This window comes from Saccopteryx leptura, chromosome 1 (assembly GCF_036850995.1).
Source record: "Saccopteryx leptura isolate mSacLep1 chromosome 1, mSacLep1_pri_phased_curated, whole genome shotgun sequence".
Lineage (NCBI taxonomy): Eukaryota > Metazoa > Chordata > Mammalia > Chiroptera > Emballonuridae > Saccopteryx > Saccopteryx leptura.
In genome coordinates, this window is record NC_089503.1 from 190704636 (window position 1) to 191832973 (window position 1128338).

At 40.3% G+C, this 1128338-nt stretch overlaps 3 protein-coding genes, 1 long non-coding RNA gene, 1 other non-coding gene and 1 pseudogene across 6 annotated transcripts; 2 read left to right on the forward strand and 4 right to left on the reverse strand.

The window, feature by feature from the left end:
• Positions 1-110154: 110154 nt before the first annotated feature.
• On the forward strand, positions 110155-267196 carry GREM2 (gremlin 2, DAN family BMP antagonist). 2 transcript variants are annotated; one of them, XM_066383560.1, is made up of 3 exons: positions 110155-110339; positions 222917-223120; positions 264373-267196. In XM_066383560.1, exon 3 carries the CDS (start codon positions 264374-264376, stop codon positions 264878-264880), a length of 507 nt encoding a protein of 168 aa, XP_066239657.1. In that variant the 5' UTR covers positions 110155-110339; positions 222917-223120; position 264373; the 3' UTR covers positions 264881-267196. The 2 variants fall into 2 exon arrangements, with proteins under 2 accessions (XP_066239657.1, XP_066239652.1); XM_066383555.1 differs by lacking the exon at positions 222917-223120.
• A 14945-nt stretch (positions 267197-282141) lies between these two features.
• FMN2 (formin 2) lies at positions 282142-668186 on the reverse strand. Its single transcript, XM_066383454.1, has 18 exons — positions 666511-668186; positions 625294-625460; positions 574457-574604; positions 561681-561736; positions 543617-545148; positions 541897-542041; positions 497967-498054; positions 458940-459001; positions 432269-432360; positions 431978-432107; positions 430515-430661; positions 426102-426161; positions 425825-425945; positions 399466-399558; positions 376184-376235; positions 318151-318300; positions 286706-286787; positions 282142-283604 (listed from the first exon to the last, which is right to left on the reverse strand). The coding sequence occupies exons 1-18, from the start codon at positions 668039-668041 to the stop codon at positions 283578-283580; spliced, it is 4683 nt and encodes a 1560-aa protein (XP_066239551.1). The 5' UTR covers positions 668042-668186; the 3' UTR covers positions 282142-283577.
• Positions 385763-385907, reverse strand: LOC136389812 (small nucleolar RNA SNORA36 family; annotated as a pseudogene).
• Positions 668187-703939: 35753 nt separating the features above from the next.
• Positions 703940-719076, forward strand: RHOU (ras homolog family member U). The gene is made up of 3 exons (XM_066383526.1): positions 703940-704765; positions 706674-706732; positions 712820-719076. Exons 1-3 carry the CDS (start codon positions 704504-704506, stop codon positions 713273-713275), a joined length of 777 nt encoding a protein of 258 aa, XP_066239623.1. The 5' UTR covers positions 703940-704503; the 3' UTR covers positions 713276-719076.
• On the reverse strand, positions 714282-1088545 carry LOC136404089 (uncharacterized). The gene is made up of 2 exons (XR_010751227.1): positions 1088363-1088545; positions 714282-714458 (listed from the first exon to the last, which is right to left on the reverse strand). It is a non-coding gene; the product is annotated as an uncharacterized lncRNA (long non-coding RNA).
• LOC136389973 (small nucleolar RNA U13) lies at positions 750409-750512 on the reverse strand. Its single transcript, XR_010748509.1, has one exon. It is a non-coding gene; the product is annotated as a small nucleolar RNA U13 (small nucleolar RNA).
• Positions 1088546-1128338: the final 39793 nt, after the last annotated feature.

Genomic DNA, 1128338 nt, shown 5'->3' on the forward strand with positions numbered 1-1128338 from the left:
ATCACACAGCCGAATGGTGGGTTGGGGTACAAATCCAAGAAGTCTGATTCCAGACTATACTCCCACTGATCCACTTATCCTGCACAACTTCTTTTGGAAAAACGTTAAGTGAAAATCCATACACACTGTTACACTGGAAACATACATTTGCACTGAATTTAAAGATGTACAAAGAATACTTTCTAAAACTCATCCATGGAGCCCAGGTAAGAAACCTGACCCTCCCCCCTCTTTTTCTTAAGTGAGAGAGAGACAGGGACAGGCAGACAGTAAGGGAGAGAGATGAGAAGCATCAACTTGTAGTTGTGGTCCTTTAACTTTTCATTGGTTGCTTCTCATACATGCCTTGATTGGGAGGGTAACTTTAGTTGAGTCAGCGACCCCATGCTCAAACCAACAACCATGGGCTTCAAGCCAGTGACTTTGGGGCTCAAGCTGGTGAACATGGGATCATGTCTATGATCCCCCCTCAAGCCAGCAACCCATGATCAAGCTGGTGAACCCGCGCTCAAGCCAGATGAGCCCATGCTCAAGCCAGCCACCTTAGGGTTTCAAACCTGAGTCCTCAGCATCCCAGGTTGACGCTCTATCTACTATGCTACCACCTGGTCGGCAAACCTGACTCCCTTTAAAGGTTGGACACAAAGGGTTTTCTAGCCTGGATATGCACTGTACCTGTTTGCTTTTACATACAAGGCATTGTAGACTCTGGTTATTTTTTTTAAAAGGGGTCTAGTTCTTAATGTCTATTAATGACTGTCAGTGAATTTAATTTCTTCAAAAGTTTACCAGCATTGGTGGGACATCAGTAGTGGAGTCTGTTAGCTAGTTTATAATACTGCCACAAAAATGAAAAAACTTAAAAGGAGAAACTTGTATATGGGGCTATAATTTGAACAGTGTGAATAGTTTCTGAAAGGTTTAATCATATGTCCATATGGCTTTTAAATAGGAACACATAAAACATAAATAAATACAAGTTTATTTATTAAACACTTAATTCAGGACAGCTTTGAGCAGCTGGCACTGAAGCTAGATGGAAACCCTAGCTAACAGAAACATTACTTGAAGGAAAACAATACCCCTATTTGAAGAATATGGCGCATAAACGATGACCCTCGCACAAATACAATTGGTTGCTTTGGAGACTGTGCTTCACAAGTTATCAGTCCATCCTTACAGACAATTTCAAATCATGGATTTAGACAGAAATGAAGACAACAGAGGGCAAAGAGGAGAAACCCTCAGGCAAGTATCCCTGAGTCAAGAGCTTCTAGTAAAAATATGTCAGTTTCCAGGTTCAAGTTCATAAAAGCTTTAAATGGCGTAACGACTCCATTTAATATGGCTCAGATAAGACTCAGGCTACAAAACGGTGGTATTTCAAGGGAAGCATAGACAAAAATTTAGGAGTTAAACTTTTTTAGCAATTCAACTCGAGCACGACAACTGTTTCCCATTCCATCTCAGGACAATTTTATCTATAAGGCACAGGTAAAAATCACTCATGTTTCTAGTGAATAAAATGTTTTTCTTTCTACCTTAAAGCAATTTTAAAAGATATCCACCAGAATATTAGCCCAGACTTTCTACCCTTACATTGCAAAACTATTTAATTCATCCTGTAAATTGCCATTGACCTAAATCTTCCCTTCATGATATTATAATAATGTGTCCTACAAAGGACTTTCTGCTTGAACCAGAGCAGTAAGAACTATCAGAAACCTTATCCAAACTGTCTCCTGTCAGGTGCTAGGAAAGTAAATGGAGGCAGAAGCCCTCCCTCTTCATTATGGCAACTGTGTGAGTTGATCTTGCTACTCAGACTTGCAAGTTCATCCCCTCTTCTCCTGGTTGAGTGCTCACTGCTCTTTAAAGACCTGTAATGGTTTATGAATAACGTTGGTGTATGAAGAAAGGCTTGGCTACTTGCATAAGTTTAGTCCAGCCTACATGCACTGATTATCTGTACACATGGGATTTTGTGTCCTTCAGTACACACTTGGAAGTGCACATTAAAATATCCATTGATTTTACTATTGCATACTCTAAGACCCTCTAAAACATTAGCATGCAAAAACCAAAGGTATCAATCCATCTTCTAAGTCAGTTTAAGAAACAGTGGTAGATAGTGAAGGATTCAATAAATAGAAAGTATGAGGAGAAATATAAACTCAAGTACCATAATCAGGTATCTCATATTTAGTTGTACAATTATGTACTTCTGCCTTTTTATTGAGAATTTTGTATCCCAAATTAATCTTTAAAAAGATAACAAATGATATATCAAACATAAGATAACCTTATTTTTCAATCAAATTCAAACATACTGTTGTCTATGCCTTTCAATGCCTGAGGAAATTTCCCTGGAGTTAAAATGCAGAGCATTTGTACTTTTATTTTCAAAATGGTTATTAGTTCCTGGGTAGATATGAGTACTTCTTGATTCATAAATTGATTACTAAATATTGATGTTTTTATTAGATTATAAGACCTTAATTATTTCACACTTGTTCAGAAATCAAATAAATTGGAGTGTGTTTGATACCTTCTTAAAGGTTAATAACATCTAGCTCCAGTCTTGGTTGAAATGATTAAGGCAATATCTAAATCATCAAGTATGGTATTTGGTACACAGTGGGTTATCTTACCCACTTCCCTTTCTTTTCCTTCAAAAGGCCATCTTTGTAAATAGATAAAAGATATGCCCAAACTTGCCTCCCACTTGGGATGGAATCAGGAGTGAAGTTCAGTTGGCCAAAGCTTAGCAATGAATCAGGAATATCAGAGACCAGGAGAAAGATCTGCAGTGCAGTCAGTTTCAATGGTGAGTTGGGAACCAACTAGATAGAGACAATAAAGAATCAGGACCAAAAGAATGACCCAAAAGTGAAACTAGTAAGTCAAGGAGACTGTCCTGAACATGTAGAGTCTGGACACTGCAGCTCTGGAATGTATAAATGGGGCTTTTAAGAGAACATCTGTAACTTCACCTGTGTGTAGAACAAAAACACTTGTGGGAACTTAGCCAATATGAGCTGTAGGTAAAGGGGAGAGTAGATGATAGTACTAATATAGTAAGGATGAGATCATACATCTTTTCCAGTTTAGGGTATACAAAGGTATTTTTGATCCAAAAGTACAGTAGAGAAACTTCTCCCTCCTCTAACACACTAATTTCCAGAGGTCTCCTGAAAAATCCCAGGGAAGTGGGTGTTGAGTATAGGAAGACTGAATGACTTGGCATAGGAAGTCTGTAACCTACTGACTCTATGGTATTACGCTTGGAGGATTTTCCCCTTGAGCTGTCAGGTGCAGGCTAGGTGGTAGTCTCACCCAAGTAGTAGCGGAGCATTTGGCTGGTGAGAATGCAATGTACAGACCGAGGTAATTTCAGTTCATGAAATGCAAAGTGTACCAAGAATAGCTGCCTGCAGACTACAGTTGAAATTGGTTCTGTGGCTGACAGAGAAACTAGGAACACAAGTCTCTGCTTTCTAGCATGCAATGAGAAGTATTATTTCAGTGATATTCCCACGCAACCTGAATCTACTCATGTGGAAACATCAAACTCAAATTGTAGAACATTCTACACATTACTGACTTCTAATGTTTAAAACTGCCAAAATCAAAAAGTCATAAGAAGGTTGAGGAACTGTTCCAAATGGAAGGCAACTCTGTAAAACAACACAACTAGATGCAATGCGTGATTTTCGACTGGGTCCTTCAGCCACCAGGCATACCCACGGGCCATTGGCAAACTCTGAACTGGCTTTGTGAAATAGGCTTTAGTAATAAATCAGTGATAATTTCCTAATGTTAATGGCTGGATTGTTGGTAGGAAATACGCACAAAAATATTTGGGGGCAAAGAGGCATCATTTCAGCACCTTTAGCTCAAATGACTCTCAGGGACGGGGAGGTTTTTGTACTTACCTGCAACAGTTTGAAACTGTTTCAAAACAAAAATTTCAAAAAGATTATTGTTTCACATAGAGATAAATATTGTTGGTTTTTCTTTTTGTTGTTGTTAGTTTTGTTTGTGATTTAAAAAAATAAAGGAAGCCTCTGAATAGCTTTACTCTATTACCTCGGGAAATGGATAAATTTTTAGAATATAATTTATATCATTCAGGTAGGTCATATAACTCTAAGTCTCCTATAAAAAGCACCTAGATATACTAGAAAATGTTTTCTTTCTTATTAGTTTAAATTTATAATTGAGTTTACAAGAAGGCAGATTATTCTCAGCGGGAAAAAAGTAGATATATAATATTTGAAGAGATTATAAGCATTAGAGAATTCAAAAATGTCAATGAACAAACTGCTAGAACTCATGAGAGATCTCATTCCATTGCTGATGAAAGAATTCACTATAAAACACAATGTATTCTAAATAAGAACAATAACCAATAAGAAACAATTAGGTAAAATATTTCATTCAAAATAATTTTAAAAATTACAAAGTAGTTAAGAATAATGTTAGCAAAAGTGGATGAACCTCATAAAAAAAATAACACATTTTTGCCTGACCTGTGGTGACGCAGTGGATAAAGCATCAACCTGGAATGTTGAGGTTAGTGGTTCAAAACTCTGGTCTTGGCCCTGGCCGGTTGGCTCAGTGGTAGAGCGTCGGCCTGGCGTGCAGAAGTCCCGGGTTCGATTCCCGGCCAGGGCACACAGGAGAAGCGCCCATCTGCTTCTCCACCTCTCCCCCTCTCCTTCCTCTCTGTCTCTCTCTTCCCCTCCTGCAGCAAGGCTCCATTGGAGCAAAGATAGCCGGGGTGCTGGGGATGGCTCCTTGGCCTCTGCCCCAGGCGCTGGAGTGGCTCTGGTCGCAACAGAGCGACGCCCCAGAGGGGCAGAGCATCGCCCCCTGGTGGGCAGAGCGTCGCTCCCTGGTGGGCATGCCAGGTGGATCCCGGTCGGGCGCACGCGGGACTCTGTCTGACTGTCTCTCCCCGTTTCCAGCTTCAGAAAAATACAAAAAAAAAAAACAAAAAAAAAACTCTGGTCTTGCCTGGTCAAGGCACATATGGGATTTGATGCTTCCTGCTCCTCCCACCCCCTTCTATCTCTCTCTCTATATATATTCTTTCTTTAAAAATGAATAACTAAAATCTAAAAAAAATAAATAAACAACATTTTGTTGACGAACATGTAGTAGCACCAAATGAATGGTGAATGAGAATTTTTACTATTACACTTTTTTTCTTTGCAAATTAATTTATAAATTCAACACAATCTCAATCAAAACCTAAATAAAATTGTGGATCTTTTCAATTTAACTTAAAATTTATATGGAGGGTTAATTGTGCAAGAATAAATGAGACAAAAAGTGAACAACATAAGGCCACCTAATCTACTGCTTACATTGTTCATTTTATGTCCCATTTATTCTTGCATCCCCACTGAGAGGGGTAAAAGTCATTATAACCATTCTGAAAAGCAATTTGGTTTTAAATGTGGGAACATACCTACTCAATTTTTCAGCAATTTTATTTTCAGGGCTGTGTGTTAATAAAGTGCATATGGATAAGGAGACAGATACAAAGGTGAGAATCACACATGCTTTATTATATTATAGAAAAGAAATGAAAAAAAGGAAAACAAGGAAAGAAGAGAAAAGCAAAGAAAAAGAAAAGTAACTATGCAATGCAATAGGAGAGTATTGACATGAAATAACATCAATTACAATTCAGTTGTAAGATTGGACTGTCTTTGTATCTGTCAATAGAGATAGTTCTCAAAAATAATGTTGAATTAAAAAGTGAGTGGTTAAATAATGTGTACAACTACTTTATATTTAAACAAGCAGAATAATATTTTCTCTGTGTGTAAGTGTATATATGTGCAGTATGTAAAATATATATAGAAACTCTGACAATAGTGATTACATCTGCTTAGAGGTTGAGTCAGCATGGATCACAATAGCACAGTAGAGCTCATGTCCAAGATGGGAGTTTATTTATAAATAAAATACTCTATGGGAAAAAATATCTATTCTTTCTGCATTGTATTTAGACAGGTTTCATCCCTTCTTCATACCGGTCATCAACACTCATCACCTATTTAAAGAACAAGTTTTTAATCTTGTCAGAAAATCAGGATCATTACATGTACCTAATGTACATGAATTGCTATACATTATAAGTATAAAAAGATTAAACTTCATCATCCTGCTACTCTTAAAATGATAGCAAGATTCAAAGCCCTAATCAAGCAATTTTCAACCTGTGTGATACAAGAATTTTTAAAACATACACTGAGTCTAACTTAAATAAATAGGGGCACTGACCTCTTTTCCCTTAGGTTGTCAAATTAAAAAATGACAACAGCCAACACAATAATAGCCATCTTGTGTGAATAAATCAAGATGGTACCTAGTTGTTTTTTTTGTCATATTGGCAAAAAATATGTGTTTTGGTGTGCCACAGAATTTTAGTAATTAGTTTATGTGCCATGAGATGAAAAAGGTTGAAAATCGCTGCCCTACAACATCGTTTTTGTCAACAATGCCTCAAGGAGGGAGACAAGCTGTAGTATCCTAAAGACCAGTCATTTTGTGGCTCAGTTTATTTTTTCTGTCCTCAGAGACACTTACTTCAATTCCAAGCTCATTGACAACTCTCCCTTTCATAAGTTCTTTTAAGGTATGGGGGCACATAAAATAACTTTTCTTTTAGCTCTTAGATTTTTCTAGCTGAACTAGTAATTGAATTAATAAAAACAGATTAACAAGAGAAAATGTCCAAAATTTATTATGGATGTGGTCAGGGTTACCATAAGAATATAAAATCTGAAGACACATTAAGCAATTCCTGGTTTAGTCTTTTGGCCAATGGACTAAGACCTGCTCCATCCAATCAGAACTGCTCCCTAACCATCAGTCAGGACCCACAATGCCAAACAATCAAGACTGCAAAATTTGGACCAATCAGAAGTGTATAAATTTGGATACCTCATTTACATAAAATGGGCCTGATTGGGAACCTGAGCAGGAACATTTGCTACCAAATGGGGCCTCCCCTTTGTCTTTGCAGAATGCAGTTTAGGTTGTTACTTGAATCTGTATCTCTGAGTTGCAGCTCCTTTTGCTCAAATAAATGCTTTTTTTTTTATTATATTCTAAAATTAATTTTGATTTATGGTGCTAGGGTGAATAGGTTAAGATTTCCTTCCTGAAGGAGTTTCTGCTACCAGAAGTCCATTAGGAAGGTAAGGGGGATTGTCAAAATTTCTTTCTGAGTATTTTGTTTATTTTTTTTGTTTAGTATTTTTATTTATTTTTAATTGAATTTATTAGGATAACATTGGCTAATGAAATCATATAGGTTTCAGGTGTACAATTTTATAACTTATCATCTCTATATTGTATTGTGTGTTCACCATCCCCTGACAAGTCCCTCCATCACCATTTTCTCCCTTATACCCTTGTGGGGAAAATGGCTGCGTTAAGCTTGCTCACTGGTTTACCAGCTGCAAGCACTTTGTGCAATTAGTGTGTGAGCATGGAACAGAACTGATGTAAGGATATAAGTGCTTCCCCTGAGGGACCATGAGATCAGAGGCTCGGCTCCTGAGAGGTGCGCTTTGTTTCCTGAGCCCTTGCCCTCCTCTGTGAACAGTAGGTTTTCCTTTCTTCTTTTGGCTTGCCTGTCTTTGCAAGCCCCCAGTAAATTGGTATGACTCACCACTTTCCAGCTCCATAGTTCCTTTACCATCTGCTCGAATTCAATGCAAATCTGCCTGGCTACAACAACCAGCCTTACAACCCTCTTCTACCTGCCCCACCCCTCCCTCTGATCACCATGCTGTTTTCTGTGTCTGTGAAAGTATTTTATCTTAATTCTTTACCTTTTCTACCCAGCTCCACAATGCTTCCCCCTTCTGATGGTTTCTTAATATTAAATATCCCAAAACATATTTTGGGCTGCAAAACTTTGGTTCCCTTCTATGTTTTGAAATGAATCAAGTACAAGTTGTAAAACCTTATGATTTAAAAAAGAAGTGAAAATTGTGTCTTTAACTGTTGAGTCCAAAGTTTTCTTTTGTGACCACACATGAGGGTATCACAAGTTCAAAACCCAAAAATGAGCCTCTCCAGCACTCTGGCTATTATGGGATTAAAATTACACAATTTATTCAAAGAAATATTGATAATTGATTTTTTTTTCAGCTTAAGAAACTACCACAGAAGTCTTATCACCAGACTCAACTCTTATCTAAAGTTAAAAAAAAACAAAACAGATAAATGCAAGAAATGTATATATGCAAATGGAAAAGAAATGCTTTCCATTAAGAATAATGACTAATTAATTAACAAGAAAAAGCTCCTATAAACTCTCTATATTCAAGACTTTCAGAAGAATGACAAAATGGAGAAATTGGCTGAAGTCCTAGGCTAGTATGTGGACATAATAGTTTTGTTTCCTTTGGCTATATACCTAGAAGTGAAATTGCTTGATCATATGGTAGTCTATTTTCTATTTTGGAAGGGAAACTTTATATTTTTTTCCACAGTGGCTATACCAATTTACAATCCCATCCATAGTGCAGAGGGTTTTTCCTTTTATTCACCTCACACTTATTATCTCTTGTCTTTTTTTTTAATTTATTTATTAAATTTAATGCAGTGACATTGATAAATCAGGGTACATATGTTGAGAGAAAACATCTCTAGATTATTTTGACATTTGATTGTGCTGTATACCCCTCCCCAAAGTTAAATTGTCTTCTGTCACCTTCTATCTGGTTTTCTTTGTGCCCCTCCCCTCCCCCAACCCCTCTCTCCTTCTTCACCCCATCCCCCCTCCCCCCACCCCCCACCCCTGTTGCCATCACATTCTTGTTCATGTCTCTGAGTCTCATTTTTATGTCCCTTCTATGTATGGATTCATGTAGTTCTTAGTTTTTTTTTCTGATTTACTTATTTCACTCCGTATAATGTTATCAAGGTCCATCCATGTTATTGTAAAGGATCCGATGTCATCATTTCTTATGGCTGAGTAGTACTCCACAGCTAAAGACAACAAGAACAGAATAAAAAGACAAACTACACAATGGGAGAACATATTTGACAATACGTCTGATAATGGGTTAATAACCAAAATTTATAAAGAACTCATAAATCTCAACACCAGGAAGACAAACAATCCTATCCAAAAATGGGCAAAAGAGATGAATAGACACTTCTCCAAAGAGGACATACAGATGGCCAACAGGCATATGAAAAAATGCTCAAGATCACTAATCATTAGAGAAATGCAAATTAAAACCACAATGAGATATCACCTCACACCAGTCAGAATGGCACTCATCAACAAAACAACACAGAATAAGTGCTGGCGAGGATGTGGAGAAAAGGGAACCATCCTGCACTGCTTGTTGGGAATGCAGACTGGTGCAGCCTCTGTGGAAAACAGTATGGAGATTCCTCAAAAAACTGAAAATCGAACTGCCTTTTGACCCAGCTATCCCACTTTTAGGAATATACCCCAAGGACACCATAGAACGGCTTGAAAAGGAGAAATGCACCCCCCATGTTTGTGGCAGCATTGTTCACAATAGCGAAGATCTGGAAACAACCCAAGTGTTCATCAGAGGACGAATGGATTAAAAAGCTTTGGTAAATATATACTATGGAGTATCTCTTGTCTTTTTGATAACAGCCGTTCTAACAGTGGCGAGGTAACACCTCATTGTGATTGTGATTTGCATTTCCCTAATGATTAGTGATGTTGAACACCTTTTCATGTACCTTTTTGACAAATGTGTCTATTGTTTGGAAAAATGTCTATTCAGGTCCTTTGCCTCTTTTCTAATCGGCTTTTATTTTGTTGTGGTTAATAGAGTTGTATGAGTTCTTCATAAATATTGGAATTAATATCCTATTAGATATATGATTTGAAAATAATTTTTCTCATTCCATACATTGTCTTTTATTTTGTTTTTGTTTTCTTGCTGTGCAGAACTTTTTAGTTTGATGTAATTCCATTTGTTTATTTTTTATTTTGTTGCTTGTACTCTAGGTGACATATCTAAATTTATCATTGCCAAGACCCATGTCAGGGCACTTTTTCTCCTACCTTTTTTTCTAAGATTTTTATAGCTACATGTATTACATATAAGTCTTTAATTCATATTGAGTTAATTATTGTCAATGATGTAAAATAAGGATCTAGTTTCATTCTTTTACATGTGAATATCCATTTTTTCCAGCAACATTTATTAAAAAGATAATTTTCTCCATTCAGTATTCTTGGCTCCCTTGTCAAGTATTAGTTGAATGTAGACACGTGTTTATATCTGGGCTCTCGATTCTGTTCCAGTGGTATATGTGTCTGTTATTAAGGATGCTTGCCTTTTCTTGATCTTACCAGAAGGTGTCAGTGCAAGTTTTTCAGACAACGATCAAGTCTCTTATTCCCACCTCAGATGGTTCTTAAGTGGTCTGCTGGCCAAAATACTGAAGGCTGCAGTTGTACAATCCCGCACAGGGAATAACAGCCTGGGGCTACAAACACAGTGACAGCTAAAATGGGAGATAGTTGTTGCATGTTACTGTTGACTATAAGATGCATTATAATTTCAGAAAAATGAAATATGCAAGGAAAAGTATGTCTTAGAGTGCTTGGGTCCATTGCTCGCTATATGTGTCATCTTGGGTAACAGAGCAAAAATGTTTAGAGGCCAGGGTTTGGAGTAAGAAGAGAGCCACACTCCAATTCTGATCCTGTGGTTCATTAGCTGTGAAACTGTAGGCAAGGTATTTAATCTTCTACAGATTCGATTTCCCCATCTGTGAAATGAGGGTAATGGAAATGTCAAGTTATTAAAGATGTCATGAGGAATTAATTCAAGATACCTATAGAAGTTCAGCAAATTAGGTATAATTATTAGGTATAATTGTCTTAATATCTTTAAATCTGAGTTTCTTTATTTGTGTTATAGGTAGAATAATAATAACATTTATTTTACTCTATCTTCAGTTATATAATGTATATCAAGTGGGTTAACACTTTTGAAATCACTGCACTAAGCCAATATATAATATTTCAAGAAATTACTATGCCTCAATCTTTGTTTTCATTTGCTTTATCTGTTACTACAAAAATTGTCTATGTGACTCAGAAGAAGGAGACAGAAAGAAACAAACTTTCTTATGTGAGATGAGACCTGCTTTGTCCTTTCCAACCAAACAAGAGTTAAGTATCTAAAAGTACCTAAGCAGAACATTATAGTAGAACAATTTCATCCTTAAAAGTACATCCTAATCTCATCCACTTGAATGTTAGAATACAGCCCATTGTAGAATGCTGAAAATGCCTTCTGTGTAAAAATTCAAGCTCTTTACCTGACTCTTCAGAGTCTTTGGAACCAGAATATTTATGGCTCAAATCCTGGTTCCTCCTGTTACAACCTCACTCTCTGTGCCTCACTTTCATTGTCTGGGCAATGGGCATGATAGTTGCTATGTGGGTAAAAGAATCAAAATGCATAATACAGTAGAGCAGTGCCTAGCACAGACTAAGTACTTTGTAGAAATTATTGTTAATCATGTCAATACGTTAGCTTTCTAATTATCTAGTGAAAAAAGCACCCAGCTTAGTTTTGGTAATAGGATTGCAGGCACCTAAAGTCTCACAAGAAATACTGTATATGAAGTGTATGCATTCTAAGTGAAATAATTTCCAAAAAAGAAACTGAAATACTGTTAGGAAGAAAAAATAAATGTTTGATTGTGTGTTTGAGTTCTCCAAGAAACAGAAACAATAAGAGAGATAGGTGATAGATAGATGATGATGATAGGTAGATAGATGATAGATAGATAGATAGATAGATAGATAGATGATATAGATATAGATAGGAGATAGATACACACACACACACACACACACACACACACACACACACATATATATATATAATATATATATATGAGATATATGTTTATATCCAGGAATAAAAAGAGAGAGACTGAGAGACAAACAGAAATATAGATTGATTGATTATAAGGAGTTGGCTTATTCAATTATACCAGCTGGCTTGTCCCAAGATCTTCAGGGTGAATCAATAAGCTGGAGACCCAGAGGAGGTGATGGTTTAGTTCTACTCTGAATGCCAGCAGGCTCAAGATTCAAGAAGAGCCATTGTTTCAGTTCAAGTTCAAATGCAGAAAAAAATCCAGTGTCCCAGTTTGAAGGCATTCAGGCAAGAAAGAATTCTCTTTCTTGGGGCAGGGTCAGCCTTTCTTTTTTTTTTTTTTTTTTTATGCCTTCAGTTAATTTGATGAGACCATGTTACAGAGTGGTGATATAATTTACTCGGCCTGATAATTTAAATGTTAATCTCTGTAACCTTTAGAGAAACCCCCAGAAGAATGTTTCAACAAATGTGGGCACTCAAGCATTGGTTGAACATGAACCAATCAAGTTGACCCATAAAATTCACCATTACAGATGGCAAATAAATAAATAATTAACAAGAATATTCCGTATGCAGCAATTTAATTATACTTACTTTTGCTGAATATTGCAATTTATTTAAGTAACTCAAATTCATAGGTAGCACATTAGGATTGAAAGGTCATCATTTAAGCAAATGGGGATGGGATGGAATTATTGATGGGCGAGTATTTGGTTCTGTTATGAATTTCTTTCTGAACTACAATGTACACAAGTTTCAAGTTTATTTATTAGACAATTAGGGACTAAGAATGTTCATCTAAATGTGAATTATTAGGCATAGGGTAAAGGAAAGGCCCATTCTAAAACAAATTTATAATAATGAAATTAACTAAATTAATTACTATGAAATTTATAAAAATTAATTAAAAGCCACCTGATCAGGTGGTGGTGCAATGGATAGAACATTGGCTTGGGACGATTTCAAACCCCATGGTCACCGGCTAGAATGTGGTATCATAGACATGACCCTATGGTCACTGGCTTGAGCCCAAAGGTCGCTGGCTTGAGCCCAAGGTCACTGGTTCGGCTGAAGCCCCTGGATCAAAGCATGTATGAGAAGCAATCAATGAACAACTAAAGTGCTGCAACAACAAGTTGATGCTTCTCATCGCTTTCCTTTCCTGTCTGTCTGTCCATGTCTGAACCTCTCTCTCTTTTTCTCTCAAAAAACAAAACAAAAAACTAATAAAAAGCCAGCACTCTCTGGGACATTGACAATAGTATCTCTGTTATGAACATTGCCAGGATCACCTAAGAAATAATGTGCAGAGAAGCAGAGGTTTGCAACATTGTCAGGCATTCTGCATCAAGGATTGTCTCCTGTAGGGTGTCTCCTTAGCCACCATCATTAAGATGAATTCTGTCATATCATATTAGAGAAGCCTCCCTCTGCTGTTTGCTTTGTAAAACATTGAAGGATGCTTGACTTGTATAACTAATAAAATGCTTTATAAGATAAAACATAATAATATTGCCTTTAAGGGACATTGAAATGCATGATGTGGGATTCCATAGTGTAATGGATAGCTTTGGATTCTGAAATGCACTCTAAGTTTGGGCATGACTGTCCAATATATACCAGTAAGTTATCTCTTTACTTCATAGCTTATAAACATATGTAGGGAAAAGTGAAGTAAGATAAATAATTTCCATCAAATTTATTTGCTTTCTTAGTATATGTGCTTTTAGACCCTAGGAACCTACATAATTTATAAAATATTAAAATGCTGTTGAATTGACACCTCTGAGAAGCCAGTGTGCTAGGAACTTAGGCAAGATACAATAGGCCAAGTATGCGATATGTAGAAATAGATTTTCTAATTTTACATCTAAGCCAAGGAAATGTGGTCACTAAAAATAAAAATAAAATACGTATGTAGGACCTATGTATTCTTGCTTTGTCAAGCTGTTTGCTATAGTTTTCAAAATCATAATGTTACTCGAACTCTGAAAAGTGATGTGATCTGGGAGCAATGTATTAGTTCAAATAAAGTCATTTACATAATAAAAATAAAACAAAAAACATACTGTTCTCCCTCTCGTGTGCCTTGGAAAGTTTATTCTTATCCCAGAGATCTCTCTTTTGTTATTTATTCTCCTTCTTTTACTCTTTATTTTTATTTTATTTCTCTTAGAGAGAGAGAGAGAAAGAGGGAGGGAGAGAAGAGAGAGAGAGAAAGAGAGAAAGGGAGAAGGAAGAGAGGTGAAACTCATCAATTCATAGTTGTGGCACTTCAGTTGTTCATTGGTTGCTTTCTCATCTGTACCTTGACCAGGGGGCTCCAATCGAGCCAGTGACCCCTTGTTCAAACCAGCAACCTTTGGTCTCAAGCCAGCAACCTGGGGTCATGTCTATCTATGATCCCAAGCTCAAGCCAGCAACCCCATGCTCAAGTTAGTGAGCCCGCACTCAAGCCAGCAATCACAGAGTTTTGAATCTCAGCATCTCAGGTCAATGCTCTATCCACTGCGCCACCACCTGGTCAGTGGTGACAAAGGTACCTATATAAGCTATCCTTGGGGCTGCTTATTTAAGCAGCCCTTCATGATTCTAGACTCACTTGCCCATGGCCCAGCTTTAAGGTCCCAGTGCAATTAAATGAAAAAATAATAATTGAGGAGGACCTTTTTAGTCCAAGATGCTCAAAGCGCCTAAATATGTAAAGCAGACTTTGATGGATATAAAGAGCGAGATCAACAGCAACACTGTTGATAAAAATCCCCTAATAGTAGGGGATTTTAATACCCCACTAACATCACTAGATAGATCCTCAAGAAATAAAATTAACAAGATGCTCAATATCTAAAAAAGATGGAATTTGGTTACTTTTATTTACACTCTCTGAGCCTGGTCTTTTGTTACCTTTTGATTTCATTAGGGCATTACAGCTGTCTTTATCCTTCAATACACTTGGGTCAATGGATGAGCACATATCACAAAATATACAAAGACAGAAGAATCCATCCTTCAGTTTTTATCTTTGAACAAAACAGTTTACATTGGCATGAAAAAGCCTCACAAACTCAAATAAGATTGACTACACATTAAAACATTCTAAACCAATCCCTGAAAATTTCTTTAAAAAGGAGGAAAAAAAATTAATGTGGTTTCTGAGTCCTAGGGATGGAAAAAAAAAATGGAGTATATTTTTAAACTATTTAACAAGTGTGACATCTAGTGGTCAGTTGGTATTTCTATAATAGCTAAAGCAGTTAACAGGGCTAAAAGCATTGTGAGGACAGTGAAAGTGTAGCTCTCACTGATGACGTCAGTATGACTGAGTTAAGTTAGGAAAGTCATTCAGATGTTTGTTGTACCGTAAGTGATGTGGACTCAAAGACATAATAAGTTCCAGACAGTCACTTCACAGGAAAAAAGGGGAAAGAGAAAGGAGAATGTGCATGTTTCTTAATAATAATCTCAACAATAACTATTTTACAGAAAATGTATGACAGGTTCTCTACTAATGCTTCAAACATCACTATCTTCTCAACAACCTGGAAAAATAAGTATTCCTAAAGCTGATAAAATGAGAGGCTAAGTGTCTTGCTGAGTTGCCCAAAGTCTTTTAATGGAAGTCAATAGATACGAATTGCTATCCTAAATCCTTCACTTTCTAGTTAGGCTCTAATAGCTCAGCATACCATACTAAGCAGAGGGGGAAGGTAAGAGAAATTGCTTCTCTCTGATTATGGCATAATGATGGGGTAATAATAAATAATAATTATATAATTAAATATCAATAATATTGTTAGTTAATATTATTTAAAAATAAATGATAAGTTATTATCCATAAATTGAATAAGATTACTATAAGCATTATTGATTTATTTGCTATTCAATTGGCATGTGTGTGTGAATTATTATTTATTTTTTTTAACTTGAACATTCATTCCCCAGTTTGATTGAGATATAACTGACATATAACATTGAGTTTTATCTGTACAACATGACATTTTGATATATTGCAAAATGGTTACCACAATAAGTTTAGTTAACATCCATTCTGAATTATATGAGAATCTCTCTTTGATTCTGTTTGTACTTTTCCTCCCTAGGACATTATAATTTCCATCTGGAGACTGTGTTAGAATAAAAACGACAGTCAAAGAAATTCTTTCTCCCTCCATATCCCCATTTATCTGACCAGTAGACAAATTTCAAGGCACAGATTATTTGTCATGTAACATCTCAGCGACCCTTGTCTCTTGAAGAAACCTCTGGGTGATTTCCTCCAGGCTATAGGACAGATAAATAGAATGTTGCTCTAGGCTTCTTCTCACCTAAGTCTAGCCCACAGTAGCTCAGTGACCTACTCTACCATTTTAAATTAGTTAACTAACAAACAGAATAAAAACAGACTCATAGATACAGAGAACAGACTGACAGCTGTCAGAGGGGAGAGAAATTGGGAGACTGGGTGAAAAAGGGGAAAGGATTAAACACAAAGAAAATAAAATTCATAGGCACAACAACAGTTTGATGGTTACCAGAGGGAATGGGGGCAGGGGGAGGTAGAAGAGGAAAAGGGGGGATAAATAGTGATGGAAGGAGACTTGACTTGGGGTGGTGAACACCCAATACAATATACAGATGATGTGTTATAGAATTGTACACCTGAGACCTATATAATTTTATTAATCAATGTCACCCCAATAAATTCAATTAAAAATAAAATTTTAAAAAAGTAATAAGCATGCAAAAAAAAAAAAAAAGAAAGAAAAAGATTCCAAGGCTCAGGACATAAGCACAGCTCAACCTTAAATGCTTTGCAGGCTGAGTTTTGAGTTACTCTAAAGGACCGATGACCCTGTTCAGTTTGTAGCTCATAATTTTTGGAAGAACTGAATCCTCATGATGTCTAAGAATGTTCCAGAGGGTCCTCCCAGATCCCTCCTCTGAGTCAGAAATCCCTAGACTAGATTAGAGTGTGACTTTCAGGGGTGACATGATCCAAAAAGGCACTGATTAGATGACCTAGAACATTTTCTTAAGTGCGATAACAAGGGAGGAGGGATGGTGATGTGCAGGAGGGGCGCAGGGGTGGGGGCCAAAATGTCATTAAGCCAAAGCACTGTCACTGCTTACAACAGTCATTGGCTGTCTAATGACGGGCTGCTTGCCCAGGGAAGATACGCCAGGGCAGGAAATGCTCACGCCTGGGATCAGGACAGGCAGAAACTTTCTCTTTTGTCTCAAGCCAGGTTGTTGCTTCACATGAGAAGCTGTCTGAGCATGGGCCAGCCGCCTGACTTCGGGGATGGTGCCTCTGGGACAGGACTGCAAAGCCTTTAGCTTTAGGGTTATGTGGCTGAAGCTCTGTGTATAGAAGCCCAGGCCTGTGCTCAGCGAGCCAGGGCAGCTAAGTTGAATACTAAGAGGTTGAGGCTTCCTGATCCCCCTGCGTGCTAACTGATCGCTGACTCACGGTCGTGGTCGTGGTCCAAGTCCAGGGATTCAGCTATAATTGAACCTCTGCACCACTAGGCTGACAAATTTTGATGGCATTATAGTTAGGTCTCCTGCAGGGGACAATGATTGCACTGGGCTGGCAGAGATGGTTCCAATAGCAAGACTGTGAGTCAGCAACAACGGCTACAGTAAAACACTGACACTGCCTGATGAGATGGCTAATCTCTAGGACCGACCCCTTGGACTGAAACCTTTGTAAGATGATCACAGCAAGGTGAGGCTCTTTTGGGGAAGAAAGGCATCCTCACAGCAACAAGGTAGCATACGCAGCTTCATTTTATGCCAAAAGTAGGTGAAGCAGGGTTCCACTTAGAATCCCATTATACACCCATTAAAAATCATGACTGTGTGTGAGCCCCTCATCTCCAAACTTTCTGTGTTCATGTGCTCACGCAGAAGAGGCAGTGGTGGGATTCAACCCATTTGCACCAGTTCTGCAGAACCGATACCTAATTTTTTGTTGAGTTGAGCAAACCAGTTGTTTAAAATGGCACTTATAATGCCTGGGCAGCCGCCTAATGTGGAAATTACAAATTTATATTCCTTACTCTTTTTTAACGTTCATCTGTTCAACACCATATTCTAAGCACCCGTAGTCATGTTCATTCCATCCACAGGTGAAAAAAATTGCAAGTGAGGATGACAATCAGGAAGCAATATGGAAATAAATAACAGTTTATTGTTATTTTTCAAGTATTGTTTAATATTTTTCATTAATATTTTAAGACTTTTATAACATAATCTAGTTTATGTATCTCTTTTATTGTTCTTATTTAAGTATTAAATGCATGAAATAGCAAACTGCCTTTCAGTATATCTTTTTTATAAGGTGCTTATAAGGGCAGAGAATCAGTTGTTAAGTTATTTGAATATTACCACTGAAAAGAGCTACAAACAAGCAGAGCTATCAATTCTAATTACCACTTATCTTCCAACTATTGGGGTTGGCAGGAATTCAACTCCAGGGCCCAGGGGCTTTCCCCTAATAATAATTTATAAAGAGAGAGGGTAAAAATATCAAATCTATTTCTCTAGATGTATTTGTCTTCCTTGGCATTTTTAAAAAACGGTTTTCATTCTTCCCAAGCACCAGGGATATACCTTCATTCTTGAAGTATGGACCTCCGACCCTGACCTGCACCCCAAATAAATATTGAATAAAGATACTTTGAAAAAAGTAAGAGAAAGTGAAAAATTCTTCTGTGGTGTAATCAGTATTTTTCAAAGAACAATGATGTGCACTGGGAGACAGCATCTTTGCAGAGGCTGGTGTGCTGCTCCTCCCATTCCCTAAGCAGCTTTTCCTCTGCTTCCTTACTTCCTGCTTGGTTCTTTGTGATTCTTTTTTATCAATTCCTAGTCCTTTCAATTCCCTATGTTTGCTATCTCGCATTTAAATTCTGTAAAAGTGCCATAGTCTGAATCTTAATTCTGTGTTCTATGTTTTGGTAAAGAAAATAAATATGCAATTGAATACATGCAAACTAGTGAATAAACTTACACTGAATTTAGACTTCACCTTCTAATAAATATGTGATTGAGTACATTTAAATTAGGGAATAAGTTTAGGCTGAACTCAGACTTCACCTTGCCTCTTGTCTTCACTGCATTTTTAGGTGACCTCATCAAGATTCTTGGCTTTAATTTAAAATGTATGTGCCTGTGACACCCAAATGTCCTTACTATATTACTATATCCCCAATCCAAACTCTAATCTCAAACACCCATGTGGACATCAAACATATTCAAAACCCAAATTCTTGGTTCCCACAAGCCAAGGGTTGCACCATGATACCCTGGCTTTGTTGCATATGGCCAAATAAGCCACACACAGGCAAAGGCTATAAACACAGCTAATTAAGCAAGGGTCCTCAAACTTTTTACACAGGGGCCAGTTCACTGTCCCTCAAACCGTTGGAGGGCTGCCACATACAGTGCTCCTCTCACTGACCACCAATGAAAGAGGTGCCCCTTCGGAAGTGCAGCGGGGGGGGGGGGGGGGGGGCGGATAAATGACCGCAGGGGGCCGCATGCGGCCTGTGGGCATAGTTTGGGGACACCTGTAATTAAGTCTTGAAAGAATACCCTGCAATTCCCCCAAAACACGAGGTGATGGGAGGGTTGTAAATTGCACCTACAAAGCTTCCCTTACTGGCCTCCTCATCACCCCTGGAAGGCTGTAATGAGAGTTTCTCATTGACTCCCAGGTTCTCATGAGATATGGAGCATTCTGCTCAGTCACCCTGAGAATAGAGCTGCAGACAATAAAAGCTCTTTGCTTCTGCAAAGATCCAGCTTCTCAGCACAGAGCTGTCCCAAGCCCTTAATGCCATCATCCAGCTGCTTTTGTTTTGGGTCATCATTTTGGTGTGCTACTGATTGGTCTTCTCCGTTCACTTCTCTGCATGGTATCCAGGATGTTTCTTTGCGACTATAAGTCAGAGCCGCTGGCATCCCATCCCATCACCTAAAAGTCCCTCGGTGATCTGGCTTCTTCCTCTCCAATCTCATCTCCTACTATGGCTCCCCTATCACTGTTCTCTACCTCCTCTGGCCTCCTCCTTGCCCCTCCTCTTCCCTGCTTCCTGCTCTTCCATTGAGTTCCCCCCTCAGGACTGTCACACAGGCTCCCTCTGCCCGCAGCACTTACCCTCAGATTTGAGCATGACCAACCTCTCCACTGCATGCTTCTGCTCAAATATCCCCTCACAGGGAATCTCCCACATTCACTGTGCAGCCAGCCTCTGACTGCCATCCACTCCTTGCATTTTCTTTTTCTTTATACACTGGTTTATCTTTCTCCACAGGATCTACATCATCTGGAATAGGATTTATTTATTATTTAATTACTGTTGTCTGACTCTTTCAAGTAGAACGTAAGACTCAGGAGTCCAAACAATTTCTCTGCTCTGGTCTTTACTGTACCTCCAGGACATAAAACAGTGCCTGGCACTCAGGCAGGTGCTCAACTAATATATACCAGTGAATGATTGAGCCACAGACACTGTGAATAAATTCTTTAATGAAACAACAATAAACTCCGTGTTTATAAGAGTTGATACCTCAACTATGTGAAATGGAATCAATCTTGAATGATCTTGACCAAATCGTTTCACCAGGGGACAATGCTCTGCCCATCTGGACTATTGCTCCCTTGCAACTGAAGCCATTCCAGCACCTGAGGCGGAAGCCATGGAGCCGTCCTCAGTGCACTGGCAAACTTTGCTCCAATGGAGCCTTGGCTGCGGGAGGGGAAGAGAGAGTTAGAGAGAAAAGGGGGGGGGGGGGAAAGGTGGAGAAGCAGATGGATACCTCTCCTGTGTGTCCTGCCCGGGAATTGAACCCAGGACTTCCACATGCCAGGCCAATGCTCTACCACTGAGCCACCCGGCCAGGGCCTGCTATGACTTTTATATTGATATTTAACTCAGTTAACATTTGGTAAGTAGATAGTATAGAGCATATCAATTCCTAATGTCAGCAAGTCTCAATCTGAAATAATTCTATTTTTTGCCTGACCTGTAGTGGTACAGTGAATAAGCGTCCACCTGAAATTCTAAGGTCATTGATTCAAAACCCCAGGCTTGCCCAGTCAAGGCCCATGTAAGAACTAACAACTACAAGTTGATGCTTCCTGCTCCTCACTCATCCTTTCTCTCTCTCCCTCTTTCCCCCTAAAAAAAATCAATACAATAATTCTATTTTTAATTTATTCAACAAACATGCTTGCCCATCAGGTTGAACGTGAGCTTTGCCTATAGTAAATGTGGCACATGTTGGGCATTCAGTAAATGGTAATTGATATTATAATTGTCTAGGATCCCAGGAAAATGAATTGTTCTGAAAGGTGAAAGAACACCTTGTGTGACTTTTGAACCAGTCTTCCTGAGCCAAACAGAGATTTCTGGTGGAAAAGAAGGTGAAGGCACATCCAGCATAGGGAATGTAACAGCTCAGGATTGGGAGTGGAAGTGTTTTTGCTTTAAGAAAAGTAGAATTTATGGACTACTACATATCTATTTTTAATTCACACAAGAAAAATAAAGGTGAAGGTAAAATTATGGCAATGTATATAGAATCTATTGTTCATATGACAGAGGGTTCTACTGAGTGAGAAAAATGTCATCTTTTTTAATTCCTTTTTCTTCGGAAATAATGGTTTCAATCACATGAGGGAAACAAACTTGAAGAAGTTAAAGCTTCAGGAAATAGGACTTTATTTTTCTGAAAATAAAAATATACTACATAATTTGGTAAAGTCAAACCATTACCAGATTCTTTTTTCCCCCTATAATAGATTTGAGTGTTAATCTAATTGGCTATTATGTTTTCCTTTTTATAAAAAAAGTATTATGTGGTACTCTGTTTCTTAGTTTTGGAAAGGGAACTATAAATAGTTTTTAATCCTAAGCAAAATTAAACAAGCATAATTTCATTTGGAAATAAATAGAAAAACTTACAAATATGCCAAAAAGTCAACTCCGTTTGAGTCTTACAAAACCTTCCACAGTAAAATGGCAGCTCTAGGAAGAAAGACTACAGGCTACCAATTAGAAAAAATATAATTAAATGATAGTCATTTCTCTGAAAAGAGAAAAACATGAGTTGTAAAGAAGTGAGGGGAAACAAATGACATCATGTTAACAACAGAAAAGGCAGAACTCTTTGTCAAAGATGCTGTCACCAGTCACAGGCAAACAGCCTGTTCCTTCCAGTGTAGATTTGCAAAACATGACAGCTGAGCTAACCAAATCTTTAGTGGTTGCTTTGGGAAAAGAAATGAAGGTCACTCTCCAACCTAGCTAACCAGCTGAGCCCTCTTCTGTCTTCTTAATCACCACCCCAAATTCCCATCTACCACCTAGGAGAATGGGGCTTATTAAAAATGTGTCAAATGAGGATGTCACAGGCCTCCAGATGTCCTGAAATTCATTGAGGTACTGTTAGGTGGCCTGGTATATTTCATTGCTTCTCTTAAGAATGCATTCTAACAGTTTCCAATTCTTAACATCAATAACTCTTCTGAAATGTTTATAATTAACTGGGGCTGCAAGTAAATCATTTCTTCATGCTCAGGAGTTGAGAAAATGAAAGCAAGACCTTTGCACAGCCTACCCAAATTCTACACCTCTGGGTACGCAGCCCTCACCCTCCAGATGTGCTCATATCCACCTTTCCCTAAATCTTCATCATTGTCATCGAACTCCTTTGAACGAAATGTAACCCACTTTTTAAAAATAAGGCAATTGTTTATTGTAATTTGCACTAAAGGAACATAGAAAAGTCCAAGTTTCTAAACATTAGCACTTTTTTTTTTTTAATTTCATTGATTTGAGAGAGAGAGAACCATCAACTCGTTTCACCCAGCTGTTCCATTTAATTGTGCACTCATTGGTTGCTTCTTATATGTGCCCTGATGGGGATCTAACCTGTGACCTTAGCATGCCAGGAGGATGCTGTATCCACTGACCTACCCGGCCAGAGCAACATTAGCTTTTTTTTATGTTTACTTAATTGACTATAGAGAGAGGAAGGGAGAGAGCAAGAGACAGGAATATCTGTTTCTGTATGCAACCTCTGCACTTTGGGAGGATGTTCTAACCAACCAAGCTATCTGCCCAGGGCAACATTAGCTTTTTTAAGAAGTCACTCATCCAGAGCCAAGATGAGCACCTGAAGTAGGGACTCCTGAAATAATTTTTTCCAAATACCCTTAGAAGAGTAAAGAGTAAATCTTTCTGCACCCTGAAATACAGTTCAATTCTCACAATTTACTGAAACAAAGCTATTGGATCTGGGCTCAGGGAGACACAATGACTCTTGATTCCAAACAACCAAGCCAAGGCTATGTGTCTGGGTACTCTTGTGATCCCACATGTGTGTGAATGCAGGTTTCTGTACTGCTAAAAGGGCTCCTAAGTCCTGTTGAGGACCAAACAACTCTTACAAAACAGTATTTTGATGAGTTAACTGTAAATGAATCAGAAACATACGGATTAAATTTCCTTTAATGCACATGGATTTAAAAATTAAAGGAAAAATGTTTGGCAGAGACAATTTTGGCTTTTGCCATCCCCAAAGCTTTGGAAAAAATAGTTGAGGATGTTCAGTGATCCAACTCAGGAAAATGTGGCCCATGGCCCCTCTCCTTTTTTTAAAATCTTTATTTGTTCTTACACGTGGTATCAGAAAAGCCCAGGGAGACATTTCTGTTGGAGACAACTCCTGGTTCTAAAGTTTGTGACTAAATCCCTTGTTTATTTGTGAAGTTGCCATGTATTTGCATTCATGATGCATAATTAATTTGGGAATCTTCTGAAGAAACAGTACTCTTCCTTAGCCTTCAGGAGGGAAAGAACAGCATCTGCTTCTGCCTTTGTGCTAGTGACTATCTGTCTCTACATCATAAATATATTTCCAAAGGATTCTCAATGGGAAATATCTTTTGTTAATATCTTCCAGATGTTGTTCTTAGTAGGGACGATTTTCTGACTGAATGTCTCCTCAATCCTGCTGGGTAATTTCACACATGGTCATGGTTAACACAAGCGTGTGACGAATCCCATATGTGGTGGCAATCACAGTGATCACAGATCTAAGGCGATACTCTGGGGGACAAATGAAGGCTGCTGGGAGGTCAGGACAGTTAATGAGGGTCAGAGGGAAAGGTTGGGGAGTCCTGAGGGAGAGCATGAGCAACATTGGGGGGAAAAACATGAATTCCCTTATTTTGAGAGAGTTACCCTTCCTGTCTCAGAGAAAACAAGCAAAAGAGAAGGAATTTTTAAAAAACCTTTATAATTTAATAATTATGATGTTGGTACATATCTTATTATATATCCTCTGAAAACAAGATGACTGATTTTCTGTCCCTAAATCACAAAATAGTGCTTGATTGACAGGTTGTTTGATTGAAAACTATAAGACCACAATGTAGAGATATATATAATAGCAAGACCCAAAAGAGACACAGTAAATTTTTAAAAATCTGGTATTCACATGTAGAGAATCTCAACAGGACTACCTAGGTGGTGTGGGATGACAGAAATTGGACTTGGAATCAGGAAACCTTAACACCTATTTGTGAAATATAAGGTACAATTTATTTTTTTCACTTGTAACATGAAGATAATGCCACATATCCCAGAAGTTTGGATGAGGAAATAAAAGAGTTCTATTTCAGATGTTTACTTGGCAAAAGGGGCCAGATTATAACTGCTTTGGAGGCTTTACTAGAGAGAAATGAAGTTGTCATGGGTTTTTTTTTTTCTTAAAGAAATATATCATGCTCTTTCATCACATACGTAGTACATGACATCACATAGTCATGTCAAATCAAGTCATACAGAAGTATACAAAATATACCTAAGAGCTTCCCTTTTTCTACTTTTTAAATTCTTCTTTCTTATCCCTCAGATGAGCAAAATTAGTGGTTTGATATACATCCTTCTATGTTTTTCTATATTTATGCAAATATATTCATGTATAGGACCTTTTGAAAATGGAAATAAGGTCATTATATATATAATATTATAACTTGAATTTTTTTAATAAGTAGGAGCAAAAGATATTTTAACTTATTCTAACTTTCAAGAATTATACATTACTAAAAAAATAATTGTATATTACTTAGGAACATAGATACAAACATACAAAATTCAATGCTATAATACTGATGAATATAGATGCAAACTTCTGAAATATATACTATAATAAAAGACTAGTACAAATATTCAATAAAAATACAGGGATGGTTATAATTGTGATGGTTTATAATATAACATATTTATAATTTACATCTATAGATCAAAGTAGTCAAACCATATGCTCACTTTGATAAAAAAAAATTTAATTCAGTGAGAGGAAGGGAGGTAGAGACAGACTCCCATATGTTCCCCGAAGGGGATTCACCCAGCAAGCCCACTAGAAGGTGATGCTCTATTCATCTGGGGCATTGCTCTCTTGCTCAGCAACTGAGCTCTTTTTAGCACCTGAGGTAGAGACCATAGAGCCATCCTCAGTGCCCAGGCCAACTCGCTCTAATCGAGCCATGGCTGCAGGAGGGGAAAAGAAAGAGAGAGAGAGAGAGAGAGAGAAGGGAGAGGGGGAAGGATGGAGAAGCAGATAGTCGCTTCTCCTGTGTGCCCTGACTGGGTATCAAACCCGGGACATCCATATGCTAGGCTGACACTTTATCACTGAGCCAACAGGCCAGGGCTTATTTGATAAAATTTAAAGTCAATACACAATTTTAAAACATCTCTTCTTAAGTCATAAACAGAAGGAATTTTCTTAATACAATAAAGCATATATGCATCAAATAGTAGGTAACCTCATCAAATATCAAAATCATTTGAACTGATCTAAATATATGAGAAAAAATATAATTTTTGCTATTACCATTTTAACATTTTTTGAAAGCACTCTGAAATATAAGATAAAAAAATGAAAACATTCGTATATAAAAGATGAAATGTAACAGAGCATCCAAAAAAATCAGTTGAAAAACTATTATAACAAATGATACTCCAGTAAGCTAACTAATTACAAAAAGACTCAAACCCTCAAGGTTTTCTTTATATCTGCTACAATTTAAAAAAACAAAATGTATAAAATAAGGTGATACAATTCACAGCAGTACAAAATGTACAAAATACTTTTGAATAAATTTAACAAAAATATGTAAAGTCTTTAGAAATAAAATATAAAACATTACCAAAAGACTAAAAGATTTTATTAAACAAGGAGGCATACTGTGTACTAGATAAGATACATTGATACTGGAAATGTATTGATATTTCCCCAATCAATCTATAAAGTAATACAATTACTATAGAATTCTGATTGACTTTTTAAACTTAATTTTCCCAAAGCTCTAGAAGAATAAATTACTGAATATAATGAAGATAACTTTAAAAAGGAAAAAATGGTATGTGTTAAAAGACATAATAAAGCCAATAATGTATTAAAAGACACAATAAAGCCACAATTGTCAAAAAAAATCAATATTGCGTAGCTCAGAAACAAACCCATGGATATTTAATAGTGTGTTAAGTGACATTTCTAGTCAGTAAAAAATTTTATGGACTATTCAACTGTGTGTAATTGTAGTTAACTATCAGAAGGAAAGAAGGAGAAATAAGAGATAGAGAAAAAGAAGGAAGAGAAAAAAAGAAAGAAGACAGAAAAAGTTTGGCGTTGCTATTCACTACGAAGTAAACTGCAGATGCATTAATGTATTCAACATAAAATTAAAATTAAGGAGCATTTGTGGAACTATAAGAAAATATTTTTAATATTGGTGGCTAGAAAACTTTTTTAATGTGAATCAAGGAATAGATCAATGAATTTAGCTAAATAAAATTTTCAATCTTCCTATATAAAAAAACGAATAAAAAACTACCACAAATAAATATGTGCAGGAAAAATGACAGCTGGTAAACTTTATTTCCATTTCCAGTTGTGAACGGTAGGATTTAGTTTTTGTCTCATTTCAAAAATGCCTTGTGCTCTGTCACACATAGGGATCTCCACAGCCTGTTCTCTCTTCCAATAGGAAATTGTCAGAACCTTTCTGAAAGGTGCCTCTGTTTCAATGGATACTATAGGGTTCTGCATAGCTCTTGTCCCAAAAATCTCCCTTTCTAAGAAAAGAATCTTACAGTCACACAAAAAGATTTATTTATAAAAGAACACATGACCACTATGCTGAAAAAATCTAGTACTCAACAATAGGGGATTATGGATTTTCTTTTCATTTGAGCACATGCATAAAATAAACTATGCTGTCATTTATAATGATGTTCTAATAGCAAGGTTTAAACCTGGCCTGCTGCCTGTTTTTGTAAATAAAGTTTTATTGGAATGCAGCCAAGATTATTCATTTACATATTGTCTGTGGCTATTTTCTCTCAATAGCAGCTGACATAACTACTGTGGCAGAGACTTTGTGGCCCAAAAAGTCAAAATTATTTACTGTGTGCCTTTACAGAAAAAGTTTGCTAACTATGTTCTGGTAGAATATTCAGTGACCAGAGAACTGTTTTTAATTTATCATTAAATTTAAAATAGAATATAAAATAAAACAACCTGTTAATTTAAATATGTATTAATATACACATTCTATTTAACTTAAATATGTATATATTGCACCAAAGTCTATCAGCATAAAATGTTATTTCACGATGTTATTTCAAAGTATTATTTCAGTGTCTTTTTCTTTCTTCTCTATTTTTTCCAAGTTTTCTGTCATAAATATGTATTATTTTTGAACCAGTTAAATATATTAGTAAATGTTACTAATTATCGGGATCACCAGTCCCTGATTAGTAGTTTCTGCAAGGTACATTTTTATTCAGACTTAGTTGCAACCCAAACTCCAGTTCTCAGAGTTTTTGCAAATCTTGCCCCTAACTCTCTTAGACACAATACACACGTGCATGCGCACACAGACACACTGGGTCCAGGTCCATGTTGTTAGTGAAGAGCATTCATTTGGAGGCGGTTCTCAGGGGGCACAGTAATTTCCAGGGGTTTTTTCAATTGAATTTTTGCTTCATTCCTTTTCTCCACCTCAAGGAAAAAATTTGTTTTTCTTAGGGTTTGAGAACTCTGTATTCACTTCTGCTTGGGAAATTGTTACATTTTGGGGGGTTAGTTTGGTGACATAAATCAAAAAGCTATTCCTTAGAGTTGATGAGGAAGAAGTAGAAGACTCTATGATATAGTCTATATAGTTGTTATGGTAATGGATAGTTCCACAGATCTTAAGGGCCTTATCTTCTATATTCGATAATTACTTTTGTCTTGGGTCATTAAATGCAAGCCCTCACAAGTAGGTGGTAGAAAAGCTCATTCTATCCTCATTCACCCTCAAGATCTCAAGAAGACTATTTCAGCATTTGTACCTAGCTTCTTTCTTTTACCCAGAAAGGGAGGGGTTAAAGAATCTGCCTCACAGCTTTTAAATACTAAGTAAGCAAATGCTGACTTGAGCACCTAAAAATATGCTTCTTTCTCTCCTGAAAACAGAAGTACTCTAAGTTTGGAAATGTATTAATGTTTTATATTTGCATAAAAATCTTACCTCCCATAGCAGTCTCCATTTCTTAAACTCTTTTTTTGAAATGCCAAGTTGAATTTGGCATCTAGTTAATAATATGCAGAGAAAGCAAAGAATAATAACAATGCTTGCCTGCTCCCACAGCAGAATGTGAGATTAGGAAAGATTCTAGATTTTTTTTTTTCACCTCAGGAGCACAGAATTTTCCTTAGAATCAAAGAATGAGGGAAATTATAAACGTTTCCAATTATTTTTATAGTACTTCCATTTCTACCTGGTTGGAAGGGAGAATTCCAAGGAATATAACATCAATTTAAAGAATCCCATCCAGGAAGTAGTACACTAGATACAGAGTCAGCCTGGGATGCTTTGGACCCAGGTTTAAAACTCTGAGGTCGCTGGCTTGAGTGTGTGATCATAGACATAACCCCATGGTTGCTGGCTTGAGCTCAAGGTTGCTGGCTTGAAGCCCAAGGTCGCTGGCTTGAGCAAGGGGTCACTGGCTCCGCTGGAGCCCCGGGGTCAAGGCACATATGAAAAAGCAATCCATGAGCAACTAAGGTGCCACAACAAAAAATGATGCTTCTCATCTCTCTCCCTTCCTGTCTATTCTTCTCTCTCTCTCTCTCTCTCTCTCTCTCTCTCTCTCTCTCCTGTGCGCGCTAAAAATAAATAAATAATAAATAAAATATAAAGAATCCCAGAACATTGCAGCTGAAAAAACAGTACCATGCACTCTGATTCTATATTTTCAGAAGGGAAAACTTGTCAGTTTTAGTACAGAGGTGATGTCAGCTGTCTAAGATCACCCAGTGAACAGCTAACCTACTGAGCTCTTGAGCACAGGTCTATATACTTTTGTATTTATTGAATTTTCAACTGGCCCTATCCTCTCCGCTACGGTTCACCCATGAGCAGTGTTACTGCCAGAAAAATTGCAGGTGTGCCAGGCTGTTTGCTACCCTGGCATCCTTTCTCTTATTTAAATTCACACCACGGCTCTATGAGGTGGTTATTTCTTCTTTCACAGCTGAGGAAACTAAGCCTCAAAGAAGTGATGTAATTTAGATTCAATCTGGAAGCAAGTCCTATTTAATTCCCAAACTAATGAACCCAACTATTCCAGCTGGTTTCAAGAAATCCTATCATGCCTTCTCCCCACCTCACCTGTTAACTATCCATTGGGTTATCTGGAACAAAGATTTTGTTTGTTTGTTTTTTAAAGGTGTATATGATCACACACATCATGTTTTGGAAGCAAAACTTATGTCCTACCCTTTTATTTCTTTTTCTACCTATGTGTTTTGTAAGGCATGTGGTGCTATTTCTACCCGTACCCAGGGAGTAAGCCTAGTTGATTTACACATGCTGTTCAGGTTCTCAAAACTCCTTTTTTGCGATTGACATCACAAACTATGTGATTGACATCCAGCAATTTAAAAATACTATCTCTAATATGCACATCAACCCTGAAAATTAAAGATGATATCATTTCCCTCTTTTGTTTTCTCTCCCCCAAAATACCTACCTCAGTTACAAGTGTTTAATGGAAGTTCAACATCACGAAAGGCCTTTAATTAAACTGGCACCAGTTTCCCTGGAGACCACAGAGCGTTTGCATAACTTTCAAACCCCCGAATCCCACCATGAAATCACTGGTTTCAGTGTCTGTAGAAAAGAGAGAAAGTCCAGGCAATAAAGTGTCCAGATCGTTCTCCAAGCAGCAGGGTGGCGTCTTCCGCAGCTCCGCTTGGTTTAGCAGTCTTTGAAATCTCGTCATCCGTCATCTGTCACAGTGGAGCCAGACTCTTCCCCCTCCACGTCTGAAACGCGTGGTGTCCCCTCCCACGCTACTCTTACACGGAAGCAGCCTTGTTTCTGACAGCCTCCCCTTGGAAACAGACAGACTTGGAGCCTGCCTGCTGTGTTTGGAATTGATGTGACTCCAACCCTAAAATGGGATGCAAAGTCTTGTATAACCAAATTTAGAGAAAGAAGTGAATAGGGTAGTGGGGGAGGAGGCAGAGGCAAGGGGAAAAAACATGTTGAAAGGTAAAAAAGACATAAATAACTCTTGCTTAGAAAGGCTTTGGTGGAGCTCTTTCTTTTTTAACTTTGCAGAGGGTGCCCCACCCCTGTGGGATGAAGCATAGTGCTTCATTCATCTTGTCTTCTGCTCAGGCATTGGGGGGTGTAGGACACAAGGGCTCAGGGCTCTGCCAGCCATGTGGAGTCCTAAGGAAACAATGTGCCCGGAGGACACTCACAGACCTACGTGACTGAAAGAGATTTTTCTTTTTCTCTGGGAAGATGTTTCTCCATTTGGGGGGGGGGCATATTTTGAGAGGTGATATCATCTCTTGCTGTGTGCTGACTGCTCTCATTGGTTGTTTTGCTTTAATAAAGTGTTTCATTTTTCCAACTATGTCACCTTCTTTCTACTTCATGTGATGACTGGGGACACATCAGTCCATGATGATTTACTGGATATGATACAGTGTAAAGAAAAATAAACTTAGTCTCATTCAATGAAAACCAAGCAAATGATGCAGGTGAAAGCAGCAAGCATGTGCCTGGAACTTATTTTTCAGGATAGATTACAGCATCCCTTCCTGCTATGGAAACATCAATTGACAGGGCACTGATATCGAAACAAATGATATCACTGTAAACTCTATGAACAGATTGCTCTGCAAAATAACTACTACACTTCAATTATATCTAAGGAAAAAAATATTTTATGGAAAGAAAAAAAAAGAAGGCTAACATATTCGTGCAGCATGAGATTGTGTCTTGGCTCTTATGACAGAATATGATGGACTGAGTGGCTTATAAATAATGGAATTAATTTCTGGTTCTAGAAACTGAGAAGTTCAAGACCTTGACACGAGCACGTTCAATATCTGGTGAGGAGCTCCTCCCTGGTTCATAGACACCTATTTTTTTACTGTGTTTTCAGATGGTGGAAGAAGCAAAGGAATATCTTTTACACCACCACTAATTGCACTCGTGCCTTAATCATCTCGCAAAGGCCTCACCTCAAAGTACCATCATATTGGGGATTGGGTTCCAATATACAAATTTTGGGGACCCCAAATGTTTATTCTATAGTGTATTTCATGAGAGTAAGTAATCACTTAGAGTTTATTTTGCCTGCAAATTTCCTGGAGAAGATTTAGAGTCAGAAGCTTTTTGGGAGATGGAAAGAAGTAATGAAGCAAGCTTGGGATGGGAGAAGTTTGGTTAATTAGCAGTGTGGACCGAGGTCCATTAATATGGGCCATTAGTTTTGGGACAACCAAGGAGAACATGTAGGATAATGTATCCAAGGTAATGCTGGGCTTCCTACCCAAAGTTAAGTTGATGTTGACGCAGTTTTCTGACATCATCCAGAAATAATCATCATATAACTTATTCAGAGAGGGATTGGAAAATTCAGAGCTTGTAGATTCTCATTCATCAAAATGATCCAAGTTGGCTGTGCACAGATATTTAGCGCAGTCAGTATGCACCATGCTTGACTTACTTTCAATCCTACAGTGAATACAGTCCCTTAAAATCTTCTTTGCTTGCCCTTTGTGTGAGGAGACATTTCTGGGATTCTCTCAAAAACTTTGAGGGGTTGGAGAATGACTACCTACTTTGAACTGCATCATGTTTGGATGTAAAGATTCTTTATAGTTTAACACCAAGTTGTTGAGCACCTTCACATCTTCCATTCAATCCATGCTTTTCTACACATCTAAGTAGAAACTCAAACCAGCAGCAATGACTTCCACATGTGACAGAAGTCCTCAAATCAGGGGACATGATGGAGGAGCACAGGATAGAAAGCAAAAGGGAGAAACATGGCAGGGAGAGAGGGTGGCACAAGAGTGTGGCAAAAGTCAGTTTATAGTTATTCCTATAGATAATAATGCAATAATTGATAAATAATAGAATATACTTGTTTTGTATATTCATTTCTCCTCCCTATTTGAAGGATAGCTTTGATGGGTATAGTATTCTTGGCTGGAAGTTCCTCTGTTTCAGAACTTTAAATATTGGGGTCCACTCTCTTCTAGTTTATAGAGTTTCTGCTGAGAAATCTGATGATAATCTAATGGGCCTTCCTTTATATGTTGTATTCTTCTTTTCCCTGGCTGCCTTGAGAATTTTTTCTTTGTCATTGGTTTGTGTCAATTTCATTATGAGGTGCCTTGGAGTAGATTTCTTAGGGTTAAGATAACTTGGTGTTCTTTTTGCTTCTTGAATTCGAGGCTTTAGTTCTTTCTACAGGCTTGGGAAATTCTCACCTATTATTTTTTTGAATATGTTCTCCATTCCATTTTCTCTCTCTTCTCCTTCTGATATACCCATTATTCTTATGTTGCTCTTTTTGATGGAGTCAGACAATTCTTGTAGGGCTATCTCATTTTTTAAATTTGTGAGTCTCTTTCCTCTTCTTTCTGTAGTGCCTCTAGCTGCATGTCTTCTATGTCACTAATTCTCTCCTCTATCTGGCCTGTTCTGTTAGCTAAGCTTGTTACCTTGTTTTTCAGTTCATGAATTGAGCTTTTCATCTCTGTTTGATTCATTTTTATAGTTTCAATTTTCTTGGTGATGTATTCTTTCTGTTTGTTGAATTTTTTTTGAGCTTCTTAAACTGCCTTTCTTGTATATCCCTGAGTATTTTTAGGACTTTAATTTTAAATTCTCTGTCATTTAACTCTAAGTTTTCAAGCTATTAAAATTTTTTTCTATAGATTTTTATCATCTATCTGAGCTACGTCTCTGTATTTTGTATCCATGATATTCAATTTCTTTTTCCTTAATGGCATTTGAGAGTGGTATTGCTAATAACACTAATAAGAGTTGATAATAAAATAAAATAAAATAAAATTCTTTGAGAAAATACAGTGAAAACCTAAAAATTTTATTGTTAAAAGTGGAACAAAAACTACATAGAACGTAGGGCCTGAGTTGCGGGGAAGTGACAAAGAGGCAAAAAAAAAATGATGTAAGAACCCACAAAATGATACAAGAAAAAAATTTGGATCAAAAATAAAATAATTTGTTTGTAAATGACAGTCTAATGAGAGATATAGTGAGAGAGAAAAGAAGAAAAAGAGAAGAAAGTACAGTGAAAAATGAAAATTCTATTGTATTAAGTGGAACAAAAATTACCTAAAATGGAGAGCCAGAGTTGGGGGAAATGCTAATGATATGAAAAGGGAAGTATAAAAGTACACAAAATGCCACAAAGAAAAAATTTGAATCCAGAATAAAATAATTTGTTTGTGAGGATCAAATGAGAGAAAAAGTGAAAGAGAAAAGAAGAAACCAAAAGAGAGAGAAAAAAAGAAAAGAAAGGAAAAAAAGAGAGAGTTAAGGATTTTGGAATGTAACCCTCATAGAAAAAAAAAGAATGGAAAATGTAATACCTATGAGTAATGAAGTTCAAAATGAAAAGAATAAAACAGAAAGAGGATAAAATGACCAAGGTAGAAAATAAAAAGATAAAAAGTAAAAGAAAAAAAGTGGAAAAAGTTGTAAAGACTGTAGATTTTTCCTGGTTTTGAGAGATTATCTTCTTCCCTTTTCTTCTTTCTCTCTCTTTTAGCCAATGGCGCTGTACCCCAGGTTCTGTCCCTGTGGCACTCTTAGGAAGATATTTGCAGCTGATGTGTTGCTATGGTGATGACATAAACAAGACCTCAGTCCCTTTGGTAGGTGAGGCTTGTTAGTGTTTTCAGACTCCAACAATGGGAGTTTCTGTTTTCCCAGAGTCTCTCCCCAGATCTCTCCTTCCTGAACCAGCAGCCTGGGGGCCCAGCTGTGAAGTTTCCCCAGCCACTGCCTGGAGAGCAAGAGGCTCTAAGAGTTGCCAAATCCCCCCTTTATCCCCACTCAAAGCAGGGTTCTGGGTAAGGCTTTGCCAGCCAGAACCACTAGCATAATCAGGTAGGGCTGGGAGCTGATTGCTTGCTGGTAGGAAGATGCCCCAGTCACTGCCTGCAGAGCAAGAGGTATTAAAAGCTGCCAAGTGCCTCTTTCAGGTTTATTCAAAGCACAGCTCTGGGTATGAAAGCTTTGTCAACCCGAGCCACTATCTTAAGTAGGCAGGGGAGTGAGCTGACTTCTGGTCAGGCTCTTTTCTAAGGTTCCCCAGGTATGTCTAGTTAAATTTGCCTCAACACTCCATGGGTCTGCTCTCCACAGGCTTCTCCTTTGTTGGGAAGCCTACAGCCCAGCCCGCCCAACTTCCACAGGGTTCTCTGAGGTCTGTTCCATGGGACTGTGATTTTTAACCATAAGGGTTGGCCGGAAGTTGTCCCAGCCACTGCCTGTAGAGCAAAAGGTCCTAAGAACTATCAAGTTCCTCCTCTGGGTCTGCTTAAATCACAGCCCTTGGAAAGAATGCTATGTCATTCAGAGTCACCAGTGTAAACCAGCTGGGCAGTGAGCAGACTGTGGGTTAAGCTCCTTTCAACATTCTGCGGGTCTGCTCTCCAGAGGCTGGCAGCAAGTTGCCTGCGCACCCTTCCCTCCAGCACTTTTGCAGTTCTCTTCCATGGAAATGTGCTTTGTAGCCTGTATAGCTGGCAGAGGTGCCCCGCCCAGACAGGTCCAGCCATAGGGAAGCCAGCTCTTGCACACTTCCTGCATGTTGTTGTTTGGGGAGCAGGATTACAAAGAAACTCTGGCTACAGCCCATGCAGAAGTCCACTGCTGACAGTCTCCCACTCAGCCCCTCTGTCCAGGAATGTGGGTGCCCATGCCTGAAGCGCCAGGTGAAACCACTCGCTCACTGCCCACGCTCGCCAACCGGGAGACTGGGAGTAAACAAAGCCCAAAATCGCTCTGGTATCAGTATCTGCAAGCAACCCACTCATTTACCTCTGCCATGGTTTGCTGCTGGTGTTAGCTCCGCATTGGCTGAGCCACGGACACATTCTCTCTTTGGCTTGAACATCTCTGCCCTAGCCAGCTTCTTCCCTTTCCCAGCCCTCGCTTTCTCTCAGTTCCAAGTGAAAGCAGCCCTTTCTCAGGTCAGTGAGGAAAGCAGAATACTCTGTTCTCCATCTTATTTCCTTCAGAGTGGATTATATATTCAGCCACCTTTTCGCCCTATCATACCTTTGTTTTATGTATGTGTTTTTCAGATGCTCCTGGGATTGTTTTTCTGTCTCTAGTTGTTGAGTTTGTTGAAATTTCAGGGAGAGGTCTCAGAAGTACCCCTCACAGTGCCATTTCTCTGACGTCACCTTGTTTTGCATATTCACAACTGTGAATCTACTTTTGCCCTACCTGTATACTTAGTACTGAAGGGAAAAAAATGAAATCAACAGGGCTTTTAAAACCTAACTAGGCTGACAAACATGTAAACATAAAATGACTAGAAAAAAAAAAAAGGATTGACATTGAGTAAAATATAAGAGAAAAATATAAGTAAGAATCACAAAAGAAGTAAGAGATAATAATCCACTAGAACCAGTGCTTAGAGAGAGCTCTGGGCCAAGGCAGAGCTGGGCTGAGCCTCATAGACAGCCTAGGTGGTTTAGAGAAAAACCTGACCAGTGTGTGTGGATGGGTGTATCCTAAACGTGTAGAAGATATGGTATGGAAACTGAATGGGAGGAGCAAAGATGCTCAAGAACACGGGAATAGACTATTGTATGGCCAGTAGTCCTGGCCATCATGGCCATGCACATGCAGGTTCCCACAGAATTCGGGCAGATGGTAAAGAAACAGTGGAGCCAAAAAATGGTGGGCCATATCTTTATTCAAATCTTGCACCTGCCGGTGAGCAAACACACAGGGAAAAAAATACTTCCCTTTTACTCAGGGCTCCCAAAGCCACTGATATATTCTCTGGTTCCACAACTAGGAGAATCTTCTCTGGTTTCTCTTAGAATCAAAGGCCCCACCAGTCTCAGTGGAGTTCACAAAAGCCCTCATCTCTGTTTCCCATCTCCTTCAAACTTTCTGCACAAACTCTGCAAACATGGCTTCTCTCTCTCTGCCTCTCCTCCAGCAAACATGAGAAAGACAATGGCCCTTCCAAAGCAAGAAGGTAATTTGCAGTTTCACAGATCTCACTCCTCACACTGCCCAGTGCCATTTTTTAACACTAAAAGTGAACAAACTAAAAAAATACAGATTTTACAAACTCATTTGCCCAACAACTATGAAGAATCTTTACATCCAATCATCATGGCACTCAAAGCAAGACATCATTACTCAGCATTGGATAATCCAATTAAAAATAGAAATGAAAAGAGGTTGGAAGCAAATCTTCAGAAAGAAAAGAAAAGGCAATAATTTAGGTATGAAATGAGAAGATACTGGCCTAGCACAGTTATGTAGTAATATCTGCAGAGAGAAGCCTCATTGCTGAAGATAACAGCTCAGACACTGGATTTACTTTACAAAATGGAAATTCTAATAGCATCTAAATATTATTTTTTTAAAAACTGGGATTTGGCTGTGCCCCTATTTTTTACATGCAAAACCTTTGATTGGTTGACTAAGCTGTGGGACTGTTTTTGTTATTTTTGTATTCAGTAATTTATTTTAAAACTGTCAGTAACATTTCTGTGTTATGTTGCTTCTGGTTTAGTGGGAAAGAATGTGTTATTTAAGTTTCCACAGTAGGAAGGGTAAAAAGAGAGACAAGAGACTGATGATTGTTTATTTTAAATTCTGAAGTTTAGAAAACTAAGGCGGGTGCCTTCATGATCAATGTTTTCAGTAAAAGCCTGTCTGGAAAGAAATGGAATGGAAATTTTGTCTTTTGAAAACCATCTCTGCTTTCTGTTCATTTTATTCCGGACACCATCAAGTGAAGGTTTGCTTGGATGTCTGTTCTCAGGATTAAAAAAAACAAACAAAACCTTCCAAATAAAGAAGAAACACCTTCTTTCAGACAACCTCTCCCTTCTGGAAATTGCTTTACTAGTTTAATAAGGGGATTTTCTAATCCTGTGAACATAATTCATTTTAGCTTTGGAGATGAAGAATCTGCTGGTTTGTATATGACAACCAGTGGTCTATGACAGAGGTCAGCCTCTCTCAGTCAACCTTTCACCAAAGACTTGACCCTGAATGAGACTGTTCAATTCACAAAGGGTATAAAGTAGAATTTTTGTGTTATTGGCCAGGCAGAAGAGACGAGAATGTATAGGTATCACACATCTGTTCTTGGAACGTTTTACTATAGATTTCTAAGGGATGATTTAGCATCTTTAGATTTAAATCCAAAAATGCGTGTGTGCTTGATGATTCAGTATTATTAGTAATTATCTCCACCATTGCAATAATTTTCCAGGGCGTAAGGTCAGGAATTTTTTCAACAAAGTCCTCTCAAGACATTAACACCCAACATTCAGAAGGCAAAGAAAGATCAATAGTTAGGGTATGTTATTCCCTGGTGGGTTGATCTTTTTAATTTTGTCAATTAAGAAGTCTGCTTACTAAGTCCAACTTCCTCCTTCTTTGACCAATCACTCAACTGCTACTCTTTGATGCTGTCTCTACCTTTTTCCTCAATGGCACTTTTGATTCTTGCTTTTATGACTTCATAAACCAACTTAAAATTTTTCCTCTCTAATAACCCTAGAATGATCATTTCCTCCGCACTTAAATACTCAGTGTCTACCTTACAGGATGAGTACAAGTTTCTCTGTAGAACAGTTGTTATGAACTTAATTGCTTTCCTCCCAAAATTCAAATGTTGAAGTCATAACCTTCCATGGGACTGTATTTTGACATAGGGTTTCTAGGAGATAATTAAGGTTAAATAAGGCCAAAGGGTAGAGCTCTAATTCTATAGGAATGGAGCTGTTCCATAAGAGGAAGGGATACTAGAGGCCACTCTATCTTTGCATGTGCACAAAGAAAGGACCATGTGAAAACAGACAGAGAAGTTTCCTTCTTCAAGATGAGAAGAGAGATGTCATCAGAAACCAGCCTTAATGGCACTTTGATCTTGAACTTCTAGACTCAAGAATTGTAAGAAAATAAATTTCTATATTTTAAGTCATCCAGACAGTTAAATTCTGTATAGCAGCCTGAGCAAACCAATGAAAACAGAGTGTTACAAGAAGAAATTTCTAGGAAAAATAAGGGGCTCTTGCAAGGACCCAGAATGGAGAAAGGCATATTATGATGTCCTAGTGTGAACAGACTGTGGAATGCTTGAAGAGGATAGGCTGGTTATGAGAATGAAGAGTTAGTTTTAGGGAGACTGGGATTGATCTTATATACTATACTGAGAACTTTATTCTTGGGCACTGAGGGAACTAATAGATAATTTCTACCAGATATTCAAATATTTTCATGACTGAAAATTGCAGCATCTGCCATAAATTATAAGCATTACATACAATTAACTTCCTGGTTTGGGTAACAACAGTGCCTCTGATTAATAATCCCTTTCATTTTCTTGCCATTTGGGTCAAAAGAAACTTTATTGAACAAACTCTGGTTCTCTCTGTTACAACTTGGTCCTGTGCAGCCATGCGAAAGTCCTTTGGGGTTTTTCAAGATTTCTAAAAGTCTGGCCTTCTCTTTTTCAGTGTGCTGGTTGGAAGGCAACAAACCAGACCTGACCTCAAACTAAATTTAGAAAGTGATAAACCAAATACAAGGAGCTGATAGGACATTTGCTTAGGTTGGAAGTCAAATAAAATCGTACATATGCAGCTTTATAGTCATAACATGTCCAAGTAAACTATCATGAATTCTGTGAGATAAACATTTTCCTTGCCACAAATGTATGAAGTCTGTGATTCCATTAAAGATGAGACACTTTAACCATGTCTCTATGTATAAGATTGACTACCTCATTAGCCTCAAAGAACAGTTAGATAGATTCAGTGATTTAAAAAAAGAAAAAGAAAATTTTCCTTGTGATTTGTACTATTATCAAATTTTTCTATAGATTTATCCATTGATTTACCTACTTATTTACTAAATCACACATTAACTATTTCTTGTTAAGGGCTGATGACTGTCTTCCAGGCTGTTGTATTAGATGTTGGGGTTTTAACATTGAAATCTTATATCAAAGACTCTTATAATTGGGCTGGGAAATTATACAGTGAGTAAGTCATTATAAGAATGATGTGTTTTAATTACTAAGGAATTGGGGTGCTAAGGAAGCATAAAACAGGTGGTCCTAACTTAACTGACACAATATCAGAAAAGGCTTCCTGCATGAAGTGGTATTTAAACTTAGACTTGAAAGATGAGTGGAAATTAGGCAAAGAACTATTAAGAGTCTGGAATGAGCATCCTCCTAGGAATCTACCATTAGTCAAAGTGCTTTCTGACATCACACAAGAAACAGTTTCAAAGAATTGCCCTTTGGAGCATCTATCCATTTCTGCATCTTGGCTACAATAAATTCATCTAGTGACTTAACTAAGTCTATTGATTAAATATGGCATGGAGAGAGCAAAAGAATAAAAATATGTGACATGCTTGGCTCCATCCCAGCTCTATGTCTATGAAGGGAGGTAAACTTGGGGAAGGCCAATCAGGGAAAGTGGGCCGACATCTCACCTTGGCAGTCCAGGACTTTTGAAATCACTGGCAACAATGTTAAATACATTGATTGTAAACTAATTCAAAGCACCCTAATTACATCCAAATCATTGAACAAGAATTTAAAAACTGGTGAAGCTCTGACCTCAAGGAACAAGAAGTAATCCTAGGGATGCCATGATGAGGGAGAGAGGATATGTCTCCGATGAGACTGGGACTGGCAGGAGAAAGAGCTCAGCCCCCAGAGGATTTTACTTGTAGATGAGCAGTGCTTGCAAATTATATATATATATGATATAGATATAAATAGATATGATAGAGATAGAGATAGAGATGGAGATAGAGATAGAGATATGATATAGATAGTGCCCTAGCTAGATAGCTTGGTTAGAGCATCATCCCAAAGCACAGGGATTACCAATTCAATTCCCAGTTAGGGCACTTGCCCTCTCACTAAAATCAATATAGACATTTTTAAAACTTAAGAAAAAATACATTGTATAGGAACAGTGTGTATACAAAGACAGTTTTAACCAAAATGAAAAGTGCACTTAGGTATTTGACTCCCAAAAAGAATAGAGGCTACTAAGCTGGGTTGTTTGTTTGTTTTTATATAATTAACTGAAATGTGGAGGGTGCCATGGTCAGCCATTTGTCTTAACAAAATGGTCATTTGTGCTTTCATTAACAGTGCTCATTTCAAACGGTTATAATAGGACAATTGAACAGAAAGTTTCTTTTGGATATGAACTTGGCAGTAAAAGGTTTGTCAGAAGATCGATTCATCCAATATTTGAGTTGCGTAAGTGTCAAAATACACTTGAAAATGATATATTCAGTTCATACAAGAATACTTCTTGAGGTAATTTTCTAGAATAAAGGATATGTAATTAATTAGCTTTATTCCCAAATTTAAAAAATAAGGCACATATGTGTCATCTGCTGTGATGGCTAAACTCTCTAATTTTACAATAGAATATTTCAGTTCTATAATTCTAAATATTTTCACATATTAAAATAGGTATAATAAATATTCTGGAGGTAAAAAAATTAATTTACCCATTTTTACAAAGCACTTCATTATTTTTAAGAACTTTGAAATGTGCTATTTTGGTCTGCTTCTAGCAGAAGCATATTTTTAATATTTATTTTTATTTTCCAGATTTAAATAAAGATAACTTACTTTAATTTAGCAATGTATATCAATCAAGTATATATATAGAGAAATTGATAGTTAAAATGAGATAAATAAAGTAAATGGATTAAAATGTTTAAGGTAAAGTATCAGTGGCAGGCATATGAGTTTTAATTATATAATTATGTGAACATCCTTATTTTAATTTTTCATAATAAAATATCAAAAAGCAAATTACAATCAAGTTAATCAATATGCTATGCTTGGTTTTTAGCTATAGTGTTCAGGTCTCTGCTGATTATGCCTGGTTCAGATATTCTGGAACTAATTTTTTATCCCAAAACTTTGGATGACTAAACTTTGAGAGAATCCATTTCTAGTCAACAGAAATAAAACTTAATGATATTGACTTTTGGTTCCTATGGCTTTATAATTGACTAGATTTTTCAAGAGGAATTGTCTGCCCTAGGATTTATGGGAAAGGAGAAACAATCATTTATTTGGAATTCATCACGTTAGATCCTGTGTTTTGTGTACATTTCTTTGTTTATTATAAGTAACAAAAGAGTTGGGTAAGGAGCTTACTATTTCATACATGAGAAATCTGTGACTCAGATAGTTTAAGAAAGTTACCCAAGAACACTGGGTTAAATTGTGGTACGGTTGGGTTTCAATCCAGGTTTGTGTGACTCAAATTTGTACTCTTGAAAAATGCATTTACATCTTAAGAGCTTTATTAAATACCCCATGTCACTTGACACAGAATCTTAAAGTTAGTAGAATTCTCAGAAATTATCTATTATAACTCCTTTGGTTTCAGAAGAAGAATAATGAGCAATCAAGTTAAGTAATATATTCAGTCATATTGCTTCTCAATAGCAGAGCTAGGAATCCTTTAAATGGCCATTCCATTGTATCATGCTATTTTAATATAAAATGAAAAATAGAGGTGTAAGTTAAATTCATCTGATTGTTTTGTTAAGTGCCATCTTGAGTCTAAAATCAGCAAACTGTGTCTACCATGGGATGTCTGGATTTCTTATATCCATTTAAACTGTTGATTTAACTCCTTAAACTGGAGTGCATTCAGCCCCATTTCTGCAAGCCCAATTATCTTTATCCCAACCTTGTTGCTAGTGTTATTCCTCCCAGGGATGAATAGAGAATTACAGAAGAAAAAGCAAGAAAATAATGCTTTATTCTATATTATGGTTTTGCTATTTAAACACAGATGAAGTAATGTTATGCAAAATAGTGTCAATAATGTATTCCAAGTTTACATGGTAATTATAATTTCCAGTGAGCAAATTTAAATAAAGAAGAAGTTGACAACATTGCCAGATGGGAGAATTCAGGGATACATTTAAAGCAACCTCATGGTGAATATGTTACCAGGACCTTGACTATATTACAGAGCAATTCTGATATGTGTTGATGGTCAACTCATTAAACTCTAAATCAAAGTTTTTTAAATACTGATCTTCTGCCAAAAAGACCTCATACTAAATGTGATATGTTGGCAGTTTTGAGAAGGGCAGGATAATGGATAAAGAAACTCATCAATAGAGACATGCAGAAAATAAAAGAACTAGTCAAATTTCTTCTTCCCTGTTGCCAAATGCTAGAGCTCCTGTCAGGTGAACATGATTCCATATGAAGAGTTAGTAAAAGGCATACCTCATAGACGAGTGACGTTTCCCTCAGGACCCAATCACATGTTTGCTCAACACCAAGGCTGGTGAAATGGAAGAGAACATCAAAGAGGATAAAGTAGCCTTCCAGTAGAAGAGAGTCAAGTAATAGCTCTTACCACCTAAAAGGGATACAGATGGCAATGCATACAGAGCTCCATGCAGGTTTACAGACACATTAATACCATATTTTTTGCTCCATAAAATACACTCCCCCCAAAAAAAAAAGTAGAGGAGGAAATACCCGTGTGTCTTATGGAGCGAATGTTCATTTTTTTTTTAGCTGCTGAGGGTTTCTCAGACAACTAGAAGAGTATTTGAACATTAAAGTCTCTTCTCATTTGTTAATAACAGTGCTAATGGTTGTTAATACTGCTGTTGAGTTTACATTGTTGAAATATTATTGTGGTATATTTTATTAAATATTTTAACACACCATTTGCTTCAGAATATTTTTTTTCTTATTTTCCTCCTTAAAACCTTAGGTGTGTCTTATGGTCAGGTGTGTCTTATGAAGCAAAATATATGGTATATCATCTGTTTATTCCTTCTTCTGGATTCTCAAATATCTAAAATTTAGGTTGCCTTGTGCTGTGTGCACACATTTACATGGCTATTTTGATAGAAAGGACCATGTCTCATTTGAGGTCATGTATTCTGCAAGTTCATTGCTTGAGATCTAAGTCAAGACTAGATTCAAATCCTCCTGTCATTGATTGAATTGCATTATTGGCCAATGCATGTAACTGATCTTTTCTTGTTTCCCTCATCATATAACTAAGTGGTTGTTAATAGGATTAATAAATTAATATATAATTTGACCTGTGGTGTCGCAATGGATAAAGCGTCAACCTGGAAAGGCTGAGGTCACCAGTTCGAAAACTTGGGCTTGCCTGGTCAAGGCACATATAGGAGTTGATGTTTCCTGCTCCTATACCCCTCTCTCTCTCTTCTCTCTAAAATGAATAAATAAAGACTTAAACAATTTAGAAGAGTGCTTGGCACATATATAGTTGTTATTATTAATTTTATGTATTCATAATTGACAATGAATGATATAACAATAATTTTTTATTATTTTTAATTATATTCAATAAAAACTACAATTTTTTTAATAATTTTATTTTTTTAATGGGGTGACATCAATAAATCAGAATACATATATTCAAAGATAACAAGTCCAGGTTATCTTGTCGTATAATTATGTTGCATACCCATCATCCAAAGTCAGATTGTCCTCTGTCACCTTCTATCTAGTTTTTTTTGTGCCCCTCCCCCTCCCCCTTTCGCTCTCCCTTTCCCTCCTCCCCCCCCCCCCCCCGTAACCACCACACTCTTATCAATGTCTCTTAGTTTCACTTTTTTGTCCCACCTACGTATGGAATAATGCAGTTCCTGGTTTTTTCTGATTTACTTATTTCGCTTCGTATCATGTTATCAAGATCCCACCATTTTGCTGTAAAAGTTCCGATGTCATCATTTCTTATGGCTGAGTAGTATTCCATAGTGTATATGTGCCACATCTTCTTTATCCAGTCATCTATTGACGGGCTTTTTGGTTGTTTCCATGTCCTGGCCACTGTGAACAATGCTGCAATGAACATGGGGCTGCATGTGTCTTTACGTATCAATGTTTCTGAGTTTTGGGGGTATATACCCAGTAGAGGGATTGCTGGGTCATAAGGTAGTTCTATTTTCAGTTTTTTGAGGAACCACCATACTTTCTTCTATAATGGTTGTACTACTTTACATTCCCACCAACAGTGGATGAGGATTCCTTTTTCTCCACAGCCTCTCCAACATTTGCTATTACCTGTCTTGTTAATAATAGCTAATCTAACAGGTGTGAGGTGGTATCTCATTGTAGTTTTGATTTGCATTTCTCTAATAGCTAAAGAAGATGAGCATCTTTTCATATATCTGTTGGCCATTTGTATTTCTTCCTGGGAGAAGTGTCTGTTCATATCCTCTTCCCATTTTTTTATTGGATTGTTTGTTTGTTTGTTGTTGAGTTTTATGAGTTCTTTGTATATTTTGGATATTAGGCCCTTATCTGAGCTGTTGTTTGAAAATATCATTTCTCATTTAGTTGGCTTTCTGTTTATTTTGTTATCAGTTTCTCTTGCTGCGCAAAAACTTCTTAGTCTGATGTAGTCCCATTCATTAATTAAAAACTACAATTTTTAAAGGAATGAGCACATATATTCACACTTCTCAGAAATGTATACTTAAAGGAGAAACCAAAAGAGCTATAATGAATATCATATTGCAAACACACAACTAGCAACATAAAAAATATATTTAATTTTCAGAGTATATGGAGACTTTAGTTCTAATTCTAAATGAATAAATCATTTGTTTATCATGGATAAGACTTTTAACCTTTATAAGTTTTTCTTTTCCTCTCAACAAAATAGAAATATATTATCTTTTCTTACTTAAAGAATCTAAGACTTCAACAGAAAAGATAAAAACAAAATAGTAATATTTTTCAGGTTCCAATCTTGACACATACCTTTGCTTTCTTCTTATATAATTCATGAGTTGGAATGTTTTCTGCCATCTAGTTTGATATAAGAAACTATTAACTCATTTATTCAATGAATTTATTAAAAATCTGCTATGTGCAAGGCAATCAATCCTGGAAAGTCATTGTGATAAAAGCAGTGTCTCTCTTCCATAAGATTAGAGTCTTTCTTGTATGTGAGGATATATATAAACAGAAAGTTCAAGTGTTATAGATCCACAATAGAAGTCTGTATGGAGTACAACCAAAGCACAAAATAATGAAACTGTATTTTGAAAAATCAGTGGTAAGTTTTACAAAGAATGTAAACACGGTCTGTATCATTCTATTTCTGTCAGTGCCTGTTATAGTGTATGACACTTACCTCAGCTTTATTGAGATTTAATTGACATATGACATTGTGTAAGTTTAAGGTATACATATACACTTATATATTGCAAAATGATTATCATCACTAGCACTTCCATTGCATTATATAATTACTAATTTTTTGTAATGAGAACATTAGTGACACTTTATTTTTAAAAGAGAGATACAGACAGACAGAAAGGGAGAAACATGAGAAGCATCAACTCATACTTGCAGCACCCTGTCGTTCATTGATTGCTTTCTCATATGTGCCTTGTCTGGGGGGCTCCAGCAGAGCCAGTGGCCCCTTGTTCAAGCCAGCGACCTTGAGCTTCAAGCCAGAAACCTTTGGGCTCAGCCAGCAACCATAGGTGTCATACCTATGATCACCCACTCAAGCCAGCCACTGCAGGGTTTCAAACCTGGGTTCTCTATGTCCCAGGCCGTCACTCTATCCACTGCACCACCACCTAGTCAGGCCATACTTATTGTTTTTAAAACAATAAATGGACAAAAAAAAGAAAAGTAAGTTCAGAGTTGGAAAGAAATCCAACCTATTTACCTATTCCTGTCCAAGCTCAGATACATTCCAACCTCCCATAGTTAGAATGAAGAAAATTGAGTTTTCCCTTTGAATTTCCAATATTAGTATTGAGCAGAAAAAAGAAGAGAAATGGCCTTCATAGGAAATAGGGAGATAATGGAGCATACTGTGTTCAAGAAACTGGATTTGGAGTAGCTAAGGAGGGCAGTTTCCACATCAAGTACTCATCGAAGAATTCAGATTAAATGTTATCTGTTTCATGTAAGAGTTGTACTGGAAGACACATTAGAGTGGGCCTCTGGAAGGTAATTCACCAAAAGGAAATGAATGAGATCCTTTAAGGAGTCTGATTTAGACAGAAAGTTCAGCAATTAGGCAGGCTGTTGGAAGGGAGGGAGAATAATGTAATTACTTTTCATGAACAAAAGTGTTGATCACCTACAGGTGTGCATCTTTTATTTACTCCTGGAATCTTACTCATCAGTAATTCTTTACCCTATATTTTATTTTATTATTAAAAAAATCTTTTAATGACTGATTTTAGAGAGAAAGGAGGGGGAGAGAGAGAGAAACAGACAGAAACATAGATCTGTTCTTATATGTTCTTGATCAGGGATTGAACCAGCAACCTATGTGCTTTGGGATGATACTCTAACCAACTGATCTATTCAGCCAGAGCTTTATACCCTGCATTTTAATTAAGTGTTTATTGAGAAGTTCAAATGGGAAGACTTTTAATAATGATCAATTGATTCTCTTTTTTAAAAAACATATAAGACACTAAATTTTATTGGCACTAACCTATATTTATTTGCATATACCCTTCTCTTTCCCTCTATCTTCATCATGTGGAAGAAATAACCACATTTTAGGGTAAAGAAAAATCACTATGCTTCATCTGTAATGGATAAAGTGGCCGTTTTTGTAAGATGAATCCATAGCTATGTGATTATGGGGACTTCCTGGGTGGTAAGGATGCTCCCTATCCCCCCCCCATGGTCTTTTTCATTTCTGTTTCTTGCTGTGAGCCTGGTCGGGGGATTGCTAGCAACAGTGAGTACAGCAGATGGCAGCAAGCAGCTGCTGCACTTTCCAAATGTGGTCAAGCAGCTTATTTCCAAGCCTAGAGGAATGGAAGCATTGATTTGTTAGAGACAGTGTTCACCATCTCATATCCTGCCTCCCCATTTCTGCTCTCCTCGGTGATAAAGGAACACATTTCGCACAACAGACTGGAATCAAGGGGACAAACTGACTTGAGCCTGAGTTGACTTAGCCAGGCACAGCACTGACGTCCAGGCAGCTCTTCCTTGGCTTCCAAGGGATATTGAGCAATTCCTTGGACCCACATCTCTGAATGCCAATCCCATGCCCAACAATACTTTGAAACATACTCCATGAGCTTTGCAACCAGCAGCTTTGTAAGGAGTTCAGTGGAGCTGTAGGTAGCAGAAAAAACCCAAAAGCCCACTGCACTCAGCCCAGAAGCCAAGAGATAAACCTGGATTTTCCTAACTCAGCCTTGGCAGACCACATCAGAGCTGTCTCAAGGCTATGAACTGCTCTAAGCTCCTGACTTTCAACTTGCCTTGTTTAGTTCAGCTCAGAAGACTGGAATTTGCAAAGGTAAACAACTCTTATCCCATGGATAAATTGGAAAATGCAATTTAAAATACAGATATATACTCTTCAGACAGGTAAACAAAACTTTCCTGACATTAATGAGACCATTTATCTCTGTTGAAGTCAGTAAACCATAAGCATTGTCAGTGATGTTGGAATTTAGGGACTTGCCTATGTTTGGATCTCAGTTGACTAATAGGAACACAGGATGCAAGATGAGACAGTTGCTCTTATCTTTTGAGATTTATTAGATAATGTACCCTTTCTTCTTTGTACAAAAATCTAGAAGGTAATTTTTTCACTTTTCATAATTTAACGGAATGCTAGCCTGGCTTATTTTTTATAACCAGAAAACATGTACTTTTCTGATCATTCAGTTTTGTGACCAAATATTGCAAAGCTGGATTAGTTTAGGTTAAATTTTTCATGCAATCAGCTTGGTAAGAAATTAGGATTATTGGTCCAACACCTGAACTTTTTGACTTCACATTTATTGAAATAACTTCATAGGCAGCATTTGTAACCTGTACATGCTTCTAGATGGGTCACTGACTTGGAGTTCAGATTTTTTATGCAATTTGCTTTAACTAACCCTGGCCATCTATTCTTAGAAACAGGGTAACTGTTTTATCAAAAACAAAGCCTATGAATTTACAAATATTGGGTTCAGAGAACAAAGCCTGAATAAAGAAAAACTGCTTTGAAAAACTACTCATGAATATATCAATATATGTTCAAGTGAAACAAAGTTAAGGTGTTCAGAGTCACCTTAACTTCAGAAGTGATGGAGAACATTCTCTGAAGCACCTTTTCTGCCCTGCCTCATTAACATGATGAGCCATTTGGCTAAATCTCTATATTTCCTCCAAGTAAAGGTGACTGATTAGAGAGGTGAACAGTCTTAATTAAATGATCAACTTACATGTACCTTTAATATATGAATATAATATATTCAATTTTTGCCACTTCAAAATGTGAACCTATTAACAAAAAAGAAAAAAAAATCCAAGTAAACAAGAAATATTCCCTAATAATATTTCAAACTGTTTTAATGAAAAAAATCTAATTTTCAAATTTTGAATTTTATCCCAATCCATTGGCGTCTAGATCAGCTATTGACAAATCAACTCTCCCAAGGGTGATCTGGTAGGGAAACTTAGGCTGGTATCTTTGAATCAACCATGGACTCTATGAATATTGCCAGGTCATAGGCATTTTGGTCTATGATCTAAGTAAAGTTGGGATAGATGAAGGAAGCTACATCTTCTTTTACTAAATGAAATACAGAAATTTGACTTTCTGACCTCCTAAGTACTTCTAGGGAGCTGGAGACCAAATTCTCTATAGACTGGGAAGTTTCATTGAAGTGAATTATGGAAGCAAAATTCCCCTTAAGATAAGCCTAAAACTATCATTGTGAATGGGAAGATAAATGCAGAGAAGAAGTTTCTAGAATCTATCAGCATAAATGCCGCAGAGAGCATACAATTTATATGAATTCCTGTGAGTAAGGGAAGCTGACAATATTTAAGCTAAAAGAAGAAAATATGCTTATTTAAAATATTTAATGTTTCCCAGAAACAGATAAGAGTTAACAATAACAATAAAAAAATCAATAAAAACAACGACGGTGGACAGTCACTGTTCTGCCAACCCTAAGAGAAGAGATGAGAAGCCAGACATGGATTTCTGCTGTTTTGAAAGTCATCCAGACACAGACAAGAATAAAACAGAAAACACGAAATGTAAAACAGCATGATCCCTTTGCTTGGAATAGTTTGGAAAATAAAAAGAAATGATGGCCTGAAAACTTAAGTAGTTTCTATAAAACCCAAGACTGGGTGTGTTTGAAGAAAGACAGAATTCCAACTGCAGAGGTTCTTAACTTTTTGGGAGTGTGGGATTGCTTTGAGAATCTGAACAAAACTATGCATCCTCCTTACAAGAATAAAAACGTATATATCTATGTCTGACTTTACATTCAGGTCATGAAATTTCACAACAACATAACTCTCAGGTACATACAGGTTAATAACTCTTGTGTAGAGCAGAGTTTTGTTTTGTTTGTAATGAGTTTTGCAAATCCTTGAGTCGCTAGGGTGAGGCAGGGTCATTGGTGAGAGATAGTTGTCAGCTGTTTCCTACAGAAATAATAATGAGGGACCACGTCTTGGTATCTTGCCTCAAAGAGAAACTAGATAAATCAAATAAAAAAGGATAACGGCACTCCAAGATGTAGTGAATTTCCAATGCTCTTCAATGGAAACTGGCACTTAAGCCGATGGGCATTTTTCTTCTAGCTTTATTTATTTGTTTGTCATTAAGATCTCTAAGAGGCATTACATGACTGTGTTAACCTTTGTCTTTTACCCAAAACAGTCACCTGCAATGTCACGAAACATTGTCTTTCAGACTTTAAAATATTCTTTTCTCAATCACAGTTTGTAGTTTATCTTTATTGTCTAGCCTGGCCAAGCGGCGGCAACTCCGACAGAAATCTGAGGGAGAGCGCGCTGGCCCTTTGTTCTACCTAGTTTTTATAGTATTGTAAGTGGGAAGTACAGAAGCAAAAATTGTAATTAGGAGCCCTTTACCACTATTGGTTATAGTCATATGTTCTTTAACATGATAGGACCATGTTCAATTTGCAAGCCATATATCATTTTGGAGAAAACAAAATTTACAAGCCAACACAATGGTTGAAAGATGTCTCTTTACATATTAAAAGGTATTCCTATATTATTTAGTGTTTATCTGCCATCTCTCTGTAGAAAGATGTCTTTTTACATATTAAAAGGCATTCCTTTATTATCTAGTGTTTATCTGCCATCTCTCTGTCCAGTGTCACACGTGTTAACCACATGCATTTTACATAGGAGAGGTAGTTTCTGTGGGGACAAATGCCCGCAAATGGCTCATTGCTATAAGAAAAGGTTTATTTTGGCTTTTTTCTCCCTGTACCTGGCTAGCCATTCACCCCTTTCCCCACAGGCGTGGTGGAATGTCTGGGGATCCATGTTTTCCTCCCCTTTGCATTTACAATACAATGCCAAGGGCCATCCTGGTTATGCCAATCACACAGTACAGAGACTATTTCTCACAATTTCTCTGCACACTTTAACCCAAATTAATAAAATGTTCTTCAAGCCTCTTAAAATATGAATATTGATTCTGTAGCTTTTGGTACTTTACAACACCTGTGGGTGAGGTGGCGCAGTGGCTCCTCAAGACCAACTCTAATTGCTGTTCTGGCCAATGGGGGCATTTCTCCATCTTTTCTCCTGGTACTAGCTAAACATGATAATAGATTTGAGGTTGTAAAAGTGCAGTCTCTGGTTAAGAGTTATAAATAGCATACGTGCAAGTTGTTTTGTCTGAATCCCAAGTGTCTATATATATAGCATCAGAATGGAGACTTTTCCTGTTTGTTTGTTTTTTCATTCCAAAGTAAAACAAGAAAATCATTTCAGCTCTGATGTCTTTTGTGTGTTAAAGAGGCCTCCTTGTCCCTGCCTTATTTTGAAATCGCAAAGGTGATCAGCCCTCAGAAAATTTAGGGTCCTTCAGTGATATGTCAAACTGCAATTAAACTGTGACCCGCTTTTTTTTTTTAAAGGTCAGTGAACTATTCAGGTACCAACCAATAATTGCCCTTGATGCTGTCCCTTGTGTTGTTACTGGCACTGTCTCCAAGCTCATTTCGACACAATAGTCATTACCACTATCTCGGTTGATCTGCATGTGGAGATAGTTCACACAGGTGAGCAAGTTACAATTGCATTCATTGCTGATTTCAGTTATCTCTAGGAATATAGGATCAAATTTTTATGGTCAGATTATAATTAAGAAACAGTTTGTAACAATATTTGTCACTATAAAGGCATGGTGTTAATCATATTATGTAATGATTAAAGGAAAAATTGTTTTTAATTAAGACACTGACTCTTAATTAGCAATGATGTCTAATTAGTCAATAAAATCACACCTTTTGAAGTAGCATAAGAGAGAAAATGCCATTGTTTACTTCTAAGAATAGTTTTGCATATTATATAATTATATTATGTATATAATTTTATTATAATTATATTACATACATAATCTTAAACATAATTACATCACAGATATAATTTAGTCCCTGCACTATTCATATTTTGAAGAAAGTTTTTATAGAGATATAACATACACAAAGTGTACAAATATTAAGTGAAGTGTGCCTCTCAATGAATTTTACAAAGTGAATGTTCTTGTGAAGTCACTACCCAGATAAAAGAACAAAGAATGTTAACAACACACTGATATTTCCATCGTGTCTGTTCATATTATTCCCTTACCATGAACATTTTTGTACCCAGATGTGGAATTATTGTGTGATAGCACATACATATATCTGGCCTCAGTAGACACTGTCAAAGCATCTTCCAAAATGATCATACCAATTTATAATCTCTCTGTTCTCCCCAGCAGGTGTGATATGTTCAATTGCTCCATATACTTGCTTAGTATCAGGACTTCTACTTTAGCCATGCTTGTCAGTTTATAATGCAATTGCATCAATAATAATGTACAGAAGTTTTTTGGGGGTTTTTTTGTACATTTTTCTGAAGCTGGAAATGGGGCGAGACAGTCAGACAGACTCCCACATGCTCCCCACCGGGATCCACCCGGCACGCCCACCAGGGCCAATGCTCTGCCCACCAGGGGGCGATGCTCTGCCCCTCGGGGGGGGGGGGGGTCGCTCTGCCGCGACCAGAGCCACTCTAGCGCCTGGGGCAGAGGCCAAGGAGCCATCCCCAGCGCCCGGGCCATCTTTGCTCCAATGGAGCCTTGGCTGCGGGAGGGGAAGAGAGAGACAGACAGGAAGGAGGGGGTGGGGGGTGGAGAAGCAAATGGGCGCTTCTCCTATGTGCCCTGGCCGGGAATCGAACCCGGGTCCCCCACACGCCAGGCCGACGCTCCAGAATGTTTTTTCAAAAGAGTTCATGTGAATATCTTCTTCCTCATTTATCCATTAGGTTGTCTTTTTTTCCCCCTCTTATTTCTTTGTGATAGCATATTGTAGAGTCTGAATATAAATCCTTTCTACGTATTAAAAATATCTTCTCCCGCACTCTGGCTTGACCTTAAACTTTCTCAATGGTACCTGTTGATGAAGAGAAGTTTTTTTTTAATCATAATAAAGTCCAGTTATTAATTTCTTAGTGCTATTGATATCAAGAAATATTTGTCTTTTACCAAAGTTTAGGTCTTTGATCTACTTGGTATTGGCTTTTCTATTGTGTGAGATAGGAATAATATATATATAAATATATATGATTTATTCAGCAGCACATATATATTTAAAGATTTTTTTCTTAAAGCATTGCTGTAGTACTTTTTACAAGTTAACTAATTACATATCAGTAGATCTGTTTTGGACTTTCTATGTTAATACATAGATCTCTTTATCTATATTTCTACCAATACTGCACCATTTTAATTTCTATAGCTTTAAAATAATTCTTGCTTTCTGTTGGTATGAGTCTTTTGACTGTGTTTTTTTCCTTCAAATCTGACTTAACTCTCCTTGCCCTTTTATTTTACTAAAACTTTAAAGTCAGTTTGTCATTTTCCATACATACACACAAAAAAAAATGAAAAAGAGAGAAAAGAAAAAGAAAAAAGACCCCCAAAATCTTGCTTGGATTATATTTAGTCTACAGAACAATTTGGAATCAATTTTTAGTTTTATGATGTGAACATGATTTATCTCTTCATTTGCTTTGGTCTTTTCAAATTTATGTCAGTTACTCATAGAAGACTGATTTATCTTCGATTTTATTCCTAATTGCTAAGTATACTAAATTTACTGCATGCTTTATTAAATCTTTGAGATGACATTTTTTTTTCTTTATTCTATTAATGAGATGAGTTACATTATTTTCTGGATATTTATAACATTTCACTCCTATGATCAACTCAGCTTGGTCATGATCTATTATCCAATTGACATGTTAGTATAATCACTTTACTTCTACTTTGTTGAGAATAGGTTCATCTCTGTTCATAGGAGAGGTTGGCTTTCCCTTTTTTTTTTTTTTTTTTTTTTGGTTGTAAGATTATGCTGATTTCTAACAGTGAGTTTGGAAGTATGCCTCCATTTTCCATACTCTGGAGGAGTTTCTGAAGCATTGCCACTATTTCTTCCTTAAATATTAGAAGAATTTACCATGAGAACATTCTGGGCCTGAATTATTTTGTTTGTGTTTGTGTTTGTGTGTGTGTGTATGTAGAACAGTTTATAATTACAGATTCAACGTTTATTAGATAATCAACTATTTAGAATTTTGGTGTTTTTTTCTACTTTAGCTTTAATAAATTGTTCTTGTGTAAGGACTTTGTCTATCTGACCACAACTTCAAATGTTGTAATAAGTTGCTTATTTATTATGCCTTTTTATTAACCTCATTAATATTAACCACTTTGTCGTATTTTTTAAACTAATTCTGAATAATATTGACTGTAAACTGAAATTGAAAAAGAAATAAGAAAGAAAGAGTTAGACTCAAGAGTTAGCTCATTACAAACAGCAGAGCCCTAGCCAAATAGCACCCTTGGAAATAAATTATTATTGTTGCTAAGATATTGATCATGTATGCATATTTGGCAATATTTGGGCAAGACCAAAATATAAACTGATATATAGTGACTTCTGTTTAAGTCGTTTATCATTTCTTCCCCTTCACCTCCCTAGAATCAGCTTCTTACAAACATGCTATCAGATTTGAAAGCAGGATAGTGGGACCAGGGGCATATGCAAGTTTCATAACTCCATAGGCAGTTGAATATCTCTGTCTGGTGAAAAACATTATTTATTTTTTGGCAATATAGCATTTGAATATACAAATATACAAATTTTAAAATTGAGATAAGATCAACATATAACTGTGTAACTTTAAGGACTTCAACGTGTTGGCTTGGGACATTTATATTGATATATTGCAATATGATTACTAGAGTAGCATTAGCTCACACCTTTATTATTCACATGTTTATCATTTCTCCTCTATGCTGAGGACAGTTGAGATCTAGTCTCTTAGCATCTTTGAAGTTTGTAATGCAGCACTGTTGACTAGAATCACTATGTTGTGCACTGGATCTCCAGAACTTACTTATTTACAGTTGTAAATTTGTTTCTTTAAACCACATCTCCCCAGTTCCTCAAAATCTTTGCCCCTGGAAACCACCATCATTCTAATCTCTGTTTTACAAGTTTACCATTTTTGGGGTTTTTGTTGTTGTTCCACATATATATTAACACAGATTTTGTTTGTTTGTTTGTTTTTAATCAGTGTTTTTCCTCAATGATAGGAAAGATTTTCAATGTATAATATTTTTTTAAAGTTTTAAACAACAGTTAGAAAATAAATTGGACAAGACAGCAGGACAGTCTTTAGTGGTGTTATTAACTTTTAAATCTAATGAGAAGAGTTATTGCTCTAAAATGATATGAAAATTGTTACCCTACATGTGTAAAGATTAAGTTAACACAAGCCCACAGGTTTGGAAAAATGCAAACCAAAATTTTGGATGTATTCTCATGGCTTAAATTGTATCTGCAAATTGCCTGACTTATCTTAAAATATCCAGTTATTTTTAATAAGTGCAAATCATGAACTGCCTATGAGGCAATGAAACCTAGTGCACCATTGGCATGCATTTGTCTATGTGAAAAAAGGGTCACATTATCACTGGTAGACTGAATGGGAAAGACTGAATGGTACCACAAATATCACAACAATTGCCTTTCAAAGTCTAAATATGCTGATCATGGAATCCCTGAGAAAGATTATTGCTGACAGTAGCCTCAATATTTTTCAATATAATCTAATGCTTTTTACAAAGCACAGAATTTAAAACCCAAAACAGAGGATCACAGGAATCCTAAAACAGTGGACTTCATGGGGGAAAAAAAAATCAAACAATAAAATATAGTGTGACTCCCACTCGAGCTCTTCCTCCCCAGCTCTCTGTGCTCAGCTGCGGTGCGTGGGCTTCGCGGAGCGCAGAGCAGCGCCAGCACCGGGAACCGGCTCTCCCAGGGTTCTGCCTCGTCCTCGCCTCTTCCCGAGAGGGGGCTCTTGGCCCCAAGAACAAAATCTCGGGGTCCCTTGAACTTCCCTTGAAAAGTCGACCCAGCAGAGCGAGCTATGGACCCTGTGAGTCAGCTGGCCTCAGCAGGAACCTTCCGGGCATTGAAGGAGCCCCTTGCTTTCCTGCGAGCCCTGGAACTGTGTGATTTTCTCCAGTTTTAGCGATGAATAAAGAAATTTGATAACTAGCCTCAAGAACACGATTATTAGTTGAAGTATGAGCAGTAAATAGAGACTTTAATGTTGTTCTTTTTTCAAAATTTTTCTTTAAAGATTTAAAGAACTCAAATCTGAATTAATATGAGCACTATGTTTCGCCTTCAAATGCACCTCAAGACAACCTAGTTTCATTGATTCGTTGGTCAAGCATTGCTGGCATAAGAGAAAAAAGGAATCCACTCATCGTGAACAGTGGGTATGAACCCAAATTTTAAATATTCCTCCGAATATTGACGAGTTTTTTTCATGCTTGCACCACTCATTTTCTATGGGCTATAAGAAATAAAAATAAGGAAGAAAAAAAGATGGCAGTGGAGTAGGCAGATGCACAGACGCCCAGCTCTCACCACCAAACTGGAATACAAATCAATTTAGGAAAAATCAGCATGAAAAACCCACTCTGAACTGCAAGAACTGCTCTCAAAAACCAAGGAGCAAAGAGGAAAGCACAGGAGTCCTGTGAGTCTAGCTGGCTAAAGAGGCCTTCAGAGTCTCAGGTTACACCCACCGCATTCCTGGATACAGTTTCAAGGAAGCCCCCTGTTGAGATCAGTAAACAAGACTATCACCTGTTAAGAAAACAAACAAAACAAATCAAGACTTCAAAGTTGCCCAAATCCAAAAGTGGATTACAGATAACAGCTGATACCAATCCAAGAAGACCTAGAAATACCACAACTGAAAACTGGAGGCAGACAACACCAAGCCTAGACTCAACCAACTCTACAAATAAAACAAAAAAAAAAGAGGATGAGAAGACAAAGGAGTGCAATCCAAATGAAACCACAAGAGACACCTTTGAGAGATGAACTGAGTGATATGGAAATAATCAAACTTCCAGATGCGGAGTTCAAAATAATGATTGTAAGGATGCTTAGGGATCTTAGAACAACAATGGAGGGGCAGTTTGAAAACCTAAATAAAGAAATAGCAAGTATAAAAAAGAATCACTTGGAGACGACAAATACAATATCAGAAATAAAGACCACAATGGAAGGAATTAAAAACAGGATAGAAAGAGCAGAGGATCGAATCAGTGAGTTAGAGGACAACTGGAATGAAGGCATGAAAGCAGAGAAGAAAAAGGAAAAAAATTCAAAAAGTCAGAGGAAACTCTTAGAGTGCTCTGTGACAACATGAAGAGAAATAACATCCGCATCATAGGGGTTCCTGAAGAAGAAGAAAAAGAACAAGGGATAGAGACTTTGTTCAATCATATCATAGCTGAAAACTTCCCTAAATTAATGCAAGAGAAACTCTCACAAATCCAAGAAGCACAGAGGACTCCATTAAAGAGAAACTAAGAAACCTACACCAAGACACATCATAATTAAAATACCAAAGCTAAGCGATAAAGAGAAAATATTAAAAGCTGCAAGAGAAAAAAATGTTGTCACCTACAAAGGAGCCCCCATAAGGATGACATCTGACTTCTCAACAGAAACACTTGAGGCCAGAAGGGAATGGCAAGAAATATTCAAAGTAATGCAGAATAAGAACCTACAACCAAGACTACTTTATCCAGCAAGGCTATCGTTTAAAATCGAAGGAGAAATAAAAAGCTTCCCAGACAAAAAACAACTCAAGGAATTCATTACAACCACCCAATGCTGCAGGAAATATTAAGGGGCCTGGTGTAAACAGATCAAAGTGGGAAAGGAATACAGCAAAAAAAAGGAATACACCTTTAAAGAAGAAAATGGCAATAAACAACTACATATCAATAATAACCTTAAATGTAAATGGATTAAATGATCCAATCAAAAGACATAGGGTAGCTGCGTGGATAAGAAAACAGGACCCATACATATGTTGTCTACAAGAGACACACCTTAGAACAAAAGACACACATAGATTGAAGGTAAAAGGATGGAAAAAAACCTTTCATGCAAACGGAAATGAAAAAAAAGCTGGGGTAGCAATACTTATATCAGACAAATTGGACTTTAAAACAAAGGATATAGTAAGAGATAAAGAAGGCCACTACATAATGATAAAGGGAGTAATCCAACAGGAAGATATAACTATTATAAATATCTATGCACCTAATATAGGAGCACCCAAATATATAAAACAGACTTTGATGGATTTAAAGGGCGAGATCAACAGCAATACTATAATAGTAGGGGATTTCAATACCCCACTAACATCACTAGATAGATCCTCAAGAAAGAAAATTAACAAAGAAACAGCAGACTTATTGGAAACACTAGATCAACTCGATTTAATAGATATCTTCAGAACCTTTCACCCTAAAGCAGCAGAATATACATTCTTTTCAAGTGCTCATGGTACATTCTCTAGGATAGACCACATGTTAGGGCACAAAAGTGCTCTCAACAAATTTAAGAAGACTGAAATCGTATCAAGCACTTCCTCCGATCACAACGGCATGAAACTAGAAATGAATCACAACAGAAAAGCTCAAAAATTCTCAAACACATGGAAACTAAATAGCAGGTTGTTAAATAATGAATGGATTAAGAATGAGATCAAAGAAGAAATTAAAAAATTCCTAGAAACGAATGACAATGAGCATACAACATCTCAAAATTTATGGGACACAGCGAAAGCAGTGCTGAGAGGAAGTTCATAGCACTACAGGCACACTTTCAGAAGGTAGAAAAAGCTCAAATAAACAACTTAACCCTGCATCTAAAAGAACTAAAAAAAGAACAGCAAGTAAAGCCCAAATGTAGTAGAAGGAAGGAAATAATAAAGATCAGAGCAGAAATAAATGACATAGAGGCTAAAGAAACAATACAGAAGATCAATGAAACTAGGAGCTGGTTCTTTGAAAAGGTAAACAAGATTGATGAACCTTTAACTAGACTCACCAAGTAAAAGAGAGAGAGGACTCAAATAAATAAAATTAGAAATGAGAGAGGAGAAATAACAACTGACATAACAGAAATACAAAATATTGTAAGAAAATACTATGAAGAACTGTATGCCAAAAAACTAGACAACCTAGATGAAATGGACAAATTCCTTGAAACATACAATCTTCCAAAAATCAATCTGGAAGAATCAGAAAACCTAAACAGACTGATTACAACAAAGGAGATCGAAAGAGTTATCAAAAAACTCCCAACAAAGAAAAGTCCAGGGCCCGATGGCTTCACAACAGAATTCTACCAAATATTCAAAGAAGAACTAACTCCTATCCTTCTCAAACTATTTCAAAATATTCAAGAGGAAGGAAGACTTCCAAGCTCCTTTTATGAGGCGAGCATAATTCTGATTCCAAAACCAGGCAAAGACAACACAAAGAAAGAAAATTATAGGCCAATATCTCTGATGAATATAGATGCTAAAATCTTCAACAAAATATTAGCAAACCGGATCCAACAATATATGGAAAAAATCATACACCATGATCAAGTGGGATTTATTCTGGGAAGGCAAGGATGGTACAATATTCGTAAATCAATCAATGTGATTCATCACATAAACCAAAAGAAGGAGAAAAACCATATGATAATTTCAATAGATGCAGAAAAAGCATTTGATAAAATCCAGCACCCATTCATGATCAAAACTCTCAGCAAAGTGGGACTACAGGGAACATACCTCAACATGATAAAAGCCATCTATGAGAAACCCACAGCCAACATCATACTCAATGGGCAAAAATTAAAAGCAATACCCTTAAGATCAGGAACAAGGCAGGGGTGCCCCCTTTCACCACTCTTATTTAACATGGTCCTGGAAGTCCTAGACACAGCTATCAGAAAAGAAGAAGAAATAAAAGGAATTCAAGAGGGAAAAGAAGTAAAACTATCATTATTTGCAGATGATATGATATTGTATATAGAAAACCCTAAAGTCTCAGTCAAAAAGCTACTGGACCTGATAAATGAATTCAGCAAAGTGGTAGGATATAAAATCAATACTCAGAAATCAGAGGCATTTTTATACACCAACAATGAACAGTCAGAAAGAGAAATTAAGGAAACAATCCCCTTCACAATTACAACCAAAAAAATAAAGTACCTAGGAATAAACTTAACCAAGGAGACTAAAGACTTGTACTCAGAAAATTACAAAGCATCGATAAAAGAAATCAAGGAAGATACAAACAAGTGGAAGCATATACCGTGCTCATGGTTAGGAAGAATAAACATCATTAAAATGTCTATATTACCCAAAGCAATCTATAAATTCAATGCAATACCAATTAAAATACCAATGACATACTTCTAAGATATAGAACACATATTCCAAAAATTTATATGGAACCAAAAGAGAACACGAATGAATAGCCTCAGCAATCTTAAAAAAGAAGAATAAAGTGGGAGGTATCACACTTCCTGATATCAAGTTATACTACAAGGCCATTGTACTCAAAACAGCCTGGTACTGGCATAAGAACAGGCATATAGATCAATGGAACAGAACAGAGAACCCAGAAATAAACCCACAGTTCTATGGACAACTGATATTGGACAAAGGAGGCAAGGAAATACAATGGAGTAAAGACAGCCTCTTTAACAAATGGTGTTGGGAAAATTGGACAGCTACCTGCAAAAAAATGAAACTAGATCACCAGCTTACACCACTCACAAAAATAAACTCAAAATGGATAAAAGACTTAAATGTAGGCCATGAAACCATAAGCATCTTAGAAGAAAACATAGGCAGTAAGCTCTCTGACATCTCTCAGAGCAATATATTTGATGATTTATCTCCATGGGGAAGTGAAATAAAAGACAGGATAAACAAATGGGACTACATCAAACTAAAAAGCTTTTGCACAGCTAAAGACAACAAGAACAGAATAAAAAGACAAACTACACAATGGGAGAACATATTTGACGATACGTCTGATAAGGGGTTAATAACCAAAATTTATAAAGAACTCGTAAATCTCAACACCAGGAAGATAAACAATCCTATCCAAAATGGGCAAAAGAGATGAATAGACACTTCTCCAAAGAGGACATACAGATGGCCAACAGGCATATGAAAAAATGCTCAACATCAATAATCATTAGAGAAATGCAAATTAAAACCACAATGAGATATCACCTCACACCAGTCAGAATGGCGCTCATCAACAAAACAACACAGAATAAGTGCTGGCGAGGATGTGGAGAAAAGGGAACTCTCCTGCACTGCTGGTGGGAATGCAGACTGGTGCAGCCTCTGTGGAAAACAGTATGGAGATTCCTCAAAAAACTGAAAATCGAACTGCCTTTTGACCCAGCTATCCCACTTTTAGGAATATACCCCAAGGACACCATAGAACGGCTCGAAAAGGAGAAATGCACCCCCATGTTTGTGGCAGCATTGTTCACAATAGCGAAGATCTGGAAACAACCCAAGTGTTCATCAGAGGATGAGTGGATTAAAAAGCTTTGGTACATATATACTATGGAGTACTACTCAGCCATAAGAAATGATGACATCGGATCCTTTACAATAACATGGATGGACCTTGATAACATTATACGGAGTGAAATAAGTAAATCAGAAAAAAAACTAAGAACTACATGAATCCATACATAGAAGGGACATAAAAATGAGACTCAGAGACATGAACAAGAATGTGATGGCAACAGGGGTGGGGGGTGGGGGGGTGGGGGGGTGGGGGCAGGGGGGATGGGGTGAAGAAGGAGAGAGGGGTTGGGGGAGGGGAGGGGCACAAAGAAAACCAGATAGAAGGTGACAGAAGACAATTTAACTTTGGGGGAGGGGTATACAGCACAATCAAATGTCAAAATAATTTAGAGATGTTTTCTCTCAACATATGTACCCTGATTTATCAATGTCACTGCATTAAATTTAATAAATAAATTTTAAAAAAGAAATAAAAATAAGATCAATTAAAAACTAAAACAAAACAAAACATAGTGTTGTTTCTTTGAAGCACTAAATACATTTAATAAACTATTCATTTGAAAAATAATCATTATAAATAATGAATAGTATTTAGAAAGTGAATTATTAACCATTTATTACTAGAGACTCAGAAAAAATAAATAAACCACTGGGGTCCAAGCATACTGTAATCAGGGGTAAAATTTCAAATATAGAACAAAGTTTTCTTGCCCTTATCTTTAGACTGAAGAGCTGAAACAGATTTGGAGATCACTATTTTTTCTCTTTGCCAATTATTATAAAAGCGTTTTTTCTGTTTTTGGGGGATATAAATATAACACATGTTACTGTAGAAAAATCTAATAAAACGAAAAATAATTTGTAATCTCACCATGTAAGCATCTGGGGGGCTTATCTTTGGGTATATAGGAATGTATATAATTTTAAAATGCAATTGAATTTGTGGTGTATGTACAGATTTGTGTCCTGATGCTTACACTTAATATTATATCTTGAACATTTCTTCCAGAAATAGTTATGAAATGATGTGGATTTGTAAAAAAATATATATAGTCATTTAGACTTTGTTTCCAAACCTACTTTAATTCTTTTGAATTGGAATATTTTTATGTTTTAACTTCATCATTTTCTAGTATTCTTCCAATATACCTGTAGTGTATGTAAAACTGTATTCTAGTTCCCTCCCATCTAATTCTAAATCACAGCACTTTTAAATCCAACTTTTATAAGTCCTTCCACTGCATGGAGAAGTTTTGAGGTCAGTCTAATATATGTATGTTTCAAGGTTAACACTTATTTTCTCTACTTGAATACTTTTAAAATTATTATTTTCAATAATTTACCTCATTTTTGTCTAGTGTGTATCTCTTACCATTTATTTTTCCCCCTAGAATTGTTGTCAGCATATCAGTCTACATAAATATACAGATTTTTAATCAGATCAGATGTTCTCCAAGGATATGCAAAATCTCAGATTATTTCCCTCTTCTCTGCCTTCTTATTATTTTTATACATTTTTTTTTTTTTCATTTTTCTGAAGCTGGAAACGGAGAGACAGTCAGACAGACTCCCGCATGCGCCCGACCGGGATCCACCCGGCACGCCCACCAGGGGACGACGCTCTGCCCACCAGGGGGCGATGCTCTGCCCATCCTGGGCGTCGCCATGTTGCGACCAGAGCCACTCGAGCGCCTGAGGCAGAGGCCACAGAGCCATCCCCAGCGCCCGGGCCATCTTTGCTCCAATGGAGCCTTGGCTGCGGAAGGGGAAGAGAGAGACAGAGAGGAAAGCGCGGCGGAGGGGTGGAGAAGCAAATGGGTGCTTCTCCTGTGTGCCCTGGCCGGGAATCGAACCCAGGTCCTCCGCACGCTAGGCCGACGCTCTACCGCTGAGCCAACCGGCCAGGGCCTATTTTTATACATTTTATTTTCCTCTGTCTTCTGAACAGGGAAAAAATTTTTCCCTCACATCATTTTTCTTTTCTGGAATCTTATTTGAATATTTATGCCCAATGTGACATAAGTCAGTATCAGATCTTGAGTTCCTTGCTTCCTTTCCCTCACCAGCCTACTTTTAAATCTGATCCAGTACTTTTTATTTCAAATCACTCTCCTTATGGTTTTGTGCTTCTGTTATATAAAGCTATGTCTTCTAACCTCTTGCCAAACTGTTCATCAGTTTTCCAAAAAGTTTTCTGGATCTGGAGTAAATCATATTCAAAAGTTTGCTGTTTTATAGGGATTCTTCAAGATGTTCCTAGTTCTGCTCGCTTGCCTTGCAGTGTTTTATCACATTTATCCTTCTTTTCTCTTCATCCTAGGATGACAGCAGATCTCATCACTTCAAACTCAACAGCCTGCCTGGATTATTACTCTTGGCTTGTTCTACTCCTGATGAGTCTAGTTGAATCCACTTTTCCTATTTATTGAGTGAAGGTGAGCTGATGTTACAAAGCCCCTTAAACAATTGCGAAAGTCTGGTAGGCTTTCTTTCATCTAGTCCCACTTAGCTGGCTTGAGGCTGGGATTTCTATCTCGTATGAGAGTGAACTAAGTTCTCGATGACCATAGTTCTCAGCAAGTACATCTGTTGGTCAGCCTTTGCCTCTGTCCACATTATGTGCCTTCCTGTGAATACTTCCCTTTATGGAAACAGTACACCACTGTCTCTTCCCCCTCCTCTTCTGCCTCTTTATTTCTGGGGTTTGACTCTGACTGGGTGCAGGAACAGACTTGTAAGAAACAGCACTAGGAGTGCAAACCTGCCTTCAAGAGTACAATATAGACAAGTTGTCTAGTACTCTGTTTTGCATAGATAGGTTAACCTGTACTGGGGTATGCAATCAGGGAAAGGTAAAAAGTTTTTCCAACTACAATTTCAGGCAAACCGTCTTGCTCTGTTTGGTGGAATAATACTGACACTTGCATATTTTTAATTAGGCATTTTAAAATTAATTGTCTTTAGTTGATTGGTCATGGAAGAGAAATTTTATTCAGATTTCTATATTTGCATATGCTGGTTTTCCTGTCTTCTTTGGTATTGTGGTGAAAGACTCATTAGGAGAGACTGGACTAGAAAACTGCTAGAAGGATGTCCTCTTAACCTAAGGCCTCTCTTCATGTCTTTAAGTGTGAATGTCTTTCTTCATAGTGCCCTGACATTGCCTAGCTGAGCTCTGAAGCACGAATCTTTGAGTAACTTAATACTGGAGATGATATAGCCTGACCATAGGTGGAACAGTGGATAGAGTGTCCACCTGGAACACTGAGGATCTGGGTTTGAAACCTCGAAGTTGCCAGCTTGAACTCAGGCTTCTCCAGCTTGAGTGGGGGCTCATCAGCTTGAGTGTGGGGTCACCAGCTTGAGTGTAAGATCATAGACATAACCCCATGGTGTATAGCATGAGCCTAATGGTTGCTGGTTTGAGCAAGGGGTCACTGGCTCAGCTGGAACTGCCCCATCAAGGCATGTGTGAGAAGTAATCAATGAATAACTAAAAAGTCCCGCAACTATGAGTTGATGCGCTTCTCATCTCTCTCCCTACCTGTCTCTGTCTCTGTCTCCCTCTCTATAACTAAAAAAAAAAAAAAAAAAAAAGTTGGAGATGATATAACCAGCCTCATTATAAAAGATTCAGATGAGCCTCCCACTCAAAAGAAGTCTCTGCACAATCTGGCCATTGAATATCAGATAACACACACTGTTATGTTGTACAGTTCCTTTCCTATTCATTCCTAAATGTGGACCAATAGTGTTTTATGTTGATCTCTCTTAGGCATACATTAAGATGTCTCTAAAATCTTTGTTTTGTGTTATCTATAAAGCATCCCACCATGTTAAACAAATCTCATTTACTTGAGTGAGTTGAATCTGATAGAAAATAGTTGTACTATTTATGACAATGTGTTCATATAAAATAGAAATAGAAAACAACTGTTTTGCTGAGTGTGTTAATTTTACTCTTATTAGTAATCATAACAATAGTGAATTAACATCAAAATACTTCAAATAGCATTTAATATCTACCTTGATTCAAATATAAAAGTACAACTAGGTCACCAGTGTTCAGATAAGCATTTGTTAATAAATAAATGAATGAATCTAGAATTAAAGTTTTGGGAGTTTATGAATTTCATGAAATGGCAAGCAAATTTCTATGTGTATATGAGTTTTTCTACCTAGAATTTCCAGGGTTTTCAGCAGATTTTCAAAGGGATTTATGACCAAAAGTAGGTTTAAAACAATCTTTAGGGGCTTTTAAAAAATATTTTGATAGCAAAGTTCTTTGTTTTTTGTTTTTGTTTTTGAAATGATGAAAGTAATGCTAATGGGCCTGACCTGCGGTGGTGCAGTGGATAAAGCATCAACCTGGAACGCTAAGGTCACTGGTTCAAAACCCTGGGCTTGCCTGGTCAAGGCACATATGGGAATTGATGCTTCCTGCTTCTCCTCCCCTCTTCTCTGTCTCTCTCTTTTCTCTCTAAAATGAATAAAGTCTTTAAAAATGTATTTTAAAAAAGAAAGTAATGCCGATGAAACAATAATTAAACCATTATTAGTAAGGCTAAGAGGTCACCTTAGGAAAACCTACCATATTATCACTAATAATCTCTGGGTCCTGAAGTATGTCTCTTACTAACTTCCCAGACTTCAGTTGCCTTATATGTAAAATGAGGAGTTTGGAATAGATGGATGAATTCTAAGATTTTTCTTAGCTGTGACATTTTAGGACTGGTCATGAAGATTCACATGTAAACTCTTTTTAAATAAACCAACAAGCCACAAAGTTAGAAAATCCTTGCAACAAATATGATTTTATTAACAAAATCAATTAAATATTTAAACAAGAAATTAAACTCTGTGAGTTCTCAGAATCTTATAAAATCAGTTGTTTCTCAATGTCAAGTCTCTTGAAAGTTAGGCACTTGATTTCAGATGAAATTACTTGATAAGTTTATATAGTCTACTGCTTATGTACTTTCCTGTTGTAATACTTGGTATGATGTTCAAAAAGTCTAATGAGCAAAAGCAAACATTGTTGTCGCCTATTGAGATGGAATAAACACACTAAGGATTAAAAACTTGGACAAACACAAGGCTTAGATAATCTAAATATGTGGTAAAAAAAAAAATAAGAGAAACAACTCTGTCTCCCCTGCAATATTTATTATAACACAGCAGCGGGACAATTAAAATGTGGTTGGGAATGAGTAGTATACAATTACTGTGAAGAGGAAAGAGGGAAGCTGGCTGAGAAATACTGGACAAGTTTAAATACCACAGGGGATTCTTGTTTATTTGTTCTGAGAAGCAGTCCAGGCACTCCACTAGCCAGCACCCTAGGATAAGCCTATAAATATTTACTATCTTCTTGGCTCAACCATTGGACAAGTGACTGAAAATTACTCACTTCATTTGACAGGGGCTGGAACCATACAGCTGACATTTTTAGGCCATTCTGAATAATTGATCACATCATGAAAACCTTTTTTTTTTTTTTTTTTTTTTAAGTCAAGTAGATTTTCCAGTGTGTGGATCAAACCATTGCTCCGTGTGCAACTGATGGCCTCAGAATGGGTTTCATTTCATATGAGAGCAGAGGTGTTGATGACTACATATACATTTAATACTCTAATTATTTGCTGTAAAATGAAGTGATTAGGCTGAAGACTGTTGACAGAGACAAAGTTTGAGAAAAAAAAAGCCCAAAGGAGATAATAGTTTTCAGACCAAAAAAAAAAAGGATAGTATGAAAGTACTGTATAGGAAATAGAGTTATTTGTTGAGCCATATAAATTAGCTAGCTTTTATTAGGAAATTATTTATTTATTTATTTATTTATTTATTTGGAAATAATACTTCATGAATGCTTACTGTATGCCAGGCAATATACAGGATGGCCCTTTAAATCCAAGTCCAAGAGAGGGGAGAAAGACAACTTATTGGAAAGAGACAATTTTTTTTTTGAGGTCAAACTTGTCTATTGTAAAGCCACCATTTAAAATTACTTCAGACATGGCAAGCCAAAGCTCTTCCCGCTACATCATTTCACAAAATATAACCCAATATTCCATCCATTGATTCAATAAGTCAACCTCAAGAAAGAAGATACCCACCAAGGAGGGCTGCTGGTGGTTAACTGTGTTCAAATTTAAAAACAGCCTGGCAGACATTTCTAAATAGGAGCCATTGACGCTGCACACCTTAGGGAGAAGATTGCACAAAGCCACCAGCAACCTGTGCTGAACTTTCTGCCTACATTGTATTCTTACCACCTGAGCCAACCCCTATAAAGGAGTTCCTGACAGTGAACGTCAACAAATAAGACTGACATTCTCTCTGTCCAATCAGAGCTGTGCAGCAATATCATCTTTAGAATCGTCACTGACCAGTCAGAATGACCTCCACTCTAATCAATCAGGACAGTGGTTTTTTTGGACCAATCAAACTGTGAGGAGTCCTCATTTGGCTCTGGGAGCAGTTCTCCCTTTCTGTGGAAGATTGATGACTGTGCCTGGGTGGAGCTGAAACCCTGAGGATGTCTCACTGGACCAGGTGGAAACAGAGTAGGTGGAGCAGATCAAAACAGGAGTGAGGGGAGTGAACCAGAGCAGAGCAGAGAGGAGCAGAGCAGAGCTGTCTAGTTGGAGACAAACCTCTCCCAAGGGCCACCTCATCCAAGGTTCACCTTGCTCAAAGGCTGCCTCACAACCGTGCTCTTTAGTAACTGAACTATAACACTATTGAGCTGTTCCACAGTCATATTATAATCATAATTGGACTGTTTGACCTGAATAAAGTTTTCTTCTTCACCACACTCCAAATTGGGGATTCTTGTTGGCCTTAAATTTGTGTTGACAACCATTAGTTGACAAATAAAAATAATAAGCACTATAATGTGTACCATTTTTGTGGGAGGTGGTGTTACACAGGATTAACATTGTTGTCCTAAACCATGAAGTAATATAAACTACACATTCAACTGAGTTCAACATTTTTATTGTAATCATCTTGTATTTTTAACACTGTACTGGGCACAGAGAGGTTGTGGTATTTAGTAAAAACAAAATTTTTTCTGTAGGCCCGGTGTGTGGAAGTGCCAGGTTCGATTTCTGGTCAGGGCACACAGAAGAAGTGCCCATATGCTTCTCCACCCTTCCTCCTCTCCTTCCTTTCTATCTCTCTCTTCCTCTCCCACAGACAAGGCTCCATTGAAGCAAAGTTGGCTAGAGCACTGAGGACTCTGCCTCAGGCGCTAGAATGGCTCCAGCCACAACAGAGCAACGCCCTAGAAGAGCAAAGCATCACCCCCTGATGGGCATGCTGGGTGGATCCCAGTTGGGCACATGCAGGAGTCTGTCTGACTGCCTCCCTGCATCTAACTTCGGAAAAATACAAAAAAAACCCAAACCAAAAAAATTTTCTTTTTTTTTTTTTTTTGTTTTGTTTTAAGAGAGGGATAGGGAGAGAGAGAGAAGGAGACAGGAATATTGAGCTTCTCTTGTATATGCCCTGACCGGGGATCAAACTGCAACTTCCATACTCAGGGATGACGCTCCAACCAACCAAGCTATCTGGCCAGGGCTTAAAAACAAGATTTCGGGATTCCAATATGGTAGCATGTATGATCTATGTTATTCATTCACTGAAGAAAACCTGATTACAAAGCTATTCTTCAAAGTTCACAATCCTAGCGTAAGAAGAAAGGTAATTAATAGGAAAAAAATAAATTCAGCTGTTATTACATCTTGGAAAAAGTATTATAGAGTAAAAATGGAGACTAAAGAGGGATCTTCACTTATATAAGCTTTATTAAGGAAGGGTTGTAGGAAGAATATGTCGAGAACTGAGACAGCTCCCACCATGTGAAGAATTAGTAACCATGCATGCCAGTGGACAGGAGGGCATGGAGAAGCCTCACAGCAGGAGAAAGCATGGCAGTCCCAGAGACTGAAGGAAAGCCAGTGTGGCTGGAACACAGTCAGCACAGGGAAGGAGGACACTTGAAACAAGGCGAAAGGGAAACTGGAGCAATAGAAGGCCTTCGAGAGGCGCAAACCACACAAGAATGTAGAGAACAAAAGAGGAAGCAGGATCTAGGAGTTTTCATGGAAGAGTCCTTATTCAAAGTGAAATTTGAAGAAATGATACATTTTCTATAGGCTCGATGGGGTGTGTAAGAAGCTATGAATAAGGCTGCAATGCAAGGAGGGAAATCTTTTAACAATGGTATATAGTCACAGATGATTCAAACATTTGTGCAGATGTGATAGATAATTTTGTAATGTTAAATTTATGAGAGGTTGTAAATAATAAAAGAAGATTTGTAAGATCTAGTATTCAAGCAATAGGGAAACCACTTACGTATATAAACAGAGTGGTGTGATCAGAGGCAAGTTTTAAAAGATTAGTCTGGGATAATATGTAAGGCAAGTTGTTGGCAGAGAGTCCCATGAGAAAGCCAACACAATCAAACAGGTGTGAGGTTGTGAATCTAAACTGAATTGGTGGCAAGGAAGTTATCAAAGTGAGAATACAGAAACCAGTATATTGTCATTAGTCACCAAGTACTGCATTACTGATTTTAGCTTATTGCTCCAACATCTAGGAACAACTGGAGAGAGAAATAATGTGCAGGAGAGATAGATGATTTTAGGACTATGTACTCAATAATTCTTCTGGTTGCTCTAAAATTCACCCACTTATGGAAGTAGATCAGCCAAAAGATTATGATTCTGAACTATCTTATCTTGTCCTCCTGTCAAATTTATGACACACCCCACTCTCCTCGGGGGTATCTCATAAAAATTCCTAGCCCTGTGTCCCACATTATTGTGTTGATGTTAAAAGATTATGATTGAAGGCATGATCTACAGTATCACACCAGAGAAAGACAGAGAGACAGAGAGCTGCACACTGGCTTTCAGCCAGGTAACTTTCTCTTCCTGTGGAGGGAAGCAAGTAAGGAGTATAAATAGAAAAGATCACCCCTTCCTAGAAGAGGAAAGCTCCACTCCTTGTTGGAAATGTGAGACATGGAACTAAGCATCCACCAGGGAGATAGCAACCTATAGACCAGGGATCGGGAAACTTTGTGGCTGAGAAAGCCATGAACGCTGCATATTTTAAAATGTAATTCCATGAGAGCCATACAATGACCAGTGTACTTTATGAATTATCCAATAAAAATTTGGTGTTGTCCCGGAGGACAGCTGTGATTGACTCCAGCCACCACAACTATGAACATGAGCAGTAGGAAATGAATGGATTGTAATACATGAGAATGTTTTATATTTTAAACATTACTATTTTTTTTTATTAAAGATTTGTCTGCGAGCCAGATGCAGCCATCAAAAGAGCCACATCTGGCTTGCGAGCCATAGGTTCCTGATCCCTGCTATAGACCAACCCCTGGAAAATACAAGGGAATTAACCTGGTGGGAAGAAGGGAGGCAGTTGGAAGATTGTGGCCATCCTGGTCATCAGAAATATGATGCTGTATTTTATAACTAATTATATTAAATGGTATTTGTTATGGTACATTTTTTTTCCAGATAAACATTGTGAGCAAATGATGAGAAAATGTATATTTTAAAGGGTCATGGAAAAAGAAAAAAAAAAGGAAAAAATATTTCATAATTAAAAACAAAACTCATGTCTTGTATATCTTGTTTTGCCTATGCTCTACCTGAAGAGGTGCCTTGGTAGACACTGTGTTTGTAAATTAACATCTGGTTGAGGAGAACAAGGCACTTAGAAAGCAGTTATTTATATCTCCTGAAAGGAATCATCTATTTTAAAATATTTTTTAATATTATCATTAAGCTATTAATTGGTAGAAAATACTGATTTAAAAAACAAATAATTTAGGCAAATAAATGAATTCTATTTTCTTTAAAAGAACCAGAGGTTTTTGAGTTCAAGAGGAAACAATTTGACAACAGGATCTGTGATCCCCCCACCAATCTAGATTGTTTGGAAAAATAAAACAATTTGAGACATGCAAATTTCCAGTTGTTCAAAGGTTTTACTTTTACTCACTCTTACCTAATTAAAGACATTTATTATCTTACTACGATATTGGTTGGAGAAGCTTATTTAAGTAATGAGATTAAAAACCTAAGTATTATTTTAAGAGCAAAATAAAGCTAATGAAGACTTTAGCAACATACAAACCTGTACCTACTCAATAGCTAGTTGCCTCAAGAACCAGACACTTTCAAATAAGATTTTATTGGAGAAGAATAAAACGAAGGACCTTAATTTGACCACCAATCCCTGGAGTCAAAGCCGATCCCCACTGTGTTTATGAGCCTGGCTTTTGGTGACCCCACTCTTTGTACTCCCCTCCTGATGGCTTGTGTCCCTCGTGGTGCTCTACTTCCCAAAAACTTCACTTTTTGGTTGTGATTGTCTTCTATGCCTACTCCCAGTGTCCCAGCTTCTCTCTCTCATGAGGCTCACTTCATCAGCACCCTGCTCCCTTAAATACCTGAAGCATCATACAGAGCATTCCCTACAAGAAACAGCCTGATTCTGGTGAAAATATACTGGGAGGTCATAGTGAAACAAGTGTTTATCTGTTCTGGTTGTGTGTTATAGTCACTACTTTAGAAAATAATCTCTTATCTGTTTAGCATGACTCTAAGGTTACCAAAAGAGACTTAAAAAAAATACCTATTTTTAATTCTGACCATTTAAATAAATCTTGCAAGTTTGCTAAAAATTTCATCTAGCATTTTCAAGTTAAGTGGTAAGAAGAAAGAAAGAAAGAAAGAAAGAAAGAAAGAAAGAAAGAAAGAAAGAAAGAAAGAAAGAAAAAGAAAGAAAGAAGAGGAAGAAGGGAGAAAGAAAAAAAGGGAAAGGGAGAAAATAGAGCTATTCAGGATGTTATATAGCTCAGAAATCTACAAACTATGGACCATGGTCCAAATCTGGACCACTGACTGTTTTTATAAATAAAGTTTTATTGGAAAGTAGACACACACATTTACTTATGTGTTGTCTATGGCTGCTTTTATTCTGTTATTGCCAAGTTGAGTAGTTGCAGTTTAAAAGCCTACTCTCTAGCCCTTTGCTATATAAGTTTGCCACTCTGATATATATAGATCAATATTCAATAATGACTTCGAATAATTTGATGTGTCATCTCTCTTAGAGTTACAATTTGTTTTGTAGAGACAGTTCCTCAGTTCAATAAATTACTCCCAGTGGTAAGAATTCTTAGGAAAGTAACTATATGGTGAGACAGATTTTTGTCTTTGGCAACAGTGACATGGTTCCCTCCCTCTTCCAATGACATCACTCTAAAGGGTCCTCAAATGCCTCTTCACCTCCATCCACCCTCAGCACCAGAGTTACACTTGGAAAAAGGCACAACATACATCAGGAAATTCTCTCTCTGTCTCCCAGAAAGGAAGGAAAATAAAAGAAAGAAAGAAAACAAATTAAAAGAAAATGTGGGCGGAGGACAGATGACTTATTGGTATCTCCTCCACCCTTCCTGTCTCCTGTCCCTACTCTGATCACCAGCGAGCAGCCCGAGGTGTGGGACGGGCGGGCAACGAAAGTCTGAGTGCCTGCAGATGTGGGTGTGTGCTTCTGAGAGCTCGTCTGCCACACTCAAAGGAGGGAGAATGTGTCTCAGGGGACCAAGAGCATCTGTAGGAAATTACAAATTTGAGATCATGTGTATTTATAAGTGAGGAACTCAATGTGTGAGAGTCTTTGACAGAATGAAGGATGGGGATGTGTATGTGCCCAGGACAGGAAGCGTGTGAGAGAGTGAATAGGCCAGGATGGAGACGTGTCACGTGACCAACTATGTGAAAGGACAGAGAAGGGGAATAAGTGAAAGGAATGAGAAAATAGGAAAAATATGAATAAGATTGAGGGCTTTCCAACCCGAGGGAACTACAATAATATATATATATATATATATATATATATATATATATATATATATATATTATATGTATATGTCATTTTAGTGTAACTACATTGAATGTCAATTCAATTCCACTAATGAGAAATGCATTCTTAATTCAATATAACTCCTCTGGGCTGTAAAGGACAATAGAGCTGGATGACAAGAGGACTAACTAAATCCTTGTGTTTTAATAAATTTAGGTAATTTAAATGATGTAGACATAAACAGCATATCAAGGACAAATAAAAACCACTTCATGAAGTATGTGGTCTCGACATTCTGTTGAGATTTTATTATTACATTGTATTGTAATTATCAATTTACCACTTAGTATACTGATTTATATCCCAGCCCATACTGGGACTCCTATGCAATGCTTGGTGTATAGTTATAATTGTTGGCCTGACCTGTGGTGGCGCAGTGGATAAAGCATCGACCTGGAAATGCTGAGGTCGCCGGTTCAAAACCCTGGGCTTGCCTGGTCAAGGCACATATGGGAGTTAATGCTTCCAGCTCCTCCCCCCTCCTTTCTCTCTGTCTCTCTCTCCTCTCTCTCTTTCTCTCTCTCTCCCTCTCTCTCTCCTCTCTAAAAATGAATAATAAAATTAAATTAAAAATTAAAAAAAAAAGAAAAAAGAATTAACTAACAAGTAAGTGAAGTAGGTTAGTTCTTGAGTGACACTTACAGTTCCTGCCTCCAATTATCAAGTGATAAAAAGATAGTTGCTCTTTGTTCCTTTAGACATCAGTACTTCCTCCAATGACAAACACACAGTAGAGAAAGCAAATCTCATTGTTATCATCACCACAGATCAAAAACAATGACATGCACGCAGTCTTAACTGCAATGGTTTTGAAAATCACTCTCAAAATAGCAAAGTATTAGAACTGGTTCAAAATTACCCAGATCCCAGGTTATATATAAAAAAATTCTCTCTTAAGAAATCAACCCGGCCCTGGCCGGTTGGCTCAGCGGTAGAGCATCAGCCTGGCGTGCGGGGAACCCGGGTTCGATTCCCAGCCAGGGCACATAGGAGAAGTGCTCATTTGCTTCTCCACGCCCCCCTCCTTCCTCTCTGTCTCTCTCTTCCCCTCCTGCAGCCAAGGCTCCATTGGAGCAAAGATGGCCCGGGCACTGGGGATGGCTCCTTGGCCTCTGCCCCAGGCGTTAAGAGTGGCTCTGGTTGCGGCAGAGCAACGCCCTGGAGGGGCAGAGCATCGCCCCCTGGTGGGCAGAGCGTGGCCCCTGGTGGGCGTGCTGGGTGGATCCCGGTCGGGCGCATGCGGGAGTCTGTCTGACTGTCTCTCCCCGTTTCCAGCTTCAGAAAAATACAAAAAAAAAAAAAAAAGAAAGGAAAAAAAAAAAGAAATCAACCCATGTGGGAGAAAAGCCACCTGGAGTGGGGTTTGCTCAGCTGGGACATAATAAAGCTGACTATGTACCAGCATTGTGTTCTGCTGTACTTAGGAGATAACACTTCCACTAAGTCAAACTATTCTCCAAAGGAGAAGAGACGTATACTGCTCAGAGGAAAGTTATAACATAAAGACCCTTCCAGCAACTGGGTTTTGATGTAGACTGGGAACCTGAGAACTATCCAGTTACAAAGCTTCAAAATTCCTTAGACAGGGATCACCTGATGTCCACATTTCCTTGGCACAGCCCCAATTCATGCCTGTCATCCTGGTGTAATCATCCTCTTTCACTCTAGAAAGTAAATAATAGAATCAATCTGCTCAGAAATTTTACAGGTAAGAAACTGCTGGCCAGGAGCAGGGAAGAGATTTTCCCCAAGTCACACAGCTAATATATTCAGTGGTACTTTAACTGAGAAGAACAGTTTTCATTCCAGATGGTAGCATAACTTTTCTCTGCAGATTTCAGAAGTCTTTCACTTCCCTATCAAAAAATTTAAGGGAAACACTTCATAGAGAGATTATTTAGTTTCCTAAGCCTTGGGCTATAGAAGGATGCCTTCATTCATAAAGGGGATGCATACTTCTGAGAGGAAACCTGATTTCTCTCTGATACTTGCTTTGTCTCAAGTAAAAATTATAATCATAGTCATCCTGAGGGTGGTGAATTTCAGCTTGATGTGCAGGCCTATTCCTGATGTGGGGGAGGAGCAAACTTTCTTCTCCCTTCAAGGTTTTTCTGGCTGGTCTGATATCAAATAGGCATGAGACAGATTAGCAAGAGAAAACCAAACTTTATACATGCATCTGTATGGGAACCTTCCATACACGAGAGAGTCAGAGACCCCCACATGCAAGAGAGGTTCAGAAACAGAAAAGAGGTTGAAGTATCTAAGACATCCTGAATTTAGGATGTGGTAATTTACCAGGGGGCTTCAGAGGGTCATTGCAGGATGATGATAAGAGCAGACATTTAGTAAGGGGAACTGTGCTTTCCCCTATAGATAGAAGTGGATCCCAGTTTCTCTTGGCCTTAAAGCTAAAATGACCTTTATTTTACTTCAAAGTAATCTGCATACCACTGAGGCAAATCTTGGAGTGACTCGTTCTGAACATCCACAGTTTCCTCCTCTGAATCTTTCCTGAAGTTTCACATTCCAGAGATTGGACTGACGGAACATTCTATCATTACATCTGGTGGGGGGAAAACGGCTGTGTTAGGCTTGCTTGGAGGTTTACCAGCTGCAAACACTTTGTGCAATTAGTGCATGAGCACATGACAGCACTATTGTAAGGATATAAATGCTTCCCTTCAGGGGTGATGAGGTCAGATCGTGTCCCGCTACTGGAAGGTACCATTTGGTTTCTGATCCCTGATAAAAGCAGGTTGTCTTTTTCCTTTGGTTTTTTTCTTTTCTTTCTTCTTTTGGCTTGCCTTTCTTTGTGAGCCTCCAATAGGTTGAAATGGCTCACCATTTTCTGGCTCCACAGTTCCTTTACTGTCTGCCTGAATTCAGTATGAATCTGCATGGCCACGGTCACTGGCCTTACACTGTCTTATATGACTTGAGTTTGGTTAAACAGCTGTGTCTCATTTTAGGAGGTGACAATGCCAGTGGGCTCCCAAAGTCAAGTCTATGGTGCAAGCAATTGATTATTTAACAGGAGACATCTCTATGGAAATAAAAGAGAAATGGAGGTTAATGACTGCAGCAGACTGTAATCTCAGTTTCTGAATTCTAAGTGCAGACAGTGAGGAAGATTTCTAGGTGTCTGTCTAGAATTACTTTCAGATGGAGTGGAGGCACACTGTTACAGTCTGATAGAGTCTCCTAGTCTACAGTTTGAATGTCTCTAGTGGTGTTTCTCCAACTGGCATGGAAATTGTACATAGACAAATAGTTATAATTTATTTAAATTCTATATCAAGTTGTCCAACTTGAGCTTGCATAGCCTTGGGAAAGAGCAGCTTTAGTTCTCAATGATTCCAAGTCAAAGCATGGAAAAAGAAAACTGTTGGCTTGGAGGATTGCAGCCAAATATTTAAGAAAACTAGAAATATTCAGGATCCAGTTGAGTTTATAGGTAGGAAAAAAGAACTTAAAAGACAATGAACAGCACTAGAATCTAATATCCATATAGGTATATTTATGGTTTCTATTAAACCATTTTTTCTCTAAAGGAACCCCATTTTTTTTTACCAAAGGTAGCTAAATTAATACTAGTATATTAGCAAAATAAGTCTAGTTTTGATGGATACACTTGGCCTGGTAATATGTGTAAATCTAGCAATAATATGTGGTTTAAAATTTGCCTGATTGGAATTTTTCATAAAGAATCATCAGATTGAACTTTATAAGGCCTCTCTAGCCATGCCACACATTTGCCATCAGACTTCATCTGTAATACCTATAGATTTGGGGTCAGTTCCTCCCTTCTTGAGGAAATCAGTATATCCTGAGGTTCTTCCTTTATATCTCCCAGGAAGCAACATTCATTCCTTAGACAGCTGTGAACCATTATGCATGGTATTAGGCTATTGACTTCGAAAGTCAATCTTTTTTTTTTTTTTTTTTTTTTTTTGAGGGAGAGAGAGAGAAACAAACAGAAAAGGAGACAGATGATGAGAAGCATCAATTTTTTGTTGCTGCACTTTAGTTATTCATTGATTGATTTCTCATACCTGCCTTGACTGGAGGGGAGGGCATTGCCAGCCAAGCCAGTGTCTGTTTGCTCAAGCCAGCAACCATGCGGTCATGTCTATGATCCCATGCTCAAGCCAGCAACACTGCAATCAAGCTGGTGAGCCCGCATTCAAGTGGGGGCCTCAGGGTTTCAAACCTGGGTCTTCTGTGTCCCAACCTGACACTCTATTTGCTGCACCACCCCTGGTCAGGCCCAAAGTCAATCTTAATTCCTTAAGTATTGAACTGATGCAAACATATTGCTATGAAGATAAAAATCTCATCACGTTTCCATGTTCTGGAGAGATCAGGTAGAGGAAAAATATGAATGTTTTAATTCTTCTTACAAAGGCATAATTTACCAACTTTCTCTAAGTCATAGCTTAAGAAAAAGAAAAATTTCTTTTATCTAGAAGACAAGAGTTGTACACCAGCAATATTTTGAATAAAAAATCATGAAACTGTAGCCCTTCTAAATCCTTACTTAATTTCTTTATATTTAGTTATTTACAAACTAATGAATTCTGATTGATATAGCTTTTATTCTTGACTTTTCCAGTGACTCTTGCTCACTTTGCAAACATTCCTCCTATTTCTCCCCAATAAGAAAGCTCTACCTGGTAAACAAGCCTGTGCGTATTCCTGAGCATCCTATAGTCTGCCAGCTCTGTCTGTTTGTTCTTTGTTGCTTTACCTTCTGGGAATGTCCATATTTCCTCTATGCCACCAACCAAACCCCACTCTTACTTCAAGGATGAGTTCAAATTTTGTCCCCTCTGGCCCTGGTCAGTTGACTCAATGGTAGAGTGTCAACCTGGCATGTGGATGTCCAGAGTTTAATTTCCAGTCAGGGCACAAAGGAGAAGTGACCATCTGATTCTTCACCCCTCTTCTCCTTCTCCCCTGTCTTTTTCTCTCCCTTTCCCCCCTCCCACAGCCATGGCTCAATTGATTCAAGTGAGTTGGCCCCAGGTGCTGAGGATGGTTTCTAAGCCTCTGCCTCAGGTGCTAAAAATAGCTCAGTTACTGAGCAACAGAGCTATGCCCCAGATGGGCAGAACATCACCCCACAGGGGGCTATCTGGGTGGATCATGGTTGGGGTGCATAAGAGAGTCTAACTGCCTCCCCTGCTCTCACTTAATCTAAAAAAATATTTACCCCCTCCACAACTTTTCCAGCTCACTTGAGCCAGAAATAATCACTCTCTTTTAAACTCTGTCAGCTATATAATTTCTGCTTTTACTTGCATTTTAGGTAATTGAACACTTTTTATTTATCCAGAGCCTTGCTGTATCCCTTTGCATTTTTTCAGACTTTTTATCAAAGTTTGGTGCACAGAAGTGCTCCATTAATGTTTGTTGAACAAATAAATACCTTTATAGGCATAAGTGATTGGATTTTCTGGAACCAAATGAACCTTTTTGACATGAGCATATCTATGAAAAATGACCTACTTCTAGAAATGAGAAAAAAAGTCAGTGACATTTTTTGAAAATTCAACTACAGCACACCTGTCTACCTCACACACACATATATATATTTGTGCATACACACTTGTACACAGGGAAACAAATATACTTCTTTTCTTACGATAACGAGTACATGTGGATTTAAGAAAACTGCGGCATTTTCATGGGAAAATGTGGACTATTTTAAATAGAAAATCAGACTTAAATAACTACCTGACCTGTGGTGGCACAGTGGATAAAGTGTCGACCTGGAGCACTGAGGTTGCTGGTTCGAAACCCTGGACTTGCCTGGTTAAGGCACATATGGGAGTTGATGCTTCCTGCTCCTCCTCCCTTCTCTCTCTCTCTTCTTTCTAAAATGAATAAATAAAATCTTAAAATGACATATATCTGTATATCTATAGATGATAGCACACAGTTTTAGGCATCTTACCAGATACTTGGAAACAACAAGCCCACAAGCAGTTGAGATAGGGAGACTTTAACTTTGAAGGCAGACATACACACTTGCAGGCTATTTTCTTTACACCACACACATCCATTCGGGGACTTCTAAAATGTGCTTCCAAAAGTAATTTCTGGAATCCCTTGGGAATCGTTTCGGCTTTCCTGGTATTCAAGTGCATCCACACGGTTCTAACACCTCACACAAAATATGAAGTAACACCATGCTGGCACGTCCACATGGCCATGAGTTTGGGAGCTGTTTTCTTGCTTTAATGGTGGGGATAAAATTTAGGAAACAGACTGTGGGCAGAGCACTGGAGAGGGCAGAGGCCACAGCTGGTCAATTAAAAAGAAAAAGTCCATGAGGATGAGACTGGAGACTAGCTGGCCTTTTATCACTTAATGTGATATATCTGGAAGCTATGCCATCCAATGATCTCTCTTTCCAAATTTACAACGATGCTGACAAGGTGTTGTCCCAGACCTAGTAAAGAAAAACCTTTGGCCTTACCCCAAACCCATTGCATACTTTCCATTTTTTTAAAAAGCAGCCAAACACATCTTCCAACAGGGACATTTCAAAGCAATTGCTGATTCATCAATCCGTGCACTCAGCTCACATTCATTAAGCACCTATTATGTGCCAGACACCATGACAGATGCTCAGGGAAATTAATAGACATAAGTACACGACTGTTCTCCAAACTTGATCATAGTCTGAAAAGACAGAGACATAAATGAACAGTTAATTTTAAAACAACAAAATAAGAGATTTTGCTTGTAGAATCAGAGGATGTCACCGTGGGGTAAATGGTGTGACCCTCCTTCTGAAAAGCCACTTGGGTTGAGCCTTGTGATAAGGGCATGGTGTGGTCAGAACACACGTTCCATAAGCAGTGTGAGTCCTTAGGCCAGCACAGGCAGACCTCACGCTGCCAGTCTTTCTCTGTGAAACCATAGATCATGTTCTCAAAGCCCCATTGCCAGAGTATTAGCCACAGCTCATCTCTTCCAATTATATCCCTCAGCCATGCAAAGATATGGAGTGAAGAGTGGAGCAAACTGCTTTTCAGTTTAATACAGGAATAGGAGTCTACAGAATGCACACAAAGCCACGGGATTATCTCTATAATCAATATGATATATTCTCCTTGTATTTTGTACATAGACTCTTATTCCCCAGAATGCTGACTCTCTTTCATTCACAATCCCCTGTTAAAGCTCACTTCTTTAGGAAAAACTCTTTTGTGGTACTAAGAGAGAGAAGCCCTCTCCAAAAAGATGGTTTCCATACCTGGAAAAAGAAGGGAAAGATATAGAACAAAGAAAAATCATCTAGGTTTTGACAAATATCCATGCCTCATTTTGGATATTTTATTTTAGCATTTGTTTGTTTTTTTAAATGAAAAACTTACTGACATTCTGGTTCCTATTTGCGGCTTCAAAGGAAGGGGCCTTGTCTGAGTATCAATGGATTTATCTGAAAGTCTGCAGTAAGACCCATCCCGTCACTTTTACATATAAAAACCATGTTTAGAAATGTATGTGAGTCTACGGCCATACCACCCTGAACGCGCCCGATCTCGTCTGATCTCGGAAGCTAAGCAGGGTCGGGCCTGGTTAGTACTTGGATGGGAGAAATGTATGTGAAGTGATTAGAAAAAAATACATATAAATGTCAGGTGTATTCATTTTCTCCTGCCACAAACATTGCAGCTAAATACAATGCCTGTAATATCAGCTCTCCAATCTGTAGGTCTAAAGCAGGGGTCCCCAAACTTTTTACACAGGGAGCCAGTTCACTGTCCCTCAGACCATTGGAGGGCCGGACTATAAAAAAAACTATGAAAAAATCCCTATGCACACTGCACATATCTTATTTTAAAGTAAAAAAATAAAACGGGAACAAATACAATATTTAAAATAAAGAACAAGTAAATTTAAATCAACAAACTGACCAGTATTCCAATGGGAACTATGCTCCTCTCACTGACCACCAATGAAAGAGGTGCCTCTTCAGAAGTGCGGCAGGGGCCGGATAAATGGCCACAGGGGGCTGCATGCGGCCGCAGGCCATAGTTTGGGGACCCCTGGTCTAAAGTTTATGTAGGCTTGTCTGGGTATTATGTGCACAAGGTCAAAATCAAGGTGTTGACTGAGCTGGGTACTTAACTGGAGGTGCTAGAAGATAATCCATTGCCAAGTTCATTCAGGTTTTGGTAGAATTCAGTTTCTTCCCTTTTTCATGCTAAAATCCCTGTTTCTTTGCTGGCTGTTAGTGAAGGCCGGCCTTAGTTTCTTGAAGCTGCCCACAATTCTTCTTCCGTGTCCTCCTCCATCTTCCACATCAGCCGTAAACATCAAGTTCTCACACTTGGAATCTGTCTTTCTCTTCTGCCCACGTTTCTGTTCTGCTCCTTCACTATTAGCCAGAGAAAACCTTCTGCTTGTAAAGCCTTATTTGCTTAGACCAGGCCCCCTGGAAAACCTCCCTATCTTAAGATCTGCTATGTTCTATAGATCTGTACATAAGAGCATAACCACGGGAGTAGAAGTTTGTCACATTCACAGGTCCCAGAGATTACAATAAGGAGTCTTGGGGGAAGGGAGCCTTTAAGAATTCTGCCTAACACATTAAGGTAACAGACTCAGAAAAGGAAAAATACAGAATGTCTAATTAAATTTAAATTTTAGAAAAATGACAAATAAATTTTGGTGACATACATGTACAAAAAAATGTGTTGTTTATCTGAAATTTCAGTTTATTTGAGCATTCTGTATTTTACCTGGCAAAACTTATAAGCATAAAATGCTATTATCATTCCCTCTTTGCCTCATTATACCAAAACAGCAAGATTTCATAGCTACTACTTATTGAGTACATATTATATACAACTGACTATGCAACTGGTGTTACTTGCATTTTCTTACTTAACCTTCACAACAAGGTTTAAGGGAAAACACTGCTACTACCACATGTTTACAGATAATAAAAATAGGATTAAGAAGGTGAGGTAACCTACATCAAGTTAGAAACCCAACAATAAACAAAGCGAAGAATCAAATTCAAATCTATTCCCTTAACTTCCAAAGTCTACTGCTTCATAGAAGGTAATGAAAAAAATGACATACTGTTTACTTTAATTTCTGATCAGAATAGATCACCTGTTCTGAATGAGTACATTACACCATTCAACTCTTTCACCCCAATCATTAAGAAGTAGGACAGAGCCCTAGTCGGTTGTCTCAGTGGATACAGTGTTTGCCCCGCATGAGGATGTCCTCGGTTCAATCCATGGTCAGGGCATACATAATAAGTGACCAGCTCCTTCTCTTCCCCTCCCTCTTCCCCTTCTCTCTTTTTTCTCCTCCCACCACCAGTGGCTCCATTGATTCTAGCATCATCCCTGGGCACTGAGGATAGCTCTGTTGGTCCAAACGTCAGCCTCAGGCACTAAAAATAGTGTGGTTGATTTGATCATCAGCCCTAAATTGGGGTTGCCAGATGGATCCTGGTAAGGAAACATGTGGGAGTTTATCTCACTATTTTCCTTTTGTCACTTGAAAAAAAATGAAGAAGTAGTAGGGCAGAGATGACTGTAATCAAGACTGGATGAGGGAGAGTCCAGCATACATGGTAGTTGAGGAAATCTGGCATCTCAATCTGCAAGGCAGAGACAGTTTCTTAATAAGCCACATTTGGCCACTCTTGCCATCTCTGTCAAACACATGTGTGGCACAAGGGTCTGAAATCAAGGGTTGGGGTTTCAGGCTTTATAAGAAATTGGTGGATATTTGGTGCAGGTATAGAGTAGCAAGCTGTCTTCTTGGGACAGCTCAATCCTTTTGAGTTTTCATTGTTCAATCGCTATTATAAAAACACCTACTTCTTTGCTTTCCTGCCTTAATTGATATGACCATTCTAAGATTTTTTTTTCATTCACTGAACAAATTTTTAAGGTGCACCCACTATATGCCAGGCATTTGAAAAGTAAAAAGTCACTATATAAGGTCATTGCTAAATACTTCAGATTGCAGTGGGAAAGACAGATACACATATATGTGTAATACCTTTTTTTATGTGAATATTTCAGTGCAACATGAAGTAAAATTGACATTACAGTGAGGTAAGCATGCTACAATGGGTCAGACAACAGAGTGGTAACTAACTCAACTTTGATAACAAAAATGGATTAGCAGAGGAAGTGATACTTGCTTAGGCCTTGCTGAATGAGGGAGGATTTAGACAGAGGAAAAATTGGAAAGAAGTCATATCTAAGCTAAGAGAAAGGGAAGAAGCCAGGGCAGAAGTATCGTGATAAACTCTTTAGTTGGCTATGATTAAGTTATAGCTGGGTTTGTTAGGTGATTCACGATGTAAAATAAAAGTAATTAGGAGTCAACTGAACAGGCAAAGACTCAGAGCAAGCTAAATAACATAGACTTTAATTCACTCACTGTTCAGATGCGTGGCTGGCTAAGACTAGGTCCTCGTTTCAGTGGGGCCCTGAACAAACTTGCTTGGAGAGGAGGGGTGCTTCACGGCAGTTGCCAAGGGGTTTCACTGGGCAACATAGAGTCTGCATTGGGGTCTCAGGAGAATTCCTTGATCTTCACCCCAGCTACTTTTATCTGATTTGGCCACTGGTCACATCATAGGGTTATATTATCACACTTCAAGCATAACTCAAACATGGGCTTGATAAGGTTGACAGATAGAGCTGTCAGAACAGGGAGTAAACTCCTTACACCTTGGCAATAGGGCCTTACATAGTGTGCTTCTACATAAAATATAGTTAATCACATTAATTCACACTCACAGTTGAAACATACGGAGTTATCTCAAAAGGCTGTAACTGGTTACATCTAACTCACTCTTAGTTTCCCTTTTACATTTTATATTAATTTTATTTTATGTCTACTATAACAAAAAGCCATGTACATACCTGGTTATAAGGAGATCAAATAGGGAGAAGTGGAGGACAGAATGTGTGGTCAGTATGTATCAGTAAAGGGAACTGGAAAAATAAATTAGGGTCATATTGAGAAGAATCTTGAATATAATACTACAGAAATTCATTCCTCATCTTATAGGCAATGAGAGGTTCATGTAATATTTAAGCCACAGCCAAGACATTCTTATAGTTGTTTTTTTCTTTTTAAAGCTCCATTAGAAAAGTATTCCAAAGAATAAACTGGATCTATGGTTTTCCACCTGGATTCCACCAATTCTAAATAGGGTCGTGGATCCCAACAATTAAATACACATTTACATTATTTGAGTGACTAAGTTCATTTTTTAAAGAAATTGACATACTGACTTTGTCTAATAAAATGTAATAGTAGGCAAACTTGTAATTTTAATTTTCTAGTAGCCACATAAAAAGAAAACAGGTAAAATAATTTTTTTATAAAATGTAATAATTTATTTAACCTAATATATCCAAATTATTATCATTTTAACGCATACTATGATAATAAATAATAATATGATTTACATACTTTTTTATTATTATTTAAATATTTGCAATCAGGTGCACATCTTGCACTCACAGCATATCTCGGATTGGACTAGCCACCATTCAAGTGCTCTATGATCACATGTGGCCAGTGGCTGCCACATTGGAGAATGCAGGTCTATACATTTCAGTCAGTTCTCAAAGTGGTCCATGGTCTAACAGAAGATTAAAAACCACTTGTGCACAAAAAAAGGACAACACACTAAACTAGAAAAGCTCAGAGAAGGCCCTCATGGCAAGCTTTACAAACCCAGAGACCAAGTAACCACACAGGGTGGTCTGAAAGTAAATATTCCTAAAGGTCATGGTGGGTAGTCATCTCATAGGCCTATAGCTTCCTTGAAATATACTGCTCACAAAAATTAGGGGATATTTCAAAATGAATATGAAGTGATAAAAAAAGAAGCATGTGATTTTTTTTATTAAACAAGAACATCAGAAAAGCAAATGACAAGTCAAAGAAAGTTGTTCAATTATTCAAATGAGATGCAAAACCAACTTTTATTTCATTGGTGAAAATGCACTAGACAAAAGGCTGAAAGTACTGGAGTATCTGTACATTCCCTGATCCCCTAATTTTTTGTGAGCAGTGTAGATCAATCTTTAGCTTAGAAAACTGTCTATTGGCTTTGTGCATCTAAGATAACATACCTTTGAAATGTCAGGGTAATCTTTTCCAGACGCCTCAGAGACACAACCACAACACCTGAGCACGAGATCACATTGTTATCTTGCTGCACACATACCATTTCCATGTGCAGTAAATATTCATTGTTAACTATCCTGCACCCACCAATGTAAAAGAAAAATGTGTCTCTCCATTTTTCCCCTTTATACAATCTCTGCTTTGTTTTCTTACACCTCCCTATTCTGCCATCTATTAATTTCATGTGACCCCCTCCCTCCTTAAGTCACCTCCTTTAATTCTAATATATAAAATAAGTTGCAGAACTGCTGTCATATGGAGCATTTTCTCAATTTACTAAAATTGTGCTGCCCAGCAATTGTTGTCAATTTTATTCAAAAAAAACTAAGACTTTTTTCTTAGCCTGGACATATTTTTGTCAGTATACTGAAATCGAAGAGAGGAATGGCAGAAATCATTTCAAAAGTTCAGGAAAAATGCAAAGGGATCTGAGCTAGGGCAAGAAGATTCAAGAACTTCGCAATAGGACACCCCTAGGACAACTAGGGGTGTTGGCCAAGGGAGAGGGACCAGACACAGATGACTTGAGGATTTCCAGTTTGGTTGACTGGGTGTTTGGAGATGCCATTCATATCACTCACCGAATCCAGACCCTATAGCTTTGTCAGACTTACCTTCCAAATATAAAGTGTGATCCAGCCATGCACAACTACACTAGCATCAGCTACCTCATTCTCCTGGTCCCTATCAGAAGGCTACTCCAGGTCCCCTCACTTCTTTGGTTTCTCTCTATCCCACTCTACCTGGGAAAGGTCTTATTGAACATGCCAGAGCCTGTGCCTACACTTTTCCCTCAGTGTACCAGCTTCATGTTAGCAAAATAAGAATAACTCTACTGTGCCTGTTTTCCTAAATCCACTCAGGAGTTATCACAGGTCCCCTCTGCCCCCAGGGGGTTTAGCCCTGGAAGGGAATTAGAATATCTGCTCAGAATCCCTTCTGAGGGCCACCAAACAATTTCTAATTCCATTGCTTCCCCAGACTGTCTCTCACTGTCTCTGAGAATTTTACGATCCTCTTCCATGGATGAACTTCTTAACATTTGCATGCGTATTCCAAAGTGTTGTTTGTGGATAGAATGATTGTCAGTCTCCCCATTTATCTGGGAATGATCCAGGTTTATGCCTCTTGTCCTAGCATAATTAATGGTACCTACTTTCACAATCAAAAGACTCCCGTTTTGTAAAATTGAAGGTCTGTTTTGAAAGTCAAAAGCTCAGCATTGATTAAATTCTTTCTCTCCTCAGTCTGTTCCAACTCTGCCCTAAGGCACACGTGGCTCATGCAGAATGAGTATGCAGGAGAGAACAGACTAGCTACATTTTCAAAATGTTCTCTTACTCTAGACCAGGGGTCCCCAAACTACGGCCCACGGGCCGCATGCGGCCCCCTGAGGCCATTTATCTGGCCCCCGCCGCACTTCCAGAAGGGGCACCTCTTTCATTGGTGGTCAGTGAGAGGAGCACATTGACCATCTCATTAGCCAAAAGCAGGCCCATAGTTCCCATTGAAATACTGGTCAGTTTGTTGATTTAAATTTACTTGTTCTTTATTTTAAATATTGTATTTGTTCCCGTTTTGTTTTGTTTACTTTAAAATAAGATTATAATCTGGCCCTCCAACAGTCTGAGGGACAGTAAACTGGCCCCCTGTGTAAAAAGTTTGGGACCCCTGCTCTAGACAATGGTGCCCTATCATAATTAAGAAATATTTATATTAAACCAATAGCCCACTGTATGTTTAATGGAGAAACATCAGAGCTTCTACTCATTACCATTAAAATCAAGAGGAAATCAACCAAATCTGTTGATTAACATCAATATTACTATGTGATAGGATCAGGATAAGTATTTTGTTAGATATGGGTTTATTAATGCAGGAAAATGGGGAGATGACTTTGATAAAATATTATTTATGTATAAAATATATAATCTAACATATAGACAAAAGTCTAATGTAATATTAATAAGAGGTTTAGTATTAGTCATTCACTAACAGTATTATCACTTTACAGTAGGCAATAAAATACATTTCACCTAAATTAAATACCCTTAATATTACTTAAAATGAACATATATTAACAAATTACTCTTATCAAATTAAAATGTTAAAATTTAAATTTCACAATTCAAATAATAAAGAGAAGAAAATATAAGATAAAATTGACTTTATCTTTGGATGGGAAATAGGCTTCAAATTGTAAAAAAAAAAAATGAAAAAATAACAAAAGAATATATTGCTATTGTAACAACATACAGATTTCAACTTGTATACCATATTTTCTAAAAAGCCTAGGTCAGGAGTCGGGAACCTATGACTCGCGAGCCAGATGTGGCTCTTTTGATGGCTGCATCTGGCTTGCAAACAAATCTTTAATAAAAATAATGTTAAAAATATAAAACATTCTCATGTATTACAATTCATTCATTTCCTACCACTCATGTTCATGGTTGTGGGCGGCTGGAGCCAATCACAGCTGTCCTCTGGGACAACACCAAATTTTTATTGGTTAATGCGTAAGGTACATGAGCCATTGTGAGGTCAGGAAGTAAACTTCCCTCCTTTTAATCAAGTAGTCAGCTAACTAATTGCAGAAACCCTTTTGACGAAGAAGATGGCCAAAAGAAAAAAAAGATGAAGACTATCGTACTTTTCAGCAGGAATAGACAGAGGAATTCACCTTTGTGGAGAGAGCAGGTTCTGCAGTGTGTGTAATATGCAATGACAAAATTGCATCGATGAAATGGTCAAATAGAGAGCGGCACTTTGACACATACCATACTATATTTGCATCAAAATATCCAGCGGGGGAGAGTAGGAAGAAAGCATGTCAAGAGCTACTGTGCAGAGTGCAAGCTAGTCAGCAGCAACTCCAGGTTTGGACCCAACAAGGTGACTGGAATTCGGCTAGCTTTGCTGGTGCTTTAGCAATTGTGAGAAATGGAAAGCCATTCACAGATGGGGAGTATGCCAAAACATTCATGCTTGATGTTGCCAATGAACTTTTTGATGACTTTTTGGACAAGATAATCAAATGAATAAAAGACATGCCTCTGTCAGCAGAACTGTTCATGATCGTACCATCATGATGGCAAATCAAATTGAGGCAACACAAGTAAAGGACATAAATACAGCACCATTCTTTTCTCTCGCTTTGGATGAGTCAACATATGTAAGCCATTTATCCCAGTTCAGCGTGATTGCAAGGTATGCTGTCGGTGACACACTACATGAGGAAAGTCTTGCTGTTTTGCCTATAAAAGAGACAACAAGAGGGGAGGATTTATTCAAGTCTTTCACTGAGTTTGCTAAAGAAAAAAATCTTTGGATGGATAAACTTATTTTGATGTGTACTGATGGTGCTCCATGCATGGTGGGGAAAAACAGAAGACTCGCAGCACTTCTTCATGAACATGAAAAGAGACTCATCCTAAGTTTTTACTGCATCCTACATCAGGAGGCGCTTTGTGCTCAGATGTGTGGCAAGCAGCTTGGTGAGGTGATGTCACTGGTTATTCGGGTGGTCAACTTTATTGTTGCCTGAGCTTTAAATGATTGCCAGTTTAAAACACTGCTGGATGAAGTTGGTAATAATTATCCTGGTCTGCTTCTGCACAGCAATGTGCATTGGTTGTCAAGAGGGAAGGTGCTCAGCTGTTTCGTGGCTTGTCTGAGAGAAATCCGGACTTTTCTTGAAATGAAAAAGGTCGAGCATCCTGAGTTAGCTAACATTGAGTGGTCCTGAAGTTCTAATATAGTCTTATCCCTTCAACAAGCAGTGTTTGCATTTGAAAACAAGCTGGAACTCTTCAGCACCAACATTGAAACAAGTCATTTACTACACTTTGAAAAACTGGGAGAGTTTAAAGATGCATACACAACAAGTGACCCTGCTCAACACCTTGATCTCCAGCAGCTAGCGAGCTTCACATCTAATCTCCTGCAGTCATTCAAAGCGCGCTTTGGAGAATTTTGTGAGTGCACTCATTTTTTAAGTTCATCACCCATCCACATGAGTGTGCAGTGGACAATGCCGACCTGAGTTACATCTCTGGTGTCTTCATCAGAGATTTTGAGCTACAAGCTGCTGACCTGAAGGCCTCAGACATGTGGGTGAATAAGTTCAAGTCACTGAATGGAGTTTTGGAAAGACTTGCACGACAGCAAGCAAAGTTGGCGAGCAAACACAAGTGGGAAGAAATGAAAAAACTTCAACCCGTGGACCAGCTGATTGTCAAAACTTGAAACATGCTTCCCATCACATACCACACACTGCAGCGTGTGAGTATTGCTGTACTAATGTTTGGCTCTATGTATGCATGTGAGCAGTCTTTCTCACACCTAAAGAACATTAAGACCAATCTTCAATCGCGTTTAATGAATGGAAGTCTCAACGCCTGCATGAAGCTTAACCTCACCACGTATCAACCAGACTACAAAGCCAACAGCAAAACCATGCAGCACCAGAAGTCACATTAATGGTAAAAGTACTTTATTCATCATTGGTTAGCAACAGCATAACAACGCTATTAAAAAGAATTCAGAGACTTATTGTATTTTAAAAGTGTTGATCTTACATAAAATGCACACATTTACTTGTATTTAGTGTTAAACATATTGTATGGCTCTCACGGAATTACATTTTAAAATATGTGGCGTTCATGGCTCTCTCAGCCAAAAAGGTTCCCAACCCCTGGCCTAGGTAAATGTATAAGGAAGCAATCTACTGGGAAAATATTTATGATAAACCAGGCAAAGGATTAATATATAATGTATATAATATATAATTATATAATGAGCTACTGCATAGATTCAGGAAAAATACTAAGATTTAAAAAATGAAAAGATAGGAGAGTGACGTCACGGAAATGGCGCCGTGAGCAGCGCGTCCGACAGATCTCCCCAAAATCACAACAAATTTATCAACTAGAAACAGGAAAATTTATCTTCGGAGCAAACTGAAAGCAAAAGGACTGTTATCACTCGAATCTGAGAGACGAGGGTGTGGAGGAAGCTACCGCAGGGACGTTCATTCAAGCCGCGAGGAAGTGCGCCTGTGGTAAGTCATCCCGCACTCAGAAGCCGCGAGCGGCAGCCGCAGCCACCAGCCGCCGCCGCCAGCCGCCGCGAGCAGTGCCCGGGTCAGTTGCAGAGCGAGCGGCGAGCAGCCGCTGGCGCGCGCCCGGTCTGGTTGCAGACCGAGCATTGCAGACCGAGCACCGCTAACGTTCCCAGCGGCCCGCGCACGGGGAGCAGGAGAGGCCCCAGGGCGGTATTCCCTACTTGGGAGATTCTCTCCGCGGGCGGGGCACCTCACCCAGCCATTCAAGCTAACAATCAAGCGTTGGGGGAGGGGCGCGCGCAGGCAGCCTGAAATACCTTCGGGAGCACAGCTGCGACCCAATTACTAAAATTAACTTAACCCGTGAAATCTGCGCACCCTCGGTTCTAATTGATAAGATCTCTCTCAGTTCACCGACCCAAGACAAGAGGCGTGATATTTTTTTGGTGCCTCTTGCTAAAGGGGCGGGGGCAACTTCTGATTGATAGAGCCTCCATATTCAGGGATAAACGCTAACAAGAAGGACTTGGCAGATAATAAGATCTATACCACACTAGTCGCAAGCAGAGACTAGTGCCTCTTCTTACCAGCCAAAACAGGCTACAAAGTGTGGAAAGCCTGGGTTGAGAGGTCCAACGGAATGCTAGGCGCTGAACAATCACCTTGACAACAATTGACTCCCACCCCCGCCTGATTACACTGGAGGCCCTGACTGTCAGAGCCCTTCCCAGAGCCTTACACTGAGTGGGGATAGAGTGGGGATTTCCCAGCTCTTTGAGCCTCTTACTCCCCAGGCAGAAGCAGTGGCAGCCTTGTGGCTGGATCGCCAGGCTGCTGGTTCGGGAGGGGGGGACTGGGAGAGAGAATCCACGAAGGCGAACTCTCTCGTCGTTGGACCCTGCAGACGCCGGCAGGCCTTGACTACCAGCAAGACCAAAGCCAATTGTGTGACATTGCCGTAGAACCCCATCAACTGCAAGTCCCTGCCTGGGTGTGGCGCAGGGGCAGGGCCTGGGGTGCAGAGTCGCCGACCGGGAAGAGGGAGAGAGGAGAAGGAGGAAGAGGTTGACATCTCAAAATCAGGAAAAATCCACAGACTTTGCAGCCTGTTCCACTGGTTTTTTTTGTTGTTGTTGTTGTTGTTGTTGTTTGTTTCTCCTATCTTATTGCCTTTATTTCCTCCACCTCAGTCCTTCTATTCTCTGCCCATCTTATGCTTCCCTTTTCTTGAACTACACTACCCATAAGTGTTACATTTTATTTCTCTTCTTCATCCTCACCCTTCTTTGGGGTTATACTCCAGGACACTTAACTCTCACTCTCTCCTCTTTTGTTTTTTTTTGCTTTATTTTGTTTTTTTCTCTTCCTTTTTTATTTCTTCCTTCGTTTTTCTCTTTTTCTTATTTTTTCCTTTCTATTCGTTTTTTCTTTTCTCGTTTTACTTTCCTCCCATTTAATCCTCAATCACGAACAAATTAGTTAATTTGGGACTCAAGGTTTTTTTTGGCTTTGTTTTTCTTTTTCGGTTTTGTTTTTGTTTTTTTCTTGTTGGTTTGTTTTTGTGGCATTTTGGGTCCTCCCAACCCAAGGTCTCCATTGTATTTGGTCTTTGCTCCACTTAATACAACGTATTTTTACTTATTATTTTTATTTTTTCTTCTTTATTATTCCTTTTTTTGTCCTTTTTTCTGGTTCCCTCTTGTCCCTCTCATTATATCTCTTGGTTGACCGTCACCCGCAAGCAGATCAACTTATGCTTGTCTAAGATTTTCTTCCTTTTTTTTTTTTTTTTTTTTGCCCCCTTGAACTCTTCACCGCAAACCAGGCCCTCCATTATAGGCACGATATTTCCCTGAGGAGGGGAGAGGAGGGAAGGAGAACAAAGAAAAAAAAAAAGGGGGAAATAATAAATTATTACTGCTTTTTTTTCTGGGGTGCTTTACCCTTTGTTTTTTTTGTTTTTTGTTTTTTTTTTGTTTGTTTGTTTTTTACTTTTTACTCTTTATTAATTCTAATTAGTGCTATCAACAAGACCACCCTCAGATGCCAATAAGAAAGAGGAAATCGAATATTATGGATACAAAAGAAAGAGAGGTAACACAAATAGATGCGGAAAAATCTATGGAGAAAAGACTTAACATATTGGAAGCCTTGGAGCTAAATGACAGAGAATTTAAAATAGAAATCTTAAAAATACTCAGAGATATACAAGAAAACACGGAAAGGCAATATAGGGAGATCAGAAAACAACTCAATGAACACAAAGAATATATTACCAAGGAAATTGAAACTATAAAAACAAATCAAACAGAAATGAAAAACTCAATTCACGAGCTGAAAAACGAGGTAACAAGCTTAGCTAGCAGAACAACCCAGATTGAAGATAGGATTAGTGAAATAGAAGACAAACAACTTGAGGCACAACAGAGAGAAGAAGAAAGAGACTCAAAAATAATAAAAAACGAGAAAGCTCTACAGAAATTATCTGACTCCATCAGAAAGAATAACATAAGAATAATAGGTATATCAGAGGGAGAAGAGAAAGAAAATGGAATGGAGAATATACTCAAACAAATAATAGACGAGAACTTCCCAAGCCTGTGGAAAGAACTAAAGCCTCAAATTCAAGAAGCAAACAGAACACCGAGTTTTCTTAACCCCAACAAACCCACTCCAAGGCACATCATAATAAAGATGACACAAACCAATGACAAAGAAAAAATTCTCAAGGCAGCCAGGGAAAAGAAGAGTACAACATATAAAGGAAGGCCTATTAGATTATCATCAGATTTCTCAGCAGAAACTCTACAAGCTAGAAGAGAGTGGACCCCAATATTTAAAGTCCTGAAAGAGAGGAACTTTCAGCCAAGAATACTATACCCATCAAAACTATCCTTCAAGTATGAAGGAGATATAAAAACATTCACAAATACAGAAAAGATGAGAGAATTTATCACGAGAAAGCCCCCACTCCAGGAAATACTAAAGGGGGTTTTCCAACCAGATTCAAAGAACAAAAGAAAACAACACCACAAGTAACAGCTCCACCAAGAACACAATAAAACCAAACTTAAACTGTGACAACAAAGGAAAAAAAAAAAAGGGGGGGGGAGAGAATGGAGATTAACAGTAGCAAAGGACGATGAAGTGCAGAAGTACTTATAAGATAGGGTACTACAATGAATATGGTAGGTACCCTTTTCATTACTTAATGGTAACCACCCTAGAAAAAACCACCACAAAAACACATGACTTAAAAAAGGTAGCAACAGAGGAAAGAAGTATGGAACACAAACAAACAGAAACAAATGATAGAAAAACAAAAGAGAAGAATCAAACTAGATACAAAACTAACAGAAAGCAATTTATAAAATGGCAGTAGGGAACCCACAAGTGTCAATAATTACACTAAATGTAAATGGATTAAACTTACCAATAAAAAGACACAGAGTAGCAGAATGGATTAAAAAAGAAAATCCAACTATATGCTGCCTACAAGAAACACATCTAAGCAACAAGGATAAAAACAAATTCAAAGTGAAAGGCTGGAAAACAATACTCCAAGCAAACAACACCCAAAAAAAAGCAGGTGTAGCAATACTCATATCTGATAATGCTGACTACAAGACAGAAAAAGTACTCAGAGACAAAAATGGTCACTTCATAATGATTAAGGGGACACTGAATCAAGAAGACATAACAATCCTTAATATATATGCACCAAACCAAGGAGCACCAAAATATATAAGACAGCTACTTATTGACCTTAAAACAAAAACTAACAAAAATACAATCATACTTGGAGACCTCAATACTCCGCTGATGGCTCTAGATCGGTCATCCAAACAGAGAATCAATAAAGAGATAGTGGCCTTGAACGAAATACTAGAACACCTGGATATGATAGACATCTACAGGACACTTCATCCCAAAGCGACAGAGTATACATTTTTCTCTAGTGTACATGGAACATTCTCAAGAATTGACCATATGTTGGGCCACAAAGACAATATCAGCAAATTTAGAAAAATTGAAATTGTACCAAGCATATTTTCTGATCATAAAGCCTTGAAACTAGAATTCAACTGCAAAAAAGAGGGGGAAAAACCCACAAAAATGTGGAAACTAAACAACATACTTCTAAAAAATGAATGGGTCAAAGAAGAAATAAGCGCAGAGATCAAAAGATACATACAGACAAATGAAAATGAAAATACGACATATCAGAATCTCTGGGATGCAGCAAAAGCAGTAATAAGAGGAAAGTTCATATCACTTCAGGCCTATATGAACAAACAAGAGAGAGCCGAAGTAAACCACTTAACTTCACACCTTAAGGAACTAGAAAAAGAAGAACAAAGACAACCCAAAACCAGCCGAAGAAAGGAGATAATAAAAATCAGAGCAGAAATAAATGAAATAGAGAACAGAAAAACTATAGAAAAAATCAATAAAACAAGGAGCTGGTTCTTTGAAAAAATCAACAAAATTGACAAACCCTTGGCAAGACTCACCAAGGAAAAAAGGCACAGGACTCAAATAAATAAAATCCAAAATGAAAGAGGAGAGATCACTACAGACATCATAGATATACAAAGAATTATTGTAGAATACTATGAAAAATTATATGCCACCAAATACAACAATCTAGAAGAAATGGATAAATTCCTAGAACAATACAACCTTCCTAGACTGAGTCATGAAGAAGCAGAAAGCCTAAACAGACCAATCAGCAGGGAGGAAATAGAAAAAACTATTAAAAACCTCCCCAAAAATAAAAGTCCAGGCCCAGACGGTTATACTAGTGAATTCTATCAAACATTCAAAGAAGACTTGGTTCCTATTCTACTCAAAGTCTTCCAAAAAATTGAAGAAGAAGCAATACTTCCAAACACATTTTATGAGGCCAACATAACCCTCATACCAAAACCTGGCAAGGATGGCACAAAGAAAGAAAACTACAGACCAATATCTCTAATGAATACAGATGCTAAAATTCTAAACAAAATACTGGCAAACCGAATACAACAACATATTAAAAAAATAATACATCATGATCAAGTGGGATTCATCCCAGAATCTCAAGGATGGTTCAACATACGCAAAACGGTTAACGTAATACACCATATCAACAAAACAAAGAACAAAAACCACATGATCTTATCAATAGATGCAGAAAAGGCTTTTGATAAAATACAACACAATTTTATGTTTAAGACTCTCAACAAAATGGGTATAGAAGGAAAATATCTCAACATGATAAAGGCCATATATGATAAACCATCAGCCAACATCATTTTAAATGGCATGAAACTGAGGACTTTCTACCTTAAATCAGGAACAAGACAGGGTTGTCCACTCTCTCAACTCTTATTTAACGTGGTGCTAGAAGTTCTGGCCAGAGCAATCAGACAAGACAAAGAAATAAAAGGCATCCATATTGGAAAAGAAGAAGTAAAGGTATCACTTTTTGCTGATGATATGATCCTATACATCGAAAACCCGAAGGACTCCACAAAAAGATTATTAGAAACAATAAACCAATACAGTAAGGTCGCAGGATACAAAATTAACATACAGAAGTCCATAGCCTTTCTCTATGCCAACAATGAAATATTAGAAAACGAACTCAAAAAAATAATCCCCTTCACGATTGCAACAAAAAAAATAAAATACCTAGGAATAAACATAACAAAGAATGTAAAGGACCTATATAATGAAAATTACAAAGCATTGTTAAGGGAAATCGAAAAAGATACAATGAGATGGAAAAATATTCCTTGTTCTTGGATAGGAAGAATAAATATAATCAAAATGGCCATATTACCCAAAGCAATATACAAATTTAATGCAATTCCCATCAAAATCCCTATGAGATTTTTTAAAGAAATGGAACAAAAAATCATCAGATTTATATGGAACTATAAAAAACCCCGAATAGCCAAAACAATCCTAAGGAAAAAGAATGAAGCTGGGGGCATTACAATACCTGACTTTAAACTATATTATAGGGCCACAATAATCAAAACAGCATGGTATTGGCAGAAAAATAGACACTCAGACCAATGGAACAGAATAGAAAGCCCAGAAATAAAACCACATATATATGGTCAAATAATCTTTGATAAAGGGGCCAACAACACACAATGGAGAAAAGAAAGCCTCTTCAACAAATGGTTTGGGAAAACTGGAAAGCCACATGCAAAAGAATGAAACTCGACTACAGCCTGTCCCGGTGTACTAAAATTAATTCAAAATGGATCAAAGACCTAAATAGAAGACCTGAAACAATAAAGTACATAGAAGAAGACATAGGTACTAAACTCATGGACCTGGGTTTTAAAGAACATTTTATGAACTTGACTCCAATGGCAAGAGAAGTGAAGGCAAAGATAAATGAATGGGACTACATCAGAATAAAAAGTTTTTGCTCAGCAAGAGAAACTGATATAAAAATAAACAGACAGCCAACTAAATGGGAAATGATATTTTCAAACAACAGCTCAGATAAGGGCCTAATTTCCAAAATTTACAAAGAACTCATAAAACTCAACAACAAACAAACAAACAATCCAATAAAAAAATGGGAAGAGGACATGAATAGACACTTCTCCCAGGAAGAGATACAAATGGCCAACAGATATATGAAAAAATGCTCAGCTTCATTAGTTATTAGGGAAATGCAAATCAAAACTACAATGAGATACCACCTCACCCCTGTTAGATTAGCTATGATCAACAAGACGGGTAATAGCAAATGTTGGAGAGGCTGTGGAGAAAAAGGAACCCTCATTCACTGTTGGTGGGACTGTAAAGTAGTACAACCATTATGGAGGAAAGTATGGTGGTTCCTCAAAAAACTGCAAATAGAACTACCTTATGACCCAGCAATCCCTCTACTGGGTATATACCCCAAAACCTCAGAAACATTGATACGTGAAGACACATGTAGCCCCATGTTCATTGCAGCACTGTTCACAGTGGCCAAGACATGGAAACAACCAAAAAGCCCTTCAATAGAAGACTGGATAAAGAAGATGTGGCACATATACACTATGGAATACTACTCAGCCTTAAGAAACGATGACATCAGATCATTTACAGCAAAATGGTGGGATCTTGATAACATTATAAGGAGTGAAATAAGTAAATCAGAAAAAAACAAGAACTACATGATTCCATACATTGGTGGAACATAAAAATGAGACTAAGAGACATGGACAAGAGTGTGGTGGTTACCAGGGGTGGGGGGAGGGTGGACAGGGGGAGAGTTAGGGGGAGGGGGAGGGGCACAGAGAACTAGATAGAGGGTGGCGAAGGACAATCTGACTTTGGGCGAGGGGTATGCAACATAATTTAATGACAAAATAACCTAGACATGTTTTCTTTGAATATATGTACCCTGATTTATTAATGTCATCCCATTACCATTAATAAAAATTTATTTAAAAAAAAAAAAAAATGAAAAGAGATCCTGGCAAGTGGCTCAGTGAATAAAGTGTCAGCCTGGCATATGAACATCCCAGGTTCAATTCCTGGTCAGGTCACATTGGAGAAACAACCATCTGCTTCTCTCCCCCTTCATCACCCCTTCTCTTCCTCTTCTCCTCCCTCAGCCAGTGGCTCGAATGGTTTGAGCATGGCCCTGGGTGTGAGGATAACTCCTCTGGAGCCATCAGCCTCAGGTGTTAAAAATAACTCAGTAATCAAGCATTGGCTTCAGACACAGTTGCTGGGATGGATCCTGGTCAGGGCATATGCGGGAGTCTGTCTCTCTATTTCCCCTCCTTTCACCAAAATAATAATAATATAATAATAATAATAATAATAATAATAGGAAAACAACATAGAGATTTCACAGAATAGCAAATACAGAGGGCTATAAGAGATTTTGGTGAAAAGGATTTACAATGCAAATGAAAACACCTCACTTGGAGGGGTTTGCCAGTGTCCTCCCATTGGTGTGTGTCGGGAGAGCCTCTGAACCCAGGTGGCCTCACCTCTCACCCATGCTCTTCCGTGGCCACCATGCTCTATTGCCTTTCAGATGGTGAGAGTGAATGGCACAAGGTAACTGTAAGCAAATAAATTGGTCACACACATTGATAATGTAAAACACACACACACCTAATTGTCCTGCCATTCTCATTAAAAACAGGAAACAACAACAAAGTAACAACAAATTGCAATTCAGACAAATCAGAGCAACTGTTACTTTAATGAATGACACAGCTAATCATAGAAGAAACTGGCGGTCTTCTTCCTATACAGTATCATGAAATATTAGTGTGTAGAAAGAAGTTTTCAAGTTTTCAAGCAATTTGAGGTATATGAATAGTCTTTAACAGTAGTGTTATATATTATAGACATTCCTTGAGTTTGTTACATGTTTCTGAAAACCCACTTGAATGTCAAAAATGTGAAAGCTGACTGGTAGAAAACTAAGTTTTAATGGCAGTTGTTCTCAAATTCTCAAGTCGCTAAGATTCTCATGAGGAATTTGTTTAAATGCCATTTCTAGATCTAACCCTTCCTTCCCAGTCCGGGGAGAGGAATTTACATATTTGAAAGCACCTCAAGTTATTTTGAGGCAAACAGTTCACAGGCCATATTAAGAAATAGTTCTGGGGCCCTGGCCGGTTGGCTCAGTGGTAGAGCGTCGGCCTGGCGTGCAGAAGTCCCGGGTTCGATTCCCGGCCAGGGCACACAGGAGAAGCGCCCATCTGCTTCTCCACCCCTCCCCCTCTCCTTCCTCTCTGTCTCTCTCTTCCCCTCCTGCAGCCGAGGCTCCATTGGAGCAGGGATGGCCCGGGCGCTGGGGATGGCTCCTTGGCCTCTGCCCCAGGCGCTAGAGTGGCTCTGGTAGCAACAGAGTGATGCCCCGGAGGGGCAGAGCATCGCCCCCTGGTGGACAGAGCATCGCCCCTGGTGGGCGTGCCGGGTGGATCCCGGTCGGGTGCATGCGGGAGTCTGTCTGACTGTCTCTCCCCATTTCCAGCTTCAGAAAAATACAAAAAAAAAAAAAAAGAAAGAAAGAAATAGTTCTGGCCCTGGCAACTTGGTTTAGTGGTAGAGCATTGCTCTAGCATGTAGAAGTCCTGGGTTCAATTCCTGGTCAGGGCACACAGGAGAAGCGCTCGTCTACTTCTCTCCTCTTTCCCCTCTCCCTTCACTCTCTACTCAGCCAACCAGCCAGGGCCCAATAAATAAATTTTTTTAAAAGACTGCCTTTTTATCCTTAACTTTTGCCATTTTAATTGCAATATGTCTTAGTGTGGGCATCTTTGGGTTCATTGTGTTGGGAACTTTCTATGCTTCCTGAACCTGGATGTCTGTTTCCTTTCCCATATTTAGAAAGTTTTCAACTATCATTTTTTCCAATATATTTTCTTGTCCCTTTCTCTCATCTTCTTCTAGTATCTTTATCAGGTAATTGTTAGAGCACTTAATATTGTCACAGATCCCTGTACTATTCTCACTTAAAATTTTTCTTTTTGTTTTGATGGTGTGATTGCCACTATTGAGTCTTCTGTGTTGTTGATCTATTTTTCTGTCTTAACTATGTGCTGTCAATTCCCTCTAATGTATATATTTTTAATTTTCATTTTCATTACTTATCCTTCATCTCTTTATTATACTTTCTAACTCTATGTTGAAGTGCTCTCTGCATTCTTACATTCTACTCTCAAGTTTAATAAGGACCCTTGTTCTCATTTCTTTGAATTCTTTATCAGACAAATTACTTATCTCCGTTTCATTAGAGTTTTTCTGCAGGGTTTTTGTTGTTTTTTCTTTATTTGGGGTGTATTCTTCTGTCCCCTAATTTTGTTTGACTTTGTATATTTGTTCTTATGAATTATATGAAATAGCTATTTCTTCTAATCTTGAGGAAAAGGTCACTGTGTAGACTGTGTGGCAGATGATTTTCATAGGATGGTTGTAATCAGGGTAAGTGCATGTGTTGCATGGGCTGCTGCCAGGCCAGAAGGAGTGGGGTCCAGGCTGGGCAGCCTGGTGCATGTACAGGTTTGGTAGCTCACTGTTGTTTTGACTGTCTATGCCATTGCAGAGTCGGGGTGGGGATAGTCTGATATGGGTGTGCCTCCTTGCCCTATGAAGGCACGCTGCATGGTGAGCAGGCAATGTGCCTTCTGGTTGCTTTAACTCTCTGTTGCCCAGGCCAGGTCTAGGCATGGCTGCCCTGAGTGTGTGTGTTTCAGTGCCTTACTGGTTCCATAGGTTCTCCAGGTATGTCAGCCCTACGTGCTCACATAGAAGTGCTCCACCAGTTCTATGCTCTCTCTGTGTGGAGCAGCCCTGCATGTGCTCACAGCAGTGCTTCCCTCCTCCTGCTACCAGTTCCGCTTCTTTTTTTTTTTTTTTTTTGACAGAGACAAAGAGAGTCAGAGGAGAGGGACAGATAGGGACAGAGAAGTAAGGGAGAGAGATGAGAAGCATCAATTCTTTGTTGCAGCACCTTAGATGTTCATTGATTGCTTTCTATTATGTGCCTTGACCGGAAGGCTACAGCTGACCGAATGACCCTTTGCTCAACCCAGTGACCTGGGGCTCAAGCCATTGACCATAGAGTCATGTCTATGATTCCATGCTTGAGCCAGTGGCTGTGCATTCAAGCTGGTGAGCCTGTGGTCAAGCCGGCAACCTTGGGGTTTTAAACCTGGGTTCTCCACATCCCAGTCCAACATTCTATCCACTGTGCCAACGCCTGGTCAGGCCAGTTCCACACTTTCTCCAGACAGGGAGAGCCCTGTGTGCAAGGCACTGCGGCACCTTCTAGTTCTGCCCTTTTGCTAAGTGGGGTCACGCTTTGTGTTCACACAGCAGTACCCCACTATCTCTGCACTTCTGCCGACAGGACAATTCTACATGCGGGTCCTACAATACTTTGCTAGTGCTATGTCTTCCTATGCCACCACCTTGGACCTGCCTCTGAATTACTTTCCTAATGGGAAAATGTTTACTGTAGAATAGAAAACATGAATTCTGGAATATGAGGTATTCAAATTCATAGTCTAGATCTTTAATTTGCTGGTTGAGGAACACTTCATTTCTTTACTTGTAAAATGAGAAAAATAATGGCTAAATTTAGTGTTGTGGTTTGGTGTAAATGAATTAACCCACTAAAAGTGCATAGGTCTCATCTTAAGAGATGTGACTTCTTTCTCTTAATTTGTCCTAGTTCAAGTGAAGATTCAATGAGGGGTTATTTGGTAATGTAGCCATAGAAGACAGCAGAGAACCAAATTACTTAGGCTTATAATGTGATTTATATAAATGCCTTGGGGTCATATACTAACCTCAGCTCTATCCTTCATCTTCTCTAAGGGTGCTTGCCAATACACACATACATAAATATTAAATTAAATTGAAGAATATTATTGATAATATGAAACTCAAAAATAGATGCCTTCAAAGCTATTTCCAAAAACAAAGGGTGCTTCTACTGGTTTTGATTTCTTTACCTACACAAGATCTATTTCTGTTGCGTGAGTTAGAGGTCAATGTTATTTTCAATTTAATTAACTTTTTTAACTTTTAATATATTGATATTTGGGTACAGAAGTTTAACTGCTTTTTCTTTTGGTGAGCCACATGCATTTCTTCAATATTCATGAGTTTCTGAATTCATGAGACTAACAGAACATAATCCTATTGTTACCAAATCCCTATAGATCTATGACTCCACAACCCTGGCTGTGAAATAACTCTTGATGGGAATGTCCCCACAAAGGCACCAGCTGGGGAGGAGCCTCTCACCCTGGCTTTGCTAGCAGGACTGTCCTGCAGTCCTTATGGGGCCAAGCTCATTCTGAGGCTGGCCAGCTGTCCCCATGTCACTGATTCCACAGGGAGATATGTCACATTCAAAAGTTTTGTAGGGCAGCTTAAGATTCACATTAGTACAAGACAGAGTTCAAATGTTGTTCTGTACTAACTTTTGTTCTATTCCAAATATATCAGAAACGTTTGCCTTGGGTCCTTTCCGACAGAGGAATATGGTGGGGGGTGGGGGGAGCAGGAGAACAGAGGCAGCAGTGGGAATTGCTTCCTTTTAATTCTGGCTCTGGACCGGACAGGGGTGACCTGATCTACTTTATAAATAACCTGGGCCAGAATTTAAGAAATAATAACACTGCATATTGCCATTCTTAACAGAAATTTGTTAAAAATAAAAACTTCTGATTATTGATAAGCATAATCTGTAAAAACAATCCTTCTGAGTACTTATATTCTGCCTGCTTCTCCAGAAACTATGTAGAAATGAAATCAGTGGATACTGTCCAGCAGTCAGGCACTTTGTCTATTACATAGAATGGAGTAGAAGAATTGTATTTCTCCCCTCATTCACTGTTGGTTGGAATGTAAAGTAGTACAACCATTATGGAAGAAAGTATGGTGGTTCCTCAAAAAACTGAAAATAGAACTACCTTATGACCCAGCAATCCCTCTACTGGGTATATACCCCCAAAACTCAGAAACATTGATACATAAAGACACACGCAGCCCCATGTTCATTGCAGCATTGTTCACAGTGGCCAAGACATGGATACAACCAAAAAGCCCTTAAATAGAAGGCTGCATAAAGAAGATGTGGCATATATACACTATGGAATACTACTCAGCCATAAGAAATGATGACATTGGATCATTTACAACAAAATGGTGGGATCTTGATAACATTATACGGAGTGAAATAAGTAAATCAAAAAAAAACAAAAACCCAAGAACTGTATTATTCCATAAGTAGGTGGGACATAAAAAGGGAACTAAGGGACATTGACAAGAGTGTGGTGGTTATGGGGGGGGGGGAGGGAGAAGGGAAGAGGAGGGGGAGGGACACAAAGAAAACTAGATAGAAGGTGACAGAGGACAATCTGACTTTGGGTGATGGGTATGCAACATAATTGATCGACAAGATAACCTGGACATGTTTTCTTTGAACATATGTACCCTGATTTATTGATGTCACCCTAGTAAAACTAATAAAAAAATATGGAAAAAAAAAAGAAGAGTTATATTTCTCACTACCATGGCACAAGCACCCTTTTGATCACTTAAGAAAGTTTATTTGTGCATCTATTGTACTTCCAAGAACTCTGCTAGATACTACAGTGGTATCATTCAATAATGCCCTGTTCAGACATTCATAAGAAAGCCTGATCAGGCGGTGGCTCAGTGGATAGAGCATTGGCCTGGGATACAGAGGACCCAGGTTCAAAACCTTGAGGTTGCTGGCTTGAGCATGGGCTCATCTGGTTTGAGCAAGGGGTGACTCATTCTGCTGGAGCCCCTTGGTCAAAGCACATACTGTATAAGAAAGCAATCAATGAACAACTAAGGTGGCACAATGAAGAATTGATGCTTCTCATCTCTCTCCCTTTCTGCCTGTCTGCCCCTATCTGTCCCTCTCGCTAAAAGAAAACACAAAAAAACAACAACAACAACAAAAACATTTATAAGAAGAAGAGTTATTGATATCCTTATTTTACAAATGAGAAAATTGAGACAGAGAAAGGTTTCCACAATACTTTGTCTTAATTGTGAAGCTAATCTATCACCCATCTGGTACCAATGTTGTTTTCCAAGGAGCTTACAATCAAGTGGAAGCCAAAGGGATGATGTCCACCAAGAATAACAACACAAAGAAAGACCTTCTGTAACGTGGACTGTAGAGAGGAGGGAGTGTCTGACACACAGCACAGTAAATAGAAGGTAAAGGAGAACATGGCATGAGGCTGAAGCTAGAAGGAATGGCATGAGTTCTTAAGGAAGACAAGTACTTCAAAAATTGTTTATTATTTAATATGATAACAACAGTATATTAAATGCCTGAGCCATTGAGCATGGATTCCTTCTTATTAAGTATTTTCTTTGGACCAGGCACTGGGCACTGGGTAATCACTCTGAAGTAAAATCTAATTTAACCCTCCTAGAACTCTACATTGTATTTCTAACCTAGAATACACACACACACACACACACACACGCACACAAAACCTGAAACCCAGAAGAAAATCAGAACTTCCCAAACAGTAAGTTACTCAGGATTCAAACCCAGTGTTGACATTGAAGCCCATGAACCAAATGACAGGGCAATGGTGCCCATCATCTCAAAGCCTGAGGTTCAGCTTGTAAATTGTCATATTAGGAGAATTTCTCCCTAATATTCCAATTTTCCTCATACATTCTCCTTTTTAAGGAGGAGAAATTCACACAATTTACCTCAAGCATTGGGAGATTTAGGGTAAGAATGTACAGAGAACCAAAAGAAAATAAGTAAAGCCCATGGAAGCTAACTAAGAAAGATTGAACAAGTGGACCTCTCTTGTCTTGCATGAAAACTTCATGGGTAACCATTCTAAGCATTACCATAACTAGGCTATTCTCTGTTTTTTGATCTTCTGACTCTTTAAGCTTATGCCATTGCTATCAACTTCCAATTGTAAGATAGATAAATGATAGATAGATAGATAGATAGATAGATAGATAGATAGATAGATAATAGATAGTTCTAGTTCAAGATACTCAAAAGAGGAAATCTAATAAATAGCCAACCATCACTATCTCTGCATTGGTGACAGATTGGTTGTCTTTGAGCCCAGTCTAGTCTGATATCTGTTGCCATGGGGACAGATAAGTATGATGCATCTATCAATACATCCATGTATGGAACTAGCTAGGTCTGCCTTTTTAGCAGGTTGGGGAAAGAGCTGTGGGAATGGCAGACACCATAGTGGGACTGACTGCCCTGGCCTTTACCTCAGCTATATTTGTCATCATTAAACCTTATTTTAGCCATCTCCTATAGTCATGGCTTATCCTATATCATAAACACATTTAGGTCAGAGGTGGTTCTATCTTCCCTTCACTCTAATTCTGCCCTCTTCAACCCTTCTTATCCATATCCCAGAACTAAGAGTACAGTGCAGAGGCCTTGCTGACATCTAATAAGCATGAACTAATGAATCAAAAACCCAAGCCACCTGATCCCTGGGTCTTAAGGGAAATATATGGGGCCTGAGCAGACTTTGCAGTCATCCCCTTTCCTATTAATTTCTCCAGCTCCTCTGTGGGTTATGCTCTCTGTTCCACTGGGAGGACACAAACATGACAGATGGCACTCCCGTGCCCAAAGACTTTATTCTGCAACATAGTATGGGCTACATTTTTTTTTGCTCTAAAACTTATAACTCACTGTTATACATTTGGGGCAGGGATATAGTGACACAAGAGAGATAATTGCTATTCCTAAACATAAATAGCAGAAATTCATGGATGGTAAGAGTATATAGGCTCATATATATCAGTGAGTCATAAATATATATTTCATTTGGAGGTTTTGATGTAAATATACAGCATTAATAAACAAAGCTTCTGGCTTTGTATAAGATGAAGATTTTTATCTGATGAAAGAATCAATATTTATAGTGGAAACTTTTAACTTCATGTATCAAAATCATTTTAATGATTTAAAATTCATACTGCTATGATAATCAAAGGAAAATAATTATAGCTACAACAGAACTAAACAAGTATGTATGACTTTATCAATAAATTAATAAAAGAGTTACTAAGATAAATATGGAAATAACCAGAAAGAAAATAGCAGCATTACAATTTCATAAAGCCAACATTGGAAAGAAAATAAAACAAATGGGTATAAAAAATATAAAGACTGTGATGCCTATAATAGTAAAAATGCAATTAGTCTTCAGAATACTAGTTTTGTGGAAATATTATATCTTTGAATAGTAGAAAAAATTATAACCTTTCAAATTTATCTTGTATATTTTGGAAGGGTTTTTCTCATTACAAATGATACATACTCATCATAGAACATATATGTGTATATAGATATATACATCAAAATAAAGTTAAAAGCCCATATATAATCATCTTTAGTCCAGAAATATACTTAGATTGTAAACAATTTTTACTTAATAAATAAATGAAAATCATTTAATTAAATTATAAATTCTTTTAGAATATTTTAAAGGTCTATCATAAAATCAAACCCTGGATCATCTAGTCTGACATTTTATCAATTTTTAAATAATCTCTTTAGAGAATTTAGATATCAGTCTTTTTCTTGACCACTTCAGTGACAGGGACATTGTCAGTTTGCCAGTAACTCTTTTCAATTGCTTGAATGCTTTAATTATGAGAAGACCTTTCCTATCCTAAATTTTGTTCACCTCCTTTACTCACTAAAGAGCACTGGGCTTGGAATTAATTTCAAGTTTTCCCATCCTCTAGCACCATATCACAACTAAATAATACTACTACTTTACTATATAAATGTTATCTATAAAATTAGGCTGATAATATAGACCCTATATTCTTCACATGGTTGTTTATAGATTTGAGTAAGAAAATGACAGTACATTTGAAGCACATATGGATGGCAAATATATTTTCTCTTCCATACTTGTTATTTGAAAAATATCATCTTCAGCCCAAGTTCCTTCCCTAAGACAAACTGCCCAATTCTTTCTATCACCTCTTGTAAATACTAATACCCAGAATCATGGTCTTATCAACCCCTCTGGATCCACACCTATTACAAATGTCTCCTGTAAAAAATGCTGCACTGAACAAAACAGGGCAATTCTGATTTGGCTGAATGTGTGGGGAATAAAATAAGATCGTTCTGTCATTGGTTTGCAGGGCAGACCATAATAGTGGTCTTGCTATGCAAACATTTTTTCTACCACTGTCTAACTGAACTGCAGCATCTAAGAAATGTCTTTGGAAAAAACTTTTGAAAGTGACAAAATTAGCAAAAGGGTAAATGTAGAACAGTGGTAGTCAACCTGGTCCCTACCACCCACTAGTGAGCGTTCCAGCTTTCATGGTGGGTGGTAGCAGAGCAACCAAAGTATAAATAAAAAGATAGATTTAACTATAGTAAGTTGTTTTATAAAGATTTATTCTGCCAAACTTAGCAAAAATCCAACATAAAGTACTTGGTAAGTAATAATTATTATATGCTTTAACTTCCTGTAACTCTGCTTTATAAATTTTATAAAGTAAAGTTACTTCCTACTTTATAAATCATCATTACTGTGGAACCAGTGGGCAGTTAGAAAATTTTACTACTAACAAGAGATACAAAAGTGGGAGGTAGGTATAAAAAGGTTGACTACCCGTGATGTAGAAGAATGAATTCTAAGGATTCATTTTCTCTTAATCACACACCTGATTGGGTATCAGAGGTAACTCCTTAACCTTCCAGTTTAGTTGTTCATTAACTGAAGGAAAGAAGGCTTATTTTAATTGCTTTAAATGAAGTTTAAGGTTTCTCTGTGACTTTAAGTTCCCCATGATTTTATTTACACATCTCTCCAGTGATCTAAAGAGCTATAATGAGCACCAAAATAACAAGCAGAAAATATGTTCACCTGCTTGTTTTCATCAGCCACTTTTTTCCTAGAAAGGCAATTAAGAAAGTACAAATTATTGGCAACTGAACTGGGTATACCATAATCTGTCCTGGAGTACTGTGTAAAATGAATATTTATCACAATGATTAGATAAATTCATTAATTGTTAGCTCCAGAGGCAGGCAGACATCAAAATCTGCTAAATAAACACTTTTTTTTAGTTGAATAGTTTGTATAAAAAGGTAATCTCAAAAAGATAAGAAGGAAAACAGTCATTCAACATCCCAGCTCTGTTTGTTATCTACCTTCATAACCTGAGGCAAGTCACTTCATCATCCTCCAGCTCTGTTTTTCACCTGGAAAATCTGTGTCTCCTTTCTAAGACTGTTGAGAACTTTAGGAAATGCACTCTGTTCATTCAAGGATTTATGACTGTGCTATTTTTTTTAACTACCTACCTAAAGAAAGAATGGTTTGGAGTTGTTAAAATAATCAGGATATGCCATTTGAAGTGGGATTGTGGTTGGCAGAAACCAACAGCCAAATGTGGTTTTGTTTTGTATGTTTTTGGTCAATTTCAGTTGATTTCAGGCTGGCCCATTCTGAAAATAGGTTTCATTTCAGAATTCCTGGAATGTGCCCAAGTAAGAAAAGCAAGCAGGTAGTCTCTTGGCTATAATAAATTTCAACAACTAATTTTTGCCCTGTCATTTTTGCAACAAAATATGTGATGAGTTGGGCTGGCACCACAATAACAAACACCAAATAGCATACAAAAGGGATAATATTGGGAATATTTTTCAAGTCAAAAATCAAAATATTGTGATTTCAGAAGTAATATCTCTTTGTCAAGAATCACTATCATTAAAATTTCCATAGGCACCCGTGAAGATGATTGGGGAGGGGGGGGAGACTAAAGCAAGGTCTGTTTTATAAAAAACAAAGAAACTTGCCCTTATTCCTAATTTTCCCAGCCAAATTCATAGGGTAGATTTTTGGGGGGCTCTTTCTCTGCTGAGGGGCCAGACGTTTATCTCTAATGACAGTGAGAGATTGAAAAATTTTTTTTAATCCAGGAAACTTTATCAGTCTTCTTTGGCTAGCGAATCACACTAGGAAAGTCGCAATCTTTTAGACTCTCCGTGGGGAAAAGACCAACACATAATGAAAAGAGGGAGCGCACAGGCACACTGGAGCCTTCTGATAGAACACACGATTCCACGCAGCACCAGAACTGGTCTGGCGTCATTGTTCCATGTTCTCTAGATGCTGGGGTCTGATTTGCATTACAGACCTCTGCATTCAATAAACAAAAATAGGGATAATGTTGACCAAAGCGCTGTTTGGAACAGAAAACAAACTCAGGCAATGAATGCTTTGCACTGAATTCATTCAAGATTTTATGAGTTGAGCTCTCACTTAGGTTAGAAAGCTCAGCTTGCTTTTAATTGCACTGGCCTCAGTTATTCAAAACAATAGGAGGGGAGAGAGGGGAAGAGAGAGAGAGTAGGAAAGAAGGAGAGGGGGAGAGAGAGAATGCCTATGCATCACACACAAGCTTTGTACATTCTTCACATTGCAAACCCACCAACAAAAGAAAGAAGATCTGAGGCGAACGAGTGGTTTTTGCGGATTTAGGGGATGGGGAATTTCTCTACATAAACAAGAAGCTTTGGATTGGAAATCTGCAAAAAAAAAATGTTACAGCTGACCACAAGGTTGTAAATCCACAGACTGGAAGGAAGAAAAGAGAAACATTGCAAGCGACTGAAGTGTGTGTGGCTGCGATGCTTGTGGGTTAGATGAGAAACAAGCGCTGAGCGAAACGGAAAGGGGGGTGGGGTGGCTGGTGTGATTTGTTTGGTGTTCAGAGCCAATAGAAATCCCAGACTGTGATAATATCCCTGTGCAGCGCCGGGAGAGGAGTCAGAGCTGAGTCTGCGGCTCCTTCCCCTCTGCAGGCGCTGCCGCCGACCGCCTGGGGCTGCACACTCCCGTGGCGCGTCTGAGCTTCTGCTGGGGTCCGGCTGGCTGCCGGTGACTATAGAACCCAGAGAAAGAGGGACAGGGAGAGAAGAAGGGACCCGAGGCTTCCATCACGTCTTTGCAGGTATGAGCTTGCCACGACCATTCTGACACAGGCACAGTTGCTGATCTTTCCCTTCCCAAGACACATACAAGTAATTGACATTGTTCCATTGCTGGTCAGAATAGAAAGTGCTGAGTGAACGTGTCGCCGGAGTCACCCTAGATATTAAAGCTGTTTGTGTGCGTTTGGGGGCAACAAGGTTTTTCATCTATTGAATTATCTGTGGGTGGAAGGCAAGGACCTTCAAACTTGACTGTGAGCTTTTTTTTTTTTTTTTAAACTTCAATACCTGCACGTCGTCATGCTAACCATGTAGGCATCCTGGTGACCTCCTTTATAGTTATGACCTAGAGCAGAGCAAGTCAAACACCTTGTGATTGCTGGAAAGCAGCTTTGAACATTTCTCACCTACATACCAGGTGAATACCTTCCTCATAGGAACGGAAACCACACTAGACTTTAGCATGGTTTTGATCTTTAAAGCATATGGCCAAGGGGGACTAGGCTCCTGAGTGAAATATCACTGTACTATGGTTGAAGGAGAAGAGGATAAAAGGGAGAGAGTTTTTGAGAATGTAATTGTCAGGGACTCCTATGCACCTGGTTTATTTGTACATTGCCTCATGAGTTGCACATGCAGTTGTAGTTCTGCTTCCAGAGGCAGGATGAGTGCCTGGACCTCCCGTATTAACTGCATTGAAAAGTTCTGGATCAGAGCCCTGTCATAAACATACCTGTAAGATAATGTTAATTTTTGGTTTCATTTTTATTTGATCTTAAAATTGGTAGACTTCTGGCCGTTTCTTTCTTTTCCTTTTATTTTGAGACTTAAGTTTTATTTATCTTTTTAATTAAGTTCCTGAGATTTCTCCATGTTTGATTTTGAATTTGGAAGATGGTTATATAACATTTTCTCCTTTGGATTACTTGTGATTCAATTAACATTGCTTAATGAGTTCAGTCTTTCCCTTGGAAAAGCCATAGGGGACTGAATGATGGCTCAGTTAATAGACTAGTCTTGCTTTGGGCAATCCACTAGTACTGGTGAATAACAGCTCTGAATTTCTACAAAGAGAGCTGTTTCTGTCATGAAGAATATACACAGATTGAGATTCTAGTCTAGTTCAACAAAACTAGAGCACTGTAGCAGGTGCAGGAGCAATAGCATATGTGATTTTAGATTTAAAGAGCAATTGTACCGAAACCATTCACTGATAATACACAACCAATCCCACATCCAGTCATGCCTGCTTTACAGGGCAGTGTTTATCCCAAGCCATGTGCCTCACTAAGAAAGATAAGAAAGTTATAAGAAACATATTTGTTTTACATATCACAGTGGAGAATTTACATTGCCCTGTTTTTAATCAGATGAACATGTTCTTTTGTCATTAAGGGAAATTTGTGCTTAGCTATACCATGCACACTGAAAACTGTGTATATTTTTGCCCGTTCCCAGATTTGAATGATTTAACACATCAAAGAATAGATATGGCAAGGAAATATATTTACAGAGAGCATTTTGAATTTATAGATGAATAGTTTTTTCTTTTTACATCACAAGAATTTGACTGTAAAGACTTTAATCTATTCAAATAAACACACATTAATTGACCCAACTAAATTCTATTTGTAGTGAAAAAGATAGCTTTGTGTCATTGTGAACATTTGTCAGTTTTCTGAAGTAAATTGAGACCCATTTCCCTCTTACTGTTCAAACTTTAAAGCAGTGTTGGGCATGCTGGTAGCGACTGAGTAAATGAACTAAGACTGAGTATGTAGATGTTGTATGCACTGAGAGATATGTATTTTAAAGATAAATATAAACAATGTTTTAATTACTCATTCTATGCTTTCATTCTTCAATGATAGGAAATCAGAAGTTCCTTCCCCGTGGATCCTAGTACAGCCAGCCAGAGCATTAGACACCCTAAAGTTATAAGTTTGGTAAAGTTTGAACAAGGAATATTCCTTTAAATCTCTTTAAAGTAAGCACCTCTTTCTTAGTCCTCTTCTTCTAAAGCAAAGGAATGGAATTAGGCTCTGAGCCTGGGCACTGGGTTCTTATTGATATGGAAAGGACTGGTGAGCCTGGGTCAAGGACAAGCATTGAGAGACCACAGAGGCACAGGGTCATGGAGATTAAACCAGCCTCATTTGTTCTTAGGTGTGGTTACAGCCAGCACACCAGGTGGCAGGCATTTTCTCAGTGTCAGGGAAAAGTAACAAATTATTTCACCTGGGGAAATGTGCCAAGTATTGGGCTTGAGATAAGTCACACAAAGAAACAATAAATGAGATATATTGTTTTGAAGGAGAAAGTATGCAATTATCAGTTAGGCCTCTGTGCCATCTACCTGTTTGCTTAGCTATTTTTGTTTCTACCAGCATGTTGTTTCTTTTTTTCTATAAATTAGACATGTAGAATAATTTATTATTCTACATGTAGAACATGTAGAATTAATTTTGATCACATGTCAGACTAAAATATGGTCCTCGAACCATGAATCTAAATGCAGATGCATCCTCTTGCCACCACTTCTAGTGGGAAGACTCTCTGAATGGCCAGCTCAGCTATAGTGCCCGCCTGGGTGGAGCACACTGCTTTGCAGAGCACAGGCCCAGAGCAAGCGCAAGTAAGAGAATATTGACAGGGGAAATGACAAGGGTATGGAGTGAGATGGCATAAAGATCGGTAGCCTTAAACAGAAATCCAGGAGCCAAAGAAATAAGAGTTGATTTCTTCAAATAAGTTCCATGTATAACCTTTCAGTGAGATTTTTTAATATATTAAACAAACTGTCATACATATGCATGTATCATGAAGGTGTTGTTGAAAAGAAATTCACTGGATGTGTTGTTAACACTCCTGTAACATACAGCCAGAAGAGGGCAGTATGCAGACTCTGAAAAGTGATGCCTCCTCTTGACTAGAGGGAGGCCTCAATCTCCCTAAAATTATGCACTTTCCTTCGGAAGTAGAGTCCAGGGTTTATGTAAGGCATACACCATTCAGAAAAGTTTGCTTTTTTTTACCTCCAGATGTAGTACTTACTGCCTGGCAAAATAAGCAAGTCCGTGTATTTAACAGAGAACTCAATTTCCCATTCTCTCAATTAACTTTGCTTTTTAAAGCTACTCAAGCAATCTTTATCTTGACTCTGTCAGGAATTGGGTGGGGAAAAGAAGGAAGCAGAATTCAGAGAAAAGAAGAAAAGAAAAAATGGTATTTCTTGAGTTGGTTCTCCAGGGAAAATGCTCATGAGCTGTTTTATTAGTAGATCTAGTCTTCATTGTCAGCATGTCTCAAATGTAGGTTCAGAACTTAACACATGTGTGAAAAAATAAGAATTGTTCATTGTAAAGCCAGTTGCCGCAGTCACCATCACAGCTGCCTGGCCCATGCAGGTTCGCATCTGATTTGGACAGACGGTAATGAAACAAAGGAGCCAATAACTGGTTGGCCATTACCTTTTTTTTTTTTTTTCTTTTTGTATTTTTCTGAAGTTGGAAACGGGGAGGCAGTCAGACAGACTCCCGCATGTGCCCGACTGGGATCCACCTGGCACGCCCACCAGAGGCGATGCTCTACTCATCTGGGGCGTCGCTCTGTTGCAACCAGAGCCATTCAGGCACCTGAGGCAGAGGCTACAGAGCCATCCTCAGCGCCCGGGCCATCTTTGCTCCAATGGAGCCTTGGCTGCGGGAGGGGAAGAGAGAGACAGAGAGGAAGGAGAGGGGGAGGGATGGAGAAGCAGATGGGCGCTTCTCCTGTGTGCCCTGCCCGGGAATCGAACCCGGGACTCCTGCACGCCAGGCTGACACTCTACCACTGAGCCAACCGGCCAGGGCGCCATTACCTTTAATCCTAGCTTGCACCCGGCGGGCAAGTAAAAACACACACTGGGCTCCAAAACCCACTCAATCAGTGCTCACAAAGCTAGTGACTTATCAGAGTTTCCTAGAATCAAAGGTTTCTAGCTCACTAGCCTTATTCACCTCTGTTCCCCATCTCCTTCTCTTTGCACAAACTCTGCACAAACTGGCTTCTCCTTTAGCACTCCACCATCTTGGCTGCTTCTTCTGGCCTCCTCCACGTGGCCTTTCTCTGCTCTCCTCTCTAATGCTAATAATCTCAGGAACCGAGAGAGAGCAAGCTCCCGGTCTGCCCCACTTGATAGTGTAGAAACCAAAACCTTTAATCCAATATACAAACAAGGAAGTTTCTGATACAAAGTCACTTATCTGAGGCATAATGGGATTCCTCATGAGAGTGCACCACCCCACATCAAAAAGGGTGGGAAAGGGTTAGTCCCAAAACCAAGCCCCAGGCTACAAGGATCCTGCCTGCCCACAGCCTGCCCCCAACACATATTAATATAATCATGCCCATCCCAAGCAAGAAGGTCAACCAATACCATCACCTGGGCAATGGGCTTCCACCTGGGCAGCGCCATCTTTAACAAAGTGAGCATAATATATTTTATCTGCCCAACAGTCCACCCTTATGCTCACTTTACTACCCACAATCTACACTACCAGCATCCCTGTGCAAGGAAATTAGGCACATTACACAAATTATAAATACATAACAATTTATACAATTTCAACAATTACAAAGGTACATTTTACCAGTCTCTGAGCCTTTGCCAAAAGCACAAAATGTCTTCAGCCTTCTTTCTAGCCATGGGAAAAGCTTTCCGGGACAGGGGAGTGCTTCCAGCAAAGCCGCTCCCCACCCCCATCAGGGTATTTCACATTGTCCAAAATCTGTAAGTCCATCCAACAAAGGAGCTAGTGCCCATTCCGGTCACAATCCAGGAAATCAGTCCATGCACATGGGGCCTCAGCCACCCCCCTCATCCCTACCGTCCTGGCAGGTCTTACACTGTCCCAAAGAGGAGCACATGGCAATGGCAATCAGCATTTCCATCTCTGCTCCAGAGAGCATGATGGCATTCACCTCTATGTTCCAAAATCGCAGACTTACCAGGGGCATAGGCACTCCTTGCTGCTGGGCTCTCACCTTCTGGAGACTGCAGATTGCAACTCCAGGCCAATTCTCTTCATCCTCCACAGAGGAACTGAGAACATCAGCTCCTGCTGCCGGGCTCGAGCCCCAGGCCACCGCCTTCTGCTCAGCAGGACTTGCAACCCCAGCTTGAGCCTCAGCCCCAGCCTCCTGCCACTGCTGGCTCTCCACAACATCCAGGGCAAGCTGCAATTCACGAACCTGTGATTCCTTCTCCAGCGTCTGCTCCATTTCCAAGTGAATATTGCAAACCTGATCGGCCTCCTCCTCCAGCACTTCCTCTAGCTCCAGGGTCAGCATCTGTTTCTCCCACGTTTGCTCCAGCTCCTTCCATTGCTCAGTTTGCAGGTTCCGGGCAGCCTCTTCCACAGAGCTCTCAGTTTCTTCGTGCATGGCTATAAAAGTCAGCCAGCCTACGGCCCCCAAATGAACAGCCATGGGGAACCATAACAGGAGCCAGTCCTCTACTCCACCGCTCAAAGATGATGGTGGCTCCATTCTCATCTGTATCAAATCCTGCCACAGACTACGCCAAATATAAAGCCAGTGGCCGTGGCCACCATCACAGCCGCCTGGCCCATGAAGGTTCGCATCTGATTCGGACAGATGGTAATGAAACAATGGAGCCAATAACTGGTGGGCCATTACCTTTAATCCTAGCTTGCACCTGGTGGGCAAGTAAAAAAACACACTGGGCTCCAAAACCCACTCAATCAGTGCTCACAAAGCTAGTGACTTATCTGAGTTTTCCTAGAATCAAAGGTTTATACCTCACCAATCTTATTCACCTCTGTTCTCCATCTCCTTCCTTCTCTCTGCACAAACTCTGCACCAACTGGCTTCTCCTTTAGCACTCCACCATCTTGGCTGCTTCTCCTGGCCTCCTCCACGTGGCCTTTCTCTGCTCTCCTCTCTAATGCTAATCTCAGGAACCGAGAGAGAGCAAGCTCCCGGTCTGCCTCACTTGATAGTGTAGAAACCAAAACCTTTAATCCAATATACAAACAAGGAAGTCTCTGATACAAAGTCACTTATCTGAGGCATAATGGGATTCCTCATGAGAGTGCACCACCCCACATCAAAAAGAGTGGGAAAGGGTTAGTCCCAAAACCAAGCCCCAGGTTACAAGGATCCTGCCTTCCCACAGCCCGCCCCCAACACACATTAATATAATCATGTCCATCCCTAGCAAGAAGGGCAACCAATACCATCACCTGGGCGACAGACTTCCACATGGTCAGGGCCATCTTTAACAAAGTGAACATAATATATTTTATCTGCCCAACATACATCTACCTCTTAGAGTTTCAGAGGTGGTTGAATCTAGTCCATGATAAACCTAGTTCAACTGTATGGCCAGGGGCCACCATCATGACCATCCACGTGCAGACCAGCAGACGGTAAAGAAATGGCAGAGTTGGAGAATGGTGAGCCATTCTGTTTATTGGTGTCTCACCAAGATAGGCAAGCCACAAGAAAAGCCAAGGAAAAAGCAGAAAACCTGCTTTTCCCATAGAGGGCAAGGGATCAGGGAGGCCTCTGCAACCGAGAGAGAGAGAGAGAGAGAGAGAGAGAGAGAGAATAAGAGCCCCTGTAGATAATTAAAGCCTTTAAGCCAATATACAAATAAGGAAGTCTCTAATACAAAGCTACTTATCTGAGGCATAAATGGGATTCTTCATAAGAGTGCACCACCTCCCATCATGCAACAGGCAAGGGTGTGGGGAAAAGCTTAGTTTTGAGAAGACTTTAATATTAGAAGGGAGGGAAAGGCTTAGTCTTAAAACTAAGCCTTAGGCTATAATGACTTTGCCAGTTTACAGCCTTTCTCCCACACCAAAGCGAGCAAACATATACATCATATTTACAAACTTATTTGACCAACATTCTACCCCTTTTGCTCGCTTTACAATCTAAACCACAGGTATCTTCTATGATGTGCAAGGAGAGGGATACATTGCATAAACAGAAACAGTACAAACTACAGCAATAGAATTAACAAGTCAAAAGCTATGGGCAAAATGAGAGAGCTGTCAGCAGCACAAAGAGAGGCAAATATTTTCCTGCTGGCAGAATACAGGCCAGAATTTTGTCTGTAGACTGCACAATTGCTGGTACCAGAGGCCGCCCTGAGTGGGCATACTAAACCTTATTGGCCAATACACCAGGATCTGCTCATTCTATGTGTAGTAAAATAAGAGAACTCATTATCGGCCATAAAGAAATCACAAAGCTGCCCTTCATAGTACTGTCCCCCTGAGCACTCAAGGGATAATACACTTCTACCTTAGGTGGCCAGGTGCTGGTTGCCCAAGGAGTTAACTGGAGGTCCACCTCTAGTCCCTTTCCCCATGGTGCCAACAAGGCCACCCATCTCAGATGGGGGTCTGTATGGTCCAGGGCCAAGTACATTGAAGCCGTTGGCCTTTAAGGAGGGCTGTTGGGGCAGGCAAGAACATGTTGCCCTGCGGTTCAAAACCTTGTTTGAGTAAAACGTCCTTGGTGAGTATCTGCAACTGAATGGGGGCAGGTGCCCAATGCAGGAGGTATTCCACTGGAGCTGGGCTCCCCCGTCAAGGTCTCTCATTCAAAATCCGGAGTACTGTCCATAAGCGGCTTGTTCATCCAGTAAGGGAGCTGGTCCTTCCCTCCTGTCACATTCCCTGATTTAAAAGTCCATTATACCATTCAGTGATACCAGCAGCCTGGGGATGGTAGGGACATGGTACTTCCAGTCCACCCCCAGCTCTTGAGCCCATTGCCTCACCATTGAACCAGTGAAGTGGGTACTATTGTCACTTTCAAGGGCCAGCGGTCACCCATATGTAGCACTCAGGCGGTCCAGAGCCTGTATGACTGCCCTCTGGTCAGGGTTATGGGCGGAGTAAGCAGCAAGCGGACCAGTGGCAGTATCTACACAAGTGACTACATACTGGTACCCTTCTGACTTTGGTAAGGGTCCAATGATGTCTATCTGCCATCGTTTCAGTGGAACATGACCCCTCTGGATCTGTCCAGGTGACACCAGTGGTCTCCGAGGGTGCTCCTTGGAACATTCTGCACATTGCTCACAGGCTGAAAGTACCTCTGCATAGGACACAGGCAAGTTCCATGCCTTAGCCATAGCCCACATAGTTTTCTGTCCCGCATGGAGCAGACCCTGGTGTAACCACTGCGTCACATCACCTGCAGGTGCAGTCTCCAACTATTCGTACCCTTGCCAAGGTATCTGCCTCATCATTCCCAGGATGGGCTAGAGGGGCATGCCCCATGACATGATATACTGTCACCTGCTTCTGGTGTCCTATTTCCCATAAGTTCTGCCACATGGCCTGACCCCATAGTGGATGGTACATTACCATCCACTGGTTAGTGTGCCAAGTAGCAATCCAAAGGGTCAGTCCATGATAGACAGCCCAGCTGTCAGTACAGATCACCAGAGGTAAAGTTTCATTATGGACAACTAGCCAAACAGCTCTTAATTGGCTGTTTTGATCTGTACCCATGTCCATCCAAATAGTCTCAGTGGCCGGATGGAAGGCTATAGCCATCCATTTGACAGGTTGCCCCCTGCTGGAACCATCAGTATACCAGGCATCCTCGAGGATGGGCACCGCCCTTCCTGGTAGGGACTGACTTCAGGTTCTGCCTCCTGAGCCCCAGCTGCACTTGACTCTAAGGTCACATAGACCCAAGACTTCCTGCAGTTCTGCCCTCAACGGGCTGGTGCTAAGAGCACAGCGTTGTTGTAAGTAGTCACCCTACTTGGCCAGGGTGGACATTTGGGCCATACAACTATGTGGTTTGTTCGCCCAGTCTTTCACCCATCCTGTAATAGGGTATGTTGTCTTGACTGTAACTGGTGTTTTAGTTGTAATACTCTCAGTGGCCAGGAGGTCAGCATACACAGCTGCCAACTTTCTCCACTAATGAGTAATTGTTGGGCAGATAAAATGTATTATGCTCACTTTGTTAAAGAGGCCGTTGCCCAGGTGATATTAATGTGTGTTGGAGTGGGCTAAAGGCAGGCAGAATTGTTGTAGCCTGGGGCTTGGTTTTGGGATTAAGCCTTTCCTACCCTTTTTGCTGTAGGGCGGTATAATCCAATCATGCCTCAGAGAAGTGACTTTGTATTAGAGACTACCCTGTTTTGTATATTGGATTAAGAGTTTGGATTGCTACACTATAAAATGGGGACGAAGTGGGAGCTTGGGCTCTTGGTTCCTGAGGTTAGCATGAGAGAGCAGAGAAAGTAGAGCCAGCAGCGGAAGGAGGCCACGTGGAGTAGGCCAGGAGAAGCAGCCAAGATGGCGGAGTACTGAGTGAGATGCCAGTCTGTGTAGAGTTTGTATCTGGGATAAGGAAGGAGATGGGGAACTGAGGAGAATAAGGTTGGTGAGCTAGAAACCTTTGATTCTAGGAAACTCGGATAAGTCAGTGGCTTTGTGAGCACTGAGTGTGACTGGGTTTTGGAGCCCAGTGTGTATTTTTACTTGCCCGCCGGGTGCAAGGTAGGATTAAAGGTTATGGTCCACCAGTTTTTGGCTCCATGGTTTCTTTACCGACTGTCCGAATCCAATGCGAACCTGCATAGGCCAGAAGGCTGCTGTGATAGTGGCCCTGGCTGTGCCTGCTGGCTTTACATTTGGCGTAGTCTGTGGCAGGATTCGATACAGATCGGCAAGGAGCCTTTGAGTGGTGGAGTAGAGGACTGGCTAGTGTTAGGGTTCCCCATGGCTGTCCTTTTGGGGATCGTAGGCTGGCTGACTTTTACAGCCATGCATGAGGAAACTGAGAGCTCTGTGAAAGAGGCTGCCCAGGACCTGCCTACCAAGCAGTGGAAGGAGATGGAGCAAACGCAGGAGAAACCGATGCTGACCCTGGAGCTGGAGGAAATGCTGGAGGAGGAGGCCAACCAGGTGTTCGAGATTCGCCTGGAAATGGAGCAAACGCTGGAGGAGGATTCAGAGGTTCGTGAGTTGCAGCTTGCCCTGGATGTTGTGGAGAGCCAGCAGCGGCAGGAGGCCTGGGCTGAGGCTGAGGCTGAAGCTGAAGCTGAGGCCGGGTCCGGAGCTGCAAGGTCTGCGGAGCAGAAGGCGGCGGCAGCCCGGGGCTTGAGCCTGGCAGCGGGAGCTGGTGTTTTCAGTTCCTCTTTGGAGGATGAGGAGAATCGGACTGGAGTTGTGATCTGCAGTCTCCAGAAGATGGAAGCCCAGCTGGAAGGAGCACCTACTGCGGCCCCGGTAGGTCTGCGATTTTGGGACATAGGGCTGGACATGCTATCCGGAGCAGAGATGGAAATGCTGACTGCCATTGCCATGTGGCCCTCTTTGGGACAGTGTAAGACCTGCCAGGATGGCAGGGATGAGGGGGGTGGCTGACGCCCCATGTACATGGACTGATTTCCTGGACTACGACCGGAGTGGGCATTGGCTCCTTTGTTTGATGGACTTACGGATTATGGATTTTGGACAATGTGAAATACCCTGATGGGGGTGGGGGGTGGCTTTGCTGGAAGCACTCCCCTGCCCCGGGAAGCTTTTCCCATAGGCCGAGGACATTTTGCGCTTTGGGCAAAGTGCTCAGAGACTGGTGAAATGTACCTTTGTAATTGTTGAAACTGTATGATTTTTGCTGTTGTAATCTGTGTAATGTTCTAACTTCCTTGCACAGGAATGCTGGTGATGTCAATTGTGGGTAGTAAAGTGAGCATAGGGGTGGATTGTTGGGCAGATAAAATGTATTATGCTCACTTTGTTAAAGATGCCGTCGCCCAGGTGATATTAATGTGTGTTGGGGTGGGCTAAAGGCAGGCAGAATTGTTGTAGCCTGGGGCTTGGTTTTGGGATTAAGCCTTTCCTACCCTTTTTGCTGTAGGGCGGTATAATCCAATCATGCCTCAGAGAAGTGACTTTGTATTAGAGACTACCCTGTTTTGTATATTGGATTAAGAGTTTGGATTGCTACACTATAAAATGGGGACGAAGTGGGAGCTTGGGCTCTTGGTTCCTGAGGTTAGCATGAGAGAGCAGAGAAAGTAGAGCCAGCAGCGGAAGGAGGCCACGTGGAGTAGGCCAGGAGAAGCAGCCAAGATGGCGGAGTACTGAGTGAGATGCCAGTCTGTGTAGAGTTTGTATCTGGGATAAGGAAGGAGATGGGGAACTGAGGAGAATAAGGTTGGTGAGCTAGAAACCTTTGATTCTAGGAAACTCGGATAAGTCAGTGGCTTTGTGAGCACTGAGTGTGACTGGGTTTTGGAGCCCAGTGTGTATTTTTACTTGCCCGCCGGGTGCAAGGTAGGATTAAAGGTTATGGTCCACCAGTTTTTGGCTCCATGGTTTCTTTACCGACTGTCCGAATCCAATGCGAACCTGCATAGGCCAGAAGGCTGCTGTGATAGTGGCCCTGGCTGTGCCTGCTGGCTTTACATTTGGCGTAGTCTGTGGCAGGATTCGATACAGATCGGCAAGGAGCCTTTGAGTGGTGGAGTAGAGGACTGGCTAGTGTTAGGGTTCCCCATGGCTGTCCTTTTGGGGATCGTAGGCTGGCTGACTTTTACAGCCATGCATGAGGAAACTGAGAGCTCTGTGAAAGAGGCTGCCCAGGACCTGCCTACCAAGCAGTGGAAGGAGATGGAGCAAACGCAGGAGAAACCGATGCTGACCCTGGAGCTGGAGGAAATGCTGGAGGAGGAGGCCAACCAGGTGTTCGAGATTCGCCTGGAAATGGAGCAAACGCTGGAGGAGGATTCAGAGGTTCGTGAGTTGCAGCTTGCCCTGGATGTTGCGGAGAGCCAGCAGCGGCAGGAGGCCTGGGCTGAGGCTGAGGCTGAAGCTGAAGCTGAGGCCGGGTCCGGAGCTGCAGGGTCTGCGGAGCAGAAGGCGGCGGCAGCCCGGGGCTTGAGCCTGGCAGCGGGAGCTGGTGTTTTCAGTTCCTCTTTGGAGGATGAGGAGAATCGGACTGGAGTTGTGATCTGCAGTCTCCAGAAGATGGAAGCCCAGCTGGAAGGAGCACCTACTGCGGCCCCGGTAGGTCTGCGATTTTGGGACATAGGGCTGGACATGCTATCCGGAGCAGAGATGGAAATGCTGACTGCCATTGCCATGTGGCCCTCTTTGGGACAGTGTAAGACCTGCCAGGATGGCAGGGATGAGGGGGGTGGCTGACGCCCCATGTACATGGACTGATTTCCTGGACTACGACCGGAGTGGGCATTGGCTCCTTTGTTTGATGGACTTACGGATTATGGATTTTGGACAATGTGAAATACCCTGATGGGGGTGGGGGGTGGCTTTGCTGGAAGCACTCCCCTGCCCCGGGAAGCTTTTCCCATAGGCCGAGGACATTTTGCGCTTTGGGCAAAGTGCTCAGAGACTGGTGAAATGTACCTTTGTAATTGTTGAAACTGTATGATTTTTGCTGTTGTAATCTGTGTAATGTTCTAACTTCCTTGCACAGGAATGCTGGTGATGTCAATTGTGGGTAGTAAAGTGAGCATAGGGGTGGATTGTTGGGCAGATAAAATGTATTATGCTCACTTTGTTAAAGATGCCGTCGCCCAGGTGATATTAATGTGTGTTGGGGTGGGCTAAAGGCAGGCAGAATTGTTGTAGCCTGGGGCTTGGTTTTGGGATTAAGCCTTTCCTACCCTTTTTGCTGTAGGGCGGTATAATCCAATCATGCCTCAGAGAAGTGACTTTGTATTAGAGACTACCCTGTTTTGTATATTGGATTAAGAGTTTGGATTGCTACACTATAAAATGGGGACGAAGTGGGAGCTTGGGCTCTTGGTTCCTGAGGTTAGCATGAGAGAGCAGAGAAAGTAGAGCCAGCAGCGGAAGGAGGCCACGTGGAGTAGGCCAGGAGAAGCAGCCAAGATGGCGGAGTACTGAGTGAGATGCCAGTCTGTGTAGAGTTTGTATCTGGGATAAGGAAGGAGATGGGGAACTGAGGAGAATAAGGTTGGTGAGCTAGAAACCTTTGATTCTAGGAAACTCGGATAAGTCAGTGGCTTTGTGAGCACTGAGTGTGACTGGGTTTTGGAGCCCAGTGTGTATTTTTACTTGCCCGCCGGGTGCAAGGTAGGATTAAAGGTTATGGTCCACCAGTTTTTGGCTCCATGGTTTCTTTACCGACTGTCCGAATCCAATGCGAACCTGCATAGGCCAGAAGGCTGCTGTGATAGTGGCCCTGGCTGTGCCTGCTGGCTTTACAGTAATGAACTTCAGCACCTTTCCACAATTGGGATCAAAATCCAATAGGTTGCCATAAGCGCTCTGTTCATTGCCACAAGCCCCATCCAAACCCCTCCAAGGTTACATGAACATCCAGCTCACAGGGTCTGGCATGATCAAACACATTCAAGGCCTGTGCCACCTTGACAGCTCTCTTAGCTACTGCAAATGAACCTTGGGTCTGCTCAGTCCAATCCCAATGAACCCCCTTTTGAATAAGGTTGTACAAGGGACATAGTAACTGAGCCAAATGAGGTATAAATGCTCGCCAATACCCCCAACAAACCTAAGAATTCCTGTAACTGTTTTACTGTAGTGGGTACAGGGTATGCTTGGATCTTAGCTATAACTGCATCAGGGATAGCTTTTGTCTTACCCAACCAGACAACTCCCAAGAATTTAACAGAAAACCCAGGTCCTTGTAATTTGTTCTCATTGACTGCCCAGCCACATGCTTTCAAATGGGATAGCAGGGTAGGGGCTGATTACTCCAATTCTGGAAGAGAATCACTAGTTAGCATAGTATCATCAATATAATGGTATAGGCAAACTGCCTCTGGCTGTTTCCATTTAGCCAGGTCAGCAGCCACCAGCCCATGGCACAAGGTAGGGCTATGCAAATAGCCCTGGGGTAACACTGTAAAGGTCCATTGTCTTCCTTTCCAACTGAATGCAAATTGGTCTTGACTCTTGCAGCTATATTAATAGAGAAAAAAGCATTGGCCAAGCCTGCCACAAAGTGGTATGTCCCCAACTCATAGCTTAGCCGATCTATCATGTTAGCTATCGAGGGAACAGCAGCATGCTATGGGGAAATAACTTTATTAAGTTCTCTGTAATCTACTGTCATTCTCCAGGTTCCATCTGCTTTGCACACAGGCCATACCAGGGAGTGGTAAGGACTATGTGCTGGCCAAATGATCCCCACCTTTTCTAGTTTGAGGATCGTTCCTCTGTGACTTCTTTATAACCACTTGGCAGGTGGTACTGCTTGGTGTTAATCACACACTGAAGAATGGGTAATTGCAAAGGGAAATGTGATACGTGTCCCCACAACACTGCTTTCACAACCCTGATCTGCAGCTGGAACTTCTGGCTGTAGTTTCCAACCACAGTCCTTGCAAGACATCTACCCCCAAAATATATTCAGGAATAGGAGATACATACACCTTATATGGCTGTTGCTCAAATAAGTTTGTAAATATGATATATATGTTTGCTTACTTATAGTTTGCATTGGGTGTGGGGGACAGGCTGTAAGCAGGCAGGGTGATTATAGCCAAAGGCTTAGTTTTAAGACTAAGCCATTCCCACCCTTTTAATACTAAGATCTTTTCAAAACTAAGCTTTTCCCCACACCCTTGACTGATTGCATGATGTGGTGTGGTGCACTCTCATGAGGAATCCCATTATGCCTCAGATAAGTGACTTTGCATCAGAGACTTCCTTGTTTGTATATTGGATTAAAGATTTTGATTTCTACACTATAAAATGGGGAGGAAAGTAGAGAAAGGCCATGTGGAGGAGAGGTGAAGCAGTCAAGATGGCAGAGTGCTGAAAGAGAAGCCAGTTTATGCAGAGAGAAGGAGATGGGGAACAGCAGTGAATAAGGATGGTGAGGTAGAACCTTTCATTCTAGGAAAACGCAGATAAGTCAGTGGGTTTGGGAGCCCAGAATGGAAAGGGAAGTGTTTTCCCACTGTGTGTATTTCTTGCCTGCTGGGTGCAAGCTAGGATTAAAGCTAATGGCCCACCAGTTCTTGGCTCTGTTGTTTTATTACCATATGTTCGAGTCAAATGCAAACCTGCATGGGCCAGATGGCTGTGGTGGCCATGGCTACTGGTCGTACAATGGCTTCAGAGGCAGTCTTCCTATCCCCAGTGGAATAGTTATTGGCTTCACTCAAACAGTTTGGCCCTATAACCATCAATGGCCACTGAGGTCCCAGCAAACTGCTTTGGGTTCCCATAGAGGAGGGAACATTCTGCACCTGTATCCACCAAGGCCAACACCCGTTGCACATTGGAAGGGGACCAGTGGATAGCCAGTTTCACGTCTGGCCTCCAGTCCCTGCCCATCTCTGTTAGATGGGTCCCTCAGCTCTTTTTCTATTTGAACTGGTACAATGGGTCTTGGGAGATCTTCTCTCCCTCGGCTGTCTCTATCATATAATCTTGTAACTGAGCTGCCCACGCACCAAACATTTTATTGGTCTCAGTGGCTGGAACTTCTGTTCTGGTTTAAGCTGCTGCCAAAGCTCCAAAAGAATTTTATTAGACTGGCCATCTAAATTCCCCTTAACTGCTCTAGCCGCAGTCAAATCTACCTACATCTGTGCTCAGGTAACCTTTACAAGCACATTTTTTTTCCCTTGAGTAAAAAACATGCAACCCATGGCTCCAAAAAGAACAGCCATGGGGAGGCAGAACAGCAACCAGTCCTCTACCATGCACCTCAAAGGTAGCAGCTCCATACTGATCTGATCCGAATCCTGCCGACTATGCCAGTTGTATGGCCAGGGGCCGCCATTGTGGCCATTCACATGCAGATTCTCATTGAATTCAAGCAGACAGTAAAGAAGTGGTGGAGCCAGAGGATGGTGGCCCATTCTGTTTATTGGTGTCTCACCAAGACAAGCCAGCCACAAGAGAAGACAAGGGGAAAGCAGAAAACCTGCTTTTCCCATAGAGGGCAAGGGATCAGGGAGGCCTCTGCAATGCTGATAGCAGGAACCAAGAGAGAGTGAGAGTAAGAGCCTCTGGTCTGCTTCATTTTATAGTGTAGATAATTAAAGCCTTCAAGCCAATATACGAATAAGGAAGTCTGATACAAAGCCACTTATCTGAGGCATAAATGGGATTCCTCACAAGAGTGCACCATCTCCCATCATGCAACAGGCAAGGGTGTGGGGAAAAGCTTAGTTTTGAGAAGACTTTAATATTAGAAGGGAGGGAAAGGCTTAGTCTTAAAACTAAGCCTTAGGCTATAATGACTTTGCCAGTTTACAGCCTTTCTCCCACACCCAAAGCGAGCAAACATATACATCATATTTATACACTTATTTGACCAACACCAACCTTTTTAAAACTTATCGCTAATAATGTGTTTTCCTGCACTGTTGTTACCTTCACAGACCAGCCATATTCTAAAGTCATGCTATATAAATGTATGTGGAAGAAAGAAAGAATCACTCTTGAAGTGGGCTACCTATGTCTGACAGTGATCATGTCTGTGTGATTTATCCTAATTTAGCTATGTTGGTGATTTTTCCATCAGAACACTCTGTCTCTTTGGTTCAAATGCCACGCAACTCTCACTGTTAAACATGAGGGCCCTACAGGAAAGCTCAGAGAGGAACTTTAAAAACAGTGTCTGAGAGGCCCAGAGTAAAAGCATTCTGGATAGAAAAGCTAAGATAGGGAAAGACAGATGGGACATTTAGTCTGGAGATAGGCACATTGGGGAGCGGGGTAGTCATGACAGCTGTGTTGAAAAAGACTGATTCTGAGGCCTCTAGGCTCTGGATCCTGGAAGGACCAGGGACAGCTCACCAATGGCTCAGGAGCTCAGGTGCATGAATGAGTCCTAGGACACTGATTGCTACCTCTCTCTGGTGTCACTGTGCTCTGCTAGGTGTAGTGTCCTTGAATCTAAGCAAATGCTATTTTCAAAAACAAAGTAAAGATTTCTTAGTATCTGGGAGAAAAGGGAGGTTGTTTTATGTCCTTCCCATTCTCAGCCAAATTAGCTTCTGCTGCACTCAGTTTACTGTCTGACTCTACACAGTGCCCTGGTGTTGGGAGATTTTGGGTGCCCAGAGAAGATTCATCCCAGGTCACTATGGAACCAGATGTACAAAGCTGGAGTAGGAAGGTATCAGCTAATAAGAGAGGGAGAAATAAATCCTGGAAGCTGAGGCAGGGGGCAGAGAACTGGTAAGATTTATCACTCAAAGTCTAAGACCAAGAATGTCCACTGCTGTTTATCAGTTCTTCATGCAGCACTTCCCAGCTACTTCACTGAGATAAACTCTAGGCCCCATATCCCGTTTCTAGATTACTTTCCAATAAAGAAAACTCATGGCTGATGGGGAATTCTCTTTGAAGGCCTTAACCGGTTGAGAGTCAAAGCGTGATAAGTAAGATCATAGTATTCTGGTGGATACAATAACTCTCACAGGAAAACATACTTGAGGGTAGGTTACACGAGGAAAACACTTCTGAATTATGAATGTGAGGGAATTAGAAACAAAGGCAATGTATGACTTACAGAAAAATTCTCTTGAAGGAGAGTTTTTGGAGGACGTGACACCAAGAATACAAATATTTCCAAACATGACTTTCATGTTGTGTGTAGTAGCAGTACTGAGCTAAAATTATCTTACCGTATAATTTATTTAAACAGTGGGAGAGTGAAAAAAGAATACATTGAGCACGGGAACCCTTCAGTAGCTCATGTGAAATACTAAATTGACTGTCTAGTACAAATATTGCCGGCATTAAAAAAATTATTCAATCTGGCCCTCCAGCTGTGACTGTGAAGACTGGGAGGAAGCTAATCTTATCATCTATGGAAACCAGCCTCCTCGCCCTGCTTTATGCAATTATATCGCAAACCCTGGACAATGCATTACATTTTCTAATTATAGTAGTTGCTTTTGGGGAAAGCTGATAGATGTGTGATGTGATCCTTACAGTTAATAAAAATTAAGCAGCTCTATAATGACATTCCATGCTTTTGCTAGGAATCTAAATTTCATCTAATTTTCAAGCAATCTTTCATTTTCCTTTATTAATCACTTTAAAAATTGAGGCTCATTTAACATTTGTTGAATCCTTAACATGTGCCAAGTTATACTAGGCACATGCATGTGTATTATCTAACTTAATCTTTCCCGTAACCCTGGGAGTTTATCTTCAGAAAGTTTTACAATTTTTTGTTTTTTGTTTTTTTTTTCTGTTTTGTCTTGTTTTTGTGAGAGAGACAGAGACAAAGAGAGAGAGGAACAGACAGGAAGGGAGAGAGATGAAAAGTATCACTTATAGTTACAGCACTTTAGTTGTTCATATTGATTGCTTTCTCATATGTTCCTTGACCAAGGGGTTCAAGCCAACAACCATGGGGTAATATCTATGATCCCACATTCAAAGCACAACCCCATGCTCATGTTCAAAACCTTGGGGTTTTGAACTTGGGTCCTCGGCATCCCAGGTTGACGCTCTAGCCACTGGTCAGACTAAAAGTTTTACTGTTTAAGAGAATTGGTTATAACCATAACATTTGATAGCAATTGATTCATACAAGCATGCATTCAATAGGTATCTATTGGTCTTCTTTGTATAACAATAGCAGCAGCAACAGAAACAATAATAATATATCATGGTTATTATTACTACTAGTGTGGTTCTTCATATATTTTTACATAGGTAGTTGCTTCTCATTCCTGTATAAGCTGGTTATCCATGCAAAAATAAAAACAACAGACATTTTTCAATATCACTGACTTGTCACTAAATGACTGAAATGACATGATGAAAATAATCTTGATTGATTATTGCTTGATTTAGGTTCATCTCCATAGGAATATCTCATGTGGTAGAGTATAAACCTATGAAAAATATTCACCCTATAGCCTGCTACTTGACAGAAACAATAGACTGTGTCAATTTAACCCTGCTGCTAAGGATGTGTGCCTGTTCAGGGTGACATTGCTTAACCTGCAAGACATCAACTCTTCACTGTTCTTTATGAAGCATTTGGAGCAACACAGAAATGTGTAGCCTCAGACTTCAAACTAAAATATAACGTGGAAAAAAGTACTTAATATACCTCACTTCTGCAAACTCAGAGAATGTAAACTTTAGAGGAAGCAGACATTTTTTTTGACCTAGTAGAGGGTTATCCAATTTTTATGAAAACTTATTAACCTAAGAAACTCACAGATTGGGTTTGCAACAGTTTCCTATTTTTCACACTTGAATGTGTGACCTTAGGAATGCCTACAATCTCTGGAGTTCACTCTTTTTCATGAGCAGGAAGAAGTACTTCATCATATTTAATTCCAGCCCTAAACATTGGTTCTACATGCTTCATTCCATGATGAGAGCTGACATTGCTTGAAGGATGGTGATATGTTACATATTTTATAGGTGTCACCTAATTTTACAAAAATCCTATTATTATTATTAATATCCTCATTTTAGAGATACCAAAGGCTTAGTTACAGAGATTAAGAGCTTTTAAAACATCGTGGAGCCAAACAACTTGCAGAACTAGGTTTCAAACCTTTTCTCTACATTTTCATGGTAAAATGTTGTGCCTTCATTCCCTGATTCATAAATACATATTGATAAGGTATTGTGTTCAAAGTACTGTGCAAGATTATAGGGCAGTGATGGGCAATCTTTTGAGCTTGGTGGGTCAAAATTCTCCAAAAAACCGAGCATAACATGGATGGTGTGTCACTTCGAGAAAAAACCCATAATTTCGCAATATTTATAGTTTAAATAACAAAAAGTATAATTGTAATATATAACTATTTAATAAACCAAAAACTAATTATTTAACTTACCTGCTTAGTGACTTCTTTGTTCATCTGTTAGTCTGTTTCTTTTGTTGGTCTTGATATTATTTAACTAGTGTGGGGTGCTGTGAACTAAGATAAATGAGGGGGAGGGGGAATTCTTTAAATAACCTGCCTATTAGTGACTTTTTGTTGCTGAATTTCATTGGCTAAATCTTCAATTGAAGGTTGGTATTTTGTACACTTCAAGCCCAAGCAAGCGCTACTAACTTAACTTCATCTGTCAATCTGTTTGTTTTGTTGGTTTTGATATTATTTAACACTGAGAATAAGGTCTCACAAAAGTACATAGAGGGAAAAATTGTGAGTAAAGGCATTGCTATATTTTTCAGGGTGCTAAAAGTGTCTGGCAATCGGTTCCAGGCACTCCAAATTTCCTGTTCGTAGTGGCACTCCTCTTGATTCTCCAAGCGGCACCTTTCCAGATTCTCAAGCTTTGACCTCAAGTCGACAAACACCTGAGCCCAGATGCTGTCTTGAAAGTCTGCAAGTTGCATCTTATGTAAATTAAGATGGCTACCGCTATTTCTAATGGCGGGAAACGGCACCCATAGCACAGGCACTCGCCTCTTGCAGCCTCCCTCTCACTTATCTCAGTAATGATGGTCAAATAGAAATCCACGACACCCCAGAACAACAGATTGGATGATGGTTGTTGTGGTTATGTGGTGTTGGTAATGGCAATCACAGGGCCCCCAGAGATGCATCCCACACGGCATTCCGCTGCTTCCTGCTCCGCCGGCTGGAAATGAGGTCAAAGATCCCCTAACGGCCTAACGGGAAGTCCCAGAACTAGACACCCTGTGCCAGAGTTCTGCTGTTTTGGCCTACAGACCTCCGGCACAGAGTGTCTACACTACAGCAAATGTTTTATCCTCGACTACTGCACCTGGCCATGCAGGAGCCGAGAATGAAACGTCCTTCTTAGCATGCAGCCCTATACTTCTCTGGTATCTGGCCGCATGCAGCCATGTGTCATCAAAAAAGGCTATGCGTGTCAGTGCTGACACACATGTCATAGGTTCGCCATCACAGTTATAGGGCATAATCGTGAATAGCTCAAAACTAGTGACCAAAAATAACTTAGTAATATTATGGTGTTTGCTGAAAATTATAATACTTATAATTTTTGTTTCATTGACAGAACCATTTAACAATACAAGTCATTATAATAGTGCAAATCCTTTCCTTACATCATTCCAGGTATAGCATTGTTTTTGTCTTCTTTGTATTATTATTATTTTTGTAATACGTTTAAATCTTTCATCCAATTTTAGTTCTCTTTAGGAGAGAGTCCATCCCCCCCCCTCTTTTTAAAACAATTTCCTAGCACAGAATTGGTGCTTAATTAATTGGACCTTGATTGAGATCCAACTACATCTCATTTAGAAGTAGCTAACTTGCCTAACCAGGCAATGACACAGTGGATAAAGTGTCAGCCTGGGATGTCCAGGACCCAGATTCGAAACCCCAAGATTGCCAGATGGAGTGTGTGCTTATCCAGCTTGAGCACAGGCTCATCAGCTAGAGCACAGGGTAGCTGGCTTGAGTGTGGTATCATAGACATGACCCCATGGTTGCTGGCTTGAGCCCAAGATCACTGGTTTGAGCAAGGGGTCAGTGGCTCAGCTGGAGCCCCCCAGTCAAGGCACATACGAGAAAGCAATCAATGAACAACCAAAGTGCTGCAACTATGAGTTGATGCTTTTCTTCTTTCTCTCCCTGTTTGTCTCTGTCTCTTGTCTCTTTTTTTGTGTCAGAGACAGAGAGAGTCAGAGAGAGGGACAGATACGGACAGACAGACATGAAGGGAGAGAGATGAGAAACATCAATTCTTCGTTGCTGCTCCTTAGTTGTTTACTGATTGATTTCTCATATGTGACTTGATGGTGGGGGGGGAGTTCAGCAGACCGAGTGACCCCTTGCTCGAGCCAGCGACCTTGGGCTCAAGCTGGTGAGCTTTTGCTCAAACCAGATGAGCCTGCTCTCAAGTTGGCGACCTCGGTGTCTCGAACCTGGGTCCTCCACATCCCAGTCGACGCTCTATCCACTGTGCCACCGCCTGGTCAGGCTCTGTTTCTGTCTCTTTACAAAAAAGGGAGAGAGAGAGAGTGAGAAGGAGAAAAGTAGAGAAGCAGATGGGTGCATCTCTTGTGTGTCCTGATCAAGAATTGAACCCAGGACATCCACATACCAGGCCAAGGGTCTACCACTGAGCCAAATGGCCAGGGCCATGACTTCTCTTTGTAAAAAAGTTATTTGACTTTAAAAGACTTGGCCACCCATTTTGACTTAATTATTTTGTCCCCAAGTGAAAAAAACCTTTATTATTGCAGGATGCCAAGGCGTTCCTTCAAGTATATCCTTCACCTCTCTGTGGTTACATGGGCTGATAGAATATGTTGGAATGTTCGCTAACTTTCTGGGATCAGTGCATTAATTTGGGAGTTAGCAACCCCAAATTCATGCAGAGAAAAGTGATGTGGTTACTGAAGAGTCAGTGTCATTTTTTTGGATTGTAAAACTTAATTTAAGACAAGGAGGAGAGCTCAAGAAGACCCCTGTGCTCTATGTCAGCAGTTTTCAGTTGGTGTCCGGCAAGAATTTTAAAAACATACACCAGCTAACTATTTAGTCAGGGGCACTGGCTTCTTTTCTCTTAGATGTCAAATTAAAAAAAAATGACAATAGCTAGCACAACAATAGCCATTTGAAGTGAATGAATGGAAATTATACCTTTCTTTTCTTTTCTGTCAGATAGGCAAAAATATAACATTTTTTGGTGTGCCACAGAATGTTAGTAATTAGTTTATGTGTGCCATGAGATGAGAGAGGTTGAAAGTTGCAGTTCTATGTGTTTACAAAAGACTGATTTTAAAAAATCTTTACAACAAGAGTTCTTTACCTGGAGAGAGTCTTTGAGAATTCAGGGGAATCTGTCAATTTAGATGAATAAAATATTGCATCTTTAGTTTGACAATTTTGTAACTGAAATGTTACATTCCCTTTAGTTATAAATATGAGCAACAAACCACTGTAGTATTAACAGAACTGTGGCTTTGTCACCAATATAAATTAGAGCTATTTTCATATCACATTATGGTTGATACAGATGTCTCTAAATATTACTTACACAGATCACTACTTCAAAATTATGGTAGTTATTATACCTTCTTCTAGATCTTATTATTAGTATGTTATAAAGACCATGTAAGTCTATATTATACTTTTGTTTTCAAATATATTGCTATAAATACATATTTGTGTATTATATATACATAGTATATATAATATTTCTGAATTTAGAAGCATCTTTTCTGAGAATGAGATCTTAGGCTATATCAGACTCAAAGTGTCCATGGGGAGCGGAAATGTCAAAAAGAGAAAACCACTCTATAGGGTGGTAAATTTAGCTTATTAGATGGTGATCTTTTCATCACCTGAAGTTTCCGTGAATAGAATTGCCCACACTGTGATTGAAGTAGCATGTGCAGGTAGGGGTGGGGTTATGTATACTGGGTGGAACTCAACTAAGGGGCATCATATGTCAGAAACAGAACTGAGCTTTGATGATGTTACCACCAAACACTGAGGCTTTGCATGATCAAGACAGAGAGATAGGAAAAGTTCACCTTTCCTCTCAACTTGAGCATGGGAGGCTTTGAACTACCTCACTTTGTTAAGGAGGGAAGAGTTCCTAGGGGCACACTCATGCTGTGTGTCTTTATGTTTGTAGCTCAGATTGTCTCAAACATCAATAATTACTTGTTAAGTGAGTGAATTGAATGATCAAGGGCCAGAGTTGATGACTAGGTCTGGCTAGTGCCTTGAAAAATGAAAGCTTATTTTCTTGGGGTTCCTAATCATAGTTTCCTACTGCATTGTAATTATCTTTCCATGTTTTTTTTTTAATTTTTTATATGTATTGATTCTTTTTAATATATATATTTATATTTATATTTATTTATTTAGAGAGCAAGAGAGTGAGAGATTGGTTTCTTATTCCACTTACATATGCATTCATTGGTTGATATGTGCCCTGACCGGGGATTGAACCCTCAACCTTGGCATAATGGCAGTGCTATACCAACTGAGCTACCCAGCCAGGGCAGGCTCATAATAATTTTCATCTTTATGTTTCTTGTACAAGATCCTTAACATTTGGCAAATAAATGAATAGATGCCCTTGTAGAGTCATTATTATTGCAAAACCAATGACTCCATTTTTAAAGTAAATTAAGGAAGAAAATGAGAAAGAATGCTTCTGATTTTACTCCATATTAGTGTCTTAGCAGGATGAGCTCAAGGAGAATATTAATCTTATGTTATACTTTGAAATTCTTGGCCACTGGGTACCCAAATAAAAACCTCAGAAAGAATCCTGTTAATGGCAGAATAGCGAAGAGGTTGCTCTTCCCTATTCAACTCAATGGTAGTGTTGACAGCAAATAGCTTTCGGGATTGCTGGGACTTTGATGGGCTCCAGTAATTTCTAGGGAGGTAAGGTACTTTATTTGAGACTTAGTTGAGGATGAGAGAAGTTCTCCTTAATAGAGGATGCCAAGGGTTCCTGCAAATATGTCCTTTATTGTTTTATGGTTTTGACACCTGTACTGGAAGACATTGCTTGTTCTGGAAGGGAGTGTTGGGAGGCGAAAAAGGAAGGATTTATTGTGTACTTCCTACACATTCTAGATATTTCAACATCTAATATTTCATTGAGTTTTTATAATAACCTCTTGAAGTAAGTGCTGTTGTCCACATTTTATCAACAAAGAACTGAAGCTCATTAAGCTTCAGGAAATGTCCTAACTTCACAGAGACATTAAGTCACTAAATAAGCATTAAACCAGAGTTAAACTCCATATAAACTTCACTACCTTTTTACTACCACAAAGTTCTAAAACATTGTCTTTTCCTTTGGTAACTTTGGCTTTATTGCCTCACATTGATACAGGTTTTATATTAGAGACGTACAGAGATAAGAATCCAGGTGAACTGTGTTGGGTGAGTAACCAAACACAGGCAGGGTGTACACTAAGTTTGAAGCATGAACTTCAAAGTCAGATAAACCTGGCTCCATTCCTATCTGTGAAGGACTATTACTTAGCATCAATAATCTCATCTAAAATTGCATACTACTTTTTTAAAGAATTATGTGATATAACGCTTTTAGCCCAGACACAAAAACACAAGTATTGCTATTTTTTTTAAGATTTTTGTTATTAGTAGATTGGGGAAAAAACAAACAAACAAAACAACAAAGGTCTTCAGAATGAATATCGTAAATGTTTGGTAAAAGAACAGTTTGTCATTATGTATACTTTTGAATTTGGAGTTGCCATCGAATTTTGTGGACCAAGAAAAAGAAATTAAAGAGTTCGAATTTCAACTCTATTTTTTAAATGGAAATAATAATTATTTGGAAGAAGACCTAAACACTCTTAGCAGAACCATTGATTCATTTGACAGATATTTATGGTGCTAGAGCTAGAAAATGGCATAATATCAACAGATGGACTGTATCTTCAAGGGTCTTATAGCTACCGAAGAAGACAAGACAAGCATGTCAACAGTAAGAACACCAGGTAGAAACTTATAGAACTGGTAAAGTGGACAAATAGGTGCCATTGATGTTAGAAGAGTGAGATGTTACTTCCAATGAAGACTTCTCAGTGCTCCAGTAAGCCTGGGCAAGTCATACATTGTGTCACTTTTCATCATTTCCTTTCTGTTTTCTCCACCCTATGACACTTGTTACATATTTAATGCCTTCTGACTCATAGAATTTAAGATGCTGCAAGCTGGTTGTGGACCTAGAACTAGGACCCAAGTTCTCTAATTCCCTGTCTGTTCCCTGTTCCTCTTTTGATTATACACTGCTCCCTGCTGACCCTCTGCCATTAGACTGAGTCAACAGTACATGAAGTGTTGTAAGGTAGATTGCACAAAGGTCCAAGGTACAGTCTTCAGGCAGTTTGCCAGAGTTAGGGAGAAGTCATTTTGATTTGGGGACAGATAGTAAGAGGATTTTATATAAATGTTGTTGTTTAATTTGAATGATTTTTTTTCTCCTGCTCTCTTCACTACTAAGTATTTGAACTCCAGAGTCTGAACTCCCTAAGGTTGAGGCCCATTGAAATAGCCCCAAACATTATAGAAAGCTAGCACTACCTTCAGATCAAATGATGAATGAATGGAAAATGGAATAAAGTAGGAGGAACAGAAAACTAACCTTTGATGTTCCTTCCCAGGTTCCCAAGTGCTATGGTGCATTTTGTCTTATTGAAGTAATAACAATGGCTCTCCTGTCCCTCTGTTCAGACCAAGGAGGAATCTACTTTGTGATATATATATATATATATATATATATATATATATATATATATGGCAATGATATATATAGTCAGGTATTGTCCCCATCTCTGACACTAGTGCCTTCACTAGTCCAAGTGTCCCAGGTGCACTGATTTATTTGGTCATGCTTAGAATACCAATAAATGAATCCTCTGGATAGGCAACAGGGAAAGAAGGGAGTTTGTCACAGTCTATCCAGAACTTTTCTCCTTCCAGAAAGTGGAACACCACTCCCTGGGGGAAAATATTCTGCTATTCTTTTTTTTTTTTTTTTTTAAATGAGAGGCGGGGAGGCAGAGACACAGACTCCTACATGCATTCCGCAGTCCACCTGGCAAACCCCTTACTGGACGATGCTCTGCCCACCTGGGGCCATTGCTCTGTGCTTGGCAATGGAGCTATTTCAGCACCTGAAGCGAGGTCATGGAGCCATCCTCAACACCCAGAGCCAACTTGCTTGAACTATTTCAAGCAATGGCTGCAGGAGGGGAAGACAGAGAAAGAAGAGAGAAAGGGGGGGGAGTGGAAAAACAGTTGGTCACTTCTCCTGTGTGCCCTGACTGGGAATTGAACCTGGGATTTCCAGATGCTGGGGCAATGCTCTACCAGGCCAACTGGCCAAGGCCAATCTGTTATTCTTTAGCCAAATCATGTTGGCCCAGTACTCCTCTGCCTACACTCACCTTTTATTTCTGGAACTAGACATGCACGCAACCAGACATCCATCTGGGACAGACTCCCCAATAAATAGTGGGTACTCCTCCACATTCTGTTGAATGTATAAATGAATGAATGAAGTGCAACAGGCCTTATCCGTGGTGCTTCCATAAAACAATGAGGATCAGCAACAGATGGACTGTTGTTGTGGAAGAAGAATTGTCCCTTATAGAGTCAAGCAGATGTTCAACTCTGGGTAAGAAAGTATCAGGGAGCAGGACACAGCTCAAGCAAGGGTGTTACCAGGGCAGAAAAGCTATATTCCATGCCTATTTCATTTATGTTTACCATCCTACTCCAGATGAGTTTACATGCCATTGACCTTGAGTAATTGGACTGTGGAAGATAAAACAACTAACTCTTAATAAAACGTTCTTTTCATCCAAATTTTGAGGAATAATTGTGAACTGTATTTTTGCAGTTGAATGAGACAGCATCACTGATGACTGGTATCTAAACAGGCACCATATGGATTTGTACAAAGGGAAGAAAATGCCTTTGGTTTTCATAAGGGTGATAGCATCCACATATTTCTGTCAAGTGGTTTTGCTATAAATGATTACTCTTGGACTAATAGAAATATTTTCTTTTATAGTGATTGTACATTTTCCCAGATTATCAGTGTAGCATGCACAAAGATCATAGGCACAGAGCCTGGTAGAGCCTTTAAACTCACCATGCACCAGAACAATTGTTTGGCTACCAGAAAGCCCCTTTAATGACAACAAGAAAGTATACTTTCATAATTGTCAACTGCACTGGAAAATTGATATGCATTCCTAATTCTCGCATTAGATATTCCTATTGTTTCTTGGTGGCAGTAAAGTTCAGATTGTCTCTATATGATTAAAACATTGGCCAATTGAGGTTTGGAGCTAGTCAATATTCACTGCTATGATGTTGAACTGATTTCCTATTTCAAATGACAGCCAGAGCTATCAAATAAACAAAAAATATTTATTAAAGCGGCTTCCAAATATATAGACTGGGGTTTAGTACACAGAGTCAATAATCTCATTAAAAGAGAAAATATTTTTTCCATATGCGTAAACCCTCTTAGTAGTTGGCACAGGGTAGGTGCACTGAAAATGTTCTGGGGGTACACACAAAAAAGAATAACTTAGAACATGTGGATATGAAAGTAAGGATCTGTAATTGTTTAAATATAACAAAGTCACAGATAACGCTAATAAATTAGCCATCAACTTAGAACTTCAGCTTTGTTTTGTCAGAATTTTTATTTCTATATATTTAACAGACACTTATTGAGTGTTTACAATGTTCCAGGCATTGGAAATATTTTAAAAAGACTAAGATATGGTCCTGTTTTCCAGCAGCTAGCTCTCAGTCTACAAAGAGAAACAAACACTGAACAAATAGTGCAACATTCAACAGCAAGGGGTCCCTCTCTGATCAAAATCAAGTGGAAACAGGGCAGCAGTGACAATGCAAATTACTAGTTTTGCTTAGGAGGGGTTGTTAGGCACACATTGTACTAGAAGAGATGGTTTGATTGTTGTGCTCAGCAGTGTACAACTTCCATACATCCTCTGCTCAGCAGTTTCATTTTCTTGCTGTCCTTGTGACAGTACAATAAATCAGCTGTGCAACTTCCCCCCAGTTCCCTGAAGTCTGAATACACACATACAGTTTGTGGCATCTACAACATTCAGCTGGTTCGCCTGCCAGTGGCTCAGGAGTCCTTTCTGGCGTCCTGCCCTCTGAATGCTCTGGCTCCTGAGTTTTGCTGCACACCAGAGACAGTGGTCTCCATAAAAAAGGATTACTGGAATCCAAGCAAGTCATATTCAGGTGTAGTTCTTTGGAAAAAACATGATCTGAAGAAGGCAATGTGCCTCAGCAGAGTAGTAACACTCTTTGTTTCTGGTTTCATCTCTGCCGTTGGCTGGATTTTAGTTCGTGAACAAGAATAGAGGAGCAGGCTTGGAGTTTCCAGCCTTTATTTACTTGTGCATTGGCTAGAATGTAGGATGGAGAAAGTGAATATCAAAAGGTCAGATGTTTTTTTTCTTCTCCCCCAAGTACGCACCAGGAGATAACCAAATGTTTGTTTTTCTACCAGAGCATAAGTTTGGGTACATCTACGTGACTAGAGGCAGCTAAACTGGAATCCTATTTCATAACAGAGGTTTACCTGGCATGTTGTAAAATGTTCTCTACAGCTGAGAGGACATTAAAAATAGATTGTAACTCAGTCACATCAGGTGGGTGCACATTATTGACCTTTGTCAAGCAGGAATAGGAGACAGAAAAGGTTAAGTGGTTTTTCTATAGTTTTGTATTTCCTTAGCTTCCCCCCTGGAAAAATATAATAGATTGCTCCAACACAGACTCAAACTTCCCTACATAATAACTATTATTGCATAAAATGATTGATTAGATTCAGGATTCTAACTTATGTTTAAACAAAGAGGATGTCCATCTCTCAAATGAAATCAGAATGCCAATGTCACAATAATAATGTGACAAAATAATGTCTATCATTCATTGAACCCATACCATAATAGAACAACCTAATTTTAACTGTTATCTACAGAGGAATGATGTTTTAAGACCCCGAGTAGATGCCTGGAGCCATAGATACTAAAACCTCTCTAAATACTGTTTTCCCCCCACATACATATCTATGATAAAGTTTAACTTATAAATTAAGCACAATAAGAGAGTAACAACAACTAATAATAAAATAGAATAATTATAACACTATACTGTAATAAAAGTTAGAGGAATATGATCTCTCTCTCTTTCAAAATATTGTATTGTACTACAACATGGATACGGGGGACAATGTGATGAGTCCCATCGCAGGCAGGACAGAGTGGGATGGCTTGAGATTTTTATCAGACTACTCAGAATGACACACTATTTAAAACTTATGAATTGTTTATTTTAGGAATTTTCCATTTAATATTTTCAGATTGTGGTTGACCACAGATAACTAAAACTACGTAAAGCAAAGCCACAGATAAGGGGAGGATGACTGCATTTTATTAGCCACGCCTTATTTAAGACTCACTATACTCCAAGTACTGGAATAAGTCTTTTACATGCATGTAAGCCTTAATCACAGTCTTGAGGTGAACATTGCTATCTCTGATCACTAGAAGCCTGGAAGTGAAGTTATTTCCCTTTGAGCAAACATTAGGCTTTCTACTTCTGAAGCTTTAACTCATAATCTTTATGCTTGACTTTGACCAGGGTGCATTACAAAAATAGTCATAATTAATTTTTCAAGCAACTTAGAGTCAGGTCTTATTATTCCTTTCATACAAATGAACATCCAGAGCCACACTGCCAATAGCACAGAGGCAGAATTCAGACCTAACTCGGCCTGACTCCAAAGCCCATGTGTTCCATCCACTCAAAGTGTTGCCTCCAGATGTGTTCAAAGACGCTATGTTCATCCCAAGACTGCCTTCTCAGTGGGTTTTCTGGTGCTTGAAATGCCCTTTATAGGGAATAACACCTTCTAGTCCATAATTTGGAATGTGAGTTGAAACGAAAACTACTGATGATATTGAAGATTTACTCAAAGAGCCCTGGGTTACCAAGGCTGGTGCACCAGTTCACAGGGGGTGGAGCACAAGAAAAGAGGGTACACAGGGAAGGATACGGGTACAATACTAGGAGAGCCAAAAATTTTAGAAAAGGAGCCTGAAAGTTAGTGAAGAAAACATTTACTTTATCATTTTTCTAAGGGCTGGATCATAGTACCACATGGCCTACTAATAGAAGAAGGTGGAGAGGGAGAAGGGAAGGGAGACAGAGAGGAGGAAAAAGAAAGAATCTGAACTAGGTTTTTTCTTTACATTTCACTGAGGGATTTCCTAAAAATATTATTTACAAGTTGCTATGAAGTCAAAGAACTCCTATAACTTTAAATTGGTGTTTTTTTTCAGGCTTGCCCTTAAATCTTATTTTGGATTTATTAATAAATTCTCTAATGTTCCACCCACATAGGGTTATTCTACTTATTATTCTAAATGGCAGGAATTTTCTCAGTTTATTTTTTCTATCCTCTTACAAGCATACCAATATTCTTCCTTAGTTTATTTAAGAAAATAAAAGAATAAAGAATGACCCAATTTTCACCCATTTAATTTTTTATCAGTGATTAGTTGAACATGTTCTGTGAATGAAAGACTTCAACTCTATGCAGCAACTTGATGTTATGCCGAATGTGATATTGCCATGACAAATGAAGAATAGAATTTCTGGGAATAAAGCTGATGAGATGCCTGTAAATACTAAGATGATCATAAAATTTATTGTCCAAGCGAGAATGCTTTTCAGGGTGAAAGAGGGTGCTATTAATAATTACACTGGAACAACAGACAGAGGTTTGGCCATTGCAGGGCAGACAAGGGCATGGAAAAAGAGTGGTCTAGTCTCTAAGGTAGAATAAGCTCTTTACAATAACAGTCCTTTGCAAGTCACATATGTCATCTGACTGACCCTGAGAACAATCACATACATTTATTTTCAAACATTGAGAACCTACTGTGTGCCAGGACAAAGCTAGACACTATTAAGGATTTACTGATGACTCTCACGGTCTTGGAGGTAAAAAAAAATGCGTAAATGACTTATTTTAATAAAAGCAATAATGCTAACTGACATTTACTGAGAACTTGCCATGTGACTCTCACTTTGCTGATTGAGCTTTAAAATTTTTTTATTGATTGATTTTAGAGAGAGAGAGAATGTTGGTATGTTGTTCTACTTATTTATGCCTTCACTTGTTGCTTCTGTATGTGCCCTGACTGGGGATTGAACCCACAATGTTGGTGTATTGGGATGACGCTCTGATTAACTGAGTCACCCAGCCAGGGCTGCTGCTTGATTTTTGTTTATGATTTCATTTAATCCTCACGTGATCCTATGAATTAGGTAGTATAGTTATGCTGGGTTTTCCAATCAGGGTACTGAGATGCAGAGGTGAACACATCAAAGTCCTCTCAACATATAACCGGTGGGAACAGGGATCAAGCCTAACTTTGTTCAGGTTCCAAGCTTGAGCTCACAGCCACCATACTTTGCTGCTTTTCTGTTCAGGACACTAAGGATAGAAATCAGAGCTAAGAGATGGTGGACCACAAAGAAGGCTCTTGGTACACAGGAAGCACAAGAGGAGAGGAGTCTTCACAAAGGAGGTGATACTTGAGCTCACTCTAGACTTTCATCAGGGAGCAGAAGAGTGGGAACCATTTCAGGCAAAGTGCTTGGCTAGGGGTACAGATTTCTCCCTAAAACAGTAGTGTGTAAAGGGCAACAATGAACCTGTGTCTTGATAGTGCTTGTCTTTGCCATGAGGGGCAGGAGACGGTCCAACGACAACAACATTTTGGGGGCACAAAAGTCTGTGACTGTATGCTGAGTTGTGCTGTAGGGTCACGGTCACTGTCAAGGCCAGAGTTGCAGAACCTCAGCCCACACTCTGCCCTGAGCTCTTTTTTTCAAACGGCAAATTGACCCCAAATAAGAAATGGTGTCTATCACATTTGTGAATTTTTATAAACTCTCCATGCAAACATTAAATGAAGAAATAAATCAAGAACAGAAAGACTTCAGCAAACTCTGTTGGTTGGATGACATCAAATGCTGAAGTTTCACTTAAGTGAATTTTGAAAATAACTAAAAGGTACTGTTTTAACTGGTATTTTTTTAAAATTCAAACTTTTGTTCTGAGGAGAAAAATAATACAGTTTCAAAAAGTAGTATTTCTTTTCCTGCTCTATTAAACAGGGTGTACTACTGGTGCTGAAGCTTTCATTCATAAAATCATTGTCATTCCAGAGAACCTAAGTTATCTCCCTCTAAGCTCTCATTTTTTATTGAATACAAACTTATTTATATTTGTTTAATAAATATCTATAGAACGCTTGCCTTGTGTCAACTACTGTTGCAGATGCTTCCCAATTAACTGTCATCCTTATGAGGCGGACACATTTCTCATCTGTATGAGAATACAATGCCTTTTGGTCCCTACAGTGTGGTTGTTCCTCAACCCATACTCTTAACTGTGGTGAATTAGCTTTATTAGCAATGGCAAACTAAATAAACAAGCTTGTGCAAATTAAGTATCAAATAAAAGTAAGTACCCAAGCTTGTAGGGAAGATAGTAGATGTGGAGGAGGATCTTCCAGAAAAATGCATGAGATTTTGAGCATGGACTTTGTACACCACCTGTTTTGGTTGTTCAGATATCATTTTTGCTTGGTTTTTGGTTCTTGACTGTGTTTAAAGATGTCAGATAAATCATAATGAATGATGGGAGGAACTACTTAAATGGAACCGGATATGCAAACTTTTAACATCCATTCAGAGCCACGGGTGATGATATCCTGCAAAACCCTGGACAATTCACTTAAATATGTCCTTTGGGTTATTCTAACTTTGAAGTGAGGAGAATGAATTTTAATATGTTATGGAGTTATATTTAAGGATGAAGTTCAACATGATAAAGCAAAAGTAGAACTTTCCTCAAAATATCCAAAAGACTGTGTTGGGTGTCTCATTGTGTCTACTAGTGCAATAAAAACAGTTCTAAGACAAATAATCTCTTTCCACATGAACCTGGCTTAAAAATGAACTCTATTTTATAGTTCTAATTGCATTTCACTCTAGAAACTGTGAGATATGTTCATTAGTATTTTATTCGCCTTCTTGGTGAAACAATTTTAGAAGCAATCTCAAATGAAACCTACCTATCTATACCTGGACTCTTTACTTCAATGTATTTTTGGTGCCAAAACCAAAAAGCCATATCTCTCAGCTGTAGCCTCAGCCTTTATAATTCTTCCACGTTTAGACTGAAGTAGAGACTTCACTCACAGACTTTTATATCCTTGGAACTAGACTGTAAAATTTTATAGCCAATTGTAGACCATGGTCTGAGAAAGCCATTCAAACATGTTAAATATGAACTTCATCATATGGTAGAATTAAGAGTCATTTATTTTCTATCAAAAGCATCATAAACAGCTTCATACCTTGTAGTAAATCAGGAAACCAGATTGCCAGGGAAAGTAGTGGGCCTACTAGTTTGGCTGTTGGAGTTGTTTCAAAAACTTCTGGATGACCTCCAAAGGCCCCTTACAATTCAAAAAACTATCTCTCTTTTCAGCAAGTCATGACCTATGACCAGGTCCTGGGCAACTCAGTCAATGGCCATCTGATCTATTTCCAGATCATTAGGAAAATTACCAAGCGTAGCACTTAGTGAAATAATGCCAGAAAATATTGGAGGTGGGAGATGTGGAGAAGGAGAAACAAATGTTCAGAGAGGAAATTCCACCTAGAAACAACGTACCAGCAAACAGGAGAGAGTAAGGAATGGCAGAGTTGTAAGATACTCGGCTCACTTGAACCTGTTGTTCTCAAGTTCTCATACAAACATCCATTATCAGATATTGAGTAACTTACTTATGTGTATCGCGGACCAATGTGACATCTTTTCAGTTTTATAACAACATTAATTCTACTTCAATCAATTTATTGATTCAATAAGTACTTCTGAGCTTCTAACACATGTTATTCACTCTGGCAAGCTCTGGGTACACCCTGAAGTATGATGATATGATCTGTGCCCTTATCTATAGAGGCAGAGAATGAAAACTAAACAAAGTAATAAATAATTGTGTGTGTGTAGGTAGGAAACAGCATGAGTGTTGCTTAAGATTGAGTGGACTGGGAAATTCTCTTTGAGAAAATATGAGTTAAGAAGAAGCCAGTTATATGGAGGCTGGGAATAAGTTAGGAGAGAGCAAGACTAGTGTTTTCTAGAAACTTCTAGAGGAAATTGTGCACTGAGTTTACTATGCAAATGACAGTGGCACAATTTAAGGTATAAAAGCAGGCAATGGCTAGATACTATACTGTGCCATAGTTGTAGTAAAGAACTCTGATGTTATTCTATGTGAATTTTACTCTATTCATTAAAAGAATGGCAGAGTATACCACCATTGGTGAAGAGTAGCTAATAACAAAAGAAAGTTATTACCAAATACTCTTAAAATACTGATATATTTATGACACATTTCTGCTCATAGATCCACTGCTCACCAAATAAAATGGAAACCTTGAGGCTTCAAGGGAAGGACCCTTCCTTGTGTAGCTTTAAACACAGCTTTTTCATCTGTGAGCTGGTTACCCCATTCCACTCAAAATTCCCTGAACATGTATTGTGTTTTTCTTTGCTCTATTGCTACTATCTCTTTCCCCAACTCCCACCCTGACATCCACCTGTTGAAATCCTACTCATCCTTCCAGATCCAGCTTAAAGGCCACCTGTTGTATCAAGCCTTTCCCTCACCCTCTGCCAGAATTTATCTTTCCTTTCTCTGTCCTCCCAAAGGACTTTCCACCTCTCTTGGAGTGCTTACTACACGCTGCCTTGACGATAACTATTTATGTACATCATTATTCCCCATGAGTCCAGGCTTCTAATATTCAGCTAAATGGTGATTAGAAGTTTGTGAGCCTTTATAGCGCATAGTAGAGACAGTCACCCTTAGGTGACAGAGGAAGTGGAAGAGATACTAGACAAGTAATCTAAGGAAAATGAAAGGTGGAAACTGGGATCGAGAATGAAGCATAATTATTAAATAACTATTCTGTTTTTTTTTTAATTTATTTATTAAATTTAATGCAGTGACATTGATAAATCAGGGTACATATGTTGAGAGAAAACATCTCTAGATTATTTTGACATTTGATTGTGCTGTATACCCCTCCCCCAAGTTAAATTGTCTTCTGTCACCTTCTATCTGGTTTTCTTTGTGCCCCTCCCCTCCCCCAACCGCTCTCTCCTTCTTCACCCCATCTCCCTTCCCCCCACCCCTGTTGCCATCACATTCTTGTTCATGTCTCTGAGTCTCATTTTTATGTCCCTTCTATGTATGGATTCATGTAGTTCTTAGTTTTTTTTCTGATTTACTTATTTCACTCCGTATAATTTTATCAAGGTCCATCCATGTTATGGTAAAGGATCCGATGTCATCATTTCTTATGGCTGAGTAGTACTCCATAGTATATATGTACCAAAGCTTTTTAATCCACTCGTCCTCTGATGAACACTTGGGTTGTTTCCAGATCTTCGCTATTGTGAACAATGCTGCCACAAACATGGGGGTGCATTTCTCCTTTTTGAGCCGTTCTATGGTGTCCTTGGGGTATATTCCTAAAAGTGGGATAGCTGGGTCAAAAGGCAGTTCGATTTTCAGTTTTTTGAGGAATCTCCATACTGTTTTCCACAGAGGCTGCACCAGTCTGCATTCCCACCAGCAGTGCAGGAGGGTTCCCTTTTCTCCACATCCTCGCCAGCACTTATTCTATGTTGTTTTGTTGATGAGCGCCATTCTGACTGGTGTGAGGTGATATCTCATTGTGGTTTTAATTTGCATTTCTCTAATGATTATTGATGTTGAGCATTTTTTCATATGCCTGTTGGCCATCTGTATGTCCTCTTTGGAGAAGTGTCTATTCATCTCTTTTGCCCATTTTGGATAGGATTGTTTGTCTTCCTGGTGTTGAGATTTACGAGTTCTTTATAAATTTTGGTTATTAACCCCTTATCAGACGTATCGTCAAATATGTTCTCCCATTGTGTAGTTTGTCTTTTTATTCTGTTCTTGTTGTTTTTAGCTGTGCAAAAGCTTTTTAGTTTGATGTAGTCCCATTTGTTTATCCTGTCTTTTATTTCACTTCCCCATGGAGATAAATCATCAAATATATTGCTCTGAGAGATGTCAGAGAGCTTACTGCCTATGTTTTCTTCTAGGATGCTTATGGTTTCATGGCCTACATTTAAGTCTTTTATCCATTTTGAGTTTATTTTTGTGAATGGTATAAGCTGGTGATCTAGTTTCATTTTTTTGCAGGTAGCTGTCCAATTTTCCCAACACCATTTGTTAAAGAGGCTGTCTTTACTCCATTGTATTTCCTTGCCTCCTTTGTCCAATATCAGTTGTCCATAGAACTGTGGGTTTATTTCTGGGTTCTCTGTTCTGTTCCATTGATCTATATGCCTGTTCTTATGCCAGTACCAGGCTGTTTTGAGTACAATGGCCTTGTAGTATAACTTGATATCAGGAAGTGTGATACCTCCCACTTTATTCTTCTTTTTTAAGATTGCTGAGGCTATTCATTCGTGTTCTCTTTTGGTTCCATATAAATTTTTGGAATATGTGTTCTATATCTTTGAAGTATGTCATTGGTATTTTAATTGGTATTGCATTGAATTTATAGATTGCTTTGGGTAATATAGACATTTTAATGATGTTTATTCTTCCTAACCATGAGCACGGTATATGCTTCCACTTGTTTGTATCTTCCTTGATTTCTTTTATCGATGCTTTGTAATTTTCTGAGTACAAGTCTTTAGTCTCCTTGGTTAAGTTTATTCCTAGGTACTTTATTTTTTTGGTTGTAATTGTGAAGGGGATTGTTTCCTTAATTTCTCTTTCTGACTGTTCATTGTTGGTGTATAAAAATGCCTCTGATTTCTGAGTATTGATTTTATATCCTGCCACTTTGCTGAATTCATTTATCAGGTCCAGTAGCTTTTTGACTGAGACTTTAGGGTTTTCTATATACAATATCATATCATCTGCAAATAATGATAGTTTTACTTCTTTTCCCTCTTGAATTCCTTTTATTTCTTCTTCTTTTCTGATAGCTGTGGCTAGGACTTCCAGGACCATGTTAAATAAGAGTGGTGAAAGGGGGCACCCCTGCCTTGTTCCTGATCTTAAGGGTATTGCTTTTAATTTTTGCCCATTGAGTATGATGTTGGCTGTGGGTTTCTCATAGATGGCTTTTATCATGTTGAGGTATGGTCCCTGTAGTCCCACTTTGCTGAGAGTTTTGATCATGAATGGGTGCTGGATTTTATCAAATGCTTTTTCTGCATCTATTGAAATTATCATATGGTTTTTCTCCTTCTTTTGGTTTATGTGATGAATCACATTGATTGATTTACGAATATTGTACCATCCTTGCCTTCCCAGAATAAATCCCACTTGATCATGGTGTATGATTTTTTCCATATATTGTTGGATCCGGTTTGCTAATATTTTGTTGAAGATTTTAGCATCTATATTCATCAGAGATATTGGCCTGTAATTTTCTTTCTTTGTGTTGTCTTTGCCTGGTTTTGGAATCAGAATTATGCTCGCCACATAAAAGGAGCTTGGAAGTCTTCCTTCCTCTTGAATTTTTTGAAATAGTTTGAGAAGGATAGGAGTTAGTTCTTCTTTGAATATTTGGTAGAATTCTGTTGTGAAGCCATCGGGCCCTGGACTTTTCTTTGTTGGGAGTTTTTTGATAACTCTTTCGATCTCCTTTGTTGTAATCAGTCTGTTTAGGTTTTCTGATTCTTCCAGATTGATTTTTGGAAGATTGTATGTTTCAAGGAATTTGTCCATTTCATCTAGGTTGTCTAGTTTTTTGGCATACAGTTCTTCATAGTATTTTCTTACAATATTTTGTATTTCTGTTATGTCAGTTGTTATTTCTCCTCTCTCATTTCTAATTTTATTTATTTGAGTCCTCTCTCTCTTTTACTTGGTGAGTCTAGTTAAAGGTTCATCAATCTTGTTTACCTTTTCAAAGAACCAGCTCCTAGTTTCATTGATCTTCTGTATTGTTTCTTTAGCCTCTATGTCATTTATTTCTGCTCTGATCTTTATTATTTCCTTCCTTCTACTACATTTGGGCTTTACTTGCTGTTCTTTTTTTAGTTCTTTTAGATGCAGGGTTAAGTTGTTTATTTGAGCTTTTTCTAGCTTCTGAAAGTGTGCCTGTAGTGCTATGAACTTCCCTCTCAGCACTGCTTTCGCTGTGTCCCATAAATTTTGAGATGTTGTATGCTCATTGTCATTCGTTTCTAGGAATTTTTTTATTTCTTCTTTGATCTCATTCTTAATCCATTCATTATTTAACAACCTGCTATTTAGTTTCCATGTGTTTGAGAATTTTTGAGCTTTTCTGTTGTGATTCATTTCTAGTTTCATGCCGTTGTGATCGGAGAAAGTGCTTGATACGATTTCAGTCTTCTTAAATTTGTTGAGAGCACTTTTGTGCCCTAACATGTGGTCTATCCTAGAGAATGTACCATGAGCACTTGAAAAGAATGTATATTCTGCCGCTTTAGGGTGAAAGGTTCTGAAGATATCTATTAAATCGAGTTGATCTAGTGTTTCCAATAAGTCTGCTGTTTCTTTGTTAATTTTCTTTCTTGAGGATCTATCTAGTGATGTTAGTGGGGTATTGAAATCCCCTACTATTATAGTATTGCTGTTGATCTCGCCCTTTAAATCCATCAAAGTCTGTTTTATATATTTGGGTGCTCCTATATTAGGTGCATAGATATTTATAATAGTTATATCTTCCTGTTGGATTACTCCCTTTATCATTATGTAGTGGCCTTCTTTATCTCTTACTATATCCTTTGTTTTAAAGTCCAATTTGTCTGATATAAGTATTGCTACCCCAGCTTTTTTTTCATTTCCGTTTGCATGAAAGGTTTTTTTCCATCCTTTTACCTTCAATCTATGTGTGTCTTTTGTTCTAAGGTGTGTCTCTTGTAGACAACATATGTATGGGTCCTGTTTTCTTATCCACGCAGCTACCCTATGTCTTTTGATTGGATCATTTAATCCATTTACATTTAAGGTTATTATTGATATGTAGTTGTTTATTGCCATTTTCTTCTTTAAAGGTGTATTCCTTTTTTTTGCTGTATTCCTTTCCCACTTTGATCTGTTTACACCAGGCCCCTTAATATTTCCTGCAGCATTGGGTGGTTGTAATGAATTCCTTGAGTTGTTTTTTGTCTGGGAAGCTTTTTATTTCTCCTTCGATTTTAAACGATAGCCTTGCTGGATAAAGTAGTCTTGGTTGTAGGTTCTTATTCTGCATTACTTTGAATATTTCTTGCCATTCCCTTCTGGCCTCAAGTGTTTCTGTTGAGAAGTCAGATGTCATCCTTATGGGGGCTCCTTTGTAGGTGACAACATTTTTTTCTCTTGCAGCTTTTAATATTTTCTCTTTATCGCTTAGCTTTGGTATTTTAATTATGATGTGTCTTGGTGTAGGTTTCTTAGGGTTTCTCTTTAATGGAGTCCTCTGTGCTTCTTGGACTTGTGAGAGTTTCTCTTGCATTAATTTAGGGAAGTTTTCAGCTATGATATGATTGAACAAAGTCTCTATCCCTTGTTCTTTTTCTTCTTCTTCAGGAACCCCTATGATGCGGATGTTATTTCTCTTCATGTTGTCACAGAGCTCTCTAAGAGTTTCCTCTGACTTTTTGAGTCTTTTTTCTCTTTTCTTCTCTGCTTTCATGCCTTCATTCCAGTTGTCCTCTAACTCGCTGATTCGATCTTCTGCTCTATCTATCCTGTTTTTAATTCCTTCCATTTTGGTCTTTATTTCTGATATTGTATTTGTCGTCTCCAACTGATTCTTTTTATACTTGCTATTTCTTTATTTAGGTTTTCAAACTGCCCCTCCATTGTTGTTCTAAGATCCCTAAGCATCCTTACAATCATTATTTTGAACTCCGCATCTGGAAGTTTGATTATTTCCATATCACTCAGTTCATCTCTCGAAGGTGTCTCTTGTGGTTTCATTTGGATTGCACTCCTTTGTCTTCTCATCCTCTTTTTTTTTATTTGTAGAGTTGGTTGAGTCTAGGCTTGGTGTTTTCTGCCTCCAGTTTTCAGTTGTGTTATTTCTAGGTCTTCTTGGGTTGGTATCAGCTGTTCTCTGTAATCCACTTTCAGATTTGGGCAGCTTTGAAGTCTTGATTTGTTTGTTTTCTTAACAGGTGATAGTCTTGTTTACTGATCTCAGCAGGGGGCTTCCTTGAAACTGTATCCAGGAATGCAGTGGGTGTAACCTGAGACTCTGAAGGCCTCTTTAGCCAGCTAGACTCACTGGGGGCAGGGTGTTTTCTCAGCTTCAGTAGGGGGAGGTGTATCTCAGATCTCCATGGAGACCTGAGTTACTGCCCCTCCTCCCCACTTCTTGTTTTCAGCTGTGTCTTGTTGCGCTGATTGGAGCTGGAGAGATGTCCGGAGATCTCTGATCTGGAAGCACTTCAGCTCTGTTTTGTGAAAGGTTCAGTCCCTCCCCCAGCTATGGCCGCCTCCAGCAAGGATGAGTCAGCCCTTTTAGCTCATCTCCTGCATTCCTTATCCCCTCACAGTCTGTCCCTATCCCTGTCCTCTCCACCTGGGAGATAAGCTGGTCCTTTCAACGCACCTCGCTCCCTGGTCTCCAGGCAAGTGGCTGTGAGCAGTAGTTTCTGCTCCCCTCCCTCCGAGATCCTCTCTGGGCTCTCAGCCCCATCCTCTCCCCCTCCGTTCCGGCAAGCAGAGGAGGTTCAGGCACTTCCTACCAGGACTCCTTTGATTTCCTCTTTGCTCCTTGGTTTTTGAGAGCCATTCTTGCAGTTCAGAGTTGGTTTTTCATGCTGATTTTTCCTAAATTGATTTGTATTTTAGTTTGGTGGTGAGAGCTGGGCATCTGTGCATCCGCCTACTCCGCTGCCATCTTTTTCTCCACTATTCTGTTTTTTAAAAATTTATTTATTAATTTTTAGCCAGAGAGAAAGGGAGAGAGAGAGAGAGAGGAACATCAATCTGTTCCTCTTTGTGCCCTGACCAGGGATCGAACCAGCAACCTCTGCACTTCAGGCCGATGCTCTTAACCAACAGAGCTATCTGGCCAGGGCTAGTGTATTAAATGCTTTGAATAAGCTATATTTTAAGATTTAGGCTTCCTAAAATTAATTCAGACAATATATTCACCCCATGTCAACCTCATGTTTGACATATAAGTGAGTTTTTTTAGAGGTACAATTGTCAAATATGAAAGTATAGGTCTAGCTGGCTCTTCTAACTACTGACCTTGTACAAAACTGACTTAATCTCAAAGGGTCTATGATTTTTCCATCTAAGTAATGAAGATGGCCTTAGTGCTGTGCTTCTCTGTGAATGCATACAACGTCATAGGGATATAGAGAAGAAGGGGCCTCCCCTTTGATAGGTAGATGATTTCTCACATTACCTCTGCACCAACACAGAAGCCATGCCTTCAGGAGCTCTTTTGTTAAAGTGATCCTAACAAGTGTTTTAGTTTGGATATTCTCAGAAGCAGAAACTGAGGCAAGGATTCAAGTGCAAACAGTGTATTGACAAGTGCAAGGGACAAAGGTGTGACAGAAGTGATGAGGAAGAGAAGGGAGTCAGCAAAAGGTGCATTCTGAGCCAGAAACCACAGTGGGCAAAGGGCTTTTAATCCAGTGGGACAACATGGAAAAGCAATGCAATCACACACCTCAGAATTATCCCTGAAAGAGACAAACTATGCATACATCCACTCCTGTCAATCATTGGTTAAGAATTTCCAGTGGGAAAACATGAACTCCCAGGCATTCCAGCTCCCTGTGCTTAGTGAAGTCCATGTGGCAGTTGGACAGCAGTCTTCCATCACAAAGCAAGGTGCTAGCCCTTGAGAGAGCCAGACTGGGCTCTCTCAATATTAGAGAAATGGTAAAAAGACTGAGAGAATATGGTGGAGCTCTGACAAATGCTACTCCAACAGCTTTCCCTGTTAGGTCAAAGATTAGAGATTATACTACCTAGGTAGTTTCAAAATAAATATATCTAGTGTAGATAGGGTACTTTTTCACAATAAAAAAAGAAAATGAAGCATTTTGTTGTCTAAATGGACTAATAAAGATGCCAGTCATAATAATATATTTCAAACTAATCTGAATTTAGCATCTGTAAATTATATTTATTCAATTCAACATAATCTAGGTAATGATGTATTAAAGCTGACATTTCTATGGAAAGATGCTTATGAAAGTGAAAACAAGCTATAAAAACAGAAAAAGTATGCATGTAAAATTATGTATAAAAGTCTATTAGGAATTATTTATAGAAACAGTGTAAATTTTAAGTGTTTATCTTTGGGTGGTAGGTTTGTCCTATCTATTTTAATTTGAGAAGAGATTTTAATTTTCTACCTATCTCTATTTTCTCTAATCTGTGTTGCTTAGAAAGACTTAACTTCAGAATAGGAAAAAATAATCCGACCCAAGAGTAGAATCAGTCAAATAATTGGACCAGAGAGTGAAATAAACTTAATCCAGAAATATCTATAATATATGTCATATGTGCTTCCAGAATTCTCCACTTAGTTTTTGATAACTGATGTATATTAAAACCTTTCTTCCCTTTGTTCATTTTCTGATTTTCCAGTTTAATTCACTTTCACAAAGAATAGGATTGGCTAGAACCCTAGTTTGAAATGTGGTCTCTACCAGAGGCATCTTACATGGAGATTGAGTAAAGTACTGAAGTCAACAATTTTGAACTTCATTTTTGAGAAACATCTTATTTACAGTGAGATAAATGTTCTTTCAGTTCTGTTTGAAGGAAACAACAAAAATATGAGGGTGAAAGCTTACTGACCCCAATTCCACATTCTCTGGGAAATCACTGCCCTGGCTAGATACGTAGGTGGTTAGAGCATCATCCCCAAGTGCAGAGGTTGCCAGTTCGATCCTTGGTCAGTGATGTGCAGGAACAGATTGATGATCCTCTCTCTCTCTCTCTCCTCCCCCCCCCCCCTTTTCCTCTCTATTTAAAATCAATAAAATAAAATAAAAAATCATGAGGATGTGTACTTTGGTTATTTATTGTGTTCTTTTGAGGTAGAGAGCCTGGTTCGTGTATTTTGCCTCAACCTTCTTCCCAAGCCCACCTCCTTCTTTACACACCAATCACCATGCACTGGAGATCATCTCTGCTAATGAGCATAGTCCTGGACCACTGGCTGCACTTGGAGAATTCACTGAACTCAGAAAGGGCTTGATGAAGAGGGAGAACTATTTTTTAAGGTCAGTCATTGAGAAGTCTCTGAAGAGAAGCCCTGCTTTTTCACAGAGGAGGAGTCAGAATCCGTTTCTGTTAAGCAGTGATCAGGAGAAAGTAATAGACTTCTAGTCCAGAGAGTTTTATGAGTATTAATAGCATTCTACTACTTGGCAGATGATAATCATTAGTGAGCAAGGATCTCTATCCTCCTGAGATGGTTTAGCTTTATCACCATGTAGGAATCTTTGTCTTAATGTTATGTTGAGGCAGGCAGAAATTTTCCTTAACCCTGTTTATGAAGTGGAACAGTTTCCAGGGTAAGAGAGGGCTTTCCTCCGCTAATTGTGTGTGGTTTTTGTTTTGTTTGTTTCTTTGTTTTTAATGTGGGTTCTGAATTAAATATAGTAAAATTCCTTAAACACTTATTTTTAGGGCTCAAGTGGGAAAAGTTTTCTGAGAATGAGCTCATTAACTGCCAGTTTTTTGTTAATTAAATTTATTGCGGTGACATTGGTTAATAAAATTATAGAGGTTTCAAGTGTACAATTTTGACACATCATCTATTTATTACATTGTGTCAAATATTTCCCCCTTCCCTTACTACCTCCCTACCCCTGTTCCCTCTGGTAACCACTATACTATTGTCTGTGTTTACGAGTTTTTGTTTGTTTTTCTCGTGTATTTATTTGTTGCTTTCAGTTTTAAATCCCACATATGTAATTCTTTTAAAAATTGCAGGCTTCCTTCCCACTTAGTACTCTTAGATCAGTGTTCTTCAATCTAAGCACTCGATTGATTCATGGATAGAAGAGTAGGTTACCAAGTATCCATTGCAAAATTTTGAGAGGTTCTCCACCAGCTAGAAACATCAGTTCTTTTTCTTTCATCCCCAAACTTCAGTCTCTGTTAAGTATGTTTTCTCTGGTTGAAAGAAGAGTATTAATCTATCTAATGCCAGCCATGCACCTAAGGTTTTAACCCTTTGCTAACAGCTGAGTTGCAGATCACCATAGTCAAAGGCAAAAAATTGAAGTCAGCCCTCTCAGCCTATATGGCATGACCCTGAGAGTGAGTACCTCCTTAAATTTGGCACCCAGGCAACACATGTGTCTCCTGCACCTTAGTCTTGGCCCTGACATGTAGGTTATGCTTACATAGCATCCAAAGAACTTTTGCCTAGATTGTTTAGTTTGATTCTCACTTCCACCTTATGAAATCAAGCAAGTCTGATGACCTCTCCGCAATGTATGAAGGAATCTGAATTTCCAGATAAAGGTCTTGTAGGTAATAGATGGATGGAAGCCTAGAGCTTGGTTTTAATGCCATGCTCTCTACTATTATATCATGTTCTTTTTTACAAATGGAATGGAAACAACATAAATGGGAGGAGTTTGAAAGACAGGAGAATGGCAGTCATGAGAAACGGTACAGGAATTATAGCCCCTTCCTGTTCCAGCCTCCTGTAGGAAATGGGATAGTCAAGTCTCTAAAAGATTCACCTGGCTGAGGGAAGCTTCAGAAATGAATATGACACAGAATCAAATGGAGACAAGTAAGATGAAGGAAGAAAGAAGAAGGAAAGACATGAAAAAAGATGGTTTGGAAACTAGAATTGATATAGAGCATATTTGCCCATCAGAGTGAAAATAGGGAAGGCAAGTCAAGCCCTGCTGGATGAATGCAATTCTAGCCTTTGCAAAGGTACTGATTCAATGTACTTGGAGCCAAGCACATGCACAATGCTCCTAGCTGTACGGTTTGATTCAATAGGGAAACTGGCAAATTCTCATTAGCTATTTGTCACATCTTTTTTATTTTTCCTAAATAATGTCTGCCTTTTTATGTGGTTGGATACTTACACTGAACATTTTCCTATTCTCTTTTGTCTCATTTCCTGAATGAGATTAACGAACACCTCCTATTTCAGATAAGCAACATTTTCTTCTATTAAAAATTATTTTCAAAGTGTCCCATTCCAGAAGTTGTGCTTTCAAATGCTGATTCAATGTAATTATAGATTACAAGGCAATGTGCAAGTAGATACAGGGAATTGTCTTTTTTAGGGCTAACCCAGGCAAAACAAAATCGTAAAATCGTATTAGGGAAGATTGTAATCACCATCAGAATAAGAAGATGTGGTGTGGGGGAGAAATAAAACACAAGAGGTTTTAATGGAGCAAAGCTAATTTGAACAAAAAATATCAGCACGGGAATCCAGAGATCATTATCTGAGAATTAAATTTTCCTAGATTTTATTTGCCTGTTGGAATTCTAGAGCTGCATATTTTAAAGTATGGAGCTCTTGAATTCCAAAGGACAAGTTAAAAAAAGAAAAGAAAATACACACATACACACACACACACACACACACACATACACACATACCTCCCATACATATATATACATACCTATGTGTGTGCATATATAGATATATATTTGATCTTTGGATCCAAGAGAAAAAATGTGTAATAGATTTCTTAATAAAGATTGATTCAAATCAGACAATAAGAATTCAATATTTTTCGTTGTTGTGATGAATTATACCCTTGTTATACATTAAGAATTTGAGAGGAAGAGTGAGAAAGTGTTTTTATTAATGTCACTCTGGGTCTTCTGACTCCAAATCTATGCTTCTATCTTTAAAATTTTTGTCGAGATAATCAAGAAACTTAAAAAAGGAATTAATCATATTCAAGTCAGGGACCCTACTGCCAGGTTGACGTTACAGCCTTCCATTGCTTCTCCACCTACTTTCTAGACTTCCTTACAAATCTCCAAGCTTCTTTACTGACAGATGTGGTGACAGAGAGAATGGGTTTGGGATTACAACTGCCACATAGAACCTGACAGCTCTGCCCTGGACCAGTCACGCCCCCCCACCAAAGTTTAATGGGAAAATCCTAACAATAAGTGTCTGAGGGGAAAGGAGAAGACTCTTCTAGTCTAGAAAGTGCCGAATAGCAAATGAACCTCTACCTGAGTGTAAAAAATGTTCCCTTCTAATCCAAGTCTTTCTCATGGGACTAAATAAATTGTTTGTTATAGTCTGGAAAATGTCGCTCCAGTTATCAATTGTCTATTATTCCATTAAAATAATTTTACTTCGGTATCTCAACTGAGAAATGTAAGCTAGTGTCTAGCTAGGATTTGAAGGAGCTGAGAAGAGTACATGGGAAGTCTGATATATCAAATTCTCAAATGAGACACACAATCCCCCATCTTGAGTTTGTCTAAAAATGCAGATGCCCAGTCTCCTGCCTAATGCTTCTGATTCATTTGGGTCCCCAGAAGAGTCTTGAAATTTGCATTTTAAATAAACTCACTGGTGATTTTAATAAAAATGATTAATAGATCATCCTGGCTGGATGGCTTGATTGGTTAGAATGTTGCCTCTAAGCATAGAGGTTACTGATTTGATCCCCGGTCAGGGCACATGCAGGAACATTGAAATTCCTGTCTCTCTGTCTCTTTCTCTCTCTCTTTCTCTCTCTCTTTCTCTCTCTCTTCCTCTCTCTCTGAAATCAATGAAGAAAATGATTAATAGCTCACATTTTGAACAAAAAGAGATATTATGTGCCTCTGTGAGTCTGGCATGCAAACTCTTTGTGTGATCATTCTAACCTTGCTGTTTCCTCCCAAGATCCTTTTATAGATGATTATTTTATTAATTCTCTTGAAAAGCCATAAAGTTTGCCATGCATTTGGCTGGAGCCTGTAAGATTTTATTGTGCAGCATCTGTTAAAAATTCCAGTTTCATTTATTTTATCATCATTGAAATCAAATTCTCAGAGCCTGGGTGAAGGCTGGTTGGAAACAAATCAAAACAAAATAATTGAGTGAGAAATGACATCCTAATCAGAAGCATCGTACAGAAAGCCTCTATCAGGCTGAACAGTGGAGTAGCAAGTGCTTTTATACCCATGTTTTAGAAGAGCAAACTAAGGAAAGATAATTTCCTTGCCAAAGGGCAAGGAGTGAAGAAAGCTTAGAAAAGAAGAAACACATCTCTTCTACCCCCAGATGTTCTGACAGAACCTTCAGCTTCCTCTTCTTTGCACTGAATACCACCCATCTACAAAGATTCATGAATTGCTCTCAGGAAATGTTGGCCTTGAATTTTTAAATGTTATTTCTTTAGGAAATAACTTACTTACTTAGTTAAATCACTCTCAAAATATAGATTTGTTCACATACATTTAGTCTGCACCTAATTCATTTTCACTGTGAATTTCTATAATCTGCTGACTACAGTTCCAAAATATGTTATACAAAGTGTACATGTAGGTAACTATAAGTTTATTATTTTAAAATTGCTAATATTATTAACTAGGTAATATAATTTGCAAATTGATCAAACTTGACATGAAGACTAATATCCCAAACTGTAATTTCTCAAAGAAATATATTTCATGATGCTTTGGTTTTCAAGTTAGGACCAAAACCATGTTCAAGAAACATTGAAACATTACATAAATAGTAGACCCACCTCTCATCATCACTTGTGTATATTCATATGTAGACTTAGTTTTTTAAATGCAGTGTGCAAATAGCAGAAACAAAAACTGAAAAAAGAAATGTCTTCAATACTCGAGGATAGCATGACATATTTGTGTGTGTCATTATTGGAAAAAGTTGTTTAAAGTAAAGAAGAGGAGTCTAAATTAGGAACACGCTAAGATTTCCCTTTTTTTTCTTTTTCTTTCTTTTTTTTTTTTTTTTTTTGTATGACACATGACAGAGAAACGTGTTTTTAATTTTAGGACCTCTCTTTGTTGAGAGAAGTTGCGACAACTCATTTTCATAGCTGACTCAATTCCGTGTTAGTTTTCAGGAATAGAACTTCTCTTTGTTTTGATATTGACCCTGTCAGGAATGTTTTTAAAGTGCAGTTAAAGAAGAGATCCTGGCTTTGCATAACTTTATGAAGGAAAAGAAAAAAGATCCACTCTAAACCAAAGGCTTATTTTGTTGCCTACTCTACTTAGAGAAAAAGAATAATTAATTCATTTAGAAAATTTGTGTAAATGTTTCAAATATGAATCTCATCGATCTGCTTATTAATCAAATACTAAAACTGAGCAAGGAGAACCATGTAGCACTTTACTAAGAAATATACATCAGAAAAAATTCTTATTATGTGTTGCTTTCTATAATATTAAGGTTTTTTTATTAATTTTACTAGGGTAACATCAATAAATCAGGGTACATATGTTCAAAGAAAACATGTCCAGGTTATCCTGTCGATCAATTATGTTGCATAGTCATCACCCAAATTCAGATTGCCTCTCCCCCTCCCCCTTACCCTCTCCACCCCTCTAACCACCACACTCTTGTCAATGTCCCTTAGTTCCCTCTTTATGTCCCACCTACGTATGGAATAATGCAGTTCTTGTTTTTTTCTGATTTACTTATTTCACGCCGTATAATGTTATCAAGATCCTACCATTTTGTTATAAATGATTCGATGTCATTATTTCTTATGGCTGAGTGGTATTCCATTGTGTATATATGCCATATCTTCTTTATCCAGTCTTCTATTGAAGGGCTTTTTGGATGTTTCCATATCCTGGCCACTGTGAACAATGCTGCAATGAACATGGGGCTGCATGTGTCTTTAGTATCAATGTTTCTGAGTTTTGAGGGTATATACCCAGTAGAGGGATTGCTGGGTCATAAGGTAGTTCTATTTTCAGTTTTTTGAGGAACCACCATACTTTCTTCCATAATGGTTGTACTACTTTACATTCCCACCAACACTGAATGAGGGTTCATTTTTCTCCACAGCCTCTCCAACATTTGCTATTACCTGTCTTGTTGATAATAGCTAATCTAGCAGGTGTGCGGTGGTATCTCATTGCAGTTTTGATTTGCATTTCTCTAATAACTAATGAAGATGAGCATCTTTTCATATATCTGTTCATGTCCTCTTCCCATTTTTTTATTGGATTGTTTGTTTGTTTGTTTGTTGTTGAGTTTTATGAGTTCTTTGTATATTTTGGATATTAGGCCCTTATCTGAGCAGTTGTTTGAAAATATCATTTCCCATTTAGTTGGCTGTCTGTTTATTTTGTTGTCAGTTTCTCTTGCTGAGCAAAAACTTCTTAGTCTGATGTAGTCCCATTCATTTATTTTTGCCTTCACTTCCCTTGCCTTTGGAGTCAAATTCATAAAATGCTCTTTAAAACTAAGGTCCATGAGCTTAGAACCTATGTCTTCTTCTATGTACTTTATTGTTTCAGGTCTTATATTTAGGTCTTTGATCCATTTTGAATTAATTTTAGTACAAGGGGACAAACTGTAGTCAAGTTTCATTCTTTTGCATGTGGCTTTCCAGTTTTCCCAGCACCATTTGTTGAAGAGGGTTTCTTTTCTCCATTGTGTGTTGTTGGCCCCTTTATCAAAAATTATTTGACCATATATATATGGTTTTATTTCTGGACTTTCTATTCTGTTCCATTGGTCTGAGTGTCTGTTTTTCTGCCAGTACCATGCTGTTTTGATTGTTGTGGCTCTATAATATAGTTTGAAGTCAGGTATTGTAATGCCCCCAGCTTCATTCTTTTTCTTTAGGATTGTTTTGGCAATTTGGGGTTTTTTATAGTTCCATATAAATCTGATGGTTTTTTGTTCCATTTCTTTAAAAAATGTAGTTGGAATTTTGATGGGAATTGCATTAAATTTGTATATTGCTTTGGGAAATATGGCCATCTTGATTATATTTATTCCTCCTATCCAAGAACAAGGAATATTCTTCCATCTCATTGTATCTTTTTCGATTTCCCTTAACAATGCTTTGTAGTTTTCATTATATAGATCCTTTACATTCTTTGTTATGTTTATTCCTAAGTATTTTATTTTTTTTTGTTGCAATCGAGAAGGGGATTATTTTTTTGAGTTGTTCTCAAATGTTTTATTGTTGGCATATAGAAAGGCTATGGACTTTTGTATGTTAATTTTGTATCCTGCGACCTTACTGTATTGCCTTATTTTTTCTAGTAGTCTTTTCGTAGATTCTTTGGGGTTTTCAATGTATAGGATCATGTCATCTGCAAAAAGTGATACCTTTACTTCTTCTTTTCCAATATGGATGCCTTTTATTTCTTTGTCTTGTCTGATTGCTCTGGCTAGAACCTCTAGTACCACATTAAATAAGAGTGGAGAGAGTGGACAACCCTGTCTTGTTCCTGATTTAAGGGGGAAAGCCTTCAGTTTTGTGCCATTTAACATGATGTTAGCTGATGGTTTATCATATATGGACTTTATCATGTTGAGATATTTTCCTTCTATACCCATTTTGTTGAGAGTGTTAAACATAAAATTGTGTTGTATTATATCAAATGCCTTCTCTGCATCAATTGATAAGATCGTGTGGTTTTTGTTCTTTGTTTTGTTGATATGGTGTATTACGTTAACTGTTTTACGTATGTTGAACCATCCTTGTGATTCTAGGATGAAGCCCACTTGATCATGATGTGTTATTTTTTTAATATGTTGTTGTATTCGATTTGCTAGTATTTTGTTTAGTATTTTAGCATCTGTATTCATTACAGATATTGGTCTGTAGTTTTCTTTTTTTGTGCCGTCCTTGCCAGGTTTCGGTATCTGGGTTATGTTGGCCTCATAAAATGTGTTTGGAAGTATTGCTTCTTCTTCAATTTTTTGGAAGACTTTCAGCAGAATAGGAACTAAGTCTTCTTTGAATGTTTGATAGAATTCACTAGTATAACTGTCTGGGCCTGGACTTTTATTTTTGGGGAGGTTTTTAATAATTTTTTCTATTTCTTCCCTACTAATTGGTCTGTTTAGGCTTTCTGCTTCTTCTTGACTCAGTCTAGGAAGGTTGTATTGTGCTAGGAATTTATCCATTTCTTCTAGATTATTGAATTTAGTGGCATAAAGTTTTTCATAGTATTCTACAATAATTCTTTGTATATTTATGATATCCGTGGTTATTTCTCCTCTTTCATTTTGGATTTTGTTTATATGAGTTCTTTCTCTTTTTTCCTTGTTAAGTCTTGCCAAGGGTTTGTCAATTTTGTTAATCTTTTCAAAGAACCTTGTTTTATTAATTTTTTCTATAGTTTTTCTGTTCTATATTTCATTTATTTCTGCTGTGATTTTTATTATCTCTTTTCTTTAGCTGGTTTTGGGTTATCTTTGTTCTTCCTTTTCCAGTTCCTTAAAGTGTGAGGTTAAGTGGTTCACTTGGGCTCTCTCTTGATTGTTCATAAAGGCCTGAAGTGATATGAACTTCCCTCTTATCACTGCTTTTGCTGCATCCCATAGATTCTGATATTTGTATTGTCATTTTCAATTGTCTGTATAGATCTTTTGATCTCTGCACTTATTTCTTCTTTGACCCATTCATTTTTTAAAAGTATGTTGTTTAGTTTCCACATTTTTGTGGGGTTTTTTTCCTCTTTTTTGCAGTTGAATTCTAGTTTCAAGGCTTTATGATCAGAAAATATGCTCGACACAACTTCGATTTTTCTGAATTTGCTGATGTTATTTTTGTGGCCCAACATATGGTCAATTTTTGAGAATGATCCATGTACACTGGAGAAAAATCTATACTCTGTCACTTTGGGATGAAATGTTCTGTAGTTACCTATCATATCCAGGTGCTCTACTGTTTTATTTAAGGCCAATATATCTTTATTGATTCTCTGTTTGGATGACCAATCTAGAGCCATCAGCAGTGTATTGAGATCTCCAAGTATGATTGTATTTTTGTCAGTTTTTGTTTTAAGGTCAATAAGTAGCTGTCTTATATATTTTGGTGCTCCTTGGTTTGGTGCATATACATACTAAGAATTGTTATGTCTTCTTGATTCAGCGTCCCCTTAATCATTATGAAATGACCATTTTTGTTTCTGACTACTTCTGCTGTCTTGTAGTCAGCATTATCAGATACGAATATTGCTACGCCTGCTTTTTTTTTAATGTTATTTGCTTGGATTATTGTTTTCCAGCCTTTCACTTTGAATTTGTTTTTATCCTTGTTGCTTATATAAATTTCTTGTAGGCAGCATACAGTTGGATTTTCTTTTTTAATCCATTCTGCTATTCTGTGCCTTTTTATTGGTGAGTTTAATCCGTTTACATTTAGTGTAATTATTGACATTTGTGGGTTCCCTATTGCCATTTTATACATTTCTTTCTGTCAGTTTTGTGTCTTGTTTGATTCTTCTCTTTTGTTTTTCTATCCTTTGTTTTTGTTTGGTTGTATTCCATAGTTCTTTCCTCTGCGGCTATCTTTTTTAAATCATGTGCTTCTGTGGTGGTTTTTTCAAGGGAGGTTACCATTATGTAATGAAAAGGGTTCCTACCCTTTTCATTGTAATGCACTATCTTGTGAGTACTTCTGTACTCCATTGTCCTTTGCTACTGTTAATTTCTGTCCTCCCCTCCACCTTTTTTTTGTTTGTTTTTGTTGTCATGGTTTAAATTTGGTTTTATTGTTTTCTTGGTGAAGTTTTTACTTGTGGTTTTGTTTTGTTTTGTTCTTTCTATCTGGTTGGAAAACCCCTTTTAGTAATTCCTGGAGTGAAGGTTTTCTGATGATGAATTCCCTCATCTTTTCTGTATCTGTGAATGTTTTTATTTCTCCTTCATATTTGAAGGATAGTTTGATGGGTATAGTATTCTTGGCTGAAAGTTCCTCTCTTTCAGGACTTCAAATATTGGGATCCACTCTCTTCTAGCTTGGTGAGTTTCTGTTGAGAAATCTGATGATAATCTAATGGGCCTTCCTTTATATATTGTATTCTTCTTTTCCCTGGCTGCCTTGAGAATTTTTTCTTTTTCGTTGGTTTGTGCCAATTTCATTATGATATGCCTTGGAGTAGGTTTGTTGGGGTTAAGAAAACTTGGAGTTCTGTTTGCTTCTTGAATTTGAGGCTTTAGTTCTTTCCACAGGCTTGGAAATTTCTCATCTATTATTTGTTTGAATATGTTCTCCATTTCATTTTCTCTCTCTTCTCCCTCTGATATACCTATTATTTTTTTGTTATTCTTTTTGATGGAGTCAGACAATTCCTGTAGGGCTTTCTCATTTTTTAAAATTTTTGAGTCTCTTTCTTCTTCTCTCTGTTGTGCCTCAAGTTGCTTTTCTTCTATTTCACTAATCCTACCTTCTATCTGTCCTGTTCTATTAGCTAAGTTTGTTACCTCATTTTTCATCTCGTGAATTGAGTTTTTCATCTCTGTTTGATTTGTTTTTATAGTTTCAATTTCCTTGGTAATATATTCTTTGTGTTCATTGAGTTGTTTTCTGAGCTCCTTAAATTGCCTTTCTGTGCTTTCTTTTATATCTCTGAGTATTTTTAAGATTTCTATTTTAAAATCTCTGTCATTTAGCTCCAAGGTTTCCAATATATTAAATTTTTTCTCCATAGATTTTTCCTCATCTATCTGTGCTACCTCTCTGTCTTTTGTATCCATTATATTCGACTTCCTTTTCCTTAATGGCATCTGAGGGTGGTTTTGTTTATAGTACTAATGAGAATTAAGAAAAAATAAAAAGTTAAAAAAATTTTAAAAAATTATTTTTTTTCACTCCTCTCCTCTCCCTCCTTCTTGAGAAAATCTTGTAGTGAAGTGTGATATAACAAAAACTACCTATAATGGAGGGCCTGGGTTGGAGAGAAGTGATAAAGGTGCAAAAAAAGGGGGGTATGGACCCACAAAATGCAAAAAAGGAAAAAATTGGGGTCAAGAATAAAATTATTTGCTTTTAGGTCAAGGTTAACTAAGAGATATAATGAGAGGAATAAGAGGGAAACACGAAAAATGGAAAAAAATTTTTAAAATTCCTATTGTATTTAGTGGAGCAAAAACTAGATAAAATGGAGAGCCAGGTTTGGGAGCACTGCTAGTGAGTTTAAAAAGCAAAGTAAAAAAAATCCAAAGCACCACAAAGAAAAATTTGAGTCCCAAATAAAATAATTTGTTCGTGATTAAGGATTGAATGAAAGGAAAAGTAAAAGAGAAAAGAAAAAACGAATATATAGAGAGAAGAACAGAAAGAGGAAAACACAAAATGAAGAAAAAAGAACAAAAGGAGAGAGAGAGAGAGAGAGAGAGAGAGTTAAGGGTTTTGGGGTGCAACCCTCCTAGAGAGAAAGGAAGAGGAAAAGAAAGATAATGATACATGTAACACTTATGGGTAGTGTAGTTCAAGGAGATGAGAGAGTAAGACCGGCAGAGAATTAAACGACCAAATTGGAAAAGGAAGAAAATAATCAAGACAAGAAGATAAGAGAAACAAATGAATAAATATAATAAAATGGGGTAGGTTATAAAGTCTGTGGATTATTCTTGATTTGGAGAGGTTATCTTCTTGCTCTTTCTTTTCTCTCCCTCTTCCTGGTCGGTGACTCTGTATCCCGAGTTCTACCCCTGTGGCACGTTTAAGGTTTGCAGTTAATAAGTCTGTATGGCGATGTCATATATTGGGCTTCAGTCTCGTTGGCAGTTGAGGCTCATTAGCATTTGCAGGCTCCGCCAATGAGAGAGTCCGTTTTCCCGGAGCCTCTCTCCTAGTCTTTCCTTCCTGAATTAGCAGCCTCATGATCCAGCTATGGGGTTGCTGCTGCCTCTGCCTGGAAAGTAAGAGGCTCAAAGAGCTGGCAAATCCCCACTCTATTTCCACTCAGCCCAGGGCTCTCGGTAAGGCTCAATCAGTCAGGGCCGCTAGCATAATCAGGTGGGGCTGGGAGCCAGTTGTTTTCAAGATTCCTTTCTATGCACCTCTAGGCATGTCCCGAATGCCTCAGCACTCTGTGGGACCACTTTCCCCAGGCTTTTGGCACTTTGTAACCTGTTTTGGCTTTGCGTTTAGTGTGGAACTGCTGGAGGCCCCAAGGGTAGATTTTTCTGTCTCTGGTTGAAGATTTGTTGAATTTTGGGGGAGATTTATTGGTATCGCTCCTTGCGGCACCATTTCTCTGATGTCACTCTACAATATTAAGTTTTAAAAGTAAAAAAATATTGGCCTGACCTGTAGTGGTGCAGTAGATAAAATGTCTACCTGGAATGCTGAGATTACCAGTTCAAAGCCCTGGGCTTGCCCAGTCAAGGCACATACAGGAAGCAACTACCACGAGTTGATGCTTCCCGCTTTGCCTCCTCTCTTTCCCTTTTTCTCCTCCCCTCTCTTTCTCCTCTTTAAAAATCAATAAATAGGCCCTCGCTGGTTGGCTCCATCGGAGAGCATTGGCCTGATGTCTCAGGGCACACTGGAGAAGTGCCCAGCTGTTTCACCACCCTCTACCTTTCACTTCTCTCTCTCTCTCTCTCTCTTCCCCTCCTGCAGCCATGGTTCAGTTACAGCGAGTTGACCCAGGCACTGAGAATGGCTCTGTCGCCTCCACTTCAGGAGCTAAGAAGAGCTCAGTTACTGAGCAATGGAGCAATACCCCAGATGGGCAGAGCATTGCCCCCTAGTGGGTTTGTTAGATGGATCCTAGTTGGGGCACATGCAGGAGTCTTTCTCTCTGCTTCCCCTCCTCTCACTAACTTAAAAATAAATAAATAAATAAATAGATATATATATAGATAGATACTCTTTAAAAAACCATTGTTTTAAGAAAATAGAAAGTACTGTAAACTAATGTAAAAATAACTGGAAGAGCTTAATAACCATAATTCATAAGGCTTATTTTAAACATAGTATAAACTCAAGTCTAATTTAGTTCTAATTGGTATACCTGCAATCTAAAGAAGAAATTTATATAATCTTTGAAATATTCTCCTTTGGGTTCTAATAGTTGGTTGTCTTTACTCTAAACAAAGAGTTAAGTTTAAAAAAAATTTTAAGTTTTCTGAATATTTTAATTACACTTGTATTCTTTGACTCCCCCCCCCCCCCCATTTTCACAAAAATACTAACGAGGTCAATCAGGGATGTTTGACAGCTTTTGGGACTATACATTTATTGTGTAGTTTCATGGTTTTTAAAAAAATGTTTCGTGACCAAATCAAACCAAATCGAACCGAATGAAAGCTATGGTCCTGTGGCTTGCCTGAAACCTGAATAGGAAATGTGGGCTGGTGAGGTTGAGAATGTCACGTCTTCATTGCCTACCCCAGATAAAACTGGAAGCTCAGTCACAAAAGGGAAGACAGATCCATTCACAAGAGTAGTAAGAGACTACACTTGGGAGGAAGGAAGGGATGAGGCAAAGTAAGGTGCGAAGAGAACTTAACCAATTCTGTTGTTGCACAGTAAATCAAGCTGCGTTAACTAGGAATTCCGATTTCTTTTTTTTTTTTTTTATAGATAAATTTTTATTATAATGGGGTGACATCAATAAATCAGGGTACATATATTCAAAGAAAACATTTCCAGGTTATCTTGTCATTCAGTTCTGTTGCATACCCATCACCCAAAGAGAGATCGTCCTCCATAACCCTCTATCCAGTTTTTTTTTGTACCCCTCCCCCTTCCCCTCTCCTTCCTTCCCTCCCCCCACCCCCCGTAACCACCCCACTCCTGTCCATGTCTCTTAGTCTCATTTTTATGTCCCACCAATGTATGGAATCCTGCAGTTCTTGTTTTTTTCTGATTCACTTATTTCACTCCGCATACTGTTATCAAGATTCGACCATTCTGCTGTAAGTGATCCGATGTCATCATTTCTTCTAGCTGAATAGTATACCATGGTGTATCTGTGGCCCATCTTCTTTATCCAGTCTTCTATTTTTTTTTTACAGTGATTAAAAGCCTTTAAGCAAACTCTTGGCCAATACAGCAAGAATCCATAACAGAGTAGTGTCCTTAACATGTTCACCAAGTCCAAGTTGGCCCCATCACCATGCCAAATCCCTGAAAAATGCAACCCAACCACAATTCAGTCTGTTAGGAGCTGTCACAGGGAGGAGGAGTCCAGAAAAGTCCACATCCAGGAAAAGTCCTCATGGCACTGGAATTGTTGTCACCATTCTATACTTTGCAGCTCATGTTCAAGTCCCAATGACCGCTGCTTCTAGCTGGTAATGATTCAGGTAGACTAGAAAAGCCATTTGCAGCATGCATGGATATGGAGCTTCTGTTCTCCTTTGCCTGGAGAGATGAGACCAGGTTGCTCTTCCCTGGAGCTCTGCGACTGTGGCATGGTAAAGAGAACCTTGGGATACACTAAGCTGGGTGGCAAAGGTAGATTCATAATAGAAGTTGGCAAAAGAGGGAAAGAGAGCTCTAAATTAGGAATAGGTCCCAGCCTGAAATATGAGTGGGGCATTGAGGTAGGAGGGATAAAGGAAACACTATATATTAAGCAAAGCAGCAGAAAATAGGACTATCAACACCCACAACAGAGATCTTTGAGGGAAGAACAAAAAACCTGACTATTCAGGCAAAACATAGTTAAGTGGCCCTTGTGCAAATGAGATCAGTTTACCTGCTTCTTGGAAGAAATACCCTAGGCTCGTCCACAGTGTCGTAGATGGGGCCGACGGCCCTGGGCACCTTCAGCCTTCAGTGGCAAACCCCAGCCTTTTGGGCAAGGTTAGGTCATAGGTGGCTGGAGCAGGGCTGGAAGAGACTGAACCCTCCCTTAGAGGAGCGAGGGGGAAGCCTAACTTCCAGTGTCCCTGTTTCCTCACAGCAGAGGCATGTAAGCCTGGCAGGCTTTAGCTCAATGACCTTCCTTTCCACTATTGAAGCAGGACCTAGATGGCATCCTATGAGACCCCTTTGGGGCGTTGGAGCCTTTAAGGGTGTATCTTAAAAGCTGGTAGTTCCCCTGATCTCTATTAGGCTTTTTCTGCCTCTAGGTATCTTAAAAGCCATGCTCACAAGATCTCGCTTAGGGGTTTGAGGATCCCCATCAGCCTATATAAATCTTTTCCATATATCTGGAGCTATTTGGAAAAAGACAAAACAGTGTTATTAGCTAGATCTAATAAAGAAGGTAGTAGTTTGCAGGCGAAAAAGATTTGGTGTCTCCTGTTCATCAGCATTCAAAAGAAATGTAATTTTTTTTTTAAGTAAAAAGCATGATATGGTAGACCCGTAGGAGTTCCAGGATATGACTACCCCCTTTAAAATTTTTTTTTAATTGACCTTACAATGTTTGCTGAGTACACTTTAATAATACCTTAACTTTAAAGATTGTAAGCATGACAAAATACAGTAAATGCTTTTGCTCCATATACAGGAGCATTTTCAGTTTAGCCAGTTTAGGAAATCCAATAATAGAACAGTGCATACAGACAATAAGCTATAACATGCTTAGCAGCCTCTCCTGTTCTGATAGAGGTTATTATAGATCTGGAATATATATCTAATGTAATGTGGTCATATGACTGTTTGCCAAATGAAGGTATATGAGTAACATCCATCTGCCAAAGTTGTCCTGGTAGGGGTCCTTGAGGGTTAACTCCAAATGAAGGGGCAGTATAGGACCCCTTGGACAGGATTCCCAATCTGCCGTGCTGCTTCCCGAGAAAGTTTAAACTGTTTACACCGAGCTACAGCGTTCTGGTGATGAATAGTATGAGACTGACCTGCTCAGTCTGTCATGGTTGCTCCATATAATTTTCTTTTGGGTAGCTTGATCAACAATGGCATTCCTAGGCCCTGGCTGGTTGGCTCAGTGGTAGAGCATTGGCCTGGTATGCAGGATTCCCGGGTTCGATTCCCAGTCAGAACACACAGAAGAAGCACCCATCTACTTCTCCACCCCTCCCCATCTCCTTCCTCTCTGTCTCTCTTCTCCTCCCGCAGCCAAGGCTCCACCAGAGCAAAGTCACCCCAGGCACTAAGGATGGCCCCATGGCCTCTGCCTCAGGTGCTAGAATGGCTCTGGTTGCAACAGAGCCCCAGATGGGCAGAGCATTCCCCCCCGGTAGGCATGCCAGGCGGATCCCGGTCAGGCGCATGTGGGAGTCTGTCTGACTGTCTCCCCATTTCCATCTTCAGAAAAATAAAAAAAATAAAGAAAGAAAGAAAATAAAAAATACAACCAAAAAAAAAGAGAAAAAAAAAGAAAAGAAGAAGAAAAAAAGGGGGGGCATTCCCTTGTGCTAAAGCTCCAGGGAGCATGGAGTGAGCTTTAGTATGTCCTATGAAACATGGAGCTCTATGTTGACATATAAGTCTTTGAAGAAGGAGGAACTGCTGAAATAGTTCATCAGCATTTGTCCCTAAGACAGCAGTCTTTATAGTGGAAACACCATAAGTAAATATTTGCTGTCTGTCTATAGATTAAAGGGGGAATATGGCAAATGCTGAAAAGCCATGATCTTTGTGCCCCTCCCCTCCCCCAACCCCCTCCCTCCTCCCCCCACCCTGTACCCCCAACACTGTTGTCCATGTCTCTGAGTCTCATCTTTATGTCCCACCTATGTATGGAATCATATAGTTCTTAGGTTTTTCTGATTTACTACTTTCACTTAGTATAATGTTATCAAGGCCCATCCATGTTGTTGTAAAAGATCCTATGTCACCATTTCTTATGGCTGAGTAGTATTCCATAGTATATATATACCAAAGCTTTTTCATCTACTCATCCTCTGATGGACCCTTGGGCTGTTTCCAGATATTTGCTATTGTGAACAATGCTGCCATAAACATGGGGGTGCATTTCTTCTATTCAAACAGTGCTATGGTGTTCTTGGGGTATATTCCTAACAGTGGTATAGCTGGGTCAAAAGGCAGTTCGATTTTTAATTTCTTGAGGAATCTCCATACTGTTTTCCACAGTGGCTGCACCAGTCTGCATTCCCACCAGCAGTGCAGGAGGGTTCCCTTTTCTCCACATCCTCGCCAGCACTTATTCTGTTGTTTTGTTGATGAGCGCCATTCTGACTGGTGTGAGGTGATATCTCATTTTGGTTTTAATTTGCATTTCTCTAATCATTAGTGATGTTGACCATTTTTTCATATGCCTATTGGGTAGCTTGATCAACCTCTTTGGAGAAGTGTCTATTCATTTCTTTTGCCCATTTTTGGATTGGATTGTTTGTCTTCCTGGAATTAAGTTTTACAAGTTCTTTATAAATTTTGGTTATTAATCAGATGCAATGTCAAATATATTCTCCCATTGTGTAGTTTGTCTTTTTATTCTGTTCTTATTGTCTTTAGCTGTGCAGAAGCTTTTTAGTTTGATAAAGTCCCATTTGTTTATCCTGTCTTTTATTTCACTTGCCTGTGGAGACAAATCAGCAAATATATTGCTGTGAGAGATGTCAGAGAGCTTACTGCCTATATTTTCTTCTAAGATGCTTATGGTTTCACGGCTTACATTCATTTCTTTTATCCATTTTGAGTTTATTTTTGTGAGTGGTGTAAGTTGGTGGTCTAGTTTCATTTTTTTGCAGGTAGCTGTCCAGTTTTCCCAACACCATTTGTTGAAGAGGCTGTCTTTACTCCATTGTATTGTCTTACCTCCTTTGTCAAATATCAGTTGTCCATAGAGCTGTGGGTTTATTTCTGGGTTCTCTGTTCTGTTCCATTGATCTATGTGCCTGTTCTTATGCCAGTACCATGCTGTTTTGAGTACAATGGCCTTATAATATAACTTGATATCCGGAAGTGTGATACCTCCCGCTTTATTCTTCCTTTTCAAGATTGCTGAGGCTATTCATGTTCTCTTTTGGTTCCATATAAATTTTTGGAATGTGTGGTCTGTATCTTTGAAGTAAGTCATTGGTATTTTAATCGGTACTGCATTGAATTTATAAATTGCTTTGGGTAATATAGACATTTTAATGATGTTTATTCTTCCTAACCATGAGCACGGTATATGCCTCCACTTATTCGTATCTTCACTGATTTCTTTTATCAATGTTTTATAAATTTCCGAGTACAAGTCTTTAATCTCCTTGGTTAGATTTATTCCTAGGTACTTTATTTTTTTGGTTGCAATGGTAAAGGGGATTGATTCCTTGATTTCTCTTTCTGACAGTTCATTATTAGTGTATAAAAATGCCTCTGATTTCTGAGTATTGATTTTATATCCTGCCACCTTGCCAAATTCATTTATCAGGTCTAGTAGTTTTTTTGACTGAGACTTTAGGGTTTTCTATATACAATGTCATGTCATCTGCAAATAATGATAGTTTTACTTCTTCTTTTCCAATTTAGATGCCTTTTATTTCTTTTTCTTGTCTGATTGCTGTGGCTAGGACTTCCAGACCTATGTTGAATAAGAGTGGTGAAAGGGGGCACCCCTGCCTTGTTCCTGATCTTAAGGGGATTGCTTTTAATTTTTGCCCATTGAGTATGATGTTGGCTGTGGGTTTGTCGTAGATGGCCTTTATCATGTTGAGGTATGTTCCCTGTATTCCCACTTTGCTGAGAGTTTTGATCATGAATGGGTGCTGGACTTTATCAAATGCTTTTTCTGCATCTATTGAAATTATCATATGGTTTTTCTCCTTCTTTTGGTTTATGTGATGAATCACATTGATTGATTTGCGAATATTGTACAAGCCTTGCCTACCAAGAATAAATCCCACTTGATCATTGTGTATGATTTTTTCCATATATTGCTGGATCCGGTTTGCTACTATTTTGTTGAGGATTTTTGCATCTAAGTTCATCAGTGATATTGGCCTATAATTTTCTTTTTTTGTGTTGTCTTTGCCTGGTTTTGGAATCAGAATTATGCTCGCCACATAAAAGGAGTTTGGAAGTCTTCCTTCCTCTTGAATTTTTTGAAATAGCTTGAGAAGGATAGGAGTTAGTTCTTCTTTGAATATTTGGTAGAATTCACTTGTGAAGCCATCACGCCCAGGATTTTTCTTTTTTGGGAGTTTTTTGATAGCTGTTTCAATCTCATTTGTTGTAATTGGTCTGTTTAGGTTTTCTGATTCTTCCAGATTGATTTTTGGAAGATTATATGATTCAAGGAATTTGTCCATTTCATCTAGGTTGTCTAGTTTTTTGGCGTACAGTTTTTCATAGTATTTTCTTACAATATTTTGTATTTCTGTTGTGTCAGTTGTTATTTCTCCACTCTCATTTCTAATTTTATTTATTTGAGTACTCTCTCTTTTTTTCTTGGTGAGTCTCGTTAAAGGTTCATCGATCTTGTTTACCTTTTCAAAGAACCAGCTCCTAGTTTCATTGATCCTCTGTATTGTTTCTTTAGCCTCTATGTCATTTATTTCTGCTCATTCTTTATTATTTCCTTCCTTCTACTAGCTCTGGGCTTTACTTGCTGTTCTTTTTCTATTTCTTTTGGATGCAGGGTTAAGTTGTTTATTTGAGCTTTTTCTAGCTTCTTGAGGTATGCCTGTAATGCTATGAACTTCCCTCTCAGGACTGCTTTTGCTGTGTCCCATAAATTTTGAGTTGATGTAAGCTCATTATCGTTTGTTTCTAGGAATTTTTAAATTTCTTCTTTGATCTCAATGTTAACCCATTCATTGTTTAATAATATGCTATTTAGTTTCCAAGTGTTTGAATGTTTTTCAATTTTTCTATTGTGGTTGATTTCTAGTTTAATGCCATTGTGATCAGAGAAAGTGCTCGATATAATTTCAATCTTCTTAAATTTGTTGAGCCAGCTTTTGTACCCTAACATGTGGTCTATTCTAGAGAATGTACCATGAGCACTTGAAAAGAATGTATATTCTGCTGTTTTAGGGTGAAAGATTCTGAAGATATCTATTAAATCAAGTTGATCTAATATGTCCTTTAAGTCTGCTGTTTCTTTGTTAATTTTCTTTCTTGAGGATCTATCTAATGATGTTAATGGGGTATTGAAATCCCCTATTATTATAGTATTGCTGTTGATCTCGCCCTTTAAGTCCATCAAAGTCTGCTTTATATATTTAGGTGCTCCTATATTAGGTGCGTAGATATTTATAATGCTTATATCTTCTTTTTGGATTGCTCCCTTTATCATTATGTAGTGACCTTCTTTATCTCTAACTATGGTCTTTGTTTTAAAGTCCATTTTGTCTGATATAAGTATTGCTACCCCAGCTTTTTTTTCATTTCCATTTGCGTGAAATATTTTTTTCCATCCTTTTATCTTCAGTCTGTGTGCATCTTTTGATTTAAGGTGTGTCTCTTGTAGACAGCATATGTATGGGTCCTGTTTTCTTATCCACGCAGCTACCCTATGTCTCTTGATCGGATCACTTAATCCATTAACATTTAAGGTTATTACTGATATGTAATTGTTTATTGCAATTGTTTATTTTTTTTCTTTAAAACTGTATTCCTCTTTTGCTATATTCTTTTTTTCCTTTGATCTGTTTACAACAGGTCCCTTAGCATTTCTTGCAGCCTTGGTTTGGTTGCAGTGAAATCCTTGAGTTTTTTTTGTCTGTAAAGCTTTTTATTTCTCCTTCAATTTTAAATGATAGCCTTGCTGGATAAAGTAGTCTTGGTTGTAGGTTCTTGTTCTGCATTACTTTGAATATTTCTTGCCATTCCCTTCTGGCCTCAAGTGTTTCTGTTGAGAAGTCAGATGTCATCCTTATGGGGGCTCCTTTGTAGGTGATAGTCTTTTTTTCTCTAGCAGCTTTTTAATATTTTCTCTTTATCATTTATCTTTGGTATTTTAATTATGATGTGTCTTGGTGTTGGTTTCTTTGGGTTTCTCCTTAATGGAGTTCTCTGTGCTTCCTGAACATGTGAAATGTTTTCCTGCCTTAATTGGGGGAAGTTTTCTGCTATGATATGTTTGAACAAAGTCTCTATCCCTTGTTCTTTCTCTTCTTCTTCAGGAACCCCTATGATGTGGATGTTATTTCTCTTCATGTTGTCACAGAGCTCTCTTAGAGTTTCCTCACACTTTTTGAGTCTCTTCTTTTTTCTTCTCTGCTTCCGTGCCTTTATTTATCGTGTCCTCTTAACTCGCTGATTCGATTCTCTGCTTCATCCATCCTGCTTTTAATTCCTTCCATTGTATTCTTTATTTCAGATATTGTATTTGTTATTTCTGACTGATTCTTTTTTATTATTTCAATGTCCTTTTTTATATTTGTTATCTCTTTATTTAGGTTTTCGTAATGGCCATGTATGGTTGTTCTAATATCTTTGAGCATCCTAACAATCGTTATTTTAAACTCTGCATCTGGTAATTTGGTTATATCTGATTCACTTATGTCCTTTTCTGGGGATTTCTCTTGGTTTATTTGTGTTGTATTTCTCTGCCTCCACATTTTCTCTTCATGGGAGTGGTTGTGATCACATGGTCGGGTGCACAAGCGTTGGTGGCCTTGGCCTTTGCTCCGCCCCCATGTGTGACATTATGCTCGGTCCTGAGGGCACTGGTGAGCACCTTGCTCAGCTGCGGGTCTCCACCTGTTTCCGGGCTTTCGCCCTGCCCTTGCAGGATGATCCCACTCAAGGAACAGCTGCTAGCCTTGGCTCTACCACCGGGCAGGGCTGCGTGCCCAAGCTCAGCTCAGTAGCATTATTCCACCTTTTCTGGGTTTGGCTCCACCCCCGTGGGAGGTGCCAGCTACCAAGTCAGACCGCAAGCCTGGGTTGCACGGGTGGGGCAAGGCTGTGCTCCTCTGCCCTTGCTCCGGGGCTGGTCTCCACCCTTTCCGGGGTTCCCGCCCTTCTCCCACAGGCTGGATTACAGGCTGCTGGCAGCTGAGGTTGACTGCTTTTGCATGCCCCCTTCTCCCCAGCCGCGCAAGATTGAGCTCACACCTGAGCCCAGTGGTGGCCAGCTGGCTTCCGCTCCTGCCAGCAGAACCGCGCTTTTTCTCCTGCTGCCACCCGCCCTCCGGCGCGCCCTCTGCCGCGTGGGTGGGGGCACTGCAGCTTGGACCCTAAGACTCACTACTATAGACCCAAAAGCTCCCTCCTTTTTTGCGACTCTGCTCTGAGTGCCACGGGGGAGCTTCTTTGGCTGCTCTCTTGCTTCCCTTTGCTGGTATTGCTGTTTCCAGGGGAAATGTTCACTTCAGCTTTGGGGAGTGACTTGTCCCAGGGGTTAGGGTGGCTATCTCTCAAAATGTTTCCCCCTGTGCCTCCTAGATTACACTCTCTTCCTGTTACTCTGGTCCTCTCTTCTCTCCCCCCGTCTCCAGGAGCCCTGGGTGAGTGATTGTGAGAGAGATGTTCTGCGCGGTCCCTTTAAGAAGGATCCTGGGTCTGAGAAATCAGACTCTCTCACAAACAGTATCCTGACTTGTTTCCAGCTAAATACTGTCCTTACGCCTCTTCTGGGCTCTGGGGCTGCAGGCCAGGGCTTTGTTCCTGGGACTCAGGACCCTTTCCCCTCTGCTAAACTCATTTCCCTCCACGCGAGTCTCTCCCTGCTGCCGTTCGCTCTGGGCAGCTGGGAAGCCCTCTCCGCGTTTCCACTTTTCCTACCAGTCTCGGTGTGGCTTCTTCAGTGTTCCTTGGTTGAAAAGTCCTCTTAGTTTAGTCCAAAGTTGGTTTTTCCAGATGATAGTTCTTAAAATTAGTTTGTAATTCACTTTGGTTCTGGGAGGTAGATGTTGGTACGTCTGCCTACTCCAGCGCCATCTTGTCTCTCCCTAGGAATTCTAATTTCTAATGAAGCTTTTATGTTGCCTTGTTGAATTTGCTGGCGTACATCATCAGGCTCATAGGTTTTCCTTTAATGCCTGTATTCTCCAGAGAACTCATTTCTAAAAGGTGTGTGGTTGTTTGCCATTGGAAAAAAAATGGAAAAAAGTGTTAAACTATTACTTCCATTGGACACTTAGCAATTTAGTTCGTCTTCCTACTTTAGGCAGATATCTTTTCTTTCTTAGGTATTGCCAAAGAAAATGTTCGGTGATTTGGCCCTGGCCGGTGGTTCAGTGGATAGAGTGAGAGCCTAGTGTATGGATGTCCCAGGTTTAATTCCTTGTTAGGACACACAGGAGAAGCCACCATCTGCTTTTTACCCCTTCCTCTCCCTCTTCTCTCCCTCTTTCCCTCCCAAAGCCAGTGGCTTGATTGGTTTGAGTGTGGCCCTGGGCATTGAAGACAGCTCAGTTGGAACTTATCAGCTTCAGGCACTAAAAATAGCTCAATACTCAAGCATCATCCATAGATGGGGTTGCTGGATGGATCCTGTTCAGGGCACATGTGAGAATTTGCCTATCTCCTCTCCTTTCTCTTTGGAAACAAACAAACAAACAAACAAAAAAAAAATGTTCTGTTATTTTACAGAAATATTTTTCTTGCTTCTTTTTTTTTATCAACATAGCGTACATCACCCAAGCTCTGATGTTGTTATTGATCCCCCTACAGTGCAAATTTAAAAGAAAAATTAACCATTTTTATGATGGTATTTAGAATGAAGAATGTAATACTGTAAGTGAAACAACATACTAAATGGAAAAAAAGAGTTCCCCTTTAGAAAATTCCCAAGAAAAGTTATGGAAAAGTAAGTTGCTAATAATTAAATCTCAGGTTTATATTCACTTCTACTATGCAGTCTTAGATTTGTTCCCTTGTAGGCTTAGTTTTTGTAGGAGAGAGAGAGAGAATAAACATGGAAGGTTCTAAGTATTATATTTTGGATAACAGAAATATTTCTCATCCAGCAGCAGATCTGGAAAAATTAGGTCCACTTTTTCCCATTTTCTGGAAGTCATTGGTGAACAGCTTTAATTAGGTGAGCAGATTTTCAGTTCATCACAATGACCCCCAATATGCTTACCTTTACCTGCCTGATTGTTGGGACCTGTTTGGCTTTGCAACCCTTTTTTCAGAAACCAAAGGAACAAAACTTGTGGCTAACTTTAGCTATACAAGATTAAAGTGGGAGATTGAACCAACATCCCCCCTGAGACTTCTAGCTAAGGCAAAGGGGCAAATATTGGTATAGTCAAATAAAACAAAGAAGAAAATAGGTCCAAGAACAGATTGTGGAGTTGGGTTATGGTATAATGATCAAAATATAAGTTTAATTTGAACTCGTATATCAACAGATCTTATATTTTAAAGAACTCCTGTCTCTGTTTGCATCTTGTTGACTATAGGACATACCACAAAGATTGTTTCAAAACCACCCTCCATATTTGTCCTTTTTCCACACACTCACAACCTGCGCCTTTCCATCAGTAGTTTTAGGGTCCTACTTCACTAAGCTCTAAGCTACCTGCCATAAATTCCTTTAATATTACTAATCCCACCTGTACATGTACCTGATATTCTTCTTCTCTTCTGCAAATAAATATTTCCTTTTATTTTACCCAATGACTCCTCCTTTTGTCTTATCTCAAAGAATAAGTACCTCTTCTTCTTCCAAGGGCTACGTCTGTGTCCCAGAACTCTTGATTGCATTACATTAATAAATAAGTGAACTAAAGTAAGAAAGGCACCAGGACTTTGTAGAAGGGATTCTTGTTCTATCATTAGGTTCAACAAGAGTAGGTTCTTTTCTGACAACTTACTTCTTAAATGATAATGTTTTGTATGAGCAGTTTCCTTTATCTGTCCCTTTAGTATTGAATCCTAGCCAACAAAATAAATTATTTTAACATTCCTCCTGTATGTGATCCTTCACTCATTCCTGGATTGCTCCCAAAATTTAGTGTCAGTTCTGAGATCGCTGGCACAGGATACACCATCTGCTACCCACAACTCATTCTGTGGAAGTTTCCAGGCTTGAAAGAACCAGAGCTAGTTCTTCCAGACTCCACCATCACTTTAGGAAGCATAAAAGTACAGTCCTCAAAGGAAGGCCTGGTAAGGTCTGGTATAAAATTCAGACTTCCTCACTTACTGACTGAGTGACTTTAGACCTTAAATACCTCTCCTTAGGCATTGAGATTGAACAGAGTCAGGGCTGGGATGAGGACAAGAATGTAATTGGTACAACATTTAAGAGAGTGACAAATAATATTTTAATGAAATATTTTAAATAATCAAGATTATCACAAAAATCTATGATGAACTAAATATTAAAAATCTGAGATAAAGATGGTGTCAACAATGACGCTGTGTGGAGCTATGGATACTAATCTCAACTCCTCCCTAAAAAAACATGCGTTAATTAATATCCTATCCTTTAAAAAATTAAATTGGGGTGACATTGGTTAATAAAATTATATAGGTTTCAAGTGTAAATTCTGTGATACATCATCTGTGTATGGCCTTGTGCGCCCACCACCCAATGTCAAACCTTCCATCGATGGACCTTGAGAATATCACATTAAGTGAAATAAGTCAGACAGAAAAAAATCAAGAACCATATGATTTCATTCATATGTGGGATATTAATTGAAAACAACACATGAACAAACAAGACAAATAAAAACTCAGAGAGAGACAATAATGATCCTATCTTTATTTAAAAATTTTATGTTTTTATTGATCATGAATTTGGTTTTTTTCACATTGATGTGGGGTTTTGTTTGATTTTTTAAAAAAATGTTTTAGCATTTTGCTGGGGTATGATTTATCTTAACTACTGACATTGTTTGCTTTTGTCTCAATTTTGAGTTGAAAAAAGTGCCTCACTGGCTTCACCGCAGTTCAGCTTTGCCTTCATATTAGCACTATTTTGATAGATTTGTTTCCAAAGGCCAATGACTCATTCTAATACAAGAATAAAGAATTGATGGTTCAGGTAAGAGAAACATAATTTTATTTTACCAAGAATACAAGTCAAGAATTAGCCCCAGTCATGTTATCACAATGAGAATCCTTATTGAGAGTGTCTTCCTGCATCTGCCTCATGGTGTGGTGCCAGTCCGGATGCCAGTCTAGACGTGCAGGTAAAACAAATGCTTCACTCAGTGACTCTATCCAACTAACCACTTCAGTCAACTGCTTGCTTGAAATATGTAGGCTATTCAGTCAACATTTTTGATCTGATGGTTTCTCATACAATCAATCCACTAAGAAAAACAGGGTCTTATCTATATAGAACAGAATTATGAGAGATGACTACATCATGACTAGAAGAAAATAGTTTTATTTTTAACTCTCTGTAATCATTCATTCAATGGTGAAGTCCAGCAGGAGAGAAAATGGCCTAGACACTGCCTGTATTTCTCCGTTGTTGACATGGAGACAATTTGCTGGCTTATGGGGAAGACCTTGCAGTCTTTGAGGTAAATTGAGTTACAAAGAGTATGTCTAATTACCTAGAATGTGGAAAAACAAGGTTTAGGAAAGTCTTTCTATGCCTTATCTGATAAGTGATATTATTGCTCCCGTGTCACAGAGTCACAGTCTCACTTTACAGCAGCTAAAATGAGGGGAACACACCAGTGAGATCAACTTGATTCCCTCATTAGCTACTGCTTAAGATTCTACAGACCCTGCGCAGTGCAAAGGATTTGTCTGAATATAACCAGAACAGAAACACATCTATTTTTTAATGTTAAAAAATACTGCTGGGTTTTCTTTGATCCTAATAAATCTATTGAAAGAGTTCAACTATAATTAAACCTAGAGAAGACAACAAGAGAAAGGGAAGAATAAGCTAATTTCTCATTAGTTCAGGGTCAATTACATCTTGGATCAAAAGGTGCTAAAATCCTCAGGAGGCCCTGAGGGTGTAATCAGACTCCCTTCTGAAACAGGCCAATTCTGAGTGGTGATGCTGACGTAGGTGCCTGGTCCTGGCAGTCACAATGTCTAGGGAACTAGAGAATTGATGGCGAACTCAACACTTGCATTTGGCTTCAAGATTTCCTCGGTGCTCAAACAAAATCAATAATTCACATTCTTCAGTTTGAAAACTGTAAAGTGATTGGTAGTGCCATTTGAGGGCCTACTCCTGAAAAGATTATCGCAGGGCCGGAATTACTACACATGCCAGATAAAAAAAATGACCTGAATCTTTCTCTATAGATTGAATCAGACATTTTAACATCGGGGGAAATCTTAGAAATCAGCCAATTCAAACAGCTCTCATTTTACAGATAATAAAACTTGAGTGCTCAAGTTCACCCGACCTTTTAAAATAGAACCCATATATATAGACCACGTTCTCCAGTCTTCTTTCTACTATTTAATTCTGTCTACTTACTGGGAATGATCTTTGCTAAGTTGAATGTAGTAGGAATATCATGGCATTATTTTCACACAAACTAGAAAAAAATATTTGCACAAATTTTAGATAAAAGAGTCTGAATATTTCTGTTACAGACATACTGGTTCATCCTTATTAATTTTAAAGGTTTCTAAATGTTGAAATATTATATGATTCAGATTGGTAATATGTAGTGTTTAACCCAGATATCCCAGTTCTCTCCTGTACACATTGTGTCTTGCCTAAGTCATTCTATTCCTATAGGGTGTGAAGCACATGATGATTAATATAAAAAGAGAACAGGAATCTAATAATATTGTATGCAGTACACTAATTCACCGATGTACAAGGGTATGTGTGAACTGCATAAATACAGCCTACCAAACCCAAAATGAATGTATCCATTCCAACTCCACTTCTCCTAGAGATGAAAGTGTAAAAGTACCCATGTGCTTCCCTCTCCCTTGTGTATAGCCTGGTACAAGTGAGAGCATTCAAGGAGTGAGTTGAAATGAAAACGTATTCAGTCTTAATCAATTGTGGCTAATATACCCTACCTTTGCAAATGTTACAATACCCTATGACCATGTAACTATATTGCTAGCCCCTAAAGGCCCTGAAATTAAAATTAATTAGCTTTTTCCTGAATCCACCTCCAAGGAAGGAAGAGTTGAAACACAGACTAATATGGCTCAAAATGGTCATACCTGTACTTCTAACCAAACAAGTTATCTGAGAAACTTCAACATTAGGTACTTATAGGGGTCTTGACTGTAATATATCCCTAAACACTGAAAGTTTAAAGGCCACTGCCTATGTCTTTTATTTAACCAGGAACATAAAAAAGAAAGAAGGTTTAAAGAAACTGGTGGGTGAGAGATGGGGAGGTATGCTAGACAAGGTCATCTGGATTTGTGGTCCTGCCAGCACAGAGATTTAAAAATGACGTGGGACTCCAGGTCTACCTGATCATGACAGCTCTGTCCACTAACTCTCAATCACTGAACTTCTCAGCAGTTGCTATGGAGACTGCCCAAAGTTCACATGGGTTCTCTTGAAAACATTGGTCCTGGGAAACTCAGACAAAAGGTAGTAATCCTATCCCACACTTGGATTAATAGCTAGGCACAGAACATTTTTTTTTTCTGTCCTCAGCTATTCTGTTCTTGTCTAAATCAATTTGTAATGACATTATGCTACAGAATATGTTCATGCAGCAATTTTTGCTAACCTACTTCTTACCCATTAATGTGCAGTAACAGACAGAAGTCCATTCACTGTGCATTTAGCCTAATCACAAGTCTCAACATTTTTTAGCACATTACACTGGGCATGTAAAGAAACAATAAATTAACACACACACACTACAAACCATTGAAGTCTTCAAGTGCATATAGAGCAAATCCTAAAGGGAAAGCCCTACATCAGATATAAATAACTTCCTCTAGAGATATTAGAAATCCCAGGCCATTTCTCCAGTATCCTGTCTCTTGGTGTCTTTCCCACAGAGAAATATTAAACTAATGGCATGGATTACACCTACAGTGAAAGGCGAAACTGAACACCAAGGCCGCCCCTGGAGGATTAGGTTTTGCGTTCTGACACCACCTGTTAGAGTAAGAATCCTGACCCTGGGGCACAGACTAGCTGTGTCTCAGGGGTGGGGCTGCTTCCAAAGCGTGCAAGTGGCCCTGTCATTTTTCAATTTCAGTCATTTCATTAGGTTGACAAGGTAAAAGGATGGTAGTCAAAGGGCATCTGATGCCACAACTCTAGATTTGTAGAGCATGGCTCATGTAGTTCACAAAAAGGGGGCTTGGGGACCCTCTGTTTATATGTTCCATTGTTCTGCATTTCTGAGTCAGCAACAAGTAGGCGAGTGCATCACCTCCCATCTAAATAACCAGAATCATCCCAAATACACACCTAATCCAAAAAAGCTTTTATTTCTTTCTACTTTTTGTATAGAATATTTGAATCGACAAAAAGAAATCTAGTGTTGCATTTAATATTCACAAAGTACCTTTTCATATATTTCTTTTGTCTATTTTTCATTCATTTGACATTTTGTTAAAACAAGAAATCACTGTACAAGATAGAGAGGAAAAAACAGAACTTATGGGTTCAGACATACTGTTCCCCATGCAGAAACACAAGTTAAACTTTCTATGTTTTTGGACGAGTTTCTTATTTTTTCTAAATATCAGTTATTATTTCTCTAAAAGGGGATAATAAAACCAATTTTTTGAAGACTTGTTAGGAAGAATAAATAACATCCATATATCTGACAAATAATAAATACACAATATATATTTCCATTTCTGTAGCAGTTACTTATTTGGGTTTTTTTAAAGATATTATTTATTGATTTTACGTTGTTGGGGTAGGGGGAGTGAGAATAGTTGCTTCACTTCAGTTGTTCATTGATTTCTTGTCATATGTGCATTGGCTGGGCAAGCCCAGGAGTTTGAACCATGACCTCAGCATTCCAGGTCGATTCTCTATCAACTGTGCCACTACAGGCCAGGCCCTATAGCAGTTATTTTAAAGTGCAGCATTATTTTATGTGATTTATGAGAAAATACACTCGGTTTTTAGTAAGTTATGTCTCAAAAAAATCTTCCAGTGAATACTCTCTATCAGGTCTTTAATATGATCGACTCTGAGAACATTTTATTTTATTATTATTAAAAGATGTATTTAATGTGAAGTCATTATTTATGGAACCAAAGGTCTTTTTCTTTTTATAACTGCATTCTCCAATTCCATTCTTGCTTGGGCCTATTATGGTGACAAAATGTAATGGAAATCAATTGGAAAATTGGAATTGTGCAAATTTTACTTGGCTTTGCTTTGTTCAGTTTCACCACATATACAAGTCTTTTCACTTTAATCTTTCAAGTCTTTTAACTCCCTTGAGAGCAATCTTTCTCTCAAATAACAGTCCTTGCTTTCTGCATTCAATTAATCCACAGGGTTTACCAAAAAATCTACAGTGAGCCTATACTATATTAAACAGTATGGGACCTGTATGAAAAGTAAATGATGACAAATTATATAGTAATTATTGGTCCACAAACCACACACAGAATGTGTCTACTTCCTTCTTAGTCGTACCTTGAAAGAGATGATTTCCACACTCCAAGAACTTGATATTGAGGGAGATAAGATTGATACACAGGAATCAGTTAGCAAGCGATTAATGATTAGCTACTTATAAAATGGTAACCCATGTGACCAAAACCTTCCTAAATAGTTGGCCAAGAATGGAATATATAACTAGGATCGGGTCACCAGGAAATACATGATGGAAATGTATGGAGTTTAGCTGGATATTAAAGGCAAATAAAGCCTGGCCTGTGGTGGCGCAGTGGATAAAAGCATTGACCTGGAATGCTGAGAATGCTGGCTCGAAACCCTGGGCTTGCCTGGTCAAGGCGCATATGGGAGTTGATGCTTCCTGTTCCTCCGCCCTTTTTTTCTCTCCCTTTCTCACTTCTCTCTCTCTCTCTCTCTCTCTCTCTCTCTCTCTCTCTCTCTCTCTCTCTCTGTCTCCCCACCTTTCTAAAATGAATAAAGACAAATAAAAGAAATAGAGGCTAAGAAAGCATATTAATTACAGGGGCATTGAATAATCAGCTATTTGAAAAGAGCCTGATGATTGTTTTGGGATCAGAGAGAAGTTTTGGATAAAGATGTTGGTTTTAGCCTGATGGAGAAGGCTTGCTTGCAAAGCTTGGCTTTAGGCTGTTTTGTTCCACAGATTAAAATAGTGCCAGCTTGGGAGCGGAGTAGTAGAAGCGAGTAGTAGAAGTGTGAGGGGTGAATTGGAAGCTGAATTTCAAAAAGAATAGTAAACATAGTGATATATAGAAATCTTAATTTGTTTTCTAGGGGTCCGCCTCTTGTAATGTTCTCCTATTAATTTATCCACTGTTTTTTTACATCAATACTTTATTTAACTATCCTCTTTATTCAACTTAGTTCATGATACTTTTTAAGCACTCACTATGTACTAAACACAGTTCTGGAGAAACAAAGATGAGGAAGAATCAATTGCCACTCTCAAGTAGTTTAGGATTTAGCTCAGAAGGAGTTCTCAAGACAGTTTCTGGCAGTCCAAAAGGTTATAACAATCCTAATCCGCTGTTTGTCCTTTTAACCACATTGACATTGGCACTGACTGCCCGAAGCAGTGGTGGGCAAAGCTCTGGGGCTCAGTTCCAGCTGGAGCAGTGGCTCCAAATTGTGTTGGGAATTGTATTCTGCTGCACACTCACAGGAAGAAGAAATGTCAGTTTCACATAAAAACATTCTCCATGAGGTGGTAAAAATTATTACTTTTATTAAATCTCAATTTTTGAGTAAATTTTAAAAATATTCTCTATGGCACATGAGAAGCGCAAAGAAAGTACTCCTGCTGTGCACTTGAAACACCATCAAGTGCTGTTAACCACCACGTGTATGAAACACATTTATGTAAGAGACAAGATCAACTCGAGTTAGGCCAACATGAGTATTTGGAAGAAAATTTCCCAAAATTGAACAAAATGACCTATTATTTCAAGGAAAGCAACTCACAGAATTTATTGCCAATGAAATAAATTGAGCTTTCAGCCAAATAATAGAATTTTGGAAAATTTTATCAACCACCAGTACCTTGACAGCTTGTCAAAGGTTTTCCCAATGAGATTGGTGGTGGTATAATGGCTGATTTTTTTCATATTATATAATAAATGTGTCAACACTTTGAACCTCCGAGCAGTTTAGTGTGCCATTGCATGGTATTGATAAAATTATACATGAGTAAAAGGTTCATTTGAACCATAGACCGATGAGTTTTTTGAATGTTTTAAAATTAAAATTTTATTTTATTTTAAAATTACAGTTGACATATAATATTATATTAGTTCCAGGTGTACAACAAATGATGCAACATTTATATACCTACAAAGTGATCACCTCGGTAAGTCTAGTATCCATCCAACACCATACATAGGTATTATAGTATTATTGACTATATTTCCTATGCTGTACTTTGCATCCCTGTGACTATTATTATAAGTGGCAACTTGTACTTCTTAATCCCATTCATCTTTTTTTACCCATTCTTGTCCCTCACTCCCATCTGACTACCATTCATTTGTTCTCTGTACCTATGAGTTTGTTTCTGTTTTTTGTTCATTTATTTTGTTTTTTAGATTCCATATAAAAGTGAAATCGAATGGTATTTGTCTTTCTCTGACTTATTTCATTAAGCATGTTGTAGCAAATCTCAAGCTTTCATTATTTTAATAACTGAGTAATATTCCATTGTATATACATACCATTTCTTCTTTATCTGTTTGTCTCAGTGGACACTTAGGTTATTGGAAATAATATTGCAATGAACATATATATATATATATATTTAATTAATATTCTGGATTTCTTCAGGTAAATACTCATAAGTGGAATTGCTGGGTCATCAGGTAGTTCTATTTTTTTTATTCATTTTATTTTTTAAGAGAGGAGAGACAGAGAGAGAGAGAGAGAAAGAGAGAGAGAAGGAAAGGAGCAGGAAGCATCAACTCCCGTATGTGCCGTGACCAGGCAAGCCCAGGGTTTCAAACCGGTGACCTCAACGTTCTAGGTTGATGCTTTATCCACTGCACCACCACAAGTTAGGCTGGTGATTTTTTTTTTAATCTTTTGAGGAACTGCCCTACTGTTTTCCACAGTGGCTGCACCAATCTGCATTCCCACCAACAGTGCATGAGGGTTCCTTTTTTTTCTTCACATCCTCACCAACACTTGATTGTTGATTTATTGATGATAACCATTCTGGTGTGAGGTGATATTTCATTGTGGTTTTAATTTGCATTTCTCTGATGATTAGTGATGTTGACCATCTTTGCATACATCAATTAGCTGTCTGTATGTCTTCTTTGGAGAGATGTCTATTCAGGTCCTCTTCCCATTTATTCATTTAATGGTTTGTTATTTTGGTATTAAGTTATACAAGTTGCTTATGTATTTTGGATATTAACCCCTTATCAGATACATAATTGGAAATATCTTCCTTTATTGAGTAGGGTGCCTATTCATTTTGTTGATGGTTTGATTCAGTGTGCAAAAACTTTTTAGTTTGGTGTAGTCCTATTTGTTTATTTTTTCCTTTGTTTCCCTTGCCTGAGGAGACATATCCTAAAAGGTAATGCCAAAAGCAATGTCAAACAGTTGACTACTTATGTTTTCTTCTAAGACTTTTATGGCAGGTCTTACATTTATGTCTTTAATCCATTTGGTTTAATTTTTGTATCTGGCATAAGGGAATGGTCTGGATTCATTTTTCTATGTGTATCTGTCTAGCATTCCCAACACTATTTATTGAAGAGACTGTTTTTACCCCATTGTATGTTCTTTCCTCCTTATTCATAGATTAATTGACCATATAATCAATGAGTTTATTTCTGTGGGTTTAGGTCTGGGCCTTTCTTTTGTTCCATTGATCTTTGTGTTTGTTTTTATGCCAGTACTACACTGTTTTGCTTATTATAGTGTTATACCCGGTAGTTTGATATCCTCATCTTTCTTCTTCTTTCTCAAAACTACTTTGGCTATTCAAAATCTTTTGTATTTTCATATATTTTTTATGATTATTTTTTCTAATTCTGTGAAAAATTCCAATGTTATTTTGATAAGAATTGCATTGAATTTGTTGATTGTTTTAAATGGAGAGTTTAATTATGTTTATTGTTCTAATCAATTATTCCAATATTTTCCCCTTATTTAAATTCTTTTCTATTTTTTTTATTCCATGTCCTATAGCTTCTAAGTACAGGTCTTTTCTCTCTTTGGTTAAATTTATTCCCAGTATTTTATTCTTTTTGTTGCAATTGTAAATGAGATTGTTTCCTTAGTTTCTCTTTCTGGTAGTTTATTATCGATATATAAAATACAACCACTATCTGAACATTAACTTGCATTTTACTTTACTGAATTTATTTATTAGTTCTAGTAGTTTATTGATAAAATCTTTAGAGTTCCCTATATATAGTATCATGTCATTTGCAAATAATAGCGGTTTTCCTTTTTCTTTTTTATTTTCCCCTTTATTCCTTGGAGTCTAGCAAAAGATTTATCAATTTTAATCTTTCAAAAAATCAAATTAGACAACCTTCTTACACCATACACAAGAATAAACTCAAAATGGATTAAAAACTTGAATGTTAGACTGGAAACCATAGAAATTTCAGAAGAATACATAAACAGTAAAATCTCAGACATATTTTGTAGCAATATTTTTTTTCTGATATATTGCCTTGGGCAAGGGAAACAAGAAAAAATAAACAAATAGGACTACATCAAACTAAAATTTTTTTTGCACAACTAAGAAAACCATCAACAAAATGAAAAGACAACTCATTGTATGGGAGAACATATTTGCTAATACATCTAATAAGGGGTTAATATCCAAAATTTATAAAAAGCTTATACAACTCAACACCAAAAACACACAATCCAATTAAAAAATGGCCAAATGACCTGAGTAGACACTTCACCAGAGCACACAAAGATGGCCAATAGACACATGAAAAGATGTGCAAGGTCACTTATGATCAGAAAGATGCTAATTAAAACCATGATGAGATATCACCTCATACCTGTCAGAATGGCTATCTTCAATTAAAAATAATATTATAAATGTGATGCATAATAAACAACTGATCTACATGGTGCACTATTATTAATTTATCTTTCTTGCATAGTTTTTAAAAATTTTCCTATATTAGTAATTATCTTTATTTTTATTTACTACCCTTCAAGTTCAAAAGTTTTCATTAATTGTATACTTTCTATTGATATTTATTTATTGACTGAATTTTTTTTCAAGAGAGAGAGAGAAAGAGAAGCATTAATTAGTTGCCCCACTTAGTTATGCATTCATTGGTTGATCCTTGTATGTGCCCTGACCAGGGATTGAACTTGTAACCTTGGTGTATCAATGTGATGCTTTAACCAACTGAGCTCCCTGACCAGGGCCCCTGTTGATATTTTAATCACATTAGATATGCTCTGATTTTCATCTTCCTGAGGTAGTATCTCTGAGCACTCCTTGACCTGCTCCGGCCTGAGTGACTACTCACCAGGCTAATGACACGGCAGCCATCTTTTTTTTTTTTTTTTTTTTTTTTTTTTACAGAGGCAGAGATAGACAGGGACAGACAGACAGGAACGGAGAGAGATGAGAAGCATCAATCATCAGTTTCTCGTTGCAAGTTCTTAGTTGTTCATTGATTGCTTTCTCACATGTGCCTTGACCACGGGCCTTCAGCAGACGGAGTAACCCCCTGCTGGAGCCAGCGACCTTGGGTCTAAGCTGGTGAGCTCTTTGCTCAAGCCAGATGAGCCCACACTCAAGCTGGCGACCTCCGGGTCTCAAACCTGGGTCCTTCCGCATCCCAGTCCGACGCTCTATCCACTGCGCCACCACCTGGTCAGGCCACGGCAGCCATCTTTGGGAACTCTCTCACTAGCACAGCTCAGCATACTGCCTGTGACTCCACATCTCTTGTTCCTAGTTTCTCCCTTATTAAAGTGCAGCACACTTTAATAGCTTCCCCAGAAAAAGTACATGAAAGATTAAATTTCCTAGAGTATGCCTGTCTGAAAATAGATGTATTAATAATTTATAAATTGATAAATAAAAATAGATGTATTAATTTGAAAGAGACTTTCAGTTTGAAAATTATTTTGCCCCAGCATTTTGCATGTTTTGCTCCATGGTTTTCTGCTTTCAGAATAGCTGTTGAGAAGGCTAATGTTATTTTTATCCTTGATTTTTTGCATTAAAAACAATTCTTGTTATTTGTTTGTTTATTTTTCCCTTCTGGAAGAATTTAGGATGTTCACTCTGTTCTACTTTAAAAAATTTTTAACAATGGGCTTTAAGGATGTATTCTTCATTTATTATGCTAGATATTGGTGAAGTTTGGTGTACCTAAACATTTTCTTTAATTATTTTGTTGACAATTTCTTGCCTTCTACTCTTTCTGTAAGTTTTAAATTCAGATATTAGACCTCTTGGGCTGGTCCTTTTCTTTATTTATTTTTATAATTTCTCTATGGTTTTCTATTTTTTGTTATTTTGTAAAGAGTCTCGAACTTTATCTTCTCGTTGCTTCTTTTTTTCTATATATATATATATATATATTGCAATAGTGCTTTTAATTTCCAAGAGCCCTCTGTTATTCTCTGAAGAGTCCTTTCCTGGTAGTTTATTCTTTCCCCCATGGATGTAGCATTTCTCTTACCTGAAGATTCTGAGGTGTTTTGTTTTGTTTTCTGATACTTCTTTCTTTCCTCTGAATCATTTTTGGCCCATTGGTTGGTTTATGAGAGACTTTATCTTTAAATAGCAAAGGATTTCCTCCAATGCTGGGCAGTTAGTGGTGGACATTTAAAATCCCAACACTGGAACATGGGTTTGCCTCACAATACCAATAAGCAGACTTGTTGATTTATGGAATGTGCTGCCAAGTGCTCTAATTTAGTTCTTTTTTAGGGGAAAACCCCAAAGCCAGTATCTTTAAGCCTTTTCAAGATCTCCGGTGGGCTAGCAGTTTTTGTGGGAAAGGCTCTCTTATTGGTCCTGGCTGGGGGAGGTCTATCCAAGCTGCTGCATACTGTTCTGGGTGCTGAACTGGGGAAGATGTCTGGGAATTTCTATATTCAAACTTACACACGATTGCTCTCTTTACAGCACATGTCTGCACTTTTATGTAGTGTCCCATAATCCAGAGGCCCTCTTCTTTGACCATCTCCAAAGAATGAACATACATATATATAGTATGTATGTGCACACATGTTCAGAACGTAAATACGTATTACGCTGTAGAGCAGGACAATCTGTAGAGATGTAAAGGTGTTGGAAGTCTAATAACTCCTTATATTTACTCTCATTCAACTTCCTTGGTTTTAGTCCCCAATTCACTCCTATTTGCAAAGCTCCTGATGTACTCAATTGCTTTTTGACTGCTTCCCTGCTAGCTTGTCGTCTTTAGAGAATTGCCAGCCAAGATTCCAGCAGTCTACAAAATATTATTGCTATTGTCTGTTCTCCTGTTTGGATTTATACCCATATTGGTTTATATTTCTTTTTTAACCTAATACTCTCCTTTTTAAAATAAAATATCTTGTCATTTAAGTTGCTTTCTGGGAAGCAGTGTCAGTTTTTGTGCATGTTCAATTTTCTGCCTTTCAATAAAGGCCTGCTTTAATATTATTGCTTATTGTTTGGCAAAATTTCCAGATATTGTTAGAGATTTTATATTCCAGCATCCACAAAGAATAAGAAGAATTTAAAACATTTTATTAAAATTTGATCTGATTTATAACATTAGCGGAAGATTTAGTTAATTTTCAAGCATCAGGCATAAATTAACTGAATATATTATATAAAGCCACATATGGATATTGGAATCTAATGACAGAGTAAAATGGAGTTTGTTAATAAATTATGGCTAAATTCAATCTCCTATTCTTTGTAACAAGATTTTATTGAATATACACTGTAAGGATAATGCTCTAGTAGAAACTCATAAACTGCAAGGAGGTGTCACAAAGTTAATTTTTATCACACCTTAGAAAAACAAATTTGACAGGGAAAAAAAGAGCCAAGGGCTAGTAAATTGAAAGTGACTAAAGTATCCTGGCAATTAAAAGCTATCTCGCCTGTGGGAATTGTGAATTAACTGCAGTTCTTACATCGGTTTTAAATCATGTTGTTTTCTAAGGATAGCAGGGTTGTGTAGTTAAAGAATAAAATACTTTCAATATCTCCCCAGTACAAGTTTCTAAAACTCTCAAATCATTGCAGCTCCATTTTACACTTATCTCTAGACCCATTGATAAATTTTCTCTAAATATATCATTAGCATCCCAAATATGAGTGATGTCAACATTCCCTGGAGAGCACACTTATTTCTAGTTCATGTACAACTTCCATTGCCAGCCTCAAAGGCACTAGAAGGGCACACCAAACACTGTTAGTTTTATCTGACATGATTCAGTTCTGGTTTATCTTGGTTCTAAACATTGTTTTATATATATATTTTACAAATACTTCAATTGTTTGCACCACATTATAAAACAACACTTACTCAGTTTCATTGTCAGTAATCATAGATGATTTTAATACTTTTCAGCCTTGTGCTTTGGACCAGGCCTCGTGCAAGTGCTTTGCATATATTAACTATACTGAGTCTTTATAACAACCATTGCTAGAAATGGACAACCAAGGCATGAAGAGGTCATGACCTGAACCCAGTCCAGTTCTGCTCCCCAAATTCTGCATTTTTCTTTTCTTTTCTAAGTGAGAGGAGAGGAGATAGAGAAATAGACTCCCATATGTGGCCTAACTAGAATCCACCTAGCAACCCATCTAGGCTTCTCTGCTCATCTTGGACTGTGCTTACAACCAAACTATTTTTAGTGCCTGAGGTGGAGGCTCCATGAAGTCATCCTTAGCACCTGAGCTGCTGTGCTGGAACCAGTTGAGCCATGGCTGCAGGAGGGTGAGAGACAGACAGACAGACAGAGAAGGAGGGACAGAGGTGGAGAAGCAGATGGTCACTTCTGTGTGCTCTGACCAGGACTCTAACGTGGGATATCCACATGCTGGGTTGATGCTCTACTACTGAGTTAACCGGCCAATGACAAATTCTGCATTCTTTAACATTGCAAAATATGACCTCCTAGTATATGGTAATGATTCCTAAATTATGATTGATTCTTAACATTAACATAACTAATGGGGTGGGGGTGGAAGGAAGACAATAATATATGCCAATTCAAATTCCAAAATAAAAAATATGCTGTAATTATTGGAAGGAAATATAACTGTTAAGAATATGGGAAATTCATTGTGCAAATTATGAAACTTTAATCAGTGCTGTTCTTTTTTTATTTGTGACAATGTAAAAAATGCATTTTTATAACAATTTAATGATTGCTGGTACTTTATCTATGGAAATGTGTTTGTCTGTGTCAACCTTTAGTCATGAAAATGATTGCTTACTTGGATAAGTTCCACTGGGGTTGGCAGCTACCACTGTTACAACCAAATAATGTAGACTCTATGAAAAATAAAACTGTATCATACTGCACCTATGTCTCTTAAGATACCATTCTGAAATAAATTTTAGAATTTTGAACTAATCCAACATTTGGTTGTTTTCTAGCTTTTCTGCCTAGGGTTTCCAGGCTGAAGTCTGAAAATTCTTAGAATTATACCAAAGAAAATCTCAGAACTAAATTAGGAGGACTCAGAAGCTATTTAATATCTGAAAATTACAGAACAGGATAACTTTTTTTAAAGCTTATTCAATGTTCATCTACAGTCACATTTCTTTTGAAATTAACTAGGGATTTTTAAAATCTGAATTTGAGTTCAGCTACTGAAAGCTTCCAAATTAAAACTATGATTTTTCTAGAACTTACAAGCCAATATTTCTGATGATCATAAATGCAACAATCCTCACTAAAATATTAGCAAAACAAGTTCAACAGAACATTAAAAGGATTATATACCATAATCAAGTGGGATTTATTCCTGGGATGCACTATGGTTCACCATATACAACTCAAATGAGTGTGGTAAACCATACTAACCAAATGAAGGATAAAAATCATATGCTTATCTGGATAGATACACAAAAATCATTTTACAAAATACATCTTTTTATGATTAAAAACTCAATAAATTAAACTCCAAATGAGTTGCAAAAAACATCTGCTTCCTTCTTAAGTGGTATTTGAGGAAAAAGTGATGACTTTGGACACTGGCGCAAAAGACCTAGAAAGTGATAGAACATAGGTCACTGCTTCTTTCCAGGGTCAAGAGAACAGAAATGATGCAAAGAAGAGGATATTAATGCATTTAGCATCCAGGCCTGGATTTCCTGATTCAAACAACTCCAATTGCTGGTTTTAGTCTTAGCTGAAGATCCATCCATCTATATCTGAAATTTGGTATTTTATATTCACTTTTTTCTTCTCGGTTAGTGTATTCTAAACCAAATTTATATTCTCAATATCTGTGGGGTATATTCTATGGTATTTTTTGAGAGGAATTAAGAAAACCAAAATCTATAAAGATTAGGGGTTTATCAATAGATGTTATCTGCTGGGGAATATGAATTCGGCTTTAGGTTATGTATAGACATGCGCACAGGGATTTCTTTCTATTTCTCCATATATGAGTCATTCCAAAAGGTCTCAGAAGTGTTCATTGTGTAAAAAGTGACAAGCCTGAGACTTCACACTGCATTAAACATGAAGAAATAACTGTTTAAATTGTGTGAGCACATTTATGATTGCTAAATGGGAAGTTGTATCTAATGAAATGTGGAGCTCTGTCAGATCGTGTCAACATCTATATTTTTTGCTGAATTTAGAGATAGTTCTATATCTGACAGGTTGGCACAGAAGGAGTGGGCCCTAGTGAGAACATTAAAAGGAAATCTTACAACTTAAATCCTAGGGGGTGGGGGAAATGGCACTGAAAATTGCATGTGTCATTTACCCAGTGATCTTGAAAGCTGCAGATATCCCAATTGCAAGAGAATTCATGAGTAACTTAGCCTTTCTTGTACACTCAGGCTAGCTTCCAATTTTAAGTAGGTCAAAATAGGAATTACTTTTATTTACACCACCTTCTAAGTCCCATTGAGTTTGTCTCAGTTAACACAATGCCTGAAAACGCCAGTTGTCTCACATCTTTCTTTTCAATTTTATTGAGATACAGTTGACATAACATTTTATAAATTTTATGTGCACAACATAATAATTGATGTGTATATATTAAAAAATTATTACCATGGCCCTAACTGATTGGCTTAGTGGATAGAGCATCTCCAGTCAGGGCACAAAGAAGAAATGACCGTCTGCTTCTCTTCTCCTCCCTCGCCCCCTTTTTTCTCTCTTCCCTTCTCGCAGCCAGTGTCTGGATTAGTTTGAGCATCAGCCCTGGTCGCTGAGGACAGCTCAGTTGATTTGAGTATCAGCCATAGATGGGGTTGCCGGGTGAGGTACATGCAAGAATCTGTCTCTCTATCTCACTTCCTCTCACTTAAAAAAAGTTATTACCACAATAAATTTAGTTGACATCCATCATCACTTCACATAGATACATATCTTTCCCTGTGATAAAAACTTCCAAGTTCTAGTCTCTTAGAAACTTTCAAATATACAATACATATTATTAACTATAGTCACTATGTTGTACATTACATCCTCAGAATTTAACTATTTTACAACTGGAGGTTTGTACCTTTGGACCACCTTCACACAATTCCCCCAATTTCTGCAGCTCCAGCAACCACAAATCTTATCTTTGTTTCCACAAATTTGATTTTTTAAAAGACATCATATGTAAGAAAGATCATAAGGTATTTGTCTTTTTCTGTCTAATTTATGTGTTGTCATAATGACAGGATTTGATTCCATAGTCATGTTGGGTCAGTGGTCAGGATACACTTCAAAGCCTTTCTAATTTCCGGTAGACTTCTAGTACTCCTTGCAACTAAGCATGCCAGGATCAGGATGTTATATTACATTCCTAATGCATAACGTCTAACAGAAATACTACTGAATATCTTTAAAGATACTGAATTTTTTTAAAGATTCTGTCTTAGTACTTAAGACAAGAAATATAAGAGAGAGAAGAAATGTTTAAAATGAGCTTTAAAATATTTAAATATGTGGAATATGGTCATTGAGTATTTTTAATATTCATGGAACACTACACAAATGATATCATCTTACAAATTGTATTTTCAAGGTCATTCAATTATAATCTCATAAGATGCACCCCAACATCAAGGTAGGCAGGCTAGAAGAACTTTGTCATTCTGCAGGTAATAGCCAGTGCATCTGACGTTTAGCAAGGCTGGGTCTTGCATCATATAGCCCGTACACAACAGATCCACAAGACCAAGTCTGCCGATACCTGTCCTCGTACTAACCATGTTCCATCAAAACCTGCCTTTCAACATAAGGAAATACATTTAAAAATAATAATAATAACACTACCAGCAAAAATACACAAATAAGGCCCTGGCCAGTTGGCTCAGTGGTAGAGCGTCGGCCTGGCGTGCGGGAGTCCCGGGTTCGATTCCCGGCCAGGGCACACAGGAGAAGCACCCATCTGCTTCTCCACCCCTCCCCCTCTCCTTCCTCTCTGTCTCTCTCTTCCCCTCCCGCAGCCAAGGCTCCATTGAAGCAAAGTTGGCCCAGGCGCTGAGGATGACTCTATGGCCTCTGCTTCAGGCTCTAGAATGGCTCTGGTTGCAGCAGAGCAATGCCCCAGATGGGCAGAGCATCGCCCCCTGGTGGGCATGCCGGGTGGATCCTGGTCGGGCGCATGCGGGAGTCTGTCTGACTGCCTCCCCATTTCCAGCTTCAGAAAAATACAAAAAGGAAAAAAACAATACACAGATGGCAAATAAGCAAATGAAAAGATGCTCTACCTCATATGTCATCAGGAAATGCAAATTAAAACAACAATAAGATACCACTACCCACCTGTTATAATAAGCCAAAATCTAAAACAATGACAATCTCAAATGCAGGTGAAGGTGTGAAGTAACAGGAATGCTCATTCATTGCTGGTGGGAATGCAAAATGGGACAGTCACTTTGGAAGACAGTTTGGCCGTTTCTTTTTTTTTTTTTTTAAATGGTAGGATCTTCTTTTTTTTTTTTAATTTTTTTTAAAATTTTATTTATTCATTTTAGAAAGGAGAGAGAGAGAGAGAGAGGAGAGAGAGAGAAGGGGGGGAGGAGCAGGAAGCATCAACTCCCATATGTGCCTTGACCAGGCAAGCCCAGGGTTTCGAACCGGCGACCTCAGCATTTCCAGGTCGACGCTTTATCTACTGCGCCACCACAGGTCAGGCAGTTTGGCAGTTTCTTATCAAACAAAACATACACTCTGCCCATTGGATCCAGCAAGTAGACTCCTTGATATTTGCTGAAAATATTTGAAATTTTATATCGATGCAAAAACCTGCACAAGAATGTTTATAGCAGCTTTATTCATACTTGCCAAAACTCAGAAGCCACCAAGATGTCCTCCAGTAGGTGAATGGATATATAAACTGGTACAACCGGACAATGGGATATTATTCAGTGTGAGAAAATAATGAACTATCAAGCCATAAAAAGACATGGAGGAACCTTACATGCATATTATGCAGTGAGAGAAACCAATCTGAAAAGGCTACATACTTTATGGTGCCACCCATATGACATTCTGGAAAAGGCAAAATATGGAAATGATGAAAAAGTTTATTAGTTTCCAGGGATGGGGGGATGATCAGGCAGAGCACAGAGTATTTTTAGGGCAGTGAAAACACTCTATGATATTATAATTATAGATACAGGTTACTATATAATTTGTCCAAAGGTAGAGTTCATCAAGAATGAACTCTAAGGTATGCTATAGACTTTGGGTAATTATGTGTCAATGTAGGTTCACCCTTGATTCTATTTTTTTTTTAGTATTTTTATGTATTGGCAGTCTTGGTCTTGTGGATCTGTTGTGTATGGGCTATATGATGCAAGACCCAGCCTTGCTAAACGTCAAATGCACTGGCTATTACCTGCAGAATGACAAAGTTCTTCTAGCCTGCCTACCTTGATGTTGGGGTGCATCTTATGAGGTATTATAATTGAATGACCTTGAAAATACATTTGTAAGATGATATCATTTGCGTAGTGTTCCATGGATATTAAAAATACTCAATGAGGCCCTGGCCGGTTTGCTCAGTGGTAGAGGGTCGGCCTGGCGTGCAGAAGTCCCAGGTTCGATTCCCGGCCAGGGCACACAGGAGAAGCGCCCATCTGCTGCTCCACCCCTCCCCCTCTCCTTCCTCTCTGTCTCTCTCTTCCCCTCCTGCAGCGAGGCTCCATTGGAGCAGAGATGACCCGGGCGCTGGGGATGGCTCCATGGCCTCTGCCCCAGGCGCTGGAGTGGCTCTGGTCGCAACAGGGCGACGCCCCGAAGGAGCAGAGCATCGCCCCTTGGTGGGCGGGCCGGGTGGATCCCAGTGGGGCGCATGCAGGAGTCTGGCTGTCTCTTCCCGTTTCCAGGTTCAGAAAAATACAAAAAAAAAAAGTACTCAATGACCACATTCTACATATTTTTATGTATTGATTTTAGAAGATAGAAAAAGGAGGGAAGGAACAGGAAGCATCAACTCAGGGGCTCCTCAGGCTATGACAGTCTGACATACGACATTCAAGTTTACAATGCTCACTCCCGTAAAAACTTTAACAAATTGAGACATGAGTGGTTCAGCTATGCCATTAGTGTGGGGCACAGGGTCTACGTGACCAAACTGGTTTGGTTGCACATGGAGGGAGGATACATAGTAACACGACTCCGAGTGCGGGAGTTGGTCCCCGAGTACACGACCCAGGCCATTTGGGGCTGTTAAAAGTGCAAATGTTTCATTTGTGTTAGGCTAGGGTGTGTTTTGACTTACTCCCAAATTTGGGTTACGTCACTGTTGGAGGAACGGAACTGTGTCGAACCCAAGGACCCTCTGTAGTTGCTTCTCCTATGTGCTGGACCGGGCAAGCGCCGAGTTTTAACCGGTAACCTCAGCATTCCATGGTGATGTTTTATCCACTGCTCCACCACAGGTCAGGTGGTTCATGCTTGATATTAAAAAAGGAGTGCCATTCAGGTGAGGGATGTTGATAATGAGGGTGGGGGATATGCATGTATGGGAAATTCCTGTACTTTCTTCTCCATTATATTGTAAACTTAAAGCTGCTCAAAAAAGATATTTTTAAAACGATGAAGACTACTAATACCTGGAATTACTTTCAAAAATAACTATTAGAAATTCTTTAGTGGAGCACTTTAAATGCAGCTGGTTGCTGAAGGCAGAGAAGTAAATGAGATATCACAATGTTATCTATACCCTAGGATTCTAATGCTATTGCTACAAGAAGAGTCTATGCTCTCTATGGAAAGTCATTCAGTAAATTGCATGGATTAACAAAAAGTTATGAGAGGCAGCATGGTGCAATGGAAGGCACCGACTAAACCAAAAATTCTGGCTTAATGTTTGCATTATTCACTGAATAAGTTAGTGAGCGTAGCTACATCCTTGTCATTTTTGATGTCACATTTTTTTCTGATTTGTAAAATTTGTAAGGAAGCATGATATAATCTTTAGAATTCCTCCTGATGTTAAGTAGGTATGATTTTCACCTAGCTGAGGTGGTGCTGTGGGTAAAGCTTCACCCTGGAACACTGAGGTCACTGGTTCAAAACTCCACCTTTACCTGGTTAAGGCACCAGGGCTAGATGGGGCTAGATGTTTCCTGGTCTTCTCTCCTTCCTTCTCTCTTCTCCCTAAAATGAATAAATAAAACCTATTTTTATAAAGAGGAAGGTATGATTTACAAGAGTGATTCTTCCTTCTGTCTCCATTAATTCAACAAACATTCAATATCTCATCTCATGCTAGATTGAGCATTTAAGGAGAGAAAAAGAAAGAAAACAAACAGATCTTATTTCTGTGAGGTTTTTTTTAATATGTTTTAATCTGTGGGTAACTTTCCAGTGAACCTTTTTCAATTGTTCATTTCAAAAATAATTTTAATAACAATTAGACCCCCAATACTCAAAATGCAGAGTATTCACTGAACTCAGCTTTCAAACAAATCAGCCAGAAGTTGTTCAGAAGTTGAGGTTTTAAGATCCACCATTATTTCATTTCAAAGAACTGATGTTTCCTCTAACTTTGAACACTTGTGGAGGAGATCCAAAATTCAAAATCTCTTCCAAAGTCAAAGAAAACTCTGTGCTTACCTGAGCCCAACCTCTGAAAGCAGAGGGAAGATAACAAAACCAGCCCAATTTCAGAATAAGACAAAATAAATCAAATTAAAGAAAATTTTAGTCCATTATAGAACACTTTTAACAGGTTCTTTATGCCATGAAAGAAATTATGGTCTTGCTAGACTAAACGTATTATATCCAAATATGTGAAGGACATAATTGAAGGAGTATAGGCTGTAAATGCTTGAAAATGTCCATTTATTGCATATGTCAGTGCATTATTTGCTTTTTGTCATTCAAAACATTGCAACATGTAATGAAAGACATTTTGAATGAGTCAACATACAACAAAAATATCATTAAAACCTTTTCAGTGTGACCAAAATAATCAATCTACAATGTAAGTTTGGAAAAGAAAATGCCATTTAAAGCAAGAAATTAAAGAGTAGACACTGGGTATTGAGTTTCTTCATTTTTAACAGAGAGCAGTCTATTCTAGCTCTTTTATCTCATGCTATATTCTTTTATTTTTCTTTTTGTATTTTTCCGAAGTTAGAAGTGGAGAGGCAGTTAGACTCCTGCATGTGCCCAACCGGGATCCACCCATATGCCCACCAGGGGGCGATGTTCTGCCCATCTGGGGCATCGCTCCGTTGCAACCAGAGCCATTCTAGTGCCTGAGGCAGAGGCCATGGAGCCATCCTCCGTGCCCGGGGTCAACTTTGCTCCAATGGAGCCTTGGTTGAGGGAGGGGAAGAGAGATATAGAGAGAAAGGAGAGGGGGAAGGGTGGAGAAAGAGATGGGAGCTTCTCCTGTGTGCCCTGGCTGAGAATCAAACCCGGGACTTCCACACTCTGGGCTGACACTCTACCACTGAGCCAACCAGCCAGGGCCTCATTGATTTTCTCATTACTCTCTAAACCCCACCATGACAAAACTCATTATTTGGTTGTCAGTTTTGTTGTTCCCAGTCCCGAGTCACACTTACATTTATGTATTATTCTTTTTTTAAAGTATTTATTTTGAATTTATTTAAAATAACTATGATAAGTTTTAGGTGTGCGACAAAGTGATTCAACATTTATTGATCTTTTTTGTGACAGAGACAAAGGGACAGATACGGACAGAGAGACAGGAAGGAAGATGAGAAACATTGATTCTTCATTGCGGCACCTTAGTTCATTGATTGCTTTCTCATATGTGCCTTGACCAGGGGGCTTCAGCAGAGTGAGTGACCCCTTGCTCAAGCAAGCGACCTTGGGTTTAAGCCAGCGACCTTGGGCTTAAGCCAGCGACATTGGGCTTCAAGCCTGTGACCTTTGGGCCTAAGCCAGTGACCTGGGGTCATGTCTATGATCCCATGCTCAAACCAGCAACCCCACGCTCAAGCTGGTGAGTCCACACTGAAGCCAAATGAGTCCACACTTTAGCCAGTGACCTTGGGGTTTCGATCCTAGGTCCTCAGCATCTCAGTCAAATGCTCTATCCACTGCACCACCTGGTCAGGCAGAAACTGGTATTTGATCTCTGTTTTTATAAGTCTATTTTTTTTTTGTTTTGATAGTGCATTTGTTTTGTTTAATAGACTGCACATATTAAATCAAGCCATGTGGTACTTGTCTTTCTCTGTTTGAATTATTTCAATTAGAGTAATACCCTATGGGTCCATCCATGTTGTAACAAATGGCAAGAGTTTTTATTTTATTGTCTTTTTCATTGATAAGTAATATCACATTGTCTATATATACCACATCTTCTTTATCCATTCATCTATTGGTGGAAACCTAGGTTGCTTCCGTATCTTGTGTATTGTAAGTTATGATGCAGTGAACATAGGGGTGCATGTATCTTTACAGATTAGTATTTTCATTTTCTTCAGATAAATACCCAGAAGTGGAATTGCTGGGTTCTGTGGTTAGTTCTGTTTTTAGTTTTTTGAGTAATCTCTGTACTATTTTCCACAGCGACTTCACCAATTTAAAATCCCACCAACAGTACATGAGGGTTCTCTTTTCTTCACATCCTCTTCAACACTTGTTATTTCTTGCCTTTTTGATAATAGCCATTTAACTTGGTGTGAAGTGATAGTCTTTTCACTGGAAAGTTTGGTCCATTTACATTTAAAGTAATTATTGATAGGTATATGCTTGTTGCCGTTAAAATTTTTTGGTTGTTTTTGTAGTTCTCTGTTCTTTTTGTCCCTTAATCTCTTTTCTTTTGGATTGTTGGTTTTTTAAAATATTTTCTTTGGATTTCTTTCTCTTTATTTTATTTGTATATTTTTTGTAGGTTTTTGGTTTGTGGTTACCATGAAGTTTATATCTTTCTAATTATATTTATAGCAGTCTATTTTAAGCTGATAGGCATTTAAGTTCATTTTTACTCCCCTGCATGTTCATATATTTGAAATCATATTTTTGTTTCTTTGTGTGTATGTGTGTGTATCCATTATTTATTGTTGTTATACTTAATTTTGCTACTTTTGTCTGTTAACATTCATATTTAAGTAATGGATTCACTGTGTTTATAATGTACTTGCCTTTACATTTGATGTAAGCCTGGGAGATGATAAGCTCTGCATCTGCCTGCACCACTGTTGGACTTGTTGCTACTCAATCTTCTGAGTATTGCTAGAGAAAGGCAAGAAATTAAGCCGTGAGTTTTTTTACAACATATTCATTTTTAAGCTCACCTGAGTTGTCATGGTTTTAAAATGTCTTTTAAGCCCTGGCCGGTTGGCTCAGCGGTAGAGCATCAGCCTGGCGTGCGGGGGACCCGGGTTCGATTCCCAACCAGGGCACATAGGAGAAGCGCCCATTTGCTTCTCCACCACCCCCCCTCCTTCCTCTCTGTCTCTCTCTTCCCCTCCCGCAGCCAAGGCTCCATTGGAGCAAAGATGGCCCGGGCGCTGGGGATGGCTCCTTAGCCTCTGCCCCAGGCGCTAGAGTGGCTCTGGTCGCGGCAGAGCGACACCCTGGAGGGGCAGAGCATCGCCCCCTGGTGGGCAGAGCGTCGCCCCTGGTGGGCATGCCGGGTGGATCCCAGTCGGGCGCATGCGGGAGTCTGTCTGACTGTCTCTCCCCATTTCCAGCTTCAGAAAAATACAAAAAAAACAACAACAACAACAACAAAAATAAAATAAAATGTCTTTTAATCATGTTCTATCTTGCCTAGAGAGCCTGTTCTCGTGATTCTACTCCTCTGATGGCCTCATTTATTTTGATGGGCATGGAGCCCTCTACCTTCTTGACTCCTTGCCTCCTTTGCATGACTCAGAGCTGCATCTTTCTCATGGTCTGAAAGCACATATCCATAGCTTCCTGTATCTCTCACTCTTTCATCTTATCTCAGAAAAGGAGCTGTACCTCCTCTTTGATAAGGCTAGTGCCTTTCTTAGTCATCTCAATCCTATGCATCTGTAGGAGCTCTGAAATTTTACATTTTCTGATTCTCTAATATACTGTTTTGTAAGCACTAGGCCACCAGAAATTGCGTGTGGTCCACAAAAGAGTTAACCAATCTGATTATCTTTAATCTTCTACTCTGCAAATCTGCTTAAATCTCCTACTAACACACACACACACACACACACACACACACACACACACATAATTTTTTGCCCTGTTGTGATTGATCTTTGCTTTAGTTTGGTTGACTAATTAACATGTTATCTTCAGTCTGAGTCCATTCTTTGTACACTTCTTGTTTTGTTTATTAATAGTCTGATTTGACTTTGGTTGCTTCACTGATGGGATCTGTTTTCCCTTCTAGTGGTTACCAGTGACTTCTTAAACACCAAATCTAAAAGTCTTTCTCTCAGGCATTTTTTTTTCCTCCTAGATTAATCTACATCTTCTTTCAAAATACTTCTAAAAAAATTTTAGTTTCTAGGATTCCACTTAAACCTACTACTTCTTGTTTTACTGTTTAAGTTTTCATTTAAATAAGAAGTACTAGCTTCACTTCTTCCCCTCATTCTTTTTTGAAGATTCATTAATTTCTTACAACCTTTCTGCTTATCTTATAAGAATCTTATCCATTCCCCTTGTTTTAAAAGAACACCTTTCTAAAATTTTTAATTTTTTTGACAGGGACAGAGAGAGAGACAGAGAGAGGGACAGATAGGGACAGACAGGAAGGGAGAGGGGTGAGAAGCATCAATTCTTTATTGTGGCCCCTTAGTTGTTCATTGATTGCTTTTTCATATGTGCCTTGATCAGGGGGCTACAGCAGAGTGAGTGGCCCCTTGCCCAAACCAGTGATCTTGAGCTCAAACCAGTGCCCTTGGGCTTCAAGCTAGTGACCTTTAGGCTCAAGCCAATGACCATGGGGTCATGTCTATGATCCCACACTCAAGCCAGTGACTCTGCGCTCAAGCTGGTGAGCCTGTGCTCAAAGTAGCAACCTCGTGGTTTCAAATCTGGGTCCGCGGCGTCCCTGTTTGATGCTCTATCCACTGTGCCACCACCTGGTCAAGCTCAAATTTTCACTCTTGAACTCATTCTTCATTTTTGTCAATAGATACGTCTTACTAAAAGTCCTGTTATTACTTCAAGTGATCAATATCTTAAACTAGATTGATGTATTTTTGGCCCAAACCAGTTTATTCTTTATATATATATATTATTGGAAACATTATTTTCCCAACAAATGAAACCTAAAGCTTTTGAATCTTGTTTTAAAATAATATAATATAGACAGTATAGGAGCTTTAAGAGAACTACAGGTCACATTCTTTTCAAAAATATGAATAAGAAAGCAAACCAGAGCAATTGAGGAATGTATGGAAATTTCAGAAGAAAATTTTAGAAATTTTGTAAGATTAAAAGGTTAAGTTAGATTCTATTTCTGTGTCTTTTACATAACCTCTTCTTTAAGAAAAAAAAAGTTTATTACAAAATAAATCCTGTTGAGCCTTTCTTTACAATGATTTAACATTCTTTCTTCTGTCAGATAAGTTTTTTAAATTCTCTTAGCTGTTTATTCATTTCTTCAATAACTGGTCGATTGGCATTTACTATGCTGGTGCCTGACTTCTCCTTGGTGTTTTTTTCATATAATTAGTAGACGATTACAATTTCTTCTCAAAGATTTTTTTTTGTTCCTAGAATTTTTCTTTAAGTACCACATTAGTCTTAGGACACCTCTTCAGACACCTCATTACTCTCTTACAAAACTTTTTATTTATCAAGATCAAGTTTAAATTCATTTGTTTGGCATTTGAGGTTCTTTTTTTATTTTACTTATTCATTTTTTAGAGAGAGGAGACAGAGAGAGAGAGAGAGAGAGAGAGAGAGAGAGAGAGAGAGAGAGGAGAGACAGAAAGGGGAGAGAAGCAAGAAGCATCAACTCCCACATGATGTGCCTTGACCAGGCAAGCCCAGGGTTTCAAACTGGCGACCTCAGCGTTCTAGTTCGACACTTTTACCCACTGCACCACTGCAGGTCAGGCTCATTTGAGGTTCTTAAAAGTCTGAATGTCCCTCCTCCACCCCCATCCTCGCCTAATGGGCACTTTTCTAACCTTCCTTAACTCTTTGACATCTAAATAATCCTCTCCTATCTACTCCTGGTTTTGTAGTCACACTACGTGCCTTCCAGCTTCCAAAGCATCCCTCACACTTCTTGCCAAAAAGACTTTCCATAATAGCCTCTCTGTAAGTCCCTCTTTCCCGTTTAAGTCCGGGCCATTTACTATACTCCTCATTAGGCCCTGTCCAACGACCTCAGTCTGAATTTTTGTGGCACTAATCATTTATTCTCTTCCTTCCATCAGTGATTTCCACACAATATACTGCATTGCCAAGTATTTTCACACGTGTATGGGTGCATCCTCTCTTTCTAACTATATTATAAGCGAGACAAGTTTCTTCTTTGTATCCTCAACATCTAAGATGGTACTTAAAAACATTAAGCAGAAAGGCAGGTGTTTAATACTTACGTATTAACCACTTCTTTAAATCAACTCCAAATTTTATTTACTCTTTCAAAAAATACCATGGACAGTGGCAAACTATTGTGGTATGTTCTTAAAAGCTATAAAAATGATACGTAGTTTTGAAACACAGGTGCAAGTAGTGTTTTCTCTATAGTTCACATCTCCACTGAATTTAGTGAGTCCTATGCAAAACGCTATGGGAGGTACCATGGGTGAGGTGCGATAACTAAGACAGTCTTCCCCTTGAGGAGCTAGTCTTGTAACGATATATAAATGTGTTTCTATGCTCTAGAGCTGGCAAGCAAGTGCTCTTGAGAGACATGAGCACAGTGGGCAGTGCAAATGATTAAGTGCGCAGGACTTAGAGAAACTGACGGTGTCTGCAGAGGGATTAGGGAGAAAATTAACAGTTTTTGATGAATTAGTTCTGTTTTAAACATTCTACATTGAGGTTTAAAACAATAATTAATCAATAAGTATTGCTTAATTAAGTAACTTTGTCCATGGTGTTTTGTTTGTTTGTTTCCTTTATGTAGAACAGTCCTGAACACACTGCAATTTATTTTTTTAAATATATATATTCTGAAATTTTTTCTTTTGTTTTGTTTTTTTGTTTGTTTGTTTGCTTGTTTTTGTTTTAGAATGAGAGAGGGACAGACTGGGACAGACAGACAGGAAGGGAGAGAGATGAGAAACATCAATTCTTCATTGTGGCACCTTAGTTGTTCATTGATTGCTTTCTCACATGTACCTTGACCAGGAGACTCCAGCCAAGCCAGTGGCCCCTTGCTCAAACCAGTGACCTTGGGCTAAAGCCAGCAACCCGGGGACCATATCAATGATCCCATGCTCAAGTTGGTAACCCTGGGATTTTGAACCAGAGTCCTCTGCCTCCCAAGCTGACACTCTATCCACTGCACCACTACTTGGTCAGGCATAAGCAGAGTTTATAGCATATTTTTATGTTCATAATCTTTTTATTGCCAAAGTTTTAGATCATTCCAATTCTGACAAACAAGTAAAAAATAATCCAGAGTTATTCATCACTTTAAGGCAGTGGTTCTCAAAGTGTGCGCCAGGGCGCACTGGTGCACCCTGGAAGATTTCCAGGTGTGCCCTATGGTATTCCAAAGAAATATGTGCCTGTTGGGGACCAAAAAACCAATACGGTTCTTGGAGTTTAGATTTTTGGGGAACAGAGGTGTGGGGAATTGGCTGTAAGCTGACAGTCTGCCCAACCTCACACCTCACTTGCCTGATTAGGGTGCAAAAGGCTGTTAAGCTGTGGTGCTGGATTGTTTACACTACCCCCCATGTTCCCCGGAAAGACTGGAGGCAAGTTTCTTCTATCCTTTGTTTGGTGTAAAGTTAAGATGATATGTATGGTAGGGGTTTTCTGTACTCAACACAATTAAGAGTAAAATGAGAAGAATTCTTCAATGTATTGATGAAGAAATGAAAGTTTACCTTTCAAATATATGCCCAAACACTGAAGAAATCACTAGGACACATCAGGCTCATGTTTCTCATAAACACAAGAATGAAAAAACTTAACACATTTGCGCCGGGGCCTGCTGAATTTACTAAATCTTACTAAGAATGTATCTATATATATAAAAAGATAACTTTTTTGTTGTTGTTTTTTTTATTTTTTAACCCTTCTTTTTTATGAATTCCAGAAAGCATAACTCAAAAAATGTAACATAAATTTAATTTTGTTGTATTTATTTTGTTTAATTACTGTAAAAGCACGCTTGGACTTTATATTTTTTTCTTTAATATTTGACTTAATTATTATAACATATTTCTCAGGATTTTAAATGTGTCCTGACTTCAAAAAGTTTGAGAACCACTGCTTTAAGGAATAAAACATGCATCAGCTCCTGAGAAGCAAAATGCTGCATCAGTTGTTATACCGGGTACAAAGACAGCTCTGAATTCCACACATCTGGATAGATGTGACTGAGTAGCCAGTCAATGTATTTAATCTCTGGTTTCTCCACCTTCATGCTACTGGTGTCGAGGGCAAGATCATTCTTTGTTGTAGAGGTCTGTCCTATACATGGTCTGATGTTTCCCATTGTCCCTAGTCTCTACCCTCTAAATTCCAGTAGCACTTCACTCTCTAGTAGTGACAACCAAAAATGACTTCAAATATAGACAAATGTTCCCTGTTGTTGTTGGGGGGAGGAGGGTGAGCCATGGTCAACTGAAAACCATTTATTACAGTCTCCTCTCCCAGAAATGGGACTTGAGAATTTGGCTGAAGAGAGAATGTCTTACATGAGATGCGCTTCTGAGATTCACGGCCAGGACCTGTGCTCTCGAAGCTTTGGCTTGTTGGCTATCAGAAGCACAGTTCCAGCCCAGAAGGGACCAGCTTTGCCCTGTTGTCTTCAATTCACTGTGGCAATCTGTGTGCTCCTTTGGGGTTCCTCTCCCTAGCCTTACGTTCATACTGTTTAGAAATATCAACGTTCATTTTCATATCAAGCTTTTAAGAACGGTGAAAAATGGAACCTGCTGTTATTCGAGTGGATCACACCATTTTATCTAAAGAAAGTTTCAAAATAGCTTATGGCCTAGATCTTCAATTTCTCTTAATGTTTATCACAAGCATGAGCCAAAGAGAAGCCAGGACACTCCATGTAAGTCCATTTTCTTTCCATCTGAAAAGATAAACTGGGAAGGTGTCATTACACAGAAGCACAAAACAGCAGACATCTCATTCTTGCTGGTAATGGAGAAGATAAACTGACCAGGGTCATTTTTCTCCTTAGTAATGATCTTCTCTTAAGAAGAATCTTTCTTCTTTTGGTGTATATGTTATTTAATATGAAGCATCTTTCTTCTTCTGGTGTATATGTTGTTTAATATGTTCGTTGCAATTAATGGTGGTGATTCTGGTCCAGCTAAAACAGAGGCTCTCAGGCCAGTGTTGACCAACATGTGCTCTAAGAAACGGCCCATTCAAGGGCTGATTTTCTGGTTCAGTTTTGTTTTCTTGGTCCAATCCTTTCTCTCCTCATCACTTGGCAGGAATTGCAGGATTAACGATACCCCCTCTCTCTGCCACCCTCTCCCCTTTTAGCAAGGGAGCTCCTCAATGCAATAAGTTAGTCTAGACAAAGAAAATTAATGTAATTAGTAAAAAGCTTACAAATGTGCTGTGTAGGAGGCCCTGTCATTACAGACTCTCACCCAGGCTCCTGTGGTTTGGTGTGTGTACAGAATGATAGTTCTGAGTTTCCTCTCAGTACAGAGAAATAAAATAATGCTGGGTTTCATTTAGAGACATAACTGCAGTTTAGTAGGGGGCATGGAACAGGGTGGCTGACAGCTATGCCAAGCTAATGTTATAAGACATGAAATCTCAGCACATAGCAAGGGATCCTGAAGCATCTGAGTTACCGCAGCCTTCATACTCAATAAACACCCAAGACTAGCAATTATAATGCAGACAGAACAAATATTTACATTGTAAGAAAACAAAAGAGGAAGAATCAACAACAGAATGAATCCAAAGCCACAAGATCTCAGATGTGGGCAAACCAAGTGTCCCTGTCAGTGTGAAGCAGGAAGACAAGAATGAGTTTCCAGTATTTGCAATTCAGAGATCTAGATTACTGGAAAATTTACAATAACATTGCAGTTTCATATCCCCTCTGCATTTGTGTTACACAGAGTTTAACATGACCAGCAATTGCGTTTTCCCTCCATTGTCCCTCAAACCTACACTAAGCTCCACCTCCATCCTTTACCATGTGTATACAAGTTTTGTGTTCCAGAGAGTTTGAATATATTAGTGTAAAAAAGTCTTCCAAAGAACTAGAAGTGCTTATGTATATCTTAATTTTTTTTAAATTTTTTAAAAAGTTTTTATTTTTATTAATTTTTAGAGAGGAGAGAGAGAGAGAGAAGGGGGAGGGAGGAGCAGGAAACATCAACTCCCATATGTGCCTTGAGCAGGCAAGCCCAGGGTTTTGAACCGGCGACCTCAGCGTTTCCAGGCCGACGCTTTATCCAGTACTCCACCACAGGTCAGGCAGCTTATGCATATTTTAAAACCATACATCAATTCATAAACTCACTTTGTGAAGGAGCCTGTGTTTTGAATGATCAGGGAATGAGGTAAAATCTAAAAATAGAAAACAAAGGGTGGCTATGGGTGGGGATCCAGGAAAGGAGAGAGATATTTGGCAACTACTAGAAGTAGTAGGTAAGTTTCTCTTTTTTTGTCTAAGTCATTTTAAATGATTCACTCAGGCAGGCTCAGGGGATGGACCTGGAGGAGAGAAAACCTTGGCTTGTCAGGCACATATGAAGACTTGTCACCGACACGAAGACTCCCAAGTCAGCCTTTGTTACTGGATTGAGGCATTTAGTTTTGACCAATTTGGCATGAATGAAGGCATCTTAAGAAATTCAGAGGGAATGGTAAATAAGGATGGAATGACAGGGGCCCGGTCAGTGAGGAAAGCAGCTCTGTGCACATGGTTTGGCTTTCACATGGCAAATGATGCTAACGTTCCCCTTCCAAGTGTCTCTAATTCTGAAATTCTATAAGCATGAGATGGTGTCTCAGCCCCTTTTGATCTCCATCAGCTCCTAATGGACGTTTGCCATGTATTTGGCATCAATACTTGGGAAAACGAATTTGCTGCCAATTATCTGATACTGTTATTTTATTTCTAAAATGCAATATCTAAAAATTGTTCATTTGAGAGATGTTTCAAAGCATTTTTAGCTGGTGTGCCAAGTTTCAGATTCCGTTTTGGAGAGACACACACACACATAGTATTTCACTCAATTTAATACATTTTTTTTTAAAAAGCCAACATGGAGTGCATGTTGTCTACCAAACTCCATTCTATTTTACATGTCCTTAATACAAATGTGGGCATGGGGGGATTGGTGAGTTTATGTTCTTATAAACCTTTCTCGGGTTACTGAAGCTAAGGAAGGTATGTAATCTTAGTTCTGTTTCAACAGCTTGACAACATTAATAGGGGAGTAACCCATCAAGAAACAACTAAGAAGAAGCAGTCTCAAGAGGATGAAATGTCTGAGAGTCAAGACAGAGCCACAGACCTTTGCAATTGGGGTTGGACTCAATCTAAACTCCTAAACTTTTTTAGCTTAGTCATAAGAGCAACTAAATTTAAGGTCTGTGTAGCTAAGAAATTTCACTTTCTAGACAATTCTACTTCAACTTGTGTCTCATTTTCTTTGTTGTTGTTTTGTTTTTTGAATGTTGTTGTTTTGTTTTGTTTCAAACACATGAAATCTGTTAAGGTTTAATGTTTCTTCAGTTTTAATAAAGCAGAACTCAGCTGTTTTACTGGGGTGGTGCATTCTGTTCCTCATCTCAGGATTCAATGGCTGAGCAAAGTACTGAAGCAAAACATTTGGAAGTTATGACAGAAATCATGGCCATTCGATGGAATTTAGATTATTGATGTTTTTTCATTTTGATAATAGAGTATATACCCTCACTTTTTATAGAGGTTATTGAGCTGTGTTGATTCCTTGGGCATTGGTTCCCTTTCTCTTTCTTACAGTGCTGTTTCCTGTGTTTACCTTGCTACTTCCACTCTCAGCCATACATACCTGTGTTCTCTCATAGACAGCTTTGGAGGAAGAGAAATGGCCAGCATGCATTCCCTCCTCCTTGAAATTTATCTCCCTCAACCAGAGAATTCTTTTCCCCTTATTTCCCATCTCAGAAATGAGATGTCTAATCTTGTCCAACATCCTTGTTCTCTCCTCCATTTTCATGGTCACCCTATGTTTGCTCTCAATTTTAAATATGTCCAAATAGCTTCCATTTTATTTGTTTATTTATTTACTTAAATTAAGTGAGAGGTGGGGAGGCTGGAAGGCAGAGAGACAGACCCCCACATGCGTGCCAACTGGGATCCACCCAGCAAGGACTATGCTCTGCCCATTTAGGGCAGCTGCTCCATTGCTTGGCAGTCGAGCTATTTCAGCACCTGGGGTGAGGCCATTAAGCCATTCTCAGTGCCCAGGGACAAATTGCTCAAATTATTCAAGCCATAGCTGCAGGAGGGGAGGAGAAAGAGGGAGACAGAGTAAGGGAGAGAGAGAGAGAGAGAAGGAGGAGGGATGGAGAAGCAGATAGTCGCTTCTCCTGTGTGCCTTGACCGGGATTTAAATCTGGGACTTCCACAAACTGGGCCAATGCTTACCACTAAACCAGCCAGCCAGGGCCACAAATAACTTCCATTTTAAATTTAACATTCGAAAGAGACAACTAAAGAAAGGAAGAAGAAAGGAAGGAGGAAGGAAAGGATAGAAGGAAGGAAGGAAGGAGACTGGCTATAATTTCTAAGGCTTGTTCTAGCTTCTTGGAGAAAAAAAAATCTGTATTTGGTGTTTTTTTCCACAGCATAAGCAAAACTGCTTTAACTAAGGTATCTATTTTGTTAGGAACCGATTGGTCATTTTAATTTTATCATCTCTAACATGTATGTAGCAGTATACTTTTTTCAACACTCGGATCATTGGTACTTCCCTTTTTCTTAGATTCCAGGTGCCCCTCCTTCTAAACCTCTCAGTCTCCTCTGAAGGAATTGTATCTTCTGTTCATCCCAAATATCAGTTTTCTCTAAGCTTCAGTGTTTGTCTCTCGCAAACGCCACATTACTTGTGGGGGTTCTCATCCCCATGCACACCACTGCAGATGGCTTCCAGGTCTAGCCCTAGCTGGCACTTTCTCTTCAATTGCAAACCCATATTTTAAATATGTTATCTCTCTGTCCTTGGAAAAATCACCACACCCCCTATTAGATTGAGAACATTGAATTGCTCAGATACAAACATCAATTTACCCCTGCTCTTTAGACCAATGTACTGATTTATTCTTCCACCTTTACACATGTTCTCTAGGATCAAAGGCAAACGAACCACAGACCATCCAAGGTCAACACATCCACTTGCACTTGGCTGCATACCCCTTCCTTCCCATTTCATTACAAACCTTGCTCCAGGATTTGTTATATTCCCTTACTCATGTGATTTAAACCTCATGCTTTCTGCTAGTTTTCCCCTTCAGCTTAAAAAATATATGTACTAAGCTTGACCTGAGGTGGTACAGTGGATAAAATGTCAACCTGAAATGCTGAGGTTGTTGGTTCAAAACCCCGGGCTTGCCCAGTCTAAGGCACATATGAGAAGCAACTCTGAGTTGATGCTTCTCGCTCTTCTTCCCTTGCCTTTCCTGCTCTCTCTCCTCTCTAAAGTCAATAAACAATAAAATATATCACCTCCATTAGAACTGCCTTTTTTTTAACCAGCTGAATTATGGTCTGACTTTTTGCTTTCCCTTCTTAATTGACTTTCCTGAAAGAACGGTTGAGCACTATGTTGCCAATTTCTCCCCTCCTTTTCAATCTCCAGCCTCTTGTAATTTGGCCTCTGTGACAGCTACTGCAGTGAAATTGCTCTGACAAAGATCAGTCATATCCAAACTCTCAGGACTCACTTGAGTCCTTATCTTCCTCCTTTTGACCACAGCGGATACCCTGGGTCACACCTTACTTCTTGATAGGTTTCTATGGATGCCTTGGCTGAGGTTTGCTCTCAATCTTTTTACCCAAATTCTCCTGCATAAATGCTTCTGTTTCACAGTTGTCCTCTAAACATTTATTTCCCAAGGGTGTCCTACTTGTCCTTTTGTTCTTTTTTTCAGTGTTGTGGTTAAACAAACGAACAAACGGAAACCTGGTTTTGAAGACTAAGATAAACCTGACTTTGAACCTCCTCTCTGACGCTTACTTTTCCTAATAATATAACCCAGGATAAATTACATAATCTAGTAGTTCCTGTCTCTGTAAAAGGCAAATGTTCTTATCCAGACTGTTATCTGGGTATTAGTGGAGATAATGTAAGCATTAGTGTAAAGTGTACATTACTTAATTCCTGGCCAAAGTAAGTGCTTAACAGTAGTATAGTTTTATTAATATTATTGCTGTTGTAACTATTTTTAAATAATTCCTAGAATTGTGGACTTCAAAATCTATCATCTTCGACCTGGTCCTCTCCCCCGGGGTTCAGATCTGTCTCATAGCCACTGAATGTCTCTATTCAGATACACATCAAAGACATAACATACAGAAGCAGACATACAGCTGAGCCTTCATCTGAAGACCCACTTGTCCTGCTGTGTTCATTCCCTGCATTTCTGGCTTCACCAAGTTTCCCATACCCCAAAATCCTACCTTTCTAAGCACAGTTTCTCCTACCTGGGTAATTGCAATGGATTCCTCACTGTTCTCTTTGATTTTAGTTTTCCCAGTTTCAGTTCATGTTTCAAACTGCTGTTGCTTTTTTAACTGCAACTCACTTCTCTGAGGGGCTCTCACTTCTCTGAGCAAAAGTCTTCTGTGTCTCCTCATACTCAGTATTCAGTCCAAGCCCTTGATATGTGGCTTTCTCCATGACCTTGTCCCTGCTTTTCCTTTTATATTTCAGTGAAGACTGTTTTATTCTCCCTTCCTAAGATGCCCATGTACCTTGAACTGGGGGCTCCAGCTGAGTCAATGACCACTTGCTCAAGCCAGCAACCTTGGGCTTCAAGACTTCCACCTTTGGGCTCTTGCCAGTGACCATGGGGTCATGTCTATGACCCTGCACTCAAGCTGGCAACTTCGCACTCAAGCCAGATGAGCCCACACTCAAGCCGGTGGCCTTGGAGTTTTGAACTTGGCTCCTTAGTATCCCAGGCTGATGCTCATCCACTGCGCCACTGCCTGGTCAGTCAGCTCTCTCTGATTCTTTCTGAGTGTCCTCCCATCTGTACCTTCTTGAAGACCTACCTCAGCTTTGCCCCTGCTTCCCTCATTCACCACCTCATTGTTGAGTTGTTTGAAGCTTCTCACAGAGTTTGGACTAACCTCTGTGTAACAGTTTAGGTGCGTTTTTTACCTAATTCAAGTTATCTGTTTATGAATACATTATCCCAACAAATATATATCACTCAAGAAGAGCACCATGCCTTATGTGGCATAAAGTAGGGATATTGTTTTATCTGAATGAACTTCACAGGCAACTCAAGAATGGCATGCTCCAGACTGAACTGAGCGATTCTTCAAAGGTCTTTCCTTCTTCTGTAGCCTAGATCCCCAAGAATGGAGCCAGTCTCCATCCACCTTGTCATCCAAGCCAGAAACTCTTGAGACACAGCTGAAACTGTCTCCTTCTTTATTATCTCCAATATCTGTGTAATCACCAAAATTCTTTCTGTCTGCCTACCTTCCTAATCTCCCCCAAACATTTCTCAAATCCATTTGCTTATCTATATTCTAATAGTTGATTCTTTCTTTGAATTTGAGGAGTCAAATATGGGGCTGCATATTTTGCAAGAGATTCTAATCGCTTCTTCCTTCCTATAGACAGGGACACCTGCAGCCTGCTCCAGTCACACCTCCTCACTGGTTCCAAAAGGGCTTCCCTATTTCAAAAACACATCATGTTTACAATTCCAAAGGGACTCCCTCATGTCTTCAGGATAGAGTTCCATACTTTAACATGAGATCCCAAGGTCTTCCCAATTACAGAGTTTTCCAGATCCATCTCCAAGTATTTGCTGTGTACCTGTACTTCAGTTCTGGAAAGCTACTGTCTGTTCTCATGAAATGCAATGTCCACTCCAATCCTAAAAAAAACTTGTTCTTTTTGCCTTTTGACAACCTTTTCAACTAGCTCGTTTTTACTAGTTCTTAAAGTACCAATTCAGGTATTTCTTCTTGTTCTCTGAGGACCTGATTTTTTTTTTTAATGGTAAGAAGTACTTTATTCATCATTGGTTAGCAACAGCATAACAAAGTTATTAAAAAGAATTCAGAGACTTATTTTACTTTTTTGTTTGTTTCCCAAATGTTCCACATTCTTTTTTTTTAATTTATTTATTAAATTTAACGCAGTGACATTGATAAATCAGGGTACATATGTTGAGAGAAAACATCTCTAGATTATTTTGACATTTGATTGTGCTGTATACCCCTCCCCCAAAGTTAAATTGTCTTCTGTCACCTTCTATCTGGTTTTCTTTGTGCCCCTCCCCTCCTCCAACCCCTCTCTCCTTCTTCACCCCATCCTCCCTCCCCCCACCCCCCACCCCTGTTGCCATCACATTCTTGTTCATGTCTCTGAGTCTCATTTTTATGGAGGACCTGATTTTTATTTCCCTGATCTCTACTCCCAGGTCCCCTTTCTCAGCGTAGCATACAGACATATGTCATATATCTTCTAATATCTGCTATACTGTATTGTAAGTGTCACCATTCTTGCCCAACTCTTCATTAAAACTGAGTTATTTCTGATAGGTTTTATGTAATAGTCAACTCTGTATTGTAATATCAGTCATACTATCTACTATAAATAAGCAATTGATTGCTGCTGGTTGAATGAGTGAGTGAATGAATGAATATAAATTTTAAAAGTATGAAGGAATCAGTGTACACTTCAAAGAAGAATGCTAAAGGCTGTAGAGTGCATTAGTTCTGAGCATGACCTTGGGTGATAAAGAACCTGGGTTGAATGCTACCTTGGCTATTCACTAGTTATTTATATTTATATAGGTACTTAACTTCTCTAAGCATCTTTTCCTTATCTGTAAACTAGTAAGGATGATGATGATGATGATTACCTGAGATGGTTCTTGTAAGAATCAATTAATATAACATAATATGGCCATTACCGTATTTGACATAAGATTGGCACTCCTATATGTCACAATATTTTTACTACCTTGTATCTGACAGATTGGTTTAAATTTTACATTTTAATTTATTCATTTTTAATTTAAAATTATTTTGAAAATCAATTAGATAGCTTTGGTTAATTTTGGAAGGTTGCCAGTAAGTTCAAGCCTTATAAATGATGTATAGAGATAGAAGAGATGATAAAGATCACTTTTTATATTAGAAAATAGTGGTCTAAAAAGAATAAAATCTAGTTTATGTAGCTTGTTAGTGGTTAGATAGTGAAGATCTAGGACTAGAACCAAAGTATCTTTCAAAGTCTCTATTTCCACTACCTTGGGTTCATGAAATTTACATGACTATCAAATTGTAGGAAAACCTGAAGACTATTGAGTTTGTGTCAAGAAGGAAAATGGCAGCCCTGGCCAGTTGGCACAGTGGATAGAGTGTTAGCCTGGTGTATGGACATCCCAAGTTTGATTCCAACTCAGGGCACACATAAGAAGCAACCATCTGCTCCTTTCCCTGTCTTTCTCCACTTCTCTACCTCTTCCTCTCCTGCAGCTGGTGGCTCAGTTGGTTTGAGCATTGGCCCGGGTGCTGAAGACAGCTCAGTTGGTCCCAGCATCAGTCTCAGGTGCTAAAAATAGCTCAGTTGATTAGAGCATCAGCCCCAGATGGGGTTGCTGGTTGGATCGCAGTCAGAGTGCATGCAGAGTCAGAAGAAGAAGGAGAAGGAGAAGAAGAAGGAGAAAAGGAGGAGGAAGGAAAATGCCAAATGGATGGAGAAGTGGCATGTCACGTAAGCGCACACTGGCTATACTATTCTGTGCCATCATTTCCTTTGTTTGGGAAGTTTTTCTCTTCCAAAGAAAGGAAAAGCTATGCAGAAAATGATTAAACACTATTACACATAAATCTGATTAAAATCACAGTGACTGTAAACTCTGAGTCAAGATAAATACTTTTCTTGGGGCTGGCATGCCGCTCTAACCATGTTTAATTCCACCCTGTCTGTCCAGCTCTCACTATGTTGCCTTTTCCCTGCTAACTTATCCTCCAGAAAAATTAGGTTTTAAATTTTATCACCAATTTGTTTGAGGTACTCCAGTAGGGTAAGGTAAAGAAAGAAAGAAAATCTTTATAAATAGAGGTGGAGACAGCTGAAAGAAAAATATGAATTTGTGCCAGAAGGGTAAAACCATGCTATATGACTGAGAATATCTCTTCTCATGGGAATTCAAAAGGGAGTTTCTAAATGAGTCTTTCTTGGTTGAAGGGGTTTCCTAATTTCATAGTATCTTGGTAATAGGTTCAACTATCCCATTATTTGTACCCAAATTTGATTGAAGACTTAATAGAATGAAATAAGGTCCTTAATAGCACAGGCTCCTAGATATCTGTCATCATTTCAAAGTTTATAGAATTGTTTGGTTTGGCTCTGAAAGTTCTTCAAAACAGCAAAAGTTAGCTCTAGAAAACGCTGTGTTTATCCACTCAGTTCATGTGTTCACTTTGTACTCGTTCGCAGGCAGTTGATTACTAGACAAAATGAATGATTCTCTCAAACCATGAGGCCCAATTTGTGTCATTTATATTCAGGGAAAACTATAGCAGACAACAGCATTCAACATGGTGTCTTACACATGACTTCTGCAGAAAGAATCACTAGGCTTTCTGAGGGTAGCTGCTCTCCATTAAGCTTATCATGGCATTTATGTGATTTTATTTGGTATTGTTCCACACTGGAGTCCTTAGTGATGATAACTATTACTTAAAACTATATGTAACATTCTCTTTGAATTGTGTTTTTTTTGCACTATCATTTCAAGATAGCTTTTTTTCTGCAGGCCACATATGATTATTTTGATCCTTACACTTATAAAGGAGCCATATATAGAGAGGGAGTGAGATAGAGATAGATAGATAGAGAGAGAGAGAGAGAGAGAGAGAGAGAGAGAGAGAGAGAAAAGGAGGGAGGGGCAGAAAGCATCAACTTTCATACGTGCTTTTACCAGACAAGCCAGAGGTTTCAAACCGGCGAACTCAGAGTTCCAGGTCGATGCTTTATCCACTGTGCCACCACAGGTCAGGCCAGGAGTCATATATTTTAGAAAGGAATGTTGAGAGCTAAGTGCATAGGAGGTATAGGAAAACAGCTTGCTTTTTTGTGTGAACCAAAGATTATCAGAGAATTTGGAGTAAGAAAGAGTCCTAGAAATTATCTCATCCGAAAGGCCCCGAAGTATGCCCCTTGCTTGTAACACCAGTCCAGTGAGATACTTGCCCACAGTTTCCATTATTCCAGAATTCGGGAAATCCTGCAAACTGTAACTCTCTCTTATATACTCCCATGTCACATTAGTCACGTTTAAGTCTTCCAGAAAAGATGGCTTTCTAGCTATGTTAACCTTGCTTGTTGTCATTTATTTTAACCTTGCTTGTTGTCATTGGTCACAGAACTCTAGTACACATAAAACTAGCATTCAGAAATGGATGTTTTAGCAAACATTGAGCTACTCCCTTTGTCTAAGATACTTGGGGCCCAAAAAACTTGTCAGTGGTCAATTGGAATCTAAAGCTAGAACCCTGGAATTGAAAAATGAACCAGTGTTTAGGAATAACTCATGCCTTAAGACTACCTTGTCAAAGTCCTTGGGTAGTGAAAGTCAAGGCTTCCTCTGTGTGCTTTTTTGTTTGTTTGTTTAACTAATATTTTAGAGAGAGGCAGGGAGAAAGAGACAGAGAGACAGGAACATCAAGCTGTTCTTATATGTGCCCTGACCGGGGATCGAACAGGCAACCTCTGTCTTCTGGATGACACTCTAACCAACTGAGTGACCCAGCCAAGGCTTAAATTTTACTTATTGATTGATTTTTAGAAATATGAAGAGAGGAAAGGAGGGAGAGGGGGAGAAGAAGAAAAACATTTGCTGATTGTTCCACTCAGTTGTGCATTTATTGGTTGCTTCCTGTGTGTGCCCTGACTAGGGATCGAACCCACAAACTTGTCATTTTGGGAGGATGCTCTAACTGAATGAGTTAATCGGCCAGAGCCATGGCTGGTCCTGTGTTGACTTTTAAGTTGTTTTTATCAACTTGCTAGTGTCAATGTCTTAGTGTGGATGTAAATAAACCTGGAAAGACAAACCTAGGAGAGACTAATAGTACAGTGACATCACGTAGGATGTGCATCACCAAAGCACCAACTCTGGAAGCTTAGGGAATTCATTGAACTAATAGAGAACTTATTCCAGGACCATTTTTTAAAATTATGAAGCATATTTGTAGGACTTTCTGATAATCCTGGAATTTAGTGATTAGCAGTTTCAAGCAGATTTGTTTTTCTTTTTCTGTTTTATTTTCTATTTAATATATTCACTTAATAGCCATTGTGTACAACAAATATGTCAGGTAAATATCTGTACTATTTTTCTGTAGAGTGCAAGCCCACATGGGTTAGTCAGCTGGAAAGTCATTTCATGATGAGAAGATTCCTTAGCCGGCGCCGTGAGAACAGCAGGGTAGGAGGCCTCTGTTACTTCATTCAATGAGATATCACCTATGTTCATCCTGCTTCTGCTTTTTCGTGCCTTGTTGTCATTTTCTATTTTTTTATATAAATATGCAGTTACCAGCTTAACAAACTTTATAAGAAAAAACATAGGCATAGGCAGTTTTTAAAAAGAGAAGTCTAGCCTGACCAGGCGGTGGCGCAGTGGGTAGAGCGTCGGACTGGGATGCAGAAAGACCCAGGTTTGAAACCCCAAGGTCGCCAGCTTGAGCACGGGCTCATCTGGTTTGAGCAAAAGCTCACCAGCTTGAACCCAAAGTTGCTGGCTTGAGCAAGGGGTTACTCGGTCTGCTGAAGGCCCATGGTCAAGGCACATATGAGAAAGCAATCAGTGAACAACTAAGGAGTCCCAACGAAAAACTGATGATTGATGCTTCTCATCTCTCTCCATTCCTGTCTGTCTGTCCCTATCTATCCCTCTCTCTGACTCTCTGTCTCTGTTAAAAAAAAAAAAAAAAAAAAAAAAGAAAAAAGAGAAGTCTAAATATGCTGAGGTCCCTGATTCAAAACCCTAGGCTGGCCCAGTCAAGACACATACAAGAAGTATCTACTATGAATTGATGCTTCCCACTCCTCCACCCCCTGTTCTCTATTTCTTCTCTAAAATTAATAAATAAAATCCTTAAAAAAGAAATAAAATGAAAAATTTGAAAAATTAAAAAGAGAAGTCTATCCAGTGTTTGAAACGAATCAATCAAGATAGATTACTGTACCGTCACTGGATCACAACATTGTAAGACCTCGCCCACCTCACTAGAAAGCCCTCAGAAAACAATTTTCCCCAACACCCTCACATACCTACTGAACTAAGGCTAAAAGTTTCATGTCATCATCAGAAGTGGTCAGATAAGAAAAGAAACTGAATCCAAACAGTTTGGATCCTGTTTCATCTCAGGACCACTTTGGCTGATGAACACGGGAAGTCATCCAAGTGCTCCCTTCAAGAAAACCAGGGGCCCTTCCACTGGGATGCAGGTGACAGAGAAGGAAAACACTCCAGGTTGAATGATTCCCCTTGATGTGGCTTTCAGCAATGCCTGTGCTAAATCCAAAGCTCTACTTGGGTCTAAAGGGTTATTCTAAGGTTCTGCCAAGGCCCCCACTGATGCTGGGACTGAGAGCCTGACACTGAGGACATGTGGAGGAGGCAAGTGACACACACTTTCAACTCACACTGGTCTCAGCAACTCACTGAATGAAGAGGATGATGGCCTTGGTACTAATGACTTAATTATTTAATTAACAAGGTAGTGGTTTTATGGCTTTTAGATTTATCCAGGGGGAAAAAAAAGTATATGCCATTTCTAAAATAGTTTGTTTTCAATCTGGAAGCCACTTTCTCCTTGTGGCCAGTGATGTTTGTGAAATATTAGGGATTGGAGACATTGAGTAAAGAAAGGGGTGAATGGCCAGTGAGAGTGACTGTTATTGAGGGTTTCAAATGTATTAATTTAGCAAATACTACCAAGTGCCTATTCACTAAATCCACATAGTAAAATCCAATCCGAAATTTCAAATTTTCATATGTAATTTCATTATTTAAAAGGCAATTGGTCCTGGCCAGATAGTTTGGTTGCTTAGAACATCGTCCCAAAGCACTGAAGTTGCCAGTTCAATCCGTGGTCAGGGCACATACAGGAACAGATCTAGAACTATGTTCCTGTCTCTCTCTCTCTCTCTCTCTCTCTCATTCTTCCTCTCCCTCTAGAATTAATTTTAAAAATTTTAAAGGCAGTTGTGTCCTTTGTATCCTTCTGAGTAAAATTTGATATTCACATATTTAAACAGAGTTCAAACTTCTGTGAGCTGTGTTTCCTCAAATATAACCCAGAAATAAGAACCTTACCATACTTCTACAGGTCCCTGTAGGGACCGAATGAGATGATGTTATGTAAAAGATGTTAGCACTGTACCAGGCACATACCATGAAAATTAGCTGTTATAAGTACTCGGTTAGCTAGTACCTAAATTCTCTGTATGTTCTGAAAATTATTTTGGGGGTTTTCTACATTAACTTTTTTCTTTCTATAATTTCATATTGCTCTGGTTGTAAGAAACCAGAAAATGTGTGTGGATGATTTTGGTAATTCTACACATTGAGTGGTGGAATAAGCAAAGACTTAGAATTCAGACACCTTTGGACTTGACTTTCCCTCCTCATCTTAGTGGTTGTGTGATCTTGGACACGTGATTAAAGCTGAGTTTGCTTATCTATGAGGCAGGGATAGCGGTATCACATCTGCGTGATCAGGATGAGCATTTTATTCCAGTCATACATACACTAGATATCAAATAAATGACAATTTGGTGATCTCCATTTCTCCCTCACTTCCTCGACTGCTATACCTTCCTCTCTTCTTTCTCTCCTTCTATACAGATCTCACAAACCCACCAACACATACATTCCAAACACTTTCCATTATCAACAGGAGAAATGGCATTATGAAACATTTTAATTTTCTCCCCTGTTCCCTTTGTCTTAAGCAAGGTATTTTCTTTCAAATCTGAGTATACACTAAGAAGTTGGTCCAGAAGCCAAGACACTTAAACCAATTCTAATTTTCTTTAATGACAAAAAAATTGCCTCAATTATCTCTATGCAATATTATTTTAAAGACTCTCAGTGAGACCTAAAGATGGTTTCAAGTTACAAATAGGGAGTGATATATGAAGATAAACAACTGTGCATCTTGTTAAACGTATCTAGATTAAATTTTGCTTTCTTGAATAAAAACGAATGGCGTTTTAAATCTGGGTTACAGAGACAAATGGAAGAAAATGCCGACAGACTTCGACAAAGATTAATCAACATGATGTGGATACAAATGAGTAACATTGAACGTGTACCCTCTCTGCAAAGCAGACTGCATTCCTGTCTCCTGTTCACCAGGTCCCTTTCTGTTTCCCTTCCTTGACTCTCAGCCGTGTCTCCATCTCACCAGTCCGGGCTTTGAGGACTGCTATTAGTAAGTATTGCTTAGCTCAGGGGTCCCCAAACTTTTTACACAGGGGGCCAGTTCACTGTTCCTCAGACTGTTGGAGGGCCGGACTATAAAAAAAAACTATGAACAAATCCCTATGCACACTGCACATATCTTATTTTAAAGTAAAAAACAAAACGGGAACAAATACAATATTTAAAATAAAAGAACAAGTAAATTTCAATCAACAAACTGACCAATATTTCAATGGGAACTATGCTCCTCTCACTGACCACCAATGAAAGAGGTGCCCCTTCCGGAAGTGCGGCGGGGGCCGGATAAATGGCCTCAGGGGGCCACATGTGGCCTGTGGGCCGTAGTTTGGGGACCCCTGGCTTAGCTAGTGGAACATCAGCGAATAGGGTTGAAAGGTAACAAGATAACTGACCCCATCGTAGGGGCTCATGTTTCTCTCTAACCCGCGTACTCTGGCCATCTCTTCATCTGCCCAGAAAAGCAGTTCAGAAGTGCAATTTTTAACCTGGCAACATCCACATCCCATTATTTTTTTCCTGCGTGTCAATATTGAGAGACTTTCACTGGAGCTCAGATTTTTTTTTTAAAGCCATGAAAGAAAGAACAATGTGCATCTGTCCATTAGATGCTCTTAAAGGGGCTTCCGTGTCAGCACTAAGATTTGGAATTGCCTCAAAGACAGATAGGGGTCAGAGAGTGCCCGGTAGATCAGTAATAGAACATTTAAGTCAAAGTACTTCTTGGGAGAAAGCCAAGTTAGGGAAGAAGGCCTGGGTAATGTGATCCCGGCCATGGCATTGATGATTGCCTGAGCAGCTGCACCCAGGGCCCTTCAGATTGCTTGCCTGGATGGCCAAGAAAGCCAGGGAGAACATGGATTTAAATGCTTGCTGGATTAGTGATAAAGATGGAGAGCAGATTGAGTTGCTTTGATTTCTGCAGAAACCAACATATTAAACTCATGTGCTGATTATAAGAAGTGCTTTAATTTGGACGAAAGAATCACACCAAACTACCTATCTGTTGTATTTATTGTGATGACACTCTTATAAAATATGAGTTTTAATGATTTGCCCAGCACCTAGAATCATGTCAGAGAGATGTAACAGGCAAAATAATGTGCTCCTCAGGATGACTGCATCCTAATTTCTAGAACTTGTGTCTATGTTCACCTAATGGCAAAAGGGACTTCGCAGTGGTGGTTGAGTTCAGGATCTTGACATGGGAAGATTGTCCCTAATAATTCAGGCAGACCCAGTATAAATATATGAGTCCATAAAGGAGAAGCTTTCTTGGCCATGGCCAGAGGATGATGTGAGTATATAAAGCATTGTCAGAGAGATGCATCTTAGCTAGCTCTCAAGGTGACAAGGTGCGGGCAAGGAGCCCTCAGCCAATGAACATGAGTACCCTCTAGAAACTGGAAACAGCAAGAAATTACATTCTCTCCTAGAGCCTCCAAAAGGGAACACATTACTGTGCACACCTTGGTTTTAGCCTGCTGAGGCCCCTGTCAAACTTCTACAGAACTGTAAGATAATACCTTCCTGTTGATTTAAGCCACTCCATTTGTGGTCATTTGCTATGACAGCAATCAAAAATGAGTTCAGGAAGATGACAGCTTTTAGGCAGAGCCCTTGCCCTAGCCCTTCATTCTAGAAAAGTCCTTCATGGTCCCAGACTGAGAGCCAGGAAAGCCTTGAGAACTATCCAGGGACTTGCTGCTCTTCTCTCCAGAGAAAAGACAAGTAACCATAGTCCTACCCGCAACACCATCCCTAACGTCAGCATGAGGGTACTGCCAAGCAATCTTAAGGTGAGAAATCATGACATTTCCTGCCCAATAAGTATGGTATTGGAGGTGATATGGGAGCTAGAAGGAAGTTTGTACAGAACCCAACGCTACAGGGAGAAGAGAGAGTAGGGAAGTGAAGACCACTTAGAGCCCCACCAAGCAGGTCTAATTTCACTGAGATTCCCGAGAAAGTGGAGAAGGCTAAGGCTTGGAGCACTCATGTCAATGGCTCACGGTCACAGACTCTTAGTGGCTGTAACGCTAGGTCTGCCTGACCCCCAAACCCATAGACATCCACAACTCTGGGCTGCTCCTGGCAGAGTTGTCAACTCCCATTGCATCAGCATCATTATCATAAGGTCACTTTGGGCTTGTGCTCAAGGGGTTGAGGCCTTGCTGATATGTCTATTTTGATCTTGGAACTATTTCAGAAGTCATGGTAGGAGAAAAGAGTGCAAAAGGGAAGTCATTCAAAAATAAACATACTTCAACTCAGTATGGCCTTTTTGTGTGTGTCATACTTGGGAAGGACTTTTCCAAACCTAGATTATTAAAAAATACTTTCTCTGTGACTTTTTCTGATACTTTTCCCTTTTATTAAATCTCGGGTCCATGGGGAATTTGTACTGGTGGAACGTGAACCACGGACTCAACTCCATATATTACAGATGGGTTTCCAATTGTCCTAGTGTCATTTATTGTATAACCTGTACTTCCTCACTTATTCAAAATGCCACCATAATTCTTTCTAAATATCTATATGTACCTGAGTCTTTTTGCTAAACTTCCTGTTCTGTCCCATACACAAATTAAATGACAATGAACTGGATAAAAAATAATAATAATTGCAGCCTTGGCTGGGTAACTCAGTTAGTTAGAGTGTCATCCTGATACACCAAAGTTGAAGGTTCGATCCCCAGTCAGGGAACATACAAGAATCAACCAATGAGTGCATAAATAAGTGGAACAACAAATCGGTGTTTCTCTCCCTCTTTCTCTTCCTTCTTCTCTTTTTATAAATCAATTTTAAAAAGTTTAAAAAAGTAACTGAAACACATATTACAAAAGGTATACTACACAGAGCTACTAAAAATCAATTTATATAAAGATGAAAAAACATTTCATAAAAGGGTATATCAAAATAGATTTAAACAAATGAAAAGTTACTTAACCTCTCTCCTAATGTGGGAATGAAAATTCAAAGAACAGTGAAACACCATTTTTAACCCATGAGATTGACAAAAATCCAAATGTTATGCTGGCAAGAATAGTTACTGAGAATATAAATTGGTACAACCTCTAAAGAAGGCTGTTTAGAAATGCCTATTAAAGTTACAAACACACAGAGCGTTTGTCCCAGCAATTTATGTTAAAGGTAAAATGACATGTATTGAAATGATGTATGAGTAAGATTTTTTTATTGACACTCTGCATGTAAACTGAAATACAGAAAAAATATCTAAAGGATTATCAATGTGTTGGTTAAATAAATTCTTTTTTTTTTATAAATAAATTTTTATTTTAATGGGGTGACATCAATAAATCAGGGTACATACATTCAAAGAAAACATTTCCAGGTTATCTTGTCATTTAGTTGTGTTGCATACCCATCACCCGAAGAAAGATCGTCCTCCGCCCCCCTCCATCCAGTTCTCTCTGTAACCCTCCTCCTCCCCCTCTCCCTCCTTCTTCCCCCCACCCCCCGTAACCACCACACTCCTGTCCATGCCTCTTAGTCTCGCTTTTATGTCCCACCAATGTATTGAATCCTGCAGTTTCTGGGTTTTTTTTGATTCGCTTATTTCACCCCGCACAATGCTACCAAGACCCCACCACTCCGCTGTAAGCAATCCGATGTCATCATTTCTCGTAGCTGAATAGTATACCATGGTGTATATGTGCCCCATCTTCTTCATCCAGTCCTCTATTTTTTTTTTACAGTGATTAAAAGCCTTTAAGCAAACTCTTGGCCAATACAGCAAGAATCCATAAAAGAGTAGTGTCCTTAACATGTTCACCAAGTCCAAGTTGGCCCCATCACCATGCCAAATCCCTGAAAAATGCAACCCAACCACAGTTCAGTCTGTTAGGAGCTGTCACAGGGAACAGGAGTCCAGGAAAGTTCCACACAGGAAAAGTCTGCATGGCACTGGAATTGTTGTCACCATTCTCCCATCCAAGTACTAACCAGGCCCAACCCTGCTTAGCTTCCGAGATCAGATGAGATCGGGCGCGTTCAGGGTGGTATGGCCATAGACTGTTGTCACCATTCTATACTTTGCAGCTCATGTCCAAGTCCCAATGACCACTGCTTCTAGCTGGTAATGATTCAGGTAGACTGGAAAAAGCCATTTGCAGCATGCATGGATATGGAGCTTCTGTTCTCCTCTGCCTGGAGAGTTGAGACCAGGTTGCTTTTCCCTGGAGCTCTGTGACTGTGGCATGGTAAAGAGAACCTTGGGATACACTAAGCTGGGTGGCAAAGGTAAATTCGTAATACAGGTTGGCAAAATGAGGAAAGAGAGCTCTAAATTAGGAGTAGATCCCAGCCTGAAATATGAGTGGGGCATTGAGGTAGGAGGGATAAAGGAAACACTATATATTAAGCAAAGCAGCAGAAAATAGGACTATCAACACCCACAACAGAGATCTTTGAGGGAAGAATAAAAAACCTGACTATTAAGGTGAGACATAGTTAAGTGGCCCTTGTGCAAATGAGATCAGTTTACCTGCTTCTTGGAAGAAATACCCTAGGCTCGTCCACAGTGTCGTAGATGGGGCCGACGGCCCTGGGCACCTTCAGCCTTCAGTGGCAAACCCCAGCTTTCTGGGCAAGGTTAGGTCTTAGGTGGCTGGAGCAGGGCTGGAAGAGACTTAACCCTTCCTTAGAGGAGCGAGGGGGAAGCTTACCTTCCAGTGTCCCTGTTTCCTCACAGCAGAGGCATGTAAGCCTGGCAGGCTTTAGCTCAATGACCTTCCTTTCCACTATTGAAGCAGGACCTAGATGGCATCCTATGAGACCCCTTTGGGGCGTTGGAGCCTTTAAGGGTGTATCTTAAAAGCTGGTAGTTCCCCTGATCTCTATTGGGCTTTTTCTGCCTCTAGGTATCTTAAAAGCCATTCTCAGAAGATCTCGCTGAGGGGTTTGAGGATCCCCATTCGTCTATATAAATCTTTTCCATATATCTGGAGCTATTTGGAAAAAGACAAAACAGTGTTATTAGCTAGATCTAATAAAGAAGGTAGTAGTTTGCAGGCAAAAAAGATTTGGTGTCTCCTGTTCATCAGCATTCAAAAGAAATGTAAAATTTTTTTTTAAGTAAAAAGCATGATATGGTAGACCCGTAGGAGTCATTGGCCTGGTGTGCAGGATTCCCGGGTTCAATTCCTGGCGAGAGCATACAGGAGAAGCGCCCATCTACTTCTCCACCCCTCCCCCTCTCCTTTCTCTCCATCTCTCTCTTCCCGCCTGCAGCCAAGGCTCCACCGGAGCAAAGCCATCCAGGCACTGAGGATGGCCCCATGGCCTCCGCCCCAGTCGCTAGAATGGCTCTGGTTGTAACAGAGCAACACCTCAGATGGGCAGAGCATTCCCACCTGGTAGGCATGCCAGGTGGATCCCAGTCAGGCGCATGCAGGAGTCTGTCTGACTGCGTCCCCATTTCCATCTTCAGAAAAATACAAAAAATAAGTAAATAAAAGAAAAAATACTACAAAAAAAGGGGGGGGGGGCATTCCCTTGTGCTAAAGCTCCAGGGAGCATGGAGTGAGCTTGAGTATGTCCTATGAAACATGGAGCTCTATGTTGACATATAAGTCTTTGAAGAAGGAGGAACTGCTGAAATAGTTTATCAGCATTTGTCCCTAAGACAGCAGTCTTTATAGTGGAAACAACATAAGTAAATATTTGCTGTCTATCTATAGATTAAGGGGGGAATATGGCAAATGCTGAAAAGCCATGATCTTTGTGCCCCTCCCCTCCCCCAACACCCTCCCTCTCCTCTCCCCACCCTGTATCCCCAACACTGTTGTTCATGTCTCTGAGTCTCATCTTTATGTCCTACTTATGTATGGAATCATATAGTTCTTAGTTTTTTCTGATTTACTTCTTTCACTCAGTATAATGTTATCAAGGCCCATCCATGTTGTTGTAAAAGATCCTATGTCATCATTTCTTATGGCTGAGTAGTATTCCATAGTATATATATACCAAAGCTTTTTAATCCACTCGTCCTCTGATGGACACTTGGGCTGTTTCCAAATCTTTGCTATTGTGAACAATGCTGCCATAAACATGGGGGTGCATTTCTTCTTTTCAAACAGTGCTATGGTGTTCTTAGGTATATTCCTAACAGTGGTATAGCTGGGTCAAAAGGCAGTTCGATTTTTAATTTCTTGAGGAATCTCCATACTGTTTTCCAAGGTGGCTGCACCAGTCTGCATTCCCACCAGCAGTGCAGGAGGGTTCCCTTTTCTCCACATCCTTGCCAGCACTTATTCTGTTGTTTTGTTGATGAGCGCCATTCTGACTGGTGTGAGGTGATATCTCATTTTGGTTTTAATTTGCATTTCTCTAATCATTAGTGATGTTGACCATTTTTTCATATGCCTATTGGGTAGCTTGATCAACCTCTTTGGAGAAGTGTCTATTCATTTCTTTTGCCCATTTTTGGATTGGATTGTTTGTCTTCCTGGAATTAAGTTTTACAAGTTCTTTATAAATTTTGGTTATTAATCAGATGCAATGTCAAATATATTCTCCCATTGTGTAGTTTGTCTTTTTATTCTGTTCTTATTGTCTTTAGCTGTGCAGAAGCTTTTTAGTTTGATAAAGTCCCATTTGTTTATCCTGTCTTTTATTTCACTTGCCTGTGGAGACAAATCAGCAAATATATTGCTGTGAGAGATGTCAGAGAGCTTACTGCCTATATTTTCTTCTAAGATGCTTATGGTTTCACGGCTTACATTCATTTCTTTTATCCATTTTGAGTTTATTTTTGTGAGTGGTGTAAGTTGGTGGTCTAGTTTCATTTTTTTGCAGGTAGCTGTCCAGTTTTCCCAACACCATTTGTTGAAGAGGCTGTCTTTACTCCATTGTATTGTCTTACCTCCTTTGTCAAATATCAGTTGTCCATAGAGCTGTGGGTTTATTTCTGGGTTCTCTGTTCTGTTCCATTGATCTATGTGCCTGTTCTTATGCCAGTACCATGCTGTTTTGAGTACAATGGCCTTATAATATAACTTGATATCCGGAAGTGTGATACCTCCCGCTTTATTCTTCCTTTTCAAGATTGCTGAGGCTATTCGTGTTCTCTTTTGGTTCCATATAAATTTTTGGAATGTGTGGTCTATATCTTTGAAGTAAGTCATTGGTATTTTAATCGGTACTGCATTGAATTTATAAATTGCTTTGGGTAATATAGACATTTTAATGATGTTTATTCTTCCTAACCATGAGCACGGTATATGCCTCCACTTATTCGTATCTTCACTGATTTCTTTTATCAATGTTTTATAAATTTCCGAGTACAAGTCTTTAATCTCCTTGGTTAGATTTATTCCTAGGTACTTTATTTTTTTGGTTGCAATGGTAAAGGGGATTGATTCCTTGATTTCTCTTTCTGACAGTTCATTATTAGTGTATAAAAATGCCTCTGATTTCTGAGTATTGATTTTATATCCTGCCACCTTGCCAAATTCATTTATCAGGTCTAGTAGTTTTTTTGACTGAGACTTTAGGGTTTTCTATATACAATATCATGTCATCTGCAAATAATGATAGTTTTACTTCTTCTTTTCCAATTTAGATGCCTTTTATTTCTTTTTCTTGTCTGATTGCTGTGGCTAGGACTTCCAGACCTATGTTGAATAAGAGTGGTGAAAGGGGGCACCCCTGCCTTGTTCCTGATCTTAAGGGGATTGCTTTTAATTTTTGCCCATTGAGTATGATGTTGGCTGTGGGTTTGTCGTAGATGGCCTTTATCATGTTGAGGTATGTTCCCTGTATTCCCACTTTGCTGAGAGTTTTGATCATGAATGGGTGCTGGACTTTATCAAATGCTTTTTCTGCATCTATTGAAATTATCATATGGTTTTTCTCCTTCTTTTGGTTTATGTGATGAATCACATTGATTGATTTGCGAATATTGTACAAGCCTTGCCTACCAAGAATAAATCCCACTTGATCATGGGGTATGATTTTTTCCATATATTGCTGGATCCGGTTTGCTACTATTTTGTTGAGGATTTTTGCATCTAAGTTCATCAGTGATATTGGCCTATAATTTTCTTTTTTTGTGTTGTCTTTGCCTGGTTTTGGAATCAGAATTATGCTCGCCACATAAAAGGAGTTTGGAAGTCTTCCTTCCTCTTGAATTTTTTGAAATAGCTTGAGAAGGATAGGAGTTAGTTCTTCTTTGAATATTTGGTAGAATTCACTTGTGAAGCCATCACGCCCAGGATTTTTCTTTTTTGGGAGTTTTTTGATAGCTGTTTCAATCTCATTTGTTGTAATTGGTCTGTTTAGGTTTTCTGATTCTTCCAGATTGATTTTTGGAAGATTATATGATTCAAGGAATTTGTCCATTTCATCTAGGTTGTCTAGTTTTTTGGCGTACAGTTTTTCATAGTATTTTCTTACAATATTTTGTATTTCTGTTGTGTCAGTTGTTATTTCTCCACTCTCATTTCTAATTTTATTTATTTGAGTACTCTCTCTTTTTTTCTTGGTGAGTCTCGTTAAAGGTTCATCGATCTTGTTTACCTTTTCAAAGAACCAGCTCCTAGTTTCATTGATCCTCTGTATTGTTTCTTTAGCCTCTATGTCATTTATTTCTGCTCATTCTTTATTATTTCCTTCCTTCTACTAGCTCTAGGCTTTACTTGCTGTTCTTTTTCTATTTCTTTTGGATGCAGGGTTAAGTTGTTTATTTGAGCTTTTTCTAGCTTCTTGAGGTATGCCTGTAATGCTATGAACTTCCCTCTCAGGACTGCTTTTGCTGTGTCCCATAAATTTTGAGTTGATGTATGCTCATTATCGTTTGTTTCTAGGAATTTTTAAATTTCTTCTTTGATCTCAATGTTAACCCATTCATTGTTTAATAATATGCTATTTAGTTTCCAAGTGTTTGAATGTTTTTCAATTTTTCTATTGTGGTTGATTTCTAGTTTAATGCCATTGTGATCAGAGAAAGTGCTCGATATAATTTCAATCTTCTTAAATTTGTTGAGCCAGCTTTTGTACCCTAATATGTGGTCTATTCTAGAGAATGTACCATGAGCACTTGAAAAGAATGTATATTCTGCTGTTTTAGGGTGAAAGATTCTGAAGATATCTATTAAATCAAGTTGATCTAATATGTCCTTTAAGTCTGCTGTTTCTTTGTTAATTTTCTTTCTTGAGGATCTATCTAATGATGTTAATGGGGTATTGAAATCCCCTATTATTATAGTATTGCTGTTGATCTCGCCCTTTAAGTCCATCAAAGTCTGCTTTATATATTTAGGTGCTCCTATATTAGGTGCGTAGATATTTATAATGCTTATATCTTCTTTTTGGATTGCTCCCTTTATCATTATGTAGTGACCTTCTTTATCTCTAACTATGGTCTTTGTTTTAAAGTCCATTTTGTCTGATATAAGTATTGCTACCCCAGCTTTTTTTTCATTTCCATTTGCGTGAAATATTTTTTTCCATCCTTTTATCTTCAGTCTGTGTGCATCTTTTGATTTAAGGTGTGTCTCTTGTAGACAGCATATGTATGGGTCCTGTTTTCTTATCCACGCAGCTACCCTATGTCTCTTGATCGGATCACTTAATCCATTAACATTTAAGGTTATTACTGATATGTAATTGTTTATTGCAATTGTTTATTTTTTTTCTTTAAAACTGTATTCCTCTTTTGCTATATTCTTTTTTTCCTTTGATCTGTTTACAACAGGTCCCTTAGCATTTCTTGCAGCCTTGGTTTGGTTGCAGTGAAATCCATGAGTTTTTTTTTGTCTGTAAAGCTTTTTATTTCTCCTTCAATTTTAAATGATAGCCTTGCTGGATAAAGTAGTCTTGGTTGTAGGTTCTTGTTCTGCATTACTTTGAATATTTCTTGCCATTCCCTTCTGGCCTCAAGTGTTTCTGTTGAGAAGTCAGAAGTCATCCTTATGGGGGCTCCTTTGTAGGTGATAGTCTTTTTTTCTCTAGCAGCTTGTAATATTTTCTCTTTATCATTTATCTTTGGTATTTTAATTATGATGTGTCTTGGTGTTGGTTTCTTTGGGTTTCTCCTTAATGGAGTTCTCTGTGCTTCCTGAACATGTGAAATGTTTTCCTGCCTTAATTGGGGGAAGTTTTCTGCTATGATATGTTTGAACAAAGTCTCTATCCCTTGTTCTTTCTCTTCTTCTTCAGGAACACCTATGATGCGGATGTTATTTCTCTTCATGTTGTCACAGAGCTCTCTTAGAGTTTCCTCAGACTTTTTGAGTCTCCTTTCTTTTTTCTACTCTGCTTCTGTGCCTTTATTTATCATGTCCTCTAACTCGCTGATTCGGTTCTCTGCTTCATCCATCCTGCTTTTAATTCCTTCCATTGTATTCTTTATTTCAGATATTGTATTTGTTATTTCTGACTGATTTTTTTATTATTATTTCAATGTCCTTTTTTATATTTGTTATCTCTTTATTTAGGTTTTCGTAATGGCCATCTATGGTTGTTCTAATATCTTTGAGCATCCTAACAATCATTATTTTAAACTCTGCATCTGGTAATTTGGTTATATCTGATTCACTTAGGTCCTTTTCTGGGGATTTCTCTTGGTTTATTTGTGTTGTATTTCTCTGCCTCCGCATTTTCTCTTCACAGGAGTGGCTGTGATCATGTGCTCGGGTGCACAAGGGTTGGTGGCTTTGGCCTTTGCCCCGCCCCCATGTGTGACGTTATACTCGGTCCTGAGGGCACTGGCAAGCACCTTTGCTCAGCTGTGGGTCTCCACCTGTTTCCGAGCTTTCGCCCTGCCCTTGCAGGAGGATCCCACTCAAGGAACAGCTGCTAGCCTTGGCTCTACCGCCAGGCAGGGCTGCGTGCCCAAGCTCAGCTCCGTAGCAGAACTCCGCCTCTTCTGGGCTTTTGGCTCCACCCCTTCGGGAGGAGCTGGCTACCAAGTCAGACCACAAGCCTTGGTTGCACGGGCGGGGCAAGGCTGTGCTCCTCTGCCCTTGCTCCGGGGCTGGTCTCCACCCTTTCCGGGGTTCCCGGCCTTCTCCCAGAGGCTGGATTACAGGCTGCCGGCAGCTGAGCTTGACTGCTTTTGCACGCCCCCTTTTCCCCAGCCGGGCAAGATTGAGCTCACACCTGAGCCCAGTGGTGGCCAGCCGGCTTCCGCCCCTGTCAACAGAACCGCACTTTTGTCTCCTGCTGCTGCCCGCTCTCCAGTGCGCCCTCAGCTGCGTGGGTGGGGGCATTGCAGCTCGGACCCTAAGACTCACTACTGTAGACCCAAAAGCTCCCTCCTTCTATGTGTTTCTGCTCTGAATGCCACGGGGGAGCTTGTTTGGCTGCTCTCCTGCTTCCCTTTGCTGGTATTGCTGTTTCCGGGGGAAATATTCCCTTCAGCTTTGGGGAGTGACTCGTCCCAAGGGTTAGGGTGGCTATCTCCCAAAATGTTTCTCCCTATGCCTCCTAGATTACACTCTCTTCCTGTTACTCTGGTCCTCTCCTCTCTCCCCCCGTCCCCAGGAGCCCCAGGTGTGTGGTTTTGAGAGAGATGTTCTGCGCAGTCCCTTTAAGAAGGATCCTGGGTTTGAGAAATCAGACTCTCTCATAAACAGTATCCTGACTTGTTTCCAGCTAAATACTGTCCTTACGCCTCTTCTGGGCTTTGGGGCTGCAGGTTGAGGCTTTGTTCCTGGGGCTCAGGACCCTTTCCCCTCTGCTAAACTCACTTCCCGCCACGCGAGTCTCTCCCTGCTGCCATTCTCTCCGAGGAGCTGGGCAGCCCTCTCTGCGTTTCCGCGTTTCCACTTTTCCTACCATTCTTGGTGTGGCTTCTTCAGTGTTCCTTGGTTGAAGAGTCCTCTTAGTTTAGTCCCTAAATAAATTCTTCACACTACATTTAATGAGTTATGATGCAGCTTCCCAACCTAGTGAAACCTCTCTTTATGTACTGTTATGACATTTTTTTCTAGATTTATTGTTAAATCTCTCCCTGAAGAACATTTGGGAATGTTTGGGGAACATTTTTGGTGTCACATTGGGGAGGAGAGAAGGGCCATTACTAGTGTGTGGTAGGTAGAAGCCAGGGATGCTACTAAACATCCTACAGTATACAGGACGACCCCCCACAGTACCTATACAATTATTGACATCTAAAGTGTCAGCAGCACCGAGGTTGAGAAAGTCTGCCCTAGAATGATGACCAGAAACTGACTATTACACACTTGTTCAGTTAAGAGAGCAGCATAGCTACAAAGCTCTTCAGGGATAGGTGTTCTATATTGTAACTGTTGATTTATATTCCTGTCTCTATTAAAACATAAATAGCACTGTTTTCTTTTTTAAAAAGTTATTGTTTAATCTTTTTTACAAATGCTTAAGGGTTCCAAAGAAAATATTTGATTTTATCTGTTTTGTTTCTTTCCTTGGGCCCCTGACCTTTTGAAAAGCTCAAGGACATATGTATTGATTGTTTCAATGCACATGGAGTGTTCCCTCTGGAAAGGTGCTCCAGACAGTGGAGTGAAACAAAAGAATGGAATTGCAGTATACTATAGCTGACCAACCTAGCTCTGGTCTTAGTAAACACCAATAAAATTGTACTCTGTATTACTAGAAGTGACAAACAATATAAGTCAGTGTTTTCTCAGGGGCAAGGACAGACACCCCTATAAAAGGTAATTGATAGTACACAAGTGCCTTTTGATTAGAACTCTTGACAATGGTGCCTTTAGAAATCTAAGGACCTCTAAGAGATATCTCTGAAATCATTTCATAAATCTCCTGTAAATTTTCATTATTAGTAACTTCAGCTCCATGTCACCACTAAATGTTGACAGAAAGGTAGTAAAATGACTTTACCAATGCAGTACATTCAACAGAGCCTTGGATAGAATCCATACTCATTGTGATCAAGGCCAAGACTCTGGCCAGTTTTATTCATGGCATTCCCTACAGAGGGATTCAAGAGTCTATGCTGTATTTACTCTTTTATTTTAGTTTCAACCCTTCCTCATTCCCACTCCATTTCAAGAAGTTCTGTGACATTTAAATTATTGTTTTAGGTTTAAAATGACATTTAGAAACATGCACTACCAAGAAAATATATTATCTATGTGAACATCAATGTATTTTAAATATTGGGAGCCTTATAGGTAGAAAGAGTCAACCTTGTTTTTTTGTTTGTTTGTTTGTTTTACAGAGACAGAGAGAGAGAGTCAGAGAAAGGGATAAATAGGAACAGACAGACAGGAACTGAGAGATGAGAAGCATCAATCATTAGATTTTCGTTGCGTGTTGCAACACCTTAGTTGTTCATGACTGCTTTCTCATATGTGCCGTGACTGCAGGCCTTCAACAGATCGAGTAACCCCTTGCTTGAGCCAGCGACCTTGGCTCAAACCAGATGAGCCCGCTTCCAAGTTGGGGACCTCGGGGTCTCAAACCTGGGTCCTCTGCATCCCAGTTCGACTCTCTATCCACTGTATCACCACCTGGTCAGGCAAGAGTCAACCTTGTTAAACATGATATAAGAGATCCAATATTAAAAAATAATACTCTAACAAATTGGTCCCCAACCATTTTTGGGTCATGGACCAGTTTAATGTCAGAAAAGATTTTCACGGACCGGCCTTTAGGGTGGGACAGATAAATGTATCACGTGACCGAGACAAGCATCAAGAGTGAGTCTTAGATGAATGTAACAGAGGGAATCTGGTCATTTTTAAAAAATAAAACATTGTTCAGACTTAAATATAAATGAAATGGAAATAATGTAAGTTACTTATTCTTTCTCTGCAGACCAGTACCAAATGGCCCATGGAATGAATGGTACCAGTCTGCGGCCCAGGGGTTGGGGACCACTGCTCTAACAGATGTCATTAATACATGATATTTCACCATTCATGCTACTTTTGGGACATTTATTGCCTTTTCCTGTCTCTTGTTTATATATATTTGTTATATATATATATATAACATATATAATATATATATATTTATATATATATAAAACAAGGAATGATGGGCAAGAACATATGAATGTCTTTGCCTGTGGACGTTTATAAGCTTTTTTCATCACTCACAAGACAGAACAGGAAGCTATGAAGCCCTTGTCATGTAGAACAAAGGAAATATAAGTAAGTTGGGAACTCAAAGATGGAATTTAATGGAATCAAAAGCACATTTTGGCCCTGGCCAGTTGGCTCAGTGGTAGAGCGTAGGCCTGGCATGCAGGAGTCCCGGGTTTGATTCCCGGCCAGGGCACACAGGAGAAGCGCCCATCTGCTTCTCCACCCCTCCCCCTCTCCTTCCTCTCTGTCTCTCTCTTCCCCTCCTGCAGTGAAGGCTCCATTGGAGCAATGTTGGCCTGGGTGCTGAGGATGGCTCCTTGGCCTCTGCCTCAGGCACTAGAATGGCTCTGGTTGCCACAGAGCAACACCCCAGATGGGCAGAGCATCACCCTCTGGTGGGCATGCCGGGTGGATCCCGGTTGGGCGCATGCAGGAGTCTGACTGCCTCCTCTCTCCATTTCCAACTTCAGAAAAATACAAAAAAAAAAAAAAAAAAAAAAGAGGACATTTTATACAAAATGCAGTTACATTAAGAGTTTATTTTGGTACCTTACTCTACCTTTTTTGCTTTACAAAAAAATATGAAGAACAGAAAATATAAAGAGAGAAAAGGAAGAAAATAAAAAAATTAAGATGCTAGAAGAAAATTGTGATAGAAGAATCAGTCCAGAGAGTGACACTAGCAAAGAGCCATTATTACGAGCAAGGAGAGAAAAAATACCCATTACAGTGACACCCTCCCAATCCAAGGACGTTCAGTGTATGAGAAACTGGCTTTGTGCACATCACTAGCCTTTGATTTTCCTTCAACTAATATATGAAACATACGTTTGGAAAAATTTAAAGGGTGATTTTTCAACTTCCAAAAATATCTGCTTTTTATTTATATTTTTCTTTTATTTTAAAGTATTTTTATTTAATTTATTAGAGTGACACTAGTTAACATAATTATGCAAGACTCCACTGTAAGATTCCTTCACATAGTTATATGCTTTTAGCCTACTATGTTTAAAGTGAATCAGTTACTAAAATTTGGCTTCCATCAAGATCATTATCCCTCTCTCTCTCTTTCTTATTTTTTTGTGACTGAGACAGAGACAGACAGAATGAGGGACAGATAGGGACAGACAGGCAGAAAAGCAGGGAAATGAGAAGCATCAATTCTTTGTTGAGGAACCTCAGTTGTTCATTGATTGCTTTCTCATATGTGCCTTGACTAGATGACTACTGCAGAGCAAGTGACCTCTTGCTCAAGCCAGTGACCTTGGGCTTCAAGCCAGTGACCTTTGGGCTCAAGCCAGTGACCATGGAGTCATGTCTATGATCCCACGCTTAAGCCATCAACCCAGTGTTCAAGCTGGTGAGCCCCCACTCAAGCCAGTGATCTCAGGGTTTAAAACCTGGGTCCTCTGTATCCCAGTCCAACACACTACCCACTGCGTCACAGCCTGGTCAGGCAAGACTCTGAACTCTTGATGTTGACAATGCACTTTGTTCCTCTTCAAAAACTTAGGAAACTTGAAAAAGCACCAACACACTGTCAACAACCATTTACTGCACTCTGAAAACCCATAAGAAACTGGTCTTCGGGATTAACTAACATTCTCTCAAGAAATAAATTCAATAAGAAAAAAAAAATGCTCTTTCTGAAAGATGATCTGTACTTTGAGAGTTTTCGTCTTCCAAGTCGTGGTGTTCAGAGGTACCAAGGCATGCATGCAGCTTTTTACCCAAAGTCTCTTTTGACAGAAAGCAAAGATTTAGGGGCAGGATCGAAGTGAAATTTCTTGTCACAGAGAAGGATATTTCTCTTTTCTGAGGTGGATATTTTTGAATGAGATATACTGCTCTGATCAAAATATTATTTTCAAATGGAATGATCTTTTCTTATTAATTCATCTAGATGGTAAATCCAGAAATTCTTCGGTTTTAATTGTTCACTCTGCCCTGCAGACATTGGGAGAATTAGTAGTTTAAAAAGTGAGAAATGGGTAGAATACATTTCTCTTCACAGAATTTCTGCCCCCCAAAAGCAAGTACATTTAAGAAGAAAATGATTTTTTTTTGCCTTTTACAAATGACTTAATTAGTCCTGTCTCTCCAACTGATGGCAGATTTACTAGATGATAATGTTTCGAAAGTGCAGTTTTTCCTTTTGCACCAGCATCTCTCAGCTTCCTTGTTCTCCCAAGAATATAAATTCTTTTGCAAAGCACAATCAAGTCAATTACAGTCTAGATTAATTGAGAATACGTGACATCTTTAGATATATGAAAATCAATTCTTTGGCTTCCATGAAAGGAGTTTAAGAGACTTGATTTGCAGGAATTATGAAATTGTGTTCTTATTGTGAAAGTGAATAGATATAACATCAATGAGTAACCTGCTGCTTTGTAAGATACTACTCTGCTCACTTGGCATGTCTGAACTACTTTTGATTAATGCCACATAGGACTTGGGTTTTTGAAAGTTAGGAGGTTACCTAATGAGGACACAGTATATGGTACTAAATGGAAATTTCTATGAAAGGTATCTTCTTCCCTGATGACCCTAAAATATATTTTAAGGTATCCTCTTAAATGGTGTTCTGATATTAACCATTCAAAAAAAAAGAAGTCTAATGAAATCTTCAAGGAAGGTAAGTAAGCTTAGGAAATAACAGAATACTAATAACACCACCACTATCTCTTTAATGCCTCATTTTGATAAAGAGAAAACAGACTGGATTTTCATTATCAAATTCATTGATTATGGAGTTGCTGATAACTGCAGAGTTGACCTGGGAATACTCTGCAGTTTCTAAAGGATTACTATTAAGATTCAGGGCTAAAGAGAACTCAGTGACCCTAATTCCAAACCAAACTTCTCAGAAGTCCATGGAGCACACTGGGCGTAGAAGGGGGGACTGCATGGGAGGTCTACCATAAAGACTTAGCTCTTTCTTATTAGAAGAAAGATCCAGGATTTCAGGGACTGAGATCTAGAAAGCTTTAGGAGCCAGAAGAGTCATCACCTAGTAATTTAGCATCAACTCTGTGGTTTAGTGGTGGTTCTTTTCATGTTTAGGAGGGGGGATTGTTCAAACAATATAGTTGGTTTGAAAGCCATCCAGGACCAATGCAAACACCAAGTGGGCTGCCTGGAAACCACACATTGTTTCCTTCAGACAAGAGATAATGGGGCACTAATGAGTTTTACCCTTTCTTACCCTCTCTGGAACACAGCCTCAGGAAGAAAACCCACAAAACAAAATTGTTAGTCCCAACATTTACAATATTTTGCAATGACCCCTATCCTTTTTTCTTTAAGTGCTAGTACTAGTGTTGTTAAGTATTTGTGTTGTTTAGCTCATAAATTCCAACCTCATATAATCTCAGAGGTGCCCTCCCAGAGAGAGAAAGGAAATGAGTAAATGAGGAAAAATAATATTTAGAGAGTATGGCCAAGAAACTTAAAGCACTTCAGAGATATTATCTAATGTTAATGTATTTTGACCTCATTAAAAGGAGAAAGTAACAAAGATTAATATTTTGAGTTATGGGCAGGGAAAGTGAAGCAAAAAAAGTTGGACTCATGGGTCCCTTTAATTTAAAAAACTTATAAATCAGAACTGAGTGAAGGAAAAGTTTAAATTCAATTGATTGGACTTGTAAGAGTATAATATTTGTTGATGATTTATAGGATTCACTAGCATCATTTATAAGATTCACTGGAATCGTTTGTTATTTCATTGAAGAACACTATTGCACGTGACTTACACTGAAATTACTCACAACCTTGTAAACTCACAATGTACACCCCACCTTATTCCAGCTCCCATCTGCTTCCTACATTCTCATGCTCACCTGTCTCCAAAAATGTTTCTGAGTCCTTATATTCTCTCATCACTATTTAACGTGGCTTCCTTTTTAAACATCTCCTTTGAAATGGCTCTTGTAGACAGTGGTTTCCATATTACCGAATCCGTGGGCCCTTTTCCCCTCTTCACCTACTTGATCCCAATAGCATTCCAAAGAACTGATAATGTCTTTCATGAAAACACTTGCATCTCTTGATTTATGTGACACCAGTCCTTCTCCATTTACCTTATTCACCTCTGGCTGTTCGTTCTCAATCTTTTTTGCTGAATCCTCCTTCTCCGTATGACTTTTTAAAGCTGGAGAGCCCCAGAGCTGTTTTCCTAGTCTTTGCTCTTGTCTGGAGTCTAAATATGCTCATCTATGCCCCTGACTTTAAACCTCACTTCTTCCCCAAAGTGTATGTTTCACTCCCACCTCACCTGCAGACTGATATTAACCACTTGACTTATGTTTTTCACTCGGATAACTAATAGACATCTCACTTTACATGGGTAAAATCAAATCCTTAATTTCTGCCCCTAACTTGCTCTTGCCCTACTCTTTCTTATTTCGAAAACTTGCTTTACTCCCACATCTACCAGAATATATGTCATGTTGTTTCAATCCCCGAAACATGGCTTAAAGCTTTGTCTATCCCTTCTTCTCCACTACTGCCATTATTTCTCATTCAGATTATTTCAGTCACTTCTTAGATTATCTTCCATTTGAATTTTCACCACGATGCCCTCCTTTTTCACAGAGCAGTAAAAATTCTAAGTTTTTAAGACGTTGAATTAGAGCAAATCATTTTGCTACTTTAAGCCATGTACTGACTTCTCATTGTACAATGAAGTCCAAACACTTGATCATTATTCGTAAGGCCATACATTATCTGGTCCTTATCAGCTGCATCCCATTCCCTTGCTACTATTCCTCTAACTCACTGAGTGTCAGTCACATAGAACCTTATCTTTTAAGAACATAACAACTTGTCCCCAGCTCAGCTCATTTCTATGCTAGCTGTTCTCTCTTCCCAGAATTAGAGGATCACTCTTTTCTTGTAATTCAGGGCTTTGGTTATATGCCTTTGACAGATAGACCCTCCTTAACCACTCAATCTAATGAAACCCAAGCCCAATCATTCTCTCCCTCATCATTCTGTTTTAAGTTCTTCATAGAAATTCTTACTATCTGAAAATATCTTAGTTTGATATCACCTACTAGTTTATTATATGTGTACCCTCACTAGAATGTACCTTCCTGGCAAAGCAGGACCACATCTGCTGTCTCCTATTCCATGGGGCCTACGACAGTACCTGACATGGAGGAAGTTCACAATAAATATTTGCTGAGGATGGATGACTTTATGTCTAGGTGAAAATGCTGACATAGAGCACTTTAGTGGAGAGCTCAGGGACAGTAATTGGGATTATAAAGTATTAAATTTTTACTAGTATCTTATCAGGGTCTTTGCTTTTTAAATAAAAACTTAAAATGTATAACAAGTGCTGTCAACAAAATGAACAATGAATATATTTTGCATGAAAACTTTTACATTCCCATTTAAAGTTTTCTATCTAAAAATATGTAAACTTTATTATATATAAAATACATAAAGACATTTCTTTATATACAGTGCCTAAAACAAGTAAGTTCTCAGATGTTGTGTTACTCTTTAAATGAATGTGTCAGAGAAGTAAGAACTGTATAGCAATTAGCAAAGGAGCAAAGTAGTTGCATTCAGTTATTAAAAATTCTTGTCATTAAAGCACTGGGCTTATAAATTATGTAACAGAAAGTTCATGTACCAAAGGGGGGAAAAGCCCACAGAATTATTTAGAATCTTCAGAAACTTTCCAGGGTTTCTGACTCAGTAAATTGGGGGGTAAAGAGGGGAAAAATTTGCATTTCTAGTAAATTCCCTGGTGATACTGATGTTTCTAGGGAACCACATTTTAAAAAACTCTGATCAAAATCAATCAGCAATGAATTGTGAAAAGAGGAAAAGGGCCTTAATAGTAGGAAAATAAGAGGAAATTTCAATTATAACTTCCAGAATTATTCTCCTAGCCTATTAATAAGTTATTTAGAAAAACCATTTTTAAATATTTTATATTAATATATATCTATTTTCCCATTTGATATCAAAATGTCTCTTTATTACTAAGCACACATAAATGCTTCATACTGATGCTCTACTCACATATTTCTTTTATTATTCACTAGCAAATTCTTCTCCTATGTTTATTTGGAGAAGAACCTTCCCTAAATAATGTTTGCCCTTCCCAGTTTCTTACATTGAAATAGTAACTGAGTCATCAAATAATTTTTATTATATTTAAAAATCATTCCTCAGAGAAAACAAAAATTGCAATTAGAATAGTTTTACAGTGAACTGAGAAGACATAACACTGATCATTTCTTTTCCCTGCTTTGGCTTGACCCTTGTCTCTTCTGCTGGCTCGTTGGCCTGGTCAGGAACTCTGACTTTTGTGGGTTCTGCTCACAAACATTAGAGGATCAGGGAACGTGCAGATACTCCAGTACTTTCAGCCGTTTGTATGGTGCATTTTCACCAATGAAATAAAAGTTGGTGTTGCATCTCATTTGCATAATCAAACAACTTTCTTTGATTTGCCATTTGCTTTTCTGATATTCTTGTTTAATAAAAAAAAATCAAATGCTTTTTTTAAACGCTTCATATTCATTTTGAAATATCCCCTAATTTTTGTGAGCAGTAGTTGTCGTTTCCTCACTTGTTCTAACCACAGCTGCAGCAGGAACTTCACCCATCTTTCCTTGGACCAAAGATTTATGAAACAAAAACTCCAACCTATCAAATATTGAGAGCCCAAAGGCCTCTTAGTGGCAAAATATTATTTCTATATTAATCTATATTAATATTATACTGCACAATTAACATACATGTATACATATCAGTATTACTTCCAAAGTTGAAAATTAGAAACAACCTAGATAGAATAATAATGAAGTACAGTGAACACATATACATGTTAGAAGTTTATATATGGTCATTGAAAATTATTTCTGTTTCTCTTTAATACTTTCTGAATTCTCCAAATTTTCAACAAATAGCAAACAGAATTTGGCTAACCAAAATTAAACAATCATTTTAAAGATAAAAAGATTAAGTTTTGAAAAGGAAAAGCAAAGTAACTTGAGTCACACACAACCAAGGTAGAATGTCTCTTACAGCATCCTTGAAGAATAATCAGAAAATTTGTTTACATATTTTTCCCCTGGAAAGGGCTTACTGCATTATCAGTTCACACATTTTTCTTTTTGAGAACAATAGTTGATCTTTCTTGATTTAGATTTTTTATCATAAACTGAATTTTGCTTATAAAATAGTTTTATATTAATTTCTCTGCTATTTTTTTTGTAATTGCAACAAAATTCACCTAATATAAAAGTCTCCATTTTAAAGGGCGCCATTCAATGGCATTTAGTACATTCATAAAGTGTGTGACCACCTTCTCAATCTAGTTCCAAATTATTTTTATTACCCCAAAAAGAAATCTTATACCCATGCAAGAGTTGTTCCCATTCCTCCTTCCACTCCTGCCTTCAATCTGTGCTCTGTCTCTGTGGATTTATGTATTCTAAATATCATTCACTTTTTAAAGAGCTATAGCTGTTCTTAAACATATATTGAGTAAGAATACTTCTCCCTGGCCTACCTGCTCATTGGCTTTCATCTGCTATGAACTAGCCCAGGAGGGGTTCATTGGGACTTCCACAAGACAGGCTTTCCAATATTTGACAGCAACTCTTGGGGATTAGGCTCCCACAACACTGTACCATAATCATTGTGAGTGCCTTTGCCAAGTTTAAGTTTATAGAATTTCTTTTATGGCCCCTTTCATCCTAATAGATACCTGCTGTGGATCCTCTTTAACTTTGTAAGTTCCTGCTCACTGTGTGTTGCCTGAAAGAGACCCAATTCCTCCATGAAGGGGAGGGAAAGAGGGGCAGGCAGGTCATGAGGATCAAACAATCTTGTTCCTGAGCAGGATCCTGTATCTACGTAAATACCCACCTAACCTATGTCTGAGTCACCGTGGGCTGGGTCCCTAGTTCAAATGCTCTCCTCTGGGCCCTGGGCAGGGCTGTCTCCCAACATTGCCCTCCCAGGAGCTGTGGAAGCTGCAGCACATAGGCTTGGGAAGAAAGACATCCTAAGTGAAAACACATGCTACAATTCCTTGCAAATCATCCCTCACATGTCTTTCTGTCACAAATGGCTAAGGAAGTCCTCTACCCTAAACATTGGAAAATTGCTCAAGAAAGAAGAGTCCCTGGCCCTTATTAATGAGGATCAAATTAATGGAGATTTCCCTTGACAGTGGACCAGAGCCCAGATTATTCTATTTTAGACAAATAATTTAGGCTATGTTTTTCAGAACATGAAGTACTTATTACAAATGTCCTTTCTCAGGTTTCTGCCCACATCTCGAAATCTGTATGGAGTTCCGGGATCTTCACTTTTAACAATTTTCTAGATGTTTTTGTGTTTATATTGAAGTCTGAGGACCACTTATTAAAGAACAAGAGTCCTGTATTGAATTTTGTTTTGAATACAAATAATAGATATTGTTAATAGAACTTGCTCTATGGAAAATGTGCCATGCTTGTGTTTGGAAACAATATATTAGAAAATATTTGATAAGCTTGACTTAAGGTATAACTGATTCTGTTTGATGTTAACAAGAAACATTCCCTAAAAATAACTTCAAAAGTTCAGTAGAAGTCCTTTTTATTTACATTATTTATAATTAGGCTGATCTGAGGAAAGCGCTAAACAGAGAGTTATAAAAAGCAGAATGAACACAGAACATATCATGAGCACATGTGTGCTCAGTAAATATTTGCTGCATGAATGGTATGCTTAAATTTGCTTTATTTCCCAAATAAAAGGCAAAGGAATGATTTCTAACCTCCCAGCTTTTCCCTTCTCGAATATCGGTTGTATTCTGGCTATATGAATACTAGAACGTACAACATCTGTGATGTCTCTAAAATATTATATATTCATTAATTTATTCAATAAACATTTATTAGTCATCTACTGTGTGCCAGGACCTGAGAAAAGTTGTCAGAGATATGGTGGTGATCAAAACAGACTTGGTCTCTACTTGGATGAAGTTTTCTATTGTAGAGGACTGGTTAGTTAGGAATTCTGGCAGATGAACTATTTGAAAATGAAGGGAAATCTCAGGAAAACTATAGGGAACTTCAAACCCAGGCATCCGCTTCACACTTGCTTTGTGTTTAGCTTTTCAGGGTGATATTGCTTGGATTACTGACGTTGTGGTTCAGAAAGTAATTTTTATCCCCTCTGGTTATTCCATTTACCTGGCTCAGAATGAATCTATGTATTTGGAAAGCTTGATGTATTTATGGTTTATCAGAAAAATTCAAAAGCACAATAAACATTCATCACACATTATCCTCATTTCTTTCCTGCTGCCGTCTTGGTCACACCCCCAGCACATCTTTTCAAGTCCTGCAGCCAAAGTTGTCCCCATCGATCCAGTAAACACTATTTATTCTTTCTCTCACCTGACTTGCTATAGTCTTGGCTATTCCTGCCCTTCCTCAGCCACTTGTGTAGATTTTCTTTCCTCACTGTCTTGAAAAGCTTGTATCCTCACAATTTCAGCCTCTGCCCAAACTCCCCTTAATCTTACCCCCGAGTAATTTTATTTCCCCATATATTAGAAATCACTTCAGATCCACCCTCTGAGGCACATCTTCTACCAAACATTTTTTTTCTTATGACATAGACTCCCCTGCTCCTGACAGCTCTTCTTCAAATATTCCCCATCAGAGTAAATATAGCACCAGCCCCAGTCTCTGCAGTCATGAGACTTCCCCCTACTTCGTCATCTTCACACCCATGCAGTCACTGCAACACGTTAAAGCTCAAATATCGAAAATGTTTCCTTCTAAACTATTGCCCCTTAGTTCAGGCCCACGTCCTTTCTTTCATAGGGTACTCAAAGAACCAATGGACTACTCTCCTTTTTCCAGGATTAATGCCACTTTTTGTTTGTTTATCTCATTCCTGGCAGGAAGTCACTGTCTTACTCACCATTATATCCCAAGGCCCAGCAAAGTGCATGGAACAGGTAGGATGAATGCATCAATCAGCTCATGCTTACATTCGTTATTAGTGAAAGTGTTGTTTTTTATTATAGGCTCATAAATGGAGACTGTTTTTGGTATTGATATGCATTTTTCATAATGGCTTCGACACTTTTTTTTTCCACTTTTTCCATGACTCCACATCCGTTGGTATGTTCTGAGTCTGCTGGTTGTCTCTGGTTCTGTTTGTTTTCTTTGGTCTCTAATTTGTCTGAATTCAGCATCAGTTGTCAATAGTAACTAACTTGAAAAAGGCAGCGTGGGTAAGACTTAACACCAACTGAACCATATGTCTTGTTTCAATTAAATTACTTAATATGGGACTTTCCAGATCTCTACAAACCTACTAGCCAGCAGAGTGTTTCGAAAAACTATCGAGAAAGAAACATTGCAGAATTTGAGAGGCATGACTATGTGAATTGGAAAGAAACAAAGCCTGGGCTCTTTCTTTATAATGTTTACTCGTGGTCATAAAATTTTTATGTATAAAAGAATTCAAGGATGAGTTATTTTAGTTTTGCCCATGTGCTAGTCTCTAAACACTTTTAGTTCTAAACCTATATAACTTCTCACAAACTTTTTAATTGACATCTAAAATTTTCCATGGATATCATTTAAAGAATATTACAAAGTTGATGTTTTAAAATAAAATGGTTTCAATATTCTTTTTAACATTGCCAGACGAATTGAAATACCACAGTAGCTAAAATTTTAGGCCCACTGTTACACATTTAAAGAAATACATGTAGAAATAATTCTCTAAATAAAAATGTAGACTGTTTTACCTTCAGTTCATATTTCACTATAATTCTTCCCTTAGAATTTTTCCTAATATAATAGGTTTTATGTTTGAAAGTGTTTACCCATTAGAGTAAATAATAATTATTTGATCAAAATACTATAAATATGTTACAAATTTAATAAACAATTATTAAATACTAATGGGTACATTTCAATGATTTACCTCGCTTAAAGAGATGCCCGTTAAAAAAAAAAAAGAGATGCCCATTATATGGAAATTTTAAGTGGTTGTTTATGTTTTTATAAATGAGTAAATATGGTTTATACATATATTTACATATATAATATATATATATAATATAAAGGCATATAGGTGTTAAACATATACTAAAGAAATATGTTTTTGTTATCTAGCACCTTAACCACTGCAGCAGTTCTTTTTTTTTTAATATATCATTTTTTTTTATTAAATTTAATGCAGTGACATTGATAAATCAGGGTACATATGTTGAGAGAAAATATCTCTAGATTATTTTGACATTTGATTGTGCTGTATACCCCTCCCCCAAAGTTAAATTGTCTTCTGTCACCTTCTATCTGGTTTTCTTTGTGCCCCTCCCCTCCCCTAACCCCTCTCTCCTTCTTCACCCCCTCCCCCCTCCCCTGTTGCCATCACATTCTTGTTCATGTCTCTGAGTCTCATTTTTATGTCCCTTCTATGTATGGATTCATCTTAGTTTTTTTTTTTCTGATTTACTTATTTCACTCCGTATAATGTTGTCAAGGTCCATCCATGTTTTTGTAAATGATCCGATGTCATCATTTCTTATGGCTGAGTAGTATTCCATAGTATATATGTACCAAAGCTTTTTAATCCACTTGTCCTCTGATGGACACTTGGGCTGTTTCCAGATCTTCGCTATTGTGAACAATGCTGCCACAAACATGCGGGTGCATTTCTCCTTTTCCAGCCGTTCTATGGTGTCCTTGGGGTATATTCCTAAAAGTGGGATAGCTGGGTCAAAAGGCAGTTCGATTTTCAGTTTTTTGAGGAAAGTCCATACTGTTTTCCACAGAGGCTGCACCAGTCTGCATTCCCACCAGCAGTGCAGGAGGGTTCACTTTTCTCCACATCCTCGCCAGCACTTATTCTGTGTTGTTTTGTTGATAAGCGCCATTCTAACTGGTGTGAGGTGATATCTCATTGTGGTTTTAATTTGCATTTCTCTAATGATTAGTGATGTTGAGCATTTTTTCATATGCCTATTGGCCATCTGTATGTCCTCTTTGGAGAAGTGTCTATTCATCTCTTTTGCCCATTTTTGGATTGGGTTGTTTGTCTTCCTGGTGTTGAGATTTACGAGTTCTTTATAAATTTTGGTTATTAACCCCTTATCAGACGTATCGTCAAATATGTTCTCCCATTGTGTAGTTTGTCTTTTTATTCTGTTCTTGTTGTCTTTAGCTGTGCAAAAGCTTTTTAGTTTGATATAGTCCCATTTGTTTATCCTGTCTTTTATTTCACTTCACCGTAGAGATAAATCAGCAAATATATTGCTCCGAGAGATGTCTGAGAGCTTACTGCCTATGTTTTCTTCTAAGATGCTTATGGTTTCACGGCCTACATTTAAGTCTTTTATCCATTTTGAGTTTATTTTTGTGAGTGGTGTAAGCTGGTGATCTAGTTTCATTTTTTTGCAGGTAGCTGTCCAATTTTCCCAACACCATTTGTTAAAGAGGCTGTCTTTACTCCATTGTATTTCCTTACCTCCTTTGTCAAATATCAGTTGTCCATAGAACTGTGGGTTTATTTCTGGGTTCTCTGTTCTGTTCCATTGATCTATATGCCTGTTCTTATGCCAGTACCAGGCTGTTTTGAGTACAACGGCCTTGTAGTATAACTTGATATCAGGAAGTGTGATACCTCCCACTTTATTCTTCTTTTTTAAGATTGCTGAGGCTATTCGTGTCCTCTTTTGGTTCCATATAAATTTTTGGAATATGTGTTCTATATCTTTGAAGTATGTCATTGGTATTTTAATTGGTATTGCATTGAATTTATAGATTGCTTTGGGTAATATAGACATTTTAATGATGTTTATTCTTTCTAACCATGAGCACGGTATATGCTTCCACTTGTTTGTATCTTCCTTGATTTCTTTTATCAATGCTTTGTAATTTTCCGAGTACAAGTCTTTAGTCTCCTTGGTTAAGTTTACTCCTAGGTACTTTATTTTTTTTGTTGTAATTGTGAAGGGGATTGTTTCCTTAATTTCTCTTTCTGACTGTTCATTGTTGGTGTATAAAAATGCTTCTGATTTCTGAGTATTGATTTTATATCCTGGCACTTTGCTGAATTTATTTATCAGGTCCAGTAGTTTTTTGACTGAGACTTTAGGGTTTTCTATATACAATATCATATCATCTGCAAATAATGATAGTTTTACTTCTTCTTTTCCCACTTGAATTCCTTTTATTTCTTCTTCTTGTCTGATTGCTGTGGCTAGGACTTCCAGGACTATGTTAAATAAGAGTGGTGAAAGGGGGCACCCCTGCCTTGTTCCTGATCTTAAGGGGATTGCTTTTAATTTTTTCCCATTGAGTATGATGTTGGCTGTGGGTTTCTCATAGATGGCTTTATCATGTTGAGGTATGTTCCCTGTATTACCACTTTGCTGAGAGTTTTGATCAGGAATGGGTGATGGATTTTATCAAATGCTTTTTTTGCATCTGTTGAAATTATCATGTGGTTTTTCTCCTTCTTTTGGTTTATGTGATGAATCACATTGATTGATTTATGAATATTGTACCAGCCTTGCCTCCCCAGAATAAATCCCACTTGATCATGGTGTATGATTTTTTCCATATATTGCTGGATCCGGTTTGCTAATATTTTGTTGAGGATTTTAGCATCTAAGTTCATCAGTGATATTGGCCTATAATTTTCTTTCTTTGTGTTTTCTTTGCCTGGTTTTGGAATCAGAATTATGCTCGCCTCATAAAAGGAGCTTGGAAGTCTTCCTTCCTCTTGAATTTTTTGAAATAGCTTGAGAAGGATAGGAGTTAGTTCTTCTTTGAATATTTGGTAGAATTCCATTGTGAAGCCATCGGGCCCTGGACTTTTCTTTGTTGGGAGTTTTTTGATAACTGTTTCAATCTCATTTGGTGTAATGTGTCTGTTTAGGTTTTCTGATTCTTCCAGATTGATTTTTGGAAGATTGTATGTTTCAAGGAATTTGTCCATTTCATCTAGGTTGTCTAGTTTTTTGGCATACAAAGTTCTTCATAGTATTTTCTTACAATATTTTGTATTTCTGTTGTGTCAGTTGTTATTTCTCCTCTCTCATTTCTAATTTTATTTATTTGAGTGCTCTCTCTCTTTTTCTTGGTGAGTCTACTTAAAGGTTCATCAATCTTGTTTACCTTTTCAAAGAACCAGCTCCTAGTTTCATTGATCCTCTGTATTGTTTCTTTAGCCTGTATGTCATTTATTTCTGCTCTGATCTTTATTATTTCCTTCCTTCTACTACATTTGGGCTTTACTTGCTGTTCTTTTTTTAGTTCTTTTAGATGCAGGGTTAAGTTGTTTATTTGAGCTTTTTCTAGCTTCTGAAAGTGTGCCTGTAGTGCTATGAACTTCTCTCTCAGCACTGCTTTCGCTGTGTCCCATAAATTTTGAGTTGTTGTATGCTCATTGTCATTCGTTTCTAGGAATTTTTTTATTTCTTCTTTGATCTCATTCTTAATCCATTCATTATTTAACAACCTGCTATTTAGTTTCCATGTGTTTGAGAATTTTTGAGCTTTTCTGTTGTGATTCATTTCTAGTTTCATGCCGTTGTGATCGGAGAAAGTGCTTGATACGATTTCAGTCTTCTTAAATTTGTTGAGAGCACTTTTGTGCCCTAACATGTGGTCTATCCTAGAGAATGTACCATGAGCACTTGAAAAGAATGTATATTCTGCTGCTTTAGGGTGAAAGGTTCTGAAGATATCTATTAAATCGAGTTGATCTAGTGTTTCCAATAAGTCTGCTGTTTCTTTGTTAATTTTCTTTCTTGAGGATCTATCTAGTGATGTTAGTGGGGTATTGAAATCCCCTACTATTATAGTATTGCTGTTGATCTCGCCCTTTAAATCCATCAAAGTCTGTTTTATATATTTGGGTGCTCCTATATTAGGTGCATAGATATTTATAATAGTTATATCTTCCTGTTGGATTACTCCCTTTATCATTATGTAGTGGCCTTCTTTATCTCTTACTATATCCTTTGTTTTAAAGTCCAATTTGTCTGATATAAGTATTGCTACCCCAGCTTTTTTTTCATTTCCGTTTGCATGAAACGTTTTTTTCCATCCTTTTACCTTCAATCTATGTGTGTCTTTTGTTCTAAGGTGTGTCTCTTGTAGACAACATATGTATGGGTCCTGTTTTCTTATCCACGCAGCTACCCTATGTCTTTTGATTGGATCATTTAATCCATTTACATTTAAGGTTATTATTGATATGTAGTTGTTTATTGCCATTTTCTTCTTTAAAGGTGTATTCCTTTTTTTGCTATATTCTTTTCCAACTTTAATCTGTTTACAACAGGCCCCTTAACATTTCTTGCAGCATTGGTTTGGTTGTAATGAATTCCTTGAGTTGTTTTTTGTCTGGGAAGCTTTTTATTTCTCCTTCGATTTTAAATGATAGCCTTGCTGGATAAAGTAGTCTTGGTTGTAGGTTCTTGTTCTGCATTACTTTGAATATTTCTTGCCATTCCCTTCTGGCCTCAAGTGTTTCTGTTGAGAAGTTGGATGTCATCCTTGTGAGGGCTCCTTTGTAGGTGATAACTTTTTTTTCTCTTGCATCTTTTAATATTTTCTCTTTATCGCTTAGCTTTGGTATTTTAATTATGATGTGTCTTGGTGTTGGTTTCTTTGGGTTTCTCTTTAATGGAGTTCTCTGTGCTTCTTGGACTTGTGAGAGTTTCTCTTGCATTAATTTAGGGAAGTTTTCAGTTATGATATGATTGAACAAATTGTCTATCCCTTGTTCTTTTTCTTCTTCTTCAGGAACCCCTATGATGCGGATGTTATTTCTCTTCATGTTGTCACAGAGCTCTCTAAGTGTTTCCTCTGACTTTTTGAGTCTCTTTTCTCTTTTCTTCTCTGCTTTCATGCCTTCATTCCAGTTGTCCTCCAACTCGCTGATTCGATCCTCAGCTGTATCCATCCTGTTTTTAATTCCTTCCATTGTGGTCTTCATTTCTGATATTGTATTTGTCATCTCTGACTGATTCTTTTTTAATATTTCAATATCCTTTTTTATACTTGCTATTTCTTTATTTAGGTTTTCAAACTGCCCCTCCATTGTTGTTCTAAGATCCCTAAGCATCCTTACAATCATTATTTTGAACTCCGCATCTGGAAGTTTGATTATTTCCATATCACTTAGCTCATCTCTCAAAGGTTTCTCTTGTGGTTTCATTTGGGTTGCACTCATTTGTCTTCTCATAATGGTGTTTTATTTGTAGAGTTGGTTGAGTCTAGGCTTGGTGTTGTCTGCCTCCAGTTTTCAGTTGTGTTATTTCTAGGTCTTCTTGGGTTGATATCAGCTATTGTTTGTAATCCACTTTCGGATTTGGGCAGTGTTGAAGTCTTGATTTGTTTGTTTTCTTAACAGGTGATAGTCTTGTTAACTGATCTCAGCAGGGGGCTTCCTTGAAACTGTAACCAGGAATGCTGTGGGTGTAACCTGAGACGCTGAAGGTCTCTTCCACCAACTAATCTCACTGGGGGCAGGGTGTTTTCTCAGCTTCAGTAGGAGGAGGTGTATCTCAGATCTCCATGGAGACCTGAGTTACTGCCCCTCCTCCCCACTTCTTGTTTTCAGCTGTGTCTTGTTGCGCTGATTGGAGCTGGATAGATGTCCGGAGATCTCTGATCCGGAAGCACTTCAGCTCTGTTTTGTGAAAGGTTCAGTCCCTCCCCCAGCTATGGCCGCCTCCAGCACGAATGAGTCAGCTTTTTTATTTCGTTTCTTGCATACCTTAGCCCCTCACAGTCTGTCCCTCTCCTTGTCCTTTCCACTTGGGAGATAAGCTGGTCTTTTCAACCCACCTTGCTCCCTGGTCGCCAGGTAAGTGGCTGTGAGCAGTAGTTTCTGCTCTTTTTCCTCTGTGAAATCCTCTCTGGGCTCTCAGCCTCACCCCCCCCCCCTTCCATTCCTGTAAGCAGAGGAGATTCAGGCACTCCTTACCAGGATTATTGTGGCTTCCTCTTTGCTCCTTGGTTTTTGAGAGCTGTTCTTGCAGTTCAGTGTTGGTTTTTCATGCTGATTTTTCCTAAATTGATTTGTATTCCAGTTTGCTGTTGAGAGCTGGGCATCTGGGCGTCCGCCTACTCCGCTGCCATCTTCAAAAGCCTCAGTTCTTCTTGGTAAATTGTCTTCAAACTGATCTTGTTGATTACAAAAAAACTTTTCAAGGATTTAGACTTCAAGGATAGTTTTAAAGAAATCAACCTTCAAATCCTCAGCTCCCATTTGTTTTTTCTCTTCTATAAGATCGGCCTAAGAGGGTGCCTGCAATGGGACTAGCAGGTCTTCCTTTCCTGACACTTTCAGTATTCCCTTCTTCCTCTTGAGAAAGGGATGCTCCCATCCAACTGTTCTTACGGTGATGTACTGCCTAAAGAACCAAACAAAAAGATGATTCTAAATATTGGTGTTCTCTCTGAAAAGTAAATGGCTAATTGAAAAATCATTTTTGAGGTAGATGGCTTCCAATAATTTGCATTAAATCAAAGTTATAGAATGACCTAATTAAACTGCCAGCTGATGTATCACCAAAATAATTTTTTATGATCATCACTGTGTGATTTTTCACAAGTCTGAATTTTTTTAAATTGACACATTTGTTGCTATTAAAAAAAAAGAGATTTCATAAACATAGGTGTTTATTACATAACTCATTCTAAGAGATTAACACTAAATTGCAATTCATTAAGGACATTTAGCAAAAGGTGGGCATAACATGATGGAGATAGTGTCATTTGGTGATCCAATACAAGGTCAGCAGACTTTCTCCAATAGCCAGATTTTTAAAAAGACACATTTTTATTACATTCTGGTTTTGTAAACATATTTCTTTAGTGTATGAATAATTCAGTATCTTTTTGTGCTCCATACTGCTAAGATTTGACTTTTCATCTCATGCTTATACCCTCATAGTGGTTGTCATAGCCTTAGTCATTAACCGTTTGCATAACCACAACCAAAAACCAGAACAGTAATTTCTCCTGGCATGTCTCTTTCCCAGGAAGCTGTTCCTCATATCTTAGTGATCACAGTGTATCCCTGCCCACACCTAAATCAGTCACTTGCAAGGAGAGTGGAATCACTAACTAAAGAGAGTGGAATCACAACTAAAGTTGGGTCAATCAACTTTCTACTCCATGATATATAGAAGGGACTATAAAAAAAATTGGATTCTGATACCCAAACAAAATTATATTTCTTTTTTTAAAGTTTTAAATTTTTTTCATTGAATTTATTAGGGGTGACATTGGTTAAACAGAAGTAAAAGAAAAAAGTATATAGGTGCAAGGTATACAATCTATAATACATCATCTCTATGTGGTAAATTTACACAGTGAAATACTACTTCATCATAAAAAAAGAAGAAATATATTTTTTGGGTTTCTTTTTTAAGTGAGAGGTGGGGAGGCAGAGAGACAGACTCTTGCATGTACCTTGACCAGAAAGCCAACTTGCTCAAGTGAGCCATGGCTGTGAGAAGGGGAGAAAAGAGAGAGAGAGAGAAAGAGAGAGAAAAGGGGAAGGTGGAGGGGTGGAGAAGCAGATGGTTGCTTCTCCTGTGTGTCCTGACCTGGAATCAAACTGAGGTTTCCATACGCTGGGCCGGCACTCTATCACTGAGCAACCAGCCAAGACCAGGAACATGCTTCTTTAGCAAGTGGTAATGAGGACATTGGTTCTACATAGTAAAATAACAAGGTCTGCCCTAGCTCAGCTCTCTGGTTTGGACAAAAGGATAAATGTTGTGCTGTTCATTGGGATAGAAACTGTCAGAAGAGGAGGTGAGTGAGAAAACAGGATGAGATTTGGAACATATAGAATTTGGAGTGCCTACTAGACACACAGGGAATGTTTAGTAGGCAGGTAGGTAGAGGTTTCTGGGAGTCATGAGCAGAGAGCTGGTGGTTCGAGTCATATGCACGAAGGAAATTCTTAGTCGGAATGTGCGGAATGAAAAAACAACATTATGGAAAAAGGCTTGGGGAACACCAATCTTTTAGAGAATGCCAGAAAAAGAACAATCAGGGAAATAAATCGAAAGAACGAAGAGAAAAAAAGAAAAAAAATACTTTTGTCCTGAATTCCAGAAGAGGTAAGAAGTGGGGTCCACAGCTTTGTCAAGCTTCACTACTGATCTGTCCCCAATCCTACACAGCATCAGACAAGAAATACGGAGGGGTTTGCAGTAAGAGTGAGCAGGAGAGGTCCATACAGTGTGTGGGAAGAATGTTTTTTATTTTGCTCGAAGCCTTTTAGTCAAGCCACTCTAATTTTTATATATACATCAATGGAAAATCTATACCTTGCTCTCGGGGGAAGTAGAAGCCTGCTGTTTTAGAACAGCTCTCCCTTGAACATACAGGGCTGCCCAGGGCGAGGTGGGGAGTGAGGGGAATAGGAGTGTGGCTACTGCAGCATGACGGGTCCCTTGAACAAAAGCCTAAAATCTTCATTTGAAAATAAAAGAAAAGATTCTGCCTAGTGACTGCAGACATCATGGCTATAAACCCTTTGAGGACCTTTCATCACTTCTTCCTTCCTTTCAAATAAAACTCATGGTCTTTTTTGCCAACACTTCTTAGACTATGCCTTAATCTCAGAGCTATGTTCTTTTCAGCAGCAACATGGAATGAGGGTGCTGAGTGCCATTAACACCCTTTAAAGAGGGGAACCCGGAGGAGCCAGGAAGTGAGTCACATAAGGTCACGAGAGGGGCAGCTCTGGGCTCAGAAACCATGTTCTCACTCCTATTCTCAAGAGGACCTGCTCTAGAGAAAAGCAACCATGTGCCTATAATCTTACAGATTTCAAAGAGCTTTCCCATCCCCATTCTTATTGAATGTAATGCTTGGCTGCCATCTTGCCTCAAAGTTACATTTCCCAGACTGAGTGAATCCCAATTTCTTTCAAGATTAAGAACTTCAATGACCAGTTCCCAAATGATACACTTCCTCTCCAGAATTCAAAGTAAATAGTGAGAGCATCATTTCTCCTTTGGTTGAAAACTTTTTTAAAAAATGGAAAAGAAACTTATGGAACAAAATGATAATCAGTGTTCTACTCAGGCAACGTTCCTTGGGAAAGTAAATGAATCGCTTTGCATTTCAAATGTGGAATGCCTTAATTATTCTCCTTTGAAGTTGCAAGGTACTCTCGTATTCTTCTCATGACAGTTTAAAGGATTGATAACTAGTACTTCTTATTTTTCTTTTCCTAATAATTGAATTTCTCTCTTCAGCTTAGAATAAGTCATAATCATTCCTTTTCAGCATACAACTATAGCATTTAAGCTTGGTGATCAATTCTCTTCTAATTGGAAAGATAAAAAAAGACATTTAAAATTTTTCAGAAAGGCAAAAAATAATGCATTTGGTGACACCAGGTGTTAGCAATTATGTGCAGCAGCAGGACTCACATATTATTCAGGAGAGATAATACTGGTACAAGCACTTGAAAATAACTTGGTAAAATGTAGCCAAGTTCAAGTTGTACATGTCCTATGATTTAGCATTCTACTTTTTGGTGTCTCCTCTAGAAAAACTCTAACAGATGGGTACAACCATAAAAATGTTCAGTGCAGCACCACTGGCAATTGTGAAAATGTAGAAGCAACTAACTGTCCCTCAGTAAGGTGAATGCATAAACTGTGCTTTAATACTCAGTAGTGGAGATGAATGAACTCCTTCTAAAAATGTCTACATGTGTAAAATCTCAAACACCTATTTCTGAATTAAAAATCTGCAAAAGAAGAATGTGCTGCTGTTTATCTCAAGCTCAAATATGCACACACAAAGGTACCCTCACACTAAATATAAGCCATCAGAGTGGAAAAGCATCAGCAGGAATGACATTGACCAACTTTAGGATGCTGGTCATCCCAGCAAGGGTAAGAGAATTATGGAAGGGTGAAAACTTAGCTTTATCTGTAGTGTTTTATTTCTTTCAAAACAGAAGGAGATTGAACAATGAAGACAGGAAACGAAATGCTAATATTGTTTTCATCTTGGTGGTGGGCACATAGGGTGTGTTCTATGTTCCACCTCATGCTGTTTAAATGTTTTATTGTTAGAGATTTAAAATTCAAACTTACTTTTTTCAGCAAAAGAGCCCAAAGCTAAAGGGATTGGATTGGAAAAATGACTGGATTGGATAGGAAAAGTTTGGAGCAGGATTTGGCAAAATTGTTCTGTAAAAGGGCAGATAGTAAATATTTTTCACTTGGTCTGCAATGTGGTCTCTGTCCCCACTGCTCACTGTATACCCTAGTGGCACAAAAGCAGCCATAGACAAAATGGAAATGAATGGGTGTTGCTGTGTTCAATACAACTTTATCTACAAAAACAGTCCTGGGCTTGGCTTTACCCTGTAGGTCACAATTTGCCATAGATCACAGTTGCTAAAGTTGTGACTTCACCAGACAAGCCATCTTAGGCTAAGAGGATGATCCAGGAGCCAAGGAATATTCACATCTAGATGGAGAGCTAACCTGTTACCCTCCCAGCCTAAGAATCCTAGTCATGAATGAAATACCTCTGGTTGTTGTGGTTCTAGTAATAAAACTCTTAACAATAATCTCTGAAATCTGACACTGTTGAGAGTTTTGTTTGGAGTTTTTAAAAATTATTATTTGATTTTGATTCTGTTGTCACTTGGGCTGTGGGAACAAGTTTACCCCAGCTTTGTCTGCTGATAATCAGCCTCGGTGCTTCCCTTCAACCTTTCAGGAATGCCCTCAAAACCTTAGGTCACAGAACACTTTCAAGCCCCATCCCAGTCACCACTCATGCACAATGCAGTATTGCCTTGACCTGACATCTAAAACTCAACAAGTTCACTCTGAGAGTGAGTTCATCGGCTTGATAGACCCTCAGCCTTTGCTCACCTTTTGGCCAGGATGGTTCAGCACTGACTCATCCTTTCCTAGAAATTCACTCCTGTTGTAGGATCCCTTAACACTCTAAGAAGAAATAGAAGCGGGCAGTTATTCTATAGTTACTTAAATACTAGACTTCTGTGACTTGTGCAGCCTTATTCTGGTACCTCCAAGTGCCAGGCCCAAGTGCGTTCAGTTAAGGGGAAAGTGCTTCCACTATTTGTCTCTGTACACAACCCACTTTGACAAACCCGGTCTGCTTAGCCTACTAGCATTTATCATCCTGGCAAGCCTTGCAAATTCACAACATTGTTAGGCCATAAAAATGGTTAATAAAACCAACAGGGTTTATTTACAAGTTTCTTCTGATACAACCCAAACACAGATACGAGGGTAAAATGAAGGATCTATGTGCTGTCATTCCTGGCAGCAGTGGCAACATTCTTGAGAGGTTAATTGTCTGCCAACCATTTCTCTGATTAGCAATGTGACTCAGCATGGCAGGGCTCCAAGCAGGTCTCGGCAGGCCACTGATATGTGTGTCTGTGGATGGCTGGTGAATTAAAGAAAGAAGCATGGATATTCTCTTCCCAGCTAAAACCTTACACCAGCAAGGGCTCCATAGCATTAGTGCCTTTGAAGTCAAGAGAACACTGAGAGGCCAATCTTATTATTCTTGGCAATCTTACTATTGTGTGTGAAGGAGAAAAGAAGCAAGATGTAGGGGAGAAAAGATAGGAGAGCCTCCTTGGCCCCACACTCATCTAACTTCCATCAGCTTCTTTCCAGGTCTCGAAAATGGGCAGTTTGCTTTTCTTCTTTGGTTCTTACGAGGGTGATTGCCAGATATTGTGAAATTGCCTTAAAGAGTTCAGAAAATGCACGTTGTTAATCATCACATCCAATACTGTCCACTCTAAAGGTTTTCGCTCTAGATAGATCTGAACCTGTTTGAGCTCTGTTCTTCCTGACAACACCTAGGATCTGGTGAATGAAAGCATGCATTTTTGAACCTATCAATGATGCATGGGAAGCTGTGTCTGGAACTAGGAGTTGAGGAACAGGCTGACTCTGTAAATCTTTCCTGGCAGGGACTTGCAAATTTTTGGTTGTGTTTATACAGAACATTAATTTTGGAAATTACTAAAATGGAACCAACATACTTTCTTTTTAAGAGACTACTGAGATCACAAATCATTCTGCAAAGCTATGTAATAAGTTATGTAAGCTGAGTGGGTCTAATACCCAAGGTTTGCCATGAGCCTGCTGGAAGCATGGCCATTTTTACATGACAATTATTGTGTGGAACTAAGGAGACAGGAGAACAGCACTTTAAAACCTCAGCCTTAAAATTTCAATAATTGTGTTGGACAAAATGTTTCTAAAAGAGAAAAACTTCCCCTTTCCTTTCTTCTGCTCTCAATTGCTTGACTTTCTTTGCGCTGTTTCCTCCATTCACTTGAGTCCTGCACTTTTGACAAATCAATACTTGGAGGAACCCTATTTGGGCTTTAAGAGATACTTCCTAGGCATCTCCTGCTCCCTCCAGAAAGAACTGATGCTCTTTCTCTGCACCCACCCTGTCCCCTGGAGTCCCTGGTGTCCACAAAAATCACCTGAAACATTGCTTTAAAATACAGATCTCAGACTCTGCCCCAACTTTACAGATTTAGAATGTTTTAGGGTGGCACTCAGGAATCTACATTCTAAAACATCCCAGATATGAGATGTTATCGGTCCCAGCATCACCACCAGCAGAGCCTATGCAGTTGTTCCTGTGTACCTGTCACATTGTTACTTGCATGGCATCCTCTAGCTTAAGGGTCGGGAAACTATGGCTTGCGAGCCAGACGTGGCTCTTTTGAAGGCTGCATCTGGCTCAGAGACAAATCTTTAATAAAAAAAATAACGTTAAAAATATAAAACATTCTCATGTACTACAATCCATTCATTTCCTACCGCTCATGTTCATGGTTGTAGGTGGCTGGAGCCAATCACAGCTGTCCTCCAGGGCCACATCAAATTTTTATTAGATAATGTCTAATGTACACAGGTCGTGGTATGGCTCTCATGGAATTACATTTTAAAATATGTGGCGTTTATGGTTCTCTCAGCCAAAAAGGTTCCCGACCCCTCCTCTAGCTTCTTCTCCTTTTTTTTTTTTTTTTTTTTTTTTTTTTTTTTGGTGACAGAGAGAGGGACAGATAGGGGCTGACAGACAGGAAGGGAGAGAGATGAGAAGCATCAATTCTTTGTTGCGGCATTTTGGTTGTTCATTGATTGTTTTCTCATATATGCCTTGACCGAGAGGGCTATAGCAGACTGAGTGACTCCTTGCTCAAGGCAGCAACCTTGGGCTCAAGCTGCTGGTGAGCCTTGCTCAAACCAGATGAGCCTGCACTCAACCTGGCGACCTTGAGGTTTCAAACCTGGGTCCTCCGCATTCCAGTCCAACGCCCTATCCACTGCACCACCACCTGGTCAGGCTCCTTTAACTTCTTAATTGCAAGCTTATTGAACGCAATGAAACACATGGTATTCATATTTCATTCAATTCATGTTTACTGGATTCCTAATACGTATTGGGGACTGTTCTAATTTCAGGGGCTACCGCAATGAATAAAACAGGTAGTCATCTCTGCAAATTCAGACAATCCAAAAAGAAAAAAAGATCATAAATACAAAAGAATATGTATCAGGGAAGGAGACAGTGAAAACCAGTGTCGTGGTGAAGTTACCCACTAAGGCCTCTCTAGGAGGTGCTAATTGAGCAAAGACATGAAGACTATGCGTGAAGGCCACATGTGGGGGGGGGGGCACATAAAATACTGGAAGGAAGGCAACATAAAGCCCTGGATCAGAAGAATGCTGAACACAGTCTAGAACAGAAAGGTAGTCTGTGTGAGCAAGGAGGAGTAGGTGAGTAAGAAGGCCCCTGAAGATAGGGATGGGAGGGCAGATCCTTTAAGGGCTCATCTGACCTTGGAAGAACTTTGTCTCTGAGGAAGGTACTGGAATTCACAAGGCTTATCACGGTGCTTGCTCTAGATTAAATACTCAACAAAGACTTGATGAAGGAATCATCTGCTGGTGACATTCAAAAGTCTCTTGTATCTTAGACTAAGAACAGTGACATGGAGAAATATTTTAGCTTAGATATTTTTATGCTGCACATTACATCCCCTGAACTTATTTATCTGATAACTGGAAATTTGTACTTTTATTTTTTTTATTTTTTTTGTATTTTTCTGAAGCTGGAAATGGGGAGGCAGTCAGACAGACTCCCTCATGTGCCCGACCGGGTTCCATCTGGCATGCCCACCAGGGGGCGATGCTCTGCCCATCTGGGGCGTTGCTCTGTTGCAAACAGGGCCATTCTAGCACCTGAGGCAGAGGCCACAGAGCCATCCTCAGCGCCTGGGCAAACTTTGCTCCAATGGAGCCTTGGCTGCGGGAGGGGAAGAGAGAGACAGAGAGGAAGGAGAGGGGGAGGGGTGGAGCAGCAGATGGGCGCTTCTCCTGTGTGCCCTGGCCGGGAATCGAACCTGGGACTCCTGCACGCCAGGCCGATGCTCTACCACTGAGCCAACCGGCCAGGGCCGGAAATTTGTACTTTTAAACCATATGTATCTATCAAGCTGTCTGTTTAGTTTAGATATTTTAAGACAAAAAAATTTAACAAAGAAGCAAATATACTTACCAGAGCCAAGATGCATGGACTCAAACATGCTTTTTCTGTGATTTTAGAAGGCTATGCAGCTTCTCAATGCCTTGGTTATCCATAAAATAAAGGAAATAATACCTATTTCATAGAACACTGATAATTATGTTTATACATGAAAGGAAACGGCAAGAGTACCAATACATATAAACTGTCAGTATTTGCATGAATATATTTAAGACCTCTCTAAGAATGTAAAAATTTTATATATGTAATTTTGAATTTTAGTAATTATATATGCTTATGACTGTGAAATAGAATACTTAATATATATTATATAACTATATTATGTTTTATATATGTAATAGTCACATGCCATTCTAGGATATGTTTGTTAAAGAGTCTCATGCCGTCCTAGGAGTGATCAAATACACAGAGAAGGAATGATTAAATGTGAATATGATGGTGATGAGGATGACAAGGATGAAGATGAGAGATTCAGTTGTAAAATGAGATAATGCCCCTCTATGAGGGGCATTGCTGTCCCTTGAGAGTATTAATGACAATATAGCCATGAAAACTGAAAATTAAACTTTGAAGAAGTCCATCTGTCAGTCAGATTGTTTTGCTTCTTACAAAACATGGTTTAGTTTCTCTCTAGTTCCCACCATCAAGTATTTGCTAGACTAATGTCATAGTCCCCTAAAACACAGATCAAAGAGTAATCTATTCATGTGGATCACCAATGATTGCATACGCCTAAGTCAGTTCACATGCAGCTGTGGACATTTCCTAATTTACAACTGGAAAGTGTTTTTTACTACATGAATCTAAATCATGACTCATTTGCATTACTTCAACATCTTTTTGTAGATGTTAACTGTTATTAGTTGTTAACTAATAACACAGGCACAGTGTGCAAATATTAATTTCCCTAATCTACATCTATTTCTAATTTTTATACTCATTTTTAGAAACTTGTGAACCATCCTCACCTTTCCTTTGCCTTTCATGAATTCTCCTGGTCATGGCCATGTCTAGTGGTTAATTTTGATGGCTCTGGAGGCTGATGCCTGGCCCCAAATCTTGGGCCATTACTTAGTGACTGTGCAACCTTGGGCAAATTCCTCATTTTTTGTGGGTCTCAGTTTTCTTCACCATAAAATAGGGATGATAAATAATGTCACTGTCAACTTAAGGTTGCTTTGAGGACCAAATGAGACACACATGCAAAGCACTTAGGACAATATCTACTGAAATGCAGTGAGTTTTGGGTATTAACTGTCATTGGTATTTGGGCAGACTGGCTTGAGCTAATTTTGATGGCCTTCGCTCTGTAGTGCTCCTGTAGTTGTTCAACCAGTGTATGTTTTCTGTGTCATTATTTTGTCCACATCCTCGCCTTCAGGATAGGATTTAGGATCTCTTCATTGCTCTCTGTAAGTAGACTATATCCATTTCTCACCTCCAGCTTCTCTGGGTATCCATCTACCAGCCTCACCGTACCTGCCTAATAAAACCATAAAATCATTAAAAGGAAAACAATGCTGCTCACCGTCATGCATCTCAACCAACCCCTCTGACTCTTTTTCTCACTGCAGGATGTTCTGGAAGTTTTCCTTGTCTTTGCTCCTGGTGGCCGTGCTGGTGAAAGCGGTGGATGCCAGGAAGAACCGGCCAGCGGGAGCCATCCCCTCGCCTTACAAGGACGGCAGCAGCAACAACTCCGAGAGATGGCAGCACCAAATCAAAGAGGTGCTGGCCTCCAGCCAGGAGGCCCTGGTGGTCACCGAGCGCAAGTACCTTAAGAGTGACTGGTGCAAGACGCAGCCGCTGCGGCAGACGGTCAGCGAGGAGGGCTGTCGCAGCCGCACAGTCCTCAACCGCTTCTGCTATGGCCAGTGCAACTCCTTCTACATCCCGCGCCACGTGAAGAAGGAGGAGGAGTCCTTCCAGTCCTGCGCCTTCTGCAAGCCCCAGCGTGTCACCTCGGTCCTCGTGGAGCTCGAATGCCCTGGGCTGGACCCTCCCTTCCGACTCAAAAAAATCCAGAAGGTGAAACAGTGCAGATGTATGTCCGTGAACTTAAGCGACTCGGACAAGCAGTGAGAGCCCTTGGCAGGATGCAGCCCAGTACCGCGCACCTGTCTGCGTGTCGCGCTGCCGCCGACTCTGTCCCTGTCCTCCGAACTCACTCACTCTGCCTGGTGATCCCCCTCAGCAGCAAGCACATTTCTTGGGGTTGATGATGTCCTTCTCAGAAGCACAGGCCGCAAGTGGAGCTTTGCTGAAGTGTTTGTTCTTAACCGATCCTGGGCCTCATGTGCACCTCCCAAGCCAGGTCGTGCTTCAGGCCCGAAGGGAGGTGATGAAAATCTACCACCCAGCAGTCAGGGAGGCACTGATGTTTCCACCATGTGGAAAGGGGAGTATTTCCCTGGCCTCGCTGTACACTCCATCTCGCCTTCTGCCCATGCCCCCTGCCCATGGGAAGGACGCGTCAATCTTCCAAGCAGCCCCTCTAACCTCTGCTGCTGGTCCCTGTCCCTCTGGGAGGGAGCTTCACTGTCATGATTCCAAAGCTGTCCTCTTGCTGCTGGGTTGTGGATTTGCAGAAGGGCGCTGAAGAAGCTGCCTGTGGACGGGGAGTTTCTCTTGCCCTGATACCAAGAAGAGGACTGGAGTCACCAGGATAGCAAAATGGGCTTCCCTGGGGACCTTGCTCACAGCAAGTTACACTCTCCCCTCCCCCAGCCACTGCCATCTTCCTCACTTCCCCCACCTCTATACAGACTAAAGATGAACTCTGGTGTGCATGCTATTATCGCTGCAATTAGAATATTATTACACACAAAGGTCTCCATATTAATAATGCTGGTTTTATAATTAACCTATATTGTAAAGAGCTGTTAAAAAGTATTATAGACCTATCCTTGTCTTTTTTGACTGGTTTTGACTCTGGCTTTGTAGCAGCATTCTGGGTAAGGACCAGAGCAGAAGCTGACCTGCCCAAGAGGTCTGACACCCAGAAATAAGGTCCAGCAGCAGTCTGCAGACATGTACCTGTTCTTAGATTAGGAAGGGAGATGATGGGAGGAGTTGTGATGTCACATTGAACAGTATCTCACTGAAGGCAGGGAGATGTGGCAGCACAATGTAGGAACTGGGTTAGGATGGATGGGTGTGGAGAGGGGGACACATTGGGAAGTTATAACTTGAAACTCAAAAGCCCCTAAACTACTTAATATGCATATGTGGAGGGAGAAGCTATATTATTTTACTGCCATGGCACTAAGCAAAAAATATTTTCTGTTAAAAGAAATATTTAAAAATATAAGGAGTCAGTTACTTTGTGTTATAGGAGGAAATAAAGGATGCACTATATCAAGTGGAAATCTAGTTGAACTGCCCTACAGAAAGCAACTAGCAAAAAGATGGGCAACATTAGGTCAGTTTTCATTTTTATAATGAATTGTTGAGGTTTTCATGTTGTGGTCTCTTGATATAAAGAAGTTGACATAATTTTATTTCCTGCAAAATTATTCTTACTTTGCTAAATTGCCCCACTGGAACATTCCCTGTGAGTAATGTTTGTAGAATCTGATAAATGTGAATGAGATTCCAATCTGATTGGTAAGAATGAACACACTTGGAAAAGTTTTCACTGGTAATTCCCAAGTACCTGGTCCTAAGGAATGCTTGATTTTGAGGTATGTGAGAAACCTTTCACAACTTCTCTGGGAACTGAGCTTCCTAACGTTAGACTATAATGCAAGATCTAGCAACATCCATCTAGAGAGCAAGGATTCAGACAGGGTGTGGTGTGTGGGGGGATCCATGTCTAACCCCTGCTCTGCAGGCTGCATTTCTGTCACCACTGTAACATCTTGATACCTGAGCCAAATGCAGTTTTAAAGGTCTTGGGTTTGAAAATGGGCATAGATAGCCCTAAGTGAGGGAACTTGTATTTAGTGGGAAACCTCAGGTCTGACTCAGGCAGAGCACGCAGCAGAAAAGCTGTGAGGGAAGGGGGTCCACATGACAATAATGGAGACAAATGGATAGTGCAGGAGGAGGAGGGGAGCACAGGGCAGTTTCCAACTAGACTGCAAAGCCAACCCCAGTCATTCTATTAACACAAAACCCAAGCAGATAGGGGAAGACTGAAGCTATGAACTCACAGCATACAAACACAAGCTCACTTCTTGAACCCAGTTGTGGGTAGAGCAATGGAAGCAATATATGCTGCAGTGGGAAGCTCCATCCCGGGCTTCTTGTATGTACAGTTTACCTTCTAATGGCTCAAATTGTATTTAATTTCTTTTTTGTTTATAAGTGAAGAAAAGCTATAAGTATAATGTAATTATTTTATAGGTATACTATTAAATTATAGAACAAATAAAGATACTCTAGGGTTATATTTGATCCCGGTGTGATGTGCCATGAAAGTGAGATTCTGAATTTGACTCAGTGGGCAGAGCAGGAGCACTGTACATTATGAATTCATTTGTCCCACCTTGATGAGTTGAACCCCTACATCACGTGATCATCTTTGGGGCCTGGCATCTTCAAAGAGAATCAAAGCCAGGTATCCAAAACAGCAGATGTGATGGGAATGGCTTTTATCCCTGGTCTTGGAGAGTGTCTAAGACTCTTTACAGATCCCAATAGCTGAAGACAGAATTCTTAACCTATTCTCACTGTGTTCTCGGAGTAAGAAATACTGAATGAGGAAGCTTTGAGAAGCTGTGCAATTAGAAGTCTGCTGTAAACCTCATCTTCCCTGTAGCAGCCAGTGCCCACACTTGTCTCTTCCACGAGCTGGAACTTGTCCTGAATTTTGTGCATTTTCACATTCATTTGTCACCAATTTGGGCATTTCTTAATTTAAATATTTCTTAGTTTCACAGTATCTTCATTTTTCCATGGATTGACTTAATCTGCCATTCAAGGAACTCAACTACCAATAAAAAAATAAAAACTTTAATAAAATTGCATATGCTTATTTCCTATTTGGATCTAAAAGGAATTTAATGTGACTTAATAATAAATAATGTATCTTAGTTGATTGAATGAGACCCCGTGCTCCACTTAAATGAGACTAAGATATTCTAATTCACATCTTTCTGAAGTTGGATGATTGATTTTAAGTTATAAAGTCAATGAAAGTGAAGTTTTTGCTATTGAGTGAACACAGAATGTATCAGCCATGTCTGCATGGGAAGTAACTCATAAAACCAAATCATAAATAATATCATTAAAACTTGTTGATCATTGGGTTATCTTCTGAATCCTTTTCAGTCCCCAAACTCGCCACTTCTTCATTCAATCCCACTGTGACTGCTTCTCCAGCAGGGCTCAGATGCCCTTTATTCAAAGGGGACTATGGGAATCACAGTTTTTGTTATTGCGTGTATCCATTGGCATTTTTGGGTTGCTGGGTTTTCTAGTACTCAGCGTGGGAAACATAAGGGAAAATAAGAAAGCCACCGTCATATCATTCCTTGAATCCTGAGATTCCTAGCACATTTGCCTTCTTTTTTTAGTGTGTGTGTGTGGGGCAGGGGGCTAATAACAAGTCTGTCAGGTTCAGGGAAATTGGGGGATTTGAGATTTTCAACTGCATCTACCCAGGTATTGTCATCTTGATTATAAGAGTGGCAATTCTCCTGGTCAGGACCCCAGCCTTGGCACAGAAGGCTTTCTGGAGCTTCCCTGAAACAGCATGATGTCTGCCTGCAGCTGAGTCCGCCTGACTGCAGGAAACTAGGGCCAATCAATTGCTGCCAGAGAACCCACGGCTTTCACATCCTGGCAAAATTGGTCAACAATCACCTGAGTCTTTTTTATTTTATTTATTTTATTTTATTTTTTTACTCTCTAACAAATTCATGCCACTTAGAAGTTGGTACCCAATTCTTAACTCCTTATAGTTGTTAAGTTCGGGTCTAGGGTCCCTACCAAAAACCTCAACCAACCAGGTTGAACTTTAGGTGACTTGGTGCCAAGGCAGTTTCTGTAACTCTCCACCTGAGCAATCCTGATGGGTATCTTACCCCCATCTGGCCTTTGGACATCCAGCCAATTAGTCATCTCCCCATCACTTATCTGAACATTCTGTTATTTAGTCATAAATCACCACCCACTGCATTATTTAACCGCTACAGGTAACAGAAGTTTTCACCCTCTGGTGGGAAATACCATCAAACCTTGTCTTGTATGTGCTAGTTTCTCTTCCTCTCGCTGCTGATATCATTTTAGGACTCAGACTGTCTGTTTGCAGATGCATAAATAAATTTCTTAAAAACTCATTCGGCCTTGTGCATCTCCCCTTTGGTGACCTAACAATAGTCAAGCTGTCCCTCATACCTCTTAAGCACCAGCTAGGAGTACCCCACCAACATGCTATCTTAGTTTATCCCTGAGAAGAACATTAACAGTGCACTGCAAGCTAGAGGCCAGCATGGCAACCGGCTGGTGAGAGATTTATCTCCAAGACCTTTTTCAGGGAACACTTCCTTGAATCACTCCCGGGGCTACCTATCTTGACTGGTTTCCCCAAACTCTGAGTCAAAGACTTGTGTGCAGAAGGTTGACTGGGGAATAATAGGAGAACCCAGACCCATAAGAAAGTGAGGAAAAAAAGAAGGTGGAGTAGAAAAGCAAACTGGTTGCAATTGGGGAATCATCTGATCTTTTGGGGAGTTCTGAAGCTGGGATGGCATATTTGTGCTGTCCCAAACTAAAGCAAGGAGGGTGGGCTCATATCCTACATCATCTAGCTGCTGGTTTCAGGAAAACCCCAGGAAGGGGCAGGCAACTCTCAATTAGGGACCCCTCTGTGAGCTGTCAGCAGCTAGTGCTCTCAGTGGGAACAGCGGGTAGGGTGGGATGAGATGGGCACACAGCTCTGAAGAGAAGAGCTGTGTGGAATATCATAATATTCTCCTGAGCATTTGTGGGAGGTGTGGGGAAAGTGGAGCTCAGCAGCTGGAGGACAAAGAGAGGAAAGAATATAGATCACCTTGAAATAGAGGCCGAGGATGTCCATGTAATTTTATAGGAAATAAAAAATCACTGAAAAATTTTACCTAGGTTTATTGTAGTCATAAGATGCAAGATGGCCCTGGCTGTTTGGCTCAGTGGTAGAGCGTCGGCCTGGCGTGAAGGAGTCCTGGGTTTGATTCCCAGCCAGGGCACACAGGAGAAGCGCCCATCTGCTTCTCCACCCCTCCCCCTCTCCTTCCTCTCTGTCTCTCTCTTCCCCTCCCACAGCCAAGGCTCCATTGGAGCAAAGTTGGCCCAGGCGCTGAGGATGGCTCTGTGGCCTCTGCCTCAGGCACTAGAATGGCTCTGGTTGCCACAGAGCGACGCCCCAGATGGGCGGAGCATCGCCCCCTGGTGGGCATGCCGGGTGGATCCCGGTCAAGCGCATGCGGGAGTCTGTCTGACTGCCTCCCCATTTCCAACTTCAGAAAAGTAGAAAAAAAAAAGATGCAAGATGATTGGAGGGAACAGAGTCCACATCCAGGCAGGCCAGCTCAGTGGCTCTTGCAAGAATTTAGACTGAAGATTAGGGTGACACAAGTAGTAGAATTGGATTGGAAAAGAAGGGGCAAACATGTGAAGTATTTGACGAATTTGGTGACTAAAGAGCAGTGTGTTAGTGAAAGAGATGAGAAGCATATATTAGGAGGGTCTGGTATTAGGAGGTGAGGATGGGGGTGTTTATAGATGTGTCTGCAGTGATAGTTAAGTAGCCTAAATTAAACTGTCTCATTTGAAGAAAAAACTGGAATTCATACAAGAAGTTGACTTAGAGAAACTGATGGAGAAGCAAAAAGATCATGACTCAATCCATAAACATAGATGAGATTTCTAAAGCTGGAGAGATGAGGGAACAGAAGACAAACTAACCTTAGACACTAGTCTTTATAAAGACTAGGAAGAAGAGAAAATGAGTGACATTTCTCAGTCCATATGCCCACAGCCTGATACAGAAAGTGGGGCATTAAGATTCCTCCCTTCCCAAAACCATGGCTTGAATGGTTCCAGCAAAGTTGTCCCCGAGTGCTGAGGATGGCTCCATGGCCTCCATCTCAGGCACTAAAATAGCTCGGTTATCAAGCAATGGAACTACAGCCCAGCCAGGCAGAGCATCACCTGGTAGGGGCTTGCCAGGTAGATCCTAGTTGGGGTGCATGTGGGAGTTTGTCTCTGCCTCCCTGCCTCTTAATAATAATAATAATAATAATAATAATAATAATAATAATAAAGATCCTTCATTTGACTGACTTCCTCTGGTCCTACATGGTGCTTCTAACCCATTCCATCTTCCATGCATCTCTTCACTCCTGGAGCAGAGCCATTTCTTCTTGATGAGTACTAATGCCCTGAGTCCCACTCCTGACTCCAATTCTTGAAGGAAGTAGAGTATGTTTAATGAACTAGGCACATGGAAAGTCTCCCTGAACACCAACTCCACCCTTTAAATTCTGTTGCAAGAATATTCAGTATCTAACAAGACTATAGCTTTGAAAAAGGATGCAATTGCTAAAGTGTAGGAAGTGGGTACTGGGTACCAAATTATAAATTAGTGTCTAATCAAAGTTGGTAAATTAAAATATTATGTTTGCAAGTTCAACAAAAAGATTAGAGTTACCTAAATATTTACATCTGCAGTTGTTTTGCTTTCTGTTTTTGTTTTTGTGGTGGCATACATATATTTTTAAACTTTCATTAGTTGAGGAGCCAAAGAGTATACAACCCATGTTACCATGAGTACCACATGTTTGTTTTCCCATGTGCAGGAAGGCACTCTGTTGATGGGTCTATTTCTGGAATTATGTAAGCTAAATATTAAAATTCTTGATTCTCTTTGCTTGAAAAAAATGAGTTCCCTAATTTAAGGCTATGCCAACAAGTTACAGGTAGCATTTATAAAGTGAAATTTATGAATATGAAGTAAGTATGGTGGGTCCTAAATTCAATTAATTAAATCCCATCATAATATCATGTATTAGGACATGGTTTAAACATTGCCAGTTACAGACTCCGAAAGCCTAAAACCAACAGAAAAATCTCTGTGGATTAGCCTGTAAAGTATAGGTTGGTCCTATGAGACATAACATGGAATAGAAATTGTTGTTAATCTCTGGAAAACTTTACAATATATAATAAAACTATTGCCATAAATTAGAAACAGCTATATAAATTCATTGAGGGCAGTATGAAATAACTCCAAGACTGAAGTGAAAGGTGGTTTTGCATAAGGATTACCAAAATAGGCCAATGTAAAATAAAAAGCCCAATGTTACTATAGCAATTAGACCACCATAGGAGAAAATGTGTCTAGTAGCCTACAGACCACCCTGACTTTTTTTTTTATTCCTGCAACAGACAAGCAGATCTCCATAGTGGGATAGCCTGAGAACTTTTTGATTGTCCTTGGGGAGGATACTTGACAGAGTTCCCATAGTATCATGGAAGCATCCTCAACCATCCAAAACATATTGTCTCCTTTATTCAACATAATTGATCAGCTAGGTGTCATTTAATATTTGAAACGAGATCATTCCAAAAGAGGAATTACATTTCTGTATTATTTTTCAAAATTTTATGAAATCCAAAAGAACCAAAGGAAGTAACAGAAAAGAAAATCTCTCTCCTATCCCATCGCCCACCCATTTCCTTTCTCCAGAAACAGCTCATTATCAGCAGGTTCTTGTGCAAGCCTCCAGAGATATTCTACATGTGTCAATGACTACAGTCAGTAATCACATTGTCCCTATTTTTACATAAAGAGAAGAGCACTACACACACTACTTTGCTCTTTTATATATAAAAAATGACAAAAATACAATGTTTTTAATGGATTGTTCCCCATAAAATGTTGTACGTCTTCCACATCAGTACATAAAGTGCCCCTCATTCTTTCTCTAAAAGCTTGCATATTATCTCATAATTTAGATGTTTCCAACATTTTGCTATCACAAATTTTTACTGTCACTTTCTATGTTTAACATACAGCTGCAATGGTTTCTCTTTCCACTGCTTTCCCCCCAAGATCTTCATGATTGTTCTCGTTTTTTTATTTCTATGCATGAACTTTAAAATCAGCATCTAGTTTTCTTTACATCCCCCCCACAAGAAAGCCATATTCTGTTGGCATAATCTCAACTACATTAAATTATAGATTAATTTTGTGATGACTGACGTTGGTGACAGGCCTCTTTCTTTTTTGTGTCTCCCAATTGTTTCCATATAGATCTTATACATTTCTATTACACTGATTTTGTGCTACTCATCTATTTTTAGTTGCTATTTTAAGTGGAAAGTTTTCCCAGGTAGATATTCTAATTGGACATTGTTTGTATGTATATGAAAGTTCATAATTTCTGATTATTAATCTTTTGCATAGTAAATTTACCACATTCTGTTCTTCTTACTAATAATTTTTAGTTATTTTCTGTCCTCTGAGTATGTATTCTAATAAACAGAAAATAGAAATTATTTTACCTCTTTTTTTTTCAAGAGAGAGAGAGGAAGGGAGAGAAAGAAAGAGAGACAGGAACACAGAGCTGTTCTTGAATGTGTTCTGACCGGGGATTGAACCGGCAACCTCTGTGCTTCAGGATGATGCTCAAACCAACCGAGTTGTCTGGCCAGGGGTTAATTTATTTTTAAATTTATTGAGTTTTAGAGAGACAGAGAAAGGAAGGGAAAGAGAGGGGAGAAGGAAGGAAAGCATCCCTTTCATTGTTCCACTCAGTCATACATTCATTGGTTGCTTCCTGTGTGTGTCTGACGGGGTATCAAACCCACAACCTTGTCATTTCAGGATGACTCTGTAACTGATTAAGTTAACAAGGCAGGGCCAAATTTATACTATTTTTTCTTTCATTATCAGGACAGTGATAACTAGCGATCGGGTGAAAGCAGACATCCTGGTTTTGTTCCTTATGGGAGTACTTCGAAAGCTCCCATGATGCTCCAGGCTGACTTTGCTTTGAAGTGTTTGACCATTTAAGGACATACTCACATTATTCAAACCTTTTCAACAAAATTGACATTGAATTGCTTCAATGATTTTTTAGCGGTTGGAGGAAATCACATAATTTTTCTGCACATATAAATATTATTTTTCAATAAACACATTATAATATGTAAGGCCGTGTATATAGATCATCCTTGCACTCCAGGCATAAGCCTCACTTTTTCATGGTCCTTCTGGCATTCATTAATATTTTGCTTGGTATTTTAGCAGAGCTATTCATAAATTAGTTGGTCTATTGTATTCGTTCTAGAACAATCTTTATTGGTTTGGTAGGAGTGTTTTGCTCGCCAGCTATCTGCAGGTCTGTATTAAGGAGTGGATAAGGCTGTGTTTCAATCTAGCAAATATTCCCCTACGAAGTAGGGTGGAGAGCGTGACTTCTAGCATTTACTACTCCAATTCAGAGTCTCTTTTCTCACCCTTGTTTTATGGATAGATGTCTTCCTGCAAATTTGATTTGTCTGTCTGATTTTTCATTAAGATCTCCTTTCTGTTATAAACACAAACACAAACATAGGGAAGCTTCTAAGACCAATTGGTATACCAATGTCTATATCAAGGACCTAAGTATAACTTTACCTTGGAGATGACTTCACTGGGTTTTTCTGAGATCTGCCTCCATGAATCCTCTCTCTGCCTCTTCCCAGGCCCACACATTTGGAAGATATTCCATACATTTTGTGGCTTGAGTGTTTGATACCTCTAATTTTAATCAAAGATGAAGTTTGCATTTTGCTCTTTGTTGCTTTGGGATGATTTATGAGAGGAGAAGGGCTAAGTGCTCTTTTTATCACACCATTTAAAAACATTAAATCTCTTCTTATTGCTTTTGATTATATAATTGAAAGATGTATTTCATGGGAAACAAAACCCAAAAATACAGCCATCAAAAGTCTGAATTCACTAATTGGCTGGGAAGTGGAAATGTTAATGACAAGCTGGTGTAATACAAAGAATGGTGGCATATGATTTCCAGAGTTTGTTAGTAATAATTTCTTTTCTTCCCTGAGTTCTCCTACCATCCACAGTCACTTCTTTTTTTTTTTTTCACCAGTTTTTGTTTTGCTTTATGTTTTTCTGGCCTTTAGTTGAACTGATTTTTTTTATTCCCTCTTTGCTTTTAATTATTCCCATTCTTTTAAAGAATATCCCTAAAATTTTAACTTATACTTAATTTCCTATTTTATAACAAAGTCTGAATATATTCAATAACTTTGTGGTTTTTTTTCATTACAACACTTAAAGTACACACAGCACATACACATAGGGAGACCACAGTTTGTATATGGATAGTATTGGTTTATGGAGGTTTTCCTGGCATAACTATACTCCTTGTACTCTCACAGGTATTCTGTTTTGAAGAATAAATTATTGCTCAACCTACTTAAAATATCATAGTGCCTGACATTATTTTACATAACTATTAGTTTGTCTTCCCCATTAGAATGTGTGTCATGAGGACAAGACATTTTTCTGTTTGTCCATTACTTCTAAAGGCTACAACAGTTTCTGGCAGATATTATAATCACTCTATAGACTTTTTCTGAATTAAATAAATAAATGAATCCTTAGCATGCTTGGATTACTGCCTGAATTTTTACTGCCTATCTTGTAGTTATCTAAAATTTGAGCTCCCTTTGTAAACACAAACATAAGTTAGCATTGTCATTGTTTACAAACTAGAATTGATTTCTATCACCAATTTCTGTGTCTTCTCTGATTTCTTATAGCCCAACATTCTTTGTCTTCATTTCTTTTCCTTGCTGAAATATACAATCTAGCAAATCTTTCAGTGAGGTTTTTGGGTCATAAACTCTTTTAGTTTTTATATCTGAAGATATAGCTCCTTTTCTATGTGAAGGATACTTCAGTTGGATATAATGGTCTTGATTCACTGTTTTTTCTTATACAATTTGAAGCTACTACTTACTATTTGCTAACATATGTTGTTGTCAAAGACAAATCTGCTTTGATTTGTATTATTAGCATTCCATTGCAGGTAATGGTGCTTTTTTTTTTTTTTTTTTGAGGTTTTCAAATTTGGTCTTTACCTGACCAGAGATTCACTTTGATTTTTCCAGGAGCAAATTTATTGGTCTTTAGCCTGTCTGGCATTTTTACACATTTTCAAGCAGAGAATTCATGGCTTTCTCCAATTTTAGATATTCTCAGCCATTGCTATCTTCTCCACCATTTGCTTCAGTTTCTTCTTATGAAATGCCTCTGAAAGCGCAGTCTCTCAGTCTATCATATTTCTTGTAACTTCTTTTATAAATGTGAAAATATTTTCTCTTTCTGTGACATGACCTCAGTGAATTCCTTAGTCATCGTCCAAGTCATTAATGATCTCTCCGTTTGTGTTCATCTAGAATTATGTACTTATATGATTTTTTTCTATTTCAATGATTATATACTTTAAATTGTTTGCAGATGATAAATATTAAATTACTTAACTTTTTGCCCTATTGTTTGCAGTTTTAGAAGTGAGCTCATTTTCATTTATTGAGTTGATTTACTTTTTTATTGACATTTTTTTCTCATGTGCTTTGGGAATTGTGGTTTGCAGACTTGTCTTGAGAAGGTAGACATGTTTTTTCCCCCCTTACTTCTATAAATCTAGTCATATTCTCTTGTTTCCACCCATCCTGAACAAGGCTTTTCTGGTGGCATCGAGCTCCTGAGGCAATAATATTGGAGTTATTGCAGTTGTAGACATGGGCCCAGTTTGCTCTGCTGAGCTTGCTCTGCTTTCTTCTGACACCACGTTTGTTTGAATATCTTATGTCAGCCATTGAAGCTACTGCTAGTTGACTCTTGCTGGTAGGTAAGCACTAGCCTGGTCTCACATTTCTGTTAGTGAACTTAGTTTGGTTTTCTTCCACAAATGGGACACGATTGGTTTCCATAACCCTGTAGAGATATTCCCCTTTACCTCCCTCCTTCTTTTTCTTCCTCCCTCCTTTCTTTCTTCTGTTACTGGTTGATTTCTAGTTATTTTACTAGTTGATGGGAAAGGAGTATTAAAACATCTAGCTGTCATTATGGAATTATTTCTTCCTTAAATCTGTTAATTTTTATTTAATTTATTTTAAGGTTGCTATCAATACATGTTTATGAGTATGTAGATGTGTTTAAGTGTGTTTTTGCACAAAAAATAATTTTGCATTTTAAAATAATAATCTCTGTCTTTTATATAATGTTTAGCCCATTTACATTTCAAGTAATAATTCATAAGGTTATGTTCATCTTGCTGTTTTTCCTTTGTCTCATCTAATTGTGTTGTCCCTGATTCTTCTTTCCTGTTTTCTACTTTTTTTTTGACAAAGACAGAGAGAAAGACACAAAGAGGGACAGATGGGGACAGACAGAAAGGGAGAGAGATGAGAAGCATCAATTTTTCATTGTAGCTCCTCAGTTGTTAATTGATGGCTTTCTCATATGAGCCTTGACTGAGGGGCTACAGCAGCAAGTGACCCCTTGCTCAAGCCAGCGACCTTGGGCTTCAAGCCAGCAACCTTTGGTCTCAAGCCAGCCACCATAGGGTCATGTCTATGATCTCATCCTCAAGCTGATGAGCTCATGCTCAAGCCAGATGAGTCTGCACTTACGCTGGCAACCTCAGGGTTTCAAATCTGGGTCCTCTGCATCCCAGTCTGATGCTCTATCCACTGCACCACTACCTGGTCAGGCTGTCTTATTTTGAATTATTCAAATATTTCTTGGATTTCATTTTATTTATCTATTGGCTTTTTAGCTATATTTCTTTCCAAAACTTTTTTTAAGCAAAGGAGAAACAGAGAGGCAGACAGACAGAAAAGGAGAGATGAGCAGCATCAACTTATAGTTGTGGCACTTTTAGTTTGTTCATTGATTGCTTTCTCATATGTACCTTGACCAGGAGGCTCCAGCTGAGCAAGTGACCTCTGCTCAAGCCAGCAACCTTGGGTTCAGGCCAACGACCATGGATTCATAGTTGTGATCCCATGCTCAAGTCGGTGACCCTGCGCTTTAGCTGGTGAGTCTGCTCTCAAGTTGATTAGCTCATATTCAGGCTGGTGACCTCGCGGTTTTGAACCTGGGTCCTCAGCACTCTATCCACTGCACTACTGCCTGGTCAAGCTCTTTCCATAACTTTTTAGAGATTGCAGTAAGGGTTATATTATACAATGTTAGAGTATACATCCTTAATTTATTACAGTCTATTTGGAATTAATATGGTACCATTTCATGAAAATGTAGAAAATTTTCAGTATCTTCCCCTACCCTATGACATCTTTATAATTGTTTTATGCATTTTTTGTATACATTATAAATTCTTCAAATGACATTATATACCTCTTGCTTTAAACTATAAGTGTTTAAAAAACAAAAGCAAAAGAACTAGCCTTTTATATTTTTCTAGGTATTTACCATTTTCAGTGCCTGTTATTCCTTCCTGAAGATCTGTATTTTCCTTTGGTGTCATTTCCCTTCAATTTGAACAACTTTCTTTAACATTCTTGTAGTAAAGGTCTGCTGGTGACAATTACTCATAGTCTTCTTATACATGCAAGTGTTTTTATTCTACTTTTATTCTTAAAAGTATATTTGCACAGGACATAGAATTCTGGTTGACAGGGTCTCTCCTCTCATAGGACTTTAAAGATGTTGTCCCACTGTCTTCTGGCCAAGAAGACTGCTGGATTGTAGCTGTCAAGTGCAGCACCCTTACTGAAGATCGTCCTCAGGTCCCTGACCATTCTTATCTTGTCAATTCTCTGTCATCCAAGACTCTCCCTACTTTGTTCACTCTCCAGAACCTCCAAGTAGTTACTTATTTTATTGTTAAGAGTTTATAGTTACTATTGGTGGCAATGTTACTCTCTTAGAAACCTATACAGTCACACCAGGAGTGAAACTCCAGAACTCGTGTTTTAAACCTCTCCACACTGCTTCCCTAAAAGCAAAATTTTAAATAGAATATTGAATAAGTAAATTCATTACATATATTTTATACTTATTATTTATAATAATAATGAGTTCGAAGGGCAATCAGAAGGTGTCAGTGGAGTTTTCTTTTTGAAATGCTGTTTACTTTGACTTCTGTAATTAGTTCTTGTGGTTCCCAGCTCTTAATTCCCTAGTTGATCTTCCCAGAATTTCTTTGGTGACCTATTTCTGTTTCTCTTTTAAACACTGGTTTCATCTCAACCTCACTTAGTATTTTGGTTTTATTTTTTAAAATTGATTCCTGCTTTTCTAGGCGATTTCAACTCCTACCTGAATGCAGATGTCTCTTATATCAAAATTTCCAGAACTGAACCTCTTTCATGAATTTTTTATCTATATCTTCCATCTACTAAAAATATCCAACTGGATGTTCAGCACACATGAGGGATAGATAGGGACAGACAGACAGGAACGAAGAGATAAGAAGCCAATCATTAGTTTTTCTTTGCTCGTTGCAACACCTTCATTGTTCATTGATTGCTTTCTCATACATGCCTTGACCATGGGCCTTCAGCAGACTGAGTAACCCCTTGCTCGAGCCAGTGACCTTGGGCTCAAGCTGGTGAGCTTTTGCTCAAACCAGATGAGCCCTCGCTCAAGCTGGTGACCTTGGGGTCTCGAACCTGGGTCTTTCGCATCCCAGTCCGATGCTCTATCCACTGCGCCACTGCCCGGTCAGGCTCTTCAGTCCTTTTAACTCTAGAATTACTTCTTCTCTTCCTCTCATTTATTCATTTACAAAATTAATAATTCTTTATCGAGTGTCCCATATTGCTTCTAATATTACACATTTAATACCAGGAGCAAAAGTATCCTCCTGGGTTTAAATTTGAGTTGATGAGACTATAGATTAATAACCATATAACTATATAATATCAGATACTGATAAATGCTATAAAGAAAATGAAGCTGATTAAGGGGATAAAGTCTTGGGGGTTGCTTTTCTTGGTAGGTTTATTAGCAAAGGTTTCTGTAAAGCACTGATATTTATAAAGAAATGTGACTGAAGCATTTCCCTTGTATGGTTAATGCATGGAGTCATTCTTCCCTAAATAACCTAGTCAAGAAACCATATTGTCATCTTAAAATCAATCTTCCTTCTTGTTTCTCACATCTAAAGACTCAAGAGTTTCCCTTATCTATTTTACCACCTTCACATCTTTATTTTCAGCTCCCAGTTTCCATCTCTTCTAGTAACATCTCACTTAATTCTCATTTTATCTTTTGAATTACATTAGACTCTTTATAGATCTTCTGACCTCCACTTTATCCTTTATACTGGATACAAAGTGGACTTTTAAGAAATAAAAACCAGGTCATGTTATAGCTTAAAATAACTTACTGTCTACTTCATAAAGTTTCTAATTAATTCAGTTTTCAATGATCAAGAAACTGATCATTTGTCTTCAGCGTTATAGCTTATATCCTGCCTCTTATTATGTGTGTAGAGTCCATTTTTCCACAGACATGTAGGCTATTTTGTATCTGTTTTCTACACTCTTCTTCTTTTGTTTAAAATGAGGAGAGAGGAAATAGAGAGACTCCCGCATGTGCCCTGACTGGGATCTACCCGGCAATCCTCATCTTGGGCCTATGCTTGGACCAACTGATCCATCCTCAGCACTCAGTGCCAATGCTCAGACCAATCAAACCACTGGCTGTGGGACGGGAAGAGGGAGAGAAGGGGAAGAGGGTTGGGGAAAGAAGCAGATGGTCAGTTCTCCTGTGTGCCCTGACTGGGAATCAAACCCAAAATGCTCACACGCTGGACCAATGCTCCATCCCCTGAGCCAGGTGGCCTGGGCCTCTGTGCTCTTCTCTCACCGTGCTTCCTCTCTTAGACATGCGTCATCATCCCCTTCCCACCAAACATTTGGAAAACAACCATTTAGACAACTTTTAAGGCTGCATTTCAAACAAGCTCTCAGGTGGTTAATGCTGCTCCTCCACAACCCTACTATGAGCAACAAGGTATAGATGACTCTAAGGTATTTGACCCCAAAATACAACAAAATTTCATCAGTGTCTACTACAAAATCCTTTCCTATGTCTTTAAGTAACATCTATCTCCACTCTTTCTCTTTATACTCTGTTCCCTCCATCCAATCTGAACTAGTGACAACTCCTAAAAGAAAGGGCACCTTCTTTGGGCATTTGAGGACTACGTTTCCATTTCTGATTTCTCTTCTCCCTCTTCATTGCTTAACTCCCATCAATCCCTTGAGATTTTAGGTTTTTTACTTTCTGAATTTGATCTTACAATGAATTGTAATTGTTGCTTTCTATTCTTTTTACTCCTAACTTGACATTCAGTTATTTGATAAAATTCAGTTCTTTCCTGTTTAAACGTGCAGTTGTTAGCACTATGCCTTGGCATAATGTAGATGGTAAGCCAACATGTAGGTGATGAAAAAAGTGATTATTTTTATAGTATATTGAAAAATTAGGATAGACCTAAGTGCAAAGCTTATTTATGAAAAAAAAAAAAAGAAACTTTTCATGTTTCTCTATTAGCATCAGGCCTAGTTTTCAGCACATATTGTGAATATAAATCCATCTCTCTGCACCACAACTTTTCTATTGTCTTATCTTTCAATAGCCCTTCACCACTTAATCAGTATCAAATAATTTTTGCATTTAACTTTTTTTTTCTTCTTTTTTCAAGTAAGAGGAGGGGAGGCAGAAAGACAGATTCCCACATGTGCCCTGACCAGGATCCACCCAGCAAACCATCTGGAGCCAATGCTCTGCCCATCTGGGGCCATGCTTGCACCTGAGCTATTTTAGTGCCCGAGGAGGATGCTGCATGGGGCCATCCTCAGTGCCTGGATCAATACACTTGAACCAATCAAGCCATGGCTGTGGGAGGGGAAGAGAGAGAGAGAGAGAGAAGGGAGAAGGGGAAGGGTGGAGAAGTCAATGGTCACTTCTCCTGTGTGCCCTAACTGGGAATCAAACTGGGAACAGCCACATACTGGGCCAATATTCTACCACTGAGCCAACCAGCCAGGGTTGCATCTAATTTCTAAAAGATTTCTCAAACACTAATATGTTATTGTTCATAAGCAGAAAATACTTTTTCTTAAAATTACATTAGGAAAACTTCAACCTTTTTCAAAATATGTTTTGATGTAGCAGAATAATTATTTTATCTCTTAGAACAAGCAGTCATCAAATACTTAACTACTAACAACTGTTAAGTTTGAAATAAGAACTTTTAAAAATCTTCAAAGATGGCCTAACTTATTTTTCTCCGAGTTTTAAATATGATGGCTTCATTTTTCAAGTATCCTTAGGCAAAATATGCACACAATAGACACAGAACTCTTTTACTACTTATTTTATTTTCATATAAATTAACATCCTAAAAAATTGAAATAGAAACACTAAATACAGTATTGCACATAGCAATCTTTGTTAAATGCCCTATATTTTCATAGAAGAATATTAATATACACATTGGAGGGAGTGAAGGAAAACTACAAAACTACAACCAAAACCCACTACTGTTTCTTTGCACTTGAACAACAAACTAAACGGTAAGAGATCATACTTTACATAAATACAAACACAGCTATGAGTCAGAATATTTTCTTTTTTAGTTGCTTTCCATAATTGGTTTGCAACAGCAATAAATTCTCCCTTTTATCTACAGCCATAGCCCTCAACAAATATTAAAATAATTTTTACAAACCACACCTATTCACATTAGACAAAACCATCACAATGCATGATAAGTGGACTTTACTCTCAGAAGAGTAAAATTACTTTTTGCCCTTCAACATAAAACACTTTCTTAGGCTCATTTAGATAATTAATCATTGCACACTCATTTTACAGCTTTTAATCATCTGCCATAATCCATAACGACAATCCCAATTATGTCAAAATACTCAGGCAGGTATGATAATTCATCCAGAAAATGTATTTATTTCCCTAGATGACAATTAGTCATGTTTGGTAATTTTATGAGCATCATTTATTTAAATTCCTTCAAAATATTGAGTCATACTTTTTTTGTGAAAGGCAATAGCAAAGTTATAGAGAGGCACATAGATTTGCTTTATGTAGGGTCTCCAAAGATGGTCTGATAAAAGCCCTCTATAAACAAAATGGTTTCCTGCCTACATTAAATGATTTCTAAGAAAGGGGTTTCGTTTTGCTACATTTTTTCTACTCATTATCTTACAAGTAAAAAAATGATAATCTTTTTTCACAAATATATATTTATGGAGAGCAACTCAAAGACTTGGGAAAGCCTCAATTTTGCTATATAAATGGTACTTAAATTTTAGAATAGAAAAATGTATATGTAGATGTGAAACTGATATAATTCACTAGAAAGAACATTTTAACTGTCAGTCTAAATGCAGTGATGTGGAGTTTTGGTTGTCAGTAGAAAGAAAGGATTCTGCTGTATAAGGAATATTCTCATTAAAGGAAAATTCTGGTTCATGTGGAACATATTCAGAATTTATGCTGATACTGCCTCTCATACATGCTGTTTCGGTCTATCAGTATAGTACCATAAACTTTTACAAAAAGAAAAGATGTCAAATTCTCCACTGGTCTACTGCTTTGTATTTTTATATGAATGTACAGTAAAATTCAACAATCAGGAACTGCCTAGAAAACACAAAGATTATGCAAGAGGTCAAGGAGAAAAATGATCAAAATGACGTGGTTTCCTTCCCACCTTCAGGTCCGCTGAATATTGTCAGTGGTTAGAGAGCACTCATTTGCATTCTGCTTTGTCTTTGTTCAGGTTTTCATGCTTATCTTTGCTTTCTGAAAATAGATACAGCAGATAAGAGTTATAGTTAGAAACGACTTTAAAAAAAAATGTATGGAGTGGAGAGTAGCCCAAACAAGACCTTTTCATTTAGATCAGATTCTCTGGGAAAGGTTAAAGATCAACGAGCCCATAAAGGAAAAATATATGAGTAGAATATATTTCATCTTTTAGAATATTCACCAAGACAAACCACTATATCTTTTTGAGAGAAAAAAATGTTTTTAACATTTAGTTTCTAATTAGTATGAAAGAGTGCCAACTCAACTTTCTCATTCTCAGTTTTATGTACAAATACATTAATGTGAAAATCTAATCAGCTGTTTCTATCCTTATAAAAGTGTGATTGAGGTTAACTAAAAAGTAATTATTCCTCCTTGTTCCATACACTTTAAATATGTACTTTAATTAAAAAGATGGGAAATAAAATATACCATAATACTTGTCATAAATTAAAATTTTTGATAGAGAAACTGAAAGAGAAGCAGCCTTTAATTTTTAAAAAAAAAATTTGCAATTTTTTATTTATTTAGGTAGCTAGCTAGTTATTGTACTTAGCTAATAGTTCAAGGCACTCATTGTTACGCTGTTTTTTCTTAATTTTATTTTTAAATCACAGTTGACATTCAATATTATTTTATATTAGTTTCAGGTGTACTACATAGTCATTAGATAATCATAATTTATGAAGTGATTCTCCCCAATATTTCAGGTATCCACCTGGCACCTTACATAGTTGTTACAATGTAATTGACTATATTCCCTATACTGTACTTCACATCCCTGTGACTATTTTGTAACTACCAGTTTCTATTTCTTACTCCTTTCATCGTTTTCACCAAATCTCCCAATCCTCCTCTCATCTGTAAACATTCAGTTACATGTTGTTTTGATTATTATAGCTTTGATATTGTGTAGCACAATACCTCCAACTTTGTTCTTTCTCAAGATTGCTATTGCTATTCAGGGTCTTTTGTGGTTCCATGTAAATTTTAAAATTAATGTTGTAGTACTGTAAAAAAATGTCATTGGTATTTTAATAAGAAGTGGATTGGCTCTATAAATTGCTCTGGGTAATATAAATATTTTAACAATGCTAATTCTTCCTATCCATGAACATGGTATATGCTTCTATTTATTTGTATCTTCTTCAATTTCTTTCTTCAATATCTTATAATTTTCTGAGTACAGGTCTTTTATCTACTTGGTTAAATTTATTTCTAGGTATATTTTTTGTTGCAATTGTAAATGGGATTCTTTTCTTAATTTCTCAGAGAGTTCATCACTGGTGTATAAAAATGCAACCAAATTTTAAATATTATCCTGATACATTACTAACTTCATTTTTCAGTTCTGGTAGATTTTTTGGGGGTAGAATCTTTAGGTTTCTTTATATAGAATATCATGTCATCTGCGAATAATCACTGTTTTCCTTCTTCCTTTCCAATATTGATCCTTTTTATTTCTTTTTCTTGTTTGATTTCTATGACTAGGTTTTCCAATACTATATTGAATAAAAGTGTTGAAAGTGGATGTCTTGTTCTTGATCTTAAGGAAAACGCTTTTATCTATTCCCTGTTGAGTACTCTGTGGGTTTGTCATATATGGCTTTTATTATATTGAATTATGTTCCCTCTATCCCCACTTTGCTGAGAGTTTTTATTATAAATAAATTCTGGATTTTGTCAAATGCTTTTCTGCACCTATTAATATGATTTTTATCCTTCATTTTGTTTATGTGGTATGTCACATTAATTTATTTGTGAATACTATACCAACTTTGCATTCCAGGAATAAATCTCACTTGATTATGGTGTATGACCTTTTTAATATATTGCTGGATTTGATTTGCTCATATTTTATTGACGGTTTTTACAACTATGTTAATCAGGGATATTGGTCAACACATTTCCCTTTTTGTAATATCTTTGTCTGGTTTTAGAATTAGGATAAGGTTGAACTCATAAGATGAACTTGGAAGACTTTCCTTCTCTTGAATTATTTGGAATAGTTTGAGAAGGATACATGTTAATTATTCTTTGAATGGTAAAATTCACCTGTGAAGCCATCTGGTACAAGACTTTTGAAGGGAAAACTGCTTTTAACTAAAGTCATAATTCATAACTTTTTCTAAAGAGGGCTGTTTAATCATATAAAAGTTTGGGTTGTTTTAACACCTTTTCCACTTTGACTATGTTAGACTAATCCAATTCAAAATTCTATTTTAAAGCCTAACTCAATTTTTCATTTAAAAGAACATCATTTAGTCCTGGCTGGGTAGTTCAGTTGTTAGAGCATCATCTTGAATGCCAATGTTGTAGGTTTGATCACTGGACAGGACACATACAAGAATCAATTAATGAATGCATAATTAAGTAGAATAACAAACTTATGTTTCTCTCTCTCTCTCTCCCTTCTCCTCTCTCTAGAATCAAGTTGAAAAATTAAAAGAGAATCATTTACTTACTTTGTGGCACAAAATACTGACAGTACCATGAGGAAAAACTCATCATTTTCACCAAGCCCTTCCCTTCTAGTCTGCAAAGCTTGGTATTTTATTTTTAAGGAAGAAGTGAGCAAGAAGGAAACTTAGAATAGCTTGTTAAACTCAGTTTATTGACTGACAGCTGCTGAGCAGCCAACTGTGCAGTGCCATTTCTGGGTATAAACCAGGTCTGAATCCTCTAGTCTAGCAAAGGACAACTCTACACTTGGAATTTCCCATTATGTTTTAGATCCCAGTGTCACTAATGCAATTATAACAGCCACTCTGGGTTCAAATACAGCCCTGTACTGTGATCATGTGTAATAAAGTGAAAGATTAGCCCCAACTCTTGCCTACACACCCGTATCCATATATAAGCATTTTGTAGTAGATTTATCTTAATTCTTCAACTTGAAATGCTGAATACTGGGATTCTTTCAGCCTTTTGGGGCTAATGAAAGGCATTAGGAAGAGAGAATTCTTTAAGTTAGATGCTTATTACTTTTTCAAACAAGAGAAAATAATTAAAATATTTTGTTTATATATATTGTCATAACAGTGTAAAAGCCAAAGACAATCACAGGGTAAAGAACAGAAAAGTTAAATACTTACAATTCCAGAGTCATGTCTTGGTTTTATTTTATAAAGTGATTTTCCCTTTTTCTGCCTACACACCTCTTCGGCTTCTTTCACTCTGGGTGGGGAGAAGACAACATGCATAGATCACAGCATTCCACCTTATGGTTGGTGAGCAAACACCAAATTATTAAGGGTTTCATTTTTTTGGAGAAAAGAATACACAGAAATGTTAGCTAAATGTTAGAACTAGAGGGAAATTCATTCAGGTTGTTGTATTTTTTATTTTTAGAAAGGCAGATTGCTACATGCAGCATCTCATTTGGATGAGTCTTGGAAGCTTGAGTACCCTACATTCTCCTACAAAAGGGCCCTGAGAGCCTGTTTTTGGAGGGTCTAGCAGGGGGCACAACTAATTGTATACCCTTGATCAACTAATGGTCCTCTCCTCTGTCGGGGCAGGTTGTCTGCTTCGACCAAGCGCACAGCTTCCGGAGGGACGCACATGGAGCAGTGAGGGAGGAAGGGGACACCCGCCTAGCCAGCCAGATCAGCCAAATCAACCCTGGCGATCAATGGAGTGACAGTTGTCATAGCCATATTGTCCTCACATCCCGTCCAGGGGTTCTTAACTTGGAATCAAAGAATGTAGAATGGAATAGTATACAAACAGATAAATATTTTTATGTCTATATATGTATTAAAGGAGTCTTAGATATAAGAAAGTAAAGAAACAGTCCTCATCTTTCAGGTGTGAACATACTCAGATTGGCTCTGTTGCATAATCAGAATAGACACTTAACATAAATCAGAAGCATTAAAATAATTAAATTAACAGCAGCACATAAAAACTCAAATGCTTATTTAAAATGATTTCAGATTCCCTTTCCACATCATAGTCATGCATGAAAGTCATTTGCAATGAATACTTGGGCAGTTTTTTAAAAATTGAACTTCATCAAGCATGGGAACCAATCATTTAATTGAAAACAGAGAGTGAACAATAATAACATTTTAATACCACTAAGATTTCTTTTTGAACATTCACGCCAAGGAAACTGGTATTGAATTTGCCAGAGGTGGAGTTAAAAGAGGATGTTATTTGAAGATTAAGTTCTGCATTCAGTTCTGGCTTTGCAAGGAGATGCTGGTTAATGCCCTAATAATACTGACCCTGTGTTTCTTCAAACTGTAAAAGAGATCAATAATATATAAGTATTATTATTTGTTGCAAAGATTTAAAATTTTAATTAAAAACTTCTAAAATTTAAAATACTATAAACAGTTATACATGATTACTTCAAACATAGTGTAAGAAATCAACAAACTGAAATTCTATGAACAAAAGAGATGTTTTATTTTTCATCAGATGAAAAATAACATATATGGTTAATTGTACTATTTTGTTATGATGATTTGCCTTGGGAGTTAAAAATGAAGTACTTCTGAAGAAAGTAAAAGTAAAAAGGCCATGGCAATTTAATAAAAGACCTTGTATGTATATCTCGAAGCCTATTTCCTCAAAGAAATTATAAATATAGTTCTTGAGTCCTGTGGCAAGTGCTAATGAGAGAATTTATTTCCTACACAGCTGAGTAAATCTCTGTACTTAAACAATACAATGCAACAAATAATACAACAGAGGAGCTACAAGGTTGATGTTATAGTTAACCTTAGAGTGTGACCAATGAAAGTAATTCCTTTAGGACATAAAAGGCCTGTGGGATTGATATTGTTAGTAATTTCAGAAAATGATGACAATTTAGAAGACAATCCATTGTTAACACTTTTATGACTTTCTGTCCAGGCCATAAATTGCTTTTAATCCTTCCTCCAAACATTTGAAAACAAAAATATTTTCTTTATAACAAACCAAGGATTGCAGAGTCCGAGTCCCCATCTTCCTCTAAAATAACTACCAGTAAATTTAAGTTGAAGTATTTGGACAGGGAACGAAGGAAACTTTATTTTAAGCACTTAGCCAAAATTCAGTAGATCTTCTCTTATATTTACTAGGAACACTTTAAAGCATTTGTGACATTTATAAAAATATACTTCACAAGTATTCAGATCATAAAAACATTTTAGTTTTCTCCCAGTCTTATGTATCTTGTTCTTAACACACATTTTTATAAGGATCACAGGAAACCGAGTCTAATACACACACATTTAATTCTATATAAAAACAAATTCAGCCATTTCTTACAGTGGAAATGACGAAAACTATAAAGAATGTGTGTCAATGAACCCTCACAAGATCTTTTAGCTCATTCGTTTATTTGACAATTCTCCATTTATGGAGGAGTAACTCCAGGTCAGGCACTGGGACTAGCTCAATTTTATAAGGACAACTAAATTCAACATCTAATTGGAGAGAGACACACATAAGCAGGTCAGCTGGGATAGTGCAGTGAGTACCACCACCTAGGTGTGTAGAGGTCTAGCTGTGTCCTGGAGGAGGGGGTTGGCAGGCAGAGCTGATGGGAATCCTTCTGGAGCAGCTTGACAGCCAAGCCTTGTTTCAAAGATAAATTTTAATTTTTCACACTGTTTTTTGATGGGGGGGGGGGTGGTAATGGGGATGAAAGAAGACTACTGTGTACACAGTAATAAATGTAAAGACCATCACTTAGAGAACCAGAAGCACATGTCTCTTCTGCTGCCACTGGATACCTGCTACTCAGAGGCCACAGTTCAAACTGACTTTCTGGTTTATGACTCAGTTTCTCACGTGCATGACGGCTGAGTTAGCCACTGCATCCTGATAGCCTCCAGATGCACACAGGATTTAGGGAGCTGGAAAACTGCATCAGAATCTCGAGCAGTTACTCTTCCAATATAGGAGGAGAATCATGGAAATGTATTAAAATGCAGGGCTGCAATCCTACTCTCCTATACTCTGGGTTAGTCCCTCTGAAAGGCATTTAGAAGCAGCACCCAGAAGAATCTGAGTAGGTGGCCGGTGGGCAGCCCTTTGAGAACCAGCATTCTGGAACTGGGGGATCCTTCCTGAAGCCCCAACTGGGTGGCCACCCTGAGCCCCTAGACAGCCACACGCGCTTACCCCTCTCTACTTTACAGTAAGACTGAACATCCTAGGGTTATAACACCAAACGAGGAAAAATTGCTCACTTTAGCACTTTGTTGAGTCCCATCTCACTTAAATGAATGTCGCCTCTTCCAAAGGCCAATTTTATTTCAACAAAACTCTGACAAAAATATTTTCCATACTTTAGACAGGAAAAAAAAATGGGCCCTTGGAGAGAGACACTGCCAGTATTGGCTCAAAGGAGAAAAATAATGAGGGAGTAGCTGGGACGGAGGACCCAAGACAGCTGCCAATACAAGTGTTTCCTCCTTGGGCTCTCCAACTGGGCGACCATCAGCCACAGTTCAGGCCTATTGAGTAACTACTTGTCCATGTTCCATCCTCTTTCCTTCCTGCCTCACTCTTCATTCAACAATGCCGAAAACTTCTGAAACGAAGCAGGAAAAAGATGTTCATCTCACAACTAGATGCTAAAGGCTTTACGTGAAAAGGAATAGTGCTGATAACCTTTCAAATGATAAACAGAAATGAACAATTTGTTCTGTTTGGAAAGGAGGCGGGGAGAGAAAGAGGGCTAATACTTCATTTATAAAGAAATACAGCACTTTATTTACATGAAGGAGGAGGAAAACATGGTTGGTTTAAAGAAGACAGTCCTTGGCTTCCCAATTTTGCCTGTACTTGAGTTTCAGGTCCAATGTGGGTGAGGTCTATGGATGGTGTGCAGAGACAGACATAGTGCTCATGCACAATTCAGGAAGATATGTTCTGTTTTTTTAAGTGAGAGGAGGGGAGATTGTGAGACAGACTCCTGTGTGCACCCTGATGGGCTCTACCTGGCAAACCCTGTCTGGGAGCTGATGCTTGAATCAACTGAGCTAATTTTAGTGCCTGCGGCTGATGCTCAGTCCAACCAAGCTATTCTCAGCTCCCAGGCCAATGCTCAAGGCAATCGAGCCACTGGCTGCAGGAGGGGAATGGGGATGGGGAGGGAGAAGCAGATGGTCACTTCTCTTGTGTGTCCTGACCAGGAATCAAACTCGGGACATCCATTCACTGGGCCGATGCTCTATCCACTGAGCAAGCCAGCCAGGGTTGATATCTTCTTTTTAATATTGCTGCATTCACACAAAGAGGACTACCAGGGCACTTGTTAATCAAGATTTCATCCTATTAGAGAACTAAAAGTGGAAGAAAGAATTTTTGGATGATGTCTTTGATAGACTAATTCTAACTGCAACTTCCAACCAGCAATCTAGATAACAGAAAAAAAAATATGAACAAAACCAAATCATATGGTAATGTAAACTCTTCACTTAGCACTTTTCACGATTTTGGAAAAACAACAACACAGAAAGCAGAGACTAGAAAACCAGAAATGTAGCTGTATCTTTTAGACAGAAGAATAATAACTGGTATAGAATGATTATAAAATTTGACATTTATGTTAATGTTTGTTGCATTTAACTTGATCCTGTGTCTACTTTTTAAGTTTTCTGTTTGTTCCTAGGACAGCAGGTTTTAATTACTCTAGCTAGCACCAACATGCCTACCTCTATCTTCTTGTAATAATTTCTATCTTTTTAAAGAGGAAAGCCAGATAACTCAGGTCATTTAAATGAGCCTCAAATTAGAGCTATCACTCTCTGTTCATTCCTAATTCAGTGAATAGAGTTTCTGGACTCAGAAGCAGGGAATATTTCAGCTGCCATTGGTCTTGTCCCTCACTCCCCACTTCCCGCATACTTCAGGGTTCGCAGTTGTCTAGAAGGGGAAGGAGTCCAGCAGTCTGACTTACGAACATACACAGGGCTTTCCCGTCCTAATTCTAGGTGTATGAGTCCAAGCTATTGCATACCTGAGTCATATTGGATCTCCAGCCTGCTTACCCAGCAAGTTGTCCATAAAGCTGGAGGGTAATAATGCTAGAATGACTGGAAAACCTGAAATTCAAGCTTATGTAGGTGACAGAGTATGTAACACCATTAATTGGTAACGACAGACTTTGAGATGCTACAGAGAACCAGCAACGTTTGTGAGAAATAGTACTGGGAGTATCCCTTGGCTGTAATTATTTTAAAGGGCAGAAATGACCAGAGGAAAACAAAACATTGTTAAATATTAAAGCTTAAATTTACTTTAAAAAACTCTTATATTAAACTTACCTTCTAAAAATAAAGTTGTATATGTAACCTAAAGGAGGCTAATTAAATTTCAATATGTCTGTGTGAATTTTTATTCTTTACATACAAATATTCTAAATTGTAACAACTTCATTTGCTTTTAAGATATTAAACTTACAAGTAAGTTATTAAACATAGAAAATTTGACTTCAGGAGAATGAGCCTATTTTAAAATTAAACTTTATCTTATAGAGAAGACAGAGGTAGGAGACCAAAGGAAAAATACTTTAATTACAGAATTTGTTGAGAGTATTTTCAATTTAGGGTTTACATTATAAAGAAGACAGAGGTAAGTAACCAAATGAAAAATACTTTTTATCAAAACATTTGTTGAAACTAGTTTAAATCCCAATTACATTTTAATTTTGGTATTTTCAAAGCAAATCACATGTTGTCCTTGATATAACTGGTTGCATTTACACTAAGGGTTATTCTAAACATAATATGTGGCTTCTTTCTCTAATAGAGACACATTTTTCTCTGTCCTCTCTTCCCTAACCCAGACCCACTTATTGTCAGGCTAACATATACAAAAAGTTCCATGTGATTAAGTTTAGAGACAGTTTGTGAGATGAGTAAGAGAGATACTCGCTGACGCAGACACAGAGAACTGAGACCAGATGTCCCTGCAGCCTACAGGCAGAAGAATTTTTATCTACTTTCTAGAGGAAAAGCCAGGCTGGCCACAATCTTATCAAGAAAACAGATATGCTCTCATCGCTCAATCGAATGAGAAAGGGAGCCTCTTTTCTGCCACAAAACATTAATAATTTTGTCTAAATAAGTATCTCTGGCAGACGGATTCATTTCCTGCTGGCTCCAACCCACTTGCTGGGAGTAGCTTGATTCGTTACTGGAGCCTGTGTAGCTTTAAGGGCAGCCCAGAGCTGGGATGTTACATGTCTGCGGCTTTATACAGTGGAGATGGTTCTCCTAACAATAAGCTAGATATAATAACTATTATTATCTATTCACAATCTAAAATCTAGGATTCTGTCTGTAAAGACATACATGTTCTATGTTTATAGTCAAAAACCTCCAAATATATACTGATCATAAAGCCAAGAAGCAGAGATGATGTCCACCAGTGTTTCTTGACACTATTTTTGTGAAGTGTTTGTGGGTAAAAAGGAAACACATTCAACCAAACATGTTAATGTCCTCACTTCATTGAAACAACATTTTATCTGCCTACAAATTGACAATTTCTTAACCCAAAAGAGAAAGGGAAAAAAAGACACACACACACAGAGAGAAACAGGAGACGCTGGTTATGAATAGGAGTGGCAGCCTTGAAGTTATGGGTCCCCACCTTGTGGGTTTAAAGGTGATTTGGGGGAGTTTGCTTCTGACTATTTTGTCTCCTGTATTGACCTCACTGATTTAAAATATACACACACAAAACCATAAAACCCCTGAAATATAGTGGAAGAAACCCACCAAAATGTCACTTATTAGCTCAAGTAAAAAAGACCTTAAGTTTTCTCAGGCCCACATTTCAGAATTGGACTTGAACTTCAGAATTTCACCAGTGACAATCTCTGGCTTTCGCAGAGGGACTGTTGCATGTGCACCTCAACTGCTTCCAGGGAGCAGTTAGGGTGAGCACAAAGTTGCTCCCAACTCAAGGAAAGTAAGGTTTAAAAAAAAACACTTTGAGCTACTTGATGTGATAGGAATGTGGCTCAGAGCTGAAGAAAGACTTGCTGGGCAGCCCAGGGTGCAGAGCACCAGCTCACAGGGCTGGGGGGTAGCATGGACCGTATTCCACTTACTTCATGGTAATGCATGATGCAGCCATGCCCCTCTGCTAACAATATGAGCTTAAATTTGATTGTTTATTTTTTAAAGATTTATTCATTTCTAGAGAGGAGAGAGGGAGAAGAGGGAGAGAGGAGCATCAACTCCTAATGTGCTTTGACCAGGCAAGCCTGGGGTTTTGAACTGCCAACCTCAGCATTCCAGGTTGATGCTTTATCCACTGTGCCACCACAGGTTAGGCAATATGAGCTTAAATTTGAAGAATATTCATAGCCTAAAATATAGAATTCCATGACAGTCAGACATACATGTTCTATATTTATAGTCAAAAACCTCCAAATATATACTGATCACAAAGCCAAGCAGCAGAGATGATGTCCACCAGTGTTTCCTGACACTATTTTTGTGAAGTGTATGTGGGTTAAGAGAGATGAATTTTAAAGAAGCTCATTCAACCAAACAAATTAATGTCTTAGCATCTGATCTCATTAATGACTGGGTAAGATTCTATAAATGTAGAATATTTTAATTACATGGATAAACTATCACAGAAAAAAACTTTCCCTACAGTTTTGGAAAGGCTAGAAATGAGGAAAAATGGGGATGGATGGATGCTATGCTCTCATTTCAATGCAAATGAAACAAAAATTTCACACACACACATAAATTGTTGACATCAACCTCTCTGTTAAATCAAAGCATTGTCAGTGCTTTCCTATCTGGTGGACTCACCAGCTTCCTGATCCTCTACCACACTCATGACTAACATGGTTAACTAGTCCTTTAATTCTCTTATCCTTTGGTCCTCAGAGAACCTCTGAGTTTTCCAACTGCTTTCTTAATCTCTTTTGCTGCTGCTGCTTCTTTTTTTTTTTTTTTTTCATTTTTCCGAAGCTGGAAACGGGGAGGTAGTCAGACAGACTCCTGCATGCGCCCGAACGGGATCCACTGGGCATGCCCACCAGGGGGCGATGCTCTGCCCCTCTGGGGCGTCGCTCTGTTGCATCCAGAGCCACTCTAGCACCTGAGTCAGAGGCCACAGAGCCATCCTCAGTGCCCGGGCCATGTTTGCTCCAATGGAGCCTTGGCTGCGGGAGGGGAAGAGAGAGACAAGAGAGGAAGGAGAGGGGGAGGGGTGGAGAAGCAGATGGGCGCTTCTCCTGTGTGCCCTGGCTGGGAATTGAACCTGGGACTCCTGCACGCCAGGCCGACGCTCTACCGCTGAGCAACTGGCCAGGGCCTGCTGCTTCTTAATTATTAAACTTCCCCCCAAATGTTATCGTTCCTCCCAGGACTCCAATCTTAACTTCAATCTTGACTCTAGTTTCATAGGAAATCTCCACTGTGTAATTCCAACTATCACTGCTATGCTGAAGATTTCAGATCTGTATCTCTGGCTCTGACCTTCCTCTACTCTTGTGCTCCAAATCCTGTACCCAGTATCTTCCTCTCGCTCACCTTCTTCTTTTCACCCATCACCCCCCCCCCCCCTTTCTGGTAACCATTCCTTTGGTCTCTGTTTTTATGAGTGCGTTTTTGTTTAGTTTCTCTGTTTTATACAGTATTTGTCTTTCTTTGACTGGCGTATTTTACTTAGCATAGTAGCCTCTACGTTGTTGCAAATGGCATGGTATTTATATATCTGTCTCTTTGCCTTAGCGACTAGTAAGTTCCTTGAGTTAGAGATCATCTACATTTATTTTTATATTACCAAGAATAATAAACCTCACACAAGTATTTGCTAGCTGTTTGAAAAATGACTGACTCAATGAATGAACAAGGATGAATAGGGAAATTAAAATTAAGCTAAAATATCACAGGGATAAATTTGGGCAAATACCTATGGCTGAGATCTAAATCTCTCATTTTTTGCCTCCTTCTGGTGAACTCTTCAGCATTGAGTCTGGATGTTCAATTCACATTTTGAGTAAACTATGTGGGGTTTTATTTTATTTGAATATTGAGTTTACTGGTTTAGCATTATAATTCCATCCATAAATAACAATTTAATTTGAATGACTATACATGAAAGTTAAAGATATGAGTTTTATATTCACTTTCTTTCATCTTATAGAAAAGCAAATTTTGGATGCCCTATAAGAAACATAAGGATGGCCCATAAGGATTCAATTTGAAATCGTGTCAAACTAGTTTTTCTAACTTTTATAAACTCCTTGGTTAGAGGAAAAGCTAAATTACATAGATGTGATATATCTTCCCTTAAACAAAGCAGTTAAAGAATCTTTAATAGGATGTGTGCACACTAGATAGAGAAATGATGGCTAAATGAGAAGATACATAGATAAATTTGCAGTAATCAAATATGCCCAAGGAAGACAACAAGGTGACTTTAAGTATGGTTATGTTCCTGTTTAAAGAGCATCATATTGAAGAGGTTCAAAGCACAATCAATTGGTAGAATTTATAATAAGGGCTGCTTTAATCTGAGAACAGAGAAAACTGTCCTAGCAGTCAGAGTTGTTTAAAAAACTGACTGCTTTTTCATTTGAAGGGAAAGAGCATTTGCAATGAGCCAGTGGAGTGCCCTATATAGTGTGTGTTTCATGTGTACCATTATTTAACCACCTAGCAACCAAACATGAGAGATGTCATTTTGCTTTTTTTTTTTTTTTTTTTTTTGTATTTTTATGAAGTTGAAAACGGGGAGGCAGTCAGACAGACTCCCGCATGCACCCGACCGGGATCCACCCGGCATGCCCACCAGGGGGCGATGCTCTGCCCATCTGGGGCATTTGCTCTGTTGCAACCAGAGCCATGCTAGCCCTGAGGCAGAGGTCATGGAGCCATCCTCAGTGCCCAGGCCAACTTTTTGCTCCAATGGAGCCTTGGCTGTGGGAGGAGAAGAGAGAGAAAGAGAGGAAGGAGAAGGGGAGGGGTGGAGAAGCAGATAGGTGCTTCTCCTGTGTGCCCTGGCCGGGAATCGAACCCAGGACTCCTGCACGCCAGGCCGATGCTTTACCACTGAGCCAACCGGCCAGGGCAGATGCCATTTTTCTATTTTAAGGAAGAGGAACCCGAGACTCAAAGAGGGTTTTGAGGTCACATAATAGAATAAAGAAGAAGAAAATCCAGATCTGGTTGACTTCAGAGTCTGCATCCTTTCCATTTCTCTCCATGAGCAAGGGTACAAAATCATGGGATTGATAATTGTCAATTTATTTCCCAAGTTCGATATCCCTTTCCCATTAGAGAGCTTCCAAAAAAAAAAAAAAAAAAGAGTGTCTTAAAACAAACTAAAGTGTTAGCTCCTTGAAGGCAGAGAGTGGAATGTCTTTTCTCTCCTAACCCTACACCTAGCATGGTGCCTGGATCATCAAAATAGCAGCTAATACTGAAAATTATGCACCAAACTCTGGGCTAAGAGCATTTACAGTTTTACAGACTTTATCTCCTTTCTCCTTTAAATCTTGTGAAAATCCTATGAGGTACTGTTGTAATCCAACTTCTGCAGTGAGGAATGAAAAGTTAAAATGGTCAAATTACTTGCTTGGGGTCATGTACGAATTTGTGGTAGATCTGTGGATCAAATCCAGGCATACACAAGACACTCAACCTCTACAGCTTTAGCTGTGACCATAGAAGCACATCAACTCTCACAACGCAAAAGGATGGGAAAGATAAACAGACAACCATCAATATTTTCCTCTTCCTATTCATGTATATTTATATGTTCATTTACATTTATATATTTCTATTTAACACATACCATATTTATATATGTACAGTCATTATATATGTATATTATTTTTTATTTCTACTTATTTAGAAGTATTTGATTCTAAAGACTAAATGCTTTAAAACTTTTGAAAAAAACTGTTTAGAAAAAATGGTCACGTGTGCTTTATCAGATGCTGGGGATAAGTACTCTAATTGGGCTAATTCTGAACTCAATTCAAGGAAAAGTAGTAATGGAAACACAATGGACTTTAGCATTCATCTTTGTAAAAGGAAAGCATGTAAGACTGGTCAGACAAAACAAAACTGCCACCACATTTTCTTGATTCTAATTTCTAGGAGGAATTTTTGATCTGGTTCTCTTAAATAAGAAATGTGAACTGTAGTCAGTATAAGTCTAAAAACACAGAAGACAGAGAAATTTCTCCAATGGTTATTTTTTTAAAAAATACAAATCCTCCATATAAACTGAGATTAATTTTTAAACTTTAACTCAGTGAAGACATTTCTAAAGAGAGGGAAGTCAACATGCATTCTGAGGATGTTCTGTTGCTTTTTGGTGATTTAAGTTGATACAAAGATATAACTTTGAAAACTAGGACAGCCGGTATGTTTCCTCAGTTATCTCAAATCCCAGTGGTCTCAACTGAACAGTAGTCAGTAAGCAGGTGGCTAGTTTCGGACAGGTGCTGGGAACACCAATAATTATGTGCTGTTCACGAGGAAGGGAAATAATTCACGTTAGGGACTAGGTGAATAAGCAGTTGAGTTCATATTCCATTGTGTAAATAAAGAGCCTGAATTATATTCTGTCAAACCAAGAGTAGCCTTCTTTCAAGATCTTGCACAGGAATTGAATATGGCAACGGACAGTTTAATAGTCACTTTACCAGAAATCTTTATGCTCATGTACAAGCTAGAAATGTTAAGCTTCTGATCACATATTTTTCATTGCTAATTTGAAATCACTGTTTTTGAAAAAGAAGGGTTTGTTTTTCCCAGATCATGAGGTAGTGACAATTTTTATTCAATATTAGACATAGATTTAGGTGAAAATTCACAAAAGTGCTCAGCTGAATTGCTTTTTTCTAAGTCCTGAAAGAATGACCATGTTCTTTCTGTATATACTGAGGATTTTAGATTTCCTCAATAACATGGTAAAACAATACTCCCTGGCCCCACAAACTTAGGATAGTAAAAATAAATATGTCATTCATGATTGCTAAATCTATTATAAAATCACATTTAACAGCAATGTTCATCTTTTATTACAAAAAAAATAGTGTTGGTTACTACCATTGACATTTTTCACACAAACACTTTTTTATTTACCTTTACTAAATTTTACCCTTACTTTTCCACTTGTGTTAAGATAGTGTCTTAATTTCAGTGATTTTTATTTTGCATATGGTTCAGAAAAGTTTTTGATTATAGCTAGTAAGTTATCAAATTCAGTTTTGTCAGAACTTATGCTATGGTTTTGACATTTCTCTACAAAGGACAATATGTGTGAATAGCTTAGATTTTATTTTTTTAGAAAGACTTTCTTTGGTGGAGAATTGAAGAGCCTTTAGACATAGGACTTAGTTTATAGAGAGTTTATCACATTTCCTCCATGTAAAACTCATAAAAGGGTAAAACAAAGCTATTTATAACATAATGGCTTAGAATTATGTAAGAGGAAGAAGGGCTTAATTAAGGAGCAAGATGTGGGAGATACAGGCAGAAATGGGTTCAAGGAAGCACACATACTAAAGCAGAACAAGGGTCACAATTTTTCCTCTACTGGATTATTCCTAATTGGCCAAAAACATGCTGTTTATCAAAAAACATTTTTTTTCCTTAATCTACTTTCGCCTTCAGCTAGCCCTTTTCTCTGTGACCCTTTATAAGGGTCCTCAAAAGAGTTGCCTATAGTCATTGTCTCCACTTCCTCTGCTCTCATCTAAACCAGTGTTTGTCTGCAGCCATTTGATAGAGAGTACTCTTGCGAATGTCACCAATTCCTCCATGTTGCCAAATCTAAAGTTCACCTTTCAGTCCTCTTCTCCTGCACATGGGCATGAGCAGAATTTCACACGGTTCTCCCTCTAATCCCTCCTTCTTGAAGTCCTTTCTTCACCTGGTCCACCAGATTACACAATGTGGCCCCAGCATCTCTTTGTATTCATCCTCTACCTCCCTCCTCTTGTTTGCTCTGTTCCAACCACTTTGACCCCCCTTCTCCAACACTCCTTCCTTAAGCTTTGCACTTGCTGTATCCTGTCTAGAATATTCTACTTTGTGATATCCACTGGTTTATTCCTTTACCTCCTTTAAGTCCCTGCTATTCCTCACTTCTCAGAGAGGCGCTGCCTGGCTAGCATATGTACAACACAATCACCTCCTGCAACTCTCCTCCCTTCACTCTACTTTGTTTTTCATCAGAGCCCATGTCAGCACCCAGTGTATATTTAGTGATAATCAGCCTCTCCTTACTAGAATGTAAGCTGCAGAGGACAGGGATTTGGTTTTGTTCACAATTCCTACGCCTTCTATATAATAAACACTTGTTGAATGACCTCAGTGAAGGTGGGGATAATTTATAAATTCACAGTGAAGAAGGCAGACGTGGTATTCAGGGTTGAAAGAGAATGGAAGAAGCACTGTAAGGAATAAATAAAAGGAAAAGTTGATAAAAGGTATTCTTGATTTTTTCATTCCCTGAATATGTTCCAAGATTTGTCTTAGAACATCCATTCTTAGAGAATCTACTTTAGATTGGGAAATCTGATTTTTAAATAGTCCAGCTTGGAAAATTTCTCCCAGAGTAAGAAAGGAGATGGGTATGGCCATACAGATACTGGGTGTGTTAAGAAGCATAATGTGTTCTGTCAATCCTGGTTCTAATGAAGACATAGCTGGAGTAACACACGATGTGGTCCAGGCAGGATGGGAAGCAAAAGGAATCAGAGAAAAGATTCTAGAAGAATTAAAAAAAACTGGGAATTCTATATCAGGGCAATGAAAAACTTTATAGCACTTTCATGGATAACCTCAAATATTTTAGGACCCATTACATGGACAAGAATTGAATTTATTTGTATGGTTCTAGAAAGAGTCAAATTAGAGCTAGTGAGTATAGGGTTCCGTCAGCCAGATGCCCATTCTTTCTGTAATCCTTTACCCAAAACATCTGGGGCCAGATGGGATTACAGAACTCAGAAAATTTCTAATTTCATACAAAAATCTGGCATGTAACATTACAAAGGGGTCTGACACAGCATGGAGTAATTAAACACGTTTCTGTTTCCATAGTAAACATACAAACACTCATACTAAGTGGATCAGTAAAGACTATAGACAGCCAGACTGTGAGTTCAGGTTGCCACACACTTATGAAACAACTTTTAGTTTTAGATACTCTGGATCACCAAATATTGGACAAGTGATTATGGCCCTGAACTATAAAATTATAAATAAAACTATAGCTATTATAATAACTGTCCCCAAGTTTGTGAACTTCATTAAACTCTCAGGCTAGAGAATTCATTAAACCCTTAAGCCCATAGAAAATGGCCAATAACAATTAGGAATTTGGATGTGATGCTTAATTGTTAGATTTTCTTTGATGTGCATCAGTAGGAAATTTGTTTTTAATAACTAATCATGAATAGTAAAATATATATTTTATGAAAGTTAGGACTTTATTTGTTTTACCTTTCCACTGTGGTCCACCAGCTTTCTGATGGTCATATTCTGACTTCTCTTAAGGTAAGAGGTTATGCATTGTCCCTGATTCTCACCTGAATGCCTCCTTGTTTGGAACATGACAGTAGATAATAATCAGTGACAAAGTGGTTATGAATCCTTATCTTTTTCTTCATTAATAATAAGCTTTTCTCATAATAACATCACTTTCAATAACTTGTATTTGTATTTTTTTCCTGAATGGTTATGTGTCTTTGGGAATAACCATCCATCCATCCATCCATCCATCTATCCATCTGTGATAGTTAAAAATGCTTTTCCACCTTTTTCTCTAATTTGCCATGAATACTATCTAGCCTCAATTTCTTGCCATAGTACTCTGAGCTCTTTTATTTTGCCTTTGTAAAATAAAAACATTAGGAAAAACAGATGCTGTAGAAAATAAACACATGAACAAGCTCAGTGCAGAATTAAAAGTGCTTCTGTTCTAAAACAACACATGAATTTAAGAATCCATTAATATCCACGTCTAGACTGACTTTTACAATGAAAGCTCTGAGTTATCTGTGAGCATCTTAAATTCTTTTAACTGATGAAATATATATTTTTTTCAACTATTTCTCATCTTATTTATCTCTCTCACAAGCTTGGAACACTTTTAAGTGGCCAAATTGAATTTTGTCAAACTTTCCAAAAATGTTCACCCCTAGGCCATAGAAATTGGAACCAAAGAGGTTAATTTTTAAAAATAATTCCATAAAAGTAAGGTCTACTGGAAATATGCTTTTATTTCTGAAGTGCTTTATTTTTTTATTTTTTTGCAAAATACGGATTATATAAATTTATAGTAATAATTAGAATATTTTAAAGATGAAGGTTTAGTACTTCTACTTTATTCCCTTTTCCTCCTCTACAAGTTTTAGAGACTGAGCACCACACATTTTTATGACAAATTAAAGCATAGAGGACTAGAGATTCTCACATGCACACTTCTACTTTTGGCTATTTTAAATTCTAAATGAATGTCTTTGATTCTGCCACCAATTCCCATGTTTGTTTTTTCCCATACCACCAAGCAATTAACACAATTCTGACACCACCTACTGGAAGGTGGCATCAAATCCCACAGGTTAAGGGCTCAGTCCCACAAAACTCACTTCATATGCCAATCACAAATCCAGATTGTGTCCTGCGCAACCAGTTAGAGCTAGGAGGTTACAATGACACCCTCTCTAGGTTTGATTACTTTGCTAGAATGACTCACAGAACTCTGACATGTTACTTACTAGATCCCTGGCTCATTATAAAAGGGTATAACTCAGGAAAGCCTGATTGACAAGATGCCTAGGGCAAGGTAGATAGGGAGGGGCATGGAGCATCCACGCTCTCTGAGTGCACCACTCGCCCTGTGTCTCCATGTATCCTCCAATCTAGAAGCTCCCTAAACCTCATTCTATGAGTATTTATGGCAACTTCTTTACATAAGCAAGACTAATTCAATCATTGATCGTTGGTAATTGGTTCAGCACCTCTCTCCTCCTCAGCAGTCAGGGCAGTGAGGCTGAAAGTTCCACTCCTCTAATTATGGGGTTGGTTCCACTGGCCATCCTTATGTTACCTAGAGGCTTTCCAAAGTCACCTCATTCAGATAAGCAAAGACACGTTTATTGCTCTTTCCACTTAAAAAATTCCAAGAATTTTAGGAGTTTTGTGTCAGAAACGAGATTGAAGACCACATGTATATTTTCTCATTTATAAACCACAATATCACAATGCCTATATGGCATGAGTAGTCAATAATATTCATTTTTTTTCTGAAGTAAGAAGTGGGAGACGGAAGATAGACTCTCTCATGTGCCCAACTGGGAAGTACCCAGTATGCCCACCAGGGGGCAGTGCTTGGCCCAGCTGGGACATTGCTCTGCTGCAACTGGAGCCATTCTTGTGCCTGAGGCAGAGGCCATGGAGCCATCCTCAGTGCCTGGGCCAACTTTGCTCCAGTAGAGCTTTGGCTGCAGAAGGGGAAGAGAGAGAGAGATAGAGAGAAAGGAGAAGGGGAAGGGTGGAGAAGCAGATGGGTGCTTCTCTTGTGTGCCCTGACCGGGAATCAAACCCAGGACATTCACACGCCAGGCCAATGCTCTACCACTGAGCCAACCAGCCAGGGCCAATAATATTCTTTTGAGAAAGAGCAAATGTCTATATAATTTAACCTCATTTTAGGTTTCATCATTTTTCAAAATGATGGCAAATGGAGCCCACCTTAGATGCCCATATTATAAAACGACACAGAAATATGAATAGGTTTTAAATATAAAATACTAATTCATTAATATGACTATAGATTATTTCATTTATTAAAAAAAATTGCCCTTCAACCACATCTCATTGTTAGGTTCTGCTACTACTGTACACCCTTAGGATGGAACATAAAATCAAGCATACTTTCTTCCACTACTGTCCCGGTACTCCTAATTTGGTGGAGATGAGGGTCATGTTAGGGTTAACGGATCTCAGGGAATCTGGGCCCTCCCAGGGAGGAAGCAAGCAGACCACTCTAATGCTGAAGACTGCCTTTTCCCCCAGGGCCCACTTTCAATCATCTCATCTCCTAGCTCATCTCCAGAACCACTCCAGCTTAAGCTCATAACGAGATGGTAATGACGTTCATGCTGCTCAGAGCAAAACAGTTTCAGTCTCCATCAATACAGCCAAAGTTCTGTCCTCACCAAGACTACTATTTTCTGAAAATTAGTAAGAATTTTTTTTTTTTAAACTAGGCCCTGGCCAGTTGGCTTAGTGGGAGAGCAATGACCTGGCGTGTGGAAGTCCCAGGTTCGATTCCGGGCCAGGGCACACAGGAGAAGTGCCCATCTGCTTCTCCACCCCTCTCCCTCTCCTTCCTCTCTCTCTCTTCCCCTCCCACAGCCGAGGCTCCATTGGAGCAAAGTTGGCCCGAGCACTGAGGATGTTTCCATGACCTCTGCCTCAGGTGCTAGAATGGCTCTGGTTGCAACAAAGCAATGCCCCAGATGAACAGAGCATCCCCCCTGGTGGGCATGCCGGGTGGATCCCAGACAAGTGCATGCAGGAGTCTGTCTCTCTGCCTCCCTGCTTCTCACTTCAGAAAAATACAAAATAAAACAAAAAAACCCCAGAAGCTTAGATCTGCCTAATTTGCCAAAAGATAGGGTGAGCCTACTTCATGTGTGTGCACTAGCACAAGGACACCTTTTCTCTCCTGAGCCTTAGTTTGTACATTGCCAGATTTGGCTCATCCCATCCAACGCAATGGCAAACGTATCCCAAGCTAGGAGAAGAGGACAGCATGCCCTTCGTGCAAATGCAGAAATGGTGCCTTTCAGCATGATCCTCACTCTGTAAAGCACGGCTCTCCAGACAGGACTTTATATAGCTCAGCATCAAGTTTTAAATCATTCAAGGAAGGAATCTGTAAGGAGACATACCAGCCTTTCTCCAGAGAGAGATCAATGAATTGTGGAGACATGTTGGCCAGAAATCCTTTCTTTGATCTATACTCAGAGTGTGACACATAGGTGCCAGCCTAGCTGTTCCTAAAGGAGGGGGCACACTTTGTAATCAATTGGAGGTGGAACATGGCCAGGGCCATGTGTGACCAGCTCGAGACAAAGCTGATGGATTATTTAGAGAATGTTTAACATTACTCAACAAGATCAAATGACAGATGAAGTTGATTAAATAAAGTTTTCAAACGTCGAAAGACATCCTAAGTGTACTGGTACAGTCTCTAACTCAGGAAACAAAAGCAATCTAAATCAAATGGAATAAAATTAAATGACATAAAAATGCTCAGAGGCTTCATATAAGATAACATTCAATAAAGGTGAGGAGACAAACTTCTGATGTATCTACATATTAATAAGGTTATAGATACAATTAGAAAGCTTAAAAAAATGTCTCACATCATTTTAGAAATTATATCAAGTGTAATGCAATTTTCTTTTTCTATCTTTGCAATGTCTTTACTTTTAAAAATTGCAAAATGATAGCTCCCAAAACTCTAAGAGCATTAGAATTTAAAGTGAATTTTATAATATGCATGTAAGAAAAATTATGCATATGTAATTTAAGTAATAAAGATGACAATAATTTCAAGGTCATATGAAGGAGAAACAAACTGTAAACAATAGTTTTCCATAGAAACCAAAAGACCCAAGTTAGTTAGGATACTAACTTGCCATGATGGTTGTTCAACTGATGGACACTTGAATTCACTAGCATTCAGTATCTAAGACCACAAAGCAATTCTCCAGCCAGTTCCTGAATATCAGCATGGCCAACCTTTATTGAGTTAATCTTATTACACACTAGGAGGTACTATATAAAAAATCTATCCAGGCCCTGGCCGGTTGGCTCAGTGGTAGAGCGTCAGCCTGGCATGCAGGAGTCCCGGGTTTGATTCCTGGCCAGGGCACACAGGAGAAGCGCTCATCTGCTTCTCCACCCCTCCCCCTCTCCTTCTTCTCTGTCTCTCTCTTCCCCTCCCAGAGTCAAGGCTCTATTGGAGCAAAGTTGGCCCGGGCATTGAGGATGGCTCCTTGGCCTCTGCCTCAGGCGCTAGAATGGCTCTGGTTGCAACAGAGCAATGCCCCAGATGGGCAGAGCATCGCCCCCTGGTGAGCATGCCGGGTGAATCCTGGTTGGGCGCATGTGGGGAGTCTGTCTGACTGCCTCCCCGTTTCCAACTTCAGAAAAATACAAAAAAAAAAAAAAAAAAGTCTATCCATATTCTTTCTTGAGTTTTCTTCAAAAAAGAAAAAAATGCCTTCTTTCCATGGGCTCAAAATTCCTCTCATGACCATATTTCAAGTTTCTAAATCTGACTGTTTATGATGAGCAGAAGTAGCAACTGGGGAGCCTGTGGAGTAAGGTCCTGAGAGAGGACTCAGGAAGGCAAAGAAGAGATGTGGATTGCGACACCTTCTATATTTATTTGTTTAAACCATTATCATTTCCACTCTTTTTTTTTCTAAGCACTTTTCTCTTCTCCATTAGAAATACAAAGTAAGAAAATTTGGATGATCTGACTTCTGCTGTGGAAATTAGATTTGAAAAATGTTTCTTTTGAAATAGTTTTATAGCATTTTTAACATGACTTTTGCTTTCCTGAAATCGGTTTACACAGGGAAAGCCCTGGACTTTTCACCACTACAGAGTCAAGCTATTCGAATGAACCAATTACTTAAATTGATGGAGATCTTTTTGGTTTTGGAATGAATGTGATTTTTTTCCCCTACAGTTTCTGCCAGCAGTTTTATCTCTCAAATTTTGAGTTAGCTAATACTCATGTTAGTCATTAAGAGATTTGCTTTGCTTGAGTAAATCCAGAACTATCTGGGCACAGGGGAAATGATCAGGACTGTGCCAGGCAGGAACACAAGGAGCCAATGTAGAATCTCAAAGCCACAGACAATCTAAACAGATCACTAACAGTGGTCAGTGCATTCAGTTGTGGTCTTTATGTTTAGAACCCTAACGTGGCAATTCTACTTACTTATTTTTTTTTTAAAAAAATAGCTTTATTGAGATATCACTCACATACTATAAAATATACCCATTTGAAGTGGACAATTTAATTGGGTGTGTGTGTCTTAATAGCATCACAAGGTTGTGCAACAATTTAATTTTAGAACATTTCATACTTCTCAAAAGAAACTTCATTAGTAGTCACCCCTTATTCCTTTTCCTCAACTCCCTGACAAAGGCTAATCTACTTTTGAATTCTATAGACAGGGCTGGGCAAAAGTAGGTTTCTAGTGGTGAATATGTGAAGCACAGGGTTTCTGCTTGTATTTTTATTTATTTTGTGATATATATCTTTCTACACAAACAACTGTAAATCTACTTTTGCCTATCTCTGTATTTGCCAGTTCTGGACATTCATATAAATCAAATCATACACTATATAGTGTTTTGTGAGTCTTCTTTCTCCCTTAGCGTAATACTTTTAAGGTTCATTCCTGTTACAGTATACATCAGCATTGTACTCCTTTCCATTACCAAATACTTTTCCATTGTATAAATATGCCCTATTTCACTTATCCACTCATGTGATGGACATTTCAATTGTTTCCATTTTTTGGCTATCATGAATAATGCTGCTATGAACACGTGTAAAAGTGTTTTGTGTAGACATATGTTTTCCCTTCTCTTTTGTACATACCTTAGGGGGGATTGTGGGGTATCTTAGTAACTTTAGGTTTAAATTTTTGAGGAAATCTCTGCCTGTTTTGCAAAGTGGCTGCACTATTCTGCATTCCCAATGGCAGCGTGAGAGTACCACTCAGTCTCCTCCTGTCCCCTACACTTGTTATTGTCTGTCTTTTTTACCACAGTCATGTAGCACATACAATGTTTCAACGGTTAACAACAGACCCCACCTACGATGGTAGTACTATGAGATTATTAATAGGGCTGAAAGTTCTTCTCACCTGCTGACATAGTAGCCCAGTACCTCGCTGACGTGTGTGTGGTACTACAGGTGTAAAAAACCCACTGCACTGCCCGTTGCAGGAAAGTACAGCACACACAATACATACTGTGCATAAAACTTGATACTGATAATAAACAATTATATTACTGGTCCATGTATTTAATGTACTATACTTCTTGTTATTTTGTAGTGTGTTCTCTCTTCTTATAAAAAAAAGTTTGCTATAAATAGGATGTTGTATTACATGGGAAACAGCTTCACCACCTTGTGTTTACCGTCTCTTGACTGCATCATTTTCTCTTGTGCTTGATTTAATCTCAAGTTGTTTTGCACAGTGGCATGCTGCATAGGACTGTACCCTTGGATCAACAGGCTATGCCATACAGCATAGATGTGTGGTAGGCTAGACCATCTGTAAGTATAAATGGTTTGTAAATGTATTCTTTGATGTTTGCACATCACATGGAATGAATAACTTAACAACACATTTCTCAGAACATACGCCCACCATTAAGCAGTGCATGACTATATGGCCATCCTGGTGGGTGTGTAGTATATCTCATTGCGGTTTGGATTTGCATTTATGTAGTGGCTAATGATGCAAAGCATCTTTTCAGGTGCTTATTGGTCATTCTATTTAATTTCTTAGGTCTATTCCCTAGTCTCCACCCAAGACACACCAATATTACCTGACTCTCTGTGTTCCGTATTAAATACACATTATTAATGTGCCATAGTATGGCTCTCCATTCTTGGTTCCCTGCACACACACCCAGCCTCCACCACACATACATATTCAGCACGTGCTTTCACAAACGATCTGTTTCAAAATTGAGTATGATGCCTTATCACAGTGGCTTCTAAATCTTAACCAGACTTAAGTAGGCAAACCCAAGTGAGCTAATTGCTTTTTGTCAAATATAATAACTACCAACATGTCTCAGTCTAATGTTTGCTATCACTTAGGATCCCAATATTTTAAATGTGTAAAAAAAACATTTTCTATTTCGCTAAAGCTTCTCTCCCACTTGGGAGCAGAATCCCAAAGCAAATAGGAGAAAGAACTCACTGCTGGTGCAATGCCTCTGCCCAAAGAGGTTAGAGTTGGCATGGAGACTCTGAGGTGGAAATAAACTGTGAGGAGCTTTTAACTTGGTATATTTTTTCACTATCTCAAAAATCCAGGCTCCAGCAGAATTCCACAGAAACCTAAAAATTTATTAATCTAACATTATACAAATTGGACTGATCTGGTCCTCCTCCTTGGCAGATGATAATCATCACTGTTTTATGATTAAATTTGTTATTTGATCTTATTCTAAAGAAACCTAACAACCACTTAAAAGAAACATCTTGCTTATGAAAGAGCAGCTTGTATAGGATCTTTTTTGCAGCCCATAATGCTATATATCATTTTGCAATGGGTAATTTTAAATACTTTTATTCCATGACATACATTTTGATACAAGATAGTTTTACTAAAAATGTTTCTAAGACATCAAAACAAATTTTCAGTAAATGCTGAAGGGAGATAAATAATTGCTTGGATAACTTTATAAGCCTCTACAAACTCAATAGAATGTATAAGTGTTTAAATCCTTTTCAAAGCAAAAATATCTTTGTACTAGCTATTTTCTTGGATCTGGGTCCAGAGTCTCTTTGGGGAGCCTGAACCAGAACCTCTAAAGGTAAGGTTCTCCATTTTTGAACATGAAGCTTTTGAACAGCATCTTCCAAAATTTAAAAAACATCTCTTAGAACATGGCGCAAATGCAAAGACCTTTTCTATCTAATCTTCACTTTAGGATTTTATATCATTCTTGGAGTACTAACTTTTAGAAAGTGAATTTCCTGCTATCCAGGGTTTCAGATATTTCTTTTAACTGAGCTTTTTTGGAAATCATTTTAGGAGAAGAAAAGGGAAGTTTGTTTTCTTGATATAACATGCTGGTTAACATAAGCTTGTCAATATCTGAGCTCAGACTTAGAATTTTCTGACCTCCAAAACTGCTCTGTCCAGGAAACTGTGAAAAGCCAGTTTCTGTAGGTCTACCTTCAAGTGTCTATCCAACACACCATTCCTGTCACCTCTGGTGCCTCCTCTTTACATCTTTCACTTAGGTCACCACAGTAAGTTCCTAACAAGTTTTTCAATACCACTGTCCAATGTACTACTCATGTCCAATGTACCATCTTTTCATTACATAAATCACCTTAGGCTATTTCCCTTAAAAAACAAACAAACAACCTTTGACACCTGACAAGGTGGTAGTGCAGTGGGTAGAACATTGACCTGGATGCTGAGGACACAGGTTTGAAACCCCAAGGTTGCTGGATTGAGCCCAGGCTTTATCTGGCTTGAGTGTGGGGCCACCAGCTTGAGTGTGGGATCATAGACATGACTCCATGGTCACTGGCTTAAGGTCATTGGCTTGACCAAGGGGTCACTGGCTCAGCTGGAGCCCCCTGGTCAAGGCACATATGAGAAAAAAAATCAATGAACTCAAGTGCTGCAACTATGAGTTGATGCTTCTCATCTCTCTCCCTTCCTGTTTGTCCCTGTCTCTCCCCACCTATCTCTCTCTCTGTCTCTCTCTCTCACTAAAGCCCCTTAAAAAAACAAAAAAACCCTAAAACCTTGATGACTTTCTATTGCATTCACAATAAAAATTAATTTCTTGCCATGACCTACAAGGGCTTGAATGATCAGGCCCCAATTTCATAAAATTTATCACATGACCATAATCTTCCCTGGAGCACACCAATCTTTTCTGTCATGTTGTCTTGAGCTTCCTACATCTTTACCAATCAGGCTCGTTGCATCATGTTGGTCCCTCATCACTTGCTCCTTTGAATTCTTTACATGTCAACGTAAATGTCACCTCTTCAGAAATCCCTTCTCTGACCACACACTTTATAAATTAACCTCTTATGCTTTCTCCTCTGCAAAAATAGTCAGTTTATTTTTCAACTCATATTTTAAAAATGTGTTTGTTTAGGCCCTGGCCGATTGGCTCAGCGGTAGAGCATTGGCCCACTGTGTGGAAGTCCTAGGTTCGATTCCTGGCCAGGACACACAGGAGAAGTACCCATCTGCTTTTCCACCCTTACCCCTTGCCTTTGTCTCTGTCTTTCTCTTCCCCTCTTGTATCCAAGGCTCCATTGGAGCTAAGTTGGCCTGGGCACTGAGGATGGCTCTATGGCCTCCACCTCAGGCACTAGAATGGCTCCGGCAACAATGCCCCAGATGGGCAGAGCATCGCCCCTAACTGGGCATGTCGGGTGCATCCTGGTTGGGCACATGTGGGAGTCTGTCTCTCTGCCTCCCTGCTTCTCACTTCAGCAAAATACAAAAAAAAAAAGTGTTTGTTTACTTCTTTATTGTCTGCTTCTTTCACTAAAGAGTATGATCACATGGCCAGGAAACTTGCTTGGCAACACAGTAGGGCATTAATAATTGTTTTTAATTTTTGTATTGATTGATTTTAGAGAGAGAGGAAGGAAGAGAAAAAGGGGAGAGAAACATTGATTTGTTGTTCCACTTACTTATGCATTCATTGGCTGTTTCTTGTATGTGCTCTGATGGGGGATCGAATCTGCAACCTTGGCACATCACGATGACGTTCTAACCAACTGAGCTACCTGACCAGGGCTCATAATTGTTGAATGACTTAATAAATAATTACTTATTATGCCTTAATGCATATTAATTACTCCTTTAATGAATGTAGATCACTTTCCTTTCACATTCTCAGGCTCCATTAGCCACTCACTATTCCATCTTGCTGGCCAACTGTCTTGCCAAAGATTTATCTATAGGAAGTTAGAACTAGGAAAAGAATTTCTTTATGGGTCATTTTTCTATAAATTGATGCCTGAATTAAAGAAGTATATAGTTGGCCAACTTCATTTATTGATGCAATGCAACAGAGCTAAGTAGTAGTATACAAGAAAATCCCTCACTTAGGTACCCAACAAACATATTATCACATAATCATAAACCTTCTTACCTTCTTCCCTTATCTCCAGTCTTCAGATTTATTTTCAATTGTTTTGAAAATTGTCACTACCTTCTACTCTGATAATATCCTACTTCAATCTGAATATAGAGCTCACCTGAATACAAATTTTGGCAATGGAAATGTTAACAAGACAGGGTGCTCTCCAATTTAATGCCTATGCTTCTAAGGCCAAGCATTCAAATTCTTTTCCTCTAATTACAGATGCCAGCTGGGCTGAAACCAGACTTGACTGCCACATGTTTGTGCAATTAAATAGAGGGGCAGCTATCCTTTCTCCTGGTTCATCAAAGACTACCTGTCTCAAAGTAAAATAAACCAGTAAATTAAGTTAGACATCACTTTAAACATAACCCTTAGTAATGTCACAATTGATCTATTAAATTAAAATGTCTTAAGCCAATGAAAAATAAAATCATGGTAGACCACACTACATACCATGGGGCTTGAATCCCTGTTGCCAGAGCCCAATATTCTTGTCTAGAATACCCATACGTATCTCTCTGGACTGCCTGTAAAAATCGTCTTCCAACTCCAAGTTCCTGGTCAAAAGTCCTCTGGGCAGAATTCTCTAGCTCCAACTTCTCCCACTGCACATGATACCCCACCAGTGCTGGACTCAAAGAAGACAGAACCTCCATCAAACAGACTTGAGTGTCTCTTGTGTCCAGTAACAATTCAACACAGAAGGAGAATACAATCACCCATAACTCTATGCAGTTACACAGCTGAGGGCTCTGCCTGCAAGCTGAGTTCAGCTTACAATAAAGCAAAAGTGAGAAGGGAGCCATTGGGGCTCCCCACTGTCTTCTCCAGGGGCCATAATCCCTTCATCAGGATCAAAAAGCACATGTATTACCAATCAATCTGGTTTTTTCCTTTAAGTCAGGGGTCTCAAACTCGCGGCCCGCCGAACAATTTTGTGCAGCCTGTTGACTAATCCACGAAGTTCAAAATATTTTGGATAAAATTAAGTAAGCCTAGGGGCCTACTTGTATTTTTCATTTCTCTAGCATCCTAGCTAGATATTAGCTTAGTTAATAGCAGTTGTGATGTGAACTACAGTTTCTGGTCGTTTTGTGACACTGAGTAAACTGCATGTACGATTGTGCTTGTTGTACTGATTTTTTTTGTTTTCAACTGCAGTGAGAAAAGTGTTGCATAACAGTAGACCTTTTGTAGACCTAATGCGGCCCACCGAACGGCTGTGATCTTGCTCTGCAGCCCACATGCTGAGTTGAGTTTGAGATCCCTGCTTTAAGTGATACAGCTTTTGTTGTCATAGGTCCACAGGGCCTTGTTAGTGGCTGGATGACACTAATGCTAATGTCTTCCTAAAAGTGAGAGAGGAGGCTGGTTCATTTCCTTCCATGCTTGCAGAGTAGATGTTAGTTTATTCACACACACCCCATCATATGGACAGAATTAAGCTGAATTTTTTTAAAAATAACTTTTCATATATTCTGTATTTCTCAGTGATAAAGTCTATATTTCATTTTAGAGAAGGATTTCTTATGGACAATTTTATATGCCTAGTTCAAAATATATGAAATAAACATTTTTTTTTTCTGACTCATGACAAAATCAAGGGGTTAGCTGTCTGAAGCATCAAACAGGAGTGCCTTAGTATAGCATCATAAAAACAATGGAGAGGTAGCCCACATTAACATTTTCAAACAATAGTTTATTCTCAGAATCAGAATTAAGCCATTTTGCCTACCCAAGAAAGTAACTGGATTACAGTCATATCTTATATTTGTAGAATGTGTTCCTAAGATACTTAACATGCCTTATTAATGTTATATCACCTTGTAGTAGTAAGTTAGTCATGATCAGGAAATCATTTCTTTTAAATGATGGAAAAACAGCTACTGAGCAGCTAGCATATAGATACTGCTTTTACTCTAGAAATAACACTGCAAGACAGGTGTTGTCATCTGCGTTTTACAGGTTAAGAAGTATGATTTTTCATTATTTTAGCTGGTGAGTGGAGAACCTAATTTAACCTTTATATTTTCCAAACCACATCGATTAGAAAAATAGCATGCCTTTCAACATGAATGTGAAATTCACCCTTTCAAGGAATATATCTACTAGACCATATGAGTTATTATAACAAAGCCAGAAAAATATGCTACTACTAGTCTATAGTTAGAAATAATAGGAAAAGGAAAATCTGTGTGTGCAAAACTTAAAACCTTAAATACATTATTCAATTTGTAAATTCCAAACTAGAACAAGGAAAACTTGATTATAAATGAAAATTTCAGTCACACCATTAAACCATCAGGTTATTTTTAGAGGCTTAATAAGTTACCGGTAGTAGATGATTATTTACTTTTTATGGGAAAGTGCTCTTCCCTAACTCCAATGATACTGCTGTGAAGGGAACTGTCAGTCATGACAACTGTCCTCTCTGACTCTCTGGCTGCAGAATTGGGTGTATACACTGCTCAGCTAATCATGGTACCCTGTGCCTCATGCCACTATAGATCCAAAGGTGGGCATGACTCATCTGGAGTTATTCCTAGGCATCTGCTAGGTGGTGGACCATGTTCTGTCCTTCTGGGTTGCAAGAAGGTAAGCTATAGCTGTGACCAATGGCCAAGGGTCCACCTTTAAAAAAACAGCCTGGCTTGGCAATGACGCTACACCACAGAGGAGAGTAGGGAGGGAATAGAGAGAAAAAGAAAGAAAGGAGAAAAGAGTGGAGGAGGAGGAGGAGGAGGAGCAAGGACATTTAAAAAAGATAGATAGTAAAAAAGAGAGGTAGAGATACACTTGACCAACAGTTAGAATTCTGTATTCAGGAAGTCCACAATCAAGTTCCCTCGTGTCTTCATGTAATTGGACTGTCTAAACCAGGGGTCTCAAACTCAACTCAGCATGTGGGCCGCAAAGCAAGATCACAGCCGTTCGGCGGGCCGCATTAGGTCTACAAAAGGCAACTGTTACGCAAGACTTTTCTCACTGCAGTTGAAAACAAAAAAAAAAAATCAGTACAACAAGCACAATCGTACATGCAGCTTACTCAGTACGACCAGAAACTGTAGTTCGCATCACAACTGCTGTTAACTAAGCTAATATCTAGCTAGGATGCTAGAGAAATGAAAAATACAAGTAGGCCCCTAGGCTTACTTAATTTTATCCAAAATATTTTGAACTTCGTGGATTAGTCTGTGGGCCGCACAAAATTGTTCGGCGGGCCGCATGCGGCCCACGGGCCGCGAGTCTGAGACCCCTGGTCTAAACAAATGAAGTCCTTTTGCATATGGTATTTGAAGTAGGGTTTTTATTACTATTATGTGTAATAATAATTTAATGATAAATTTAAGTCAAGCAAGGAAACACATTCATTAATTTACTAGTCTAAGCTCTTATTTCTACATCTGTGTTAAATACAATGTTACACGTCAAATCATTTTTATAGAGATGATAAGAAGGGAAAGGCACTGTGACTTAGTGTAACAGGGATGATACTAGAAGTCAATGCAAATATCAAACAAGAAAAAGTCAAGGTATAAAATAAAAACAGACATATCATTAGGCAATACAGGATTAACTACTACTAAACACAATATGCAGGTAATAAATATTATAAGAATACAGAGAAGGGATCAAGTACTCTGGGAAACATTCCCATTTTAAGCATCTATATTTCTACTTGAGGTCTACTCACACTGATAGTAATGGTCCTAGAGATTTCGCCCCCTTAACTTACCACACTCCTATTCCTTATCAATGTACTCAAAGCATCCTGACATGCCCTTCCTTCCATTGTGCTACAGAAAATATAATACAGAGCTCACTCTAAGGCAAGGCTAGCTTCATGGACTTGCAATTGTGTGGTCACAGCCCCAGAAGGGCTTTACATGTGGTTTAACAATTTACCATCTTGAAGTTGTTAACAATTTTTGACCAAAGGGCCTAGCACTTTCTTTTTGCTCTGTTTCTGGAAAATTATGTTGCTGGGCCTGCACTAAAAAGAAGGACAAAGTTTTGCTACAAACAGTTCAGACCCACAGTCTTTTTTTTTTTCTTTTTCTTTTTTTGGAAAAAGCAGACTATTTACCAAGAGACGCAATACATTTCAGAAGTCAAAGGGCAAACAAGCACTCTCACCTTCCACGTGTTCCTCTTTAGCCCTTTATTAAAAGCAAATGATTTAGGCCCTGGCTGGTTGGCTCAGAGGTAGAGCGTCGGCCTGGTGTGCGGGGGACCCGGGTTCGATTCCCGGCCAGGGCACATAGGAGAAGCGCCCATTTGCTTCTCCACCTCCCACCCCCTCCTTCCTCTCTGTCTCTCTCTTCCCCTCCCGCAGCCAAGGCTCCATTGGAGCAAAGATGGCCCGGGCGCTGGGGATGGCTCCTTGGCCTCTGCCCCAGGCGCTAGAGTGGCTCTGGTCGTGGCAGAGTAATGCCCCGGAGGGGCAGAGCATCACCCCCTGGTGGGCAGAGCGTTGCCCCAGGTGGGCGTGCCGGGTGGATCCCGGTTGGGCGCATGTGGGAGTCTGTCTGACTGTCTCTCCCCGTTTCCAGCTTCAGAAAGAAAAAAAAAAAAAAGCAAATGATTTAGAAAAATGAGAAGTCTGCAGTGGAAAGCACTTGCAATTTGCCAATACACAACATGGCCAAAATTATAGACAAATCACCAGGTGTGACCCAAAGAGCCTGTGGTATATTTCTAAGACATGACAGCTCAGGATGAAGTACAGAAAAAGGGTCTGATTGATTTTAAAAGGCACTGAGAGAGTAAAGAAAAACAAGTTCTGGTCATGTCAAATGCATAAAGTATATTAGATTGTTATCTATAAAGTTACCTAGAAAGACAATTCTATCTCATGGGGATTGCATCTGAACCAGTCAATTTCAAAATATTTTCCAAGATGACATCTCAGCAGCCTATGTACTGGCATATGTAGTAAAAGAGATTAGAGTGTCTATCGATGTTCTTGTCCCAGGACATCTGAGGTCAGCACCACAGGATGTTAGCCTTTTGTTGTTATTCACTTACCTGCAGGACATCTACCCCAACACTACAGCATCCTCAGTCTCATCTTGTCAATGCCTATATCTTACCATTTCTACCCTCATTAGACTCTAATCCCAGATATCACACAAATAACTGTAGAAGATGATATGTGAATCTTCTGATTTTGCACCTTAGTGTGACTGAGTTTCAGGCCCGATTCCAGGAGAACAAGTTTAGTGACAAAAAGAGGCTTGTGAATATCCAGTAAGGTTCATGAACCAAATGTGATGTGCAGAGATTTTAAAATGTCTTCTTTTTTCAATTTTCTAAACTGACCAAGCCTTGCTTGATAAAAATTTGATAGCTAAGTCTAAAGTAAATAGACAACAGTTCAAATGTGCTTATTTTTAAGCAGTTATTTCTCCTAGCTCACCTGCATGGACTGTTGACTAAAATCATCTTTTATATTAACCTCTAACATTGCATTTTTAAGTAGAATAAGCTCATTATCTTTAGAGTGGATGTTTAAAGTGTTTTCCTTTTGTTCAAGCTGCTCTCTTTTTCTGTCTGTATTCACTGAGGCATAGTTTCTATTATGACCAAGTTATGGGATCTGAATAATTATATGTGTTAGCACAAATCAGGTATAGTATACACAGTCCATAAATCTTAGGAATTATTTAAACCTGATTTAAGAATGCATCAGAATCTACTATAAATGTAAACTTGTGGATGATCCTGGTCGTATGTAAGCAAGACCAAAATTAAGACAATAAGTGGAAAACTGTGGAATGTGGTGGTGTGATGAGCAAAGCCCCTTAGGATGTAAGTTTTCTAAAGATCTAAAGCAAAGTCACTGTCAACATAAGGATGTTGGGAAGTAGACTAAGTGGTTTCAATATTAGAGTTTGGTTTACAGTGTAGATTATGTTTTCTTTTCATTCTCCTACTAGACCCAGCTATTTGGGGATACTGTCTTAGAGGACTAGCTTTCACCCTGAATTAATATTTAATACACCTCTACAGAATTGCATAATCATAGTGACAGAGACTTGAGTTCAATTATGAAGAGGAGAAATTTCCCTTCATTCCTGAAAAGATTTGCTTTAGGAAATATGATAGAATTCTATAAGAATCTTTAAAGCTCTTTTTAAACAATATTGATCATGTTTCTTGATGACATCTGGAAGACATTTTTTCTATAAACAGTGAGATTTTGACAATATCCCATAAACTGAGCAAAAATAAAACAAAACACAACTGATTGTTCTTACCTTTATAGTCCTTGTTATTGGTTTTTTGAGGTGAGTGGGTTTAATCACCACAGCAGGGTTGTTATGACTCTTCTCACATGGTCTGTTTATGGTTGCTTCCTCATCACAGAAGTTGTTTTGCTAGACAACTGTCCTGGCAACCCCCCACTCCAGCCATTCTCTGTAACATCACAGCCTCTATGCTGATTCCTTCCTTCGAACTCCAAATTTTGCCAAATCTCAGCACCCTCTTTGACTTGATGCCCCAGGTTGAAGGTCATTGAATTTTTCACTGAGGTTATAAAAGTTGGCAATCCTAATGGGTCACACCTAATAAAACCCCAGTTTTAAAATACCATTGTGCAAATGAAAAAAACAACCTACCTCTCTTGTAGAATAAGTTTGTTCTCCTTCTTCCAAAAGTCTTTAAAGTCAGAGCTGAATTCATGCCAGATACTGAAAAAAACATTTGGGGACACCTCCTTCTCTCCAATTTTTGGTTTCATGAAGAAATAGGATGTGGTCTCCAAAAAGCTGTCAGAGCACACAAACACACACACACACAGAGCATAAAAGCTATGATTTCTTTCCAATATGGGATATTCTTTCTTCTTCCAAATCCTGGTTTCCTTCATGCACAGTTATTATTACCAAAAGGACACAAACTCTTCAAGCACCAACAGTAGTTCTCTTAAGGTTTCAGGTTAAAGTTTTAGATATAGGTAGTAGCAATTGACAAAAAGCCTTCATATACTGAGAACTCTCCCTGGTCTAATTTTGTTTTTAAAAATAATCACTATGTGTCCAACATACTTTAGAAATGAACTTGAAGTCAAGTTGGGGCACATTGAGACTGGTGGGTCTATACTTTCTTTTTACACTCTAAACAAATGAAGTATCAGTCATTTGCACCCAAACTAATATATGTATTATATATATTATGTTGCTTGTATGTTGTTTGGATTCCTATATTGCTGGGGGATAGGGGGAAGCAAAAGTCCCAGGAGAGGTTGACAAATTCTCCAATCAGTGAGTGGAGACCAATATGGCAGCCAGCGTTGTAACAACAGACTGATAGTTTTTAGAAGCTACTACTCAGAGGCTGCTTCATATTGCAAATACATTAAGCTCAGAAGAGTTTCAAAAGGGTTGTTTGACAAAGAACATTCAAGTAGTAAATAATAGTTTTCTGACTTAACAGAAGTCTTCCATCCCCATGAACAATGCCTTAAAAAGGGCCTAGGTCAATAAAGCTGATATTGTCATGGTAAAGGAGCTTGGGCAGAGTGTGGCTGGAGTCACTGCAGAAAGAAGTGGCATTCTAATAAACCCTTGTGAAATTTTGACAACATCTCATGAATTTGGCAAAAGTAAATGTTTTCCCATGCTGGCCTTACTTTGGCCCGAGGCCAGTGCTGTTTTGGCCCGAGGCCAGCCACACAAAGCTCAAGTTTGATTTATTCTCAAGTAAAAATTTCTAAGGCAACTTGACTTTACTATAGTGTGCTGTGTGATTAAACATGTGTGTACATAGATACACACTGACACATATCTGTGTATGTATTTAGCTTGTCATAGAGCTGATTCCAAACCTCAACCAAGAAAAAAATAAAAAGAAAAATATCTTATTGGGATGGGCATTAAAGAATGAGATGTGTAGGGTGAATTTGCTCAGAAGGTAAAGGAGACAAGTATCACACACAAAATCAAAACTTCCCAGCCACCCTGACTATGCATTACTCATGCATGGCTAGTCCACTCCATTTCTACTCTTGCCTTCTAGCTGTCTGTGTAGCAAGGTTGCCAGGGAAACCAACTCTTAGATGCGGGAGAGATGACAGCATCAATCTGATCAAACACATGGCTTGCGGAAATTATACATTTCTCTCTAGTTAGACTAGTAGGAAAGTGACACATCAGTGCTGTTTAATCCTAAGAGTCGGGCTGTGAAGTGGATACGGTATGTGAGAATGTGACTGTCATGGCTATGGTAATGACATCAGAATGCTTCTGCAGAATGTGTTGATAATGCGAGCACTGCCAGGAGACTAGATTACAGAGGGCATAAATAGTGTAAAACATATCTGGGTCATACTTTATTGAAATTGATAAAGTATACACATACTTCCCTCCTGGAAAACCCAGCCTTTCTCCTTATATGCTCAAAGACTATTTATGACCCATATGGCTGAAATGAGGTCTGAAATCCTTTGACTATCTATTTAGTCTTTTTCAACATTTCTCTGGTAATTATGCTTTATAAAATTGATTATTACAGATCATGCCATGCCAGGCCATTTGGGCTGTCCTGTCTACACTGTAATAGCTGGTTTATTCATTCAGCTACCTTAGAACTTTCTGAAAGTCCCATCACAAGGTAGCATGGTGCAAAGGGAAGAAAGTAGAACTTAGAATGAGGAGATGTATGACATTAAATCCAGACTCTTTGACTAGCTGTATGAGCAAACTGCTTAGCATTACCATGACTCAGTTTTTTCATTGTATACCAGAGCATCATAACCAATTGTTTTGAAGTCCAATGGCATAAATAATAACTTTTCACAGTGCTTATTGAATGTTTTAATCTAAGACAGACTTATTTTATATTGCATATTATTTTACACTACATTATTATATATTGCATATTCAAAAATATAAATATTTACTTCCCCATTTTTTTCTCTAAATTGTAACTGATTTATTAGTTGACACTTAGATGATCATGTACCCTGTAGATATTTTGTGTTTTTAGCCTATGGAGAGTTTCTTCATCTGAGTCTCTACCAGCTTTATTTTCAATTAATTTTTTTTTTTTTTACAGAGACAGAGAGAGACTCAGAGAGAGGGACAGACAGGGACAGACAGGAACAGAGAGAGATGAGAAGCATCAATCATCATTTTTTCGTTGCTACACCTTAGTTGTTCATTGATTGCTTTCTCATATGTGCCTTGACTGTGGGGCCTTAAGCAGACCGAGTAACCCCTTGTTCAAGCCAGCGACCTTGGGCTCAAGCTGGTAAGCTTTGCTCAAACCAGATGAGCCCGCGCTCAAGCTGGACCTCAGGGTTTCGAACCTGGGTCCTCCGCATCCCAGTCTGACACTCTATCTACTGCGCCACCACCTGGTCAGGCTCAATTGATTTTAATTTATTGTGTTTACATAGATTCAAGTGTCCCAAGGGAAAGCTGATATGAAGATTAGATAAAAATACTTTGCGAGTTATAAGCTGAAATAGCAATATATGTATTAATTTTACAAGATGAAAAGCATTTTTTCACTAAGATTTCTCGTTATGAAAATCTTTATAAATTTGTGAGACTAATAATTGTCCTACAACTGATTTCAAGTCATGTGTGAGACTGATTTATAGCACGAGTCTCAATGAAGAGAACCTATATTCACAGCTATTTCTTTGGAAATGGTGTAGTAAATGAACAAGTGTCACCTAAGACTGGGACAGGGCAGTAAAGAATGATTTCAAGATCATGAGTGTTGTCCTAACTGTGTTCAATCACCCCATTCCCAGAATAAAATGTAAGCACTTTTCAAAAATAACTAAGGAAAAAATAGGACAGTAATTTCTACAAGTTTGCAAGGTACCCTGTATCCCAGAGGCATTTTCAGTTCTAGAATCTTTTCCTGCATTGGTCGGCACTCAGCGAATTCACTTATAAGACATGAAAGATACCCACTTAGGAGACAGAGGGTAGGGAGAGGTTTCATCCTTTCTGAATTACTGCGTTTAGATAAATCTAAAACCAGGAGGGTCCCACCCACCATATAGCAAAGCAGGGTTACTGAAGAGTGCCAGTGTCTCACCTGGAACCTTCCTTACTACAGATTATTCTTTAAGACTCCTGGAGTAACTCTGGAACCCCAAGAACAGCAGTGAAAAGAACTGTAGTTACAACACTAAGAAAATGCAGAAGTCACAGTAAGCGACAACTCCAGAGAATCCTTTAATTCGGATTCTCAAATGACCCTTTCTGTAAAAGATAAGCCTCACTCTTCTTCCACTACAAACATTGAATAGTACCAACATACTGCTTACAACACCAACAAAAGAAGCCAGAGTTCTGAAAACAAGAGTTCAGCAGCAGACTGTTTTGGGATTTCCCTCAATACTCACACCTACACAGACCAACTAAGATACTAAAATCAAAACTTGTAGAAAAATATCTACAGAAACACTGTGTCCAATATCCTCACTAACTTTACAATGCAAACTGGTGAAATGAACCACAGACAGCACAAAACCCATGGGGCAACATCATCTGTATAGGAGGAGACAACAGGGGACACCCTTAAAAACCCAAGAAGTCCTGAATCCTAAGCAGGCACTTCTGAAAAGTGTTCAATCCAATCTGAAAACTGCTGCTGTAACTGCAACAGTTTTAGACACGTAAATGCATGGAAGAGAGGAAAGGATCTGTAGTAAGTTCTAAAAGGAATAGTTGGGATATATGAATTTTCAGTAAGAGTCAAGAGAAACTCTCTCTTAAGGCAAAGGTCTGCATTGAGAGAAAATGCTAAGGAGTCGAATTCACATTGTTTAAGATAAATAAATGTAAGGACAAAGGAGATAGAAACTTCACATACATTGGAGAGGAGAAAATTTTAGACAGTTTGAAGTCTTCGTGTGTAACAATCATTGTACATAAGAACAAAAGAGGAAGCTCCCAAGCAGAAAAGCTAGAAAAGCTATCCTTATTCATCTATTCCTCCTAGAAAAGTTCAGCACAACTAATTTCATGTAAAACTGAGGAACATTAAAAGACTGCAGTGGAAAAAAATTTGCCACTCAAACACTAAGCAAAGATCATGTGGTTCTATTTATTATAGGACAAAATAAACTTCAAGAAAAAGAAGATTATCGGGTCATTTCATAATGATAAAAAAATGATCAGAAATGTCTAACAATTCTAAATATGTATGAGTGTAATAAAAATTTCAAAATGCATGAAGCCAAAAACTCCTTTCTCAGTAATCGACAGAACCGGAAAAAGTTCACTAAAGATATAGATTTAAATATTATCAACAAACTGACCTCGTTGACTTTTCCAGAATACTGTAATCAAAACAGTACAATATACAAAAGCACATGAAAACATTCACCACACAGACCAGTGCTGAGTCATAAAATAAGTCTCCATAAATCTCAAAGGATTGAAATGATCTAGAATATGTTCTCTGACCACAATGGCTCCAAAGTATGCGATAAAAATAACATACCTAGGAAATCTCCAATTTGGAAATGAAATAAACTATTATGACTAACTCATGGGTCAAACAAGGTGAAGGGATCTCACAGACAGCCAATAGTATGGTGATTACCAGATGGGAAGGGGGTTGGGTAGAGGTAGGTCAGGGTAAGGGGGAGATAAATGGTGACAGAAGAAATGGAAGAAGACTTAAGTTGGGGTAGTGAACATAAATACAACATACAAATGATGTATCACAGAATTATACACCTGAAACCTATATAATTTTATTAACCAATGTCACCCCAATAAACTCAATACATAAAAATTAATCACAAAAGAATTTAGAAAATATTTCAATCAAAAACATAAAATATCAAAATGTGTGGGACCAGATAAAGCAATATCTTTAGAGATATTAGAAAAAATTTAGAGCTTTAAAACCCATATTAGAAAAATAAAGGTGTAAAATAATAAAGTAAGCATATAATGCAAGTATCTAAGATGTAAATTAAACTCAAAACCAAGTAGAATGGAAATAATAGTAATAAGAAAAGCACAAGACAAAAAAAAGAGAAAATAAAATTTATAGAAAATCAGCAAGTTCAGAAGTAGATTTATTAAAAAGTTTAATAAAGCTGACAAACTGATAAAGAAAAAAAAGACAAACATAAATTACCAATATCACAGATGAAAGTAGGGTCATTGTTATAGATCATAGAGGCCTTAAAAGTATAATATGAGATATTCTAAATAATCTGATGCCAAGATATTTGCCACTTTAGATAAATTGAACAAATTTCTTAAACAACAAAACTTTCTAAACTAACAAAAAGTAGAAAATTGTATTATACCTATTCAAGATGTTAAAATTACTTTCAATTTTAACAGTTATTCCAAAAATAAGAAATTATCAATAAACTTGTAATAAAAGAATACTTCTTCTCAAATATTCTAGCCTCAATGTTTCACAAGTGAATTAATACACATTTGATGAAGAAATAATGCCAATTTGACATTAACTCTTTCAGAAAACAGAGGATAAGGGCACACTTCCCATTTCATCTTGTGAGGCCAGAATTACTCTATTGTTGATACCAAAACTTGAAAAACATATTTTTAAAGAAAATGAAAAAGCCATGTATAATCCAATGTCCTTTGTGAATATAGATAAAAATATTTTTAATAAAATATTAACAAATTGAATGCAGCAATTTCTAAAATAGATAAGTCATGAACAAGTGGAGTTTATCTCAACAACACAAAGTTGTTTTAACATTTGAAAAGCAACCAGTGTAATGTACCAAATGAAAAGAGTAAAGGGAAAAACCCATATAATCATTTTAATAAACGCAGAAAAAATTTTGAAGAAATTCAACACCAGTTCATTATTACAAAAAGGAAAAATTCTCTGCAAGCTAGGAATAAAAGTAAACTTATACAATTAGATAACATCTTTGAAAAACCTAGAGCTAACATCATACTTAAAATTATACATACTATATGATTCAATTTATATAAAGTTCAAGTATATACAAAATTAATCTATGTTGAGAGAAAGCAGAATAATAATTTTCTCTTCAGAGAGGTGAGGTTTAAATAAACTGAGACAATAAAACTGTTTTAAATCATATTTGGATGGCAGTTAGTTATTGAACTTAGTTGTGCATTTTATGGTATAAGTTATGCCTCAATTAACAAATAAAGAACAAAAGTAAGAAAAACAGAGAAACATGAGAGCATGAGAGAAGAAACACAAAGGAACTAAAAAGAAGAAAGAAGATTTGTGTTTGAGTCCTAAACAAATTTATTAAAGAATGAAAGAAAGAAACAAACAAAAAACTCTACAGACAAATGAGAAGATGCCAGAGAAATATACCTATGAAATACATAATAACTGTTGGCTAATATTTAAAACATATTAAAAGAAATTAACAAAATGATAGAAGCTATAATGAAACAGAATGCAAAATTAGAAAATCTCAGAAATGAGGTGATAGAATTTAGTAAGTTTAAAATACTTCACCTATGTAGTCCAAACTGAGTAATAGAAGAGCGAATAAGAACAACACAATTTCCTAACGTAAATCAAAGATAAAATGAAAAATACCTTTAAAAAGATATGAAAATTTCAAGTACAGAAACAAGAAATTCCATGTGTATTATACAAGCTCATACAAAAACCAACCAAAACAAGGAAACAAAACACACATATAAAAATATGATTCAAGAATATTTTTCTGAAAAAAATTAAAATATTTGAAACTATATGTCGAATGTGCATGCCAATAAAAAACATTGAGAAATAGTCTAGTAAAACTACTGTTTTTAAAAATAATAAAGAAGATAATTTGGTCATATTTAAAAAGACCAAGGTCCTTCATAAAGGAAAAAAAGCTTACTCGCAAACATTTAGACCACACCCTATGTTGAAAGACAATGGAGGAGTGATGTCAGAGCAATGGCACCATGAGGAGGGATACCGATAAATCTCCCCAAAATTTCAACAAGTTCTTCAACCAGAGACAAAATAATCTATCCTTGGAGTGTCTAGAAGTCCCACACACTGAACACGAAGGTATGATCGAGCGAAAAATTGACTAAATATATAATCAACCCCGAAGGAAATAAGACGGAGAAAGGAACACTCCGCCTTCCTCACAAACCTAACCAAGGGCTGCTTTCACTTGGAACTGAGAGAACAGGAGCTAAGGTGGGCAAAGGGGGTGGAGAGAGCCAGGCTGCGGCACAGACATCCGAGCCAGGTTGTGGCACAGATGTCCAAGCCGAGGAGAGACTGTGCCTGCGGCGACCCAGCCAATGCAAGCTGACGCCCGCGCCAGACCCTGACAAAGACGGGCGAGTGGTGGCAGTCATTAGACCCAATATCCTGGTTGGCGAGCGCAGATAGTGTGCGAAAGGTTCCTCCTAGTGCCCCAGCAGTGGGTGCCTGTGTTACTGGACAGAGGGGCAGAGTCAGAGGCCTTTGCATGGGCTGTGACCAGAGTCTCGGTGTGGTCCCTGCACCCTGAACAGCGGTGCGCAGGGAGTGCATGAAAGCAAACTTCCCTACGTGCGAACTTCCCTACACTGGAACTTCTCCGGGCGGGCGGGAAGCCTCACCCAGCCATACAGACCTGGGAAGGATCAGCTTAACCCACTGTCTGCTCACCATCCAACTGACCTATGCGACTCTGACAAGATCTCTCTCAGTTCAGCGATCTAAGACAAGAGGCGTGATATTTTTTAGTGCCTTTTGCTATGCATGTAGGGGTGGGGGCAACTTCTGATTGGCAGAGTTTTCATACTCAGGGCTATACGTTAAGAGGGATTGGCAGCTTGTAAGACCTCCTGTTTTGCAAACAGCGACTAGGGCTTCTTCTACCCAGCGAAAACAGGTTACAAAGTGCAAAAAGCCTGGGGAGAGTGGTCCCACAGAGTGCTGAGGCATACTGGACACACCTGGAGGTGCATAGAAAGGCACCTTGAAAGCAGTTGGCTCCCAGCCCTGCCTGATTATGCTGGAGGCTCTGACTGACAGCCTTACCCAGAGCCCTGCGCTAAGTGGGGGTAGAGTGGGGATTTGCAGCTCTTTGAGCCTCTTACTCTCCAGGCAGAGGCAGCAGCAACCCCATAGTTGGATCATCAGGCTGCTAATTCAGGAAGGAAATACTAGGAGAGAGGCTCTGGGAAAATGGACTCTCTCATTGTCAGAGCCTGCAAATGCTAACAAGCCTCGACTGCCAACGAGACTAAAGCCTAATATATGACATTGCCATAGAGACTTATCAACTGCAAACCTCTACCTAAGCGTGCCACAGGGGCAGAGCCTGGGGTACAGAGTCAACAACCAGGAAGAAGGAGAGGAAAGAAAAAGGAAGAAGATAGCCTCTCAAAATCAAGAAAAATCCACAGACATTATAACCTATTCCATTTTTTGTTTGTTTGTTTTTTTGTTTGTTTGTTTCTTTCATCTTCTTGTCTTGATTACTTTCTTCTCCTTCCATTTTGGTCGTTTTATTCTCTGCCCATCTTATTCTTTCCTCTTCTTAAACTACACTACCCATAAGTGTTACATTTCCCATTTTATTTAGTTTCTTCTTCCTTTCTCTCTATGAGGGTTGCACTCCAAAACCCTTAACTCTCTCTCTCTCTTTTTGTTCCTTTTTCTTCTTTTCATTTTTTCCTCTTTCTTATTTTCCCCCTCTATATTAGTTTCTTCTTTTCTCTACTTTTCCTCTCATTCAATCCTCAATCACGAACAAATTATATTATTTGGGACTCAAATTTTTCTTTGTGGTACTTTGGGTGCTTTTTACTTCGCTTTTTAAGCTATTAGCAGTGCTCCCAACCCTGGCTCTCCATTTTATCTAGTTTTTGCTCCACTTAATACAATAGTAATTTCTTAATTTTTCCCCCTTTTTCCTGTTTCCCTCTTATCCCTCTCATTATATCTCTTAGTCAGCCATCACTTACAAGCAAATCATTTTATTCTTGACCCAAATTTTTTCCTTTTTTGCATTTTGTGGGTCCATACCTCCTTTTTTGCCTCTTTATCACTTCTCCCCAACTCAGGCTCTGTTATAGGTAGCTTTTGTTCTATTTAGCACAATATAATTCACAGTTCATCACAATTTTTTCTCAATGAAGAGGGGAGAGGAGAAAGAAAAAAAAAGGAAAACAATAAATTTCTTTTTCTTTTTCTTTTTTTACTTTTTATTCTTTATTAATTCTCATTAGTACTATCAACAAAACCACCCTCAGATGCCATTAAGGAAAAGGAAATCAAATATCATGGATACATAAGACAGAGATGTAGCACAGATAGATAAGGAGAAAAAATTTCTATGGAGAAAAAATTTAATATATTGGAAAACTTGGAGCTAAATGAGAGAATTTAAAATACAAATCCTAAAAATACTCAGATATACAAGAAAACATAGAAAGGCAATTTAGGGAGCTCAGAAAACAACTCAGCAAACACAAAGAATATATTACCAAGGTAATTTAAACTATAAAAACAAATCAAACAGAGATGAAAAACTCAATTCACAAACTGAAAAACAAGGTAACAAGCTTAGCTAATAGAACAGGCCAGATAGAAGGTAGGATTAGTGAAATAGAAGAAAAGCAACTTTAGGCACAACACAGAGAAGAAGAAACAGACTCAAAAATTTAAAAAAATGAGAAAGCCCTACAAGAATTGTCTGACTCCATCAAAAAGACTAACATAAGAATAATATGTATATCGGAGGGAGAAGAGAGAGAAAATAGAATGCAGAACATATTCAAACAAATAATAGATGAGAACTTCCCAAACCTGTGGAAAGAACTAAAGCCTCAAATTCAAGAAGTAAACAGAACACTGAGTTTTCTTAACCCCAACAAACCTACTCCAAAGCACATCATAATGAAATTGGCACAAACCAACAGCAAAGAAAAAGTTCTCAGGCAGCAAGGGAAAAGAAGAATACAATATATAAAGGAAGGCCTATTAGATTATCATTGGATTTCTCAGCAGAAACTCGACAAGCTAGAAGAGAGTAGAGCCCAATATTTAAAGTCCTGAAAGAGAGGAACTTTCAGCCAAAAATACTATACCCATCAAAGCTATCCTTCAAATACGAAGGAGAAATAAAAACATTCACTGATACAGAAAAGATGAGGGAATTTATTAGCAAAAAACCCTCACTCCAGGAATTACTAAAGGGGATTTTCCAACCAGATACAAAGAAGAAAACAAAACAAAACCACAAGTAAATGCTCCACCAAGAACACAATAAAACCAAATTTAAACTGTGACAACAACAAAAAAATGGGGGAGGGGAGAGGATGAAGATTAACAGTAGCAAAGGATGATGGAGTGCAGAAGTACTCATAAGATAAGTGTACTACAATGACCATGGTAGGTACCCTTTTCATTACTTAATGGTAACTACTCTTGAAAAACCACCACAGAAGCACATGACTTAAAAAAGATAGCAACAGAGGAAAGAAGTATGGAATAGAACCAAACAAAAACAAAGGATAGAAAAACAAAAGAGAAACAAGATACAAAACTAACAGAAAGCAATTTATAAAATGGCAATAGGGAACCTACAAGTGTCAATTATTACACTAAATGTAAATGGATTGAACTCACTAATAAAAAGACACAGAGTAGCAGAATGGATAAAAAAGAAAATTCACTGTATACTGTGTACAAGAAACACATCTAAGCAACAAGGATAAAAACAAATTAAAAGTGAAAGGCTGGAAAACAATACTCCAAGAAAATAACATCCAAAAAAAGCAGGCGTAGCAATACTCATATGTCATAATGCTGACTACAAGACAGCAAATGTACTGAGACAAAAATGGTCATTTCATAATGATTAAGGGGACACTGAATCAAGAAGACATAACAATCCTTAATATATATGCACCAAACAAAGGAGCACCAAAATATATAAGACAGCTACTTATTGACCTTAAAACAAAAACTGACAAAAATACAATCATAGTTGGAGACCTCAAAACACCGCTGATGTCTCTGGATCCGTCATCCAAGCAGAGAATCAATAAAGATATATTGGCCTTAAACAAAACACTAGAGCACCTGGATATGATAGACATCTATAGGACATTTCATCCCAAAGTGACAGAGTATACATTTTGCTCTAGTGTACATGGAACATTCTCAAGAATTGACCATATGTTGGGCCACAAAAATAACATCAGCAAATTCAGAAAAATTGAAATTGTACCAAGCATATTTTCTGATCATAAAGGCTTCAAACTAGAATTCAACTGCAAAAAAGAGGGAAAAAAATCCCACAAAAATGTAGAAACTAAATAACATACTTTTAAAAAATGAATGGGTCAAAGAAGAAATAAGTGCAGAGATCAAAAGATATATACAGACAAATGAAAATGAAAGTACGACATTTCAGAATCTCTGGGGTGCAGCAAAAGCAGTTATAAGAGGGAAGTTCATATCACTTCAGGCATATATGAACAAACAAGAGAGAGCCCAAGTGAACCACTTAACTTCACACCTTCAGGAACTAGAAAAAGAAGAACAAAGACAACCCAAAACCAGCTGAAGAAAGGAGATAATAAAAATCAGAGCAGAAATAAATGAAATAGAGAACAAAAAAACTATAGAAAAAAAATTAATAGAACAAGAAGCTGGTTCTTTGAAAAGATCAACAAAATTGACAAACCCTTGTCAAGACTCACCAAGGAAAAAAGAGAAAGGACTCATATAAACAAAATCCAAAGTGAAAGAGGAGAAATAACCACAGATATCATAGATATACAAAGAATTATTATAGAATACTACAAAAAACTATATGCCACTAAATTCAACAATCTAGAAGAAATGGATAAATTCCTAGAACAATACAACCTTCCCAGACTGAGTCAAGAAGAAACAGAAAGCATAAACAGACCAATTAGCAGGGAAGAAATAGAAAAAACTATTAAAAACGTCCCCAAAAATAAAAGTCCAGCCTCAGACAGTAATACTAGTGAATTCTAGTATAACCATTCAAAGAAGACTTGGTTCCTATTCTACTCAAAGTCTTCCAAAAAATTGAAGAAGAAGCAATGCTGCCAAACACATTTTATGAGGCCAACATAACGCTCATACCGAAACCTGGCAAGGATGGCACAAAAAAAGAAAACTACAGACCAATATCTCTAATGAATACAGTTGCTAAAATAATAAACAAAATACTAGCAAATCAAATACAACAACATATTAAAAAAATAATACATCATGATCAAGTGGGATTTATCCCAGAATCTCAAGGATGGTTCAACATACTTAATACGTTTAACGTAGTATACCATATCAACAAGACAAAGAACAAAAATCACATGTTCTTATCAATAGATGCAGAAAAGGCATTCGATAAAATGCAACACAATTTTATGTTTAAGCCACTCAACAAAATGGGTATAGAAGGGAAATATCTCAACATGATAAAGGCCATATATGATAAACTATCAGCTAACATCATATTAAATGGCACTAAACTGAAGGCTTTCCCCATTAAATCAGGAACAAGACAGGGTTGTCCACTCTCTCCACTCTTATTTAACGTGGTGCTAGAGGTTCAGCCAGAGCAATCAGACAAGATAAAGAAATAAAAGGCATCCATATCAGAAAAGAAGAAGTAAAGGTATCACTTTTTGCAGATGATATGATCCTATACATCAAAACCCCTAAAGATTCCACAAAAAGATTACTGGAAACAATAAGCAATACAGTAAGTTCGCAGGATACAAAATTAATATACAAAAGTCCATAGCCTTTCTATATGCCAACAATAAAACATTAGAGAATGAACTCAAAAAAAATAATACCTTTCACTATTGCAACAACAACAAAATACCTAGGAATAAACATAACAAAGAATGTAAAGGACCTATATAATGAAAACTACAAAGCATTGTTAAGGGAAATCGAAAAAGATACAATGCGATGGAAAAATATTCCTTGTTCTTGGATAGGAAGAATAAATATAATCAAAATGGCCATATTACCCAAAGCACTATACAATTTTTTTTTTTTTGGTATTTTCTGAAGCTGGAAACGGGGAGAGACAGTCAGACAGACTCCCGCATGCGCCCGACCAGGATCCACCCGGCACGCCCACCAGAGGGCGACACTCTGCCCACCAGGGGGCGATGCTCTGCCCCTCTGGGGTGTCACACTGTTGCGACCAGAGCCACTCTAGCGCCTGGGACAGAGGCCAAGGAGCCATCCCTAGTTCCCGGGCCATCCTTGCTCCAATGGAGCCTCGCTGCGGGAGGGGAAGAGAGAGACAGAGAAGAAGGAAAGGGGGAGGGGTTGAGATGCAGATGGGTGCCTCTCCTGTGTGCCCTGGCCGGGAATCGAACCTGGGACTTCTGCATGCCAGGCCAACGCTCTATCACTGAGCCAAGCACTATACAAATTTAATGCAATTCCCATCAAAATTCCAATGACATTTTTTAAAGAAATGGAACAAAAAATCATCAGATTTATATGGAATTATAAAAAAGCCCGAATAGCCAAAGCAATCCTAAAGAAAAAGAATGAAGCTGGGGGCATTATAATACCTGACTTCAAACTATATTATAGAGCCACGACAATCAAAACAGCATGGTACTGGCAGAAAAATAGACACTCAGACCAATGGAACAGAATAGAAAGTCCAGAAATAAAACCACAAATATATGGTCAAATAATTTTTGATAAAGGGGCCAACAACACACATGGAGAAAAGAAAGCCTCTTCAACAAATGGTGCTGGGAAAACTGGAAAGCCACATGCAAAAGAATGAAACTCGACTACAGCTTGTCCCCTTGTACTAAATTCAAAATGGATCAAAGACCTAAATATAAGACCTGAAACAATAAAGTACATAGAAGAAGACATAGATTCTAAACTCATGGACCTGGGTTTTAAAGAGCATTTTATGAATTTGACTCCAAAGGCAAGGGAAATGAAGGCAAAAATAAATAAATGAGACTACATCAGACTACATTTTTGCTCAGCAAGAGAAAGTGACAACAAAATAAACAGACGGCCAACTAAATGGGAAATGATATTTTCAAACAACAGCTCAGATAAGGGCCTAATATCCAAAATATACAAAGAACTCATAGAACTCAACAACAAACAAACAAACAATCCAATAAAAAAAATAGGAAGAGGACATGAACAGACACTTCTCCCAAGAAGAAATACAAATGGCCAACAGATATATGAAAAGATGTTCATCTTCTTTAGTTATTAGAGAAATGCAAATCAAAACTGCAATGAGATACCACCTCACACCTGTTAGATTAGCTATTATTAACAAGAAGGTAATAGCAAATGTTTGAGAGGCTGTGGAGAAAAAGAAACCCTCATTCACTGTTGGTGGGAATGTAAAGTAGTATGACCATTATGGAAGAAATGGTGGTTCCTCAAAAAACTGAAAATAGAACTACCTAATGACCCAGCAATCCCTCTACTGGGTATATACCCCCAAAACTCAGAAACATTGATACGTAAAGACACATGCAGCCCCATGTTCATTGCAGTATGGTTCACGGTGGCCAAGACATGGAAACAACCAAAAAGCCCTTCAATAGATGACTGGATAAAGAATATGTGGCACATATACACTATGGAATACTATTCAGCCATAAGAAATGATGACATCGGATCATTTACAACAAAATGGTGAGATCTTTATAACATTATATGGAGTGAAATAAGTAAATCAGAAGAAACCAAGAACTGCATTATTCCATACATCAGTGGGACATAAAAATGAGACTAAGTGACATGGACAAGAGTGTGGTGGTTATGGGGGGGGGGGAGAGGGGAAGGAGGAGGGGAGGGGCACAAAGAAAACTAGATAGAAGGTGACGGAGGGCAATCTGACTTTGGGTGATGGGTATGCAACATAATTGAATGACAAGATAACCTGGACACGTTTTCTTTGAACATATATACCCTGATTTATTTATGTCACCCCATTAAAATTAATAAGAATTAAAAAAAAGAAAGAAAGAAAGACAATGGAATATATATTTAAGATACTAAAGACACAGTGTGAGCCAAATATTCAGAGCCACAAACTGACTTTCAAGTATGAAGGACACAGGAAAACTGTTTCTAGAATGAAATAATTCAAGAAATATTTTTCTAAATGATCAACTATTGAGAACCCAAAGATGAGATTCAGAAAAAAAGATGGCAGAAGAGACACTAATGTTAAGGATTGGCAAACCAGGATTATTAACATGGAAAAGGATACAGAATCTCAAATCTTAAAGTTAAGAACTCTGTTATAAATTTGAATTGGAAGTGTCAGTACGAACTAACAATGCATTTTAATTTTAGTTCTGGCCACCAAAAAGCCGAGTTACAATACTATTTCTATAAAAATTAACAATACTAGAACCAAGATTGTGGGATGGTCTCAGTGTCGTTTGGATAAACGGCTCAATCCAGGTCTAAGGAAAAAATGTACAAAACAAACCTGGAGTAGCTTAAAAAGGAAGATAGCAAGGAAGGTCGTGTCAGAAGAACACAGGAGGGAAGTTAAAAATGAAACATTTTGTATAGCAGTAAGAATAATAACTGCCAAGGACTCAAAAACATAAAAATGTGTTTAATTCAATGAGCTCATTATGATGCTTAAGAAGAGATATATTCACTGTTGGCAGATGCTAGAGAACCAACTCATTATCCTAAAAATTGGAAAGGTAAAGCGAAGAACCATTCATATCCTATATGGACCATGCTACTGAATGACAAGCAAGTAAGTTTTCTTTAATAACTGATAAAAATGACAAAAATACAATCATCTTATAAGTTCCTATAAATTAATGCATCTAGACATTGATTGTTAGAAGCTGGGAATATCACAAAAAGAAAAAACCACATATCTATGAAGTAATTGTACAATATTCAAATTGATCAAGCATACAGAGCTATCTACCAATCCGCAAGAAATACAGAACAGAGAATCATGTTAACCTGCACCAACAGGATAAAATTGAGAAGATCCAGACTTTGAAGAAACTCTAAAGGGCTGCTACTGATTGAATGTTTGTATTCAAAATTCATATGCTGAAGCCCTAATCCTCAGTGTAATGGAATTTGGAGGCGGGACCCTTTGGAGATAATTAGATTTAAGTTAGGTTTTGAGAGTAAATCCTCAATGATAAAATGAGAAAAACTAGACACCCCCCCCCCCATTTCTGCCATGTGAGGACACAAGATGGCAGTGGTCTAAAAGCCAGGAAGAGATGTTACTAGACACCAAATCTGCTGGCACTTTTATCTTGGTCCTCCTAGCTTACAAAAGTATCAAAATAATGTTTATTACTTAAGCTACCCAGTCTAAATTGTTACAGAAGCCAGAACTGACTCAGACAAGGATAAAAGATCTAGTTTCTTCAATAAACACATTTCAAAAGAAAAATGTATTGAGTGAAATCTAGTCTCTTTTTTTTCCCTTAAGTTAGCAGCAAGGAAGCAGAGAGATAAACTCCTCCATGTACCCCAACCAGGATCCACCCGGAAGCCCCATACAGGATGATGTTCTGTCCATCTGGGGCTGTTGCTCTGTTGCTCAGCAACTGAGTTATTTTAGCACCTGAGGTAAGGCCATAGAACCATCCTCAGCACCTAGGGCCAACTTGCTCCAACCAAGCCATGGCTGAGGGAGAAGAATGAAGAGGGGGAAGGGTGGAGAAGCAGATGGTCACTCCTCCTGTGTGCCTTGACCAGGAATCGAACCTGGGAACATCTACACACTGCTCTACCATTGAGCAAACTGGCCAGGGCCTGCTACCTATTCTTAAGACTTATGAGATATTGTCTAATTAGTATAGTTGGAATTTCTTTACATCATGCTTCAAATAAACTTTAACAAAATAATATTTAGAACATATATGAGCTAATTGGACATTTGAACAAAGACTAAATACTTGGTGATACTAGGGCATGATTTTTTTTATTATTTTTAGGGATGAAATTGATTGTGTTTTTTTAAAGGGATCTTTTAGAGATACTAAAATTATGTGAATGAAATGGTATCTTTTGAGGATTTTCTTCAAAAATAATATGGAAGGGGGAAGTGGGTAGGAATATAGATGAAACCAATTGACTACGAATTGATAACTATCAAAGCTGGGTGATGTATACATAGTGGATAATTGCACATTTTGTTTGGCTTTGCATATTTAAAAATTTTCATATAAAGAATTTGCTAAATTAAATATTCATACACACATACACACGGTTAGTACAAAGAAGTAATGCTATAAGCATCTTTTAAAACAGCCTTCTAGAAAGAAATATTTTTAAAATCTAGAACACTGCTTGAATGACCTCCACTGGATATTGTGTTTGATTACAAGTGATGCTCCACAAATAATTAAAATAGCTTTGACTTTCTTATTTGAAAAGCAGACACAGCACAAAATGAGGATTATATTCTTTTAAACTTCTCATCTGTTTTTAAAGGCAGCCTTTGTCTGGGAACTATACACATAAAGAATGACTTAAAACTTGGTTTTTATTACCAAAAGTAGGCCCAGTAATTATCTTAAAATAGCATTTTCTTGAAATAAATTATGATCTGTCTGGAGAATCATATTCTCTGTAAATGAAATATTTTTAAAATACTGTATTGCCTGTTATTACTATCAGTTATTTCTCATCTACAAATAGGACTTAGCCTTGCTCAAACACCATGGAAAACCTTGAATTTAAGCCCAACTGCTCTGTTGGCCCATACTCTGTGGAAGTTATACATGAGGACACCACTACTTCATTTAATTCTTCAGTGAGCAGGCACAACAGGCACCACGAATGACAGGGCAGAGATAAAGAAAAATACAGCCCTGGCCGGTTGGCTCAGCGGTAGGGCGTCGGCCTAGCGTATGGAGGACCCGGGTTCGATTTCCGGCCAGGACACACAGGAGAAGCGCCCATTTGCTTCTCCACCCCTCTGCCACGCTTTCCTCTCTGTCTCTCTCTTCCTCTCCCGCAGCCAAGGCTCCATTGGAGCAAAGATGGCCCAGGCGCTGGGGATGGCTCTGTGGCCTCTGCCCCAGGCGCTAGAGTGGCTCTGGTCGCAACATGTCGACACCCAGGATGGGCAGAGCATCGTCCCCTGGTGGGCAGAGCGTCACCCCATGGTGGGCGTGCCGGGTGGATCCCGGTCGGGCGCATGCGGGAGTCTGTCTGACTGTCTCTCCCCCTTTTCCAGCTTCAGAAAAAAGAAAAAAAAAAAAAAAGAAAAAAAAAAAGAAAAATACAATCTTGAGAATATCATGTTAAGCAAAATAAGTCAGACAGAAAAAGTTAGGAACCATATGATTTCACTCATATATGGGATATAAAGCTGAAAGCAACAAATGAACAAAGAAGAAAAATACACAGACCAAAACTCATAGACACAGACAACAGTATGGTGGTGACCAGAGGAAAGGGAGGTGGGGGAGCTGAACAGCGAAAGGGGGTCAAATATATGAGGATGGAAGAAGATTTGACTTTGGGTGGTAGGCACACAATGCAATATACAGATGATGTATCATAAAAATTGTACTCTTGAAACCTATAGAATCTTATTAACCAATGTTACCACAATAAATTTAATTGAAAGGAAAAACAGAGAAACACAATTGTTATCCAATTACTTCCTTAAAGAACATTTCTATTGGGTTAACAAATACAAGAGTCAAGGTACTGAACAAAGCAATTCACCATGTTATGCCTCAGATTAGAGGCTGCCTAACCTTGACTGCTGCTCTCCAAACTGAATCACTGTAAGAATAACTGTTCTGTTCCCAAGTATGTTCCTCAAGAATGGTAAAACCTTCTGTGATAAGGTTCAGGTATGTATCCTTTAATAACCTGACAGCATATCTAAAACAAAAGAGAGGACTTGTTGATGTGTGGCAAGTGCTCCAGAAATGATTCTGAATATAGAAAAAAGGATGTCGCTACAAAAACGATTTGGGGTGATAAAGGTGGACTAAGCTTCAGCATCATCAGTATTATTATTTTACTTTCTATGGACTGATGTCAAAGAGACTTTCCATGCCAATTAGACTAGTACTATCTCTTCTTTACCCTCCAGCTTCTTGCTCCCATCAATCTGGCCTTACAGGGTCCGACACTCTAATTCTGTATTGTTTCTTCACCAGTCTGGAATATTCTTCACCCAGGCATTCTCAGGGCTGCCTCTCACTTCTTCCTATCCCTGTTCAAATATTACTTCCTCGGTAAGATATTCCACAAAAGGCCAGAGTAAAATTGCAACATTAGATTCCTCTAATATTCCTGCTTGATTTTTTTCCCACAGCTCTCCCTGCTGTCAGAAATACTAGATATTTGGGGGCCTTTGGTCAGGTGAATCGGTTGGTTAGAGCAGTGGTCCCCAACCCCCGGGCCACGGACCAGTACCGGTCTGTGGGCCATTTGGTACTGGTCCACAGAGAAAGAATAAATAACTTACATTATTTCCTTTTATTTATATTTAGTCTGAACAATGTTTTATTTTTAAAAAATGACCAGTTTCCTTCTGTTACATCTGTCTAAGACTCACTCTTGACGCTTGTCTCAGTCACGTAATATGTTGCCACTAAAATTAAACCCATAAACTAGCAAAATGAGTGAAAAACAAAATTCCATCAAAGTTTTTTTGCGAAGTGGTAAAGGGCCAGTGAGAAGACAGAAGAAGAACCTATGACCTCGAAGAAAAAGAAGGATTCATTTAACAGACAATACCAGGAGTCTTACTTCAAGTATGGATTTATCCCAACTGGTGATTCTTGCGCACCAAGGCCACTCTGCATAATATGTGGCGACTGGCTAAGTAATGAGGCAATGAAGCCTTCAAAACTGCTTCGTCACTTGGAGACCAAGCACCCTACTGGTGGCCACTACATCAATAAATGTGAGTGCACTGAGAGCATCATACTTGGTGGCTAATCATATTGCTAAGGCTAAGAAGCCATTCACCATTGGTGAAGAATTGATCCTTCCAGCCACCTAAGACATTTGTCATGAACTTCTAGGAGAGGCTACAGTTAAAAAGATAGCACAGATGCCTCTTTCGGCTACCACTGTCACACAGCTCATTGGGGAAATAGCAGAGGACATTGAATCACAATTGTTGGAAAGGATTAATAAATCACTGTGGTACGCTCTCCAGGTTGACAAATCTACAGGTATTGACAACAAGGCAATGCTACTTATTTTCGTGTGTTATCTTTATCAAGAGGATGTGCATGAGGATATGTTTATGTACACTATCATTGTCAACCAAAACCACAGCCGCAGAACTATTTAAATTGCTGGATAACTATATATCAGGAAAACTGAAATGGTCTTTTTATGTCAGCATATGCACAGATGGAGCTGCTGCTGTGACCGGAAGGATGTCTGGTTTAACTACTCGGATTAAGGAGGTTGCACCTGAATGTGAGTCTACGCATTGTGTCATTCACAGGGAAATGCTGGCTAGCCGAAATATACCACCAGAACTTAACAGCATACTGAATGATGTCATTAAAGTTATTAACCACATCAAAGTACACGCCATTCACTTGCATCTGTTTGAGCAGCTTTGTGAGGAAATGAACGCGCACCTTCTCTTATACACAGAAATAAGATGGTTATCCCAAGGGAGGTCCCTGGCCAGAGTGTTTGAATTACGAGAGCTGCTGCAGAGATTTCTCTTAGAAAAAAAAGTCACCGCTAGCAGCAAATTTCAGTGACAAGGAATGGGTCGCAAAACTCGCTTACTTGTGCGACATATTTAACCTCCTCAATGAACTCAATCGGTCACTTCAGGGGAAAATGACAACTGTCTTCAAGTTGGCAGATAAAGTAGCTGCATTTAAAGCCAAACTGGATTTGTGGGGATGACGCGTGAACAGGGGTATATTTGACATGTTTCAAACATTCATGGGAATTTTGGAAGAGACTGAGCCCAAGCCTTCATTGTCCTGGCTGGTGCACGATCACCTGTATTTGCTTTGAAAAGAGTTTGAACGCTACTTCCCAACCACAAAAGACACACGAATTGCCAAGGAATGGATCCGCGACCCATTTGTCAACAAACCAGGTGAATCCAGCGTGTCTATGCAAGAAGAGGATCAACTACTGGAGATCGCAAATGATGGCGGCCTTAAAAATATGTTCGAGACTACAACTCTGCCGGTATTCTGGATTAAATCATGGCAGAATACCCCAAGATCGCACAAAAGCACTAAAAACCCGGTTGCCATTTCCGACATTCTATTTGTGTGAAGTGGGATTTTCTGCAGTGACAGCAACCAAAACAAAATTACGGAATAGACTGGACATAAGCAACACACTTTGGGTGTCATTGTCTCCCATTACCCCTAGATGGGACCGTCTCATTGCAGAGAAACAAGCTCAGGGCTCCCACTGATTTAGTGTTATGGTTGTTGAGATATAGGCTACTATCTCTCATTCTATATAAACATTATAATAAATAACCCTTAACTTACAATATTCATAACAATGGTGAGTTGTATTTTTCATTCACTTTATATTTGTTTTTGTGTTGTATCTTATTTTTAAGGCATGTTTAAACATTATCATAGTGACTGGAAAGTGTTTGGAGGCAGAGAGGATGTTACTCATGTTATGTTGTTGGTGCGATGTTAAGAGGACGCTTCTAATAAAGTTGCATACGAGTACACAGTGGATTCATGTTTATTTTTATTGTCATAGGTTCATGATTGGTAGCGAGCCCGAACCTATCATATTACATATTGATGTTAGACATGAAACGTTGTCAGAATAACAAATTTAAATACAGCCTGAATAATGAGGACATGCTCATTCCTCCTTTAATTTAGCCCAATAAATATCGTAAGTTTGACAATTATATTTAAAAATACAACAGTTTTTATACCAGTTGCATAATTTTATTTTGTACATTTATCCATCCCACCCTAAAGGCCGGTCCGTGAAAATATTTTCTGACATTAAACCAGTCCGTGGCCCAAAAAAGGTTGGGGACCACTGGGTTAGAGCATCATCCTGACAGGCTGAGGTTGTGGGTTCTATCCCTGGTCAGGGCACATACAAGAAGCAACCAATGAGTGCAGAAGTAAATGGAACAACAAATTGACTTTCCTCTCTCTGTGTGTCTGTCCCTTCCTCTCTTTCTAAAAAATCAATTAAAAAAATAAAATGAATACTAGAGATTTTGTGTCCTTGTTTCCTGTGGTCTCCCTCTGCTATAATGTGTCCCCTAAGAGGTCTTTGCATCTTTCACACTCATTGCTTTCTCCCCAGCACCCGAACAGTGTCTAGTATACAGAAATTGTGGGATAAATATTTGCTTAAAGAATGATTTCCACTGAACAACAAAACTAGACACTTTTGGGAACAAAAACTTTGGTGTTTAGCAACATTGTAGTAGAAGAAATCCATTAGGCTTAACAGCCCAAGGTGTAAAGACCAGGCTTTATATCCGAAGGACCATGATATAGAGCTGGTTCCACCCACAGTGAACCTATGTTGACTTAATTAACTTTGATAAGTTTATCACCTCATTTCTAAAATAAGAATGATAATGTTTCCTCCCCAATCAGATTATTGTGAGGCTTAACTGAGACCAAGTATGTAATGTGGCTCACGGAGTTGCCAGGCACATAATACATAAGACCAATAAGTGATGGTTCTTATCACTTGTCACTTATCACTGCTGAAGGCAGCATGAAAGGTTTCTCTTGAGTCTCCTCGTGTGTCTGCAGAGTCTGAGAAGGTCTGGCACTCATTCTTTGCACAGAAAAATTAAGGCGAGAAATTCCTTTCTCTTTTTCCCATACCCCTGCATAATTCGGAGACAACATAGGACCCATATAAAAATTAAAACTTATGTCACTATGCCAGTCTCCTTGGGGACAGAAGGCCAGCACCAGAGTGAGTTACCCATCCTTACCCTTTCCTCCTTACTCATCTACTCAGTTTATCTCACTTGGCTCAGAATATCGTTTACAGTAACTCCAGCCAAGAGAATTCCTCTCACTTCATTTATGTAGAAAGAAAAACATATCCTTTTACCCTGGCATCATATAAGAGATGAACGTATCAAAAGGATGCATCCTTTATTCCTGTCTCGAATTCATACGACTGTTTCATATTCCATGACATGTATTTCATACACATGAACACAAATGCAGCTTTCTGGCATCTCTATAACAGACATATCACAGTCAGCAGCTAAGCAAAGAGGTCTGCTGAAAGAAGTAAATCCATTTAATTCAACTTTCTCTTCCTCCTACCACAAAGATATCTGTAGTTATCAGTAAAGCTAATGCCACAATTCAGATCTGAGCTGTTGTTCTGAGGTTCTGTTGCATCTCCAAGCTCTGTGCTGACAGGTTTAGGTCATTTAGTAATTTCTCTCTAATGCTAATGCCAACAAGCCTTGGGACTGAAGTCCTCCTTCCCTGGCCAGACTTCCAACTGGCAGTTTAGGCTGTTTTGAGATGTTGCTGTATTTGGACTGGTGGGGGCGGGGGGAAGTAGAGGGTCTGATGATGTAGTTTCCTATACACACTCTGGTCCTAAGGGTCTTTCAGCGATTCAGTCCTGGGCTACCCAATGTAAGTGGGGTTGTCACACTCATTTGTGACAGTCCATCCCTTCTTCTCTCAATAGCATCATCCTTTTGGAGTTTAACAACAACAAAAAAGTCAGGTACTAAATAAGAGTGTAGACACGCAATACAAGTTACACATGTGTGAGTTCATTTAGCTCATATAGTCAGGCCCGATAACATTAAGTATCTCAGTGTTAAATAAGATGCCAAGAGAGCATAACAGCTTACATGAATTGCCAAGGGTCATCATCATAAATCTTCCCTTGCTTTCACCATTTTTATTGTGCAATGTTGGGTTTTGTAATATTATTCTTCAGAATAAACTAAAATCTCAAGAGAAAGATCTATTTTCAGTGAAAGCCTTCTACAAATAACTGCAATTTTTGGTGTCCTAAATCATCATCTTCATTTCCTCCTCCTCCCTCCAACCCCATCAGAACTTACATGAGGCATAACAAATTTTATTATTCCAACAAGGAAGGATAAATCTCTTTTGTTTATGATTGAAGACTTCTGAGGGGGTCTTTCCTATCTTCCTAAAAGCACAGAGAAAACTCATGCCAACCATTTTGCTTCAAGCAATAGAAAATCAGAAGATTTCAGAATGGTAAGAGGACAAACTGCATTTCTTTTCTCTTAAAATGAATAACTCTGGTAACCGAACTGAGACATTTTTAGGCTCAAATTGGCCCTGAGGAGACAATGTAAATTGTAACTCATGTTGATCCCTAGTATTAGAAACCATACAACTATGGCCAACCATGTTAAGGCAATTATTATCCTCCCATCTCCTGTAATATACATATTTATCACATATACATTTGTTTTTAAATTGACCTCTATTCTTCCCATGGCCTGAATTCTACCTTTCATAATAATCTCACTTTACTAATTTACATAATTTTCACCACTTTGAAGTTTATTCTCTCTATACAACCTCATCATTGCACCTTTACCTCAAAGGGGGTAAACCATTCATCACCCCTAAATCAACACTAAGTTATTCACCTGTAGGGTCTTTATCCTATCCCCAACTACTTTCTTTAGAGAAGTATCAAATCCGTTGTCTCTTATTTCCAATACTGTAAATCTTCTATTATTGGCTTATTATTCTGACCCTAAAAGCATTGGCAGATTTCTACATTCAAAATATATCTCTCAGCCATGCACTCACTGAAATACATCATTATTTATGTATAGTTGGTTTATAGTTCAATGTTTCTGTGTCCTCACTCATTCTGAAAACTGGCTTCACAGACCACCCTTCCACTATTTTGCTCTCAGGGGTCCCTGACCTAAACTTTTAGAGATTTTCATTCTTATGCTCCTAAGTAATAGAACCATTACAGTGTTGTTTATTTGAATCTGAAAATAAGAAATCATTAACAGAGGTTATTATTATTTTTTTACTCTTTCAGGCTAAACCTATGCAAATGGAATTAAACACATTATTTTCTTTATGTTTCATGAAACTCTCAATTATAGGCTCTTTGGCTTACTTACTTCATAGCTTTACTTTGTATTAATTTTAGATTTACAAAAATGTTAAAAAAAGAGAACTCTCATATAACCTTCACTCAGCTTCTCCTAATACTAACATCTTACACAATCACAGTACATTTATTAAAGTGAAGAAATTAACATTGATACCATTAAAGTGAAAGAATTATCTTGGCAAGAGCTACTGGAAACTTTCTTCCATGAAGTAAGATAAACTGCATAGATAAGTAGGGAGGAAAGGGGAAGGGTGGCCAACCCATCCTGGGACTGGCTTGCTGTCCCTGTCCTCTCAGAGAATGATATACTGGGCTGTCTTGCAGCCCCCTAAGAGACTGATATACTGACATCAATTTTAATTTATATAAAAGTCCTGTGATATCTCATAATTATGTGGGTGTAGAAAAAGGGATAAAGGAAATGAAATCAAACAAAGTATGCTCCCTGCCCACAATGGAATTAAATTAAAAGTCAAGAACAGAAAGATAAACAGGAAAATTTCCAAATCACGTCAAAAGAATTCACCGGTCAAAGAGATGCTCTCAAAGGAAATTAGAAAATTTTTGAACTGCAAATACAATATGTCAACATTGTGGGATACAGATATAGCAGAACTTAGATGAAAACTTATAGCACATAATGTTCATATGAGAAGAAAATGAAGTTTTAAGAGCAATAACATATAATTCCACCTTAGAGAACTAAAGTAAAAAAATGCAACTTAAGCCTTAAGCAAGCAAAAGAAAAAAAATAAAATTAAAAAAAAAAAAACAAGCCCTGGCCAGTTGGCTCAGTGGTAGAGCATCGGCTCAGTATTTGGAAGTCCCGGGTTCAATTCCTGGCCAGGGCACACAGGAGAAGCGCCTGCTTCTCCACCCTTCCCTCTCTCCTTCCTCTCTGTCTCTCTCTTCTCCTCCAGCAGCCAAGGCTCTATGGGAGCAAAGTTGGCCGGGGCTCTGATAATGGCTCAATGGGCTCCACTAGAATGGCTCCGACCACAGCAGAGCAACGCCCCAGACGGGCCGAGCATTGCCCCCTGGTGCACATACCGGGTGGATCCCGGTCGGGTGCATGTGGGAGTCTGTCTATCTCCCCCCTACCCCGCCGCTTCTCACTTCGGAAAAATACAAAAAATTTAAAGAAATAAATAAAACTAAAATCAGAAAAACTAGAGAAAATAAAAAAACAATATTTTTTAATCAAGAAAATTAATTTCTAACCGGGATATCTATAAAAAAAGAGACAAAACAACTTAGCCTCACATCAAACAAATAAATAAAACAAATGAATAAATAAAGTGGTAATTAAGGTAAAATAAATAAGGACTGGCTCTAATCTAGTGTCACTGATGTCTTTATGAAAATAGATTAGGACACAGAGGAAGGGGAAAAAAGACATAACTAAGATCTTAGAAATGGAAGCAGTAATCATACATATACAAGAGAGAGAGGGGGAGAGAGAACACTTCCATTAGTGATATAAAAATATAAAAAAAGTGTTATTATAAATCCCATAGATATTTAAATAAATATTATGAATAAGTCTATGCCCACAAATTTGAAAACCTAGGTAAAACAGTTTATTCTTTGAAAGACACAAACTACCAAAACTCTCACAGGAGAGAAAGAGATCATCTAAGATACTCGCATTTGTTTAAATAATTTAATTAATAATTATAATTTTCCTGAAAAGAAACCACCAGGTCTAGGTGGTAACCCTGATGAGTCCCACCAAAATGTTATAGAAGTAATTATAGCATTTCACAACAATCTCTTCTAAAAAACAGAAGCAGAAGAAATAATTCCAAACTCATTCTGAGGCAGCATTAGCCTAATACCAAAACAACACAAGTGCATTATAAGAAAGAAAACATGTATGCCAATATTGAATGTCAATGCAAAAATTCTCAACAAATTATTACCAAATAGAATTCAACATGAATAAAACTCAGAGTTTTGGAGTTTTCCTCATACATATATATAGAGAGAGTTAGAATACTTTAGTATTACATGCTTTTGTGCTACAGGAATGTATATACAGGGGGTAGGCAAAAGTAGCTTTATAGTTGTGAGTACATTAAACAAAGAGTTTATTCTTGTATTTTATTATTTATTATATATTGTATTTTTTGCCATATGAATAACAATGACCTTACTTTTGCCCACTCCTGTATATGTGTGTATGTGTGTATAGACCATGATCAAGTATGCTTTATTCTAGTTATGCTAAAAGGGTTCAATATTCAAACACAACATTTTAATCTGCCATATCAACAAGCCAAAGAAAAAAATAATATGATGATATCAATTAATGTGAAAAAACATTTGACAAAATCTAATACCATCATTAAAAATATACAAACTGGCCCTGGCTTCTTGGCTTAGTAGATAGAATGTTGGCCCAGCATATGAATATCCCAGGTGCGATTCCCAGTCAGGGCACACAAGAGAAGCAACCATCTGTTTTTCTACCCCTCCCTCTTCCACTTCTCTCCCTCTTCTCCTCCTGCAGCCAGTGGCTTGATTGGTTCAAGCATCGGCCTTAGGTGCTTAGGATAGCTCAGTTGATGGGAGTATCAGCCTCAGTTGCTAAGAATAGCTCAGTTGATTTGAGCATCAGCCCCAGACAGGAGTTGCCAGGTGGATCCAGTCAGGGCACATGGAGGAGTCTATCCCATATCACTTAAAAAACAAACAAATTGGAAATACAGAACTTACTTAACTTAATCAGGTATATATATATATATGTGAAAAACTTAGAGCCGACATGATTCTTAATGGTGACAGACTGAATGCTTTCCTCCTAAGACTGACAATAAGGCTAAAGTGTCCTCTCTACCACTCCCTTTTAACATCACACTGAGTCCTAGCTAATGCAGTATGACACAAAAAGATAGATAGATTGGGGAGAAAGATATAAAACAGTCTTTATTTGCAGATGAATATGCCTATGTAGAAAATGCCAAAGACTACACAAAATACCTCCTGGAACTAATAAACAAGTATAGCAAGTTGAAAGACACAGGTCAATATACAAACTCAACTGCTCTCCTATATACCAGCATAGAACAATTCAACTTTGAAATTAAATTCTATACACACATACACACATATACAGGAGTGGGCAAAAGTAAGGTCATTGTTATTCATATGGCAAAAAATACAATATATAATAAATAATAAAATACAAGAATAAACTCTTTGTTTAATGTACTCACAACTATAAAGCTACTTTTGCCTACCCCCTGTATATACATTCCTGTAGCACAAAAGCATGTAATACTAAAGTATTCTAACTCTCTCTATATATATGTATGAGGAAAACTCCAAAACTCTGACAAGAGTTAAAAAGATGTAAATAAGTGGAGAGATATTCATATACATGGTTAGAAATTGTCAATATTATAAAGGTGCCAGTTCTTCCTAATTATATCTGATTCATATAGTATTAATAAAAATCCTAACAAGTGCCTGACCAGGCAGTGGTACTGTGGATAGAGTGTTGGACTGGGAAATGAAGACCCAGGTTCGAGACACTGAGGTTGCCAGCTTGAGCTTGGGCTCATCTGGTTTGAGCAAGGTTCACCAGGTTGAGCCCAAGGTTGCTGGCTCGAGCAAGGTGTCACTCAGTCTGATGTAGTCCCCCACCCCGCAGTCAAGGCACATATGAGAAAGCAATCAATGAACAACTAAGGTGCCGCAATGAAGAATTGATGCTTCTCATCTCTCTCCCTTCCTGTCTGTCCCTATCTGTCTTTCTCTCTGACTCTCTCTGTCTCTGTCACAAAAATAAATAAATTAATAAATAATCCTAACAAGTTATATATATTTTGTAAATATTGACAAACTGATTCTAAAGTTTATTTGTAAAGGCAAAACACATGGACTAACCATCACAGCACTGAAGAAGAAAAAATTAAGTTCCTCACATTATCCAATTTCAAGACTTACTGTGAAGTTACAGTAATCAAGACAGCATGAATATTGGTAGAAGTGTAGACACATAAATTCACAAAATAGAATAGGAAACTCACACAAATATAGTTGGCTAATCTTTTGACAAAGGGAATAAAGGCAACTCAATGAAGACAGAACAATTATTTCAACAAATGATGTTGGAACAATGGGACATCAATATGCAAAATATAAACAAATACAAAGGAACCTAAGCACAGATGTCACATCCTTCACACACACACACATGCACACACACAAAAAACCCTGAAGTCAGACTTAAAATGTTACTGACAACTTGTGAAATGATGGTGAGAAAACAAATAATTTGAAGGTGTTATACTATGTGGAAAAAGGCAAAGATAGTAAATAAATTAATACTTGTTAATTGAAAGCATTAAAAATAAGAGAAGTAAATGTATCATTTCTATGGCCGCCATGAGTATGTATCTTTATGGTCCCCAGATTTCCAACTGCAGAAAATGAAAATAGCCAAAATCCTCCGCTGCTATGCTATGGACTCAATCACTTCGCTTTCACAGAGTCCCAGGGTTTTTCCTCTAGTAAGTGAGCCTAGCAGAAATATGATGCAGGTGCAAGTCTAGGAGACACAAGACTCCTCTAAAGGGCAACTTTGGCTCAATGACTTCCCATCAGCTTTGCCAAGACTTTCTTGTAACTTCCCTGAAGTCTCCAATGTCTCCTAATCAGGTTTTCTTCCTTCCCTCTTCTCCATGGATGTTGAACCTGCATCCAGTTCTAACAGCTGCCCTAGCATCTGGTTCCCTTCCCATTTACCCTGTAAATCCAGTTGTAGCACCGGCTTTTGGAGAACCTGAAATAACATAAGTAGGGCCATAAGGAACCTGAGAAAATAAGCAGTGAGATGCAGCTCTGGGACAGACTCACTTACTACTCCATTGTCCTAGGTGATATATGCGGCACAGACCCTGGGCACAATGGAGGTCATTAATTGCTAAGAGCATCACCAGAGAGAGGCTAAGAAAATGTGCTGGTGTGGAAATGTCCTTGCAAGTGTGATGATTCAGACTACTGAAAATATAGTGAGGGTAATGCCACATAGACAGGGAATGTGGCTATTACTAAGTCAAATTGACACTCTGTTGAGGGATAATGAGAAACCCAGGGCAGAATAAGCTGTTAAAGATTGCTAGAAGACTTCCTTGGTTGTTTGGAAAGAGGCAGCTGTTTCCTGCAGTGAAATGATAGAAACAGCTGAGCAACACAAAGAACATCCAGTAATCAGAGTTGCAGAACTCTGGAAACATTTCACTGCTCAGCCAAAGCGGGTCTGCTAAGCTAAAATCAGAGCCAGAGCTGGGGAAACCCAGGATCCTGAAACAAGAAATGGAGCTATCTGATGGTCATGCCTACAGATCTCTGATACTCTCAAGAATCTGTAGAGCTAGCACACTCTTCTCAAGTAAGAGCTATTGCTTCCCCAAGGCTGGAATACACTGCAGAAAGCCACAAATGGCCCCCTCAGAAGCTACCCCAGTTTCTCTGTAGGATGCTAAGATAATAATAATTAAGGTGCCATCTCAGCATAACCAAGCTACAGAAGTGCTAGGTTGGTTAGGTATAAAAAGAGATTATATACCGTAGGAACTGCAAGAATGAACTATCATGTAGTGGCAGGAGTCAGGGAGTCAGAAGTCTGGAGACCATAATACCACAGTAACTGAAAAGGCAAGGCATCCAAGGTGGTTTGATCCACAGGAAGTGTGGAGAAGTTAAGAGACCATGACATCCTTAGGGGCATATCACAAGGGTATTTATTGCTTAACACCTACAACCAAAGAAAAAGGCAAGAATTGAGGACCAGAAAGAGAAGGGTAGTTTCTTCAATAAAAAGTTAATATTCCTTCCTTGCTTAATCCTTAGAACTGAGCCAATTTCAGATCCAGAACCCACTGAACAAAGGGGTGGTTGGGTCTCTGTGAGGAAAAATCCTGAAACACCATGGTTAATGGATAGTAATGATTCCCTCAGTCCTTCCCCAAAGGAGCCTGCAGCCATCACTGTTGACTGTATACTGGACAAAGGGAAGTATGCAGATATTTGAGGACTATGAGATACAGGGTCTGAGCTGACACCCACAGCTTCATCATGGCCACCTCCACCAGCATGGGGGCTTACAAGAGAGAGGACAAAAAGAAATCTAGGCTTAAGAATATAGATTGCAATGGGTCTACTGTGTCCATGGTCCCAACTAGTGGTCAATCAACCATTCTCCTAGAGTGCACAATTGGACTGGCTGTGCTAGGGCAGTAGAAATGCCTCATAACTTGATTTCTTTGCCCATAAGAACATAGAAAGGTTGAAAGTAAAATTGCAGAAATGTCATAACAAATAAAAATCTAACCAAAAAAAAGTTGATGCATACTTATATTAATATTAGACAAAATATTTAGGTGAAAAACATCATAAAAAAAAAGATATTGATAACAAGATTTAGCTTACCAGGAAGATAGAGCAACTCTAAATATGTATGTATTAAACATAAACAGAGAACTATAAGGAGAAATTGACTATCTACCATGTAAGTTTTTATTATACATTCTCATTAATTGACAGATAAAAGCAGACAAAATACCAATACAGATACTGAATATTTGAGCAGTTTTACTGAGTCACTTTAAAACAAGAAGCAGATACAGAACACTGTGTCTAACACCAAAGCATTGTCTTCAAACCGAGCTGCTACACTCATATACATTGACTGTGCTCTGGACCAGAAAGCAAGCTTCAAAATGCAAAAAATTACTCTCATGGAGATATTTTTCTTTTATGTGATCTTCATGCAGCTAAGGGAGAATAAAGGACAACTTTAAAACTCCCTTACATTGGCAAGTTTATTAGCACACTTGTACATAACTTGTTAAAGAAGTCCTAATAAAACCCTCAGTTAAAGAATGGTCTTCAGGCCCTGGCCGGTTAGCTCAGTGGTAGAGCGTTGGCCTGGCATGCGGGAGACCCGCGTTCGATTCCCGGCCAGGGCACACAGGAGAAGCGCCCATCTGCTTCTCCACCCCTCCCCCTCTCCTTCCTCTCTGTCTCTCTCTTCCCCTCCTGCAGCCAAGGCTCCTAGAATGGCTCTGATTGCAACAGAGCGACGCCCCAAGATGGGCAGAGCATCGCCCCCTGGTGGGCGTGCTGGGTGGATCCCGGTCGGGCGCATGCGGGAGTCTGTCTGGCTGCCTCCCCATTTCCAACTTCAGGGAAATACAAAATAAATAAATAAATAAATAAAATAAAGAATGGTCTTCACAAAGAAGAAAAGTTAACACTGAACAGGGGTCTAGAAACCGTGGTAAGAAGGTAAATTCATTAAATATAGTCATTTGTTTAATAAATTATTAATTCTTAAATAATCATTAAATTTTGTGGTTAAAAATGAATAAAACTTGAGGTAATAACAAGACAATTATTATCTCAAGCTATTTCTTGTATTGTTTTGAGGTATAGATAAAAGAATTAGTAACTTCAGTCTTTGTTAGGAATCTTATATTTTAAGCGTAACCACCAGGATATTAGACATGAAACTTACAAATCATAATATAACAAATGATTAAAAGAAAGAATAAAGAAACCCTTTCCATCTGGTAGGACACTAGTGGGAAAGGAGAAGAAAGGCAAAGAAAAAAAAGCCACTGAAGCATATCCAAAGTTGAGAGTAATAAATCAAGTAATATCAGAATCATAATAAATATAAAAGAATTTAAATTACCTATTAAAGAAAAACAGAATTGATATGGAAATAAAAATAAAGACATGCTGTTGAGAAAAGATGTCTGAACCAAAATACCTCAGAAAAATAAAAATAAAGATAAAAATATATATACCACAAAAATATTAAAGAAAGCTGGTGAAGATATAATATTAAGCAATACAGAATATAAGGTAAGGAACATCAGTAGCAGAAAAGAGGGATACTACCTAAGAATGAAAAAGAACATTGCGCTAAGATGATAAAATTCAAATAGTTTTGAAATAAACAGTTCAAAAACATTACAGAATAAAAGATAAAACTGAAAAAAATCTACAATTTAAAGAAATTACAATGCAGCCTTCCAAAAATCAGTAATGGTGTAGATGCAACAAATATATTAATGAATTATATTTTATAAATATGCTGTATTTCACTAGTTTACAATTTCATGGGTTTTTTAAAGAAACATTTTTATATAACATCAATAAAGAAAAAAGCCTACCACGAGAAACCTTAATAGAAGAGTCCCTGTCCCCAGGCCATTCCATAAATTGAGATATTGAAGAGCTAATGATGAAACCAAAAAGCTCTTTTGAAACTCTGAAGCCACACAAAAATCACGCAGGTTTTCTATGTAAATTCACACTACCAGATCTCATTAAAAACAAACAAAAGCTGAGTACTAAATTCAAAGTGGTTGAAAGCCGACAGTGCCCTCACCTGACCGGCAGAAACAAATTCAAATCCCCTCTGAAAGAAGCTGACTTTGAATCAGGCTCAGACCCACTGTTCAGATGCCGTCAGTCAATTTTAATATGGATCCCAGTATCGGAGACAATGGGTGAGAAAACGTGCTTCTGAGAATCGATAAGTCACAGATTCACAAACAACAAAATTCTTTTCAAGAAAATGTGAATATTTATTAAAACAGACTTTATATCAGGTCACAAAGGGAGTCTCAATGAACTTAAAAGAATCCATAGCATACAACCTAGATTTTGACTGCAATGCAATGACTGCAATTGGAAATCAATGGGAAAATGATGGTAAACATAACAAGCAAATAATTGCAAACAAAATAATGATTGAAACCCATAAATTCGAAACAAATACAATGAATATACACATAAATAATGTATTATTTGAGAGAGAATAACAAAAATGTTATAAATGAACAGCAATAAAATATATTTTACATGTCAAAACCAGTGAGATTTAGTTAAAGGAGACCTTAAAGGCAAAGTTATAGCTATAATATACGATTTAAAAATGAGGAACACTCAAAGGAATCCAAGATGGTGATGTAGGACGATCCTGAGCTCACCACTTCCCATAGACACAACAAATCTACAATTAAATATGGAGTAATTCCCTCAGAAGGGAACTTGAAAATGATGAACAGAGCCTTTATAACTGAACAGTAACAAAACGGGTATGAGAGGCAGAGACAGAGTTCTGCCAAGGAAAAAATCACACCCAGCATTTTACGGTCAGGAGTGACCTCAAAGGTACAAAATTTTCTTGAAAAGTGAGGAATTCAACCTCCCCATCAGGGACCCAAACCTTAGCACTTGCAAAGTAAAGATAAGCCCCCAAACACCAGGCTTTGAAAACCAAAGGGAAACACATCCATGAAAATGACATGGATGCAGGGAAGGGAAAACCTGTACTTAAAAGTCTCATGGTAGATTCTTCTAATCCGGGATGGAGCACCTGCCAGAGAGTCAGGAGACAACCTCTCCCTGGGAACTGAGACACGGTGGCAGCTTCTGTGAACGTGTTCTGCCATGCCAACAGGTACAATGGGAGTTCCATTTTGGAATCCTCTGTCTAGCCTGCTAGTGCCTGCGGTGTACCCTGCTGAGAGCTTCACTCATCCTATTGCTCCAGCCATACCTCACAGCCAGCTGAATTATAACCCTACCAACCAGAGTATCCACAGTCAGACGTGCCCACCAACACACCAGCTGCAGTCACAGCTCCACCACAATGGGAGGGGACACACAGCCCAAACAGGGGGCACCACTGAGACACCTGGCTCTGCCGGTGGCCAAAGGGGACTGTACTGATAGATCTCAGAGGACATTGGCTATATAAAACTACTTCTCAAGACTAGGAGGCATAGCTGATTTCCTTAATACATAGAAACAGAGAATTTGGCAAAATGAGGAGAGGAAGAAATACGTACTAACCAGAGACATAACAAAACCTCAGAAAAAGAACTAAATAAAATGAGGATAACCAGTCTAATTGATAGAGATTTCAAAGTAATTGCCATAAAGAAGTTGGGAGAAGAGTGGAGGAACAAAGTGAGAAATTTAACCAAGAGATAGCAAATAAAAGAAAATACCAATCAGAGATTGCTTAAATAACTTTTCTATGATAATAATGAAACAGGCTTATTAATAGCTTTAAGGAGACAACTGATGGGAGGAGACACTTCCTGCAGATATACAAGGAGGCAGGTGTTCACAGGAGTGGTTTCATACACAGAGGGAAGAAAGGGTTCGGTCTGATGGATTTACTCTATGAAATAGAGTGGGCAGGAAAATTGGGTCAGAGCAGCAAAAAGGGAAGGCAGAAGCTGAGGAGGCTAGAGAAACTATGAAATAGAGTATTTGGGGGAATTGTCCAGATAATCTCATGTGCCTAGTTGAGGTTGGAGGTGTTTTGAGGACAGGGTTGTATCTTTAAGAAACTTTGCAGCTCTGATACCAGTTATCACAGTCTTTACCTATATAAAGCACTCAAGTATTTACTGCACTTCACTGCAAAGGTCAAGCCTACTTCTAATTAAATGCTTATCATCCCCACATTCTAGGAATATCATGTTTAACACTTTACTTGGAAGCTAAGATTTCTAAAATGCTCACAGTTTCAACTTTACACATATGGAGAGACTGTGTAAAAATCAATACTGTAAAAACAATTGTACATATAAGATATATTTCCCAGGTCTAGTGAAACCTTCATTATCAATTTTTTTCTCTAGCCATTTCTTTTCTTTCTTTTTTTTAGTGAGAGTAGGGGAGAGAAGGCAGAGAGACAGACTCCCACATGCCCCCCGACCAGGATCCACTTGGCAAGCCCACTAGGGGGTGATGCTCTGCCCATCTGGGGGCACTGCTCTGTTGCAACTGGAACCATTTTTTAGCTGCTGAGGCAGAGACCATGGAGCCATCCTCAGCACCAGAGGCCAACTCACTTGAGTCAGTTGAGCTGGGGGTGGGGGGGCAGAGAGAGAGAGAAGGGAGAGGGGTGGAGAAGCAGATGGTCACTTCTGTGTGCTCTGACTGGAAACTGAAGCTGAGACTTCCACATGCCAATCCAACGCTCTACCACTGAGCCAACTAGCCAGGGCCTCTAGCCATTTCTTTAAAGAAAGGTGTTTCATAGACAATGTTGTATAAGTTTGCTGTGTTACAGCAGGCTAATGTTTTTCAGGATGATGATGACATTTTTAATCCCTTACATTTGTAATTTTCAGTAGACATATGAAACACACATAAACAACCAATTTCTTTCGAAATAGGATCGATTCCTCTATTGGTTGTAAGTGGGTTCCACTTTCATTTGCAAGGCACTACTGGCATAGAATCAAAATGATAGACTGGTGTGAGCATAAAAATACTGTTGTTACCTCTGTCTGATTTCTCACTGACTTAATTAAAAGAGATAACAGGACATATGCTTGTAAATAGCATGAATGTTATGTATTTATATTTTACCATGTAATTTACAAAGTATTTTAACATATGTTAGTTTATCCTGACATGGTTATTGAGTGGCAGGAGCATGATAAAAAATGAGTTATAAATTATTTGGCAGGATTAAACAGCAGGAAAACATCCCCACAATATACCAGTATTTCATTCATTTTGGCTTTATAGTTTCACTGCTGAGTCCTAAAATTGCACAATAGAAACATAATGTTCAACTTTTAAGGTGACTTGAATGACCTGAATTCCATTGTTGGCTCTGTGCTACCTCATGGCTTGATGTCTAAGAAGTAACTTAACAGAAGTAAAATTCTTTCCATGTCTTCATCTGCGTAATAGATGCTACAAATTACCATACCCCATTCTCATAGGAATATTGTGAGAACTAGTGGGCTAGGGTTCCCAAGGCCCTCCCATAAATCCTCTTAGGTATAGATACAATAAGCAGAGAGGATCCTATCTTCATTTTTGTGACAACAGCAATTAGAAATATTACAAAGCTCTGTTCAGCAGTAGTGTCGTAGTGACTCATCACAACCATGTCCATGGAAACCTAAATTTCACCGTGAGGGCAATTCAGAGATCAGAGGCTGGAAAAAGACAGTATCTGGCATTTAAAAAATGTACTTTCAGTGCTTGGATAAATCTCTGCTTCACTAGCCCAACAAAATTTGTAAGAAGTTCCTGGCATGTTGTAAACTGCATAGCATTGCTATAATGAGTGGAATACTTTTACATAAGAGTGAGCAAAGAGCCTCATGCAATTGTTAAGGTGGAAAACAAGAACGACCATAGAGGTATTTGCAAGCTATTTAGATTCTTTGGCATCCTAACATTTTCAAAGACACTAATGCAGTTTGAAAAATAAAAAGATATTATTCCGTTTTTTTTTTTTTTAATTTTTTTTAAATTTTTTTTTATTTATTCATTTTAGAAAGGAGAGAGAGAGGGGGGAGAGAGAGAGAGAGAGAGAGAAGTGGGGGAGGAGCAGGAAGCATCAACTCCCATATGTGCCTTGACCAGGCAAGCCCAGAGTTTCGAACTGGCGACCTCAGCATTTCCAGGTTGACGCTTTATCCACTGTGCCACCACAGGTCAGGCAAAAAAAAAGATATTATTCCGTTTTTAATCCATATCTATAGAGACTATCTCTTATGATTTTTGAACATACAAAAATTACCCTCCAGGAGACACCACTGGTAACTTTGATAACCTTCCATATTGTGTTATTCAGCCTGAAGATACCCCTCTATTTTTTTCAACTATTTGTTCTCCCACTCTTTCTTATTCAAGGAAAATATGTTCTTCTCCAAATAATGCCTATCAGAACCTACTTTTATGAGCCATTTAAGCCTTACAAGTTTCAGTCCATGAGGAACCCATGAACCATGGACAACCTGTTAACATTCAACTAATAAAGTAATTTGATCAAAGAATCTCTCTAGTTCTTGTACTACTGTGATGAGCTTCCTCGCTACCCTTCCTCACCCACAGGCATGCTTGTCTTCCTAAGTACAAACCCCTCCCAGCTCAACTCCCTCACTTCTCCTTGAACATATGTAGCCCCCACTGGCTCTGCAAGCTCCACTCTTAAGCTGTCTGAGTTACTGCTTGTTTCGGGTCTTAGGAAAACATGTTTTAGCCTCATACCTATTGCTCCAATATGATTAGTTACCCCTTTTCTTAATAAAACATGGCTTTAACAAGATGATGTTCTTCAGTGAATCCTCACATTTTACTGTCTCTTATCCTCCTAAATTCAAGAAGTCAAGAAAGGGAGTCTCCTTTATTTCTTGTACTCCAGTGCCCTTCCCAATCACTGCTTCATTATGATTGAGCCACACCTTTTTTGAAGTTTATGACATCACAGTTATTCAACTCCTTCCATAATTCTCTTTAACTTCCTCATGGCCACCAGAAATTAGATCACAGTTTTCTTCTGCTTTGTGGCTATGATAATTTATAATAATTGTCTATCCTAAAATGAAGATTACTTCTCCATTTATGGCCCTTAATGTAGGTATAGCTTCAGGTGCAGCAATCAAATATGATTTGAAACATTGACTTAGATACCTCCCTCTATATTTCATCCAGTCTCTCTCTTTCTGTCCTTCCAGAAAAAGTAGTCTAACTTCAAAGTTTCCACTTTTTTGTTTATTGCTCTACATCCCACTGAGATTTAGCTTTTGGTCCAATTACTTAAACCGCGTAAAATTTAAGATAAAACTATTTTTGATAAGGGCACAAATTGTTTTCCCACCACTAAAACAAACATGTTTGTAGCTGAACATCATAATTATGACAGAATCTCCCCCTGCTTTCAATTTTTTAAGAGAAAATGATTTTCAAGTTAGGACACTATGTCTAGACAAACTATGGATTAGGAGTGAGGGAAGAATACAGTTTGAGAACTTGCGTGTTTGAAAATATCTCACAGACAACCTTTCTAAGAAGACCATACTCTAGGATGTACTCCTTCTTCCAAAAAGGAGACATGCCTGAGAGAAACTTTGTGTTTTTACAAAGTCTAAAGAAGAGGAAAAAAAAAAACTCCATAAAATCTAAGAAAGAGATGTCCAACAAAGGAGAAGAGCTGACAGCAGTCTCAGGATCATCAAGAAAACGGAGAATTCAGAGAGGAAAAAAATAATAAATGTCACAGACTATTAGATATATTTAACCATGTGGAAAATGGTAATGAAAGAAGCTTTTGGAGATGTGGTAGAGTTGAAGAATAATTGAAAATAGGCTCAGAGCCTGACCTGTAGTAGTACAATAGATAAAGCATTGACCTGAAATGCTGAGGTTGCCAGTTCAAAACCCTGGGCTTGCCTGGTCACGGCACATATGAGAAGCAATTACTATGAGTTGATGCTTCTCTCTCCTTCACACCCTCCTTTTCCCTCTATTTCTCCTCTCCCAATAAATAAAATATTTTTTTTTAAAAAGAGAATATTTTAATATAATTATCTAATCACTATGCTTCACACCTGAAACTAATATAAAATAATATTGAATGTTAACTGTAAATAAAACATAAAAAGTATAAAAGAACTCATAATTTTAAAAATCTTTCTATACCTATACCTATATATTTTTTACATTAGCTAGCTGGAAACCTACTCTTTCCCCCTTAATTTATGTACTGGAAGACAATAGCCTATCCTTCACATACTGTCTTATAAATCTTATGATTAAAACACTGAATTTATTCTGCATTAAATACTAAACATTATACCTGAAATAAGCTATGAAGCTCTTGATTTTGACATTAGTTTTCTTTTAAAGTTAGTATTTTTATTTTTGTCAAAACAGTACCATTTTGTGGTTACTAACATTTAAAAAAACATGTTAATATGAAAAGTTATTTAGATACGTATTTCCTTATACTCCTAGTACATTTTAACCTTGAACTATATAATAGGTTATGAAAAAGTGCCATTGTCTGAAATCAATATTTAACAGTTGTAGATTTAGCAAACCAATAATTTAATCCCAGTTTAAATCATTGCTACTTGTCCTCTTTATTACCTGTGCATTTTTATTAAAAAGCACAATGCAAGATAATTTTTGAAGTTTACACATATACTACAATGCTGAATGCATGTACACATTATTAAGAAATTAATTTACATAATCCATTTAAGTAGAACCTCATATTTTCTATAGGTACCTCATATAAAAAGCACTTTTGATAGTATAAAAATATAAAATATCTATGGAAATACATAGAGTTTGCTTTTAAAATGAGACTGAAATTCTGTAAGGCTATATCTGAGAACATAATTTAGCCACTTAAATAGCAGAATTGATAAATCACATATTTCAAATAAAGTTGAGAGTTTTTGAATATTATCTTAATTTTTAATTTTTCCTTATCTAACTGGGAACAAAGGGCATGTAACTAAATGAAAAAAGGAAAGATAAGTTGCATGAGTTTTAAAAAAATGGAGACCTACATTTTATACTCAGAAGGACAGAGATTTAAAATGTCCTTACTCCAGATTTTAAAAATATGTTTCTCCTAAGACATCACTGGAGGATGTGAGAACCTTCAGGAGAAGCAAAAGCATCTCCATTTTAAAGGGTGGATTTAGAGGGTCAAAGGGGTCTTGATCTTTTTCTTTTGGATACCCAGAAGATTTATTCCTAGTTTGAATCAATATTAGAAACAATAATTTTCTGGTTCTTATTATTAATGGGCCTATATTTTAAGTTCCTTAGTGATTACTAAGTACCTGTATTACCAATGTGCAACCATGCTTTCAACTGTCATGGAATACTTGAAATCAAAATCGACTTTTAAAGGTGACGTCAAAGTTTCAGGTCATAAGAAAAAGAATGAGGAGAATGCTACTGTCTTACAACACTCTAGAATAAAACAAGAAAATGAATACGAGCAATGTCTTTATCACAGCCTATTGCTAGGGCCTCTTTTCTACTAGTTATTTAAATTATTTTCTGGTTTCTTACTGCCTTGTTCATTCTATGCTCTTTCTGGTGAATTCTTAACTGTAAGTAACTCAAAGGCAAGAATCTCCTAGACTCCTTTCACATAGTTTTTAGACTATTCTTTTTAACTTGATTTCAATATCCTCAAATCCATGAATTTTGATCAATTCATAATTTTTTCCCCCAGACACTCATGACTTTATTGTTAAACAATGTAAAGACTACCAACAAAAACAAAAAAATACTTTATAAATTATTTAGTAAAGATATATTTTTATAATGTTTAATACTAATCCCCAACCACTTTGGGAACTTTTAAATTGGTTAAATAATATATAATATAATTTAAATTTTTAGAAGCTTTTTGGAGGGGCATCTATTCATACTAATCTAGGGTTTTATATGCTAATAATATTCTTACTCTTTTAAAAATCAGTATATGTCCAAATTTCCACACCACAGTATTATCAAAGGAATTAAAATAGATTTTTTTTAAATGAATTTTTATTAATGGTAATGGGATGACATTAATAAATCAGGGTACATATATTCAAAGAAAACATGTCTAGGTTATTTTGTCATTAGATTATGTTGCATACCCCTTGACCAAAGTCAGATTGTCCTTCGCCATCCTCTATCTAGTTCTCTGTGCCCCTCCCCCTCCCCCTAACTCTCCCCCTGTCCTCCCTCCCCCCACCCCTGGTAACCACCACACTCTTGTCCATGTCTCTTAGTCTCATTTTTATGTTCCACCAATGTATGGAATCATGTAGTTCTTGTTTTTTTCTGATTTACTTATTTCACTCCTTATAATGTTATCAAGATCCCACCATTTTGCTGTAAATGATCTGATGTCATCATTTCTTATGGCTGAGTAGTATTCCATAGTGTATATGTACCACATCTTCTTTATCCAGTCTTCTATTGAAGGGCTTTTTGGTTGTTTCCATGTCTTGGCCACTGTGAACAGTGCTGCAATGAACATGGGGCTACATGTGTCTTCACGTATCAATGTTTCTGAGGTTTTGGGGTATATACCCAGTAGAGGGATTGCTGGGTCATAAGGTAGTTCTATTTGCAGTTTTTTGAGGAACCACCATACTTTCCTCCATAATGGTTGTACTACTTTACAGTCCCACCAACAGTGAATGAGGGTTCCTTTTTCTCCACAGCCTCTCCAACATTTGCTATTACCCGTCTTGTTGATAATAGCTAATCTAACAGGGGTGAGGTGGTATCTCATTGTAGTTTTGATTTGCATTTCCCTAATAACTAATGAAGCTGAGCATCTTTTCATATATCTGTTGGCCATTTGTATCTCTTCCTGGGAGAAGTGTCTATTCATGTCCTCTTCCCATTTTTTTATTGGATTGTTTGTTTGTTTGTTGTTGAGTTTTATGAGTTCTTTGTAAATTTTGGATATTAGGCCCTTATCTGAGCTGTTGTTTGAAAATATCATTTCCCATTTAGTTGGCTGTCTGTTTATTTTTATATCAGTTTCTCTTGCTGAGCAAAAACTTTTTATTCTGATGTAGTCCCATTCATTTATCTTTGCCTTCACTTCTCTTGCCATTGGAGTCAAGTTCATAAAATGTTCTTTAAAACCCAGGTCCATGAGTTTAGTACCTATGTCTTCTTCTATGTACTTTATTGTTTCAGGTCTTCTATTTAGGTCTTTGATCCATTTTGAATTAATTTTAGTACACGGGGACAGGCTGTAGTCGAGTTTCATTCTTTTGCATGTGGCTTTCCAGTTTTCCCAACACCATTTGTTGAAGAGGCTTTCTTTTCTCCATTGTGTGTTGTTGGCCCCTTTATCAAAGATTATTTGACCATATATATGTGGTTTTATTTCTGGGCTTTCTATTCTGTTCCATTGGTCTGAGTGTCTATTTTTCTGCCAATACCATGCTGTTTTGATTATCGTGGCCCTATAATATAGTTTAAAGTCAGGTATTGTAATGCCCCCAGCTTCATTCTTTTTCCTTAGGATTGTTTTGGCTATTCGGGGTTTTTTATAGTTCCATATAAATCTGATGATTTTTTGTTCCATTTCTTTAAAAAATCTCATAGGGATTTTGATGGGAATTGCATTAAATTTGTATATTGCTTTGGGTAATATGGCCATTTTGATTATATTTATTCTTCCTATCCAAGAACAAGGAATATTTTTCCATCGCATTGTATCTTTTTCGATTTCCCTTAACAATGCTTTGTAATTTTCATTATATAGGTCCTTTACATTCTTTGTTATGTTTATTCCTAGGTATTTTATTTTTTTTGTTGCAATCGTGAAGGGGATTTTTTTTTTAGTTCGTTTTCTAATATTTCATTGTTGGCATAGAGAAAGACTATGGACTTCTGTATGTTAATTTTGTATCCTGCGACCTTACTATATTGGTTTATTGTTTCTAATAATCTTTTTGTGGAGTCCTTCGGGTTTTCGATGTATAGGATCATATCATCAGCAAAAAGTGATACCTTTACTTCTTCTTTTCTGATATGGATGCCTTTTATTTCTTTGTCTTGTCTGATTGCTCTGGCCAGAACTTCTAGCACCACGTTAAATAAGAGTGGAGAGAGTGGACAACCCTGTCTTGTTCCTGATTTAAGGTAGAAAGTCCTCAGTTTTATGCCGTTTAAAATGATGTTGGCTGATGGTTTATCATATATGGCCTTTATCATTTTGAGATATTTTCCTTCTATACCCATTTTGTTGAGAGTCTTAAACATAAAATTGTGTTGTATTTTATCAAAAGCCTTTTCTGCATCTATTGATAAGATCATGTGGTTTTTGTTCTTTGTTTTGTTGATATGGTGTATTACGTTAACCGTTTTGCGTATGTTGAACCATCCTTGAGATTCTGGTATGAATCCCACTTGATCATGATGTATTATTTTTTTAATATGTTGCTGTATTCGGTTTGCCAGTATTTTGTTTAGAATTTTAGCATCTGTATTCATTAGAGATATTGGTCTGTAGTTTTCTTTCTTTGTGCCATCCTTGCCAGGTTTTGGTATGAGGGTTATGTTGGCCTCATAAAATGTGTTTGGAAGTATTGCTACTTCTTCAATTTTTTGGAAGACTTTGAGTAGAATAGGAACCAAGTCTTCTTTGAATGTTTGATAGAATTCACTAGTATAACCGTCTGGGCCTGGACTTTTATTTTTGGGGAGGTTTTTAATAGTTTTTTCTATTTCCTCCCTGCTGATTGGTCTGTTTAGGCTTTCTGCTTCTTCATGACTCAGTCTAGGAAGGTTGTATTGTTCTAGGAATTTATCCATTTCTTCTAGATTGTTGTATTTGGTGGCATATAATTTTTCATAGTATTCTACAATAATTCTTTGTATATCTATGATGTCTGTGGTGATCTCTCCTCTTTCATTTTGGATTTTATTTATTTGAGTCCTGTGCCTTTTTTCCTTGGTGAGTCTTGCCAAGGGTTTGTCAATTTTGTTGATCTTTTCAAAGAACCAGCTCCTTGTTTTATTGATTTTTTCTATAGTTTCTCTATTCTCTATTTCATTTATTTCTGCTCTGATTTTTATTATCTCCTTTCTTCGGCTGGTTTTGGGTTGTCTTTGTTCTTCTTTTTCTAGTTCCTTAAGGTGTGAAGTTAAGTGGTTTACTTCGGCTCTCTCTTGTTTGTTCATATAGGCCTGAAGTGATATGAACTTTCCTCTTATTACTGCTTTTGCTGCATCCCAGAGATTCTGATATGTCGTATTTTCATTTTCATTTGTCTGTATATATCTTTTGATCTCTGCGCTTATTTCTTCTTTGACCCATTCATTTTTTAGAAGTATGTTGTTTAGTTTCCACATTTTTGTGGGTTTTTCCCCCTCTTTTTTGCAGTTGAATTCTAGTTTCAAGGCTTTATGATCAGAAAATATGCTTGGTACAATTTCAATTTTTCTAAATTTGCTGATATTGTCTTTGTGGCCCAACATATGGTCAATTCTTGAGAATGTTCCATGTACACTAGAGAAAAATGTATACTCTGTCGCTTTGGGATGAAGTGTCCTGTAGATGTCTATCATATCCAGGTGTTCTAGTATTTCGTTCAAGGCCACTATCTCTTTATTGATTCTCTGTTTGGATGACCGATCTAGAGCCGTCAGCGGAGTATTGAGGTCTCCAAGTATGATTGTATTTTTGTTAGTTTTTGTTTTAAGGTCAATAAGTAGCTGTCTTATATATTTTGGTGCTCCTTGGTTTGGTGCATATATATTAAGGATTGTTATGTCTTCTTGATTCAGTGTCCCCTTAATCATTATGAAATGACCATTTTTGTCTCTGAGTACTTTTTCTGTCTTGTAGTCAGCATTATCAGATATGAGTATTGCTACACCTGCTTTTTTTTGGGTGTTGTTTGCTTGGAGTATTGTTTTCCAGCCTTTCACTTTGAATTTGTTTTTATCCTTGTTGATTAGATGTGTTTCTTGTAGGCAGCATATAGTTGGATTTTCTTTTTTAATCCATTCTACTACTCTGTGTCTTTTTATTGGTAAGTTTAATCCATTTACATTTAGTGTAATTATTGACACTTGTGGGTTCCCTACTGCCATTTTATAAATTGCTTTCTGTTAGTTTTGTATCTAGTTTGATTCTTCTCTTTTGTTTTTCTATCATTTGTTTTTGTTTGTTTGTGTTCCATACTTCTTTCCTCTGTTGCTACCTTTTTTAAGTCAAGTGTTTTTGTGGTGGTTTTTTCTAGGGTGGTTACCATTAAGTAATGAAAAGGGTACCTACCATATTCATTGTAGTACCCTATCTTATAAGTATTTCTGCACTTCATCGTCCTTTGCTACTGTTAATCTCCATCCTCTCCCCCCTTTTTTTCCTTTGTTGTCACAGTTTAAGTTTGGTTTTATTGTGTTCTTGGTGGAGCTGTTACTTGTGGTGTTGTTTTCTTTTGTTCTTTGAATCTGGTTGGAAAACCCCCTTTAGTATTTCCTGGAGTGGGGGATTTCTGTTGATAAATTCTCTCATCTTTTCTGAATTTGTGAATGTTTTTATATCTCCTTCATACTTGAAGGATAGCTTTGATGGGTATAGTATTCGTGGCTGAAAGTTCCTCTCTTTCAGGGCTTTAAATATTGGGGTCCAATCTCTTCTAGCTTGTAGAGTTTCTGCTGAGAAATCTGATGATAATCTAATAGGCCTTCCTTTATATGTTGTACTCTTCTTTTCCCTGGCTGCCTTGAGAATTTTTTCTTTGTCATTGGTTTGTGTCATCTTTATTATGATGTGCCTTGGAGTGGGTTTGTTGGGGTTAAGAAAACTCGGTGTTCTGTTTGCTTCTTGAATTTGAGGCTTTAGTTCTTTCCACAGGCTTGGGAAGTTCTCGTCTATTATTTGTTTGAGTATATTCTCCATTCCATTTTCTTTCTCTTCTCCCTCTGATATACCTATTATTCTTATGTTATTCTTTCTGATGGAGTCAGACAATTCCTGTAGGGCTTTCTCGTTTTTTATTATTTTTGAGTCTCTTTCTTCTTCTCTCTGTTGTGCCTCAAGTTGTTTGTCTTCTATTTCACTAATCCTATCTTCAATCTGGGCTGTTCTGCTAGCTAAGCTTGTTACCTTGTTTTTCAGCTCGTGAATTGAGTTTTTCATTTCTGTTTGATTTGTTTTTGTAGTTTCAATTTCCTTGGACATATATTCTTTGTGTTCATTGAGTTGTTTTCTGATCTCCCTATATTGCCTTTCTGTGTTTTCTTGTATATCTCTGAGTATTTTTAAGATTTCTATTTTAAATTCTCTGTCATTTAGCTCCAAGGCTTCCAATATGTTAAGTCTTTTCTCCATAGATTTTTCCACATCTATTTGTGTTACCTCTCTTTCTTTTGTATCCATAATATTCGATTTCCTCTTTCTTATTGGCATCTGAGGGTGGTCTTGTTGATAGCACTAATTAGAATTAATAAAGAGTAAAAAGTAAAAAAAAAAAAAAAAAAAAAAAAAGGTGAAACACCCCACAAAAAAAAACAGTAATAATTTATTATTTCCCCCTTTTTTTCTTTCTTCTCTTTCCCTCCTCTCCCCTCCTCAGGGAAATATCGTGCCTATAATGGAGGGACTGATTTGGGGTGAAGAGTTCAAGGGGCAAAAAAAGGGGAGTAGGGACCTACTAAATGCAAAAAAAAAAAAAAAAAAGGAAGAAAATCTTAGACAAGCATAAGATGATTTGCTTGTGAGTGATGGTCAACTAAGAGATATAATGAGAGGGATAAGAGGGAACCAGAAAAAAGTACAAAAAAAGGAATAATAAAGAAGAAAAAAATAAAAATGATAAGTAAAAATCTGTTGTATTAAGTGGAGCAAAGACTAAATACAATGGAGACCTTGGGTTGGGAGGACCCAAAATGCCACAAAAATAAACAAACAAGAAAAAAACAAAAACAAAAGCGAAAAAGAAAAATAAAGCCAAAAAAAGCCTTGAGTCCCAAATTAACTAATTTGTTCGTGATTGAGGATTAAATGGGATGAAAGTAAAACGAGAAAAGAAAAAACGAATAGAAAGGAAAAAATAAGAAAAAGAGAAAAACGAAGGAAGAAATAAAAAAGGAAGAGAAAAAAACAAGATAAAGCAAAACAAATTAAAACAAAAGAGGAGAGAGTGAGAGTTAAGTGTTTTGGAGTATAACCTTAAAGGAGGGTGAGGATGAAGAAGAGAAATAAAATGTAACACTTATGGGTAGTGTAGTTCAAGAAAAGGGAAGCATAAGATGGGCAGAGAATAGAAGGACCGAGGTGGAGGAAATAAAGGCAATAAGATAGAAGAAACAAACAACAACAACAACAACAAAAAAAAATTAGTGGAACAAGTTGTAAAGTCTGTGGATTTTTCTTGATTTTGAGATGTTAACTTCTTCCTTTTTCTTTTCTCTCCCTCTTCCTGGTTGGTGACTCTACCCCAGGCTCTGCCCCTGTGTCACACTTAGGTAGGGATTTGCAGTTGATGGGATTCTATGGCAATGTCATATAATTGGCTTTAGTCTTGCTGGTAGTCAAGGCTTGTTGGCGTTTGCAGGGTCCAACGATGAGAGAGTTTGCTTTCCTGGATTCTCTCTCCTAGTCCCCCCTTCCTGAATTAGCAGCCTGGTGATCCAGCTATAAGGCTGCAACTGCTTCTGCCTGGGGATTAAGAGGCTCAAAGAGCTGGGAAATCCCCACTCTATCCCCACTCAGTGCAAGGCTTTGGGAAAGGCTCTGGCAGTCAGGGCCTCCAGTGTAATCAGGCGGGGGTGGGAGTCAATTGTTGTCAAGGTGACTGTTCAGCGCCTAGCATTCAGTTGGACCTCTCAACCCAGGCTTTCCACACTTTGTAGCCTGTTTCGGCTGGGAAGAAGAGGCACTAGCCTCTGCTTGCGACTAGTGTAGTATAGATCTTATTATCTGCCAAGTCCTTCTTGTTAGCATTTATCCCTGAATATGGAGGCTCTATCAATCAGAAGTTGCCCCCGCCCCATTAGCGAGAGGCACTAAAAAATATCACACCTCTTGTCTTGGGTCGCTGAACTGAGAGAGATCTTATCAATTAGAACCGAGGGTGTGCAGATTTCACGGGTTAAGCTAATTTCAGTGATTGGGTCGCAGCTGTGCTCCCGAAGGTATTTCAGGCTGCCTGTGCGCGCCCCTCCCCCAACGCTTGATTGTTAGCTTGAATGGCTGGGTGAGGTGCCCCGCCCACAGAGAGAATCTCCCAAGTAGGGAATACCGCCCTGGGGCCTCTCCCGCTCCCCCCGCTGCTGGCGGCTGGGGTGCACCGGGCGCAGGATGATGGGGCACCCTGGGTGTGCGGGCCAGCAGGGCGCTCTGGGCGCGTGGAATGCCCAGGGTACACGCGCGAATGGGGTGCTCCGGGCACCGGTGGCTGGCGACTCTCACTCGCAGTGCGCGGGCCGCTGGGAACGTTAGCGGTGCTCGCTCTGCAACCGGATTGGGCGCACCAGCGGCTGCTCACCGCCCCGGAGTGTGGGCGCTGCTTGCGGCTGCTCGCGGCTGCTGCTCGCGGCTCCCGAGTGTGGGCTGACTCACCACAGGCGCACTTCCTCGCGGCTTGAATGAACGTCCCTGCGGTAGCTTCCTCCACACCCTCGTCTCTCAGATTCAAATGATAACAGTCCTTTCGCTTTCAGTTTGTGTGGAACTCCGGAATGCTCCGAGGATAAATTTTCCTGTTTCTAGTTGATAAATTTGTTGTGATTTGGGGGAGATCTGTCGGACGCGCTGCTCACGGCGCCATTTCCGTGACGTCACCCTAAAATAGATTTTTATTGTAATGTTTCTCCTTAGAGGCCTCTGTGAGCAGGAACAGGAGTGTGACCTTGGTCTGAGCCAGATGAGCTGATGTTATTTAGGAAAGGAGACAGGAGAGGGGCTCTGAAAAATTTTGGACTACCAAAGACTATACAACAGGAAAAAGGTTTCCATTTTTTAAACAAAACTTTGCAAAAGGGCAGATATTCTTTGATGCATTTTTTGTCTCTATAATTACCAACCCAAACTAAAAAAAATAAAAAATAAAAATACCAAACTCTCTGAAGCACAAGGTCCTGAAGTCCTTCTATTTAAAATACACAAAAGTTAATAAGTAAAAAATTTCAGGGGAGACGACCACCTAAGAATGTTTGTATAATGAATAAAGATTCGAAAATCTGCAAAGGGGCCCATATTTTTGAAAGCTAATACATTTTAATAAAAATTTAAATAATACAGCAACAGAAGAAAATTCCTCAGTAGAAAGAAGTGTTAAACCTAAAACTTACCATGTGGTCTGAAAGTGAACGGTGTAAGCCAGCATCCACCATCAACCCTACAAAGCCTCCCCTCCTATAGGCCTTCAAATGCTAAGTCTTCTAGGGAGCGATTCAAAGTAGTTAACTAAAATATCCCAATTGGAAAACAACAGACTTCAACTTTGTTTTACTTTATCAATATTGTTAGGAGAATGATGTAATTGTTTGGGGGTTCTGCAAAAACATTCCGTGTCGCTTCAGTTTTAAAACCAGGCTGGAGCCTGCCTGGTCTGCCAGCCGAAGGCAGATAAACACAGACCTGTAGTCTTTCTATTCATCTCTGGATAGTTACTCAGAAAGATTCTGGAAAATATGTCTATTATGAACTAAACATTTCACTTTTCATTTTATCCATGTTCCAGAAGTCCATTCCTTGGATAAACACTTTACAAACTGACACTCTAAAAGTCACTAAACATGATAAAGTATGCGTGCATCATTTCAGGATTGATTAAATATTTTCTCTCCCATGACAAATGAACAGTTACATACTATACAAAACAATTGCAACCAACATTCCTTTATCTCTTTCCTTTATTTTCTCTTTATTTTGCATCAAAGATAAATTTTTCATTTCAACTCATTTGTTATGCAATCTTGGCTTTGGTTAAATTCCACTCAAACAATATTACATGCAGAAATAGCATGTATTTTTTTTTAAATGTGTGATTTAAAATTCTTTTAGGGATGTAATTTCTTCCACTAGTATTTCTTGCCTTTTATTACTGGTTGCTTGATACTGCCTTTGCTATTATTTAAATTAAATGGGGGAGAGGGCAGAACTAAAGTATTTCCTTTAAAAATTAAAATCATAAATTAAAAAATTAAATTAAAATAAAAAAATTAAAATTAAACTGGTACTATCCAGTACATTAAATATATTTTAAAATTATACAGTCAGACATTCATCACAGCATAATGCCAAAATAAAGAACATTGTTGTCAGTATGATTGTGGTAACTGCTTCTCTATTTAACAAATTTACTATTGTCTTACAATTAAAAGTTTAGTTACATTCTAATCATTCAAGTGTCCTTAGTTCCTGAAAAATATTTTTTCAAAAAACACTTACATCCTGAAACATGTTTTAAAAAGTTTTATTAAAAAAAAAACTAGAAGCACATGGCCTGTTGAAATATACAATCTTTGAACCAATGTTTTGTAAGAAAAGTCACAAACTTCCTAAAACATGAACACTTCTGTTTAAAATAACAGAAGTGGTACAAACAAGTTCCTCTGTTTTTCATTACCCCCAAATAATGTATCAAGTTAATTATACCTTTCTCAGCTTGATTCCCAACAGTCACCTAAATTAACTGAAAAATATATTTATATTGAAGCTATTACATGAAATCATTCAAATTTTACTGTCATTTTATCACCTTTTCTGAAGTCAAAATTATACCTGTTCTTGATATTAAATCAATATCACTGTAAAGTGTGGTTTTTATCTGTGAAATTTAAAGAAAGTAACAGAAAAATAAACTCAAAGAAAAATGTGGAGTGAGCCACAATTTACAAACAAGGACCTATTTGAGTCAGAAGTCAATTTTTAAACTCCTATTTTCATTATTCTTTAAATTTAGGTAGAAAGAAACAGCCATTTATCGGACAAATCAAACTTGCTTCAGTCTCTGCCTGTGAGCTGACACAGGCCCTCCACAATTCTGTGGGAAAATAAAAACAATCATATTTTGTCTGATGATATTTTTCCACAATTGAAGAAAGCCGTGTATGCTAATTTAAAAGAAAATAAAAGCAGAGGCTGAAACGAACATATACGGGGGGGAGGGGGGGGGCCACCAACACAAACAGGACTCTGCTGAGACCTGTGCTGAAATGCAATTGGACGGGTTGGCTTGCCCAATGAAACCATCTGAAGAAGAGAGGATGCTCAACCAATTTGTATTCAGGTTTTGGGTATGGTTCAGTCATCTGACTTTCTGGGAGAATTAACGAGTTCAGTCAAACTATTTTCCCAAAAGCTATGTTTTTTTTGTTTAGGTGAAACAGGAGATCCAAACCCAACTTCACAGATCAACAACAAAAATGCGAGAATAAACAGACCAAATTAGCACATGAAATTATTACACTAACAAACAGAATATGAAAAAAGGTCTGATTTATTTTTTAAAAATATACTAACCCTTGTTTCTTTTGAATATGTTTATTTAGTTAGGAAATCATGAAATAATCTGAAAAACACACATTATGCTACTATAGAAAAGAATTCTAATTAGTTTCTTATGCACTTATCCATTTTAAATGAACTAAGAGCAAAGCCTTTCTAAAAAGGTACTCTATCATTAGGACAAATGAGTGTAACTCCTTTCAAAGAAAGCTTATAATATCAGTTTGTGTAGTTTACAAAACATTTTCACATGAGTATGCTTTCCTAGGAAGGCTTTGTAACTAGCCACCCTTGAGGATACTTCGCCTACTGCCTATGACATTCCTACAACTCTAGAAGATTGAAGGAAGGAAGGATGAGGTTATATTCCTTCTGTTGATGTGGTTTACCCTACTAAACTTCTGGAGCGACATCATCAGGGTCCTACCCATCACACACACTAGCCTGCCTTCTTCCACAGTAACCTTGTGAGGTAATAAAATAGTAAATTGTCTCAAAACCTTTTTGGAATAGAAAAGACTAAAGACTGCTCAGTCACCATATGAACCCCAAGACATTTATAACCCAATACTGCTATCGCAATTACTTATAAATAACTTTCCACTGGGTCTAAGGATTAAAGTGCACAGATTTGTTACTAGGTTGTCACTGAGTCTTAAACAACCTTAACTGTCTTGAGTTGTAATAGCTTCACTGGGATAAAAACAGTACCTCACAAGAACATTTCCTTGATGAGGATGCTTCTAATACATTCATAGAACTAAAACAGCCCTGTGTATGTGTCAAGGGTCTAATGAGTGGCTGGAAAATGAGGAAGGTCAGCATTGCTGGTACTTAAACATGCAGACCAAGCAGAATCAGTTCTTTTCTATACCATGTTACCTCCCAAATGGGTTTCAGCTGGCTTAATCCTGTGATACATAGGACATAATAATTATTTATAATAAAATCAAAATAGAATGTGGAGCCTGACCAGGCGGTGGCACAGTAAATAGAGCATCAGACTGGGATGCAGAGGACCCAGGCTGGAAACCCCAAGGTTGCCGGCTTGAGCGCGGGCTCATCTGGTTTGAGCAAAGCTCATCCGCTTGGACCCAAGGTCGCTGACTTGAGGAAGGGGTCACTCAGTCTGCTGTAGCTTAGCTCCCAGTCAAGGCACATATGAGAAAGCAGTCAATGAACAACTAAGGTGCTGCAACGAAGAATAGATGCTTCTCATCTCTCTCCCTTCCTGTGTCTGTCCCTATCTGTCCCTCTCTCTGTCAGTTAATTAATTAAAATAAAATAAAATAAAATGCAGAAAGGAAGACTGAGCAGGTATGTGCCTGAATGTATATCCCTGGCTCTCCTCTCCCTCAGAGCCTTGCCTGAACAACTCAGATATTTGAAGATCAAATAGAGAGTGAAAGTGTGTGCGTGCTTCATTCTAAATGTGTTCTTGTTTGGAGGTGGTTGGGGATGGGTAGAGGAAATTCTGGCCAATTCAATTGCAAAGAGGAACTCCATAAAAGCTCAGGCTTTTTGGTTCCAAGAAGTTTTCTTTTCTTTTCTTTTCTTTTTTTTAATTTTCTGAAGCTGGAAACGGGGAGAGACAGTCAGACAGACTCCCGCATGCGCCCGACCGGGATCCACCCGGCACGCCCACCAGGGGCGACGCTCCGCCCACCAGGGGGCGATGCTCTGCCCCTCCGGGGTGTCGCTCTGTTGCGACCAGAGCCACTCTAGCGCCTGGGGCAGAGGCCAAGGAGCCATCCCCAGCGCTTGGGCCATCTTTGCTCCAATGGAGTCTTGGCTGCAGGAGGGGAAGAGAGAGACAGAGAGGAAGGAGGGGGGGGTGGAGAAGCAAATGCGCGCTTCTCCTATGTGCCCTGGCTGGGAATCGAACCCGGGTCCCCCGCACGCCAGGCTGACGCTCTACTGCTAAGCCAACCGGCCAGGGCCCCAAGAAGTTTTCAAAAGTAGAGAGAGCAGTTCGTGATATACTGCTGGGAGTAAGAGGTGTGGTGGTTTGTCCATGGCTGGGAAGGAGACCTGAGACTCTAGAGCAGGTGTGGCCAACATACAGCCCTCCGGCCTGCGTAATGAGTTTATGTGGCCCGCAATTAAATTTTTAATATTCTCCGCTACTTTAAAATCTCAGCTACTCAGAAGCGGAAGCTTCTTTGATTATTGGAAATCGAGATATTTAAGAAGACAATAATATGTGCAAAAGAATTCCGCACGTGACTAATCTAGGGTTAACTTCCAATAATTGGTCGATGGATTTGTGATACTTCTTTATTTTTTAAAAAAAAATTCCATTATAAAGATTTACAACTTTTGTATTCGTCTGTACTTGATATGAACTCTTTGACATTTAGCGGCAATGTGAAACCCACATTCTTTTAGGTGGAGTTTGCCAGTGCGCACCCAAGGTCAAATAATTCGTTATTTTTGTGGTCAAGTGTGCTGAATCAAGTGGTATTGTAGCATAGACAATAGCTGCAGTTAATAACTGAAAACGTGTCCAGACTGTTTGTAAAATAAAATAATTGTTTTATTTGTGATATAACCACTTCAAGCTCATTCTATTAATTATTGTTTCAATTGATTGTGACACAGTTTGGATATTTATATGGCATTAATTATTTTTTTATTAAAATAATATTGTATATTAAAATTTTTTTCACTCACATTTATTCATAAACAAATTAATAATAAAATTTTGTTTATTTAAACAAATAATTTTGTATTTAACATTTTTTAATTTTAATATATCCTCCCGCCGGTGAAAAAAGTTTTCTTTCTAATCTGGCCCAGGGGCAAAAACTGTTGGCCACGCCTGCTCTAGAGTCTGGGTGAAATCCACCATTCCTTCAAATGCTTGCCAGGAGCCAGCCAGCCCGGCAGAGTGAAACCGTCAGCAATCAGACTTGCTGGTCTGCTCAACCGCACATCTGCAGGGAAAGCTGTGGAGTCAGTTGGTGCTGGTATTCCTACTCTGTGGCTCTCAGATAGAGGGCAGGTAAACACACAGTCTTCCTGACTGCTGGAAAGGTGTGTGCTTTTATTTTAAAAGCAAGCTTCCTAGGAGATGCCCCTGGGTCACAACAGCTTATTGTTCAGCCAATTGTTGATGGAAGTTGTGCGGACCATGACAGGGATGTCCATGCCATTTGTTGGTGGATCAGCCCGCAACTTGGGGAATGTTTATGAATCTGCTCCATACTAGTCTGACCACTCATGAGTGCAGTCTAGCTGACTTATGCATGGCATTCCAATTGCCAGTGGGGACTGTCACCCGAGGGCGACCTTTCTTGGCTCTTTCCTAGTTCTCTCTGTTAAACTTCTGTTTAACCATTTTGCTTGTTGCTGCTTGTATCCTGGAACTGACAGTATTCTTTTTTTTAATTGTTCTGTTTTATTATTAATATTGTTAAACTTTTATTTTGCAGAGGGATTGCGCAAAACAGGACAAAAAGAAAAAAAAAAAACTCATGGGCACAGACAGCAGTGTGGTGACTGCCAGGGTGCAGGAGACGGATAAGGGCATATGGGGGATAAATGGTGATGGAGAAGACTTGACTTGAGGGTGAATATACAGTGGACAGAGATGTGTTGTAGAATTGGGCACATGAAACCTGTATAATAATGTTAACCAGTGTTAGTATTCTCTTAATTCCTCTCCACCAAGACCACCCTTGTTCTCCACATTATTCCTTTTGGCATGGAATTCTCCTCTGTTCAGAATAAACCCAGACAGAGCTGCAGACCTTTGAGCAGGATCACTGCACCCCTGTACAAGAGCGAAAGCTAGAAGTGGGAACGTGGCCCACTGCTCCGAGGCTGAGGCACCTGCTCCACAAGCAGAGCTCAGGTGGGTAGACCTCTGTCTTCTTGGCTTGGCCTTCCTGCTATAGGACATACTCCTAATAGTCAGCTGGGATGAAAGCTTTGGGGCACAGTATTCTTGATCTGCCACATATATAAAAATATGTGCTATCTGTTCATAGGATATAGAGGATCTGGTCTTATAAATAATGGGAAATACCTTCTTAACTCTAAATTTTCTCTCAAGAATAATCAGATTTCTTGCAAATCAAAACTGCAATGAGATACCACCTCACACCTGTTAGATTAGCTATTATTAACAAGACAGGTAATAGCAAATGTTGGAGAGGCTGTGGAGAAAAAGGAACCCTCATCCACTGTTGGTGGGAATGTAAAGTAGTACAACCATTATGGAGGAAAGTATGGTGGTTCCTCAAAAAACTGAAAATAGAACTACCTTATGACCCAGCAATCCCTCTACTGGGTATATACCCCAAAAACTCAGAAACATTGATACGTAAAGACACATGCAGCCCCATGTTCATTGCAGCATTGTTCACAGTGGCCAGGACATGGAAACAACCAAAAAGCCCATCAATAGATGACTGGATAAAGAAGATGTGGCACATATACACTATGGAATACTACTCAGCCATAAGAAATGATGACATCGGATCATTTACAGCAAAATGGTGGGATCTTGATAACATTATACGAAGTGAAATAAGTAAATCAGAAAAAACCAGGAACTGCATTATTCCATACGTAGGTGGGACATAAAAGTGAAACTAAGAGACATTGATAAGAGTGTGGTGGTTATGGGGGGAGGGGGGAAAGGGAGAGGGAAAGAGGGAGGGGGAGGGGCACAAAGAAAACTAGATAGAAGATGACAGAGGACAATCTGACTTTGGGTGATGGGTATGCAACATAATTGAAAGACAAGATAACCTGGACTTGTTATCTTTGAATATATGTATCCTGATTTATTGATGTTGCCCCATTAAAAAAAATAAAATTATATAAAAAAAAAAGAATAATCAGATTTCTTTAGAGAATGTGACAGTTAAATGATGAGTTAGCTTAGCAAGGCAATGTTAACCAGTTTTGGGTCAAAAACCAGTTTAAATATTGTCTTGAAGGTATTTTTAGATGTGACTAACATGTAAATCAGTAGGCTCTGAGAAAACCAGATTATCCTCCATTATGTTGATGGGCCTTACCTAATTAGTTGAGGGCTGTTAGAAGAAAAACTGTGATTACTCCAGTAGGAAGAAATTCTGTCTCTAGAATGCTTTCCAATTCAAGATTATAACATCAACTACTGCCACAATCCCAGCCTGCCACTAGCTATTCCTTAACATCTCTCTCCCTACCCTACTACCATGTACACAAGCATGCACATGCACACGCGTGCACGCACACATACCCAAACACACACACACACACACACACACATACACATCCTTCTGGTTCTGTTTTCTGGTGAACCCCAACTAAAACAGAGAGAAAAAAGAAGAGGAGAAACTGAGGCAGAGAAGCAAGCATATTTCTGAGATAATTTTCTATGCTCACCCATGATTACAAATCTCCATTCTGGAAGCTGAGGTGTATATATAGGTGAAGTCCATGCCTTCCTACCTGAACTCTACTTTTGACTGTGGAAATGCAACAGGTTCCTATAATCAAACTCTTCATCCTTTTTTCTTGAAGTAGATTCCCACTATCTACCTTTTCCTTGTATTTCCACAGTCCTAAATCCTCTTCAAAAGTGAAGGTGCTAAACTATTCACAATAATTTGCTACTTACATCATTCAGACTCACAAAAATAAAAGTCAGAGTATATTATCATATTAGCTTCTTTTTTTTTTTCTATACATACTTGAAAATAAAAATTGAGCTGATTGGTTCCTAGAGATAAAACATGCTGAGTATTTTATGAACCTATTCTGAAATAAATATTAAAGAAAAGTACTTAATTTCTCACCATTTATGAGTCTCTGTTAGTGAGTTCTCCTCTGACTCTTGGTCAATTTTAGCTGAAAATACAAGAAAAGAAAAGGATAAAAAATAAATGAAAAATAGTTAAACTCACTCAAGCAAATGTGATCCAAATAATAGAATATATATTATAATTCATTATTAACTTTAATGTATTCCAGCCAGAAGTTTATTTTAAATCTATGAATAGATAAAATTAAATAGATTACATTAAATTTTTATTAAGTTAATATTATTATATTGACACCAGTAAAATACATTATAAAACCAATTAAAATTTTAGATTCTAAGTAATTTCTTTTTCTTCTAATTTCTTTCAGTCAGTCACATTAACTTGAGAAAAGAAAACACTAGCTAATTTCATATGCATATTTATTGTTTGTCAAAAGTGAATTACCAATAAATAGTTGAAAATAATTACTTTAAGCTAAGATATAAAAGCCAAGTCAAAACACTAAATGGAAACGATATGTGACCTTCTTCTTAAGTGCTCTCCACACCACAAATAAAACAGAAGTAGAGATAGTTCTATAAAGGTGAAAGATAAAACACTAATATTTTCCATTAATTGATAGTGGGAAGGTGATCATGTACCCATTTATTTGCTATTATTTTTGTCTAAAAATAAAAAACAATAGCCAGACACAAACCCAAAAATAAAATTTGGGAAGAGATTACATCACAGTTTTCTAATTATTTAAAGTAATATAGAAAAAAAATAAAATAACATAGGAACCCTAGCACATAAATAAGTATGATAGTGACTATCACATTTTTTATCAGTAAGCATTCTAAGAACTTACGTTTTACTTCTACACATACATACACATAAAGATTTTTTACATGAAAGTTTTAAAAATACTCTTACTTCATTTAATGTTTTCCAATGATTTTAGTCTATTCTATTAGATTTTAAAATGTTAATTTTGAGCCCCTAAATCAACTTCATGCTTCACTAATGGTTTGTGACACATTTTGAAAATCATGAGCTATAGAACAAAAAGTTAAAAAATATATATCCAGACTAGTGAAAGCAGAAGTTGTCTTTTAATAAGCATGCCTCTTTGGGTCACACTTGTGGCATTTGGAGAAATTAGAAGACAAAGTTGAACAGAGCAAATTAATTATACAAAATTGGAACCGTGCACAAAATCAAACCCATGTCACTTGGGAATTGTCTAAGTGTCTCTATCACTACATTAAACACAATAGTCCAGCTTCAGCTGGTTAATGTTTTACAACCTCAAGACAGCGTTTGCCTGAGGGTCTGTACAGTATCTGCAAAGCCATAATCGAGTGTCATGCTGTCATTCTTTGTCAGGATTGGAAGGATTTAACAGGGATCATTGGAGCTGGCAGCAGAAGGCTTTCCCCTCTACCCCATTTTGTATTTTCAATTATTTACATAAACTTACTGAGCAATCACTAGCCATACTAAAAAGTAGAATAAATGTTCCATGATTTTACTTTGAAGAGGCTACAACATAAACATATTGTCTTCTATAGTCTGCTCTGGGCTGCCTTGCATAAAAATGATTTGCTTCCAGAAGTAATTCTAGAGCTGCGTGAAGTTTGTTTAAGGGAAAACAACAAAACACCACAAAGCATGCCATTTTTAGGAAGGACATTCTTCCAAATGTCTTTCATGTTTGTTTTTTTATTGTAAAATACAGAGATTAAGATTGGAAGAAAATTTCTGGACTATTTTAGAAGAATCAAATAAATGATTTATGAAATTCAAAACACACTGGAATAAAATGTCAGAGATCTGGGTTCTAGTCCTCCTTGCGCCACTAAAATAGGCTATGCAATATTAGGCAAATAGAGTAATCTGTTAACATGAAAAAATATTTCATATAATGTTCCCAATAATTAGCAGGGACTAAATAAGTGTCCTTTGAAAATATGTTGGACTTCAAGCCCTTGAAAATTTTAAGTGATACAATACATAGTCATGGTTCACTGAATACATCAACTGCTATTTTATTATGGTTCAGTATTATATGTGGGTAAAGAAAGCATATATTTACAACTTTTCATAAAGCATAAACTCTAAATTGTGGTGAGTGGAATAAAATGAGTTTTACTTGTTCACAATGGTTCTTTTTGATGTGTAATAAAGAAGCTCTTGCTGCACTATATCAGCAAGTCTAGCTGAAAATAAAATACTTTAATCCAAATGGCAGAAGACTGATTTTCACCAAAGAAAGAAAATATAAAAACAGACCCTCTTCCCAAACCTAACAACCATACTACAATCATAAAATCAAATTGGGATAGCAAAGAATACTTGAAAACGTTCTCCTATCCATGATTTTTACATGATTTGAAGCTAAAAGGATACATGTATTCAAATTGTAATCAACTTTGATAAAAAGTTAAATGCAAGATCAAGGACAGTGCATTAAAGTATACATTTCAACTTGATGTAGAATCAACAAATCAATGAGCTGAACAAGTTTTTCTTTGTATGGCATTCTTAAAAATTAAAACTTTCTGAAAAGTTGGGTTGCAATTCAGTTTTCTGAGAACAATGAAATATCATTTTCCAACATAACACCTATAAAAATGCAGCATCAACTTCATTGTCACAATGGTTATGATCACACTTAGAATGTGAACTTAGTGACAAATGGCAGATCTGACTTCTTCAGTGAGTGAGGATGAAATCTACTCAACTAAAAATAATGTAATTAAGTTACTGAAAATTAAGATACCTTTAGGAATATAATGAGCCTATTCTACCATTCGTTTAGTAATATGTAGCTAATCACATGCAATGACCAAAATCTTAGACCAACTGTGGTTTTCAGCTCGAGTAAAAACTTTGACAGGCCATCTGTTTCATATGCAGTTTTTCAAGCTTTTATTAAAGGTGAAATAAAAAATAAAATGATTTTCTTCCCACCTCTAGTGACACATTTTAATAGAATGATTAACTTTAATAATGTATGTTTCCATCACAGCTTTCCATCACTACTTAAAATTATTTTAAATTTGGCCCTGGCTGGTTGGCTCATCAGTAGAGCATCAGCCATGTGAGTATCCCAGGTTCTATTCCTAGTCAAGCACACAGAAGAACATTTGCTTCTCCAACCCTCCACCTCTCCCTTCTCTCTCTCGTTCTCTGCCTCTTCTTCTCCCACAACCATGGCTCAAGCAGTTTAAGCAAGTTGGCCCCAGGCACTGAGGATGGTTCTGTGGCCTTCATCTCAGGCACTAAAATAACACTATTGCTGAACAATGGAGCAGCAGCCCCAGATGGGCAGAGCATTGCTCAGTAGGGAGCTTGCTGAATGAATCTTAGTTGTGGCTCATGTGGGAGTCTGTCTCTGCCTCCCTACCTCTCACTTAATTAAAAAAGAAAGATTATTTTAAATTTAATATTTACTATGTTTATTTCTCAATTATTTGTCATTTTGTTCATTTAGTTGATTGCTAAAACTTTTGTCTGAATTACACTAAACATTTTTCTTAACCATTTTTGAGTATCAATTAAATTTATTGGGGTGACATAGCTTAATAAAATTATGAAGGTTTCAGGTGTACAATATTATAACACATCATCCGTATATTGTATTTTATGTTTACTGCCCCAAGTCTCCTTCCATTGCCATTGGCTACCTCCTTTACCCTCTTTGACTTCCTCCCAACCCTTTTCCCTCTTGTAATTACCAAGGATTAAGCCATATGGAGATTATTTTCTATATGTAAATATTTTTGGTTAATCATTTTACTCCCTAACTTATATTCTCAGACATATAAAAATTATTTTCAGTTAATTTATCATGGCACAGACAGCTTTGTGATCAGTGTTGAAAACTAGGCCTACTTTTATCAGCAGTCCTCTAATAGTTATAATCTGCTATCAATAATTTTTATAATAGCCTGACCAGGCGGTGGCGCAGTGGATAGAGCATCAGACTGGGATGCGGAGGACCCAGGTTCGAGACCTTGAAGTCGCCAGCTTGAGTGCAGGCTCATCTGGTTTGAGCAAGAAAGCTCACCAGCTTGGACCCAAGGTTGCTGGCTCCAGCAAGGGGTTACTCGGTCTGCTGAAGGCCCGCGGTCAAGGCACATATGAGAAAGCAATCAATGAACAACTAAGGTGTTGCAATGCGCAACAAAAAAACTAATGATTGATGCTTCTCATCTCTCTGTTCCTGTCTGTCTGTCTCTGTCTATCCCTCTCTCTGACTCTCTCTCTGTCTCTGTAAAAATAAAAGTAATAATATATATTAAATAACCTATATGAAAAGAGACATAAAAGATTACAACTTTCTATTTCAAGTAAGATAATTTTCCCATTCTTTTTAGCATAAAGCTCATTTATTTTTTGACCTATCAAATGAGGATGACAATCTTTTGTCGTTCATGACATTGATAACTATCGGAAAGTGAAAACAGCATTTAAAATAGACAAACAGGAGCAAGTCTTGGTTTGTGGCAACTTTCAAGTGTCACCCAATCACCAAAGCCACTCTGTGCCACAGCCTCTTGGAAAGCCTTGACTACCTTCAGCAGAGGGTTCTGATGGACAAGACCTGCCTGTCTTCAGACCTCTGGGAACAGCTGTCTTGCACACACCTTATACGGAAAGCTACACTTCCTAGGTAAAGTGTTCTTACCACCCTGCCTCAATATTCAGATCCCACCAAGGCCAGTGTTTGGGGCTGGGATCCGAGATTCAAAGTCACACAGACCCAGGTGTGAATTCTAGGTCAGCCACTAAATTGTGCTAGATATTAATAACTTTAATCATCATTTCGATCTAATAAATTTTCTTTATCATTAAAACAGGGTAATAATTTCTTTTTCAGGAATAGTAAATAATGTACAGGCAAAACTTACTTTATTGTACTTTGCTTGTTATGATGTTTTACAAACACCATGATTTCTACAAATTGAAGGACATGACAACCCTACATCAAGCAAGGCTGTAGGTGCCATTTTTCCAACAGGCTCAGATGATAGTTGGCATTTTTATTTATCAATAAAGTGTTTTTAACTAAGGCATGAACAACATTGTTTTTTAAACATAAAACTATTGCACACTTAATAGACTACAGTTTAGTGTAAGCATAACTTATATATGCACTGGGAAACCAAAAAAAACTGTGACTCACTTTATTGCAACGTTTATTATGGTAGCCTAGAACTCAGCCTGCCATATCTCTGAAGTGTGCCTATCTTAACCAATTGATGCCTAGCAATAATTTTCCTGTCTTTCCTCTCCTTTTCGCATGACAATTACTATAAAAAAAACTGGTATATGTTGCTTTCAAAATGCAAAACGTTTTTCATTGTAGGAGTACCAAATATCTTACTAATTCTACAATAGATAGAGTCTGGATTCAGAACAGGGCTTACACACTGTTACAAGGGTACGTCCTTATAACAGTATAAAGAAATCAAAGGCCAAGAAATATCATAGTAGACTCAAAGACCTTTACTAAATCAAGGAATAACTCCAAACTATATTCAATATATTTTATTTTTTCAATTTCTAGTTAATTTGTGCCTTGCTGTTGTTTTCACAGGCCTATAATAAACTCCCCATGCTTATAGTACAGCAGAGGCTAACAGTTTCTTAGTCTTGTTTTCTTCTTCTTTTTTTAATTGACTTTAGCAAAAGAGGAAGGGAGAGAGAGACAGGAACACCAATTCCTGACTGGGGATTGAACTTGCAACCTTGTCATGTCAGGATGATGTTCTAATCAACCAAGCTATCCGACCAGGATTTTTTTTTTTTTTTTTGAGAAAGACACAACAGTAAGTTGAAATTGCTATAAGGAGGACAACAGTGCCTTCCATAAATTTAGAGAGAAACTACTGAAATCCAAATGACAAAAAATGATTTTTGAAAAGTCTATAATGTTCTTCTAAAGCATCCTATTTTTATTGCACACATATTATGGTAACTATGCATATCTTGATGTTTGAGATTCACTATGAAGAAGATGTTTTGAGATTGGATATACTATAAACAGAGTTTGAACTGGAGAAAAGTGAGAAATCAAGAAAACAAAGCAATTCTCTACTGCTTCTACAAGGAAGGAAAGGATAAAGTAGCTTTAAGAAGTCACATAGATGTCAAGTACAGCATAGGAAATATAGTTAATAATACTGTAATAACTGTGTAAGGTGCCAGTTGGGTACTACTTATGGACAAGGACAATAGTGTGGTGATTGCAGGGGAGGAAGTAGAAGAGGATGTGGGGAAACAAATGGTGATGGATGAACACTTGTGTGGGGTGAATACACAATATAGTATACAGAGATGTACTGTAAAATTGGAAAACTGAAACCTGTGTAAGTTAACCAGTGTTACCCCAATAAAATTCAATTAAAAATATATATTGAAGGGAACACTTTGTAGAGTATATGACTTTCTAACCACTATGCTGTACACCTAAAACAGATACAAAACAAAACAATGAAACTGAAAACTGAAAAATAAACTGAAAGTAAACTGAAACTGAAAAATACAATTTAGACTCTGGCCAGTTGGCTCAGTGGAAGAGCCTTGGCCCAGCATGTGGGTTCAATTTCTGATCAGGACACACAAGAGAAGCAACCCATCTGCTTTTCCAACCCTCCCCCTCTTGCTTATTCCTCTTTCTCTGTTTCCCTCCTGCAGGCATAGCTCACTTGGAACAAGTTGGCCTCTGGCACTGAGAATGATTCCATGGCCTCCATCTCAGGCACTAAGAAGATCCTGGTTGCTGAGCAATAGAGCAACACCCCAGATGGGCAGAGCATCACCCCCCAGTGAGCTTGCTGAATGGATCCCAGTCAGGGTGCATGTGGAGTTTGTCTCTGCCTTCTCTCACTGAATAAAAAAAAATACAATTTAAAATTTTTGAGAAAAGAAGGCAAAGTAAAAATGTGGTTTGTAATGACTATTTCCAGAGACTATCAGTGAGTCATTTGAAGAAAACCACAACCTAACCCAAAGAAATAATAAATCTTGGAAAAGCTGGTTAATCAATTGTTGCACCTCAGGGTCTTTGATATTAATCAGAATCTCTGTATCTTTGATATTAGTCATAAAACTGTAACTGTTGGTGATGGCTCTCATGTTCCCCCTAAATTTCAAGAGCTAGAGATCTGAAATTTGAGACAGAGAAAGTCTGTGCTGAAACCACATAAGAAAAGTAACACTGAACCTTTTAGGAGGCAGCCTTTGTTTGGTTAGTTTTTGTTTATACATATTTATTTTAGGATGGGAGCATAAGATCACCTTTCAGGCCCAATTTTACCATCAACCATTGGCACAGACAGTCCCATGCCCCCTAAACATGCAACTAGTTAAAAACAGTGTTTTTAGGATTCTGCTTTAGCACTTGGGCATTCAGATGTCTTCTCCAACGGCATTAATACTTCCTCCCCCAAATCTCTGCCTCCGCAAATATTTTCTGGCGGTTGCTGTCCTACTAAGTTACTATTTTGACCCAGTGATTAGATTAGTGTCTGCAGTCCCTTGTCTGGCTCCGGACTCTTTTGCAATGTTAAATATTTCTGCTGAACTTGTTCCAAATGACTGTGAGTAAGCAGAGGCACGGAATGGACGCCCTTTCTGAGCTGGAGCTCTCACGAGGGATACTGCATATTCCCAGGTAATTGGAGACAGAGTTGCATTTGAGTAATATCAGATGGAGGGCAACTCACAACCCTTTCATCTGCTTGTCTAGGCTCTAAATCCTTTTGCTATTTATCTTTTTATTTAACATGTTAACTAGTTTTTGTTTATAATTATCTATGAATGTGCATTTCAGTTGTTTTTAAGTGCAGCCAGTATGGGTTATTTTTTTAGACAGATACGTCGTGCCTTTCTTCTGAGTCACTTAAAGTTGTCAATTGCAGATATATTGCTTTAGTTTTGAGATTTTTGACACACCGCTTTTTTTGACAATGAACTTGAAGTCAAGTAAATTTAAATAAGTTCTTCACATCCAGACAGGGAACGAATATCAGAATTTCTTTAGATATTCTGATATTCTAAGTCTCACTCAGTGTGTTCTTTCCCTGATGCTGCAAATGTTCTCAGGACAATAATACAAATGCCATGAAGTAGTTCTGGGAGAAAGAAAGCCAGAATCTACATAGTATAAAATTACAACTTGATCTTTGCCATAATTCACAACAAAGGATTAATTCAACCTTGTATTTAAAAATGAATACCACTTGTGTCCCTGGAAATATAGCTATATATAAACATAATTTATAGGTATTTACATTAAAAAAAACAAAACCAAGAAACACACATACAATAGTAAATGATGCATACCTCAAAAATTTGCTATATGTGGCTTCCAGCCAAACCTAAAATATAAGAAAGCCATGTGCTATTACCTAGCCTGATGGACTTACTGAAGTGGTCCTCAGTGAAATGCTTTCCTAAATCTTTATTTTAAACTCAAGGTGAAAAAGACATGGAAAAATGGTGGATACACATGAGTTTTACATTGTGTAGAGAATACTGTGTAAAAGATGTTGATTTCCAAATGGAAAACTTTTCACTCCACCTAACTTTTATATTGAGTCATACCTAAAACCTATATATCACCACACCTATAGGCTAAGCAAATCTCTTAGAAACTTTCACTAATGCAACATAAAAATAAAGACCCATTCAGGGCAAATTTTTTCTTTTCTTAGTAACAACTGCCTTAGTAAGGAAGGTAAATCAAGCACATCTTCATACTAATTCTGACCTGAACTTAAATTAAGGTAAAACAAAAATCCCTATGTGTCTTTAAAGTTATGCAAATGCATGTTTTAAGACCAAGCTTTAAATATTAAATGCAATACCAATGCATTATATATTGTAGGTCCAAATGATCAGAGCACAAAACTGCTTGAAATAAAAATCTGAAAACCAGAAAATCTTTCTTTACTGATGTGCTTTCTTTTCCTAACTTTACTCGCCAAAACAATGTTTGAATTATAATAGGAAAGGCTTTAGCATTCCAGTCCTAGAAATAAAAGCCACATAATCTAATGTGACAATATTGCAACCAAACATTGAATGACTAGTATATTTTGGAACTTTGTTAGGGCTCACATATATTATATAGTCTTTCCCTTCAAGGAAATGTTAAGATGAGGAGAGAGAAATAGGAATAGCCATTAGAGAGCTACAGTAGGTCCTCACTCAGTGTCATTAATAAGCTCCACAACTTTAAGTGAAACAATGTATAATAAAATCAATTTTACCATCAGGTGATTGATATGAACAAGAGCTCAGTTCATAGGACATATTATAAACATTCTAACAAAATGATATTACATAAAATGATATTTGAGGACCAGCTGTATTTTAACGGGAATGTTAATATAAATAATTATAACATTTTTCTAATTCTTTACATTTAAAAACCCACAATAATATAACTCTATAGGAAAGGCATTAAAATTATTTTCATTGTATAAGGAGAAAATCGGCAATTAAATAACTTGTCCAAAGTAGTAAAAATATTAAGAGAATGAGACAGGATTCAAACTCATGCAGTCTGACTCCAAAAACATACTCTCAAATGTGTCATAAGTACACTTAAGTGAATTTTTTACCTATTGGAAGGTAAATAAATAAAGCATTGCTTTCTCTCCAATCATCTTCCTTAGACTGTGTTTCAATATCCCAAAGTTTAATTAAAAAAACAAAACAAAACAGGAAAGGTGCCCTGAACTGACTGAACATCTTGGAAGGACAAGCATATCTGAAAATATAGTAAAAAAAAATTTGTCAACTGTAAATTCTATATCCAGTAAAAGCAACTTATTTAGGCTGAAAGAAAATGATACCAGATAGAGACTTAGATCTATACAAATGAATAAAAAAAATAGAAATGTCAAATATGTGCATAAATATAAATGTTTCCTTTTTAAAAATTTTTTAAAAGATAGTTTAAAAAAGTATGAACAATATACTGCATTTACTATAGTATATATAAAAGTAAATATATCCCAATAATAATATAAAACTGGAGAGAGAATGGGAGTTTACTGTTGAAAAGTCCTGACATTATCTTTGAAGCTGTGAACTATTATTTGAAGATCGACTGTGATATTGAAGAGATACAATGTAAACCCTACAGAAACCACTAAAAATAAAAAAGTTTTGATTATAAACCAGTGGTAGAAATAAAATACTCAAAAACATACTGAACTAATCCATAAAAAGGCAGAGAACAGAAGAGGGAAAAACAAGACACAGAAAAGATAAATATAAGAATGATGATGAATTAAGTCCAGCCATACTGTTAGTTATATTAAATATAAATGGTTGAAACACACCAGTTAAAAGGCAGAGCTTGTCAGATCAGATTTTTAGAAAAAGTAAGGTCTCACTATATGCTCTCTAGAAAAAATCCACTTAAAATACAAATGCACACTCAGATTAAAAGTAAAATAATAGAAAAAGGCCTATTGTGCAAACTCTTATCACAATAAAACCTAATTAGAATTCCAAACGAAAACATTATCTAGAAAAAAATAGAAAATTTACATAGTGTAAAAAACATAATTAAATGCAATGAGAATATATTACAATTCCAATTGTGTATGCTTCCCAAACCAGTGTTTCAAAATACATAAACCAAAACCAATAAAACTGAAAGAGAGCACAGACAAAATTCCTAACAGGCAAAACTTCAAGGAAAATTAAACAATAGACAATTTCAACTACAAATTTCAACACTCTTCTTTCAGCAACTGATTAACCAATCACTAAGGATATGGAAGACTTGGCAACATTGTGAAAGCACGAGACTCTTACAAAAAGCCATAAACATCTGAAAGGTCACTCTTGCAGCTGTAAGACGAATTGCAGGGAACAGAGGCTGGAGGCAGAGACATCAACTCAGATGCTATTATAATGGGGGGGGGGGGAACACGGATGAAAAGTAGGAAGATATATGTGAGAGATAAAAACTCGCGAGTAAAGAGTGGTACTGAAGTTTCATATTGAGAAATGGATAGAGATGGGAAAATCAAAGGAAGTATTTGCTTGATGGTTGTAGCAAGAAATAAGCCTAAATTGTTAATTAAACAACAAGAACATTTACATAAATTTGCTGAGACCTACTTTCAGTATGTTTTGTAACCTTCCTCTGAAACATATTACCAAAGCTTTCAAAACCACACCAAGAAATGAGATTTTTCTCATAAAAAGGATTTTGAGTTGATTTTCCTTGAATATATAAAATATAATGAAATTGTACAAGCTTGATATGTATTTCATACTTATATAATATTCCTTATATAAAATATAAGAATTATATCTCATGGAAAGAAAAAAGAAATATTGGAGGAAAAATATTTGCTACTACTCAACCTTCCTTATGTCACAACAGACATCAATAATTACTCTTTAAAATTCACTAAGAATTTTAAGAATCTCATTAAGACTTAATAATTATGCTCAAAACAGGGCTCCAAGAAGCCATTCTCTACCTTTCAGATTTGGCACAAGATAGGACCATTTGCCATTTGGGCTACATCACCTCTCTCAGAAGTCACCATGCTTTCTGAATATCTGACTAAGATATCATTCATTTACAATGGAGAGAAGGGTGGTTGCTATACTTATGCACTCCTGTGTGCCATGGATCTGTGCCTCAAACAAGTTGCTATCTTCAGAGTAGAAACAGGTAAGCAAAGATATACTACACAGATATACCAACTCAATTCTAATGTTCCTAATGGTCCTAATGCCCAGGTAATACCCAGTAGAAATCTCTGCCAAGCAGAAAATAGTATACTGACCAGTTCTAAACATTCACCAGGAAACTAATTCTAAATTTATTAAATTATAAATATGTCCTTCCAAATCAACATGTTGATATATCCTAAAGTAACTACAGAAAGGACCCTTTGGTTCCATTATACCAGAATTGCTATAACAAACAAAAAAAAATTGAAAATTTTAAAGTGGCAGTCATAAATTCAGTTTCTGGATGATTTTTTCTTCACAAAACTGCAAAGTGTTATGTCAGCCATTAAGAAAAGTACTTGGAGTTCTGCTGCAAGAATATGATTTGGTTAGGATTCACCTTTATGAAGGATCCTATCCAAGTGTCCAGGACCTAAGGAAGGAAGGCTGAGGCTTAATCACAAAGAATGTGCAGTTAGTAGTTTGTTAGTAGGGAAGGCAAGTAGGAAATATTTTAAAAATATATTTCAGTTATTGGACATATTTGAAAATATATTAAACATAAGTTAACTACAACTAAATTTCAATGAGCATTCATAATACCTTAACAATCATGATACTGAACATAATACAGTCTTTTCCAGAGAACCACAGGTTACTGTGACAGTCACTGGTGACTGCACTCAAACAGAACGACTGCAATAAGGGAAAATGAGATCTTTGAGGAAAGATCTCATTTTATTTTAGCATAATAAAAGCAAGACATTATTTTGGCCTAGGATAGGATGAATGTGATGAGATTAGAGGGAAACTGACAGTTTGAGGAAATTCAATTTAGTAAGTAATGATTAGATAGATGAGAGAAGCAAAGTTGGGAGTAGGATATGGGGTAGAGAGACATCAAGAAGGAGGCCAATATTGCTTTCAATCTGCAGTTCAACATTTAGTAATATGTGTATTGTACAGGTATGCATTATGAGAATTATATTCACTTATTAATCTTTTTTTTTCAAAAGTAATGCTGTAGGAAAGAAAGTTTATAAGTAAAAAAAATAAGCAAATAGGTTTGGGTGCACTTTTAAAATACAATACTACGAAGTCATTAAGACGAATGTACATATACAGGACTATCCTGAAGCTATTTATGATAGCTAGACATCAAAAAGTTTCACAATAAAGTACATAAAGATACTGGATTAAAATTAAATTTTATGCATGGGTGAGTTGGCTAGAAAATAAAGAAAATTCTTTAAAGCAGTAAAAACAAACAAGAACAAGACTCCAAAGATGTTAGCAGAACTGCCTTGAGGATATCATTCCACCCAGCAACCTAAAACTGTCCTTTGAAAGGCCATTCAGGAAAATTTGAACAGTCCTAGAAACCTACAACATGCCCAAAGCAACATTCTATTAGTGAAGAGTAGACTGAAAGCACCACCTGACTAGAACAGACATCAGGGGAATGTGCCCTTCTAATCTGTGGCCCTCGATATAAAAGGAAACCCTCTTCCATGAGACTGCATGACCCCAAGCAGGCAATTGCACCGCGCCGTGCCTCCATCCACATGGAGTGACCCTAAAACACAAGGTAAGAATTAATTTAAAAATAGTTCCTCGTTGGCAGTGCCCTCTGATGTTGAGCCAAGACAAATAATAGAAATAGAAATAGAAAAACATAAACTAGTCTGAGAGAAAATTTGGTTTAGAAACAGAGAAACAAAAATGGAACCAAAGCAGAGTAAAGGAAGGTAAGAGTCTAAGGCATCCAGACTGCTGATGGGAATTTCCTTTCAACCTAGACTTTTTATAATTAGCAAAACTTATCTTCCAAGAAAAAATGTGATATGTCTTTCCACACAAACAAAAATGAGGATTTTCAATCCAGTTTCTCATCAAGGAACTTTGAAAGCATGTCCTCTGAAAAGAAGAAAAGTTATCTCTGAAGGAAGGCATCATATAAAAGGTATGGAGACAGTTCGATACTCTGGGCTTGCCTGGTCAAGGCACATATGGGAGTTGATGCTTCCTGCTCCTCCCCCCTTCTCTCTCTCCTCTTTCTCTACAAATAAATAAAATAAAAGTATGGTGATCAAAGAAAAGGTCTTGGTTATAAAAACATAACACAATATTAAAACCCCTGGAAAAATGGCATATGGTATAAATAGGTGAGGTATTGTTTTAAACTTTATATAGTTAGGAATTGTGTTCAGATACCAAGGGTATACATTAAAAGACCAAAGATACAGAAAATGATTTAAAAAATAGTAGGAGGGAAAACTGAATAAGAAGAAACCCTAAAAACTAATTTGTTTATAAAAATGGCTAAAATACTTCTTTCCATTCCTCTAATCATGCTTGTATTCAATAGGACATTCCCAGACTTCCTGTTTGCAGTATTCTGAAGGTACCAGCCAGTGCAACACAGCCAGATAAAGAACTGGAAGGGAAAACAGTTAAGAAATAAAACACTCATTATTTGCAGTGTTATACACAGAGGAAAAATTTTTTAAATTCATCAATTACTATATTAATGAGAGAGTTCAAGTTTCTAGGATGTAACAGATTTACACAACAGTTATTGGAATTTTATATATCTTCAGAAAGGAATGGTAAATGTAATTTCCCAAATGTGTTAAAGCAGAGAGCAAGGTCTTTGGGAATATAACTATAAAAATTTTCTGAAGACCTTAAAAATTGTAAGATGTTGTAGACAGCCATTAAGGGAAGCATGAGTAAGTGCCAGCCTTTATCACATTCATAGATAGAAACTTTTAAAACCATAAAGATGTCAGTTCTCCCCAAGTCGATCTACAGACTCTATGCAATTATGTCAAAATCCTAATACCTATTTTTGGTATAATTTGATAAATTGACTCTAAAATTTGAATATAGAATTAATTAAATATAGAAATATAAATTACTGAGAAGAGGCCTAAATAAGGAGACAAGAATCTAATCTTACCACATCTCAACACTTATTAGGAGGCTACATTAAATAAGAAAGTGACAGGTTTTGTTCTGACAATAAATATAGTAATAAAAAGATGCCAATGTAACAATAAGGAGAAACCCCTCCCTCACTGGCTTGAGCGTGGGATCATAGACATGACCCATGGTAGCTGGCGTGAGCTCAAAGGTCACTGGCTTGAAGTTCAAGGTCACTTGCTCTGCTGTAGCTCCCTGGTCAAGGCACATATGGGAAAGCAATCCATGGACAACTAAGGTGCTGCAACCAAGAACTGATGCTTCTCATCTCTCTTCCTTCCTGTCTGTCTGTCCCTATCTGTCCCTCTCTCTGTCTCTTTCAATAAATAAATACATAAATAATAAATAAATAAATAGGAAACTCCTCCCAAAACCACACACACACACACACACATACACACACGCACACACACACAGAATTGTAAAGGATAGAAATGGCACTGCATTTTAAAATAGAAAAGATGGCAGAGTCATTACATGGTAGTAAACAATTAAAAAATCATTATCTATGTAAAAAATTACTTTTGCAGACTATACATAAAAATCAAATATATAAAAACATAAAAATCAGATAAACTAAAGAATTAAATGTAAAAGCAAAACCAAGACTTTTTAGAGAAAAATATACACAATGTTTTTATAAAGTTATAATAGGAAAAGATTTCTTAATAAGGAAAAAGTATACCCATCAAGAAAAAGTTTTATAAAATTGGCTACATAGAAATATATATAGAACTTCTGTTTATCAATTGTCAGTATATGAAAAATAAAAAAACAAAATCCAAAGTGGGAGAAGTGTTTGTAATTATCTAACTATGATTTAATATCCTGAATACACAAAAAATTCCTAATTATTCAGTAAGTAAAAGACAAATCAACATAAAATAGTCAAAAGACTCAACTGGTAGTTCATAGAAGAGGAAACAGCTATAAACATATTAAATACTCCAATTCTCATAAGTTATCAGAAAAATGCATATTAAGACCACATTTTAAATAATAGAGGTATCTGATCTAAGAACCAAATGCTAATAAGAATTTCATATACAAATTCTATTGGTATAAGTGCAGATGGGAACTAATCATTATTAAACAATTTGGCTTACCTCAGAGACAAAAGATTCATAAACTGCCTGGCCCAATGATTCAGTGGATAAAGCATCAACCCAGCATCAGAGGTCATGGGTTCAACCCCCAGTCAGGGCATGTACAAGAAGCAATCAATGAGTGCACAACTAAATGGAATAACTTAAGTGAAACAATTAGTTGATACCTCTTTCTCTCTCTCTACCTTCCCCCCCTCAAGTCAACAAAGAAATTTTTTAAAAAAAGGGATTCATAAAGCTTATGAGCCAGCAAATCTTTTTTCTTCTAGTTTTGTACCATAAAAAGAGAATCTGCATGTACACTAGGAATAAAGCATTTTCCATTTTAGCTAGAAAAGGGAAAAATAGAGAACCAAATTGTGGTGTCATACATACCTACAATGAAGTCAATATAAACAAAGTACAGGCATGTGCATAAACATGAAAGAATCTCAAGAACAAGGTTCAATGGAGATAAAAGTAAGCTGCAGAAGAATAGTTACAATTCCATTTATAGGAAGTTCATAAAGTTGTAAAAGTAATAAAATGTTTACAATTTATATTTTTGGCAGAACTATAAACAAAGTATAAAGATCAGGGAGGAAATAAATAAAATATAAATTTAAAAAATATATCAATGAAACTAAGAGCTGGCCCTTTAAAAAGATAAACAAAACTAACAAACCTTTAGCCAATCTCACCAAGAAAAGAGAGTCCAAATAAAATAAAAAATGAAAGAAGGAAAGTTACAACACCACAGAAATACAAAGAATCATTAAAGAAAACTATGAACAAATGCATGCCAACAAATTTGACAACTTAGAAGAAATTTATACATTTCTAGAAGCGTATAACCTTTCAAGACTGAACCAGGAAGAAATAGAAATTACTAGCAAGGAAATTGAAGTAGCATTCAAAAACTCCCAACAGATAAAACTTCTGCACCAGATGGCTTAACAAGTGAATTCTACCAAACATTTAAAGAAAATTTAATATCTATGGTTCTTAAACTATTTCAAAAATCTCAAAGAGGAAGAAATGCTTCTGAATTCATTCTATGAAGCCAGTATTATCCTGACACCAAAACAAAGATAGTACAAAAATGATAATTAAGGGCTAATATCCTTAATAAACAGATGTGAAAATTCTCAACAAATATCAGCAAACCAGATTTAACAATATATTAAAAGGATCATAAACCACTATCAAATGAGATTTATTCCAGGTATGCAAGTCAAGTTCAGCATCCATGAATCCATCAACATGATACAACACATTAATAAAAGAAAGCACAAAAATCTTATCATCATCTCAACAGATGGAGAAAAAGCATTTGGTAAAATTCAACATCCTATTTTATGTTAAAAATTCTCAACAAAAGAGGTATAAAAGAAACATAGCTCAAAACAATAAAGGCCATATATGACAAATGAATATATATCGGACTCAATGGTGAAAAGTCAATAAACGAGACAAGGATGCCCACTTCCTTTCTAGATAGTTTCAGAAGTCCTACCCATCAGACAAGAAAAAAAATACATATAAGACATCAAATCAGAAAGGAAGAAGTAAAACTCTCACTATTTGCAGATGACAAGATACTATATATAAAAAACCCTAAAGATTCCACCAAAAAAATCTATTAGAACTAATAAATTAATTCAGTAAAGTTGCAGGATACAAAAACCAATATTCAGAAATACGGTGTATTTCTATACACTAATAATAAATGATCAGGAGAAATTAAGAAAACAATCAATTTAATATTACATGAAAAGCATAAAATATCTAGGAATAAATTTAGCCAAAGAGGTAAAAGACCTGTACTCTACAAACTATAAATCAACAAAAAAAGAAACTAAAGAGGACACAAAAAAATGGAAGGTTATATCATGCTAATGGTTTGAAAGGATTTATATTGTTTAAATGTCCTTACTACTTAAAGTATTATGCAGATTCAATACAATCTCTATTAAAATACCAATGACATTCTTTTCAGAGCTAAAACAACAAATGCTAAAATGTGTATGGAAACACAACAGGGTTTCATAGGGTCCTTTTAAAATTAATTAATTATTTTTATTTATTTATTTTTAATTTTATTTATTCATTTTTAAAGTGAATTTAAGGCAAAACAAAACAAATGAATAAACAAAACAGAAAGAGACCCACAGATACAGAGAACAAACTGATACTTGCCAAAGGGGAGGGGGCAATGGAGAAATAAGTGAAATAAATTTTCTAAAAAAGAAAGAAAATATGAAAATGATCCATTTGAAATTCAGATTTGGTGTTTATGTCAGAAGAGAACTCAGGTGTAAGACTGAAGAAGGATAAACAGAAAAGTTGGACACTGATCAAGCTCTATTCCTTGAACAGGGTGTATATGGCTATTAACTTCATGACAATTCTTTAGAGCTCATTTAGGATCAAATATATACATACAAATATGTGACTTTCAAGTATACATTTGATCCTCATTATTCATGGATTTGGCATTTTAGAATTTGCCTACTCACTAAAATTTATTTCCATTCCAAATCAATACTTACAGTGCTTATGCCATAATCATAGACATGTACAAACACTGGAAAATGGTAGTTGCCTGATAGGCACTTTGCCAACTGAAGCTGAACAAGGCAAGGCTCTACCTTATTTCAGCTCTCATATTGTAAATAAGTATGCTTTTCACAGTCTACTGTGACATGTTTTTTAGCATTTTTGTGTTTTTGGGTTTTTTTGTAATTTCCAATTTTAAAGCGGCTGAAGTGCTGTCCAGTGTTTATAACAAAAAGGCTGGGAATGCTTTATGGAGAAAGTATACATTAGAACAGGTCCATTGAGGTGTGAGTTATAAGACTGCTGGTTGTGAGTTCAATGTTAATGAGTCAACAATATATACTAAATAAGGTATCTTCAAACATGAACACACATAAACCAAGGTAGCGTGTGGATCAAAAGAAGAAAACAAGACTAAAACATGACCAGGGGCTTGAAGAAACCTAACCCTGTATTTGCTCCTAGGAGCAGTGATTCAATACTCACTAATTCAATGTTTGTGGCAATTTTATAGAACATTGTTATGGCAAATAGTGAGAGTATAAAGGACAATGAAGTGTATTTATTTTTGTGTTATAATAAAATGAATATAAAACATACAAAATTATATGTTGTATACATATAAAATAATTTTATATTTTTTACATTTTATAAATTATTTGGTATGTTGTATATATAAAAATATAACACATTAATAAATATAGAGTATTTCATAATAAAAATGAAAAAGGCAAAAACAATGTGTAGAGGATGTATTCACTAGCAAAATATATCAACACAAATTTATATCTCAATATTCATAAGCTTATATTTACAAATTACCTCTGGAAGGATAGAAATGAAATATAAATGTGGTTAAAATAGAGGAAAGTAATACTAAAAAGATATACATCCCATATATACCTGAATTTTAGAGCAGATATAATATTTAAATATTCCTTTCACTCATTTATTAAAAAATAAACAATGAAGCCAAAGTCCTTTTCTGAGACAATCACATGGGTGAACGTTCATTCATTTATCTAGGAAATAAATATTGATTTGGCATCTTTTAGTATTGGATGCTGAGGACAGAAACTGGAACACATCACACAATGTTGTTTAGTATGAGGTGTCAGTGGGAGGATCATCCAAGAAATATGCAGGAGGCAGTTAGCAATGCTCCTGTGTAATAGATTCCACTCCTCAGAGTTTTTGATCATTTCTCTTCAATCATTACAGACTGAATGACTGCGGCTGTCGCAAATGTAACCCTCAAAGAGAAGTTATGACACAGAAGAATCACTTCAAATACACACTTCTTAAATGTTAAGAGTGACAGTAAATACAAAATGAAATAATCATTTATCAATATGTCAAGGAAAATAGCTTTGTTTATCTAGTGCCTGGTGTTAGCATGTATATTGCAAGAATACAAAAGTAGTCCCATTTTCCAGTTCTGATATCAGTGGCTACCCTAGAAGCCGTGATCCATATTCAGAGTGGGTGTGTTGGTGCTTAAGGAAACAATAGCTCACAAGGTTCCAAACTGGAACAACAATGGCTGCTCAGGCTCTCCTTAAAGACTTATGGAACTAAAATTATGTGGAGTATAAGGCTTTGGCTAACTTTTATTCATGCTTAATATTGTTATTAATGTTATGCCAGTAAGAAGTAGAATATTGTTTGCTTAAAAGACAATCATGTTTCTTTTTCAATTTTAAATGGCCAATAAAAGATTACTTCAAAAAATCAAATTCATCTCATATTTTTATCATCACTAAAAGAAGTTCTCATGTTATTTTCAGAAAAGAAAAAATAAAGCACCAACAGGCCCACTCCGAATACGGATCACAGCCAGAGGGGAGCCATGGGTACCGTTTCTGATAGAAGATACTCTCAGCAGACTTCTGGTCTTTAGTACAGTTAATATACACTGTTTTAAGCACCCTTCATTCTCAAGCATAGAATCACAATACTAAAGATTATATATTTAAGAGTTAAGGTTTCAACACCCTTTTAATAACATGCATGTGATTACAGATTTATGCATTTCCATCTTGGTTCTACTTTTCTAGTTCAGCTATAATTTACTATTCTTCATTTAAGGAAGAAATGTTTGAAAAAAAAGAGGTGGGAAAAGGTATGGAAAGTGAGGCTAACAAAAATCTTACTGGCCATTTCTGACTTATAAAATCTCCGTAGGGACTTTACTTCATTTAACAGCATGGAGAGAAACAACCCTTCCTTTTTTAAAAAATTTGTCATTCAACCAATAAAAAAAATAATAATAACCAGTTAAGCTTTGGTTTTAAAATATATACTTATCAAAATATATCATATGAGTAAAAAGGCCAAGAACAGAGAGCCAGGCTCCTATTTCTTTCCTAGCAGCCTCAACACTTACAGGCACACGTACAAAGACAACCCATCACATCGAACGTCCTTTACAGCTCAACAATAGGATTTTCATATGCACACTTTGTCCCAAGTGCAATTGGATTCAGAAATGAAAAATAAAAATAAAAAGTAAAGAGTGTGTTGAGTTTTGAGAAACAGTAGAAAGCCTGAAGTTCCATAGTGGTCTCATTTATCTCATCTTTCTTATCTCCTATGTTCGGCTACATAAACAAAAACAAAAAGAACAACAACAAAAAAAGGCAGGAGAGAAAATTTAAGAAAAACTACAAATAAATGCTCAGTAACCATCTAGATCAGTCGTAGTCAACCTGTCCCTACCGCCCACTAGTGGGTGTTCCAGCTTTCATGGTGGGCGGTAGCGGAGCAACCAAAGTATAAATAAAAAGATAGATTTAACTATAGTAAGTTGTTTTATAAAGATTTATTCTGCCAAACTTAGCAAAAATCCGACATAAAGTACTTGGTAAGTAATTATTATTATATGTTTTAACTTGCTGTAACTCTGCTTTATAAATTTTATAAAGTAAAGTTACTTCCCTACTTTATAAATCACCAGTACTGAGGAACTGGTGGGCGGTTAGAAAATTTACTACTAACAGGATACAAAAGTGGGCGGTAGGTATAAAAAGGTTGACTACCCCTGACCTAGATAGAATCAATTAGATTTTTTCATAACATATGCACAAAATAAAATCATTGGCATAAATTAGAGATAGCTAAATGATAGTGACTTTGATTAAACAGTTCAAACAACTATGCATCAGTTAGAGTTGTTCCACAAAACTGCTAAAATTGGTGTCGAGTTGTGCCCTTCTACTTCCTCACTTTTCTTAAATGTTAAAAGCTCAGAAAATTGATGTTTGCCCATGCCAACCATCCAAAAAATGCTCCATCTGTGAACAGGTACTTCTATAATGATTCCCTCCTTTCTGAAACTCTTCTTCACTCTGGCTTCCATCACAACAACCTCTCTTGGTTTTCTTCTCACCTATCGAAATGTTAACACCTGTGGAGGCTTCTCTGCCTCTCCTGTCTCTTCCAGAATTCCATCCCTGGGTCCATTTTTATCTTCCTAGGTGACCACATCTACTCAATAATCATGTTGCTTATACAATGCCCAATCCTCTGTCCAGAAATCCCATCTGAGTTTCAAAATATAACTTTGATATTTACTCAAAAAATTACTTAAGTTATAAAAAAAATTACAATGCCTGGTCTCCAAAATACAGATAATAAAATATTGCATAATAAACCATATACTGTGTGGATAACTATGTGGATGATACTCCTCAACATTTTATTTGTAAAATCCAGCAAATTGTTTGATTTCTTTTTTTAATGAGTCACAGAATTAAGGGCTCCTTTCTTCCCACAAACAAAAAAAATTCCATCCTTTTACCTACATAGTTTTCTAAAATTATATGTTCTTGATCCTAAAACCACACTGAATGGAAAAAGCAAGACTCCTTTTTATTCACCGTTAAGAGTAGAATGAGCTTACAGGGTCCTCCAATATGCAACTACAGGACTATGATTTCAGTCAAAGGACTATTTAGGAATCAATGAGTAGATTTTTCACTCTAAGTCACCAGGACCTGAAAATCTGAAATGACAATTTCTTGGATTTATGAATGTATTTCAGGTTCTGTTTCACATTTCATGTTCTGTTTCAATCTTCATGATTATATTAAATGATTAAATAGTATTTTTCCATCTATAAAAAAGCTGTACTTAATGTTTAATCAAATTCCAGCAAGTATCATTCATTGGAAATCATCTTTAATGACACTTGATCTATAAAACCATAGCTTAACAGAGGATGAAGTGGTGGTACTTGGCCTCAGTCTAACAGCATGTCAGCCTCTACAAGAATTCTTAAAACAGTAAGAACTGTCCCAAATCTGATCTACAGAAGACACAGAATATTCCAAAGATGAAATGTTTTGAGTAGTAAATGGATGGAAATAATTGTAAGTTTCAATGTTTTCAAACAGCAAGACTTTTAATAGATATTTTCTCGTTAAACAAATTGCTTCTTTAATTATCTTCTGAAATTTCTCATCCCTGCTTAATTCAAAGGAGCCAATGAGATAATATTAGTAAAGGTTTAAGCTCCTTGGAAACATAGTGTTAAAAATGAAGAGGAATTTATACATCCTATTAAAAAAACAGCATAAAATGTTTTAAAGATCTGGAAAACATCAACATAATTTGGTTTTGGATGCAATATTTTGACAAACCAAATAAATACCAGGTTGAACTGAGGTCATAAGCATAGCTAAAACTCAGAAGGCTATCTAATTTTCTAACATGGAAAAAAGATAAAAATTTTAAAGTCTTCATAAATAGGCACTATTTCAACCAATATCTATTGTATTTACCCTCATTAAAGAAAAATGACAGTGATGAGCATTATTCACCAAATAGCACTTAGACAAATTGCTAGTCTCTCACAATTGTATGAGTCATGATTAAATATAATTTGTTTTTCTGCCAAGCCCTTTTAAACCAATGAGTATTTTTTAAATGCCTTCCCCTGTGCTAAAAAGGAAAGGGAAATGAAAAATACCTCATCAGAATTACCTTGAATAATAAAGCGCTCCATGTTTTCCTTAAAGGGTTGGATGTGCTCAGTGGAGGAAACCTGGAACACTTTGCCCGCTTCGACCTCACAGGCTGGAATTAGAGAGACATTGTTTAGAACTCTGTTGATAGAGCATTAACACAATTTAAAAACTTCATTAGCTAATGTTAGACTATCTTGTTAACCATAAAAGTTGACATAGGTCCTACACATACTTTGGAAACATCCAAACACTGACACTAGAAGTCTAGACCCATGGTTTTATTTGAGGAGACTGTAAAAAGAAATTAAGAACCTGTGAACTCAAGTTCGGTTACTTCCAAAGTGTGTCACCTTGAGCAAGTTACTGAACCTCTGAGCCTCAGTCTCACCTGTAAAATGGGCATGACCCTGGCGCCTACCTCCAGTGTTGTTTTGAGGATCAAATCAGTTAATAGATGGGAAGTGTCCAAATCATGCCTGGCACACCCTAGAGCAGGACGTCCCTACTTTCTGTCTTCTTCACCACTGTTATCACCTGACTTCTAATACAAGTTTATCCCCACTTAAAGTCCAAATGTCTGAAAAAGAGCAAATAATAACTGTGGTGCTAATGTCAGTATAACAACCAATAAATACAAGCCTTACACCTATTATTTAGCTTAATGTTCAGAATAAGTAAAGTGGACATTATTGCCCCATTACTGCGTAGCAGGTTACTAAATGAAACCCTGATCTGACTTAAAATCTTCTACTCTTTGCAGGCCTGTGCCTCCGTAAATAAATGTCTTTGCAGTCTACAGGTCCCACTGCAGTTAATTAGGAAGCATTTCTAAGAAAATTTCTGAAAATTTTTCTGCTATTATGGTGATAGTGGACAACTTCAGCCTGAAAAAAAGAATTCAAAATTGAAAAGCACATATTTGAAAGACAAAAATGTCTGATTCAGGGAAACAAACTTTCAGTACAATCCTTATGGTAAGGTTGCCAATTCTTCTAGAAGACTTTGTAACTGCACTCTTTAAAAAAATTTTTTTTTATCTCATAACACTGTATTTCCTATTTTTCCCCCTCCAGGTCATTGGCTTGTCCAAGCAGGAGAATATAGGAAGGCTTTTTTATTGCTAACACATATCCTTCCCATCAAATAGAAAACAGAATTAGTTAAAGTAAGCAACTAGATACTGAAAGGAAAAGAGAGCAAAGGGAATTAGACATTAGGTTTTAAAAACTGGAAAGCCTGACTCCCTAGGAAGCAGCAACATTCCATTTAGCTTAATTTGCTAGAAGACTAAAGCATCCATAGGCTTAATTGCCCACTTCAGGAATCCATTGTGTCGTGGAGTCTCTTCTGCCTTAGCCCTCCAAACTCAGGTTTGGGAAGAATCTCCCTAAGGCATTGCCAGTTAGATATTGGTAGGTGGGGGCAGGTGCTCTGTGCTTACACTTTTAAGCATGTGCAGTGTCTCCAGGCAGGATTGGGTGTCCCTCCTTCGTGATCCCACAGCATTATGTGCATACAGAATTAAAGCTAGTATTTATTTTTATATGCCAAGGACTATATCTAACTATTTTACATGTATTTTCCCATTTGTTACTCAAAAAACCCTTGGAAGTGGATGAGTAATATTGCTCTTGCTTTACATCAGAGAAAAATAAAGCACTGAGAGACTGCCCAAATTATACAGCGTGTGAATTGAAGAGGTGGAGTTCAGTATCAGCTACCACACTTCTAAAATCATTTCTAATTGTGTCTCTTTTATCCTACTAGACTGAGCAACTTAAAGAGGGGCAATCTAATTCCCATTTGTATTCCTAACATCTAAGTTTTTGTTGTTGGATGTGTAAATTTTTGTTGTCGTTGTGGCTGGATAAATACCTACTGACGTAAAAAATAACATGTCAGGTTTTGGAATCTAGCAGATATAGCTTAAATTCCAGTTCACTCATCCACTGAATGACCCTGTGATTTGGGGTTAATTACCAAACCTGTTTGTATCTTAATTTTCTTATCTAGCAGATGTAATAAAATCTCTACCATGAGTGTGAGTATTAGTTACTCTAGGTGGAAAATCCTTGAAACTGTACTTGGATATATAAATAGGGGCATTAAAAATAGTAGGTATTGCTCTTATTGTTTGCTTAGAAAAGACTAGCATGACATAACATAAGCTTTCAAAGAGCCGAAGTGTAGTTCCAAAGACAAGAGGGCATAGACTTCCTCTGTGTTAACCATAGGGGAAACTAAACAAGCACAAGTTAGAGGGAGAGACTTCAGTTCTAAGTAAAGGGAATGAGCTAATGTTTAGGGAATCCCCATAGTGAAATAACCAGCCTTGTGAGGTGGTGAGCACTTCATCCCCAGCTTTACTCAGAAAACAGTGGGTTGCCTGTCACAAACAGGGTAAAGAGATGAACTGATAAGAAGGTGCTAGCAGGCCCTGGCCAGTTGGCTTAGCGGTAGAGCGTCGGCCTGGCGTGCGGGGGACCCGGGTTCGATTCCCGGCCAGGGTACACAGGAGAAGCGCCCATTTGCTTCTCCACCCCCCCCTCCTTCCTCTCTGTCTCTCTCTTCCCCTCCCGCAGCCAAGGTTCCATTGGAGCAAAGATGGCCCAGGCGCTGGGGATGGCTCCTTGGCCTCTGCCCCAGGCGCTAGAGTGGCTCTGGTCGCAAAAGAGCGACACCCCGGAGGGGCAGAGCATCGCCCCCTGGTGGGCAGAGCATCGCCCCTGGTGGGCGTGCCGGGTGGATCCTGGTCAGGCGCATGCAGGAGTGTCTGACTGTCTCTCCCCGTTTCCAGCTTCAGAAAAATACAAAAAATACAAAAAAACAAAAAAGTAGAATGTGCTAGCAGTCAGCTTCCTTTAGGACTTATCACTTATGACAGCCCCATGTAGTTAGAAATTCTGTGTCCATTGATGTTGATGGATGTATAATGAGGATATACTTAGTAATATTCTAATTTGGGGAGTTTTCTAGAAGTATATAAATTAGTATATAGGAGAGGACAAGTTGCATCAATGAAAGGAAATAGGGTAGATCTGTCAGTCTTTCTAATCATTTAAGTGAATTATTTCTGGCAAAGTTACATGAAGAAACATTCTCAAAGGTCTCTGCTTAGTTTCTAATTGCTTACCAATCTATTATTGTATGACATACATGTTGACTCACTACCCACTGCATTCAAGGTACTGTCTATTCCAGGCACTGTAACTATTGCTGTGGACAGAACAGAAATGTTGTGGGAAAATCCCTCTGTGCAGGGAGCTTGCCTTATTCTCTATGGCTTTTAATTAGTTATTTTTCAATACTGATGAGAAAATTAAAAGACCAGCTGCCCAGTGTCTAGTAGCTTATGGCAGCATGGGAAAAAAGGGAAAAAGAATCTAATTTCTCACCTGATCTGATTACCAAACTTTAAAAGGCTGCGACAAGAGAGATGAATATTTGACTATTAGTGACAACTGTTTAATTGGCCACTTTTTCTTAGAAAATGGGATCAAGAACTGTCCTCTTCATGATGCAACATTGTGCCTGAAGGTCTACTGTGATGGGAGGCCTACGAGGCTATAAGAACACCCACCATTAGCTTCTTGCACAAGTTAATCTAATGGATCTGGTGCTTTGAAGGAGGATTTCATTAGGAAAACAGAGTTGGATCTCAGACTAACTATGACAAAATCTTCTCCAATGTGCCAAAATTTCCCGAGGTCTTCATTTTTACTCAGTAACTTTTAAACAACACAATATGTAGCAGATAAGAAAGGTATAATAAAAAAAAATTTTTAATGAGGGAAAATACATTTTAAGTTAAATTTCATTAAATTTTTAAAATGTTCTTGGCTCATGCATAGAAACTGTATTCTTAATATAAATGTAAGCCAAAACTCTTTTTTCTGTTTCTTCTATGTTTTCCCTTTTACTTATAATAGATTTTCTTGTACACAAGTAGAACTTTAGATCCAGAAAATCTCTCGGGTCATTTCCTGGCAACCTCATTTCATTTCCAGTCCTCCTTCCGTAAGGCCCCAAAAGATGCTTGTCACGTATCTTGGTGTTTCTAGTGATGTCCATTCATGTCTCTGCCAGGCAATTTTTTCCTTACTGAGCTGCTCTAATTATTAGAATTTTCAACCATGTACCAAGCAGAAGACTCTCTCTCCCTCTTCACAGTGTACCCTGTGGAATGACATAGCTGAGTTTGCTTTTAAAATATTTCATATAGATTCACATAGTTACTTACAGAATTAAAAAGTTTTAAAATTTAAATCCACCATTGATAGTTTAGATCTCTAGTGAGTCACAAAATTCCACTCTCTTTGAGGAGACATGAAGACCCTCCCCCTCTTCATTTTTTATTTACTCACTCCACTTTCTGGCTAGCATTGAGGACATTCCCAGGCAGGCAATAGGCATTGACAATTGTCTGGGGAATGAATGGAAAAATGAATTGGATTCTCCTGTCAATACAAACTTATTAATTTGGAAAAGTCATACCTATTGAAGTTTCCCCATGCCTTATGCATGCTATTCATCCACTCTTATCCTTTATGATAAACTGTGGAACTTGAATTTGTCCATCCATATACAACTATCAGAGCAAGATTCAACTATCTCACTAAGCCAAGAGGATCAATCTCCTCCTGAACTTTGCATCACCCTCTTCAATAGAACAAGTATGAATGATATAAAATAAAAGGAAAGACGTGAACAAAATAGAATTGGAGTCAAGTCTGGCTCTATTAGTAGCTTTTGGTCCTGGGCTAGTCCATAAATTATCTGAGCCCCAACTTCCTCAACTAAAAATTGGGATGAGGCCCTGGCCGGTTGGCTCAGCTGTAGAGCGTTGGCCTGGCGTGCGGGGGGGGCCCAGGTTCGATTCCCGGCCAGGGCACATAGGAGAAGCGCCCATTTGCTTCTCCACCCCCCCCCTCCTTCCTCTCTGTCTCTCTCTTCCCCTCCCGCAGCCAAGGTTCCATTGGAGCAAAGATGGCCCGGGCGCTGGGGATGGCTCCTTGGCCTCTGCTCCAGGCGCAAGAGTGGCTCTGGTTGCGGCAGAGAGACGCCCCGGAGGGGCAGAGCATCGCCCCCTGGTGGGCAGAGCGTCGCCCCTGGTGGGGGTGCCAGGTGGATCCTGGTCAGGCACATGCGGGAGTCTGTCTGACTGTCTCTCCCCGTTTCCAGCTTCAGAAAAATACCAAAAAAAAAAAAAAAAAGAAATTGGGATGATACAGTCAGGGAACTTGAGTGCTAAGCACTGAGCTGACAATTAAGAAGTTCTCAAAACATGATAGCTATTAATGATATTATCTTATTGCATTTACTTGTTTATGTGTATCTATCTCTGATTATAATCTGCATTCCCTGAAGTCAAGGACTGCTCTATTCACTTCTGTGTGCCCAGTGAAATACAGAGAAAGCACTAAAATGTGCAAATAAAAGTGCTTTCCACTATGTCAATGACCATGACTTTCCTTAATCTGGATAGTAAGCCTCCAATGGTGGTAAACCAAAGCTCTTGACACTGTGCAATTATTTGTGGATGGCTGTTGTTTTATTCATTATATTCTGAAGAAAATGCCTGTTGGATAACTATAAAAATAAAATGTAAAGTTCTAGAGTTTGTATATACTTATGTATGTATAGTTCTTATATATATACTTATATATTCAATAATATATATGAATATATTGGATAAAGGAATTTATTAAATTGAACCCCACCCTTCTTTTAACCCTAGTGCCTCTTATTGCATAACCTCATCCTGGCCATTACTTATCATCTTCAAAATTGGTATGTGACTAATAATTTTTTAAAAAATGACAAACACTTTTATCTCACAAACTTGAAGGGTCATTTAGTAATATTATTAAAAACATAATATAATATAGAATTCCTGGAAAATTGTATTACAGTCAAATCCAAATATATTTTTTAATCTATTAAAGGCTGTTGGCATAACTGAGTAATTCCAATCATGCAGGCTTTTGTTTAATTTAAAGACCTTGCTAATCCCCCCCAAAATTTGTATTGCATTAAAGGCTAATATTGGAAAGCATGATTAGGCTCCCAAATACAAAGAAAAATCTAGCCAGAGGATAGGAAGAAAAAAGCCTCTCAGATGTTCCCACTGGAAAATGGGTTTTACTACCAAGTGACATCCACAGACAGGCATGGTGGGGATACAGCTATCATCATCTTATTACTACCAGATTTAAATAAGAACATCACACACCACTCTATGAAATGAACCATGATCATGAGCAGGGGTCCCCAAACTTTTTACACAGACCGTTGGAGGGCCGGACTATAAAAAAAAAAAACTATGAACCAATTCCTATGCACACTGCACGTATCTTTTTTTTTTTTTTAATTTTTTTTTTTTTTTTTGTATTTTTCTGAAGCTGGAAACAGGGAGAGACAGTCAGACAGACTCCTGCATGCGCCTGACCGGGATCCACCCGGCACGCCCACCAGGGGCCACGCTCTGCCCACCAGGGGGCGATGCTCTGCCCCTCTGGGGCATCGCTCCTTTGCGACCAGAGCCACTCTAGCACCTGGGGCAGAGGCCAAGGAGCCATCCCCAGCACCCGGGCCATCTTTGCTCCAATGGAGCCTTGGCTGCGGGAGGGGAAGAGAGAGAGACAGAGAGGAAGGAGGAGGTGGGGAGGTGGAGAAGCAAAAGGGGCGCTTCTCCTATGTGCCCTGGCCGGGAATCGAACCCGGGTCCCCCACACGCCAGGCCGACACTCTACCACTGAGCCAACCGGCCAGGGCTACATATCTTATTTTAAAGTAAAAAAACAAAACAGGAACAAATATAATATTTAAAATAAAGAACAAGTAAATTTAAATCAACAAACTGACCAGTATTTCATTGGGAACTATGCTCCTCTCACTGACCACTAATGAAAGAGGTGCCCCTTCCGGAAGTGCGGTGGGGGCTGGATAAATGGCTTCAGGGGGCCGCATGCGGCCCCGCAGGCCGTAGTTTGGGGACCCCTGATCATGAGGATTCTGCTCATTATGTAGAGAATTTAAATATTTGAGCTGTAACTTCTCATATGCCTCCAACTTCTATCAATCAATGTTAACCAGTTTAGAGTCACTGCTTTTCTGTGAGTTTCCAGAAAGTTTCACTGGCATCCGTAAACCTGCCTCCAGTGTGAAGGAAGCCACATTACAGTCACAAGGAAAGAAGATTGACTAGATCAGAAATTCTTTCTTCCCAAACCAAACTGTTTCCCATGTAAGCATGGTTTGTACATTACTCTGGATTCACTTTCAAGACACAAACACCACATAGCTTCTTAGAGCAGATCAATGCAGCCAAATGAGATGCTTACAAAGTAGTTCTAAAATCGGAGACATTGGGTTTTACCCACACTTGGTCTACAGGAATCACCACAAGGAAAAAGTTACAGAATTGGCCCTCTAAGGGAAGTGTTCTCTAGCCACAGTCAGGATCTAAGCTGTATGGCAAGTGCTATAGAGTCAACTAGGGTTTTAGACTCCAACCTCACCTGCTACATCAGCATTGTCAAATATACTGTCCCTCTGCATCTACCCTGTGGCTCTCAGCGGTACCAACTAACCTACTTATATTTCACACCTGGTTCTAGAGTTCTTTAAATATGTCCATCCTTAACCATAATATTTTCAAAAATTAACTAGTTATACAAACATTTAGGATGTGTACAAATAAATTCTTTTTTTTCTTTCCTTTTTTTATAAATTTTTATTCATTTTAATGGGGTGACATTAATAAATCAGGGTACATATGTTCAAAGAAAACATCTCCAGGTTATCTTGTCATTCAATTATGTTGCATAAATAAATTCTTTAAGATTAAATTCTACAAATAAAATGGTATAAATGCCTCGAGTATAACTGTTATTGGCATAAAAGTGAAAATATTTATACAATGTATCATAACATACTACATGTATAAACTTATCTAGAGTGAAGAGTATAATCATACTTTTAGAAGTAGTAGATAATGCTTATCAAGGGCACGAGTGATTGTCACAGAGGCTTATACAGGATCTTGATAATTCTGGCTGAGCACCTGGCTTTGTATTGGCTGCCCCTTCAAAAAATGTCATTAAATGATAACTGGAAGTGTAACTGCAGGCATCTGTGACTCCCCTAGAAACCTCAAAAACTCAATGAGCATCTCTGGAATAGTATTGTTACTACAGCCCCCAATATTTTCCAATACTGATATGCTCTGATGCTGGAACTGGAACAGACTGGCATATAAAGGACTTTAGTAAACATCCCACACATCAAGCTGCAGGGAGTAACATCTCTCCACTGAAACAGATGCCACGGAGGCTGTTATTTGCTCCAGAAATGGTGTCTTGCCAGTGGGCACCTTTGTGGTATAAAATCAATTAATGAATTTAAAAATACTTAAAGATAAATCATAGTCCCCAAGAGCAAAACTCGTACTTGTCTGTCTCTTTTAAAGATATAAATAAAGCAATATTTTATCCAATGCTTAAGAAACCACAATTTAAGACACACCATCTACAGATTGAAATATTTTCTAGTTTGGGACTATGAACATATGATTAACAAAAGTTATATTTAAAGTAAAGTGTTGGGGCTCAAGAGTTTTGTCAGTTTGAGTTTTTTTTAAATTCACAGAAGGGTCTCACCCTTAGACCCAGATATAACCACTATCATCAAGTCTGTGTTCTTCGCTCTCTTTCTATCCTAAACAAGTAATTATATATACATATTTGAACTTTGCAAACTGAAATCATACTACTTGTATTTTTCTTATGCCTTATTTTTTCTCAAGATTGCATTAGTAAGATTTATTCATTTTTAATTCAGGTAAGTGCAGTGTAATTGGTTTCACTGTTCAATAGATGTTCTTCTAAAGAAGATAACATAATTTACGCAATTATTTTGTTGAAAAAAATCTAAAGGGTTAGGGGTTGTTCCTATAAATGTTAATACAGTTATATATTTCATGTAGTCCCCTGTGTACTGGGACATATAGTTCGGCCAGGGACCAAATCCTGGGTCAGAGAGTGTAGACTTTTTGATTTAATTAGTTATGTGAGACAGTGTCCCAAGAAAGTATATCAACTTATATCTCCATTATCATTATAAAAGAGTTCTCTCTAATTCATATCTCTGCCAAATTTCACATTCTGACTTTTTAAATTTCTGAAAAAGATACTAATTAGTAGTATTTACCAAGATCAAATTTTAGGTATACTTTTAAAAGTTATTGACATCTACACTCGAACTCTTAACATGTTATCATGTACCTCTGCAAGTTTCCACTCATACTGTATACCCTTATTAATGTTCTCCTACAGGGCAAGTTCATCCGGACAGCTTCACTGAAGGGAAGACATTTTAACTGAGTATAAAAGGATGAGTAGGAGTGCTATAAATAACTTGAATCCCATGGTGATCATGTACTATATATTTGAAGACCATGCACTTGTGTAGTAATTTGCTTACACCAGTTTTCTGTGAGAAATAACATCTTATAGCTTTGAAATACTCTAAATTGGCAATTGCACTAAAAAAATATTTTTGCGAAGTGTACTTTGTAACACAATCATGGATAATTTAAAAATTAAATCTTAACTCAAAATGTCAGAGAACTAATCACTTCTAATTTACTATGGTTTTTTTTTCAAGGCAGTTGTGTTAGTAAAGTAAATGATTAGTGAAAATGAGGAAGTACAACTTCACTATTTTTTTCCTAAAGTGAAATATGGCATCAAATCTTAGAATTCAATGACTAATGACTTGATTTTCTTCTCATTAACTCTCTCTTCCACTGTGAGCAGGAAGACCCTAAATGGATGAGGTGTGTGTGTGTGTGTGTGTGTGTGTGTGTGTGTGTGTGTGTGTGTGTTTGGCACAGGTGGGAAGGAGAATAAAGGGTAGGCAGAGAAGCATTTTAGGCAGAGGAAAAGTCTGTCTGAGTTTGCCTGCCCAGTAGGTAAAATTACTGTTGAATTTAATGATGATTCAAGATATTTACATGACGAAAAGTCTAGAAAACCTCAGAAATGTTCATTTGAGCCAAGTACATGTGCATATTGGGATGGAGGAGGGGAGAAAGGATGAGAAGAGAGAAAGATACTCGAAGCTTATTACCTTCAGAAAAAATACCACAAAGAAAAACATTATTTTCAAAGCTGATACAAAAAATGTAAACATCTCAAACAGAAAAATAGTATATAACCTACACAGTCTTGATGAAATGGAAATTAGAAGTGATACAATTTTTTAAAGAAGAACTTCTATATTACTTAATACACAGAAAAAATTAACTAATTGCTTATTATCACTGCCCCTAAAAATTAGAATCATGTGTTTAGTTCCCTTCCCTCCTGGGTTAAAATCACAATTATCTTTTATTTAAGTTCCTTCCTAAACCTCCCAAATTCTATGCTTGTTAGAACAATATTTTCAAGATATAAATCTTTATCACTCCAGTTCCCTAAATATAGTCTTTTAATGGTTGAATGTTACACTTAGAATAAAATATAACCTCTTTATAAAGTGTATATACTTGTATAGTCTATGGGAGCTCTCATCTCATACTAGCTAGCTATGTCCCAAGAATATAGGGGTATTTAGACTTTTTCTCTACGTGAAATGCTTCTCTGCCTACCCTTCATTCTCCTTCCCACCTATGCCAAACAAATACACAGACACATACATACAGACACACACCTCTCATCCATTTAGGGTCTTCCTGCTCAATATAGCTATGCTGGCTTTCATGATCTAGTTAGTATATATCCTTATGGTTTTATCATTTTCTGCACCCATGCACTCAGCCTGTATTTGAGTCACCTAGAATTGCTTGCAATTCCAAGAATGCACTCATCTCATGCCATGGAACTGGGTGATTCACCTGCTAAAATTTTCTTCCATATATTTTTTACCTGTAAAGTATTCAAATGTCATGACTCCACTCTAATGGCAATTCCTAACTAAAGTCTTCCCTAACCCAATTATAGTAAACCCATTGTGCTTACTATATTTTATTGCAATTATCTGTTTGTATGTCTGACTTCTTAACTATATGATATGATATGTGTTTTTCAGTACAAGAACCTATTTATTATTCTACTTTTTCCTCCTAGCATCAAGCAAAATATCTTGACAATAAATAGTGCTCATTAAATGCCAATTCTGAGTTTCACTGTCTTAAAGAACATCACATTTCTCTAAACATTGCTGACTTAAACATATTAGGCTCAGCACTTTATAGACATGCTTGATGCATAATAAATTTCAACAAGGAAAGGTACGTGCATTGGAAACATAGCTCCACTGTTTCAGGTGAGAATATAAGGATAATGAACATTTGATAGATTACTTGTACATTTTTAAAATCTATATTACATGAGACAGATGTGTATAATGCAACCGAACACAGAGTCACACAGAAATGCCATCTAAAAGAAAGAACAGGGCTCAACAAGACTAATTTTATTAGTATGCTTTCCACTCTTTCATAAGCCATGCTAAAGTGCCCTATAATTTGACAGATACTGGTTCTTATCTATGTTCTAATTAAAATATGTCTTAGAATAGGAATTTTTAAATTGCATTGCTTTTATGCTAAGGATGTCCTTAGATTTTTAGCAAGGAATAATAATTTGTGATTTAATAAAAAATAGTGTAGAACTCACTGTAAGTGGGAGAGGCATATCAAAAGACATATCAAAATACTCATATAGGGGCTTTTTCAGACCATATGTATATACAATTCTGACTTTAGTTATAATTCTGCTGTAGTGAGCCAAATTACAGATATGAATATATTGTTTGCTTCAGATTTAAACTTGAAAAACTCCTGACTTCACGGATCATTAGACAAAGCCCAAATAGTAGCAACACTGGTGACTTTGTTCATACTTTTTCCCATGCTTGAAATTCTACTCTTCTTTCCCCTAGACAGAACTTTTCTAATCTTTCAAAGTCCAATTTAAATTTAATTTCCAAGTATATTTTATCATTACTTCCTCTATGTTTCTATAGTATCTTATTTATATAATTAAGAAATATTTGTCATACCATGTAGTCATATATGCATATGCATACATATAACCATTGGCCTCCTTATTAGTCTATGAGCTACAAAAGAAGGATTATGCTTTATTATTTCATTTTCTAGTGATTTAATAAACATTTTATAAATGATAAGTTATTAGATTATAATATCTCTGATTCCTTACTGATCTAAATTTCATAAATTTTATTTTACTATTATGTTTTATGAGATAACTCACCTATTAAATTCTTAAGTTGTTTTTCTAGACAGTATTTTGGTAATAAATATCAAGAATCTGAAAAAACACACTATATATGGTACACAAAATGTGTTGTAGAACTGAGTACCTGAAACCTGTATAATTATGTTAAATAGTGCCACCCTAATAAATTCAATAAAATAAAGAATCTGAAAAAATATTCATAGTTTCTAATCCAATAATTTAAATCTAAGGCCCTATATTAAGGAAATAATCAAAAATATAGTAAAAAAAATTATGAATAAGGATGCTCAACACAGTATTTCTCAAGAGTAGGGAAAATTGGGAAGAGTAATTTCTTACAAGAATCAAATTACTCATTAAATAATGTCACAATCATAGGACTGATTATTATGAAACCATCTTAAATGGTTTTAAATTATATTAAGAAGTCTGGAAAATGCTGCTAAAATTTTCAGTGGGGAAAATATATAACATATAAAAATGAATACAGATGTCCAGTCAATTGGAATGATGAATTAATTACAGGCTGAGACTTCCTTCTGTTGTAAACGCATAGCAATAAATAAGGACATAAAAAAAGAAAATCAAAGAGACATGGTATGCTTTTAAAAAATCAGTATCTCCTTGGAAGAAAAATAGTAGGAAAGCCCAACTTAATAAACGTACCCAAGTAAGAAGTAATTTGGTGTGTGCATGTGAAGGAGAGGTAAAGATTTTGGCTTATGTCACTATTAGTGATGAGATATTTCACAAAGCAGGGAATGGAACTAGTCTCATTAGTGGAAACCCAGAGCTATTACTGGGCTCCCCAAGCTATCAGAAGAGGATATAAACAGCCCATATGCATCTATGTGCTTGGGGGAGCAAAAGTAGGCAGACACAGCTCTTTGGGTATCATCTGAGCCAAGTCACTCATCAACTTGAAGACTGAATCTGCAATAAACCTCAGGTTGCTGATAGAAGGTTTGGTTCTGGCCTAAGGCAGGACAAGTCAAGCAACTGAAAAATCAATCAAGAAAATGCAGCATTGGGTGGGGTGGGTAGGGTAGGGGGTGGTACTGGAAAAAGGGAGAATAAAAGAAAAACAGATTAACAGACAATTTTGATCATAATTCCTCAACTCTTAAGTTGTAACACAAAAGCAATCACAGACAGTACATAAATGATTGGTTGTGTGTGGCTATGTACCAACTGAACTTTATTTGCAAAAAGGGGCCTCACTGGCACACAAGCTGTAACTTTTTAACACCTGTTTTTAATCAACATTTTAATACCACAAAGAAAACTAGTGAGTAGAAAGACAGATTATAAGTATTAACAAATAAAACATGAATTCATTTGAGATGAAACTAACACTACAGAAAATCTGAAAAGGACTTTAATATTTTTTAAACATTAAAAAGGTAAAGAAAAATAATATGAAAAATAAGAACAAAAATTAATTTTATGGTAAAAATTGATATGGTAAAAAAATACTAGAAATCTTGGAAAGATAAAAATTATTATGATAGCTGGCCCTGACTGGGTGGCTCAGTAGCTAAAGCATCGACCCAGCATACCAGTGGTAGTGGGTTCAACCCTCAGTCAGGGCATGTATGAGAAACAATCAATAAGTACATAACTAAGTGAAAAAATAGTTGCATTGATAATATAAACACCAGATGGATAGAGTCAAAGAGGGAATTAATGAACTGAAAGACAATGTTGAGGAATTCATGAGGAGTATCACAAAAGAAAAATGGATGAATTTTTAAAATATGAAAGAGAAGTTAGAAGACATGAAGGGTTAGACTAAGCAGCTTCTATGCACATCAAAAGTGAGTTTCAGAAGAAAAGGAGAAAAGTGATGAACAAATAATTGCTGAGAATTCTTAAGACATTAATGAAGATAGTAGTTGTTTAAGTTGGAAGTTCTTACTAAGTACAGAGAAAGGTAATAAATAAACAAAGAAAATAAAAATACACGAATTCATATTGAACATATTAAAGCAAAGCCAAAGATGAATTAAAAAAACACAAAAAAATTATAAAATTCACCAAAAAGAAAAAAATAGATGATCTATAAAAGACTAATTATTAGGTTGAAAAAAAGACTTATCAGTGATAAGAGATGGCAGAAGAAAAAAAAGTTATCTTCAAAATACTGATTAAAAAATAAGTTGATGTAGAATTCTGTATCCAGCAAAATTATTATTCAGAATGGAGGGGAAATTTTTTTTAGTAGTTTTTAGACTAAAGTTTAACATGTACCAATCCTCACTGAGATAACAATCAAACAGAAGGGTAAAAATAAGATGTAAAAATGTTAGCATAAAGAGTGATTAAATATTGGCAAATATTATTACCTAATAATTAAAATATGAGAAATTTTTGAAAGAAAAATGATAGGACTAAAACTGAAATAAACACTAGAAGAAAGATGGAAAGTAGTTTAATTTAATTAGAATGTTCTAAAATATCTATCTTATTTGGGAAAATAAATATACTAAATAAATTTATAGCATGTTATTAAATTATATAAATTAAGAAAATATGTAAACATTTAAGACCAGCTAACAAATTAATAGAAATATTATCTATAGCTTCTAAATGTATTGGAAAAGTCAGGGAGAGAACATTGAACAATTTGTCAAGATGACAAAAAAAACAAGACAGAATGCAATTGAAAATAAATTAAATTATCCAATTATAAAGCAAAGAATACATGAATGAGCAAAAATTACAAAAATTATATGCACCATTGTTCCAATGGTATAATTCATACATGTGCAACACACACATCCGGATAAAAATATAGCAAAATACTAAGTTATTTATCATTGGACTCTAGAATTACAAGTAAGTATATTTTCTGCTCTATATTTTTCAATATTGTCTGATGTTTCCATGCTGAACTGATATTCATTTTAAAATAATAATAAAACATTATTTTAAAAATGGCTATTGATTGCATTTGGCTTGACTTTATAACATTTTTTCTTAAAAAATAAACATCAGAAATTCATAATTGTAAATATAATTGACATAAACATATAAATCAATACAAATTTAAAGACTTGTTTTTCCTAAATCTCTCATATCTCTGCCATTACTTCCACTTGAAGGGAGATTAATTAATTTTAAACATTTTCAAGGCAAGTATTGAAGGTGAGAGGGAAGTAGAGGATACAGGGAAAAATTTGCATGAAAACTTTCTCACCCAGTTCTGGTAACTTAATTACTCAATGCTCTGTTCCTGTTGAGTTGATTTAAGTCATGTGGCAAGTGCTACAATTTCTACCCAAGGAAGGCAATGGCACAGAAATCATCATTTGGCATGACTGCATCAGAGAAGCTGCTGACAGCCGGAAGTGATCAAAAGCAGATCAAGTTGCCTAATGAACCCCCTGTCACTGAGCTCAGAAAACCAGGGAAGTATCCCGAAAGCTAGGGAAGTCTTGTAAACAAGTATAGATACCAAACAACATGAACGCTCTACTCAACAAAATGCCAACATGAGATTCAGATGCCTTATTAAAATGTCTGAGCCATCAGATGTAATTTCTCAATCTTCCCTGAAAAATAAGTCAATAATAATAATAAAGTCATCTCTAAGCAGGAGCTGGAGCTATTATACAGCCAGAAAAGAAGTGTCTTAATAGCTTTTCTATCTCTTTATCAAACTAATCACACTATTCTAGTTTTTCCTTATTACAAATAGACAACATGTATTGGATATTTATTAGATGGAAAGTATTGAGATAAATTCTTTACATATATCATTTTCTTTTTTAAACCTTAAAACAACATGCTTTTGACAAAAAGTAGACAGCATATTTGAATCTTCTTAAATGAATTGACTAATTTAATCACTTAGAAGGAATCATTTTTAATAGGCTACATTTATCAAAGTGGACTTTATTTTAAACTAGTTATACCCAAAATAACATAATCCAATAATCTCTCTTTTGACTCCCATTTAGCCAGATGAATGCACATATCTATTTATACCCATCTCATTCCAAAAAGGAACATGAGGCAGTTTTATTCATGCCTTGTTGATATGAAATATTACATTCATGTGGAATCCTCCCAGAAACTGAATTTAATTAAGTTTCAGCTCACAGGATTCCCTTCCTTGTGTTACAACATATCTTATTTTCTATACACAAACTCAAATTTTGGAAAAGAAAAATAATAGTAGGCATGATTAAATTATAATTTGTCAGGGTTTAAAGGCTACCTCAGAGTTTGACATCTTTGTAAATAGCATAAGTCATTCTCATTTTACAAGACATGAGCCATAACTGCTTTATTTCATGAACTGTAGTTTCATTCCCCCACCTTTTCTGTAAGCACCTCAGAAGCAAATGCCATGCTTTGGTTACTAACACAGAACCAGCCTCGTGTTTTTTAAAACGTGTTCCACCAACTATAGAACCTACCAGATATTCCATGATAATAACTGCTCTGTGGGCAGATAAATCGGAGAACTGCTACTAACTCTTCTTTCAGAAAACACTGTGAATTTCTTATCTTTATTTGGTCATGAAAACCTCCCTTTCTAGGGCATCAAATATTCACAAACAAAGATGACGTCAGAGTAATGGCGGAGTAGGAAGCGATACCGATAAATCTCCCCCAAACCTCAACAAGATCTTCAACCAGAAACAGAAAAACCTATCCTTGGAGCCTCCAGATGTTTCGCAATACACCCAAAGGTATGATCGAGCGAAACATTGGCTAAATATATAACCAAACCCCGAAGGAAATAGGGAGTAAGAAATGCTCCGCCTTCCTCACTAACCTAAACAGGGCGATTTTCACTGGAAACTGAGAATATAGAAACTAAGGCGGGCAAAGGGGGTGAATAGATTCAGGCCGCGGCACAAACGGCCGAACCAGGCTGTGGCATGGAGATCCAAGCCAAGGAAAAACTGTTCCTGTGACAACCTGGGCAATACAGCTAACACTCGCGCCAAACCCAGAAAAGAAAGACAAGCGGCGCAGCCATTTTACCTGATCCCCTGGTCGGCGCATAGTGGGCGAGAGATTCCTTCCAAAGCCCCCGGAGGGTGCGCCCAGTGTTACTCCACAGAGAGGCAGAGTCAGAGGCCTTTGTGTAGGCCAAAAGCCTCCGGGCTGCCCCAGCACCAGGGAGAGCCGCACACGGGGAGGAAGCGAGAGCTAATTCCAACACTGGAACTTTTCAGTGCAGGCGGGAGGTTTCACTCAGAGGGCGAGACTCCGGCCTCACATCCTGGTTTGCGCGCACGGAGAGTGGGAAGGAGACTCCTCCCAGCACCTCCGAGGTGGGAGCCCGTGTTGTCCCACGGAGGGGCAGAGTCGGGGGCCTTTGTGTGGGCCGAGGGCGGAGTCACGGGCCGCCCCAGTGCCTTGAAAGAGCGGCACACGGGGATGAGCGAGAGCCAATTCCAACATTGGAACTTTTCAGTGCGGGCGGGGGGTTTCACTCAGAGGGCGAGACTTCCGGTCTAACATCCTGGTCTGCGCGAGCAGACCCGCCCGTGTTACCGGACAGAGTGACAGAGCCAAAGGTCTTTGAGTAGGCGAAAGCCCCGGCTGATTATGCTAGCAGCTCTGACTGACTGAGCCTTACCCAGAGCCCTGTGCTGAGTGGAAATAAGAGTGGGGAATTGCCCGCTCTTTGAGCCTCTTACTATCCAGGCAGAGGCAGCAGCAACCCCATAGCTGGATTCTCAGGCTGCTGGTTGAGGAAGGAAAGACTAGGAGAGAGGCTCCTGGAACATGGACTCTCTCACTGTCGGAGCCTATAAACGCTAATGAGCCTCGACTGCCAACGAGACTGAAGCACAATACATGACATCGCCATAGAGACTTAACAACTGCAAACCTCTACCTGAGCGTGCCAAAAAGGCAGAACCCGGGGTACAGAGTAGCCGACCAGGAAGAGAGAGAGAAAAGAAAAAGCAAGAAGATAACCTCTCAAAATCGGAATAATCCGCAGACTTTATAACCTATCCCATTTTATTATATTTGTTCGTTTGTTTCTCTTATCTTCATCCTTGATTTTTTTTTTTTTTTTTCCTCCTCCAATTTGGTCGTTTAACTCCCTACCGGTCTTACTCTCTCCTCTCCTTGAACGACACTACCCATAAGTGTTACATCTCCCATTATCTTTTCTGTCCTCTTCCTTTCTCTCTATGAGGGTTGCACTCCAAAACACTTAACTCTCTCTCTCTCTCTCTCTCTCTCCTCTTTTTTCTTTTTTCTTCTTTTAGTAGTTCCCTCTTTTTTTTCTCTCTCTCTCTTCTTTTCTCCCTCTATATTAGTTTCTTCCTTTTTCCTTTACATCTCCTCTTATTCAAACCTCAATAACAAACAAATTATTTTATCTGGGACTCAAACTTATGTTTGTGGCATTTTGGGGGGTTTTTACTTCACCTTTTTAACTCACTAGCAGTGCTCCCATCTTATCAAGCTCTTGTTCCACTAAATACAATAGGAATTTTTTAATTTATCCCCCCATTTTCCTGTTTCCCTCTTACTCCTCTCATCATAACTCTTAGTCAACCAACACCTAAACTCAAATCATTTTATTCTTGATCCAAATTTTTTCATTATTTGCTTTTTGTGGGTCCATACCCCCACCCCTTTTATTTATTTATTTATTTTTTTTCTTGCCCCTTTATTACTTTTCCCCAATTCAGGCCCTCCATTACAGGCATTGTTTGTTCTACTAAATACAATATAATTCACAGTTCACCACAAGATCTTCTCAAGAAAGAAGGGAGAAGAGAGGAGAGAAAAAAAGGAGGGGGGGAATAATTTCCTTTTTAAAAATTTTTATTTTATTTTATTTTTCTTTATTTCATTATTAATTTTTTTAAAAAAAAAACAACTTTTTTCAATTTTTTATTTTTTTAACTTTTTATTTTTTATTAAATCTCATTAATACTATCAACAAAACCACCCTCGGATGCCATTAAGGAAGAGAAAATCGAATATCATGGATACAAAAGAAAGAGAGGTAACACAGATAGAAGAGGAAAAATCTATGGAGAAAAAATTTAATATATTGGAAACCTTGGAGTTAAATGACAGAGAATTCAAGATAGAAATCCTAAAAATACTCAGAGATATACAAGAAAACACAGAAAGGCAATTTAGGGAGCTCAGAAAACAACTCAATGAACACAAAGAATATATGTCCAAGGAAATTGAAACTATAAAAACAAATCAAACAGAGATGAAAAACTCAATTCACGAGCTGAAAAACGAGGTAACAAGCTTGGCTAATAGAACAGGCCAGATAGAAGAGAGGATTAGTGAAATAGAAGACAAGCAACTTGAGGCTCAACAGAGAGAGGAAGAAAGAGACTCAAAAATTTTAAAAAATGAGATAGCCCTACAAGAATTATCTGACTCCATCAGAAAGAATAACATAAGAATAATAGGTATATCAGAGGGAGAAGAGAGAGAAAATGGAATGGAGAACATACTCAAACAAATAATAGATGAGAACTTCCCAAGCCTGTGGAAAGAACTAAAGCCTCAAATTCATGAAGCAAACAGAACTCCGAGTTTTCTTAACCCTAACAAACCTACTCCAAGGCACATCATAATGAAATTGCACAAACCAATGGCAAAGAAAAAATTCTCAAGGCAGCCAGGGAAAAGAAGAATACAACATATAAAGGAAGGCCCATTAGATTATCATCAGATTTCTCAGCAGAAACTCTACAAGCTAGAAGAGAGTGGACCCCAATATTTAAAGTCCCGAAAGAGAGGAACTTTCACCCACGAATACTATACCCATCAAAGCTATCCTTCAAATATGAAGGAGAAATAAAAACATTCACAGGTACAGAAAAGATGAGGGAATTTATCATCAAAAAACCCCCACTCCAGGAATTACTAAAGGGGGTTCTCCAATCAGATACAAAGAACAAAAAAAAATAAAGCCACAAGTAAAAGCTCCAAGAAGAACACAATAAAACCAAATTTAAACTGTGACAACAACAAAAAGAAAGGGGGGAGAGGATGGAGATTAACAGTAGCAAAGGACGATGGAGTGCAAAAGTACTCAGAAAATAGTGTGCTACAATGAACAGGGTAGGAACCCTTTTCATTATCTAAAGGTAACCACCATTGAAAAAACCACCACAGAAGCACATGAGATAAAAAAGATAGCAACAGTGGAAAGATGTATGGAATACAACCAAATAAAAACAAAAGATAAAAAAACGAAAGAGAAGGATCAAACAAGACACAAAACTAATAGAAAGCCATCTACAAAATGGCAATAGGGAACTCACAAGTGTCAATAATTACACTAAATGTAAATGGATTAAACTCACCAATAAAAAGGCACAGAGTAGCAGAATGGATTAAAAAAGAAAATCCAACTGTATGCTGCCTACAGGAAACTCATCTAAGTAACAAGGATAAAAACAAACTCAAAGTGAAAGGCTGGAAAACAATACTCCAGGCAAATAACATCCAAAAAAAAGCAGGTGTAGCAATACTCATATCTGATAATGCTGACTACAAGACAACAAAAGTACTCAGAGACAAAAATGGCCATTTCATAATGGCTAAGGGGACACTGAATCAAGAAGACATAACAATTCTTAATATATATGCACCAAACCAAGAAGCACCAAAATATATAAGACAGCTACTTATTGACCTTAAAACAAAAACTAACAAAAATACAATCATACTTGGAGACCTCAATACACCGCTGACGGCTCTAGATCGGTCATCCAAACAGAGAATCAACAAAGATATAGTGGCCTTAAACAAAACACTAGAGCACCTGGATATAATAGACATCTACAGGACATTTCATCCCAAAGTGACTGAGTATACATTTTTCTCCAGTGTACATGGATCATTCACAAGAATTGACCATATGTTGGGCCACAAAAACAACATCAGCAAATTCAGAAAAATCGAAGTTGTACCAAGCATATTTTCTGATCATAAAGCCTTGAAACTAGAATTCAACTGCAAAAAGGAGGAAAAAAATCCCACAAAAATGTGGAAACTAAACAACATACTTTTAAAAAATGAATGGGTCAAAGAAGAAATAAGTGCAGAGATCAAAAGATATATACAGACTAATGAAAATGACAATACAACATATCAGAATCTATGGGATGCAGGAAAAGCAGTGATAAGAGGGAAGTTCCTATCACTTCAGGCATATATGAACAAACAAGAGACAGCCCAAGTGAACCACTTAACTTCACACCTTAAGGAACTAGAAAAAGAAGAACAAAAACAACCCAAAACTAGCCGAAGAAAGGAGATAATAAAAATCAGAGCAGAAATAAATGAAATAGAGAACAGTAAAACTATAGAAAAAATTAATAGAACAAAGAGCTGGTTCTTTGAAAAGATCAATAAAATTGACAAACCCTTGGCAAGACTTACCAAGGAAAAAAGAGAAAGAATCCATATAAACAAAATCCAAAATGAAAGAGGAGAAATCATCACGGACACCGTAGATATACAAAGAATTATTGTAGAATACTATGAAAAACTATATGCCACTGAATTCAACAATCTAGAAGAAATGGATAAATTCCTAGAACAATACAACCTTCCTAGACTGAGTCAAGAAGAAGCAGAAAGCCTAAACAGACCTATTAGTAGAGAAGAAATAGAAAAAACCATTAAAAACCTCCCCAAAAATAAAAGTCCAGGACCTGACGGCTATACCAGCAAATTTTATCAAACATTCAAAGAAGACTTGGTTCCTATTCTACTGAAAGTCTTCCAAAAAATTGAAGAAGAAGCAATACTTCCAAACACATTTTATGAGGCCAACATAACTCTCATACCAAAATCAGGCAAGGATGGCACAAAAAAAGAAAACTACTGACCAATATCTCTAATGAATACAGATGCTAAAATACTAAACAAAATACTAGCAAATCGAATACAACAACATATTAAAAAAATAATGCATCACGATCAAGTGGGATTCATCCCAGAATCTCAAGGATGGTTCAACATACGTAAAACGGTTAACATAATACACCATATCAACAAAACAAAGAACAAAAACCACATGATCTTATCAATAGATGCAGAAAAGGCTTTTGATAAAATACAACACAATTTTATGTTTAAGACTCTCAACAAAATGGGTATAGAAGGAAAATATCTCAACATGATAAAGGCCATATATGATAAACCATCAGCTAACATCATATTAAATGGCACAAAACTGAAGGCTTTCCCCCTTAAATCAGGAACAAGACAGGGTTGTCCACTCTCTCCACTGTTATTTAATGTGGTACTAGAGGTTCTAGCCAGAGCAATCAGACAAGACAAAGAAATAAAAGGCATCCATATCGGAAAAGAAGAAGTAAAGGTATCACTTTTTGCAGATGATATGATCCTATACATCGAAAACCCCAAAGAATCCACAAAAAGACTACTAGAAACGATAAGCCAATACAGTAAGGTCGCAGGATACAAAATTAACATACAGAAGTCAATAGCCTTTCTATATGCTAACAATGAAACAATTGAGAATGAACTCAAAAGAATAATCCCCTTCACAATTGCAACAAAAAAAATAAAATACTTAGGAATAAACATAACAAAGAATGTAAAGGACTTATATAATGAAAACTATAAACCATTGTTAAGAGAAATTGAGTAAGATATAATGAGATGGAAGAATATTCCTTGTTCTTGGTTAGGAAGAATAAATATAATCAAGATGGCTATATTACCCAAAGCAATATACAAATTTAATGCAATTCTCATCAAAATTCCAATGACATTTTTTAAAGAAATAGAGCAAAAAATCATCAGATTTATATGGAAGTATAAAAAACCCCGAATAGCCAAAGCAATCCTAAAGAAAAAGAATGAAGCTGGGGGCATTACAATACCTGACTTCAAACTCTATTTTACGGCCACGACAATCAAAACAGCATGGTATTGGCAGAAAAATAGACACTCAGACCAATGGAACAGAATAGAAAGTCCAGAAATAAAACCACATATATATAGTCAAATAATTTTTGATAAAGGGGCCAAGAACATACAATGGAGAAAAGAAAGCCTCTTCAATAAATGGTGCTGGGAAAACTGGAAAGCCACATGCAAAAGAATGAAACTGGACTACAGTTTGTCCCCCTGTACTAAAATTAACTCAAAATGGATCAAAGATCTAAACATAAGACCTGAAACAATAAAGTACATAGAAGAAGACATAGGCACTAAACTGATGGACCTGGGTTTTAAAGAGCATTTTATGAATTTGACTCCAATGGCAAGAGAAGTGAAGGCAAAAATTAATGAATGGGACTACATCAGACTAAGAAGTTTTTGCTCAGCAAGAGAAACTGATAACAAAATAAACAGAAAGCCAACTAAATGGGAAATGATATTTTCAAACAACAGCTCAGATAAGGGCCTAATATCCAAAATATACAAAGAACTCATAAAACTCAACAACAAACAAACAAACAATCCAATAAAAAAATGGGAAGAGGACATGAACAGACACTTCTCCCAGGAGGAAGTACAAATGGCCAACAGATATATGAAAAGATGCTCATCTTCTTTAGTTATTAGAGAAATGCAAATCAAAACTGCAATGAGATACCACCTCACACCTGTTAGATTAGCTATTATTAACAAGACAGGTAATAGCAAATGTTGGAGAGGCTGTGGAGAAAAAGGAACCCTCATACACTGTTGGTGGGAATGTAAAGTAGTACAACCATTATGGAAGAAAGTATGGTGGTTCCTCAAAAAACTGCAAATAGAACTACCTTATGACCCAGCAATCCCTCTACTGGGTATATACCCCAAAAACTCAGAAACATTGATACGTAAAGACACATGCAGCCCCATGTTCATTGCAGCATTGTTCACAGTGGCCAGGACATGGAAACAACCAAAAAGCCCGTCAATAGATGACTGGATAAAGAAGATGTGGCACATATACACTATGGAATACTACTCAGCCATAAGAAATGATGAATCAGATAATTTACAGCAAAATGGTGGGATCTTGATAACATTATACGAAGTGAAATAAGTAAATCAGAAAAAACCAGGAACTGCATAATTCCATACGTAGGTGGGACATAAAAGTGAAACTAAGAGACATTGATAAGAGTGTGGTGGTTACGGGGGAGGGGGGAAAGGGAGAGGGAAAGGGAGAGGGGGAGGGGCACAAAGAAAACTAGATAGAAGGTGACAGAGGACAATCTGACTTTGGGTGATGGGTATGCAACATAATTGAAAGACAAGATAACCTGGACTTGTTGATCTTTGAATATATGTAACGTGATTTATTGATGTCGCCCCATTAAAAAAATAAAATTATAATTAAAAAAAAAATATTCACAAACAGGAACAAACTTGAGAAAATACTACGGTAGGCAAATGCTATAGGTGCTTGTTGAGAAAACATGCCCTTCACAGAAGTCTGTCTTATTATCCGTAAAGAGTAAACCCTTCCAGTTAAAGTCATTGCCTTCTAACCCTCTGAGTCACTCAAAAATTGCTAAGATACTTTTTCAATTTTTAATCTTCTGTTGTTAGCACAGACTCAAAGAGACAGATATGCAAGAGGAAGTAGTACAAATGGCAGTGGGTATTGGTCCTTTTCAAAACCATTAGCTGGTGGCTGTTAGTTCTGTTTAGCTCCAAGTCTTGGGAGAATGCTATTTTTATGGCTACGTGTATATTTAATAACTATCGTAGGAAAGCATGTAAATATGAAAAAGAAATGAGGTAACATTCCAAAGTGATGCACCAACATCATAAGTAAACATAAATCCCCTGGTAAAAGAGTACCATTCCTTTCCTTTATCAAATCACCTATAAACTATGAAAACCTACTTTGCAAGACTGAACTGTGGATTAAAGGGTCAAGTATTTTCCTGATAACCCAGAAATGCCCCTACACAGAAACAGAGAGAGAGATTAATAAGCAAACCAATATACTAGTATAATTTTGAAGTATGATAAATACTGTGTATGAATAATTTGGATTTTTATTATTTTTAAAAATCATACTTAAAAATACATTGTAACATAGTGTTATACAAACATAACATAAGCAGTCATTCTTGGGTTCAATAAATGAGCACCCATATTTGAGGTTACCCAGAGCGCCTACAAATGCTCATTCTGCATAGGCTTATAATAAATGTGTTGAATGTTTAGGAACTAAAAGCAAACTATGTAATGCTAGTATGTTGATTTTAATCCATATAAAAGCATCTGAAACCAAAATATATGTGCCTCCATAAAGTTCATTATAGATCAGCATTCATGAGCATTTCAAAACTGGATAGATGCTCCTAAGAAATTCTATCATCCTTTGGGTTTCTGGATAGGAGTAACAAAGCATCTTTTTTTCACATAGCAACATATCAGATGAAAATCTCATGTAAATTTATTCATTCCCTGTCTGTGCTTAATAAAGTTAGAGGCTTAAATAGATAGCTGAGGTGTTTGTTCTCAGCTCCTTAACAATAAGAAACCTCATGAACAGGGAATAAAAAGGGTTTCACTTACAAAAATAATTTTTATAAGTGTCAACTATTTGCTTTTGTGTAAACATTCTTATTAATTTAGAAATCTGAAGAATTTCAGACTCTCTTCAAAATGATTTGATGTAAGGCTTCTCAACTAACAATAAAACATACAGAAATGTGTTTCTTAACCAAATATGTGAAAAAAGCTATTTTATTCCCAGGGAAATTTACAAGCCTCAAAATCTTGGGCAAGTATAAGAATGGAGGGTGAGGAGGTACTAGACACCCTTTAATATGACAGGAGAAATGTGCAAATGCTCTTGGTTATAAAGTAAAAAAAAAAAAAAGAATCAAATTGGCTCCTGATGAAGGAGACTGCTATTCAAATAACCAAAATAATAGTTGACATCTGAATTTCTAATACACATAACTTTTTAAACTCAAAAGAATAAAATTCTTGGTCAAATCTTTCTTCTAACATACCAAACAATATTTAGTTCTACAAGGCCGTCAAAGATGTTTTGTTCAAGAACGTTGCAAAGTCTGTCCCCTCTTATTAGAAAGCCTAAATAATACACTCAGCATTGAAACTCAGTGAATGAGTTTCATTAAGATTATGAGTTACCTTTCAAGTCTTTCTTTAATTTTCTGAGATCTTTTTGAAAATCTTCAAACTTCATCTGGGAGGCCTGAAAAAGGTCCTGGGGCTCTGGTAAGGGAAAGACACACTGTTCTTTTCCGGCATCCTATTTAGCAAGAAACACATCATTTTTAAACAAATCAGCATTTGTGGAAATAAGCAAATACAAGAGCAGCAATGGCAAAACAACAAAAACAGACAATGCTGAAACAGTCAACAATAAAGAATAACAAACTAGACCTATGTGCAAACATTGTCTTACCTCATCAAAATTTCGAAGGAAATAGCAAACGATATATGACAAAAGGCTTCTGCTATTGTCCTAGGCAGAAAGACCAAAGTAAGTAAAGATGTATTGTTTAAATTATTAAATATATAGTATTGAATAAAATAAATCCCAGGAAATCATCATATGTAGATGAGGACATTTAGAACAAATGTGAAAGTTACTTTAGTTTAGTGACTTTATCTAAGGGGTTTCACAGTATAGAACAGGGGTCGGAACCTATGGCTCACGAGCCAGATGTGGCTCTTTTGATTGTTGCATCTGGCTCGCAGACAAATCTTCAATAAAAAAAAATAATAACGTTAAAAATATCAAACATTCTCATCTACTATAATCCACTCATTTCCTACCGCTCATGTTCATGGTTGTGGGTGGCTGGAGCAATCACAGCTGTCCTCTGGGACAACACCAAATTTTTATTGGATAATGCATAACGTACACAGATTGTTTTATTGCTCTCACGGAATTACATTTTAAAATATGTGGCGTTCATGGCTCTCTCAGCCAAAAAGGTTCCCGACTCCTGGTCTAGAAGATCTTTTCTTCCCCAGTGCTTCAATCTAAGCTGCATGTGTTAAGTACAGTTGTTTAAGGGTAGGGTCACAACTATACTTTCCTATTATTACTCTCCTCCATTAGAAAATTAGTTAATTAATTTTTATGTTTTATTAGTAAGAGGTATAACTACTATCTTAATTGAGATGAGTAAATATTGCTAGCATTTCTATCCAGGGGACTTATAGGTATCATGGCAACAGGAAGTGTGACTGTCTTATTAGTGTATAGATTAGGGAAATAAAAATAAAGTTAAGTATTTCAAGTAATCAGGAGTTTTAAAAGTGCAAATACATATTATAAATTGTAGTATCATCCAATGAGATTGAGGGATTCATATCCATATCCATGCAGCTATATATAATGCAATGTGTGTAGATTTATAGAAAAAAGTATACAATTGTTTCATATCTAACAGCTTTCAACACCTTTCTGGAACATTAGGTGGCATTAATTTTTAATTATTTTTTGCATTGCTCAAAATTAGTACTAGATAATCTGAATGTAGGAGACCAAATATATCTTAAAAAAAACCCTCTATGATACTAACTATATTCCCTGGAAAGTTCAATAGCACCATTGCTTTACACCTCTTTCTAAAAAAGAATAAAATCTTTTTCTAGTGGAGTTTAACATACGGTAACATATCTATTACTCTATTTTAGATCCCTCATAGTAATAGGTAGTAGTAGCAGTAATGATAATAATAACAAGACACTATCTATTACACAGTAACTTATAGCAATAATAACAAAAGATATTTATTAGAAATAAGATTTGTTTGTAAACTAACTTAAGCAACTTGACCTCTTTTTATTTTCCTAATTTGTAAATCAATGAAATGGTTGGCAGTACCTGAATCAATTAACAAAACATTTATTAAATGCCTGCTGCTAGGCATGCTGGGAGAAATGCTGAGTGATCTGAGCAACAGCTCTGTCCGTGCAGTTTACAGATATTACCAAAGAGCATAGTTGGATTTGTTTTATAGGAAAAAGAAATCAGGAGGAATTTGCATTGCTCTTGTGTGTCGGGAGCCGATCAACGACTGCTGGCTGACAAAGTCACAGCAGGAGAAGACCCACAACTGCTGGCTGACAAGGTCACAGCAGAAGAAGATCAAAAACTGCTGATTGACAAAGTCACAGCAGAGAAGACCAATGGCTGCTGGTTGACAAAGTCACCACAGTGAAGACCAATGGCTGCGGGTTGACAAAGTCACTGCAAAGGAAAGGCACAACGATACTTCCCCCTTTGACCTTTTTGAATTAATCTGGCCTTATATCCCCCCTTTTCTGGGTGTGTGCTATTATTTGTAGCACAGGGATAATAGTACCGTGCTTTCCCTGTAGATTTATAATAATTTCTTTGGAAATGAGACAGAAGGTGTAAGTTCCACAGAAAAGCCTGTAAGCCCCTTGAACTGGGCTCATAAACATAAGAGGCTGGCTATGATATCCCTCATAAAGGGTTAAGTTTGTAGGAGAATTTCTTCTTATTAATCATGTTAGAAAGAATAAAGTTAGAACTTAACTAGTGTATGAATATAGTAAATGAATAAAGTTTAACTAGACATTAGAATCTTAGGTAAAGTGTAGTGGAGTGGCCTGTTGCGTGGTCTTGGATAGGAGTGCAGCTGGCAAGTAAAGAATGTTTTGTTAAAAGACTTGTTTTGTCACTGAAGGCAGTTGCTGGGCTTTTCTCAGTAAAACATTCTCATGAGATTTTTGTATTTTCCAAGAATAAGGAGAAGAATGTGGTGGGATTCATAGCAGCAATAGCAACTAATGCCTTCTGATATTATGTTGCTACTAGCTATCTTGCAGGTGCACTCTATGTATCTTTAAGTACAAGTTACTCTTAATACTATGTTAGTTTCTTAAATAGCAAGCCTTTTGTAGTCTTGTGGGAAAAGAATTAGGACACTGCATGAACTCAAGGCCATTTGCCTGAGCAAGCGGTGGTCCTTTTGCTAGTCTTTGATGATTTCGTCTGCTATCTCTTTCTGCACCCTTGACTCACAACAACAGTAAAATAGAGTTATTAATTAGTACTAATATTTTAGAAGTTTGTACCAATATTGTTATTACTATTCAAGTTATTGTATAACTATACTTTGAATAACTTACCGCCTGATTTGTAGTTTATAGATATGAATTAACTGTTATCTGGAAATATGTAACCATAGTGAAACTAAAACAATGATGTATTCAAAATACCATGTGATTGTAACTTAGTGTGTGTGCATAAAAAGAAAGCTAGACCAGCATTTAGCAGAGATGCCTGGCAGTAAATGCTAACTAGAGAATAAAGAGAAAGAAAAGAATTTGGCTCTCTCACTCGATCTTTGCCGACGCTGTCTCCTCCTTGTGGGACCCCTGGATCCCCCCCGGGGCTGGACCCCAGCACTTGTGAGAATGCAAGTGAAATTATTTTTTTAAAGTCCTGCTTCTTGATCCATTATTTAATTTTAATAGTTACTCCTATATGATTTAAATTAATAAAATTTCACTTATTGAAAGGTTGAATTTTACTTATATAAACCAAAAAAAATCCCTTATTCATATATAATTATCAAAATCATATCAGATACAGTTTTATTAGTTAAACATTATGTCAATGTTATATATACTGCAACATTATTTGCAAAATTTACTGTTTCAATCCAACAAACAGAGCTTGTTAAAAACTATTCAGAAACTACCATGTGTTTAGAGAGCTTTGGTTTTTGAAAAAGTATGATTTATAAGGTTGACATACTGAAGGTTCCTACAAAAGTATGTATCATACAAGTAAAATAGCATTTGAACAAATATAATCATTAAAATCATAAAAAATGATATGCTTTTGGTGTTCCAAGAAGGGACCATGTTTTAGCCAATTTTGGAAACACACAGTGTCCAGCATTTCATATAGGTAAAATATGTTAAATGGAAAAATGTCCAGGGAAAATATGTTAAATGAATGTATGAGCGGACATATAAGTGAATAAGTCATTGACCAACAAAAACAAACAAACAGTAATTCTTTTATATGTGAGAGATTAGTTCATTTCTAGGAAGAGCAGTTTTCTATAGTTTCATCTCTGTAAGCCAGTTGCTTCCTGAAGATTAATATTATAAAAATATCCCTAATGTCCTTCATCATCCAGTTCTGTGTGGGGATTCTTTTATCAGAGAAACAGAATTCTTCTGTTTTCGAAGTTTACAATCTCGGACTTTAACTCTTACCATCGTGGTTGTTTCCTAAATTTATATTTCTACTGACATCCTTATAATCTCTTAGACGTTAATTTTAAAGAAAGATGGCTATAGAAGTAGGATCAAAAAGTAGTTAGGCCTGCAAAAGGGCTTAGGCATTCCCATACATATCTGTATCAAGGAGAGAATAATACACAGAAAAACAGAATCATCTTTTATATTTTACTTATAAATTACTTTTACTTATCTTTGTTTTGCTTAAAACAGATGAAAAGAAAAAAGTAATGAACATACTATCTAAAGTAGGAAAATTTATTACTCTTAGAATCCAAAAGATAAATATTAGCAGAAACAGTAGAGTAAAAAAATGTTTTTTTTATATTAAAATGTTGTCTACTTAATTATTCTTTAGACACAGAATACAAAACTACTCATAGCGGGAAACATTACTATTCACTAAATCACAAGTATCAATATATGATGGCTATTACTTTTATTTACTTCAGAACAAAAAGAAACTTTTGACCTTGGAACATAAAGAAATATTTATTACAACTGGTTTGTTGTCTAATTTATTACTAAACAAATCATCTTATCCTCAATTTGACTATATTCACTCATACAAAATACTTACACTGCTTTTAACATCTTTCAGCTTTGGAAGAATGTCCAATCCAAAACCATCTGCCTGTCCACGAGTCTTATTCCCACCATTCATGTAGTTGCCAAAGGCAAGAACCAAACCCAGCACCTGCATCACCCCTGGGCCATTTTTTAATGTCTGTAAAACAGAATGAAGAACAACTTCTCTCTTGTACAAAAAGAAGTCAATGACAGATATTCCTATTATACTAATAATATTGGGTCATATCCAAACTTTATTATTGTTCATTATTACATTTGAAGAGGAGTATCTCCAAAGTGAACTCATTTAGGCTATTTCTATAAAACACAGAAGGTTGTAATATGACAACTACTATAAAATAATGCCATTGCTTTCAGCCCACTTGTACCTACCTCTGGAGCAACACAAATTTCTAACATAGTTGTGGGAAACTAAAATGTAATTACAAAGATTAATGTCCAAATTCAGATTTATCTCTGATAAATTCATACACACTTCTCCAAACACAAAGTTTACCCTAAATGTGCATGTCACTTCCTTTAAAAAAATGTACCTTTACTATATTACTACCACTTTTTAAAATTTACCACAATCAGAGAAAATGGTACTATTGATTTGTGACTAATTGTTTCAATTGTTAATACCGTAATTTCTGCCAGAGTTTTTTCTTTGTTTCAAGAAGAATACTGCCTGACCAGATGGTGGCGCAGTGGATAGAGCATCGGACTGGGATGTGAAAGGACCCAGGTTCAAGACCCCGAGGTTGCCAGCTTGAGCGTGGGCTCATCTGGTTTGAGCAAAAAGCTCACCAGCTTGGACCCAAGGTCACTGGCTTGAGCGGGGGGTTACTCAGTCTGCTGAAGGCCCGCAGTCATGGCACATATGAGAAAGCAATCAATGAACAACTATGGTGTCGCAACAAAAAACTGATGATTGATGCTTCTCATCTCTCTCCATTCCTATCTGTCTGTCCTTGTCTATCCCTCTATCTGACTCTCTCTCTGTCCCTATAAAAAAATTAAAAAAAAGAAGAAGAATACTGATCTTCTGTTGAATCATACAGCTGTTTCTGAATCATTTGGTTGGAATCATTCATGTTTTGTTGATGGACCCTTCCAAATATGAAAAAAAGCAAATAAAACACCTTCAGATTGCCTTTAATTGGAAGTTAGATATATGAGAGGACCATGAAAAGTGAAGAATCTGCTTTGGTTGGAGCAGAAGGGACAAAAAACTTTAAGGTCTATCAGCAGTGACCACATTCAAGCACAGAGGGCCTTCAGACCAGTAAGCCTACTTGAACTTTTGCTTCATTCTTGAAGCTCAATCATATTATGTTCTCATTTATGGGACTGCTATCCTTCAAATTTTATGAGTACTTACAATAAATAAAACTTTTAAAATATGAACATTCTTGAAACACAATTAAATACCAGAATCCAAGCTTTGGCTCTCTATACACCATTACCGACCTCACACAATTTCTGCAGCAATTCAAGTTTGCGACGAATTGAGCAAATGCTTTCTGAAAATGTGGACTGGAACAGGATGCAAAAGACTCGTTCTGAAAAGTTGGGGATTAGTGACAGCTCATAAAGGAACCTAAAGAAATAAAGGCAAATTAAGGGAAAAATATAACACATATAGACAGATAATCAACCTCATATCATTCATAACAACTATGAACATCGCATTTTCCAAATGGAGAGTGCCAACCCATACAGCACGGATGCCCATTACTTAGGGTCTTAAGTAATGCTTACTGTTCAGGTTTGTCCAGAGACTTGGCGTTTTCCTTGTCTTTGGAGGACCGGCCATGCTTTTCAATTTTTTCCAGTTCATCTGACTGTGCTCTCTGGAAATCAAAAGCCAAGCTGTTTTTCAAAATCTGGCCAATTGAATCCCTTAGATAATGATGATCTTGATACAGTAAAACTCTATATATTTTCATATTTCTTATCATCATGAGGCATTTTAAAGTGTAAATAAGTTTAATGGAAACCAGATCATCTCTAAATCTTCCAAATAATGTTACTATCAGTGATCTACAAAACATTTATTTATTCAAGCATATTTTAAAACTATATGGTCTTCTTCTCTTGCTTTTTGGCTGTTTATAATACTCTCCTGAATGCAGAATTTTCATTTTAAAGTGTTTTTTATTAAGAAATCAATTAAATTTGGAAGCAATTTGATTCTCAGGTTGTTATATGATTGTAAAAAGTACTTATTTAACTATTGCAATCATTATTATGGTTTTTTTTTCTTAGAAGAAAAATACAACTGAATTATTAAGTCACACAACTAAAATAAAAGGTTTTGATTCTTCTGTTGAATGTTCTTTTTGTTGTACAAAAAGACACCCTACTTCTTTTCTTCTGAAGTGTTTTCTTTCAACCAATTATCAAGTTACCACATTTCCATATATAAGACGCACCTTGATTTGGGGGCCCGAAATTTGAAAAACAATGTATTATATAAAGTTATTGAACTCAAGTTTTATTCATCATAAAATTCAAACAACTCCTCATCACTGTCAAAACTCCCATACATTAGCTTGTCCTCGTCTGCATCTGATGATGAATTATTGTCTTTATATATTGCCCCGTCCTCAGTTCCATCTATGGCGTTTCAAATGCCACACTTCTTTAATGCAAGTTAACAAGTCTACAAACATTTTATAAGACACACCCAGTTTATAGTCCTCAAATTTTTCGGAAAAGAGTGCGTCTTATACAAGGGAAAATGAGGTAAAATTTTGTTAATCTAAATTTGTTTCTTTAGAGGAGAGGATCTTCTGCATTTTTACCATAAAGTAGAAGACTTTATAGACTTGGAGAATCACAGTCTATTCTTTTATGGAGAATTTGGAGGATTTTTATTTGTAGTCTTGCCTTTTTATACAATTCACAAAGATGTTTCAAAAAAGTCAAACACTACGTTTTCAAAATGCACTAACAAGTATGAACAAACTACCATAACTGGAGTTCTAGTCTCTGCCTTCAGTACTTAAAACCCTTTCAATATTATCTGTTGTTAAAACAGAAAAGCGGACTGGGGAAAAGATGGAAGCGGAGTAGACGAACGAACAGATGCCCAGCTCTCACAACCAAACTAGAATACAAATCAATTTAGGAAAAACCAGCATGAAAAACCAACTCTGAACTGCAAGAACAGCTCTCAAAAACCAAGGAGCAAAGAAGAAGCCACAATCCTGGTAGAGAGCGCCTGAATCTCCTCTGCTTACAGGAACGGAGGGGGGGGGGTGAGGCTGAGAGCCCAGAGGGGATCTCACACAGGGAAAAGAGCAGAAACTACTGCTCACAGCCACTTGCCTGGCGACCAGGGAGCAAGATGTGTTGAAAAGACCAGCTTATCTCCAAAGTGGAAAGGACAGGGAGAGGGACAGACTGTGAGGGGCTAAGGAATGCAGGAAACGAACTACAAAAGCTGACTCATCCGTGCTGGAGGCGGCCATAGCTGGAAGAGGGACTGAACCTTTCACAAAACAAAGCTGAAGTGCTTCTGGATCAGAGATCTCCGGGCATCTATCCAGCTCCAATCAGCCCAACAAGACACAGCTGAAAACAACAAGTGGGGAGGAGGGGCAGTAACTCAGGTCTCCATGGAGATGAGATACACTTCCCCCTACAGAAGCTAAGAAAAAACCCTGCCCCCAGTGAGATTAGCTGGCTAAAGAGGCCTTCAGAGTCTCAGGTTACACCCATCGCATTCCTGGATAGTTTCAAGGAAGCCCCATGCTGAGATCAGTAAACAAGACTATCACCTGTTAAGAAAACAAACAAATCAAGACTTCAAAGCTGCCCAAATCCGAAAGTGGACTACAGATAACAGCTGATACCAACCCAAGAAGACCTAGAAATAACACAACTGAAAACTGGAGGCAGACAACACCAAGCCTAGACTCAAGCAACTCTACAAATAAAACACCCAAAAACAGATGATGAGAAGACAAAGAAGTGCAATCCAAATGAAACCACAAGAGACACCTTCAAGAGATGAACTGAGTGATATGGAAATAATCAAACTTCCAGATGCGGAGTTCAAAATAATGATTGTAAGGATGCTTAGGGATCTTAGAACAACAATGGATGGTCATTTTGAACACCTAAATAAAGAAATAGCAAGTATAAAAAAGAATCAGTTGGAGATGACAAATACAATATCAGAAATAAAGACCACAATGGAAGGAATTAAAAACAGGACAGATAGAGCAGAGGATCGAATCAGCGAGTTAGAGGACAACTGAAATGAAGGCATGAAAGCAGAGAAGAAAAGAGAAAAGAGACTCAAAAAGGCAGAGGAAACTCTGAGAGCTCTGTGACAACATGAAGAGAAATAACATTCACATCATAGGGGTTCCTGAAGAAGAAGAAAAAGAACAAGGGATAGAGACTTTGTTCAATCATATCATAGCTGAAAACTTCCCTAAATTAATGCAAGAGAAACTCTCACAAGTCCAAGAAGCACAGAGGACTCCATTAAAGAGAAACCCAAAGAAACCTACACTAAGACACATCATAATTAAAATACCAAAGCTAAGCGATAAAGAGAAAATATTAAAAGCTGCAAGAGAAAAAAAAGTTATCACCTACAAAGGAGCCCCCATAAGGATGACATCCAACTTCTCAACAGAAACACTTGAGGGCAGAAGGGAATGGCAAGAAATATTCAAAGTAATGCAGAACAAGAACCTACAACCAAGACTACTTTATCCAGTAAGGCTATCGTTTAAAATCAAAGGAGAAATAAAAAGCTTCCCAGACAAAAAACAACTCAAGGAATTCATTACAATGAAACCAATGCTGCAGGAAATGTTAAGGGGCCTGTTGTAAACAGATCAAAGTGGGAAAAGAATATAGCAAAAAAGGAATACACCTTTAAAAAAGAAAATGGCAATAAACAAATACATATCAATAATAACCTTAAATGTAAATGGATTAAATGATCCAATCAAAAGACATAGGGTAGCTGCGTGGATAAGAAAACAGGACCCATACATATGTTGTCTACAAGAGACACACCTTAGAACAAAAGACACACATAGATTGAAGGTAAAAGGATGGAAAAAAACCTTTCATGCAAACGGAAATGAAAAAAAAGCTGGGGTAGCAATACTTATATCAGACAAATTGGACTTTAAAACAAAGGATATAGTAAGAGATAAAGAAGGCCACTACATAATGATAAAGGGAGTAATCCAACAGGAAGATATAACTATTATAAATATCTATGCACCTAATATAGGAGAACCCAAATATATAAAGCAGACTTTGATGGATTTAAAGGGTGAGATCAACAGCAATACTATAATAGTAAAGGATTTCAATACCCCACTAACATCACTAGATACATCCTCAAGAAAGAAAATTAACAAAGAAACAGCAGACTTATTGGAAACACTAGATCAACTCGATTTAATAGATATCTTCAGAACCTTTAACCCTAAAGCAGCAGAATATACATTCTTTTCAAGTGCTCATGGTACATTCTCTAGGATAGACCACATGTTAGGGCACAAAAGTGTTCTCAAAAAATTTAAGAAGACTGAAATCATATCAACCACTTTCTCCGATCACAACGGCATGAAACTAGAAATGAATCACAACAGAAAAGCTCAAAAATTCTCAAACACATGGAAACTAAGTAGCAGGTTGTTAAATAATGAATGGATTAAGAATGAGATCAAATAAGAAATAAAAAAATTCCTAGAAATGAATGACAATGAGCATACAACAACTCAAAATTTATGGGACACAGTGAAAGCAGTGCTGAGAGGGAAGTTCAAAGCACTACAGGCACACTTTCAGAAGCTAGAAAAAGCTTAAATAAACAACTTAACCCTGCATCTAAAAGAATTAGAAAAAGAACAGCAAGTAAAGCCCAAAAGTAGTAGAAGGAAGAAAATAATATAAAGATCAGAGCAGAAATAAATGACATAGAGGCTAAAGAAACAATACAGAGGATCAATGAAACTAGGAGCTGGTTCTTTGAAAAGGTAAACGAGATTGGTGAACCTTTAACTAGACTCACCAAGAAAAAGAGAGAGAGGACTCAAATAAATAAAATTAGAAATGAGAGAGGAGAAATAACAACTGACACAACAGAAATACAAAATATTGTAAGAAAATACTATGAAGAACTGTATGCCAAAAAACTAGACAACCTAGATGAAATGGACAAATTCCTTGAAACATACAATCTTCCAAAAATCAATCTGGAAGAATCAGAAAACCTAAACAGACCCATTACACCAAATGAGATCGAAACAGTTATCAAAAAACTCCCAACAAAGAAAAGTCCAGGGCCTGATGGCTTCACAATGGAATTCTACCAAATATTCAAAGAAGAACTAACTCCTATCCTTCTCAAACTATTTCAAAAAATTCAAGAGGAAGGAAGACTTCCAAGCTCCTTTTAAGAGGCGAGCATAATTCTGATTCCAAAACCAGGCAAAGACAACACAAAGAAAGAAAATTATAGGCCAATATCTCTGATGAATATAGATGCTAAAATCCTCAACAAAATATTAGCAAACCGGATCCAACAATATATGGAAAAAATCATACACCATGATCAAGTGGGATTTATTCTGGGAAGGCAAGGATGATACAATATTCGTAAATCAGTCAATGTGATTCATCACATAAACCAAAAGAAGGAGAAAAACCATATGATAATTTCAATAGATGCAGAAAAAACATTTGATAAAATCCAGCACCCATTCATAATCAAAACTCTCAGCAAAGTGGGAATACAGGGAACATACCTCAACATGATAAAAGCCATCTATGAGAAACCCACAGCCAACATCATACTCAATGGGCAAAAATTAAAAGCAATACCCTTAAGATCAGGAACAAGGCAGGGGTGTCCCCTTTCACCACTCTTATTTAACATGGTCCTGGAAGTCCTAGCCACAGCTATCAGACAAGAAGAAGAAATAAAAGGAATTCAAGTGGGAAAAGAAGAAGTAAAACTATCATTATTTGCAGATGATATGATATTGTATATAGAAAACCCTAAAGTCTCAGTCAAAAAGCTACTGGACCTGATAAATGAATTCAGCAAAGTGGCAGGATATAAAATCAATACTCAGAAATCAGAGGTATTTTTATACACCAACAATGAACAGTCAGAAAGAGAAATTAAGGAAACAATCCCCTTCACAATTACAACCAAAAAAATAAAGTACCTAGAAATAAACTTAACCAAGGAGACTAAAGACTTGTACTCGGAAAATTACAAAGCATTGATAAAAGAAATCAAGGAAGATACAAACAAGTTGAAGCATATACCGTGCTCATGGTTAGGAAGAATAAACATCATTAAAATGTCTATATTACCCAAAGCAATCTATAAATTCAATGCAATACCAATTAAAATACCAATGACATACTTCAAAGATATAGAACACATATTTCAAAAATTTATATGGAACCCAAAGAGAACACGAATAGCCTCAGCAATCATAAAAAAGAAGAATAAAGTGAGAGGTATCACACTTCCTGATATCAAGTTATACTACAAGGCCACTATACTCAAAACAGCCTGGTACTGGCATAAGAACAGGCATATAGATCAATGGAACAGAACAGAGAACCCAGAAATAAACCCACAGTTCTATGGACAACTGATATTTGACAAAGGAGGTAAGGAAATACAATGGAGTAAAGACAGCCTCTTTAACAAATGGTGTTGGGAAAATTGGACAGCTACCTGCAAAAAAATGAAACTAGATCACCAGCTTACACCACTCACAAAAATAAACTCAAAATGGATAAAAGACTTAAATGTAGGCCGTGAAACCATAAGCATCTTAGAAGAAAACATAGGCAGTAAGCTCTCAGACATCTCTCGGAGCAATATATTTGCTGATTTATCTCCATGGGGAAGTGAAATAAAAGACAGGATAAACAAATGGGACTATATCAAACTAAAAAGCTTTTGCACAGCTAAAGACAACAAGAACAGAATAAAAAGACAAACTACACAATGGGAGAACATATTTGACGATACGTCTGATAAGGGGTTAATAACCAAAATGTATAAAGAACTTGTAAATCTCAACACCAGGAAGACAAACAATCCAATCCAAAAATGGGCAAAAGAAATGAATAGACACTTCTCCAAAGAGGACATACAGATGGCCAATAGGCATATGAAAAAATGCTCAACATCACTAATCATTAGAGAAATGCAAATTAAAACCACAATGAGATATCACCTCACACCAGGCAGAATGGCGCTCATCAACAAAACAACACAGATTAAGTGCTGGCGAGGATGTGGAGAAAAGGGAACCCTCCTGCACTGCTGGTGGGAATGCAGACTGGTGCAGCCACTGTGGAAAACAGTATGGACTTTCCTCAAAAAACTGAAAATCGAACTGCCTTTTGACCCAGCTATCCCACTTTTAGGAATATACCCCAAGGACACCATAGAACGGCTCCAAAAGGAGAAATGCACCCCCATGTTTATGGCAGCATTGTTCACAATAGCGAAGATCTGGAAACAGCCCAAGTGTCCGTCAGAGGACGAGTGGATTATAAAGCTTTGGTACATATATACTATGGAATACTACTCAGCATAAGAAATGATGACATCGGATCATTTACAATAACATGGATGGACCTTGATAACATTATATGGAGTGAAATAAATAAATCAGAAAACAAACTAAGAACTATATGAATTCATACATAGAAGGGACATAAAAATGAGACTCAGAGACATGAACAAGAATGTGATGGCAATAGGGGTGGGGGTGGGGGGAGGGGGGAGGGGGTGAAGAAGGAGAGAGGGGTTGGGGGAGGGGAAGGGCACAAAGAAAACCAGATAGAAGGTGACAGAAGACAATTTAGCTTTGGGGGAGGGGTATACAGCACAATCAAATGTCAAAATAATCAAGAGATTTTTTCTCTCAACATATGTACCCTGATTTATCAATGTCACTGCATTAAATTTAATAAATAAATTAAAAGAAAACAAACCAGAAAAGCAGTTCAATCACTATGTAAGAGAGAAACCTGATAGATTTTTAGGGGCTCTATATATTTTATCTAAACAAAATATATTCTGTTTGTTATTTACTGTTTTGAGATGCAGGCTATCAGTTGATGAGATTGACAAAGACAAGTTCTACAAAGGAAGCTTCTTTTAACAGGGGAGGAGGATTTGCTGACAGATCCCTCCATCTTCTCTGGGCTTGATAGGAATCCCTCCGCAAATAATATAATACCACTTAAAGCCAAGTGACAAGATGACCTTTAATAATGATCAAACCCATCCTCTGGCAAATGAGTGACAGGAGTAATATTATAAAAAAATGTTAAAGTTAAGGACATTGGTAAAACAAGGGTTATTTTAAGATATACAGGTCTACCACATAAAAGAACACCATATAAATGCTTCCAATCACTATAATCTCTTCATTATTATTTTTTGATGACAGCTTCTAACAAAGCAATTAGTCTATTATCTTCAAGCCCAATTACATTCTATACCCAAACCTCACCAAACAACAACAACAAAAAAACATTCCAATTATTGTTTATTGGCTTAAGTTTTGTTTTTGTACCTTAGATACCTTGAGACATGGACTCAACCTAGTTGAGTGCTGGTGCTTGGGGTTGAATGAATAGCTATGCCTAGAAAAGGTATGTATGAATTCACTCATCTATACATTCATTCAACACAGCTCTATCATGCTACCATCATTAATCACATCTTTAGGAATATAAAGTGTGTAAAGGTACAAGAAGTATATCTAAAATATAATGGATTTTTTTTAAGACATGTTAATCAAATCTGCAAGTTTCTGCTATTCATTAATACTCTATGACCAACTGTTTCTAGCCCATCATCTTGACTTTTTTCTTGCAAAATATGAGGGATCAAGCAAAAGTCAGTTCTTTTCTACCTTCAAAGGGCCCAGGCCCTGGCCGGTTGGCTCAGCGGTAGAGCGTCGGCCTAGTGTGCGGAGGACCCGGGTTCGATTCCCGGCCAGGGCACACAGGAGAAGCGCCCATTTGCTTCTCCACCCCTCCGCCGCACTTTCCTCTCTGTCTCTCTCTTCCCCTCCCGCAGCCAAGGCTCCATTGGAGCAAAGATGGCCCGGGCGCTGGGGATGGCTCTGGTCGCAATATGGCGACGCCCAGGATGGGCAGAGCATCGCCCCCTGGTGGGCAGAGCGTCGCCCCATGGTGGGCGTGCCGGGTGGATCCCAGTCGGGCGCATGCGGGAGTCTGTCTGACTGTCTCTCCCCGTTTCCAGCTTCAGAAAAATGAAAAAAAAAAAAAAAAAAAAAAAGGGCCCAAACTCTCACTCTTATCCACAACCACAAAATGGATGCCAAATTTGTACCAGCAGTCTTCTGGATAATGTTTACTTTGTTTGACCTTTTAAGTAAATTTGGTCTCAAGTGTTCTTCCTTGGTCAGCAAGTTTAAAGTAATCATCAGAATAAGACTTTTAAAAAGATGAATTTTAGGGATTCATTCAGCCATGCATTTAAAAAGCTATTGTTTACCAGGTATTATACCACACACTAGGGATGAAAAGATACACGTGGAGCTTCAAATTCAAGTAAAATCTCAAAATACAACATACTAAGTTGTTCATAACACCACTCTTATTTGCATAACCCTTCTGTAGTGATCTTCCTCCACTGCTGTCTACACCTATAGTGATCACATGATCCTATTAATGGTGATGTGAATTATTTGCTAAAGTAGGTTCCTTTTTTCTGATGGCCAAAGATAAGGGCAAAGTAGCCACAAATTTACTCATTATTTAATAAAACAAAGAAATTTCCAAGTTCCAAACATTCAAATAAAAAACCATGAAGTACTTGGTAGCCACAAACCAAAAATTTATGAGACATTAACAAGAAATAAAGGGAAAGGATACCAATACATATCAAACATACCAAACATACCAATAAGGAAACTCATCAACATATAAGAGAGCAATAAAATAAGAAATAAACAGAAAAAAAACCTACAAAAACAATCAGAAAAAGATTAACAAAATGATAATAACTGGCCCTGGCTGGTTGGCTCAGTAGTAGAGCATCAGCCAGGTGTGTGGAAGTCCTGGGTTTGATTCCCAGTTAGGACACACCGGAGAAGTGACCATTGGCTTCTCCACCCTTCCCCTTACCCCTGCTCTCTCCTCTCCTCCCACAGCCATGGCTCAAATAGTTCAAGCAAGTTGGCCCTGGGTGCTGATAATGGCTCCATGGCCTCGCCTCAGTCACTAAAATAGCTCAATTGCTGAGCAAGGGAGTAGTGGTCTCAGATGTGCAAAGCATCTCCCAGTAGGGGGTTTGCCAGGTGAATCCTGGTCAGAGCACACGCAGGAGGAGTCTTTCGATCTACCTCCCGCCTCTCAGTTAATTTTTTTTTAAAGTAAAACTAAATAAATAAATAAAATGACAACAACTAATACTTATCAACAATTAACTTTAAATAAACTGAATGCTCCAATAAAAACACATAGGCTGGCTATATATATAGCCAGAGAGAGAGAGAGACCCATAAATATACTGTCTACAAGAGACCTACTTAAGATCAAAAGTCACAGACTCAAAGTAAATAGGTGGAAAATATTTCAAACAAATAGAAAGTTTTTAAAAATCTAGGTGGTAGTACTCATATCAAAAACAATAAACTGTAAAACAAAACTTGTAATAACAAAGAAACACATTCCATAATGATAAAGGGATCAATCCAACGAAAGGCTAAAACTCTCTTAAACATATATGTACCCAATGTAGGAGCACCAAAATAAATAAAGCAAATACTGACAAACATGAAGAGAGAGACTGACAATAAAATGATAATATTAGGGAACTTTCACACCTTATTAACATCAATAGATAGATCATCCAGACAGAAAATCAATAAAACAGTGGCCTTACATGACCCATTAAACCAGAGATTTAATTAATATTTTTAGAACATTTCACCCAAAAGCAGCAAATATACATTATTTTCAAGTGCGTATGGAATATTTTCCAAGGCAGACCACATAATAAGCTACCCAATAAGTCTCAATAAATTAAGAAGTTTAGGGCTGATGCTTGTACCAATCAAGCCACTTGCTGTGGGAGGGGAAGAGAAAGAGAATTGGGAGAAGAAAGGGACGAAAAGCAGATGGTTGATTTTCCTGCATGCCCTGACCAGAAATCAAACCTGGGATGTCCATATGCCGAGCCAAAGCTCTATCCACTAAGGCAGTGGTCGGCAAACTCATTAGTCAACAGAGCTAAATATTAACAGTACAACAATTGAAATTTCTTTTGAGAAATTAATTAATTAATTAATTAATTTTAAACTTAAACTATATAGGTAGGTACATTCCTTATCGAGGTAGCGTCCGCATGCGGTATTTTGTGGAAGAGCCACACTCAAGGGGCCAAAGTGCTGCATGTGGCTCTTGAGCCGCAGTTTGCTGACCAGGGCACTAAGGCAACCGGCTAGAGCCACAATTGGGGTTTATATTCAAAATATATTAGAAACTTATAAAACTAACTCAGTAAAAAAAAAAATAACCTGATCACCTCCTGCCCCAAATCCAACTTCAATTCCCCTATATACTACTTTCCAGCAAAAGAATTTCTCACCCAAAATACATTCTAGCTTTTCATATCTATGCCTTTGATCATACTGCTCTGTCTTCTGGGAATTTCTTCTCAACCCTTCTCTTAAACATATTACTGTCTACCATATAAAAACAACTCCAAACACCACCTAACTATGAAGATTATCCTATCTCCCCCAACATCAAATAGTTGTCGGCTCTTCAGTAACTATTCTGCTCTTACCACAGCCTTTACTGTGCTGTACTTGTGATTTCTTTGTAATTTTAAAGGACTGCACTATTTAAAGGTCAGTTTAAATATTCTTTGAATATTACACATTCAAGAGTTTGTGGCTGGTCTATATGCTATCTGTTGACTTATACTTCCTCTAATCTTGAAAACTAGCTTTTTAAGAGATATACTTTTTATGGGTTCTCATCTCATAGCCACATAGGTCTTTCCTCCCCAGGTATAATAAAGAACTGGAATAGCTTTAAATGCCAAAGGCCAAGGAGAATTTGATGGTGGCCACATATATACATAGCAATCTAAAGTTGTGTGTCTGAGGGATGAATGGCTCTTCAGGGACCTAAAGTTTTGAGTAGTTAACTATATATTGGCAGACATACGAGTAAACAAAATAAATTCAGAACCAAATACACATGAGATCCAATCTGGAATCATTCAACTTCCTAAATAAGTTTGATAGTTTTCCATTCTTAAAAGAATTGACTATTTATTATTTTCATAACTTTATTGCACATTACATTTTACTTGTTGCAATCATGGGTATCAAAGAGGAAGGGTGAGAACCCTCTCAAGCTAATATGTCCAAAATATCAAATGTTATTACTGTTCATGCATAATTCCTAGTCACAACCCAGCTCTAGTAAAACAAAACAAAACAAAACAAAAAAAAACCCCACAAGGTTCTCCACATGTAACAACAATCAACATTAAATACCACTGACAAAATCTCTACCTAATATGACCATACACAGGCCAAACCGGAATGTCTTACATAAACTATAATATTCCTAGCCATAAGTACATTCTTGCAGCATCAGCAGAATCAAGGGATTTAAAGGAAGTACAGTGATCATTTATGGCATCAGGATGAAATAATTTATCACAGTTGCTAGCAAACCACCATTTCCCTAGTGCTCGCCTGCTATCAAGAGAAATAATTGGGAAATGTTTAGTACACATGTGTCAGAAGAGACTGTCCTCCCAGGGGAGCTGAATAGTTACTAAAGAGCAAATGTACAAGAAATATTTTCTGTACTCTACCAAGGTAAAAAGTGTATTAATGTTCTCGAAGAAATAAGAGGCAGATCACAGAAGAGTACAATTAATATAAAAACAAAAGCTAGTAAAGACAGATAGGGTGCTAAGAAACAATTCAACAGCATACACAGGGATTTGCAATTCATGCTCTTCTCAGAGGACACCTCCTTGAGGACCAAAAGAAGCTTTGAGAGTTTTCATTAACAAACAAGATTTACATTTAGAACTAAAATACAAGAAAAAATAACACTAAGGATCAAAGCTAGACTTAAGCTAACATAAAAGTCTCTCCAAAAATAATTTTATCTATTAAGAGTTTATTCTCTGTCTACTTTATAAAATATCTGAGCACAGCTATAATAGGGGATCTTTTTTTCTTGTTCCCTCCTCTCTTTCCAAAGAGTAGAAATCTTGGATATCTCTTAGTTTCAGGTCAATACATATTAAAAAACAGTCTTGTGAAGTTTTAGTAGGTCAGTAGTTGGACCAGAATTTCTCAGGACAGTGTGAAATTTGGCATAAGCATCTTTCCATTGTGGACTGTAAAAAAGGGCTCCTGGTGGTTAAATGGGCTCAACAGACTGTAACAGTCATTGCTAACAGGAGCTTCTCATGCTCTCTGTACTTCAGGGAAAAGCTATATTGTGCTCCTGCTTTTCTGAGACAACCCTTATAAGAGAGTTCCTAGAATCTAATTTCAACTGATAGGACTTAGACTTTCTCTGTCCAGTCAGAGTTGTACAACTATAATCTTATTTGCATCTTCACTGACCAATCAGAATGGCTCCACTATGACCAATAAGGACAGTACTTTTTAGAACAATGATTTGGAGTCCTCATTTGCAAGAACACAGACCAATCAGGGATTGAGAAAAGGAACTCTTTTTAAGCAGCTTCACCTCTGTTTCAGTGAAGGGCAATTCCAGTTTCCATAGAAGACTGCATTTCTCTAGCCTGAGCTGTCACACCAAAGCAGCATGGAGTTGCCTCGCCAAACTTGGGCTGTGACACCAGGGCTTCCACCCCGAGCCACCTGGCCAAGCTGTTCCACAGCCATACTGCGTCATAACTGAGCTGTCTCACAGCTTTGCTGTGTCACAGTTAACCCATTCCACAACTGAGCTCTTTGTACAGAGTAAAGTCTCTCTTCCCTCATGCACGCCTTGGTGTTTAACTGGTGACGGCAATCTGCAGTTCACACATTCTATATTTGTGCTCATAGCTACAGATGGAGGCCACATTTCCCCTCTTCCAAATACCTCAGCTTTATGATCTTTTTAGGGGTGGAACTGAAAGTGTCTTATATTTTGTTTTAAACTATTATTTAATTCAATGTTAGCATCTGAATTCTTACACAATAATTAAGTTTTTATGCATATCTTAGCTGACTCCTTGCAGAAGGGGATACCAGCATATTTCCTAGAAGTATACTATGTACAAAAACATAAGTTGGAAAAGACAACATGTAAGCACAAAGTATTTTAAGGTATTAATATAGATAATAATTTTATATACATTATTTTAAATATTTAATTATATATTAAATACTACACTTCAATATACATGAAATTTTCAGAAATAGAATCACCAGAAATCTTTTAAAAACCATACTTTCAACTTTACCAAATGTTTGCCATTTTGGAAAATTCTCTTAAGCCATTTTTTGCTATTTCAAGGTAATAATAATAAAAAAATAAATATTTACTTCATTATATTTTCTGGTTCAATCATTTCTAAATATTTTCATAGTTAAATGGGTCATATAATACTATATATTACTTTGTGATTTCTACATTATATTATAGTGCAGACATTAGATGTTTTAAGTTACATATGTAGATAGGTGGAATTATCCATCAATTTCCTTTCAGGATGGCAAAGAAAAGTTTATAAATATTTGTTAGAATAAGGAAGCACTGGATGCACAGGACTGAAAATTAATGGCCTGTTCTAACCAGTACCCCTTCAGGATGACTCATCCTTCTGTAGGCAGCTCTCTTAGGAGACTCAAAAAGAAAAGACTGTGGTAACATTGGCAGCCTAAGATTAAATGTGGCAATGTTAAGTGACTTAGTAAACTTTAAGAGATTCATTTCTGTGTCAGACCTAGTAATTTATTTATTTATTTTTTATTTAAAAATAAATTTTCTTTTCTTTGTTTTTTTTAAAGATATTTTTTATTGATTTTAGCCAGAGAGGAAAGGGGAGAGAGAGAAACAAGAACATCAATCCATTTCTGTATGTGTTCCTGACCAGGGATCAAACCAGCAATCTCCACACTTTGGACTGATGCTCTAACAAACAGAGCTATTCAGCCAGCGCTAAAAAAATTTTTAAGTGAGAAATGAGGAAGCAGAGTGACAGACTCCCGCATGCACCCCAACAAGGATCCACCTGGCAAGTCCCGTACAAAGGGGATGTTCTGCCCATCTGCAGCCGTTGCTCTGTTGCTCCACAACTGAGCTATTTTAGCGCCTGAGGCAAGACCATGGAGCCATTCTCAGCACCTGAGGCCAACTTGCTCCAATGGAGCCATAGCTGTAGGAGAGGAAGAAAGAGATAGAGATGGGAGAAGGGAGAGGAGAAGGGGTGGTGAAGCAAATGGTCATTTCTACTGTGTACCCTGACTGGGGATCAAACCCAAGACACCCATACTCCAAGCCCATGCTCTACCACTGAGCCAACTAGCTAAGGCCAAACCTAGTACATAATTTAAAACAACATGAATGATTGGTCAGGGAAAAGAAGAAGGTTGGGAGCAGGAGAAAGTGCCATTGGGTTTTGAGTACAATCTCCTTTTAAGTATCCTTTCTTGACATATAAAGAAGATAGTAATCTTGACAGGTAGATGCTGGGTAAATGTTAATGCAAGTTGCTCAGAAACTGCACTTCATTTGGGGTAACAGATTTTGAAATATAACATTAGACATTTGGCTTTCTCACACAATGATGAGAAAGCAAGAGTTCTTGATTCAAATGTAAAATTAAAAATTGATCCTCAAATTATCTTTGTGGAATGTCAGATCACAGTTATTCTTTCTTCCTTGAAAAAACATGGTGATGGAAGGAGACTTGATTTGGAGTGGTGAACACACGATACAATAATATACACATGGTACATTGAAGAATTTTACCCCTGAAACCTACATAATTTCATTAACCAATGTTGCCCAATAAATTCAATAAATAATATAATGGTATTATTTGATATTTTAAAAAGCATTTTATTTAAGGGAACTTGTCAAGGCTAGTGTCATAATTTCTATAAATAATTGCATTCATTTGGTAAGTAATTTTTATCCTAAGGAAAAAAATAGATGTAGAACTTTTTTTATATTGGAAAGGACAAGAAAACAAAGAGAAGCACTTAGGTATAAAATACCTTGGCTAAGTGGTCTAAAGATAAGGCCTTTAAGAGTCTATAATAGGAGGGTTTGTGACAGGGAAGAGGTCTTAAGGTGGGAGAAATAAGAACTAAAGTTTCAGTGATGATAACTAGGAGGAGATGGGAAGTAAAACTTCCTGTGTGGAAGAACAGCTTTTGTCAATGCTGCTGTTCCTAGGTGGGATCTAAGAGATTTTGAGAAACATGGAGACCAGGAGACTGGAAAGCAGACAGTTGCAGCTTGTCACAAGATGATGAAGTTCAGAGACCATAATCTTACAAGGACAGACCATGCAAAAATAAAATTTTTAAAAATGTGAAAAAGAAGTGCTCAGAGAACCTACCTGCAAATAAACAGTGAACAGCCATCAACTCTACAAGCCAAGAGTGAACCAAAAAATGTTAACTGCTCTCCAATAAGTCAACTTTTTTAATATTATCAAATTACAACCTCATATTAAAATAAGGTGGAAATGTTATATGAACAATCCTGTGTCGTTTATTTCTTCATATTTCCAATGCAACAGTGTTAATCATTTTACCTTTCATTTCTCAGGAATGCACTAAAGATATAGTAGTTAGACTATCTAAAAGGAGTAGAGCTGTAAGAAGCTAGTCAATATTTGTATGACTGGGCAGGCAATATCACATCCTAGATGGACAAGAAAGAAACGTCATTTCTGGTTTTTATTAAGTCTACAGAGTCAGTCTGCATGTGATTCAAGATCTAAAGCTTTTCCTTTTTAATTCTGAAATTCACCTTAAGCACAATTATAGTTGAAAATAAGCATATTTGCAGGGATTCCATGACCCAGCTCAATAAAACAATGAAACTTGAGAATATGATAATTTGAAAACAACTATGTGGAAAAAGTCAATACTCCTCTCGCATCTGTTTGAAGAAACTAATGATTAAATGTTGCTTAAAACATGAATCAGTTAAATACCTCTAGGAAGCAATAAAAACATACATAGTTAATTCAAATCATTAGTGTAACACAGTGTATATTTTTGAGGATGCTATCATGTGACAAGGGCTATATATATCCTTCTTCCAGATTAAATTTTACAGTATCTCAACTACTATCCTAAGTAAAGGTTACTAAAACTATAAAGGATGTCTGTGAAATACAATCCAGAGATCTTAAATTTAAACCTCCAATTTTTCAACACTACCTGCTTTTTTTTTCTCTTTCTATTTGAATTAGAGCTGTTTAATTACAAAGGGGTGTGGAATATTTTTTCCCTTCCAATCCTTTTCCTAAAGTTTTGTTCTTATGTAAAAATATTTTTATTGAATGTATTGAGGTGACACTGGTTAATAAAATTACATAGGTGTTAAGTGCACAATTCTACAATATATCATCTGTATATTATTGCATTGTGTGTTCACCACCCCAAGTCAAATCTCCCTCCATCAGCATCCATAATGTTTTTTCCTTCAACTGAATGTCTAATAGAATTCACTGCCAAAGTTTAATTTTATTTTAATATTTAAGATATTATTGTTTCTTGATTGTGAAATAAAAGAAAAATTGAACCATTATCTGAAAAACACAATTTAATTAAGCATGTACATTTTTATAGAAATATTTTTGACTTGATGTTAATCATTCAACAAACTTAAAAAAGAAAATGAGGACTCTACTTAGTCTTCCATTCCCCACTCCACAGTCATCTCTTCCCACTCACCCTCAAACTCACTGTGCCGTATCAGGAGCATATGTACATTAAAAGTCAGAAGCAAAAGATATGTTTAACCAACTGTATATGTGACAAACTGCTTGTAAAGAGTTTTTACTATCTGAACTCAGTAAGAGTCAATGACTTTGAATAAACTAGAAAGATATTTGGTTTTTAAAACTCAGAAAGATGTACTGTATTTAGTAACTACAAAGGTTCACTAGGTTTTAATTCCTCAGTGAACAGGACTTGGGCCTCCAGGATTGTACTTTTTGAAATTAGGATGTGTTTATATTTGGAAACTGCCCAAAATTCATTCACATCTAGAAGAGAAAGCACACTGCCAAACACAAAATTAGGGAAGGAAAAAAGCTTATATTCTAAATAAGGTTTGTATAACAAATACTTCCATCTGTTTCACAGAGATTAAATATAATTACTTCAAAACAGTCCAATGACATTTAAGCATCTGGCAAAAAAAGAAAGCATGTATTTATGGGAAAGGTTTCAGTTTAGTTACGTTACTTTGTCCTCAAGGATAAGTAGAAGAATGTAAAATGAGATTATTCCTCATATATTTAATAAAAAAAACTGGGCTTAAACATTAAACTCCAGTTTATTTTTTCTAGATAAAATTTAAATGTTCCCTCAAATACCATTATTAAACTATGAAGGCAAAATTAAGATTCCATTCAGATGTCTTTCAAACACTGTTTCAGACCTGAAATTAAACACTGCAGTTATGAAAACACAAAAAGTTTGAAACACTTCCAAGGGGAGCCCAAACCAAGTCCAAGTATGCACATGTCACATTTCCCTTCTGGAGATACCTTTCACATGAACGAGATCCCCATCTTATGAGTGACAAGGTACATGTGAATTATACGCCAAATAAAGGCAAACTTCCCCAATCATCAACCCTCTCTACTGTCTGAGTCAGTTATTGACCCTTAGCCTTCAATCTATCCCATTCGACTCACTCTGAGATAATAGATGGGCTTTTTAGAACTTTTCCCTTTACAGTGAACACAGCATTAAACTTAACCAGTAGGAGGTGCTGAAAGGACACTGGAGGAGCAAGGGGCCCTTCTTCTTGATTCTGATGTGCAAGTGTTTGTCTTTTCTTCTTCCTGCTGAACAGTTAATCATCAGTGTGGGGGTGTAAGGACATCTGGGGGTCCTCTGTCCCAGCCACAGCTACAGTAGCTCACCCAGAGTAAGTCTTCTCACTCTTGGCTCTTGAAGCCTTGGCCCAGTGACCTCTGCACTCCTTATTGGACACCATGACCTGTGCACATACACTAGTCATGGCTCACTTGTACCGAGGCTTGTGTTCTGGGCTCTGTCAACATGGTCACTGTCTGGTATGGGCTTCATGCTCCATGAAGCACTCTGACTCCTGCAAGTCCAGCTGTGGCACACCTGCTGCCCAGAACTTTGGTTTCCTGCTGCTAAAAGACTGGGGACCAGCTGTGGCCCAGGCAAACCAGGGGGCTGCAGCCACAACTTCTCCAGAAAGAGGTGTAGTGCAGTCTTAGGGAAAAAGTCCCCTTCCAAGTTTACCTTCCTTGGGTACTCTCCCTCAGCCCTAGAGTACCAGTTAGAGGTATCTTTATATCCTTGCACATTCACATCACAGATTAGGCATTAACTATAATAAACTTCCCTATTTATGTTATTCTGTGGTTTTATTCCCCCAGTTGGACCCAGATTGATAGACTAGTGCCTACTGATAACACTGAGAGTCCATGTCACATTTTTTACCTTGAAATTATTGAGCTCCTATTTCTACATATCAATTGAATGAATAGATAACTCAAACCCAACATGACCAAGACATATTATTGGTCATCCTTCACCAAACCACTTCCACATACCAGTTAATACCAGGATTCAGTATCAGACTAGAACAAATAGAAGGAAAGATTAGCAAACTCAAAAACAGATCACTGGAAATGATCTAGCAGGAGGAGCAAAAAGAAAAAAAAATGAAAGAGAGTGAAGATAACTTAAGGGACTTACAAGACACCATAGATAGGCCAATATACACACTATAGGAGTTCTAGTAATTAGAACAGAGAGAAAAAGAAAGAGGCAGCAAATTTATTTAAAGAAATAATGGCTGAAAACTTCCCAATCTAGAAAGGATAGGGATTTCTAGATTCATGAAGCCTAAAGAACTTCACACATTAGTAAAAACAAGCTTATCCTGAGATATTATAATCAAAGTGTCAATAGTCAAAAACAAAGAGAGAACTTTGAAAGTAGTGAGAGAAAAGTAATATGTAACAAACAAAGGAATCCCCACAAGGCAATCAACAGATATATTGTAGGCCAAGAGGAAACAAGATTAAATAAACAAAGTATTGAAAGAAAAATAAAAGAACCTGCCAGCAAAGAATATACTTAACAAAACCGTCCTTCAAAAATAGAGGAAAAACATTCCGCAGCATTTATCCATTTATCTACTGATGGGCACTTTTGCTGTTTCCAGGTCTTGGCTATTGTAAATAACACTGTAGGATTGGGCTCCTGAAAGCTGTATAATTATGTTAATCAGTGTCACCCCTATAAATTTAATTTAAAAAATAAAAACAAAGGAGGAATAAAAGCTTTCCTAGAGAAACAAACACTGAGGGAGTTTATCATCACTTGAATTGTCTTACAAAGAATGCTAGAAGTATTTCAACTTCAAATGAAAAGACATTAAACAAAAACATATTTCTGAAGAAAGTATAAAACTTATTGGTAAAGAAAAATATATAGACAAGTAAAAATATTGCATTACTCTACCAGTGGTTGGAAAACCACTTTTAATTTTACTCTAAAATATAAAAGACAAAGCATTAAAAATCTAACTAAAACATAATAATGATACACAAAAGAAAATGAGAAAGGAATCATAGTATATAAATACAACCCCAAACATCCTCCCCAAAACAATGAAACACAAAGGAAGACATAGAGAAAAAGACAGACAAAAGAACTACAGGACAAACAGAAAAGAGTTTTAAAAATGGTATTAAATACTTTCTAAATGAATCTCACCAGTCAGAAGGAATAGATAGAATGGCTAAATGGCTTAAGAAAAAACCCCCCAAAATAAGATTTAACTGTATGCTTTCTGTAAGAGACTCACCTTTAGGTTTAAGGGTACACATAGGCTGAAAGCAAATGAATGCAGAAAAACATTCAATTCCATGCAAATAGTAACAAAGAGTGTAGAGGAAGTTATACTTATATCAGATAAAACAGACTGTAAGTCAAAAACTATCATAAGAGACAAAGGTCATTAGATAATGATTAAAAAAGGTTCTGTTAGGAAGATATAACATTATATATACATGTGCACTCAAGATTAGAGCACATAAATATATGAATCAAACATTGGTAGATGTACAGAAAGAAAAAGAAATACAATAGAGTCGTGTGCCAAAAATATGACAGAGATATGTTCTGAGAAACACGTCATTAGGTGATTTTGTCATTATTGTGCAATTATTGAGTGCACTTACACAAATCTAGATAATATAGCCTACTACACATCTAGACTGTATGGTCTCCTAAGGTACAAAAGCCTGTGTAGCATGTTACTTAAATCTAACACAAGAAAAACAAAGCAATCAAGAGACACAGTAAACAAAAGATGCATGAGGCTGCTGCTGGAGTAACACAATATACTATTATACTTTATAGCAATTTTTTTTAATGAGAAAGAGTGAATTCTAAGATGACAATAATAGGTGTAGTAGGCCCTGGCCAGACAGCTCAGAGGATATAGCATCATCCTAGATGCAGAGGTCACAGGTTCAATCCCTGGTCAGGGCACATATGAGAAGCAACCAATGAATACATAACTAAATGGGACTAAGTGGGACAAGAAGTTCATGATTCTCTGTCTCTTTCTCTCTCCCAAATCAATGAAAAAAAATTTTTAAAGAAAGAAAATATAGTATAGTAAATACATAAACCAGTAACATCATTATTTATTATCACTATCAAGTACAGTATATGGTGGACTGTATATAATTATAGGTGCTATTCTTTTATACAAATGGCAGCACAGTAGGTTTCTTTACACCAGCATCATCACAAACTTGTGGTAATAACGTATTATGCTATGACATTATGACAGGTACAAAATCACTAAGTGACAGAAATTTTTCAGCTCCATTATAATCTTACAGGATCACTGTAATTATATAAGATGGGTTGTTGACCAAAACATCATTAAGCAGCACATGACTATAACAGTATAGGACACTTCAACATCCCAGTTTCAATAGTAAATAGATCAGACAGGAAATCAACAAAGAAACACTGGACATGATTAACACCATAGACCAAATGTACCAAACAGATATATTTCAATTCAACAATAAAATATACATTGGTCTCAGCACCTACAGTACATTCTCTAGGATAGATCACATGTTAGAGTTTATAAAACAAGTTTTTAAAAATTTAAGAAAACTAAAATCATATCAAGTATCTTTGTTAATGATAATTAAGTGAAAGTAGAACTCAACAGCTAACAGAAAACTTAAAATTTCACAAATATGTAGAGCCTGACCAGGCACTGGTGCAGTGGACAGAGAGTCAAACTGGGATGCAGAGGCCCCAGGTTCAAAACGCCAAGGCCACCAGCTTGAGTGCAGGCTCATTTGTTTTGAGTAAGGCCCACCAGATTGAGCCCAAGGTTGCTGGCTTGAGCAAGAGGTCACTTGGTCTGCTGTAGCCCCTAAGTCAAGGCACATATGAGAAAGCAATCAATGAACAGTTAAGGTACTGCAACAAAGAATTGATGCTTCTCATCTCTTTCCCTTCCTGTCTGTCTGTCCTATTTGTCCCTCTCTCTGTCTGTCTCTGTCACACACAAAAAAAACTCACAAATATGTAGAAATTAAACACACTTTTGAATAACTAATGGGTTAAAAAAGAAACCAATGGTATATTAGGAAATATCTTGAGACAATTGCATGTGAAAACTTAACATATTAAAACATGAAATGGGCCCTGATAGGTTGGTTCAGTGGTAGAGCATTGATTGGCCCAGCATGTGGAAATCCCAGGTTGGATTCCCAGCCAGAGCACACAGAAGAAGTGCCCATCTGCTTCTCCATCCTTCCCCCTCTCCTTTCTCTCTCTCTCTCTTTCCCTCCTGAAGCCAAGGTTCCATGGGAGCAAAGTTGGCCTGGGCGCTGAGGATGGCTCCATGGCCTCCTCCTCAGGCACTAGAATGGCTCCAGTTGCAGTAGAGCAATGCTCTAGATGGGCTGAGCATTGCCCCCTGGTGGGCATGCTGGATGCATCCCAGTCAGGCACATGCAAGAGTCTGTCTGTCTGCTGCCCCCCACTTCTCACTTTGGAAAAATACAAAAAACAAAACAAAAAACATGAAATGCAGCAAAAGTCATACTAAAAGAGAAGTTTATGGCAATAAAATTGCCACAACAAAAAAGAAGAAATATAAAACCTAACATTATACTTCAAAAATTTAGAAAAAGAAGAAACTAACCCAAAGTTAGCAGGATAATAATAAAAATTAGGACATAAATAAATAAAATAGAATAGAAAAACAAGAAATAAACAATAAAACTGAGAGTTTTTTTAAAGATAAAATTGACAAACCTTAGAATAAAAAAATAAATAAAAAAAAGGTGCAAATAAATACAATAAAAAATAAGAGAGACATAACAACTGGTTCCACAAAACAAAAAAAAATTAAGAGACAACTATGAAAAGTTATAAGCCAACAAAATAGATAACTTAGAAGAAATGGATAAATTATTAGGAACATATAACCAATTTAGGCTAAATCAAAAAGAAAAAGAAAGTGTGAACACACCTGTAATGACTAAGGAGAATGAATGAGTAATCAAAAAACTCACAATAAATAAAATCCCAGGACCAGATGGCTTTACTGGCAAATTCTACCAAACATTTAAAGCAGAGCTAATGCCAATTCTTCTCAAATTCTTCCAAAAACCCTAAGAAGGAGGAATACTTCTAGACACATTTATTAAGGCCAGCATTATCCTAATACCAAAGCCAAACAAAGACATTATAAGTAAAGAAAACTATAAGTCAATACTCCTGATGAGCATTACATGTAAAAATCCTCAACAAAATACTAGCAAACTAAATTCAACAGAAAAATTAAAATGATCATTCACCATGATCAGATGAAATTTATCCTTGTAATGCAAGGATGGTTCAATATACAAAAATAAATTAATATGATACAGTCCATTAACAAAATGAAGGATAAAATCACATGATCATCACAAGCACTTGATAAAATTCAACACCTTTTCCTAATAAAAACTCAATAAACTAGAGAAATTAGTTAACACAATAAAGGCCATATATGACTGGCCCACAGCAAATATTATACTCAATAGAGAAAAACTGAAAGCTTTTACATAATATTAGGAACAAGGCAATGATGCCCACTCTTGCTACTTGCGGAAATTGAAGCAGTAATCAAACAACTCCCAACAAACAAAAGCTCAGGACCAGATGACTTCGCAGGTGAATTCTCCAAACATTTAAAGAAGACTTAATACCTATCTTTCTCAAACTTCCCAAAAAATTAAAGACGAAGAAACACTTCCAAACTCATTCTGTTAAGCCAGCATTACATTGATACTAATAAAACCATTATTAAAAAGGAGAATTACAGGCCAATATCCCTTATCAACATAGATGCAACAATTCTCAACAAAAGAACCATCAAACTGAATTAAAGAGAACATAAGAGAATACACACCATGATTGAATGGGAATTACACCAGGGATGAAAGTATGATTCAGTATTCACAAAACAGTGTGATACACCATATCAACAAACTGAAGGTTACAAATCTTATGTTCATTGCAATAGATGCAGAAAAAGCATTTGACAAAATTCAACATTCATTTATGATAAAAAAAAAAAAACTTTAAACAAAGTGAGTATAGAAGGAACTTACCTCAATATAATAATGGATATATAAGACAAGCAAAGGGCTAATATCTTACTCAATGGTCAAAAGCCAAAAGCTTTTCTTTTTTTTTTTTTTTCAAAAGCTTTCCTTTTAAGATCAGGAACAATACAGAGATGCCCACTCTCACCACTACTCAGCATAGTACTGGGAAGTCCTAACCACCATTAGAAGACAAGAAAAAGAAGTAAAAAGCATCCAATTTGGAAAGGCAGAAATAAACTGTCAATATTTTCAGATGATATGATACTATACATAGAAAACCCTAAATAATCTACCAACAAATATAATTAATAAATTAATTCAGTATAGTAGCAGAATACAAAATTAATATACAGAAATCTGTCACATTTCTAGATACCAGTTACAATCAGAAAGAGTAATTAAGAAAATAATTCTAATTACAATTGCATCAAAAAGAAAATTTCTAGAAATAAATTTAACAGGGGGGCATGAAAGACTTTACTCTAGAAACTCTAAGACACTGAAAAAAGAAACTGAAGAGAACATAAATAAATGGAAAGCTATATCATGCTCATAGATTGAAAAAAATGATTGTCATTAACCCTTTGACTAGTGAGATTTTTTCATGCTCACTGACCCCCAGGAGTGAGGTGGTTTTTTTTTCAAAAAATGAAATTAGTTACAGTTTTATTAACTTAAAATCATGTTTGTTTGATAACCAATTTATGGAAACAAAAAAAAACATACATTTGCCTTTTTTTAATGTTGCCTTACACATTTTTAAAATAAAAAGTTTTGTATGATTGTACTCTGGAGGCATGAGGACGTACATGAACGTTTGTACTACTCAAAGGGTTAAAATGACTATATTACACAAAGCAAGGCAATAATAAAATTTCTATCAAACTGGCAAAAAAAAAGGTTCTGAAACTTATATGAAATCACAGAAGACCACAGTAGCCAAAGCAATCTTGAGAACGAAGAATAGAATTGGAAGTTATCACACTCTTTGGCTTCACACTATATGACAAAGCTACAATAATCAAAATAGTATGGTACTGGTGCAGAAAGAGACACACAGATCTATAGAACAGAACAGAGAATTCAAAAACAAATTCTTGCAAATTGGACAGTTAATCTATGATAAAGGAGGCAACGGTACATAATGGAGACATGTCAGTATTTCAGTCTCTCGAACAAGTGCTGTTGAGACAACTGAACAGATACATGCAAAAAAAAAACAAACAAAAAAAAACCAACCCCAAAATTAATCCTCTGTACCTCTAAATGATTACATTTTAAATAACCATTTCATTTGGTTATTAATATACTAAATACATAATCTATTTTTTCCAGTTTTCCATCATGTAGTAAAAATTAGTTAATACACCATTCAAACCTTCCCTCTCAGTCTTCATAATGATTCAGTCTGAAAGCCTATGCTTATTGACTGGGTAGCAACTCTAAGCTTGATTGATAGATTCTGTGCAGTGCACAGTGAGAAGTATTTTCTCTTTAAAAAGTCTCAATCTTACAGGGGAAATCACATATACACATGTTTAAAAAGTATCAAATTTAACAGCACACAAGCAGGTTGAATACACTGCCTTAGGGAGTGGTGAGAGAAGAGTCTAGGTCTTGTCCACCACATGTGTCTCCCAAAGTTAGTAATTCTTTGACTTGGCCATGAAAGAGTCAAAGACCAACTAAGGCCATGCCCCCAAAGAGCCTAGAAGCTTAAATATCAGGCACAGAGAAGATCAGAAACAAAATGAAAAAAAAACCCCTCAGTTATTAGACACAAAATAGGGCCACCCTGAGACTTTCTCATAAATATAATCTAAATCACTGAAGAGAGAAATGCTTTGTTACAGTGTGAATCAACATTATTGAATGCCATGTCCCAGCTAAAACCATGTCATCCATCACTGCACAGACCACACTTTCCAAAGGCATGGACTGCACCACACTATGCTCATTTTCCTCTGATACCTTACTCTTTTCTTGCCAATTGTTTAAGAAGGAAGCCAGAATGACCTGCCGCTTAGTGAAATAAACTGTGGGAGTTTAAAGAAATGGAGCCAAAATGAATTAAATCCCAATGACACCACAACACTAGCTAAAAGACCTTGAGCAAGTCATCTAACTATTCTATCCCTAAATTTCTTCTATGCAAAATGGGGATAATAATAGGACCTACCCATTGTTTTCACGTGAAGAGTAAATGAGTTAGTGCACAGACTACTACTCAGCTAAGATGACCTGCACATAACTATCCACTATTATTACAGTTAAAAAGAGGGAATGTGAATGACCTCACATGCAGCATGCTCTGAATCATAATCTTTGAAACTATGAATCACACCTTTGTCCTGCATGCTCCAGGAAAAGTATTTTAACAAATCTATACTTACATAAATTCAGGGTACCCATATAAAATTTCCTTCTTAAAGCAATAAACCTAGAGATACATAGTAACAAGGATTGTGTATGTATTATATACTCACACTTAAAATTACTCACATTCTCATAGAGAGCTTGCAGAGTCTCCAGATCAACCACAGAGTTGTCCAAGTTCACAACAGCTATTAAAAAAAAAAGACCAAAGTAAGAATATTAAATTACTTAGCAATAAGTCAGCTATGAAAAGATGCCCGACCACCTTGAGCAGTAGTGACCATCTCCAGAATAGTGTTCATGATCCATCATTATTCAGTGAGTGTGGGGGCTCCAACTTAAATGCATTTATTGCCCCACTTCAAGGAAATTCACTGGGTGCAGAGGTAACATGTTAGAGCTTTCACCTGCTCCACAAATACAAAATCTGGGGGGTATGGTCCAGCCAAGAGTCAAAGATAAACTGTGTCTTTCAAGGTCTAACTGTCTGAATTTGAAAAATTTGCTTAATTGAGGAAATCAGATAAATCACTCTTACTACTGTCACAACCTAGTTTTACAATGATGAACACTCATATCTGCCTGTCTAAAGATATACAACAAAGGTTAAGTCTAATCACTATACTGATGGACTTATAGACATAACGAATGCATTTTCTGTTATGATTTTTTTAACTGTTATAATAAAAGAACAATAATTTGATTATGGTATTGAGATTAACACAGATAGATCCTTAAAAATCCAGTCTTCATGTACAAACTATCCATGCTTATTCAAGGAAGAAGTGGAATGTATAATCAAAAGTTGAAAGTATGTTCTGAAATGCATTTTTTGGCTTGGGAATTATATTGCATTTTGGAGTCATGTTGTTTTATAATTTGGTTGACATAGGTTAATTAATAGCATTCTTCATTACTTATATACATATTAGAAATGAGGTGAATTTGTCCCAATCAGAATATGTGCCAAGTAGCCAGTGAGAGAGAGATCTTTGAGATTAAAGATTTCTGGTTAAAAAATCACAAAGTGGATAATCACAAATTGGTTGTATTTGTTTTGGTAACTGAAATATTTTACAATGTCTTTTTTCTCAAAGCTGAAAGTACATGAAACATTTTCTAGTTGACTCTGGCAAAATCCCAAGAAAGAATTAAGAAAGACAAGTGGGAAATTGAAGCATATGATGGATGAGAATTCTAACCAAGATAATTTAACTTTTCTGCTTGAAGCTGGGAACAGAGCCCATGATTCACCAACAAATATTATAGCAAAAGGAATATGATCCCTCAATCCTAATAATATCCCACTCTCTCCATTTCCAAAATAATTAGGTCTCAAATATCAATCTAAGAATTTGATTAAGAGCCTCAGACAAATCTTTACACTCCTTAGACCACATAAGGCAAACATATGAAAAACTAATGTTTCAAAGTAGTAAAATATAGCCCAACTAACTCTGTTTTTCAAAAATTAAATAAAAGGGATTAACAAATGATTTTTACTAAAGGTAAAGTGGCTATAAATAATGTAACAATGCTGAGGTCACCGGTTCGAAACCTTGGGCTTGCCTGCTCAAGGCACATATGGGAGTTGATGCTTCCAGCTCCTCCCCCCTTCTCTCTCTCTGTCTCTCTCTCCTCTCCCTCCCTCTCTCTCTCTCTCCCTCTCTCTCTCCTCTCTAAAAATGAATAAATGAAATTTTAAAAAAATAATGTAACAAAATGTGTAAGAACCAAAATAAGATAGTAAGTTCATGTACAAAATTACTCCAATTGGATTTGTAGAGTCTATCCCTTTAAGAAAATTTTATAGTGAATCCGGAGGTCTGACTTCAAAATTCATTAGATAATAATCCAGTATTTCTGCATTCCTCTGGTGATATAAAAAGAGATTGATGAAAAAAACTATGCATGAAATGCTAGTAGTCAATTTAGCATATAATTTCATTCTCAGAGAAAGAAAAAGAAACATAATGAAATCATTCATACTCAAATCAAAACTCATAAAAGGCAAAACTGTCTTCTGACTTTATCCATCGTTTTAAAACATAATATTATTCCTACAAGTTTTCCCTACATGGAACCTTACTTATGAATACACTAAAGTTTTTATCTTTTAAACTAATGCAGTATCAGGTATTGAAGACTATCTTAATAAATGTCATATGGTTCTAACCATAGATATATTTCTCCATGTATTAGATGCTCCCATGTATAAGACGCACCTTAACTTTGAGGCCCTAAATTTGAAGAAAAAAATGTATTACATAACGTTATTGAACTCAAGTTTTATTCATCATAAAGTTCATAGTACTCCTCATCACTGTCAAAACTCCCATCCATTAGCTTGTCCTCATCTGTGTCTGATGATTAATCACTGTCTTCAACAATGAGCATAAAAACAAGTGTGAAAAAGAAGGAAATGCAAGTAAAAAACTCTACAACCACTATATAAAATGCACCCAGTTTTTAGACCCCAAATTTTTCGAAAAAATGTGCATCTTATACATGGGGAAATACGGTATATGGTCCTAAGCAAGTCCACAAAAGTTTCTAACCAGTGAAATCTCAATTTTTAATCATGTACAGAAAGTCTCAGTAGAAAGCAACTCCATTCAATTTTCCTATAGTTGGCTTTACATTTATGAGATGCTAACACAATACAATTGGGAATCAATAGCTTTGGCAAAACAATAGTGTCATGCTTGAGTAGCTGAAAATAAAGAAGATTAGATACTGGCAAATGAGTGGATGCAATGGCAGAGCTCTAGATAGGAAGTAAAGGTAGAAGATGTAATTTTAAAAAGGTTAAAGGTATTGAGGTGCTAACTTTCCTCAATATGAAAAGCACATTTTAACATTTTAGAAATCAGAATTCAGACTAAAATTCATGTCACTACATTTTTAGTGTGTCTTGCAGGGCTTCCTCCCTTAACTCTGTGTCTAGGTTGGGCAGTATAGTTTCCACTGATACAATTCTAAAATCAAGGACATAAGATAATGCACTCATTCATGTACTCAACAAATGTTAAGTGTTTCTTATAACTCAGCAACTATACTCAATCACTAGATTGATTAACAGTTACTTGATTAACAATAATTTGTAATATGAGCTATTGAATATGAACATACTCAATTACCCAATCCTGAGTAGCTGCAAACAACTAGTTATGGGTAAAGACTACCCTAGTCAGATTTCTAGTTATGTCCATTATAAGGAATTTATAGAAATATACATATGTTTGTGTAAACTTTTTTAAGGTGGCAAAGGATTGAAGAAAATAAGATACTCAGAAATTTCAGTCTAATATTTTAACTTTCTTTGAGAGGAGAACGCCTGAGTACTGAAATTATATCAAGGTGATAGTCCTTCTATTCCCTCAAAAGGGGATATGATTCTGATAAAATAGTTTACTGATGTGGAAGAAACACAGACCATGGAATCTGACTTAACTGGGTAAATTCAAAATTGTATGTACCGCTACATCACTTCAAGTTACTAACTTGAAAAGTTTCCGTTTCTTTACAGGGAAGACAGAAGGAAATAATAGGAAAATTAGCAACATTTTGGGTTGTGTGGGGACCAAACATGTAACAAGTATAAGGATCTGGCATGTGGTGGGCTAATATTACTTCCATCTTTAAGTTTTCAAGAAAGTTGACCAATTTTTCTGTCTCTCATAAACCTTATATCTAACCCAAAGTTAAATAAACTTCTATTTTCTCTATTTGTGTTTTAGTGTCCTCATGTACTGAAGAGAAAAATTCCAGTTGTGTCTATTAAGGGCTGGCACTCTTAACCTGAATGAAGAACTATTAGAACAAAACTGATACAGCTATCAGGTGCTTACTTATACTTGGCCATTTTTACTTACTATAATATTTAAACTCTTAAGTATTAGACTTAGATAGCACAACAGAGTGGCAAGATGGTGATGGAGTAGGCAGATGTACCAACTTCCACCTCCCAGAACCAAAGTGAATAACAACTTAATTTTAAGAACAATCATCTGGAAAAACCAAGAGACTAAACTAAGAGAACTCTTTAACCAAGGATCACTGAAGAAGCCACACTGAGACTGATAGAAAAAGTGGAAACACAGAGAGGGTTGCCCAGCTCCCCAGAGCAAACGGCAGCCCAGAGGTACTCACGTGGTGGGAAGTGAGTTTAATAGAGAGAGGAGGGTCCTGGGCCCCAGGAACAAAGCCCCAGCCTGCAGCCCTTGAGCCTAGAAGAGGAGTACGGACAGTATTTAGCTGCAAAACAAGGCAGGATACTATTTGCAAAAAAGAGACGTATTTCTCAGACCCAAGATTCTTCTTAAATGGACCACAGAGAAAACCTCTTTCACAACCACTCACCCAGTACTCCAGGGGATAGGGAGAGATGAGAGGACTGAAATAGCAGGAAGAGAGTGTAATCTAGGAGGCACAGAGAGAAACACTTTGAGGGACAGCCACCCTAACCCCTGAGCTGAGTCACTCCACAAATCTAAAGTGAATATTTTTCCTGGAACCAGCAATACCAGCAAAGGGAAGCAGGTCACCCGCCAAACAGAAGCTCTCCTGATGCACTCGGAGAAGAGTCATTTAGAAGCAGGGAGCCATCAGGGATACAGTATTGAGTGCTAAGGTCTGAGCTGCATCGTCCCCCCCTGCCCACTGCTGAGTGCTTGCTGGAGGGCAGGCGGCAGCAGGACGCAAAAGCACAATCCCATCAGTGGGGGTGGAAGCCAGGTGCTGACTGTTGCTTTGGCCCGGGCACAAGCTCAGTCCTGTCCATAGGGGTGAAGGCTGAGGGCAGCCGTGGCAGCGGAAGGGGTGCATGAAAGTGGTCCGACAGCAGTCCCACCTATAGTCTCGCCCACAGGGCCAACGCAAAAGCCGGGGAAATGACTGAGACCTGCACTTGAGTGCAGGAGTACAGCTCTGCCCACCTGCGGGGCTGAGGCATGCAGCCTTGGCACCTGAGCACAGTCCACCTGCGGGGATGGGACAAAGGCAGAGGCCAGCCAAGGCTTGTAGCCTGGACACAGAAGAGCAGTCCCACCCATGGGGGTGAGGCAGAAGCTGCAGCGACCACTGCAGCAACTGGGGCCAGCAACGCCTATGCCCAAATGCCCAAGGTGGTGGCAGAAAGTGTGGCGGGCCTGCAGGCAGACCACACCTAGGGAACACAGAGGCCATACCCATCAGACTCCTGTGGCCACACCCTTCTTATAAACAGACAAAATGGGAAGGCAGAGAAATGAGAAATGCAACCCAAGTGAATCAAGAGAAATCCCCAGAAAAAGACTTGAATGAGTCGGAAATAACCAAATTATCGGATGCAGAGTTTAAAATAATAATTATTAGGATGCTCAAAGATCTTAGAGCAACAATGGATGGACATAACAAGCATCTAAATAAAGAGATAGCAAGTGTAAAAAAGGACATTGAAATAATAAAAAATAATCAGTCAGAAATGACAAATACAACATCAGAAATGAAGACTACACTGGAAGGGACTAAAAGCAGGATGGATGAAGCTGAGGATCAAATCAGCAAGAACAAAAGCACAGGAGCAGGGCATCAAAAAGAAAAAAGGCTAAAAAAGTCTGAGGAAACTCTAAGAGAGCTCTGTGACAACATGAAGACAAATAACATCCACATCATAGGGGTTCCTGAAGGTGAAGAGAAAGAACAAGGGATAGAGACCATGACTGAAGAAATCATAGCTGAAAACTTTCCTAAATTGATGAAGTAAAAAGTCACACACGTTCAAGAAGCACAGAGAATCCCATAAAAGAGGAACCCAAAGACATCTAGACCAAGACACATCATAATTAAAATACCAAAGCTAAGAGATAAAGAATACTAAAAGCTGTAAGAGAAAAGCAATCTAATACCTACAAAGGAGCCCCCATAAGGATGACATTTGACTTCTCAACAGAAACATTAGAGGCCAGAAGGGAATGGCAAGAAATATTCAAAGTAATGCAAAACAAGAGCCTACAACCAAGACTTCTCTATCCAGCAAGGCTATCATTTAAAATTGAAGGAGAAATAAAAATCTTTCCAGACAAAAAGAAACTCAAGGAATTCTTTAAAACCAAACCAATGCTACAAGAAATGTTAAACGGCCTGCTGTAAACAGAACAAAGGGGGGGGGGATTTAGTAAAGGGGAATGTATATTAAAAGAATAAAATGGCAATAAACAAAATACATATCAATAATAACCTTAAATGTAAATGGATTAAATGATCCAATCAAAAGACATAGGGTAGCTGCATGGATAAGAAAACAGGATCCATACATATGCTGTCTACAAGAGATACACCTTAAAACAAAAGATGCACATAGACTGAAAGTAAAGAGATGGAAAAATATATTTCATGCAAATTGAAATGAAATAAAAGCTGGGGTAGCAATACTTATATCAGACAAAATGGACTTTAAAACAAAGGCTATAGTAAGGGATAAAGAAGGGCATTACATAATGATAAAGGGAGCAATCCAACAGGAGGATATAACCATTATAAATATCTATGCACCTAATATAGGAGCACCAAAATACATAATGCAGATTTTGATGGGCATAAAGGGTGAGATCAACAACAATACTATAATAATAGGAGATTTTTTTTTCTGTATTTTTCTGAAGCTGGAAACAAGGAGAGACAGTCAGATGCCCGCATGCGCACGACCGGGATCCACCCGGCATGCCCACCAGGGGGTGATGCTCTGCCCTTCCGGGGCGTCGCTCTGTTGCGACCAGAGCCACTCCAGCACCTGGGGCAGAGGCCAAGGAGCCATCCCCAGCGCCTGGGCCATCTTTGCTCCAGTGGAGCCTCGGCTGCGGGAGGGGAAGAGAGAGACAGAGAGGAAGGAGAGGGGGAGGGGTGGAGAAGCAGATGGGCGCCTCTCCTGTGTGCCCTGGCCGGGAATCAAACCCGGGACCTCTGCACGCCAGGCCGACGCTCTACCACTGAGCCAACTGGCCAGGGCCAATAATAGGAGATTTTAATACCCCATTAACATCAATGGATAGATCCTCAAGAAAGAAAATTAAAAAAGAAACAGCAGACTTAAAGGACACACTAGATCAACTGGATTTAATACATATCTTCAAAACCTTTTACCCTAAAGGAGCAGAATATACATTCTTTTTAAGTGCTCATGGTATATTCTCTAGGATAGATCACATGCTAGGACACAAAACGAGTCTCAACAAATTTAAGAAGACTGAAATCATATCAAACATCTTCTCGGATCACAATGGCATGCAACTAGAAGTCAACGAAAATAGAAAAACTGAAAAACACTCAAATACTTGGAAACTAAATAGTATGTTATTAAATAATGAAAGGGTTAACAATGAGATCAAGAAAAAAAATAAAAATTTCCTTGAAACAAATGAAAACGAAAATACAACAACTCAAAATTTATGGGACACAGCATAAGCAGTCCTGTGAGGGAGCACTACAGGCATACTTTAATAAGCTAGAAACATCTCAAATAAATAATTTATCCCTGCATCTAAAAGAACTCGAAAAAGAACAGCAAGTAAAGCCCAGAGAAAGTAGATGGAAGAGAATAATAAAGATCAGAGTGGAAATAAATGACATAGAGGCTAAAAAAACAATACAGAGGATCAATGAAACCAAGAGCTGTTTCTTTCAAAGGGTAAACAAAACTGATAAACCTTTAACAAGACTCACCAAGAAAAGAAAAGGGAGGACTCAAATAAATAAAATTAGAAATGAGAGAGGAGAAGTAACAACTGACACAGTAGAAATACATAGGATTGTAAAAAAACACTATGAAGAACTGTATGCCATAAAATTAGACAACCTAGGCAAAATGGACAAATTCCTCGAAACACATAATCTTTCAAAAATCAATACAGAAGAATCAGAAAACCTAAAGAGACTGATTTCATCAAATGAGATTGAAACAGTTATCAAAAAACTCGCAAAAAACAAAAGTCCTGAGCCAGATGGCTTCACTTGCAAATTTTACCAAATATTCAAAAAAGAACTAACTCCTATCCTTTTCGAGCTATTTCAAAAATTCAAGGGGAGGGAAGACTTCCAAACTCCTTTTATGAGGTAAGCATAATACTGATTCCAAAACCAGGCAAAGACACTACAAAGAAAGAAAAGACCAATATACCTGATGAACTTAGAAGCTAAAATTCTCAACAAAATATTAGCAAACCAGATCCAGCAATACATGAAAAAAATTATACATCAGGATCAGGTGGGATTTATTCTAGGGAGACAAGGCTAGTACAATATCTGCAAATCAATCAATGTGATTCAACACATAAACAAAAGAAAGTATAAAAATATCAATAATGCAGAAAAAGCATTTGATAAAATCTAGCACCCATTTATGATCAAAATTCTCAGCGAAGTGGGAATATAGGAATCATACCTCAACATGATAAAGACCATCTATGACAAACCCACAGCCAACATCATAATCAATGGGCAAAAGTGAAAAGAAATCCCCTTAAGATCAGGAACAAGGTAGGGGTACCCCTTTCACCGCTCTTATTCAACATAGTTCTGGAAGTCCTAGCCACAGCAATCAGACAAGAAGTAGAAATAAAAGGCATCCAAATTGGAAAAGAAGTAAAACTATCATTATTTTCTGATGATATGATACTGTACATAGAAAATCCTAAAGTCTCAGTCAAAAAACTACTGGACCTGATAAATGAATTCAGCAAGGTGGCAGGATATAAAATCAATATTCAGAAATCAGTGGCATTTTTATACACCAACAATGAACTGTCTGAAAGAGAAATTAAGAAAACAATCCCCTTCACTACTGCACACACACAAAAATAAAGTACCGAAGAGTAAATTTAACCGAAGAGGTTAAAGACTTGTACTCGGTAAAGTATAAAACATTGTTAAAGGAAATCAAGGAAGATACAAACAAATGGAAGTATATACCGTGCTCATGGTTAGGAAGAATAAACATCATTAAAATGTCTATATTACCCAAAGCAATCTATAAATTCAAAGCAGTTCCTATTAAAATACCAATGACATACTTCAAAGATATATTAGAACAAATATTCCAAAAACTTATATGGAACCAGAAAAGAACACAAATAGCCTCAACAATTCTGAAAAAAAAGAATAAGGTAGGAGGTATCACACTTTCTGATATCAAGTTATACTACAAGGCCATTATACTCAAAATAGCTTGGTACTGGCATAAGAACAGGCATACAGATCAATGGAACAGAACAGAGAACCCAGAAATAAACTCAAATTGGATAAAAGACTTAAATGTGAGTCATGAAACCATAAACATCTTGGAAGAAAACATAGTCAGTAAACTCTCTAATATCTCTCATAGCAATAATTTGCTGATTTATCTCCACAGGCAAGTGAAATGAAGGACAGGATGAACAAATGGGACTACATCAAACTAAAGAGCACAGCAAAAGACACCATGAACAAAATAAAAAGACAACCCACACAATGGGAGAATATATTTGCCAATATGTTTGATAGGGGGTTAATAACCAAAATTTATAAAGAACTTGTAAAACTCAACACCAAGAAGAGAAACAATACAATCAAAAAATGGGCAGAAGAAATGAATAGACACTTCTCCAAAGAGGACATAAAGATGACCAATAGGCAGATAAAAAAATGTTCAACATCACTAATTAGAGAAATGCAAATTAAAACCACAATGAGATACTACCTCACACCTGTCAGATGGCGCTTTTTAACAAAACAACACATAATAAATGCTGCAGAGGATGTGGAGAAAAGGGAACCCTCCTGCACTGCTGGTGGGAATGCAGACTGGTGCAGCCACTGTAGAAAACAGTATGGAGATTCCTCAAAAAATTAAAATGGAACAGCCTTTTGACCCAGCTATCCCACTTTTAGGAATATATCCTAGGAATACCAAATCACAATTCAAAAGAAGAAATGTACTCCCATATTTATGGCAGCATTGTTTACAATAGCTAAGGTCTGGAAACAGCCCAAGTGTCCATCAGTGGACGAATGGATTAAAAAGCTTTAGTACATATATACAGTTGAATACTAAGTGGCCATGAGGAAGAAGGAAATCTTACCTTTTATAACAACATGGATGGACCTACAAACTATCATGCTAAGTGAAATAAGCCAGGCAGAGAAAGAAAAATATCATATGACCTCACTCATTTGAGGAATCTAATGAACAATGTGAAGAATCAAAGGGACCAGAGGGAAAGCAGTCAGAGGGAAAGTAGAAGAGAAGATGGGATCAGAGAAGGAAAAAAGATTAATGAAATTATATATACATAACACAGCATTATAGAGAACAGGGCAGCAAATTCTGGAGGGAAGGGGGAAGGCATTGGGGGGAGGGGGCGTAGGGGGAAGCCGAGGGGGAATAAGGGGGTTGGGGGAGATATATTTGGTGGGACACTTGAATCTATATAAACACAAATTAAAATCATAAATAAAAACAAAACAAAACAAAATATTGAAGAACATAAATAAATTCAAAATTCAGTAAAATATCTTTAATTCATGTTGCTTTATTCTCTAATATTCAAATACATGCTAATGTGATTATATTTCTGATAAGGGGCCAAATCTTTCACACTCACTCCCTACTTTTGGCTCTAAGACATTCAGGAACACCCATCGTTGTCTGGGATTCATCACATTCCCACCCATCCATTCCCCTGCAGGTCTATAAAGCTGTTTTAAGTACTTTCCCATAGTATAGCTATAAATAAATGTTACTGCAATTTAACCAAGGCTTATCTGTTCTGTTTTATGTGGAAGGGCACAAGGACTAAGGAGATGTTGAGAGAAAACTCTGGCCTTTTTTTGCACATTGAAAGATCATTCATTTGTAAAGTATGCTAACTTGCCAGGATTAAAACATGTCAATGTGAGGATTGCAGGAGGAAAAGGGGATGGGTGATGGAGGAGAGTAGAAGGGAGATAGATAGTGATGGACAGAGACTTGACTTGGGTGGTTAACACACAATGATGTATTATAGAATTGTGCAACTGAAACCTGTATAATTTTATTAACCAATGTCACTCCAATAAAATCCATTAAATTTTTTTTAAAGAAAGTTAGTTTCGCCAAAAGCTTCTTCTTAGAGTAGCTAAACCTTTAGATCAGCCCTGGCCTGGTAGAGTTCTCAGTTGGTTAGAACATCATCCCAATGCACCAGGGTTGCAGGGTCAATCCCTGGTCAGGGCACATATAAGAATCAACCAGTGAATGCATAAATAAGTAGAACAACCAATCAATGTTCCTCTTTCTCTTTCTTTCTTTCTTTAAAAAAAAAAAATTAACTCTTTTAACGTGGAGGTTTTTACACTCTCTTTAAACAACCTGTGAATATACATGTGTTAATAATCACTCCAGGATTAAATGAACAACACTCTTATTTTGTAGCCTAAAACTTTTTTAAATGCCAAGGATATGATAAAAAAGAAGAATATAGTACTCTTTCTGGCTTGTCTACCAACATGCTGTGTGTCTTTGATCAGGACACTGAGATTCTCTGAGGCTTTATCAAGTGGGATAGTAACTTCTGTCAGTAGCATATGTTTATCCTGTGGCAAGAATAAGACATTTTACAGTCAAAAGAATAATTCAAGAAGCCGTGAAACAATTGATGTAATCAATTTTGAGATGTATATTATCTGTGAACATATTGGTTAGAAACTATAGACAGAGCTGAGACTGTGCTAGATTAAAATTAGATTCAGAATTAAACATTTGTTTTCAATAATCAAAACTTGAGACCATAAATAGCTCTTTTCTTCATTAACTCCTCTGGTGCACATGCATGGAGATCCAATGCACCCCTCACTAAACCATGTTGCTACAAAATGAAGAGTGAAGTAACCTATTTTAACACACAAAGAGTCCATTTAACCTAAGATGTAAGAAATGTTTTGGCCCTGGCTGGTTGGTTCAGTGGTAGAGTGTTGGCCTGACGTGCAGGAGTCCTGGGTTTGATTCCCGGCCAGGGCACACAGGAGAAGTGCCCATCTGCTTCTCCACCCTTCCCTCTCTCTTTCCTCTCTGTCTCTCTCTTCCCCTCCCACAGCCAAGGCTCCATTGGAGCAAAGTTAACCCGGGTGCTGAGGATGGCTTTATGGCCTCTGCCTCAGGCGCTAGAATGGCTCTGGTTGCAACAGAGCGACACCCCAGATGGGCAGAGCATCACCCCTTGGTGGGCATGATGGTTGGATCCCGGTCGGGCGCATGTGGGGAGTCTGTCTGACTGCCTCCCTATTTCCAACTTCAGAAAAATACAAAGAAAAAAAAAATGTTTCAAAAGGAATATCCAACAGAAAATAAAATTTATTTCTTTTGATTTTAAAGTATAGCACTACATAAAAAGAATTACATAAAGAGCAATTGAAAACAACCAGGGATTACAGACTCAACATAGGAAACACGTATGTGCTGGACACATGACATTGTACACATAGGTACAGCAGGTGAGTCTATGTCTATATCACATTCTCTGGACACTTGGTCTTTGCTATTAAAGTTTTCTCCACAGCCACCTTCTTCAACACCAGAAATGTGGGACATGTTTTTTATTCTAACATTAAATCACCCACAGACAAGAGTACAACATATCTGAATGTCTGCATGAGAAAAAGATTCTGAGTCTGTGCTTTTCCCATAAAAGCACTGTGCAAAGGGGAAAAGACCACACTTTAAGAGCTTGTGTTAAAACAAACTCATATAAAAGAAAAGCTCACAAAATATTAGCCAAATTTGTAAATGTTTCACATACATTGAGTGGCCAGAAAAGCCGCTCACATTATTGGTGTGATTCAGTATGATAAGAGTATCTCTGTTGAATTCAACATTTTAAGTCATGGAACACTGTTAGTTTACTCCAATGATGGGATAGGACTAGAACAGCCTCAGAGCTACTCTTAAGGACCCCTTCCCTCCATCAGCTCTGAACACTGAACCCAGCCACTGTGGTCTCTTGCTTTAATCCCTCTTCCCTCCAGTGTGATCTGCTAAACTAGTGCTAGCAACTCCCAAAGGTAGAAAACTTAATGGCATTTATTACCAAGAGTATGAGTTATTCATTTCTGTATTGCAAATACACTAAAGTTCAGGAGCTTAAAACTACAACATACATCATTTCACAATTTCTGTGGGTCAAAAATCCTGGTGCAGCTTAGCTTAGCCGGGTACCTTTGTCTCAGGCTTGCTCCTAAGACTACAACCATGATGTTGACTAGGGATGAGATTTCCTAAGAGCTTGGGGATCCACTCCCAAGCTCACATAGCTGTTGACAGAGTTCAGCTCCTCTTACTGCGGGCCTCAGCTCCTCACTGGTTGTTGACTGAAAGCCTGGCTCAGTTTCTTGCCAGGTGGGTCTCTCCATAGGACATCTTACAACCAGGGAACCAGCTTCCCTCAGAGTCAAAGGGCATGCAAGACAGGGCCACCTTCTCTTTGTAACCTAATCTTGGCCGTGACTTTGTTACAATATAGTCAATTTTGAGTCACTAGGTCCACCCCACATATTAGGGGACAAGATTACACAAGAGCATGAACACCAGGAGGTTGGGGTCTTTGGAGGCCACCTGAGAGGCTGGTCACCACACCAGGTGCTAATTCGTGGCTGCTTGTTCTGTGGACTTCTAGCCTCAACTTGTGCTTCTCTACTGCCCTCTACTATATATTAATTTTATTGATGCTTTTGCTTTCTTCATAGGCTCTAAGTTCATAAAGGGCATGAAGAAGCAGGATCATTCAGTGGAAAAATGAAATGCACTAATCAGGACAGCCGGCTTCTTGTAAAGGTGTAACCTATACATCAATAAGCCTCCTAATTTGAGAGATGATATAGATACGATATATAGATACATAGAGGCATGAAATAATATGGACAGACCCTTCCCTCTACTTTTACATGATCATGACTAACTTCACTTTACCTAGATAAATTTAAGTATATCAGCGGCTTTGGGAAACATCCTTCTTCAATGTTAAAACATTCAAATAGGCTGAGGTTACTATTTCTGAAAATCAACTCACTTGGCTAAACAAACTGAATGTTTCTTGAGATCACTTTGTCCTTTCATAAACAACTCCACACTAGCTAACTTCATAGTTCAAAACATAAAACGCAATGATAATATATAATGTCATAGCATCACCTGGCAAACAGCAGTAAAAGGCAGTAGTACACTGAGGGCTCAGAAGTCAAACTGTCTCCACTACTTATCTATGTGACCTAGAGTGTCTCAATTTCATCATCTGCAAAGTGGACCTCCAAAAAGTCCCACACTATGCGGGTTTTGCCAGAGATTAAATTGTACTAGTAAAACACATGGAAGAAGTACCGTGCCCATAACAAACACCCCGAAAATATTGATTGTCATTGTTCTCATTATTATGGCCCCTTCAACTCTGATACGTGAAAATTATTTAATACTATCTCTCCAAATCAATATCTTAATTGAGAGATTATAGACAAACTACATGGAAAACATTCTCGGCAGAAAGAACAATGACAGTTTCAGTTGTACCAATGGTAGCGTGGGAAACTAAACAAGCTCCCGCAGTGAGATCATCAGCCCTGATTTTGGTTAAGGTACATGGGAAGGAAACAGAGTCAGCAGATGCTTAAAACACAAAATGAGCACAAATCAGCCGTATTTACAGTTCATGCCCTCTTCTCGCTGACGGTGTAAAGAGGATTGCAAGGGCTGAGATAAACCATTGTTCCCCCATTTGGGATTCAGAAGCCACAGGAAAAGTGAAGATGAAGTTGGCCTTGCAAACTGCTGAGAAGTGAAGACCTTTGTTTGAGTTAGAAACTCATCATAAGTAACAGAGATCAGAAACATCTCTCGTTTCAAATACTTCCAGGCTTGTCATCATATCCTAGCCACTAGGAACAAATATTTTCCCAGAGATCTCTTTAAGAAATTGAAAGCAGCCTGTCATTATACTTTAAAATCAGGAGAAAGGATATGAGTAAAGTTAATGTCTATTTAACTCAATCCTTCAGTGAAAGAAAAAAAATTCCTTTGTAGGAAGGAGTAGTTACTATTCAATTTATCTGATAATATTTATTATCTCTTCAATAAATATAACTTAAAATACTTTGGGGATATGAAGCTCATGCCCTCTTATCCAGGGGAGCTCACAATATTGGGAAGTGGAATGACATCAACAGATAATTACAATATGAATGCCAGGTAGAGCTTGTGCCAATGGGAAGCGTAGTGAATGAAATCGTCAGGTGGGGAAAATCCTCAAGGTAGAATGACTGTATGATGGACTGAATCCTAATAGCATCACCTGACTTTTAAATTGCTTCATTTGATCTGAACTGTGATGTGTGTATTTTGTTGAGAAGTTTCTTTGGTTAAGGTGGCAGACTAATATGTGCATCCAGTTTTGACATTTGCTAAAGTTCCACTAAAATTATACAGTAAAGAGATATTGTTTCAAAATGAAACTCATAAGGACTGAGAGGAAAAAAAGGTGATGACAGCAACAAATGACCAAAGGTATTTATACCTGATTCAGGTGCCTTGAAATGAGGAATCCACAGCTGTCAGTGGGAACACTAAAACCAACCTGAAGGCATGGACGGCAGCACCAGGAACCTGTCCAACTGAGGCTATTGGGGGAGGGAGGGTAAAAACGGAGCACCATGGTGCCATTTAGTCAGTGACATCTCCATTCTGAAAATGCCCTTCCTGATTCTGTTGTTTTATTTTCTTGAGAACTGAAAACAATATCTCTGGGCACAGAAGCAGCAAGCACAGTGGTAGGTCAGGGCACTACCATACCGAGAACTGAAGGACCATGTGCAGGACTGTATGTTGAAAAGGAGATGCCACCTCCAGCCTGGGGCCCAGAACACTGCCAGATAGACCTTTACTATCCCAGGCCAGAAACTGGACATCTCAGGGGAATCTAATCACCCAATGAAGCAAGAACAAAAGATAAAGACTGGTGGCTGCCTAACAAATAATGTAGCGAGGTAATGCTACATTGAACTCAAGTTCAGAAGGCCCAACAATGGGGCTCCTGATTTCTCATTAGCTTGTACTTCTCCTACTTTTAAGCCAGGACACCCAAAGATCAAATCTTCTGCAGAAAACCTCTAACACAAAGAACAAAAGGAGAAGGAAGAGAGGAGGAAGAAGAATAGCAGGGGGGAGGGCCCTGGCTGGTTGGCTCAGTGGTAGAGTGTGAGCCTGGAGTGTAGAAGTCCTGGGTTCAATTCTCAGTCAGGGCACACAGGAGAAGTGACCATCTACTTCTCCACTCCTTCTTCTTCTCTCCCTCTCTCCCTCCTTCTCCCACAGCCATGGTTCAAATGGTTTGAGCAAGTTGGCCTTGGGCTCTGAGGAGGGCTCCATGGCCTTGCCTCAAGCACAAAAATAGCTCAGTTGCCAAGCAATGGAGCAGCAACCCCAGATAGAACATTGCCCTGTAGGGGGCTTGCCAGGTGGATCCTGGTGGGGGCGCATGTGAGAGTCTGCCTCCCCACCTCTCACTTAATTTAAAAAAAGGGAAGAAGGAGAAGAAAAGGCAGTAAAACCCCTCCATATTCTCCAAAGGGTTTCCATTACCAACTGTCCCCATATTCTCTGCCATTTTCTTCTTTATCCCACCTCATCAAGCATTGCCTGTGATCACTGAGTCACTAACAATTTCGATCCTGGGAAATCCAAATGCAAATTTCTCAGTCCCTGGCATTATTTGACACAGCTAATTCCTTCCTCTTGATACATGTGCTTAATTTGGCTTTCAGATGTGACTCTTCCTTTTCTTTATACTTGTTAATGTTCTCCACTCCTCAATTTGCCTGTCTTCTTCTCTCCTCAACCTTATTTTTGGAGTGTCCTAGGGCTCAATCCTTATACCTCTTCTCACCTCTGCCTACACTCAGACCCTTGGTGATCTCATCCAGTATCATGGTGGGTGTGAAATATTCCCATGTTTTCATCTCCAGCCTGAAACCTCCTTCCTGAACTCCACACGTGTAGAACCCACAGCTTTCTTAGCAGGCACACCCGGAACTCTAACAGGTAGACCCACTTGGTGCACACTCTCCCCTGTCTCACATGGAGACTCCCTCTTCCATCCCAGGCCATCCTTAACTCCTTTCTTTCTCTCAAATTCCACATGCAATGTATTGTTGATACTGTTGGCTTTCCACTCATAATATATGCAGAATATGACTTCATCTCACCACTCTCGTGGCTACCACCCCAGTCCCAGACACTCCCAACTACTGCCTGGGTTATTACAACACCCTAATTGGGAAAAAATGGTCTTCAAACATAAAAAACACAGTAACAGAAATAGGAGGCCTCAGTAGAAGACATGGAAAGCAAATGTGAGAGAATGTCACAAAAAGAAATATAAATCAAAAAGGAAAAGAAGAGAAAACTTAAAGAGAATTAGACCAATTCTGGAAGGCCAATATCCCAGCATTAGAAGTTCTAGAGGAGATAAAACAAGATCAGTGTTGACCAGCTCCTAAGGATAGATCTCAGTGAGTTCAGCAACAGACAGCCACACACTTTCTCTGATAGTATATATTTCTGCCCAATGCACAGCACCTCACTCACACTCCAGACCAGACAGAGCCCCGTCCCCAATGAGCCCTCTGTTCACAGAGCTCACTGATGATATTGTCCACTCTTAAAACTTTAAGAGCTCTAAAGCTAGGAGACAACAACGTAGAAACATTTTTCATCTTATCTTCCCTTGATAAGTCTTTATCTAACAACAGAAATATTCCCCTCTTCTTCCCCAACTGCATTTGTGGTTGTCTCTAGATTTTAAAAAAACTAAACAATAAAATATTGAGGAATACTGATGTAGGTGGATGAAGAAGTGCACGAGTGATCAGCATAAGGGGAAAACAGTTGGAGAATGGAGGGGGATTTCTAAAAAATATATTCTGGTAGAATCTTTCATTTATTAGGCATCCTAGATTGGGGGGGGGGGGTCAATGGGTGGATCCCAGTCGGGACACATGTGGGAGTCTGTCTCTTTATCTCCCCTCCTCTTGGAAAAAGAAAAAATAATAAAATAAAAAGGAAAAAGAAAGAAAAAAACTGGTAGAAATGCCTAGAATTATCATCACTAAATTTTTACTTTAAACTCAATAAAGCATAGAAACCTTTGCTAAGTGCATGTCATGGTTTAATTCGATGAAAATGGAGTCAAGAAATATACAGTCTCCCTTACTAAGGAAATACGGATGTGTTAATCCCCACCTGAAACTCTGCACACCTGTGGAATTACATTAAAAACTGTCAAAATATATTACTTAACAAAATTTTCCTACAGGTGAAGCAATTTTTAAAGGTCAAGCAATATTTTAAATGTTTGGTTTTGCTTGGCTTAACTGAACATATTCAATAATTTCTTAATACAAACATGCCCAGAGAGACCCCTGGCACTATGTTCACCTGAACATGTCACACTTGATAATGAGATGAAAAGAAACATGACGTTGGATTTCCATAAACATCCTACTGCAAACATGCTTGAGCACCTGGGAGCACAGGCTTGCCACACAAACATAATGCAGATATGCCCACACTATGGGAGACCTGCAGGAAGACAAGCTGCTACATGCTTTTAACATACATGGAAATTTGCAAGATCCTGCATATTTCAAGTAGTTCTGGATTATCTAAAGACCATAATGAATTAAATGGAAAATATACCAATAGCATTCTTATTTTTGCAATTACCATTTAAAATCAATATTATTTTGTCTTAGTTTCAGGAGCACTATAGCATTCTTTTTTTTAATTTCAAATTAAAATAGTGGTGTTCCATTCCTTATGCTCCTAAGACTTCTAAATTTTATTGTTGCTCTTCCCATTCTAGTTCCCAATTTATACCTTAACAGTTTTATTGAGAAGTTTTAATTTATCTGAATTATATCTCAAAAGTCTTGGCTTTCTCCAAAATTACTTGAAATCTTACATTTCGTGCTTTGGATTCACGGACCTGAATTGAAAACACGGGTCTGTGACTATCTAACATGTATCTCTGGGAGAAACCAGGTAAGCCTTCAGTTTGTTTATGCACAGGTGAGATGGGTATATTAATGATAATGCTAACACCTCCCTCAAATGATTATTGATAGGATTAGAGGTAATTCTATTAAATTAAGTTATATTAAATTTGATTAAAATCCTTGCTCATAGCAGGCACTCAAAAATAGAAGGTTCTTAGTTCTCGATAAATGTCTAAATATCATGCATACCTTTATAGATTTAATGGCTCTTATAAAATAAAATTTAAATCAGATAATAAAGATGCATATTTCATACTATTGTTTGGGTCTCAAAAATATGAGGGAGCACATCAGAGTCACACAGGCAGCCGTGTGAAGGCTGAACCGGAGCGTGGGAAGACATGCTTGAGCCCAGTGGGAAGGGGGTGGCTTCCAAACCATCAGGCCGTGTGGAAGTCATTCTACTGCCAGAACACTTGGAAGGTGTTCTTTTTAAAAATGACACAGCGATATAATGACATTGGTCTGTTACATATATATAAAATTTTGCCAATTAAATAGTGTGATGTTGAAAGGGAACCATTTAACTGTAATTCAAAATCTGTTCCCTTCAGAAATATGCTTTTAAATATCAGCAATTGATACAATAATTACAAAACATTTGTATTCACCTACGAAGAAACAGAGCAACTTCCTGAATCTGTCATATATTCATTCATCAAACAAATATTCAGAGAGTTCTATCTCTGCGCTAGGCACTCTTCTCAGTCCTGGGGACACAGTGGTGACCATGACAGACATACTTCTTGCCCTTGTCCTGTTTACACTTTATTTGCACTCAATTAAAATGCTGTACATCTTAGAAAGATAATAATTGCTTTTTTAGAATCCCCTACCATTTAGAAATCATGCGCATTTATATGATCGCCAGTTTTCAGGCTGTTTAATCTGGTGGGGCATTTTTTTATAAGGTAGGGATAAAGAATGATGAAATACCAGGATTCTTTAGATTTTCCACGTAGGCTATATAAAGAAAGCCTTTACTGTTGGAAAAAGAAAATAAATCTCATACCCAATCCACCACTGGTACATCTGAAGCATACTTGCTTATACAAGGTTAACAACATCAGTTGCTGATTAAGCCAGTAGACTTCATACACCTATGTGCCTTGTTTATAAGAGCTGTACAAGTTAAATTGTTAGAGAACAAATGCATTTTGTTTGAGTCAGTATGTCGCCTTCTTGTCTAGGCAGGGGGGGAAAAAGGATACCAAAACTGTAATCCTTTTGGAATAAAATCTTTAAATGCAAACATCATTGCCATTGTAGACTGTTTAATCTAGCGATATTATATTTCACTTCTGATTTTGGACAGCTTTGTTGAATTGACCATACTGGTACAACTCAGGTCTTATCTCGACTGTTTAGATAAGGTTTATTTGACTTTGGCAGGTGACAAAATCTAGGGTGTGGAACAAAGGGGGTAGAAAAAGACTGGCATATTCCCAGATCATGTTTATTTTAAGCATAGTGTATAGATGAGCAAATAGTTTCAAACAATGCACTGTACTTTGTATAAAACATCCGCTGTCTGCAGAATGTTTTCCCTAAATCAGCACTGCAAAATGTCCTTTATTGGGTATAAGGGACTTTACCTTCTTGCTTAGGTAAACATTTACGCTCTTGTAAAATAGAGCTTAGTGAGTCTCCCTGGAAATAGTGCCTTAACTTGGAGGGTCATATCTGTCACTGTTTTCTAATACATTCAAAAAGGGCAACAGTGTTAAATTTTATCATTAATGTAAGCATATATATTTTTTCATAAGTACAGAATCTATCAGAACTTTCCAATGCCTTATGCCAAAATAACTTTCATACAGGTAATAATCATACTTTTTGTGTATGTGTGGTGTAATTTTGTACATACTGTCTGACTCTTAAAGAAACCCAAAACAGAAAGCTTGAATTGACAAACACAAACACAATGATGTTTCTTAATTCCATTTTTAAAATACTTCATCTATACAAACACTTAAATAGCTTCTTTATTATACATTAGCATTTATATATTAGCAAGCATGTTGAAGTAGGGAAAGGAACCAAGGAATTTAGTCACTGAAAATTCAACATGCAATAAAAAATTTAAACATTTTAGTTGTGAACTTATATAACTAAGTTCATGGCTTACATACCAAAACTTAGTATGTTGTAGTTAATTCTTTTCACTGTATTGAGATGACTTTAACAAACAACTTGTGCCTCATGAGTACGTTTCCAAAATATGGAAAAGTATGACAAGTCTAAGAAACAGTCAATGATAATCACCATGATCCCTTTGGAATAATTTCATGGTTTACTTAACTCAATAGTAGTTAATATGTGCCAAAGTGCAATGCATTAGTTTATGTGTATGTAAAGTCATACTTTATCATCTGTTCAGTTAATGAAGGTTTGTCTATTTTCCCTTTCGGTGTATATATATGTGTGTGTGAAGACTTGTTTAATGCTTCACTCTCCAGGGGAATGGGGGTTGATTAAATACAGGGAGGGATTTCAAACATCAGGATTTCTCTGATGTCATTTTAATGAATGCAAAGTTGTTTCTAAATAAAACAGAAGTCTTTTACATGTGAGATGGAATGGCCTCTCTTCTAACTCATCCACTCACACTTCTGAGCTTTAATTAAGCGCGGATTGCTCTCTGGTGAGTGGAAAGCACACTGTTGGAGGAATTTTCTTTCAGTCCACTGTCCTGTCCTCATACCTCAATCTCTGGAGTTCAGTCAACACCACTACTCTGTGCTGCCTCTACTATGGAGACTATCAATTTTGCTTCTCCCAAGCCCCTTCTCCTTCACTACTTTAAATATCCAGTACCTTTCAGCGCTTCTGAGGCTTCAACACCCCCCCTCACAGTATTATCTGAGCAAGTTGCATTCATCCTTTTCATAACTTATAATATTTTAATTAAAAACTTATTTTTATTGTCAGAGCTTCCTGATATTCTTTTTGTCACTGGCAATATGCACAAATAGGGAATCAGAAGATAGGCGTCATTGTTTAGAAAAGCATTGGTGGGACTCCTAACCTACCTTGGGCCCCGTGGATTCTCACTACACATTTATTCTGTCATATGTTACAAGTTTCAAGTCTCATCTCTTCCACTCCCCATGATTGTATAACAATTATAGTTCAAGTTGAGAGTGCTGTATGAATAAGAAATGTTTCTTAAGCCTGACCAGCTCGTAGTACAGTAAATAGAGTGCTAGACTAGAATACAGAAGACCCAGGTTTGAAACCCCAAGCTCACTGGCTTTGAGCACAGGCTCATCCAGCTTGAGCATGGGATTGCTGGCTTGAGTGTGGGATCATAGACATGACCCCATGGTCACTGGCTTGAGCCCAAAGGTCACTGACTTGAAGCCCAAGGTCGCTGGTTTAAGCAAGGGGTCACTTTCTTTGCTGTAGTACCCTGGTCAAGGCACATATGAGAAAGCAATCAATGAACAACTAAGAAGCCACAACAAAGAATTGATGCTTCTCAATGATCTCTCTCTTCTTGTCTGTCTGTCCCTTTGTCTCTTTCTCTGTCTCTGTCACACACATACAAAAATGTTTCTTAAATAGTCCATTCAAATAATTGAACTAAAATTTAGGAACTTTCTCTATAGTCCCATACTTGTTGGCTCAACTGAGCAGGAACCTCCCTCCACCATCACAAAACTTTGTTAATGTCTTTTCCTTAGCTATTTCTGTACATAAATAATTCCATGAAAAATTCAACATTTTTTTTATTCAGTGAGAGGAGGGGAGGCAGAGATAGACTCCTACATGCACCCATACCAGGATCTACCTGGCAGGCCCTCTAGGGGGCGATGCTTTGTCCCCCACTGTTCAGGAAACGAGCTCTTCTTAGCACCTGAGGTGGAAGCCATGGAGCCATCCTCAGCACTTGGGGCCAACTCGCTCCAATTGAGCCATGGCTGCAGGAGAGGAAGAGAGAGAGTGAGAGAGACAGACAGACAGACCAAGAGGTAGAGGGGTGGAGAAGTAGAGGGGCACTTCTCCTGTGTGTCCTGACTAGGAATCGAACCTGGGACATCGACATGCTGGCCAACACCTACCACTGAGCCAACTAGCCAGGGCCAAATTAAACATAATAAATAACATATACGTCAGTCCCTGGTCAGATGCTTCAGTGAACAGAGAGTCAATCTGGCACACCGAGGTCGTAGGTTTGATACCGAGTCAGAGCACGTATGAGAAGCAATCAATGAGTACACAACTAAATGGGACAACTAAGTGGAACAATGAGTTCCAACTAAGTGGAACAATGAGCTTCTCTTTCTCTCCCTTCCTTCCTCTCTCTCTCTCTCTCTCTCTCTCTCTCTCAAATCAATGGGAATATTTTTTTTAAAATAGCACATACTTCAAATTTCATAATTCCCACACATAAACATTCTTTATATTTGTGTTTGTTTTCTTCTTTCAAGGTGTACAAAGTCCATCTGAATGCATCTGTCAAGGGGAAATGGTGGCTGGTGGCTAAAATACTTTGCAAAAGCATTTAAAAACAGTCTCAACTGAAACCATTATGCTCATTGCTTGGGAAGAAGCAATTTCCTATTAGTAGATTTCCCAGAGAATATCATATCTCCTTCCATTTCTTCCTCCTAGCTGAGGAGCGAGGAAAGTAAGTGCACTCATTTGCCAGGCCACCACTAAGGAAAATTCAAGCAGCTTTCTAGAATCTCTTTTTGGCACAGAATGAAACAGTTAAAAGGTTGAGACTCAAAGTTAATGCCTCAGACTACATCATATTTCAACACTTGAAGTCTTTCACTAAGTATTCTGAAGCTACTATACAAGAGTATCACAAATGCTAGACAACTGATGTTAATTTCTTTGTGACACCTAGGCCTTTCACTTAGTGCAGCAGAGGATAGGAATGTTTCATTCTGGAGACTGTGGCTGAGATAGACAGCTGACCTTTGACCAGTGCACAGTAATGTGCTGCAGGAAGGCAGAAGTCCCAAGGCCTGTCTGCAAAGTTGGATGTGAAGCTTCAAAAGTGAGCACTGACGAACAAACACAAACAAACGCGTATTAGAATAGAAATGAGGGTTCAAAAGCCACTCATGAGTGAATTATATTTCAAAATAAATAATTCACCTCAAAAAAAACTAAGTGTACTTTAGAACCGCTTAAACACTTCTGTTTCAAACCATGGCAAAGCCCATTCAGTTTCATTTAAATAAACTCAATATTCTAAAATTCATTCACTTATTTATGTATTTTATCAAACATCTCAATTACTCAAAAATTTTAACTTAGTTAAATAAGGTAATGTTAGCAGGCCCAGGTACTTAATGTTGAGGGAGGCATAATATTTTTTAGGTAAATTTAATGGGGTGACATTGTTTAACAGGAACATATAAGTTTCAAGTGTACATCTCCAAGGTACGTGACCTGCATATTGCATTGTGTACCACTCACTCAAAGTCAAGCTACCTTCCCTCACCCTATATTTGACCCTTTTCACACTGCCAGCCCTCTATGTCCTTCTCTCTGGTAACTACCACACTCTGGTCTATGACTCACCCTCAGTTTATATCCCACCTATGGGTGAAGTCATACAGTTCTTAGCTTTTTCAGCCTGACTTATTTCGCTTTGCATAATATTCTCACGGTCCATCCTTGATGTCACAAATGTATGTCAGTATTTCATTTTTTCATAATGTAATATAGTATGGAAAGTTTATGGATGTGGCCTTCAAATTCCTCATTGCAACTAACTATTAGGAAACTACCATTCGTTGAGTTTTGTCATAGTATCAGGAATAATATCCATCACATCTGAAAAGACCCTTTTAGGCCACATATCTGTGAAAGGCCAGATTTTCTCCATACATTCCAACCAAAACAACGTACAACAACAGAATGAATGCAGATGCAGATATCAGAGTCTGGCTGTCTTCTAATAACGTAGACAATGAAGAGATTTCCAAAACCCTAATGCAATTTTGCATAAGGCATAATCTTTTTTTTCTTTTAGTGAAAGAGAGAGAGAGGGAGGGAGAAACGGACAGATGGGGACAGAATCATAGGAAGAAAGAGATGAGAAACATCAACTAATAGTTGTGGCACTTTAGTTGTTTGATGATTGTTTTCTCATATATGCCTTAACCAGGGGGGCTCCAGCCAAGTCAGTGATCCCTTCCTCAAGCCAGCAACCTTGGGTTCAAGCCAATGACCATGGGTCATATCTATGATCCCACGCTCAAGCCAGTGACCCCACGCTCAAGCTGGGGAACCCATGCTCAAGCCAGTGACCTTGGGTTTCGAATCTGGGTCCTCCGCATTCCAGATCAATGCTCTACCTACTGTACCACTGCCTGGTCAGGCAAGTATGGCATAATCCTGATGAAACACATTGCTATCCTCTATTCATTAAATTTCTTAAGAAAGCAGAAAGTCATCATATAGCTGCATTGAAATACAGCAGACCAAGAGTGTGGGAACTAATACATCTATAAACATATTGATTATAAAAGATTTTAAAAATAAAATATTCCACAAATTAAATGTATTTGTTTTCAAAGGGAATAATTAATATCAACTTGGATACCATAAATTACTCATTTGTATTATCTTCCAGATGACTATTACAAGTTGTTGTTTTCTTTACAGAGACAGAGAGAGAGTCAGAGAGAGGGGTAGACAGGGACAGACAGACAGAAATGGAGAGATGAGAAGCATCAATCATTAGTTTTTCTTGACGACCCTGCACAATACAGTGAGAAAAACTGACTACAAAAGGTTACTTCAGCCCTGGCCGGTTGGCTCAGCGGTAGAGCGTCGGCCTAGCGTGCGGAGGACCCGGGTTCGATTCCCGGCCAGGGCACACAGGAGAAGCGCCCATTTGCTTCTCCACCCCTCCGCCGCGCTTTCCTCTCTGTCTCTCTCTTCCCCTCCCGCAGCCAAGGCTCCACTGGAGCAAAGATGGCCCGGGCGCTGGGGATGGCTCTGTGGCCTCTGCCTCAGGCGCTGGAGTGGCTCTGGTCGCAACATGGCGACGCCCAGGATGGGCAGAGCATCGCCCCTGGTGGGCGTGCCGGGTGGATCCCGGTCGGGCGCATGCGGGAGTCTGTCTGACTGTCTCTCCCCGTTTCCAGCTTCAGAAAAATGAAAAAAAAAAAAAAAAAAAAAAAAAAAAGAAAGGTTACTTCATATCACTTTTTTTTATTTTCTGCCACTGACAAACTTATCCCTATATTTTGCAAAGACAAAATTCACAGTAAAAGTCCACATTATGCCAGCTTTCTCATGTGGAGAGCTATGTTATGCCACTGTTGAATGTCCCCAAGATTGTTTTCTTCCTCTCTCAAACTGCTTCCTTCCTTGGATATATTTGGCAACAGCTTTGTAAGTGATGTAGACAAATTTTTAATTTTCCCCTTAGGCATACTTAGTCTTCCCCCTGTCTAGCAGAACATTGAGTTTCCAAGTGTGTGTACACAAACCACAAAGACAACTACTATGTTAATAAAGCATTCCATTAAAAAATAAAATAAATACATCTTTCTTTGTTCTTCACTTTCACTTGATCTCATTCCAAACTCATCTAGAATACTCTAAGCAACATCACAGTAGATTCAAGTAGGACCCAATCCTGAGGGTGTTGTAAAACTCCCATGTTTGTGAGAAATTCAGAGTCCAGAACAGCCTATGCCTTGAGGACCATGATGTCAAATGGTGCCTAGTTTGGAAAAGGAGTTTGACAAAAAAACATAAACACTGAAGCATGTCTCAGAAAATACTTGCATCTTCCAGCAACAATGCCAATTGTTCCTTTTCCTTCTGCAGAGGTGAAACTGAAGATTTACCTGATTATCTCACTTGATACCTTATCTGAAGTACAAGAGTCTCCTCTATATAATCTTCAAAGTAAGTTCAAAGTTTTCTCTTGTCAGTTTCACCAGCCCATGTGATCCACTGATGCCCCTCCCACTATATTATCCCTCACCTCCCACCCTTAGGTCTTAGCACACATTTATAATCATGCACCATTATTAATTCCCTCCATGGCATGTAGACACCTTTTAACCCCCTTATGCATATTTTGTGGTTGCAAACTACAGTGGCAAAGTCTCAACCCTTGTTAAAACCACCTTTTGCCCTCCAGCACATATGCACACTGCACAGGTGAACACAGCTGGCTGCAAGAAATAGAAACCTCCTTTATACCCATAGCCACTCACCTCAAGTGGGCCCTTTGCTGCTGTCCTGCCATCACGTATAATTAATTCCCTAGTCACTCTTCCTCTCTTCTCACACTTCCAACACCTCCCTCTCCATTTGAGTTCACAGTTGATGACTCTGTTCTGACTTCACTGAACAAACAGAGACAATTGAAAGAAAATTCCCCAAAGGCCAGATTTCCAATTCTGTGAACTTCCCTGCATCTGTGTGGATACTCTTCCCCCTCTAGTGTTCTTAGCAACAAACTGTCAGAGCGTGGCTAAGGCGAACTCTTCCACTTGGCAATAGTTCCCTTCCCATCCCCTTCCTCAGGACTATCAGTCTAGCTATGACCACTCTTTCCTACACACTCAATTTTTCATTCCCACAGGATCATTCACATAGTGAACAAACATGTTATACTTTCTCTCAATTTAAGAACAGTCTTTCTTAAACCCAATCTCCTCACCAACTACTGTGCTAGATTCCTGCAATGCATCTGACTGAGTCTACTGGTGCCTTCTCCAAATTGCCCTCCTCCCATTCTTTTGTAAATAAACACGGCTTTGGCCTCTACCACTTGGCTCATCTGCTTTGGCCAAGTCCCCAATGAACTTGATCTATCAGTAACATCTAACAGAGCTCCCTTTCCTTTGAAAAACTTTCTTCACTTGGTTTCAAGACAAAAAATTCTCTTGGTAGCCCTCCTGCTCAACTGGTAACTTCTTTTTAGTAACTGTGGGTTTATCCTCTTCTCTCTGACACCTCTTAATGCTAAGGTGACCAAGCATTTTTGTAAGTTCCATCCTCCCTCGAAAAGTGTCCTCCTACATGTCCTCCTTTTTGATGTTGGAAGACTGATCGGTAAAGGTCCGTAATCAATCGATGCAGAGTCAATGCATTGTATGTGATGTGACGTATTTGTATCTAAATGAGTATTTTTTCTTACAATTATTAAAATAGGCATATAAGCATAATTACAATATAAAATATTACAAATGTTTTTACTATGCATTTATCATATTATAGTATATTATTGTTGCAATGAATAAAATATTTCTTTTATTTATGATATTGTTTTCTTCAATTTATTTTTGTCCTTTTCATTGTAAAAAAGTTGGTCACCTTATTAATGCTCTGGACTCCAGGGTTTGACACTTCGGTTTCTGCTCTTCTCCATCTCTATATACTCCCTTAACCTAAATATGAACAAGATGCTGGCGAATCCCATTTTGCTTCACCAGTCTGAACCTCTTTTCTGATTCTGACCTTGTATTTCTAAGGTCTCACCCTACCACTCATATGCCTGATAGGTATCTCAAATGGAGTGGGAACTGATGACCTCCTGCTCCACCCCTTTCAAATCAGCTCCTCATGCACTAAATGGCAACTAGATTCTTCCATGAACTCAGCCCCAAACTCCTGGAGTCCTCTCTCTTTTTTACAGTCTGCACTCAGTCGTCAGCATATTCTGCTGCCTCTACCTTCCAAACATAGATCCTGACAGTAGCTCACCACGTCCACTGATACCACTCTGGTCCAGCCGCCATCGTCTTGCCCCCTTCCAGACCTGCTATATTAGCTCCCTTCTGGACCTGTGACCTGCCTCCCTACACTCCTGTTTTCAACAGGGCAGTAGAGGAATCCTTTGAGGACATAAATCAGTCCAATACCTTCTCTCTATAAACCCTCTAATTGCATTCCAGCTTCCTTGGGTATTTCCAGGATTTCTTTTCTCACACCCTTCAGGTATCACTTTCTTACTGCCTCCTCCTTCACTTCCACTCTGTTCCCCCTGTGTTCACCCCCTGCCTTTGTTTATTTCTTCCATGGCCCTGATCACCTTTCCCCTCAAAATAACAGTCCAAATTTCCACTCCTCTCAAGGATTACGCAAAAGAAATATTTTTATAAAAACCATACCTTTGACACACAGTGGTTCAAAGGTCAAAGCTGATGAGATTAATTATACACTCACACTAAATGTCTATATTCAAATTTGTCCCCCCTCCACTCAAACCCCAGGTGGATCTGAGCAATTCCTTTCACAATCTCCCAATAACTGTGAAAAATAAACCCAGTATTACAGCCCCAGGTAAACTGCAGGGGACTAGGTGTCCATGCTTCACAGAGCTTACTTTTTAGTGGGGGTTGGGAGGAAATTGCAAAAATAAACACACAACAAATACTTGGAACATAATTCAGATAGTAAGTGCAATGAAGTAAAAAAAAAATACCCACACCCACATTCACAGCTTTAGGACAGTCTCAACTATTATGTTTCTCCTTCCCATAAAAGTGTAATCAAAAAGTCCAACCTTGGAATCATGTCATAAAAATATAAGCTGAGTTTAATTCATGTTTTTTGCTAACTGCAACAAAAAAAATTATAATTCATTTTACCTTGAATTAATCATCTGATGTGTTACTAAAACTGATTTATGAGGTCTTTCTTTTTAGAAGACACACTAAGTAATAATGCATATTTTAAGTTAAAACATTCTGATATTAAATTTCCAAAAGTCAGTTTTAAGGAAAGCCTACCTACATGCACTTTGCCCCATGACAAGGCTGCATCTAACAGAAATGTTCCCAGCACACTGATGGGGCCCACTTCCCCCTCAAATTTCTAATTTTAAGTGACATTGCATTTCAGTGAAAACTATTCACTAAAACTTCACAACAGCATTTACTTACATTTTTAACATCTCAATAAATATAACGAACAGGTCTTAATATTCCATATCCCATTTGAAGAACACACTTAAAATAAAGGTAAAAGGGGAAGCCAGAAGCAATTTCTAAGTGTCTGAAAACAGACACTGGGAAAACTACCTGGTAGAAAAACAACGTTGCTCAGACTGATCCCAATTTTTGAGAATATTACAAAAATAAACAAACAATTATGGAATCAACTTTCTTATGGTAATTAATAGGCAAGTGAAAAAGTTTGTGTCTCCAAAAATGAAACTGGAAACTCTATGAAAAAGACTTGAAGTTTGTAATCTACAACTTGTTTGGTAGAAAATTTCACTGGGAAAACATTATTGAATGACAGCCCAACAGGGTAAAGGAACTGTCCATGTGTAGGCTACCAAAATACGTGGAGAAAGTTTGCATAAAGCATCCTTCAAAGTTCCTACAGTTTAGAAAGGGCATTTATAGATTTTTTTAAAGAGCTATTCCTATACTTTACATTCATAGCTAGAAACTAGTTTAACTGTCAGGAAAATAATGTCAAAGCCATATATATGAGCATCTGTCCTTGTCTCTTGTTAGATTCTACTCATGTCCCTCACCAAGATTCATTTCACCAACAAAGCCAAACTTCTTCTCATTGCTACTGTCACATGCCACCCAGAGTCAACAGTGATGAATGTGGAATGTGTCTGACTCCCACAGCACAGAGACAGTGTTTAAGAAACCACACAATTATGGGCCTTTCAAGTTTCCAAAACAAATTGCTCTCCTTGTAGATAACGAGTAGTCCAAAGATGTAACCAGGCTCAACTTCTAAGAGCTGCTAATATAAATAATTCACATATTTATCACCATTCAGAAAACAGAAATAGACACAGCCCAGCACTAACTCAGCATTTCAAGGACACCTACAAAAAACCCAATCGAATCTGCCTCAGATACATTTCCCTTGAACTTAAACTTCCAGGTTTTCCCCCTCATCTCACTCTGAAACTCCATCAGAAGGAACAGCTTCTGCATTCCCTTATTTCCATTGTCAAATGGCAAAGGCTTCTAGTAGACCCATTCAGAGTAAAAGTAAGGAGGAATAAAACCTTTAAGTTCTCTCTCCTCACTGGATGGCCAGGCTCAGAGCTTCAAAGCCCTCCAAAGCTTATAAATGCAGCTCATTTCCCAAAGAATTCAGGAAAGGTAAGGGCCACTGTTATTGTTAGAGTACTTAGTATGACATGTGTATTTACTTGTGTGAGTGTACATGCTCACTTGTCAACAGGAAAGAACTCGTTTGACAACCCTTTTTCCTAATGAGGAAACTGAGGAATAGTGATACAAAAAAAATCTGCCCAGGTCTGCTCAGCTAATCAATGGCAGAGCTGGATTCAAAACTATTTTAGCTTGGGTTGCCATAACAAAGCATCACAAATTGGGAATACTGAAAAACAGGAATTCGGTTCTCACAGCTCTGGAGTCTGAAACTGGTAAAGGCTCTCCTCCTGGTTTGCAGTGGGCTCTGGTCTTTCTTCCTCTTCTTCTTCTTCTTTTTTTTAATGTTTATGTTATTGATTTTAAAGAGAGAAAGGGAGAGAAGGAGGGACAGGAACATCAGTCTGTTCCTGTATGTGCCCTGATCAGGGATCAAACCAGCAATGTGCACTTCGGGATGATGCTCTACGGAGCTATATCTGGCGAGCACTTTCTTCCTCTTCTTATAAGGATGCTAATCCCATCATGGGTCCTATCCTCACAACCTCATCTTCACCTGATTATCTTCTAAAGGCCTCTTTCTCTTAATACCATCACATAGGTTTTAGGACTTCCATATATGAATTTGGGGGGGGGGGGGCAGTAGGCACAAATTTTGTCCACAGCAAAATGCAAGCAGCTTGACTCCAGAACTCATGTTCTTAATCATTACTAGACTGCACTTGAAAGTAGATGGAAAGCCTAGGGAAGGGTAGAAATTAGAGAAACACAAAGAAGAAAACACTGCACTCAGAGAGTGAAGATAACGTGAAAACAAGCATCCCCAAAGACCGCGTTGGGGTGATACTCTGTATTTCCCTACACACTCTGAGCAACTGGTAACTGAAAAGAAAGTTCCACACACCACAGGCTTGTCACAGTCATCATGATGTGCTCTGGTTCAGACCTAACTCAGACTGCTTTTTCTATTTAAAAAAAAAATTGTTTATGTTTGTTTGGTTCAATCAAGAACAAGGAACTCCATTAATTAATAATTTTAAAATATTCTTCCTCATTTAATTCACAGATGTGACAACAATATCCTTTTCATTTCTCTAAGGAACAGTTATTAAGCAAACTCAGGGATTTGTATTAAATGACACCAATATAAATGAACTTTGGTCAATTTATACTTTCCAATGTTTCAATAACTCTAAAAAATAACAAAACAATGTGTGGCCTAAAGTATTATGCCCTATTGCCAGGTCTGTATTTGCATATGCTGCATATTCTCATTATTAGGTAATGCAGGTCCTCATTCTGAAACAAGCTGACACACTACGGAGAGTACTGAGTAAGAAGTCAAAGGGAAGGCACACACACTCTGCTCCTATGAAGGGAAAGCCCCAGGCACCGAGGTTGAATCTATGAGCATCAATTTTCTGCACTTTAATGAAAATTAACTCCCTTTCTCAGGCCCACTTGACGCACTACTAACAATAACAGGGAGAGGGGCGTAGGAGTAATACCATTTCCTTAGATGCTGATAAAAAGATTTCACTAAGAATGATATTAGAAATGTATTCTGTTTGCCAAAAGCAATTCTCTTTTTAAGTAACTCCTACCTTAGGTAATTTCCTCCTACACAGTAATCAGGACAGGCTTCTCAGCCCTGGGCCCCTTGGATGGAGGTCAGCAACTGCCGACAGCGATGTGAAGCAGGTTCCAAAAAGGAGTTACAAATGAACAAACTTCCCTGGGCTTTCTGATTTAAATCTGAAAGGATGTTATAGTCCTTGCAAGATACTCATAACCACCACATTTTTAAAAAATAAAAAATGTGAAAATATAATCATTAGGCTTAGAGACAAATAAAAATAACTGTAATTTTATTAACCATACAACTATACTTCTGATGGAATACTGTTTCCATAACTAAATCATTTAATTTCAAGACATATTATTTTGACAAGTCATGTTTAAATAGCAAGAAATTTCACCAAGGACATAATTTAGCACTCATTGCCCACAGGCCCACCATACTAGATGGCGTTCAACAGGAAAAAAGATGTAAAAGAAACAGAGGACTGGGGTCATTAATATCTTGGGCCAGCCAATCCGGGAAGGATAGTGAAAGTTATTTACACGGGTGGGATCATGAAACACATATTAGGTATCCCTTGTTATAATACCTGGAATCTATTTTAAAATATGTATATAAAGGGAATATAATAATGTATATAGGCCGGTTAAAGTTTAACTGTAGGTGTGGTCAGTTGTCCTAGTAAGAAGAATCTACCCCCTAGGGATGGCTGGCCAGCACTGGGTAAGAAAGGCCATACTTCAGAGCCACCTACTGTCAGCTCTTGGGCCAATCCTATCTAGATCAGTAACTGAAGCTTTGTTAATTAGAACACTAATATCTGAAATGGGCATTCACTGGTGAAATTCAAAGGATACAAGACCTGTATATTAGTTAAAATCTCTGAGATACTCTACCCTATTCCCTCCTCAGAGTATGAGAATCCAGTGAAGGTTACAGCCAGGATATTTACAAAGCTTATCTGAGGCTTAGTCAGGGTGCAGCCATTGGCTGAGTTGGACTTCTAGTTGCCTGGTGCAGAATATAAAAGCAGCAGATTCCTACCTCTGGGTTGTGTTTGCATCAGTCGGGAGCAAACCTTTCAGATAAGAAATTGGTTATGTTGTAAAGTACCCAATCCACAATTCCACAGATTTTCGTAGAGGCACGTAGTCCAACTAAGTTTTTGAAAAGTTTTATTAAAGGAGGAAATTTATTAAATATGCCGGCCGCATATATCTTACATGGGGTCAGTCCCAAATCGTGTGTCTCATTAATATTCTAGGGGTTGGTTATATACTGTTACTTATTCATGGGCGGGGCAAAAGCCTGACATCACAGTGTAAGTCTATACCTTTTGTTTTCTACTATACAGATTAGGGGAAAGGATGAAGGTAGGGAAATGGGACACAATTCATTAGCAAGTTTATAACATCTGTCTATAGGATTCATAAAAAACGCTTCTACATTAAAACTTACAAGGCAGCATAATGATAAAAATGTTACTTTACTTACTAAAAGACATTTCTATAATTTTCTAATGTTCATTTGCTATTCCTTCTTCTAGAGATGCATACATTAACTACATGCTTCCAGGAGGGGAGAGGAAGTTTCCATGGAGACAAATGCCTGTAAATGGTCCACTAGTATAAGAAAAGGTTTAATTTAATCTTTTTATCCCTTCATCTGGCTAGCTATTCACCCATTTCCCCATAGGTATGGGAGAAGGTCAGAGAATCCAAGTCTCCTTTCTCTTTCTGCATTTACAACACAATGCCATCAGCCATCTTGGTTTTATGCTAATCATACAAGTACAGAGATCATTTACAAAATCTCTCTGTATGGCTAGCCCAAATCAATAAAATATTCTTTAAGCTTCCTAAAATATTAATATTAGTTCTATAGCCTTTGGTACCTTACAACAGTTAGAGTACCAGTAAAGACAGAGAGCTAGCCAACTTCAGGTGTACAAAGCAGGTTTTCCAAACTCTTTAGTTCCTGCTGGCCAAAAGACATTTTAAAATAAAGAGCTGTACATGAAGGAGAATTAGAGCAGAAAACTTCCATTTGATCTAGGGTTACTCTACTATGTGCCTGTGAAATTTCCACTTTGTGCTTGTTGCCTGCACACCATGATGAATAACACCGCCTCCTGTTCTCATCACAGGATGGATGATAGATTACATGGGTATGTGAGATTGTGGGGGTTAAAGCCGAGCCTCATAAAACTGAAATTCTTTCATCACTATTATTACCTACCAATATGGACCAGAGAGTTGTGAATATCATACTGACTCCTGAAATATGGACAAAATGTTGTGTAGAATTTTTAACAGAACTAAACTACAAAGCTGCAGAGTGCTCTCATACCAATATCCAGGAGATGATTTGAATTCATCTGTCCACTAAGAATAGTTTTAAATGTTGAATAAAAATATATTTTTCAAATGTCTTAAAGGCATCAAAGAACTCATATAATGGGAATCACCACGTTCATCGAAAGAGAGAGAGGGGTGAAAGAAGAAAAATGAGCTAGCTCAGAAACTGCTTTGTCCATGGGAGTATTTAGTATTTACCCTTCACCACAAATCTGAACTTCCTATTGACAGCTTCATGAGGCTGGGGCCAAATATAAAGCTCAGGGCCAACTAAAGTATAGACTCTACCGGTAGAGCGTCGGCCTGGCGTGCGGGGGACCCGGGTTCGATTCCCAGCTAGGGCACATAGGAGAAGCGCCCATTTGCTTCTCCACCCCCCCTCCTTCCTCTCTGTCTCTCTCTTCCCCTCCCGCAGCCAAGGCTCCACTGGAGCAAAGATGGCCCGGGTGCTGGGGATGGCTCCTTGGCCTCTGCCCCAGGCGCTAGAGTGGCTCTGGTTGCAAAAGAGCGACACCCCGGAGGGGCAGAGCATCGCCCCCTGGTGGGCAGAGCGTCGCCCCTGGTGGGCGTGCCGGGTGGATCCCAGTCAGGCACATGCGGGAGTCTGTCTGACTGTCTCTCCCCGTTTCAAGCTTCAGAAAAATACAAAAAAATAAAAATAAAAAAATAAAAAAAATAGACTCTAGACCGCCCTGACAATAAACTGGGACTTAGAGACAGACGTCAACTCATGCAACAGATGAGTAGTTAGTGCCTGAAGGGACCACTTGAACTTGATTTAAGGAGATCCTAAACCCCATAGAGCCCCAAGCCCCAGCACAAACTAGGCCAAATCCTGTCTGAAAGGCAACTTCATTCTAGTCCTGAAATTATTCTAAACCATTGGAGTGGAATTTTTCAAAGATGGCTCACCACACTTTCACCCTTCCTATTGAAAAACTGTTATAACTGGCATAATAATTTAAAAGTTACCAGGCATATTCACAACTGCATTCCAGCAACTCAGGCTTTTGTTGTAACCTTTGTATGTGCGCGCGCGTGTGCGCGCACATACACACACATACAGCTTAATTATTTGGAGTTGCCTTGCTTACATTTGCCACAATACCAAACAATCAAGATACTAATCCTTTCACTATATGTGACACTGAGGACTCTACCTTTGCTATCGTGGGAAATAACTTGTGTGCCCCTTCGAGTCTGAGTGTGACATGGTGCCCAGTGGGTATGGTGACAAGACCACAATTAGACCTTTGGCAACTATCATCCAAACCTTCCACACTAATGACTCTAACAGGGCACTTTAAAATAGAAGCATTATAAAGCCAATTCAACTCTAAGCTTTTCTTAAGTTTTAATGGGGAAGAAGAGAAAGAGAAAAAGTAATTCCTGCTTCTTTTTTAAAAAAACTCGATATTCCATATACCTTGTTTGAGAGATACTAAAGCTGGTTGTAGGAAAAGCACAATCTTGAAAAAAGCAGCTCATCTGAATGCAAAGAACAGACGGCTGGTGAAAGGTACTGGGTGCACATTCAGTCTGATCCACTAGTGAGCTGCGTGACCTTGACAAAGAAACTTGACCATTGAAAGGTCTCAGTTTGCCCTTCTGTAAGAGGACACTGAAGGTCTGGATAAATTCTGTGGCTGCTTCTACCTCCAGAATCAATGATGTTTATTGCCCTTGTGGATGCATATACTAATACAGGTCGAGTTTATTCAAGAGGCCACAAGTGGTTCACACATGTAAACCATGGTTCCAGACAACAGACTGAAGCAGAATGAGACTTGATCCACTGAAAGGCACACTGCTGGCTTCTTCAGACCTTTAAAGCAACCATTTTTTAGAAAACCGTGTGCAGGGTTTCAAAGTAACTCAAGCTTTATATTCTAATAGGATCAAGTCGATGCATAATTCTGTGTGACCCTGCCACTATTGACATTCATGCTCTGTTATTGTTAGCCTTGCATGTTAAGCTAGCAAATTTTTTCAATGAACTCTCACTAGCTTTACTACAGATACAGATGTTAGGCGGACTCCTTTGTTCATAAGGTTCTCATTATTAACTCAACCTGGGTTAAATATTTGACTAAAGGAAAGAACCATATCATTATTTTCAGATTTCATTCTATGACTTAACTGGGCTGCATCTGCCAGCTTTAGAAACACCAAGTACTTCTCGGTGCCAGACTTGGAGTTCTGTCCTATGACTACTAACCCCAATGCTTCAGCCTGAGGAAGTTGCCACACCAGCAAAACAGTACAATAAAAACTTAAATTATGATTAAGAGTTACTCATCAATTGACAAGGCATAGCAAGCTTGTGCTATTTATGAATTATTCCACACAATATTTTAAGCCTAACAAATAGAATCCACATCCATAAAGCTAGAGTCAGTTAACTGTTTTCATGATTTATAAGGTCTGTGTTATACTTGAAACCATATTTCTTTAATAGGTGAACTGGCATTCTGTTGGATATTTCAATCTACTTTAAATCTATTCTGAGGCTCTGGAAGGCTTAAGGGGCATTCTGAATATAAATTTAATTCCTCTATTCACCTTTGGGCAATATCTCTCAGCATAAATGTGATCAGAGGATGAGGTATAAGAATGTCTGTCAATTGTAGGGTAAAATTCAAATATTAAAATATTGACACTAAAGCTACTTAGAACATGTTAAAAATCACTCTGATTCCAACAGTAAAAAATATTGTATATGTCTGCCTAAAGACATAAATTAAAACAACAACATAAAAGAAATAACAAAAGGTCATGATTTTACTGCTTCCACCTGTCTGGACCATGAACAATAATATAAGTAGGTAAGAATGCTTTGAAACTATCTTTGATGGTTATTAGAAAAAATATATAATTCAATCCATCTATCTGTAGAAAAGCCCAGTTGTATACACTGTAGTCGTCCCAAATAACTGAAATAAGATAGACCAGTTCTCCACCCCACAAAGTTATATGTAATAATTTGCATTAGTGATTCTTTAAGCATCTCACAGTATCTTGGAACATTCCATTACCCTTCCAATGCTTCAAAGATATCTGAGACAAATGATCATTCAGCATCTTGAACAGTTGTGATTTTTCATGTCATCACTTAATGCAGCAGTCTTGGAGTTGACTTCTTGAATCATCAGAACTTTTGTAAAACAACAACAACCGAAACAAGCTTCCTTGCCAAGTGACTCTTACACAGCTTGAGGCTGATCTGTCTTAAAATTGTAAGTTTACTTTCTTTACTTTATGGTAGCTCATCCAACACTTGAGACTCAAGTCTCAATACATTTTTCTCTCCTGTGGCCTATCTTCTCCAGGTATTTTCAATGGCTGAGACATACCCCACTATCCCCAGGTCTCACTACTGCTTATCAATCACTCTCTGATCATGGCATCCAGAAATAAATACCTCAGATAAGTTCTAAATAGTCACAAGGCACAATGAGGTTAGCACTTCTAATGAATTAAAATTTCAATATTGATTAATGCAGACTAAATATGTTACAGGAGAATCAGGCTCTCAGCAAGACACAGAAATAACAGAAAAGTCACATTAATAGTATATCTTCTACCAGGCAGTGGCACAGTGGATAGAGCATCAAACTGGGATGCAGAGGACCCAGGTTCAAAACCCTGAGGTTGCTGGCTTTAGCATAGGCTCATCTGGTTTGAGCATGGCTGACCAGCTTGAGCCCAAGGTCACTGGCTTGAGCAAGGGGTCACTTAGTCTGCTGTAGCCCCCCGGTCAAGGCACATATGAGAAAGCAATCAATGAACAACTAAGGTGCTGCAACAAAGAACTGATCCTTCTTATTCCTCTCCCTTCCTGTCTGTCTGTCCCGATCCGGCTCTCTCTGTCACAAAAAATAACCAAAAAACCCCCCAAAACAAATAATAAATCTTCCAGTAACAAGCATGAGAGAAAGTCTGGTAGCACTTAACCTCTAGGTTTAAAATAATTTTATCACCAAACATTATACTCTTCAGCCTAAATATCAGTCTTCAAAAACTGAATTTTTACTTTTCTACTTACCATGTTGTATGTCTTTCATATCTAAATGAAGGCTAGACATTAATATTCCAACGGCTTGTGATCTTTTGTTGCTTAATAACTTGACAACCTGCTCAAGAAAGAAAAGGGGGAAATGTTAATTTGAACTCCAATGATAGGCTTAATAACATGTTATTTTTAATCTTAAACAAACAACAAATAAAATCATTGTTTAAAGCAGTGGTAGTCAACCTGGTCCCTACTGCCCACTAGTGGGCGTTCCAGCTTTCATGGTGGGCGGTAGTGGAGCAACCAAAGTATAAATAAAAAGATAGATTTAACTATAGTAAGTTGTTTTACAAAGATTTATTCTGCCAAACTTAGTGAAAATCCGACATAAAGTACTTGGTAAGTAATTATTATTATATGCTTTAACTTGCTGTAACTCTGCTTTATAAATTTTATAAAGTAAAGTTACTTTCCTACTTTATAAATCACCATTACTGTGGAACCAGTGGGTGGTTATAAAATCTTACTACTAACAGAGATTCAAAAGTGGGCAGTAGGTACAAAAAGGTTGACTACCCCTGGTTTAAGGTATTCAAAATGGTTTGCAAAGAGCTCTGGGATTTTATATCATCAAACTTTGAAATGTACCATCTTTCCCTCCACATTCACCACCACCCTTAGTGGCTTCTTTTAAGAGCCCAATCTGTCAACAAGTAAAATTTCTAATAGCTTAGGACAACAGTTGGGGTGTCTGTAAAATAACAATTACACGTTTGACAATTTGCAGCCTGAGATTTAGAAAATGTTCCTTTTTTCATGTGGAGTCTTGAACTGGTGAACAAGGACAAAATGCAATACATACAGAGAGAACCTGTTCGATTAGATCAGTTTGACCACAAAATAGAAAATGTGCTTTTATTCAGTTTTTTTTAGAAAACTCCCTATTTTACCAGCAGGCCCTCCACCTCTGTATTTGGCCAACATTCTAACTAATCAATAGAGGGATATGAGTATCACATCCAAAGGGCTGTGGGACACAATCTCTACTCTGGCCTTCCAGAGGATTCTGGAGAGTCACACAGCCCTGCAAAGTTTTTGAAAACAGAGCTGGGCATGCTGCTATTGAACAGACATGTTTAAACTATATTTTCCAAACACTAACACACCACTGATAAATCCTGCTTATGGAACTATTATCCCGTGTCCCATTCTCACGAAGGGTAACAATTTCTATTCACTCTCAGCATTTTGTTATAAACCCACTTAGAAAAACACTGGAGAAAAGGGAACAATGTTATGGTTTAATTATCAGGAGTGATGGGTTGCTCTAACAGCTATCACATATGTTGACCTTGTCCTTCCTTTTGGTTTAAGTTGGGTCACTCAGGAAACTAATAAAATAATCGTGCCCAGCTGTCACACAAATTTCAAAATACAACAATATTCCTAACACCAATAATAGCATCCTGGTTCCCTGGCAGGAATGGGGGTAAAGAATAAAGCAACACACTCTCAGAAGGAGAAAGGCTTTTCTTTCTGAAAGCCTCCTGTGAAAGGGACAATACCCCACAAGAGGTCATGCTTCCTCAAAAGGAAATATATATATTATTTTGATTCTCAATTAGCTCATTAAACATATTATTAATCTCAAATAGAAATAGTTTAGAACTTGAATATGAATCAATTCATATGCCTAGTATTTCTATCGATAGTGTTATCTTTTTTTTTTTTTTTTTGTATTTTTTCTGAAGCTGGAAACGGGGAAAGACAGTCAGACAGACTCCCGCAAGCGCCCGACCGGGATCCACCTGGCACGCCCACCAGGGGGTGACGCTCTGCCCACCTGGGGGCGACGCTCTGCCCACCAGGGGGCGATGCTCTGCCCCTCCGGGGCTTCGCTTTGTTGCGACCAGAGCCACTCCAGCGCCTGGGGCAGAGACCAAGGAGCCATCCCCAGCACCCGGGCCATCTTTGCTCCAATGGAGCCTTGGCTGTGGGAGGGGAAGAGAGAGACAGAGAGGAAGGAGAGGGGGAGGGGTGGAGAAGCAGATGGGCGCTTCTCCTGTGTGCCCTGGCCAGGAATCGAACCCGGGACTTCTGCACGCCAGGCCGACGCTCTACCACTGAGCCAACCGGCCAGGGTTAATAGTGATATCTTTTTGAGAAGTGGAAGGAAGGAAGGAAGGAAGGAAGGAAGGAAGGAAGGAAGGAAGGAAGGAAGGAAGGGGAAGGAGGGAGGGAGGGAAGAAAGGAGGGAGGGAGAGAGGGAGGAAAGGAAAGGAAAAGAGAGAGGGAAGGGGAAGGGGAAGGGGAAGGGAAGGGAAGGGAAGGGAAGGGAAGGGAAGGGAAGGGAAGGGAAGGGAAGGGAAGGGAAGGGAAGGGAAGGGAAGGGAAGGGAAGGGAAGGAAACAGTATCAGAAAAACAGAAGGCACATATTTTGTCCTAAAGACACTTTCTAACTTCAGATAAATTCAGTCTGGGTCCCATCTGTGTAACTCTGACTGCTTTTCCTAAATTTCTATAATCTTCTGGTTCCCAAACACAATGGGCTAGTTTGAACCCAGATGTCGTTTGACCTTCCTGCAGGGCCAACATGTTGATCGCACCTTCAGAGAAACTGCCCTGGGGAGCCTGCCAGTCCTTCTTAGGATGTTGTAAACAGAATTACTACTCTGATTTCACATTATTTATCGGCATATTCCAGAGTTCTGTTCTCATCACTTTCTTCTCTTCATTTTATGACCTCTAATTCTATCATTTCTCTTTTAAACAGAGACATGCCTGGAAACTGCTAAGTATATTACTTCCCTGAGATATCTCCACTGAAATTACCCATATATACCTCTATTGGACATGTCTAAACAAGTGTTGGAGAGGAAGTGGAGAAAAAGGAACCCTCATTCACCACTGGTGAGAATGTAAATTAATATAACCATTATGGAAGAAAATATGATGGTTCCTCAAAAAATTAAGAATAGAACTACCATATGACCCAGCAATCCCTCTAATGAGTATCTACCCAACTTCTCATTACTGAACTTAATTAAATAAGATAATTAATCATTTTTCCTTCCACTCATGTAATTTCCTAATAAATTCTGACCCTTATTAGTTCAGAGTCATTTTTCAGTGGCTGCAAACAATTTTTCATGATCTTTGCTGGCATCCTATATGACCAATCACAGATCTGCTTTGGACAGAGGCAATATTGGGCCATGGAAGAGAATAAAATCATATATACGTCCCCAGACAAAATTCTCAGGATCCTGATAAAGTTAATATAGTTATGCTGCTTAAATATAAATGTTTAAAATAAACATTACTAATTTTTGGCCTGAAAGATCACTGCATTAAGGGGATATCCTCAGTCTATTTCCACTACCATATTTCCCCATGTATAAGACACACCCATTTTTGAAAAATGTGGGGTCTAAAAACTGGGTGCATCTTATACAGTAGTTGTAGTTTTTTTGCATTTCCAGCTTATTCGCATTTGTTTTCACACTCATTGTTGAAGACAGTGAATCGTCATCAGACACAGATGAGGACAAGCTAATAGATGGGAGTTTTGACAGTGATGAGGAGTTGTATGAATTTTATGATAAATAAAACTTGAGTTTGATAATTTTATGTAATACATTCTTTTAAAAAATTTCAGGCCCCAAAATTAAGGTGCATCTTATACATGGGAGTATCTTATACATGGGGAAATATGGTGTGTGTGTGTGTATATATATATATATATTTTTTTTTAAGTTATTCATTTAGTTTATAAACTAAACCAGTACTAGGAACTCAAAGTAGAAGTATGATGACAGAAGCATCAAGAATTTTGAGAATGTGTTCACATGAAGATCATTAAATATTCATTTATCTTTCTATTTATCTTGAGCCCCCATTACCTGATTGGCTATACACAGAAATTTCTAATAATTGGAGTCCCAGGACAGAATACAATAATTAAATTAATAGATACTGCAAAAGTTTAAGATTCAGCACAACTTGCATTAGAAATACTGAAAACTAGCAATATTCATTAATTTGAGTTTTGGTTTCTTTCTCAACTTCAACCACCATTCTGTGAAAATACACAGACACTAGGGCAAAGTACTTCTCCAGGCACAAGGGAAAGGACTTAGGTGCTATAGACTGAATGTCTGCGTCACCCAAAATGAATACGTTGAGACTTCATGCCCAACATATTGATATTTGGAGGTAGAGCCCTCATGAATGAGATTAGCATACTTATAAAGAGGCCCCAAAGAGACCCCTCACCCCATCCAGACTATGAGAGAACACAGCAAAAAGACAGCTAGCTGTCTGTGGACCAGGAAGAGGGCCCTCCCCAGACACTGAATTTGCTGACGCCTTGATCTTGGACATATCAGTCTCCATACTGTGAGAAATAAATCTTTGTTGTTCATAAACCACCAAGTCTAAGGTGTTCTGAGATAGCACCCTGAACAGATGAAGACACTGGGGAAATAAGTCCAGAATGATAATGAAGACTTTAACCCAAAATCTACCTACCGATAATTCCCCATGTCTTTCTCTATGGCCCCAGGGCTAAAGATAGAAGCAGAACCTTGATGAGACTGAGGGTCCCAGTGGTCCCCAGTTCAAAGACCTTTTGCTTTGCTACCTCTGGCCAATAGCATCCTGGCAGAACCTCAGATTCAATATTAAAATGCCTTTTAAAACGACTTTAAATTATATTCAATAGATTATCCACCTAAAATGTCAGAAAAAAAATTATTAATGTGAGGAAACCAAAGCAAGGTGATGTAGAACAACACATTTAGAAAAAAATTCAATAGCTTTTTACCTTAAAGAAAAACAAATTAAAAGCAGAGATTTTTATCGTCTTAGGTAAACTATTCCTTTTAACCTCTGAATAAATAATATAGAAAAAAGAATTACGCCCTGGCCGGTTGGCTCAGCGGTAGAGCATCGGCCTAGCGTGCGGAGGACCTGGGTTCGATTCCCGGCCAGGGCACACAGGAGAAGCGCCCATTTGCTTCTCCACCCCTCCGCCGCGCCTTCCTCTCTGTCTCTCTCTTCCCCTCCCGCAGCCAAGGCTCCATTGGAGCAAAGATGGCCCGGGCACTGGGGATGGCTCTGTGGCCTCTGCCTCAGGCGCTAGAGTGGCTCTGGTCGCAACATGGCGACGCCCAGGATGGGCAGAGCATCGCCCCCTGGTGGGCAGAGCGTCGCCCCATGGTGGGCGTGCCGGGTGGATCCCGGTCGGGCGCATGCGGGAGTCTGTCTGACTGTCTCTCCCTGTTTCCAGCTTCAGGAAAAAAAAAAAAAAAAGAAAAAGAAAAAAGAACTAAAGGGTAAAAAAAAATTAAACAATTATTACCCCTTCACATATGTGTATTAATTTTTTTTAATTTTACAAAATTCATCACAATGATAACATCAGGGGATAAGCCAACCATGACATAAAATGAAATAAATATCTTTTTTTTTACAAGGTAATATCTAAATCTAGTGGAACAGCATAATGATAATGCCTCTCTTCCACCAAGACCAATTTTCCTCAAGTGTCAGCCTCAAAACCATAAAAACAGAGTGGATAGTGAAGCCATTATCAACTTACCGGAAGAAAAATTAGTAAAATTTAAAAGTAAGAAAGCTTTGATGTTCACACATCTGCTTACCAGTAATTTTAAATATAATCAGGAAAACTTAGGTCACTATGGAAAAAGCCAAGTACTTTGGGGAGGAAAGAAAAGCTGTGAGACCCCATTTACTTGCATTACTGCCTAATAGTAAAAAATTAAAACAATATAATACTAATTCACTAAACATGCCCTATTAGAATTGGTGCCCAGTGTAAATCCCACAGATAAAATTAGGATAAGATCCTTAATAAACTCCGAAATGTTAGACTACAGACTAGTGACAACATTAACATAAACAAAGAACAAAAGGTAGTACTAATGAATTCTCTAAAACTGAGCTGTCCAGTACTGAACAGAACACTTGAAATATGCAGACTTAAAAATTTGGCTTTTGTTAGAGAATCCCAAATAGCACATTAATTATTTTTTATGTTGATTGTATGTTACAATGACAACATATTAAATATTCTATATTAAATATATCAACATTCATTTTACCTGTTTCCTTATACTATGTTATGCAGGTACTAAAAATTTTTAAATTTACATATGTGACTTTCACGATATTTCTATTGGGCATCACAAGAAGATCTAACTGGCCCTGCCCAGTTGGCTCAGTGGTAGAGCGTCAGCCTGGAGTGCAGGAGTCCTGGGTTCGATTCCCAGCTAGGGCACACAGGAGAAGCGCCCATCTGCTTCTCCACCCCTCTCCCTCTCCTTCCTCTCTGTCTCTCTCTTCCCCTCCCACAGCCAAGGCTCCATTGGAGCAAAGTTGGCCCAGGCGCTGAGGATGGCTCTATGGCCTCTGCCTCAGGCGCTAGAATAGCTCTGGTTGCAGCAGAGTGATGCTCCAGATGGGCAGAGCATCGCCCCCTGATGGGCATGCCGGGTGGATCCCAGTCGGGCACATGCGGGAGTCTGTCTGTCTGCCTCCTGGTTTCCGACTTCAGAAAAATACAAAAAAAACACAAACAAACAAACAAAAAAAACAAAAAGATCTAACAACTTCAAACAAATGATCAAATCCATTTAACGTAGATGTAGATGTCTTTTTTCTTAAGATTTTATTTATTGATTTTAGAGAGAGGAGAGTGAGAGAGAGAGAGAGAAGGAGGGGCCAGTGAGATGCATTTGCTTCTCATATGTGCCTCGACTGGGCAAGCCTCAGGTTTCAAACTGGCAACCTTGGCATTCCCCATTGATGCTTTATCCACTGCGCTACCACAGGTCAGGCGACTTCCTCTTTGTTTTTAAATTCAAAAATAAAAAAGATAAAGGTGGCATCTATGTCAGTCTCCTTGGCTATTCAGTGGGTCTCACATACAGGTCATTAAAACAAAACAACTGACATGCCAATTTGTCCACTATCAGCATAAGCAAAACATATTGGAAGTGTACTCAGAGGGACGATGTAATGCAGATACCAGAAACTGAAGCCCCTGAGTGAGTTTAGACAGATTCTTCTTTTTTACCACATGACAATATGCCAGAGAATTAAAATACTACACATTCAAAATCTTCTCCTATTAGACTGAAATTGAACTTTTCTATTACTTATATGTGGTTTATCCTACCTGCTGATTACAAAAACTAACATAAAAAAAGCTAATCAGAAACTAAAATAATGTCTTTTATATTTCTGTTTATGGAAATCGTTCTTGATCTTTTTGTGTCAATTTTGGCATCAAAATAGTGAAAAGTAAGTAATCCATCATAACATCATCCCTCAGGCACACCACCAAAAACAGTTTTGTGGCCATCTTGCCATATCTTTACTAAACCCAACCCTTACTTTATGAAATTGTCTTCTAATAAACAATTTCCTCTGTAACAGATCAAACTCCCTGTGTAGACTGTCCCATTTGATCTGACAATCTGCATGGAGCTTAATGTGGTCAAGCTATATATTTTAGCTCCATTTTTTTGTCTGGTACAACAGTTTTCTCTCCTCATACATATTCATTGGCCCCTATTTTTTTCTTTTTGTCTTAACTTTTCATTCTTTCTACGACACCATTTCATCCATTTCTCTTCCTGCCTCGGGAAGCAATATTTTTCAGTGTCTTTAGATAGTTATTTTTCCCATTAGTTCCCTGAGTTATTTCTCTTCCACTTCTTCCCACAAAACCTATAAGCAGTGCCTCTTGTTTTCATCTATTTATTTATTCATTTGCTTTTTTCTATAGTCTAACAAGTACACCCATAGCCTTTTAAGGGCTTCATATATTTATATTGCATGGATAGCTTGCAGTTCTGAGCCACTATTCTGAGTTTGAACCTGGGACCTCAGCATTCCAGCTCCATGCTCTATCTCCTGCACCACCACCAGTCAGGCAAACTGTCCATCTTTTGTAAATCACAGTAAAGGCATCCAAACCAATATTTTAACTATACATTCACTACACACAGGCATTAGGCATTGGGGTAAATGCACAAAAGATCAAAAAGACAAAAGAACACATCATCATCTCTCTAACCAACTCTATTCACAGCTCCTTCATCTCAGTCGGATACCATCGCCCCAGCCATTGGTATGGAAACCTTTGATTCATTCCTCCTCATCACTTGCCATTTCTAGTCACTCAACAAGTTCTACTCATGTTTTTTTATCTTCCCTTCTTCTCTTTGATGACCATCACCCTAGTGCAAGTTCTTATCACCTTCTGGGTTGCAGGAGCCTTCTGCCTTCCAGTGCTATTCTTGGACCAATGTTCTGTAAATATTGTTTTCATCTGGTCATTCCTCTCTAACAAACTTTTAATGGCCCCTTATTTTTCTCCTCTATTTTTTACTGTCACAGGGATAAACTCTGACACTCCCTGGACAAGAACATTCAAGTATCATTCCTCTGGGATGCTTTTCCTGAACATACACCCCCCACCTCCCACATGAGTCTTATCAGGGCTGACTTAAGATCCTCTTCTTATGACTCTACATGGTCCAACTATAATATGCACACTATAAAATAACTGTTGGGCTAATTCTCACTAAAATACAAGCACCTCTAGAGAAAGGCTAGTTTGTTGTGCACTCCAGTCCCTAGCACAATGATGGGTACATTGCAGGTATTCAGTAAATATCTGCAGAATAAGTGAATCTTGTCTCAATCACTTTGCCCACCTCAGAACCCTCTCTCCCCCACATAACTTTCAAGAACTGATTCCACCCTTGGTTAAATATCAGAATCACCTGGTAGCTTCTTAAATAAAGATTCCTACTCTCCACTCTGAAAAGTAAATTTTCTCTAGGATGGAGTCCACTTCACATCTAATGATACAGACTTAAGAATCACTGAAAAAGAAATATTCACATGACTAAGCTGTAATTATTATTGTTATTATGATTGTTTTTCTTGAGACAAAAGAAGGGAGAGAGAGATAGGAACACAGAGCTGCTCCTGTATGTCCCCTGACTGGGGAATCGTACTGGCAACCTCCACACTCTAGGATGATGCTCCAACCAACCAAGCTATCCAGCCAGGGCTAAGCTATAATTTTTACAACTAAACTCAAGTCAAGAACAAAAAGGTAAGAATTTATATATAAGTGTCTCAGTAATGTCAAGACATAGTAGAAAGCTGATATGAACTCCATGTATTATGTAATTAACCCAAACCGCATTTAAATAATCAGTCAACAATGTTTTTTTATTAATTCAGAACATTAGGGAAGATATGTATGCCTTTTATTTGTCACAAGGAATACAAGATAATTATGTTAATGTATCAAAGGGCTTCACATTAAATATGCAATAAACAGATAACTTGAAGTTCCTTGCAGATTCTTATGACCTAGTAAAATCATGCACTAAAGAGAGAAACTAAACAGCCTGCTCATGGTCTTTAGACAGAATCACAACAAGGGTTCTGTTTCCTCATGCTCTGTCATGGAGAGCACATTGCTTTCCTCTGAGTTGGCTTGGCACACCCAGTCATGCTGGAAATGGAATATTAGATTAGCAGGCTAAGTGGCCAGCTACAACAAGGCAAATCTTCCTCTGAGAAAGATAAGGAAAAAAGAGTTGGTTATAGAGACCAGGTAGAGGTAAATCCCAAAGCAGAATCATACACTGTAAAAATTGATGTTTCTCACACAGATATTAGAGCACAAGGCAGTTTATCACACAGTGCACAATGCACTCAAGGAGCAACAGATGCAAAAAGCAACCAAGAGTACCCTCATGGGAAAGTAACAGGAGAATATGAGCAAATATAAAAAGTAAAATAGAACTAAACAAGAGGTTTAGGATTGCAAGAGCAATCTGAGAGGTTATAATTCTCAGACTCAGAATTTCCAATGATTTGACTATGTGGAGGTAAGAGATGTATATTTCAGCCCATGTTTTTGTCTAAATTAGCAGCTATGTAACTTTAGACAAGTTCTTTAACAAATGGATCTCAATTTCCCTATTTATAGAATATAGTTAATAATCCATACACAATATTCCCATAACATGAAACAATCAAATGTGTAATGTGAAATTAATTTCCAAATAAAAAAACACCTTGCAAATACAAGCTGTTGTTGTTAATTTGTAATCCAATAACTGCAGTTATGTTTTATAATGCCATATAAAAATGAGAGCCATGGACATAGATAAAAGTGAAGTGGTTTTTAGGAAAAGGAGGTTGAGGAGATGGGGGTGAGGGGGAGGGGGGTAAAAAGAAACAAATATATGGTGGCAAAAAATTATCTGACTTTGGGTGATGGGAACACAACACAATCATCAGTTTAAATGTACAGAGATGTTTACCTGGAACCTATGTACTCTTATTGATCAATGTCACCCCACTTAATTTAATTTTCTAGATAAAAATTTTTTAAAAGTACCTAAGCTTATTCCAATAAGAGGAAGACAAGCCACAATAGAAAGTGATAAGGAAGAAACCAAATAAAGTTTGGTAAACTACAGGCGTCCCCCAACTACGGCCTGCGGGCCGCAATGCAGCCCCCTGAGGCCATTTATCCAGCCCTCACTGCACTTCTGGAAGGGGCACCTCTTTCATTAGTGGTCAGTGAGAGGACCACTGTATTTGGCAGCTCTCCAATGGTCTGAGGGACAGTGAATTGGCCCCCTGTGTAAAAAGTTTGGAGACCCCTGCTAGAATGAAGGGAGAATAACCCACACAATGATTAATCCCCACCATGTAGCAAATTTACAAAGTTCTGATTATCTAATATCTCTTTAGACGTATATACTGTTGCTCATACCACATATTTAATTTGGATTGAAATATTTTTTCCTCTGGAAATTTATGCTCATCTCTAGATTTTTGATCCAATGAGAATCAGGAACCAAGAGCTTTCTTAGTATACAGCCTGATACTAGTTCATGAAAACAGCAAACATCTTCAATCTTAACTAGTCTACACACAAAAGTAAAGAATGCTTACATGGGATTTTACAGAGCAACAGGTTATCAGGGTTTTGTTTTTGTTTTTTAATTTGGTCTACCCACCCAAGAAAGGAGGATTGCAGTCTTATTTACACTATTACCTTCTCCTGTTCCAATTAATGTTAAGCCTCAGGGTAGGGTGGCCAGTTTCACAGGCATCTAACTACATTCCAAATTGGATCACAATCTCAGGACTATCTGGTTGGCACGAGACAAGCCTGCCTACTTGGGCAGCCTCAACACAATCTGGGAAACAAAACGTAGTTTGCTGATTGGTGAGGTATCTCTTATTGATTAAGAAGTTAGAAGTCAATCTTGGAAATAAAACGTAGTCTATTCTGACAAGGTTTGCCTGCTTCTTAGCTTGGTCCCCAAAAAGCCTCTTGGCATAGGTGGGAACTACTTGCTTTGCCAGGCCTGCCTTTGAGTCTGAGTTCCCTTCAGAAGGAGACTGACAGGTGTGGGATGTGGTCAGGTACCAGGAAGAGCTTGCGCGCATGCACTTCCCCAGTCTGTCAATCTTCATACAAATTTTAGACTTCAGTTTATAAAGCTGTGTCTCTTGGTTCTAATATAATCTGAGTGCTGTTCTTCAACTCAAGGGCTTAACTATTTTAACCTCTCCCGGTACCATCCTCTTGGTTCCTGCTTTTATTCTCATTTAGTCCAAGATCTTGACACTGGTTTTCTGGTCCCATACCCTAGGTTGTTCACACTACGTATTAGACACATGAACTTCAAGTAAGTGCAAGGAAGTCTGCAGGATATTTTATCACCAAATAAAAACTATCCATCAGGCTCTCCTTTATTTCTTGATAATAAATGATTTAGATATCAAACATGTCTATAGACTATGGACATCAGTAATTCTGATGAGTGATGTTAATTATCTGAAAAGATGGGATACAAATAAAATAATAGGGTTACTGATGACCCCAAATGAATAAGACTCTTATTGTGGCCATTTTCACATTTGTTATTATTATTTTATGACAACTATGTTTTGTTTATTATTGTTGTATAACTATACTTGGTATATAATAAAAAAATCCAATTATAATATTGATTCTTGATATTGCTGCATAAAGTCCAATGCAGTAGTGACTATTACTGCCTATATTTTACAGTTAAAGTGATTTGTTCAAGGTCACATACTGATCAAGTTCACACTCTGAGCCACTCACCTGAACCACTTCTAACCTTCAGTATGAAGAGCACACTCCTGCCAAGGACATTCACACACTCTGCCTCATTTTCCCTCAACGTATTCCTCAATACTCTTTTATCATATACAATTTAAGCCAGATATAACATAAAGAGAATACATTTATTTTTCAAATTGTTTCCCAAAACAAACCTTAGACTGAAATCCCTTTCTGAATATTCTGCCTTCTCTCTAATGCAATTTCAGCAAAAATATGAAAAATAAACCAAAACCAAATAGTTCCTTTCCTCTGTAGTTACAAGACAACAAAATATCAGTGGTTAATTTAGATTGAAAAATACCAGTGTTACAATGAAGAAATGAAATATTCAGGAAATGAATGGCCACCTAGCATAAGTTTATGGAACAGAATTGCATAACAAACTTTTAGTTATTCAGGGAATGGTTATTCGGTTTGTGGCCCAGGTCCGGCACTCTGCTTTTCCTCCTGTCCTTTAGCCATGAGCATGATGTTACTTTTTGGCTCTTCTATAGAGACAAGCTTGAATTCTGGCTCTCTCCACTGAATATCATGGCGCTTTTAGCACTGTGAAGAGATACAAGGGTGAAAATTGCATTTGATCCTACCCCTCGGAGGAACACACTTCCAGCTTTCTTCCAAGACTCCGACCTATTTCTGGAAATGACATACTGACTAAGCAACTGGTGGATTTTCCAAAGACCTCCTAGAGTTTGGAAGTAAAGGGGAAATAAACATTGACTTGTCAGTGATCTAATTTGTGATGCTCATTTTTAGAGAATAAAGGTTTCAATATGTGATGTTAAGTCATTAAAGACAAATAATTTTCTTTGTGATAAAACCACTTCCAGGGATTGTATGTTTAGCATTTTACTTTCTTTGACAATTCCACTTAGAAAAACTTATACTGTACCAAAAATTGTGTCACATTCTTATCCAACAACAGTCAAATCAGACATTATTCATGTCTCTGAAAAAAATCTTCAACTATTCTGTCCCAAAGCATCAAGTTAGTGCTTTGCTTTTCAATAAATAGTTTTTCTAAAGTGGTTACTGTTTAAAATAAATTTTAAATATTGTTATTGAATTACAACTATAGTAAAGAATATTCAAGTAAATAGTTTAATTTTATCATATATATATACTCTTGTAGTCATCATTCAGTTATCTATATAAAATATTACTAGCTTCCCTGAAGGCTCCATTCATACCTCTTTCCTATCAACACTTTCCCCCAAAGTGCCATTCTGACTTCTTTTGCCACAGATTACCATTGCCTAATCTTGAAATACATTAAATGGAAACATACTGTTTATGTTGATCATTGTCTATGAAATCCACCAATATTGCTGAGTATAATGGTAGATTGTTATTCTTTATTGCTTTATACTATTACACTGTGTAGTTATAACACAATTTATTCTTTCATTCTAATCATGATGACTATTTGGAGTATTTTCAGTTCAGAACTATTATAACTAGTGCTACTATAAACATTCTCACCCATGTATTTTCTTGGACATATGAATTCATTTCTCTTACATATATATACATGACAGCAAAACTATTAGAACTTTGAAATTTTAGTAAACTAATGAAATAAACGAATGAAATTTTATACTATTCAATAATTTTCTTAGAGATTTACAAACATAGTTGTGATATAATCACTAAATATCTCAAATCAAAATCACATGTTTAAATAAGTCACCCAGAGTCCATAAACCAATTAAGTGTTTTAGAAAGTGCTACACATGTCAGTGCTGTCCAACACCACATCTACAGAAATACACACATAAAGGACAAATACACTAACTAAAGTAACATATTCACCAAATGAGTTTTAATCCCTTTATCCGTGCCCACTGGCTGCGAAATTAGGAGCAGTGAGCATAGGAATACACAGTGTTAGACATATCAAGTGTCCATACATAGAACTATTGAATAAATTTCTAACAGGTAGCTAAATCATGTCAATACTATAGTCAGCTGCATGAAGATATCTGACTAAAAGCAATTTTGAACGATCTATGAGTATCTTGGAAAGTACAACTGGCAAATGTTTATTTCTGGCTTGGATTTCTTCAGCCACTTCATGCTGCATCACTTCTAGAATTTGTATGTAATATGTTCACAAAAGACAAACTAAGTCAAATCAAAGTAATAATGAACCAAATCATCTTTTTAAAAATATTCATTCAGAAGTCGAATAAAAGCAATTTCAGAATCAGATGCCATTTGGGATTATTAGGGTTTTTTTCTCCCAGCTCAGCACTACTCTCTTCAATTTGGGGCATTAAGAAAGCAAAGAGGCTCAAGTACCTTCAAGAATTCTCCATGTATAATATAACTCAACACTTACCTTTTCTGAAAGCCCAGTCTTATTCTGTACTCTACCTAGCCTATCCCACAAAGCTCAAGTACTGAGCTCAGTGCTTCAGACAGAGTTAGTATTTAACAAATGGCCATGGAGTGAATGAATGCCACATGGACTCTCTGGTTATCATATCATCTCTATGAAATTCCCTTTTGTCACTACACAATGACTCAATAGGAGGGGAAGCCAGGTGTTCCAGTCTGTAAGGGATTCCATCCCAAGATAAAAGGCCAGATGGAGTACTGAATTAGTCTATTTATAAAAATCCAAAGAAGGGAAAAATACTAAAAATGCAAAGCAATAAACAACATGCAAAATAACTGTTCCCCAGGGCACAAAATTGATCATGGGCAAGGCCAGACACATGAAATTACATGGCCTGTGACAGGGGTGAGCTAGGGGCTCCCACAGCTGATGTGCACAGCTGAGCCAAGATTGATCTGAGTGACAGTGAGGGCTCTTGTAAAAATCCCTGAATATTTCTAAAGTCAGTGGCAAATCATCTGACTATACCTGCTACTTATCTGCTCAAGAATCAACCATCAACAGAAACCATGAGAGTAAAATAAATAAAACTCTTACAAAAAACCCAGCCTTCAAATCATTTTTTGTTGTTGTTGTTTTATGAGATAAGAGGTAGAAGTATAACCAGAGGACCTAAGATCCAAACCCTAGCCCCTTCCATGACTGGTCCATTTGTCTAAAAGATCACATCCCTCCTACTCTCCGCTACTCTTAGTGGAAGCAATATGAATTTGCTGAAGACATGGGAAGAAAGAATCACTTTCAACTTTCTAAAGGCAATTCCATGAAAAGCTAAGCCCAAAGTAGAAAACAAGTGGAAACAAACACAAAAAGCCCAGAACACCTTAATTTATATATGGCACATTCAAAAAGCCTAAAGATTAGAAAACATCACCTTTAACACTAGTAATGAACTCATATAAAGAATTCCTTACTATATGTTAAGAACTTGGAGTATGTAGTTAAGGGCTTGCTAGATTCTCTGAAGCTCAAACCTTCCATTCTAAAGAGAATGATGATGCTAGTGAGGGGAGATAAAAATCCAGTTTTCAGGTAATCACCGGGAAGGAAATCTCTCTTCTATCAATGGAACTAAGTGAATGCAAAGAACTGAAGACAGGCAAAAGAGTCAGACTCTACAGAATCTCATGCCTCCCAGTGGATCACTCATGGACAAAGCATGCCATGGAAACCACTGTATTTACGGCCATCCCACAACAAACACAAGCTAATTCCATACCCAAAACAACCTCTTATGCAGAAGAAGAGGGACCTCACATTTAATATAATGCACATAAATAACCTAGAGGAGTAAGAAAAGAGAGAATATCTGAATAATCAGGATGGACTAATGAATAAGTCGCCAGACTTTCAGAGTGAATTCTTTTTGCCATCCCTACTTTGATACTGAGGAAGAGGGGTGACAGTACAGATGGATCCTTATTCTCAGAGGTATCAGTTCACTTCAACCACCTAAAGATGGCAAAATCTTGAGGTTCACTGATGCAAGAGTACATAATGAACACATTTATAATTGACCTAAATGAAAAGATGCTTTTAAAAGGAAAGCAAATGAGTATCACAATAATTTTGAAAATACTCTGTAACTTCATCTCAGAATGATATGGCTAAGAAGGCTCTCTATTTAATCATGCAAGAAGGACATCCAGGTGTTGTTTCTCGACTTGTACATGGTGGTACTCTAGGACAGAAAGGAGACAGTCTCAAGTTATTGCAATATTTCAGGCTTCTTCTTCTTCTTCCTTTCTGGTTATTGAAGTGGAAGCCAGAAAACTAGTAAGTTAAATAGAGGAAAGAATGAGTATGATTCAAGTTTGTATAATTAGTTAAAACATGACTGAGGAATAAAGTCAGGAAGGTAGCTAGTCAAGAATAGAATAACCCCCTTGTTTCCTCAGAAGGACAACAGGGAACACAGGAATTATACTCATCTGATTCAATACCTTCACTAATTATAACTAAGTTGTGCAGAGATTGATATACATATATCTTTTAGATAACAACAGAAAATTTTTCTATATTCCCTAAAGCAGAAGTCATATGATTATTCTCCAACCACACAATTAAGACAAGCATGACATATGCCTCTTTGTGGTAGATAAGAAGCAGACATGCAAACTCAGACTGGATTGGGGCTTAAAGAGACACAAATTGGCATATTCACATGTAATGCTCAAGTGTACTTACTCTTCCAAAGACTCTTTGCCTTTCTTCTACAATGAGTTTTCCCTTTTCTAGAAGTTCTCTACACACTCCAGACCTTCTCCGACAGAGGTTCTGCCCAGTGTGTAAACTTTCTTGGGCCCTCCTCACCTCTTTTGCCTCTTTTCAGGGGTCATCAGGAGGAAGGTAAGAATCATGGCGAGGGTAAGAGGATGAGTGTCACTTGAGGAGGTTGTTAATGCAAAATAATTCAATAATTGGTTTGAATTTTTCTGCCTTTTTTTTCCTTTTTGTTCTCCTAGAAAAACCAACTGATACCATAAAAGACAGTCTGACTGCAATGAATGAAAAGTAATAAACCAATTATCACAGTTCTCAAAGCATTAGCAATACCTTATTAAGTAAAAGGATCCAAAGAAAATGAACTCATGCACTGTAGCAATTCTATCCCTACACCCACATCATTTTCATCCTCTGAAAGGCTAACTCACATATGCTCCAGACTTTAAAGAAACCACAAAATACACAGATTGTCACCAGTAAATATCACAATAGTTGGCAGAAACCCATTGCCAAAGTTCGCAGTGCTCTCTTCGGCAGAAAAAATACTAAAATTGGATTGATACAGAGATTAGCATGACCCCTACACAAAGTTTCCAGGTCACTGGAATGGTCCACTTTAGTTGTCAGGATGGGGGAGAGACCCTTGTGCAATGTTTAAGAAGATCTGTCCCCTGCTTCTGCTTCCTTGTATAAAAATGAAGGAAGAAGAGAAATGTGACAGTATGGTATTACCCTTAAGTAATAAGGGAGTCTGGGACCTATTATTTCTAAGATTACTTTGCTCAAACAGTAATTGAGTTTTCCAGAATAAGTGTCATCTTTTCAAATGTTAATTTTATGTGAACCTTAGCATGAGTCTTCATAAAGATTTACTACATCAATCCCTTCAAATGACTTCTGTGCAGTCAACAAAATCAAAGTAATCTTAGAAAGAGAGGTGGTTTCACATGTTTTGAGAAGGAAACTTAAAAAAGATAATAGACTCAGCCTGACCAGGTGGTGATGCAGTGGATAGAGCATTGACCTAGGACACTGAGGACCCAGGTTTGAAAACATGAGGTTGCTGGCTTGAGCACAAGCTCATCCAACTTGAGCGCAGGTTAACCAGCTTGAGTGCAAGGTCACTGCCTTGAGCCCAAAGGTCACTGGCTTGAAGCGCAAGGTCGCTGGCTTGAGCAAGGGGTCACTGAGTCAGCTGGAGCCCACAGGTCAAGGCATGCATGAAAAGAAATCAATGAACAACTAAGGTGCTGCAACTATGAGTTGGTGCTTCTCATTTCTCTCCCTTCCTGTCTGTCTGACCCTGTCTCTCCTTGTCTCCCCCCGCCCTGTCTAAAAAAAAAAAAAGATAGACCCATATTTAATGATTTTCTAATAACTTGAGTTTATTAGGTACCTATTAAAGTTGAATGAATAAAAGAATCATGGACAATACCTAAACCACTGAAAATGTACAATGACCACTTTTTAAAAAATACAATATTGGTGAAAGTAAACACAGAAAAGATAAAATAAATATATAAGTAAAACAGCAAGACCACACAATGATGACAATAACATATTGAATATAGTCCTGGGTGGTCCAATGAAAAGAAAAACGTATAGTTATGAGCAAGAAATCGTATGGTTATTAAAACAGGGCAGTGAACTTTGTGCGACCATATTAGTATGCTCAGAATGGCAAAGATGACTTATTAAGTTGGATTAAGAAAAAAGAGGGCAAACCAAAAGCAAACAACAAATTACAATTTGGTATGAGTCATGTGTTACAACATCCATTCTGTAATTCTGGCATGCAATATTGGTTGCAATACTTGAAATGCTAATTGTATCTCAACAGAAAATACAGAAAAGAGTACAGATTATTGAACAATGTAAAATTTTAAGTACAGTTAAGAGACCTAGACTCGTTCCTCAAGAAATATTAGAAGCCTGGCTAAAAAAAAAGTTTCTAAGTATATGAAAAAAAATTTTAAAACAGGCTTTTAGGTCCATAGTATCGAATGATTTGAAATTAGGTATAAGAATGAACAAACAAGAGACTCAGTAACATAATTGTTAGGATACTTCTGGTAAATACAGAATGTATGTAAAAAGATTTCTTGAAAAAAATGAAAAAAACATACAGAACACATCACCAGAAAGTAAACCAAGCAATGAGAACAAATGAGTTGGAGAAGCACCTAGAAATGTGTTGGAGAACACAGGCATTTTTTTTTTAAAGGGAGAAACTCAGAAGGAAAATCAAGACCTGATAAGTTTGACAAAAAGGATGTATTTGATAACCACTATTTTCAATCCTTGAAGGCATTTGTTAAACAACATAACACCAGAGATCACTGTACATAGGGCTTTACTCTGTTCAGGTAGAAAAATCTCTCAATGAACTATGTCCTAAATTTGAAACTGCAAACCATTGAATCAGTTCACTGATTCAATCTTTTTAATACTGTTACCATGCTAATACCCTTAGAAGTCACTCTGAACTAAACAGCTCAGTGTCTTAAACGCCTATGCCTTCACATCTATATTCAGAAGCTGTGTATTCCCTCCTAATCATATATACTGTTCTAAAATAGCCAATAGCATGTTTTGTTTTGTTTTTTTATTTTTTAATGGATGCTGTGCGTGTCCTATGGGATATAATTTGCTTTTTTTTTTTTTTTTGTATTTTTCTGAAGCTGGAAATGGGGAGGCAGTCAGACAGGCTCCCGCATGTGCCCGACCGGGATCCACCCAGCACGCCCACCAGGGGGTGATGCTCTGCCCATTCGCAGCGTCACTCTGTCGCGACCAAAGCCACTCTAGTGCCCGGGCTATCTTTTGCTCCAATGGAGCCTCGGCTGCGGGAGGGGAAGAGAGAGACAGAGAGGAAGGAGAGAAGGATGGGTGGAGAAGCAGATGGGCACTTCTCCTGTGTGCCCTGGCCGGGAATCAAACCCCGGGACTTTCGCATGCCAGGCTGACACTCTACCACTGAACCAACCAGCCAGGGCCTATAATTTGCTTTTAAGCTCTGTATTTTACACTAACACCTGTTCCCTTTCCATTTAACTTTTTATATCACGAAAACATTCAGAATGGAGAAACCACCCTACCATTTGATTAGTTTCTTCATGTGTATTTTATTATATATTATGTGTATTTTATTTATATATTATTTTGAAATAAAACCAACTTTTTTCCATACTTGGTAGAAAAGTGGGGAAATATTTCTAACCATTTTTAAAGGGGAAAATATTTTGGGTCTTTTATTTGGCTGCTTTGTATTGTTTTGTTTTGTTTTTTTTAAAGATTTAATATGCAATGCAAAAAGACAGTTTAATAAGAGTTTTTATTTGGTGTTTGGAATGAGAACTCTACCTGCTTCCAGTATAGCAATATTCAAAAGGAGGTTTTTATAAAATTTTTACTTACTAAGAACCAGCCCAGTCTGTCTGGCACCACCAGGGGAACATTGCAACCTAACTTTCAAACAAACAGACAAACAAACAAAATGTTAGTCTTCCCTTACAAATTCAAAGGATGGACTAGCTGAAAGTCAATTTTTATATAGCACTCTGACAATTGAGGCCATAAAAGAAAGGCTGATAATTTAAAAAGCACACAGCTTCTAGTGGATTGCAACTCAAATTCTAGCTTCTGATGGTGCTTGAAGAACATGCTAGTTTCATTTTGGGGGGCACTAGAAAAAAAAAAGCAGGACAAATTCCATCCTAATTACAAAAAACTTAACTTATAACAGTTAAGTGATTAAAGTACACATAACTTTAGTAAAAGGGGCCACAATTAAAAATGCCAACAACATTATATATAAAAGTACTAAAAACAAAAGTTATTTTGCATTATACTTAGCGCTAAGAAACTAGAAAGAATGACCTGTTTCCTGAAAACATTTAATGATCTTAGAATCCATGTGGAGAAATACACGAAAGTATATATTAAAATTGCCAAATGAATCGATTAAAGAAAAATCTTGCCTATGATCTTGCTTGCATTCATCTCCAAACACAATGATTTTTATAGCTATACAGGAAAAAAAATGAGAAAAAAAAATGCCTGCATACTCTGGAAGCCTTCACTGACCTTAGCTCTTTCTTTCTTGTTTTCCCTTCTGTTCTCATTTCATGTTTAATTCTACTTCTGTCATTTTCTTTCCCAGTAAGTGTTACCACATTTCCCCATGTATAAACACACCTTAATTTGGGGGCCTGAATTAAAAAAAAATGTATTACATAGAGTTATTGAACTCAAATTTTATTCATCATAAAATTCATACAACTCTTCATCACTGTCAAAACTCCCATCCATTAGCTTGTCCTCATCTGTGTCTGATAATAAATCACTGTCTTCAACAATGAGCACAAAAATAAGCACAAAAAGGCGGAAAATGCAAGTAAAAAAAATCTACTGCCACTGTATAAGACACACCCAGTTTTTAGATCCCAAATTTTCCCCCAAAATGTGCATCTTATACATGGGGAAATATGGTAGGTAGCGAAGTTTATACTAGATTTTATTTAAATGTGTTGTAAAACTTAATTTTTTTGTATGTCTCTTTTTCTACCCTAGTTAAAACCTTCATTCACTTTTAATCCCAGCACAACCTCATATAAAACAATTCAATACAACCACCCAACTCAAGTCTCTTCTTTTTTTGTCTGTTTTGAGTCTAAACATGCATAAATAGTACAATGATACAAAAATGAGCAGCAAATTAAGTCCTGCATTACTAACTATGCCATCAAAATAAAAATCAAGCCCTGGCCGGTTGGCTCAGTGGTAGAGCGTCGGCCTGGTGTGCAGGAGTCCTGGGTTCAATTCCCAGCCAGGGCACACAGGAGAAGCGCCCATTTGCTTCTCCACCCCTCCCCTCCTCCTTCCTCTGTCTCTCTCTTCCCCTCCCGCAGCCAGGGTTCTATTGGAGCAGAGTTGGCCCGGAAGCTGGGGGTGGCTCTATGGCCTCTGTCTCAGGCACTAAAATGGCTCTAGTTGCAGCAGAGCGACGCCCCAGATGGGCAGAGCATAGCCCCCTGGTGGGCATGCCCGGTGGATCCCGGTTGGGCGCATGCGGGAGTCTGTCTGACTGCCTCCCGGTTTCCAACTTCAGAAAAATACAAAAAAATAAGTAAATAAAAAATAAAATAAAAATCAAGTTTTTGGTCCTCATTCTCTACGTGTGAAAAACCTAAGAGAAGTCATTCCAAAGAGCCCGTTAAATGTTACATACAAGAGACTGGGAATAGAAAGCTGTGGAGCTGAAGAGTGCCCGTATAGGCCAATTTTAATTTGTGCACTTAAATTTAGTTCAATAATGCAAATCTCCTTGGCCACATATGTCTGTTCAACATGAATGTAAACTCTTAGAGGCTCTTAGATTTTGTTTTCAGTTAGTTCTCTTTCATATATGAGGATTTGAGAGAAGAAAAAAATTCTTTGAAACTTTCATTGAAATAGGCAATAAACCAGTTTATAGTCTAAGTTAAACCAACAGCAGACATAACCTTCATAAAGAGCAGATTGATTCCCTGGAGGACTCTGGTGACTCTGCCCAAGAGCATTCACTGGAAGTCTAGTGGATTTTCTAAAGGGGTTTTAGTTATACTTGTAGGGCCCATACTCCTAAAGAGAAAAGTCACAGTCCATATATCCTTAGTCTCTTCATCAAAAGCAAAGAGAAAAGATAAAAATTTCTCCTTTAGAGGTTAATGGAAACTCTGAAGCCAATAAAACTATACTGTTCTGTGAGTTAAAAATAGCTTATGCTTCTGAATATATTTTTAGGGTGGGAAAAGTTTATCTTAAAAGTTTTCAAGCTTGAAAAAGTATTTATCCAGAAAATTATCATCTGACATCATGATTAGTCTGTGGATAACTACCAGAAATATACTTGCTTTCTCTTAAGAAAAATAATTTTTTTACTGGCAAATACGTGAATAAGTAGATTGAGGCCTGGAATTCTTATTGACATTCACGTGGCAGCACCATTTTCTTTCTCATTTCCATCAGCGATGCTCCTGTTTCTCCACAACATGTGAAGTGGTGTTAGGTTGTGGCTTTGGTCTCCCTAATGCTAATGATGTTGAGCATCTTTCCATGTACTTATTAGCTAGTTGTACATGTGGAGAAATATCTATTCATATCCTTTGCTCATTTTTCAATCAGGCTGTTTTGTTGTTGTTGAGCTGTTCATTATAAATTCAGAATATTCACCAATAATCAGATATATGATTTGCATTTATTTTCTGCAATCCTGTGGGTCATTTTATGTTCTTGATAGTATTTTTTTGCACTGACTTTCTCTATGTTCTATTTCATTTATTTCCACTCTAGTGTTTACTATTTCCTTCTTTCTACTTGCCTTAGGTTTTATTAGTTTCTAAAGGTAGAAAGTTAGGTTACTGATCTCAGGGTTTTTTTAAAAAAAATTAAGACAGTTATTTATAGCTATATATTTGAGCACTGATTTAGTTGCATGCCATAAGTTTTAGAATCTTGATTTCATTCATTTCAATTATTGATATTTTCTAATTTTCCTTGTGATTTCTTCTGTGAACCACTTGTTATTTGGGAATGTGCTGTTTAATATACACATATTGTCAAATTCTCTGATTTATTTATTTATTTTATTTTTAATTCCATTAGAATCATAAAACATACCAGGATTTTCAATAATTTTAAATTTATTATGGTATCAATTTCAAATTTACTGTTTTTGTTTTTGTATTTTGTGGGGGTTTTTTGTGGCCTAGCATATGGTCCACCCTAGAGAACATTCTATGTGTGCTTGAGAAGTATAGTATATGTGTTCTACTGCTGTTGGGTACAATTTCCATAGATGCCTATTAGACAAAGTTTGTTTACAATGTTGTTCAAGGTTTTTATTTCCTTACTGATCTTCTGTTACTGTTCTATCCATTGAAGTTGCTTATTAAAGTGTCCAGATATTATCCCTGGCCAGCTGGCTCAGCGGTAGAGCATCAGCACGGCCTGTGGAAGTCCCAGGTTCGAATCCTGGCCAGGGCACACAGGAGAAGCAACCATCTGCTTCTCCACCCTTCCTCTTCTTCTTTCTCTCTGTCTTTCTCTTCCCCTCCCACAGCCAAGGCTTCATTGGAGCAAAGTTGGCCCTGGGCACTGAGGATGGCTCCTTGGCCTCCACCTCAGGTGTTAGAATGGCTCTGGTTGCAGTGGAGCAACGCCCCAGAGCGGCCAAGCATCACCCCCTGGTGGGCATGCCCGGTGGAGTCTGTCTGCCTCCCCCCACTTCTCATTTCGTAAAAATACAAAAATAAATAAAGTGTCCAGATATTATTGATTTCTCCCTTTAATTCTGCACTTTTTTTTTCATGTATTTTTTAGGATATTCTTGCTAGATGAATACATGTTTATAAGTATTATTATCTTCCTGGTCAATTTACCCTCTTATTATTATAGAATGTTTCTCTTTATCCCTAACTAATATTTTTTTTCAAGTGTATTTTGTCTGATGTTAGTACAGCTATGCCAAATCTTTCATAGTTGCTTAAGTTGTTCTATCTTTATTTTCAACCAATTTATAACTTTGAATCTAAAGTGTGTCCCTTGTAATACGATGGACTTAGATTTCCTTTACCTCATCTGATAGTCTACATTTTGAATAAATTATTTAATCCTCTCACATTTAGTGTTATTATATGGTTGAATTTAAAGCTGCTATTTTTATTTTTTCTGTATATGTTATATCTTTTTTGTTCCTCTCCTTTTTTGCCTTCTTTTGAACTAGAAAGATATAAAATGCATTAATTGAATACTTAACTACTTTTTACTTTATATTATATTCAAGTTTTCTTTGTGGTTGCTCCAGGTATTACAATATATATTAATTTATCAGAATCTACCTCAGATTTATGCTGAATGAATTCTGGAAATACAGAAACATTACTCCCCTATAGTTCCACTCACATTCCACCTTTCTGTGCTGTAACTGTTATGCATGCCACATGTGTCTCATTTATATATAGTATAATTTATATATGTTATATATGTTACAATTTTTAGAAAAATAATCTGTCTTTTAAAAATGTTGACAAAGGAGAAAAATATATATCTATATAGTTTGTTAATTAATCTTTTTATTCACCCTTTCTTGTTCCTTTTGTTTCATCCTAGAGATCTGAATTATCATACAGTATAATTTCCTTAACTCTAATACAGCTTTGTTTCTACCAGTCTCCTTTGTTCTGTTATTCTCAAATATATTGCATTTCTGTATATATAACAGGCTCAACAATATACAATTGTTTTATGCAATTGTTTTTAAAGTCAGTCAAAAGAATAAAGGAGAAGAAATATACTGTTGTATTATCTTTTGAGTAGGTAAAATTATGTCTATCAGACCTCCTTTCTGTGCACATGATTTCATATTATAGTCTGATGTTACTTGCTTCCAGCCTGAACAACTTCCTGTAGTATTTCTTAAAGCCTGTCTCTTAGCAACAAATTCTCTCAGTTTTTGATTTTCTAAGACTGCCTTTATTTCACCTGGATTTATGAAAAACTGTTTTGCTATTATATAAGATGTTTAATCACTCCCACTTCCAGCATTTGAGTATGACATCTTACTGTCTCTTGGCCTCTGTTAATTCTAAGTCTGCTGTTGATATTTTGGAGGTTTCTTCATATTTTTTCTTTATCTTTGGCTTTCAAGATTTTGATTAAAATATAACTGGGGTAGATCTCTTTGTGTTTATCTACTTGAAGTTCACTGAATTTAGATGTACATATTAGTTTTTCAACAAATTTGGGAAGTTTTCAGCTATTATAACTTCAAGTATATTTTGGTTCCTTTTTGTTTCCTCTTCTGAAACTCACATTTCATATACATTGGTCACTTAATGGTGTTCCACATTTTTCTGAATTTCGGACATTCTTCTTTCGTTTATTATATAGTCTCGACTGATTTATCTTCAATTTTGTTGATTGTTTCTCATGCCACCACAAATGAATTGTCAAAAAACCTAGTGGTTCTGCCTGACCAGGTGGTGGCGCAGTGGATAGAACGTCGGACTGGGCTGCAGAGGACCCCAGTTCGAGACTCCAAGGTCGCCAGCTTGAGCGCAGGCTCATATGGTTTGAGCAAAGCTCACCAGCTTAGACCCAAGGTCACTGGCTCGAGGAAGGGGTTACTGGGTCTGCTGAAGGCCCACGGTCAAGGCATATATGAGAAAGCAATCAATGAACAACTAAGGTGTCACAAAAAAAAACTAATGATTGACGCTTCTCATCTCTCTCCATTTCCTATCTGTCTGTCCCTATCTATCCCTCTCTCCCTGACTCTGTCTCTGTATAAACCCCCCTCCAAAAAAACTCCTAGTGATTGTTTTTTAATTTTGCTTATAGTTTTCAACTTCAGAATTTTTAAATAAGTTCTCTTTCTCTCTCTGTTGATATTCAATTTGATGAGACATTATCATCAAACCTTCTTTTGTTTCTTAGAAAAAGTTTTCTTTAACTCACTGGAAATATTTAGAATGGGAGCTTTAAATAATGTTTTTGTTTGTTTGCTCTCCAGTATGAGTCACCCGTTTCTGTTTCTTTTGCACCTCTTATTCATTGTTTCTGAGAACTGGACATTTCAGAAAATATATTGTACCAACTCTTAGTATGGATTTCCTCTTCCCTACTCCAGAGTTTACTGCTCTTGCTGTGTACTAATTTGTTTAGTGACAACCAGACTGGTTCAGTGATGTCTATTACTGCCCAGTGTGCAACCTGGTGTTCCCGCATGCGTTCTTCTGCCATGTTTTTATTTCATCTTTTAGTTTGCATACCTAGGAGTCACCCTTAGGTAGCCATGAGTTTTTTATTGGTCAAAAACTGTGCTTCAGTCCTCTTAACAACTTAGGACTTTACCCTTAACCATTTTGTATGTGAGGTCTGGGAGTTGGAACGTGCCTTAGAGAGAATTTACAGAATTTTTTCCCACATTCATATAAGAACTAATAACATGAACTTTCTCTAATTTCTCCCAAGAGGGTACAACTTTGGCATGCACATAGCTTCCAGACTGCCAGAAATGACTGGTATTATTTTTAAGCCTGGCTCAGGAGTTGTCTCTGGGTCAAAGTGGATTGTCGCTCAGTTCAAGTTTGGACAAAACTTATGTTTGAGATCCTCCAATCAGTGCAACTTCCACTTGATTCTGATGAGCCTCTGCAGTTTTGGGAATGCTGTCATGGTGCCTGTGTCTTGCTTTGATTTCTCCTGTGTGGCGCAATGCATGATATGCACAATCTTCCTGAATTCCAGAACTGACTGTGATTCATGGAGGGCCCTGCCTGTCTGTTTCTTTCCTTAGCTCTCCATGGTTGACTGAAATATAATTTCTGCTGTAGGGGAGGGGGAAATTAAAAATGCCAGCATCTGCCGCTCTAAGATAAAATCATAGCCATAAGGAGAACTGCAAGAAGGAAGACCTGTCTTCTTGGCTCCACGTGCCTGGCCTAGAGTTAGCATAACACGAAGTTGGGGTGGTTGATAATGGAATAGGAACTGGCTCAAATGCCATTGACTCTCATTGATTCTACTCAGTTTTAGTATATATATATATATTTATTTATTTTACTTTATTTTATTATCAAGTGAGAGGACGGGAGGTAGAGAGACAGACTCCCACATGTGCCCTGACCGGATCCACCCACCAAGCTCCCTATGGGGTGATGCTCTGCCCATCTGGAGCTGTTGTTCCACTGCTTGACAACCAAGCTATTTTAGCATCTGATAGCATTTGAGGCAAGGCCATGGTGCCATCCTCAGCACCCGGGCCAACTTGCTCGAAAGAGCCATGGCTGCAGAAGAGGGAGGAAGAGGGAGATAAAGAGAAAGGAGAGGGGGAAGGATGAAGAAGCAGATGAGCACTTCTCCTGTGTGCCCTGACCAGGAATCAAACCTGGGACTTCCACATGTCATGCCGACGCTCTACCGCTGAGCCAACTGGCCAGGGTCAATACATGTATTTTTTTGAACAAGTATTTATCCATTTCCTGTATGCCTTTAGGATAATTTCCAGAGACTTTAAATGAGTATTTTTGTTATAATTTCTACCAGTTAAATTGTTTAACAGGTAAGAGGAGTTGCCAAGTTATTTCTCTGTTAATCTAGAAGGCCCACCTCCAAACAACTTTTTCAAATAATACTTCAAAGAGTTTCAAGTTAGAAATTCAGTAATTTCTAAAATTCATATATTAACAATTAACCAAAAAATAAGCAAAAATGTTAGAAGATTTCCATTATAAATGAGGCTTTAAAAAAGAAACAAGTTTATATTTTAGTTTAAATTTTAAACATTTTAAATGAAGAGAAAATTAAAGACATTTATAAAAACCTTAATTTTTCTTCTAAGTCTTAAATTAGTGTCCTTATATAATCAGAATCATTTTTCAGTTTAGGTCACACTGAGGTACACTGCGAACTAGTGTCATCAGCATCACTTCCCACAGAAAAATGGTAGAAGCTATCAGAACTGTAATCACGTTAGTTAAATAAGAAATTAAATTCTCCTCTACTCTGGGAAAATTGAGACTCCTGGTGCTGTCCATGGTAAAGAAATATAGCCTGACCTGTGGTGGCTCCATGGATAAAGCATTGACCAGGAATGCTGAGGTTGCTGGTTCAAATCCCCCTGCTTGCCTGGTCAAGGCACATATGGGAGTTGATGCTTCCTGCTCCCCCCCCCCCCCGCCTCTCTCCCTCTTTCTCTCTCTCTTTCCTCTCTCTGTATGAATAAAAATAAAATATTTAAAAAAAAAAAAAAAAAGAAATATACATGCCCCCATGCAGCAGTACCAAGTCATTAAAGTCAGCTTCAAGTCTAAGTTACCTAAATTCAATTCTCACTTTATGTCCAATAAGACAAATTAAAGACTTTGTACTTTGTCCAGGAGGTTAAGAAGGAAACACACTTAGCTAAGAGCAATGAATATCAACAGCCTACATTCACACTGCTGACATTCAAGACAGGAGCTTCCTGTACAATAGAGAAGCTCACTACAATACTGACTGATTTATTATGGTTTTATATATGAGGGAAGGAAAACTGTGTGCTTGCTATTATTTTCAAAATTCTTCTCTTAATCCTCTCTACATATATAAATAAAATAAACTATTTAAGGCCCCTTTCAAATATACCGCTCACAAAAACTAGGGGATATTTTATAGCTTCACATTCATTTTGAAATATCCCCTAACTTTTGTGAGCAGTATATCATCTCTTCCACACAGCCTAACCCTAAGTCCAGCCAACAAGCTCTGTTCAACTCCAGACAACCCACATCACTTACTGTGACAGAATCATTTAATTATAAAAATAGTGTCACTGGGTAGATGTTCTGTAATAATTAGCCCTCTAGAGAAACTGTGCTCTACTTGATTACAAGCTTTTTTTCTTTGCTGTACTCTGCTGAAATGGGTAAACCCTGCTCTCACCATATCAAGAAAGGGGGCAACAATGGAAATCACCTGTGCTCCCTCTCTCGTCTTTGGTTTTACAAGGCTCTCTGCAGTAGCTACTCCATTTAGAATAAAAAAAAAACCATGCTCCCATTCTCTGCTCCAAATAAAATTTAGATTCCACAAATGACCAAAAATCTTTCCATACTTTTTTGCAAGAATGGTTTTACTTTTCATAGATGATAATAAGGTAAGGCATTTCATTTTATTTTATTTTATTTTATTTTTCCTGGTCCACTGGGCATTAATTTTTTTTAATAAATAATTTTATTTTTTTAATGGGGTGACGACATCAATAAATCAGGATACATATATTCAAAGATAACAAGTCCAGGTTATCTTGTCGTTCAATTATGTTGCATACCCATCACCCAAAGTCAGATTATCCTCTGTCACCTTCTATCTTGTTTTCTTTGTGCCCCTCCCCACCCCCTTTCCCTCTCCCTTTCCCCCCTCCCCCCCATAACCACCACACTCTTATCAACGTCTCTTAGTTTCACTTTTTTGTCCCAACTACGTATGGAATAATGCAGTTCCTGGTTTTTTCTGATTTACTTATTTCGCTTCGTATCATGTTATCAAGATCCCACTATTTTGCTGTAAATGATCCGATGTCATCATTTCTTATGGCTGAGTAGTATTCCATAGTGTATATGTGCCACATCTTCTTTATCCAGTCATCTATTGACGGGATTTTTGGTTGTTTCCATGTCCTGGCCACTGTGAACAATGCTGCAATAAACATGGGGCTGCATATGTCTTTACGTATCAATGTTTCTGAGTTTTTCGGGTACATACCCAGTAGAGGGATTGCTGGGTCATAAGGTAGTTCTATTTTCAGTTTTTTGAGGAACCACCATATTTTCTTCCATAATGGTTGTACTACTTTACATTCCAACCAAAAGTGTATGAGGGTTCCTTTTTCTCCACAGCCTCTCCAACATTTGCTATTACCTGTCTTGCTAATAATAGCTACTCGAACAGGTGTGAGGTGGTATCTCATTGTAGTTTTGATTTGCATTTCTCTAATAGCTAAAGAAGATGAGCATCTTTTCATATATCTGTTGGCCATTTGTATTTCTTCCTGGGAGAAGTGTCTGTTCATATCCTATTCCCATTATTTTATTGGATTGTTTGTTTGTTTGTTGTTGAGTTTTATGAGTTCTTTGTATATTTTGGATATTAGGCCCTTATCAGAGCTGTTGTTTGAAAATATCATTTCCCATTTAGTTGGCTTTCTGTTTATTTTGTTATCAGTTTCTCTTGCTGAGCAAAAACTTCTTAGTCTGATGTAGTCCCATTCATTAATTTTTGCCTTCACTTGTCTTGCCTGTGGAGTCAAATTCATAAAATGCTCTTTAAAACCCAGGTCCATTAGTTTAGTACCTATGTCTTCTTCTATGTACTTAATTGTTTCAGGTTTTATGTTTAGATCTTTGATCCATTTTGAGTTAATTTTTATACAGGGGGAGAGACTGTAGTCCAGTTTCATTCTTTTGCATGGGGCTTTCCAGTTTTCCCAGCACCATTTATTGAAGAGGTTGTGTGTTGTTGGCCCCTTTATCAAAAAATATTTGACTATATATATGTGGTTTTATTTCTGGACTTTCTATTCTGTTCCATTGGTCTGAGTGTCTATTTTTCTGCCAATACCATGCTGTTTTGATTGTCGTGGCCCTATAATATAGTTTGAAGTCAGGTATTGTAATGACCCCAGCTTCATTATTTTTCTTTAGGATTGCTTTGGCTATTCGGGGTTTTTTATACTTCCATATAAATCTGATGATTTTTTGCTCTATTTCTTTAAAAAGCGTCATTGGAAGTTTGATGGGAATTGCATTAAATTTGTATATTGCTTTGGGTAATACAGCCATCTTGATTATATTTATTCTTCCTAGCCAAGAACAAGGTATATTCTTCCATCTCATTATATCTTTTTCGATTTCCCTTAACAATGGTTTATAGTTTTCATTATATAAGTCCTTTACATTCTTTGTTATGTTTATTCCTAAGTATTTTATTTTTTTTTGTTGCAATCGTGAAGGGGATTATTCTTTTGAGTTTGTTCTCAATTGTTTCATTGTTGGCATATAGAAAGGCTATTGACTTCTGTATGTTAATTTTGTATCCTGCGACCTTACTGTATTGGCTTATTGTTTCTAGTAGTCTTTTTGTGGATTCTTTGGGGTTTTCGATGTATACGATCATATCATCTGCAAAAAGTGATACCTTAACTTCTTCTTTTCCGATATGGATGCCTTTTATTTCTTTGTCTTGTCTGATTGCTCTGGCTAGAACCTCTAGTACCACATTAAATAACAGTGGAGAGAGTGGACAACCCTGTCTTGTTCCTGATTTAAGGGGGAAAGCCTTCAGTTTTGTGCCATTTAATATAATGTTAGCTGATGGTTTATCATATATGGCATTTATCATGTTGAGATATTTTCCTTCTATACCCATTTTGTTGAGAGTCTTAAACATAAAATTGTGTCGTATTTTCTCGAAAGCCTTTTCTGCATCTATTGATAAGATCATGTGGTTTTTGTTCTTTGTTTTGTTGATATGGTGTATTACGTTAACCGTTTTACGTATGTTGAACCATACTTGAGATTCTGGGATGAATCCCACTTGATCATGATGTATTATTTTTTTAATATGTTCTAGTATTTGATTTGCTAGTATTTTGTTTAGTATTTTAGCATCTGTATTCATTAGAGATATTGGTCTGTAGTTTTCTTTTTTTGTGCCATCCTTCCCTGGTTTTGGTATGAGGGTTATGTTGGCCTCATAAAATGTGTTTGGAAGTATTGCTTCTTCTTCAATTTTTTGGAAGACTTTCAGTAGAATAGGAACCAAGTCTTCTTTGAATGTTTGATAAAATTCGCTGGTATAGCCGTCAGGGCCTGGACTTTTATTTTTGGGGAGGTTTTTAATGGTTTTTTCTATTTCTTCTCTACTGATAGGTCTGTTTAGGCTCTCTGCTTCTTCTTGACTCAGTCTAGGAAGGTTGTATTGTTCTAGGAATTTATCCATTTCTTCTAGGTTGTTGAATTTAGTGCCAGCGAGTTTTTCATAGTATTCTACAATAATTCTTTGTATATCTACGGTGTCCGTGTCTATTTTCCTTGGTAAGTCTTGCCAAGGGTTTGTCAATTTTGTTGATCTTTTCAAAGAACCAGCTCCTTGTTCTATTAATATTTTCTATAGTTTTTCTGTTCTCTAATTCATTTATTTCTGCTCTGATTTTTATTATCTCCTTTCTTCGGCTGGTTTTGGGTTTTCTTTGTTCTTCTTTTTTAGTTCCTTAAGGTGTGAAGTTAAGTGGTTCACTTGGGCTCTCTCTTGTTTGTTCATATATGCCTGAAGTGATATGAACTTCCCTCTTATCACTGCTTTGGCTGCATCCCATAGATTCTGATATGTCGTATTGTCATTTTCATTAGTCTGTATATATCTTTTGATCTCTGCACTTATTTCTTCTTTGACCCATTCATTTTTTAAAAGTATGTTGTTTAGTTTATACATTGTTGTGGGATTTTTTTCCTCTTTTTTGCAGTTGAATTCTAGTTTCAAGGCTTTATGATCAGAAAATTTTCTTGGTACAACTTCAATTTTTCTGAATTTGCTGATGTTGTTTTTGTGGCCCAACATATGGTCAATTCTTGAGAATGATCCATGTACACTGGAGAAAAATGTATACTCAGTCACTTTGGGATGAAATGTCCTGTAGATGTCTATCATATCCAGGTGCTCTAGTGTTTTGTTTAAGGCCACTATGTCTTTGTTGATTCTCTGTTTGGATGACCGATCTAGAGCTGTCAGCGGTGTATTGAGGTCTCCAAGTATGATTGTATTTTTGTCAGTTTTTGTTTTAAGATCAATAAGTAGCTGTCTTATATATTTTGGTGCTCCTTGGGTTGGTGCATATATATTAAGAATTGTTATGTCTTCTTGATTCAGTGTCCCCTTAGCCATTATGAAATGGCCATTTTTGTCTCTGAGTACTTTTCCTGTCTTGTAGTCAGCATTATCCGATATGAGTATTGCTACACCTCCTTTTTTTTGGATGTTCTTTGCTTGGAGTATTGATTTCCAGCCTTTCACTTTGAATTTGTTTTTATCCTTGTTACTTAGATGAGTTTCCTGTAGGCAGCATACAGTTGGATTTTCTTTTTTAATCCATTCTGCTACTCTGTGCCTTTTTATTGGTGAGTTTAATCCATTTACATTTAGTGTAATTATTGATACTTGTGAGTTCCCTATTGCCATTTTATATCTTGCTTTCTGTTAGTTTTGTGTCTTGTTTGATCCTTCTCTTTTGTTTTTCTATCTTTTGTTTTTATTTGGTTGTATTCCATACATCTTTCCTCTGTTGCTATCTTTTTTAAATCATGTGCTTCTGTGCTGGTTTTTTCAATGGTGGTTACCTTTGAGTAATGAAAAGGATCCCTACCCTGTTTGTTGTAGCGAACTATTTTGTGAGTACTTTTGCACTCCATCGTCCTTTGCTACTGTTAATCTCCATCTTCTCCCCCCCCTTCTTTTTGTTGTTGTCACAGTTTAAATTTGGTTTTATTGTGTTCTTCTTGGAGCTTTTACTTGTGGCTCTGTTTTTTTTGTTATTTGTATCTGATTGGAGAACCCCCTTTAGTAATTCCTGGAGCGGGGGTTTTCTGATGATAAATTCCCTCATCTTTTCTGTATCTGTGAATGTTTTTATTTCTCCTTCATATTTGAAGGATAGCTTTAATGGGTATAGTATTCGTGGCTGAAAGTTCCTCTCTTTCGGGACTTTAAATATTGGGGTCCACTCTCTTCTAGCTTGTAGAGTTTCTGCTGAGAAATCTGATGATAATCTAATGGGCCTTCCTTTATATGTTGTATTCTTCTTTTCCCTGACTGTTTGAGAATTTTTTCTTTGCTGTTGGTTTGTGTCAATTTCATTATTATATGCCTTGGAGTAGGTTTGTTGGGATTAAGAAAACTCGGAGTTCTGTTTGCTTCTTGAACTTGAGGCTTTAATTCTTTTCACAGGCTTGGGAAGTTCTCATCTATTATTTGTTTGAGTATGTTCTCCATTCCATTTTCTCTCTCTTCTCCCTCTGATATACCTATTATTCTTATGTTATTCTTTTTAATGGAGTCAGATAATTCTTGTAGGGCTATCTCATTTTTTTTAATTTTTGAGTCTCTTTCTTCTTCTCTCTGTTGTGCCTCAAGTTGCTTGTCTTCTATTTCACTAATCCTCTCTTCTATCTGACCTGTTCTATTAGCTCAGCTTGTTACTTCGTTTTTCAGCTCGTGAATTGAGTTTTTCATCTCTGTTTGATTTGTTTTTATAGTTTCAATTTCCTTGGACATATATTCTTTGTGTTCATTGAGTTGTTTTCTGAGCTCCCTAAATTTCCTTTCTTTGTTTTCTTGTATATCTTGAAGGATTTTTAGGATTTCTATCTTGAATTCTCTGTCATTTAGCTCCAAGGTTTCCAATATATTAAATTTTTTCTCCATAGATTTTTCCTCATCTAGCTGTGTTACCTCTCTTTCTTTTGTATCCATGATATTCGATTCTCTCTTCCTTAATGGCATCTGAGGGTGGTTTTGTTGATAGTATTAATGAGATTTAACAAAGAATAAAAAGTTTAAAAAAATAAAAAATCGAAAAGAGTTGTTTTTTTAAAAAAATTAATAATGAAATAAAGAAAAATAAAATAAAATAAAAATTTAAAAAAAAGGAAATTATTGCCCCCCTCCTTTTTTCCTCTCCTCTCCTCTCCCCTCTTTCTTGAGAAAATCTTGTGGTGAACTGTGAATTATAACAAACAATGACTGTGATGGAGGGCCTGAATTGGGGAAAAGTAATAAAGGGGCAAGAAAAAAAAAAAAAAAAAAAAGAGGGTATGGACCCACAAAAAGCAAATAAGGAAAAAATTTGGGTCAAGAATAAAATGATTTGCGTTTAGGTGTTGGTTGTCTAAGAGTTATGATGAGAGGAATAAGAGGAAAACAGAAAAATGGGGGGACAAATTAAAAAATTACTATTGTATTTAGTGGAACAAGAACTAGATAAAATGGAGAGCCAGGGATAGGAGCACTGCTAGTGAGTTAAAAAGGTGAAGTAAAAACCCCCCAAAATTCCACAAACATAAGTTTGAGTCCCAGATAAGATAATTTGTTTGTTATTGAGGTTTGAATGAGAGGAGACGTAAAGGAAAAAGGAAGAAACTAATATAGAGGGAGAAAAGAAAGAGAGAGAGAGAAAAAAAGAGGGAACCACTAAAAGAAGAAAAAAGAAAAAAGAGGAGAGAGAGAGAGAGTTAAGGGTTTTGGAGTGCAACCCTCATAGAGAGAAAGGAAGAGGAGAGAAAAGATAATGGGAGATGTAACACTTATGGGTAGTGTAGTTCAAGGAGAGGAGAGAGTAAGACCGGCAGAGAGTTAATCGGCCAAATTGGAGGAGGAAAAAAAGTATCAAGAAGGAAGATAAGAGAAACAAACGAACAAATATAATAAAATGGGATAGGTTATAAAGTCTGCAGATTATTCTTGATTTTGAGAGGTTATCTTCTTGCTTTTTCTTTTCTCTCCCTCTTCCTGGTCGGTGACTCTGTACCCCGGGTTCTGCCCCTTTGGCACGCTCAGGTAGAGGTTTGCAGTTGATAAGTCTCTATGGCAATGTCATGTATTGTGCTTCAGTCTCGTTGGCAGTTGAGGCTCATTAGCATTTCTAGGCTCCGACAGTGAGAGAGTCCGTGTTCCTGGAGCCTTTCTCCTAGTCTTTCCTTCGTCAATTAGTAGCCTGATAATCCAGCTATGGGGTTGCTGCTGCCTCTGCCTGGATAGTAAGAGGCTCAAAGAGCTGGCAACTCCCCACTCTATTTCCACGCAGCACAGGGCTCTGGGTAAGGCTCAGTCAGTCAGAGCTGCTAGCATAATCAGGCGGGCTTTCCGCCCACTCAAAGACCACTGGCTCTGCCACTCTGTCTGGTAACATAGGCGGGCGCCCACTTCCGGGGCGCTTGGAGGAAACTCTCCTCACTATCTGCGTGCGCAGACCAGGATATCCGGCCAGCAGTCTCACGCTCTGAGTGAAACCTCCAACCGTATGGAAAAGTTGCAGCGTTGGAATTGGCTCTCGCTCCGTCCCCGTGTGCAGCTTTTGCAAGGAGCTGGGGCGGCCTGAGATTCCGCTTTGGCCCACACAAAGGCCCCTGACTCTGCCCCTCTGTGCGATAACACGGGCGCGCACTGCCGAGGCACTCGGAGGAATCTCTCACTCACTATCTGCGCGCGCAGACCAGGATATGAGGCCGGCCGCGTTTCCCTGTGAGTGAAACCCCCACCAGCACGGAAAATTTCCACCGTTGGAATTAGTTCTCGCTCCCTCCCGTGCGCGGCTTTCCCAGGGCGCTGGGGCTGCCCAGAGATTCTGCTTTCGGCCCACAGAAAGGCCTCTGACTCTACCTCTCTGTGAGGTAACACGGGCACCCACTCCCGGGGCTTAGGAAGAAATCTCTCGCCCACTAACTGTGCACCGACCAGGAGATCGGGTAAAATGGCTGCCCCGCTTGTCTTTCTTTGTTTGGGTTTGGTGCGAGTGTTAGCTTGTATTGCCCGGGTTGCCACAGGATCAGTTTTTCATCGGCTTGGATCTCCGTGCCACAGCCTGGTTCGGCTGTTTGTGCCGCAGCCTGGATCTATTCACCCCCTTTGCCCTCCTCAGTTTCTATATTCACAGTTACCAGAGAAAGCCGCCCTGTTTAGGTTAGTGAGAAAGGCGGAGCATTTCTTACTCCCTATTTCCTTTGGGGTTTGGTTATATATTTAGCCAATTTTTCACTCAACCATACCTTCGGGTGTATTGCGAAGCATCTGGAGGCTCCAAGTATAGGTTTTTCTGTTTCTGGTTGAAGATCTTGTTGAGTTTTGGGGGAGATTTATCGGTATCGCTTCCTACCCCGCCATTACTCTGACGTCATCAGGTAACGCATTTTAAATGAATGTTCCAAATAACCCTTTCTTCAATGCCTACCGATCATGACAATCAGAACCATTAAAATGCTTCTTTCCTATACACAGCAGAATCTTAACATATGAATGAATATAACAATATATGAGTACGAAGCCCAACGGAATTAACCTTCCGCATCATGACTACATTTTGTGCAATTCCTGGGTACAATTAATCAAATGTAATTTTCTTAATAATCTACCAAAGTCAAAAATCATTAGCATAATTACACTTCCTTTTAATTATGCCATTTAGTCTTATTTTTTAGTCATTTACTTAGAAGAATAAAAACAATATTTTGGCTAAAATATTTAAATAGAGGTTATTATTGTTGTATTATCTGAATTGATTGGGTCTGTTCTACAAATAGGTATAAGAATAGCATCTTCAAAAAATAATAAATCTTTTAACAACTAAAATCCAGATTCCACAAAACCTATGTTTGTCTAGGAATACTTTAATATTTTGATGTGGTTTTCTATATAAATACATTTTTAAGCCTTGCAATAGAAATGTAGTCTATTAAAAACAGATGTTATATTAAAAGTTACAAAGTACCAAATTTTTATTATGTATCCCCCAAACAAATCTAAATTGTGTTATTATAAGATATTTGGTGCTTTGTACACTATTTTCTTCTGTCTAAAAGACAAATAGAACTGTCCAAATCAACCAAAATTCACCCTTGCCAGCTAGCTACAACAGGAAAAATTAATACCAATATGAAAAAACTAAATTTCTGCTACTAAGATTATAATACAGGTTATAATGTAAATACACATAGCTACTGATTATGATAAAACATTTTTAATTGAATAATAAATATTGCAATAAATAAAAATAAGCAGAGATTCACAAGTAAAATACACAACCTTTTTTCCTTTACAGGCCAATCAATATTACAACAGCAAACAATACTTAGAGAATAGCATACACATCTTTCCAATGCCTCAACACACTAGAAAGAATTATTTTAATGACAATTGCTATTTCTTTCCTTTTCTTTTCTTTTTTTTTATTAAGTGAGAAGCAGAGAAACAGACTCTTGCATGCACCCTGACTGACTAGGATCCCCCTGGCAAACCTGCTACCAGGGAATGCTCAGCCCATCCAGGGCTGCTGCTCAGCTGCTTGGCAACTGAGCTATTTTAGCACCTGAGGTGAGACCATGGAGCCATCTTCAGTGCCTGGGGTCAATTTGCTTGAACCATTTGAACCATAGTTGCAGGAGGGGGAAGGGAAGGGAGAGAGAGAGAGAGAAAGAGAAATTGGAGGGCAAGGGTGGAGAAGCAGTCAATTTTCCTGTGTGCTCTGACCAGGAATTGAACCTGGGACATCTACACACCGGGGAGACGCTCTACTGCTAAGCCAACTATCCAGGGTCCCAACTGTTATTTCATGCATGAATACTTAAATGCACAACATTACATACAACCTTACAGAAGAACATTTGAATAATAAATGCTTCTTTTTCCATTGTAATTTAGAATTTTTACAAACACACAAAAAAAGCCTTTGACAGGTTAGGTTAAGCAAACACAATGCAAAGATTGAACAGGATACCAAATTGTTAATTCTTTAATAATTATATCTGTACTAAATGGGAATTCTAAGAATTCCTTTTATTACTTCCCCTTATAATACATAGCAAATTCAGATATCTATTTTCCTAATCATACTTCCAGAGGTTGAAGCCCAAGGAATAATTAACTATCATGAATTGTTTTTCTCCCAAATTCTGTGGGTAAAGCATTTTAATCTGAATAAAGAGAGCAGAACAAACTCAGCAAGAGATTCATTTATGGTGCATTAAATAGATGTACAAATATCAGTTATGTACTTAAAACCAACACAGTTTCTTCTTATTCACTGTTGTTAACTTCTGTGTGCAAATTTATGTTGTGGATAGCATGCTCTTTTACAGATTTTTTAAAAACATTTCAAGACATTATTTACTTAAGGCATATTTTAAAGAGATGGTTCCTTTTTCTGTCCTGGGATGAATCTAAGTTATCATCACATGACAGCTGGTAAGGTTTAGATTCAGTGGCTGTAATACCTCCATCCCCTGTTTACCTGCCATGCAAACAAATGGCCCTCATTTTTGCTGTTTACCGAAGCTCATGTGTCCAAAGCTCATCTCACTCAGATAAAGATTTATTTCACTGAGTAAATGTTGTATTTGGTGGCATCATAGTGTATGTACTTGTAAAAATCTGTTAGAATATGGAAAAGCCTTTAAAAGTGTCTCCACGTACAACACTATAATTGTAGCCATTTAGCTATTAAAAATATAAGCAAATCATATAAATTTAAATTCTTTATAAGAGGTATGTATTCTATGGACAGCTAGGACAACTGGGAGCTACCACATATGCATGCACACCAGCTGGGTCTCAAACCAGCTCCTTCTAGCCAAGAGGCACTACTCCAATCAACCTGCCAAGCCACAGAGGCCACTTCTATACAAGACTATGTTTCCAAGTTTGAGAGAGATAGTCATTCCATTTCATTCATAGGCACAAACACAGAAACTCAAACAAAATGGGGAGACAGAAGAATATGCCTCAGATTAAGAAAAACAACTCTAATGAAATGAAGATAAATAATTTGCCTAATAAAAAATTCAAAGAATGGGTTCCAAGGATGCTAACAACTCTGAGAACAGAATGGAGGAACTCAGAGAGCATTTCAACAAAGAGTTAGAAAATATAATTAAGAACCAGTCATAGATAAAGAATACAATCACTCACTACAATGATACACTAGAAGGGATGGACAACAAATTAGTTAATATGAAAGAGTGGATTAACGACCTGGAAGACAGAATAATGGATATCAGAACAGTAAAATGTAAAAATAATTTTGTAAAAAGAGGTATAAGGGACCAAAAGAGTATAAGGTACCAAAAATAATGAGTGGCACATGACAAAATACAGTATGCCTTGTGGTTTCCATGGTTATTATTACTGTTGTTATCTTCATAATTACTCTGGTTATTACTAGTATTGCTGCAGATGCTGCTACTGCTCAGGTTAAATTTTGTCCTTATTTGAACACAAAAATTCTGTGGTGACAGAATTATTATCAACGTTAATAATCACTATGTTATCCAAGTGATAAAAGAAGATTGGGCTAAGTGTTTACTAGCTGTAGAGTATTACTTCCAAATGGCTAAGCTTTTTTGAGTACTGATGTTTAAACACTAACTTCGTAGGAGAATGATTTTTCTATTTTCTTATTGAATCCTTAAAAATTGGATTATTGTTCTTAAGTTATTAGGTTGATATTCAATTTGATATATCAGTGTCAAACTCATTTTGTTGAGAACTATGTCACATCAAACTCTGATAAATTCCCATATACCATATCTTCTCAATTAATCTCTTTATGTTTTAATAGAATTCAAAACAAAAAAGGGTAAACTAAGAAGTCGTCACAGCATGTAAATATATGTTCCATGAAAAAAAAAGAAATGGTTTGTAATAAGTTTTTTGAAGAATAAAAAGATTTAGAAATGTAAGATATCCATGAATAGGACTAGTATAGTGTCCATAGAATAACCCTCTTTTTCTTCAGGTCAAAGGGCAAGGTGCACAGCCAAGAAATCTTCTACTATCACAATGGAAATGTCTTTTCTGAAAGGAAGAACAGCACAGGCCCCTCACTGAATACCAGTACCCTTGACCACAGCTTAACTTTCGAGAAGAAGGCAGGTCATAGAAAAATTATGTGGCTATTTTTAGATATTTAAAGAAAAACAGAATTTCTGGCTTTCACTATATATAAAAGTTGCTTCAAATACTCCATGAACATATGCCACAGCACTGAAGGCTATTAATTTCACTGGAAATGAATCATGAGGTACCAAAATGTCTGCACATACAATCAGAATGCATTTCCCATTGGAAGGGGAACAATTTGCATGCATCCTGAAAATATTTTCCTAAAATTTTCCATTTCTCAAGTAGATGAAATGGGTAGATCATTCTTCCAAATGCAACAAAGTTAAATAGAAGTAGGTTTCTACAGCAATATATCACTTTGAAGATTTTTCTCCCTCCAGCACACGGGGAAATATACCTTATCCCTCAGAAAATAAACCTGAAATGCACAGTGCAATACCAAGATCCAGGCCAAGAAGATGCTTAACAAGCTTATAAGGAGTAATGATGGCAACCATGCCATGAAGAATGTTTGCAGCTGAAGGTAAACAGTAGCATCACCATCAATAAGTGTAAAATATGACATTAGCAAAGTCTTTTACCCATAGTTTATAAAATGTCTGTGGATGAAATAACCAATGATGGAGTTAGGCAATTATGTTTACATGGTGTTTAATACAGATGCACTGTTCATACGCAAAGAGACCATCTCGTGTCAACTAGCTCAATTTGAAATTTTGATAAGTTACATAGAAATCTTATTTTAGTAGAATGAAAACTGAATGCTGGCCCTGGCTGGTTGGCTCAGTGGTAGAGCGTCAGCCTGGCGTACAGAAGTCCCGGGTTCGATTCCCGGCCAGGGCACACAGGAGAAGCGCCCATCTGCTTCTCCACCCCTCCCCCTCTCCTTCCTCTCTGTCTCTCTCTTCCCCTCCCGCAGCCAAGGCTCCATTGGAGCGAAGATGGCCCAGGCGCTGGGGATGGCTCCTTGGCCTCTGCCCCAGGCGCTAGAGTGGCTCTGGTCGCGACAGAGCGATGCCGGAGGGGCAGAGCATCGCCCCTTGGTGGGCAGAGCGTCGCCCCCTGGTGGGCGAGCCGGGTGGATCCCGGTCGGGCGCATGTGGGAGTCTGTCTGACTGTCTCTACCTGTTTCCAGCTTCAGAAAAATACAAAAAAAAAAAAAACAAAACAAAAACTGAATGCTTTGTCAAGTAAGTCACAAAATCCTATAGTCTCAAGCAACATATGAGGCATTGTCCTCATCTGTGTTCTTTAAAAGAAAAAGGTAGCAATGGGAGGTAGTTGGGGCAGGGTTTGCTTTTCTGAGTATTTCATCCCTGGACAAGAGACAATCCCATGTCACATCTGCCCATTCATCAAGTGACAACCATGGCTGCTTTAACCTCCTCCCACATTCCTTTCCCAGACAGCTTTTCCATCTCTGATACAATTCATGAGAAGAAATATAATGACTCAACCTAAGAGTGTTATATACAAACATCGCATGGAAATAAATTTTAAAATATTTACCTCCATCAGAGAAAAATGTGGTTTTCCAGTTACCTTTATCCCCTTAACCCTGCTACCTTCACCAAACTGACTATCATGAGATATATGATTTTCTGGTTTTTAATTGTTACTGGGCATAGTCACTGGTATTTATAAAGCCTTTCTCCTTTGGTCAGCTGGTTTATTTATTAAACAAATATCGTATTTATTCAGTGCGTACAATGTGCCAAGTGCTGTCTAATTTAACATAGGCACTGACCTAGGCCACCAGCAACCAGCTGCAATGCAATAAACTGTTCTGAAAATATCAACTGCATAATGTTTGGGTTTGCTTCATTATCAGATTAATAGAAATACCTGGGATGCACCCGCCCACCCATGCAGCTGCAAGTTCCAGGGCGCTAGCTGTCCCATTCAAATCCAGCTCACTCCTGTCTAATGGGAGTTAGTCTGCTTCAAAATAAATATCAATGCGAACAACTCTGGGTCATACATATAGCTACAACTTCTAGGTCAGAGGTTAAAATCTAAGGAATTGTCCCATCTGGGGAGAGTGGGCCAGGGAAACACACAGGCTTCATGTTTCTCTTCTCCCTGACCCCAAAACACTGAGCTGCTAGTCATTCTCTTCCCTCCATGTACCATCCTCCACCCTCAAAGATGTTAAGACATATACCTCTCCCCATTTCAGAGTAAAGGATGAGCATCAATAGCATACCTTCTGCCTGGGGCTCATTATGATAGGGTTTGACTATACTCTCCTGAATAACACTATAGAAAATTTGCAATAGCATTTCATGATCAAGTCCACTAGATGGATCAGTCGAAAATGCTGCTTGGGACTGTTTTCCTCCAAATACACTGTTCTTTCTGTTTTATGACTCAGGTGTCCCAGGATATATCAAAGGATCTATCAGAATAGAATGGAGGTGTTGGAACTGGATACAAGATTTTCTTCCATATGCCAAGTGCCATGTGATTGTTTAGCTATGTTCTACAGAGTACCTGCTTCAGTTCTGATGCAACAAAATACTAAACCCATTATCAGTTATAAGCTACTGGGTTTCCGGCTTGTTTTGCTTTGCCCATGTTTACCTTGCTTCTCACTCATCATAGTACATCTCAGATTGATTTCAATACATGACAATGTATTTCTAGAAAACTCATTTGGAAACAAGTAATTGGTGATATTTTGGGAATATGTAACAGAAGGCTACAAAAAAATAAAATAGCCAGGACATTATCACTTGGTGGTGATCATTTGTTGATCTTTTTGGGATAGAGAACCCACATGTTCTCAAACTCTAACCTAGTATCTGCTGAAGGACTGTGGACTTGACCCAGCCAGAAAACAATTTCAAAGTTTTTTCTAACGGGAAGTTTACAGATATGCCCAAAACACTGTCCAAATTTTAAAAAACACACAACTACTCACTTGTTTAGCCTTGGTCTTTGTGATGGTGTCAGAGATAGGTTTCTTCCTTTCCTTTAGAGCAGTTTTAGAAAACAGTTCCTCAAATTCATGACAATCTATGGATGGCTCTTCAATTTTTTCCCAAATAAGTGAAGCACTGGAGTCTCTAAAGTTAAGCAAAACACCAATTGAAAGAACCCTCACACTGAACCAGGAGATAGCGTGGTTGGCATAAACATAAAGGGGGAAAGCAGAAAAGATGGGCAGCAGAGGAAAACAAGATTGAGAAGTCTGGAAGGAAGAAAGCATCAAAGGAAGGAACAGAAGGGGCAAACAGGGAAGAGGAAGGGGAAAGGGAAAGGCTACTCTATTTTTCTTTATGACCACCATTTGTTTTATCAACCTCATAAAAAAGTTAAAATATCATCAATATAGAATGAAATCTTTGTCTAGAAATAATAATTTCCAGGAATTCTCAATTATCAAGTCAGTGTATATAAAATCATAAATGAAAAAAAAAAAACCCTCTCAGTATGGGCGATCAAGGCAGGAAATGTTTGATATAACACAGTCCCAACTTGACTCGTCAGCTTTGCACATTATTCAAAGGTTAACAAGGAAGTTATCGTATGAACGAGGCGGCATCCTCCATTTCTCCACTACTTCCCATCACGCCATTGTCACCTGACTTCACAGGAATTGCAGATTCATGTAATATCACTCAAAAAGGGTAGAAGCATTTTTAAAGGGGGGAAAATCAGAACAGAAACATTTAATACATCTAGATAAAATTACTTAGGGCATGGTTTAAAATGATGCATCAACATATATAGGTAAGTGATAACTCCATAAAGAATGAGCAATGAAGTTAGAAGTAGTCAAAATATATAGACACTTCTCTCCAATATGCCTCACTGAAGAGAAAAAAATATTAATATAACAAATGGGAATGAGTCTGATGAATATCTCACTTCTAAATCCATGCCACACCACACAAACAAAATTCAAGAAATCACAAAAAGTGCCTTTTTTTTCTCCCTCCAGCACAATCCATAGCCATGTGTCATAGCTCTGTCCCGGAGATCAGAGGACACAGGCTATGAACTATGCATGGATAAGTAATACGCCACCAGCATACCTGGATACCTGGGGGCGGGGCGGGAGTATTCTTTTATAAATATCATTCCCAACTATGATTTCAAAAGTTCACAATGTGCCATTAATCTTCTATAAAAGTGCCACAAAATTCTCAAAGCTAAATAATTTCACACCTATGGTGTGGATATGTGTATTTCTGTGTAGCACATTTGTGTAGAGAAAAACAACTGCAAACAAAATGCAATAGTAAAATAAGACTGTGCCTTCAAAAGGCTGCAAACAACACCTTCAAGAGTCAACTTGTCTAAGGATTTGATTGACATCTGTAAGCTATTTGTCAGAATGAGTTTCTGCAACCAGGCAAGAAGGCATGCATGCTAAAAAAAAATATTTAAAAGATCAATCAAAAACTACATAGATATCTGTACATCTTATGCATTGATACATATTATGTCATTTCTTTTATCCTTTTGATACTTCTGGAGAAAAGAAAAATTTTAAATAACAGATTATTTCACTAAATATTGATAGACAATTTTCAGAGCAGTAATTAAAAATGTATTAATTGTAATTTTCCAAAGTTATAAAGGAAATGCTTCCCTTGTATTGACAAACTGCAAAGGTGAGCTCCGGGTCCTGTTACCTTTTACTGTGTAGCTGAATTCTCGTCCAGTACAGAGGCTTCATTGGCCGGCAAGGCTCTACTGGCTGCTTCCTACTCCCTTTATCCTGGTTCATCCCTAATCCAAACCAGCCAGTAGGCAATGGAGGGAGAAGAAATCCACATGCTTGTTGTGTTTGTAAAGTGCTACTCCCAGCTTGTGGAGGGCCACATCCAGGAAGCAAAGCAGGTGGTGGTGGGGGTTCTGGGATAACTGTCCCAGGACTGGGAGGAGGAGCTGGGGTAGGTGGAATACTCATACCTGGCAGAGGAGGAGGTGGGGGGATCCCAACTCCTGTCAGAGGAGTGGGAGGGGGTATTCCCATCCCAGGAAGAGGTGGGGAAGGGGGTATTCCCACTCTAGGAAGAGGAGGGGGAGGAGGTATTCCTGCTCCTCCAGGAAGAGGAGGAGGGGGTATTCCCATTCCAGGAAGAGGTGGGGGAGGGGGTATTCCCATTTCAGGAAAAGGAAGGGGAGGGGGTATTCCCATTCTAGGAAGAGGTGGGGGAGAGGGTATTCCCATTCCAGGAAAAGGAGGGGGAGGGAGTATTCCCATTCCAGGAAGAGGTGGGGGAGGGGGTATTCCCATTCCAGAAAAAGGAGGGGGAGGGGGTATTCCCATTCCAGGAAAAGGAGGGGGAGGGGGTATTCCCATTCCCAGAAGAGGTGGGGGAGGGGGTATTTCCACCCCAGGAAGAGGTGGGGGAGGAGGTATTCCCACTCCAGGAAGAGGCGGGGGAGGAGGTATTCTCTCACCAGGCAGGGGTGGGGGTGGGGGTGGCAGCATTTCTGTACCAGGCATAGAAGGCGATGGAGGAACAGGTGTACTGAGGGGAAGTGGGAAAGGAGCTACCATGCCCAGGTCAAACCTGGAGCTGGAAGACCCTATGCAAGGCAAAGGTGGTGGGGGTGGGATGTCAGGGCTGCTTCCAAAGGACGATAAAACAGACTGTTCATGGCTGGTTTTAGACTCAGTCTGAACAGAAGGAAGAGAGGACTGTGACCCGGCCTGTCCTTGACCATCGGACCACAGAAGGGGTGGAGATGGTGGAGGCGGAATGGGCTGACATGCTTCGAGTTGTACTGATATTCGCCTTGGAGACACAATCAGAGAAATCTCTGAACAGAATTTTGTCTGAGGTCCAGAAGGCGAGGCTGGCACAGCAGAGTCTCCACCTCCAGGCCCTGGTAGCCATGGGGAACCTTCTAGCAGTGTATTCACGGAAGGCAGCGCCGGGATCCGGCCCTCTTCTGTCGGGGATGTCTGGATCGACTTCACCTGTAAAATCCTTGGATGTGGTACATCCTTTTCTCCTAACCTGAGGGCTTTGAGACTACCATCTCCTGAGGGTAGCACTCCATTCAGAACAACATGAGGGCCACAGGCCAGCTCCACCTCCGAGGCAGGATACTGCTTCTCTAGTTCAGCTATTTTGGTCCTCAGATCCTCAATGGTCTGTTCCAGCTGCTGAATAACAGTGGCCTGTCCCTCAGACTTCATTTCTACGACTTCCTGGAGGGCAACAAAGACATAGTTCAATATAAAATAGGGAATACTCCAACTTTTTTTTTTAAGAAAAGACAGAATTAAGCAAAATAGACTTGTTTGTTATACTTCCAGAAAGTTCTCTCTACCTTCAAATTTCTGAGTGGTTTGCACACATTACCATAAAATCCTAAGGTTTTTGTTTGTCTAATCTTTCAATGATATCCCTGAAGACAGGTGGACCACTAAGAAGAAGGAAGGAAATCCTGAGTGAGGGTTCCCTTATAGAGAGTAGTTGCCCAGAGCATTGTCTCTTTCCTGCCTAGGAATATTTGCTAGTAGGATGTTCCTTAAAGACATTTTCAAATAACTTTTAAAGATAACAACTACCTTTTAAAGGTAATCACTGAACAAGTTGCCAACCGAATTATGTGAAATATTTTTGATATCTATTAGTCATGAGCATACATCTTGTGCATGTGTCAGGCCACTTCTACCATGTTTGCTCTAATTTTAATATTTTGCCAAGGCATTTCAACAAGTGATCAATTGTGACTCTCCACAATTTATAAAGATGGCTGGCAACAACAGTGCCAATGTATGGATCATCCCGCACCTAAATGATGCCCTCCTTTCCCAAGGCATGTGTACAATCAACCAGGAAGCCATTAAGGAAAGAAATGCGGGCCCTGGCCAGTGTCTCAGTGTATAGAGCATTGGCCTGGGTGCAAACATCCCAGGTTCTATCCTTGGTCAGGACACACATGGGAAGTGGCCATCTGCTTCTCTTTCCCTCCCACTCCCTCTTCTCTCTTCTCCTCCTGCAGCCAGTGGCTTGATTGGTACAAGCATTGGCCTCAGATGGGGGTTGCCGGGTGGATCCCAGTCGGAGCGCATGCAGGAGTCTGTCTATCTCCCCTTCTCTTACTTAAAAAAAAGGAAAGAAATACATTGGTTAGAAAAAAAGGAGAAAGCTAAATATGAATAGCAGATGAGTAAAAAGGAAAAAAGAAGGAATGAATGAATTAAAAAAAGAGAAAAAAGGGAATAGCAGGAGGTAGAAGAGAAGGGGGACAAACCTGAGCTGCATGGGGCTGCAGTGTCAGACTACTGCTCACACTAACATAGATTTGCTCACTCAAGGCTGCAGTGAGAGGTATTCACTCATCTCTTTTCATATGATTCAGATTCTCCACCATCACCTGCACTGACTTCAGGTATTCAACAACTTTTGTGGGATTAACAAGTTCACCTTCCATTGCATTTGTATCATGTGGTTTAAAACATCGACAAGTCACTGAAAACGGACCTGGCTAAAACTACAGTGTGGTAGATAATAACAGACAGGCTATGCCAAACGAAGAGAGATTTGGAGTTGCACCTGATTTTATAAGAGGTCAATTTATTAGAGAATATTGTTGTTATGTATTTTACTTATTTTTTGATCAAAGTGATTATTGAAGGCACTTAGATAATAATAAGTTGAGAATATAAAGGACTGACATACTCTATAAGCTTCAAAGGTTTTCAAATGCAAGATACAAGACCTAGAACTAAGAAATGGCAGAGGACATAGATAAGAAAACAAAATTCTGAAACTAAATGTATAATAAAGACGGCAGTGCTAGGCTTGTGACACTCAGAAGGCAGTCAAGTTGAGGAATTCATAAAAGAAATAATACAGAGACTGTAAAGATAAAAGGCTGGATTTGTTTTATAGAGAAAAACTGTTTTTATAGAGATAATAATTATACATAGAAAATATGGGGGGAAAAGTTGGGTGAGATTATCTGCCCCTTACATTATTCTGACTACAGAGAGAACAAAAACTCAATTTGCTGAAATCTGTTTTTCCTTTCTAGGAGCCTATCTTTACCCGCAAAATCCCAGCCCTAAATCAATGTTACCATCCTCCTTTTCCATGCCAGGTAAACAGCAATTTAAGCTCATCTCAAATCTTAACTGAGTGGCTTATAAAGTAAGGCTGGCCATCCATTCTCACAGAATAGCCAAATGTATGTAAGATTCTTGGTTCTGAATGCAGCTAAGAGTCTTCAAAGACTCTTATCTGGTCATCCTTATCCAGGGAGATCAGACAAGGGCTGGCTGGCTTGCAAACGGTACCAATTCACAGTCACTGAGACGTTGTCAGTAAAGCTCTCTAGAGAAGGCTGCATTGCTTGTCAACAGTAAGAGCTGATTTCTTTTTCTTTTAATTTTTAAGAATAATTTTTATTTATTGATTTCAGCTAGAGAGTAAGGAAGAGAAAGAGGGAAAGAGAGAGGAACATCAATCTGTTCCTGTATGTGCCCTGACCAGGGATTGAACTGGCAACCTCTGTTCTTCAGGACAATGCTCTAGCCCAGTGTTTTTCAACCACTATGCTATGGTCAGGTGTGCTGTGGGGAAATTAAATATGGGTCCCCAAACTACGGCCCGCAGAGGCTATTTATCTGGCCCGCCGCCAACCGCCTCCATCCGAACATAAACATTCCCCTCACAATCCCTCCAGCTATCAGCGACAGGAAGAGTGGAGGCACAGGGAATGCTCACTGACCAATCACCTTCTAGGATTCATCCCAACCACTAGCGATGAACCAATAGTAGGCTGCCTCTCATCCACACCCAGGAAGGTCCCCCGCTCGGGCTGCCACACACTTGTCATTGTGTGGCCCCGGTGAGTAGTTGAAGCTGCTACTCCTCCCCATGGTCTCAATTTCTAATCCTGGTCAGGACTGGAGGTAAATGTTGCCACCACCTCAGCCTCAGCTGGTTATGTCTATCCTGATGGTGTATATAGATATTTGACCTTTTTCTTTTTAAAAGAGGCCCCCACAGAGGGTGATATACAATGCATCACAATGTTATCTATATTGTATATGGCCTCCTGAAGGGTCATCTTCTTAAAGAGCTCAAATCTCTATATACACCATCAAAACAGACAGAACAAAGGCCCCTGCACCCAGCTGACCATGGGATTTGAACCCACAATCTCAGGAAGAACTCTAGTATTTATCAGAATCCTTATCTAGAAAGAAAACTTGATAAAAGCGGGCTTATATGGGAAAACTGCACAGGTGTCTGCACTGATGGAGCCGCAGCCATGGTCGGGCACATCAAAGGCTTTTTAAGTAGGATCAAAGAAAGAAACCCAGATGTTATTGTTATGCACTGTTTTTTGCACTGTGAGGCCCTCGTTGCAAAGACCTTACCAACAGATCTAGCTCCTGTGTTGGATGATGTTGTGAGCATAGTGAACTTTGTGAAGACACGACCTTTGAGATGTCACTTATTTGCGTCTTTGTATAAAGAAATGGGAGCAGAACATAAAATCTTATTGCTCCACACGGAGGTCCAGTGGCTGTCGTGCGGCAAAGTGCTGGCCCATGTGTCTGAGTTGCGAGAGGAACTTAAAGTATTTCTGACAAACGAGAGGTCCAATTACTCAAAGCTGTTTGCAAGTGATGAGTGGTGTGCAAAGCTGGCATACCTGGCTGATATATTTCATTATCTGAATGAACTGAACACACGGATGCAAGGCCGAAATAAAAACCTGCTTACAAGCACTGATAAAATGAACGGATTCCGTTTAAAGGTGCAGCTCTAACAACAACACGTGTAGCATGGCAACCTTCAGGTGTTCCTGCTCACCGAGAAATAGCATGATGGCAACACTGCTGCAATGTGCGAGGTGATTGGCAGACATTTGAAAAGATGTTGTCATTTTATTTCTCTTCAGCCTTCACAGAATGCCTTGACTGGGTTAGGGACCCATACAGCTCAGTATCCACTGCTGGAAAGAACATGACTTTAAAGGAGCAAGAGGAACTCATTGAACTGAAACAAGATTGTGGTTTAAAGCTAAAGTTTGCTGATCTTCCTTTGGACAGTTTTTGGTTATCTGTTGCCAAGGAGTTCCCCATTCTGGCCAACAAAGCTATTTTGACATTGTTCCCGTTTTCAACCACATATCTATGTGAGCTGAGCTTCTCAAGCTTGACTGTGATAAAAACTAAAAGCAGAGAGAGACTGAAAACTGTTGAGGAAGAGCTTCGTGTGTGTCTTTCTACCATTCCTGCCAGGATATCCCTTTTGTGTTCATCGAAACAGGTCAAGGTTTCACACTAAGTGAGTATAAATACATTTAGAAACTATATTATTAACTATATGTATAATATGTACTGTGTTAGAGTGTCATTTTGTGTCATATTGGTAGGTGGTGTGCCCCAGGATTTTGTAAATGTAAAAAATGTGCCGCAGCTCAAAAAAGGTTGAAAATCACTGCTCTAGCCAACCAAACTGTCCAGTCAGGACAAGAGCTGATTTCTATACAGGTAATATTATATTTTTTTTTCAGAAGTTTATAAAAAAGATTACATGGTAAACATTAGTTATTGTCAAGAAAAATGCTCTCTCTTCTCATTTAAGCAAACATCCTCCTTAGGGGGCCCACCCACTGACAAAGCCCAGACTTAATCTCTAAGAGCTTTCCAGGCACTCTGATGTCCATGGAAAACCTTAGGTTGGGAGCCTGTTCCCTTGTGGCCTGTGTCTGGTACTTTATTTGTTGAGGGTACAACTAGACTACAGCCTGTCAGATCATCAAAGAACTTAACATTAGAGTACTTCCATTTTCTCCTACACTTTTCACAAAGTCTCTGAGCATTTCCAGTAATTGTTATAAGTTCACCCAATGCTAATGATTTTCACTATGAACAATTAAAATAAAGACAAAGGAGAAAAGTGATCTTTGCAATTTTGTACAGAATTTATATAATAGGTACGTCCTTACAAATGGAGAAAACATAAATCTATTATAGTCAACACAGTACGTAATATACTTTATATATTGCTAATTTTAATATTGTTTTTTAAAAGTATTACTTCAAACTTATAAATCATTGTAAGTGGTAGAGGTTGCCATCTGCTTTGTTTGAACAATTATACAATAAGTCAGCCAAAATTCTTCCATTCTTGTATAATCTTATATGTGGGTGGTGATGGTTAGTTCTCGTAAATTGCTTGAACATTTGCATTCCACAAAATACAAGTTGCCATGAAAAAAATAAAAAATGTTCACCAAAAATATTTTTCTCAATACAAGGTTATCTGGTTTTTCGAAAAAGAAAAACATTACCATAACATTAAGGCCAAAACTGTCAAAAAGGAAGCCAAGATACACTCAAGTAAAGCTTTTGTTAAAAAGTTAATTTGTTCATCTTTGACACTACTATATTGTATAAGCAAGATACTTGCAGAGGCTAGAATAGAAAAACCACTTATTGGTAAGTTAACATTGTGATAATTTATGTTGTAAATGTTAATGAGATATGTAATTAATTTTCTACCATATGCAGATTTTCCTCAAGTTCTGCTAAATTCAAAGGCCACATTGCTGGCAAGTCAGGCTACCTCTAGACATCCGTATAATATGAACCCTGCTCTTCATAGAAGCATATAAAGTCTCTGTTTATAATACTGTATTTGGAATTCAGAAACAATCTAAGGTTTTGGGACAAACCAATGGCCTTCCAATTTTACTATAAACCAATACATGCTACACATGACCTTAAAGGAAAAGAAGTTCAGATTTTACATAAATAAGGTTATGCACACGTATAAAGCACGATCAATTTCATGTTTGAAAGGGAATTTCAAGAAAGAAGAGAGTATCAGAAAATATGGTAAGCAGTAAGTAAATTACCTAGGATTCCTTAAAGTAGAACATATTATGGGGTGAGTGGGGGGAGACTTTCACACAAAGAGACTAGAAATGACATCTCTGGAAACCTTAATATAAATATAAATTATTGAAATTGTAGTATTTTTGCACTGGAATGAATATGAGAAATCTCTTCCAGCCCCTCACTGCATAGACAGGAAGTATGCAGTAAGGGAGAGCAGGGGGAGTTAGAAACCAGAATCCGCTGTATTACTTTCAACATCTTTTTTCTCAATATTGTAGTAATTGATAATTTGATGGATGGGAAGGTTCGAATCACCTTCATTAGCGAGTAACCACAATGGAAGTAATGAACAATAATGTCTGGGGAAAGGGTCCAAAAAAAATGGAAATAAACAGCCTTTTTGGTTCCTTCATATCTTCAGGATTTTCTCCCTAGTTATTTGAGGTAATGAATGGCAACATTCTATACCATACTTTAAAGCAATATATTCCTTGACTGCCCCAATCAGTGCAAGAACACTTTTTTTGTTTTTTTATTTATTCATCTTAGAGAGGCATGAGAGTGAGAGAGAAGGGGAGAGGACCAGGAAGCATCAACTCCCATATGTGCCTTAACTGAGCAAGTCCAGGGTTTCAAACTGGCAACCTCAGCATTCCAGGTCAACACCTTATCCACAGTGTCACCACAGGTCAAGCAAGAACATTATTTTATTACAGTTTTACTTTCATTAATGATCTATGGACACACGGCAGCTCAGTTTTTCACCCAACTATTCTCTAGCATCATAAAAAACTTTTTAAGGACAAAGCTTGGAAAAAATTTAATGGAATGAATTAGAAATGTGACCCCAAAACTCAGAAACATTGATACGTAAAGACACATGCAGCCCCATGTTCATTGCAGCATTCTTCACAGTGGCCAAGACATGGAAACAACCAAAAAGCCCTTCAATAGAAGGCTGGATAAAGAAGATGTGGCACATATACACTATGGAATAGTACTCAGCCATAAGAAATGATGACATCGGATCATTTACAACAAAATGGTGGGATCTTGATAACATTATACGGAGTGAAATAAGTAAATCAGAAAAAAACAAGAACTACATGATTCCATACATTGGTGGGACATAAAAACGAGACTAAGAGACATGGACAAGAGTGTGGTTGTTACCAGGGGTGGGGGGAGGGGGGATGCGGAAGGGAAGGAGGGAGAGGGGAATGGGGAGGGGGAGGGACACAAAGAAAACTAGATAGAGGGTGACGGAGGACAATCTGACTTTGGGTGATGGGTATGCAACATAATTGAATGACAAGATAACCTGGACATGTTTTCTTTGAATATATGTACTCTGATTTATTGATATCACCCCATTAACATTAATAAAAATTTATTTATAATTAAAAAAAATATGAAATGTGACCTTTGACCATACTTCACGCTAGAATTGCTCTTACAGTAATCCCATGTTCTCCTTACTGCCAAATTTACTGTAACCAAGCTCTTGATAACAAATCCAAGACTAGCAGTTTCTCCTTCCTTCTTAAAATCTTCTCCTCACTTAGCTTCTATACCTTTATAGTCTCTCCTATTTCTTTTTGTTCCTTCACTTTGATTTTTTTTGTGGGTAGTAGGGTATCAAACCTGTAGTGTCTCCCCAGACTCTACTTGGTCCACTGTCCTCTCTAGATACTCGGTGAGCTCATCAATTCCCACGTCTACGATTCCTCACCTCTATACTGATGACTTTCAAGTTTTCTCTCTCATCAACACTTCACATTTCTATTTGGTGATTGCTCAGTTATCACAGCTGATTTTTTTTTTAATTTTTTAACTGAGGGATAACTGACATATATCATTGCTACATCATATTTGATTACCCTACATTTTCCTTAAATTTAAAAATCCTTCTTATCCTCCAAACAAAGATCACCCCCAGCACTGCAGTTTACCCAGGTGTGACAGTAGCTTTGAATCATTTTTCTAAGTCATCGACTCTTAAACTTGACACATGCCAGAACCACACTGCAAGGCCACGGACACAGACTGAGGCTCCCACTGCCCGGATTGGCAATTCAGTGGGTCTAAAGCTGGACATGAGAAGATGCATTTCTAACCAATTTCCAGGTGATGCTGAGGCTGTGGTCCAGGGACCATACTTGGGAAGCACAGCCTAATTTATACTCTAGATACCAAGGCCATTATTTCAGCTTTGGGCCCCTACTTCTGCTTCATCATGTCATCACCTTCATTCAGAATCTCCTCACCACACAGTGGCAAAACTTCAAAGGTTTAATTAATAGCTAGTCCCCCTTTCCGGCTCTGTTCTCCCTCTTCCTACCAATACTACATTGTTTTTGGCCAGGTCATTGTTCCTTAAACAATTACTTTCTTGCTCAAAACCTCATGGCTCTTAGCTGAGAATGATATATTTTAAATTTTCTACTTGGCTCCTAAGGTCTTTATAATAGCCTGTAAAATTTGGATACCCTACTGACTACCTGCTTACTGCAAAGGGGTGCTGTGAGAATTAAATAAGTAGATTCTCATTATTCACAGTTGTTCTATAAAGTCAATGTGAACACTGAATTAGTGAATACCATCACCCCCCAGGGAAATAAATTTAGGCTCTTGCAGGACTTTGGTCACAACACTTCTGTCAACTGATCAGTACATAACCTTACTTTAAAGTTGCTTTATTATAATAAATATACATATATATTTAATACCTAATACACGTGTTTTCTCTCAAAGGCACATCACAGCTTACTTGTACTTAAAAACACTAGACAGTATGTCAGCACTACCCTTGTGGGAGGGGGCATTTAAACAGCAAAATCACAATATAAAAAGCACAAAAAGATGAAGAGGTATGGCACTAAAAAGCCTACAAAAAGGACACCGGTTGACAGTAGGAACTGAGACGAGAAGGCTGACATCACTTCACTCCTTCTCTCCTGGGAAAATGCATATTAGAGACTCAAATTTCTCTTTGAAACCACTTTGTGCATGTGTTGCAAATGTACACAAAAGCCCTGCAAGTATTGATTGGGGGATTCTTTTTTTAAAAAAAATTGTTATTTTGTTGATTTGGGGGGTTCAAAAAATTTTTAGCTAGTGGACACACTGGCAAATACAGAATCCACAAATCATGAAGACCAACTGTATTATGAAAGGAACTTTGGAAATGAATGCATTGCTCATATATAAGAAAAACAATAATTACAAAAATAACATTTAAAAATCTGAGTGCTTACTATGGGCAAGGAACTCTTCTAAACACTTCATATAAATTAATGGATCTAAATCTCATAAAACCCTACGCAATAAGTGTTATTATCCTCAATTTATAAATGAGGAAAGAAGGAACAGAAAGTAAAATACTTCACATAGATTCTCCAGCTAAAAGAGGAATAACTAGGATTTGTGCCCAAGCAGACTGGCCCAAAGCCCACATTTTCAACCACTGTGGTATGACTATAAATAAATTTTCTACCACCTCCTAATAAGCACCCTTTGTTCTAACCCATGTGGTCTCTCAAATAGAATACAGATAGTCTTAGCTTTAAGGAGCTCAGCTGTCTATGAGACATTCAGAATACAACAATTATGGAAAAATAGGACAAGTACAGGGGGTCCTCGAATAGGATCATCTAAAGGGGTTTCCCAGCCCTGGCCGGTTGGCTCAGTGGTAGAGCGTCAGCCTGGCGTGCAGGAGTCCCGGGTTCGATTCCCAGCCAGGGCACACAGGAGAAGCGCCCATCTGCTTCTCCACCCCTCCCCCTCTCCTTCCTCTCTGTCTCTCTCTTCCCCTCCCGCAGCCAGGGCTCCATTGGAGCAAAGTTGGCCCGGGCGCTGAGGATGGCTCTGTGGCCTCTGCCTCAGGCGCTAGAATGGCTCTGGTTGCAACAGAGCGATGCCCCAGATGGGCAGAGTATCACCCCCTGGTGGGCATGCTGGGTGGATCCCGGTCGGGCGCATGCGGGAGTCTGTCTGACTGCCTCCCCGTTTCCAACTTCAGAAAAAGACTAAATAAATAAATAAATAAATAAATAAATAAATAAATAAATAAATAAATAAATAAATAAATGGGTTTCCCGATTGAGGTCTCTCAGAGAAAGTGTCTAACAGGAAGTAAGGTTGGACGTGTGTTTAGATTAAGAAATAAGAATTAAGTAGAGTAAAATGGGGGTAGTAGTGCAATAAAATAAACATAAAAAGATAGATTTAAAGGCTGCTAAAGCTTTCAGAAAACTAGAGTATTTTTTTAAGGCTAAACAAACCAAATGCAGGAAACAGTGCATGACAAGGTTTGAGACAGTCTTATATGTCAAACTTGGGACTCTGAATTTTTTCTCAGATGCTATGAGTAGTCATTAGATGGGCCTAAGCAGTTATCAGACATAAGTAAATTTGGATTTCAGAAATACAACTCTGGGGCAATGTGGAGGAAAAGGAGAAGGGATTAGGAAGGGAAGGAAAGAGACGTGCTGGGAGACCACTGCAGTGACCCACGTGAGACGGGGCCCTGAGCTAAGGCATAGCCATTTGTAAGCAGACAAGACCCAGGAGGCAGAAAGAAAGCTGGGTTGTGACCTCTCACATCACCTACTGTGCCTATCATGTTCTCCCCACTAAAATGTCAGGCTGATTTCTACTTCTGCACCTTCTATCCGAAATACCCCCTCTCGTCCTTCCACCTGTTCAAAAATGAGCACTCTGAGGACTTGATCAAAGTTTCTTTCTTAAGAAGCTGTCTGTAAGTACAATTTCTCAACAACAGTCCCATTTTTTTTAAGTTCTGAAATACAACGTGTGCTAAATACCTTGGCAGAATCACATTACATCTTGCAAATCACTTCAGAGATATGGAAGAGTTTAAGACTTTATAATTATTTGTATTTCCTTCAATACCTACCACAAATACCTTGCACATAGTACATCAACAGATGCTCAGGAAAAGTCAATGAGGTAGAAGAATCCTTTATGTCTGACCTGTGGTGGCGCAGTAGATAAAGTGTCAACCTGGAGTGCTGAGGTCACCGGTTCGAAACCCCAGGCTTACCCAGTCAAGGCCCATACAGAAAGCAAGTGCTATCTATGAGTTGATACTTCCTGCTCCTTCTCCCCTTTCTCTTTCTCTCTTTCTCTCTTTCTCTCTCTCTCTCCCTCTCTCCTTTCTCTAAAGTCAATAAATAAAATATTTTTCTTAAAAAAGTATCCTTTATAAGTGAAGAGCTTTTATCTGTGCAGTTATCCTTTTAGATCAGCAGTCTGAACCGTCTGTCTTTCTCCACTTGCCATCAACAACAATGCCTAGCACAAACAATGCCCACACCATGTTACACTCAACCTGACAGAGATAGAACTTCATAGCCAAGCCCCAATGCTCCAACTGAAAGCAGGAATTATGAGTGACACTTGATTCTTTATTTCTCATCTAACTGCTTTTCATTTTTAAAACTGACAGAACTGTTTCTCTTTTCTCAGTAATTCTAAAGCTAAAGTGTCTAAATTTTTCTCTCAGCTAATTTGAGTCTATATAAAATGAAAGTGTACTTTCAGAAAAAATCCTTTCTTCCTCTTAATATATTATGAGAAACAACTTGCCAAGATGATCCCCCTTGTCAAAGTCATGGCCTCACAAAGGGATCCTTGGCTTCTCTTCCCTGCTCTTCCCCTTACCCTCCCCAGACACTGGATCAGTGCTCACTAAGCACCTGAGAATGATCAGATCCTGAGTGAACTTCCAGACTGACTAACCCATTTTCTGACTTCATCTCTCTCCCTCTGTCCTTTAACTCCTATTTTTCTTCCTCTGGTTTATATACTGCTCACAAAAATTATTCAAAATAAATATGAATTGAATAAAAAAAGCATTTGATTTTTTTATTAAACAAGAACATCAGAAAAGCAAACGACAAGTCAAAGAAAGTTTGATTATGCAAATGAGATACAAAACCTACTTTTATTTCATTGGTGAAAATGCACTGTACAAAAGGCTAAAGGTACTAGAGTATCTTCACGTTCCCTGATACCCTAATTTTTGTGAGCAGTGTATTTTAGTTGCTTACTTGTCTTATGAATTATCTTTTATTGGTTTATAATTACTATGTTAATTCATATTGGTTTTTGCCTTAGAGTTTAGAAGGAACTTACATTAAATAATGTGTCTTTTTCCCCTAACTTTTTCATATGTCTAATACATTCCAACACTTTTCAAGTGGCTTCTTGATTTCCTAAGTCTCTATCATTATTCCTTCAGAACTGTATCCACCCAACACCATTTCTTGATCTGGCTAATACTTCTTTTACTTGTTAAACTTTTCTATACCAAGACACATGAGACTAGCTAGTGTTTTTAAAGATCGAATTTTATTCTATTTACCTATCAAGGATACCATTTGCATCAGAAGAGAGAAAGAGTTTTAGGAAAATACTTCAAAACACAATTTTTTTTTTTTGTATTTTTCCAAAGCTGGAAACGGGAAGGCAGTCAGACAGACTCCCGCATGTGCCCAACCGGGATCCACCCGGCACGCCCACCAGGGGGCGATGCTCTGCCCATCCAGGGCGTCGCTCTGTTGCAACCAGAGCCATTCTAGCGCCTGAGGCAGAGGCCCCAGCGCCCGGCCATCTTTGCTCCAATGGAGCTCTGGCTGCGGGAGGGGAAGAGAGAGAGAGGAAGTAGAAGGGGAGGGGTGGAGAAGCAGTTGGGCGCTTCTCCTGTGTGCCCCAGCTGGGAATTGAATCCAGGACTTCCACACGCCAGGCCGATGCTCTACCACTGAGCCAACCGGCCAGGGCTCAAAACACAAATTTTACATACAATTTCAAAAGCAAAAAAAATTAAAACTTGGTAGTAACTAGTTTTTCTACTATATATTAATCTTTACCTTGAATCAAATGTTTTTAATGAAAATGTAATTGACATTTGGCTCTTTCTATACTGTAGAATCTAAAGGTATTTACAGTGTAAATGGTATTTCAAATACCAAAGAATAAAACACCAAATTGAAAGATAGTCCTGTTTCAGAGTTATGAAATAATTTTTTAGACAGATCTTTAGAGCATAATACTAGAAATAAAACGGCTCAGGAAGTGAGGTCTAAAGAATCCAGTGTCACTCTGACTTCCTAATTCACAGGGCCATCAATAAAGCACTGGAGTAGCAGGTCCGCCAGCGGTGTTTACTTTAGGCATCAGGCTCTGGCAACACCACAGGCTTCTACTCCTTGTAGCTGAGCAAAGGTTTCATGAGTCATGTGTTTTTTCTAGGAATAAGGAACTCTCAGAATTATTAACTACAGGGAGAGAGTACAAGTCAAAACTCATTCAATAAATTCCAGTGTGCTCAGATTGAGAGAACAGGTGCCTGAACTCACAGCTAAAGGAAAACTTGAGCATGCGCTTTCCACCCCTGCCTTTGCCTCTGACTAAGCAGTCCTGGAGATCTAGCGTTACTCCCACAGAATAAGGCAGGCAGTCTCAGGAGGGACCAGAAAAGCTCTTGTCTTCATTGTGCCTACAGAGCAAAGTGGCTTAACAGGGCTCCTTCCCTTCCACAGTGGTAACGTACAGAGATACCAAACTGCCATCTAGTGACTAGGTGGAAAAAAGCAAGGTGAATTACATGAAAAATAAATTTGTAGTTTTTTAAAAAAGAGTTGTGAAGCACTAAAATTAGTAAAACTGGCATGATTTAGCATGCTAACATTCTAGTAAAAGTTAAAAACGTCTATGGGAACTAATTAGTTTCTATGACTCTAAAACATATCCTGACACCTCATTCTTATGAACGATATACAGGAAAATAACAGAGAGAGAGAGAGAGACAGGAAGGAAGATGAGAAGCATCATCTTTTTTATAGTTGCTTCACTTTAGTTGTTCACTGCTTGCTTCTTATGCGTCTCTTTGAAGGGGGTGGAGGGCTCCAGCTGAGCCACTGACCCCTTGCTCAAGCCAGTGACCTTGGGATCATGTCAATGATTCTACACTCAAGCCAGCAACCCAACACTTCAATTAGCAAATCTGCACTCAAGCTGGCAATCTCTGGGTTTCGAACTGGGTACTTCAGCGTCCCAGGTAGATGCTCTATCCACTGCACCACCACTAGTCAGCAGTAATAAAATAACTTTTAAAATAAACTTTTTATCCCATGCACCTGACGATTTTGGCATGAAATGGTATTAAATAGCATTAGGACAATTACCCATGTGAAAGTGTAATTTTTAGCATAATGAAGAGAACATGAAGTACAAAATCAAACAGAGCAATGTTCAAATCCTGCCTCTTAGCCTTTATCAATGTTGTGATCTTAAGCAAGTTAATTTCTATAAACATCATTTTCTTTATCAGTTAAATATAGATTATAATATACTGCTCACAAAATTAGGATATTTCAAAATGAATATGAAATGATAAAAAAAGCATTGATTTCTTTTATTAAACATAAAAATTAGAAAAGCAAATGACAAGTCAAAGAAAGTTATTCAATTATACAAATGAGGTGGAAAACCAACTTTTATTTCATTGGTGAAAATGTTCTCTACAGAAAGCTGAAAATACTGGAGTGTCTACACATTCCTTAATTCCCTAATTTTTGTGAGCAGTGTAATTACTTTAAAGAATTGAGAACTGCATAAGATAAACAGTAAAAAAAAAATAGGTATACAGTAGATTGGTAATCAATTTTAGTTTCCTGTGTCATTTTTATGGCCAGTGTTTTTCCCATAATGTTTTTCCCCTTAGGAGAGAGGAGGGGAGATAGAGACAGAATCCCTCATGCACCCCAACCAGGATCCACCCAGCAACCAACTACATCTTGGGCCAATGCTCAAGTATCAAGGTATCTTTACTTCCTGAGGCTGATGCACTCCAATGGGGCTATCATCAGTGCTGGAGGCCACGCAGAAGCCAATTGAGTTACTGGTTGTGGGAAGGGAAGAGGGAGAAAAGGGGGAAACAGAGAGGAAAAGAAGCAGATGGTCACTTCTTCTGTGTGCCCTGACGGGAATCAAACCCAGGACATCCATATGCAGGGCCGACATTCTATCCACTGAGCCACAGGCCAGGGACCAGATTACTTTTTGGCCAGGTTTTCTTTGGCCAGGTTTTCTTTGGCTTTATCATATAGCACAAAGAATTCAATAATATATGTCCTGGAAATAAGAATATAGAAAGATCTAATATAGTATAGCATCTGAAATCACAACTTAGTTGTGCCTCAAAAAAAATTTTAAGCTATAAAAATAATGAGAAAATACTTTGAGGGCACTATTTTTCTTAATTACTTCCAACTTTATTTCTCTTTACCTGTTTCTATCTTTTTTCATCTTACTATTGGCTATCACTACAAGGTGAGTTAAGTAAGTATGAACTGAGTCCATCACACCTGACCAAGTGCCCCAGCCTGATGTAAGTCTCTGCTATGACACAAGGAAGCTGAGAAACCCTGTTTTATGACACTATCCTTAAGAATATCTTTACTTTTACCATAATGGCCAACCTAGTTACATTTTTAAAATCAGTTCCTGACTTATGTTATATCCTTATTTCTCCTGCAGGGGGAGCACAACTCTCATGTATGATTCAGGACTGCTTCTTTTTAAAAGAGAAATCATTTATACTTGGAAAATTCTCAAAAAAATCATAAAATTCTTTAATTTTATAGAAAGAATATCACATCTCAAATAGCCTATGTATGTTGTACATACTAACTAGATATAGGACTAAGCCTGGAACCCATATGAGTCTCCTTGTTTTCTACTCAAGAGAACAAACTCTCTCCTTACTTAGTCATTACTTAGGTATTCCTAATGTTAGTTATTTTCACTTGCTCTTAGACAAAAGGCTGAGAAGCAATTCTAAGTTATTTTCAAAAGTATAGTTGGGAGAATGTACAATGAAAAATTTTAAATACTTTTATGTCCAAAAGAGCTCCTGCTATCTACAATTAATATTCTATATAAGTGTTTCCTTTCTTGAACTTTTTTTTAAAATAGTAAACCCTCTTCGGTACAAAAAAAAGATATAAAATTTGGCTTTTTTGTAACAGAAAAAAAATGTTGCTATGAAAATTAAGCAGACACTAACTAATGTTTCATCCACCAAAGCAACTTAAGAATACTAATTGATTTTAGAAAACCTCTGATAAATTTTTTAGTAAATCATAGCCACGTGACTATCAGTTGGCCAAGCACAACTCTGAACGACATTTCCTGGTGGGGGTGCCATTTCAGACTGGAGGCACCAATGTAGGTCCAACTCATTGACTAGATACAAAATGATGCATTGCCGAAAAGCTTGTTTTCAGTTCCACTTCAAGGCTGACTCTTTTTTGCAAAGTCTAAGTCAGGGGTCTCAAACTCGCGGCCCGCAGACTAATCCACGAAGTTCAAAATATTTTGGATAAAATTAAGTAAGCCTAGGGGCCTACTTGTATTTTTCATTTCTCTAGCATCCTAGCTAGATATTAGCTTAGTTAACAGCAGTTGTGATGCGAACTACAGTTTCTGGTAGTTTTGTGACACTGAGTAAACTGCATGTACGATTGTGCTTGTTGTACTAATTTTTTTTTGTTTTCAACTGCAGTGAGAAAAGTGTTGCGTAACAGTTGCCTTTTGTAGACCTAGTGCGGCCTGCCGAATGGCTGTGATCTTTCTCTGCGGCCCACATGCTGAGTTGAGTTTGAGACCCCTGGTCTAAGTGGAAGAAAACATCCCTTTCTGCCAGACTGAAATCCCCTGAAGACTCTGTGAGTCAAGGGTAACCAAGCGAGCTGCGCCTATGGAAACTAAGCTGGGGTCTGTTGTGATTTTCAGAGAAATTAGAGAGAAAGGTATTCGAGGTCTTAATAAGATCTTCTTACCTGCTGAACAGCATCTGAACAATTTTTCAGAGTTTCCAAAATAGCAGGTTGAGATTCTGGATCAGAAAGGAAGAAGACAGTACATTAAAGAACAATTTCCCCCTTTCTTCAATCAGAAAATAAAATTAACTAAAATCTATCTTTAACCTTAAGTACCAAAACACCCAATTTATCTTCCAACTACACTTTTGTATTGTGAGTACAAGACTGCTTTTCAGAATATAAAACACATACATAATGATCAACACTCATGTCATTAGTTACTTTTAAAATTAGAATAGACCTATGACCTTTTTGACACATTGGTTTTTCTCAATTGCTGGATTCTTATTTTGTACCCCCAAATACCTGCTAAGATATGTAATTTTTATATTATTCTCTTAGCTTAAGTCTCTGCAATGGCAGAACCCAACTCAATCTTGAAGGACGGGATCTCAAATGCCATATCTAACTATTGACAAATTACCTTCTAGTTTCAATAAGGGAAAATAAATACTGTCACCAAGAGGCACTGAGAATGAGGATTTTTGATCCTTTAGTCTGTCTTGGGGGAGTCTATGAGACTGCAAATACTTCCTGATGAAAATTTTAAGGGTTAGCCAAGCCCAGGATGTTCTTCTTAAGCTAAGGACACTTTCTTCCTTATTTTATCTGCCGCTTCTAGAATAGTTCCAGGCACACAGTAGGTGTTTAAAATATGAGTAGTTGTAGGAAAGAATAAAAGTAGTGATCAAAGTAATGATCAAGCCATGAAAGGGGTGCCACCATGATGAGTGCGTATCCTGAGTAGAGAAGGAGGGAGAAAGGATTTTACAGCAGATAACATAGACACCACTTTGCTGTTAGCTACTTCCTGTACCTCAGCTAAGAGTGTCTCATTCAAGACAAAAATCATTGAGAATAGCACAAATTAGTCACCAACAGATGTCACTGTGATAATAGAGTATTGACGAGTGGCCTTAAAATATAACCATTTTTCCAGATAAATACTGTACTTTACCGAGTTAATCAAAAAGGAATTCTTTTCTCTTATACTCACAAATCTGTTCCCTGAACTTAACACGAGAGTTAGCCAATTCTGAATAAATGTCTTTAACATCAAAGCTAACCAACAGTTAATATAAAAGCAAACCCAAACTCTGGAACACTGTTGTTTTATGCAACAATCCCCAACCACCACCAGCAAATACAGTAGACCCAAGGTAAGATCCTTGAGTTTTGTATAGATGGAGAAAGTCTTCTCTTCCTGATTTTTTTTATTTAGCTAATACAAGAGGAGCCCAAAAGATTGCCTGGTGAACACTAGCAATGCATGTAATGCTTCCCAGTGTTTTTCTATAGTGCTAGACCAGGTCACCTGCCTCTAAAAAGCAAACTTCTGGGCTCTGAAGGTAAATATCATATAAGAATAAATGCAGTTAACCAGAACTATGAACTACAAAGATGGATCAGTCATTACTCAGTCTAAACTTTCAGTCTCCCTTTGGTAATTCAATGGCGACCTGGACTGAATTAATTCTGCCATCCCCATCCCTTTCACTAGACCTTGTATTTCTTGGGATCTGTGTGTTACAACGTCTAAGAAAAATTTAGCAGAATACTCTCTTCAAAATCATAGGCTAAATTACAGATGTTGTAGAGGGTCAAAAACTTAAGATGAACGAGATGTGCAGAATAACTAGAACAAATACTAAAAACAAAAGGAAAATAAAGAGAACAATTCAGAGAAGAAAGAAAAATAAATACTAAGGAAGAAGAAAATAATAGAGACTAAAAATAAGAAAGAGAGAAAAGAAAGGTATAGGAAAGAGTAAAGAGAAGCATAAGAAATAGCAGAAAGGGTGTTTTTCCTTCTCTTTTTCTCTCTTTATATATAGTTCAGTATTTACAATTTTTTATTTAAGAATAGTTGGTATATAATCTTATATTGGTTGTATTAGCTTCAGGTGTACAATATAGTGATTCAACATTTTTATATCTTATAATGTGATCACCCCACTAATTCTAGTAATTATGTTTCACTGTGTAAGTTTATCACAATATTACTGACTATATTCCCCTGCCTCTTTTCACCCATTCCCTCACCCCCTCCTTTCTGTAACCATCCCTGTGATCTCTGTTTCTGAGTCTGCTTTTGTTTCATTTGTTTGTGTTTTGTTTTTAGATTCCACATATGAGTGAAACCATATGGTACTTGTCTTTCTTTGCTTGATTTACTTCATTTAACATAATACCCTCTAAATCCATCCATGTTGTTGCACATGGCAAGATTTCATTTTTTTATTGTTGCATAATATTCTGTTGTATAAATAGTCCACATCTTCTTTACTCACATGTCTGTAATGAACCTAGGTTGCTTCCATATCTTGTCTATGATAAATGTTGCAATGAACATAGTGATGCATATATCTTTTCAAATCGGTGGTCTCATTTTCTTTTAATAAATACCTAGGAGTGGAATTGCTGGATCATATGATATAACTATTTTTTGGTCTTTTGAGGAATCCCTGGCTTCTGAGCTGGCTCAAGTCTAAAGTCACTGGGCAGGTGTATTTGATAAATCTGCTTAGTCTATATGCTTAGAATGATCAACTCTGATCTAAACTCTATGGTACTTGTTACCCACACTGTGCTCTCTCAGGATCTGGGGTGTTTGGGGGAACTGCCTTCTACTCAGTTCTGCAACTGACAGACAATCTTCATTAAATATTTATCAACTAGGATGGTTGTCATCAAAGAGTAACCCAGTGAGAGCTCTCTCAAGGGTACATTTAAAACTGCCAATTCCACTCACTCTTCTTAAGAATCAGAAACTAGAATGTTTTTTTAGTAAACATTACTGTGAAGCAGAGCAGGAGAAAGAATATTCCCAACAAAAATTTAAATGTTCTACTTTGTTAAAGTTACCTCATAAAATTCTGAGCATAATCTAAAATTCTGGTCTTCTCGTAAATCCAAATATATTTCAGAAATAATCTCTCTATCATCACAAAATAATCTCATGGCTTATAAAACAAAATGCACTTGGGTGAATTTTACATTTGCAGGGAGAGGACAGCCAAAAAAAAATTAGTAAGCTATACCTCTTGGCTTTGACTGAAAAATAAATCAAATAACTTCTTTATAATATACAAAATGGCCCTTCTAAAAATGAAGGAAGCATTTTCTAACACTTTTACATTTGAAGTTAAAATGTCCTTATTTATAACATTATTAAAGTTTCTTTAATGCTATACATCAATTTTGACTGAAATCTAATCAATTTAACTGAACGGTAATTCATTCAACTTCATTTAAATAGCATGACTTATGAACAGCTTAATAAATGGCAGATGTTTTTATTTCTGGTGTATGTCATTCTACAAATGGAGATAAGGTGAAACATGCAATTTTCTTACAAGGTCCAAACTTATGTTCTGCTTATTTGATTATTTAATCGTATGGATCTGCCCCTCATTATCAACAAAGGATATCTACACGTAGATTTTAGCTTGCATATGTAAGGGGGAAATGCAGGCAGATTTACCAAAAAATAAATAAGTAAATAAAATAAAAAGGAAAAGAAAATAGAGTATTATCTATAGGGGACACAATCAAACTTTTCTAGTACATTCTACCCCTTGATAAAGTGAGATGTTGAGAGAGAAAGTGCTATTAAATTCTCCCTTGGGCCCTTATAGAATTTCTGCATGATCTCAGCTGAATGTGTGCTAAAGTATGTAGTTGGACTAAACCTGGAAATGAGTTGATGACACAGTATTTGCATTACATCACACAGAATCTCTTTTCTTAGGAGTTGTTAGAAACACCTCTTTTGAATATTAAAGGCCAGGAAAGTGCCTCTCTGAGAAACTGTTGATTTTAATCTCATGGACACAGGCAGACATTATAGACTTAACTGTGCCCTTTTCACTTCCTTTTTTAAATCTTTTCCACTACCTTTGAAAACTGTGGGTCCTTCTGAAATACATTTCAATATGCTATTTTATTGTTTCATCCCTAAATAGTTTTTTATTGTTCCATCTTAAATTCTTGTCAGCTTGATCTATTTTTCTTTGTAATCCTTTCTACATCTTAAATATGGAGCAGAGTTGGGTTTTTATCAGCCAGCATATAAATATGCTTTTTAGAATTTCTACACAAAAACATTTTGCCAAATTTCTCCCAGCTCTCTTTCCATACATTTTTCTCCAGGATTTTCTGCTCAAATTGCCTTTCTGAAACTCATTCCTAGGTTGTCTTGGCCATTCATATTTGCAAAGAAAGATAAAGAATGTAATTTCCCACAAACGCAACAATGATACAGTCCCTATTCACAGCTACCCATCCTGCTCCTGCTCCCCATAAATTTGAAAACTAAAGTTAATTATCTCTTTCATTTTGCGTAAATCTATTGACTAACTTTAAAAATTGGGAGCAAGCTTCTAGAACAGCGGTTTTCAACCTGTGGGTCGCGACCCCGGCGGGGTCGAACGACCAAAACACAGGGGTAGGCGACCCCCGCCGGGGTCGCGACCCACAGGTTAGGAACAGCTGTTCTAGAATGTTCCATGAGATGTTTCAGCAGATACACACACATGAGTCTTCCTAAAATGTTTATATGCAAGTGTTGAGTAAATATTTTATTTACTTTGATCTTTAAAAAATAAATAATCTTCATGTATTTACTCAAATGTTCAAGTATTTACTGTGTGTCCAAAGGTCTTGAAATGTTGGGAGTCTACAAAGATGGCAGATATATATAAATAGATAAATTACAACAGATTAAAAATTCAAATGATAGAAATGATAAAAGTATTAATAAAATGCCACAAGTCTCTAGGAAAAAGAAAAAAGGACAATCATGAAAAGAGGATTGCAAGGTATAAAAAAAAGACAAAATGACAAGTTCTCTATTTTCTAAAATAGAACTGTGTTGGGCAAATGAGTTTGTAAAATCTGTATTTTCTGGGTTTGCTCCCTTTTATTGTTAAAAATGGCCGCTGCCCATGTGAATGGCACTGTCCAGGTAAGGCTGCTGATTGCTTTTCTGCTTGAAAAGGACCGTTGTTATGCTAATGTTGCTGGAGGAGGAGTTTCACCTCAAAAAGTTTTAAGAAGAAAGGAGGAAAAGAGGAAACCAAGATGGCAGGGTGCTGAAGGAGAAGCCAGTTTGTTCAGAGAGGAGAAGGGAGAAGGTGTGCAGATGGGGAACCAGAGGTGACTGAGCTGGTGGGGGCCTTTGATTCTAGGAAAACCTGCATGTGTCAGTAGCTTTGTGAGCGCTGAATGAGTGGGTTTGGGAGCCTTGTGTGTTTTTACTCACCTTTTGGGTGTGAGGCTAGAATAAAGGAATGGCCCACCAGTTTTTGGCTCCACAGTTTCTTTACCATCTGTCCGACTCTAATGGGAACCTGCACTTGCATGTGCCTGGCTGTGATGGCCGCAGCTACTGGCCCTACAAACTGCAAGTCTTTCCTCTGTGAAAAACAGTCACTAAACTTTTACTTTACACAAAAGTTGGAAGGGCTACACGTCACAAATAGAAGTTTTGACCATGATGTCACTATACAATAATGCGTAGCAATCAGTTGTTGAGTGCACTGTAAGTACTTTATTAATAAATATGTACTCAAAGTTTGCAGTTGATATATTTAAAAAAAAACAGACTCTACACAAAGTTTCCACTATACTAAGAACATTCTCACTCTTATAACTGGCTGCTTTATCATGAGAAGGAGTATGGTGTGGCCCCCTAGAATGAGAACTCTCCAGGTAGTCACAGTGGGAGAGTTTTAGAAAGTGCTATTAGATGGCTGAGCCAGAAGAATGCTTTCTGGCGGCTGCAATTCATAAAAGATCAGTCAGAGTACAAGTCACTGCATTAAATTATTTCTACTTACCTCCATCATCCTCTTCAAGAATGCATATTTTAAAAGGAGACAAGTTATATTAAAAATTACTTATTCTGACATTTTACAAACTACATCAAATAATGATTAAGAAAATTAGATTACAAACTTTCTGGTATTAACTCCAACTATCATTGTTTACCAAACTAAAATTCAGATTGTCATTAATTAACTTTCAGTTACAGTTTTATAACTGTTTTAAAAGAGCTCTAAAATTTTAGAGGATAACATAAATGTTTCAGTTAGAAAAGCTGAGAGAGACAGAAACCTTAGGAAAGAGAAAATAAAAATATTACCTTAATTTATTATGTAAAACATAAGGTATGAACCACTATTAAAAGAACTCTCAATGAAGTTGATCAACTCTACAACAGTCACGTGCCACTCACGACAGGGGCGCATTCTGAGAAATGCGTCATTAGGTGATTTCACCATTGCACTAGTGTAAAATGTACTTACAAATCTAGATGGTACAGCCTACTACACACCTAGACTACATGATAAGGTTAAGTGAGCTTAATTGATATTTATAGAACATTCCATCTGAAAACAACAGAATACATATTCTTCTCAAGTGCACACGAAACATTCTCAAGTATAGTCTGTATGTTGAGGGACAATACTAGTCTCAATAAATTTAAGATTAAAATCATAACAAATATATTTTCCAACTACAAAAGTATGAACTCTAGGCCCTGGCCGGTTGGCTCAGTGGTAGAACGTTGGCCTGGCGTGCAGAAGTCCCGGGTTCGATTCCCGGCCAGGGCACACAGGAGAAGCGCCCATCTGCTTCTCCACCCCTTCCCCTCTCCTTCCTCTCTGTCTCTCTCTTCCCCTCCTGCAGCCAAGGCTCCATTGGAGCAAAGATGGCCCGGGCGCTGGGGATGGCTCCTTGGCCTCTGCCCCAGGCGCTAGAGTGGCTCTGGTCGTGGCAGAGCCACGCCCTGGAGGGGCAGAGCATTGCCCCCTGGTGGGCGTGCTGGGTGGATCCCAGTAGGGTGCATTCAGGAGTCTGTCTGACTGTCTCTCCCCGTTTCCAGCTTCAGAAAAATACAAAAAAAAAAATATGAACTCTAAGTTCTAAAATTAATTACAAGAAGAAAACTGGAAAAACCACAAATATACAAAGGTTAAATACTGAACAAATATTAGGTCAAAGAAAAATAAAGCAGTCAAAAGATACATAGAGACAAATGAAAATAAAAATATGACATATTAAAACTTTGCAGATGCAGTGAAGGCCTATTGCAAGAAACAAAAAACCCACAGATAAAGAATCTAACATTACACCTTAAAGAACTAGAAAAAGAAAAGAAAAGCATAAAGTCAGTAGAAGGTGGGAAATAATAAAAATCTGAGGGAAATAAGTAGAGCAAAAAGACAATAGAAAAAATTAATGCAACAAAAAGCTGGTTCTTCAAAAATTTTTAAAAATTTTGAGAAATCTCTGACTAAATCACTAAAGAGAAAAGACTCAAATAATATCAGAATCAAAAGAGAAGTTACAACAGACACAACAGAAGTACAAAGGACTATATAAGAACACTAAGAAAGGCTATATGCCATCAAATTCAATAATTTAGAAAAAGTAAGGCCCTGGCCGGTTGGCTCAGTGGTAGAGCGTCAGCCTGGCATGCAGGAGTCCTGGGTTCGATTCCAGGCCAGGGCACACAGGAGAAGCGCCCATCTGCTTCTCCACCCCTCCCCCTCTCCTTTCTCTCTGTCTCTCTCTTCCCCTCCCGCAGGCAAGGCTCCATTGGAGCAAAGTTGGCCCGGGCACTGAGGATGGCTCCATGGCCTCTGCTTCTGGCACTAGAATGGCTCTGGTTGCAACAGAGCAACGCCCCAGATGGGCAGAGCATCGCCCCCTGGTGAGCATGCCGGGTGGATCCCGGTCGGGCGCATGCAGGAGTCTGTCTGACTGCCTCCCGGTTTCCAACTTCAGAAAAATACAAAAAAAAAAGAAAAAGTAAAAAAAAAAAACTTTTAGAAATGTACAATCTTCCTACACTGAACCATGAAGAATTAGAAAATCTAAATAGATACATCATTAATAAGAAACTTGAAGCAGTACTCAAAAACCTCCCAAAAGACAAAAGTCCAGGACCAGTTGGCCTCAATGGTGAATTCTACCAGACATCTAAAGACAATTCAATGCCAATCATTCTCAACCTCTTCTAAACTTGAAGAGGAGGAATACTTTCTAACTTCTTTTATGAGGTCAGCATTACCTGATACAAAAACCTGGCAAGAACAATACAAAAAAAAAAAAAAAAGAAAGAAAATTACAGGCTAATACATCTGAAAAACATAGATACAGAAATCCTACACAAAATACTAGCAAATCAAATAGAATTCATTAAAAAGTTAATGCATCATGATCAAATGGGATTTATTCCAGAGATGCAAGGATAAGTCAATATACACAAGACAATCAAGGTGATAAACTACATTAACAAAAATAACAGATAAAAATCATAGGATCATGTCAATACATGCAGAAAAAGCATTTGACAAGATACAGCATCTATTTATATTATATAATTACAATACTCAATAAAATGGGTACCTCAACATAATAAAGGCCATATATTTATTATAAGCCCTCAACATAATAAAGGCCATATATTTATTATAAGCCCTCAGTTAATATCATACTCAATGGTCAAAAACTGAAAGCTTTTTTCTAAGTTCGGGAACAAGAAAAGGATGCTCATTTGCACCCCTCTTATTCAATGTAATATCAGAAGTCCTGGCTAGAGCAATCAGGCAATAAATAAATAAATAGCATCCAAACTGCGAAGAAGTAAAACAGTGACTATCTACAAATGACAAAATTTTATTTATAGAAAACCATGAAGACTCCACAAAAAGACTTTTAGAAACAATAAACAAATACAGTAAAGTTGCTGGATACAAGATCAATGTACAAAAATCCATTGCAGCCCTGGCCGGTTGGCTCAGCGATAGAGCGTCGGCCTAGCGTGCGGAGGACCCGGGTTCGATTCCCGGACAGGGCACACAGGAGAAGCGCCCATTTGCTTCTCCACCCCTCCGCCGCGCTTTCCTCTCTGTCTCTCTCTTCCCCTCCCGCAGCCAAGGCTCCATTGGAGCAAAGATGGCCCGGGCGCTGGGGATGGCTCTGTGGCCTCTGCCTCAGGCGCTAGAGTGGCTCTGGTCGCAACATGGCGACGCCCAGGATGGGCAGAGCATCGCCCCCTGGTGGGCAGAGCGTCGCCCCTGGTGGGCGTGCCGGGTGGATCCCGGTCGGGCGCATGCGGGAGTCTGTCTGACTGTCTGTCTCTCCCCGTTTCCAGCTTCAGAAAAATGAAAAAAAAAAAAAAAAAAAAAAAAAAAAAATCCATTGCATTTCTATATACTAATAATACAATGTCACAAAAAAGTGAGAAAACAATCTCAATCATAATTTTTTTTTTCTTTTCTGAAGCTGGAAACGGGGAGAGACAGTCAGACAGACTCCCGCATGCGCCCGACAGGGATCCACCCGGCACGCCCACCAGGGGTGACGCTCTGCCCACCAGGGGCGATGCTCTGCCCCTCCGGGGCATCCCTCTGCCGTGACCAGAGCCACTCTAGCACCTGGGGCAGAGGCCAAGGAGCCATCCCCAGCGCCTGGGCCATCTTTGCTCCAATGGAGCCTTGGCTGCGGGAGGGGAAGAGAGAGAGAGGAAGGAGGGGTGGGGTGGAGAAGCAAATGGGCGCTTCTCCTGTGTGCCCTGGCCAGGAATCGAACCCGGGTCCCCCACATGCCAGGTCGACGCTCTACCGCTGAGCCAACCGGCCAGGGCCTCATTCATAATTTTAATAAAAAGGTTAAAATATCTAGGATTAAACTTAATAAAGGAGACGAAGTATACAGTCTACCGGAAAGTTCTGTCTGTTTTTGGAATAAGACAAAATACAAATTTTTCTTACTGTCAATAAACTTTATTAAATAATATAATTGCCATTATTATTAATGATTTCTTGCCAAGCGTGAGGGCAATTTGAATACCCCATTTTTGAAAAATGTTTTATCTTTTGATGTGAAAAATTGAACCAGTGCTTGTTTGATATCTTCTTCATTTCTGAATTTTTTGCCCTTCAAAAAATTTTGTAAGGACAAAAACAAGTGATAGTTGGAGGGTGCTAAGTCCGGGGAATATGGTGGATGCGACAGAATTTCCCAGCCTAGTTCTGCAATTTTTTGATGAGTCCCCAAAGCAGCATGTGGCCTGGCATTATCATGATGCTGTATGATGTTCTTCCTATTGAACATTGCTGGCCTCTTTTCTTGGACTGCTGTCTTTAAATTATCCAGTTGCTGACAATACTTCTCTGCATTGAGCTTTTCGTTCGGTTTTAAAAGCTCATAATGTTAAAATACACAACATTCTCTTATTCAGAGTCAAATTTGGTTTAGAGGTGGAAGGGCTAGGTTTTCCAGGTTCACAATATGCCCTTTTCCTTATGATGTTTTCGTAGGTAATCCACTTTTCATCCCCAGTTACCATCCGGTTTAAGAAGGGCTCGATTTTGTTCTGAGCAAGCAGAGATGTGCATATGATGACTTGATCATCCAAATTCTTCCGACTTCATTCATGTGGCACCCATCTTGAATATTTCCACACCAATCCTATCTTCCGAATATGGTCCGAAATGGTTTGCTGAGCTGAATTAAGCCTTTCTGTGATCTCCGATGTTGTCAGAAAAGGATCTTGCTCCAACGTGGTCTTAACAACATCGTCATCGATCAAAGGTGGTCGCCCAGAACGTGGCTTATCAGAAAGGTCGAAATCACCTGTTTCGAATTTTTCGAACCATCTTCTGCATGTCCTAGCAGAAACTGTACCTTCACCAAACACTTTCAATAAATTTCTACATGCTTCTGTAGCATTTCTTCCTTGTTGAAATTCGTATCAATATAGTGTCGTAAATGAACTTTATCAGTAGCCATGAGTACAGTATCGCTTCACACATAAGACTAACATGAATCAACTTTGTTTTAGTTAATTTGCTACATCAGTCTGTATACATTAAGTGCTAAAAATAGGCACACATGCGCCAAATAAACATGTGCTTGCGTGTCGAAACTTGTTGTGATAGAAACAGACAGAACTTTCCGGTACACCTGATATGTGTCAACTAAAAACTACAAGTCACTGTTGAAAGAAATTGAAGAAGACACAAAGAAATAGAAAGATATTCAATGTTTATGTATTGAAAGAGTCAACAGTTAAATGGCCATGTTACCATTTTGATAGCTATTACAAATATCTATCAAAAGTATTGTTCACACAAATAGAACAAAAATTCTTCAAATTTCTATGGAATCACAAAAGACCCAATAGCCACAACAATTTTAAAAAATAAAGTACAGAGCCAGAGGTATCACACTCTGACTTCATGCTATACTCAAAGCTACAAATCACTATGGCATTGGCAGAAAAACAGACACACAGACCAATGGAACAGACTTGAGAGCTCAGAAATAAACCCACACATGTACGGGCAACTGATTTTTGACAAAGGGGCCAAAAACATAAAATGGGCAAAGGAAAGTCTCTTCAGTAAATGATGTTGTGAAAACTGGAAAGCCATAAGCAAATGAATGAAATTATACTGCTATCTGACACCACACACAAAAATTAACTCAAAATGGATTCAAGACTTGAATGTAAGACCTGAAACAATAACATACATAGAAAAAAACATAGGCACTAAACATATGAACCTTGTGAACTTGACCCCAAAGACAAGGGAGGTAAAAGCAAAATTAAATAAATGGGACTACATCAAACTAAAAAGTTTCTGCACAGTAATCAAAATCATCAACATAACAAAAAGTCAACCAATGTAAAAGGAGAAGATTTTTGCAAAGAAGACTTCTGTTAAGGGTAGTAGTAGTCCAAGATATATAAAGAACTAGTACAACTCAACTACTAAAAAAATAAATAAACAATTTGATTAAAATATGAGAGGAGGATGTGAATTAACACTTTCCCAAAGAGTATACACACATAGCCAACAGACATATGAAAAAATGCTCAACATCCCTAGCTATATGTGAAATGCAATTCAAAACCACGAGATACCACCTCACACCCATTAGAATGGCTACTAATATCATTAAGGCAAGAAATAACAAGTATTGGAGAGAATGTGGATAAAAGGGAACTCTTGTACACTGCTGGTACAAATGTAACCTGGTACAGCCACTATGGGAAACAGTATGAAGGTTTTTTACTCTTCACTTATAGATCAGAAGTCAGTATTCCTTCCTGATCAGTCCATTAGGAATGAACTGGGAATTTATTATGCCAAAGTGTAAAAAAAAGCAATAAAACAACCAAATTCAATGAAACATTTTAATACAAATATAATTCTTAATTCTATACAACAAGTATCAACTGTTTCCCTGGTTCTGGGCTCTGTGTTAACGCTGATGTTAATTTTATGCTATCTTCCCAAACAATTAACACAAAATACTTTAAGACCACAAAAGGTACAAAGCAAGAAAAATATAAAAATGTTAAAGAAAAATAAATATTATATCTGAATGCTGTAAAATTTTAAAAGATTACTTCAGTTTTAGATTTAGCAAAGAATATCTCTATCTGGCCTCTCCCCATTTGCTGGACACATGGTTCTCCAACTTGCACATATGCAGTAACTGGACCATTCCAGTGCTCCTTCCCCAAAATTCTATCTCAGCAGCCTTGAAGGTGGGGCATAAGAATTTTCAATTTAACAAGCCTCCCAGTGATCTTCCCTGTTATCTGTAGATTATAACCTAAGACATATCTTGAAGAGAAATGCAGACTCACTACCCAGTACGCACCATGTCTCATCCTTTCACAACATTCACTGCTCCCGGAGGCCTACCTGTTTCAGTGTCCTGGGGCCTATGCTCTTCACCAGGAGGATGAGATGGCGACCACACAGGGGGAACTCGCCTGGGAAACTGTCCTTCAGTGTAATCCAGAGAGTGTGTGGGTTGACTAACAGCAGCCCAGGTATAAAGTTGGTCTTGCTGTTTAAAAATAAAAATAGAAATAAATTAAAGCAATTAATTAAAAAATAATATCATCTGGATTGATATACTGCAACATCATTTCTAACAGAAATATACATGTAGGTGCATGTATACAGGGGTGGGCAAAAGTAGGTTTGCAGTTGTGAGTATGCAAAACATTTATTCTTATATAATTTATTGATTATTGTATTATTTGTATTACAACTGTAAACCAACTTTTACGTAACCATGTATATGCAAATAAAAATATAAAACATTAAAACAGTATTTTTCCCATTCAATGTATATTAAAAACATATTCTTTCATGTAGTCATTTCATTTTTTTAACCATGCTTGTTTCAATTTTTTTTATAATAAAATCTATGTTTCTTTGGATGTAGAGAAACCATGTGGGCCTGCAGGGAATTATAAAATCAGAAAATTCAAACATTTAATAGGAGAACTCCCTGGACTAGCACATTTAATACATTTGAATATGATGTCTCTTTAAAATCTATTTAAACATTTGAGGCAAAGTCAAAGGACAGGCTGTTCTTGGGCACCACAGAACATAATAGCCTCCCTGCCTCTAACACAAAAGCCCCAGGAAACAAACTCATTTCAGGTCCAAGTTGGGAACAATTTGGGAGGGAAACCATGAAAAAGTAATAGGAGAACTCCCTGGACTAACACCTTTAATACATTTGAATATGATGTCTCTTTAAAATCTGTTTAAACATTTGAGGCAAAGTCAAAGGACAGGCTGTTCTTGGGCACCACAGAACATAATAGCCTCCCTGCCTTCAACACAAAAGGCCCAGGAACCAACTCATCTTGTGTCCAGGTTGGGAACAGTTTGGGAGGGAAACCATGAAAAAGTAAGTGAACCTGCCAAGAACGAAAGAACTGGACACGGTCTCCTGGCAAAGAAAGCTCTGCCCAGATGCAGACTAACAGAATCCGGACAGAATGAGAAGGCTCAGAACTACACTAGTGCCAGGAGCAAAGTGGATATCTCACAGAGGAGGCTGCTGTGAGACTTAAAACACCTTACAAAACTGCTCCTTTGGATTTCAGAATCATAACATGTTTAACTGTTACATGAGGCAGGCTCTCATTTTAGAATGCCACAACTGTTAAAGTTTTCTGGGCATTTGTGCTAATTGTCACTGAGTTTTGTTCAATGAATAATTGCCCCACAGCATGTCCTCAACTATCATTGAGTGCATTTTTCTCTACTGTGTTTCTGTTTAACTTTCAGGCAATGTATCTGTTATTTTTCCAAGTGGCGTATACATGCTCCTTCTTACCAGTTATTATATCCTATATCCCCATTTTCCTTAGATATTATGACACACAGTGATTAGGAAGGAACTACAAGAGTTAATAAGGTCAAACAAATTTGTCTTTTAACAAAATCAAATCACAGTTTTCTATGTCGATTAAAACGGATGTTTCCGACAGCACTATTCCACTCCCTTAAATTCTTAAGGTCTGTTTCGACTTTGGTTGAAGTCCTATTAAAGAAAACACATACAGGCTTTCTACCAAAGGCATACAATATTGGAAACCACAACTTGTGGCATCAATAGACCACAAAAGAAAAAAGAAAACAAAGTTACTTTCAGCAAATATTTCTTCATCTTTATAACTGAGCTATAAATAACAATTCCCCAAATAACACAGTTATAATATGCAAATACTTTATTTTGGAGGGCCCACTAGAAAATAATAATGCTCACAGTTAGGCATGCTAAGAGCTCTTCATTGAGATTTTTATGACCAAGATGTGGGTCTGGTTATCACCTAAAAGGATTTCAGGCTAACATTTTTCTGATAGTGCATTTGCAAGAACACTCCATGGCTGTAGAGTAAAACAAAATCCCCATTGCTCTCTGAGAGAACTGCTGCCCTTCTCACTGCTATTCCTGTGACTCCTCAGTGAGAGGAGACAGGGTGTTCACACAAATGGGAATATATCTTAGTTTGGGTTCCCCATTTCTTAGTAAGCTCTCAGAACGGCCCCAGCTCACAGGCCAGTGAATCTATTTGAGAAGTAAAATATAGTCACTGTATCTCAGACATTCCAGGAAGTATACTCTCCCGTTGAATACCAAAAGTCTGCCTGAGGGGGAAAATGTTTTTAAAAAATGCTTTTAAAAAATGCCTTAAAGCATGCAGCTCATTCATTTCTTCACATATACTTTTTTTTTGAAAAACTAAACTTGCATTTATTGTGTTTACATGGATTTATCTATATCTCTGTGTTATGTATATATAGTTTTACTTCCTCTGGTCCTATCCTCTCATCCCTCTTCCCTCTGACAGCTGTCCCTCTGGTCCCTACGACCCCGCCTCTGCTTCTATTCTGTTCCTTAGTTCACTTGTTCATTAGATTCCACATACAAGTGAGATCATATGATATTTTATTTTCTCTGCCTGTCTTATTTCACTTAGCATAATAATCTCTGATTTTATCCATGCTGTCACAAAAGGTAAGATTTCCTTCTTTTTCACAGCCGCATAGTATTCTATTGATATACAGCTTTTTAATCCACTCGTCCACTGACGGACACTTGGGCTGTTTCCAGACCTTAGCCATTGTAAACAATGCTGCAATAAACATGGGGGGCATTTCTTCTTTTGAATCAGTAATTTGGTATTCTTAGGATATAGTCCTAAAAGTGGTATAGCTGGGTCAAAAGACACCATGAACAAAATAAAAAGACAACCCAACAATGGGAGAACATATTCACCAATATGTCTGATAAGGGGTTAATAACCAAAATTTATAAAGAACTTCTAAAACTCAATACCAGGAAGGTAAACAATCCAATTAAAAAAATGGGCAAAAGAACTGAACAGACACTTCTCCAAAGAGTACAAATAGACAATAGGCATATGAAAAAATGTATAACATCACTAATCATCAGAGATATGTAAATTAAAATCTTCACATATACTCTTAAAATCTACCCTTTCAGTGCACACAGCTAAAACTTATCACCACTGACAGAGGGCGCTTTACCAACATTTGATCGAACTGGCCTCAGCAACTGCTTCAGGCAAATTGTGCTTGGGTTTGACTTGGAAGAAACACTACTTAAGTACACTGGACGATCACTGAAAATGTCCATCTTGTTACATTATATTTTAGGTAGGAAGATTCTGAAAATTAATTTCTTTCTTATTTAGAACTTTTAGCTTCATCTAAAGAATTAAACAGTTGGATGGTATTTTGAGTTTATTTGTGCTTTTAAAAATCTTATGAGCCCTGGCCAGATGGTTCAGTGGATAAAGTATCCTTCCAACACACCAAGGTCACAGGTTCCATCCTGGGTCAGGGTACATAGGAGAAGCAATCAACGAATGCACAACTAAGTGGAACAACTAAATGGAATGACAAGTTGATGCTTCTCTCTCTTTCTTTCCCTTCCTCTCTCAAAAAAAAAATCAATGAAAAAAAATTTATAGATTCTTTTGTTGATCAGCTTGCTTTTTGTTTTGGCTGTTGAAAATCTGAAATAAGTACACAGCCTATTTTAGGATTTCAGGATACATGTTCTCATCAGCCTCATTTCTGGCTCTATTTTATGTTTTATTCCAGTTTCATTTCCGCTTCTTTTCTCTTTTTCTCCCCCCAATGGCAGCTAATTTTTATTCTCTTCCACTATCTTACTTTTCTTCCTAATCATTGCAAATGCTTTTTGAAATAAGGTGTCAATGAACACATTATTAGAATGAGGAAAATAATATAAGATTTATATTTATCTATCTTAACTCATTTGAACTTTTTACAAGATGACTGGCTGGCTAGTACATACTGGTAGTAGAGTGAATTGTTCTCACAATATTTTAGTTTACACTGATCATTTAATTACAAAAACAATAACACAACTCTACTGAACATCTCTGAGGTACGAGACATAAGAAAAACAATAATCTATACGATACACAACGGCATCTACTCGGTATATTATTTTCCAATCTTTCTATGAATATTTTTGTACCTGCAATCCTAGTGTACAGCTTTTATAAATAACATGCTATAAATTTTAAAATAATTGCATCACCTTCACACTTATAATTTATATTTCTGCCACAATCATGACACAATTAACACTATACCACAGCCATTTAACTACTGACAGAACACTGTGAATACAACTGCCCAAAGCATCTCTGGTTTGTGTTTAAATAAGTTAATACCTCAGATGGGGGTGGAGGGGATGGATGAAAGAGGTGAAAGGGACTAAGAAGGACAAATTGCCAGTTTGTATTTTAATATATATGCACGTTACCATTTTTTTCTAGTCTCCAGCAGAAGACTCAGTTCTAATGACCTCTTGTCAATACCTCATGTATTATCTTTACAATGTGCAAATTATTCACAGCCAGCTGCTTTCACTTGTCAAAATATAGGGAACAAAATTTCATAGGGCATTTCATGTGTTATGACTTTAATGATACTTAGATATTTGTGCATATTATAATAGTCAAAAATTAAAAGGAAATCTCCATGTTTGAAAATTAAGAGGTACAATTCTATGTCACTCATTGCTCAAAAAAGACACTAGAATCAAAATTAGAAAATATTCTTCAAATGAATGATAATGAAAACATTATATACCATAACTATTTAGATGCAGTTAATAATGTTTAGATAGCAATTTTTAGGTTTAAATGCATAGATTAAAAAGATAAAGGGCTGAGAAAATTAATTAAGTTAAATATCTGTCTCAAGAATTTAGGAGGGGAAATCCCTCAGCAACTTAGCTCAACGAGGGGAGTAAAAGAAAATAGATTAAAATACTAAAAAATAATCTGAGGAGAATTCTTCTGAAAAAAAGCTAACAAAAATGAAAACTTCTGCCAAGTATAATCAAGTAGAGATGCAATTAACCAATGTCAAAAATGAAAAAGGAAACATTGTATAGATACTACAGACATCAGGAAATAGTAATATATTAGCTTAACTTTTAAAAAGCATTCTTAAATATTAGATAAAATGGATAAATTCTTTTTTAAAATGTAATTTATCAAAATTAACAAAGTAGAAAAATGTAAATAGCCTCATAACTGAAATCTTACCATTTAAAACTGTCTCACAAAGAATACTCCAGACTCAAATGGACTAATTTGTGGCTAGATGGACAAATTCTGTCTGAAGCCTTAAGGAAGAAATAAAACCAATCTTACACAAATTTCCAAATAGGAAAAAATGGAAATACCTCCCCAACTTATTTTATTAGACCAACAGAGAAACCAAAACCTTAAAGGGACATTATGAGAAAGAAAAATTGCATGCCAAGAACTTTCCTGAACATAGGTGAAAAAATTCTATACCATAATACTAAATGACAGAGTATTCAAGGTTGCAGAACCAAAAATAGTGCTAGAAAGCATTCAGGAAAGGGGGAACTGGGCATATCAGAGACAGAGAAGTATGGGGTTCCCCAGGGGATGTAAGGGTGACTCATGGAGGGGAGCAGGCGAAGTTAAAGAGAAGGAAGGCGTGTGGGGCCCTTGAATGTAGTCAACACTTGTACTAAATTAGGTAGGAATGGGGAGTTCTCAGTGATGTCTGAGAAATAAAGCAAAATAAGTCATACCCGGTCATTGTAAAAATGAGTCATAATAACTACGGGGATGGGAGGTAGTGGGGCTAGTCCAGGCCGGAGACATGAAGCAGAGGGGTGATGCTTCCCTTGGGCTTGAGAGCAGACCCTCCAAACAGCAGGATGGACACAGGTGAGGGACCACAATGCCATCAGTGCGGGTGGCACTCAAGGCTTTGTCCCTGGGAGAAAGGGAGACTAGTAATGCCACTCCAAGAAAGTAGGAACACTTAATGACATTTTTCAAAGGAGTCTGATTTCAGAGATGCTGAATAAAAGACACCAGTTTGTCAGCAGGCTGAAAGACGCACAATGAGAGCTTACAAACGTGGCTGGAGTTGGGAATCTGCACAGGATTCAGCAACATGCATGTATGTGCAAAGTTGGAGGAGGGAAGGGAGTTCTAAGGGTTTTACTTCGGGAAATAGCTACCTTTTACCAACAAGAAGAAGAAAGAAGAAAAAAACAGCGGTTTGCAGCAAACCAAATGAAAAAGAGCTTTCTGGAAGTGTAAGTTCATTGCCTCAAATCCTACTAGAAGCAACAAAAGATGAATTTTCAAAACTACAGGGAATAGACATCTTTTCAGAAACATCTTAAATGCATTAATGGGACTAGAAATTGGATTATAAAAGAAAAAACAGTGGTAGAAAAGTAGAAGCAACTTTTATCAGAAATTTCACAGGGCTTGACCAGGCAGTGGAGCAGTGGGTACAGCATCAAACTGGGAGGTGGAGGACCCAGGTTTGAAACACCGAGGTCAGCGGCTTGAGCACAGGCTCATCTGGTTTGAGCAAGGCTCACCATCCTGAGCCCAAGCTTACTGGCTTGAGCAAGGGGTCACTCTGTCTGCTGTAGCCCCCCGGTCAAGGCATATATGATAAAGCAACCAATGAACAACTAAGGTGCTGCACAAAGACTTGATGCTTCTCATCTCTCTTCCTTCCTGTCTGTCTGTCCCTGTCTCTGTCTCTCTCTCTCTCTGTCACAAAAAAAGAAATTTTGCAGGAAAAGTTTGTCCACATGAGAGGAAACTGAGGAAGATCACATAGAATCACAGACTTCCCAGTAAAATTAGAAAATCCCAGCTCAGATTGAGTGGTCTGGATGGTTGCTGAGAAAAGCAAAGGCATCTAAAACAGGGAAGGCCAACAGGCAGTAACAGCAGGAAACAGAATGGCTACCAAGCAGTAGAGAGTAAGCAGGTAGCTCAGACTGGGCCTCTGGGAAGTTTAGTGGACTTCACTGTCACCGCTTTGTGGCTCACGCCAATGACTGCTGGGAGCTCTCAGTAGAAGAGCCGGTGGTGACGTCATGGAAATGGCACCGTGAGTAGCACGTCCGACAGATCTCCCCAAAATCTCAACAAATTTATCAACTAGAAACAGAAAAATTTATCCTTGGAGCATTCCGGAGTTCCACACACACACTGAAAGCAAAAGGACTGTTGCCGAGGAGGGAGTACGCCTGTGGTGAGTCAACCCACGCGTGCAACCGCCCGCCCACACTCGGGGAGCGGCAGCCTGGGCACTGGCGGCCGCCGCCGCGTGCCCTGAGAAACCACGCGCGTGCGCCCTGAGAAACCGCACGCGCGCGCGCCCCGTGCCACGGTCCGGAGAGTCCCCGGACACCGGCGTTCCCCGAGAAACCGCGCGCGTGCCCCGTGCCACGGTACGGAGAGTCCCCGGCCACCAGCGTGCCCGAGAAACCGTGCGCGACCGTGCCGCGGTCCGGGAGGGGCGCCAAGGCTGTCTTTTCCTAGTCGGGAGATTCTCTCCGTGGGCGGGGCACCTCACCCAGCCATTCAAGCTAACAATCAAGCGTTGGGGGGAGGGGCGCGCAGGCAGCCTGAAATACTTTCCGGAGCACAGCTGCGGATCCAATCACTGAAATTAGCTTAACCCACGAAATCTACGCACCCACGGGGTTCTAATTGATAAGATCTCTCCCAGTTCAGCGATCCAAGACAAGAGGCATGATATTTTTCAGTGCCTTTCACTAAAGGGGCGGGGGCAACTTCTGAATGACAGAGCCTCCATATTCAGGGATATACCTAACAAAAGGGACTTGGCAGATATTAAGATCTATACAGCAAGCAGCGACTAGTGCTTCTTCTTCCCAGCCAAAACAGGCTACCAAGTGTGGAAAGCCTGGGTTGAGTGGTCCAACTGAATGATAGGCGCTGAACAGTCACCTTGACAACAATTGACTCCCAGCCCCACCTGATTACGCTGGAGGCTCTGACTGCCAGAGCCTTACCCAGAGCCTTGCGCTGAGTGAGGATAGAGTGGGGATTTCCCAGCTCTTTGAGCCTCTTACTCCCCAGACAGAAGCAGTGGCAGCCTCATAGCTGGATCACCAGACTGCTAATTCAGAAAGGGGAGACTAGGAAAGAGACTCCAGGAAAGCAAACTCTCTCATTGTTGGACTCTTCAAACGCCAACAAGCCTTGACTACCAGCGAGACTAAAGCCAATTATATGACATTGCCACAGAATCCCATCAACTGCAAATCCCTACCTAAGAGTGACACAGGGGCAGAACCTGGGGTACAGAGTCACCGACCAGGAAGAGGGAGAGAAAAGAAAAAGGAAGAAGTTAACCTCTCAAAATCAAGAAAAATCCACAGACTTTATAACTTGTTCCACTAATTCTTTGTTGTTGTTGTTTCTTTCTTCTATCTTATTGCCTTTATTATTATTTCTATTTCTTCCACCTCGGTCCTTTTACTCTCTGCCCATCTTATGCTACCCTTTTCTTGAACTACACTACCCATGAGTGTTACATTTTATTTCTTTTCTTCATCCTAACTCTCCTTTAGGGTTACACTCCAAAACCCTTAACTCTCACTCTCTCCCCTTTTGTTTTTTCGGGTTTTTTTCCTTTCCTTTTTTTCTTCCTTCGTTTCTCTCTTTTTCTTATTTTTTCCTTTCTATTCATTTCTTCTTTTCTCCTTTTACTTTTCCTCCCATTTAAGCCTCAATCACAAACAAATTATTTAATTCGAAACTCAAGTTTTTTGGGGGGTTTTTTGTTCTTTTTTTTTTTCTTCTGCTTTTGTTCTTGGTTTTCATTTATTTGTTTGTTTTTGTGGCATTTTGGGCACTTTTTAAATTGCTTTTTAACTCACTAGCATTCCTCCCAACCCAAAGTCTCCATTGTATTTAGTCTTCACTCCACTTAATACAACAGATTTTTACTTATTATTTTTATTTTTATTTTTTCTTCTTTAATTATTGTTTTTTCTCTCCTTTTTTCTGTTTCCATCTTATCCCTCTCATTATATCTCTTAGTCGACCATCACTTACAAGCAAATCATTTTATGCTTGTCTAAGATTTTCCCCTTTTTTTTTTTTTTTTTTTTGCATTTAGTAGGTACCTACTCCCTTTTTTGCCCCTTGAACTCTTCACCCCAAATCAGGCCCTCCATTATAGGCAGTTTTTGTTCCATTTAGCATAATATAATTCAGAGGTCATCACAATATTTCCCTAAGGAGGTGAGAGGAGGGGAAGAGAAGAAAGAAAAAAGGGGGAAATAATAAATTATTACAGTTTTTTTTTTTGTGGAGTGTTTTCCTTTTTTTTTTCTTTTTATTTTTTATTAATTCTAATTAACACTATCAACAAGACCACCTTCAGCTACCAATAAGAAAAAGGAAATCGAATATTATGGATACAAAAGATAGAGAGGTAACACAAATAGATGTGGAAAAATCTATGGAGAAAAGATTTAACATATTGGAAGCCTTGGAGCCAAATGACAGAGAATTTAAAATAGAAATCTTAAAAATACTCAGAGATATACAAGAAAACACAGAAAGGGAATTTAGGGAAATCAGAAAACAACTCAACGATCACAAAGAATATATTACCAAGGAAATTGAAACTATAAAAACAAATCAAACAGAAATGAAAAACTCAATTCAAGAGCTGAAAAACGAGGTAACAAGCTTAGCTAACAGAACAAGCCAGATAGAAGATAGGATCAGTGAAATAGAAGACAAGCAACTTGAGGCACAACAGAGAGAAGAAGAAAGAGACTCAAAAATAATAAAAAACGAGAAAGCTCTACAGGAATTGTCTGACTCCATAAGAAAGAATAACATAAGAATAATAGGTATATCAGAGGAAGAAGAGAAAGAAAATGGAATGGAGAATATACTCAAACAAATAATAGATGAGAACATCCCAGGCCTGTGGAAAGAACTAAAGCCTCAAATTCAAGAAGCAAACAGAACACCGAGTTTTCTTAACCCCAACAAACCCACTCCAAGGCACATCATAATGAAGATGACACAAACCAATGACAAAGAAAAAATTCTCAAGGCAGCCAGGGAAAAGAAGAATACAACATATAAAGGAAGGCCTATCAGATTATCATCAGATTTCTCAGCAGAAACTCTACAAGCTAGAAGAGAGTGGACCCCAATATTTAAAGCCCTGAAAGAGAGGAACTTTCAGCCAAGAATACTATACCCATCAAAGCTATCCTTCAAGTACGAAGGAGATATAAAAATATTCACAAATACAGAAAAGATGAGAGAATTTATCATCAGAAAGCCCCCACTCCAGGAAATACTAAAGGGGGTTTTCCAACCAGATTCAAAGAACAAAAGAAAACATAACCACAAGTAAAAGCTCCACCAAAAAAACAATAAAACCAAACTTAAACTGTGACAACAAAAGAAAAAAAAAGGGGAGAAAGGATGAAGATTAACAGTAGCAAAGGATGATGAAGCGCAGAAATACTCATAAGAAAGGGTACTACAATGAATATGGTAGGTACCCTTTTCATTACTTAATGGTAACCACCCTTGAAAAAACCACCACAAAAACACTTGACTTAAAAAAGGTAGCAACAGAGGAAAGAAGTATGGAATACAAACAAACAAAAACAAACGATAGAAAAACAAAAGAGAAGAATCAAGCAAGATACAAAACTAACAGAAAGCAATTTATAAAATGGCAATAGGGAACCCACAAGTGTCAATAATTACACTAAATGTAAACGGATTAAACTTACCAATAAAAAGACACAGAGTAGCAGAATGGATTAAAAAAGAAAGTCCAACTGTATGCTGCCTACAAGAAACACATCTAAGCAACAAGGATAAAAACAAATTCAAAGTGAAAGGCTGGAAAACAATACTCCAAGCAAACAACACCCAAAAAAAAGCAGGTGTAGCAAAACTCATATCTAATAATGCTGACTACAAGACAGAAAAAGTACTCAGAGACAAAAATGGTCATTTCATAATGATTAAGGGGACACTGAATCAAGAAGACATAACAATCCTTAATATATATGCACCAAACCAAGGAGCACCAAAATATATAAGACAGCTACTTATTGACCTTAAAACAAAAACTGACAAAAATACAGTCATACTTGGAGACCTCAATACACCGCTGACGGCTCTAGATCGGTCATCCAAACAGAGAATCAATAAAGATATAGTGGTCTTAAACGAAATACTAGAACACCTGGATATGATAGCCATCTACAGGACATTTCATCCCAAAGCGACAGAGTATACATTTTTCTCTAGTGTACATGGAACATTCTCAAGAATTGACCATATATTGGGCCAAAAAGACAATATCAGCAAATATAGAAAAATTGAAATTGTGCCAAGCATATTCTCTGATCATAAAGCCTTGAAACTAGAATTCAACTGTAAAAAGGAGGGGGGAAAACCCACAAAATTGTGGAAACTAAACAACATACTTCTAAAAAATGAATGGGTCAAAGAAGAAATAAGCGCAGAGATCAAAAGATATATACAGACAAATGAAAATGAAAATACGACATATCAGAATCTCTGGGATACAGCAAAAGCAGTATTAAGAGGAAAGTTCATATCACTTCAGGCCTATATGAACAAACAAGAGAGAGCCGAAGTAAACCACTTAACTTCACACCTTAAGGAACTAGAAAAAGAAGAACAAAGACAACCCAAAACCAGCCGAAGAAAGGAGATAATAAAAATCAGAGCAGAAATAAATGAAATAGAGAGCAGAAAAACTATAGAAAAAATCAATAAAACAAGGAGCTGGTTCTTTGAAAAGATCAACAAAATCGAGAAATCCTTGGCAAGACTCACCAAGAAAAAAAGACACAGGACTCAAATAAATAATATCCAAAATGAAAGAGGAGAGATCACCACAGACATCATAGATATACAAAGAATTATTGTAGAATACTATGAAAAACTATATGCCTCCAAATACAACAATCTAGAAGAAATGGATAAATTCCTAGAACAATACAACCTTCCTAAACTGAGTCATGAAGAAGCAGAAAGCCTAAACAGACCAATCAGCAGGGAGGAAATAGAAAAAACTATTAAAAACCTCCCCAAAAATAAAAGTCCAGGCCCAGACAGTTATACTAGTGAATTCTATCAAACATTCAAAGACTTGGTTCCTATTCTACTCAAAGTCTTCCAAAAAATTGAAGAAGAAGCAATACTTCCAAACACATTTTATGAGGCCAACATAACCCTCATACCAAAACCTGGCAAGGATGGCCCAAAAAAAGAAAACTACAGACCAATATCTCTAATGAATACAGATGCTAAAATACTAAACAAAATACTGGCAAATCGAATACAACAACATATTAAAAAATAATACATCATGATCAAGTGGGATTCATCCCAGAATCTCAAGGATGGTTCAACATACGTAAAACGGTTAACATAATACACCATATCAACAAAACAAAGAACAAAAACCACATGATCTTATCAATAGACACAGAAAAGGCTTTTGATAAAATACAACACAATTTTATGTTTAAGACTCTCAACAAAATGGGTATAGAAGGAAAATATCTCAACATGATAAAGGCCATATATGATAAACCATCAGCCAACATCATATTAAATGACGTAAAACTGAGGACTTTCCACCTTAAATCAGGAACACGACAGGGTTGTCCACTCTCTCCACTCTTATTTAACGTGGTGCTAGAAGTTCTGGCCAGAGCAATCAGACAAGACAAAGAAATAAAAGGCATCCATATCGGAAAAGAAGAAGTAAAGGTATCACTTTTTGCTGATGATATGATCCTATACATCGAAAACCCAAAGGACTCCACAAAAAGATTACTAGAAACAATAAACCAATACAGTAAGGTCGCAGGATACAAAATTAACATACAAAAGTCCATAGCCTTTCTATATGCCAACAATGAAATATTAGAAAACGAACTCAAAAAAATAATCCCCTTCACGATTGCAACAAAAAAAATAAAATACCTAGGAATAAACATAACAAAGAATGTAAAGGACCTATATAACGAAAACTACAAGGCATTGCTAAGAGAAATAGAAAAAGACACAATGAGATGGAAAAATAGTCCTTGTTCTTGGATAGGAAGAATAAATATAATCAAGATGGCCATATTACCCAAAGTAATATATAAATTTAATGCAATTCCCATCAAAATTCCTATGACATTTTTTAAAGAAATGGAACAAAAAATCATAAGATTTATATGGAACTATAAAAAACCCCGAATAGCCAAAGCAATCCTAAGGAAAAAGAATGAAGCTGGGGGCATTACAATACCTGACTTTAAACTATATTATAGGGCCACAATAATCAAAACTGCATGGTATTGGCAGAAAAATAGACACTCAGACCAATGGAACAGAATAGAAAGCCCAGAAATAAAACCACATATATATGGTCAAATAATCTTTGATAAAGGGGCCAACAACACAAAATGGAGAAAAGAAAGCCTCTTCAACAAATGGTGCTGGGAAAACTGGAAAGCCACATGCAAAAGAATGAAACTCGACTACAGCCTGTCCCCGTGTACTAAAATTAATTCAAAATGGATCAAAGACCTAAATATAAGAATTGAAACAATAAAGTACATAGAAGAAGACATAGGTACTAAACTCATGGATCTGGGTTTTAAAGAACATTTTATGAACTTGACTCCAATGGCAAGAGAAGTGAAGGCAAAGATAAATGAATGGGACTACATCAGAATAAAAAGTTTTTGCTCAGCAAGAGAAACTGATATAAAAATAAACAGACAGCCAACTAAATGGGAAATGATATTTTCAAACAACAGCTCAGATAAGGGCCTAATATCCAAAATTTACAAAGAACTCATAAAACTCAACAACGAACAAACAATCCAATAAAAAAATGGGAAGAGGACATGAACAGATACTTCTCCTTGGAAGAAATACAAATGGCCAACAGATATATGAAAAGATGCTCAGCTTCATTAGTTATTAGAGAAATGCAAATCAAAACTACAATGAGATACCACCTCACCCCTGTTAGATTAGCTATTATCACCAAGATGGGTAATAACAAATGTTGGAGAGGCTGTGGAGAAAAAGGAACCCTCATACACTGTTGGTGGGAATGTAAAGTTGTACAACCACTATGGAGGAAAGTATGGTGGTTCCTCAAAAAACTGAAAATAGAACTACCTTATGACCCAGCAATCCCTCTACTGGGTATATACCCCAAAACCTCAGAATCATTGATACGTAAAGACACATGTAGCCCCATGTTCATTGCAGCACTGTTCACAGTGGCCAAGACATGGAAACAACCAAAAAGCCCTTCAATAGAAGACTGGATAAAGAAGATGTGGCACATATACACTATGGAATACTACTCAGCCATAAGAAATGATGACATCAGATCATTTACAGCAAAATGGTGGGATCTTGATAACATTATACGGAGTGAAATAAGTAAATCAGAAAAAAACAAGAACTACATGATTCCATACATTGGTGGAACATAAAAACGAGACTAAGAGACATGGACAAGAGTGTGGTGGTTACCAGGGGTGGGGGGAGGGAGGACGCAGGAGGGAGGGAGGGAGATAGTTAGGGGGAGGGGGGGGCACAGAGAAAACTAGATAGAGGGTGACGGAGGACAATCTGACTCTGGGCGAGGGGTATGCAACATAATTTAATGACAAGATAACCTAGACATGTTTTCTTTGAATATATGTACCCTGAATTATTAATGTCATCCCATTAACATTAATAAAAATTTATATAAAAAAAAGAAAAAAAAAAAGAAGAGCCGGAGATGGGAAGAATACGGTAGAAACTCCAGAAAGCCAAAAGGCTGAGAAATGATTGGACAGTAGCAAGCTTATCTGTTCATGGGTCTGCATAGGAGAGCAGAAAGGGTTCTAGAAAAAGAATCTTCTACATTGTTATGCTGGCATCTAGGGATGCTAAGTGTGCCTATCCCTCGGGCTCACACCAGAAACCAGAAACAGGCACAGGAAACTTGGCTGTTGTGCTGAGGTTGCTGCAGACGGGAGCAGGCCCAGGGAGCTGCTGTATGGCATTACTGCTGGACAAACATGCATGTCCAACACACACACAGACACACACACCCCAATCTTCCTGGCACTATGATTTAGAAGATCCAAAGGGAACAATGACAAAGGAAGGGATTTCAAAAACTTTGGTCTGAAAAAAGAAAACCCATTTTGAGTTAAGAGAAAAAGTAAAAGAAATATCTTGGAGAAAAAACCTTGTTTTTAAAAATGAGCTCATAGTATCAAAATGGCCCAGAGAAGGGCACATAGGTTCTGATGGGGCCTGGTGAGGACACAGAGTTGGGACTGAATCAGATGAAGGCGAGAGAGATGTGTCCGTTGTAAATGTCAGAACCCAAGGTAATAATTAACCCTGGGAGGGGAAGAAAACAGTGCGGAGAGCAGGGTGAATTGGGATCAGTATCACTTACTCAAGTCTTTCAGTTCCTCTGCTGGTACTACACAGCTGCTCAGTGAGAAGTGGATTTACACTCATTAGCAATCAGTCCTAAAACTAGTTACCAACAGATCCCAAGCTGAGGGGGAGAATATCTAAATGTCCACAGTGAAACTTGCTTAACCGGAAGGAAGCACTGCAGTAGACAGCGTTGGAGACTTTGTAGGACACCCCTCCCTCGGAGTCTGAACCAGAGCTTACATTTTCTCAAAGGTGTCAGCTAAAGGCTTGGTTTAATCATTTGCTCCAGAAAAACACATATTAAGCAGAATGAGCACATATAATACAGATGTCGATTGAGTCTCTTCTCACAGAAAGAGAAGCTAAAATAAAGGCTCAGCCCTAAAATTTGTTATCAACTTGCAGTAGCACAGACACAGCAGGAAGTGAGAAAAAGATCTAAAATGAGCTCTGCTACTTACTGCCTAGAGTACCTCAATGGTGCTTAGAAGGGAAAGTGATTCAATACCTAGCAGAATGAATTCCATCATGGCCACAGCTATTACCGACATATTAAAATCAAGGCCTACCTTCTCCTGACCTGTGGTAGTGCAGTGGATCAAGCGTCGACCTGGAATGCTGAGGTTGCCGGTTCAAAACCCTGGGCTTACCCGGTCAAGGCACATATGAGAGTTGATGTTTCCTGGGACTCCCCCCTTCTCTCTTTCTCTCTCCCTTTCTCTCTCTCTCTTCTCTAAAATGAATAAATAAATAAAAATAATTAAAATCAAGGCCTACCTTCACAAGCGGTGCTTTGGTCTATAGAACTCAAATATATACAACTAAACAAAATAAAGTAGTGACTTTGAACAAGCCATTTCTTCAGACCAAGTACTTATACTAAAGTAAGAATTGGGACGTAAGAAACAACAAACTTATCCATACTATTTATGTGCAGTCCCACTGCAAAGATAGTTTATTAGCTCAATCTTGTTTCTACTGCATATTACTTATTTTCTGAAGCTATGGATAAAGGAAAGACTCCTATTAGAATTTTTGTCTTTGCCTTTGACCATACTTGGGAAATGCTAACATGTTTGTGTTCATCTACTGTAACGATTATTCTGATATAGACTTAAGACCAGGCATTTCCAAGTTCAACAGTAGATGGTAACCATTTCTCTAATAATTACAATGTCCATTCTCCTTCTCTCTAAACTAGACATAATAATACTTCCCAGGAGTGTCATAAAAATCAAATGACCTTTAAAATCCTTAACAAAGTAAGAACTCAAAAATGGTTAACTATTATCATTAAAAGGTCATTAGAGATCACTGAGTTGGACTTCAGGGTTCCAGTGAGTTGCATAATTAGTACCACAGTTTGGAAACCAAATCCATTCTCACCACCTAGCTAAGTACTCTTCAGCTTAGTCTCAAATTATTGTTAAATGTCAAGTTGACCTTAATTGAAGCCATGAATCAATATGGTTCTGAGCAGGATATGCTTTAATTGTGCTTTGCTTGTTCACATTTTGTGAAAACTTTCTTCATGCATACAGACATTGCTTCTTATTCATAGCTAAGGAGAACATGGGATAAACTGACAACTGTTTAATTAACAATTATTTACTACTGGGTACACGAGAGACTTGTTTTCCATCAACACTACGTGACTATGTCTGGTTGATTAGATGGAGGGCAGAGTGACAAGTAAATTGTCATTGTAAATTTAAACTTGTAGCCCATTATATCTGTAAGCATTCAAGATCTTTACATGTTGATATAAACTCCTTAACAACATTTTGTGCAAATCTTAAAAAGTAAAGAATATTTCAATAACATATACTTTTTTAGCTAAAGAAGATAATTGTTTAGCATATTCAACTAAATAAAAATTTTGTTTTACCCTGGTGTGGAAGTCCCGGTTCGATTCCCGTTCAGGGCACCCAGGAGAAGCAACCATCTGCTTCTCCACCCCTCCCCATCTCGCTTCTCCCCCCCCCCTTCTTCCCCTCCTGCAGCCATGGCTCAATTGGAGCAACTTGGTTCCAGGCACTGAGGATGGCTTCATGACTTCTGCCTCTGGCACTAAGAGCTCGGTTGCTGAGAAATGGAGTAACGCCCCAGATAAGCAGAGCATCATTGCCCCCTTGTGGGCTAGCCAGGTGGATCCCTGTCAGGGCGCATGCCTCCTCTCACTGAATAAAAATAATTAAATTAAATTAAATTAAATTAAAGAAAGGAGTGTTCTTTTAACCTAAAACTCAACTGAAAGGAGTTATCAAGAGCTTTAACTAAGTGTTATGTCAGAAATGCACAAGAAAATTCTTTAACTTTATCTACATCAGCATTTAAAACATTTGATTATTTCCTCTAATGCAGTTGTAACTAACTATATCCATATTTGTTTTTATCTGTACCTGAAGAAAGAAAACCACAAATGCTATCTTCTTGAGCAATAATGTATAAAGAAGGTTCCATTTTTCCTTGAATTTAAAAATTTACTAAGTGAAAATTACAGATGGCCAGTAGACATGAAAGATACTCATGTCATTAATCATCTGAGAAATGTACATTAAAACAAGAGATTATCATCTCACACTTGTCAAAATGGCTATCATTGAAAAATCAACTATTGGCGAGGATGCGGAGAAAAGGGAACCCTTATGCACTGTTGGTAGAAATGCAGACTGGTGCAGTCACTGTGGGAAACAGTATGGAGTTACCTCAGAAAATTAGAAATGGAACTGCTTTATGACTGAGCGATTTTACTTCCTGGGAATATATATCTGAAGAAACACAAAACACTGATTCAAAAGAATACATACACCCCTGTATTCACTGCAGCATTGTTTACAATAGCCAAGATTTGGAAGCAGCCCAAGTCAAGTGCCCATCAGTAAATGAGCGAATTAAAAAGCTGTGGTACACACAGTCGAATACTATGTAACTGTTAAAAAAAGACAGAAATCTTACCCGTTGCTACAGCATGGAAGGACATGGAGATCATTATGCTAAGTAAAATAAGCCAGTCAGAGGAAGACAAGTACTGTACGATTTCACTTTCATGTGGAACCTAATGAATAAAATAAACTAACAAAAAAAATAGAAACAGACTCATAGATACCAAGAACAGACTGACAACTATCAGAGGGGAGAGAGTTGGGGGGCTGAGTGAAAAGGGTGAAGAGATTAAGCAAAAAAAATTACACAAAATATCATAGCGAGATAACAGGGTGTTGATTGCCAGAGGGAAAGGGAAGTTGGGGGAGGCAAGAGAGGGTGAAGGGGATAAATGGTGATGGAGGAAGACACTACTTGGGGTGGTAGACACACACTGCAGTGTGTAGATAATGTATTATTATATTATGGAGCTGTACACCTGAGACCTGTATAATCGTGTTGGCCAATGACACCCCAATAAGTTCAATAAAAAGAATTTTAAAATTAATAAATTAAAATAAGAACTATTACTGTGAATTTTGCATTGCTGAAATTTTAAAAGGTCTTCCAGCCACTCTTTAAGTTGGAAATTAGTACCATTCTGAGAATTCCCTTCCTATAATTTGAAGTAGCCAGCAGAGGGCAGAGCTACTTGGATCCCTGGGCATGAATGAGAAGAAATACCAAAAAAGAGGCTGAGGATTCTATTTTTGACTAAAATTCAACACCTCAGTTGCTATATTTGCATGTATGCTGATCTTAGAGGCACGGCAAGAAGAAATGAAAACCTAATATTCTCTTCGGCAAAAATGCGGGAATAAAAACACTGCAATAGAATAAATTACTGTACTAGAAATGCTTGGAACAACGCAATAAAGACATGGACTGACTGATGCAACATTAATAGTACCTTGCTCAGTTTATGACTACACACAATGTAGAATTAAATAGCTCACAAATAAAACCAAAACTACTTGGTATAAGTGCTAAGAGATCAAAATGTCTACAAAAATGAATCTAATTTTATCTCTCTGCATATATGCATTCCATAAAAACTTTTTAATCAAGAATGCATACCCTATAGACAAGATTGAAAAGGTTTTAAATTTTTTCTATAGGGTCATTTGAAACTTTGATTTTATTCTCAGTCTTAATATTTTAACTTCAATGTTCTACAACCCCTTGTACTTCAAAAGTACATTCCAGCCTGACCAGGCGGTGGCACAGTGGATGAGCGTCGGACTGGGATGCAGAGGACCCAGGTCCCGAGGTCGCCAGCTTGAGCGCGGGTTTACCTGGTTTGAGAAAAAGCTCATCAGCTTAGACCCAAAGTCTCTGGCTCGAGCAAGGGGTTACTCGGTGTGCTGCAGGCCTGTGGTCAAGGCCCATATGAGAAAACAATCGATGAACAACTAAGGTCTCATAACGAAAAACTAATGATTGATGCTTCTCATCTCTCTCTGTTCCTGTCTGTACCTGTCTATCCCTCTCTCTGACTTATCTCTGTCCCAGTAAAAAAAAAAAAAAAAGTACATTCGAAAAGAACATGCTCATAAATATATAAAGGACGAAGGAGAAGGAAGGACAATCCCTGGGGACTTTTGCCTGGTGTTAGAGAAAATACCACATATTGTTAAATTTAATATTTCTGTAACATGGGGTTTTATTCAGTTACATTTTTGGGTCTGAATATCTGCATTTTATATTTCTTGGTATTTCAAATAACAATGAATGAGTTGAACAGAGACAGTTCCTATAAGAAATTAAAGGTACCCTTAATTCCACTGAATATTCTATTTACTACCTGGAGACCAACTCTATCTCTCACCCTTCTCTCTCTGCCTTTCTCTCTTAACAGTTTCTCAATTACAAACACAAAGTAAACCAAAGACTTAATGAGCAGTCCAGGAAAAATGTTCCATCATTAAGCTTAGTTCTAACACAGCAGTTGAGCTAAGGCTCTTGAGAATTCAAAGTCAGAGCCTCCTGGGAGTTCAAGAAAAAAGGCCAGGAGCAGCTTCTACAGCTAAGCTACAATGAATATTCATAGAACACATTTCTAAAGCAAGACTTTCCCCAAACCTGGCTGATCAAAAACCCCTACATCCACTGTCCAACCTCAGACCTAGCCAATCAGACTATCTGGAATTGGAGCCCAAGAATTAGTTAGAATTTTAGAAAGCTCCCCAGATAGAAAAATAATGCGGAAGAGAAGAACATTAGATGAACCTACAGACTTAGCCAGGAGGTAGCTAACAGAGGGCCCTATAGGCCAAGGCTAAAAGCTTCAGTGTTATCTTAAGGGTGAAGCATCCCCAGCAAGTGTAACATGATCACCCTTTGTGGGGAGGGAAATAGAGGGCCAGAATGGAACCACAAGACTACTTAGGAGACCACTGCATTAGCCCAGACATAGGATGAAGGCGGCTTACACCAGAGCGACGGCAGTGAAAATCAAGGCTAGAGTTTCTAGACACACCTTTGAATCAACAGCATTTAACGACGATGGGTTGTTTAGAATCGACAGCATTTAGCAATAGATGGGCTGTGGGCAGTGAACAAAAGGCACCAGCTATCGAGTCAGCTTTTCTGGGTCTGAATTCCATTTCTGCCTCTTAAAAAACTATTTGACAGGGCAAGTAACCCTTTCCTGGTCTCAGTTTTCATATCAGAAGATGGAAGTAGGAACCAGAAAAATGGTGACGGAGTAGGCAGACGTTACAACTCTCACCTCCCAGAACCAAAGTGGATTACAACTTAACTTAGAAACAATCATCTTGAAAAACCAACTTTGGACTAAACTAAGAGGAATCCAAAACCAAACATCACCAAAGAAGCCACACCGAGACTGGTAGGAAGGGCAGAGATGCAGAAACGGCTGCCCCACTCCCATAAATGAGCAGTGGCCCAGAAGGTCTCTCACAATGGGGTGAGTTGCCCGGATAGTTGTGGGTCCTCAGCCACAGGATTGGCACCCCAACTGGAGCCCCAGGGACTAGAGGAGATGTGCAGACAGGATTTAGCTGAAAAAAAGAAGAGCCGGGTTACTGTTTGCGAGAGGGAGACAGAACTCTCAGACCTAGGCTCCGTCTTAAAGGGACTGCACAGAAAACCTCGTTCACAGCCACTTACCAAGGGCTCTAGGAGCGGGGAGTGCGGAGAGGACTGGAGTTACAAGAGGAGAGTGTAGTTGCAGGGGCACGGAGAGAGACTGTGGGGGACAGCCACCTTGACCCCTGTGCTGGGTCAGTCCCCAAACCTAAAGTGACCATTCATCCTAGGAGAACCAAGCCAGCAAAGGGAAGAAATTACCCCACCCACCAGAGGGTCTCCTGCTCTAGTCAGTGCAGAGACTATTAGAAACAGGGGGCACATCAGGAACACAAGTTTTGAGTGCTGAGGTCTGGCATACACCGCCGCCCCCCAAATTGCTGAGTATTCTCCGAAGGGTGGGAGGGCCCAGCTGTGGCAGCCACTGTGGTCCTCAGCCCTCAGGAGGCGGGGGGCGGAGCCCAGTGGGGCAGCATGGGCGGCTGCGGTGGGGGGCAGAGCCTGGTAGCCTGTGCATGGGGAGGGGCAGAGCCCGGAGAGGCCTCTTGCACACTTGCACTTGTGGGGGGCAGAGCCCGGCGGCCCACGCAGCAGAAGCAAGAGGCAGAGCCCGGAGAGGTCTCCCACGAGCCCATGGGCACCCATGGGGGGTGAAGCCCAGTGGCCTCCATGGCAATGGCATAAGGAGGAGGCCAGAGAGGTGTCCTCGTGCGCCTGTGGGGTTGATCCCGGAGAGGCAGCCCATGTGCCTGTGGGAGGCAGAGCCCGGCGAGGTGAAGAGTACCCTGTCCTGGCAGGGCAGCCCCTCAGGGCAGCCCCAAGCTGCGGCCTAGAAGGCTGTGTGCCTGGCAGTATCGGTGCCCGAGTGCCTGAGAAGGTTGTGGCAGCGGGGGGCCAACAAAAAGAACACACCTCGGGAATAGAGAGGCCACAACACTGGTCAAGAGTGGATAAAAGCCAGCATAGGAGTGCAGCTGATATTTAAAATGGCATCAGGGCTCAGCAGAGACACCCACAAATTTTGGATTGCCTGTAGCTCCAAGAAGATTGCTAAGGGCCAATCATAAGCAATGACCCACACTAGTGTGTGCCAGGTTCCAGCCAGGGAGGTCCAGGGCTGGTACATCCAGTGGCCAGAGATGGAGTGCATCAGCTCAGGAACTAACAACCCTAGTTAGAGTGGTATCTTAAGGAAAGGCTTTTCACACCTGACCCAGCTAAGACATAGAAAACACTGGCACAATTAGCAATAAGAGAAGTAGCAGCACACAAGTAGCCCACAGTGAATTACAAACAACAGTTGAGGCCAACACAAGAAGATCTAGAAACAACACAACTGAAAGCTAGAGGCAGACAACACCCACCCTACTCTCAGCTAGCTACACAAACAACACATCCAAAGGAGCAGTCTATATAGAGACAAAATGGGAAGACAGAGAAATGCAATTCAAATGAATCAACAAGAGAAATTCACAGAAAAAGAACTGAATGAGATGGAAATAGCTAACATACCAGATTCAGATGTTAGAATAATGATTTTCAGGATGCTCAAGGATCATGGAGCAACAATAGATAGACATAATGAGCACCTAAACAAAGAGACAGTAAGCATCAAAGAGGACATTGAAATCATAAAAAAGAATCAGACAAAAATGACAAACACAGTATCAGAAATGAAAACTACACTAGAAGGAATTAAAAGTAGGCTGGATGAAGTAGAGGATCAAATCAGCAATTTAGAGGACAAGATAAGTGAAAGCAAGAAAGCAGAACAGCAAAAAGAAAAGAAGATCGGGAGATGACGTCAGAGTAATGGCGGGGTAGGAAGCGATACTGATAAATCTCCCCCAAACCTCAACAAGATCTTCAACCAGAAACAGAAAAACCTATCCTTGGAGCCTCCAGATGTTTCGCAATACACCCAAAGGTATGATCGAGCGAAAAACTGGCTAAATATATAACCAAACCCCGAAGGAAATAGGGAGTAAGAAATGCTCCGCCTTCCTCACTAACCTAAACAGGGCGATTTTCACTGGAAACTGAGAATATAGAAACTAAGGCGGGCAAAGGGGGTGAATAGATCCAGGCCGCGGCACAAACGGCCGAACCAGGCTGTGGCACGGATATCCAAGCCAAGGAAAAACTGTTTCTGTGACAACCCGGGCAATACAGCTAACACTCGTGCCAAACCCAGACAAAGAAAGACAAGCGGGGCAGCCATTTTACCTGATCCCCTGTAGGCGCATAGTGGGCGAGAGATTCCTTCCAAAGTCCCCGGAGGGTGCGCCCGTGTCACTCCACAGAGAGGCAGAGTCAGAGGCCTTTGTGTGGGCCAAAAGCCTCCGGGCTGCCCCAGCACCCGGGGAGAGCCGCACACAGGGAGGGAGCGAGAGCTAATTCCAACACTGGAACTTTTCAGTGCGGGCAGGAGGTTTCACTCAGAAGGCGAGACTCCGGCCTCACATCCTGGTCTGCGCGCATGGAGAGTGGGAAGGAGACTCCTCCCAGCACCTCCGGAGTGGGAGCCCGTGTTGTCCCACGGAGGGGCAGAGTCGGGGGCCTTTGTGTGGGCCGAGGGCGGAGTCACGGGCTGCCCCAGCGCCTTGAAAACGCGGCACACAGGGACGGAGTGAGAGCCAATTCCAACACTGGAACTTTTCAGTGCAGGCGGGGGGTTTCACTCAGAGGGCGAGACTTCCGGTCTAACATCCTGGTCTGCGCGCGCAGACCCGCCCGTGTTACCGGACAGAGTGACAGAGCCAGAGGTCTTTGAGTAGGCGGAAACCCCGGCTGATTATGCTAGCGGCTCTGACTGACTGAGCCTTACCCAGAGCCCTGTGCTGAGTGGAAATAGAGTGGGGAGTTGCCAGCTCTTTGAGCCTCTTACTATCCAGGCAGAGGCAGCAGCAACCCCATAGCTGGATTCTCAGGCTGCTGGTTGAGGAAGGAAAGACTAGGAGAGAGGCTCCTGGAACATGGACTCTCTCACTGTCGGAGCCTATAAATGCTAATGAGCCTCGACTGCCAAGGAGACTGAAGCACAATACATGACATCGCCATAGAGACTTATCAACTGCAAACCTCTACCTGAGCGTGCTAAAGGGGCAGAACCCGGGGTACAGAGTCACCGACCAGGAAGAGGGAGAGAAAAGAAAAAGCAAGAAGATAATCTCTCAAAATCAGAATAATCTGCAGACTTTATAACCTATCCCATTTTATTATATTTGTTCGTTTGTTTCTCTTATCTTCATCCTTGATTTTTTTTTTTTTTTCCTCCTCCAATTTGGTCATTTAACTCCCTACCGGTCTTACTCTCTCCTCTCCTTGAACTACACTACCCATAAGTGTTACATCTCCCATTATCTTTTCTTTCCTCTTCTTTTCTCTCTATGAGGGTTGCACTCCAAAACCCTTAACTCTCTCTCTCTCTCCTCTTTTTTCTTTTTTCTTCTTTTAGTGGTTCCCTCTTTTTTTTTTCTGTCTCTCTCTTTCTTTTCTCCCTCTATATTAGTTTCTTCCTTTTTCCTTTACGTCTCCTCTCATTCAAACCTCAATAACAAATTATTTTATCTGGGACTCAAACTTATGTTTGTGGCATTTAGGGGGGTTTTTACTTCACCTTTTTAACTCACTAGCAGTGCTCCCATCCCTGGCTCTCCATTTTATCAAGCTCTTGTTCCACTAAATACAATAGTAATTTTTTAATTTGTCCCCCCATTTTCCTGTTTCCCTCTTACTCCTCTCATCATAACTCTTAGTCAACCAACACCTAAACGCAAATCATTTTATTCTTGATCCAAATTTTTTCATTATTTGCTTTTTGTGGGTCCATACCCCCCCTCCTTTTTTTTATTTTTATGATTATTATTTTTTTTCTTGCCCCTTTATTACTTTTCACCAATTCAGGCCCTCCATTACAGGCATTGTTTGTTCTATTAAATACAATATAATTCACAGTTCACCACAAGATTTTCTCAAGAAAGAGGGAAGAGGAGAGGAGAGAAAAAAAGGAGGGGGGGAATAATTTCCTTTTTTTAAATTTTTATTTTATTTTATTTTTCTTTATTTCATTATTAATTTTTTAAAAAGAAAAGAGGATCAGAAAGTCTGAGGAAATTCTAAGAGAGCTCTGTAACAACATAAAGAGAAACAAGATCCGTACCATAGGGGTTCCTGAAGAAAAGAGAAAGAACAAGAGATAGAGAACATGATTGAAGAAATCAAAGCTGAAAACTTCCCTAAATTGATGAAGGAAAAAGTCACACAAGTTCAAGAAGCACAAGAATCCCATTAAAGAGGAACCCAAAGACACCTACACCAAGACACATCATAATTAAAATACCAAAGCTAAGAGATAAAGAAAGAATACTAAAAGCTGCAAGTGAAAAGCAGTCAATCACCTACAAAGGAGCCCCCATAAGGATGACATGCAACCTTTCAATAGAAACACTTGAGGCCAGAAGGGAATGGCAAGAAATATTCAAAGTAATGCAAAACAAGAGCCTACAACCAAGACTTCTTTATCCAAAAGGCTATCATTTAAAATTGAAGGAGAAATAAAAAGCTTCCCAGACAAAAAAAAAAAAAAAAAAAAAAACTCAAGGAATTCATTACAACCAAATCAATGCTGCAAGAAATGTTAAGGGGCCTGCTGTAAACAGAACAAAAAGAAAAAAATCTAGTAAAAGAAGAATGTAGATTTAAAGAATAAAATAACAATAAACAAATACATATCAATAATAATCTTAAATGTAAATAGATTAAATGCTCCAATCAAAAGACATAGGGTAGCTGCATGAATATGAAAACAGGACCCATACATATGGTATCTAAAAGAGACCCACTTCAAAACAAAAGATACAAATAGAATGAAAGTAAAGGGATGGAAAAAAATATTTCATGCAAATAGAAATGAAAAAAAAGCTGAGGTAGCAATACTTATATCAGACAAAATAGACTTTAAAACAAAGGCTATAGTAAGGGACAAAGAAGACCACTACATAATGATAAGGGAAGCAATACAACAGGAGGATATAACTGCTATAAATATCTATGCGCCTAATATAGGAGCACCTAAATATATAAAGTAGATTTTGATAAACATAAAGGGCGAGATCAACAGCAATACTATAATAGTAGGGGATTTCAATACCCCACTAACATCAATGGATAGATCCTCAGGAAAGAAAATTAACTAAGCAACAGTAGCCTTAAAGGACACACTAGATCAACTGGATTTAATAGATATCTTCAGAACCTTTCACCCTAAAGCAGCAGAATATACATTTTTTTCAAGTGCTCATGATACGTTCCCTAAAATAGACCACATGTTAGAACACAAAATGAGTCTCAATAAATTTAAGAAGATTAAAATCATATCAAGCATATTCTCTGATCACAATGGCATGAAACTAGAAATCAACTAAAATAGAAAAACTGAAAAACATTCAAACACTAGGAAACTAAATAGCATGTTATTAAATACAGAATGGGTTAACAATGAGATCAAGAAAAAAATCAAAAATTTCCTTGAAACAAATGACAATGAACATACAACAACTCAAAATTTATGGGACACAGCAAAAGTAGTTCTGAGAGGGAAGTTCATAGCACTACAGGCATACCTTAAGAAGCAAGAAAAAGCTCAGATAAACAACTTAACCCTGCATCTAAAAGAACTAGAAAAAAACCCCCAGCAAATATAGCCAAGAGGAAGTAGAAGGAAATAATAAAGATCAGACTGGAAATAAATGACATAGAGGCTAAAAAAACAATATAGAAGATCAATAAAATCAAGAGCTGGTTCTTTGAAAAGGTAAACAAGATTGATGAACCTTTAACCCAACTCACTAAGAAAAAGAGAGGATTCAAATAAATAAAATTATAAATGAGAGTGGAGAAGTAACAACTGACACAGCAGAAATACAAAGGATTGTAAGAAAATACTATGAAGAACTGTATGCCAAAAAATTAGACAACCCAGATGAAATGGACAAATTCCTTGAAACATAATCTTTCAAAAATCAATCTGGAAGAAACAGAAAACCTAAACAGACCGATTACAACAAATTAGATCAAAACAGTTATAAAAACACTCCCAACAAACAAAAGCCCTGGGCCACATGGCTTCATAGGCAAATTCTACCAAATATTCAAAATAGAACTAACTCCTATCCTTCTCAAGCTATTTCAAAATATTCAAGAAGAAGGCAGACTTCTAAGCTCCTTGCAAGAGGCAAGCATAATTCTGATTCCAAAACCAGGCAAAGACAATACAAAGAAAGAAAACTATAGGCCAATATCCCTAATGAATATAGATGCTAAAATTCTCAACAAAATATTAGCAAACTGGATCCAAGGATACATGAAAAAAGTCATACATCATGATCAAGTGGGATTTATTCTGGGGAGGCAAGGCTGGTACAATATTTACAAATAAATCAATCTGATTCATCATATAAACAAAAGGAAGGAGAAAAACTACATGATAATATCAACAGATGCAGAAAAAGCATTGATGAAATCCAGCACCCATTTATGATCAAACTCTCAGTGAAATGGGAATACAGGGAACATACCTCATCATGATAAAGGCCACCTAAGACAAATCCACAGCCAACACCATAATCAATGGGAAAAGACTGAAAGCAATCCCCTTAAGATCAGGAACAAGGCAGCGGAGCCCCCTTTCACCACTCTTATTCAACATAGTTCTGGAAGACCTAGCCACAGCAATCAGACAAGAATTAAAAATAAAAGGCATCCAAATTGGAAAACAAGAAGTAATTTGCTGATGATAAGATATTGTACATAGTAAACCCTAAAGTCTCAGTAAAAAACTACTGGACCTGATAAATGAATTTGGCCAGGTGGCAGGATATAAAATTAATATTCAGAAATCAGAGGCATTTTTATACACCAACAATGAACTGTCTGAAAGAGAAATTAAGAAAACAATCCCCTTCACTATTGCAACAACAACAAAAAAAATAAAATACTTAGGAGTTAATTTAACCAAGGAGGTTAAAGACTTGTACTCGGAAAATTATAAAACATTGATAAAAGAAATCAAGGAAGATACAAACAAGTGGAAGCATATACCATGTTCATGGATAGGAAGAATAAATATCATTAAATGTCTATATTACCCAAAGCAACTTATAAATTCAATGCAATTCATATTAAAATACCAATGACATACTTCAGAGATATAGAACTCATATTCCAAAAATTTATATGGAACCAAAAAAGAACACAAATAGCCTCAGCAATCTTGAAAAAAGTGAGCAGTATCATACTTTCTGATATCAAGTTATACTACAAGGCCATTGTACTCAAAACAGCTTGGTACTGGCATAAGAGCAGGCATATAGATCAATGGAACAGAACAGAGAACCCAGAAATAAACCCACACCTTTATGGACAATTGATATTTGACAAAGGAGGTAAGAGCATACAATGGAGTGAAAACAGTCTCTTTATTTAACAAATGGTGTTGGGAAAATTGGACAGCTACCTGCAAAAAAAATGAAACTAGATCACCAACTTACACCATTCACAAAAATAAACTCAAAATGAATAAAAGACTTAAATGTAAGTCGTAAAACCATAAGCATCTTAGAAGAAAACATAGGCAGTAAGCTCTCCCGACATCTCTCACAGCAATATATGTATTTGCTGATTTATCTCCACGGGCAAGTTAAATAAAGGACAGGATGAACAAATGGGACTATATCAAACTAAAAAGCTTTTACACAGCTAAAGACAATATGAACAAAATAAAAAGACAAACCACACAATGGGAGAACATATTTGACAATACGTCTGATAAGGGGTTAAAAACTAAAATTTAGAAAGAACTTGTAAAACTCAACACCAGGAAGAGAAACAATCCAATCAAAAAATGGGCAGAAGAAATGAATAGACACTTCTCCAAAGAGGACATACAGATGGCCAATAGGCAGATGAAAAAATGTTCAGCATCACTAATCATTAGAGAAATGTAAATTAAAACCACAATGAGATATCACCTCACACCTGTCATAATGGCACTCGTTAACAAAACAACACAGAATATGTGCTGGTGAGGAGAAAAAGGAACCCTCTAGCACTGCTGGTGGGAATACAGACTGGTGCAGCCACTGTGGAAAACAGTATGGAGATTCCTCAAAACATTAAAAATGGAACTGCCTTTTTACACAGCATCCCAATTTTAGGACTATTACCTAAGAATACCAAATCACTCATTCAAAAGAAGAAATGCACCCCCATGTTTATTGTAGCATTGTTTACAATAGCCATGATCTGGAAACAGCCCAAGTGTCTGTCAATGGACGAGTGGATTAAAAAGCTATGGCACATATACACAATGGGATCCTATGGTGCCATGAAAAAGAAGGAAATCTTACCTTTCGCGACAACATGGATGGACCTGGAAACTATCATGCTAAGTGAAATAAACCAGGCATAGAAAGAAAAATATCATATGACCTCACTCATTTGAGGAACCCAATGAAGAATGTGAACTGAGGAGCAGAATAGAGACAGAGGCAGGATCAACTGGGTAAGAGGGAAAGTGGACATAGGGAAAGGGGATGAGAGGATGGGATCAGAGAAGGGAAAAAGATTGCTGAAATTATATACACATGACACAGTGTTATAGAGAGCAGGAAAGCAAATTCTGGAGGGAAGGGAGGATGATATGGGGGGAGAGGGCAAAGGGGAAGTTGAGGGGAACACAGGGGTGGGGGGATATACTCGATGGGACACTTGAATCTATGGAAACACAATAAATTAAAATAAATAAATAAAATTTTTATTTCTTTCTCTTGTCTGATTACTCTGGCTAGAACTTCCAGCACCATGTTGAGTAAGAGTGGAGAGAGTGAACAACCTTGTCTTGTTCCTGATTTTAGGGGAAAAGTCCTCAGTTTTATGCCATTTAATATATTAGCTAACGGTTTATCATAAATGGCCTTTATTATGTTGAGATATTTTCCTTCTATACCCATTTTGTTGAGTGTTTTAAAACATAAAATAATGTTGTATTTTATTGAATGCCTTTTCTGCATCTATTGATAATATCATATGGTTTTTGTTCTTTGTTTTGTTGATATGGTGTATTACATTAACTGTTTTACGTATGTTGAACCATCCTTGTGATTCTGGGATGAATCCCACTTGATAATGATGAATTATTATTTTAATGTGTTTTTGTATTCGATTTGCTAGTATTTTGTTTAGTATTTTAGCATCTGTATTCAATAGAGATATTGGTCTGTAGTTTTCTTTCTTTGTATTGTCCTTGTCAAGTTTCGGTATAAGTGTTACGTTGGCCTCATAAAATGTGTTTGGAAGTATTGCTTCCTCTTCATTTTTTTGGAAGACTTTGAGTACAATAGGAACCAAGTCTTCTTTGAATGTTTGATAGAATTCACTAGTATACCTGTCTGGCCCTGAACTTTTACTTTTGGGGAATTTTTGGTAGTTGTTTCTATTTCCTCCCTGCTTCTGGGTCTGTTTAGGCTTTTTGCTTCTTCTTGACTCAGTCTAAGAAGATTGTATTGTTCTAGGAATTTCTCCATTTCTTCTAGATTGTTAAATTTGGTGGCATACAGTTTCATTCATATTGGAAAAGAAGAAGTAAAGATTTCACTTTTTGCAGATGATATACATTGAAAACCCCAAAGACTCCATGAAAAGACTACTAGAAACAATAAACCAATACAGTAAGGTCACAGAATACAAAATTAATATACAAAAGTCCATTGCCTTCCTATATACCAACAATGAAACATCAGAAAATGAGTTAAAAAAATAATCCCCTTCATGGTTGCAACAAAAAAAATAAAATACCTAGGAATAAACATAACAAAGAATGTAAAGGACCTATATAATGAAAACTACAAACCATTGTTAAGGGAAATCAAATAAGATATAATGAAATGAAAAAAATATTCCTTGTTCTTGGATAAGAATAAATATAGTCAAAATGACTGTATTACTCAAAGCAATATACAAATTTAATGCAATTCCCATCAAAATTCAAATGTCATTTTTTTAAGAAATGGAACAAAAAATCATCAGGTTTAAATGGAACTATAAAAAACCCTAATAGCCAAAGCAATCCTAAGGAAAAAGAGCGAAGCTGGGGGCATTACAATACTTGACTTCAAATTATATTCTAGAGCCACAATAATCAAAACAGCATGTTATTGGCAGAAAAATAGACACTCAGACCAATGGAACAGAATACAAAGCCCAGAAATAAATCATGTATAGGTCAAATAATTTTTGATAAAGGGGCCAACAACACACAATGGAGAAAAGAAAACCTATTCAACAAATGGTGCTGGGAAAACTGGAAAGCCACATGCAAAAGAATGACACTCGACTACAGTTTTTCCCCTTGTACTAAAATTAATTCAAAATGGATCAAAGACCTAAGACCTGTTACAATAAATTACAGAGAAAAAAATATAGGTACTAAACTCATGGACCTTGGTTATAAAGAGCACTTTATGAATTTGTCTCCAAAGGCAAGGGAAGTGAAAGCAAAGATAAATGAATGGGACCACATCAGACTAAGAAACTTCTGCACAGCAAGAGAAACTGACAACAAAATAGCCAACTAAATGGGAGATGGTATTTTCAAACAACAGCACAGATAAGGGCCTAGTATCCAAACTATACAAAGAACTCATAAAACTAAACAACAAACAAGCAAACAATCCAATAAAAAAATGGGAAGAGGACATGAACAGACACTTCTCCCAGGAAGAACTATAAATGGCCAACAGATATATGAAAAGATGCTCATCTTCATTATCTATTAGAGAAATGGAAATCAAAACTTCAATGAGGCCCTGGCCGGTTGGCTCAGTGGTAGAGCATCGGCCTGGCGTGCAGAAGTCCCGGGTTCAATTCCCGGCCAGGGCACACAGGAGAGGCGCCCCTCTGCTTCTCCACCCCTCCACCACTCCGTCTCTCTCTTCCCCTCCTGCAGCCGAGGCTCCATTGGAGCAAAGATGGCCCGGGCGAGGGGGATGGCTCCTTGGCCTCTGCCCCAGGTGCTAGAGTGGTTCTGGTCGCAACAGAGCAATGCCCCGGAGGGGCAGAGCATCGCCCCCTGGTGGGCAGAGCGTCGCCCCTGGTGGGCGTGCCGAGTGGATCCCGGTCGGGCGCATGCGGGAGTCTGTCTGTCTCTCCCCGTTTCCAGCTTCAGAAAAATAAAAAAAATAAATAAATAATAAAAATTAAAAAAAAAAACTTCAATGAGATACCACCTCACACCTGTTAGATGAGCTATTATCAACAAGACAGGTAATAACTAGTATTGGAGAGGCTGTGGAGAAAAAGAAACCCTCATCCACTGTTGGTGGGAATGTAAAGTAGTACAACCAGTATGGAAGAAAGTTTGGTGGTCCCTCAAAAAATTAAAAATAGAACTACCATATGACCCAGCAATTCCTCTACTGGGTATATACCCCCAAAACTCAAAAACACTGGTACATAAAGACACATGCAGCCCCATGTTCATTGCAGCATTGTTCACAGTGGTCAAGACATGGAAACAACCAAAAAGCCCTTCAATAGAAGATTGGATAAAGAAGATATGGTACATATATACTATGGAATTCTACTCACCCATAAGAAATGATGACATCGCATCATTTAGAACAACATGGATGGACCTTGATAACATTATACTGAGTGAAATAAGTAAATCAGAAAAAACTAAGAACTATATGATTCCATACATAGGTGGGACATAAAAATGAGACTCAGGGACATGGATAAGAGTGTGGTGGTTACTGGGGGTGGGGAGGGGAAGGGAGGGGCACAAAGAAATCCAGATAGAAGGTGACGAAAGACAATTTGACTTTGGGTGATGGTGTGCAACATAATCAAATGTCAGAATAACCTGGAGATGTTTTCTCTGAACCTATGTACCCTGATTGATCAATATCATCGCATTAAAATTAATAGAAAATTAAAAATAAATAAATAAATAAATTTTTAAAAAAGAGAAGAAAATGGAAGTAGGACTAAATAAATAAATAATTTTTTTTAACTTTATGTATTCATTTTTGATGGCGAGAGAGAGAGAGAGAGAGAGAGAGAGAGAGAGAGAGAGAACAGGCGAGGAGGAGCAGGAAGCATCAATTCCCATATATGCCTTGACCAGGCAAGCCCAGGGGTTTTTTTGTTTGTTTGTTTGTTTTTTATTTATTTATTTATTTTATTAAATTTAATGCAGTGACATTGATAAATCACGGTACATATGTTGAGAGAAAACATCTCCAGATTATTTTGACATTTGATTGTGCTGTATACCCCTCCCCCAAAGTCATATTGTCTTCTGTCACCTTCTATCTGGTTTTCTTTGTGCCCCTCCCCTCCCCCACCCCATCTCTCCTTCCTCGCCCCAACCCCCTCCCCCCACCCCCACCCTCGTTGCCATCACATTCTTGTTCATGTCTCTGAGTCTTATTTTTATGTCCCATCTATGTATGGATTCATATAGTTCTTAGTTTTTTCTGATTTACTTATTTCACTCCATATAATGTTATCAAGGTCCATCCATGTTATTGTAAATGATTTGATGTCATCATTTCTTATGGCTGAGTAGTATTCCATAGTATATATGTACCAAAGCTTTTTAATCCACTCGTCCTCTGACAGACACTTGAAGCCCAGGGTTTTGAACCAGCAATCTCATTGTTCCAGGTCGACATTTTATCCACTGACTCACCACAACCCAGGCTACATACTATAAATTATTTAAATTAAATTAATCAATCAAAGTGATAGTAAGTTAAACACTTTGGCCTTTAGTAAGCAATGACTAAATGTTGACTGCTAGATGTAGTTTTTGCTGTTAATGACATTGCTATAAAAAGCTAATCCACTGAGGACCACTCCATGAAAATATTCTTAAGGGAGAAAAAGCTCTCCTGGTGTTGAGTGTAAGAACCCAAGACTACTTTCAGTTTTCCATAACTGTTGCTGAGGAATTTTCTTTTTTCAAAAACAGAGAAATGTTTAAGTAAGGAAACAATTTAGCTTTGTTATGATGACCCTCAGAGCCACAAACCATCTGTGTTAATGAATATCATGGCAGGTAGAAACAAGAAAAAGTTCCAATTTTCTGACTTTCTCTTCCATCCCTATCACCAAACAGACCCATGTGGTACCACTGATGGGCATTCAACAAGGGACTACTCCCTCACTCCCTATTTCCTGCTGACACGGAAGAAAACATCAAGGCCCTCAGTGCCTACCTCCAAAATGAGTTTAAAATCTCTGCTTTGTCAAGATATGATTTTAAAGGATGCACTCTCAATAAATGTCGGGTGTTGGTAATAAAAATGAATACAAATAAAGGATGCACTCTATAGCAGATGTGAACCAAAAATCATACAATACTGCTATCAGTATGCCATCCACTAAGTTCTTAAATACCAAATCAATACAGCCCATATTGAGAACAAATTTTTTATTAAATAGCAAACCAGACATAAACAAATGTCTCTGTTTCACAATTTACACCTGGAAAGGAGAGTCATTGGAACCACTGACAGTTGACACCTCAGAACTCTGCTATTTCTTGTATAATCTCTAAACTTGTCTCCTGAGCGACTCCTGTTGGCAAGATACTGTGTCAAGAGTTCTGTAGCATTCTCAGGTCAGTAACAGAGTTTCTGCCTGGAACCCCAGCCTGATTTCTGCTGCCATGTATTTCATATCTGAAAAACATCTCGTATTATAGCATATATTGGTTGTATTTTTAATATAATACTAAAAAAAATGCTTTTCTCCATCACACCATGTGATCCCTCAGATCATAGCTCTTCATTTGTTCAGAAGTCTTCCTCCCCATCCAACTTCAATAAATATATACAACATACAATTCATATTTACTATGATATGATATAATTTTCATAGTCGAAACAGTTCCACTTTTATAGCCTCTAACCTCAGAGTTATATTTTGGCTATGCTTTAGATACTTTTTTCAAGGATATTCTATTTTCATGCCCCGATGGGGTCATGAAGTTTTTCAGCACAGCCAAACTGCTACCTCGAGAATCTGAGCTTCAGAGAACAAGAAGTGGGCCACTTCTCTTCTACCTACAGGCTGAAATAAGGACTCTCCCAACTGCAAAGATACCAGGAAACTATAATATATGTCCAATATGCACCCAGGGTCAATGCCTTCAGTCTCCAATAGAAACTGGCCTGCTCCCAAAATCTAGAGACACCAGGTTTCCCACAAGAAGTATCATGGAAAACTTTTCATTTTTTAAACTCATTTCAGCACAGTATTTGAGTACATTCTCTGGTCCTCACTTTTCAGGCCAATTTCTCTTTTCAATGCAGCCTTCTCAGAGCGGTATTACTAAGCTCCACTCTCCCTGGACTGGCTTCTATCTTTTTGAGTCCCTAGTATTCTTGACCCTCAATGTCTCTTTCAATGATCTCTGCAAATGTCCAAGACTCTTCATAACATTCACCAGACTCAGAAGTAACACAATTAGTTAAAAGAAATACTCATGACCTAACTACATTGTGCGGGGACAGTTAACCACTAAGAACAGGAGGAAAGTTAGAATGCACTGTGAGTGGAAGCTATTCCCTCTCTAACAGAGGCAGTGTGGCATGGGGGACACATTGGCCTGAGTGCCAGGAGACAGAGATCCGGCTCTGTCAAAACTATTCCAGCCACAGATAAATCCCTTCCCCTCTCTGACCTTCAGTGTCCTCACTTGTCAACTTAAGAAAATTGGCCTAATTTAAATTAAATCATTTTGAGGTCTTCTCCAGTTTTGATATGTTACCATCCCACTGCAAAACAGACATCAATCAGGTATCTATGGTGCAAATGTAAATGGCCTGAAATAGTTGAGCATCCTTCCCATAGCCCGGGAGCATGTTTGATCTTGTGAATCAAAAATATAACAAATCCATAACTTCTACAAAGTGTGGGAGACAAAGTCCAAAGCATTTAACCCAGAAGCAGTTGTACATCCTTTTATTCTACATAAAAAATCCTGTAAACGCCTGACCAGGCGGTGGCGCAGTGGATAGAGCGTCGGACTGGAATGCAGAGGACCCGGGTTCAAGACCCTGAGGTCACCAGCTTGAGTGTGGGTTCATTTGGTTTGAGGAAAAGCCCACCAGCTTGAACCCAAGGTTGCTGACTTGAGCAAGGGGTCACTCGGTCTGCTGAAGGCCCGCGGTCAAGGCACATATGAGAAAGTAATCAATGAACAACTAAGCTGTTGCAACGTGCAATGAAAAACTAATGATTGATGCTTCTCATCTCTCTCCGTTCCTGTCTGTCCCAGTCTATCCCTCTCTCTGACTCACTCTCTGTCTCTGTAAAAAGTAAATAAATAAATAAAAAATTTTAAAAAAATCCTGTAAACATCACAAAATAAAAGAACAAAGTGCAGGGGAAAATGTCATTTCCACGAAAACAACAGGCCCCAGGGATCATTTTACAAATATCCACCGAAAGGAAGAAGAGTTGTGCTTAGATAGTCAGAACAACAAAAATACTATAGTGAAAAGTTTTGCGCTGATAATTGAACTTTCAGCAAGAGAGTCAATATAATTTTCCAAGTACTTCATGTTTATTCTTCTTCTGTAAAATAGGAGTAATCAGGGTAATTATGAAGATTAAATGAATGTTTGTAAAGTATTTAGGACAGTGTCTGGTATGTAATAATCAAAATGTGTTTTTAACTACCGAAGACATTTTAAAAAAATAAAGGCACCAATTCAAGGAAATGACAATGTCTGGCAGACTGGTCACAGAGTGCAGTGGGACCCAGGATTAGCAAATAATTCACAAAGGAGGGAGTGAAGAGAGAGTGGCATGAATAGAAGCACAACAAGAACAGAAACGTGTCTCCCAGACAGAATTGGCCAAAGGTTTTACCCAATTTCCTGCCAAGAGTGAGATTAAAATAGAACCACCTAGATTTTAATTGTCAGCATTGCGTATGTAATTCCTCTCTCTGCTTTGTAAATGCATGTAATTCATTTCATGTATAAATTATTTTAAATCAATCTATTCATTATCAATAAAAGGGCCCCTACTGGAATTGTTTCCAAATATTTTTATTAAGATTTTTTTTTTTAATTTTAGCCAGAGAGGAAAGGAGAGGGAGAGAGACAGAAGCATCAATCCATTTTTGTCTGTGCCCTGACCAGGGATCAAACCAGCAACCTCTGCCCTTCACGTTGATGCTCTAACCAACCCAGCTATCTGGCCAGGGCAATTATTCCCAAATTAAAGTTTACCCTTCATCATAATGTTGAATGACAGCACTGCTGTGCGAATGAACCACCCTGGACCTTGATCTCACTTTCACCATACCTCAGGCAGCAGTCCACTCACCTGGCCACAGTCTCTCAATGACTTCCTCACCAAAAACTGCTCTACGTGTCAAAAAATGCGGGTAGACATCCCTTCTGAACCTCCTCCTCCTCTACACCTTGAGAATCCTGACTCCCTTACTTTCTACCACCCACTCTCTCTGGCCTTGTCTTCAAACTTTGTAGCCCACTCCTTCCACCAGGCCCACACCAATGTTCTCAACTGTTACCCTCACTAACCATTGAGATGCATCCACCTGGGCAAAATGCCACCCTGCGGGCAGTGCCGCTTTACCTCTGCCATCCCGAGTGCCAGCACGGAGCCATTACCTTCCTCGGCCGCTGGCCCTCCTCAGGCGTCCCTTTGTCATTCGTGCAGCTCTCAGTTCCGTTTGTAGTGTTCAAATGAAACGTCTTCTATCTTTTAAACATCTGGTCTCACACCCCTAACTCACCCAGTGCCAGCGGTCATTGCCTTCTAATTCATTGAGGATAATGAAACCAGCAACTCCCTCTCAACTTCCCATCATCAAGCTAAAAAAAAGCCCTCCCGCAACCTGGACCTGCCTTCACAGGTTTCTGTTCACACACAGGCGTCCTTAGCCCTGTCCCAGGCCCCTCGCCTCATCTGTGCTATGCATCCTGTCTCTTCCAGCTTTTTCAGGACAAAGAGTATCAATTCTCCTTTCTCTCCCTAATTTTCAACATCTCCTCTACTCAGTCCCTCCTATCAGCACCTACGCCTGCTCTGAGCCCCTCCCCCCCCATGCTTTAAAGAAAAAGGAAGCAGAAATGTGCTTCCGTTCCCCACTCACAACCCACCATTTCCTTTCCCCAATGTAAACCTTCGAGCTAACCATGTACCGGTACTGATCTCATCTTCCCATCTGCTCACCAACACCGTCACCTTGTGTTCAAACCTCGGCGCCCACGGCACCCCACTCAGTCCCTCTCTGCAAGAACTTTTGGTAAATTCAATGACTACTTAATCTTACTGGGCCTTTTAGCAACAATTTATATTACTTTTATTAAAATTTTTTGATTGGCTTTAGAGAGAGAGAAAAGGGGAGAGAGAGAAACAGAAACACTGATTTGTTCTGTATGTACCCTGACCCAGGATCGAACCAGCAACCTCTGCACTTCGGGACAAAGCTCTAGCCAACCGAGCTATCCAGCCAGGATATATAACTTTTTTTCCAACCTCTTTTTTTTTCTGTTCTATGTCCCTGACAGCTCTTAATCTGTCTCCTTGCAGCTCTGCCTCCTGTTCACTGTATAAACATTCATCTGTATGTCGGGCAGGTCTTGCTTCTCACTCCCCAGGGACTCTCCAATGCTGAAGTCCTCCATCTTTCTCCCAACTCCGAGACACAAATGACCAATCACGTCTGCATAACTTTCAGTAGCTACTCAAATTCAGTAAGACCTAAGTTGACGTGTCCTCTCAGCCTGCTCCTCCCATGTTTTATGCTCACTAAACAGCATCACCCTCTACTCTATCATGCCAGCCAGAAATCCAGGCCTCTCCCAGCATCTGTCTCTCCCTCCCCTTTTATACAACCCACCAAGTCGTTGGGTCTCCTCAGTTCCATAATTCCGAAGCAGTGCTCTTCAAAGTGTGGTCCCAGACCAGCAGCGTCAACAATACTGAGAAGTTGCTCGAAATGCAAATTCTCCAGCCCCACCTGAGACCCACAGAATCGGCAACTCTGAGGATGAAGTGTTTTAACCTTTCCTCCAGCTGATTCCAATGTCCACTGGGGTGTGACAACCAGTAAATTAGGTATCACTAGAATTACACTTTCTTCATTCCCCAAATCCATGTACGCAGTTGCAGGCACTAACTTCCGCCTCCTGGATTATTGCAATGTCTTCTTCAGAACCTTCCAGCCTCCAAATACTACCCACCCATAGAACATCTCTAATGCATTCTCCACAAGCGCCCTGAATGCTCTTTCTAAAACAGAAATCGGATCCCATCATACCCCACCATCTAACAACCTCTGGTGGCTCCTACTGCTCTCAAGATTGAATTCCAATTCCTACACCCTTCTTCCAGACACCTTCATAAATGACTTTGGGTGCCATCTGCCATCTTAAGAGGCCTCTTCTGCCCCAGCCCCCACATGCTGTGACTCTATGCTCCAAGTAACAATGACCACTAAAAACTTCAGACATCTTCTGTCACCCCCAGTGCATACCAGGCCACTAGGAAAGTAAGCAAGTACGTACAAAAGTATCTGCGTTTTCCATGGAAAAATTCAGTAACTACTGTGCTGCTGGCAGGTGACCACACATGGTTAGAGACAGAAAGAAAAGTTAACCTTACACAATAAATTCAAATTTTCTCTATCTCACCTAAGTATAGATCAGGGGTGAGCAAACTAGAGCCCACAGGCCAAATAGAGCCATTCGCCTGTTTTTGTAAATAAAGTATTGATTGTCAGGATACACAGCCATGCTTATTTATTACACAATGTCCCTGGCTGCTGTCACACTACATGGAGGAGTTGAGTAGTTGTGACAAAGACTGTTAAATATTGACAAAGGCCTAAAATATCTTCCAGCTGGTCAACTTTGAAAAACTCTGCCAAGCCCTGATCTAGAAATCAAGGTGATACAAAAGGAATAAATGTCTCAGGTTTCCAAAGTGCTGTAGAAATCAGGAGGAAAAAATAACTTCCTGAGCTCCTGGTTGGATGATGTCCTCAGTCCAAGGCACCTTCCCTTTGCTATAAATTCCCAATCCTATACTCCTCCTGACTTCTGAAAAAAGGCAAGGAAGACCACAGAAATGCCAGTCACATCAACAGAACTAATTAATATTCCATGCACATTCAGGAGAATAAGAAAAATCATGCAGAAAGTTAAACTGAGTCACCCATTTTAATAAAAAGTCCATCCTATAAATTGAAAATGAATTCTGAGTCACCCAACACTGTTGGCCAAGTGGGTGACGAAGAGCCCAGTTGTGACAGCCAGACATGTCACAAAGAAAGGACGGCATGACCTCAAATAGTGTGACTGCCACTAATGTGTTTTTAAAAATCAATTTTTCTAAACTTCAATTAACTTGATGGTTGGGGCTTATTCTAAAAACAAACATGTACCAGTAGCATGTCTTCTAAGTTCAGAGAATTGTGATGAGGGCGTAACAACCAGGACCGACTGTTTTTGCGACAATTTTCTTGGATTCAAAATATTGGGGAGGAAATCAGAAGTCTTGTTTTCTAAAATAAAATATGCACAAAGCAGCCCAGATTAGAAATCTACTAAGTCACACATTAGATTGGAAAATAAAATAATCTCAAAACATACATGTTTAAACTCCTATATATAAAAACTTGGACACCAATGACTACAGGATCCACCATTCACTGAGTGGTAACCTGAGACAAATTACTATATATTGTAAGGATAAAAATAAATATTATGGAGTCTAAAGAAATAATAATTTTAAAATATATATTAAAAACCTTCTGGTTCACACTAAATCATGTGGCTGTGGGAACCTAATTTGTCCCGTGGTAAAGAGAGGTTACTAATACACTGCAATTTTTTTAAATATTTTTTTATTTATTGATTTTTAGAGAGAGGGGAGAGAGAGAGAGATAAAGAAAGAGAGAAGGGGGAGGAGCAGGAAGTATCAACTCCCATATGTGCCTTGACTAGGCAAGCCCAAGGTTTCGAACTGGCAACCTCAGTGTTCCAGGTCGACGCTTTATCCCACTGCGCCACCATAGGTCAGGCCCATTGCAATTTTTTTTATTAAACCATAAATGTGTACAGTCTTCAAAGAAAAAAATCAAGTTAAAACTTCTTATACTTCTTATACTCTTTATGAAATAAATCTGTTTATAACTAAAAATAAAATTGGATGAGAATAAAAATAAAATTAGCCTAAGAATAGTAAAAAGATTACTTTGTGTTTATATTTATTGATTGCTCCTTTTAATAATTTTATCCCACAAGAATTATTCAACCAAGAAAGTCAAACGCACTCTCCGTGGTGAGGTCTTTGAGACAGAGGGGAAATGCTGGGGTGCAAACCACTCTTTTGCCCTTTTTGGTTCTTGTCTTTCTAGGAGTTTTGAGTGAAGCTGAGGCCCTTATTCTGGGGGAGTTGGTATTTAGAAAGCGGCACTTCCCTCTATCCATGCCACATTCTCTCTACTGTATGCCAACGGTTCACACACACACACACACACACACACAGAGCTACAGCTACAAATGAGTAATGTATAAGCTAATATTTAAGTGTTACGCTTCTCCACACCAGAGAAAGCATGCAGTCACTGTGGAGGGGTCATGACCATAACAATAAGCGGGAAGGACAAATTCACCTTCACAATCTGCAGTAACCTCGCCCATAGCTTTTTCTACTCTGTTACATTCTGCTCCATCCAGAAAGATTTGGGAAGGGAATGTGGGGGGAAAACATGATAATTAGAGCAGGAAAGTTACAACTACCAAACAGATTAATAATGAATGGCAAGACGTCCAGAAGCAAAGATCTACAGAGAAAATTCCCAAGCCAGTGACTCCTTCCCAATGACACCCTCAACAGATTCAACTGCACTTTGCTACAGCAGGCACTGTCAGAAACTGCAGTTCCCCAGTGAACTCAGTTTCTGGTCATTCAAGCTCGCCAGAGTTTATCTCTCAACTTCGGTTTGTAAACTTAACTGGGAAGTAACAGTTGGGAGCAGAAGCGGTTAGTACGCACAGAGCCCCAGAGGCAAGACGGAACGTATGGACAGTAGGAATGGGGACAGCACCTCGGCTTGGTGCAGGATGGAGATCGGAGGCACAGGAAGGGAAGAGGGTCCTCAGCTGGGGAAGCATGCAAATGATGAAGGTGGGAGGAGGACCATGGAGTGGCAAGGAATTTGGGTTTTACTCTGAAGGTTTTATATAGAATGTACATCACAGGGTTTTCTCAACTACTGACACTTTGTACTGAATAATTCCTTGTTGGGAAAGGGAAGGGATGTCTTGTAGAACATTTGGCGGTATCCCTGTTCTACCCATTAGATGCCAGCTGCACCTCTGCTCCCACTATAACAAAACCATCTTTAGACATTGCCAAATATATCCTAGAAAGGAACATGGCCCCAAATAGAGAACCTCAAGGCCAGAGTAAGGAGACTGGACAGGAGACCAGTAATGAGCATATCTAAGAAGATAACTAAAAAGGTAAATTATACATATAATTATATACCTTATATTATATATATTCATATATAATATATACTAATATATATATTATATATTAATAAAATATAATAATATATGTTAATAATATATATGGTTAATTATATATATAATTATATATACATAAGTGATGGCTGATCTGAAGGGACTGTCCTGATTCCATTCATATAGCATGGCCTCATAATCCGGCCCTCCACAATCATCTAGAGACCATTGCAAGCACACCCTGTGCAAATTCCTTCAAATATGAACATTTGAAGTTCATATTATCCAGTAGTGTCATCACCTAACCCTCCTCATCACAGACACTAACCAACCACACTCGTCATGGACCTTATCACACGGTCCTGTATCTACATCTCAATACCTACTCCTCCCCAACCCAATGGGACTTCGAGTCCCACCCTGAGCTTCTCAACTCTAATGACAATGGGCATTTCACTCAAGAAACTGGACTTTAGAATCAGTATAGAGGCCTTGGCCAGTGGCTCACTGGATAAAGCACCAGCCCAGTGTGTAGATGTCCTGGGTTTGATTCCCAGTCAGGGCATCCAGGAGAAGCACCCATCTGCTTCTCCCTCCTCCCCCTTCTTTCCCTCTTCCCTTTCTGCAGCCAGTAGCTCGGTTAGTTCGAGCATGGCCCTGGGCACTGAGGATGGCTCAGTTGGAGTGTGTCAGCCTCAGGTGTTAAAAATAGCTTGGTACTCAAGCACTGGCCCCAGATGCTGTTACCAAGTGAATCCTGGTCAGGGCACATGCAGGATTTTGCCTATCTCTTCTCCTCTCACCTAAAAAAAAAAATAACCTGAAAATACACTCTAAGGATACAAGTGTGCCTGGTGGAAGCTGGGAGGCCCATGGGGCTTGCACTAGGTGGAAGAAAAGGCAGAGGCACTAATTAGCCTAATGGTCAGAGGTGTGTGAGGAGGCAGGAGACATTATCCAAAGTTTGTAGAACAAGAGCAAACAAAGAAAATATCTGAAGGGTAATATATAAGGTTAAAATGAGAATTATTAAAGGGAAACCAGACTAGCCATAGCAATTATACTGTAAGGAACAAAGAGGAGTAGGGAAGAGGTATATCTAGATCCTCATCCGTTACAACCAGGATGAAAGTAATGTTGATAATATCAGCAAACTTAAAATACTCAAAATCAAGACCAGCTTAGCAAGAGCAGGGAGTCCCACACCAGGGGCAGGACTGACCGTGGGAAGGTAGGGCGAAGAGCACCTACTGCTTGTCTTTGCAGCCTGGCTGCCCTGTAATGGGCTGAACATTTTACAGTTCATTCAATTAAAAAAGAATTTAAATGAGTAAAATTGAGGGAAAGGATCACAGTTTCAACCTCATTTTTTTACCCTCCTTACCGTGGATTTAGGCAAGGGTTACCTAAATAGACGTAAAATATGGCCATAAAATGAATTTTGCTAAGTAAAATCTATTGTATTACTGACTTCTGTGTTGAGATTAGAGAGAATTGTGCAAGAAAAGAAATAGTCAGCTAAAATAATTTTAAAAGCTGGTCTGCACATTAAGTATAATTTTTAGACTGCATTTCAAAGGACAACAATTCTCCGAGAGTTAATCCTATACACAGTAATGTTTCAAAAATAGAAATATAGCAAAAAAATCATACATATATATATTCTCTAAGAGCTGAAAGATGTCATAGATTTTACTGCTTCTCAGAAACAGATTTGCATGGGTTCAACTAACTAGCATACAGCAATCCTGCTCTGAAAAAATATTAATTCAAATACAAATGATCAATTCTATTTGTTCAGGTTAAGTCTTCATTCTGACTACTGGTGACAATGAATAGTGCCCATTGCCTTAGTTTTCTGGTAGTGGCTGATGTTGATCATCAGTGCTGACTTATCTTTTAACAGGTTCAAGATCATGTCTGTTTTATTCGTTTTTGGACTGAATTTTTATGTCTTCTTTCTCTTTAATTCTAGCTTCACTAATGCACTTATCCAAACCTATGTCCATTTAAAGACACAACATGGAGCTCTTACCCATAGAACAGGGGTCACTACATATATAGCAAAATCAACAGATCTGTTGAACTCAAAAATGCCCTGCAACCAAAAGTATTCTACTAAAAAGACATTTAAGATCAGTTATAAAGGATTAAGTAGGTATAACCATATACTCCTGCCAAAATCCTTGAGCCAAGTAAGCTGGCTTTATTTTTTGTTATGTAAAGGTAATCATGTGATATCTGACACAGTTATGTTATGATTGAAGAAATCCTAGAAGAGCTTGCTCATGCATAATCAACAATTATGTAAGATAATCATGGTTTGCTGGAAAATAGATGCCCAGGAATATGACCCAGAAAAAGGGATTGCAATATGAATAAAGGCATTCAAAACAAAAGGAGTCTTCAGCATCTTCACACTGGACTTGTTCTTGCAAAATGACTTCTATTCACAACTAACAGGCAGTGAGCCAGGCCCGTGATTGGCAACAGGCTGAGCACCCATCCACCTTGTTCATGGGTGGCAGGGCAGGGGCCAACACTTCCAATTCTGTGGTTATCAGAAGTGAAGGTTTTGCTGTATCTGAGAAGTTGGGAACTGTGGTAAAATTTTCAGGAGCATTTTTTCCCTCCCACTTGAGAGAAATGACTAAAATAGATTCCAAGAAAAATGTTTTTCCTCAGACCATAAAAATACACCGTGATCTTCCATTCAACAGGGCAATCTTCCTGTTCACAAGCAGTAATATTATCTGTGTGTTTTCTCTTGTTATCTTTAGAATTGTTCTAGCTTAGAACTCTATTTGAAAAATAAAACAGAAACAAACAAACAAGAATGCAAAAGGCAAATATGAGAATATTGAGAATAAGACATAGGTTGATAGTTTCTAGGTCCCCAGATTAGTAATAGAAATGAGGATTCCAATGTTATTAGACCCTGAACTTTCATTCTTTCTTTCTGTTTTATGAAAACATGACTATGAAAAGGGCTGTCAGCCTTTTGAATGGCTGAAATAGTGTTGAGTATCATGACCTTAACTTTGACCAGCTAATAAAATCGATAGCATTCCACTTAGCAAAAATCAAAATCTAATGTTTGTCAAGTAATATGCCAGGTATTAGTTTGCTAAGCAAACAGAATTTTATTCAAGAACAGCATTTAAGGAGCACCAGTTCTGTCCTTCAAACATTTTCATCCTAAAACTCATCTGTCTTCCCCATCTCAGTAAATGGCACAACCACCCACTCTGCTACTTAAACCCCAAAACCAAGAAATCATCTTTGATTTTCTTTTCCCATTGCCCTCTGGTCTAACCCACCAGAAGGGCCATCAGCTTTACCACCAGAATCCATCCTGCTTCCACTGCCTCCGCTCCCTATCCCTCACCTCCATCCTCCCCCACACTACCGCCACCATCTCTTGCTCAATTACTGCAATACCCTCCTGACATTCCAGCTTCTAATTCTGCCCCCTGTACTCTACTACCCAAAGGCCAGGCTGAGTGATCTCTGTGAAATATAGAATGTGTTCCTCCCCTGCACAAAATGTTCCAACAGCTCCCACATTTTTTAAATCAACTTTCTTTGCATAGCATTCAACGTTCTGGTTGCTAAATCTTTTGTCTTTCTTCCATGAAACTTCAGCTATATAGGCCCTCAGTCTGTGCCTTCCTTAAATTAAGCCAGACTTGTGCTCACCTCAGGCTCTTTGCACTTGCCACTTGAGATTACTGGTAGGACCCTCCCATGGACCTCATCTTATGACTCCTGAGTGAGGCTTCCCTTTACATTTACCCTATCCCAACTGCACTCACTCTGTCATATCACAAGGTTTATTTGCTTCATCTTGGAAGCCTAAACATTGCCTGGCGTGAAGAATACATTTGGTAAACATTTGTGAATGAAGTAACATTATCACTCAAAGGTCTTTGCCTTTTAGTATTTTTGAAACTTTAACGTAAAATGTAAGAAAAAAATATGACATTATTTCATATTTTGGATAGTGTTTCTAAAGCAAAGATAAGGCTTGAAAAATGTATAAAAGAAGGCCCTGGCCAGGTACAGTTCAGTGGGTTAAAGTATCATCCTGATATACCAAGGTTGCAGGTTCTATCCCCAGTCAGGGCATGTACAAGAATCAACTAAAGAATGCATAAATAAGTGAAATAACATATCAATCTCTCTCCTTTTCTCTCTCTCTCTAAAGTTTTTGAAAGGTTAAAATGTATAAAAGTAATTGGACTAAATCAAAAAAGTTGACTGAAGTCAGCTAATCCATAAACGGCATCACTGAGGTTCCCAAATCAAAGCTCTATGGAGAGAGGCAAGGCCCAGCCAAGAGGAGGTGGGGTGCCCTCAGGGAAGGGTGCAAAGTCAGGGCTGGAGACAGAGCAAAGTAGGAGCTTATTCCCAAAATGTATTCTGTCTCGAAGGGTAACTGTCCTCAAGAGAACCATTGGTTAGAAATCTTATCGGCAGTGATTTTCTAGAAATCATCAGAGAGACTAATTTACAGGAACTTCTCTCATCATCCCTCATCCCCCCACCAATACCTCAGTCTGCATAACTCCCTGTATTGTCACCCCTTCCGAGTTTTGAAGAAAACTTTGACTATGCTTATAATAAATGCACAGTTCTGTTACTGAAGTGCCATTTAAGTATACAGAATAACATTTCTTAATAAACTACCTTTAATTTTGTAACTGTTTGGTATTCAGTTTGGCAGAAGGAATAAAGAGACAGCAACAAATAAGATAAAGAGAAAATGCAATCACAAAGTTGGGAGAAAGAAATTCCCCTTCCCTTACCAAGGAGCTCAGTTGATTAGAACATCATTCCCAGATGCCAAAATTGTGGGTTCGATCCCCAGTTGGGGCACATGCAAGAATCAACCAATGAATGCATCAATAATTGAAGCAATAAATTGATGTTTCTCTCTCTGTATGTCTCTCTCTCTCTTCCCCTTCCTTCCTTTCTCTCTAAAATCAATAAATAAAATTTAAAAATAAAGAAATTACCCACTCTGAGGAAATTATTTCACATCATATTAAGGGATTTTATTTGGTGTTTGCTTTTTGCTCTCTAAGCCACATCCCTGCCCTCCAGAATAACACGCAGGATGGAACAGGTGGGGGGTAAGAAATAAGAAACAGCTAGTTCAGTGATTTTAAAAAAAGATTAGAATTATCCTATTCTTTTCAGTTTATTCCAATTCCACATTTATTGAATAAGACTATACTTCTGAGCTTTAAAGTAGGAAAGAACAATCAACTTGGGAATAGTTTTAATCAAAAAGCAAGCCATTAGACATAACTAGTGTTTGCCTCTATCTGTACCATATTTATTCTAATCCCACTTGCAAATTAATATATCATCTAGAACACAGCTCTGTAACACTTTAGCCCACCATACTCCCTGGGTCCTGTCTCTGTTATTAACACACAACTCTCAAAAAGTATAAGAAAAAGGGAAGAAAAAATTTCAATTATCTAATTCTTCCCATAGAAGAAAAAGATCTATCTATCACTGATTGTCTGCCATGTCACCAAAAATAAACAAACAGCCTGACCAAGTAGTAGCGCAGTGGATAGAGTAAAAACCTGGCATGTTGAGGACCCATGTTCAAAACCCTGAGGTCGCCTGCTTGAGTGCAGGCTTATCTGGTTTGAGTGCAAGCTCACCAGCTTGAGCGTGGGGAACCTGGCTTGAGTGTGGAATTATAGACATGACCTTGTGGTCACTGGCTTGAGCCTAAAGGTCACTCAGTGGCTGAAGCTCACTGTCACTGGCATAAGACCAAGGTCGCTGGCTTGAGCAAGGGGTTGCTGGCTTGGCTAGAGCACCACAGTAAAGGCACATATGAGAAAGCAATCAATGAACAACTAAAGTGCCTTAACTATGAGTTGATGCTTCTTATCTCTTTCCCTTTCTGTCTCTGTCTCTCTCTTTCTCTATCTCTCTCTCTCACTCACCAAAAATAAGTAAGTAAATAAATAAACAAACAGATAAGTCTTAAGAAGGAAGTTTCACAAGTCACAGGACATCCTAGGAAATCTCTTTTTATATCTAATTACTTGAGTTTATTTCCCTCATAGTATCAAAAAGATCTCACAACTACTTTATGTGATTTTCTTAATACTGAAGAGAGATTCAGAAGACCACAGGTTGTAATGGGTATAGAAGAGAAAGAAGAAAATCAGGCATCTGGAGACATTTTATTATCGACCATTGCATCTTGATCTCAGCCAGGGATCCTTTTCATTGTCTTTCAAAACTTATCATTATTTTGCTCCTTGATCAAAAGCATATACATTGGCCCTGGTCACATGGCTCACTGGATAAGGCATCAACCTGGTGCACCAGAGGTCTCAGGTTCAACCTCTAATCAGGGCACATTCTAGGAGCAATCAATGAGTACACAACTAAATGGAACAACTAAGTCACAGAATTCATTGATGCTTCTCTCTCTCTCTCTCTCTCTCTCTTTCTCCACCCCTCTTTCCTTTGTCTCTCTTATTTTCTCTCCAATCAATGGTAAAAAATTTTAATTAATAAAATAATGCATTTTTTAAAAAGTCTGTAATAGTAGGGGTACCAATGGGAGCAATGTAACTCTCAATGACAACTCTGCTTCACGAATACTTCTGCACAAATGTGCTAACCAGACCTTCAATTTTCTTATGAAAAATTCATTTACTCATCAAAACCACTGTCGTACATGTACCACATATCTGAGAAAGATCAGCAATACTCTGGCTTGACAATAATAATCCAATCCAATTATGCTGATATTCATAATGAATTATGAATATGGCTTTTGAATTACTGTTCTGCAGTATTAACTCTCTTGTTGACTGGGAGAGGGGGGAGAAAGCAGGCAATGCTGCTTCATGTCAATATTCTGTACACAGACAAGTAATGAATGCAAGGAAACAGCAGGCTGGGGCCTGAGGAGGCCCGCGGCCCCTGGGAACCAAACTCCTGCCCTGCGGAGCTGCTTCTGAGGGAATGTCTATGTCCAGTAAAGTCAGAAATACTGATCAGAGCCACTCTAAAATCATCATTGAATAAAGCAGGCTTGCGAACTGTCAAGGGTGGCCACCTGTTAAGGAAAAAAGTTTTGGTATATATTTTTAAGAATATCCTAGGAATCTTACCATTTGCAACAGGATGGGTCAACCCAGATGGGCACTATGCTAAGTGAAATTAGCCAGACAGAGAAAGACAAATACCATATGATTTTACTTATATGTGGAATCTAAAGAGCAAAATAAGCCAACAAATAAAATAGAAACAGACTTATAGATACAGAGAACAGACTGATAGTTGTCAGAGGGGAAGGGGATCGGGGGGGGCTGAGTGTATACAGTGAAGGCATTAAGTAAAACTGGAAAATAAAAGAAGTACAAATTGGTTACAGAATAGTCACAAGTATGTCAAGTACAGCATATAGGAAACACAGTCGATAATACTGGAGTGACTATGTATGGTGTCAGGGGGTACTGGAAATCTCAGAGGACCACTCTATCAAGTATATGGTTGTCTAACCACTAGGCTGTGCACCTGAAACTAATACAAAATCATGTTAGATGTAAGCTGTAATTGAAAAAATAAAATGATACCCTAGTTAAAAAGGAAAGCGTAGAAACAAACACGGGGAGCTGTTTAGAGGCTGAAGGGCCAGAGGCTTGCATCGCAAGCTGGTTTGTAAGTTACAGGGTGACTGAGCAGACACACACACATCTGCTCTTTCCACTGCAGTCTGCCTCCGGGGACAGAAGCGCGTTCTACTCACATCAAACGGAGCTGACCCTGACTGGGCGTTCTGATGACACGGTTCCCGGAAGCAGTCACTGAAAGGAAGGAGAAGCCCCATGGCAATGATCCGCGAGCAGAACTTCTCTGCTTCCTCCGGCGGCCCGTTCTCCTGCTGGCTGAACAGCTTCTCCAGCAGCGTCCGCCCTGCAGGGGAAGCGGCGGTTAGAAAGGTGCGCTGACAGGTGCCTGCTCAGAACTGTCCCAGGGGACAGGGACAGGGGACGATAAATGCAGCCAGGGAGCAACACCGTTGCCAAGGCTACTGACGCGTGCAAAGAGAGGCCACACAAACTCACAGAAAGCCCTAGAGTCTGAAGCCTGGGCTACCGCGTGGGGAAGGGGCAGCTCTGTTTTATTCTCCCATCCCCCAAAATACCTCCCGCCCCAAAAGAGGATGGGCCACTACTGGGCCCAAGCATCTTCTGCAATCTGAAGAAGGTACCTGGCCTTCATGGGTAACCCTCTGCCCTAGGCAGCAGTGAGTAACCCCCATTCGGCAAGGAATGTCAGTGTCTGGCATTCATTCTCAAGCATGGCAAGGGGAAGGGACAGGGAAGAGGAGACAGGGAGGCAGGCAAAGGCACCAACTCTAGGAAGGGAAAAGACCAGTAAAAAAAGTATTCTGAAAAAGAAAGTGACAGAGAGAAACTAAATTTTCTCGGATGCATCTCAGAAGCATAATCTAGAGTAGGTCCAAGCTTATTTCATTTATTGTTTCCCTAAAAGAGACAAGAGAACTGGCTGAAGACTCTAGAGGGCGGGGTCAATCTGATCCCTTGGTTCTCAATCCTGGCTGTACCTTAGACTCACTGGGGAGGACAGAAGGATGGAAGCAGGACCCGGGCGTTAGTATTTTATTGGTCACCAACTGATTCCAATGTTAGTAAAGAGTTGATAACCACAGGTCCAGTCCTTAATCCATTCAAACATGACTTGCTCTCTAATTTATTATCCTTCAGAAAAGTATTTAGCTGGTTCCTGCATTAATCAACTTCAGCAGGGTCACAATTGTTCTCTGAGTTCTCACCCTTTTCCTGCCTCTCCCTCTAAGTATGGGAATCGGTCTTCAATTTAGATTTTAAAAACCACTTATCCAGAGTAGTCTTTCGTGGGACCCTATCCACTCTTTGGGTACCCTTCAGAACTCTTTTGTGTGATTCATTATTTACTTAATTATTTGTGCAATTTGTTTCATGTTTACCTCCCCTACTAAAACATAAACCCTCTGCCAGCCAGCAAGTATCCTGCAAACCCAGCTGCTTACACATAAGAAGCATCAATAAATATTTTCAGGACTTCTGAATGAATACCATGTGATTCTGTGACGAAAACTCATTCATGTCATGGCCAGAACTGGAAATGAAGTATCAGTCTATACTAGGAATCTGTAATCTGCCTCTTCCTATTTTTGTTTGTGAAACAAAACTAATTTCAGAATCTTTCTCTGATATGTGGCATGACAAAGCAGGGCAAAAGAGGCCTATTTTCTCCATTCCTTTAGGTCACTAGAGAACATTCTTTGGTCTCCAAAAACAATCTCTGAGATGAAATAAAGAATATTTCCCCTAAGGAACTTAAGCTTGCCTAAACCTAATTGGAAACAAACACCTAGGAAACCTTAAGCCTTAATTCTCAAGTTATTAATTATCATTACAGTACACCAATTTTACACATCTTACATACAGCTGAAGATAGCCATAAAACTAATTAGTTTTCTTCTGTAACTCAGATATTGTGTATAACCAAAAATAAGGGGAGACGGGCTCTTCCCGAGTACGTGCATGTGTGTGCGTGCGCATGCACAAGCACATGAGTAAGTATGTATCAAGCTGAGAATTTTCAAAAGGGATTACAAAATAGTGTGGAAAGAAAAAAATATAACCTCTCCCCTGGAATTTCCATTCTATGCTGAGCAAATACCCCTGCATCCTTCATTCAGGGCTTCTCAACTGCTCTTTTTGTCCCACTCTTCCCCTTCATTCTTCAGAGAGCTCAGCCCTTGAATTTCTATGTCTGTGGTCTGTCTCCTCCTCATGGAATGTGTGTACATAAAAGGGGTTCTGATCATGAATTCCTCACTGAGTAGGTCATTAAGGATAGTCACAGACATATAATTTCTTTAGTAAAAGGCTTATCTTTGCCTTACATAAGCCCTATCAATTGTTTAGCTGCATCTAAGTTAACACACCTTTGAAATGTGCCTTTTCAGACCTCTCTTAATGTGTGACCACTCTTTCAGACCCCTCTCTCTAAATGTGACCACCCTCAAGCGGGCAAATAATCATATCTACTCTGTAATCCCATTCCTGCCTTGCTTTCTCCCACCTCCATGGAATCTTCCTTACATTCCCTCCTTAATTCCAAATGTATAAAAAAGCTGCAAATGGTCATTTCTTGGAAGCATTCTACCTCAGTCTGTTGAGGTCTTGCTTCCAGATGTATCCTCTGTTTGATGCAAATAAGTTTTTATTAAAATTCTCTATAGGTTTGGACATTCTTACATTGACATTTACTTGGCATAGTCCGCAGGATTCAAAAAAAGCACTGTGCAAATTCAGACTCCCTGCTAGGTACCAGCATGGCTCCATGCGCTCCATCGGCTCCCGCTCCTCATTGGATGAACTTGGGAGTCTTTACTTGGAACCTCGAACTTACTGCTTTAGGCAGTGCTTACTAACTTCATCTGAGCTGTTATTATGTGGCTGCTTTTAATTTCAGCTTTTTTAAATTGGCTCAAAAGAAAAAACTAATATGGTCAATTGTGCCTCTGAGGTTGACAAGCCCTACTACAGTACAATTCATATAGACCCTCAACTTACAAGTATCTACAGAAATGGAGATTTAACTAAAAATGACAGCAGTTTAAGTTAGCCAAAGCTCCAAAGCTATCCTTAATCCATTCCCCACCTTGCTTTCTCCTACCTTCATATAATCTTCATTACATTCCCTCAATTCTAAACACACAAAAAAAGGAAGCAGCAGCAGATTCAAACTGCCATTCTCAGAAGCATTTCCTTGGTCTTTGGAGATCTGGCTTCCAGATATATCCTGATTGCCTCAAATACCCTAAATTTTTACCAAAATTCTCTACAGGTTTGGACATCTTTACATCAACATAGTTATGGCCACAGATGAGTTACTCAACCTCTCTTAGGCCTCAATTTTCTCATCTACAACTGGAAATATCATTCTCATTACTTTCTAGGATTGTTAAAATTAGGTGAAATGGTCTTGGATGTGAACCCTAAGAAAAAAGATACCTAATGAGAAGGGATCCTGGTGGCTACCTGCAGCCAGCACTCAAAAACAGAACCTACAAGGTAAACATGGCCCCTCACAACAAACCACACTTCAGAGAGAAGCCTGCTCTGAACTGTCTGCCTTCACTGAATCAGCCCTTATAAAGAGTTCCTGGAATTGTACTTTAACCCAGTGGTCCCCAACCTTTTTTGGGCCACGGACCAGTTTAATGTCAGAAAATATTTTCACGGACCGGCCTTTAGGGTGTGACGGATAAATGTATCACGTGACCGAGACAAGCATCAAGAGTGAGTCTTAGATGGATGTAACAGAGGGAATCTGGTCATTTTTTAAAAATAAAACATCGTTCAGACTTAAATATAAATAAAACAGAAATAATGTAAGTTATTTATTCTTTCTCTGAGGACCAGTAACAAATGGCCCACAGACCGGTACCAGTCTGCGGCCCAGAGGTTGGGGACCACTGCTTTAACCAATATGACTAAGGCTCTCCCCATCCAATCAGAGCTGTGCAGCTATATCATCAACTTCACCAATCAGCGTGGTTCCATTCAGACCAATCAGGGCAGTGCTTTTTAAACCAATCAAACTGTGAGGATTTAGAGTTCTCATTTGCATGAAAATGGACCCATCAAGGAATTGGTTTGGAAGATTCTGGCTCAGAGAGGCACTTTCTCTTTCCACCAAAGACTGAGTCTCTTTCCAGACTGGTGCTCAAACATCAAATTTGTCTCACCAGAGCTGAGCGAAACAGACTGGCACAGAGCAGAAAAGAGCAGACTCGGGCAAAGGAGAGTGGAGCAGGCAGAGCTGAGCTGTCTAGCCAAAGGAAGGCCTCTACCCAGGGCCACCATGCCCCAGGGCCGCCTCACAGCCATGTTGATCCATACCATGATGTATCACAATTGAGCTGTCTACACTGAATAAAGTTTCCTTTTGCACTGCACCCCAACTTGAGGATTCTTGTATGTTTTGAATTGCTGCCAATGACGATCAGCTGACACAGGTTTGACACAGCACCCAATAATGTTACCCATTATTATTCTTAGCAAGGCACAACTCAAAGTCTCTGTACTTTAAATGAGATAAATAAAATTTGGTTCAACTTAAAGGAAGGTAATCATAAGTAAACAAAATCATAAAAATGTATCCATAATCTAAAAGCATTAGAAAAAGTATGATTTTAAAAGCATTAAAAAAACTAAAATAAGCAAGGCAAATACAGATTAAAATATCTTCAGCCACTAAGTTATTTTATTACATTCAATGAATTTTAATTATTGTATAACAAGTGATACAGTATTTTGAGGAGCCACTGCGCCACCTCACTCGCAGGTGTTGTAAAGTACCAAAAGCTACAGAATCAATATTCATATTTTTAAGAGGCTTGAAGAATATTTTATTAATTTGGGTTAAGGTGTGCAGAGAAATTGTGAGAAATAGTCTCTGTACTGTGTGATTGGCATAAAACCAGGATGGCCCTTGGCACTGTATTGTAAATACAAAAGGGGAGGAAAACATGGATTCCCAGACATTACACCAACCCTGTGGGGAAAGGGGTGAATGGCTAGCCAGGTACAAGGAGAGAAAAGCCAAAATAAACTTTTTCTTATAGCAATGAGCCATTTGCGGGCATTTGTCCCCACTGAAACTACCTCTCCTATGTAAATGCGTGTGGTTAACACGTGTGACTCTGGACAGAGAGATGGCGGATAAACACTAGAAAATATAGGAATGCCTTTTAATATGTAAAGGACATCTTTCTACCATTGTATTGGCTTGTAAATTTTGTTTTCTCCAAAATGATGTATGCCTTGCAAATTGAACATGGTCCTATCATGTTAAAGGACATATGACTATAACCAATAGTGGTAAAGGGCTCCTAATTGCAATTTTTTACTTCTGTACTTCCTACTTACAAAACTATAAAAACTAGGTAGAAAAAAGGGTCGGCGCACTCTCCCTCAGATTTCTGTCGGAGTTGCCGCGGCTTGGCCAAGCTAAGACAATAAAGCTTTGATGTGTAATCGACGGACTTTGTTCGTGTCTTCCATGTTTCGGGTCCCTCTGGATTAGGCTTAACATTTAATATTGCTTCTTGAATTCTTTTTTTAAAAAAAACAAAATTTTTATTATTTTACTAAATTTATTAAATTCATTTTAAAAATAATATTCATCCAATGACAGGTAGCTTACTAATCACTAATATTCTTCAATTATTTCTGTACTAATCCCCTCTCCCACAAACACTCAGATACCCTAGAGCAGTGATTTTCAACCTTTTTATTTCATGGCACAAACACACACTAATTACTAAGGTCAGTGCCCCTGACTAAATACAACCATTTTCATCTCATGGCACAAATAAATTAGTTACTAAAGAAGAAGAGGTCAGGTCCCCTTTTTCTTTAGTAATTAGTTTATGAGTGCGTGAGAAACAAAGGTTGAAAATCACTGCCCTAGAGCAGTAGTCCCCAACCTTTTTTGGGCCACAGACTGGTTTAATGTCAGAAAATATTTTCACAGACCGGCCTTTAGGGTGGGACGGATAAATGTATCACGTAACCGAGTCAAGCGTCAAGAGTGAGTCTTAGACGGATGCAACAGAGGGAATCTGGTCATTTTTTAAAAATAAAACATCATTCAGAATTAAATATAAATAAAACGGAAATAATGTCAGTTATTTATTCTTTCTCTGCGGACCAGTACCAAATGGCCCATGGACCGGTACCGGTCTGCGGCCTGGAGGTTGGGGATCACTGCCCTAGAGCTAATAAAGATTACCTTCCTCATGCAGAATCAGCTTTGCAGTCATACAAACACTCCTTTTTGCATTGTTAAGCAAAAATCACAGGGTTCGATTAGCCTGGAAACAGCCGGGGGAAATGTTGCTAAGGGGACTATTTACCATCACAACAAATGCAGTGACCCTCCTGCACAAGAAAGAAGTAAAGTCTTCAGTCCCTGCAAAAGGAATTCTGTTGGGTGGGTGAGCAATGATGATATGAAAACCAGGAAACCTTTTATTTGGACAAAACTCTACAAAGTCAAGTCATTTCTATACCTATTGACAGCTTTGTGAAGCAGAGCAAGGATTTATCATCACAGTTTCAAAGACACTAAGTGAAGAATCAATAGGTCCTGGGATCTGCCTGAGGTTAGAAGACTGGAAAGTGGCAGAGCCAATGCTGGCTGCATACTCTGCTCTCCTCATTTCTATTCCAGGGATTTCTCACTTCTGCGTGGGCCAGCAACTCTGGGAAAAACTCTGACCAACATTCTGTATTACGATATAAAAGAAATAGACCATGTGGTCTGCACTCTGCAGGGGCTAACAATATAGTTACAGCGACCAATACTCAAGAAGGAACACTTTTAAAATTCACTCTATTTACAGCATCCTATCTTAATTAAACATCCTTATTAGAATTGGGGGAAGAGGTAGCACCAAAGACAAGATATAACAAAGCACTTAGGAGTCTATTGTTTACCAAAGAATGTCCTAGATCCACCAGAGGGAATAATCATGAAGGAAACATGCTCCCTGTCTTTAATAAGTAATACTATAGTAATTAGGGCAATGTTGGCAGAATGCTCTTGTGGAAGTCTTGGCTCCTAACTGGTGCTAATGTGGAGATCTGGCTCTTTCTCCATGTGCTGGAGACATAGAGTGTACAAACAGGAAGAGAAGCTATGAATACTAAACCCTTCCCATGCAGACAACAGACTTTTTTCCACTAGCTTTGATGACGCACAGAACTTTGTTTTTATTGAATCCAAATAATAACTTTTTGTTGTTATTAGGATTAAATTATTCAGTGACAATCCACAACTTTCCATTTTCAGTATTTTAGAGCCAGAAGAAACTTTAGCAAGTATTTAGCTCAATCCTCTAATTTTGACTATATATAAAGAAATCAAGACCCAAATATTTTAGGTATATATTCCAAATCATGCATAGAGGGAGGGCAAAGTGTAAGTTTTGTGTTGTTTTATAGTACCACTCCTATAGCATCATGTCCTATAGTATCATTCATTTATAATTATGTTCTAAATTTATATTTTTAGAACTTACAAACACATCACTGATTTTTTTCCTTCTCTGTATTTTTTAATGGTTGAAGGATAAACAGAATATAATTGGTATATTTGAAAGGTATCAACACGTTTCTGTTTGTTTCATGCCACACAGCTTACGCAAAATATGATCTAAACAGAAATCTCATTATGTTCAACTTTTTTCTGATTGTATAGCTCAGACATAGCTATCTAATAAACTTTTCCTGAAATCCCATAGTATCTATCAATTAAAATAATAATAGGAAATAAAGTTGCTGACAAGCATATCTCGAGTTAGACATTAATGACAACTGCTTAAGTGTACGAAGTTGGGAAGTACAGAGACATCACATGTTATTTATCATCATATATTGAGACCTAGTCTAGATAAATAAGAAAAAAAACAGACAAGGCTAATTACAATAAAATAGAACTTAGCATGTCTAGTTTCAGATTCAAAACGCTGCAAGTTTTACAAGTAAGGGGAAGACTCTTATTAGTATCACTATCTAAGGTTGTCTCCAGAAAACAAGACAAACATAGTCAAATGGCAGATAAATCCGAAGAAAAACAAGTCAGAAGACACATGAAGATAAAAGAGATGATGACCTACAAGATCACGAAGAGATTCAGACAGAAAGGAGAACAAAGCTCTCCATCTCTCTGGAGTAATCAGAACATGGTGAACCTATAAATAGGAAGCTCCTTTCCTCTGAGCCCATCATCAGGGTCAAGATCCTAGGTAAGAAACTAATGTGGAGATATATTAAACTTGATAAAACACTCACTGATTGGGGGCAGATTTGCTAGCTTTCTATCTGAGTCCTTAACTAGTGTGTTTTGATAACTGTTTCGAAGACAGTGACTGCTCTGCATGGTCAATTAACTCGTGTGTGATACATTTTTTATCTCAACACACTGAGAATATCTATATAGAAGACGGAGGGGGGGGGGATATGTTTGCCATTAATTACAGTAAAACATCGCACTGAAACCCAGAATTCAAAAAGTGACTTGGGAGTGACGTCAGAAAAATGGCGCAGTGAGGAGTGCGACCGACAAATCTCCCCAAAATTTCAACAAGTTCATCAATCAGAGACAGAAAAGTCTACCTTGGAGCATCCGGGAGTTCCAAGGTTCCACACACTGAAGGCAAAGTGCTATCAACAAGACCACCCTCAGATGCCATTAACAAAAAGGATATCAAATATCATGGATACAAAAGATAGAGAAGTAGTACAGATACATGTGGAAAAATCTATGGAGAAAAAATTTAATATATTGGAAACCTTGGAGCTAAATGACAGAGAATTTAAAATAGAAATCCTAAAAAATACTCAGATTTATACAAGAAAACACAGAAAGGCAATTTAGGGAGCTCAGAAAACAACTCAATGAACACGAAGAATATATTAGCAAGAAAATTGAAACTATAAAAACAAATATTTCCACCCCCCCTCCTTCCTCTCTGTCTCTCTCTTCCCCTCCCGCAGCCAAAGTTCCATTGGAGCAAAGATGGCCAGGGCGCTGGGAATGGCTCCTTGGCCTCTGCCCCAGGCGCTAGAGTGGCTCTGGTGGCGGCAGAGCGATGCCCCGGAGGGGCAGAGCATCGCCCCCTGGTGGGCAGAGCGTCGCCCCTGGTGGGCGTGCCGGGTGGATCCCGGTCGGGCGCATGAGGGAGTCTGTCTAACTGTCTCTCCTCGTTTCCAGCTTCAGAAAAATAAAAAAAAAATTAAAAAAAATCAAACAGACATTAAAAACTCAATTCATGAACTAAAAAACGAGGTAACAAGCTTAGCCAATAGAACAGGACAGATAGAAGGTAGGATTAGTGACATAGAAGACAAGAAATGGCCCTGGCCGGTTGGCTCAGTGGTAGAGCGTCGGCCTGGCGTGCAGAAGTCCCGGGTTCGATTCCCGGCCAGGGCACACAGGAGAAGCGCCCATCTGCTTCTCCACCCCTCCCCAGCTCCTTCCTCTCTGTCTCTCTCTTCCCCTCCCGCAGCCGAGGCTCCACTGGAGCAAAGATGGCCCGGGCGCTGGGGATGGCACCTCGGTCTCTGCCCCAGGCACTAGAGTGGCTCTGGTCGCAACAGAGCGACGCCCCCAAGGGGCAGAGCATCGCCCCTTGGTGGGCAGAGCGTCGCCCCTGGTGGGCGTGCCGGGTGGATCCCAGTCGGGCACATGCGGGAGTCTGTCTGACTGTCTCTCCCCGTTTCCGGCTTCAGAAAAATACAGAAAAAAAAAAAAAAAAAGACAAGCAACTTCAGGCACAACAGAGAAGAAGAGAGAGACTCAAAAATTTTAAAAAATGATAAAGCCCTACAGGAATTGTCTGACTCCATCAAAAAGAATAACATAAGAATAATAGGTATATCAGAGGGAGAATAGAGAGAAAATGGAAAGGAGAATATATTCAAACAAATAATAGACGAGAAGTTCCCAAGCCTGTGGAAAGAACTAAAGCCTCAAATTCAAGAAGCAAACAGAACACTGAGTTTTCTTAACCACAACAAACCTGCTCCAAGGCACATCATAATAAAAATGGCACAAACCAACGACTAAGAAAAAATTCTCAAGGCAGCCAGGGAAAAGAAGAATACAACGTATAAAGGAAGGCCTATTAGATTATCATCAGATTTCTCAGCAGAAACTCTACAAGATAGAAGAGAGTGGACCCCAATATTTAAAGCCCTTAAAGAGAGGAACTTTCAGCCAAGAATACTGTACCCATCAAAGCTATCCTTCAAATACGAAGGAGAAATAGAAACATTCACAAATACAGAAAAGATGAGGGAATTTATCATCAGAAAACCTCCACGCCAGGAAATACTAAACGGGGTTTTCCAACCAGATTCAAAGAACAAAACAAAACAAAACCACAAGTAAAAGCTCACCAAGAACACAATAAAACCAAATTTAAATTGTGAAAACAAAAGCAAAAAAAAGGGAGAAGACGGAGATTAACAGTAGCAAAGGACGATGAAGTGCAGAAACACTCATAAGATAGGGTACCACAATGAATATGGTAGGTACCTTTTTCATTACTTAATGGTAACCACCCTTGAAAAAACCACCACAGAAGCACATGACTTAAAAAAGGTAGCAACAGAGGAAAGAATTATGGAATACAAACAAACAAAAACAAATGATAGAAAAACAAAAGAGAAGAATCAAACAAGATACAAAACTAACAGAAAGCAATTTATAAAATGGCAATAGGGAACCCACAAGTGTCAATAATTACACTAAATATAAATGGATTAAACTCACCAATAAAAAGACACTGAGTAGCAGAATAGATTAAAAAAGGAAATCCAACTGTATGCTGCCTACAAGAAACACATCTAAGCAACAAGGATAAAAACAAATTCAAAGTGAAAGGCTGGAAAACAATACTCCAAGAAAATAACATCCAAAAAAAAGCAGGCATAGCAATACTCATATCTAATAATGCTGACTACAAGACAGAACAAGTACTCAAAACAAAAATGGTCATTTCATAATGATTAAGGGACACTGAATCAAGATGACATAACAATCCTTAATATATATGAACCAAACCAAGGAGCACCAAAATATATAAGACAGCTACTTATTGACCTAAAAACAAAAACTGACAAAAATACAATCATACTTGGAGACCTCAATACACCGCTGTCAGCTCAAGATCAGTCATCCAAACAAAGAATCAATAAAGATATATTGGCCTTAAACAAAACACTAGAGCACCTGGATATGATAGACATCTACAGAACACTTCATCCCAAAGCAACAGAGTATACATTTTTCTTCAGTGCACATGGAACATTCTCAAGAATTGACCATATGTTGGGCCACAAAAATAACATCAGCAAATTCAGAAAAATTGAAATTGTACCAAGCATATTTTCTGATCATAAAGCCTTCAAACTAGGATTCAACTGCAAAAAAGAGGGAAAAAACCCCACAAAAAAGTGGAAACTAAACAACATACTTTTAAAAAATGAGTGGGTCAAAGAAGAAATAAGCGCAGAGATCAAAAGATATATACAGACAAATGAAAATGACAATACGACATATCAGAATCTATGGGATGCAGCTAAAGCAGTGATAAGAGGGAAGTTCATATCACTTCAGGCCTATATGAACAAACAAGAGAGAGCCCAAGTGAACCACTGAACTTCACACCTTAAGGAACTAGAAAAAGAAGAACAAAGACAACGCGAAACCAGCCGAAGAAAGGAAATAATAAAAATCAGAGCAGAAATAAATGAAATAGAGAACAGAAAAACTATAGAAAAAATTAATAAAACAAGGAGCTGGTTCTTTGAAAAGATCAACAAAATTGACAAACTCTTGGCAACACTCACCAAAGAAAAAAGAGAAAGGACTCATATAAACAAAACCCAAAATGAAAGAGGAGAAATCACCAGGGACACTGTAGATATACAAAGAATTATTGTAGAATACTATGAAAAACTATATGCCACCAAATTCAACAATCTAGAAGAAATGGATAAATTCCTAGGACAATACAACCTTCCTAGACTGAGCCATGAAGAAGCAGAAAGCCTAAACAGACCAATTAGTAAGGAGGAAATAGAAAAAACTATTAAAAACCTCCCCAAAAATAAAAGTCCAGACCCAGACAGTTATACTAGTGAATTCTATCAAACATTCAAAGAAGACTTGGTTCCTATTCTACTCAAAGTTTTCCAAAAAATTGAAGAAGAAACAATACTTCCAAGCACATTTTATGAGGCCAACATAACTCTCATACTGAAACCTGGCAAGGATGGCATAGAAAAAGAAAACCACAGACCAATATCTCTAATGAATACAGATGCTAAAATACTAAACAAAATACTGGCAAATCGAATACAACAACATATTAAAAAAATAATACATTATGATCAAGTGGGATTCATCCCAGAATCTCAAGGATGGTTCAACATACGTAAAACGGTTAACATAATACACCATATCAACAAAACAAAGAACAAAAACCACATGATCTTATCAATAGATGCAGAAAAGGCATTCAATAAAATACAACACAACTTTATGTTTAAGACTCTCAACAAAATGGGTATAGAAGGAAAATATCTCAACATGATAAAGGCCATATATGATAAACCATCAGTCAACATCATATTAAATGGCATAAAATTGAGGACTTTCCACCTTAAATCAGGAAAAAGACAGGGTGGTCCACTCTCTCCACTCTTATTTAACGTGGTGCTAGAAGTTCTGGCCAGAGCAATCAGACAAGACAAAGAAATAAAAGGCATCCATATCGGAAAAGAAGAAGTAAAGGTATCACTTTTTGCAGATGATATGATCCTATACATCTAAAACCCCAAAGAATCCACAAAAAGACTACTAGAAACAATAAGCCAATACAGTAAGTTCGCAGGATACAAAATTAACATACAAAAGTCCATAACCTTCCTATATGCCAACAATGAAATATTAGAAAACGAACTCAAAAAAATAATCCCCTTTACGATTGCAACAAAAAATATAAAATACCTAGGAATAAACATAACAAAGAATGTAAAGGACCTACATAACGAAAACTACAAAGCATTGTTAAAGGAAATCGAAAAAGATACAATGAGATGGAAAAATATTCCTTGTTCTTGGATAGGAAGAATAAATATAATCAAAATGGCCATATTACCCAAAGTAATTTATAAATTTAATGCAATTCCCATCAAAATTCCTATGACATTTTTTAAAGAAATGGAACAAAAAAATCACCAGATTTATATCGAACTATAAAAAACCCGAATAGCCAAAGCAATCCTAAGGAAAAAGAATGAAGCTGGGGGCATTACAATACCTGACTTCAAACTATATTATAGGGCCACGACAATCAAAACAGCATGGTATTGGCAGAAAAATAGACACTCAGACCAATGGAACAGAATAGAAAAGTTCAGAAATAAAACCACATATATATGGTCAAATAATTTTCGATAAAGGGGCCAACAACACACAATGGAGAAAAGAAAGCCTCTTCAATAAATGGTGCTGGGAAAACTGGAAAGCCACATTCAAAAGAATGAAACTGGACTATAGTTTGTCCCCCTGAACTAAAATTAACTCAAAATGGATCAAAGATCTAAACATAAGACCTGAAACAATTAAGTACATAGAAGAAGACATAGGTACTCAACTCATGGACCTGGGTTTTAAAGAGCATTTTATGAATTTGACTCCAAAGGAAAGAAAAGTGAAGGCAAAGATAAATGAATGGGACTACATCAGACTAAAAAGTTTTTGCTCAGCAAGAAAAACTAACAAAAAAATAAACAGACAGCCAACTAAATGGGAAATGATATTTTCAAACAACAGCTCAGATAAGGGCCTAATATCCAAAATTTACAAAGAACTCATAAAACTCAACAACAAACAAACAATCCAATAAAAAAAATGGGAAGAGGACATGAACAGACACTTCTCCCAAGAAGACATACAAATGGCAGTTTTATGAAAAGATGCTCATCTTCATTAGTTATTAGAGAAATGCAAATCAAAACTACAGTGAAATACCACCACACACCTGTTAGATTAGCTATTATCACCAAGACAGGTAATAGCAAATGTTGGAGAGGCTGTGGAGAAAAGGAACCCTCGTTCACTGTTGGTGGGAATGTAAAGTAGTACAACCATTATGGAAGAAAGTATGGTGGTTCCTCAAAAAACTGAAAATAGAACTACCTTATGACCCAGCAATCCCTCTACTGGGTATATACCCCCAAAACTCAGAAACATTGATACATAAAGACACATGTAGCCCCATGTTCATTGCAGCATTGTTCACAGTGGCCAAGACATGGAAACAACCAAAAAGCCCTTCAATAGAAGACTGGATAAAGAAGATGTGGCACATATACACTATGGAATACTACTCAGCCATAAGAAATGATGAATCAGATCATTTACAACAAAATGGTGGGATCTTGATAACATTATACGGAGTGAAATAAGTAAATCAGAAAAAAACAAGAACTACATGATTCCATACATTGGTTGGACATAAAAACAAAACTCAGAGACATGGACAAGAGTGTGGTGGTTACCAGGGGTGGGAAGGAGGGGGGGCGTGGGAGGGAAGGAGTGACAGGGGAAGGGGGAGGGGGAGGGGCACAAAGAAAACTAGATAGAGGGTGACGGAGGACAATCTGACTTGGGGTGATGGGTATGCAACAAAATTGAATGACAAGATAACCTGGACATGTTTTCTTTGAATATATGTACCCTGATTTATTGATGTCACCCCAGTAACATTAATAAAAATTTATTTATAAAAAAAAGTGACTTGGTAGCAAGAACTCTGACTAGTAACCATGCCATCTATTAAAATGTATATATTTTTGTAAAATGTATATAAATTTAAAGTTCAATTTTACTTCAATTAGGATTTTCTTTTGGAGAAAAGGAAAAAAAAACTATCAACTTCATAATCAAGTGCTGAAATATGACAAGAATAAACCAAGAAACTTAATTTAATAACTAATAAAATTGTTCAAGGAAAATAATAGAACATATATGATAATGACTACAAACTGCTTTTCAGGACCTAGGTTAAGTTATGAATTTCTCTGGTAATTCTTTAAAAGAGCAAGAAACAAATCAAAGTTAAAAGGAAAAAATTATAGAAATGTCAAAAGAAAAATGTTTTAAAAGAAAAAAATCTTAATTTTAATCAGTCAAGTTAAATCCATAAAAGTGAGTCTAATAAATGGCACCTTCTGAAATACTTCCGGCTGAAGAGTTTATAGCATATTTAAAGCAGTCTCAAATAAAAGGAACGAAGCATATGAACCAAAGCTGCTGCTCTTACTTTTGTGGTCAAACATCATTGACTCTACTAGTTGAAAGGAACATCAGTGGTCGAGTTCAGTCTCTCTGGGGTTGGCACCACGCCAATAGATCTGCATCCAGAAACAGCCTCCTATATGTTGCGTTGCACAGCAAAGTGCTAGCAAACCTAGCTCCTCCAGCCCGAATGCATTCAATTTCCTGCTTGAATATAAATCTCAGGTTTAAATTTAGACGTGTCAGTCCTAGCCAGGTGGCTCAGTAGATACAGCAACATCCTAGCATGCCGATGTCACTGGTTACATCTCCGGTCAGGGCACATGTGAGAGGCAGTCAATGAGTGCACAAGTAGATGGAGTAACTAGGTAGAACAAGAAGTTGCTGCTTCTCTCCCCCCTCCTTTCTTTCTCCCTCCCCTTCTTTCTTTTCTCTCTCTCTCTCTCTCTCTCTCAAATCAATGGGAGACATTTTTTTTTTAATTTATCCTCGTAGTCACTAGAGGACTATATAATTCTGAGAAAAGCATTAAAAATTCTTCGGGAAAGGAGAAATGAGTATTTTTTTCTTACTTTTTTGGAGGTGTATTTTAACAGGATTTAGTGATTGACTCTATGACAGGGGTAGTCAACCTTTTTATACCTACCGCCCACTTTTGTATCTCTGTTAGTAGTAAATTTTCTAACCACCCTCCGGTTCCACAGTAATAAAGTAAGGAAGTAACTTTACTTTATAAAATTTATAAAGCAGAGTTACAGCAAGTGAAAGCATATAATAATAATTACTTACCAGGCACTTTATATCGGATTTTTGCTAAGTTTGGCAGAATAAATCTTTATAAAACAACTTACTATAGTTAAATATATCTTTTTATTTATACTTTGGTGGCTCCGCTACCGCCCACCATGAAAGCTGGAATGCCCACTAGTGGGTGGTAGGGACCAGCTTGACTACCACTGCTCTATGAGCACAACTGCCAGTTTTTGGCTTAAGAAATTGGGTAAAGGGTCGTGCTGGATGCTATTCCCATTCACCTGGGCAGGCAGTAAATATGGGATGAGCTGGCATTTGGAGGAACAATAAGTTCACGAGCTCTAGTCCCATATCTATATATTTTTTTAAATCTAAAGGCAGTATAAAATTTGCATCTGAAATTCACAAGAGATCCAAATGAGAGTCATCAACATGCATGTAAAGGATTCTTTTTTTTTTTTTTTTAAGATTTTTTTATTTATTCATTAGAGAGAGAGAGAGAGAGAGAGAAAGAGAGAAGGGAGGAGGAGCAGGAAGCATCAACTCCCCCTATGTGCCTTGACCAGGCAAGCCCAGGGTTTTTTAAACCGGCAACCTCAGCGTTTCCAGGTTGACGCTTTATCCACTGCGCCACCACAGGTCAGGCCATGTAAAGGATTCTGACGGGTGGACATTAAGACAGACTAACTAGAAACCTGGAGGAGGGAGCATTTAGTTACCAAGGATTAGATGGAAGAAGAGGACCCGATGGAGGTTTTCAAAAGCTGGCCCAAAATGTAGAAGGCAGACTAGGGAGAAGTATGTAATTGGAAATCAAGGTATGTTTGTTTTTCTGCCATCACCTCTGGGGACAGGAGAGGAGCTGGACATTGTGTTCAGTCATCAATGGCCAACAATTTAATCACGCATGCCTATGTTATTTAGCCTCCAGCAAAACCCAAAAGCAGTTGGTGTCAGACTCTTAACTATAGACATTATTACTAACTAATCTTCAGGTTTTAAAATATGCATAAGGGACATCATGCAGTACTTTCAACCAAAAGACAGCAAAAACATTTCCTTACTCTAACAATAATACACAAATAAGATATTCCCATTAGCAATAAAACATATGAAGCTAGTTCAGCAAAGAAAACACAAACCCTCTGTGGAGAAAAGTCTAAAACTCACTTTAAAAGGCATAAAACATGATCTAAATAAACAACGAAATCGTTCCCAGCCTTGGATGATATTATAAAAATGACAATAGTCCTCAATTTAATCTACAAACTTAATTTTTTTTTTTTGTATTTTTCTGAAACTGGAAACGAGAAGAGACAGTCAGACAGACTCCCGCATGTGCCCGACCGGGATCCACCCGGCATGCCCACCAGGGAGCGACGCTCTGCCCCTCCGGGGCGTCACTCTGTTGCGACCAGAGCCACTCCAGCGCCTGGGGCAGAGGCCAAGGAGCCATCCTCAGCGCCCGGGCCATCTTTGCTCCAATGGAGCCTCGCTGCAGGAGGGGAAGAGAGAGACAGAGAGGAAGGAGAGGGGGAGAGGTGGAGAAGCAGATGGGCGCTTCTCCTGTGTGCCCTGGCCGGGAATCAAACCCGGGACTTCTGCACGCCAGGCCGACGCTCTACCACTGAGCCAACCGGCCAGGGCCATACAAACTTAAAATTTGATAAAATGCCAATTAAACACCAGCAGGACTTTTCAAGAAACTCAAAAACTTACAATTTATATGGAAGACAACAAGGTTCATCAACAGCTAAGTCAACTTTGAAAAGGGACACATTTCTCCTCTAGGTAACTGGGCATATGGCAATGCCACACTGATTGAAGTAGAAAACACATTAAAAGTGGGAAAGAACAGAACTTCACAAATAGACCTATCTGTATATGGGAATCATATAAAGTATTCATAAAAATCAATGAATAAAACCTATTAGGAAATGGTGCTGAGAAACTGGCTTGTCATATGGAGAAAAATGAAACGGAACCCCTACATTACACTGTCCACTCAAGAGGGCGCGAGACAGATAAAAGGCTTAAATGTAAAGGATGAAATTATAAAGCCAAAGCCAACAGAAGACTGCAGAGGAGAGAACATTTCTAACTCAGGAGGAAAAAGTTCTTATATCACAGAGAAGAAAATAGTATAAACCATAGGCAAAAATTATTTAATTACATCACAATTGAGTAAGTTTGTTCATGGAAACAACAAATTTAAATGAGGGATGAAAGAACAGGTAAAGATATATCTAAAGCTGATTTTATGTGTTAAGATTTCAATGATTACATAGAACTGAATCCACTGCAAATACTTTAAATCAGAAGATACTCACTTGTAGCGTATTATTTGTTTTATAGAGTCTTGGAAGAGCTGAAGAAAAAAATTCAAGAAACTACTCACCAAGCTACAACTTAGAACGAGGCCACCAAAGAAGTGGCTGTCTATTCTCTGACCTACATCTTAGGTTCCAGCAGCACACACCCACTGCAAACCAGGGAGCCTTACACTGACTGGCACTCTGCAGCCAGCCCTAGAACATGCCATGCCACTCCAGCTACAGGGATGCACCACGCCCACCGTGGGCTTCAGTGAATCTACTAGCTGGACACCAGACCTCTTGCTGACTCTGCCGCCAAAGAATCAGAGTTCTTCAGCTAGACTTACAAGTGTAAGCAACAGTAGTCAGTCCCAGGCTTTGGGTAGGTCTTCCAAATCCAGCTCAAATTCACCAAATCTAAACCACATCTGAAACCATGACCTGCAAGGGACTCTGAGAAATGTCACTTTCACATTAGCCTCTAAGGCAAGGAAATAAGACCAGTGGTAGGAGTAATGACAATCCACCATATCACTAACATCGGTCATAGAATCATAACAGGAACATACGAAGAACCCTTGTGAAAAAAATAAAAAAAATCAGTAAACCCTATAGGAAAAAGAGAAAAAGATATGAATAAGCAATTCACAGAAGGGTAAGCCCAAATGGCTAAAAATACAGAAAGGTTTTCTCAAAGGCATTAGCCATCAAATAAATACAAAGTCAACAGTAAAACAATGAAGTAACACTTTCCTCCATTGGGTTGGTAAAATCTAATCTTTTCCCTAAAAAAGTATACACTGAGGAAAGTATTTTGTGCTAATCTGCAGTGCCTAGACAAATTAAGAAAATCTTCCTTTTATAACCTAACAGCCTCACTCCTGAATATGCATCCCAGAGAAATTCCCGCACAGCACAGGAATTTTTGTCAGAGGGTCACCTGTGGTGGTTGAGAACAGAAATGTAGATGTTCATTCCTGAGCAAATGCTTAAAGAAAAGGTGAGGCACTTCCACAACTACCACATTGCACAACTCTAGGGGGACATTATTCACATACAAGAAAGTGAACAGTGCCCCCTGGTGGTGGAGAACATAATGAAATTCTTACTCTTGGAATATATAGCAGTAAGAAGCAAAGAACTTGATTAATACATATAATTATCTATACCTCCTATAGTGTGTGTGTGTGTGTGTGTGTGTGTGTGTGTGTGTGTGTGTGTACACACATTAAAGTATTTAAACTTTAAGCACAGAGCAATGTTTCTAAGCTGGGACTACCCAGTTCATCCTTGTATTTTAAATAGTTAACTCTTTTCTCCTGTGAAAATTATTAGCATTATGGGAGAAGAGCCAGATATGTAAATTTGGGGCTCTCTTAAGATGGATTTGTGGAAGCCATAAGGCATCCTTTTCTTCCTGAGCTGGGCTTTCTCAGTCAATAAAACTTTCTCCCTTTTTTTTCAATAAACCTTTCTTTATGCCAAATTCTGACGTATTTAATATTGGCCTTTCTTTTGAAGTATCAGGCCCACAAACTTGTACCTATAACACTTAAGAGTGCGGGTAAAATAACGAGTACAGTCTAGACACAGTGAGTCTCCTGGACCTGTGGTATGTAAGGGAAAGTGTCTGCTGCCCCAGTGAGAGATAGAGGCAAGAGAAATGGAGCCAGCAGTCTATTGGAAACGTTAGATGGTAATGAAGCCAAAAAGGTACATACATATTACAGAAATAATTCAAGTCAGACATGAAAAGCTCCCAAGAATCATTTTTCACTTATACTGACCATTTTAGCCCAAATGTCTCTCTACCTAAATCATTGCATTTCTCATTCAACTTTATGTACTGGGCCCAATAATCAACACTTTTGGTTTTTTTGAGAACCAAAATAGAGAAAGATCAAGTCCTATATCCTCAAATAAACTGCCAGGATACCATCCAGACATCTATACCCTCAAAGCTATTTAACAGCTCTGCAATGGGCAGGAAGACAGAATGGGATTGCAGAACATCTTCGGTGGTTGCAAAATGTAATACCTCCCCCATAGAGAATTCACATACTTCACCTCTCCTAACAGGAAACTATTGGTATACAGCTTTAAAAGGAGGAAGAGGAAGAATGCAGAAGAGGGGTCAATTATCTACAAGTATATAGGCTAAAAATAAATTGCAAAAGATTATCTCTATTGTTATCCATTGCCTTTATTACTCTTTATTTTATTTTATTTTATTTTACTTTATTTTATTTTTGTGACAGAGACAGTGAGAGAGACAGAAAGGGACAGACAGGAAGGGAGAGAGATGAGAAGCATCAGTTCTTCATTGTGACATCTTAGTTGTTCATTGATTGCTTTCTCATATGTGCCTTGACCTGAGGGGAGGTGGTTACAGCAGACTGAGTGACTCCTTGCTCGAGCCAGCAACCTTAGGCTCAAGCTGGTTGGCCTTGTTCAAACCAGATGAGCCCGCACTCAGGCTGGCAACCTTGGGGTTTTGAACCTGGGTCCTCCATGTCCCAGTATGATGCACTATCCACTGCGCCACCACCTGCTCCGGCGCCTTTATTACTCTTTTAAAAGATAAAATGTGGGAGATGACGTCAGCGTAATGGTGCGGTAGGAAGCGATACCGATAAATCTCCCCCAAAACTCAACAAGATCTTCAACCAGAAACAGAAAAACCTATCCTTGGAGCCTCCAGATGTTTCGCAATACACCCAAAGGTATGGTCGAGCGAAAAAATTGGCTAAATATATAATCAAACCCCGAAGGAAATAGGGAGTAAGAAATGCTCCACTTTCCTCACTAAACGAAACAGGGTGGCTTTCACTGGGAACTGAGAATATAGAAACTGAGGCGGGCAAAGGGGGTGAATAGATCCAGGCCGCAGCACAATAGGCCAAACCAGGCTGTGGCACGGAGATCCAAGCCAAGGAAAAACTTCCTGTGGCAACCCGGGCAATACAAGCTAACACTGGCGCCAAACCCAAACAAAGAAAGACAAGTGGGGAAGCCATTTTCTCCAATCCCCTGGTTAGTGCGCGCAGATAGTGGGCGAGAGATTCCTCCGAGTGCCTCAGCAGTGGGCGCTCGTGTTACCCCACAGAGTCAGGGGCCTTTGTGTGGGCCGAAAGTGGAATCTCTGGACCGCTGCAGCGCCCTGAGGGAGCCACGCACGGGGAGAGAGCGAGAGCCAATTCCAACGTTGGAACTTTTCCGTGCGGGCAGGGATTTCACTCAGAGGGTGAGACTTGTGGCTTGATATCCTGGTCTGCGCGCAGATAGTGAGCAAGAGTTTCCTCCGAGTGCCTCGGCAGTGCGTGCCCGTGTTATCCCACAGAGGGGCAGAATCAGGGACCTTTGTGTGGGCCAAAAGCGGAATCTCCAGGCCACTCCAGCACCCTAAAAAAGCCGCGCACGGGAGGGAGCAAGAGCCAATTCCAACGCTGGAACTTTTCCTGTGGGTGGGGGTTTCACTCAGAGTGTGAGACTTCCGGCCTGATATCCTGGTCTGCGCGTGCAGATAGTGAGCGAGAGTTTCCTCCAAGCACCCCAGGAGTGGGTGCCCACCCCTGTTACTGGACAGAGTGGCAGAGCCAGAGGTCTTTGAGTGGGCGGAAGCCCCGCCTGATTATGCTAGCAGCTCTGACTGACTGAGCCTTACCCAGAGCCCTGTGCTGAGTGGAAATAGAGTGGGGAGTGGCCAGCTCTTTCAGCCTCTTACTATCCAGGCAGAGGCAGCAGCAACCCCATAGCTGGATTATCAGGCTACTAATTGAGGAAGGAAAGACTAGGAGAGAGGCTCCAGGAACATGGACTCTCTCACTGTCGGAGCCTATAAATGCTAAAGAGCCTCGACTGCCAACGAGACTGAAGCACAATACATGACATCGCCATAGAGACTTATCAACTGCAAACCTCTACCTGAGCGTGCCAAAGGGGCAGAAACCGGGGTACAAAGTCACCAACCAGGAAGAGGGAGAGAAAAGAAAGAGCAAGAAGATAACCTCTCAAAATCAAGAATAATCCGCAGACTCTATAATCTATCCCACTTTATTATATTTGTTCGTTTCTTTCTCTTATCTTCATTCTTGATTTTTTATTTTCCTCCTCCAATTTGGTCGTTTAACTCTCTGCCGGTCTTACTCTCTCCTCTCCTTGAACTAAACTACCCATAAGTGTTACATCTCCCATTATCTTTTCTTTCCTCTTCCTTTCTCTCTATGAGGGTTGTACTTCAAAACCCTTAACTCTCTCTCTTTCTCTCTCTTCTCTTTTTTCTTTTTTCTTCTTTAAGTGGTTCCCTCTTTTTCTCTCTCTCTCTCTTTCTTTTCTCCCTCTATATTAGTTTCTTCCTTTCTCCTTTACGTCTCCTCTCATTCAAACCTCAATAACAAACAAATTATCTTATCTGGGCCTCAAACTTATGTTTGTGGCATTTTGGGGGTTTTTTACTTCACCTTTTTAACTCACTAGCAGTGCTCCTATCCCTGGCTCTCCATTTTATCTAGTTCTTGTTCCACTACATATAATAGTAATTTTTTAATTTGTCGCCCCATATTCCTGTTACCCTCTTATTCCTCTCATCATAACTCTTAGTCAACCAGCACCTAAAAGCAAATCATTTTATTCTTGACCCAAATTTTTTCCTTATTTGCTTTTTGTGGGTCCATACCCCCTTTTTTTCTGTTTTTTTTTTCTTTTTTTGCCCCTTTATTACTTCTCCCCAATTCAGGCCCTCCATTACAGGCATTGTTTGTTCTATTTAGTACAATATAATACACAGTTCACCACAAGATTTTCTCAAGAAAGATGGGAGAGGAGAGGAGAGGAAAAAGGAGTGGGGAATAATTTCCTTTTATATTTTTTTTATTTTATTTTAATTATTTAATTATTTTTTTAAAAATTTTTTGATTTTTTATTTTTATTTTTTTAACTTTTTATTCTTTATTAAATCTCATTAATACTATCAACAAAACCACCCTCAGATACCATTACGGAAGAGAAAATCGAAGATCATGGATACAAAAGAAAGAGAGGTAACAGATAGATGAGGAAAAATCTATGGAGAAAAAATTTAATATATTGGAAACCTTGGAGCTAAATGACAGAGAATTTAAAATAGAAATCCTAAAAATACTCAGAGATATACAAGAAAACACAGAAAGGCAATTTAGGGAGCTCAGAAAACAATTCAATGAACACAAAGAATATATTTCCAAGGAAACTGAAACTATAAAAACAAATCAAACAGAGATGAAAACTCAATACACGAGCTGAAAAACGAGGTAACAAGCTTAGCTAATAGAACAGGCCAGATAGAAGGTAGGATTAGTGAAATAGAAGACAAGCAACTTGCACAACAGAGAGAAGAAGAGACTCAAAAATTTAAAAAAATGAGATAGCCCTACATGAATTATCTGACTCCATCAAAAAGAATAACATAAGAATAATAGGTATATCAGAGGGAGAAGAGAGAGAAAATGGAATGGAGAACATACTCAAACAAATAATAGATGAGAACTTCCCAAGCCTGTGGAAAAAACTAAACCCTCAAATTCAAGAAGCAAACAGAACTCCTAGTTTTCTTAACCCCAACAAACCTACTCCAAGGCACATCATAATGAAATTGGCACAAACCAACGGCAAAGAAAAAATTCTCAAGGCAGCCAGGGAAAAGAAGAATACAACATATAAAGGAAGGCCCATTAGATTATCATCCGATTTCTCAACAGAAACTCTACAAGCTAGAAGAGATAGGACCCCAATATTTAAAGTCCTGAAAGAGAGGAACTTTCAGCCAAGAATACTATACCCATCAAAGCTATCCTTCAAATATGAAGGAGAAATAAAAACATTCACAGATATAGAAAAGATGAGGGAATTTATCATCAGAAAACCCCCACTCCAGGAATTACTAAAGGGGGTTCTCCAATCAGATACAAAGAACAAAAAAAAACAAAGCCACAAGTAAAAGCTCCAAGAAGAAAACAATAAAACCAAATTTAAACTGTGACAACAACAAAAAGAAAGGGGGAGGAGAAGATGGAGATTAACAGTAGCAAAGGACAATGGAATGCAAAAGTACTCACAAAACAGTGCACTACAATGAACAGGGTAGGAACCCTTTTCATTACTTAAAGGTAACCACTATTGAAAAAACCAGCACAGAAGCACATGATTTAAAAAAGATAGCAACAGAGGAAAGATGTATGGAATACAACCAAATAAAAACAAAAGATAGAAAGATGAAAGAGAAGGATCAAACAAGACACAAAACTAACAGAAAGCAATCTATAAAATGGCAATAGGGAACTCACAAGTGTCAATAATTACAATAAATGTAAACGGATTAAACTCACCAATAAAAAGGCACAGAGTAGCAGAATGGATTAAAAAAGAAAATCCAACTGTATGCTGCCTACAAGAAACTCACCTAAGTAACAAGGATAAAAACAAATTCAGGCTCTGGCCGGTTGGCTCAGCGGTAGAGCGTTGGCCTGGCATGCGGGGGACCCGGGTTCGATTCCCGGCCAGGGCACATAGGAGAAGCGCCCATTTGCTTCTCCACCCCCCCTTCCTCTCTGTCTCTCTCTTCCACTCCCGCAGCCAAGGATCCATTGGAGCAAAGATGTCCGGGCATGGGGATGGCTCCTTGGCCTCTGCCCCAGGCGCTAGAGTGGCTCTGGTCGCGGCAGAGCGACGCCCCGGAGGGGCAGAGCATCGCTCCCTGGGTGGGCAGAGCGACACCCCTGGTGGGCGTGCCAGGTGGATCCCGGTGGGGCACATGTGGGAGTCTGTCTGACTGTCTCTCCCCGTTTCCAGCTTCAGAAAAATACAAAAAAAAAAAAAAAAACCACACAAATTCAAAGTGAAAGGCTGGAAACAATACTCCAAGCAAATAACATCCAAAAAAAAGCAGGCGTAGCAATACTGATATCTGATAATGCTGACTAAAAGACAGCAAAACTACTCAGAGACAAAAATGGCCATTTCATATCGGCTAAGGGGACACTGAATCAAGAAGACATAACAATTCTTAATATATATGCACCAAATCAAGGGGCACCAAAATATATAAGACAGCTACTTATTGACCTAAAAACAAAAACTGACAAAAATATAATCATACTTGGAGACCTCAATACACCACTGACGGCTCTAGATCGGTCATTTAAACAGAGAATCAACATGGCCTTAAACAAAACACTAGAGCACCTGGATATGATAGACATCTACAGGACATTTCATCCCAAAGTGACTGAGTATACATTTTTCTCCAGTGTACATGGATCATTCTCAAGAATTGACCATATGTTGGGCCACAAAAACAACATCAGCAAATTCAGAAAAATCGAAGTTGTACCAAGCACATTTTCTGATCATAAAGCCTTGAAACTAGAATTCAACTGCAAAAAAGAGGAAAAAAATCCCACAAAAATGTGGAAACTAAACAACATACTTTTAAAAAAAGAATGGGTCAAGGAAGAAATAAGTGCAGAGATCAAGAGATATATACAGACAAATGAAAATGACAATACGACATATCAGAATCTATGGGATGCAGCCAAAGCAGTGATAAGAGGGAAGTTCATATCACTTCAGGCATATATGAACAAACAAGAGAGAGCCCAAGTAAACCACTTAACTTCACACCTTAAGGAACTAGAAAAAGAAGAACAAAGAAAACCCAAAACCAGCCGAAGAAAGGAGATAATAAAAATCAGAGCAGAAATAAATGAATTAGAGAAAAGAAAAACTATAGAAAAAATTAATAGAACAAGGAGCTGGTTCTTTGAAAAGATCAACAAAATTGACAAACCCTTGGCAAGACTTACCAAGGAAAAAAGAGAAAGAACTCATATAAACAAAATCCAAAATGAAAGAGGAGAAATCACCACAGACACCGTAGATATACAAAGAATTATTGTAGAATACTATGAAAAACTTTATGTCACTAAATTCAACAACCTAGAAGAAATGGATAAATTCTTAGAACAATACAACCTTCCTAGACTGAGTCAAGAAGAAACAGAAAGCCTAAACAGACCTATTAGTAGAGAAGAAATAGAAAAAATCATTAAAAACCTCCCCAAAAATAAAAGTACAGGCCCGGACGGCTATACCAGCGAATTTTATCAAACATTCAAAGAAGACTTGGTTCCTATTCTACTGAAAGTCATCCAAAAAATTGAAGAAGAAGCAATACTTCCAAACACATTTTATGAGGCCAACATAACCCTCATACCAAAACCAGGCAAGAATGGCACAAAAAAAGAAAACTACAGACCAAAATCTCTAATGAATACAGATGCTAAAATACTAAACAAAATACTACCAAATCGAATACAACAACATATTAAAAAAATAATACATCATGATTGAGTGGGATTCATCCCCGAATCTCAAGGATGGTTCAACATACGTAAAACGGTTAACGTAATACACCATATCAACAAAATAAAGAACAAAAACCACATGATCTTATCAATAGACACAGAAAAGGCTTTTGATAAAATACAACACAATGTTATGTTTAAGACTCTCAAAAAATGGGTATAGAAGGAAAATATCTCAACATGATAAAGGCCATATATGATAAACCATAGCTAACATCATATTAAATGGCACTAAACTGAAGGGATTCCCCCTTAAATCAGGAACAAGACAGGGTTGTCCACTCTCTCCACTCTTATTTAATGTGGTACTAGAGGTTCTAGCCAGAGCAATCAGACAAGACAAAGAAATAAAAGGCATCCATATTGGAAAAGAAGAAGTAAAGGTATCACTTTTTGCAGATGATATAATCCTATACATTGAAAATCCCAAAGAATCCACAAAAAGACTACTAGAAACAATAAGCCAATACAGTAAGGTTGCAGGATACAAAATTAACATACAGAAGTCAATAGCCTTTCTATATGCCAACAATGAAACATTTGAGAACAAACTCAAAAGAATAATCCCCTTCACGATTGCAACAAAAAAATAAAATAAGGCCCTGGCCGGTTGGCTCAGCGGTAGAGCGTCGGCCTAGCGTGCGGAGGACCCGGGTTTGATTCCCGGCCAGGGCACACAGGAGAAGCGCCCATTTGCTTCTCCACCCCTCCGCCGCGCCTTCCTCTCTGTCTCTCTCTTCCCCTCCCGCAGCCGAGGCTCCATTGGAGCAAAAATGGCCCGGGCGCTGGGTATGGCTCTGTGGCCTCTGCCCCAGGTGCTAGAGTGGCTCTGGTCGCAACATGGTGACGCCCAGGATGGGCAGAGCATCGCCCCCTGGTAGGCAGAGCATCGCCCCATGGTGGGCGTGCCGGGTGGATCCCAGTCGGGCGCATGCGGGAGTCTGTCTGACTGTCTCTCCCTGTTTCCAGCTTCAGAAAAATGCAAATAAATAAATAAATAAATAAAATAAAATAAAATAAAATACCTACGAATAAACATAACAAAGGATTTATATAATGAAAACTATAAACCATTGTTAAGGGAAATCGAAAAAGATATAATGAGATGTAATGAGATGGAAGAATATTCCTTGTTCTTGATTAGGAAGAATAAATATAATCAAGATGACCATATTACCCAAAGCAATATACAAATTTAATGCAATTCCCATCAAAATTCCTATGACATTTTTTAAAGAAATGGAGCAAACAATCATCAGATTTATATGGAACTATAAAAAACCCCGAATAGCCAAAGCAATCCTAAAGAAAAAGAATGAAGCTGGGGGCATTACAATACCTGACTTCAAACTATATTATAAGGCCACGACAATCAAAACAGCATGGTATTGGCAGAAAAACAGACACTCAGACCAATGGAACAGAATAGAAAACCCAGAAATAAAACCACATATATATATATACTCAAATAATTTTTGATAAAGGGGCCAACAACACACAATGGAGAAAAGAAAGCCTCTTCAATAAATGGTGCTGGGAAAACTGGAAAGCCACATGCAAAAGAATGAAACTGAACTATAGTTTGTCCCCCTGTACTAAAATTAACTCAAAATGGATCAAAGATCTAAACATAAGACCTGAAACAATTAAGTACATAGAAGAAGACATAGGTACTAAACTCATGGACCTGGGTTTTAAAGAGCATTTTATGAATTTTACTCCAAAGGCAAGGGAAGCGAAGGCAAAAATTAATGAATGGGACTACATCAGACTAAGAAGTTTTTGCTCAGCAAGAGAAACTGATAACAAAATAAACAGAAAGCCAACTAAATGGGAAATGATATTTTCAAACAACAGCTCAGATAAGGGCCTAATATCCAAAATGTACAAAGAACTCATAAAACTCAACAACAAACAAACAAACAAACAAACAATCCAATAAAAAAAAATGGAAAGAGGCTATGAACAGACACTTCTCCCAGGAAGAAATACAAATGGCCAACAGATATATGAAAAGATGCTCATCTTCTTTAGTTATTACAGAAATGCAAATCAAAACGGCATTGAGATACCACCTCACATCTGTTAGATTAGCTATTATTTACAAGACAGGTAATAGCAAATGTTGGAGAGGCTGTGGAGAAAAAGGAACCCTCATCCACTGTTGGTGGGAATGTAAAGTAGTACAACCATTATGAAAGAAAGTATAGTGGTTCCTCAAAAAACTGAAAATAGAACTACCTTATGACCCAGCAATCCCTCTACTGGGTATATACCCCCAAAACTCAGAAACATTGATACGTAAAGACACATGCAGCCCCATGTTCATTGCAGCATTGTTCACAATGGCCAGGACATGGAAACAACCAAAAAGCCCATCAATAGATGACTGGATAAAGAAGATGTGGCACATATACACTATGGAATACTACTCAGCCATAAAAAATGATGAATCAGATAATTTACAGCAAAATGGTGGGATCTTGATAACATTATACGAAGTGAAATAAGTAAAACAGAAAAAACCAGGAACTGCATTATTCCATAGGTAGGTGGGACATAAAAGTGAGACTAAGAGACATTGATAAGAGTGTGGTGGTTACAGGGGAGGGGGGAGAGAGAAAGGGAAAGCGGGAGGGGGAGGGGCACAAAGAAAACTAGATAGAAGGTGACAGGACATTCTGACTTTGGGTGATGGGTATGCAACATAATTGAATGACAAGATAACCTGGACATGTTTTCTTTGAATAGATGTATCCTGATTTATTAATGTCACTCCATTAAAAAAATAAAATTATTAAAAAAAAAGATAAAATGTGTATGTTAGTAATGAAGAGACTGGTTGCTTACAAAACTTTACACAGAGTATTCAAATGCATTTATTTGGGATCCTGAAATAGTTCTATTCTAGTCCATTTGCATCTTAAAGAGCCTAAAAAAGCAGCACTTGTTTAAAACCAATGAAACTTTTTTAAAAAGTAAAAAACCTAAAAGCTCTCAAAACCTTTTAGATTTCTAGTCTCTAAGAAATTTTTAATGTCAGTGCAAATTTCTAAATGAAATATCATAAACTCAGAAAAATTATTTGAGTAATCATATGTAATAAGGAAAATGGAAAACATAACAAAAACAAATATAGTAGTTTCCTGAAATAAGATAATTAAAAGTACTAGTTTTATTGAGCAATTTAAACTAAAAGGAAAAATGCAAAGTATAATCCATGCAAGAGTAGGAGATGATTTACATTGTAGATAATAAATCTAAAAGGTCTTGTTCCATGTATTTGTTGTCAATATTAGAAAGACTCTATATATACTAAATCCTTAGGTCATACATTGTCAACATGGCTTTCCCTTTCATAAACTTCCATAAAATGCCAACCACCTAAAACCAATAGTCTTCCTTATTTTAATTTGATTTGTGACTTTAGTTTTGGAAATCATTTCTACACCCCTCACCTCTGCCTCTTCACATCTCAGAGACCTCGCCTTTCCCCTTAATAATCATTAACCCCACAGGCAGTAGAAGACAACAGCCGAGACCTGAATAATTGTCACAAGGTTGGACCTCTGGCAGGCTAACGTAACATCTTTTCTTTCCTATTTTTTTAAATGTTTATTTTATTGATTTTAGAGAAAGAGGAAGGGGGAGAGATAGGAACATCAATCTGTTCCTGGATGTGCCCTGACCGGCGATCGAACTGGCAACCTCTGTGCTTCAGGACGATGCACCAACTGAGCTATCCAGTGAGGACTAAAGTAACATCTTGATGTTAAGTTATGCTATAGCTAGTTAACCCTAAGGTGGAATGACCTCCTGGCTACTTTCTGATGAGACTGGACAGAGGGACCCTGGGGAAGAGCTCAGAGCTGTCTTCAGGACCTGAAAAATGATTTATTACCTTTACCTCACCTCTGGCCAATCAGCCCCTAACATGGCCCCAGCCCCTAAACCAGTGTCTTGTGATTTTGCCCTATAATATCTGTTACCTACGTCCCATTAAGGAGCTGGTTCTTTCAGAGCATGGACTCAAACGTTTTCTGGATGAGTCTATGCTAAAATAATAAATTACTTCCTTTCTCTACTGCAAACCCCTGCTTATTCATTTCTTTTGGCCAGTGCATTCAGGCAGATGGACTCATATATTGGGGTTCAATAACACACCCACCATATATAGTCACTTTTTTAAGGTTCAGAAATACAATGTGCTAAGTTCATATCAGATGATGGCAGTCCAACCAATCCAAATCTCCTTTAACAATTTATTCAACTCTCAAGGTCAAAACATCACTGCTCTCCAGACACTACAGACACCCAAAGCATCTTTATCCCAGAGTATAAATAGATTCTACAACATAGGGATTTTCTTTAGCTATAATAATATACAAAAACCTAAATATGCAGAGTATCAATATTAGGAGAAAAGGTAACTGCTAGAACCACTACTTCTATAAAATCCCAGAGTTAGATGAGACTTCAAGGAAGCAGCTTCCCAGCAAGACTGCATTCACTTTAGTACCCAAAGGAAACTAGGGTACTAAGAAGAAGTAAGAGAGTATTGTCTCATCTCACAAAAAAAAGAGAGATTTTGTTTTTAATACTTTTTACTTTCCAATTATAGTTGACATACAATATTATATTAGTTTCAGCTATACAATATAGTAATTAGGTATTTATGTAACTTCAGAACTGATCACCCTGACAAATCTAGTACCCCGCTGACACAATGAATAGTTATTAATATTATTAACTATATTCCCTATGCTGTACTTTAATCCCTGTGACTATTTTGTAACTACCATTTTTGTACTTCTTAATCCCTTCCCCTTTTTCACCCATTGTCCCATAACCACCCTTCCATCTGGAAACCATCAAAATGTTCTCTGTATCTATGAGTTTATTGTTGTTTATTTTGTTTTTTAGATTCCACGTTTAAGTCAAATCATAGTGTTTGTCTTTCTCTGACTTATTTCACTTAGCATAATGCACTCTAGGTCCACTCATGTTGTTGCAGATGGCAAGATTTTCTTCTTTATTATGGCTGAGTAATATTTCATATATATCACATCTTCTTTATCCACTCATCTATTGATGGACACTTAGGTTGCTTCCATAGCTTGGCTATGTAAATAATGCAGCAATGAACATACAAATGTATGTATCTTTTCAATTTAGTGTTTTGAGTTTCTTCACTGAAATACCCAGAAGTGAAATTTCTGGGTCTTTGTCTCTTATTATAGCTTTTGTTTTAAAGTCTATTTTATCTGGTACAAGTATTGCTACTCCAGATTTTTTTTGTTTCTATTTTCATGAAATATCTTTTACATCCTTTTACTTTCATCTGAAATGCGTCTCTTATAGGCAGCATAATGAAGGGTTTTGTTTTCTTACCTATTCTGCCAACTTGTGCTTTTTGATTGGAGCATTTAATCCATTTACATTTAAAGTAATTGTTGCCAGATATGTAGTTATTGCCATTTTATTATTTACATTTTTATCTCTCCTTTTTTTTTTTCTTAAGAAATTCCTTTAACATGTTTTCTAATACTGGTATGGTGGTGATAACCTCCTTTGCTTTTTATTGTCTAAGAAGCTCTTTATCTGTTTTTCAATTCTAATGACAGCTTTGCTGGGTAGAGTAATCTTGATTGTAGGTCTTTGTTTTTCATCTTTTTGAATATTTTGTTTCAAACCCCTCTGACCCACAAAATTTCTGGTCAGAAATCCACTGACAGTCTTAATGGGAGCTCCCTCGTAAGTAACTAATGGCATCTTTCTTGCTGTTTTTAAGATTCTTCTTTGTCTTTAAACTTTGGCATTTTAATTATGATGTGTCTTGGTTCTATGCTTCTTTGAGTTCATCTTGTTTGGGACTCTCTGTGCTTTCTGGGTTTGTATGTCTATTTCCTTTGCCAAGTAAAGAAAGTTTTTTGTAGACAAATAGGTTTTTGATTTCTTGCTCTCTCTCTTCTCCTTCTGATACTTCTATGATGCAAATATTGGTATGCTTGATATTGTCCCAGAGGCCCCTTAAAATATCTTTATTTTTTTCTTTCATTCTTTTTTTTCTTTTTGCTGTTCTGACTGGGTGTCTTCTGCTACCTTGTATTCCAAATCATTGATTCGATCCTGTTTCATCTAATCTCCTCTTGATTCCCTCTTAGATGGGCCATCTGGTATAAGTTACAAAGTGATCTGTGATGGTCAACACTTGTGCTGGGTTTGGAAGTGTCTAGAAGAGGCTAAGCTATAAACTAAGGCCAGCTGCCATTAATGTCAAGTTTGGGGCTGCTTAGCAAGAGGAATAGGGCACACTGAGGCCAAATGCTGCTTGTTTGGGCTTTGTGAACCTTTGAGAGACTTTATGAAATTCTACAGCATGAGCCAAGACAAGTCATCTGCGTGGAAAAGCCCCTGGAATTGGCTTGGGTGAGCTCATAGTTCCCTGGTGAGTCTCAAGGAATCACTAGAGTATGGCAAACAATATAGCCAGGTTGATGAAGATTCAGATACGGTGTCTCAAACAAGATGAACCCTTCAGATATGACTCAGGAGGGCTCAACAAAGGAATAATGCCTCTGCCAGCATCATTAGGATACTTTAAGTGGGAGGCAGATGGAAAGACTTTTCAACATGACTATTGCCATAGTGCTGCTACTAATTTACTGATAAATGCAGTTTTTCCCCCTTATATTCTCATCTCTCTCCCTTCCTGTCTGTCCCTATATGTAAAGCAACAGTTTAAATAACATAAAATTGTTTTCCATACATGTTACTATATCACTGAGGGCTAAAACAAAGAACGCTTCTGCTTAAAGTATAAAAAGTGAGCCAACTGGCCCTGGCGTCGGCCTGGCGTGCGGGGGACCCGGGTTCGATTCCTGGCCAGGGCACATAGGAGAGGCGCCCATTTGCTTCTCCGCCCCCCCCCTTCCTCTCTGTCTCTCTCTTCCCCTTCCACAGCCGAGGCTCCATTGGAGCAAAGATGGCCCGGGCGCTGGGGATGGCTCCTTGGCCTCTGCCCCAGGCGCTAGAGTGGCTCTGGTCGCGGCAGAGCGACGCCCCAGAGGGGCAGAGCATCGCCCCCTGGTGGGCAGAGCATCGCCCCTGGTGGGCGTGCCGGGTGGATCCTGGTTGGGCGCATGTGGGAGTCTGTCTGACTGTCTCTCCCCGTTTCCAGCTTCAGAAAAATACAAAAAAAAAAAAAAGTGAGCCACTGAGTAATAGTGAAGCATTTTAAAGCATTTTAAAACATAAGAAACACTTAATTTTCTCAAAAAATTATCCAGCATTGGTTCGGTAGCTCAATTGTTTAGAGCATTGTCCCAATATGCCAATGTTGTGGGTTCAATCCCTGGTCAGGGCACATCAACCAATGAATGTATAAATAAGCGAAACAACAAATTGATGTTTCTCTTTCTTTCTCCCTTCCTTTCTCTCTAAAAACCAATAAATGAATTTTAAAAAATTATCCATTATTCCTGAAAATAAAAGGACTATTTTCAGTCCATCACAGCTCTGATATAACAGATAATCAAGTTTCCAGAGGTCCAGGTTATGCTGAAAACTGGACCACAGGAAAATAGCAGTAATTTTCCTATGCAGTCAACACATCCCAGTATATCCTCAGAAAGGAAGAAGACATACATTTTTCTCTCTGCTTCACCCATAGTGGAGCAGATATCAAAGGGTAACAACCTTCTAGCATGATTAGCAACCTCTTCTAGCATTTCATAACTGTTATTTGTTCTAATAATTTTGATATTATAGTACCTTGCTTTATGACCATCTTAAAATGATTAGAAGTCATATTTTCCATATATTTACATTCTTGATGAAAAAAAAAAAAAACTCTTAGAGCCTGACCAGGCAGTGTCGCAATTGATAGAGCATCAGATTGGGACACAGAGGACCCAGGTTTGAAACCCCAAGGTCGCTGGCTTGAGCATGGGATCATAGACATGACCCCATGGTCGTTGGTTTGAACCAAAGGTCACTGGTTTGAAGCCCAAGGTTACTGGCTTGAGCCCAAGGTCACTGGCTTGAGCAAGGGGTTGCTCACTCTGCTGTAGCTCCCTGATCAAGGCATATCTGAGAAAGCAATCTGTGAACAACTAAGGTGCCATGATGAAGAACTGATGCTTCTCATCTCTCTCCCTTCCTGTCTGTCTGTCCCTATCTGTTCCTCTTTGTCTCTGCCAAAAAAAAAAAAACCTTTGGAAAGTTTTGTTACTAAAATTATATTCAAGAACCATCAAGTCACAAGGCAGTAATTATTTGTTTCTTCCTAATGTTCCCTTAGTGCTAAATTTCATTAAAATCGGGTTATTACTCATAATGTAAAAGCAGGAAGGAATGAACATTTCTCTGTTTCCTTTACCTCTTCTTTCATTGCCAGTAAAATTTATATTTAAAAGCTCAAAGTTACTATATCATCACTGAGATTTTAGGATCAACTGACAACAATAGGAATAGATATTCATTTAACACAAGTTCTATCAAGGTAACATAAAAACCTCCACTACTGATTCAGTCACATCCCCATGAAAATAATTAACTTCAACTACCAAAAATAGTAATTGTTCAGTTTAAATTCAACTAGTTTTAGTTATCACAAGAAAGTCAGGAGACCCAACTTGACTGTTAAAAAAACAACAGAAAGCAAGTATTTATAAAAACCTCAGTAATGTCAGTACCTAGCATAGTGACTGACACAGAGCTGGCAGGGAATAGATACTGTGGGTGGGTTGATAGAAGAATGTGTGATGAATGAATAGATCAGGTAAGCAGGCAAAGACGAAGGAAAAGATGAAAAAAGTGAGAAAGAAGACCAAAAAAATCCCTGAATCCAAGAAGTATGCAAAATACAATACAAACCATAAGTACAGAGACAAGGGGATGACTGCCAGGTAGGTTTACTTTGGAAAGACTGCCAGGTAGGTTTACTTGGGAAAAATACAAAAAAATAAATAGGAATTTAACTAGCACTTTTCAGATGCTAAGTCAATGAGACAAACAGAGTGTTCCAAGAGAGTAAAAACTGCAAGACAAAGGCATATAGTCAGAAAAATGAAATGCATGTTCATAGAACAGTAAGTAAATTAATTTGTCTCAAGTAGAAAGTTTATGAAGGAAACCGTGGGAGGGTGAGGCTGCAAAGTCAGATGTTTGTAGCCAAATGCTGTGCACAACATAAATACTGAGGTTGACAGCCTGCTGCTTCCTCTTCCCCATCCATCAGCACCTCCCCCTAATCAAACAGCCATACCCCCCCCCATCAGATGCTTTTCCAATTCAAACCTGAAAGTAAAGCAAAATTTCTGATAAAGTGGTAAACATGCTTCCAATCATAGAACACAAAATAAGGAAAACATGATGTATAAAATAATTTGCAAAAAACTAGACTAGAAATACTAATTTTCAATACCCCATAAAAATTATAGTCTGATTAGTCTATCAAGTGTTTGTATATCATTTTAGAGTTACTTTATTTTGTTTTAATAATTTGGTTCTGACCACTTTTAACAATAAAGTTTATCAAAGCAATAAACCAAGACAGGAAAGTAAATAGTACATATGTGCCAGGCAGAGTTGTGGAGGCTTTCTATACACAATTTCATTTATTCTTGACCTTATTAATTTGAAACGACTCCTCCACCTTCATACATTAGAGAAAAAAATTGCTTGAGATTGCAGTCCTAAGATGCAAATTTACCTAGGATAATAGTTAGAATAACTAGCTCTACCATCACCCAACTCAGGGATCCCCAAACTACGGTCCACGGGCCGCCTGTGGCCCCCTGAGGGCATTTATCCGGCCCTGCCACACTTCTGGAAGGGGCATCTCTTTCATTGGTGGTCAGTGAGAGGAGCACATTAACCATCTCATTAGCCAAAAGCAGGCCCATAGTTCCCATTGAAATACTGGTCAGTTTGTTTATTTAAATTTACTTGTTCTTTATTTTAAATATTGTATTTGTTCCCGTTTTGTTTTTTTACTTTAAAATAAGATATGTGCAGTGTGCATAGGAATTTGTTCATAGTTTTTTTTTATAGTCCAGCCCTCCAATGGTCTGAGGGACAGTGAACTGGCCCCCTGTGTAAAAAGTTTGGGGACCCCTGACCCAACTGAAAGTGGTCAACACCTTTTTAATGAAAGCAGAAGGAAGTACAGCTCAAAAAACCCCTGTTCAATTTCAAATATACATGCTTATATCCAAATGCCTAAATGCACTTAAAACTAGGCCAATCCTGTGCTCATAAAGCAGTAATTAAAACCCATCACTGAAGCTACTGAGGTACTTGACTTCAATCCAAACCACAGTCTTTAAAAAAAAAAACATGAGAAAGGATGTTTCAGACCAAACCAAAATGATTGAAAAACAGTGCACCCAGCCCCAACTTATGTCATTAAATTCTATTCTGATATATGGAACCTAGTAAGGCAAGATGTAGTAGGCAAAAGGACAGCATTTCTTTTATATTCCTGTTATAGCAAGACCAATGTATTATATAAGTCAGAATGATTCCTGATCTTCATTCATTTATTAGACATTAAGTGAACATCTATAGTCTGTCTACTGCTAGAAAAACAGACTGCTCCTGGCCATAAAAATACACCCTAATAATTAATAAATTACATGAGAGAATTCAACTAATATAAAAATCAAGATAACCTTTAAAAAAGTCAAAATGAGAATCACATAATCCAAATTATAAAGCCCAAGCTCTTTATTAATTAACTAGTCAACCATAAGCTCAGTGATGCTCTGGTTTTATTTTAAACACATTAACAACAGATGAGGTTTTGTAAGTACACATCCTCTATGGGCCATTTACTCGCTAATGCCCCTAGGCAAGTTACTTCGCTTGCCTGACCTCCGTTTACTCACTGGAAAAAAATAAGGATAAGCAGCTATACTTCAAGATTGTTATAAGGATTAGAGATAATTATATTAATGCACCAACACAGAGTCTGGCATTTAGGAGAAGTGCAATGAATATAGCTAATATCGTAATTATGGAATTTTGAAATCAGTAACAAATTGATCAGAAAAATCTAATTAGAAGTAATGAAGTGGAGGGAGAACAGACTAAAGAAAGATAGCTCTAAGAATAAATAGCTGACTATAAGACAGGATTTAAGAATACTACACAGATACAAAAACTGTGAAACAAGCCATTGGAAACATCAGCCTCCACACTTCAATATCTACTAAGGGCATCACTCGTGGTTTCACAGGATGCAACAAAGATGAGCCTGAAGATGACATAAAGCCATTTAAAATAGATCAAACTTTAATTCCACAATTTTAAAAAAGACAGATAAGCACGTAATTGACTCTGGAAAGATTCCTATCAGAAGTGATTTAGCATTACAAATTTAACACCTTCCATGTCTAAACTTTAATTAACTGCAAAATTCTATTAACAAGCTTCTGTTAAACTTATTGTGCAAAGGACCCACTCAAATTTAAGAAACCATTTTTATTCCCCCAAACCCTGAAAGAGAAGTATTTTACATGAATTAACTGAAATATTTCATTGCAAAGGCCTAAGACACCATCAGTTTTTAACAGCTAAAAAAAAAAGTAGTTTTATTCTCTATCACTGCTAAAGGTTTTTTAACTACCAAACAAATGTAACCGTGCCACGGAGAGCTCTTTCCCTTGAATTTTCTCCCTGCATTTGGAAGTCAGTGAAAAGCAAAAAACATCTGTTCCTTCCTGAATAGCTGACAACCCTCATTCTATGATTTAAAAATAAAAGGTGTCTAAGGAAATTTGTAGGTATAATGATCACCTACTTCAAATTAATTGATGGAAAGATAGGCAAAATTAAGGCCAAGAAAACAATTTCCCTGAGGACAATGCTGGTGTTCGCCAGGCCTCTGGTCATTTGCAAGATGTCCATAAAATCCTAAAAGGTGGCAAAGAAGCAGATGTTATGCCAGACGACAAAACAGACCACAGGGGCCTGGGTCAATTTGGATTCACTCTCCAACACAGGAACAGTTTCCATGAGAGCTCTCTAGAGAAAATATGGCTCCCTTTTACCAACAATCACCTTTTGTCCAGCTCAAGGAAGGCCACATGTTCAACAATTTAAAACATGCACCTAATTAAAAACAGAAACTAGAAAAATCTCAAGTATGAAGGCCTTAAAGTCTATATTTTTTTTAAAAAATGTTATTCTATATATATTTGGATGTACAGTGTTGCACATCCAAAAATTAGTAATAAGCAAGGGCATTCAGACGTGAATCAGTAGAGGCAGCTTCTATTTCTGGCTCTCCCTCTGAATGAATCACAATGTGACCTTGAGGAAGTTATTTCATCTCTCTGTTTACCCGCATGTCCCCACGGGTTACAAGATTAGGTTAAACCTACTGATTTTTTTGTGTGTGGGATTTTTTTTTCTTTTTTAGAAATAAAGTGAGTGAGATATATAGAAACTGTTATACAAGTGTGTACTGGTCACTGACCAAGTTATCTCCATCCATCGATTACAAATACGTGATGTCTATATTAAAACTAACTGAGGTTTTATTCTGCACAGTAAAAATTCTGCCTGGACAGGTCAACAAAACCCAAGTATTTCCTAAACAAGATTCCTTTCAAAGAGTATTTCCAAATTGCAAATTAAAATGCAAGTCTCAAGAGTATACTTTTTTTTATTAAGGAAAACAAAATTTAAACCTATTTAGTGTCCTATGATCTCTAGGACTCTGACCAAGCCTTCCATGAAGTCCTTTTCCCTCAGCCCTGCCAAGGACATAAGTTACTGCATCCTTGATGTCTCAAGAGCATGGTACTGCATGTCCATCTATAAGTGTTCCTGGGCACACAATCAGTGAATCTTGGAAATAAAGAACCATAGCTGTGTGTGTGTGTGTGTGTGTGTGTGTGTGTGTGTGTGTGTGTGTGTGTAAAATGATGTTTGTATCTTCTAACATCTAGCAATATTGCCTGGCACAATGTAATTGCAGTGTGTGTGTGTGTGTGTGTGTGTGTAAATATACATACATATATATTTGTGGAATGAAATGAATATATTTCCAAAGTTTAATTTTACTAGAAAGAGCAGCAATAAATATTAATAAATTATGATGATTTTTCACTTTTAAAAAATATATATAAAATGAATGTTACCTAAATAAAGAGAAAATAGATGGTTTCTCAACAGCATTAAATTCACAAAAATCAACTCAAGAATATTCCAATATTTTTCTTTCAAAATGGCCTTTTGGGAGGTTTTGTTTGTTTGTTTACAATTTACCTAAAGGGATTAGACTATAAACATTCCTTTTAACTTAACTTATGCAACAAAGGGAAGAGAATCAGTAAAAAGAGAGAAAGGGAGAGAGCAAGCATGTAAAATGCTACTCTTAAGTATTAGAATCAATAAATGTAAAAATAAAAGCCCATACATATAAATACAAATGTGTTAATGAATAAAAGTAATGCAATAACATTAACAGCATTTAGCCAACTAAAAAATAGCCATGCTCCTTGAGAAATATGATCTAAGTAATACTTTATGATGTATTTATAAAATAACATTAGTTTAAGCTTTTCCAATTACATTTGAAATTTTTACTCATTTAAATATTTATCCCAAACCTACCAGCTCTTGCATAACTTTTTTTACTTGTTCCTTAAATTCTTACTCAATATTTCATTTAATAAGTAAAAGTAGAAGTTAGTAAGCATGAATTAAACTGACACTTTATCAGTGAGCTCTTAAAGTAAGGCCTTAGAACCTACAAGACTACAGGAGAGAATAAACTCATTATAATACTTGGCACTTACCACAGTAAACTAACCTTTTTGCTGGGCTTTCTGGTGCTTATCAGAGTCTATTACAAATGCTATGAAGAGGTACCAGTTGGATAACAGTGTACTTTTGGCCTTCCCACCTTCACTAGCTCCAACTTACACCGTTTTGACCATGAAACCAGATTAGGGAAATGGAAATTATCCCTAGTATTCTATTTCATTTTTTATTAATTTCCCCATAGCATGTATGCAATTTGATTGCATCAGAAAACAGGAGTGACCACTTAACTTCACGAAGCAATCTACCCAGATTGCTACAAGATAGAAACCACGACTACATACAGATATGCATATACATTAAGAGTAGTCAGAGACCATCTTTGGATAGATCACACTGGTGGTTTGTTTCTCCACACTGACACTTTTTAAAGAACCATGAGCAATTTTGTTCTTTTTAATGCTGTGGGTAGGGATGAGGAAGGAAAGAGAATGATGGCTTGGCTAACGATGCAAAAAAAAAAATTTATCTGCCTAGTTGACCCTGGACATAGAGAAGAACAGACATTCTGGAGAAATGGACAGAGCAGCCGTTTCTTAAAATGCCTTAGGAGAGACACGAATGAGTTGTTCCCTTTAAAACATTGTAAGGAAATAGTGATTCCACTAAGCGGGTGAACGGGACGTGAAAGGATTCCCTGTGAAGAAGGGACATGCCACAAGCAGGTCAAGCTTTTCAGACCCAGGGAGGGTGGGTGCCAGGGGGAGGCCCTGACTGGCAGGCGACCTGCGACCTGAAGGCCTGGCGGCAGGGCGAGCTCACCAGTGAACACGTTCTGGAAGCCATCCGCAGCCGCCTGCGCCCCAGACAGCGTGGCCGCCCCTCCGTCCGCCGCAGCCCCGCGCTCCAGCAGGTGTGCTGAGCCTCCGGCCCGCGGCGCGCGGACGTCCAGGTCTTCCGTCCAGTCCGCAGAGCGGCTCAGTTGGCCGCCCGCGAGGCCGCCGTCGGCCGGGTGCTTTTTCGCCGGGGCGGCCGCGGCGGCGAAGGCAGCTTTGGGTCCCCGGCTCAGGGAGGACTCCAGCCGCCTCTTGATCCTGGGGCTCTGGTTGGGGGACTGCGTCGGGGAGTGGTTGGGCGAGCTGAGCTGCCGGGTGGTGGTCTTGATGTAGCAAGGGGTGATGAGCGGGTAGGGCTTGAAGCAGCGCGGGCTGGGCGCTGGGCTGCCAGGCAGGGAGGCGGCCACGGGAGCGTCGGGCCCTCGCGCCCCCTCCTCCGGCTCTTCTTCCAGCCTCTGCGGGGCCTCTTCCACCGCCAGGCCCCACTCCTCCCCGGGGGAGCCTCGCGGAGCATCCTCAAAAGCATCCTCCTCGGCCTCCTCATCCGTGTCCCCAGCCGCGCCCTCCCTGGGTCCGGCCTCGGGAAACTGGAAGGCGCTGGACGAAGGCGAGTCCGCGGCCGTGAGCTGAGCCACGGGCAGGCTAGGCGCCTCCGAGGCTCGGTGGCCGCCGGGGGGCGGCGCTTGTTCGGGCACCGGGGGCTTGGCGGCCAGGCTCTCCGGCAGGTCAGAGAGCGCAGACAGCGCCTGCTCTGTGTCTGGACTGTCCAGGGCCTCCCCAGCCACGCCGCTCGGCCGCAGCAGGAATTGGTCCAGGCCCAGGAAGGCCCCGGGCTGTGGGGAGGCGGCGGTGGGGGACAGTGCAGGCTCCTGGGCGCCCTGGAGGTGCTGCTGCTGCTGTTGCTGCAGGCGTATTGCCTGCTGGATGTCTGAGAGCAAATCTTCTTGCTCCGTAGCAGAATGGAAGCTATAGATGTCTGTGTCCGAGCCCGAACTGGTCCTTTGTCCATTCTGCGCCCCTGCCGCAGTTTCCAAATCCTCGGCGACCGCCTGGCTCCCGACCCCAGCCAGCGCCCGCCCGGGGCTGCCTACACAGGTCGGCTCAAATGGGTCGGCACCCTCGGTATCCGACAGGCCCGTTTCGTCCGCGGAGAGGCTGAGGTCCGGGGTCTTGGTGACCAGGGAGGGAGCGCTGTCCAGCTCCTCGGTGTACAGGGCCTGGGAGTCCAGCACATTGTCGCGGGATCCGCCAGCGCCTTTCCCCTTGGACAGGCTCTTCCTGATCCTAAGGTTGGAAAACACCGAAGATCTGGAGTCCGACTTGCTCTTCTTCTTGCCGGGCTCACAGCCGCCGCCGCCTCCCCCCTTGCCGTGCTTGCCCGGAGCCTTCTTGCTCCCGCTCCCCTTCTTTGGGGCTTCCACATCTGTGGGCCCAAGGGCATCCTCCGCGCTGCCGCCGCCGCCTTCGTGGGAGGCATCACCTGCGCTCCTCTTCAGCTTCGCATCCTGATTCCCCATGTTGCACTCCCGCCGCCGCGCCGCCGCGCCTCGGGCACTCAGGCCATCCCGGCCTTCCTGGGCCGCCGGCCCGGGCGGGGGCACTCTCCCGGGCCAGTCAGACTGCTGGGTGTGCCGCTGGGAGGGAGGCCGACGCAAGACCCACCGGCCCCGCTCTCATCTGCCGCCGCTTTGCACAATACGCGGTGCTGCGTCGGCGACTGCTGCCGGGGACCTGTGAGGCGCGAACATGCTCAGTGCAGCGCGCGGCGCCAGCCAATGGCTGCGCGGGATGCCCGGACCTGGCTCCCCGCCCGCCGCCGCCGCCCGGGGGGCCCATGCTGGCCTACTCTCTCCAGCCGGGCGCAAAAAACGTTTCCTCTGTCTCGGCGACTGCAGTCTCCGCTGTGCGAATTGTATTCATTGTACCCGCCCCCAGATCTCCTATCTGGAAGATGCACACCGGACCTTGAAGCTCTGGAGCATGCCACAGGAAAAGTTAAACAAAAAGGGAAAGTTTAAACAGGGAAACACTGAAGCCAAATTTCAGTTTAGAGGTGCTAAACCACGTACACTTATGCCCCCCACTCTCACCCCACACATGCACACCTGCCTTCGGAAGCAATGACGCTTCAATAAGTATTTGTTGAACGAAAGGATTGTCCTTTTCTTTAATAATTGATCTTCTTCAACCCTGCTGTGTACTTGAGCGTATGGCTTAGAAAGGGTTGCTACAGTGCCGCTTTTGTATTTCATGCAAACCTCACATCTCTCTGGAAGAACATTAGCCACCATTTCCAAAGTTGGTTTCAAAAAAAATTTTTTTGACATAATAGTGAAGTGGGGGAACCCGAACATAGAGAGATTAGAGTTGATTAAAATGCTAAGCTCCAAAATTCTATGTATTTACCATATAAATAAAACAGAATTCGTATTTTAAAAGGGTGCATATACTATAATTCCCAGGAGGTCAAACTCATCAATATTAAACATGTCTCTATTGTTGCTGCCTATAAAAAGGAAAAAGGAAGGAAGGGCCCTTGACACAAACACATCATGCTATAAAATCATCACTTTCCCAAGCAGATCCCTGAAGACAAATTTTGTCTTGGCTTTATTTTAAAAGTTTGCAACACTTCACTGTAACGGAGTTTGTTAACATTCTGACTTCAATATAAATTATTACATTTTCCTTCATTGTAAATTTTGTCGCTATTTTAATTACTTAGGAAATTTAGTTATCTATATTTTAAAAGCATTTAAAAACATTATTATTATTTTAAAAAGTTCCAAGCAATAAATTAAAATAAGATTAAAGTCACATTATTCAATAGTGTTCCAGTATTTAAATTAGAATTTCATTGTTAACCACTTTGAAATTAGGGAATAAGGCCCTGGCCGGTTGGCTCAGTGGTAGAGCGTCGGCCTGGCGTGCAGAAGTCCCGGGTTCGATTCCCGGCCAGGGCACACAGGAGAAGCGCCCATCTGCTTCTCCACCCCTCCCCCTCTCCTTCCTCTCTGTCTCTCTCTTCCCCTCCGGCAGCTGAGGCTCCATTAGAGCAACGCCCAAGGAGGGGCAGAGCATCGCCCCCTGGTGGGCGTGCCGGGTGGATCCCGGTCGGGCACATGCGGAGTCTGTCTCTCCCCGTTTCCAGCTTCAGAAATATCCAAAAAAAAAAAAAAAGAAATTAGGAAATAACTATCCAGCATGTCAGTGTTTTTAAAGTAAGCCCAAAGGAGCAATTTCAATGCAGCAATCAAATGTTTCTTTGCATATTGTGAACAAACATTTTTAATTTATCCTCTTAACCATTGTTATCAAAATTTAAAAAATAAATGGTCCTGTAAGTCTCTGATGATAAAGCACTATATTATATATCTGTAATTAATTGTCTTTCTCTAATTATTTTCTTTAAAATAGATAACATAAGGGCAGGTGGCCAGTTGTCTCCGGTTGACCTTTCTGAGTAAACAATTTTGGAGAAATTAACTTGAATAACTTTGCCAGGGTATATTTTCCAACCTCAGCACTTCCAGAGACTTGAAAAGCTTTTGTTTCACCTCTTTAACAAGACTGTTCTCTTCTCCATTCTTGACTCCTCAGATAGCACAGGCCCTCTGAAGCTGTTGAGATTTTCTGCTTTGAGTACTGAAACACTATCAGTCTAGATTTTTGCTGTTTAACAACACATCTTTGATTCTGAACTATTTGTCTCCTTACTATTTCCTTCTGTGACTTATTGTACAAATTCTGGAGATAAAAGAAGAGAAGGAGAAAGGAAGCAAGGAAGAAAGAAAGAAGAGAGAGAAGAATTTGATTTTTTTTTCCACATTCTTTGAATGTGAAACAGTAAATGACGGTTGTGTGCCAGGTCACAGTTCACAAAGTTCTATTACATGCAAAGACTTACATGAAACTCACAAGTGTGGGTATCAAATGTAGGTAGGTACAGTCAACCCAATTTAATTAGTGAATAAACTCAGACTAAGAGATTTGTCCAAGGTCACATAACAACAAAGGCAATACTTGTACCTAAGAATTTAGATCCCAAATTCTGTATAACAAACAACACTGTATAGTTCTCTCAGGGACTGGTAAGGGCATGATGAAAGCAAACTAACTGGGCAGTTAGTAGTCCCAAAATGCCTGGGACATAGCTTAAACTTAACTCCATTCAATCGAGAAAGAATATCATATTGCAGAAGCACATTTAACAAATAGAGATCTGAATTTGTGCCAAGATACTTACTAGTCCCAGGATACAGCAGAGAAATGTGCAAATATGGCCAGCCTTTATGTTCAAGGATCCAATCTAGCATCATGGTAGAAGTCTTCAATATTAGCATACCCAAAAGGTCACAGAAATGCTATATAAAATAAAATGCAAAAAAAAAGTATAATAAAATGCAAAGCTTTCCATTTTCCAAGAGATAAGAAATGGAGTTTAAAGATAATATATAAAAAATAAAAAACTGAACTGGCCAACTTTTAACAAATGTTGAACTCCAGTTTATATGTATATGTGGACATTATTGGAATAAATGTAATGATCTCTGCATCTTACTCTAAAATACATCAAATAAATAAAATGCCTTATGGGTGGATACTGTGAATAGATTTGTAATAAAGCAATAATAATAAAATTTTAATAATATTATTTAAGTGATGAATATATGGATGGTAATGTAAAATTCTTTCAATTTTTCTACACATTTCAAATTTTCATGATCAAATGCTGAGTAAGAAAGTGAGTTGCACCTGACCAGTGGTGGTACAATGGATTAAGTATTGACCAGAAATGCTGAGGTCACTGGTTCGAAACCCTAGGCTTGCCTGGTCAAAGCACATATGAGAAGCAACTACTATGAGCTGATGTTTCCTGTTCCTTTCCCCTCCTTTCTTTCTGTCTATCCTGTTTCTAAAATAAAAAATAGGAAGTTAAAAAAAAAGAGTGGGTTGCAAAAAAAATATCAATTTTCCAGCTTCTTTGAAATTAAATCATGTAATGGTTATTAGCACTCAATAAACATTAAATGAATAAACAACTCTCCCCTCTTCACTCTTACCTACGTGTTTGTCGGAATTACATGTTCTTTCTTTTTCTCAATACTGAAATGTTTTTAAATATTGTTATTTCAGTTTTCTCTCTGCTTAACCTTGATGGACTGTTTGAGGATCTCCAACAAAATCATCAGATTGATTGCATTTTATTTATTCAATTCCTCCTTTTCTCCAACAGGTGAATGACCTCCTAAAAGAAGCTCTGCCTGACATCAACTACTCAGACTGACTCCCAAATCCCAGCTTTTAGCCCTGACTTCACTTCTACATCGCAGTCCCCTCAACCCACTTCTTGGACAACATGTCTACCGCTCTGACACCCCCCCCCCCATTCAAAACCCACATGTCTGAAACTGAACTCACCTTCTCTTTCATAGCTCATCCTCCTTTATTTTTTCATTCAGTAAAAGCACCACAACCTCTCCAGTTGCCTAAGCATAGCTTGTTGCTGATGCCTCCCTCTCCCCATGCCCCCACATTCTACGTCACAGAGATTTCTTTATTCTTCTCTTTATGAAGATCCATTCATCCCAACTTCCCTTCTCATGCTTTCCTTCCACCCTGACCTCCAATTCTCATTCTTCTCTCTCATTATCATCATTGTCTCTCAACTGGGGTGATGATTTTGCTCCCTAGGGAAAATTTGGCACTGTCTGGAGGCATTTGGGTTGTCATATAGGGAGGGAAGGTGCTAATGTCACCAGGGATGCTGCTAAACATAATGCAGCCCCCAACTAAAAATAATCCAGCCCCAAATGTCAACAAAGCTGTGGTTAAGACACCTGCTTTATCATGAAGCTTCTCACCAGAGCTGACAGTCAATACATGTTCACTGAATGAATGAAAGATAAAAATTCTTTCAAAATTATATTTCTCACTTAATTAAGCTAAATCAGAAACTTGAAAGCAGAACCCAACAGGATAAATAAGATTTTAAATATTTTTTATCTATAGTACCAAATATCTTAAATGAGCAATTACCTTTTCTCTGAGACATTCACATTCCATAAAGCTATGCATCTTTATAAATATTACCATTCTCCACATACTTGATAATGTTATAAAAAGGCCTTGCTCTTACCAGAAATTGTATAATAACCAGGACAGAATTCTTAGAGCTCTGTTTACACAGATAATTATGTGCAGCACAAACAAGTTTAATTCTTAACACCATTTTACATTTGATCACCAGTCCAACACTTGGAAATAAAATATTTAAAAAATAAAGAAAAAGTCAAGTACTGCTTCCCGAGGCAATGTAGAATGCACTACAAATTTGTTTCTATATTAGAAGAGAATTAAAGGTAAAAAATCCTAGCTGACATATGTTCCTCCCTACCACAAATGGGCATAAACTGCCCTCTTAGACATGGAGGCACGCTTTTGCTTTCAACACGTATTAACCAAAAGGTTTTTTGATTATGTGCAACTGAGAAATAAAGGGAGAAATGAAGACATTTGCTTTGTTCTTATGTCACAAGGACTCTTCTGCAAAGCTAAAGAGTTCTGCTGTTGATTTTCCAGACATATCTTTTGTAAATGAAGTTGGTCTTTCTACCTGAAGAAAGAATAGAGATAGGGATAGTTAAAGTGGAGTCACTTCAACAAAATAGCTAAAGTTATTAACAATATGAAGGATGAGAATGAGGAAACAATTATCTGCTTGTCCTAACTAAATTGGGAACTTAAACTTTTGAAGTTTTCAGTCCTGACTCAATACCTGGACATACACCAGGCCTCCAGATAACCCTCTGATTACCCCCTGAAGGACTCACATATCCAGACCATCTGACATCCATTACCCAGACCACTGGATGTAACCTCCTGGGCCCATTGTCCAGCCCACCTTGTATCTATCATTCAGATCGCCTGACACTGGATGATAACCGTCCTCGACAAATCCTAGAGCAAAGGAATCGGGACTGATTATTCTTAAGAATGCACTGTAATATTAGAAAACATTTTTTCCCATTGATTTGATAGAGAGAGAGAGAGAAAGGGAGGGAAAAGAAAGAGAAAGAGAGAGAAGCATCAATTTGTTATTCCACTTAGGTGTGCACTCATTGATTACTTCTTTTATGTGCTGACTGGGAATTGAACCAGCGGCCTTGGTGCACCGGGACAACTGTCTATGCAATAAACCACCCAGCCAGGGCCCACAATAAGAACTCTTAACCTTTCATTTCTTTTCTTTTCTTCAGAACATTCTAGGGTTTGTTTGTTTGTTTGTTTTTGCTTAGCTGCATTTCCAGTTTGCAAACTCTAAGACCCTTGAATAAATATCACTATTTCTAGCCAAAGCCTCAGACTTTTTCTGAGTTTGTTTGCTATGCCTGAAAGGGACAATCCAGGGACTCTCAAGTAAGTTGTAACCCATTCAGAGTTATCTAAAATAGCCCACTGTAAGTATGTCAGTCTGTAACGTACTTTGGCACAATCCACTTTAAACCATTTAATACCTTGCTACATTATGGCAAGAACCAACGAAAAGCATTCTTAAAGACAGAGTCAAAAAGAAATTAACTTCGAGGAAGACAGTCTTTAGCCTTAGAGCGGCACTTTCGGTAGAAATTTAATGCAAATCTCATCATTAATTTCAAATGTTCTCGTAGACACATTAAAAAGGTGAAAGGAAATAGATGAAATTCATTTTAAGAATATATTTATTTAACCCAAAGTATCCCAAATAGTTCAACAACAAATGAATAAAAATTAAGGAGTTATTTTGCATTCTATTTTTACATACTGAGTGTTTGAGATACAATGTGAATTTTATAATAACAGCAACATCTCCATTTATTCAGACCAGCCACATTTCAATTGCTCTATAGTTATATATGGTAAATAGCTATGTTTTTTGGACAATGTAACTTTGGTCTTAGATTTTTCAGAGCTTCTAGAACAACTCTTACAATATTCAAAGGCTGATCCAAACTGTTATTTTTAAAAACAGTATCATGAGCCCTGGCTGGGTAGCTCAGCTGGTTAGAGCGTCATCCGTCATCCGGACATGCTGAGGTTGTAAGTTTGATTTCCAGTCAGGGCACATACAGGAACAGATCAATGTTTCTGTCTCCCCCACCTCTCTCCTTTCTTCTCTTGCTAAAATCAATAAATAAAATTTTTTTAAAAAGAAATGTATTTAAAAAATATTTTACTTTTTATGTTTAATAGTTATCAAAATTATGAAAATAGCTATGTTGTTTTTATCAATTATGTACTAAAATAATTATAACTGCACAATGTTTTATTATGTTCATATTTTTATTGCAGGTAAGTATGGTAGGTTGACGAATAAAATATAGTGTAAAATTCAATCAGGCAAATTAAAAGGATATATAAATGTCCGAGAAATAAAAGTACACTATAAAATTTCTAGCTGTTAAATAAAAAAATGTGTGCAATGTATGATGGTAGGTATCAAATTGCTAGAGTATTTTTATTTCATTGAATGCATTTAAAAGACAGTACTTTTCATATGTTGGAAATCAAATCTTTAGCAAAGATTTATACTTATAAAGAAAACTTTTAGATGTAAAATTTAAAATCTCCTACCCTCTTTTCTCTCCCTCTCCTCTCTCTAAAATCAATAGATAAATCTTTTTTTAAAAAATGTGCGGTGGTGCATATATTTAGGGTACTGAGCAAAATTAGTTTGAAGACCTATCAGCTAATACACTGGTTATCAAATTTGCATTTGCATTGAAATAGCCTGGAAGACTTGTTAACACAGAGATCACTAGTCTCCACCCCCAGAGTTTCTCATTCTCTTGGTCTGGAGTGAGGCTGGAGAATTCGTATTTTTAATAAGTTCCCAGTTGATGCAAATGCTTCTGGTCTATACCTTGAGAACTGTTCCTGCAGATTTACTAGCTTACATTCAATTGACTAAATTGGAAACACAGGTGCCCTCTTAATCCTTCCTCTTCTCCCACATCCTTCACACATGCTCATCCATCAAGTCCTTTCCATTTACTGTGCACACCAAGGAAAAGACAAGTGCAACCACCATTACCTGGTGCAGGCCCTCTTGCTCTCCCTCAGATCGTTGCCATGGCAATAAGCCTTCCTCTATCTATCTCTCCATAATGTAGTCAGAAAGACCTTCCCAAATCCCAGTCATGACCATGCCACACACTTGCTCAGAACCATTAATTACCCTTTGTTATCCTCAAGATGCAAGACCAAGCTTATTCTTGTATCTCTTAGGCTTTGCTCAAAGTCAGACCTTCATTCCCCATCTCCAATGCCACCACCTCTATGAACTCCAAGTATTCTGAAGTACTTATTGTTCCTTTAATGTGCTTTGCTCTTTACCACCTCTAGAGACACCGTTTAAACTCTCTGGGAAATTTCTCTGCTTCCCCCAACCCTTGATTATTGTGCTAAGACCTACTCTTCTCCAGTTTGCTGGTTAGAAGTCATTTCATCTGAGAGCTCATCCTGGACACTTTACAACCAGCTCAGGTGGTTCCAAATGTGCTCTCATGACCTCTCATTCCAGTTTCAATGGTGGCATTTATTACATTGTTATGGTACTTGTTTACTTCCTACTCAACTTCAGTTCCCGGGGAGGCAGCACCTTGCCTTGTCTACCATTGTATCTCTATCTGCCTGGAACATGAGATGTGCAGCAAATATTTGCTGAATACATTCATGTATATCCCATTTACAGTGCAGTAATGCTGCAGTGACAAGCAAAGATAATATACTCTACAGTCCCTGCCCCTAGCAAATTCTCGTAAGAATGCAGCAGGAAGGCAAACACACAAAGAAAAGACTGTAGGGTTAATTGTGAGAATAAGTGACACACAGCGTATGTGCAATAGAAAATTAGAGGGGAGATCATGCTTGATGGTATGCTTGGAGAACACCAAATGAGGACCTTGAACTGCTACATTTTCTTTTCACTACTTTTACCCTTCAGGACAAAGGGCAGTCCCTTTGGGACTGGCAGTAAGCTTTTGGGCAAGGCAGTGAACTATAATTTAGCATTAATCTATTCCCAGACTGCAAGCTATCATTCTAAAGAAAGATTTGGCAGCCTTCTTATGACCTTTGTTTGCAATGAGTCCAAAGCTTGTAATTTCTATTGACTATTATTATTATTATATTTGTTCATATCTAATCGCAGGGAATTTAGATGTACAGAATTTCAGCTTGGGGAAACTGCATGCATGAAGTTTCATTGCAGCAAGTAGATGACAGTTGTTTCATCCAAAAGCTAATTTGGTAATTGCTTTTGTTGGAAAAGATACAATAATAATATACAATAATAATGTTTGCTCTCAAAGCGCTTTAAAGACACATAATTTGATTTAACTCAAGTCATATATACCATATAGAATAAAACTGCTTAAGGATTTGAAGATTAAGGTGTTCTTCTGTCTAGAACAAAGGCAGTTTTCTAAAATGTCAACTGGGAACTTTTATTAAAAAGGTTAAAATGTTTGATAGTGGTGATTATTAAAATACTGCAGCAAAGATGTAGGTTTCCCATGTGTAAGAAACTATCATTGTACCATGTGGTCATCAGGCACATTTACTTAAAATGTAAATGTTATACATGTTCACTTAATATGTAATGCTGCAACTTCTCTGGTTATTTTCTTAAAGTATCCCCCCCAAAGTTAAGGCTCCAAATAAAATCTTTCACGGAAGAATGGTGAATTACAAATGGGTCAGGAACAACTAAGAGTGTGACCTAAAGACCTCAAGTCAGGGATGCTTACAGAGTAGAAAGCCCTTTTGGGAGAAATGATCACAGGGAACATATAAAGGAGGTTTATGAATGTTAGTGGGAGGCAGCCCTGAGCATGAATGTCAGTAAAAACAAGGCATGGAGTTTGGGAGTGGGTGAGGGAAACAAAGCACACAGTCAGAGGATGGACTAGGGGAGAATGGAGTGCACGCTGGGTGTGGGAGGCCGGAGGGTCAGAAATGCGCACTATGCCAAATGATTAGGTCTGCATGAAGCAGGGGCATGCCCAGGAAAGGGCAAGATGAGAATGTAGCAAACGAGGGGGGATCATTGCAGCAGGTGATCTGTGCCCGAAGAGGAAGGGGTAGAGGTGAAAAGTAGAGACAAAGTGAAGAACATGTCAGGATACTTCTGATACCCAAATGCAACATGCACATTAATGTGAGGTTGATGCTGTACATTCTTTAGAGAAAGTAGCTATGATTCCAGAAGAGCAATAAAGTCATATATAATACTGAGGAAAAATCAAAGTTTGCAAATGAGAAGCATTAAATTACTTTTTTGTTACTTTTTAAAGGTCAACCACATTTCCTTTATTTTTGCAAATCATTTGCCAGTTTTTATTGATTGATTGACTTATTAGTGAGGTTACATTGGTTAATAACATTATATAAACTTCAGCTGTAAAATATTATAATTTAAAATCTGTGCTCACCACCAAAATTCTAGTTTCTTCCTTTATCATGTATTTGACCACCTTTATCCTTTTTGTTCTCCCTCCGACTCCTCTTCCCCTCTGGTAACTGCCATTATGTTGTACAAACATAGTTTTTTGTTTTGTTAATTTGTTACTTTTCTGTTTTACATTCCTCAAGTGAGTGAAATTATATGGTTTTATCTTTTCTATTTGACTTATTTCACTTAGCATAAGACAGTCAAAATCAATCTATATTGCTTCAAATGGCAATATTTCATTTTTTATGAATAAATAATATTCCATGGTAAATATGTACTACATCTTCTTTACCCATTCATCTATCAGTAGCCACATCCATTGTTTATATATTTTGTTTATTGTAAATAATGCTTCAATGAACATAGGAGTATATATATATTTTTTGAGTTAGTGGTTTCATATTCTTTAGATAAATGCCAAGAGAAGGAATTTTTGGATTATATGATAGTTCCATTATAATTTTTTTAGGAACCTCCATACTGTTTTTAATAGGAGCTATTCAAATTTACAGTTACAGCCAACAGTGTGTGAGAGATCTCTTCTCCACATCTTCTCTAACACCTGTTAATTCTAGTCTTCTTGATAACTCTCTAACAGGTGTGAGGTGGTATCTCATTGTGGTTTTGATCTGTATTTCTCTAATAATTAGTGAGGTTGAACATCTTTTCATATGCCTGTTAGGCATTTATATGTCTTCCTTGGAAAAAAAATAACTATTCAGATCCTGTGTCCATTTTTGAAATCAAATTGTTTGGGTTTTATTGTTGTTGAGTTGTGTAAGTTCCTTACATATTTTGGACACAACCTCTTAATTAAAGTATCATTTCCAAATATTCCCATTCAGTTGGTTACCTTTTTGTTTTGTAAATAGTTTTCTTTGCTATACCAAAACTTTTTAGTTTGATGTAGTCCCATTTGTTTATTTTTGCTTTTGTTTCTTTTGGCAGTCAACAAGTCCAGATTAAAATACCTAGGTCTAGAATTGGCCCACTATATTCCACGATGTGCTAGAAAAGGAGCAATCCTGATCAGACTGATGTTCTTATTTATCTATGGAGAACACAGATAAAAAAACATAGTGCCTGGATCCTTTGATCCACTCTACAGTCTTCGGTAGACTCTGTCACTATGTAACCATGAACTTGTTTCATAATACTGTCTCATAATGGTCGGAGAACAACAGTGCCCAACCTGTGTTGATTGTGTTCCCACCTGAAACTTAGGTTATGGAATAATGATCTGGATAATGAGCTTATCTTGAAGGGAGAGAATGATATGGTAGCTTGTGGGCAGGGTCTTTACTGCCTTGAGTCCTAACATGTTGATAGCATGCAACCACACACAGGACAGTATCCCCACCCCACTCCCAACAAAGACCACTAAGACAAAAATGGCATATCTGCTAAGTTTGATATGCCCTGAAAACAGTGTTGTTTACTCAAACGAGGTTGAAATTTTCACATTTCCTGACTTTGGTCCTGACACTGCTGCTACAGGCATTTGTACTAACACCAATTTGGTTCGGAAATTTTTCTGGACCCTCAAGCACAAGGCGAGGGCTTTCCAACCATCCCTTTGCCCTGGCTCAAGAATATAATCCAAATAAGTCCATGTTTATCCAGCATCATCTCAAGGTTAATAGCCCTTATACTGGGGACAAACCGTGTGCCGCACTTTTAGAACTTACTTGGATTCTGCATTCTGGAATGCCAGCTTGTCTAGTAAGTACTTCCTGGGTAGCGATGCCAGGGAATCGATACTTTTTCAAAAGTTTTAAAGAGCATAAGGCATTGTGATGGATATAGGGATGTCCACTTTCTCCTGGCTTCTTTTAGGAAGCATTCTAGAAGAGAAGATGGGAAAAGGGCAATTTTAGGACAATAGCACAGTCAAAGTAGAAGCAGATATTGATGTATGTTTGTGGGCTTTTCCTCACAACTCTTTTTTATTGAAGATTCTGATGTACTCATCAAACAACACTATGTAGCTTTTCAATACAACACTTGGTTGATCCAAGATAAGTCTCTGCACCTCCTAGTATTTCTAGAACCAGAAGATTCAAAGCTTTCCTGGACGAGAAACAGCACACTCACCAAACAGAAGTAGGATGTCCATATCAGGAACATGATAAGGGGCAGAACGAATACATTGCTTTCTCAGCAACATATGTTGCTGCGAAATTTCTGGAAACTACCAAAACAGATGTTTCGTCTCAAAAAGTCCCTCTCAGGAAATGCATTTGGAATGTTATGGACTCCCCCTTGTGGCCAACCTAGAGGCTCTTCCTGTCCAAGAGTTGTCTTCATTGGTTTTGAAACCAAATCTTGGTGTAAAATAAAAATCAATTGTCATACAATTTTGACACCATAATTGTCAAGATCTATTAAAGTGAGACAAATGGAGGAAATGGGCAAACAAATCTCCAAACAATCAAATGGATAAAAAACAAAAATTGACTGTCTGACCCCAAGGGTAATATTATTATTTGAATAACATGTCTGTATTAGTTATAATTCAATAAACAAATTTCTTTTTAAATGTACCTTCAAATCCAAAATCTAAGTGCCATAAATAGCATGATGAAAGAATCCTGTACCAATGTATATTTTAATACAAGCTTTGTGCAGTGTTTTAGGACAAATACCACACAGTGAAAAATTTATCATAAACCAATTGCAATAGCAAAAGGAAACAAAAAGCTTGTATATTGTGTGTATTGACAAGAGCTTTACCATCAATTACAGTGCACATGTCTATCACAACATATTTCCATATAAAGCTGCTAATGTGAACACTGCAGAAAATCTGTCATGTAGGTCTTTAGTCTTGATTTAATAAAGTTTGTACCATATCAAATAATATCAAATGTCTAAAAAAACACAATGAGTTGTTATATTATGTTGATAAGTTGTTGTTTATATACTATAAAAAATAAGGTGAAAAGTGCAGTTTTTAAAAAATGTTATTCTTGGTGTAGAAACTAGAAAAACATATTGCATAAGTAAAAAGCAATCTGAAGGTTTTTTACTTTTAAATCTCAACTTTGGTTACCATAGACTATAAGATAAACTAATACAAAAGAAGCTAAATAATCTTTTTATAAAAATAATATATAAAGAGAAACATTGAAAATAAACAATTATAGGCCACCTTTAAAATTAATTAAATGACTCTTTGTTCACAGGGATGAATGGGCCATCAATGAATATGACCAAATTTAGGAAATTTCAAAGGATTTCCATTAGCTTTTATCCTTTTCAAGTTTTTAGTCATAATTGGCAATAGTACATACATCCGAGAATTATAAAATTTTCTAGTATAACTAAGACAAAATGTGACTGAGAGGTGCCAATCACAGAAAATGAAGACTAAAGATCCAATAATTAAAAGGCAATGGTATCTGACGAGGAGGTCGCTCAGTGGATAGTGTCATCCTGGGATGCTGAGGACCTGGGTTCAAAATCCTGGAGAATGCCCAATTAAGTGCAGGCTCACCAGCTTGAGTGCAGGGTCGCCGGCATGAACGTGGGGTCACCGGCTTGGGTATGGGATCATAGACATGACCCCATGGTCGCTGGCTTAAAACCCAAGGTCACTGGCTTGAGCCCAAGATTACGGGTTGAGCAAGGGGTCACTGGTTCGGGTGGAGCTCCCTGGTCAAGGCACATATGAGAAGCAATCAAGGAACAACTAAAGTGACTCAACCAAGAGTTGAGGCTTCTTATCTCTCTCCTTTCCCGTCTGTCTCTTTGTCACTAAAAAAAAGCGATAGTATAGAAATTAGTAAGGAAGAACCAGATGGATAAAGCATAACTTTGGGTTTTAATTGGCACTTAACTCAATAACTATCATATTTTGACAAATTCTAGAACAAATGCCCAATGTGGAAATATGTGTGGTACATTAACAACTTATAACAAATTAAATTAAAAAAAATTAAAGTAATATAAAGAAAAAAATCTTATGTTTAATCTTACTGTGTGATTAAAATATTTATTAACAGAGCTGTATCAATCAAGAGCTGATTCTTGTCGCTAAAACTAACAGGCAGCCCAAACCTGTTCATCACAACCACTCCCCTCTTTAAATGATATTTAGCAGTGCTTTGTTTATATGACACCAGGTAATAGATGACTACTCTTTTTTTTTTTCATGAATGCAGTAACTTCATTGGTTGGTTTAACACATATAGACTGCCTGAAATAATGAAAACTTCATCATTACAATAGGCTATAGGGAAATGAAAGTCTTCCTAGTTTTGATTCACTTGAATCAAAATTCACTTTGATTCACTTGTATCAAAACTAGGCTGGATATGTATGTTACCAAACTCAAGGGATTCACCTCTTGGGTTGTTCTGTTCGAGGGTGCAATATGGTAGTTTGGTTTACTTGCAGCAAGTAAAGGAGACAAGGGATTTATGTTCAATGCTCTTGTCTCCGGAAGTCGGGTTTAGTGGTTGCTTATATAGTACACTATTTGGTCAATTACACATTGATTTCTTCCTTGCAGTTAAGTACACTCATCTAGTTGGGTTCCTGTCAGCCTCGTCCTATTTACAGCTGGTCTGCAAAGTACTGTGCTACATTAAAAAAAAATTTTTTTTCTGTTGATTTGAGAGAGAGAGAGAAAGGGAGGTGGGGGAAAGAGAGAAAGAGAAGCATCAACTCGTTCCACTTGGTTGTTCCATTTAGCTGTGGACTCATTGGTTGCTTATATGTGCCGGGACCAGAGATTGAACTTGCGACCTTGGCATGCCAAGACGACACTCCACCCACTTAGCCATATTTTAACATTTAGCAAAAAATAAAATTTAGTAAGAACGGCCCAGATCTTGAGACCCTTGTCCTAATACACACACAATAAATAATGTCACCTTTGATGGAAGATTAAAAATTGATATGTATGGATGCTGGGCAGATTCTTTTCATCCCTGATGTAAATTTCACAGGCAATCTCCTCCGTCTTTCTGTCTTCTGGGGCCTGGTCAGGGCCCTCACGCACCTGTTTGAAAGTGTTGCTACTTCTTTTGAAGGTGTTATTAAGTGTTTTCATTGACTGTGGTTGTGCAAAGTCATTTTGGAAAAGAAATTCCATGGACTTGAGGTCTGTTTGTCCCTGGAGGCTTGCAACCCACCATGATGGTCATGAACACACATGGGATAAAATTAGAAACCAATAACATAAAGAAAACCAGAGAATTCACAAAATTCTGGAGTTAAACAGTACACTCTCAAACAACCAATAAGTCAAATAGAAAATCACAAAGGAAATCACAAAATACTTAAAGATCAATGAAAATAAAACCTCAACAAAGTAAAGTTATGGGATACAGGAAAAATAGTATTAAGGGGGAAATTTATAGCCTTAAATACTTACATTAAAAAAGAGCTCCAGGCCTGACCTGTGGTGGCGCAGTGGATAAAGTGCCAACCTGGAAACGCTGAGGTTGCCGGTTCAAAACCCTGGGCTTGCCTGGTCAAGGCACATATGGGAGTTGATGCTATCTGCTCCTCCCCCCTTCTCTCTCTCTCTCTCTCCCCTCTCTATAATGAATAAATAAAATATTTAAAAAAAAAAAAAAAAAAAGAGCTCCAAAGATTTCAAATTGACAGACTAACTTTACAACTTAAAAAGAAGAAGAAGAAAAATGAATTAAATCGAAAGCTAGCATAAAGAGGGAAATAATGAAGATTAGAGCTGAGGTCAATAAAATAGAGAATAGATCAACAATAGGTAAAATCAACAAAACACAAAGTTGGTCCTTTAAAAAGATTAACAAAACAGACAAATGTTTAGATGGATTAAATAAGAAATAAAGGCATTCAAATTACTAACATTGGAAATGAAAGAGGGACATTATACAGAAATAAGGATTATAAGAGAATCCTATAAACAACTGTATGCCAACAGACTGGATAACCTAAATAAAATAGACAAATTCCTAGAAAAAAAATCCTATCAATTCTGAATCACAAAGGAAATCTGAATTGATCTATAACTAATAAGGAAATTAGATCAATAATCAAAAACTTCCTGTCAAAGAAAAGCTCTGAATCCGATGGCTTCCTTGGGGGATTCTATTATGTTTTTAGAAAACCAACACCAATCCTTCTCAAAGTTTTCCAAAAAAATTGGAGAGGAAGAAATACTTCTTAACTCATTCCATGAGTCCAGCGTTGTCCTGATACTTAAATCAGACAAAAACATCACAAGAAAAGAAACTACAAAGCAATTTCCCTTATGAACATCAATGCCAAAATTCTCAACATATTTTGGATCCCTGCTTTGTGGGGTGAAATTTGCCATAGAAAGGTAAGCCAAGGGGAAGTTTGAAAGTTTACCTGTGGCCAAGAATGAATAAGATACTTGTTGCACTAGGGGAGTGACAGAGATGAGTGCTACCTTCCCGGTGTCTAAAGAACACAGGGATAGCATCGCTGTCATCACTCTGTGTGACTCACCAATCTGGTCCCCTTAGGACAGGGTGGATCCTGGTGGGTAACTCGAGACTGGGGGTCTGCAAACTATGGATTGCAGAACCAAAGGGCCAGCACCTGTTTTTGCATGTGGTTTTTACTTTGATAAATGACTGAGAAAAAAAAAAAAGAATATATTTGGTAACGTGTGAAAATTACATGAAATTCAAATTCCAACGTTTACAAATAAAGCTCTACGAACAAATCACATTGACCCTGTTATAAAGTTGCTTTCTAAGTGCTGCTTATTACGACGCCAACTAAGGCTGTGATAAAAGAATACAGTGTGCGCCTGACCTGTGGTGGCACAGTGGATAAAGCGTCGACCTGGAAATGCTGAGGTCGCCAGTTTGAAACCCTGGGCTTGCCTGGTCAAGGCACATATGGGAGTTGATGCTTCCAGCTCCTCCCCCACTTCTCTCTCTCTGTCTCTCCTCTCTGTCTCTCCCTCTCCTCTCTAAAATGAATAAATAAATAATTAAAAAAAAAGAATACAGTGTGCATGTGCATCACAAAATGAGGCACTCATCACAGTATTCTCAACTCACAGGAAAGGAACAATTAGAAACATTAGAAAATGTAAATAGGAGTATCTCAACACGGCGACTTTTTCTTTATAAAAATGAAACTCGTAACTAGGGCTGCAGCCAAAGTAAGTTGCTCGGCAGCTCATTTGTTCACCGTTCACAGACGGTGATTTCATTAAGCCATGTTTGATTGCAGTAGCCAAAGAAATGTGTTCAGAGAAAATAAACTTGTTGAAAACGATGAGTTTTTTGCTTGATGAGATGAAGACTTTGGAAAGGACATGGTCAATTTTTTAAAAACAGCACACAATTTTCCAGCAGAGGGCATTATTACCCCATAGAGCAAAACCACCTGCAGGAACAGGGTTCACAGAGCAGGAAACGCAGATATATGTTCATTTGCCGAGATTTAATAACCAACATATTAATTTGTTTAATCTTCATGAAAACATTGCAAGATAGGTACTATTTTTTAATCCTGATTTTACAAATAAGAAAGCTGAATTTCAGAATAGTTAAGTGACATTTATAAAGTCACATAGCTAGTAAGTCTAAGTCATTTGTCTCGCTCTAGGACCTGTATTTTCTTTTATGTAAATAAGCATAAAGTGCTTTTTATGTGCCAGGCATGGTTTAAGGACTATGCAGGCTTTAATCCCTTTAATTTTACAACAATCTCAGGATTTCGGTACTATTACTACCAAACCATATTTCATAGATGAGGAAACCTCAAAATATAAACAAACAGACCAAAGCCTGAAGAGAGAACATGAGCTCTTACCTCCTGGGGTCTCTCTTTCAGTATAGGTCTTTTCCCATTGAGTCTTCCTTTGCCAAGTATGTAATTCAAACATATTCTCTCTTCACTTCTCTTTTAATTCTCCTAATGCTGTCTTTGGATGTTCAGACATTCCTAATTGAAATTTAGTCCAATTTGTAGATCTTTTCCTTCTTGGTTAAAGCCTTTTGTATCTTTTAAGAAATTGTTTCCTGCCCCAAAGTCATGAAGATATTCTCCTATATTATGTTCTAAAAACCTTTACAATTTTACTTTTCACACTTGAGTTTGTAATTCACCAGGAACCATATGCTTGCATATGATTTGAGTAGGGATCAAGTTTTATTTCCTCCCTTATTAATATGGAATTGAATTGGCACTATTTAATAAAAAGATCACTCTCTCTCAACATTCAGCAGTGCTTTTGATCCTAGGTCAAGTCTCTGTGAGATCACAGGTCTGCTTCTGGCATCTCCAGTCTGTTCCATCAGCTGTTCCACACTCGTACTAAAACCAGTGTCATATTTGCTGTCTCTTTAAAATAAGTATCTATCTAACTAATGTTACTGCCCCAAATATCTCCTTTTCCTTTTCTGTATTTTCTCAATTATCTTTGTCTTATATATTTATGAGTTTTAGAATTGACTTTTACAATTCCACACATGCACAGTATCTATTGGAATTTTAATCAACTCTAGATAAATTTGGTTTTAACGATATTGACACTTTCAAACCTTCAGCATAACAATTTTCCCCATTTACTACGTTTTCATTAATTCCACTCAATAAATTTTTATACTTTTTTAGTGTAGAAGTCTTATATATTTTATTAGATTTATTTTTAGGTGTTCAAAGATCTTTAAAAATTTTAAATTAATTTATTTTTCAGTTTCAGTTGGCATACAATATTATATTAGTTTCAGGTACACAGCATCACGATGTGACATTTACATAATGAACTAATTCCCTCTGATAAGTCTAGTACCCACCTGGCACCATACATAGTTACAACAATGTTACTGACTGTATTCCCTATGCTGTACTTGGCATCCCCATGACTATTTTATAACTGCCAATTTCAGTTTATACTTCTTGATCCCTCCACTTTTTTTACTCATCCCCTAAATCCCTCCTAACTGGTAACCATCAATTTGTTTTCTGTCTATAAGTTTGTTGCTGTTTTGTTTGTTAATTTTGTTTTTTAGATTCCACATATGAGTGAAATCATATGGAAACTGTTCCGTTCTTATGTTCTTGCTCTCTTCCCTTGTGTATTGATGACTTTCTATAGTGTTAGATTTGGATTCTTTTCTCTTTCTTTCTTTTTTTTTAATTAAATATTTTAATTTATTGTGTTAACGCGGATTCAAATGTCCCACTCTTTATTTCTTATATAGACCTTGTAGAGTTTGGTTTGTTTATAGCAGTCGATATATTTTTTTAATTTATAGATTGATTTTAAAGAGAGAGGAAAGGGGAAAGAGAGAGAGACAGACAGAAACATCGATCTGTTCCTGTATGTGCCTTAACCAAGGATCGAACTGGCAATCCCTGTGCATTGGGATGACGCTCCAACAAACCAAATTTTCTGGCTAGGGCACATTTGTTTTAAATTAATGGTTAAGTTTGAGCACATGCTAAAATCACCAAAATTTTTATTCACCCCCTGTAGGTTTATGTTTTTCTCATTCTTGTTTACATCTTTTGTGTATGTGTGTATGTTTGTATGCATCCTTTTGTTGATTGTTGTCATTACAAATGGTCTTCCTACTTTTGTCTTTTAACCTTTGTACTAGTTTTGCAGCTGGTTAGGCCTTGATTGCTGCTGACCTGTCAGTTGTTGGGGTTGACTGCAGCTACCACAGATGATCTGTGTGGGACTGCTCCTTTGAGTGTGCCATGCTTTGGAGCTAGCTGGGTAGTGCTCTGGTGTGTTCTGAAGCCAGCCCCCAGGTTTGTAGGGTTCAGTACAGGCCAAGGTTAGCTGCCACTTGCGTCCAGCTTGGGGCCGCTTGGGAGAGGCTACACTGTGAACCCAGCTCAGCTGTTACTTTTGCTGGGATTGGGACCCTTTGGTGGGTACCAAACTGCAAACTGAGATCAGCCACTACTGTGCCAGGATTGTATTCCCTTAGTTGAAGCTACACTCTAAGCCAGGGGTCTCAAACTCAACTCAGCATGTGGGCCGCAGAGCAAGATCACAGCCATTCGGCGGGCCACACTAGGTCTACAAAAGACAACTGTTACGCAACTCTTTTCTCACTGCAGTTGAAAACAAAAAAAAATCAGTACAACAAGCACAATCGTACATGCAGTTTACTCAGTGTCACAAAACGACCAGAAACTGTAGTTCGCATCACAACTGCTGTTAACTAAGCTAATATCTAGCTAGGATGCTAGAGAAATGAAAAATACAAGTAGGCCCCTAGGCTTACTTAATTTTATCCAAAGTATTTTGAACTTCATGGATTAGTCTGTGGGCCGCACAAAATTGTTCGGCAGGCCGCATGCAGCCCGTGGGCCGTGAGTTTGAGACCCCTGCTTTAAGCCAAGACAGGACACCATTCTATGCCAGGCTTCCGGCCACCTGATGGGAGTTACAATGCAAGTTGAGACCAGTTGTGGACGTGCTGCCACTTAGCAGGAGCTACAAGTCACACTGAAGGTGACCACTGCTTGTTTGGGGTTTGTGGACCTTCGAGAGATTTTGGAAAGTCTGCAACATGAGCCAAGGCAGGCTGTTTGTGTGAAGGAGTCACTGGAAGAGTCTCAAGATAGCAAGCTATTCGGGTGGGGCAGGGTCTCAGGGCATCACTGGGGCAGGGCAGACAGCATTAGCCAGGTTACTGGAGAGCACAGATTTGGCATCTCCCTGCACTGGGCTAGCTGGGTGGTAGGAGGGCTCAACAAAGGAACAATGGCACCTACCAGCACTTCCCTTGAGAGAGCTGCCCCGACCCTGATGCCTGCCCCCTAACCCACATCCTGAAGCTAGTCAATTCAGTTCCTCCCTGTACATGTCTGGCACTTTTGGAGCTGCCGCTCCTGTGCTGGAGCTCAGAGCAAATGAATCTGTGAGTGTGTCTGTGCGGGGGCCCTTTAAGAGCACTGTGTGTCAGTCTCTGGCAGCCCTTTGTCTCCCTGGGACACAATTCCCTTTGGTTTTCAAAGCCAGATGTTATGGGAACCCCTTTTTCTGGCACAGGAACCCTGGGCTGGGGAGCCCCGTGCATGGCTGCAACCCCTTACTCCTTAGGCAGGTCCTCTGCAGCTGAGATACCCCTTCCCACCACACCGTGGGAGTGGCACCTGCCCAGTTTGTGTCTGCCCTCCTTCCAGTCTCGATGTGGCTTCCTCTTTATATCTTCAGTTATAAGACTTTCTTTCATTCATCTAGTCTTCAGGTAGTTCTCAGTGATGGTTGTTTTATGGTTTAGTTGTAATTTTGGTGTGATTGTGGGAGGAGATGAGCACAGAGTCCACCTGCTCTGCCATCTTAACCAAAAGTCAAGCATTTAGCTCCTACAGTGATTTTAAAAAATGTGTTCCTGTTTATTCTTACACATTTAGTCTTCTATATGAAGTTTAGCATAAACTCGTCCAACTCCATAAAAATAAGACCCTGGTTAGTATTTTTATTGGCATTATTTTATAAAAAATGCTTTATAAAAGCTTTTCTTTTTATTGCTAAAGTAATTTTGGAGGAATTGCATCTTTATAAGTCAAGTCGTCTTACCAAAGAACAACTGATGTCTTTTTATTTGTTCAAGTCTACTTATGTGTTTTTCGGAAGTTTAAAAGTTTTCCTCGTGTAAGTTTTGTGTTTTTCGATTTAAGTCATTCTTTGGTATTTTATCTTTCTTGCTGCTATTGTAAATTGGCTTTCTTTAACATTTTATCAGCTAATTGGTTGACTAATTTTTACATCTATTAATAGGGTTTATTATATCAACAAATTTCTTAATATTGACCCAATCTTGAATTATTGGAATAATTCTTACTTGCTCATGGCATATTATCTTCTTAACGTGGGGCTGAATTCTATTTACCATATTTCATTTTGAAATGTTGCCTCCATTTCCACATAGGATATTGATTTGTAATTTCATTTTTTTTTCCTGTACTGCCTTTAAAAGTTCAGGTGTTATTGTTATATCTGCTTCATAAAAATAAGTAGTAAAATTTCCTTCTTTTTTAATGCTTTGGAATAATTTAGAGAAGGTTTGATAGAATTTCCGTCTGAAACCATCTAGGTCTGGTGCAGTTTGAGAATATAGTTCCTTGATAATTTTCTCCAGATATTTTATAAGTATTGCTCTGTTTGAGCTTTCTAAATCAAAAAAGGTTAATATTGGTTAACTGGATTTTCCTAAGAAATTATCCATTTGGCATAATTTTTCAAGTTAATTTGCACAGAGGTCTACAAAATAGTGTTATATATTGTTTAACTTCTTCTGCTTTAATAGTTATTTCCCCCTTGTCATTTTTTTATTTTGGATGTTTACACTTTTTCCTTTTCTTTTTCCCTGATTAAGTAAGCTAATAATTTGTTTCTTTTCTTATTTTTAAATACCAGGAATTTGATCTACTAGTCAGAACCACTGTTTCTCTATCTGCCTTACTAACTTTTGTTTTTTTCTTTTATTTTTCCTTCCTTGTGTTTTCCTTGAGTTTGCTCTTTTTGTTCCTTTTTTAGCCTTTAGCGTTGGAATTTAATTCATGTATTTAAAATATTTTCTTTTCTCAACAAAAGTTTTCAAAACTATAAATTTTCCTGTGATCAGTGTTTTAAATATGTCTCAGATACACTGTGCTTTTTAATAATTTTAGTTTATATTTCTCTTTTTCTCTAAAGTCCCTACTAGAAACTTATACATTTCCAGTGGAACAGGCTTTTCTGGTTTTTGTTGTTAATAATCTCTAGTTTTATTACATTGTGAGCACGGACTGTTGTTTGTAATATCTCTTTTTACTTCAATAGTTTACATTTTTTAAATATAATTACATTTACACCAAATATGTTACATCAATCCATATTATACTATTAAAGTGAATTATGAGACTGCTTGACCCTCAGCTTGATTTCTTCAAAAATGCTCTTTTTGGAGCACTTTATGAATTTGACCCCAAAGGCAAGGGAAGTGAAGGCAAAAATAAATGAATGGGACCACATCAGACTAAGAAGTTTTTGCTCAGCAAGAGAAACTGACAACAACAACAAAGAAACAGACAGCCAACTAAATTGGAGATGATATTTTCAAACAACAGCTCAGATAAGGGCCTAATATCCAAAATATACAAAGAACTCATAAAACTCAACAACAAACAAACAAACAAACAATCCAATAAAAAATGGGAAGAAGACATGAACAGACACTTCTCCCAGGAAGAAATACAAATGGCCAACAGATATATGAAAAGATGCTCATCTTCATTAACTATTAGAGAAATGCAAATCAAAAATCAAACTACAATGAGATACCACCTCATGCCTGTTAGATTAGCTATTATCAACAAGACAGGTAATAACAAATGTTGGAGAGGCTGTGGAGAAAAAGGAACCCTCATCCACTGTTGGTGGGAATGTAAAGTAGTATAACCATTATGGAAGAAAGTATGGTGGTTCCTCAAAAAATTAAAAATAGAACTACCATATGACCCAGCAATTCCTCTACCTGGTATACACCCACAAAACTCAAAAACACTGGTACGTAAAGACATATGCAGCTCCATGTTCATTGCAGCATTGTTCACAGTGGCCAAGACATGGAAACAACCAAAAAGTCCTACAATAGATGACTGGATAAAGATGATGTGGTACATATATACTATAGAATACTACTCAGCCATAAGAAATGATGACATGGGATCATTTACAACATGGATGGACCTTGATAACATACTGAGTTAAATAAATAAATCAGAAAAAACTAAGAACTATATGATTACATACATAGCTGGGACATAAAAATGAGACTCAGGGACATGGACAAGAGTGTGGTGGTTACTGGGGGGGGGGGGGAGAAGGATGGGGTGGGAGAGAGGAGGGGCACGAAGAAAACCAGATAGAAGATGATGGAAGACAATTTGACTTTGGATGATGGGTATGCAACATAATCAAATGTCAAAATAATCTGGAGATGTTTTCTCTGAACCTATGTACCCTGATTGATAAATGTCACCCCATTAAAATACTAATAAAAATGCTCTTTTTGAGTGCCCCTTCTTGTTACAGTCTTCATGAGGCAAATATCTCAGATTTCTTTTTCATTACACTTTAGATATTCTATAGAGTTTAATAGATACCTTGGTTGTTTTACTCACAAGGGTAAGTTTGTTGGTCATCTACCAACTTCATGAGCCCTTTCATTTTTATTTTTAATGCTTAGACACTGAGTAAGCCACTCATTATTCACAGGCTCCTCTGTAATTAAACCCTTCTTACTGGATACACTCAGTTAATAATACACTCTCTCCCATTATCTAGTGTTTCAGCTCTTCTTAAAACTACTCTAGCATTTAATAACATTCACAACAACCCTTGTATTTTTACATTGATTTAGTTCTTTTTTAATTGAATAAATTTAACATATAAATTGTAAAAAATTAAGGTATACAGAATCTTAATTTGATATATTTGCATTGTAATATGATTGCTGTTGTACTGATATTTATCATATTACATAATATTAGTGCAATGTATTGTCTATGTTATATTTTATATTAGATCTCTATGGCATATTTACTACCCATTACAAGTTTCTACCCTTAAACCCTATCAATATTATCACCCCATCACCTGGTAACGACTATTTTATTGCTCTTTATGGTTTTGATGTTTTTAGATGCCACACATCAGTGATATCATATAGTATTGTCTTCTTCTGTCTGACATATTTCACTTACCATGTATTTACTTTACAGACTTACTGATATTTTCTTTGTGACCTGATATGTGATTCACTTTGTGAATAATCCTTATACCTTAAGAAGGTGTTGTACTTTCTGTTATCAGAGTGGAAAGTATAACGTACAACCATAAGTTATGCCTTACTGATTGTGTTGTTTAGTGCTTTTTATTTTCATTTATTTTGTTTCACTAGTTCTGTCTTGTTCTGAGTGGTGTGTTAAAATCTCCCATTATTAGTGAGTTTTGTCTCTTCCTCTTTGTATCTAGTAGTTATTGCTTTAAAGGGTAAGGTTTTGTTGCCATTATCTGATGTATAGATATTTATAATAGAAATAGCTCCATTGTGATTTGTCACTTTTAGCTTTAAAAAGAGTAGACTTAGATTGTTTCTATTGATTGATTTTAGAGAGAGAGAGGAATAGAAAGAGAGAGCTGGAGAGAAAGAAACATCAATATATTGTTCTACTTATTTATACATTCCTTGGTTGACTCTTGTATGTGCCTTGACTGGCTATCAAACCTGCAACCTTGATATATTGGGAGGATGCTCTAACCAACTGAGCTACCTGGCCAAGGCAAGTAGACATTTTAAAAGCCCATTTTACTGGAATGTTTTTCTGCATCCTGTTTATTTCCTATGGCTAATTCCTGCTAATCTTTCCTATTGGTGTTTGTATCTCACATCTTTCCCTGACTTCCACAATAATAAGTTTACTCTCTATTATAACTTCTCATGATGACTATAAATTCATCAAACTATTCGACACAGGTTAAATTCCTACTATGTTCCAGGTAGTGGGGAAACAGTGGTGAATAAGACTACCTAATCAGGCAGCTCAAAATCAATCCTTTTTCTTTCCTAACATGTAACAAAATTTGTAGTTTAATATTGTCTGTTTACCATCTGTAAACTTTATGAGGAAAAAGACTGTGTTTGCTTTGTTCATTGTCGAACTCCTAGTACTTTAATACAACAGGCTCTGTAGAGTTGGCATTCAAAAAGCATGGATTATGTCTCCCAATATTCATGTACTGAAGTTCTAACTCCTGGGACTTCAGAACATGATAGTATTTGGAGATAGCGTCTTTAAAGAGGTAAGTTAGAAGGAGGTCTTTAGTGTGGGTCTTAATCCCCTATGATTGGTGTCCTTATAAAAAGAGGAGGTTAGGACATACACATGCACAAAGAAAGATCATGTGAAGACACAGGAAGAAAATATCCACCATCTACATACTCAGGAGAGAGGCTCAGAAGAAATAAAATCTACCAACACTTTGATCTTGGACTTCCATCCTCCAGAATAGTGAGATAATACATTTCTATTTTCAAGCCTCCTGGTCTGTGGTATTTTGTTATAACAGCCCCAGCAAACCAATACATTCATTTTACAAATGCAGGAGTTTGGTGTAGGAGAAGTAAAATGACTTTCCCAAGGATGTGGCACTGTCAGGCTCAAATATGAGCTCACCTGACCAGGAAGTCATCTCATCTCCAGTATCCCAGTGCCAGAAAATGCTCCAGGGAAATGAAAAATGGCAATTAGTGTTTTCCTCTAATGAATTCACTTTATACACCACCTCTCTCACCCCTAATCCTCTTCATAGTCTTCTTCAAGTTTGCAGAGCAGGTCACTGGTCTCTCCATGTGTTCTCTGTAACTTCCACCATGGGCTATGAGCAGTGGTGGGATTCAGCCAGTTTGCACTGGTTCTGCAGAACCGATACCTAATGTTTTGTTCAGTTCAGCAAACTGGTTGTTAAAATGGCACTTGTCATCAGGGTTCTCTCTGAGGTGGGCACCTGGGCAGCTGCCCAGAGTGGAAATCACAAATTTACATTCCTTACTCTTTTTGAACGTTCATCTGCACAACAGCGTCATATTCTAAGTCCTCGTAGTCATGTTCATTCCATCCACAGGTGAAAAACATTGCAAGTGAAAACACCAATCAAGAAGCAATATGGAAATATCTTAAATAACAGTTTTATTATTTTTTGTCAGGTTTTATTTAATATTTTTTCATTAATATTTTAAAACTCTTTCTTATTACATAATCTAGTTTTGTATACCTTTTTAATTGTAATTTATGTATTAAGCACATAAAATAATAAACTACCTTTCTATATATCTTTTTTTATACTTAAAACAGTTATTAGGGCATAGAATTCATTGTTAAATTATTTGAATCCCACTACTGGCTTTGAGCATTTAATCATCACCTCAGCTCTCAACACAGTAAATATAAAAGCTTCACACATAATTCAGAGGATCCCAGAGAATATTTTTCTTCCTAAGACATGCTTGTCATAAACAAGGTATTTTAATATGTACTTTTAAAAGGAAATTGATTACTGGAGTTTCATTGCTTATCAAAGCAATAACAGTTCTAGTAAGCTTGGAGCACATACGGCTCTATCAGGAAAAACAAACTCGGGGCAGGTCTGTTTACTGACTTACCAGCTTGGTGTCCAGATCCAGTGGGTGTGCTGGACAAAGAAAGCCAACTGTTTGGCTTAGGGCTGTGTGCTGAGGACACACCTCCATGACTGTCCAGATTTTATTTTTGTTTCAACCTTGGTTATCCCCTACCTCACTGAAATTCAATCTAGCACCAGAAACCAATAAAGCCATCAGTTTGTAAGTAGGGTAGCCACAGTGCCATATCGGATTTATTACTGGCCACTTTGTAAACAAAGGATACAAGGATTGTTTCAGATTCAAAAGGGGCCATGTGGCTAATTGTACAGTCAGGTGGAAGGCACCTGATAAGGTAGCTCTTACTCATACAAGTGGTGCATTTGGCCGATACATTTCATTCTTCTCTTCCCAGCTGATAGTTGACTTTATTGATATTGCTAGCTTTTTTAATGTGTTCTTTTCCTTTAACATTGGAGTCCAAGAGTCCAGCCCTTGGGTCTCTCCCCTTCTCAGTCCATACTCCTTCCTTAATCATCCAACCCCCTCTCATCCTTCATCTATGTGCTGGTCAAACACTACCTTACATCTTTGGCCAGCACCTTTTTTCTGAACTCCAGACTTACATATTCAACAGTCTACCCAATATTTCCTTGTGGGTGTCTCATAGACAAATTTCTCATGTACAAACTGAACTTCTAATCTTTCTCTCAGACTGAGACTTGCTGAAATTTTCCTTATCTTAATTCATGACAATTTTGGTTTGTGATGTCATGATCCTTGGAATTAGCTTGCCTCCTTATGTACTCCCAAACCCAAGATCCAATGCACAGGTGAATTGTGCTGGACTTACCTTCAAGACATGTCCAACACCCAAATTCTTCCCACCACCACCTCTGCTACTCCTGGTCAAGTCCCCACCCTCTCTGGCCTGGAACTTTTATCTTTTTCATCTTCTAACTGGTCTACCTGCTCTTCTTATCCCTGAAAGTTGCTTTTCCTCTGCAGCCCGAGGGATTCAGGAAACCTGAGTCATGATGTTGCCACCCAACTCGATGCCCTTAACTCCCAGGTTCAAACAGAATTGACACCTTCTCTACCATGGCCGACATTCATTTTCTGTTTTGTTTTCATTTCTTAAATTTCTTCTGTGACTTTGTCTTCCCCTTGCTAACTTTTCTCAGGCACATGAGACTTCTTGCTGTTTCTCCAACTTGCTTTAAAGCCTCTGTCAGCAGGGTCTTTTGGGAACACAAATTTGATTTGAACAGTCTGCTCACCTCTGTCAAGGAAAGATGTTCAAATTTCCCCACCCAGAGGTCTGTTCTCAAACATCTCTGACTTCTGATGGCACTCACCACATCCCAGCACCCCCATCAGGCCCTGTCTGGAACTACGGTTATTTGACAAATATTTTCTCCCTTACTAGAATTATGAACTCCTTGAAGGCTGCTCTAAGCACACCTAAACTGATGCCATCATTCTTGCTTAGTCGCACAAACTTCATGATTGGGTTCCTTCCACTCAATAATATAGCCAACAACTGTATTCTTTCCCTTCCAAAATCAAACTAATGTCACAATTTCAATATGCAGAAGTAGTATCCACCTTCTGAGATGTGTGACAGAGAAACCGGTTCCTGCCACACGATTTTCTCTCAAAGATGGGCTGAGGCAGGTTTGTGAGGCTTGCAGAGGTGTACACATTCATTCACAGTGTCTCGCTGCCATAGCAAACCCAGCAGTGGGTTCTGACGACTCAAGGGATACAAAAACTCCTTTCTTTTTCTGTTGGAAGACTGTGAGTGCTTCCTTGCCCTCAACTGGAAAGATCTAGAAAAGAGAGAGGGTTGCCGTTTCTGGAAAGGAGTTGAGGAGCCACTGAGCCATTTCACCCGCAGGTGTTGTAAAGTACCAAAGGCTACAGAATTAATATTAATATTATAAGAGGCTTGGAGAACATTTTATTAATTTGGGTTAAGGCAGGGGTCCCCAAACTACGGCCCGCATGCGGCCCCCTGAGGCCATTTATCCGGCCCCCCGCCGCACTTCCAGAAGAGGCACCTCTTTCATTGATGGTCAGTGAGAGGAGCATAGTTCCCGTTGAAATACTGGCCAGATTGTTGATTTAAATTTACTTATTCTTTATTTTCAATATTGTATTTGTTCCCATTTTGTTTTTTTACTTTAAAATAAGATATGTGCAGTGTGCATAGGGATTTGTTCGTAGTTTTTTTTATAGTCCGGCTCTCCAACGGTCTGAGGGACAGTGAACTGGCCCCCTGTGTAAAAAGTTTGGGGACCCCTGGGTTAAGGTGTGCAGAGAAATTGTGAGAATAGTCTCTGTACTGTGTGATTGGCATAGTCAGGATAACCCTTGGCATTGTATTGTAAATGCAAAGGGGAGGAAAACATGGATTCCCAGACATTCCACCAATGCCTGTGGGGAAAAGGGTGAATGGCTAGCCAGGTACAGGGAAAGAAAAGCCAAAATAAACCTTTTCTTATAGCAATGAGCCATTCGCGGGCATTTGTCCCACCGAAACTACCTCTCCTATGTAAATGCATGTGTGACTCTGGACAGAGAGATGGCAGATAAACAATAGATAATATAGGAATGCCTTTATATGTAAAGAGACATCTTTCTACCATTGTGTTGACTTGTAAATTTTGTTTTCTCCAAAATGATGTATGGCTTGCAAATTGAACGTGGTCCTATCATGTTAAAGGACATATGACTATAACCAATAGTGGTAAGGGGCTCCTAATTGCAATTTTTGCTTCTGTACTTCCCACTTACAAAACTATAAAAACTAAGTAGAACAAAGGGCCGGCATGCTCTCGGTCAGATTTCTGTCGGAGTTCCTGCCGCTTGGCCAAGCTAGACAATAAAGCTTTGATGTGTAAACGACGGACCTTGTTCCTGTCTTTCATGTTTCGGGTCCCTCTGAATCTGGCTTAACAGAGTGAGACAGTCCTATTTCAGAATTTCTGGTCAGGGTGATGACTGTTATTGGGAAATGATTACAAAGCCTGTTCTTATCTTCAGGGTGGCTGAAAAACTAGAGGAAGTTGTGGTTTTGCAGTAGCAAAGAGGGGTTTCTAAAGAGTTCTTATCATTTGTGAGGATTGGGGGCAGCTGGGAAATGTGGAGCCCGGGGAGTCTCTGTGATGTGTGTTTGGGGAGAAAAGTTGGCAGCAGATTTGCTGCTGCAAAGGTCTGGGAAGGAAATTTTCCTTTCGGAAGGGTCAGAACAGCTGGAATGGGTGGGGGGAGGGCAGGAGGGGGCGGCAAGGCAGGAATGGAAGTGGCCTTTCTCATCAAGGAGAGGCAGAGTTGCAACAGCTGGGAAGACCCAGAACAGGGGATTTTTTTTTATTTTAAATTTTATTTAGACAATTTTAACAGGGTGATATTGATCAATCAGAGCACATAGATTCAGAGAAAACACCTCCAGATCACTGACATTTGATTATTTGTATACCCCTCACCAAAGTCAAATTGTCTTCCATCATCTTCTATTTGATTTTCTTTGTGCTCCTCCCCTCCCCCCACCCCAGGGGATTTTAAAGAGGAAAATAAACCAAGACTGGTGGGGGAAGGTGCCTGCGGGGTGGCTCAGCCTGCCTTGCTGGGCATCTGTTTTTAACATCAGCAGTGACTCCAGCCTTTCCTCTCAAGCAAGCTCGCAGTGTGAATTTACCTGTCACCCTCCAAGGGCCACCCTGGTGCTTTCATTTTTCTCTCCAGGTACTTATGTGAAGACTGATCCTAACCACAGTAGATGAGCTCTGGTGTGCGCTCCGACCATCCTTTGGGTGTGTCTTTTGTGGAACTAATTGGGTGGTGCTCTATTGTGGTATGAAGCTAACCACTGGGATGTCTGATTGCTCGGACTACCTTTAAGATGATGCCAAAACTCAAGAAGCCTAGGAGGAAAACCTAGAAGTTTGGCTTGGGCCTTACTCATCCAGTAGAAGATGGAATTTTTGATTCTGGAAATTTTGAATAGTTTCTATGGGAGAAGGTTTAAGTCAATGGAAAAACTGAAAATCTTGGTGATGTTCACATTGAATACTTCAAGAACAAAACTGCAATTGTTTCTGAGAAACAGTTCTCTAAAAGATATTTGAAATATCCCACCATCAAATACCTTAAGAAGAACAGTCTTCATGATTGGCTTCATGTAGGCGCAACTGACAAGAATACAAACTTTGTTACTTTCAGATTAGTCAAGATGAAGATGGATCAGAGACTGTGAACCAGGGGAAGCCAGGTGCCTTTATAGGGCTTTGCTCATTAATAGAATATATGAGTGTACAAGAGAAAGAAACACCTGCATGGACTTTTAGTTTACTAGTGAATAAATCACAGTACTCTGTAAAGCCAGGCACTGGGTGTGTTGGTCCTGGGGTTTCCTGGGAGGGGCTCCAATGCAGTCCAAGTTCATCTGCTGACCGTGCTAGGCCTGGGCCACGTGCTAGGAGCCATCGTGGTTGGTAGCAAAGAAGTGGTGTTTTACATTCATTGATGCAAGAAATAGACAAATTGGATTCATGTGTTTTCTAAATATATTTTATAAATGCACAAGAAAAGTCAAAACAGTAACCTACTATAATATTTGCCTCACACAATTCCAAGTGTGGGGTGTAGGGAGGAGCACAGCACCACACCTGAGGGGCCTCCGGCCACTGGCACTGGCATTTCCAGGGTACCTCTCTCCTTCTACACAGTGTGGGATCTGTTTTCCTCTACAGCCTGCAGAAGATCGTTATAAATAGGGGAACATTAGCTCTATTTCAGAGAAGGCTGCAAGGAGCTAATTAAATTGAATTTAGAAAAATGGGTCCAAATGAGTGAGGAATGGGACAATATTAAACATAAAATGCACACCTTTAAAAAATAAAGTAAAAGAAGAGTCAAGGCTAAAAACTACAAACTAACACATAGCCGGAGGAAAGATTAAAACTAGATTTTGTAAGTCCTGATGCTTGTCCAAATGGGGGGCTAGGGGACTTCTATAACAGAAAATAAAAATTTTAGAATAGAAAATTGGGTACTAAAATAAATGTTGATTTATAAGTAAATGAGAAATACATCACAATAAGCTATAAAATTCATAAAAAATCATAAACTTCAAGAAAATACAAAAGAAGACATTTTCATAAACTTCCTGACACACCTTGATAAGACCATTTTTACCCACATTTTCCAGCTGCACACCCTCCCCTCCACTTTTCTGAGGTATAGTTGATGATTAAACATGGTATATATTTAATATGTACAACTTGATGATATATTATGTATATACATTGTAAAATAGTCACCCAGTCAAGGTAATTAACATATCCATCACTTCACTTCACCGTGTGTGTGTGTGTGTGTGTGTGTGTGTGTGTGTGTGTGTATAGAGAACACTTCAGATCAACAGCAAATTTCAAGTATACAATATAATACTGTTAACTACAGTCACATTTTTGTACATTAAATTATTAAACCTTATTTATCTTGCAAAACTGAAATTTTATGCCCCTTGAACAACATCTTCTCAAATGCCCCCTTGACCACTTCTTCAATTTTGTAATATGTTTTCTTTAAAAAAAATTTTTTTCCATTGGTGAGAGAGAGAGAAGCATCAACTTGCTGTTCCACTCAATTGTTCCATTTCATAGTGCACTCATTACTTGCTTCTTGTAGGTACCCTAACCAGGGATCAAACCCATGATCACAGCCCAACTGGTCGATGCTCTATTCAGTAAACTACCCAGCCATGGCTGTAATATGTTTTCCATGAGGAGAACGAAGAACAGAAATGTACTTCACATGCCAGTAAACTCGCTGTGTTACTACTACAGGCTGTGTCCTCACTTATACACTCACATAGGAATTCACATCAACTCTATTTCATGTAATTTCCTCCAAAAAGTTATGGTGTATGTATGATTGATTATATATGCTGCATATATTCCTGGCAAGAGAGAACTTCTGTTTTGACCAGGTGCGGTTGAAACAGCCAAACCATCTCTAACAGTACCATGTGCTTTATGATGGGAGTAATTGCCAGACTAGCTCATGGCTCCATTCATCTCAAATACTGTTTATTCTTTTGCTGTTGGAACCCTTCTTGTGCTGGGGAACTTAGGACAGTTCAGGTGAACATGAACATGACTCCACAGCACAGAGGGTAGTAGGCATGTCCCTGGTAACCCTCCCTGTACCTGGATGACTGGCCATAACAAAACTCCACAGGGAAACTGTAAACTACATAATTAATCCCATTAGGGTCAGGGTTAGGGTGAAACAAGCCAGGTGCTTGAAGCTCATTCTCAGGGTCGGGTAAGCACAAAGTTGATCCCCTTAAATTTTGCTCCCACTGCATCCCCTTCCTGCATCTTAGTCCTGGCTCTGTATGTATCTATTAAACCCTAAGGAAATGCCTCCCCAACCTTTCCTTGGCTGATCCTGAAAATAAACATGGCCACTTCCAAGTCACGCAATATGAAGGAAAGATGGAGTGGAAACAGTGGGCTTAACCAGTGGTGATTAAACTCTATCAGCAATTTCCAACCTGTGTGCCACAGGATTTTAAAAACATTCCATAGCTGACTATTTAGTTAGGGGTACTGACCTCTTTTCCCTTACATTGTCAAATAAAAACATGACAACAGCAAACACAACAATAGCCATCCATTGTAAGTTTATCAAAATTATGCATTTTTTTGTCTAATTGGCAAAATATTATACATTTTTTCTGGTGTGCTTTAGTGATTAGTTTATGTGCGCTATAAAATGAAAAGGGTTGAAAATTACCAAAAATTATTTTGCAAACTTACAAAAACATAACCATCTGTTCACATTGCTAGGGCCCCCCAGGGTCTTACAAGGAGTTTTTTGCAGGTGAGGGATTCTGTATTCCAGCATCTAACCCAGGGGTTCCCAAACTTTTTACACAGGGGGCCAGTTCACTATCTCTCAGACCGTTGGAAGGCTGGACTATAAAAAACCTATGAACAAATCCCTATACACACTGCACAATATCTTATTTTAAAGTAAAAAACCAAAATGGGAACAAATACAATATTTAAAATAAAGAACAAGTAAATTTAAATCAACAAACTGACCAGTATTTCTTTTCTTTTCTTTTTTTTTTTTTTATATTTTTCTGAAGCTGGAAACGGGGAGAGACAGTCAGACAGACTCCCTCGTGTGCCCGACCGGGATCCACCCGGCACGTCCACCAGGGGCAATGCTCTGCCCACCAGGGGGCGATGCTCTGCCCCTTCAGGGGGTCGCTCTGCCGTGACCAGAGCCACTCTAGCGCCTGGGGCAGAGGCCAAGGAGCCATCCCCAGCGCCTGGGCCATCTTTGCTCCAATGGAGCCTTTGCTGCGGGAGGGGAAGAGAGAGACAGAGAGGAAGGAGGGGGGTGGGGGTGGAGAAGCAAATGGGCGCTTCTCCTGTGTGCCCTGGCCGGGAATCGAACCCGGTTATCCCGCACGCCAGGCCGACGCTCTACCGCTGAGCCAACCGGCCAGGGCCCTGACCAGTATTTCAATGGGAACTATGGGCCTGCTTTTGGCTAATGAGATGGTCAATGTCCGATTCCATATTTGTCACTGCTAGCTGTAAGAAGTGATATGATGCGCTTCCGGAGCCGTGATACATGCCTCCCGTCACCGGAAGTAGTACCGTAGATGAGCTTTGCAGCGCCGCCAAATACAGTACTTCAGGAGCACAGGATGCGGATGACCTCTCACTGACCACCAATGAAAGAGGTGCCCCTTCCGGAAGTGCGGCTGGCGGATAAATGACCTCAGGGGGCTGCATGCAGCCTGACGGCTGTAGTTTGGGGACCCCTGAACCTCTTGATTAAACCCAGCTGGGCCTTCCGACCATGGCCAGATTTCCAAATCTGAGTTTATCACAGGGTTTATTTTTGCTCTCTGGGCATTGATGAAGAACACAGGATCAGGAGCTGGACTGTTTGGGTTTGGAACCTGGCACTGCCACTGACTAGCTTGGGGATCCTGGGCATTTTATTGAATAGTTCTGTGTCTGATTTTCTTATACCCACAGGATGGGTATAAGTAATCTTAAAGATTAGAGGAGTTAGTTCATGCAGAGTGCTTACAGTTGTGTCTGGCACATAATAAAAGCTCAATATTTATTAGTTATTGCCATTTTTTCATTAGTTGTAGTTTCAATATTTGTTTTAATAATATATGCCTCTTCTCACGCAGAGATAACCCCAAGGAGCCTTTGTGTCCCGGCTAAGCTCAGAAAGTCTTCCCTGTTTTTTTCTGAATGGACTGGTGGTATATGTAAAGACAGGAAGCTGTAAAGAAAAATGGATTTTTTTCCCATATAATATTGTCAACAAATGAGATTTAAGTAAATGAAGTAATCAGAGCTATAAAGAAATGTGCTGTTTCATGAAATGAGAAAGAGAAAGTCGAATGAGCATTAAAAATGAACCTAACATAACTTTGCTCCCAAATGAAAAAGAATAAATTATTTTAGAACAAGAAAAATCACACTATAGTTTTTTTAAAAATCACATGACGGACTTTCAAAAAAAGTTTCCTGTTAATTTAGTCTCCTCAGACCACATGTTCCCGCAAGACACTTCATTTCCCCCCTTGGGGGGAGCTCTGTGGCCGGCAAAGTCCCTACCGCCAGGCTCCTATTGAGAAGGGGAGGTGTGGGACCAGGGGACAAGTGGGACGAGTGGCGAAGGGAACAGGAGGAAGCTCAGGGTTCCCGCCCACGTGGACGCAGTGAAGCGGTACCCCTGGGGCTAGTCCAGCGGTGGTGTCGCTCTCGAGCGCTGGGGAGGAAGATGCCCTTGGACAGCGCGGATCCGTCAGGCGGCACACCCCGAGCGGTGTTCGCGGGGAGGGGTCAGTCCCTAGACAGGGTGTTCAGAGTTCCTGGAACTGTCGCTACGGTCCCGGCCTGCCCCGCGTGGCAACGCCTCCGAAGCCGGTGCAGGGGCCAGGCGCGCAGGCGGGGGGCGCTGTGGCTTAGGCGCGGGAACCTAGCCGGCGAGCCGGACCCGCCTCCTTCTCCTCCCTGCCCGCCCCCCACGCGTAGTGTCGCCGGAAAGCCGGGAGGAGACAGAGCGCTCCGGCTCTAAGGCGCTTGGCCCGCAGTCCTCCGATCGGACGGAGCAGAGCCGGTGGCTACGCGGGAGCAGAGAACCAAGGCCCTCCCCGGTTGCTTTTGTCTAGGAGCCGCGCGGCCTGGAACCGCGGCTCTCGGGGACCGGGGACGCGCCCGCAGCGATCGGTGACAGCTCCTCTCTCCCGGAGGACTCCGGGACGGAGGAGCGGTTGCGCCGGGCCCTGCTCGCCCTTGCACATCCAAGAGCACGGACCGATGCCCCCACAGCAGGGGGACCCCTCATTCCCCGGCCGCTGCGAGGCGCCGCCTGTGCCGCCGCGCCGGGAGCGCGGGGGACGCGGGGGGCGCGGGCCCGGGGCGCCTGGGGGCCGGGGGCGCGCCGACGCCGCAGAGGGGCGCGGCATCAAGTGCGTGCTAGTCGGCGATGGCGCGGTGGGCAAGACGAGCCTGGTGGTGAGCTACACCACCAACGGCTACCCCACCGAGTACATCCCCACAGCCTTCGACAACTTCTCGGGTAAGCGGGTACGGGGGGTGGGCGCGGGGCCGCCGTCCGCGGACGCAGTGCTGACCGATCTGATGCCGGGGAGGGTGGGCGGCGCGAGGATCGCGGAGACCCAAAGGGGCTGCAGGACCCGGGGTCCGTCTCCAGCCGGTAATCAGACCAAGTGCGGGCTGCAGGACAGTCCCTGAGCCTTGGGTACCGGGCAAGAACGGACAGAATGGGAACCCTAAAGCCAGAGCCTGAGGAGGGGTGGGAACAGGACTCAGAACCTGTGCAAAAGAGAAATGACGAACGGGAATCAAATAAGTCGAGTTCAAGTTGCCTGGTCAGTTTGCTGCGTAGAGAAGTTGCGTCAGGTCGACGCTGCTGGCGCAGCTGCCGAGTTTCACTGGGAAGGTGACGCGCAGGTGCCATTACCTGTGGCCCTTAGTGTCGCTCCTTTTCTTTCCGTGGCTCCTCTCGCCCGGAGACATTTCCACTTTAAAGAGTCGCGGAGATGGCGAAAAATAGTTGATTTAGTGAAAATAGCACTAGCGGCTCTGATGAAAGCTTAGGTTAGGATGAAATCTGGAGTGTAAACACTGGAGTGTAAACATTTCTTTCTTCTGAGTCTATCTCCCCTACCCCGACTCCCTCCACTTCCACCGTCCCTATTGGCTGTTTCTGAGTCTTAGTATCTTTTCACTATCTCTTTAAGCTACTTAAAGCTAGGATGCTAGGTTTTTTGGTTTGGTAGATACAAAAATAAAGGAATGCTTTATCTTGATTTTTCAGTTCATTTTGAAATTTAGAAAAAAGTTAAAATCCACAGAAGCTAGTGTGAAACCCTCACTCTCTCGTTCTTATTTTTTTTTTAATGCTTCTTGACCTCTTAGATTAGAAAGTCATGATGGCAAGTTCCTGTCTTCTTCCATCTCAAAGGTTCTTAGATAAATTGTGCTATACTAATGGTTTCCCACCTACATGGCATTGTCCCCTGCATTTTTTTTGTTCCACTGACTAGTATAAATATTCATAAATAATCTAGAAAGATATATTGACAAAGAACTACAGTGCTTAATTCAAGCAGAGCTCCCCAATCCTGGCCAATGCAGGTCCTTCCCCAGAGACCTCATCCCCATGGAAAGGTGGACACACTTTCTTTACTTTTTTTTTTTTTTTTAAGGCACACTCTAAGGTAAGAGGTGCTTTTTTTTATTTAGTTTTATTCATTTTTTAGGAGGAGAGGGAGAGACAGAGAGAGAGAGAGAGAGAGAGAGGAGAGACAGAGAGAGAGAAGGGGGGTAGGAGCTGGAAGCATCAACTCCCATATGAGCCTTGACCAGGCAAGCCCAGGGTTTCGAACCGGCAACCTCAGCATTTCCAGGTCGACGCTTTATCCACTGCGCCACCACAGGTCAGGCTCCTTTTTCTTTTTTAAATCCTTCCTTTGAGCTGACATGGAGAGATAAGCAGTGCCCTCTTTTATGAACAGGACAGTGCAAGCAGCCAATGTTTGCACATGTTCTCAAAACAAGCTACAATTTTATGATAAACCCTGCTGTCTTCCACCGTTTCCCAAGGGAAAACAATTATTTGTTTTCCACTGATATAGAGCTGCAAGGTTGCCCCCCCCCCCCACGCTCCCTCCAGTGTTGTTTCTAAGTCTTTTGAAACTAGTGTGACAGGAAAATAAATCCTCGGCACCAGGATGTCATTAAAGGCTCGGGGATTGTCAGCTTCTCTGTGGCAAGGGACGAATTGTCAGCCCTGGAGAGTGTTTGCAAAAATGCCTTGGGGAGGCTCCTTGTTTTAGACAAGTCTAATTCCTTAGGGGACCCAGAACCAGAGCTGAAGGGTTTGCCTGAGAATGGTGGTACAGGCTATTCGAGAAGTGGTTTAGAGACACCCCTTAATTGTCGATTTGGTCTTATTTTTAAGCTGTGGTGTCCGTGGATGGGCGGCCCGTGAGACTCCAGCTCTGTGACACGGCCGGACAGGTTAGTATCATGTCAGTGCTCAGGGGTGGGAAAGGAAAGAGCCTTTTAAAGGTCTCCAAATAACATTCCTTGATAATTGGGTAATTCTGAAGCCTCCTGAAGTAACCCAACCCCTGCCGTTGCCTCCTCTTTGAGGCTGGGGTGGGGGAAACAGCTCTGCACTAATAAAACAGGGTGTGGCCAGCTTTGTGTGGGCAGGCGGGAAAACAGGGTCAAGAACAGTTCTTATCTCACAGGAGTTTCTGATCTTGTTTACTTTCTGTTTTTTATTAAAAATGATCAATAATGCTTTGTAATCATTTCTCAAAGTAAGTTGATAATATAACCAATGTATTAAAGGTCAACCAGCCAAATGTTTAAGAAATTTATTCAGGATAAAGATGGAGTTCATTTCAGTAAGTGTTGCTGTCTCCCTGCTGAAGCTGTGGTTTGAGTCATGAGGGCCACTGCTGTCCTTTGAAGCAGAGAGGCAATGGTTGGAGGTGTCCCCACCTGGAGGCATGGCTGAGCGGGAATTAAGTCTTTCCAATCATGAACACTTATTCTTGTCTTGAGAGCCAAGCACTTGGATGAGACAGCCAGGGAGTGAGGAGACGATATAGGTGTGAGGTCCCCTTTGGGGCATCCCCAACAGCAACTCGTCATCACCCAGTCCCATCTTGGCATGGTGCTCAAGTCACTGAAGTTTCTGTTCTCTGTAGGACCAGGGTGCCATCTCTTGAGTTTGCAGAAATGACAGTTAATAAACTGTCATTTACAAGTTTATTACAAGTAGTGGAGAACCAGTACTGGCTGAGAGAGCCATGAACGCCACATATTTTAAAATGTAATTCCGTGAGAGCCATACAACGACCCGTGTACATTACGCATTATCCAATAAAAATTTGGTGTTGTCCCAGAGGACAGCTGTGATTGTCTCCAGCCACCTGCAACCATGAACATGAGCAGTAGGAAATGAATGGATTGCAATACATGAGAATGTTTTATATTTTTAACGCTTTTTTTTATATTATTAAAGATTTGTCTGCGAGCCAGATGCAGCCATCAAAAGAGCCACATCTGGCTCGCGAGCCATAGGTTCCCAACCCCTGAGTTAGGGAAAGGGCTGGAGGGCTACTCTATAAGTAGGTAAAAGAGCTTGCTTCCCTTTCTGAGGTGTTGTCACATGACCATTTGCTTTTAAGAAGTTAGTTTCCATTGTATCCAAGTGCCTCAGCCAAGCCTGGGCTTCCAAGTTGCCCACCTACTCCAGGGCAGCCAATTCAGAACTTCATTTTTCAAACCTCAAGTTAACACACACCAGGCAGCCTTGCTCCCCAGTTGAACTTGGGTTTGGTGATGACCACAGTGGCATGACTGTCCTCTTCTGTTCTGGCCTTACCGCACCACAGGACACTGCAACTTCCTCCTTACCAGGAGCAGAAGTAAACCAAACTCAGTCTGTATTTTATTGCCTGTGGGAAAGAGAAATCAAAGAACACAAGCCCTTCTGATATTTAATTTTTCTGAATGCCTTGCTGGTATTTATCATTAAAACTTAATTGCTTTCTATAAAGTGAGAATGTTTTTTCCACTACGGGTCAGATTTCCTTATCTTTAAAATTAGGGCAGAGTAGTACCTCAATAAATAGTGACCCTGCTGAAGCAAGAAGAGACAGTTTAATAGCTTAAGAACAAGACCTAGGGTAGGAAAACACAAGAAACCTAAAGGCAAGGTTATCAGGGATCCTTCAGGGGTGGGGCCCAAGCATGCCCCGCCCACCACCTGTGCTGTATTGGTTCCTCTGGACCTGAGTTTACACCTGGTGCCTGCATAATGTCTGGCACGTGTTAACGTTTAATCACTATGAACGAATGGAGTGACAGGTTCCGGGGATCTCTACTTAAGTCATGGGCCTGCCCCTCAACACACAGGCAGTAGGGAAGACAAACCAGTTAGGGAACCTGTGAACAAATAAATAAGGAAGCAATGGTGGCTCGAGGTGCAGGATGGGTGAATCCTGGAGGAAAACCTCAGCGGTTTTGAAAGAGGAATAGGACTTTTACCAGGAAAAAAGACAAAAACAAAAAATCTTCATAGAAATGATCCAGAATTACCAAGGAAGGGTGATTTTTTATTTTTTATTTATCATAGGGTCTGTTTAAAATTCAGAGAAACACAAGAATCATATTAGAGACTTTTTTCATCAAAGACATTTACATTTAGGGAATAAAGGGTTTTGGTATTAAGCTGGTAAGTTTGGTTTATTTGCAATTGATTCTTCTGCTTTCCCATCAATGTTTTCACTGAGTTTTATTTTGTTTCTTACCTGATGTACTGGTAATTAAAGTATACATAACTATGTAGTGAATGAGGCTACTGTGTAAAGATTTGTAGAAAACCAACTCTAAAATTTATCTTGAAAAATATATGGCAAGTAAGATAAAGTCAATTTTTTTCCTGCCCAAGTATCAGTTGGTATTGGTTGTTATTATTAGCAAAACTGGCCAAGGTAATCATCCTTTCCTACCCACCCTTCTCCAGAACTGACAAATTACCTTTTAAGGAACTTGACTTGATTTCTGCCATATTTACTTAGTGTTGACTCAGCAAGTGGAACTCCTCCTCTCCTCAAAGCAGTCCTCATGATAGCCCTGTTGATTTACAGTGAAGTGAGCCATCTGCACTTCCAGCTGCCCCAGAATGTGAGCATGGGTAGCTGTAACCTGGCGCCCCAAAGCAGGGTTCTTACAGAAGCTCAGAGCAAGAATACAGGTGCACTGGCTGGAGAAATCACTAGAAATCGCTTCTTGTGCCTTTGGGTCTTCTTGTTAGGGAGGGTAGGCAAGCATATAAGATGTTAAAAGGAGTTTTTAACACTGGACTCCCAGTCTTACTCTAGTGAAAATTGATCAGAGATTGCAAACTTTGGGAAACATGCCTTTGGCATAAGAGAGGGCCGCTGGGGGACTATCTCTAAAATAAGACAACATTGTAGTTCATTATAACATTGCCCATAGGAGCTGAAAATTCTCCAGCCTTTTTTTTTTTTTTTTTTGTATTTTTCTGAAGCTGGAAACGGGGATAGACAGTCAGATAGACTCCCGCATGCGCCCGACCAGGATCCACCCAGCACGCCCACCAGGGGGCGACGCTCTGCCCCTCCAGGGCATCGCTCTGTCGCGACCAGAGCCACTCTAGCGCCTGAGGCAGAGGCCAAGGAGCCATCCCCAGCGCCCGGGCCATCTTTTGCTCCAATGGAGCCTCGCTGCCTCCGGGAGGGGAAGAGAGAGACAGAGAGGAAGGAGAGGGGGAGGGGTAGAGAAGCAGATGGGCGCTTCTCCTGTGTGCCCTGGCCGGGAATCGAACCCGGGACTTCTGCACGCCAGGCCGACGCTCTACCACTGAGCCAACCGGCCAGGGCCTCTCCAGCCTTTTGACCCATGAGGCACTTGGGAAAATCTTGATACTAAAAGAATAAATAAAAAATCAGATTGCAGCTTGACCAATGCTACCATCCAGTCTGCCCAACCCTTCCCCTGAACCAGATCCTCCCTGCAGACTTGGCAAAGGCATGCAGATTGCTGGGCCTCAGGGCATATATGTGTAGTGCATTTATTTCAGCAAGTAGCTAAAGTTTCTGGTCAGGCAGGGAGCAGGAGGGTTTAATTTCTGCTTTGCCTCCCGAACCCCTTAGCCAGAATCTCAGGAAGTGCAGAGAGCCAGATTTCCAAAGCCCTGTCACAAGGCCCAGCCCCTGAGCTTGCCTTTCTTTTCATCGGTAATGCAACCCCAGATTCCAGGGCACGGCCAAGGGTGACTGCCTTCCAACAGCGAAGTGCAGCTGCCTGAGGAAGCTGACCTCACACCGGGCTCGGTTTTTGCTTCTTCCTTTGAGGCCTGTGAGAACAGAGGGAGCATTTCATGAATAGATCTTCAGAGCTGGGCTGTAGTCTACCTGGTTGAGTTTCTGTATTTTTTCTTTCAGCATGAAGTTGGCACTAAGACACCCAAGTTGTTCTTTTTTGACTTTTGCTTATGGAAGACTGATGAGGGGCAGTGACTTTCTGAAAGGCCATAGTCCCTCCTGATCATGTTAGCTGGTTGACTTTAATATAGTTGGGTGGTTGTTGCCTCCCGATTGAAATATGGAACCTCAAACGAAGAAAGTGTGTTGAAATAAAACACATTCAGGTTTCTTTTATTTCCAGAAAAGTTGGATGTGGAATAATGTGCATATGAATAGTAGTTTATAAATAATCAGAGCATGCCAATTAGTAACAAAAATCCAGATGACATTGAACTTTTCTTCACCATTGGGAAATTATCTTTCACATTACACCTGAGGATTGTGGGCATCCATAAGTAGAAATTTTATATAGGAATGAGATGATGTAAACATGTTCCTATGAGAGAGTCAAATGAAAGTTTTCAGTTAGTTGAATATATATCACAGGGAACTATCGGGTGTTAGATATACGAATACCCTAATTTGGAGTCATATTTCTGTAAGAGCCAAGGTCATGTCCGTCTGTTCCCAGCGAACTCCTTTGCCCTGCATGATCCGGCTTAGGCTCTGTTAAGTGGATGACCACAGTAGCATGCCTGTTGCTTCGTATAACCAACTAACTTATTCCATCCAGGTCTCCACACTTTAAGGGTAGGTGGATCTGCCCTTTGTCTGGTTCTTTATCATCCCAAAGCACCCACATGGAGGCCTGTGGTGTTGGCAGAGAGACAAGGGCAAAGGAAGTAAGAGACAGGGAAGGATGGGGGACAAAAAGATGATAAAATAAGAAGATTGAAGAATGTCAAAGAAGAACGAGAATGGCCTGACCAGGTGGTGGTGCAGTGGATAGAGCGTCGGACTGGGTTGCAGAGGACCCAGGTTCAAAACCCCAAAGTCACCAGCTTGAGCGCAGGCTCATCTGGTTTGATCAAGGCTCACCAGCTTGAGCCCAAGGTCGCTGGCTCGAGCAAGGGGTCACTCAGTCTGCTGTAACCCCCCTCCCCCCGCCTGTCAAGGCACATATGAGAAATCAATCAATGAACAACTAAGGAGTCGCAACAAAGAATTGATGTTTCTCATCTCTCTCCCTTCCTGTCTGTCTGTCCCTATCTGTCCTTCTCTCTGACTCTGTCTCTGCCAAAAAAAAAAAAAAAAAAGAAGAATGAGAATGCATTAACCAATATTGTAAATGACATTGAGAGGCACAGGTCCTTTTGAGTTGTTGAAGAGAGTGGCCTACAATGTCCTCAGCTTCAATTCTGGGTCTGTTTTTGTATCTGATTGGCTCTACTGAGGTGCACAGTGCAATGGCATGAAGTGGGCATGGCTCACAGCTGTCATGAGGATGGGCAGGGCTGGATTCATAAAGAGAGGGGCAGTGTTGATGGCTTGGGGCTCCCTGGGGTCAGTGGGAGTCTTGGAGATCAGCATGGATGCTGTCTACATTTTAGAATAGTAGCAAAGTTACCCTGGTCTGAAGGCTAAGGTAAATTTTATTAAGTATTTCTTCTGTGGTAAGTTACAAGCAGGTCATGAGCATTGGTGAAAACGTTGAGGCCCTGGCCGGTTGGTTCAGTGGTAAAGTGTTGACTTGGCATGTGGAAGTCCCAGGTTTGATTCTGGTCAGGGCACACAGGGGAGGTACCCATCTGCTTCTCCAGCCCTCCCCTTTTCCCTCTCTCTCTCTCTCTCTTTCTCTCTATCCCCATCCTGCAGCCATAGCTCAACTGATGTTAACCTCAGGTGTTGAGGATGGCTCCGTGGAGCCTCCCCCTCAGGTGCTAAAAATAGCTCAGTTGTGAGCATGGCCCCAGATGGGGTTGCCAGGTGATCCTGGTCAGGGCACATGTGGAAGTCTCTCTCTGTATCTCCCCTTCTCTCACTAAAAACAAAACAAAAGCATTTAATGCACATGGCAGATATTGTGTCTGATAGTGCAGGCCCCACATAGGTGAGCAACAGGGTCATTTCTAAGGCTCTTCTTTCCATAACCAGAAGGTTTTTTATTACCTGCCAGATCCTTTCAAGAGAAATATTAAAATGGTCTTTTGGCTGGTGGGGTGGATTTAAAAAATAACTTCGGGTGCTTTGGTTGCAGGATGAGTTCGACAGACTCAGGCCCCTCTGCTACACCAACACGGATATCTTCCTGCTGTGCTTCAGTGTAGTCAGCCCCTCCTCTTTCCAGAACGTCACTGAGAAATGGGTGCCCGAGATCCGGTGCCACTGTCCCAAAGCCCCCATCATCCTAGTCGGAACTCAGTCGGATCTCAGAGAAGATGTCAAAGTCCTCATTGAGTTGGACAAGTGCAAGGAGAAACCAGTGCCGGAAGATGCGGCTAAGTTGTGTGCTGAGGAGATCAAAGCCGCCTCCTACATTGAGTGCTCAGCCTTGACTCAGAAAAACCTCAAAGAGGTCTTTGATGCAGCCATCGTTGCTGGCATTCAGTATTCAGATATACAACAACAGCCAAAGAAGTCCAAAAGCAGGACTCCAGACAAAATGAAAAACCTCTCCAAGTCCTGGTGGAAGAAGTATTGCTGTCTCGTATGATGCTAGCAAGAAAGCCAGAAAGACTTTTCAGATGAAATCGACATTAGAAGCTATATTAGCTACGAGGACTCCTTTGACTGTGCACCCTATATAGAAAACGTGTGTGCGTATTAGGAGGACTTCCCCCATTATGGATTCTTTCTATCCTTTAATTTTCTTGTTTGTCTGAGCTTAGAGGTGAGCCTCTTATGCAACGCATTTTTGAAGTAAGTTAAGCATTTTTCATAATTGGGAAATTTAGAGCTTTAGACCTTTGGATTGATATGAAAAATCTTGATACCTTCCATCTGGGTATCAAGAATGCAATTTTGCTACCTGATAAAGTACAGAAGGAAAGGTGTGGTTAACTGTCCCCTGGTGAAGGACTATTCCATGCAGAGTGCATTGTATACACAAAGCTACTTATGGTGAGAACAGCTCTTAGCTTTGAAACTCTGTACTTTTTATTATTTTTTGTAAGGAGCAAAAATAAGAAAAATGAGAGACCTCTGCCTACAAAACCTCAAACCAGTCACAATGCTAATATTTGGTTGCTTAAGATTTAAAACAACCACCACCACCATGCAACTAATGATCATCACACTGTGTAGACCAGAAAGGAAAAATTGTTTAGTGGGCTTTCTCATTCTTAGAACATTTGTGTTGATCCTATATAAACACAACCCAAACCTCCTGTGGACTTAGCAAGTGTTAGTAGCACTTATGTTGTCTTTAGGGTGTGATTCATCTTGAGATCAGAATGTGATGTTAGCTGTTAGTATTCATGCATCATGCTGCAGAAATCCTCGGTCAGTGTAGCATTAGGGAGCGCCAGTCTAAATGGTTTTTATATTTCATACTTAGGTTTTCTCATCTGCAGGGATGTGGGCACTCTTGAAAGACCTGCAGCAGATATTTGTGGGACACAAAGTGTACTTTTTTTCCCTTATCAGCCAAAACATGTACACATGCTCACACACATTTATGAATATATGGCTGTGTTTGCTGCTAAGACTTTTAAACAGGATGAGAAAAGCATGGCCACTAAAGCAGATGGCGGGAAATGTGGCCTCTTCTTTTTGGTAACCCTTTCAGAACAGATTTATTTTCCATTATACCCTGGATAGGATTTTAAGGGTACCAATACATTTTTAAGACCATCTGAAAACAAAACATGACATCTCAAAATCTGTTTTAAAAAAATCTGTTATAGGCCCTGGCCGGTTGGCTCAGTGGTAGAGCGTCTGCCTGGCGTGCAGAAGTCCCAGGTTTGATTCCCGGCCAGGGCACACAGGAGAAGTGCCCATCTGCTTTTCCACCCCTCCCCTCTCCTTCCTCTCTGTCTCTCTCTTCCCCTCCCGCAGCTGAGGCTCCATTGGAGCAAAGATGGCCTGGGCGCTGGGGATGGCTCCTTGGCCTCTGCCCCAGGCACTAGAGTGGCTCTGGTCGCAACAGAGCGTCGCCCCGGAGGGGCAGAGCATCACCCCCTGGTGGGCAGAGCGTTGCGCCTGGTGGGTGTGCCGGGTGGATCCTGGTCGGGCGCATGTGGGAGTCTGTCTGACTGTCTCTCCCCGTTTCCAGCTTCAGAAAAATACAATAAAAATTAAAAAAAAAAATAAAAAAAAAATCTGTTATATTGACCAGTTAAAATTCAATCTTTCAGGGAAATGACAGCAGAGAGCAGTGCTGCCGGTCAGAGGGGGCCGGGGTGCTGTGGCCACCAGGAGCCACGTTCGTGCGGAACCAGAGCTCCCCCACTAAGCCACGTCCTCACTTATGAGCAGTGAGAACATCAAGTGTTTGTGAAACATCCATACTCTTCAAGGTGGCAGTTCAGTGTTTAGAGCTAAATCTTCTGGAGTATGAAATTGCCGCAGAAGGAGAGTAGTCTTACTCTATGATGCCTACGCTTCGGGGATGCTGGGAGGCAGCCTGATACATTGAATCGTAATGTCAGGCTTGTAGGGGGTAAAGCAAGATTTACCAAAATCAATTTAATGGGAAAGCTCTAGAGCCAGAGGACAGAAGAGTTGTATCTTTGGGTCTTGTGTTGTCTTTTTGATATTCAAAAAAAAGCCAACCTTTGTTTTTTTATAGAAAAAGCAAAAGACTAAGTGATGCTTTAGGCTAGGGGCTTCTTTTATTTCTGTTAGTAAATAAAATGAACTAATTTCTTTGTTTAAAAACTGAAAATACATAAACTGTTCATTATTTTTTAATACGTGGAAAGGGATATTGGTCATAATTTCCTAAAGCGTTTAGTTATAACCTGAGTGAATAAAATGACTGTATTTGTGGAAATGCCCCAAACAGACCTAATGAAATGCATTCTAAGCTGTGTGCCTGGCTCGCCTACCCGTGGGAAGCCAGCTTCCCAGACTAGGCTCTGCCCGCCCTGGTGTGCAGAGGTGGGGGTTAAGGGATGTTATGTGATGGGTAAGTAATTTTTGAACAATATTTTATACTTAAGCAAGTGTCATGGAGTCCAATTCAAATGAATTTTTAAAATACAACAAAAAAGTTAAAAGAAGTTTTATGCATATGATAGCATATGGGGTCGTTCTTGTTCCCCTTAGGAGGGGTCTTTGGTATCCTCTGCCTTTAGGTCCACTCGTGGAGAGTGGTTAATGAGGAATGCCTGTGTGGTCCAGTTCTGAGAGCTTTACTCAAGTGCTTTATTTGTCACCTAGCTTGATACAACCTGTGCCATTTGCACTGAAAGCCTAGAGGCTTAACATTTAAATACAACAGTTTTTAACATGTTACTGTGTTTCACAGGATACAAAAGGCAAAATTGATTGTATTCCAGGGTTTCCATTTTTATTTCTTGGTGAAAATAGAGATCGGGCAGCAAAGGTTTTAAAAGTATGTGCTTGAGTTACATATAAAGTTGATGTACTTCAAAGCTCATGCTTCATTGGACTTGAAGCTTGGTATTGCAGAGGAGTGTTTGTAAGAATTGTGCTTTAGAAAATGCCACTTTAGCGTAACTCCTCCAAAATTGAAAAATGCAATGTACCCCAAAACTGATTTATTTCTCTTTACCGTGGATGTGGAAATGAACCTTTTGTGATGTTCTCTGTGAGTGATAGACTTACGAGGACCCACCCAGGTATTGCACAAGCCAATGTGAAGTCAAGGTTTTCTCTCCTGTTGCCACCCGGTGCCTTTCCAAGTTGTCCCTCCATGTTTCAGGTGTAATGACAATGAACAGAGCGTTGTCCCTGCAAATGCTGTAAATGAGGTGGTATGTAATAAATTCTGACCTGTGGATAGAACTGCACTTGCCTTTTCTACAGAAGAATTTTGTTGGAAGGGAATAAAAGTTTGGCCACATGGAGAAGCAGACTGGTCGGGAAGCATCATGCCATGCCCCCTAGAGGCATTGTGGGAATACAACCCCAACCAGCAGTTAAAGCTTATTCAATATAGGGTTTCAAGAATTCTGGGGTAACAGCTTGATATAAGAACTCTGGCTCTATGTGATAGATGGTGGGCTGGCGTCCCCGTGTGTTGGAAGAAGCGCTGTTCTTAGAGCCAGAAGTTCAGGCTCAGAGGAGCACTTCATATGTGAGAGATGGAGAGGTCATTAGATCTGAGCTTCAGTTTCCTTGTGTGTAAACAGTCATTCATTTGTAAACATCTGCATATCAAATGGCTGTGGAAGGGATTAGAAGTCAAAGGTGCCATGTGCCCCACAAGCTTCACAGTGCCCACCACCAGCAGGTGCCCATCACCAGCGGTGCTGGGAGGTGCCCATGTGTTATGTTTGTGAATTCTCAGGTTCTTATGGTCAGTTTCCTCATCAAGCCACCTGGATGCAGCCCTGACACCACTCATTTTTACAAATAAAATCAAAATCATAGGAATCGCTCCAGTAAATTCAGGTTATATGATAGATTCTGCTGCCTATTAGGAGAACTTGTATGCTAATAACCCAGATGGGGAAGACTGAATTTAGCAGACAAATGTGGTTTGGGGATTGAGGGAGAGGCAGCAGGGTGAGTGTTGTACAGAAATCAGAGGATCTCTGACTTTCTCAGCCCTCAGCTGGGGTGTCCCTTGACTCCATTCCTGCAAGAAGTTCTTGCTTCAAACTAGCATCCTCTTGGTTTTGTGACTCTAGAGCCATTTTAAGAATCATTGTTTATTAGCCTGAGTAACCCAACCATAATTGCCTCTATCTCCCATTTAATGTGCAATTTTAACAATAAAACCAAGTCTTAAAGAGACACAGTTTGCAAATTAAAGAGGCATGTGACCAGGAGCCCAAGGTTTATCTCTTTAAGACACATTCTGGAGCAGAGCATCATATGTCCATTTATTCTCCCCCTGAATGTCCTGCAGGTACTTAAAATCAAACTCACTCTATTAGTTTCCTATTCCTGCTGTAAGAAATTACTACAATCCTAGTGGTTAAGAAAACACACAAATGTCTTACCGTATAGTTGTGGAGGTGAGAAATCTAAAATGAATTTCACCGGTGATAAAGTTAATGACAGAGATCTTAACTTGGATAGAAATTTAGAGGGTCTATGAGAAGAGCTAGGACTTGTAGGAGGAGCTATCATGTTATCCCAAGAGCCCTACAGGAACTCAGTGTTTATAACAGAGTTCTAGGGTTATAACCATCCCTCCCTGAACTTCCTTTTCTCCTCTATCAACTACCTCCTCCATCGTTGTCCAGTTTATTGTGTGCACTTGGCTATCCATGGCTACACGTATTGATTGCAAGCCTTTCTTTTGTCCCTCAAGTAAAGCCTTTTGGTAATGGAATACCCAGTTGATTTTGTTTTGTGGTTGGCATTAGGCTAAAATCAAGGCAATGACTGGGTTGTGTTCCTTTCTGGAGTCTCCGGGGAACAGGGGGTCTGTTTTCTTGTTTCTTCCAGCTCTAGAGCCTACCCACATTCTTTGGCTCATGATCCTTCCCCATGAAGGCAATGGCTGGTCAGGTGTTTCTCATAAGGAATTTCCCTGACATCTCTATCTTCCCTTCCACAGCTAAATGCCCTTGGTATTGTACTGGCCTACTCACTGAGTTCAGGGAAATCCCTCCATCTCAAAGTCAGCCAGTTAGAAATCTTAATTTCATCTCCAGCCTTGACCTCTCTTTGCCATGTGTACTATACAGTCACAGGCGAGGGACATGGACATCTTGGGGGGGCATTCTTCTGCAGACCACAGTCATTGCTGGTGGTGTGTGGATTGCCCCCCAACACCCACCTGACTCCGCTGTGTTCCTGAGCTCTTTTTCTTAGGGAGTGCTCAGAATGCACCACACAGCTGTGCTCTGATCCAAACTGAGACTGTCATCAGCTCAAATTCTCTCTCTCTTGCATGTTCACATTTAAATGATCATCAGGTCCTACAGGTGGGCACTGTCCTCATTGTTCTTCTTACCCATGCCATGGCATGGACTCAGGTACACCCCATCTTTCTCTGACCCTCCTCATGTCTCTTCCTCCAGCATGGCTGACAGTTTTTGGTTTGTCTTTGTTTGTTTTGAACTTCTAAGTCACTTCTAAGAAATGTTCAGTAGTTGTTCATTGTCTATAACATTGGTTTCCAAATACTTTCTAATGTCTCCACATTTTGTAGACTCCACACGATAATAATTGTACTTTTACTATTTTTACCAAAATACATAAGAAGAAAAAGCCACATGTAATTGCACTTTCCTGTTAATTTAGATAACACTGAATAATAAAAGCCTTGTGAATTCAAAAATAATTTTCATTTTATGTTACAGTCAGGAATGCTTTCAGTTGATATTAAGTTGATCACAAAAGCATCTCCAAATAAAGCATTTCATTTATTTATTTATTTATTTATTTGAGAGAGAGAAACATCAATATGTTCTACTTATTTATGCATTTATTGGTTGATTCTCGTATGTGCCCTGACCCGGGGGTCAACCCCACAACCTTGGCATGTTGGGACAATGTTTTAAGCAACTGAGCTACAAGGCCAGTGGCAAAAGCATCTACATATAATTGAAAAATAGAGTATATGTGGGTGACATTCTTCAGCAAGCAATGCCTGTTGTTCCTATAGATTCTCCTATCTCCTGTCATTAACTCTATAGCTTCCCAGGGATTTGTGGCCTTCAGACCGGGAACCACAGGCCTGAAGGAGAAAATCTACATTCCTTTTGGCAAGACCTGCAAAAATTTTCTTGCTCCAGATCTTACTTTCTCTTTGCCTTAATTGTCCTACCCTGTTTTACCTGGCTCACCTGAATACAGTGCGTTTCTGGACTCTAGTACACGTTATTCCCAGAATGTGAGAACTCTTTCTGACACAGACTTGGGTGTTTCTTCTATTCTCTCTCTGCAAGTGAACACATACCTTTCTCCCTTCCTCCCTTCTCTCTCTCTCTCTCTCTCTCTCTCTTTCAATAGCAATCACTTGTAGCTTGCTTCAGACTTCTCTGCCTCCCCAACTCCAGAAGGGTCCACTCTACGTGTTCCACTACTCAGGGGACTCAGGACCCCCTGTACACTGGCTTTTCTTCTCCTTTGCTCTCTTCTCTCCAGTAATTTGCAAATGGAGAATGACTGCTTTCTCCCTGCCAAACATATTTAACAGAGTAGAGCTAGGCAAACCATCCTAACAAGACAGACCGGCTCCAAGGTCAAAAGGGCCTGGTGATCATCTGCTTGAATTCATGACCTCGTTGAGAGGGGACCACACAGCAGTCAGCAGATGTCTTGGTCAGATGTGGGAATATAGAGGAGTCCCAGGGAGAATGTTGGCAGGGCCCCTCTTGGCTTAGTTGGCTGATCAGGGACGAATATGCAGGTCATCCCCAGTAGAGTGAGAGCCACTAGAGCAACAGCCAATGACTTTGAATATTTCTTCTCCCATTGGCAAAAATATCTTTATTGTGAGATGAATAAAATCTTGTTTGGCCTTGATATCATTAAACATCCAAATCTCCTATCTCCACTTACTCTTCCAGACACCACAAACAGCTTGCTTGTGATTTGCCATCTTAGGAAGGTCCCTACAGGGAGAGAACGCAGTGATCATACCAACCACCTGCATTCCCCCCCACCCCCCACACACACAACAGTGCTTTCTCATACTGCAGTACTACATGGATTCCTGATTAGGGCTTGGTTTGAATTGAAGAAAAAATGTACTAAAACTGTAGATGTGAATATTTTATGTCTTTGCCTGGTTTTGTAGAAGATGAAGAAACATTCTCCATAAGGCTGTGTTTTTGTTTGTTTGGTATTTCAGTCAGACAGCTAGGGGAATAATATCTATTTGGTTGTCGCTATGGAAAGCACTTCAACAAGGGCATGTGTTCTGAGAGGCCAAGCATACTTTTTGAGAGTGTTTAAACTTAAAGCACAGATAGAGCTTAAACAATGACAACCTCATTGATCCCTTAATACACAAGTTTTCAGAAGGATCACTAGCATTACGACAAGTACCAATATTGTACATGGCTAGTGGAAGAGAGACAAGTATGCTTCAGGAGCAAATGTCAAAGCTGTCACTTTACCATAGAAATCAGGAAACCCAACCTCTATTTATGCTCTAACTTGCCATGGGGTTAGACTACACCAGACCCAGCTCATTGGGTTGAATTCCACTTTGAGTCTGTGCAAGTGTTTAGAGCTACTTGGTAAGAATTTTGAACTCTGATATCTAAAATGTCCTCAACTGTACCAATGACAATGGAAATGGTTTGGTTTGACTTATTTATCAAAGGTTTTAGTGATAAAAAGTACAGGAATGTCGCACACAAAATCACCCAGAACCCCCAAATTTCTCCCTCCACTCAGAACCGCTTTCCCCATGTTTCTTCTCTCTCCCTCGTCTTCCTGGGTTATTAATTTTCATCTGGAATGAAATCTCAGGCCAGACCACAAAGCCAGGATAGGTGTACACAAACCATTACTGCTCATTACTGATCGAAACCAGACGCAGTCCCTGATAAGTGAATTTTCAACAGATTTATTTGATCTACACAACTTACTTTCTTTGTCACTGTATTTCAGAATCAAAAGGATAAGAATAGGGGTGGAGGCATTAGATGTATTAGTTATTTGGACAAATGCAATAGATAGAAAATCCTTTACAAAACCTTATATGAAAACTATGACCATTATGAGCATGATTATCAGGAGTCTTATTCCACAAAAAAATTAAAACTAGTCTCAAACATCTGATAAGAACCAATTTCCCAAAGCAATAGATTTGGTTCTCACAACAGGCTGGTTTTATGCCTTATGCCCTCCCTAAAGGCTTTTTTATAGGTGATTATGCCCCAGGATAAGACATCTGATTTTGACTATCTGTTATTATTCTTCTACCATGCTCTGCTATTATTGCTGGGACATTCGTTTGCTTTTCTCTCACATGCAGGGTGTAATATACCCATGTGTGGGATTTGAACAAGAATGATTGCTCTGAGGCAATGCCTTCAGAAGGGGCTGCCTGGCGTGGCTGGGAGGAAACCCCAGGGTTTCTTCCAGGCTTCCTGGGATCTTGTCCTGCCCCTGCCACTGACCTCTCTCCATTTAGAGGATGAGTTTAATTTCTTTGGGTTTTAATTTCTTCAACTTCACAGGGAGCTGCAGTTGCGAAACCACTATTGTGCCCTCTCTCTATAATTTTAAGATAATCATACTTCTATTCACCTTTGATCTCCACAGGCTTAGGACTTGTCATCTTAAGAGAAATCAATAGCAAGTTAATAAACCAGCAGTTCTCACCAAACCCCAGTACAGAAAATTATGACTTGAGACTATTGGGCTCAGCTGTTCCACATGAAGCTCCTGCAACAATGGACATGGAAGGAAAGACATTAGGAGCATGGCTGCCCCTTCCTGTCTCAATGTAAGTTTCTCCAGGAAGACAGAAAATCTCTCGCTTTCAGATGCATGAGCAGTTCCGTGAGTGGTCTTTTCACTAATCAAACCCTGTTAAAGATTAAAGAAAAAGAAGAAAAGGGACAAAAAGAAGCTTCAAACAGTGCAACATAGAGAAAATGGTGGAGTTGATTAAGGTGAATTTATGCCATGAGAGTTTGTTGGTTGTTATCAAGAAAATATTTCATTATGCAACCTCCAGTGGGATACGCAAAGCAAGAGTCCTTGTCCTTCAGGAACTTACTGTGCTAGATATGGAAAGTCACATGGAGATAAATGTGCTTCCTCTCTGATGTGTTCTCACTGAAATTTACCAGGCTAATTAGTCTCTCTTGGGGAGACACAGTTATCTCTTATTGCCGCAATAACAATTAACTCTTTAACAATTAACCATAGCCTTCAACAACAGGTATGCCACAGTTTAAGCAATATCATGATATTATCAACTGACAAAGATGTGTCAGTCCTCCGGGACTTATTAAACGGGGACCTTTATCCCTGAATGCTGTGTGGAGCACAGATTTTGCCAATTTAATGCACAAGAAATATTGGAAAAGTTATTACTGTGCGTGTGACTGCAGTGGAGTGGAGAGAAAAGAATGAGTCATGGGAACTGCATGTTTAGAAAGAAGTTGTGTTTGGAAACTACCATTAAGGATGGTTTACTTCAATATTTTTTAAGTCATACAATTAATATATTCTCATTATATGAATGTTGACAACTAGAAAAGAAAAAAAACAATTGTAGTACCATTACCCAACATTTTAGACTTTCTGTTCCAGTGTTTTCCTTTATGTTCTTACAAGACTTCATTGTCTGTCCCTGCTTTACCCCCCCCCTCCCCCGGCCACACGCACACATTACTCAACAGGCATTTTCTATCTGTAGCTGTTACCCAGACCCAGCTGGACCACCTGCCCTTTATGGCTTTGAGCAGATCCTCATCTACTTCCTTCCTACTTCTGTGGGAAGTTTAGGGACTTCCTCGGGATTTTCAACGTGCACCACACACTTCTGTGGAAACATCAGTTTTGATTTCTGTCCTGTGAATGTTTTTTCATCTTTCGCACCAGTTTGATCCAAGTGCAGGCCAGGGCCCCCCTCTGTGCAGTGTCCCTCGTATGTGAACATCCTGCCATGTGGCAGGCCCTTGCCAGGGACCCCAGGATTTCTCACCTAAACTACACCACAACCTGACAAAAAAGTTCTTCACGTGAGCCTGAGATCCCATTCACCCTGTTGGTAACAGATGTCAATCATCCTATAAAAATATTTGACAAACAGTTGACATTTTAGCAGATTCTGTTCCCTGTTTCCATCCTCAAACAGTGTTATAAGACTGGCTTCTGCACAGATATTGAGAGTCCACATGGAACTTCAGGCTTTCAGGGGGGTCTTTTTTTAAAAAGTTTTTTTTCTCTATTGATTTGAGAGAGAGGGGGGAAGAAAAGAAAAAATCATCCACTCATTATTTCACTTAGTTGTTCCATTTAGTTGTGTACTCATTGATTGCTTCTCATACGTGCTCTGACTGGGGCAGTTGAACCTGTGACCTCTGCTTGCTGGAATGATGCTTTATCCACTGAGCCACCAAGTCAGGGCCCAGGAGGCTCCTTTCTGAGGTTGAGCTTTCATTCTGTGCCCACCATGGAAACCCTAAGATGGAGCGGCCACCAAGGTTGAGAAGGCACAAATTTGGAAATAGCTGTTGTGTTACACCACCTCCCCCACCCCAAAAGTTCTATGACCTGTTAGGATGTGGTCGTGCTGGGAATCTGAAAGCACATGTGTTTCAAGACCCCCCAAATTATGCAAGTGCCACGTGGCTTTGTTACCCACGTGAGAGCTACAGTTAGTGCTCCAGAGGGAACTGGACTGTTGGAAGCAGAACCTATGGAGGCTGGGGGCTGAGTGGGCAGCTTGCAAGAGGGTCTTGTCCTCTCCCTGCCACAGTCCCCTGAGCAGCAGCTGACAACACAGGCATTAACAAAGAACATCACCTTTGGTCTAATTGTGAGGTGACTGTGGCCAAACTTATCTCTACAGATATTCTCAAAAGAGACATGACACACAGAAGATCATGACTCTCTATGTTTATAAGATCAAAAGGCAATGTGCTTACATGATGCATGTATGGTACATGCATGACACAGCTGACATCATGGGCCCAATAACTGAAGCCAGGTGCAAGTGCTGTCATTGAAACGAAAGACTAAAATCTGCAATGGTATCAACATCAAGACAATGTCCAATGGTTTTATACTGAAGTCTTTTACTTTCACATTGGCTTAGATTTAACTGTGAAGGAGAGAATCTTGCTTCTTCTGTTTTCTGCATCAGAGATTTAGTTAAGAATCTAGAACTCCTTCAGCAGCAAAGTCCCCCAGCAGGTCAGTCATGTAAGAGTGACTAAGCACTTAACAAGGCCGACGGTCCCTTCTGAAGGGAGCTGGCTCTTACTTTGTTATGTCTGTCCCCTCTATAGACTAGATACTGCTTGCGGACAAGGACCATGTCGTCTTTGTTGTATCCCTACCAAAAAGATAAGACTCAATTTCTTTTTAAAGAAAATTAGAAAAAGAAAGATGGAGGGGGAAGGAGGGAGGGCAGGATGAAGGAAGGAAGGAAAAAAAGAGAGAAATGGTAATAAAAGGTGACTCTTGAGTCAAACAATAAAGGGTGAATATACTTTTTTAAAAAAAGAAAAGGAAGAGGAAATTATTCTGTCTGGAGTGGAAGAAGAGTCAGCAAATATTTCATAGATGAGATGACACTTGAGCCAACACTTGAAGGACACCAGAATTTGCCATTTGGAGGAAGAGAAAAGTAGGTAAGGTGTACAGACAGAGTAACACTTTTATATAAAGAATTATAAGTACTTGGAAATTGGATCCATCAGGCACATTGAGAGTGTAGGCTAGACGTGGAGAACTAGCAAGAGATGAAGCTGGATGGTAAATTGGGACAGGATAGGGCAAGACTGAATGCTAGACCAAGAAGGCTGTTGACATAGTAGAAATCATTGATCTACTCTTTGATTTAGAGACAGATACCTGGAGGGAAAGAGGGGAAGAATAAAGAGAGACCAGGAGATAAATTAGGATCTATCACAGTGGTCCAGGCAGAGGTGATGGAGTTCTGAGCCAAAGAAGGGGCTATGGGAATGGAAAGTTGAGGATCACTCTAGCATGGTGAGACAGAATCTTTAGAAATAATTGATCATGAAAGAAATGAATTTAACAACACTAAGATTTCAAAGAGAAAATCCTGCCCTGGCTGGTTGGCTCAGTGGTAGAGCATCATCCTGGTGTGTGAAAGTCCTAGGTTTGATTCCCGGTCAGGGCACACAGAAAAAGCACCCATCTGCTTCTCCACCCTTCCCTTTCTCTCTATCTCTCTCCTCCCCTCCCACAGCCAAGGCTCCATTGGAGCAAAGTTGGCCCCAGGCACTGAGGGTGGCTCCATGGCCTCTGCCTCAGGCACTAGAATGGCTCTGGCCACGATGGAGCAACACCCCAGATGGGCAGAGCATCACCCGCTGGTGGGCATGCTGGGTAGATCCTGGTTGGGCACATGAGGGAGTCTGTCTGACTGCCTCCCTGCTCCTAACTTCAGAAAAATACAAAAAAGAGAGAGAGAGAGAGAAAGAGAGAGAGAAAGAGAGAGAGAGAAAATCCTAAAGGGCAAATTACTATACCACATTCCCAAATACTAAGTTGGGAGAAGTTGGCTGTGGGTGGGGGAAATGACAATTTCATTTGGGATTTGAAGAATGATAAAGCCAATGTACATTGCTGTGATTAGGAAAGATCTGGAAGGAAAAGCTGCACCCTCTGGCAGGGTTTTTCTGGTCTCCAAGCTGCACAAGCCACACCAGGTCAGAGCAGACCTCCAATGTCCTGTCTGCAGGTCACTCTTAAACCACTACATGGTGTACTGCTGTGTCGTTCCTGACTCCTGCCCATTATATACAACCTCACCTGATCCTTTGCTGAGAAAGGATAGGCTCAGTGATGGTGCCCCCAAACCTCAACAGCTTAGAACATAAATGTTTATTTTTGTTCACATTATAGATTGTCATAGGTCAGCTGTGGATACTTTTCTTTGCTAGCATTGTCTTCCCCTTGAGTTCTGGCTATGGAGCTGTGGTTAATAGTCAGCAGAGCACTGGGAAGAGAGAACATGACACCTAGAACTTCTACTCCAGTGGCACAAGGGATAAGTAAATAAATACTCCTCCCTCAGGGAGGTGAAACCTAACCTGCCCAGCCCTCGATGTGTGCTATGCTCAGTGACTCCTTTTCAAGAGTATGGAAAGGGGAGAAAAACTAACTTCCCAGTGGGGAATTCTGGCCAATACCCCACCAACCAGATGATGACCGTCATCAGGGAAAAGTCACACTGGTGGCATGTAGCCTTGTTATAGTATGATAAGAAGGGTGCTCTGCCTCTCTGGTCCTCCTTACAAATCCCTCACCCCAGTTTAATCATGAGAAAAAACATTAGAGAGACCTAAGTTAAAGCACATTTTAGAAAATCCTGATTGGGACTCCTCAAAACTGTCAAGATCGAACAAGGAAAGTCTGAGAAACTGTCATAGCCCACAGGAAAGCAAAAGAGACGAGACAACCAAATGTGACTTTGTAGATGAGACCCTGGAACAGAAAAAGGACATTAGAGGAAAACTAGTGAAATTCTAAGAGCATATAGAATTTAGTTAACAATAATATACCAAGATTGTCTTCTTAGTTATAACAACTGTGACATATTAATGTAAGGTGTTAACAGTAGAAGGGAATGAGGGGAGGGATATACAGACACTCTACGTACTGTCTTTGCAACTTTTCTTTAAATCAAATAGTATTCTAAAGTTAAAAGTTTATTTAGGTTAAAAAAAAGAGGTGCATGTCATTTCCAATCACAGAATTCACCGAAGAACTTAGAGCTGCCTACCTCTCAGACACCGTCACTCAACTTCATTATGAGAGTACTAAAATAAATGAAGTCTATATTTCATTTGGAAAAAGCTTGTGGCCAGCAGTGAACCAACACATGTGTGAACTGCAATTAGAGGGAGAAAGGAAATCAAGTCAAGTGGTATATGCTACCGTTCTGTAAAACAAAGGAAACTAGCAGAGAGAAATGACACGGTTCAAGATTGTCACTCCACTCTCATTTCATTCATCAATGCCAGTCTTATGGCCACAGCTAACCCACATAGGAGGGGAGGGAGGCTGTAGTCCTACAAGGTGTTCAGTGCATGTACCTGCTCTCCTCTTAGGCTCTGAAACTTAGTGCCATTTCTCAGGTTCCTGTGACCCTGGGTTTCTCATAAGCTTTGGATTTTTTCTCTGCACACCCTGGATGAGCATCTGCCTTGGTCCAATCTGATCCCTGGAACACAAAGTCCCTTCTTTTGCCAATTCTTCCTGGCCCCAGGGGTGCACTGGACAGAGATAATATTTGCAATGTGATGGGTCATCTGAATTCAACAGAACTGGGGGGCGGGAAGGATGGAACTGAATAAACACAGGACCCAGCATGCTCTGCACGGGGCAAAGAGGGACCCATTGGAAGGCTTTGCTGGGAAGTAGTCGGGGTGAGGGGCAGGTGGAGGGAGATGGGTGCTGGCATGCAAAAGTGTGCTTAGCAGAGGAGCTGGCATCAAGTTGAGTGGAGAGAGTCACTGGTGGAGGGTTGGGTAGAGGCTGCCTTGTATTGGGAAGACAATCTGCTGATGGGATATGGAAGACAGTTTAGAAACCATAATCTGACAGGTACTCCCCATAATCATTCAAATTACTGCAAGCATTCTGCAATAGAAAACAATAGGCCCTTAATGGTAGAGCATCAGCCAGACATGTGGATGTGGATGTCCTGGGTTTGATTCCTAGTCAGGGCTCACAGGAGAAGTGACCATCTGCTTCCCCACCCCTCCCTCTCTCCATTCTCTCTCTCTCTCTCTCTCTCTCTCTCTTCTCCTGCAGCCATGGCTCCAATGGCTTGAGCAAGTTGGCCCCGGGCACTGAGGATGGCTCCATGGCCTCTGCCTCAGGCGCTAAAAAATGGCCCCAGTTGCAACAGAGCAAGGGCCCAGATGGACAGAGCATCGCCTCATAGGGAGCTTGCTGGGTGGATTCCAGTCAGGTGGGGCACATGTGGGAGTCTGTCTCTGTCTCCCCTCCTCTCACTTAATAAAAAAAAATTAGAATAAGAACAAAACAAAACAATAAAACGTCATTTAAGAAAAAAAGTGAGATGGAAGCTGTCAGTTTTAACTCCAACATGCATTTGTCTACCGTATACTATCTATTCTTAATTAAGGTAAGTGAGCAAGTGGTTTCCCAGAGGCAACTGTGTAGAGGCCTGTCTATAACAGACTACCCCAGGGTAGCTGTTTTCCTTCTTTATCTTCTGATTTTTTTTGTTAAGCACTTTTTAGTCCTTGTCTCCACTCCTGCTCCTCTCAAAGAACCTCACAGAGTCACTTGTGCTTTCAGTGAATTAGTGGCTAGGCTAGGTGCCAGTTTCATGTTTGCAAATGGCCTTGTTGCATCTGCTGGGCTAAAGGACAGTTGGTGGAGCTGGGCCAGCCAAGCGTGTCCTTGCTGTGCCCCTAGGAGAGAGCGTTGAGCTTTCTAGTGTCAGTGTTCTGATCAGTGTCACTATGTTCTCCTTTCCCCAAGTGCTGCCACTGACTGGGACTTCTGTTTCATGAAAGGACATCAGTGAGCTAGTTTCTTTGCCATTACGACACAGGGACTTCTACAGAAAATACGGTAAAAGGAGAGTGGCGGTTGGGTCATAAAGTGACCAGTGCCTGGGGGATGCATGGGGCAGTGTCTGCACACCTGGGACCTATGTTTAGCCAACCGCCTCCTCTCTGCCGAAAAACTGCTATTTCTCATGAATTGCTGTTTAAGTAATAATCATAGACTCCTTTATTGTCAGTGGAGAATAGGATTATGGGCAAGGCTCAGGCACAGCGCATGTCATGAAGGTTCAGAGAAAGGAAATATTGGCAGTTTGCTAAGTTTCCAATTGCCTCTTGTCCCTTTTTGTTGTTTAAGAAAACATTAACATATGAAATTCATTGGGCTTTCCTCCTTCTTTCATTAGAAATTAATGAATTTCATTGGTATTTGATCTGGCTGCAGGCTATTTTATTAACTCAATAAGTTTCATTAATTTTAGTAATCTCAAAATTAGACCAGATGACAGACTCTGGTATGAGCAGGTAGTTACACTGCTTTCATTCAGTTTAATCTTTTCTCTTTCCCTTGTAGATGGACAGCATGGCCCTATTAATTGACATAGTTATGTAAATATAAAAAACAAACAAACAGCATCTACGATTGGATATTGTCATTGTTCTCCTCTCTGATCTTAAGGTAACCAGAAGATGCTTCTTGGGGTGGGTGAGGAGGGTCTGCCTCCAGAGAGGGGTCCCTCCCTGACACTGTGGCTATGGAACCGGCAAAGAAGACACTCAGCCCGACCTGTGGTGGTGCAGTGGATAAAGCATCCACCTGGAATGCTGAGGTCAAGGCACATATGGAAATTGATTCTTCCTGCTCCCCTCCACTCCCCTCCCCTCCCCTCCCCTCCCCTCTCCTCTCTTCTCCTCTCCTCTCCTCTTCTCTTTTCCCTCTCTCTCTCTCTCTCTTCTCTAAAATGAATGAATAAAATCTTAAAAAAATATATTCAAACCAAACACATTAGGCACCTGGAGAATTTGAAGAAATAGACAAATTATGGTTCCTTTGCCATTTCTTTTTCACAAAAGAAAGAATTTTAGATCCATTATGTTCATATGTTTTAAATACAAATAATTCTTTGCTCCTGTTGGATAGCTTTTAAGACAAGTAGAAATGATTGTTCTAAATGGCATTTGAATGGTATGGTGAGAGCCCAATTTTAGCACTTGCTTTACAGTTTAAAAACATTCAGAATGATGGCTACAGACAGTGGTTCGGGTGGATCTCACAAATAGAGTGTTGAGCAAAAGAACCCAGACACAGAAGATTACATGTTATACAATTTATTTACTTAGAGAAAAAATATGTACAACTGATCTGTGGTATTAAAGAGTGGTTATTGTGGGGGTTATAATGGGGAGATGGCATAAAGTTGGATGTCTGGGTTCCTGGTATTATTCTGTTTCTGATCCTGGGAAGTGGTCACATGAGCCTGTTTACTTTGAATTGGGTCACTGCAAGTTGTGTATATTTTTGTAAATAGGCTGCACTTCAATAAGTTTTAAAGAGGGCTCTGGCCAGTGGCACAGTAGATGGTGTGTCATCCAGGAGTGCCGAGGTCACCAACTCAACCCTGGGGTCATGGGTTTGATCCCAAGGGCGCTGATGTGAGCCTTGGTCAGGGCGCATCTGAGAAGCAATCAATGAGGTGCATAACTAAGTGGAACAATGAATTGATGCTTTTCTCTCTCTCCCTTCATCACCTCCCTTCTCTCATTAAAAACAACAACAACAATAACAAAAAAAAACCCCACAAAGTTTAAAAAAGAAAATAACCTCCCACCAAAACAGAGAGAGAAAAAGTAAACTTATTTATTCACATAAATTATTTCATCGAATTTTCTAACAACAGCCATGAAGGAGGCATGGGGGATGGTAGGCCTGGTCCTCCAGGGGTACAGTGGGTCTTGGGTTTCTGCTTGTGCTCCTAAGTTGAGAATGGCCTGGGCCACCATTCTTCTAAGGCATGGCCAGTACACTCTCTTCCCTAGACTCTATCTGCTGGTGGGCTCACCATTCGGAATGTTCCAGCAAAATCAGGAGAAATGGAGGAAGCTGGGCAGCTCTCTTGACATGGAGTATGATATAGAGAAGAAAAGCAAGGCACCACCCTATGCTTTGATGAACAAGAAATCTGAGACACAAAATATGCGATTCCAAAGCCAAGTGGACATGTTGTTATGTTGTTCTGCAAGTGTCATGATATTTGTCCCTCTTTCTAACCCTGGATCTGGGACCTGTCACAGCTGTAGATGTTTGCAGTGTATGGGGGAAGATCTGAGAAGAGAGGCTGTTGTGAGGAGATTGTTTCCACTCTTGGGCTGTGTGAAGTGTTTTCCTCCTTGGGAGAAACCCCTTTCATCTCTGGTCTTTACCTTCCAGTGACTATCTCCTTTGATGTCCACCTGGGGTGACCCTCCTTCTACTCCACACAAAGAACGTGAAGTTTGGGCTGTCGCCATTTATCCTCCACTCGCCCAGAACTGGTCAGGCACAACACAATACCTCAAGGTGTTTGCTCTGAGGAATAAAAATACAAAGAAATAAAATAAATGAAAAAGATAAGAAAAGTTAATGATCCATTGATAGGCTCTACATCCCACTAAAAAGAATTCCTGTGAGAATGAGGAAAATGGAGGGAAGAGTTTATCAAAGAATCTCAGCTCTGAATGACAAGGATCAGGGTCTAGCATGTGCCCAGAACACCTTCGCCACCAGTGTGGGGATTGCAGGAGGGAACAGGGTTTTATTGAGCTATTCGACCGTGGTTTGAATAACATAACCATCAAATGCTGATTGGACACAAAATTGTGATATTAACTATCTTAAAAGGATAGGGGCCAGGGAGTTCAGGTGGGAGTGAAGAGTGGTGGTGGTGGTGTGGGTTGGCCAAAGAGAGCTAGAGTCCAGTCCTGTGTGATAGGAAGTCAATAAGTTATGTTTTAAGTTGTAAAAATGTAGTAAGCTGGGTAAGTGTATCGTTAAAACATACAAGGTAACTTCCAGAAGGAAGCTGAAAGGGCTGCCCTCCCCAGAGGCCAGGGCTCAGCAGTAGGAAGAAGGTGTCCAGAGATCCCTGTTTTTCATTACAGAACTTGTGCTGCCATTTAAATATAAAGTATGTGTGTGTGTGGATTGCTTTAAAAATAACAGGAATTTAAAAATGTAAATAACATTGACATCTTCCTGCTATTATAGCAGCTGTGTCCAGCACCATGGACAGGTGAGATGTGTGTGAAGCAGAAATGCCAATGACATTACACAGTGACTCTTCCAGGGCTGGCAAGGGTTAGGGCCATACAAGAAGCAGGCCCACGCTTGCCTTTGCAAGGTGCACATGGACTTCCTTGAGGCCACATCTGCCTCCTCCCAGAATTGTTGGGTTATTAGGGAAGAGTTATTTAGATATGTCAATAGCCAGAAGGGTTGTATACTGAGGCCATTAAATAATATAGGGTAATTGTATAAATAATCGCAGATAATTCAGGTGAAAAATGTGCAATACTTTAATGGGGGGTATTTTGAAATGAATTTTCTGATTTTGGTATTAGCCCTGTTCAAATTTGCTAGCCACCTGCTGGACGTATTGTTCTGCCTGCTGGCTAGCCCGCTTTATTAGCCTCAGGATGGAGTTCCTCTCTAGCCCCAACCTGAATCTGGCCTCCATATAGATTGACTTGAGGCTCTATTGTTGATCTCAGAAATCATACTTTCTTTGCCTGCTCAGTGGTTTTGAGCCCAAATCAGAGCCTTTTGAGGATATTCTTTGCTTCTGTGGCTCTCTGTCTTAAAGTTCGATGCTAAGGGCTGTCTGTGCTAGGTCAGCAATTAGAATTCTGTGTATTAAGATGCCAGAGGCTGCCCCAAGCCTGGCTGCCCCCACCTGACCCTGTGTCTGTCTGTGCTAAGCAGCAGCCATCAGGCACTGAGCCTCGGCCGTGTGACAAGCCCTGTGCCCAGGATCCTTGCCCCTGAGAACAGCCTCCTGCCAGCTTGTCTCTCAGAGAGCTGGCCTGCAGTGGCCTTATCTGTCACCTCTGGCTCCTCTGCCTACATGGATAACGTTAGCCTGGCATTGATGTGGTTAGAACCAGACATGGAAATTCAGCTGTGAATCTCTGAGCTAACCACCGCCCCAGGGAGATTATTTCCTGTTTCCTAGAAATGTCCAATAAAACAAAAGATTGGATTGATGACTTGTCATCCATTCCAAGGCTTCTTCTTGGAATATGGGAACAATGAGAAACAAGAAAGCAATGTTCAGGATATGAACTAGTCCCTTGATTCAGGACGTCGTTTTGCATGTGGCGGCAGAGGCCCGCTCCTGGCCTGGCTGTGCGCCAAACACTTGGCCTGTCTTAGAAAACAGCAGGCATATTATTGGTAGTTGGATTTCACAGTGAGCTCTGGAGTGGATCTCGATTTGGCTCTACCCTTGAGAGAGGTATGAATCCTAGTTAGCCCATGACAGGCCCGGCTGTGAGCAGGCACAGGCTGAGAGCAAAGTGACCTTGGGGGCCCTGAGCTATTCCAGAATGTCACAGTGCCTTATAGCCAGGCACTGTGGTATTCTCTCACAAACATTTTCTCATTAATGCTCCCTGCAAACTCATTTTCACAAGAGTATTTCTGTCCCAGTTTACATATGGAGAAACTGAGGTATGGAGATTTTAGATAGCTTAACCAAGCTAATAATTGCCAAAGTCTGGTTTTGAACCCAGGTTTCTGAGTCACAATCCCCAATCCTTAACCTTGCCTACTTCCCTGTCTGGCAGCCATGACACCTGGTCTGTTCCTAGGGTCTGTTCCTAAGGGTTAGTCATTTACTTTCTGGACTCTGAGGCTTTTTCTATATAAAATGAGAAGGTTTGACAAGAGAAACTCTGAGCCCTCTTTTTGTTTTAGGACATATGCCCTAAATGTGGCAGGAGCTTGCAAACAATAGGCACTTAATAAGTGAATGAGTGTATGGTGTATGAGAGATAATTCTTTCTTAGCAGCAGGAAACCTCCTTATGCCAGCAGCCAGCTACGACTTGGAAGCCAGGGACGGTGGAAACTTGAGTCCTAAGGCACTGGAACACCCTGAGTTTGTCTGATGAGGAAATATGAGAACTACTGTCTACGTCAGTTACAGATGTTCTTCACTTCCGTAAAGTGGCGGGCTTCCTGACTCATGGTCTGCACTGCATGTTGCCCACACATCCTCAGACTTCAGGGTATGTGAGACATACCAAGCGGGGCTGTAAAATCGCAGATTCCTTGGTTCCACCTCCAAGGAGTCCTGACTCAGAAATTATGGATGTGGCCCAGGAATTTGCATTTTCACAAGCATGCAAGAAAACCTGTGCTTTGTTCTATGGTCCTGACGATGTGACATTATACCCTGGACAATTACGTGTTTAGAAAGAACTCCTCCCACCCTTCTGAGTGGAGATTCAGAGGGAGTTCTGAGTCCCCATGGCCACAGATCCAGGTTGGGTGGCTCAGTTTAAGGAGGTAGACAAAAAAGTAGGAGTCAAGGGCTCATGGAACTAGGCAAGTTGGATGGTGAAGATCAAGTAATGGGCAGAAACAAAGCAAGTCATTTATACTATTGCATGATAAGGTCAAATGCAAGTGGAGTGATCAAGACAACAGATACTTAAAAATGACATGGGAGACAAACCCTGAATGTCTGGTGTTCAGCTCAGAATGTCCTGGGAGAGGGGGCAGGTTAGAAAGAAAGGGTTGCTGAATGTCTGCGTGTTGCTGGACCCTGATCCTGTGCCTTGTGTCCCTTTTGAGTGGTGCAGAGCCCGGCCTTAGGTGGGGCTCACAACAAGTGTCTCTTTAATTGGGAAATGTCATAGTCAGCAGCCAGATGGATATATGCGGAGGCGGATGTGCGCCCTGGGCCTGACTCCTGAAGGGCCCTGTAAAACCCTAACTTTACACTTTTTTTAATGACACCAAGTTTGGTTTCATATGTGCAATTTTAACATTAATGGTACAAAATATTTTTATTTATTTAAAAATATGGTTAACATGTATTTTTATTTTCCCTGTCTCTCTCTTTTTTTGAAAGGGCCCAATATTTTCTTCTGCACCCGGGGCCTCAACTGACCTTAATCCACCTCTGGATGTATGATACAGTCCAATGCTGCATTTTAAAATGGGAAGAGGTTGTTACATTGACAAGATGGTCTTTTGCAAAACTCAGCTCTTCTTAGGGGCCACTTGTAGAATTAAGCAAAAATAATAACCAAATTAGAGTTAATTACAAAGAACAAAAGGCTCTTTGTCCCAATAGAAAGCCTACTGTGTCTCAAAAGTTTCCCTTCCCTTCTGCGTAAAAACATCCGGATCAGATGAATCACTTTACTTTTTAAGAATGTCAGCTCTCCAGGGATGCACCCTGCCAAGTGGCCAGGTAGGCTGTGAACTGTACTCCAAGTCCCTGAAGTTGTGGGAGAAGAAAGTTCTTAAGTAGATGGGGTGAGATAGAGTTAGGACCCTTTGTGAGAGCAAGCGTCTAGTTTTAAGTGTGTTTTCATGCTGTGATTTAAGCAGCATATATGGGAAAGGAGATTTAGGGATAGTTTTTTATTTTTCTTTTTCTTTTAAGTGAAAGGAAGGGAGATAGTGAGACTGACTCCCACATGCACCCCAACTGGAATTCACCTTGCAACCCCTGTCTGAGACTGATGCTCAAACCAACCAAGTTATTCTTAGCACCTAGGGCCAACGCTTGAACCAGTTGAGCCCCTGGCTGTGAGAGGGGAAGAGAGAGAGAAGGAAGAGAGGGAGAGGAAGAGAAGCTAGTTTATGGCTTTATCTTCACTTGGCCCCAGTGCTGTTTATTCCCTACACTTTGGGGAGGTTAGCTATATCTAAATATTATTATGTGTTAGTGATGGTGGCATGGGACATCTCTGTGAGAAGTAGGCACAGCTCAGGGACCCAATGTATTCCAAAGAGGAACACAAGGGGTTGATTAGAAATCTTAGTCCAGATGGAGTGCAAAAGTACTCACAAAATAGTTCGCTACAATGAACAGGGTTGAAACCCTTTTCATTACTTAAAGGTAACCACCATTGAAAAAACCACCACAGAAGCACATGAGATAAAAAAGATAGCAACAGAGGAAAGATGTATGGAATACAACCAAATAAAAACAAAAGATAGAAAAATGAAAGAGAAGGATCAAACAAGACACAAAACTAACAGAAAGCAATCTATAAAATGGCAATAGGGAACTCACAAGTGTCAATAATTACACTAAATGTAAATGGATTAAACTCACCAATAAAAAGGCACAGAGTAGCAAAATGGATTAAGAAAGAAAATCCAACAGTATGCTGCCTACAGGAAACTCATCTAAGTAACAAAGATAAAAACAAATTCAAAGTGAAAGGCTGGAAAACAATACTCCAAGCAAATAACATCCAAAAAAAAGCAGGTATAGCAATACTCATATCTGATAATGCTGACTACAAGACAGCAAAAGTACTCAGAGACAAAAATGGCCATTTCATAATGGCTAAGGGGACACTGAATCAAGAAGACATAACAATTCTTAATATATATGCACCAAACCAAGGAGCACCAAAATATATAAGACAGCTACTTATTGACCTTAAAACAAAAACTGACAAAAATACAATCATACTTGGAGACCTCAATACACCACTGACGGCTCTAGATCGGTCATCCAAACAGAGAATCAACAAAGATATAGTGGCTTTAAACAAAACACTAGAGCACCTGGATATGATAGACATCTACAGGACATTTCATCCCAAAGTGACTGAGTATACATTTTTCTCCAGTGTACATGGATCATTCTCAAGAATTGACCATATGTTGGGCCACAAAAACAACATCAGCAAATTCAGAAAAATTGAAGTTGTACCAAGCATATTTTCTGATCATAAAGCCTTGAAACTAGAATTCAACTGCAAAAAAGAGGAAGAAAATCCAACAAAAATGTGGAAACTAAGCAACATACTTTTAAAAAATGAATGGGTCAAAGAAGAAATAAGTGCAGAGATCAAAAGATATATACAGACTAATGAAAATGACAATACGACATATCAGAATCTATGGGATGCAGCCAAAGCAGTGATAAGAGGGAAGTTCATATCACTTCAGGCATATATGAACAAACAAGAGAGAGCCCAAGTGAACCACTTAACTTCCCACCTTAAGGAACTAGAAAAAGAAGAACAAAGACAACCCAAAACCAGCCGAAGAAAGGAGATAATAAAAATCAGAGCAGAAATAAATGAATTAGAGAACAGAAAAACTATAGAAAAAATTAATAGAACAAGGAGCTGGTTCTTTGAAAAGATCAACAAAATTGACAAACCCTTGGCAAGACTTACCAAGGAAAAAAGAGAAAGAACTCATATAAAGAAAATCCAAAATGAAAGAGGAGAAATCACCACGGACACCGTAGATATACAAAGAATTATTGTAGAATACTATGAAAAACTTTATGCCACTAAATTCAACAACCTAGAAGAAATGGATCAATTCCTAGAACAATACAACCTTCCTAGACTGAGTCAAGAAGAAGCAGAGAGCCTAAACAGACCTATCAGTAGAGAAGAAATAGAAAAAACCATTAAAAACCTCCCCAAAAAAAAAGTCCAGGCCCTGACGGCTATACCAGCGAATTTTATCAAACATTCAAAGAAGACTTGGTTCCTATTCTACTGAAAGTCTTCCAAAAAATTGAAGAAGAAGCAATACTAGCAAACACATTTTATGAGGCCAACATAACCCTCATACCAAAACCAGGCAAGGATGGCACAAAAAAAGAAAACTACAGACCAATATCTCTAATGAATACAGATGCTAAAATACTAAACAAAATACTAGCAAATCGAATACAACAACATATTAAAAATATAATACATCATGATCAAGTAGGATTCATCCCAGAATCTCAAGGATGGTTCAACATACGTAAAACGGTTAACGTAATACACCATATCAACAAAACAAAGAACAAAAACCACATGATCTTATCAATAGACGCAGAAAAGGCTTTTGATAAAATACAACACAATTTTATGTTTAAGACTCTCAACAAAATGGGTATAGAAGGAAAATATCTCAACATGATAAAGGCCATATATGATAAACCATCAGCTAACATCATATTAAATGGCACTAAACTGAAGGCTTTCCCCCTTAAATCAGGAACAAGACAGGGTTATCCACTCTCTCCACTCTTATTTAATGTGGTACTAGAGGTTCTAGCCAGAGCAATCAGACAAGACAAAGAAATAAAAGGCATCCATATCAGGAAAGAAGAAGTAAAGGTATCACTTTTTGCAGATGATATGATCCTATACATCGAAAACCCCAAAGAATCCACAAAAAGACTACAAGAAACAATAAGCCAATACAGTAAGGTCGCAGGATACAAAATTAACATACAGAAGTCAATAGCCTTTCTATATACCAACAATGAAACAACTGAGAATGAACTCAAAAGAATAATCCCCTTCACGATTGCAAAAAAATAAAATAAAATACTTAGGAATAAACATAACAAAGAATGTAAAGGACTTATATAATGAAAACTATAAACCATTGTTAAGGGAAATCGAAAAAGATATAATGAGATGGAAGAATATACCTTGTTCTTGGCTAGGAAGAATAAATATAATCAAGATGGCCATATTACCCAAAGCAATATACAAATTTAATGCAATTCCCATTAAAATTCCAATGACATTTTTTTAAAGAAATGGAGCAAAAATCATCAGATTTATATGGAACTATAAAAAACCCCAAATAGCCAAAGCAATCCTAAAGAAAAAGAATGAAGCTGGGGGCATTACAATACCTGACTTCAAACTATATTATAGGGCCACGACAATCAAAACAGCATGGTATTGGCAGAAAAATAGACACTCAGACCAATGGAACAGAATAGAAATTCCAGAAATAAAACCACATATATATATAGTCAAATAATTTTTGATAAAGGGGCCAACAACACACAATGGAGGAAAGAAAGCCTTTTCAATAAATGGTGCTGGGAAAACTGGAAAGCCACATGCAAAAGAATGAAACTGGACTACAGTTTGTCCCCCTGTACTAAAATTAACTCAAAATGGATCAAAGATCTAAACATAAGACCTGAAACAATAAAGTACATAGAAGAAGACATAGGTACTCAACTCATGGACCTGGGTTTTAAAGAACATTTTATGAATTTGACTCCAAAGGCAAAAATTAATGAATGGGACTACATCAGACTAAGAAGTTTTTGCTCAGCAAGAGAAACTGATACAAAATAAACAGACAGTCAACTAAGTGGGAAATGATATTTTCAAACAACAGCTCAGATAAGGGCCTAATATCCAAAATATACAAAGAACTCATAAAACTCAACAACAAAAAACAAACAATCCAATAAAAAAATTGGAAGAGGACATGAACAGACACTTCTCCCAGGAAGAATTACAAATGGCCAACAGATATATGAAAAGATGCTCATCTTCTTTAGTTATTAGAGAAATGCAAATCAAAACTGCAATGAGATACCACCTCACACTTGTCAGATTAGCTATTATTAACAAGACAGGTAATAGCAACTATTGGAGAGGCTGTGGAGAAAAAGGAACCCTCATCCACTGTTGGTGGGAATGTAAAGTAGTACAACCATTATGGAAGAAAGTATGGTGGTTCCTCAAAAAACTGAAAATAGAACTACCTTATGACCCAGCAATCCCTCTACTGGGTATATAACCCCAAAACTCAGAAACATTGATACGTAAAGACACATGCAGCCCCATGTTCATTGCAGCATTGTTCACAGTGGCCAGGACATGGAAACAACCAAAAAGCCCATCAATAGATGACTGGATCAAGAAGATGTGGCACATATACACTATGGAATACTACTCAGCCATAAGAAATGATGACATCGGATCATTTACAGCAAAATGGTAGGATCTTGATAACATTATACGAAGTGAAATAAGTAAATCAGAAAAAACCAGGAACTGCATTATTCCATATGTAGGTGGGACATAAAAGTGAGTCTAAGAGACATTGATAAGAGTGTGGTGGTTACACGGGGAGGGGGTAAAGGGAGAGGGAAAGGGGGAGGGGGAGGGGCACAAAGAAAACTAGATAGAAGGTGACAGAGGACAATCTGACTTTGGGTGATGGGTATGCAACATAATTGAACGACAAGATAACCTGGACTTGTTATCTTTGAATATATGTATCCTGATTTATTGATGTTGCCCCATTAAAAAAATTAAATTATTAAAAAAAAAAAAAAAAAGAAATCTTGGTTCAGGTTTATGTTTCAGAGCAAGAAACCGGCTCCTCTTAGAGACAAGGAGACTTCTTATCCAACTCCCATTATCACTCCCAGAACTCTCTAGTTGTGTATGTGTATGTGCATGTGTATTTACAGAAATATTTGGTAGATCACCTCCATAGGAATAATGATGTATTGTCATTTATTTCAGAGCTCAAAAGTTCAACAAATTAGCATTCAGCACCTTGGACTTTTGACTGTTCTCAAGCCCAGATGAGGCATCCAACATAAGAACTCCATAATGCTTCCAAGTTTAGGGGCCCCTTTTAGAATCTGATTCCTAGGAGGTGAGATAGCTCACTCAGTCTTGTCTTATGGATGAAAGTTGGGGATAGAGGAGGAGAAAAAAATTACATTTTCTCTCACTTCTTTTTACCCCTGGAAGGGGGGGGGGGGTGTTTTCCTGCCTCTCCCTGATGGTGAGCTTTCTCCTGCATTGCTCTGGCGATTTACAAATCTACACTAACTATCCCCATCCTGGGACTAATTGGAGCCGGGGAGTGCCACTGTTAAAAGCACACAAAATTCTCTGGCCTCAGAGCACATGGGTTTAAAGTCCAACTATGCTGCTTTTTGCTGGGGAAGTTGTTAAACTCCTTGTCTTTCAAGTGGGCTTGGTCACATACATGCTCACTCCACAGTGTGGGTGTGAGGGATATGGGTATGAGCATATAGTGGGGGGTGAAGGGTACACCATGACAATGATTACCTCCCCAATTCCAGGGCACCAGGTGCTGCCTTTATAATCAGCTAGAGCCTAGAATCTACTCCTGACTTAAGGTCACTTAACAACACTCTTGACCTTGCCCCGCCTTCCCATGTCTCATCATAGGACACGATGTGACATTTGCTCTGTATTCTCTGTCCCCTCTTCAAGAGTCCTCCTGTGGAACCAGCCAGTTCAGGCTCCTATGAAGTCTTTTTGAAGGACTGGACAGATTCTAACTTGACTTTGAGAACCACCCCCTCAGCCATTCATCCTTCCAACAAGGTCTTTGAATTATGTCTTCATCATACTTCTCAATGCCTCACTTCTGGTCCTCTTTCCCATCTGCTGCCTGACTCCTTGGCAGTGCCCCCTTCCCCTGCCTTCCCTTGTCCTATTCAAGGTGCTGCTGTGCACAGCACAGCTTCTGAAATCCCCTCATGTGGGCTAGAGTGTGCTTCTCTCACTTTATAAAGGCAAAACCCTATTAGTAAACCTGAGGCCCTCCTGAGACCCTGCCTGGCCCCACCATGAAAAACAAGTGATGTAGCAAACCACAGGGCTGAGCTCCAGGCTCGTTGGCTTCCTCTGCGGGCTCAGCCCCTGTGGCTTCTCCACAAACCCCTGCTTCCCACGAGATGGGTCTGGGTGACACCTGGTTGGGGTCTGCACTTCTTTATTGTAGTACTTACCACATTTGTATTGAAGAAGCCTACTGTTTGGTTAGTGGCATGTTTGGGTACAGAAACAATATCCCAAGATCCTGGGATAGGTGATCAAGGAGGTGAGTACAAAGCAACACAAGAGCCCAATGGGACTGACCGGAAGGCACTCAGGAAAGATGTGAAAAGGGAAGTGGCCTTGGAGTAGAGTTCTTAAAATTGAGCTCAAATTCTCAGGTAGCAAAGGCAAGGGGAAGTATATGTTCCAAGCTATGACATGCTACGTAGACAGCCTTGCGTTTCTAGGCAGAACTGGGTCTACAGTAAGAGGGACTAGCAGAAGACTCAACGAATGAGAGGCAAGGGTTGGCCTGTGTAAGACTTTGGGTGTTCTACTTAGGAGTTCAGATTTCATCCTAGAGACAGCAGGAGACTGTTGTCAGTTTTAACACAGATCTGCATTTTGATGGCATGTTGGGAGTGGCTGATGAGATAAGAGGCTATAGACATTGTGTTCCTTTGGAGGTCCCCAAAATGCTTCAGGCAGAGATAATGGGGACAGGGTAAAGCATTGATGGGACATTCTCAGACACTTCCTCAACAAAATTGCCACCTGGCGTGGATACAGGTAAAGTGTGGATCAAGAATGACTTCGAGGTTTCCAGTTCAGACAGTTGAGTGAAAGGGAAAAGAAAATGGAGGAGGAGTGGGTGTTATCCACAGTGTGTCTTAAAGTGCCCATGTCTTTGTTTCTGCACAATATTTCTATGGGCCGCCTCCCGGAAGCCTCTTCCTCTGGGCCTGTTTCGGCACGTTGGTTGTGGTCCCATGGCTGGTGTTCGCATCTCTGCTGAGCCCCTTTGAACAGATGTTTCATTTAAACTCCCCTCTGGATGCTGACATTGGGTGTACTTGACTGTGAAACCTCCCGCTGTCTCTGGGCTTCATCCTATTGCCTTGCGTTGACTTTGAGAGTCCCAGCCCAGGGGACTTGCCTGCCCACATGAATAGGCAAAGGGAAACAAGAAGAAAATTGTTCCTGACATGCTAGTCATGAAGTATCTGGGGGGATATTTGTGTAGAGATTTCCAGTGGGCAGGTGAGAAAGAGTTTAAAAGAGGCAGGGAACTACATTTGGAAGCCAACCACATAGAGGAATGGTCAAAATCACCCTGAAAGAGTGTAAGTGGGGAATAAAAAAAAGGAAGAAAGCTTGAAGGTTGATCTCTAAGCAACACCAACATAAGGTGGATAAAGTATGAAAATCAGTGAAGAATAATGAAGAGACTAAGGTCATAGTGGACCAAAGGGAGAAGGTATGTCAGCGGCTAGAAGAGGCTGGTTTGAAGAAGAAAGCAATGAGTTCCAATATAAAATTGTTGCACAAGAGAAATTTTATTTGAGCATAAAACCATTAACACATTTAATAGTCTTCTGTTAGGTGACAAATACTATGCCAGAAACAGAGATTCTTTAAAGCATACCCGTAAGAATTTTATAGTTCAATAAAAGAGATGTCATAAATAGATAAGTGGAATAATTGTACAATACATGGGAAACTCAGGACCAAATATATTGGACAGGTAGGTCAGATTGGTAAGGCTTCAAAGAGATGACATTTGGGGTGAAACAGGGTTCTGTGCAGAGATGCAGGTGGGCAAATGAGAAGGCAGTGAGAGGTCTTCCAGCTCTGCCAGAGTCAGTGTGGCCAAGGGTGAAGCAAGAAGTGGTGACAGAAAGAGGTGAGCCTGAAGAATATCCAGGGTCCAGACTGCTGAGGGCTGTATGGTTTGGAGCAACAGGGTGCTGCAGGGCTCTGTGTCGCCTGGAACCAAAGCTACACTGGTGGAACTTGGTGCCTCCCCTCTCTGCCTGGAACCCTTCTCCCAGTGGGGCGCAGACCTAAGCCTGGGGCACAGGACAGGAGGACCAGTGTCTGGGGCAGGCATCACCTTCCCTCCTGTGGTTAGGGGGCACATCCTGGCAGACCTCCCTCAGCTGGTGTTGATTCTGAGGGATACTGTTTGGGTCCCTTAAAGCTGGAATCCAAGATTCTTGCTGTTCATTCTGCATTCTAATAATTTCTATTGAGCTCTTTCGATTTGTCAGGCAACGGACTGGGTACTGGACACACATGGATTGACAAAACAGACTTGGAACATGAGAAATATGTCCTGGATGTTCTAATAAGCACATGTATTGGTGAGCTCATGCATTCACATTTACACATTTACAGGCACATGCGCCGCTGTGCGGGTTACGAGCCGCTGCTTGCAGAGGAGGTGTTATCCACTCAAAGTACACAGAAAGCAATAAGCATAATTTCTCCTTGGGCTTCTTCTCTTAACTGAAAAGTGCTTGAACAGAAGGGCTTGCCTCAAACCTCTGCTTTTGTAGCTCCTGTTCTTTTCGAGGGTAAGAAAGAACACCTGCCCTGCCACCAGTCAGGGAGGGAACTTGGCTGTCATATTATTTGAAGATGTTATTATTTTAATTATAAAATAGAAAAACTATAGTGTTAGTTTTAAAGTCTCTTTTTTGCCATAAATATAAATACATACACATAAACCTATTAAAACCAATCATAAGCTCATATCTTTGGCAGATATAGCTAGGTCTGACCACGACCTGGCCCCCACGCCGATGTGACAGGTGAGCCATCTGGGGCCATGTGCACCATGGCAGGCAGACCCATGGGCACCTAAGTGAGTCTGTCTGCACGGTCACTCACACCAGCACACATGGGCTCTCTGGGCACAGGATGGACATGCACACACACGTAATGTCGTCACTACCCTGGTCCTGTGCCAGCACAGAGTCAGTCAGAAGCTCATCCTGTACGATTACAATTTTTGCAGCCACTGCTCCAAGAAGAGGGAAATCCAGAAATTAAAAGTGCTGTGTGTCAGTGTGTGGCTGCAGGGGACCTTGTGAAAAAGACGAGACAGGCCTAGAGAGGTAAGAGACATCAGGGAAAGCGAACTCCATGACCATGAGAGGATATTGTGCAGCCAGCTCCATAAGCAGAGACAGAGAACAGGGCAGAAGGGGAGCTCAGAAGGGACGCTTTTATCTCCCTGACAGGGAGCATGAATTAAGATGACACTCTCACAACAACAGCGAGGAGAGGAAAGGTCAGGTCAGTTTGGAAAGCGAGTTGTGGGAAGGTAGATGGAGGTGAGTCTCTCTGGTTCCCAGGGCCAGCGCGTGGGCCTGATTGGCTGAACCAGTGAGCTGGGGCCAGGGACAAGAAGCACAGCTCCGCACTGTGACATCAGAGGACAAGGAGCAGGGAATCTGACTTTCCCAGCTGGTGTGAATAAAGAGTGACAGTTTTGTGTTTGTTTCTCTTTAAAGACAACTTCTTTACTATACAGGGTGGGGCAAAGTAGGTTTACAGATATAAGTAGGCAAAACACAGTTCATTGTATTCATTTATTAATTATTGTATTATTTTCCACATGGACAACTGTGAAACTACACTTGCCCACCCTGTATATGTAGGCTCATTAGCACCAAACAGCACATGATAATACATATACATATATAGCTCCATAGCTCAGGCCTGGATGGAGCTCAGCTGACACAATTTCTACGTAAAGCATGTCACAGCCTTCTTGTGCTTAGAAACACTAGACATCACATTCAGGGGCCATTTTAAAGTGAAATCTCCAACAAAAAGTAAAAAATGCAGAAAATATGGCACTAACCGGACTGTGAGAAGGACGATTGTTTATTATCTGAGAGCTGGGGAGAGAATGCTGCACATCTTTGGCTGGGACACGTGGGCATCAGGAGATTCAAATTTCTCACCACTCTGCCCTTGTCTTTGAATTGCCACAGTGAGTGTTGATGCTGGGGTTACAAATAAATTCTAGCAAATAGGCAAATTCACAACTACAGACTCCACCAGTAATCAATTTTTTATTTGACTGCACTTACAAGGACCAGCCCTATTAGTTTTATATTGTTAATATCTTTCAAAATTTTCCACTTCTTTTTAACTATATCTTCTCTACCCTGGTCCATCCCAGCAACCATGTCCTCTGGCTTTACCAAGTACAGTCAGCCCACAGCAATTCTTGGCCTCTACAGTCTAATTTCTCATTGATAGGAAAAGAGGAGGTTGGACACACGAGCTGTAGAGAGAAGAGAGGAGGACAGAGGTTGGGGAGGAAGAAATTTAGGTTAAGGATGTCTATAAGGATATGCACTCTTGACATGCATATGAGTGTTTTCTTTGTCTGGGACAACCAGTAGAGACTGTCACAAGGAGAAGCAAGATGAGAAGAGACCCAGTATTATTTGGGTTACACGCACACCATTGTTCCAGTTAACTGCCCCCACAATCCTTTTTGTAGATAATTTTATTACTCTTTTTTTAAATGAAGAAATTTAGAGTGTTTAGTAACTGGCTCTAAGTCACATCCAAACAAAGGCAAAACATCCAAGCCCAAACTCACACCGAAGCCTGCATCCCAGGCACATGCCCGCTCGTTGGACACCACCACCTTCCAGCAGAGCAAGGCGTCTGGTCTGATCCAAACCTCCATGATTACTTTCCACTTAACCTCAGAGTATGTGACCATCACGGAAGCAGAGTATTCCCAAGAACAAGTTTCTCTGTGATCTTTGGGTTTATAAAGGGCCCTCTCTCTATGCTTCTCCAATTCTAGAGCTCCATTTGGGAATGCGGAATTTAACTGGACTTCAGTGTGAAGCATTGGGCAGGTGACCTTGTACACTAGGGCATGGACCATATGCACCATAAAGAAAAACTCCAGAGATGATTGGTTAAAGGAAAAAAAAAACTACCTGATATGCAATTTGGGAATCATTCGCTAAATATGACATTTTGTTTACTTATCGGAATAAAAAATACATCTGCTGAAGAAGCACGAATCTCAATTTTTGGAGGGAATAATGTCTTTCACACATTCCCACACCTGCCCACTGGCCTCTGGGCCTCAGGCAGCTGCCCTCAGGGACAGCAGTGAGCCACTTGACTGGTTTATGCCCCAGAAAGGGTTTTGTGACTTTGGCTTTGAAATGAAGTCAACACCTTCTCCCATGAGACGGGAACCTGCCAGCCAAGGCCCAGATCTTGCCTGCTCTGAGCAACTGGAATGGATTGTGAAACACAGCTCTGTTTTGTGCCAAGAGAACCCCGTCAAGAAACTGCTTTGAACTCTTTTTCTCTATCAGTGCTGGGCGACTTTGGCACATGAGGTTATCATCACAGTGGCCCGCAGGCAGCCCCTCTGCCCCTCGTGTTCACACAGCAAAGAACACTTTGAACTGTGTTTGTTGCACGTCTGCTCAGGGATGCCTTGACTTTGGATTGAGGCCACCCTCTGATAATGGCGCAGGGCTGCCTCCCTGCTCTCCCCTCGCCATGGCTACTCCAACCAAACACAGTTTTCTGGTGCTGTGTTCAGAGCTAAAACAAGGCAGTTAAAACTACAGCTTGAGCCCTGGTTGGATAACTCAGTTGGTAGAGCATCATCCTGATATAGAAAAGTTGCCAGTTCGATCCCCAGTCAGGGCACACACAGGAACAAATCAATGTTTCAATCTCTTTTTTATCTCCCTTCCTCTCTCTCTCAAATCGATAAATAAAATATAAAAAATGAAAAATAAAACTACAGCTGGATGCAGGCTCTATTGGGAAGAATCAAAGAGATGACGTGGCCATTTTCTGGAGAGGAGGAACGATTCATACTTGGATACTGCCCTGTCTCCATCCTCCAGTTTGCCTTCTTGTCCTCCACAAGTCTTTGTTAATCTCTCAGTATCTGCAGAGTCCCAAGCTGGGGGTGACAGGCCATGTACCCTGACAACATGGCCCCGTCACAGTGAACAGCCCTCCCTCCCGTGGTTCAGTGGAAGCCACCAGAGCCAGTGTCAGGATATAATTGAACACACTGCATTTTTAACACGTTGTCCTCAGATGCAAATATCTGAAGAACTTGAGTTCTTTCCAAAAGCAGCACAGTGTGGTTTGACCCAGGCAAATGAAAAGTTCTTTCTAACCAAGAGGCACGTGGCTTTATTATGCCTCCTTCTCCAGCTCATCAAGGCTACCCCTGCCATGCCTCCTGTTTGAGAGCTGGCACCTGCCGTGGGGCTTCCTGCAACAGTGAATCTCAACATCAACTGAAATAAAGGCAATTCCCTGCTTGGAGGTCTATGGGCATTGCCACTGAGATTCAAGGAACGAGAGAGAAGGGAGAGGTGGAAATATCTCAAAAGTGGTGGGTGCATCTCTCATACCTGAGGCTAAAAATCACTGTCTCTCTTTGCTCCTCAGGCCAGTTCTATGCAAGCCACTGTGCCATGTTAACTCCTCTATTCCTTTCTTCTTCCCCCATCCATTCCTCCCTCCTGTACCAGCTGTAGATGCTCAAATCCTGTCTGGGTCCACCCCTACCCCTACTGTCCTAAGTGCTACCCATGTCAGAAGAGCTGAACCCTCTGCAGAGGTTCATTTTTCCTGGTCTTGGATAGAAAGGAAAAGGGACCAAGCAAGAAGTTGGATGATTGGTTTTGTTAAGGAAACATGTGCCGGTCTTCAGGCTCATCATTACTTCCCTTCTGTTGCCCGTCCTGACGAATCATGGAGTCTTAGCCACAGATATCTGGGGTAAGCCATGGAAGATTACTTAGGACTCAAAATTTCCATGCCTCAGTTCCTCTACCAATAAAATAAGAATGAATCTTATCTAAAATAAGAATGTTTGTCTCACAGAAGGCTAGTGTCTATGTGGAAGCTCTAAAGAGGTCATAGTCATCAGGGACCCAAAGCAACGGCACTATTGATGAAAACAGAGAGACACTGCTTCCTGGAGGGGGAAGCATAAGCTCTTAAAATGCTAAATGGCCAGTCAGACATCAATATCCCTGCAGTCTCACTGATGCATTTTATTGGAACACTCAGGCATGAAGTATTCCCTTAAACAATAAAAGGATAATTTACCCACCACCAGCTCCATCTCTCCCTGTCTTTACTCTGCTTTTTCATGTCCATTACCAGAACTCTGAGAACCCTCTTCCTCCCTTTGGTTGTCATTTCCTTGGCTGACAGCTCTGTCTTGTGTCTGTTTCCTTTTCCTTTGGATGATTGACTCTTAGCATCCTTTCAGCATCTGTAATTAAGCGAGTGAAGCCTATGGGTCCTGCACTAGGATTCTAAATTTCACTGTAAATACAAAGGCATTGTGTCCGCAGATTGGACTAACTTTAAAGCCCAAATAAGTCTTAGGTTTTGTGTTCAAGTCAGGCATCTATCAATAGTCTCTGTATATAGCAGGTATTGCACTGACCAAAAAAGGCACAAAATAGTAAGAAATGATGTTCACCCTCCAAGAATTTACTTGTTGGGGAGACAGATAGACAATAGCTGATGAATTTAAATACAACAATCCAGTGATGGTCAATGATGACTGTCATGATCCAATGACTCAATAATGACAACCCATGTGATAAATCTTAGAGCAATGGGCTACCATGCTAAGGAGCCAAAGAGGAAAGAGTGGGTACGCCTGTGTTGGGTTGCAGCATGAGATAAGGCTGCACGGATGAGGTCACATTTGCATTGTGCCCTAGAGAATGAGGAATTTCAATAAGACAAGGAGCAAGAGAAGGTCTTCCAGGAAAGAAGAAAGAGCATTGGTTCATTCATTGTACCTGAACTGTCTGGAACTTGACTCACCCCATTTCCAGCAGAAGGTTCCACTTCCAATGAGTGGAGGTGATCAGAGGATGAGATAGGAGCCATAGAACTCTGCTCCTCCCACAGACTGAGAGACCTTTTGTCCTCTGCAGTCCCTTGATGAGTGGTGGGGCCACTTAAAGGCAGTGTCCTCATCAGCACCTGATGCTTCCCACTTGTGTAGAGGGAATTTTTGATGACACTGTGCAAGGACGTTAAACCATTTTATTAGCATGACCTTTTCATTTATTTCTAGATGTAGCTTTTCCCCCTGAATAAAGGCTAAATTTCACCCTTTTTACCTGCTTCCTTCTCTCCAGTCCCTCTTCAGTCATTGATACTGTCTTATGGGGAGTCTGAGCAGTTAATGAGCTCAATCGAGTGGCATTTTGAGCCTGCCCCATTCAAACAGCAGGACCTAACCTGTAGCACAGGGACAGGCCTGGAGAATGTAAGCCCTGCCCTGCAAGTAAGTCACAGCAAGATGCTTTGGGCTATGGAAGTATTGGAACAAAGATATCAAACACATTAATCTGAGAGAAACTCTCTAGATTTTTAACTTATTATAACACGTATACTTTTGACTGAAAGAACAGTTATGTGTCCCAAGTTATGCATACGTAAGAATCATCCTTACATTTTAGAAAGCTATTCAAGGTTTATGGGGATTGTTATCTATGCTAGAAAGTAGCCCAGTCCCGGAATGAGAACTTCTTTTTCCAGTTTTATTGATATATAGTTGATATACAACACTACATTCAGCATAATGATTTAACTCACATATATTGTGAAATGATTACCACAGTAAGTGTAGTTAACATACATTATCTCATATAAATACCAAAAAAGAAAAAGAGAAGTGTGTTTTTCCTTGTGATAAGAACTCTTTACTCTTTTGACAACTTTCAAATATACCACAAAGCAGGGTTAACTATAATGATCACATATATTACATTCTCAGGACTTATTTATCTTATAAACAGAAATTCCTATTTTGACTATCTTCGTCCCAGTCCCTATCTCAACTCCTACTTTTGATAACCACAAATCTGATCTTTTTCCTTTGAGTTTTTTTTTCTTGTCTTTTTTTTTTTCCATGTCAGATGGATAATGCGCTGATGTCATAACAAAGTTTAAGGGAGGCACATCTCACACAAGAACGTAAATATCCAATCATCATGCTTATGAACTACAAAAAGATTGAGTTTGTATTTTTCTTAGAATCCATATACAGTATAGGTGAGACCATACCATATAGTATTTGTCCTTCTCTGTCTGACTCATTTCACTTAGTATAATGCCCTCAGGTCTATCCATGCTGTCACAAATGTCAGCATTCCTTTCCTTTTTATGGCCAACTAATATTCCATTGTGTATATATAACAACTTCTTTGTCTAGTCATCTATGCTGGTGAACATTTAGATTGTTTCTATATTGTGACTATTGTAAATAATGCTACTATGAACACAAGGGTGCAGACATTTCTTGGACATAGTGTTTTCATTTCTTCAGATATATTTCTGGAGGTAGAACTGCTGAATCATATGATAGTTCTATTTTTAATTTTTTCATGAACCTCCATACTATTTATCATAGTGGCTGCACCAATTTACAAGCTCACCAATGGTGCACAAAAGCTCCCTTTCCTTCACATCCTTGCCAACACTTGTTATCTTGTCTCTTTGATAATAGCTATTCTAACAAGTGTGAGGTGATACCTTATTGTGGTTTTGATGTGCATTTCCCTAATGATTATTGATGCTGAACACCTGTTCATGTACTTGTTGGTCATCTGTATATTTTTTTTTTTTTGGAAAAATGTCTATTCAGGTCTTTTGCTCATTTTTAAATAGGGTTGTTTGTTTTTGTTATTGAGTTGTGTGAGTTCTTTGTATATTAACCCATTCTCAGATACAAGGTTTGCAAATATATTTTCCCATTCTGTAGGTTGCCTTTTCATTTGTGAATTGTTCCCTTTGCTGTGCAGAAGGTCTTTAGTTTAGTACAGTCCCACTTCTTTATTTTTGCTTTTGTTACTTGTGCCTTAGGCGTCAAATCCAAAAACAAGACTTATATCAAAGAGCTTTGTCCTATGTTTTCTTCTAGGAGTTTTATGGTTTCCAGTCTTACATTCAAATCCTCAATCCATTTTGAATTAATTTTTGCGAATGGTACAAGATAGGGGTTTAGTTTCATTCTTTTACATAAAAATGTTCCATTTTCCCAGCAGCATTTATTCAAGAGACTGTTTTATATTCATGGAGTATTCTTGGCTCCCATGTCAGATATTACTTGACTGTACACATTTGAGTTGATTTCTGGGCTTGGGTACTCCTAAGATGTATGCTTGGACTTGGGCTGACCTTCTCCCTGTGTATATTGAGAGTAATCAAACCCTAGGTCATGGTGAATGAGGGAGAGAGCTGGAATGAAGACCCCACGGAGCCTGGAATTCTGAGCCATGAATCCCAGCACTTATAGCTTACCCTTTGGATTTCTGATGCTTTTCTGGATGCTTTTACTCAAAAGAGTCACTATAGCTTTGTTTCTGATGGCCACTTAGAGATGATGTATGACCCAGTCGGTAGTTAATAGCAAAAAACTTTGCTAAATGGTTTGACTTGATGTAATTCATTGAACAAGAGCATTCTTACTCTCCACTGTGATATATACTCAGAACAAAAAGAGAAGATGTGCCTGACCTGTGGTGGTGCAGTGGGTAAAGCGTCGACCTGGAATGCTGAGGTCACCGGTTTAAAACCCTGGGCTTCCCTGGTCAAGGCACATATGGGAGTTGATGCTTCCTGCTCCTCCCCCCTTCTCTCTCTCTCTTTCACTCTCTCTCCTCTCTAAAAATTAATAAATAAATTTTAAAAAAGATTAAATAAAAAAGAGAGAGAAGATGTGTTTTCGATGAATCTGAAGGAGAGAGCCATGCGACGAGGAAGGTGTGACAGTGGTGACATGTCTTGCAGAAATGCGGGGAAAGAGTGGTGAGCTCTTGGCCAAGGTGGCAGGTAGCCTTCACAGACATGTTGACATTGGTGTGAGTTCTAATGAGGAAGAGGGCTCTCGGGTGTAATAGGTGGGAAAGGGCCTGCCAGGCTGAAGGGACAGCACATACAGTGACACATGGGAATGCAAGATGAGGGGCCACCCTAGCAAGTGTGAGCTCTTTTGTGTGATAAGGATGCCCAATGCTGACTTGGGAAGGGGACCGCGCAAGTCCACAGTGGCCAGACCGGAAAGTGCAGTTGTTTTTCAGGATTTGTTTCTCATATTTACTAATGAACAACTTACTAGGGTTTTATAGACAATAGAAGCAAATAAATGTAACAAAAATTTGTAGCATCAATGCAGAAAATTCAAGTGAATTCTCCTAGGCTTCTTCTAGGTAGCAATTTCCTTAACTTGGGATCCTCTAAACATTACACGTTAGAAAGAAAAGAAGAAGAAAAATAATTTGAAAAGGGAGACATATGCATTCACTAAGCTCTTCACTGAGCTAGAGAAATGACAGGGGCAGGAGCTAGAGGGAGATGGTTCCAGATGGCAAAAGCGATGTTTATGAACTGCATGTGGGAGTCTGTCTCACTATCTCCCCTCCTCTTACTTAAAAATAAATAAGTAAAAATTTCTAAATTGTGATAAACTACATATAAAAAATTTACCATCTTAACCATTATAAAGTGTAAGCTCTGTTGGTGGTAAGTACATTTACACTGTACTGCTTTATTAAAGCACTTTATCATGGCTGCTTTAAAATCTTTGTCAGTTTTCTAACATTCCTTATCTCAGTGTTGATCTAGTGATTGTCTTTTTTTCATTCAGTTTGACACCTTCCTTGTTCTTGGTATGACAAGTGATTTTCAGTGGAAACCTACGCTTTTTCCTATTATCTTATGAGAAACATTTTAAATGAGTGGCACTCGTTTAAATCTTCTGTTTAATGACTATACTTTGGCAGGGGAAGGCAGCTCTGTCTCAATACTGTCAGGTGGGGGTGAAAGTCCATTCTGCCCACATGGTCCCCCCCGACACTGTGGGAAAGGAGGCTTCACACTGACCAGCATGGAGGAGAGATCCCAGCCCCTTACTTGGTCTCATTTGACCCTACCCTATGGGGTATTGGGACCTTGTTATGACATAGTGAGGGTGGAAGTCTAGGCTCCTCACTCGGCTTTTCGTAGTGTGAATAGGATTGAGTCCACAGTTTTTTTTTCTGTAGTGTTTGGCTGGAATAGAGCGTTTATTATCCAAAAGTTTTCTGTCTTGCTAGGTTGCCTATATTATAGCCCTTTGGCCAAAGACAGCAAGCTTCTGTTGGTACTTTTTTGGGTCTACACCCACTATAGTTTCCAGGTTACTGGTTTTTTCAGAACCAGTTATATAAGGCAAACATTCCAAAACCGATAAATCCACTTAGAGATTTCAGTCCCCTGTCATTTGTTAGGTCCTGAGGTCCCTACCCTGACTGTTTTCCTCTCTCCACATTTTGATGTCTCCCCCCCCCCCCATTGATTGAGAGAGAGAGAGAGAAGCATCAACTTGTTCCACTTCATTCTTTCATTTAGTTGTAAGTTCATGGATTGTTTCTTAGATGTGCGCTGACCTGGGCTCATACCCGCCACTTTGGTGCACATAAGATGCTTTATCCACTGAGCCACCCGTTCAGGGCTGGATGTCTTCTGAGACTTGTTTACTATGGACTGTCCAAACTTTTAGATGGACTTAAGGATAAGAGCTCAATAGAAGTCTACATCATCTTCCAAGGATGTCTAATTATTATTATTTTTTTTTTTGGTATTTTTCCAAAGCTGGAAACGGGGAGAGACAGTCAGACAGACTCCCGCATGCACCTGACCAGGATCCACCTGGCACGCCCACCAGGGGCGACGCTCTGCCCACCAGGGGGCGATGCTCTGCCCCTCCGGGGCGTCGCTCCGCTGCGACAAGAGCTACTCTAGCGCCTGGTGCAGAGGCCAAGGAGCCATCCCCAGCGCCTGGGCCATCTTTGCTCCAATGGAGCCTCGGCTGCGGGAGGGGAAGAGAGAGACAGAGAGGAAGGAGAGGTGGAGGGGTGGGGAAGCAGATGGGCGCCTCTCCTGTGTGCCCTGGCCGGGAATCGAACCCGGGACTTCTGCACGCCAGGACGACGCTCTACCACCGAGCCAACCAGCCAGGGCCTCTAATTACTTTTAATCTTCTGTTCTGCCTAACTTCAGATGTTGAGACATTCTTGAGGGAAAACCTGGCAATGTAAAAAGTCCACTTCTTTGCCCTTTCATTGTCATTGAAATAATTTGTCCCTCAAGTATGCATAAAATGTTCCAAAGCTCTGCAGAGCCTCTCTCCCCAGCAGCAACCTCTACCTTGGCAAAGCCAAGATTCTCGAAACCAGCAAACACCCAGAGTTGACATAGCTACACAAAGTCAGCTCACTTGTTCATGCTTCTCTTGTCCTTGGAATTAAGACCTTCTATTCCTCTTTGTTTCAGTGGCTCTCTGATGCATGGAAATTTTTTTTTTAATTTTTATCCAGCTTTTAAAGTTATTTTTGGAAGGAGCACTGTTTTGCCCCAAGGTACTCAATTATACCTGGAAGTGGAAATCTGTTTCTTAGGATTTATGTGATGTCAAAACCCCCCTTTTCATTGCCTCACACATTCCACACAGCACAGGGATGGTGTCACAGACAGTGGCTGAAAGTCAGAGAGTCTGGCTTGTAATGTTGGCTTTGCCACTTACCAACATTTCTAGACTTCTGAACCTTGGTTTTCTCATCCATAAACTGAAGATGATAAAATATCTATCTTAGATGGTAGCTGCATGGATAAAATGAGATAATGCAATTGAAGGACGTACTTTCCTCTCTAACACATGATAGATAAAGACAAAATTGTGAGCTATTATTTAATACCAGTGTTCTAAATGATAGGTTTACATCAGTCAATAAAATGTCATTTAACCCACAAATGCATGAATTGGTTTGTTATTGACTTATTATGATGCTTATTTCTTTAAATAAAACACTCCAGATATTAGGCCTGCCTCCCTCCTTATCTTAGAAATGGGAGATACACTATCTTATGGTCAACATGGACAGATAAATGAGATAGGGTTCTAGTTAATGGACAAAGTAGACAGGATGAAGTATGCCAAATGTCATTTTTACTATACGAACCTACTACAGTACTATGCGAACGGGTGTAGCTACTTCAAAAAAATTAAACAGAATGGAGAAGAAAGGAGGAGCTCTCTGGACTGGGAAAACCACAAAACTGTTGGTGGGACTGCAGTGGAGAATATTTGGATAAAAATAACAGCAGAAAGGGTAAAAATGTGTTTCATCTGGACTTTCTTGTAGTCATCTAGATTGTATTTGTGACATTTGTAGCTGTGTTCATAGAAAAAAAGGTGAGTGATAAAAGCACAGGCCCCCGCTGGGGAAAGAACTATGTATTAGCAAAAAGTGGAGTCTCTTCACCTCTGTTTTGCTTTTATCTTCTCTGTTAGTGAGAAGGCTCTAGAAAACAGGGAAGAGTAGAAGGATGATTAAGAGCAAATTAAATCCCAGGGTAGGCAGAAACCACCAAGGAACTCTAGGATAAACTGAGTGAGCTGCAAGAATTTGTGCTTTCAGTTTTTGGAAAATTAAAAAAATAAATAAACAAATAAACAAAAACCACACTATAAATGGTAGGGAAGCAAGAGAGTATAATGGTTAAGAGCTTGGTCTGAGTATAAGCCTGGCCTAGAAGTCTTAACTTTGTTATTTATTAGCTATATAACATTGAAAAATGAACCTTTCTCTGGGCATTACTTATTTACTTCTGAAATGGAAAAAAAAAATCTATGAATTTATAATGTTCAGAGACAGGGAAAGAGAGCGAGAGGGAAAGGGAGGTCTTCCATTTTCATTATTTGTTACTGAAAAGAATCAATTATATATATATATATATATATATATATATATATATATATATATATATATATAGAGAGAGAGAGAGAGAGAGAGAGAGAGAGAGAGAGGAGAGAGAGAGAGAGAGAGAGAGAGAGAAAGGAGGGGAGATAGTGAGGCAGAGTTCTGCATGCACCCCAACTGGGATCTAGCAGAAATTCTGTCTGGAGCCAATGCTTCAGGACAGAGCTATTTTTAGTACCTAAGGTCCATGCTCAGACCAACTGAGCTATCTTCAGTGTCTGGGGCCATGCTTGAACCAATTGAGCCACTAGCTGCAGGAGGGGAAGAGGGAGAGAAGGAAAGAAGGAGGGGGAGAGAAGTAGATAATCACTTCTCCTGTGTGCCCTCACTGGGAATTGAACCCAAGACTTTCATACACCCAGCCAATGCTGTAGCCACTGAGCCACTAACCAGGGCCAAGAGTCAACTTTTTATCTGAAGGTCACTAAAGCACAGTAATTGTTCATTTTGCCCATCATACTGGCCAAGTCGCTTTAGCTGATGAAGGAAAGCTCCATTTCACAGAAAAATGCCAGGCAACAAATGTAGAAGGATTGATAGAGTTAGAAAATCATTGAAAACACTAATGAAATTATGACACAAGAATTTTAAAAAAGAAAAAGTTGGAAAGAGGTAGACCAAATATGTTGCCATTAGTTTCCTCCTAAACTCTGAACTGTGCTGTCAGAAGAGAGTTTTTCACTTAGGGACAGTGATAAATTAAGGTCTCCACAGCGGTTTAATAAAGTGGTAACAATTCTCTGCGTGACATGGTCACCAAAGGTGGAGTCAGGTCAGAGGAAAGAAGGGCTGATGTTCCAAGAAGTCAGGAAAGAAAGCTTGGCCACTGTTGGAGAAGAGAGAACTGGAGGGTGAGGGAGGCACGTGCTGGGTGACAAGCAGGAGACCAAGCCACCAAAACCAAGTTGTTGAGACTACGTCTCCAAAACGAGGAGGTGGAACCCTGAGAGAGCTGGGCCGAGGTCCAATGGGGTGCTTGGTCAGATGGTGCCCAACATGTCTGGTTTAGGGACACATAGCTGGCTGTTTGCACCCTGATCAGTAAATTGTGCACAGGCTACTGGCCAGGCTCTCTGATGAGTTAGGTGGTGGATCTCAGCTTTGCTGTTGTGAAATCTAATGGGCTTGAGGACCAGGATGATGGTTCTCTTAGCCCACGCTGGACACGGTTCCCCATCTCTAATGGCTCCCAAGGTAGTGCTGCTGGGTGTGGGGTGCAGAAATTCTCCCAGTCAGATGGCAGAATAGACACAGATGGACAACAAAGAGCTCCGCAGCCTCTCTATGGTTCTGAAACACGAGGAGACAAATGCAAGGGATGAGCTGTTGTGTGATCTGGGAGTGAAAGCCTGGAGCAGAGCCAAGCAGGATGACCCTCTGTGGAGGGGAGGAACAGGAAGGCAATCCCCCAGGAGACTGCAGGCTGAAGGGCTTCTCCCTGCTTGTCTGACACTCTTAACTGAGAGTGCTGGGGCTGGCAGTGTGTGCACCCATGTGCAAGTATGTGTGCAAAGCACACATGTGCATACATACATGGAGGGTGTGTCTTTAGGAAGGACTTCCGTGCTTTAATCTCAGCACTGGCTCCAGTCTCCCCAACAGAACGACTTAAATCCAAGGGGCCCAGTGGCTGAGACTAGGACCATGTGTCTGCAGAAGGTCCCTGTGCCCTGAGTTATGCTGTTACCTTAATTACTCTTCATCATACTAGCACAGTGCACTTCTGCTCTGGATTCGGCAAGGGAGACTGGAGTAAACTGAGAACTGGCGTCCAGATTGCCACGGAAGAGACATCAAACAGAGAACCATCCTGGCGTCACAGCTTCTCCAGCGGCATCTGGCCAAGGTGGCCCTGATCACAGAGCTATCCAGGGTGAGGCCCAGAGGGCAAGTAGGATTTCCAAAGAAGCCCGAGCCAGTGCTGGGCAAAACTGTATACCCTGATGCCATCTGATGTCTTGTCCTTTGGCCAAAGAGGAATTTCATGAGTCACTTCCAGTTCAGAACACCCCAGCTGTGTTTAAAGACATGTGGTTTCATCGGATGAAGGAATACTGAGCCCCCTGGACTCTGTATCCAACCTTGTTATTATACCAGCTGCCTCATCATGTGCTCTCTCCCGTGGTGCCCCTTTGGGGACATTCAGAAAAGAGCCTTTAGCCCAAGTGACTTTGACCTGTGATACCTTCAGACTTTTATCTTTATTGCTCTTCCTGATTCTAATCTTACTGTACCATAAAGACCTCATTTTAATAAACATTTTATTTTAGAATAGTTTATTGCACCCCCGACAGTGTAATGTTATTAATATCTCCCATTAGTACAGTACTGATGAGCCAATATTGATACATTGTTATTAAATAAAGCCTCCATTTACATTGCCTGAGTCTTCATCTCACATCCTTATATGTTCTAGCATGACATCCAGGATCCCACACTGCACTTAGTTTTCATGTCTCCTTAGACTCCCTTGGCTGTGAAAGTTTCTCAGCCTTTTGTTTGTTTGTATTTGATGACCTTGATTTTATATTTTTTGTATTGTGGCAAAATAGATGTCATTAAGACCCATTAAGGATTAGTGGTAAAAAGGCCAAAATGTCAAACACCATTGCCAGCAGCTATGAGGTTTTAGGAACAATGAGGGGAACTTGAGCCCTTTTGAGAGCAAGAACGCTGACTCTCATAGTGTTTGTAAAGCTAGGCCACTCGGAACTGACATTTGCCCTATGAGCCAGACAAAGGGACATGGACATGCATCATCTCGGCCCACACAATGTTCCTCTGTTGAAAATGTCTCTCTTTTTGGGGGTGTGTGCTAATCCAAATTTTTATTTCACTTCAGGTTCACACTGATGAACCCATTGGAGAGGGGCTGTAGCTCCTAGAAGTCTTCCTCCTATTCTAAATTCCCACAAACTGTAACAACAGTGGACCATGCTCTCTTGTATTAACCCAGCAGCTCAAACTGTCCTCGGACAGTATCAGTTTGGCTTCCCAGACAGAAGCGTCCTTGACATCAAGGACCAGCTTTCTGCCTTCTGTTATACCCATTCCAATAGCTTTATTGTTTTACAGATTAAGCAAACAGGGAGGAAAGATAAAGTGCCTTGGCTAAGAATGCACGGATGATCCACTGAAACCAAACGTGGCCAATAATGAGTGACATTCATTTCCAGATGACTGGGGGTGGAGTTGGGGAAGCAAGGGAGATATTCACCTCCCATGCAACATTGAAGGAGCACCAAAGAACTCAGTAATCAAGATAGATACTATTACAATGCCATGCTTGAAAATTAATGCAAAAGATTTATGATGAGCAAAACATCAAAATTGTGAATAAGGATAAATTGTTAGGATTATGACCCTGTTATTGTGCAATGGAACAGTGGTTACTGATCAGCCCAGGGTTCCCAGGCCTGAGTAGCCCTCTCTCCCCCACCAGGTGATGTTCATGGGGGACAATGGCAACCCTGACTTTAAATGGATTTGTAATTTTTAGTTGTAGAGCTTTCACTTTTTACCCTTGGTTCAAAATAAGTGAGTATTTTGATAGGTGAACATAGGGATACACATTTTCATTTTTTTGTTTTGTTTCTATATAACTCTTCATGGCATTTCAAGTTATAAAAAATAATTAGTATATATCATTTCTTTCTTTCTTTTTTTTTTTTTTTGTATTTTTCTGAAGTTGGAAATGGGGAGGCAGTCAGACAGATTCCCGCATGCGCCCGACTGAGATCCACCCGGCATGCCCACCAGGGGGCAATGCTCTGTCCATCTGGGGCATTGCTCTGTTGTGACCAGAGCCATTCTAGTGCCTAAGGCAGAGGCCATGGAGCCATCTTCAGCCCCCGGGCCAACTTTGCTCCAATGGAGCCCTGGCTGCGGGAGGTGAAGAGAGAGACAGAGAGGAAGGAGACGGGGAGGCGTGGAGAAGCAGATGGGCGCTTCTCCTGTGTGCCCTGGCCAGGAATTGAACCCGGGACTCCTGCACGCCAGGCCAACGCTCTACCACTGAGCCAACCGACCAGGGCCTCTTTCTTTCTTTTATTGAGAGGAGGGAGGCAGAGAGACAGACTCCCTCATGTGCCCCAACTAGGATCCACCCAGTAAGTCCCCGATGGGGTGATGTTCTTTCCATCTGGGACCATTGTTCTGTTGCTTGGCAACTGAGCTATTTTAGCACTTGAGACAAGGCCATGGAGCCATCCTCAGTGCCTGAGGCCAACTTGTTTGAACCAATTGAGCATTGGCTGCAGGAGGGGAAGAGAAAGAGAGAATGAGAGAAGGGAAGATAGAAGTGGAGAAGCAGATGGTCACATTTCTTGTGACTGGGAATCAAACCCAGGACGTCCACATGCTCTACCACTGAACCAATCGACCAGAGCCAATATTCATTTAATTCTCAAAAAACCAAAAATCTCTCTTATTCTCATTTTAGAGAAAAAGGAACCAGGCTTCGTATTGAGTTCCTAACCAAACAGTATCGAGCTGACCAGTGATGGAGCTAGGATTCTAACTTCCCCTGACCCAAATCCCAATATAAGCTGCCTCGGTCGATTGCTTCATACATGCAAGGCAATGCTCTGCTTCCACCTTCTCAGCTCTGTGTGCTTGTATCTTTCTCTGCCATTTCCATAGGGGTGTGCATGTACTTGTGTGAGTATGTGTGTACAGGGATGTGTGCTGGTGTGTGAGTGTGTGTACACATATGCATGCACACACATGTGTGTATACTCAGAGTATGAGAACATGTGACCCAGAGACCAGATAAACATGGAAAGGAGGGCTGAGAACCTTGTGGTCAGATGGAGTTCCCATCTGACTTACTTGGACTTGAGGATCCAGTTTGGAGAGCTGGCACCAGCCCTGAGCTCGGAGCGGGCTTAACTTCTTCCTCTACCCGCAGGAACTATGGCCATTCTCATGGCTGCAGAGTTGGCAACTCTTTCTACATCATCTGCCAAGATTCTGAGCCTTCTCCTCAAGCCCCACCCAGCCTGCCTCCCTTCTCGGGCTTGAGGAGAAGGCTCAGAATCTTGGCAGATGATGTAGAAAGAGTTGCCAACTCTGCAGCCATGAGAATAAAAATAATGTGTTATTTGCAGCCTTTGGTTTGCCTTTTCCAAAGTGAGTGCCTGAAAAAGTCCCACAAATGTTCAGCTTCTGGGGGTGTAAACGCAGTAATGGCGTTTTTCTTGGAACACATCAGGAATTGTTCCATGGAAGGTAAACATTCTCGGAGACGCCCTCTGCTTCCCAAGCCCAAGGCCAGCATAATAACCCGAGAAATCACTATTAGCCAGTCCTTCAATCCTGTTTCCATAAAGGGAAGACCACACACTAGCATCTTTCAGCAGTTTTCCCCAACTAAATATTGTTCTACCCTCTGTTAGTTTTGACAGGATTAGGCCTGGAGTCCTAATATAAAAGTCCCAGGACCCCTGTTGGCTGGTTAGCCTATTAAAACAGTGCTTCATTTTCCTGCAGTTTGCAAGCTCATGGAGCCCTGAGAGACATTTTTAAGAATATTGCTTCTGGACCAGCCTGCTTCAGAACACAGCAGCCCAGACAGAGCAGGAGGTGGCTGCCTTGACTGAGATACCATTGAGTGTTGGAAGGAATACCCGACGAAGGCAGAAAGAGGTCACCTCTCGATGTGAGGGCAGGAGCTGATGCCAGAGGCTTGGCCTGGGGTATCTGTGCACCAGGGAGCCCAGAAAATAAACATAACTGTGGCGAAGGAAGGCTATAAGAAAGCCAGCTGTGCAAGCTTTCAGGAAAAGGACCTAGTATATTTAACACAGTGCTATGAAATATGGACCACGTGGTTATTCAGAATGCTCAATTCCAGGCTCCAAACACGAGAGCGGGCTCTTCCATTGGCCCGAAGTGATCGTCTTTGTTTCCCCTACCGTTTAACCTGCTGGAAGATCTAGAAGGGAAATTAGTAAGTGGTTGAAAAGCCTGTGGGATCACTGACCATTTCAGGAAAATAGTATTTATTTTGAACTCTATGGTGTCCAGGTGTTTGGCATACAGATTTTTTTAAATTTGAGGAAAAATAATGGCTTTAATCATCTAACGTTAATGAATGCCACCTCATCTGTCTGCTTTTATGGGAGCATGCTATGAGCTTCCCGCTAACATTGTAGGTTGGACTGAAAAGATCATAAAACAGTGAGGCCAAAATTCTACATGTTTTGTGTCACTTATTGATTTTTTTTTCTAAATAAAACTCTCCTAAGTCTTGTTACTTTATGTTTTCTATTCTAGCTTCTATTATCCTATAAACATTCCTTACTCGGCCTCAAAATTCATTTGTTTGAATGCTGCTTGGAGGGGTCATTGCTGGGTTTCTGCTTGCCTGTCGTGCCTGCTACATTCTCCAGCATGAAGGTTAGGACAGTGTCCTGATCAGCACCGGCACTGTGAGCTAATGGACAGACCCATGAATGGGTGCCCACGGTCTATGGGGGACATCCTTATAGGTGGCTTATTTTCATGGATGTACTGTTCTCACATCCTGCTCCCAGGTAGCCTGCTTGCGCTGCCCACTCCAGGATGCCTGTGTCTGCTCATCACACTGGAGGACATACCTTTCAGGACCGGAATGTCTGGACTCCAGCAATTTATGATCTTATTTTACGATCTACGATGGGTTGACTACCCCACGAAGTTTCTCTTGAGTCCCCTGGTCCCAGTGTTCCTTAATCCCATGACGCCCAGGACTGGGCAGATGGTTCACCTTGGTGAGTTTGCATTTCTTCATGTATGTCACTGCACACTATCTTTTTATGTTTATTTGGCCTTCTTTCCCTTAGAAAGAGACTCCCTCCTCGGGGACAGGAATGCAGTCCTTTATTTCTCCCATATCTTCCTGCAGCCTCGAGAGTGTTCTGCAGCTCAAAGGTCCCTGATAAACAAGGTGACTTAAGCATTTTAATGAACCAGAGTACAGATAAGGCTGTGTAAGAATACCCTTAGAATAAGACCTGTATTCATTCCTCAGGTTTCAGGGTATTTATAGAGTGGGAGGGATAGGCAGTTTGTAGGTCTGTTCCAGTTACCAAGCATCCAAGAGATCCAGGCGCTGACAGCCATTGCTTGGCTATGTCAGATGGGGTGACGGGACCAATGAAGAAATATGGTGTTTTATTTGGTGGTGGTGGGAAGGGGACTGTTTCTGTTTTTATTTGTTTTTAACTGGGGTGTTGTGTCAGGACCACACAGCAGCAGTGAGAAGCTTCCACCTGCTCAGAATGGAAATGATGAGCCTGCATGTCCAGGTTCAAGTCTATTTTGTGTATTGTGTAAGCTGCTGATAGGAGAGGGAGAAGTGGTCAGGACTGGTACAGACATCCACGGCTCTAACCCTCGTGAGGCCGCTCTCTAACACAAGGCCGCTTGGTTCTGTGTTTTTATTTGTTTTCCTGAATTAAAGTGGATTTTGAACCTGTGAGCCTGATGCTACACGACCCTCCCCCGGGGTAAGGGACTGCATATTAAGATGTCCCTTCAGACTGTCTCTCATGGTGTCAAAGATATAGGATGTTAAAATGTAAGAATTCCCATCAAGCCTCTCATTAAAAATAAGCCAACAATGAAACTCCTCACAGGACATAATCCATCTTGTACGAGTGTGGTCGTTCCACGGGTGTCTGCTGAGGCTCATAGAGAGTCTTTGGTAATTCCTCCTCAGACTCCTAGCCAGGGAAGCCCTGAAGTTGAGATGCTCCCTGGACCAGAGGGAACTGAGGTTTTCCTTCTGTGGGGCAAGAGGGTCCCAGGGTTCTACAGCTGGCCCGACCCCAGCCCGGCTCCCTCCCTGAGGGAGGCCTTCTTCTGAGGTCCCCTCTCCTGCACTGTGGGGAGTCAGCTCCCCTGCCACATTTTACATGTGAGAATATGGAGGCCCCAAGAGGTTAGGGGAACTGATGTCTGATGCTGGCCTCTGGGCTTTTGGTCTAATGGCTGCTATTTTTGTCCTTCTGTGGGTGTTGGGCTGGCCCCCTGATGGCATGGTCACCCTGGAGTGGAGGAGGCAGCAACCACCAGGCTGAGCTGAGCCAGGACTCCAGCTTGTTCATCTTTCATGACAGGTCTGGATGGACTCGTCCATCCTTCTGGAAACTTCTGGGCATCTCTGAGCTTCAGTCACAGAACCAACCCTCATAATGACAGAGCTGAGATCAGGGAGGATGATTTGGGTTTTAACTTCTGTTAGGAGTTGTGCTCCAAGAACAATCACAGAGAGGATGAGTATCAGAATGGGGAGAGATGAGCAGATGGGAAAGCTGACTTTATCTCCAGAGCTAACGTCTGGGGGCCACAGGTGGGGCGTGTCCACAACGACCTCCGATATCTGCTCAGAACCAGCAGCTTCATTGTTCCTTCCGCAAACTGCTGAGTGTGGAGATTACATCACACACAGTCCAAAAGCCTTATGCCATCAATAAGCTGGGCCAGGATAGTGGCCAGAGGCTCGATGAGAGCCATGGAAACCGAACCCAGCCCCAACGACAGGGCGTGGCCACTGATTTCGGCTTCTTAGCTTTTGTTGTTTCTTTTCCCTTTACTTCTTCCCTGTATCTGGGGATCAGGTCTCTGTTTGCTTTGAGCTGGAGCCAGAATCACCTCAGAGGTTGGTGACTCATGCTGTGGCCTCTGTGAACAGGAAGGACCCAGTGACACTTACCTAACCTGTCTCCATCATCTGAGGGAAGGGGTGGTTCAGGTTACCCTGGGTTTTTGTTTGGTGATTTAAAAATAGGTGTGTCCTGTGGGCTCAGTGTTCTAGAATCTTGGGCAGGAAGAAACCCAATTGCTTTCATTCAAGGGATTAAAGGGTTCTCTGAGTGGTAACTAAGCTCTAACTGGACAAAAGGCTAAACTGGCCTCTACCCTCAGCTGCAGGAGGCCACACTCGAGGAGGGTCCAACACTGGGCTCTGCACCCTGGGCCAACCTCTGCCTGTCACTTCCATTGTCTTGTTTTTATTTAGTTCATTCACACCGTTAGGGTATAACTGTTTGTATTCCTCCAACTTTGTATGTTGGAACCCTAACCTCCTAAGATTTGGAGGTATTTGAAGGTAGTGTTTTGGGGAGATGGTTAAGTCATGAGGGTGGAGCCCACATGAATGAGATTAGTGCCCTTGTAAAAGAGGATCTACAGAATTCCCTCACACCTTCCACTATGTGAGAACAGTGAGAAGTCACCCTTCTACCACGTGAGGACAGTGAGTGGGCTCCCACAGTGACCTTTACCCAGCCATGCTGATGCCTTGTTCTTAGACTTCCCAGCCTCCAGACAGTGAGAAATACACTTCTGCTGTTTATAACCATTCAGTCCATGGTATTTTTTATGGAAGGGGGAATGGACTAAGACATACTTATAATGGCCACACAAATAGACACTTCCCAGGGAAAGAAGGACCTTGGAAAAGAGGTGATTTCAGCTTGTATCTGACTTTCTTCTGGGACATAGGGCTGAGCATGTCTCTAAATGCTCTGCCCCAGCCTAGGCAGGGAGTGAGGAACTCAGGTTCCTGTGAGTCCTTTCCTTAATCTCCCCACACTCTTGGGCTATTGTATATGTGATTACTCCTTGTTGTTCAAATAAGTTTGTAAATATGATGTATTTGTTTGCTCACTTACAGTGTGCATTGAGTGTGATAGGCTGTAAGCTGGCAAGGTCCTTATAGCCTAAGGCTTAGTTTTAAGACTAAGCCTTTTCCACTCTTTTTTTTTTTTACAGAGACAGAGAGAGAGTCAGAGAGAGGGATAGATAGGGACAGACAGACAGGAATGGAGAGATGAGAAGCATCAATCATTAGTTTTTCGTTGTGCATTGCAACACCTTAATTGTTCATTGATTGCCTTCTCATACGTGCCTTGACCGCGGGCCTTCAGCAGACCGAGTAACCCCTTGCTCGAGCCAGTGACCTTGGGCTCAAGCTGGTGAGCTTTTGCTCAAACCAGATGAGCCCTCACTCAAGCTGGCGACCTCGGGGTCTCGAACCTGGGTCTTCTGCATCCCAGTCCGACGCTCTATCCACTGCATCACTGCCCAGTCAGGCAACCTTTTCCACTCTTTTAATACTAAAATCTTTTCAACATCCTTCTAATACTAAGATCTTAAAACTAAGCTTTTCCCCACACCCTGGATTGTTGCATGATGGATGGTGGTGTATTCTTAAATAATGCCTCAGATAAGTGGCTTTGTATCAGAGACTTTCTTATTTGTATATTGACTTAAAGGCTTTAATTTCTACACTATAAAATGGGGCAGACTGGGGGCACTCTCTCTCAGTTCCTGCCATCAGCATTGCAGAGGAGAGGCAGCCAAGATGGCGGAGTGCTGAAGGAGAAGCCAGTTTGTGCAGAGTTTATGCAAAGAGAAGAAGATGGGGAACAGAGGTGAATAAGGCTGGTGAGGTAGAAACCTTTGATTCTAGTAATACTCAGATGAGTCAGTGGCTTTGGGAGCCCTGAATGGAAAGGAAAGTGTTTTCCTACTGTGTGTATTTTCTCGCCCACCAGGTACGAGCTAGGATTAAAGGTAATGGCCTACCAGTTCTTGGCTCTGTTGTTTCATTACTGTATGTCCAAATCAAATGCGAACCTACACGGGCCAGGAGGCTTTGATAGTGGCCATGGCTACTGGCCTTACGTCCCTCAATAATCAGGTCAGGTAGACTTTATTATCAGTCTTAGTGTACATACAGATGAGGAAACTGGGGGTCGGGAAGGTTAAATTACTTGATCAAGATTATAATTTCACAAAACAAGCAGTCTGAGACTTAAGGTCTTCTTGCTTCAAAGTCTGTTGCTTCTCCCTGAGGCCCACCCTCTGCTGCTTATTTTTTTAAATGGTCAGGGACTTAATGGAGGCACTGGAGCAGTGGAGCCATGTACAACAACCTGCTCTTTGCAGAGGGCTTGTGGGGCAGAATGAAGGCAGCTAAGCCCACCTGCTGGGAGGAACTGCCTCAGTCAAGAATGATCCAATGCCCGGGGTTGACAGGGATTGTGTGAAGTAGTCTCTGACCATCGTGGAGGGGTTTGGGACTAGGGCAGGGGTCTCAAACTCGAGGCCCGCGGGCTGCATGCAGCCCGCCAAACAATTTTGTGCGGCCCGCAGACTAATCCACGAAGTTCAAAATATTTTGGATAAAATTAAGTAAGCCTAGGGCCTACTTGTATTTTTCATTTCTCTAGCATCCTAGCTAGATATTAGCTTAGTTAACAGTAGTTGTGATGCGAACTACAGTTTCTGGTCGTTTTGTGACACTGAGTAAACTGCATGTATGATTGTGCTTGTTGTACTGATTTTTTTTTGTTTTCAACTGCAGTGAGAAAAGTGTTGCGTAACAGTTGCCTTTTGTAGACCTAGTGCGGCCCGCCGAACGGCTGTGATCTTTCTCTGCGGCCCACATGCTGAGTTGAGTTTGAGACCCTTGGACTAGGGAATGAGGAGGACAAGGGAAAGAGGAGTGACATTTTAGAGCTTCTTAACCAAGAGATTTGTCAGTATTCCATCATCTGAAGGGGAGGGGCCAAATCATAGATGATGAACACTTGATACTGAAGAGGCCCCTGGACCCTAGCTCTGTGCAGGTGTGGAGGCCTGGAGGCTCACCTATACACTCTGTTCTGTTTTATTCTTCTGTTTTGTGTTTGCCACCAGCAAGAATTTATTCTTCCATTCAATAAGATTATGACATGCTGAATTGTCTATCTACAGCTGCAATTCTGCCTAAGGTATAGCTAATTTTGGAGATTTTTTTTCCTCAGTTGGAAACTGAAAAGACTCTGAAAAGAAAACCTCACTCAAAGGGGGAAAAGAAAAAACATTTTCAGCTCTCCAAAACTGATTGCAAGTTCATCCTGAACTTTCTAATCCTTCATAATCTTCTCCACAATTAGAGTGGGCTGGTCATGTGGTCATTTGTTTGATATCTGCTTCTCTAGACTGGATGCTTCTGAAGGGCTGGGATTAGGCTTGTCTCTCCTTTTCTCAACAGGTATTTGTCAAGAGCGTGCATATGTCAGATCCCATCCGCGTGCTGGGGACACAGGAGTGAACAAAACACCGGGGATTTCCCAGTGAACTTGCTCCATTAATGTGTGCCCAGCATTTGGGAATCCCTGGTACACGGCAGGCTCTTAGTGAATGAAAAGAATAAAAGATGAACACACTTCTGGTCTATTCTTCCCACCCTTGATCTCCCCTTAATAAGAGATATGGGTGCTCACACAGTCTTCCTGGGGAAGCCCCCACTAGCGGGCTGCCAACCCCTAACCCCTGCTGCTCTGAGAACACACGGGCCTGTGCTGCCCGCCTGGGGTCAGGACCATGGCCTGCCCTAAGGATGAGCTGAGGATAGGCAGGGAAAAGGGACGCTACTGTCCCAGCAGGAGGGGAGGAGTAAGGAGCAGAGAGGACTGACCCACTTTTCTGGTCTAACTGTGAAGCTCCCAACAGTGCCCTGGGGTTCTGGGGAGGAGCCTGGCTTGTGGCCCCTGAACCCCTGCTCCATGCTGTTCCTTATTGGTGAAACAGTGATGTGTATCAGTGGGCTGGGTGAGTCATCAACAAAGCAGCTGTGAGCAGGCTGAGGAAGGAAGATGCCTGAGAGATCCAGAATCCCACCCGCTCCACCTGAGGGGCCAGTCTGTTTACTGTGTCTGAAGACAAAAGCTTTGCTGACCCACTGGGCTTCTTCTTCCTGGTCCTGGCCTCTAGGCTGGTCCACCAGCCTCTCTTCCACTCTGCTGTGATAGCACAGAGCACTGCACTCTGCTGGGGAGAGATGCCACATGCCAAATGAATACAGAAACCTGGCCAAGGCTCTCTAAGCCTCAGTTTCATCTGGAACTGGATATCATAATATTTACCTTAAAGAGTTGTTGAAAGATTAGAAATGTTTTGTACAGCATCTGGCACTTAAAAAATGGTGGTTTGGGATCTGCCTCAATTTCGTCTCATGATATTACATATCACAGATCCCAATCTCAGTCCCACCCTCCCTGTATATCATGGCCAGGAGGATAGAGGGATAAACACCCCAAATTCCTGGACTCTCCCTCTTTGGGGAGAAAAAGGCATGTGTGTTTTTGCTGGTCCCACTAGTATCGGGGTGAGACCCACCACCTGCAGTTTAGTGTGAGCACAAACCCCATCATCTGAGCACAGCCAGCCCTCCACAGTCCTTCTTCCTGCTCCTCACACTCATCTGAACTCTGCAAATTTTTTTTCCTACACCTGAAACTGTCTGTGAACCTTCCCACATACTCCTTCCTTCTTGGATCAGAAGAAGAGGATGTGACATCTTCACAAACCAAAATCCTATTCTCTTTTCCTCCCTTTGGGATTCCTACCCATCAGCTGTGAGCTCTGTTCTCTCTCTCTTGATTCTTCTACACTGTCCCAGGGAGCACTTCCTCAGGTGTGGTCCATGGCCACTGCACCACAATCATCTGAGCTTCTAGTCAAAATGCACATTCCCAAGCTCTTGGCCCACCTGTTCAATTTTAAAATCTCACAAGTGACCCAGTACTACATCATAAGGCTAAATAGTCACAAAACCTTCACCACCCATCTTTAACCTCTTCTCTCCAGGTAACCACAGTCAACTGATTTTGTCTCTCTCCATTGTTCCACAAACACATATATAGAGAAAATTGCATTGCAGATTTTACAGAAATGGAATCATGCTGTATAAATTACTCTGCAAACGGCTTCCCTCTTCTATCAAAACATCCAGGTCACTCTATGGTGCTACTGCGTTCTCTTTAAATGTTGTTTACTATTTCACAGTGCAGATAGACACAGCTTATAAAACCATCCTCTAACGAGAGCATCAAGGCTGTTCCTAGTTTGTCTGCTTGTTGGTTTGCGACCATTAGTAATGCTGGATTTAGCACCCTGTGCATATATTTACATATTGGGACTTTTATTTCTGTAAAACAGGTTCATAAAAATGTGATAGAGCTATAATATATGTAGAATATATGTAATTTTAAAATCATATATTGATGCATTACTTTCCCAAATTGAAACAATTCCCAGGACTCTAGCAATGTGTCCCACTGTCTGTTTCTTGCATTCTTGAAAGCTTTAGGTGTTATTGTTTCACTCTTTTAAAAATGTCAGGTGCATGACATTGTAGTGTTACTTTATCTTACATTGCCACATTATTTTACATTGTCATGTCACTTTATTTTCCATTTTCCTGAGTATCAGTGAAGTTGAATGTCTTTTCCTATGGTTACTGACCTTTTGGAATTCTTGTGTGGGAAGTCTGTGTATCTCCTCACCATTTTCTTAGTGAGCTTGCCTTTTCCTTATGAATTTGTAGAAGTTCTTTGAATACTAAACATTCTAAACATTTTTCTACTATAGGTATTAAAAATATTTTTCCCAGTAGAATTATTTTTACTATTATCTTAATTTACTTTTTATAACCATACAAAAACCAGTTTTTTTTATTTACTCTCATATATCTGGTTTTTTCTTCATGCTGAGAAAGAGTACTAGTGCCTGACCTGTGGTGGTGCAGTGGGTAAAGTGTCGACCTGGAACACTGAGGTTGCTGGCTCGAAACCCTGGGCTTGCCTGGTCAAGACACATACGGGAGTTGATGCTTCCTGCTCCTCCTCACACCCCTTTCCCTCTCCCCTCTCTTAAAATTTTTTTTAAAAATTAGAAAGATCACTCATACTATAAGAGTATACAGCCTTTGCTTCAATTAAAAATATTTTTATTACTATTATTTTTGTTATAGTATAGTTGCCATATAATATTATATTAGGTTCAAGTGTAGAACATAATGATTTGACATTTATGTATCTTATGATGTGATCACTACACTAAGTCTAGTAACCATTGATCACCATGCAAAGCAATCATACTATTATCAACTATATTTCCCTTCACTTTTTTTGCCATTCCTCCTCTCTGGCAACCATCTGTGTGTTCTTTGTTTTTATGACTTTGTTTATGTTTTGGGTTTTTTGTTCATTTGCTTTGATTTTTTTTTTAATTCCACATGTAAATGAAATCATGATGTTTTTGTCTTTCTCTGTCTGACTTATTTCACTTATACACCATCTAGGTCCATCCATGTTGTTGTAAATGGAGAGATTTCATTCTTGTGTATTGCTGAACAATATTTTATTGCATATATATTCTATATCGTCTTATCCATTCACCTATCAATCAACAGCTAGGCTGTTTCAATATATTGGCTATTGTAAATAATGGGGGTGAATATATCTTTTCTAATTAACGTTCTTTTTCCTTTAGATAAATACTCAAAAGTGGAACTGCTGGGTCATATGCTTATTCTATTTTTAGTCTTTTGTGGAATCTCCATACTGTTTTCTATAGGGGTTACACCAATTTGCTGTCCAGCCAACAATGCATGAGGGTTCCCTTTTCTCCAAATCTTTGCTAGCACATGTTATTTCTTGACTTTTACAAAAAATGTTATTGAATTTATTTGGGTGATGTTGGTTAATAAAATTACATAGGTTTCAGGTGTACAATTCTATAACACATCATCTGTATATTGTATTGGGTGTTGACCACCCCAAGTCTCCTTCGCCACATTTTCCCTCAGATAATCACCATACTGCTATCGGTATAGATGAGTTTTGTTATTGTTGTTGTCTGCTTAATCTAGTGTGAGGTGATATCTCATTGGGATATTGATTTGCATTTCCCTGGTGATTAATGAGGATGAGTATTTTTTCATGTCTCCTAACCATCTGTATGTCTTCTTTGGAGAATGTCTCTTCATGTCTTCTGCCCATTTTTTTTATCAGGTTGTTTATTTTTTTGTTATTGAGTTGTATAAGTTCCTTTTATATTTTGGATATCAATCGCTTATTGGACATAAAATTTGTGAATATCTTCTCTTATTCAGAAGGTTGTCTTTTCATTCTGTTGATGGTTTCCTTCACTGCAGAAGCTTTTTAGTATGATGAAGTCCCAGTTGTTTATTTCTGCCTTTGTTTCCCTTGCTCAATGGGATATTTCCAAAAAGATGCTACTAAGACTGGTGTCAAATAGTTCACTACCTATGTTTTTTTTCAGGAGCTTTATGGTTTCAGTTCTTACATTTTTAGTTTATTTTTGTATGTGATATAAGAGAGTGGTCCAGTTTTATTTATTTTTACCAACACCACTTGTTGAAGAAACTGTCATTTCTTCATTGTATATTCTTGCCTCCTTTGTTGTAGATTAATTGACCATATATATGAGGACTTATTTCTGGGTTCTCTATGTCTGTTCCATTGATCCATGTGTCTGTTTTTATGTCACTACCATGCTGTTTTTGATTATTACAGCTTTGTAGTATTTTGGTAGTTTGAAACAGGAAGCGTGATATCTCTAACTTTGTTCTTCTTTCTCAATTTTTCTTTGGCTATTCATGGTCTTCTGTGATTACTTATCAATTTGAAGATTATTTATTCTAGTTCTGAGAAGAATGACACTGGTATTTTGATAGCAATTGCACTGTGTCTGTAGATTGCTTTAGATAGTATGGACATTTTAACAATATTAATCATTTCAATCCATGAGCATGGTATATTCTTCCATTTATTCCTTTTACTGTTGTTGTTTTTTGTTTTTTGGGGTTTTTCTTTTTTTTTTAATAATTTTATTTTTAATGGGGCGACATAAATAAATCAGGATACATATATTCAAAGATAACAAGTCCAGGTTATCTTGTCATTCACTTTTGTTGCATACCCATCACCCAAAGTCAGATTGTCCTCTGTCACCTTCTATCTAGTTTTCTTTGTGCCCCTCCCCCTCCCCCATTCCCTCTCCCTCTTTCCCCTCCCCCCGTAACCACCACACTCTTATCAATGTCTCTTAGTCTCACTTTTATGTCCCACCTACGTATGGAATTATGCAGTTCCTGGTTTTTTCTGATTTACTTATTGCACTTCGTATAATGTTATCAAGATCCCACCATTTTGCTGTAAATGATCCGATGTCATCATTTCTTATGGCTGAGTAGTATTCCATAGTGTATATGTGCCACATCTTCTTGATCCAGTCATCTATTGATGGGCTTTTTGGTTGTTTCCATGTCCTGGCCACTGTGAACAATGCTGCAATGAATATGGGGCTGCATGTGTCTTTACGTATCAATGTTTCTGAGTTTTTGGGGTATATACCCAGTAGAGGGATTGCTGGGTCATAAGGTAGTTCTATTTTCAGTTTTTTGAGGAACCACCATACTTTCTTCCATAATGGTTGTACTACTTTACATTCCCACCAACAGTGGATGAGGGTTCCTTTTTATCCACAGCCTCTCTAACATTTGCTGTTACCTGTCTTGTTAATAATAGCTAATCTGACAGGTGTGAGGTGGTATCTCATTGCCGTTTTGATTTGCATTTCTCTAATAACTAAAGAAGATGAGCATCTTTTCATATATCTGTTGGCCATTTGTATTTCTTCCTGGGAGAAGTGTCTGTTCATGTCCTCTTCCCATTTTTTTATTGGATTGTTTGTTTGTTTGTTGTTGAGTTTTATGAGTTCTTTGTATATTTTGGATATTAGGCCCTTATCTGAGCTGTTGTTTGAAAATATCATTTCCCACTTATTTGGCTGTCTGTTTATTTTGTTATCAGTTTCTCTTGCTGAGCAAAAACTTCTTAGTCTGTTGTAGTCACATTCATTAATTTTTGCCTTCACTTCTCTTGCCTTTGGAGTCAAATTCATAAAATGCTCTTTAAAACCCAGGTCCATGAGTTGAGTACCTATGTCTTCTTCTATGTACTTTATTGTTTCAGGTCTTATGTTTAGATCTTTGATCCATTTTGAGTTAACTTTAGTACAGGGGGACAGACTGTAGTCCAGTTTCATTCTTTTGCATGTGGCTTTCCAGTTTTCCCAGCACCATTTATTGAAAAGGCTTTCTTTCCTTCATTGTGTGTTGTTGGCCCCTTTATCAAAAATTATTTGACTATATATATGTGGTTTTATTTCTGGGTTTTCTATTCTGTTCCATTGGTCTGAGTGTCTATTTTTCTGCCAATACCATGCTGTTTTGATTGTTGTGTCCCTATAATATAGTTTGAAATCAGGTATTATAATGCCCCTAGCTTCATTCCTTTTCTTTAGGATTGTTTTGGCTATTTGGGGTTTTTATAGTTCCATATAAATCTGATGATTTTTTGCTCCATTTCTTTAAAAAATGTCATTGGAATTTTGATGGGAATTGCATTAAATTTGTATATTGCTTTGGGTAATATAGCCATATTGATTATATTTATTCTTCCTAACCAAGAACAAGGAATATTCTTCCATCTCATTATATCTTTTTCGATTTCCCTTATCAATGGTTTATAGTTTTCATTATATAAGTCCTTTACATTCATTGTTATGTTTATTCCTAAGTATTTTATTTTTTTTGTTGCAATTGTGAAGGGGATTATTCTTTTGAGTTCATTCTCAAATGTTTCATTGTTGGCATATAGAAAGGCTATTGACTTCTGTATGTTAATTTTGTATCCTGCGACCTTACTGTATTGGCTTATCGTTTCTAGTAGTCTTTTTGTGGATTCTTTGGGGTTTTCAATGTATAGGATCATATCATCTACAAAATGATACCTTTACTTCTCCTTTTCCGATATGGATGCCTTTTATTTCTTTGTCTTGTCTGATTGCTCTGGCTAGAACCTCTAGTACCACATTAAATAAGAGTGGAGAGAATGGACAACCCTGTCTTGTTCCTGATTTAAGGGGGAAAGCCTTCAGTTTTGTGCCATTTAATATGATGTTAGCTGATGGTTTATCATATATGGCCTTTAGCATGTTGAGATATTTTCCTTCTATACCCATTTTGTTGAGAGTCTTAAACATAACATTGTGTTGTATTTTATCGAAAGCCTTTTCTGCATCTATTGATAAGATCATGTGGTTTTTGTTCTTTGTTTTGTTGATATGGTGTATTACGTTAACCGTTTTATGTATGTTGAACCATCCTTGAGATTCTGGGATGAATCCCATTTGATCATGATGTATTATTTTTATAATATGTTGTTGTATTCGATTTGCTAGTATTTTGTTTAGTATTTTAGCATCTGTATTCATTAGAGATATTGGACTGTAGTTTTCTTTTTTTGTGCCATTCTTGCCTGGTTTGGGTATGAGGGTTATGTTGGCCTCATAAAATGTGTTTGCTAGTATTGTTTCTTCTTCAATTTTTTGGAAGACTTTCAGTAGAATAGGAACCAAGTCTTCTTTGAATGTTTGATAAAATTCGCTGGTATAGCCGTCAGGGCCTGGACTTTTATTTTTGGGGAGGTTTTTAATGTTTTTTTCTATTTCTTCTCTACTAATAGGTCTGTTTAGGCTCTCTGCTTCTTCTTGACTCAGTCTAGGAAGGTTGTATTGTTCTAGGAATTGATCCATTTCTTCTAGGTTGTTGAATTTAGTGGCATAAAGTTTTTCATAGTATTCTACAATAATTCTTTGTATATCTACGGTGTCCGTGGTGATTTCTCCTCTTTCATTTTGGATTTTGTTTATATGAGTTCTTTCTCTTTTTTCCTTGGTAAGTCTTGCCAAGGGTTTGTCAATTTTGTTGATCTTTTCAAAGAACCAGCTCCTTGTTCTATTAATTTTTTCTATAGTTTTTCTGTTCTCTAATTCATTTATTTCTGCTCTGATTTTTATTATCTCCTTTCTTCGGCTGGTTTTGGGTTTTCTTTGTTCTTCTTTTTCTAGTTCCTTAAGGTGGGAAGTTAAGTGGTTCACTTGGGCTCTCTCTTGTTTGTTCATATATGCCTGAAGTGATATGAACTTCCCTCTTATCACTGCTTTTGCTGCATCCCATAGATTCTGATATGTCATATTGTCATTTTCATTTGTCTGTATATATCTTTTGATCTCTGAACTTATTTCTTCTTTGACCCATTCATTTTTTAAAAGTATGTTGTTTAGTTTCCACATTTTTGTGAGATTTTCTTCCTCTTTTTTGCAGTTGAATTCTAGTTTCGAGGCTTTATGATCAGAAAATATGCTTGGTACAACTTTGATTTTTCTGAATTTGCTGATGTTGCCTTTTTTTTATTTATTTTTTATTTTCCAAAGCTGGAAACGGGGAGGCAGTAGTACAGACTCCCGCATGCGCCTGACTGGGATCCACCCGGCATGCCCACCAGGGGACGATGCTTTGCACCTCTGGGGCGTCACTCTGTTGTGTCCAGAGTCATTCTAGCACCTGAGACAGAGGCCACAGAGCCATCCCCAGCTCCTGGGCCATCTTTGCTCCATTGGAGCCTCGCTGCGGGAGGGGAAAAGAGAGCCAGAGAGGAAGGAGAGGGGGATGGGTGGAGGAGCAAATGGGCGCCTCTCCTGTGTGCCCTGGCCTGGAATAGAACCCGGTACTCCTGCACACCAGGCCAACGCTCTACCGCTGAGCCAACCAGCCAGGGCCAATGTTGCTTTTGTGGCCCAACATATGGTCAATTTTTGAGGATGATCCATGTACACTGGAGAAAAATGTATACTCAGTCACTTTGGGATGAAATGTCCTGTAGATGGCTATCATATCCAGGTGCTCTAGTGTTTTGTTTAAGGCCACTATATCTTTGTTGAGTCTCTGTTTGGATGACCGATCTAGAGCCGTCAGCGGTGTATTGAGGTCTCCAAGTATGATTGTATTTTTGTCAGTTTTTGTTTTAAGGTCAATAAGTAGCTGTCTTATATATTTTGGTGCTCCTTGGTTTGGTGCATATATATTAAGAATTGTTATGTCTTCTTGATTCAGTGTCCCCTTAGCCATTATGAAATGGCCATTTTTGTCTCTGAGTACTTTTGCTTTCTTATAGTCAGCATTATCAGATATGAGTATTGCTATGCCTGCTTTTTTTTGGATGTTATTTGCTTGGAGTATTGTTTTCCAGCCTTTCACTTTGAATTTGTTTTTATCCTTGTTACTTAGATGAGTTTCCAGTAGGCAGCATACAGTTGGATTTTCTTTTTTAGTCCATTCTGCTACTCTGTGCCTTTTTATTGGTGAGTTTAATCCGTTTACATTTATTGTAATTATTGACACTTGTGAGTTCCCTATTGCCATTTTGTAGATGGCTTTCTGTTAGTTTTGTGTCTTGTTGGTCCTTCTCTTTCATCTTTCTATCTTTTGTTTTTACTTGGTTGTATTCCATACATCTTTCCTCTGTTGCTATCTTTTTTAAATCATGTGCTTCTGTGGTGGTTTTTTTCAATTTTATTACCTTTTATTACCTTTAAGTAATAAAAAGGGTTTCTACCCTGTTCATTGTAATGCACTATTTTGTGAGTACTTTTGTACTCCATCTACTGTTAATCTCTATCCTCTCCCCTCCTTTCTTTTTGTTGTTGTCACAGTTTAAATTTGGTTTTATTGTGTTGTTCCTGGAGCTTTTACTTGTGGCTCTGTTATTTTTTTTTTTTGTTCTTTGTATCTGATTGGAGAACCCCCTTTAGTAATTCCTAGAGTGGGGTTTTTTGATGATAAATTCCCTCATCTTTTCTGTATCTGTGAATGTTTTTATTTCTCCTTCATATTTAAAGGATAGCTTTGATGGGTATAGTATTCATGGCTGAAAGTTCCTCTCTTTTAGGACTTTAAATATTGGGGTCCACTCTCTTCTAGCTTGTAGAGTTTCTGCTGAGAAATCTGCTGATAATCTAATGGGCCTTCCTTTATATGTTGTATTCTTCTTTTCCCTGACTGCATTGAGAATTTTTTCTTTGTCATTGGTTTGTGCCAATTTCATTATGATGTGCCTTGGAGTAGGTTTGTTGGGGTTAAGAAAACTTGGAGTTCTGTTTGCTTTTTGAATTTGAGGCTTTAGTTCTTTCCACAGGCTTGGGAAGTTCTCATCTATTATTTGTTTGAGTATGTTCTCCATTCCATTTTCTCTCTCTTCTCCCTCTGATATACTTATTATTCTTATGTTATTCTTTTTGATGGAGTCAGATAATTCTTGTAGGGCTATCTCATTTTTTTAAATTTTTGAGTCTTTTTCTTCTTCTCTCTGTTGTGCCTCAAGTTGCTTGTCTTCTCTTTCACTAATCCTACCTTCTATCTGGCCTGTTCTATTAGCTAAGCTTGTTACCTCGTTTTTCAGCTCGTGAATTGAGTTTTTCATCTTTGTTTGATTTGTTTTTATAGTTTAAGTTTCCTTGGAAATATATTCTTTGTGTTCGTTGAGTTGTTTTCTGAGCTCCCTAAATTGCCTTTCTGTGTTATCTTGTATATCTTGGAGGATTTTTAGGATTTCTATCTTGAATTCTTTGTCATTTAGATCCCAGGTTTCCAATATATTAAATTTTTTCTCCATAGATTTTTTTCTCATCTAGCTGTGTTACCTCTCTTTCTTTTGTATCCATGATATTCAATTTTCTCTTCCTTAATGGCATCTGAGGGTGGTTTTGTTGATAGTATTAATGAGTTTTATTAAAGAATAAAATGTTAAAAAAATAAAAAATTGAAAAGAATTGTTTTTTTTAAAAAAAATTATTGAAATAAATAAAATAAAATAAAAATTAAAAAAAAGGAAATTATTCCCCCCCTCCTTTTTTCCTCTCCTCTCCTCTCCCCTCTTTCTTGAGAAAATCTTGTGGTGAACTGTGAATTATATTGTACTAAATAGAACAAACAATGCCTGTAGGGTGGTATGGACTCACAAAAAGCAAATAAGAAAAAAATTGGGGTCAAGATAAAATGATTTGCTTTTAGGTGTTGATTGACTAAGAGTTATGATGAGAGGAATAAGAGGGAAATAGGAAAATGGGGGGACAAATTAAAAAATTACTATTGTATTTAGTGGAAGAAGTAGATAAAATGGAGAGCCAGGGATGGGAGCAGTGCTAGTGTGTTAAAAAGGTGAAGTAAAAACCCCCCAAAATGCCACAAATATAAGTTTGAGTCCCAGATAAGATATTGTTCGTTATTGAGGTTTGAATGAGAGGAAACGTAAAGGAGAAAGGAAGAAACTAATATAGAGGGAGAAAAGAAAGAGAGAGACAGAAAAAAAAGAGGACACCACTAAAAGAATAAAAATGAAAAAAGAGGAGAGAGAGAGAGTTAAGGGTTTTGGAGTGCAATCCTCATAGAGAGAAAGGAAGAGGAAAGAAAAGATAATGGGAGATGTAACACTTATGGGTAGTGTAGTTCAAGGAGAGAAGTAAGACTGGCAGAGAGTTAAACGGCCAAATTGGAGGAGGAATAAAAAATATCAAGAATGAAGATAAGAGAAACAAACAAACAAATATAATAAAATGGGATAGGTTATAAAGTCTGCAGATTATTCTTGATTTTGAGAGGTTATCTTCTTGCTTTTTCTTTTCTCTCCCTCTTCCTGGTCGGTGACTCTGTACCCTGGGTTCTGCCCCTTTGGCACGCTCAGGTAGAGGTTTGCAGTTGATAAGTCTCTATGGAGATGTCGTGTATTGTGCTTCAGTCTCGTTGGCAGTCGAGGCTCATTAGCATTTATAGACTCTGCCAGTGAGGGAGTCCGTGTTCCTGGAGCCTTTCTCCTAGTCTTTCCTTCCTCAATCAGTAGCCTGAGAATCCAGCTATGGGGTTGCTGCTGCCTCTGCCGGGATAGTAAGAGGCTCAAAGAGCTGGCAACTCCCCACTCTATTTCCACTCAGCACAGGGCTCTGGGTAAGGCTCAGTCAGTCAGAGCTGCTAGCATAATCAGGCTGGGCTTCCGCCCACTCAAAGACCTCTGGCTCTGCCACTCTGTGGGATAACACAAGCGTGCACTATCGAGGCACTTGGAGGAATCTCTCGCCCACTATCTGTGCACGCAGACCAGGATATCAGGCCAGCAGTCTCACACTCTGAGTGAAACCCCCACCAGCACAGAAAAGTTCCAGTGTTGGAATTGGCTCTCGCTCCGTCCCCGTGTGCGGCTTTTTCAAGGCGCTGGGCTGGCCTGATATTCCGCTTTGGCCCACACAAAGGCCCCTGACTCTGCTCCTCTGTGGGATAACACGGGCGCCCACTGCCGAGGCACTCGGTGGAATCTCTCGCTCACTATCTGCGCGCTCAGACCAGGATATCAGACCAGCTGCCTCACCCTCTGAGTGAATCCTCCTCCCGCACGGAAAAATTCCAGCGTTGGAATTGGCTCTCACTCCCTCCCCGTGAGCGGCTTTTTCAGGGCACTGGGGCTGCCAGGAGATTCCGCCTTGGGCCCACACAAAGGCCTCTGACTCTGCTCCTCTGTGTGACAACACGAGCGCCCACTCCCGGGGCTTTGGAAGGAATCTCTCACCCACTATCTGCACGCACCGACCAGAGGATTGGGGAAAATGGCTGCCCCACTTGTCTTTCTTTGTCTGGGTTTGGCGCAAGTCTTAGCTTGTATTGCCCGGGTTGCCACAGGAATACTTTTTCCTCGGCTTGGATCTCTGTGCCACAGCCTGGTTCAGCCGTTTGTGCCATGGCCTGGATCTATTCACCCCCTTTGCCCGCCTCAGTTTCTATATTCTCAGTTCCCAGTGAAAGCCGCCTTGTTTAGGTTAGTGAGGTAGGCGGAGCATTTTTTACTCCCTATTTCCTTCGGGGTTTGATTATATAGTTAGCCAATTTTTCACTCGACCATACCTTTGGGTGTATTGCGAAACATCTGGAGGCTCCAAGGATAGGTTTTTCTGTTTCTGGTTGAAGATCTTGTTGAGTTTTGGGGGAGATTTATCGGTATCGCTTCCTACCATGCCATTACTCTGACATCATCTCCTGTTTTGGGGGGGTTTTCTGAAGCTGGAAACGGGGAGGCAGTCAGACCCACTCCTGCATACGCCCGACCGAGATTCACCCGGCATGCCCACCAGGGGGCGATGCTCTGCCCATCCAGGGCATCGCTCTGTTGCAACCAGAGCCACTATAGTGCCTGAGGCAGAGGCCATGGAGCCATCCCCAGTGCCTGGGCCAACTTTGTTCCAATGGAGCCTTGGGTGCGGGAGGGGAAGAGAGAGACAGAGAGGAAGGAGAGGGGGAGGAGTGGAGAAGCAGATGGGCATTTCTCCTGTGTGCCCTGGCCAGGAATTGAACCTAGGACTTCCACACTCCAGGCCGATGCTCTACCACTGAGCCAACCGGCCAGGGCCTCTTTCATTTATTCTTTATTTTATTTCTTCAATATTTTATAGGTTTCAGAAAAAGTCTTTCACAATCTTGGTTAAATTTACTTCTAAGTATCTTATTCTTTTTCATGCAATTGTAACTGAGATTGCTTTCTTAATTTCTGCTTTTACACATTTGTTATTAGTATATGGAAACATGATGGATTTCTATATATTTTAATTATGTATTCTGGTACTTTATTAAACTCATTTATTAATTCCATTAATTTTTTTGGTGGATTCCTTAGGGTTTTCTATAATTGTATCATGCCACCTGTAAACCATAGCAGTTTTATTTTTTCCTTTCTAATTTGTATTTTTTTTATTTCTTTTTCTTGTTTGATTGCTGTGGTTAGGACTTCCAATAACTATATTTAATAATAATGGTTAGAGTGGCCATCCTTGTCTTGTTCTTGATATTAGAGGAAAAGTTTTCACCTTTTTGCCATTAAGAATAATGATATGCCTTTATCATGTTGAAGTGTACCCTTTCATACCCACTTTGTTCAGAGTCTTTATTATAAATGGTTGTTAATTTTTGTCAAATGCTTTTTATACTTTAATTGAGATTATATTATTTTTATCTTTAGTTTTCTTGATGTACTATATTACATTAATTATTTTTGCAGATATTGAACCATCCTTGCAACCTTGGCCTAATTCCACTTGATTATGGCATATCATCTTGTAAATGTATTGCTGAATTTAGTTTGCTACACTTTCATTGAGACTTGTTGCATATATGTTTATCAGGGATATTGGTTCATAATTTTATAATTTTATTTATTTTTTGTAGTGTCTTTCTCAGGTTTTGGTATCAGAATAATGTTGCCCTTGTAGAATTAGTTGGAAACTTTTTGTCCTCTTCAATTTTTTGGAATAGTTTGAGAATGATAGGTATTAATTCTTCTTTAAATGGTTTGTGAAATTCAAGTGTGAAGTCATCTGGTTCTGCCTTCAGCTGGGGCCCTTGGCAGCCTCTGCTGCATGACTGCAGCTCCTCACTGGCCCGCAGCCTTGGATTCCTTGCCCTCCACGCCTCTCAGACTGATCACACCATTCCCCTGATAAAAACTCCCGGGCACCCGCCTGTGTTACTGGACAGAGTGGCAGAGCCAGAGGTCTTTGAGTAGGTGGAAACCCCGCCTGATTATGCTAGCAGCTCTGACTGACTGAGCCTTACCCAGAGCCCTGTGCTGAGTGGAAATAGAGTGGGGAGTTGCCAGCTCTTTGAGCCTCTTACTATCCAGGCAGAGGCAGCAGCAAACCCAAAGCTGGATTCTCAGGCTACTAATTGAGGAAGGAAAGACTAGGAGAAAGGCTCCAGGAACACAGACTCTCTCACTGTCAGAGCCTATAAATGCTAATGAGCCTCGACTGCCAACGAGACTGAAGCACAATACATGACATCACCAGAGACTTATCAACTGCAAACCTCTACCTGAGCGTGCCAAAGGGGCAGAACCCAGGGTACAGAGTCACCGACCAGGAAGAGGGAGAGAAAAGAAAAAGCAAGAAGATAATCTCTCAAAATCAAGAATAATCTGCAGACTTTATAACCTATCCCATTTTATTATATTTGTTCGTTTGTTTCTCTTATCTTCATTCTTGATATTTTTTATTCCTCCTCCAATTTGGCCGTTTAACTCTCTGCAGGTCTTACTTCTCTCCTTGAACTACACTACCCATAAGTGTTACATCTCCCATTATCTTTTCTCTCCTCTTCCTTTCTCTCTATGAGGGTTGCACTCCAAAACCCTTAACTCTCTCTCTCTCTCTCCTCTTTTTTTTCTTCTTTTAGTGGTTCCCTCTTTTTCTCTCTCTCTCTCTTTCTTTTCTCCCTCTATATTAGTTTTTTCCTTTCTCCTTTACATCTTCTCTCATTCAAACCTCAATAACAAACAAATTATCTTATCTGGGACTCAAACTTATGTTTGTGGCATTTTGGGGGGTTTTTACTTCACCTTTTTAACTCACTAGCAGTGCTCCCATCTCTGGCTCTTCATTTTATCTAGTTCTTGTTCCACTAAATACAATAGTAATTTTTTAATTTGTCCCCCCATTTTTCTGTTTCCCTCTTATTCCTCTCATCATAACTCTTAGTCAACCAACACCTAAAAGCAAATCATTTTATTCTTGACCCAAATTTTTTCCTTATTTGCTTTTTGTGGGTCCATATCCCCTTCTTTTTTCTTTCTTTCTTTTTTTTGGCCCCTTTATTACTTTTCCCCAATTCAGGCCCTCCATTACAGGCATTGCTTGTTATAATTCACAGTTCACCACAAGATTTTCTCAAGAAAGAGGGGAGAGGAGAGAAGAGGAAAAGAGGAGGGGAATAATTTCCTTTTTTTAAAAATTATTTTATTTTATTTTTCTTTATTTCATTATTAATTTTTTTTTTTAAAAAAACAACTCTTCAATTTTTTTTAAACTTTTTATTCTTTATTAAATCTCATTAATACTATCAACAAAACCACCCTCAGATGCCATTAAGGAAGAGAAAATCGAATATCATGGATACAAAAGAAAGAGAGATAACACAGCTAGATGAGGAAAAATATATGGAGAAAAAATTTAATATATCATAAGCCTTGGAGCTGAATGACAGAGAATTCAAGATAGAAATCCTAAAAGTCCTCCGAGATATACAAGAAAACATAGAAAGGCAATTTCGGGAGCTCAGAAAACAACTCAATAAACACAAAGAATATATGTCCAAGGAAATTGAAACTATAAAAACAAATCAAACAGAGATGAAAAACTCAATTCACGAGCTGAAAAATGAAGTAACAAGCTTAGCTAATAGAATAGGTCAGATAGAAGAGAGGATTGAAATAGATGACAAGCAACTTGAGGCACAACAGAGAGAAGAAGAAAGAGACTCAAAAAAAAAAAAAAAAATGAGATAGCCCTACAAGAATTATCTGACTCCATCAAAAAGAATAACATAAGAATAATAGGTATATCAGAGGGAGAAGAGAGAGAAAATGGAATGGAGAACATACTCAAACAAATAATAGATGAGAACTTCCCAAGCCTGTGGAAAGAACGAAAGCCTCAAGTTCAAGAAGCAAACAGAACTCCGAGTTTTCATAACCCCAACAAACCTACTCCAAGAAATATCATAATGAAATTGGCACAAACCAACAGCAAAGAAAAAATTCTCAATGCAGCCAGGGAAAAGAAGAATACAACATAAAAAGGAAGGCCCATTAGATTATCATCAGATTTCTCAGCAGAAACTCTACAAGCTAGAAGAGAGTGGACCCCAATATTTAAAGTCCTGAAATAGAGGAACTTTCAGCCTCGAATACTATACCCATCAAAGCTATCCTTCAAATATGAAGGAGAAATAAAAACATTCACAGATACAGAAAAGATAAGGGAATTTACCATCAGAAAACCCCCACTCCAGGAGGGTTCTCCAATCAAATACAAAGAACAAAAAAAAAACACAGAGCCACAAGTAAAAGCTCCAAGAAGAACACAATAAAACCAAATTTAAACTGTCACAACAACAAGAAGAAAGGGGGGGAGAAGATGGAGATTAACAGTAGCAAAGGACGATGGAGTACAAAAGTACTCACAAAATAGTTCGCTACAATGAACAGGGTTGAAACCCTTTTCATTACTTAAAGGTAACCACCATTGAAAAAACCACCACAGAAGCACATGAGATAAAAAAGATAGCAACAGAGAAAAGATGTATGGAATACAACCAAATAAAATAAAAAGATAGAAAAAAGAAATAGAAGGATCAAACAAGACACAAAACTAACAGAAAGAAATCTATAAAATGGCAATAGGGAACTCACAAGTGTCAATAATTACACTAAATTTAAATGGATTAAACTCACCAATAAAAAGGCACAGAGTAGCAGAATGGATTAAAAAAGAAAATCCAACTGTATGCTGCCTACAGGAAACTCATCTAAGTAACAAGGATAAAAACAAATTCAAAGTGAAAGGTTGGAAAACAAAACTCCAAGCAAATAACATCCCAAAAAAAGCAGGTATAGCAATACTCATATCTGATAATACTGACTACAAGAAAGCAAAAGTACTCAGAGACAAAAATGGCCATTTCATAATGGCTAAGGGGACACTGAATCAAGAAGACATAACGATTCTTAATATATATGCACCAAACCAAGGAGCACCAAAATATATAAGACAGCTACTTATTGACCTTAAAACAAAAACTGACAAAAATACAATCATACTTGGAGACCTCAATACACCGCTGACAGCTCTAGATCGGTCATCCAAACAGAGAATCAACAAAGACATAGTGGCCTTAAACAAAACACTAGAGCACCTGGATATGATAGACATCTACAGGACATTTCATCCCAAAGTGACTGAGTATACATTTTTCTCCAGTGTACATGGATCATTCTCAAGAATTGACCATATGTTGGGCCACAAACACAACATCAGCAAATTCAGAAAAATCAAGTTGTACCAAGCATATTTTCTGATCATAAAGCCTTGAAACTAGAATTCAACTGCAAAAAAGAGGAAGAAAATCCAACAAAAATGTGGAAACTAAACAACATGCTTTTTAAAAAATGAATGGGTCAAAGAAGAAATAAGTGCAGAGATCAAAAGATATATACAGACTAATGAAAATGACAATACGACATATCAGAATCTATGGGATGCAGCAAAAGCAGTGACAAGAGGGAAGTTCATATCACTTCAGGCATATATGAACAAACAAGAGAGAGCCCAAGTGAACCACTTAACTTCCCACCTTAAGGAACTAGAAAAAGAAGAACAAAGACAACCCAAAACCAGCCGAAGAAAGAAGATAATAAAAATCAGAGCAGAAATAAATGAATTAGAGAACAGAAAAACTATAGAAAAAATTAATAGAACAAGGAGCTGGTTCTTTGAAAAGATCAACAAAATTGACAAACCCTTGGCAAGACTTACCAAGGAAAAAAGAGAAAGAACTCATATAAACAAAATCCAAAATGAAAGAGGAGAAATCACCACGGACACCGTAGATATACTAAGAATTATTGTAGAATACTATGAAAAACTTTATGCCACTAAATTCAACAACCTAGAAGAAATGGATCAATTCCTAGAACAATACAACCTTCCTAGACTGAGTCAAGAAGAAGCAGAAAGCCTAAACAGATCTATTAGTAGAGAAGAAATAGAAAAAAACATTAAAAAACCTCCCCAAAAATAAAAGTCCAGATCCTGACGGCTATACCAGTGAATTTTATCAAACATTCAAAGAAGACTTGGTTCCTATTCTACTGAAAGTCTTCCAAAAAATTGAAGAAGAAGCAATACTTCCAAACACATTTTATGAGGCCAACATAACCCTCATACCCAAACCAGGCAAGAATGGCACAAAAAAAGAAAACTACAGTCCAATATCTCTAATGAATACAGATGCTAAAATACTAAACAAAATACTAGCAAATAGAATACAACAACATATTATAAAAATAATACATCATGATCAAGTGGGATTCATCCCAGAATCTCAAGGATAGTTCAACATACATAAAACGGTTAACATAATACACCATATCAACAAAACAAAGAACAAAAACCACATGATCTTATCAATAGACACAGAAAAGGCTCTTGATAAAATACAACACAATTTTATGTTTAAGACTCTCAACAAAATGGGTATAGAAGGAAAATATCTCAACATGATAAAGGCCATATATGATAAACCATCAGCTAACATCATATTAAATGGCACTAAACTGAAGGCTTTCCCCCTTAAATCAGGAACAAGACAGGGTTGTCCACTCTCTCCACTCTTATTTAATGTGGTACTAGAGGTTCTAGCCAGAGCAATCAGACAAGACAAAGAAATAAAAGGCATCCATATCGGAAAAGAAGAAGTTAAGGTATCACTTTTTGCAGATGATATGATCCTATACATCGAAAACCCTAAAGAATCCACAAAAAGACTACTAGAAACGATAAGCCAATACAGTAAGGTCACAGGATACAAAATTAACATACAGAAGTCAATAGCCTTTCTATATGCCAACAATGAAACAATTGAGAACGAACTCAAAAGAATAATCCCCTTCACGATTTCAACAAAAAAAATTAAATACTTAGGAATAAACATAACAAAGAACGTAAAGGACTTATATAATGAAAACTATAAACCATTGTTAAGGGAAATCGAAAAAGATATAATGAGATGGAAGAATATACCTTGTTCTTGGTTAGGAAGGATAAATATAATCAAGATGGCTATATTACCCAAAGCAATATTCAAATTTAATGCAATTCCCATCAAACTTCCAATGACATTTTTTAAAGAAATAGAGCAAAAAATCATCAGATTTATATGGAACTATAAAAAACCCCGAATAGCCAAAGCAATTCTAAAGAAAAAGAATGAAGCTGGGGGCATTACAATACCTGACTTCAAACTCTATTATAGGGCCATGACAATCAAAACAGCATGGTATTGGCAGAAAAATAGACACTTAGACCAATGGAACAGAATAGAAAACCCAGAAATAAAACCACATATATATAGTCAAATAATTTTTGATAAAGGGGCCAACAACACACAATGGAGGAAAGAAATCCTCTTCAATAAATGGTGCTGGGAAAACTGGAAAGTCACATGCAAAAGAATGAAACTGGACTACAGTTTGTCCCCCTGTACAAAAATTAACTCAAAATGGATCAAAGATCTAAACATAAGACCTGAAACAATAAAGTACATAGAAGAAGACATAGGTACTCAACTCATGGACCTGGGTTTTAAAGAACATTTTATGAATTTGACTCCAAAGACAAGAGAAGTGAAGGCAAAAATTAATGAATGGGACTACATCAGACTAAGAAGTTTTTCCTGAGCAAGAGAAACTGACAACAAAATAAACAGACAGCCAACTAAATGGGAAATGATATTTTCAAACAACAGCTCAGATAAGGGCCTAATATCCAAAATATACAAAGAACTCATAAAACTCAACAACAAACAAACAAACAATCCAATAAAAAAATGGGAAGAGGATATGAACAGACACTTCTCCCAGGAAGAAATACAAATAGCCAACAGATATATGAAAAGATGCTCATCTTCTTTAGCTATTAGAGAAATGCAAATCAAAACTGCAATGAGATACCACCTCACACCTGTTCGATTAGCTATTATTAGCAAGACAGGTAATAGCAAATGTTGGAGAGGCTGTGGAGAAAAAGGAACCCTCATCCACTGTTGGTGGGAATGTAAAGTAGTATAACCATTATGGAAGAAAGTATGGTGGATCCTCAAAAAACTGAAAATAGAACTACCTTATGACCCAGCAATCCCTCTACTGGTTATATACCCCAAAAACTCAGAAACATTGATACGTAAAGACACATGCAGCCCCATGTTTATTGCAGCATTGTTCACAGTGGCCAGGACATGGAAACAACCAAAAAGCCCGTCAATAGATGACTGGATCAAGAAGATGTGGCACATATACACTATGGAATACTACTCAGCCATAAGAAATGATGACATCGGATCATTTACAGCAAAATGGTGGGATCTTGATAACATTATACGAAGTGCAATAAGTAAATCAGAAAAAACCAGGAACTGCATAATTCCATACGTAGGTGGGACATAAAAGTGAGACTAAGAGACATTGATAAGAGTGTGGTGGTTATGGGGGGAGGGGGGAAAGGGAGAGGGAAAGGGAGAGGGGGAGGGGCACAAAAAAAACTAGATAGAAGGTGACAGAGGACAATCTGACTTTGGGTGATGGGTATGCAACATAATTGAATTGTTATCTTTGAATATATGTATCCTGATTTATTGATGTCACCCCATTAAAAAAATAAAATTATTTAAAAAAATAAAAAGAAACAAAAAAAAAACTCCCTAAAAGCCTCCTATTGCCTATAGATACCAATCAAACTTCATAGAATGGCGTAGAAAGCTCTCTAAATTGTGTCTATAAGATGATTTGTTTGGTTTGGTTTCTATTTGTAAGACTATTTTGTTCCAATGCGTTTTAAAGTGATCATGAAAGGAAAGGCTACATCTCTCTGAAGGAAGTTTATAAACCTGATGAGAAAATGCAAAGGTGAGTGAAAGTATCTTTTATTTTCTGGTGCCTGCAGTGAGTGAGTTGTGTCAGTTTTAGGGGTTGGAGCCTGGGGTGAGGAAGTCACACCTTCTCCTGATGAACTCCGTCCCTCCCCTGATAAATTCCTCTGCACAGCTTGCCCAAAGTGAAAGCCCTTCTCTTTCCTGGAAAAAAAAAAAGTGCTGTTCTAAAGGACAATTAGGACAGGAAGGAAGGCAATTAATAGAACACACTCAAAGTAGGTGAAAGCAAATAAACTGAAACCACACACGTATTAAAGAATAACAGATAACAGGTGAAGATTTGCAGGGGCATGTTCCTATAAATAACACCACCTATTAATAGCACCGCTGGCTGAGTTTGTTACTGGTCAGGTCCTGTGCTAAACATGAAAGAGTGTTATTTCACTTAATCCTCACCATGAGCCAAGCAGGAGGGATTGCTAAGGCTCCCATTTATTAGTCTGGGGACCTGCTCTAAGTATAAAGAAATTCACCCTGGTCCTGGCCCTGAGGTTCAGGGTGCACCTGCCAGCACCCATGTTTCTCGTGATAAGAGCGAGTCTTTCTACAAGCTGGAAAGTTAGCTCTTCAGTCCGTGTTGAGATACCACCTATGAGAACAAAAAGAATCTTTTTTATAATTGCCCAGAATTTGCGAGATTGTTCCCAACCTACACAGGGTCTTGACCCTGTAGTCCTTCACATTTCCTCCCTACCCTCCTTTTTTCAAATTGTGTCTTCTGGGGTTTCTCAGAAATAAAAAACCAACCTTTTTTGGAGTCCGACAATCATGAAGGGATTTTCCCTCAACCAGTCAAGCCAGAACATTAAAATGACCAGGTCACACTAACAGGGACTCAATTACATTTTTTTAAGACAAAAAATAGCTCCCTTCTGAGCATGTGTGGAAGTGGCAGTGGAGGATTTCTGGCTGTCCTCATTACATTCAGACTCTGGAGGTATGCATTTACTGTTAAGACATGGGAGAGCTCTCCGTCATTGCTATTGTCGAACCATACAATCTTATTTAAAGAAAACTTCACTTTCATGGAAAGAACATCTTTTCTGGTTGTTATATGAGCTGGCTCAGACTCAGGTTATATTTGGGGAAGCCTGGACAGTTGGTTCTTTCTACCAGGTTCAAGGTGTTCACCTGGACAAGAGGCATGAGGAAGAGGACAGATGTGAACATAGTGAAGCAGGATTGGATAACTTCGTCTTACAAAAGTCCCAACCACCTGGTGCAGCCTACCTGTAGCCTCGTTTGTCTGGGCTACATCATCAACTGCAATTCCTTTCCTCACAGTTCTATTGGCCTTCTTTGTAATCATCTGTTTTTGTTTGTTTGTTTTTAGTTTTGGGGGTTATTTTTGTTTGTTTTTTGTGACAGAGACAGAGAGAGGGACAGACAAACAGGAAGGGAGAGAGATGAGAAGCATCAATTCTTTGTTACAGCACCTTAGTTGTTCATTGATTGCTTTCTTATGTGTGCCTTGACAGGGGGCTACAGCAGACCGAGTGACCCCTTGCTCAAGCCAATGACCTTGGGTTCAACCTGGTGAGCCTTGCTCAGACCAGATGAGCCTGCCCTCTAGATGGTGACCTCTGGGTTTCGAACCTGGGTCCTCCGTGTCCCAGTCCAACGCCCTATCCACTGCACCACTGCCTAGTCAGGCTCTTTTTTTTTTTAAGTGAGAGGAGGAGAGATAGAGAGACAGACTCTCGCATGCACCCCAACCAAGATCTACTCGGCAATCCCCCAGATGGGGCCAATGCTCTACCCATCTGGGGCCATGTTTGCAACCAAGCTATTTTAGTGCCTGAGGCAGAGGCTCCACGGAGCCATTCTTGGCGCCCAGGGCCAATGCACTTGAACCAATTGAGCCATGGCTGCAAGAGAAGAAGAGAGAGAGAGAGAGAGAAGGGAGAGGGGGAAGGATGGAAAAGCAGATGGTCACTTCTCCTGTGTGTCCTGACTGGCAATTGAACCCAGGACTTCCACATGCTGAGCTGATGTTCTACTGCTGAGCTGACCAGCCAGGGCCTCTTTGTAATCATCTTAAAAGGTCACTATTTTATCCTCTCCAGTCACCACATTCTTTTAAAGACGTGATCTCCAGTACGGACTCAGCAGCACACACTGAGTAACTGTATGTTTTGCTTAGTTTACAAAAATGTGTTCCTGAGATTTTACTGTTTATAGATGTTTTGTAAATAGGATCTGTTTAAATGCTGCAGAGGAACTTTCTGTTTTCTTTTGGGATCAGTAACAATGTGTGCATTCGTTTCCATGTAATCCCTCTTTTGTCATATTCACAGTCAGCAGAACATCTGATTTGACATTCATTACATAACTTATAGGACCTTCTTTTACTAAAGACCTTCCTACATAGCAGACTAAAAATTTTGCAATGATCAAGGATTCCAGTTTTACAGTTGTGCTATTTAATATGAAAAATATTTAAGTAATCAGTGTTTAGTTTATAAAATCTTTTGTATTTTCTGGTATATAGAATTTATTTATATACCTAATACAAACTAGATATTAAATTCTGCATGTATTGATTGATATATGAGATCTTCATTATTCTTAGGTTGCGATGTTCTCTACTGCAGTAATAAAACTGAGCCACTTCAAGAAATTCTCATCTAATTGAATGAATACTTTCTTATGTGTATTCAACATTTAATTTCTAATTGTGGTTCCCTTGCTTTCCAAACTGAAATGTAAAGGGACTATAAGCCAGGAACTTTCTATTTAAATGAACTCTCCTCAGAATCCCTTGTAAAGCAGAGAACTCTTTGCAATGTTGAAAATGTGACTTGACCTGTTTTGTAACATGGGTATATCAGATGTTCTCCCAGTGGCTGTGTGTTTAGTTTGCAGGGACAACTACAGTCACGATACCAGATGCTATCACTGCTGGCCACTTTCTGCGTTCTTGAAATCTGTAGTAAAAGACATCTCCTCTCAACCCAGGTGGCAGGATTTGGGTATCAGAATAAAATTTGCCATTACATCAAACACACAATTGTGACAGCACCTTGCTAACCTAATGAATTTCTTGTTAGGCTTTTAAATTCTTTGAATGGTTCTTTCTATTCTCTAATACAAGGAATGCTGCTCTTGACTCAATTAACCTGAAGAGAATTTAAAGACACAGTTTCCCTGCTGGGGCTTCAGCTGTATGAAAAGAATGTTGTGTTCTCCTGCTCGATGATGCTCGAGACAGCTTTAGAGTCATCATGTATTTTCAAAAGGTTCTAGTGAACCAAAGTGGATTAAAACAGCCCTGTAATTTATTACTCTCGCTTCAGTTTGGTATTTTTATACTTCCTTGCCTTCACATAAAGGGAAGTCACAGTTCTTCTCAATAGTTGTTAAGGGAATGAAACAATTCCTAAAGCTTTATTTTTATATTATCTCCCCACTACCCGGACATGGTCAGAGCTGACAAGTAGTGATGGCATGGGAGACAAACACTAGCTGAGACCTTATCTGCACATGTCAGAGATGAGACTTCTCAGGGGGCCAAGTGGGCAGAGTGGCCTGTGCAGCTCCAATATAAGGTGACAACAGCTCCCGCTTGCACACTGGCACACAACCAATACACACTCATGCACAAACCTCCCAACACACACACACACACACACACACACACACACACACACTTCTCAACAGTCACACACATACACCCCAACGCACAAGTACATAGACCAAGACACAGTCATACTCACACATACTTCCAAAACCCCTCAACACACACACACACACACACACACACACACCACATACACATACACTCCAAGCAGTATTAGGAGGCCTACCCAGGATCCCTGGTGCATTTCCTTTGCTGTGGGCCATGAGTAGTGTAAAATCAATTAAATAAGGAGCGTAATAAGCAGGCCAAAATCTATGACTGTAAGGTTATTAAACAAAATCTAAAGATGACCAATCAACATAGCCAATTAGGCATTAAGCCACAGCCAATCAGATAAGTTCCTTTCTTTGTTCCTGCCCCTTCTCTATAAAGTCTTGCTCCTAACTCCTGTGGTGTAATGCTCCTTACCCTGTCCGGTTTGGTTCTGCCTGATTCTAATCAATTTTTGCTCAAAGAAACTCTTACAGTTTTTTATATGCTTTAGTTTTATCTTTTAAGAGTAGAGATGGACTAAATACAAATTCAAGTCTACCCTTTTTGGGTCATTTGCTGGGTCAAGAATGGCCTTAAGTCAATGGTCTTCAAATGTTTTGTTCACATACTCCTTAACTTTTTTTCATAAAGTTTTGAACCCCTCATATATTTTTGAGTTGCCATCTAAAACTAATTTTCACATACACTTTGCAATATATTGAAAATATTACTTTAAAATATAACTCTTTTAAATACAACTATTACATCATTCTTTTAAAAGAGTCAGTGTAATCATAGTCTTTAGATAATCACTAATATCACAGATACATGACCATATTCTTTAATAGTTGAAAATTTTACATTGTTCTTTTTTTTCTTGGAATATGTAATTCGGTTTCATTTCCCATACATAATTGTATTGGAATTTTAACCCTAAGGTTATAATCATTTGTGGTCATCCCTTCTTAGTTTTCTGATAGATATATATATATGAATTGTTCTCTGATAAATATACATATACATATATGTGTGTGTGTGTGTGTGTATATATATATGTGTATATATATATATAATATATATATATAAATTGAAATTTAAAGGTTTTAACTTCTTGGTGACCATGAAGCTTTAGTGATTACACATTTTTCTTTTTTAGATTGCATTCTTGTTATAATTGGTCAAAACAATAATCTAGCACACATATAAAATATAAAAATATTATTGAGGCCCTGGCCGGTTGGCTCAGCGGTAGAGCGTCGGCCTGGCATACGGGGGACCCGGGTTCGATTCCCGGCCAGGGTACATAGGAGAAGCGCCCATTTGCTTCTCCAGCCCCCACCCCCTCCTTCCTCTCCGTCTCTCTCTTCCCCTCCTGCAGCCAAGACTCCATTGGAGCAAAGATGGCCCGGGTGCTGGGGATGGCTCCTTGACCTCTGCCCCAGGCACTAGAGTGGCTCTGGTTGCAGCAGAGTGACGCCCCGGAGGGGCAGAGCATAGCCCCCTGGTGGGCAGAGCATCGCCCCTGGTGGGCGTGCTGGGTGGATCCCGGTCGGGTGCATGCGGGAGTCTGTCTGACTGTCTCTCCCCGTTTCCAGCTTCAGAAAAACACACACACACACACACACACACACAAAAAGGCAGTAAAAAAATTAAAAAAAAAAAGAAAAAAATATTATTGATATTTAATTCAAAATATTTTTCTAAATAAAAGATCAGAACATCTAAAAAATTATTAGTACAGATATCCACGTGTGATTTTATATTAGAACGAGGCACAGTTCAGCATTAATTTTATCCCTATGTTTTATCTTTAAATAGAGTGTACAAACATTGATCATATAAATGGATGACAGTGGAGTTAGAAATTTCCTGCAATTCTTTGCACTCTTGCTGAGTTATATGCCAATGATTACATAATAATTGAATGCATCAAAAAATCATTTTTCCATCAAAGTAGAGGTTTTGATCACCGGTCAGGGCACACACAGGAACAGCTCATTGTTCCTGACTCTCTCTCCCTCTCTCTCTTTCTTCTCTATTCCCCTTCTTCCTCTCTCTCACTAAAATCAATAAATCTGGTGTGAATAAATTTAAAAAATCATTTTTAATGACCTAGGAGCATACAAGATAAGATCATTTTCAATTGTGTTAGGGAAAAAATAAAAATAATTAAATGATGCCCGATCCCCTGGTAATAGTGCTTGTCTTCCAACTTCACAGTACAGTCATTCCCTTACATGGTCTCCTAGGTTCCCAAGAAGTGTATATCCCTTGGAAACATGTACCAAATCAGATGGCAAAAAGGCAGCTTTGTGTGGGGTGGTGGAAAAAGAGAACCCCATAGGTACATTCTCAGGCAGGTCAATTTTAAGGAAGGGTACTTTTGGAAATTAGGAACCTGAAAAAACAGATTTCTTTGAAATGATTACATGCTCATGTAGTTCTTGGAAAGCCTTCTTTCCCCCTAGGAATACACATATTGCAGTTCAAAGATTGCTCCCATAGTTTTCCTATTCAAAACAGGGGGGATTAGTCAGAAAATTGTTAATATAGACATTATCCCGCCTTGACCTGATGTGCTATTTAAAGAAATAAAAATAATAGCTACAATCTATTTAGCATATATATGGCTTTACAGATTTGGTATGTATCTCATATTGAGATAGTCTATACTGAGTGTGAAATGAATTCAGAGCTTGAGTTGTCTGATGAACTTGTGGGGCCCTGAGCCAGTGATATTTGCATATTAACATTGAGGTGATTTTACCCATATCCACAGGCCAGTGAGGGCTCAGGACATTTGAGTCATGCTCACAATAGCCTCGCAAGAAAGATGTTATGATTTCCATTTTTTAGATAAAGAAACAGAAGCTAAGAGAAGTCAAATTACTTGTTTAAGATCACACAGCAAGTAAGCAGTAGAGTTGGCATTTGAACAAACGGGACTTTTAATGTCATAGAAGACAATCTTTGAAGCCATCTGAGTAGGTGAGTCTACCACTGGGAGATTATTTCACTTTGATTTGGTTGGACCACCTTCCATTGCTGCTTTGTGAGGGAAGGTCATAGCTACATGAAGGAGTTCTGAATTTCAGTTTTATATTTAAGAAGAGCATTGCAAAGTGACTGATCTAAGATCACAAGATGACAATTAAATCAACAATAACTTATAATATACTGATTGCTCACTCATTTTAGAAGGAACATAGAATAATGACTAAGAATGAGGACTCTGCAATCATATTGCTTGGGTTCAAAACTCAGATCCACCACCACCAAGAAGCCCTCAGACGCTGGATAAAGTACTTAACTTTTCTGTGCCTCAGTTTTCTTATCTTGAAAAGTAAACTCATTGAGAGCACAGGCTTCCTAAGATTATTATGGAAATTAAACAAAATAGCCCAGGTAAAGTATTTGGAAGAACATCTGTCTGGCACATAGAAAACACACAATAAATAAGAGCAACTGTTAGGAAAAAATAGAAAAAATTTTAAATTATTTACTTTTTAAAAAGTTGTGGTAAAATATACACATAAAATTTACCATTTTGACAATTTTTAAGTGTACAGTTTTGTGACATTAAGTACATTTACATTGTTGTGCACTTAGCACCCCCATCCATCTCTAGACTTTTTTATTCTCTCCAATTGAAACTCTGTACCAATCTACAACTCCTTACCCCTCCCCCAAGCCCTGGCAACCAGCCTGCTATTTTCTGTGAATTTGACTCCCCTAAGTGTCTCATAAAAGTGAAATTATACAAAATCCATCCTTTCATGACTATCTATTTCCTTAGCATAACATTTTCAGGGTTCATCCATGTTGTAGCATGAGTCAGAATTTCCTTTTTTTAAAAGACTAAATAATATTCCATTGTATGTATACACCATTTTTTATTTGTATATTCATCCACAGTGAACACTGGGTTGCTTCCACCTTTTACCGATTGTAAGTAATGTTCCCCATTATCTGCAGCAGATACATTCCAAGGGGATGCCTGGAACCACAGATAGTACTGAATCACTGTATAGATTTATGCTTTTTCTTATGCATGCATACTCATGATAAGTTTAATTTATAAGTTAGGCACAGTACAAGGTTAACAAAGACTACTAATAGAAGAGAACAATGATAACAATATACTGTAATGAAAGTAACATGAATGTGCTCTCGCTGTCTCTTTCCCTCTCTCAATATCTGACTGTTCTGTACGTACAATGTGGAGACTCTAAACAAAGGGACAGTTCAGGTCCTGGGCAGGTGGGTGGGATGGGGTGAGATTTCATCACACTACTCAGAATGGCATGCACCTTAAAATTTATAAATTGTTGCCTGACCAGGTGGTGGCACAGTGGATAGAGCATCGGACTAGGATGCAGAGGACCCAGGTTCGAGACCCTGAGGTCACCAGCTTGAGCGTGGGCTCATCTGGTTTGAGCTAAAGCTCACCAGCTTGGACCCAAGGTTGCTGCCTCGAGCAAGGGGTTACTTGGTCTGCTGAAGGCCCACGGTCAAGGCACATATGAAAAAGCAATCAATGAACAACTAAGGTGTTGCAAAGTTCAACGAAAAACTAATGATTGATGCTTCTCATCTCTCCGTTCCTGTCTGTCTGTTCCTATCTATCCCTCTCTCTAACTCTCTCTGTCTATTTAAAAAAAAATTATAAATTGTTTATTTCTAGGATTTTCCATTTAATATTTTCAGGCCAAGGTTGACCACGGACAGGTAACTGACACCGTTGAAAGTGAAATCTCAGATAAGGAGGCCCACTGTACCCTAAGAGGCATTTTACCCTGCTTTTTAGGCAAGGAGCCCTGCTGTTTTATTTGGCTCTGGGGCAGTTAATGAAGCCCATCGTAATGATCACACACACCTGACAGTCACCCCTGTGCCCAGGGAGCTGGGAGGGTTTCTCAGTGTTTGACCAGCCCCCTCCCCAGTTTCTTGTTCATAGTTCATTCCGTGGAGTGATTGCTGCACCACAGGTGCCTGAGGACAAAAACCTGCAGACACCAGCAACAATCACAGGTATTCCATAGTGAAGGCCCAATGGGTAGGAAAGATAGACATGATGAAAAACCAGTTGGGACTAGTGTGAGCCAATAAATCAACATGAGTTATACTTGAGTGTCTTATAGGAAAAACAGAGACGTCAGAAAAGAATGATCTTTAGAGACAGAGTCAGCTCGCTTATCAACCTTTCTTGTTGCTTTTGGAAATAGCTGAGTTGGTTTGAATCTTTAATTTTTACTTAGGTGTTTTATATTCTGTTTTGAATCTAATCAAGCTTAGAGCAGTGTTCAGTGGAGTGACAAAGTTGAAAACTGCTAATGGTTAGACATCTAGGAAGGCTCCTCCAAATTCTGCCTTCATCTCATTTTGGGTCAGCTATGAGTGACATGAGAAGTTGTTTGAAGACGTCAGTGACCACTGGGCCAGAGGTTAGCTAGTTATGTCACACCGAGGATCAGGGATCCCCCTTCTTCTGTCTCTTTAACACAACATAGAACTCGCTGAATAGAGGGGATGAGACAAGTCTACTCGGGTCCTTCACAGTGGACCCCCCACTTAGGCATGTGAATGGGGAAGGACGATCATGCCCAGGGCCAGGCTCTGGGTGGGGCAGTGAGACAAGCAGCCTCTAAACCCCTCCAGCCAGTGTGCGTGCCTCATTCACAACATTCTCTCCCATATCACACTTCATCTGGCCCAATAAGCAGGGACATTATCGTTACATCCAAGGAGACAGACCACAGCAAACCCAAAGTGAATTTTATAAGTTTTATTGCAAGCCTGCGCAGGGACTGCAGGCAACCCACGCAAGGGAACACTGCAGCCCCGAGCTTCTAAAATGGCTCCTTTTTACAGGGTGGCTATCTATGCTGAGTAAGCAAGCAGTGTTTACAAGGGCGGGAGAGGTGCGATTAGCTGACCTTGTTCTTGGCTAAGTCTCTAGGGTAGGGGCTTCCTTGATCTGGGTACATAGAGTTCAGTGGAAAATATTGCTACATTTCTAATGATTGTTTATCTTTTTTCCTCCAGCCATGTACTGGATGTACTCAGTTTTCATGGCTGGTGGCCTGCACCGCTTGTCCTAAGATGTCACAACTATTGGCTGCACTTTTCTTGCTTTTAGAGAATCTGAAAGAGAAAAAATACATGCAGAAAGGAATTGTTGATGTAGAGAAGAATAGGTGTGTCCTGGCCGCCAGCCTCAGTGAACCCTCTGGTCTGATTAGCTCTGCGCACCACATACCTGAACTTTGCATCTACATAGCATGCTATCAAGTGCTTCCTGTGTGATGAGCTCTGCCTTGCTCCATGTGATGCTGGAGTCCTGGGGTGCCACGTCTCCAGGAAATGGGCCTGTCTATGCAGTGCTTTACAGGAGTCAGCAGGAAATAGTAAGAACAGCCACAAAAGCCTAATCAAGCAATTTGGATTGAGCTCCATTACCTTGGTTGCCTGTCTGGATAGATAAGGCAGGGTAGTCAGCTGACTGCATTCTGGCTGCGGTTCTGGATCAATAAATCAGTCATTGGTGATGGCTGAGTAGGTGGAGAATAACGTCGGCGCTGGACCCATAGGGCCCCAGGTGCAGGAGCACTTGGACTCAGCCCTGCTCTATGCTCTCACTGGGCCTGTGCCTGCTGGAGCTCTGGGTGCCTCCAGGTGTCCCTGCCCACCGTGGCATCCCTGTGGTCCTGGAGCTCCCCATCCTGGGAGGCCACCTGTCTTATAACACAACGTCTATAATCACTGGCATCAGTGCAAATCCCATGGGCAAGTCAGAGCAGGGTGGGGGAGGGGGCTGCAGAAGTAAGTGCCGCTCTTGCTTGGACCAGGCAGAGCTCATCACACAGGAAGCACTTGATAGCATGCTGTGTAGATGCAAAGTTCAGGTATGTGGTGCGCAGAGCTAATCAGACCAGAGGGTTCACTGAGGCTGGCGGCCAGGACACACCTGTTCTTCTCTACATTTACAATCCAGGGCTGTCTTCGGCATCATCACAAAAGAGGAAGGGGTGGGCTCATCGCATTAATGTCAGGACCTCATTTTCGGTGCTATCCTTAACTTTCAAAAGGCATTGTCTCTCTGACAGTCCTCTCTGCCCTTTCTGACCTAGGTCCTATATCTACAGGCCGCACAGAATGCATAAGCCCCGTTGTCCTTCAGTGGAGGAAATGGCTGTGAGAACGAGGGAAAGGGTGGACTTGTGGGAAGGGTCGTAATTTCAGAAGCAGGTTAGATCTTAGAGGCACATGGTCTAGTTAATTAAATACTAATTTAAATATTAATCAACTGAATTAAAAAGTAGGTCTTCTGCTACATTAGTCATCTCTCAGATCCCTTGTGACAGGGGTCCCCTTACTGGGCATCCTAGATACAGAACATTTCACCCACCACAGAAAGATCTTTGGACAGCGCTGCCTCATGGACGAAGGGGTTGGCCACTTTCTAGGTGAGGTAACTGAGTCACGGTGGACCAGGGCATGGACGCCAGGCTCAGTGCTCTGATCAGTTTATTATGTGACGTTTCCAGGAGACAATGATTCAGGTGGCACCTTCCATGGCAAGATTACTGCACTGACCATGAGCTCCCCTTGGTTCCGGAGGAAAAGGCTTTCTAAACCCTACAGGTGACTGCATGGTTTCCTTGAAGCCTGATGGAGCAGGGAAGCTTTAATTTTGTTTTAATTCTTTTTTTTTTTTTTTTTTTTTTTTTTTAGAGGAAGAAAGTCATTGTCTGAAGCCACAGAGCGAGCTCAGAGGGCTCCATGCCTGGGTCTGTGGAAAAGCCTGTCAGAGAGTCTGAGCTCAGGCAAGCTGGCTTTAATCCTCACTGGTAGCTAGTGGGCACTTTGACCTGGCAGTGGTAGGCTCTCTGTCACATCCTGCTTTCCTGTTTGTCATGTTTGCTCTGTGCTCACCCCTCACCCTCTCAGTAACCCAAACACCCAGCTCCCCTCCCTAGCATGTGCACATACACCCCCATGGAAGAGCACCCCTCAGGGGCACGCACTTCCGTGTGGCTTCCCCACCCCTCCCACTGAGCCTTGATTTGTTGGTTGTTCCTTCTGTCTGATCTCTGAAGTTGGGAGTCAGTGTCAGAGGAGTCAGTCTGGGCTCCCCAACCATCCCTGCCCAAACTTCCCAGAGGTTCACCCTGCCTGCTTTTCCCAGGATCTTAGAGAAAAGTTGGCTGTAAGTTGCCCAAATGTCAGTATAGCCAAATAGCTGTCCATGCACAGGAGGAACAAAGATGAGGAAGACCCTCTTTGCTCTCTAGGGCTACGTCTCCTAATGAAGGAGAGAGAGCCTAGGTAGACAGACCTCCCGGTGGTAGGGCTGCACTTATTAATTACCCACTCATTTCTCCACGCAGCAGGTATCTTTGCAGTTCCTCCTATGTGCCCAGTACGATGCTAGAGCCTCGGACTTTAATTTTTAGTGAAACCTGCTTCCTTCTTTAAGAAGATTACATTAAGTTGGGAGCGACAATACCCAAAGAATAACCTTACATGCCATGACCAGGGCAAGCACAGGGGCCATGGTAACCGTGCGGGGCATCTAACTGTTTTGAGAAGTTCAGATGTGCACAAGACACAGTGATGGCTCAAAGGGGGATCAGTGTCCCATGGCTGAGTCCAAGCCATGGCTGTGTTGCTGATAAGGGAGTTCTACTTGTCAAAGGAGATCAAACATGCTTCCCAGGCTGAGCTTAAGAATGCAAACTCAGGTCAGCCTAAAGGTGTGAAGCTGTCCCTTAAGAAACAGCATTTAGAAAAGAGTCATGCCAGACTGTATTACAGCCCCAAGGATGGCTGGCTGGGCCCAGCAGTGCTCTATGGCCATCTGAGCCTCCAGATGGTAACATAGTTGGGCATTGCTGTCGGAGTGGGGTTGGACTATAGGGGAGTCACCTGCTGTAGGAGAAAATGGAAGGGGACATAAAGCCTTAGCTGACTATATTCCAACCATATTCTTGATGTTCAAATCCTTCTCAACAACTTAAAAATAGACCCAGAAGTTAGATTTTAGAATAAAACCCAACCAAATCCCTAAATTCTGCACGGAGGTGGTGAGCTGATAAGACGATAAACTCAGACTAAGATCTCTTAAAAATTCTGAGACCTACAGTGATTTTTATTTTTTCAATTGGTTGATTGGTTTTTCTTGTTAACACTCACCAAATGTTTGGTATGTGCCAGACACGGTGCTAAGAGCTTCATTGTGGGAACTACTCTAAAAGGTCAGTTTTACCATAATGCTTTTAACTTAAAGCTATTTATTTTTAACACTGAGAAACTGAGGCTCAGAACGTAATGATATTTACTCCCTGCCTGTCTCACAAGGGTGTTGGGGAAAGTGAAGAAAATAATGATGACAAGTGTGTCAGCCTCCTCAAATAAAGCTCTTAGGTCCTGAGGTGGCCTGTAGGGTGATCTTCCTGAGCAGAGCAGGCTGATGTGACCATGCCCCTGTCACAGGTCCCTGTCAGGGCAGGTGCTTGGGAAGCCACTGGGAGAGGACGTAGCTCAGGGCTCTGTGTCTGAGGAAGGAGGGCACGGAGTGGAGTTGCCAAGCAAGGCCAGGCCAGGGAGGACCTTGCCCGCCACCCTGTCCCCTGCTGGGTTTATTAGTGCAGAGACTGCCTGATAGAGACTGCTCCTTCCCACACCCCATCAAATCCACAGAGGAGGCCATGGTGCTCACCTCCATCATGGGGAGTCTGTAGAGCAGGTGGGTTTAAAAGATGCAGAATGGAAGTCATTTCTCTTTACCCTACCCAGGTATCACTTGTAAACGCCAATGGGCAATTCAAAAAAACACCCAGATTAGAAGAGTGCTGCTTTCCAACATTGCCTCAGTAAAAGTTCTCTCTGATTTTTACAGGGAAGCGGTGGGGAGAAACAGCAAGACACCCCCACCCCCACCCCCACCTCCACAACCACCACCTCACAATTTAAAGCTGAGGAAACTAATGTGTCCAAGTCTGAGGACCCTGCCGGAAGCAGTCTCCTCGGTGGCGCATCAACCCCACTCCCCGACCTCCTATCCTCTTATCCCCTGAATCTCCCCATCATCTCCCATTCTTTCACCCCTCCAGCCCCCACCCTCCCATCCCCCACCAGCCACAACCCCAGTTCCACAACTGCTCAGCCTTCTCGCTCTTCCAGGCCACACCAGGAAATCACAGGGAAATGCCATGAACCACAGTTAACACAAATTCATACTATAAAATATTTCCAATGTATCGCCTTTCCCATGGGATCTCCAGTGTGATCTAACCTCTTAGTGCAACTGAGGTGACTTCTGGTTGGTATAGCTCCCGACCCTTTGCTGCCTCTCTGGTCACCCACCCAGCTTCAGGGACATTGTGGACACTGAGGCTCTGGGACTTCTCACTCTGAAAGCCTCCTGCAGCCCATGTGGACCACCATGTCAGCATCTGTGTGGTGTCCTTTACAGAAAGGGGACTGGTTTTGTAGTAAGAGCCACCTTTGCTACTTGTTCATATACACCATCTCTAACACAAACTGTTTTGGGTCAAGTGTTGTACCAAGGAAAAGAAGGAAAAAAAATAGAATAAGAACAGGAGGAGACAAGTAAAAGCAGAGGAGGGCAATACTCCTCCCCTCCCTGACGAAACCTGTGAAAACATCTGGGAACACAGCCTGCTCTTTGCAAAACATTCTAGGTGTTTATATTTGCCCAGCGCTGGAATCGTGACTGATTATTTGGCCTGCAGGGTCTCAACAACATTTTGTAGGTGGTCTTGTAAAGGAAAGCAAATATTTAAGGCTTCTTCCTTCCCTCTCCCTGACTGTTTATGCAGGGAAAGAGGTACCAGTTGCTCCTGATAAGAATAGGGACCAGGCCCTGGCCGGTTGGCTCAGTGGTAGAGCGTCGGCCTGGCGTGCAGAAGTCCCGGGTTCGATTCCCAGCCAGGGCACACAGGAGAAGCGCCCATCTGCTTCTCCACCCCTTCCCTTCTCCTTCCTCTCTGACTCTCTCTTCCCCTCCCGCAGCCGAGGCTCCATTGGAGCAAAGATGGCCCGGGCGCTGGGGATGGCTCTGTGGCCTCTGCCTCAGGCGCTAGAGTGGCTCTGGTTGCAACGAAGCGACGCCCCGGAGGGGCAGAGCATCGCCCCCTGGTGGGCAAAGCGTCGCCCCTGGTGGGCGTGCTGGGTGGATCCCCGTTGGGCGCATGTAGGAGTCTGTCTGACTGTCTCTCCCCATTTCAGCTTCAGAGGAATACAAAAAAAAAAAAAGAAAGAAAGAAAGAAAAAAAAGAATGGGGACCAGTCAGCGGTTCAGCGCATGTGCACAGTTCTGACCTGCTGCCCGAGGTGCACTGCTCTCCCCTGCCCCCCAGAAGGGCCCTGGTCAGCAGGCAAAACATTCCTGAGAGTGTTGAAGTCACAGAATTTGGGAGAAATGGCTATAAAATCACGTGTGGCCCAGACGTCTTCATGAGCGCCTGCTTAGCGAATGAGGATTTAACAGATAGCTCGAATGCATACATTTTGCTGTCTAAGGGTGTTTATATGATTACATGTACGTGGTTTTGGATATTGTATTCTGTACACCTTGGAAAAGAAAAGCTGGTCGATTACATGGTCCATGATATCAGTGTACACCTATGGCCATTACTGTAAGCATGAAGTACAGGCCTCTTTAGGGAATCATAAGCCAGGAGAAACAGTGTTACTGCAAGGCGATTCCAGACTGCATCCTCTGTAACAACTGAGATTTGTATCAAGTTTTACAAGGTACATAGTACTCTCACATGGTTGTCTCATGAGACCTTCACTAAATCCTGTGAAGGTTAAGTTTCCTGCTTGAGGACGTTTGGTTGTTAAGGACAAGTGAATGAGTGGACCACCAGATCACATGGTTCTGTCTGGCTTTCCAGCGCTGGGCAGTTCTGTCTCCCCACACAGGACTGGGATGTGGGGGCGTAGACCTGATATCTGGTGGCAAAGCCATGCTGTGAGTTGTGAAGGGTCATTGTGATGTTTATGGCAGGGATAAGGGTGTGCATGGGGAGGCAGATAAGCACTCAGGAGATGGAAAAAAACTGAAGCATGCAGGTAGGGGAGTCACCACCAGGCCAGCCACCAGCAGGTACTCAGATCTACCCACGTATGTGATTTCTGCAGGGAGAGCAATGGTGCTTGGTTCCTCATAGGGGTTGTTATATACCAGGTGGAGGTAAAGGAAACCTCACGGGGTGGGGTGGGGTGGCAAACCATGCAAGGGATGGCACAATGCAGGAGCAGGGCACACCTTGCCTCACGTGTTTTTCACGGAAGCTTTTATAGCCAGTTCTGCCAGGGGATAGAGGAGCAGACAGAGTGTGTTCCCTACCCATTCTGCAGGCTTTTGGGGAAGGATGTGAAGATAGAAAGGAACTCATAAGTGGGAGACAAAAAAAGGAATTGAAGCTGGAAGGTCTGTGAGGTTGAAGTTCAGGGACAGTGGGATCCTAATGCTGGGAAGTGGTTTTAAAACCTGTCAAAAATTTTGATAATACATTCTTATAAGAAACATGGAGGAAAAGGATTTGGATCTCAGTGGTGTCATCTACATTAGTTTCCTTCAGTAATCCTCAATTTCCTCACCTGTAAAATGAGATAATGACAAAACCTTTTTTAAATGGTATTACAAAGATAAAATCAGCTAATGTACCTTAAAGTATTCTGTAAACTGCAAACTGTTAAACAAGTAGTTTATTTTAACACTTGATGTTTAATTTAATATATTTTGCATAATTTTAAATGTTTCATGTTTAAAAAGAGGCTTATATACACTAGGATGGCTACTATCAAACAATAAGAACAAAAAATAAAATAAAATAAAAAACACCTCCATCCCCCAAAACAGACAATGAAATGACAAGTGTTGGGAGGATGTGGAGAAATCGGAACCCTCGTATCTCACTGGTGGGATTATAACATGGTGCAGACACTGCAGGAAACAGTGTGGTTGTTCCTCAGAAAATGACCTTATCATCCAGCAATCCATTTCAGAGGATATGCTCAAAGGAATTGAAAGCAGGGTCTGGAGATATTTGTATACCCATGTAAATAACACATTATTCACAACAGCTGAAAGACAAGTGCAAACTCATTGATGAGTAAATGGATAAGCAAAATGTATTTTCTTCATACAATGGAATATTATTCAGCGTTAAAAAGGAAGAAAACCCTGACACATGATACAACATAGATGAACTTTGAGAACATGATGCTCAGTGAAATAAGTTAGTAGGTTGCCTCCACCCTCATAGAATCTTCCTTATGTTCCCTCTTTAATTCCAAATGCATAAAATAAGATGCAAACTATCATTTCTTGGAAGCATTTTTTCTGTCTGTTGAAATCCCAATGTATCCTCTGTTTGACTCAGATAAACTCTTATAAAAGTTCTCTACAGGCTTGGACATTTCTTGCGTTGACAATGAAAGAGACCAAAGTTTTGCCACCCCAAATGGTTTTTGAGCTATTGATTTTAAGCTGGTTATAAAGAAACACAAGACTCAGAAAGAATTTGTGATCTCCCCTTTTTCTGCCTAAAAAGATTGACATAGAGAAATCTGCTTCAGGAAGGGAACTGTAGCACAAAATCCTACCTTGTATGTTCTCTTTAGCACATATGAGCCAGACAGGAAGAAACCTAGCAAAGCCTGCCTCTCCTCTTTGTCACATTGTTTCTCAGTTGCTTAGCAGAAATTTGTTTTCCAGGTGTTCTGCTCTTTCTTGGCTACGTGTGAGGTATTTATTTCCCCGTATAAATCCCAGACCTCTGTCCTCCTTCTCCTTCTTCCCAGAATGGATCTAAGCCACAACTCCCCCATGCCTATCTGAGTCTCTCATTATGATATCCCCAAATGTACATTTGTATAATAAACTTTGGACATTTTTCTCTTGCTAATCTGTTTATTAGCCTAGCTAGAAGAATTTAGAAGGTTAGTCTTTTATTCTTTCACAGTGGGTTATGTGCTGTCAAGGTATTTTCAATCATGGGTCCTGTAGTTGTTTCTGTGCAGCTGTGACACTTACCTGTGTGCCTGAAATCCACTTGCCTGCCTCTAGTTTAAATCCTAAGCTATTGCAGCCAAGTAGCCCTGGGCTCAAAATGGCCATTTTTTTCAAAATAATATTTTTTGGAGAAATATTATTTGACAGAAATATCAGTAAGAACCTATAATACCAAGAGCAGGGCTCTCAGGACTCATCTGGGTTTTGTCAAAAAGCAAGGACAATATAAGCAGCCTAGGGAAATTTGGGCTGGAGAGACAGTAGGACCACAGGACATCAGAGGAGCACATACAAAGCCTGATGTGGCCTGGATGTGGTTGGAGGACATGACTAGGTGTGTCCATTTAGAAAAAAATCAAATCACATGAATAAAGAGAAAAGGAAAAGTTGTGGAATAGTTTAGGCTCCAAATCTATGGGGACAATGAGTGGTCCAGATAGAAGTACGGGAGTAAGGAATGGATACCTAATTGCCTTGGAAAATATTATTCTGTTATATTGACAATCTTTATGAAGGTTAAATTGCTCATCTGTAAGGTTCAACCTATTTTTATCTCTTTAAAGATTCAGAAGCAGCCCTGACTGGTTAGCTTAACAGATAAAGTGTTGGTCCAGCTTATAGACAACCCAGGTTTGATTTCCAGTCAGAGCGCTCAAGAGAAGTGACCATCTGCTTCTTCCTCCAACCCTCTGCCCTTTCTTTCCCTCTTCCCCTCCCACAGCCACTGGCTCCATTGGTTCTAGCCTGGCCCCAGGTTGTAGCCTGGCCCCAGGCTCTGAGGATGGCTCTGTTGTAGTGTGACAGCCTCAGGCGCTAAAAATAGCTCACTGGAACATAAACCCTAGACGAGGTTGTCAGGTGGATCCTGGTCAGGACACATGTGGGAATCTGCCTCACTCTCTCTCCTCCTTTCACCAAAAAAATTAATTAATTAATTAAAATAAATATACTAAATAAATAAATAAATATACTAAATAAATAAATAAAAGATTCAGAAGGGACTTCCCTAAAGGAATTCTGTGCTGTATTTTGAGTCCTGTTCTCGGATGCATGGCCTTTTGGTATGGCCTTCCTCAAGCTTCTGTTAGCTACTCTCGAACCTCTGATGAATAAATCTCTGACTGCAGGCTGATATTCATCCAATGAGCTGGCTACTGAAATTCCAAGTGGATTCTACATTATGTGAGAACCACCCAAATGTGTCTTTCCTGGTGACTTTGAATACAGCTCCTACTTTCTCCATGTCTTGACTGTCTCCCTTAACTACCCTGAAGGAGCCCACATTTGTTTTGAAGAGTCCTACCTTGGAATGGAAGTTGCCCAGACAGTTTAATAATGATAATGAAGACAACAGGACTCATCATAGTATTACTTGTAATCTCACCCTCTTCTCCTACTTGTTTTGAATTCTTATCCTTCCCTGTGCTAGCCTGGGTGTGTCTAATTTAGGTCACTCTGCTGCCCAGACACCCCATTCATGTGTAAATGATGGGTTTGAGAAATCAAAGACATCTGGGTCTGTAAGAACATAGTTAGAAGACAATGGAGAAAGAAACTAATGCTGTCATCACTAAGACCCTGGGGCATCCCATTGGGGAGCCCTCAGTGTCACGCCATATGCCATCCCTACCCAACTCTTCACAGTCTTAACTCCAAATTTTAATATGAAAATCAGCAGCTCAGCTCATTTCAAACTTGAGAAGTCTGTGGTTTTTCTGGTTCTGTTCAAAGCAAATGAGCATTTTCCTTTTAGTCTTGTTTAGACAGTTGTGTAAATGGATCCATCAGTCAACAGGTACAAAACATTCAGCCCCTTTTACTCAAGATGAAGATAAGATTGTAAGAATGGTAATGATGATTGATGAGATGGAGTTGTCCTGTCTTGGCTGCTCCTGCCCAGGGTTGCTAGGGATTTTGCAGAGCAATATACCTTCCTCTCAGTGAAGGCGGAGCTGGATACAGCAGTGTGAGGAAAACAAATATTGAGTTCTGCTTGATCTCAGAATGCTACCCAAGAAAAGCTGGAGTTGGTGATGGTAGCACAGAAATCTCCATTCCTTTCACACTTGCCCTGGAGCTGCCATGGCGAATCCAGGGCTGGTGAGACAGAGAACCAGGTTGTGATTTGGGTGTGATGTCTGTTGGCCAGGGTCCTGAGCTGCACATCACCCTAAACCATAGCCTTCCTCTACTGTAAGGTATTCCTTCCCCATCCTGCCACTCATGATAGTGGCAAAAATCAAAGGAAAACATGCTATCAGAATATCAAGTGATGATGTGAATGTAAAATATTTTAAGCTTTTTCTAGGGTGTGGTTCAATAACTTTTTTTATCAAAGGCTGAAACTGAAAAGTAATGCATAAGAGCCCTGGCCAGTTGGCTCAGTGGTAGAGCATCAGCTTGGTGTGTGGAAGTCCCCGGTTTGATTCCCGGTCAGGGCACATAGGAGAAGCGCCCATCTGCTTCTCCACCCTTCCCTCTCTCTTCCTCTCTGTCTCTCTCTCTTCCCTTCCCACAGCTGAGGCGCCACTGGAGCAAAGTTTGCCTAGGCGCTGAGGATGGCTCCATGGCCTCCACCTCAGGTGCTGGAATGGCTCCAGGCACAGAGGAGCAATGCCCCAGATGGGCAGAGCATCACCCCTGGTGGGCATGCCTGGTGGATTCAGATCCAGCACATGCGGGAGTCTGTCTGACTGCCTCCCAGCTTTTAGCTTAGGAAAAATACAAGAAAAAAAAAAGTAATGCATGAGTCAGGGTGATGGGCATGGCCAGACAGAAGTGGAACCCTTTCTCTCTCCTTGTCTACCTTAGAAAACATTCCCGATGCCATGACATTGACCTTGATGGCTAAGTTGCCTTCTTCTTGAATTTGCCCTGACTGCTATGTTCTTGAACTTCTCCCTTCCCTCAGAGAGCTTTTACAGTCTGTAACTACCCCCGATCTTAGCCAACACTGCTCTGTCCCTATACTTCCTATGTGTTCTTTTCTCCAATTAAATCATAAGCCACACAAAGGAGAGGGTGTCTCTTTAGGGTCTGCACACTTTGCCCCACAGAAAGTGCAGTTTCTGCTGGAGCCCAGGCTCCCAGTGTAAGCCAGAGGACCCCTTGAAACCTTGAGTGAAGTCCAGCACTTTCGTTTTGCCATGGGACAGAATTCACTGAGGAAAATTGGAGAGTCCATAGCATGGGTGAGGCTGCTGGGCTGCTTCTTAGGGCAGGAGTGGAGTGGGGTGGGGACTTTATTATAAGGACTGTATACCACAGTGCTTAGCATCTTTCTCTGTGACTGGGAATCAGCTGTGCTAAAAGAATATGCATATTTCCCAGGACAGAGCTTCTCAAACTTGACTGTGCGTCCTTCCTGGGGGCTTGTTGCATGTGTAGATTTTCCAGCTGGGTTTTAATTTTAGGACATAGCTGTGTGCAGGGCTGAAATGTACTGCTAACTAAACTTCAGAATGAGGCCTCCTTCTTGGCCAGTGCCAGGCACTGGGATGCCAGGCCAGGCTTCCCTACATGGCAGTGGGCTGCCCAGGCAAGACTCGGCCAGAGAAGAATAGAAAACGCTTGCTCCCTGCAGGTGTCTTGCTCCAGGAGAGAGGGACACAGGTGAAGCGGAGGGGGGAATGCAGTTATCCAGGCCCTGTTTACATGTGAAATGAAATTGTTCCTCCATGAAGGTGGACTGAGAAGGGTTAGAGGCCATGATTGGCCAGAAGAGTTACAGCTGGTGGAACGCCCACATAGAAGGATGTAAGCGTCCCCTCCCTAACATTCCCTGGGCTTTTCTTTATCTCTTCACCTACTGAACTTATAAAGGGGGCTATAGAGTCTTATTTTTAATTGTTTGATTTTAGACAAGCAGAGAGAAAGAGAAGCATTCATTTGTTGTTCCACTTAGTTGTGCGTTCACTGGTTGTTTCCCATATGTGCCCTGACAGGGGATCAAACTTTCAACCTTGTTGTTTTGGGAGGATGCTTCAAATGACTGAGCTAATGGGCCAGGGCCTGGGGGCAATCTTACACCTATCTTCACAAGGCCTCTTTGGGAGTTTCTTAAAGTGACAGAAGCCAGGCCACACCTCACAAATAACGATCTAGTGGATTTGGGTAAAGTACATTTGAAAGGGCAGGCTCTTCGGTCACCAGGTTCTAGCACTGAATGAGTCTGCCAGGTCTGCCTCAACAATGCACTGTGGACTGGGTGGCTTCAATGGCAGAGTGGATTTCTGCACCATTCTGGAGGCTGGAAGTTTGAGACTAAGGTGTTGGCAGGGTTGGTTCCTCTGAAGCCTCTCTCTGGCAAGTTGATGGCTATCTTCTCCCTGTGTCCTCACATGGGGCTAACCTCTGTGTGTCTGTGCCCTAACCTCCTCTTCTTACAAGGACACCAATCAGATGGGATTAGGATCCATCCTAAGTGCCTCATTTTACCTTCATTACCTCTGTAAAGACCCTGTCCCCTAAACAATCAATTTCTAAAGTACTGGGGTTGGGACTTCAACAGGTGAATTTCAAGGTGGGACACAAATCAGTCCATAACAAGTACCTTCTCTAGGCCTGTTCCCATCTGTAAAAAGAAAACCACACAGTGCCTTCCTCAAGAGGCTGCCCTGCTTTCTCATGGGACATTATCAACCATGAGACCTGGGCCTGCCTTGGAATCCCCTACAGGGCAGGCAGGAGAGGCCATCAACCCCTTTCTCTCTACAGCTCTGGCCGCGCGAGCAGAATATTCTGGGTAATTGTCTGGGATCTGTATGAGTGTAGTCACAATTCCGGGAAGTGGGTCCAAGATACTTACTTTGTTTTGGTCTGAGATTATATCTGTCTTCCTGGGGCTATGAGTTTTTATTCTAGCACCCCCTCTCTGTCATCAGCACGTCCCTTCAGGACCAGGACCTCAGTCTGCTCCATAGGAAAAAGGAAACTTGGTGATCTAGAGGTCTGGCCCTTCCGCCTCCTCGTGTGAACTCTCATCTCTAAAGCAAGAGGGATTCACGGAGGTAAAGGCAAGCAGTGCACACTATCTAGTTATAAGGGACAAAGTGACCAAGAACCTGGACAATCCACCTTATCTGCCAGGCACTCAGAATGCAGTTTCAAAAGGAGAGGAATAAGCGAGTTCCCTGAACCTGATTTTGACATGGACTCTTCCCTGTGGATTAAAGACTGTCATCCATACTCATTCAACTGGTGATGGTTTCAGAGCACATGTGAGGATTCTGTGCCTTTTAGCAAAAGAGTATAATTTGTCTTTAAGATATTTATTTTATATCCTGAATAAAGTGTTCAAATGAGGCTGTGCTTTGAGAGAGCACCATTTGTTCATTTCTTTATGTGATAGCTTATGGAACAACTTGATGCTGGAAATACAAACTAGTTCTGTGAATGATAAAAAGCTGAATAAAAATTTCTGCTTTCAAAAGGTTAATTTGATGAGAGGTACAGACCATACACATTATGGTCAATACCAGACCTTATAAATAAAATGCTACAAAACTTCAGAGGGTGGTGTTTATGGGATGGGGGCGGTGGGGGCATGCCAGTTCTGTGGGAAGGTACCCTGGAGCCAGGCATGGGAAAGCAGGTGGGATTTCAGCAGCTGGGGTGGTGTCCCAGCCAGGCTGTGAGCAGAGAGAGTCATGGGTGGGGAAGCTGGGTGGTGGCCAAGCCAAGCACAGCACAAGGGACCCTAGGAAATAAATTTAGAAATGAGGGGCAGGACCCAGTCCTGAGAATATCAGACTGAAACGTTTTGATTTCACAGTGTAGGCAAGAACCATTGAAATATGTTCAACTCTGGAGTCACTCAATCAGCACCTTCCTTTTAAGAATATTAATGTGCTAATTATCTGCAGGAGGAACATGGGTGGATCAATGTTAAGGATGGAGTCTACTGCAATATTTTAGATAAGATGGAGTGAGGGCCTGAACTAAGGACTAACTAAAAGAATACAGAAGCATGGTTGAAATAAAACTCTGTTTTGAAGAAATATATCTTTTGTTATTATAAAAGCCTGGCCCAATCTTGCAAACCTTTTCTCTCTAATCCCTGTCTGCTACAACTTGGGGACCAGGTGTTGGGGCTGGTGGTTCCCCAAGATAAAAGAATCAAGGTCTTTGAGCAATTTCCAACCATGTTGTTTTTTTATATGAACTACTGTGTGTGTATTTTTTTAAGGAATAAATTTTTAAAAAATTAAAAATAAAAATGTGGATAAAAATAATATTTTTTTCCACCACCCAGGTATCATACTTTAATAGATTAGGCATTTCCTCCTGACTTTTTCTGTGTATTTATATATATGCACGCACATACACACACAGTCATAGAGAACATTTTAATGGTTACCAGATGGGAGGGGTGTCGAAAGGCTGGGTAAAAAAGGTGAAAGAATTAAGAAGTATAAACTAGTTATTATAGAAGAATCATGGTGATGTCAAGTACAGCATACAGAATATAGTCAATAATATTGCAATAACTATGTATGGTGTCAGATGGGTACTAGATATATAGGGGTAATCAGTAAGTTATATAAATGTTTAATCACTATGTTGTAATTAAATATTAGCACTACATTATGTGAAAGACCATGTATTTAATGCGATAGATTCAGAAACAGCACCTGAAAAGACTTTCTGGGATTAAGAAGTCTCTCCATTCTTTCTGGTTGGGGGTTGAATATGTCCTTGCCTGCGTGAGCTCAATTTACAACACCCTTATGGTTCTCTGCTTTGTTCATGGAGTTGTTCATGTGCTGTGATTACTTACTGTTTGGTAACAAATCCAGGAAGGCCCGGAAGCAAATCAGTGGACTTTTTCTCTCTCTAGTTACCTCCTGTCCTTGTCCCTTGCCCCCACAGCTTACAGCCAGACTAACTTCTTTCCATTCTGATCTCTTGAGGTCTTATCTCAGCTTGGCTCCTTCCCAACAGCTTTGGGCAGTAAGTGCCTGCAGACAGGAAGTTGGGGAGCCCATAGGCATCCCCTCTTAGGGGTCCACAGTCCTTCTTCTGCCTGTGGTCCAGTGTCTGAAGACAGTTGTTTCAAACAGTTTGCTCGGATTACTGCTTATTTACTCTGCAGTGGTCTGAAGTGAGATTCTTGGCCAGAGATTTTTGGAAGAGAAATCACAATGACAACTGGTGAGAGCTTGGTTATTGGGTCCTTTGGGACATACAACAAATACAATGCATATTTCTTTAAAAAAAAAAAGGAAAGAGAGGTTTTTTCAAAGTAACAAATGCTTGAGTTGGATGCCTGGAAGAAAAATATGACCAGTGACTGAGGGATGTAGCAGAAATGTTCAAAGGGTCAAAAACACAGACGTCTGGATTGGGCGGGATATCTAGCCCAGGGAGGTTCATAAGGTGGCCCACAGCAGGGAAAGGAGAAGGCTCTGGAGTGGATGAAATTGCCAAGGAAACAGGAGTGGGGAAAAGGAAAAGAAGGAAATGAGTCTTGTAAAGAACTTATATTGTCCTGAGGGTAACAGCTAGCAAAGACAGTAGAGGATAGAATTGAATGGGGAAAGTTAAAGAGCTTTCAAGGACTGAGCGTTAAAAATTACATCTGGCAATGAAAAGGTCATCTGACTGCTCTCAGAGAGCTGACCGTAAATGATGAGGGCGTGAGCTGACAGCAATGGGTTAATGGGGAGTGGGCATTGAGGAAGTGGAGGCAGGGAGAAAGCAGATGAAAGGAAGAGGAAGATCTGGGAAGCTGGCGAGTGGTGTGTAGGTATCCTTTTTGGGGAGATCTAGCATGCTCTTTAGCAAAGGGAGTCATCTTTGCTGAAGTTCTGCTATAAACCCAACTTACAGGCAATGTGGGTGTTGACAATAGAAATTCCTTTTCCATCTATTCATGGGTATATTTGTTTTCTTCCTGCCTTGCTCCAGAAGGGACTCCAGTTGGCTTGGTCTCCAGTCTGTCATGGACCACTTAGGTTCAGCCAGCCTCCCCTGTGTGTCTGTGTTTTGTGCCGCAGGGGACGGCGCAGGTCTGTGCATCAATTGCCAGTTTCCAAAGCTGATGTAGGCGATCAAAGCACACAAGCAAGGGCGACTTTGGCAGGGACACTCAGACACTATCTTTCCCTCCTTGGGAGCATAATCTCAGAAGTTGGGATCCTTTTTGGCTCGGCTGCTCCTGCAGATCGCCTGCTAGCCAGCTCAACACCAGGTCCAGCCTCAGGTCCCTAACGAACTTCACAAGTGCTGGTGAACACCATGTCCTGGTTGCCTGTGACATCTCCCCTCCTGCTGCACCAGCCCCAGATGAGGGTCCCTGACATGCTGTGGGATCCCACTGCCCAGGTGTGTCTCACTGTGCTTCTTTTATTTTTAATTTTAAAAATTATTTAGTTACTTTTATTCAATTGATTTAAACTACCAGCAAAAACAATTCACTCATTTCTCCTACTCCCCTGTCCCTTTCTTTTGGCAACTACTGGGCTGTGGAGATCACCACTGTGTCTGGCTTCAGATCTTTGCAGCCATGCTGTCCCATGACTCTCATTTTAACTTTAGCTGTCCTGTCTGGACAGTGTCTTTGGGCTGGGCACAAGGGTGTCTGAAGAGGATGCTGTGTCACCCCAACAGGGCCCAGGCCTCTTGAACACACTCTATCCTATAGAGCTTTTTCACTCAGGGGACTTCCAGACATGGAGACACAAAGCCCCTTCCTTCACAGGTCTGCTGAGACACCTTGGGTTTTGCCTTTAAAATGCCTTCTCGGGCCTCCATGTCTCTGTTATCAAAATTAGAGAAATTAAGTAAACACTCTCCAAGATCTAAGAGTCTGTATTAATCAGCTTGGAGTACCATAACAAAATACCACAGACTAGGTGGCTTAAACAACAGAAATTTATTTTCTCACTGTTCTAGAAGGTGGAGGTCTGAATTGAGGTCCAGCATGATTGATTCTTGGTTGGGCTCTTGTTCTGGCTTGTAGGTGGCAGCCTTCTCATTGTCTTCACATGGCAGAAAGCTCTGGAGTCTCTTCCTCTTCTCATAAGGGCACCAGCACTGCTGGATCAGGGGCCCACCCATATGACCTCGTTTAACCTATCTCACCTCCTCAGACACCTCATCTCCAAATACAGTCACATTGTGGATTAGAGCTTTAACATGTGAGTTTTAGGGGGTTGCATGCATTCAGTCCACAACAGAAGCTATTATATATTTCCAGGTTGTTCCAAGGAAGAAGTGGATAGGTAGTGTTTTTGTATTTCTGAGAGGCTAGAACAGGCAAGGAGGGATATTGGCCATACCTGCTGAGTGAGGGGAGTATTTGGAAGCAAAGATGTCTACTTTTTTTTTTTTTTGTATTTTTCTGAAGTTGGAAATGGGGAGGCAGTCAGACAGACTCCCGCATGCGCCCGACCGGGATCCACTGGGCATGCCCACCAGGGGGCGATGCTCTGCCCATCTGGGGCATTGCTCTGTTGCAACCAGAGCCATTCTGGCGCCTGAGGCAGAGGCCATAGAGCCATCCCCAGCGTTCGGGCCATCTTTGCTCCAATGGAGGTTTGGCTGCGGGAGGGGAAGAGAGAGACAGAGAGGAAGGAGAGGGGGAGGGGTGGAGAAGCAGATGGGCACTTCTCCTGTGTGCCCTGGCCGGGAATCAAACCTGGGACTCCTGCACGCCAGGCCCGACGCTCTACCACTGAGCCAACCGGCCAGGGCCAGAGATGTCTACTTTTATTAAAAGTAGTTATCCTCATTCTAGACGACTTTGTCGCTCTCTGTTTATAGAAGAGAAGCTGTGATGCAGAGGGAAGGGCTGCAGACTGCCCCTTTGTTTCCACGAAAGTCTGTGGGTGCCACTGGAAGCAATGCTGGGCTCCTGAAGATGATTAAAAAGAGTTAAATTAGTGTTCAGCAGTGTTGCTGATTGTGCTGGGCAGTCCCAGCGGTGGAGGTTCAGGGTTACATATTAGGTTGTGGTTCCTATCAGAATACATCAGACCAGCTAAGAAAAAGTGGAGTTCGTGTGGAATGAGAGATGCCGTCAAGTTTTCAGCACTAATTTGTAGGATTTTAGAAATAGGGAAACAACTCCCAATGGTATCAAGCTGGAGAAAGGCAAACAACTCAACTAGTTTTGTTTTTATTTTTACATTTTGGTTTGTTTTTCTTCTTTCTTTTCATCTGGGAATGTCAAAGAACACACCTATCCTAAATTTCTCATCCAACAAAGAATATGAAAGTGCAGGCAGGTAAGTTCTCAGGGGCCAGCACCCCCCTGGGAGGAGGGAAGGAAGGGGGGAGGGGGCTGCTGTGGCAGTTTTGTCCATGGGACCCTCTCTTCTGCGGAAGAGACTCTGGTCAGCAACCCTGCTATCCTGGAAAGGGTCTCCTGACACTGTGGTCTTTAGACTCTTTTGTTGAAAGGAAGCAAGTCTCATTCAGATCACCTCAACAAATGGGATGGAGAATGTCACTTTGAGGACACATGTGACCTCACAGAAACCCCAAAGACACAAGCAACCAGGCCTGTCACAAACACCTGGGTCATGGTAGCAGGCAGGCCTCACAAGCTGGCTTGAAAGTTTCTTCTAGCTGACCCCGTAGGCCCTGCTCTAACTGCCTCTACTTCCTCATTTCCAGGGCAGCCTTGTCACAGAGAGACAGTCACTTTCTTGAGTAGGAGCAGGTGGGAAACTTCTTCAGCGAGAAAGCAAGCTCATGGTAGTTTCAATACAGGGACAGGTACATCATTTGACTGCTATCCCCACCAAACCTGGAGTGTCTTTGTTCAGGAGGGATGATATGAAGTGAAAGAGGGTCACTGATCTAAAGCCACTTAATCTGCAGGGTTGGAGGGGTCCAGGACCTCCCTGGAGTTGGGTAAAACATGTGTGGGAGCATGAGCACATTTTTTTTCTCTAGGGAATCTATCCATCATTTTAATCACTCCTCAGAGCTCTAGACCTGAACTAGGCGAAGAACTATACTACTGCAAAACTTGAGGTTGCCTGGTGCAATGAAGTCCATGTTTACAGGTTTGTTTTCTAGTTCAAAGAGCAGTTGACGCTTATGTGGAAATAGGAGAAGCAATGTGATCGAAGGCAAGATGGAGAAGCAGAATACACTACTGTATCTGTTCTGTGCGAAAACAGATCTCCACTGAGCGCATACTCTGTGGCCTAGCTGCCGAGGAGACAGCGGCAGTGAAGATAACAAACCCCAATCCCTCCCATCTCTGGTGGGGTAAGACAGAAATAGCAACAAATGAATGAACTGGAGAGGATGTGAGGTGGTGTGAGTGCTAGAGAGAAAGATACAAAGAGGTGGGCCAAGGAATGGGGTACGGGTGGGATATTGGGAAGGCCTCAGGCAGGGAGTTTGCAAGAGAAGGGCTGGAGCTTGTGAATCTCTGGGGAAGTCCAGTCAAGCAGAGGAAAGAAGGGAGGGGCAAGTGCAAAGGCCCTGGGGCTAGAGTTTTTGGAAGTGCTCTTGGGGGTGAATGAATTTTTTTTTTATAATTTTATTTTTTTAATGGGGAGACATAAATAAATCAGGATACATATATTCAAAGATAACATGTCCAGGTTATCTTGTCATTCAATTATGTTGCATACCCATCACCCAAAGTCAGATTGTCCTCTGTCACCTTCTATCTAGTTTTCTTTGTGCCCCATCCCCCTCCCCCTTTCCCTTTCCCTCTCCCCCCTCCCCCTGTAACCACCACACTCTTATCAATGTCTCTTAGTCTCACTTTTATGTCCCACCTACGTATGGAATAATGCAGTTCCTGGTTTTTTCTGATTTACTTATTTCACTTCGTATAATGTTATCAAGATGCCACCATTTTGCTGTAAATGATCTGATGTCATAATTTCTTATGGCTGAGTAGTATTCCATAGTGTATATGTGCCACATCTTCTTTATCCAGTCATCTATTGATGGGCTTTTTGGTTGTTTCCAAGTCTTGACCACTGTGAACAATGCTTCAATGAACATGGGGCTGCATGTGTCTTTGCGTATCAATGTTTCTGAGTTTTTGGGGTATCCAAATCCCCAGTAGAGGGATTGCTGGGTCATAAGCTAGTGCTATTTTCAGTTTTTTGAGGAACCACCATACTTTCTTCCATAATGGTTGTACTACTTCACATTCCCACCAACAGTGGATGAGGGTTCCTTTTTCTCCACAGCTAATCTGACAGGTATGAGGTGGTATCTCATTGCAGTTTTGATTTGCATTGCTCTAATAACTAAAGAAGATGAGCATCTTTTCATATATCTGTTGGCCATTTGTATTTCTTCCTGGGAGAAGTGTCTGTTCATGTCCTCTTCCCATTTTTTTATTGGATTGTTTGTTTGTTTGTTGTTGAGTTTTATGAGTTCTTTGTATATTTTGGATATTAGGCCCTTATCTGAGCTGTTGTTTGAAAATATCATTTCCCATTTAGTTGGCTGTCTGTTTATTTTGTTATCAGTTTCTCTTGCTGAGCAAAAACTTCTTAGTCTGATGTAGTCCCATTCATTAACTTTTGCTTTCACTACTCTTGCCTTTGGAGTCAAATTCATAAAATGCTCTTTAAAACCCAGGTCCATGAGTTTAGTACCTATGTCTTCTTCTATGTACTTAATTGTTTCAGATCTTATGTTTAGATCTTTGATCCATTTTGAGTTAATTTTAGTACAGGGGGAAACTATAGTCCAGTTTCATTCTTTTGCATGTGGCTTTCTAGTTTTCCAGCACCATTTGTTGAAGAGGCTTTCTTTTCTCCATTGTGTGTTGTTGGCCCCTTTATCAAAAATTATTTGACTATATATATGTGGTTTTATTTCTGGGTTTTCTATTCTGTTCCATTGGTCTGAGTGTCTATTTTTCTGCCGATACCATGCTGTTTTGATTGTCGTGGCCCTATAATATAGTTTGAAGTCAGGTATTGTAATGCCCCCAGCTTCATTCTTTTTTTTTAGGATTGCTTTGGCTATTCGGGGTTTTTTATATTTCCATATAAATCTGATGATTTTTTGCTCCATTTCTTTAAAAAAAATCATTGGAATTTTGATGGGAAATGCATTAAATTTGTATATTGCTTTGGGTAATATGGCCATCTTGATTATATTTATTCTTCCTAACCGAGAACAAGGAATATTCTTCCATCTGATTATATCTTTTTCGATTTCCCTTAACAATGGTTTATAGTTTTCATTATATAAGTTCTTTACATTCTTTGTTATGTTTATTCCTAGGTATTTTATATTTTTTGTTGCAATCGTGAAGGGTATTATTCTTTTGAGTTTGTTCTCAAATGTTTCATTGTTGACATATAGAAAGGCTATTAAAAAAAAAAAAAAAAAAAAAAAAAAAAAAGCCCTGGCCGGTTGGTTCAGCGGTAGAGCATCGGCCTGGCGTGCGGGGGACCCAGGTTTGATTCCCAGCCAGGGCACATAGGAGAAGCGCCCATTTGCTTCTCCACCCCCACCCCCTCCTTCCTCTCTGTCTCTCTCTTCCCCTCCCGCATCCAAGGCTCCATTGGAGCAAAGATGGCCCGGGAGCTGGGGATGGCTCCTTGGCCTCTGCCCCAGGCGCTAGAGTGGCTCTGGTCGTGGCAGAGCGACGCATCGGAGGGGCAGAGCATCGACCCCTGGTAGGCATGCCGGGTGGATCCATGCGGGAGTCTGTCTGACTGTCTCTCCCCGTTTCCAGCTTCAGAAAAATAAAAAAAAAAAAAAAAAAAAAAAAAAAAAAAAAAAAAAGAAAGGCTATTGACTTCTGTATGTTAATTTTATATCCTGCGACATTACTGTATTGGATTATTGTTTCTAGTAGTCTTTTTGTGGATTCTTTAGGGTTTTCAATGTATAGGATCATATCATCTGCAAAATGATACCCTTACTTCTTCTTTTCCGATATGGATGCCTTTTATTTCTTTGTCTTGTCTGATTGCTCTGGCTAGACCCTCTAGTACCTTATTAAACAAGAGTGGAGAGAGTGGACAACCCTGTCTTGTTCCTGATTTAAGGGGGAAAGCCTTCAGTTTAGTGCCATTTAATATGATGTTAGCTGATGGTTTATCATATATGGCTTTTATCATGTTGAGATATTTTCCTTCTATACCCATTTTGTTGAGAGTCTTAAACATAAAATTGTGTTGTATTTTATCAAAAGCCTTTTCTGCGTCTATTGATAAGATCATGTGGTTTTTGTTCTTTGTTTTGTTGATATGGTGTATTATGTTAACCGTTTTACGTATGTTGAACCATCCTTGAGATTCTGGGATGAATCCCACTTGATCATGATGTATTATCTTTTTAATATGTTGTTGTATTCGATTTGCTAGTATTTTGTTTAGTATTTTAGCATCTGTATTCATTAGAGATATTGGTCTGTAGTTTTCTTTTTTTGTGCCATCCTTGCCTGGTTTTGGTATGAGGGTTATGTTGGCCTCATAAAATGTGTTTCCTAGTATTGTTTCTTCTTCAATTTTTTGGAAGACTTTCAGTAGAATAGGAACCAAGTCTTCTTTGAATGTTTGATAAAATTTGCTGGTATAGCCGTCTGGGCCTGGACTTTTATTTTTGGGGAGGTTTTTAATGTTTTTTTTCTATTTCTTCTCTACTAATAGGTCTGTTTAGGCTTTCTGCTTCTTCTTGACTCAGTCTAGGAAGGTTGTATTGTTCTAGGAATTAATCCATTTCTTCTAGGTTGTTGAATTTAGTGGCATAAAGTTTTTCATAGTATTCTACAATAATTCTTTGTATATCTACGGTGTCCGTGGTGATTTCTCCTCTTTCATTTTGGATTTTGTTTATATGAGTTCTTTCTCTTTTTCCCTTGGTAAGTCTTGCCAAGGGTTTGTCAATTTTGTTGATCTTTTCAAAGAACCAGCTCCTTGTTCTATTAATTTTTTCTATAGTTTTTCTGTTCTCTATTTCATTTATTTCTACTCTGATTTTTATTATCTCCTTTCTTCGGCTGCTTTTGGGTTGTCTTTGTTCTTCTTTTTCTAGTTCCTTAAGGTGTGAAGTTAAGTGGTTCACTTGGGCTCTCTCTTGTTTGTTCATATATGCGTGAAGTGATATGAACTTCCCTCTTATCACTGCTTTTGCTGCATCCCATAGATTCTGATATGTCGTATTGTCATTTTCATTAGTCTGTATATATCTTTTGATCTCTGCACTTATTTCTTCTTTGACCCATTCATTTTTTAAAAGTATGTTATTTAGTTTCCACATTTTTTGTGGGATTTTCTTCCTCTTTTTTGCAGTTGAATTCTAGTTTCAAGGCTTTATTATCATAAAATATGCTTGGTACAACTTGATTTTTCTGAATTTGCTGATGTTCTGTTTGTGGCCCAACATATGGTCAATTCTTGTGAATGATCCATGTATACTGGAGAAAAATGTATACTCAGTCACTTGGGATGAAATGTCCTGTAGATGTCTATCATATCCAGGTGCTCTAGTGTTTTGTTTAAGGCCATGTTGATTCTCTGTTTGGATGACTGATCTAGAGCCGTCAGCGGTGTATTGAGGTCTCCAAGTATGATTGTATTTTTGTCAGTTTTTGTTTTAAGATCAATAAGTAGCTGTCTTATATATTTTGGTGCTCCTTGGTTTGGTGCATATATATTAAGAATTGTTATGTCTTCTTGATTCAGTGTCCCGTTAGCCATTATGAAATGGCCATTTTTGTCTCTGAGTACTTTTGCTGTCTTGTAGTAAGCATTATCAGATATGAGTATTGCTATGCCTGCTTTTTTTTGGATGTTATTTGCTTGGAGTATTGTTTTCCAGCCTTTCACTTTGAATTTGTTTTTATCCTTGTTACTTAGATGAGTTTCCTGTAGGCAGCATACAGTTGGATTTTCTTTTTTAATCCATTCTGCTACTCTGTGCCTTTTTATTGGTGAGTTTAATCCGTTTACATTTATTGTAATTATTGACACTTGTGAGTTCCCTATTGCCATTTTGTAGATGGCTTTCTGTTAGTTTTGTGTCTTGTTTGATCCTTCTCTTTTGTTTTTCTATCTTTTGTTTTTATTTGGTTGTATTCCATACATCTTTCTTCTGTTGCTATCTTTTTTATCTCATGTGCTTCTTTGATGGTTTTTTCAATGGTGGTTACCTTTAAGTAATGAAAAGGGTTCCTACCCTGTTCATTGTAGAGCACTCTTTTGTAAGTAGTTTTGCACTCCATCATCCTTTGCTACTGTTAATCTCCATCCTCTCCCCCCCTTTCTTTTTGTTGTTGTCACAGTTTAAATTTGGTTTTATTGTGTTCTTCTTGGAGCTTTTACTTGTGGCTTTGTTTTTTGTTGTTGTTGTTCTTTGTATCTGATTGAAGAACCCCCTTTAGTAATTCCTGGAGTGGGGGTTTTCTGATGATAAATTCCCTCATCTTTTCTGTATCTGTGAATGTTTTTATTTCTCCTTCATATTTGAAGGATAGCTTTGATGGGTATAGTATTCGTGGCTGAAAGTTCCTCTCTTTCAGGACTTTAAATATTGGTGTCCACTCTCTTCTAGCTTGTAGAGTTTCTGCGGAGAAATCTGATGATAATCTAATGAGCCTTCCTTTATATGTTGTATTCTTCTTTTCCCTGGCTGCCTTGAGAATTTTTTCTTTGTCATTGGTTTGTGCCAATTTCATTATGATGTGCCTTGGAGTAGGTTTGCTGGGGTTAAGAAAACTTGGAGTTCTGTTTGCTTTTTGAATTTGAGGCTTTAGTTCTTTCCACAGGCTTGGGAAGTTCTCATCTATTATTTGTTTGAGTATGTTCTCCATTCCATTTTCTCTCTCTTCTCCCTCTGATATACGTTATGTTATTCTTTTTGATGGAATCAGATAATTCCTGTAGGGCTATCTCATTTTTTTAATTTTGAGTCTCTTTCTTCTTCTCTCTGTTGTGCCTCAAGTTGCTTGTCTTCTATTTCACTAATCCTACCTTCTATCTGGCCTGTTCTATTAGCTAAACTTGTTACCTCGTTTTTCTGCTCGTTGATCGAGTTTTTCATCTCTGTTTGATTTGTTTTTATAGTTTCAATTTCTTTGGAAATATATTCTTTGTGTTCATTGAGTTGTTTTCTGAGCTCCCTAAATTGCCTTTCTGTGTTATCTTGTATATCTCTGAGTATTTTTAGGATTTCTATTTTAAATTCTATGTCATTTAATTCCAAGGTTTCCAATATATTAAATTTTTTCTCCATAGATTTTTCCTCATCTAGCTGTGTTACCTCTCTTTCTTTTGTATCCATGATATTTGATTTTCTCTGCCTTAATGGCATCTGAGGGTGGTTTTGTTGATAGTATTAATGAGATTTAATAAAGAATAAAAAGTTAAAAAAATAAAAAATTGAAAAGAGTTGTTTTTTTCAAAAAAATATTAATAATGAAATAAAGAAAAATAAAATGAAATAAAACTTTTTTAAAAAAAGAAAATTATTCCCACCCCTCCTTTTTTCTTCTCCTCTCCTCTCCCCTCTTTCTTGAGAAAATCCTGTGGTGAACTGTGAATTATATTGTACTAAATAGAACAAACAATGCCTGTAATGGAGGGCCTGAATTGGGGAGAAGTAATAAAGGGGCAAAGAAAAAAAAAAAGAAAGAAAGAATGAAAAAGAAAAGGACCCACAAATACAAATAAGAAAAAAATTTGGGTCAAGAATAAAATGATTTGCTTTTAGGTGTTGGTTGACTAAGAGTTATGATGAGAGGAATAAGAGGGAAACAGGAAAATGGGGGGACAAATTAAAAAATTACTATTGTATTTTTAATACAATAGTTCTTGTAGTGGAACATGAACTAGATAAAATGGAGAGCCAGGGATGGTAGCACAGCTAGTGTGTTAAAAAGGTGAAGTAAAAAAAAAACCTAAATGCCACAAATATAAGTTTCAGTCCAGATAAGATATTGTTCGTTATTGAGGTTTGAATGAGAGGAGACGTAAAGGAGAAAGGAAGAAACTAATATAGAGGGAGAAAAGAAAGAGAGAGACAGAAAAAAAAAGAGGTAACCACTAAAAGAAGAAAAAATAAAAAAGAAGAGAGAGAGAGAGTTAAGGGTTTTGGAGTGCAACCCTCATAGAGAGAAAGGAAGAGGAAAGAAAAGATAATGGGAGATGTAACACTTATGGGTAGTGTAGTTCAAGGAGAGGAGTAAGACTGGCAGAGAGTTAAATGACCAAATTGGAGGAGGAAAAAAAAATCAAGAATGAAGATAAGAGAAACTAATGAACAAATAAAATAAAATGGGATAGGTTATAAAGTCTGCAGATTATTCTTGATTTTGAGAGGTTATCTTCTTGCTTTTTCTTTTCTCTCCCTCTTCCTGGTCGGTGACTCTGTACCCCGGGTTCTGCCCCTTTGGCACGCTCAGGTAGAGGTTTGCAGTTGATAAGTCTCTATGGCAATGTCGTGTATTGTGCTTCAGTCTCATTGGTAGTCGAGGCTCATTAGCATTTATAGGCTCCACCAGTGAGAGTCCGTGTTCCTGGAGCCTTTCTCCTAGTCTTTCCTTCCTCAATTATTAGCCTGATAATCCTGCTATGGGGTTTTTGCTGCCTCTGCCTGGATAGTAAGAGGCTCAAAGAGCTGGCAACTCCCCACTCTATTCCCACTCAGCACAGGGATCTGGTTGAGGCTCAGTCAGTCAAAGCTGCTAGCATAATAAGGTGGGGTTTCTGCCCACTCAAAGACCTCTGACTCTGCCACTCTGTGGGATAACACGGGTGCGCACTGCCGAGGCACTTGGAGGAATCTCTCGCCCACTATCTGTGCACACAGACCTGGATATCAGGCCGGCCTCCTCACCCTCTGAGTGAAACCCTCGCCCACACAGAAAAGTTCCAGTGTTGGAATTGGCTCTCGCTCCATCCCCGAGCGCGGCTTTATCAAGGCGCTGGGGCGACCCGAGATTCTGCTTTTGGCCCACACAAAGGCCCCTGACTCTACCCCTCTGTGTGATAACATGGGTGGGCACTGCCTAGGCACTCAGAGGAATCTCTCGTTCACTATCTGTGCGCGCAGACCAGGATATCAGGCCGGCCACCTCACCTCCTGAGTGAAACCCCCACCCACACGGAAAAGTTCCAGCGCTGGAGTTGGCTCTTGCTCCCTCCCCATGCATGGCTTTCCCATGTCTCTGGGGTGGTCCAGAGATTCCGCCTTTGGCCCACACAAAGGCCTCTGACTCTGCCCCTCTGTGGGGTAACGCGGGCGCCCACTCCTGAGGCACTCGGAGGAATCTCTCGCTCACTCTCCGTGCACGCAGACCAGGATATCAGGCTGGCCGCCTCACCCTCTGAGTGAAACCCCTCCCACACGGAAAAGTTGCAGCGCTGGAATTGGCTCTGGCTCCCTCCCCGTGCGCGGCTTTCCCAGGGTGCTGGGGCAGCCCGGAGATTCCGCTTTCGGCCCACACAAAGGTCTCTGACTCTGTCTCTCTGTGCGATAACACGGGCGCCCACTCCTGGGGCTTTGGAAGGAATCTCTCGTCCTCTATCTGCGCGCTCTGACCCGGAGATCCGGGGAAAATGGCTGCCCCGCTTGTCTTTCTTTGTCTGGGTTTGGCGCGAGTGTTAGCTTGTATTGCCCGGGTTGCGACAGGTACAGTTTTTCCTCGGCTTGGATCTTTGTGCCACAGCCTGGTTCAGCCATTTGTGCTGCGGCCTGGATCTATTCACCCCCTTTGCCCGCCTTAGTTTCTATATTCTCAGTTCCCAGTGAAAGCCGCCCTGTTTAGGTTAGTGAGGAAGGCGGAGCATTTCTTACTCCCTATTTCCTTCGGGTTTTTTTTATATATTTAGCCAATTTTTCACTCGACCATACTTTCGGGTGTACTGCGAAACATCTGGAGGCTCCAAGGATAGGTTTTTCTGTTTCTGGTTGAAGATCTTGTTGAGTTTTGGGGGAGATTTATTGGTATCGCTTCCTCCCCCGCCATTACTCTGACGTCATCTCCCCCCATCTATCTCTTTATCCATCCATCCATCCATCCATCCATCCATCCATCATCTATCTATTTATCCATCCATATTTCTATCAGCTGTCTATTTATCTATTTATCTATCTGTCTTCTCTATCTGTGGTCAGGGGAGGTTTGCTGAGGATCTTGCTGGTAAGCACGTGGAAGCTAAGGCAGCCATCTTCGGATGCCAGTGTGTCCTCTCTCATTGGTTCTGACCAGCTGGTGAGGGATTTGGAAACCCTTTTGCAACATGGCTAATAGGCCAAAACTCTGACTGGTGGAGGAATCCCATGTCTTACAGGTGACTCTCAGCCACAGGGAAGCCATTAGAAAAGCAAGCAAGAAAGGGTTGTTTATAAAAAACAGACATCACTGCACCCAAGTAATAATGGCAATAAACTAGCAGCACCAAATGACACGGCACCCACAGCTGGGCTTTCCCAGCCTCCTCTTTCACATGTCACAGGAGACAACTTGCTGGAAGACAGCCTCAGTTGGCACTGCTCCACTGTTTACATTTGGTCATTTATTCCCAATTCCCATGAACCAACCAGAGAGCTTGCCAGTGGCGGTCATTCAGTCATGCTGTTGCATCTGGATTAGTGCCACGGACTCTACACTGATACATTTTTCCTGAAAGATAAAAGGAAGAGACAGCCATACACAGGCAAAATATGTATGTTTGTCATAGGGGCAGCCACAAAGCTGTGATAAGTGAGTTAGTTCAGCTAAAACAACAGCCAACCCAAATATTGAACCAACACAAGCCCAGGAAATGTTAAAAGCTGGAAAGGAGGATGGGAAGGACTCCATATTAGCGATTATCATGTTGGGAAATCACCTTCCTTGTGGTCCTTTGGGACTTCAGGTGCTAAACCTCCTCCCCCCTCTCACTGATGATGACCACAGGCACCATGGCTAATTACTCAACATCTTTCCCAGCATAACCCTAGAGAGCTTTCTTTCCCCCAAGTTCTAGGGAGCTTAAACCCACACTTTCCAGGCTGGAGGCTCCACATGGGACTGGGTTCTTCTGAGCAAATCCCTTTCTGGAAGGCCTGACGCCAGAACTGAGTTGAGTGAGGCAAGAGGCTGGACACAAGTATGCAGTTTGGAGTCATGACATGGCAGCAGAAAGACCAGGGTTGCACAGCTTGCCACTCAGGCACACACAGTGTCCTGACCCCTGGAGACGGTGTTTTGCTGATGCCCAGGTGGGTGGGTAGCTCTAGAACAGCAGCTCTGGTGGCGGCTTCCCAGTTCAGCAGTTGGCACCCCCCAAAAGCAGCAGCAACCGTAGCACCTTTGGTGACCAGTTTGGCAATATGACTTTGGGTGTCGTTTCTAGAAGCTTAGCCTCCGATCTGTTTTCTCAGCTCTTTCAATGACCCAATAAGCCACTTAAAACCCTAAATTAAATCCTTCCCTGCTTAAACTAGCCAGAGTATATTGACCCCTTGACAACTCTTTACTGGTTACTACAGAGTCCAACCTGGACAACTCTGTTCACTCCACAAGAAACAGGATGGCGTGGAGGTCCAATGAAATCTTAGTAAGTTGCTAAACTAAGCAGAATTTGAATAATAAAGAAGAGCTTTTAACTTTTCAGCCTTCCCAGTTTTAAAAATTCTCACCAATCCTAATATTTATCCTCTTTTGAGATCCAGGGGGAATTCTCACGTTTTAAACTATGTTGAAAGTATCAGCCACACTTAGCTGGTACATCTGTTGGTGATAGAAACATTCTTGGGGCCAACAGAGCCTGAGAACTCTTGTCACTCACATAGGTCACTGACAGTTACAAGACAACTCTTGTCACTCACATAGGCTCTGGAGGCTCAGTTATTCCCCATGTGTTGTGTTTGGGTTAGGAAGCAACTTAGGTTGGGGTTCTCTTGTTATGGTCTGTCTAGTTCTCATGTTATCCAGGCCAAGGGAGTCAGAATACTGGCCCCCAGAGATAGCCATGTCTTGACCCATAGAACCTATGAATATGTTCTGTTTCATGGTAAAGGGGAATTAAGGCTGTAGATGGTATTAAGGTTGCTGATCAACTGACCTTAAGATGGGAAGGTTTTCTTGGACTATTTGGCTGGGCCCAAAGTAATAACAAGGGTCCTTAAAAGTGAAAAAAGGAGATTAACCTATGGAAGAATGATCAGAGAGATGCCACACCACTGATTTTGAAGATGAAAGAAAGGGACCATGAACAAAGACACACAGGTGGCCTCTCGAAACTGGAAGAGGCAAGGAAACAGAGTGTTCCCTAGAGCCTCTAGAAAACATAGCCCTGTTGACACCCTGATTTTAGCCTGGTGAGAATTGTGTCTAAACTGACCTTCAGAACTGCAAGATAATAAATTTGTATTGTTTAAGCCACCAAGTTTGAGGTAATTTGTTACAATAGCAGGAGGAAGACTAATACACAAACATTAAAATTTTCGTTCATGGGATCCTAACAAACTCCATGGCTAAGAAAGCTGCCTTGAGGCTGTAGTTTGTGAAGAGAGAGAGAGAGAGAGAGAGAGAGAGAGAGAGAGAGAGAGAGAGGGAGTTTGCAAATGAGTTTTCTATTTTTCAAAGGACTGGCCAATGGAAAAGCCATGCTTCCATTCCCCAGTTATGAATGAATATCTTTACTAGCTTTGGTTGAATAGAAACAATGTGTAAATGATATGTAAAATAGATTTTGTCACAATTTATGATAGACATATCACGTAATTCTACACTAAGCAGTCTCATTTGGGATCCTATTTCTATGGGATCAGTAATAAGATAATAAGATAAACTGTCTTATGTTGAAAAAACAAAGCCTGTATCAGTCGTGAGGGGAAAAATAAATATAAAATAGAAATGCGACTATAACTGTTTTTTTCTGACCTATGACTACAGTGTTAAAATTTGAATGCATTTCAGACACTGCCCAGGACTTTACAAAGCCCCGTTATGCCATCGCACACTGTTCTCAGGGGGAGGACCACTCTCTAATCAGCTTTCCTAGAGGACAGAGTCCAGGCAACTCAGCTCCAGAGGACCCTCAGGAGCTCTGATCACAGGGCCCATGAGCAGATATTGAAGGAATATGTGTTGGCTCAAAGGCACTGAGTTTGTGACTACCATTCCATAAAACATTTATGTGTTAACTCTTGTCTTTAGTGCTGATATCTTAATGAGGCTTCTCAAGGCGCAGGTCTGGGCTTGGGGCAGGCAGAGCTACTGAGAAAATGAAAGTGCGCATCGCCCACAGGAGTAAAAAGGATGAGGCTAGGGCAGTGGCAGCAGCAGGGAGGCTAGATGGTGAGGAGCCATGACAAAAGGGGAGCGGGACAAAGGGCTGGGTTTTCTACACACAGCTGGACACAGCTTCTCTCAACAGAGACTCAGAGCATCTGAGGCTCAGCCCAGGTCCAGAGGAGCCATGGAGGTGGGATCATAACACAAGAGGGTCTTCAGACCCCATAGTCTGGCTTCGAGCAGCGCTTCATCTACCATATTTTAACTTCTTTAAGATCCATGCTCTTTTCCCCTGGCCAGTTGGCTCAGTGGTAGCGTTGGCCTGGTGTGTGGATGTCCCGGGTTTGATTCCCAGCCAGGGCACACAGGAGAAGCACCCATCTGCTTCTCTACCCCTCCCTCTCTCTTTCCTCTCTGTCTCTCTCTTCCCCTCCCACAGCCAAGGCTCCATTGAAGCAAAGTTGGCCAGGGCGCTGAGGATGGCTCTGTGGCCTCTGCCTCAGGTGCTAGAATGGCTTCAGTTGCAGCAGGCCAATGCCCCAGATGGGCAGAGCATCGCCCCCTGGTGGGCTTGCCGGGTGGATCCCGGTCAGGCACATGCGGGAGTCTGTCTCTCTGCCTTCCTGCTTCTAACTTCAGAAAAATACAAAAAAAAAAATTATTAAGATCCATGCTCTTTTCATATTGTAGTATCCTGAAATAGGGCTATGTGTTATAGCTGGTGGTGGTTTATAATCTCTGTCCCTGTCCATTTGGTGGGAACGTGGTTGGTATTCTTGGTGGTAGGACTGGACCACTGACACTCTTTGATAGTCCAAACAACAAGCAAAGACAACTTGGGGAAGGAGTACAAGTCTCAATCATCACCTAAAACCTTCACATGAAACTACATTTTACTGGAAAGCCTTTTATAAACTGATCATTTCTGGTAAGGTCATGAAAGCATCATTTAAAAAAAATGGGTCTTAAGGGCTTAGAGGATCTTAAAAATACTTTATAAGAAATGCTGTATCACAAGCTTGGGAACAACACTATCAAGGACTTAGTTAAAGTGACCTAGAAAAATCAGACTCTGCAAAGAAGTTCAAGGAATATTCTTAACCAGTTTATTTTAATCATATTTTGCTTTTTATGGCTACACAAATGTGATAGGTCAGTATAGATTTTTAAAACAATATACATTTAAAGGAATTCTCTCAGTAAAGGTAAATTAAAAATTGTAAGAGAGGAAAGGAAATACTGTGCCACAGTTTAATTGGTGGCTTTTTCTTTCTTAGTGTTCACAAAATAATGATGCATCTTAAGGTATCTTAGATTTTATAGCATCTAATCTTTTTCTCTTCAGTTGTGTTAGTCTGATATTTAACCCACCAAAGGAATTTTACATTTTGAATATTATATATTTATTTCTAGAAGTTCTATTTGGTTCTTTTTCAAATATGCTGAGTCACCTTTTATAGATTACTGGTGGCTACAGATATTTTCAAGCCTGTTTTACTTTTTTATAAGCAGGGAGCATAGTTGTTTGATAATCTTAGTCTGATAATTCTAATATATAAATATTAAAAGCATATCTGTTCTGTTTATTGTGTTGCTTGTTTGTTTTTTCCTTTTCTCATGGTGCCTTCTTTCCTTGTATGTTTGGTTATTTTTGTGTGCTGCTCATTGTTCCTGTAGAAATGTTTATGAGACAATGTTGAGGAAACATTTATCCATAAAAGGATGTGTTGTTGATTCTCCCAGGTACCACCCAGGCATTACCAGCTTAGAACCCCAGTAAAATAAATTCATGGCTTGAGGTCTTCTGTACTACCCAGGCAGCATGAGGTTATGATGCATGTCTTAGTTGTGAGTCAGCTCGTCATCACACTTCCAAAGGGCAGTTCATTGTTTTCCTTTCCATTTTCCCTCTGCTCTACTTAGTACCAAGGTAGCCTTCCCCGTGGTCTCTCAGAGCTGGAAAGTGGGCATGGTTTTACTTCTGGTTCACCTTTACCCTGAAGCTGTAACCCTCTAAAGCCCTAATTTATGTGGAGAAAGTATCCTATTAGACTCCCCACCTTGGGTCAGTGGTGGGCCTTCACTTCCTGCTCCTTATCCATCAAAGCTTTCAAAAGAAGCCCAGGTATTCTCAGTTTGGCAAAGGACCCAGGGTCAAGCTAGCCTGAACACATCCCTTCCATCTCTGAGCTTCCTTTCTCTAGAGACTTTGGCCTGATAGTTCTTTACTATTTTGTCAGTTAGTTCATATTGTTAAGGAGATGCTTTGAATATATAATTTAGAATGTTGATTACTTTCCAGAGAAAGGTTGGTTTAATAAAAGACAACTTTCATAAGGAGAAACCTTTAGATTATTATTGTTTATCAATTTTATGGTACCTTGTCCATAGATATTTTGGCGGTCTATATGGGGGGTGAGAATTAAAGAAAAAGATGCAAAGTTGTTGAAGAGAAAGAACAAGCAAAAAAGCAAGCACTTTTGGGGTTAGACCAGGGGTTGGGAAGCTATGGCTCACGAGCCAGATGTAGCTGTTTTGATGGCTGCACCTGGCTCTCAGACAAATCTTTAATAAAAAAAATAATAACATTAAAAATATAAAACATTCTCATGTATTACAATCCATTCATTTCCTACCGCTCATGTTCATGGTTGCGGATGGCTGGAGCCAATCACAGCTGTCCTCCGGGACAACACCAAACTTTTATTGGATAATGTGTAACGTACATGGGTCGTTGTATGGCTCTCACAGAATTACATTTTAAAATATGTGGCGTTCATGGCTCTCTCAGCCAAAAAGTTTCCCGACCCCTGGGTTAGAGAGTCAATGTCACAAAAGGGATTAATGCAATAAACCCATGCCTGTATTTCCCTGCAAAGACAGTTTTCTTGCTGTTGTCAGGAGAAAAGAAGCTGGGTGTTCTCTTCTACTTGTGACTTTGGTCTTATAATACTTAATACCAATAACTTTAATTTGGTGCTTAGACAAATTGTAATATTTTCTTATTCCTTCATAGCAGATACCTTGTCCATATTGTAACTGTCGGAGGGTGGCATTATGTCTTGTCTTCCCTTTTGTATGACCTTCAGAGTCAAAAAGAGTGCTAAGTCCTTTGTTTTGTTGGAGAAAATCTTACTGAAAAATGAGTTGGTTTGGGTAATTTTCAGTTTTTACAAACGCTAAACTTAGAGCTGCCTTATGATCCAATAAACTCATTCACATATCCTCCCCAAAATGCTTATTTATGTTCCAAAAGATGCAGATAAGAATGTTTGTAGAAAAACTTAAAATGATTCAAATTTCCACTGACAATAGAATGGAAAAATATATTATGGTATGTTCATTCAACGGAATACTATACACCCATGAAAATGGACAAACTATTGTGATATGCAAAGCATAGAGGAATCTCACAAATACAGTGTGAGTACAATACATCAGAAATAAGAAAGCCCACATAATATGACTTCATTTGGATGAAATTCAAAAAGAGGCAAAATTACTTTGAAATATTAGAAATTAGGGCCATAGTTACCTTGAGCTGGGTGGTGAGGAGTAAGGAAGTTAGTAGGAGAGGCCCAAGGAAGGGGTCCAGGATCTCTTACTTGGTTACTTTTCTTTGTACCATTCTGATATCTCTGATGTACAGACTTTGTAAATACCTCTCAAACTATGTATTTATGATCTTTGTACTTTTTTCTATGTATCTTACATTTTAATTAAAATTTTCAAAGATTCCTACATTGGTTAGATGTAAAATGCAAAAATTTTAAGTCATTTAAAAGAATTGATTCAATTACTAACACAGTTTGGTTTTCAATATTTTTTGTTTTGTTTTGTTTTGTTTGTTTTTTATCAAACCAAAACAACATAGTTGAATGTTATTTTTTTTTTCTTAAGAAAGGCCATTTTTGTTCAATTCTTGGTTATAGAAAAGCACAACATCCTCTTCTGGGAGTTAATGTTGGTATACCACTGCCCTAATGTTAAAAATCACCACCAGGGTTCGTACCACTGGTATAACACAGAGCCACCCAGGAGAATTGCGTAAGGAAACACATCAGTTTACAAACCCACCAAGGACACACTCATTATTTCACTTTCCCCAAGAGAATCAAGTTATGTTTTATTCATTAGAAATATAGATTTTTATTGTTTGCCCTTCCTTCTCTGTGAAGGCGGTGATTGTGGTGATCTGTCACCAAAATCCAGCCTCCATCCCTTGGGAGAGGGCTTATTTTCCTCCTCCCATCCCCTCCTGTCTCTGCCAGCTGCTCTTCCCTGTCTTCTTAGGATCCCAACAGCTAGGAGACAACTAGCAGGGCCAAGGGGAAGGGGCTTTTGTTTCCCATTGTTCAAAGGAGTGGGTCTTCGTAGAAGGATGGTGATAAAAGGGAAGAAAGGCCATTAAAAATGCACATGTGTTGGTCAAATAAGTTTGTAAATATGATATATATGTTTGCTCGCTTGTGACTTATATTGGGTGTGGGGGACAGGCTGTAAGCAGGCCAGGTCATTGTAGCCTAAGGTTTGGTTTTGGGACTAAGCTTTCCCCACACCCTTGACTGATTGTATGATCTGGGTGGTGCACTCTCATGAGGAATCCAATTATGCCTTGGATAAGTGGCTTTGTATCAGAGACTTCCTTGTTTGTATATTGGATTAAGGGATTTTGGTTTTCTACACTATAAAGTGGGACAGACCAGGAGCTTGGACACACAGTTCCTGCTATCACAATTGCAGGGGTTTCCCTGATCCCTGGCCCTTCATGGGAAGAGCTGGTTTTCTGCTTTTCCCTTGTCTTCTTTTGTGGTTTGCCTGTCTTGGTGAGACACCAATAAATAGGATGGCCCCCCATCCTCTGACTCCGCCATTTCTTTATCGTCTGCCCGAATCCAATGGGAACCTGCATGTGAATGGCCACGATGGCGACTCCTGGCCTTACAACTGGCGTAGTTTCCGGCAGGATTCAGAGATTGGTATGGAGCCACCACCCTTGATGGGTGGGATAGAGTACTGGTTGCTGCTCTGTCTCCCCATGGCTGTCCTTTTAGGGGCCATGGGCTACATGTTTTTTACTCAAGAGGAAACTGCCCGAGGTCAAAAGCTTCAGCATGAATTGCAAATAGAATGGCAGAAAAGGCTGGAATTGGAGTGAGCACTGGAGAAGGAATTACGGGTTTGCGAGTTGCAGTTTACCCTGGAAGCTGAACGTCTTAACTGGCAGTTGTTGGAGAAATAACTGCGGATTCAAGAGCTCGAGTCTCAGCTTCCGGCCAAAAGCCAGCAGCCACAGGAGCCTAAACGGTCACCAAAGGAGCAGCAGCATCCGTGCCGGTGGATTGGCTTTGAGTCAGCGGGAGCAGGCGCTTGCGACTCCTCTTCTGAGGATGAGAAGGCTCAGGCTGAAGCTGCCATACGCACACTGAGAGCCTGACCAGTTGTCGCCAAGAAGGTAAAAACCCAGCAACAAAGAGTCCCTCAGGGGCAGCCACAGCCTCCTGCCCAGGTAATGGAACACTCTGTGGTCCGGCCCTATACCCAGGCAGAGCTGATGGAGTTGGGGGCACAATTTAGGCAGAAACCTACTGAATCCCTGGTAGCCTGGTTACTACGATTATGGGATATAGGGGTGGATGGCATCATGCTCTCCGGAACAGAGATGGAGAAATTGGCCGCCATTACCACACACTCTTCCTTGAGGCAGCGTCTTCAGAACTGCCATGGCAACCCAGGAGACCATACCCTATTAGAATGGGTGATGGCTGCCATTCGTATGGTCTAGCAGAATGCTGGAGAACTGCCGGGGGCAATGAGTCGGTGGCAGTGCTACAGTGAGTTAGTAAAGGTCCTTCGAGAACTAGGTATGAAAAATGCTGTTTTCAACCCTGGGTCTCGTGGGCCAGACGAGGAAGTGTTTACGGCCAAAATGAGGGAATTTGTCCTTGCTAGCGCCCTGTCAGCCCTTTTTGGGTCACTGGTGGCTATCTTGGGCCCCTATGTGAGGCAGCCCATCAATGCAGTTACACAGATGGTAGCAGATTTGGGAGAGCTGGAGGCCACTCGGGATCATAAAGCAGTGAGGGCTGCTGCCTATGTTTCCCCCCCAACTAACAAGGGAAACGGGCCTGTAAAGGTTACCCGAACACAGATGTGGGTAGACTTGATTGCGGCTGGAGCAGATAAGGGGAAATTGGATGGCCAGTCTAATAAAATTCTTTTGGAGCTTTGGCGGCAGCTTAAACCAGAACAGAAGTTCCAGCCACTGAGACGAAAGGCCCCAGCAGCTACCAATAAAACGTTTGGTGCGCGCACAGCTCGGTTACAAGATTATATGATAGAGACGGCCGAGGGAGAGGGGAACTCCCAAGACCCACTGTACCAGTTTGAATAGGAAAAAGGCCGAGGGACCCGTCTAACGGGGATGGGCGGGGACCGGAGGCCACATGTGGAACTGGCTATCCACTGGTCCCCTTCCAATGTACAACAGGTGTTGGCCTTGGTGGATACAGGTGCAGAATGTTCCCTTCTCTATGGAAACCCAGAGCGGTTTGCTGGGACCCCAGTGGCCATTGACGGTTATGGGGGCCAAACTGTTCAAGTGAAGCCAATAACTATTCCATTGGGGATAGGGAGACTGCCTCCTGAGCCATATAAGGTGTATGTATCTCCTATTCCTGAATATATTTTGGGGGTAGATGTCTTGCAAGGACTGTGGTTGGAAACTACAGCTGGGGAGTTCCGGCTGCGGATCAGGGTTGTGAAGGTAGTATTGCGGGGACATGCATCACATTCCCCTTTGCAATTACCCGTCCCTCGGCGTGTGACTAACACCAAGCAGTACCGCCTGCCAGGTGGTTATGAAGAAGTCACAGGGACAATCCTTGAACTAGAAAAGGTGGGGATCATCCGGCCAGCACACAGTCCTTACAACTCCCCAGTATGGCCTGTGCGCAAAGCAGATGGAACCTGGAGAATGACAGTAGATTACAGGGAACTTAATAAAGATGTTCCCCCTTTGCACGCTGCTGTTCCCTCGATAGCTAACATGATGGATCGGCTAAGCCATGAGTTGGGGACATACCACTTTGTGGCAGACTTGGCCAATGCTTTTTTCTCTATTGATATAGCCGCAGAGAGTCAAGACCAATTTGCCTTCAGTTGGGAAGGGAGACAATGGACCCTTACAGTGTTGCCCAGGGCTATTTGCATAGCCCCACCTTGTGCCATGGGCTGGTGGCTGCTGACCTGGCTAAATGGAAACAGCCAGAGGTAGTCCGCATGTACCATTATATTGATGATATTATGCTAACTAGTGATTCTCTTTCAGAATTGGAGCAAGCAGTCCCTACCCTGCTATCCCATTTGAAAGCATGTGGCTGGGCAGTTAACGAGAACAAATTACAAGGACCTGGGTTATCTGTTAAATTCTTGGGAGTTGTCTGGTCGGGTAAGACAAAAGTTATCCCTGACGCAGTTATAGATAAGATTCAAGCATACCCCGTGCCCACTATGGTAAAACAGTTACAGGAATTCTTAGGTTTGTTGGGGTATTGGCAAGCATTTATACCGCATTTGGCTCAGTTACAACGCCCCTTGTACAACCTTATTCGAAAGGGGGTTCGCTGGGATTGGACTGAGCAGGCGCAAGGTTCATTTGCAGCTGCTAAGAGAGCTGTCAAGGTGGCACAGGTCGTGAATGTGTTTGATCCTGCCAGGCCCTGTGAGCTGGATGTTCATGTAACCTCGGAGGGGTTTGGATGGGGCTTGTGGCAGCGGACAGAGCGCCTACGGCAACCTATTGGATTTTGGTCCCAATTGTGGAAAGGTGCTGAAGTTCGTTACTCATTAGTAGAGAAGCAGCTGGCAGCTGTGTATGCTGCCCTCCTGGCAACTGAGAGTATTACAACCACAACACCAGTTACAGTCAAAACAACATACCCTATAGCTGGATAGGTGAGAGATTGGGCAACTAAACCACGTAGTGGTATGGCCCAAATGTCTACCCTGGCCAAGTGGGGTGCCTATCTGCAACAACGCTGTGCTCTTAGCACCAGCCCATTGAGGGCAGAACTGCAGGAAGTCTTGGGTCCAGTCACCTATGCGACCTTAGAGTCAGGTGCAACTGGGGCTCAGGAGGCAGAACCTGAGGTCAGTCCCTACCAGGAGGGGCGGGTGCCCATCCCCGAAGATGCCTGGTATACTGATGGTTCCAGCAGGGGCCAACCTGCCAAATGGACGGCTATCGCCTTCCATCCGGCCACTGAGACTATTTGGATAGACACGGGTACAGGCCAAAGCAGCCAATGGGCAGAATTAAGAGCTGTTTGGCTAGTTGCCCATAATGAACCTTCACCTCTGGTGATCTGTACTGACAGTTGGGCTGTCTATCGTGGACTGACCCTTTGGATTGCTACTTGGCACATTAACCAGTGGATGGTAATGCACCGTCCATTATGGGGTCAGGCCATGTGGCAGGACTTATGGGAAATAGGACACCAGAGGCAGGTGACAGTATATCATGATACAGGGCATGCCCCTCTAGCCCATCCTGGGATTGATGAGGCAGATACATTGGCAAGGGTGCGATGGTTGGAGACTGCACCTGCAGGTGATGTGGCACAGTGGCTCCACCGGTGCCTGCTCCATGCAGGACAGAAAACTATGTGGGCTACGGTTAAGGCGTGGAACTTGCCTGTGTCCTATGCAGAGGTACTTGCAGCCTGTGAGCAATGTGCAGTATGTTCCAAGGAACACCCTCGGAGACCACTGGTGTCACCTGGACAGATCCAGAGGGGTCATGGTCCCACTGACACGATGGCAGATAGACATCATTGGACCCTTACCAAAGTCAGAAGGGTACCAGTATGCAGTCACTTGTGTAGATACTGCCACCGGGCTGCTTGCTGCTTACCCCGCTCGTAACCCTGACCAGAGGGCAGTCATACAGGCTCTGGACCGCCTGAGTGCTGCATACGGGTGACCGCTGGTACTTGAAAGTGACAATGGTACCCACTTCACTGGTTGAACGGTGAGGCAATGGGCTCAAAAGCTGGGGGTGGACTGGAAGTACCATGTTCCCTACCACCCCCAGGCTGCTGGTATCATTGAGCGTTATAATGGACTCTTAAAGCAGGGACTGCAACAGGAGGGGGGCACCGGCTCTCTTACTGGATGGACACGCCGCTTATGGACAGTACTTCGGATTTTGAATGAGCGACCTCGACGGGGAAGCCCAGCTCCAGTAGAGGCCCTCCTGCATCGGACAGCTGCCCCTATTCAGTTGCAGATACGCACCAAGGACATTTTACTCAAGCCAGGTTTCGGACAGCAGGGCAATGTGCTCTTGCCTGCTCCAACAGCCCTTCTTAAAGGACAACGGCTTCAATGGACTTGGCCCTGGACTGTACAGGCCCCCCATCTGAGATGGTTGGCCTTGTTGGCACCATGGGGAAAGGGGTTAGAGGTGGACCTCCAGTTAACCCCTTGGGCAACCAGCACCTGGCCACCTAAGGTAGAAGTGTATTATCCCTTGAGTGCTCAAGGGGACAGCATTTTGAAGGGCACCTTTGTAATTTCTTTATGGCCAATAATGAGTTCCCCTATTTTACTACACATAGAACCAGCAGATGCTGGTGTATTGGCCAATAAGGTTTGGTATGCCCACTCAGGGCGGCCTCTGGTGCCAGCTACGGTGCTGTCTGCAGACAAAACTCTGGCCTGTATTCTGCCAGAGGGAAAAGATTTGCCTCTCTTGGTGCCACTGACAGCTCTCTCATTTCGCCCATAGTTTTTGATCTGTTAATCCTATTGCTGTAGTTGGTACTATTTCTGTTTATGCAATGTATCCTACTCCTTGCACAGTGACCATCATGGAAGATGCCTGTGGTTTAGATTGTAAAGCGAGCAAAAGGGGTGGAATGTTGGTCAAATAAGTTTGTAAATATGATATATATGTTTGCTCGCTTGTGACTTATATTGGGTGTGGGGGACAGGCTGTAAGCAGGCCAGGTCATTGTAGCCTAAGGTTTGGTTTTGGGACTAAGCTTTTCCCCACACCCTTGACTGATTGTATGATCTGGGTGGTGCACTCTCATGAGGAATCCAATTATGCCTTGGATAAGTGGCTTTGTATCAGAGACTTCCTTGTTTGTATATTGGATTAAGGGATTTTGGTTTTCTACACTATAAAGTGGGACAGACCAGGAGCTTGGACACACAGTTCCTGCTATCACAATTGCAGGGGCTTCCCTGATCCCTGGTCCTTCATGGGAAGAGCTGGTTTTCTGCTTTTCCCTTGTCTTCTTTTGTGGTTTGCCTGTCTTGGTGAGACACCAATAAATAGGATGGCCCCCCATCCTCTGACTCCACCATTTCTTTATCGTCTGCCTGAATCCAATGGGAACCTGCATGTGAATGGCTATGATGGCGGCTCCTGGCCTTACAACATGGATTATCCATTGATTTTTCTGCTCAGGACCCAATTTCTCCCTAAACAGTATAATTTGATTTCTCATGCCTGTATGGATTGCCAGCAGCACACATGTTACCCACCAGGACAATGCGTGCACATGCATGAAGGACCAAGATGGGAGAGGCTGCTGGTTTTCCAGGCCAGGCGTAGGGAGGACAATGAGAATTGGGGTGACTTTAGGAAAAATTAAGCAAAATTCTAAAATCCAGCCACATATTCTCATCTCAACTGAGGCCATCACCTCAGTTTTGTTGGTATTGTCTTTCCACTTTCGCTGAGAAAATCTGTATTAAAAAATGTTCCATAAATAGTGGGAACGATCTGGGGAGCTGTTAGGAGATGGAACCATTGGTTTGATGGCAAATGTTCTCCCCATTTGTCAGATGGAAAAGCCTTCAAAATCCTTGAGAAAAGGTGACTCAGGTTCCTGGCTTTCCAGCTCACTTCTGACTTACAGACAGGGCGAATCCAGATTTTGAAGGGCTTAAGGTTTATAAAACTTAGGAGACCCTCATTTAAAAAAAAAGAATACAAAATTATAATTACAAGACAGCTAGCTAGGACCCTTTCAGGGCCTTGGAAAGGATTGGGAGAGGGACATTGGAGATCTAGCTGTCATACCTTCACTCATGGAACATTTATACCATAAAAGGATCTTACACTGTGTTGTACCACTAATAACAGTATAAAATAAATGGGTGACCTGGGATAAATTTGAAGGCAGAAAGTGTGCTGTCGTATGAAAGGTGGTAATACACAGAGCAGGACAGGGTAAGTACCATGACCAGCCAACAATTGTTTGGCAATTCCACCATTTCAAAAACAGTATAACACAAGGGATAGCAGCCAAACCACAAAATCCAGTTATTTGATTTTATCTAAAAGCCCTAGGGTTGAGTACTCAATAAGGCATGAACTTAGCTTAGAGGCTTAGTGAGAGCCCTCTTAATCTTACATATCTCGATATACTTCTAATCATCTCCAATACCTGGTTCCTTGTGGTCACAGAGAACCCATCTTGGATTCTGTTCTCTCCCTCACCTCTGCTATGAACTAGCTTCTTACTCCTCAGTCTCCTCTCAGCCGTGCCCTCGCCCCTTTCTCAGTCCATTGACGTTCCTTTACAAATCTTGGTTACATAAAGACTGTTCTGGGGTCTCCAGGCTTCCACCTTGCCCACCCTCCACATTGTTGCTGGTGACAGAAGTAAAGGGAGTGTTTCCTGGATTGGTTAGATGTAAAATTCAAAGACTTTAAGTCATTTAAAAGTATTGATCTAATTACTAACACAGTTTGGTTTTCAATGTTTTTTTGTTTTGTTTTGTTTTTTATCAAAACAAAGGAAAGTTTTTGCTGGCATATATTAAGTGCCGATTGGAACAAAATTTTCTGTAATTTTTATTTAAAAGGAAATAAGCTTAATGGGTAATATCTGACTGAAAAGTGCAAGATGAACAACCCAAATGCCCACTGATGGATGAATGGGTAGACAAAATGTGTTTTATCCATACAGTGGGGTAGTATTCAAACTTATGAGAAAGGAAATTCCAACACACGCTACAACATGGATGACCCTTGAGGACATTATGTAGAGTGAAATAATTCGGTCACAGAAGGACAGATACTGTATGATTGTACTCATCTGAGCTACGCAGAGGAGTCTAATTCAAAGAGACAGAATGTAGAATGGTGGTTGCCAGGGACTGGGGGAGGGAAACGGAGACTTAGTGTTTAATGGGGACAGAATTTCAGTTTTGCAAGATGAAAGAGTTCTGGACATGGAGAGTGGTGATGGTTGCATTGTGCCATTGAACTGTTGAACTGTACAGTTAAAAATGGTTAACTGGTTCATTTTATGTTATATATATTTTACTACAATTGTAAAAATTGTAGGAGGGTTTTGTAACTACAGTACCTACTATCTTCTGGCTGAGGGAGACTTTCCAAAAACAATTGCTTGCAGGCTCAGGACTTTCCAAATAAAACATCCTCAAACATGGAAAATTTCAGACATGCACTGCTCTCTAGTTTGAGGGCATTAAAATGTGGTTAACCTTGTTTAAGTTGAAGAAAAAGTCAAAAGACTTCTTCTTTCAAACGAAGAAACATGACACCAGGATTTGGCTGAGCTTCAGAGGCACACAGGGGGTCCTAGGGGGCGGCACTCTTTCTGCATGAGTAATCCAGGCAGGCAGCAGTGGGTGGGGGTGGGGGAACCTTGAGCCTCTCCTGAGGCAGCTGTGTGCTCTGAGATTTGAAAGGCCTGCAGGATGGTCCTTTCTTTGTGCTAGTAGTGGCAGAGTGATGGCCACTTCCGTCTCCTCAACCCAACCCCAGCCATAAATCTGAGTCAGAGTTAATTGTACCCTGCCCCTCCAGCTACCTCAGAGGGCTCATTGGTGGGAGACATGATACAATGCAGGGCATTTGGGCAACATCCCCACCAACCTGGCTCTGTCCTTGTCACTTGCCACATCTCCAAATCTGACCTGTATAAAAGAACCACACAAAGACTAAGTAAGCATCACAAGACCCACAGTCCTCAACTTGAGTTGTTAAGAAATTGGCGGCTCTCCTCTTGTGCCTCTTGAGGGTGAGGTTTCTGACTTTAAGGACATCAATTCTGAGTATCAGCTCTTCCAAATGAATCACCCCCTAGAAATGGGTCCAGGGTTCTATAACACTCAAAGTTCTGATGGCTGTTTAAAATTATATAATGGTGAGAGACCATTATGAAAGCCATTACATATGCATATTAATGACACATATAACCATTTATATACATTTCTATACATAAAATATGAAATGATATATAATCTATTTTTTTAATTTTTATTGAATTTATTGGGGTGACATTGGTTAATAAAATTATACAGGTTCCATCCTTGGTTGGTTGGCTCAGTGAATAGAGTGTCAGACCAATGTGCAGATGTCCTGGCTTCGATCCCAGGTCAAGGCACACAGGAGAAGCAACCATATGCTTCTCTTCCCCATCCTCCTTCTTTTCTCTTGCTCTTCTCTCATAGCCAGTGGCTCAATTGATTTGAGCATAGCCCTGGGCGCTAAGAATAGCTTGGTTGGTTTGAGCATCAGCCTCAGGCTTTGAGGATAACTTGTTTGGTTTGAGCATCAGCCCCAGATGGGGGTTGCCAGGTGGATCCCAGTTGGGGCGCATGCAGGAGCCTGTCTCTCTATCTCCCCTCCTCTCATTTAAAAATAAATTATACAGGTTTCAGGTGCACAGTTCTACAATACATCGTCTGTATATTGCATTGTCTTCATGTGCAAGTGTATATCGATAAATGTATGTATATATAACAGACACATATATAAAAATAGTATATTTTTATTATAAAAAATATATTACTTATAAATAGCTTTGTAAGTAATATAAAAATACTTCCTAGTCCCAATCAAGGTTGACTTTCAGTTTGTTTGGGTTCTTTTTTTTTCTTTAAAAAGATGAGGTTACCTGAGATAGCTCAGCTCCAGGCAAGAATTTTGACCCATGCAAGTGTGTCTGTGAGGACCCCATCCTCTCCCTTCATCTTTAGCAACTCTGTTAGTCTCTTCATAAGGATGCATTTCATGTATCTGTGTCTATCCACAGATGTTTCCAATGAATTCACTCAAATTCTTACATTTCCTTCATCTTGTTTGTTAGAAGAGATGGTTTCATCATTACACTTATTGAAATATGCATTAACCAGAGAATAGAATGGACTGAGGTTTGTTCACAGTGGGAGATCATTGATAACGGGATGATATTCATCAGGGCCCATCTGGCAGCCAACTGGAAGGGGCTGGAGCGAGTTGGGAGGGGGTGAACTGAAGGCTTGTTTTCTTTGGAGCAGACCAAGGCTTCTATATGCTCTCTTTCCAGCAACGCAGTGAGGAAGGCGATGCTCATGGTAGCCATGCCCAGACCTTTCTGTGAACCTACGGGCATGCAGTTTTCCTCAGGACCTTCCACTACTGCAGGTCATATGGTGCAGCGTTGCGTCCGTGTTAAGTTCTGGCTGCAGTTTTGAATTTTGGTTGTTACCTCTGCCTGCAAAGGGAGGCTAACCAAGAAATAGCTTTGCCATCTGGCTTCAGTATTTCTTTAGCGAATAAGCCAGGATATACAATCATGGAATTAGTTGAGTGGCTCTGCTCTGTAGGAGTGCAGGACGTGGGCTGGAAAGGAGTCACCAGGAAAGCAACTGTGGACAGGGGCATGCTCTATGGTGGGATTGTCACATTGCGGAACACTACAGAGCCATTAGGGGTATTCCACATCAAGCTGTCATGCCTGCTAGACGTTGGTGACTTGCTCACTCTTTCAGAAAGATGCGAAGTGTTGTAGTTGAGGAAGGCTGTCACATTGACCTGATAAGCCCATCACTCCAGAATCCCAGGGATGTTCAAGAGACATGTGGGTGGGCGGTGTTTACATACGGGGCAGAGATATACTGTGATAGGTTAGCTCCTCTCTAAGTGCTGAACCAGAACTGAGGTGGATTTCAGACTGCAGGAAAACCCCCACCCAGTCATTTCTCCCCTCCCAGCTAGCCACAACACCAACAAAACCCTTCCTTGTGGTTTTCCTGGGCCTCCCTAATTAAGAATTCCTCAGTGTTAAAAAATAAAAATAAAATAAATAAATAAAAAATAAAAAAAAAGAATTTCTCAGTGCTGAGGAGAAAGAAAAGGGAAGAAAGAAACAAGATAAATGCAAAATTTTCAGAGAAAAAGTAGGCTGACTTAGAGTTTTCAGTAAAGATTTGGTCAGTTCATGTTTTATCTCAAAGGCTTCATCGAAAAGCCTGACTCTCGCTATTAATTGTGTCTTATTTTCTATATTCAAATACTGTGACTTTTGGGGCCCTTGCTGCCTCTGGAAGGACTACCCGTCCTAAAATCTGTTGATTACTGGAGAGAGTTGACAAGTCACCCGAGAGCACACTTTTCATAGGCAAACCAGCCACCCTCTCCTTCTCTGAGCTCTCACAGTCAGGACGACTATCCCTCTATCCTAATCATCCAGGGCAAAGACCAGACAACCAGGACAGTCCTATGCCCCAGAGCCCTGAAATTACCCTGACTGACTTGTTTGTTCCTCCTTACTAAACCCACAACAAAGGCCCATACCCTCATTTCCCCTTGCTTCCTCTGCCCCATAACTGACCCTGGTGTTCCCCCATGTGCCGCCCCACGGCATGGCACACCCCTTGTCTTGGAAACTGAGTAACAAACTCTCTTTTCAGTGGAAATCATCTCCTGATCTGTTGGCCTCACCATGCCTGAATAGTGATAAAACCTACACCTCAACACACCGCCTCCCGGTGCAGCTGACCCAGTGAGGGTCGGCGACAGATTTTGCACCCCTCCCATGCTACATTCAGCCTGCCCTGCTCCCAACAACTACTACTCACCCTTTTACTTCAGCCACATTTTCTCCCATCTGCCATTTGAAATAATAAGTTCTTCCATATCCACTGAGAAAATATGATAAAATACGAAAAGAAATACTGCCTTCCTCTTGTTCCCCTGCTATGAAGGAGATGACTGTCCTTGGGGTCACTTTGGACATCTGCAGCAGCCAGTCAAATTAGCCTACTTTCAAAGCCCTTGAAATAGGGTGGACTGGAGAGAGGGGAGCAGGGAGATGGAACTGGCAGCAATTCCCCGCAGAAACCCAGTTTCAGTAACCCAGTTCATGCTCAGGTGGCTGATTTTGGCTGCTCCTCTGACGGGTTATAAGTTAAAATGAAGAATGTGATCACAACAACCAATCTCTACTCTTTTTTTTTTTTTTTAAATCTCGATGGCCACATAATGCAATCAACAGTTCAAATGCTATAGTGATGTTCACCTGAAACCTATGTACTCTTATTGATCAATGTCACTCTATTAAATTTAATTTTTAAATAAAAATAGATAAATAAAAATCTCTCTGTGAATATCTTTGTTTCACATCTGTCCTGAAATCTTTTCTTTATATCAGAACCACCCTCTAGCAGGTAGGATGCACTCCTCTCCAACCTGGTGAGGAAGATCAACGTGTAAGCCACAGGTGAAAAAATAAAGAAGACCAACAAGAACTCAGAGACGTTTTTAGACTGGATGAGTTGGTCACATTTCTATGAGGCCAGTGATTGGACAGAGGCCATCTGACGTGCCACTCCAGGATGGCACCTGCTGAATAGCCTCATTCTTTCACTTTAGGAGGGAGGGAAGTAGGGAGACTCCTGATGGCATAGATTGTTTGGCCCTGGAAGGTGGACAGGGTCTTCCCTTAAGTGAGTATTCTTAGTAACTTTATAGTATTAACCCTAAACAAGAAATGACCCACTTTAACAGATGAATAGATAAACAAATTAGGGTGTTTCTACACGTGGAATACTACATAGAATCAAAGGAACAAGCTAATTATATATGCAACATTATGAAAGAATTTCAGTGATTATGCTGAGTGAAAGAAACCAGACTGAAGACTATCTATTGCAGGGGTCCCCAAACTATGGCCCACGGGCCGCATGCGGCCCCCGGAGGCCATTTATCTGGCCCCCGTCGCACTTCCGGAAGGGGCACCTCTTTCACTGGTGGTCAGTGAGAGGAGCACATTGACCATCTCATTAGCCAAAAGCAGGCCCATAGTTCCCATTGAAATACTGGTCAGTTTGTTGATTTAAATTTACTTGTTCTTTATTTTAAATATTGTATTTGTTCCCATTTTGTTTTTTTACTTTAAAATAAGATATGTGTAGTGTGCACAGGGATTTATTCATAGTTTTTTTTATAGTCCAGCCCTCCAACGATCTGAGGAACAGCGAACTGGCCCCCTGTGTAAAAAGTTTGGGGACCCCTGATCTATTGTATGATTCCATTTCTGTAATATTCTAAAAAATGTAAACTAATGTATAGTGGCAAAAATCAGATCAATGATTGATTGCCTAGGGAAGAATTAGAGGTAGGAGGCAGGAAGGAGAGATTACAAAGGGTACAAGGACACTTGGGGATGAAGGATGTGTTCATGATCTTGATTGTGGTTTGAGTTTCACAAGTGTACACAAAAGTCAAAAGTCATCAAATTAGCCGTGGCTGGTGGTGCAGTGGGTAGAACGTTATCCCAGAGTGCTGAGGTCGCCAACTCAATCCTGAAGGGGCTGGCTTGACCCCAAGGTCACCAGTTTGAGCCCCAGTCAGGGCATGTATGAGAGGCAATCAATGGATGAACAACTACGTGGAACAACAAGTTGATGCTTCTCTTTCTCTCTCCTCTTCCCTCCCCCCCTCTCCCTTCCTTTCTCTCAAAAATCAATGGAAAAAGAAAAGTTATCAATTGTACAGATGATTATGTTAATTATACATCAATAAAACTGGTTTTCTTAATCATGCATAAAACCTGCAGAGTAGGGAGTAGTACTTGAATGAAATGAGGCAAGTGGTATTTGTCTTTAGTTTCAACACCTCAGGATAAGAGAGTGGCCCAGTTAAGTAAATGACATCTGAGCACACTCATTTTTTCTGGGGTACTTGTAACATGCTCCCCTGGTATCCCTGAATGCTCAGGCATTTTAACACTGCCATCAATCATCTCACATCTGAATTTCCATGTATGACACAGCTTCGATTTCCCTATCTGTCCATTTGTTGAACAGGGCTGGAGTCTGGAACACTTTGTTTTTACAAATGTGTGTTCTGCATATTCATTTCTATCACCGTGAAGATTTCTAGCCAGGATGTAGTGAGAAGTATGAATTCAGGCAAAAGTGTATAGAATAAGAGGCAGTAGGAATTCAACCTTTACTGGGTATTTCCATAAATGTTCCATGTTCACACAATGGCATGGAGAGAGAACAGATGCCCAGGGTTTTCACACTGAGGGAGGTTTGTTCATGAAAAGAACTTGATAAGAGAGTGCTAACTCAGGGAGAAGTGAAGGCTGGCTCTGGTCCCCCAGCTCCACTGGTTCTCGCTGTACAAGTAAAGACCGTTACTCTCGTAAACTTCCATCTGCCAGCTGGGTGTAATATCGTACAGGCTGGTTGTAAAGATCCAAAGGAAAATGGCACAAAATTTTTCTTTGAAAATGTTTTAACTGCTGTTTACAACTGTTAGGCATTTCAAAGTTTGACATAGGGGAGTGTGTTAGTTTCCTAGATGAAGCTGTCATAGATCAAGGTATTGACATTGTTGCTTTTCTCTGCGGGCCTCTCTCCTTGGCTTGTACATGGTCATCTCCTCCTTGTGTCCTCACATGTCTTCCCTCTGTTTGTCTGTGTTCTAATCTCCTCCTCTTACAAGGACTCCAGTCATGTTGTATAAGGGTCTACTCCAATGACTTCATTTTAATTTAATTAGCCCTGTCTCCAAATACAGTCACATTTGAGGTGCTGGGGGTTAGGGCTTCAATGTATGAATTTGGAAGGTAAACAGTTCACCCTATGACAGGTTATCGGATTGCAGTATTATTTTAAGGCACTGATTATATTTGAGAATGGCCAGGATAGAGTTCAGTGGAGCCAGTACAATGGGTCAAGGTAGTGACTGTCCACAGATGAGGCTGTCGGTCACCATGAATGTCTCACTGCTCTCCACTTCTATGTCATGCCACACCAGTGGTAGAGGGCAGAAGTAAGTCTAGGATACCACATAAAAGGATACTCATGACCCTCATGACCAAGTAGCACCTCAGTCCTTGGAGGCTTGTCCCTGTTCCCTGGCACCTTTCCCTTCCCTGAGGAATGACACTAAGAGTAGTAAGCAGAGTGGGGACTAAGGTTCAGGGCTGTGAACATTATCTTGTGGAAAGCCAGGAGTGACTTTATTATTTTGAGCTCCATCTTATGATTTAGGACGGGGTTGTTCCATTATGGTCTTTCTCCCATTAAAAGAAAGCTGTTGAACATCTGCTGCCTTTGCTGCAGTTTAGACAGCATCTACACATGAATGGGGGAGCAGCCGGCTGGACCAGGGCTGGCAGAATGAGCTTCTCAGGAAGGGCTCCTGACCTGAGCTTGGGTGTAAAATGACTGTTTGGGGGCTTACTAAAAGGTTGGGTGTCAGCTTTTTCCTGGCTGCTAAGAGCCTTTCATTTGATCTTGGAGCAAATTAAATGGAGGTCTCTGAAGGTAGAGCCCTGAGAAGTGAGGGGAGCACTGTGTCCATAAGGATAAACAAGGCAGCTTTATCTCAACATGAGCACACTGGGCCAGCAAAGCGTTCATGCCACTGAGGGGACAGAACAAAGGAGAGCGGTCACGCATGGATCACTTCCTACACACACTTCCTGCTTGCCCCATGGGAACCATGCAGGGCCAGGGGCACAGGATGCAGGAGGCATTCACTGGGAAGCACATGGAGTCTTGGGGAAGGGAGATGCTGAGTAAGACCTGTTTGGCAAGAAGACCGTGCCTGTCTATTCTCAGCTGCACTGCTTACTAGGTGTGCAGTCCTAGAAGAGCCGCCTCCAGCTTAGCATGCTCACCCATCCATGGTGCAGGTCAGGGTGCCATGGTATGGAATCGCCCAACACCTGCTCTGCACCTGCCTTCCTCAGCACGTGTCTGGGTGATGCTCACACATGTCTGGATAATGTTCAAACCTGTCTGGATAATGTTCACACGTGTCTGGGTGATGTTCAATTGTGCTTGGTGTGCACTAATCTCTTACTTGCCAGTAGGGATGAAGGTACAGAAATTGTGCAAAAAAACTCAACTAGTACACAAAAGCTTAACTAGAAATAATGACTTGAAGTCTTAGGTATTAATTATTGAGTACTTTGTGTTTGGTCTCAAGTGTTTTCTATGTCCTGTTACATTTACTTCTCCCAGTAAACCTCTGCAAAAGAACTCTCACTTTCTTCATTCTCCAACAAGAGGAAGCCAAGGCTTGGTGAGATTTGGCCATTTGCTTGTCAGTGGAGGCACCAGAATGCTGGGCCCAGGCAGAAAGAGTTGTCCTTTCTGGAGAAGGACAAGTTTTCATTCTTTAGATCTCATTTTCTTATCACTTTTGGTTGGAGAATCAAAGGACTGTCTCTCAGGGTGGAGCAGCCGGGCCGCACACATAGCCAGCTCCATGCATACTTGCGGTGGGTGATCCATGGTTCTGATTGAGAACACCTGCCTTTCCCCTTCCTCTCTCAGTCTTCCTCTGCACACAGCATACAGGCACCAAGGACATGCTGAACTGTGGTCCAAAGACCCGAAGTAGTCAACAATGGAAGAGCCAAGGTGGACACTAGGGACTGTCCCATCAAAGCAGTTGTAATGTAAGCAACTAAGGGAATGAAAAACACTCTGCCAACTGGGCTAGAAAAATAAGACACTGGGGAAGCAGAGAAGGATGCCTTAAAGTTTTTATGCTTATGGCCTGACCAGGCAGTGGTGCAGTGGTTAGAGCATTGAACTGGGACACAGAGGACTCAGGTTCAAAATCTGAGGTCACCGGCTTGAGTGCGGGCTCATCCGGCTTGAGTGTGGGCTCACCAGCTTAAGCACAGGGTTGCTGGCTTGAGCGTGGGATCATAGACATGACTCTATGGTTGCTGTCTTGAGCCCAAAGGTCACTGGCTTAAGCCCCAAGTCACTGGCTTGAGTAAGTGGTCATTCACTCTGCTGCAGCCCTCTGGTCAAAGCACATATGAAAAAGCAATCAATGAACAGCTAAGGTGCCACAACGAAGAACTGATACTTCCCATCTCTCTCTCTTCCTGTTTGTCTGTCCCTGTCTGTCCCTTTCTCTGTCTCTTTTTCTGTCTCTGTCACAAACAACAACAATAAAAAGTTTTATGCTCATGGTAGAAAGGAAGTTGGACAATTGGATAATTAATGAGATCCTGTGACATTCTAGCTAGACAATTAGAAAAGAATTCCAAGGGCCCTGCTCTGGTCAGTGGCTGACGGAGTTCCATGCACAGCAGGGCCTGGAAAGCAGGATTAAAGCCTCCCCAGTCCAGTACAATTTTCTTAGAAAGTGATTGCTTATGGACTTGATTTGGAGGCCTTGGTTCACCGTCTGAAATGTGCAGTTCACCGTGTTGGTGGTCATTCCCCTCAGTACATGGGCATAGCTATTTTCATGGAAGTTTTAAAGCAGGAGCTCTTCTCCTACTCAATTCATAAGACTTTGGAATATGGTAAAAATTCATAATTTGAAAATGTCAGGCTCTGACCTAAATTGACAGTGTCTTTCTGGAGTTCAGGTCAAATGGGACTGAAACAAAGCCTCCATGGATCCCCAGTAGCAGTTGCTGAAGCTGAACTTTGTGCTTTGCAAGAAAGACATCAGTCACTGTGAAGGCAGAGCATGTCCCGCCTCTCACTTCATGGAGTTCAGTGAATGCCCCCAACAGGGACCTTGCCACCACTTCCCCCCAAGACAGGCCATCCTTCGTAATGCTGAATTAATAAGTAATGATGAGGGGGTACTTAACATGTTAATGGATCATTAATTATTGCTGAAACTATGAGCAATTCAGGGGAAAACAAACAGCAAAGCCCTCAGTTGGAGTGAATACCTTCAAAATTGTCATGATTACAGTGAAGATGACAATAGTAGAACGTGATGGGATGCTTAAAATTCCTCCATGCCGCCCTGGCCGGTTGGCTCAGCGGTAGAGCGTCGGCCTGGCGTGCGGGGGACCCGGGTTCGATTCCCGGCCAGGGCACATAGGAGAAGCGCCCATTTGCTTCTCCACTCCCACCCCCTCCTTCCTCTCTGTCTCTCTCTTCCCCTCCCGCAGCCAAGGCTCCATTGGAGCAAAGATGGCCCAGGCGCTAGAGTGGCTCTGGTCGCGGCAGAGCATCGCCCCCTGGTGGGCAGAGCGTCGCCCCTGGTGGGCGTGCCGGGTGGATCCCGGTCGGGCGCATGCGGGAGTCTGTCTGACTGTCTCTCCCCGTTTCCAGCTTCAGAAAAAAAAAAAAAAAAAAAATTCCTCCATGCCAATTGCATTTGTAAGTGTCATGTCCCACCCTTAGTGCTGCCAGAGGAGAGGGAGCTTGAGGGCTAAAAATGACACATCTCAGCTGTTCTCTTGTATTGTCTACTCTAGTCCCTGCATCCACTCCATCTGAATGTTAAAGGGATTCCAAGTATTTCTAAGAACAATCATTCCCCCAAGGAAGCCAGAGAGTGTTTTGAATTTCTTCTTGCATTCTGATTTTTTTTTAATTTAATACTGCTAAGCGGGCTCCAATAGAGGTGATAATAGTCACCACTGTATGATAGCAAACACTTAAGATTGTATACCCTATTCTCCCAGTGAAGTTAGATCATGTGACTTGCTTTGGCCAATATGTTACATATGTTACATGATGTGTGTCTCTTCAAGACCAGCAGTTTTCAACCTTTTTACACTTGAGGATCGGTGTCTTAGACAGCTGGAAATAGTAACATACAATGAATAAAGTTTTATCTTACTGAGCATAACAGTGCCACCTGGTATAAGCTGGTGTTTGATTTCTAAACTCCACATGCATGATGCTTTGAATACCACACAAGTTTGTCTAAATGCTTTTTGTCTATTGTGCATAATTTGTAAATGTTCTGTATGGTGCAAAAGGTTATTCAAGTGAACCTTTATGTTTCAAAGAAACCTAAGCCAACCTCAATAATATTTTCATCTATGATACAGGCTGATAAGTGACAATCACCCTGAGCATAAGCAAATTCAACTAGGATCACTGGGTCTATAATCTTCATACAACATCGGGGTTAATTCTTTCAATGGACTGGCGTGAAATTTCTGGTGGATCGGCACCAGGCTGCAGTCTGGTGGTTGAAAGACACTGTTCTAGACTGAAGCTTTATGAGCATTGTGAGACCTGCCACATCTTGGCAATCATGGAGGTTTGTGTTCAGATGGAGCCTCTATCATCTTCAGTCCCTGAGTTGTGACAATGAGCAGAGTACCTGTCTCAACCTATGCTAGAACAAGTGTGAAAAATACATCTTTAGAGTGGTAAGCCACTCAGATTTAAGGATAGTTTGTTCCAGCAATCCATGAAACTTCAACTTTATATACACTTCAGTATAACTTCAAAAACTGTAGCTCAGGGCATATCAGAAGCCTAGGACCCTCCCCAGTCCTTGCTGGTTTTGTTAATAATGGGGTGGTGGTTTTAAAATATGTCCCCAAATTCTTTTGATACTCATTCTTTCAAAAGGTAAAGTTCAATTTTTCTTTCCTGAGTGTGTGCTGGACTTGTAACTTGCTTATAACAAATCAGATAAGGCCTGATGCTAGGCTATAAGCCCACTGAGACTTTGTGACAAAAGGCTTTGGGCTTCCTCTTGGTCCTCTATCTGGGTTCATTTGCTCTTGGGAAAGCCGATGACACATCATGAAGACATTCAAGCAACCCCTGTAGAGCTCAAGTGGTGAGGAACTGGGGACTCCTGCCAATATACTTGTGAGTGAGCCATCTTGGACATGGACCCTCTGGCCAAAATCTAAACTTCAGATGACTGAGCCCTCGTTAATATTTTTTTTAAATAAGATCATTTATTTATTTAATTTGTTTTTATTTAAATATTGTTGGTATACAATCTTATACTGATTGTACTAGTTCCAGGTGTACAATATAGTGACTTGCCATTTTTATACCTTACAATGTCATCACTCCACTAATTATAGCAATCACCTTTCACCGTGTAAATGTATTATAGTACAGGGTGGAGTGAAAGTATGTTTACATTTGTGGGTACGTGAAACACCGAGTTTTTTCTTGTATTATTATTAATTGTGTTATTTTCCATATGAATAACTAAACCTATTCTCCCCTCACCCTGTATTATTGACTATATTCCCCTTCCCTTGCCACTCATTTCTACTCCCTCCCTTCTGGTAGCCCTGTGATCTCTGTTTGTATGAATCTGTTCTTCTCACCAACATTTTGACTGCAACCTGACACAAAAGACTGTGAGCTGAACCATCTCCAAGTGTCTGACCCAAAGAAACTGTGAAATGGTGTTTATTAGTTAAGCCATTAAGTATTGGAATAATTTTTCATGTAACAGTCGGTAATTAATACAATGGGAAGGGCTTAGAGCCCCAAATATAGGAATTAATGTAGTTAGCTCTAGTGGTGCTGACACTACATGTGATCTTGTTTACAGAGTTCCCCCATAATCTTCACTACCTCCCAAAGTTAATTCAAATAAACACAAAATATAAATTTAGAAAAGCAATGGACTTGTTATGTAATTGCAAAAAAAAAAAAAAAAAAAAGCTTCAAGAGTAAAGCCTTTTATGTCCTTTCCCAACCAAGTGTGTGACTCCAGGTCCCTCCTTAGAATTTAGGATATAGAAATTTTAGAATTGCCACCAATCACTTCAAAAAGTTGGGTTCCCAAATTATTAGGCGATGGCTCTAATCTTTTTCCATTACCTCAACAGGAAGAAGTTTCTCTTTATTTTATTTTATTTTATTTGTCTTCACATAGTACAAAATTTTAAAAGCACAGACCCTGGCTGTTTGGCTCAGTAGTAGAGCATCGGCTGATATATGGATGTCCTGAGTTCGATTCCCAGTCAGGTGCACAGGGGAAGTGCCCATCTGCTTCTGCACAAACAAACCCCCCTCACTCTCTCTCTCTTTCCCTCTCCTGCAGCTATGGCTTTATTGGGGCAAGTTGGCCCTGGCTCTGAGGATGGCTCCATGGCCTCTGCCTCAGGCACTAAGAAGAGCTCCGTTGCTGAGCAATAGAGCAATGTCCCCAGATGGGCAGAGCATCGTCCCCTAGTGGGCTCAGGAATAGATCTCAGTGAGGAGCATGCAGGAGTCTGTCCCTGCCTTCCTGCCTCTCATTGAATTTAAAAAAAAAATTAAAAAGTACAAAAAGGTAAACAGAATGATTCTGATGCTTCTAGGAAGAAGTTTCTTAAATGCAATGGATAGTGCGGGTTGTGGAAAAAATATGCCAGAGGAAATATATTCCTATGTTTATTTGATCATTTGTTATGTTAAGCTCCAGTGAAATGCAAAATAGTTTTTCAAACAAACAGCAAGTCTTAGTAAACACCTGCGGTCAGCTCAGGACCAGAGTTTGGGGAAGGGGGGATTTAGTCATTGCCCTCTGCCCTCTAGGATCAAAGAGGAGACATGCATGTAATGAACTGAAAAAAAATACAAAATGAAATTCAAGTGGTCAATAGTGTGATATAGACCTGTGCTATTGTAACAGTCACACTCCCTAAGGGTCAAGATTTACATCCTCGAGCTTGAACGAGATTGCCCAAGGCTGTGGTTTGGTTCCCAGGATGTGGGTGAGATGGTGGTGTGGGAAGCAGAAGGCTGAGACAGGGAGGGCAAAGAGGACAGGAGCAGCTGGAGGAAGAAGATGCTGCAAGTCTGAAGTTCTGTTTCCTTAGCTCCTTGTCTCAACAGCCTGCTGTGGTTCAGCTTCCCATCAGCCTAGGTTGCAAACATCTGCATGAGCCTCCTGGGCAAAGAGGAGGGCTCCAAGCCCACCTGCCTGGATGCTGGGCAGGCACCAACACCCAGTGAGAAGGAATCGCTGCATTCCAGGACTGGAGGAAGTTGTGAAAGCTGCTAGGACCCGACAGGAAATGTATTTGGGGTCTACTGTCCATGACCTCAGTTGATGTTCTGAAACATAAGGCAAAAGGCCCGAGCAGTATGACAGTCCCCAAGTAATGCACTGCCCACAGTGTCTTCTTGAACTCACAAAAAGGAATCGGTCAACCAGACTGGGAGAAAGACCAAGGCCAAAGCCCGTGCTGGGAAGTGTTACTGTGAATCATCATCAATAATGAAAAACCCTATACAGCTGTGTCTACTAGAAACCATCCAGTGATGCCTCCAGAGGTCAGCAAGAGAGGTCCACTCCAGCGGCCTTGCCCCTCCCACAGAATGGAGGAGTGACATTTCTTTGACTAAATGATACTCCCTTTGCTTTTTCTGCCTTCCATCCACCTAGACTTGCTGCTAGGCCTTTAAGCTAGAAAACTTTTCCATTCTGTTTACAAAAGAATTCTCTGGCCCATGCTGCCTCTTGGAATTCACTTGCTACTTAAGCTCAAGGAAAACAAATGGATGGACACAAATCCCTCCCCAAACTTGGTATTTTCGTATATGTGAATTTGCTTGTATTTTCTTCTCAGAATTTTAGTTTTAGTGTCACTGGCTACAAGCCAGTCCCCCTGGGGATGCTAAAAATACTGTGGCTGGGAGATAGAAAAGAGATTACAAAGAAGGCAGGGGTGGGCAAAGGGTTCCTATAGTAAAGTTTGGGGACAAAGATTGGAAACTGAGGACTGTAGGGTTTGCCTCTGAACTGCCCCTCAGCCTCAAACAGGAGGGAACAGACTTGGCAGGTGTTTGGCATGAAGCTGTTGTGGGGGATGGTCAAGCTGGACATCCCTGTGCACTAGGAGGGACCCTAAGAAGTAGCCTCACCTCCAATTGGCAAGCTAGGTATGGGTCAAGTCAAGCTCATTAGACCATAGAAATTCATTCTCCAGGTACCATGGAGATCCAAGGGATAGAATAAGGGAGGGAGAGAAGGAGGGAGGGAGGGTGGAAAGGAGGGAGGGAAGGAGGGAGGACTGAAGGAAGGAAGGAAAGAAGAAAGAAAAGAAGGAAGGAAGGAATGAAGAAAGAAAAGGAAGGAAGGAAGGAAGGAAGGGAGGGAGGGAGGGAGGGAGGGAGGGAGGAAGGAAGGAAGGAAGGAAAGAAAGAAGGTGCAAGGGAAAGGGGAGAGGAGGGAAAAAGCTTTCTATCTTTCAATTTCCTGAAACAATGAAAAAATTATTATACAAACATGTTAAAATGAAAGGAAAAGTCTAAAATTTTTAGCAGGTAAAAGATAATGAATGAGAAAAAAAGATAGTGGAAATTAATTGTAAAATAAGTGTTTCTTATAAGAATTTAAAGTATATAAAAGATGATTGATAACCTCTTTATTTCTTGTTATGTGTGTATGTGTGTGAGTGTGTATGTGTGTGTGTATGTGTATGTGTATGTGTAAATTTTCAAAAATATTAACATGGAAAACACATTCACTCTCTGCCTCAGGCTCTGACATCCCTGTTTCCAGCACCTCCAAAGTGGTGGGTGCTGAGAAAAGTGAGTAGGAAAGCCCTCATCCCTGTCCCCGCAGAGCCTACATGCCCGTGAGAAAAGAGGGCCGAGACGTGGAATGAGGACCGAGAGTTATGCTCAAGGTATTTACAGTGTGTCCGTAAAGTCATGGTGCACTTTTGACCAGTCACAGGAAAACAACAAAAGAAGATAGAAATGTGAAATCTGCACCAAATAAAAGAAAAACTCTCCCAGTTTCATACCTATTCAGTGCATTTCAATGTGGGCTCACGCACAGATTTTTTAGGGCTCCTTAGGTAGCTATCCCGTATAGCCTCTACAGACTTGTCACTGACTGATGGCCTACCAGAACGAAGTTTCTCCACCAAACTGCTGGTTTCCTTCAACTGCTTATCCCACCAAGTAATGTTATTCCTATGTGGTGGCGCTTCGTTATAAACGCGCCGAAAGATATTCACATTGCACTTCGGTCACAGATTCGAATTTAGCGAGCCACAGAACACACTGAACTTTCCTCTATACCATCCACATCTCGACTGGCATGGCCGTGGGCTGCTCTGCTGTATACATGGTGTTACGTCATCATCTGCGCATGCACACATGCTGCCACATGATCCTACAGAAACTAGGAGGGTTTTCCTTTTATTTGGTGCAGATTTCACATTTCTATTGTCTTTTGTTGCTTTCCTGTGACTGGCCAAAAGTGCACCATGACTTTACGGACACACTGTAGAACCCAGTCACCTTTCTCTTATGATGCTGCGTTTTTATGTCTCTCATCATGGCTTGGTATTTCTGGTCACCAGTCCCATCCAGGAGCCCACCCAGAGTTCTTACATTAGAACAAAAGATGTTCCTGGTGCTCTTATCATTTAGGAAATTACAAGGATTTTACGAGCTTTGTGCCAGGAACTGGAAAGCAGAGACCATTCTATATAGTTTCTATTATCTCACATTTCTTTTTTTTAATTAATTTTAATGGGGTGACATAGATAAATCAGGGTACATATGTTCAGAGAAAACATCTCTACGTTATTTTGACATTTGATTATGCTGCATTTCCATCACCCAAAGTCCAATTGTCTTCTATCACCTTCTAACTGGTTTTCTTTGTGCCCCTCCCCTCCCCCAACCCCCTATCTCTCCCCCCTCCCGTAACCCCCACACTCTTGTCCATGTCTCTGAGTCTCATTTTTATGTCCCACCTCTGTATGGAATCATACAGTTCTTAGTTTTTTCTGATTTACTTATTTCGCTCAGTAAAATGTTATCAAGGTCCATCCATGTTGTTGTAAACGATTCAATGTCATCATTTCTTATGGCTGAGTAGTATTCCATAGTATATATGTACCAAAGCTTTTTAATCCACTCGTCCACTGACGGACACTTGGGCTGTTTCCAGATCTTCGCTATTGTGAACAATGCTGCCATAAACATGGAGGTGCATGTCTTCTTTTCAAACAGTGCTATGGTGTTCTTGGGGTATATTCCTAACAGTGGTATAGCTGGGTCAAAGGGCAGTTTGGTTTTCAATTTTTTGAGGAATCTCCATACTGTTTTCCACAGTGGCTGTACCAGTCTACATTCCCACCAGCAGTGCAAGAGGGTTCCCTTTTCTCCACATCCTCGCTAGCACTTATTCTGTGTTGTTTTGTTGATGAGCGCCATTCTAACTGGTGTGAGGTGGTATCTCATTGTGGTTTTAATTTGCATTTCTCTAATGATTAGTAATGTTGAGCATTTTTTCATATGCCTGTTGGCCATCTGTATGTCCTCTTTGGAGAAGTGTCTACTCATTTCTTTTGCCCATTTTTTGATTGGATTTTTTGTCTCCTGGTATTGAGTTTTACAAGTTCTTTATAAATTTTGGTTATTAACCCCTTATCAGACGTATTGTTGAATATATTTTCCCATTGTGTAGTTTGTCTTTTTATTCTGTTCTTATTGTCTTTAGCTGTGCAGAAGCTTTTTAGTTTGATATCGTCCCATTTGTTTATCCTGTCTTTTATTTCACTTGCCCGTGGAGATAAATCGGCAAATATATTGCTGCGAGAGATGTCGGAGAGCTTACTGCCTATGTTTTCTTCTAAGATACTTATGGTTTCATGGCTTACATTTAAGTCTTTTATCCATTTTGAGTTTATTTTTGTGAATGGTGTAAGTTGGTGGTCTAGTTTCATTTTTTTGTAGGTAGCTGTCCAATTTTCCCAACACCATTTATTAAAGAGGCTGTCGTTACTCCATTGTATGATCTTACCTCCTTTGTCAAATATCAGTTGTCCATAGAACTGTGGGTTTATTTCTGGGTTCTCTGTTCTATTCCATTGATCTATATGCCTTAACTCACATTTCTATTATCTCTCACACCACATTTTGTTTATCCAGTCATCTGTCAATGGGCGCATGGGTTGTTTTCACCTTTTGGCTGTTGCAAATAACACTGCTGTGAATGTTGCTGTGCAAATATTTGTTTGAGTCCCTGATTTCCATTTTTTGTATATATTTCTAGGAGTAGAATTGCTGAGTATTATGGTAATTCTATGCTTAAACTTTTTGAAACTATCAACCTGTTTTCCACTTCATTTGCACCATTTTTCGTTCCCATGAGCAATAAACAAGGTTCCAATTTCTCTATCTACTCACCAATAATTGTTTATTTTCTCTTTATTATTATGGCCATGGTACCGGGTATAAATGGTATCTCATTGTAATTTTGATTTGCATTTTCTTATAGCTAGTGGAGTTGAGCATCTTTTCATATAACTGTTGACCATTTGTTTATATCCAGACCTTCTTGTGACAGACATTGTTTTGCCTTATCCCCAATGGTCCCTCATCTCCTTTGCTAACAGAACTGCTGCTCTGTTTGGGTAACCCACTCCAGGAAGGTGATTCTGTTCGTTGCTCAGCAGGCAAATCTTAAACTCTAATCTATAAATAAGTCGCAGCAATCCATTTCCCTTGCTAATTGTTTTAGGATGGGCAAGTTCTGACCTAGGATATGTGAGAGAAAGTTTGCTGAGGGCCTTCTGAGAAAGATTTTTGTGCAACTAAAAAGTGCACAAGAACATACTTCTGGACATTGTGGGTTTTTGGGGTTTTTTATTTTTTTTATTTTTCTGAAGCTGGAAACGGGGAGAGACAGTCAGACAGACTCCCACATGCGCCTGACCGGGATCCACCCGGCATGCCCACCAGGGGGCGACGCTCTGCCCACCAGGGGGCGATGCTCTGCCCCTCCGGGGCGTCACTCTGTTGCGACCAGAGCCACTCTAGCGCCTGGGGCAGAGGCCAAGGAGCCATCCCCAGCACTCGGGCCATCTTTGCTCCAATGGAGCCTCGGCTGCAGGAGGGGAAGAGAGAGACAGAGGGGAAGGAGAGGGGGAGGGGTGGAGAAGCAGATGGGCGCTTCTCCTGTGTGCCCTGGCCGGGAATCAAACCCGGGACTTCTGCATGCCAGGCCGACGCTCTACCACTGAGCCAACCGGCCAGGGCTGGTCATTGTGGTTTTGAATGAGATGCCTGGAATTGTACAGCCATATTACCACCATAAGGGCAGTTGTCCTGGAGAGAAAGACACCTGAAGAAGAGGCAGAGTATAAAGAGAAATGTCCCTGGTCCCCAAAGATATTGTTGAATTACCAGATTAGCCAAACTCGAAGATGTCCCATCTTGGGTCATCTTGTCTTATAAGATTGATCATACATCTCTAACTGATGGGGACATTAGAGTCAGAGTTTTCTGTTTCTTGCAGCCAAAGGCATCCTAATTAGGATTATACATATAAACATTAATTTAGTCACCAAATATTTATGGCACTAAGTGTTAATTTGAAATTTGTTAGTACACTAATAGCTCACAATCTCCTTTGAAAGATAAGCTAATACAATATAAAACCTTACATGATTAAGAGTCAAAGGAAAGATGCAGAGTAAGAGATTCCGAGGGAGATGGGAGGGGGGCTGAAGGTCACACCTGGGCTGGATCCTGGAGGCACGGAAGATGGGTGTGTGAGGAGCAAAGGGAGACCTTTCCCTTCTTCCCTCTCTTCAGTGACTTTTCTTCCTGAAAGAAAAAAAAATGCTTATCTGTCAAGGATTGAGTTAAAGCATCTCAGAGAATGATTGAAAGCAACTCTTTCTTCTAAGCAAAGATCGATTTTGAAACCTCACCCTCCCTGCGTTCCTTCATGTACAAACCATTTTCAAAATATTCTAGCACATTTATTACAAACTATTTTCATCATTTGGAGCTTGTTATCTCATCTAAAAGGAATGTGGGCTTATTCAGTTCAAAGGTTTCAGAAGGGAGAGGAGGAGGGTGTGAGCTGAATTGGGGAGAGGGAGGATCTGCTTGGGGACCCTTGGAAAGATCTTCCAGAGAGGATTCCTGGGTGGGACACTTCAGAATCTACCACGTGGCGCTTAAAACAAAAGAAAGAGAAAAACAGTGAAACTCAAAGGAGCACCAATCTATTTGGGCCTGATGGAGGGCTGATGGAGGGCTGATAGAGGGCTGATGGAGGGCTGATGGAGGGCTAATGGAGGGCTGATGGAGGCCTGATGGAGGGCTAATAGAGGGCTGATGGAAGGCTGATGGAGGGCTGATGGAGGCGTGATGGAGGGCTGATGGAGGGCTGATGGAGGCCTGATGGAGGGCTGATGGAGGGCTGATGAAGGCCTGAGGGAGGGCTGATGGAGGGCTGATGGAGGGTTGATGGAGGGCTGCAGAGAAAGGAGAGGACATGTCCCTTAGTTCAGCGTGGCCAAGTGTGCCCTGTTCTTTTTATGTTACAAACCAAGGGACAGTTTTGAACAGCCACATCTTGTAATCTGTAAACCAGCTGTTGTGTTTAAGTAAGTAAATATTTCCAGGAAGGGCGCCCCTGGGGTGAGCCTCCAGGACCCCAGGGAGAGGCAATAGGTCTGTGCCCAGAACAGGAGTGGTCACTGAACCTCCCATAACTGAACATTTAAACGAGACCAGTGATGCTCAGCTCACATTCGCTGTAAACAGTGGGTCAGTTTCTGCAGGGCCATCAGTGGCAATAGGGTAGTGCAGAGAGTTGGGAAGACACACTACTGGCCTTGGCTACATCTTCACAGAGGGGATCAAATTAGGTCATTTAACTGTATTTTTAAATGAATTGTCCACAGAGTCATTGTGTTCTATGTGTGTATGGTGAGGAGGGAGAGATGTGTGTGTGTGGATACATCCATACACACACACACACACATATCCCAAAGTTCACTTCTTCCCTTTTTTTAAATAAACTTTTGTTGACATACAACAGGTACACCCAAAAGTGCACAAGCCGTAAGTGTACTGCCCCACACATTTCACACGGTGCCCCCACCCATGTGTTCCCCCAGATGAAAGCAAAAGAGCATGACAAGTTGCCTGCAACCTCCTCCTCCCCACATCACCCCCAGGTCAGGATTACCTCTTCCCAAAAGTAACCACCGTCACCATCCTCACTTCGAATGTCTTGGGTTACTTTGCCTATTTGAACCTCGGACGTATAGAATGGATAAAAAAAACAGACTTTTCCTCTCAAAAGCCACTATGAGCTTGATCTGGACTGTGACCACACATAACCTCAACTCCCCAGGTGAGACAATCATACCAGAATGGTGGCAGTGAGGCTGCTCCTGCTGGTGGAGGTGATGAGGAAAAGGAAATGAAGATATAGGTCTCACTTCCTTTCATGTCACTTCTGTTGTCCCGAAGAAAATTTCCTGCCTCCAAAGAGTCATAAAAACCTGCTTAAATAAAAATGGCAACAAAATTTATAGCAGGCCTTCTCAAACGTGGTCAAGCAGGAAATGACTTAAAATTGCAGAGCAATTTTCTCTTCGGATGTCTCCGGAAGACAATAAATCACGAAAGCTACCTTTGAACACCTGCTCATGTACTGGGCGCCTTTCTCATTGACTTGAACCCTCCACAATAACTTGACCAAATGGTCCCTATTTTACAGTTAGGAGACCAAAGCTTAGAGAGATAACGTGACTTCACAGAGCCACACAGCTGGTAGTCTGTGGTGAGCTGGTAGTCTGTGGTGAGCTGGTAGTCTGTGGTGAGGTGGGGTCCCTGCCCAAGTTTTTTCCTCCTCGTCACCCCTCCCCACTTTCAATTTCTGTATGTGAACTAGGAATAAGTGTACTAACAGAGCCCAATCCTGTACTTTAAGCATCCATGACATAATCATAAGAAGCACATAAAAATAAACTATTAAAGTCAGCATGATTTGCTGCTGCTGATATGGTCCATGTATTTACTCCTGTCTACCCAGGATTTGCTCTCTGTACCTCTTAGCAGACAAGTAGTACAAGGCATTGTAGTTTCAAAAAAAACTTTGAGGGGAATTTGAAAATAGAAAATGTTCTCTCTTAATTTAATTTCAGTTTAATCGGGAAAAAAATCTCTATTATTTTATTCTACCTCAGGGAACCCTGGGTTAAGGCCAGAAGGCTCATGGGAGGGTCCTTTAAGAAGGCCTAGGTAGTGGTACCTCTGCCATTCTGGCCCCCATTTGACTTTGTCCCCTCCCCTCCAGCTCCAGGGAAAGATGATTCATTCGGTCAGTGGGTAAAGTCAGCCTCATCTTCCTGGATAATGTCCACATAGATGGGCAGCTTGACTTGAACTTTTTTTCTAATGTTAAACCTTGGGAATCCATTAACTGTGTTTGGGGAATGACCTCATTTCACAAATAGTGTAAGAGTCAGAGAATTCCTAAACTTCTGACCCATGGGAAGAATGGATGGCTTGGCTTCCTGCCTTGCCTTTCACTCTCCAAATAATCTCATTTTCTGCGCCTACCCATTTGGGTATACTCTTGTGGCAGTCCTCATGTCAGGTTTCATAGAGAGGCAATTGATATGGGTCTTAGACACAAGCTCCAAATTCAGGCAAACAGTCATTCTCTCTCTGGCCCTTACTTTTACCATCTGTCCTTGGACAAGTTACAGGGCCCCTCAAGCTTCAATCATCTTTGTTGTGAGTGGATGGTAATAACCATACAGTGGTTATTGTTTTTGAATATTAAATGGAATACTACTTGGTACATAGTAAGTACTGAATGAAAGTTAACTAGATCTTTAACATCGGTAAACTCTTTCTGAAACTGTGGAGTGGGAAGCTTCATTCTTTGCCTGCCTCTATTTTAATTATGCGTGTGATGAGGTTGACTTAAAACTCCTTTATCCATGCAGTCAACAAAGGCACAGTGCCAGAACTGTGCTCCCCACACACCTACATGGATATGTGGATGGGCCAGTGTGGCGGGATTCCTCTGTGTGACTCAGCATCCCCCTCTGGCTGACATAGGACTGCTGGGCCACACCAGCCCAGGCTCTAAACTACAGAAAGCCTCTCACATAGGCTAGGTACTGACTACCATATGGAAGGCAGCAATGGCAACTTTTACTAAATTCATTAGGAAAATATGACAGGGGAAGGTCAAACCCAGGGTGAGGGCTTCTCAAAGCTGAAACCTGAAACTATTTCATTGCAGCCCTCTGATGGCCTGCTAGAACCTTCAGTTCAGTACCTATCTTGTAAAACTGGATGAATCATTACTAGAAACTATCATCAGAGATGCCAAAAGGATAGTAGAGGAAACATATGAAGAAGAGATTTATTCATTAGGCAATCTACACCTTCTTGATCTGTGACAGGTGTGCTCCCCTGTGACCCGAGTGGTCGATGGACGGCCTCCTTGAGGCCCTTCAGCGTCCAGTTAGAAATTCCTCTACTTTGGTTTCCTTCATTTTTTTTTTCTGCCTGAAGATCTCATTCCAATTCCAGTTTTTCTCCAGGTGTCCCAGGGCATGACCTTGAGTCTCTGTCTCTCTGTTCCTAGACGCAGGCTTTCAGCATGTTTGGTTCATGCCTCAGCTCACTCTTTATGGAATTGAATTCACTTATGCAGGAGAATTCGATAACTTTTTGGAGACAAGACCCAAAGAAGAAACCAGTAGAGCCAAAATTGAGCTCTGATTCTTAATATTATTCCTGAACCCACATTCCCAGCTCCCGCCCACCCTTGAACATGATCCAAAGGCTTCATCTTCTCCTCTCCCTGTAAGTGCCCCTTAGTGAAGCTCTCAAACCCACCTGGGGTTGGCCTGGGAGCTGAGTGGACACCATCATGAGGATCCGAGCAAAAGGACTCCTTTATCACCTCTCTTCCCTGGCAAATTTTCATCTGTCCTTGGAAAATGTTAATAATGTAACATGAGGTCACCAGGTAACCTCTGCCTTCCAGCTTTATCTGAGATGTTTGTTTTTGTTTTCGTTTTCTCCCCCTGAGACCAGCTCAGCATGGCTCCAAGTTCATTTTCCTTTGGGCTATGCAGGTTCTGTGCCTGGTGATGACCTCGCTGACCTTCTTATGTCTTTCTTTGTTCTGATTCCCACCTCATAAACCCTCTTGTTTCAAGTTCCTGGGGATTGTAACCCTGGAGACAAGTCCAGAGAACCTCATGCCCAGGGTAGTGAAAGAATAGAGAGGGAGGCTATCCACAGAGCACAGAGCATGGGGCAAGGAGCTGGTTGGGTTGAAGAGAAGTAACAGCCCACCCTGGAAAAGCATTGACTTTTGGGTCTAGCTCACTCTGTCTGCTCCTGTGTGACTCTGAGCAGGACACTTGACCTCTCAGAACCCCAGTGTCCTCACCTGCATAGCGGGGAGCCTTGTGCTTTTAGAATTGAGATAACACAAGACCCTCTGGATGTGTGAATCTCTCTCCCCTTTGAAGGAGGAAGGATACCATATAAATCCCCACAGCCCTCGCTTATGACTCCATGATTGTCATGGCTCAGGAAGAATCTAAATGAAGGCCAGAGAAGGTAGGGAAAGGGCCTGGTGGAGGAGGCAAACTGTCAGTGACATGGAAGTTCAAGTCCAGGACTGTTTGCCTTTGAAATATACTAGGACACCTTGACTTGGCCTGTGGTTACTTCTCCTGATTTCCTGGCCTTCTTCCCCTTCCTTTCAGCTTCCAGTGAAGTTTGAGAGGAACAGGAGATCTGGTCAGAGCCTGAGCCATTTCCATCTGAGACTCTGCTTTCCTGAGAGCCCCGAAGCCACCAGTCCTTCAAAAGCAGTCCTCAATTTTTACAGCCGCCAAGCCCATCAAGAATCTGAAGTCACATCCCGAGTTCCCTGCTTTTACTTTCTTCCTGAGGCACTATGACAGCCATGGGGTCAAATGCGAGTGAACAGAAATGGACTGCACTCAGGCTGCCGCTTGTGATGGTCTTCACGTCGTTCTTCTTCTAAGACAAGTCTTTGGCGGGGGTCCTGGTGGCAAGTACCTGTCTCCCTACCTCCTGCCTCACATCTCCTTTTTCCTCTGCCTCCCCGTTCCTCCCCTTGGTCTGCTTCATGCATCACACACCCCAAACTTGCAACATTCCCTGCACAGTCAGTCTTGTGCATGGACCAGGACTGTTTCTGGTTTCATGAATTCTCTACCAATCACATAAGGGAAGAACAACGTATTCCCTTCCTGGTCATCTACTGGGCATCCAGTAATTGTTTTCATAAATGAATGAATATATATTTGTCTCATGAGGTGAAGCAAATATTCATTTCATTCACTCCACAAATGCTTCCTCTGTGTCCCGCTCTGGGTTTGATGGCAGAGCCACGCTCTGTCAAACACGCACGAGGGGTCTAAATGCAGAGTTTGGAGGTGAGATTTTAGCCTGAAAGGAAATGTCACATTGAAAAATGTATTGTGCCTGACCTGTGCTGGCATAGTGGATCAAGCACTGACCTGAAATGCTGAGGTCGCCGGTTTGAAACCCGGGGCTGGGCTGGTCAAGGCACATATGGGAGTTGATGCTTCCTGCTCCTCCCCCCCTTCTCTCTCTGTCTCTCTGTCTCTCTTCTCTAAAATGAATAAATAAAAAAAAAAAATTAAAAAAAAAAAAGAAAAATGTATTTCGGTTGCCCGGCTAGAAGGACACACTTCTGAGAGATGGTGTTTCCATGCCTCTCATGGGCACTGACACCCTCTGGGGATTCATGCCAGGAGACCAAGCAGAGTGGCACCCAGCTGCCCCAGAGCAGTGGACTGTCTTCACGTGGAAGGCAGTGCTGGGCTTTCAGAGTATGTTTCCAACATCTCTGGCAGCTTCGGTCTCTGTCCCATGTCCCTTGCACTCTCCCAGCTGGCAAAGTCTGGCATCCCTGCAGTGCCTCTGGGAGGAGACTGCTGTGCATCATTGTGTTCCAAAGCCACTGCCCAGACCGAGAGCTGTTTCTGCTACGTCACCACACCAGGGCCTCGGCTCCATGAATAGAACATTGTTGGGATGTACTGGGACCATAAATAATTGTTTTCTCTAAACCTGACATGCAGTTGCTGGCACCATCCTCCTGAACAAAGTACGGTCCTGCGAGTGTCCCCCCACCCCCGACCACTTCCTCCAGCTGTCCAGGGACATGCCTGCTGGCATGGGTGAAAGGGGCAGAGCTGCAGGTAGCCTGAGAGTCCAGGTGTGGGGGGTTCAGGTCTAGTTCTTAAAAATTATCCTTGTGCTTCCTGGAGAGTCATCGCTCCCCTGGGTCTCAGGGTTCCCACCTCGTCTCTATGACTCTTCTGTCCAACCAGAAGCATAGGTAGACCTTCATAGGGAAGAATTGGAAGCCCACTTCTGAGTCTCAATGTTAATTTGTCTGCGATGCCTGACTCCAAGAGACTGTGTTCTCTGGGCCATGGGTGCTCCAGGTGGCTATCACATCTGCTACCTAAGTTAGGGGCTCATCATTCTGATTCCACTGTCACCAGAAAACCCACCCACAAGCATACAATCTAAATCAGTTTTTTTTGTTTTTTTGTTTCTGTCCTTTCCTGAAAGGCTGCAGCTTTTCTATGTAAAATGACACCCAATTCTCTTTAAGGGTCTGATGATAGGATCTGCCTCGTACAGCCGACAGTAGTAACTTCATTATGAGGAGCAAGATGTAAGCAGCATTTCTAGTATGCAGGGCGGTCCTGGACCAGAGGCGATCTGCGGAGATGAGTGGAGGTGTGGGAGGTGGGCAGGGAGAGTTCTGGCCACCTGCCTTCTCCTGCTGGCCACTTCATCCCCTGCTGCCTCTTTGCAGCTAATTGGTTCTTGCTTCCTGGCCCTCATTGAAGCAAGCTTTCAGAGAAGGATTTGGCAAGCTCATTCATTCTTGGTTATAAATGATGAGACCTTATGTCCAATCCCACAAAGGTTTTTGTAAATGGCTCAAAGCCTCAATGTAAAAGAAAGTATCTCTGATTATGAAATCCTCAGAACATAGAGAGAGAAAGAGAGAGAGAGAGAATGTGTGTGTGTTGAGGGGTCAGGGGTGGGAGACAGAAGTTAAAAGTAGCTTTCTTCAGCCCTGGAAACTGAAATGTCTTCTTTCATTCAATGTTTATTGAGCATTTAAGTGCCAAGCATGGTACACAGACTGAGGATTTGGAAATGAAAGCCAGAAACCCTAGCTGCATCACACTACCAGTTAATTAGATCACTTGGAACATTTAGCTTTTTCATTTGTTTGTTTTTAATTTACATCTTAATTACTTTACTTCAGGAGACAAATTTATTCTGCTTTATGGAATAAATAGGCCACTTAAAAGGTTTGCTTCCTAAGGATACTCATTCATTCAATTAACAATAATTTCTTATATGTCAACTGAATGTCCAGTATGCACTAGACAGTACCCAGCCAACATGCTAAGCATAGGACACAGCAATGGACATAAAGAGTTCCATTCCCACCTGCAGAAACCAAGAGGAGTATTGGTGGTCCCTGGGAGAGTACTGGCCTGCCCTGCCCTTTGCTTCACGTGATCAGACTATGTGTTCCCAAACTTTCTTTGCTGCCAAGTCACTGTGCATTCTACTCCTATCCTGAGTGAGGGGCACTTTAAGAGGGGCCCTGGGGAGAGCTGTCCTGGCCAGAGGAAGCCAGTTTCTTCTAGGCCACATGGCCTTGCATGGTCAGTTTGCTCTGCACAGGTTTGCTGACTCCACATGTCAGAAGTAAGTCTGGCCCGGGACCTAATCTCAGGCCAAATGTTTGGCACCAGCTCCGTTCCCAAAGGTTCCCAGAGAGAAAACTGTGTGACAAATAGGACCAATCAAAGTGGGAGCATTTTCTTTGGAGGGAAGCTTGTGGAGACTACCAGGAAGGGGCAGACACAGAGCAATGCAGCCAGGCCTCCAGGTTCTCGCCCAGGGCTCCGTGACAGGCAGTTGGTTACAGGGCACCCTGCATTGTTAGCTGGGGAACTGGAGTGGTCACCTTCCAAATCCATTGCTTTGAAACACCAGGTTAGCAGGATCGCAACTGTCTCTCAGCAAAGTGTCGGCCTTCCTGAGCCCAGCAAGTTCAGACATTGACAAAGGGAAGGGAGTGGAGCTCAGGTATGTCTGCCAGTGATTACACAGAATGCCTTCTGCTCACCTATGCAGGACAGGAGCAGGGGGATGTGCTTAGCGTGGGTTCCGGGTACCAGGCACAGCTCGGCCCTGTAGCATGCACTGCAGGGTGCGGGGCAGGGGGAGACAACTTCAACCCTGCAAATACCCAAATGGCAGGTTTAAGCTGTTGCATTATTTCTCACACAGGCAATGACAGTGTGCAAATGCAGTTAGCGCTATGAGGTCCCTTCTTTGGGGAGGGAATGATGGGGACTGGAAATTGTTGGGACTTTTTTATTGATATTTTTTTGTAATTCATGTATTAATTTTTTTTGTATTTTTTTTTTTTTCTGAAGCTGGAAATGAGGAGGCAGTCAGACAGACTCCCGCATGCACCCGACCGAGATCCACCCGGCACACCCACCAGGGGGAAATGCTCTGCCCATCCGGGGTGTCGCTCTGTTGGGACCAGAGCCAGTCTAGCACCTGAGGCAGAGGCCATGGAGCCATCCCCAGTGCCCGGGCCATCTTTGCTCCAAAAGAGCCTTGGCTGCGGGAGGGGAAGAGTAAGACAGAGAGGAAGGAGAGGGAGAGGGGTGGAGAAGCAGATGGGCGCTCCTCCTGTGTGCCCTGGCCGAGAATCGAACCCAGGACTTCTGCATGCCAGGCTGACACTCTGCCACTGAGCTACCAGCCAGGGCCTTCATGTATTAATTTGATAAGCAATTTCTAGGCAATTTCTGGGCCCTGAGGGAAATAAAAATGGGCAAGAAAATGCCAGCCTTCTAGCTCAGGGATTTCTAACTTTTTTAAATCATAATTCACAGTAAAATGTAAAAAAACATATTTTATTGTGACTCAGTACACACACACACACACACACACACACACACACTTGCACGCACAAACAAAAGTTCTACAAACAAGCCGATCGTTACCGTGTCTGATACGTCCTGATATAGTCTGTTCCATTCTTCTGTTAATACTGATCACAACTCACTATATGGATTTCATAATTGGTTAATGGGCTACGAGGAGAAATTTAAAGAATGGTAGGGCCCAGTTTAGTCAGGACGAGAACTGAGTGAACCAACATTCACAATTCTATATTCGACAGCAGAGGTCCGCCAAGTTGGTCGCTGGGGCTAGGCTCACAGGAGGGGACACCTGGCTTAAATGCAGCAGGCGGCCCAGGAGGTGGAGTTGAGTCTAGAAAGCAAGTATGAGGTCACTCGGCAGAGATGCTGCATCAGGAGGACATTTGCATGCCAAGGGGACAGGTGCCTGTGGGTCTTCACTACTGAATTCATGGAATGTTTAGAGCTTCTCGTTTGGTATTTGAGCTGTTTCAATAGAGCAAAGTATTCCACAAGTATCATTATATTATATTCAACATATATCACATATCATATTATAGGACTCTATTCTGTATATTGAGCTGTATTGTATAGTATAGCTCATGTTGTACATTGCAGTGCCTATTGTATTGTATCCTGTATACTGTGTGCTGAGCACACTGAACATTGATTCCTTTATCTTTATCTGCTCAAATGTAACAACAGGATGTGATGATCACACAAAGTTGATTCTATTATCACAATGGTCAATATTAAAGAGGATCTGAAGAACCATCACTCAAGCCGTTCTGCCTGCCAAACAATCTGAATACTTCCAGGAATGGCAATGGGACCTGGGTGAAATCTTGTTTCCCATACCCTATGTGCCTGGGATCACGTGGGGTCAGGTGGGGTCTGAGTTGTCCTGTGTGCTCCTTCCTTCCCAGGGAGAGAGGGGTCTGCCTGCTCTGCAGAGGGAGGGAACAGAAGGCAGGGCAAGCAGAGCAAGGGGCCAGGAGTTTCCTTCTAGGCTGGCACAAGCTCATCATTTCTCTGGGGGCTACAGGGGATAGAGCAGAGTCTAGAGGGGGCATGGTGGGCACTGTGGATGTGGTTGTGAGACTTCAAACTCTAGTGTGTGGATACCCAGCCTGCTCCCATCCTCAAGTTCCACCCCCTGCCTTCTCTCCTTCCTCTGTATTTCCCGAGCCACCATCCTTGTCTCCCTGTTCAGATGCATATTCTTACATTAAAACAGAGCATAAGACCTCTATTATCAACAGGATTTTGAGTTGCTACAGGAAAAGGTAGTAATTTCTATGTCTTTCTTTATTTAGACATATGCCCCCAGCAAAAGATGGCTCTTTACATATGCTTCTCTTGATCGGTATGTTGTTAAGGTAATGACTGTGCACAAGACCCACTGGTGTTTGGTGGTAGTGGGTACAAGGCAAAACCAACAACAAATGGCAACATTAACCTATGTCTATTCCAGGCAAGAGACTGGTACAAGGTCACGGCGAAGGCTCGACATTGCCAGGAAGGCGTTGCAGGAAGACGATCTGATGCTGGAGCCTGACAGGCATTTCTGGCCAACAGGGGTGTCCCAGGCTAGCAAGTTCACCTGCAGACACAGCCATCGATCACCTGTCCTCTGTCTTCAAGACAATCCAGAACATTGGCAACGCTCAGTCACTTCCTTCCAAACTCATCCATAAAGCTAGTTCTGTTTTATCCCCAAACATGACATCTGTTTTTTCCCTTTCTCACTTAGCTAATTAAAAAAGAAATTATGATCTGTTCTGTGATAGACATAAAGAGAACACTAAAGAAGTTGGGGTTTGACCAGGGATTTTAAAATTAATTTGAGAAGAAAGAGAACCAATAGCTATCAGTGAGAGCTGTCCCCTGAATGGCTATCACAAAATCTCCTCAAAACAGCTCTCTCTGTAGACATTATTATCCCTGTGTCACCAGTAATGAGCTGCCATATGTCCATACCTGGATCCAGGGCAAGTGGCACCCCCATGTGTTTAGAAACATGCACTAGGAGGTGTGTATTCTAGATCTAAAATTTATTTTAAGGTTAGCATATGCAAAAAGTTATCAAAACATGGCCCTGACCAGCTGGGTCAGTGGATAGAGCATTGGCCCTGTGTACGGATGTCTCCGGTTCAATCCCTTGTCAGGGCACACATGAGAAGCGACCATCTGCTTCTCTTCCTCTCCTTCTCCCCTCTCTCTCTCTCTCACTTTACTTCTTGCAGCCAGTGACTCGATTGGTTTGATCGTCCACCCTGGGTGCTGAGGATAGCTTGGTTGAATTGTACATCGGTCTGAGACAGGAATTGCCAGGTAGATCCTGGTTGGGGCGCATACAGGAATCTGTCTCTCTATCTCCCCTCCCCTCACTTAAAAAAATGATCAAAACACCAAAATGAGCTGGTGCTGAGAAAATAATACATGTGATAAAATACATTTTCAATCCAAATCAAAACCATTTGTTTTTCCTCTTCTGCTGCTTTAAATTATCTGTTGTCTCCAGGCTTCTGACATGGAGGGACCAGCCCACCTATAAAGTAGGGGGACCAGGCTGCAGCAGTCACAGAGCTGGACTCACAAGTGGCGGAGGTGGCAGGGCAGGTGGCAGAGAGCCACCCCTGGACACTCTAAGTCCCAAGGATAAGCAATCCCCAATTCTGGACTATCTCACTGACCTCAAGGATCTGGAAACAGCAACAGGGGGTAGGAGGCCTGGGCGCATCAGGGGCTCAGGGCAAAGAAAGGCTGGGCAGCCCCTCTGGCAAGAAGTGAACCAGGGTCCTCTGGGAGGGACAGGTTCCTCGTGTCCCACTGAAGGCTGGGAGCTGAGTGACCGTGGAGAGAAGAAGAGGGAGAAAATGTGACCACCTGGGATTCCGCCAGGGATGGGAGATGGGAGAGGTTTCCTCACACAAGCCTGAAGAAACAGAACGTGTGGGGACTTAGGTTCAAGTGCATTTTCTCTGGAGACTTCGCACTCAGTTTATACATCAATATTTAGTTGGCACTGGTAACCTAAAAATAAAAGACTTTTTAAAGTGAGAAACAACAGCATTTATTTGAGATCAATGAGAAGAACTATGGGGGAAGCACTGATTCTGGCAGAAGCCTAAATACTATTTCCGTTAGGAGACAAAGATAATGGGTACTTATGAGAAAGGGAAGGGGAACAATGACCTCAATTGAAGAAACCCTTGAAGGAGACAGAAAAAAATGTTGAAGATGGCCTATGTTTCTATCCATGTACCTCGATGGAACTTCAGGGGTGGGAAGCCCTGTCTCACTGTGCCTACCTGCTCATCTCTGCTGCTCATACTTTTGTGGGTGCGGAATCCATGAGTCAGTCTGAGCAGACAGTCAAAATGCCCTCCCTTGCTGAGGTGAGCCATTTGCCTTGGGCCAACAACATAAGTCTGTAGCTGATATGGACAACAACCTGAGAATCAGACTTCTGGAGAAAATGCTAAACGGTGACCTGCTGCTTACCTTGGAGATGGAAGTTTCTTCATGGGGGACTGAGCTCATAGCTCCTTCCAGAAAGTTAATGAGCACAGCATTGCCATTAGTCAAGGTCCACATGTCCCCTGGCCGACCTGCTTGCCTGTAGTTCTTTAATTAAGCTAGAGATGAGCCACCAGATGAGTTTATTTGCCCAGAACCATTGCCCAGAGACAACCATTAGTTTCCTGGGAAATGATCTTAATGTGAATCTTCCACCCGTGGCTGAGATAGAGAAAGCTCTGTCCATTTGATGTCAGAGAACAGCCAGTCTAGAGTCCAGTGGCCATTTCTTACAGTAGAGAGCAGAAGACAGCAAAGAGAAAGAGTTTCATAGGCAACCTCCTCTCTTCAAAATCACTGGGCCCTTTTGCCCATCACCCCCCTCACACACACACACACATATTCACACCAGTACATGGGCTGAACCACACACACGTGTGAAAACACACACACACACACACACACACACACACACACACACACACACACACACACACACACACTGAGCTTCTGGAGACTCACGTGACACCCTCTCCTAGTGGAGGAGCATGGGGCTGCATTTAGTCTCCTTAATTGAATTCTGCTAGCCTGGAACTGTGGTCATTTGGTCTGGCTGAGAGCTATGTTCTGCTGTGATTGTCCTCATGTTACTCAGAAACAGTGTCAAAAAGCTAATTCAGAGTAGACAGGAGATGGGGAGCAGATTAAATTTATGGACCAGTCTTCCTGTCCTGCAATAACGGCGCTTGCTACCAATTACAGGCGCACTGACACTTCGGTTTCAGGCCCTGACTGCTGCTTGCTTAGAAATGTCTCAGAAACATGAGTTCAGTTACTTTCATGAGAATGGAACAAAATGGCATTTCTTATTTTAAAAATATGCATGTCAGACTTACCTAATGCAGACCACCACCCCCTCCCCAGCTTGTCATGGCCGGTGGGAGTTAACTGCCCCCTCTCCTGATTGCTGCCCACTTGGCTCAAACTGTGGGTACCATGAGGGGCGGCCTTGAGCTGGCCAGCATGACTAAGAGCTCTCAGAGAAGTAGGACTCTTCTGTCACCCAACTGAGAAGGAGGTGGCAATAGGCTCCTTGCTTGGGGTTTAGCTCAGAACAAACCTGACCTTTGCAACCACACTTGACCCAACTGAAAATCAGGACATCAGCTGAAATATCCTCCCATTAGCAGGACAGAAATAATATAATATGGACCAACTCACAAGCCAAAACTGTGCCAGGCCCTGTAATAATGGAAAGACACATCTAGACTGACCAAAGCAGAGAGACAGACAGACACAGAGAATGGAGGCAGGAGCCTGAGAAGTAGTGGCAGGTGACTACTCAGCATCATGGAGGGAGCACAGAGTGCAGGGAACTTTCCACCTTGGGCAGGAGTCAGCCAACTCTCCCTGGAAAGGTTGATAGTAAACACTTTAGGTTGATAGTTAGACAGTGAGAACCACACTTCTGAACGAATTCTGGCTTTTCAGCATGAGGGCATCTGGAGGATGAGGGTGGCCAGGGGCCAGCAAAACTTGATCCATAAAAACAGGTGGTGGTCTGTGATCTGCTGTCGCAGGATCTGGGGGATAGATAATTTGTATCTGGTTGTATCTATTTTAAGGACATTTTAAATGTAAATTATTATTACTAGCTTCTTCTCTCTTTATTTTTTCTGATGGCAATAATCTACTATAATAATATTTTTAAGTAACAATTATGTTTTTGCTTTCTTAAAAAATTTTGAAATACGTGGTCATTATAAAATTATTAGAAAATAGAGGTAAGCTGGCCCTGGCTTATTGGCTCAGTGGTAGAGCATCGGCCTGTTGTGTGAAAGTCCCAGGTTAGATTCCCCGTCAGGGCACACAGGAGAAGCTACCGTCTGCTTCTCCCCCCTTCCCCCTCTCTTCTCTCTTTCTCTATCTTTCTCTTCTTCTCCCACAGCCATGGCTTAGTTGGAGTAAGTTGGCCCCAAGTGCTGAGGACGGCTCCATGGCCTCTGCCTCAGGTGCTAAGAAGAGCTCGGTTGGGTTGCTGAACAACGGCAACACCCCAGATGGTCAGAGCATCACCCCATAAGGGTTTTACTGGGTGGATCTCAGTCAGGGCACATGCAGGAGTCTGTCTCTCTGCCTACCCACTTCTCACGTAAGTAAAAAAAAAAAAATAGAGGTAAGCAAAAAGAAAAAAAATCCAATTACTGGGCTACTCTTCATCTTGCCTCTCCCTTTGCTGTCCTCACAGCCACCACCAGGAGCTCTGTTTGCCTGGCAAGAGGGGAGGAAGGTATGGTGACCTCAGCCAGACACTCATGAACTGCTGGTCCATAGCACAGACCAAGCATTGTTGATGGGCTCAAGTGTACACCAGATAGCCCCGATGTCTCCTAAAGTCCTCTGTCACCTCCAGCAGGACAGATGCCCATGCCCAGGCCTGTGAGATGAGAAAGCCATTCTTCTCCAAACAGTAGGAATTCTTACTGAATCAAAGTGACTCTTGAAAGTAGAATCTGGTCACCTCAATTCATTCCACCCCATTCAGACAACAGGTATTTGTTGGGTATCAACTCCATGCCAGGACTGTTCTGAGCACCATGATCAACAGGACAGACCTGGAAGCTTTCATTCTTGTAGGGGCAATTAATTATAAGTAAAAAAAGTACCATAAAATGATCATTTAAATTGTGGATAGTTATGGCTGCAAATAGTAATAAACTGGGAAGTATTTGGTAGAGGGGTAGAGGTTGTCAGGGAAACCTTCTCTTAGGAGGTGACAAGGATGTGTTGGCCTTAGAGACATTGGGGCAGAATGTTCCAGGCAGAGTAAAGAGCAAATGTTGCTGTGGCCAGATAGCTCAGTTGAGAGCATCATCCTGATATACAAAGACTGTAAGTTCGATCCCCAGTCAGGGCACAAACTGGAACAGATCTCTTTCTCTCTCTCTCTCTCAAATCAATAAATAAACATTAAAAACAAAAAAGACCTGTAGAGGGGCCAGGGGCAAGATTATGGGCTCAGAACTAGAACAAGCGGACTCCAGGGGGAAGGAGACTGGCTGATGTCTTTCACACACTACACTCCCCCTGGGGGCCCAAGAGAATGAGAGAAGACTGAGTCGGAGAGGGAGGCAGGGCATTAACACTGGGATATGGTGGGGTTTCATTCAAGAACAAGTGGAGGATTTTAGGCAAGAAAGCTACATAATCTGATCTATTTTCAAACCCTGGTTCCTGCTGGTTTTGGGAAAACAGGCTATACAGGAGGGGGGGAGCAGAGGAGGGGGCCACAGAAGCAGGTTCTGCTAGGGACAACTGGCTGGTTCTACGCTTTCTGGGGGTGGAGGGGGGAAGGACCTGCAGGGTGGCTGACAGGCTGAAATACAGGTGTATAAGAGAAGGGAGAGGCATATAGAAAAAGCAGCCCGCAGGTATGCCCCTCGGCCAAGATAGACTGACCAGGAAGAGCTGGAGGTGACAAAGGCAGAAAGCTGGTGTGGCTTCTAAACAAAATGAGCTAAGGGTGCCTGCCTATCAACGTCCAAGGTGCTGAGGTAAGCAGCTAGGCGAGCAGCTCCAGTGGAAATTTTTAACCAGTCTTGGCTAGACTCTTTCTGTGCCAAGCCTATGTCATCCCCATTTGCAGACGTCACCTGTAGTGATGGCTTGTGATGGCCTGTGCTGTTCTTCCCCCATCTGGGTGCCTGAGCATGCAGGAGTGCCACATAGGCAGCCTTCATGGCCTCCACCCTGGCCCAGCCAAGCCAGGCAGGATCAGCGCACCCTTGGACAGAGAAGGGAGGGAAGGTTTAGGTTCCCTTCATGGGACATCTGGATTCCTGCATGGCCCGTATGAATCCAGCCACCTCTTTGGGAAGGTGCCATGGCCACTTTTGGTTGATCAGCCTTCATCAGCAACACGGCAGTCTTATCTTAGTCCACCATTTGAAAAGTAAGCAAAGCTTTTAGGGCTTTCTGTCTTCTGTGAGTGAGTGTATATGTTTCTAATCAACTCACTGCAGTTGCAAAAGCACCCAATTAGAGTTGTAAAGTGCAGAATGGCCTCTGTGTGAACAGTTCTCATCAGCTGCTCACAGGACAGCCTCCCAGGGCCGCTTTGGGAGCCTCCTGCTTTGATGTTAGCGCTGGGCTGGGGGTGGGACAGAAGCCCCAGAAAGGAGACTGGCTGATGTCTTTCACGCACTACACTCCCCCTGGGGACCCAAGCATCCCCCAGGGATGCAAAGGTGGTGGTGACATGAGGGACTTTGCTGGTCAGGAGCCTCATGGAGCACAGACCAGGCCTTGTGGGTGGGTGCTGGCGATGGGCCAGGGGCTTCCCGGAGTTCAGCCTGCAGACAAGAAGGAAGTCAGCGTTGGTGTGCCTGTTCATTGCTACTTTCTTGCAGGCAGACTTGCCCTTTCTCCACATTTGGCTCAGACTCTGGGTTTATGGGCCACATGGCAAGAAGTCCACAATTGCTGTGCTGACAGAAACCAGGAAAGAGGACATTTTCCAGCGGCCTGGCCTAGACAGGCCCAACAAGAGACTGGGGGAGGGGGTCCTTTATGGGCCCATGGCCATGCATGACATGAGCACTCCCTGCTCTATGGAAACATTATATTATACATTCCAAGAACTCCAGAGCTGGAAAAGATTGTAGAAATTACGCTTCATTTTACTATAAAAAAGACCTAAGAAAGTGAGGCAACTTTCCCAAAACAGTGACAAAGGCAGGACTAGAATCAATTTCCTGAAGCCTCTGTCCCTGGATGAGGACACAGAAACTTTTACTCCCCTCCGCTGACACAATAAAGAGCCCTGGGAAAGGTAACAATGTAGATATTCACACAAGACAACATCAAGGCATTTTATAGCTTTTTTCTTCTCCTATTTCATTTAAAAAACAACTGCTTGGAGCAATAATTATAAAACTGTGTTGATGGAGCCATAGTATATGAAGATATAGTTCCTATGACACTAAGAGACAGAGAAGGAGAAGGCAGGGCTGGAGCCAAGGTCCTGTGTCCTAATGAAAGTAAGTGAGTATCAATCCAAATTAGATGATACTACATTAAATCGACAATTGTAACCCCCAGGGCCACCACTAAGAAAATAACTCAAAAACATATACTAAAATAATGTACACGGGAATTGAAATAATATCTAAAAAATGTTTAACACAAAGAAATTAGTGATGGTATAATAAAGGAGCAGACATTTGACATAGAGAAAACAAATGACAAATGACACATCAATCTTGCCTTAGCAGCAATTACAATACTGTAAATAGAATAAAAAAATAATGCTAATCAAAGGCTGAGATGGACAGAATAGATAAAAAAGTGATCCAATTATGTGCTCTCTACAAGATACACACTTTAGGGGAGGAATAAAAACATAAATAGATGGAAAGTAAAGGATAAAACAGATATACCATGCAAACAGGACTCAAAACAGAGCTGGAGTGGCTACATTCATATCAGACAAAATACACTTGAAGATAAAAAGTATTACTAGAGACAAAGAGTATCTTATGAGAAAAGAGGCCACCCATCAGAAAGATAATGATTATTTATATAATATATATCTGCAATTAATAACAGAGCCCTCAAATACATGAAGCAAAAGCTAACAGTATTGAAGAGAGATACAGACAATTAAAAAATAATAATTGAGCCTTGGCCTGGTAGCTTAGTTGGTTGGAGTGTCATTCCAATACACCAAGGTTGTGGGTTTGTTCCCCAATGAATGCATAAATAAATGGAACAGCAAATTAATGTTTCTTTCTCTCTTTCTCTCCCTTCCTCTCTCTGTCTAAAAATCAATTAAAAAAATAATTAAAGACTTCAATACTCCACTTTTATTAATGTAATAACTAGGTAGAAGATCAACTAAAAAAGAAAAGACCAGAACAATAGTATAAACTAACTAGACCTAACAGGCATCTATTGAACACTTTACTTAATAATAGCAGAATACAAACATTCCCAATTACATGTTGGACAGATTGTATACTAGTCCATAAAACAGACCTCAATAACGTTAAAAGAATTTGAAGTTTATAAAGTATCATCTCCAAATACAATAGAACTAAATCATAAATCAGCAGAACATTTGACAAATCTGCAAATATGTACAGTAAACAACACACTCCTATATAACCAATGCAAAATTCACAAGAGAAATTTAAAAATACTTAGAGATTAATGAAAATACAATGACCACATACCAACACTTAAGACAACAGCTAATGCTGGGCATGGAGTGAATTTTATGGCTACAAAGACCTACAGGCAAAGAGCATAAAGATCTCAAATCAGTAACTTAACCTTCTAACTTAAGAAACTAATAAAAGAACAAATTCAAGCCAAAGATAACAGAAGAAGGAAATCATAAAGTTTAGTGTGGTAATAAATGAAATAGAGAATAGAAAAACAAAAGAAAATACCAAAAAAACAAAACTTGGTTCTTTGAAAAGAAGAATAAAATTGATAAACTTTAACTAGAGTGATCAAGAGAAAAAGCAAAAAACAAACAAACAAACAAACAAAAAGACAAATAAAAACTCAAATTAATAAAGTCAAAATAAAAGAGAGGATATTTACTAACCTTATAAATAAAAATGAGCACAGGAATTACTACATAAAATTATATGCCGATATATTAGATAATTTAGATAAAATAGACAAATTCCTGACTCAAGAAGAAACAGCAAATATGAATAGGCCTATAGAACAAATAAAGAGATTAAATTAGTAATTTTAAAACTTCCTACACACACAAAAAAAAGAGTCCATGACCAGATGGCTTCAACTGGTGAATTCTATCAAACATTTAAAGAAGACTTAATACCAATCCTTAACAAACTTTCAAAAAATAAGAGAGGAGGGAATACATCCCAACTCGTTCTATAAAGCTACATCATCTTGATACCAAAACAAGACACAAAATCCTTAACAACTACTAGCGAAATGAATTCAGCAACATATACAAAGAATTATATCCAATGACCAAGTAGGACTTATTCTGAGAATGTAAGGTAGGTTTGATATCTGAAAGTAAGTGAATGTAATACAGGCAGCCCCTGGGTTATGAATGAGATAGATTCTGTAGGTTTGTTCTTAAGTTCAATTTGTATGTAAGTTGGAACAGGTACATTTATTTATTAAATGCAACTTAGACAAATGTTTGTTATAACATAGTATTTGTTTTTACCTTTCTGTGCATATAAACACTTAAACATTTTCAAATTCAACCTTGTTGGAGAGGATGGGACTGGTGTTCGAGAGTCAGGTTTGATTCTGCTGCTGGAGTCAGTTTCTTGAAGTAGGCATCCAGGGAGGTTTGTACACAGCTTTTCTTTTTCTCATCATCAGGCCCTGTAGAATCTCATAGATTCTACAGGGCCTGATGATGGCCTTTGATAACTGTACGGTAAATTTGGGTGAACCTCTCTGTATCACAATCTTGCTCCTCTAACTTTGCCATTCCAGCTTCACTAAGGCAAAAAAAACTCCATCAGCTAACTCTTTTGTATAAAACTTTCTCAGTTATGGAGTTTCTAGATCCCTGTTTTCTTCTCTAATAGCACCTGCTATTCCAGGTCCATAAGGTCTCCATTGGTTAGTTCTTTGTTATGGGGGTCGAGTAACTACAATATCATTTTCATTGATGTCCAACTGCAGTTGATTTCCAACACCCCTTATGGCACTCGGTTCACAAGTATGAGTTGTACGTAAGTCAGATGTTTGTAACTCAAGGACTTACTGTACATCATATTAATAGAATAAGCAACAAACACTTTGATCAATAATCACCTCAATAGATATAGAAAATTATTTGACAAAATCCAACATCTTTTCAGGATAGTAATATAAATGAACCTTGCAAACACTAAGCTTAGTAAAAGAAGCCAGACACAAAGAATCACTTTATGTCCATTTATGTGAAAGTCCAGAACAGGTAAATCTAGAGAGAAAGAAGTAGATTACTGGTTACCTAGGGCTGAGGTTGGAATTGAGGATAAGAAGGAACTGGCAATGAGTATGGGGTTTTCTTCTGGGGTTGATGCCGTGTTCTAAAATTAGATTTTGCAGATGATTGAACAACTTTTATGAATATACTAGCAACCACTGAATTGTACCTTGTAAATGGGTGGGTTTTATAGTACATGAATTATACCTCAATAAACTTTATTGCTTTTTAAAAAGTAATTGGAATAGTTCAAAGTAATCTAGATTTTTTCTTCTGCCACCTATACTCAGGCATACTACCACAGAAGGAAACCAGGGATTTGATTAGACAGTAGACCCTGAGCCCACCGAGAGAATCAGCAGACAAAATCATACTTTTCCCCTGGTTCTTACACTGACACTTTACTTTTTTCTCTTCTAGCAATCCTGAGCTCTCTCTTTTTATTTTTATCACAAGCACATAATAACTCTATTACTTCTCACTAAGTGTTTCTAAGTGTAAGTCCTGTTGGGCTTGCTTTAATGAAAAGAGTTGATTCATGTATAATTAGCAGCATTCATTTGAAATAAGTATTTTTCTTGCATCCTTTAAAAACTGTCTGAAATGAAACTCCAGAAAAACATCTATATTAACAGCCTTCTGAAATGTAGTCATTTCTTTATTCCATACCAGCAACGTTCATATGCAAATCTTATTCAATATTAATTTATATTTATGGACAGGGTTGAAAGTACACATACACACTCACCAACTATAACAAATTGTTACTGGATCCTAGCCAGTGGATTCTAAATATGTTTCATTGCTTATAATGCAGCAAAATTTTGTGTTGCAGATCATATATATATATATATATATGGTTATTCACTGTAAGGAAAATGATCTAACATTGTCACAAACTTTATTTTTTAATCTTTTACACGCGCTAACCTACTGCTCATGAAACAAAAGGAGACTGCGGTGGTTCTGAGATATGGCTATAACATGTCTGATGCTTGTCCTATTGAAAGTTAGGGGGTTTATGGTCCCCTCTCTGAGTGTGGGCTGGCTTGCAATCCTTTGCCTGATTGACTATGATGGAAGGGAGGCTGCGGGATTCCTGAGACCACATTCTAAAAGGCCAGGCTGTTTCTAGGATGCTCTCTGAGATTCTAGCCCCTGGAGTTCTGAGTTGCACACAAGAAGCATGACTTCCTTGAAACTGCCATGCTGTGGAGATCCCAGGCCACAGGGAAAGATGACATGGAAATATTCTGATCAGCCAGCCCAGCTCAGACCATGAGTCCCCCCCCCCCCCAGCTGGAGCCCCAGCCCTGTAATTTGTTGGAGGGTTCTAATCCCTGGCCCAGACAGTCTGAGTCAGAAACAAGCCACTCTGCTTTGGCCCGTCCAAATACCTGTACTGCAAAATTCATGAAGATAATAAAAATGGTTATTGTACTAGGCCATTAAGTTTAAAGATTTTTTGTTATGCAGCAGTAGGTAACAGAAGGCATTTTGAAAAGGTCTCCAGTTGAACATTACTCTGAGATGGTGTTTACCTTGTGGGAGGTTCCTGATGGTTGTCTCAATTTCCTCACTGTTGATTGGTCTATTTAGATTTTTCCAGTTTTTCGTGATTCAGGGTTGGGAGGTTATATATTTCTAAGAACTTATCTATTTCTTTCATTATTGAATTTGGTGGCATCTAGTCTTTCATAGTATTCTTGTGTGAGCCTTTGAATTTATGTCCTGAGACCAGTTTAAAGAAACTATCTATGTTCATGGAATTCAGGTCTATTGGCCACAAGGAAAGATTCTGGGTTTTCTCCAAAGCTTTTTGTAATTGATTATGACTTTTCATTTGCTGAGTGTTTTTAAATTATTTATGAAAGTCTGTCTAATATTCCCAACTAGGTTTTAAGTGCCTGCACACTGAGAAACATCTTCTGTTTCCTTTTTTCTCTGTCATGTAGCAGCTCCAGCAGATCTCAGCATCCCATGGGGCTTGGTAAGTGCTATCTGAACGACCTTGCCTCCTTCTAGAACCTTTCAGGGCAACTGGCTCTAAAACATTGGATGGCCGCTTAGTTGGCTTGGTTTCCATGGCCACTGCTTTTAATTAGGCAGAGTGGTGTGGAAAAGAAGGGGGGAAAACACAGGGCCGACAGTCATCAGACCCAGAGTGAAAGCAAGCTTCTCACACATAACACTGCTGTGATCTCATTAAGTACCAACTTCTCTGAGCCTTGTTTCCTTATCTAAGAAATGGGCATAATAATTCATACCTGGGTTATGCTGAAGTTCAAATAATATAATATAGAAAAGAAGGCTTTTCAAATAGAAATCACCATGCAAATAAATGTAAAGCATTGTTATTATCTGTTGCATGCATTTGCATAAATTACATCTTCTCCAGGCCTCCATGAAATGGGGATAATAATAGTTATTACCTCTTGCCAGGATTTCTGCAATACCCTCCTAACTGGGCTTCCTATTTCTATTTATGCTCTTAAAAGACATTCTTCACACAGCAGCTGGGTAATCTTTTTAATATGCAAATTAGGTCATGCCCCTATGCTGTTAAAAATCCTTCAATGGCTTCCTATTGCTCTTAAAAGCAAATTTAAACTCCTTTTCAGAGTCTGCAAGACCCTGTGCCAGCAACTCCCTGCTTGCAGCATTGTCCTTGGCTCATTGTCCTCTGCCCTGAGCTCTTCTAACCACGTGGTCTTCTCTAGGTTCCTTAAGATTACCCAGAGCTTCACAACCTCAGGAGATTTGCACTTGCTATTCCCTCACATGGCTCAGTTTGTATGTCAGTCCCTTAAAGAGGCTGACCACTCTTCCTCCTAATGTAGTCCTCAGCGCATTCATGTTACCTTATTTTAATGTATCCATAGCTCTAATCATCAGCTAAAATGATGTTGTTTACTTATATGCTTGGTTGTTATCTGTCTTCCACCACTAAAATGTGACTGCCAGAGAGCAGGGACTTTGACTGTTTTGTCAAGCATAGTGCCTGGCACACAGAAGGCCCTTAATAAATGATGAATGAATGACTAGATGATTGAAACGTTCAGAGTGCCTGCTATCCACCCCCAGCATGGTTCAGAGAGTTCACATCTGCTCAGGCTCCATGGAGAAAAATCCTGTGGGAGCAGGGGTGAAGGCGATGACTACAAGATACAATTATTTGAACCAGATGTGAGGGCTGTGGGCCTGTCAGCCATCCCCATGCTCCGGGGCGGGACCACTCTCATTGGCCAAGATTACCCTTATCAGTAAGCGCAACATCAAGAGCCTTCTTGGGTCCTTGGCTGCTATAACTCTTTTTTCAAGAGCTTATGAGTGGAACGCAGGGCTGACTTAACGTTCTGGCCTCTGCTCAAGACCAGAACTCACTGTTCTGTTTCTAGCCAGTTACATTCCTCAGAGCGGTTCCTCTCATGATTTTTTCATGGTATTCTTACAATTAGAACAGGGCTTTTCTGCTCCGAGAGGAATTTGCTAGAAGAAGTAGAAAATGGGTCAGGAAGTAAAACCAATGTGTGGGGGTAAGTGGGAGACTCGTTCGCTGTTTCCTGTAGTTCCCACACCCAACAGACTCCTTACTTAGCTAGCATGGGAAGCCAAGCTGTTGTAACAAAGATGACCCAAAACACACGTCCCACAGTGTGGGTCACACTGATCAGAGTGTTATCCAGGATCACAGTCCCCTGTTACAAGATTCTAGGGTGTTGTCCTCTGTCCTCAATCTCATCAAGCAGGGGAGGTAAGGTACAAGCATATTCTTTTAAGGACATAACTCTAAAGTTGCTCTGCATCATTTGTGCCTAAACTATACCTTCTCTAGACCACATTCCTTTCTCCCAAACCTCATCAAATGGTCATCCCTCATTGCAAGGAAGGCTGTGAAATCTAACCTCTAGAAGGTTAGATTAGCTATGAGCCCAGCTAATGCTCAGGAGACTCTGTTATCAAGAGAAAGACAGGAATGACTTTTGAAGGTCGATTTATAGCTGCTATGACACTTTCAGGCAGTAACTGACCAGCACTACAACCCCAAACTTTGAAGTCCCTGGTGCTGTGCTCAAACAGACAATGGAGACTTTCATAATAAACTCAAAGGCAAGGAAAAAAACGCGTGTGGCTTTTAGAAAACGCAAAGGTGTTTGTGTGTGTGTGTGTGTGTGTGTGTGTGTGTGTGTGTGTGTGTGTGTGTGTGAAACTTCTCAAAATTACATATTACTTTTAGATATATATGTATTTTTTCCCTGCTATATACATTTCATTTCTCGCTACAATCCAAGATACTCAGGATCACAGCCTTGTGAAAACTTACCCTTTTTGGAGTGAACTCTTAAATTCGGGAATTTAATCCAAAGGCATTTTTTTTAAAGCTGGAAACTTTGGACAAACTCCATTTGGCAGTTTCTAGAGCAGAGAAATAGAAATGTCTTAGGTAACATATGTTGGGATTTCTTTAGATTTGGTTGACTCAGGAGTCGCTGCACTGTTTGAAGGTATGGGGTACAGGCTAAGCAGGGAGGTTTGTGGTTTATGTTATGTAAACCATCACTATGAAGAATCCTCAAACATAATCCTCATGCTCCGAAAAAGCAACTGGGCAGCATTTCAAACATTACATCTTGCTCTTCCATTTAACATATGGGAGAGTGACATGAAATGCCAGATATATCTGCATGACACACCAAGTTCAATGCTGCTGCCAGCCCGGGGGCTGGTGTGGAAACAGCAATCTGCTTGGCCTTGGGATTTTGTCCCGTCCTTTTGGGACCTCACTTTCTGTCTCTCTGCGGTGAGAGGAATAATAACTAGTCAGAATCTTGTTATTAGCTGCTTTGGCAACCTGGCAGAGGTGGCTTTTCTCCTCTGCAGTATTGAAAGGCTCACTTTAAAGGAGAGATTGTCAGATTGGTACTGTTGTCAGTACTTTGGGGATCCCCAGAGTTCTGTGATGGCCCCTCAGTTACCTCTGGTTGGAAGGGGAAAGAAGGAAGCCCAGATTCACCTGAAATAGCTCAGCTTGTATCTCTCAGATCATCTCCAACTCTGAAATTTTGAGTGTCAGAAGGGTCAGGGAATTGAGCCTAGGAGATGATGCTTGCAAAGTGCTCAGAGTGGAGCAGGAAGTGAACCAGATACAGATAAAGCTTGTGGCTAAGGTGTAAATGAGGAAGGTGACATCCTGCAAGAAGCTGGTGAAGAGCAAACCACATAGAGTGGCCCTTAGGGCTTATTGGGAAAGACAGGGACCTCAAGTTAGAAGACAGAAGTTAAGAGCCCAGCTGGGCTTCAGTGAGTCATGATTCCCAATGAGAAGCTTAACAACCAAGTCTTTTTCTTTTTTAAACAGTTTTGCAGCTTCTTTTATACATTTGAAAATAAGGAGGGAACATAAGGAAGATTACACAGAAGATGAAAGAAAGCAAGGCAGGGGATCAGATAACAGGAGAGTTGACAAGACTGTGGCTGGTTTTGGCTTATTTCAAAGTATGTTAACCTAGATCAGTGGTTGGCAAACTCATTAGTCAACAAAGCCAAATATCAACAGTACAACGATTGAAATTTCTTTTGAGAGTCATATTTTTTAAACTTAAACTATATAGATAGGCACATTGTTATTAACTTAATTAGGGTACTCCTAAACTGGCCTTTGCTAAAAACGTCCTCAATCTGATTGAGGTACGTTTGCTGTGGTTGACCCCTTCTAATTCTCCAATCCACACTCGTTTTATATACTTGTTTCATCTATCTCCTTTCATTCATCCTTTCTATATGTCCAAACCATCTCAACATACCTTTCTCAATCCTCGACAGTACATCTAACCACTGCACAATGAGACTGCTGACTGACTGGCTCACTCAACTCATGCATGAATCGTGCACGCCTCCCCCGCTCTGCGTATCCCGCCGCCGGCCTGCACCCCTCTCCTGTCACCGGACCGACCAACACCCCCACGTGTACCTGTGTGCCCGCACGTGGTATTTTGTGGAAAAGTCACACTCAAGGGGCCAAAGAACTGCATGTGGCTCACGAGCTGCAGTTTACCGACCACTGGTAGATGCACAGAAATAGTGGACAGGGATTGCTTGAGGCGAAGATAAACCTTTCACTGAAAGAGTTATAAGCCTGGGGCATGACTACCCACCATGACCTGCCCAGTTAGGAATTTATGATCAGATGAACCCTTGTAAGGTTATTTTCCACAGAAACCCTTTTTTTGGTTCACAGATCCCCCTTTTGGTCATAAATCAATCTGAAGTATGCATTGATGACCAGCCTTTTGGTTGGGTGAACCTCTGAGTCTTAATTTCTTTCTCTGCAAAAATTAAGTCTAGAGGTGGAGGCAGGGGTACCAGACAAAGTCTGTTAATATCTTATTAATATTTCTAAAATCCCCTAAATCAAGCGACTATTCATCCACTTAGCACAAACTCATTTGGTGACAAAATCTGACTTGAACCAACATGATATTTTATATATATATATATATATATATATATATATATATATATATATATGATTTATTTATCCCTCCTCGGGCAAATACTTATCTATATTGAGCTACTACTGATCTATATTGTAGGATTTTGCTGTATGAATTTTGGAGGAACACAATTCAGCCCATAACAATCAGCATTTAGGCCATTTCAACTGCCAGCACTCTTCTCCTGGCCATGTATTTAAATCTGTGACTTTCTACATTTTATATAAAAATATGCCTGAGCAGAGGCAAAGACATCACCTTGTGTTACTTGTCTGATTCACCTGCAGGCAAGCCTTTGGGAGTCTGGAGTGTCTCATCAGAAGCACATCTGTTGACTCTGAAACTTTAGCCAGGCCCCCTGCCAGGTCAGCATGAAACTGGAGGCCAATAATCCAACACCCACCTGAGGATTTTGTCCATCTTGCCTCAGTGGGGGAAGGGAGGGAGGAGAGGAGGAGACCTCCTATTCCTGGTGCCCAGGGCCTGTTGGAGGCCACTTACTCTGTCCTGCAACTTCAATGAAAGCACAGCTGGAAAAGGAATGACCAAATGGAACGTAGTGTCACTCCCCCAACAGACCATCCTGTCTGTTTATTGTCCCACACTGGGGCCTCCCCAGCAGGGGCCAGCCTCTGTGGGTTTCTATAATAAGACAAGCAGTGAAGCCTGTCAGTCAACAAATATTCATTGACCTGACCTCCTGTGGCCACAGGGCCTCAGGCCATACTGGAGGAGCCAGTCTGGCTGCAGCCATTGTTAATCATGACAAACACCAAAGTAGGGGAGTGCTGGCTGGAGGGGCTTTTCTTCCTCCACCAAGTGCTATGGGTCATGTCTGATGGTGGTTCAGGCAGAAGCCATGCTAGTGTATCACTTGACATATTTCTTGGAGTCTGGCACTGATCCTGGTTCTCCAGAAATGAATCAACACTTGTCAGCTGATGAATGTTCTCTTCACCTCCAGTGCTCACAGTCTGCATGTCAGCAGATTTCCAAATGATACCGTTCTTCGTGGGGCGCTATGCTTATTAATGCCACCGTGGGGGACTGTGGCCAGAGCTTTTACGGAAACCTTAAGCATCAACACAGGGAATATTTTTCCCACCAAGGTTTTGCAGGCCCTAAAACAACATCATATATGCATGCAAAGAAAGCTCCGGTGCTGTCATAGTAACATAGTTTTTTCTTCTCTAGGCATAGACTTCAGTGTTGCATTGAAAAAGCAAGGTGTCGGCAGCCCCTGAGAACTGCGCATCCTCAGTGTGTGGGAGAGAGAGGGAGATGTGAAGGCCGGGATATTACAGCAGCCTTTACTTCCCTCTGCTTATTCACGAGTCAGAAACAAGGCTTTGTATTCCACCAGAATAGTCTGTGACTAGACAGCTGGATACTCCCAGCTGGTCTGTGTCCTCACTCAGCCACCCTGGGAAAGCTCGAGGTGCCCCCACCCCACCCCTGGCGGGGTTGGTACAGGGATCCTGACACTCACTGTGAGGAGAAGGCAGGAAGTGAGCATGATGGACAAGTTCAAGGGTTCTTTTCCATGCATGCAGTTTTGCGTGACCCAGCTGCTTTGTCTGGGGAATCTGTGTGAGCAAGATCTTAAAACCCAAAAGCACATGTCATAGTGCTCTCAAGTTTGTCCATCTGTTTCGGCTGCATATACTCCCTTTAGACCTTCTGAGGGGGAATGGTCCACCACCCCTCATACCCTGCATTGGCCATTGATGCCCTCTCTTACTTCTCTTAGAGCAGTGGTCCCCAACCCCGGGCCACGAACCCGTATCGGTCCGTGGGACATTTGGTACCAGTCCGCAGAGAAAGAATAAGTAACTTACATTATTTCTGTTTTATTTATATTTAAGTCTGAACGATGTTTTATTTTTTAAAAATGACCAGATTTCCTCTGTTACATCCGTCTAAGACTCACTCTTCCGTCACCTTCTATCTAGTTTTCTTTGTGTCCCTCCCCCGTTAAGACTCACTCTTGACGCTTGTCTCGGTCATGTGATACATTTATCCGTCCCACCCTAAAGGCTGGTCTGTGAAAATATTTTCTGACATTAAACTGGTCCATGGCCCAAAAAAGGTTGGGGACCACTGCCTTAGAGGACACTGGCTCTGGTTTCTCATGAGCAGGATGGGCCATATAAACACAGGCGGTGAGTAAGGTCTCACCTGCAGTTTGCTGACTTCTGATGTAAACACTCAAGAGAGTAACTAGTAGAGCATTTTTGTTTCAAAATTGAATCACTAACCAAAATCAGCTCTAAATGACTGCTTTAATCCATGCAACAGTAAATATACAATCTGAAGAAAATCAAAGCATCTTTTCATTTCTTATAAAAATATTGCCCTAATATATCTCTGAAACATTTTGAGTAATAAACAATGCAATTTTAAAAACAGCATCTTAGTGGCCTGACCTGTGGTGGCGCAGTGGATAAAGCATCGACCTGGAAATGCTGAGGTCACCGGTTCGAAACCCTGGGCTTGCCTGGTCAAGGCACATATGGGAGTTGATGCTTCCAGCTCCTCCCCCCCTTCTCTTTCTCTGTCTCTCCTCTGTCTCTCCCTCTGTCTCTCCCTCTCCTCTCTAAAATGAATAATAAAAAAATTTTTTTAAAAAAAACAAAAAACCAGCATCTTAGCTACCTCAATAATCCATTTCTGTGAAATATTTAAGCAAAGTTTTAAGACAAATTTATTTAGTTTTACAAATTGAGTTCAAGCTTCTTTTTTTAAAATGCCAATTGTTTTTCGCAGTTATCATCTTAAAGTTGTAAACCCTCATAGCTCATAGCCTGAACTGAATTTGTTTTATTCTTTAAAAATATCAGCAAAATGGTTCGAAACCCTAGGCTTGCCTGGTCAAGGCACATATGGGAGTTGATGCTTCCAGCTCTTCCCTCCTTCTCTCTCTCTGTTTCTCTCTCTGTCTCTTTCTCTCCCTCTCTCTCTCATCTCTAAAAATGAATAAATAAAAAAAATTTTTAAAAAATATCAGCAAAACATGGAAACTGAAGCAACCATCTGGCAGTGTTTAGCTGGGTTTCTACATCAGTAAAATGTTTATATAAATATTATATATATAATATATGACACATTATATAAGTAATATATATAGTGGTTTTGTGTCTCATTTAAAGATTCCCACCAGTATTACATCTTCTCTGGAGATAGACATCGACCTTTATTATGAAAAGGTGAGGCCTTACATATCATTACAAATAATTGTTAGTAAAATTGACAATTTCTATACTTCAATAATATCAATTTGAAAGATCTTAGTGTGGATGACGTCAGAGTAATGGTGGGGTAGGAAGCGATACCGATAAATCTCCCCCAAAACTCAACAAGATCTTCAACCAGAAACAGAAAAACCTATACTTGGAGCCTCCAGATGCTTTGCAATACACCCGAAGGTATGGTCGAGTGAAAAATTGGCTAAATATATAACCAAACCCCGAAGGAAAAAGGGAGTAAGAAATGCTCCGCCTTCCTCACTAACCTAAACAGGGCAGCTTTCTCTGGTAACTAAGAATATAGAAACTGAGGCGGGCAAAGGGGGTGAATAGATCCAGGCCGCGGCACGGAGATCCAAGCCGAGGAAAAACTGATCCTGTGGCAACCCGGGCAATACAAGCTAACACTCGCGCCAAACCCAAACAAAGAAAGACAAGCGGGGCAGCCATTTTACCTGATCTCCTGGTCGGTGCACATGCAGTTAGTGGGCGAGAGATTTCTTCCTAAGCCCCAGGAGTAGGTGCCCATGTTACCCCACAGAGAGGCAGAGTCAGAGGCCTTTCTGTGGGCCGAAAGCAGAATCTCTGGGCAGCCCCAGCGCCCTGGGAAAGCCTCGCACGGGAGGGAGCGAGAACTAATTCCAACAGTGGAAATTTTCCGTGCTGGTGGGGGTTGCACTCAGAGGGAGATGCGGCCGGCCTCATATCCTGGTCTGTGCGCACAGATAGTGAGCGAGAGATTCCTCCGAGTGCCTCGGCAGTATGCGCCCCTGTTATCGCACAGAGGGGCAGAGTCAGGGGCCTTTGTGTAGGCCAAAGCAGAATCTTGGGCTGCCCCAGGGCCTTGCAAAAGCCACGCACGGGGACGGAGCGAGAGCCAATTCCAACGCTGCAACTTTTCCATGCGGTTGGGGTTTCACTCAGAGCGTGAGACTGCTGGCCGGATATCCTGGTCTGCGCACGCAGATAGTGAGCGAGAGTTTCCTCCAAGTGCCCCGGAAGTGGGCGCCCGCCTGTGTTACCGGACAGAGTAGCAGAGCCAGAGGTCTTTGAGTGGGCGGAAAGCCCGCCTGATTATGCTAGCAGCTCTGACTGACTGAGCCTTAACCAGAGCCCTGTGCTGAGTGGAAATAGAGTGGGGAGTTGCCAGCTCTTTGAGCCTCTTACTATCCAGGCAGAGGCAGCAGCAACCCCATAGCTGGATTCTCAGGCTACTAATTGAGGAAGGAAAGACTAGGAGAAAGGCTCCAGGAACACGGACTCTCTCACTGTCGGAGCCTATAAATGCTAATGAGCCTCGACTGCCAACGAGACTAAAGCACAATACATGACATTGCCATAGAGACTTATCAACTGCAAACCTCTACCTGAGCGTGCCAAAGGGGCAGAACCCGGGGTACAGAGTCACCGACCAGGAAGAGGGAGAGAAAAGAAAAAGCAAGAAGATAACCTCTCAAAATCAAGAATAATCTGCAGACTTTATAACCTATCCCATTTTATTATATTTGTTTGTTTGTTTCTCTTATCTTCATTCTTGATACTTTTTTTCCTCTTCCAATTTGGCCGATTAACTCTCTGCCGGTCTTACTCTCTCCTCTCCTTGAACTACACTACCCATAAGTGTTACATCTCCCATTATCTTTTCTCTCCTCTTCCTTTCTCTCTATGAGGGTTGCACTCCAAAATCCTTAACTCTCTCTCTCTCTCCTCTTTTTTTTCTTCTTTTAGTGGTTCCCTCTTCTTTTTTTCTCTCTCTCTCTTTCTTTTCTCCCTCTATATTAGTTTCTTCCTTTCTCCTTTACATCTCCTCTCATTCAAACCTCAATAACAAACAAATTATCTTATCTGGGACTCAAAATTATGTTTGTGGCATTTTGGGGGTTTTTTACTTCCCCTTTTTAACTCACTAGCAGTGCTCCCATCCCTGGCTCTCCATTTTATCTAGTTCTTGTTCCACTAAATACAAATAAAATTTGTCCCCCCATTTTCTGTTTTCCTCTTATTCCTCTCATAATAACTCTTAGACAACCAACACCTAAAAGCAAATCATTTTATTCTTTACCCAAATTTTTTCCTTATTTGCTTTTTGTGGGTCCATACCCCCTTCTTTTTTCTTATTTTTTCTCTTCTTTTTTTTGCCCCTTTTTTTAATTTTCCCCAATTCAGGTCCTTCATTACAGGCAATGTCTCTTTCAGGACATTAAATAATTTGTCCCCCCATTTTCCTGTTTTCCTCTTATTCCTCTCATCATAACTCTTAGTCAACCAACACCTAAAAGCAAATCATTTTATTCTTGACCCAAATATTTTCCTTATTTGCTTTTTGTGGGTCCATACCCCCCTTTTTTTTCTTTTTCCTTTTTTTTTTGTCCCTTTATTACTTTTCCCCAATTCAGTCCCTCCATTACAGGCATTGTTTGTTCTATTTAATACAATATAATTCACAGTTCACAACAGGATTTTCTCAAGAAAGAGGGGAGAGAGGAGGAGAGGAAAAAAGGAGGGGGAGGAATAATTTCCTTTTTTTTAAATTTTTATTTTATTTTATTTTTCTTTATTTCATTATTAATTTTTTTAAAAAACACAACAGTTTTCGATTTTTTCTTTTTTTAACTTTTTATTCTTTATTAAATCTCATTAATACTATCAACAAAACCACCCTCAGATGCCATTAAGGAAGAGAAAATTGAATATTATGGATACAAAAGAAAGAGAGGTAACACAGCTAGATAAGGAAAAATCTATGGAGAAAAACTTTAATATATTGTAAACCTTGGAGCTAAATGACAGAGAATTCAAGATAGAAATCCTAAAAATACTCAGAGATATACAAGAAAACACAGAAAGGCAATTTAGGGAGCTCAGAAAACAACTCAATGAACACAAAGAATATATGTCCAAAGAAATTGAAACTATAAAAACAAATCAAACAGAGATGAAAAACTCAATTCACGAGCTGAAAAATGAGGTAACAAGCTTAGCTAATAGAACAGGCCAGATAGAAGAGAGGATTAGTGAAATAGAAGACAAGCAACTTGAGGTACGACAGAGAGAAGAAGAAAGAGACTCAAAAATTAAAAAAAATGAGATAGCCCTACAAGAATTATCTGATTCCATCAAAAAGAATAACATAAGAATAATAGGTATATCAGAGGGAGAAGAGAGAGAAAATGGAATGGAGAACATACTCAAACAAATAATAGATGAGAACTTCCCAAGCCTGTGGAAAGAACTAAAGCCTCAAGTTCAAGAAGCAAACAGAACTCCGAGTTTTCTTAACCCCAACAAACCTACTCTAAGGCATATCATAATGAAATTGACACAAACCAACAGCAAAGAAAAAATTCTCAAGGCAGCCAGGGAAAAGAAGAATACAACATATAAAGGAAGGCCCATTAGATTATCATCAGATTTCTCAGCAGAAACTCTACAAGTTAGAAGAGAGTGGACCCCAATATTTAATGTCCTGAAAGAGAGGAACTTTCAGCCATGAATACTATACCCATCAAAGCTATCCTTCAAATTGAAGGAGAAATAAAAACATTCACAGATACAGAAAAGATGAGGGAATTTATCATCAGAAAACCCCCACTCCAGGAATTACTAAAGGGGGTTCTCCAATCAGATACAAAGAACAAAAAAAAAAAACAGAGCCACAAGTAAAAGGTCCAAGAAGAACACAATAAAACCAAATTTAAACTGTGACAACAACAAAAAGAAAGAGGGGGAGAAGATGGAGATTAACAGTAGCAAAGGATGATGGAGTGCAAAAGTACTCACAAAATAGTTCGCTACAATGAACAGGGTAGGGACCCTTTTCATTACTCAAAGGTAACCACCATTGAAAAAACCACCAGAGAAGCACATGAGATAAAAGAGATAGCAACAGAGGAAATATGAATGGAATACAACCAAATAAAAACAAAAGATAGAAAAACGAAAGAGAAGGATCAAACAAGACACAAAGCTAACAGAAAGCAAGATATAAAATGGTAATAGGGAACTCACAAGTGTCAATAATTACACTAAATGTAAACGGGTTAAACTCACCAATAAAAAGGCACAGAGTAGCAGAATGGATTAAAAAAGTAAATCCAACTGTATGCTGCCTACAGGAAACTCATCTAAGTAACAAGGATAAAAACAAATTCAAAGTGAAAGGCTGGAAAACAATACTCCAAGCAAATAACATCCAAAAAAAAGCAGGTGTAGCAATACTCATATCGGATAATGCTGACTACAAGACAGGAAAAGTACTCAGAGACAAAAATGGCCATTTCATAATGGCTAAGGGGACAATGAATCAAGAAGACATAACAATTCTTAATATATATGCACCAAACCAAGGAGCACCAAAATATATAAGAGAGCTACTTATTGATCTTAAAACAAAAACTGACAAAAATACAATCATACTTGGAGACCTCAATACACCGCTGACAGCTCTAGATCGGTCATCCAAACAGAGAATCAACAAAGACATAGTGGCCTTAAACAAAACACTAGAGCACCTGGATATGATAGACATCTACAGGACATTTCATCCCAAAGTGACTGAGTATACATTTTTCTCCAGTGTACATGGATCATTCTCAAGAATTGACCATATGTTGGGCCACAAAAACAACATCAGCAAATTCAGAAAAATTGAAGTTGTACCAAGCATATTTTCTGATCATAAAGCCTTGAAACTAGAATTCAACTGCAAAAAAGAGGAAAAAAATCCCACAAAAATGTGGAAACTAAACAACATACTTTTAAAAAATGAATGGGTCAAAGAAGAAATAAGTGCAGAGATCAAAAGATATATACAGACTAATGAAAATGACAATACGACATATCAGAATCTATGGGATGCAGCAAAAGCAGTGATAAGAGGGAAGTTCATATCACTTCAGGCATATATGAACAAACAAGAGAGAGCCCAAGTGAACCACTTAACTTCCCACCTTAAGGAACTAGAAAAAGAAGAACAAAGACAACCCAAAACCAGCCGAAGAAAGGAGATAATAAAAATCAGAGCAGAAATAAATGAATTAGAGAACAGAAAAACTATAGAAAAAATTAATAGAACAAGGAGCTGGTTCTTTGAAAAGATCAACAAAATTGACAAACCCTTGGCAAGACTTACCAAGGGAAAAAGAGAAAGAACTCATATAAACAAAATCCAAAATGAAAGAGGAGAAATCACCACGGACACCGTAGATATACAAAGAATTATTGTAGAATACTATGAAAAACTTTATGCCACTAAATTCAACAACCTAGAAGAAATGGATAAATTCCTAGAACAATACAACCTTCCTAGACTGAGTCCTGAAGAAGCAGAAAGCCTAAACAGACCTATTAGTAGAGAAGAAATAGAAAAAACCTTTAAAAACCTCCCCAAAAATAAAAGTCCAGGCCCTGACGGCTATACCAGCGAATTTTATCAAAGATTCAAAGAACACTTGGTTCCTATTCTACTCAAAGTCTTCCAAAAAATTGAAGAAGAAGCAATACTTCCAAACACATTTTATGAGGCCAACATAACCCTCATACCAAAACCAGGCAAGAATGGCACAAAAAAAGAAAACTACAGACCAATATCTCTAATGAATACAGATGCTAAAATACTAAACAAAATACTAGCAAATCGAATACAACAACATATTAAAAAAATAATACATCATGATCAAGTAGGATTCATCCCAGAATCTCAAGGATGGTTCAACATACGTAAAACAGTTAATGTAATACACCATATCAACAAAACAAAGAACAAAAACCACATGATCTTATCAATAGATGCAGAAAAGGCTTTTGATAAAATACAACACAATTTTATGTTTAAGACTCTCAACAAAATGGGTATAGAAGGAAAATATCTCAACATGATAAAGGCCATATATGATAAACCATCAGCTAACATCATATTAAATGGCACTAAACTGAAGTCTTTCCCCCTTAAATCAGGAACAAGACAGGGTTGTCCACTCTCTCCACTCTTATTTAATGTGGTACTAGAGGTTCTAGCCAGAGCCATCAGACAAGACAAAGAAATAAAAGGCATCCATATCGGAAAAGAAGAAGTAAAGGTATCACTTTTTGCAGATGATATGATCCTATACATCGAAAACCCTAAAGAATCCACAAAAAGACTACTAGAAACAATAAGCCAATACAGTAAGGTCGCAGGATACAAAATTAACATACAGAAGTCAATAGCCTTTCTATATGCCAACAATGAAACAATTGAGAACGAACTCAAAAGAGTAATCCCCTTCACGATTGCAACAAAAAAAATAAAATACTTAGGAATAAACATAACAAAGAATGTAAAGGACTTATATAATGAAAACTATAAACCATTGTTAAGGGAAATCGAAAAAGATATAATGAGATGGAAGAATATACCTTGTTCTTGGCTAGGAAGATTAAATATAATCAAGATGGCTATATTACCCAAAGCAATATACAAATTTAATGCAATTCCCATCCAACTTCCAATGACATTTTTTAAAGAAATAGAGCAAAAAATCATCAGATTTATATGGAACTATAAAAAAACCCCGAATAGCCAAAGCAATCCTAAAGAAAAAGAATGAAGCTGGGGGCATTACAATACCTGACTTCAAACTCTATTATAGGGCCATGACAATCAAAACAGCATGGTATTGGCAGAAAAATAGACACTCAGACCAATGGAACAGAATAGAAAGTCCAGAAATAAAACCACATATATATAGTCAAATAATTTTTGATAAAGGGGCCAACAACACACAATGGAGAAAAGAAAGCCTCTTCAATATATGGTGCTGGGAAAACTGGAAAGCCACATGCAAAAGAATGAAACTGGAGTACAGTTTGTCCCCCTGTACTAAAATGAACTCAAAATGGATCAAAGATCTAAACATAAGACCTGAAACAATTAAGTACACAGAAGAAGACATAGGTACTAAACTCATGGACCTGGGTTTTAAAGAACATTTTATGAATTTGACTCCACAGGCAAGAGAAGTGAAGGTAAAAATTAATGAATGGGACTACATCAGACTAAGAAGTTTTTGCTCAGCAAGAGAAACTGATATCAAAATAAACAGAAAGCCAACTAAATGGGAAATGATATTTTCAAACAACAGCTCAGATAAGGGCCTAATATCCAAAATATACAAAGAACTCATAAAACTCAACAAACAAACAAACAAACAATCCAATAAAAAAATGGGAAGAGGATATGAACAGACACTTCTCCCAGGAAGAAATACAAATAGCCAACAGATATATGAAAAGATGCTCATCTTCTTTAGCTATTAGAGAAATGCAAATCAAAACTGCAATGAGATAGCACCTCACACCTGTTAGATTAGCTATTATTAGCAAGACAGGTAATAGCAAATGTTGGAGAGGCTGTGGAGAAAAAGGAACCCTCATACACTGTTGGTGGGAATGTAAAGTAGTATAACCATTATGGAAGAAAGTATGGTGGTTCCTCAAAAAACTGAAAATAGAACTACCTTATGACCCAGCAATCCCTCTACTGGGTATATACCCCAAAAACTCAGAAACATTGATACGTAAAGACACATGCAGCCCCATGTTTATTGCAGCATTGTTCACAGTGGCCAGGACATGGAAACAACCAAAAAGCCCGTCAATAGATGACTGGATAAAGAAGATGTGGCACATATACACTATGGAATACTACTCAGTCATAAGAAATGATGACATCGGATCATTTACAGCAAAATGGTGGGATCTTGATAACGTGATACGAAGCGAAATAAGTAAATCAGAAAAAACCAGGAACTGCATTATTCCATACGTAGTTGGGACATGAAAGTGAATCTAAGAGACATTGATAAGAGTGTGGTGGTTACAGGGGGGAGGGGGGAATGGGAGAGGGAAAGGGGGAGGGGCACAAAGAAAACTAGATAGAAGGTGACAGATGACAATCTGACTTTGGGTGATGGGTATGCAACATAATTGAACGACAAAATAACCTGGACTTGTTATCTTTGAATAAATGTATACTGATTTATTGATGTCACCCCATTAAAAAAATAAAATTATTATAAAAAAAAAAAAAGAAAGATCTTAGTGTTCATCTTTCCAACTTAGAGTATTTCACCAAATCAAAGGTACATGGAGTGCACGCTGACAGCGTCAACTTAAACGCCACTAAGAAAGGAGAACAGTGCCAGACAGAAATACAATGCTATTTTTTCTTAGGTGAGAAGAGGGGAGATAGTAAGGCAGACTCCATATGCACCCTAACTGGATCCACCTGGCAATCCATCTGGGGATGATGCTTGAGTACCAACCTATTTTTAGTGCTTGAGGCTGATGTGCTCCAATGCAGCTATTTTCAGCACCTGGGGCCATGCACAAACCAATCAAGCCACTGGCTATGGGGAGAAAGAGGGAGAGAAAAGGGAGATGGAAAGGGAGAGAAGCAGATGGTCACTTCTACTGTGGGTCCTGACTGTGTAATCGAACCTGGGATGACCATACACCAGGCCAATGCTCTATCCACTAAACGACCACCAGGGCTACAATGCTTTCTTATAGCTTATCATTTAATGTAAAATTGTTAGAAATATTCTTTTAAGTGTATTTCAATTTTTAAGTCACATAACATTTTTCATAAAAAAATATAAATAGATTAAAATTGGTTAAGATATTTATGAAACTTCACAAACTTAGGCCTATCATTGTATTTCCTGCAGAACATCTTCCAAGCTACTGAGCTACCTGGCCAGGTCTGACAAAGTTCCTCAGAGGGCACTCAATCCTCTCCTGTCTCCAAGAAATGACTGCTATCACCTGGCAACCTGCCCATGGTGATCCCGAAGTGCAAGCCCCCTTCATATATCTTAAAATGTGAAAAAGAAAAACACACAGCCCAGAGCTGGTAAAATACAAGATGGTCATTTGGTTCCTCTTCCTGTGACTGCCAAACTGTGGCTACAGATGTTACTGCATTTTTTTAAATGTACTTGATTCAAAACTACCTGAATAGAATGCTTCTTTTTTGGCAATTGTGAATGTGTCAAGTTTTACATAAAACAAACATTACTCACCTGTGTCAACATATTTTGCAAAAATAAATGAAATAAAGAAACTGGAGCATGGGCACTCTTACCACACTGAACCACAGATTGCCCTTGGTCTCACACTTTGAACTGTGTCCTCCAGTCTGGGCACAGCTCCCTGGATCCATCTCTGGGTTCTGCTATCAGATGGTGGCACAAAATTGCATTTCCCAAAGCCTGCTTGTTTTATACGTTTTATATCAAGTGTTCCCAAATAAGGAATGTATTGTTCGTACATTTGATAACTTGTTTCTTATATGTAATTCAGATAACTTCTTTTTATTTACTTATTTTGCTTTCCCAAGTGAGAGGAGGGGAGATAAACTCCTGCATGCACCCCAACCAGGATCCACCCGGCAACACCCATCTGGGACCAATGCTTTGCCCATCTGGGGCCATGCTCGCAACTGAGCAGCTATTTTTAGCACCTGAGGTGCAGAGGTGGTTTAAGGTTGGTTGAGGCCCCGGGCACAGAAGAAAATATTGGGCCCCTTGTCATTAGAAAAAAAATGTAAAGTTGGGGTTTTATGGGGCCCTTTAGAAGTCGAGGCCCAGGGCATGTGCCTGATGCGCCTGCCATTAAATCTGCCTCTGCTGAGGCAGATGCTCCAGGCATGGGGCCATCCTCAGTGCCCGGGATGATGCGCTAAAGCTAATCAAGCCATGGCTGCAGGAGGGGAAGAGAGAGAGTGAGAGAAAGGGAAGAGGTAGAGGGAGAGAAACAGATGGTCGTTTCTCCTGTGTGCCCTGACCAGGAATCGAACCCAGGACTTTCACACATAGGGCCGACGCTCTGACACTGAGCCAATCAACCAAAGCCTAATTCAGGTAACTTCTATTGCACCTCCCTACTATGTTTTATGTTCTCATTTCTTTTTTCTTTTTTTTTCAGTACCATTCAGTTTGCTTCCTGTTGGTCAAATTTTTTTTTTTTTTTTTTTTTTTTGCATTTTTCCGAAGCTGGAAATGGGGATAGACAGTCAGACAGACTCCCGCATGTACCCGACCGGGATCCACCCGGCACGCCCACCAGGGGGCGACGCTCTGCCCACCAGGGGGCGATGCTCTGCCCCTCCAGGGCATCGCTCTGTTGCGACAAGAGCTACTGTAGCACCTGGGGCAGAGGCCAAGGAGCCATCCCCAGCACCCAGGCCATTCTTGCTCCAATGGAGCCTCGCTGCGGGAGGGGAAGAGAGAGACAGAGAGGAAGGAGAGGGGGAGAGGTGGAGAAGCAGATGGGTGCTTCTCCTGTGTGCCCTGGCAGGGATCGAACCCGGGACTTCTGCACACCAGGCCGACGCTCTACCACTGAGTCAACCGGCCAGGGCCTCAAATAAGTTTTTAAATATGATATATGTTTGCTAGCTTATAGTTTGCATTGGGTGTGGGCTTTTCCCTATAACCTTGACTGATTGCATGATGTGGGGTGGTGCACTCTCATGAGGAATCCCATCATATCTCAGATAAGTGACTTTGTATCATAGACTTCCTTGTTTGTATATTGGATTAAAGGTTTTGATTTCTACACTATAAAGTGGGGCAGACCGGGAGCTTGCTCTCTGTTTCTGAGATTAGTATTAGAAAGAAGAGCATGGGCACTTACATTTGGCATAGTCTGTGGCAGGATTCTGTAAGGCCAGTATCCAGGGCCCGCATCACAGCTGCCTGGCCCATGCAGGTTTGCATTGGATTTGGACAATCTGTAAAGAAACAACGGAGCCAAAAACTGGTGGACCATCATCTTTAATCCTAGCTTGCACCCAGCGGGCAAGAAAAACACACACTGGGCTCCAAAACTCACTCATTCAGTGCTCACAGAGCTACTGACTTATCCGAGTTTCCTAGAATCAAAGGTTTCTAGCTCACCAGACTTACTCACCTCTGTTCCCCATCTCCTTCCTTCTCCCTGCATGAACTCTGCACAAACTGGCTTCTCACTCAGCACTCCACCATCTTGGCTGCTTCTACTGGCCTCTTCCACGTGGCCTTTCTCTGCTCTCCTCTCTAATGCTAATCCAAGGAACCGGGAGAGAGCAAGCTCCTGGTCTGCCCCACTTTATAGTGCAGAAATCAAAACCTTTAATCCAATATACAAAATAGGGAAGTCTCTAATACAAAGTCACTTATCTGAGGCATGATGAGATTGCACCATCCCACATCAAAAAGGGTGGGAAAGGCTTAGTCCTAAAACTAAGCCCCAGGCTACAAGGATCCTGCCTGCCCACAGCCCGCCCCCAACACACATTAATATCACGTAGGTGATGGGCTTCCACATGGGCAGCGCCATTTTAACGAAGTGAACATAATATATTTTATCTGCCCAACAGATTCGATACAGTTCAATATGAAGCCACCACCACTTTTGAGCAGTGGAGTAGAAGACTGACTGCTGTTATGGTTCTCCATGGTTATTGTAAAGCCAGTAGCCACGGCCACCATCACAGCTGCCTGCTCCATGCAGGTTTGCATTAGATTCGGACAGATGGCAATGAAACAATGGACCCAAGAACTGGTGGGCCATTACCTTAATCTTAGCTTGCACCCAGTGGGCAAGAAATACACAGAGTAGAAAAACACTTCCCTTTCCATTCAGGGCTCCCAAAGCCATTGACTTATCCGAGTTCCCTAGAATCAAAGTTTTCTAACCTCACCAGTCTCATTCACCTCTGTTACCCATCTCCTTCTCTCTGCACAAACTCTGCACAAACTGGCTTCTCCTTCAGCACTCCACCATCTTGGCTGCCTCTTCTGGCCTCCTCCACATGGCCTTTCTCTGCTCTCCTCTCTAATGCTAATCTCAGGAATCGAGAGAGCAAGCTCCTAGTCTGCCCCCATTTTATAGTGTAGAAATCCAAACCTTTAATCCAATATACAAACAAGGAAGTCTGATACAAAGTCACTTATTTGAGACTTAATGGGATTCCTCATGAGAGTGCACCACCCACTATTATGCAATAGTCAAGGGTGTGGGGAAAAGCTTAGTCTTAAAAACTAAGCCTTCAGCTATAACAACCCTGCCTGCTTACAGCCTGTCCCCCATATACAATGCAAACCATAAGCGAGCAAACATATATATCATATTTACAAACTTATTTGACCAACACAGGCCAAAGCAGGAAGCTATGATTATTCTACACCGGCATTCAGAAGTGGCTCCATTCCCACAGCCTGGGAAGAGATGGGCTACAAAGACCCCAGGAATGAGGACAGTCTCAGGACAGTTGAGATTGTTCATGCCTTGAAATTCTGTTGTTCGTTCATATCGCAAGTGTTGGTCAAATAAGTTTGTAAATGTGATATATATGTTTGCTCGCTTGTGACTTATATTGGGTGTGGGGGACAGGCTATAAGCAGGCCAGGTCGTTGTAGCCTGGGGTTTGGTTTTGGGACTAAACTTTTCCCCACACCCTTGAATGATTGTATTATCTGGGTGGTGCACTCTCATGAGGAATCCAATTATGCCTTGGATGGGTGACTTTGTATTGGAGACTTCCTTGTTTGTATATTGGATTAAGGGATTTTGGTTTTCTACACTATAAAGTGGGACAGACCAGGAGCTTGGACACACAGTTCCTGCTATCACAATTGCAGGGGCTTCCCTGATCTCTTGCCCTTCATGGGAAGAGCTGGTTTTCTGCTTTTCCCTTGTCTTCTTTTGTGGTTTGCCTGTCTTTGTGAGACACCAATAAATAGGATGGCCCCCCGTCCTCTGACTCCGCCATTTCTTTATCGTCTGCCCGAATCCAATGGGAACCTGCATATGAATGGCCACGATGGCGGCTCCTGGCCTTACAACTGGCGTAGTTTCCGGCAGGATTCAGAGATTGGTATGGAGCCACCACCCTTGATGGGTGGGATAGAGTACTGGTTGCTGCTCTGGCTCCCCATGGCTGTCCTTTTAGGGGCCAAGGGCTACATGTTTTTTACTCAAGAGGAAACTGCCCGAGGTCAAAAGCTTCAGTATGAATTGAAAATAGAACGGCAGAAAAGGCTGGAATTGGAGTGAGCACTGGAGAAGGAATTACGGGTTCGCGAGTTGCAGTTTACCCTGGAAGTTGAACGTGTTCACCGGCAGTTGTTGGAGAAACAACTGCGGATTCAAGAGCTCGAGTCTCAGCTTCTGGCCAAAAGCCAGCAGCCACAGGAGCCTAAACGGTCACCAAAGGAGCAGCAGCATCCGTGCCGGTGGATTGGCTTTGAGTCAGCGGGAGCAGGTGCTTGCGACTCCTCTTCTGAGGATGAGAAGGCTCAGGCTGAAGCTGCCATACGCACACTGAGAGCCCGACCAGTGGTCGCCAAGAAGGTAAAAACCCAGCAACAAAGAGTCCCTCAGGGGCAGCCACAGCCTCCTGCCCAGGTAATGGAACACTCTGTGGTCCGGCCCTATACCCAGGCAGAGCTGATGGAGTTGGGGGCACAATTTAGGCAGAAACCTACTGAATCCCTGGTAGCCTGGTTACTACGATTATGGGATATAGGGGTGGATGGCATCATGCTCTCCGGAACAGAGATGGAGAAATTGGCCGCCATTACCACACACTCTTCCTTGAGGCAGCATCTTCAGAACTGCCATGGCAACCCAGGAGACCATACCCTATTAGAATGGGTGATGGCTGCCATTCGTATGGTCTGGCAGAATGCTGGAGAACTGCCGGGGGCAATGAGTCGGTGGCAGTGCTACAGTGAGTTAGTAAAGGTCCTTTGAGAACTAGGTATGAAGAATGCTGTTTTCAACCCTGGGTCTCGTGGGCCAGACGAGGAAGTGTTTACGGCCAAAATGAGGGAATTTGTCCTTGCTAGCACCCCGTCAGCCCTTTTTGGGTCACTTGTGGCTATCTTGGGCCCCTATGTGGGGCAGCCCATCAATGCAGTTACACAGATGGTAGCAGATTTGGGAGAGCTGGAGGCTGCTCGGGATCATAAAGCAGTGAGGGCTGCTGCCTATGTTTCCCCCCCAACTAACAAGGGAAACGGACCTGTAAAGGTTACCCGAACACAGATGTGGGTAGACTTGATTGCGGCTGGAGCAGATAAGGGGAAATTGGATGGCCAGTCTAATAAAATTCTTTTGGAGCTTTGGCGGCAGCTTAAACCAGAACAGAAGTTCCAGCCACTGAGACGAAAGGCCCCAGCAGCTACCAATAAAACGTTTGGTGCGCGCACAGCTCGGTTACAAGATTATATGATAGAGACGGCCGAGGGAGAGGGGAACTCCCAAGACCCACTGTACCAGTTTGAATAGGAAAAAGGCCAAGGGACCCGTCTAACGGGGATGGGCGGGGACCGGAGGCCACATGTGGAACTGGCTATCCACTGGTCCCCTTCCAATGTACATCAGGTGTTGGCCTTGGTGGATACAGGTGCAGAATGTTCCCTTCTCTATGGAAACCCAGAGCGGTTTGCTGGGACCCCAGTGGCCATTGACGGTTATGGGGGCCAAACTGTTCAAGTGAAGCCAATAACTATTCCATTGGGGATAGGGAGACTGCCTCCTGAGCCATATAAGGTGTATGTATCTCCTATTCCTGAATATATTTTGGGGGTAGATGTCTTGCAAGGACTGTGGTTGGAAACTACAGCTGGGGAGTTCCGGCTGCGGATCAGGGTTGTGAAGGTAGTATTGCGGGGACATGCATCACATTCCCCTTTGCAATTACCCGTCCCTCGGCGTGTGACTAACACCAAGCAGTACCGCCTGCCAGGTGATTATGAAGAAGTCACAGGGACAATCCTTGAACTAGAAAAGGTGGGAGTAGTACAACCATTATGGAAGAAAGTATGGTGGTTCCTCAAAAAACTGAAAATAGAACTACCTTATGACCCAGCAATCCCTCTACTGGGTATATATCCCAAAAACTCAGAAACATTGATACGTAAAGACACATGCAGCCCCATGTTTATTGCAGTATTGTTCACAGTGGCCAGGACATGGAAACAACCAAAAAGCCCATCAATAGATGACTGGATAAAGAAGATGTGGCACATATACACTATGGAATACTACTCAGCCATAAGAAATGATGACATCGGAACATTTACAGCAAAATGGTGGGATCTTGATAACATGATACGAAGCGAAATAAGTAAATCAGAAAAAAACAGGAACTGTATTATTCCATACGTAGGTGGGACATAATAGTGAAACTAAGAGACATTTATAAGAGTGTGGTGGTTACGGGGGGGGAGGGGGGAATGGGAGAGGGATAGGGGGTGGGGAGGGGCACAAAGAAAACAAGATAGAAGGTGACAGAGGACAATCTGACTTTGGGTGGTGGGTATGCAACATAATTGAACGACAAGATAACCTGGACTTGTTATCTTTGAATATATGTATCCTGATTTATTGATGTCACCCCATTAAAAAAATAAAATTATATAATAAAAAAAAAAAAAAAAAAAAAAAGAAAAGGTGGGGATCATCCGGCCAGCACATAGTCCTTACAACTCCCCAGTATGGCCTGTGTACAAAGCAGATGGAACCTGGAGAATGACAGTAGATTACAGGGAACTTAATAAAGTTGTTCCTCCTTTGCACGCTGCTGTTCCTTCGATAGCTAACATGATGGATCGGCTAAGCCATGAGTTGGGGACATACCACTTTGTGGCAGACTTGGCCAATGCTTTTTTCTCTATTGATATAGCCGCAGAGAGTCAAGACCAATTTGCCTTCAGTTGGGAAGGGAGACAATGGACCTTTACAGTGTTACCCCAGGGCTATTTGCATAGCCCCACCTTGTGCCATGGGCTGGTGGCTGCTGACCTGGCTAAATGGAAACAGCCAGAGGTAGTCCGCATGTACCATTATATTGATGATATTATGCTAACTAGTGATCCTCTTTCAGAATTGGAGCAAGCAGTCCCTACCCTGCTATCCCATTTGAAAGCATGTGGCTGGGCAGTTAACGAGAACAAATTACAAGGACCTGGGTTATCTGTTAAATTCTTGGGAGTTGTCTGGTCGGGTAAGACAAAAGTTATCCCTGACGCAGTTATAGATAAGATTCAAGCCTACCCCGTGCCCACTACAGTAAAACAGTTACAGGAATTCTTAGGTTTGTTGGGGTATTGGCGAGCATTTATACCGCATTTGGCTCAGTTACTACGCCCCTTGTACAACCTTATTCGAAAGGGGGTTCGCTGGGATTGGACTGAACAGGCGCAAGGTTCATTTGCAGCTGCTAAGAGAGCTGTCAAGGTGGCACAGGCCTTGAATGTGTTTGATCCTGCCAGGCCCTGTGAGCTGGATGTTCATGTAACCTCGGAGAGGTTTGGATGGGGCTTGTGGCAGCGGACAGAGCGCCTACGGCAACCTATTGGATTTTGGTCCCAATTGTGGAAAGGTGCTGAAGTTCGTTACTCATTAGTAGAGAAGCAGCTGGCAGCTGTGTATGCTGCCCTCCTGGCAACTGAGAGTATTACAACCACAACACCAGTTACAGTCAAAACAACATACCCTATAGCTGGATGGGTGAGAGATTGGGCAACTAAACCACGTAGTGGTATGGCCCAAATGTCTACGCTGCCAAGTGGGGTGCCTATCTGCAACAACGCTGTGCTCTTAGCACCAGCCCATTGAGGGCAGAACTGCAGGAAGTCTTGGGTCCAGTCACCTATGCGACCTTAGAGTCAGGTGCAACTGGGGCTCAGGAGGCAGAACCTGAGGTCAGTCCCTACCAGGAGGGGCGGGTGCCCATCCCCGAAGATGCCTGGTATACTGATGGTTCCAGCAGGGGCCAACCTGCCAAATGGACAGCTATCGCCTTCCATCCGGCCACTGAGACTATTTGGATGGACACGGGTACAGGCCAAAGCAGCCAATGGGCAGAATTAAGAGCTGTTTGGCTAGTTGCCCATAATGAACCTTCACCTCTGGTGATCTGTACTGACAGTTGGGCTGTCTATCGTGGACTGACCCTTTGGATTGCTACTTGGCACATTAACCAGTGGATGGTAATGCACCGTCCATTATGGGGTCAGGCCATGTGGCAGGACTTATGGGAAATAGGACACCAGAAGCAGGTGACAGTATATCATGTCACAGGGCATGCCCCTCTAGCCCATCCTGGGAATGATGAGGCAGATACGTTGGCAAGGGTGCGATGGTTGGAGACTGCACCTGCAGGTGATGTGGCACAGTGGCTCCACCGGCGCCTACTCCATGCAGGACAGAAAACTATGTGGGCTACGGTTAAGGCTTGGAACTTGCCTGTGTCCTATGCAGAGGTACTTGCAGCCTGTGAGCAATGTGCAGTATGTTCCAAGGAACACCCTCGGAGACCACTGTTGTCACCTGGACAGATCCAGAGGGGTCATGTCCCACTGACACGATGGCAGATAGACATCATTGGACCCTTACCAAAGTCAGAAGGGTACCAGTATGCAGTCACTTGTGTAGATACTGCCACCGGGCTGCTTGCTGCTTACCCCGCTCGTAACCCTGACCAGAGGGCAGTCATACAGGCTCTGGACCGCCTGAGTGCTGCATACGGGTGACCGCTAGTCCTTGAAAGTGACAATGGTACCCACTTCACTGGTTCAACGGTGAGGCAATGGGCTCAAAAGCTGGGGGTGGACTGGAAGTACCATGTTCCCTACCACCCCCAGGCTGCTGGTATCATTGAGCGTTATAATGGACTCTTAAAGCAGGGACTGCGACAGGAGGGGGGCACCGGCTCTCTTACTGGATGGACACGCCGCTTATGGACAGTACTTCGGATTTTGAATGAGCGACCTCAACGGGGAAGCCCAGCTCCAGTAGAGGCCCTCCTGCATCGGACAGCTGCCCCTATTCAGTTGCAGATACGCACCAAGGACATTTTACTCAAGCCAGGTTTCGGACAGCAGGGCAACGTGCTCTTGCCTGCTCCAACAGCCCTTCTTAAAGGACAACGGCTTCAATGGACTTGGCCCTGGACTGTACAGGCCCCCCATCTGAGATGGTTGGCCTTGTTGGCACCATGGGGAAAGGGGTTAGAGGTGGACCTCCAGTTAATTCCTTGGGCAACCAGCACCTGGCCACCTAAGGTAGAAGTGTATTATCCCTTGAGTGCTCAAGGGGACAGCATTTTGAAGGGCACCTTTGTAATTTCTTTATGGCCAATAATGAGTTCCCCTATTTTACTACACATAGAACCAGCAGATGCTGGTGTATTGGCCAATAAGGTTTGGTATGCCCGCTCAGGGTGGCCTCTGGTGCCAGCTACGGTGCTGTCTGCAGACAAAACTCTGGCCTGTATTCTGCCAGAGGGAAAAGATTTGCCTCTCTTGGTGCCACTGACAGCTCTCTCATTTCGCCCATAGTTTTTGATCTGTTAATCCTATTGCTGTAGTTGGTACTATTTCTGTTTATGCAATGTATCCTACTCCTTGCACAGTGACCATCATGGAAGATGCCTGTGGTTTAGATTGTAAAGCGAGCAAAAGGGGTGGAATGTTGGTCAAATAAGTTTGTAAATGTGATATATATGTTTGCTCGCTTGTGACTTATATTGGGTGTGGGGGACAGGCTATAAGCAGGCCAGATCGTTGTAGCCTGGGGTTTGGTTTTGGGACTAAACTTTTCCCCACACCCTTGAATGATTGTATTATCTGGGTGGTGCACTCTCATGAGGAATCCAATTATGCCTTGGATGGGTGACTTTGTATTGGAGACTTCCTTGTTTGTATATTGGATTAAGGGATTTTGGTTTTCTACACTATAAAGTGGGACAGACCAGGAGCTTGGACACACAGTTCCTGCTATCACAATTGCAGGGGCTTCCCTGATCCCTTGCCCTTCATGGGAAGAGCTGGTTTTCTGCTTTTCCCTTGTCTTCTTTTGTGGTTTGCCTGTCTTGGTGAGACACCAATAAATAGGATGGCCCCCCGTCCTCTGACTCCGCCATTTCTTTATCGTCTGCCTGAATCCAATGGGAACCTGCATGTGAATGGCCACGATGGCGGCTCCTGGCCTTATAGCAAGCTCTTCAAGAAGGCTCCATGGGACCCCAGTCTAGTGAATATCCTTCAGCTGAAAAATTGAGTAACAGAACTGCGCTCAACTTTTTTCTTGCTTTGTGACCTCTGGGATGATTATATTTATGAAAAGGTAATTCAGGGTGGCCTTGTCCTCTCCAGCTTTAGTAGAACCTTGCACAGCTTGTGACAGGTGGGCAGGAAGGTACCCACACTGCTAGTTAGGAAGATTGGGCATACAGGCTGGAAAAACCATGGATCACCATGAATCTCTAGTCCTATGGGAGCATCAGGATTATTTAAACACATTTGAGATTACTTTTAAACAACCATGTCATTTCTTTTTTCTTTCTTTCTGTTGGGCAGATAAAATGTATTATGCTCACTTTGTAAAAGATAACGCTGCCCACGTGGAGGCTGTTGTCCAGGTGATATTAATGTGTGTTGGGGGCAGGCAGGATCCTTGTAGCCTGGGGCTTGGTTTTGGGATTAAGCCTTTCCCACCTTTTTGATGTGGAGCGGTACAATCCAATCATGCCTCAGAGAAGTGACTTTGTATTAGAGACTTCCCTATTTTGTATATTGGATTAAAGGTTTTGAATCTACACTATAAAATGGGGACAGAATGGGAGCTTGCTCTCTTGGTTCCTGAGATTATCATTAGAGGAGAGAGCAGAGCAGAGAGCAGAAGGAGGCCACGTGGAGTAGGCCAGGAAAAGCAGCCAAGATGGCAGAGTGCTGAGTGAGATGCCAGTTTGTGTAGAGTTTGTATCTGGGATAAGGAAGGAGATGGGGAACTGAGGAGAATAAGGCTGGTGAGCTAGAACCTTTGATTCTAGGAAACTCGGATAAGTCAGTAGCTTTGTGAGCACTGAATGTGAGTGGGTTTTGGAGCCCAGTGTGTGTTTTTACTTGCTCGCCGGGTGCAAGCTAGAATTAAAGACTATGGCCCACCAGTTTGTGGCTCCGTTGTTTCTTTACCGACTGTCCGAATCCAATGCGAACCTGCATGGGCCGGGCTGCTGTGATGGAGGCCCCGGCCGTGCCTCCTGGCTTTACACTTTCTTTTCTTTCTTTTTATTTTTCTTGAGAGAGAGAGGAAGAGAGAAAGAGAAGCACTAACTCATTACATCTGGTTGTACCATTGATTTCTTCTCATGCGCGCCCTGACTGGGGTTTGAGTTGGCAACCCTGACCAAGCGCTTGAACTGGTTGGTGACCATGTTACTCCTAGCCGATGCTCGATCCACTGCGCCACCAGCCAGGGCACCTTGTCATTTCCTTACGGTCAGTTTGTTATTTCTACTCCTCATTCTGACTGCTTCTACTCCCCACAATTTACCTTCCCAGATTTTAATCTTAGGTGAAAAATGTAAGACTTAAGACTTTTAAAACTGTCATCCTTTACACCTCATGGTGGAAATATCTTCCTATCTCTCCACAGAGGCGCTTCCAGTGATTGATACATGTACTTAGGTGATGTATTTGCAAATATAACTCAACCAGTAGCTCTTAGAAACTTCTCTGTACAATTATTTTAAGTTTCCTACCCAATGCCCTTTTGTTTTCATACTTAGAGTTGAAAGTTTCAAGGACTTCTTCACTCCAACTCCTAAATCCCTTTTCCTGTTTATCTTAAGCAGGATTTAGATAATGTGTGGTTAAGTAGACACAAATACTCAGAAAAGAAAGAGGAAAGGAAAGGAAAGGAGCAGGGAGGAAGGAGCAGGGAATGTCAGGAATGAATCCCCCGGAAGTAAAAAGCACCAAGTTTATGAAAGCAAGAGCTCATGGGTGCCCACTCGTCTCTCTTTGGAGTGTCCACGATCTATTCACCCAAGGCAGGCTTCCTTTCACAAAAGTTGCAGTAGGGGGGACCTTAAAATTTTGTAGGATCACTCTTTGCAGCAGGTTAGCTGTTTTTATCTCCATATGCTCTGTCAAGAACACAAAATTTTTAAGTAAAATTATTTTAACTTAAAAGAATGATTGATTGGGATCTCACAAACTAAAAGATGCTTCTCTCCAGAAGTTGTCACTTTTTGTCCTGGGTGGGCCCAGTTATGCCACCTTTCCCTCTGTTGCGGTCAGGACAGGGTCTCTGGGAGCTGACCCAGGATAAGAAGAATCCACGTAAGTAGCTGTTCCCAAGAGTTTGATTGACTCGTAAGTGGGGATGATTGGGACTTTGTTCAATTTTTACCTCCATTCCGGGGAGAATTCAAAGGCCTCCTCTTCCAGGAAGTCTTCCTTCCTTGGTTCTCCACATCAGAATGTATTGCTCCCTGTGAAGGAGTCCCATAGACCTTGGTTTTTTGTATAAAATGAGTATAAATAAATTGTATCTGCCACTTTCTGACTGCTTGTCTTTCCTCTACCACTCTTTGAGGGCCTGGCTCAGGATTTTGCACAGAATAGATACCTGATACATGTTTGTTGTATCAACACCTCTATTTCTTCTTCCCTATCTTAGAAATCTAAACAGAAGTAGGTAAATTCCTACGAACTCTGAGAACAACTCAGCATGAGGCTCCTTTCACAAGCTCCCTGCTTGCTCTCAGCCAATGACCTTCCCTGCCATCTCTCCCAGGGCTGGTGGCTGTCACCCAGGGCTCTGGGTGTAGGAAGGCCCCCATGCTTGGTTTGATGCTCTATTGTCACCATCTTGAAACTTTTAAAATTTTTGTAAAAAGAAACTTACACTTTCATTTTGCCTTTTAGTCTACAAATTATAGAGCCCACCCTAATCTCTCCATTTTATAAATGAGTGTGTGCTGATTTCTCTAATTGTACAAATGGCAGGAAAGGACACATTCTAGCACAGAAGAGTTTTTCTAAAAGATGTGGCTACATTAATTAAAGTTAATTTCATATTGTTAAGAAAGTAATTCCAAGTACAGGTCATTAAGAGGCTGGTAATAACAGATTTTTTAATAAAGGGTTGGAAATTGCAAGAAGATAGAAGGCTGATAGAGCTTTGGAATATTATGCTAAATATTTTATCCTCCGAACCCTGTCTGCACTTTTTTTTTTTTTTTTTTTGTATTTTTTTCTGAAGCTGGAAACGGGGAGAGACAGTCAGACAGACTCCCGCATGCGCCCGACCGGGATCCACCCAGCACGCCCACCAGGGGCGAAGCTCTGCCCACCAGGAGGCGATGCTCTGCCCCTCCGGGCGTTGCTCTGCCGCGACCAGAGCCACTCTAGCGCCTGGGGCAGAGGCCACGGAGCCATCCCCAGCTCCCAGGCCATCTTTGCTCCAATGGAGCCTTGGCTGCGGGAAGGGAAGAGAGAGACAAAGAGGAAGGGGGGGGGGGGTGGAGAAGCAAATGGGCGCTTCTCCTATGTGCCCTGGCCGGGAATCGAACTCGGGTCCCCCGCACGCCAGGCCGACGCTCTACCGCTGAGCCAACCGGCCAGGGCCTGCACTCTTGATATACACTATAAACAGTGGCTATTTTTATTTGCCTAACACTGCAGTTTACAAAGGTTGTAGACCCGCAATATCTTGCTGAATCTTCACACTTTTGTGAAGTACGTACCTTCTACTATATTTTCATTTTACAGATGAGCAAACTAAAGTTAAAAAAACAGTGGCTTTTCTGGGAAAATTTCCTGGTATAACTGGGAATTGAATGCACACACTTTGAATCCTGAATGTAGTATATAGTTTGTCAGAGATCAGAAATGTCAATCCAGACTTTGTATGAAGTACAGAATTTTAAGTTATTTAAGTAAAATTAAGAACACTTGACTCCAGTTAACTCTTGAGCAAAAGGGAAACTCACTTGAGAATAACAAGCTGCGACTCCCTCCTGGAATCCTCCTACCTGGTGGGAAAAACGGGGTGGGGGGAAAGCTAGAATTTTCTCAATTGCTCTAAATTATGTGCCTTGTTCAGAAACTTTAGAAAACCTGAAAAAGAAAACAAAGCTCTAGAAACCACTTTCCAATTATCTCGGGCTGTGTCACCCGTGCGATGACTGCCTGCGTAAGCCAGCCTCCTTGTTTGTGTGATAACGCATCTACTGAGCACAAGAAGGCTTGAAAGTGTGCCCACGAAGAGCCAGGGAAAGTATGGGATGCCTCGTTCCCATCAGCGCTCCTAAACTTTCACACAGCCAATGCACCCTGCTTTGTGGGAGACTGAAGGGCATTCAGAGAGCTGACCCAATTCTAGTGGCCAGTTCAGGGGGGATGTAAGAGAATCCCGTGTCAAAGACTGAAACCCCTGTGTCTGCCTGCTCCAAGGCCAAGTCTGTCCTGGCCATCCTCAGCAGTGGCCATGGATACCTGTGAGAATTCTGTGGGCATCTGAGGACAAAACCAGGATCCTGGTAGTGGAAATGTGGGTGTTAGTCTGAGCTGTTGATCAAGACAAAAACCTAGGCATTGACATGGCAGGATTTTGTTTTAGTTTATTTTATTGAGCCAACACTTTTTGCATTCCAGAAACTATTCTCAGTACTATACTGATATCACTTCATTCAGTCCTCACAATAGTCCATTCAGATGGGATCATTATTATCCCCATTTGACAGGTGGGAAAATTGAGGCCAAAAATGTAAGTGACTTGCCTAAGTCACTAACTAGGACCTTAACCCAGGCAGCTTGGTCCCACAGTCCATGCACTTGCTGACCACATTGTACCTGAGGCCTTCCTGCTGGGGCCTCCCTCCTGTCCTACTTTCTCTAAAGAGTACCAAGTCTCTACCTTGATGCCAGCTCTGCCTCTGAAGGGGAAGGCTGAAAAACCAGCCAGACTCCTTGGGTCTTTCCTCACACATATGCAGAAAAATTCTCTTTACTTTTGCCTCAACCTGGTTTTACAAGAGGTAGAAGATGAGTTGAACCAGAAAGATCACCTATTTAAAAAATATCTCCTTCTCTGCCCTAGCCAGATGGCTTGGTTGATTAGAGCATCATCCTAATATGAAAAGGTTGCCTGTTTGATCCCCAGTCAGGGCACATACAGAAACAGATCAATGTTTCTCTCTCTCTCTCTCTCTCTCTCTCTCTCTCTCCCCCTTCTTCTTTCTCTGAACTCAATAAATAAAAATTAAAATTAAAAAAATATAAAAATATATCTCCTCTGGTATATTGGGCCATCCCTTAAATTCCACCAACAGAGATAAAGTTTTTTGTTTGTTTGTTTGTTTGTTTGTTTTTATTCAGTGAGAGAAAGGGAGGTAGAGAGACAGACTCCCGCATGTGCCCCAACCGGGATCCACCAGGCAAGCCCCCTAGGGGGCAATGATCTACCCTCTGGGGAGTTGCTCTGCCCATCTGGGGTGTTGCTCTGTTGCTCTGTAACTGAGCTCTTAGCACCTGAGGCAAAGGCCATGGAGCCACCTCAGTGCCTGGGATCAACCGGCTTTAATCGAGCCACGGCTGCAGGAGGGAAACAGAGAGAGAGAGAGAAGCAAGAGGAGCAGGGGTGAAGCAGATGGGCGCTTCTCCTGTGTGCTGGGAATCGAATCTGAGACTTCCACACCCTGGGACAACGCTGTACCACTGACCTAACTGGCCAGGACTGAGATGAAGTTTTAAAGTCAGTATTTCCCACACTATGTTCTGAAGAACGTTTGTTCCCTGGTGCCCTAAAAGGAATTGAGAAATAAAAGGGGCTCAGCAGTCAGCCCTTTGCAAACAAGATGAATTACCTGAATTTCTGGATCATTCCTCTGGCTTTTATTCTGTAAATACATACTTTTTGTGTATGCAGCCATTAACACTAGTATCCTGTAATGTATTAAACCTCAAAGAAACAATCTTATATTTCATTCATCATTTTATAACTTGATTTTCTACCCACAATTATGTTTTACAATTTATCCTTGCCCATAGTTTGAGTTTACTTTAATCCTGCCTATGTAATTTAAATTTTTTCTCAAAAAGCTTTATTTACATCTATGGCTGATACGGACACTTCAGAGCAGGGAGCAATGATTCCCTTTACCTATTTATTTCTATCAATATGCTTTCTTTGAAAAGAATTTGCAATACACTGAGTGCTTTCCAAGAATTCCACATATATCATCTCTATAAATTTTACATCCACTCTCCCAAGTGGGTACCGCTCTCTTCCTTTATAACACTGATGAGGACAGAGGGCTGGATTACAGAAGAAACTGTTTTGTTTTTGTTTTTGTTGTTAAACAAATAACAGGGGACAATAGAAACTATTTTTGACCAAGAGGAACATCTGAAGTTTTAGAAATCTTATCTAAGAGTTGGAGACTGGAAGAAGAAACAGGGCTTCACCCCTCCTCTGGGCTGGGCCCTGGAGCCTGTGTTCAATCCGCCACTCCCATCATCTCCTGCTCCTTCTACCTCCCAAATTCCTGCCTAGGGACATCAGCAATCATCTCAATTAGTACTGCCAAGGGAAGGATGTAAGTCCACACAGAGCCCCTAAACTTCTCGGATAATGACAACACACCACTTGCCACATGCTTCACATACATTTAATCTTCATACACATGGAAATAAAACTTTGCCACAAGCCTTGCTTTCCCCCATTTTATAGATGAGGAAAATGAGTGATATGCCAAAGGCCTCCAGCCAATAAGAAAGCTGGGGTGCAAACCTGGGCCCTGAGTGCTTGATATCAGCCCAGTATGCCAGGCTGATCCTTAGCCCGTGCCTGGAGCTGTCACCATCCTACCTGGATGGATGATGGGACATGTTCTCCCCAGCCTTATCACGGGGTTCCTGTTCGTCAAATAAGTTTGTAAATATGATAGATATGTTTGCTCGCTTGTGATTTATATTGGGTGTGGGGGATAGGCTATAAGCAGGCCAGGTCGTTGTAGCCTGAGGTTTGGTTTTAAGACTAAGCTTTTCCCCACACCTTTGACTGATTGTATGATCTGGGTGGTGCACTCTCATGAGGAATCCAATTATGCCTCAGATAAGTGACTTTGTATCAGAGACTTCCTTATTTGTATATTAGATTAAGGGGTTTTGGTTTTCTACACTATAAAGTGGGACAGACCAGGAGCTTGCTCACACAGTTCCTGCTATCACAATTGCAGGGGCCTCCCTGATCCCTTGCCCTTCATGGGAAAAGCTGGTTTTCTGCTTTTCCCTTGTCTTCTTTTTTGGTTTGCCTGTCTTGGTGAGACACCAATAAATAGGATGGCCCACCATCCTCTGACTCTGCCATTTCTTTACTGTCTGCCCGAATCCAATGGGAACCTGCATGTGAATGGCCACGATGGTGGCTCCTGGCCTTACAACTGGCATAGTTTGCGGCAGGATTCGGAGATAGGTATGAGGCCGCCACCCTTGATGGATGGGTTAGAGGACTGGTTGCTGCTCTGGCTCCCCATGGCTGTCCTTTTAGGGGCCTTGGGCTACGTGTTTTTTACTCAAGAGGAAACTAGGAGTTCTGTGCGAGAAGCCCGAGGTCAAAAGCTTCAGTATGAATTGCAAATAGAACGGCAGAAAAGGCTGGAATTGGAGTGAGCACTGGAGAAGGAATTACGGGTTCGCGAGTTGCAGTTTACCCTGGAAGCTGAACGTTTGCACCGGCAGTTGTTGGAGAGACAGCTGCAGATTCAAGAGCTCGAATCTCAGCTTCTGGCCAAATGCCAGCAGACACAGGAGCCTAAATGGTCACCAAAGGAGCAGCAGCATCCGTGCCGGTGGATTGGCTTTGAGTCAGAGGGAGCAGGCACTTGCAACTCCTCTTCTGAGGATGAGAAGGCTCAGGCTGAAGCTGCCATACGCACACTGAGAGCCCGACCAGTGGTCGCCAAGAAGGTAAAAACCCAGCAACAAAGAGTCCCTCAGTGGCAGCCACAGCCTCCTGCCCAGGTAATGGAACACTCTGTGGTCCGGCCCTATACCCAGGCAGAGCTGATGGAGTTGGGGGTACAATTTAAGCAGAAACCTACTAAATCCCTGGTAGCCTGGTTACTATGATTATGGGATATAGGGGTGGATGGCATCATGCTCTCCGGAACAGAGATGGAGAAATTGGCCACCATTACCACACACTCTTCCTTGAGGCAGCTTCTTCAGAACTGCCATGGCAACCCAGTTCTGCCATACCCTATTAGAATGGGTGATGGCTGCCATTCGTATGGTCTGGCAGAATGCTAGAGAATTGTCAGGGGCAATGAGTCGGTGGCAGTGCTACAGTGAGTTAGTAAAGGTCCTTCAGGAAATAGGTATAAAGAATGCTGTTTTCAACCCTGGGTCCCATGGGCCAGACGAGGAAGTGTTTACGGCAAAAATGAGGAAATTTGTCCTTGCTAGCGCCCCATCAACTCTTTTTGGGTCACTTGTGGCTATCTTGGGCCCCTAGGTGGGGCAGCCCATCAATGCAGTTACACAGATGATAGCAGATTTGGGAGAGCTGGAGGCCGCTCAGGATCATAAAGCAGTGAGGGCTGCTGCCTATGTTGCCCCCCCCCCCCAACTAACAAGGGAAATGGGCCTGTAAAGGTTACCCGAACACAGATGTGGGTAGATTTGATTGCAGCTGGAGCAGATAAGGGGAAGTTGGATGGCCAGTCTAATAAAATTCTTTTGGAGTTTTGGCGGCAGCTTAAAACCAGAACAGAAGTTCCAGCCACTGAGACAAAAGGCCCCAGCAGCTACCAATAAAACATTTGGTGTGCGCGCAGCTCAGTTACAAGATTATACGACAGAGATGGCCGAGGGAGAGGAGAACTCCCAAGACCCATTGTACCAGTTTGAAAAGGAAAAGGGTCGAGGGACCCATCTAATAGGTTTGGGCGGGGACCGGAGGCCACACGTGGAACTGGCTATCCATTGGCCCCCTTCCAATGTACAACGGGTGTTGGCCTTGGTGGATACAGGTGCAGAATGTTCCTTCCTCTATGGGAACCCAGAGCGGTTTGCTGGGACCCCAGTGGCCATTGACGGTTATGGGGGCCAAACTGTTCAAGTGAAGCCAATAACTATTCCATTGGGGATAGGAAGACTGCTTCCTAAGCCATATAAGGTGTATGTATCTCCTATTCCTGAATATATTTTGGGGGTAGATGTCTTGCAAGGACTGTGGTTGGAAACTATAGCTGGGTAGTTCCGGCTGCGGATCAGGGTTGTGAAAGCCATATTGTGGGGACACGCATCACATTCCCCTTTGCAATTACCCATCCCTCAGCATGTGACTAACACCAAGCAGTACCACCTGCCAGGTGGTTATGAAGAAGTCACAGGGACAATCCTCGAACTAGAAAAGGTGGGGATCATCTGGCCAGCACACAGTCCTTACAACTCCCCGTATGGCCTGTGTGCAAAGCAGATGGAACCTGGAGAATGATAGTAGATTACAGGGAACTTAATAAAGTTGTTCCCCCTTTGCACGCTGCTGCTCCCTCAATAGTTAACATGATGGATCGGCTAAGCCATGAGTTGGGGACATACCACTTTGTGGCAGACTTGGCCAATGCTTTTTTCTCTATTGATATAGCTGCAGAGAGTCAAGACCAATTTGCCTTCAGTTGGGAAGGGAGACAATGGACCTTTACAGTGTTACCCAGGGCTATTTGCATAGCCCCACCTTGTGCCATGGGCTGGTGGCTGCTGACCTGGCTAAATGGAATCAGCCAGAGGTAGTTCGCATGTACCATTATATTGATGATATTATGCTAACTAGTGATTCTCTTCCAGAATTGGAGCAAGCAGTCCCTACCCTGCTATCCCATTTGAAAGCATGTGGCTGGGCAGTCAACGAGAACAAATTACAAGGACCTGGGTTATCTGTTAAATTCTTGGGAGTTGTCTGGTCGGGTAATACAAAAGTTATCCCTGACGCAGTTATAGATAAGATTCAAGCATACCCCATGCCCACTACAGTAAAACAGTTACAGAAATTCTTAGGTTTGTTGGGGTATTGGCAAGCATTTATACCCCATTTGGCTCAGTTACTACGCCCCTTGTACAACTTTATTCAAAAGGGGGTTCATTGGGATTGGACTGAGCAGGCGCAAGGTTCATTTGCAGCTGCTAAGAGAGCTGTCAAGGTGGCACAGGCCTTGAATGTGTTTGATCCTGCCAGACCCTGTGAGCTGGATGTTCATGTAACCTCGGAGGGGTTTGGATGAGTCTTGCGGCAGCAGACAGAGCGCCTACGGCAACCTATTGGGTTTTGGTCCCAATTGTGGAAAGGTGCTGAAGTCTGTTACTCATTAGTGGAGAAGCAGTTGGCAGCTGTTTATGCTGCCCTCCTGGCCACTGAGAGTATTACAACCACAACACCAGTTACAGTCAAGACAATATACCCTATTGCTGGATGGGTGAGAGATTGGGCAACTAAACCACGCAGTGGTATGGCCCAAATGTCCACGCTGGCCAAGTGTGGTACCTACCTGCAACAACACTGTGCTTTTAGCACCAGCCCGTTGAGGGCAGAACTGCAGGAAGTCTTGGGTCCAGTCACCTATGCGACCTTAGAGTCAGGTGCAACTGGGGTTCAGGAGGCAAAACCTGAAGTCAGTCCCTACCAGGAAGGGCGGGTGCCCATCCCCGAGGATGCCTGGCATACTGATGGTTCCAGCAGGGGCCAACCTGCCAAATGGACAGCTATAGCCTTCCATCTGGCCACTGAGACTATTTGGATGGACACGGGTATAGGCCAAAGCAGCCAGTGGGCAGAATTAAGAGCTGTTTGGCTAGTTGCCCATAATGAACCTTCACCTCTGGTAATCTGTACTGACCGTTGGGCTGTCTATCGTGGACTGACCCTTTGGATTGCTACTTGGCACATTAACCAGTGGATGGTAATGCACCGTCCATTATGGGGTCAGGCCATGTGGCAGGACTTATGGGAAATAGGACACCAGAAGCAGGTGACAGTATATCATGTCACGGGGCATGCCCCTCTAGCCCATCCTGGGAATGATGAGGCAGATATGTTGACAAGGGTGCGATGGTTGAAGACTGCACCTGCAGGTGATGTGGCACAGTGGCTCCACCGGCGCCTGCTCCATGCAGGACAGAAAACTATGTGGGCTATGGTTAAGGCTTGGAACTTGCCTGTGTCCTATGCAGAGGTACTTGCAGCCTGTGGCAATGTGCAGAGTGTTCCAAGGAGCACCCTCGGAGACCACTGGTGTCACCTGGACAGATCCAGAGGGGTCATGTTCCACTGACACGATGGCAGATAGACATTATTGGACCCTTACCAAAGTCAGAAGGGTACCAGTATGCAGTCACTTGTGTAGATACTGCCACTAGGCTGCTTGCTGCTTACCCTGCTCATAACTCTGACCAGAGGGCAGTCATACAGGCTCTGGACCTCCTGAGTGCTGCATATGGGCGACCGCTGGTCCTTGAAACTGACAATGGTACCCACTTCACTGGTTCAACGGTGAGGCAATGGGCTCAAAAGCTGGGGGTGGACTGGAAGTACCATGTTCCCTACCACCCCCAGGCTGCTGGTATCATTGACTGTTGGTATTTAAGAGTATGGACTCTTAAAGCAGGGACTGTGACAGGAGGGAGGCACCGGCTCCCTTACTGGATGGACACGCTGCTTATGGACAAACTCCAGATTTTGAATGAGAGACATCGATGGGGGAGCCCAGCTCCAGTAGAGGCCCTCCTGCATCAGACAGCTGCCCCCATTCAGTTGCAGATATGCACCAAGGACATTTTACTCAAGCCAGGTTTCGGACAGCAGGGCAACGTGCTCTTGCCTGCTCCAACAGCCCTTCTTAAAGGACAACGGCTTCAATGGACTTGGCCCTGGACTGTACAGGCCCCCATCTGAGGTGGGTGGCCTTGTTGGCACCATGGGGAAAGGGCTAGAGGTGGACCTCCAGTTAACTCCATGGGCAACCAGCACCTGGCCACCTAAGGTAGAAGTGTATTATCCCTTGAGTGCTCAAGGGGACAGCATTATGAAGGGCACCTTTATAATTTCTTTATGGCCAATAATGAGTTATCCTATTTTACTACACATAGAACCAGCAGACACTGGTGTATTGGCCAATAAAGTTTGGTATGCCCACTCAGGGCGGCCTCTGGTGCCAGCTACGGTGCTGTCTGCAGACAAAACTCTGGCCTGTATTCTGCCAGAGGGAAAAGATTTGCCTCTCTTGGTGCCACTGACAGCTCTCTCATTTTGCCCATAGCTTTTGATTTGTTAATCCTATTGCTGTAGTTGGCACTATTTCTGTTTATGCAATGTATCCCACTCCTTGCACAGTGACCATCATGGAAGATACCTGTGGTTTAGATTGTGAAGCGAGCAAAAGGGGTGAAATGTTGGTCAAATAAGTTTGTAAATATGATAGATATGTTTGCTCGCTTGTAATTTATATTGGGTATGGGGGACAGGCTATAAGCAGGCCAGGTCGTTGTAGCCTGAGGTTTGGTTTTAAGACTAAGCTTTTCCCCACACCTTTGACTGATTGTATGATCTGGGTGGTGCACTCTCATGAGGAATCCAATTATGCCTCAGATAAGTGACTTTGTATCAGAGACTTCCTTATTTGTATATTAGATTAAGGGGTTTTGGTTTTCTACACTATAAAGTGGGACAGACCAGGAGCTTGCTCACACAGTTCCTGCTCTCACGATTGCAGGGGCTTCCCTGATCCCTTGCCCTTCATGGGAAAAGCTGGTTTTCTGATTTTCCCTTGTCTTCTTTTTTGGTTTGCCTGTCTTGGTGAGACACCAATAAATAGGATGGCCCACCATCTTCCGACTCTGCCATTTCTTTATCGTCTGCCCGAATCCAATGGGAACCTGCATGTGAATGGCCACGATGGTAGCTCCTGGCCTTACAGTTCCTTACCCCTTCCTGCCCCTTGGTCTGGGGAGGTCTAAGGACCAGCAGGGTAGCTCCAGGCGTAAGGCCCATAGGCAGCCAGAGGAAAGGGTGGGCAGAGTCCTTACACCCAGCACACACTGACCCTCCCAGAATGACCCCCCCGCCCCTCTGACCTTGACATGCAGTGCCCTCTGCTCCTGCCAGCTTTTCCAGTTTCCTTAGCAACTTGATCTTGCCTGGTGGCAGGACTCTGTTGAAGCTCTTAAGCAATCTTCCTTCTTGAGCCCGTTTCATGAAGCACTGGCCCTGCCAGCTGGGCAGTTCCGCATGGTACCCTGAACCCAGATCAGCTTGTGGGTGGGGGCCATTCAGAGCCTGGCACCTTTAGGGTTTGGTTGGTACCCTGGATCCATTATCTCTCTCATGTGCTCTCACATCTTTTTTATCCACGTGTTCCTGCATCAGTGCCTAATTATTTTACCTAAACCCCTTTGAAAGGTTTGTGAACATTGCTATGGCTAGTTCTAAAAAATTCAGGAATTGTAGCTAATACGTACTGATACTCAATTTGTGAAAATGCTTTTCATAGGCTGCCATTGTATCAGGGATGCCTGTTCATTATTGTCTTTGCCCGCAAAATGTCCCAGCTCTTTCTCCCTCTGATAGTCTTCAGTGAGCCCTGGCCCCTTCAGCCTGGCTGCTCCATCCCAGAAAGCTATCCTCTGGGCCAGGGCCAACTCCACCTTGTCGGTTGCATCCAAAGTAAAAGTCCTCCACCGTCTTCTCAGATCACCCATCAAGAATGGAGCACAGCGAGGTCTGCCCTTGCTTTCTTTTGTTTTTTGGGCTTCTTATTATAAAAACATATACAAAATCACAATGTTCAATAACCCAATACATTTATTACCTGGCTTAAAAATTATACACCCAGCAACTGCTCATCAGTTTGTACCTACATCATTTTGAGGTAAATTACAGATATCATATAATTGTATGTGTATTTATTTACATAGAAATGATAAAGGCCCTGGTCAGTTGCCTCAGTGGTAGAGCATCAACCCGGCATGTGGATGTCCTGGGTTTGATACCTGGTCAGGGTACACAGGAGAAGTGACCATTTGTTTCTCCTCCCCTCCCCTCCCTCTTCTCTTTCTCTCTCTCTCTCTCTCTCTCTCTCTCTCTCTCTCTCTCTCTCACTTTCTCTCCTACAGTCATGGCTTGATTGGTTCGAGTGCATTGGCTCCAGGTGCTGAGGAGCCTCCACCTCAGGTGCTAAAAATAGCTCGGTTGCTAGCATGGCCCCAGATAGGCAGTGTATTAGTCCCAGATGGGGGTTGCTGGGTGGATCCCGTTTGGGGCACATGCAGGAGTCTGTCTCTCTATCTCCTCTCCTCTCAACTGGAAAAAGAAGAAAAAGAAAAGATAAAGATAGTTTTTGTAACTCCATCATTGTAATAACATTACCATCGCATCTTTAAAAATTAATGTAAATTCTTGATCTCATCATCTATCCAGACAGTGTTTACATTTCCCTAAATGTCTATATATTTTTTTGAACTTCATTTGTTTGACTTGAGAGTAAAAAAAAAAAAGACCCATTCTTTGAGATTGGTTGATATGTCTCTGAAGTCCTTTTAGCCTGTACATTCAACCCTCCCATTTACTTTCATTTCCTTTGTACATTGTTCTTGGAGGAGAAACCTGCTCATTTGTCTGTAGGGTGGACCAAATCTGGATTTGCTGATGAGTCTCATGTTGTCATTTAACATGGTCCTATGACCCTTAAATTTTTAAAAAGTAGAAATAGATCCAGGAGTATTTAGATCAGTGTTTTTCAACCACCAGTCTGCTGGAAACACACATGTAATCTTCACACAACATCAGGATAGTTAACTCCTTCACTGCTGGCATGAAAGTTCTGGGGGGCCGGCACCAGGCCAGGGACCAGCAGTGGGAAAACACTGATCTAGATCACATTTGGGATTGTTTTCTTTGTGGGTGTGTATTTGCATCAATATTGACCTTGACTCTTAAGATCCCCGAATGGAAACTAATACAGATAACTACAGACTCCACTTGAAAGTGGGGCACTGGTTGGGAGTTTTATTTCTAAGTTTCCAGAAGGAAAGTCCCAGGGAGTAGAAAAGAGTGTGTGTGTGTGTGTGTGTGGGGGGGGGTATTAAAAGACTTAAATTTCATCTATTTCCTATTCTGGGCACTGTAACAATCACAGTATTTGAGTCAGAGTGTAGTCGATTGTATAATATATTTTAGCTTAAGGAACAGAACAGTTTAGGATGAAAAAGCATTGTGTATTAATGGGCCAGCTTCATTCATTCATATGACTACCTTGCTACAAAGCAAGAAATACATACTGATTTGATTTATTTGAGGCCTAGTCCATGTGTCAGTGTGACATTTACAAATGCTGCCATCAGAAATGGTTGCCCACATGTGACTGTAAATGCACAGTCAGTCCTTAGAGGGGCACTGTGAAGTTTCATAGGCTTTAATATCAGAGGTTATGGGTTCAAATCCAGCTTCTGCCACATTCAAATTGAGTAATTTCACATAAAACCCCAATCTTCTCATTTAAAAAATGGAGATCTTATTATTTTCCTTTTGGGTTACTGTGACTATTAGGGACAATAAATATAAAATACCCAGGGAGGGTAAACTCTCACTCAATGCAAATGCCACACATCTGTCTGTTAGGAAAGCAGGTCCTATTAGAGTCCCATTCCTCCTGGGAAACACCCATGAGGCCCTCAACTAGGGATATTAATAAAAGCCTTGGACCCTTCTAGACACCCTGAGTGGCAAATGTACTCTGAGCTTGGGAGAGGAGAATTGTCAAGTGAAATCAAAGGACTGTAATTCCATTAATTCAGAATTCTGTTGGAGTGGGGAAAGAGGGGTCCTGGGAGAGATGCCAGATGTCAAGGACAGGCCTGAGCAGTAGAGGAACGTTTTTGTAACCTGGGGCCTCCCCAGGCTCCCCAAACAAAGTATATGTTGTAGCCGCTGCCTGGGACCTCGTGCCAGGAGGAGCTGCCGGAGCCAGCAGCGGACTGGTGCGCTGGGAGGGAGTGGGCAGGCCCACGGGTACGCCTTGGATCAACTGGAAAAGGGACTTGATCCATTTGTCCTGATGAAATCTTCCCTTCTGATATAATTTCCTCAAGCAGAACAAAAGGGAAAGTTAGGGCATCTCTGCCAAAGCAACTGGAGAAAGGAAGGCTGCAGCAAAGTTAATCATTATTTTCTTTCTGGCTCTCCCGCCAAAGATACCAGTGATGGGAACAAGAACATGTGTCGTCACCTGATAGACCACTTTCCTTGCAAACAAGCAGTAGCAAAACTTGGTGGGGTCCCCAGTGAGTGCAAGGGGTGTGGCCAGAGCCCACAATGTGCTATTCTCTGTACATCAAGAGAGGCGCCTAATCTCACTGTGACTCACTGACTTATCCAAACAGCAGCGCTGCCTACAAAGCCTCTCTTTGGGGGAAGAAAGTGCTGGGGTCAGAGAAGTCATTGCAAACACAGTGGGTTGGTCCAGAGAGAGGCCAGGAGCTCACTGGGGAGGGCTTTGTGGATTGCTGGTGTGCCACCAGCACGAGGTCACCCATCCACCGAGAGGTGCTAGTTACAACAGTATAGCCCCATTGTCAGCATTTGAAAACTTAGCTTTGAGTTTGGAATCTACACTTCCAAACTTTTAGAACCTGATCAATTCCCTGACCCTCAGGAGCCTCTGTGTTCTTACCTGTGGGGGTGGTGAGGTGAGAATCACAGAATAGTGGTAGGCATGGAGCAGAGGGAAGGGTCTCCTGTAGCCTTCAGCAAATCACAGGTCATCCTAAGTCCGTTTCCCGGCATCTACTCTAGAGACCATTCTGGTGAACACAGCTGTCCATCTGCCACAGCCTCTCTTACATGGGGACGGCCAGGGTGGTCCGAGGGTAGCAAAGGAGGGAACTGACAACCTTGGAGCTAAGACAGCCACAGCTATCGATGTGCAGTAAGCCTGAGCCACAGGGGTGGGCACACATGTTTTCCTGGAGCATGATAATGACCTAGAATCCCCAGGGTCTGTTTCTCTGAAGGTTGGTGTGTGTACATACTGAGGCCATGGCCTCTGTCATAACCTGAGGACACTGTGGGCTGCTGGTGCAGTGTGCTTCCTGTAATATGGGCCTGAACTGTGGCCAGGCCTTGTCAGAGGTCTACCTTCCGGGGAAACAACCTGACAGAGCATGGAGGTGATGCTTCACTCCTTAAAGAAACAGCAGGTTGCACAGTGCTCCCCTAGTCTTAGCCCTGTGGGCTCTTTAAATGAGCACAGTAAGAAAGTTATTTGGAGTTTGATTTAAAAAAAAAGAAAGAAAACACAAAATTTAAAGCAACCAATCAAGTGGTATTCTCATCAGGGACAGCATCCTTAATAAACCTACTTATCTTTTGATTCACCTTTTAGGTCAGTTTGGGCCCCTAACAACTCAAGCCTGGTGAGGTCACTTTAGACTCAGGAAGGGATTAGGGAGCATGGGCCATTAAGAATCAGAACCCACTCCTTTAATTCTCTGTGTGGCCCGGGGCAAGTTACCCAACTTCTCTGGGTTTCCATTTCCTCACCTGTAAAGTGAAAACAGAATCAGTCGCTACCTCACTGTGAGAACTGAACCAGCTGGTATAGGTGATGTGGTCAGAAGTCTCTGGAACAAGGACCCTCAGCACAGGGAGCACAGAATACCAAACTGCAGTGCTGGAGGCTTCGCTTCTCAGGGGCGAGCTCAGCCTGGATCTCAGTGTCTTCTGAGCAGGTCCTGCTCTGCCTGGGCAGGAGGCTGACCCCTCCTCATGCTGTCCCGCTCACCCTCATCCAGGACCCTTCTCTCCACTCCCTGGTCCTCAAGAAGGAGAAATGGTCTCTGTCTGGTTCTCCCTGTCTCTTCTTGAGTCCAGGCTGAGTGACTCTCCAGGCAGCTCTGATGACTCCCAGCAGCAGTGACCCGCAGGTCCCCAGGATGGGAGACTGGGGTCCTCCGACTTCTCCTGCTCCCTCTCCGTGCCTGGCCCTTCGTAGTGGTCTCCTCACCTGCCTGAGCCACATTGGGGCTGCAGGCCTCTCTGCTTCTCCTTTTACAACCAGAGGAAAAACTGCTCCATTGAGAGTCTGAAGAGACCTGTGGAGGTTGGCAGGTGCCACTCAGTGCTCCTCCTGCAGGGAAACCCCACGCACACGAGCCTCTTACAGCACTCGCAAGGGATGGCAGGCTGGTGGGGCCAGCTTCCTCATCTGCCATCTTCCTGCTGTGGGCTTGCTCAGCCCTCCCCAGCCCACCTGCCATCTCTTTCTAACCAGCCCTGCCAAGACTTCGCTTCCTTGGGCTTTCCTTCCTTCCTGCCTTCTGAAGGAAAGGCTAAGGCAGGGCAGAGGTGACAGGCCCTGGGGCTAAGAGTGTGTGCCCGCATCTACGTAAGCATAATAAATGCAGGGCTGGGCAAAGAGGGACACCATGGGGCAGAGGACAGTGCTGGGATTTAACTGGTTCATACCAGTTCAGCAGAACCAATATCTAGTTTTCTGTTGAGTTCAGTGAACTAGTTGTTAAAATGGTACTTGTCATCAGGGTTCTCTCAGAGGTGGGCACCTGGGCAGCCACCAATATGGAAATCACAAATTTACATTCCTACTCTTTTTTAATGATCATCTGTGCAACAGCGTATTCTAAGCTCCCGTAGTAATGTTCATTCTGTCCATAGGTGAAAAAATCGCAAATGAGGACTCCAATCAAGAAGCAATATGGAAATATCTTTAAAAATCATTTTACTGTTTTTTGTCAGGTATTATTTAATATTTTTGTTAATATTTTAAAATTCTTTCTTGTAATATAATCTAGTTCTGTGCACCTCTTTTTTATGAATAAATTTTTATTAACGTTAATGGGGTGACATCAATAAATCAGGGTACATATATTCAAAGAAAACATGTCCAGGTTATCTTGTCATTCAATTATGTTGCATACCCATCACCCAAAGTCAGATTGTCCTCCATCACCCTCTATCTAGTTTTCTTTGTGCCCCTCCCCCTCCCCCTTCCCCTCTCCATCCTTCCCTCCCGCATCCCCCTCCCCCCCACCCCTGGTAACCACCACACTCTTGTCCATATCTCTTAGTCTCGTTTTTGGGAGGGGGTTTGTTTTGTTTTGTTTTTACAGAGACAGAGAGAGAGTCAGAGGGCTAGACAGGGACAGACAGATGGGAATGGAGACAGATGAGAAGCATCAATCATTAGTTTTTAGTTGCGCATTACGACTTCTTAGTTGTTCATTGATTGCTTTCTCATATGTGCCTTGACTGCGGGCCTTCAGCAGACTGAGTAACCCCTTGCTGGAGCCAGCGACCCTGGATCCAGGCTGGTGAGCTTTTGCTCAAGCCAGATGAGCCCGCGCTCAAGCTGGCGACCTTGGTGTCTCAAACCTGGGTCCTTCTACATCCCAGTCCAACACTCTATCCACTGCGCCACCGCCTGGTCAGGCTTAGTCTCGTTTTTATGTCCTACCAATGTATGGAATCATGTAGTTCTTGTTTTTTTTTTTCTGATTTAATTATTTCACTCTGTATAATGTTATCAAGATCCCACCATTTTGTTGTAAATGATTCGATGTCATCATTTCTTATGGCTGAGTAGTATTCCATATGTATATGTGCCACATATTCTTTATCCAGTCTTCTATAAAAGGGCTTTTTGGTTGTTTCCATGTCTTGGCCACTGTGAAGAATGCTGCAATGAACATGGGGCTACATGTGTCTTTACGTATCAATGTTTCTGAGTTTTGGGGGTATATACCCAGTAGAGGGATTGCTGGGTCATAAGGTAGTTCTATTTTCAGTTTTTTGAGGAACCACCATACTTTCTTCCATAATGGTTGTACTACTTTACATTCCCACCAACAGTGAATGAGGGTTCCTTTTTCTCCACAGCTTCTCCAAAATTTGCTATTACCTGTCTTGTTGATAATAGCTAATCTAACAGGTGTGAGGTAGTATCTCATTGTAGTTTTGATTTGCATTTCTCTAATAACTAATGAAGATGAGCATCTTTTTATATATCTGTTGGCCATTTATATTTCTTCCTGGGAAAAGTGTCTGTCTGTTCATATCCTCTTCCCATTTTTTATTGGATTCTTTGTTTGTTTGTTGTTGAGTTTTATGAGTTCTTTGTATATTTTGGATATTAGGCCCTTATCTGAGCTGTTGCTTGAAAATATCATTTCCCATTTAGTTGGCTATCTGTTTATTTTGTTGTCAATTTCTCTTGCTGAGCAAAAACTTTTTAGTCTGATTCATTTATCTTTGCCTTCACTTCTCTTGCCTTTAGAGTCAAATTCATTAAATGCTCTTTAAAAGCCAGGTCCATGAGTTTAGTACCTATGTCTTCTTCTATGTACTTTATTGTTTCAGGTCTTATATTTAGGTCTTTGATCCATTTTGAATTAATTTTAGTACAAGAGGACAAACTGTAGTCGAGTTTCATTCTTTTGCATGTGGTTTTCCAGTTTTCCCAGCACCATTTGTTGAAGAGGCTTTCTTTTCTCCATTGTGTGTTATTGGCCGCTTTATCAAAAATTATTTGACCATATATATGTGGTTTTATTTCTGGACTTTCTATTCTGTTCCATTGGTCTGAGTGTCTATTTTTCTGCCAATACCATGCTGTTTTGATTGTCGTGGCTCTATAATATAGTTTGAAGTCAGGTATTGTAATGCCCCCAGCTTCGTTCTTTTTCCTTAGGATTGCTTTGGCTATTTGGGGTTTTTTATAGTTCCATATAAATCTGATGATTTTTTGTTCCATTTCTTTAAAAAATGTTATAGGAATTTTGATGGGAATTGCATTAAATTTATAAATTGCTTTGGGTAATATGGCATTTTGATTATATTTATTCTTCGTATCCAAGAACAAGAAATATTTTTCCATCTCATTGTATCATTTTTTATTTCCTTTAACAATGCTTTGTAGTTTTCATTATATAGGTCCTTTACATTCTTTGTTATGTTTATTCCTAGGTATTTTATTTTTTTTGTTGCAATCATGAAGGGGATAATTTTTTTGAGTTCGTTTTCTAATATTTCATTGTTGGCATATAGAAAGGCTATGGACTTTTATATGTTAATTTTGTATCCTGCGACCTTACTATATTGGTTTATTGTTTCTAGTAATTTTTTTGTGGAGTCTTTGGGGTTTTTGATGTATAGGATCATATCTGCAAAAAGTGATATCTTTACTTCTTCTTTTCCAATATAGATGCCTTTTATTTCTTTCTCTTGTCTGATTGCTCTGGCCAGAACTTCTAGCACCATGTTAAATAAGAGTGGAGAGAGTGGACAACCCTGTCTTGTTCCTGATTTAAGGTGGAAAGTCCTCAGTTTTATGCCATTTAATATGATGTTGGCTGATGGTTTATCATATATGGCCTTTATCATGTTGAGATATTTTCCTTCTATACCCATTTTGTTGTTGAGTGTCTTAAACATAAAGTTGTGTTGTATTTTATTGAATGCCTTTTCTGCATCTATTGATAAGATCATGTGGTTTTTGTTCTTTGTTTTGTTGATATAATGTATTATGTTAACTGTTTTACGTATGTTGAACCATCCTTGTGATTCTGGGATGAATCCCACTTGATCATGATGTATTATTTTTTTTAATATGTTATTGTATTTGATTTGCCAGTATTTTGTTTAGTATTTTAGCATCTGTATTCATTAGAGATATTGGTCTGTAGTTTTCTTTTTTTGTGCCGTCCTTGCCAAGTTTCGGTATGAGGGTTAGGTTGGCCTCATAAAATGTGTTTGGCAGTATTGCTTCTTCTTCAATTTTTTAAAAGACTTTGAGTAGAATAGGAACCAAGTCTTTGAATGTTTGATAGAATTCATTAGTATAACCACCTGGGCCTGGACTTTTATTTTGAGGGAGGTTTTTAATAGTTTTTTCTATTTCCTCCCTGCTAATTGGTCTGTTGAGGCTTTCTGCTTCTTCAGGACTCAGTCTAGGAAGGTTGTATTGTTCTAGGAATTTAGCCATTCCTTCTAGATTGTTGAATTTGGTGGTATATAGTTTTTCATAGTATTCTACAATAGTTCTTTGTATATCTATGATGTCTGTGGTGATTTCTCCTCTTTCATTTTGGATTTTGTTTATGAGTCCTTTCTCTTTTTTCCTTGGTGAGTCTCGCCAAGGGTTTGTCAATTTTGTTGATCTTTTCAAAGAATCAGCTCCTTGTTTTATTAATTTTTTCTATAGTTTTTCTGTTATCTATTTCACTTATTTCTGCTCTGATTTTTATTATTTCCTTTCTTCGTCTGGTTTTGGGTTGTCTTTGTTCTCCTTTTTCTAGTTCCTTAAGGTGTGAAGTTCAGTGGTTCACTTGGGCTCTCTCTTGTTTGTTCATATAGTCCTGAAGTGATATGAACTTCCTTCTTATTACTGCTTTTGCTGCATCCCAGAGATTCTGATATGTCGTATTGTCATTTTCATTTGTCTGTATATATCTTTTGATCTCTGCGCTTATTTCTTCTTTGACCCATTCATTTTTTAAAAAGCATGTTGTTTAGTTTCCACATTTTTGTGGAGTTTTTTCCCTCTTTTTTGCAGTTGAATTCTAGTTTCAAGGCTTTATGATCAGAAAATATGCTTGGTACAATTTCAATTTTTCTGAATTTGCTGATGTTATCTTTGTAGCCCAACATATGGTCAATTCTTGAGAATGTTTCATGTACACTGGAGAAAAATGTATACTCTGTCGCTTTGGGATGAAGTGTCCTGTAGATGTCTATCATATCCAGGTGCTCTAGTGTTTCGTTTAAGGCCAATATATCTTTATTGATTCTCTGTTTGGATGACCGATCTAGAGCCGTCAGCGGTGTATTGAGGTCTCCAAGTATGATTGTATTTTTGTCAGTGTTTGTTTTTAGGTCAATAAGTAGCTGTCTTATATATTTTGGTGCTTCTTGGTTTGGTGCATATATATTAATGATTGTTATGTCTTCTTGATTCAGTGTCCCCTTAATCATTTTGAAATGACCGTTTTTGTCTCTGAGTACTTTTTTTATCTTGTAGTCAGCATTATTTAGATATGAGTATTGCTACACCTGCTTTTTTTTGGATGTTATTTGCTTGGAGTATTGTTTTCCAGCCTTTCACTTTGAATTTGTTTTTTATCCTTGTTGCTTAGATGTGTTTCTTGAAGGCAGCATACAGTTGGATTTTCTTTTTTAATCCATTCTGCTACTCTGTGTCTTTTTATTGGTGAGTTTCATCCATTTACATTTATTGTAATTATTGACACTTGTGGGTTCCCTATTGCCATTTTATAAATTGCTTTCTGTTAGTTTTGTATCTTGTTTGATTCTTCTCTTTTGTTTTTCTATCATTTGTTTTTGTTTGTTTGTATTCCATACTTCTTTCCTCTGTTGCTACCTTTTTTAAGTCATGCGCTTCTGTGGTGGTTTTTTCAATGGTGGTTACCATTAAGTAATGAAAAAGGTACCTACCATATTCATTGTAGTACCCTATCTTATGAGTGTTTCTGCACTTCATCGTCTTTTGCTACTGTTAATCTCTGTCCTCTCCCTTTTTTTTGCTTTTGTTGTCACAGTTTAAATTTGGTTTTATTGTGTTCTAGGTGGAGCTTTTACTTGAGGTTTTGTTTTATTTTGTTCTTTGAATCTGGTTGGAACATCCCCTTTAGTATTTCCTGGAGTGGGGTTTTCTGATGATAAATTCCCTCATCTTTTCTGTATTTGTGAATGTTTTTATTTCTCCTTCATATTTGAAGGATAGCTTTGATTGGTATAGTATTATTGGCTGAAAGTTCCTTTCTTTCAGGGCTTTGAATATTAGGGTCCACTGTCTTCTAGCTTGTAGAGTTTCTGCTGAGAAATCTGATGATAATCTAATAGGCCTTCCTTTATATGCTGTATTCTTCTTTTCCCTGGCTGCCTTGAGAATTTTTTCTTAGTCGTTGGTTTGTGCCATTTTCATTATGATGTGCCTTGGAGTATGTTTGTTGTGGTTAAGAAAACTCAGTGTTCTGTTTGCTTCTTGAATTTGATGCTTTAGTTCTTTCCACAGGCTTGGGAAGTTCTCGTCTATTATTTGTTTGAATATATTCTCCATTCCATTTTCTCTCTGTTCTCCCTCTGACATACCTATTATTCTTATGTTATTCTTTTTGATGGAGTCACAGTTCCTATAGGGCTTTCTTATTTTTTTAATTTTTGAGTCTCCTTCTTCTCTCTGTTGTGCCTCAAGTTGCTTGTCTTCTATGTCACTAATCCTACCTTCTATCTGGCCTGTTCTATTAGCTAAGCTTGTTACCTCGTTTTTCAGTTCATGAATTGAGTTTTTCCATCTCTGTTTGATTTGTTTTTATAGTTTCAATTTCCTTGGTAATATATTCGTTGTGTTCATTGAGTTGTTTTCTGAGCTCCCTAAATTGCCTTTCTGTGTTTTCTTGTATATCTCTGAATATTTTTAGGATTTCTATTTTAAATTCTCTGTCATTTAGCTCCAAGGTTTCCAATATATTAAATTTTTTCTCCATAGATTTTTCCACATCTATCTGTGCCACTTCTCTATCTTTTATATCCATGATATTTGATTTTTTTTCCTAATGGCATCTGAGGGTGGTCTTGTTGATAGCACTAATGAGAATTAATAAAGTATATAAGGTAAAAAAAAAAGTAAAAGAAAATGGAAAACAAATTTGGAAAAAAAACCCACAAAAAACCCCAATAATAATTTATTATTTCCTCCCTTCTTTTCTTTATTCTCTTCCCCTCCTCTCCCCTCCTCCTTAGGAAAATATCATGATGAACTGTGAATTATATTATGCTAAATGGAACAAAAACTGCCTATAACAGAGGGCCTGAGTTGGGAGGAAGTAAGTGTTCAAGGGGCAAAAAAGAAAGTAGGGACCTACAGAATGCAAAAAAGGAAAAAAGTTGGGTCAAGTATAAAATGATTTGCTTGTAAGTGATGGTCAACTAAGAGATATAGTGAGAGGGAGAAGAGGGAAACAGGAAAAAGGAAAAAAAATAACTATTGTATTAAGTGGAGCAAAAACTAAATAGAATGGAGATCCTGGGTTGGGAGGAATGCTAATGAGTTAAAAAGCAAAGTAAAAAGCTCCCAAAATGCCACAAAGAAAAAAACTTGATTCCCAAATTAAATAATTTGTTCATGATTGACAACTGAATGAGAGGAAAAGTAAAAGGAGAAAAGAAGAAACTAATAGAGAGGGAGAAATAAGAAAAAGGGGAAAAGGAAAAGAAGAAAAAAGAAAAAAAACAAAGAGAGAGAGAGTTAAGGGTTTTGGAGTGTAACCCTCATGGAGAGTAAGGAAGAAGAAAGAAATAAAATGTAACACTTATGGGTAGTGTACTTCAAGAAGAGGAAAGAATAAGACGAGCAGAGAATAAAAGGACCAAAGTGGAGGAAATAGAAATAATAATAATAATAAAGGCAAGAAGATGAAAGAAACAAAAAATAGTGGAACAAATTATAAAGCCTGTGGATTTTTCTTGATTTTGAGAGGTTAACTTCTTCTTCCTTTTTCTTTCCTCTCCCTCTTCCTGGTTGGTGACTCTGTACCCCAGGCTCTGCCTCTGTGGCATGCTTAGGAAGAGATTTGCAGTTGATGAGACTCTACGGCAATGTCATATATTAGGCTTCAGTCTCATTGGTAGTTAAGGCTTGTTAGCGTTTGCAGGCTCCGACAATGAGAGAGTTCGTTTTCCCGAAGCCTCTCTCCTAGTCTCTCCTTCCTGAATTAGCAGCCTGATGATTCAGCTATGAGGCTGCCGCTGCCTCTGCCTGGGGAGTAAGAGGCTCAAAGAGCTGGGAAGTCCCCACTCTATCCCCACTCAATGCAGGGCTCTGGGTAAGGCTCTGGCAGTCAGAGCCGCCAGTGTAATCAGGCGGGGCTGGGAGCCAATTGCTCTCAAGGTGACTTTCTATGATCCTCCAGGCCTGTTCAGCACACCTAGCACTCTGTGGTACCACTCTCCCCAGGCTTTCTGCACTTTGTAACCTGTTTTGGCTGGCAAGAAGATGCCCTAGTCACTGCCTGCAGTACAGGAGGTCTTAACATCTGACAAGTCCCTCTTTTTAGCGTATATCCCTGAGTATGAAAGCTCTGCCAATCAGGAGTTGCCCCCACCCCTTTAGCAAGAGGCCCTAAAAAATATCATGCCTCTTGTCTTAGATCGCTGAACTGAGAGAGATCTTGTCAATTAGAGCTGCGTAGGTCAGTTGGGAGGTGAGCAGACTGTGGGTTAAGCTAATTTCAGCGATTGGATCCTGCAGTCTGCTCCAGAAAGGACTACAAGCTGCCCGCGCCCCTCTCCTGACACTTGATTGTTAGCTTGAATGGCTGGGTGAGGCGCCCCACCTGTCTAGAGAAGCTCGGGCATAGAGAAGTTCACTTTGCTGCACTCCCCACGCGCCACTGGCAGCTGCTGCTTAAGGCACGGGTGTTTGCTCGCAGCGCATGGGCTGATTCACCACAGGCACATTCTTTCCTCGGCTTGAACGAACGTCTGTGCTGCAGCCTAGCTTCCTCCACACCCTTAGCCCCACCCCCGACTCTCAGTTCCAAGTGAAAGCAGCCTTTGCTCAGGTTAGTGAGGAAGGCAGAGTGTTCCTTTGTTCGACTTATTTCCTTCAGGGTTGATTATATATTTAGTCAATTTTTCACTTGATTCTACCTTCGCCTTCAGTGTGTGGAACTCCCAGATGCTCCAAGGATAGATTTTTTTGTCTCAGGTTGATGAACTTGTTGAAATTTTGGGGAGATTTGTAGGTCGTGCTCCTCACGGAGCCATTTCTCTGATGTCACCTGTGCACCTCTTTTTTTTTTTTTTTTGTATTTTTCTGAAGCTGGAAACGGGAGGCAGTCAGACAGACTCCTGCATGCGCCTGACCAGGATCCACCCAGCACGCCCACCAGGGGGCGATGCTCTGCCCATCTGAAGCATTGCTCTGTCGCGACCAGAGCCATTCTAGCACCTGGGGCAGAGGCCAAGGAGCCATCCCCAGCGCCCGGGTCATCTTTTGCTCCAATGGAGCCTCAGCTGCGGGAGGGGAAGAGAGAGACATAGAGGAAGGAGAGGGGCAGGGGTGGAAAAGCAGATGGGTGCCTCTCCTGTGTGCCCTGGCCGGGAATCGAACCCGGGACCTCTGCATGTGCACCTCTTTTATTGTTTCTTAGTTCATGCATAAAATAATAAACTAACTTTTGGTATATCTTTTTTTTATACTTAAAATGCTCATTAGGGCACAGAACCAGTTGTTAAATTATTTGAATCCCACCACTGGCTGATGAACATCCATCCTAGACCCTCTGCATCCTTCTGGGATACAGTAGGTACACACACACGGAGAAACCCTGGGACTGCCAACCACACAGAGGGAAAGCACAGAAAAATGAGCCAAAGTCCACATGCTGACTGATCACTGCTCCTCTGACCACTTCCCGTGGCTCGCTCGTGTCCTGGGGCTTGGAGAGAGAAAGCGTTTTGGGCTTTTTTCTGTGAATAATTTCCTGCCATTGTGAGCAATGATGGGCAAATAATTTCTCAAGAATTGGCTGTTTCTTTTTCATTTTCTAACAAAGAGCATCATAGACGATCATTAGGGTGTTCCACCTCCCTTCCGTCTAAAAATAACGGGGGTTTTCCCTCTCCAGAAAAAAAAAATGATTTTTTTAAATGTCTCCTTTGATGGGAATGTGTTAGCCCAAGTAAATGACCCTTCACCTGGCCAGCCTCAGAGGAAGAGGTGACCTCCATCCAAACGGGCAATTAGCTCGTTATCCTGTTAGAAGCTTGTTTATTTGTATAGAAATAGCCCCATCTGCATAGTCTCAGCCCAGCTCTGGGAAACATGTGCCTGCTTTTATTTTTAAACTTCAAAGCTCCTTGTGGAGATAAAGTTCTGCTTCCCTGTGAGATTCTGAGGGTTCTTCAGGGGTGTGAAGGAATCGTGTGGTCCCAGACAGTCCCAGGTAACCTGAGCATGGCTGGCAGTGCCTGGAGCCCAGTCAGGCTCCCACTGAAGTGCTGGGTGGCCCTGTCTTTGGCCGGGCTGCTTCCATCCTCATCCTTGGGGCTCATTCCAGCCAGGATTACAGCATCATTCTCTCTGTTTCTCCAAATGTCCCTCACTTTCTAATCTACTTGACTTTAACAGAAATAATATACAAAGGAAACCCAAAGGAAAAATACTCAGTGGGAAATACTGTTCTAGAAATAGCATAAATAGGGTGATTTGAATTCCAAGTGCTCAGTATGTGACTAATGGGCTCCATGAGTGATGTGACACACTCTGGATAAAAGGCGAATGAATGAGATGGCTCCTGACAAGCTGACACAGAAAGGCCACCTGCAGAGCTCATCTGTGCTGTGGAAGCCACCACTGGGTCTGCTCCAGTGTGGTTTGAGCTCCCCTCAGAACCTGCTGCCCACTGCCACCCCCATCCCTCATGGATGTGTGCTGACACAGTCCCTCACTCATTCAGAATGGAGCCAATCCAGTCGGCCATGTGCTCACACTAGGGTTAGATGCTCAGCACACTGTTCCACCCACCCCATGCCCCATTTCCCATCCACACAACTCCTCCCTCACCACTCTCAGCTTTCACTCATAGCCCACCCATCTCTCCACCTCCCATCCCACCTCCCCACCTCCCACAGCCCACCCATCTCTCCACCTCCCACCCTACCTCCCCACCTCCCACAGCCCACCCATATCTCCACCTGCCACCCCACCTCCCCACCTCCCACAGCCCACCCATCTCTCTACTTTCCACCCCACCTTCCATTTCCCCACCTTCTACTCCCTCCTCCCCACCTACCACCTCCCTACTTCCCCATCTCCCCACAACCCACCCTCCACCTCCTTACCTCCCCCTTCCATCCCTCACCTCCCACTTTTTTTTATTTGTGACAGAGAGAGAGAGGGGACAGAGAGGGACAGGCATACAGGAAGGGAGAGAGATGAGAAGCATCAATTCTTCGTTGTGGCACCTTAGTTGTTCATTGATTGCTTTCTCATATGTGTCTTGACTGGGGGGCTCCAGTAGAGTGAGTGATCCCTTGCTCGAGCCAGTGACCTTGGGCTCAAGCTGGTGAGCCTTGCTTAAACCAGATGAGCCCGCGACCTCGGGGTTTCAAACTTGGGTCTTCGGCGTCCCAGCCCGACACTCTATCCACTGTGCCACTGGCCTGGTCAGGCCCACTGCCTTTTCTATCACACAGCCCATGATTCCCTGTCCCATGACCTCTGTTCTACCCTCTCTAAAATCCTGTCCTGGCCCTCTGTGGAGGTCTGTTTGGCTGAGTGATACTCCACTCTTAATAAGTTATTTAGTCTCCTGGTCTGGATGCACCAGGGACTCTAATTCTAGGAGCATCTGACATATGCGAGCAGCTTTCAAACGTTTCTGCTTATGACTCACAGCACAGTAGACACACAGGCATGCACACGGCACGCACATGTACACGCACATGCACACATCAAAATCAAGGTTCACAAAGCAATACTTCTTTTTACTCCATGTAACCTTCTGCTATTTTTCTTTTCTATTCTTTCCAACACCCCACCCCACTCCCACATTTAAAACATACTGGTGGAAACTCTAAGCTGATTTCCCAACCCTCTAATGGTTTATGGTCAACGGTTCAATCGTTGGCTGAAATTCTAATGAAAGGGCATTGAAGGTGTCCTCAGCTCAGTGTTCCCACAGACCATTTTCCTGCCCTTTGCCCCATATCCCACCTGCCACTTCTGATTAAATAACAGTTTAACAAACTAACTCAATTAAGGCAGAGCGGGTGGGAGCCTGAAGCAGATTAAGGGAAGACAAAGGAAGCTTTGAGGTTTATCTTCAGCTTTGATGTTTCTAAGGAGCTCTGCTCTGTTTCTGTGCTTAGTATTGGGCATCAAAGGGAGAGAAGGAAGGAAGAAGAAAGGAAGGGAGGAAGGAAGGGAGGGAGGAAGAAAGGGAGGGAGGAAGGGAGGGAGGGAGGAAGAAAGGGAGGGAGGAAGGGAGGGAGGGAGGAAGGAAGAAAGGAAGGAAGGAAGGAAGGAAGGAAGGAAGGAAGGAAGGAAGGAAGGAAGGAAGGAAGGAAGGAAGGAAGGAAGGAAGGAAGGAAGCAGGGCAGGGCAGAGGAGGAGAGTGGAGGGAAAAGGACTCCACCACCACCATGTTCCCTCACCTGCTGAGGGCAACCAATGCCAGGACTGGTCACCCCCAACCTTGACCCAGCTCCACCTGTCCAAGGTAAGCCATGGCTTTTCTGTGGGAACTATGACAAATTCTTTTCCTCCTCCCTGCATTCCTTCTCTCTCTCCCCCCTTTCAGACTACCCTTCCATCCACAGAGAGTGGTGGGGCTCTCTCCACAGAGGAGAGAACTGAGAGGAGGACAGACAGTTCCCCACTCTCTGGAAGTTGTCTGGGCATGACAGTCGCCACCCAGGAATCATGAAGGTGTTCAGTGAAGGAGGACAACTGTCAGGATGTTCTCAGGGCTCATGGTCAGAGCAGACCCCCCACTGCCTTGGCCCATGCACTCCTGTGGAATGCCTGTGACTCTTGTGAGTACCCATGGGGTTCCCTCCATTGTAACAGCTCTGGGGCACACTCCCAGGTGGACATTCTTCAGAAGATATCAGTGGTATAAGATGTCAAGGTACCCACGGTCTCTGCTCCCGAGAGCAGCCTCCTCCTCTGACCCATGGCTCAGATCAGTCATCTGTGGTGGGACAGGCTGACCCCCACTCTGCCTAACGGTGCCAGACACACAAAGAGTGCTCAGTAAACATTTGCCAAATCAGCTGAAATGGTCCATTTGGGCCTCTTTACAAATCTGATTCTTGCTAGACCAGTGCTGTCCAATAGAATTTGTGCATGAACCCCACATGGCATCGGACATTTTCCAGAAGCACCACTAAAGTAAAAAGAAACAGGCAAAATTAATTTTAGTAATATATTTTCTTTAACTGGGTATATCAGAAACATCATTTCAACATACAGCCAGCATAAAAATTATTAATGTTTTTACATTTTTTGTACCAAACCTTTGAAACCCAGTGTGTGTTTCACATGGCAGCACATCTCAATTTGAAATTAACACATTTAAAAGCTCAACAATCACATGTGGCTTGTGGCTTCTGTCCTGGGCAGCAGCTCTGGTCTCCTGGGCTTCAGGGTCCCTGGGGCAGAGGGTGGACTCTGCTCAGGAGGAAGGTGACAAGTGAAGCCACCGTGTCACAAGTCACAAAACAGACTGCTTCCAGGAACTGTCTGCTAAGCCCCCTCCTCACTGTCCTCTCTTCCCTCCTGCCCCGCACTGTCTCTTATGAGGGGAGCAGAGCAGGGGAGAGGATAAAAAGAACTGGGTGAGGACTTAGAGATTTAAGAGCAGCTGTCATGGGCCATCTGGCTGCCTCTGCTGAGAAGCCCATGCTGACCCCAAGCCCAGCCTAACCCCATTACCTGTAGAGGCAGCCTATAAATGCGCCCCACCCCACGCATGTCTCCACTGGCCACATTTGGCTTAAGGTTGGTGACAGCTGAAGTCAATTACTGCATCCACCATGCAGTTGCCAAAGATCTGCAGCCTTCAATCAACTCCGGCTGTCTTTTCTGGGACAGCGGAGTCACACACAGATTGGCAATTCAATGTGAGCTCATTTTATTAGAAATAATCAACCATATGGCAGTTTGCGACGAGTCAACATGTCTTTTTTACAATCAGTGTTGCTCGGCATGCTTGGTTCTGAGCGGGGTCCTGGTGCTGCTCTCCCTCAGAATTCATCTCACTCCCCAAAGTCAGTTTTCATGTGGGACAGTGTGAGGTGGACTGTGGTGTCACTTCTTATACACCTGGCCATAGCACCTCCATTCCAGATGTTAGAGCTGGGATCGTCTTAGTTGTCTCCTGGTCCTAAGTTTTTTAACTTCTTGTAAGTGCAAAACTTTCTTTCAAATGAAAGCATATGGGTCCCTGGCTAGGGAGTTCAACCGGTCAGAGCATTGTCCCAATATGCCAAGGTTGCAGGTTTGATCCTCAATCAGGGCACATGCAAGAATCAACCAATGAGCACATAAATAAGTGGAACAACAAATCAATATTTCTCTCTCTCTCCCTTCCTCTTTCTCTCTCTAAAATCAATAAATCAATAAATCACTTTTTTTAAAAGAAAGCTTATGGGGACACTGATAAAGAGATTCTTCTGCAGGCCCAAGAAGAGAGCACAGAGCTCTCCCTCCCTCTTCCTACCAAGCAGCTCACGTGGTCAGGACTTGCTAGAAAATCAGTAGTTATCAGCAAGCCAGTCAGTGCACACATCAGCAAAGCCAAGCCCAGAGCAGTGATAGGTTAGGCGGTCCCTTGTGCTCCCAGACCTCTATTTTAGTATTGTGTTCTTCCAGAAAGTTCTACAGAAGATTTTTGCAAAGAAACTAGTGACCTTTTACTTAGAAACATGTTTATCAAGAGGACAGGATTTTTTGAGAGCTATATGAGTGATCTCATGCATTAAATATCACATATATTTTCTTCAGACCTGCTAACAATGCAAAAATCTGGCTGTTGTCTTCAATGTACAGAAGAGGGGACTGAGGCCAGAAATGCAACCTGTGCAAAGCCGTTGAAGCCACTTTAGTGGTAATGGGGGTCTGAACTTGGCCTGACCCAAACCCATGCCTTCACAGTCTCAACTCTGCCTCCCACTACGGTAGTTAGGTTTCAGATCAGCCCACAAAATTCAAAATGCAATTACAATAGTGTTACCACCCCAGCCCCAACATGGTCGTACTCATCCACCTTCAGGACCTGGGAGCTGCCCAAAGCCCTGATGAGCTCCCCAGTTCCCTTGAGCCCCTTTGAGGCCTAAGTCTCTGCAGCCAGACTGAGAAGATTGGATTGGAGAGGAGATTTGACCCTTGTTGCTGAGACCAGTTGTTGCAAGGTTAGAAGAGGTTTTGGTTCAAAACGGCAAGGAGGAGCCTCATAGGGCTGTGGAGATTTCTTAGTAACATCAAAGAATGGTTCTAGAGAAGGGTGTGGATGTCAGGGTAAAACTCAGGCTAGGGTGGGAAGATAGAACCCAACAGACAGGGACAGGCAGCTCTCATTAGTCAGATTTGTGGGTCAGGGATAATAACCTTTGTGTGTTTGACTATATTGGGAGGGAATGTAGCTGGCAAGTGAAAAGTGGGTTGTTCATCTAGGCCAGTGGTTCTCAAACTTTTTGAAGTTGGGGCGCATTTAAAATCCTACAAATAATTGTAGGCACACTATATACAAATTTCTGAGAAATATGTTATAATAATTAAGCCAAATATTAAAGAAAAAAGCAGAAAGTCCAAGAGTGCTTTTATGGTAATTAAACAAAATAAATACAACAAAATTAAATTTATTCTGTCATTTAAAAACATTTTTATGTTACATTTCTTGAGTTATGCTTTTTAGAATTTATAATAAAGAAGGGTTAAAAAAAAGTTATCTTTTTATATATACAGATACATTCTTAGTAAGATTTAGTAAATTCGGCAGGTCCTGGCGCAAATGTGTTAAGTTTTTTCACTCTTGTGTTTATAAGAAACATGAGCCTGATGTGTCCTAGTGATTTCTTCAATGTTTGGGCGTATATTTGAAAGGCAGACTCTCATTTACTTGTCAATACATTGAAGAATTCCTCTCTTTTTACTCTTAATTGTGTTGAGGGTAGAAACTCCTAATTCACATAAATAGGATGTTGAAAATTGTAGTAAAATGTTCAAAGCTTTTTTAGATATTGCCACATATTCTTCTTTTATAGAAATCCAAAAGACTTCATGAGGCAATTTCTTATGTTTAATCATCAGTCCACGATCAGTGGATATAGCTGCCAGTTCTGTTAATGTTAAACCAAAATCACTTGAAGCTTCCATGAGTGGGTTTCTAATATAATCATATTGTTCAGTATTAAGTGATGGAAAATGCAATAAATTAAATTCTGCCCATCATCCTTCAAGTCCTATTTTATTTACACTTAATTTTGCTCACTTCCAGAATCAGATTCAATATCACACTTCTTTTTGAGAAATCTATTCATTTTATTTTGGTGTATTTATCTAAATATAATATAATTATGTGTTAATAATAAATATAATGATGAGTTAACAAAAAGAGCGGTATTTCCGTAATGAAATGGTATAATAAAGTAACAATATTTATTTTTATATCTGGGCACATGCCGCGAACCAGCGCAGCTAGTAATTCCAGGTCCCAAGTGGGAACAGTGCAGAATTAAGAAAATACACAGAATTAAGAAAATCCAGGGTTGGGAGGGCCCTGTAATTGCTGCTAGCAAGAACAAAGCACGCTCAAAAAGCACATCTTGCTTTATTTATAGGGCAAAGTGGGCCATTAGCAAATCAATGAGATCTTTGATCATGTTTCCAAGGCAAGTCAAGAATTTTACCAAGTGCAGAAAACCCCCACCATACATATCATCTTAACTTTACATCAAACAAAGGATAGAAGAAACTTGCCTCCAGTCTTTTCCAGGAACATGGGGGGTAGTGTAAACAATCCAGCACCACAGGTTAACAGCTTACAGCCAATTCCCCACATCTCTGTCCCCCAAAAATCTAAACGCCAAAAACCTTGTTGGTATTTTGGTCCCCAACAGGCACATATTTCTCTGGAATGCCATAGGGCACACCTGGAAATCTTCTAGGGCACACCAGTGTGCCCTGGCGCACACTTTGAGAACCACTGGTCTAGGCCGTGGGCAAAGGCTTGGAGCCAGACCTCGCATACAGTCATGACATCTGTTCAGAGTCACTTTCCTGGACATGTCCACTCCCAAGTCTTCCTCTTGATCTGCTCAGAAACCTCTAAGCATCTGCCACTGCTCTCCTACTTGAGAGAAAAAACATAGGCCAACATCAAAGACCACAAAGGTACAAAGTAGGGCCAACAGGGGCTTAGCAAGGAGTGAGGGAGGTTCCAAGAGAGGCACTGAGCTTCCCGGGAAACTGGTTAATCTCGCCTGCAGCAATGACCAGGACCATTGCCTTAGTCGGGCAGCTTATCCTTGGTAGAGTTTAGCAAGATTAGAGTGCCTGTCAGGCCAGGCAGCCCCAGCCAAGACAAACATCATTCATGAACTCACTGGTCTGAGGTCACAGCTCAGATGTACTATCTGAAATAAGGACTTTGGACTGGGGACTCAACCGGAAAAAATAAGCATGAAATCTGGAAACAAAAGAAATGTTCATTTGAGCCGTTTCACTTTATCTAAGAGCTGTTCAGATCCAAACATACCTAATGGCAAAGCCAAGATTTAAATGGGCCCCCTGGGAAAGAAGTGAAATGAAAGGATTTCCAGAAATGGATAAGAAGGTTAGAGTCTGAAGTACATTAAAATTTAAAAAAATAAATAAAAGGGTAAAAATCCAGCCTAGAGTTGACATGAACATTGACACAGGCTCGGAGTATACTGCCAACCTCTGTTTCTGCAGCATCAGTTCTCCAGGATCCAAGCTCACTTCTGGGGCTCAGTCTCCATTTTCTCTTTCTTTGTTACACAAGGATGGTTTGGAAAGTGGTGAGAACATGCTACAGGAGAAGGGGTCAGAGAAGTAGGAGCACAACATGATGTCCTGTCCCTGAAGACAGCAGACACAAAGAGGGCCTCTCCCAGAGCCAGCAGATGGAGCTCAGGGACAGCTGCACCTTTGTTCATTTTCAGGAAGAAGGTTATGTCCTTGCATATGTATTTGGGGAAAGAGCAATAATGGGTGATGGGTGTTAGGTACCTCTGCTGAGAAATGAGGTCTAGATGATAAGTGGAGACTAGATTTCAGAAAGCTTTGAAAGCCATGAGAAAGTTAAGACCTCGTTCTGTAAGTGAGTGTATAGACTCACTTGAAGATCGACGGGTCTATGGATGCTCTCAAGGAGTCTATATTTTCATGCTGGAGACGAGTGGCTACCTGGCAGATCTAACTACCAGCAATCTTGCTAAGCTCTACCAAGGAGAAGAGTGAGTTGCTCTGGCAGCACCAATGAGGACAAGACTTCCTCTGGGGTTATCAAAAGGGGAGGCTCAGATTTGGGGAGAAGGAGCATAAACTTAGTTTTGGAAATGTTAAACTCAGAGTCAATAGGTCAAGAGTGGTAAAGTGAAGCAGGTAGTTGAAGCCTGGTTAGCTTTGCCATAGCACTCAGACTGAAGAGAGAGCTACAGATGTGGGTGGACAGAGACAAGATTCTGTAGAGAAAGAATATGGAGAAATGGGAGGGTCTAGAATGGAGCCTTCATGATGTCTGACTCATTAAGTACTCCATTTCCCAGAACCAATTCAGATGCTTTGCACACAGTGAGTAATCATGAAATATTTCTTGAACTAACAAATCTATTACCTTAGTTTTCTTTTCCCAGGGAGGGAAATGAGGCTTGTGTTAATCAGCCAGCTATTGCTGCAATGGTGCTGTGTAACAAATGAGCCCAAAATCTGTGACTCTCCACACATCCAGTCTGTTCCACGTGCCCCATTTTGGAGCTGAGTCCGGGAGACAACAAGTTGCCTCAGGTGTGCTCTCCCCTGGCAAACACTTTTAGAGCCACTGCCCACATCATGCCCACCCAAATTCCACTGGCAACCCATGACCAAGCCTGAAATCAAGAGGCACGTAATAAGCACAAGTTTCAGAGCCCAAGGGAGTTGCATTCAAATTCTTATTCTACCACTAATAAATGCACGAGCTCAGTCAAGTTCCTTACCCTATATAAGCCTCATCCCTCACCTTTACAGTGAGTAAAACATTAGCTACTTTTAGGGGTTTAACACACATGAAGCACCTAGCACATTATCAACACATAGTAGGTACAATAATCAGTAGCCACTGTGATCTGTGCCCTTGTCTTCTAACCTTAGCACTGAATCTGAAGTGCTCATGCACGGCAGTCAGAACTCCAAGCTCATGTTTCAGGCACGGCTGTGTAGTTCAGTGGTAAAGCCCACCTGAAATACCATCTTTAAAATGCACTCAGGGACAGGGACAGGGAAGGGGGCAGCAAAGATAATCAAGAGGTCTAAGGCAGGGTCCAACCTAGCCAAATGCTGCCAAGATTTGCTGGAGCAAATCTTATTTAGTTTTTACCTGGCCCAGACCCACACTTTTGCCTAGAGACACCCTGACAAGAATTCCTCTTGCTTCCAAAACCCAGACTTTAGTTCTGCCTGTGTCTTGAGTGAGACCAAAACATTAAAAAGGAATAAAATGCTGCAGGCAGACAGCTTTTCCAAATGGCACTTTCCTCAGATTGCGTTTGAACTAGACCTTGGCTTGAAATGCAATATCCAGATCTTTCTTTAGACCTCGAGAGGCCTTTTTCCACTGATGCTTATGTAAAGATGAAGAATTCATAAGATCCAATGAAATGTCTGGCACTGGTCCCAGGTTTATCCAATGAAAGCTATTTTCTTTTGTCCATATCCACTATTTAGTAAATTACCAGCACAGCTATCAGAGAAATACATGGTAAGTGATGTTGTTGTCATCCTGATTTCCTAATGACCATGTAATGTGTTTCTTTTTATAATGCTTAGAAAAAGGCATTTCTGTAATTCAGCATTCTTTTTTAAATCTTCAACGACAGGTTTTATTTGACCTTTATTCATTTCACAAGTATTGATTGAGCATCTACATGTGTCAGGCGTCATGCTAGGGAGTAGAAATTTAGCAGTAAATAAATTTGCATAAGGCCATTGCATGACCTTATGCAAATGGCCAAACCAGCCCAGTGTATGCAGTGATTGTCCTTGTGGAGAAAATAGATGAGGAAGGAGAGGCCCAAACAGTGAAAAATTTGACCAAAATCATACCCACAAATTTGATTCAATATAGGAAGCCATATGTCTTAACAGGGCTTGCTACACATTTTTCAAATGTGGTAAATAAAATTAGGGGGACCCCTGTCCAAAATGTATTAAGAATTTCTAGATCATTGACAGTAGAGCATTAAATCAAAAGCAGGGCCCTTCTGTCTTATGCTTACGCATCTGGCCCTGTTCTCTGTGTTTTATTTTAAAAATCAGTTTCTACTAATTCCATAATCAAATAAGTATTAAAGGAAGAGGCGTTGTTGCTGAGTAAAGATGGAACCACCAATAATGTCTACAATGAAGAAGAAACCAGAAATTCACATACAATATTCCTGTTTGCCCGCCTGTGGTCCAAGTTAAATATCTAGATAGTTGTTATTCTTTTTGTTTTTTGGGGTTTTTTTAAATATTTTATTTTTATTGATTTGAGAGAGAGAGAGAGAGACAGGAACATCTCTTCCTGTATGTACCCTGACTAGGGATCGAACCAGCAACTTCTGTGCTTTGGGACGATGCTCTAACCAACTGAGTCACCTAGCCAGGGCTAGTTAGAGTTTTGATAATTTTTTAGCAGCAAAACACTCCGGTTTGAGTTTCTGAATGCTTTCATTGCACACAGAGGAATTCAAATTTGCAAGTAATTTGTCTGTGTAGAGTCTGGAGAAAAAGACCTTACTCAAATGGCAAACCAGCCCAGCATATGAATATTCCAGTGTTTTCTGCACTGGAATATTAACATGTGCTTGTATCTGTGGCTTTTCTGAGTTCTTTTTTTTTCTTTCTTTTTAAAGGGAACATCAGCCACCAAAGGGAGGGAATACAAAACAATCCTGCACTTTACCTGAGATTGGACACCAAAGTCATGTGGATCAAACCAAAAGGATTTGCCCTGTTTTCTGCTGGGAGGTGTCCTTGCCTTGTTCAGCCTATAGGAAGGCAGAGCCTGGTTTGTTTGCTTGTTTGCTTGCATGTTTTTCCTCATAGCTGACCTGTTTGACTTGCGCTAGTGCAGTGTTTTTCAACCAGTGTGCGTGAGACATGGTCAGGTGTGCCGTGGGGAAATTAAACATGGGTCCCCAAACTACGGCCCACGGAGGCTATTTATCCGGCCCACCGCCAGCTGCCTCCATCCGAACATAAACATTCCCCTCACAATCCCTCCAGCTATCAGCGACAGGAAGAGTGGAGGTACAGGGAACGCTCACTGACCAATCACCTTCTAGGATTCATCCCGACCACTAGCGATGAACCAATAGTAGGCCACTTCTCATCCACACCCAGGAAGGTCCCTGCTGGGGCTGCCGTGCACTTGTCATTGTGTGGCCAAAGCGAGTAGTTGAAGCTGCTACTCCTCCCCATGATCCCAATTTCTAGTCCTGGTCAGGACTGGAGGTAAATGTTGCCACCACTAGATGAAGCCTCAGCCTCAGCTGGTTATATCTATCCTGATGGTGTATATAGATATTTGACCTTTTTCTCTTTAAAAGAGGCCCCTGCAGAGGGTGATATATACAATGCATCACAATGTTATCTAACTTTAAAGCTAAAGTTTGCTGATCTTCCTTTGGACAGTTTTTGGTTATCTGTTGCCAAGGAGTTCCCCATTCTGGCCAACAAAGCTATTTTGACATTGCTTCCATTTTCAACCACATATCTATGTGAATTGAGCTTCTCAAGCTTGACTGCGATAAAAACTAAAAACAGAGAGAGACTGAGAACTGTTGAGGAAGAGCTTCGTGTGTGTCTTTCTACCATTCCTGCCAGGATATCCCTTTTGTGTTCATCGAAACAGGCCCAGGTTTCACACTAAGTGAGTATAAATACATTTAGAAACTATATTATTAACTATATGTATAATATGTACTGTGTTAGAGTGTCATTTTGGTAGGTGGTGTGCCCCAGGATTTTGTAAATGTAAAAAATGTGCCACGGCTCAAAGAGGGTTGAAGATCACTGCGCTAGTGTGTAGGAAGATGCATACACAGAGAAGTGGATGGGTGTGCTCATCAGAGTGCACATGTTTTACCTGGATTCAGTAGTCTGGCTGCCAGTTCAGAGGGAGTTAACTCTGTGAGGTTGGAAAAATCACTTCACCTCTCTGGGCCTCTGTTTTCCCATCATCTGCCAAATAAGGAAGTGGGAGCTGATCAAATCTAAGTCCCTTCCAGGTCTAAGAGTCATCAGAGTCATTATTCAAGTCCTGTAGGCTTGAAGTTTAGGCTCTTTCCCATAATCTTAGGAAGGAGAATCTAGCTCATCAGAAAGAGGAACATTTTAAATGCCCAGTTGTGTTGTCTTAAATATGAAACCAGCAAGCTCTGCGGCCTGGACTGCATAACTTGGGAAGGTGTCCTTCCTCTCTCCTGGTCCCCTGTGGGGCCAAGTCCTAAAGTACAGTGGTTCTACCAGCAGCCGTTGGGCCAGGCCTCAGCCTCAGCTGGGAAAAGGGGTGTCTAGCCCCTCTGAAAGCTCCTCCACTGGGCCCAACATCCTCCCACTCACTTTAATTGTTCACATACTCTCCTTGTATCTGTCTCTGGTTTCTGGGCCATAACCTCAAGTGTGGCACCAGATGTGCCTTGGGCTCACTGTCTTACACATGGAGAGGAAAAAGAAATCACCTGTTAAAAAGGGTCTTCTTCTTTGTCCCTTTTTCCTGACTCTTTTTTTTTCCATCAGATCTTTGATATAAAATTCATTTTCAAAAGCTCCAAGTTGCTTCCTCAGCAGCAAATGGGGCACTGAAGTCAGGGATGACCAGAAGGGTGGAGCCTGTCTGCCCCTTTCCTCTGTAACTGTGAGTTAAGTGTCTTCAGTGCAGCATCTGAAAGTTCTCAGCTAGGGAGGACAGCTGCAGGCATGCCACGTCCTCAGCTATGGTGGGAGTTAAATGGACTTGGACTCAGCCACACAGGAAGTCACCAAGCTTTATTCTCTACTACTACTCTATTACTACTATTTGGCTGGCCACTCCTGAAGAGGGAGCACGTTAGTTCCAAAGCAGGCAGGAGAGGAGGAGGTGGCATGGGACCTGCTCTACAGGAGGTGCTGAGCGGTTTTAGAAGGAGCTCACCAAATTTTGAGTTCCTTAGAAGGAATAATGAAGTCAGGTCTCTGAATGTCTTAAAGTGAGAGGTAAGGAACATGTATACACACAAATGGGTAAAAATAAATAAATAATAATAATAATAGAAGTTTATACCTGTTGATAAACTAGCTGTGGAGAATTTAAAATGGTTTTAGGTAATGTTTCCTAGGAAAAGGAGAGGCATGTCTTCATGTATGTATATCAGAAAGTGTCTGAATCAGCTTTGTTGGAATTCTGGAAAACAGAGGTTTACAACAATTGAACAAATTTCCAAACAAACAAACAAAAAGCAATCTTAAAAATGAAAAATTTTCATGGTGTTCTTGCTCACCCTGACCCCGTCCCATTCCCAGGGTGGCAGCAATGTTGATCTTGATGCAGTGGCATCCTTGTTCCCAGCTCCTTTCTTCAAACTAGAAGAAAAGCAGATGCTATTTGAAAATTATTGTTTGTATCTGTTCTAAGTTGGTTGGGGAATGCCTGAAGGACTGACTCACTCATATGTCTCAAATAACTCAGAATACAGGTGGGGAAAGCAGCAGGCACTGCTCATAAAAGCTTCAAGGTAAATATGGACTCACAGGTGCCTGAGGCAAAAGATTTGCATTGAGAATGTACAACAGAACATTTAAGGCCAGAGGAGAAGCTGGGGTGAAACTCTTTGGGAAATTAGGACATTGGAAAGAATTGGGTATACCAGGAAGTTTAGCACATCATACACATGTCCAGGCAAGATATATGTATGTTCAGAATGTTCCTGAAAAGACCTTAAGCTTTTACCTTGTGTTGACCCCTAAACTCACAGCAAGCCTCGCAATTCTTGAACGGGTACTCTGGCACAGAATAAATCTGCAAATATTGGGAAAGTTCTTAGCATTTAATGAAACTCTATCAAAGCTTTAGTTGAACATGATCTAGAGGAACAGAGACTGTAGTGATACCCATAACAAAGAATGCTCTTGCAAAATCAGCTTGGGAAAGTCTCAAAACTAATAGGTTACTATAGGCTTCAACAATTCGAAACATAAAAATCTCTGGAAAAGAGAGAGATTCTGATATTCAGAGCTATCACATTAAATGCCCATTTCACAAACAAAAGAAAATCATAAGGCATATAAAGAAACAAGAAAACATATGCATTTCAAAGGAAAAAAGTAGTTAACAGAAACCATCCCTCAGGAGGTTCAGACTTTGGAATCACTAGACAAAGATATTAAAGCAAACTGTCTTAAATATACTAAGTAACCAAAGAAAAACAAAAGCAAAAACATAATAATAACTTAAAGGAAATTAATGTATGAAGAAAACATTGAAGAATATCAACAAAAATATCAAAATTGTAAAAAGGACCAAATGGAAATTCTGGAGCTGAACAGTACAATAATTAAAATAAAAATTTTAATAGAGGTGTTCAACAGCAGGTTAAAAAGCAGAATAAGTAAATGTGAAGACAAGAAGTTAAAATTACCTTGTCTGAGGAGCAGAAAGAAAATACAATTAAGAAACATAAGCAGGTTGCCCTGGCCGGTTGGCTCAGCAGTAGAGCGTCGGCCTGGCGTGCAGGAGTCCTGGGTTCGATTCCTGGCCAGGGCACACAGGAAAAGTGCCCATCTGCTTCTCCACCCCTCCCCCCTCTCCTTCCTCTCTGTCTCTCTCTTCCCCTCCCGCAGCCAATGCTTCACTGGAGCAAGGTTTTCCTGGGCGCTGAAAATGGCTCTGTGGCCTCTGTCTCAGGCACTGGAATGGCTCTGGTTGCAACAGAGCAATGCCCCAGATGGGTAGAGCATCACCCCCTGGTGGGCATGCTGGGTGGATCCCGGTCGGGTGCATGCGGAAGTCTGTCTGACTGCCTCCCCATTTCCAACTTCAGAAAAATACAAAGGAAAAAAGAAACATAAGCAGCTTAAGAAACCTGTAGGATACCACTAATTAAACAAACATAAATATGAGAATCCCAGAAGGATAAGAAAGTAAGAATTGGACATAAACATTATTTGAAGATATAATGGCCAAAATCTTCTCAAATGTCAGACATGAATCTACAAATCCAAGAAGCTAAATAAACTCAAAGTACGTTAAACTCAAGGATACCCACACTGAAACACATTATTATCACACTGTCAAACAACAAAGATAAAGAATCTTGAAAGTAGTAAGAGAAAAGTGACTAATTACATACAAGGATACTCAATAAGAATTTCAGCAGATTTCTCATCAGAAATTGTGGAGGTCAGAGGGCAATGGAAAGATAGCTTGAAGTGCTAAAGGGGAAAAATACCTATCAACCATGAATTTTATATCCAAAAAAAATGTATTTCAAAATAAGAAAGAAATTAAGACATTCTCAGATAAAAACTGAGGAAGTTTATTACAAGAAATACTTCAGGTTAAAATGAAAAGGCACTAGACAATAACTTAAACATATGAAGAAATAAAGATATCTAGTAAAGGTAAATATATGAAAAAATATAAAAGCCAGTATTATTGCAATTTTTGTTTTTAACTTTTTTTTTTTTTCTACAGGAATTAAAATACAAATGAGTATAAACTAATTATAAATCTATGTTATTGGGCATGCAATATATAAAAATGTCATTTCGGGCATTAATAACACAGAAAGGATAGAGCTGTGGTGGGAATAGAATCTTTGTATATAATAAAGTTTGATTGGTATCAATTCAATTACATTGTTACAAATTTGAGAGATTATATGTAATCCATGTGATAATAATAAAGAAAATGTCAATAGGATATACACAGAAGAAATTAAAAGGAAATAAAATCAACTCAACACACAAAAAAAGGCAGTAATAGAGGAAAGGAAAAACAGAAAAGCTACAAATCATACAGAAAATGAATAGCAAATGTATATGAAAGCCCTTTCTTATCATTAATACTTTAAATATAAATGGATTAAACTCTCCAATCAAAAAGTAGATATTGGCAAAATGGATAAAAAAAACTCAACCTGACAAATCATAAACAATTTTATGTTATATGTTGTATAAAAGATATTCACTTTAGGTCTAAAGATACAACTAGATTGAAAGTGAAAAGATGGAAAATGTAAATAATTAGAAGAGAGCTGAGGTAGCTATACTAATATCAGAAAAATAAATTTTAAAAAAAGTTTTAGCCTGACCAGGTGGTGGCGCAATGGATAGAGTGTCGGACTGGGATGCAGAGGACCCAGGTTTGAGACCCCAAGGTCGCAAGCTTGAGCGCAGGCTCATCTGATTTGAGCAAAAGCCCACCAGCTTGAACCCAACCAAGGTCACTGGCTCCAGCAAGGGGTTACTTGGTCTGCTGAAGGCCCACGGTCAAGGCACATATGAGAAAGCAATCAATGAACAACTAAGGTGTTGCAACGTGCAATGGAAAACTAATGATTGATGCTTCTCATCTCTCTCCATTCCTGTCTGTCTGTCCCTGTCTATCCCTCTCTCTGACTCACTCCCTGTCTCTGTAAAAAAAAAAAAAAGTTTTATAAGAGACAAAGTAGATTATAGATTGATAAAAGGGTCATTCATCAAGGTGATATAACAACTATAAACATATATGCAACAGAGATTCAAAAATATGATCTGAACATTGACATAATAAAAAGAAGAAGGTTCTACAACAATAGTTGGAGACTTCAATATCCCACTCTCCATAATGAATAGAACAACCATACAGAAGATCAATAAGGAAATAGAAAACTAGAACATTATAGATCAATTAGACTTAACAGAACATTCTACCGTACAGGTACAGAATATATATTTTAAACATTCTCCAGAATAAAGTATATATTAAGCCACAAAACAGTTCTCAATAAATTTTAAAAGTTTGAAATCATACAAGGTATCTTTTCCAATCACAGTAGAATGAAACTAGAAATAATAACAGAAGGAAAACTAGAAATTTTACAAATATGTAAAAATTTAGCAACACTCTCTTAAACAACCAATAAAACAAAAGAAAAAATTACAAAATTAGAAAATGCTTTGAGATAAGTGATAATGAAAATATAAGATACCAAAATTTATGGGATGCTGTGAAAATGGTACTAAGAGAAAAATATATGGCTATAAATGCTTAGATTAAGAAAAAAGAAAGATCTCAAATACACAACTTTATTTTATACCTTAAGAAATTGGAAAAGGAACAAACTAAGCCCAAAGCTAGGAAAGGAAGACATGAAATAAATAATAAAGATTAAAGCAGAAATAAATAAAATGAATAAAAAACAATAGAGAAAAATCAGCAAAATAAAAAATTGGGTCTTCAAAAAAATCAACAAAATTGAGAAACCTTTAGCTACATTGACTATGAAAAAAAAAAGAGAGAAGACTCAAATGCCTAAAATCAGAAATAAAAGTAGAGATATAATGTTACTAACAAATTTACCAAAATAAATATTATAAGAGAATACTAGAAACAATTGTACACCAACAGATTATATAACCTAGATAAAATGGAAAAAAAATCTTAAAACCACAAAAGCTTTCACAACTGACTCATGAAGAAATAGAAAGTTTGAGTAGACCTATAACTAATAGATTGAATAACTAATCAAAAATCTTTCAACAAAGAAAAGCTCAGGACCCAATGGCTTTACTGGTAAATGCTACTAAACAGATAAAGAATAATTAACAATTTTCTTGAGCTCTTTTAAATAATTGAAAGGGAAACATTTCCTAACTCATTCTAAAAAGCCAGTATTAACTTGATACCAAAGCAAAACAAAGAAACTATAGAAATAGAAAGCTACTCATAAATACTGATGAAAAAATCTTCAACAAAGTATTAGCAAATCAAATTTGGCAGTATATCAAAAGAATTGTACACTATGACCACTTGGGGCTTATTCTTGAAATGAGAATGGTTCAACATATGAAAATCAATCAATGTAATGTACCACATTACTAGAATGAGGAAAACGCCACATGATTATCTGAATTAATTCAGAAAAACCATTTAACAAAGTTCAACACCCTCCCATGATGAAAGCTCTCAACAAGTGAGGACCAAGAGAAGACTTCCTCAACATGATAAAGGTCATATTTGAAAATCTACCACTAACATCATACTCAATGGTATAAGACTGAAAGCTTTTCCTCTAACATCAACAACAAAGCAAGGATTTTCACTTCTGACGTATCTATTAAACAGTATCGGAAGTTCTAGTCAGAGCAATTAAACATGAGAAAATATATAAAAGGTATCTAAATTGGAAAGGAGAAATTGGGACCTCTGTACATTGCTCAGAGGGATTAAAATGATGTAGTCACTGTGGAAAATAGTTTGGCAGACCCTCAAAAAGTTGAGCATAAAATTATCATGTGATGCAGCAATTTCACTCTAGAAATACATCCAAAAGAATTGAAAGCAGGAATTCAGATATATATTTGTACACTCGTGTTCATAGCAGCATAATATACAATAGCCCAAAGGTGAAAACAACCCAAGTGTCCATCAACCAATGAAATGGATAAAAAAAAATGTGATATATATATTAAATGGAATATTATTCAGCCTTAAGAGAGAAGAGTGCTCTGACACATGCTAAAATGTGTGTGAACCTGGAAGACATTATGCTGAGTGAAATAAGCCACTCACAAAAGGATAAATACTTTGATTTCAGTTGCAGGAAGTACCTACAGTCATCAGCTTCACAGACAGCAGGTAGAACACAATTTTCCAGAAGCTGGTGAACAGATGGAAAGTTATTGTTTAACATGTACAGAAAGGCACTCTAGCCTTATTTCACAAGACTAAACATTTAAATTATAACTAAGATCTGCCCTCTTTCTACTCCTGCTGTTGACAAGGCTGCACAAACAGCAGGGGCCATGAGGTAGATATAGACATGGCAGGTTCCACGTGAGTCACATGGAGGCCTCCTGCAGCCTGTCCACACCACTCCTTACCAAAGACAGGCCACAGCTTCTAAGCCAAGGCTAGGGATAGGGTGTCAACACCACTTCTGTGCCCCAAGCACTGGCCACCATTTCTGCCTGAGGTCTTGCTGGCTCACCTGGTGGCCCCCTCAGGAAGAAAGCATTCTCAGGAGCCCCAAATATCCCTTATTTCCTCCTCTTCCTTTTTCTTCTCCATCTTCCTGCTTTTGCAGCTGCAAAACCTCACTCTGGTCTTCCTTACTACCCAAACCCTAGAGCAATCTTTCCACTATCCCTCCCTGTTTCTGCCAAAGACATTTTCTTTATACCACAAACCTTTTCCCTTTCTGGGACTTTTGGAAAGAAGAGCCTCAAGACTTCAGGCCATCTCTTCTTTACCTGCCATTGTCACCCTGCAGGCACAGGGCTCAGAGCCCACTGTCTGCTGGAGTGGGGGTAGAGGGAGCAGCAGAGGGTAGGAAACACCACACAAGTCAGGATCTGAAAATGTTACCCAGCCACAGCAGCTGCATTTCGCAGACTGTTAAACGGCACACCTAGGCCATCAGCTGGTGATGGTCATTGTTCAGGGCCATCTGTTTTCTGATGCTGAGATGGGGGGAGGGGAGAGCCTTCCACTGTGGCCACCAGCCTGCAGTTGAGAACAGCCCACCTGGGCCCCACCCTGGGCCCTGTCTCAAGTACCATAAGCCTGGGAAAGCTCAGCATTCCCTTCTGTTCCTTTCAGTTCCTGCGAGCAGCTGTCTTGCAGTTGTGTGGGGTGGGCGTGGCCACCTTCTAATTCAGCTCAGCTGCCTCACAGCTCCTGGAGTTGGCCAAGAATCGGGGCCAGTTCATGTGGTTTCTCACTGAGCTCACAGAGGGCAAGTCTCTGCAGCTGGGGGGTTGGGACGTGAGGCTAAGAATAAGGTGATACATTGGGGCGATTCCTGCCTCTGGGTGTGAAAGTTCTAGTTTTCTACTCCTCATGATCAAGACCAGCACACCCTCCCCCTGTCCCGTTTCATCTCTCCTCTAAAATGACTAAGACCACTTAACAAACAAGAACAGAACCAGACCTTCCCCCGATTGTGCAAGTCCAACATGCTCATGTGACCTTCAGAAAAGATAGGTGTGTGTCAGGAAGCAGAAAAATCAGCCCACCGAGCCGTGTGGCACACTGGCAGCATCTCGGCATGTTCCCTGCCGATGTCTGTGCATGTTTTCTGTCCGTGTGTACCGTACCCAGACCACTGGTTTCCCAGCTGCTCATGCTAGACCCAGGCCTTCGGGAGGGATGGGGGTGTCCTGGTGGTTCTGGGCTCTCCGGGGCATGTTTGAGGCTTGAGTCCAGGTGCCACCAGAGCCTCTTGGTTCATCCTCCCTCTTTTCTGGCTCCCTTTGCCTCTCATCACCTGGGCTGGCTGCTGCTGGTCCCACCACGGTCCATTGTCCCCACCATGGTCCATTGTCCCCACTAGGGCAACCACTGCATTTTCCAAGCATGTGTTCTAAAATACAGTATTAATCTAAAATATGATATTAATAGAAAGTTTGACGTAGATCAAGACACGACTGCCACTGAGAAGACAGCTTGCTATTCACAATCTCACAGTTCCCAAGAGGAGGGGGCACACCACACCACAAGGACAGGACAGGTGCAGCAGAGAAGTAGGAGGGTGACAGGGCGGGGGGCAGGGGAAGAGGGGGACGTGTGCACAGCTTTTACTGTGGTTTCTGGGGTGAAAGAATGGGTGAGGCAGGGTCTGCAGGCTCAGGATTAGTCAGTGGGAATGATTTCAGGGCTCTGGGACAGAGGGCAGTCCCTGGTTGCCTGGTACCTGCCCTGGGTGACTAAGGTAGGTGGATAGGGGCCCCAAGTGTGAGCTGGGTAAGTCTGGGTGGGGGTGGGGGAGGCTGTGGATTGATTGGTTTCCATATGAAAAGCAAGAGCTTGTAGGTGAGTTGTTCACTCTCTAGGAATTGGCTAAACCTGGGAAGGGCAGTCCTTCTGGGGTCAGCAAAGCCCCAATGTCAAAACATCAGAAAACAAAAAATAAAAGACATGGTTAATTCAAGATAGGAGCCACGTGAATGGAGTAGCGTTCCTCCCCAGGCTGTTCCAACCACATGGGCTCCCTGTCTCCCTCCTGGGTCCCTCAGCAAGGAAAGAGGAGGCCAGCCGGGCAAAGTAGAGGGGTTGCCTGTGCTGTTCTGTGTGCTGTCCCCAAGGGAAAGGCACCAGGCCTTTCCCACCCCTGCCTCACAGAGCCCCGAGTGGAAAGGCTCTCCGCTGTGTGTTCCCCCACTCCCTCTCATCAGGACACAGAGGGAAACCCACGAGGACTGGCCCAAAGTGGAGATCGGCACCCCTCCCTCTAGACCCCTGTTGCTGACCACCCACAGCTGTCTGCTTTCAGGCAGAGTTCCCTCCCAGGATGCTCTTTGCTGTTCAGTCTACCAACAAGGACACTGTACCCTGAGACATTTGTGATTCCACCACTGGACACCCCATAAGCTCCAGGACACCCAGGACTGTTGTGGTCCACGGAATTCACACTGTACCACACATGATATTGGAAGGTGCTTTTTAAAATATATAACTTCAAATCATAAACACTCTCTACGTTCTTAAGAACTTCTCCTAAAAACCATCTACTTCTTGCATCACCATCCACCTGAGAGCATAACCTCATTTCTGTGTTGTTCTCCACTGCTAGACAGGGCAGGAGAGAGAGACAGGGCTTGCCCCTTCCTGATGCCACACATGCTCACACACAGTGACAACAGAAAGGTCTCTGAGGAGGCACATTGCAGTTAGGCGAGTTGATCATGTGAGCACCTCTCTTTCCCTGAGGCATATCTTGGAACCCAATGGGATGGACAAGGGCACAAAGCTGTCCTTTGTGTCTTGTTTTCTTCTGTGGGAATGACAGTGAGTTCTCTGAACCAACCTGCCAGTGTCCCTGGGCTGGTATTATTCCCCCAGGGATACCAGGTGATTCATGAAGAGTTTATGTCCTTCCGTGCACCCAGCACAGTCTAAGGCACTCACTAGCTGCAGTTCCTTGAAGGAAGCCTGTGTTTTACAAAGAGGTAAACTGAGGTCCCAGGAATGACATCAGCTTAATGAAAATCAAGAAGCAAACTGCGACAGAACCTGCCCAGGTCCACATCCAAGGCCTTTGGCTCACTCAGCAAGGTGAAAACAACTGCCCCTCAAAGTCTCCAGCTGACCTGAAGGAGAATCCAGGCAGGGCCACTGGGCTTAATGAGATTGTGAGCAGGACTTGAGTGAGATGGAAGTATTCAGCTCATTCCATATATACAAGAACAAGTTTTTGCTTACTGAGTCTTACAAAGAGTGTCTAAGACCTGGTTATCACACATAGGTCTTGAACTTGTTCTGCCAGATAATTTCAGAGGGGGAGTCCAAAGCCCAGGAGCCCACAGAGAGCTTGCAAGCCTGAGACCAAGTACCTAGGATTGAAATTGTAAGAGGGCATTAGGCAAATGTTTGTGGGAAGCGGTCTGAGCGTCCAACAACCAGAAGAGACACCAGTACCCACACACCTACCTGTGTTCTCTCTCTTGGGGAATACACCCAGAAAGTGAGGCTGAGTTTAGAGGGAGTGGCCACTCTTTGGGGATGCAAAGGCTTTTTACAGACACCATTTTGCACAGGTGAGGTATCCTGTGGGCCTGGTAGCCCCAGGCATTGTGACCTAACCCCCAGGTGGCCCTGTTTATATCACTCAAATTTTACTAGAGCTGCCCCACCTGCTGCTGGAGCCCCACCTGGTCTCCCTACCATTCAGATTTTGGGGGGTGGTAAGGCCACCATCATTCCTCTTACTTGTGTCTCAGCAGGAGCCTGTCTTGTCACCCCACTGTGTCCAGTGCTGTGCCTGGTGTTCTGTGGTGACCACCAAGTCTTCCCTAGGAGGACAGGGTCTCTAGCACCTTCTTCTGTTAGCTTCCTCAGAGTTAACCCTATTGTGACCATGTGCTTCAGAGCAAAAAGGCCCAGAGTGATGGTCTGACAGCAACACTAGTATTTGTCCTGGGGTCTGGAGCAGGTGGCCCTGCGTCCAGATTCTCCTTCATAAATGCAAACACCAGACACACAAAACAAGTATACCTGCCTCCCTCTTTAATGCCACAGAATGGTTCAAGAATGTCTCACACAAGGGAGACATAGAAGGAATCCTGGCTTTGATCACAGTCCTTCCCAATCAGCAGCCGCAGTATCAATGTGGGTTAAATACGATTGTGACTGGAAGTCTGAGAAACTCATTTGGTGGCGATGACAGCCTGTAAAGGGCCTGTAAGGACCTGCGGTTAAGATTTCGGTGCACTTTCCCCACACTCTGGTGAGAAGTGTCCTCATTGGCAGAGCACTCCTGAGCCCCCAGGTTGGCTCTGTCCTACCTGAGCACTGCTCTGGCAGTCAGACCAAGAGTCCCCACCTCTTCCATATACCCTGTCTGTGCAGAGCTTCCCCTGGGACCTCCTTCACGTGGGTCCCAGCTTCGTCCTGTGAAGGTCGTGAAGGTTGGGTGTGTGTGGTCTCCGTCATTTGACGGTGGAACAAAGTTCAGATTTTGCGGAGAAGCTGAACTGGGAAACCCCTCTTTCTGTTTTGCCACCAAGCACCCCACTGAGACTGCAGGACAGAGTGCATGAGACAATCAATTGGAAAGCTTACAAAGAAGGGAGATAGCAGCCTCACCATCATCCCCTTGCTGTGTCGCCAGTTCTTTCTCCGTCTGCCAATGAAATGGGGGGACCCGGCTTCCTAGTTGTGGGTTCTGCAAAGCAGGGTGGGGGGTTCTTTGGCCAGTGCTTGGAGGGTGTGGGCTCAGCCAGCCTGGGCCCCTCTGCCTGCAAGACCCTGAACCTTTGTGTTGGTTCTCTGAGGTGTCATTACTTCAGGCGCAAAACAAATAGTAACACCCTCTAGCCAGCAGGAGATAATGCTGAGACACTCAGGCTGGGTCTGCAATGCTCATCAGGCATTCATTACGGCGGTGCAGTTGGCCTGTGTGGGGGCCTGGGGAGTGGAGAGCCCCTCCTGGAGCAGAGCAGGAAGGGTGGCAGCTTTCCCTGACACCCTGGATGAATAGACCCTGAGCGCTCTCACCAAACACAGATGACAGCTCATCCCTCTCCTTGAGGACAGTGGTGACTCCCAGGCAGCAAGTGGGTTTCTGTGCAGGCAGAAGCCAGGACTCCAGACCTGAGGCTGGAAGAGAGGGCAGGGAACAGCACAGCTCCTGTGCGGGGTGCCTCTGCAGCGAGCAGCCTCGTCCTTTTGTTATTTATTTGTTTTATTATTATCATTTTTTTATTTTTCTGAAGTGAGAAGGAGGCAAAGAGACAGACTCCCGCATGCCCACCAGGGGGTGATGTTCTGCCCATCTGGGCTGTTGCTCCATTGCAACTGGAGCCATTCTAGTGCCTAAGGCAGAGGCCATGGAGCCATTCTTAGCACCTGGGTCAACTTTGCTCAAATGGAGCCTTGGCTGCAAGAGGGGAAGAGAGAGATAGCGAGGGAAGAGAGGGGGAAGGGTGGAGAAGAAGTTGAGTGCTTCTTCTGTGTGCCTTGGCTGGGAATCAAATCCAGGACTTCCACACACAGAGCCGACACTCTACCACTGAGCCAGGGCCAGGGCTGCCTCATTCTTTTATAAATAATGATATGTTCCTCATAAAACTCAACAACAAACAAACAAACAATCCAATAAAAAAATGGGAAGAGGATATGAATAGACACTTCTCCCAGGAAGAAATACAAATGGCCAACAGATATATGAAAAGATGCTCATCTTCTTTAGCTATTAGAGAAATGCAAATCAAAACGGCAATGAGATACCACCTCACACCTGTTCGATTAGCTGTCATTAGCAATACAGGTAATAGCAAATGTTGGAGAGGCTATGGAGAAAAAGGAACCCTCATCCACTGTTGGTGGGAATGTAAAGTAGTACAACCATTATGGAAGAAAGTATGGTGGTTCCTCAAAAAACTGAAAATAGAACTACCTTATGACCCAGCAATCCCTTTACTGGGTATATATCCCCAAAACTCAGAAACATTGATACATAAAGACACATGCAGCCCCATGTTTATTGCAGCATTGTTCACAGTGGCCAGGACATGGAAACAACCAAAAAGCCCATCAATAGATGACTGGATAAAGAAGATGTGGCACATATACACTATGGAATACTACTCAGCCATAAGAAATGATGACATCGGATCATTTACAGCAAAATGGTGGGATCTTGATAACATGATACGAAGCGAAATAAGTAAATCAGAAAAAAACAGCAACTGTATTATTCCATACGTAGGTGGGACATAATAGTGAAACTAAGAGACATTGATAAGAGTGTGGTGGTTACGGGGGGGGGGGGGAATGGGAGAGGGAAAGGGGGTGGGGAGGGGCACAAAGAAAACAAGATAGAAGGTGACAGAGGACAATTTGACTTTGGGTGGTGGGTATGCAACATAATTGAACGACAAGATAACCTGGACTTGTTATCTTTGAATATATGTATCCTGATTTATTGATGTCACCCCATTAAAAAAATAAAATTATTAAAAAAAAAAAATAATGATATGTTCCATGGGTGCCACGACCTAAAAAAAATGGAGAAATAACTCCCAGTAAAGGAAACAGCAGGGGTTCTGGGCAGAGATCAGAACCTGACCACAAAGCAGAACCAGGAACTAAGGGCTGACATTCTGGGGGTTCAGGGCCTCAGCCCAGCACTGATGGGGAACTCAGGGAAACCATAAACTTTCCTCCCCACCAAGGTCCTCATTGTCCCACCCACAAGACATCCCTGATGCAAATGTTAGTATCTGAAATGGGCAAAGGATGTGTTCTTATTTCAATGTAAACATTGTTATAAATGAAGTACATCTAGAAAACTTGGCTCTGTCATTGTCAGGGGTCAGCAGACTTTTCCTGTAAAGCTCCAGACTGTGAGCAACTTTAGACTGTGCAGGTCAAACCCAAACCCACACCTGTAGTGAAAAATCTCCCAGAAGCAATAGGTAAACTAATGGGAACAACTCTGTGTTCCAATAAAACTCTACTTACAAAGGCAGATAGAGGACCAGATCCAGCCCCCTGGTCAGTTTGTCACGTCCACCCTTTGTAATATGGTATCTAAGTAAAACTACTTTGGTTGCTTAGTGAACACAGGTGCAGGACCAGTCAACTGCCTCCCCACGACCACCGAATTCCTGCCTCTAAGGTACGTCTCTGTAAAAAGCCTGGAGCCACCCCTGGTCTTGCAAAACCTCTTCCTGATGCCAGCCAAGGCCTCTATGCATGCCACTAACTCAGGGTCCCTGACTGGCCATGACGGGGAAGGAGCCATGAAGTCTGAGCAAGTTCTGAAGATGGCCAGGTAGCAGAGAGGAGCACAGGGCTCTTTGCTATTCAGATAAGAAATGGTGTTTCTGGTATTATTCCAAAGAATCACACTGATAATAAACATATGGATGCCAATTAGAACACAAAGAGGACAGAGAAATGGCACCATGAGAGGTGCTCCCGATACCTCTCCCTGAAATTTCAACAAATTCAACAACTAGAGACAGAAAAACAATCCTGGGAGCATCTGAACTCCACGTACATCAAACAAAGGTATGCCTGGGTGAAAAGGTGGCTGAATATATAATCCACTCTGAAGGAAATAAGATAGGGAACAGAGTATTCTGCTTTCCTCACTGACCTGAACAAGGGCTGCTTTCACTTGGAACTGAGAGGAAGGGAGGGCTAGGGGAGAGAAAATAAGCTGGGCTAAGGCAGAGACGTTCAAGCCGAGGAGAGAGTGTGCCCTCAGCTCAGCTAGAGATCGCCATCACGGAGCTAAAGACAGCGGCAGAACACGGCAGAGGTGGGCAAGTGGGTTGCCTGCTGAGACTGATACCAGAGCAGCTTTGGGCTTTGTTTACTCCCGGTCTCCCAGTCTGCAATCGCGGACGGTGTGCGAGTGGTTCCACCTGGCACCTCTAGTGTGGGCACTCAACATTCCCAGATGGAGGGGCTGGGTCAGAGAGTGTCAGTCGTTGCCTTCTGCGTGGGCTGTAGCCAGAGTTTCTGTAAAATCCTGGCTCCTCGACCAACAGCACATGGACGTGTGCGAGAGCCGGCTTCCCTAAGTCCAGATCTGTCTGGGCAGGGCGCCTCTGCCAGCTGACACAGGCTACAAAGCACATTCCCACAGAAGAGAACTGTGGAAGTGGTGGGGGGTTGGGCATGCAGGCAGCTTGCTGGAGCAGGCAGCCTCTGGAGAGCAGACCTGTGGAATGCTGAAGCAAACTAGATATACCCTGGAAAGGAGCTTAACCCACAGTCTCTTCACTGCCCGGCCTGCTTACACTGGCAACTCTGGCTAAGAAAGCCTTTTTTCCCAGGGCTACGATTTAAGTGAACCTGGAGGAGAGACTTGATAGTTCTTAGGGCCTCTTGCTCTGCAGGCAGTGGCTGGGACAACTTCCCACTAGCCAGTACAGGTTACAAAGTGCAAAAAGACTGGGGAGAGTAGACCTACGAAGTGCTAAGGCTTACTAGACATGCCCAGAGGCTCATAAAAAGACACCTGAAAAGCAATCAGCTCCCAGCCCTGCCTGATTATGCTGGCGGCTCTGGCTGGCAAAGCCTTATGCAGAACCCTGCTTTGAGCGGTGCTAGAGCTCAAAGAGCCTCTTGCTCTCCAAGCAGTGGCTGGGGCAACTTCACAGCTGGGTGCCCAGGCTGCTGGCTCAGGAAGGAGAGATGTGGGGAGAGTCTCTGGGAAAGCGGACTCTCCCATTGTCAGAGCCTGCAAACTCTAATAAGCCCCGACTACCAACAGGACCGAGGCCTAGTTTATATCATCACCATAGTGACACATCAACTGCAAATCTCTGCCTAAGAGTGCCACAGGGGCAGAACCTGGGGTACAGCACCACCAGCCAAAAAGAGAGAGAAAAAAGAAAAAAGAAAAAGATAACCTCTCAAAACCAGGAAAGTCCACAATCTTTATAACTTTTTCCATTTTTTTTTCTTGTATTTTTTAATCTTTTTTTCTTCCACCTTGGTCATTTTATCCTCTTTCCATGTTATTCTTTCCTTTTCATTTTGAACTTCATCACCCATAGGTGTTACATTTTCCATTCTTGTTTTTTTTCTATGAGGATTACACTCCAAAAACCTTAACTCTCTCCTTATTTCTCTCTTTTCTCTCTCTCTTTTTGTTTCTTTTTCTTTCACTTTTTCTCTCATTTGATCCTCACTCACAAACAAATAATTTTATTCTGGATTCAATTTTTTGTGTGTGGCATTTTATGTGCTTTTTACTTTGCTTTTTGTTTCTTTATCATTTTCCCCCAACTCTGGCTCTCCATTCTATGTAGTTTTTGTTTCACTTAATACAATAGAATATTCATTTTTCACTGTATTTTTTCTTTCTCTTATTTTCTTTTTTTCTCTTTCACTTTTTCTTTCACTTGACTGTCATTTACAAACAAATTATTTTATTCTTGATTCAAATTTTTTCCTTGTGGCATTCTGTGAGATTTTTACCTCGTTTTTTGTCTCTTTGTCACTTCCCCCCAACTCAGGCCCTCTGTTTTATGTAGTTTTTGTCCCACTTAGCATAATAGAATTTTCATTTTTTCACTGTATTTTCTCAAAAAATTCTTTTATTAATTTTCTTATTTTTTATCAACTCTTATTAGTGTTATTAGCAATACCACTCTCAAATGTCATTAAAGAAAAAGAAATCAAATATCATAAATACAAAAGACAGAGATGTAGCTCTGATAGATGAGGAAAAATCTATAGAAAAAATTTCAATAGCTTGGAAACCTTGGAGTTAAATGACAGAGAATTTAAAATTGAAGTCCTTAAAATACTCAGGGATGTACAAGAAAGCATAGAAAGGCAATTTAGGGAGATCAAAAAACAATTCAACAAACAGAAAGAATACATCATCACAAAGGAAATTAAAACTATGAAAACAAATCAAACAGAAATGAAAAACTCAATTCATGAACTGAAAAAGGGGGTAACAAGCTTAGCTAATAGAACAGGTCAGATAAAGGAGAGAATTAGTGACATAGAAGACAGGCAACTAGAGGCACTACAGAGAGAAGAGGAGAGAGACTCATGAATTTAAAAAAAAATGAGAAAGCCCTACAGGAATTGTCTGACTCCGTCAGAAAGAGCAACATAAAAATAATGGGTATATCAGAAGGAGAAAAAAAAGAAAATGAAATGGAGATTGTATTCAAACAAATAATAGACAAGAACTTCCCAAGCCTATGGCAAGAATTAGAGCCTCGAATTCAAGAAGCAAACAGAACACCAAGTTGTCTTAATCCTAACACACCTACTCCAAGGCACATCATAATGAAATTGGCACAAACCAATGACAAAGAAAAAATTCTCAAGGCAGCCAGGGAAAAGAAGAATACAACATATAAAGGAAGGCCCATTATATTATCATAAGATTTCTCAGCAGAAACTCTATAAGCTAGAAGAGAGTGGACCCCACTATTTAAAGTTCTGAAAGAGAGGAATTTCCAGCCAAGAATACTATATCCATCAAAGCTATCCTTCAAATATGAAGGAGAAATGAAAAACATTCACAGATACAGAAAAGATGAGGGAATTTATCACCAGAAAACCCCTACTTCTGGAAATACTAAATGTGGTTTTCCAACCAGATATAAAGAGCAAAACAAAACAAAACTACAAGTAAAAGCCTCATCAAGATCACTATAAAAACAAGATTAATCTGTGACAACAAAAACAAAAAAGGGGAGAGGACAAAGATTAACAGTAGCAAATGAGGATGGAGTGCAGAAGCACTCATGAGATAATTTACTACAACATGATATATATCCTTTTCATTACTTAATGGCAACCACTCCTAAAAAAATCACCACAGAAGCACATGCTTAAAAAAAGAAGAAAGAAGTATGGAATACAACCAAACAAAAACAAATGACAGGAAAAAAAAGAGAAGAACCAAACAAGATACAAAACTATCAGAAAGCAATTTATAAAATGACAATAGGAAACCCTCAAGTGTCAATAATTACACTAAATGTAAATGGATTGAACTCACCAATAAAAAGACACAGAGTAGCAGAATGGATTAAAAAAGAAAATCCAACTGTATGCTGCCTATAAGAAACACATCTAAGTTACAAGGATAAAAACAAATTCAAAGTGAAAGGTTGAAAAATGATTCTCCAAGCAAATAACATCCAAAGAAAAGCAGGTGCAGCCATACTCATATCTAATAATGCTGACTACAAGACAGCAAAGGTAATCGGAGACAAAGATGGTCATGTCATAATGATAAAGGGGACATTGAATCAAGTAGACATAACACTTCTTAATATATATGCACCAAACCAAGGAGCACCAAAATATATAAGACAGCTACTGACTGACCTAAAAGCAAAAACCAAGAAAAAGACAATCATACTTGGAGACCTCAATACACTGCTGATGGCTCTAGATCATTCATCTGAACAGAAAATCAATAAAGAAATATTGGCCTTAAATGAAACACTAGAACAATTGGATATGATAGACATCTACAGGACATTTCATCCCAAAGTGCCAGACTATACATTTTTCTTCAGTGTACATGGAACATTCTCAAGAATTGACCATATGTTGGGCCACATAAATAACATCAACAAATTCAGAAAGATTGAAATTATACCAAGCATATTCTCTGATCATAAAGCTTTGAAACTAGAATTCAACTACAAAAAAGGGGTAAACAAATCCACAAAAATGTGGAAATTAAACAACATACTTTTAAAAAATGAGTGGGTCAAAGAAGAAATAAAAGCAGAGATCAAAAGATACATACAGACAAATGAAAATGACAATACGACAAATCAGAATCTCTGGGATGCAGCAAAAGCAGTGATAAGAGGGAAGTTCATATCTCTACAGGCCTATATGAACAAACAAGAGAGAGCCCAAGTAAACAACTTAACTTCACATCTTAAGGAACTGGAAAAAGAAGAACAAAGGCAACCCAAAACCAGCAGAAGAAAGGAAATAATAAAAATCAGAGCAGAAATAAATGAAATAGAGAATAGAAAAACTATAGAGGCCCTGGCTGGTTGGCTCAGCGGTAGAGCGTCAGCCTGGTGTGCGGGGGACCCGGGTTCAATTCCCGGCCAGGGCACATAGGAGAAGCGCCCATTTGCTTCTCCACCCCCACCCCCTCCTTCCTCTCTGTCTCTCTCTTCCCCTCCCACAGCCGAGGCTCCATTGGAGCAAAGATGGCCCGCTAGAGTGGCTCTGGTCGCGGCAGAGCGACACCCCGGAGGGGCAGAGCATCGCCCCCTAGTGGGCAGAGTGTCGCCCCTGGTGGGGCGTGCCTGGTGGATCGCGGTCGGGCGCATGCGGGAGTCTGTCTGACTGTCTCTCCCTGTTTCCAGCTTCAGAAAAATACAAAAAAAAAAAAGAAAGAAAAAGAAAGAAAGAAAGAAAGAAAGAAAGAAAGAAAGAAAGAAAGAAAGAAAGAAAGAAAGAAAGAAAGAAAGAAAGAAAAACTATAGAAAAAATCAATAAAACAAGGAGCTGGTTCTTTGAAAAGAACAACAAAATTGACAAACCCTTGGCAAGACTCACTAAGAAAATAAGAGAAAGGACTCATATAAACAAAATCTAAAATGAAAGAGGAGAAATCACCACAGACATCATAGATATACAAAGAATTATTGTAGAACACTATGAAAAACTATATGCCACCAAATTTAACAATCTAGAGGAAATGGATAAATTCCTAGAACAATACAACCTTCCTAGACTGAGTCATGAAGAAGCAGAAAGCCTAAACAGACCCATATGCAGGGAGGAAATAGAAACAACTATCAAAAACCTCCCCCAAAATAAAAGTTCAGGGCCAGACAGCTATACTAGTGAATTCTATCAAACACTCAAAGAAGACTTGGTTCCTATTCTACTCAAAGTCTTCTAAAAAATTGAAGAAGAAGAAGAAATACTTCCAAACACATTTTATGAGGCCAACATAACCCTCATACCAAAACATGGAAAGGACAACACAAAAAAAGTAAACTACAGATCAATATTGCTAATGAATACAGATGTTTAAATCCTAAACAAAATACTAGTAAATCGAATACAACAACACATTAAAAAAATAATTCATCATGATCAAGTGGGATTCATCCCAAAATCACAAGGATGGTTCAACATACGTAAAATGGTTAACATAATACACTATATCAACAAAACAAAGAACAAAAACCATATGATCCTATCAATAGATGCAAAAAAGGCATTTGATAAAATACAACACCATTTTATGTTTAAAACACTCAACAAAATGGGTACAGAAGGAAAATATCTCAACCTAATAAAAGCCATTAATGATAAACCATCAGCTAACATCATATTAAATGGCATAAAACTGAGGACTTTTCCTCTAAAATCAGGAGCAAGACAAGATTGTCCACTCTCTTCACTCTTATCCAACATAGTGCTGGAAGTTCTAGCCAGAGCAATCAGACAAGAGAAAGAAATAAAAAGCATTCATATTGGGAAAGAAGTAAAGGTTTCACTTTTTGCAGATAATATGATCCTATATATTGAAAACACCAAAGACTCCACAAAAAGACTACTAGAAACAATAAACTAATACAGTAAGGTCACAGGGTACAAAATTAATATACAAAAGTCTATTGCCTTCCTATATGCCAACAATGAAACATCAGAAAACAAACTAAAAAAAAATCCCCTTCATGGTTGCAACAAAAAATAAATAAAATACCTAGGAATAAACATAACAAATAATGTAAAGGACCTATATAATAAAAACTACAAAGCTAATGTAGTACAGGAAATCAAAAAAGATACAATAAAATGGAAAATGATTCCCTGTTCTTGGACAAGAAGAATAAATATAGTCAAAATGACTATATTACCCAAAGCAATATACAAATTTAATGCAATTCTCATTAAAATTCCAATGTCATTGTTTAAAGAAATGGAACAAAAAAGCATAAGGTTTATATGGAACTATAAAAAACCCCAAATAGCCAAAGTAATCCTAAGGAAAAAGAACAAAGCTGGGGGCATTATGATACCTGACTTTGAATTATATTATAGAGCCACGATAATCAAAATAACATGGTATTGGCAGAAAAATAGACACTCAGACCAATGGAACAGAATAGAGAGTCCAGAAAGAAAAACCACATATATATGATCAAATAATTTTTGATAAAGAAACCAACAACACACAATGGAGGAAAGAAATCCTCTTCAACAAATGGTGCTGGGAAAACTGAAAAGCCACATGTAAAAGAATGAAACTCGACTACAATTTGTTCCCTTGTACTAAAATTAATTCAAAATGGATCAAAGACCTAAATATAAGAGCTGAAACAATAAATTACAAAGTAGAAAACATAGGTACTAAACTCATGAACCTTGGTTACAAAGAACACTTTATGAATTTGACTCCAAAGGCAAGGGAAGTGAAGGCAAAGATAAAAGAATGGGAATACATCAGACTAAAAAGCTTTTGCACAGCAAAAGAAACTGACAACAAAACAAACAGTCAGCCAACTAAATGGGAAATGATATTTTCAAACAACAGCTCAGATAAGGGGCTAATACCTAAAATATACAAAGAACTCATAAAACAACAACAAACAAACAAAGAATCCAATAAAAAACGGGAAGAGGACATGATCAGACACTTCTCCCAGGAAAAAATATAAATGGCCAACAGATATATGAAAAGATGCTCATCTTCACTAGCTATTAGAGAAATACAAATCAAAACTTCAATGAGCCTGACCTGTGGTGGCGCAATGGATAAAGCATTGACCTGGAATGCTGAGGTCGCCGGTTCAAAACCCTGAGCCTGCCTGGTCAAGGCACATATGGGAGTTGATGCTTCCTGCTCCTCCCCCCTTTCTCTCTCTCTCTCTCTTCTAAAATGAATAAATAAAAATTAAAAAAAATTTTTAAAAAAACTTAAAAAAAAAAAAACTTCAATGAGATACCACCTCACACCTGTTAGACTAGCTATTATCAACAAGACAGGTAATAACTAGTGTTGGAGAGGCTGTGGAGAAAAAGAACCCTCATTCACTGTTGGTGGGAATGTAAAGTGGTACAATCATTATGAAAGAAAGTATGGTGGTTCCTCAAAAAATTAAAAATAGAACTACCATATGTCCCAGCAATCCCTCTACTGGATATATACCCCCAAAACTCAGAAACATTGATACGTAAAGACACATGCAACCCCTTGTTCATTGCAGCATTGTTCACAGTAGCCAAGACATGGAAACAACCAAAAAGCCCGTCAATAGATGACTGGATAAAGAAGATGTGGCACATATACACTATGGAATACTACTCAGCCATAAGAAATGATGACATTGGACCATTTACAACAACATGTATGGCTCTTGATAACATTATACTGAGTGAAATAAGTAAATCAGAAAAAACTAGGAACTATATGACTCCATACATAGGTGGGACATAAAAATGAGACTCAGGGACATGGGTGGTGTCCAAGAGTGTGGTGGTTATGGAGGTTTGGGGGCAGGGAGTGGAGGGCACAAAGAAAACCAGATAGAAGGTGACAGAAGACAATTTGACTTTGGGTGATGGGTATGCAACATAATCAAATGTCAAAATAACCTGGAGATGTTTTCTCTGAATCTATGTACCCTAATTAATCAATGTCATTCCATTAAAATTAATAATAAAGAAATAAAAAAATTTTTAAAAGGCAAAGTTGGCTCCATCCCCAGTGAAGAAGATGATGACAAGTACATCCTGCCTGAAAACCCCTACCCACTGCTTTCTTCTTCCTGCCAGGCAGTGAGGGGAGAGGGGAACCGGGCCACTGGGACCAAGGGGAACAGGCCGGGGGACTATGTGTGGCAGGAAAGGAGGGCTGGTCCTCACACATGCCGGGAAGGGCTGCCTGCACCATGGGTGCTGGATGGAAAACACAGACTTCAGTCTGGGGATGCTGGGTTTCTGGGAAAGCCCCGAACAATCTCATTTCCTTCCGATTTCTAATAAAAAGGAAGGTTTTCAGCGCTTCGTAGTGGGGACAAGGTTTCCTAGAGAGAGGGGAGGCAAGACATCTCACTTTATCTCCCACTGCTATGGTGATGATCATTCTGGTGTGGGTGAAGTTTGTTTTTCTAATTTGTTAAGAGTTGCCTAAGTGCCAGGCACTATGCTAAATATATAATCTCCATTTTATGGAGAAGGAAGCAAAGACTTGGGATAGCTTGTCCAAAATTCCACAGTAAGTGGTAGGGCTGGGGTTTGAACACAGGCCTTCAAATCTCTTTTGTTAACATAGTGCTCTACACCCTCACTACTCTATGTGGTCCTGTAGTAGTCAGGGTTCTCCAGAGAAAAAACCAGTGGGGTGTGTGTGTGTGTGTGTGTGTGTGTGTGTGTGTGTGTGTGTGTGTAATGATTATGGAGGGGCCTGGTAAGTCTAACATCTGCAGGGCAGGTGAGCCTCCACAGACCCAGGGAAGAATTGCAGGTTCAGTCCAAAGGCTGTCTGCTGGCAGAGTCCCCTCTTCCTAAAGGTAAGTTAGTCTTTGTTCTCTTTAGGCCACCAACTGAGCCAATGAGGCACATCCCCATTGTGGAGACTAATCTGCTTTACTCAAAGTCTACTGATGTGTTCATCTCATCTAAAAATACCTTCACAGAAACATCCGGAAGAGTATTGAACCAAATATTTGAGTATCATGGCTTAGCGAACTTAACATAAAATTAACTACCACAGTTTCCACAAACAGCATCTATATCACCTGGAGCTTGTTAGAAACCCAAAACAAGGGCCCGCCAGACCTACTGAGTCAGAATCCACATGGCAAGTTTGGAAAATGCCAATCAGGGCTACACTCTGCTGCTTCTAAGATGTACTATTCACCTGCTGCCGACGCCTACAATTCACTTATTGATTTCTATTCCCTTCTCTGCCTGAGATTGCTCCTCTTCCACAGTAAGGGAGGGTAAAGTCTGGATGCACCATGGAGGGCTGAGTAGCAGTTTCTGTCTTCTACTGTAGATCTCACTGCTCCATTCCTCCTAAGGCTTCTGAACTCCCCCAGGCCTGATGCCCTGGGATCCTGGACCACAGCCCATTTCTGGTCCACAAGGAGCTGAGATACTGTCTGTCTTCCACCCTCTCCCATTGGAATGGGTCTTACTGTGGGGTGGGAAGACCCCCTTGTCTGTGACTCAAGAGGTCTGGGCTCTTCCTGAGTTGATTTCCAACTCTCTGTGTGACTACCACTCCAACATGTACCTTCTCTGGTCCATCATTCTCCTGGGTAGAAAATGAAGGACTCTCCCAGTACCTGTTCTCTCACACTTTCTTTCAGAGCTGCCTACTACAGACTAGATCTCCTAGTTTCCCTAGAGGCTATGCATGACCTGTCTGACTTCCTGCCAATGAGCAAGAGTAGACACGTGTAGTTTCTTGGTCGCATTCCTTACAAAGGAAGCCGGTGGCCTCTCTCTCCACCAACCCTTCTTCCCACAGGCTATAATGCAGATGTGGCCGTGCAGCTGAGGACCACAGCCAGAGGACATCAGAGCAGCAAGAGAAGAAACCTGGGTCTTGGGATGACCTCATCAAGCAAGCCCACTGGCCTGGACTCACCACCTCTGGATTGCAGTGCGAGAGAGAAATCAGTCCACCTTGTCTGGCAAATTCTGAGGGCAGGAGAGAAGCATGGTCTGAGGCTGGATAACACTTCTTTCTTATCCAACTAGTCTGGAACAGAAGCAAAATGTGACAGACACCAGATGGGGTTTAGGGGAGGGAAAGTGAGGCCAGGAGGGCCACTCCCACTGGCCCACACCCTAGATGCCCATAAACTTTCTGGAAGCCCTGTGGCCCTATTCAGCCTGGAGTCCTCAATCTCAGATGTGTACTATTTATTCCTGTCCCTCATCCCTTTCCACAACCATTTTTTCTGGTACCTCAGTTACCCAAGCTTCTTAGGTCTCAACTATTTGATTCAATACATCAATCTGTGCCAGTGACAAAGGGCCCAGGGACAGGAGTGCCTTCCTATTTCAAGTTTGCAATTATTTAGAATGCATTAAACTTGAATGGTGTCAGATTTTTCTGTGTATGTTAAGAAAATGGTATCTTTTTCTACCTCTATTAATACAAAAAAATGATATAAATTGGTTCTTATTAATATTAATTTCACATTGTTTCCCTTCATCTCAAGGTATTTAATAAAAGAAAGAGGAGGGGAGTCCCAAGGCCAAAGCTCAGCTCTGGAACCCTGCACAGTAGAGTTTCTCTTCTCCAACAGTGCAAAAGGTGAACGGGGAAAATGTAGACGTTTTAAGAATGAATTTTTATACAATTCAGAGTAGTTAATAATTTTCCAAGATAGATTACCTGGATCAAATGGGTAGTTTCCTAGCAGGCAAGATAAGTCCTGTCTGACAAGGTCCTGCCCTACGCCTTTGGACCGGAATTTACTGCTCACCGTAGGGGCTTTGGTGAACAAGCAAAATAACATTGACTTGGGTGAGACCCAAGAGATCATTCAGTTAAAAAAAAATCAAGGTCTCAGATTTTTCTGGACAACAAGGCACCATAATATGCCCAGAGACTGTGTCTCCCTGATACGCTGATGAGCATGTTTCAGAGATTTCAATCAGCGGGTTAGGAAACAGAATCCTTCTGGGCAAGAATGATCCATAGACCTATGCTAACCTCAGTCTAGGAGGTCTTTGCTCTTCTGGTTCAAGGGTTCCATGGAAGCATTGAAATAGGGGTCAATGTCATCTGATTTTGTGTTCAGGGCAAGGGAAGGTTCAACTCTGTTGGAAGACATCCAGGCTCATGTAGTCCTTCCTGGTCAGGATTTGTTCAGAAAGGAAGAGCCCAGGAGTGAAGGGTGGCCCAGCAAGTGAGTCAGGGGGACAGATGGCGCTGAGCAAACACGGAGGGGCCTGGGTTGAGGCCATGGAGGCAAAAGCAGTAAGAACAGAAAATAAGCCTCATGGAGGCAGCACCTCTGAGAACAGTCTGGATGAGTCCGTGGGGGAAGGGGGTACAAGAAAGCTCTGGGGCTCAGCTCTGCCTCATATGATGACACTCAAGCTAAGCAGCATAAGGAAGAGATGTTATTATTTCTCAAATGTTGATTCTAATTTTGAAATCTTTCTATTCTAATAAGACATCAGACTAGAATAGGAGAACACACAGCTTGCTACCAAAGTGACAGCTTTCCAAAGAAAAACCCGCATGCTCTGGTATGTGATGTGTGGGACAGGCGTGGAGATGTGTCGGCCGGCCCCCTCAACTCTAATGCTGCAGGAGGCTCCCATGTGGCTCACTCCCTGGGGTCTTCACACCCTCACACTGTTCTCAGATCACTTGTGAAGTTAAATGCACCCACCAGAAGCATCTCTGAGAAGCAGGAAACTAATAAGGCCATTCCTTGACTAACTCCCTGGAGGAATCCCCATAAGGGTGTCCACCCAGCAGCTGAACAGCAGCATGGTGAACTGTTTAGCACATTAGTCTCTAGAAAGAGTAAACAGCAATTAAACAGGTATTAATATTAGACAGTGATTTTGTGGTTCGTCATTTATATAACTGGTAAAGTGATCCCCCCAATAAATCTTGTACCCACCTGGCACCATACACAGTGCATGGGAATGAGAAGGGTGAAACAGACCCAGGACTTGTCGGAAGTCTCAAAGTTGGCCAGCTGGTCCAGCCTCCCTACCTCCCTGCCTCTCTTTCTTTCTCTCTTCCTTCCTTCTCCCAGTATAATCTTAATGATCTCTAACTGCCAACATCAGCATACATTGCTTCCAAATTTTTACCCGCTAAAACAATTTTTCTCATGCAGTTACAGGGTAGACAAAAAACATCTCCCTGAGCATCGTTCTCACCCACAGTCAGGCAGCCAAGCATTTGCAGATTGTGCTGAGCATGGCTCTGCCCTGATCCCAGAGAGCATGACCACAGAGTGGCCCATACAGCCAGGCTCCCCGTTGATCGTTCATTATTAACTTATAAAAATGAAAATGGTTTCTGAGTATTCATTTTGTGTGCTGCTACTTTATTGAATTTATATATCAATTCTAACAGGTCTTTGGTGGAATCTTTAGAGTTCATTCATCTGCAAATAATGATAGTTTTACTTCTTCCTTTCCAATTTCAATGCCTTTTATTTCTTTTTCTTATCTGATTGCTGTAGACTTCCTGAAACTAAGACTTACTGATCACCTACCATATAATTAGCCTCATCCTAAGCATGTTGTGTGCCTATAAGATAGTTAGCAGTATCCCCATCTGATAGAGTGGGTCCTAAAAAGGTAAGAACTTAAAGCATACCTGATACATCACAGCCTATGGCACAGTATTCCAAAGCCAAAGCCCCAAATCATTATACAATTCAGTCTCCTCAAGTCCTACACTAGCAACTACCCTCTAACAAACAAGCTATTTGTCCCCTGAGCTTTGAAGACCTCTGATCTCAGAGACATGTTCTTGGACTGTCCCAATGAAGTTTTTGTCCACAGGGTGGGCCTTGGATGAAGAGTGTTCCAAAAGCCCTTCCTTAAACCAGAGAGTGGTGTCTTCCTTTTGTTCTCAGCTGTTGCTCTGTAGCTAGTATGCTTTCTTGCACCAGTGTTGGCCCTTATGAGTTCTGCTGGCTGGATAGCTCTCCCAGATTTCTCTGCAGAACCATCTTCTGCTCATCCACAGCACAACACTCTTCCTCCTACTCTCAACACTGAGATTTTGAGTGGAGTTTCTCTAGGTCCTACTCCAGGATTAGCCTCAGAACAGCGCAGACCCCACTCTGTCCTTGTATCTCCTCTGCCCCAGCTTGGCCACCAATTTACCAGCAAAACCTTGGAGCAGTGCTAAAGCCCAGGCTGCTGAGCCCAGCAGCTACTGACATTGGGGACTGCTTTATCTTTTGAAAAAAAATTCATACCCATGAACAGTGGTGGGATTCAAATAATTTAACAACCAGTTCTCTTCCCTAATGACTATTTTAAGTATACAAAAAAAAAAAAAAAAAAGATATACCAAAAATTAGTTTATTATTTCATGCATTTAATACTTAAATAAGAACAATCAAAGAGGTACTCAAAACTAGATTACTGGTATGTTATAAGAAAGAGTTTTAAAATATTAACAAAAAATAATACCTGACAAAAAACAATAAATATTACCTGACAAAAAAACAATAAAACTGTTTTTTAAGTTATTTCCATATTGTGCCCTGGCCAGTTGGCTCAGCAGTAGAGCATCAGCCTGGCGTGTGGAAGTCTCAGGTTCAATTCCTGGTCAGGGCACACAGGAGAAGCGCCCATCTGCTTCTCTACCCTTCCCCCTCTCCTTTCTCTCTATCTTCCCCTCCTGCAGCCAAGGCTCCATTGGAGCAAAGTTGGCTTGGACACTAAAGATGACTCCATGGCCTCCGCCTCAGGTGCTAGAATGGCTCTGGTTGCAATGGAGCAATGCCTCAGATGGGCAGAGCATCACCCCCTAGTGGGCATGCCAGGTGGATGCCGGCCAGGTGCATGCGGGATTCTGTCTCTCTGCATCCCTGTTTCTCATTTTAGAAAAATATTTTAAAAATAAATTTAAAAAATGATATGTCCATACTGCTTTCTGATTGGCATCCTCACTTGCAATTTTTTTTTCACCTATGGACCGAATGAATATTACTACAGGTGAATATGCTGTTGCACAGAAAAACATTAAAAAAGAGTAAGAAATGTAAATTTGTGATCCCCACACTGGGTGGCTGACAAGGCTTCCACCTTAGAGAGAACCCTGATTACAAGTGCTATTTTAACAACAGGTTTGCCAAACTCAACAAAAAATTAGGTATCAGTTCTGCCAAACTGGTGCGAACTGGCTGAATCCCACCACTGTCCACAACCATTGTCCTTTTTATTTTCCCAACAGTCCTAAGAAATGGGCTTTATGACCCTCATTTTATGGAAAAGAAGCAGAAGCTCAAAGAAATTGAATACTTATTCCTGGGTATAGCTCCTGAATGGCAAAGTTTGTCCTTGAGCCCAGGTCCTGCTGCACCTTCTCTTGTGTCTTCTTAGCCCAAGCACTGGTTTGTTCATTGTAAGGTGGGGTGAGGACAGGAAGGACACACCAAAGCAAATTTAGACAGATGGCCCCTCAGCAATGACATTGCAGTGTGCACTGGAGTCCAGGGGATCAGACAGAGAAGCTCCCAAATAAGAAAATTGGAAACCCGGGATCAATGATCAATGCTGAGGGGCATAGAATGGAGTGTTCGAAATGAGGGGTGTGGAAGCATGTAGACTGGAAAGTTTGGCATTGTGGATTAGGGGCCAACATCCTGAAAGCAGCAGGCAGATTAGCCTGACTAAAGTGGACAACTGTAGGGTGGGAGAGGAGTGGGGGGAACCAAGGGCCCCCACAGATTTGCAGATCCAAGATCAGCATTTGAGTTTGCCCTTAAAGGCAGCAGGGAGACAAGGAAGGTTCTGGAGGAAAAAGCTGATGTAATGGCAATGTTGTTAGAGGAAGAGCATATTGTCAGCTGTATAAATGAGTGCAGAGGAGAAAGGCCTGAGAGGGGAAGAGTCGCTCGGAAGGGATTCATTGCAATAATCCAGCCTCCTGCCTACTACAAACTTTTGACAATTCTTCCCCTTAACTCATCACATGACTTAACCAACCCCAGAGGCAGGATCATGGCTAGAGGTGTGAGAAGCCAAAATATCTTGCATTGCCCTTCTTTCTGCCTCTGTCAGCTTCCAGGAGAAGCTGGGAGGTTTTGCTTCTCTGAGGATGACCCACATACCACTGACACCAGAGAATATGGAAAAGTTTTTAAAATGTGCACTCCCAGGCTCAGCTCCAGCTCTGCTGACTCAGAAACTCTTCCAAGCTGGGGAGTGGGTCCCAGTAAATCACTTTATTTTAATACACTTTAGTTTTCTTTTTTTAATAGACTTTATTTTTAGAGAGCCATTTTAGGTTCACAGCAAAATTGAGCAGAAACTAGAGAGTTCCCATGCACCCCCCTATCTGTACATGGCTTCCCCCCACCATCAACACCCCCCACCAGAGTACATTTATTACAATTGATGAACCTGCACAGAGATGTCATCGTCGCCCAAGTCCATGGTTTACATTAGGATTCACTCTCAGTGTTAGGCATTCTATAGATCTGGGTAAATGTATAATGACATGCATGCAGTGTTAGAGATCATACAGACTATTTCACTGCCCTAAGCATACTCTATACCAGGGGTCCCCAAACTACGGCCCACAGGCCACATGCGACCCCCTGAGGCCATTTATCCGGCCCCGCCACACTTCCGGAAGGGGCAACTCTTTCATTGGTGGTCAGTGAGAGGAGCATAGTTCCCATTGGAATACTGGTCAGTTTGTTGATTTAAATTTACTTGTTCTTTATTTTAAATATTGTATTTGTTCCCATTTTGTTTTTTTACTTTAAAATAAGATCTGTGCAGTGTACATAGGGATTTGTTCATAGTTTTTTTATAGTCCGGCCCTCCAATGGTCTGAGGGACAGTGAATTGGCCCCCTGTGTAAATAGTTTGGGGACTCCTGCTCTATACCTACCTGTTTACCTTCCCTCTCCCTGACTCCTGGCAACCACAGATCTTTTTACTGGGTCCGTGAGTAAGTAATCTTTTCAGATTGGCTTCTCCACTTAGTCATGTGTGTTTAAGTTTCCTCCATGTCTTTTCATGGCTTGAGAGCTCTTTTTTTTTTTTTAAGCAGTGAATAATATTTCCTTGTCTGATGTACCATAGTTTATTTATCCATTTTTACTGAAGGACACTTTGGTTACTTCTAACTTTTAGCAATCATAAATAAAGTTGCTATAAACATCCATGTACAGTTTTGTGTGGACACATTGTCTACTCCTTTGGGTAAACACAAAGGAGTACAGTTGCTGGATCTGTGGTAGGGGTATATTTAGTTTGGGAAGAAACTGCCAGACTCTCTTCCAAAACGGCTGTACCCTTTTGCATTCCCACCAGCAATGAGCGAGGATTCCTGCTGGTCCATGTCCCCCCATCACTTGGTGTTGTCAGGGCTCTTCAGCTTCCCCATTGTCACAGATGTGTATAATCTTAACGCTCAGCAAGCTCCTTCAGGAATGTCTCATGCTCACTGAGACTGAGCCACTCTCCAGAGGTGCGTTTACTGTCTAAGAAATTGTGAGCAGCTATGCTGCCAAATCTGATGGAAAAGCAGCCCCAGGATCTCTGGAATGACGACTGAGGTCCCAAGTGCCCAGCAGACTCATGGGTCCACATTCAGTGCTGCTGTGCAGGCAGGACACAAAAACCTCGAGGAATGCCTCGCCTGGGGGGCTAGATGTCCCTGGAACCTACCAGCTATTTGGTAAAGAATCCTCAGGTGATGGTGGAGTTTACTTTATTTGGTCAGTTTTTTATTTTTATTATTTTTTTTGAAGGGGCCAAATTCAAACTTCCAAATGTGTATTTCAACCACCCCTGTGCCCCAGCAAGCTGAATTTGGCTTTGGTCCCTGTAAGTTATTGCTGGTACACAGAGCAGCAATCATGCATGGCAACTTCACTCGTGGGTGCTATGAGCCTGCCAAGGCCAGGATCCCTGGACCACCCCCAAGGGCCTCGTGATGCACAGGCCCATGTCAACAGTTTCCAGCACTGAAGAGGCATAGGCCTGCAGCCAGTGCAGGGACGCACAGGGACCAGGCTACCCCACACACATCCAGCCCCCGGGCTCCAGGGCCTCCTGCAGACACTCACCGCTTAGCTCCCATTATGACTGGTTTTATTAAATTTGCTGAGCATGGTGAGGGCTCAGCATTCATCACTGAGGACTGAACAGAGGCTAGCGCACTTCCAAGTAAAAATGACTTTAAGGCAGCAGTCCCAGGCTCCCTTCATACTCAAACATCAATTGCTGTCGGTGACAAGGGCCCAGTGTGGGTGCAGGAGGGGAAGGGGCTCCTGCTGGGAGGGAGAACACTGGTCTGAGGATATGAGCTCCGTTTTCAGATGGGATCCAATTCCGTCTGTTCCATGGATTTAGGAAATGAGGCTAGTGCTTCTAAGGGAAGTGGCTCCATTTCACAATGTATACTGTGATCCTGAAGTCTCAGCCGCAACCCTTCCTTGCTGAGAGGCAGGTCGTTGACACCACCCTGGATACTCCAGAGAAAAGAGCCTACTGGTCCCTTTCCGATCACGTCAGCTTTCACATTTTTGGTACTCAGCCCATTTTTATGATTTGTAGGGTCACTTCTGCCACAGTCTGGGCAGCAGACTGGATCCAGCATGCCTTCCCAGGCGCTTCATTAGAGAGACTCTAAGACAAACTTGTATTTGGGGAAGCAATCTGAGGGAGAGGCAACTAACATGCCCCTGAAGCGTGGGAAAGAGAGTGATCACTGTCAGAGGATTGGAAGACAGTCTTTGAAAGTCGGAGAGACATAATCAACTCTAGGTCCCTGGAGGAGGAGCAGCACACCTGAAGCCTTGGCCCATGGAGGGACATTCCTGAGGGTAGGACAGGCTTTAGAACCTTCACAACCTTGAAGTGGTACTCCTCTTTTCCCCAGAGAATAATTGGTGCAGCCAAAAATCTAACCCAAGAGGTAAGAAGGCCTCTGTAAAACATGGGAGGGCCTCAGGATACCGCTGGGGGCCTGGTGCTGTTGCAAACAAAGGATCCTAAAGGAGCAGGGCCCTAGACTGCAGTGTGGAGCCAACTTTGTGTCTGTCTCGGCCCTTCCTGCAAACCCCTCTGTGGAGCTGGCTCTTCCTTGGCCTGAGGAGACAGTAGAGGCCATTGCCTCTGTCCTCATACATGGACAAGACGCTTTCTGGTGATCTGAGCTCCATAAATGACCATAGTTCAGTTATTAACGCATTCTTTGTGCATCTTATTCAAAGTGAAAACCTAGGCCTGGTGCAGGCTGGGAGCCTGCAGAAAGAACAGAAATGCAGGGTATTCATCTACTTGGGCTGCCATGACAAAGGACCATAGGCTGGGTGGCGTCAACAACAAAAGTCTATTTTCTTACAGTTCTGGAGGCTAGAAGTCCAAGATCAAGATGTCAGCAGTGTTGGTTTTTTCTGAGGCTTCTCTCTTTGGCTTATAGATGGCCACCATTGTTATCAAACAAAAAGAGTCCCTCCATCAAACACTAGATCCTGAGAATTGTCGTGGAGAAATGTTGGCTATTTTATTATGAATGGCGCCACACAGAAGAACAGGAAGCTGATGTTCAAAAGCCTGACTTCCCCGATGGTGTGTAGGTTACAGATTATATAGGACTAAATCACTAGACACCATAGGTTAATGTGGGGATATGCTGGAATCTGATTGGTCAAAGGTGAGATAAAGTTGATGAATCATTTCTTCAGGTTCTGAGGTCATCTCTGAGGTCTGTCCCTGTGTCCCTCTGTCTGATTTCATGGGAAATCAGTGCCCCCATGTGTAGCCAGGGGGTTGTCCCACCTTAGGTCTCAGGAACTGAAACATAACTTAGGTCAAGATGTTACCTGTAGCCTGCCAGAGATCTGGACCTTGTGACCGTGAGTCAGGTCCAGACTATTGTCTCTTGCTGCCTCCAGAGTTGCTGATGATCCATGGTAAATGCTGGATCTCTGAGGGGTGCTGGAGAGAGATGATTTCTAGAGCTAGGATTTAAAGCTGAATTTACTCCAAGTCATAAGGACCCTCAGTTTTACTGTCCCCTGTGCTTGCACATGGTCTTCCCTGGGTCCTAATCTCTTCCTACATGGATACCAGTCACATCGGCTGACCCACCCTCTTAACTTCAAATTAATCACTTCTTTAAAGACCTGTCTCCCAATATTTTGAGGTACTGAGGGGATAGGATTTCAACATATGAATTTGGCTTGACCAGGTAGTGGCACAGTGGATAGAGCATCAGACTGGGACTCGGAGGACCCAGGTTTGAAACCCTGAGGTTGCCGGTTTGACCATGGACTCACCAGCTTGACACAGGTTCACTGGCTTGAGCATGGGATCATAGACATGACCCCATGATCGCTGCCTTAAGCCCAAGGTTGCTGGCTTGAGCAAGGGGTCACTTGGTCTGCTGTAGCCCCCAGTCAAGGCACATATGAGAAAGCAATCAATGAACAACTAAGGAGCCATGACGAAGAATTAATGCTTCTCATCTCTCTCCCTTCCTGTTTGTCCCTATCTGTCTCTCTCTCTGACTCTCTGTCTGACTCTCTGTCTCTGTCACACACACACACACACACACACACACACACACATACACACACACACAATATTAATATGTGTGCAACACAATTCTACCAGCAACTCCTAATCAGCCTTTTCTCTCTCTGCAGCTTTTCCGCCCCCCACTGCCCTAGCTTTGACCTCTCCAGGACTAGAGATGGGTGGGTAGGGTCTTAAAGGGACAGAAGGATGCTCTCTGGCTGATTTTGGGGTCCTCTGGCCTCAGTGGATATAGAAACCTGCCCTCTCTCTTGGGAATGTCTTCTGGTTCCCAGGGAGGGACACTCCTGAGAGTCCTAAGGACTGCTCTCCTTTGGTTCTCTTGACGAGGGTGATGCTGCCCAGCCGGCAACACCTCCCTCTCAGTCCCTGGTTTTCAGAGGTGTAGGTGTTCTCCTTTGGGGTATCAAAGACACAGACATGCAAGGGGCTCCGCATCTTGTCCAGTACACCTCTGCCAGAACTGACAACCTCCCCGCCCTTGCCGCCTCCTCCACCTCCTTCTGGCGGCTCGGCCAGTATCTCACGCTTCAGGTTCTCTGGCCAGTGTCAGACCCGTGCTCTTTGTCAGTGCCCTACATGTCTGTCTAAAGCCCCTCTCCCAAAGCTGGAGGGAAGGGAACATGTACCCACCCCTTCCCCATGGGAAGGGAAGGACTCACTGCAAATGCTCAATGTAGGAGTTTGCCCACAAACTTCTCTCCTCTCTCCATCCTCCTTTATAGGTGTAAAAACAGTGTCTGGAAACCCTTCTCTGGAAGCCCTGCTTGGTGGGCTTTCTTACCATTGGAACATGGGGGTGCAGGACACTTATTGACTGGTGCACAGGTGAAACTGACCATAAGCTTACAAGGCAGTCCATCACACAGTGTGACATGAATTGCAGTGGAAGTCGGGTTGCTGTGGAAGGCAGGGTTGGAGCAAATTGACCACCAGCTGAAAGTGGGGTGCACAGCTGGCTGGCCAGAGGCAGCTTCTTCCTCCTGATGTTGGGGCTTTGGGTCCAGGCAAGCCAGCACCACCGATTCTTGTCATTGTGGTCTGAGTCAGTTCCTCCCAGCAGTCACAGGTAACTGACTCGTGCATGTCTATGAACAGTGCTCATCCTGGTCCAAGACAGACCAATTAAGATAGCAAAACATATCACAATAACATTAGCATAAAAATATTTTTAATATAATGCAAATTAGATAAAGTTCAAAGATACACGAATGGGCCTGGAGGCGAGAGACAGATGGCACAGTGTGGAAGAGGGTGTGACAAACGATTACCTATTAAAACAACCCTTCTTGGTATCAAGGCATGCTGAATTCTAGATTGTTGCCAAAAGTGTCCACAGAATTTCATATAAATGCCTTTCAACAAAGCAGTTTTTCCTAAAAGCAGGAAGCTGATTAGATGACTTTCAAGTTTCCTTGCATCCCATGATTTTCTGACTATATAACTTTCTATCCCAGATAACAAAGGACAATTTCTGTGGGTAACATAGCAGGAGAGGCAGACAGCACCCAAGCCTCCCTTGTCCATCTCTGCGAGGTAAGCAAACATCACTTAGAGCACCCTTCTGCGCTCTGGTGACACTCACCATACCTTCCTAACGACAGTCACTCTCCACGTCCATCCCCACCACACTGTTTGTGGTCCCAGCACCGGCACAGAGCATGTCTTCAATGCATGTACACTGAATTAACCTTAGGTAAACTTCACCTCTCATCCCATTTGAGAGCCTACAAATATTGGTCAATATCCACATTGCCCTTGGGTTATTCATTTACGTATTCATTCATTCAACAAAGATTGACCATCTCTACCCCAAGCCAGGAGATGTAGTTGGGTAAAAAGTGACAGAAAAAATACATTGGTATGTAGAACACCAATCTGATGGAGCAGTCGGGGAGCGCATCCCAGCAGGTCAAACAGGAGGCAGTTGAAGAACAAGTATTCCAGGCAGCGGGGACAACAAGGGAAGGCCCGGAAGCCAGCTGAGAGAGCTGGAGGAAGGAGAGATGAGTATGACCCCAGCTCACAGGGGGAATGGCGGGGAGTGTTGAGAGACAACACCAGTGCCAAATCATGAGCCTGGTCAAACCTTGCATTTATCTGGCAAAGCCTTGCAATGAGAAGCTGTTAAAAAGTTCCCAGCAGAAAAGTGACATCATGACTGAATATGCATATTTACTGCAGTGGGGAGGAGCTTCTGAAGAATGGCAGAATCAGGAGGCCAGTCAGGGAGCTGTTTTTATAATCCATTCATTCTATAAATGTTTACGGAGGGTCTGGTGTGTGTTGGGCTCTGGAAAGAGACTGTAGATAAAGTGGGAGGGGGGGAGCAAAAAAGAGAAAGGGACCTGCTTTCATGGAGCTTATGATCAAGGGGGATCAGGAAACCAAACACAGAATTTGTTGTTTAACTCTTTGAGTAGTGAGTTTTTTTCATGTTCACTGACCCTGGGAGTGAGTTGGGTTTTTTTTCAAAAAATGAAATTAGTTCCAGTTCCAGTTCTATTAACTTAAAATCATGTTTGTTTGATAACCAATTTACAGAAACAAGAAGGACATACATTTGCTTTTTTCTCTTTTTTTGTATTTTCCTGAAGCTGGAAACGGGGAGACAGTCAGACAGACTCCCGCATGCGCCCGACCAGGATCCACCCGGCACACCCACCAGGGGGCGATGCTCTGCCCATCCGGGGTGTCACTCTGTGGTGACCAGAGCCACTCTAGCGCCTGGGGCAGAGGCCAAGGAGCCATCCCCAGCGCCCGGGCCATCTTTTGCTCCGATGAAACCTCGGCTGTGGGAGAGGAAGAGAGAGACAGAGAGGAAGGAGAGGGGGAGGGGTGGAGAAGCAGATGGGCGCCTTTCCTGTGTGCCCTGGCCAGGAATCGAACCCAGGACTTCCGCACGCCAGGCCGACGCTCTACCACTGAGCCAACCGGCCAGGGCTGCTTTTTTCTTAATGTTGCTTTACACATTTTTAAAATAAAAATTTTAAAAATGGGTAGTCAGGAGGTATAAGGATGTACATGAACATTCGTACTACTCAAAGGGTTAATTATAAATAGAATTTTTTTTAATGGAAAAGAACAGAGCCCTTTGAAAACACTGAACAAAAGAAGCTGCCCTCCAAATGAGAAATATGATAATTATAGAGGGGAAGGAGAAGAGAAGGGTATACCAGACACATGGGCATAAAAGGGGGAAGGAAGGAGGAGTGAAGGAAGAGGCCATGTGTTTGTTTAGCAACAAGGAGGATGGTGGTCCCATTCTCAGCCATAGAGGATCTTGGATCACAGGAGGAAGAACACACTGAGTGTAAAAACCTGTGGACTTCCAAAAGGAGCTGTCCTACTGGCAGATGGATATAGTTCCAAAGTTCAGGAGAAAGTGATCAGGCATTGTCAGCCCATGGCATGTTTGGCACACACCTGAGCCACAAAGTTCAATGGTGCTGGGAACCAGGAACCAGATAGGTCCTAGGAGAAGCTAGGTCCTAGGAGCTGGCTTTTAGGGAAAGAAGGCATAGACCCAACTAAACGCTCTTATCTATACATATAGGGTTTTTCACTCTGAAGGCTGGGTTGCAAGATTCTGGGCTGCCTTACCAGAACAGGTCGTAAGAGTTGGGCCACAGGTCCCTCTGATACACCTGGACACCTTGCTCCTTGAGAAGCCAGGTCCACAACAGGCCACAGGTTCAAATGGGGACTGAAATTGATTTGAGAGAAACAGGGGAGGGAGCAGAGGGAAGCATCAACTCATTGTTCCACGTAGTTGTGCACCCACTGATTGTTTCTCATGCGTGCCCTGACCAGGCCTCCAACCAGTGATGTCAGGGATGATGCCAGAGTGTCTAGCCACTGCACCACCAGCCAGGGCTAAAAGACAAAGTTTCTCTTATAGATTTCTTGGCTTTCTCATATATGTAGTTGATGGTTTTGTGGCCCAGTGGTTTTCATTGAAAGGCTACAGTCTGACCAGGCAAAGCTCAGATAGAGAAACACTTTCATGAACAGTTGTATTCGCAAAATGAGTTACCACTGCTCCTTGGCCATCAACATACCTATTTCTCAAGCCCTCCCTGTGTGTCCCATTTCAATACCTATGTCATTCTCTACCCACCTGCTTTGCCATTCTGGTTTTGTCATCTGTTCAATTGACTCCAAGTCACCTGCTTTTCTTACTATTTTGAGAAACAAATAGATTTTAATTTTTTTAGATTTTATTTATTCACTTCTAGAGAGAGAGAGAGAGAGAGAGAGAAGCAGGAGGAGCAGGAAACATCAACTCCCATATGTGCCTTGACCAGGCAAGCCCAGGGTTTTGAACCGGTGACTTCAGCATTCCAAGTTGACACTTCATCCACTGTGCCACCACAGGTCAGGCCAATAGACTTTAATTTTTAGAGCAATTTTAAGTTTAAAGGAAAATTGAGCAGAAAGTACAGTTCCCATATATTCCCTCAGTCTAGCCCTGCCCTCTATTGTTAACATCTTGAATTAGTGCGGTACATTTGTTATCATTGATGAGCCAATATTGATACATTTTCAAGTTCCCTCTTTGTGTTGTCCATTCTTCAGGTGTTGTGGGGTCTGCACTAACTCTATGCGGTGTCAAAATTGAATTGAAAGACATCTGGTCGGTGCCCTGGTAGCTGAAATTGGTTAGTGTTAGAGAAAAGCCTACATACCTAGTGTCAGAAGTGTAAGGAAACCACGGGTGTAATGACATTTCATGAACTATTACGGTATCATACAGCATATTTCAGTGCCTAAAAATCTTCTGTGTTTTGCCTGTTTATCCTTCTCACCCCTAATTCCTGACAACCACTGATCATTTTACTGTCTCCATGGTTTTGCCTTTCTAAAATGTCATATTATTGGAATCAGACAGTATGTAACCTTTCCAGATTGGCATCTTTCACTTAGTAATTAATGTGCATCTGTTTCTTCCATGTCTTTTCATGACTTGATAGCTCATACCTTTTTAGTGCTGAATAAAATTCCATGGTCTGTATGGACCACTGTTTATATATCAATTCACCTACTAAAGAACATCTTGGTTGCTTCCAAGTTTAGGCAATTATGAAGAAACTGCTGCAACCATCCATGAGCAGCTCTTTATATAAGCCTAGTTTTCAACTCATTTAGATAAATACCAAGGAGCAAAGAGTGAGACTGTTAGATCAAATAGTAAAAGTACATACAGTTTTTTGAAAACCTGTCTTTACCAAGTGGCTGTACCATTTTGCATTCCCATTAGCAATGACCAAGAGGTCCTATGGCTCCACATCTTTGCTAGCATTTGTAGTTGTTAGTGTTTTAGATTTTGCCCATTCTAATAGGTGTATGGTATTCTCTTGTTTTAATTTGCATTTCTCTGGTGATATCTGATGTACAGCATCTTTTCCTATGTTTATTTACTATCTGTATATCTTCTTTGGTGAAATGTCTGTTCAGGTCTTTTGCACATTTTTTTAATCAGGTTGTTTGTTTACTTATGGTTGAATTTTAGGAGTTCTTTGTATATTTTGGACACCAGATCTTTATAAGTTTTGAGTTTTGCAAAGATTTTTTGCCCCAGTCTGTGGCTTTTCTTTTCACTCTCTTAATTAATAGTGTCTCTCAGAGCAGAAATTTTTAATTTTAATAAAGTCCAATGTATGAGTTTTTTCTGTTATGCATCACACTTTTGAATTTGTATCTAAAAAAGTCATTGCCAAATTCAGGAAACCACCAACAAGACAACTTATTAAATGGGAAAAGACAGTTGTAAATGATACATCCAATAAGTAGTTAATATCCAAAATATGTAAGAAAACTCAGTCACGTAGACCTTCTCCTGGGCTATCTTGTAAGAGTTTTACAGTTTTGCATTTTACATTTATGTTCATAATCAATTTTGTGTTTGTATTTGTGAGGATGTAAGACTTGTGTCTAGATTCATATTTTTTCATTTGGATGCCCAATTGCTCCAGCACTGTGATTTGAAAAGACTATTCTTGCTCCATTCAATTGCCTTTGATCTTTTGTCAAAAGGAAGTTAATTATGTGTATTCGTGTGGGTCTGTTTCTGGGCTCTCTTTTCTGTTCCATTTATATGTTTGTCTGTTTCCTCACTAATACCACAGTCTTAATTATTATAGCTCTATAGTAGGTCTTGATTCCAGATAGTATTGGTCTCTATGCATGTTCTTCTGCAATACTGTTTGGCTGTTCTGGGTCTTTTGCCTTTCCATATGAACTTTAGAATCAGTTTTTCAATATCCACAAATAACTTACTGAAATTTTGTCTGAGACTGAATTACATATATACACCAAATTGGGAAGAGCTGACATCTTGAAAATGTTGAATGTCTCTGTCTTAGACTAAAATATGTTCTTCCTAAAATGTGTATGCTGAAGCCCTAAACCCCCATATCTCGGAATGTGACTATATTTAAGGTAATAGCATTTCAAAGAGGTAAAATTTAAAGTCAAAATTAGTATCCTGATCCAATCATACTGGTAATTGTATAAAAAGAGATTAGGACATAGGGGCAGAGATACCAGGGACACACACACAGAGAAAATTGTTCATTTGAGGACACAGACAGAAAGCAGGCATCTGAAAGCCAAAGAGAGACCTCAGGAAAAACCAAACCTGCCAATACCTTGATCTTAGACTCTCAGGCTCCAGCACTGTAGAAAATAAGTTTCTGTGGTTTAAGACACCCAGTCTGTGGTATTTTGTTATAGCAGCCCATGCAGACTAAGACAGATTATACGAATTCATTTTTAATTGTTGAACCAGCCTTGCATACCTGGAATAAATCCCACTTGGTCATGGTGTCTAATTCTATTTATACATTGTTGCAAATAATTTCTTGAGGATTTTTGTACCTGTGTTCATAAGAGACAGTGACCTCTAGTTTTCCTTTCTTATAATGTCTTTCTCTAGTTTTGGTATAAGAGTAATGCTGGCATTGCAGGATTAGTTAGGAAGTATTTCCTCCTATTGTCTGGAAAAGGTTGTAAAGAATTGTTATTCACCCCAGCAGTTGTGTCCAACTTTCAGCTAGATTGCTTTTAAGAAATTTCTCTCTCTAATGTTTGGTAAAATTCACAATGAACACAACTGAGTCTGCTGCTTTCTGTTTTAGAAGATTATTAATTATTGATTAAATTTCCTTAATAGTTATGAAACTGTTTAGATTATACATTTCTCCTTGCATTAGTTTTGTGTGCATTTTAGTAAGTTATAACTTTTAAGGAATTAGTTTATTTCATCTTCTTTATCAAATTTGTGGGCATAAACTTGTTCATAATATTCCTTTATTATTCTCTTAAAGTGCATTGGATCAGTAGTGATGACCTCTCTTTCATTCCCAGTATAAGTAATTTGTGTCTTTTTTCATCTAACTTGCCTAGAGGTTAATTTTATTGATCTCAAAGAACAACCTTTGGTTTCATTGATTTCCTCTATTGACCTTGTTTTAATTTTATTGATTTCTGCTCTGGTTTTTATTATTTATTATTTTTTCTGATTATTTTGTATTTAATTTGCTCTTTTTTTCTAGTTTACTAAGGTAGAAGCTTAGATGATTGAGTTTAGATATTTTTAATTTTGTAATATATGCATTCAGTTCTGTCAGTTTTTCTCTATGTACTGCTTTCATTACATTCCACAAATTTTCATGTTTATTTAGTTCAAAATATCTTTAAATTTCTGCTGAGATGTTTTTTCTCTGACTCCTGTGTTATTTTAGAAGTGTGTTGTTTAATCTCCAAATATTTATGGTTTTTCCCACTATAATTCTGTTACTAATTTGTGGTTTAATTCTGTTGTTATCTGAGAGCAAACTATGATTTCTAGTCTTTAAAATGTGTTAAGGTGTGTTTTATGATCTATAACAGTGGTCCCCAACCCCCGGGCCGCGGACCATTACCGGTCAATGGGCCATTTGGTACCAGTCCACAGAGAAAGAATAAATAACTTACATTATTTTCGTTTTATTTATATTAAAGTCTGGACGATGTTTTATTTTTAAAAATGATCAGATTCCCTTCGTTACATCCGTCAAAGACTCACTCTTGACGCTTGTCTCAGTCACGTGATACATTTATCCGTCCCACCCTAAAGGCTGGCCCGTGAAAATATTTTCTGACATTAAACCAGTCCGTGGACCAAAAAAGGTTGGGGACCACTGATCTATAATATAGGCTACCTTGGTGAAATGCTCTGTGTGAGCTTGTGAAGAATATGTATTCTTCTGTTGGCTGAAGTAGTCTATAAATGTCAATTAGATCCAGTTGATTGATGGTGTTAGGTTGAACTATATCCTACTGCTTTTCTGCCTGCTGGATTACCTATTTCTGATAGAGGGATATTGAAGCCTCCAGATATAGTATTGGATTTGTCTATTTCTCTTTGCATTTCTATCAGTGTTTGTCTCATGCATTTTGAAGTTCTGTTGTAGTGCATGCACATTAGGATTGCTACGTCTTCTGGGAAATTGGCCCTTGCATCGATCTAACCACTGCCTTTATCTGTGATAACTTTCCTTGCTCTGAAGCCTGCTTTGTCTAAAATTAATACAGCTATTTTAGCTTTCTTTTAATTACTGTTATCATAGTATATTTTTCTGCATCTCTTTAATTTTAATCTATCTCTGTCTTTATATTTAAAATGTGTTTCTTGTAGACAACATATGGGTATTCTTAACCTACTCTGATAGTCTCTGTCTTTTAATTTATATATTTAAATAATTGACATTTAAAGTGATTATTACTATAGTTGGATTAATATCTATATTTGTTACTGTTTCGTAGTTATTGCCTCTGTTCTTTGTTTCTTTTCTTTTTTTTTTTTGTCTTCCACTCTTTATTTTTCCTTATTGCTTTTAATTGAGCATTTTATATGATTCTATTTTTTGTCCTCTCTTAACATATTACTTGTGACGGTTAATTTTATGTGTCAACTGGATAGGGCCACAGGTTGCCCAGATATTTGGTTAAAGATTCTGACTATCTGGGAGGGTGTTTCTGAATGAAATTACCACTTAAATCTGTAAACTGGGTAAGCAGACTGCCCTCCCCAAGTTGGGCAGACTTCATCCAATCTGTTGAAGGCCTGAAAAAAAAGCAAAAGGCTGAACAAGAGAAAATTTGCTCTCTCTGTTTGATCAGGTCTTAAGCGGGGACATTGGTCTTCTCCTGCCTTCCTATCTGCACTGGAGCTTACACCGTTGACTGTCTTAAGTCTCCAGAGTGCAGATCTTGGGACACATTAATCTTACTTGAGCCAATCCTTATTTACAGAAGAAACGCAGCAAGTATCAGACAGACTCAGATATGGTAGAGATGTTGGAATTATTGGACCAGGAATTTAAAACAACATTTATCAGCCCAAGAATTGTTGTTTTAAAAACTTATAGTGGTTGCCCTAGAGTTTGCAATATAACATGTACAACTAACCCAAGTCCACTTTCAAATAACATTATACTGCTTCACAGGTAGTACAACTATACCTTATAACAGTGTATTCTTCATTTCTTTCTCCCATCCCTTATAACATTGCTGCCATTAACTTCAGTTGTCCATAAACTATAATCACCAAATACATTGTTACTATTGTTGTTTTGAACAAACTATTTCTGTTAGATTGAGTAAGAATTAAAAAATAAAAAAAATTAACCTTCATATATTCCTTCTTTAACACTCTTCCTTTCTTTATGTAGATCTAAATTTCTGACTCATATTATTTTTCTTCTCTATGGAGATCTTTTAATATTTCTTAGAAGGCAGATCTAGTGGTGACAAGTTCTCTCAATTTTTGTTTGAGAACATTCTTATTTTCATTTTACTATTAAAGGAAACTTATAGGATGACGTCAGAGTAATGGCGGAATAGGAAGCGATACCGATAAATCTCCCCCAAAACTCAACAAGATCTTCAACCAGAAACGGAAAAACCTATCCTTGGAGCCTCCAGATGTTTCGCAATACACCCGAAGGTATGGTCGAGCGAAAAATTGGCTAAATATATAACCAAACCCCAAAGGAAATAGGGAGTAAGAAATGCTCCGCCTTCCTCACTAACCTAAACAGGGTGGCTTTCACTGGGAACTGAGAATATAGAAACTAAGACAGGAAAAGGGATGAATAGATCCAGGCCGCGGCAAAAACAGCCAAATCAGGCTGTGGCACTGAGACCCAAGCCGAGAAAAAACTGTTCCTGTGGCAACCCGGGCAATACAAGCTAACACTAGCACCAAACCCAGACAAAGAAAGACAAGTGGGGCAGCCATTTTCCCCATTTCCCTGTTCGGCGCACACAGATAGTGGGCGAGAGATTCCTTCCAAAGCCCTGGGAGTGGGCACCCGTGTTATCCCACAGAGAGGCAGAGTCAGAGGCCTTTGTGAGGGCCGAAAGCGGAATCTCCGGACCATCCCAGTGCCCTGGGAAAGCCGTGCACAGGGAGAGAGCGAGAACTAATTCCAACGCTGGAAATTTTCTGTACGGGTGGGGGTTTCACTCAGAAGGTGAGGCGGCCGGCCTGATATCCTGGTCTGCGCGCGCAGATAGTGAGCGAGAGATTCCTCTGAGTGCCTCGGCAGTGCGCGCCCGTGTTATCCCACAGAGAGGCAGAGTCAGGGGCCTTTGTGTGGGCCAAAAGTGGAATCTCGGGCTGCCCCAGCGCCTTGAAAAAACCGCGCACGGAGACAGAGCGAGAGCCAATTCCAATGCTGCAACTTTTCCATGCAGGTGGAGGTTTCACTCATAGTGTGAGACTGCCGGCCTGATATCCTGGTCTGCACTTGCAGATAGTGAGCGAGAGTTTCCTCCAAGCACCCCGGGAGTGGGCGCCCGCCCGTGTTACCAGACAGAGTGGCAGAGCCAGAGGTCTTTGAGTGGGTGGAAACCCCGCCTGATTATGCTAGCAGCTCTGACTGACTAAGCCTTACCCAGAGCCCTGTGCTGAGTGGAAATAGAGTGGGGAGTTGCCAGCTCTTTGAGCCTCTTACTATCCAGGCAGAGGCAGTAGCAACCCCATAGCTGGATTATCAGGCTACTAATTGAGGAAGGAAACACTAGGAGAAAGGCTCCAGGAACATGGACTCTCTCACTGGCGGAGCCTATAAATGTTAATGAGCCTCAACTGCCAACGAGACTGAAGCACAATACATGACATCGCCATAGAGACTTATCAATTGCAAACCTCTACCTGAGCGTGCCAAAGGGGCAGAACCCGGGGTACAGAGTCACTGACCAGGAAGAGGGAGAGAAAAGAAAAAGCAAGAACATAACCTCTCAAAATCAAGAATAATCCGCAGACTTTATACCCTATCCCATTTTATTATATAATATTTGTTCGTTTGTTTCTCTTATCTTCATTCTTGATATTTGGTCGATTAACTCTCTGCCAGTCTTACTCTCTCCTCTCCTTGAACTACACTACCCATAAGTGTTGCATCTCCCATTATCTTTTCTTTCCTCTTCCTTTCTCTCTATGAGGGTTGCACTCCAAAATCCTTAACTCTCTCTCTCTCTCCTCTTTTTTCTTTTTTCTTCTTTTAGTGGTTCTCTCTTTTTTTCTCTCTCTCTCTCTCTTTCTTTTCTCCCTCTATATTAGTTTCGTCCTTTCTCCTTTACGTCTCCTCTCATTCAAACCTCAATAACAAACAAATTATCTTATCTGGGACTCAAACTTATATTTGTGGCATTTTGGGGGTTTTTTACTTCCCCTTTTTAACTCACTAGCAGTGCTCCCATCCCTGGCTCTTCATTTTATCTAGTTCTTGTTCCACTAAATACAATAGCAATTTTTTAATTTGTCCCCCCATTTTCCTGTTTCCCTCTTATTCCTCTCATCATAACTCTTAGTCAACCAACACCTAAAAGCAAATCATTTTATTCTTGACCCAAATATTTTCCTTATTTGCTTTTTGTGGGTCCATACCCCCATTTTTTATCTTTTTCCTTTTTTTTTTTTTTTTGTCCCTTTATTACTTTTCCCCAATTCAGTCCCTCCATTACAGGCATTGTTTGTTCTATTTAATACAATATAATTCACAGTTCACAACAGGATTTTCTCAAGAAAGAGGGGAGAGAGGAGGAGAGAAAAAAAGGAGGGGGAGGAATAATTTCCTTTTTTTTAAATTTTTATTTTATTTTATTTTTCTTTATTTCATTATTAATTTTTTTAAAAAACACAACAGTTTTCGATTTTTTCTTTTTTTAACTTTTTATTCTTTATTAAATCTCATTAATACTATCAACAAAACCACCCTCAGATGCCATTAAGGAAGAGAAAATTGAATATTATGGATACAAAAGAAAGAGAGGTAACACAGCTAGATGAGGAAAAATCTATGGAGAAAAACTTTAATATATTGTAAACCTTGGAGCTAAATGACAGAGAATTCAAGATAGAAATCCTAAAAATCCTCCAAGATATACAAGAAAACACAGAAAGGCAATTTAGGGAGCTCAGAAAACAACTCAATGAACACAAAGAATATATTTCCAAAGAAATTGAAACTATAAAAACAAATCAATCAGAGATGAAAAACTCAATTCACGAGCTGAAAAATGAGGTAACAAGCTTAGCTAATAGAACAGGCCAGATAGAAGAGAGGATTAGTGAAATAGAAGACAAGCAACTTGAGGCACGACAGAGAGAAGAAGAAAGAGACTCAAAAATTAAAAAAAATGAGATAGCCCTACAAGAACTATCTGACTCCATCAAAAAGAATAACATAAGAATAATAAGTATATCAGAGGGAGAAGAGAGAGAAAATGGAATGGAGAACATACTCAAACAAATAATAGATGAGAACTTCCCAAGCCTGTGGAAAAAACTAAACCCTCAAATTCAAGAAGCAAACAGAACTCCAAGTTTTCTTAACCCCAACAAACCTACTCCAAGGCACATCATAATGAAATTTGCACAAACCAACGGCAAAGAAAAAATTCTCAAGGCAGCCAGGGAAAAGAAGAATAGAACATATAAAGGAAGGCCCATTAGATTATCATCAGATTTCTCAGCAGAAACTCTACAAGCTAGAAGAGAGTGGACCCCAATATTTAAAGTCCTAAAAGAGAGGAACTTTCAGCCATGAATACTATACCCATCAAAGCTATCCTTTAAATATGAAGGAGAAATAAAAACATTCACAGATACAGAAAAGATGATGGAATTTATCATCAGAAAACCCCCACTCCAGGAATTACTAAAGAGGGTTCTTGAATCAGATACAAAGAACAAAACAAAACAAAGCCACAAGTAAAAGCTCCAAGAAGAACACAATAAAACCAAATTTAAACTGTGACAACAACAAAAAGAAAGGGGGGAAGAGGATGGAGATTAACAGTAGCAAAGGACGATGGAGTGCAAAAGTACTCATCAAAATAGTGCACTAGAATAAACAGGGTAGGAACCCTTTTCATTACTTAAAGGCAACCACCATTGAAAAAACCACCACAGAAGCACATGAGATAAAAAAGATAGCAACAGAGGAAAGATGTATGGAATACAACCAAATAAAAACAAAAGATAGAAAAACGAAAGAGAAGGATCAAACAAGACACAAAACTAACAGAAAGAAATCTATAAAATGGCAATAGGGAACTCACAAGTGTCAATAATTACACTAAATGTATACGGATTAAACTCACCAATAAAAAGGCACAGAGTAGCAGAATGGATTAAAAAAGAAAATCCAACTGTATGCTGCCTACAGGAAACTCATCTAAGTAACAAGGATAAAAACAAATTCAAAGTGAAAGGCTGGAAAACAATACTCCAAGTAAATAACATCCAAAAAAAAAAGGAGGCGTAGCAATACTTATATCTGATAATGCTGACTACAAGACAGCAAAAGTACTCAGAGACAAAAATGGCCATTTCATAATGGCTAAGGGGACACTGAATCAAAAAGACATGACAATTCTTAATATATATGCACCAAACCAAGGAGCACCAAAATATATAAGACAGCTACTTATTGACCTTAAAACAAAAACTGACAAAAATACAATCATACTTGGAGACCTCAATACACTGCTGACGGCTCTAGATCGATCATCCAGACAGAGAATCAACAAAGATATAGTGGCCTTAAACAAAACACTAGAGCACCTGGATATGATAGACATCTACAGGACATTTCATCCCAAAGTGACTGAGTATACTTTTTTCTCCAGTGTACGTGGATCATTCTCAAGAATTGACCATATGTTGGGCCATAAAAACAACATCAGCAAATTCAGAAAAATTGAAGTTGTACCAAGCATATTTTCTGATCATAAAGCCTTGAAACTAGAATTCAACTGCAAAAAAGCAAAAACAAATCCCACAAAAATGTGGAAACTAAACAACATGCTTTTTAAAAAATGAATGGGTCAAAGAAGAAATAAGTGCAGAGATCAAAAGATATATACAGACTAATGAAAATGACAATACGACATATCAGAATCTATGGGATGCAGCAAAAGCAGTGATAAGAGGGAAGTTCATATCACTTCAGGCATATATGAACAAACAAGAGAGAGCCCAAGTGAACCACTTAACTTCACACCTTAAGGAACTAGAAAAAGAGGAACAAAGACAACCCAAAACCAGCCAAAGAAAGGAGATAATAAAAATCAGAGCAGAAATAAATGAATTAGAGAACAGAAAAACTATAGAAAAAATTAATAGAACAAGGAGCTGGTACTTTGAAAAGATCAACAAAATTGACAAACCTTTGGCAACACTTACCAAGGAAAAAAGAGAAAGAACTCATATAAACAAAATCCAAAATGAAAGAGGAAAAATCACCATGGACACCGTAGATATACAAAGAATTATTGTAGAATACTATGAAAAACTTTATGCCACTAAATTCAACAACCTAGAAGAAATGGATCAATTCCTAGAACAATACAACCTTCCTAGACTGAGTCAAGAAGAAGCAGAAAGCCTAAACAGACCTATTAGTAGAGAAGAAATAGAAAAAACCATTAAAAACCTCCCCAAAAATAAAAGTTCAGGCCCAGACGGCTACACCAGCGAATTTTATCAAACATTCAAAGACTTGGTTCCTATTCTACTGAAAGTCTTCCAAAAAATTGAAGAAGAAGCAATACTTCCAAACACATTTTATGAGGCCAACATAACCCTCATACCAAAACCAGGCAAGGATGGCACAAAAAAAGAAAACTACAGACCAATATCTCTAATGAATACAGATGCTAAAATACTAAACAAAATACTAGCAAATCGAATACAACAACATATTAAAAAAATAATACATCATGATCAGGTGGGATTCATCCCAGAATCTCAAGGATGGTTCAACATACATAAAACGGTTAACGTAATACACCATATCAACAAAACAAAGAACAAAAACCACATGATCTTATCAATAGATGCAGAAAAGGCTTTCGATAAAATACAACACAATTTTATGTTTAAGACTCTCAACAAAATGGGTATAGAAGGAAAATATCTCAACATGATAAAGGCCATATATGATAAACCATCAGCTAACATCATATTAAATGGCACTAAACTGAAGGCTTTCCCCCTTAAATCAGGAACAAGACAGGGTTGCCCACTCTCTCCACTCTTATTTAATGTGGTACTAGAGGTTCTAGCCAGAGCCATCAGACAAGACAAAGAAATAAAAGGCATCCATATCGGAAAAGAAGAAGTAAAGGTATCACTTTTTGCAGATGATATGATCCTATACATCGAAAACCCCAAAGAATCCACAAAAAGACTACTAGAAACAATAAGCCAATACAGTAAGGTCGCAGGATACAAAATTAACATACAGAAGTCAATAGCCTTTCTATATGCCAGCAATGAAACAATTGAGAACGAACTCAAAAGAATAATCCCCTTCACGATTGCAACAAAAAAAATACTTAGGAATAAACATAACAAAGAATGTAAAGGACTTATATAATGAAAACTATAAACCATTGTTAAGGGAAATCGAAAAAGATATAATGAGATGGAAGAATATATCTTGTTCTTGGTTAGGAAGAATAAATATAATCAAGATGGCCATATTACCCAAAGCAATATACAAATTTAATGCAATTCCCATCAAAATTCCAATGACATTTTTTAAAGAAATAGAGCAAAAAATCATCAGATTTATATGGAAGTATAAAATCCCCGAATAGCCAAAGCAATCCTAAAGAAAAAGAATGAAGCTGGGGGCATTACAATACCTGACTTCAAACTATATTATAGGGCCACAACAATCAAACAGCATGGTATCGGCAGAAAAATAGACACTCAGACCAATGGAACAGAATAAAAAGTCCAGAAATAAAACCACATATATATAGTCAAATAATTTTTGATAAAGGGGCCAAAAGCACACAATGGAGAAAAAAAAGCCTCTTCAATAAATGGTGCTGGGAAAACTGGAAAGCCACATGCAAAAGAATGAAACTGGACTACAGTTTGTCCCCCTGTACTAAAATTAACTCAAAATGGATCAAAGATCTAAACATAAGACCTGAAACAATTAAGTACATAGAAGAAGACATAGGTACTCAACTCATGGACCTGGGTTTTAAAGAGCATTTTATGAATTTGACTCCAAAGGGAAGAGAAGTGAAGGCAAAAATTAATGAATGGGACTACATGAGACTAAGAAGTTTTTGCTCAGCAAGAGAAACTGATAACAAAATAAACCGAAAGCCAACTAAATGGGAAATGATATTTTCAAACAACAGCTCAGATAAGGGCCTAATATCCAAAATATACAAAGAACTCATAAAACTCAACAACAAACTAACAAACAATCCAATGAAAACATGAAAAGAGGACATGAACAGACACTTCTCTCAGGAAGAAATACAAATGGCCAACAGATATATGAAAAGATGCTCATCTTCTTTAGTTATTAGAGAAATGCAAATCAAAACTGCAATGAGATACCACCTCACACCTGTTAGATTAGCTATTATTAACAAGACAGGTAATAGCAAATGTTGGAGAGGCTGTGGAGAAAAAGGAACCCTCATCCACTGTTGGTGGGAATGTAAAGTAGTACAACCATTATGGAAGAAAGTATGGTGGTTCCTCAAAAAACTGAAAATAGAACTACCTTATGACCCAGCAATCCCTCTACTGGGCATATACCCCAAAAACTCAGAAACATTGATACGTAAAGACACATGCAGCCCTGGCCGGTTGGCTCAGCGGTAGAGCGTCGGCCTGGCGTGCAGGGGACCCGGGTTTGATTCCCAGCCAGGGCACATAGGAGAAGCGCCCATTTACTTCTCCACCCCTCCCTCCTCCTTCCTCTCTGTCTCTCTCTTCCCCTCCCACAGCCAAGGCTCCATTGGAGCAAAGATGGCCCAGGCACTGGGGATGGCTCCTTGGCCTCTGCCCCAGGCGCTAGAGTGGCTCTGGTCGCGGCAGAGCGACGCCCCGGAGGGGCAGAGCATCGCCCCCTGGTGGGCAGAGCGTCGCCCCTGGTGGGCGTGCCGGGTGGATCCCAGTCGGGCGCATGAGGGAGTCTGACTGTCTTTCCCCATTTCCAGCTTCGGAAAAATACAAAAAAAAAAAAAAAAAAAAAAAGACACATGCAGCCCCATGTTCATTGCAGCATTGTTCACAGTGGCCAGGACATGGAAACAACCAAAAAGCCCGTCAATAGATGACTGGATAAAGAAGATGTGGCACATATACACTATGGAATACTACTCAGCCATAAGAAATGATGACTTCGGATCATTTACAGCAAAATGGTGGGATCTTGATAACATTATACGAAGTGAAATAAGTAAATCAGAAAAAAAAACCAGGAACTGCATTATTCCGTACGTATGTGGGACATAAAAGTGAAACTAAGAAACATTGATAAGAGTGTGGTGGGCCCTGGCCGGTTGGCTCAGCGGTAGAGCGTCGGCCTAGCATGCGGAGGACCCGGGTTCGATTCCCTGCCAGGGCACACAGGAGAAGCGCCCATTTGCTTCTCCACCCCTCTGCCACGCTTTCCTCTCTGTCTCTCTCTTCCCCTCCCGCAGCCAAGGCTCCATTGGAGCAAAGACGGCCCGGGCGCTGGGGATGGCTCTGTGGCCTCTGCCTCAGGCGCTAGAGTGGCTCTGGTCGCAACATGGCGACGCCCAGGATGGGCAGAGCATCGCCCCTGGTGGGCGTGCTGGGTGGATCCCGGTCGGGCGTATGCGGGAGTCTGTCTGACTGTCTCTCCCTGTTTCCAGCTTCAGAAAAATGAAAAAAAAAAAAAAAAAAAAGAGTGTGGTGGTTACGGGAGGAGGGGGGAAAGGGAGAGGGAAAAGGGGAGGGGGAGGGGCACAAAGAAAACTAGATAGAAGGTGACAGAAGACAATCTGACTTTGGGTGATGGGTATGCAACGTAATTGAACGACAAGATAACCTCGACTTGTTATCCTTGAATATATGTATCCTGATTTATTGATGTCGCCCCATTAAAAATAGTTGTTAATTAAAAAAAAAAAAAAAAAAAGGATACTTATAGTGAATACAGAAGTTTAGGATGGTGGTTTCAACACTTTATTTCATTCATTTAATTAATTGAAACACTTTAAATAATTTATTCTACTCTCTTCTTGCTTACATGGTTTTTGAAGAGAAGCAACATGTGATTATTATTCTTGTTCTTCTATATGGAAGGTGTTTTATACACTGGATCCTTTCAAACTTTTATCTTTGTCCTTGATATTTTTCAGTTAGAATATGCTATGCCTAGGAGTAGATTTCCTAGTATTTACCTCACTTGGTGTTATCTTTCAATTGCATTCCCTTGTTATTACACAAGAGTTCTGTTGATATAGTGATAAAATATAAGGAAGGGAAGATTTCTTTAAAAAATTAAAAACAGAATTACCATTGATTCAATAATTCTACTTCTGGGTGTATCCAAAAATTAAACAGGATCTTGAAATGATATTTGCATGCCCATACTCATGGCAACATTATCAGTGATCACCAAGAGGTGGAAGCAACCTAAACATTCACTGATAGATGAATAGATAAAGAAAATGTGTTACATAAATATAATAGAATATTATTCAGCCTTAAAAAGGAAGGAAACACTGACACTTGCTACTACATGCATGAACCTTAAGGATATTATGCTATGTGAAAACAGCCAGCCACAAGAAGGTAAATTCTGTATGATAACATTTATAAGGGGTAGAATAGTAGTTGCTGGGGGACGAAAGAGGGGAAGGTGAAGAGTTATTATTTGGTACACACAGAGTTTTAGTCATGCAGATGAGGGAGTTCTGGGGATCTATTACAGAACAGTGTGCATGAGGTTGACAACATTGTACCGTATACTTGGAAATTGTTGAGAGGGTGAATTTTATGTTATGGGGATATTTTTGGCCTTAATGTTGCTTTAAAATTTTGCAACATCATATGTACAGTAAAAAAAAAAAATAAAGAAAGTCTAAAAACACAAAAAGGTATCACATACAATTGTTTATATGGATGCATAGATATGTCATAAAAATATTAAAGCAAGCACGAGAAAGATAAACAAATTGATAGTAATGGAAACCTCTGGGAGAGAATTACAGAGTGTGGTCAGCTTGCTAGTGGACCAATAATGTTTTATTTCTTAACATCTGAAATGAATTAGACAAAATTAATTAAGATTTCTTTTTTTTAATTGATCTTTTTATTTGTTTGAAAACCTTGATAATTTTAAATGAAAATCTAATCTACTCTTCCTGTTCCTTTCTCCAAAACTCCAGGTCCACTGTCCTGACCCTCCTACTGGCTTCCCCACCAGGAGTGACCTTTCTGGACAGGCCGTTCTGGCTCCCTCCTGCTTTTATCAGAATGCAGTTGAGAGCTAACATGCAGTGTGATTATTGGAACTGGTTCTTAGATTTATTTATGCCTTTGGCAAAAATAATTCTCCCTTCCTAAGAGACATGTCATGGATTTGGAATGTCTTGGGAAGAACAAGCTGGGGTGAGACTCTGGGGAGCCAAGGCCCCGAAAAGAGGTCCCTGCTTCCCTTGGCAGGACCTGGGCACCCAGTCCTCCCTCAGTTAGTACAAAGAATCACCAAGGAATGCTCCATCCCTGGGGGCTGCTCCTCTTAATGGTCATTAGTGTGACAAGAAAGGGGGTGACAAAGAGAAAGGCCCACTGCTTTTTCTTGAAATCCTGGTCTGAGCTGGGATAAATCCTTTTTTTTTTTTTTTTTGTAGGTGAGAGTAGGGGAGAGAGTGAGGCAAACTCCTGCATGCACCCCAGCTGGGATCCACCCAGCAACCGTTTGGGGCTGATGCTCAGACCAATTGAACTATTTTCAGTGCCTGGGTTCGGCACTCAAACCAATCAAGCCACTGGCTGTGGGAGGGGAAGAGGGAGAAAAGGAGGAGGGAGGGAGGGAAGAGAAGCAGATGGTTGCTTCTCAGGTGTGTCCTGACCGGGAATCTAACCTCAGATGTTGCACACCAGGCTGACACTCTATCCACCTAGCCATCAGCCATGGTGAAAAATGTTGATCAGAGTCCTAAATCTCAAATGTACATCATCCCTATCCATCTCTGTTTTCCCCCAAAGACCCCAAGCCTAGGATTTGGCATATAATTTTAGGGAGAGCTCCTCTGTTGCCTGGACCAGCCCCTAATGTTCCATTTCTCCTCAATATTTCCCACAGCAGAGTTTGAATTGGGAACGTCCTGCCTGTGGGGCCACTGATGAAATCACGTGTGCTTGTGCAATGAAGCCTCCATGAAATCCCACAGGGAGAAGGTTTGAGAGCTTCTGGGTTGGTGAACACTGGACATTCGGGGCACACTTGAATGTGCCATGCCCTTTCCCCTCACCTTGCCACATGCGTCTCTTCCATCTGGCAGTTCTGGAGCTATATGTGTTTATAGTAACCATTGACCAAAATGTTTCTCTGAATTCTATGAGATCAAACCCAAAAAGTTGGTTGTGGGAACTTCCATTTTATAGTCAGTTGGTCAGAAGCTCAGGTGACAACCTAGATTTGTGATGAGCATCTGAAGTGGGGGGCAGTCTTGTGGGACTGAACCTTCTGGGTACACAGTGTGAGTTGAGTTAAACTGGAGGGCGCCCAGCAAACTAAAAACAAACACCATAATGTATTGCTTATATGTTATAATTCTCAAATAACATATAAAAATAGGCCCTGGCCAGTTGGCTCAGTGGTAGAGTGTCGGCCTGGCGTGCGGAAGTCCCGGGTTCAATTCCCAGCCAGGGCACACAGGAGAGGCGCCCATCTGCTTCTCCACCCCTCCCCCTCTCCTTCCTCTCTGTCTCTCTCTTCCCCTCCCACAGCCGAGGCTCCATTGGAGCAAAAGATGGCCCGGGCACTGGGGATGGCTCCTTGGCCTCTGCCCCAGGCGCTAGAGTGGCTCTGGTCGTGGCAGAGCCACGCCCTGGAGGGGCAGAGCGTCGCCCCTGGTGGGCGTGCCGGGCGGATCCCGGTCGGGCGCATGCGGGAGTCTGTCTGACTACCTCCCCGTTTCCAGCTTCAGAAAAATACAAAAAAAAAAAAAAAAAAAACCATATAAAAATATTTTAAACCTGGTTTAAAGCCACATATACCAAATGCATGCCAGTGGCTGCCTTGTAGGAAAGGGTAGAAAGAAGGGAATAGAATTAAGTTGTGATTGACAAGGGACTTGACCTTTATATGTCATGATTTTATTCCAAAGAAATTTAAAGCCAGTATAACAAACTATTAGCTTTTGTTATTCTGAGGGGGGACTTCCTTAGTACTTGTTATGATATTCTTCTTACTTCTCTTTGTCTTTCATTTATTTTCTCAACTGGCAAAGTGAGAGCTTTACCTACCACAATGGGTTCATTCCCCCGGGGCACAGCTTACAGGCATAATTTTGTGCTCCTCCAAAGTGCCCTGCAAAGCAGGCACAACCAGCAGGACACCTGCCTTGAGGTTTCACATGTGAGAGAAAGAGCTCACCAGAGTTGAGTGACTTGGCCAAGTCCAGGGCAAATAAACCTAGACTGACTAGACCTGGCCTCAAAGTTCAGAGCTCTTTTGTCCATGTCACTTAGTCTCTAAGGGCCAGGAGACACCTTGGCTTCCAGGAGAAATATGCTGCTACTTAAACCGGCTTACAGGGGAGGCCCGGAGGGGGGATCCTACACCTCCTTGTGGGCTTGTCATGCCCAGCAAGTGAGGAATCCCAATGAGTCATTGAATACATTCACCTGCTCAACAGGAATCTAGCAACTTTCTACTGTGATCCAGCTCCCCTTCTAGGCACAAAATACAACCAATAAAACAAACAGATGGGCAAAATGCCCTTATATTTCTGTAAATAAATGTGGGATGCCCTTGCATTCATATGGGGGCAGGGGAGACAGAAACAATGGGTCTACCTCCTACGCAAGGGGTGGGAGTGGTCCTCACCCCTCCCCAGAGTGCCATTACCACTTCAGTCTCTGATCAAACCTTTCCACAAGTGGCCATCAAGGCAGCCCTGGGCAATTCGAGCCTAGGTCCCAGCTGGTGGGAAAGCAGAGAACACTCAAGAAGGTACTGCCACCCACATCCCTCCTATCCTCCCTACACACTCCCCCTCTGGCATCTGGGGTATCCCATCTCACTCTCGTTCTCTTTATTTACTCTCTTCCCCATGTAACATTTGTTTTAAAAGTCTTCATGAATAACATCCAAAATCAATTATCTCATTTTCGCCAGCTGCCCTTGTCCCCAGATTACTCCCTCTGTTCTCCCTCTCAGACAAGACAGCTGGTCTGACTATCACTGCGCAGCCGCCCTGGGCCCCTGCCTTTTCCTTGCAGCCCACAGCAATCCTTCCAGAAGGCCACCCACCTTCCCTCCCATCGGCTTGTCCCACCAACCCCCTTTTTTTAAATTTTTATTAATTTTAATAGGGTGACATCAATAAATCAGGGTACATATGTTCAAAGAAAACATGTCCAGGTTATCTTGTCATTCAATTATGTTGCATACCCATCACTCAAAGTCAGATTGTCCTCTGTCACCTTCTATCTGGTTTTCTTTGTGCCCCTCCCCCTCCTCTTCCCCCTCTCCCTCCCTCCCGCCCCCCCCCCCCCCCAACCACCACACTCTTGTCCATGTCTCTTAGTCTCGTTTTTATGTCCCACCAATGTATGGAAACATGCAGTTCTTAGTTTTTTCTGATTTACTTATTTCACTCTGTATAATGTTACCAAGATCCCACCATTTTGCTGTAAATGATCTGATGTCATCATTTCTTATGGCTGAGTAGTATTCCATAGTATATATGTGCCACATCTTCTTTACCCCTTTTCAATCTCAGTCCTCCCACTTACCCTAGATTCTACTTATCCTGCTGGTTTTTTTCCAAATGCATCACCTTCTAATACAAGGTGATGCTTAATCGTAATTACTTACTGATTATGCTTATTGTGCATCTGTCCTCCCGGCCCCGAATGGAAGCTCCACAGAGGCAGGAGTTGTATCTGTCTTGCTCCTGCTGTGTCCCTAGAATGTAAGGCAGTGCCTGGCACACAGCAGTCATCTGGTAACTATTTGTTGAGTGAATGAAAGAGACTTTTGAGTAAAATCATCAGAAACTACCGGAGTCTGAGCATGTGGACACAGAGGCGCAGGCAGCAGGTCAGTGGTGCCAAGGCAGACAAGTGCACAGGTGTAAAGACGAATGAGGTCTCTCGTGTCCTTTAGGGGAGTTGGACAAAGATTCAGAGCAACCACCCTCCTCCACTTGTGCAGGCACCATGAAGGGGAAGGAGTCCCTGCTGGGGGTGACAGCGCCCAGAGGAGGCTGGGGAGGGTGAGCCAGGTTTTGGAAGGCCAGCACAGCTGAAACCAAGGCTGCCCCTGCCACCCTCCTAAGTGTCAGGCTGGCACTGTTTCTGCAGCTCGGGGCGGGTAATCCAGGCCTGTCTATCTAAAGGGGAAAGGGGGCCAGCGACAGAACCAAAACTGGTGCAAGTCAGGCTTTCTGGATGAACACTATCTCTCCTACAGCTGCACCCCACCCATTACACAGAACTCAGGACATATGTAAAGAGATAGGGTAGATAGCTGAACACAGACACTGGGAGTTGGGCCACTCAAAAACCAGCTTTGAAATGCAATTCAACACAAATATTGAGCACCTACGGTGTGCAAGGCTGTCTTTGGAGCTGTGGGCTCTGCACTAGAGTAAAGGATGGGCAGGAGACTTCAGATGTCACAGCTGCCACTAACAGCTCTACCCCAGGGGAGCCTGGGAGAGGCCTTGAGCTGCTTAACATGCAAATGTGAACAGCATTCTTCTCCAGGCCAAGTTAATTGCTCGTGTGTTGCTACAGTATCTTCTTTTTTTTTTTTAAAGACCTTTTTTTTTTTTAAAGGTTTTTTTATTTTTTTATTTTATTTATTCATTTTTAGAGAGGAGAGAGACAGAGAGGGAGAGAGAGGAGAGAGAGACAGAGAGAGAGAAGGGGAGAGGAGCTGGAAGCATCAACTCCCATATGTGCCTTGACCAGGCAAGCCCAGGGTTTCGAACCAGCAACCTCAGCATTTCCAGGTCGACGCTTTATCCACTGCGCCACCACAGGTCAGGCCTACAGTATCTTCTTTCCCAGGCGAGTGGGGCCTCCCAAGAGGAAACCCACGTTTTCAATCTGCGCTGCTGCTTGTTCCCGTCTCTTCACCCGGAGACCTCTTCACTAGACTCGGTTGTAATAGCCGGTGATTTCTTCCCCATCTACGGGATTTCATATGATTCATATCCAGGCCTCATTTCATTTTATAGTCGCTCTTTTCTCAGCCTTCCCCACCAGCAGATGTGGCTGAGGCAGCAATTTCTCGGGTTGGATTACCCAGGAAAGATGTTTGACATACAAAAGGCTATTTATTCTCTTCAACCCGGCACATCCCAGGTTCGCTCTAAGTCCTTATGTTTTATTCACTGTCAGTCTTTAAAACATACAGATGGCAGCTCAGGCAGTAGGTCAGAGAAGATACAACCCTCCTATTTTCCACCTGGCAGCTGGAGCTCTGTACGCCGTCACCAGGTGAGGTCCTGGTTCTTCTCTGTGAACAGTCCCTCCATGTGCTGCGCACACTTAGCGTTTGGGGACCATGGGAAGTAAGAACAAATGAGCACTCACAGCTGCCCCTCTGGGGCAGTCACAGGCGGTTTCTGGTATCCTGTCCTGAGTTGTGTACCAGACGTGGTGCTGTCCTGTGCTGGTTGCGCCCGGGTCATGGTGGCTGAAATGTGTCTTCCTCCTGGCTGAGTGGTCCCAACTCTTTTATTTCTGTCTGGGAAGCACCCAAGTCTGCTCTCTGGCCTTCCTGGAGACTCTTTGAACTCTTTAGGACAAGGCAAGAAATCCCTCCCAACTGAAACTAGACAGATGGGACGATCAAGACCAAGGGGGAAATCCTGCCAATTTCAGTAAGTCTAATATCAAATTGTTCCTAAAAGCAATGACTGATATTTCTTTTAAAGACCTTTAAATGGTAGACAATGCCTGTAGCCAGCATGAGATTTTTTATTTTAGCCTGGATAATAATTGAAAAAGAAATTTGCAGTTTTATCTATAATGCCTATTTACATATTTAGATTCAAAAACAAAGGCTTTGCGCCCTGGCCGGCTGGCTCAGCGGTAGAGCATCGGCCTGGCGTGCGGGGGACCCAGGTTCGATTCCCGGCCAGGGCACATAGGAGAAGCACCCATTTACTTCTCCACCCCCCTTCCTTCCTCTCTGTCTCTCTCTTCCCCTCCCGCAGCCAAGGCTCCATTGGAGCAAAGACGGCCCGGGCGCTGGGAATGGCTCCTTGGCCTCTGCCCCAGGTGCTAGAATGGCTCTGGTCGCAGCAGAGCGACGCCCTGGAGGGGCAGAGCATCGCCCCCTGGTGGGCAGAGCGTTGTGCCTGGTGGGCGTGCCTGGTGGATCATGGTCGGGCGCATGCGGGAGTCTGTCTGACTGTCTCTCCCTGTTTCCAGCTTCAGAAAAATACAAAAAAAAAAAAAAAAAAAGGCTTTGCATGTAAAACTTAAAAAAAAAGAATTTGGGTGGCTCATTTGGGGGCTTTGGAATTGCTGAGTCCAGCACTTCCCGCCCCTGTTCACAGGGAGGCAGAGCCTCCTACAGACTCACCTTGATCTGCACTTGGGGGGCAGGGGGAATGTGTCTGGTGTGCGTCAGGGGCTGCTTTCCCTGGTAGGAAGCCTGGCACACTGACACCAGGACTCTGGCACAGAGAAGGTGGCAGCAAGGGTGGGTGGGAAAAAAGACGATTCTATACTTCGCAGACCTGTGTGAGCAGGTGTCAGATGAGCAGCTAAGCAGCTGCATTCCCAGTACAATTCAATTTATTAAAGCCCTGCTTAGTCACAACCTTCTGAAGAGCCACTGAGCCATTTCACCCGCAGGTGTTGTAAAGAACCAAAGGCTACAGAATTAATATTAATATTTTAGGAGGCTTGGAGAACATTTTATTAATTTGGGTTAAGGTGTGCAGAGAAATTGTGAGAAATAGTCTCTGTGCTGTGTGATTGGCTTAACCAGGATGGCCCTTGGCATTGTATTGTAAATGCAAAGGGGAGGAAAACATGGATTCCCAGACATTCCACCAATGCCTGTGGGGAAAAGGGTGAATGGCTAGCCAGGTACAGGGAGAGAAAAGCCAAAATAAACCTTTTCTTATAGCAATGAGCCATTTGCAGGCATTTGTCCCTACCGAAACTACCTCTCCTATGTAAATGCGTGTGTGACTCTGGACAGAGAGATAGCAGATAAACACTAGATAATATAGGAAAGCCTTTAATATGTAAAGAGACATCTTTCTACCATTGTGTTGACTTGTAAATTTTGTTTTCTCCAAAATGATGTGTGGTTTGTAAATTGAACGTGGTCCTATCATGTTAAAGGACATATGACTATAACCAATAGTGGTAAGGGGCTCCTAATTGCAATTTTTGCTTCTGTACTTCCCACTTACAAAACTATAAAAACTAAGTAGAACAAAGGGCCAGCGCGCTCTCTGTCAGATTTCTGTCGGAGTTCCCGCCGCTTGGCCAAGCTAGACAATAAAGCTTTGATGTATAAACGACGGACCTTGCTCCTGTCTTCCATATTTCGGGTCCCTCCGAATTTGGATTAACACTTCCTGAAACACATCGATTAATGTAAGGCATAACTACATGGTTATGAGAATAATTCTTGAAGGAAAGCAGTTAAGCAGCGGAACTGGGGAGCCTCCCTAGGAATCTGTGGGCTCATTTTGCATAGAATCTGAGGATTCTGGTGGTCAGAATTATGGGGGAGGGGGAAATAGGGTGTCTTGGGGAAATCTGCTCCTTGGGGTCATTACAGTAAGCCTCGCCATGTCACCCTGTCCCTGACAGCCAGGTGAAAAGGATCTCTGAGTCCCTGAGTCCACAGTACCTCTTCCTAAGAACACTTTTTGAAAGTTGGTTAACAAAGTGATACATATTCCTTAATAACTGGAAGGTGGAGGGCAACACAAAGTAGAACATTAAGTAATTCCCTTTTCCAGGGATAATGACCAGGGATACATATATACAGTAGGGACTACCCAAAACACTGAGTTTATTCTTGTATTTTCATTTATTAATTATTGTATTAGTTTCCATATGGACAACTGTAAACATAGTTTTGTAAACACATCTAGTATATATGTGTGTATATACATATACATCCTGTTTCTTCCATTTGATAATATATCATGATTCTTTTTGGATGTCACTATTTTTCTATAATGACAGCTTTAACTTTTGCAATTATATTAGATTTCTAGGACTGCAGTGACAAAGACTGTACACTGGATGGTTTAAAACAATAGAAATTTATTCTCAGTCATGGAGAGCAGAAATCCAAATTCAAGGTGTCAGCAGGGACGCACTCCCTCTGAGGGATTTAAACATACATTTTGAGGTCCCTCATTCAACCCACTACAATGATTTTGGGCAAATAATATAACCTAAACCTCAATTTCCCCATCTGTTATAAGAGCTGTGAAGATTGAGTAGGTTTTCCATGTGAAGTGCCTGGCTCGTGCCTCTTATATGCTAAGCGTTCAGTAAACTATATTCATAATTATTGTTGTTCATATATTTCAAAGCTCATCCTTCATGACATTTCTGTGAATAGGGAGAGGTAGAGATCTTTTTTGTGTGTGTGACAGAGACAGAGAGAGGGGCAGGTAGGGACAGACAGGAAGGAAGGGAGAGAGATGAGAAGCATCAATTCTTCATTGCGGCTCCTTAGTCTCCTTAATTGTTCATTGATTACTTTCTCATATGTGCCTTGATGGGGGCGGGGGGCTACAACAGAGCAAGTGACCCCATGCTCAAGCCAGCTACCTTGGGCTCAAGCCAGTGACCATGTCTATGATCCCACACTCAAGCCAGAGACCCTGCACTCAAGCCAGATAAGCCTGCGCTCAAGCCAGCGACATCAGGGTTTTGAACCTGGGTCCTCTGTGTCCCAGTCCGACACTCTACCACTGCACCACTACCTTGTCAGGCGAGAAGTAGAGATCTTGAGAAAATAAAACTTCTGGGCACCAGTCATTAATAGACATCTAGAGATGGGATCTGGCCTAAATTTAAGTCTCCAAACATCCACCCTTGCCTAAAAATTAAGTGAAATCCATATGTTAAACCTCTCTAAAGGTTTTCCCACTCCATCCTGCAAACCTGGTTTGGGGAGAATGAGGGTGAAGGGGTGGAGAAGATTCAATTGCTCCTAGCTCAGTTGTCTGTGTTCCATTTTCTGCTAACTTTGCAAACCCACCCCAGGGAGCAGCAGCCAATGCATTGCACAGCTCATGAGTTTTGATCAGAGAAAGTGTAGCCTCCAACTGAGGAGAAGACAAACTTAGGAAATGAGTCTCAGAGGCAGAGAGCAAGGGAAGAGAATGCAAATGATCCTTCACACAGGCTCTTTTCAGAGGCCATTGCAGCAGACCCTGGTTCTGACTCACAAGGGACAAGCATCAGTGAGCTGCTCCCGGACAGCCTGAGCCTCCGCGAGCCCCCGCCCTGCTGCACGGTTGTTGCTGTGAGCCTGTCTTCTCAGTGAGGCTCCGGCTGCTGTTCACTTTGGCCTGGCTCTGAATTCCACCCCCAACCCCACGTATATCGGAAAGGAAATTTAATCCATGTGTCTGGGACAGATTTCCTCCTGATTCATCACAATATGGACAAGCTGCCACAGTGAACTGAACTGGCTTCTCTTCGCACTCACTCTGACTTGGGGAGTCCTGGGCCAGCTCCAGGTCTCAGAGGAACTGGGTGAAGCCTGCGTGTTCTTACCTTGCAGAAGCCTGAGCCTGGGCCCACTCTACTCTGGTTTCAACAGTCTCTCTGTCCCAGCCTCCCGGCTCTCAGCACTGAAGCACAAACACTTTCTTACAATACCATTCCTCTGCTTCAAAAAGTTCAATAATTCCCTCCCTCCCAGCTAGTGTTGCAAATGCTAAACATCTCTGCGCATGTATCAAGACTACTCATGTGTTGCAAACTGACAGGTAGTATCAGCATGGGCTTTCCTCCCTCTCAACTGTGAAAGTTCAATGAACACAACACCCAGAGGAGACTGTTAGCAGCAGGCATAAAAGCAGCTGTTCTGTCTGGTCCCATAACCTTGGTGAGGATTCGACTCTGTTGTTTAAGCTCCCAACAAGCATCTTACATGTCCAGTCCACTCTGAAGCAGGTGCTAAAAGAGTCTGAGCTCCAAGCCTTCTGTTCTGGCAGGTGAAAGTCCTCCAGGAAGCATGTGGTGGTGCTCATGGGATGCATCAGAGTTCCCACAGAAAGCTCTGCTGGAGGGGAGGGGAGCTGAGCATGCTGTGTCCTCACACCTCAGGGAGCAGGTGCTTATACACCATTCTAGCTAACCACAGGTCCTGAATACAACTTATTTTGCCAATGAGAAATTATTTCTACTATCTCATATGGTTATTTAACCAGCTCTCTGTGCAGATTTGTACAATGACATTTGAAGCACTTCCTAAAGCCACCAGTCGAGTGTGTGATCTTGATTGCTTACTAACCATTCCTAAGGTATAAAGTCAACAGTACACTTTTAAAAACACATTACAGGGCTCACAGTGAAGTATTTTGAAACACATGGCAAACAATACTATACAATGATCTGGCCCAAACCTAACCAACTTCTTCCAATTTATCTCTGATCATTCCTACAAACCTCCAAACTCTAGACTGTCCATTATACCCCTCAAAGAATCAGAATCTAGGGAAGAAGAGAAGGTACTAACACATATAGAAAGTTTAATAATAATACATATTCAAACAAAAATATATAAATAAGGACCAATCATAGAAGAAATGTCACTATTCCCATACCAATAACTTGTATATATGGCACAACCCCTGTCTCCCTTGGGACTAGGTGACACTCAGTACCTTCCCAGGATTTCTTGATACTGCCAAGTGACCATTCAGAATCCCTGTTCTTACCTGAAGTCACAATTCCTCCCTCCCTCTCTCTCATCCCCTGAGCTGCTCTTCTCTCCTCTCTAATCCTTCAAGAGTGGAGAAAGCCTCTTCCCCTTCATCCTCCTAGCATAACAAGCAACTGGGTCCAACAGCCTGTTACTACTGCTTTGGGTTAAGAAGAGCTAATATTGAATGTTGTATTCATTATTCTCTGGGGACTTGAACTCCTAACTCCTTTCCTTAGTGCCAGCGTATCACCATATTGCTGGGATTCATCCTATTATCCAAGGCCAGGTCCCAAGGCCAGACCCTCTATCTCTCCAGCTACCACAAAGAAAACAGAATGTGACAAAGAAATGTCTGCCTTAACCTCTCCCACTTATGCATGACCCAGGTTAACCTTTGTATAGCTAAAAAGCCATGAAGGCATTTCACAGACACAAGAGACATTTCCTCCCTTAGAGGAATATTGCTATTGTCCTAGACCAGAATTTCTCCATTTCCCCATGTGTATCTGGGTTTCTTTGTGAGTGTTATTACAGGTATGCTAGGTAAAAATAATCTCTTAATTATTTTGTTTTCATGGCTATAATCTAAAACTTCAGTATAAACTTATTCTGGGTCATCTGCATGATCTAGGAGACTTTGGTGACCATGTTGATATTTTATTATTTATATTTATTTATGATCAGGTTGACACTAATGATTGTCTAAAGCCCTTAATTAATAACATAGTATTTCATACACTTGACCTGAAGACCTCGTAGGACTAGTCCCAGAATCTAAAAAAGGTTTTTTTTTCCCCAAAGGTACAGTATTTAGTGATGGAGTATATACACTATAGTAAATATATATAGTATATATGCTATTTGTACTATAATAATGACTAAATATATATGTGTATGTCCTATATATATTATATAGAGGTATATGTGTGTGTATTATAATGACTATATTTCCAGATCCTGAAGTTAGCCGCTATGTGTATACATATACATATATGTACATATACATATATAAACTATATTTTATTTAGCATATATATAGTCAGCATATACACAGGGCCAGCTTCAGGATATGGGAATATTCCCCTGCTAGACTGACTCACTCCGCCTCCACACCATGTTCATGCCTCTCTTCCAAGTTACTCCACTTGCTTTCCATTCACTGCCATCTATGACTCGCTCATCTTCAGTAAGTTGACTCAGTAATCTCTTCTATTATGAAAGCTCCACCCGCCACCCCAGTCAGGCTGCAGTGAACTCTCCACCCTCTAATCACAGGTTGCTCCCACCCCCCACAACAGGGACAGGCGGCTGAAGCACCTGGGGACACCCCTGGGAAGCTGGGAGAAAACTGGGACTACCTGGAGACCTTATATTGCCCCCAAGTTCTTTGACCTCTTTCTCTTTTATGCATCTGTCATTTGATTTATGTGTTCATTAAAGAAAACTTGCATTCCCCCTAGCAAATACTGTAATAAAAGTTTACAAAACATGTGTACTTAACTCTTCCTGGGCAGATTAAAAAAAATGTCTTCCATTTTCTACATACACTTTGGGTATTTCCACTAACCCTTGAAGGGTTTGTGCTTTAAGCTAGGGCATAAAATATGAGTAGAGGCCTATGGCAGGACATGTTGAAGGGCACAAAAGCATGAGATGCCATGCTGGCTGAACAAGAGGCACCAACTGGACGAGAAGAAGGGAAGCCAGGCCTAGAGGATAATAATAGCTGTAGTTACTGGGCAAAGTCCTGACCATTGCTGTTGATCACAGAGCCTGTGAGGAATAGGCAGGGAGCTGGGTGTTTATCTTCTTTGGTGCCAATAAGAAAAGGTTTGGAGACTCGTCCTTGGATGGTCTATCACCATGCAGTGCTTGTTCTACTCCACCTTGGCCTGGCCCTGACTGGTTTTAACCTTGTGTGGTTGGCTAACTTTCATGCGTGTTTCACCCTTCCCAAACTAAAGTCAACCCTTCAGGATGAGGATTGCTCCTTTTTAAGTTTTTATGGATCACCTCCCTGTGTCCCACAGCAGGTGTTCAAACAATGCTTTGATTCTTGTGTTTCATGTTTTTGTTTTGTTTTTTAATTACTCACAAGTGTACTGGAAGTAACTTCGACAAAGGTTTGAATGATTACCTTAGATTTCTACCCTCAACCTGGATCTTTCTACCCGAACAGGGCCACAGGCTATAACCCAATTACTAGCTAAAACTTTTAGCTTTTTAACTTTAAAAAAAAGCTCTATACTTCCTCCTTAACAGATAAGACTGTGCCTTTACCTCCTTCCAGTGCTATTGGAGAACCAGATGAGCAGAAATGATAATGAAAAGGACATGACAATCCAGAATTGAAAATGTCCATGTTTCCTCACCCAGGAGAGGTATTTTTTCACCCACCCCCACCTACTACTCCCTGCTGCAACCCCCAAACCCCTGGAAGCAGGCCAGTCTTTCCTAAAGCATTTGGCTCCTCCACCACATCTAAGCCTCACCAGCATCTTGACAGCCAAAAGTTGTCATTTATCATGCAAGAATGTAGTCTATTGTGTGTCATAAAGGTCCTTCTCCCAGCCCCTCCCCTTCCTCCAACCCCAATGCCTTGCACACAGCCTACCTGGGCTAGGCAGACCTCTTCATTCCTTTTGCATGATGTCAGCTCTTGCAGGTTGACCTGTAGTGAGGCTGCAAGGACTAGAGGGTGGGGAGGAGGCTGTCCATCAGAGCTCCCACCTCTGTGAAAGCAGTGAGTTCACTGTGGGGACACAGCTGGAACCCCAAACCCCAGGGTCAGGGTCTGGGAAAGAGAGCACATGGTGTGCCCTGCCCAGCTGGGTTTCCAAGTGGACCCAGAATTAGTACCTAAAGCCCATGACATCATAATAAACTATATTGTGTACTCCTACACCCCTCCCAGCACCCAGTGATCCTCCTGGCACCCGCCCAGCACGCACATTGCCGGGCACCACCAGGTGCTCCACACATTTTTCTTAAAATAGGTGACTGTGGACCTACTGTCAGGGGTTTTTGTTGTTTTTTCCTCTTAATGTTCATTATTGTGATCACTCATTAGGCTTGGCCTTGAGAGGAATTAGCAGTAAATAACTAATGTGCTCCATATAAATGAAGTATCAAGTACAAGCTCTCCATTAAAATACAGAGAGCTCTCCATAATCACCTTAGCGTATATTAGAGATAAAGGGTCTCACCCAGAAAGGACCCGAGTGGCTTTAAAATTGCTATTGCCCAAAGATTTCCCCATTTCTGTTGTCAAGTTTCCACTGTTAACCTCTGAACACCTACCTAAGCCCAAGGAACTCTGTGCTTATGCTCTTAAGCAATGAGTTCTCTAAAACGTCAACTACTATTTGGAAAACTAAGTTAACTGGAGAATAATCTTTTTGGCTCAATTAGACCAGCAGAACTGTGTATTTGCTAATAAATTATTATTTAAAAAAATAATGCAGACATATTTTAGTTATGTTGGCCTGTAGCATGCCACATTAAAACTTACAGTAAGGCATGGGATTGTGTTTTGAAAAAAGAGACAGAGAAATAAAAATATTTTAAAATAGTTAATGGCCTAAGAATAGTTAATTCTGGAAATCAATCAGTCAATAGATATCTATAAAGAGTTTGCACAGGATATAAAAAAAACAAAAACGAGATAATGTTGTTGTCCTCAAATCTACAGCTGACACTAAACAATGATGTCCTGAGTCATGAGCATAATTTCAGGAATCAAAATCAGAGCTTGTGATTCTTGAGCTCCAAACACCAGAAGACCCTTTTGATTGATTCTGGTGGATCAATCAGAAATCTAGTCAAGTAGATGGACAAGTGATTACCAAAAATGATCCCTGGGACAATAGTCAGCGTCAATACTGTCCGGCTCATGTTAAACTGGTTTGTTGTGAATACATAGTTAGCAGTGAGCATGTGCGTGTATGTAAGGCCTTCGGTCACCACCATCATGGCCATGCACATGCAGGTTCTCATTAGATTTGGACAGACAGTAAAGAGACAATGGAGCCAAAAAATGGTAAGCCATTCCTTTATGCAAGACTTGCACCTCCAACGAGCAAACACACAGAGGTCACAAAACCACTGACACATTCTCCGGCTCTACAACCAGGAGAATTTTCTCTAGTTTCTCCTAGAATCAAAGGCCTCACCAGTCCCAGAGCCCCTCTCCTCTGGTTCCCCATCTGCCACATGGCTGCTTACTCTGCAAAACTGGTTTCTCTCTCTTTCCCTGTCATCTTGGCTTCTTCCTAAGCACTCTGCATCCTCTCTGCTCTCACTATCCAAAAATGGCTTCCTTCTTCTTCTCTTTCTCTCCTTTTAAAACTTTTCTGGCTCCAAAACCTCTCCAAAACACATTAGCATAACAATGGCCCTTCCCAAGCAGGAAGGTAATTAGCAATTTCACAGATCACATACCTGGCGCTGACCAGTGTCATTTTTAACAATAAAAGTGAGCAAACTCAAATAACACAAATTTTACAAACTCATTTGCCCAACAGTGTATATTTCATGTTGTACTTACTCCCTTGTATCTATCACAGAGCTCAAAAATTTGATGGCTTTAGTCGGGGTTGCCAGGCATCCTGTAAAGCCAAGACATGTCTCTTGTTTAATTAATATGCTGTCCTGTATCCTCTATTGCAGTGGTCCCCAACCCCCAGGCCGCGGACCGGTACCAGTCCACAGAGAAAGAATAAATAACTTACATTATTTCCATTTTATTTATATTTAAGTCTGAACTATGTTTTATTTTTTAAAAATGACCAGATTCCCTCTGTTACATCTGTCAAAGACTCACTCTTGACGCTTGTCTGTCACGTGATACATTTATCTTTCACACCCTAAAGGCCAGTCCGTGAAAATATTTTCTGACATTAAACCGGTCCGTGGCCCAAAAAGGGTTGGGGACCACTGCTCTATTGGCTTTGTAAGGTACCTTTAATATTCTGTATTCAACTTGTTTAAATAAATTACAAAAAAAATTAGCATGTAGAGGTAGTCTTCAAATTTACCTGGGCATCCTATACTTTTATTTGCTAAATCTGTCAACCCCATTTTAGTCTCTAGAACAGGGGTCCCCAAACTACAGCCAGCGGGCTGCATGCGGCCCCCTGAGGCCATTTATCTGGCCCCCGCCGCACTTCCAGAAGGGGCACCTCTTTCATTGGTGGTCAGTGAGAGGAACATAGTTCCCATTGAAATACTGGTCAGTTTGTTGATTTAAATTTACTTGTTCTTTATTTTAAATGTTGTATTTGTTCCCGTTTTGTTTTTTTACTTTAAAATAAGATAAGTGCAGTGTGCATAGGGATTTGTTCATAGTTTTTTTTATAGTCTGGCCCTCCAACAGTCTGAGGGAAAAGTTTGGGGACCCCTGCTCTAGCTAATGAGATACTGCTTGGACTCTGCCTGAACTTCCCCTCTTTGCACTCCTCCCCCATAAGTACAGCCTGCTGCCACCCTCCACGGTTCTCCAGCACACCTGTCCAGGATTGCAATCCCCCTGCTATTTCCAAACAAATTCCATTTCTGGTTATTGGAGCTTGCCTTGGTTTACCACTATATTTAGGCTGACACATGTTATTAAACTTCTGTTTGTTTTTCTCCTGTTGATCTGTCTTTTTATTACGGGGGGACTCAGCCAAGAACCTGGAAGAGTGGAGGAAAATTATTTTCCCCCCCTACAACCGCAGATCAAGAGCAAGTTTTCAGAGGCCACCCACTAGCAGACCACTAGCAGTCCCCAACCCTTTTTGGGCCATGGACCGGTTTAATGTCAGAAAATATTTTCACGGACTGGCCTTTAGGGTGTGATGGATAAATGTATCATGTGACTGAGATAAGTGTCCACGAGTTGGTGATGGAGCCAGGCCCGACCAGCCTTCGGAATTGATCCAATGTGCTAACACCCCTCACAGGCCAGCGGCCCACACTCAGTGCTCCCAAGACTAAAATGAGGACTGAGCTTTGGGGGTGCTCATGGCACAGCGGAACAACCAATGAGCTGGTGAGAGGCTGGGATCTGCCGAAGCGAGTCCACAGAGGGAGGGGAAATTCCAGGTGCTCCAAGCTTCCCAGTAGGCTCACCGAGCTCATTGACTTTTAAAGGGATTTCTGCCCCTTATCTCATCACAGCACCCTTCCTCTGACCGCCTGAAAACCAGGGCTAGTCCTGTGGCTCGGGCACCCGAGAAGCCGAGAAGCTCATGTCACCCCCAAACCAGCCATCATGGGACCCCTCCACCTGTCAGTGCTTCCCAGCGCTCAGTGGCCCCCAATGCCTGAAAAAGAAAGCACAGCTCCCAGAAAAGTCAAACCCACTGCTGGGAAGACTCTTAAGCCACTGAAATTCGAAGCTAAATCCATGTGAAGAGAAAACTCAGTGGATCAAATTAAACCTTCCAAGTAAAAAAGCTGTACCAGGAAGTCTAGGAAACTGACAAGTGAAATCTCTCGCCCCTGAAGCCGACACCAACCTGCTCAAGGGTTAGAGTGTGGTCCCCCATTGGGCTCGACAAGTCAGGCTCCATGTGTGCCCATCTGGCTGTCAGGAGCTCAGAGGAGATTTAGTCCAGACCCTCTTGGGTATAAACTATATCCAAGCAGGCAGATTAGAGTTACACAGGTGTGTTAATTAGCTAGTTAGACGAGGTTTAGTCTCATTATGAGGTTTTCCGGTTCTTCTATGTCTCTCTGCTTGGTCGGCTTTCGGCCAGGCAGGTGGGCAGGAACAGCCCTGAGTTCCTGGGGCTCAGCCACTGAGCCATGTGGTTTAGGCACTTAGTCTCTCTTCATCTGGTGGGTACATTTCCACCTGTGAGACTTGTTATCATTTACAAGGCTAGCACTTGTCAACTGAACACAGAGGAAACCAGCATTGGGAGTGCATGTTAAGCAGGGAAACTAGGGCTTCAAAGATGCAGACAACAGCATGGTGATTACCAGTGGAAGGGAGGTGGGGGGACGCAGAAGAAAGTAAAGGGAAGGATAAATGGTGATGGTTACTTCCACAAAACTAGACGTTCTATTGCTTTGAAATTTTTGTGGCATTCAAGGAAAAGGTTTATATTTGCTGCAGTTCTCAGCAGCAGGCACCTAGAGTCAATACTAGTTAGTTAAGACAGAAGAAGATTTACCTGGTTCTCAGAATTATCGGGAGAGCCAAACAATAAACACAAAATCGCCAGCTTGCCACTTCTGCACAATGGATGGAGCTTTTTTTCTTTTTTTTACAAAAACAAGACAAATTTCTCCACCAAGCCATTATTACTTGAGGTTTTATGTCACTCTCACCTAAAAACATTTTAAACTAATAAATAGTATAGTTAACTTCATCGAGTACCCCAAACCCTAATAACTTATTTCTTCTGTTTTTGCCTAGGAGCTCAAACTAGTCATTGATTTAATATGTATCGATTGAATACCTTTTATGTGCTTTGCTCTATGCATCTGATCAATAAGACTCTGCCATGCCCTCAAAAGCTATTATTCTAAGGAAAGACCCAGTGAAGAATGTCAGTCCTCTGAGATAAGCCCCCTCCGGGGGATCACCCCAATATGCCAGCAGGAAATGCACTGGCCAGAGTGCCTCCCACAGCAGAGCAGGTGGCAGGGAGACTTCCCACAGAGTCCTCTCCAGACTGAATCCTACAGGAAAAGAAGGAGTTAGCTTGTTGGGAACACATATTATAAGCCACAGGAGCAGCACCTGCAAAAGCCACAGGCACCAAAGAGCAGGCACATTCAGAGGACTGTGGGGAGTCCTCCTCATCCAGAGCAGAGATTGTCAGGGGAAGAAAACCAAGAGCTGAATGGAGACCCGACCGTGGGAGGCCTGGAAGCCATGTGAAGAATCCGGGTTTTTATCCTGAGGATAATGGAGGACCATTGCATGATTTGGAACAAATGGATCAGATTTGTAGCTTAGAAAGTCGCTTCAGGCTCCTGAAGGGTGGACAGTGGATTAGCAAGGGGAAGGGACTCAGCTGAGAGGCTAGTGTGTGATTTAGGTGAGGGGGACGGAATGTCAGGGAGTGAAGACAGGCCCAGGCTGCCCTGTGAAGGCTGCAGAGTGGACAGGTGGTGGGGGCCTGATGGCAGGTGGGCGGGGACTGACACATCTCTGAGAGAGGGCGGGTCTGGGGAAGTTGCCGCATTGGTCAGTGTGGGACTTTGTGAGAACAGTAAACACATTTACTTAGTGAGGACTGGTCCATCTGAGTGGTATATTTTCACTTCACTGTCCAGAGATGGGAACAGCTGCTCGGGCTCCCGGACATCTTACTTATTGGTGTCGTGGTGGGTTACAAGATCAGCGCCTTTCAGATAAGACATGTGCCTCTGCATTATATTTGTATAGTTTAGAAAAACATTTTGACACTTTGTTTAAACAGTGATTACCACTGAAAACAGGGAGATTAACATCCTGGCCAACTGGAGTTAGATGGCATGGCTGTATATATAGCTCACCCCTCTGACCAGGAGTCGGAAGCAGGCAGGTCACAGGGACAGACCAAAGCAGATAGGAGCCAGCGCCTGGTCCTGCTTGCCTCTTCTAACACTTCCACAGGGATAGGCTTCCTCCGCCAGGAAAAGAAACTCTGTTTACATTAATACCATGCTATTAGAAGAATGAGAATTCCATGATGGAAAACAGCACCATTTAAAAGGGCTTTCACGTTCTCTGGCCAGGAGAACGTAGCAAATGTTGGGCACCACTCCAACTAGTCTGCTTTGCTGGCCTAATACTCTTCTTTTTCTCTCCTTGGCTCTGACCAAGGCTAAGGGCTTCTCCTCTACCCTCCCACAGACTCCTCCATGAGCTTCCCGTTAATCATTTACCATACTGCCCTGTGGGGAGGTGCTAGCTGTCCTTTCCTGAGAGCAGGCACCTATTGCATTCGACCTAGCATTTGCTTAGCACAAAACATTGTCAGACAAGCACTGTGGAATAAGTTAGCTGTGGATAAGTTAGCTGATTTCCATGTATGATTGTACAATGAGCAACCTGCACGTGCAGCAACCCTGAAAAAAGACAGGACTCTGTTGGCTGGGTGAATGAATGGCCCATGGAAATCATTTGACCATGGCACACTTTGTACCTGGGCAAATCACCTCTCTTAACCCCTTCTTAAGCATCATCACATGTTCGCATGAGGTAATATTCATACCTAACAAAGTTCCTCTAACAAAGGTCACATTATTTCAAGATATTGGTGATTATCTCACCAATCGCTTCTTAACTTGGCCCAGGTGATCTCTTCCACCACCTACCAAAGACATTTCAGTTCAGGCGATCTTATTTCCAGGATGGTGACATATTCCATTAGGCAAGCAGGATCTAACAAGTTTCCTCTCCAAAACCGTCAGATATTATGCCAACTTAACCCATTGCCTGGCAAGAGCCCCAGATTCCAGCATGTCACAGAATGCCAATGTTCAACCTCTGCCTTGTGGCCAAAAACAGACCAGCCTAGAGGAGGGAAGAGCCCCTGCCATGAGCACACCAAGATGGAGAGAGTGCGTGGAACTCCAGTAAGACAGTCTCTCAGAGTACCTGGTTTCCCCCATTGTTATTAGATTTGTGAAAGAATAATAGTGACAGAGCTGAATGTAAGCTTATAGACCATCTGGCATCCCCCCAGTCTGAAGATGAGGACTCAGACTTTCAGGGACCTAGCCAAAGCTCGTCCATTATAGTGACAGCCATAGGGAAGCAGAGAGATGAAACCTCATGTGAGCCTGTCACCACCAGCTTTTCCCACAAAACCTAAGAAGAACCTAATGTGGACGTTAAACATTTCTCTGGGGGAATTCCTCCCACTTACTCACCTCTTCCACAGCCTCGACACCTGTGTGCACAGACTGTATGCTGTTAGAATGTGTCCTCACTCATACCTCCGGGCCTTTGCATCTACAGTTTCTTCTAGCAGGAAGCCTTTCCCTTTTTCCTGACCACACCTTATGGATCCTTCAGGGACCAGCTCCAGTGCCACCTCTGAGAGGGACCTCCCCACCCAGCCTTTTCTCCCTTGTCTACAGAGCAACTAAATCAAGCCCTCCTTTCTGCTTCCTTGCAGGTGAGAGACTCCCTGTAGAGAGCTGATCCAGCTGTTTTTCTGCCTGGAGCACCCTCGTGCCTGTCTTCCTCCGATTTCAAAGGACCAGCTCCTCCTTGGCCTCTGATACCAGCTCAGATGGCCCCTTGAGCACTTGCCTGTCTGTCTCCCATTGCAGTTTCTCTCCCAGTGAACCTGCTTATTTTCTTCCTAGCACTCATCACCAGGTGTAGTTTTATATTCAGCTTTGCTTATTTAATGTATTGAAAAAATATTTATTGCTCCATTCTAGCCCCTTGGGGTGCAGTGATAACAAGGAAGATGAGATGTGCACTGTAATGATGTCACATCATGATGGTGTTGAGAAGAGAGATGAGGAACATACACAAAGACATGGACTGGGCCATTCCCATGGTGACAAGTGACAGGTGAGGCAGCAAATCCATGTGAGGCATTGAGAACAGCTTGCCTAAGGTCTGTACCCACCCAGCTCCTGGGAGGTCTCTTCCACAAGGACAGAGACTGGACACCTGGACTGCCATAGCCCTAGAGGCCAGAGGCAGGTAACCTCATTCATTAATTGAATCAAACGATGTGTCATTTGATCCACCCAGCACAGCCCTGAGCTCCGTGAGAACAGAGGCTACCTGGTATCATCACTGTACCTCCAGCCCCAGACACAGGACAAAATCGGTGACCCCTCCCCCCAGGTGTCTCACCTGTCATGTCTCCAGAAAGCCTGAGAAGGTAGGCAGTATTTTTCCTCTCATCTCAGGCAAGAAATTATTCCTGGCTCCTAGGTCTATGGAAGCTGGACCAGTGACCTTGTATTTATTCCCTCCACCTAGCTTACCTCAAATGCTTTATAAACTGTGAAGTGTGGTTCTTTGCTCATCTAATACACCTTTGGTGGATATAGAGGTACAGATGTCTGTAACACACGTGATCATATGTACCCCTCAGGTGACAACTGTTCCAGCCTCTCTCCAAAACCACGTTCCTTCCCCAAAGTCTGACCTGGGAACACAATTCCCCCTGCTTGTGGTTGTGATCTTGTGAAGACAGGAACCTTGCCTGTCTGGGTCAGCACTGCATCCCCAGCTCCGGATATAGTGCCCAGCTAACAGCAGGGGCCTAATTAATGCCTTGCCCAGAGACACAGGGGCCTGATTGGTGACTTCTAAGTCTATCTAGATTGAGCATAAACCACATGCTCAAGACTCTCACTGTGGCCTGACCTGTGGTGGCACAGTGGGATAAAGCATCGACCTGGAAATGCTGAGGTTGCCAGTTCGAAAACTTGGGCTTTCCTGGTCAAGGCACATATGGGAGTTGATTCTTCCTGCTCCTCCCCCTTCTCTCTCTCTCTCTCCCCTCTCTATAAAAATCAATAAATAAAATATTTTAAAAAAAGACTCTCTCTGCCCAGCTTATAAAATAGCAATAACAGGGTGCTGCTTCTCACACAGAGTTCATGTCTACAGGAAGAAAACCCCGTATGGGAAGCTCAGCAAAGCCCTGTGCAGATATAAAATGGAACTGACAGTGTTAGAATCTCCATGATGACAGCAGGACTAGAAGAAAAGAGAGGGGTTCCCAGGTTCCTCTCACTTATCTCTTAAGGCAGTGGTTCTCAAAGTGTGCGTCAGGGCGCACTGGTGCACCCTAGAAGATTTCCAGGTGTGCCCTATGGTATTCCAGAAAAATATGTGCCTGTTGGGGACCAAAAAACCAACAGGGTTTTTGGAGTTTAGATTTTTGGTGGACAGAGGTGTGGGAAATTGGCTGTGAGCTGACAGTCTGCCCAACCCCCTTGCCTGATTAGGTTGCAAAAGGCTGTTAAGCTGTGGTGCTGGATTTTCTACACTAACCCCCATGTTCCCCAGACTGGAGGCAAGTTTCTTCTATACTTTGTTTGGTGTAAAGTTAAGATGATATGTATGGTGGGGTTTTCTGCACTCAACACAATTAAGAGCAAAAAGAGAGGAATTCTTCAATGTATTGACGAGGAAATGAGAGTTTGCCTTTCAAATATATGCCCAAACATTGAAGAAATCGCTAGGACACATCAGGCTCATGTTTTTCATAAACACAGGAATGAAAAAACTTAACACATTCATGCTGAGACCTGCTAAATTTACTAAATCTTACTAAGAATGTATCTATATATAAAAAGATAACTTTTTTGTTGTTCTTTTATTTTTTTAACCCCTCTATTTTATGAATTCTAAGAAGCATAACAAAAAATACAACATAAAAATATTTTTTAATGACAGAATAAATTTAATTTTGTCGTATTTATTTCATTTAATTACCATAAAAACACGCTTGGACTTTATATATTTTTTCTTTAATATTTGACTTAATTATTATAACATATTTCTCAGAAAATTGTATATAGTGTGCACACAATTATGTGTAGAATTTTATTTTATTTTATTTTATTTTTATTTATTTATTCATTTTAGAGAGGAGAGCGAGAGAGAGAGAGAGAGAGAGAGAGAGGAGAGAGAGAGACAGAGAGAGAGAAGGGGGTAGGAGCTGGAAGCATCAACTCCCATATGTGCCTTGACCAGGCAAGCCCAGGGTTTCGAACCGGCAACCTCAGCATTTCCAGGTCGACGCTTTATCCACTGCGCCACCACAGGTCAGGCCATGTGTAGAATTTTAAATGTGCCCAACTTCAAAAAGTTGGAGAACCACTGTCGTAAGGCATAGAATCAATGTCACCTCCCCACAAAGGCTGACCCAAGCCCATCTCCCCCAGCCCCAGGCACATGACTGACTTGTCACCTGCTGCCATTATTCGCCTGCTTGCCTAACTCCCAAGCGTCCTTCAAGGTCAGGATGATGTTCTATTTACTTTGAACCCCCAATACATAACAGAAGGCCCTGGCACATAGGAAATGCTCTGCCAACTGTTGCTAAATTGAATTCTTATTCCAACTTACCCTCACATTAATTAAAGACACCAAAGGTATATCCGTAGAGTGGAGGCATGATTGGCTCTTTGCCTAGTGCTCGGTCAGTTTCCGAGTACATAGGCCGACCAGTTACATGTCATGAAGACATGTGGGGTTCCTGGACTGCGAGCAGCTTGAGCCCGGGGACTTCACGGAATCCTCATAGAGACCTTGGTGCACACTGCCGAAGCACATGGTGTGTATCCGTCTCCACAGCCAGACGTGGGGCAAAGCCTGGTGCTCTGAGTGTTCACAGCAGAGCCTGGTCCTCTGGTGACACCTTTCACCTCTCTGTGCTTCTGTTGTTTCCTATGACATGGAACAGCAGTGATGTCCAGCTCCTATGATTGTTCAGAGAATTAAATGAACTAATATATCCCAGCACTGAGAAAGTGCTGGCACAGGGAAAATGCCATGTAAATGTCACCTCTTGTCCTTTCAGATGCAGAGGAGGCCCTGTCCTGGGGGTGATTTCAGAGGCATGATGGAAGCCTTCTCCTGCTTTGCTACCCAGGGTGGCTCCCACATTTACCTTGGTGGCTTATGTGACTTGATTACTCACACCCCCTTGAGATCAAAGAAGAGGGCAGTAGATGCAATGCCACCTTGTCCTGTGTCATCCCCAACTATCGTGGGTCCTAATTTGGCAGAGTACTTGTCAGGGAGATCACAATATCACGGATACTTATGTATGTCCCTTTCTCTCCCACCTGGCTATCACCTCTAGGTGACCTAGGACCCAGCAAATACGTAGAATATTTGCTAGAAGGAAGAGGTATGCTTTTGTTACTAGCCCATCTGGGGCCCTAAGTTCTGTATAAAAAGTTCTCCATGTTAAAGTGTAAAATGCACAATTGTGGTGGGCAAGGCTAGCAGCCTGCACACGGGTCCTTCTATTTTTCCACTTGTGTCTGGATGGCAACCTTCCTCGCTGGGGAAGCCTGGATTAATCCCAGGCAATTCTGGTAGAGCCACTGGCCTGGCCAGTAACCAGTGTCTGATTTTGAGGAGACATGTGGCCTGACTCTGATCAATGTGATGGAAGAAGTAGAGGTCTGAGAGGCTTCTGGGGAAGCTCTCTTTGTTCTAAATGTTAAAAAATGCATAGCAAGAAATCATCACCTTCCCCCAGTGAACGTTCATGCAGAGCTGATGACCCTGCAACCACGCAGAGCTGGGAACACAGGAGCAGATGGGCAGGCTTTTACATCAAGGAACCTTCAAACCAATCAGGCCCCAGGCCGCCCTCTCTCGGCAGCATGTTACTGGGTAGAATGAGCTCTTGGTGTTTAAATTAGTGGTCTGCCAACTGTTTTCTTCAAGAGGCCAGGTAGTATACGCTTGAGGCTTTGTCAGAACATGGCCTCTGTACAACACACATGCCAGCCATTGCATCTCCGAAGCACCATGAGCAATATGTAAGCAAATTAGCCTAGCAGAGTGCCGTAGGATACAACTTACAAAATCCAGCAGCAGGCTGGACATGGCCATATGGCTTCACCCATCAAAGCATTCATTTACTTAATGACAAAGCTGGAGGAAGATCCTGGGGCTGGTTCCATAGCTGTGACATGGCATCTCTGCAGCTCTCTGTCCCCTCTCCAAGACAACCACCCCAGACCCTAGAACCGCAGCACACGCAGTACCACCCACGCAGAACCTGGCAGGCTGTGAGAGTGACCCTGACTTTTCCCACACTGCCCATCCACTTGCCTTTACCGTCCACATGCCAGGCTCAGCCTCAAGGCAAGTGGGAAGTGGGTGGTTGAGTAAGGAAAGTGTTGGAGCTGGCTCTGGGGAGCCGGCCAAGAATGCCAGGCTGACGAGTTGCCAACCAGACAAATGGTACAGTGACTTGGAGCAGGTGAGCTCTGGGAAAGGAACAGGAAGGCCAGCGTCCCCTGGGTGGGACAGCAGTTCCAGGGCACAGATAAGAAGCATAAAACTTTTTAAATATTAGATACTAACATTAATCTTGAGTTAAAACTAACAGTAAGTTTAAATCTTAAACACATAAATGCAGAGACAAGAGGAGCATTGAGGAAGTTCTGGGAAGACAATGCCAGAAAGGATATTTCTCATCTTATTTGTGTGATACTCTGCAGAGTGCAATCAAATACGTTTTCATTTCCTCCCATTGACAAACTTGTGAAGAGGTTTTGGTCCCCAGTTTACAGGTTAGCCTGGCAGAGCCGGGGTTCAGATTCTGATCTTCCAAGCTCCAAGTCCAGGACCTCTTCTCTCTCCGGCCCCTGTGAGATGCATCACACAGGTGTGCATAGGAGCGCCACTCAGAGACTGGAGCTGAAGAACCAAGGTGTCTGATCTGGGGAAGCAGGTGCAGGAGGGGGCGACAGACTGTCTCTGAGAAGCTGCACCTGTTCTGTTTGGCTCTGTGAGGACACAGAGCTCAGACCAAGGTAACTAAGCCTCACAACTGCAACCCCTGCAAAGATACTGGCATGCTGGGTGGTGAGCTCTCACCATACAGGAGCTTAGAGCAAGAGGAAGCACCCTTGGCAGGAACTGTGGCCCAAAAGCCAGCAACAGGCTAGACTTGGGGACTCATAGTACCAAAGACCATTTTCACCCCAAGATTTGAGGAGTACAGGCAAAGGAGCACTGGGGATGATGAGAGTGGACCAGGAAACAGGTAAGGTGTGCTGGCACTACCTGTGGGTTGGCATTGGGCTGGGACTTGGAGACAAGGCATGAGGAAGGCTCAGGAGGAAAGCCCACGTGGTCAGAGAAGCCATGGGACTGATATGTCACGTCTGGTCAGCTGGGGTGGAAGCAGATTCCACCCACCATTCTACCTTCTTACTCCCTCGGTTCTAGGAGAAGGTCTCACACTGGCACATAGCCTGCCCTGCAGGTGTTTTAGAACTGGAAGGATTCCCCCTTCTCTCTCTGTTCCTTTCCTGCAACCATGGCTCAATTGGTTCTAGTGCATTGGCCCCTGATGCTGAGGATGGCTCTGCGGAGCCTCTAACTCAGGTGCTAAAAATAACTCAGTTGCAAGCGTGGCCCCAGATGGGCAGAGCATCGGCCTTAGAAGGGGGTCACTGGGTGGATCCCGGTTAGGCCACATGCAGGAGTCTGTCTCTCTATCTCCCTTCCTTTCACTTGGAAAAGAAGAAAAACAAAATTAAATTTAAAAAAAAAAAGAACTCAGTAATGATTCTCACTGTATTTACCCACCCAACCCACACACACTTTATTCACACTCACCCACCCATGACACACACATACACACTCACACACACACCCCACACACACTCATACACACAGATACACACATGCACACATGCCATCAATTTGAGGTGCTTTACAGATAAGGAGACTGAGGCTGAGAAAAATGACAAGTTGTGCCCACAGCCACACAATTTGCACGTGGATCTGACATGTGACCCTCATCACTCTGTCTCCTCCCCTCAGCTCTTCCTGTCACCTGTCATTCTTCCAGGCTCTCCCTGGCCAGCAAGCGGAGTGGGGGAGAAGGGCCAAGAGGAACCCTATGATCTGGGGAACCCACTGCCAACAACCAGTTGCCCCAGAGCAGGCCATGTGCCAGTTGGCTTTACTCTCGACCCTGCGCTCGGCCGGCATGTTGGAGTTGTCTGAGGGGCACAGGTGTGGACAGACAGAAAGGACAAGAGGAATGGGGTCAGGGGCTCAGGCCCGGAAACAAACAGCTCGTGCTGTCCCCAGGGCAGCTGCAGGAGCCAGCCCATCTCCTGCCCAGCATCTTTCAGAAAGAATGAACAAGGGGTATTAAAAATGAGACCCAAACATGTTGGGAACCAAAAAGCCAACAGGGTTTTTGCAGTTTAGATTTTGGGGGGACAGAGTTGTGGGGAACTGGCTGTAAGCTGACAGTCTGCCCAACCCCCACCTCACTTGTTCTGTGAAGTTACAAAAGGCTGTTAAGCTGTGGTGCTGGATTGTTTATATTCATCCTACCCCCCATGTCCCCTAGAAAGACTGGAGACAAGTTTCTTCTATCCTTTGTTTTATGTGAAGTTAAGATGTTATGTATGGGCCCTGGTGGGTTGGCTCAGCGGTAGAGCGTCGGCCTGGCGTGCGGGGGACCCGGGTTGGATTCCCGGCCAGGGCACATAGGAGAAGCGCCCATTTGCTTCTCCATTCCCCCCCATCCTTCCTCTCTGTCTCTCTCTTCCCCTCCCGCAGCCAAGGCTCCATTGGAGCAAAGATGGCCCGGGCGCTGGGGATGGCTCCTTGGCCTCTGCCCCAGGTGCTAGAGTGGCTCTGGTCGTGGCAGAGCGACGCCCCGGAGGGGCAGAGCATCGCCCCCTGGTGGGTAGAGCATCGCCCCTGGTGGGCGTGCCGGGTGGATCCCAGTCGGGCGCATGCGGGAGTCTGTCTGACTGTCTCTCCCCGTTTCCAACTTCAGAAAAATACAAAAAAAAAAAAAATGTTATGTATGGTAGGGGTTTTCTGCACTTGGTAAAATTCTTGGGTTGTCTTGGAAACGTGATCAGAGATCTTATTGATTTGCTATAAATAAAGGAGGAAGCAGTTTTGAGCATGCTCTGTTCTTGCTAGCAGCTTTGCAGAGCCCTCCTGAACCCATCCTTTTATTTCTTTAAGCGTATTTTCTTAATTTCGCGCCATTCCCACTCAGGACCTGGAATTACTAGCTGCGCTGGTTCGCAACACAAACAGAACACTTCCCTGGGTGTGGGCAGGGATGCGGGCTGCAGCCTATGCTGATGGCCAGCTGCCTCTCTGTCAGGTGTTTCTGCTGCTGGCCCTCCTGGCTGGAGAGAAAGGCCACATGATGTTGGTCTTGAGCAGGAGGGGCACTCCTGGCACCAGGAATTCTGGGCCTGGAGATTGTTGTGTCAGCTAGGACTGTGTTCTACTTCTGCCAGCTGTCACCTCGGGTCCCCTGGGTTTGTCTCCAGGAGGGGTGGTCTTCCTGGGCACAGAGCTGGCCCTGGCCTGCCCGTGGGCCCCCAGCTGTGCTTCTGCAAGGGGGGCAGAGGCCTCTGGGCTTCCCACAGCTTCTGTGCCTCGTCTGGGCCTGAAGGTGTCTCTGAGAGGAAAGACAGGTCACAGGCAGGACCACCTACATCCTGATGAGAAACGAGAAATCTTTTTGAAGTGAGGGCGTAAAACCTGAAGAATCCTAAACAGAAATAAAAAACATCTGTTTCCAAATTTGGAAACAGACTGTCTCTTTGCCTGGGTTGGGTTTTCCACTTGGAAGGTGCATAGTGTACACTGGCTAGGTTGGCCTCACTGAGACGTGAGGTCTAGGTGTGGCCCATTTGTGTCGAGCAAGCCACTTGAGTCCCTAGAAACCTATTCCCTTTCCTTCTGGAACTTAGGGAGGCTGCTGAGGCAAGTGAGACCGATTCTCCCAAAGGTAGAGAAATAGGCTGTTTTGCATTCCTCCATAATGTAAACCAAGCTAAACTTTGCAGAAGTGTTTAGGGAAAGAACTTGTAAAGCTGAACCTCACCGGTAACAGAGCCTCCAGAGCATCCTGAGAAAACCGTCCCATTTAATAAAAATTACATGCAAATGTTTCCCTTCTGCTAGTACCAATACCAGACAGCGCCTCAAAGCTGTGGGCTCCTCTAGCTCTGCTGGGTCTGGCTCCTCAGATGCCAGGGCTATGCTTGGCACCGGAGGTAACATTCCAGGTTAGTCAGAAACACAAAACACGGTTCCTTGGTGGCCCTAACTGAGCTGCCACAGGAAGCATGAGATCCTGCCACAGAGATCCAGCCCTAGACCGAGGCTTTCCTGACACTCAGACCCCAAGGCAAAGCCCCCACACCTCATTCCAAACCTTCCCATGGCAATCTCTTCTGTTCTCACCCCTTGGGGCCCTGCTCTGTGTGACTCTGACCAAGTATGCCTGTAAGATATTTTGTGTTGCTGCTCCACTTCCCTCAGATAGGTCTTCCCATGGAAACTTCCCCAATGTTACACTGAGCTGCACACCCGTGAATCGTGGTCCACTCTGCACCGGCACTGGGAGTTTATCCTGATGGACAAGATCAAGTTCTCTAAAGATTGACCCCTGCTCAGCATTACCAGGCACCGGGCTCTGGGGAGGCAGAAGGGAGACTGCATCTGGATGGCTATGAGTGATGCAGACCTGAACAAAGGTGATGTGGCAGAGAGGAGGATGGAGCAAACCCTGTCATTAAAGTAGAACCAAATCTGGAAGGAAATGGGGAGCACCTGCAGGAAGACAGGCTGGCCCCGAATGGCGCTCGCTACACTCCTACCTATGGAGTCACGGCCCTGCTTCTACACATGCCCGTGACTCAGTGCTCAGCTACCCGTGGGCTCCTTGACATTTTGTCTTCCCATCAGTGCACCTAATTACATCCCCGGGCCTCAACCCTTGTCTGATGAATAGATGAGTGGATGTCTTTTGTCTTGAAGTCCATCAAAGGATCAGCAGGGGAATGCCTTGGTTAGATGGGAGTTTTAGGAAAATGTGTCTAGCAGCAGAGAGTTTGGAGGGGGAGAGATGGAAGGCAGAAGATGGGTGGGAGTCTATTAAGATGCTGCCCCTGAGCCTGGCCACTCCTGGACTCCTCCAGCACCAGGGCAGTGCCCACCCTCGAACCTGCCAAACATGGAAATCTGACCCACGCCCAGTCTCAGTGGCCCAGTTGTAGCACCCAAGGGTGCTGATCTCTCAAAGCCAACCTGGACCTTCCTCCGTCTCTGGGCCAGTACCTTGGGTCTGGCCCTCAGGCCCTGCTGTCACTATACTCATTGTCCATGTGCATGACTGAGCACCACTACCAGTGACAGAGGTAACTGGCTACTTGTCAGCTGTGTGCTGGGAGAATCTCCTATGTTAGTTCACTTCCAGCAGAGCGAGCTTCACAGAAGGAGTGCTGGGTGCCCCTTTGACAGCAAACCTGTGCAGGTGAGGGAGTCGGGAGCCCAGAACCAGCTCTTTGAGCTTAGAGGTAGGGACCAGGTTTATCTGTCTGGGCAGCCCATGAGCTGTAGAAAAGCAAAGGAAAAGACCATTTTCAGTCCACCTAAGAAGTCCTTATCAGGCTCATTCCTGGTTGGATGGGGAGGTCACAGTCACTCTAGCTATTGAGGAAGATCAATAAACCAGCAGCTCGGCCTCCTCAGAAGGGACTTGGGTTTTTTGTTCCCAACTTCCCCTTCCTGTGCTCAAGTAGTAAATACTGGGTTCTGTGAAAGCAGCTGTGATAAAAGGCCAGGCCTCTCATGCACGTTGTCTCACCCCTGCTCCCCACCTCAGGTCACACCTGAGCTTATAAGGACACACAGGTGGGCCAGGGTGGCCAGGCTGGGCTCCTGCCTTGCTCAGTGGAGCACTGGCTGGTGGGCCCTCACCCTCCCCTTGGTGAGCCCTTTGCTGCTGAATCAGGCTCCAGTCCAGTCCAGAGGCGGCCTCAATGGGGTGCACGGGCCCTGAGACAGAACAGCTGGACTCAGCACCCTGTCACTCCCTCGCCCTCCTTTCCTGTCGATGTTACTCTTTCATCTTTCCCACCTTGCACATTCCCTTTCCTGTTGCAGACACCCAGGCCTCCTGGTTGTCCCTGAGTCCAAGGAGCTCACCTTCTACTACAAAGGGAAGCTCCTCTCTGCTTAATCTGAACCCACACACGAGAGCAAAGTCACACATCAACCAAGAACATAATGTGGTTCACAAGCTGAGAAACAGAAAAGGGAGCAAACCCTGATATTGGAAACTGAACTTTAAAAATCACTCCATTCATAAGCAAAAAGGCAACTATTAAAAGGCCCTCACTACTTCCTGACAAACATTGTCCTCCATCATTTTGGGGAAAGATCCCCCACATCAGTAAAGAGTTGTCAAGCCGGGGCCTTAACAGGCACGCGTCAGGAGGCCTGGACCTGACCCATGAGTGTTCTGGACTGCGGACAGGTAGCATGGCAAGAGAGCCAGGAAGTCCCTCTGTCTTAACCTGCTTGCACTTCTCTAACAAAATACCACAGATTGGGGGCACAGCTGGAATTTATTCCTGACAGTTCTGGAGACTGATCAAGGTGCTGGCTGATTTTGTTCCTGGTGAGGCCTGCTTCCTGGCTTGTGGATGGCCACCTGCTCACAGTGTCTTCACAGAGCAGAAAGAGAGCTCTCGCATCTCTTCATATTCTGATAAAGGCACTGATCACATCATGGAGGCCCCACCCTCATGACCTCATCAAAATCTAATCACCTTCCAAAGGTCCCTTCTCCAAAAGAGTTAGGACTTCAACATACAAATTTGAAGGCGACACAATTCAGTCCACAGCACCCTCCTCGTCTGGGAGTTCTCCTGAGCCAATGGATACCCCAGGTCAGGGGCTCTGCATTCCTGATTATATCCCCCATGAGACATAGCCAAACGTCTGGAATTCAGAATCCTGCTGCTCTGCTTGTTAGAAAGGCTGGGCAGCCCCAAGGGAAACCTCAGGGAAAGTGGATGCCCCCAGAATAAAACTGTCCTTCTGCCCAGCATCCAGCACTTTCCAAGGTCCAGGACTTCTTGCAGCTTTCTGAGTGGTGACTTTTCCTCAGAAAGCAGGTCATGTAATAACAGCCTTTACCCAGGAACCAGAGGTGAGAGATGAACATCGTAACATTGAATTATCTTCACGTGAGCACAGAGTCAGAAGGGTCCTCAGAGAGTCTGGAGGGAAACAATAAACTGATACAGTAAGGTCACACAATACAAAATTAATAAACAGAAGTCTATTGCTTTCTTATATGCCAACAATGAAACCTCAGAAAAAGAACTAAAAAAAATAATCCTTTTACAGTTGCAACAACAACAACAAAATACCTAGGAATAAACATAACAAAGAATGTACTGAAAACTACAAAGCATTATTAAAGGAAATTGAAAAAGACACAATGAAATGGAAAAATATTTCTTGGTCGTGGATAGAAAGAATAAATATAGTTTAAATGGCCATATTACCCAAAGCAATATACAAATTTAATGCAATTCCCATCAAAATTCCAATGTCATTTTTTAAAGAAATGGAATAAAAAATCATCAGGTTTATATGGAACCATAAAAAACCTCAAATAACCAAAGTAACCCTAAGGAAAAAAAACAAAGCTGGAGGCATTACAATACCTGACTTCAAACTATACTACAGAGGCATGATAATCAAAACAGCATGGTACTGGCAGAAAAATAGACACACAGACCCATGAAACAGAATAGAGAGCCCAGAAATAAAACCACATATATATGGTCAAATCATCTTTGATAAAGGAGCCAAAAACACACAATGGAGAAAAGAAAGTCTCTTCAATAAATGGTGCTGGGAAAATTGGAAAGCCACATGTAAAAGAATAAAACTTGACTACAGTTTATCTCCTTGCACAAAAATTAATTCAAAATGGATCAAAGACCTAAATATAAGAGCTGAAACAATAAATTACATAGAAGAAAACATAGGTACTAAACTCATGGACTTTGGCCGGAGAGAACATTTTATGAATTTGACTCCAAAGGCAAGGGAAGTAAATGCAAAGATAAATGAATGGGGCTACATCAGACTAAGAAGCTTCTGCACAGCAAAAGACACTGTCAATAAAACAGACAGCCAACTAAATGGGAGATAATATTTTCAAACAACAGCTCAGATAAGGGGCTAATATCCAAAATATACAAAGAACTCATAAAACTCAATAACAAACAAACAAACAATCCAATAAAAAAAAATGGGAGGAGGACATGAACAGACACTTCTCCCAGGAAGAAATACAAACGGCCAACAGATATATGAAAAGATGTTCATCTTCAGTAGCTATTAGAGAAATGCAAATCAAAACTACAGTAAGATATCACCTCACACCTGTTAGATTAGCTATTATCAACAAGACAGGTAATAACAAATGTTGGAGAGGCCGTGGAGAAAAAGGAACCCTCATACACTGTTGGTGGGAATGTAAAGTAGTATAACCACTATGGAAGAAAGTATGATGGTTCCTCAAAAAATTAAAAATAGAAATACCATATGACCCCAGCAATCCCTCTACTGGATATATACCCCCAAAACTCAAAAACATTGGTATGTAGACACATGCAGCCCCATGTTCATTGCAGCATTGTTCACAGTGGCCAAGACATGGAAACAACTAAAAAGCCCTTCAATAGATGATTAAAGAAAATGTGGTACATATACACTATGGAATACTACTCAGACATAAGAAATGATGACATCAGATCATTTACAACAAACATGGATGGACCTTGATAACATTATACTGACTGAAATAAGTAAATCAGAAAAAAGCTAAGAACTATATGATTCCATACATAGGTGGGACATAAAAATGAGACTTATGGACATGGACAAGAGTGCAGTTGGTACCAGGGGGAAGGAAAGGGTGGAGAACGAAGAGGATAGAGAGAAGGGAAGGAACTTAAAGAGAAACAAAATATAGAGTAACTGAAGATGATTTGACTTTGGGTGATGGGTATACAATATAATTGACTGTCCAAATGATATGGAGATGTTTTCTCTAAATCTATATACTCTGGTTGACCAATATCACCCTGTTAAATTTAATTGTCTAAATAAAAAAAATCTCTGTAGGGGTTACAGGGCTGGTTGGTTAATAATTAATGGCAGTCCTGTTTTCATTTCTGTTGCTCAAAATAACGTATTTTAGGCCAGCTTTTATTCTATGCTCATTAAGGAATTATTAATAATGATGAGTTAGAAATTATTAGCAATTTTGTAATAAAAGTGTAAAAAAAGCTAACTTCAAAAATTGTTGTCTTAAGCAATGGAATTGTGACCAGGATTGTAATTCTTTTTATAAGCAGTTACAGAAGCTTGTTTTTAAATTTTTAAGTAAAATATGAGTATAGAATAGATGTGTGAATAATATGCTTTTGAATCATACAGATAAGCTTTATTTTAAATGCCTCATTGTTGCCTCCCACAAATTACTCAACTTCCAAAATTTATGCTGGGAAAATGAGCCTTTTCTGTCTAGCTTTCTTGAGCTTCTAATGCAAATTTCACTTCTTTTCTGTCCTCAGAAGGATGTCACCTGTCCCTTTTCCAAACCCCCATTGTCCTCCATGGAATCTATATTCCTTTGGGATATAATTAGGTATGAGTTGGTCTTAGCCTCTCCCTAAACCATTACTCCATAGGATTGCAAGGACAAGGGCACCTAGACTTGTGTTTAATGTTATGCTTTATCCACAATACACACTTTATAAATGTGTGTGAAATGACTATCAAACCTTAAATCAAAATATTATGGAAAAGGGGGCTTCACAGAAGCCATGCCGAGCCTCCCAGACCCAGACAGAGCATTTCCACATTGGATTCTTAGTTTCATGTCTTATCCAAGCTGTAAAGGTGAGAAGGGCCAGCTCCTTCTGTAAAGAAGCTAAGTGTAACCCATTCCCAGCCATGTAACCCTTGTTGGGAGATCCCACGTTCTTTTTCCTGAACCCAAAGTCTCAGTCCAGAAGTGGTACACACTATACATTGCTGGACTTTGGCCAGCATGTACATGGATGGACATTGTTCTCATGACAAACAGGACTCAAAGATGTGGCGAGGGTAGGGGGTGGAGAACAGACACAGGCTAGATGGAGAATCAGTGTGACTATAAAAAATCAGATAAGAAAAAAACCATTTGGTGTTTCTAAAGCTAAAGAAATGTATTCCATCTGCTTTTTGGTTCCTTGTGTTGCAACTAAAGACAAAAGAATTCTTGAAAGAGCATGAAAAGTTATTTTCAATTTTTTTTTAGATACATTACCTCACTTGATATTTCAGGCAAGCAAGGAAGGGGCTGACAATACCAGCTCTGTCTGCTAATCAGATGTTAGATGAGAAGACCAGCAATATGGTGGGAACATAAGGACCCCTGGGCCAAAAAGATGTCTAGGAGATAGAGGAGGTGGGGTACACCTAAGGGAAGTTAGTAAAGAAGTGAAAAGTGAGAACAAAATTTTTAACTGAAGAATATATGAAGGAACAGGAATTTAAAAGATAGGCTGTACTTGGACTAAACAGGTAAGACAGATGACAAAGACAAGTCCTTTCAAAGCTAATGCTAATAAATGTAATTTTTTGTGGCAGATAAGAGCTGAGGAGTTTTCAAAATGGCAGCAGGTGTTGGGAAGAAGAAGTTGTAATCAGACATTTGCATTTTTTAATGTGGGAGACTGACCAGCTCAGGAACAGATCTGGGGAGTACTAGCCTTCTGAGGGATGTGACAGTAGGAAAGGGGTCCTTGGGGGTGGGGGGAATGGAGGGATTGCCCCAGAAGGCCTGGAGTCATTCCTCAAACCCAAATCCATAGCCAAGCATGTCATGGAAGGTGACAAATGCTGGGGTCTTCAAAGCCCTATGGGAGAGGTCTGATCACAACACCCATGCGCACCCACAAATATTGGCCTTCTTAATAAAGCCCCAGATTAACTTTAGAGTTTAGATGAATAAAAAAGGCTTCAGTGAAGCTTATTTAAAGGACTTCTTGAACTTCCCTTCTGCACATGTTGTGGGTAAGTTGAGTTGGAGATTGTTGATATAAAGGATGAATCCGATTTCTTCAAATGAATTCCAGAATGTCTCATCAGAGAGATCAGTGTGATAAGAGCACAGATCTAGAGGCAATTGGGAAACATTTGTAAATGAGACTAGAGGAATAACATGGGTCTCCCCTCCTCTTTCATACCAACCACACCATTGTTTTGTTCTACGTGGCCTGGACTACAACCTTTAGTATTTATGGGGTTATGAAATCATCAGGCAAAGTGGATTTTCCTTTTGTCTGATGGACTAGGGAGTCTGGACCCTACAGTACTGTTTATAGTCTAATGATGAGTCCTTATTAATGACCCAGAATTTCTATATTTTGTTTTTGTTTTGTTTTTAGGTGACAGGGGCAGATAGTGAGGCAGACTCCTGCATACGCCCTGACTGAGATCCACCCAGTAGCTCTATCTGAAGCCAATGCTCCAGTACTGAGCTATTTTTAGTACTGAGGCTGATGCACTCTAACAGAGCTATTATCAGCACCCTGGGCCATGCTCAAACCAATCGAGCCACTAGCTGCAGGAGGGGAAGAGAAAGAGAGAAAGAGAAGGAGGAGAGGGACAGAGGGAGAAGCATATGTGCTCTGACCAGGAATCGAACCCAGGATGTCCTATGCCAGGCTGATGCTCTATCTACTTGAGCCGATGCTTTATCTACTAAGCCACTGGCCAGGGCCCAGAATTTCTTTAGCCTTAAGAGGATTTCATGTGTAAATGTTTAATGTAAATAAGCGAAAGTCCTGGGCTTCTTTGTTGCAAACCCATCTACACAGTGAGAGGAAATCCAGAATGATCCATAGGAGAGAGGCAGGGGCAGAGACTGTGGTCCATCCTCCCCGCATTTCTTTAAATAAACCCAGTCCTACCTTCCTGGGCTGCTACCAGATTCCATTCAGATCTCCTCTTCCTACCCTCTATCTGGCTAACAAGCTTATGGACAAGGCCCATCTGGGTTGTCCTTAAATGAAACTTCTTGCTCTAGAGACAGTTCTATATTACTTTATGGTATTTTATTATTGGTCCCTTTTACAGATGAAAAAAACTGAGGCTGATTACAATAAAAGTTTTTTTTATATATTAGCTCTTAATAAGTACGATGCAGTATTCAAATTTTTATATGCATTATTTTACTTAAATATTATAATAACCCAGTGAGTGCTGTTGCTATTACCAAGCTATAGATGAGGAAACTGATGCTCAGAGAGGTTAAGTCACTTCTCCACAGTCACACAGCCAGTGAGGGTAAAGTCCTGATTCAAAGCTGCTCAGTTTGAATCCAAAGCCCCCTTCTACCCACCCACCCCCACTTCCTAGTCCCTCCACTTTAACCACTATGAGAAGTTAATTACCCAGAAGTATAATCTTTTTCACATTCATGTTTCTCTTGCAGTAAATAAAACCCAGAATATTAGAGACATAAAAGCATCAGACCCACCCTTGGATTCTTCTGGGAAATCAATGTCAGAGAAAGCATAAAGGCTTTCATGGAAGAGTATAGCTAAGAATAAAACACTAAAGAGAGCAAAGCTTCCACAGGCTTGGGCAAGAGGGAGAGTAGAGAAAAGCAGAGCAGCAGAGTAGAGAAAGGTAATGTCTGGAGAGGCTCCACACACGTGGAGAGACTCCACACACGTGCAGAGCCCAGCAGCTTACAACCATGCCTCTTTTCTCCAGGCTGCATGTTAGCGACCAGGTTCCAGAGGGGAAGAATGAGAAGACAAATGGAAAAATGCCAAGGGGCCAGCCAGCCACATCTGTCCCCTGTGATACCACAGCAAGGATCACAAAGCCACCCCTGGATGAGGCGTAGGTTTCTCATGGCCGCCCACCAAAGCAGGGTTCTCTTAGGTGTCAGGCAGGGCTGAGTGGCAGAGAGCAGACAGGGGTGGGAGGTAGGAAATCAAATGGCTCTCAGAGTCACTGGGAGGAATGCAAGCCAAGCTGGGCTTCAGGTCTATTTCCCAAAGCTACACCAGAGAACCGGGCACCAAATGACCTGCCCTCCTGCCAGTACCAGACACCTCCTGGCCATCAAAACCAGAAATCCAGGACTGCAGCTGCTCTGCTCTCCCTAGGGGCCTCACCACCCTTGCCTCTCTCTCTGTACTTAGCTCCATTTCAATTGTTTCATCACGTGCCTCTGGGCGCAGAACCAGCATCACTTCCAGGATGTTAGTGCAGAGGAGCTGGTAAGAACGGGTTGACTTTGCAGAACCAAAGACAGAGCAGGAGGAAGCTGAATCAGATTCTGTGTAAGCCGGTCAATGGGCCACATCTTCACAAAGAAAACTAAGTATTTTAGCTTCTGAGTTGGTTTTGGGAGGGAGGGGGCGGGAGGGGCAGGATAAAAGCAACACATCTTATTTTCCAATTTAGAGGGCTTAGGATGCAGGGAGCCCATCATCCAGTAAGAAAGAATGGGGAAAGAAAACTTCAAAACAAACATGGCCAAAGTCTTTCTATCCTGAACTACAGAAGGGGTCACACCTGCTATCCCCACACTCTTTTGCTCCCCAGAACCGGAGTGAGTGCCCACCATTGTAGATACAGCCTAATGAAAATGCTAGACCAAAGAAAGATGGGCGGAGCCATCTGTTTTACAGATGGGTAAGCTGAGGCCCCAGTTAGTAGCCAGCCCTGCCCAGCGTCCTCTGGGGTAAAAGCTGGGACAACCAGGTGTTTCCTGCCAACAGTGAGCTCCCACAACAACCCAGGCTTCTGAGCAGCTCAGGCTCTGGGGAGCCCCCAAACTCCCCATGCCCATTCAAAGAAAGAGCCATTTGATTGGAAATTTTCCTTAAAATCAATTCAATTATTATGTAGATCTTCAGGAGCACAGCATAAGCTGGAGTTTAATGTGCAGCAAAACTTGTCTTAAATCCTCTTTCTCCACCTCTTCTGCAGACCCTCCAAAACGTATCTCTCTCTCACTCTCTGCTCCCTGCAAAGCCTGGCCCCTCGCACCCCACGTGGACACCCGCACCTCCCTCTCTGCCCCTTCATTTCACCCCTGCTCCTGATTCTCTCCTGTAGATCTCTCATTCTCACATGGCATTTCTAGCCATCTCCCCACCACCTGCCTCTCTTTCCCTCTTGCCCTGGTGCTAAATCACAAAAACTCAGGAATGGAGCTGGCAACAGGGAACCCACTTTGGCTGGAGAAGGGCAGAGAAGGCTGTAGATAGAGTCAGTGGTGGGATTCAAATAATTTAACAACTGGTTCTCTGCCCTTATGACCGTTTTAAGTATCAATATAAAAGAATGATATACTAAAAAGTAGCTTATTATTTCATGCATTTAATACTTAAATAAGAACAAGAAAAGACGTACACAAAAACTAGATTAGTTTTAAAATATTAATGAAAAAATATTAAGTAATACATGAAAAAAACAACAAAACTGTTATTTAAGATATTTCCGTATTGCTTCTTGATTGGTTTCCTCAGTTGCAATGTTTTTCGCCTATGGATGGAATGAACACTACTATGGGTGCTTAGAATACACTGTTGCACAGATGAACATTAAAAAAGAGTTAGGAATGTAGATTTGTGATTTCCACCTTGGGTGGCTGCCCAGGCGCCCACCTTAGAGAGGACACTGATTACAAATGCCATTTTAACAACCAGTTCTCTGAACTCCACAAAAAAAATTAGGTATCTGTTCTGCCCAACTGCCGTGAGCCGGCTGAATCCCACCATTGGATAGAGGCTTCTATGCAAACAATCTGGGTCCCTATTTTCTCCCACACAGACAGGAAAACTGACTCTCCTATTCTCTTAGGGAGGCGGCTCATTAGCTGACTCCCACTCTCACCGCACCCCTGTCTTTGAACAGTAGATAAATCTTTAGAACGTGTCACGACTTGCTCCCCAGCTCATGGCAAAAGCGGAAATGCGTTAGAAGCACCTGGCTCCCAGTCTCCCAGCTTCCCCACCTCCAGCCCGGCTTCTGGACCGTCAAACTCCTTTGAGTTGTTTAAATACAAAATGAAAAAAAAAAAAAAAAAATGTGATGCCCAGTGTTGAGCAAGCTGAAAGCAGCCAGTGCCCACACCTTAGACTGCCACTGCTCACAATGGCGGCTCAAATACTCCAAGTTAATTAAATTCGTTTAGTCCATGCACCATACGGAGATCAAACCCAGGAAACATTTAAATATGATCTCCTGCCCAGCAAGGCACCCAAATCATTTCCATCATGGAAAAAACCAGGCAGGAAAACAATAGCGCATTGATACCAGTTATGCAACCAACAGAGCCTGCGTGGTCAGAGTCCTCCCGGCTTTCGATTCACACAGGGCGCCAAGGTTAAGCGGCCACCTGCTTATTGAGATGGGTTGGTTGTCTATGAGATGAGGAAACCTTATTTTTCCCCTATATTCCTCCACTGGCTGGGGGCCCAGGAAGCGAGATGCCTCCAGCAGCATCCTGCAAAGGCAGAGAAAATTCTATTGGCTCCTTCTGACCTCCTGGGTGCCAGTGCCCTCAGATTTCCCAAGCTAGACCCCTCAGGAATCTCTGAGTCTCTCCTTGTCTTCCCATCCTCATGTGGTCGCTCCCCATGGCCTCTGTCCCCCATTACTCCTGCCTCCGCGTTGGCCCCTTCTCACCGGGACAGTAGTTCATTTTTCTAAACAGCTCTGGCTGTTTCCATCTTTAGAGACTGTCGTTACTTTTTCAAGCTCATGGCTAATGTGTGAGTTAGAATCCAGAAAATAAAACAGGAATGCTAAGCTAAGAGCCAGTTTCAGCTCACAAGGAATTTGACCGGCTTTTGTCCCTGGTTCCTGGAAGGGAGACTATACCTCCTTGGAATTTCCCAAGTAATAGGAGTGTCTTTGTTTTTAATAAGTCCCGGGGTCACACCTGAGTTTATGCTAATTAGGTGACTCATGTGGGTCCCTAGAGTTTCAGGATGGACTTTTCATGCTGGGAAGACCAACTGTATGATTAATTAGAGGGCTGGGGCTTTGAGCCACTGATATCCACCCAACCTCCGGACCTCCAGGGAGATATAGGGCCAGGTTATTGAGTTCAGTCACTTGGCCGATAATTCCATCAGCCCTGCCTTTGTAATGAAACCTCAGTACAAACTCTGGACACTGAAGCTTGGTGAAGTTTCCTGGCTGAACACATAGATGTGCTGGGAATGTGATGTGCCTGGATTCCATGGGGAGGAGACACAGAAGCTCTGCATTTGGGACCTTTCTAAACTCACCTCTTCGTTTGTCTATTTCTAATTTGTATCCTTTTCAACCCTTTTTGTTCATGGCACAAACACACACTAATTACTAAGGTCAGTGCCCCTGACTAAATACAACCATTTTCATCTCATGGCACAAATAAATTAGTTACTAAAGAAGAAGAGGTCAGGGCCCCTTTTTCTTTAGTAATTAGTTTATGAGTGCGTGAGAAACAAAGGTTGAAAATCACTGCTTTATAATAAAACTGTAATCACAATATAGAGCCTGACCTGTGGTGGCACAGTGGATAAAAATCGACCTGGAAAACTGAGGTAGCTGGTTCAAAATCCCCAGCTTGCCTGGCCAAGGCACATATGGGAGTTAATGCTTCTTGCTCCTCCCCCTTCTCTCTCTCTCTCTCTCTCTCTCTCTCTCTCTCTCTCTCTCTCTCTTTCTCCATCTTTCCCCTCTCTCAAAAATGAATAATTTAAAAAAAAAAGATTGGAGCATCGGCCCAGCGTGTGGAAGTCCCGGGTTCGATTCCCGGCCAGGGCACACAAGAGAAGCACCCATCTGCTTCTCCACCCTTCCCCCTCTTCTTTCTCTCTGTCTCTCTCTTCCCCTCCCACAGCCAAGTCTCCATTGGAGCAAAGTTGGCCTGGGCACTGAGGACGGCTGTAAAGCCAGTAGCCATGGCCACCATCACAGCCGCCTGGCCCATGCAGGTTTGTATTTGATTCAGACAGACAGTAATGAAACAATAGAGCCAAGAACTGGTGGGCCATTACATTTAATCCTAGCTCGCACTCAGCGGGCGAGAAACACAAAGGGAAAACACTTCCCTTTCCATTCAGGGCTCCCAAAGCCACTGACTCATCTGAGTTTCCTAGAATCAAAAGTTTCTAGCTCACCAGCCTTATTCACCTCTGTTCTCCATCTCCTTCTCTCTGTACAAACTGGCTTCTCCTTCAGCACTCTGCCATTTTGGCTGCTTCTTCTCTGCAATGCTAATTTCAGGAACTGAGAGAGAGCGAGCCCCCAGTTTGCCCCATTTTATAGTGTAGAAATCAAAACCTTTAAGCCAATATACAAATAAGGAAGTCTCTGATACAAAATCACTTATCTGAGGCATAAATGGGATTCCTCATAAGAGTATACCACCACACATCATGTATCATGTGGGGAAAAGCTTAGTTTTGAAAAGATCTTAGTATTAAAAGGACGGGAAAGGCTTAGTCTTAAAACTAAGCCTTAGGCTATAATGACTTTGCTGGCTTACAGCCTGTCTCCCACACCCAATGCAAACTATAAGTGAGCAAACATATATATATATATATCATATTTACAAACTTATTTGACCGACAACGGCTCTATGGCCTCTGCCTCGGGCACTAGAATGGCTCCGGCCACAATGAAGCAACGCCCAGATGGGCATGCAGGTGGATCCGGTCAGGTGCATATGGGAGTCTGACTGCCTCCCCGCTTCTAACTTCAGGAAAATACAAAAAAAAAAAAAAAAAAAAGACTGGAGAAAAATAAGTATAGCACTTACCTGAGTTCTGTGAATCACTCTAGTGAATTATCAAATCTGAGGGGGATCCTGGGACCCTCCTAGATTTGTGGCTGGTCAGTCAGAAATTAGAAAAGTCTGGTGATGGACTGTGCCCTTTAGTCTCTGGGTTCTGCTCTAACTCCAGGTGGTCAGTGTCAGAATTGAAATACAGTATACCAGCAGGTGTCAGAATCACTAGAAAATAGGTCAAAGGGTGGATCAAGTTGGTCGATCCAGGCAGGAGTGGGGCCTTAGAATGATGAGGCGAAGATGGAAAGCTGTGGACAAGCAGAAGTATCCCTCATTAAAACCCAAGCTAAGACTGGTCTGTGATGGTGCAGTGGATAAAGCATCAACCTGGATGCTGAGGTCAAGGCACATATGAGAAGCAATCGCTATGAGTTGATGCTTCCTGCTCCTCCCCCTGCTTTCTCTCTCTCTCTCTCTCTCTCTCTCTCTCTTCTCTCTCTAAAATCAATAAATTAAATCTTTAAAAAAGAATAATAAAGACCCTGGCCAGTTTTCTCAGTGGATAGAGCGATGTCCTGGGTTTAATCCCCTGTCAAGGAACACAGGAGAAGCAACCACCTGCTTCTCTCTCCCGCCCTCTTTCCCTTTTCTCTCTCTTCCCCTCCTGCAGCCAGTGGTCTGAGCATCAGCCCCAGATGGGGGTTGCTGGGTAGATCCTGGTCAGGATACATGTGGGAGTCTGTTTCTCTATCTCCCCTCCTCTCACTTGAAAAAATAAAAATAAAATAAATAAAACCTAAGCCAAGTCAGCTTTTTAACTCTATCTCTCACATTATAATACCTTGCAGTCACACAAGACCATTTCTTGCCTAGCGACCGGTTCCCACTTGGCATCAATTGCCCTTACAGCAAAAGCTACCAAATGTCTCACCTCCCAGGGAATGAGGTTCTCCTGCAAGGATGGTAACAATAGTCCTGTCCTTCTGCTCTCTCTTTTCTGCCCTTATTCTTGTTCTGTGCGCACATTCCTCAAGGGTCAGGGCAGAAGTCCCAGTTCCAAGGCATGGCAGGTTCCTCCAGTTTTCCTCCCAATTTCTAGGAAATTCTAAAAGCTCATTTGCATACCAAGACATGAGGGAAAAATACACACACCCCCTAGGATAATCCAGTTCTCTTACAGAAATTGTCTACCTACAAGTGGCTCAAACAAAATATATCACTTCAAAAAAAGAGATGAAATAAAAGATGACATTCATAATTCCAGTCCAGCATGTAGTGAGAATTTAAACTGTGAGTCTTGCAAAGTCATAGGGAAGGGGTGTCAGCCTAGGGGGATGATAAAAAGAAGATGACACAGCCTTTGGGCTCAAAGTCATAGCCATCTCTTTGCAGGAACAAAGTTCACAATGGAAAAGTACTGCAAGGCAGTGTATAATTAAATTTCCAAGTGGTTTGGACAGAGCCAAAGTTAGTGTGATGAAAAATTCTTTATTTTTTAATTTTTCCAAAGTGAGAAGCAGGAGAGAGGCAGACAGACAGACTCTCACATGCACCCAACTGAGATCCACCCAGCATGCCCACCAGGAGGCGATGCTTGGCCTCTCTGAAGTGCTGCTCTGTTGCAACCAGGGCCATTCTAGTGCCTGAGGCAGAGGCCATGGAGCCATCCTCAATGCCTGGGCCAACTTTGCTCCAATGGAGCCTTGGCTGCGGGAGGGGAAGAGAGAGAGAGAGAGAAAGGTGAGGGGAAGGGTGGAGAAGCAGATGAGGGCTTCTTTTGTGTGCCCTGACCAGGAATTGAACCTGGGACTTCCACTCACCAGGCCGATGTTTTACTGCTGAGCCAATCAGCCAGGCCAGTCTGGTGAAAAATTTAAAGAAGGAACTGACCCTTTGGTAGATATTACAAATGATATAGGTCTTATGGGTTCTTACCAAAGGAAAAGATTTGTTTTTTAAAATGAGACATTTTCACTGTATAGTCTTAATTTATTGAAATTGCATCAAAACCTACATTCATCTGTTGTCACAAAACATTCAGACACCATGGTCGGGATGGCTGGACCACCAAGCTCACCTAGCAGAGCAGTTGAGTTCTTAAGGGCAACTGTCCTAAAAGAAAGGACCACCAGGTCCTCTGCCACTCAATTCCTTTCCTCTTTCTTCCTCAGAATTTGTCTTTTGCCTCCTGTTTATATTTTAAATATTTTGAAGGATATACAAGGTACCCTAAACCCAGTCCATTGGGTGTCAAGAACCAAACAATACCAACATGATGTCACCTGCACCAAACTAATTAGGCCAAAATAAAGTTAAGCTATATTATCAAAATCAGCATAACTGAGCAATATAGAACTCTTTGGGTGTAGTGAGCACAGAGGTCAGTGTACCACCTGCAAAAGATCCTACCTTCATCTACATGAGCTCAATCAGGAGGACAGCTAGAGTCTCAGCCAGGATACTAGGAAAGGACCAAAAAAACCCAGAACCACACTCACCCTCTGGGCCTATCTCCCAAGTTGGTGACCAAGTGAGGCGGGGGGGGGGGGGGGGAGGACCTTGGCATGGTTGGCTGGTGGCTGTGGCTTGGGTTATGATTCAGTGGGTTAGCAGAGCACCAGTGGTGTGTCCTAGGTCTGGTGAACTGTGACCTAGAACAGAGCCCAGCCATCTGTAGAGGAAACAGGGAACAAACTTCATCCTCCAGGTGAAATTTACAATCAGGGCTTCAGTCCCAGGAATAGCATGGGAAACTTCCACTTTACCTCTGGGAATCTTGCCCAGACTACTCTCTCCTCTCCAGTCTGAGTTGGGGGTCCCTACAGAAGTCTCCTGCAATGATCTTTTCTCCTCTCTTCCTTTACTGCCCTGCACTGGAATCCTCCATGTTCCCTCTATCTCCCCACTGGAATAGGAGCACAGTGTTCGTGTCTGATTCATCATTATAGCCAGCAAACAATGTCTGACACTTGACAAATGCTCAGAAAATGTTTGCTGCTGCTGTTGCATGTAGATTATAAATCAAAGAGTCAAGATAGAAATCTGGTAAAGAACATGTGGGCCAATCAGCATATAGGGAGCTCTTGGTCCTGAGACCATGTGTGAGGCCAGAGTCCTATAAGCAGATGAGACCTGGGTCTGCTATATGGACATGGTCCAGAGCCCATCTGCTCATCAGAGGGGCTGAGCCTGTGGTCGGGTAGTCACTGTGGTCCCAGAAACATCAGAGCCTGTGGTCAGGTGGTCACTGTGGTCCCAAGGGCATCAGAGCCTGTGGTTGGGTGGTTACTGTGGTCCCAGAAACATCAGAGCCTGTGGTCGGGTGGTCACTGTGGTCCCAGGGATATCAGAGCCTATGGTTGGGGGGTCACTGTGGCCCCAGGGATATCAGAGCCTATGGTTGGGTGGTCACTGTGGCCACAGAGGCATCAGAGCCTGTGGTTGGGTGGTTACTGTGGTCCCAGAAACATCAGAGCCTGTGGTCGGGTGGTCACTGTGGTCCCAGGGATATCAGAGCCTATGGTTGGGGGGTCACTGTGGCCCCAGGGATATCAGAGCCTATGGTTGGGTGGTCACTGTGGCCACAGAGGCATCAGAGCCTGTGGTTGGGTGGTTACTGTGGTCCCAGAAACATCAGAGCCTGTGGTCGGGTGGTCACTGTGGTCCCAGGGATATCAGAGCCTATGGTTGGGTGGTCACTGTGGCCACAGAGGCATCAGAGCCTGTGGTCGGGTGGTTACTGTGGTCTGAGACATCAAAGACTGTGGTTGAGTGGTCACTGTGCTCCCAGGGATATCAGAGCTGGGGAATGTTGTAAGCTGACAATTCCATCAGAATCATCACTGTGTCTCACTGCTGGTTTAGTACGAAGACCTACCCTGAGTAGGAAATTGACACCAGCCTCTCTGTGCCCTGTGGAAAGTGGGGAACTGTGTTCTCTGTGATCTGACTCAGAGATGGTGCTTATTGCACACTCTTTTCTGCAGTCTCCCAACATCCTCACAGCCCTCCTCCCCTCACCTAGAGCAAGTGACCAGTGCTTCATTATAAGCAGCTCCAATGACATGTTCGCTTTATGCAGAGATGTGTAAGGGAGGAAAAACATCTCATCTAAAATCACTACACTTTGTCAGAATCTACATAATACTGAAATTAGACATGAAATGGGATGACAAGGGTACCAGCCCTCAAGCAGGGTCAAAGAAATCGTGGAGACAGATGCTCTAAGCAGTATCTTTGTGATTCAGATGAGGCTTGTCCTGCCAGATGGCAGCCCCGTGTGATTCTGGGTAGCAGTGGGTACCAGTTGGAATAAATAGCCCTAGGTCAATGGCGGCCACTATGGGCCCTTCCTTGTAGCATGCTGCCATCAGTGCCCATGGACTAAAGCATGCCCTGCTGCTGGGATTATTGTCTCCATTTCACAGGTAATCAAGGAAACCGAGGAGTGGTAGAATCAGGCTTACACCCAGGCCCACTTCTAGTGGGAACCCCCAGAGATGAGGGGCTCAGGGTCAGGCGGGGTCCCTGAGGCTCTGGGCATTCAGTCTCACCATCCCTGTCTCGGTGGCAGAGTGGGCAGAAAGCACAGCAAGGTACTTAGCGCCCCATCATGTCTTCCAATCATACACTTTGAAATCAGACAGCAGCTTGGTAAATCAGAAGGACTGAGCTTATTCAGGTTTGGTTTGGTTTTGTGCAGTGGTGAGATTCAGCTGGTTCACACTGGTTCAGCAGAACCCATACCTCATTTTATGTTGAATTCAGCAAACTGGTTGTTAAAGTGGCACTTGTCATCAGAGTTCTCTCTAAGGTGGGCACCTGGGCAGCCACCCAATGTGGAAATCACAAATTTACATTCCTTACTCTTTTTTAACATTCATCTGCGCAACAGCATATTCTAAGAGCCTGTAGTAATGTTCATTCTGTCCATAGGTAAAGGAATGGGATCCTACTCCCACAGTGAAAAGGTGGTTAAGGATAAATCACATAGTCGATGACACTTAGATAAAAGCGAAGAAAATTGCGAATGAAGACACCAATCAAGAAGCAATATGAAAATATCTTAAATAACAGTTTTATTGTTTTTTGTCAGGTATTATTTAATATTTTTTTATTAATATTTCAAAACTTTTTCTTATAACATAATCTAGTTTTGTGTACCTCTTTTATTGTTCTTATTTAAGTATGAAGTGCATGAAATAATAAACTTTTTGGTGTATTTTTTTATACTAAAAACAGTTATTAGGGGCAGAGAACCAGTTGTTAAGTTATTTGAATCCCACCACTGGTTTTGTGTTAGCCACACTTCAAAACTTGTCCTGCCCCTGTGGGAGAGCTGGCATTGGCCTTTGTTGTGTTTCTTCAAAGCCAGGCAATGAATGAACTGAACTGAGGAATTTGGGGGTGGACCTAGACAGTTCCTGATATCTCATCTGTCCCTCACATGACATGACCTCTGAGGCAGAAAATTCAAAATGAAACAAAGAGTAGAAAATTTTCAGAACATAGGGGTGGGGATGCATAGAGAGTCCAAGAATCAGAAACCATGTGTGGGAAAGAGGGAGAATGAAAAACAGAGAGAAGAGAGAAAATAGAATTTAAAAAGTAGCAAGACATGGATGTTGTTACAGTAAGGTGTGTCTGCATGTGTGGTAGTTTGCTAGGACTGCTGTTACGAGGTACCACACCCGGGGCATCTTAACGACAGCAATGTATTGTCTCACAGCTCTGGAGGATGGCAGCCCAGACCGAGGTCAGCAGGTTGGTTCCTCTGAGGGCTGTGTGCAGGGATCTGTTCCTGGCCTTTCCCTTAACTTCTCAGAGTTTTCTGGTAATCTCTGTGATATAGTAGGCAGTTAGACAGGGATGAGCAGAGTAGAAATGATAGGCCAGGTACTCAAGGTCGCCAGGGCAGGAAGCCCTGCGTACCATGCAACCAGTAAAACTGGGTGTGAGCCTCTCCCCCAGGGTGACATTTCCTCCCTTAACATATTGCTGGTCATGTGGTTTAGATCCCCTGACCTTTCCTGTTGCTGGTCATGCAGTTCAGGCCCTCTCCTGACCTTTACTTCCCTGGCATATCACTAGTCATGTGGTAGGTCCCCTTGGAGGAGGAACAAGGGGGTAGAGAAATGCCTCCTACAACTCCCATACAAGCCCTTGCATGACCACACCTTTAAGCACTGGCCCCTCAAAACAGTGAAGTTCTGACCCACATCAGTAATCTTAGAATCAAAGCCTCAGGTCTTTTGACCACAGAGACAGAGTTTTGGTCAAACTAGAGATAACATTTAGGCCTCAGTTGTGTTTCAGCTCCAGGCCCAGAAAAGCAGCAAGGCCAGGTGAGTAACACCATGGCTGATGCCAGGACTAGCTTCAGTGACTAGCAATCCCTGCCCTGGGGTTGAGCAATCAGTGGAGACCATGGCCCAGAGGAGACACACCTGGAAAACTGATGGATATTCTATTGAGACCCTCCCCTGAGGCCTCCATATAAAAGCCAGCATATAAAGAACCCAGCACACAGTGTAGAGATCTCCCTCCCTAATAAGAGAGAGAGAGAGAGACAGACAGACAGACAGGAAGGGAGAGGAATGAGAAGCACAACTCCTAGTTGCGTCACCATAGTTGTTCATTGATTGACTTTCATATGTGCTTTGACCAGGTGACTCCAACCAAGCCAGTGACCCCTTGTTCAAGACAGCAACCTTGGGCTTAAGCCAGTGACCTTTGGGCTCAAGCCACTGATCATGGGATCATGCCAATGATCCCACACTCAAGCTGGTGACCCTGCGCTCAGGTCAGCAAGGTTTCAAATCTGGGTCCTCAGTGTCCCAGGTTGATGCTTTATCCACTGTACCATCGCCAATCAGGCTCTGTCTCTCTCTCTCATATGCCCACGCCTTTCCCCACCCTCTTCTTTCCCCAGGTGTGCTCTCTGGCATACCTTTCCCCTCTTCTTTCCCCAGATGCATTTTCTCTGCTAATCTCCAAGGGCCCTTCTTTAGACCTTGCAACTTGTTTCCTGAGCCCACACAGACCAGCTGGCTCATTTCTTCCATCTTTGTGACTTTCTAAATAAACTTCCACTTGTATTTGATTTTCTTGGCTCTGAATTCCTCCCCAGCTGAACTCAAGAACCGAGGTTGCTGAACCAAGGTCTGACGTTCTGGTGCCGTTCACCATTTATATTCAGTGCTCCTCAGCCTTCCTCTGACTTCATGTAGACATGGAGTTCTTCCTGTGTGAATGTATGCATCCAAATTTCCCCTCTTCATAAAGTCACCAGTCACATTGGATTAGGGCTCACTCTAATTTCCTCATTTTAACTTGATTGTCTATAAAGACCTGATCTCCAAATAAGGTCACACTCTAAGGCACTGAAGGTTAGAACTCCAGTATTTTTTTAGGGGGACATAATTCAACCCATAGCAACATGTATTTTTCTCACTCTTTCTTTTTTTTATTGGGTGAGAGGCAGGGAGGCGGACATACTCCTGCATGCACCTCAACCAGGATCCACCCGGCAAGCCCCCTACCAGGTGATGCCCTGCCCATCTGGGGCCGCTGAGTTCCATCACTCAGCAACTGAGCTATTTTAGTGCCTGAGGTGAGGCCATGGAGCCATCTTCAGCACCCAGGGCCAACTTGTTCAAACCATTTGAGCCATGGCTGCAAGATGGGAAGAGAGAGAGAGAAAATGGGAAGGGAGAGGGGTGGAGAAACAGATGGTCACTTCTGGGATGTGCCCTGACTGGGATCAAACCCGGGACATCCACATGCCAGGCTGACACTGTACTGCTGAGCCAACTTTTCTCATTTTTAAGAAGAGGTTTAAGTCTATGACTTTTAAAGGACTTTTAAAAATATCTTCTGAAATAAATCCGTAAGATGATTGCCAACTGCTATCGGTCCTGCTGTTTAAGTGGAGAGCAGCAATGGGATTGATCTTTTCACATTAAACCCACATTTCCTGTGTGTTCCATTTCATGATGCATCTCAGCAAACCCCAACACCTTGGAGCACTGCCTCTGTTGTATGGCTAAGACCCATGTTGTGAAAGCACTCCTCTCTCTTTCCCTCCCTCTTTTTTCTGCTACAAGATGATCATGATCTCCATTCACTGAAGATTCAAAGTCAGCAACTACTCAAAGAAAAGAAAATTATTTTGCTTGGTCATATAAACTTGGCTTCTTCTGAAGGGCAGTATAACGTAGTACTTGAGAGCATGAACTCTGATGCCAGACATTCTGAGTTCAAATCCCACCCAGCTCTGCCATCTACTAGCTATGTGATCTGGAGGAAATTCTCAAACTCAGTTGCTTCATTTCCCCATCTGTAATATGGGGTAAAAACAGTGCCTCCTCATAATGCTGTGAGAATTATATGATTTAAGAATGCTATATCACATTAAACAGATCTAAAGCTTAGTAAGCCCTATGTAATTACTTGCTATTAATTAAATTATTTTGTTTTAGGTCAAATATAAAATTTACACTGGATGAACTTTTTTTAAAATAAATTTATTAGGATGATATTGGTTAATAAAATTATATAAGTCTTAAGTGTACAATTCTGTAATACATCATCTGTCTATTGCATTGTGTGTTCACCACCCAAAGTCAAATGAATTTTTAACCACATAAAGCGCACTGAAGACTAATCAGATAGTACAGAAGACAATATACAAAGGCAAGAGAGCTAGAGCTTTAGGTCCAGTAGAGGTTGGGAAAGGATAACAATTGCTACCAGACAGGGTCTTTCCGAGCCTCGGTGAGGAGGAGGCGGCAGATGTGAGATTTAGCAGAGAAGACCATGGGCAGGGTGCTGAGTCACAGTGCAAAGGACCGCCAGGTGAGAGGCACTGAGAGGTAAGCACAAAGGTAAGGAATATCAGGGAGGAGACTGGGTGCTGGGAAGGGCCACATGGTGAATTTGCTGAACAGGCCACCATCACCTCTCATCTGAGTCACTGCAATAGCCTCCTGGCTGGTGTCCTTGCTCTGCCTCCCCAACCCTCATTCTCACACAACAGCCAGAGTGATCTTGTCAAAATATAAATCAGAATAAAAGCCAAAGTCCCTATAATGCCCTGAGAGGACCTCATATACCCTCTACACTCAACCTGCAGCACATACTTGTTTTTTATCATTATTTTTTCTTTCACCCAGTGATAAGAGGGGAAAGAGAGAGACAGACTCCCTCATGCACCCCTACTGGGATCCACCTGGCAACCAGTACCCCATCTGGGGCCAATGCTCGAATCAATTGAGCTGTGTTTAGCACCTGAAGCTGACACGCTAAGACCAACCCAGCTGTCCTCAGCACCTGCTCCATTGCTTGGACCATCTGAGTCACCAGCTGCAGGAGGGGAAGAGAGTGAGAATGGAAAAGAGAAGCAGATGGTCGTTTCTCATGTGTGCCCTGACCAGGGATCCAACCCAGGATGTCTGCAAGCTGGGCCGACGTTCTATCCATTGAGCCAACCATCCAGGGCAGAAGCTTTTTTAAAAAATAATAATAAACTCAGGGAAGCCAACTGCTAACTCAAGGTATACTGTGAAAGCCAGAGGCTTTAGCAGCAGTTTTTAAGGAGAGTTTCACCTCCTGCAGCTACAGGGCAGATGGGGCTGAAAATGAGGCCCAGGATCCAACATAAATATGGCAGAGCCATAATGCCTACAGAGAAGACTGAGTTCAAAGTCTTAACAAGTCTCCAAGGTCAAAGGGCCCAGATGAGGGAGGCCCTGAGAAGTGTAACAAAACTATTAAAGTGAATGATCCCAAGAATTTTGAACCCTAGATTGTCCTGAATCCAGCAGCCCAATCATATTTTCTAAAAATGAATATACCTTGGCCTGGAAATGGAGCAGTAGGTGACTTTCACAATGGTGTTTGCTCTCCTCAAGATGTGCTCCTCCCTCCCCTCATTGATTCCAGAGCCCAAGTCACCTGAATTAGAAAACAGAGCCCCTGATCCAGGATATAGTATACATGCCAAAGGAATGGCAGGCCTGGCTAGTCGATACTATCAGGAAATGGGAAAGCAGGTGGAAATAATTTTGAGGATATTAGAATTGGGGTGGGGTGCCATGAGGCTGGCTAGGGGACTATACATTTGACGTGGGAACCCTCACATGTAACTTGAGATCCAATGTTCTGACAAGAATACCTGGAGTCTGTTGAGATGCCTCCTTGAAGATCTGACATAAAGAGAACCTACATTTCATGAAACAGAAATACCAATTGCTTACCATAGGATTAAGGAAAGGGTCAGTCAGATCAAGGAGGCAGAGTTAGAGTAGATTTACTCTACAGATGAGACCTGAGAAGCCATGCTTGCCTATGTTCCCCAGGAGACCCTACAGGTCACACTTTTCACTAAAATTGGAAGAAATGCACTGGTGATGGCTGTACTGACATCTTTAAGAAGCCTGGAGGTACCTGTACTTTTTAGGGCAGAGATGACAATGAGAGAAACTCATAGAACCAGGCTCCCTAATACTAGTGAGGATAAAGGAATTACTGATTTGCAGATGCCACAGGCCACTCAAATTTCAAAAGAAAATTGGATGTAATTACCCAAGACCAGAATAGCAATCAAAGTGCCTTGACTTAGAGGGATTTGTGGTGGTGGCTAACTCAATCATGGTGGTATCAGGCATAATATAGATGGACAGTCAACTAGGGTGCCATTCAACTTATATTTTTAAAAGATTGAGAACTGATCCTTTATTCAATTTTCTGATCTATAACACTCACAGATCTAGAGTTGACTGACTAAAGGGGAGCTTATATCCCCTTGAGGGAAGACTTGGCAACACCATCACCAACACATATAGTCACCTACCCCCAGTCCTTTCCCAAAGTGACCAGAGCCATTTGCTGAAGTCACTAAACCCTGGGTCTAGACAGACACTTCCAGGACTATTAGACATGAGTCTGAGCTGACAATGATAACAAGAACTCTGACAAGCCACCAGAATCCTCAAGTTAGAGGGGCGGTATATGTCAACCAGGTGACAAATATAATTTTCCTGATATTTATCTCTCTCTCCAGAAAATACTGGCCAAGGTCAAGTGCAGCTCGCACTTCCCACCACTAAGGAACACAGTGATTGATGGGGTTATTCCGGTGTGAAGTCTTCTCTGAACCATTTGTCAGGTGGCACAGAAGGCCACCAGTCTTGAGTGGGTCATTGAGTGAGAGAGAGCCCAGACTGCTTCAGCCATATAATCCACCAGATCCCAGAAGATTTCATGGTGCTAGAGGTATCTTTGGTGGTGTTGGGCAGATAAAATGTATTATGCTCACTTTGTTAAAGATAACACGAGGAGGCCGTCGCCCAGGTGATATTAATGTGTGTTGGGGTGGGCTAAAGGCAGGCAGAATCCTTGTAGCCTGGGGCTTGGTTTTGGGATTAAGCCTTTCCTACCCTTTTTGATGTGGGGTGGTACAATCCAATCATGCCTCAGAAAGTGACTTTGTATTAGAGACTTCCCTGTTTTGTATATTGGATTAAGGGTTTTGAATCTACACTATAAAATAGGGGTAGAACGGGAGCTTGAGCTCTTGGTTCCTGAGATTAGCATGAGAGAACAGAGAGAGTAGAGCCAGCAGCGGAAGGAGGCCACGTGGAGGAGGCCAGGAAAAGCAGCCAAGATGGCGGAGTGCTGAGTGAGATGCCAGTTTGTGTAGAGTTTGTATCTGGGATAAGGAAGGAGATGGGGAACTGAGGAGAATAAGGCTGGTGAGCTAGAAACCTTCGATTCTAGGAAACTCGGATAAGTCAGTGGCTTTGTGAGCACTGAATGTAAGTGGGCCTTGGAGCCCAGTGTGTGTTTTTACTTGCCCAGGTGCAAGCTAGGATTAAAGATGACAGCCCATCAGTTTTTGGCTCCGTTGTTTCTTTACCGACTGTCCGAATCCAATGCGAACCTGCATGAGCCAGGCGGCTGCCGTGATGGTGGCCCTGGCTGTGACTTCTGGCTTTACAGGTGGATAAAAAAACCATGTGGAGTCTCAGGAAATTCTCAGTAGGAAAGTCACAGCACAGACTTCTAGGGTTCTGGAACAAGGCTTCTGCCTGTCTATTTTGAAAATGAGGCCCTGCAGTTCAGTGAGCTGTCCCTGATCTGTCTCAGAACCTCTCAGGGATCATCAAAGGTTAGGGACAGGCAGAGCCTTCAGGATTGGACCTGACAGCTTGACTGGTGCCCCTTTGTCCTTCCTGCACACCTTCCCGCTTAACATCAAGCAGACATGGACATGAATCATGGCTCTGTCTCTTATTGGAAGTGGACACTTGAGAGGTTCCTTAACCTTCCTGGGCCTTGATAAAGACTAACTAGAACTTTAAGAAAACACAATCAGTCCAGAGCGTCTATGGTCAGAGCTAGGGCTTATGGAAGTCTCACAGGCAGTTGAGAGAGGAAGCAAGAACTCTACAGAAAGAACTCTATGCTCCTACGAAAGCTCTATGGTTCTAACTTCTCCTTCCCTAAACTTCCTCTTCCCTTAGTTAAATACCTCTCCTTTTGGGTTCACGGCAAAGTGGGCACATTGCTTGCTACATCTGCATGCAATGGGCTGCAATCCTTTCTTTTATCTGAATAAATCCTTTTGGTGATGAAATAGTCGGTATTAATTTTCAGTCAACAGCATCAGTTTCCTCATCTGTGAAGTGAAGATGATGTTAATATAGGAGAGGGGCATGAGAACTATAAAAAGCAACTGACATCAAAGTTAGGCCTAGCCTGCTAGGTGCTACCTGACACAGAACTCAGCTGAGCATGGAAGCCAGACAAAGCCACTTACCCACACCTGTCATTCACCCAGACCATAAAGGGAAAACAGACCAAAAAATATACCTTGTAAAGGTTCAAGTTAATGCCAACATTTTTTCCCACTCTCTATTTCCCTGTACCAGCGATTTTCCATAGAGACTACAAACAGATATAAGCTCAACCTCTAAAGGTGGCTGAGGTCTCTCTTCCTTCTCTTGAGAGGAGAGTCCTCTACTCTGGAGTGGTTTTTCTTGCTTGTTTTCTCTGCTTAATTAACTTGATTTTCCACTGCTATCTCACATCTGGCTCCCTTTTTGAATTCTTTTCTGCCTGAAGTCAAGAAACCCTCTTGGTTTAGGGCTCTCCCCTCAAGCATCAAGAGTTATCTGGCCCTGGCCAGTTATCTCAGTGGTAGAGCATCAGCCCAGCATGTGGATGTCCCAGGTTCAATTCCCAGTCAGGGCACACAAGAGAAGCAACCACAAGCTTCTTGACCCCTTCTCTCTCTTTCTCTCTCTCTCTCTCTCTCTCTCTCTCTTTCTTTTCCCCTCCTCAGCCATTGGCTCAAGCGAGCTGGCCTCAGGCACTGAGCATGGCTCCATGGCCTCTGACTCAGGCACTAAAAAATGTCTCCAGTTGCAATGGAGCAACTGCCCCATATGGGCAGAGCATCACCCGCTAGTAGGCTTGCAGGATGGATCCCAGTCAGGACGCATATGGGAATCTGTCTCTGCCTCCCCTCCTCTCACTAAAATTAAAAAAAAAAAAAAAGAGTCATCTGTCTCTTGGAGCCCCACAGGTAACTAGTATAGAGAGCTAAGCCCCTCCTCCCCCCACTCCACTACTCAGTAATTACTAACGCCCTATCATTTCTTTGCTTCCAGGGATGACTTCCAGGCCTGCAAATGCCTGCTCACTGCATTCTTGAACCGTACCAACAAATTTGTTAAACTGGGATTTTCAACTCCCAGGGGTTGAGCTCTGAGCTCCCATCTGTTTGAAGTCTTCATATTCCCTTGAGGCCAGGACCACGTGCAAATAGTCCCTGACTCCTTGTGGAGGGGCATGCAGACTGATTGATGTCCCTGCACTTCTTATCCCTGGTTACCAGGCATTATCTCAGCAACTACAGACCCATCAGTGAAATCTACCCTTCAACCCATGCCAGGCCCTCCTGCCTCAGACTTTCAAATCAGGCCATTACTAGCCTAGCAGCTCTATTGTTATTCATTGGGTTTCAGCTTCTTAGCTCTTATCTAATCAACACACAAACCCAGTTATTCAGCCAGTATTTACATAACCCCTTCCCTCCTCCTCAGCCCTCCAGCCCTCCGTCTTCCAGCTGCTCCCTTGGGCACGAAGCTCTGGTTTCACTTAATCAAGTGTCCCAGGTAACAGTCCCTGCATATGTTTGTGCTGGCAGGATTTGGAGGTGAGGGAAAGATAACACTGAGCCCTCCCTGCTTGGGCTGAGGGAATGGGGTGTCCCAGGCCTGTTCATGCAAAGTCTTTCCTTTGTGTTCAGGACTCACATGATTAGATTTCTTGAAGCAGCTCTGTGTCCTGTGAGGACAGAAGGCCTGACCCAGGAGCTCTACCACCCGTGCTCACCGAGGACAGAAAGTTTAGCTTACAACCGAGGCTAGCATGAGCTCAGGGCCACGCTGAGCCTTCGCACAGACTGTCTTCTGTAACCTTGACCACAGCTCTGAAGTGCTGTTGTCCCTACTTTACAGATGTGGAAATTGAGGCTGAGGAACTTGTCCAAATCCATTCTTGTTGGAGGAAAGCCAAAGCTCCAAGTGACTTTCTGTTCCCATCCTGAGGAAGTGAAGGTCGAGACCAAGCATACATGACTGAAGGTATTCGCGTCCAAGAAAGGCTCAAGGTCACGATGCCTGGCCCTGCTGGAGCTTTCTGCAGGTCAACAATCAGACAGCAGATGATGTGGTGTTACGTCTCAGGAAGGGCAAGAGCAATCTAATCAGTTTTGCAAAACTAAATAATAAAATTGTACACTGCATTCTGCTTGTTAGTTTCTCATGCATGATGTCATGTTTCTGCTTAATAAATGGGATAGCTGATCTCTCTAAGGCACCTCAATCCTGGAGAGATTGGGTCCTCCACTTGCAGTATTGTTGCCGCCTCATTCCTTTGCGGCTTGTCCCAGTAGAGCCCTAGCTCTACATCGATCAGGCGTCCTTGATTCGAATTCCCCATGCAGTGGGACACTCCTGCTTATCAGCAGGGCTGGCAGCCTCTTCGAGACTACTCTTGAGGAGACTATGAGGATACTAATGATAAGTGCCAACACTAACTGCCACCAGAGGAAAGACACAACTGACACAGAATTAGTTGCAATAATCACATAGGCAATTTATTACTCACAAATCCTTTTGGTGTACCTGGGTATAGCTTAAGGGGGCCCCCATGGGCATGCTCCTCTTGGCTGTCTTTGGTCAGAGCTCAGAGCTGCATGCAGACAGTCCACGTTCACGTTGGAGTCTGGGCGACTACTGCAGCAGGGGGGCCCCTCAGCTTTAATACCTTTTCTGACCAACGCCTTCTAACAGTTGTCATTCTACAGGATTATCACCTCAAATCACCTTTCTGGGAGTTCCTCTCAGGGAACCCCTTTTATGTTAATCTACTGAAATGTTTACATCTAACCACTTTTTAACATGTTCTTCTTTACATCATCTTACAAATTTAATGTAAATAACACCAAGCCACTTCTTATCTAGGTATAAATTCACACACACACTAACTGGGCCCTGCTCGAAAGTCAGAGTCTGTTCATCACATTACAGAGTTATGACACCAAGCCACTATATTAATTCCTATCCAAATGGCATAACTTTATTTAATTTTAATAATTATTTTTAATATTTTAATTACTTTTATGTATCTTCCATATTTTTGTTTTTTTATATTTCTATATATTTAATTACTATAACATTATATTACTACAACACGGCTCCTCTTCATGAGACCCTGAATACTAACAACAAATGGCACCTGAACAGGGGACGTGAGGAGGAAATGAGTCTTCGAGACTGCTTTTAGTTTACAGCTCAAGGGAACCAGAGGGATTTGTATGGACAGGTAAGTCCCTACTCTGGGATAGTGGAGCAATGGGGAAATTCCCCATCAATTGACTACGAAGCCTATTCCTATTCACAGTTGCTTAAGAGACTGTTACATAGTTTCAAAGTCAAAGTTAAGAAAGAAACTTTAGACAAACTATGGTATTTAGTTAGAAGGCATTGTTATTGGTTTACCCCACAAGAAAAAAATTACTTAACTTAAGACAGTGAAGATTAGTAATAAAGTCTCTCCGGAGAGCTCATCAGAGTGGAGGAATCATTCCTTTAAAAGGCTGGTCTGATGGTAATGGGTTATTAGAACTTATTAACTTAGTTTGCCACTCAGCTGCAATAGGGGTGGAGGAGAGGTCTCAATATGGTCAACCTGAACTGCCAGTTGCGGCAGCTGTAGAATTTGAGAATGGATAGGAGACTCAGGTATTAGGAAAGTTACAGCTTTTCCTGTTATGGTCTGATTTTCTTTAATGTTTTAGATACAATCCTCTGAACTATCATTTTGTTTCTTTCTTATTCTTTGCCTGGAAATTTAGATGAGGGATTCCTGATGGATCCAATTACAAAATCTCTCAGTGACTCATGTTTGTTTGTTTTTTCAGAAAGATTTTGATTAGTCTCATCCATCCTTAGTGTCTATCAGAAAATGCCCTGACCAAGATCAGCCAGGCATCTTTCTAGTCTGAATGTGCTCTGAAATCCCAGGTTTCTCTCTTGTTTGTCTAGTTCAACTGATTCTTGATTCTGTTTAGTCTTTGTTTAATGTTGTCTAAAATGTGGCTGTTTTTAAGGCCTGAATTAAGTTCTTGCATGCAAAAATTAGAAATGCTGGCTCTTAGATTGAAAAAAATAGTTTCATCCCTACATTTTTTTTGCTTAAAATTGGAACTTGTAAGGAGTGCTCATTTAAATTTAAATTGAATAGAATATGGATCCTTAAGACTTGCTAATTTGGTTAATGCATTGTAAGGTGTATTCAAAGTTAGAAGTCAAATAGTAATTCAAGTATTAGGATTAATCAAAGTTATGTGTTATATTGTGCTTATGTTTCTGTGCTGTAAATTGTATTGTTTGTGTGTAAGGCCATACTCAGATGAAACAAAGGAATTGAGCAAAATTAAGCAGGGTCCTGATAAGTCATTTCAAGAATTTGTCTCAAGCTGCTTCAGGAAGTTGGCTGCTTGTTGGGCCACATCCTGCAAAAGGAGCAGCTTTTTGAATTACAATTTAAACTTTCTAACGTGGAGGTTTGACATAGTACTAACCCTTTCAAAACTGACCAAGATAATTGGCTGCCGCCTCCTCCTTCTGTTGTTGAGAGATGTTAGCTCAGACTGTTCTTTCAAGAGCGTAATATTTACAATTTAGGACTTGGTGGAAAGATCAGGTTTGTATTCAAGCAAATCAGAATGCTAACACTAACCCTCCTGTTAATATTTCACAAGATGAGCTTTTTGGACAGGGACAGTTTGCTGATTTACAACAGTAATGTGGGCAAAATAGGGGGGCGAGGATTTGCTCTTATCTCCACAGATACGGGAGACCAGTGGATACCTTCCAGAAGATTGAAGCCCCAGCATGAGTCAGAAGTGGAAGAGAGGGAGATTTGACATCTCTGAGTCGTCAGAAGAAGAAATGGAGAGACTAAGCCTAGAGCCAGAGGTCATCAGAGAAGTGAAGGTGAAGACAACTGCAACACAAAAAGCTGAACCGCCTACTTGGGGGCAACTAAAGAAACTTATCCAGGAGGCAGAAAATGTTTTAATTGGGACTAAGACTCCAGAAACATCCTTAACTCTGTTTTGGCAATATTGGTTGTTGTTTTTGTAACAGTAAGCAGAACTAACTATTCTTAATGGGTTTATATTTCTAATCTTCCTTTAAATAGACCTTTTAATTGGAAAACACCCCTTTTTCTGTTTATGTTAATAATTCTGTTTGGCTTCCAGGACCATTTGACAGCTGTGGACCCATAAGGCATGAAGAAGAAGGACAGGTTACATCAAATTATACTGTGGGCTCAGATGGATTTGCAGGGGATCACTGCTTAAAGATAAAATCACAGAGTTGGTTATCTACTATACAAAATGGGTCACATCACCTTATTCTATGTATATTACAAGGGTGGACCTTTAAGACTTATGTACGCCTACCTTATATGTTCATTATTGGTCCTGTGTTCTGGAATGAATCAATTAATCTCATTATCTGTATGAATTGTTCTTTTTATACATGTCTCAATTCCTCTATTAATTATAATCAATCTGTTGACTCTGTGTATATACTTAAAACTAAACAGGAGTCTGGATCCCTGTTCAGATGCATAGACAATGGCAAAACTTGCCTGAAATGTATTTAAGAGATGAAGCTCTAAAAAAGATATACAGTGTGTCTTTAAAATCATGGTGCACTTTTGACCAGTCACAGGAAAGCAACAAAAGATAATAGAAATGTAAAATCTGCACCAAATAAAAGGAAAACCCTCCCAGTTTCTGTAGGATGATGTGGCAGCATGTGCGCATGCGCAGATGATGATGTAACACCGCGTATACAGTGGAGCAGCCCACAGCCATGCCAGTTGAAATGTGGACGGTACAGAGGAAAGTTCAGTGTGTTCTGTGGCTCGCTAAATTCGAATCCGTGACCAAAGTGCAACATGAATATCGGCACGTTTATAACGAAGCGCCACCACATAGGAATAACATTACTTGGTGGGATAAGCAGTTGAAGGAAACCGGTAGTTTGGTGGAGAAACTTCGTTCTGGTAGGCCATCAGTCAGTGACGAGTCTGTAGAGGCTATAGGGATAGCTACCTAAAGAGCCTTAAAAAATCTGTGTGTGAGCCCACATCAAACTGCACTGAATAGGCATGAAACTGGGAGAGTTTTCTTTTAATTTGGTGCAGATTTCACATTTCTATCTTCTTTTGTTGCTTTCTTGTGACCCGTCAAAAGTGCACCACGAACTTTACGGACACACTGTATATGACACTTTCAGAGAAGAACTGAAATTGCTTTCTAGTACACCTTTAAGTAGTATTGCTGATGAATTATCTGAACTAAACCCTGTTAAACGCCCTGGCCGGTTGGCTCAGCGGTAGAGCGTCGGCCTAGCGTGCGGAGGACCTGGGTTCGATTCCCGGCCAGGGCACACAGGAGAAGCGCCCATTTGCTTCTCCACCCCTCCACCGCGCTTTCCCTCTCTGTCTCTCTCTTCCCCTCCCGCAGCCAAGGCTCCATTGGAGCAAAGATGGCCCGGGCGCTGGGGATGGCTCTGTGGCCTCTGCCCCAGGCGCTAGAGTGGCTCTGGTCGCAACATGGCGACGCCCAGGATGGGCAGAGCATCGCCCCCTGGTGGGCAGAGCGGCGCCCCTGGTGGGCGTGCCGGGTGGATCCCGGTCGGGCGCATGCGGGAGTCTGTCTGACTGTCTCTCCCTGTTTCCAGCTTCAGAAAAATGAAAAAAAATAAATAAATAAATAAATAAAAATAAACCCTGTTAAACATTTGCAATTAGTAGGAGCTTCTACAATAAGCACATTAATTGTCATTGCTGTTTTATATTTTTGTATTTGCTTAGTCTGGAGAAAGAGCAGAAGTGACTTGTGTTGTTCCGGAGGACAAGCCTCCTCATACACCATAATGTTGCAGAATGAGTTAAAGAAAAAGGGGGGAGAGAGGTTGGAGGAAAGCCAAAGCACCAAGTGACTCTCTGTTCCCGTCCTGAGAAAGCGAAGGTTGAGACCAAGCCTACATGACTGAAGGCAGTCGTGGCCAAGGAAGGCCCAAGGACATGGAAGCTTGGCCCTGCTGGAGCTTTCTGCAGGTCAGGAATCAGACAGCAGATGGTGTGCTGTTATGTCTCAGAAAGGACAAGAGAAATCTAATCAGTTTTGCAAAACTAAATAATAAAATTGTACACTGCATTCTGCTTGTTAGTTTCTCACGCATGATGTCATGTTTCTGCTTAATAAATTGGATAGCTGATCTCTCTAAGGCACCTCAACCCTGGAGAGATTGGGTCTTCCACTTGCAGTATTGTTGCTGCCTCGTTCCTTTGCAGCTCCTCTTCATGAGACCCTGCATACTAACAACACATTCTGATTACAAAATGGGTGGTTTCGGTCATGTTCTGCTGGACTGGTACCACCCAGCTCAGCTCCACACAGCCATGTCCCCCTGGAGATCCTGCTTTCATAGATTTGGGGTAGGTCTCGGAAATCTGCCTTTTTACAGCTCTATAGGTAATTCTGGTACTTTACCAGGTTTGACGGCTTCTGGACTAGATGATCCTCAAGGATCCTTCTATCTTTAGAAGTGCCCTCGTTCTGAGAGATTTTAAGAAAGGACAAGCTGGAGGCCCCCACCCTTTCCCATCTCCCCATGACCATCTCTACATGCTGTCATGCGCTCTGTCAGTGGGACTAGTCAGGGTGTCTGGTTTCACAGGAGGACAATGGATACCTCTGGGTAAGGCAGGCTCTGGACGCCTAGTATCGGCTTCCTCCTGAAGCTGTTGGCCTTCAGATGGCCTGAGGGGAGGAGACCTCAGCCTGGACCCCCCAGGACTCCCAAGGCTAAGGATTGAGGTGAAAAGCTCAGGTGGCAGAAGAGCTGGGACCGAAGTTGTCTCTGGAGCCCTTTACAGGCTCATCTTATGTCATAAATTTGCCATTTACCAATGATATATCCTCTTGACCTAGAAGCAGAGAGGAAACATTTCTGATCAGGGTCAACAGCCCACTTGTCTTCACTCTAACAGACTGAGTTAATCTCAAACACACATCTAAAGCAAAGCCCAAAGATGGAAACAGGAGTTTTGGGAGATGTCTTGCAATACATTCCCACAGATAGTGTCCTCAGCACTTACCCTGTCTGAAAGGGCATATGCAGGTTCAGAGGTGACAGGTATCCTTGCAGGGAGGCCCTTGCTTGGGCATTAGGAGAACCTGTGAGAACAGCTAGTAGCCTCCGAGGGTACAAGAAGGCAGGCGTGGACACCAAAACAGTGATGGCCCTGCTCTGGGCCATCCACAGGGCTATAGTCAGCCAGACAACAGCACTAGATGAAGAAGAGGAAACTCAAGGAGCCCACCTGGGCCAGGTACATGTCATCCATAGCACCACATTGATCAGAAGGTCACGGCGCCCCATCATGAGGCCCACCCCCAGATAGGAACAGTTCTGCGGTGACAGATTGGTTTCGAACCAGTTCCCTGCATGGCGTCCCATGAACACAGCAGCCAGAGTGTTGGCACTCCTACCACTGTGCCCTTGGTGGATGTCCTGCTTCCCACAAGGCGGGAGCTGCGAGGTGAGACAGGGTGGTGCTCTCACACTTGCTCACTGTCCCTCAGGCATGTACACACACTGACACATACATGCATGCATACATGTGCACACACATCCCTCCCGTGCACCCCTCCCATACTCACTGGCCCTTGAACCCCCTCCCTCATATGCACACACTCCCTGCTTGCCCCTTCCTCCTGCTCTTTCTCTTTGTTAACTAGTGTATCCCAGCCAACTGGCTTTGTCCCCCAGCCCTCAGCAGAAAGCCAGAGGGAAGGTGAAAGTGACATGGGAGATAGGAGGCTGTTTAGACTGCCAGGGTCTATGCAGTGCACCGCATTGCCATCCATTCCAGCCATGTAGCAGAGTTCCAGAGAACAGCTCTGAAGGCCAGAGCCACGGCCCCGACTGGTAATGAGGTGCTTTTTTCCGGAACAGTCTCTGGGCTCATCTCCTGCAGGAAGCTCAGAGTGGTGCGGCAAAGACATGACCCTGATGCCTGTGCTCCTGGAATTGGTCACTCTGATTTCCCAGCACACATGAAAAAGTGCCTTTGAACTCATGACTTTGCAAAGTAACAATATAATAAAGTGAACAGAATAGAAGTCACACTATGGTATAAATATCGGCAGGTCGTTAAGCAGTTTAGTTAAACATGAGTATAGAGAGATACAGATGTGCGTTAGCTTCAAACCTTGCACACACATAACTGCGCCAGGAGCTCATTCCTGGTCCTCAGCCAGTGGCCCAGCCCCATTTGTCCAAAGGGTTCACTTTTACCACGTGGCTCTGTCTTCCACCTGCGTGTCCCAAGCTATTCCAGATTGTCTCCTCCCTGTGTCAGTGAGAACAAGCAGCCATTCAGATTTCCATTGTCCTAGCTCAAAAGAGATGGGACAAGTACGGAAGCTGCCTTGTCCACACACCACATCCTCAGAGACAGACTGCTGCCCGGCCACTGGTGGTCTTGAATGACTTTAAAGGACAAAAGGCCTAGAAATTCTCTGTATTCTCCAAGTGTGCATGTCCCATGAACCCCTGTGACATGCCCACTGCAGGAGAAAAGCCTTGACTAACACAGTGTGTTAAAGAGATCTACAAACTTTGTGGGCACAGGGGAGGGGAAGGTGCTTATTCTGCCAAGAGCTCCCTGGAGGACCCATGTGTCCTTCAGAAGCCTTCCTGTTTGTGATGGTTTCCTGTCTCTTTCTCAACATCAAATCTCCTCCCGCCCACCATCTGGTATAAAAACAGAGCTAAAAATCAATCACTCATCGAGTTGTGAGTTTACTGTTTTCATGCTGGCTATTAAGTGGCCAAGATGTGTGAAAGGTAGGGCTGATAGTCAGACTGCGTGAGGAACTGTCCTAGAGAACCGCAAGTACCAATCCAATTATACACAGGAACTTAGTCTCTTTGTCAGCCACCTTAGGTTGATCTGCACTTGCCTTGCACACAGCTCTGGAATTTCAGTGATTTGTAACATCCAAGGTTTATTTCTCACTCATGTCAAAGCCAAATGGTTGGCTTCGCTCTCAGCCTGCCCCATGCTGTCAGGGCTCCGGGATCAAATGGGAAAGAGCAGCCCTCCCTGGGACACTCTGGTCACAATGCAGAGGGAAAAGAGAGATGGGGCAGACCTGCAATGGCTCTTAAGTCTCCCACAAAGAAATGGCTCCACATTGCCCACCCCTTCCAAGGCATCTCATTATCAGTAGCCAACAATGAGCTCCAGATTCACTCCAGATGCAAAGGAGCTGGGGGTCGGTGGATGAGGACAGACACCAGCCCAGATGACATAGGCAGTGCGGGGAGTCATCTATCTCACACCATCTTGTTCAGCCACATCCTGGGGCCTGGCTGGTTTCTGGGCAGCAAATCTGACGGCAAATCAGTCGTGACAACCCTTCCTGTTACCAAAAGGACATTTGCCTTTCCCCCTGGCCCAGGCCAGTGGTGGGGACCTTCTTCTTGGACAGGCTAAGTTCCAGAAGCAGAGCAGACTGGCATGTGTTGATCTCTAGAACAGCTCTCACTGGACTTTACGGGAAGCCACGTCCACAAAGGTGGGGACAACAGGGGGCTACAGTAACCCAGGAAGACCTCCTTCGGAGCAAGTGATCTAAGCGTTCTTGTCTCTATGCCTTGGGTTTGTCATCCTTGACTCAGGAAAAACATACTCAGTAGTTCCATGGGACAATTAAGGGGGAAATGACTGCACAACATGTTAGAAAACATATCAACAGATTTGCCGGTGGAGGTGGGAGGCCAGCCTTATCACCAGGGGAGTCAGATCTTTGACAGAAAAGTTTGAAACTCCCCAATAAACATTCTGTTGAAGAGTTGAGTCTTTACTCTCCCTGACAAAATTAGAAACCACCTTTCTTTTTTTATTCCTCTGTCATAACAACCCCAGTGCTTAATCAGCAATTGTGTAGGAACAGAGGCGTGTGCTTTATGGCTATACGTTCATGACACAAAGGACAGCCTACAGTTTCCAGAACTGTCCTGCCTAGGAATCACGTTTCCTTTTGCCTCTGACCAGATATCCAAGTGGAACATCTGCTCTGCAGAGAAAAAAGGAAATGACCCCAGGAAACTTTGTGGGCACAGAGGAGGGGTGCTCACAAATGACTCCCACAAATAAGTCAGCTTGGCCCAGGAGGGCACTTGAAGAGGGAAAAGCGTGTATCACTTGGCGGGGGGTGGGGGAGGGGCATTAGCCCTGCCTGGCCAGGCTTCTCAGAGGTGTTCCCAGCGTTCACACAGACTAAGCTCAGAGACCACCACGTCACACCCTCAGTGATGGCCGCATCCACTGCAGTTGGACTTCTTTCCCCAACTGGGCAACTGGAAGTACCGGGCAGTTTATGGGCATGCCCATGTCCACCATGCAAGGTGATGCGTGAACAAGTGCCTCGCACTTTCTCTAGGAGGGGGCAGTGGGCCAGTGTCTGAGGCACTTGATCGCAGGAGACTGTGAGGCAGCTGGGATAGAAGAGGGGGCTGGAGAGGTGAATGGGGACGTCCCTGCAAAGCAAAGCAGGAAGGACACCACCTCTTGGGCGATGGCACTTCAGGGAAGCTTTGTGATTAGGAAGGTTGCATTTGTGCCAAGTATCAATGCAGACAGAGGCAGGCTTGGGACAGAAGCCGTGTTTCGATACAGAAGGACACAAATACCCGATCTAATTTGTTATAAAATCTCATGCTGTGTCTGTGTCTCTTTTCCCACTGTACATTTGGTTTATTCTGGAATGGGCCAGGAGGGACAGCCACCCTCCCCAGAATGCACGCACCAAACAATTGTGTTTGTGATTACAGTCTTCCTCACAGAAAAGACAATGGGTTTCTTCTGTTGCTAATAACCCAGAATCCTGTTTAAAAGGCTCATTCTGACGAAACCATGAGCAAAGCCAGGAAGAAGGCTTTCATGTGGAGAAGAGCAATGGTCCCAGGTGACAACAGCAGAAGGGGAGGAAGGTTCTGAGGAGTAGAGACCAACTCGGTGACCGGTGACCACAGGGACATGGTGGGGAGTGTGTGGCACTACATGCTATGGTGAGGGAAAGTCTCCCTGGAGGGGTGCAGTTTAAATGTCCAGGAGCTCCTTCAACTCAGCCATCTGCCCGAGGAGAGCCCGGCCTCCATGGGCAGCACAGCGTACCTGCCTAGTCTTGTGCTCTGACCTTGGCTGCACATGCCCTGAAGCACACACCTCCTCACAATACCAGGGAACTTTCTGGCACTGTGTGGGGCTGGGCAGCAGCTCATCCATGCTAGGGGCTGGATTGAACAATCTGGGCTAGAACAGTGGGTGTCGACACAAGCCAGGAATAAGCATTCCTTTGAAAACAAAGGGATTGGAGGATTATCTGTGGAAAAGCAAGTCTGAGGAACACTGCATAACATAGCCTCTCTCTAAGATGTGTAACATCATGCTAGCCAACCTCCAGGTGGCCCCAAAGATCTTGCCTCTTGGTCTTTATGTCACCAAAGTCAAACCGTGAGCCGTGTTTGATCCCAGCTGTGGAGACTCGCCCTCCCCCCGCCTCTCCGCAGGGAAACTGCATCGGGAAAAAGGCCAGGATAGGGGGTTGGACTCTCAGAATGGCTTCAAAGATCAAGAAGGGTCAGTGGCCTGGAAACCCAACACCTAAGTCATCTTACCAGGTTGCATCCAGTAGAAAGACCTGGGTCCTGGCATCTCCTGAGCCTGCTGTTCCACCTCAAGCTCAGACTAAACCCCTTCCCACCTCACTTCCTCTATCTGCTAAATGGGGACAATAACACAGTCTCACAGGACCCCAGTGGATTAGGCAGGAAATGCCAGGTGCTTGTTCATTCACTGTCCACCTTCCTCCATGCCCCACCCCCCATATCCCCGCCACCCACCCCCCTACCTCCATCTGCTCTACCAGGTATCCACCCTGGACAATCCCTGTCGATAGTGTGCTAAGTCCAGTACATTAATGATTTTATACAGCCAGAGAAATCCATTTATTAGAGGGATCAATTGGGGAAAATTTTTCTTCATAAAATGGGAATTTTTTTCATTTACAAAAGGATTCGCTTAAAATAGCTTAATTGCCTTAAATAGAAAACCTTCTCCTTCACACATTTACAGACAATTAACTACTCAGGAAATGAAAAGAGGAAGTATTCAAATGTGCTTGCTCATCAATTAGAAGTGAAACATCAGCCAAAGGTAAAATATTTATAAAAATCAATTGATGTGGAATGTTTCAGAAACATTCTTAATTCTAAAACAAGCAGGTGTTCCCACACGAGGCGCCTCCCTGTGGTCCAGCATGAAAGACAGCCTTGGTCCCCTGAAATGCTAACTGAAACAAGCCCAGTGCCTTGTCAAAGGACCTTAATTTAGTAGTGACAAAAACCCTGTAATTACCTTGTCAAGAAGCCAGTTCACATAATCCTCCCAGTTTGTGTCTCAAATTCCTCTCATTAAACAGAGCCCACACCTGTTTCATGTAAAAACCTTTCTCGTCCTATTCCAAAACGTTGACCAGGAAGATTCCTCAGGGTGTACAAAGCAGAAAACAGGCTGGCCTCTGGGGGCCGCAGCTGTGGAGCCCACTGTCACCAGCAAGCTGACATGGTGCGAGACACCCACAAGGAGCAGCTGGGCACCCTGGCTACGGTCCACCCCTCCCCCAGCCACAAGCCTGCTCTGTGCAAACCCAGCTCTGGTGTGTCCCAGTTTCCCGGCCCTCAATCATATGGGCTACAGGGCTCCTGGGAACCTGGATTCACAGAATCTTAATATATTGTGGACAAAGAATCACCTCCCATACTCGTTCCCCTTAGCTCCAACCACGTATTATAAGTGCTGTGGGCGTACAAAAGAAACACGCATGGAAAACCACCATCTCTGTCCTCAAAGGTGTATAGCCAGGATGGGAGATAGCGCCTAGTCATTCACCACATGGAGAATAGTCCAGGGCCACATTTGGTGCCCTCGATGCACTAGGACTTGATGGCGGGTTAGGAAAGCAGGCAAAGAAGCCTCATGAAGAAGGCAGGTCCAGGACAGACCTTAAAGAATGGATGGGGATGGCAGTCATGACCGTGTCTGAGTCCTTTCCAGGTGCCAGACCCTGTGCAGAATGATTTTCATGTGACTCTTTATCATGTCATTCTTCTGTCAACGCTTGGAAATTGCTACTGCTATTTTCACTTTACATGAGGTCACTCTGACTTTGAAAATTAAAGAAGGTCACACGCAGCCAAGTGGCAATTACATCATTTAAACACGGTTCTCTTTAACCCCAAAAGCCCATGTTTTGAACTGTAATTCTACACATTAATGAGTAGGAGGCAGGAGGAGCTGTGCTTTACAAAAAGTCAAAACAGGAGGTGAGTGTTTGAATGAACCAAGGGTCTGTGCAAGGGACAGAGGGAAGGGCAGCCTTGTTAGGCAGTGGGGAAGGCGGCTTGCATAGGAAAGGATTTGAGGTCAAATGTGTTGGGAAGGGCAAGATTATAGACTACCTTGAAGCCCTCCCAGGGGAGTTCGCTCTTGGAAAATATGGCAGTAGGGACTCACAATAAATCAGGGGTCTCAAACTCGCGGCCCACGGGCCGCATGCGGCCCGCCGAACAATTTTGTGCGGCCCGCAGACTAATCCACGAAGTTCAAAATATTTAATATTGTTCGGCGGGCCGCATGCGGCCCGTGGGCCGCGAGTTTGAGACCCCTGCAATAAATTCTGGAGCAGATGACAGGCTAGACCAAAAAAGGATAGGACCAGGGGCCAGCAAGGAGGTCACTGCAAAGATTTGGGTTAGGATGATCAGGGTCCCGACTCCAGCTGTGTTTAAAAGGAAGAACGAAAGGAGAAAGTGAAGAAGCAAGAAGACACAATGGAGAAGGCAAGAGTCACATGAACTTTCTGTGGACCCACAGAGCATCCAGGCTTAGCACCGAGGCCATCAAGCTGCCCACCCAGGGCCAGCACTGCCATGGTATGTCTGTCTCCCCAACGAAGGAGAAACTTCCATCAGTACAGATATATCCCCAAGGGCATCTCTTCCCACTCTAACCTTTTCTCCCCTCCCAAGGTATATACAAACTCACACCCTTACTGCTCTCTCTTGTGTCCCTAGATCTCAGAAGGAAGGAAAAGAGGGACAGAGGGAAGGAAGACTCCCTAGTTGCTGTGTGATATTGGTATATTTCATGACCTCTCTGAGTTTTGATTTCCACCAATAAAATGAAAATAGTAACCTCCTAGATGTCATGGGGATTAAATTAGATAGCAAATGAAGTGCCTTTAATATAGATATTAAATTATCATGCATAATTTAAATTTATATATCATTTTAATTTATAAGATACAATTTATATGTAATTCTATATACAAAATTAGTTATAAGTGTTCATAACCAGGATTACACCAAGTCTTGTGCCTCCTGTCCACCTAGAGTCTATTGTGAGTAGACTATTTGGGCAGATGAAGAGATAATTTTTGAAGAAATAGTACAAACAGAAGCAGAGTAAAAATCAAAGGAAATGGGATTGCTGAGGGAAGGGAAGTCTTTCAAAGACTTCACCAAGGCTGTGGGGACAGATTGAAACCCAGGCTGCAGAGCTGCTGCTCTCAAAACAGTTTAGTCAGGAGTAAAAGGTCTGGGTAGGAACACCGGTTGGATAAGTGGAAAAGAAGGTTTGATCTAATCTGTGGTTTGATCCAACAAGCCTTAGTATTTCAAGGTCACTTTGGGGAGGGCTAAAGCATCAGATGAAACACAGAAAAGTCCTCCAAGAAAGGTAATTGTGTGTGTTGACAGGTGGCTGAGTGTGTGTAGGGTGGGTGTGGAAAGTGGAGAGAACACACCCACTGAACCCTCCAACACCAACCAGAGAGCAAAAGGAGTGCCAGTCTCCCACCTTCCACCCAGCTCAGGGCCCTCACTCTGTGTAGACCAACCTGGTATAAGTAGAAAGAGCATCAGACAGAAGTGACACCAGCACCAAGCTGTCACTCCTCAGCAACTCTCAGTTCTCTTAACCTAGGTCCTTGTCAAAAAGGTGTGAACTGGTTGGGTCAGTATAAAGCGTTGGCCTGGCTTGCAGATGTCCTGGTTCGATCCCCAGTCAGGGCACTCATGAGAAGCAACCATCTGCTTCTCTTTCCCTTCCTATCCCCTTCTCGCTCTTTCCCTGTGGCAGCTGGTGGCTCAGTTGATTTGAGCCTGGGGTAAGGATAGCTTGGTTGATTCGAGCATTATCCCCAAACAGTAGTTGCCAGGTGGATCCGGGTTGGGGCTCACTGGGAATGTCTCTTTATCTCCCCTCCTTTCATTTAAAGAAAAGAAAGTGAAGAACTGGAGAGGGTTTGTGAAAATATATGGGAACTTTTTTTTTTTTTTTTTTTTGTATTTTTCTGAAGCTGGAAACAGGGAGAGACAGCCAGACAGACTCCTGCATGCGCCCGACCGGGATCCACCCTGCACGCCCACCAGGGGCGACACTCTGCCCACCAGGGGGCGATGCTCGCCCCTCCGTGGCGTCGCTCTGCCGCGACCAGAGCCACTCTAGCGCCTGGGGCAGAGGCCAAGGAGCCATCCCCAGCGCCCGGGCCATCCTTGCTCCAATGGAGCCTTGGCTGCGGGAGGGGAAGAGAGAGACAGAGAGGAAGGAGGGGGTGGGGGGTGGAGAAGCAAATGGGCGCTTCTCCTATGTGCCCTGGCCGGGAATCGAGTCCGGGTCCCCCGCATGCCAGGCTGACGCTCTACCGCTGAGCCAACCGGCCAGGGCCATGGGAACATTTTTGATTGACACTGAATGCTGTGGTTGAGAAGGGGGTGCTGTAATCAAGCTAACTAGAAGTTACTTCACAGGATGATGTGACTATAAGTCCCTAGCTGGTCAGGTCATGGTGGATCCTCATGCCCCAGGCCTAGAACGTCTTTAGTGAAAGGTATTAAGCCAGTTCTGCCCATTGTCCTTGTACATCTAGGTGAACACACCTTTGAAATGCCAGGAGTAATCTGCTTTTTTTGGACCCCCGAAACATGTAACCTCCTTCAAGGGGGCAAATCATCCTGCAGTTTAAGCTTGGCCTTTATATAATCTTCCTTATATTCCTTCCTTAATTCAAAATGCATAAAACAAAGCGAAATTGTTATTCTCAAGGGCATTTGAGGTCTTGCTCCCCAGCACTGTCATCAGTCTGGCTCAAATAAATGTCACCAAAAAATCAGGGCAGATTTGGACGTTTTTATGTCGACAAAGGAAGGGAGCTGCTAGCCTTCAGGGCCCAGGGGCTTAGAATGTTAAATGCACTGCAGTTCGGTGTCAGCCCTCCGAACAGGAAATGTTCAGGCCAGCATGGCCCCCTCCTAGAACATGCTGCTAGATGGTGACCTATCTGACATTCCATGATTCCAGGAACATTTCAAAAGACCATCTTAATAAAATTACCAAAAATCCCCTGCGATGGCCCTCTACATGTCTGCTGTGACTCTGGATATGCAGATGATATTTCTAGAGGTATCAGCTTTCTATATTTATTGACTGCTGTGTATAAAAGCATTTCTTTCTTCTCTGTGCTAAATTATGTCCTTCAATCTCCAAGAGTGCCCACAGGCCCCACCGTGAACACTGCAGTGTCAGGCATACCAGCCAGCACATGCCGCAGCCAGGACCCAATGTTACAGCACTGTGACATCCACAGACCAGGAAGGGGTTTCTTGTCCCCAGATGGTTGAAGCAGTCCTTTTAATGCAGACTCAGACTTGATACATCTGCCCAGAGAAAGAACAGAAAACTTTAGGGCCACTTTCAATAAATAGCCAAGGACACGCCATGGGTAAATGACAGTCCATTTACTAACAGAAGAAGAAACACCTAAATCCTATCAGGGACTAATTGGATTAGAAGGCTTAAAACCATCTATTGGACAGAGGTAGAGGAAACATCAGGAAGAATACAGCCTGCAGCTGTAGGAGAGAACACCACCTTGAAAACACTGCAGGAACAAGCAGAAAACTAGAGACAATTTCACCGTTGTTCTGCAGCTGGGAGCTTTTCGCTAGCATCCTGTGTTTCACCCACTGGTTGGCCACCTGGGCAAAGTCAGTAACCAAAACATCTGTTCATATGTGGATCCAGCTGCTGAACCAAGGGATTAGTACATCTACTGGGAGTGCGAGGGAAGGGAGAAAGACAGGCAGAAGGAGAGAAAAGGAGAGAGAGAGAGAGAGAGAGAGAGAGAGAGAGAGAGAGAGAGAGAGAGAGGGAAGACTGGGAAGGGAAGAGAGGGTAGAGGCAGGAGAGAAAAAGGTGGCCAGGAAGCAGGCGCGAGGTCAGAGCTCAAAGCCATAGGTTCAGCGTTTTCTTATATTGTTAGGATTCCATTTTCATGGACAATCAAAACAGAGCATCAGACCTTTATTGGGGATGAAGATATAAGACCGTTAGTGACTCCTTGGCACAAGAACTCCAAAGCAAAGTTAAATTTTGTACTTATTTAACCAATGCTTATATAATACATACATAAAATGTGCCAGGCACTATTCTAAGTGTTTTAAATACTGCCTGACTATGGAGTAGATACTGTTCTTATCCCCATTTCACAGGTAAGGTACTGAGATGCATACAGGTTAATTGGCCCCAGGGTAGTCTAGGTAAAGGCACAGGCTGAATGCAAACCCAGGCCATCTAGACGCAAACCTCTAGAGCCATGTCCTTACCCATTGTGCTGCACGACCACTCCACAGAATGGTGACAGATGGGGACAAGAGACATGCTTTGTCTAAAAGAAAATAACTAACATTTTGAATATATAAGGAACTCCTGCAAACCAACAAGCAAGGAAACCCAACCCGAAATAGTGTGCCTGCAACATAAAGAATCAGGCAATTTACAGAAGAGGAGACCAAAGGAACTGACAAGCATGTGGATGGGATATTAAACTTAATATTGTCAGGAAAATGAAAATTAATAACCAAATATCTCATTGCACCGGTCAAATTAGCAGCAATGGAAAAATTGGGCAGGCCAACCGCCCTGCTGGAGGGAGGGGTGTAACTGGGGCAGCCCCCTGCAGCACTACCTTGTGTTGTTCCTCCCTGTAGGTATATGAATACTCCATCATCCAGCAACCCAGCTCCTGAGTGATTCTTGCCTTAGTCTGTCTGGGTTGCTATAGCAGAATAGCATAGACTGGGAGGCAGTGGTTTATAAACAACAGACATGTACCTCACAGTTCTGGAGACTGGGAAATCCAAGATCAAGTCACCAGCAGGTTCAGTGCAGTCTGGTTCATAGACAGCTATTGTCTCCCTGTGTTCTCACGTGGCAGATGGTGAGACAGCCCTCTGGGGTCTCTTTGACAAGCGTTCTGCCTTCATGACTATATAGCAAGTTGTCACGAATGTCCTAGAAGGGAATGAACACATGAAGGCTAATCTCGGTTTGTTGTGATGTTAAGGAATCGGGGGCTATCTAGGCATCCATTTCTAGATGAAGCAACATGTACTATAGTAGATGTTGCTTCATAGTAGAATCCTATGCAGCTGTGAGAGACCACACACCAGATGTGCACACAGCAGCATGGATAGACCTCCAAAACATTATATTGAATAAAGAAGAAAAGCAGAATTAGATCAAGAGCACTTGCCATTTATGAAAATTCTAAAAACCCATGCACACAAAACCACTGTTTTACAAATTAGATTTGTATGTAGTTTATGCACAAACTACATTTTATAAACTATATATTTGTTTATAAACAAAAAGACAGATATAGAGATGAATCCAAAACAGAAAATGGTGGCCCATGAAGGAAGGAAAATGGGAGTAGAAAATGCCTATAAAAAGGAATGATTAAACAAAAATTAGAAACTACAGTGGGATCTTGTACAGACAATCCTGATAATGTGCACTGAGCCAGGAAGTGTGATTAACTCAGCCCTTGGCATCTGGGGTTAAAAAAATAAAGCCCAAAATTGTGAGACACAGAGACTGATTATTTGTTTTACACAATGGATTCATCTGTCAGAGGATCGCAAACACTCCTTATCTATTTAGACTATTTTTTAACAAGGTTTCCAATAAAACTATTAAACAATGCATCTTACAAACAGGGCTACACCCACGTGCCTTTGGAGACGTTTGGTGTTTTTTGTTTGTTTTTGAAATACAAATATAGATCCGACTTGTTTGCTATCTTTATTCTGAAAAGGTACTTTGGTCTCCGAATTAGGATACATGTACCTCAGAACTGCCATGACAGCCCTCTGGGGCATAGAAAGAAATGTTAGAAATTTAATTAATATTTATCTCACAAAATGAAGAAACTAAATTTTATTATATTTATTCAAAGATTAATGAAGCTGACTTTTTAATTTAATTTTTATTTATTGATTTTAGCATGACAGGAAGGGAAGAGAGAGACAGAGAGAGAGAGAGAGAGAGAGAGAGAGAGAAACATAATAACATTGATCTATTCTTCTATGTGCCCTAACCAAGGACTGAACCAGCAACCTCTGCACTCTGAGACAATGCTCTAATGAACTGAGTAATCCAGCTAGGGCTAATGCGGCTGTTTTTTCTTCTTCTCCACGTCAATTGTCCCAGGTTGGATGTGATACACAGGTGCCCGGAGAGAACCTGGAAGAGGTGAAGTCAGGCTGTCACTCAACCATTTCTTCCTGCAGAAGCTGCTGTGTGAAGCCCTGTTAGACTGTTCAGTTTCAACTCTGTTCACTCTTACAAAATGGCCTTCAAAGATTCCTGCAATAAAACTACAGGGTGAAAAATAAAGTTAACCAGCAAACCCAGTGAAGGACCAAAAAATAGCAAAGATGACCCTTTCCCGATCCCTGATATGCAGCCTTTATCAGCCTCATTAGCAAGCAACAATAGGGACAATCTAATCAGCCTGATGGGAAATCAGCCACAAATACCGAAATTATCAAGAAGGTGATTTGAAGAATGATTTAATGCCACTATTAATATCGCCGAAGTGTGTATTGTGCTGAGATATTGGCTAATGATAGCATGAAACCATCATGATAGCAAGACATTTAAAAACTAAGAAAGAATATAGACACAAGTACAGACCTCTACCAGTTTATGTTTAAAATTAAAATATATATATATTTAATCCACCACTTCTGAAAAGTTCACTGAACCTAATGATAAATTTAAAAATTTCTTGTAAGGCATTAGACTAGCAAAATCACTTAACATTTGGTAACATTCTTTTTTTTCCTAGGGAAAAAAAATGAATGAAAAACAATATGTCAACAAACTAAAATGTAATCTTTGTTAGCAGATATATTGAAAGACATAAATTCAATTCTTGGTGAGCATTTCTGAAGAAGTAAGTGTTAAAGCAATTAGGCGAGGAGGTTTCTTATACAATTGGATGAAAGTACAGCTGTCCCCAACATCTCAACTTATAGCATTTGTTAAATTCTGTATAAATAATAAAACAAACCTTAAAAAAAAATTTTGTGTGAGCTGCTAAAAGATGCCCTGGAAAAGAGGTACTTGACATTAAATAATACCTTTAATAAAAATTATATATTTGGGGAAGACTTTGTAAAGTGTAGCCATGGTGGGAGCTGCTGCTTTAATCAGAATTCTTTTTTTTTTTAATATAAGAAATTCTGAGGTTAGGTTTACAAATAAAGCGCCTCACTTGAAATTCATTTCCAGACTCATTCCTATAGCATAGAAGTTGATGTCACCATGTGGTTAGTTTTATAAAAATAAGACCTTTAAACTTTCATTTGGAGTGATCATAAAATTTTTGTACTGCAATGGTTGCCTTATGGCAAGACACTTAAAAGACTTGTTAAACCGACCATGGTTCTTAAAAAAGGGTGTCCCAAATTGGCTGACATTTTCTATGATGACAAGTGGCATTCAACAGTATGCCTGTCAACAAGTATTATTAAGATATATAAATAAATTTTAAAACACCTTTAGTCTTCAAGGTAAAGGTAATATTATAACTAGAAGTGAGAAAATAATTCATTTAAAGAGAAGGTTGTGCACTAAAAAAGACATTTTAAAAGTGAAGTTTGAAACTGTTTTTATCATTAAATGACTGCATTCCTGAAAACCATCTAAATGTGACACTTACAGAAACTTCCATGTCTACACTCTATAAAAACTTAGAAACATCTAGAAAATAAATATACAACCTAAAGTATGAGGGAAAATATTTGCAAATCATATATATGATATCATATAACATACAACTCAATAATAAAAAGACAATTCAATTTAAACATGGGCAAAGAACTTGAATAGACATTTCTCCAGTAAGCATGTGAAAACATATTCAACATCATTAGTCATTAGGAAAATGCAAATAAAAACCACAATAGGTACTACTTCACACCCACTAAGGTGGCTATAATAAAAAGGACAGATGATAAGTATTGGCAAAAATGTGGATAAATTAGACATGCTGATGAAATCACCTCATATGTTGCTGGTGGAAATGTGAAATGGTGCAGCTGCTTTGGAAACAGTATGGCAGTTTCTCAATAGGTTAAACATAGAGTTACTGTTGACCTAGCAATTTCGCTGCTAGGCATATGCCCATGAGAAATGACACCAGATTTCCACACAAAAGCTTATACATAAATATTCATAGCAGCATAATTTATAATAGCCAAAAGTGGAAACAACCTAAATGTCCATTATCTGAATAACATATTTTTAAAAAGTGATATATCAATGCAATAAACTATTATTTTGCCATAAAAAGGAATGATACTGGGTACAACATGGATGAACCTTGAAAGCATTATGTTAAGTGAAGAAGTCAGTCATAAAGATACCACATATAGTATGATTCTATTTATATGGAATATCCAGAATATAAAGTAAATTTGTGGTTGTCTAGAACTAGGGGAAAGGGTATTTTGGTGGGTTATAAAAATATTCTAAACAATTATTGTGATGGTTGTACAACTCTGTGAACATACTAAAAGTCATTCAACTGTGCACTTTAAATGAGTGAATTGTGTGGTATATGAAGTATGTCTCAATAAAGCTTATATTTTAAAAATCCTTTAAAACAGACCTATCTAACTTATTATTAAATTTTCTGCCCTGGCCAGTTGTTTCAGTAGTAGAGCATCTTCCCAGCATGTGGATGTCCCAGATTCAATTCAGGCAGGGCACATAAGAGAATTGCCCATCTGCTTCTTTATCCCTCCCTCTCTCGCTTCTCTCTCTCTCTCTCTCTCTCTCTACCCCCCTACAGCATGGCTCAATCAAAGGGAGTTGGTCCCAAGTGCTGAGGATGGCTCCATGGCCTCTGCCTCAGGCATTAAGAATTGCTCAGTTGCTGAGCAATGGAGCAATACCCCAGATGGGCAGAGTATTCCCCCCTAGGGGGCTTGCCAAGTGGATCCTGGTTGGGGAACATGCCGGAGTCTGTCTCTGCCTCCCCTCCTTTCATTTACTAAAAGAAAAAATTTCCAAGCAATGTTTACATAAAGGCCATCTAATTAGTATTAAGAACTTTACTGATTAATACAAGAAAAGTAGAAATTTAGTTACTGAATTTCAATAAATATTTTTGCATAATCAGTAGATATAACTGAAAAAATGAATAATGAGGCTTAGTGAAGAACTAGTAAGTATCATCTACAAGTGGCTTCCACTCGGACCCAATATATCTTTTTTAAGGGTGGCAACCGTTAAACCCAAATGTCCAAATAAACTAGACTTAACCCAGGCCTTTGAATCACCACATCACTCAGAGTTGAGCCAAGATGTCAAAAGAAAATAAAGGACTCTTTAATAAGCAGTAAATAAATTTTAGACTCTTTAATAAGCAATAAACAAATGCTAGTTCAAAATATTATTTATTGCATCACTTTAATTTTTATTTTGTGCATATTTTTATATTCAAAATATACTAACATGGTTGTATATAGATAAACTAAAATATATACTACATCGAGGGTACGTGCCCAAAACCTTTCTGCTAAAGTGGTCAGAAAGTGTAAGGACCTAGGTTTAGAGGAGGGAGCTGAGGTTGGAAGCTGGGACACTCTACGGTTCCCCTCAACCAATGGGTGCAACCATGACGGGCTGAGCCAAACTCAGGAGCCCAGAGAAGAAGGAATTGCCTTTGAAGCTCCAAGGAGCCTGTAGCAGAGGCCTGGACAGGGGCCTGCAGCTCTGTTGGGGTCTGCCTGTTCCCTGCCAACCAGCCAGTCTTTCTGTCTCCCTAGTCTAGCTGATGCAGGGCCTAGATGGCTTGGTGTGGCGGCCTGTGTCCTTCTCCTTCAGGCCAGCCTCTGGGTCAGGTATGGCCACTCTTGTCACACATACACCAGCCCAGCCTGAAACTCCAGGGAGTGAGCAGGGAGGAGGGATGATGCAGGTTCTGGCAGCATCATGCCTAATGGGTCTCCTACAAAAGGCAAAACAGAAATGCTCGAACTGGCAGAGACGGGAAACAGGCCACCCACCATCTTCAGCATCTGGCTTCCTGTAGTCCAGGGATACCACCTCCACCCTTCCAGGGGTCGCAAGGTCCCAGGATAAGAAGTCCTGGGCTCCTGTCCATCTCTGCACCAGGAGCTCAGTCCCTGTGCTTTCAGGTAGGGAAGGGGTCTGAGATCAACGACTGGAGCACTTGGCCCTCCGTTCTCTCTGCTCTCCCTCCCACACCCTCACCAACCACCAAGCCAGCTGCCCTGCCAACACTGTCCCAGCTCATTTCTCCCAATGGAACAAAAAAAAAGCTACAATCACAGAACCATTTCAGAAACAGGACACCTGCCAGCGTTTTGCCCAGAGTGAGACAGGAATAAGGAGGCCAGTGCAGCCCTCGCACACACTCCCATGCCATTGTCATTGCTCAGGCACCAACAAAGAAGACCACACCCTGGGGATGACAAATCATAAGGAAGAAGTTACTCGTGTCACACTCAGCATCCGAAGCTCATCTGAAAATTCTGAGATATACTTTAATACCGTCATCTGGCTGGTTCAGAGAAGCTTCAATAACTTCCGCGAGTGATAAAATTGTCACACTTCACACTGCAAGGCAGTTTCCAATTTACAAGGCAGCTCACACTCCAGTGTTCCCAACATTTGGCACATGCTTGGGTGCCTCCTGCCTCTAATGATGTGTTTATCTTGAGAGACTTAGTTTCTTGCTGAAAAATTAGGTATCAGGAGGTCTCCTCTGTCATAAAAGCCACCATTTACTCCCTGTTGCCCTGAGCATGCATGTTCTAGAAGAGGCACCCCCTTGAGAAGTGGGATATAGTTTTTCTTTCACAAATAGGGACTCTGATAATTGGAAGAGACTTTCTCAAGTCTGCACGAATGCCAGGTGATGGAGCCTAGCATTCAGTCTGGGCTGTCTGGCCCCCAAGACAAGTGCTTTCCTCTCAGGTAGTCACAAATCCAGGGGCAGGGCTGTTGTTTGCTACTGTACACTGTGTGGGTCACCTTCATACCCAGCTAGAATCCCATTTCCAAGTCAGCTCGGCCCCCTCTCGCTTTGCAGCGATGATGGACAGACTGTTAATTGTAGATTGGCTCCGCCTCCATCCTTCACCGCTGTCTGTCATGTGAGGTAGCCATGAGCCAATAGGAGAGCCAGCTGAGTGAATCCATTGGCAACTGGTGTGTCCCCTCCCTCTGCTTCAACCGTACATGAGGAGTCCTTTAGAAACAAGTGTCTGCCTCTTTCCCCGTCACACCTTCCCTTGTTGTCTTTTGGCTAAACCTGCTAAGGTCTTCCATTCATCCAGCCTAAGCTTGTCTCCGCTGTCTCCTACAGTGTTCAATGTGGTCAGATTCCTAACTGAGTCCTAAACCGAGGTCTGGATTCCGTGACTCAAAAGCATGTGGATAAACTATAAGGTGACCAACTTTTTTACAATGAAAAGGAGGACAAAAATAAATTGAAGAAAACAATATCATAAATAAAAGAAACATTTTATTCATTGCAACAATAATACACTATAATATAAAAATGCATAATAAAAACATTTGTAATATTTTATATTGTAATTATGCTTACATGCCATTTAATTTTTAATAATAATTGTAAGAAAAAAATAAATACTCATTTAGATACAAATACATCACATCACAAGCAATGGATCGACTCTGCATCAATCAAATACGGACATTTACAGATTAGTCTTCCAATATCCAAAAGGAGGACATGTAGGAGGACACTTTCCGAGGGAGGATGATTGTTCACCATAATAACCTAGGAAAAGTCTTCCTTAGCACTTCGTGGTGGAGGTGAGCCCTCCCCTCTGCTTGGGTGAACTGAAGAACAGCGAGGTTAGCACAGCCAGGGACAGGGTATGAGAGGGCGCTCAAAGGTCAGGCCCCAGCAGCAGGGCAATTTTACCTGGAAGCATCTGCCCTCATCCCCTCTCTGAGGCCTGACTCTCCTCTGAACCATTTCCAGAAAGGGTCCTTGTGGACTCCAGCTAGGGGTCATAATCTCAGACAACAAATCTGCACCCCTTTACTGAGCATCAGCCACATACAATGACCCTCAGCCGGCCCGCTATTTGAATTTCAGACGTCACCCACTGAGAACACACAGATTGTTGAGCACACGTGAAAGGGCGCTCTGCAGCTCTTGGACAGGTGAGCTTCCCAGGTGGGCTGGCCCTACACAAACTGCAAGCCTGAATGAGCAGCCCATCTCCTGTGACATTTGGCTGTAACCCCACCTCTTTCTCCAGGCCAAGGTAGAGGGTGGTCTTGAAAAAGACATTAGCCTCTGCTGCAAAGTCCACAGTATGAGGTCACTTCACAGAATTTCCCAGATGGAGGGTTGTGCCCTGTGGACCACATAAGAGTAGCCTTCCCGCCCCCCCCCCCCCCAGGACAGCGCTAACATCAAACGCTGAACTTGTCTACTCTTCTGCCGGCTTCTTCGGGTTCCGTTCTCAGAGATTTGAGAAGGAGCTTTATTCTGGATGGTCAGGTCCAGCTAGCAGGCACTTGAAGTGTTAAAGGGTCCAGGGCAGGATTGTTTTTTTTCCTATGAAGAGGCTGCAGCAATTTATTCCTGGGCAGGCTCCTGCTAACCACAGAAAACCACTGCTGCCTTCAGGGTATCAGATTGTCAATGGCACTCTTGTGAGGATGTTTGGTTGTGTTCTACATGGCTCCACACACAAGAGCTCTAATTTATTAGCCTTCTCAACTCCTCAGCATTAGAGGAGGTGTCACATATCTGTCCCCATCTGATGACTACGCAGTAACAACGCAAATTACAGAGAGAGCCCAAAGAACGCCTAAAGATCCCACCACTTCATTGACAAGTCCTTTCTAAAACTTCTCTTCATTTATTTATTTATTTAGAAATTAAATTTAATGGGGTGACATTGGTTCAATAAGAGTACATTGGTTTGCCCTGGCCGGTTGGCTCAGTGGTAGAGCGTCAGCCTGGCGTGCAGAAGTCCTGGGTTCGATTCCCGGCCAGGGCACACAGGAGAAGCGCCCATCTGCTTCTCCATCCCTCCCCCTCTCCTTCCTCTCTGTCTCTCTCTTCCCCTCCCGCAGCCGAGGCTCCATTGGAGCAAAGATGGCCCGGGCGCTGGGGATGGCTCCTTGGCCTCTGCCCCAGGTGCTGGAGTGGCTCTGGTCGCAGCAGAGCGACTCCCCGGAGGGGCATAGCATCGCCCCCTGGTGGGCAGAGCGTCGCCCCTGGTGGGCGTGCCGGGTGGATCCCAGTCAGGCTTATGCGGGAGTCTGTCTGACTGTCTCTTCCCGTTTCCAGCTTCAGAAAAAATACAAAAAAAAAAAAAAGAGTACATTAAGGTGAACATCTCTATAGCATTTGAACTGTTGATCATGCTGTGTGCCCATCACACAAAGTCAACCCATTTTCTGTCACCATATATTTGTATCCCCTACTCTCTTCCCTCCCATCTCCCTCCACCAGGTAACCACTTTGCTTTTATCTATGTCCATGAGTCTCCGTTTTATATCCCACCTATGTGTGAAATCATATTGCTTTCTAATTCTCATGACTGTGGCCCAAAGATGAACTCAGCTCATTCCTATGATGGAGGGAGTGGAGGAAGGAGACAGATATGTCTCCTCTGTGTCAGCAGTATGAGTGTGAGTCACTCCTAGACATCGTCAGCTCCTCACTGTGGTTTAGGGACTGACTTAGCGGTTTCTCAAATGGCTATTTTAGAAATAGGCTTCTCAAAAAGGCTTCTCCCAGGGAGACTGAATGACTACTCCATGATCAGAAAGAACGTCAGAAGGCTGAGAGAGAAGTCCTAGCTCAGGCCAAGGCACCTCTCTTTCCAAGATAGATTTACTTAGGAGAGCTGACTTTGCCAAAATGCCCCAGAAATGCACTGGTGATGCTCAGGACCAAGGTCCTTCACAGGAGAGCTCTGGAGTAGACCTCTAGTCCTCGGATATAACAAAGAAGCACTGAGCTCTTGATAGATGAACCATCACTCCCTATGCACTTGTAGGAGTTTTAGAACAATCCTGTCCAAGTCTCAGCTTTGGTTCCTGCAATTCATCCTCCTTGTGGCCCCACAGCTCCTACTGGCACAAAATTAGTACAGATACTGCTTTCAGCTCTGGCCAGATAGCTCGGTTGGTTAGAGCATCCTCCTGAAGCACAGAGGTTGCTAGTTCAATCCCCAGTTAGGGTACACATAAGAACAGATTAATGTTCCTGTCTCTCTATCACTCTCTCCCTTCTTCTCCTTAAAATAAATTAAGAAAAAAATAGAAAGAACTTTTCAATAAAAAGGAAAAAAACATAACACAATAGAAAAAAAGCAATGGGCCCTGTCTGGTTGGCTCAGCAGTAGAGCATTGGCCCAGTGTGTTGAGGTTCCAGGTTCGATTTCCAGTCAGGGCACACAGAAGAAGTAACCATCTGCTTCTCCATCCTCCCCCTCTCCTTTCTCTTTCTCTCTCTCTCTCTCTCTCTCTCTCTTTCTCTCCCACAGCCATGGCTCAGTTGGGGTAAGTTGGCCCCAGGCACTGAGGATGGCTCCATGGCCTTGCCTCAAGCACTAAAATAGCTCATTTGCTGAGCAATGGAGCAACGGTCCCAGATGGGCAGAGCATCGCCCCATAGGGGGCTTGCCCAATGGATCCCGGTCGGGGCACATGCGGGAGTCTGTCTCTCTGCCTCCTCAATTCTTACTTAAGAAAAAAAGCAATAGATGGAGAAAGGGGAAGTTTCTCCAAAATAAAATGAAAATAGAATTAAACATGAAAATATGTTTAAATCCATTTATAATAAAAGGAATGCAAATTAAATTTGCAAATTAAAAAATAGGTCACCATTTTTTCACCTATAACATTGCAAATGTCAAAAAAAATGATAATCTAATATATGGCAAGTATGTGGTAAAATAAGTAGTAATAGATGGTTGATGGCCATGTCAACTGGAACCTCAATGAAAGGAATCTGACCATATCCATCAAAACCACCAAAGTTCATACCCTTTGACCCAAAAATTATACCTTTAGTAATTTAACCTGATGTATAATCTTATGTGCATTTTAATGGGAAAAGTTTGAAAACAACCTAAACAGCCAGCGATAGGAAATCAATGAGCTAAAACCATAGGTCACACGTACAGTGCAACATTATGCAGCCACATGAACTGATAGGCCATGAGCTCCATGATGTGTTTTTAATGAGATGAAAGAAGCAAATTACAAAATAGTAACTAAAACACATTAGAATTTGTTCTCAGTGCCTTGCCTGGCAAAGTGCCTGCCACACATGTGGCATCCATAAAATATTTGGAGAACAGCCTGACCAGGTGGTGGCGCAGTGGATAGAGCATCCGACTGGGATGCGGAACGACCCAGGTTCGAGACCCCGAGGTGGTCAGCTTGAGCGCAGGCTCATCTGGCTTGAGCAAAAAGCTCACCAGCTTGGACCCAAGGTCGCTGGCTCCAGCAAGGGGTTACTCAGTCTGCTGAAGGCCCGCGGTCAAGGCACATATGAGAAAGCAAATCAATGAACAACTAAGAAGTCGCAATGCACAACGAAAAACTAATGATTGATGCTTCTCATCTCTCTCTCCGTTCCTGTCTATCTGTCCCTGTCTATCTCTGCCTATGTAAAAAAAAAAAAAAAAAAAATATTTGGAGAACAAATTAATGGCCTCAAACCCATTCTGTGCCCCGCCTCCCCGCTGAGTACCTGTCTTTTTCTTTATCTGGTGTTCTCATACCAACTCCCCAGTTCCCAGCCTCTCCTTTGCCAAGCACACCATTTAAGTGACAAACGGTTGCATCAGATCAGCTGCACCAGCACCCTTGTCACCTCTGCCACTTTTTTCGAAGCCTCTGGGTTTCTGGGAGGATTGAATGGCTGTGAGACCACCTCTCAGGACACCATGCCCACTGTGTCAGTGAAGGGACACAGGGAAAAGCAGAGGGTCCAGTCAACATGGGACTAAGTGGGTGACTAGCCCCAGCTCCTGCCTCAACAGGATTGTCTGCATATGGAAAGCAGGGCTAAGATGAGCCAGGACAGTAGAGGCGAGGGAGGGAGAGGTTGCACTGTGAGCACATTTGCTGGAGGAGGAAGTGTTTCTTAAAGAGGCAGCTGCTAGCAGCCTGAATCAGAATGCTTAGAGGTGCTTGTGGAAAATGCATAGCCCCAGGCTCCCCCCCAAACCTGCTGGAGCAGATTTCCTGTGGGTGGGATCCCTGACTCTGCACCTTAAACACCGCGGGAACTCTAACAGGGACCACTGGCAAACACACCCCGAGAAACATGGTCTTAAGTACTACTATCGTCTGCTTTTTCATTTTGAAACTTGTTATCTCGAAATAATTTCAAATTTTAGAGAACCAATTCAGGAGTATACCAAGGACTCCTTCATACCCCTTATTCACCCATTGTTCACATTTCACTGCCTTTGCCTTCTCTGTATAACCATATACATCCATATATGTACATCTGTGTGTGTATATATTTATGTTTACATATCTAACATTTCTCATTTTCTGGACCCTTTGAAAGCAAGTTGCAGAGACATTTCCTTTTAGCCCTAAATATTTCAGCATTTTTTTAAGAATAAAGATATTCTTTTACCTAATAAGAGTATAATTTTCAAATTCAGAAAATACAAAAATGATAGTTATCTATTCTATAATCCATATAGCTTTCTTCAATTGTCCAACAATGTCCCTTACAGTCATTTTCCCTGACCCAGGACCCAATCCAGACACCCATGGCATTTAGATCCCATGCTCCTGTAACCAAAAACACCCTCTATCTCTCTCTGAGCTCCTAGCATGGACCCCTACATTGGGGTCTGTCTGCTGTTTCTCCTCTCCCCAGGCACCTCTGAGGACAGAAGTGGACACACAGAAGATAGGATGGGATGACAAGACCCTGACTTTGAAGACATCTAGCTGTTACAGTCATTCCTGACCACCTACCATGTCAGGGTATTATGGCAAGAAGTGGCCAGGGGTCTGGTCTGTGTGTGCTGCCCCCTGGGGCCAGCTGTCCCCAAAATTCCAGGAAAGACATGGACACGATTGTACCCCAGAGACACTGGCTGCAACTACACAACTTAGTTCACTTTAAATCCACGCACTTCCATTCGAGTGGGACTCCCAGAAGTGAGCTGGCCAATTTCCTTCTCATGAATAATTCAGCCTCACAACCTCCTGCTCCTGATCTTAAGGAGAGACATTTCCAGCTCGGCCAGAAACTGCTGACTTTCCAGTTTCCACCCACACCTATAAGGAAAATACTCCACGGCCACCCCCACCCCACCTGCTACCCTCTCTCTCCTTTTCCTGCCCACTCTGACCATTGTAGCTGTTTTTCTCATCTTTCTACTTCAAGACCAAAGCATTTGGATTTGCACTTTTTTACCTGGCCAGTAAAGATGGGAGGGTCCGTGAACTTGGAGGGATTGCCAAGGTCTAGCTGCCAGTTACCATTAATAGTGTTTCAACCCCGTCCAAACCCAAGCACAACCAAGCAAAGTGGATGATAAGGGAGCACCTCCCAGGGAACCTGGAAAGTGGGGAGCCCTCACAGGGGTCACATATGCCTGGATGCAGACTTCCAGGAAGCCAACAAAGCCCAGGCTTCAGGCCAGGACCTGGGAGAGGCTCGAGCCATACATTAACGCAGTCAGTTTTTGGAAAATCTTGCAAAGAAAGATTCTTTGTATTTCTTTTTCTTCAAAAAAGCCACCCAAAATTTATAAAGTATCACTCTACCAAGCTGACATATGCCTGTGTATACAGATAATATGTGGGTATATAAGCACTAGGTATGTATAGATAGATATGGCATGTAATAATACAGTGCCCTCTAATGAGTCTTTTCAGGAGAATCAAAATTTAAATACAACCTACTTTTTGACATTTCAGTTTGTTTTCAAACAGGGGGCTAAGGAACTAGCAAGGTGAGAGAGCAAAATTCCAGACTGGAGGAAGATTTTATTCTTTACTTTTTTTTTTTAAATATTACTGGATTCTTCCAAGTTCTAACCCAAAAATCACTTGTCTGGCTTTCTCTTTACCAGACATAGTATATATAATCCCACCAGTCAATGCGGTACAGACATCTGAGCTGTAATGCACACACAGTCTTTGGCTGAAGGAGCAAAGGACAGAGCAGAATTAACCCGCTGTCTGGCTGAGAAATGTCATGGACACAGAGCCTGTCATTGGTCCCACATCTCATGTCCTCTTCTGGAATTTTATGAAGTAAATTACATTCAAGTCTATTATCTTTTTATCTAAAATTGTGTTCTTTTTGTCCTTTTGTCCAATATGCAGCCTCATTCAAAAGAATAAAGACTCGGAGGTAAACACACAATACAATATACAAGTGATTATATTATAGAATTGTACACTTGAAACCTGTATAATTTCATTAACCAATGTCACCCTAATAAATTTAACTTAAATAAAGACAATTTTTCGTCTTATTAGTTATTCCATTAAAAAATTTTTCTTACTAAATAAATCCTTATTATATGCGGCTTAAGTGTCTGTCGCCGATAGCTTATTGGTTGCTTGTGTAACTGTACTAGCCAATAGGGTGAAGTTGTCACGGCAGAACGCAAATTGAGCGGGTCAGGGGGAAGGTGAACATTTGTTTGCATTGGCAATCATCTGTTTCACATAAAAACTACGTCTTAACATAATTTCTTTTAAGAATGCCTCCTAGAAAATACAGCACTGAAGAGGAGAGAAAAGGGGCTAAAGCTGCACAAAAATGGCTTTCTCGACAAAAAGAAACCACTGAGCAGAGAAAGACAAGGCTTGCTTCAGTCACAGAGCAAATGTGTCTTTCTCAGCAAAATGAGACTGATGAGCATAGAGAAACAAGGCTTGCCTCAGATGCAAGACAAAAAAGCCTGTCTCGACAAAATGAGTCCCTTGAACAAAGGCAGGAGAGAAATGAAAAAACAACAACAGAGTAATGCTGACCGAAACGCAAAAAGGATTAAAACAGTTTGAAACGGAGAAACTTTAATTTTTGAGCATTCCTCTGGTGACATGAATATTAAATGTGAACACTGTCAGTCCTTAAACTTCAAGTTAGAAACTAATCGATTTGACTGTGGCAAGAAAGGATTTTCTCAATGTTACAAGTATGGAAACATTGTAGTTCCACTAATTGAGAATTATCAACCACTCTTGAATAAATTATTGACTAATCAGCATCCAAATAGCAAACAGTACATGGATAACATTCGATCCATTAATAGTTCGTTTGCTTTTGCGTCCATGGGAAACAAACCAATTGACTTGCCTGGACCAGGACTTTATTGCTTTTGACTTCATGGTCAAGTTTACCATCAAACTGGAACTTTGCATCCTTCTGATGGGAAAAGAAAGTTTGCTCAATTATATATACTTGATCCCTCAGAAGCCAGTTCGGCACATTTAGAATGGAATAAAAGAATTCCTGAGACCTTACTTAATGAAATGGGGGAATTATTTTGAAATGTTGTGTACAAAGAGATCTTTGACATGTGAATTAACATTTTATTATTTAAATCACCATTATTTATTGAGCTAGCGGTGGCTCTTAAGAAATGTACCGCCAGTGGTTTCCTTCATTGCACTCTACTTTAAGCAATTAAGCAAATAGAAGGAGGAAACCCCGTGGGGCACTAAGCAAAGGGGCATCCTCACCGCCTGCCCTGGGTAATTCAGTTTGAATTAGCAGACACCTTTGCACAAATCATTTTAATTACAATTTATAATATCTAGAACAGCGGTCATTTTGTATGACCGCCGGGCTTTCTAGTTGATCATATGTTAGACAGAATGGTTTTACATCATTTTTACAATAATTCAAACAAAAACCCCTTGTGTTTCATTGCCATACCTTTTCTTAGAAGAGCTCTGCCGGGGTCCAGCCCCGGGGGGGGGGGGGGATCCAGGGGTCCCACAGGAGGAGACGGCGTCCGCGAAAATGGAATGAGAGAGCCGAATTCTTTTCTTTCTCTTTATTCTCCGGTTAGCATTTACTGCCAGGCATCTCTACCAAATGCTAGTATAGCTCCCTTTTTATACACGCACACCGAGTTACAATCACATGGTGTTAATTATTACTTTTGTTTCACTATGTTTTCATGTTTCCGGATAACAGTTCATTTACATCTATGAGTCACAAGTCAGGTAGCAAATCATTCAAAATACAAAATAACTTGAGTAGCGATAACAACATCAGTAAAAGCTTTTAGAGTATTAGTTCTAAAAGGCTTGCCTCTAAAGAAATTAACATAACATCAAGAATAGCTTTCACCCAAAGATATGCAGAGTGCACTTGCAAGATAGCCCAGCAGCAACACAAGACATTCCATGGATTTCCCTACATTTTTAAATCTCATGAGAACATCTCATTGAGAAAGTCTAGCAATTGCCTTTAGTCAAAAGACAATTCTCTTAGTAAAACATTCTTTTCTTGCTGACTACGCTCTCATCCTAGGCCACACAATGGGCCATCCTACTATACCTTACCTAAGATACTATTGTCTAATCAAATATTACTTATTTATTATATTTAAACACTAGTTAAGTTCTGACTCTATTCTTCTCAGAATATACCACTATTTGCAGATCAAAGAAGAAAGGAATGTTTCTCTACTTATCACATGAAAAGGCTAGGGAGGAAAAATGTTAAGTGAAAGCCTAAGGGTGCTCTGTGCACAGCCACTGCTTCCTACCCATTCACAAGTCACAATCTATTCTTTTTAACATGATTAAGAAGGAATTCTCCTACAAACTTTAACCCTTTACTAGGGATATCATAGCCAGCCTCTTATGTCTATGAGCCCAGTTCAAGGGGCTTGCAGGCTTTTCTGTGGAACTCACACCCTCTGTCTCATTTCCAAAGAAATCACTATGAATCTACAGGGAAAGCACGGTACTATTATCCCTGTGCCACAAATAATAGCACACACCCAGAAAAGGGGGGATATAAGGCCAGATTAATTCAAAAAGTCAAAGGGGGAAGTATCGTTGTGCCTATCCTTTGCGGTGATTTTGTCACCCCACAGCCATTGGTCTTCACTGCAGTGACTTTGTCACCCCGCAGCCATTGGTCTTCTCTGCTGTGACTTTGTCAATCAGCAGTTTTTGATCTTCTTCTGCTGTGACCTTGTCAGCCAGCAGTTGTGGGTCTTCTTCTGCTGTGACCTTGTCAGCCAGCAGTTGTGGATCGGCTCCCGACAGAGCTCGTGGGATATCAGCAAGATTTGCTGCTGTTTGTATCGGGAGCTATGTTTACTTGGCCAGGTAGTAAAACCGATGATGCACTGAGACTCTCAGAGGTTACACAGGTGAGTTCCCATTCTGAAGTGCCCTCAAGGCCATGCTACGCTTTGGGAATCTCAAATTTGACATGACCCAAGCCGTATAGTGCTTTTCCAGGGTAAAGTTAACTCTACCATTCCTATCCAAATTCACACCCTTGGAGTTCCAGGGCTGATGATCTGTGAGGGGACAACTAGGTTTCTGAGAAAGTCATCATTTAGTCTACTCCTACAAAAAGTGAAGCAAGCCCGAAATGCCAAAAGCAGCCATCATTTACCGAGCTCAGCACTGTGCTCAGTATTTTTTCATACATTCTCTTATCTAATCCTTAAAAATAAAATCCTGGAAGGTTATTTCTTTTTAAGACAGAAAATAACAAGTGTTGTCAAGGATGTAGAGAAAGTAGAAACCTTATGTACTGTTGGTGGGAATATAAAATGGTGCACTTGCAATGAAAAACAGTATAACAAGTTCTCAAAAAAATTAAAATAGAATTACAAAATGACCTAGGAATTCCATTTCTGGGCATATACCCAGAAGAATTTAAAGCAGAGACTTGAACAGGTATTTTTACAGCATTGTTAATAGCATCATCACTCACAATAGCCAAAGCTGAAAACAACCCAAGTGTCCATCGATAAATGAATAAACAAAATGTGGTCTAGCCACACAATGGAATACTATTTAATCTTAAGTATGAAAGAAAATTTTATCTATGCTACAATATGAATGAACTTTAAAGACATTATGCCAAGGGAAATAAGCCAGCCACAAAAGAACAGGTAGTGTATATTCCCCTTACCCGAGATGCCCAGGGAGTAGGCAGACTCATAGTGGGAGAGAGTGGAATGCTGGCTGTGAGGCTCCGGGGAAGAGGGCGTAGGGAGTTGTTTCATGTGAGCGGAGTCAGTTTTACAAGATGAAAAGTTCTGGAGATGGATGGCGGTGATGGTAGCCCAACATTATGAACATCTTGAGTAAATTTTATGACATGTGTGTTTTAGCACAATAAAAACAGAATTCTGAGGGAGGTGCTATTGTTTTGCAGATGCAAGTCATAGGCAGAGCCAAGATTCTCATTGGGCAGACAGACTCCAAGGTCTGGGGTTTAACCACTACCCTAGCCCTCCACCATCTACCATCTACTTGGTAAAAATAAAATAAAATATCAGTGAAAAAAGTAAAACAGTAAATTAAAATGTCCACCCTTGCTCTGGGCACTTGGGGATTCCAAGTGGTCTGAAAGAGTTGACATAGCCCTCCTAGGGTAGCTACTTACAATCAGAGGTTAATTAACTCTCTGCCCCAAATCAGTGGTAGTGTGGCCACAAATTAGTAGCTGTCCTGCTCTAGAACATGAACTTTCAAAACCAAAGGAAATTCGAATAACTTTCCAGTCAATTCCCTGATTTCCCAGACTTCAATGAGGAGACAGCTGCCATCCCTTATTCCTAACATATCTTTCCATCTAACACATCTGCACAGCACCCTCTGGGGGGGTCACAAAGGTGTCCCATGGGCAAAAAGACAAAGAGAAACAGAGTCCCCGAAAAGCAGTGGAAACATCATCCTTTCATCCTTGGTGAAACTGAGTCTTCTCAAGGCCGTTTGCAATTTGGTCATCTTTAGAAGGTCAGAAGGTACTTGATGACTTACTCTACTTAACTCAATTGAGTGGCAGTTTACACATGTCCTGGTGGTGACCGTGGCTGAGGTCCCCGCCCCCACTCACCCACATGGCCATGTTTCTGTGTTTCCAGGTCCTGGATACAAGCTTCACCTGTTCTCACTTCTAAAGGAGGAGGGGGCTGGGGAGCCCTGTGCCTGTCAAGCCAGCCTCAGCCCCAGAGTCACTGCACGCAGGCAGCTTGTTTAAACCGTAGTATACACAAGCAGATGGAAAAGAAAAGGAGTTGAACAGAGAACACCGAAAAGTAAACATTACAAAACCTCCAAAACCAGAAGCCCAGAGGTGCGCTTTCTTTGGGGTGGGCCAGCTATCTTCTTTCCTTCCTTCTCAGGGTGAGAGGGTTACTGAACTGGAAAAGAGAGCTTGACTTAATGGTGTGTATGACCGTGTGTGCATATGCACGTGGAAGGGGTCTGTCATGTCATAGCCAGTCAGAAGTCTGCTCCTCTGTGTCAGAATCGGTCATGACTGAGCTCAGGCGTGGTCTGTGTTTCTAGAAAGGAAGAGAAGGAAGGGTGGAAGTGATCTTTGTTTTTTATTTGTTTGTTTTTAATTTATTTTATTGATTTTAGAGAAAAGAAGGGAGAGGGAAAGGGAGAGGGAGAGAGACAGGAACATCAATCTGTTCCTATATGTACCCTGACTGGGAATCAAACCAGCAACCTCTGCATATCAGGTCGATGCTCTAAGCAACTGAGTTATACGACTGGGGCTAAGTGACCATTGTTAAATGCTTACTCTGACTGTGTAGATGTAGGTCAATGGTTGTAAATATTTTAGGCAACAACTCACAATCAGAAACAGATTTTTATTGCAGACTAGCACAAACACACACACACACACACACCTATTTATACATATATTTCATAAAAATAATGCTTGCCTTTACTACATGTGAGATACTCTGATATTTTCTATTCTAATTTTTATATTTAATCTTTGAAATCTAACATACCATTGATAAAGTTCACAAATCTCAAAGGTACAGCTTGATGGATTTTTTAGGGTTTACTAATCTTTTTATGCAAAGCTTTATTGAGATAGAATTCACATACCACACAATTTGCCCATATGAAGTGCATGACTCAATAGCTATTAGTGTCTTTCCAGAGTTATACAACTATCACCATACTGTAGTTTGATTTTGGAACTTTAAGAATTTTCAGCCTGACCGGTGGTGGTGCAATGGATAGAGCATGACCTCAGACACTGAAGATCCAGGTTTGAAACCCCGAGGTCTCCACCTTAAGCTCAGGCTAGCCAGTTTAAGCACGAAGTCGCCAGCTTGAGCCCAAATGTCACTGGCTTGAGCAAGGGGTCACTGGCTTGGCTGGAGTTCCCCGGTCAAGGAACATATGAAAAAGCAATCAATGAACAACTAAAGTGCCACAACTATGCTTCTCATCTCTCTCTCTCTCTCTCTCTCTCTCTCTCTCTCTTTCTCTCTCTTACAAAAAAAGAGAAAATCTTATCAGCACCAAAATAAACCTCATATTCAATATCTGATCTATTTTTTCATTCTGGTCACAACCCACCAAATTAATTTCATTAGTGGGTCAAACTGCAGATGATAAAGCCAGTGTCAGACGTTTTACCAAAATATCTCCTCTACTCCTTTCAGGAGCCCTGAAAACATGTTTCTTGTGCCCACATCCTGGGAGAACAGGGACTCCAAACTCACAGCACTCATAGTGGCAGAACCAGTTTGGCAGGGTTCCCCTCTGAGCAGTTCTCATCTGTGATAGCAAAAGCCAAGATCCATTCCCTGAAGGGTAAAGGGCTGGTCAGGAGGGCAAGCAACCCCCAACCTTGCTGGGAGACACTGGGCTGTCTGCAGGTTCCTCATTTGCACAGAACTGATTACAACCAGCTATGTTGCTAGATCACCTGGGTTCCTGAATAACTACATTCACACCTCGTTAATGAGGAACTTTACAGTGACTACAGTGACATTCACTGCCCTGGCCAGGCTGGTGGGATTTTTGCCACAGCGGGATTTAAGAGAGGAGTTTGAGAAGCAAACCAATCCCATAAAAAGTCTTCAGGGACATTGTTGTCTCAAATGCTTTCAACATGGAGCGAGGGCCATGTTCAGAGGTTACAAATCATCAAAAGAACGTGCATTTTTACAACATTAAACTATTGTTACCAGTAAAATTTAAGAGGAACTTCAATCAGACATACATTAAAAAACCCTACAGGATGGTTGTTGTACAGCATGTTGTGATTAAGTACAGATAAAAAGTTGATATCTTTTCTCATAGCCCAACTGGTGGGATGGTGTCTGGGGCATGGGGTCAGAGAGTAGTGTGTATATGTTTGCATATTTGTGTACATGAGTGTGTATGCATATTTGCATGTGTATAGGTGAGTTTGTGTATATATGTGCTTCTGTGTGTATATGCACAGTGGACCCTTGAACAATGCAGATGTTAGGGTTGCTAACTCCTGTGCAGTCAAAAAATCTGTGTATAACTTTTGACTCCCCAAAAACTTAACTTCAGTTGTCCCTCAGTATCCATAAGGGGGGTTCCAGAAACCCCCCTTTAGACATCAAAATCCACAAATGCTTAAATGCCTTATGTAAAATAATGTAGAACATCACCTATAGTCAGCCCTCTGCATCCACAGTCTTCTATCACAGATGAAAGATACTGTTTTCAATCTGCAGTTGGTTGAATCCACAGACGTGAAACCCAGGGATATGGAAGGCCAACTCTATGTTTATTTAAAAAAAAAGAAAGAAAGAAAAGAAAAAGAAAAAACCACATACAAGTAGATCCATGCAGTTCAACATTGTGTCATTCAAGGATCCCTGTATGTGTGTGTAACTGCGTATGTGTGTTTGTATACATGAGTGTGCATGTGTGTGTTGGGAGAAAAAGTAAAGATAGAGCCTCACCTCCCCTGGATGATCTAGAGACTGATGTGAAGAAACAGGCAGACACGCCAGCCCAAGGTGCCATGAATGATATAAACATAGATGCTCCATTCTTGCCTATGGGCTGTAGGAGGGGCTCAGTCATGAAGGAAAGGAAATTCTAGAGGGCCTGGGGTCTCGATCCATGATCAACTAAGCCATCTTGACGTGATTTGACCCTTGATGTCCCTTGAGGCTGAGGGACAAAAGGCAGGATGTAGGGACTGGAAGGTGGCAGCCAGCCTCCCACAGCACAAATCCTTGCAATTTTATCAGCCACTTGGTTTGATGGGTAGTAGAACAGAGTGGCAGTCATTAGGAGGAGGAAACAGTGTTGAAAACTAGTTCTTCCCTTCCATTCTAGCCCTCTCCTGTTTGTAGATCCCCCTTAGGTAACTAAACCAGGAAACTCAGTTTCCTGTTCTGTAAGTGGAGTTTATTCATGCCTTCAATAAATGTTCCTGACCACTTTGGAAGGGCCGCCGACCATGATACAAAGCAGAGAGCTGTTCATTCTCCAGAGAAAACTTTCTCATGGTCTGAAGCCTCAGTAGCTAAGCTCTTCCAGCACTGACATCAGCAGCTTGGATGCTGGGGAAGAAGAACCAAGCTCGCTCCATGCCCAAGAGCTGCATCCAAGGGCCTGCAAGCCCTGTTCCCACCTTGAACACATCTGTGCCTGGGGCTCAGATAAGCCCACCTGCACTCCACTGCCCTAATCAAACCCAGGGTCCAGGGCCCCAAGAAAAAGCAGGTGCGTGGTGGGTGCACAGCTGGGAGGCGGCCTGTGCAAGACTGGCCCACTCACCATTGTTCAGTCTGGCTTTATCGCCCATTTGCTCTCGGATGGGCTTGACATCTGTTTTATGGCCATGAGGGTTCCTGCCGCAAGAAGCAGCGCAGAGTCAAAGGTCACAGCCTGATCCCATAAAACAGAACAGAGCTGGTCCTGGTGGCGGCTGGCCCTTCCCTCCCATTGACACTGACAAGCAGCACAGAGCAGGGGGCGCCCAGAGGTCCCTGTACCCTCAGATCCAGGTGCCTTCACTGCCAGATCTCCCTAGGATATGGGTTCCTTTGAACTTTTCAAAGGTATGGAAGAAAGCCCGGCTTTTTATGAGTTCTGCTCCAGGCAGAGGAAGTGCAGGAAAGACGGCCAATTAGAGGCAAGGGTTCATAGCTACGCCCCAGCAAGTCTTGCTGCAGCCTGCCTGGGGGCCGGGGGAGGCAAGTCTCCAGAGCTCTGCTCCTGAGGGCAAAGGGAGGGGTGAGGGGGCTGGGGGGGATCTGTGAGGCAGGAGCCATGCCCACAGGTCCTCTGTTGGAAGGAGCCTGCTGTTGACCCCTCCTCTGCCAAACTCTGGGAGATAAAGGCTTGGCCTGGCACTCATTCATCAGCACTGAGAGAAGTGTCCCAGCAAGGCCGGCTGCAACCGGGCAGCGGGAGGAAAAGCCAGGCTTGTTTCTTCTTGAGCAGGACTGTGTTCCCTGGCGTCCCTGCACAGCCTAGGGCCACATGGCTCTCTCATGTGAGATTAAAGCCATATATAATACACCCATAAAGGGGCCAATTCTCCATGACACTGAGGGGTTTCCTGGGACTCAAGACTTTGAGGGCTAAAAAAAGCACCAGTACAGGACAGACCCAGCCTCTCCTGAGGTTTAGAAGGCAGGGCAGATGGAGACTTCCAGACATGCCCCAGACCACACCACCAGCCTCAACCCAAACCTGAAAGGTTCCTTCCAGCAGAGCCTGCACACTAAGCCTGACCTTCCTCTAACCCAGCTGGGGCTGTGTCCCCCACCCCCACCAGGTTCCTGGTCCCCTACAGCATCTCTGCTCACAGCTGCCCAGGTGCCCAGGGGGACACACAGCACTACCAGGACTGCACATACAACTTTAAAGAACACTCTCCTGGGGTCTAAAGTTTGCTGACGTCCCATAGCCTTGGCTAGGTGGAAAGGGGATAGGTATGGTGTGAGGCCTGTGGCTTCCTAGTGACCCAGAGCCCAGATGAGGTTGTAGACTGCATCTGAAAAGTTAGGGGGAAGTAGGAAAGAGTTTGAATGGCCTCCTCTTAACCATCCTCTCTAGCTATCCTGGTCCTGCGGGCATCAGGCGGGGAGACTGTCATAACTGTAGACGTCAGTCTCAGGCCCCTGACACAGGCGGTGACAGGCAGGGAGGGAAAATAGAGCTGAAGGGAGGAGAAAAGGAGAAGAATGGATAAGGAGAGAGAAAAGATCAGATCCATGCAAATGCTCAGGCTGCACAGAAATTGCCTCAGGGTCCCATGAGTAATAACCTGGCATTTCCCAACTGCCTTCATGGCTAAGATCTCTACCAGTCACACACTGACTCTTCCAACATCCCCACAAAGGCAAGTTGTGTTTTCCCCAATTGTTACATATGAAGAAATCATACCTAAGAAAAGTTAAGCCACCTGCTCAAGGTAAAAAGTCTCTTCAACTGGTAAATCTGACTACAAAACTCTCAACAGCTGTTTTCTATCTCGTAAATGTCCATTTGCCCAAGTGCACAGTGAGCTCCATGCCAAGGAAGGTTTCTATCTTACCCAAAGAAAGATCTATAGGTTCTTGTCCTTGAAACTCAGGAAGAGATACACTCGTCAATCACAAACAGTGGCCTCAGAGCTCAGAAACAGCCGCCTAACGCCCCCTGCTGGCTCCTCCGAGAGCAACTTAAATCATGGCCTGGCAACACCAGCCTCTACAAGGATGTTCACAAAGGAACAAGAAAACGGCAGCCATGCTAAAGATGGTCCTGTGCTTGGAGTGCTATTCTAGAGACAGAGAGGAAAGAGAGGAGCAATGCAAAGCAGCTAGTTTCCTGAAGGACTTCTAAGACAGTTGTCTCTAAAATGCAGATGATCTTTCAGACTGAATCCACACCGCCTGAATTCAAAGTACAAAGACAAGAAAAGAGATCTGATCCATGACTCAAAATAAAAACAGTAATAAAACCTGTACACAAATACACAGAAATTGATAACAAAAACAATATTTAAGCACTTACTATGTGCTAAGCATAATATAAGAGCTTTATCTTTCTTATGTCATTCAATCTTCATAGCAATCCTAGGAGATGACATTATTGTTCACTTATGCATCAGATGTGGAAAATAGGGCACAGAGATGTGAAGTTACTTTCAGAAGGTCACACAGCCAGAAAAAGGAAGAGAAAGGATAGATACAGTAAGCAGAAGACCTGCCGGAGACAGTTACATGCTTAGAGAACAAATTATTCTGCCTTCCTGTGTGTGTGCAGTGACAATGTTTCCAGGAGTGACAAGGTCCTTGGTCATTGCTCCTTCCTTGTTCTTATTCCCCTGATAATCAAAAAGGAACAAACTAACAAAAAAGCAGTACATTGGGCAGTTAAGCTGGTTTGCATTTTCCCACAGAAGAGAGAAAACCCCCTCCTAGATGTAGGCTCTGCCCCTGCACCATGGAAAACTTACCTCACACGTGAGCTGAGTGGCCCTCAGAGACAAAGGGGTAAGCTAAGGAAACTCTAACTGCAGAGTGACTTCACTGCAATAAATTACCTCTCGTTTCTAAAAGGAAGGTGGCACTTTAAGGAAGAGAAAGACACAAATTGGCCGAGGTGCAGAGACAACAGAACCTTAGCCCTCAGAGCCTGAGAGTCACTCAGAAGTCCCGCTTCCCACTTGGTTACTTGCCTAATAAGAGGGTTAAAGGAGTTCAGGGGCAACATTTATGACAGCTGACCTTGGTGTGACTCTTGGTTCTTCCATATAGTAGCAAGCCTGCTGGAGCCAGGGACTGAGGAGGATGAAGAGGAAGAACTACATGGTTCCTGGTGTCAGGGGCAGGAGTTCTGGCTTTAGAGAGGGAACAAAAGACACCCTGAGCCCTGATTCCTGCCCCAGCTGGAGGGAGGGATGAGACAGGATGGTGGCTGCAGGAAACAACTTTTAACCTTAAAACTGAGAACTGGGGAAGTAGGCAGGACTCAGCCCTCTCACCTGCCTTCAGGTGAGGGACTCACAGCTGACCTCCTGGCAGTATTCCCCAGGATTACGCAAAGGAAAAGCTAAGCCTTTGGCAACACACTGGTGCACAGATGTGCCAGGGACATTCTGTTTACAAAGCACAAAGGGTGGAAGGAAGGAACAAACCTTTCTTGTCCCCTTTTCAGAGAGTTCCATTGTGTTTATTCAATGTGACAGAATGTGTTTTATTAAAGGCTCCCTCGTGGCCACCATTGTCAAAGGAAAATCCTTCCCAAGACCAGCCTGAGTCCCACCACTGGAGCAAGGTGGTCAGGATGCTGCCATCAGGGAGTAAAGCCGGCACCTTGGGTCTACCAAGGAGCTGGACGAGGACATACCCCACCATCTTCAGGAGTCACCTCTTTCCACTTGTCTGAGCAGGGGGAGGGGGTGCCTCTGGAAACCAGCTGGAAGGGAGTTTTCTGGGGCCTCGTTGTCACTGATTTATGGAGGCCTTTCAGGGCCAGAATGACACAATCCACCCTCAGCCTACCTCCTGCTAATTTATATTCTCTGAGCTTTAAATCATGATGACAGCCCTGCAGGTTCTCTGACCAGTCAAGGGCTCCCAGGGCCCTGCGCTCTCACCGTGGGCCCTGTACTGCACTCCGTAGCCCACCTGCTCCAAACCTCACGTCCAGCTCCCGCTGCTCTTAGGCTCTCTGTTCTGTCAATCAATGACTTTCTAGTCACTGACTTACAAGCTCCCTCAACTGAAAAAATCACCTACAGAAGTTAGAAAAAAAATGATGAATGTTATGACTCACCCTTACTGTGTATTACTGCTAAGTTTCAAAGCAAACACCTGCTACTGTCAACAGAATAAAGGTTAACTCACTCAGATACCTATAATCTATTTTAAACAAATTCTACCATGTCACTTAAATCTTGCTGGGCTGGGGGAATTTCCTGATTGCCCAAGGCATCTAAGTGCCCATTATTTCCACCGGATCTTTAAATGCTGGACCAGACCTTTGAAGTCTGTTTGCCTCTTGCAAGAAAAAAGAAATTAAAATCACAACACACCAGAAAGCCTTGTGATTTTTTAGGGCACCCACAGTAGCTCATTCTCCACATGGTAGCTATAGTTAAATACACACTTTATTTTTAAAAAAAAGGCAGGTAGAAGCAGAAATTAAGCAGGAAATGAAAACCAGGCTAGCTAGAAATTGGAGAAAGGCTCTTGGAAGCCATGTGACAAGGGATGAGCCATGCAATTATCAGGCAGCCAGGAAGCATTGATATGCTCCCACTGTATGCTTGTCATTGTGTGTGGAATTAGAAGTTGTCTCTGAGTTTATCTAGGCTCTTCTAGAAAAAGAAATCCACCCTTATGAATCTAATTAATCCAGATTGTCGATGGAGCCCTCCCTAGGGAGGCCAGCTATGTACTGTGCTCCACTGATTCAGCTCCAGAGTGGAGCCCAGGAGTCTGGCAGCTTGGCCAGGACACCCCCACTTGCTTTATGTCTGATGGGCTGTCACATCACTGCTGGCTCCAACACTGCAAGCAGGAAATGAGGATTGTGACTTACTGCAAAGGGCACAGTGGGGCCCCAACAGCGCTTATAAAACTCGGGGTGTGGGACCAGCGTTCCTGGTACCGGAGCACTTGGTTGCCCCTGTGGAGTCTGAGTTATACTTTGATTTTAAGATGATCCAAGCAGTAGTTTGGGGGCTTATTGTACAAAAGTGGGTCTGATTAGGACTATCTGAAAATATATATATATATCTCCTCACTAGGGAAAATGCATCTGAGTCATTGATACCTCCAAAATTCTAAGGATTCTATAAGCCATCAGAATTTGTGTGAGATATGTCATACCTAAAGAAATTAACAGCTGCTGGTGGAGTGGGACTTCAGACAAAGCAGAGGTCACAGTGAGCAGGACCAGGCTTCTCAATGGAATAGAACAGGCCACCTTTGGACAGAAAAAGGGAAAAGCAAACATGTCACTGTCAGGGGACAATATGAACAAAGACACGAAGCAGAAATGAAACCAACAGCTTTCTGAGGACAGTGTGATGAGCCCAGTAGGCAAGGGACACTTGCTTGAGGGAGAGGTGGGCGAGGTCAGATGAGGTCCTCAGTGACAGAGGCGTCACTGGTGATCTATGAGAGGAAAATCCAGATAATATAAGGACTATTTTACAAAGATTAATCTGGTATCAAAGTATAGAAAGGCAGAGAAAGCTTCCAGAAAGCCCCTGATGTCACCCAGACCCAAAGCTCTGAGGAACTGCAGGAGGAGGAAGCAGGTAACATTAGAGACACTGGACAGCAGAAAAGGCAAGATCAGCATCTAGGTGACAGCAGGAATTGGAAGCCCTGGCCAGGTAGCTTGGTTGGTTGGAGCATCATCCAGAAGCCTAGGGGTTGCCAGTTTGGTCCTTGGTCAGGGCAGTTACAGGAATAGATTGATTTTTGTGTCTCTCTCTTTCTTTTTTCCTTCCTCTTGCTCTGAAATGAATCAATAAAATTAAAAAAAAAAAAAAAAAAAAAAAAGGAAATGGAAGGAGTGAAGATAGTGTGGAGACCGGATCTGTGTTTCCAACTAACATGCCAGGATAGTTCACTGAAGCTTCCTTTTCGTCACCACTGTCGCCTCCAAATTCTGTCTATCTATATGAGTCTGATCCTGGGCTATGTTCTGAAACAAAGCTTGGGGGAAAGTGCATCTGTCTGGTAGCTGTTTTCATTGGGATGAATTTCAAGTGTTCTAACAGAGACCCCAAATAATCAGGAATGAAGGCAGATGTTGGCTTTTCTCTCCCATAATGGTCCACATATGTGATGGTCTCGCATGTCTAAGACCAGGTCCCTCCTTTCTGGGTGCCCTGTCATCCCTATGCTATTGTCCTTGTTGGCATTTTCCAAAGTGGCTTGCTCTACCGCCTTCACAGTTTAGGCAACAGTTTGGAGAATAGGAAAGATGAAGACCACATCCTTTCCCTTAAAGGCTATGACCCAGAAGTTGCACCTAATAATTTCCCTCAGAGCCCTTTGGCCAGAATTTAGTATGTTGCCACACCCAGAGACAAGGGGACCTAAGAAATGGAGCTTGATCCTGGGCCACTCCAGTGAGAATCTGTTACTAATGAACAAGGAACAAATGGGTACTGGGTGTTTGCCTGCAGTCACTGTTACTGGAGCACTTTGCCCTGCGCAATAAACCATGCTTTTTTTAAGCAGTGTGGGAGAATGGCCCAAGAGAATGATGGTACAATTAACAGAAACAAGAGAAATGAGAAGAGGAGTCAGCCAGTGAATGGAGATAATTAATTCATTTTGGGATGTTTTAATGAGTCTCCCAAAGAGCACTGGCTTGGGGCTATTAAGAGACCTGGCACTGTCGCTTAGGGGCAAGACAGGTTTGGAAACCCGGATGGCAGTCATGGTCTCCAACAGAACTGAAAGGGTGTGCCTTGTCTGGGACTACCCAATGTGCTTCAGTCAAAGTACAGTGCCTAGACTGTCTCAAAAAAAAGAGGGTTATGAATCCTACTCCCCATTGGTATTCCCTGTCCCAGATGGCACTGGTGCATGACCTTGGAGTGGTGGGGAAAGATGTTCTTTTTTTCCACTGAAAATTTTTCAATTGTATTTGAACACTTGATAGACAATGACTTCTCCTTCCTAAGCAAGCTCACACTTTCTTTCTTTCTTTCTTTCTTTCTTTTTTTTTTTTTTTTTTGTATTTTTCTGAAGTGAGAAGCAGGGAGGCGGCAGCAGAGAGACAGACTCCCGCATGCACCTGACCAGGGTCCACATGGCATGTCCACTAGGGGGCAATGTTCTGCCCATCTGGGGCATTGCTCTGTTGCAACCGGAGCCATTCTAGCACCTGAGTGGATGCCATAGAGCCATCCTCAGCATCCAGGCCTACTTTGCTCCAATGGAGCCTTGGCTGTGGGAGGAAAAGAGAGAGACAGAGAGGAAGGAGAAGAGGAAGGGTGGAGAAGCAAATGGGCGCTTCTCCTATGTACTCTGGTTGGGAATCAAACCCAGGACTTCTACACGCCAAGCTGACACTCTACCGCTGAGCTAACCAGCCAGGGCTCATACTTTCTTGATGATAGATGCTTTTAGCATGTGTGTGAGCACTGGTGGGGACAGGACAAGAGGAAGGAATGTGCTGAGGATGTCCAAGTCACCCCTGCAGCCCTAGCTGCCTTTTCTGCAGCAGTCATCAACAATTTAGAGCGTCCAGAAATTTTTACCCCCCATTGTTCAGCAATCCATTTTGAAGTGTTTGTACAATGAGCAGAATCAGGGTCAAGTGGGCTGGGCAACTTCACCGGGTAGTGAGCTGGCTTCTAGCCAGCAGGAACTAAGTTGGCTTCAGAGTATAAAGCAGTCCCCCTTCCAGGCTGCTTTGACAACATTCTAGCAAAACTCAGCAGCCAACAGCCCCCCCCCCCCAGAAGACTGATAGATGGAGATGTTAACTGCAGAAAATAGATGGCCAAAAACAAGACAGTATTCCAACCCACAAATCTGTGGATCTCAAAATCAAAGCAGTATTTTGACTCATGATATTCTGAACATTAAAAGGTAAATGTTTAGACTGAACGGTAGTGGCATAGTGAATGGGGCATGAACCTGAAGTGCTGAGGTCACCAGTTCGAGGACCCAAGGTCACTGGCTCTGAGCGCAGGCTCCTCAGTGTACGGTTGCTGGCTTGAGCAGGGGAATTGTCCACATAATCCCAAGGCCCACTGCCAGCTTGAGCCCCCAGATCGCTGGCATGAAAAGCGCAGGGTTGCTGGCTTGAGCAAGGAGACACTGGCTTGGCCTCAGTCACGGCACATTGGGAAGCAATCAATGTGCAACTAAAGTGAAAGCAACTGTGAGTTGTTGCTTCTCACTCTCTCTTCCTTCTTGTCTCTCTCTCTCTCAAAAAGAGAGAAAGAGAGAGAGAGAGAGAGAGATAAACAATTATATTGAATTATTTTTCTCTAGGACCAAGATCAGAAATGTCCCATAGGACATTTAGGTTAACCTGGGGGGTAGGATGAACCAATAATAAAATGCTTAATAGTTTGGGTTTCTTGCCAGTTAGCTAGATACAGTTAGCAGGTAAGTAAAATAATGCCCATTTTTTAATTTTTTTATTTTTCTAGCAAGAGACAGACAAGAAGGGAGAGAGATGAGAAACATCCAATTCTTTCTTGTGGCACTTTAGTTGTTCATTGATTGCTTTCTCATACATGTTTTGACCAGAGGCTCCAACTGAGCCAATGACCCCTTGCTCAAGCCAGCGACCTTTGGGCTCAAGCCAGCAACCATGGGGTCATGTCTATGATCCCATGCTCAAGCTGGCAACCCCGCACTCAAGCTGGTGAACCCACACTCAAGTCGATGACCTCAGGGTTTCGAAACTGGGTCCTCAGCATCCCAAGCCAATGCTCTATCCACTGTGCCACTGCCTGGTCAGGCTAAATTTGTAAATTTTTAGCTAGTGCCTAAATCAGAGGACATCTGTTACAAGCCAGCAGGCATAATAAAAGTTATAATAAGAATAGTAAACCTCTTTGGATTTCTGGAGCGACTTTCTTTAGCAAGTTCAAAGCACTTCCTTCTAATCTTTCATCTACCTTCATAGCATTTATGAGAACTGCTATTTGAGTGATTAAACAGATGAGAAAACAGATTAAGCTAAAACAAAATTGAATTTGAGGTCTCTCAAGTTTAGATGACAATATGATTTGTCATCTAATAAGCCTTGTTGTGAGCCAATGGAGGTACAATTAATAATTTTACTGATAGCAGGTGCAAACCAGAACTGTCCCCAGTACACATTGATTCTCACTTTAAAAACTGTATTCCAGAGAGAAACTGGGATGAGGAAATTTTTATCTATGGGATTTTCATATACCACCGAGCTTATTTTTTGGGACTTTGGAATGTAAAAGATGGACTAAATAGGTTGTTGTTCAGAAACTTCAGAATCTTAGGAAGTGACTGAGCTGCCCTGTTCCAGAATCAGAATCAGCCCACCAACCTGTCATTTGGACTTCCGAAGCAGAAAGAGTTCTGAGGAGGGAAGGACAGCAGGCTGGAAGCAGTCCCGATAGCCAAAGGCATTGAGAAAAATCACAACCTATCCAGACCTCTGTGGGGGTTAAATAGTTGCAGTAGAGACTGACTGCAAGGCCCTCAGAAGCTAAAATATTTACTATCTGGCTCTTCACAAAAAAGGTTTGCCAACCCCTGGTCCAAAGCAAAAACCTTCAAAGTATTTTGGGATTTATAAGATATATACACATAAAATACATGACAATAATAGCACTGAGGATGGGAGGCAGAAGTGCAAGTTTACTATTGTACAATTCTTACACTATACAAGAGAGACTAACTAATATGTTAAACATATAGCCCTGGCAGGGTTGCTCTGTGGTTAGAGCATTGTTCCAATATGCCAAGGTGGTGGGTTCCACCCTGGTCAGGGTACATACAAGAATCAACCAATGTATGCATAGATAGGTAGAGCAATGGATTGATCTCTCTCTCTTTCTCTCTCTCTCTCTCTCTCTCTCTTATCTATCTTTCTCTCTCTCTAAAAAAAAAATTCAATAAATAAATTTTTAAAAAATAAAGATATATATTGTAAGTCCAAGAGTAACCACTAAAGAATAATAATAAAACAAAGAGCCATATCTAACAAGCCAAGAACAAAGATAAATAGAATTGTAAACAGTATTTAATTTTTTTCAAAAAGGCAGAAAAAAAGGAAAGAAACAAAGAACAGATGGGACAAATAGGGGGAAGTGTAAGATAGTGGATTGTAACCTACCGCATCTAAAATTGCATTAAATAAATGGTCTAAACACTCTAATTGAAAGGCAGAGATTACCAGGTACATATTTTTAACAAAGCAAATTTTAATGTGTACTGTCTATAAGAAACTCATTTTAAATATAAAGACATGAATAGGTTAAAAGTAAAAATAAGAGGCTAGCCCAAGACATACAGACAACCCTAACCTAAACAAAGCTGAAAGGTTCTATTTTAGCAGACAGAGTGGATTTCAAGACCTAGAATACTGTCAAGGATAAAGATGAACGTTATGTTACGACAAATGAGTCAATTCTTCACGAAGACATACCAAGGCCAAATATGTGTTTCCCTAATGACAGAGTTTCGAACAGAGGAAGCAAAGGCTGATTGAAAAGGAAAACAGTCAAATGCAAAGTGGGAAATATCAACATTTCTATATTAGACAATGATAGAACAGAACACTGATAGGCAATGGATATACAGAAAACCAGCAAGTACAGAGAAGATTTCAACAATGCTATCAACATAACTGACCTACCTGACACTTACAGAACACTCCATCCAATAACAGAATGCCTATTCTTTTCAAGTGTCCCTAGAATGGTCACCAAGATAGACTATATTCTGGCCTATAAAACAAATCTCAATAGATTTAAAAGGATTGAAAGAATTTATACAAAGTATTATCTGACCTTAATAGAATTAAACTAAAAATCAATAAGAAATAAAAGCTGATGATAGCTAATGTCTAGAGTGTAGAAAAACAGCATTCTTGTACATTACTGACAGGAATGGATATCAGCATAACATTTCTGAAGGTGCATTTGGCTCTCTGGGCCAGGAATTCACAATGTGCACCCCTTTCATCAAGCTATTCTGTGCGTAGGAATTGTAAAAAAAATAAGAAAGTAACCATAGATGTAGGTAAAGACTCAATGCAGTATATTATTAATAACAAAAGGCAGGGGGAGGGGTAATCTAAGATGTCTAATAATAGTAAATTAAATAAATTTTTATATAATCATGGAGTAGAATATGATGTAGTAATTTAAAATATTTTTATAGAAAAATATTAGCATGTCATAAAATGTCAATGTAAAAGAAGTTAGTAGATTATGAAACAATACATACAGTATATCTCAGTAGAGTGTGCACACACCCATGTGTATGTATGTGTGTTTATGTCTGTAAAAAGACTAAAACCACGTATCATAATGTCAACCTCACTACTCTCTGATTATGGAGTAACATAATTATAACTTGCTTTTTTGTGTTCTCATTAAATCCAAGTTCTCTGGACCTAATACATATGTATTGCTTTTAGAATCAGGCAAACAAGTTTTATTTTAGGAACATGGTCTGTTATGCCCAGTTTGAAACACATTCTGTTTAAAGGAAGTCTACTGCTACATTACACAGAGATGCATGTTTTTTGTTTCTTTTTTGTTTAAATGAAACAACGTGCTAATAATAAGCTTTGGGTCGGAGTGGGTAGAAAGCTAGGGAGGGAAAGAGGGAAGAGAGTTTCCGAGAATCAGATATGCCAACCATGCAGAGGGGGCTTCAGAATGCCAGTTTAAGGCACAGAGCAAAGGCACACACACACACACATGCACATACTGAGGGAAAGGGATGGGGTGGGAACTGACCAGACAAAGAAACAAAGTGAGAAACAGAAAGACTAACAGAGGAAACCTGACTGGTGATGGCACAGTGGATAAAGTTTCAAGCTGGCATGCTGAGGTCCCAGGTTCAAGCCCCCAGGTTAGCAGCTTGACTGCAGGCTCACCAGCTTGCGCGCAGGGTTGCTGGTTTGAGTGTGGGAGCACAGACATGACCCCATGGTCGCTGGCTTGAGCCCAAGGTCACTGGTTTGAGCCCAAAGGTCGCTGGCTTGAGCAAGAGCTCACTGGCTAGGCTGGAGTTCCCCGGTCAAGGCACATATGAGAAAGCAACCAATGAACAACTGAAGTCCTGCAACTATTAAGTTGATTCTTCTTATCTCTGTCTCTCTCACCCAACAACAACAAAAACAAAAACAAAAAACCTCCTAGAGAGAGAGAGCTACACTGTGGCCAGCTTTAGCTAGAGTAAGTGCCTCTTCTTCTCACACCTTGTCCCCATGACAGAAGCACCTGTGACGTTACTGGACTCGCCCAGCTCTCCACCAGCAGAGCCTCTGGAAAGAGTTATATTCCAGAATGGTGATTTTCTTGGTCCATTTCTAAAACAGGAAGCACATTCGGATCCATGAGCCCTTTTACTTGAGTGTGAATTAAATCGATATGTTCAGGAGTGCTGCCTAAGAGACACTGAGTCAAAGGAGAAAATAAATACCAGGATTCTGGGGCCTGCTAGAATCTACAGGACACTTGCAACTTCCTAGACTTTTTCTTTTTTTTTAATTTTTATTTTTTATACTTTTCTGAAGTTGGAAACAGGGAGGCAGTCAGACAGACTCCCGCATGCGCCTGACCGGGATTCACCCAGCATGCCCACCAGGGGGCAATGCTCTGCCCACCTGGGGCTTTGCTCTGCTGCAACCAGAGCCATTCCAGTGCCTGAGGCAGAGGCCACAGAGCCATCCTCAGCGCCTGGGCCAACCCTGCTCCAATGGAGCCCTGGCTGCGGGAGGGGAAGAGAGAAACAGAGAGGAAGGAGAGGGGGAGGGGTAGAGAAGCAGATGGGCGCTTCTCCTGTGTGCCCTGGCCGAGAATTGAACCCGGGACTTCTGCACGCCAGGCCGACGCTCTACCACTGAGCAAACCGGCCAGGGCTAAGCAACTTCCTAGACTTAATGAACTTATTAGAAAGCTAGCTGACAACCAGCTGACTTGTGAGAAGTAAGAGCAAATGGGTGAGTTACAGGGACAAGGCAGGGATGGGAAGGCTCTGACAGAAGGTGGTGATGCGTTTCAAATATACTTGCAAAATCTTTGAGACTCCTCCCCTCAAGGGGTGGAGCTTCACTGCCCACCTCTTGGGTGTGTGCAGAATGTACTTAGCGCCTCTAATGAGTAGAATGGGGCAAACTTGGGGGTAAGGTTCAGGGCCTACCACCTCAAGGCGTAACACTCTAGGCTGCAGATTATTTTGAGCTGAAAACAATCAAGGCCCAGAGGTTCAGGAAGAACCCCAAGCCTTCTCCTTAATCCAGAATGACAGCTGTCCCTCCTTTTGCCTTACTGTCTGTGGATTTTTAATGCTGATGTGACTTTCCCATGCATACATATTTAAAACTTGATTTTCTTCTGTTAATCTGCCTTATGCCATTTTGCTAAGTCAGCCAGCCAGCTATAAGAACCAAGAAGATTAGGGGGGACTTTCCCCGTCCCCACGATGGCAGTGTTGGGTTTTGGAGACCAGTCATAGAAGCCACACAGTGACCTCTTTCTTTCTCTCTCTCTTTCTCAGACCACTTGTTCCAACAACAGCCAGATGCCATGTTGTAAGCAGTCCTCTGAGAGGTCCTCGTGGTGAGTCAGTAACCATGGGAGTTCTCCTTCCTTGAAGCAGCCCCCGGCCCTCTCCAGCCTTCCAATGCCTGCAGCTCTAGCCTTGTGAGAGACCTTGAGTTAGAATCACCCAGCAAAGCCACTCCTGGATTCTCAACCCCTGGAACCTTTGTGAGATCATGTTCATTGTTTCACGCTATACACGACAGGATAAACACAGCAAGATAACTAACACAAGATAAAGAGGGGATAAAACAAGAGGAAGGGGGTGGGGGGCTGTTTTCTTCTAGCCTGATTTCAGTTTCACTTCCTCCCCTACCCCTCACATCTTTGCCTGTGCTCAGGGAGAGGCAGAAGGGAAGAAACTCCGTGATCCCAGGGGAGCATCTCACAGCACAACCACTAGCCAACCTGTTGGATTAAGAGCCAACATTCCAACTTTAAAGCTGCAGAGGTGAGAAAGGAGGAGCAGTGTTCATTTATTCATTCAACAAACGTGTACCAGGCATATGGAACCTGACGCTGCCTTATCCACTGGAGATACAGGGGTTTGGGTGGTGGGTGGGGGCAGAACAGATGCCCGGCCTGTCCTCACAACATTTACAGACTGGTGTGTGACCATTCCACTCCTCCCTCCTGTGTCGGCTCACAAACATACAAGAAACCAAATATGTACAGATCTAAAGATGGAAGTCTCAACTGCTGGCTGCTCTTGGCCCAAGCAACGCTCCATTGCAGTAGAAGAGTGAGCGTGTTTTATTTTCTAGAACAGCTGTCAATCACAGGGGCTTTTTGGAGGCGCAGACAAAAAGGAACTTAGTGAGAGGAATCTGGCAGGAAAAAAGCCAGCCTCTAGCCTGCTCATTACCTTTGCTCTTGCTCTTTCCCCCACAGCCCCCAGGGCACACAAAGACCACCCTGCCATCTCCTGGTTAGGAAACACCCTCCCGGGTCCTGCCCCGGTCTATACACCTATCCCTGCGTGTTTCAGCTGGGACGTATAAAGATGAACCTGACCCTGACCCTGGCAGGGAATCCCACCAGCACACTCTGCCTGCCCGCTGCCCCTTCACTGTGAGCCAATGCTGACTTCGCATCACAGATCAAGTGTCAAGATAAGGAGAGATGCCTGCTTCAGCCCTGCCTTCTCTGCCTAGACTGGCTTCCTCAGTTCCCAGTGCGGTTCCAGTGTGGGCTCCATCACTGTTCCTCCTCTCCCTCCTTCCACATGCCTCCTCACCTACATGCGGACCTTGGCCTCCTAGCACTATGTGTGCTCATTTTGCTGCTGTCCTGATGGTTGATAAGTCCCCAAAGAATGCCTGTGAGCCCAGGAGCCTGAACTGTGAGAGCTGAACCAACGCCAGGCCCCTTCACACCCACGTATGACTGGAGACCATGTCTGTGTATCTCAGACAACTCCTCACTGACATTTTGTGTGACAACAAGGGAGGGAACCCTTTCCTGTTCCACCAGTTGAAGAATTTTTCTTTATTGCTTAGCAGTGACAGCTACAATCAGGTACTGGTACATCTGTCCTTCTCCCCAAGTCTTCAGTCTTTCTGGGACAGCTCATCCCACCCTCCCAATCAGAGGACATTATTTGTAAGTCCCAGAAGTAATTGTCTGCAGTAAGTGTCATGCAGGGGCTTATCATATCACCCCTTCTGCTGCGACAGAGCCTCCTAAAGACAATATCACTTGTCAGAGCCACGACGCTTTCACAAACTGCAGTCCTCTGCCCTTGTCCTTCAAGCTTCATAAAACTACATTAGAACCAACTGCTGCAGCCTGTGTGTTTAGGGAATCAAAATAATTTGTTAAGCCCATTGATTCTGGAGAGCTCAGATTTTATGAACAGAAATTGTCAACACCATGCTTTGGAAGCTCAAGATAAGAGCCAGCCTCCTAAGTAACTTGAACACTAGTTAATATGCAAGGCTCCCTAACATCCACCTGTGAAGTAGGCAGAAAGCAAGTCCCAGGTTTGGGGATGATACTGTCCAGTGTGTGTCGTGAGGCTGGCTGCCTTTCAAGTGACAGACTTCCCAACAGCAGGACTGGTGCTGCCTGATCAGCCACTTGGGCAAGTCTAGAAGCAAGACCCAAGAAGCAGGAACAGAAACAAGTGCTTTTCTACACCAAAGAGCATTGTTCAAGTTTTAGTGGATCCATTCCAAAAAGAAAAAGAAAAAAACTGTAGCGAGTACCTGTTGTACTTTGAGCATGGACTGCCAAAGACAGCAACCAATGTCCTACCCTTGAGGGACAACTATGTGCTCAGGACAACATTACAAGATGACAAAACATCTGCTTTGTAGGGGAGGTGACAAAGCTGGACTTTGAAAGATGTGTAGGAGTTCGCCAGGAATAGGCATGTTCTTACCACGGAGAGATGAATGGATGTGGTGCATTTAAGGGAATTTACTTAGTAATCAGATAGAATAGAGGGGGGGGGGTGATCAGGTGAGGTTGGAAAGGAAAGGGCCAGACTATGAAAGCTTTTATGCACAGCTTATGTCCTACCTTTTTTGACAACCTGGCATTCAGTCTGATCATAAAATAAAGACCTCCCGCTGTTTAACTAGAGTCTTGGGTTTAAGCTTCATCTGAACTTTCAGAGATGAAAAACGGTTTTCTTAACTCATTTTTTTTTCCTTTTCTTTTTTAACCTCTAGAGAACACTTTAACCAGTATAATTTCTAGTTTTTTCTTACTCCGACATGGAGTTGATTAGCAGTGGAATGATTCATTTCTTTCTCATTTTCAGCCTTTTGATGGTTTTTAAGGTTTTATAAAAATCTGAATACTTTTGGTTGTTGTGAGTCAGGGAAAACCTGAGGGCACTCCAACACACCACAAAGAGGCCAGTTTCCTGAGGACAAAAGAGGCTGTGTTTTATCTAAACATGCATCAGACACAGAGCGGGACTTGAGGTGAATGTGAGGAGGAAGCCCTACTGCATGGTGTCCCCAAAGTAGCCCCACAATGCTTAGTATATAACCACTCAATAAATAGAAAATAGTGCAACGCTTAATAATCTCTCCCTCTCCCCCTCTCCACTCATTTCAGGTGGCTTTAATACCAGCTGTATACTAAAGCCTCCAAAACATATTTCTCAGGCTGACCTCTCTACTCCCCTGTAGCCCTGCATACGTGACATCCCATTCATACTTTGGAAATCTCGATTTCTGCATCCCTCCCGCAGAAGACTGTGTTTTCCAAAGGTGGACACAATCGTTCCCATCCTATAAGCTCTTCTGCAATGTGATATGGACAATCCCTCCGTCACTCCGCCCTCCCCCCATCGAGCACTGGGTCCTTTAGCCCTCCCTTGAAATGTATTGCATTCACCTAGGTTTTCAGGAGGCTCACTCTCAGGCATGGCCACCGCCCTGAAGTTACCACATGGAGCATGGAGTGGCCAGCTGAGGAGTTCTGGCTAACAGTCAGCTGAGGAGTTCTGGCTAACAGCCCAGAGCCAGCCGAGAGCCAACATCAACTGCAGACATGAATTTCAGCTGCCCCAGTGAATACCACCTGCACCCACTAAGTCCCTATCGAGCTCGGCCCATACTGCAGACTTGTGAGCAGAGCTATGATTGCTGCTGTCTTAAGGCACAGGGTTGGAGTGGTTTGTTACTCAGCAGCAGATAACAGGAACACCCCCACACCTGCTCCTCTCGCCACCTTCTCTTTCTCAGAGAATTGGACCATGTTTCCCCTGGTGCTCAAGTCGAAAACCCAGATGCATTCTTCTCTCCCTTCCCGCACCTCATCTCTCAACAAACCCAGTTGATTCTGTCTTCAGAACTAACCCAGAATCCACCCACTTCCCATTACTTCACTGCCCACTCACACAAGCCCAAATCATCTCCCAGGACTGTGGTGACAGCTGCATCCCTGTCCCCCTGTCACCTAGTCACACACAGCCATCAGCAGTCTCAGTGCCTTTGTGAGCACTTTACTCAGAGGGAAGCCAAACTCTGCCCAGGGGCCCACAAGACCCCATACTCTGAGGGCCCACAGCCTTTACTTGCTCAGCTGTGCCGTGGTCCCTAGCTTCCTTGCATTTCAGGGCATTTGCCTGGCTCAGTATCCTCCTGGGGGGCACCTCCAAGATAGCCACAGGGTTTGCTCTCCCCCCATAAGCTCTCTTATGGAAGAAACCCACCACTCCATGCAAAATGACCCCACTAGCTCTCCTGCCCCTCCCCCGCACGCTGGGCACCATCTGTTCTTCCATCATACATATCACCCCTGACATGTGACATATTTCCTTATGTATTGCCTCCCACAAGCAAGTACATTCTGCTTACTGCTGTGTCTCCCGGAACCAGAACAGAACCTAGAATTAATTTGCATGTAATGAATATTTTCTAACCAGATGAATGAGTGAATGAATGAATGACTTTGAAACTAACTCCATCGACACAGAGGTGAATGAATCAGAGAGAGCCCCACCTTTGTTTCTGCTCCCTTAGCATGGACTTTTTTTAAAGTGACAACACCATCTAAACTCAGCTGCTCGCTCTCGGTGGGGGCCTTGGATCAGAAAACATCTCACCTTGGGACGTTCCTTATCTCCAAAACAGGACTAATAAAGCTTACTCCTTGTCGTGCTCTCCTAAGGATTAGAAAGAGTATAAAAACTACCTACGACACAGAAGACACTCAATGGCATGTCGATTTTGTTAAAAGTTGGAGTCAGATTATGACATGTTAAGGAGTTTTTTATCCTAGGGGCAATGCAGGTCATGAAAGGCTGTTAGACAGGGAAACGCATAAATAGCTCTGTGTTGTACAGATCTCTGAGGATCCAGATTTCTTAACCTTGGAGACTCTTGAAATTCTATCTAGAATATTCTGTGTAAATGTATATGTGCTTTATTGGAGGGAGGGTCCCTAGTTCCCTTTGGTTTTCTGATAGTCTGTGTTCCCAGAATGGTTGAGAACCACTGCTGAAGGAAGAAACACAGTAGCCAGGCAAGGGAGATGGGAGAAATGAGGAGAAGCAGTATCACGAAAATACTCGAGCAGACCTACGGGAAGAACCACATAATAAGGAACTGAGGCCTCCTGCCAACAGCCATGTGAGTGAGCCCTCTTGGAAGTAGGTCCCCTAGTCCTCATCTAAACTTCAGATGACACAATCCAAGCCCCCTTCCTGACTACAACCTCCAGATTCCTGACCCACAGAAACTGTGTAACATAATAACTGCTTACTGTTTTATTTTCCTTTTTTTTTTTTTTAATTTTCTGAAGCTGGAAACGGGAAGAGACAGTCAGACAGACTCTCGCATGCGCCCGACCGGGATCCACCCGGCACGCCCACCAGGGGCGATGCTCTGCCCACCAGGGGGCGATGCTCTGCCCCTCTGGGGCATCGCTCCGCCGTGACCAGAGCCACTCCAGTGCCTGGGGCAGAGGCCAAGGAGCCATCCCCAGCGCCCGGGCCATCCCTGCTCCAATGGAGCCCTGGCTGCGGGAGGGGAAGAGAGAGACAGAGAGGAAGGAGGGGGTGGGGGGTGGAAAAGCAAATGGGCGCTTCTCCTATGTGCCCTGGCCGGGAATCGAACCCGGATCCCCCGCACGCCAGGCCGACGCTCCACCGCTGAGCCAACCGGCCAGGGCCTTTCTTTCTTTTTTTAATTGAGAGGCGGGGAGGCAGAGAGACAGACTCCTGCATGCGTCTCAACTGGGATCCATCCCGCAAGCCCCCTACAGGGGGTGCTCTGCCCATCTCAGGCTGCTGCTCCATTGCTCAGCAACCAAGCTATTTCAGCACCTGAGGAGGCCATGGAGCCATATTCAGTGCCAGGGGACCAACTTGCTCGAACCATCCGAGCCATGGCTGCAGGAGAGGAACAGAGAGAGAAAGAGAGGGAGAATGAATAACATGTGCTTACATACAGGCTTATATGTTATCCTCACAGGAACCTTGCAGTAAGAAAATATGTTTGCATTTCTCCATTGTTTTGTTGGTAAAATCAAGGCTCAGAGAATCAAAGTGTTCTGTCCAAGGCCACACAGGCAAGAAGTAGTGGCTGGGACTCAATATCCCCAACTCTCTGGATTTGTATGGGGAGACAGCCATAACACAGCAGCACACACTGAATGGTTTAAAACAGTAGAAGTGTATTCTCTCACAGTTTCAGAGGCCTGAAGTCCAAGGTCAGGGTGTCAGCAAATTTGGTTCCTTCTGGAGGCTCTAAGGGGAATCAACTTTGCCCCCTTACCCAGCTTCTGGTGTTGCTTACAATCTTCCACGTTCCTTGGCTTGTAACAGCCTCCATCCTCATAGGGCCTTTACTCCCATGTGTCTGTCTCCTCCTCTCCCAAGGCCTCGATGTTGGATTTAGGACCCCCTCTAATGACTGGATCTTAACTTCTTCATTATATCCACAAAACCTCATTTTCAAATAAGTCACATTCACAGGTACCAGGGGTTAGGACTTCAACATATCTTGGGGGGAGGTCACAAATTAACCCACAACACTTTCATAAATGGTGGGACTGGGTCAAACGTGGGAATTCTTGGGCAGGTTCTTACTGGTCTGTCTTGCTTTGCCACAAAGTGCAACCTGGGAAACACGCATCCTGGAGAGTACCTCAAATCCATCACCAGGGGGCAACATTTGACCAGAAAATATCAAAAATAACTGTGGTTTTACTAAATTCCTTAATGAATTTGATCTATAATTTGATATCCCAGAGAGAGTCAAGGATTTTCTGATTTTCCAATCCCAGATATCCTCACAGTAGTGAGGAAAGGCCTGTCTTTACATAATGCAATGGGAAACTTTTAGGCTGAGTAAGAAGGGGGCTGGAGAGGAAAGTCAGAGAGGAAGCCTCAGTACTGGCGTCCCTGTTCCATGAGATCCTGGCTCTTCAACTTAGTACAGATTGGGGGCTCATCAGAGATGGTCTGAGGCTCAATAGTATTCTCCATGGTTATCTTCACTGTTTCATTACAGGTAGTACCAGCGTCTACCTATCCATCTATTCATTCTACCTAAAACATTCCTGGCACTGGAACAGATCCTATAGGAAAAAATAAATAAATAGAAGATAACAATGAAGGGAAGGTCTCTGCCCTCAGAAAATTGACCTACGAGTGGCAGAGGGCTCCAATCTCTTTGTCCAGCTCACACTAAACTATTACTAAATTATGGGAATGGGAGAGTAAAAGAGAAAGAAACAATGCATTGTGCTTTAAGAAGAAAATCATCCATCTCAACAGAAAGGACTAAAGGAAAGTTCATGAGTCGAGATCCTCCCTACGAAGGCAGGACAATGCAAGGGGGGAGGTGATGAGACCCTTTGCATCAGTTCTTTTTTTTTTTTCTTTTTGAGGGAGCAAGGCAGGGAGAAAGAGAGACAATAACATTGAGTGAACTGCTCCTGTGTGTACCCTGATCGAATCGGCAACCTCTGAGCTCTGGGACAATACTCCAACCAACTGAGCTATCTGGCCAGGGCTTAATTCTTATTGATTTTTAGAGAAACTGAGAGAGGAAGGAAGAGACGGGGAGAGGGAAATGAAGAATTTGTTGTTCCATTCAGTCGTACGTTTTTTGGTTGCTTCCCATGTGTGCCCTGACTGGGGATGGAACTCACAACCTTGTTGTTTCCAGACGATGCTTTTAACTGATTGAGCTAACTGGGCAGGGCCCATCATCAGCTTTTGGAGCTGCCTTTTGCCTTCTGAATGCTAAGTGCTTCCCCTGGATAGAAAGCTCTGGCTGACTGGAGGAATAATGAGTGACTCCTGAAGGGGAAGGGAGTGTCCCATAAAGAAAAATATGTCTAAATTAAAATAGAGCTCATAGTCTATTTCTAACTCATCCATATTTCTAACTGATAAGGAACCAGAGAAATATCTCTGAGCAAAATATCTTCACTACTCAGACATAAAGATCCAGCCACTCACTGCATTTAACATCCTGCTCCATCTCTGCTTCTCTCCATTCCATTCTCTGCAAGCAGCTGGTGCTTGGGGCCTATAGGAAAAATATCACTCCCCAGCCCACACCAGGATTCCTCTAAATGGGGAGACCACCTGCATTGCAAACACCTGAGGTGCTTATTTTAAAAATATGGATTCCTGGGCTCCCACCCAAACCTGGTGAATCAGACCCTCTAGAGATGAGATAAAAAATTATGCGATGCTAATGGGTCCCCTAGGTGTTCTCATATGCTCTACAGCTTGAGAACCCACAGAACTCTGCACTTCACTTCTGAGAAGGCGGCAGGGTCTGTATCAAGGAAGGTGATATTGTTGTACTGTATTTGTGCTTTTGTGGGGAGTTTGATTAATAAAAAGTAGTATGGGTTGACTTGTGCCTCCCCCACCAAACTTATATGTTGAAGTCCTAACCCCCAGTACCTCAGAAAAGGGCCTTATTTAGAAATAAGGCTGTTGCAGATATAATTAGTTGAGATAAGGATGGGCCTTAATCCAATATGACTGGTGCCCTTATGAAAGGAAGAAACACAAACAGAGACCCACCCACAGGGAAAAAGCCAAGTGAAGGTGAAGGTAGAGATCAGGTGATGCTGTAGGAATACCAGGCGTGCCAGCAAACCACTAGAAGCCAGGAGAGATTCAGCCCTTGCTGAAGCCTCAACCTTGACCCAGCAAGACTGGGAGACAGGAAGTCTGCTGTTCAAGCCACCCAGTCTGCGGTACATGCTTACAGCTGCCCAGAAAGACTAATAGGACAGAATGGTGTAAACACAACACGTCGGTCAGCCTAGACTACCATTCCAGGGAAAGAAAGAGAAATTTGAATGACTCTGACCTAAGTGTCTCTCTCCTGTAAAGTCATAAGGAGCATCAATAAATCCAGTAAGCTTGGGTCTCGTTCATTTTCCACTGAAGGCACATTTCACCACGTTGATGGCTGGAAATGGTACTGGCTACTGTTTGGGTTTCTATATAGATGGCTAACACAGATGAAGGAGTTTGAAAGAGGAAAAACAGCCTGACAGGACGTCTGGAGATGGAGAATATGTTGGGTGTTCTTTGCAGTGAGATAACCCTCTCTCCAAGCTCATGGGACATGTTATGTTTTCCTATGTGACAACCAATAATCCTCCATCAAAACTGCTTAAAATCAGCATAGAGAGGATTGTAAAAGGGCATGAAAGAAATTTTTTTCTGTTTATTTTTATTGATTTGAGAGAGAGGAAGGGGGAGAGAGAGAGAAAGAGAGAGAGAGGAACATTGATTGTATATGCCCTGACTGGGGATCAAACGAGCACTCTGCACTTTGGGAGGATGTTCTAACCTACCGAGCTATCCACCCAGGGTAAGAACTTTTGAGGGTGATACAAATGTTCTGTATCATGATGGTTGTAGTTGTTACACGACTGTATAATTTGGCAAAAGTCATTGAATTGTACACTTAAAACTGGTGAATTTGATTGCAAGTAAACTATACCTCAAATCAGCCCATAGAGAAAATTCTGGTTAAATGTGTTTGGTTTGGTGGTAAACAGGGAGAAAATTTAAAAAGAAAAAAAAAATTAGCACTTGTTGTTGTTGTTGTTGTTTTAAAATAAAAACCAGGCTAAAAATAGACCATTTGATTTGAAACCCAATATGGAAAAGAAATAAAAAAATAAAAGAAAGATAATTCTATGGTCCTTCTATCAAAAAATGGAAAGAAAACACATATATAAATATTTTAGTATCCTCAGACAGTTAATCTGATATGTAAAATATAATAAGAAGAAACAGGAACCAGAAAGTTCTCTTTTTTTCTCATTACAGAAAAATTAAAAGGGCTAGTGAATAATCCCTGAGTATAAACACTGTTTAATACAGAAAGAAGCAGAAACGTGTCCCAATTACAACTAATGGAAGATTTGCTGGGAACTTTCAAATTAAAATATGAAGGTGGGGATTTGTTGTGTTGCTGGACTAAGACATAGACCCACAACATTAACCTTAATACTGTACACATGCAGTGTTTGCAGTATGTTCCTGTTAGGTAGACAAAAGCTGGTTGTTGTTTTTTGTTTTGTTTTTGTTTTTTTAATTGATTTTAGCAAGAGAAGAAGGGAGAAAGAGAGAGAGAGGAATAGTGATCTGTTCCTGTATGTGCCCTGACTTGGAATCAAACCAGCAACCTCTGAGCTTCAGGACATTTCTAACCAACTGAGCTCTCCAGCCAGGGCCCAGTATGTTTTAGGAATAAATTCAAAACCTCAAGTTTAGTGTTGAGGATCTGAGTGTTAACTTCAGTATTATCGCCTATCTAAGAGCAATCTCATCTTCTGCTTGACCTACAGAAGTGCTCTGGAAATGTTTGCTTCCATAAGCACTTTCTCACTGGCATCTCCATATTGTTTAGCATCAAAGTGCAGTAAAGAACCCTGGTTTGGTGCTGGCCTGGATGGGAGGGAGGATGAGAGCTACCTGGTCTGGTGATGTGAGTGAGGATCAAGGGAGTGACCTAAAGCACCCAGAACAGGACTTGGCTCAAAAGGACATTGTTTTCTTTAGGTTCATTAAACAATTTGCTGCCTTTTCAAGTCACACCTTTGTGTTTTAGATGTTTTATACTGGATTTTCCCCCTCATAAGCATTATGGATGGTAAGCAGAGGTGTATAGCTCAGTTTGACTTTAGAGAAAAATCCCAACATTGAACTATACCAACCATGGGAACTTAGGCAAAATATCTAAGCCATCTAGACATTTGTTTCTTCGTCTACAAAATGGGATAATATCTACCTCTTGAGTTTTTTGTAAGGAATAGCATTTGTAATACATAAAAAAAAATTACACTAGTATCAAATGATACTTGTAAATAGTTTTATTGCAGCCTTTCTACAATGGCATGGTGTCATACAAGAGATCAACTTTTAAATTTCCCATAAATCAACAAGATTAAAATTAAGTTTATTACATTAAATTAAATCCATATTAAGTAGAGAACTGCTGAGTTTTATCTCATTCATTCACTCATTCAACAACTATTTAATTATTGAGGGTTTACTATGATATGCCTAGAATACTATTTTAGGCATGGGGATAGAATCGAGAATGCGACAGATACAACCCTTTTCCTTATAGTTTGTCATATAGAAGGGGAGCAGGTAACATAAAATAATCAGTATATGTGTTAGGTGGTGTTTTATGCCATGGGTTGCAGGGAGCTAAAATTGTACTTATATGAAGTGCTGGGGAGGAATGGGATTGCTGTTTTATTTCTGAAAGAAAAGGCCTCACTGATGAGGTGCTATATACGCAGAAATCATAAAGGCTGTGAGGGCACTACATGTAGACATGTGGGGCAAGGTCAATCCAAGCAGATGAAAAAGCATGTGCAAAGGCCCTGAGGCCTAAACCTTCTGATGTGTTTAAGACACAAAAAACCTGTATATTAGAGTGAAGAGAGCAAAGAGGAGGAGGAAGGAGAGAAGTCAGAGGGAGGCAGACCATGGAAGATCTTATAGGCCATAATAGTGAGATGAGTCATTTTGAGCAGAATAGCATAATGGGAATTAAATTACATTTCCCCCACCTCCAACACTGGCTGCTTTGAAAGAGAAATGGTCTCTTTGTTATTGTATAGTTACATTTTAATAGGATCACTCTAGCAGCTGTGTTGAGAATAGCTGCAGGGAGACAAGGGAAGAGGTAGGGAAGGCCTTTTGGGGGCATAATGCAGGAGGAGGTGGGTGGCTTGGGCCAAGGGCATGCAAGTGTATAGATTCTGGAAGGCAGAGCCAACAGGGATTGCTGAGGGATCAAATGTAGACAGGAGTGATGGACAGAAGTCAAGGAGAGCTCTCAAAGTTTTGTTCTGAGCAAAATGCCATTTACTGAGTTAAGAAAGCTTGCAGAAGGCATGGGTTTTGTTGATAAATTTGGATGTTTGGTTTTTTATTCTATTAGTATTAAGAAGCTTCACAGGCACTCACATGGAGATATCAAGTAAGCAACTGTATGTAGAAGCCTGGGCAAGAGAGAAGTTTAGATTGCATCAGCTTTAGATGGTATTTAAAGAGGTCCACAGACAGAGTTCTGGGGTCAGGGACAGGAGGAGGCAGCAGTGCCCTCTGAGCTAGAATAGAAGTAGGAAGGCAGAGAGGTAGATAAAATCCTCAGGGCCCAGGAAGAAGAGAAGAGCCATGGAGAGAGAGAGAGAGAGCCAGTATTTCTTTTTCTAATTGAGATATTTGGCTTTTATATTTACAAACTACATGATTTCTTTGGGTAGCTTTGCCAAAACTAATAGTCCTCCCAGAAGCTTATCTAAGTCTTTGTTTTCCACAGAACAGAAAACTGCTCTCGGCTTTGAAATAGCAGCTTAATTTTTATTTCCATCACACTGTCCAGGTTTCAGAGATCTTGGGGTCCAGTTTCAGTCAATAACTCAAGCGATTACTGTAACTCAGTGATTCCTTTATTATCCACAGATGTTTTTGGTAGGAAGAAAACTTCAATCTAAAGAATGGGCTCACTGTCTTTCTTCTGAAATAATTTTAAGCAGGATCAATCTACTATGCTGAGTGTAAACCAAACCTAAGGAGCAGAAAACCAGTAAGAAAACAATAAAGTATCTGAGCCATTGAACAAGAAATATTTACAAAACAATCCCAGACAATGACAACTCTCACAGTATTTCAGCATGGGGCCTTATCTGATTTAGAAGCAAGGATATTTATTTGCTACTAG

Coding starts and splice junctions, on each gene's coding strand:
- GREM2 (XM_066383560.1), top strand. CDS start 264,374: ATGTTCTGGAAGTTTTCCTTGTCTTTGCTCCTGGTGGCCGTGCTGGTG.
- FMN2 (XM_066383454.1), bottom strand. CDS start 668,041: ATGGGGAATCAGGATGCGAAGCTGAAGAGGAGCGCAGGTGATGCCTCC. Junction 574,605..625,293: donor CAGGGTCAGCTCCGTTTGAT/GTGAGTAGAACG, acceptor ATTTTTAAACAG/CAAGACCAACTTTATACCTG. Junction 376,236..399,465: donor GGAGCGCTTTATTATTCAAG/GTAATTCTGATG, acceptor TTGTATTTTCAG/CTAAAATTGACCAAGAGTCA.
- RHOU (XM_066383526.1), top strand. CDS start 704,504: ATGCCCCCACAGCAGGGGGACCCCTCATTCCCCGGCCGCTGCGAGGCG. Junction 704,766..706,673: donor AGCCTTCGACAACTTCTCGG/GTAAGCGGGTAC, acceptor CTTATTTTTAAG/CTGTGGTGTCCGTGGATGGG. Junction 706,733..712,819: donor TCTGTGACACGGCCGGACAG/GTTAGTATCATG, acceptor CTTTGGTTGCAG/GATGAGTTCGACAGACTCAG.